We start from the raw sequence: 1,153,433 nt of genomic DNA on the forward strand, positions 1-1,153,433 counted from the left end.
GAAGACTAAATGCAATTAACAAAGCATGAGATGAGAAATCTTTAAGCGTGATTCATTCTTTGCTGATAATAAAGCAGCACTGATTGGAACCCTAGGCGATTATTTTTCCTCTCCTTGGGGAAATATTGAAAGGGCACTTACAAGGAGGGTAAGAAGGAAAAGTGGAAAAAGAGAGAGGCAAACCTGACGAGGAAACCTTCACACACTGCTTTTTGTTAGTATTTCTGATTTGGCACTTTCATGAAGTGATTTTTCTGTTTTTATTTAATTTATCTGCCTGATGGGGAATTTCCTGGCATCCATATATTTTAGATGTGTGTACAGTATGCAAAAGAAAAATGGTCAATTAAGAATTTCCACACTGCATGGTGAGTAAACTCAAAATAATTTTGAACTGAGCTGTGAAGATAAAGTTCTCAGATTCATATTGGATTGTCTGATGTAAATTTGGTTAATGAAAGCTAGGTTCATTTTTAGTTGTGGGACAGTTCTTTGAGGTTGTAGATGATTTCATTTTGCTCCAGTTCAGTGTGGTAGCCAATGAGGCTAATGTAGGATCTGCAGAATTTGTCACGTGAGGTGCTTGAAGGGGTGGCGAGCGAGTAGTGCAGGAAGTGGCGCATTCTTCTTGCTGCATATGATGGGATTTCTTGTGCTTCAGACAATGAGATGAGTTTCTCAGTGGTATTGCAAATGTTTCTTCCCATCTTTTTTTAAAAAATGTCTACAGACCAGGGATTTTCATGAACTGATGGGAATGTTATATTTTTGCATGAAAATTTTGTGACATTCCATGCATCATTTTCTCTGATCCTGATCTTGTGCCCCATTATTCAGCACAAGGTTACATTCTTATATTGGGAGACTTATATTGGGTATTCACCTAGGAGAGGATACTGATGTTGGCTGGCTTATCCAGCCAGCAAATTTTGGGGAGACCCAAATGATGGTACCACTTTGGTGGTTTGAGGTGCTGCTGTCGATAATTCCCATCTCCGGAGTGTGTAGGAATGTGGAGATCACTACTGCCATTGGTCTGTGAGCTCTGTGCTGCATTTCCGTTTTTGACCTCGCAATCACTTTTCCCCTCAGATGTTCAGAGCCTGTATATGGGAGATAGCAATAAACTTCATCAATATCTGCCCTCGCAGGGACGTGATTCCATGAAAGATGGAATTTTTTTCCTCAATGTTTTCACTGTGTGAATGGAGACTCTGATAGAGTGTTTTGCAGGTGTTGAACAGGTACTGCAATTTGATATCTGAGGTTGAATTGACCTTGCTTATGGAGAGGATGCAATGTGGTAAACAGTTTAATATGCATCCTCCATTTCAGCAGAAAAATTATTGACAATCGTAATGAGTTTATTGTCACATACACTAAAATCTTACTTGTTGCAGCCCGACAGGTACTGAGTTAAAAAAAAATCACAGTAGTGTACTTTAAATAAAATTAAAAATAGGAAATAAATACAAAATATGGATAGTAAATTCACAGTTACTATAGTGCAAGGAAAAAAAGTGATGTTGCAAGAGTGCAGCCTTTTTTTATAGATAGTGTCTGAATAGTCCTTGATTTGTGTTACATGTGGAGGCTCAAGAGCCTGAGAGAAGTTGGAAAGAAACTCGCATGGATGGGAGATTGGAGACTGTGATAGACTTGGCTATGATTGCTGCCTTCGGCAGTCTTCTGCACTCCTGGGCACTCTCATTACCAAACCAGACTGTGATGCAACCAGTCCGTATTCTTTCCACAGTGCACATGAGAAAGTTTGATTGAGTATTCAACATGACAAATCTCCTCAGACTTTCTAGAAAGTATTGGCAATTGTGTGCCTTCTTCGTGGTTGCTCAATGTGTTGGTTCGAGGAGAGGTCCTCTGATATATGGAGTCCCAGGAACTTGAAGGGACTAACCCTCCTCACTTCTGTCCCAACAATGCACACAGCTACCTGGTTCATTGGCTTCCCTTCCTGATAAAATGCTCCTTGGTCTTGGAGACATTGAGAGCAAGATTTGGGAACCACCGAACAAGATTTTTGATCTCCATCCTGTATTCTGACTCATTATTTACAGTTATTCAGCAACCATGGGGGTGTTGTCAGCAAATTTTTGGATTGCTTTGGCGCCTAAATTAGCTACACATTCATGAGTGTACATGCAATAGAGCAGGGGACTAAGCATACAGCCTTGGGATGCCCTGAGTTAATGGTCAGAGAGGAGGGGGTGTTGTTGCCAATCTACATTAGCCTCTTTTAACCGCTTTTCCGACTTGTATAAATGGAACAAAGGTGGGACAGGGGTCATTTTCATCCCATGTCTGATACTACCAAGGTAGGTAGTATCCGAGCCGATGCATTGCTCAACGGCTTCTGTCTAAAAGGGTTAAGGCTTTAGGTCCAGGACGGTCGAAAGCTGTGATGTGTGGATGTTGAAAGTGTGCGACTTACCAGGGGGAGATTCAAACTTGAACCGAGGTCGCGATGGTCAGGATAGAATTAGATATAGTATTAACTTAACAATGTCTGCGAATTGGGGACACAAGGGGGTATGGGAGTTCCTCACCCTCAGAGGGGAAGATGAAATACGCAAGCATTTAACGGGAACTGAAAGGCTAGCACTGCAGTCGAGAGAATGCGGCCTGGCATGTATGTTATACATGACACAGTACCTCGATGCTGTAATGCTACAGGTCCCGCCTCCTTTTGCTCTGGGATGTTGGCTTGCTTATGTAAAAGACCACATTGATCTGGCATTTCTTGGTTCAGTGTGAATGACCCAAGTTGCCTTTAAAGATGGGTCATTCATATGCCAGTTAAGTGGGTTTTCTGTGCAAAAAGGCCTATTGATTAGGGTCTGTCAATGAGGAAGCCTGGGATCCAGTTGCACATTTCAATGAGAAAGATTGAGTGAATCACTGAAGTGATATTGCTCCACTCCAGTCTTTACTTGGATTGGCTCAGTTATGGTTAGAATCATAGTTTGCATGCCATCATACAGCAACATAGAACAATGAAATTTCTCAAGGGCAGCCAGTGTTGAAAAAAATTCTCCACAATAAATCTTGGTTGACACAATCAAAGGCTTTGGTAAAGTCGAAAACAATATATGATGATTGATTTTCAACCTGAATTTTGCTTAAGAGTGACTCATCAGTGAAGATTGTGAATCAGGAAACATTATTTTGGCCATGGGCAGAAAGTGGTTTAGGAAGTTCCTTGTGAAAACCTTCTCTGTTTTCTTTCCTGAAGACGATCATGTGGGTCTCGATGATGTCTGGCAATACCACCACCCTCGTGCTGAAGCTGTGAATTTGTGCCCAACGTTCTTCTGCACAAGTTGTAGGGAGACCTATAAAATTATAAAAGGAACAGATAAGGTAGAAGCAGGGAGGTTGTTTCCACTGGCTGGCAAGACGAGAACTACAAGGATGCAGCCTCAAGATTTGGAATAGACTTGAAGCAGAGTGAAGAAGAAACTGCTTCTTTGTGCACTTCACTGCCCGAGGAAGCAGTGGAGGTTGCCTCTTTCAATTCACTTAATCCACAGATTTTTGAAGAATGGGGGAAATCGAAAGTAAAGGAGAAAAGGCTGATAGGTAGAGCTGAACCCATAACTAGGTGAGATATGATATTATTGAATAGCAGAGGATTGATGGGCCAGATGGCCTCCTCCTACTCCTATTTCTCATGTTCTTAACGTTGGCAGGGATATTTCCCACTTTGGGTGCATTATTTTTCAGTTTTGTCAGTGTAGGGGAGCAGTGACACTGGATTATTTGCAAAGGGATGGAATTAAGGACACTTGCATTTAAAGACGGATTCCTAGATGGGAGTTCTCTGAGGAGACAGGAGGATTGGTGATAGTGACTAAGTAACTGATACCTAGTAAAGCAGTGGTCAATTCTCTTCAAGGGTCATAGTGAAAGCTATATGTGTATTCAGTTCCATTCTGTACTCCCTCTATACCCACGACAGTGTCGCTAAATTGCATTCCAGCTCCATCTTCAAACTTCACTGAAAACCCCTCAGCAGAAGGCTTGGTTATCAAATACCGATGAGATAAAATACAAAAAGGATATGGTGTCTGGTGGCATAGTGGCATGGTAACATCTTCTCCCTCAACATCAGTAAAATGAAGGGGATCTTCGTTGACTTCAGGAGAGGGGGTAGAGCCCATACTCCTGTCCACATCAATGGTGTTGAAGTGGAAAGAGCAGATAGCTTCAAGTTCTTTGGAATAAATATCTTGAATGATCAGACCTGGACGTGATAGTCAAGAAAGCACAATGACCCTCCTCCATGTTCTCAGGAGACTAAGGAAGTTCGGCGTGTTCCACTTGTCTCTCAACAACCTTTACAGGTGCACCATCAAAAGCATACTTGCTGATCACAACACCATGTGTTATGGGAACTGCTTGGTTCAAAATCAGAAGAAGCTACAGAAGGTAGCTCAGAGCACAACGCGGCAGCAGGGTTGGTGTAGCGGTTAGTGCAACACCTTTACAGCGCCGACAATTGGGACCGGTCCTGGGTTCGAATCCCATGCTGTCAGTGAGGAATTTGTACATTCTCCCAGTTTCTATGTGGGTTTTCTCCGGGGGCTTCTGTTTCCTCCCACCCTTCAAAAAACATGTTCCAGGATGTAGGTTAATGGGGTGTAAATTGGGCAGCACGGACATGCAGGGCCAAATTAGCCTGTAACAGTGTTGTATGTGTAAATCTTTTAAACATTTAAAAAAAAAAACAAGCTTGATTCTTCTCCATTGACTCCGTCCATAATTCCCGCTGACTTTGAGAGGCAACCAACATACAGAAGGATGTATCACTCCCTGAACACATTTTCTTCTCCCGTTTCCATTGGGGAGAACCTTAAGACACACACATACGCTCCTATCACTGGGCCCTCTATCCCTTCCCCCAACTGTCCCCTTCAGCCTATCATCCCTTCCTCATTAGGTTCCACTTGCCACCTCTCTTTCTTGTCAGATTCCCTCATTTGTGGCCCTTTGTTGTCTCCGTTTATCACCTCCCAAACTCTGTTATCATCTGCACCCTTCCCATCATCTGCTCATCACGTGGATCTGGTATGCATTGCCCCTCCCCATCACCTCTTCATACTAGCTAGCTCATCTGTACACTCAGTCCTGATGCAAGGTCTCAATCTGAAATCTCAACCTCAAACTTCCCCTTTTGCCTTCATAGATGCTGCCTGAGTTCCTCCAAATTAGATTAGTAAAGGAATCCTAAAATTGTTTTGAATTTATCCTACCAATATTTTTGATTTTTGTAATATGTCCATAGTTTGAAATCATATTAAGGTCTAATAATATTTGAATTCATTTGTTTAAACTGTTTTCACTAAAGCTTTCATATACTATAACATATGGTAGCCAATACTGCAACATTTCTCAATCTAGTGTTACCATTGATTTTTATGACGGTGCTCCCTTCTCCTCGTTTAGTTTTTTGCATGCAGCAACTCCAACATTGTAGCCATTCGGGTTATAGAAATTCATCCTTACAGAATTCACAAATTAGTACCCAGAAATTTGCTCTTGTGGAATTTGTGTTAGGAAAAGGTTTCCTCCATTTCTCCCACCCTTTAAAACATACCGGGTTGTCGGTTAATTATGTCATGGGGCGGCACGGGCTTGTGGACCAAAAGGGCCTATTACTGTGTTTTATATCAAAATTTAAATTAAACAAAAAAACACTTTTTCCCATTCATATTTCTTGACACATTTGCAGATGACACAGCTTTGTGTTATGAAAAATCCCGATTATACCTGCTTCTAGGAATACAAACCCTTTCCCATCCCCGTAACTTGGGAGTGGGGGAAGTTGGCTGTACAGAGATTGAGCTGGGAGATCATCAACCATCAATTGCTCTGTTCAGTCTCTGTATAGCTGACCTATTTATCATTGACCATACCATTGTAAGTATCAGGATGGCCATACAAGGTGACATCTTAAGTCGTGCTTAAGATTTGAATTTGGATTGAATCAAGCAATTTTGAAGTGAAACAGTCTTCAATTCTTTGTGATAAAGTCAGGAATGTTAGATGTGCTGAATTTGAAGTAAAATCTGCCTTATTTTGCTGAAGAAGTCTAATAATGTTTCTTGAGAAAATTACTTGGTCATTCTTAAATTGAAATATTCCAGCTATTTTTAAAATTAAATTTCCAGTTATTTGCGTCACTGAATTTTACCTTTTTTTTGGTAATTTTTACCCTTGTTTCTCTGAATCAAATATCGAAGGCAAATTCTTTCTGGACCAATCAAATTCACTCAATTATCAGAAATGTAAATATTATTTGACTGTTTCTGCTCATTTTATAGTTCCCTTAATTTATGTGTATTGATTGTATATGGCTTTCCTCGTTGCATTTCTGGAACTTGTGGAAATGGAGCCTTTTTGAACAAATTGGTCAGGACATTTATCTATTGATCTAAATATTTCTGTCAAAATATCACAAACATTATAATCACTCTCAGACTGGCAGCTACTTCTGAACATTAATTTGTTAGACATTGATGAACTCAACAATGAATCCTCATTTTTATTTTTAATACTTCAATGGTGTATTGTCATCTTTCAAAGTTACACTTTAATATTACTTTATTGTCATATAATACAGAAAATGTAATAATACAAGCAATTATTACATTTACTAATGCCTGTTGTCTCCATTAGTATTACCCGGCCCCCCTTACAGCAATAGAGAAAAAGAAGCAAAAGAGAGACCCTTCAGAGACACAGCATGTCCGTGGATTTGCCTCTATTGCTCCTGACGCATCTGCAGCTGTTCATTGGCAACCCGAGCTCCAGATCTAAAGCTCTGACAGAATCAGGAAGCCTTCAGTGCCCGAGGACCTTCGGGAGCTCTTCTTGCCTTTGGCACCCTAGTTCCATAAGTCCCTCAACCGCAAGTCGCAGATCGCCTACTGCTGTGTTATCCTTCAGCCGCTGAGACCCTCACTGGTGTGCTGCCATGGTCACTGTCCTGTGGGGCCCTTCAGCCACTGAGCCCCTTGGTGGCCCACTCCAGTTATTACCATCCTGTAGGGTCAGCTCCCCTGCTTCTCTTTCTCAATGGAGGGTGTTCTGTCCATTTCTGGAGCCCTATGCTGGCACACTGCTCCCCAGAGTCTACAACTCCTCATGGCTGCTGCTGAGCATGGGCACCGTCATCTGGAGCATTTGACTTAAAAACACCGTTGGTTCCTTTAACAGGGTGTTTTAAGCCTGCACGAAACTGCCAGCATTGGGACCTTGTGGTTGGACCCTCCAGAGCAGCACTGTGCCTCTGCTCCCTGCTCTCACCTGGTCTTCTACACCAATGAAGATGCTGCTGTCGTGTCGCTATCCCGCCTTCTTTCCTCCTATTGTGAAAGAGTGGCGCAAATCACCAAATAATAGAGACAGTGGATTTAGTGAATGAATGGTGCATTTGCCTCTGGGAATCTTGATTCCCTTAAGCAATATTTTAATTTAAAAAATCTCATTTTTGATTTCAATTCGAACAGAACCTCACCTTTCTCTATCTGGAATCTCTTTTTTTTCCTTAAAGCCCTCCAATGCATCTTCCTGAGCCCTATTAAGTGCAAATTGGATTAAGAAAGAATAGTCTTTTTAACATTCAATGCCATTACCATTGTGGAATCTCTCGCTATCAATGTCTTTGGTATCACTGTTATTTGGAAACTTGATTGAATTGATTACAAAGATTTTGCCATAATAACAGCTGGTCTGATATCAGGTATTCTGAAACAAGCAACTTTCTGTTGACTCACTAAAACACGTTTGGAGTGTTTGAGATAATATTCTTTGATTTGTTGTCTAGTTGCTGTTCAGGTAGTACTGGCACAAAACAGACATTCTTGGGATGTTGAATGCTAATGTTCCATCTCTAAGGCTACATGACTGCAGAGTGGAGGTTGAGGGTTCCTGACCCTTCCAAACAGTCATGTTGTACTTTCTAGTAAGGCGTAAAGCAATGGATGCCTGGGAACACCACCATTCAGGATTGCAGAAATGTCATTATTCCTACATTTTCACTGAATTTAATTTCTCCAACTCTATTTAAGCATATCTTAATCATTTTCATTGCCAATGGCAGCGTTTATTTCAATTTCTTGAATTGTGGGAGTATCTTTTTTTTGAGGCATGAAAGGATGGACAAAATATGGTGGCTGCCTTAAAGTGAATTTGGGAAGCTTGGAAAGAGATTAAAAATGAGGACCTCGAGAGTAGTAATCTCTGTTGGTTTATATTTCAGATCCTGAAAGATCTATCCCAGCTATGATATCAGTGCTTTCTCAATTCATCTCTTCTTCTGGATATATATTAAACCTTCATAAAAGTGAACTTTTTCCGATGAATATGCAGGTCCATATCTACACTCAAGTTCCATTAAAGATTGTCAGAGATAATTTCACATACTTGGGGGTTAAAATTACTAAACGATTTAAAGATTTATATAAACTCAATTTTTCTCCTCTATTCGAGAATGTGAGATTGTCTTTTACTGGATAGTCTCCTTTATCACGAACTTTAATAGGTCGTATTAATGCAGTTAAAATGATAATATTGCCTCAGTTTTTATATCTTTTTTAAGCGATTCCAGTTTTCATCCCGAAGTCTATTTTTTTAAGATAATATTGACTCAAAAGTTTCTTCCTTTATTTGGAAGAACAAAAACTCTAGAATTAGTAAATTTCATTTACAAACATTGAAAAAAGATGGAGGTATGGCTCTACCTAATTTTAGATTTTGTTACTGAGCTGTTACTATTCATTATCTAACTTTTTGGATTTTTATTCTGACAAATTGGATCATTTATTATGGACAGATTTGGAATTGAAATCCATACAGCAGTATTCAGTGGTCTCTTTTTTGGGTACCTCTCTTCCATTTAGTTTTTCTGAGATCAATAAGGATATATCTAATCAAATCCTCAAACATGTATGGTGAATCTGGTTCCAATTTAGGATTTTTTTAATTAAAAAAAAAAGTTTGTTTTATCTCGTGCTATCTCTCATAATAATTTTTTTTCGACCATCAATAATTGATCAATCCTTCTCTCTATATAAAATCAAAGGTATTATTTGTTTTGCAAAATTATTTAAGAATAGCAGGCAAGTAAATATGCCTTACCAAATATTCATTTTTTTAGATATTTACATATTAGAAATTTCTTAAATACCTTATTATCGGACCTTTTATTTGTATATTCACCAGATCTAGTTGATAATATTTTTCAATTGAATCCTTCTCAGAAAGGATGAATTGGAATTATATATGATGGATTATTAGATTTAAGTCCAGTACCTCACGATAAGATTAAAAAGGCTTGGAAATTGGAACTTGCAAGACCGTTATCGGAGGATCTATGGGAGAATATTCTTAAACTGGTGATTACATCTTCAAAATGTGCCCGACATTCATTAATCCAATTCAAAATGGTGCATCGGGTTCACATTTCCAAAGATAAGCTAGCTTGTATCTTTTCTAATATTAACTCTACTTGTGACAGATGCAAATCTAAGTCTGCTACATTGACACATATTTTGGTCTTATCCATCCTTAGAAATTTATTGGAAAGAAATTTTCAACTGTATTTCAGGTGGAGCTGCGACCCAATCCAATAATTGCTCTTTTTGGGGTTATTGAACCAGACATAGGGAGTTTTTCTGTACCTGTGCAATGGGTTGTGGCTTTCTCTACATTGTCTCTAGACCTCCAACAATGTTTCAATGGTTCTCTTATATTATGTCCTGTTTAAGTTCAGAAAAAATATTTCAAATATTAGATATCATGTATTTGATTCATCAGTGAAATTTGAAGATACATGGTGACCTTCTATGTCCTATTTTCATTTGATGTAAATATTTTTAATGTGTTTAGATGTACACACTCTTCCCGATGAGATATAATCTTACCTTTGTTTTTTGATTCATGGTATGAATCAAAATATATGTAACCCTTGGGATAAGATGCAGAGATGGTTTTTATTTTTGGTTAGTTATTTTTTAATAGAGTAGATTTGGTATATGATATATATTCAATGTCTTTCCTGTCTTCATCCAGTGCCGGGGGGAGGTGGGGGGGTGGAAACCAAGTTCATACTGTTTGAAGTTTTATTTATTTATATATGTACATACATATGTTATATTGTATTTTCAGTTTGTTCCCTTTTCTTCATTGTACTGTATTTATTATAAAGACCAATAAAAAAAGATTGAAAAAGAAAAAGAGAGTAATAATCTCTGAATTATTCCCAGAGTCAAATACTAGTCAGGTTAGGAATCAAAAGATTGGACAGGTAAATGCATGGTTGAGGAGCTGAGGCAGGGATTCGGGTTCCTGGATCACTGAGATCTCTTCTGGAGAAGAAGTGACCTGTACAAGAGGGGCTAGTTACATTTAAACTATATTCTGACAGGGAGATTTGTTCTTGCTTCTAGGGTTCAGAGCAGAGATGAGGCAGGTGAATAGATGGGGGCTAATACTGTACTCAAAGTGAGTAACTGCAGTGGACAGGACAGGCATGGCCAAGTGAGAGGAAAGGTACATTGTTTAAATTGAATATATTTCAATGCAAGAGGCATAACAGGTTTGGCAGACAAGCTGACTGAAAGGGTGTTGGGGGCAAGAAGGACCTCGGGTGCTGAAGGCTTCCTGATTGCTTCAGAAGATTGGATCTGAAGCTCGGGTTGATGATGTATCGAACAGAGGTCCGTGTGGCTGCGAAGGCTGTGGGAGCACCGGAGGTGAATCCATGGCATTCAGTGACCCTGAAGGGATCCTCTTTTGCTTTTCTTTCTCCTATCTTTCATGGTGCCGGGCACATGGCAACTCTTCATTTGCCTTGCAGCAGACAAAGGTCAAAGTATATCACGTATATTACATTTTTAATGTATTATTACATGAAAATAAAAGGAATCTTGGACTTTAAAAGGATCCTTCAGTGTGTGAATTTGGTCAGGAGACTGGGATATTGGAGCCATTACAGAAACATGACAGAGAAGTGCAAGCTTGGCAGCTGATTGTTCCAGAATACAGAAGCTACAGGCATGATGGAAGGGAAGGTAACAGAGGAATGGGCTTGCATTTTTTATACAAAGGAACACATGACAACAGCGCTAAGAGATGATATTCCTGTGGGATCATCTAGTGAAGCTGTATGGGTAGAAGTTAGAAACAAGAAGGGAGTGACCATTTTGATGTGCCTGCATTAGAGACCTATATAATCAATGGGAATTGGAAGAGCCATTGTGTAGGGAAATTGCAGATAGCTGGAAGAATAAATTGTTCCTGAGAGGTTTCAAGTTCCTGAATATTGACTGGGGCACCCATAGTACAAAGGGTTTGGATGGAGTAGAATTTGGGAAGTGTGCAAGAGACATTAAGAGAGCATTGCCAATCAATTTATTGAAGGTCCTAGTCAAGTGGGTTCACAATGGACCTCTTGGGGATTGAGATAATGCCATGTGCTAAGAATAATGAGATCAGGCCGATAAATGCATGCCTGAGAAACTGGTGAAGGGGGCAGGGCTTCAGATTCTTGGCTCATTGGGATCTCTATTGGGGAAGGTACAACCTATGCAAAAAGGATGGGTTATACCTGAACCCAAAGGGGACCAATATCCTGGCAGGCAGTTTTAATATAGCTGTTAGGGAGGGTTTAAACTAATCTGGCAGGGAGATGAGAGCAAGAGTATTATGGGTGATAAAAGGAGAAACAGCAGTAAATCAAAGTCATCACGCAGCAAGGATGACTGGTAGGTGATGAGATAAAATTGTAGCTGGAGGGATAACCGAGACACAGTGCATTCAAAAACTGATCTGAGGGTTTTATTCTAAAATGCATGCAGCATTAGAAACAAGGTGGATGATCTTGCAGTTCAGCTGTGGATTGGAGAGTATGATGTGGTGGCCATTACTGAGTCATGGCTAAAGGATGGATGTCATTAGAAGCTGAACGTCCAAGAATACACGATGTATTGGAAGGATAGGCAGGTAGGCCGGAGGGGTGGCATGGCTCTGCTGGTAAGCAACAATATTAAATTATTGGAAAGAAGTGGCAAAGGATCAGAAGAGGTAGAACCCTTATGGGTTGAGTTAATGAATGGTAAATGTAAAAGAACCCTAATGGCAGTTTAATACAGACTTCCAAATAGCAACTACAAAATACAACTGGAAATAGAAAACTCATGTCAGAAGGGCCATATTAAGATAAACATGGAGAATTTTAACATGAAAGTAGATTGAGGAAGTCAGGTGGGTACAGGATCTCAGAGGAGAGAGAGTTTGTGGAATGCCTATGGGATGGAGCAGCTTGTTGACGAGCCCACCAGGGGATCGGCTGTTCTGGACTGGGTGCTGTGTGATGAACCAAAGGTGATTAGAGAGCCTAAGGTAAAGGAACCCTTAGGAGGCAGTGATCACCTTATGACTGAGTTTACTTTAAATTTGAAAAGGAGAGGCTAAATTCCGATGTGTCAGTATGTCACTGGAGTAAAGGAAATTACAGTCACATGAGTGACTGGCCTAAGTAGATTGATGCATACCAAAAAGAAAGAGATGTGTGAATGGAAAAATGAGACGATTGTGGCTGATGAGGGAAGTTAAAGCAAAAATATTGATAAAGGCGAAAGGCAGACAAGGAAGCAAAAATTAGTGGGAAGAGGGAGGATGGGAAAACTTTATAAATTTAGAGGAGAAATGTAAGGTAAAACATCATGAGATGGGAATGTGTAAGGAGTTACCCTGTACAGGGCTGTAACAAGATGTGAATGCATCCTTGTACTTACAAGATAAGAGAGACATTGATGGATTGAGAGGCAGGAAGCTAGCAGGGAAAGGATAGCAACAGTTTTAGTCATTGGACAAGTAATGATATGATGATGTTCTAAGCACGTATCCAAGGGTATAAAAAATCACCATTTTGCTGATAACGGCAGAATGCATTCTCCGACTAACATGGTTAGTTGCAAGTGTTACAATCCGGTAATAAAGAACAAAGAACCCTGATTTCGACTCAGTCTGGTGTTTGTCTCACTCATTCATGAACAAAGCAGACCTAACAGAAAACTAAGAAGATAACTGGAAGGAAAAAAATTAATTTTGAAAGGAGGTTGTCAAATAATATCAAATAAAATACTGAAAGCTTTTTTAAATACAAGAGTAAAAATCTTTATTAAATAATGAGTAAAGAGAGATAAAAGTAGGCATAAGGCTGATAGAAAATGATGTTAGAGAAATTGTAATAGGAGACAAGGAGATGACAGAGGAACTGAATGAATATTTTGGACCAGTCTTCACTGTTGAACACATTAGTGGCATGGCAGAATCTCAAGGATCTCTGGGAAGGGAAGTGAGTGCAGTTATGATCACAAGAGAGAAGGTAGTTTGGAAGTTAGATGGTCTAAGGGTAGATTCCCGGACTGGATGGGGTGCACCTTCAGGTTATGAAGAAGGTAGCTGTGGAGATTGTGGAGGCATTTGTAATGATCTTCCAGGAATCAATGGAATATAGAAGACTAGAGGATCTTGAATGTCACTCCGCTGTTTAAGAAGGGAGGGGGGGGGGAAGCAACAGAAAGGAAATTATCGACCTATTAACCTGACATCGGTAGTTGGGAAGCTGTTGGAGTTGATCATCAAGGATGAGGTATTGAGTACCTGGAGGTGCATGACAAGATAGGCTCAAGTCAGCATGCTTTTCTTAAAGGAAAATCATACCTGACAAAACAGAGTGGGAATAAAGGGATCTATTCTGCTTGGCTACCGGTTGGTTACCAATGATGTTCCTCAGGGGTCAATATTGGGGCCACTTCTTTTTACATTATATCAAAATGATGTGGATTATGGAATAAATAGCTTTGTGGCTAAATGTGCAGATGATACCAAAATAGGTGCTAAGGCAGGTGGTGCTGAAGATGCCGAAAGGCTGCAGAGAGTCTCGGATAGTTTGGGAGAATGGGCAAAAGGGCCGCAGATGAAATACAATGTTGGGAAGTGTACAGTCATACATTTTGGTAGATGAAATGGACAGCCAGTCTATTATTTAAATTCAAAATTTTGGGGTGCAAAGGGACTTGGGAGTCCTCGTGGAGCATACCCTAAAAGTTAATCTCCAGGTTGAGTCGGTGGTGAAGAAGGTGAAGGCAACGTTGGCATTCATTTGCACAGGGATAGCACATAAAAGAGGGATGCAATGTTGAGACTCTCTCAGGCACTGGTGCAACCTCACTTGTCGTACTATGTAAAGTTTTGGGTGCCTTATTTGAGAGAAGATGTGCTGGCATTGGAAAGGGTTCAGAGAGGATTTAGTAGAATGATACCAGGAATGATTCTGGTTAGCATATGGGGAGTGTTTGTCAGCTCTTGGATTGTTCTCATTGGAGTATTGAAGGACGAGGGGGGACATCATTGGGATATTGAAAAACCTGGGCAGAGTTGATGTGGCAAGCTTGTTTCCATGGTAGGGAAATCTAGGACAAAGTGAGTTCAGGGAGTTAGGTGCTAAATTGAAGGACAGAACCTCCAGGGTTGTGATCTCAGGATTGCTACCCATACCTTATGCGAGTGAGGTTAGAAATAGGAGGAAAATGCAACTTAACACTTGGCCAAAGGGATGGTGTAAAAGAGAGGATCATTTGGCTCTCTTCCAGGGAAGCTGAGACCTGTTCTGACGGACTTTTGCATCTGAACTTGAGGGAGACTAATATCCTTGCGGGAAGGTTTGCTGGTGCTGCTCCGGGGTGGGTGGGGGGGGGGGGGGGCGTTTAAACTAGATTTGCAGGGGGATGGGAACCAGAGTGCCAGAACAGATAGAGGAGTGGAGGAGGGAAAAGATGATGTGAAGATTGCATGTAATGTCAGCAGTCAAAGGGTTGTACATTGTGGGTGATTAAAGGGGGAGGAGTGCCATTGCACATTGGGAAAATATCACAGTTCAGACAGCACAGATCAGAGGGCTTGTCTACTGAGGCTATGTATGGATGGAGCTGAGGAATGGTAAAGGTATAACCACACTCATGGGGTTGTATTATAGACTGCAAAGTAGTCAATGACAATTGGAGAAGCAAATTTGTAGAGAGATAGCAGATAGCTCCAGGAAACATAAGGTTGTGACAGTAGAGAATTTTAATTTTCTACATTTTGACTGGAAATCCCATGCTGTAAAAGGGCTGGATGGCTTGGTGTTTGTCAAATGCGTTCAGGAAACTTTTCTAAATCAATATATAGAAGTACCAACTAGAGAGAATACAGTATTGGATCTCTTAGTGAACAAGACAGGATAGGTGACAGAAGTATGTGTAGGGGAACATTTTGGGTCCAATGATCAAAATGCCATTAGTTTCAAGTTAATTATGGAGAAAGATCGGTCTGGGCCTCAGGTTGAGATTCTAAATTGGAGAAAGGCCAGTTATGAGGAAATGAGAAAGGATCTAGAATGCATAGATTGGGTAAGTTGTTTTCTGGAAAGATAGTGCTTGGTAAGTGGGGGATCTTCAAAGGTTAAATTTTGAGAGTACAGAATTTGTATGATCCTGTCAGGATCAAAGGCAAAGTTAGCAGGCAGAGGGAACCTTGGTGTTTGAGGGATATTGGAGATCTTGTTTGGAAGAAGAGAGATATATATATATAGCAGTTATAGGTAAAACGGAGTAAATGAGGTACTTGAGTATAAAAAGAAATCAGGGAGGCTAAAAGAAGACAAGCTTGTTTAGGCAGACAATGTGAAGGAAAATCCTAAGGGTTTCTACAGGTATATTAAGGTCAAAAGGATAGTAAAGGATAAAATTGGTTCCCTTAAAGATCAGAGTAGTTGGCTTTGTATGAAGTCAAAAGAGATGGGGGAGATCTTAAATGTGTTTTTTTTCATCATTGTCAACTCAGGAAACTGGCACAGAGTCTAAGGATGTAAGGAAAACAAGCAGTGAGATCATGGAGCCTGTACAGATTAAAGAGGAGGAAGTGCCTGCTGTCTTTAGGCAAATAAGGGTTGATAAATCCCCAGGGCCTGACAAATATTCCCTTAGACCTTGAAGGAGGACAGGGTTCCACCCAGTCAGGTACCCTGGCAGGGGCACTGGCAGAAATATTGAAAATGTCTTTAGCCATGAGTGTGGTTAGAGGATTGGAGGGCAGCTCATGCTGTTCTATTGTTTAAAATAGGCTCCAAAAGTCACCTTGGAAATTATAGGCCAGTGAACCTGATGTCAGTAGTAGGTAAATTATTGGAAGGTTTCTAAGAGATCAGATAAACAAGTATTTGGATATCCAGGTACTGATTAGGGATAGCCAACATAGGTTTATGTGTTGAAGGTCATATTTAACTAATCTTACAGAGTATTTCGAGGAGGTTACCATGAAAGTTGATTATGGAAAGGGTGTGGATGTTGTCTACATGAACTTTAGTAAGACCTTTGACAATCTTCCACATTGGAGGTTAGTCAAGAAGGTTCAGGCGCACGGTATTCATGATAAGGTAGTAAATTGTATTTGATATTGGCTCTACAGGAGAAGCCAGAGTGGTGGTGGATAATTGCGTCTCCAACTAGAGGCCTGTGACTAGTGGTGGGCCTCAGGGATCGGTGCTGGGACCATTGTTGTTTGTCATCTTTACATATGTATAGGTAAATTGGATCAGCAAGTTTGTAGATGACGCAAAGTTTGGAACCATTGTGGACAGTGAGGAAGGCTTTCAAAGCTTGCAGAGGGATCTGGACCAGCTGGATAAATGGGCTGCAAAATGGCAGATGGAATATAATGCAGACAAGTGTGAGTTGTTGCATTTTTGAAGGCAAACAGTAAATGGTAGGGCACGAGGAGTGCGGTAGAACAGAGGGATCTGGGAATAGATGGAAAGGATCATAAAGAGAGCTTTTGGCTTATTGTCTCTCATATATCAAAGTATTGAGCTTAGGAATTTTGGATGTAAAAGCAAGGTTGTATAAGGCATTGGTGAGGGCAAATTTAGAGTATTGTATGCAGTTTTGGTCACCTAACTACAGGAAAGATATCAATAATATAGAAAGTGTACAGAGAAGATTTACTAGTATGTTGCCCAGACTTCAGGAACAGTGTAACAAAGAAAGGTTAAACCGGTTGGGACTTTATTTCCTGGAGCGTAGAAGAATGAGGGGAAATTTGATAGCGGTATTTAAAATTATGAGGGGTATAGACAGAGTAAATGTAAGTAGGCTTTTTACACTGAGGGTAGGTGAGGTACAAACCAGAGGGCATGGGTTAAGGGTGAAAGGGGAAAAGTTCAGGGGGAATATTAGGGGAAACCTCTTCACACAGAGAGTGCTAGGAGTGCGGAATGAGCTGCCAGCCGAAGTGGTAAATGCGAGCTCAATTTTAACATTTAAGAATAATTTGGACAGGTACATGGGTGGGAGGAGTATGGGGGTGTATAGACTGGGTATAGGTCAGTGGGTCTAGGAAGAATAATAGTTCACTACAGACTAGAAAGGCCGAAGGGCCTGTTTTTGGGCAGTAATATTCTATGGCCCTCTGGTTCTAAGAGGGCACAACTTCAAGATAAAAGAGTGTTGATTTAAAACAAAGATGCAGAGAAATTTCTTCAGCCAGAGAGTCGTAACTCTGCTAAATTGTTGCCATGGGTGGTGTGGAAGTGATGTCGTTGGGTGTATTCCAGGTAGATATTGACAGATACTTGATTAGTCCGGGCATCAAGGATTATGGGGTGTGGGGCTGAATGGATGGATCAGTGCATTATTGGAATGGTAGAGCAGACTTGATGGGCAAATTTGTCTACTTTTGCTTTTAACATAGTTACGAGAAAGATGGGACTGGTCTGTAAGTTAAAGTCCTTAAATGGGGCAAATATGATTTTTGAGCACTAAGCAACAATTTGCAGTTGATTGAGAGAGAATGTTTGCAAGTAAAGGAACTGATGGAAAGTGGGATGTTTTTTAAAGGTAAGTTGCAAAGATTTCAGGCTCTTTTTAAAGTGAAGGACAAGACTGGTAAGTTTAAGGAACCCTGGTTGAGGGATATTGAGGGTCTGGTCAGGAAATAAATGGAGGCTTGTGTAAGAAGCTGGATCAAACAAATCCCATGATAAATACAGGAAGTGGTGGATATGCTTAAAGAGGATTTTAGGGGAGCAAAAATAGGACAGAAGATGGAGCGGGCAGGCAGGATAAAGGGGAATTTTAAAGGATTCTACAGGCTTATTTAGAGTAAAATTTTAGCATGGGAGAGAATTGGTCCCATTAAAGATCAAGGAGGCTATCTTAGTGTAGATCTACAAGAGATGTATAGGACATTAAATGCTTCTCATCAGTCTTTATTATGGAGGAGATCACGGAAGTGAAAGAATTGGAGGAAGCAGGTGGGAAGGACCTGAACCGGCAGGAAGAAAGCCTTGGTAGCCTTGGAGCATATTAACAGACAAATCCACAGGGCCTGATAAAGTCTATACTCTCATCTTGTAGGAAGGGAGGGAAGAAATTGTGGAACTACCTGCTGAGATATTTTCATCTTTGGCCTCTGGTGAAGTGCTGGAAGACTGGAGGGTTGCTGATGTTGTGGGGTGATTTAAAAACGGCAGCAAGGTGAAGCCAGGCAACTACTTCAGTGGTTGGAAAATTGCTGGAGGGATTTCTGAAGGACAGGATCTACCAGCATTTGGATAGTCAGTCCAGTTAGCATGGACTCGTGCATGACAGACTGTCTCTCACAAATCTGATTGTTTTTTGAAGAGGTGACCAAGAGAGTTGAGGAGGGCAATGGACATTGTATATATGGATCTTTGAGAAGATCCAGTAAGGTAGGTTAGTCTTAGATCCAAGGTGAACTGGCCTGGTGAATTCAAAACTGGTGTAATGGAAGGAGGCAGGGAGTAGTAGTGGAAAAATGTTTTTCTGATTGGAGGCCTGCGTCCAGTGCTGTGCACCACAAACCATTAACTTGATAAGTACATTTGTGGATGACCCCAAAATTGGTTGTGTAGTGGACAGGGAGGGAACATGTCCAACCTGATAACAGGAACTCAATCAGTTGGGTCGGTGGGCCAAGGAATGTGAAATGGAATTTAACTGTGGTAAATATGAGGTGTTGAACATTAGTAAGTCAAATTGGGGCAGTACTTTCACAGTGAATACTAGGGGCTTGGAGAGTGAAAAGAGACCTTTGGGTTCAGGTACAGAGTTCTTGAGAGTGCAGGATAAGGTGGCGAAGAAGGTTTTTGACATGCTTGCCTATATTGGGTGAGAATTAGAGAACAAAAGTTGGGAACATGATACAGCTGTACATGGTGAGACCACATTTAAAAGAACTGTGTGCATTTATGGTCACCCAGCTAAAGGATGGACATCAATAAATTAGAAGGGGTGCAGAGGCCATTCATCAGGACATTGCCAGGATTGGAAGGATTGAGTTATAGGGAGAGGCTGAGTCTTTATTCCCAAGACCAAAGGAGACTGACATGATTACAAAATCATGAAAAGCATGGATGAAGTGAATGCTTGCACCTTTTCCCAGGTGAAAAGGAGAAAAATTTATGAGGGGCCTGCGAGGAAATCTTTTCACTCAGTGTGTGGTTCGTGTCTGGAATGAGCTGCCAGAGGAAACTCTGGAAGTGGGAACAATAACAACATTCAAAATACATTTGGGCAGAATTATGCATAAAAAGGGCTGAGAGGGATGGGGCCACATGCAGGCAAATAAGACTAGCCCAGAATACCATGTTGGTCAGTATAGACTAGTTGGGCAGAAGAGCTTGTTGTATGCTATGAGATTCTGATGGCCAGAAATGGATTAAAAAACAGGTTGATCATGTCTTTGTTCTTTAGCCTCTATAAAGTCCAAGATCTCATGTTTCTTTTTTCTTTGGCTTGGCTTCGTGGACGAAGATTTATGGAGGGGTAAATGTCCACGTCATCTGCAGGCTCGTTTGTGGTTGACAAGTCCGATGCGGGACAGGCAGACACGGTTGCAGCGGTTGCAGGGGAACATTGGTTGGTTGGGGTTGGGTGTTGGGTTTTTCCTTCTTTGTCTTTTGTCAGTGAGGTGGGCTCTACGGTCTTCTTCAAAGGAGGTTGCTGCCCGCCGAACTGTGAGGCGCCAAGATGCACGGTTTGAGGCAATATCAGCCCACTGGCAGTGGTCAATGTGGCAGGCACCAAGAGATTTCTTTAGGCAGTCCTTGTACCTCTTCTTTGGTGCACCTCTGACACGATGGCCAGTGGAGAGTTCGCCATATAACACGATCTTGGGGAGGCGATGGTCCTCCATTCTGGAGACGTGACCTGCCCAGCGCAGTTGGATCTTCAACAGCGTGGATTCGATGCTGTCGGCCTCTGCCATCTCGAGTACTTCGATGTTAGGGATGAAGTCGCTCCAATGAATGTTGAGGTTGGAGCAGAGACAACGCTGGTGGAAGCGTTCTAGGAGCCGTAGGTGATGCCTGTAGAGGACCCATGATTCGGAGCCGAACAGGAGTGTGGGTATGACAACGGCTCTGTATACGCTTATCTTTGTGAGGTTTTTCAGTTGGTTGTTTTTCCAGACTCTTTTGTGTAGTCTTCCAAAGGTGCTATTTGCCTTGGTGAGTCTGTTGTCTATCTCGTTGTCGATCCTTGCATCCGATGAAATGGTGCAGCCGAGATAGGTAAACTGGTTGACCGTTTTGAGTTTTGTGTGCCCGATGGAGATGTGGGGGGGGGGGGGTGGCTGATGGAGGACCTCAGTTTTCTTCAGGCTGACTTCCAGGCCAAACATTTTGGCAGTTTCCGCAAAACAGGACGTCAAGCGCTGAAGAGCTGGCTCTGAATGGGCAAGATCTCATGTATTCTTAAAAAAAAAACACCTCAATTTTGTAAACCTGCCTTCCACTTTCAAAATATTCACTACTTTCACAAAATTGCCAGTGACACCATGGTTGTTAGTGGAATTATAGACAGCAATGAGGAAGCTTAAAGGAGGGAGATAGATTAACTTGTTGAGTGGTGTAACAACAACCTTGCACTCAATGTTAGAAAAACCAAGGAGATGATTGTGGACTTCAGGAGGAAATCAGGAGGACACAATCCAGTCCTCATCGAGGGGTCAGCAATGGAGAGGGTCAAGAACTTGAAATTCCTGGTGTCAACGTCTCCGTTCTGTCCTGGACCCTCCATGTTGATGCATTCATGAAGAAGGCTCACCAGCGGCTATACTTTGTGAGGAGTTTGAGGAGATTCAGTAAGTAATCGAAGACTCTCGCAAACTTCTACAAGTGTTCCACTGTCTGGTACGGAGGTGCCAATGCTTAGGACAAGAAAATACTCTGGAGGGTTGTTAATTCAGCCTGCGACATCATGGGCACAAGTCTTCACTCCACTGATAACATCTACAAGAGATTATCCTTGTCTTAAGAAATCAGCCTCTATCCTCAAAGACCCCACCACCCAGGCCATGCCCTCTTCACTCAGCTGCCATCAAGGAAAAAGGTGCAGGAGCCTGAAGACGAGCACTCAGCAGCACAAGGACAGCTTCCTCCCCGCTGCCATCAGATTCCCGAGTGAACAATGAACCGCAGACACTGGCTTACTCCATCTTTTTTTCTCTTACACTCTTTTTATTTATTTTGTACGGTGGTTTATTGCACTGTGTGATGTTGCTACATAACAACAAATTTCATGACATGTTCATGATATTAAATTCTGATTCATACTCTCTCATCCTTCTGTTCTTTAAAAAAAAACTTCAAGGCTGTATCTGCTGGTTTATATTCCCTCTTCTAATTAAAATGTTACACCTCATTTCCTCAGTGTCAGCTATATGGTTATTGCACTCTATTTCCAAATTGCTTTTGATCCTTTTTATACTCTTTGGAGATCAACAAATACAATCCCTTATCAATGAAGAATGGGAAGGTAGAGAACTAATAACCATCTCAGGTAGCATTAGTAGGATGAAAAGCCATTAATGAGGAACTGGTAATAGCACATGTAAATTAATGGGATTGGGCAGTTATCCTATAAAAGGGAAATGGTTTGATAAATCTGTTGGAATTTTTTTTGATGTTGTAGCATGATAAATTAGGGAAACCAGTTGATGAGGAGTATTTGGACATTCATAAGACCTGTGATTTTTTTTTTTAGACATACAGTCCATTCTGGCCCACGAGTCCATGCCGCCCAATTAACTAACACCCCCCAGTATGTTAAGAATGGTGAGAGGAAACTGGAGCCCCCCCCGGGGAAAACCCACGCAGATACTGGGAAAACATACAACCCCTTACAGACAGCGTGGGATTCGAACCTAGGTGCTGTAAAGGCATTGCACTGACCTTGCTGCCCCAAATTAAAGTGCCCGATATATTATGGATAAAATGCTGGTTAATGGATCAAAATCTGCAGAGGAAGAAATTTGACGTTTTGTTTTGGGAGACTGTGACCAAGGAGATCAGAATCTGAATCCGAATCAGGTTTATTGTCATGAACATGTGTACTGAAATTTGTGGTTTCACCACAGCAGTATTGTGCGGAACAAGGTGCAAAATTACAATAAATTATAATTCCGTAAACACAAGATTTAAGAAAATAAATAACGAGTGCAAAAAGTAGGAAAAGGAGGGGTAGTGTCCATCGGTTCATTGTCTTTTCAGAAATCTCTGATGGAGGAGAAGAAGGTATTTTTGTCATGTTGAGTTTTTGTACCTCCTTACTGATGCTATCAGCGAGAAAAGTCCAAGGTCTGGGTAGTGAGGTCCCTTTGATGATAGAAGTTGGTTTCTTGAGACACCACATCTTAAAGATGTCCTTAACGAAGTGAAGATGAATGCCCATGATGGCACTGGCCTAGCTTACATCCTTCTGTAGCTTGTTCCTGTCCTGTGAATTGGCAACTCCATACTAGACAGAGATTCAACTGGTCAGAATGCTTCTCATGGTACACCTATAGAAATTTGCAAAGGTATTTGGTGCATACCAAATCGCTTCAAAATTCTTTATGAAATATAACCACTGACATCGTCTCTTCTGATTGCATTGACATGATAGACCCAGGAAAGCTCTTCAGTGATGCTGACAGCAAGGAATCTTGTTTCTTACTTTCTCCACTGCTGACCTCTCATCAATGAGGACTGTGTTCTCCTGGCTTCCCCTTCCTGAAATCCACAATCAATCCGTTAGTTTTACTAACATTGACTGCAAGGTTGTTGTTGTTGTGCTACGACTGGACGAATTGATCCACCTGACGCCTGGACGCTTCCTCATTGCCATCTGTGATTTTGGTGACAATGGTGATGTCATTGGCAAATTTGTAGATAGCATTTGAATTGTGGCTGGCCACACAGTCAAGAGTGTGGAGGGAGCAGAGCAGTGGGTTAAGCAGGCATCCAATCATGTATTGATTGTCAGTGAGGAGGATATATTTCAGAGATTGGTGCTTGGGGACCCAGCTGTTTTGTTTTTTTGTCCATTTTGATGAGGAGGATCATGTGTGATATTTCCACATTTGGCTGATTAAACTAACATTGTGGTGGTATGTATTGTGAGAGGAGAGGCAATGTGAATAGGTAATGATGTGGCAGATGGTACATTATGTGGGAAAAGTATGAAGTCATTCACTTTGGTTTGTTTAAAAAAAAACGTAAGACAGGAATTTTTAAATGGTGAGAGACTGAAAAGTGTTATCTGAAGGACATGGGTGTCCTTGTACACAAATTACTGAAAATTAACATGCAAACTCAGCAAGTAATTTTAAAGATTGGTTCTTATTGCAGTACAATTTTAGTGCAAGTGTAACGGTGTCTTTTTCCAATTCCATTAGGGCTCAGTTGACGATATGTTGAGCCCCTGAAGGAACTCATTGGGTCAGGCAGCATCCCTAGGTAGAAATGGTCAATTTCTCCTGATTCAGGGTGTACCCGTGGGCAAACATCCGGCCACAGCTAGGCCTGCCTTCTGTTGTATATGTAGAACAGTCCCTGTTTCAATTGTACTTGGGTGATCCTCCCCAACTCTTCCTTCAATACACTGATGGCTGCATTAGTGCTCTATTTGTACTTGTGCAGAACTTGCCGCTTTCATTAGCTTCACTGCCATTGTTCACCTGACCATTAAATTTACTTAGAGTGAAGCATGAAACTGTAGATGCTGTGATTATAATAAAAACATAGAAGCACTGGAGGAACTCATCATGTCTCGCAGTGTACATAGGAGATAAAGATATATAACTGACATCAAAGGCCCGAGCCCTTCTTCAAGGTATGAGTGAGTGACTGCCTGCTTTTCACTTGTAGCTTGAAGAAGGTCTCTGGCCCGAAACATCGCTTACATATCTTTACCTCCAAAGGATATTGTGAGACTGCTGAGTTCTTCCAGCATTTCTGTGTTTCACTTAAATTTACTTAGACTGTTTCTGAAACCACTTTCCCCTTCCTTTATCTGTCTCCACCTCTGGAGACACATTATCTATTACACATGCATGGGCTCCCACAGCTACCTGGATTATACCTCTTTCCACACTGCTCTTTCTTCAAATTCCTTTACCTCACTTCTGTCAGTCACATCTGTTCACAGAGTGTGACTTTCTACTTCAGAACATCCAAAATTTCCTTACTTTAAACATGGATTCCCACCTTCATATTATTGATTAAAACCTATACCTGTACCCCCCCATTTCTCATACTTCTGCCATTGTCTCACCTTGTTCTCTCTCCGCCCCCCCCCCCCCCGCTTCTCACCACCCAAGGCAGAACAGGGACGAGTTCCTTTGACCCTCATTTTGCACTCCACCAGCTTCGACACTAATAATATTAAGCTCAGCCCATCAGCAACAGCTTATTGTTTGCTCAAAGTCCCAAAATCTGCAGCTTTCGTGTCTCTATTGACCATGTCTGGAATACTGTGTACAAGTCTGTCTCCCTAACCAATGATGGATGTACTTGCCATCTTCAATAGGATTCTTTCTTTGGCTTGGCTTCGCAGACGAAGATTTATGGAGGGGGTAAAAAAGTCCACGTCAGCTGCAGGCTGCAGGATTAAGGAAGTGAGAAAGCACATTCTCTCCTCCTCAGTTCTGATCGAGGGCTTTTGACCTGAAATGTTTCTCTTTCTGTAGAAGCTGCTTAATGGCATTAGTTCCTCCAGCAATTGTATTTTTATTTCTGATTCCAGGAAATGCACTTTTATTTATTTATTTTTGGAATTGTATTATCTTGTTTGATTGTTTTGGGGAGTTGAGTGGAAGACAAGAATGTTTGTCACCGTTATGAAACATTAATAACCTGTGTCAAGGAGCCCCTGTTTTATTCTTTTCCAGAAAATAAGACTCAGGACACATCAGTTGGGCCTCTAGATTTTGAGATTGATCATCTTTTCTCATCTGCACTTCCTTCAACAATTCTGCACTTTCCTGTAAAACCAATTGTGACTTTTAATGCGTTGACTCCAGGAGCAGACCTCACTGAGGCAAGGCATTACTGCAGATACCTTTCTCCAAACTGTAAGTCACTTCCTTTAACATTTCAGAGTAGTCTATTGCATAAAACAATCCATTTTAGATGAAGATGTCTCATTGAATGTAAAATCTATGTCCAGAAAAAGGAAGCAATAGAACAGAACACTGTAAAGGGTAAAGTTGCCCTTTTTAAATATCTGCACAACTGATAGATAACGCGCCATTTATCTGATGTCACTGTTCCGAGATGAAAAAAGTTTCAGGAAAGCTATGCACTAGATTTATCGGCCTCAGTTCTGCTTTCAGCTCACATTAGTTTTTCTACATTTTAACTTGCTTTCCCCCCCCCCCCCCCCACCTATAATCTCATCACTTTAAATGACTGTTCTCTAACAGAGCCTGTCCCTCTCTTCCTCTTTGCTGTATAACTGCTCTGACTTTGTGCACTGGGTGTGCTCTGTGAGTCACTGAATAAAAATCAATTATAGAAATGCCAAAGTTAAACTGTATGCATCTGTACTCAGATTTCCTATGTGTTTTGATATCTCCTTTCAACCTTAAATTGCTCCAGTCCAAGTCTGGGTATGGATTTATTAAATTCGTCTGTTGTACTATTCAATTTAATATACTTTCCTGTGTTCATGTAAATGATCACTATTGCCTTGCTTCTATTATTTTTTTAAACTTCTTCAGATCCAAAGAATTACTGTACTCAGACATGTTGCCCTGGTTCTTTCTCCACTTCCAGATTCCTTTATTGTTATGTACACAAAATGTGTTTTCCTTTGCTTGCCCTATAAAGGTACAAAGGCACCACTAATCCAGTGCCCCTAACCAGATGAGAAAGAGATTCCCTTCAGAAACATCAAGTCTGTGGATCCTGCCACCTCCTGCACTCTCATAAACTCCTTGGCCACATGGTCTTGCTTCCATTCCAGCAGTGAGGCTGAAGTCGAGGCATCCAAGTCACCCTTAAATACCTTCCCACTTATCCTTTGATCAACTGAATGAATGTTTTGGAAATTTAATTTGTTGAGAAACTTGAGAGCTGTAGTCCATTTCTGGAAATACTGACCACATAGTTGCTTAGTAGTGTAATGTTCTTTGGCTCCTTAGAGAGACATGAATGAAACTTTTGTGGTGATATGTAATTACACCACTAGGTCACCAGGGGTCATCCCGGTGACCTTGTATATAAAACAGTCCAGAGCGACAGTCTAGCCTTCCAGGTTCATCTTGCAGAGAGACAAGACCTCTTAGTGTACATATTGGTTTATTAAAGCTGTCTTATACTCACACTGCTGGTGTGGTTATTGTCAATACAACTTTGACATTCCATATTCCATTAGTGCAAAGTATTGTTGTTACCGTCTTTGTCTTGTGCCTTTAAAATCCCAAAGCATCACTGCAAATGATAGGTGAGGGTGGAAAGGAACTGCATTTCCATGTAGATTTGCAAACTTATGAAGCAAGTTGTGGTCGAGAGATTGCCTTTAGAATTCGCCAAACTTATCTCTATTGTTTAATCACATCTAAGCAGTGTTATCTTTCCTTCACATTTTAATGTTTTTGATTTCTCAATTTGAACATCATAACAAGTCTAGAAACACAAGTTTTGTTTGTTGAAAATTCTAAGGAAATTACTAATTGCTTGGACAGACTTCATCCTGTAACAATGTCTGGAAGATGTTGATATGGCCTGCAATTTTGGCTTAATTAATCATTCCATGTACTGTGATAGACACTTTCAATATGCCCAGGCATTAAAAACAATCTTGGTACAGCTTGAAATCTGGGTTTGTCCCCATAATTGACTTCCTCTTTCATTAATGCTTGGGGAAAAAAGATAAGTCAAATCTAAAATAATTTTTATAATGGAGAAACATGGACGTGCTAATTATTATGTACTCAATTCATGCACTGGCTATTTCTTACACAAAATATGTGTTCTCATCATGGCCACGGTGGATCAAATTTGAACTTAGACATTGACATTAATGTCAGGAGTTACATTTTTGATTTTTTTTTTGGAAAGATGTGTATCTATAAATGCATCACGACAGAATATCTTGTACAAATGTGACCACAAAAGATTGCTGTACAATCAGAAATCAAAATATCTATTTTTAATCATTAAGTTTTGTAGTTAAGATTAACAGAAATTAAGGAGCACCATGTCTTTTTGTGCAGTAAGTAACACCTTCTACGAAGTAGCTTTGTATTAAAGAAAAAAGTAAAAATATCCTTCCTTTGGATCTGCACCTCCTAAAAGGTGTCATGATCAGGAACTTAGTACTTCAATGAACATTGTAAACAGCCAGCTGAAGCAGTCAAATTAGGATAAAGAAAAATTAAAAATATGATCAGTTATGCTATTGATTTTTACACAACTAATACGTGATACTCTCCCAAAAGCATTTTCCTTCCTTCTTGGTCATACAACATGGAAACAGGTCCTTCAGCCCAAATTTCCCATGCTGACCAAAATGTCCAACCTTCACTAGTTCCATGTGGCTGCATTACTCTAAATCTATCTAACCAATTTTTTTGTAAATGTTTCAATAATACCTGCCTCAACTAGATACACACATGAACCTCTATATACAAAGGAAAAATTTACCCCTCAGGTACATCTCTTCCCACTCCCCCCCCCCCCCCCCACCTTAAACCTATGCCCCCAGGTTACCGATTCCTCTACTCTGCATTTTCCCAATTATTTCTCTCATGATTTTGTATTCCATCTTGAGATCACCCCTCCTTATTCTGCACTCCAAGGAATAAAGCCCCAGCCTGCTCACCCTCTCCTTTTTCCGCAGGCTCCAATTCTTGGCAATACCCATAATAGTCTTACTAGCCGACTTATCTGTAATGTCACCTCTGACCATTGCTGTGACATCCTCCTTGACCAATAATGCAACACCCTTTCCTCTTTTACCCTTGTGCTGTCTTCCCTGAAGCACCTGTATCCTGGAATGAAGACTCCAAGCATTCATAGATTTCTTAGGGGGAAGCTAGTTAGAGGTTTTGTGTCAAAATACATCCTGATTTTACTTTTGAATCGTTTAACCCTATTTTAAAGTTGTACCCCTTCATATCAATTTTACTTGCAGAGAAAATAATTTCAAAATATCCTCACCACTTTATCAGGTATGCATGCTATAATAGAAGGAATGATTTTGCACCTGTACTGCAAAAACAATTTTAAAATTAACATTTTGTTCCCTTTAGCATGCTCTGGTTTCTCAGTAGGGTACATGGTGGAGCTTCAGCTTTTACCATTTCCTGTGCTGTCCTTTTTCTATAAACGTCTGTATTTTATATGTTTTGTTTTAAATCTACAGTAAATGCCCTAAGATCTGCATGCCAGAAATCTGGACAACCCGAGAATCCGCACTTTTCAAAAACTCCCAGTCTGTTCAAATTTAGCTGGCTTTTGTGTGCGTTCATGCATGTGTTAAGTACCACAGATGCACAGTGGCAATTTCTGTTTTCTTTAAAACTGTTTGTTTTGATAAATGAAGCATGTTGCAATTGCTCATGAATAAACAATCAAAATTTACCTGTTCTTCTCTTCTTCATTCCTCCTTAAATTTGAATTTTAAAAGTAGGGCCTAAGAATCTCAAAAATCCAGACTGACCTAATTCCTGAGCAGTCTGATTTTTGAAGTAGATTTTAATAGAAATTTACTTCCTTAATCCTGCTCTTACCAGCATGTTCTCCAGATGTCCAACTATGAAACATTTGAAATTTAAACTCAATACATTTATAGACAAAATACTTTAGATTGAAAACAGGACTGCTAAAATTGAGGAGAACTCTTAAGTACAGTTTTTAAAGTTGTGGCTGACATGTTTATTTGTTCAAAAGCTAGCTTTAATATTTGTTATCTTCTCTGGGCCATTTGCTTTGCACAAGATGAATATTTCACCAAGGATCTCAAGTTGTGTGGTTGAGAACTGAAGGTCACATTTAATTAACCGGCTCAAGTTACTTAATTAGACCTACTCATTAGTCATAATATTGTATTATATGGAGCCATTAATGTAGCAACATTTCCCAAGGCACTTCAAATGAGTGTTATTAAACAAACTTCTATATTGACATAATCAAGGATGAATCAGGGCACTTGGTCACAGAACTAGAGTTTAAGGTAAATCACGAAAGAGGAGGGACAAGTGAGGCATGGAGGAAATATTTTGGCTTGGCAGCTGTAAGCACTCCTAACAATGTGCAAGAATTCAAATGCAAATGATTTAAACAGTCAAAATTGGAAGGCTGCAGATATCTCTGTGGGTCAATGACTGGGAGATGATTTACACAGATGGGGAGATTTTGAAAAAGACCTAGTTTTAAAATTGACAGGTTTCATCAGTTAGACTACAGTAAGCATAACATGGCTAGTCAAAAAATTGAAGGGAAAAAATAGAGAATGGTAAGCTAGTCAGTCATCAGGAACATGCTGAAATTATTAAAGCATTTAGAAAAATAGCACGATTATTTCATATTATTATTTAATTATGAGATGAAAGGAGGCCATTTAGCCCATTGAATCTGTCAGCTCTCAGAGCATTCCTGCCAATCCCACTTCCCCCCCCCTTATTTCCCTATAACATTCTGTCACACAAGCCCATTAAATCTCTGTGATTCTCCCACAGTATCAAATTACAGTATCCAATTAGTCGAATATCCAGAAAGAGTTTAGAATGTGGGAGGAGCTAAAAGACCTGGAAGAAAATTGTGCACACACAGGAAGAACGTGCACAGTTCAGAATCAAACCCAGGCCACTGCAGCACCACTGTTCCAGCACAGGTGGTTTTATGAAAGAAAAAAAATATTTTCTTCGATGTAATTAATAGGACAGATGAAAAGATGCCAGTTCATGGGCCTGGCCTGAGGAGCCATGTAGATGCTGAGTTCATGGGCTGACGGAAATATGGATTCTGAATTGGTTAACAAACAGAAAACCAAGAATAAAAGTAGAGAAACACAAACAAAATATGTTGTTGTTGAAGAATATCACCCAGGTTACAACCTCTTCTCCCTTTGGCCAGAGATTCAGTAGCTTGAAGACCAATATCTCTAGGTTCAAGAACAGTTTTTTTTTCAATGGCTATCGGGTCTTGAACATCCCCTTGTTAAACTAACCATGGACTCGTGTGCTCCAACACCACAAAAGGATTGGCTGCATTATTGGAAAGTCACGTTGTTTGCACCAGAACAAATGAATATTTATTACCTTTTTTTTTGCATTTATTGTCTCTTTTTAACTAAATTAAGTATACTATTGTCAATGTTTTTAGGTTTTTTTGTAGAATTTTTTTTTACAAAGTACCTGTTCAGTTACAGCAAGTAACAATTTTGGTACATATGTACATTATACAATATATAATGGCAATCAACATTATCAAAATAGACATGCTGTAATTGTTGGGTTGCTTCTGGAATCAGTGATGGTAGATTGAGCATCATGAGAGGAAACATGAAATTGTCTACTGTTACGAGCCCAGAGGACCCCAAATCCCAGCAGCAATAGATATTCACCACGACAAATAGTTACTTAAACAAAAATTGCTTTTAATTATCTTTAAACATGAAAATAGAATCAAACTTTAACTTATCTCTATTGACTTACTTAACCCCCTTCTAATTCTAAGCGCACGTGTATGTAATGTGTGTGTAAGTTCAGAAAAGTTCTTTGGTTCACAGTTCAATCTCACTTCTTATTCCTCCAAGTTCATTGGTTGCAGGCAATTCTTACACAGAATTTAACATAAAAGTTCATCAGGCTTTGGTGCTCGAAAGGTAAATGGTTACTGCTCAGGAAGGTTCATGCGGTTTTCAGAGAGAGACATGTTGTTACAGGACATCCACAACTGATGTACTTCCATCAGTCACCTCAATGTCTTGCTGTCAAAACTTGCTCCATCAGGGTTCTCCAGATGATAACCTCTTTCTTTCAGGTCACCACAGAGTACCTTTTGTTTCTCTTATTTCATGAAACATTAGACTGCCAGTCCTTTCCTTTTGCATGAAGCACAAGGGCTTTGACCAGGCCGTCTTCCAGTAGGGCTTGCCAGCTTGTCCTGTTTCAGTCCCAGCTACCTCTCCTGGCTGTAACACTGTCAAGTTCTCTCTCTCTCTCTCTCTCTCTCTCTCTCTCTCTCTCTCTCTCTCTCTCTCTCTCTCTCTCTCTCTCTCAAAGCCTGTTTAACCACTTACACCAGCAAGTTCTTCTTCAGACAATAGCAGCTCCAGCCTGCTTTTTCATCTGTTGCCTTTGGTAAACAACACGTCTCTTGAGCACTCTTCAAAGCTGTCCCGGCCCTGATATGTCTAGCATGGGCAGACCTCCAGTATTTCAAATAAGATCTGTTTTAAAGTGTTTGTATGTAACCTACTCTAACAAACCTTTCCCAATTTATCTCCCAAACACATAACTATATTCTGTCACACTACTTTGAGAGGAGGTCGATCAAGAGGTACTTAAATGTGCAAATATTAAAATTTGGCCATTAGATAAATGTAGTTACCCTTTGTGTAATTGCAGTGAAGAGGTCTTGGTACGATGGGGCTTATTTGGTGACTGCACACCTGGATACTGGGTACAGTTTTGGTCTTTTATTTTGAGAAAGGGTATCCTTGCCTTAGAGGTAGTGCAGAAAGGTTCTCTAGATTGTTATTTTCCACATTGAGGGAATTGAGGAACAAAGAAAGGCATCTCCTCAAAACAAAAGATTCTTAAAAAAGAGGGAGTTATGTGGAGATGATAGATGTCCTGAGGTCCTTTCTTCATTGAGTAGTGAATAGTTCCTGGAGATGATCTGCAGAGAAGGGGGGCTAGCCACTTAACAGTGAGGTGAGGAGGAATTTCTTCTGTGGTTGTGAATCTTTGGAATTCACCACTACATTCAGCTGTGAATGGCAAGCCACTTCAGCAATTTCAAAGATGAGAAATTATTAATTTGGAGGGTAATCCAAGCCCAGAAAAGGGATTGAGACCAAAATTAATTGACTAAAATAATAGAACAGGCACACAATCAGTTCCAATGCAGGGCTTTGACCGGAAGAGTAAGCCATCTTGTCTCAGGAATTAACAGAGGACTAACCGGTTAAGGATCCAGTGGGAAAGGAAAACAATTAACACACTGGCGTCAAATGACATCAAATCATGCAGGGGATTGATGGCTCTACCCTTACTCATATCCCCGGCGTTAGCTGATGCCAGAATGTTGATTAAACCAGTGGAAAAAGTATAACTTCTGTCCATTCCATTCCATTCAAAGGTAAAAATTGTGGGTTTGCCAAAAGATTTTGAAAGGCTCATCCTTGGGGATGAGTGTGTTAGTTGGAAAAGCAGTTAGTGTCCCGGTTAAAGCTGGCCCAGTGGAAACAGCACAAAGGGGATCCTATCCAAGGACACTGCATGGCCAATTAACTGGGATGCCAGTGGAAAAAGGGCTGTAGACTGACCTTTTCACTTCGTCGAGGCTGCCTGACCCACTGAGTTAGTTCCTTCTGCAATTCAACTTATTTTTGCTCCAATGTCTCAGATTTCAGGTACATACATGACATCACATACAACCCTTAGATTCTTTTTTCCTGCGGGCCAGGCAGAATTACCATTAATAAAAAAATAAACTGTACACATCGTAAAACATGTAAACAAATAAAAAAAACTGTAAACCAATAATGAACATAAACAAACTGACTGTGCAATACAAACAGAACAAAAAAAAATCAATAAAATGCACGTGGGGGGGGGGGGTGCGTGGCAAGTTGGCATAGAAGAAAGACGTCTGTTTCACCTCTCCCCAGCTGGATCATTAAATACCCGGTTTTTAAACAGCATAAAAGTGGTTAAAAATAAGATTTGCAGTTATTTAAATAACAGTGCTTCGTGATGGCATCTAGTGTGAAAAAATTTAAACCTCAGCTTCAGAAAAAACTACCATATAAAAGTGCAGAAGAATTGAGGCCTACCTGCATAGCTGAATCCATGGAGTCGTCATTGGGAGTCTCCAAGCCTCAGAGGACTCCAGCCCATTCAAGTCTGACTCCGGCGCCGATCCTGCATCCGCAAGATCGCACTGGCTCATCAGTGAACACGGCCCTTGCCAACCTGCATTCACGTGAAGCCGTGCATGCGGGTAGCACGGCCGATAAGGGGACCCATGAACCCGCGACGTCATTGGGTGGCCCAGTGGTGCGCAGTGTAGTGTTGGAGGATGCTCCTGCACATCTAACGGCTTTTCCTGGCCTGCGTGGGGCATCGCAGTTCCGAGAGCTGCTGGAGAAAGTCTGGGCTGTAGGGGAGCCCAAGCGCTGGCATCCCAAAGAGGTCGGGGTACTGGCGACGGGTGTACAAACCCACAGCCGTTCAGCCAAGGCACCTATGATGACTGAGGAAGAAGAAGAACTTACCTTATTGGATTTTGTCCAGGAGGAGGAGCTTGCAGTTAAAGAAGGTGGATTGCAAAAAGTGGAAGTGGAATCTGGACTGGATTCAGTTTTTACTGTTTTGGAAGGGATTGCTTGTCAAATGCACAATATGTCAAAACAAATATCAACTCAAGTGAATCAAGGACTTATGGAGATGAAAATAAAAATGAATACCTTGTGTGATGAAATGTCAACTGTGAAACAGGAAATGACTGTAGTTAAAAGTGATATTAATAAATGTATAGAATCAGTTGATACTGTGCAAGATAATTTTAAGAAAATTGAAACCGCCTTCTCTGAGTGTCAAACACAAGTAGAACATAATAAAGAAAAATTGTAAAATGTAGAAGGTTCTTTTGTAGATTGGGGGATTCAGAAAAGAGATTTAATGAAGAAGATTGATTCATTGGAAAATCAAAGTTGAAGGAATAATGTGAAAATAGTTGGTCTCCCAGAGGACATTGAAGGTGCTGACACTATAAAATTTTTTAAGCACTGGATCCCAGTGGTGCTGGGTAAAGAACTTTTCCCTGAAGGTTTGGAATTGGATAGGGCTCACAGAGCTCTGAGAAGGAAATCACTTCCAGGACAACCACTGAGAGCAGTCTTGATGGCAGTGCAGAACACAAGGCAGAATCGATCTCCATTAATGGTTCAAAATAATAGTGTATTTTTATTCTGATTTGAGTCAAGAAGTTATTAGAAGACCACGAAAATTTAATACGGCCAAAGATGTTTTGAGGCGAAAAGGCTACAAGTTTGCTTTTCATTATCCTGCAATTTTGAAGGTTTTCTATGGAAATTTTCAATCTCAACTTTTTGAGAATGATCACGATGCTTTGGTTTTTGCTAATTCTTTGCTGGAATTGCAAAGAAATGGGTGTTCTCCTCCGTTATCTCCTAAGAGGAGGGGAAATGGAAATGGACATGGGAATGGAAAGAATGGAAAGAATAGAAAGTATGGAAAGAATGGAAAGAAAGAAGAGTTGACACAAAGTCTTCTTGATGTTGAAGATCCGGAGCAGTTGCTGGGCTTGGAATCACTGGGCTGAATATATGGACTATATTCTATTGTGTTTGATTAAATAATAAATATGTATCTGGCTGGGGGGATGACACTGAAAACTTTGATAGTCATCTGCCGCTAGTGGGTTCCCCACACCCAGATTTTTAGGGTATTACTACCTTTGGGTGGTTTAAAAAATTTTTTTGAATGTTTTTTTTTCTTGGAAGAATTATAGAAGGGAGCATTATTTTAGAGTGTGTAAATATATTAGTAGTTAAAAAAGATGTTTAAATTGAATTTTGCAACTTTTAATGTTCAGGGGTTAAATAATCCAATTAAGAGAAAGAGAATATTAGCTTATATAAAAAAAATGAAAATTGTTATTGCTTTTTTACAAGAAACACATTTGACTGAGAAAGAACATCTGAAATTGAAAAGAGATTGGGTTGGTCATGTTTTTTCTTCTTCTTTTAATTCTAAGGCAACAGGAGTAGTGATTTTGATTCAGAAAAATTTACCATTTGAATTGGATTCTTCAGAGGGGTATGCTGGCAGAGTATTAAGAGTGAACTGTAAAATTTTTGCTGAATCTTTATGCCCCTAATATAGATGATGAGCGATTTATTTCAGAAGCTTTTTTATTGTTAACTCAAACTAATGAAAATGTTTTAGTTGGTGGTGATTTTAACTGTGTTCTCGACCCTTTGTTGGACAGAAATCCAAAAGGTATAAGGAAATCAAAGATGGCAACACAAATTAATACATTAATGAAAGATTTAAATTTGGTGGATATTTGGAGAAAAGTTAATCCTACAGAGAAAGATTTTTCTTTTTATTCTTCAAGACATGATTCATTTTCCAGAATTGATTTATTTTTGGTATCAGCACATTCACAAGGTAGAGTATTACGAGCTGAATATAAAAGTAGAGTTATATCAGATCATTCATTATTACTTTTTTCCTGTGAAAGTTCGTAGGTAGTACATCCGTCGTTTAGATGGAGGTTTAATGCAATGTTATTGAAAAAAAACAGTTTGTTACTTTTGTTAAAGAGCAGATTTCTTTATTTTTGACTGAAAATGTTAATTCTGTGGATAGTCATTTTGTAATATGGGATGCTTTAAAAGCTTATTTGAGGGGGAATATTATTAGTTATTCTACAAAAGTTAAGAAATAATATATGGCAGAAAGGTTAGAGTTAGAAAATAAGATTGCTGAGTTAGAGAAGGATTTTTAGAAAGGTGCAACAGAAGATAAAAAAAGTTGCATTGGTGAGGTTGAAATTATGTTATGATACTTTACAAACATCAGTTTGAGCACTTAATTCATCGATCTAAACAATGTTATTATGATCGGTCCTGGGTCCACTATTGTTTGTTATATATATTAACGATCTGGAAGTAGGGGTGGAGAATTGGATAAGCAAGTTTGCGGATGATACAAAGATTGGTGGTGTTGTGGACAGTGAGGAAGATTACCGTAGATTAAAAGGTGATTTAGGAAGGCTGGAGGTGTGGGTTGAGAAATGGCTGATGGAATTTAATACAGATAAGTGTGAGGTGTTACATTTTGGAAAGGCAAATCTAAATAGGTCATATGCATTAAATGGTAGGCTATTGAGATGTGCAGAGCAACAAAGGGATTTAGGAGTGATGGTAAATAGTACCCTCAAGGCTGATACTCAGGTAGATGGTGTGGTGAAGAAGGCATTTGGAATGTTGGCCTTCATAAATCGGAGTATTGAATTCAAGAGTAGGGAGGTTATGATGAAATTGCACAAGGCATTGGTGAGGCCAAATTTGGAGTACTGTGTGCAGTTTTGGTCACCAAATTATAGGAAAGATATAAACAAAATAGAGAGAGTGCAGAGAAGGTTCACGAGAATGTTGACAGGATTTCAAGGTTTGAGTTGCAGGGAAAGGTTACAGGGAAAGGTTGTGCAGACTAGGGCTTTTTTTCTCTGGAGCGCAGAAGATTGAGGGGGGACTTGATAGAGGTGTTTAAGATTTTAAAAGGGACAGACAGAGTAAATGTGGATAGGCTTTTTCAATTAAGAGTGGAGGAGATTCAAACTAGAGGGCATGGTTTAAGATTGAAGGGGGAAAATTATAAGGGGAACATGAGGGGAAATTTCTTTACGCAAAGGGTAGTAGGGATGTGGAATGAGCTTCCGGAAGACGTGGTTGAGGCGGGATCATTGGTTACATTTAAGGATAGACTGGATAGTTACATGGAGAGGAGAGGACTGGAGGGGTCTGGACCGGGTGCTGGTCAGTGGGACTAGGATGGTGGGGATTTATTACGGCATGGACTAGTAGGGCCGAACTGGCCTGTTCTGTGCTGTAAGTGGTTATATGGTTATATGAGTTGGGGGAAAGAGCTCATAAGGTACTTGCTTGGCAATTGAAAGCTGAACAGAAGTCTTGGACTATTAATGCTGTTAAGAAGAATTCAAAAGTTACTTACAAACCTCAGGAAATCAAAGACCAGTTTTATTCATTTTATTTGAAATTATATATTTCTAAGGGGAAACAGGATAGTGGTTCTATTGATTCTTACTTTTCTAAATTAAAGTTACCGGTATTAGATGGAAATGATGTTCAGGAACTGGAATCTCCATTTACAGATTTTGAAATTAAGGAAGCTATTCAGGAAATGCCTAATGAAAAGTCCCCTGTGGATTTTTATAAACTCTTTTATGATGATTTTTCTAATGAATTTGGAGAAGTTTTGAATCATGTTACTGAAGATCAGAAGTTACCAGAATCATGTTCAAATGCTTTAATAACTGTCATTCAAAAAAAAGATAGAGATCAATTAAAAGTGTCTTCATATAGGCCTATCTCTTTATTAAATGTAGATTATAAAATTATAGCAAAAGTATTAGCTAATAGACTTGCTAAATATTTACCTAAATTGGTACACATTAATCAAACAGGTTTTATTAAGAATAGAAATGCATCAGACAATATATTTCGATTAATTACTTTGATCAACACATATCGAAAGCAACCTTACCATCCTATGGTGGTTGCATTAGATGCAGAAAAAGCTTTTGATAGGGTTGAGTGGGATTTTTAAAATTTAAAGTGTTAGAGAAATTTAAATTCAGCCCTTTTTTTGTTGGTTGGGTTAAGGCTTTATATACAAACCCGATTGCTAGGATGGTGACAAATGGACAGATTTCTTCACCATTTAAATGGACTCGTTCAACTCGACAGGGCTGCCCATTCTCACCAGCCTTATTTGCGTTGGTTATTGAACCGTTAGCTCAGATTATTAGACAAAATGAATAAATTAGAGGGATGAGAATTAAGAATGAAGAATATAAAATTAATTTATTTGCTGATGATGTGTTGGTATATTTGATGGAACAGGAACGGTCGTTGAAACTATTGTAAGAGGGTTTGTTGAAATTTGGAAAATTATCAGGATATAAAGTTAATTGGAATAAAAGTGAAATTTTACCAGTTGGAGTGGGAGATTATTCTGAATTTAAAACAATTACAAAATTAAGGAGGACAAGTAAAATTAAATATTTAGGTGTATTTATGGATACTAATTATCAATTATTATATCAATTAAATTATGTACCTATATTAAGATGGATTAAAGCAGATTTGAGTAAGTGGAAAGATCTTGCATTAACTTTGATTGGTTGGGTTAATTTTATTAAAATTAATATTTTTTCTCGAATTCAATATTTATTTCAGTCACTACCTTGTTTACTTTCTAAGGGCTTTTTTCAAGATTTGAATAAAGCAGTGAGAGAGTTTTTATGGAAAGGTAAATTAGCCCGAATGGTGTTGCATAGACTTACATGGGGAAGTATACATTGGGTGGACTACAATTACCACATTTTCAAAATTATTATGAAGCGGCCCACTATTAGTAGATTGATGGATTTAGATCAGCCTCCTAGGTGGGCTAAAGTGGAGATGGCATGTATTTCTAGGGTTGCAATACATGAATTTATATTTTGTTGCAATTTGATTTTGTTACAGAAATATGATATGGTGATATTGAAGCATTTGTTAAAGATTTGGTTAAAAAAAATAGGATGTTAGGGTCAAAATATAAATTATCCATTTTAACTCCATTGTATAACAATCAGCTTATTCCTTTTTCAATATTTAATAATAATTTAAAGATTTGGGATTCTAAAGGTATGATGACAATATAAGATTGTTTCGTAGAGGGGCAATTTCTTTCTTTTAATCAATTGAGAGAAAGATTTGATATATCTGTAAATTCTTTGTTTGCGTATTATCAACTTAGAGCTTTGATAAAAGATAATTATGGTAGAGAGATGATTTTACCTACTTTGTCGAGATTTGAATCTTTGATTTTCTCTATACTGAAAAAGGGTTATATTTCAGTTATGTATAATTTGTTACAAGATAGTATGGATAAACCAGTTTGGGAGAAATTTAAACTTAAATGGGAGTGTGATTTTAGTATTTATTTTTCCCGAAGATGATTAGATGAATATGTGTCAGGACAATGTAATTAAATTGACTAATGTATGATATGGAATGGTTAATTATATTTTTTGCATCAATTATATTTGACCCCGGAAAAGTTGAAAAAAAATATATGGGTTTAGTAATTTGGATTCTTGTTTTAGATGTGGTTCATGTATTGGAACTTTTCTACATGCTGTATGGAATTGTGTTAAAGTTCAATCATTTTGGCAAGGAATTAAAGTAGTTTTGGAGAAATTATATAATTTTATATTACTGTTAGATCCAACAATTTTCTTGTTGGGGAATTTGTATTTGTTAAGGGGAATGGGATTGGATAGCTTTTGTATGTTTGGTGTTATCAGTAGTACGTAAATGTGTTGCTAGTACTTGGAAAGATGACACTGAGATTAATATAGCACGTTGGCATAATGAATTGAAAGTATATTGTTATGGAAAAAATTACTTATAATTTACATGATAATTATTCTTTCTTTGTTAGTAAGTGGTCTCTGTATTTGAAATGTATGCATTTAGATATACTTTGAAAGGTTATTAACATTTACAATATTTATATATATATATATATATACATATATATATGTGTATATATATGTGTATATATATATGTATATGTATGTATATATATGTATGTATATATATATGTGTGTGTGTGTGTGTATATATATATATATGTGTGTGTGTGTATATATATATATAAAACCTCTCTCTCTCTCTCTCTCTCTCTCTCTCTCTCTCTCTCTCATATATATATATATTTTCTGCTCCCCTTAAGGGAGTTGGCTGTCGGGGTGGGAGGATGGGATGGGTGTTAATGTAAAATTTTCTTTGATTATTTTTATACTGTATGTTATGTTTTTGTTATCTTTTAAATAAAATTTGAAAAAAAAAGTGCACAAGTGAGGAGCGTGGCTTGATGGGAGTCATGGAAAGACACCTCTCCCAGCAGAACTAATTAAAATCTGATTTATAATAACAAAAATTCATAAAGCAACAGCATTAAAACTTTTTTGAAAGGTTGAAAACAGTAATTATGAGGAAAACTAAGACACAAACAGTGGAAAAAAATCAGCAACGAAGCAAGCAGCAAAGCACAGAAGAACTGAGGCCTACTTTAGAGATGGGTCAAGATCCAAAGAAGATCCAGGCCACAGCAGCGCCACCTCCCTGGGAAACCAAGGAAGATGGCGGTGAAGTTAAGAAACGACCAGTTCCACTCCTCGAATCACAGGATCAAATGCGCATGCGCGCTTCTTTGCGCATGCGTGCGATGCAAGCTGCGGCTCTATCTTGGGGGGGAGGGACTGAACCCCCACAGCCCAGCAATTCTGGACTACTGAGGGAGTTGCCTAGGCCCTGCAGACAGGTCAAGCAGGCACCAATGTCGACCAAGGAGAATGAAGGAGTCAGGAGTGAAGAGGAGGAGGATACCTTTCCAGCAATAGATGAGGAGGAAACCATACTACATCAGAATAGGCCCCATCACGGTATATGGCTGAAGGTAAATCTGGTGCTTCTGTAATTCCTTACTATGTGGATCCATCAAATCAGTTAAATACATTATCTAAACAAATTCAAAATTCAAATACTAACTCAAATGAATCAGGGCTTTATGTCTATGAAAGATCAATTTGAAACAAGATTTAATAGTATGAAAGAAGAAATGCTTGCTATTAAGACTGATGTTTCAAAATGTATGAAAATAGTCGATAAAATGCAGATTAAATTTCTGATAATGGAAGATACCTATCAAGATTATCATGATGACGTGGAGCAGTCCAAGAATACAGTTGGCAAACTTGAAGGTTGCTTTACTGCTTGGGAAGTTCAAAGAAATTATCTGTTGAAAAAGATTGATGTCTTTGAAAATCAAAGCCGTAGAACTAATGCAAAAATTGTGGGTTGGCCTGAAGATTTTGAAAGGCTCATATCCAGTACCGTTTTATCGGTCGTGGATTCCTGACGCTTTGGGAAAGGAGTTTTTTAATGAACGGTTTGGAGTTGGGTAGAGCTCATGGAGCTATTAGGAAGAAACCCTTTCCAGGTCAGCCACCACGCTCTATTCTGATCAGGGGTCTGCGTTGTCAAGATAAAGAGGTGGTTTTGAGCGTTGCAGTGCAAAATGCGAGAAAACACCAGACTCCTTTGCTGGTTACAAGTAAGAGTTTTCTTCTATGCAAAACTGAGTCAAACCATTATTAAACGCCGTAAGGAGTTTAATCCTGCCAAGGCTGTGTTATGGAAAAAAGGTTATAAATTTGCCTTTAGATACCCAGCTATACTCAAGGTCTTTTATGGCAAATTTCAATCGCAATTCTTTACTGATGAAGATTTTATTCGCTAACCTGACAATAAGAAGGGCAACCAAAATCAGTCTTTTCAACAAATGAAGTTAGCTCAAGAGAAGAGAAAGAATGGATTGCAGAAGGTGTAATGTCCTGAACTAACTGAAATTGATATTGATGATGATCAAGAGACTTGGAGGCAGCTTTATCATGCTTAAAATATTGTTGATTACTGTTGTTTTTCTTTTGATTGTTCTGTTTTGGGAAGGTGGCTTTGTTTGTCTCCTTCTGAAGTTAATGGCCACTTGGTGGCATTGGTTGCTTCCCATAAAATAGAGGGGGGGGGGGGTGTACTGCTTAAACAGTACTTTTTTTGTTTTTTTTAAATAATTTTTTTTTAGGGTTTTCCTTGTTTGATGTTGAAGAGATGTATTTTATTCTGCAAAACAGCAGTGGATCAAAGTCCCATCATTGCGGATGGTGGAAATTTGATGAGAACAGTATTAAATATGTCAAAGACTAGTTTGAATTTAGATTCAATAATCTAATTAAAAGAAAGAGTTTTGACTTCGACAAAGAAAATGAAAGTTTAAAAAAAGATTGGGTTTGGCAAGGCATAGCTTCTTTTAATTTGAAGGCGAGAGGTGTTGCTATTTTGATTAATAAGAAGTTACCTTTTAGATCAGAATCGATTATTAGTGACTCAGCTGGTAGATTTCTTGTTGTAAATTGTCGTATTTATTTGGAATTCCTGACCCTTTTCAATATTTATTCTCCAAATACTGACGATGAGAAATATATTCAAGATTCTTTTTTTAATTTGGCCCAATCATATGAAAATGTAATGATTAGTGGAGATTTTAATTGTTGTTTAGATTCGTTATTAGATAAATCTCTGAAGACGATGACTAAAACTAAAATGGGAGAACGAATTTTATCATTGATGAAAGAAATGAATTTAGTTGATATATGGAGAAGATTAAATCCTAAGGAGGATTATTCATTTTATTCTTTTTGATATGATTCTTATTCAAGAATAGATTTTTTTTATTATTGACTCATTTACAAGGAAATATAACATCTGCTGAAGATAAAAGTAGAATATTATCAGATCATTCTCCTTTGCTAATATCATGTGTAGGTTCTGAAAAAATAAATACTACTTATAGATGGAGATTTAATTCATCATTGATGGGAAATGTTGAGTTTTGTAACTTTATAAGAGACCAAATACTGCTATACCTGAATATAAATACTGATTCAGTTGATAGTAAATTTAATTTATGGGATGCTTTGAAAGCATTTTTTAAGAGGACAAATTATTAGCTTCTCAACTTAAATTAAAAAAACAATATGCCAAGGAAGTAGATACATTAGAGAAAGAGATAGAGAGATTAGAAAAAGATATACAGAAAAATTCATCAGAGATTAAAAATATACAATTAATTAATAAAAAATTACATTATAATTCATTGCAGACTTATAAAATGGAGAAATTATTGCAAAGAACTGATCAAAAATATTATGAATTAGGGGAGAGAACCCATAAAGTATTAGCATGGCAATTAAAGACAGAACAGGTTTCCAGAACAATTAATGCCATTAGAAGAGATTCTAAGACTACAAACAAATCTCAAGATATAAATGGGGCTTTTAGGGAATTTTATATGAAATTGTATACATCTGAGTTGGATGATGAAGTTAAAATTGATGATTTTTTTGGCTAAACCAGTTACCTTCTTTGAATACTTGAGAGCATGATGAATTGGACTCTCCCTTTACACTTAGAGAAATTATTGATGCACTTATCTATGCCAAAAGGGAAGTCTCCTGGTGAAGATGAATTTGCATCAGAATTTTAATAAAAATTTCTAGATTTATTAATGCCTCTTTTAGTGGAGATATTGAAGCAAGCAATGCAAGTTCATTCTTTACTAGATTCTTTTGCTAATGCAATTATAATGGTTATTTTTAAGAAAGATAAAGATCCATTAAATCTGGGTCTTATTGAACCATTTCTTTATTAAATATTGATTATAAAATTGTAGCTAAGGTCAGCCAATAGGTTAGTGAATTATTTACCAAAGTTAATTCATTTAGAACAGGCTGGATTTATTAAAAATCATTATTCTGCAGACAATATTGCAAAATTAAATAGTTTGATTCATAATTCTCAGAAGAAATCCAACTTATCATTAGATGTCGAAGGCATTTGATAGGGTAAAATGGAGTTTTCTTTTTAAGCTATTAGATAAACTTAAGTTTGGGCCAATCTTTATTAGTTGGATTAAGTCTTTATATCAAAATCCTTCTGCCAGAGTGGTGACAAATAGCAAAATATCATCACCATTCTTATTGAAGAGATATACTAGACATGGATGCCCTTTGTCCCGAGCATTGTTTTTACTAGCTATTGAACCTTTAGCGCAATGGATAAGACAAGATAGTAATATTAAGGGTATTAATGTTAATTCTGATGAATTTAAAATTAATTTGCTGAAAATTCTTTAACATCATTATATGAGAGATTGAAGCAATAAGGACAAATATCAGATTACAAGTTAAATTGGGACCAAAGTGAAATTATGCCATTAGTTATTGGTGATTATACTCAATGTAAGAAAATTGTTCAATTGAAATGGTCAGAACAAATTAAATATTTAGGAATTAAACTTAATAAGGATTTAGATTATTTATACAAGTTAAATTATTTGCCTTTATTTAAATAGATGAAAGGACTTACCTATAACATTAATAGGTAGAGTTAATTGTATTAAGATGAATTATTCAATCTATTCCTTGTAAAGTTCCTCAGAAACTTTTTAAAGATTTGAATTGTATAATTAGAAAGTTTTTATGGAAAGATAAAATGGTTAGGGTTTATTTACTAAAATTAACTTGGAAATATGAATTGAGAATTCTGCAACTCCCAAATTTTCAAAATTATTATTATGCAGCACAATTGAGGTTTATTAATAGAATATTTGATTTGGATAGGTTGTTAGTGGGCCAGTATTAGTGAGAATAATATGATACAATTTATTTATAAATTGAATAATAATTTGTTAATTGTTAATAATAACCCACCTGTGTTGAGGCATTCAATTGTATTATGGAATAAGGTAAATAATGAGATAGGTATGCAGGGAACATTTTCATTTAAAACACCTTTATATCAGAATAAATTCTTTTACTCTTAATAATCAGTGTTTGAAAAGATGGGATCAGAAAGGAATCAAAACTGTTGGAGAATGTTATGACACCAGATATTTTATTTCTTTTCAAAAAATGAAAGAAAAATGTGAAATTCCAAAATAATACTTTTTTTGTTATTATCAAGTTAAGGCTTTATTGTCAGATAATTTTGGACCTTCTTTAAGATTACCAAGACAAACTAAATTTGAAATTTTGCTTAGTAATGTGGTACAAAAAAGTTTATTTTTGTAATGTATGAATTATTACAAAGCAAGATGCTTAAATTAGATATTGACTAAATATCAAGTTGGGTTTTTAAGGTTGGCAATGGCTGTGGCCTGAAAATGTATAGCCATAACTTGGAAGAATGAGATTGATTTGGGGTTGCAGAGATGGCACTCAGAATTGAGATCATGTATCCCTTTGGAAAAAATAACATGTAATTTACGTGATAATTATCTTTTTTTGGAAAGTATGGAGCCTTTATTTGGATTATATGGGTTTAAAATGTTAAATTCTCTAGAGCTTGGCATGGTAGAGTTGCTGTGATTCAAAGTGGTCCTTTTTGTGTTTTTGATGGTTTAAATCTCCTGTTTCATTCTTCTTTCTCTGGGGTTTATTTGGGGTGGGAGGAGGATGGGTATGAGGGAAGAGTGGGGGGGGGGGGGCTTGTTCATTTATTTGTATTGTACTTTAAAAATTTTAAATAAAGTGTTCAAAGAAAAATGCACAAGTAAGAGTCCTTAAATGAGTCCCTGATTGAGTTTGTCGTTGAGGAGTCTGATGGTGGAGGGAAGCTGCTGTTCCTGTCTCTTGCATCTGGAAGAGATCTATGGCTTACTCCTGCTTAACTTAATAAGCAAAAAGTCAAAAGAGGTCAGATGATGAATAATATTTGCCACCAATAAGAACATCGACTGATGTCTAGGTCTCCATCAAACAGGAGCTCCAAGATGGGTTTGTTGTTTCAACTTGATACTGTATATGTACATTTGTAAATAAAGCCATGTTGGATTCCTTGCCTACTGATTTTATTATATCCTGTAAAACGCTCCTTCGTGAATCCCATATACTTTGTTCAGCAAACAACAAAATGCTGTATCGAATGCCTTAATTCAAATGCACCTGGGCGCATTACTCACAAATTTGGGCTTTCCTGTTGTTTAGGTTCTTAAGGATGGTTTGTGATGCGAACTTGTCTTTAATTAGGCTCACTAATACTTTCATCACTTTTTAAAATTTTGCCACAAATCTAATTATTATCCTTTGTTGTTGTAAATATTCCAGGTCTGTGAAGAGGGCGAGCCCTTCTTGTTTCCTGCCACCAGTGGAAATGCTGTAACAAGCTCGGACAGGTGTTGATTGACTGCTCCTTCTCACGGCCACTGCTGCCACTAAACTCTGTCTGCCCACTCTTTTGGATTCAGCCAACCTTGCCATGTACGGAAGTTCCAGGACGGTGGGCCATGTGGAAGGCAGCCCATCCAGGTCTCCGCGGCTCCCCCGCTCTCCTCGGCTGGGTCATCGGAGAACGAACAGCAGCGGAACAGGAGGAGCTGGAAAAACCCTGTCCATGGAAAACATCCAGTCTCTGAACGCAGCCTATGCCACCTCGGGACCCATGTACTTAAGTGATCATGAGGGGGTTGCTTCTACTAGCTTTCCCAAGGGAACCATGACCCTGGGCCGAGCCACGAACCGGGCAACCTATGGAGGTCGTGTCACGGCCATGGGCAGCAGTCCGAACATTGCCTCCGCGGGACTACCTCCCGGGGGAGATGCCCTCGCTTTCAGTGATCATCACCAACAACATCACAGTGGCATGATCACCCCATCTTCTCACCACCACCACCACCACCATCATCAGGTGCCCCCCACCTTGAGGCAGGTCCGTGATAATACCATGGTCGATCTTCAGTCACAGCTCAAAGATCTGCAGAGGGAAAATGAAACACTCCGGAAGGAACTGGAAATCAAGGACACCAAGCTCGGATCATCTATGAACAGCATCAAAACCTTCTGGAGCCCCGAACTGAAGAAGGAACGCGTGCTGAGGAAAGAAGAGGCTGCTAGAATGTCGGTGCTCAAAGAACAGATGAGAGTGTCCCACGAGGAAAGTCAGGTATAATTGTTTTCTTTATCTGTTTCTTTTTTCCTAAGATATTAAATACTAGATTACATCAATAATGGAAGGTAATTTGCTAGAACTATGGATTGAAATAGTGGTCTACCCACAGTTGATAATTTTTTCCATCTTGTCCTGACTTGTAAGCATCATTACCGACTTACTTCCCACAGATAGATCATCACCAGCATCTGCCCCTATGAATGACTTGTTTTATTCATTTTTCAGGATCCCCGTCACACTTTCTAAGTCTCATTCTCACATTATTTTGCATATATGGATGCAAAAAAAAAAGGTTCATTAAGGTGGAGTTCTCTCCAAGACAGACGTGAAGCACACCGCCTGACCTATTTTAACAAAACGCTTAACTGGCAGCTTGATTCTACACCGAACCCAAGCTTCCTAGGAGCAGAGGAGGGCACACAACCCAATTTGTAGTGCCATCTTCCAAAACAGATGTGTACAGCAATTTATTCTTTCCCCCGTGCAATTAAAGCATGGAATAATCTTCACCCTACCATACTCGCACAACCAGACCCAATTAAGCATAAGATCACACTTCTTCAAAAATCTCCTTCTTAAGCATGCCCTCCCCACTTCCAGTTTAAATTCCGTGCAGAATATTTCGGAGGGTCAAGAACCAAGGGTGGGGGGCGGGGATGGGGGGAAGACAGTGCCTTGTTGTATTGGTGGGAAGGGGATGAAGAATGGAAGCTAAAAAAAAAAGATGGGATTGAGAGACAGCTTTCTATTATGGCTGTGGTTTTGGAGTGAAACCAACCTATATTGAAGTGAATGGGGGACAGTATCAAGGGAAGGTGATTGAGAGCAATTTGGAATGTATGTAATAGTGCAACTTCAGTGTTTTCACTAAGTGGTGCATGATGTAAATGCGCATTAAGTTGCACTCTGCCTGAAAGCGCAACGCCATTTCAAATGTTCCTAAATGTGCAATGCCATTCCTTATTCTCCACAACTGCAGCTATCCACATTCTTCTTGAATGAATCTTCTCTTTAGCACTGCCATAACCACTTCCTTCAGATCAAGGATGACCAGCTTCACGTTCGGTTAGTTCTGAAGGTACATGATGGTACCCAATGCCTGACCTGCAGATTTTTTTCATAGGTGAGCAGGAGGTGGTGAAGTGAGCAGATGGGTAGCTTGAGAGTTGGTAACTCCTTCCACCATTTACACGTGGTTTTAATGGAGGGGGTTGAGATTCTCAGTACGGTGACACACACAAGTCTGCAGATGCTGTGATTGTAGTCAAAGTATAAAAATGCTGGAGGAACTCAGCTGGTCTCGCAGCGTCCATAGGAGGTAAAGATATATTACTGACGTTTTGGGCTTGAGCCCTTCCTCAAGGCTGAGGACTACCCACAAATTGGAGGAACACCACCTCATCTTCTGTTTGGGTGCCCTCCAACCGGATGGCATTAACATCGACTTCTCTGTTTTCCAATAGAACCTCCCCCCCACTTCCATCATCTTCCCCTTGTCTCCTTTCCTTTCTCTCTCTCTCTCCCCCCTTTGCCCTCTGTTTCCTTTCACAGAGCCAAAATCAATTATCACCTTTTCTCTTATCCATTTAGCTCCTTTTGACAGTTGGTCTGGACCTCTCCCCCCTCCCATTCTTCCCCCTTTTTTCCCCAGCCTTTAATTCAGACGCCTGTTTTTTTTTCCTCACTTATACCTTGAGGAAGGGCTCAGGCCTGAAATGTCGATAATATATCTTTACCAACTATGAACGCTGCGAGACCAGGTGAATTACTCTTTGTTTTGAAGAGATCCTCAATACAATTAAAATGCTCCTTCACTGCTTGGGCAGCCATGACACAAGGATTCTCAGGAATTAACGAGGATTTTGCCTTTTTACAGTATTATCAAGAATTCCCTTGGACCTTCTGATCCCTTGGGAAGTAGCTCAGAAAAGAGTGACTGCTTTGGGCATGAAGATGGTGTGGCATGCCCAGCAGAGTTGACTGTGTGTAATTAGAACCTGACTCTCTTTAGTACCTGCCATCGATTACCATCATTTTTTATCGTTGCAACTTTGCGTATTTTTCCTTTTCTCTTCCCTTTTAAGAGTACAGAACTTAATGTTCTTACCTGTTTCCAGCTCTATATCCACCACCTTGTTAATTTTCCATTGGACTGTTACCCTGGTAGCTTGTTTTTATGCATCATGGGCAGGATGGGCAGTAAAACACAAAGATTTGCAGATACTGTGGTTAAATTAAAAGACAATGCTGGAGAAACTCAACTGGTCAAACAGTGTCTTTTATATAGCAAAGATAAAAATACATGGCCAATGTTTTGGGCTTGAGTCCTTCTTCATGGTATGATTTGATGGATGGTTACCAGTAATTAAGTGCACATGTTCTTTTTGTGGACCTTGCCTCTCTTGTCAATTTTCCAATTTTTTGGGCACGTGTCTAAGTTGTAGGTGCATGTCAACAGGTGGGCTGGAGGAACGTCTGATTCTGTAGCACAGTTGTTTGAACTCATTGACGTGGTTCTTTCTAGTGCATTTGGCATTTGTTGATTTTATCCTATAAAATTATTTACAATAGCTGAAAGTTGGCTTCATAAACGCGTGGGCACAGGGACTTGGCAGTTGAGAACAAAATATATATTTTTATATTCTTCATGTTTGTTCTCTCACTGGGTTTGTCATTTTTTTCCCCCCTATGGCTATGAATTGTTTAATTATCCATTTTAGTGCCATGATATTTTGTTTCACTGCAACCCTATACTGCAATGCAATTGCGTGCATGTTAGAGATAATCTGCCTCTCTACAGGTACTTTGTGGCCAAGAAAGACAAAAACTTCACCTTACTGTTGGTAACATTGATTGTGAAATTGTTTTGTTCCACAGCACATTGATTGTGATGTTTATCATCCACGTTGCGTCGCCTCACTTGATGGTTTCTTATTTTTATGTATAGTGGTCTCTCTCTTGACATTCTAAACTATCTATTAATAGATTAGTCCCCTGACCTGATGTAGAGAGGGGAAATGAGAATAGTCTCGGCTGTAAATTGTGATAGATTTAACGCGTGATGGCAGCCATCAGTTAAAGTAACTGCTATGTCTCATGTGAAACCTTCTGAAGTACTACACAGGATGATTTGTGTCTTAATTATGCAGAGGTTTTGGTCTACAATCTGGAATTCATCCCTATCAGTTTTATCATGGAAATAAGTCACAACAAGAAGAAAGAATGAGGATGAGGCTATGTCAGTAATCCCTCACATTGATTTTAATACCAGCCTCTGTCTGGTCGTCCTGCCCTTCAGGATTTGGCCAATACTGCTATGTTTGAGCCATTGTTGGGCAAAAGATGTAGTTCTCCATGGTCATTTTGTTGGCCAAAAAAATTTGAATACAGTCAAATTTTAACAGTTCATATCATGAAAATGTTTCAAATGTATATTTTGAATGTATTTTTCAAAATCAATTTCAGTACATATGTGCATATATTAAAATAAAAATTCTTAATAAATCTTAGAGTCATGGACAGTTGTTTTAGCAGTAGGCTCACTGCCCACGGGAAGAAGCTGTTCCTCAGCCTGGTGGTTGTTTTCCAACGGGAGTAGCGGAAGATGCCACGTGCGGGTTGTCGCCAGGAAATCCTTGATAGCGTCTTCCTAACTGCATCAAACATTTTTTCAAGTGACACACGTGAACAAAATATTAGCATCTAATGGCAACTTTGGGATATACTCCACCACCTGAGGAAGGAATTCAACATGCCAAACAGCATCTATCGAAATAAATAGACAGTCAGCATTCCAAAGGACCTGAAACATTGATTGGCTCTTTCTCTCTATGGTTGTCCCTTCTACTTCTCAATGTTTGCTCAAGTTTCCAGCATCTGCAGTTCTTCTGTTTTTTTCTGTATTCTGCCACAACTAATTTGAGTTGGGATCAACTCTGCACCAAGGAAAGCAATGTCATTGTAACCATTGAAAAAAGTTTAATAAAAAAAATTGTTGACAAATGAGTCAATTGATGCTTTTGTGGCAGACGTTTAGATTTAGAGTAACTGCCTTTGACATCAAGGCAGCATTTGATTGACGATGGCGTTAAGGAGCCCTGGCTGAACTGGAGTGGGTGGAAAATCAGGGAGAGAATCCTCTGTTGGTTGGAATCACATCTAGCACGAAAGAAGAAAAGTGTGATGGTTGGAGGGCAATCATCTCAGCCGCAAGTCATCTCTGCAGGAATTCTTCAGGGTATTGTCCTTCAGCCATCCATCTTCAGCTGCTTCATCAATGACTTCCCTTCAATTCTGAGGTTAAAAGTAGGATTGCACAATGTTTAGCACCATTTGACACTCCAGTACTGAAACTGTCCATAGCCAAATGCAGCAATATCTGAACAATATCCAGGCATGGGCTGACAGGGAGCAAATAATGTTCTTGCAGCACAAGTGGCAGGTAACAAAGATATTCAACAAGAGGATATCCAGTTATCTCCACTGACATTCAGTGGTATTACCATAATCAAATCCTTCACTAGCAATATGTATGAGGGATATCACTGACCAGAAACTGAACTGGAAGTGTCATATGCACAAAGTGTATGCAAGAACAGGTCAGAGTTCAGGAATCTCGTGGCAAGTAATTTGTCCCCTCGGTCACCAAATCCTACCTTCCATCTACAAGATTGAAGCCAGGAGAGTGATGGATTACTCTCCACCTGCTGCAGGAGGGCAACTTCAACAACACTTAAGCTCAACTCCAAAAAGCAACTCGCTCCACGGAGAGCCCATGTACTCATTCATTCACTTCCACAGCAATGAACAGAAGCAACTGCATAGATTCCTTCTGTGCTGTAAGCATTGCGATTTGTTAAGCTGGAAACAGTCCAGAAAAAAAATCCACAAGAATACTACCAGGACTGAAGATCTTGAGATACAAGAGGCTGTATAGGCTGGAATGTTTTCCCTTGGAGTATAGGAAGCTGAGAGGTAATTGTATAGAGGTAATAAAATCATGTGGGGGGGGGGTCATGGATAATCATAGTTTTCTTCCCAGGGTAGGGGAGTCTAAAGCTCGAGGACATAGCTTCGTGAGAGGGAATGATTTCGAAGGGACCCAGGGCACAACTTTTTTAGAAAGAAGGTGATGGTTACGTGGAATAAAACCATAAGACACAGGAGCAGAATGAGGTTATTCGGCCCATCGGGTTTGCCCTGCCATTTAATCATGAATTGATCAATTTTCCCACTCAGTCCCTCTGCCCGGCTTTCTTCCTGTAACTTTTGATGCCCTTATTAATCAAGAACCTCTCAAACTCTGCCTTAAATGCTCTGAATGATGGCCTCCACAACCACCTGTGGCAACAAATTCCTTAGATTTACCACCCTCTGGTGAAAGAAATTCCTCCACATTTCTATTCTAAGCAATCCTGAAGTTGTGGCCTCTTGTCCTAGACTCACCCACCTTAGGAAACAACTTTTCTACATCTACTCTGTCCATACCTTTCAACATTCAAAATGTTGAATGAGATTCCCCCTCAATTTCCTAAGTTCCAACAAGTACAAACGCTCTTCATATGATAACTTTTTCTTTCCTGGAATCATTCATGCGAATCTCCTCTGAACCCTCTCCAACATCAGCATATATCTTTTCTAAATGAGGAGCCTAGAACTACTCACAATACTCCAATGAGATCTCACCAGTGCCAAAATATCACATCCCTGCTCTTGTATTCTATTCCTTTTGAAATGAATGCAAGCATTGAATTTGCCTTATTCACCACTGGCTCGACATAGAAGTTTCCTTTCAAGTTATTCTGCATGAGACTTCCAGGCCCCTTTTCAGTTTTCTTCCCATTTAGAAAATAATCTGTCTGTGTATTTTTTTTCTACCAAAGTGGATAACCATACACTTTCTGACATTGTATTTCATTTACCACTTCTCTGCCCATTATTCTAATCTGTTTTAGACCTTCTGCAGCCTACTTTTTTTCTTCAACACTACCTGCTCCTTCACCAACCTTCATATTATCTGCCAACTTGACCACAAAGCCATTCATTCCATAATCTAAATTATTAATGTACAATATAAAAAGAAGTGGCCTCAACACTGACCCCTGTGTAATACCACTAGCAACTGGCAGCCAACCAGAATATTAACCCTGTATTCCAACTCTTGGTTTTCTGCCAATCAACCAATGCTCTACCTATGCTAGTATGTTTCCTGTTATAACATGGTTCCTTATCTTGTTAAGAAGCCTCACGTGCAGCATCTTGTCAAGGGTCGTCTGAAAATTCAAATACAGAACATCACTGCATCTCTATCCAACCTGCCTGTCACTTCTTCAAAGAATTCCAGTAGGTTTGTCAAGCAAGATTCTCCCTTAAGGAAACCATGCTGGCTTTGGCTTATCTTGTCATGTGCCTCCATAATCTTATTCTTGACAATCATCTCCAACATATTCCTAACCACTGATGCCAGGCTAACCAGTCTATAATTTCCTTTCTGCTGCCACCACCCCCTTCCCCCACCCCCCTTCTTGAATAGTGGGGTGACATTTGCGATTTTCCAGTCCTCCAGGACCATGCCAGAATCTATTGATTCCTGAAAGATCATTGCCAATCCCTCCAAATCCGTACCACTATGTCTTTCAGAACCTGAGGGTGCAATCCATCTGGTCCGGGAGACTTATCCACCTTTAGATCATTCTGCATTCTGAGAACCTTCTCCCTTGAAATAGTAACTGCATTCACTTCCCTTCCCTGATATCCTTCAACTGTTGATGTCTTCCAGGGAAGAAATGCAAAATACTCAATTATTTCCTCTGCTATTTCCTTGTCTTCCATTTTTATTTCTCCTGCATCATTTTCTAGTTGTCCTATATCTACTCTTACCTCTCTACACTTGAAGATTTTTGAATCCTTTTTGATATTATTTGCTTGTCTACTTTCATACTTCATCCTTTCTCTCCTTATGAGTTTTTTTACTTAACCTTCAGTAAGTTCTTGAAAATATCCCAGTCCTCCATCTTCCCACTAATTTTTGCTTCCTTGTATCCCCTTTCTTTTGCTTTTACATTGGTTTTGATTTCCCTAGTCAACCACAGTTGTGACATTTTTCCATTCAAATATTTCCTTTTTTTTGATGTGTATTTATCTTGTACCTTCCCCATTTCATGCAGAAACTCCATCCAATGCTGCTCTGCTGTCTTCACCTCCAGTGCCCCCTTCCAATCGACTTTGGCCAGTTCCCCTCTCATGCCACTGTAATTCCCTTTACTTCAATTAAATACTGACACATCTGACTAGTTTTTCCTTGTTAAATCTGAAATTGAACTCATTAACATTGTGATCACTGCCCCCTAATGGTTCCTTTACTCTAAGAGTCTCTAATCACTTCTGGTGCATTACACAACACCTAATCCCATACAGCCAATCCCCTTGTGGGCTCATCAACAAGCTGCTCTTAAAAAACCCGTCTCATAGCCATTCTGCAAATTCCCTCTTTTCAAATCCATCCCAACCTGATTTTCTCAATCTATTTGTCTGTTAAAATCCCCCATAACTACTGTAACATTACCCATCTTTTCTATTTGCTGACGTAATTTGTTGTCCACAGCCTGGACAAATCTGTATATAACAGCCAACAGTGTCTTTTTACCCTTGCCATTTCTTAACTCAACCCACAATGATTCTATATCTTCTGATCCTCTCATCTCTTTCTATTTAATGTTATTCCTTATCAACAAAGCCACACCACACCCTCTGCTTACCTGCCTATTCTTTCGATACACTGTGTATCCTAGGGCATAAAGCTCCCAATGACATTCATCCCATAGCCACGACTCTGTGATGGCCACAACATCACACCTGCCAATGTGTAGCTGCACAAAAAGGTCATCCACTTTATTTCTTAAGCAGGGTGCATTTAAATACAAATCCTTTAGCTTTTTTGACTCTGTGCCCCTGTGGCATTGCAACTAATCCCAATTGCTGCAATTTTGCCTGTCCTTTCACAGAAATTCCCTACCAGCTGTCTCTACTGTATGCCTTCTGCCTCTTCACTTTGGTTCCCCACCCCATGTGAATCTAATTTAATCACCCACCCCCCCAAAAACAAAACCAACATGAGCAAATCTCCCTGCCAGGTTATTGGTTCCCTGCCAGGTTATTGGTTCCCACCCAGTTTGGGTGCAACCTGTCCCATATGTACAGGTCACCCATTCCCCAGAAAAAAATTCCAATGATCCAAGAACTTGAAACCTTGCCTCCTGCACCATTTCTGCAGCCACACGTTTGTCTGTACTGTCTTCTTGATCTGACTTTTCCTTGCTCATGGCACCGTGTAATCCAGAGATTACCACCTTGCAGGTCCTGCTCTTAAGTCTCTTTCCTAACTCCCAAAATTTACTTTAGAACCATAGACCATTTACAGCATATAAAACAGGCCTTTTGACCTTTCTAGTCTGTGCCTACCTGGAACCAGTTCATATCTCTCCATACCCCTCCCATCCATATACCTGGCTAAGTTTTTTTTAAAATGTGAAAATTGATCCTGCATTCACCACTTCAGTTGGCAGTTCATTGCACACTCCCACCACTCTCTGTGCCCTAAACTTCATCGCTTTCACTCTTAACCCATGTCCTCTAATCATATAACCACTTACGAGTTTGTATCTTGCCTAACTTCAGTGGAAAAAATCGATTTGCATTTATTATATCTATACCCCTCAAATTTTTGTCTACTTCTATCAAATCTCCTTTCATTCTTCTAAGCTCCAGGGAATAAACCCCAGCCTGTTTAACCTTTCACTGTAACTCAGTTCCTGGAATCCCAGTAACATCCTCATAAATCCTCTCTGCACTCTTTCAATCTTACTGATATCTTTCCTATAGTTAGGTGACCGACTTCCTTGACTAACCCCACTCCTGCCTATGCCATTGGTGTGAATATGTGCAATGACCTCTGGTTGGTCACCTTCCCCTTTAATAATATTCTGCACCTACCCAGAGACATCATGGACTCGAGTAGCCGCGAGGCAATACACTATCCTGGAGTCTCTTTTATGACTGCAGAATCTCCTATTTGTTCCCCTATCGAGCCACCTATGACTTTCGCTCTGCCTTCCCTTTGAAGGTCAGAGCCGACCATGGTGCTATTAGTCTGGCTGCTGCCTTGCCCAGATAGGTCATCCCATCCCTGTCCCCTGCATTATTACCTAAGCTGCCAGAAGTTGTAGAGGTGGTTAAAATTATGACACAGAAGGCATCTTGTCAAAGGTCTTCTGAAAACAGAAATTGACCCCTAAGGGAATCTCCTATGTAAACATTTCAAAGATAGAACAAAGCTTAAAACAGGAATTAATACTGTTGGCTGGCACGATTAACATAGTGGTTAGTGGAACGCCTTTATAGCACCAGTGATCGGGACGTTAGTACTGTGGTGCGCTGTCGGTCAGAAGCAAACACACAAAACCAAAAGATTGTACAACAGGCTTTATTTGACACAAAACTCCACAGAGCTGGCTATGAGAGTGTGCTGATGTTTGCTGTGATTGACACCCGACCAGGTGGGGCTTAGTCAATTCAGGTCGGCTGATTGACAGCCGACCAGGTGTTGTCTTGTCCCCATGCTCTTCTGCAGGTACAGAGGTTGCCCCATGCAGTAAGCCAGTGGTGTACCACCACAAGAACAAACTCCTTACAGACAATGCAGGACTCAAACTCTGGTCCCGATTGTCATGATAATGAATATAAAAAAAAAGGTTGAATCTGCCCTGGTTAGTACCATCTGCTTATAGAGAGTGTGGGACTTGAACCCCAGTCCTGATAGCAGCAGATTCAATCTTTACAGCATCAGCGATTTGGACTGGGGTTTGAGTCTTGCACTGTCTGTAAGGAGTTGGTACTTACGGTGGCAGATTCAAAATATGCTGGACCATGGGAGTTGCCGGACAACAGATCGCCAGATAATAGAGGTTCAACCTGTACGTGGATAGGTAAGGTTCAGTGGGATATCAACAAAATGCAGGCAAGAGGGACTAGCTCATGTTGGCAAATAGGTCATTGTAAACAAGATGACTGGATGCCTGTTTCTGTGCCTTATTACACAATGAATATGATTTTATGAGATTCACTACCAGAAATGAATGAAAATATGCATGGAGGAATGTCACCATTTTCCCAAACTCAATTCATGCATTTAAATCTGTCTTGCAGCTCATTTTAAAAATGCTCAGTAGTCAATTTATTTCCAACAGTTTGTAGTGGTGGGAAAAGTAATAAAAGGTGTAAAAACTTGAAAAAAAACCTGAAGGTGCTAGAAATCTGAAATGTAAAAAGGAAATACTGTAAACTTACCAGGTCAGGCAACATTTGTCAAAAAGATATAGAGACCTTTGCAAAATGTTCCCTGTTTCTCTATGACCTGCTGTGTTTTTCCAGCATTTCTATTTCTCGTTAATAAAAGATGAGAGTTTCAACAGATCGGAGGGTCATTTGGATTTTTTTTGATCTTCCTAACCTGTTTTGGAAATAAAATACATGGAATGTTGAGAGTAAAATTTCTAACCCTGATTTGATGAGTGGCTGCAGGATTTTATTTGCCAGGTATTAGGACTTCATGGTAATTCCTGATCCTTTCCACACATGTCCTGTAAGCAATCATTGGAATTTAAAAAGCTAAATTGGCCTCTTTTTCTGCTTAATTATTCTGTTCCTGCTGGTTTTCCATGTTATGTTTTGAGTCACGTCTTTGAAATTGGGTTGATCGTTTTGAAATTATCAACTGAATATATTGCATCTTTGATCAAAGATTCCAAACTTTCTCAGATCGTAGATGCCGTCCATTAATTGCTCAAATTCATTCTACTAACTCTTGCTTTTTAAAAAAAAATTGATCACTCTTGCAAAACTTGCCAATTTACTTTTTCTAATGAAGTCATTGTTGTTTTACAACTTCTGTGACTATCTGCTTCATCTTTCTCAATGCCACACCATTCCAATCAGTTTTTGTACCTCAGTGTTCTGTTTAAGCCCTGCTCACTGGCTGATCTCAACAAAATTTCCTGTGTTTTATTTGATTAACTGATCTGTTTAATTACTTGAAGCTGGATTTCTCAAAATTGCTTTTCTCTAGGCTTGTAAACAATCTGTCTGTTTTAGAAATTGTATTTCTTTCTCTTTATATCATGTTCCAGTCAATAAGTGATGTGAGACTTGTTTATAGACTTCCTTTTCTATTTCCATCTCACACAATCTTTCTAATTTTGCTAATATACCAAAGGAACAACTGAATTGTAATATTAATTAGAATGAACAACACAAACATTGATCCAGATGTTATTTTTTTAAAAATGTCTCGGAAATGTACTATCGGCATTACCAGGCAATGCTGCATGTTTGCCGTGATCTCCTGTCTTGCTAAAGTAAACGTTTCTTTAAATTCTTTTAATAAATTGGCCAATAAAATCGTGTGCACTAATTATGGAAAGAGAGTTGGACTATAGGCCATAAATGAAAATAATTACATTGCCTTGTTGCCATCAAAATTAACAACTCCTTTAATTGAGATCATTCACTGTTAATAACAGAATTTTGCAAGATTCAAAAAGAAATGTGTTATCTGTTTGTATTTCCTAATTTTAAGTCTCTCTCATTCATAAAGACAAATTTAATCCTGTTTATCAGGTTGTTACTTCCATCTCTTTTATCAACTAAATCAAAGGAACATGAAATTGCAGTCACGATGTTCAATAAACTCAACAACATAATCATTGCTGTCCCCAATGGAGTGAATAATTCCCTCAAAATGAACAACTCATACCGATCTGTGCATCACTTGTGAAAACATAGTTAATCAACTTTACTTGATCTAAAATCTAAACAGGTTTGTTTTATGTATGAAGAACAAGTTACAGATTTTTTTCAAAGCAACCACACAAACAATATTTTTGGCTGTAGGTGTGATTAGTAAGTTTCTCATTTTATAAATACAGTAAAATCTCTGTTATCTGGAATTCAAGCAACCAGTAAAAAAATTGCAGAAAATAAATAGGTAAAAAATACCGAAGTATAACATTTGCACTCCATGCTGGTTAGTTTCCCAATCAAGCAACACACAATCGCAAGAAACTGGCAAATTCACTTATCTGGCATCGATCAAACCCCAAAGGTACTGGATACCTAATAGTGCACTAGTTTCAGAAATGACTGAAAACTCTTATTTTGAACTAGGGTCACTAAGATTTGTTGGGAGCTTTCTTAATCTGATCACATGATATTTTAGCGATGATTGATTTTAAAATCTTCAGCCTGCCCCCTGAAGAATGGTAAGTCTTTAGCAGCAACCGGTAAAGTCACAAAGAAATGTGGAGTGGATGTGATGGGAGAAGTGTTTGTTTGCTGCATCATCTGGATTGCTGGAGCTACCCTCCAATCCAGCAACACTGGTCTTGCTGAGTGATTTGGGAATCCCAATTGGTATATTTCGGATGGGACGTATGTGCTCCTTTTGCATAATTATATGTATGGCTTGTTGTGGGTTGAAAAGAGAGACACGCAGGCAAGGAAACTAATGTACTTGGATGCAGAGAAGTGAGAAAACATGGTAGTTCCCAATTATCTACACTCTTGAGGGTAAAATGCAGGTGGTGCAGCAATTGGAAAACAAATAATCTGGGCGTCTTGCATTTTTCGGTGTCTTCTAATGGTAAGTAAAACAAATAGAAACTCATAAAATGGTAATGGAAATGTTAAATTGGGATAAGAGAGGGTGGAGATCCTTCCTTAAAGTTCTGTTTTTGAAGAGCTCGGCTATTTCTTTATTAGGAGATGCACAGGATTTACAGAGTCAGTGAAACAAATAACCATTAGTGGTGGAATGAAGGCATTCCAGGATAATGAGAGAATTCTGATTTGTTGCTGAATGTCTTGCCAGAATTCATTCATAAAATAAATATCATGAGTTGAAGCTGTTTTTCAGATTCTGTTTTTACTTCATAGTATGTTGTCGTATCATTTTTACCATAGTGCTTTCATTCTTGGAAATGACATTTTCCCCTCTGGTTAATGATAGCATCGTAGGCACATACCACAAAATCAATATTAGTGTATTATTAGGATCCTGTGGTTTTTATTACCAGAGAAAGAGCCTAACAGGATGTCTGAGTGAACATCAGCAAGGTCATCTGGAATTAATTGAATGGAGCAAGTGGCTAGTGCTTAGATTGGTAGCATTTTGATGACTCAGCTCAGAAATAATTTAATTACAAAGGTTCTTTAAACAGATGTGTCTAAATTTATTTTGCATTGCAGTATTGAATGAATTGCACAACACAGCTCTGCCCATGTTCTGAAGAAATTATGGTGTGAAATACTTTTTAATGGCAGTTTTTCAGCAAGTAATTCTATCTTTCAAAAGCTACTGCAGCACTGGTTTGTTAATTCAGTAATATATTTGGAACAATTACTGAAACGATTAGAACTCTTTGGGAAAATCTAGCTGGTTTGGTGATCACCATGCTCTACAGGTTGAGTACCCCTTATCCAAAATGTGTGGTACCAGACATTTTTCAGATTTTGGAACAATGGAACTAAGCAGCACAGAAGTATCAACAGCATATCTTCTTCTTTGGCTTGGCTTTGTGGACGAAGATTTATGGAGGGGTAATGTTCACGTCAGCTGCAGGCTTGTTTGTGGCTGACAAGTCCGATGCGGGACAGGCAGACACGGTTGCAGCGGTTGCAAGGGAAAATTGGTTGGTTGGGGTTGGGTGTTGGGTTTTTCCTCCTTTGTCTTTTGTCAGTGAGGTGGGCTCTGCGGTCTTCTTCAAAGGAGGTTGCTGCCCGCTGAACTGTGAGGCGCCAAGATGCACGGTTTGAGGCGATATCAGCCCACTGGCGGGGGTCAATGTGGCAGGCACCAAGAGATTTCTTTAGACAGTCCTTGTACAGAATATCTATCAGTGGTTAAACAGCAATAGCAAACAACACCAGGCTTTTTGAGTGCTGACATGACGCCACAAGTGAAAAATTCACACGGAATAGTGTTTAGTACTTACCAAAAAAAAACTTGATCTCTGCTTACAAAAGAAGACCACCTCTCCGCCCCCACTGCCGATTCTGACACCTCCTCTCCACTGCCGCCAGTCCCGACAACTCCCCATTGCAGCTGCCGGTTCCTGAATATGGTCCCCCACTCTTGCCTGGGAGCCCAAAGTGACTTCTTCGATGTAGTTGGCACAGCACCTGATAACGATATATATAACCATATAAAAATTAACAGTACCGAAACAGGCCATATCGGCCCTTCAAGTCCGCACCGATTTACATGCAAATCCACAAAGTTCCACCTACTTACTCCCTTGTTCATAACCCTCAAACCCCCTCACATCCATGTACTCATCTAACCTCCTCTTAAATGAGAGAATTGACCCTGCCGCATCTACCTCTTCCGGAAGATCATTCCACTCAGCCACCATTCTCTGAGTGAAGAAGCATCCTTTTATATTACTTCTAAAGTTTTGCCCCCTAACCCTTAACTTATGACCCCCTTGTACCAATCTCCCCTACCCTCAGGGGAAAGAACCTATTCACATCTACTCTATCTATTCCCTTCATAATTTTAAATACCTATATCAAATCCCCTCTCAACCTCTATGCTCCAACGAATAAAGTCCCTGTCTACTCAATCTTTCTCCGTATTCAAGATACTGCAATCCAGGCAACATTTTTGTAAACCTTCTTTGCATCCTCTCTACCTTATTTATATCCTTCCTATAATTTGGAGACCAGAACTGCACACAATACTCCAAACTTGGCCTCACCAAAGTCTTAAACAGTCTCAACATCACCTCCCAGCTCCTATATTCTATGCTATGATTTATCAAGTCCAGCACACCAAAAGCCTTCTTCACCACCCTATCTACATGGGAAACTACCTTCAAGGAACTTTGAACCATTATTCCAAGATCCCTCTGTTCCTCAGCATTCCTCAATGCCCTCTCCTTCACTGCATATGTCCTATTTTGGTTATTTTTCCCGAAATGAAGCACCTCACCAACGCCGACTCCAGCTACAGCCAATTCTGAAGACTTGGAAACAGTTCCGTTTGGCATCTTTCTGGCCAGAAGCAAAGATTTTGGTTTTTTTTTACTGTTATTGTAATCAAACTGGTACCAACAGAGCCCCAGATGGGCAAATCAGGTGTTGAATTTTTTTCCACTTGTGATGCATGTCGGTACTAATTTATTTTTCGTTTTTTTGATATTTGGATGAGGGGTGCCTGACCTGTATTATAAATAGATGTCCCAATCATTGCTTTTGTGTTTTTCAGCTAACAAATAACAGGAAATAAAGTTCAAAGGCTTTCCTTTTGACGTTCCAGTGTTACTGTCTAACCTGCTGTTCTTTAAATTTGGCATTCATTTTTTTCTCCAGCAAACAGCTACTGCCATGAATGATCTGGGATTATCTATGGCTATGCCAACGTGTGCACAAGAAGTTCTGATATTATCCCCTTAATGTGGCAATTAAAATCACAAGTTGCATTTCTTCTAACCCATTATTACTAACATTAATGCACCCTTTTCCCAAAATAATGTGATTTCCTGTGTCATAGAGGTGACTTAATGGAGGTCTCCAAGATTATAAGAAGTATAATTTTGCCAGGGCGAGCATAGCCAACACCAGAGCACATTTGTACAAGGTGAGAAGAGGAAAGATTAGTGGAGATTTTAATAGGTGTAATTTTTAATTTGCAGCCTTTGTACAATGGTTCAATATCTAACATTTATGACATATTGTTAGGAATAAGAGGGGCTCCATTAGATAATTTAAAAAAAAGTCTGGGAACAGGACCTATAGTTTTCAATCTCTGAAGAAACCTTGAATGTAATTTTTAGATTGGTTAATAGCTTATCTTTATGTGCTTGCCACTCCCTCCTACAAAGTTGTCCATAGGGCCCACATGTCCAAAGTCAAACTATCTTCCTTTTATGCGAATATATCTCCTTGTGACAGATGCAACAATGGAGATGCTTCACTAATTCATGTGTTTTGAACATGTCTGAGTCTTGGGAAAAACTGGAAGGAAATATTTCAAACTTTTTATTTACTTTTTGAAGTAAATTTTATGCCGAATCCTTTAACTGCCTTGTTTGATATGTTGGAGAGGCATAACTTTAAGGCATCTGATTTGCATGTATTAGCTTTTATTTCTCTTGTGACTAGGCGGGCAGTGTTGCTCAGATGGAAGGACATTGCTCTGCCTCTTCATGCTCAGTGGTTAGATAACATTATGTCATGGTTAAATTGAGAGAAAATTCGATGCTCAATTTCCAAGTTGAATTTAAATTTTCAAACAGTGTGAGGATCCTTGTTGAAATACTTCCTATTAATGCAGAGGTGTTGGATAATAATTTATTACTGCAACAGGGAATTTTTTTTCTCTCTCTCTTTGCCAAACAGCTTTGGTTTTGGAAGTGGGCTTAGATTTTTTTTATATAATGAAATATTTCTATAATGATAATTTGTTTGATTAAGAATGCAGGGTATGATTTGAGTGTAGTGTTTTCTATACTTAACTATTTTTTGACTTTTAATATGTATTTTTTTTATGTGTACTCTTTTTTATGTGGAATTTCAATTTCAATAAAAATATTGAAAAAGGAGAGATGCCAAGGGTACGTTTTTTAACACAGAGTAGTGAGTGCCTGAAATGCTTTGCCAGGGGTGGAGGCTGGTACAATAGGGACATGTAGACAAGCACATGGATTCAAGAAAAAACAGAGGGTTATGGGTGTGAGGTAGAGAAGGTTTAGTTCATCGAGACAGTTTGTATAGGTCAGCACAGCATAGTGGGCTGAAGAGCCTGCACTGTGCTGTAAAGATGAATGTTCTACCAAGATGTATGATCAGTCCAAAACCATAATCCTGAGAGCAGGTAAGGGAAAATATCATATTGGTTGATTTGATTTTCCACAGTTCTGTAAAAGTGCTCAGCTTTGCTTCCAAAGAGATAGATAAAACATTAAACTGCTTTTGTTAATCAAGCCAATGAATGAATCAAATTTGAGCACTTGATATCTGCATCAAACTCAAGACAGCAATTGCCTGGCTAGATAAAGAATAGGGATTCTGTTTCCAATGACCTAATGTTGAGACCAATAAGATTGATCAGTCGTGGTATAAGGGGACTTTGGATTTAAATTTATAATTTTTTAAAAATTTAGGCCTACAGCACGGTAACAATCTCATCCGGCCCATGAGCCCCTGCTGCCCAAATACCTCAATTAACCTACAACCCCTGTACGTTTTGAAGGGTGTGACAAAACTGGAGCACCTGGAGTAAACCCACACTGACATGGGGAGAATGTACAAATGCCTTAAAAACGATGCTGGATTCAAATCCCCATTAATAGCATGGTGCTAACCACTTCGCTAATTGTGCTGTCCAAGGTTGTTCGGAATTGATATGCGTCATTGAAATGTTATGGATCATTGTAATCTCAAAACAACTAATGGAATGCTAACCCTTGATTCTTGTATACAAGATAGGGAGAAGTTGTTCTCCTTCGTGGTTAGACCGCACCGAGAGAATTGTGAGCAGTTCTGGAATTACACCTTGAGCATATTTTTGCTTCTGAGTGAGTGGGACAAATCTAATTATCAGTGTAATAAAATGGTCTCCAAGGATTCTAGTCGGTAGTGAGATTATGCAAAATGGAGTTGAATTCCTGTAATTTAGGTTGAAGGTAATTTAAACACAAATTTCACTCCACTTCCTACTGTTGGTAAATCTAGAGCCAGAGGACATGGTTTAAAAAAAATCTGGCAGATCTTTCATGGGTGACACTGGAAAACCACCACATGTAGAAATTTGGCACTTCTCCTTAAGCAGCAGTTGAAGTGAGGCCCCTTGCTAATTTGGAATTTAAGATGGATAGATTTTTGTTTTCCGATTATGAGGAAAAATGTTCAGTTATTGGTCGGTGGAACAGGTTTGAGAGGTTAAAAAGCCTACTAATTTTTCTTGCGTTGTTCTGTGCCAGCAGGACATTTTTTCTAGCCAACCATTCTCCGATCAGAATTTAATTTTTAATTTTAATTTTTTTAAATTTTAATGATACAGCATGGTAGAAGGCCCTTCTAGCCCAAGAAATCCATGCTGGCCAATTACACTCAATTAACCTACCAATCCTGAACGTTTTGCTGGGTGAAAGGTAACCAGGTCACAGGGAGAACATAAAAACAGCGACAGATTCAAACCCAGGTCACTGGCACTGTCATAGCATTGGACGAACCGCTGCACCGACTATGCTGCCCATAATTCAGATCGAGGTTAGTGAGGTTATTGGTTTAAATCTGAGATAGAGGTGTGTAAACTTGGCCCATGATCAATAAAAAATAGTATGAGGATCCCAAGACATATTTCATATTGGGCTTTGCAGTCCATAGAAACATAGAAAATAGGTGCAGGAGTAGGCCATTTGGCCTTTCAAGCCTACACCACCATTCAATATGATCATGGCTGATCAGTGCATGGTTCCTGCCTTCTCCCCGTACCCCCTGATCCCCTTAGCCACAAGGGCCAAATCTAACCTACTTTAAAAATATTGACAAGGAACCGGCCTCAACTTCTTCCTGTGGCAAAGAATTCCACTGATCCACCACTCTGAGAAAAGAAATTTTTCCTCATCTTAGTCCTAAAAAACTTCCCCCTCATCCTTAAACTGCGACCCCCTGGTTCTGGTTTTTTCCCAGCATTGGGAACAACCTTCTTGCATCTAGTCTGTCTAAACCCTTAAGAATTTTATATGTTTCTATAAGATCCCCCCTCAATCTTCTAAATTCCAGAGAATACAAGCCTAGTCTATCCAACCTTGCTTCATATGCAAGTCCTTCCGTCCCCGCTTTCAGTCTAGTGAACCTTCTCTGCACCCCCTCCATGGCCAGGATGTCCTTCCTCAGATAAGGAGATCAAAACTGCATGCAGTACTCTAGGTGTGGTCTCACTAAGGCCCTGTACAGATGCAGTAGGATCTCAAATCCTCTTGCTATGAATGCCAACAAAAGTTCAGATTTGTTATGAGAGGACATATACGGCATCACCTACAACTATGACATTCTTTATCTTGTGGGCCAGGCAGAATTTCTACTTATTGGTGGTGCATGAAAAGATAAGTATATAAAAGAGGACAATGTAAACAAAGATAAAGTGCAACAAACTGGTTGCATTACAAAAAAATAAACATTCAATAATAAATAATGTTCAAAACAAGAGTCTTTAAATCAGCCTCTGATTGAGTTTGTTGTTTTGGATTCTGATGGTGGAGGGGTAGCCACTGTTCGTCAATACGATCTGTGTGCGCCCACGCAAAGGAAATCACTGCGCACATTTCATGAGATTTGCCACATGCCTGTAGTGTGACTCATCGTGGTTTCCAATGAGGCCACCAACTGTTGTGTTATCTCATTGTTGAGGGATAAACTGTTAATGTCATTGATAACTCTTCCATCTAGCTATCCAATGAGCATTATCCACCTGAAATATTTCTTTCCACAGACATTATCTGACCTGCTAACTATCTCAAAATTTTTTTTTGATTCTTGTATTTATCTGTATGAATTTGAATAATTCTAGAAAAAAAGTGGATTTATAAATATTTAACTATTAGTGGAAAATAAGGCTGAATGTTTACTTGCTGGATGTAGTTATTGCCTATTACTAACACAGCAGATGAAAAAAATTGACATGACATAAACAAACCTTGTTTTGGACAATTACAATGTGCACAAGATGGTAATTATTTGGGTTGATGATTATTAACGAGGTAGTTGTTTCAACTGAAGTTTCTAATGTAGCTCGAAATGTCTTTTGAGTTATAATTGATGGATTTCCTTGGCAAATGTTAGTTTTGCATTGCACAAATAGTTCTGTTTCTTGAAGGTGTTAAATCTATATTAAAACAGATGGTCGCTTAGCAAGATATTCACAGCAGAAATGACAATTTTGCAGTTAAATTAAGCAACAAATGTTCATGCATGCCCTGATGTCCTCATGTCCTCACTTCAAAATGAAGATTAAAATCTATTTACCATTGATTTTTCTTTAAAAAAAATCTTTTCTATCCTTTTACCCTTTTCTCATTGCTTCCTTGGAGTTCATTGTATTTGAAATTTGCAAGCAAGCTGGTTAGAGGCAGCTCTTTGCTGCATGGTATTATTCAGGTGTTTTTGCCAGAATAATATGCAAATCTTTTGGTCATCTGGGCAGATTTGGACACCATGATATCCTGCATCAACACGAGGAGCTGTTACAGAATTATGTTATTAGTAATCTTTAAGTGAATCTTTTGTTCACACACACACACACACACACACACACACACACACACACACACACACACACACACACACACACACACACACACACACACACACACTAGCGCATAATGGGGTTAAGTTTAGAGTTAAGTAAGATTTTATATTATTAATAGTTACTAATAAAAATTGTTTTGAAGATACCATTGTCTTGGTGAATTTCTATTTTGAAATGGTTTTGCAGTGGGGCAGTAAGTGTTTTGTAACAGTAAGAGAAGAGGTTGCTGGAATTTTGACAGACATCTTTGCATCTCCTCCAACCACAGGTGAGGTCCCAGAGGACTGGAAAGTAGCTAATTTTATTAATTTTTTAAAGAAGGGCAATAGAGATAATGAATTTTTAAAATTTTAACTTTTTTTACTTTCTCTTTTACCAGATATAGAGTTCATGCACAATAAATTATTTACAAAAGGAAACTATTCAAAATCTCTTCTCACCCTTCGTTCTGTATCCATACATTTCTATCACTGTACATTGTTACATTCATTTCTATTTACATCATTACCACCACTTTGGCATCATGTTGTTACTCCCCCTTCTATTGTTTGAGGGGCTTCCCCTCAGTCTCTGTGCCCGGTAACAAAAGGATTCTAGACTGTGGTTCTTCCCCACAGTGACCTCGCGTTGGCTGTGCCAAGCCTCAGTGCATCTCTCAGCATGTACTCCTACAGCATGGAATGTGGCAGTCAGCGGGATCCCAGAACTGACAGCTCTGTATGCTGAAAGACCAACAGGTTACGAGCAGACCAAAGTGAATTTTTCTCTGAGTGAATGGTCTTCCAGCAGTTCTGGCTGCTTTACTCTTTGCATGTCCCCTGAAGCAGCCCATGAATCAGGGAGCTCTCTGTCCCACTGCTACTGGGGATAAACCACGTCAAGGTCCCTTGCATCTTTCTCCAAACACTTTTAGTTAATCTGCATTCTGCAAAGAGGCAGGCGACTGTCTCCTCTCTGCTTCAGTCATCTCAGGGACAATGTGCATTGTGGGTAATGGAGCACAGTCCAAATTAGTGTGTGGGGAAACAGATAGCTTCACTATCAAATCTGCCACACTTTTCAGTCTTATTTGAGTGCTGCATAGAGTCCTTTGCTGATGTTGCCAGGCAATGGAGGCCCTGCGGTCAAGGACAATGCTGCTATATTCTGTTTGGACACATGATTGGTCTGCAGACTGATAAGATCAACATAGGTGGTCATTTTTGAGTCTGTATTGGGCAGCAGGGTAAATTAGAAGAAGAATGAAGCAATGATCTTCAGCAATTGGTCTGACAGGTCCACCATCCCCTTCACAGTTAGCTCTGAATACCTGAAGCTATTGGGGATCTGGGTGGTGGGCCCAAGGTATGTAACAAAAATTGGTTGGTGCAGATCGCAAAGATCCACCAGAAATTAGGTCTGTGAGTGTGGTGACAATGGAGGGAAGGGCAGACTGAGGTAGCTCTCATCCTGATGACTATCTTCTTGTGTGGCTGCATCATGCTGTGGATGGAACCAAGTATGAAGGCACCAAGTACCACCAGGTGCTGAGATTCTACCTGTCCCAGGTATTGGGAAGGATGGATCTGGCCCCATTGCCAAGTAATGTCCCAGTCAGTTGGACTTTGCCATTCCACCTACCCTTCATGGAAAGGTTTTTCCAGATAAACACCTTTGACCATAAGGCCATCAGGCAGCTGTGAGCACCAAACATCCTGCAGACAAGGACTCGATAGACACGGTGGGGTGGTTCACAGAGTAGGCTGTCCAGATAATCTGGCGGAATGCCTCATCGTCAGTGATCATGAACAAGTACCATGACTTGGCCTGGCTGGCAGTGAGAGGAACTGTCTCAGTCAAATCCTTCCTATAATTCAGCGCACTATAGTTAATAGAACAGCTGCCTCACCTCTGCTGTCTTTGTGAAGTTTGTTCTCCCTTGGTGTTCTCCCACATCCCACATTATTAGATTAATTGGCAACTGTAAATTTCATTTGATATTTTGGTGAAGTGCTGAATATGGTAGAATTAGGGAATACAGGAGAATGGATTGAGAGCGTGTAAAATGAGCTCAGTAAGCCAAGAGCCTGTTTCTTTGTCGTATGATTGGAGATGGTGGTTGAATTTGTTTTTGTGATCAGAGAATTTTCCTCTGCTTTCTCTCTCCACAGATCTGCATTTTTTGTGTATTTCAGACTTTTTGCAATACTTGGTTTTTAGATTATTTTTTTTTCTCATCTTCATTGACGTAGGATCTTATTGCAATATGCGAGGTTCTGACAGGCACTGACAGGGTAAGTAGTAAGAGGTTTACCACCAGGTTGGAGAATCAACCCTTAGGCATCTTTATCCAAGGTTGTTCATGACTGAGACGAGAAACTTCCTCATTCTGAAGGTTATGAAGGTTTTGAATTCTCTATCACTGAGGGTGGTGGCTCTTCAGTTATTGAATATATTCCAGCCTGAATTCATACATGTCTGGATGAAGGACAGAAACTAGAGAAGAATGTGGTCAAGGTAAAAGATAAGCCCTGGTTAATGATAGAGTGGCCTCACAAAGTACCAGACTAAAGCAACAGCCTGAGCAGCATGAGCATTAAATATTCCAGTTTCAGTTAATCCATTCCCCTCTATCCTTTCTTTCTCATTCTGATCTGCCCAGGTCCCTCACATGCACCCTTTATTCAACCCCTCTTTCCTTGCCAGTCCCATTACCCTGTTTATTTCTCTTTTCCTATCTACTCCATCTTCCCATCACCCAAAAACTCCTTCTGGGTCCCCTATCCCATCGTCCTACTGTTTCCATGCTCCCACCATTCCTCCCTTATTTGATTTTACTCTTTCTTTTTTATCAGATTCCACTATCTGCAGCTCTATTTGCCTTCCAGTTTCTATTGCAATCCTAACCACCTAGCTCTATCTGCCTATCAACCCCTCATCACTTGAATCTATCCCTTCCATCACCACTTGATATTAGCTAGTTTCTCCCCATCCTTTCAGTCCGGCTGCAGGCCCAAAACATTGTCTCTCCATTTCCCTCCCCAGATGCTGCCTGCCCCACTGAGTTCCTCTAGGTTCCGGAATCTGCAGCATCTTCTGTTACTACAGGTACCCGCCGACATACGTAGTGTTCTGTTCTGGCCGACCCGTCGTATCTCAGAATGGATGTTTGTCGGAATTGCGTACTTACCCTGTTAGTTGGCATCCTGGGGACCGTAGGCTGGGCAGAGCCATCTTGATTCCTGTGTGCATGTGCTTGTCTTCGATTGGTGCATGGGCGAGAGTTAAGAGCCCTAACGATAGTGAATTTGTGCATGCACCAACTGAACTCCCAACAGGTGAACCCACTGCCCGTGTGTCAACTGAAGACTTGTATATGTGCACAGGAATCAAGATGGCTGTGCCCAGCTTACGGGCCCTAGGACACTGACTAACAAAGTAAGTGCGTGCATTTTGGTTCCTACATGCCCTTTATCCCTGTTGTAGTCTGTCAAATACAACATAAACAGCGTAAATTTAATATTTTTTCTTTCTTTTTTTAACAACATTTTCGGTCGTATGTGTGGATAGACACAAGGTGCATAGGTCACAAGTCAGGGAGTACCTGTATAATAGTGTGCATGAATACTATATTTATGTGATGGATAATCTGACTGCTCTTTCAGTAATTAAGATAACTTTATTTTTCAATATTTCATATACAAGGTCACACTTTGAAGTGTTAATCAGTGTTTCCAATTTAATCCTGTCTATGTCAGATGCTACACACAGTGTTCCCACTGTGCTCTGGCAGATATTCTCTCTTTGCCCAGTATCATAGATTTGTACTTGCTGCAGTGAGCATGCTCCTTCCTGTTATTAGTGGATCTTGCTGGTGAGAACGGCTGGTAGCACAGATTGAATTCTATCCATGCGTGACAACCCTTGAGAGCTGCAGAATGATAGCTCTCAACTGACATATCAATGATTAGATGACAATCTTTATCAATTGACTGCTATGAATAAAAGAGACATTGCAGTTCCACTTTAAGGAGATGCAATTGAGAAAGAATGGGGTATAGCTGTTTGAACTTGGTGAATGTTTTGACTGACATGATTAATCTTTAATGTTAATAGATATAAGATCACCTTGTATGTACGTAATCATCTCAACCAGTGTGAAACAAATGGAGTAATCTTGTAAAACTTTCTGAAAATGCATTTTTAAATGTAGGTAATAAGACTCATTTTGTTTTTAATCTCCAAAAAGGATAAGTTCAATATTCAACGATTGAATAGGTGAATTATCTTTCAGTTCAATTTTAATTTAGTCTTCCACAGAATTTTGGTTGGGTAAATGTAAGTGAGTTAATGAGGATGGAAGGATCGACAAAGAGATAGACAACGGACTTGCCAAGGTAAATAGCGCCTTTGGAAGACTACAAAAAAGAGTCTGGAAAAACAACCACCTGAAGAAACACACAAAGATCACCGTGTACAGAGCCTTTGTCATACCCACGCTCCTGTTCGGCTCCAAATCATGGGTCCTCTACCAGCATCACCTATGGCTCCTAGAACGCTTCCATCAGTGCTGTCTCCGCTCCATCCTCAACATTCATTGGAATGACTTCATCACCAATATCGAAGTACTCGAGCTGGCAGAGTCCGCAAGCATCGAATCCATGCTGCTGAAGATCCAACTGCGCTGGGTGGGTCATGTATCCAGAATGGAGGACCATCGCCTTCCCAAGATCGTGTTCTATGACGAGCTCTCCACTGGCTACCGTGACAGAGGTGCACCAAAGAAGAGGTACAAGGACTGCTTAAAGAAATCTCTTGGTGCCTGCCACATTGACCACCGCCAGTGGGCTGATATCGCCTCCAACTGTGGATCTTGGCACCTCACAGTTCGATGGGCAGCAACCTCCTTTGAAGAAGACCGCAGGGCCCACCTCACTGACAAAAGTCAAAGGAGGAAAAACCCAACACCCAACCCCAACCAACCAATTTTCCCTTGCAACCGCTGCAACCGTGCCTGTCTGTCCCGCATTGGACTTGTCAGTCACCAACGAGCCTGCAGCAGACGTGGACGTACCCCTCCATAAATCTTCATCCGCAAAGCCAAGCCAAAGAAGAAAGAAAGAATGAGGAGCCACTAGAAGCATGTGGTCAATCATTTACAACTAAGATGAGAGCTTTGGAACATGGTCATTATCTTCTCCTGGATTTGAAGCAAAGAAGGTTGGGAATCGGACTTTGAGGACAGTTGCATGGCTGGTGCAGTGAATATTCTGGGCACAAGGGCAGAATTGGAAAATTCTTCCTCCTCCTCCATCAGAATCCTCTGTGACTGAAGAAAGTGAAACATGGTGGATCTGACTTCAACTAGAAATACTGCCGCAGAATTCTGCCCCAGGAAAAGGTGGAAGATCCATGCTTGGCTGTTCCTAATGCTGGTTACAAAAGTAAACACTTCTGACAGAATTATACTGCAAAACAAATTTTGAGGATGAATGCAGATTTTTGTCTTTTGTTCTTTCAAGCCTGTTTTTGCCAGATAAAATAAATTAAGTGTTGGAGGGGCATGCAATTCTCTATAAACTGCGCACTGTAAGAATATATCAAATGAATGCATATTCTAATAGTCACCAATTAATTTAGAATGGAAAGCTGCCAGGAAGAAGCTGTATGGCCCATCAGGTCCATTCTGATGGTTGGGCACTGAATGATAAATGGTTATGAATGCAAGCCTTTCTGGAAAAATGTGGTGATGTAATCTGGGCCAGATACTCTCAAATTTTATTGCATACTCCTTTCTAGGAAAGACCAATTTTTTGTGTATCCCTACCTCCTTAAGTTCTATATTTCAGCTATTTAAATTGATTCAACCATGCCGCTTGAATCAACCATTTCCTCTTTTACTGCTCACATCTTTGTTCCCTTGGCTATCCCTCACCTCCATCTGACCCATGGTAAAATAATTGTGGCCTTGCATGTCCCCAGTCACATCATGGATACCATTTGGATGTGGTACTGGAGTTTGGAAATACTTACACTAGGCTGATGTCTCCTTGACATATTTAGAGTTTTATATTGTTTGGTGCTCCATCATTTGACTTGATTGGTAAACATAAACCCCATTTGACCAATCGACCTAAATGATCTCCTAGCATTATTTGAAAGCACAGGGAAATCTTTCCCGAGACTATGGGAGTGTGGTGCCTCATAACCACTGCACAAAGATGAAAATGAACATGTTTAGGTTAAATACCCAGTCAGTCATTCATAATTCTTAGTACATAAAATAATAGTGCAAGCCAGCAAGCATTTTGTGCAAGGCCTTTGAAAAATGCGGGGCCTGCATATGTTCCTTTTGCTACTATGTTCATCCGACACTGGGGAGAGGGTAGCTCTCTGAATGGAGAGGGAAGGGGGTGGGAGCCTGAGGAAAGGAGACAGAAGGATAAGGAAAGTGAGAGACTCGGGGGAGAGGTTTAATGGAAACTGAAGAAGTCAATGTTAATACAGTCTCGTTGGTGAGTGCCTAGATGGAACATTAGTTGGTGTTCCTCCAGTGTGTGGGTAGCCTCGGTTTGGCAGTGTATGAGGCTATAGATAGACATGTTGGTGTCGGGAATGACGTGGAATTGAAAAGGTTGCCCACTGGGAGGTCCTGTTATTGAAATGTGGGCACAAATGTAGCATTTATCATGGTCACAGGGGTAGGTATCAAGGGAGTGATTAGTAGGGAGGGAGGAATCTAGAAGGGAGTGGTTTCTATGTACTCCCAAGTTAAATGTATATTGTACTCCCAAGTTAAATTGCTTATTTGTACCTACCCATTATTACTGTTGAACATTAATGATTTTACATGCACTGTTTTGAATAAGGATGGAAGAAAGAGGTAACAAACGCATGTTAAAAATGCTCGGCAAGTCAGCCAGCCCCTGCGGTCGAGAAGCAAGGGTGGCCATTTCAGGTCCATAATCTTTCTGATGAAAAAACACCAGCTGAACTAATTACTGTTTCCCACTGCCTGCTTTTCGGGGTATTCAGAGCCTTGTGAATTTATTTGCTTTCCACAATCTCAAATATTTTGATCGTTTTCATAAAGGTGCTTGATTCTAACCTAGACAACGAATTCAAGAAAGGGAGCAAGCAGTATATTTATAAATTTATAATCTTCTTGACTTTCCGAATCTTACATTTATTTTGTTTGGACATTTATTAACACCATAGAAACATAGAAGATAGGAGCAGGAGTAGGTCATTCGGCCCTTCGAGCCTGATCCGCCATTCAATGAAATCATGGCTGATCTTAAAGTTTAGTACCCCGTCCCTGGCTTCTCTCTGTAACCCCTAATTCCCTTATACTGAAGAAATGTATCTAATTCTCTCTTAAATATATTCAATGAACCTGCCTCTACTGCTCTCTGTGGCAATGAATTCCACAGATTCACCACCCTCTGGGTAAAGAAATTCCTCCTCATTTCGGTTCTAAATGGTTTGCCTCTTATCCTCGAACCATGGCCCCGGGTTCTGGACTCCCCCACCATTGGAAACATCCCTTCCGCATCCATTCTGTCCAGTCCTGCCAGAATTTTATGTCTCTATGAGATCCCCTCTCAATCTTCTAAACTCCAGCGAGTACAATCCAAATTGCGCAATCTTTCCTCATAAGTTATTCCTGCCATTCCCGCCTTTGCACTCCCTGCATTGCAAGAACATCCTTCCTCAGATAAGGCGACCAAAACTGCACACAATACTCCAGGTGTGGTCTCACCAAGGCCCTGTACAGCTGTAGTAAGGTATCCTTATTCCTATACTCAAACCCTCTTGATATGAAGGCCAACATACCATTTGCCTTTTTAACCGCCTGCTGTACCTGCATGCTCGCCTTCAGTGACCTTGTTGATTCCAATCTGATTTAGCAACGTGATTATCTTTCTCATCTTGTATCCAATAACTGGATTAATATTTGGAAAGCAGTCTGTAGTGTAAAATGATAACAAATTAAGCGGCTTCATGATCTTCTGACTGAAAAGTATATTGAATAATGTTTTATTTCATATTTTCTGACAATATTCTTCCAAGATATCTCTGGATAACAAATAAGGCACCTTACATTTCTCCTTGTTTAGAGGGACTGTGATTAAATATATCATTATCAACATAATGCAGAATTATCTGGGTATAATGAAAAGCAAAGGATTCCATCAAACTTAAAAAGAAGACAGCAATATTTTAATTTAAATAATTAGAAAACAACAAAGTTGGACTTGTGTGGTGGTTTAAATTAGTGGAGCATAAGACTGCTATGATGTTCAATGGCAAGAGAGAACTTTTCAGGCATGATTATATATGTGAAGATAAGTGTGGTTGAAAAAAGATTTTATAAGGTAACAGCAAAAAAAAACCAAACAAACATGGGACTGGGGTCAAATTGGATGGCTTTGGAGTTCCCACTTTCTGCTCCTTGTGAAAAATTATTCTCAGATACACAATTTCTGAATGATAGATGTGGTTTTTAATTTTATTTAAATATACATTCTACATTTTGCTCACTTTCCACTGTTTTTACTGTGCAACAAACCATAGGCAGCAGATATTAGTGTCCGTGGGATTAGTTGCAATGAATTTATATAACCTTATAGCAATTACTGTACGGAAACAGGCCATCTTGGCTCCTCTAGTCCACACCGATTTAAGTGATCTCCTCTAGTCCCATCAACCTGCTCCCGGTCCATAACCCTCCAATGCCCTCTCATCCAACCTTAAATGACAAAGTTGACCCTGCTGCAACTACCTCTTCCTGAAGGTCATTCCACTCAGCCACCACTCTCTGAGTGAAGAAGTTTCCCCTCATGTTACTTCTAAACTTTTGACCCCTAACCCTTAACTTATGACCCCTCATTCCAGTCTTAACTAGCCTCAAGGGGAAGAGCCTATTCGCATCTACTCTGTCTACAACATTTTCTTCAGGGTTACTGAAAAGATGATGGTGGACATTTGGAGAGAGTGAAGTGTTTGTGAAGAGAATGATGTCCTGATGAAGCGTTGTAAGATAAACCATCTTTCTGTTTATCTCTGTGCAGAGGTCTAAAGCTCAAAGTAATCACTAGTTTAGCACCAAAGATCGATCCATATCTGCTTTACTGGATTTGTCACCGAGGAATATTGATGGAATCCATGTTTGGATTGGAACTGAATGAGTATTTTGCATCAGTCTTTACTGTACAAGGCATTAGCAGTACACCAGTATTTCATGGGAAGTAAGGTGAGTGCAGTCATAATCACCAGAGAGAAGGTGCTTGTGAAGTTGAATGGTCTAAAAGTAGAATGGTCTAAGGGGAGATGAGTCTTCTGGAACAGATGGAATCCGGTAATGTTCCAGTGGTATAGGCTAATTGGGTGTAAATTGGGCGGCATGGGCTCATGGGCCGAAATGGCCTGTTACCATGCTGTCTGTCTAAATTTTAAAAATGAATTAAATTCTTAAAAATAATCACAAAATTTAAAATTAAAAAAAAATTAGATTGCAGCCTCATATTCTGAAAGAAGTAGCAAAAGAGACTTGTAGATATTGGTAATGACCTTCCAAGAATCAATAGATTCTTAAGATCAGGAAAATCGCAAAGGTCACTCTGCTATTTAATAGAGGAGGATAGCAGCAGAACGGAAATTATGGACCTTTTAGCCTAATATCAGTGGTTGGTAGACTGGCAAGTTGATGGAGTCGATTTTGAAGGATAAGGTTATGGAAGACCTGGAGGTGCATGACAAGCTAAGCCAAAGTCAGCATGAATTCCTCAAGGGAAAATCTTGCCTGAAAAAAAACCCCTACTGAGGTAATTACAAGCAGACTGGACAAAGTTGATGTTGTATACTTAGATTTTTAAAAGTGTGACAAGGTGCCACACAGGAGGCTGCTTCATGTCTGAAGATGAGAATTCATGGAATTATACGAGCATAGGTAGAGCATTGGCCGATCATCAGGAAACAGAGTGGAAGTAAAGAGATCCTATTCTGGTTGTCGACTGATCACCATTTGATTTTGAGGCCACTACCTTTGTATGTTAATGATTTGGATTGCCATTTCCACCTCTCTGTTTCGGATAAATTTCTTTGCGGCTAAGGTTTTAGTTGATACATAGGTAAGTGGAGGTGCAGAAAATGAGGAGGAAATGGAGAGTTTTGGATAAATAAGAAGAACGGGCAAAAGAATTGCCAATCAGAATCAGAATTTATTGTCATGAACATGCCACGAAATTCATTGTTTTACAGCAGCGACTTAGTGCAAACATTTAAATTAATCACCTGAGTGCAAGAAAAAGTCCAAGTAAGGTAGTGTCTATGGTTCATTGTTCATTTAGGAATCTGATGGTAGCAGGGAAGAAGCTGCCCTTGTGCCACTGAGTGCACGTCTTCAGGTTCCTCTACCTTTTACCCAATGGTATCAGAGTGAAGATGGCATGGCCTGGTGGTGGAAATCCTTGAGGATAGAGGCAGCTTTGTTCAGATACCACTCCTTGTAGATGTCCTCAGTGAAGTGAAGACTGGTCCCTGTGATGTCACAGGTTGAGTTAACAACCCTCCGGAATTTTCTCTTGCCCTGATCATTGGCTTCAGACAGTGATGCAACCAGCTAGAACATTCTCCATGGGACACCTGCAGAGGTTTTCGAGAGCCTTTATTAATGAATCTCCTCAAACTCCTCACGAAGTACAGCTGCTGGTAAGCTGCCTTCATAATTGCATCGACATGGAGGCTCCAGGACAGATTCCCTGGGATGTTGACACCCAGGAATTTGAAGTTCCAGACCCTCTCCACTGATGACCCCTTGATAAAGTCTGGTTCGTGTTCTCCTGAAGTCCATAATCTTCTCCTTTGTTTTGCTAATGTTTAGTGGAAGGTTGTTGTCATGACACCACTCAACTACGCTTCCTCATTGCCTTCTGTGATTCTGCTGACAAGTGTGGTGTAATCGGCAAATTTGTAGTTAGCAGTAGAATTGTGCCTGGCCACACAGTATTGGGTGTAGAGTGAGTAGACTAGTGGGCTAAGCATATATCCTTGTGGTGTATCTGTGTTGACTGTGTTGTCAGTGAGAAGGAGACATTGTTTCCAATTCGCACTGTGACAGATTATGTTGTATTTTATATAATGTATAGGTATGTTTCTGGGAGATAAATTATGGAGGTTTTTTTAGTGTAGGTCACAAGCAAACACAAACCCTTCATAACACAGATCCCATTTAAAATGCCAGAACTGGCTTAAGTCAGACAGTCCAGGCTCCGGGTACCTTTGCAAAAAATTTGAAGAATGCCTATAGGAATTTTACAAGTAGGTGTTCATTGGACATGCTGTGAGTAATGGATTATTGTTTTGGAAAGCCACTGATGAACGGACTCAGAAGATTGGGTCTGGTGTCGCAGTCTGACTGTGTGTGTGTGTGTGTGTGTGTGTGTGTGTGTGTGTGTGTGTGTGTGTGTGTGTGTGTGTGTGTGTGTGTGTGTGTGTGTGTGTGTGTGTGTGTGTGTGTGTAGTGTGTATGAGAGAGAGAGAGAATTCAGTTCTATAATTCTACAGTTCAGTAGCAGCAGCTGGGGCTGGAACATGACAAGGTGGCAAGCTTGGGGAAAAACCCCATTTTGAAGACAGGTTGGTAAGTTCTTAGTTCAGCTTGTTCAAAGCCCTTGCGGTCCATACGAGAAGAGATGTCTGGCTGAGTGGTGTTTCACCTGAGATAAGGGAAACAGAAAAGGAACTCTGTGATGACTTAAAAGAAAGAGGTTATCATCTGGAAAACCCTGAGGGAGCAAGCTTCTTCAGCAAGACACTGAAATGGCTGATTGGAAGGAATCAGTGTGGATGTCCTGGAACAATAAATCTTTCTCTGAAAACCGACATGAATCTTCCTGAGCGGTAACCATTTACCTTTCGAGCACCAAAGCCTGGTGAACTTTATACATGTTAAATTCTGTGCATAGTATAAGAATTGCCTGCAACCAGTGTGAACAAATGAGATTGGACTGTGAATCAAATAACTTTTTTTGAACTTATACACACATTACATACACGTGCACTTAGAATTAGAAGGGGGTTAAGTTAGGTTAATAGTAATAAGTTAAAATTTGATCCTGTTTTTATGTTTAAAGAAAATGAAAAGTAACTTTTAAGTAACCATTGTCTTGGTGAATTTCTTTTGCTTGGGGTCCTCTGGACCCTTAACAGTAATGACTTTGGACTTCTGATGAGGTAGTTAAGAATCCAGTTGTGGGGTGGGGGGTGCAAAGGCCCAGGATTTGGAGCTTCTTGACCAGCACTGAGGGAATAATGGTGTTGAAGGCTGAGCTAGCAGTCGTATGAAATACAATGTTAGAAAGTGTATGGTCATGCACTTTGGCAGAAGTAATAAAAGGGCAGACTATAATTTGGATGGGGAGAAAATTCAAACTGTGGAGGTGCAAAAGGACTTGAGCATCCATTGAAGCTTACCCTCCAGGTGGAGTCTGGAGTGAAGAAGACGTATGCAGTGTTGGCATTCATATATAGAGGAATAGGATACAAGAGTAGGGATGTGATGTTGAGGCTTTATAAGGCCCTGATGAGGCCTCTCTTGGAATATAGGGTACAGATTTAGGCTCTTTATTTAAGAAAGGATGTGCTGGCATTGGAGAGGGTTCCGAGAAGATTCACGAGTGTTACGAGCCCAAAGGACCCCAAAACCCATCAGCAATAGACATTCACCAAGACAAGTAGTTACTTAAACAAAAGTTGTTTTTAATTATCTTTAAACATGAAAACAGAATCAAACTTTAACTTAACTCTATTAACTTAACTAACCCAACTTAAACTCCTTCTAATTCTAAGCGCATGTGTATGTAATGTGTGTGTAAATTTAAGAAAAGTTCTTTGGTTCACAGTTCAATCTCACTTCTCATTCTTCCAAGTTCTGTGGTTGCAGGCAATTCTTATACTGTGCACAGAATTTAACATGTATAAAGTTCACCAGGCTTTGGTGCCCGAAAGGTAAATGCTCAGGAAGGTTCTTTGTAGGTTTGCAAAGAGAGTTTTATTGTTCCAGGATTTCCACAACTGAGATACCATCATTAGTCACCTCAATGTCTTGCTGATGAAACTTTCCCCATCAGGGTTCTCCAGATGATGACCTCTTTCTTTCAGGCTACCACAGACTTCCTTTCTGTTCCACATTCCAAGAGAAACATCAGACAGATAGCACTTCCAGCCATCTGCCATTGTTTCAGTTCCAACCAACTTCTCCTGCTTGTTTCTGCTGTGACTGTTCTCTCTCTCTCTCTCTCTCTCTCTCTCTCTCTCTCTCTCTCTCTCTCTCTCTCTTGCTCCCATCTGTTGTTTTTAGGTAAACAAGAACCCAGGAGTGACCTTTCTGTGCACTCTGTCAAAACCTTTGGAAAAAGCTTTCAACAGCCAAAGTGTCTCCAGTCCATTCATTTCATGACATCATTTCAATTAGCACTTACTTGTGAAATGTGCACAGTATTCTCCATTGTTTCTGTAAAGTCACTGAATATTAATTCTTCAGTATTTCAAATAAGATCTGTTTTAAAATGTAACCAACTCTAATTTTACCAATTTATCTCCCAAATACATCTACAAATATTCTATCACATGAGTAATTCCTGAAATGAAGGGATTGATACATGAGGAACATTTGACGGCTCTTGGACTGTATTTCTTCGAGTTCAGAAAAATGAGGGAGGATCTCATAAAAGCATTTAGAATGTTTAAAGGTCTGGACAGAGTAGATGTGGCAAAGTTGTTTTCCATGGTATTGAAGTCTAGGATAAGAGGGCAGAACTTCAGGATTGAAGGGTGCCCATTTAAAATAGAGATGCAGAGGTATTTCTTTAGCCAGAGTGGTGAACCTCTAAAAAAAATCTCTACGAAGGGTACCTGTGGAGGCCAGGTTGTTGGGTGTATTTAAGGCAGAGATTGGTAGGTATTTGAAAAGTCATGGTATGAAAGGTTATGGGGAGAAGACAGGGGAGTTGGGCTGAGTGGAAGAATGGATCAGCTCATGATGGAATTGGTGGAGCAGAATCGATGGGGCGAATGGCCTGCCCCAGCTTCTATATCTTACGGCCCTTTGATGGATCAGTTAATTTGTAAAAGGTGTAAATGTGTTTTTGAGTCCCTGTGATCCATTTGGGTCTTCTCCCAGTTTGCCATTGTGCATCTGTAGAGATCTCTGCTGCCACCTATTGGAAAACTTGTCACTTACGCAAGATGTCTCAATCGGGACATTTCTGTCTTTATAAAACGAAATGGCATCGTTTTTTGTTTAAATTTGTCCGTGTCAACTAAATTAACCTCTCAGAGGCCTCGAGTATCATTTCACAGACCTCATTAAACATGATATATCATGGTGAACACTGCTGACTGACTAAAATCTATCTCTACAGGCACTTGGGTATATACCAAGAGCCAAATGGAAATTATGACAACATCATAGAATAAAACAATTGCAAACTAGATGTAGACCTTTATTACTATTTTTATTAAAGTATTATTTTGTCTAATTGTAAAAAGATGGATCACTAACCCCAGGTAGCATCCTTCACTTAAGTCAGTTAAGTCTACAACTTGGTTTCCAAATAGTCAGGTCCAGGTGCTGCATTAAAACAGGCTGTTTGTCAGCTATGTTTGAGTTGGTGTCAACCTTTCTGCATAAACTTTCTTCCACAAATCCCTCCTTGTTAACCCTTTCGGTGAACATATCTGGCCTACTTTAGCTTTCATTCACCTTTCCTTATCCTACAGGTTCATTGATGCTTCTTCGTGAAAAGGGGATCATCATCCACAGATTATGGCTGCATTGTTAGATCTTTTTCATCGCACCTATCTTTTTCTGCCTCATTCAGGTCACAGTACCTTACCACTTCCTTTTGAGCCCTGACTTTTGTTAGAGCAATTAATAATTGTGTGGCAGCAAGTTTGGTGATGTCAATAGCACAGCAGAGAATAAGACAAATCCCGACAAATTTCAATGTAACTTCTGAAGTTGGCGCCAGAATTCCAGTCCCAGTAGCAAGGGAGCACAGAGTTGTGGCATGACGAGTAGCCTGAAATGTTTCTAAACCATGCCTCCAATGGTCAGGGTCACTACGCAGGACCCATGGATGGCTGCTATATGTGATTTGGATGCGAGTGATATCTTGTGTTTGGCGGGCCATACCTTAAGGGCTTAGCAGTATCGGGGTGAATGATATTTTCTGTGCTCCCGCTATCAAATAAACAGTTCATAATGGGCCCATTTACCTGGTCGTCCCTCATGGTGAGTTCATGTGGTCCCTCTTGGTTCAGGGTGCGGGAGGCCAGTGTAGACTTGCTGTCTGAGTCTGATGGGTGCTCTCAATCCCAAGATGACTGCCTCGCTTTTCCCTTGTGGTGTTGTAAGCCTGAGAAGATGACGTTTGCCACCTGGTCCAAATGACTCATGACTCGCACATGGTGTCACAGATTTTCAGAGGAGATGGTGTTAATCGCGCTGTCCGGAGTGGTGACTGTCCGCACACAGTGCTACTAGGTTTTGCAGATGAGTTGGACAGGCAAATGTTGGCATAATGTTCCTTTTTTTCTGCACCTAGCGCATACCACCTCCTTGGCAGAGCAGCATTTCCTCGGGTGCTAACCCTGCCTGCAGAAGTAGCAATTGGGGTGATCACCCACAACGGCAGCTGAGGTCAGGTGACTTGAGGAGTGGGATGGTGGCCAGGTGCAGGACAATCCCCCGTCTCAAGATAACGACACCCACGGCTACCAAAAGGCAGCTGAGTAATCATCTGAGTTTTGAGGGCCACCGCCAGTGTCTCTGTCAGCTCAACTGCCCTCTGTAGATCAAGTACCTTTTGTTCCAGGGGTCTCTGCCTTATGTTTCTGGAGCAGGTTCAGACCACGAAAGCATCCCAGATGAGGTCCTCAGCGTTCTGGGCGCCCATCACAGTCTTACAGTTGCACGTTCTGCATAGGTTCCAGAGGGCCTGCAGGTACTTGTCACTGGACCCACTGGGTCACTGCTTTTTGGTGGCTAGGAGGTGCCTGGTGTAGACCTCATTTACCTTTTTGCGATAGTGGGCCCTGAGCATCTCACAACCTCTGTGCACACGCTGGTGTTGCTGATCATCAGAAATACCTGGGTTCAGGCTTGTATCCATGGTGATTACATCCCCAGCCGTTGACAGGAAGTCCTCAAAACAGTGTAACCAGAGTTCGAATGTGTTCGGGGTGTCAGACGATTGAGGGTCAATGTTGAGCTTCTCAGGTTTCAGATACTACTCCATCTTTCTTGAAAAATTACAGTTAATAAAATTGACACACCATCAATAATCACCACAGACTGAAGTTGAGAAACTGATAGGCTTTTATTAACTATAGACTGGAACTGCCATCAACCTCATTGATGGATTAAGGCAGAGTGAAATGGAGAGCATGCAAAGGGCTATGAGTAAGATCGGTCTCGGGAGGCGTGTCCAACCGGCAGCAGCCAATCATAGCATAACAGTAGTTTACCACAGTGACCTTTTTTTAAAAAAAAACTTTTTGATCTGGTCTTTTGCCCTTCTCGCAGGGGAGCACTGAGCTGGGAAGTGTCAGATACAGGTGCTGATGTGCTTTCTTCATAATGACATTAGTGTGCTGGGTTCAGGAAAGGTCCTCTTAGAACTTAGATAGTGACTCTCAGGAATTTAAATTTGCTCACTCTCTCCACCTCTGATTTCCCCAATGATTACCAGATCGTACACCTTCTAATCAGTTCCTTAGTTTTGGTGACATTGAGTGTGAGGTAGTTGTTAGTGCATCATTCAGCCAAATCTTCAATCTCCCTCCTGTATGCTGTTATTCAGACACTACCATGGTATTGACAGCAAATTCGTAGATGATGAGCCACACAGTCATAGGCATAAAGCAAGTGGAGCAGGGTGCTCCGGTACTGATGGAGATTGTGGAGGAGATGTTCTTAACAATTCTCACTGATTGTGGTCTGGACGTGATGAAATCACCTTTCCTTATCCTGTGTCGAGTCCCAGGGCTTGGAGTTTGCTAATCAGTTTTGAGGGCATCAGCCATGTTTCAAATGGTAGAGCATACTCATTTTGCCAAGTGGCCTTGTCGTCTCCTATTGGTTCATGTTTTATGCTGTCGGCCCATGCTGACAAAAGAAGCAGATTGATGCTCCATAGTTGCATCTCCTATTTGGCCATCAGGCCTGACTTGTCAGCCTGTCTTAGTTTTGAACCGAGGTCCCAAAATATGAAAGGTCCTAGTCTGACCCAAACCTCTGGCTCAATGAATATTAAAAAGCAGTGGAAAGTGGCCAAAAATATGAATGAATATTTAAATAAAATTAAAAGGAGCATCTGTCATTTTGATAGCATCCTATCATGCAGTCATTTTCTTCACGATCTCCAAATGTATTCAGTAATATTTTTTTCTGCAGCAAAGAGCACGGAAAAGCTTAATGTTAAAGGTATTGGTAGTTTCAGAGAAAACTGTAATTAACTTTCCTGGTTCATTGTATATGTTCAGAAGGGGAAACCTCGCCAAATTAAAGCTGTGGATGGTGTGCAAATACTGTGGCATGCAAGGGAAAAAATATAAATATTTGAGTAGAATTTGTGTATGCCAGACTCATTCACACAGGGGACAGGCATTCAGCCCCTTGGTGTCCTTTGAAAAATCTATCCAATTTGCTCTTGTTCTCCTGTTCCTTCTCCTTCGCCTGACAAAATATTCCTTTTTCAAGTGTGTGCACCTCAATGTGGCAAAACTTTGGCTGCTGAGCCATCTTTGATCACAAACAGATTGCGCAATAATTTCCATTTCCTTCCCCTTTTGCTTATTTGACCTTTTCTTCAACGCATCTTTTATTGTTTCTCTCAACAACTCAAATGTTGTATTGGGTCCAATTATTCTTTGTCTTAATAGGAGACATAATCACGAAGAAATCCAATTGGCTGACTATCAATTGTTAAAAGCCACCAATCTTGTTCATTCCACCACCCCTTTCGTGCCTTATGTCAAAAATGGATATAAAATTTACCTGCCAACTAACTGTCTTCAACTGTCATCATCTGAAATTAAAAAAAATGCAGTCATTCAATTCAGTAAAGAAACGAAAGGCAAAGTATTTTTTAAATGATGTGAAGGTTTTAGAGTGGATTTCAGAGAGATTTATCAAAACAGTTCCAGAGATGAGGGACCTTAGTTATTTATATAACTTGGAGAAGCTGTAAAATAAAGTCTAGGATTCTTTATTCTCTGTTTAGAACTTATGCCAAGCCAAAATTGTTAATATGTATTAAGAAAGGAACTGATCCATTTACCACCCCTGTGGAGTTCCACTCCCCACTTTGGGTTGGGAAAACGATCTAATGTTTCCTATCATTTTGCCAAATTTGCTATCTTAATGTGTCATTCAATACAGATGTCCTTTCCCCTAACTTTCTGGAGACCGGCTTTCTATTCTGCCATCTTCCCCAACTCTGCATGCTCTAATACTTATTTTTTTGAGACACAAATAACATATGCTACATTAGCCAAGTCTTATCCTCAGTTGCCACTTCAACATTTGAAGTTGGGATATCAAGATTTCTCCTAAAATTCGTGCTGTTCAATCATTGTACTTTTATTTCTTGATTTATAATTTTCTTTTGATTCAGATTGTTATTTTTTTTCTTTCCCTGATAATGTGCTAACTGTTCTCTCATATTCTGGATCCATCTAACACATTGAAAATATTCATGTAACTTGTTATGTGACCACTGCACCTATTTCCAGCAAAGGTGAAACCAGTCTTTCCTGAGTGGTGCCTGCTGCTCGTATTTCCCTGTCCCTTGAACTATCAACATTCAATGCAAGTTCAGCGTAACCTTCCTCATTTTCATTTTTTTTCCATCTCAAAAATAAAGCTTGGGTATTTCTGTTATGATGTTATAATTTCTGGCAAAGATCGTTAAGCTTTACTCCTTGGGGAGCGCCAGTGGCAGAATGCAACCAGGAAACTGCTGGTAGACCTTGGCCAGTAACTTTGTAGTTTAACGTTCATGCAACAAGTTGTGAAATTAACCAGCATTTACTGTGAGAAACTTGAAACCAGCAGTTCTGAGCGGTTAATACATGGATTTGTACCTCTCCCTCCTCTTCCCGTGATTCCGTTAAAATATTCAGACACAAGTTATCCACACCAGGAGGTTTATCCTCACTAAGTTTATTTTTTAATTATTTTAAATGCAACTAATTCTAAATCTGCCTCCCTGGTAAATACAAAGGTAAAGGTGATTTCAGCTATGTCATTATTTTTTTCTTCACTTGTCTTACCTTTCTGGCCTTAATCCCATCCCGATTTACTTCATTTATAAACATGAATAACGTTTTATTATTTCTAGATAATTTCATTGTTTCTCTTTTACTTTTAACTCAGTTATATCCTCTTCTTTTACTTAGTGTTTGACAGTCCTACTCTCAACTTTTCCTTTGTGTCTTTATTCATTTGTCCTGATCTGTTTCTATTATAAAGGCAGAATATATTTTCTGATGTTGTATTGAATTGTCATGGAGTTGTCAGGGCCTTAATCCGATTAGGTCCATGTCAACCTTTTTGCCCATCTACACAAATCTGATTTGCTTGAATAAGAACCATGCCTTTCTTCCTTTTTATGTTCTTGCCTCTTAAATATTGTTACTGTTATTTGATATCCCACCAGCTCTGATAGCCTGTTCCAGATATTCCACTCTCTGAGTAAGAAACTTCCCCTTTCAAATCCACTTTAAACCTATGCCCTCCTGTTTTTGATGCCCCTACCGTGGGGAAAAATATTTTGACTACCTTGTCTATGTTTCTTCTCATTTGATACTTTTATCAGGTCTCTTTGCTGGAGAGAAAACAAGCCCTGCCTCTACAATCTCTCCTCTTATACAATTTTCTGACTTCCTCAGAGCAATTAATTATCATGCAGCTGAAACACCCACGATTATGTGTATCTACTCGGTTTCTATTCTTCCTCTTTCATCCCTCATTTCATGTCTGGGAGGCTTCTGATTCAGATCCAGATTTCAGGTCTATTGTCAGAGTACATACATGCCATCATATACAACCCTGAGATTCTTTATTCCTGCGGGCTAGATTGTGGTGTGCTGTCGGTCAGAAGCAAGCACACAAAACCAAAAGACTGTACAACAGGCTTTATTTGACATAAATCTCCACAGAGCCAGCTGTGAGGAGAGCTGCTGTAAACTCTGAGAATGTCTTCGAAGGGCCGGCTCAGGTTTATATCCCGGAGGGTGATTGATACTTGACTGGATGGGGCTTGGTATATTCAGGTCGGCTGATTGACAGCCGGCCAGGTGTTGTCTTGTCCCCATGCTCTTCTGCAGGTACAGGGGTTGCCCCCTGCAGTAGGCCAGTGGTGTACCATCACACAGGCAGAATTACAATTTGTGGGTAGTGCAAAAAAAAACTGTACACATGTAAACAAATCAGATAATGAATGGAAAAAATTGTACAATGATTAATGTGACTGCTCCCAGAATATCTTTTATTTCTATAACTGTGGATAATTTTTCATTTTAACAAATTCTTATAGGAGTATTTAAATAGTTCCTCATTTCATTTCTATGCATCTTTTTACCCATGTTTTGTGACTCTTCATTTCATGATTATTTATATTACTTGAAATACTGTAGTTCTGTGCTCAGCTTTCCCACAATGTTTGTATTTGGGCTCAGTTCAGTTTTTTTTGCCATCTCCCTATTTTTAACTTGAGCACGATCGTATTGAGAAATCTGCTCCCACTTGTCCAAACCCCGCCCAAGGGTCTCTTTTTATAAAACTTGGCTCCCGACTTCTGAAACATCCTAACTGGGACTTCCTCCCAATCATTTGATTAGCCATGTGTATTCTCAATCACAGCCTCATTTTGCTTGAAATGAGAGACAGCTGCCTAGCTTACTGCCACTTTGCTTTTGTGAATACTGGGGAAAAAAATAGGTGTTGAAGCAATGCAATGTACTAAATCAGGTTGGGGTAAGTAACACAAAATATTGCAGTGGTTGTGTGATAGTACAGACCTATCACCAATGTATATACTGTATATAGTTACAGTATCTTGACTGTGCTTACAGCGATTGGCTGAGAGCTAAGCCACACCTACTGTCTGGGCCTTAAAGGGTTGTGTCCCTAGCCAGGTCGGACAATTCGGGCTGGTCGGCCACCTGTGAAGAGCTCCTGTCTTTTGCTAATAAAAGCCTTGGTTTGGATCAACAAGTCTTTGGTTCTTTCGATGAGCTCTACAGGTTGTAAACTTAAAATCTAGATTTGGATATGGTGGAAATTCTCAATGAATTAGGCAGCATCACAGGGAAGAGAACAAGTAAATGTTTCAAGTCAATGTGCTTTTTATCAGAACTTTTAATCTTGCTAACATTCCCCCCCGCCGCGCCCCCCCCCCCCCAACACACACAATTTTCACTCTTAGATTTGCTCAAAGCTTTTTATTTGGAACATAAAATTAACTGTTCTCTACAATTTTTTTTTATTTGAGATTCATTTCAAAGGAGTGGTAAACTTTCAGCATGTTTCATTTCCAAACACTCGTGTTGGTCTGTTTAACTAATTTTGCAAAAATAATTTTTAGCTTGAATTTGGATCATCAGTAACATCTTCTGCTTTTAAGGCAGACAGAAGGACGTGGTGTTCTGGTTTTCAGGGCCAAAAATGAGTTTAAAAATTATTTTCTTTTGGCCCTTTTGTAAGTCGACTCATTCAGGGTGAGCATTAGTTCCCTGTTGTTAGGAAAGTCAAGTCTGCTTATACAACCTGCTTTTCACTGTGATCATGGGAAGGGTGGTGGGTGAGGGCCTATATTGTAACTCCTGCTTTGCTTTAATTGGATTGAGTTATGAAGTGAGACCGCTGAAATGTGACGACTTCTAAGAGAAAAAATACATTTAAGTGAGCCATACAGCATTTTAATATTCTCAGAAGAATGATCTGTTCAAACATAGAATAATTAACCTGAACCATGAGTGGGACATAAACCAAAATGGAAGCAACTTTAGAAATGCTTCTCTTTTAACCCATTTTATTTGCCCTCAGCAACAAATGTATTTTCAAAGGAGATTAACTGTGATTAAACTACTTGCTTTGGGGGAAAAAAAATGGTGCTGTCAAAAAAACCGGATTGGCTGTCAACGGGGCATCAAATAGGTTGTTAAACGATTTAGTCCTCAGTCTTATTGACGGAGGGGAAAATATTCTTCTGGAAAGGTGAAATAGGTTGAATAAATTACATGGTGGGGAAAAAATGCTTACGCACAGAAGAAATTTAGTCAGCGGATCAACTATATGTTTTCTCTCACTTTCTATTGAGATGGGAATTTTCTTGCATGCAGCAGGTGCATTTAATTTTAAATTAATTAAGGATACAATCTGCTGTTAATATTTTCATACTCTGGATATAATAGTAAGATTAATTCTGTCTCTTATGAAGAAACATGCACAATTTTAAAAGAAATTATATCAGGTACAGTATGTTTTAGGTTTGGAAAGTAACAAGCTTTCCTACTCCTTTTTGAAAATAGAATTTCTTGCTTGATGTGCTTTGTAAAACAAAAAAAATCCCTCCTAAAATACAAAGTGGGTGTGAAGTCCACTTAATATCAGGAGAGAGGATTATTAAGTTAATTGCTTGCAGATTTTAATTGTTTGCTTTTGAAACACCTCTACTTAATGATGTCTGGTGACCACTGATCTCATTACAAATATGAATAATTGATTACTTGACTAATGAGAGAAGTAGGGTTGAATACCAGATGGTGAATGTTCTTATGAAGTATTTGTTCAAACATTGATCAATCTGACAACAATCTGGAAACTTATTTAAAAACGTATAATTTTGTTTTTAAAAAAAAAGATTCTTACACTTCCATTCTGATCCAATGATAAAGTTTGAATTAATATTGAACACTGATGGGGAAGAAGAAATATAATTAATAAAACTATTGAAAAATGTGTTATGTTGTTTATTGGTTCTTTGTGGGTTTTAAAAAAAAGTACCAGTTATACAGATTTTTAATTCTTGTTTGAAACCCTTAGTCCTATGTGTCTTAGTTTTTAGATGGTGAGAATTACTGTGGAAGGATTATTTTAGCTTTCAATTTAACTAAAGTATTATGTTGCTGTGTTTTAACACTAAAATCACAAGCATTTTCAGAAAAAAACCTCATTGTATTGTTTACTTATTTAGTATCTTCTTTCTTTCTCCAATTCCCTTGCACCTCCTCCCCTACTTCAGCACCTTTTCAATTTCTCCATAATTCTCTCAACACATTTTTTGTGTGTTTTGATTGATAAGGACAAGATGAATCTTTGAACCAACAAAATCATGAATGATCTTCCATCACCTCCCCTTCTTGCTCAATTTCAAACCTCCATTCCTAGGATTCCAAAGTCCTATCAATGTTAAAATATATTCGATGATTGAACCTTTCCTGATACAAAGGTTCTTGGCTCTCCAGATGGATAAATTTCTCCTGATTTGGTCTTAAATGTTTGACTTCATTTGCCATCTGATTGTACTAGTACGACCTGATTAAATAATGTTCTCCGATCCCCAGTTCAGAACAGTGCAAAACCTGCGTACAGACTGATGCACCATCAGTAATGCCAAAGGACTGAAGTTGAACGAACTGATAGGCTTTCATTAGCTTTAGAACATTCATGCTGCTTGACTGTTCTGCACTAGGCAGGGAGCAGTGGAACATTCTGGAGCCTGTGGGAGGAATTGCATGCATAGTCGGCCCATGGGTGTTCCCAAACAGAAAAACATACATACTGTGTTTTACCAGATTCAAAAGAATCCAGCAGGGTGAAGTGGTGATCAATTAAATCTATTATTGTGGTCTGGTTTTTCACTGTGACCGTTGTAAATCGGGCTGTGGTTGTGACGCAGTTGCAGGGACGTGGGCAGTCTGGAGCGCCTGTGTTCAGTCGTCTGCATTTGGCTGATGGGTATGTGGTGAAGAGTCTGGAGTGTCCTCTGTTGGGGATGAGATAATGTGCCGTGGCCCTGGTGCATCATGGGTGGGTGTGGAGTGATCAGTGAAGGTCTCCATGGCCACTGAGGGCACCAAATCCCTAACAGACTGTGTCCTCATGCCTATCAGGGTATTGGGGGTTGGCATAGAGGAGATGGACCCTTTTGACCAGGGGCAGACTTGTAGCTCCTCATATTTCTGGAGTAGGACTGGCCCTGGGGACGTCAGCCACACCAGCAGCGCGATCCCAGTCTCCAATTTCCTGGGAAAGGAAAACATACATTCATGCAATGTAGCATTTGTGGTGGTACATAGGAGAGACCTGATGGAGTGGAGTGCCTCTAGGAAGACTTCTTGCCAGTGGGAGACTGGAAGGCCCCTAGGCTGTAGGGCTAAGAGGATGGCCTTCCAGACCGTTACATTCTTCCTTTCCACTTGCCCATTCCCCTGGGGGTTGTAGCTGATGGTCTTTCTTGAGGCAATGTCTTTGGCCAAGCAGATACTGATGCAGCTCGTTGCTCATAAAGATGACCCCTGGTCACTCTGAATATAGCTGGGGAAACTGAATAGAGTGAAAAGACTGCGCAGGGCCTTGATGTCCTTGGCAGCTGTCATGTCAGAGCAGGGGATGGCAAATGGAAAACGGGAGTATTCATCAATCATATTGCAGTCTGTGGAGGGCAGGGGGTCCTTTGAATCGAGACTCAGGCGTTCAAAGGGATGGACAGCCTTTATCAACTGGGCTCTGTCTGGCCGGTAGAAGTATGGTTTTCACTCCGCGTAGACCTGGAAAAATTTGGTCATTGACTTGATCTCTTCGATGCAATAAGGCAGGTTGTGGGCTTTGATGAAGTGGAAGAACCTGGTCACTCCGGGATGACAGAGATCATTGGGAAGGGCTTGTAAGTGGTCAATCTGTGTGCTGGCACAGGTCCTGTGAGATAGGGTACCAGAAGCCTCATTGAGTTTCCCGGACCAGAAGAAGATATCATAATTGTAGGTGGACGGTTTGATTCTCCACCTCAGTATCTTGTCGTTTTGATTTTACCCCACTGCTGATTATTGAACACTGCATCCCATTGGTCAGTTAGCAGGACGAATCATTTACTGGCCAGGTAGTGTCTCCAGTGCCGCACTGCCTTGACAGTGGCTTGGGTCTCCTTCTCCTCAGAGGAATGTTGAATTTCGTGGCCCTGGAGGGTACGGGAAAAGAAAGCAACAGGTCTGCCTACCTGGTTAAGGGTAGCAACCAGAGTGAAGTCTGACACATCACTTTCCATCTGGAATGGGATGGATTCATCCACTGTGTGCATTGTGACTTTGGCAATATCTGCCCTTAAAAAAAAATTATAGATTTAGAACCACACAAATAAAGCACACAATGAAAAATAATTCAAATCAATACAAACACATGTGGCATATAAAAATAAAAAGATAAGAAAACCTCCCTATATACCACCCCTCCCCCTTCTAACCCCCCTACAAAGAAAAAAGCAAAAGAGAGTAAAAAAGGGATTAGAGACTCTCAAAAGGGGTGCCTATTTCTTTAAAGTTTTTTTTTATAGAATACTGATACTTAAGGAAAAGGGAATGTCAGAGCTTCTTTTAAATATTAATACCCTTGTTTTGTAAATAGGGGCTCCATATCTTCTAAAGTATATATTTATCTCTTAGATTACAAGTAGTATACAACTCCGAATTTCAGCAAGCGACCTTTCTATACCCAAATCTGTGTCAGACTTTCAAGTTATGGCCATACATTTTCTTGTATTGCTAAAGCAATTTGAACAAACTTCTTTGGATACATATTCAATTTCAACTTGGGTTCAATATTCTAAATATCACTCAATAAAAATAGTGTTGGATTCTGTGGGAATTTAATCCCCATTATTCCAATAATTTACCCATTTCTAACCAAAAAGATTTAACTTCAGGACACTGCCAAGTAGAATGCAAAAATATACCAATTTCCTGTCCGCATCTAACACATAAATCTGAAAGGGTCTTTCAATTTTTAAAAATTTATATGGAGCTAAATATAATTGATGAATAAAATTATAATGTACCAGTTTATGTATCACATTTATTGTACTTTTCATATTTTTTCTACATATCCCAATCCAATTTCATTCATCTATTTATTTATTCAAATCTACTTCCTATCTTTATGAAGCCCTATTTTTCGGGCTTTCCTTTGTATTAACCCATACATCATTAAGATAAATTTATTTGTATTTCCATTACATAACAATAATTCAAATTCGATGACTACTGGTAATAACAGCTTTTGACCATAATTTTCACGTAAAAAAAATTCATAACTTGATAATAACAAAATCTAGTATTTTTAGGTATCTTGAACTTCACCTTCATTCTATTAAAATAATTAAAATTTTCTCCCTGACACTGCCAAATCTTAAAAAATTTATATCCCATGGAAAGTGGAATCATTCTTTTCCTCCCCCAATTTCTTTATCAACCTTATTCCAAAGCTGAATGAAATGCTTCAATATGGGTGTTTCTCTATTCATTATTAACAACTTTAATCACCCTTTGAACTAAATGTATTAAACTAATCAACTTTGCCATGCTATCTTCATATTTCCTATTTTTTAACAAATCCAGTTGATCCATATTGTATTTGGTAAATATTTTATCAATCTATTTGCTAACACTAGCTAATATCTTAGAATCAGCATTTAATACTGAAATCAGTCTATATGAAGCTGATTTGAATGGATCTCTATCTTTTTTAGGTATTACTGTAATCATTACTGTTGAGAAGGAATCCAAGAGTGAATGAGTTTTGAATGCTTGATTTAAGGATCAAAAGATCCTTAAATTTTTTATAAAACTCTACTGGAAACCCATTCTTCCCCCAGTGAGTTACTACTTTGTAATGAACTCATTACCTCCTTCACTGTAAAAGGAGAATTCAAATCTTTTTGCTCCTGAACATTCAAACAAGGTAAATCTATTTGATATAAAAAAAAATGTTAATCTTATTTTCAACTCGAATTGATTCTGATTGATATAATTGAAAGTAAAATTCCTTAAAAGAATAATTTATTTCTTTACACGCAATAGTCCCAGAATGTTTTTTAAATGCACCAACCCTCTTTTCAATCTTCTTCAGCATGATGCTGAACAAAGCCATGAAAGACCTCAACATTGAAGACACTGTTTACATCCGGTACCGCACGGATGGCAGTCTCTTCAATCTGAGGCGCCTGCAAGCTCACACCAAGACACAAGAGAAACTTGTCCGTGAACTACTCTTTGCAGACGATGCCGCTTTAGTTGCCCATTCAGAGCCAGCTCTTCAGCGCTTGACGTCCTGTTTTGCGGAAACTACCAAAATGTTTGGCCTGGAAGTCAGCCTGAAGAAAACTGAGGTCCTCCATCAGCCAGCTCCCCACCATGACGACCAGCCCCCCCACATCTCCATCGGGCACACAAAACTCAAAACGGTCAACCAGTTTACCTATCTCGGCTGCACCATTTCATCAGATGCAAGGATCGACAACGAGATAGACAACAGACTCGCCAAAGCAAATAGTGCCTTTGGAAGACTACACAAAAGAGTCTGGAAAAACAACCAACTGAAAAACCTCACAAAGATAAGCGTATACAGAGCTGTTGTCATACCCACACTTCTGTTCGGCACCGAATCATGGGTCCTCTACCGGCATCACTTACGGCTCCTAGAACGCTTCCACCAGCGTTGTCTCCGCTCCATTCTCAACATTCATTGGAGCGCTTTCATCCCTAACGTCGAAGTACTCGAGATGGCAGAGGTCGACAGCATCGAGTCCACGCTGCTGAAGATCCAGCTGCGCTGGGTGGGTCACGTCTCCAGAATGGAGGACCATCGCCTTCCCAAGATCGTGTTATATGGCGAGCTCTCCACTGGCCACCGTGACAGAGGTGCACCAAAGAAAAGGTACAAGGACTGCCTAAAGAAATCTCTTGGTGCCTGCCCCATTGACCACCGCCAGTGGGCTGATATCGCCTCAAACCATGCATCTTGGCGCCTCACAGTTTGGCGGGCAGCAACCTCCTTTGAAGAAGACCGCAGAGCCCACCTCACTGACAAAAGGCAAAGGAGGAAAAACCCAACACCCAACCCCAACCAACCAATTTTCCCCTGCAGCCACTGCAACCGTGTCTGCCTGTCGCGCATCGGACTTGTCAGCCACAAACGAGCCTGCAGCTGACGTGGACTTTTACCCCCTCCATAAATCTTCGTCCGCGAAGCCAAGCCAAAGAAAATAGAATCGTAGAGAAGGCAAGATCGGCCCAAGTGACTCCCTTTCATCATTTCTTGCATCCTGCTGTACGCTGAACAGATATGCCATTGGCCTTCACCATTTGCAATTACATTTTACCCTTCCTGCCCTATTGTTAGGAGAGGAAAATCCATTTTGCTGGGAGATTTTTTGCTTGGTTGAAACTAGTAATACAACATAATTTTGCTTGACCTGGCCATGATCGCATTGACATGGTAAATCAATTGGTTATATTCCATTGTTTCTCCGCTATAAATTCCCATTATTTGTTGGATGATGTTTCCAAGTGAAGTGCATGTTCTGTGACACTTTGTTTTCAAATTCCATATATCCATGTTCCTTTTTGGGGTACATGCATGTTCATACCTTAGATATCCATTGACTCATTTCAAGTGCAGAGAATTTTGGGGAGGTTGATTGAATAAAAAGTGATCATTGAGTTCAGCAATTTTGATGAAAGCAACAATCTGACCTCTGTTCTGTTAACACGTTGCCGTGGTGACTAAAATCCAGTACTGTTTAAACACTTTCTCCCCAAGATAAGATTTTCTTTTGAACTTTTGCAGCTTTGATTCGAGTTATTTTGTTATCAATGTGTTGCATTTTTTCACTTTTTAATGACCAAAATGAATATATGAATAATGTTTTTGAGCTAACTGCCAATTTTGTTGTTGTATATTTTCTGAATTATAAGAATGTACATTTCTTTGCAGCTCGAAAGGTTCCAAAATAGAATTAAATCAGAACTGGTGTTGCAATGCAATCCTTTAGCAGCTGAAATAATTTGTTTGTGCAGTCTACACCCTGTTAACCTTTATAATGGTATTTAATTTTAGATCCTCCTGCGACAGTCCTGCTGGAAATCTTGGCAATCAATCTGATTTTTAAATCTCTCTCCCTTCTGTAACGTTTTGATGATTGCTGATTATAGGAAATTTTGGTTGATTCCTGTTTAGTCCTCGATCTCTTTTCAAACAAAATGGGATTTCTTTTAGTGTGAGGTGCAAAGCCCATATTCATTTACCCATATTCATAATAAGTGCATCATTTATCTCAGTTTTATAGTCCCTTCTCTTCCGTGCCATATATTGGACTGCATGTTTTATAGGAGAGGATTATGTTGGCCTATATTGTGTTGAGATTAATTCTATTTGTCTGTTCAATCTCAACATTTCAGTTCATTATTATTTAAAATTGTAAGTGATTAATCTGAATTAAAATTCAATAGATTATATTAAACATAATCTTCTGAACTAAGATGATATTATTTCAGTGATAGGACTGTCAAAAATCAGGATTTGTTGAAACATTTTGTGATTGATCCATTTGCTTAGCTTAACTTTGAATCCTGCGTATGATCAATTGTTTGCTGTTGAATTATCTTTTTGCTGAGCTCTTTTAGCTTTCATGCTGTTGGCTTGCAGTATTCCTGCTTGCATTTTGTATCCATTTGTTGATTTGCTACATTCTTTTTTATTTGTCATGCTGTTCAGCCTTTGGATGCAAGAAGATCAAAGGTTTGTGTTATGTTTGCAACAAGATTTGTTTGCACAACATAAAATAATGCAGTTTGCTCTATTGTTTTGGTGATGTGCTGTGCTCTGTGATTAATTTGTATTTTGTTTTATACAAGAATAAATGTTGATGCTTTAATTATTTTAATTGGTGAGTGCTTTAGATTACGCCTTTTATGATGAGGCCCAGTTACAAACAACCTTTCACAAATACAATACCAGTCATTTTTATATTTGATATCTGTATATAATTCAATGGTGAAAAGATCTATGACGTTGCAATTGAATCCACGCTTTAAAAAAAAATATTGTTTAAAAAAGCTAAATTAAAAATCTTGGGTGTAATCTAACATCGCCTCATCATAAATTACCATATTTGATGGGCAATTAATCAACTTGAAACACAGTTCTATTATTGTAATAAAATGTCAGGAAAACAAGGAAATAATTTGTCAATGTGGAAACGAACTAATTTTCAGGAAGAAATTAAAAATAAAATATATTTGTTCTATCTTATGTATTTGCTGTCAAATATGGTACATTGGATTAGAACCAATGGAAATGTGAGGAATCTACTTTCATTTTTGAATTGTGCTATTTGGTTTTATAATTAGACTATTTAAAGAAATTTGAAAGACTTTAGGTTCAGCAAGCTTTTCTTAAAATTGCTCTATTTTGAAACTAATTAAAACATTCTTATTTTATCTTGCAGCATGTAATCTTGAGAATTTGTTATAATTTTGGTGTTTTCATTAAGATAAGCAATCTGATGGAGATCTCTTAAACAGTGGGTTCCATTTCTTACATTAAAAACTTTGAAGGTTGGTTTGGGCATCAAGTTATTTTTGACACTTAAAGCCACATGCTGCCTTCTCCCAATTCTTCTAATTTTCAAGTTAGGCTATTAAATGCACACTGAAATGGAAAATTGGAAGAGAAAAGATGCAATCTCAATCAGATAGATATTTGTGAATTACGATTTCCTTAAATTGATTAGTAGCCCCACGGATGGTAGTTATGTGAAAAGTCTACCTTACAGGCCAACCTTTGGATTTTACTAACTGGCCAGAGGTTTAATAATATTCAGTCTCTCGTGAAGAGAAATTCCTGTGAGAATGAAAGTTGTGTTCTGAATAGAGGAAGATTAACTGCCTTATGCTGCCTGCCATAAAAATAATATTCAATACTTTTGACAGCATATAAAACGTCTGGGCAAATACAAAGTAATTTTAGAGCTGAACTCTTTTCAATAAAATATTGCAAACCTGGAAAATGCAAAACTGAAAATGGATTTGGAGGTACAAATTCTTCTGTGTAATTCGTGTAATGGTATTTTATTTCATCCAGAACTGAGGAGGTTAGCCTATGAGGAGATGCTAGGGGTTTATTACCTGTGAAGTGGGCCCTTGCAGCTCCTTACACACTGGATTCAAAATTGGCTGGTCGAATGGCAATGGGCCAATTTAAGGGCAATCCCGCCAGAAGTCGCTAAAAGTGATCTATATTCACTTTATTCACATGCTGATTATTACAGCAACCTAACCTGAGCTCACTCTCCACACTTGAACCTCCTGCCAACATGCCACCGATAACGCACGCACACATTGGCATCATCTTCCACCTGAGCAGTCATCTAACGATTACAAATTGAGCAGCAGCAGCTACACGGTACGTCCACATGGGTCGGCAATCTACCTCCGAGGTGGTTTGCCGACCTGTGCAGATTTTTAAAAATGCTTTCCACCAATTGGCAGGTTAAGCTCATGTTACAATCCATTTTGTAATCCCTAATTGAGTTATCTGAGACTGTACTCACTGGAATTTAGAAGAATGAGAAGGGATCTTACAAAATGTATAATATTTTGAAAGGCATAGATAAGATAGAGGTAGGTAGGTTGTTTCCTTTAGTGGAGGGAGCCGAGAACTGGGGGACATAGCCTCAAGATTCAGGGTAGTAGATTTAGGAGAAAGATGGGGAGAAATTGCTATTTCCCAGAGGGTGGCGAATCTATGGAATTCACTGCCAGTGAAGCAGTGGAAGCTACCTCAGTAAATATATTTAAGACAAGGTTGGATAGATTTTTACATAGTAAGGGACTTGGGGGATATGGGGAAAAGGCAGGTAACTGGAGGTAAGGCTATCATCAGATTAGCCATGATCTCATTGAATGACGGAGTAAGCTCGAAATGCCTGATGGTCTACTTCTGCTCCTATTTCTTATGAAACATCAGTTTATATTTAGCTTACAGTTCAATTTCTAAACAGTTGATATATGAACTAACATTTTTGATTGATGCATTTGTTTTATAATTTCTATAGCATCTGCAGTTGACAATTCAAGCATTGCAAGATGAACTCCGAACCCAGAGAGATCTCAATCATCTTCTTCAGCAGGAAAACGTTAACCGTGGCGCTGAGCACCATACCATTGAGCTCACTGAGGAGAACTTTCGTAGGTTACAGGCTGAGCATGAACGTCAAGCCAAAGAGCTGTTTCTTTTAAGAAAGACATTGGAAGAAATGGAGCTAAGGATTGAAACACAGAAGCAGACATTAAATGCAAGAGATGAGTCAATCAAGAAACTACTAGAAATGCTACAGAACAAGGGTTTGCCCTCCAAATCTATGGAAGAGGAACATGAGAAAAGTCGGAGAATATCTGAGGCTGAATCTCAGGTTAATCACTTGGAGGTACTACTGGACCAAAAAGAGAAAGAAAATATTCACCTTAGAGAGGTATGACTAACTTTTCTTATTAAAGGATTTTTTTCGCTCTCTACATAAACTCTAATTTTGTTTCCTTGCATAATCTTGTAAATTGGTCTCTTATACTGTAACTGGAGAAAATAAGCTGTAAGTAGTATAAATCTTAAAGAAAAGCCAAATGCAGGAAGCTCTCGTGAAATCAACCAGCACTAGAAAGAACATAAAAGAGTCACCATTTTGGGTTAAGGACTATCTTATCAGAACTGGAAAATTGAGAAATCAAATCTGAAAGTTGCAGGGAGGGATAAGACCAAATTTACGACACTTAACTTGTGAGGATAATAATAACTTTAAAACTGGGAGTTGGAGATGGAAAATCATGAAGAACCCACTGAAATGGAGGAAAAGATCCATATGTGAAGAGAGGGAACAATGGTTTGGCTATCTGAAATTAAGTCCTGTGGGTTTCAATAAGAATGAGTTGTTTTTACCAAAACTTGTGTTAATTGTTGGAGCAATGTAGAAGTCCAAAAATGCAGAAATTTGGAACACAAATAGGGCATTGACTTAAAGCGATAGTTGACCAAAACCCCGGATTTGTCCTTGCTCCCAAATGGAGGAGTTCTGCAAAGTGGTCATCCAAGCTGCTAAACTGGAAACAAGGAGCAAGTAAGATCCTGCATCATGCGGAAGGTTCCTGACTGGTGAGGAGGGAGAAGTAAAAGGGCATATGCACCATAAGCCGCAGTTACAGGTGATAATTGATGAATGTCACAGAAGGAATGGTGCTGAAATTGGGTCTTTCAGGTAGTACAATCCTGTTGGAGCTAGCAGACATTATGGAGATGATCCATCAAATATGGAGTCCGGTAGGTGGGTGACCATGCTTCATAATTTCTTTGACATGAATGTTGACTTTGTATTTCCTCCACTATTTCTGCTTGATCTGATGAGCACTTACAAAATTCTTGGTTTCTTCTGCTCGTAACTTGGTCAGAACATGACAGAATCAGTATGCCAAAGACAAATATTTTATTCATTCCAAAATTCCAGTGTATAATATTTAAAAATATTAGTATTGATTAAAGAAGTGGAAAAAAAATTGAATGAAGCAATGGGATCCAAACAGGCCTTTCACCTGTGAAGACCAGGGTAAATGTCTTCTAATTACAAGGTGGATTAGAGTCACGTTGGAGTCTAGCCATGATTCTCTGATTTACCTTCATTATAAAAACTTGCATGTCTTCAACATTGAAGGAACAAGAGATTATGAATTTATTTTAAGTATTTATTGTAAAATTATTATGGACTGTATTTTGACTGATTTATTGACATATGCTAACAATATGTTGAAGCTTTTGACCTCTAGAAGGCACTGCTGCCCAAATGAATACTGTAGTTCTAATTGCAAAGGTAAGGTTAATGAATTTGGACTGGTTCCAAAAGTTATAAATATCCAGTTTGAGTTAGTGTCGGAGTGCAACATTTCCCCATTTGTTTAAGATTGAAAGTACTGAGGCTGAGGGCCATGGAATGTTTTTTCTTTTGCTTCAATTAAATTCATAGTCTTCACTAAAGTAACTTTCATTTCTTAGCTGTATTGAGGTTTAAATGGATTGCAGTAGCCCTCAGCTCATTTCAATCCATAATCAGTTTAATGGGGTCAGAATGCTTCAAAATGAGGGGGAATAAGATCTTGTAGTTAAAGGCACTATTGACTACAGTGGACGTTTGTGAAATAGGGGAGATTAGCAATCTGATTGTGTGGTTTACTCTGTGGTGACTCCTTAGCTGAGAGACAAGAAGAGATGGATAATACATAGTGGCAATACAGTGATGAACACATCCTGTGAATGAATAAGCAAAGAAAATGATGCAAAAGATTAACCTGGCTGGTAATTGGATGAGCACCAAAAGGCACAGTCAGTACAGTAAAACCCCTGTTATCCGGAATTAAAGCAACTGGCAGCCTCAAGCAAACAGCGAAAAATTTCGGAAAATAAATACGTAAATACACGGGTTTAAACTTGGCATGCCTCACCATTAGTTTGCCAGTCACGCAACACGCAGTCTCAAGAAACCGGAAAATTCACTTATCCGGCATCTATCTATCCCTGTAGGTGCTCAATAAAATCAGGGATTTTATTGTATCTTGATGATTGCATTGATTGACAGGATAAGACCTCTGGAGACCTATCAAGATTGGAGAGAAACCTCAAATATATGCTTTCCATAAATTTAAATGATCAGATGGAAAATTACTTCCAAGTTTGCTAAAGTCATGAAGATGGGACATGCAAATGCTGGAGAAACTCAGCAGGTCAAACAGTGCCTTTATGTAGCAAAGGTGAAGATACATCACCAACATTTCAGGCTTGAGCCCTTCATCAAGGTGTGGTGGAACATGAGATGTCTGTATAAAATGAGAGAGGGGGATGGTGAGGGTGAGAGATGAAATATGGGTGGGGGGGGGAGAAGGACGGACTGCAGAAAGGGGGGGAGGAGTCTAGGCTAGGTGGAAGAGAAAGGAAGTAGGAATTGGAATAACTAAGTGGGGGGGGTGAAAAAGGTAAGCTGATTAGTGGAACGCAGTGAACTCAACGTTCATGCCCTGGGGTTGGATAGTGCCCAGACGAAAAATGGTGTAGTTCCTCCAATCTGTGGGTGGTCAGGGTGGGGTAGTGTGAACGGCCATGGACAGGCGTGTGAGCTTGAGAGTGTGACTCAGAATTGAAATGGTTGGCTATGGGAGGAGGTGCTGGGTGAAGCGATCTCCTAATCTGCGACCAGTCTCTCTGATGTAGAGAAGGCCACAGAGGGTGCACTGGATGTAGTAAATGAGTTCTTTGGAGGTACAGTTGAAGTGTTGCTTCACTTGAAAGGTCTGTTTGGGACCTCAGACTGTGGTGAAGGAGAAGGTGTGGGTGCAGGTATTACACCACCTACGACTACAGAGGAAAGTACTGGGACCGATGGGCAGGGTGCACACAGGAGGTCACAGAGGGAGCAGTCCCAACGGAAGGCTGAGAGGGGCGAAGGGAAAATGTGTCTGGTACTGGGGTCCTGCTGTAAGTACCGGAAATTCTGGTGGATAATGTGTTGGATGCAGAGGCTGGTGGGGTGGTAGGTGAGGACGAGGGGGATTCTATATTTATGGTTTTTGGAGGCAGGGAGGCTAGTGCAGATGAGTGGGGAATGGAGGAGATGCGGGTGAGGGCCGAGTTAATAGTGGTGGAGGGGAAGCCACGTTTGTGGAAGAAGGCAGACATTTCAGAGGTTCTAGACTGGAAGACCTCATCTTGAGAGCAGATGCGGTGGAGACAGAAAAATTGAGAGAAGGGGATGGACTCCTTGCAGGGGACAGGGTGTGAGGATGCACTCTCCAGTTCCTACTTCCTTTCTTTCTCCATCTAGCCTAGACTCCTCCCCCACTTCCAGTGGGCCTCACCCCCCGCCCCTCCACCTATCATCTTCCACTCTCACCACGTCCCATTCCCCCCCTTCCCCCTTTTGTTCAGACATTTCTCATATTCCCCCACACCTTGATGAAGGGCTCACTTTTGCTACATAAAGGCACTGTTTGACCTGCTGAGTTTCTCCAGCATTTGTGTGTGTGTGTTTTTCACTTAACCACAGTACCAACATAATCCTGTATTTTACCTCGGGTAAATAATGTTAATGGAAACAGAAAAAATTACAGACAGTTGTGGCAAATAGAATTAAACATTTTCAAGTGTGAGTCCACTTTTTTTGAATCTGTAAGGAATAGATCAAAATCCTGGGAAGAGCAGAATATGCTGGGAGATAATTTTCTACTCCATGAATGAGTGCTACAGCATAAAAAGTACTGATTCTAGACTTGTGTCCTACTTATTCTTGCTGTTAGCACCATTTTGTCTTGAGTTTATTCCATTCATATTTTGAGCTATTTAAAAAATTTAACTTTGTTAGCTCGCATTTTTTTAAAAGCGTGATTCATGCTACCACTCTGCTGGCAAGGTGTGTTTCCATCTGGTGGACTTGGATATAGGCGTATCCCTATATGATCAATTGGTACATTATGTTGGAAATATTGCGCCTATTACAGCAGCTTTTGGAACCTGTGTTCAATGTAGCTAATCTCGAGAGGTTGGAGGGAGTTTATGGAATGATTCTAGATCACTGTTATGAATTAATTCCTCAATACCCAAGAGAATACTGTTTCACTGAGAGACGTGCAAGCAGCCAAGCGAACCCTTATCAAGGGGAAAGGGAGACAACGTTGATAAGATATCCCGAAGGGTCAATTCATTGAATCTGAGATGTACTGGTGGATGATAAGGTACAGAATCCATCTTGGTGTACATTTGACTTGCTTAAATCAGTGGCCAATAACAAAGCCAGCAAAACTGAGTGTAATTTAAACACCAATAGCGATATCAGAGACCACGTCACAAGCACAGTGGACTAGTTTGTTGCAGAATCTGAATTAGAATTTATTGTCGTGAACGTGTAACAAAATTTCATTGTTTTGCAGCAGCGTTGCAGGTACAAAATCGCTAAAAAAAAAGTTAGTGCAAAGGAAGAGGAAGTGAGGCAATGTCTGTGGTTCATTGCAGCGAGGGGGGCCAACATTCAGATCCACAAAATGGAGATGCACATCTTGTCACCTGAGAAATGTTATGAAAGGTGTTTTAAGGAGTAATAATCATCTAAGAAAATGGACAGAGAAAATGATACTTTGGAGCAAGAGTGAGCTGTTGATTGGACACTGACATTGGTGCCAGTCAGTTAGGCAGTTGGTGAGAATTTTTGTTTTGGTATCGTTCCAATAAAATGGGAATAGAGAATATCTTAAGTGATCCTGCCTAAATTAAAACTGTTCGCGGAGAGCTCTGTGAAAAGTGTTGTGTGGCTTGCAGCATGTGAAAATTCTGAAATGCTCCTTGCAGTCCGTGTGAGTAACCCCAGTCTGTCTCATTTGTGGTAAGCGTGCTATGTCCTAAAATGAATGAGTAAAGTTACAAAGTACATTAAAGAAATGTATGTATGAATATGACTCTAGGAAAGTGAAAACACTTCACACTGTTTAAAATAAAAACATCTGCGTGAGCTACTTCCAGTTTGGCAAGTTCAAATACTGGGCTTTAAAGCTTGAATGCTGTCTGGAGGCACAAGACTACATCTGCAAGGCTGTAAGTGATTTGGATAGCAGAATTCTTAAGGTAGATACCCTGTAGCTTGAGGAATGGAATAAGTAGCCGCCAGGCAGAGGAAGGGAAAGAAAACCTCTGAGTGAATCTCCATGGTAAGAGTGAATTTATTCCTGAAGCGTCCAGCCAGACCCAAAATCGCATCACTTTGTGTATTCACCTGCACAAGATGAGAATAGTGAGAACCTAGAGGCCATACTGGTAGGAGACATGGGCATGAGGCGAAAAGACAGGCATTTCTGCAAACATGAATCTTGGATGGTGTGCTGCGTGACCTTCCTGAAGCCAAGGACAAGTAGTAGAAGTGGCATTGGGAGACCATTTCAGTGAGAGTGACCATAACTCTGTCGGTTTTAGGTTATTTACATCAAGGGATGAGGTTGGTCTGAAACTTAAAGGTCCTTGTGACAGAGTATATAGAGTATATAGATATGTTTTTAGGAGATAAGTTGGGAAAAGTTTGTTGTCACATACAAACACTTTAAAACAAATCTTATTTGAAATACTGGAGCTCTTCCCCATGCTAGACATCCAGGTCTCACAGCCTTTGCAAGCGCTTTGAAGAATGCTCAAGAGACTTCACTAATGGAATATTGTTTACAAAAGGCAACAAATTAAAGATCTTGCTGGAGCTGCAGATTGTCTGAAAGAGAACTTGTTCTAGGAGGGTCATGTGGTTTTGCAAGCAGAGAGAGTCAAACAGGATTTCTCTCAGAGAGAGAGAGAGAGAGAGCGAGAAAGAAAGATATCACTTGTACAGTGTTACTGCCAGCAGACAGAAGCTGGGACTGGAACAGGACAGGCTTGCAAGCTTATGCAAAGCCCATTTGTAAAACGACCTGGTCAAAGCCCTTTGTTCATGCAAGAGGAGAAGATTGTCTGTCTAATGTTTCAGTTGGAATAAAAGAAACAAAAAGGAACTCGGTGATGACCTGAAAGAAAGAGGTTATCATCTGGAGAACCCTGAAGGGGCAAGTTTCATCAGCAAGACACTGGAGTGGCTGATGGAAGTACATCAGTTGTGGATGTCCTGGAATAACAAATCTCTCTCTGAAAACCGGCAAGAACCTTCCTGAGCGGAAACCATTTACCTTTCAAGCACCAAAGCCTGGTGAACTTTGTAAATGTTAAATTCTGTGCACAGTATAAGAATTGCCTTCAACCAGTGAACTTGGAGGAATGAGAAGTGAGATTGGACTGTGAACCAAAGAACTTTTCTGAACTTGTACACACATTACATACACTTGCCCTTAGAATTAGAAGTGGGTTAAGTAAGTAAAAAGAGATAAGTTAAAGTGTAATTCTATTTTCATGTTTAAAGATTATTAAAAGCAACCTTTGTTTGAGGTAACCATTTGTCTTGGTGAATATCTATTGCTGCTGGGTTTTCTGGGCTCATAACATCCTGAATTGAGAGAAGGACAATTTCAGTCTTAAAAGATGGGACCTGGCAAAAAAAGTGGATTGAGACTATTTACTTGCAGGCACATTTATGTGGGACATATAGGAGTCAATTGAACATGAGAGTGAGAGTTCAGGGCTAACACATTCCTTTAAGGGTAAAAAGCAAGGGCATAGGAACCCACAATATCAAGCAATGGTGAGGGTTGGAGCAAGATAAAATAATAAGCAAATGGCAGGTATGGGTAACTGAAAATTGGGGAAGACCTTCAAGAAAGTAGAAAATGAAACTGAGAGAACAAAGAAGGTCTGTTAAGGGCTCATCAATGTATTTTTCTCCGCTGTATTCATTATGGAATCGGATATTATAGTTGGAGAATTCAGAGAGGGTACAGTAAAAGTCCAGAACATGTGATTATTGCGGGTTTTGCAGGATAAATGCATCGGGTCTGATTTAAATATATGCCAGACTGATATTGCTGTGGTTTATCAGTTATGGTTTTTAGACATCAGGCATATAATGGCACAATCAATGAAATTTACTGTTGCATGGGTCATCTAAAAAGGGAAGTGCAAGAATTTTTAGTCAATTCCTGCACCGCGATGATCCTGCAGGACCCTACTTCTACTTTTTGGGGGAAGCCTGCAGTGTAAATTGCATCTCAAAACTTGCTTCATGAATTCAACGTATAGCTGATGTCTCAGGCCACGTTGCTCCATGTAAAAGCATCAGGACTAACGCGTACAGGAATTTAAGGCGTGCAGTGTAAACGACCACAAGGTGAGTAATTATGTTAATTTACGTTAAATTTTTCACAGATTTTTCCAACATTGCTGTCAAAGGAAAACACTAATGTTCCACATAGTTTTGTGCTTCTAGCATAGGAGAGTCACTTTCATGTAGTTGATATGTCATTTGCCTTTACTCACCTTGACACCCAAAGAGATGTACCCATTTATTGGTTGAAAACTCTGCATTGTATGCAAATGAATAAAGAAATGCGATTAGAACGTTTTTTTTTCCCCTCTGATGTTGGCTGATTGCCAATGAATAGAAAGTCTTTGTAGTGTATACCTTCAAAAATTAAGTGGTTTAGCAGGACATGGTAACATTTTCCTGAGACCTCTCTAAAGTGTGAACATTTAAATTGTTTTATGGAAGGTCTTGCAATTTATGTGCATAAAAATAATTTTCTACAAAGCAAGTTTAAAAAAAAAACTTAGAGACACTAGATGGCACTTACGTCCTTTTTTAGCCCACCATCCAAAGATTTCAAAGTACATTTCTTTGTTTGCAGACTGAATCATGTTCTAAATTTTTTTTAGGTTTTCTGATCTGTGTTGGAGCTAATTTGTATTAGGGTTTCAAAGAAATCTACCCATTTTCAATTCTGTATGTCAGTTTTCTTTCACTTGAATCACATAAAAGTACATGTAATATGATTTAAAGCAGCTGCTTTTAGTCATAAGAGAGCAATTGGCTCTTTTTGGCAATGGATTCGGTGAAGGTTGAAAGTACATCCTTGAAACAATGGAGTCGTAACTGACAAGTTGGTTGTACAGTATTTGGCTCTTGCATGCCAGTCAATTCCAACCACAAGGTGCTGCTAGAGGACATTATGGGGAAATCTGGAACCACTATTTTCAGTTGTTTCATTAATGACGTTGTTCTCCCTTTTCCCTCCCCCTTATTGATCTTATCCTTTACAAGATGAGCTATAATGCTGTAAGTGGACTATTCCACAGTTATGAACTTTCTCGTAAGGAAGTTGCCCCTGCTTTATTAGAAGTAGCATCCAGTTTAGAGCATTGAGATAATCACATCCAAGAAAATACCCAACTCTGTGCCTTCTGAATTTCCATTCATTAAATAAATTCAGTGACTGGAATTAAAAATGGTTCATCAATTTGGAAAAGATGATTTTCAGAACAGGGATTAGGTAATTTCCATTGAGTCCCTCATTCACTGTTTCCATTTTTCTATTATGGAGAAGAATGCTTTGTGGCAGAATGGCAATTAACATCTCCATTCTGAAGAACGAGGAGCAATTTCACCAGGATGGTGAAAATAAATTATTTTCATTGTGCCCTGATATGTGAAGTTCAGTGTACAAGTCAAAGGTGGGGATAGTAGGCATCACTGGACCTCACTCATCTCCTAAATCTCTCATTTGTTGGCTCCTCTTGCCACACCCTGGAAACCGCTTCAGCTAGCAGGCGAAAACAAGTGAAGGGGTGGTGTCATTACTACACCACTAGGTGACAATCCCAATGGTGGAGCAGGCGGAAGAGGAGACATCTCCCAGCAGCTGTAAAGGTGGATGAGGATGCCCAACAATGGGTGGGAGGCTTGCGAGCATGCCGCAAGAACTGCCGTGGACCCACATCACTCAGGGCTTGTCTACCTTACGTGTGAAGCCTGGATTTGGTGGATTGTGTGGAAGAAACCATCACTGGTTCAACAGGAAGAAAGGCGATGCTCAGCAATGCATCGTGGAGCACTAAGAGGGGACAGTGAGACACATAGGACACTGCTGGCCATTCACTGCATCCTGACCTGTCTCCAGCCATCTCAACATGCCACTGTGTCCAGATAGGTTGGGATGAGAGAGTGAGGCCGATGACCTGAGCAATTCTCCCTCACTTTAATCTAAGCCGAGAACAAGTCATGACTTCAAACCAAATGCTTTGAAGCCATGGTCATCTTCATCTATGAAGGGCAAACAACCAATCAACAATTCAATTTAAAATGAAATCCATTAGAATATAGAATACTACAGCACAGTACAGACCCTTCGACTTGCAATGTCGTGCCAACCCATATATTCCTTTAAAAAAGTACTAAACCCTTCCTACCCCATTACCTTCTATTTTTCTTCCATCAATGTGCCTGCCTAAGAGTCTCTTAAATGTCTCTAATGTTTTAGCCTCCTCTACCATTCCCAGCAAGACATTCCAGGCATACACAACTCTCTCTGTGTAAAACAAACAAAAAATAATACCCCTGAAATTTCCCTCCCTTTAACTATGTACTCATGTCCTCTGTGATCGCTGTTCCTGCTCTGGGAAACAGATGCTAGCTGTCCAGCCTATCTATGGCTCTTATAATCTTGTAGACCTCTGATGGCAGAGGAGAAGAAGCTGTCCTTGTGCTGCTGAGTGCTCGTCTTCAGGCTCCTATACATTTTTCCCAATGATGGCATGGCCTGGGTGGTGGGGATCCTTAAGGAGAGAGGCTGCTTGCTGAAGACACTGCCTCTTGTGGATGTCCTTGATGGAGTGAAGACTGGTGCCTCTGATGTCTCAGGCTGAGTTGACAACTACTGTTATTTCTTGTCCTGAGCATTGGCACCTCTGTACCAGACAGTGATGCAACCAGCCAGAATGCTCTCCACAGTACACCTGTAGAAGTTTTCGAGAGTCTTTGGTGACGTACTGAATCTCCTCAGACACCTCACAAAGTACAGCTGCTGGCGAGCCTTCTTCCTGATTGCATTGATGTGGAGGCTCCAGGACAGACCCTTGGAGACGTTGACACCCAGGAATTTGAAGTTCTTGACCCTCTTCACTGCTGACCCCTCAATGAGGACTGGGTCATGTTCTCCTGAAGTCCACAATCATCTGCTTGGTTTTCCTGACATTGAGTGCAAGGTTGTTGGTGTGACACCACTCAACTCGCTAATCTATCTCCCTCCTGTACGCCTCCTTATTCGTGTCTATTTTAATAATTTTGTGGACAACCATGGTGTCATCGGTCAATTTGTAGATAGCATTTGAATTGTGTCTAGCCACACAGTCATAGATGTATAATGAGCAGAGTAGCAGGCTAAGCACGTATCCTTGGTGTGTGCCTGTGTTGACTGCCATTGAGGACGAGATGTGGTTTCCAGTTCATTTTGACTGTGGTCTTTTGATGAAGAAGTCAAGGATCCAGTTGCAGAAGGGGATGCAAAAGCCCAGGGTTAGGAGCTTGTTGATCAGCACTGGGGGAATAATGGTATTGAAGGCTGGGCAGTAGTCACTGAAGAGCAGCTGTATTTATGAGTTGCTGTATTCGAAGTGATCCATAACTGAGTGGAGAGCCAGTGATATTGGCTCTGCTGCGGAGCAATTGTGATGGTACGTGAATTGCAGTGGGTCCAGGCCTTAAGTATGTGTTAATTCTGCCATGACCAACTTCTCAAAGTATTTCATCATAGTCGAGGTTAGTGCTACTTGGTGATGGATGTTGAGGCAGCTCAATCTACTCTTCTTGGGTACTGGATTGATTGAAGCCCTTTTGAAGCAAGTGGGAACCTCTGACTGCAAGAGTGAGAGATTGAAAATGTCCGGCTAATTGGTTGGCACTGATTTTCAGTACCCTGCCAGGTATGCCATCATGGCCTGAATCCTTGTGATGGTTCAGAGACTGATATCACAGGGACCTGTGTAAAGTTACAATAAATGAGGGCACAAAGAAGAATATGGAGAAAACCACTGTATATTTCAGCGTATAATTTGACCTGCAGATAAGATGACCCCCCCCCCTTTTTTCAGCCTCATTTTAATGGTATCTGGTGTATGTTGACCCCCAAATTTTGGGCTGTCTGGGCCTCCCAGCAACAACCTGGGCAGGAGAGGGGACTTCAGCTTACTGAGCAGGAGTGGCAACCTCGTCCTTCCGGGTAGGAGTGGCGACCTCGTCCTTCCGGGTAGGAGTGGCGACCTCGTCCTTCCGGGTAGGAGTGGCGACCTCCTTCTCCGGAGTAGGAGCGGAAACCTTTGTGACCTGGGCAGCTTCCTGGGTAGGAGTGGCAGGCTCAGGCTCTACAATTGTGGAATGTCTGGGTGGGTTATGGCAGTGTCCAGCGGTGGGGAGGTGTCAGGGAGCGGCGGTGATGCCGATGGGGAAGTGCTTCCAGGGTCGACTTGTATGCCGACTCGATGTCCAGCAGTTTTTTGAGCTGAATTTAAAGTCTCACAAGTACATCTGGCAAACAAGTTGATCCCTTTTTTTTGAGAGAGCGATATTTGAGGGTTTCAAGGGCCGACATGTACGCCAAAATATACGGTACATTGAAAATCAATGCCAATGTGAGATCCAGGAAATTCACTGTCCTTGAATCTGTCCTTTCAGTTAAGTATAGGTTTACTTGCCTGGATAGCTCGTAAAACAAAAGATTTTCACTGTGATTTGATACACATGACAATAAAAACACATAATGAATTAAATGAAAATGAGCATGTGTAGGTAAGTTATTGGTGAATAAGTGTGATATAATAACACTCAACAAAGGCTCTGAATATTTTGGTAATGATTGAGTTGGTGGATAATTCACCAAAAAAGTTTTTCTACTGGTTTTGTGAGTTTTATCACGTTCAGCAAAATGAATTGGCAACAGGCTGGCCTCTGCCAGTGTGAGTCTTGGTTGTCTTTTTGGCCAAATACATTGGCCTTTTTAGCATTTATTTGCTGGGCCTCTCCATTATTGAGATGGATTAAAATCTCCTCCTGTGAGTTGATTAGTTGTCCAGCTACATTTGTGTCTAGATATGTTAGGGCAGTGAGCTTTGACCTGATGTTTTCTTTGTTAGAGAAGCTTAGTTTAGTAGTTGATGACTTGCTGTTGTTGTTTTGCAGGCATTGAAACTTTTCTTTGTTGGCACCTCATCCTTTTTTTTGATTTGTACCAGGAATGCCTTCTGCCCTCCTCATTGAGCCAAGGTTGATGATCTGGATTGATAGTAATCCTAGAGCCAGGCGTGTGCTAAGCCACGAGGTTTCAGATTGTATAAGCACACATTTCTCCAGCTCCTGCATCATTTGTTACCTGCTGAGCTTCCAGCTGCCTTATCTGTGCTGGGATTATATTATTTACCATGTTTTTACTACCACAGGCAGTCTTCGGCATAAAAATGGGATTCTCTCTGCAGGAGTCCAATCTTCACAGAATTGTAACAAATTTATTGGGGATAATTCATCTGCCGCAGGTGGATTATTGAGGGTGAGACGAGGTATATTCTTTGTATTTTATTTACTAATTGCCAGCTGCAAACCCTGACTTGGAAAAATGTCCTTCAGCATGGTCAACTGAGCCACTTCTGTTGTTGGATATTAAAGTTCCTAATTAAGAATACATTATTTGTGCTTGTTACTTTCTCTATTTCTGATTGTTAGGCAACATGGGAAGTTAAAGATTAGAGTGACTCAGGCCATACGTGGTGCAGATTATTAGTTAGGCTTGACATCTACCAAGTTGATCTCGAAGAGGCGTCCTTGAGGCATAAAGTTTGTTAAACAAATCAATGTAAAACTCAAGGATCATCCAGTGATACAAGAGTTGGTTGCAGAACTTGACAACCAGACACCTACTCTGAACCCCAATACAGATGAGATGGAGGATTATTGGGCTTCGTTGAGCGACACTGGGTATAGAACTGCCGATGGAAACTTGGTCCAAAGTTGAGCAAATAGGTACGATGTAAATTATGAGTGAATCAAGTCTCTGCTTGACAAAAAGAAGCTGACAGTGCATACCAGAACAATCCTAGATCCATCTCTGAAAAAAGGATGCCTTTTCTGAGATTTGCAGGTGTGCAAAATAAGCTCTGCAAGATGCAGGGTCTGTGGCTCAGTAATAAGGCAAACAAAATTCAAAGTTATGCTGATCAGAAAGACTCTCTTAAAAACCTCGAGAGTTCTCTAAAATCTACATATGATGCTCTACCCAAAGCAGATAAACTGACACTCATTGAAAAGAAGCAGATCTAGGAGAGATGAACCTGGTATTGCGCAGAGCATTTGGAATTCGTGATGAAGAGAATAGATTGTATGCCGTAGCTTCCAACCAAACTCGTTCTTGCTGAACCTCTAGACTTGGCAGACTAGCTTGGTTACACGATGTGGTCAGTATAGTCAATTGGGCCTAAAGGCCTGTTTCTGTTCTGTAAAGGTTTATGTGTCTAAGACATGTTGGAAGAATTTTGTAATTATATAAATACCAAAGTATGGAGAAGGGACAGAGGATAAATGGTCTTGTGATGGACAGAAAAGAAAAGATTCAAAAACTCAGGACACCCCTGATGAGTTTCAACGTTAAAGCGCACCACTGGGGACAAGCATTGGGTCATTCTATTTAGTATATCCTTGTTCATATGAGGAAGCGAAGAGGAAAAGAGAATCTTGAAAATCAAGAACCACTGGTAATGCAGGATTCCTTGCACCTCTGTCAGTGTAATTAGCCACCTTTGTACACTTTGCAGTACTAAAGACAAGAATGAGTGATTACAAGAACATAATTTCAACATCAAAAAGCACGAGTTCTCAGCAGAAGAAGAAAGTAATTCATTTGATTTTTACCTTTTATTTTACTCTTTCATTAATTTGTAACATGGAGATGTTTTTAATCAAGTTAAAAAGCATTTATTTTCTAAATTCTTTTCAACTATTTTTACACCTTTGATTGTAGTGATTTAAAGGATCTGAGATCTTTTGTAACAGCAAAGTGTCAAAAGGCCATCGGGATCTTTTGCTGAAATTCCAGCCATCATTTGGGGACTGGCCAGCTTTGCGAGTGGCCTTTGGATGGAAGGAATAATGGAGCAATGGAAATTAGGTGGAACCCTTGTGTGAGCTATGAGCTAGGACAAGCACTGCCTGGTTTTTCTTCATAACTATCTTTTAAAATAAACTCTAATTACTGTGCTGGGAAAATGAAGGAATGATCTGAAAAATGAATAAAGATTATGATAAAGAAACTAGGCATTTTTCTACTGGTCAACGAGAATGGATGAAAAGGCACAAGTTTCAGATCATCATCAGGAATTCTAGATGTTTACAAGATATTGGAGCTCAAGTTGGCCCACTGAGTTTGTTCCGCCATTCTAATCATGAGCTGATCCATCCTCCCATTCAGCCCCACTCCCTGGCCTTATCCCCATAACCCTTGATAGTCTGACTCATCAAATACCTGTCAATCTTTGCCTTAAATACATCCAATGAGCTTGCTTCCACAGCCACCTGTGGCAACAAGTTCCCCACTGACTCGCATCCCTCTGACGAATGAAATGTTTTTGCGTCTGTTGTTTGGGTTTGTGTGGGTCCTACAGGTTAAGAACCAGTCCAAAGTTGAGGTACAAAGCACATGTTTATTTCGGGGATGCAAACGGGACAGCACAGTCAATATGCTAGGTGAATCTCTACACACATATATGCACAAAATGCAAGGGGTAAATGCACACTTCGGATAATGAGGGAGGAACCAACAGAAGACTGGGGGAAATTACATGAACATACACATTCATCAGGATCAAGGTGATACTATGTGCCCCCACCCCTTGACCAGTATGCACACGGCTCTTGCTACCTAACCTGGGGTCTCAACCCAATATTGGCTACTTATAATATTGGGGGGTGGGCCAATCACTCAGGGCAGACTGGGCCCCATTGGCTGCTGTGGCCAATGGCTCGAAGCCAAGTGCAGAGGCTCAGCAGGTGTCACCTGAGGTGATTCACCTGGGCCATTTGGGTGAAGGTCAGGGCTGAGGCTGGGCAAGCTGCTTGGACTGCAGAACCTGGTGATTTAGGTGGGCAAGGTCACCTTGATGGCTTGGGGGTGAGTCTTTGACCTTGATTGGCAGGTAATGTGTCCTCCGAACAGGAGCACAGCAGTGCTACCAGGTAGTGGACACTCCCTGTCCATTACAGTCTTTGTTTTAAATTGAGGCCCTTTTATCTTGATGTTATGCCCTCTTATTGTAAAATCCCCTACCACAGGAAATATCCTTGCCACATCTATTCTGTCCAGGCTTTTCAGCATTTGAAATGCCCCTGCAGGGGAGGCCAACCTTTTAATTTTTAATTTAGACATACAGCACAGTGCGAGTATGTACCAGTGGTGTAGATTAATAGGGCGGCACAGACTCATGGGCTGAAATGGCCCATTACTCTGCTGTCTGTCGAAATTAAAAATTAAAAGGTTGGCCACCCCTGCTATATGAGATCCCCTCTTATCCTTCTGTACTCCAACGAATCCAGTCCAAGAGATGACAAGCATTCCTCATATGCTAACCCTTTCTTTCCTTGGTATCATTCTAATAAATCTTCTTTGAATCCTCTCCAATGCCAGCATGTTTTTTTCTCAAATAAGGTGCCAAAACTGTACACAGTACTCCAACTGAGGTCTCAACAATGCTTTATAGAGTCTCAACATTACAGCCCTGCTCTTGTATGCTATTCCTCGAGAAATTAACGCCAACGTTACATTTGCTTTCTTCACCATCAACTCAAATGGAGGTTCACATTTAGGGTATCCTGAATGGCAGCTCCTAAATCCCTTTGCACCTTGGATTTTTGAATTTTCTCCCCATCTAAATAATAGTCTGCACATCTATTTCTTCTAGTGAAATGTATGACTGTACACTTCCCAACGTTGTATTTCATCTGCGGCCTCTTTGCCCATTCTCCCAATCTATCCAAGGCTCTCTGCAGCCTTTCGGTATCTTTAGCACCACCTGCCTTAGTAAAATGCCAGTTGATGAAGTAGACAAAGACTATGTGGTCAAACAATAATCATGGCTTTTATTAGCAGAAACTCATGGTACAATAATGAAAGACAATAGATGCATATACAGTTATATCCAAGGGGTGTGTCCTTAACAGTAGAGATAATGCACAGCCAATGTTAGTACAGCAAGGCTCGCCAGAGGTGGGGAGACAGGCAGCTTGGCAGACATTCACCACAGTCCCCCCCCTGGCAGAAGAAGGGTTAAAATCAAAAGGACAGCTGCTAGGAAAGACTGAAGCAAGCGATACATGGATACCATGTTTGGCCTTGAGATACTCTAACAGCCAAAATAGCAAGCAATTGAAATATAATGAGATGTTCTTTGAATATGTCAGCCTATCAGGTTGTTTATGAATTCTGGTGCTTCGTCTCAAAACAGGCTGCTCCTTTGCAACCTTGGGAACTGGTACAGGTCCTGGGTCAGTAGTGTGGGAAGGAATGACATTTGGACCTGCTCCAGAATCGCCAGCATGAGGCAGCGGAGCCTCAGCATGGCTATCTGAAAGCTGACTAGGGGTCAGGCTGGGGGGGGGGGGGTGAATCCAACCTCTCAGGCTCACTCTGAGTAGGGGTGCGAGGAAGGGGCAAACCAGGGATCTCTTAGGGGTACAGTGTCAGTACTCCTGTCTGGGAATCTAACATGAGCGTAGTTGGGGTTAGTATGCAATAGCTGAACTGGTTGGACTAGGGGGTCTGTTTTACGTGCCCGAGCGTGGCTCTTCAGCAGCATGGTTCCAGGCTCAGATAAACAGGCTGGCCAGTCCATCACAGTTCCTGATTTCTTAGGAAAGGCAAACATACGTTCATGAACTGCGGCGAGCCTTGCTACGAAAAGAAATTGCACTATAGCTAATGCTATAGTCTGGAAGACTGTTAATCTTGCTTTAAAAACACATGGTTACCCCGTAACCCGGTGGCAGGAGGTGCTGCCTGAGGCACTACATTCCTATTCGGTCTTTATTGTGTACTGCAACAAATCAAACACCTCATGAACGTATGTTTGCCTTTTAAAGGCCTATTGAAAGTCCATATAAACAACATCCACTTCATCTCCTGTCCATCCTACTTGTGATCTCTTCAAAAAATTGCAATGGATTTGTCAGGCATGACTTTCCTTTAAGAAAACCATACTGACTTGGGTCTATCTTTTCACGTTCCTCTGGGTATTCCATAAATCTTATTTTACTATCAACTCCAAGAGTTTCCCAACTACCGATGTCAGGCCATCAGTTTTATAATTTACTTTTCGGTGTTTCGCTCCCCTTCTTAAAGAAATGATGTTCGCGATCCTCCAGTCCACCAGAACCATGTCAGACTCCATTGATTCCTGGAAGATCATTACCAATCCCTGCACAATCTCTACAGTTATCTGGTCTGTGAGACTTATCTACCCTTAGATTCCCAAATATCTGCTCTCCCATAATCTTGACTGAATTCACTTCTCTTCCCAGAGAGCCGTGGGAGTCGGGTATGTTACTAATGTCGTCCACAATGAGGAGTGATCCAAAATATTCTTTCAGTTCCTCTGTCATCTCCTTGTCTTCCATTACAATTTCACCAGTGTCATTTTCTTTTAGATCTCTGTCTACTCTGGTCACTCTTTTACTCTTTGGGGTGGCATGGTTGATGTAGCGGTTAGCACCACACCTTTACAGCACCAGCGATTGGACTAGGGTTCAAATCCCGCGCTGTCTGTCAGGCATTTGTACGTTCTTTCCGTGTCTGCATGGGTTTTCCCTGAGGGCACTGGTTTCCTCCCACTGTTCAAAGTGTGCCGGGGATGTAGGTTAATGGGGTGTCAATTGGGCAGGATGGACTCATGGGCTGAAATGGCCTGTTACTGTGCTGTATGTTTAAATTAAAAAATGTAAATAAAAATAAAATCAATATTATATATTAAAAAAAAAGCTTTTGGTGTCCTATTTGATATTATTTGCTAACCTGCTTTCATAATTAATCTTTTCCTTCCTAATCACCTTCTTAGTTATCTTCTCCAAGTCTTTAAGTTTTCCAGTCCTCTCTCTTTCCACTAATTTTTGCTCCCTTGTGTGCCCCTCTCATTTGCCTTTACTTTGGCTTCCACGTTCCTTGTCAGCCCCCATTGACTCCTCTTTCTTTTCAGAAATTTACTTCATTTTGTTAGCAAAAATGTTTTATATACGGAGAACATGGAGCTCTTATCCATAATGATTTGTACTAGGATCCATAATTTTATGTTCTAATTGAATTAGATAGCTTGGAAGAAAAGTAAGTTCAAAGAAATGGGGAGCAGGATTCAATTCAATGGCGTTCAGACCTGAACAAACATCTTGTGGCCAAATAGTTTTTTATTTATGGGCAGTATCCGTTGATTCTACAAAGATATAAATCGACCTACAAATTCCTTAAATGTGCAGATATCCTCATGTGATGATGTTCCTCGCTATGTACAAGGTATTTATTCACATTTGCCCTTAATCAGAGAGGCATGCTCTTCAACCCATCCATTGTCAGTCAGTTCACTTAGTCCATGTGAGCCTCCTTGTCCCCTTTCTCCCCTCCCCCTCCCCATTAAATTCTCTAGATACTCTTTCACAATATTTTTATTAAACTGCGATCTCATTTAATTTGTAATCCCATAATGTGTGAAGGTGCGACCAACTTTTTCCTGATAGTTTCTAATGCTCCCTCTCAGGTGACACCTTCTTCTCACTGCTACATCAGGAGATGGGTACAAGAGCCTAAAGACAAAGAGCTAACAGTATAAAATCAGCTTCCTCTCCTCTGCCATCAGATTTCTGAATGGACAATGAACCACAGGCATTACCTCATTTTTCTCTTCTTTTACTTACTTTTAAAAAATGTAAAATTGATTTTTAATTACAACTGTGATTGTTGCTGCAAAAACAACAAATTTCGTGACACGTGTTCATGACAATAAATTCTGATTCAATTGGGAGATTTGCTTTGCACGTTAGAGAAAATGCGTCACGGGAAGAGCGCAGCAGTGCTGCACTGTGAGAAGTCTGATGGCTCGGCAAAGGAAAGACATGTCTGTGACTGCCAGCCCAATTGATACACTGATGTTGTATCCAAACCTTATTGTTCCATGCTATTGAGAGACTGGACAACAAAAAGGTTACTTCCTGAATACTTTTGGGTGTATTTTAAGAAAATCACCTTAAAATTTTTTTTAGATTTAATATATTTCCTGTCATACTTTAAGTCTACATCAAGCAGACAAAACCATGTCATTGAAAATTCATTTTCTGCATGTGCACTTGGACTTCTTCCCCGCTGATCTCGGTGCAGTCAGCGACAAACGTGGTGCAAGGTTTCACAAGGACATTGTGACCATGGAAAAGCGGCATCAGGGCAACTGGAACCCGTCAGTGCTGATCGATTATTGTTGGACACTGGCACGAGAGGCATCAGATACTGAGTGCAAATGAAAATTAGCAGCAAAGCATTTTTAGATGAGTTGAACTAACCCAATGTGTCAGCATTATTATGTGATTAAACATGTTAAATTCAATAAAAGTTAATTTACTGTTTCTCCAACTTCCTACGTGATGCAGCAAATCTGAAATTATCCTTGTCTGTCATAATGTCCAATTTCTTTTTCAGGAAGCTAACCTTTTGAAAATATTTGCTGTCCAATGAAATTGACAAAATTTGTTGATTCTTTTGTACCCTCCCAAAGCTAATGTTGGCCTCAGCTATGAAATAACGGTGGTGGGTCACTGATAAAATGGCTTGATTTGGCAGGAGAATATCCTGTAGGAATGCATGTCTGCTTTTGACATGGCATCAATGGGGAAAAAAAGGAGTTACAGATAATCATGAAAGGGTGGTTTTCTTTGCATAACCCCATGGGGTTCACGTATCTGATTTGTCTTCTTAATTGAAATTGCTATATTAGATTTTACCCTTTGGATTCTTGTCCTATTTTTAAGTTTAGTCTTAAATTCACTTACAAGCAGCAGCGTAAGAGACTGTCACCTCTGTAGATTTCTTTTTTTTTTCTGTATTAGTACATTTTTCTTTTGGTTAATTTTGACAGTGAATGCCTTGAGATTGAATTGGTATCTTAGATTCTGTAACATACTTAACATTAATGGAGCCTCTCACTTTGTCTTCAAAATGACAAATATTAAGGCAATAGATTATTATAGGAACTTTCTACTTCAAATAATCAAAGCCAAAAATACTATATTTGCAAAACCTTTCCTTTACAAAAATGATTATTTTGATATGTGACTTGTTTGGAATTCATCTTGCAGAAAAATGCATAATTTAGTGCTCCACCAGGGAGAATTGTGTATAATTAATATATGTCAACTTTATATTTGTGTCGGACATTATTACATTTTAAGTAAATTGTTTAACCTTTCTGTGATGAAATCCAGTTGTAATTTTGTCAAGCTGAAGTGCATTATGCAATCTATAGATTAAATTTACTAAACTATGTGTCATGGTAAAAATTCTCTTTTTTGAAAAAGGCCAAGTCTTCAAAAGTTTTGGATTTTTCAGGGGTCTGTTTTCATTGTTAGTATTTTAAAAGCAACTGTTACAGTCTTAATTTGTCATGATATCTTTTCTTTGGTAATTCACTCCATTGTGACCCTCATAGTTACAGAACATTGGTTGTGTTATTCCTACTGAACTAATTTCTTTATAGTTCGAAACCCTTGTCACTTGCTTTAACAAACCCAAGTCTTCATGTAAATTAATTTGATCATCCTTGTGTAATCCTTCAAATATTAGATTTACTTTTCTTGTCCTTTACATCCTTTGCCTGAACTTTGCACGGTCACGCGACCCTTTGTATCCCCGAGCCCCATATGTCCAGAGCAAATGTTTGAATGCTCTTATAAATTCAGGTTGCCCAATTCTATTAAACTGAAAACAAAAAGGCGGCAAAACTCTGTTAATCTGACACTTTTGAGATTTTGTCTGACCAGCAGGACAACATTGAACGCTTTCTTTTAGATGGTATGTAAGTAGAATAATATTTTTTTTTCCCAGTGAACTTGCTATGTTTAAGGGGATGGTGGGTAATAAGGCCCTTGTATGACTGAAAGGAATGTGGTAAGTAAATGTTAAGTGAGCTCAGGGACGAAGGTTCCAACGATTAAACATAGTGCTAGAATCAGCATCTGATGAGCCTGATCCGAACCAGTCGGATTTCTGAATGGTCGGACCAGGGATGACCAGACTTTTATTATATGTTTTATGTACAAAATAATATAAACAGTGATGGAGCTGCCCTAGTAGGACTGGAGAATTTATGAAGACAGGAAAAATAAATTCTAGTCATTGATTTGTCATCAAGACTTCTGAGACCTTAACATCTTAAAAAAAAAAGTTAACATATTCACTCTCCATAAGATCCAAAAGCAAAATAATGTGAATGCTGCAAATCTACAAATATTACAGAATTTTGGAAGTGTTGAGCAAGTCGGCATCAATGGCGAGAGAAACAGAATTGATGATATATGATGACTTTTCATTGGATATTTTAATGTTATCAGCCTTATTGCCTTTTGTCACCATAATTGACACCTTCTCTTCCTTCATCTCTGTATTCTGTTTGATCTATTATCCCTAGTTTATGTAACTTCCTCTCGTTTCCACCTATAACTGGTATTGCCTTCAATTGGACAATGAAACCCAATGTGTGGTGGTTCTCATTTATTCCCATCCCATTTGGTGGTGCTTTCTAAGATACCATTAAAATTCCAGGTGATTTTGATATGTCTCGAGTTCATCATCTTCACAAAAAGCAGTGAAGCCTTGGAGATTATTTGCTTGTCTCAATAGATTCCCACTCACAGTTAGTTACCCTAAAAGACATTCCACGTGCAAACTGATTTAAATCATTGAGCAAGTGACAAGTCATCAATACTCAAAGCTCTCTCACTCATTCTTGTGCACGTGTACGAATCCAAAGATGGGAGATGTCCATGATTCGAGGGTCTGCATAGCTTTCTTGAAGCATTGCTCAGACATAAACTCTTTTGCTCATATGCTTTATATTAAGTTACATGTGCTATCTCCTGAATAAGCTCATATTCTCAAGCAGCAATCTACAACATTACTTGATCTGTCCCTGAAGGGTATTAAATAAAACACAGAAAAAAAGAAAATATTGGAAAAGGTCATTTAAAGTTTAGACTGATTGTGTCATTGCTCCCTGAAGCCATTGCGAAATGATAATATTTTAATAACTGCTGCATGTGTGTGTGTGTGTATTCATTAAAGTATAAGATGTAAGATTTTGGTGGTTTTTTAACTTTTGCCCCTGAATCGTTCCAAATTGCGGTTAACCAGTACCACACCTCGATGTCTTTGTTGTGAAGTTTTTCATGGTGTTTTGTGATCTCCAGGTTATGTGTGATTTGTGTTCTGTCTGCAATCTGGTTGAGATCATGCGAACCTCTATTATTGAGTGCAGTGCAATTTAATCTCAACAGTTGTGACTGATTTTAAACAAATAGGAGTGGAGAGCTTTCCTCTAAATCTGTGCAATCTCCTCCAACACCTTCAGTGTGCTGTAAATGTTTACTTGATGAGTACTAGGTGCTAAATGAAAGAAAAATTAATTTTGCTCAGAATCCCTTTTCATCCTACCTTCCTTTTTGAGTTTGCTTTTGCAGTATTAACCAGCTCTTCTCACCTATATCTCATGGGAGCATTGATATCAAAGATTATTTGACAATGCGTCCGAGATATAGCTCTTGATACTGTTTTAAATTTTGGAAACTATATAATTGCGGGTTGTTCAACATTGTTTATGGGCGCATTGTCCCTGGGGTTTTACAGATGACCACCACCCAATCCTTGCCTGGTATCCTCCATCTTTGCTTCCATCATGGGTTATGGGCAGATCGGAACTTTTTTTTGTTCCCCTTTCCTAGTCTAATTAATTGGGACAGTTTTATCCCCTTTCTTGTTGTGTTAATGAAGACAAGCTATTTCAAATGATGCAGAGGATCACTCCTAGCTTATTACCTGTGCGATACAATTTTTGAACCACGGGGTTGGCTTTCTTAATATTTACTGCTGTATATTGGGGGATTGTGCTCAAAATTCCCTATCCCTTGGGTGCTGTGGAGTAAAAATAGTAGTAGATTGTACGTAAAAATTACAGGAGTGTGAAAGAAACATTGTTTTCTTGTAAAGCAATCAAGATTCTCTCTTGGGAACCAACCTTTGTTCTTTCTCTGATCATAATGGACATCTTGAAGTAATTGACAATATTCAAGATTATTTTATTGTCATTTTATAAAACAGAAAATTACACAAAACTTCCTTTAGTCTGCGTAAGGCAGACAAACATTCGCCATCAGCAGAAATTGCCCAGCGACCGATTAGGTCAGAGAAAGAGAAACAAAAAAGAGTCCCTCCAGTCACTGAGTATCTATGGATTCACCTCCAGCATTCCTGCAGCCACACAGGTTCTAGCCCAAACCATCAGCAACAATCTGATCTCCAGATCCAAACCTCCAACACAATCAGGAAGCCCCCCTCTGGGCCCTTGGCACCTTCTTGCACCTCTGTTCCGATCACTGGTACCCCTTCAGCCAGTCTCCGGCAGTCCGCAGCCTAGTGTGAGTCCTTTGACAGCAGCTGCCAGCGGCCCGTAGCCTGCGTGGGTTCCTCAACTTGAGTCTCCAGCAACCCACTGCCTGTGTGTTCTTCAGCCGCAGAGCCCCTCACTGGTCTGCTGCCGTAGTGTGCTATCTGCTCTGCTTTTCCTTCTCAAATGGGGGCAGGATTATCTTCCAGTCAACCTTTTTAAAATCAATCAGGGTTAAGTGTTTTTGTTTTGAATTAAAATATCAAATTTCCTTTTGTCATCATAATTGAGCCAATCCTTGTTATTTTCAAAAAGGTGGGTCAAATCTCATTTGTAAATGGTGGCAGTTCAACAGCAAATTCAGAAATTGTTATCTGAATGTCGAAATCCTCGTGAGGGAGCTGTTGCATTCTTTATTTGTTTGCTGTTAAGATTTTAATTATTTAAGTGTTTCCAGGTGATTTTGTTTTAAGATAATTAAAACAGAACTTTCAATGTTTCTGAAAGCCAGGAATTTTCAAATTTGCCAAAGCTTTATGGATTTGACAGATGGGGAAGCTGGGGGTTTGCCTTGGCTGTGAGTCAAAGGGTTTCTCAGAGAGTTTGTGTGGAGCTTTGCACGGCTTGGCCATGCAACCTTATTCCTTTGCACAAGCTCTGGTGTGATGTGCGGCCTTGCAATTTAGGTGCACAATTCTCTCGGCAAGCAAGCTTATTGTGCATGTTGGAGGTGGGAGACTCTGGAATATCTGAATAATAGGTCATGACAATGGGCTGTGCTTTTAAAATTTTTTAAATTTAGACATGCCCTTTCGGCCCACAGGCAAGCGCTGCCCAATTACACTCAAATGACCTACACCCCTCATACATTTAGAAGGGTGGGAGGAAACCGGAATAACTGGGGTAACTCGCGCAGAAATAGGGAGAACATTAAAAGCTCCTTACAGACAGTGCCAAATTTGATCCCCAATCACTGGCATGGTAACAGCATTGCGGTAACCACTACATAAGTCATGCCACCCTCTTGGCAAATGTAGAGTCCTAGAATATTACAGAATGGAAGCTTTGGAGTATCATTTTCATGTTATTTTCCCCACAACCAGGTAATTTTATTTTTTTCTGTGTACAAATTTTGTTTTGAGTTGCTCATGAAATTGCTTCCAGTTCCTTTTAACTTGCTCCATAATAATATTTATTCTCGCTGCGTTTTTTGGTGTCTCAGCCCATTACTTTAAATCTGTGACATCTGCCTGTCAGTTGAAATCCATTCATCCTTTACTCTCCCCTTCATAATCTTTGGTCCAAGGTGAATAATTCCAGGCTTCCTCATGTATCCACAAGTTTCTAATCCTGGCATATTTCTAAGACATCATTATCTTAGGCACAATAAAGCCCCTTGTACCCATCACCTCCGGGGATTGGTAGATGCTGGGTATGGAGTTTTCTCGTTGCCTGAGACTGCATGTTGCTGAATGGAGAACTAACAGTGAGGTGTGCCAATTTTAAACTTCTGCATTTTTTTACCCATTTATTTTCTGCAATTTTTAGTTTGCAAGTTGCTTGAGGTTGCTGGTCGCATAAAGTTTGGATAACAGACATTGAACTGTACCTAGAATTTGCTGTGGCTAATTAATCGAGGTTTTAATTTTTTAATGTAAAGGCAGCACCTGAAATATTAACTCTCAGATGCTGCCCAATCTGCTGAATATTTTCATTATTTCTTGTTATTTTGTTATTGCTAGTATTTTTAAATAAATCTTGAGCACAACTCTTCCTCTGTTTAAAAAAAAAAGTAATAGTTATAATAATATTATCAACTTCCCATCTTCAGACCCCTGTTGCTTTCTCCATCTGTGTTCGAATCAAAAGAGGGTGATCTGTCGTCGAGAGAATGTTACTGAAAATATTCCTGCCTTGGAATTTTGGTTGCTTGCTGCCTTGTTGGTTGCTTTGGGTAGATGTTTAGGAAAATTCCAAGATAATGAGCGAGATAGATGAATATCATGAAGACTGATCCAGGCTTATGGACCACCTCAATGTGCTTGATCAAACAATTTGCTCCTTTCTTATTAGAGGGAGTTGTAATCCATGGTTTAAGTATGATTAAAATTTGTATTTATTGGTTTTGTGTTTAGTTTACCAGTGTTCAAATAATGTTCATAATTTATTTTGAGTACAGTGGGGAAAAAACAGGTTTTTTTGAACATAAATGCAAATAAAATGGTGGCTGTTCTTCATCTAATGTTGTACTATCCCCCTGTACATTCAATTTATCCAGAAGTTCTAGGTTTGCGCTTACATTGGTTAGACATGGCTGGTATTTTCTTTGTTGGGGCCATAATTTTTCACTAGTTTAAGTGGCACAGTAAATTATGCAGTCACAAGTAGAACAGTCCAAAAGGTTAAATAGGGAAGCAAAACTTGGGAAAGAAGTTTCATGTGAAGAAATTTGGACTGAAGATTCATTTTTAAATGGTGTGAGATGAGTATTTGTGGATGGCAGAGAACTAGATGTGCAACTAAAGCCAAATGATGAGCTGAAAACAAGATTAAAAAAATATCTTTATAGGATGCATGCATCTTTGATCAGCAGATATCAGGAGAATATATTGACATTGGCATGATATGGCACAGATTTGTCAGAATGATAGAGCTGAAAAGGCATAATTTAAGAACAGAAAAAAAAAGTGCAAAGTTCATACCACTCAGTTTGTTTTTGTTTAAATTTAGAGACACAGCAGAATAACAGGCCTTTCTACCATGACATGCCACCCAAATACACCAAATAACCTACAAACCCTATAGGTTTTTGGAACTTGTGGAGAAAACAGAGCACCCAGAGGAAACCCACGCAGATAATGTTGAAATCCCTTCCGGTCAGCACCATATTTGAATCCGAGTTGATGGTGCCATAAATAGCGTTATGTTAACCTCTCAGCTAACCATGCATTCTTCATTCCCCGGAATCCTATTCTCCCACTCCTTCCCTGTAACCCTGCACATCAATTTCCTTCAAGTCCCTGTGCTGACTGATCAATTCTGTTTCAACCACTCTTAAAGGTGGCAAATTCCACCTCATAACCTCTTTGTGTATGAAAGTACTGTAATTTTTTTTTCTTGAATTCCTCCATGTCTCTTACTTGGCACTTGAAATTTTGTTTCCCGAATACTTGGGTCAACCACTAATGGGGACAAGTTTTCACTTTTACAAATATTGAGCTTCCCTCTATTCAAATCTCAACTGTCTTTGCTCCAAGAAGAACATTCCCAGCTTTTATGGTCTGATTTTATAGCAAATGTTTCTTTATCCTTGTGTATCTTTTCTGTATTCTCTCGACATGACCAGGTAAAATTGGTGGTGAAGAAAGCAAATACTATGTTGGCATTCATTTCAAGAGGAATAGTGTATAAGAGTAGAGGTGTTGATGAGGCTCTATGGGGCACTGGTGAAACCTCATTTGGAGAACTGTGTGCAGTTTTGGGCCCCTTATCTTAGAAAGGATGTGATGTTTTTGGAGAGGATATTTACTCAAAATGATTCCCAGAATGCAAGGGCTAACGTACAAGGAACCTTTGGCAACTCTTGGGTTGTATTCATTGGAGTGTAGGAGAATGAGAGTTGATCTCATAGAGGCATTTCGTATTTTGAAAGGTTTAGATAGGATGGATGCGGGTAAGTTGTTTCTCTTGGTGGGTGAATCGAGGACAAGGGGTCATAGTCTGAAAATTAGAGGTTATCCATATAAAACAGAGATTAGGAAGAACCTCTTTAGCCATAGGGTCGTGGATCTGTGGTACTCACTGCCGCATACAGCAGTGGAAGCCAGATCACTGGGAGTATTTAAACAAGAAATAGACAAGTATCTCATTAGTGAGGGCATCAAGGGATATGGGGAAAAGGCCGGAAATTGGAACTAGTGTAGAGTAGATTTACAGAACAGACTCGATGAGCCTAGTGGCCGCCTTCTATTCCTTTGTCTTGTGATCTTGTGAATATTTGCATCCTTCCTAAAGCCTGGTGATTAGAAATGGATCAAATGCTCCAGTGGTCCCCTAATCTCTGCTTTGGTACTCTCTCTCAGTTTATAAATCCCAGAATTTATTTCCTTTTCTAACTATGCTATCATCATGAGAGATTCAAAGATTTATGCATGAGCACAATGCAGTTCCTCTTATCATAAATGCCATTTAGAACTATGGCATTTGATCTATATTCTTTCTATCGAAATGCATCAGTGCAATGGGGTTGTTTCTCCCTAGAATGCCAATATGCATTGCTGCACTGTTGACTGTTCTCCCAGGTTTTGCGATGAACCAAATTTGAAATGGAGTGATAATGACAGAAGCACTAATCAAAATAAAGGGTAGTTGAAATTTTTGAACATTTGTTTTGAGTTTTTATTTGAACTGTTGAACATTTATTTTCCAATCCCTGAATTTTCCCACACTTGACGGACTTCAAAAATGGCTCTTGGATTAAAAATGGCAGAACTGAGATTGACAGATATTTGTTGACATGGGCATTGAGAATTCAGGAACCCTGAATAGATAGCGTTCATATACATAGTCTGGCAGGTGGGTTCAAGGACCCTGTTGGATACCAAGTTCACATTTTATCATGTGTATTTTATGTCTGATTTTTTTTTTGTAATCCTTTATTTATTGCACTATGAACCATATCAACCAATATATTTACAGATGCATCTCTTTAAATATACACAGTGACATTTTCTTTTTTCTCCCTCTCCCTCCCCCCTTTCCCACTCCCCTCTAAAAACGGTAAATATTGAACATATAAAATACAATAAAACAATATCTTTATACAAAAGGAATACAAACAAAAAAGACGTATCATCTACTTATACACATTAAATTTGATCGTGTTTATCTTCTTATCATTTTAGGTGGTGGTGGTCCGAGGCTTGCTCTTTCTGTTATGTTCCATACATGGTTCCCAGGCTTTATCAAACATTATAAATTTGTCTTTTAAATTATATGTGATTTTTTTTCCAATGGGATACACTTAAATTTGGTTATATATTCTGTTAATGTTTATAGTCATATAGTTCAACGTGGCCATCTTATATCTTTATTTTATCTTCTTTTCTGCCTTTTCACCACTCCATCCCCTTTTTTTCCATGACTTTTTAAAGTTTTCCTTTTTAATCTCAATATATGACAACGCACTTAAGATATGAAATACCCCAACAATCCCCACGAGCAATAACCCTTTCACCCCAAATGAACCCCTCCCTCACTTGGGTTGCCCCTTGTCCCTTGACGGCAACCACAACTCCACTTTCCATTTGGTTTGCGAACTTACTCGCAAGCGTCAACCAATTTTACAGTGGCCATTATTCTCCCACCCCAGCCCCCCCCAGAGAACACTATTTTCCTACACATATAACAAAGCTCTCTCTCTTTTTTCCCCTTCTTTCCCTTCTCTTATCCATCTTTAAATCTTTTTATATACATTATCTTTACTTCATATTTTTACATATTTTTGTATATTTTCTTGCCAGTCTTCCTTCTTGTCACTCTTCCTCCTCCTCCTCTCTTCTCTATCCTGCAAATGTTCTTGGGCTTTCTTTGGGTCCGAGAACAGTCTATTCCATTCCCCAGGAATAAATACTTTGAGTACTGCTGGATGTCTTAATATAAAGTTATAACCTTTCTTCCATCAGATTATTTTTGCCGTGTTGAATTCTTTCCTCTTCTTTAAAAGTTTGAAGCTTATGTCGAGTGAAAAAATATTTTTTGTCCCTTATATTCCAATGGCTTATTGTTTTCTCTAATCTTCTTTCTTGCCTGCTCCAGTATGTTCTCTCTTGTCATATATCTTAAAAGTTTTACCATTATGGATCTCTGTTTTTGATGTGGTGATGGTTTCGGTACTAGTGGTCTATGCACCCTTTCGATTTCTATTTCTTCATGTGAATCTGTCATTCCCAATGCCTTCAGGATCCATCCTTTTATAAATTCCTTCGTATCTGACCCTTCTTTGCCTTCTTTCAGGCCCACTATTTTTATGTTGTTTCGCCTACTGTAGTTTTCCAATACGCCAATTTTTTGTGACAATAAATCCTGAGTGTCTTTTTTTTGCTCTCTTCCAACTTCCCTCTTAAATCATTTATCTCCATTTCTACAGCAGCTTCTCATTCCTCCACATTTTCTACTCTTTTCCCTATTTCGGTCATGACCATTCTAAGCTTTGCATTTTGTCTTTAGTTCTTTTCATTTTTCTTTTGATTGAACTAAATTCTAATGATAGCCATTCTTTTAATGACCTAATTTATTCTTCAAAAAAGGCTTTATCTAAATTTTGTCCTTCTATTTTACCTTCTTCTTTCCTTTGAAATCCTTGGTCTTCTTCCTCTTGTTCTTTGTCTGTATCTATGTCTGTGTCGTCATCTTCTCTTCTCTGTATCTGTGTATCTTTATCTTCTCTGATGAGCTGCTTCTGTAACCTTGCTGGGCTCCCAGCTGCTGTGTCTCCCGCTGCAGATCGACCCGCTGCTGGGCCCCCTGTTGCAGGACAACCCATTTCTGGGCCTCCTGCGGCAGGTCGACCCCCTGCCAGTCGCCCCATTGCTGTTCATCCTCTTCCAGCCCTTCATGCTTTTTCTCATCACTCTTCTTCTTTCTTGTTTGCTTCCACCAGCCAAACGCCCCGATACTGGGCGTCCCTCAGCTGGCCGCTCTGCAGCTGGCCATTCCTCAGCTGAGACCCCCTCCCGCCGGCATTAACCTTTTCTTTTACTTGCGCACCTTTTCTTGGCACTGAGAGTCATTTTTGAAGTCTGCCGATCGGGAGGACACCACTCCTCCAGGGACTCGCCAACATTGGAGATCGGCGACTCCTCTCCATGGTGGCTCCCTGCTCCAACGTGCAGGTAAGGCCTTCTTCTTTCTTCTCCAGTAATTTTCCTTCTTCCCTTTTCTCTGTTATTCTTACTTTCTCTCTTTTGGGTGCCATCTTCTGACTCTTCTCTGTAACTTTCTCTTTCTCTTCCTGTATTTTATGTGTATTGAGCTCTGTTTTTTCAAACTTTTTTTTCTTTTCTCTGGAGAGGGCTGGTTCTACTCGACCAGCTACTACTCCATCACGTGACTCCTCTCTTTTATGTCTGATTTAAGGCTTTGGGGAAAAGTGTACGAGGTTGAAGTGGAAGTAGGTGTGAAAATGCCCACAAGGAGCCACAAAATCTTGCCGTTGAAATCGCAATTTAGACTGATCTTATTTCAATATTGGATTGTTGAGCTTTCTGGAAATTCTCTCCTTTCATTTTGAGGAATTGTATCATTTTTTTCCTGCATTTTCTGTTTTAACATTGGTCTACTTTCCATTCAGGGGCACCCCAAGTTTGCTAGCTTAGTGCCCTTCTCTGTTCCCAGTGCACGCATGAGTGCATAGCCATCAGCTCCAACCCGATCCACAAATCCACTGACGGCACCACCGTTGTTGCACGGATTGCTGGAAATGATAAGTCAGAATGTAGAGTAGAAATCGAGAACCTGGTTGGGTGGTGTCAGATCAACAATCTTGCTCTCAACATTGCCAAGACCAAGGAGCTTTAGGAAGGAGAGGCTAATGTACCATGGGACAAAGGTGGAGAGGATTAGAATATTTAAGTTCCTGAGAGTCCATATTTCAGAAGACCACTCCTGGAACCAGCACATTGAGGCATCCATTAAGAAGACACACCAATGCTTTCATACCTTGATGAAGAGCTCAGGCCTGAAAAGATGGCTATGTATCTTTATCTCTTATGGATGCTGCGAGACCTGCTGAGTTCCTCCAGCATTTTTGTGTTTTTACACCAACGCCGCTACTTTCTGAGGCGATTTGGCATGCCGTCAAGTACTGTTTCAAATAAACTTCCACAGGTGCACTGCAGAAAGTATACAGATTGCATGATGTCCTGTTTGGAAATTAAAAGCTCAGGAATTCAGAAGGTAACAGACACAGTCAGGTCCATCACAGGCTCTGATTTCCCATCCATTGAATGCACCTGTGGGAGGCACTACTTTAAGAAATGGTATTTAAATTTGCTGTCATCTAAAATTTACCAATTCTGAGCTTTACTTGGAATTTTTACTTTTGAAGCTTAAAAGAGTGCAAAAGAAAATTCTGGAAAAGATAATGTTCTTACAAAGCACAACCATTTTTGACTTCAGAGTTATCCAATGATATTAAATACATAAATTACAAACAGAATTTAACATGTCAGAAAATGTCCCATTGGCTTTAGCTTTTCCTCGTATAACTGAAAATGATGCACAGAAATAATTTTAAAAAATCTTCAAAGCACTTCCTGGTGGTAGTTTAGGTAATACTGCAAAATTTTAGGATTGATGTTTTCTACCAAAGGACACTTCCGTAGCATTCTGAAAACCTGCTATGGATTGCAGTACATAATTTGAGGATTTCAAGGATGCAGCTTGAGGCTCAATCAGTCATGTCGAAACTGTACTGTGGCAGGCAACTTTAATGGTTTTTAATGCTACCATTTATGATGGTGAGACAGCTGGAGACACTGGCCTGTTTCTACACTTCACTGTGGAAAGTTTAGTTGTGTGTTATGTCTGGGTTTGTGTAGGCCGAGGAAATGTAAGTATTGAAAATAGGATAAATTATCTGCAGTTCGTATAGGAGCGAGTTTGAGGCCATTGAAAGGGAAAGAAAATTTGATGTGAGCGAGAGGTAGAATTAGTCTAACTCCAAGAAAAAGCAAAGGGTCTATACAAGAAAAGTCACTAGTCTAGAGCAACACTTGCAAGGGATTTAAACTGCCATTCTCTTCAGATTTTGCATTAAAATCTCAGCAGAAATTATTGCTCTTGCTTTTGTTTTTGGCTGCCTTTTATTTTTACATATTTTCCTTCCCAGCTACTAGTCCCCCCCCACCCACAATCCACATATTCCAGGGTATAGAACAGGGCTGGAAGAGATACCAGCACTTCCGAACCACTCTAGGACACTCCAAATCCCTGCAGCCAGACCAGGGAATCCCTGGATGGTCACAGCCTGGGCTGTGTGACAAGGAGAGGAAAGATGGAGTGAGCACTGGAGGAATGGCCCCTGCAGAGTAGTGGAGCAAGCACTGTACACCGGAGTCAGGTTCTCCTCGTTCAGGCCAGGCCACATCACAGCAGAGTGTCGTAAATGTGGGGTGTGTGGTAGCAGGGTTGGGAAAGCTGAGGGTCCTCTACAGGGAATGTCTGCAGAGGACAGGAAGCCAGGCCTGGCCCAGGGGAGGGATGTCTGTTCAGGCACACTGACAGGGAAGGATGCAGGATGGCAGAGATCGGCATGAGAGGCTGGAAGGAGGTTCCGATGAACATCTCAGGCAGGAGCCAAGCCAGGACAAAGCTGGAGCTGGCAGCAGCAGTGGAGGCCCTGTTAGAGGCCAAAGGCAAGCCCCGGAACCACTGGATGGAGAGTCATCACCAGGCAGCGCAGAGTTTAGACCGCTCCATACCCCAACCTCCGCTCCCAGCAGCCGCTTCCCCCAACCCGCTGGTGACTGGGGAGCAGAGGGTGGGATGGAGGGGAGCAGAGCTGTGGGCCTTCTGGCCTCCCCCTGCTGCAGGAGGCAGCTTTGCATTGGGTGGTTCCCGCATTGAGCGCTCAGATGTGGACCTAGCAATGTTCCAGGCATCTGCAGAGACCAGTGGCCAGTGGCGGATTAACCATTAGGCTGAGTAGGCTGAAGGGTAAGGGGGAGCAAGCCTCTAGGCTTCAGCGCCTACTCAGTTAAGGGTAGGCATCCACCGCCTGGAGAAGCTGGCGGTAGTATGTGTGTAGCCAGAGTCGGCATTACGCAGTGGCCGGGGTGGCAGACCAGCGGCATCATGAAGAAAATGTGTGTTTTTTGGGATGATGATTATGAATGATGATCCTCCACCTTCCTACCAAACTACTGTATTAGATTTTTAACATCCAATTGGTCGGACTCCGACCGAATTGGATGTTAAAAATCTGATAATTTGGTGGGGTGGAGGAAATCGAAGGTGATTGGGGGGAGGGGTGAAAAGCAGCTTGCCTCACTCCAGAGAGCACCTGGAAGCAGGCACTTAAGTAATTAGTGGCACTCTGGTGTGATTGAGAGGCCACCTCACTAAGGTCACAGAGAGGTGGCCCTTCAGAATCACCCAGTGACGCAGCCCAGCGGCGCCACGCCCACAATGTGCTACTAATTATTTCACTAACTGGCTGCCTTGACTCAGGCTCCAGGTGCTCTGGGCGAACTGCTTTTAAAAATTCAACTCCCACTGGCAGTCAGGCACCCACTCCCCAATCCTCCACCTTCCTCAGTTCCTCCCACCACCAAACTGTTAGATTTTCAATGGTCCACTTTGGCTGGAGAGACGTTAAAAATCTAATCGTTTTGTGGTTGGGAAGGTGAAGAATTGGGGGAGTCCTGATGAGCACGACCTCAGGCCGGCAGCTGAGGGACCGAATGACCAGTTCCACTTCTGGGATAGGTTACATGGGCAGTTCAGTGCCTGATGCCGACCCGGGTCGTGTATCATGCTCGTCGGGACTCGAATGGGCCCGTGCTCCTAAACTCTTCCTTGCTGTATTCCAGCATAAGACCAAGGATTCCCGCTCCAACAACAAGTCCCTCCCTTCTCCATAAACCAAGTGAACACTTCCACATCATCTAAATAATCTGGGCAGCAAAGGAACAGCATGATGTGACTGAGTGGTGATGGATAATAATATGGAATAAAAGGTCTGTTATAATTGATTCATACAACTTGTCTTCATGATATTTTATTATGCATGTTATGTTGTACTAAGTACAACATTATTATACATATTAGTGTAGTCGTACTTCTCCTCTAGTCACTCAATCAAGGCTTGTACCTCATAGTCATGGAGGCCGCTTTCACAAATCAGCAGCTGGGTCTCGGCCTCAGCCGGTCCCAATGTTACCTGTCCTTCGAAGCTCATGTCGTGCATTTGAAAAAAGTATGTGCAAATCTGACCCTGAGATCTGTGGCGTCTGCCTCAAGCTGCAGACCTCGGTTTATCGTACATGCAGTGCCAGCATCGCTCACGGAAAAGTCGGGGACAGCTGGTTCATTTGGACTCTCTGCCAGACTGCTGGCCCCGGGAGAAAAGTTATCACTTCAATTATTTTTCTCGTGTTGTTTAAATTATGAATGACAGAACAGTTTCTGGAAATTGTATAGTACCCAGAGTTTGCAAATTGCAATGGTCGCTGAATGATTGAAGGGCAGAGAGTATTTCAAGTCTAATTGAGCGTGGCTTGTTGTTGTCCACTGACCACTGTAGATGTCCCCATGCTTTTGCTGCCTTTGTGGTTCTACCTAAGGCTTTTCCCTTCTGTTAGTTGTAGTGTTTGTTCTATGGTTTAATGGTCCTATCCTTACCTTTTTTATGTGTTGTCATATTTAATGATTTTTTTCAGATGGAATAAAAAGTCTGTTATAATTGATTCTTATAACTTGCTTTAATGATATTTTATTATGCATGTTTGGGTATTATTAGTAAGTACAACATTATGCATATTAGCGTAGTCGTACTTCAGCTCTAGTTGCTCAATAAATGCCCAAGTCGTACGTTTGCAAAAAGCGCGCGCAGGTTTGAGGCTAGGGTCTGGGGCATCTGCCTCTTGTTGCAGAGCTCGGCTCATCGTGCATTCATTTACAAACTACTACTGGTGAAAAAGCACCCCACTACTGGTCCAACCCCTCCCCTCCTCATGCACCCCTCTCCACCCTGAGCTATTGCCATGCAGCCCATTGGCAATGTAAACAGCATGGATAACTATATTGGAAGGTGCTCCACTGTTAGATTCTGGATGAGCTGGTGGAGGCAGGATCTTTCTTCATGTCAGATGCATTTAGATCTTTATTTTTTTTTAGTCAAGCACCACCTTAAATGATCCCCAAATAACCACAGAGCATCTATTCTACGGCATAGGATATTACAGGTGGATCAAGGTAAGAGGTCGATGAACAGGCAGGGAGGGGGAACATTTGCAGTCCAGCTGCCTGGGAAAAGCTGGAGGGGCCTCGTGGCTTTGGCAGCACCCACAGAGAACAATGGCGTCAACGAGAGGGTGAGGAGAGTGGGGAGTGTGCATTTTGAATTAATTCATCCATTCTCTCCAAAATGAACAGCAAAATTGTAATATTAACACAAAAGAGTGGGAAAGCACAGAAAAGCTTTAAAAATTGAAACTGACATGACCCACATTACACAAAATCATCTAATGATGAGAGCAGATATAATCTTCAGTTTGAATAGGTGAATCTTCCATTTAAAACACACAAGCGTTGGAACTACAACTAATTTTTAAAAAATCATCATCCTTCTTCCCCACCCCCCCACCCCCCCCCACCCCCCGCCCTCCCTATTTTCAAAATTAAGTTCACCTCCACAACGTTGTCCTTAAGTTTACAGAGTCTGGAAAAATTCCACTAAACCAGCCAACAAGCTGTGGCACGTGTGGTGATATGTGGTCATCCCGGTGACCTTGTATATAAAGCAGTCCAGAGCTAGTCTAGCCTTCTAGGTTTGTCTTGCAGAGAGACAAGACCTCTTAGTGTACATATTAGTTTATTAAAGCTGTCTTATACTCGCACTGCTGGTGTGGTTATTGTCAGTACAGCACGCACAACTCCAAGTGAGAGAGAGAGAATGAGAGAGGGGGTTGGAAGGAGGTGGGATGGGGCATGGCCAGTGAATGCCGACCCTGGGGGAGGGGCCTTACTAAAGCTACCTGGTGGTAGTTAATCTGCCACTGTCGGTGGCAGCAGTGTTCTCAAAGAAAACACATCAGAAATAGGAACAGGAGTTGTCCATCTGGCTCATCGGATCTGCTCCCACATTCAATGAGATCACAGCTGATCTGGCCGTGGACCCAGCAACATCTTTCCCCATAACCCTAATTCACCTACAATGTAACAATCTCTTGCTGTATCTTAAATCTATTTCATGAGGCAACATCCATTGCTTCCTTTGACAGAGATTTCCATAGAAAATCATTCAGGATTTTGAAATTATTTGGCATGTATATGTGTACTTTTCGATCATTGAAACCAATACAAACTGATTTTTTACTAAAAACTACATACATGAATATTATTAAGTACATGCATTTCCCAATATTTATATAACTTTTTTGTAACAAAATATGCATGTTAGAGTAAAAACGAGTATGTAATTTTTTTTCATGTCTTACTGCTCTCAAACATCTGAAATTTGTTGTATGTAGCTCTTACAGTGAGCAAGTTTGGCCACCCCAGGCAGTCATAGATTAACCACCACCCTAGGCTGAGCTTTAGTAAGATCCTCCCCAACCTTGCCCTGCCACAGGCCGGGGCTATCCCTCCGCTCCCCACCATGGCCCTGGCTGCCTCTCACTCCCAGTGAGGGCCTGGCCACCTGGGTGCCACTCACTACTGGCCTTTCACTGCCGGCCACGCACCCCTCCTGTTGTTCACTTATACCGCAGTTGACAGGCTCCTCCTTGCACATGCTGCAAATCTTCATGCTGCCGCCGCTGCCAGCTCCCAGAAACCACCACACGTGTTACCTTGACAACGCTGCTGTGCCAACTGTGGTCCACAGTCTCTAGCTTCACCTGTACAGAGTTGGGGGAGTTGGCAAACACTGCGCATACTCCAGAAGTCACTTCCAAGTTGCGACTGCCCCCTCAGCTCCTTCAGTGGCGATAAGGTGCATTCTTGCCATGGGGTTTCTGGGTATTTCTGGCAGCTGTAAAACTGGCTGTTGTGCTGTGTGATGTTCTGTGATGTTCGCCGCAGTCGCTTTTCAAAAGACCAAGTGCCCCAGGTTTCCCGAGTGTGGGTTGGCATTTTGGAGCCTTGATTGATTGATGGTCCCAGGACTAATGCTAACCTATATTGACAATTGGATACATTGGTGTACCAGGGGTTGTGATGGGTCTTCTTACCTTCTGGGCCCCTTGGCTTCAGCTTACTCAGCCTAATAGTTAATCCACCACTGGCTCGGGGGCATGGGCATCCTGAGTGGCTGAGCAGACGTGTTTTTCCGAGCTCCCTGAGGAAAGAGTGCTAAAAGATGACCAAAAAGTTTTTTCTAATCGAATTTTTGCTTGAAAAAGTGTGTATACCGCATTTGAATAAGAAGTGTCTAAGATGACTGGAAGATCGCACGCAAAAAAAGCCAAGACCAATGACAAAAGAAGCTCTGGCTTCACCAGCTACCTCAACAGACAGTGCGGGGGGAGCTCCCTCTACTTCTCAACAAATACAAGAGATGGAAATGCTTTTGTAAGAATTTGAAGGTCTTGGACAATGTTTCATGAGTGTGGAAAATGCTATGAAAAAGCTCGCACTTCAATGAAAGATATAGGTGAAGAAATAAACGATCTATCCGAAAGAATGGACGGCACTGAGAGAGATCTCGGTAAACATGATAAGCAGATTGAAGACCTGAAACAACAAGCCAAACAATGGGCCATAGACAAGCAACTTCTTTTAGATAAAATTGATCACATGGAAAACTTCAGTCAGAGAAACCATGTGAGGATAGTTGGCCTGAGAGAAGGCAGAGATGATTTGAAATTTTTTGAGACTTGGATTCCTCAAGTCTTTCACACCGATGAACTTGGTGATTGTGTTCACATTGACGTGCTCACCGAATGCTTACAGCGAGGAAAATGGTTGAAACCAACCCTTGACCCCCATTCTGGTAAGGTTACTAAGCTTCAAAGGCACAGAGAGACAATCTTGAAAGTTGCAATTGAACATTCGCGAAATACCCGCTCTCCAATCAAGTGGGAGAATACAGAGATTAGGCTATTTTTCAGGACTTCATTCATGGGGTAATTCAAAAGAGGAGAGAGTTTGATGGGGTCAAGGGGCAACTCCATGAAAAGAACTTCAGATATGCGATATTGTACCCAACAACTTTGAGAGTGGACAATAGAAGGTTCTTTAAAACGAAAGTAGAGGTGAAAAACTTCATTCGACAATTATGAAGATGAAGAGAAAGGAAAGCAGACACAAAAAAAGTTGACTGTGGAAAAACTAATGTAAATAAGATATTTTATGGAACTGGTAAAGTTTTTTGTGACGGTTGTCTTAATTATGTTAAGAAATGTCAAAGTTTCATCCTATCTACGACTCTTGAAGCTCGGAAAGTGGAAAGTTGAAGGTAACAGCACAGTTCAAACTCTTCTTTGGGGGGGGGGGATAATGGCGTCAGCAGGGGAGTTAGTTTTAAAGATGGCACTTTAGGGTGGGGTTCATCTTCTTCATCCCTGGAGGTTTCAGCAAACTTTTTCACGGGCCTCAGGGACTTACTATCTATGTCATTGTTAGAGCGGAGGTTGCACAATTCTTAATGGGAGGGCACAGATCGTGAAATGGTTTACATATTTATTTGCATAGAATTTACAAAACACTGCAATGGATAAGAGATTGAAATTCATGTTTTAATGTTAATGGTTTGAACGGGGTGGTTGAGAGGAAGTGAATACTTAAATATTTAAAAAAGCTGAAAGCTGATGTGGTATTTCTCCAAGAAATGCTTCACGAAAGTAGAGCATGATGAACTAAAATGGGACAGGTCTTTTCTTCGTCATTTAATTCAAAAGCAGGGGGAGTACAAGTACACAATCCTTTATCCAGAATCCTTGGGGGACAGTGTGTTCCAAATTTCGGATTTTTCCAGATTTCAGAACAAAAGCCAGCTGCCCCAGATTTAAGCCCACCCGAATTGTGCTGCTGTATCTTTCTAGTTGCACTGCCGTAGTATACACCCCCCCCCTCCGGCCTGAGTCGTGTTGCCATCTCTCTCCTCTAGCCTGTCCGAGTTGTGCTGCTGTCTCTCTCCCCCTCACCCACCCAAGTTGCGCTGCCGTCTCTCTCCCCCTGCCTGCCCGAGTCGCGCTGCTGTCTCTCAGCCCCCTGCCTACCCGAGTCACACTGCTGTCTCTACCCCACTTCGCCCACTGAGTCACGCTCCCGTCTCTATTCCACCACTAACCTAGTCGCACTGCTGTCTCTCTCTCTCCGCTGTATTAGCACCAGGAAAAAAAAAGCCAAATTTTGGAGCTTTCTGGATTTTAGATCTCCGGATAAAGGATTGTGTACCTGTAGCAATTTCAGTCAATAAAGATGTTCCAATTGTTATAGAAAATATTTCAAAACATCAAGCGGGCAGATATATAATGATAAATGGCAAAATTTATTCAGAATCATGGACGTTAATGAATATTTACGCTGCAAATTACAACAACGAGGCCTTTATGAAGGATGTGTTTTTTTAAAAACAGCAGAAGGAAGGCAGAATATTCTGATCGGAGGGGATTTTAATTTTTGTCCAGATCCGATAGGTGATGAGTCAGCAAGAACAGTAACAAAAGCTAAGGCGGCTAAGCTAACTCTTTCATATGTGAAAGATTTAAATTTGATGGATGAATGGAGACAGTCCAATCCCATGGAAAGAGACTACTCATTTTATTCTAAAATGCATTATTCACATGCAAGAATAGACTTGTTTTTGATATCGTTGAGTCTGAAGGATAGAGTAGCAAAAAATGGAATACCTCCCCAGATTACACTTGGATCATTCACCACTAACCTTAAAAATACAAATTCCAGAGAAACAAGAACGCGATTGAATATGCTGTTGTTAAAAAGGGAGGATTTTAAACAATTTATAAGACAACAGATTGAAATCTTTTGTGAAACAAATTTAGGATCAACTGGCAATAGGTTTTTGATATGGGATAATTTCAATGCATACCTTTGAGAACAAATCATTTCATTCATAAAAATAATTAAAAGAGAGTTTAATGCTGAAGTGAATAAATTGGAGAAAGAAATAGGAGAATTAGAATAAGAATATTAAAGAAGAGGGGAACAAGACCAATAGAGAACAGTGGAAACTAAGAAAATTCAACATAATCTAGTGGCGGCTACACTGCTAACTGAAGGATCGCATAACCAGCCGGGTTGAGTTCAGTGAGCAAAAACTGATTTATTGCAGGCTGCCTGGCTGGTCTTGTATTCCCAGCCCAGACCTGGCTGAGAACTGCGCTGGGGGTCCCCAATGTCACCGAGGCATCACGTGGGTCCCCAAGTGGGGCTTCTGAGTCCAGTGCCAAGGTCGGGAGGAAACCCCCGATGGCGCCATTTTGGCCAGCTGCCCTGCCACGTGCATGACAAGTGAGGCCGGTTCACCATCCTAATGGCATACTGCCACACAGCACCCCCCAGAACCGGCGGCAATGTCCTTTTTTGCCAGGCGGCCTCGCTTCTTGGGTTGGGCCACAACTACTAGTTCAGTGGGGTCGAGGTGGGCTGGCTTTAACCTGTCCGCCGTAAACAGTTCCCTCTTACCACCGATGTCCAGTGTGAAAGTGGATCCTGAACGCTGGATGACTTAGTATGGACCTTCATATAGTCTTTGTAGAGGTGCTGTGGACAGGACCTGTCTGAGAAAAAAGTACTCTGCAGAGTACAGCTCGCTGGGGAAGTAAGAGGCCCATGTGCCGTGTCGTCGGCATTGGGGGTGTGAAGGAGTCCAACTGGGCCCGGAGGTGGGAAAGTAGACCATGCGGTGACTGCTGGGGGTTGTGAGGTGCGCTGACGAACTCATTGGGTAGGGCTAGCGGTGCACCATAGACCAGCTCAGCTGATGACGCCTGTAGGTCTTTTTGGGTGTCGAGTGGATGCCCAAGAGCACCAAAGGCAGCTCATCCACCCAGTTGGGGTCGGTGAGGTTGGCCATAAGTGCTGACTTACGGTGGCGGTGCAATCGCTCTACTAACCATATAACCATATACAGCATAGAACAGGCCAGTTTGGCCCTACTAGTCCATGCTGGAACAAATCCCCACCCTCATAGTCCCACTGACCAGCACCTGGTCCATACCCCTCCAATCCTCTCCCCTCCAAGTAATTATCCAGACTTTCCTTAAATGTAAATAACGTTCCTGCTTCAACCACCTCCACCGGAAGCTTATTCCACATCCCAACCACCCTTTGATGAAGAAATTTCCCCTCACGTTCCCCTTATAATTTTCCCCTTTCAATCTCAAACCCTGGCCTCTGGTTTGAATATCCCCCACTCTTAATTGAAAAAGCCTATCCAAGTTGACTCTCTCTGTCCCTTTTAAAATCTTGAACATCTCCATCAAATCCCCCCTCAATCTTCTACGCTCCAGAGAAAAAAATCCCCAGGCTGCTCAACCTTTCTCGGTAACTCAAACCCTGACATCCTGTCAACATTCTCGTGAACCTTCTCTGCACTCTCTCTATTTTGTTTATATCCTTCCTATAATTTGGTGACCAAAACTGTACACAGTACTCCAAATTTGGCCTCACCAATGCCTTGTACAATTTCATCATAACCTCCCTACTCTTGAATTCAATACTCCGATTTATGAAGGCCAACATTCCAAATGCCTTCTTCACCACACCATCAACCTGAGTATCAACTTTGAGGGTACTATTTACCATAACTCCTAAATCCCTTTGTTGCTCTGCATGACCTCCCCACTATTTTTCTTTACTTCAACTGGTTCAACATTTTTTTCCCTAGTGAATACCGAGGCAAAGAAATCATTTAAAATTTTCCCCATTTCCTCATACTTCTCACTCAGCCTACCCTCGCTATCTACAAGGGGTCCAATTTTATCTCTCACTAATCTTTTACTTTTAATGTACTTATAGAAACCCTTTGGATTTATTTCTACTCTGTCAGCCAAAGCCTCTTCATGCCTTTTTTTGGCCTTTCTAATTTCTTTCTTAAGATTCCTTCTACACTCCTTGTAGTCCTCCAACTTCTCAGCTCCCTGCTCTTTATACCTCTTGTACACTTCCCTTTTTCTCCTAACCAAATTTCCAATATTCCTCGAAAACCAAGCCTCCCTATGACTTCCAGCCTTCCTTTGATCCAGACTGGGACATAACTACTCTGTACCCTCAAAATTTCTTTTTTGAATATCCTCCATTTTTCATTAACATCCTTACCTGAAAATATCCTGTCCCACTCAATACTCCCCAAATCCCTTCTTATTCCTACGAAATTTGCTCTTTTCCAATCCAGAACCTCAACTTTAGGTGTCTCCTTGCTCTTCCTTAAAACTACCCTAAAACTAACAGAATTATGGTCACTAGACCCAATTGGTTCTCCAACATTAATGTCCGCTACCTGACCTAGCTCGTTCCCTAACAGGAGTATTACACCGTCCCGAGTCAGTTCCTCTATGTATTGATTAAGAAAACTTTCTTGTACACATTTGACAAACTCTAGCCCATCCAGCCCTCTTACTGTATGGGTATCCCAATCAATGTGAGGGAAGTTAAAATCTCCCAAGATCACTACCTTATGTTTATTACACATATATGCTATCTCCTTACAAATTTGTTCCTCCAATTTTCTTGGCCCATTTGGTGGTCTATAATACACTCCTATTAGTGTCCTCATGTCTCCTCCACCCCTCAATTCCACCCAAACAGCCTCACTGGATGATCCCTCCAAACTATCCTGCCGCCTCTCGGCAGTAATGTTCTCCTTCACAAGCAGAACAACTCCTCCCCCTTTTTTACCCCCTGTTCTATCACATCTAAAACATTTGTATTCTGGAATATTTAGTTGCCAGTCCTGTCTCTCCTGTAACCAGGTCTCACTAATTGCCACAATATCATAATTCCAAGTGCCAATCCATGCTCTAAGCTCATCTACCTTGTTCACTATGCTTCTTGTATTAAAGTACACGCATTTCAGAGAATGACCCTCACATATATTCCCTTTTCTACCTTTTACCTTAACCTCCATCCTTCCTTTGTTATCTTTATCATTCTTCATCAGGTGGCCATGGACCCTAGACACTGCTCGCAAACTCTGCTCCCCACCCCCCTGCCAAACTAGTTTAAACCCTCCCCCACAGCTCTAGCAAATCTGCTTGCCAGGATATTGGTCCCCCTCCAGTTCAAGTGGAGTCCGTCCCTTTTGTACAGGTCCGACTTTCCCCAGAAGAGATCCCAATGATCCAAAAATCTTATCCCCTGCCCCCTGCACCAGCTCTTTAGCCACGCATTCATCCTCCACATCCTCCTATTACTACCCTCTCTAGAGCGTGGCACCGGCAGCAATCCAGAGATTACTACCTTCGAGGTCCTGTTTTTTAACTTCCTGCCTAATTCTATGTATTCCTGTTTCAGGACCTCATCCCCACTTCTAACTAAGTCATTGGTCCCCTCATGGACCACGACTTCTGGCTGCTCACCTTCCCCTTGCAGAATTCTGTGAACTCGATCAGAGACATCCCGGACCCTAGCACCAGGGAGGCAACAGACCAACCTGATCCTCGATCTCGTCCAACAAACCTCCTATCTGTCCCTCTGACAAGTGAGTCCCCAATCACAATTACCCTGTTCTTATCACTCCTTCCCTTCTGAGTCTCAGGGGCAGCCCCTGTGCCAGAGATCTGACCCCCACGACTCGTCCCTGATAGGCTGTTCCCTCCAGCAGTATCCAGCAGCCCATTGGCCTGTGGGTGATAGGTCATGGTGTGATGTAGCTCGATCCCCAGCCTGTTGGCGAGCTGTGCCCAGAGCACAGAGGTGAACTGGGCACCCAGATCACTGGTGAGATGGTTCAAGACGCTGAACCGGGCAACCCAACCATTCAAAAGCGCTTGGGAGCAGGAGTCTGTGGAGGAATCTGGCATCGGGATCGCCTCGGGCCAACGAGTGGTGCAGTCTACCACTGTGAAAGGTAACGGTTTCCTTGGGAAACAGGTAAGGGTCTGATGATGTTCACGTGTATGTGGCTGAACTGTTCCTGGATGTGTCCGAAATCTTGTATGGGCACTCTGGTGTGCCTGTGCACCTTGGAAAGCTGGCAGTGGGTGCAGATTCTGGCCCAGTCCGCAATCTGCTTCCGAAGCCCATGCCACCATACGGATGGTGGGAAAGGTCATGGATATGGAGGAAGACTTGCCTGCGCCATTGCTGGGGAACCACTGGAGACATCGCACAGGATGGTGCCCTCACCGTGAGGAATCAGGAGGTTCTGGAACCACAGGCCTGTGATGGCAGTCCTGAAGGCCTGCGTCTCCTTGTCGGACTTCTGGTCCCAGGTGAGCTGGTCAAAGTCAAGGCCGGATGTCAGCGCGCAAATGGCCGGTTGTGGGAGTGCGTCGGCGACCACGTTGACTAATCCTGCCTTGTGCCGAATGCCAGTGGTGAACTCTGACACGAAGGAGAGGTGACGCTGCTGACGACCTGACCAGGAATCTCTTGCCATAGTGAGCCCCTGAGTGAAGGGTTTGTAGTCAGTAAAAATGGTGAAAGGCCTCCCCTCCAAAAAATAATGGAAATGACACACCACCAGGTACATGCCCAGCAACTCACGTTCAAAAGCACTGTTCTTGCGCTCTGGTGGGTGAAGAAGTCGGCTAAAGAATGCCAGTGGTTTCCACTGTCCATTCACCTGCTGCTCCAGGACGGCGCCGACAGCTGTGGCAGAGGCATCGACAGAGAGTGCCATATGCAGGTCAGTGTGTGGGTGGATGAGCAGGGTAGTCTTCGCGAGGGGATCTTTCATGGCTTCGAATGCCCTGCTGGCCTCTGGAGTCTAGGTGAGTGTCTTGTCTTTGGCTGCGATGAGGGCAAAGAGTGGCTGCATGATGTGTGCAGCACCTGGAATGAAGTGATTATATAAATTGACCATACCCGCAAACTCCTGTAGCCCCTTGAGGTTGTCCGGGCGTAGGAACTCCCTGATTGTAGCAACCTTCGTAGTGGCAGGTGTGGCTCCTTCGGCTGTGATGGTATGGCCCATGGACTGTATGGAGGACTCTTTCTCAAACTGGCACTTGGCTGGATTGATCGTTAGGCTGAAGTCAGCCAGTCGCGAGAAGAGGGTGCGCAGGTGGGACTTATGTTGTGCCTGGTCTCTGCTGGTGACAAGGATTTCGTCCAGGTAAATGAATACGAAATTCAAGTCCCTGCCCACTGGGTCCATAAGGTGCTGTAAGTGAATTGGAGTGCACATTTTACCCAAATTTATTACCCAAATATATTATGCCTGGATTGCATAGATCAAGAGAAAGATGGGAAGCAGATCTGGTAGGAAATACATCAGAGCAATCTTGGTTTGAATGCTGCAAAGATTGGGTAACCTCGATTATTACTGCGTGATATGGCATCAATTATATTTGACCCCACAAAGACTACACAAATCAAAACCAAAAATATCAGATAGATGCTTTCGAAGTGAAAAAGAGGAAGGAACATTTCTCCATTCTGTCTGGTCATGCACGAAAGTTAATCCATTCTGGCAGAAACATCAGAAGGATTACTGGAATAACCTTTCCAGGTAACCCAGAACTATATTTACTGGGAAATTTTAACGATATTAGCATTAACCTCACAGAGTTTCAAATATCTTTTATTACGATTGCATTGGTGGTAGCCAAGAAATGTGTAGCAGTTACATGGAAGTCAGATACACCAATTGCTCTGGCACGATGGATATCAGAAATGGACAGTTGTATATCTATGAAAAAGATTACATAAAATATAAGAAACAAATATGATACATTCCTCAAGATCTGGCAACCATACTTGAATTATGTTGGAGCGCAAGAACAATAATGCTGCTGTAATTTCATGGTGTGCCCTCGATTTTGTGTCTTTTTTTGATAGAATGTAGATTGTAAGCTCGGATGGTGGACGGAAAGACACATAATCATCTATTTTTTGTGTTAAAGGGAAGGGGGTATGTGGGGGGGGGGTTAGAATGTTTATTGTTTGAGAATTTTGTTTTATTTGACTTAAGTTTGGTTAAGTTGATATATTTAGATAGCATTTGTTATATTAATACTCAGATAGAAATGAATTTTTTTTACTTTTTAAGAAAAACTCATATTTTACGTGTAAGCTGTATTTATTTATGTAAAATATGTATATTTGATATATGTTTGAAAACCAAAAATAAAATATTTTTTAAAAAATCCACCACTGGCTCCTGGTAGAGAGGATGGATGAGCATTGATGGACAGAAGGATGCAATTCGTTCTCTTGTATTTATGTGTGACAGATCTAATCGTTACACGGAAGCAGTGATGTTGCTCCAACAATTTTCCTTTTATGCTGGCTGGCTTCTTAGTAATCCAGGTGGTTTTCACTGTAGTATAGCTTACGATTGTTAAATCAATAGAAGGAGAATATTCCAGAAAACGATGGGACTTGGTATTCAAATTGTTCAGTTTTCCATGTTATGTTGGGTACTTTACATTTTTTGACATTGGGAAAATGGGTAATTAAGCTTACGGTAGGTTTAAAGGAAATCTCAGTTGGTCAATATATTAAAAAAAAAATACATGATGCTTCGACAAAAGGACTTGTATTAGTGACCAATGCCTGTTTTAAGGTTGGTGCATTACATCCTGGAGTCAAATATGTTCATGAGAAAATAGTATATTTTTAAGCAGGGAGAATCAAACACCGATTTTTTTTTTGCATACATTGCAGTATGTACCTTTCTAAGAACTGATGTGGTAAGACTCCCAACTCGCATCTTTTCAGCTATGTCACGCTCAAAGTTAAAATTGGCCCTTGCTGTGTTTATTGTCATACCCATTGTTAAATGTAATTTTTATTTGCTGCAGCCAACAGGTACTTGTAAAGTAACAATATAATAGTTAACTAACTTAATTAAATAAAAGAGACAATAAATACACGATAGATATAAAAAATTCACTATGATCCGTAAGTGACTTGCAATTATCCAGGCAATTCTTTTAAACTGTCAGAGTCGCCTATGATTAATGTACCAAGGGGAGGTTCAAGAGTCTGATAGTTGTTCAAAAGAAACTGTTCTTTGAAGCAAGAGGTGCTGGTTTTCAAGCTTCTGTATCTTCTACCCAAAGGTAACAATGAGAAGGTGTGGTGGAGGTCTTTGTGCTGTGGCTGCTTTCTGCTGTGGATGGGAAGTCAGAGCCTATGATGGACCTTTCTACATTTACTAACTTCTGAAGCCTTCATTGTTCCTGGGGACTTGAATTGCTAAACCAGGCTGTGATGATACTTTCCACAGTGGATTTGTAGAAGTTTGATAGAGAATCTGATGGCATATCAAAGCTCCAGAGACTTCTTAGAATTAGAGGCATTGGTGTGCTTTTTTCAAGGTTGTTTCAATGCGCTGGCTTGAGGAAAGGTTTTCTGAAACATGGACACCCAGGAACTTGAAGATTCTCTCTTTCTCCTCCTCTGTCCCATCCATGCCAACAGGAGCTTGGCCCCTCAGTCTCTCCTTCCTTAAATCAACAATAAGCTGCTTGGTCTTGCTAATGCTGAAAGCAAGATTGTTGTCTGGCACCACCCCACCAGATTCGCAATCTCCTCCCTGTATTTTGACTCATCATTTCCAGTTGTTTGGCCAACAGTAAAGGTTTTGTCAGTGAATTTGTGGATTGAGTTAGAGCTGAACTTGGCTAAATTTAGGTTTAGACATACAGCACAGTAACGGGCCATTTCGGCTCGCAAGTCCACGGTGGCCAATTTTCACCCAATTAACCTACACCCCCAGTATATTTTGAATGGTGGGAAGAAACTCGAGCCCCTGGGGAAAACCCTCGCACACCTGGGGAAAACTTACAAGCTCCTTACGGTTGAGGATTAAAACTCTGGTCCCGATCGTTGGCGCTTTAAAGGTGTTGCACTAAACACTACACCAACCATGCCACCTTAAGTGGTCATGGGCATACAAGGAACAGAGCAGGAGGCTAAGCACTCAGCCTTGGTGCCCCTGCATTGATGGTCAGAAAGGAGGTGTTTGTTGTTGATCCACACTGATTGGGATCTGTGAAAGAGGAAGTCAAAGAATCCAGTTTCAGAAAATGCCAGATTCCATTTCCTTTAGCGTTTTCATCTTTTGCTGGTATGGTGAGCTGTGTACAATGATCAACAGTCTGATGCTGTTATCCAGATCCAACACCAAGTGGAGGGTGAGTGAGATGGAATGTGCTATTGACCAATTGTAAAGATAGGTGAACTGATCTTTCCTCAGGTCTTTCCTGAGATAGGAGTTGATTTGTTCCAATAACCAACCTCTTAAAACACTTTATTATGGTAGATGTCAATACCACTGGCCAATAGTCATCTTGCTTTTCTTGGGCATGAGAATAATGATGCCCTTTTGAAGCAGGCGGAGATCTCTGACTGCTGTATTGAGAGGTTGAATATGTTCCCAAAAATGGATCATATAGGTTTTAAGGACCCAGCCAAGTACATTCAGGTACATCTTCTGGGCTAGATGCTTCCTGAATATTGACTCCCCCCTCCCCCCGAAGTTTCTGTTCACCTCACCTCAAAGACTGGGAGTACAGACTCACTGGGGGTTCATGAGAGTTCTTGATTGTTTTCTCTTTTGAAGTGAGCATAGAAGGCATTGAGCTAGTCTGAGTTTTGCAGGACCTGGGTTCTGGATCTCATTTGTGATATTATGACCATCCATTTCCTGGCAGTATTCTTCTGGAAAGGATAGAAAGAAAAATAGCTTTATTTACCTTAAATTTTACCTTTTGTTTTTATCATCTTTGAAAATGGTCTTTCACCTGTGTTTTTGCCAGTGCTTTGAATCTGAAAATTGAGTGAAGAATTGACCGTAGTATGATTATGATGTTGCAGCATGTTTTCTACTCACTTAGCGATTAAATTGTTATATCTCACATGCATTTTTAATGCAAGTAATCAGGTTTCTAGAACTGATTTTCTTCCGCTAGAGAAAAAATATTGGAGATATAAAAACAAATCTCTCAGAATGTTTTTTTTTACAATTTATCAGCCTTTCCAACTATTTTCATTGATTCTTCTTCTTCTTTGGCTTTGCTTTGCGGACGAAGATTTATGGAGGGGTATGTCCACGTCTGCTGCAGGCTCGTTGGTGACTGACAAGTCCGATGTGGGACAGGCAGGCACAGTTGCAGCGGTTGCAAGGGAAAATTTGTTGGTTGGGGTTGGGTGTTGGGTTTTTCCTCCTTTGTCTTTTGTCAGTGAGGTGGGCTTTGCGGTCTTCTTCAAAGGAGGTTGCTGCCCGCCGAACTGTGAGGCGCCAAGATGCATGGTTGGAGGTGATATCAGCCCACTGGCGGTGGTCAATGTGGCAGGCACCAAGAGATTTCTTTAAGCAATCCTTGTACCTCTTCTTTGGTGCACCTCTGTCTCGGTGGCCAGTGGAGAGCTCTGGGAAGGCGATGGTCCTCCATTCTGGAGACGTGACCCACCCAGCGCAGTTGGGTCTTCAGCAGCATGAATTCGATGCTTGTGGACTCTGCCAGCTCGAGTACTTCGACGTTGGTGATGAAGTCATTCCAATGAATGTTGAGGATGGAGCGGAGACAGCGCTGATGGAAGCGTTCTAGGAGCCATAGGTGATGCCGTTGGAGGACCCACGATTCGGAGCTGAACAGGAGCGTGGGTATGACAACAGCTCTGTACATGCCGATCTTTGTGTGTTTCTTCAGGTGGTTGTTTTTCCAGACTCTTTTTTGTAGTCTTTCAAAGGCGCTATTTGCCTTGGCGAGTCTGTTGTCTCTTTGTCGTTTACTTCTCCGTTAAATAGCTCTCCACTGGTCACCGTGACAGAGGTGCACCAAAGAAGAGGTACATGGACTGCCTAAAGAAATCACTTGGTGCCTGCCACATTGACCCCCGCCAGTGGGCTGATATCGCCTCCAACCGTGCATCTTGGTGCCTCACAGTTCGGCGGGCAGCAACCTCCTTTGAAGAAGACTGCAGAGCCCACCTCATTGACAAAAGACAAAGGAGGAAAAACCCAACACCCAACCCCAACCCACCAATTTTCCCTTGCAACCGCTGCAACCGTGTCTGCCTGTCCCGCATCAGACTTGTCAGCCACAAACTAGCCTGCAGCTGACGTGGACATTACCCCTCCATAAATCTTCGTCCATGAAGCCAAGCCAAAGAAATAGCCAATATATCCATGGGTCAATAGATTCAAAGCAGGGACTGATGTAATTGATCTTTAGGCTCTTGTGGTTCGATTGAATTTTCAGAAAGGATGCGTGGAAATGAATTTGCTCTTGCAGGAATTTATTTGAAAGCCAGCTGCTACTTTTTATTTTAAAAAACATTTCCAATTTTAACAGGTGGTATTCTCTATTAAATGTTTGGAAATAGAGGAATGGTCCATTTTAAGAGGCAGTTCCTTTATTTTTTTTTGTATAATTATGCCCATGATGCACCATTTTTATTTTTAAAGAGCAGAGAATTCTAAGTGTGCTTTCTCAATCACGTAAACCCAATAACAAAATGGGTGCTGTTTGCATTCAGTTCTAACAGTTATGTACTGTTGGTGAAATTATATTTGGAACTGCATGAAAAAAAGTACCGTTTGAAACTTACAGTTGCGCCCGTTGTGCAACAAAAAGTGTGCAGAGACCAGTGGAAGTTCAAAGTTGATCTTTTGAACCAAATGTCCCAGGCTTGTACCACTGTTGGGTGGCTCATCACAATGTTGCTATTGCTTGAAAAGAGAAAGGCTCTTTGAATTTCAAAGCAGCACAATGCTCTTTGAAAATCACGTTTTAGAAACCATCACATTTTCTGGCTGTATTTTTTTAGCTTTGTGTATTGGAGAAGAAAGTCGAAAAGCACTTGTTGGTTATATTTAAGGCGGATTACTAATATTATAGTCTTTCTGCAATTCTGAACAATGTAAATCATTAAAATGTAAGTATCCGTTATATGAGATTACTGAAATAGAAATGATGCAAATTCTCAAAAATTAACATGATCGAGCTTAATACATGATCAATTTTACAATATAGTACAGATTATATGTCATAAAACTAACATATGGTTTGAAATGGTTAATTTTGTCCAACTCAAAAACAAAGTTATAGAGTCCAAGAACAAAGTAGTGACCTTTTAAAATGCATACATCTTTCTCTCATTCAAGGTATTTGAAGCAGTGCAGTATAATATTGGGCAAATTTATAGTCTATACTGTAGCGTTTTATGATATCTATTAATTGCCTTTGAAGTTGTAGGAAGGTCATCTTAATATTAAAGGAAAGTCAAATTTGTATGATAGCCACCTGAAAAGTTTTAAATGACGTATCATAGCAATATATTTTGATGATTTGGGTTTGACTGTCGTGACATTCTGGCTGTAGATGATTAAGAGTCTGGCACTCGAAGTTGAATGGTATTCAGACTTCCATAAGTTGATGGCTGAAATCACTTCCTGAAATTGTGAATTTTTAAGATGGTAACAGCAGCTGTTACAAATGTGTTTTTTAAAAAAAATCCAGGTTCTGGAAGTTGACTTTTAAACTGCCTCGATACTGCAAGGGCTGTTTGAGTACCACATGTTTGATGCATTTGTGGCTATCAGTCACTGGACTGTTCAGCTGTGGAAATACTGTTGTCTATTTACTGTACATCTAAATTAGCTTGCCTTTGAGCAGTACTTGGGAGTAACCTTTACACAAAATGGTTTGATTGTGAATGTCAGAAGTGGGCTGAGTTTCTGCACCTGCTTTACAGGGAAACGGCTGATTACAAGCAGCTGTCGGAGCAAGAGGTAGATGACAAAGTGCATCATTTAGCCTACAAGTTTGTGTGAAACGTGGCTCGAGGCCTCCAGCGTAATCACTTGGACTTCAGAAGGTTTAAAGAATGAGTTTTCCAGTTTTTGTTTGAAACTCTCATGAAGTAGAGAATTTACATGATGTGAATAAATGTGGCCTTTTAGCATTTAGTGGAAAATATTTTTTATCGATAATTGTTTTGGGTAGAAACGAGAAGTTAAAAGATTCAAAACAGGAATTTGGATCAGTTGTGCATTAGATGCAGAAATGACTGATATTTGATGGTGTTTCTTCACTAGATGGCAGTATTTAATATAAATTTTGGCGGATGTATGTGATTGAATGGATGTGGATTAATTCCCTGGTCTCTGGATTTAACTGTTCTTAATTTTGATTCTGAGAATCAGCTTGGAATGTGTGTTTGTTGTTGCACTTGACTTAGATTACAATTTAAGTGTTAACTTGTGGTTTTAGCAGTATTCCTTTTCTTTATTTAGAAATGCAGTTCAGCTTGTCCAGAAGTAATTATCTAATTGCCGTACTTAACCCCAAAAAGTCAGATTTAATGTCTCTGTGTTTCTTATTTGTCTTTGCCATTGCTTTGTTCCTATTTTATGTGTGCTGCAAATTTCTCCTATTTTTCTTTCTGCTTTGTGTTTTTAAAAAAAAATGCTGCTTGATTCCAGGTGTATATTTTGATGAAGTGACCAGAATTCATTTTAATCGGAAATGAATTTGGACAAGATAGAAATGGAGATGTGGGATTGAGCAGGAAAAATGCCACGATGCTGCCAAGTTGTGTTTTGCCGTGCCAACTTATTTCTGTTTTCTCTTGCATTTCCGATAAATGCTCGGTATCACAATTGGCTTTGGATCTGTAGTTCCAGACGCTGAGTTTGTTTGTTTTATTATTAATTAATAAAAATTTAGAATACAAGGTTTGAAGTAAAACTTTGCATTCTTTATACTTATTGCTGTTTGTATCTTTGGGACCTTGTAAGGAAAATGAATATTGAGAAGAAGTAATGAGAAGCTGGAGGGATTTCAGCACCTGCAATTGTTTGTTTCCTTAAATAATTCATAAAAATTACTTATGCTATCTGGAAAGTTGAATAATCTAAATCTGAAGGGTGTAGCCATTTGTGAGTTATACAAATGCTAAGTTTAACTGTTTAACAATTAGGTCCAAGCATTAAGTTCAGTTCAGATGACGTTATCTGTGGTCAAAAACGCGAGCCGACCTGCCGACTCCGAGAGAGGCCAGCTTCGGGCTCCCCGTCCGCTGCTTGGACCCCATCATGCTCCTGCTCTCGGGAGAGCCCGAACCTCCAAATGATGGTTGGAGAACTAAGTGGCGCAATCCACCACATGATTTCTCCACTCCCTCCCAGAACCAGAGTAATGGAGGTGGTTAGGTTGTCAAGTTGAGGGTGGGTTTGGTCGTGATGGTGGCGGGGTTGTGTCACCTGCACTGGTTGGCCAATGTCCAAGTGTGCTGGCTTGGGACAATTCACAGAGATAGTTTGATGTCTGCCATCCATGTCGATGATGAAAAGCATGGTATTGTTTTGAAGTACTCTGAAGGGCCCCCTCGTATGGCTTTTGCAGAGGTAAATGGTAGAAATCTCAGTGAAGGAAAATATACTGGCAGTCCTGGAGGTCGGGTGGGACATAAGTTATTGTGAGACCGTGTTGGGAGATTGGGACTGGAGAAAGCGTGCCCACCTTCTCATGGAGGTGTGTCGGCATGGTCGTGGGTGATTCTTGATGTCCATGCGCTGCCAAGATGAAGTCCTCTTAGATCGTAAGTGGGGCACTGTGCACCAGCTCGGCCGAGGATGTTGCCAGGTCCTCCTATGTGGCAGTGTGTATGCATAGCAAGACCCATGACAATTTGGGCCCATGAGCCATGTCTTGAGGGATGCCTTCATGTGTTGGTGAAAACGTTCCACTATGCTGTTTGCTTGCAGGTGGAAGGCAGTTGTGTGATACAGCTTAGTGAGAAGCAGGCATGCCTTTGCTGACCAAAGCCCAGAGGTGAACTGCACACCTCTGTCAGAGGAGATGTGTGCCGGCAAGCCAAAACGAACTATCCAGTGGGCGGTGAAGGCACGTACACAGGTCACAGTGGAAGTGTCCAAGAGTGGGACAGCCTCTGGCCATCTTGTGAATCTGTCCACGATAGTGAAAAGGTGGGTGACACATCTAGTGTCATCCCATGTGGTACCATGATGTTGACGTGGATGTTGTCGGAAGGTCGGTGTCGGGGTGAAGTTTTGCAGTGGCACCTTGATTTGTGACTGAATCTTAAGAGGTTTGATGGGGGATGCATGCTCTGGCCCAATTGCCAACCTGTTTGTGTAACCCTTGCCACATAAATTTGGCTGCAATAGGTTCCTTTGTTGCCCAAATGGAAGGGTGAGCTAGGCCGTGAACCATGTCAAAGATCTGGCATCGCCAGGCAGTGGGGATGATAGGTCTCAACTGTCCCGTAAACATATCGCAGAGTAGTATGGTGTCAAGGGGCCCAAATCTCACATCCTCTAACTTTAGGTTTGAGATGGCAGTGCGGTAAGCAAGAATCTCTTTATCCTCTTGTTGGGCGCCGTCAAGACTGAGTAGATGACACCTGGGGCCAGAGTGTAGAAGGCATTGATGTCCGTGAAGGATAATACATATGAAACCTGCTTGCCCTTGTCTGCACAGTTCTGTATGGAAGTTGTGTATTCCAAGATGTAGGTCAGGTGGCACTGCTGTTGGGCTGACCAAGGATCTGACACTTTGGCAAAGGAAAACGTGGTCCGTGAAATCCCTGCCCTCGAGGAAGTAGTGGAAATGCTGGATGGCAAGGTGGAGAGTGCGGAGCTCCTGGTCAAAAGTGCTGTATTTCTGCTCGGGGAGTCTCAGGTGATGACTGAAAAAGGCGAGGGGCCGCCAGCTTCCATTGATCAGATGCTCCAGCATTCCGCCCATGGCTGTGCCAGATGCATTGATTTGTTTGAGCGGTCAGTGCATTGGCCCATGGATGGACCAGCATTGTTGCCTTTGCCAGCACTTCCTTTTCCTTGTTGAACAAGGTCGTGGCCGCGTCATCCCGAATGAGCTCTTTTGGCTTTTTGGCCAGGGCCTTGTAAAGTGGTTGCCTTATTCTGGCTGCTGCTGGTATGAAACGGTGATAGACGTTGACCATGCTGACACCCTCTTGGAGTCCCTTCACAGTAGAGGGTTTGGGAAACATGTCAATGGCCTTGACCCTGGATGGGAGCAGGACCGCTCCATGCTGGTTGATGTGGTGGCCGAGAAAGTTGATGGAAGTGAGGTCAAACTGACACTTGGCAAGGTTGATCACCAGGCTCGTCGAACCTCTGGCAGAGCTGTCGGAGGTGTGCGCAGTGTTCCTGGCGAGAGCGGCTGGCAATGAAGATGACGTTGAGGTAGATGAACACGAAGTCGAGCCTGCGGCCTACTCTGTTCATAGCTTTTGGAAAACTTGGGCAGCATTTATGAGGCTGAAAGGCATGTGAGGAAATCAAAGACCCCGAATGGGGTGATGAGAGCCATCTTGGGGATGTCGTCGAAGTGGACCAGAATCTGATGGTAGTCGTGTACCAGGTCGATCTTGAAAAGTACCTTGGCACTGTCTGGATTTGCCGTGAAATCCAGGATGTGAGGAATGGGGGCCTGGTCAGCTGTTGTGACCTCATTAAGATGGCATTCCCACACAGTCTCCAGCCGCTAGATGTTTTGGGGACCATGTGAAGCGGGGATGCCCATGGGCTGTTTGAGCTGTGAACTATGCCCATTTCCTCCATCCTGCAGAACTCCTCTTTGACCAGTTAGAATTTGTCGGGGGTCAGCCTGCATGTGCGTACATGGAGTGGTGATCCGGTGGTGGGGGATATGGTGCTGCACCCCATGCTTGGGGCTGGCTGTTGTGAACTGGGGACTTATGATGTCCAGGAAATAGGCTAGGATTCTTGCATACGTTGTTGGAGAAGGTCACCGAGCAGAGGTGGGGTACAGTCAATTCGGGAAGGCGCAAAGCGATCGATTTGAATATCTTGGAATTGACAAGACATTGTCCTTTCAAATTAACCAGTGTGCCTGGAGGACGTCGGCATGCAGAAGTGGTTGTGAGATGTTGGCGAAGGTAAAGATCCACTTGAAATGGCAGGATTTGAAGTTGAGGAGGATCGTGCAGACCCTGTATGTTTTGATGCTGGTGGTGGTGGTCAGGAATGGCCCTTTTTTTCCAGAACAAGTGTCGATGCAGAGGGGGGCAATGCACTAACCCCCGTTTCTGTGTCAACGAGAAAATGCCGCACCGAATGGCGATCCCGGATGTAGAGGAGTCTGTCTTTTTTGTCAGCCACCGTTGACACGACCAACGACCAGCTGAGGCGGTTCCCAGATGTGTGCAGGGTGGTCGGCATTGGCAGGCCACAGAGCCCTATCTTTGCTGGTTGTAGCAGTACTTGTCCTTACCGGCGCTGTTCAAGGCTGTCACTCTTTCCATGGAGGCTGGGGCTGTCTGTATCATCTGGCAAGGCACAGCCACCACCCGGTTGATGGTTATTTCCCCCTGCTGTTTGGCTTTCCATAATATGTCTGCACGGGCTGCCAGCCATCGGGGGTGGGGGGTGGGGTCGGTGAAATAGTCATCCGAGAGGAGCAGGCGGATGTCCTCAGGCATTTGCTTGAGGAAATCAATTCTAAGAGGTGGCAGGTCCTGTGTCCATCCATCGGGGTGAGCATTTCATTCATGAGTGTGGACGGTTTTCGGTTGCCTTGGCCATCTATGTGCAGCAGTTTTGCTTGCCTGTCGTGGTGGGTGAGGCCGAATGTATGCTTGAGAAGCATTTTGATCCCTTTGTACTTGTTGTTGTCTGGTGGTTCGTGAAAGTAATTGATGACGTGCCTGGCGGTTTTCTGGTCCAGCACATGGACCACGTAGTAGTACTTTGTGGTGCCTGGCATATGTGGAATTGAGCTTCGGCTTATTCAAACCATATTGCGATGTAATGTCCAGAAGATGGGCAATCTTGAGTGAAACTATGTTTTGTAGACCTGAATTATCTTCATCCAGCATTTTGCAATCCAAAAGAGGCTGTTTTGGATCATCAGGGTCACCACTGTAGTTGTTTGTGAGTTGTACAAGCACTAAGTTAAATTTTTTAACAATTCGGTCCAAACATTAAGTTTAATAATTCAACAGTTCAGTTCAGATGATGTTATCTGCGGTCAAAAACGCGAACCGACCTGTCGACTCCAAAAAATGAAAAGAAAATGCCTAGCCTTGCGCTGCCCGTCCGCTGCTTGGACCCCATCACATCCTGGGCTCTTGCGAGAGTTCAAAAGACGGTTTGAGAATTAAGTGGCACGATCCGCCACAGGGGCTCTTTTGCATTTTGGTTCAGCCATTATTTTGGAGAAATTTTGACCTTCAGTTTCCTTCCAACTTGCACAACTGCTGGTTTAGAACATTCTAGTGGTGCAGGAAGAAGGTGCACTGAAGAAAAAAAAATAGAACTCTTGTTAGTTGTTTGTTTTTCTATAAAGATGATGTTTGCTGGAACTCCACACAAGGAAATTGCTTTGGCTGAGCAATTTATTGTGATTTCTTGCGGCCAGTAATATGCCCAAGGATCGCGGTGGAGGCATGAGACATACAATTTGCAAGCTGAGTCATTTCCTTCAAATTGACATGCAACTGGGCGTGGTGCTGTAAAACCACTTTTTTAAAAAATAAAAACATCAAGGTTGGCAATAATAAGGCTGGTCAAACCATGGGATCAGCAAGTGAGCTTTGAAATGGTTTTGAAAATATGTTTCCAATTATTTTCATTGTTTTTTAAGATTTCAGTTGGTTAATGCAATTCAATAAAGCAAAGCTATAATAATTCTCGAAGTTCAAATTCAATGCAACATATTTTTTATTTTTTCACATTAACAACAGTAGGCCTAATGCCTCACATGTGAAATAATTTATTGGAACCACCGATTTATGATACCTCTTCAAATAGATTCACCCCCTAAGGATTTCTTGCCTAGTTTTGTTGGATTCTTTCAAATTTTAGAAATCTCTTATGGTGGTCTTGTTTGAGGTGTCCTAGAAGAATGTCTGTCTGCATTGATCCCAGGGCATGCAGGATAATTTTATTGCTTTACCTATTTTGGCCAGTCTTTTTAGAAGCCTTGAGGAACGACCCAATCAATAAAGTTGTTCTGCACTTGTGACCTTTTAGAATTTTAATCTCAGAGTGTTTTATTGAGTTAAATGGCTGTGAAATATTAGCTTTGGGTACTTCCGTTACAATTCACAACTTAGTCCCGGATCTGAAGAAAGGACCGCTTTTCTGCTTTTGTCTCTCCTCTTTCCACTCCTATGGTAATTCATAACATTCAATATGAAATGGTATGATCTAATATTCACCTTGGTGAAGGATTATTTGTAAAAAAAATGATGAGCCACAACACTATTCCAAGATGGATCATGGGCGCTTTGACATTGAGACTCCGATGTGGAGAAAACTCCTGTCTCAGCTATTAATACGGTGGTCTCCTTTGAAGTAAAACATGAAAGTCCCTGGACACTGTGGTTGAAGCAAAAGCACAATGAGGAAGGAACTCAGCAGGTCAAACAATGTCTGTTGAATCTCTAGCACTGTTTTTTCACGTAGTTTCCTTTGAAAACAGTTCCTCTTTTGGTGTGAGCTGTAAGTAAAGGCTGGCACGGTTGACGCTGCAGTTAGCGCAATGCCTTTACAGCGCCAGTGATCGGGGACTGATGTGTCTGTGTGGGATTTCTCCGGGGGGCTCTGGTTTTCTCCCACTGTTCCAAATGTACTGGGGGTGTAGGTTAATTGGGTGGCACGGACTTGTGGGCCGAAATGCCCTGCTATTGTGCATTTAAAATTTAAAACCCACTTAAATAGTTCAGAAGTAAACACAAAAGTCTGCAGACACTGTGATTGAAGTAAAAACACGATGGTGGAGAAACTCGGCAGAGCAAAGAGTATACTTTTTTTTTCTTTTTCTTTGGCTTGGCTTCGCGAACGAAGATTTATGGAGGAGTACGTATCCACGTCAGCTGCAGGCTCGTTTGTGGCTGACAAGTCCGATGCAGGACAGGCAGACACGGTTGCAGGGAAAAATTGGTAGGTTGGGTGTTGGGTTTTTCCTCCTTTGTCATTTGTCAGTGAGGTGGGCTCTGCGGTCTTCAAAGGAGGTTGCTGCCCGCCGAACTGTGAGGCGCCAAGATGCACGGTTTGAGGCGAATGTGGCAGGCACCAAGAGATTTCTTTAGGCAGTCCTTGTACATACCAATATTTTGGGCTTGAGCCCCTCATCAAGGTGTGAAGATTATAAAGTGCCTTGTGTTTTTGTGCATTGATGCTGGGGGAAAATGTATAGGAAGTAACATTACATGTGGATGGCTGTCTCCTTCCCCTTTAAAAGACTCCTGGTTGAATCCTACTGGAAGGGCCCCTCTGCTCATAATCGGTACTTGGACCTGTTCTGCCTGTATTTGCCAGATCCACATAGCAAGCTCCATTGCAAAGATCAGAGCAGTAACTGGGCACCCAAGTCATTCCTGTAAATTTTGATAGAACTGGAGGGTTTTTTTAAGAGATCCAAATGTATGAATGACCCAGACATTGAGAAACATTTAAAACCCATTGAAATGAGATACATTATTTTACTTAAAAGCATCTTAAAATACAAAATTACTCAAGTTTTATTGAATGTTTTTAATTACTTAAACACAAAAGGACATCAACTTTGTGGTTTGTAGCTCGCAACCTACTGAAATGATTAGTAAGGGCTTGCATGCAATATTAATTTCTACCCCAGTATCCATTGGGAACTGCGGCTATTTACCAGCAACATCCAGGCTAATCAGTATATTTGTTCAACAAGAAAATCTGCAGAGGCTGGGGTTGAGCAAGACACAAATGTGCGGGAGAAACTCAGCAGGTCACGTACACTCGACGAAGGGCCAGGCCCGAAGCATTGGCTACCCTGTACTTCCTATGGATGCCGTGTGGCCAGCTGAGCTTATTTAGCACATTTGTGTATTGCAATCAGAATCTCCTATAGTGAATTCACTTTGACCACAGTTGGATGTGTTGTAGCATGAACAATGAGCCCAGCCTTGAGAGAACAAATGATCAATTTGTCTTTTTTTCTCAGGTAATAAAATATAGTAGCATAAATATCTTTGCTATTTACACCTTAACAGAAAGGAAGGAACTGCTACCCTTTTCAGGACTACTATATCCAAATTGTACAAGCAAGTTCACTTGATCAATGATTCAGTGAAGCCCAAGATGAACCTTTGGGGTTTGGGCCTCCACTCATTTTTTGGTTCATTATTTCCTTGACTGCAACAGTAGTGAATACATGCCGCCATTCATTTTGCTTTCCATCGCTTGCCTTAATGGCCTACCTGTGGTTTTAGTCCCCTACGCAATGAATAATCGTCTTGACTTATGAAAGCACTCTTGTACGCTATGATGAAGTTGTAAAGCCCTACAGGCACGGCTAAGTTAAGTTGGTGATGCAACCTCCGTTTTTAAGGAGGAAGATAAAACGAAGGAATGGTAATCTGTTCGCCTAAATAGAAACAGGAGGCCATTATAGTGTTTGAAATTAGTGAGTTTTTAAGAACTAGGATCTGGAAGCTATAGCAAATGTGGTTTGCCCATAATGAGGTCTGTAAGTCACTCATTTAATTTTGAAAGCCAATCTAGCAGCGAAGCATTTTTCAAGAGAAAGGAACTTGCAAGTCATATGAATTTATGAGTTCAGGTTTTGGTGAAATGGTTGATGTGCAGTTTTGAAAATACTGAACTGTCTAAGAGGGCAATATTCCTGCTTATCCTTCATGGACTGATATCATGAGGTAAAAGGATAGTCTGGCAACCAAAAAGGGTTTGTGCAGTGGACTCATTGGAAACTTAAATTCAAAAACTGTACAGATTCAGCTGCAGATGTTGGAAAATATTTGACTCATTCAAAGTTTCGTCAGTGAACAGTAGATTGTCTGACTGCTTTGCTGAATGCTGGAGTGTGGGTCTGAACTTGAACTTCCTGTCTGTTCTCGACCTCCTCCATTGTCAGGGTGAGGCTGAATGTAAACTTGAGGAGCAACACATCATGTTCCTCCTGGGCAGCCTTAAACCTAACAGCACAAACATTGATTTTTTCGGTAACCCCCACCCTTATCAAAACACCTGTTGATTTGTGTGTCCCCACCTAAATCGTTCAGGATTTCCCCCAACCAGAAGCCCTGGATGAAAAGTGAAATCCATTACCTGCTGAGAGCAGGATCACAGGCATTTAAGACTGGAGATCCAGATCAGAACAGAAGGAGTAGGTATGACCTGTGAAAAGCTATCTCCTGGGCGAAGCAGAGATTGTGGATGAAAATGGAAACAACAAGGAACACCTGACAGCTGTAGCAGGGCCTAAATGCTACAAAACCAAATCCAGTGAAGTAGAAAATGGCAAAGCTTCTCTTCCAGAGGAACTCAATGCCTTCTACACCTGATTTGATGACAATAACAGAGAAGAACTGCCCCTCCGCACCCCCATGTCCTTTGATAACCCCATCCTTTCCATATCTGAGGATGACGTGCTTGCTGCCTTTAGGAGAGTGAATCCAAGGAAAGCATCTGGTCCAGTCAGGGTACCTGGCTGAGTGTTAAATATCTGTGCTAACCAGTTTACTGCACATTGTGACAGAGCATGTAGAAATGTTTTTGGGAGATAAATTGGGAAAGGTTTGTTAGAGTAGGTCAGATGCAAACACTTTAAAACAGATCTTATTTGAAATACTGGAGACATAGTAGCTTCTCACACCTTTTTGCAAGAGCTTTGAAGAGTGCTCCAGAGATGACACTAATGGATTATTGTTTATCAAAGGAACAGATGAAAGAGCAGGCTGGAGCCGCTATTATCTGCAGGAGAGTTTTGCTGTTGTAAGAGGGTCATGTGGTTTTGCAAGCAGAGAGAATCAAACAGGCTTTCTGTCAGTCTTAGTGAGTGAGAGAGAAGCAGAGATCAGTGTTAGCCAGCAGAAGTTGCTGGAACTGAAACAGGACAAGCTGGCAAACTTTTGGAAGACGGCCTGGTCGAACCCCTTGTGGTTCATGCAAGAGGAGAGGTCTGGCTGTCAAATGTTTTACTTAGAATAAGAGAACAAACAGTCACTCTGTGGTGACCTGAAGGAAAGAGGTTATCATCTGGAGAACCCTGAAGAGGCAGGTTTCACCAGCAAGACACTGAGGTGACTGATGAAAGTACATCAGTTGTGGATGCCCTGGAACAACACATATCTCTCTCCGAAAACCAACAAGAATCTTCCTAAGTGGTAACCTTTCAAGCACCAAAGCCTGGTGACCTTTATACATGTTAAATTCTGTGCACAGTATAAGAATTGCCTGCAATCAGTGAACTTGGAGGAATGAGAAGTGAGATTGGACTGTGAATCAAAGAACTTTTCAGAACTTACACACACATCACATACACACACGCTTAGAGTTAGAAGGGAGTTAATTTAGGTAAAGTAAGTTAATAGTGATAAGTTAAAGTGTGATTCTGTTTTCATATTTAAAGATAATTAAAAGCAACTTTTGTTAAAGTAACCAATTGTCTTGGTAAATATCTATTGCTGCTAGGTTTTGGGGTCCTTTGGGCTCATAACAATATCTTCAACATCTTACTCCAGCAGGGTGTGGTACCTACCTGTTTCAAACAGGTGTCAATCATACCAGTGCCAAGAAGAGTGTAGTAACCTGCTTTAATGACTAATGACTACATCAACAGTGTTTTGAAAGGTTGGCATTGAAGCATATTAGTTCCTGTCTGAGCAGCGACATGGATACATTCCAGTTTTCCTATCGAACCAACAAATCTACGGCCGATGCCATCTCACTGGCTCTTCACAAATCCCTGGAACAGTTCAGCATTTAACACCATCATCCCCTCAAAGCTGTCAACCAAGACCTAGGACTCAACACCCATTGTGTAATTTTATAATGGATCATGGATTTCCTCGCCTCCAGGCTACTTTTCAACATGATCATACCCTTAGTACTTGTCAACAAATTTCAAAATCTGAGGGTCATCAAGAAGACACATCAATGCCTCTACTTAGGAGTTTGCAGAGGTTGGGTATGACATCAGAAACGTTTGCAAGTTTTTACAGATATGTATGGAAAGTTTGCTGACTGGCTGCATCATGGTCTGGTTTGGGGACACCATTAACCCTGAGTGTAAAGCCTCCAAAAGGTAGTGGACACAGGCCAGGACATCGCAGGCAAAACCCTCCCCACCATCAAGAACATCTACTGGGAACACTGTTGTCGGAGAGCAGCAGCAATCATCAAGGATCCACACCACCCAGCACACACTCTGTTCTCGCTGATACCATCAGAAAAGAGGTATCACTGCCACAAGACTCACTCCACCAGGTTCTGGAACAGCTACTACCCCTCCACCATCATATTCACAACAACAAACTCAATCAGGGACTCATTTAGGGACTTTTACTTTTGCACTTTATTGATTTTTTTATATGATCTCACTGTTGCATAGTTGTTTATGTTTCAATATCTGTTTATAGTTATTTATTTGTTTACATGTGTGTTGTGTAGGTTTTTTTTTGCATTACCAATCAATGGTAATTCTGCCTTATCCATAGGAAAAAGAATCTCAGGGTTGTATGTGAAGTCATGTCACTCTGACAATAAACCTTAAATCTTATGGAAGGAAGTTGCAAGACAGTAGATGAAGTGGAAATTTTAATAGAGTCTTGAGTAACAGGCTTTGTTTGCTTTTGCGGATAGCAAAATAGACACCAGTATATTTCTACCTTCCTACAGAGAGAAAAAAATCATTTTATCATCCAAGCCCAAGATACTTACTGTCTTTCGAATTTGGTTGTATACCATAAAAATAAATTGATATTTTGTGAAGTGTCTTAATTGTATTTTAGTAATAAGTATCAATTATTCATCAGGAACAAAACAATCCACCATTCGAAGAATTTCAATCAGCATCTGTGGAGGCAAGAGGTGTAAGTTGATGATTTGAGTCAATATCCTGCATCAGGATTGAAAGGGTATATTTAGTGAGGGGGTGGGAGTGGAGATGGAATCAAGGCTGATTTGTGGAATCAGATGGGATAATGGAACACGGTGGGACAATGGTGATAGGAGAAGTGAATAAAAAGAGAAATCGCATTGCCAGCTGAATGGACATGGAAGGAGAACACGAAGCCGGTCCTTTATCAGGCCTGACTCTCAGCCCTATGGATATATGAGAGCATATGCAATTGAGTAGGGAGGTGGGGTGGAGGTGACAGCATGGTGATACAGTGAATGGAGGTCTGTCTCAGAGCTCCAGTGACCTGGTTGCAATCTTGACTGCTTTTGTTGAACTTCATGGAGTTTGCATGTTTTCTCTGTGATCTGTGGGTTTCCTGCAGTAGCTTCAGTTTCTCAATATATCCCAAAGATGTGTGAGAGGGGTGGCCAGTTAATTGGCCACTGGTTGTATGTGGTAGAAGCTGAGAAGAGTTGGAAAATGAAATGGAATTGGTGTAAATCAGTAGTCTGTAAATCTAAGAGACTGTTTATAGGTACTGTTTCTTTATGCAGAAATATTTAAGAAAAAGCAAATAATGAATATTCATCATTAAACTATTTCTAGTGTTGGGATGCTCCAGGTGTTAGAATAATAAAGTTTTATGTATTTGCGAGGAAACAGAACCAAGAAATTGAAATTTACTGACTTCAATGTAGTAAAATATCCTTAGGAGATCACAGATGCATAATCAAACAGTATTTGTCATTTTTAGAGCAGGTAACTAAAAATTGGTCCAAGGGATAGATTTTGAAGAATATTGGGGAGGGGAAAATGCAGAGTTTGGGATCTTGGTTCCTATGGGTATATGGCTGTCAGGGTGATATTTTAAAATTAAGTATCCTCATGAGAATGGAATCTGAAGATTTGAAAATAAATTGGATCATTTTGAAATGCAGTATTATTGACCTGAGATTGATGATGTATCAACAACCATGGATGGATATTAAATGGTTGATCTTAGCTGGAACATGGGACAACTTGGGTTTCCATGATCTCTGGTTTATGGAAAGTGAATGAGGAAGGTCAGCAATGAATGTGTTGGTTCTAAAGGTGGTAAAACATATGAATGAAGATCTCTACAGCAGAGCTGAAGGGTATGAAGAGTTTAAAAAAAAATGTTTCGGAGATGGATTTAAAGTTCATCTTGGGTGCATTTAACATCAGTGATCTTGCCAGTCAAATGTAGTTGCCAAGCAGCTGTTGGCTAGGACATAATGTTTTTTGGAAGAGATTGAAAGGAAGAAGGCAGAATTTGAGGGGAGAAAATAATGAGGGAGCGGCGAATCAGTCGTGGACAAAATTAAAAGGCAGATTTGAGGCTAATGCTACTACAGGACAAGAAGAAGAGAGAACACTGGAGGAAGTTTTAGCCTTTTTGGCTTGGGGGGAAAGAGAGGAGCAGGTGGGCCACTAAAAATGGAAGTAGTGAAATGAAAGGAAGAGTTTGAGATGGACCAAGTGAAAGTGAGAATAGGTTAAAATTGCAGCAAGTTCCATTCAAGAGTAGGAAGGGCTACTCAGTTAAAAGAGGTGAGAGAGGCAACCTTACCAAAACTGAATCAAATAAGGTACCACATGCTTGACAGTTGGATTTAACCTGGAACTAAGTGGGATCTTGCAGTAAAACCTGTTACTTGGCAAAGGGTCAATCAAGTCAAAGGAGTTGAAGGAGGGGAGAATTATGGACACAAGTGTTGCCCCTCCTGCTGCCATAGGGAAGATTGGTGGAGAGGAATGAGTGCACAATGAGTCATGGAAGGAGTGGTTGCGACAAAAGGCAGAGAGGGGAAGATGTGTCTGGTGGTGGGATCCTGTTGTAAATGCTGGGAATTTTGGGGGTAATGTTTTGGATGCGGAGACTGGTGAGGATAAGGGGGACTCTATTTTTGTTGTGTCTGAGGGCAGAGGTGCAGGGCAGATGAGTCGGAAATGGAGGAAATGTGTGTGAGGGCTGAGTTGATGGTGGAAGAGGGGAAGCCACATTTGTAGAAGAAGGCAGACATTTCAGAAGATCTGGAAGTTTTCATCTTGGGAATAGATGTAGCGGAGACGGAGAAGTTGAGAGAAGGGGATAGAATCCTAGCAGGGGACAGGGTGTGAGGAAGTAAAGTCAAAGTAGATGTGGGAGTTAGTGGGCGTGCAATATATGTCCATCGAAAGCTTGTGTCCTGAGCTGGAGACAGAGAGATCCAGGAAGGGGAGAGATGGACCAGGTGAGTTTGATATCAGGTTGGAAGATGGCCACGAAGTGGATGAAGTTGACAAGCTCATCATGGGTGCGTGAGGCGGCCCTCGATGCAGAAATTACAAGGTTGTTGACATGGGAGACTTCAACTTCCCAAATATTGACTAGTACCTCCTGACTGCAAGAAGGATAGATGGGGCAGAATTTGTCAGGTGTGTACAAGAAGGATTCCTGACACAGTATGTCAAACATCCGCCAGTGGAGAGGCCATACTGGATCTAGTACTGCGTAACGAACTGAGGTAACAGACCCCTCGGTGGGGGAGCATTTTGGTGATAGTGACCACAACTTACTGAGCTTTAGCATAGTTGTGGACAAGGTCAAAAGCAGACAAATTGGTAGTATTTTGAATTGGGGAAAGACTATTTACAATGGGATGATGCAGGATCTAGGGAGAGTAAACTGGGAACTGTTGTTCATTGGAGAAAGCACAGAATAAATATGGAGTAGATTTTGGGACCACTTGTGAAGGACTCTGGATAGGTTTGACCCACTGAAATAGAAAAGATTGTGGGGAACCAGGAACTGTGTTTAACAAAACAGGTTTTGTTAACTTTTTTTATTAACTTTTTGTTAATAATTTCGCTCCATCTAGTTAAGAGGAAAACGAAGTATATATTAGATTTAGGAAGCAGGAAACAGGAAGGGCACTTGAAAATTATATGGTAACCAGGAAGGAGCTTAAGAAAAGATTTAGGAGAGCTCAAAGGGGGCTTAACAAGGCCTTGGCAAGTAGGATTAAGGAGAATCCAAGGCATTCAATGTGTATGTGAAAAATAGACGGACGATGAGAATGAAGGTGGGGACGCTTTAGGATAAAGGAGGCAACATGTACCTGGAGCCAGAGGAGGTTGGAGAGGTCCTAAATGAATACTTTGTTACAGTATTCAGAGAAAAAGACCTTGGTCAAGGTGAAGACTGAAAAGAACAAGCTTTTGTGCTGGACCATGTTGAGATTAGGAAAGAGGAAGTATTGGATCTTTTAAAAAATATTGAGATTGATCAAGTTCCTGGGACCAGACAAAATATACTCCTGGTTGCTGTGCAAAGGGAGGAAAGAGATATCTGGTGTGTTGGCGATGATCTTTGCATCCTCCTTGGCCATAAGGGGGATGCCGAAGGATTGGAGAATGGAAAATGTGATCCCCTTATTTAAAAAAGATAATGGGGAGAATTCTGGGGATTGTAGACCAGTGAGTCTTGCATCGGTAGTGTGCCAACTATTGGAAAGGATTCTTAAGGACAAGATTTATGAGCATTTGGAGAAGTAAATTCTTTTCAGGGGTAGTCAGCATGGCTTTGTGAGGGGAAGGTTGTGCCTCATGAGCCTAACTGAGGAAGGTACAAAAGAAATTGATGAAAGTAGGGTGGTAGATATGTATATATACACAGGGTATTTTAGTAAGGTATTTGACAAGGTCCCCCATTTGAGACTTGTTCATAAAGTTATAAGGCACGGGATCCATGGAACCTTGGCTATGTAGATTCAGACTTGGCTTGCCTGTAGAAAGCAGACAGGAGGAGGGGACAGAAAGTATTCTGCTTGGAGGTCAGTGGCTAGTGGAGTTCCATAGGGATCAGTTCTGGGACCCCTGCTCTTTTTCATTTTTATAAATGACCTAGATGAAGAAGTGAAAGGATGGGTCAGTAAGTTTGCGAATGATACAAAAGTTGGAGGAGCTGTGGATAGTGTTGAGGGTTATCATAGGCTGTAAAAAGGTGTAGACTAGTGGTTCTCAACTTTTTTCTGTCTAAGGCCCATCTGGCTTCTGGCCTAATGTACAAAGCCCACTCGTGGCAATGACTGAGCAATATTTTCAAGTCAAAGACAGCTCTGTAAGAAACACATCTTTATCAAATTTAAAGTATTTTAATATTTTTAAAGAACAAGAATCACTGCAAGCTACACTGAAAATACAAACTACCATTCAAAATGAAAGTCTCTGTAGCTCACATGGAAACACGCTCTGGTCCACTGGTTGGGAACCACTGATGTAGATGGAATGCAGAGTTGGGCTGGTAAATGTTTTATGAGTTCAATCCGGATAAGTGTGAGGTAATGCATTTTGGTTAATGGTCGGATGCTTGACAGTGTGGAGGAGCAGAGGGACCTTGGAAACCAAACCTGTACATCTCTCAAGATTGCCGTGCAGGTCATGCCATCCCAGGGGTAGTGATGGAGGCTGAAACATGAGGAGCATTTAGGAGACTCTTAGGCAGGCACATGGATGAAAGAAAAATAGAGGGTTATGAGGTAGAAAGGGTTCAGTGTTTGGGTGGGGATATAGGTCAGCACAACATTGAGGGCTGAAGGGCCCATAATGTGCTGCAGTGTTCCATGTTCCTCTGTTTACATCTCCCAACAGCCACACCTTTTGCCTTCACAACCCTCTCTCAGCTGGCATCATCGCAAATTGAAAATTAAACTTGCTCTTTCTCTGCTGATCCCCAGCACATTAGAGATATTCCTTCCTGTTCTCATTGTTTCTTCCCTTTCCCCTGCATTTTAACTATTAAAATTCAGCTGGTTCAGAGGAAAGGCAGTTGATCTGAAAAGCTGGCTCTTTTTAATCTGTCGGCCGATACTGCCTGACCTATTTCCGACGTATTCTGTTTTTTACATTGAATTTCCAGAACTTGCAGTCTTTTGTTTATGTGGACCTTAAAATCTGAACCCTGTTTACACCCAATTAACCTACAACCCCCAGTGTGTGTAAAACCATGGAACAATTACAGTATAGAAACAAGCCAACTTGGCCCTTCTAGTCCATGCTGAACACTTTCTCCCCCCCAATCCCATTGACCTATACTCAACCCGTAACCCTCCATTCCTTTCCTGTCTATATACATATCCAAATTCTCCTTAAATGCTAATATCGAGCTTGCCTCCAACACTCCACACACCCACCACTCTCTGAGTAAAGAAGTCCCTCCCCGTAAACTTTTGCCCCCTAACTCTCATGTCCTCTTGTTTGTATCTCCTCCTTTCTTAAAGGATAAAGCCTCTCCACGTCAACTCTATCTATACCCCTAATAATTTTAAATACCTCAATCAAATCCCCTCTCAATGTTCTAGACTCCAAAGAATAAAGAGCTAACCTATTTAACCTTCCCTATATCTTAGTAAGTTTCAAACAGTGGGAGGGAACCAGAGCCCCTGGAGAAAACCTATGTAGGCATGGGGAGGACATACAAATTCCTTACAGACAGTTTGGGATTTTAACCCCAGTCCTGATTGCTGGTGCTCTAATAATGCCCAGTTCAGTTAACCATGCTGCCCAATGCAGTTGTTGCAATATCACCATTTAATGTTAACTCAAGATTGCTCGTAAGAAGGTGTTGATGGATTTTCTTGATCCTCGACAATCTACATGGTGCAGCTCTGACTGAAGGCTGTTTGATGAGAAGTGATGCATGGAAAAACATGAGTGAATTGGAATAATATACAACTTTGAGGAGAATGTGCAAGGCTTAGTGTACCCAAACACATTTATTTGTTCTATGCATGCTATATCATGAGATTAACTGAGAAGGTGGAGAGAACCAGTGAAACTGGAAGGGTACCATATCAAAGATGGGCAAACATGAACATTCAGAATGTCTCAAATCCATCCCATCAACCATCTCTTGCCCCATTTGTGCAAGAACATGACTCCAACATTGACCTCATGAGGCATCTCAGAACACAGAGAACCAGCGTGGAAGCAAGTCATTCTTGATTCGAGGGTCTACCTAAGAAGGTTTGTGAATAACTGATCGACATTGAAGGCTTTACTCTTGTCTTGGACTTAGACATTGTGGACTTCAGACACAATAGATTGAAGAGATTGTTATTTGATTGTAAATGATGACAACTGTTAAAAGTTTAATCGACACCGGAGCTTCAGTGCATGCCAGCTGGTGAGAGATTTTGGATGCTCAACCTGTGAGAGATCACATGAGATCCTTACCAGACCCAGCCAGAGATGCATTCAGAACATTTATCAATCATAAGCTGCTTTCAGGTGGTATAGCTGGGAGAATGCAGCACCAGAGCCGGCTGCGGGTGTGCAAAGTGACTTTCAGGTGGCAGCACTGAAGGCCGGCTGTTTTGGCATCTGAAAGGTCCGCAGCGGGAAGAGGCGCCGCGGAGCAAACACCGGCTCCTGTCGACTGTGACCGTAGTTCCACCCACTTTCAGGTGCCTAGGGGGAGCGCTCAGAAGCGGAGAATACACCTACTCGAGGAGGGTTGGGGAAGTACTCCTCGGGTCAGGGTTCTCTGCTTTCAGGTGGCCTTCCAGCAGTCGCATTCGGGTATTTTAGGCAGCTTTACTTTGGAGTATTCTGGCCACCTGAAAGTAGCTATTGACAAGTTTATCAAGCATGTTTTCAATTTTGTCAACCTTATCACTGGTGAAATGAAAGGGTGCAGTGCATGAAAGTGCTAGAGAAACTTGGTATATCACGCAGCATTCACGGAAAGTAAAAGGCAATAAACATTTCAGGCCTGAGCCCTTCTTCAGACAGATGCCTGAATAAAAAGTGAAGCAGATGGTGGACAGGGAAAAGGACGTTTGGTTTCATGGGTCTCATGAGTGCAGAGGGTCACCAACTTTTCATGTGCATCTTCTAAGGCATGTGTTAATTACTTGGGACTGAACTATTGTTTGGCACCTCCAGCTACAAGTAATCCAGCCTCTTGTGTGCTTCCTTGAGTGACTGTGAATGATTTTTATTGCATGAATTGTTCGAGAATTTGTTTAAAAATTCTTGAGAAAGTTTGTGGTAACTTGGTGAACTTTGCAAACTCTGCTGTGGCCACTGATGGGAACCAGATTGGCTTGCATTCTAACAAAATGCAGTTTGTTGGTATCCCAAGATCTTCATCTAAGTGTGTGTAATACTCCAGCCTTGAGGATGGCTTCTCCCCTCTTGATCACTTTGCTGATTGGTTCTTGTGGGTAAAAGCTAAGACCTGAGATGGCTGATATTATTTGTGGGCAACATAAACATTGAGCCCCTTTATAGGTAAAACGGTCAACGAGGAATCTCATCAAGCCAGTCATGGATCTGCTGAACATGTATTTCAAGGGTCTAAATAAGTCTGGAGACATTTTTTTAAATGTGCGTCAACCAGTGCACCAGATGAACTGATGACAGGGTGGCAAAACCTGTTTAACGTAGGAGACCACATACAATAATCTTCAGATGTTTGAGAGCCACAAGACATGAAAAAAATATTAAATGAACATTTTTACTCTTACATGCATATCTTGTTTTTCAAATACGTAATAATATTTATTTATGCATGTAGTTTTTGAACTGCTAATTTGTATTAGTTTCAATAATCAAAAAGTGCACACTGACTGATTTTCTGTAGAAATATCTGCTCAGGGAAGCAGTAGAGGCTGCCTCATGAAATATGTAGGTTTTGCATTGTGGGTGAATAAAGGGTTATGGGGGAAAGGTGGAGCTAGGTCCATGGCCAGATCAGCTGTAATCTCATTGTATGTGGGAGCAGGCTCAATGGCCCAGATGGACAACTTCTCCTCCTGTTTCTGATGTGTTCTCTTCGAGAAAACTGCTGCCACTGGTCTCTGCACATACCTGCATCATTGCAGCCTCCACAGCCCAGCACACAATTTCGGAAAGCAATCCGATGCAAAGCTGCCTCCTGTAGCAAGGCACAGCTCTACTTCTCCCTGTTCACCTTCTGCTCTCCTCTTTCCAATCGCCGGCAGGATGGGGGGAACGGAGGCTGGGTATGGAGCAGCCTAAGCTCTGCCCTACCTTGAAATGACTCTCCATCCAGTGGGGCCAGGGCTTGGCCTTGGCCACTGACAGGACCTTCACTGCTGCTGCCAGCTTCAGCTCTGTCCTGGCTTGGCACTTGGATGAGGTCCTCATTGGGGACTCCCTCCAGCCTTTCCTCTGTTGTGTATTTCCCCTTTGGAGGAGAGGTAAGCATGTCTTTATTCATTTGAAGATGGAGCCAAACTGAAACACCCCATACAAAGTAACTCTGTGCATCTGATGTCACATGCATGGCACGTATAACACTCTTCTCCCTCAAAAAATGTTTTGTATTTACTGGTAAATAAGTATTAAGTTAAATTTAACAATGTTAACACTACAGAGAATTTAACTATAACTTCCACTGATCATGGTAAGTATAGATGTCGCGGTCCTTAACTTAAAATGTATTAACTAGAAACATACAAAGTCTTTAAGTAAAGCAGCCCATAGTCTTTGAGATGCACTGAATAAAGTCTGCAAGTCACTGCACCTGGCCTTCTAAATGTACTAAAAGGTGTTCCCCCCCTCCCTTCTGGATCCCCTCGGGGTTGAAGAACACTGAACCCGAGCACAACCCCTCATTCTGGAGATTTGTCCACTGTGCCCTGAATAGGAACTTGATACAAATGTTCCCTGACTCTCTAAAGGGTCCATCATCCAAACTTTAAACGTCTTTTAATTATTGCAACATAAGAAAACTCTAGTTACTCCATCATGTATAGACAAGTTGCCTGGTGAAATGTCTCCACCTTCATGACAATCTTCAAATACTAGACACATCCCACAAGGTGTGCTTATCAGGCCAGTGGGCTGGATGATTGGATTGACTGCTCAACACCACTTCATTTGCCGAGCAACAGTGCCTTCCTTTGCAGCTATAATCATTATCTCTACCTTCCCATTGTACATCAATGTATTCAGAATGTTTTCTATATCTTCCATTGACAGGTCCACCTTACTGATCCCTAATTCACAGATGCATTTCCACCGTTTATGAGATGAAGCAAATGAACTGTTCCTTTGCACCATAGGACTTTGTTTACTCTCCCTTGCCACCTCTGCTTTATTTTGTAAGAACTTGAAGCACTGATGGTTGAATACTTCCACAAATTCTGACTCCACATCCTGATCATCGTGCCAAGCTCCACCAGTCACTGATCGGTCTGGACGCAGGTTGTACAAAATGTATACCTCTTCCCTTGAAGCAGCTACCGACTTTCCTGCTTTAATTAATTTTTTTGCTTTCCATGTTGTTCAAGATTTTGTTGAACTCTGTTAGGGGGAGGTTGCTCTTGTATCGACCATCTCTGCTCCATATTCCTTTATTTTCAGCATCTTCAATGATTTGATAAACCAGCTTTTCCTGGCTGTCAGATCCCTTCATTTTGCTTGCAGTTTGGGAATCCTTTCTGCGATAAAAGAGACCAGTAGAGCCCCTCAGCACCGGCCTAGAGGGAGAAATCTGTTGATGACCATTGCTCTCGTCTGCAGCTCAACATTCTGAATAACTATCCTCGATTCCCTGTGGAAACTGCTGGCACAAATCCAGAATCCTGGTTTCCAATGCTACCAGATCAGGGGCTTCTTGCTTAAGTTTCACATCAATCTTTCCCTCCCTTCATTTTAAGCTCAGTGTTTTGTTGCAAGGTTTTCATTATTTCATCCTTTGATGCTTGAACCCTCTCTGGCATCTTTTGGAGATCATCTTTTTCTTTTCCTATTGCTAGTTTATTAGTTTCTAGTTGCTGTAGATGCTGATTAAGCTTCTCACCTCGAATTCCCAGACTGCTTTTTGGAAGCACAAGTTTTCAGCTCTTCAACCTCCGTGCACAATGTGTTAGCTGAGACATTATTTTCAGTAGTTCCTCCTGTTTTCAGCGCTTCTGCCTTTCCCATTCTCCACGTGCCTTATTTGTTCCTCTCTCTGCCATTTCCTTCGCTCATGTTCCTTGAAGATTTTAAAATTATTCTTAAGTGCCCTGAAGATATTAAATTCTTTTGAGTTTCATAACTTCTTCAAACTCCACCCTTCTGCGTTCGTTTTCTTCATTAAGTGAAGCAATGTGCTACTGAAATGCATCACTGGGTTTGATATCCACTTTTTTTGTGATGTCAAACAGGATTTGCATTGTGTACTAACTAGTTCCTGCCGAAGTTTAGCAGTTTCATCTTTTTCATGTTCTTCGGTTTCTTTTTTCTCCTGTTCAAATTTCTCTTTCGTGGCTTCTTTTTCAAAATCTTTCCACTCTTTTTGCCTGCTTTACTGTTACTAATTCAAACTTCTCTTGAGCCATGGAAGGAAACCTTTCTATTAATGATTGGTCTGCTTTCTTTGGTTCAAATGGCTCACGATATAAGACAGAATTGGCCCTGGCTTTAAAACATGCTGCTTCTCTTTGTTTTCTCAGCTCTTATTTCATCATTTGTGCCCGATCTTCTTCTGGCAGACATGCATCCGAACTGACTTCCTGACGTACTCCATGGAACATCTTCCCGGTACATCACAATGCTCTTTTTCAGTTGCTACCTTAATTTTTCTTCCTCTGCCATCATATCCAAAGGGCCCTTGATATGCCTTTTAACAATCTCTGTTCTTTGTGAAGTCTTTGATCTTCTGGAATCCCAATCTCTTCCCAGATATTCTGAAGATCCATCTCTTCCCAGATATTCCCAAGTGCCGTGATGCATTGAAACCGGTGATTGACTCGCTGGCTAGTGCATCACTTTTCCGCACCATCCTGCGGGCTGGCAGCATCCTGCCCCTCGCAGGGTGTCTTGCCCCGGCTGCCGGGCCCCTCTGTAGATGCCCACCCCTCTACATGCACTTGACATTTTTCCTGTGCATCTTCTCACTTCAAGAATGACACTGTGTATATTCAAGAGGAAAATGTTTGTGTATTTTGGTTAGTATGGTTCATAGTGTGAAAAATAAAAAATCAAAAAAAAAATGCAGCCAACAACATAAAGGATCCTCATCCCCCCCGGATACAATCTGATCCCACGATGACATTCAGACAGAAGGTACAGTAGTCTGTATAGGTTCATGACAGTTATTTTTTTCCCCAACAGGTAGCAGACTCCCTGCGTTATCCTAATCGTAAACTACTCTGGACCACCAAAAGATTTGTCTGCGCTAATGAAACTTTTTTTGCCCTAACTGCAATTGTGACTATATATTTATCCTTTTATCTTTACTATCTCTTCTCCTGCAATATTGTGGCCATTTAATTTATAACTTCTTATTGGTGAATCTTCCTGTGAAACTGCAGCAATTGAGGAATTTGGTGCATTCTACTTCTGTATGTGAAAATAAACTCTCGTACTCCCCTGACCTTGAACTGCAAATCAACCTGGAACAAAACCATCTTATTTCTCCTCCATTGCTGGCATCAATCCATATTTCAGGGCACCAAACAACTTAATGGATCATTTGCTATCAACAACTATAAACATTTTGGTTAGAGAATATGATCCACAAACATTTTTGACTGTAGTTTAACACTTTATAGAATTGCCTAAAGCATATTCTAGTGCAGCTACAATACTTGATTTTTGTTTTGCTCCTCTTCCTATCAGACTTGCAGCTTATCTAGTGTAAATGAAGGTAAAGCGGGTTTCTCAGATATCTGTTCAAACAGCTGGTAATGAATTTAGCCACCATTCAGATGTTTAGTATGCAAGATCTTCCTGTTTCCACTGCTCCACTTGCATCTCCTGAGGAACACATGGACTTTGGGAGACGAGGCCAGATGTAACATATACTTTCAAAGCTGAGAATCCGAAGTCCCCACTTTCTTTTCCTCTGTCGCCACATCATCCTAGTGGCCCTTTAAGTATTTTCCTGCTAGCAATGACTTTGGTGTAGATTAGTGAATGAAGAATGATCATGGATCATGTGTCTTGGAGAAGCTGTTGACCCTTATTGACCACTTTGTTTGCAACTCTTTGATGACCAAGTTTGAAACTTCACATTAGTAGTCATTCTATGGATAGATAAAAATCTAATTGCAAAATGCTGTGCCTTTGAACCACAGCACTGGATTCTCCATACACTAAGAAAGCATGGACAGTGTGGCTGGGAATGTTTGCTGGGATGAGGGGCCATTGTGTGTCAGAAATATGTAGTTTACTGATGATCTTCAATTACAGATTTTGAAAGGAGCCTTCAGCATCTTGTGCCTTCTGAGGTTGATATTCTGCTCCTGGCTCTGGCTTCACCATCTGCATTTTTTCACCAATGATCAGATTAAAAGAACTCTCTGTCTGGAGCCCACGAGTATGTATCTCTTTGCTTGGCAGTCATAAATCTTTATGATGGCATACATTCCAGAATAAGTTACCTTCACAGAGGAGGAGTCATCGTCGTCATTCTACCGTTGCATATCCTAATGCAAGAAGCATTATTTGTGATTAAAGCTGTAAGTTAGGGTTGTGAAAACAACAATGTTATCATCATATTCTCATTTTTCACTTTCTGCTGCCATCAAATTTACATTGGTAACCTTTGCTTGCATTGGACTTGGATAGAAGTGAATTCTGTCACCTGGTTCCCATTTCCCTGCCTCTGATCATAACCAGAAAGGAGTCTCCACAGATGTGAAAAGAGACAAGGCTGGTGGACCAACTCCAATTCCCGGTTTCTCTCTGATCTTTTGTATCATCTTCTGCAAGTCTGGAAAGAAGAAACCAATCAATGGGAGGATTGGTAGCTATTGCATAGGTGGATGACAATCACATAGTGATTCAATCTTCTTCACTGCAATATTGCATGTCATCTTCAAATGGATTAGCTAATCTTCAGAATGAATAGTGAACTCTTCAACCCTTCCACTCCAAAACCAACATGGTGCCAACTTCAGTCACTGATTTAAAGAACATAGTCAGTGCTTGTATGTGTGCACTCTCAACAGCCAAAAAGTGTGGCAGCACATCATTTATAGGAGAAGTGTTTCGAAGACCAAGACCTCAAACCTGGCACCAAGCACCAAGCTCTGTCTGCTAAGCCGGAGTGAACCTCACCCTTGATGCCTCAGAGACAAACTATAGTTGCCAACACAAAGCTTTGAAGCATCACCAGTGCGGTCTCGGTAACACTCCCTGCATCAAGATTGTGATCAAGCTCAATCAGCTGTGAAGCCCGGACTGCATTGCCAGCATGCCTGATGCTGAATTCTCAAAAGAAGCGCTCTTTTCTGATGACCACAAAGGTTAGAGATTTCCAAGAATATTAATAAATAATTTAATGGACTTTCTCAAAATTCTCTTGAAATAAAGCTGACTTCCTGGACCACTAAAAGACTTGCCTCCACTATTGTAACTCCATTTTTTTCATCAACTGTGAAAATGGAGATTTATTATCTATTTATCCTTTATATATATATATATATATATATATATATAATCTCTTTTTGTACTGTAATTTAATGTGTATAGTTGTTTTTTAACAAAGTACCTACACCAAGAAATAATTTTAGTGCAAATGTACATTATACAATGTACATGACTAAATAAACATTATCATTTTAAACTCCACTCTCAACCATTACTGCAAAAGACCTCAAACCTGGCACCACGACGTCCAAAGGTCTGTGTCTTGGGCTCAGCCATCTTCATTTCAACTGCTTCATAAGGGGCTTGTTTCAGCTGAAAGTCAGAATTGATTGCAAAAATATTTTAGTTTTCAATCTCACTCACAGCTCAGAAGTCCAAGTGTATATATGTGCCAGGCAATGAGCACCTTTGGCAAAGAGAACTAGTACTCACCTCCCTTTGGCATTCAACAGCATTGTCTTTGCTGTATTCCCTGCCATCCACGCCCAAGGGTCACTATTGACTAGAAAATTAAATTAAAGTATCCACAGAAGCACTGTGGCTACAAGAGAATATATTCTTCAGATAGCAATTCAACTTCTGGTTCTCCATCATCCACATGGCACGAAAAGAAATGTGATGGAATTTTTCCTTGCGTTGCTTGAAGGGAATGGTGTGTGCAGAGGATCCTCGAATGCTTTGCACACGAAAAACATTCTCTTCAAGTCAATTAGATGTTTAGTAAAGCTATTTTTGGTGAATACGGTTTCTTGCAAACCCTGATGGGAGAAGCCTCTTTTGGCAATGTTGGAAAATAGGTTTTCTCTCAAAATAAAAATAACTGTAGATTCTCGATTATTTTTATTTTGGGAAGGTAAGAGCAAATCTAGCCGTATACAGCAGCAGCTTTTATTATGTTGTAGGATGTATAATATCAGCCATGTGATCTATTATCTCATTTAATTTGCTTTGTTACAAGAGTTGTTTTAGCATGCTTGGTAGTATGGAAAATTTCAAACATTGCACCAAATCCCAAACTTAACCATGTGTGATGCCACGGGCAGTCCACCCATGTTCTGTCGAAATTTGTTGTGTGTTCTCCAGCATATAAAATTTGTATTGAAGCATTTTCTTTCTGTCCAGCTAATCTGCTTAAACAAATTTATCCTGTAGGTGGTTTTAATTACTGAATTATTGAAAGACTAACTAAGGAGATGGGAAATCTATTTTTCAAGTGTAGCAATTTACAGAAAAATCAGAGCAATTATTTTAAATGTTATTTTTGATCGTACATCTGGGGTTTACATAAATTGGGGTATTACAAACTCAAGGTCTTTGTTTTCTTGAGACCTAAAGCGGAGAATATCGAACTCTACTGGAAACACATTTTTCCCTGAAGCCTTGTACGCAGTCACATTTCTGAAGCAAATTGAATTGATTAACATCACTGTGTGTCTGAATTTCTTCCTCAATTTACACAGCTAGTTACAGGAAAACACTGTAGGGATTAAAAATTTGCAAAAGTTCTTTTTTTTCTGCATAGTTATTAGTGGACTGTTTCTAATTATCCTCACATCTTTTACCCAGTATCTGAGTTGCCTCAGTTTTATGTATTGCTAAAGGGAATGTTAGTGGTTTTGTTTAGCTATGATAATTGAAAAAAGGCATGTTTCACTGTCTAGAAAGGGGAGAAAAAAAATCTTGTCCTTTCCGAGCTCCTGATTCATCCTGTTTGTTCGCATTGCAACATCAGGGAATGATTGGACTGCATAAAGTTCTGAATGAGTGGTCATTATGACATATTTTTAGTTGTGGGTAATATATCTTATTCAAACTAGCCAAAATAGTTGTGCACCACATGGACACCACCATAGCAAGATTCTGAAACTTTTAATAAAAGCAGAGAAAGATTAAGAACAAATTAGTGACAGCTTAAGGAGGTCTTGTTTCATTAAGAATGTGAAATAAACTCATAATGACAGCAGATGCTAAAACCTACTTAGAGATGCTGATTAATTTAACATGATCCTGATTTTAAAAAAAAGGTATTTATAATAAATTGGTTTACTACTGGTGATTTTTGGGAAATAAATTTACGAAAGAAAGTGCCTTTATTTAAAAAAAAGACTGCCAGAGGAACTTGGCAGGTTATGGAGCATCCATCAAGGTTAATGGATGATCAACGTTCAAGGGTTAAACCTGCTTCAGGACTGAGACAAGAGAGGAAAGATGGGCTGTGTTAAAGAGGAGGGGGCGCGGGGTAGGGTTGGTAGATGATGGGTAAGCAAAGGAAAGGTGATGGAGCCAGGTGGGGTGGAGTGAAGCAAGCAGAGTGAAAGAAAGATGGGGAAAATTAAGCCAGGAAAGGACAGGGGAGGGTGATGGTGGACTCAATTACTGAAAGAAAGAGATTGGTGGAACCATATAACGAGGATAGTGGCCTGATGATGAGAAAGTAAGAGAGAGTATATAGTTGGAAGGACGGGGAAAGTGAAAAGGAATAGGAAGAGAGAAAAGGGACTGAGGGGGAGCGATATGCTTGAAATTGAAGGATTCCTTCTTCATGCCATTGGAGCTTCCTGGTAGCTAGCTATTTTCATTTCCTCTCCACTCCCAAACTGACATGTTTATCCTTGGCTTCCTCCATTGCTAAGGTGTGCCCAATCAGAAGACTAGCATTACAATATTCTGCCTGGATCTTCTGCAAACCAATGGCATGAGCTTTGAATTCTCTACTTTCAAGTAACTGCTCTTCCTCGGTCCCTTTCTCTCTCCTTCCCATCCATCTAGGTCCTCCCAGACACACCTTTCTTTCCAATATCCCTTCCCCCCTAAGGCCAATGTTATTCATTTTTTCCCCCGTTCTCTACCTTCTACACTTATCCATCACCTCCACACTCCTCCTTCCATATTCTGTCACCTACTGTTCTCATCAGCCCACCATCCCTCTTTTACATAGATCCATGTCCTTCTTTCAGGACCTGTTGTCGCCTTCACTCTCTCCTCTCAGCTCCATCCACTTTTTTTTCATTGTCTGCTTTCACTGACCCCTCTTGCCTTTGAATGCCAACTTCACTCAACTATCCATCCATCATCCTTCACCCCTGCTTGATCCACTATCACCAGCTGATCTTTAGCTTCTGTCTTTAGTACTGCCTGTCTTCCTTTCTTCATCCTGTAAACAGGGGGTTTAACCTGAAACATTGACTGTCCTCCCTTCTATGGATGTCGCTTGATCCTGTTGAGTTCCTCCAGCAGTTTTGTTTTGGTCTGGATTCTTGTTATTTTTGTATGGGATTTCCAAAGTTCAAATGTTTTATTTGTACTTAGTTTTTCCAATGACAGGCTTCAACTGAGACTAAAAATATAAAATAACTTTGATGTATACTTGGGAGACAAAACATTATATAGCATTTGTTAGTAAAAGCTTTCCAACTCTTCCATGACAGAGTTTCATTCCCAATCTTGCAATTTCCTTTGGATGCCTGTGTCCTTAAAAGTTTTTTTTGTGGAGCTTGCACCTTCTTAGTTGATACTTCACATAATCTATGAGCCTAAAACCTATTCCCCAGTATACTGTATCTTATTTGATGGCAGCCAAGTGAATATTCTATTAGGCTATCCATAACATACACTTCATGATTGTAACCCAATATGTTGGGACAGAAATCTCACCAGGATGTCAGATATCTGTAATTTCACCTGAAGAAACTTTGAATTGTTTCTCTGGAAATCAAAATACCTTGACGAAAGTAATTCGTGAAGTCTGAATGTGTGGGACGTTGTTGCTTCTGTGCCCAAATTGCTTTTATCCATTACAGGCTGTTTGTCAAGGTCAACAGGAGAGAAGGGAAATGAAAACCTCTCTAATATAGCGACACAACTTTCCAACTGTAAATTTAATCTTTGAGCCTCTTATCATTTTGGTTAGCAGAAAGAAAGGTGTGACACAACATGTTTAGATGAGAGAAGCAGGGTCTAGAGCAGTGTTTCTCAACCGGGGTTCAGCAAGAGGTCGCTAGGGGTTCCACGAGAAACAGTGATAAATAGGCTAATGCATTTTTGAGTAATTTTTGTTTAATTTTATATTCGCAATTTTACTATACATACAGCATATTGTTGGAAAATCCTTGGTTATTATAATAAAGGCTTCAACCTCTTATTTAAAATGAAAACCTTGGTGTGAGGTCTCATAAACGAGCAGAATGTTTTTTTTTGCATTGGCAACAAATTTGACAAAAAAAGGGTCATTTTTTTCCTTAAACAAGATAGCTGAAAAAATATATAATGATTACCACATGAACTATGATAAAAATATAAAAGATGTAGATATTAATAATGGTATATAATAATTGTTATTCAGGGGTTCCCTGAGACATGAAAACTATTTAAAGGGTTCCACAAGGGTAAAAAGGTTGAGAAACGCTGGTCTAGAGTAAGTGTAGGATCAAAACTAAAATCAAGATAATCTAGAAAGAAAAATTCCCTGTACAGTGAATCAAGTGAGGCATTGCTCACAGTACTTGTCCAGCAAAATGGAAGGAATAAATGGAAGTTTTTGGGAAGTCTTTAAACGACCATTGTAGTATGAATCAAAGCAAAATAGCTGGGATGCTATTAACCAGAAGAAATGCAAGTGAAAATAGGTAATGCCACTTTGGAGTTGGTGCCATTTATTTTATTGGGTTAATTAGGAGGGTGTAGGTTGTTCGAAGTAGGGTGGCTGTATAGTACAATTGGGCAGCGGGAGGATTAGCCAGCAGGAGGCTGTAGTACTCTACCTGATGGCTTGTGAAGCAATGATGGGTTCAGATGTGAGGAGCTTTCTTGCAGGATTTTTCTGTATTTAATAGAAATGTGGGGAAAGGGCTGTTGTATGGTCAGTTTAGGCCACAACAGGGTGCAGAGTATTAATCAGGATTGTGCTAAAGTCATCAAAATAATCTGGAACAGCAGTAACTGGCGTGAAATGGAAAGACGTAAATCACAAAATTCCATAGATACCGTCATTGAAGTAAAAACACAAAATGCTGGAGAAGCTCAGCAGGTCAAACCCTGTCGTTTATGTAGCAAAGGCAAAGATACAGAACCTGACGTTTAAATGTTTCTTCCTGCATTCACGTGAAAAGGTGATCTTGTTGTTGATTGCCTGGCAATTAAATGAAAGCAGCAGGGTATAGATATTTAAAGGCAAGCTGATAAAACCTGTGAAAGAAAGGAAAAGAAAATAAATCTCTTAAATTTAATTTTTAAACGTTACTTTCAAAAAACATTAACACATACGCTACCTACCAAAGATCACTAGGACCACTGGTACCATGGGCCATTGTGAATGAGCTTTAAGTTGGCAGTTTAATAACATGGATATATTGCCATTCTAAGAGAAACAATGTTTTAAAAAGGGGATTCTCACTGAATTGTTTGCATGGTAGTTTTTGTTTAAAAATTCCAGATATTTGAGATCTGAACACAGGGATGTGGTAAATGAATGTGTGTAAGTAATGTTACTTTTTTCCTTTATTTTCCCCTGTGCTCCACAGTTTTAAATTTGTAATTAAACAATTCACATATAAATAAAGTGCATCTTCCTGACTTTATTCAAGGTTCCTTGTACACATTTTGGTTTGACTATGTAGAAATCACAGCACTTTTTATACATCGTCACCTCATTTCAGAGCACGATAATGTTTGGGACATTTTGCTTCACGGTTGTTTGTGAGGGCTCAGGTATGTTTAATTGCTTAATTGGTGCTGGTATAAGAGAGCTAGGCTTGCTTCTAAGCTTTTGATCACCTTTGGAGTCTGTAGTTACAATTTTTCGACACGAGGACCAAAGTTTTGCCAATGAAAGTCAAAGAAGCCGTTATGAGACTGAAAAAACAAGAATAAAACAGTAGGAGACATCGACCAAACCTTAGGATTACCAAAATCAACTGTTTAGAACATCATTAAGAAGAAAGACTGAGCTGGTGAGCTCAGTAATTACAAAGAGACAAGTATTCCAAGGAATACTCCACTGATGATGAGAGAAGAATTCTCCTCATAATGAAGAAAAATCCCTAAACGTATGTCTGACAGATCAGAAGCACTCTTCAGGAGACAGGTGTGGATATGTTAATGTTTATGGTGATCAGAAAACTTCATGAACAGAAATACAGAGGCTACATTGCAAGATGCAAGCCATCGCAAAGGTGGTATGCTGTGGATCTTGGGCAGTTCCTTTGCGCCTCCGCACTTTGCTTTTGCCATCATTCTGATACAGGCTAATCTTGGTCTCATCTGTCCACAAGACCTTTCTCCAGAATTCTGCAGGATCTTTTAAATACTTCTTGGCAAATTGTAATCTGGTCATCCTTTCTGTGGCTAATTAGTGGTTTGCACCTTGCAGTGAGGCCTCTGTGTTTCTTTTCATTAAATCTTCTGTGAACAGTAGTCATTGACATATTTACACCTGCCTCCATCAGTGGAATCTTCGTTGGAATACCAGTGCCTTTGCAATTACTGAGTTCTTTCTTCTTAATGATGTTCTAAACAGTTGATTCTGGCAATCCTGAAGTTTGGGTGATGTCTTACTATTTTATTCATGTTTTTTAGCCTCATAATGGATTCTTTGACTTTCTTTGGCACAGCTCTGGTTTTCAAGTTGAAAAATGGCAACTACAGACTCCTAAGGTGATCAAAACCTTAGAACCAAGCCTAGTTCTCTTATACCTGCACCAATGGAGCAATTAAACATACTTGAGTATGCACAAACACCTGTGAAGCCAAATGTCCCAAACATTATGGTGCCCTGAAATGAGGGGGCCCATGTAAAAAAAGGGCTGTAGTTTCTACATGGTCAAACTAAATAACCTTGAATAAAATATGGAATGTGCACTTTAATTACATGTGATTGTTTGATTACAATTTTAAAACTGTGGCGCACAGGCAAGTAAAGAAAAAAACATTTTTTTTGACCCAAACATTATAGAGGGTGCTATATCTATATATAGATATATATATCTAGAATATATATATATCTTCTTTCTTTCTTCTTCTTTGGCTTGGCTTCGCGGACGAAGATTTATGGAGGGGGTAAAAAGTCCACGTCAGCTGCAGGCTCGTTTGTGGCTGACCAGTCCGATGCGGGACAGGCAGACACGATTGCAGCGGTTGCAAGGGAAAATTGGTTGGTTGGGGTTGGGTGTTGGGTTTTTCCTCCTTTGCCTTTTGTCAGTGAGGTTATATATATATTCTAGATATATATATTCTAGATATATATATTCTAGATATATATATTCTAGATATATATATCTAGATATATATATCTATATATATAGGGTAAAAATGTTGTTACCACTGGCTCTCCAAAGTTCAACTTTTTTCTCATCCATTCAAGGAATATGAGCTTTGCAGGTTGAGCCAGCATTTTAATTGACCATCCCCAATTGCTTTTGAGAAGGTGGTGGTGAACTGCCTTCTTGAATGGTTGCCACCATTGATGGACTAAAGTTTCAAGTATCTGACCCAGCAATAGAGAAGGAGCAGTGCTATATTTTCTGATCAAGATGGTAAGTGGCTTGGAGGGCAACTTCCCGTGTCCTTCTAATTGGTAGAAGTTGTGGGTTTGGAAGATGCTGTCTAAGGCGAGTTGCTGAAGTGAACCCTGTAGATGATTGCACATCGGTGGTGGAATGAGTGAATATTTATAGATTCACTCATGATAGATTCACTCACTATCGACTCAATGTTTATAGATGGGGGGCCCATCAAGTCCTATTAGATATCTAGCTTCATGATGTTGCACTCATCCAAGCAAGGGGAGTGTATTCCATCACTGATGATTTATTGAATGGAGGATTTAAATTGTTCTACTCCAGAGTGAATAAGATAAAAAAGTATAAAATGACCTTGTTTATGAAGATTTGTCGACTTCTGGTATCCATTGATTTTCATCAAGTTTTATGGCAGTAGAAATATAGAGCGCTACAGCTCAAGAAACAAGCCATTCAGCCCTTCTATTCTGTGCTAACCATTATTTCACTTGTCCCACTGATCTGCTCCCATTCCATAACCCTCCAGGCCTCAACCATCCATGTACTTATCCAATTTATTCTTAAAACACAAGATCGAATCCACATTCACCACATCAGATGGCAGCCCATTCCACACTCCTACCACTCTCTGAGAGAACTTTTCCTTAATGTTGCTCCTAAACCGTTCCTCTTTCAGCTAAAAGTGATCACCTCTCATATTAATCTCCCCCAATCTAAGTGGAAAAAGCCTACTCACATCCACTCTGCCTAAACTTCTCATAATTTCATAATCCTCTATCAAATCTCTATTCTTGTTCATTCCAAGGAATGAAGTCCTAACCTGTTTAATCTTTCCCTGTACTCAACTCCTGAAGATCTGGCAACATCCTAGTAAATCTTCTCTGCACTCTTTCAATCTTATTGATATCCTTCCTGAGTTAGGCGCCCAGAACTGCACACAATACTCCAAATTTGGCCTCACCAATGTCTTAAAGAACTTCAACATAACATCCCAACTCCTATAAACAATACTTTGATTTATAAAGGCTAAGATGCCAAAAGCTCTCTTTACAATCCTGTCCACCTGCGACACCACCTTCAGGGAACAATGTATATATTCCTAGGTCTCCCTGCTCCTCTGCACACCTAAGAGCCCTACTATTTACTGTGTATGTCCTACCTTGGTTTGCCCTTCCAAAATGCATCATCTCACACTTGTCTGCATTAAACCCCATCTGCCATTTTCCCATATGGTCCAGATTGCCCTGCAAACTTTGAAAATCTTCCTCACGCTCCATAATGGCTCCTATCTTTGTGTCATCGCAAACCTGCTGATCCATTTTACCACATTATCCTCCAGATCATTGATATATACAACAAACAGCAATGGTCCCAACACTGATCCCTGAGACACACCACTGGTTACAGGCCTCCACTCTGAGAAGCAACCATCTACTATCACTCTCTGTTTTTGCCCACACAGCCAATTACGAACCCAGTTTACAACCTTCTCATGAAAACCTCGTGTCATAGCTTTCTGAACTAACCTCCCATGTGGGATCTTGTCAGAGGCCTTACTGAAGTCCATGTAGACAACATCCACAGACTTTCCTTCATCTACCTTTTTAGCAACCTCCTCAAAAAACTCTTCAAGATTCGTTAAATAGGACCTACCACACACAAAGCCATGCTGACTGTCTTTAATCAGCCCATGACTGTCCAAATACCTATATATCCTATCTCTCAGAACTCCTTCCAGACTCACTGGCCTATAATTACCTGGTTTATTTTTTGAGCCATTTTTAAACAACAGAGCAACATGAGCTACCCTCCAATTCTCTGGCACCTCACCTCTGGCTAAGGACTTTTTGACTATATCAGCTAGGGCCCCTGCAATTTCTACACTAGTCTTCCTCAAGGTCTGAGGGAATATCATGTCAGGCCTGAGGGATTTATCTACCTTTATTCACTGTAAGGTAGCAAGCACCTCTTTCTCCTTGATCTCCAGATGTTACATGACCCTTTGCTTGTTTCCCTTCCTTCCTTATGCTCTATGCCAGTTTCCTGAGTAAATACCGATGCAAAAAAAAACCTGTTTAAGATCTCCCCCATTACGGGAGGTTTCATATGTAGTTGGCCACTCTGATCCCCCACTAACCTTTTTTAGAATATTTTATTTATGATTTTCCAGACTTGAACTCCAACAGTTATCACATTATCAACATCAAATGTTAGCTGACAACAATTTACAGTAATCCATAATATATAGTTTATATTATGAGTTCAAGCACCTTGTATCTCCCTTCCATCCCCCTCCCCCTATTTAACATTGAACATATACAGGACACTAAAAACATACACAGCAAAGGGAAGAAGCATAAGGGATGATTTGGTGGGTATGTCACAGCATGGCGGTCAGAGCACAGACTGTTTCAGTTTCTCTTTTTAAAATTTTATTTTCCATTTGCGTTAAAACATATACAATATTTATCCATACATAAGAATAATAAAAACTACGACACAAAAGTAATACAGTTTTTATATATTTTCTTCCTCCCCACCCCCTCCCTCCCCTAAAAAGTAGGGAAAAAAAGGAAAAGAAAAAGCTTGCCTAATAAACCTATATCTTTTAATTAATAAATTGCAGTTTACATAACAATCTTAAATCATAACAAATTAGGGTGGGTTGGATGGGGGCGTGGTGGACACTGCAGGTAAAGTCATAGCAATAAAATCCATGTAGGGTTTCCAAATCTTAACAATTTTTTCTGGTTGATTTTATAAATTATACATTATTCTCTCTAATGGTATTCAATTTAGTAATTCCAACCCCACAATATCACCAGATTTCCATGTTACAGCTACAGATTTCTTTACTATTGCTACACTTAAAAACTTCTTTTAATAAATATCTAACTTCATTTGGGAAATATCTCCCAATAAAAATACTCTGGGATCCTTCAAAATTTGCATCTTCTAAACTCGTCCCAATAAAATACTTATATCCTTCCAAAACTTATTTACCTTTTCACATTGCCAGACTGCATGCAGGAAAGATCCTACTTCTTTATTACATCTAAAACATTGATCAGAACAATTTGAATGGAGAGTGCATGCAATTTGTATGGAGTATAATATAGTTGATGAAAAAAAATTAAATCGTACCATTTGATATCTAACATTAATTGTATTAGTTATACTTTCATAGCATAATTTTGACCATACTTCTTCTTGAATCTGTATATTTAAATCTTTTTCCCATCTGGATTTATATTTGAATAAATCCTTTTTCTGAATAATCTCTTGTAATTTGATATACATATTAGTAATAAATCTTTCAATAAATGTATCTGTTATTAGATATTCAAATGGACTTTGTTCTGGTAATTTAAAATTCCTCCCTAATTTTCTTTTTAAATATGATTTAAGTTGATAATAAGAAAAAATAGTATTATTATGGTATGTTATACTTTCAATTGGTCAAAAGTCAAAAAAAGGATCTCCCCAAAAAAATCCCTTTTTTATTTTATTCCACAATTATACCAAACATCGAAATAACGATTATTAACTGTAAAAGGAATTAGAGGATTTTGATTTACTATCATTTTAGCATTTTAGCCAACTGATAATTCTTCATTCCTCTTTCTACATATACTCCATTTCATACTTTGAGTATATACTTCAAAATTGGTGTACCTGATTTTCCTTTCAATGATCCCTCATGCCATTTATATAAAAAGTGTTCAGAATTACTTTCTCCTATTTTACTCATTTCAGTTTGCACCCATGCAATCTTTTCATTGGTCTGATAACAAGAAGACAAAAATCTAAGTTGAGCTTCTTTATAATAATTTTTAAGATGAGGCAATCGAAGTCCCCCTTGATCAAATTTCCATGTTAATTTTTCCAATGCCATCCGAGGCATTTTATCCCTCCAAATAAATCTTCTTTCACATTTATTTAAATACTGAAAAAAAAATTATTGGTACAAAAATTGGTAAAGATGGAAAAAGGTATTATATTCTAGGAAAGATACTGATCTTCACACAATTAATTCTTTCTATTAAAGAAACTGGCCAATCTTTCTATCTTAATAAATTTTCTTTAATTTTCCTCAATAAAGTATCTAGTTTAATTTAAATAAATTATTTAAATTCTTATCAACATCAATTCCTAAATATTTAATTGCACCATTCTGCCATTTAAATTTTGTCCTTTTCTTAGCTTGAATATAGTCTGTCTTTATCATTGACATCACTTTTATCAATATTTACTTTGTAACCTGATACTAACCCATACTCCACCAGTCAATCATTTACTTTTTTTAGTGAGCTTTCATGGTTTGTAAGATATATTACATCCTCTGCAAAAAGACTAATTTTGTATTCTTTATCATATATCTTAAAGCCCTCAATCTTATTATCACTTCTAATCACCTCAGCTAAAGGTTCTACAGCTAATGCAAATAAAAAAGAGGTAACGGACATCCTTGTCTAGATGATCTTTCCAACAAAAAAAGATTTTGATATTTGTAATTACTTTAGCCTTTGGAGAATTATATAATGTTCTTATCTAGTTTATAAAACTTTTCAGAATTCCAAAAGCTTTCAGTTCTTTAAATAAATAGTCCCTTTCTAATCTATCAAATGCCTTTTCTGCATCTAAAGCTAAAGCCACTGATGGTATTTTTCTTCCCTGAGCAATATCTATTAAACTTAAAAATCTAACAATATTATCTGCTGATCTCTTATTTTTAATAAAACCTGTTTGATCTATATTAATCAATTTAGGTAATCATTTAGCTAATCTATTAGTTATTAGTTTGGACAAAATTTTATAATTATTGTTCAGTAGTGAAATTGGTCTATCTGAATATGGAAGCAAAGGGCCCTTCCATTTTTTTTGGAATAACTGTTATTACTGCAGTTTTAAATGACTCGGTTAAGTCCCAAAGATCTTCCATTTGATCTAACACCCCCATGAATATCAGAATTAATAACTCTTTAAATTCTTTATAAAACTCTGGAGAGAAACCAACCTCCTTATTGTTTGGTAAAGACATCAATATATCATAATTCTGTAACTGTAAATGGATTTGTTAATTCAGTCTTCTATGCTCATGGTAAAGTAATTTTGGACAAATATTCGTCTATTTATCCCCATCCTTTAAAGATTTTGATTTATATAATTTCTTATAGAATTTTATAAACACATCATTAATACCTTGTGTTTTTTAAGTAAGATGACCCGAATCTTCTTTTATAGCTACTATTGCTCTCGATACTTGTGCAGTCTTCAATTGCCATGGTAAAATTTTGAGGTCTATTTCCTAATTCATAATATTTTTGACAGGTTTATCTCTCTACTCTATATGTTTGTATTGTATTAAGCTTCAATTGCTTTAAATCCAATATTTTCTTTTGTTAATCATTCTGTCAATTTTGCAATTCTTTTTCCATCTTTATTATTTCCTTTACCAAAGAATTAACTTCAGACATATATTCTTTTTTAACCTTAGCTGTATAACTTATTATCTGTCCTTTTAAATAAGCCTTCAAAGAATCCCATGCCATGAACTTACTAGTTGCAGAATGTTTATTCAGGTCCATAAAAAATGTATCTGTTGCCTTATAAATTCACAAAAATCTTTCCTTTTCAGCAATGCTATATTAAATCTTCATCTATAACCTATATTTTGCTCCTCCTCCAGTAAAACTGGCAGAACTAAAGGTGAATGGTCAGACAATATCCTCATCTGATATTCAACACTATGAACTCTTGTCTGGAGTTGAGAGGTGATTAAAAACATATCTATAATGGGAATTATAGATTCCACCTCACTGACAAAAGGCAAAGGAGGAAAAACCCAACACCCAACCCCAACCAACCAATTTTCCCCTGCAACCGCTGCAATCGTGTCTGCCTGTCCCGCATCGGACTTGTCAGCCACAAACGAGCCTGCAGCTGACGTGGACTTTTTACCCCCTCAATAAATCTTCGTCCGCGAAGCCAAGCCAAAGATAATGGGAATATGTCTTATGCCTATAAAATGAATAATCTCTAATATCAGGATGCATCTTCCTCCAATTATCAACAAGTTTCATTTCATTCATAAAATTTTTCACATCTTTTGTCACCTTGTTTTTATTCATAATTCCTCTTGATCTGTCCAACTTGGAATCAAAGGCAAAATTAAAGTCTCCTCCCATAATGATTTTCCCCTTTGCATTAGCTAACTGCATAAAAGTATCTTGTATAAATTTTCCATCATCTACACTTGGTGCATATACATTCATCAAGGTCCAATTTTCAGAATATATTTTGCAATTTATCATCACATACCTCCCCACTTTATCAGTCATTACATCCAGTGTTTTGATTGGTAAACTTTTATTTATTAATATCGCTACTCCTCTAGCTTTAGAATTAAATGAAGAACAGAATACTTCACCTACCCAGTCTCTCTTCAGTTTCATATGTTCCATTTCTGTTAAATGAGTTTCTTGTATAAAAGCCACATCTACTTTAATTTTTTTGTATAATTAATAACCTTTTTCTTTTTATTGAATTCTGAATTCCATTAATATTAATACTAATAAATGATAATTTCCCTGCCATTAGACATCAAAATTAAAACCTATATCCATCCAGCATCTCCCTCCATCTCCCCATCCAACCCAAACCTCCCTATATAATACCTTATATCTATAAACAGTCCAGGCTAAGAACCAAAAAAATGAAAAGAAGAAAATAGAAAGATAAGGAAAAACCCCAGAGGCATGTGATGTTGAAACATCTCTATCACCCTGATCTGTATGGGATCCAAAACTAGTCGCATTAGTACCCATGATAGTGCACTGGTCAGCATCGCATTCCCCACTAACTCACTCAAAACATCATACCATCCCTTACTATAAGCTTATCAATCCATTAATTTTAATCCATTAATCTTATCCAGTATATTAGATCACACACAATATAGGTTAAACCTTCCTCCCCATTTAAACCCTCTCAAAACTCAATGTATTTTCAGTTACAGCAAAACCTTTCAGTTTTTATAGTGAATTCAAGTATCTACAACCATCTGCTGATCTTTAGCAAGCAATGAATCGGTATATACCTTTGCTTCATTTGTATCTTCTCTCTTACTTCATATCGAAGGAATCTGACAAGTATTGGACAGGACCTTTGGCCAGGCTGAGGTTTAGGTCACAGTGCCCTATGGGGTCATTCTATCTCCAAATCACCTTGAAATGCAACTGGTCCCAAAGATTCCGGTATCCACCATTGCAGAATTTTTTTTCAAGTCTTGACCCTTGTCCCCTTCTTTAAGTCCAACAATCGAGATATTGTTCCGTCTACTGAAATTTTCCAAAACGTCCATCTTTTGGTTAACTGATCGTGCTTTACAGCTGCTTCTGCTTGTACTTCCTTCACTTGATCTTTCCAATTTTGAATTTCAATTTCATTCCCTTTAACTTTCCATCCAATATTTCAAATCTAGTGTCCACCTGTTGCATTAATCTTTCCATCTTATCACCATTCTTCCTGACTTCATCTGTAAATACTTCCATGGATTGTTGAAAAAAAGTCTAACATTTGCTTTAATTCACCAGAAGATAAAGAAGCTTCTGCATCTTTTTTCTTGATTGTCGGTCGTTCTTGTTCTTTCCTTTGCTTTTTCAGGTCCTCTTCTTGATCCCTGGAGCTGTGAGTGTCTGGAATCTTTTTAAAAATTTCCTCCAGTTCTTTTTGTGGTTTGTGCATGCGCAGAATCACTTCTTAGAAACATAGAAATGTAGAAGATAGGAGCAGGAGTAGGTCATTCGAGCCTGCTCCGCCATTCAACGAGATCATGGTTGATCTTAAAGTTCAGTACCCCGTCCCCGCCTTCTCTCCGTTACCTTTAATACCCTTATACTGAAGAAATATATCTAATTCCCTCTTAAATAGATTTAATGAACCTGCCTCTACTGCCCTCTGTGGCAATGAATTCCACAGATTCACCACCCTCTGGGTAAAGAAATTCCTCCTCATCTCGGTCCTAAATGGTTTGCCTATTATCCTCAAACCATGGCCCCGGGTTCTGGATTTTCCTATCATTGGAAACATCCCATCTGCATCCATTCTGTCCAGTCCTGCCAGAATTTTATATGTCTCTATGAGATCCCCTCTCAATCTTCTAAACTCCAGCGAGTACAATCCCAATTTGCGCAATCTTTCCTCTCAAGTCATTCCTGCCATTCCAGGTATCAGCCTGGTGAATCACTTCTGCACTCCCTCCATTGCAAGAACATCCTTCCTTAGATAAGGTGACCAAAACTGCACACAACACTCCAGGTGGGGTCTCACCAAGGCCCTGTACAGCTACAGTAAGGTATCCTTGTTCCTATACTCAAAACCCTCTTGATATGAAGGCCAACATACCATTTGCCTTTTTAACCGCCTGCTGTACCTGCATGCTTGCCTTCAGAGACTGCTGTACAAGTACCCCTAGGTCTCTTTGCACTTCCCCATCTCATAATCTATTGCCATTCAAGTAGTAATCTGCCCTTCGGTTTGTATTACCAAAGTGGATAACCTCACATTTATCCACATTGTAGTGCATTTGCCATGTATCTGCCCAGTCCCTCAATTTATCCAAATCACACTGGAGCTTCCTGACCCCCTCTTCCGTGCACACAACCCCTCCTAGCTTAGTGTCATCTGCAAATTTGAAGATATTACATCCAATCCCCTCATCCAGATCATGAATGTAAATTGCGAACAGCTGGGGTCCCAGTACAGATCCCTGTGGCACCCCACTGGTCACCGCCTCCCACTCAGAAAATGAGCCATTTATTCCAACTCTCTGTCTTCTACCTGCCAGCCAGTTCTCAATCCACATCGATACTTTGCCCCCAATCCCATGAGCCTTGATTTTGGAAGCCAGTCGTTTATGCGGGACCTTATCGAAGGCCTTTTGGAAGTCCAGGTACACCACATCCACTGGCTCTCCCCCATCTATTTTACCTGTCACCATCTCAAAGAATTCCAATAGATTTGTCAAGCACGATTTACCTTTTGTAAATCCATGTTGACTCTGTCCGATCCCTTCTCTGCTAGTCATATGCTCTGCTATTACATCCTTAATAATGGTTTCCATCATTTTGCCCACTACTGATGTAAGGCTTACCGGCCTATAATTCCCCGCTTTTTCTCTACCCCCCTTTTTAAATAGTGGGGTAACATTAGCTACCCTCCAATCCATGGGTACTGATCCTGAGTCTATCGAGTTCTGGAAAATAATTCTTAAAGCATCTGCTATCTGAATGGCCACTTCCTTAAGTACCCGAGGATGTAGATTATCAGGCCCTTGGGATTTATCTCCCTTCAATCCCATCAATTTCCCCAATACCATGTCCTTAGAGATACTGATTTCTTTCAGATCCTCCCTTGTATTAGTCTCTATGTTTCCCAACATCCTTGGGAGGTTATTTGTATCCTCTCTTGTAAAAACAGAACTAAAGTAAGAATTTAATTGGTCTGCCATTTCCTTATTCCCCATTATATATTCCCCTGATTCCGACTGCAAAGGACCTACTCTGGATTTCACCAATCTTTTCCTCTTGATATGTTTATAAAAGCTTTTGCAGTCGTTTTTTATATTTGCCGCAAGCTTACTTTCGTAATTTATTTTTGCTCTCTTGATTAATCCCTTTGTCCTCCTTTGGTGCATCTTGAACCGCTCTCAGTCTTCGGTTGTGGTACTTTTTTTGGCCAATTGATATGCTCTCTCTTTGGACCTAATGCTGTCTCTAATTTCCCTTGTTATCCACGGTTGAGTCACCTTTTTTGGTTTATTTTTATGCCAAACCGGTATAAATGATTTTTGCAATTTCTCCATTAGATCTGTGAATGCTTTCCATTGTCTATCCACAGTCAACTCCCCCATAAACGCCACCCAATCAATCTTACTCAACTCCCGTCTCATACCATCATAATTCCCTTTATTTAAATTCAGGACCTTAGTCTCGGTTTTAGTTTCATCACTCTCCATGTCGAGTGAGAATTCGATCATATTGTGATCGCTCCTACCCAAAGGGCCTCGTACAACAAGATTGTTGATTAACCCCTTATCATTGCATAATACCCAATCTAAAATGGCCTGCTCCCGAGTTGGTGACCAGAACTGCACACAGTACTCTAAGTTTGGCCTCACCAATGCTTTGTACAGTTTCATCATTGCTTCCCAACTCCTATATTCTATGCACTGATTTATATAGGCAAGCTTACTAAAGGCCTTCTTCACCACCCTCTCCACATGCGCTCCTACCTTCAGGGAACAATGCACCATTTTTCCTAGATTTTTCTGCTCCACTGCATTCCATTTACACATGTCTTGCTTTGATTATTCTTTCCAAAATGAAGCACCTCACACTTATCAACATTAAACTCCATCTGCCATCTTTCTGCCCACTCCTCTAAGCAGTTTAAATCCCTCTGCAATGTTTGAAAACCCTCTTCATCATCCACAATTCCCCCTATCATCTGCATATTTCCTAATCCAATTTACCGCCCCATCCTCCAGATCATTAATATATATGACAAACAGCAACGGTCCCAATACCGAACCCTGAGGTACACGGCTTGTCGCCGGCCTCCATCCTGACAAGCAATTATCTACTACTACTCTCTGGCACCTTCCTTCCAGCCACTGTTGAATCCATTTGGCTATCTCCAAATTAATACCCAAGGACTTAGCCTTCCTAACTAACCTCCCATGTGGAACCTTATCAAAGGCCCTACTGAAGTCCATATAGACAACATCCACTGCTCTACCCTCATCAACATTCCTAGTCACCTCTTCAAAAAACTCAACGATTGGTCAAACATGACCTTCCACTCACAAATCCATGTTGAGTGTCCCAGATCAGACCCTGTCCCTCCATATACTTATATATACTATCTCTAAGAATGCTTTCCTTCAATTTACCTACCACAGACGTCAAACTTACAGGCCAATAATTGCTAGGTTTGCTCCTCGAACCCTTTTTAAACAAAGGAACCACATGCGCAACACGCCAATCCTCCGGCACTATACCCGTCTCTAAGGATATTTGAAAAATTACTGCCAGAGCCTCTGCTATTTCCTCACTAACTTCTCTCAAGGTCTTGGGGAAAATGCTGTCAGGACCTGGAGACTTATTCACCTTTATATGTTTCAAAAGCTCCAGTACTACCTCTTTCTTAATCACTGTAGTCTCCATATATACCCCCTTTGCTTCCTTTACCCTGCACAGTTCAATATCCTTCTCCTCAGTAAATACTGAAGAAAAGAAATTATTCAAGACCTCCTTCATCTCTTTTGGCTCCACACACATTTGTCCTTTCTGATTCTCTATTGGACCAATTTTGTCTCTTTCTTTTGCTATTTACATATTTGTAGAAGCGCTTTGGATTTATTGATTTCTTTCCTGAGTATTTTCTTGGATTTTCTGTACTCTTCAAGTACCACATTAGTTTTTTTGTTGCCTATACTTGCTCTACATCTCCCTCTTCTTCTTAACCAGATCACCAATGTCTCTTGAAAACCAGGGTTCCCTTTGCTTGTTACCTTTGCCTTTAATCCTATCAGGAATATTGCAAAATCTGCACTCTCAAGATTTCACTTTTGAAGGCCATCCACTACTTAACACACTCTTGCCAGAAAAAAATATTCTAATCCACCCTTCCTAGATCCTTTCGCATTTCCATAAAATTTGCCTTCCTCCAATTTAGAATCCCAACACGAGGACCAGACATCCTTTTGCATAATTAATTTGAAGCTAATGACATATGGTCACTGGACCCAAAATGTTCAACTACACATACATGTGTCACCTGACCTGTCCCCTAATAGGAGAACCTCTCTTGTTGGTACCTCTTTCTATTGATTTAGAAAACTTCCCTGAACACATTTGACAAACTCCAAGCCATCCAGCCCTTTTACAGTGTGGGAGTCCCAGTCAATACTTGGGAAGTTAAAATCTCCCACTATCACAATGTTCTACTTCTTACATCGGTCTGCTACCTCTCTACAGATTTGCTCCTCTAATTCTCTCTGACTATTGGGCAGTCTGTAACACAACTCTATCAGTGTGGTCACACCTTTCCCATTCCTCAATTCCACCCATGTGGCCTCTGTTAGATATATCCTCCTGGCTTTCCTGATTTCACATAGCTGAGATATTTTCCCTGACTAGCAATATTACTCCTCCCCCTTTCATCCCTCCCCTCCATCACGTCTGAAGCAACGAAACCCCGGAACATTAAGATGCCAGTCCTGCCCCTCCTGCAACCAAGACTCACTAATAACAATAATTTTGTAATCCCACGTGTCAATCCATGCCTTAAGATCATCAGCCTTTCTAACAATACTCGTTGCAGTAAAATAAATAAGAATTTTTTGTTTGCTTTATTTAAAATATCTCATTTAGGTTATTCAGACCAAACTAAAAACACTTAACACCAAAGTCTACTTACAGTTTAAAAAAAAACAAATAATCTCTAATCTGATTATTCAGAAACCATTAGCTGATGATTCCCATGCTCCCTTGAAACTCACTGCGGCTCAGTGACCTGTCTCCCCCAAAACTGGAAAATTTATAGTTGACTTTGTAACAAATAAAAAAAAATTAGTAATAGGAATAACAGCTAATAGACTGGAAAATCTCCCAGTTCAGCACCAACAAAGTCCTGTTCATGCCAGATCACTGGACAACAATTTTTTTTTCCTAAAGGTTGGCTTCTGGGAAAAAAAAAAAGGGGATTATGATCGACAACTTCAAGCTGAACTTCAAAATGATTTCAGATTTGCTGTATTATGTGGGAAGTTGGAGAAACATTAAAATGAACTTTTATTGAATTTAGCATTGGGTGTATACTCACCCCAAATGAAACAGAATGATTTGTTGCAGCTGTTGCAACATAGATGAGACATTTCTGCTGTATTTAATCTTCCTGAAGACAATGCTATTAAGTACACTCATAATGCTATTGCCTAAAGAAATATGTATCAACATGTATTTAAACTTGGTGTGGTATAGAGGTTGGAACGTTTATACATTTAACCTGGCTAAGCGTGAAAGTAAGATCCCTTTGATATGACTTGGCAGAAATTTTGACAAAAATTATAGAAGTGGATTTTCCATTGGAACCAGAACTTTATTTATTGAGCAATGTTATGGTTATTGGCACAAACCATCAAAATATCAAATACAGTTCATGAGGATTGCACTGCAGTAGCCAGGAAATATATAGCTGTTACATGGAAGTCTGACCCCCCCCCCCACCCCCCAACCTACTTATTATTTGCTGGAATGTGGAAATGAAAAGTTGTGCCCCCCGGAAAAGATAACTCATAATCTTAGAAAGAAATATGATGATGGGTTTGTTAAAATAGGGCAAACTTATTTGAATCATACTGGCTTAAGGATATATTTAATTTCCCCAAAAAGGTTTAGATAATACAGAAAGGTTCCTGAAGATCAAGATCTGGACTAATTAATGAAGGCAGGCTCCAACACCCTTTTATTTTGGACAATTTTTTAAATATCATGTTAGCAGTTGGGGTTGGTGAGATTTGGGTAATCATATGAGACTCTGTAATTTTAAAATATTATTTACATGTAATAATGGAAAAATTAAAATAAAAAATGTGTTCAATCTATATGAATGAAATGCGCAATATACTAGTAGGCAGAAATCACAAGATAGGTTATATCTAAAAGAACGATATGTGATATTTTTAAGGTGATTTTCGTGATCAGCAGCCCAAAATCCATGAAATGCTCCCAAAAGTGTTCAGGAAGCAAAATCTTTGTGGTCCAGTGTTAATGGAGTATCACTGGTATCTCTTCAACCTGAGCAAAATATAAATACTCATCTTAATAGTGATTACATATTAAAATTTTGTTTTAGATACTTCTAAACCGGGGGTTCCCAACCTTTTTGTTCCACTGTGCCCCTCGGGCATTTTTATAGGTTCCCGTGTACCCCTAAAAATTAAGGATAAAAAAAACACGACATTGTGCAATCTGACTGCAGATTACAACACCATGTATTGTACAGTAGTGGTTATTCTCTCAGACCCAATGTACCCCCTGAAAAGTGCAAATGTACCACTGGGGGATACATGTACCCCAGGTTGGGAACCCCTGTTCTAAATGGATTATATTTTCTGTTCATGCAGGTAACAATTTAATGTTGTTGGAGAGCAATATGGGCAATTCAAAACAACATTTGAAATGAAAAATAGCCTGATGTTTGTAACAAAATGAAATAAGTTGCAGAACACTTACTTTATTTAGGGATTCTTTTAATGTGGACCCAGCGAGGGACAGCAGGTTATCACAGGACACCAGAATGGGAGAACACCAGCTCCTGCAAAGAAAGAGAAGTCAGGGAGAAAGCCTTACAGGGTAGGAGACCATAGCAGCAGACCACTGAGGAGTTTGGTAGTTGAGGGAGTCTTACCAGGCTGTGTGCTGGCTGCAGACTGCTGGACACTGACTTGTATCAGGATTTGTGAGGGTGCTGATGGTGGGCAAGGCTCCTGAATGGCCCTAGGCATTAACTGCTTTGGCTCAGATCTCAGGGTGAAGGGGATGGAATTAGATGCCTGGAGCTCTGGTTAATCACTGGAACAGACAGGAGGCCATACGGCTACAGATCTTATGGGTGTGAAAGTTCAAAGGTTCCTTTTATTGTCATGTAATAATATATTAAAAATGTAAGATGCATGATATACTTCAACTTTTGTCTTCTGTAAGGCAAAGAGTCACCATGTGCATTGCCTGGTGCGCCTACCCATACGAGAAAAAGAAACAAGAAAGAGTCCCTTCAGAGACACCGAGTCTCTGAGACCCTCCAGCACTCCCTCACAGACTCCAGTTCAAACTAGTGGAAACTCAAGCTCCAAATCCAAACCTTCAATACGATCAGGAACCTTTCAGTGGTCAAAGTCCTTTGGGAGTCCTACATGCCCTCAGCAATCTCTTGAATCCCAGTTCCGATACCTGTTTCCCCCAACAACCCGGACCCTGTGTGAGTCCTTCAACTGCTTGCTGTCAATAGCCTGCCTGCCCCCTATGTGGGTCCTTCAGTCACTGAGCACCTACTGTGATCACCGTCCGGTAGGGTTATTTCCAATGTTTCTCCTCTTTTTTTTAAATTTTTTATATTTTTCACACTATGAACCATATTAATCAAATTACACACAAACATTTCCCTCTTGAATATACACAGTGTCATTTTCTACCCTTTTTCCCCCCTCCCTTCCCTCTATCCTTTCCACCCCCCTCCCCACCCACTAAACGTTCAACCTATACAATACATTAAACCCATTAAACAATGTCATCACACAATGAAAATAAACAAGAAAATTGTGTCATCTACTTTTACACACTGGGTCAGTTCATTTCGTCTCCTTCTCATTCTATCATTTTAGGGGGTGGAGGTCCGCACTCTCTGTTGTGTTCCATGTACAGTTCACATATTTGTTCAAATACTCTGACATTATTTCTTAAATTATATGTTATTTTTTTCCAATGGAATACGTTTATTCATTTCTATGTACCATTGCTGTACTCTTCGGCACTCTTCTGATTTTCAGGTTGACATAATACTTTTTTTTGCTACAGCTAAGGCTATCATAATAAATCTTTTTTGTGCTTCATCCAAATCAAGGCCTACTTCTTTACTTCTTAAATTACTTAGAAGAAAGATCTCTGGATTTTTTGGTATGTTGCTTTTTGTGATTTTATTTAATACCTGATTTAGATCTTCCCAAAACTTTTTCACTTTCTCACATGCCCAAATTGCATGTACTGTTATTTCCATTTCCTTCTTACAGCGAAAACATCTGTCTGATACTGTTGGCTCTCATTTATTTAACTTTTGGGGCATGATGTATAGTCTGTGTAACTAATTATATTGTATCATGTGTAACCTTGTATTTATTGTATTTCTCATAGTTCCGGAGCATAGCTTTTCCCATTTTTCATTTTTTATCTTTATGTTTAGATCTTGTTCCCACTTTTGTTTGGGTTTACAGCTCATTTCATCATTCTCTTTCTCTTGCAGCTTGATGTACATGTTTGTTATAAATCTTTTAATTATCATTGTGTTTGTAATCACATATTCAAAGCTGCTTCCTTCTGGTAACCTCAGTCTGCTTCCCAATTTGTCCTTCAAGAGAAGGTACCAGAACATATACTATACAAGTGGGATAAAAAGCTGGTGCAACATAGAAGTTCACCAGTACTGCACCATCTGCTCAACCTTTGGAAGAAGATTCACATAGAAAGGAAAAAAAAAATTATCAATTACCAAAATTATTATTGACACAAAATCAACTAATCCCTTTCACAATAGATAACCTTTCCTTTAGAGAATGAGAGAGAAAAGGGATCAAAAGAATAGAAAATTGTTTTTTGGGAAATAATTTATTATCTTTTGAACAAATGAAGCACAAATATGGTATAACTCACAGTACAATGTTTGCATACCACCAACTGAAAACCTACTTGAACGTTTATCCTTCTCAATGCATGAGGGGCTGGTGGTTTTGCTCCTTGTTTCTGGTGCCCTATGCCAGTTTATTCCTCTTTGTTTCTTGTGCCCTATGCCAGTTTATTCCTCTTTGTTTCTGGTGCCCTATGCAACTGCCCTATGCAGTCTGCAACTGCTCATACACATACTGCACAGTAACAAGCCATTTTGGCCTCTGAGCCCATGCCGCCCAATTACACCCAATTTACCTACAACCTCTTGTACATTTCGAACAGTGGAAGGAAACCATTTGGAAAAACCCATGCAGGCACAAGGAGAACATACGAACTCCTTATAGACAGCATGGGATTTGGACCCCGTTCCCAAACACTCGTGCTTTAACAATGTTCAGCCAGTCTCGAGCCAGTCTCCTGCAGTCTGCAGCCTGGTGCTAGTCCTTTGACATCAAGTCACCAACAGCCTGTGTGTTCTTCAGCTGCAGAGCTCCTCACTGGTCTGCCACCATGGTCACTGTCCTGTCAGGTTGTTTCCTCTGCATCTCCTTCTCAAAGAGGGATGGGGGGATTCCCCATTTTCTGGTGCCCTCCACCAGTCCTCTGCTTTTTCAGAATCTGCAACTCCCAAACACAGGGGCAGCCATCTTGTTCTCAGTCCCTGCGATCGCAGTATTTAAAATAAAGCACAATCTCCTCCTTTAACAGGCTGTTTAAACCCTGAATGGGGCAGTTGGTCACTTGACTGGGAGGTAGAACCCTCTCCCTGGGTCTGCACCAGAGAGCACTGTTGTTGCGACACTCTGGCAGTGCTGCCATTTGGACAATGTGAAATTTCTATTGAAATATAAGGCGTCATCAATTTTTTAAAATCTAAAATAGTTTATTGTATTTATGTTAGGTTACAAAATTTAGTTATGAGAAGGAAATAGTGGAAAGCAGCTTGGCAGAGTTCCATTTACCTTTGATAGGCATCTATCATTCTGGTAAAGACTGAAATCACCGTCGTAAGTATGAGAAATGAGAAACAAAAATAAAATACTGAAAATAGGAAGCCGATCATTCAGCATCTGTAATGAGAAAATCCACATGAATATTTTAGGAAATGATACACTCCTGTACTGAGTTGCAGCACTTACAGAACACCGCCATTTACATAATTGCTTTCAAGACTATAGGGCACCTCAAAGCGTTTCATAAGTGGTGAAATGCTTCTGAAATTCAGTCACTATTGTAAAATGCAAGATGTTGCAACAAATTTACAAATGACTATGATCAGATAATCTGTTTGCATGTGTTGGCTGGTGGATGCAAATTGTCTAGTTTTCTAGGAAGTCTCTTGCCAGGTCTTGGAATAGTGAAGGTAGTACTCTCTCAACATTACATTGTAAAGCCAGCAGAGATTTCTATTTGTTTCTTTAAATTCTCAACCTTCTCATTTGTTGGCACAACTCCTACCACTGAGCCACTGGCTGACTCTTAAACATTATCCTATGACGGGAGACACAATAAATTCTCACAGAATAGACTTGCGCATCAAGAAAATGCCTTCAGTGTGATGGTAGAGAGTTGACAGCGTGAGATATTGAATTCAGTGTGTATCAGTGATGCGTTGCAGGTTGGAAACACAACTTCAAGCTTAAAGGGGTTTGAAATGTAACCTTGGCTGACAACAGTGTTGCCCTGTCAAGAGTGCCATCTTTAAGGGGAAATGTTTAAGTCAGAATCCTAAGGTAGTTGTAAAAGATCCAATGTTACAACTTGCACAGTGGGAAGGAGATTCTTTCATGTGTTTGACACCATTGAAGAACATCATGTCTGGTCATTTATGTGGCTGTAGCTTCAATAATCATCTTAGATGTTATGTTTTCCTCAATTGCAACAGTGAGAACCTGTCATGAGATACTATGTAAACATACAGCGCCCTCCATCATGTTTTGGACAAAGACACATTTTTTTCCTTTATTTGCTCCTGTGCTACACACTTTAAATTTGTAATCAAACAATTCACAGGTGATTAAAGCTCAGATTTTATTCAAGGTTATTTGGATACATTTTGGTTTGACCATGTGGAAATTACTGCACCTTTTACTGCCCTCATTTCAGGGCACCATAATGTTGGGGACATTTGGCTGCACAGGTGTTTGGGATTACTCAGGAATGTCTAATTGCTTAATTGGTTCAGGTATAAGAGAGATCGGCTTGCTTCTCAGCTTTTGATCACCTTTAGAGTCTGTAATTGCCATTTTTCTACACGAGGACCAGAGTTGTGCCATTGAAAACCAAAGAACACATAATGAGGCTGTAAAACAAGAATAAAGCAGTAAGAGACATCACCCAAACATTCTGATTATCAAAATCAACAGTTTGGAACATCTTTAAGAAGAAAGAGAGAACTTGTGAGCTCAGTAATTACAAAGGGACTGGTATTCCAAGGAAGACCACCACTGCTGATAACAGAAGAATTCTCATCATAATGAGTAAAATCCCCAAATGCCTGTCCAACCAATCAGAAACACACTTCAGGAGGCAGGTGTGGATATGTCAATGACTTCTGTCCAGATAAGACTTGATGAACAGAAATACAGGAGCTACTCTGCCAGATGCAAACCATTGGTAAACACAGAAACAGGATGGTCAGATTACAGTTTGCCAAAAAGTATTTAAAAGAGTCTGCAGAATTCTGGATAAAGGTCTTGTGAGCAGATGAGATTAACCTGTATCAAAGTGATGGCAAGAGCAAAGTGTGGAGGCATAAAGGAACTGTCCAAGATCCAAATCATACCACCTTGTCTATGAAACATGGTAGTGGGGGTGTTACGGCCTGGGCATGTCTGGCTGCCACATGTACATCTTCATTGATGATGTAACTGCTGATGGCAGGAGCTCAATGAATTCTGTGTTCAAGTTTGAGAAAATGGTACAAAACTCATTGGATGACATCTCATCCTTTGGCAAGACAATGCCACTAAACATACTGCTAAAGCAACAGGAGTTTTTCCAAAGGTGAAAATTGGAAAATTCTTGAAAACCAAGTCAGTCACCCAATCTAAATCCAATTGAGCATGCCTTCCATATGCTGAAGTGAAACTTAGGGGACAAGACTCCAAAACAAGTAGGTGCTGAAGATGGCTGTAGTAGAGGCCTGGCAGAGCATCACCAGAAAAGATGCTCAGCACCTGGTGATGTCTATGAATCACAGACTTCAAGCAGTCATCGCATGTAAGGGACATGCAACAAAGTACTAAACATGATTGCTTTAATATACATACTATGATATGTCCTGAATATTACGGTGCCCTGAAATGAGGGGACTATGTATTAAAAAAGTGCTATAATTTCTACATGGTCCAACTGAAATGTGCACAAATAATCTTTAATAAAATCCGGATGTGTACTTGAATCACACGTAAATTGTTTGATGACAAATTTAAAACTGTGGAGCCCAGGGGCAAATAAAGATTAAAAAAATGTCTTTGTCCCAAACATTATGGAAGGCGCTGTAAGTTCTTGCTAATTGTATTCACTGCAGGCATGGATCTTATTATTATCATATAGAGATGGGGGTGGGCGAAGAGTGAGATATGAGGAAAGTTTTATTATATGTCAGTAAGCTATTAGTATGGTTGGTTCTAACATCTTGAAAGAATGTGGAATCCTTAGAGGATCATGCTCTGGATTATCTTCGAAGCAGGAATGGTGTGTGGCTATCTCTCTCTCTTTTCATGATCTGCCTTGCACTGTGCCAGAAATGAGTATCTGAATGTTGAATGTGGGAAAGGACTTGGTATTGGGGATCCAGCCAAGCAGCAGTGCACATTTCTTTGCTGTGAAGCAAAAAAGAAACAATTGTTCTGTGGGTGGCCTGTTGGTTCATTGCCCCAAAGAAACTCCGTTGAGATGATCTGCATAGTTCAATACTGTGGTTATTGGAGATAGTAAATCTTCGCAATTCTCAAGGCACCTGCAGAATCGACTGCTGGGAAGGAAATGATCACGCCCACGTTTCAATTTGTAGACTGAACAAAAGCCACATTCAATGCTGAAAATATTTGAGGTTTTTTTTCTGGATAAAGTTACCTAGCACGACACAAAATTGATAGATTAGAAACAGGCCATTTGGCCCAACTAATCTTTTGTTGTTTGCACTGGTAGTGAACCTGCCATTAATTACTCTTCACATTGCTGTTGGAATTTGGAAGGCATCAATCAGGTTGCATCCTTGCTGCCTTTTACAATGAGTTTCACCATCCATTCACTCATTTATGATGCTTATGTTTTCTAAATTCCAGACAGCTTTGCGTTTATGTTTTTGTACTTTATCCAGTTCTTTAATGTTCTTCCTGTCTCATCGGGGACTTGGATGCAGATGGTCTTTGGACAGGCAATTCACTTTTGTCTATAAATTAATATTATCTTCTGCTTTTGTGTTTTCTTTCCCCGGAAATAAATCTGAACTTTGTTTGGCCTCTTCGTGGACTGAATAAGTTGTAGGTGCATCCAATGACTTGGGTTTCTATATCCTTCAGTACCCTTCCTCAGAATAAACTTCACTGCATGGTTTGTTTTATTCATGTGCTACTTTATTTCACTGTCTGATGTGAAATAATATTCATCCTTTTTTTAAAATTTTCTATCACTTCAAATGCTTAAAAATGTGCCCTGAGTTTCCTCAAGTACCACATCACCCCCTTGCCATTTCTGTGCATATCAGGAACCTCATTGTGCTGGACAATGCAACAGGAACTTTAATTAGTCCTTAAATGTTCACATACTCTTCCCTTTGTCAATAATAGTCTTGATGTTCAGGTTGTGCATGAACCGAGTAATTCTTCTCCCTATAGGACTCTTTCTCCTATTTTGTCAGAAAATAAACTTTTAGACGCTGCTTAGAAGTTCTTTTCCTTTCCATCCCCCAAGTCCTTTTACTCTGCCTGTTTGATTGCACATGTTGAAAGCAATGAAGTAAACCTGTTCAAATATTAGAAAAGGCAACATCAATAACCCCATAATTTGCAGTTATTGTGCGCTGGGAACTGTTGCTTTTGATTCCTCAAAAGGGATGGGATCTTCTGCAGTTATTACAAAATTGCCTGAGAGGACCAGACTCAACCCGACACACAACACAGGCTGAAAACTCGCTGCCTGCCAGAAGCTAAACGTTTCTAACATTCAAACACTTAAAAATGGTTCAAGGTTAATTCAGGAGAAAATTAAAAACAACAAGAATAGAGATAGCATCAAAGTTGAGGGTAAACTTCTCTCCCTCCATTGAAGTCACTGGGGAAGCTGCCTCTGGTGCATGTCCAGTTTGGTGTGGATTATTTGTGGATTCTTCACCGAAGGTGATGACAAGTAGTCACAACTACCTTGCTCAACTCCGTGGTTAAAAAATACTCAAACTGCTGACAGTTACTTGGGGAAATATCAGCAGTCATATGGGCCAATGTCAACATTTTCTTGAAAAATATGGCCAATATGATTATTTTTAATAAGCCCAATAGATCATATTATTCTCCCTGTGCCCATTTCTCTTCCCACACTTTACATTGCACAGTATTGCATATTATTTACACCGCTGAAGTAGGTTTTGCATCCTTTTTATTGTCCTTTATCTCACCATAGTACAATATATTTTTATTTCATCACCTGCTTCATTAAATACAATACAGGACCATTCAGCACAGACATTTCATCTTACATTTTCACTTTTATTTCAGCTGCCTCCTTTTTATCATTACTTAATTCTATTCCCTTCCCGTTTACTTCAACCAAATTCAGTGAAACGCCTCCAATTTGATATTTTAAAAATTTGTTGACCCGATTACTCTCAGTACTTCACTCAGCTCCTGAGAAGTATTCCTGGGAATGAGTGTGCAAATTAAATCTACTCTGAAGGGGTTGTTACGTTCTGTTATCCTAATTACCAATGATTGAATTGAATTGGAAGGTGCAGAAACCTGAATTCCAGCATCTCTAGGTTCAAGGACAGTCTTTATCCAATGACTATCAGGCACTTGAATCTCCCCTTATTAACCCAACAAATTACATTGGGACAACCAGAAATACCTGGCTGCACAATTGAAACCCCATTCTTTTCTTCTCGCATGAACTGTAACTGAATATTTATTGGTCTATCTATCTTTTATATTTATTATCTTTTTCTGTGTTGGGGTAATTTAATTTAGACACCTGTATTTGATGCATCCTGTTTGGCTGCAGCTGGTAAGAATGTTGGTAACTGATATTTATGATGATAAACTTTCTCTAAATGACTAAATTGATTGGCTGAATGAATGCAAACAACATGACTATATTTGTAATTTGCGCTGGTAGAGTGTCTTGATGAATTTGGGTAAGTTGGGAAGTTTTGATTTTCTGTTGTGTTATTTAGTTTAAAATGTTTTCTTCAATCAAAAATATTATAATGGATCTGAGCTCGATTGGATAATCAAGCACTGTGCCTTGTTGGCTCTTACATTCCATCAAAATCTTTTGTAATTAAAAAAAAACTCCATTCGGCTTCCCATGGCAAGGAGAAGTGCTTCCAATTTGCATTTCAGGCATCATCCATTCACACTTTTTGTACCTTCTTCTCAGTATTACCTTTTGTAACAAATCAGCCTGAACCCCATTTGGCTGCAAGAAAGCTTTAATGCATATGGCTCTTATTGTTAATTACAGCCCTCCTCAGAATAGACTTAATTGCATGGTTTGTTTTATCCTTGTGTTGCTGTTTTAAGTTAGGGTTTGTCCTTGTCAATCCCTTTGCCACTTTAGCTATTCACATGAACTTATTTAGCCTTTAAAAAAATCTTTTTCACTAGTTTATTGACATGCTGTATATGTAATTTAACAGAGCTCACTGAATATTACATTTCACTTAAGAGAGTTCAAATGTCTTGTGCAAAGTTAGACATAACTGTTGCGTAACGTAACTACTTAACCTAAAGAGCTCGATGATGTGGGAGTTACTTTAACTATATCAGTGAAGTTATGGACATTTAAAGTAACCCTTGAACCAAAGGTCAGTAACTGAAGTGCAAGACAAAGCAGTTTTGTTTTACTCTGGTTTTACTAAGGCTTTAGGGACTGATATAAACCTTTCAGTATACAGTTACTGTCTGTTACACTTTGGATCTTTGTGGCAAATCTTGACACTTTAATTAAGTAAATGAGGGGGCATTAGATGATCTTATCCTGATGAACAATGATAAGATGTTAATGGACAAGAGCATCTTCCAACGGAGGGTTGGATTTCTCAGTCACAAAGCATCCTCTGGTTTGTGTTTGTCTTTGAATTGTCAGCCAAATGACGAATACTGAATTGTCTGTCCTTGTCAGGGCAAACGTGGTGCAAACCTGCAACCAAATAAAATGCAAAATATTTTCATTATTAAATGAGAACTGGAATTGATTGTGACAGAGGAACTTTTTTAAATCATAGACTGAGATACTGAGTCAATGCAATAGCTTATAAAGTAAACCAATACCGTATAAGGTAATTACATAACAAACTTATTAAGCATTTAAAATGTTTTCAATATTAGTATGTAGTAAATAGCTTGCATTTGGCAAATTCATGTGAAATTATATCCTTAGTTATTGCATTTCTCCCCACCTTCTGAAATAGGATACAACAAACAAAAATATTTTAGTAATTTACTTGACATTATTTAAGTATAAATAGATATAGTGGCTCAGATGCTGTCTTTCTACCCCTTGAACATTTTGTAGCTGGGTCTATTTAACTCATCTCTCATGAGATTTCCCACAGCGCTGCCGTGGCTTTGATAATTTGGCAGTATTGAAAGGAAACCAGATAATTCATGCTGTTCCAAAGGTCCAAATCGTCGTCTTGCTCTTTATTGTTCATTTAAATAGTAGACTGTTGGAAAGAAATGATATCAGTTATGTGCATGGATGATATTCTTGTGCATTGCGTTTAAGTTGTTTGTTCGCCCCTGAGAAATTGAAGTAGTTGAGATCCATACCTATGAGTTCTGCCCATAGAGTTGATGAGTTGCAGACAGTGGTTTCATGATTGGGTGAAGGCTCTGGGTATTCTAGTACCAAAATTGGAGATAACACTGGAAGGAATTAGGACAACTCAAGGCTGACTCCTTTAGATTATTGCATAAATACTGTAATTTCCCTCTATTTTCTTCACCTTTTTTTTCTCCCTTAAATTTGGCAAAGAGCAATGTATTTGTCTCCAGTGGCTTCCCTACTGCTGACTCCATTTATCTATTTAGTTTCAGTCATAAACAAAACCAGACTATTTGTAACCTTGATGGCAGATTTGACACTGCAATAAATTTCTGACCTCGTACGTATTGCGTTACAAAAACAAGCCCATTCTCAGTTCATTTGGTTCCATCTTGACCATTCACTGTTGAAACCAACGTCCTTGTCTTGTCCTTTCTTCCCTCCTGCCCCGACTATTCCATTGGACTATTGGCTGGCTTCAATCTACTCGCTGAAACTGGAGATCACCTCACTAAGTTGCTCACCCATCACAGTTTTGTACTTGCTGGACGGCAGTGACTACTTATTAAACAGGAGCTACTGTGGTTTTACAGCATTCAGTGATCTCTCTTCAGTGATCTTTTTGGTTATACAATACCCCATTGGCAGGTGGGGTGAGGATGGGGGCTGGTAGGCTGCGGATTTCTGCCATCAGTTGCGAAAGCCCAAGCCTTTTTAATTTTTCTCTACATGCACCTCCTTTGCGTGTGGCCCCTTCCTCTCCCATCTTTATTCACCACCCTTCTGCTTACTGCTGCCTCTTTCCAGCATTTTTTTGTTTAATCCACAGATTTCCTGTTTACCTCAACCCTCTCCCCTCCTGCTTCTTTAGCGAGTTTAGCTTCCTGTTCAGGATGACTGCAGATACTGGAATCTTGAATGAAAAACAGTATGCAAGGAGAGCTCGGTGGGTTGATCAGCATCTTCTGGATGAATACGACTGAGCGAGAATGGTTTTTCAGAGTTATAGGGGGGGAGAAGGAGGTGGGGTGTTAGAGGGTAGAGGCAGATAGGTGATCAGTCGAACCAGATGAGGAGGGGGGGGTGGAAGTGGTCAGTAAAGACCACCTAAAAGGACAGGAAAATTAGATGTACAGGTGAGAGGAGGGTGCAGGTTGCCTGAAATTGGAAACATCAATGTTGGTACCATTGGCTGTAAACTATCCAAGCAGAACCTGAGAAGTAGTTCTTTCAGTTTGCATTGGGCCCCTCTGTAGCAAGGGAGAAAACAGCCAGGTCAATGTGGGAGAGGGAAGTAGAATTAAAATTACATGAAACCAGAAGCTCAAGATAGTCTTTGTGGACAGAGTGCAGGTGTTCCACCAAATGGTTACCTGGCCCATAGTTGGTTTCATCAGTATTAAGGTGACCACATTGCAAGCACTGAATGCAGTGGACCAGATTGGAACACGAGTGGGGGAATTTTTCCCTTCCTTCCAAGATCTGTTTAGGTTCCTGGATGGTGGAGAGGGAGGAGGTGAAGGGGCAGGTGTTACACTTCCACTCTTTAGTATGAGAAAGTGCCAGGGGATAGGAAAGGGAGGGGAGTGGGCCAGAGAGTGATCATTGCAGAAGGCAGATCGGTGGGGTGTGGGAGAAAGGAAGTTGAGAGAAGCGGTGGGACCACAGAGGAGCTGGCAGGAATGGCGGAGGTGATGTGTTAATGTCGAGGCAGGTAGGATTAAAGTTGAGGTTTAGGGGAACTCGGATTCTATTCTATCTGGGGTATTTAAGCTGAGAGAAAACATTAAGGATTTGGAAAAAATGCTTGTGATGGTTCCAACTGTATTTGAGAGGAAGCCACATTTCCACATTTCCAAGAGGAACTATCCATCTAGTTTTCTAGTTTTCTTCTCCTTTTGTTCATCCTCTTTCCTCCACTTTGTTCCAACTGCCTATCAAACCCTCCTCAAAGGCCCCAACTATCACCTATCTGTTTCTACTCTTATCTAATAGGAAAGATATCAGTAAGTTGGAAGGAGGTGCACCAAAATGTGGCTGGGACTGGAGGGGTTGAGTTAGAGGGAGTGGTAGAGTTAGAGGGAGTGGTTGGATGGGCTGGGGTCTTTATTCCCTGATGTGTAGGAGACTGTGGTTTGTCTTTCTGGAGGTTTATAAAATCATGAGGGGCATGATTTGTACCTTGTACCTTGGGCAGACTATTCTTGAACCGGATGGCACGGTTAGTGTAGTGGTTAGCGCAAAGCTATTGCAGCACTAATGAGCTGGGTTCGAATCCTGAGTTTGTAGGTTCTCCTTATGTTCCTGCGGGTTTCCTCCAGATGCTCTGGTTTCTTCCCACCCATCACAATTTACTGGGGTTGTAGGTTGCTTGGTGTATTTGGGTGGCATGGGCCCAAATGGCCTGTTATAATGCTGTACTAAATTTTAAAAAATAATAAATTTAGAGCTGAGAGGGGAAAGATTTGAGGGTCCTGAAGGGCAAATATTTCAACCACAGCTGGAATGAGCTACCAGAGAAAGATTTTGATGCGGATATAATAGGGGTATTTGGGTAGATGTAGGGATAGGAAGGGTTTAAAAAGATAGGGCCCAAATGCAGACAAACGTGACTAGCCTTTGAGTTGGGCAGAAGTGCCTGTTGCTTTTATGTGGTTCTTCTTCTTTCTTTCTTTGGCTTGGCTTTGCGGATGAAGATTTATGGAGAGGTATGTCCAAGTCTGCTGCAGGCTTGTTGGTGACTGACAAGTCCGATGCGGGACAGGCAGGCACGGTTGCAGCGGTTGCAAGGGAAAATTGGTTGGTTGGGGTTGGGTGTTGGATTTTTCCTCCTTTGTCTTTCTATGACTTATGACTTTACTAACCCCATTATACTGTTACTCACTTGCAATCTTTCCTGTTTCCATTCAGTCCTGATGCAGAATCTCAGTCTGAAACACCAACTTCCATTTTTTGACTCCACAGATGCTTAATGACCCACTGATTTCTTCAAGCATTTTCTTTTTGTTTGTAGTCAAGAAACTTTGTTCTGCAAATTAAGATCACTAACCAAGTGAAAATTGCAAGTTGGATATATTGTTCCTAAAACAGTACAGCATAACCATGACGCATTGTCACCTTTTAGTCAGTTTTATTGGAAAAGCAGATTTGCAGAGATAAAAATTTGAACTTGAAACAGCTTCTCAAATGATGTCCCTGGCTTGACAGTTTTAATTCTACTTGGAAAATCCATTAAAGTGTCCCAGTCTGGAAAATTTAATAACTGCTTTCTGCTCTCTCAGTGAATGAGGTAGTTATAGTATTCTGCACTGTTGTGGTGACCTCACTCCATGGAACATTCAAGAATAACGGATATTGCAAACTCATGCCAATTTTTCCAGGTAAAGTATGCTGCTGCCAATATTGTTACAAGAACTGAACTTGAGCAGTTGTTAGCTGAATGTATTTTTCTGAATTTGAAATGGATGAACTAACATCTAAATGTTGGCAGGATTTATCAACTACTATAGATTTCATTTAGGTCTGCTGTCTTTTTAATTTTTAATTTTTCACACTATGAACCATATTAATCAAAATACACACAAGCATTTCCCTCTTGAATATACACAGTGTCATTTTCTCCCCTTTCCTCCCCTCCCTCCTTCCCACCCCCCTCCCTACCCACTAAACATTCAACATATACAATACAATAAACCCATTAAACAATGTCATCACACAATGAAAATAAACAAGAAAATTGTGTCATCTACTTTTACACACTGGATCAGGTCATTTCGTCGTCTTCTCATTCTATCATTTTAGGGGGTGGAGGTCCGCGGTAGGCCCTCTCTGTTTGTTCCATATACGGTTCCCAAATTTGTTCAAATAATGTGACTTCATTTTTTAAATTATATGTTATTTTTTCCAATGGAATACATTTATTCATTTCTATGTACCATTGCTGTACTCTCAGGCTCTCTTCTGATTTCCAAGTTGACATTATACATTTTTTTGCTACTGCTAAGGCTATCATAATAAATCTTTTTTGCACTTCATCCAGTTTGAGGCCTAATTTTTTCCTTCTTATATTACTTAGAAGAAAGATCTCTGGATTTTTTGGTATGTTGCTTTTTGTGATTTTATTTAATATCTGATTTAGATCTTCCCAAAACTTTTTCACTTTCTCACGTGCCCAAATTGCATGTACTGTTGTTCCCGTTTCCTTCTTACAGCGAAAATATCTATCTGATACTGTTGGGTCCCATTTATTTAACTTTTGGGGTGTGATATATAGCCTGTGTAACTAATTATATTGTATCATGCGTAACCTCGTATTTATTATATTTTTCATAGTTGCAGAGCATAACTTTTCCCATATTTCATTTTTTATCTTTATGTTTAGATCTTTTTCCCACTTTTGTTTGGGTTTATAGCTTATTTCATCATTTTCTTTCTCTTGCATCTTGATGTACATGTTTGTTATAAATCTTTTAATTATCATTGTGTCTGTAATCACATATTCAAAGCTGCTTCCTTCTGGTAATCTCAGTCTGCTTCCCAATTTGTCCTTTAATTAGGTTTTCAGCTGGTGGTATGCAAACATTGTACCATGAGTCATTCCATATTTGTACTTTGTTCAAATGATAATAAATTATTTCCCAAAAATCAATTTTCTATTCTTTTGATCCCTTTTCTCTTCCATTCTCTAAAGGAAAGGTTATCTATTGTGAAAGGGATTAGTTGATTTTGTGTCAATAATAATTTTGGTAGTTGGTAATTTGTTTTTTTCCTTTCTATATGAATCTTCTTCCAAATGTTGAGCAGATGGTGCAGTACTGGTGAACTTCTATATTGCACCAGTCTTTCATCCCACTTATAAAGTATATGTTCTGGTACCTTCTCCCCTATTTTATCTAGCTCTATCTTGGTCCAATCTGGTTTTTCCCTTGTTTGATAAAAATTTGATAGATATCTTAATTGTGCTGCTCTATAATAATTCTTAAAGTTTGGTAGCTGCAAACCCCCTTATTTGTACCATTCTGTTAATTTGTCTAGCACTATCCTCGGTTTCCCCCCTTTCCATAAGAATTTCCTTATTATTTTCTTTAGCTCATTGAAGAATTTCTCTGTTAGGTGAATTGATAACGATTGAAATAGATATTGTATCCTTGGGGAGATATTCATTTTAATGCAATTTACCCTTCCTATCAGTGTTAGTGGTAAATCTTTCCAATGTTCTAAGTCATCTTGTAATTTCTTCATTAATGGCTGATAATTTAATTTGTATAGATGGCCTAGATTATTATCTAGTCTAATACCTAGGTATCGGATTGCTTGTGTTTGCCATTTAAATGGTGATTCTTTTTTAAACTTTGTGTAATCCGCATTATTCTTTGGCATCACTTCACTTTTATTTGCGTTGATCTTGTACCCCGATATTTCTCCATATTCCTTCAATTTCTTATGTAATTCTTTTATTGATAATTCTGGTTCTGTTAAATATACTATGATGTCATCTGCAAATAGACTGATTTTATATTCCTTCTCTTTTATTTTTATCCCTTTTATTTTCTGTTCTTATCAGTTCTACCAATGGTTCTATTGCTAAAACGAACAGTGAGGGAGATAGTGGACATCCTTGCCTAGTTGACCTGCTTAATTTAAATTGGTTTGATATATATCCATTTACTGTCACCTTTGCCAATGGTCCCTTATATAATGCTTTAATCCGATTAATATATTTCTCTGGTAGGTTGAATCTCTGTAATACTTTGAATAAATAATTCCATTCTATCCTGTCAAAGGCTTTCTCTGGGTCTAAAACAACAGCCACTGTTGGCGTCTTATTTTCTTGTACTGCATTGATTAAGTTAATGAAGTTATCGACATTGTCCGTTGTTCGTCTTTTCTTAATAAATCCAGTTTGATCTAGTTTGACTATTTTTGGTACACAGTCGGCCAATCTGTTTGCTAATAGTTTTGCTATTATCTTATAATCTGAGTTAAGTAGAGATATTGGTCTATACAATGCTGGTGTTAGTGGATCTCTCCCCATCTTTGGTATTACTGTAATTATTGCTGGTTTACATGAATCTGGCAAGTTTTGTGTTTCTTCTATCTGGTTCATTACTTCGAGGAGAGTGCTGTCTTTTTAATTGAAGCAATTGAATACAGACAGTCCTTGAGGTATCTATACCCGACTTATGGGCACTCCTGCCAAGATCAAGCTCGATGACAGATAAGTGTGTTTTCCGGTTGTCGGAGACTTACAATGCTGAACTAATACACCTGCATTAAGGATAAACAGTTTAAAAGACAAAAATAATATTCTTACACTGAACAAGCTTCACTTGCATGAATATATAAATCTTAAAGCATTTTACTTGATTTTAAGTCATATTCTTTGAAAATATTTCACTGTTGCTGTATCTGCTGGTTCCTTCCCCTCCACGGAGCCACCAAAAAGAACCCAAACCATAACATTATAGATAATCAAATCCCCCTCTCCCCCCAAGTTTACAGATGAAGCTTCTGACTAGGGCTACTCTTACTAAGCAGAGATAAGGAGACACTGTAAGAGAGTCAGCCCAATGGTGAGCGGGATCAACCAGCTCTTCATCCTGGGTGAAGCCATTTTATTCAAACACAACTTTATTCAAAACAGCCGCTATGAACAAAGCCTGACCAAGGCACTCCGCTGGCTGAATATTTGCTCCCTTCTTCGCCAAAGGTTTATGCTACTTCCAAGAACATTTACTGTTACAAATTCAAACTTACAAAAACGTTACCTATTACTTAATTTTAAATATTTTCCTCAATTTTTTTTTTGCCAGTTGCTTGAGGCTGCCGTTTGCTTGAATTCCGGATACCTGTGTTTTACTGTACTGAATTCAAAAGTAGTTTGCTCTCTCCACTTTGAGAAACTGTATTTTCTTTATCAGTTATGCATGCTTTTGGTGACATTCACTATAATTCTGCCTTGCTTTAGTTACTTTATTGAGTGATTTTGGATATTTTCTGACTAATGGATGAAATGCTCTTACGGTAAAAATGGAAATGGTTCGTTACCCGGGGATGACCTATATTTACATAATGATGTGACCAAGTGCTTTCTCTTGAATTTATGAACTATTAAGAAATATTGAAATTATAACAAGTAATTTTAAATATTTACTTGCACGTGTAGTAGTGAAACAGCTGGATTTTCAAAGGACTTACCTCTGCTACATTTCTGATTCAATAAGCTTGATGGAAAGTAGAGTTTACAGTTACAAAATCAGATACAATTTGCAGCAGCAGGTTATCCATGTAATTCAAATGGTTCATATTAATATTTATGTCCCCCATGAGTCTCCTTTCATTTGAACATCTTGTTATTATCTGTGTAGCCACCTTCATGTGCAAATCTAGCTTACCATTAAATGCTTCAAAGCTTGTGTCAGTTGAAGGACAACTGACGGTAATATGGGAGGGATGATTTAAAGTAAATTAATGTTGTCAAATGCATTGCAGAACGCAACACAATAAAAAGCCACATCTTTTTGGATAACACCTTGTATGTTACTGAGCTATTGAGATTGTAAGTACAATTGTAAAGCTTCAGTTGGGCCAGCTACAATTGCAAAAGTTTAATATTTTAACAGGCTTTTACTAAGGAATATTAATAGAAGAAAATAAATGTTTTGCTTCTATTTTAGTAGTCATCCCGTTTTAAAATACGATTATGTATGGAATCATTTGTGATTATTAGATTTTACCAATGGGATCGGGCTGGGATTCGAATACTCAGCTGTCTGTAAGGAGTTTGTATGTTCTCCCCGTGACTGCGTGGGCTTTCTCCGGGTGCTCTGGCTTCCTTAAAGTGCCCTAATGTCTAAATTTAAAAAAAATAAGAGGTGGCTAGTCTTAGTGTCAATAGCATGTGAGCCTATGTACTTGACATAATTTAAAATGTCTTTCTTGCTGTGCAATTTTCATCAACGCAAGCCATTTTTCTGAAGTTAATATATGCGTGTCATTCATGAGTGCAACTGGATGATGACATTGGCGTGTTTATCTGTTAAGAATGTATTGAAGTATAGCGAGGGACAATAGGGTGTTAGATTAAATGGGCTGAGCATTTGTTTGTTGTCAGTGCCACAGTTGACATTAATTATTGATGAAATTTGACATGGCACATGCGCTGATAGCAATGAATGTAACTTAAGCTAGAAACGATCGTGTTCTGGGTGATTAACAAGGACTGGGCCTGCAGAGTTGAGCCCAATTCATTCATTTATATTGACAGAGTATGCTAATTGTGTTACATTTTGTGTAATGGAACAATGAGCCGACAAGTTTCTTTTTATCGTGTACCTCCACAGGAACTACACAGGAGAACCCCACTTCAGCCAGACTCTGCAAAGACAAAAGCTCTACAAACAGTCATTGAAATGAAGGTAAGCCATTTGAATAGTTAACAAGCTTCTGTGCTATGATGCTTTAAGTAATTTGAAACTTGGGTATCAGTCCCACCAAGACCTTTACATGTTAAAAAATAATTTTCAAATTGATCTTTTGCTTTTAAAGGCAAATTGACACATTGCTTAATTGTAAGCTTCAGAATGTAATGTTGACACTTGCCAAGTGGTTCAGGCCATGTTTTACTCTTCTAATAACACATATTTTGCTAAGTTTTATTCTCTCCCCAATGGTTGAATTGAGTTGTGATGAGATTCTGACTAAATGTGAAAATCTAGAATTCTAGACTAATATATTAGTTTCATAAAGTATCTCTAAACATTAACAATCATGTAGCATATGTTGAAAATCAACAAAGATGAATTGCATGCTACAAGGAACAGAACCTAAGAATGAAAATATGATGTGCCAGGACATTACGTAATTTCTGCTGAGCCTCAATTTTTTTTTAAAAGAAGCAGTCCTAGCAGGGGCTATGAAAGTTAATATCCATTAAGCTTTTTCAATATAACTGATTTGGTAGGTAGTAATTCCCTGTTCTATATAATGTACCATTTAAAATGTGAGTTTGGTTTTGGGATTCTGTCAGATATGACAATCAGTTTATCAGGTATTTCAGAAAACATTGGCAGGTTGGCAATTCTTTTACAGCTTATTGAGGTTTAATTTCCACAAAGCTGCAGAGTTTAAAAAATTCAAATTTGGACATACAGCACAGTAACAGGCCCTTCCGCCTCACAAGCCCGTGCCACCCAAATACCCCAATTAACCTACAGCTCTCGTACGTTTTGAAGGGAGGGAGGAAACCGGAGTGCCCAGAGGAAACCCACGCAGACACGGGGAGAAAGTACAGACTCCTTAAGGGATTCGAACCCAGGTCGCTGGTTTACCTGCGCTGCAAGAGTGTTCCACTAACTCCTGCGCTAACCAAGCCGCCCAAATGTGCATTGTGATGCTTTGTGGTTCAGATCTTCCAATTTTGAGTTTTTGAAGCATCATTTCATGCTTTCTTAGAAGCTTCCCTGCTGCTTTAATTCCCAAAAGATGTATGTTTTTTAAGGTCTTTCATCGATTTATTGCCATTATCAACTGAATTAAACATGGGTTGATTGCAGTGATGCTACTTACTTGAATAGTGATTACACATCATCTAGCAATTCTGCAAAAAGTTTAAAAGGAAATCAGATTTAAAAATAAACGCATTCATCAAATGCTAAACAGAACAATATGCAAGAGGAATAAATAGAAAATTCCAGTGGAGTCATTAGTCGTTTCACGATGGATCTTTTGGTAAGTGCTTTCTGGAAAACTTCTTTCACTTCTGCAAATGGATCTCAGCTGCTAATTTACCAGCATATCTGAATAAACAGACCGAGCCCTATTTTATAATGCATTGAACCCTTGCCCACCGTAATCCATCTTAAATCCTATTCAACTGCCATGAAGGTTACGGTGGCAGAATGGTTAAGTTCTTAGATCAGAAGTCAGACAGATTGCTGTACAATTGACCTAGAGACATGGCTTCAAATCCCATCATAGCAGTTGGGAAATTAGCATTCAAATAATTAAATAAGTCTGGCAATGCGAAACAGATCACTGCAAAAGTAACTGTGAAACTACTTGATTGTCATAATAACCCACGTGGATCAATAGTATTCTGACCTAGGCAAAAACTGTGCCTTCATTTGCCAGCTTATGTGACTATGGACCCACCACCACCATGGTTGGCTTTTAACTAGATTCTGAGTTTATGGTCAAATGGAACGAACATTAAAAGCCAGCATTTCTAACAACTTCCATATCTCATGAATGAAAAAAATATATGACACGAGCTCCCACGAGAAGTTCGATCCCAAAGGAATTTTGTAGTGGATTTTCCACTACATAATTTAGAATCAAAATTATTTAATTTCCTTCAGGCTTTTGCTGCCCCCTGATTCCTCTTTCAGGTAGATTAAGTGCCAAGCCCTGACCCATACCAGGCTCAATGAAGTATTTATCCAGGGCTTGCTTATGCAACATTTCCTATTCCATAACATATTAAGCATTCCCATTAATGTTGTAAATGATTTAGCTTTGAGTCAGACACTATACTGTTTTTCTCACTGTCAGTTATACAAGACATCCTAAGTCATGCATACATCTCTGGAACCTCTAACGTTAACTATTTTTAATTACTGACTTCTCCACAATGGATGTGGTTGCACTACCATCCACCAAGATCAGTAGTGTATATTATAAAATTGCTTCATCCCCATTCAAAGCTAAGCCAGCACTTGGTTCCTGAAAAAGCACTGCAGACTCTTAAAGCTGATATTTGGTTTTGTAATTTTACTGTTCTACTGAAGCTATTTATTGATGCTTGGACTTAAACAGATGGAGCGACCAGATTTTTTTGAAAGAAGAGTGGATACCCTTCTGCACCTTATTACTTTTGACTTTCTTTATGTGCTGTTACTGAGTCTTGGCTGTGGACAGAGCCCAAAGTTGTCTCGTTCCTTTGCACTCCTTCTGGCTTCTCTGAAGATAAACAATTTCACCGGGACTTTTATTTCTATGTGCACTCCCTGGCAGCGTCCTTTGAGCACAGGTGATAGATTCAGTCTGCAACTTTCTGTCAAGATCCCTCAGACTGATGGAGGGGGTCATTTGTTTGTATCCCAGTATCTAATCTGGTATTTTAAATGGGCAGAAGGCTGATATGAAAATTGCATCAGAAAGGCCATACATTACAATGAGATGACTGTCAGTGCCTGCATCCATCATGTTTCAGTATCTTGTTCCGGTGCAAGCTGATTGACTGACTTAATCGCCCAATGCTGGCTTTTAATGTTCGTTGAGGAACAGTATTGGCCATCTGACTTCCTGTCTTTTCACTAGGTTTCTGGCACCCAGAGGGTTAAAAAAAATGATGCCAATGTTTAAGAATCTTGCAGTCTTGATCAAGCAACCAGATGCTCAGATCATCTGGAACTGGTGTCCGTAATCAATTCTTTAATTAATTCAGTCCCTTATAATGTAGGCTTTTTCCATCTAACTGGGCTGCAGCTCAGTTCTTGTTTTGTAAAGAGGCAATTGAATTTGGTGTAGGAAGATTTAAGAGAGTAAGAATGGCACAGCATATCATTCCTCGATTTAAGGCAATACTCTGGGTAGCCACCACTAAACGGTGCAAATGTCCTACACAAAACCTTGGGGCGCATTATTTGGAAATAAATTCAGTGATCTATTTGATTTTTTTCCCTTGTGCTTACTCATTTTCCTATTTGTATGCCGAGCTGAATTAATAGTCTTTCCTTGTGCCAGACTTGCTGCATCACCCAAAAACTTGAAAATACTTGCTTTTCCTTTGTGCATGATCCATGCTGTCTTCCTTCTCCTTGAGCTTGGTCCGATCACCTTCCTCTGGTCACTGTTCATGATCTCATCACCTATGTACTCATGGTGTCCCCATGTATCTTTCTTTCAGTCATCCTCTTCAGTTTTTCCTTTGGAACTTCCAGATATGGACTGGACTGATTGGCACTCTCTTTGTTTTCTTCAGCAGTTCAAATAGACTAATTTACTTTTCTGGCACACATACTTGTGTCACATCTGCAGTTTATTGATTATGGACGTTTTCTTTCTATCTGATTTCTTGAGCGCTGAATGACTTTTGCTCTCAGACTCTTTTAATTCTTCTAATTTTTATTCTGAGGTTCTTTTCATGTCCAGATTTCTTTCACATGCCCTCTATTGACCAGGATGCTGCCTGGGAGAGAATATTACAGTCAGAAGGTGGGAGGTAGATGGGAGGTACCTGATATCTTGAAACACACAGCTTTTGCTTTTAACCTTGTTCCAACGAAACTCTGAATTATTATTTGTACGACCAGCTGTTAGTTTTTAAATATGAACGTAAACAACTAAAGAAAATTAAAGTACCCCTCCCCCCCCACCTTACTCCCATCAATGAATAGAATGTTGCAACACTTCTAATGGTATACTTATTGCAGCCTTCATCGTCATATGACTTTGGGCCTGATAGAATATGGCAGGTATGTTTACTTGAATTTCCAGTCTACTGTGCATGTGTGTGTGTTCCACTTGCTCTTTTTTCCCCAAGGAATACCCAATTCCATGTTGAGAAAAGTAAGTATTGCCACAATAATGACACGTTTGATACCAAAATTGTTTCACGATCAGGCACTTTTCAGTTAAAAACCTTTTTATTTGCATGTTTTTGAACTTTCAAAAAGTTTTAACACAGCCAATGTTTTTCATCGATAAGTTTCATCAAAATTTGTTACATCAAACCCAGTGTATTTTTATTGTGGCAGTCCATTACGGGCAGGATTTTAGTTTTGACCAGAACTATTTTTGTCATAACTTTGTGAAAAGATGCTGATTGTATATTTGTTGTGCATTTGTGTGGAGTAATTAAATTGACGAAAACCAGTAGAATTATATTTGAAGAAATTGTTTATTAAAGTCAATACATTTGGTGCATGCAAATGATGAGAATGCCTTTGAGTTGTCTGCACTGATGGTGGCTTGAGTTTTAAGTAACTGATTTTCAATGTTGAAGCATCTTTAATAAGGTTGGTGAGAAATTGTATGGAAAAAAAAATCAACTAAAATCCTGTTTACTGTCATTTTTTAAGGGGATCTTAAAGGGAGGGAATTGTAGAACCTGGATCTCAGGGGTTAAAGGTATGATGAGTAACGGGAGTGACAGTGCATGGTGTGAATTGGGGAAATACAGTGTGGTTGTCTTGGAGAACATCATACAATATAATAGTTGTGATAAAGAGCTAAAACCACAGTCTGGCATTTTGAAAATTTGAGAGCAAAGGAAATGTTAAAAATCCAAGTGTATTAATGTTCTTTTCAATATAACAACAGCCTTTCGAGCAAAAAGGTACTCACCCTCTTGAATTAGCCACGAGCATTTGAAAGCTAATACTAATAATAAAAGCTAATACTAATAATAAAAGCCCGCTAATACTGCTTTCAGCATTCCAGCAAATCAGTTGTGGAGTTAAAGGGTAACATAGAAACAGGGCCTGGGCCCAGTTTGTCCATGCTGACCATTGAGTACTGATCTCAACTATTCTTACTTACCAGCACTTGATCGATAGCCTTCTGTGCCTTGATGATTCAAATGTTCATCCAGATATGTTTGTCAGGCAACGTGTTCCAGATTGCATCCACCTGCTGAGTGAAAGGTTACTCTCAGATCCCCTTTAACCCTTTTAATCCTCACATTGAACCTTTATTTTAGGGATCTCTATAATCAGGAAACATTTTTTCCACTCATCTTTGCATCTCATGATTTGATATGTCTCCACCAAGGCCCCACTTAGCCTCCTCTGCATGGAAAGAAATGGACCCAGCCTATCTTATGTGACTTTCTGACTGTAATATTTTCTCCCAGGCAGCATCCTGGTCAAGCTTCCTGCTACTTTCTGCAGTGTGCTCACATCATTCCTCTAGTGTGGTGACCAGAAGTGCATATAGTTCTCCAGTTGTGGCCTATCCAAATTTGTTTGAACTTGTGGCACCACCTTCATGTTCTTATCTTCTATGCACTGCCTAATGAAGGCCAGCATTCTGTCTGTCTTTTTTTAAACTACCCACCTGCTTTGTCATCTTTAGAGATCTCTGGACGTGCACAACAAGATCCTTCTGTTCCTCAATAAGCCCTTTGGGCCATTGTGCATGTTCTATCCTCATTAGACCTCCCAAAATTTATCACCTCAGAACGATCAGGATTAAATTCTATCTGCCCCAGAATGTACTTGTTGATCAATGCACCTGCTGATAATTCTACAAATGATTGGCGTAACGGAGAGTACCATGCCGTTACAGTGCCAGCAATCAGGATGGGGTTTTGAATCCTGCTCTGTCTATAAGAAGTTTGTATCTTCCCCCTGTGTCTGCGTGGATTTTCCCCCGGGGGCTCCAGTTTCCTCTCACCATTCAAAAAAGAAATACCAGGTGTTGTAGGGTAATTGGGCAGGCACGGGCCTGTAGGTCAAAATAACCTGTTAGCGTTCTGCATGTTGAAATTTAATTTTTTTTAAATTGAAAAATAATCTAAGACTATTGTCCTCACTCTCAACAGCACCAGATTTTCATGACATTTGCAAACTTACTGACGTTACCTCCTACATTAAATCCAAATTTTTGAGATATATGACAAGCAACTACAGTCCCAGCTCTTACTTTTATAAACTTGCACCTCTGTGTTTTGCCTACCGATTTTCTTCTGCCGACTACTGGGAGCAAAGTGGTTGCCTCTTTTTTTAATTTCTAAGATCCAACCATATTACCTCAATTGAACAGTTGTCCAAGATATTTGCACCTGTAATGCACAATGATAACGAATTTCATGACCTGTTCATGCCAATAAATTCTGATTCTCATTACCGTAGAGATATTACACAGGAAATAGGAGTAGGAGAATACGACCTGGCCCATCAAGCCTGCTCCACCATTTAATGAGATCATGTCTGATCTGGCCATGGACTCACCTCCACCTCCCTGCCTTTTCCCCATAACCCTTAATCCCCCAATCTAACTGCGTCTTAATCTATGTTTGGTAAGGCACCCTCCACTGCTTCCTTGGCGAGAGATTCACTACTCTCTGGGAAGAGCAGTTCCTTTTCATCTCCATGAGAGGCTTTGGACCCACAGTTCTAGTCTCACCTACCAGTGGGAACAACTTTCCTGTCACTCTCTTATTCCTTTCATACTTATAAGTTTCGATGTGATCTCCTCTTGTTCTTCTGAATTCCATCTCTTCTCATGGGCTATTACCCCTCCTTTCCAAAATCATCACGGTGGTGAACTCCTCTGTACTGTCTTCAAAGCCAGTGCATCTTTTCTCAAGTAAGGAGACCTCAAGTAATCCTGGTGCGACCTCAAGGGTATCCTGTACTGATTGTTGCATAACCTCGCTTCCCAAAGGGTGGTGAGTCAGTGCAATTTGCTGCCCATGGAAGCATTAGAGGTGGCCTCAGTGAATATATTTAAGAAAAGGTTGGATTCTAATAGTAAGGGATGCGGGGGGGGGGGGGGGGGGGGAAATGAGCCTACCATCAGGTCAACCATGACCTTATTGAAAGGCAGACCATGCTCGATGGGCCGGATGGCCTACTGCTGCTCCTAGTTCTTATGTTCTCTTAAATTTAGTCCCTCTAGCAATGAAGCCTGACATTCCATTTATCTTTGCAACTGCAAACCTCTTTTGTGATTTATGCACAAGCACGCCCATAACTCTCTGCAATATTTTACCGTTTAAATAATGATCTGGCCTACTAATCTTCATCAATGTTCTCCTTAATCACTGTTATCATGTTGCCTCCTATCATGTCTGATGCTTTTATATCCTAGAATGTTGAATTACTTGTCCTTCATTTCCTTTAACCACCTCTTTGTGATTGTAGCAATGTCATATTCCCATGTGCTGATCAATTATCTGTTTTCTACATTACCAGTCAGACTCCTTGCATTAAAATGGGGCGCATTTTTGCCTTCCAAAACTCCTGTTCACCTTTACTTGTCCCTACCTGCTAGGCCTACTGGACTGGTCATGGATTCAACTTTTAACAAAGTCATACAACTGTCGCAGAAGATGGAAAGTTTTTCCTCCTGGCACCCTCTACCCTTCAGTGGCCCATTTCAAACACTCATCCATCACCCTTGGCTGTTTCCTCTTCCGACTCTCCTGACTTTGCCCCACCTATCTGCACGTGGTCCTTCAAGAGGTTCTATTTCCCATCCCGCCTCCCCACTTAGCTTTATTATTTCTGCTTACCTGCCTTCCTTTGAGGGCCCATTTTGCCCTTTCCCTTTGTGGGGTTAACATCCAATGCCCTTCTTAGTGCCCTCTCTCTCATATCCTGCTCATTCTATATTTTTGAAGGAATGATTAAAGCAGCTTCATCAATGATCTTGCTTTGGTTGAGGGTGGGGGTGTGGGGGAGGTGCAAATTCTGAAAAAAAAAGAACCTCATAACCAAAGGCATTAAGTGTTTGGAATTGTAGGGGTGCTGATGTCTTGGAGTATTACATCCTGCCTGTTTAAATGATTGGAGCAGTTGAGCGATGAGGAATTAGGGTATAAAATGACTTGCAAATGCGTTTCAGAATATCTGGGAGGGAATGAAATGTTTCATTGCCAGCAGAATTCTCCTTGACACATGTAATTATCCATAGATTTCTTAATTGCAAAAGAAACAGTACTTTTAACTCTAGCTCAGTGTTGCTAAATCATTTATAACTCATGTAAAAGCAAAATATTGAAGCACTTGGAAACCTGAAGTAAAATTAAAAATTATTAGAAATACTTAGCTGATAAATGCAGTCAGTTGGATGGGTTGAAATGCGTTTAATGTGAGCAGTATTAAGAATAAGGAAGTGAACTTGAAGCGTGAATCAGTACATGGAATTACGATGCAGGTGCCCATGACAGAGACTTGGCAGTTTCTAGGGCAGGATTGGCTGCTTGTTGTTGCGGGGTTTAGGTGTTTCAAAAGGGATGGGGGGGGGTGTAAATGAGGGAGAAGGAGTAGCATTGGTAATCTGAGATAGTATCACCACTGCAGAAAGAGAGGACATCGTGAAGGGACCATCCACTGAGTCAGCGTGGATGGAAGTCAGAAACAGGATGGGAGTCATCGCCCTATTGGGAGTATTCTATAGGCCTCCCCAATAGCCACTGGGCTACTGAAGAGCAGATTAGTGGGCAAATTTTGGAAACGTTAAAAAAAATAACAAGGTTGTTGTCATGTGTGACTTCAACCATAATATTAATTGGCACCTTCTTAATGCTAATTGGTTAGGTGGGGCAGAATTTCTTAAGTGTGTCCAGAAAGGAGTCTTGTCACAGTATGTGGACAGACTGAACAGAGGAGAAGCCTTAATGGACGTGGAATTGGGCAAACTACCTGGTCAGGTGCCAGACCTCTTGGTGGATGAGCATTTTGGAGATAATGACCACAACTCCTTATCCTTAAGCATAGCCATGCGTAAAGATAGGAGCAGATGAAATGGGAAAGTGTTTAATTGGGGAAGGGCTCATAATGATGATATTAGGCAGGAACTTGGGAGAGTTAATTGGAAACAGATGTTCTCGGGGAAATGCACAGCAGAAATGTGGGGAACGTTTATGGACCATTTAATCATTCAGCTCATTGAGTGGGTAGGAACATTCATTAATAGAATAGTGGTGCTGCACCTCAGCTTCATTTTCCTTCCTCCGCAACCCCCCCCCCCCCAAATATCCGTCAGCCTTTGTGGATGACGTACACTCTATCGATCCCAGATTAAAACATTTACAATTGATCTAATTTGAATGACCAATGCCCCAAATTTCTACTGCCTTTCATAAGTCCATGTTTTTTTTTCCCCCCAGTTGCTCAGGAGTCTATTTTTATTCTAAGGTCTGGAAATCCTGAAGTGCTAAAGTAGAAGTGCCTTCTTTTTATTTTCTTTGTCAGTTTATTGTATCATCTTGAAACTTCAAATCATAGCACAGGAAACAAGGAAACTACCTGATCCTTTAAGCCTGCCTTCTGGAAGGACTATGGCCAATCTGTCCCAGCATTCAACTTCTATACCAGTATTACCATGCCCTGCATTTGCTGATCTTTCAAAACTGTATTTACCTCCTCTATGAATGCCTCCTCTTTGAATACCTCCCATGATCTAGCCTTCGTAGCTTTCCTGGGGTAGAACATTCCAGAAATTTCTTACCTCAACCAGAAGAATTTCCCATCCCCCTAATTTTTAAGTGACGACCACTTATCATTTCGATGTGCCCCCTCGTTTGAGTCTTTCCCACTGGTGGAAATTCCTCCACATCATCTCGTCATAACTCCTGAGTAAGAGTATTCCTTAATGCTTCTAAAGTCCAATTACAGATATACTTTATTTGACATTCATGATTGGACGACCTTCTCATCCTGGAAACTAGGTGTGTGAGTCTCCTCTGGACTACCTGCAATGATAAATTAGATGTTTCTCTTAAAGAGAAGGATCGAGATAGTACGCAGTGTCTCAGCTGGGCTTCACAAATATCCTGTACAACTGAAACAACACTTTTCTGTTTAAACTTAAATTCATTTGCAAAACAAAAGCTAATATGCCATCTTCTTCCTTAATGACTTGCTGAACCTGCATGCTAACCTTTCGTGATCAATACACAAGAATGTCTAGATCCCTCTGAACTCCACGCTTTACAGAAATGCACAAACTCCCAATTTCCCACCCCAAATTCCATTTGCCAAGTTTTTGCTTACTCACTCAATCTTATCTATAATTGCAGAGGTGATACATCATCATTGCAGCACACTCGTCTACTGATTTGCGTTAGGAGCAAGCATTCAATGCCTTGCATTCTGTCCTCTTGTCCATTTCATTAATACAGACAGTAAATAATTAAGGGCCAAGTACTGATCATTGGGACACTCTATATACATCCATCCTAAAGAAGATCTATTTATTCTGACTCTGGACTTCTATGTGTTAATCAATCTTCTAAACTTGAAGGAATGTAGTCACAGCTTGCATAATCTCTCCTTGTATTTTAATCCTTGGTAACCAGATAGTATTTCTTCCAGTGGTGCAGACTCCAGTCTTCCCTATCACGCTGGGGTTTGTATGGTCAAAAGATGATCTTCTCTCTATGATTCTATGACAATACTCTAATTTATATTATTTTAATATTTTATACTTATTTTAATACCTTGATGAAGGTCTCTATTCCAAAACGTTGGTTATGTATTTTTACCTTTCTATATAAATTCAGAAAAATCCTTCCTTTTCAAAAATGTAGCATTAAGGTGCCATGTGTACATACTTTCTTGCTTTCCATGATTGTGATAGTTAAATTTAATGTTGAGTGGTCTGATAAATGTCTTCCCAAATACTCCACTTTTACCACTCTACTTTGTAACTGGGCAGACATTAAAAATGTCAATCCTTGTATGTGAATCATGTACACTTGAGTAGAATGAATAGTCTCTTTCTCAAGGGTTGAGCCGCCTCCATATATCAATTAGATTTAAATCCTTCATAAATGATAGTGCTGGGGGTTTTTTTTCCAGCTTTTGCCCTTGTTATTTTTGCTGATTTGTCCAATATTGGATCCAAACAAAATTGAAATCTCCTCCAATAAATATATATTGCCTTCCCCCTGCAGTTATTTTTAAAGATATCTTCATGAAGACTTCATCGTCATGATTTTGTGTGTAAATATTCATAAATGTCTCCTATTATGATTGGTATAATTTTATTTATTAAAATCGCTATGTCTCTTGCTTTTGATCCAAATTACTTTCCCCACCCATCCTCTTAATTTTGCGTGTTCCAATTTGGTAAGATGTGTTTCTGGTAAAAAGACAATATCTGCCTTTAATTTTTTTGGGTATGCCAAGACCTGTTTTCATTTCTTCATTAATTCCATTAACAGTAAAACTAATAAATGTTAATGTTCTATCAATATTTTTCTTTAAAACAATATTTTAAACAGTAAAATCTCCTTGATTCTTTAAATAATGAAGTGATCCTTTCCCTTTAAGAAAAATGCACCATGTCCCTGCCCCAACGGTGATGTATACGTAGAGCACTGAAAGCCCACGCAATCTCTCAAGGAAGAAGAAGCCCTCCCTTTAGCACCATCTTTTTTGCTACTCCTTTCCAGGTCCTATTCTCCCCCTTAGACCAGAGCTTCCATCCTGCTACCATCTTCCCAGATTTTTTCCCCTTTACTGAGTTCTCCGTGAGCATTTCTATACACTTTACTTTTAAACAATAAATACAAGACAATTTAACAAAATTTTATAAAATACAACTTTTACTTAGCTCCGTGATAAATATTTTCACAATCTTTTCCCTCAACAACCTTGCTCTTTTCTTTTAAAAATTTGCGGAAAATTTTCTGCCTCATTCCCTTCTGCTACTTCGACTCTCAAAGTCGCAGGATATATCAATTTCAAGTTTTTAAACAATTGCCTTTGCACATCTTCAAATTCTTTTTGTTTAATCAGGTTAGGCTAAATTCTTGAAAAAACAGTACCTTTTCTCAATCAACCTCGGGCGGGCCATTATTCTGCTTTGAGTAATCACATGCTGCTCCCAGTATTATCTCCCATTCTCATCAGAACTGGTCTTGGTCTCTGATCGCCGGCTCTTCTGGGTCCGGGTGTTTGGTGAGTTCTCTTGATATGCAGTTTTTCTCCAAATTTTTGGGATCCATTTTTGAAAAAGATTCACCGGGTCTCTTCCCTCGATTGGATATTATTTAATTGACTAAAGTTCTCCACTCAGTCAATTTTGTCCAGCAGGCCTCATTTATCCGACTTCCATTCTCTGGCTTTTTTTCCCCCATAGCCTCACATTTTTCATGTGTTTTTGTCAGTTTTTATCAGTTCAATCTCTTCTCTCCATCAGTTATTCAACAATCTCTTGTATTTTGGTCATTTTCTCTGTTATATCTCTCATCATCGTTTCAACATTTATGAATTGGTTACTCAAATGCTCCATATTTTACAGGATGATGCTCAGATCCTGACCCGACTCCCCAGTTTTGCCTGCTTGTGCCGGTCTTGTTGCCAATTTTGCACCACTCCCTTTCGGTCTTTCACCTGATATTCCCGGTTGAAGAGGAGCTTCTTCAGTCTTTGTTTTCGGCCGCCTTGGCTTCTTTGTGCTAGTTTAATCTATTTTTGATGAAGAAAATCTTGATTTTCAAGTTTTGACCATTTTCATGGAGAGCTCAACCAAAACATATCTAAGTCCTTCACATGGCCACGCCCTCTAAATACTTTATTTCTGATTTCATCATGAGAGTTTCAGTGCAGGCCAATTTGCACATTCATTTATTATGGTCACCTGCATAGTTCCAAGGAACCTCTTGTGAGTTGGAGCGGATGCCTCTTACATAGGCATCTCTGATCAGCTGCTGTGTGTGCTGTTCTGCACTCACAGCCTGGCAGTTGCAGTCCCTTGCAAGCTCCTGAAGGGCCCTGATGAAGTCTGGATCGCTGCCTGTATGAGTGGAGTACATGCCATGCATTGACCACATTCACCTGAATTTTATACTGGTCCTTCAGGGTGTCCATTTTGGCTCCGTATGTCTGGCAGTCTCGGACCATCTGGTAGACTCGGTGACCGATGTACAAGAAAGTAGTTTGTACTAGTCATTCTGGATCACTGCTGCTGAGGCTGTGAGGAATCTTTCAAAGCATTGGCGCCACAGCGTGAACTTGTCAGCTGCCTTGGGTACTCTCGGGTCGATTTTCAGGCAATCCAATGTCATGTTCTGAAAAAAAAGTCTTGCAAATAAAATTGATGCATGATCAATTGCACAAACACTGAAGTAATCAAAAGTGAAGGCTTTTATTTGCAAGAGATGGACAGCATCCCTCACACTGACCTGGACTCAAACTGGGGGCAGGCTTGTGGCATGACTGCCTTTATGGCAGAGAAAGGCGAGGAGTCACGGGCCGGCCAGTGAGAGCAGGATCAACCAGGAAAGGTCATGTCATTTACATATAATGAATATGTACAATAGTGCTTTCACCATAGATGCTTAACAGGAAATCTGCCATGTTATTGTCTACTGACATAATTTTCTTTGTTTAATTTGCAGTGCCAGTAACATCCTGTAATGTTCTGAGACGCATTTTCTTTCCCAAAACATTATTTAGGGTTTGAAGGCTATTACAACAGATTTAATTTTATTACGTAGCTTATACTTCATTTTGTCGTATTTGCTATTCTTTGTATTCTCCCGGCCATTCTTGCCCTTTTGGTGTGTCATCTAACATATAACAGTTTACAGTGCGGAAACAGGCCATATCGGCCCTTTGAGTCCGTGCCGGTTCACTTGAACAACTTCATCAGCTCCCCCCTCCCACTCTCCGCACATAACCTTCCAACCCCCTCCTTATCCATGTACACATCCAACCTTCTCTTAAATGACAGAAAGGTCTCTGCTGCAACTATCTCCTCTGGAAGATCATTCCATTCTGATCTTCTGTTGTTTCATTCATGCCCAGATCATCGTTGAATACTTCCTGTCTCACTGCATGGAATCAACCAGGGCCAAATACATATTTTTTTATAGTTGCTTTCCCCTTTCAAATACTGCATTAAATTCAGTTACATGATGATGTTGGGTTTGGGACCATTAGTGCTGAATTCACTCTTGAATTTACATAGCGTATATTATTTACTTACCTCTCCCTGCATGAAATTTTAAACTCCTATTTTAAATCTGCTGCGTGTTTTCCTCATTTTTATCTTGGGCTATTTCCCATGCACAACAAAGCCAGGATGCTATATGGAACTCCAGTTCTGTCTTTGAATTTTATCCATAAATTTTCCATGGCCCATTTGTTCAAGTTGGAGATCAACACAAAGCAATGATAGAAGTTCACAGCTATCTGTTTGACAGAATTATTTTCAATGCAGTAGAATTGCAGGCCAAGTTGCAGTACAATTTTTCAAACAGTGGAAGGTTTGAGCAGGAAACCACTTTAAATATCTGGAATATACTTGAACTGAACAATCATCTGCTTAACTGAGTTGGACACAGTTATTATGACCATGTGGAACTTCTATCAAAATCTTGTCATTGGGAAACGTAGGACACTGATGAAAAAAAAAAGTTAATTATTTATAATTCTGCATTGCTAATGAACATTAATGCTTCTCATTGCGTTATTTTGTGGCAAGCATTTTCTTCTGCATAATGAAATTGATTTTTGTCCCAGCATGGCCAGGGACAATTGTTGTGGCAGTTGAACAGAAGGGGGAGACTTTCTTCTTCCCTTCCTGGCCAAAATAATAAGGACCCCTGGGGCAATGAACAAGCTCTTCTTTAAATATACAGATAGGACTCTGATAATATTATGACCTGATCTGCTGTTTTAATTTTGCTGGTGGATGGATAGAATGGCTTCCCCTCAAGCCAAACATCCAATCCCACAAGAAAATCTTGACTCTTTTAGCCTGTTGAAAGGAATTTCCCCTTCGACCACACAGTCTAGTGGTTGGAAGCTTTCCCACATGTCTTTGGCAGACAGCTTCATGCTGCTTGATTCTTATAGCTGGTGATGCCTCCCACCAATTCCACACCCTTTCAGGTGGAATGTGAGCAAACACCACGTTAATGAGGCCCAGCTGTTTAAAGTAAACCAAAGCCAACTCCAAAGCCGACTCTGTAAGGGTACGGCAATTTATTTTCCAGTTGGACGTAGTAATCAAGGCCAGGGAATACTTTATTCTTTGAAATATTTGAGTTGAGCTGTTTTGCTTCTGTACATTAGCTGTATAGTAGCAACAGGATAAGATTACTGGACTACCAGCAACGGGGTTGGACTATTGAGCCAGGCTCAAGAGTTCAAATCCACCATGGCTGGTGGGAAATTAAAATTGGTTTCAGCAAAAGCACTTCTGCTGTAGAACTAGTTGAGTTGGCGGTCAAGCTGTTACAGACATATGTTCAAAATACTGGCACTTCCCTGACTCAAAAAGGAGGGCAAAATACCATATGGGTAATTACCAAAAGCAACGGAACTTGTTGAAAATGCTTTCGGCCAGCACCTGCTCTCCAGTAACTTGCTTATGAAAGCTCCACTCGGGATTTCATCAGGATAATTTGGCTGTAGGCTTGCACACCTTGATTAGAACAAGCACCAAAGAGCAGGCATGTCCTTTACTGAAGCAATTTTTTTTTAAAAACTTTATTTATTTGTTCAAAAAACAAATAATATATGACATATACAGCAATTAAACATGAACATGAACTTTTTTATATATATAGAAAAAAAAAGAAAAGAACCCTCCCCCATCAGCCAGCTACTGAAGCAAATTTAAACATTTTTATTACCTCTATGTATCTTCAGAACCAGTAAACCTATTTAACTTTTAACCTGCTGCCTCAGTACAAGTGTGTTTAGAGATGGCCAATCGACAGTGACCTTCACATGCAATGAAAGAATAAATTAAAATAAATATTGTCACTTGATTAACTTGGCCTCTGATATATAATTACACACAATTACAAATTGAAAAAAAACATCAACTGTCTACATGTTCGTAAACCCCTCTTTACCATTTTGTCGGCCACTGTGGAAACAGGGCCGTAAATTTTCAAGAAAACTCTATTGTGTGAGATCTCTCCAATGCCCCTTTGTTGCTGTCACGTTTATTTTAAAGTCCAAAATTAATTCATAAATTATCTTCTTTGAATATTTTATCAGGTTGATCTATATATTTTTGTCATAAAAATGACCATTAGGTCAGAATTCTTCCTGTCACAGTCATTGATTGTAATACAGGTATGCAATCCTTTATCCAGACATCTCAAATCCGGAAAGCTCCAAAAACCAGCATTTTTTTTTCCTGGTGCTGGTACAGCGGAGAGAGAGAGAGAGATACAGCAGTGCGACTAGGTTGGGGGGAGGGGTGTGGGGGTGGGGGGGAGGGTGAGTCGGCAGCGTGACTCGGGCAGGCGGGGGCTGGGGGGGAGAGAGACGGCAGCGAGTCTGGAAGGGGGTGGATATGGCAGCACATTTCAGGTGGGCTTAAATCTGAGATCTGGAAAAATCCGAAATTCAGAACACACTGTCTCCCAAGGATTCTGGATAAAGGATTGTGTATCTGTATAATAAAAACGCAAATTTGCTGGAGGGACTCAACAGGTCACGCAGAGTCCATGGGAGGTAAAGATAGGCAACTGATGTTTCCAGCCTGAACCCTTCAAGGTATGAGGAAAACACAAGCAGGCGACTGAATAAAAATGCTGGGGGAGATGCAAAGTAAGGACGGGGGAGTGATAAGATTACTGGACAACCACAAAGATAATAATTGGACATGGAGAACACAGACAGGAGAGGCAAGATGAGAATTGATTAGGGGGGGGGGGGTGTTGCTTTATTAATGCAGACTTGGGAAAGGAGACAGAGGGAAAGTGAGATGGACAGAGCTAGTTGAAAGGATAGTGGAACTGGAGAGATGGGAGGGGTGGGGAGGATGTGGAAGGGGTGATAACGGAAACTGGAGAGGTTGACGTTGAAGCCATCTGGTTGGTGGATGCCCAGACAGAACATGAGGTGTTATTCCTCCAATAAGCAGAGGGGATGATGGACCCGGCTGCTGCAATAGCAATGCTTCCTTCGACAGATGGCAACATCTCGGTGTGTAATGTTTTGAGAGAGAAATAGAGAAATGCTTTGTCGCCACAGCTCATCCCCATTGATCTGTTAGTCCTCACCCTGTCTCTCCCCTTCCCCTATCCCTATGTCTATTCCTCTAGCTCTCTCTCTTTCCCTTTCCCTCTGTCTCCTTTCCTCCAGCCCTGCATTCACAGAGCCATCCTCCTCCTCCGATCAACTCTCATCTTTCTTCCATCCATGTCCAGTTCTGGCCTATTGCCTGTTGATCTGTGTTCCTCCCTCAGTCTTTTTATTCAGACACCCTCTCTGCTTTTTACCTTGAAGAAGAGGTCAGGCCTGAAGCATGAGTTGTGTATCTCTCTTTCCTATAGGTGTTGAGTGTGACTAATTGTGTTCCTCCAGTGTTTCTGCATTTTTAACACCATCTGTCTGTAGACTTTCATGTTTCACTCCTGACTGAAACACTCTAAAAGCACGCGAGCATTTACAAATTTAAATTTAATGCATGCAATTCAAAGGAACTCGAACTAAGTTTCAAGTTGAAAGGCAAAGATTGTAGAAATGTTTGAGCAAGATTTTCGTTTATTTTGGTCTGGTTTTAAATGTTTTTTGCTGCTCTTAATTTAAAGCTGAAACATTGCATATTATTGTTGTATTTTCCATTAAAAATGTTCAACATAACAAAGGCATCACGATCGTTAACCTCCTCTGATGGTGAAGAATCTGGCACTTGTATTTTTTCTGAAATTTAATGGTTTGTTTTACCTTTTGTAAATAATTGTTGTGGTTCCAAGCATTTAAAAGAGACAATATAGGTGGAAAAAAAAATTGCTATTTAAGATACAAAACCTTTGAGCAAATCTAATTGGCTTTTATTACTTTTATAGGATATCTGTTGCACAACTAGGATATTTAAATAACCCAATCCCATAGCTAAAATTAAAATCTTTAGTTAATTTCTATGCCTCATTTGAAGATATTTAGTGTTCAAGTTTTTAAAAGGGACAGAGAGAGTCAACGTGGATAGGCTTTTTCAATTAAGAGTGGGGGATATTCAAACCAGAGGGCATGGTTTGAGATTGCAGGGGGAAAATTATAAGGGGAACATGAGGGGAAATTTCTTCACGCAAAGGGTGGTTGGGATGTGGAATAAACTTCTGGTGGAGGTGGTTGAAGCAAGGACGTTATTTACATTTAAGGAAAGACTGGATAATTACATGGAGGGGAGCAGATTGGAGGGGTATGGACCAGGTGCTGGTCAGTGGGACTAGGAGGGTGGGGATTTGTTCCGGCATGGACCAGTAGGGCCAAACTGGCTTGTTCTGTGCTGTATATGGTTGTATGGAACTCAGGTGATGTGATAAAGGCAATGTTTTCCTGGGGAATTATTGGACACTTTATCCCAGTTTTTTTGATTGATGCATTGGAATTTTTCTAACCCCAACAAGAAAGAGCAACCTGGTGCCATGTTATCAATATCATGGAATTGAAGTTTCCTTTGACATGTGCGTGATTTTTGCTAAGTACTGAAAGAGGGATTTCAAGTGTACATTGCACCTCTAGGTAATCTTGTGCTCCAAAGGTAAATGCCAAACCATTGGGGGAAAATTTGATGCATCTTGTTTGTCTGAAACCTGAAAAAACAAAATTTTAGAAATTCCCAACGATAAATTGAAAGTTGGTTAAAGCCCAAATAGGAGGTGGTTTGCACTTGTAAGGTGAGACGTGGTGGTGACTCTGCGAAGGCACACAAAATATTAACGGACAGCTTTTGAGAAAGATGCGGGGAGTAAAGATAAAGGAAGTAGCAGTGAGAAGGGGAGATGAAGGCATGCAAGCAGAAATCTGGATGTGTCAAAGCAGTTTGGCCACTTTTCCTTTGGTGGTGGAGAGTTGCCAATTTGGGGCTGCTGTGCCCTGATCCACAGGTTCTTGAACTTGCATTGATAATTGTGAAGTACATCTGCAAAGTGGACTGGAAGCTAGAGCTAACTCTTGTTAGCTGCCCATTTAAATTGGGTATGCTTGGAGCAGACTATTCAAGTCCATGACTGGTTCTGTGATAGCTTAGAATCTGTGAGTGTTCTTTCTCATTATCATTGATGGGTTTAGTGAACTAATGTCTGAAGAGTCAGATGTTTCCATTTTATTGGGTCAATTTAAGCCGCTTTCAGGTTGAATAGCTGGGAGAATGCGGCTCCGGAGCTGGCTGCAGGTGTGTGCAAAGTGACATTCAGGTGGCAGCGCTGAAGGCCAGCTGTTCTGGCACCTGAAAGGTCTGCAGTGGAGCAAACGCTGGCTCCTGTCAACTGTGGCCATAGTCCCACCCGCTTTCAGGTGCCTAGGGCGAGCGCTCAGAAGCGGAGAATAAACCTACCCGAGGAGGGATGGGTAAGTACTCCTCGGGTCAGGGTTCTCCATTCTCGGGTGGCCTCACAACAGCCGCATTCGGGTATTTTAGGCAGCTTTACGTTGGGGTATTCTGGCCACCTGAAAGCAGGTTTATGGAAAGAAACTCTGGGAAATTTCCCCTCCAAACCATAATCCTCAATGCCACACTCTTCCTCGGTGTATGCATAGCTTAGCATAGACATTTTATTCCAGTTTTAATAGTAATTCTAAATATCAAGCACTATTGAATGCTTTAACTAAAGGATTAGCATGAATAGTTAACAAATTGTGATTTTGGCTTTCCTCATTAATAGGATACAAAAATAGCCTCATTGGAGAGAAATATTAGAGATCTAGAAGATGAAATTCAAATCTTAAAGACAAATGGAGCTTTGAGCACTGAAGACCGTGAAGAGGAGCTTAAGCAAATGGAAGTTTACAAGAGTCATTCAAAGTTCATGAAAAATAAGGTAAAGCTTTTCGATGAATTTGAATTCATGCATCTAATGACATACAGATGCCGCAGTAAAGGTTTTACTTTTGTTTCCTTTAATTATCTTTGTAGGCAGATTTAAATAATTTAAATGCATGAAGCTCAACACACTTCAGGACAGAACACCACCTTAAAAAATTCATCCCCTCCTCCACCGACGCACATTAACTATGGTATATAGAGTATAAACTGACAAAATTACCTGCAATTATTTGTCAAGGGTGCTGTAAGCACATTTCCCAAACACAAGATCACTCTTGCAAGGAAGGAAAAGATGAAAACCCCACTGTATTTATGTTGTACGCCATCCTGTCTTGGAAGAAGAATCCATTTGAAAGTACGACTGAATTGACACAATGATTTTCAACGTAACTGACTTTTAATTGCACCATTACTTATTCTGCTTCTTGCATCCGTGATTTTTCTTTTACTATTATTTTTATGTTCTTGCCAGCTTCTGAAAGAAGTTGATTGCTCCATCTTCAGCATTCTAGTACAGCCTTTGGTAAGGGATTTGGATGATTATGACAAATGTCCATGTGACTGGAATGGACATGCTTCCACTGTTGCAATTTTTACAGAATCTGTTAGCTCCCTTTCAAACCCATTTATCTAAAATGGGCAGATGTGGTGCATTTGTAAGAGCCTTTGGTTACTCCTCATCCTGCTTTACGCACCAGGGTTAATATATCTTCTTAGCCCTAGCGAGGCCTTCTTCTCACCAAAACTATTTGAATAAGTTGTAGGTAAGTGGCATCTTGTTTTTGAAAAACATACACCCAGTGTTTCAATTGCATATGGCTACCAGAATAGTAGAGAAAGAAGTACCACAGGAAATTTTTTACCTGTATTTTTGATTGAAGATGGTTAGTGTCTAGTGTGGTAGATTTTCTTTATGTATCAATTTCCATGTAGTAGGCTCAATCCCATTTTTATATATCTACTTAGATGCTTTTTAAAATGACAAATTTCAGATATTATTCCTGCACTAATAACACTGGACAACAATTTTTTTTCAAACTGCTTGCTTCCTTAAAAAATTGGGGATTATGGTAGACGACTTCAAGCTGAACACAAAGATAATTTCAGATATGCTGTATCACGTAGGATGTTAGAGAAACATGAAATTAACTTTTATTGAATTTAGCATGTTTAATTGCATAATGATGCTGACACGTTGTGTTAGTTCAACTGGTCTAAAAATGTTTTGCCGCTGATTTTCGTTTGTACTCAGCATCTGATGCCTCTCTTGTCAGTGCCCAACAATAGTCGGCCAGTGTTGATGGATTCCAGTTGCCCCACTACTGCTTTTCCATGGTCGCAATGAAACCTTTCACTATGATCGGCAGTGATGGCACTAAGATCGGCAGGGGAAGAAGTCCAAGTGGGAATGCAGAAAAGAATTACCAGCAACATCCAGCTGATTGACCTTCATGGTTTTGTCTGCTTGAAGCATGTTGTCAATCAGCTGGATGTAGTTTAGTGGTCTAGTTGCCAAGAAAATTCTCAACAACATTGCTCTTTTTAAAGTATTTTTATTGATTTTAAAGAACTTGTACAAATAAAAAAAGTATAATTCAATAGAATGATATAAAGTTACCCAGAATAAGTATAACACTAACATACATAAAGTTGTAAATCAGATCCGTAATTCTTTTCTTTGTAAAATATTTGATATCTTATCAATTGAACATCTAAATTATAAAATGTTCCAATTAAGTTTAAGAAATTTTCTCAAAATATAAATTAAATCCAGCATTCATAATAATGTATCAAAATATATTAACCAGAAAAAAACCCAAGCTGGGGGGAAAACAAAGAAAACAAGCAGAGCAAGAAAACTATAATTTTGTTTCAAGGAATTTATCCAATTTTTCTAATTTAATAAAAAGATATTTACAATTCTATACCCTTCTATAATATATTCAGTATTTACAATTCTCATTTAAACAATGCAATTATCTTTAAAAAAAACTCCTATAAATCAAAAGCTCCTACTTCTATACATGGTTATCTAAAAAAAAAAGATACATGTGAATTGAGTGTCATCAACTAGGAGCCAGACAGCTCATCACTGGATCATCCAAACACCTTAATTCTTTCGGTTATGATAATAATCCATAAATGGGCCCCAAGTCTTATGGAAGCTAGTCATTACATCTTTCATAGCATATCTGATTTTTTTTTTCCCTGAATTTGGGTAGAACATGATATCACTTAACCATTGTATATGTAGATGGAGTATTGTCTCTCCATTTAATCAAAATTGCCTGTCTGACTACCATAGAAGTGAAAGATAAAGTATGTTTTTGAGTTGAAGTCAGTATAACATCAGCTTCATGAGAAAGTCCAAACAAAGCAATTAAGGGCCAGTGTTCTAGTTAGACAACAACAACAACATCTTTTAAATACCTTCCATGCTATTTTCTCCAGCCTCCCTAGTTATGCCCAGGCACTGACCAAAGCAGCTTGCTTTGTGGACAATATACCAGTAGACTTAAAATATGGCAGGAAATCACAAAAAATAGATTATATCTAAAAGATGTATGAAATAGGAAAATTTTAAAATGATATTTATGATCAGCAGCCCAAAACCCTTAAAAAAACCCCACCCCAAACTGTTCAGGAAACAAAGGCTTCATTGTCCAGTGTAATAAGAGAAAAAATTCAAGGATGGAATTTAAAATATCTGGAAAGGATTGAAAATATGATAATCAGCAGAAATTATTTTTGGGAAGATTACACTCAACCAAACTTAATGAATTATTTCAAGCAATAACAGACAAGGAGCTAGGATAAAGCAGTTGATGCTAGGGTCGAGTGTAAGAGACCATCATCACACATTTTGGTTCAGAAGCTGACTTTAATCATAATTTTTAATTGCAGATTGATCAGTTAAAGCAAGATCTGTCCAAGAAGGAATCTGAACTTCTTGCCCTACAAACCAAGCTGGAAACACTGAACAATCAAAATTCTGATTGCAAGCAACACATTGAGGTCCTCAAAGAATCACTCACGGCCAAAGAACAGAGAGCTGCCATACTTCAAACTGAGGTAAACTGAGGGCACTTAACTTTAATGGTGGAATTTGTCCAGCTCTGCTTATTGACACATTAAAACTGTAAGTCAATCATCCTTTTTAGCCGTTGATCCTCATTACAATGGGAAAAGATAAAAGGGAAGATGACGGTGTATTAATCCTAGAAAGAAGGGAACGGAATCAGACTTTGGGAAGTTTTCAAGACTAAGTTGGGTGGCATTAGCTTTAGAGCAGCCTTGTGGTACAACTAATAGTGACGATCTCTCACTGGTTCAATGAGTATTTAATCCATGCCAATGGTGCATATGGAGTTCGTACCTTTTCCCAGTGACTATTATATGTTGTAGTTTTCCTCTGACTTTGCCAAAAAAAATTGAAGATTGTGAAGATCCTGTAAATTGTGAAGGGGAAAATATAGGGCAAGGGTGGCCAAACCCTTTTGGTTGTGGGCCACATTCAGAAAAATATAAGGAGTCACGGGCCAAACAATATTAAGCCCTGCAGTTTTCAACCAGTTACACTGCAAAAAGATGGTGCATTTAGACCAGAAAACCCCTGTGCCATTGAAAATTAATTTTCTGTGAAAATAACTATAGAACTTTCCTGAATAGTTTAACTGTTGATATTTGATGTGCTCACATATTACAGTAGGCATCTCTGAATCTGCTGCTCTTAAATTTAAACAATCACAATAAAACTCTTTCAAACAGCAGAATAAAATAAAAAGCTGGGTGCAAAATAAGAACAGGAGAAAAGATCAAGAAAAGGTCAAGGCGGTTTTTTACAACTCTCAGTGAATACAGTTCATGGCCCAAGTGTCCACTTTAATGATTATATGCAATGGGTAAATCTGTAGATTAGCTATTAATGTTAACAGATTCCTTGCAAATCAAACACACTTCCCCTTGTCTTCTGTGAAAAAGTATCCATTTTCTCTCTATGTCTGAAATTTTAAATACTCTCTCGTTATTTTCAGTCTTTTCAATTCCACCATGTTTAATCAACTGAGGTAAACATTTTCATCCATGAGTAACATTGCACAGTTGGTCTTATAGTTGTTCAAAATGGCAGTGACATCTAGTGTTGAGACTAAGAGATGCCACGTAAGAGCAGCGCAATTTATTGTCAGAGACTGCTCTCTCTAACAGGCCGTATTTCAATTTATTTTTAAAATTCACCCTGGGCCACTTAAAAATGGGCATTGGGTCACAGTTGGCCCACAGGCCATAATTTGGCCACTCCTGATCTAGGGAGTAGTTGGTATGGGAATGGTGAATAAAATGTTTAGTTTGAATTAATGTTAAAAAGATGGCAATTTGTTGATTGGTTCAAACTTGGTGGGCTTTCTCTCTCTTTGACTTGGAGTGTAATTTTTTTTCTAGATCCTTCTGATAAAAATAGAATATTTCCAATTACTGAACAAGTTCCATGGGTTACTTTGTTAGATTCTCATTAAATTGTGATTTTTACTTGTGTCACAATTATCTCTTAAAAAGTTATTACAACCTTTCAAAAACTTGTTAATTGTAAAGTTCATTGTCAATTTACTCTCCTATGTATAATTTGTTTTAAATTATAAAAGCAATAGAATACAAAGAGTCTCCTTGGACTTGAATGTTTCTGGTCATCACCAATCACGCAGTAAAAAAAAAAGCGAGAATTACTTAAAAGAAACCTGTCCTTAAAATTCAACTAAAAACTACGAGGAGGCTTGGAACAAAGAAGAACCTTCTTTGTTGTCAATTGTTATCGTGTAAATATAGAGAGATCCAAGATGGAAACAGGTTCTTCAGCCCAGATCATCCGTGGTGATCATCATGTAGGTGAGGATGTCATGTTTTTGGCCTTGCCTTGCTACGACTTCAATATGTGGATGACAAAATTGAGGATCTGCAAGGTTGGGAATATTTTCTAAAACCACTAAGATGGTTTGAAAACCGAGACTGAGCTGGAGTAATACTTGAAGCTCACAGCACTTATTTTTCCCTCATGGTTGCACTCTTCCCCAGCTGCTTAACACTCCTTGTACTTTTTAGAGGGCTTGCAATATTGTTAGGAGTAAACATGAAAGTCAGCAGACACCAGAATTGAAGTAAAAGCACAATACTGGGGAAACTCAGCAGGTCAAACAGTGCACTTTATAGAGGAAAGATAAAGATACATAACCAATGTTTCAGGCTTGAGCCCTTCATCAAGGTATGAACGAAATGTAGGCCGAATAAATTAGTGAGGGGATGGGCAGGGGGGAGCACAGACCCACAGGCAGGAGGTAATGGGTGGATAAGGGAAGGTGGGCACACCAGAAAACAGGGGAAGAGGGATGGCTCTATGAATCGAGAGGGAAGGGGCGAAGAGGTGGAGGAATGAAGAGAGAGGGATGGGGAAGAGAGGGAGAACGGGGAGAAGGCCAGCAGAAACTGGAAAGGCTGATGGTAGTATCTTCCATTTGGAGAGTACCCAGATAGAATATTCGGTGTTGCTCCTCCAATTTACGGGTGGCCTTGGTATGACAGTGTATGATCCCATGGAGAGACATGTCAGGGTGGGAGTGGGGTGCAGAGTTGAAATGGTTGGCCACTGGGAGATCCCTGTCATTGATGCAAAGGTGCTCAGTGAACTGATGTACTTGACTGCGTCTAGTCTCACCGATGTAGAGAAGGCCGCAGTAGATACAGATTCCCGCAGATTCACAAGTGAAGTGTGGCTTCATTTGGAAGGACTGCTTTTGGGGCCCCAAAAGGTGGTGTGGGAGGAGGTGTGTGCGCATGCACAGGAAATCCTGCGGCTGAAGGGGAAGGTGCCAAGGGGGCAATTAGTGGGAAGGGATGAATGGACGAAGGAGTCATGGAGGAAACAGTCCCTACGGAAGACAGAGTGGGGAGGGGAGGGGATCATGGTGACGGAAATTATGGAGGATAAGGTGTTGGATGCGGAGGCTGGTGGAGTGGTAGTTGACAACAAGGGGAATCCTGCTTTTGCTGCATCTGGGGCAGACGGGGGCCAGGGTAGATGAGTGGCAAATGGAGGAGATGCAGGTAAGGGCTAAGTGCCCTTTGACATTAGGGGACCCAAAAAACCTCCCTCCATTTTGTTCTGGCACTTGCCTACATTTTGCTTATACCTTGAGAAGGGCTCAAGCCTGAAACATTGATTATGTGTATTTACTATATGAAGAACATGAGTTTCCCCAGCATTGTGTTTTTACTTAGAGCATTGTTAACTGGCTGCATTTGTTGCAACAGTAATACAGCATTCGGACGACCTGAATAGATTTGAAGTGCTGAACCTACGCTCCTCCTCCCATAAGAAGATACCCAATTAATTTGTTGCCATTAATGTGCCTGCTGAGAATTTGTAATTTGATATCAGAATATGTATTATATTTAATAATGCAAAATGAAAACAATCAACTCATTCATTTTTGATGTTAATAACTTGAGTTGAACATTTCATCTTTGTTATATCATAACTGAATCACTTCTGGAGTTTCATTTATTTTTTGGCTGATTTGCCAGCCGCCTTTAGAATTTTGCTGACTAATGATGCAAAGTTACAATTTTAACAGATCCAAAATGAGTAGCTATCACTATAAATATACAAATAAAATGTCAAAACATTTCGAAAGGATGATGATGTAAACAAGTAATTGAACCTGTAAATATCCAAAATACCATTTTGATCGGATTTTTTCTAATTTGTTAGGTGGAATATTGACTAGATTTAACACAGAGCCATACAATATCCCATATAAAAGATCGAGAGGTCAGAATGAGAGAAAATAAGAGGTTCCCAGTATTTTTAAATAGCCCAATTTTAAAAGACTGTTGTTTTCAATATTTAAAGAATCTCTTTGAGTTAGCACTTGGGAGGGGAAAAAAAAGAAAGGAGTGAAACTGACAACATTGAACCAGTTAAGATAATTTGGGTGAGAAGTGATGACAATAGCAGGGAATAAGTAAATGTGCGTGAACGCTCTGTGGTCCTAGTGGATTAAATGCACTCATGTTTTAGTTCTGAAAACCAGAATTAATTGTGATTCATACCGATGTCTAAAGTACAAACGACTCTTAATCTGACCCAACAGGGAAGCAGCAGTAAAGCTGGTATGAAATATCAATTTGCTATGCTGCTGGGTATCTTTAAGGTTGAAGTTAAGAAGTGTCTCCGGGCAGAGTACGTGGATATTAATGAGGAACTGTTTTAGTCATGAATGTCCCAGGTGATATCGATGATGATTTTATTGTCATCCACATCGTACACCACGCACGTACCTAAAATTCTTGCTGCAACCTAACAGGTACTTGTTGCGAAAAACTGCAATAGTAAACTAATTGAATTAAATTAAAAGAGAGACAAGAATTACATGAGACAGAAAACAAATATTCACGGTATTCCGAATGCAAAAAGGGACTTGCAGTAATGTAGACAGTCAGTGATTAGTGTGCCAAGGGGAGGTTCTAGTCGGATAGCTTATGAAAAGAAACTGTATTTGCACCTAGAGGTGCTGATTTGCAGGATTCTGTACCTTTGGTCTGAAGGTAGCGGTGACTGGGGTGATGTGGGTCCTTTATGACGTCGGCTGCCTTCTTGAGGCAGCGCCCCACATAGATGTCTGCAATGAGTGGGAGGTCAGAGCCTTCGATGGACCTGGCTATGTTTGCGTCTTTCTGCAGCCTTCTACATTCCTGGGTACTTGTCTTGCCAAATCAGGTTGTGATGTGACCAGGGAGAATACTTTCCATAGTACACCTGTAGAAGTTTGACAGAGTATCCAACGACAAGCCAAATCTCTGCAGACTCCTTAGAATGTAGAGGTGTTGGCGTGGTTTCTTCATAGTTGCCTCAACGCCTCCAGGAAAGGTCTTCTGAGGATTCACAGGAACCTGGTTCTGACTCTCTCCACATCCTCCCTATCAATGCAGACAGATCTTCCCTCAGCCTCTCCTTCCTAAAATCAGCAATAAGCATGTTGGTCTTGATGACGCTGAGAGCAAGATTGTTGTTCTGGACTCAACCAACCAAGTCTCAATCTACAACCTGTATTCTAACTCATAATTTCCAGATATTTGGCCAACAGTGGCGGTGTGGTCAGCAAATTTGTAGATTGAGTTGGAGCTGAGCTTTGCTATGCAGTCATGGATGTACAAGTAATGGAGCAGGGGACTTGGAGAGCTCCTGTGTTGATGGTCAGCATGGAGAAAGTGAGGTTGCCTATTCACATTGATTTGGGGCCCCTGAAATTTAGTGTTGGTGATACTTGCCATTCTTCCCTGATGGAAAAATATAAAAAAGATAATAAAATATAGGATAATGTGATGCTGTAATCAGACATTTGTCAAAGCTTTGTTATGCTTCAATAATAATTGTTAGTGAAATATGTTTAGTTTCACTTTATACAGTAATGCCCCTGGTATCTGGCACTTATGGGGATTGGCAGATGCCAGATACATGTATTTTTCGGTTGCTTGAGACTTACTCTATAATGCCGCCACTGCTGTTTCACACAACTTTATTCAAACAACTGCTATGAGCAAAGCACAACCAAGGCATTCCGCTGGCTGAATATTTGCTCCCTTCTTCACCGAATGTTTGTGTTACCTGAGAACTTTTACATTTGCTATTTTAAATTGTATTTAAATTTTGATTTATTCTTATTTATTGTAATTTGTAACCATTTATTTATCTAACTACATGTTTATTATTTATTTACCTCAACTTTTTTTTTGCTGGTTGCTTGAGGTTGTCAGTCACTTGAATTCTGGATAACTGAGCCTTTACTGTACTAAAATGTCCAAAAGAGTTTCAAGGGTGTATTATCAATTTGAACATTGAACTACCTGTACAATAGTTGAGCATTCTGCTATCATTGACTGGTTCACCTAGACAGTGGCAAAATGGAACTTGAAAATGGCTATTCAGTGAAGTCTATATGATTTGTACAGACTGGAGAAAGTTATTGGTGAATTATTTTGAAAAGGGAAAACTCAAAATCAGTGCAGGAATCCTAAAGGGAAGGAATGGTTTACTTTATTCATGCATGAAAAGTATGTGGAAGCTCATTCAGTGTTCTTTGAAGTAATTACATAAATGAAGGAGTAATATTGAGTGTGACTCTGGAGCAGGACTATAGTTGACAGCATTGCCATCAGTATGAAGTATATCTGTGCTTGTATTTCCCTGAGAGAATCCTGTCCTAAACATGTACTTCCTTCCCCAAGCTAACATGTTTGCTTTTGCCTCTCAAGTTGTATCGCCTCACGTTATTCATTTTCTGATGTATGATCAACACAGGCTCTGAAAAGATAATATATCTTGGTGGATATCAGTCTGTTCAAAGTTCTTCCTTTCTCCCTTTTAAAAATTTTTTGGATTTTCGCAGAAAGGATTTCTTGTCAAGAGTCTTCATTTTCCTCACACAACCCTTTCAGTATTCCAAGATGATCAATATTTCTCATCTTGTGGAATTAGAAAGCGATTGAAAAACAATGAAACGGGTTTATTCGCTTTCGATTTCTGAACATATGAACGCCTTTCCTTCCAAGACTCTTAATGAATTCTTTTGGTGTTTCACAATATTAGCTTCAAGCGACAGATAAAATCTAAATTAAAAGATTTCAAATTTAAAAACAGAAGGAATTAGTCATTCTTAAAATGGCTAAATATCCGTTTCAAAATAAAATGGTTTTTTTTTACTTTGTGAGAACTGTATTAACCATTTATTTGAACCCTGTCAAATGGCAAAGGTTACTTCTTGTCCCTTTGTGGTTTAAAGGGGAAAAGCTAGTTAATGTCCACTGATCATTGCAGGAAGCAATTTTGTGGGAAAAAATTAGGTATAATTGTCTCTTCATGTGCAAAGTATTTTAGGAGGAAAGTTAAACACGTCACATTTAAAGCTGGATGCTCTTTGGAAATGGGAGACTTGGAAAACCTAATAGGTTAATAGATAATTTAGTTCTATCTACAGATATATTGCACCACTATTTGTGCAGATGAGGTGTTCTAAATCTGACTTTGTTAATAAATTTCTGCATAATGAGAATGATATGTTTAAAATGCTTTGATGTAGGTACACTGTTGTGAATCTTAATTTTTTTTTTCGATTTTGTAAATTGAGTCTGAAGATACTAAAATATCTAACATTTTTGGGGTTTTCTGCTGTACAAAAGAATTATGAGCAAATTCGTGCAAGGTAGTGAAATATTTGAATTGTTTTTATTGATTAAAATCTCAGTCCAAAGTTACTCTACTGAATACACGCCTATTCATTGCAAATACATTCGCCAAAATATCATTTTTTAGCTGTAGTTTCCTTGCAATTTTTGCACATCTTCAGCCCTCACATTCTAATGGTCTTTGCGTCTTTCCAATGTGAACTTTGAAATCCAACTTGAATCTCAAGAAAATTCACTTTTATGAAACCTGTCAGGGATTTCATTTCATGACCAGGGCCAGTGGAAGTTTGGAGATGTAGAATATGTGTGAAATGACATATTTACACATTCAACTTAGCAAAATCCGAACTGATTTGAAAGTAACTGAGCTGCTACAGCATGAAGAAACCACTGTGGGAGGGGTTGCTGTTGAAGTCAAAGCACTGAGGTTGAGGTCCAAGTGCTGAGGCTTTGGCTCAAGAGGTAGCTTTAACAAGCAGGTGGAGCAGTGGGGAAGCAAGATACTTTCCTTTCCTTTTCAGTCTTGGTGCATTTGAATTGGTAGTTAGGGCTGTAGTATTGCTCCACCTGCAAGATGTGGGAGGAGAGGGAAACTTCTGGCATCTCTGCTAATGTTTCCTGTGGAAAGTGCATTCAGCTCCTGGATAACTGTATTGGATGTTTTGAACTGTGGTAGGATTCACTCAGGAGCATCTGCGGTGGCCACACCTTGGGTGCAGACAGCAGATGAGTGGGTAACCATCAGAAATGTATAGTGGGGTTGGCATTGGAGTCCCTTCATTCACACAGATTTCATTCTGAATACAATTGGGAGGATGACCTTTACAGAAGAGAGCAGAAGCGGCCAGATCTGCGACACAGCACCTGGCTCTGATATCTAGTAGGGAAGGGTGCTATATTGATTGGAACCTTTACAGTTAAGGGAACAGGCAGGTGATTCCGCAATTGAGAGTCCACGATGGGTGGTTACTTGCATGGCGCCAGGGCCAGGATGTCTTAGAGTGGTTGCAGGATGTTCTCGAGGGAGTGGGTGAGCAGCTTGTGGTCACTGTACACATTGACACCAACAACATCGGTAGAAAAGGATTGAGGTCCTGTGGAGTGAATGTAGGGTGTTTACTTGCATGGCGCCAGGGCCAGAATGTCTTAGAGCGGTTGCAGGATGTTCTCGAGGGAGTGGGTGAGCAGCTTGTGGTCACTGTACACATGGACACCAACAACATCGGTAGAAAAGGATTGAGGAGTGAATGTAGGGTATTAGGCAGGAGGTTAAGAAATGGGTGGCAGCCAGCATGATAAAGGACCCCCAGCACCATGGTAACTACCTCTTCTCATGGAAGAAGATGCAGAAGCCTGAAAAGCAGCATCTTCAGGTTCAAGAACGGTTTTTAATCCAACAGCAACGAGTCTCCCCTCACCATAAACTATTCTGGGGCCACAAAAAGACCTGTCTGCACTGCAAATGACACTTTTTTGCACTAACTGCAACTGAGTATTGTAGAGCTCGTCGAAAGAACCAAAGACTTGTTGATCCAAACCAAGGCTTTTATTAGCAAAAGACCGGAGCTCTTCACAGGTGGCCGACCAGTCCGGAATGATCCGACCTGGCTAGGGACACAACCCTTTAAGGCCCAGACAATAGGCGTGGCTTAGCTCTCAGCCAATCGCTGTAAGCACAGTCTAGATACAGTAACTATATACACTATGTACATTGGTGATAGATCTGTACTATCACAAGTATATATATCTATCTGTCTTTTATATTTATTATCTCTTTCCTTACTGAGGTATCATCTACCTGTCTAGTTGCAGCAAATAAGAATTGTGCTTATGTATAATGACATAAACTCCTCATCTTTGGATTACTCCCAGTGCTAGTGAAGGTAGGAATAGAAGGAGGGTAGATGAATGTGGGACTGGAGGCAGAAGGAGGGATTCAGGTTCTTGGACCATTGCGATCTCTTCTGAGGGTCTCATTACCTGCATAAGGGGAACAAATAAGAATTGTGCTTATGTATAATGACATAAACTCCTCATCTTTGGATTACTCCTAGTGCTAGTGAAGGTAGGAATAGAAGGATAGGGTAGATGAATGTGGGACTGGAGGCAGAAGGAGGGATTCAGGTTCTTGAACCATTGCGATCTCTTCTGAGGGTCTCGTTACCTGCATAAGGGGAACATGTTTGCTCCTGAAGTGGAGGAGGACCTGATAACCTGGCAGGGATATTTGCTAGTGGGTTAAATATGGCTGGCAGGTTGAATGGACTGAAAGCAGTCATGTGGCAGTTGGAAGGTTGAGTCAAATGTTGGGGAGGTTCATGAGGCAAGGGAGGCAAGAGCACGACAGGGAGTGAGGAAGGTCTGATTAATTAAATTGCATTTATTTTTACCACAGAAACTAGGCTGAGGGATGGCCAGGGTTGCAGTTCAGTGGTCTGGGGTCTTTCTTTGGCTTGGCTTCGCGGACGAAGATTTATGGAGGGGGTAAAAAGTCCACGTCAGCTGCAGGCTCGTTTGTGGCTGACAAGTCCGATGCGGGTCTGGGGTACAGGCTTTACAAATATGATAGAGGTAAGAGGAGGAATTGAACAAGAAAATCTACAGGTGCTGAGGTCCAGTGCAATGCTCGATAATACTGGAGAAACTTGGCAGGGCACACAGCATCAAAAGGAAGAAAAAGGCGACCTCGATTTCGGTCCTGGGCTCTTCATCGGGAAACCTGGCAGGGCACACAGCATCCATTAGGAAGAAAACGGCAATCAAGATTTCGGTTCATCGTGAATCCAGAAAAGCAGGCAGATGCTTGGACATAAAGGTAGGGGAAGAATTGGAGGGAGGAAGCAGAAGGAGCACAAGTGAAGTGATGCATTTTGGTACGTTAAGCCATTGCAGGACGTCCAGAGTAAGTGGCAGTGCCATAGATGTTAATGTAGAGTCAAGTGACGTGGGTGTACAAGTACGTAGTTCTCTGAAAGTGGAAACGTAGGTAGATCTAATGGCGATAAACAGACAGGAGGAGAGACCACACGGATTGAAGAAGTGACTTTGGATCCCAGGAAGTTTCCAGGCATAACAAATATAGACGAGGGAACTTTATGCTGTCTATTGCGAAGTGCTCTTTATTAAAGCAATGCAGAAGTAGCACAGGGAGTTGCAGGTGCACAGATTGTTATCTAGGTCTGATCTTCGAATGATCAGCAACAAACAGCAATGATCATCAAGGATTCACACCGTCCAGCACACGCTCTGTTTTCGCTGCTACTCTCAGGAAAGAGGTTTCTGTGCCACAATGCTCACACCACCAGGTTCAGAAACAGTTGCTACCCCTCCACCATCAGACTCCTCAACAAAAACTTAATCAGAGTCTCATTTAAAGTAGTTTTAGCATTGTATGTGATGTCAGGTATGTACTCTTAACTTTGAAGTCTGGTTCAGTAACATCATTCTGACCCACCTGGCAGAATCCTGAAGGTTGTAACTGCCAAACCTGATAATGAAGATAATGAGTCTATCAAATTGACCATTTTCTCATAGCTGAAACATTCCTGACATCATTGATAGTCGTGGCCACCCCGCATTCCATGTGGGGAAAGGCTTTTGCCTTTATGCTCTGGAAATCCTCTATAGAGAGGGTCCGGAGGAGGTTCACATGAATGATCCCAGGAATGAAAGCATTATCATATGAGAAGCTTTTGGTGAATGAAGGGACAGCTCATTGAAACTAAAAGGTCTGGCTAGAGTTGTCGTGGAGAGGTTGTTTCCCAAGGTGCAGAAGTCTAGGGCCAAATTCTGAATACAAAAACAGGGATGGGGTGGTTACCCAGCGCATGGTAAATCTATAGAATTTGTTGCTTTGGAGGCCAAGTCATTGGGCATGTTTAAGGTCAAGGTCGATAAGTCCTTCATTAGGAAGGGAATTAAGGGTTATTGAGAGAAGGCAGGAGAATGGGGTTAAAAATTATAGTGAATTAAGCATGATGGAAAGGCACGGGCATTTGATGGGCTGACAATACCACCATAGTAGGCTGTATAAAAAGGGGTAATGAGGGAGGGAGATTGAAAAATTGTCTGAGTGCTGTTCTAACAACAATCTCCCACTCACTGTCGCCAAGATCAAAGAGCTGATTGTGGATTTCAGGAAAGGAAAACCACAAGTGTACGATCCAGTGATCATTGGGGAAATCAGAGGAGGGCAGGGTAAGCAAATTTAAATTCCAGGGATTTGGAAGATCTTTCCTAGACCCAATATATGAAGAAAGCATGTCGTCACCTCTACTTCCTGAGGAGTTTGCAGAAGTTTGGCATATCACCTTGAATCTTGGCAAACTTCTATAAATGTGTCATGGAAAGAGTCCTGACAGGCTGTATCATGGCTGGGTATGGGGGCACCAATACCTCCTGAGGGGAAAGATACCTCCTGCAAAAGATATTGGACACAGCCCATACATCGCAAGCAAAACTCTCCCCATCGCCGAGAGCATCTACACTGCCATTGGAGAACAGCAACAATTATCAAAGATCCACACCACTTATAATACAAACTCCCATTTTAGTAAAATAGTATAGACAGGAGGAACTGAACGGTCACAGTTATCATTGAACATTTCACACAAGCACCTCACAACTCAAGTTGCAGCCCAGCGACAATTCAATACATTGGAAGAACTGAGGGGAAGCGTGTCACAGTCTGTTCCAGAATTCAATACATTTGGAAGAACTGAGGGGAGGCGTGTCACAGTCTGTTCCAGAATTCAATACATTGGAAGAACTGAGGGGAGGCGTATCATAGTCTGTTCCAGAATTCAATACATTTGGAAAGACATGGTGATTTTGTAAAGGGAGAAGCATTCTGACTGCTGAACAGAAAACAGCTTTTTGAAGAAACTCTTGTGGTCAGCCATTTCTGTGGAATTCAGAGCAAAGCCTGCTCTGGGAAATGCCTGAACCTTTTTGGTGGATTGACCTGTGCCGGGAGAGTCTTTTGGGAAGCCAAGTGCTTCATTTTCAGTTTGACTAACAGTGAAGGTCACTTGGAGAGACCAGTTCGAGTCTTTCCTACAAAAGGACCAGGAGTTTTATGACCTCGTGTGGATGGATATTTCTTCAAAGACAACACATGGAAAATTCGCGAGTCTGTAGCAGACACAACTTCAGTCTTCCCATCAGTTCATCATTAATTCTAGGCATCAAATTTCAAAGGCTGACGCTTCAACACTGAATTTGAAAGACTGAACTTTTTTTTAATTTAATTTTTTATTTTTCACACTATGAACCATATTGACCAAAATACACACAAACATTTCCCTCTTGAATATACACAGTGTCATTTTCTCCCCTTTCCCCCTCCCTCCTTCCCACCCCTCCCCACCCACTATACGTTCAACATATACAATATATTAAACCCATTAAACAATGTCATCACACAATGAAAATAAACAAGAAAATTGTGTCTACTTTTACACATTGGGTCAGTTCATTTCGTCGTCTTCTCATTCTGTCATTTTAGGGGGTGGAGATTCGCAGTAGGACCTCTCTGTTGTGTTCCATGTACGGTTCCCAAATTTGCTCGAATACTGTGATGTTATTTCTTAAATTATGTTATTTTTTCCAATGGAATACATTTATTCATTTCTTTGTACCATTGCTGTATTCTCAGGCTATCTTCTGATTTCCAGGTAGACATTATACATTTTTTTGCTACAGCTAAGGCTATCATAATAAATCTTTTTTGTGCTTCATCCAAATTGAGGCCAAGTTCTTTACTTCCTATATTACTTAGAAGAAAGATCTTTGGATTTTTTGGTATGTTATTTTTTGTGATTTTATTTAATACCTGATTTAGATCTTCCCGAAACTTTTCCACTTTCTCACATGTCCAAATTGCATGTACTGTTGTTCCCGTTTCTTCTTACAGCTAAAGCATCTCTCTGATACTGTTGGGTCTCATTTATTTAACTTTTGGGGCGTGGTGTATAGCCTGTGTAACCAATTATATTGTATCATGCGCAACCTCGTGCTTATTGTATTTCTCATAGTTCCGAAGCATAGCTTTTCCCATGTTTCATTCTTTACCTTTATGTTTAGATCTTGTTCACATTTTTGTTTGGGTTTATAGCTTATTTCATCGTTCTCTTTCTCTTGCAGTTTGATGTACATGGTTGTTATAAATCTTTTAATTATCATTGTGCCTGTAATCACATATTCAAAACAGCTTCCTTCTGGTAACCTCAGCCTGCTTCGCAATTTGTCCTTCAAGTAAGTTTTCAGTTGGTGGTATGCAAATATTGTACCGTGAGTTATACCATATTTGTACTTCATTTGTTCAAATGATAATAAATTATTTCCCAAAAAACAATTTTCTATTCTTTTGATCCTTTTTTTCTCCCATTCTCTAAAGGAAAGGATATCTATTGTGAAAGGGATTAGTTGATTTTGCATCAATATTAATTTTGGTAGTTGGTCATTTGTTTTTTTTCCTTTTTACGTGAATCTTCTTCCAAATGTTGAGCAGGTGGTGCAGTACTGGTGAATTCCTATGTTGCACCAGCTTTTCATCCCACTTATAAAGTATATGTTCTGGTACCTTCTCCTCTATTTTATCTCGCTCTAACCTGGTCCAATCTGGTTTTTCCCTTGTCTGATAAAAATCTGATAGGTATTTTAATTGTGCTGCTCTATAATAATCCTTAAAGTTTGGTAGCTGTAAGCCCCCTTGTTTGTACCATTCTGTTAATTTATCTAGCGCTATCCTCAGTTTCCCCCCTTTCCATAAGAATTTCCTTATTATTTTCTTTAGTTCATTGAAGAATTTCTCTGTTAAGTGAATTGGTAATGATTGAAATAGGTATTGTATCCTTGGGAAGATATTCATTTTAATGCAATTTACCCTTCCTATCATTGTTAGTGGTAAATCTTTCCATTGTTCTAAGTCATCTTGTAATAATGCGGATTTCACAAAGTTTAAGAAAAATCACCATTTAAATGGCAAACACAAGCAATCCGATACCTAGGTATTCAACTAGATAATAATCTAGGCCATCTATACAAATTAAATTATCAGCCATTAATGAAGAAATTGAAAGACTGAATTTTGAAGTGACTTTTCCTAGGTTTTGGACAGGAATGTAATGGTTTGGGAATATCATAAATGCATGCACATATCCACGCACGCACGCACCCACCCTACGCATAGCTGTGTATAGATTTAGTGGTAAGGATGGTTTAAAAAGTTAAGGCTATAGTTTAGGAGTTACAAATAAAATTAGTGTTTTAAAATTAAACACTGACTAGTTCATTGTCTATTGTTGCTCGTTACGCATGGTTCGTAACCCCCTGGACGTGCTCTGCTCTTGCTAATGCCATCAGGAAAGAGTTTCAGGCGCCACAAGACTTGTCCCTCCAGGTTCAGGAATAGCTGCTGCCCCTCTACCATCAGACTCCAGAACAGGAGACTCATTCATAGTCTAATTTAAAGACCCTTACTTTGCTCATTATTTATTATCTGGATTTGATTTGTCAGTTTCATTTCTTCTTTTGTTTACATTTCTATCTTCTCAAGTACAGTTTAGAGTTACCGAAAAGTAGAAATTCTGCCTGGCCCGCAGGAAAAAGAATCTTAGGGTTGTATGTGATATCAAGTACGTACTCAGATTTATTGTCTAAGTACATACATGATATCACATATAATTCTGAGTTTCCTTTTTCCTGTGGGCACGGCAGATTACCATTAATTGGTAGTGCCAACAAAATACACTGTGTAAACATATAAACTAATAAAGAGCTGTAAACAGATAACAAATGTAAACAAACTGTGTAATACAGAGAGAACAAAATAAAATCAATGAAGTGCACAAGTAAGAGCCTTAAAATGAGTCTCTGAGTTTATCATTGAGGAGTCTGATGGGCGAGGGGTAGCAGCTGTTCCTGAACCTCATGGTGCGAGTCTTGTGGCATCTAACCCTCTTGATGGCAGCAGAGGGAATAGAGCATGTGCTGGGTGGTGTGGGTCTTTGATGACTGCTGCTGCTCTCTGACAACAGAGTTCCCTGTACATGTACTCAATAGTGAGGAGGGTTTTGCCTGTGATGTCCTGGGCTGTGTCCACTACCTTTTGGAGGGCTTTACGCTCAGGGGTATTGGTGTCCCCATACCAGACCATGATACAGGCAGTTAGCACACTTGCCACCACATAATCTGTGGAAATTTCCAAGGGTTTCTGGTGTCATACCAAACCTCCGCAAACTCCTGAGGAAGTAGAGGTGCTGATGTGGTTTCTTCATGATGCCATTGGTGTTTTGGGTCCAGGAAAGATCCTCCAAGATAGTGACCCCCCCCCCCCCCCCAAGAACTTAAATTTTCTCACCCTCTCCACTTCTGATCCCCCAGTGATCACTGGATTGTGTACCTCTGGCTTTCCTTTCCTGAAGTCAACAATCAGCTCCTTATTGAGTGCGAGGTTGTTGTTGGTGCACTATTCAGCCAGATTTTCAATCACCATCCTGTTTGCTGACTCATTCCCTTCCTTTATACAACCCACTACTGTGGTATCGTCGGCAAGTTTGTGGATGGTGTTATTGTCGTACCAAGCTAAATAGTCGTAGGTATAAAGTGAGTAGAGCAGGAGCTAAGAACACAGCCCTGTGGTGCTCCGGTACTGATGAAGATTGTGAAGGAGAAATTTGTAATAAATTTGAACTTTGAATTTGAATGGCAGAATTCCACTCCAATATCCAGTCAGCCTGTGCGACACCAGCAATGGGAGGTGCATGTAGCAGATCACAAATCAATGTTGTGAGTTAAAGACAATGACACCTACCTTCTGGACAGCCTAAACACATTGTATACCCAGTTTGATGAGAAGAACAGGATGATGATGAAGCTCTGTATCGCCCTAATGAACGGACCCCCTATATTACCGAGGTGAGGAGAAGTATATCTGAAGTGAACTCAACAAAGCAGCAAGACCAGACAACATACCTGCTGGGATATTGAAGGACTGCATAGACCAAATGATGGAGGTCTTCACGGACATCTTTAGCATCTTACTGCAGCAGTCCATTGTCCCAGCAGGTTTCTAGACCACTACCATTATCCCGATACAGAAGTGGACCACAGTTACAGGCCTCAATGACTACTGGCCTGTGGTACTGATCTCCACTGTATGAAATGCTTCGAGCATCTGGTGATGGAAAGCATCAAAGCACAGCTTTCAGAGACACCGGACCCATTTCAACTCATCAGTGGAAGAAACTGTTCCATTGATAATCCTATAGCCTTGTTCCTTCTCTCCATTCTGATCCACCTGGCAAATGACACCTCAGATACTAGGTTGTTCATTGATTTCAGCTCAGTGTTTAATACGATCATTCCCCAGTCTGTCCGGCTTGGTAGCAGACTGTCGAGCACCATCACATTGAATGCTGGTGCACCTCAGAGCTGTGTGCTCAGCCCGCTCCTATTCCCTCTACTGACCCACAAGTGCATCGCCAGATTCAGCTCCACGTGCATCGCCATATGACACTACAGTAGTTGGCTTCATCGGCAACAACAATGAGTCGTGCTACAAATAAGGGGTGGAAAATCTCACCGTATTGTGCGAGAATAACAACCTGTCTCAACGTGGACAAGATGAAAGAGGTGATCCTGGACTTCAAGGGGACCAGGAATGACCACCCTCCACTACATATCAATAACTTTGTAGTGGAAAGAGTAGAGAGCACCAAGTTCCTTGGGATTCTCTTAAATAGCGACCTATCGTGAGTACATTTCTTCTTACTTGACAGGAAGTTGCAACAGTGAATGCATTTCCAAGAAGACTGAAGTGGCCAAAGCTACCAGCCGCCATCATGTTAACCTTCTACTGGAGCTCTACTGGGAGAGTCCTGGCAGGTTGCATCACTGTGTGGTACGATTGCTGCAGAGAAATGGATTAGAGGTCAATCCATGAGACCATAAGAGTGGGAGAAAGGATCACTGGAGTCTCCCTCTCCCCCATCGATGTGATACACTGGGATTTTTGTCTGAAGAGGGTGTGTAAAATCATCGAGGACCCCTTCCACCCTGCACACAGCATCTCCTGCCAGCAAAGAGATACAGTAGGATCAGACCCAGCACTACCAGGCTGAGGAACAGCTTCTTCCCACAGGCAGTACCCAAAGGAACTGCTCACACTGATCATCTGAGACTCTCATATTTTACAAAACAATATTTATTTATTAATTTGTAGATATAAATACTTGTGTGTTATGTCTGGTTGTGTGTCTGCGTGTTTTGCAGTGAGGACCAGAGAATGCTGTTTTGTCATGTTGTACTGGCACAATCAGATGATAATAAACTTGACTTGGTTTTCACTTATTGCATTAATGATCTACATTTGAGGATTACAATTGGGAAAAGTTTTTTTTTATTACAGTGGTCACTGAGTTCAATTCTCTGTGCCTCTACAAATGAAGCTCTCTGTGGTGGCTTGTGGTCAGTACAACACTGTGGCCCGAAGGGTCTGTACTGTGCTATACTATGTTTTATTGTGGGGAAACCTATCCAATAATGAATGAGTAACAAATGCAATTGAATAGAACTAATGCTGGATAAAACAGGGCCCCCACCTCCCCTTGTTATTTTACCTGCACGGAATTTTAGGGACAAGGGAAGGTTGTGGGTGTGGGGCTGATGAGCACCATTGATGCAGGACCTAATTGGACAAGGACATGGTCTTCATTGCCAGAAGGTAATTAAGGCAGTTGCAGAAAATTCAGTGCCGAGAAATGTTAGGTAATTTGTATAGGGAAAATTTACAAATGAATTCTCAATTACTGGGTGGATACTAATGTAGGTGAACAGGGAGACTTTGGAGTGTGCCCTCAGACTACTGACAGATAGGTGAAGCTGTACTGAATACCTGCTCATCAATTTGAATGGACATCGAGTTGAATCATCGCCTTCTGTGCAATTAATTTCTCTTCTAATTCAAGACCTGAGGCCTGGGGTTGACATTTAATGAACACATATCAAATTGGAATGGATATACCATACCCTATTCATTTGCACCTTTAGGTACTTAAAACCAGGCTCTGTGTTCAGTATGATACCTTGTTATTCATTTTATTGCTCATTGGGTTCTGCGATTATTTGCAAGAAGCAGAAGGGGACCCTCTACACATTTTGTGAAACGGTACTGAATCATAACCAGGGAACTCTAGCTGTATTTCATGATTCAAGATTCAATTTATTGTCATTGTAATAAAGCAGTGTCATATTACATGAAATTGCTTTTGCCCGCTGTAAGGCAGACAGATTCACCAATGGCCGAAATTGCCTGAAGCGCGCCTCTTACAGTCAGAGAAAGCGAAGCAAAAGAGAGTTCACCCCAGAGTTACCGAGTGTCCGTAGATTAGTCTCCAGTGCTTCTGCAGCCTCTGAGGCCACACAGTCCAGTCCAAACTATTGACGACCCAAGCTTCAGATCTGAACCTCCAACAGGGTCAGGAACCCTTCAGCGGCCTCGGCAGCCCCTCGTATCCTGGTTCCGATACCTGGTACTCCTTCAGCCAGGTCGAACCAGTTTCTAGCAGCCCACAGCCTCTGAGGGTTCCTCCCCTCGAGTCGCCAGCAGCCCGCTGCATGCATTGGTCCTTCAGTCACAGAGCCCCCTCATTGGTCTGCCGCTGTGGTCACCATCCTGTGAGTCATCTCTGCTTCTCCTTCTCAGACTGGGGATGGACTCCCCATTTTCTGGACCAGTCCTCTGCTCCCCTGGAATCTGCAACCCCTTGTGGGTGCTGCTGATCAGAAGCACCGCCATCTTGGGTGTAGATCCCATGGTCGCGGGATTTTAAATAAAACTACTGTCAGCTCCTTTAATGGGCCACTCAAAGCCTGTGCGGAACTGACGGCAGATACTTGGCGGTCGGACTCTGCGGGAGCACTGTATCTCCGCCCCTCGCGGGTCTGCACCAGCGGCAGTGCTGCCATTACAGTGGCTCCGGTAGTGCCACCATTTTCTAAACAAGTGCTGGGCCCGTGCACTGAGCACGCTGGGCCCATCCTCTGGGTGCTCCCGATCGACCCAGGGATCTGACCCAAGTTGAAGAGATGTTGCTCAAAGGAATCATGAGAAATGCATTTGTGGGGAAGTGTACAGGTTACTGTAAAGGAAGGTTGAGGCTCGTTCACTTACATTTTGAGGAATTTAATTTTGAAAATGTTGTCTGCTTTGATAAAAATCGTAAGTTCTTAAATAAAGTTATGTGGGTTAGAAAAGGAAATTGTCATATTCTCATTAACTTAAGGGTCACTAGATTTTTATGACATGTATGGGAAAGCTTCTGTATTTATAGACATGGCTGTAAGGGATCCTTGAACATACAATGATCTCAAATTGACTGTTCAGTCATTGGTCTAGATGAGAAGTTTGGAGAAAGGTCTTCAAATTCAAAACTGAAAAGGAGATGAAGTGTAAATATTTTGGTGGGGAAATGAATTACAAGCAAAGTTGGATACATGAGGCTTTTAGATATCGGTACCTGAAATAAAATGCATATTTAAAGGATTGCTCTTCATACAACCAGCCACCTAAGGCAGCCAACAGCCAAGGGCAAGAATAGAAAATACAGAAACTGTAAAGGCTGGAATCTTGAGTTGCCGGAGAAACTCGGCAGGTCAGGTAGCAACGGTGAGTAGAAATAGTTGGCCCACATTTTGGGTCGGGACTTATTATTGAGAGTCCCTTTCTCAAGTGCAAGGCTAGAGTTGAAATTGCTTTGGCACTTGCTGATGCATATTGCAACAAATATATTTAGGTTACAGGATCTTTGCGTCGATGTCAAACTATATAACGCTTGTTTGACTTCATAGGCACTAAATTGTACTTTTGCTTAGGACTTCTTTAGTGTTAGAGGCTACGTCCTTGGGAATTAGTCACACAATCCAAAGTGTCCACTGCACTTGAGTTAGGTGCTTTTTAAAAAAAAAAATCTCCTAGCTGTGTAGACCCCGATCCTGCCCCAACTCTTTGTCCTTAAAACTATCTTCAGAAATTTATACTTTGAAAATATTGGAATGAAAGACATTTGATTTAAGGCTTCTAAAATAATTTAAAATTTTCAATATATTCACGTGCATTGACTATTTGAGTCAGATAGTTTGAGTTAAATGCAGGTCTAGGTGCATGATCTGAGAAAATTTAGGAAAGTCCTTCACCTAAAAAAAAGTAGATTTAGGGCTCCTGCACTAGAAGAAGGGATGGGAAGAGAAAAAGGGGAAGGTTGAAGAATATGTTGATAAAGAAAAACAATGATAGAATGTAGAACAGTACACTAATTTGTTTGATACTGATGCCTGATGCTGCACGGTAGAAGATCATTCTGGACCATAAAACATGCCGCGCAATGAATGTTCCAACCCATACATTTTGCAGGGTGAAGGGAAACCAGATCACCCAGAAAAAAAACCCATGCATGTCATGGGGATTATGTACAAACTCCTTACAGCACTGGATTTGAATTTGGGACACTAGCACTGAAAGAGCATTCCACTAACCGTGCCCATCCCTATGGCCCACAATAAACCTACTCCATATCAATCAAATCCTTCCCTACCTCACACCCATATCCCTCCAATTTTCTTACATCCATGTGCCTATTGAAGAGTCTTTTAAATATCCTTTTTGTGAACATTAATTTCTTTCCAGGATAGCCCTCAAAAAATGATCAGCTTGGAAAAAGATGAATTTTAGAATTACAATTCAAAGTTAAACTGACTGGTGTTTCTTTCAAAAATGGCTCATTAAAACCATGGTTTATTACAAGTTTAATTTAGATATTGTAAAAGATTAGTTAAGATGCTGGAGAAAATAAAACTTTGAGGTACTGTTGGTAAATCTTTACTTTGTGTAATTTTGGGTTGGATTTGTAAATCTGGGAAGAAATTGCCCGTGAATGTTTAGAATGCTAAATTATCCTTGCAGTAAATTACAACAGATTAAATAATTTTGTCTCAACTGATTCATGCTGCAAAACATCCACCTGCCAAATAGTTATTGAGCTATAATAATGTAGGGTTATTTTCTCACCAAATTGTTAAATGCTTTTACTGTTAGCCATTTAATGATTTTCAAAGGAATACATTTGGGCAAGGAGTATTTAAAATAGTCATTGATCTTAGTAAGTGCCTGCGTGATGGTGCATTGGAGGACTGAGTGGGACTGGCCAGTTGTTGAACCCTTGGGTCCATTAGACAGCAAGAGGACAAATTGTTATGTTTATAAACTTTTCTCGCGCAAAATAGAAGCATCAAGCTGCTATCTAGTGAGAAGAAACCAATGAAACTTCAGTCAGAGATAATCTTCATAAAAGTACATTCATCCTATTTTCCATTTGTATGTATCTTGGTCTTTATTCTGTTAAAACTCTCACGATAAATGAACGTGTTTACCTTTTTGCATCTGGTTTTAAGGGACTAAATATTTCTTTGTGGAATGGATCATTTACCAAGAATTTTATGGTCTTAATTAAACGTATGAGCACTTTCTTTTGACGAATAAATCTATTCCGTTAAACCGTGATGTTCAGAGAGCCCTGATACATATTGTTGATTATCAAAATGTGTTTTCTTTCAGCAAGGGTCAAATAGTAAGTCATCTTTCATAAGAAAATAACCATTTTTGCTTTTAATTCTTAAGACAGAATTTGGTTGAAAGTGGTACCAATGACCTATGACCCCAGTAAGAAAATGTGTATTACTTTAAATCCATGCATTTTACTGGGTACTTGAAGGATAGCAAATTGTCTCATCATATTTCACAGGGTTAAATGAACTATGTAAACTTTTCTTGTACCAATATATGTAGTCTCTGTTTAGATTCTTTCTTTATTAATGATGTGAAAACATTGGGGTCAGATAAAAATGAGCTTAGGTCAGATTACCAGAACTGACTAAAATTGTTCCGACTATACAAAGATCTTGTTTGAATAGGATGAAAGGAGATACAATAAATGTTTCAATGTTTTGCAGCTGTTGGGTATGGGTTACCATATAAAACTATACTGCCCCATAAATTGCTATTTTTTCCCCAATGTATTTCATGGTCTATTTCTGGTTCTCATCCTCCCTTTGTAAATGAAAAACCTTCATCAGTATTTGAAAATGTTCTCCTATTTTATTGCTGCTTTTCCAGACTAAATAGTTATTAAATCTCAATGGCTGATTTTATCAGTATTCTTCCCTTGTTAATGTTGTGGAAATCTTAATTGTTAAGTCCTTCAGAAATGAGTAAGCACCAATTGCACGGAAATACAATCAAAATTGACATTTAGTTCTTTGGTTAAATTTCCATTCTCTTCATCGACTCTATAAATATTAGGTTAACACTCTAAAGATAATTTGGCAACAAACTACTTCTGTGAATAAAGACGAATCCCTTCAGATTTAATTGTGTGTGTAAAGATCCAGTAGTCTGTAATGTGCTACAACTTTTCATTAACACTATTTTCCCTCGTTTAAAAAAATAAGCACTTCCCATTTACAAGTACCAATGCTGCAGAACGTTATCCAGAATAACTAAAACACTTTATGATGTTGTGGATCAGCAATGAAGGGCGGGGAAGATTTTGAACTTTACTGATCTTTTGTTGGAGCTGGAGTACGTTTAGCCAGTACTGCTATCTAATCTGCTTCTGTGCAACATTCAGGTGCATTTGTGTAGTTAGCGTACAGTGCCCCAGTTTTATTGATGCAAATCTATAACCTGCCGTTGAATTAATATTACATTATGGTTTAATGTGCAATGAGGTTTATTGAATCACATTTTGAAGTCTGTAAATTCCAAACATTTGGTGAAATTCGAAAGGTGGGGAGAAAGGTATTTTGACATCACCGATGTATCTATGTGCGACCACCGTGACTTTTTGGCTGCATGCTACATAAAGAGATCTAAAAATTGCAAGTAACCTGGTTAATAGGGCTGTTTAGTGGAGTGCCAATAAATCAGGGTGTCAAAAATGTAAACGAACTGACAAAATGATTACCATCTGTGAAAGAAGTATTTATAAAACATTAATGTACGTGAGTATGCTGTGGTTTCAACGGGAAATGGGGTAACATTAGATCTGCTTTAGTACCGGTTATAATTATGAGCCTTAAGATGATCCTGTGCTGTGGCTGAATGCTTATTAACCCCTAACCTCCAACCTCACCCCCACCCACAGTTCCAATGCACAGAATTACAGAATAAGCATTTCAGCAACATTTGTTTTTATCTTGTATTCATTTCAGTTTTAAAAATCTAATTATACTGTAGCCTAAATTTTAATTGTGGTTTAGAATAGTGGTATTATTTCCGAAAGACTGGTAAAATAAAACTATTTCTTCATCAGTATAATACCTGAAATAATTTCTTCCTTTGACTGGTTGGCCTGATTTTGGGGGGTGGGGGAAACAAATAACTATCATAATTTTTCTATTTCAGTAATTCCATTTTAGCCTTTGTCCCATGTACTGAGAAAATAATAACAATATGGCATTCCATTTTCACTCTGTTGATTTTTCATTCTCCTTTCTTCTTACTGAACAAAAAGGTCTGATTAGCAGTATGATGGGATCCTCAATAGTGCTCTCCTCACCTTTACCTAGAGCTGGAATGTTTGGTAAGCACATGGCTTCTTGTAAGCAGAATGATTTGAGACTAATTTTTGTATCTGAGCTGGGTCATCTTAATGATGAATCCGACTTGAAATTTAAGGGCCCTGGTGCTGTTTCACCTCTGTGTGCAACTAGGCCAGTTCTTCTGGGAATTCCCAGTAAAATGAAAAATTAGCTTGTGGCTGAGGATATACTGGCATTAAGTAAAGTGATTGCAAATTTTGCATTAGTCGTGTACAGAAAGGGATTCAATTTTTCCTGGAAAAAGAGGAACACAAACTTAAATCGAGTACAAGTGAATATCAGCAGCAGGATTTACAATTTCTGCAATAAATATTTGAGCAAAGGTTGAAAGATTGAACAAAATTTTTCAGTTGATCATGAAAGAAAATATGATCTGGTTGTATTTGAGCAATCCTTGTTCTACTGCAAATCAAAATGTGAAATACCTGTATTCTGAATTCAAGTATTTTTGTTTTTTTTTATCATTTATTTCTATTTTCAATTAAAAAGACTTCACATCTGCTTCGACATAATTCTTTGGGCATCCATCGCTCTCTTATGGTGCTCAACTGGATTTGCTTAATTTTTAAAATCTTGCCAGTTTTGCCACACTATTCATTGTGAGAGGTCATGTAAACAAATCCTGAAACCTTCACCTGACATTCATGCACATGCAGTTTTAATAGAGGCCATTAGATGGTGATTAGGCTAAAGAGGCCAATTTGGTGCTCTTGTCACCACCTGGCTGAGATTAGTAACTCAGCAGATTAAGAATCAAAATTTGAATGTCTTTGTTTTTATGGCTCAATTGTGTAATGCACAAGTTAACAGAAGCATGGGGGTGGGGGGTGGGGGGAGGGGACAGCAACATGATCTTTTATTGGATATAAGCTTTTAGTTTAAAGTCTACAAAAAGAACTGTTATTTTAAAAAAATTCATTTTAGTATTTTTTTCTGGAAAAGAATACCAGAATCCAGCTTCAGTTTTGAATGTTGATGGTTGATGAAGGAAAAGAGGAACTTTTCAATATATAGACACGACCTGTCTGAATTACTTCTGCTGTATGTGGATGCTGCAAATTGGGATATTTTTATTCTGCCAGGTTCTTCATGTAATCCAATTACATGCTGTATTTCATCTGCACGATCTTTAACTACTTGATATTTAAATTTTGGGTTGCAACAGAACAGAACATTATTTGAAGCTTCCAGTATAATACTACTGTACGATTAAGTAACAATTTTGATTAACTTCCCGAAGCTTCCAGTATAATACTACTGTACGATTAAGTAACAATTTTGATTAACTTCCCGAAGCTTCCAGTATAATACTACTGTACGATTAAGTAACAATTTTGATTAACTTCCCGAAGCTTCCAGTATAATACTACTGTACGATTAAGTAACAATTTTGATTAACTTCCCGAAGCTTCCAGTATAATACTACTGTACGATTAAGTAACAATTTTGATTAACTTCCCGAAGCTTCCAGTATAATACTACTGTACGATTAAGTAACAATTTTGATGAACTTCCCGAAGCTTCCAGTATAATACTACTGTACGATTAAGTAACAATTTTGATGAACTTCCCTTTTGGATGGATTTGCTACTCACTCAACATACCTCAACAGTTGAGTTAGTCGATAAAATCATGGTGATACCAGCATTGTTTAGGTTTAGTCTGTTTGTCACATGATACCTGGTAGAGTGAGAAGGGTTGTTCTATGAACAGTCCAACAGGTTAACTAATCGTGCAGCTTTATAAAGTGGAAGAATGCACCTTCAGCGTTGCTACTGGTGCGGGCCCCGGGAGAATGGGGAGAGAAGACACAGCGCTCCTCTGCAAGCTTCTGCCATCCAATCCTATTATCTGCGGCTCCATACAGGCTCGTTGAAGGAGCCGACAGTGTTTTATTTTACAATCCTGTCACCACGGGATCCGGGCCCAAGGTGGCAGTGGCCTCAAGGGGCTGCAGATTTCAGGGAAGCTGAGGCTTGATGCAGGGTAACAGACATTGGAGAGATCACCCCCTGCTGAGAAGGAGAAGCAGAGGAGACGGCCCTATGGGCAGTGACCATGGCGGCAGACCAGTGAGGGGCCCTGCTGCTGAAGAACTCACAGGCTGAGGGCTGTTGACAACTCGAGGTGAGGAACCCAGGCAGGCTGCAGGCTGCTTGTGCCTGGAGGTCAAAGAACTCATACCAGGCTGCGGGCTGCCTGAGACTGGCTCAAGGGCACCAGGTATTGGAACCGGGATTCAAGAGGGAGTCGAGGGCGGGAGGGACTCCCAAGAGTCGTCAGGCGCTGAAGGCTTCCTGATCATGTCAGAGGTTTGGATCTGATGATGATTTGGGCCTGGTCTGTGTGGCTAAAAAGGCTAGGCTAGTGCTGGAGGCGAACCCACAGACACTCAGGGATTTTGAAGGGACTCTATTTTGCTTCTCTTTCTCTTAATGGAAGCGGCAGCAGGCAATTTCTGCTAATGGCAAAACTTTATCTGGCTTACAGCAGACTAAATGCTGTTTAGTGTAATATTTTCTTCTTTGGCTTGGCTTCGCGGACGAAGATTTATGGAGGGGTAATGTCCACGTCAGCTGCAGGCTCGTTTGTGGCTGACAAGTCCGATGCGGGACAGGCAGGCACGGTTGCAGCGGTTGCAAGGGAAAATTGGTTGGTTGGGGTTGGGTGTTGGGTTTTTCCTCCTTTGTCTTTTGACAGTGAGGTAATATTACATGACAATAAAATCACATCTGTTTTATTACGTGACAATACAAAAATCTTGAAATCAAGGAAAGAAAAAGGTCAGTTAGCACCAAGCAAGGGGACCATGATAACACTGGTGTGGATTTTCTTCAGGGTCCATGATGGTTGCGGGGAAGAACCCACCTGAAAGCCTGCTAGTGCACCATTCCACACTTTTGAGCCTTCTCTCGATGGGAAGAGGAAGAAGAGAATATGTCTGGTTTGAGTTGAAGCCTTCGGTACTTTGGCTGTCTTTCCGAGGCAGTGGGGGATGTAGACGGAGTGTATGGAGCAGAGGGAAGCTTGCATAATGTTCTGCACTGCATTTACTTATCCTTTGCGCCTTCTTCCAATCTTGGACCGAACAGCTCCCATTACCCATACTGCGATGCCTCCAGCGAGCATATTACCGAAGGTGCACCATTAGAAGTTGATGAGGGACTCTGCTCTATTTCCTTGAGAAATTAGAGGTTTTGACATGCATTCTTGTGGCGTTTACGTGGTTGGTCCAGGTCAAGTCATTGGAGGTATTTACTCCCAAGAACTTGGAGCTGTCTGCTCTTTCCACTTCAGAGCCATTGATATGGCCAGGGGTGTGGCCGCTGCCCCCTCTCCTGAAGCCGGTGATCATCTTCCTACTGAAGTTGAGAGAGAAGTTATCTTAGCACCATGCCATTAGTCTTTCAATCTGCAAACCACTTGACAGAACACCAGTATAACATTATTGTTTTCTTGTCAGACAGTGTCCGCTAATTTATAATCGCAAATCCATATTGTATTGTTTTTAAGTACATTGGTTTGAAAATATTTTTACCTGCCAACATTTTGTACTTGCTGCTTCTTAATCTGATAGAGATCTTGGCTGACTGTACAATGAGAATGCTGAACTACTGGGCATAAAACACTTACTTCAAACTGCAGATATTAAAAAAAAATGCAAAGAATCTAGGCAATATTTCTACTTCAGCTAAATTCACAAGATGGGGCAATAACAACACAGAATCTCTGATCTATTCACATAATTAAAGTGTCTCATCCCTGTAAAGAATTTCATTAATTTCTTCTGTTTGCTCTTGAAAGTTTTCATCTCTGACAAAAATCTTGGTCACAAAACTGGGCCTATTACTCTATATGTGGTCGAGCCAGTGCTTTTCAGAGAGAAGATCAGCATGTCTTCCTTCCTTGTCCTCAGAATCCTATATATGGTACTTTTGTAACCAACTTCTCACTTGTTGCTTTTGCCTAACTTGCATATGTATATTTCACTTTGAGTTCCCCTTTAAAATCGCGTCTCCAGTTTATACTGCCTCTTTTCTTCCTACGAAAATGTAACTTACACATTTCTCAGCATGATGTTTCAGATTGTCAGAGTACATATATGACATCATGTACAACCCTGAGATTACTTTTTCCTGCAGAAAAAATGTTACTGCTTTCATTGATCTGGGCGGTGTGCTGTGGTGCGGCATGCAGACACAGAACACAGAAAAGACTGTAGTACAGGCCTTAATTCACTTAAACTCTGTTGTACACCAGTCGTAGTCTCGATAGCTCCATGTATGACTGGCTCAGGACGGGCCGGCTCAAGTCTATGTACAGGTCAGTGATTGACAGCCGGCCAGGTGGAGTCACCCTCCCAGGTGGTCTTCCTGCAGGTACAGAGGTCGCCCCCTGCAGTAGGCTGGTGGGCACGCGGCCCAGTGCTGTGGTTGTATCACCACAATCTGCCACCTTCACCAGTCTAACCATATCTCTTTGGAGACCATCAGTGTCCATGATGATGGAGGGAGGTCCATGGATGAATAAACTGAAGTTGTTTGCCCTTGGAGCATTGTAATGAATCCCAGGAGCTGAGATCAGCCTGATTCTTTGCACTGGTTTAGTTTATGTCATCCTTTGCATTGATCTCCAAATTAAATTCTAATTAATCAATCAACAGAACAAACCCACTCCAACCACAAATTCTCTGTACATTTTTGTTTCCAAACTTGTTAGTGTTTTGATTCTTTGATCAAAAAATTCTGTATTATTTTAAAAACTCAAATTTATCCTCATTGATTGGATTTTGATCCAACTATTTGTTGAAAATGCATTCAGGTTGAATATTTAAAATTACATGGTTCTATTCACCTTCAAGACGAAAAGTGACAGCCTTTTCAGCTGTGCAATGTTCCTGAAATTCTAGAAAGTACTTAAGCCACCATGCTAATTACATTCCACCCTCGACATTTAATGATATCTCCTGAAGCAAATGGCTACTAAGCACTGATATCGTCAATCTCAGGTAAGGAAACCTAATTCTAAATAATAGATTATTTAGTAACCCTACTCCGGTCATTTTTTAGGCCAGTAAAGAGAGCAGTAAATGATCACTCTTCATTGATTTAAAAAGGAAATAAAATGTGTAACACTCGACCTGTAATGATTACGATGACCACATAATTTTGAAAAATACTTGCAACTTTTTCACAAAAATGGCTATTTTTTCCCCCCCTTTGGATGCCATTTCATTTTTCAATTGAGTCATTTGACAGACAGCTATATCACATTGAAAGGCCGATTGGAATCCAGGACACTGCTGTTCATATTTCTGTACCTGTTTAATGGTGAGTATCAAAGTTGCAATCAACTCAATAAATGGAGGATTGTGCAGAAGCAAAAATGGAACTTGTTGGCAAAGTTAGACAAGGGGGTCTAATGTTAATCTATTAATGCAATTAATAGATTGTGGAATGCAATTAGCAGAAACTTTAAATAATTTAATTTTTTTGGTGTCAAAATTGAGCAATGAAAATATGAATACATTTACAATATTAGCTTCCCGCCTCTGCTTGGAGAAATTAACAATGGCCATTATGACGTTGAGAATTGGCATCTTGGGAATTGTTATATTAGCATGAAAATAACCGCTGACTGTTTGTCTTTTGGCGACAACTTTTGAAAGTATTTTGGAGCCAGCGATCTTTTTAATGCAACAACTTGGCATAGATTTACTGCAGTCCTTACAACAAATCAGTTGTGGAGCATTTAACTTCATGGTTAGCCCCAGGCATATGTAAACAAAAAAGCAAAATACTACAGTATAGAAATATGAAATAAAAACAAAAATGCTGGATCCTATAAGTAAATTTAGCTCGAATTATAAAGAGCATAACGACTGATTACCTTTTCAGATGGGCTATTTTCTATCGGAAATCCTTTGCAATTCCTGGTTCATAAAGACATTGTTTTGTTTATTTTACGGGCAGTTGGCTTCACAAATTTTGAGTCATTAATTATCAGATTTAATTTTTCATTTTAATGGATCATACTTGGTGTTTCATCTTGTTCGAGCACTGTAGAAATTTGGCATATCTGCAATCTTGTTAATCTTTTAACAGCCAAATCTGTCAATGGAAGAAAAAAAAACTATATTAAATTTGTTTTATGTGTAATTATTCTGAGTATCAAAGAAATAGGAACCACACATGCACCCCTTCTGTTGGCACATTTTTAAAGTAATGGTTTGAGACATTTAAGAACACATCCATAGAAGCAAGCTTGGCTCATCTACATCAGGAATGAGTTCATGATTTACAATTAAAAATAATAAAAAGGAAAAAGTTTTAAAAGTGTTCTCGAAGTAAAACCTGCCCCCTCCCCGTGCTCCCGCCCCCAAAGATTTCATGGGTTAAACAGAATTTTTCAACTGCCTGCTCTAGGGTGTACTTGAACATGATAAATTATGGAAAGCTTAGTGAAATACTTGATTTATTAGTATAAAATGCCTTTGCTTCCCTGAAGGTGGTACAAATGTCGATGGGAAACGTTATTTATTGGATGCCTTTAATGTTGACAGCATTTTTTTCATATATTTGGGTGATTTCTAAGGCTTTTGCACTCATTTTGCAATTTTATTCTATTTTGAATTTGAATTTGGGTTTTATTCACTTGAATTAGATGAAATTTGTATTTCTTAAAATAACGAATCTTTAATCCTGGTAACAATTTTACAATAATTATCAAGTGAAGTATATTGTTATCGGATATTACAAGTATAAACTGACAAAACAGCGTCCTTTGGCCCTTGATGCAAGACATGCAGCCACACAACTAGAAATAATACATATATAGATTAACAATTCATATGCTGGACAAGTATTCATTTATGCAAATAAATAAATATTGTTTCATGAATATGAAAGTCTCATATGGTTAGTGTGAGCAGTTCCTTTGGTTGTTCAGCATTCTCTCTGTCCAGGGGAAGAAGATGTTCCTCAGCCTGGTGGTGCTGGCTCTGACCTGAGCAGCTGAAAGATGCTGTGTGCAGGGTGGAAGGGGTCCTCCATGACTTTGCGCGCCTTCTTCAGAAAACAATCCCATGTCATTTTTGGGGAGGTAGACTCTAGAGATCCTCTCTGCCCTCTTATAGTCCTGTGGATTGACTTCCGATCCATTTATCTGCAGTGACTGTACCACTCTGTGATGCAGTCAACCAGGGCAATCTTGATAGAGCTCCTATAGAAAGTTGATTTAATGGTGGTCGGTAGCTTTTCCCTCTTCAGTCTTCTCAGGAAGTGTACTTGTTGTTATGCTTTCCTGACAAATGTGGAGATGTTGAGTGTCCATGATAGGTCACGAGTTAAATGAACTCCAGGGAAGTTGGAGCTCTCCACACTCTCTACCATAGAGTTGTTGATGTGTCGTAGAGGGTGGTCATCCCTGGTCCTCCTGAAGTCCATGATCGTGTCCTTCATCTTGCCCATGTTAATACTCAGGTTGTTACTTTCACACCATTTCACAAGATTTTCCATCTCTTTGTAGTTTGACTCATCAGTGTTGCTGATGAGGCCAACTTCTGTTGTGTGAACTGAAAACTTGATGACATCTTTGGAGCTGGATCTGGCGATGCAGTCATGGGTCAGTAGCGTGAACAGAGGCGGGCTGAGCACACAGCCCTGAGATGCGCCAGTGTTCAGCGTGATGGTGCTCAACGTGCTGCTACTAACACGGACAGACTGTGGTCTTTCCATTTGGAAAGTCAGAACTCAGTTACAGAGAGCGGTGTTGAGTCCAAGCAAGGACAACTTCTCCACCAGCCTCTGGGGAATGATCGTATTAAACGCTGAGCTGAGGTCAATGAGCAGCAGACTGGCGTATGAGGCATTAATCTCCAGGAGTAAAGCGACAAGGCTATTGCATCATCTGTCAAAGGAATTTCTAATACAGGTGAATTGAAATGGGTCCAGCGTCTCTGGGAGGTGCGCTGTTATATAGTCAGGATAATATGAACTATTTTGTAACTGCGTAACAGTAGTTCACCCAGTGATGAACAGGGAGGCGGAAACCATTGTTGAATCATTTAAAATGTTTCAGCAGAAGTGCAATTTAGCATTCAAAAGTTATTTTAAAAATGCAACAGCAGAGCATATGGTCAGTTATATACTTCTCTGGACAGGCGAGCGAGGCTTTGACTTATTTAATAGCTGGGAGATTATAGAGGTGGAGATAAATGATCCAGAGCAGATATTTGCAAAGTTTGCTTCTGACCTTGAACCCAGGTCTAATCATAGAATTAAACACTATGAATTTCAAGGCTTAATGCAAGAGACTGATGAGACTGTTGATAACTTCCTCACTAGACTAAAAATTGTTGCTACAAAATGCAGATTTAAGGATATAGAGGAAAGATTAGATGATCAACTAATATGGGAGAGTGCGCATCCCGAAGTGCAAAAGTCCCATAGGGAAGGATGGCTTGAAGCTGGCCGAAGCTTTAGACAAAGCCTTGAGGATGCAAATTAAATCTCTAACTATGCAGACCCACCCACAGCAAAGAGGAGGAAGGATTGATGCTATAAAGAACACAATCAGAAAAGTGCAAACCCCCCCAAGACCTGCAGGAAGTGCAGCAGAGAGCACTCTTTCGATGACCAAAACGAATGACCCGCGTACGGATCTGAATAAAGAGCTTGTGGTAAAGCAAACCACTGGGCGATGATGTTCAAGTCTGGCATGAAGAAAACAGTAATACCAGTGAAGAAAAAAGACAAGAAAAAGATCCACCACATAAAGGAAACAACAACGAGGACTCCGACACCTAGATACTGGACATAGAATCCATACACCTTCGCGAAATGTCGGGTGAGATGAAAGGTGGAAGCGAGGCATACAAGAATCCAAATACAAGAGGACAATCCAGAACAAGCCCACAATATTTAACCTAAAGATGAAGCTAGATACTGGATCACAAGGCAACATTCTTCCACTCAGTCTCTACTGTTAGATGTTCCCAGAGAACATCATAAAAAGGTATCCAAAAGGCGGTGCAATGGAAACAGCAAATGTCACATTAATGGCCTATGGTAGACCCATGATCAAGCAGCTGGGGAGAGCAAAGATCAATGGCTGCCATAAGGGAAAGAACATCCTCTGTACGTTCTACGTGGTAGATGCAGATGGACCAGCAACTCTAGCTCTGGATAGCTGCCGGGAGTTGCAGTTGATCTCTGTCAGTTATGAGATCCAGATGAAGAAAATACCAAAAGCATCAACAGAGACCCTCCATTGGAGAAATGACCTCCAGTCACAAACAAGGCTTTGAAGATTCAGTTAGATCCTTTGGAGACTTTGAATATCCCATTGCCATAGATCCAAACTGCAAACCAGTCGTCCCTGCTCTTTTTTTTTAAACTTTATTTATTCGCTCAAGATACAGGAATAAGTAACATATATAACAATAAACTAGACATGAACATTACATTATATATTTTATATAAAAAGAAAAAAAGAGAAGAACCCCCCCCCCCTCAGCCAACTCTCCTAAGGAGAGCCATGAAAAAAAATAAAGAAAAATGAAGCATACATATTAAAATCTAATCAATGTAAATCAAAATGTAAATATTCTGAATATACAATCACATGAAGAAAAAAATTATAATTATCATGCGAAACATATGTAATTTTTTCCATTCTTAAACAATATTTCATCTCATGTAGCCACCTATTAATATCAATCATATTCATATCCTTCCACGTACTAGCAATACATTTTTTCACTACAGATAATGCTAAATATACAAAAGCAAGTTGAAATTTATCTAATCCCAGACCTTTCAAAGGTTGCAAACTACCCAATAAAAATACCGTCGGGTCTAAAGGTATTTTAATCTTATACAGGCATTCTAAAAACAATTGAATTTTTTTCCAAAAAGATTGTTATTTATACATGACCACACCACGTGAAGAAACGTTCCAACCGCGTTACCACATTTAAAACACAAATCTGAGTCATAAAAACCATATTTTTTTAGTTTTTCAGGTGTTAAGTATAATTGATGTAAAAAAATTATAATTAATCATTCCATAACATGCATTTATCAGTCTAGTTACAGTATCATAACAAATATCTGACCAATCATCGTCGGAAAAAAAAATCCCTTTTCAATTTCATACTTTCTTTGACATTCAGATGTGTTTCTTGTAAAAAAGCGATACCAATTTTCATTTTCTTAATATACGCCAAAATACGTTTACACTTAATCGGACTGTTTAAACCTCGAACATTAAAAGTAGCAAACTTCAACTTTGACATACCTACTAATATAACTAAGAACTAATAATATCAATATATAAAAACTCAGATCAACGTAAATAGGCCCTCCAATAGGAGAAAAAAGAAACCACAAATTAAAGTCTAAAAAAAAATGAAAATTAAAAAAAAAATAAAAAGAAAGAAAAAAAACTACCAAAAGGTAGTAATCCCTAAACAAAACTTGGGTGTGGATCACCCACCTGTGGCTAATGACTAATAGAACATAGAGCAAATCTCTCCTTCCCCAGCCAAACAGACTAACAACAAGATATCATAATGACATAAAAAGAAAGTAAAAATAAAAAGGTTCTTCTATTTATCCAAGAGATTCTAGACTCGGTAACTGCATTTCAAGAGAAGTTGGACTCTTTCCATTCCCATTTCTTCCATTTCTACCATTTCTTCCATTTCCAGAGCAACCAGATTTTTCTTTAGGAGACAATGGTGGACTATGACTTTGTCCTCTTATATCTGGCAACGAATCAGCAAAAATCATTGTCTCACGCTCATTCTCAAAAAACTGAGATTGAAAGTCTCCACAGAACACCTTCAACACTGCCGGATAGCGAAACGTAGATTTATGGCCTTTACGCCACAAAACTTCTTTAACTGGATTAAATGGGCACCGACGCTGAATAACCTCTTGACTCAAATTGGGGTAGAAAAAATCTCTACTATTCTGAATCATTAATAGAGCTTGTCGTTGTCTTGCATTTTAAGTATCATTTCTCTGTCGAAATAATTCAAGCATCGAATTATCACGGGTCTCGGTGACTGACCAGGTAGAGATCTTCTTCTTAAGGCTCTATGAGCTCTTTCCAATACCAAGCCTCCAGAGAAAAATTCCTGCCCCAGTATTTGTGGAATCCATTCGGTGAAAAAACAAAGAGGGTCTTGTTCTTCCATACCTTCTGGCAAACCAACAATCTTCACATTATTCCTTCTACTTTGATTCTCCAAATAGTCTACTTTCCTCTCTAACTCCTTCTCATGTTCTCGCAATTCTTTAACGAATCTTTCCACCTCCAGCACTTTTTCTGTATTAGAAGCCACTTGTTGATATTTCAAAAAAGCAGCCTTAAAATCCTCACAAAATGTTTCCACGTATTTTAACTGTATCCAGTTCCAAACTGAGCCTCTGAGACATTTCATTTAGCATAGGCTGAACGATAAGGCTTAGCTGTTTACATTGTAAACTAAAGAACTAAAGGACATGGAAAGGATGCAAGTCATTAAAAGCCCAGCCCTGCTTTCTCTTGAGTAGTGGCAGAACTAGGTAACTGCAGCTCCTGCTGCATCTCAACCACAGGCAGTTTTTCCAGCAGTGGAGTCTTCTTCTTGCCTGCCCCCTCCATTAAAATCGGCAGGCTGCCAGAATCAGGATCCACATCGGGGGCACACGCCGATTCCTTCTGAGAATGGGTAATTCCAGCGATGTCCTTCTCCTGGTGAGTAGTAGTCATTTTATCAGCTCCCACAGGCAATCTCTGTTGTTTAGGCTTGAAAGAAAGCAAACTTGAAACTGCAACAGGTTGCCTAAGCCCTAAATCTTCAACACTCCGAAAATGTAGTTTCTTCTGCACTTGAGGTTTATTCTTTTTACCATTAATAGCCATAACAATTCCCTGATACTTTAAACTAAGTTTTAAAAAAATTAAACCTGAAAACAAAGAGTTAAAAACGGGTTCTTCAAAGTTTGGCCAGAGAGGACGAGATTACACGTCTAGACTCTACGCCATCTTGCCACGCCCTGTCGTCCCTGCTCCAAGGAAATTACCACAGGAGCTTAAGAAGAAGCTGGAGCAAGAACTAAAGGACATGGAAAGGATGCAAGTCATTGCCAAAGTGACTGAGCCAACTGACTGGATAAATGATGTATTCCATCACCAGACATTCAAAGCGCATAATGGTGGAGGTTATTGCCACAGGTCCGAAGTCTTTGAGGTCTATTATTGTCGCCCTCTTGGGAACCGGGATTATGGTTTAAAAATTATGGTTTTCCTTCCAAAAGCTGTTGATCATGCTTTCAATTATATTGTATGTAGAATATTTAGAGATGTCGTTTTTTAAAAATCTTTTATTATTTGCTTTACAAAAGTTGTACATGCATGTTGTGTATGATTGAACAAATTTTATGCTATTCACATAACAACAAAAAATAGATAAGAACAGGGTTAGGCCATACCACCCTAAGCCACCCTATAATATGAGTGATCTAATTTTGACCTTGACTCAGGTTTCATATTTCTCCTATGTTTCTTGACTTTGCATATACTTTGCCTAAACTTCTATAGCTTGCTCCAAAGATTCAGAATTTTCAGGAAAATCCAATATCCAGAGACTGTGCCCCTCTCTAGATTCTCTCATCACAGGAAATATCCTTTCAGCATCTATCCTGTCAAACCCACTTTGGATTATAAAACATCGAACAATGTGTTGAACAAAATACCATTTGTATTCAAACATTGCTGCTTACATATGATAAAGATCTCTGCATCTCCCCTTAAACACCACTATTGTGTATTGTGTATGTTTTAAATAAGATCATCTCTTACTTTTAATTCAAAAGATCTTGAGCTCAGTTTGCTTAAACTTTTGGCATTGGATTGATTCCTGGTTGGAAGGGTTATCTTGTTAACCTTTCCTTCACTGCCTGCAAGGCGTATGTCTTTCCTTAAATAAGAGGGCCAAAATTCTACCCAATCCTCTGGTTATGAAATTATCAAAGCTCTCCTGGGGCAAGCTATTCCTCCCACTGGGCTGTATCCATCTTACAGTAAAGCCTAAAATGCATATATCTTCCAAATTGTTTGGAACTTTGGGTATGAAATCTAACAGGGAATCATTGCTAATGTTCATTCTACCAAAATGAACAACCTTCATTTCTTAGTGACACATTCCACCTCTCACACACTTAATCTGCCTACATCTCATTAGTACCATGTCCTCCCCATAACTAATTTTCCTATCTATTTTGTATAGCCACAAAGTTGTATACATTTTTTTGAGATGGGATTTGATGCAGCTACAGTATTTAGTGCATTGGGGCTGAACAACAAAGTCTCTGATCAAACTAAGGGATCTGAGATTCTGTTCATCTCTCTGAACTTGATCCTTGACTTCCTCATCGGCAGACCCCAATCAATGCGGCTTTCAACATCACTGACCATCTGCACGGGCACCTCAAAGCCACGTGCTTAGACCCCTGCTCTGTCCTTTCTACACCTATGATTGCATAGCCATGTTCATCTCCAGCTCCAATCCCCAAATTTGCTGATGACTTCACCAATGTTGGTCGAGTAACAGAAATGATGAGTCAGAATGCAGGTTGGAGATGGGGAATCTGGTGCCAGAACAACAATCTTGCTCTCAATGCCACCAAGACCAAGGAGCTTGCTATGGGTTTTTAGGAAGGGAAGGCTGAGGAACTGAGACTTTTGGGTTTGGTTGGAAAACAAATGGCAGTGCTGCCAAACCAGCTGATACAGACCCAGGGGAGCGGAGACACTGCGCTGCTTTGAAGGTTCAACCGCCCAATCCAAATGCCTATGGTTTTGTAGAGGTGCTAAATGGCCTGTTGGAGGAACTAAAATTCTGCAACCAAGATTGTGGAGTCTTTGCTCAGCAATGGTCACGAAAGGGTGCAGACTCAGGGGAGCAGTGGACCAGTGTAGGGCACCAGAAACATGGAGAACAACCCTTCCTTCACTTAGGAGAAGCAAAGGAAATCATCAGACAGGATGGCGACCATGGCGGGGAACTACTGAGGAGCTCAGCAGCTGAGGGACCCACACAGGCTGCAGGTGACTTGGAGTCGTGGGACCCACATGCTGTGGGCAGCTGGATACTACTGGCTCATGAGAACCAGAGTCAAGATTCCAGAAGGTTCAAGGGTTAAAAGGGCCTGGGGCACTGAAGGCTTCCTGATCACGTCAGAGGTTTGGATCTCAAGCTCCAGTTACCGATGAGTCTGCAGCTGCGGGTGTACTGGAGATGAATCCACACACACTCAGTGTCTGTGAAGGGCCTCCCTGTTGCTACTCTTTCTCTCTCAACGTAACGGGCTCCGGGTGACACAAATGGCAACTCTTTGTCTGCCTGCAGCAGGCAGTAGACAGTTTTGTATAATATTACAAGTTCTGTACGATTATTTGACAATAAAGGAATATTGAATCTTGAGCCATGTACCTGTCTACATTGATGGGATGGAGGTGGAGAGGATTCAAGTTCCTGGGAGTCAACATTTCAGAGGATCTCTTCTGCAGCCAATACGTCAAGGCAACCATGGAGAAGGCACAACAATGGCTCTGCTTTCTGAAAAGTTTGAGGAAATTTGTCATGTGGTCAAATATTCTATCAAACTTCTACAGGTGTGCAATGGAAAAAATACTGGCTGGTTGCATCACAGCCTGGTTTGGTAACTCAAATGCCCAGGAATGGAGAAAGTAGCAAACCTAGCCAAGTCCGTCATGGTCTCTAGCTTCCCATCCATTGAAGACATCTATGTGAGACGCTGCGTCAAGAAGGCAGCCAATATCAGAATGGACCCCATCACCCTGGTCACAACCTCTTCTCACTGCTCCCTTCGGGTAGAAGGTACAGAAGCCTATAGTCCAGGACCTTGAGGTTAAAGGACAGCTTTTTTTTCAAATGGCTCTTGAACACCACCTCCCTCTCCCCACTCCAGCACCACAAAAAAGACTTGTCTGCTCCAATGAAACATAATTTTTTTATGGCATGAGCTGTAACAGTGAATATTTATTATCAATTATCTTTTGTACTATCTCTTTCCATACTGGGATAATTTATGACTTTTTTTCCCACAAAAATACCTGTTAGGTTGCATTAAATAATATTTTTGGTATATGTGCATTGAGCTTATGGGAATTACAATAAACTTATTTTCAATATTATCGTTATTTTTTTATTATTATTTACCATCTTTGGCTTGGCTTCACGGATGAAGATTTATGGAGGGGTAATGTCCACGTCAGCTGCAGGCTCGTTTGTGGCTGACAAGTCTGATGCGGGACAGGCAGACACGGTTGCAGCGGTTGCAAGGGAAAATTGGTTGGTTGAGGTTGGGTGTTGGGTTTTTCCTCCTTTGTCTTTTGTCAGTGAGGTGGGCTCTGCGGTCTTCTTCAAAGGAGGTTGATGCCCGCCGAACTGTGAGGCGCCAAGATGCATGGTTTGAGGTGATATCAGCCCACTGGCAGTGGTCAATATGGCAGGCACCAAGAGCTTTCTTTAGGCAGTCCTTGTACCTCTTCTTTGGTGCACCTCTGTCTCGGTGGCCAGTGGAGAGCTCGCCATATAACACGATCTTGGGAAGGCGATGGTCCTCCATTCTGGAGACGTGAACTACCCAGCGCAATTTGATCTTCAGTAGCATGGATTCGACGCTGTCGGCCTCTGCCATCTCAAGTACTTCGATGTTGGAGATGAAGTCGCTCCAATGAATGTTGAGGATGGAGCGGAGACAACGCTGGTGGAAGCGTTCTAGGAACCGTAGGTGATGCCGGTAAAGGACCCATGATTCGGAGCCGAACAGGAGTGTGGGTATGACAACGGCTCTGTATACGCTAATCTTTGTGAGGTTTTTCAGTTGGTTGTTTTTCCAGACTCTTTTGTGTAGTCTTCCAAAGGCGCTATTTGCCTTGGCGAGTCTGTTGTCTATCTCGTTGTCGATCCTTGCATCCGATGAAATTGTGCAGCCGAGATAGGTAAACTGGTTGACCGTTTTGATTTTTGTGTGCCCGATGGAGATGTGGGGGGGGGGGGGGGGGCTGGTAGTCATGGAGGGGAGCTGGCTGATGGAGGACCTCAGTTTTCTTCATTTATTATTTACCATAATATTATACAAAATAACTTGGGTCCTGTTGGTACAAAAATTTGTGACATTGCATTTCTATTGATAACCAGACCATGAGTTGTGGCCTTAACTTTTTAAATTCTGCCCCTATTTATAGATTAATGTTTATCATTTTATGCGATCATAGCTATTTAAAGTTCTAAGCTTCATAGTGGATTATAGTGAGCACAAAGATGACTTTGACTAAACTTCACTTAAATAAGTTTCTTTTACAAAAAGTAGGAAAAAATTGTCCTTCCCATCAACTGAGGGGAAATGAAAGTTGAAATGCTGAGAAACATATTGTCTAAAACATCGAAATGTTTGGCAGCCTTGAACAGCTTTTTCTCACAAGTTACCAGAGGGAGTGCTTCTCTGATGTTAGCTAATTTTATCAGGGACTGGAAATGAGAGCATGAGTACAGCTTGTCAGTTTTCTGGACAGTTCTGTAAAACCGTGCCAGAACTAATGCACCAGTGCCACATTCACATTTCTATCCCAAATCCCTTGATTCCCCTCAGGGTCTAAAATAATCATTTTAATCTTGATATGTTCAACAGCTTCTTCTGTATCCATAATCTGGCAATTTATACAATTCTAAAGGTTAAAATTCCTCCAGATGTAATTTCTCAGTGCCAAATGGTCAACCTCATATCTCAAAACCAAGACCCCTGATGCTGTACCTTTTAACCAGAGGAAACACCTTCTTGATATTCAACCAAGAATTTTATATTTTCTAAAATATCCCCGACATATTCCAATGAATAGAGTCACATTCTGAACAGTCATTCCTCATTAAAATGGTTCTTGTGCTTCAGAAATCAAGCTAGTAATTAAAGCTTGGATTGATGCAAACTTAAAGCTTGCAAATCCTCCTTCAGTAAAATTGATAAATTCCAAGGATCTAACAGTGACTTGGAAAATCCAGTTATGATGTTCACTTAACTTCATGAATGAGAGGTTTATTTTCTGATGGAATTCAAAATCTTTGCATAATACCCACCATCTAGGTCAGACATTTTAAGATGACATCCAGATCTGTTAATTTTGTTGGCAATCTCAGTTAAGTACTTCAGCTCAATTTCCAACAACGTTGTAAGGTTGAAAGGGGTTTTAGTGGTGTGTGGAAGTATGTGGACTTTGAAGCTTAGACCCCAGGTAGGATTGTGCAGTTCATAATACATATTTCAGATTGTGTTTTTTTTTTTCCCCATTAAGAATGCTTTTAGCTATTCGAGTGCCAGGAAGAAAGTCTTCAAAATGGTGTTGCGTCGTGAGACTCCTAAACGTTGATTCTGTTTTGGTTGATCATTAAGGTTTATATTGTCCTCACATTTTCTTATTGTAATGCTTTTGATATGGAAGGTGAAATTTTATTTTATTCCTTGTGGAGTTAGGGCTGCAGAAAACTGCTCAGTTACGTTCACTCACGTTTGCTCATTTTAGCCTTGAGTGAAGTTGGCAAGAAGTCTGGATATAAGCTGTAGAATCAACCTGGGTGTTCTTTGTCGGTAGTTGAAGGCTTCATACAGCATGCTTGTCTGCTAATCGATAATCACAACATTAATGCAACCTGAGCCCATGTATAATATTTTATAGCAATTGAAATATATGAATAAAAGAATGAGATGTAAGTTACTCAAATAGAACAGTAAATGTTGAACATACTTAGCAGCTTAGGAAGCACATGTGACCAAAGCAACAGGGCCTGCAAGTCCAGAATTCTACCTGAAACCTGGGGTCTGTTTTTCTTTCCACAGATGCTGCCCGACTTGCATGAAAATGCACTTCATTGTGCTGCTGTTATGAATGCTGCTAAATGTAGGAATTAGTTCAAGAAATATAATGGTTGGATTCTACAATTTGCTCATATTTTCTTGAGAAGTGGATAAAGTACTCAAGTGGTTAATTAGCATCAAATAGAATGTGTTCAATCAGTCTGAACTGAACACTTTTTAAATCTTTGGGGGAAAAAACCCAACAAGTTGTTTGCAGTCATTATAATTTTGTGGAATGATCTCGTATTTTGTTTGGTGAATGTGCACAAAATCATATTGATGCTTTTTTTTAAAGCACTTAAGAACTTGTCTGATTCCTTTGCCGATGTGGAGAACGACATCTCTATTTGCAAACTTGTTAAAAGTTTAGATCTTGTGCACTTTGAAGAAGGAACAGCAGATTTTTAACTTTAGATGTTTAAAATGAATTCTTTTAACAAGACTTTAATTGTACACAAAGTGGAGGCATTTTCCAATGCAAGTCGACTGTGTGGGACTGCTTTGCCATGCTGGGTCATGGCAGGGATTTATTTCTGTTGCCCAAGGCTTTAAGAGAATGAAGCGAGACCGATGTGTATGTGTTTGTTGACATGTGCTAACAATTTTACCATTTTCTTTTGCTTCAGGGAAAAATTAAATCAGAGGTACCCTCATTGACATGAAAGCTATAGTTGTGTGAGATACATGTCATCCAGGACTGCCCCAAAAGAGAAATGAACTATCACAGTCTATTATAAAGTCAGTCAAAGAATTCCATTGATAGTTGTGTTATGAAGAGAATGGCTCTGTTTGTCGATTGAAAGCTGACACAGTATCATTACCTGATCATTTTTAGTGAAGCAATCGAACAATTTTAGATCACAGGTTTTTTGAAAACAGAAGAAAATTATTGTTTTTTTTTCAATAATAAGTTTAGGAAATCTCATCTTGGCAGGAAAGGCATCTTTTTGACTAATTTACTCGGAACTATGTTTTGAGTTCAATAAAGCAGTAAAATTTCAATTAGTTTTTCATTGATCTGAGTGCAAGAGACCAATCCAGTTTTTATTTCAGAATGTGGACTTTTAAAATGATGGGGCGGAAACTTCTGAATATGATTGGAAAGTTTTGTCAAGTTGCTTCAAAAGGTCCCTGGAAATCAAAAGCCTGTTCTGACTTTTTTTCATTTCCATTAATGTCATGGTACAGGAAAATTGCTATCTTATTGATCCACTCATTACTTGGAAATTCCATTCTATTTCAGGATATGACATCACTCATCATATTAATTTTGCCCTATCTTTCCAACATTCTTTCATAAGATCCATAATTGTTGAGGGACCTTTAGGTCTTTTTCTAATAAAAAAAAATCAAGTTAAAAATACAAGCCAAAGCTAGAATCTGCATTTGATGTTCGGGATAAAAATACTGGAATGGTTGCATTGCTAGATCAAATATGAGATCAGCAGATACCTATATTTTATGCTCTTGCTGGTGATAAATTTTTCTGTGAAATTATTGGGCTGGATTTCACTCAGTCAGGCTGGCATCTTGGATTTATACCCCGCTCCCAACATCTCTATTATCCTAATGGCTGAATATACTTTTATGGCTCCACTGGTCCCTTTATGTCGAAACCTCCTTATCTCCATCTTAATCTGGGGTACTCCACGAATGGTGTCAAAGGCTTGCCTCCTGTCTCCTTGCCTCCTGTTAATTAAAGACCTTTAAACAATTGAAATATATTTATGATACAATATTCTAAAGTATATTTTTTAAACACAATTGGCATGTTATTTTAAACCATTATATTATCAAAAGGGAAAAAAAAATCATACCACTCCCAATTTGCCTTTACTGTCCAATTCAGCAAGTCCATTCAAAAGAAGGGTGTGTGCTAGATACACAAACACCAAAAGTTAATGCACGGAATAGAAAGTGCATCTATCAATTCAGCTGTGTGTTACTGAGCTTCACTGTGGAGGGTAGCAGCAAAATGTGAGACTCAGTGCCTCAGTGTTGGATCTGCAGTGAGTTCTGTATTTGTGCACTCCAGTCCTCTGGCAGGGACAATAGAAGTAGTTGATCTATTCATTGATTCTCATTATTCTGTCTCGAACTGCCAGCTAAAGAGGACCACACTCCAGACATCTATCCTCACATTTTGGGTTTTACTTGATATAGAAGAAGTTCATTCCCTTTGGGGTCAAGTTTCATGCAATATGAATACTTCTCTGCACTGTATTGTGCAATCTATTGGGCAGGGGGAATGAGATACTGCAGCAGGTTTTTATTGGTTCATGTCCAATGTATTTCCTTTGTAGATGGTCTGGAATTCATCTGGTTTAGGCACTTTGTGGCCATTTGAAGGAATTCCAAACCTCCACATTTTTCTCCAATGTATCTGTTCCTGAAAAATGGATAACAAGTACCTGGACTGCATGTGAGCATGTTGTACTAAAAAGCGGCTTTTAGCAGCCAGAGGTCCTAGGAACATGTCTCAAGTTCAATGAAGATGGGGTCCACATAGTTTCAAGCATCAGAAACCAGAAGAGCTGATGGCTTCTTCAGGCCTCCAACAGTGGTGATGTCATTCTTCAGACTGTTCAGTTCACTTCCTGTGATGCCAACGAATGACTGAGAGCTCACGATGCAGCAGAGGTTATGGGACAAGACTATTTCCTAGCTAAGATTTTGAGGTCACATCTGGAGTACTGCATGCATTTTTGGCCTCCTTACTTGTGGAAGGATGTACTGGATTTGGAGTTGGTATAGAGAAGGATCACTAGATTGATTCCAGCGTTGAGGGGGATTAGACTAAGAGGAGAGATCGAGTGGTCTGGGCCTGTACTTGTTGGAATTTAGAAGAATGAGAGGAAATCTATAAAATTCAGCTCGAGGTAGGTAAGTTGTCTCCATTGGTGGGGGAGACTCAAACTAGAGCTCACATTCAGGGTAGTAGATATAGAATGGAGTTGAGGAGGAACTGTTTTTCCCCAGAGGATGGTGAATCTGTGGAACTTGTTGCCCATTGAAGCAGCGGAGTCTACTGCTGCATGAATAGGTTGGATAGATTTTTACATAGTAGGGGAATTAAGAAATATGGGGGGAAATCAGGTAGGTGGAGATGAGTCTATCATCAGGTCAGCCATGATGTCATTGAATGGCAGCACGAGTTCGATGAGCCAGATGGTCTACACATGCTCCTATTTCTTATGTTCTTAAGACATGCTACTACCCAAGTAGTTCTTGTGAAGTTACAACACCAATGACCATTTGACAATGAGGAGCATTACCCAGGTATGTGAGGCTTCAGGTCTCAATACAACTATGGTCGAAATATGCACATTGGCTAAATTCCAGAGGGGATGTGAGAATTCAAAGCATCATTTGATTAAATGTAACATCGAGTAGCCTTGATGAAAGTGTCTGGAGTCATCCCTTATACAAAGGAATGTGGTAGTGACTGTGAAAATCAATGTTATCATGTCCATGATATAATTGCAGAGGCATCTCAGTGTGCCAGGCTCTGAACTCTCAGAAAATGTTCTTCACACTGTGTCTCAGTACATTATGGTCAAGACAAATTACAGATGGAGTGTAAGAGAACATATGCAGAGAACGCTCCCGTCGGAGAGCAGCAGCAGCCGTCGAAGATCCACATCACTCAGCACACTGTTCCCTGCTACCATCAGGAAAGAGGTACAGGAGGCGCAAGACTCGCACCATCAGATTCAGGAACAGTTGCTACCCCCTCCACCATCAGACTCCTCAACCACAAACTCAATCACGGACTTACTTTTGCACTTTATTGATTTTTTTTCTCTCTGTATTGCACTTTGTTTACATTTCTTTATATTTACATAGATACTTGAGTCACTATTTTCTTGAGCTACCAATGTGGTAATTCTGCCTCACCCGTAGAAGAAAAAGAATCTCAGGGTTGTAATGTAATTTTAAAAAACTTTTTCAATATTTTTATTGAAATTGAAATTTCTCATTAAAAAATACAGAGTACATATTAAAAGTAAAAAAATAATACATTACACTTAGATCATACCATTTCATCCAAGGTACCCGCATTCTCAATTAAGCAAATTACATTATAGCAATATTTTATTATAAAAATAAAATATAAGCCCACTATGAAAAATGAAGCTGTTTGGCAAAGAGATTTAAAAAAATTCCTTTTCAAAGTAATAAATTACCTTATTAGTCATCACCTCTGCATTAAGACCAAATCAAAGATTTTGAACGTATTTCAAAAAGGGTCCCCACAGTGTTTGAAAATTTAAACCAAAATCTTAAATTGAGGATCTCATCTTCTCTAAATTTAAACATGACTTAACTTCACGTAGCCATTGAGCATGAGAAGGTGAAGCAACGTCCTTCCATTTGAGAAACACTGCCCGCCTAGCCATAAGAGATATAAAGGCTAATAGATGCATATCAGATGCCATTAAAGTTATGCCACTCTCTCCAGCAATACTAAACAAGGGAGTTAAAGGATTAAAGTTAACTTTAAAAAGTACAGAAAATGTTTAAAATACTTCATTTCAGTACTTCCCAAGACTCTGGCATGTCTAAAACATATGAATTAGTGAAGCATCTCCATTGTTGCATCTATCACAAAGAGGAGATACATCCATAGGATAGTTTGACTTTGGACATGTGGGGCCTATGGACTATTTTAAATTGTAGGAGGGAGTGACGAGCACATAGAGATGAGGTATTAATCAATTTAAAAATTACATTCCAAATTTCTTCAGAAATTAAAAGTTGTAGGTCCTGTACCCAGGCTTTTTAAAAATTCTATCTAAATGAGCTCTCTTATTTCCAACAACATGTCATAAATATTAGATACTGAACCATTATAAAAAGGTTGTAAATTAAAAATTACATCTATTAATTTCTTATGAGTGCTCTTAGAAAATATATAAACTCTGACAAGAAATTTCGAATCTGAAGAGGAAAGTAAAATTCACGCCAATGGCTGAAATGATGACTGGACATCTACATGTTAGCAGTGGGTGTCATGCAGCAGGTGACTTGCTTCTTGACTTACCCCATCCTTTCCAGTTCTGGAGTAATAAAATATTCTCAACTTTCCTGGATGACCTTATCTTCAGCAACATTCGAGAAGCACTGCATTGTTGTGACTGTGACTAAACCACTGGAGTCTGAAGTAAAAGGTTGTGGTGGCGTTCTCTCTCATGGCGAACCGGCCCCGCGTGTAATGCCACATGGCGGGGCAGCCATGGGAAGATGGTGCCATCAGGGTTTCTCCTTGCCTCAAGTCTCCTGCCCAGCATGCACCTGGAGCAGCAATTATGACATCACCACGCACAGAGTGACTGAGCTCACGCTGCCCTTAAAGGGGCATGCACTGAATTTGAATAAAACAGTCGTTAATGACATTCAACATGGTGGCTGTGTCTTTCTTGGCTGTGGCCAGCTCCACATTGGTGATTCCAATGAGCCCAGATGCCTCTCTGGTCTCAAGAACATGGATCCGGCCGAGATCAATGCCCTTGCCTTCAAACTGCCCCCTTCTGGACCCATTGCACGTGTACATGGTTTGCACAGGCGAAGGTGCAGTTTCGACTGAGGAACATTTCAGCTGTACAATGTTCTACCACGTCATGAGCATGCTGGATGAAGAAACGGCAGCCAGGGACCCATTGCACGTGTACGTGGTTTGCGCAGGCGAAGGTGCAGTTTCGACTGAGGAACATTTCAGCTGTACAATGTTCTACCACGTCATGAGCATGCTGGATGAAGAAATGGCAGTCAGGGTGGACGATCTAATACACAACCCACCAGCCGAGGGTAAATATCCAGCTCTCAAGAACCTGCTCCTTGGCACTTTCGGACTCGTCCCTCAGCAGTGCGCCTCCAGGCTCCTGCACCTGGAAGGGCTTTGGGACTGCACACCATTGGCCCTCATGGACCAGATGCTGGCACTGGCGGAGGATCACAAACCTTGTTTCCTATTCCATCAGGTCTTCTTCAAGCAGATGCCCGAGGACATCCAACTGCCCCTGGCGGATGAGGACTTCATGGATCCACGCTGAGTCGCAGACCGAGCGGACACCCTCTAACGCACCATGAGGGAGAATGAAGCAGCCATCAGTCAGGTTGCATGACCAAGAGCCAGCTGGCTGCAACACTCCCCCAAGCACAAGACGGAGGAGCACCAGTCCAACTGGTGCTTTTACCATCAGTGTTGGGGAGCGCAAGCTCATAAGTGCCAACAACTGTGTAACTACCAGGGAAACGACCCAGCCAGCCGCCGTTGATGGCTGTGACGGCTGGTCATGTGAACAGCCTCCTTCACGTTACCAACAAGTCCACTGTCCGGCATTTCCTGGTGTAGACAGGAGTGGAGCTGAGCGTCTTGCCCCCCACCACCCTCGATAGGTGGGACCCTATCTTGTGGTCCCACCTTGAGGTTCCACCATCAAAATCCTTGGTACCCGCAGGGCACAGATCCAGATCGGGAAAGAGAAATTCCGCTGGAAGTTTGTGTTAGCCTCAGGGGGTACTTGTGTTATTGGGGGCCAACCTTCTGAGGGCACGTGGCCTGTTGGTCGACATGAAGGGCAAGAGGCTGGTCAATGCTCACACTTTCCATTTGGTGCCCCTGGACGCCTCCAAGCCCAAATTCGCCACCATCGCCACTTCCAGGGACGAGTATTCGAGCATATTCCATGAGTTCTCTGCCATCCTACAACCACGATTCAACACCACATTACCCCAGCACGGTGTATACCACCATATCTCCACGCAAAGCCCCCCCATTGCACGCCAAGTACAGATGACTTCCGCCTGAGAAGCTGAAGCTGGCAAAGGAGGGGTTTTCCCAAATGCAGGAGTTGGGGATCATCTGTTGCTTGAAGAGAGCCTGGGCATTCCCCCTCCTAATGGTCCACAAATCCTCTGGGGGATGGAGATCCTGTGGGGATTACCGGCATTTGAACAATACGACCATACCGAACAAGTACCCAGTTCCCCACATTCAAGACTTCTCGGCCAATCTCCACGGCACGCAAGTCTTCTCCAAGGTCGATCTGGTGCGGGGCTATCATCAGATCCCAGTCCACACCAAGGACATCGGCAAGATGGTGATCATCACCCCCTTTGGCCTCTTTGAATTCCTGTGTATGTCCTTCGGGCTCAAGAACATGGCCCAGACTTTTCAGCACCTCATGGACGCAGTGGGTAGGGACTTAGACTTTGTTTATTTATCTGGACCATATCCTTTATCCTTAGCCGCAACTGTGAAGAGCACAAGGCCAACCTCCTTACCCTCTTTGCCCAACTGGTGGAGTTCAGCCTCATGGTCAACGTGGCCAAATGCCAGTTCGGCAAGCAGACACTGCAGTTCCTGGGGCACACCATCTCGGCAGCAGGTGCTCCCCCAGCGGTTCCCCAAGCCAACCAGCCTCAAGGGCCTGCAAGAGTTCGTGGGGATGGTGAATTTTTATCATCGATTCATCCCTGGCACTGACCACACCATGTGACTGCTGTTCGCTTTGATCGCCACTAAGGAGAAAGTCCTGACCTGGTCGGGAGGGGGCAGAGACTGCTTTTGCTGCAACAAAGGAGGCCCTCGCCAACGCAACTCTATTGATGCACCCACACCCGGAGGCACACACAGTGCTCTTGGTGGATGCCTCAGCCACGGCCGTAGGGGGCATACTCGAGCAATGGCTCAACAGACAGTGGCGCCCACTGGCCTTCTTTAGCAAACAGCTGGGCCTGCCGGAGCTCAAGTACAGCGCTTTCATCCGGGAGCTCCTGGCTCTGTACCTGGCCATCCGGCACTTGCGATACTTTCTGGAGGACAGGCCCTTCATGGTGTTTCTGGACCACAAGCCCCTCACACAGGCACTCGCGATGGCCAAAGATCCGTGGTCAGCTCACCAGCAACGCCACCTCTCCTATGTGTCGAATTTCACCTCCGACATCCGGCACTGGGCAGGCAAAGACAATGTCATGGCGGATGCTCTCTCTCATCCAGCGATCAATGCTCTCTCCCCCGGCCTTAACTACACACAATTGGCACAGTCCCAGAAGCAGGATACAGAAATGCAGGCTCTCCGGACCGCCATCTCTGGCCTCCATCTCCAGGATATTAAGTTGCCCAACAGCCTGGACATACTGCTCTGCGACGTCTCCACTGGCTCGCCGCGCCCGGTAGTCCCACCGCAGTGGAAGTAGAGGGTTTTCAACTTAGTCTACGACCTAGCCCACCCCTCAGTGAAGACATCGATGCGAATGGTGGCAGAGTGGTTTGTGTGGCACGGGCTCAAAAAGGAGGTGGCCTCCAAGGTCCACTGACATACGCAGGCCCCAGTCCAGCAATTCGACTCAGCGGTGCGGAAATTTCAGCACATCCACATTGACATCGTAGGCCCCCTGTCAGTGTCCAGAGAGGCACGCTACCTTCTCACAATAGTCGACCGAACCACGAGATGGCCGGAGGCCATTCCCATCAAAGAGGCTTCCACAGAGACGTGCGCCAGGAACTTAGTCAGCCATTGGATTGCCAGGTTCAGAGTTCCAGTGCACATCACCAGTGACAGGGGCGCCCAGTTCACCTGAGCTCTGGGCTCAGCTGGTGAACCTCCTGGGGGTTAAACTCCACCACACCACAGCCTACCACCCGCAAGCAAATGGTTTGGTGGAGAGATTTCACCATCATCTGAAATCCGCCCTCATGGCTCGCCTCACCGGCCCAGGCTGGGCAGACGAACTGCCCTGGGTCCTTCTCGGCATCAGAACAGCACCCAAGGGGGACCTTCAGGCGTCTTCTGCGGAACTGGTGTACGGTGCACCGCTCTCGCTGCCTGTGGAATTCTTTGGCCCACTGCCAAATGCCACATCCGAGGACGCGAACCTGTTGGATCTCCGTAAGAAGCTCTCCTCTCTAGCCCCCCCACCTCCCTCGCATCACAGCGCCTGGCCGGCACATCGTTCCAAAGAGCTGGACTCACCAGAATTTATTTTTGTTCAGCGCAGCCCACATTCGACACCTTTGCAATGCCCGTACGAGGGTCCATACAAGGTCCTCCAGCGGTCCGGCAGGACTTTCACATTGGACATGGGAGGAAAAATATGAACTTTTCACTGTGGACTGTTTGAAGGTGGCACACTTGGACCTATCACGGCCAGTGCAAATGGCCATGACCAAATGCCGGGGCCACCCACCCAAGTGGCGGGATGCTTAGCGGGTTCAGGAGGGGGGAGGTTGTGTGGCGGTGCACTCTCTCATGGCGAACCAGCCCTGTGTGTAACGCCACGTGATGGGACAGCCATGGGAAGATGCCGCTGTCAGGGTTTCTCCCTGCCTCAAGTCTCCTGCCCAGCACACAGCTGGGGCAGCGATTATGACATCACCATGAACACGGTGACTGAGGTCATGCTGCCCTTAAAGGGGTATGTGCTGAATTTGAATAAAACAGTCATTAACGATATTCAACGTGGTGGCTATATCCCTCTTGGCTGTGGCCAGCTCCACAAGTTCTTGATTTAATGCTAGCAGGTATTCAGGAGAATCATTTTCTCCTCTCTTGACAATCAACAGTGCAGTAATACTTTGTAGTTTTTAAACACTAAGTTTAATATAAGTACAGTCATGCACTGCATAATATCTGTTCGGGAAACATCCAACTGCATATACGTCCGTGGTCCCATAGAGTTCAGAAATACCAATTGGAGAATGGGACATAACCAGACGTAGCAAATGCATACAAAGACGCTTGTGGAGATAAGACAAACAAATGAGCCAAACAACACTGGACAGATTCCTGAAGAAGGCAACACCTCCCTAAGAGCCTCAGCCAGGTCCTTCAGGTATCACAGAGACAGTTCATCAATGGAGATTATTGGACCTGAAACTCTTCCAGTTGAACACTATGAGGAAGTTGAGAACAGTGACGTGGATGACCCTGATCCTTTTTGCTAAATTGTGTGTAATATAGGCTAAGAAAGTGTTTACATCAAAGTTTAAAAAGTGAAAAAAAAAGTTTAATTTTGTGCAAGTTCAGTATCTTGTACAGTACAGGACTATACCAGCAACAGCCTCCAGACTCACTCAACATTAGGCCTGCAAGCTCCAATTGTGGTAAGTACAGATTACATATCACCCTATGTATACTGTAGTGTATACAGTATTTACAATGTATTATATTATGTATATAGTATTAGATGACTGAACCCATATATTACCTTGCCAGATACATTAGCTGAAATACAGGTACTGAATGTGTACAATATCTTGGCTACTTAATCAATACATGTACAATGTAATATCCCATTAAGCTTTGCTAAGTATATAATATGGTGTTCACCCAACGTCCAAATTGCATAACGTCCTATTTTACAGAAAGATGTTGAGCAGGACATGGCTGTTTAAACAACTAACTAGATGTTTAGTTACGAGAGTTTCAACAGCTATACAGTAATTACTGAGTTTAACATTTTGAGTGTGGACAGCGAATTACAGTGGGTGCACATCTAACCTTTATCTTTGTTATCTAAAGTATACTGTTTGACCTGCTAAATTTCTCCAGCATTGTGTTTTTACTTTAACCACAGTGTCTACAGACTTTCATGTTTTAGTTCCTATATGGCAGAAGTGCTTTGAATGTTCAAACGCCACTAGCTCAGCTTATGGGTTCTGAGCTCAAAATACCAGACACCCAAATTATATTCCTCTTGTTACCATATAACAATTACAGCACACAATCAGGTGAGTTCGGCCCTTCTATTCCATGTCAAACACCTTTTCCCACCTAGTTCCATTGACCCACACCCGGCCTAAAACCTTCCACACACCTCTCATCTATATGCCAATACAACTTTTCCTTAAATATTAACCTGAATCTACCACTTTGGCCGGAAGCTCATTCCACACTCCCACCACCCCCTGAGTGAAGAAATTCCCCCTCATCTTTTCCCTCTTCAAACTCAATCCATGTCCTCTTGTTTGAATCTCCCCAACCCTCAATGGAAAAAACTTGTCCACATTGACTCTATCTGTCCCCCTCATAATACCTCAAAAATGTAGCACCTCACATTTATCAGTGTTAAACTCCATCTGCCATCTTTCAGCCCACTCTTCTAATGGTCTTATATCCCACTGCAAGCTTTGATAACCATCTTCACTGTCCACAACACCACCAATCCTAGTATCAACTGCATACTTAATAATCCAACGTACCACCCTATCATCTAGATCATTAATATATATGACAAACAATAATGGACCCAGTACTGATTCCTGAGGCACTCCACTGGTCACCAGCCTCCAATTTGACAAACAATTTTCCACCACCACTCTCTGGCATCTCCCATCCAACCATTGTTGAATCCAGTTCACTACTTCAACATTAATAGCTAATGCTTAAACTTTCCTAACTAACCTCTCATGCGGAACCTTGTCAAAGTCCTTACTGAAGACCATTTAGACAACATCTACAGCCTTCCCCTCATCAACATTCTTAGTAACTTCCTCAAGATTTGTTAAACATGATCTACCATGTACAAAACCATGCTGACCTGCTCCTAATCAATCCCTGTCTTTCCAAATAATTGTATATACCATCTCCAAGAACACTCTCCATTAATTTACCCACCACCGACGTCAGATTCACAGGCCTATAATTACCAAGTTAACTATTAGATCCTTTTTTAAACAGCGGAACAACATGAGCTACCCTCCAATCCTCTGGCACCTCCCCCGTGGCCAGTGACAGTTTAAATATTCTGTCAGAGCCGCCACTATTTGTACATTAACCTCCCTGCAGTGTTAGGAAGTGTCACCCTGAATATACAAACAGGCAAAATATGAATTGATAAAACATGTTCTGAATGTGTTTTTGGTTGCAGGAATGTGTCTTTAATGAAGTGTTAATGCAAATGGTGGCTTCCCTGATTTCATCATGGAGGTTTCACTGCAGTCTGATTTGCATCAATATTTACTTATTGTCTTCAAAGTTCACATTTATTGTCAGAATACATTCATGACATCACATACAAACCTGAGATTCTTTTTCCTGCAGGCCAGGCAGAATTATCACTTATCAGTAACTGTAACCTGTACACATGAATAAAAGTACATATACAAAAGAGAGAAATGTATCAAACTAAATTATGTAAAGTTTCCATTATTCTCATGTAATAGTACATTTAGAATGTAACATACATGAAATCCTACCATAAGGCACCCCTCACAGAAACCTACAGCACCTGGTGTTCCTAGGAGGTCTCCCCTCCAAATACTAACCAGGCCTGAGCCTGCTTAGCTTCCGAGATCAGACAATCCCAGGCATATTCAGGCTATTAAGTGCTGTGTGCAAAATAAGAGTCCTTAAATGGGTCTCTGATTGAGTCTATTGTTTAGGAGTCTGATGACAGAGGAGTAGCAACTGTTTACTTAATAATGCCACAAGACCTGTACCACCAGGTTCCTGAACCTGGTGGTACAGGTCTTGCGGCATCTAACCCTCTTTCCTGATGGCAGCAGCAAGAACAGAGCATGTCCAGGTGAAGTGGATCCTTGATGATTGCTGCTGCCCTCCGACAGCAACATTCCCTGTAGATGTTCTCGATGTTGGGGAGAGTTTTGCCTTGATGTACCGGGCTGTGCCCACTACCTTTTGTGGGGCTTTCCACTCCAAGGGTTTGGTGCCCGCATACCAGGCTGTGATGTCAGCACATTTCCTGCTACACGTCTTTTGAAGTTTGCCAGGGTTTCCGATGACCCTCTGTAAACTCTTGAGGAAGTAGAGGAGCTGATGTGCTTTCTTCATGGTGGCATTGATCTGGTGAGTGTGTGTGTGTATATAAAAGGGTAAATAACTTGGGGGAAGGGAAACACAACATAATGGGTTTGGAACTGAAAGTGTGAGAGACAAGAAAGTGTGAGAGTTGGCGAGACAGGTGGAGGGAGAGATCATGAGGGGGGGGGTGTGAAGAAAGATTAGAGAGAAGAAAAAAAGTGCAGTATTTAACAAAGAGATGGAAACAGTGAGACCAGAAGGGCGTGGAAGTTTCCTTATGTTGGAAAAATTGGTGTTCGTCCATTTTGGTTGAAGGTTATTTAAATTTAGGCAGACAAAAGTCTACCAATATCAGCAGATATTGTTCGTATCAGAGGTTTGGATCTGGAGCTTGTGTTGCTGATGGTTTTGACTGGCTTGTGTGGCTGTGGAGGCTGCAGGAGTGCTGGAGATTGATCCGCGGACACTCGGTGACTCGGTGGGGAGGAGAGACTCTCTTTTGCTTCTCTTTCTCTGATTGTAAGGGTGCTTTGTCTGCCTTATGGTTGACTGAGGAAATGTGTAATGTGATGGAATATTTGGGAATGCTTTTGGGAGATAAATTGAGATAATTAGAGTAGGTTACATACACACACTTTAAATCAGATCTTATATGAAATACTGAAGAATTTATATTCAGTGACTTTACAGAAACTATGGTGAATGCTATAGAGATTTCACACATGGCTGTTAATTGAAGTGAATAAATGGACTATTATCTTTAAAAGCCACAGCAAGAGACATGCTGTCTCCTAATCCCTCTTCACAGAAAGGTCATTGAGAGGCTATTGTTTACCTAAAACAACAGATTGACCAAAAGAGGAACTCTTATTGTTTGTTGGAGAAGGGCAGGGATTTTCACAAGTGGGAGAGAGAAGGACATACTGCCTGGCAGTTTGAGTCTCAGAGAGAGAGAGACAGAAGGGAGTTTTGGACTGTGTGTGTGACATAGAAAGCTGTGACATGCCATGAGAAGCTTGTTGGAACTGAAAAAGAACCTCCAGAGTGGCAGATGGCTGGAAGTGCTATCTGTCTGATGTTTCTCTTGGAATAAGTGGAACAAAAAGGAACTCTGTAGTAGCCTGAAAGAAAGAGGTTATCATCTGGAGAACCCTGATGGGGCAAGTTTCATCAGCAAGACATTGAGGTGACTAATGGTGGTTCCTCAGTTGTGGAAATCCTGGAACAACAAATCTCTCTCTGCAAACCCTACGAGAACCTTCCTGAGGGGGAACCATTTACCTTTTGAGCACCAAAGCCTGGTGAACTTGACACATGTTCAATTCTGTGCACAGGATAAGAATTGCCTGCAACCAGTGAACTTGGAAGAAGGAGATGTGAGATTGGACTGTGAACCCAAGAACTTTTCTGAACTTACACGCACATCACATACACGTGCACTTAGAATTAGAAGGGGGTTAAGTTGGGTGAGTTAAGTTAATAGTGATAAGTTAAAGATTAATCCTATTTTCATGTTTCAAGGTCATTTAAAGCAACTTTTGTTAAAGTAACTACTTGTTGTGGTGAATATCTACTGCTGCTGGGTTTTGGGGTCCTTTGAGCTCGTAACAGTAAAATTACATCTTCAGTTTTATGACATGACAATAAATCAATCTTGAATTAGCTGCTTCTTCTGTTTCACAGGCTTTGAACATTTCCTATGCCCAATCATTCTTAACATCTACCAAGCTCTCCTTGACTCCTCTCCTATTCTTTGTCTTCAACATTCACTTGTTTCACTACCAGCGTGCTGTGGCTGCAGCTTATACACAGCACAGAAGTTGCTGAAAAAATTTGCCTTTGACAGTATCTCCTCAACCTCTGACCTGCAGCACACTGAGGGATAAGGGCTGCTGGTAAAGGGGGACATCACCACCTGCAAATTCCCCTCCAATATTACATACTAGCCAAAATGTCCAATATACCTTAACCAGACAGAATGGTTGGTTTAGGGGTCTGGTTGTTTGAGGGCAATTGAAAATGGCTAATAATAACAATAATGGAAACTTTACCTTTTCTCATGATGCCCACATCATGATAGAGCCTGGTATATCTTCGGTAAGGTGTATGGAAGATAGTTAAGATCAAAGTTGGTGGTTGGAGTATTTAAGGCCTTACTGAGAGATGAAATACTGTCTTCATCTGTTTGAAAGACTTGATATGAGCATTAAGAAACCATTTGCAAGACAATATGCCTCTCTCCCACTGCCATTGGATGCTCTGGACATGGAGGCCTGAATAGCTACTTATGGGAAGAGGCAAACAAGTTTATTTCACTTCCGACACAAGGATCACAAATGAAGTCCAAGAAAATACATGATTAACTGCTTCTCTGCATGCACAGGTCTTCTCTGGGTCCTTTTTTGAGTATTTATCTAGATGAGCCAGTTACGTGGCTTTTCCCCTGTGCTCCATTTAGGATGTTTAGGGCAGGTGTTCATCACTATTTGGATCCACTCTTAAAACTGTAGTATTTGCTTGCTTTAATGCTCACCGCTTTTCAAATGATCTGCAATCCGCAGCTGAAAATTTAAAACAAAACATAATGAATATGTTTTGAGCTATGCTATAGTATTCAGGCTTTGGGTATCTGGGGTTGAGTTTCTCTTTGTAACTGGAAATTTTGGCCTGAATTATGGTTTTGACAGAAATGCATTGCCTAATCATAAAATCAAAATCTTTCAAGAACCAGAATAATCAGTCAACCTAACAGAATGCACTTAGTAATTTTCCTTTTCATTAAGAATATTTACCAGAGTATTTGAGTGATAACCTTGTGCAGTCTTGTTCATGCAGTCGAACCAAATGCCTAGTTCTGCTGTGATAACCTGTTTTAAAATAATTGACTATGACTTTAATAAAAATTTATATGGGTCCATTTACTAGTTCCATAGATATACAATTGTAAGTTTCTTAGTAAATATTTTTTAAGATGTAAGAGGTTTAATCTGTGACAGCTTGTGCTCGAGCACTTAAGGAAATGAGCTCAATTTGAAGACTCTTCACGAACAGACAAATGGGTGGAGACTTGGCAACAATTTGTAACCTAGGGTAATGGCCAGAATAGTGGGTAGATCAGGTTCAGGCAATATAATTTTTTAAACTATCAGTAAAATGTTGATGATTTGCACTTGAAATCAGAACCAGAGAACATTACAACACAGAAAACAGGCCCTTTGGCCCTTCTAGTCAGTGCTGAACTATTATTCTGAATACATTCAGTAATATTTTCTGTTGGTTTGGGTGATCTCACCCTTTTGTACTTTGAAAATCGCAATTACAGCCCTTAGGTATTTTTCTTTTACATTTTAACTTCACCTTCATTTGCGCTCTGATTGGATCTCCATTTTTGGTTATTACAGTATGTTGAGAATATTTCCAAAAATTATCAATCACAGGAATGAGGAAGCAATTGCAATTTCTTGCAGTCCTGAAATTTTTAACTATTCCAATGCCAAAAGTTTGGTTGCAGCATCTCTCCGACTTGAAGTGTTCCATTGTCAAAGATAGAAGATGTTAAACTAATATTAATTTGACTTCCTCTGTCAATCTCGTGGTGGGTTTTGTGGGTTGGAGTAAACCAAAGCACTTCTCGAAGCAAAGCAGGGGACTGTTTTGAAGACCAACATTACTTGTACCAATCCAAAGAGAACTTGAATTTGTACATCGCAGAACACTTAATCACTTTTTCAAGCCATCTAATTTTGATGCCCATAAGTTACATTTTTAAGATTTAGCCCTATTGTTATACGAACAAATGGGTTGATGGTCAGTGCAATGGACCCGAGGGCCTGTATCTCACTGTATTTAAATATGATGGTAAATATGAAGGCCCCACCAATCTTCTTACATAATAAATCTTGTCAAGCAGAGGTAAAGGAAAGCTGGTACAGATTGGTCCAATTTATCAGTCAGTTTTTCTAAGTCATGGCCAATACTGGAAGCATTTTCCTGCTCTTCCCCTTATGGTATATATATTAAAAAAAACACTTTTACATTTATATCAACTACAGATGGGGCTTGGCTTTAATCCTTTTTAAAATAAATGTTACTTCTGACAAAGTAGGACATTTTAATCTATGGAGCAACACAGAAACCAGTGGCATTTCTGGTTGTTGTTTGTGGGCCCTTGTGTGTGTTGAAATTTTTTTTTTGATTGGTCACTTCAAAATATTTTAAGTAAACCACTTAACTACATTTCTGGCACTCGATAAAACACGATAAAATGTAGGTCACAATTCACATTTTCTAATGCTTTCACAAAGCTGAGTATGCCAATCAATCAATAATTTAAAATTCTTCAGAATGTAACTAATATTCTAAGTTTAGAGTTAAATATACCTCATTTACAATACTTATAATCAAACATTTGGAGAATGGTGTTGACATAATCTCAAATGTTAGCATGGATCTCCTTCCAATTGTTTTCTAAGTTAGATAACTGATATTAAGAACTAAAACTGACAGTCCAAAGCACATTCAATCCTGAAGAGTATAAAGAAACCTTGTGTGAATCAGAAATTAGTAAATCTTTAATGATTTGCTTAGGATTTTAGAAAAGCCTGAAAATAATAACAAGGAAGGACAGTTGAGCAAAAATGAGGAAGAATAAAGTAGACAACCCTGCGTGAAAGAGCCTCAAAGAGCAGTGAGGCTGCAGATTTAGGAATCTTGAGCAAAGAATTGCTGGATGAACTCAGCAGGTCAGACAGCATCAGTGGGTTGACAATGGTCATTGAACCTTTTAGGTGTGAACCTTTCATCAAGTCTTGATCAATTATTTGTCTGTTTTGAGAAAGGTGCACTGTCTCTTGAAATAGGAGAATGGAGTGTGGAGGTAGCTTTTGTGTAATGACATATATTTGGTTTAGGGAGAACGAGAGTACAAGGTTCTGAGTAGTAATGGTAAATATTGTTGTTAAAATAGAATATTTATGAAAGCAATACTTTGAAAAGTAACCAGTACTATAGTATAAATACAATAGTATTTTCCAATACTATTGGAAAAGGGTAATTCAATTAATCACTAACGGTGATTAATTGAATTATTCTCATGCTTAGAAATATAAGGGACATCAAAAGGAACTTCTTGGGGGTGGGGGTGGGGGGGGGGGCGTGGTGTGATGGTGTTGGGAGAAGATGTGGAGAGTCACCTCTCCCTGGGAGAACTACCAAAAACCCGTTTTTAAAGTTTTAAAATTTTTTCAGAAAATATTGAACATATCCTAGAAGTAACTATAAGGAAAACAAAAGCACAAACAGCTTAAAAAAAAAGATTCCCAAACATCTATCAAGCAGAGAAGAATTTGGGCCTACCTTTGAAGTGGAGCCTCCCGAGTCGATTCCTCATCCGCGTCCACAACGCCAGTCCTCCAGTAGGATTCATTGTGCACTGGCACCGACTTCACGCAGTGCTGCGGAAGATGGCGCCGGCACCTGACGTCGTCCTCCTCCGGAGGTTACAAGTGCATTACATTGAGTATGGCCCAGTCTGCGGGGGGACCTGATGACTCTCGGCCCAGTGATCCTGGACTGATGGGAGAGGGGATGTACTCGCAGTCAGGCTGAAATGCCTTCAGCATCAATAGAGGAAGAGGAAGGAGATACTGAAGGACTGGAAGAAGAAGATCAAGGTCTGGAGGAGGAAGAAACCATTATAGATAAGGGTAGGCCTATAGTTAAACAGGCCTTAAAGTTTAAATCTTATCCTCACGATTCAGATTCAACTTCACAAACTGATATATCTAAACCGATTGAAAATTCGGCAATTCAGATGGGTCAAGGTTTTTCATTTGTGAAGGAACAACTTGCTGACGAGGGGGAAATATCTTCTATTAAGTTGGATGTGGCAAAGTGTCTGAAAGTGGTGGACAAAGTGCAAGATAAATTTAAGAAGATTGAAGATGATGTGGAACAATGTAAAGAAAAGATGGGTCAGATGGAGGATTCATTTACTGGTTGGGAAATTCAGAGAAGTGATTTGTTGAAGAAAATTGATGCTTTGGAGAATCAAAGTTAAAAGATTAATGTTAAAATTGTTAGTCTCCCAGAAGATTTTGAAGGTCCAAACCCGGTTCAATTTTTTCAGAAGTGGATTCCCGAAGTTTTGGGAAAAGAATATTTTCCAAATGGTCAGTAATTGGATAGAGATCATTGAGCAATAAGAAAGAAACCTCTTCCAGATCAAGCTCCACGTTCTATCCTGACTAAATCACCTTTAGTGAGTTGGTCACACCGCAGTTTCAGAGGGTAGAGAAGGATAGGGACTGGGCGACCAACGGTAAGAGAAGTAGTAGGAAGGTAGTGCAGGAGTCTCCTGTGGTCATCTCCCTGCAGAACAGATATGTTGTTTTGGATGCTTTTGGGGGAGATGTCTCACTAGGGGGAGCCAGGTTCATGGCTCCGTGGGTGGTGCTGCTGTCCAAGAGGGCAGGAAAAAGAGTGGTAGGGCAATAGTCATAGGAGATTCCATTGTAAGGGGAATAGATAGGAGTTTCTGTGGCTACAAATGAGACTCCTGGATGGTGTGTTGCCTCCCTGGTGCAAGGGTCAAGGATGTCTCTGAGCGGCTGCAGTACATTCTGGAAGGGGAAGGAGAACAGCCCACTGTCGTGGTCCATATCGGTACCAACGACATAGGAAAAAAAATGGATGAAGTCCAACAAGATGAATTTAGGAAGTAAATTGAGGAGTAGGATCTCAAAGGTAACAATCTCTGGATTGTTACCCGTGCCACGAGCTAATCAGAGTTGGAACAACAAGATAGCTAGAATGAATTTGTGGCTTGAAAGGTAGTGTAGGAGGGAAGGTTTCAGATTCTTGGAACATTGGAACCGGTTCTGGGTTAGATGGGACTGGTACAGACAGGACGGTCTGCATCTGAGCAGGGCCGAACCAATGTTCTTCGGGGTTTGTTTGCTAGAGCTGTTGGGGAAGCTTTAAACTCATGTGGCAGGGGAATGGGACCAAGTCCAGAGAGTCAGAGGGGTGTAAAATGAGAATAGAAGCAAAAGGTAGCAAGGTGAAAAGCATTAGTGGCAGGCAAGTGAAAGCGGGGGGGGGGGGAAATCAAAAAGAGCTATTTATTTACATAATGGTAAAGGGATAAGAGTGTGGCAAAAGAAAGGCTGAAGGCTTCGTGTCTCAATGCAAGGAGAATTTGTAATAAAGTGGGCAAATTGAAGGTGGAGGTAGCTATTAATAACTATGATATAGTTAGGATCACAGAGACATGGCTTCAGGGGAAATGTGACTGGGACCTCAACATTCAGGGTTACTCAACATTCAGGAGGGATAGACAGAATGGAAAAGGAGGTGGAGTAGCCTTGTTGGTTAGGGAAGAGGTGAAAGTCATAGAAAGGAAGGACATCAGTCTAGAGGATGTGGAATCCATATGGGTGTAGCTGCGAAACACGAAGAGGCAGAAGACACTAGTGGGAGTAGTGTACAGGCCGCCTAACAGTAGCAGTGAGGTTAGTGAAGGAGTCATGAAGGAAATTGGTAATGAGTGCAACAAAAGGACGGCAGTTGTAATGGGTGACTTTAAACTACATGTAGATTGGGTGAACCAAATTGGTAAGGTTGAAGAGGATTTCTTAGAATGTATGCGGGATTGTTTTCTAAATCAGCATTTTGAGGAACCGATGAGGGAACGAGCCATTCTAGACTGGGTATTGAGTAATAGAGAAGGGTTAATTAGCAATCTTGTTGTGAGGGCAAGAGTGACCACAATATGGTGGAATTCTTCATTAGGATGGAATGTTACAGAGTTGATACGGATTCAAAGGTTTTGAACTTGAAGAGGGGTAACTTTGATGGTATGAGATGTGAATTGGCTAAAATAGATTGGCAAATGGAACTTAAAGGACTAACGGTAGAAATGCAATGACAATCGTTTAAGGATAACTTGGAGCAAGTGCAGGAAATGTACATCCCAGTTTGTACGAAGACTAAATCGAGGAGGGTAACACATCCGTGGCTAACAAGGGAGATCTGAGAGAGTGTCACATCATCTTCAAGGAGCTTACAAATTAGCCAAAAAGAATAATATCCCTGATGATTGGGAGAAATTCAGAGTTCTGCAGAGGAGGACAAAAGGATTAATTAGGAAAGGTAAAAGGGATTATGAGAGGAAGCTGGCAGGGAACATAAAAAATGACTGTAAAGCTTTTATAGATACATTAAGAGAAAGAGGTTAGTTAAGACAAATGTGGGTCCGTTGCGGATAGAAACGGGTGAATTGATCATGGGGATCAAGGGTATGGCAAACTGTTTGAATGATTATTTTAGTTCTGTCTTCACCAAGGAAGACATAACTAATCTACCGGAAATTATTGAGGATCAGGGATCTATTGTAACAGAGGGACTAAAGGAAATAATTGTAAGTTGAGAAGTTGTATTAGTTAAATTGCAGGGATTAAAGGTGGATAAATCCCTGGGGCCAGATAGTCTGCATCCGAGAGTGCTGAAGGAAGTATCCCAGGAAATAGTGGATGAGTTGGTGATAATGTTTCAAACCTCTTTGCATACTGGATTAGTTCCTGAGGATTGGAGGGTGGCCAACGTAACCCCACTCTTTAAGAAGGGAGGGAGAGAGAAATTGGGAAACTACAGATCAGTTAGCCTGACGAATCTAATAGAGTTTTTTGAGGATGTAACCAGTAGAGTGTATACAGAGCCGTTGTCATACCCACACTCCTGTTCGGCTCCGAATCATGGGTCCTCTACCGGCATCACCTACGGCTTCTAGAACGCTTCCACCAGCGTTGTCTCCGCTCCATCCTCAAAATTCATTGGAGCGACTTCATCCCTAACATCGAAGTACTCGAGATGGGAGAGGCCGACAGCATCGAGTCCACACTGCTGAAGATCCAGCTGCGCTGGGTGGGTCACGTCTCCAGAATGGAGGACCATCACCTTCCCAAGATTGTGTTATATGGCGAGCTCTCCACTGGCCACCGTGACAGAGGTGCACCAAAGAAGAGGTACAAGGACTGCCTAAAGAAATCTCTTGGTGCCTGCCACATTGACCACCGCCAGTGGGCTGATATCGCCTCAAACCGTGCATCTTGGCACCTCACAGTTTGGCGGGCAGCAACCTCCTTTGAAGGAGACCACAGAGCCCATCTCACTGACAAAAGACAAAGGAGGAAAAACCCAACACCCAATCCCAACCAACCAATTTTCCCCTGCAACCGCTGCAACCGTGTCTGCCTGTCCCGCATCGGACTTGTCAGCCACAAACGAGCCTGCAGCTGACGTGGACTTTTACCCCCTCCATAAATCTTCGTCCGCGAAGCCAAGCCAAAGAAAAAGTAAGGCATTTGATAAGGTTCCACACAGAAGACTAGAGTATAAACTTAAAGAGCACGGTATAGGAGGTATGGTATTAAGGTGGATAGAGAATTGGTTGAGGGACAGGAAGCAAAGAGTTGGAATAAATGGGTTCTTTTCAGAATGGCAGCCAGTGACTAATGGGGTACTGCAGGGCTCAGTGCTGGGGCCGCAGTTGTTTACGATATATATCAACGACTTAGATATGGGAATAGATAGCAATATCTTGAAATTTGCAGACGATACGGTTGGGTGGCAGGGTTAGCTGTGTGGAGGGTGCTAGGAGAGTGCAGGGTGATTTGGACAAGTTAGGTGAGTGGGCCAGGACATGGCAGATGCAGTATAATGTGGAAAAATGTGAGGTTATCCACTTTGGAGGTAAGAACAGGAAAGAGGATTATTATTTAAATTGTATCTGTTTAGGAAAAAGGGAGATGCAGCGAGACTTGGGTGTTGCTGTCTATCAGTCATTGAAAGTGGGCGTGCAGGTGCAGCAGGCAGTGAGGAGGATGAATGGTATGTTGGCATTCATAGTGAGAGGATTAGAGTCCAGGAGTACAGAGATCCTGCTGCAGCTGTACAGGGCCTTGGTGAGACCACACCTGGCGTAGTGTGTGCAGTTTTGATCACCTTATCTGAGGAAGGATATCCTTGTCTTGGAGGGGGTGCAGAAAACGTTCACTAGGTTGATACCAGGAATGGAAGGACTTGCATATGAAGAAAAGTTGGATCAACTAGGCTTGTATTCTCTGAAATTTAGAAGATTGAGGGGGAATCTTATAGAAACTTATAAAATTCTTAAGGGTTTAGACAGACTAGACACAGGAAGGTTGTTTCCAATGCTGGGAAAAACCAGAACCAGATGCCATAGTTTAAGGATAATGAGGAACTTTTTAGGACTGAGATGAGAAAAATTTCTTCTCTCAGAGAGTGGTAGATGTGTGGAATTCATTGCCACAGGAAATAGTTGAGGCCGGTTTCCTGTCAATATTTAAATCTAGGTTAGATTTGGCCCTTGTGGCCAAGGGGATTGGGGTTATGGCAAGAAGGCAGGAACTGGGTACTGATCATCCATGATCATAATGAATGGTGGTGTAGGCCTGAGGGCCAAATGGCCTACTCCTACATCTATTTTCTATGTGTCTAGATGTTTACACTATCAAGATGCAGAATTGATCTTAAGAGTTGCTGTTCAGAATGCGAGAAGTAATCAAGGCCCTTTAGTAGTTAAAACTAAGTTTTTTTTATGCTGATTTGAGTCAAGCTGCTATTAAACATTGTAAAGAATTTAATTCAGCTCAAGCTGTTTTGTGGAAGAAAGGATAGAAGTTTGCTTTTCAATATCCTGCTGTACTTAAAGTTTTTTATGGAGATTTTCAACCTCAGTTTTTTAGTGATGATGGTGGATCTCTTATATTTGCTAATTCTTGACCCAATAATAAGCAGGTGGAAAGTCAAGAAAGGTTTCTTCAACAGCCTGTTCTAGTTCCAAAGAGGAAGAATGGAAGACGAGGGAAAGACTCTCAGTAGTTGATTGATATTGATGATGATCAAGTCAATAGAGATCTAGAGGAAGCATTTCACACTTTAAATGATTTGTTTACATTTTTTTGGTTCTGTTCGGGGGAGGTGGTTTAGTTACTGATCTTCCTGAAGTTGTCGGCCACTTTGTGGCATTGTCACTCCTGTATAATGGAGGGGGGTAATACTGTAGTGCGGTATTTTTTTGTTTGGGATTTTTTATATAAATGGGGCTTAATTCTTTTCTTTTTTCTTTGAGGAGATCTTTTGGTCCTTTTTGTGTGGTTGCCATGGAGCGGTGCTTTGCCATGTGCGGTGAGGTAGTTATTGAAACATTTTGTGTTGATGGCTAATTTAAATTTTGCAACTTTTAATGCTAACAGTCTTAATAATCTGATTATGAGAAAAAAAGTGCTGGCGTATATTAAAAAATTGAAGGTTGATGATTTTTTTTGCAAGAGACACATTTGACTGAGAATAAAGATCAGAAATTAAAAAGAGATTGGGCTGGACAAGTTATAGCGTCTTTGTTTAATTCGAAAACAAGAGGAGTAGCTATTTTGATTAATAAAAGTCATCTTTTAAATTGGAATCAGTTATTTAGTCCGTTGGTAGAATTTTAAATGTTAATTGTAAAATTTTTTTCTGAGTGTTAGACTTCAATGAATATTTATGCTCCTAATATAGATGATGAGGAATTTATGTTAATTTAAATCAGGCATATGAAAAAATTATGGTAGGAGGTGATTTTAATTGTCATTTGGATCCATTATTAGACAAATCTCCAAAATCAGTAATTAGGGCTAAAATGGCCAAATAATTGATGGTGTTAATGAAATATATGAATTTAGTAGATAAATGGAGAAGTTTAAACCCTAAAGAGAAAGATTTTTCATTTTATCTATTTCACATGATTCTTATTCTAGAATAGATTTACTTTTAGTATCAGTGCAATTGCAAAGCTGGGTTTTGAAGGCTGAATATAAGAGTAGGATTTTGTCTGATCATTCTTTTTTATTAATAATGTACTGGTTTGGAGAGAATTGATAATGTTTATTGTTGGAGATTTAATTCTTTGTTTTTGAAAATTATTGAATTTTGTAATTTTATCAGGGATCAAATACAGCCTTTTTTGAAAACAAATATGGATTCAGTTGATAGTAAATTTGTTTTATGGGATGCTTTAAAAACTTATTTAAGGGGAAAAAATATTAGTTATACTGCTAAAATTAAGAAACAATATGTAGCCGAAGTAAATAGATTGGAGGAGGAGATAACGATTTTAGAAAAGGATTTACAGCGAAATTCTTCAGAAGCTAAGAAAGTACGTTTAATTAATATGAAGTTACAATATAATTCATTACAAACTTATAAATCTGAGAAATTATTACAGAGAACTAGACAAAGGTATTATGAATTAGGAGAAGGAGCTGACAAAGTATTAGCTTGGCTGTTAAAAATGGAACAAGCTTCTAGGGAAATAAATGTTATTAGATATTATTCAATGATTAGATAAAAAAAACTTCAGGAAATTAAAATTTTATGAAAAATTGTATATTTCTGAAGTATTGGAGGATAAGGAAAAAATTGATATTTTTTTCTGATTTGGATTGACCTTTTTTGAGTGATAAGGATATTACGGATTTGGATGCTTCTTTTACTGCTAAAGAAGTAATAGATGCACTTCGATCTATGCCTATTGGGAAATCTCCAGGGGATGATGGCTTTACTTATGAACTTTATAAAGAATTTTTAGGATTTATTAATCCCTTTATTGATGGATGTATTGAAGCAGGTGACAGAATTCCTTTCCGGATGCTTTTTCTAAAGCAATTATTACAGTTATTCTTAAGAAAGATAGGGATCCATTGAAAGCAGGGTCTTATAGACTTTCTTTATTAAATGTTGATTATAAAATTGTGGTGAAGCTTCTAGCTAATGAGATAGATAAATATTTACCAGATTTAATCCATTTGGATCAAGTGTGTTTTATTAAAAATCAGTATAGTGAAGTTGATTTTCTGAATTAATGTTTCTCGGGAGGAATCTAACCTACCAATGGTTATTTCCCTAATGCAGAAAAGGCCTTTGATAGAGTAGAATGGAGTTTTTTATTGAAAGTTTTGGAGAAATTTAATTTTTGCCCTTTTTTTATTGGTTGGATTAAGGATTTATATAGAAGTCCTACTGCTAGAGTCGTGAGAAATGAACAGATATCTTCACCTTTGATGTTGACCACATCGACTAGACAAGGCTGCCCTTTGTCACCAGCTCTATTTGCATTAGTTATTGAACCTTTGGCTCAGATGATTAGACAAGATGGTAATATTAAAGATATTAAGGTAAAATCTGATGAATTTAAAATAAACTTGTTTGCAGATGATGTTTTGATATATTTAATAAAACCTTTGAATTATTTGAGGAACTTGCATGATAGATTGGACCAGTATGGTGAAGTATCAGGTTATAAAATTAATTGGGATAAGAATGAGACTATGCCTTCAGATGAAATGGATTATTCTTTGTGTAGGCATATTGTGAAAGTTAAATGGTCAGATCAGATTAAGTATTTAAGTGTTAAAGTAGATTGTAATTATAGTCATATATATTAATTGAATTATTTACCTTTATTGTCTAAAATTAAATATGATTTGTATTAAAATGAATATTTTTCCTTGAATTCAATATCTTTTTCAGTCTATCCCTTGTAAGATTTCTCAAAATCTTTTTAAGGATTTAAATGTGTTGGTGAGGAAATTTTTATGCAAAGATTAAATGGTAAGTGTATCATTACATAAATTAACTTGGAAATATGAATTACGAGGCTTGCAACTTCCCACTTTTCAAAATTATTATGAATCGGCACAATTAAAATTTACTAATAGGATGTTTAAAGTGGATAAACCTTTGATATGGGCTAATATTGAATGATAGATTGGTGAGAAGAAGATGGATCAGCTTATTTATAGATGGAAATCTAAATTATTGAGTAATTATAATTTACCTGTTTTGAAACATTTAATGGATTTACGGTATATTAAAAAATGAAGTCATAGGTACTCAAGGTAAAATTTCAGGTAAAACTCCCTTGTATCAAAATAAGCTTTTTCCTTTTACACTTAATAATCAACTTTTAAAACTATGGGATCAAAAGGGTATTAAATTGGTGTAAGATTGTTATGAAGCAGGATATTTTTCTTTTCAAAGAATGAAAGAGAAATATGATACATCTTCGAATACACTTTTTTCTTATTATCAAATTAAAGCCTTATTGTTGGATAATTTTGGACGTACTTTATGGTTGCCTAGGCCATCTAAGTTGAAATTTTACTTACTGACTGTGGTGCGCTGTTAGACAGAACCAGACACACACAAGGTAAATACTGTACAACAGGCTTTAATCAACAAAGACTTCCATAGAGCCAGGCTGGCTGTTGTTGCAGTAACTCTGAGTGAGACTTCAGAAGCTGGCTCAGGCTTATATCCCGGAGGGTGATTGACACCTGACTGGGTGGGGCTTGATCCATTCAGGTCGATTGATTGATAGCCGGCCAGGTGTTATCCTGTCCTGTCCCCCTTACACTCCTGCAGGTCCAGAGGTTGCCCCCTGCAGTAGGCTGGTGGTACACTCCTGCAGGTCCAGAGGTTGCCCCCTGCAGTAGGCTGGTGGTACACTCCTGCAGGTACAGAGGTTGCCCCCTGAAGTAGGCTGGTGGTACACTCCTGCAGGTACAGAGGTTGCCCCCTGCAGTAGGCCAGTGGTGTACCACCACACTGACGGTGGGAAGAAGGGATTTATGTCTGAGATGTATGCTTTATTACAGAATAGAATGCTTAAGCTGGATATTCATAAATCTAGATAAAAATGGGAAAAAGATTTAGGATGATTGGAAGAATTTATGTAAGGTAGTATGACTAAAACTGTAAATGAAAGGTATCGACTAGTTCATTATAATTCTATTCATCAATTATATTTAACTCCAGAGAAATGAAGGAAATATAAGTTTATTTCTTCGGATTTATGTTTTAGATGTCATAAAGAGGTAGGTTCTCTTTTTCATTCAACTTGGTTATGTGAGACGGTGAAACCTTTTTGGAATAGATTTAAGGAACTTTTAGAAGTTATTTTGAAAGTGAAACTCACTAGATCCTTCAGTATTTTTGCTGGGTTATATTAAGAGGTTGAGTTTAGAATTAACATTAATTACATTTCAAATTGTATTTTTTTGAGATTGGCTTTAGCTGTGGCTGGAAAACGTTTGGCAATTACTTGGAAAAATGAGACTGATTTGAGTATTCAGAGGTGGCATATAGAGATGAGGTCTTGTATTCCATTGAAACAGATAACATAATTTAGGTAATAATGACTCCTTTTTTAGTAAAACTTGGAGCCCGTATTTGGATTACATGGGATTGAATTATTAAATCCCCTTTCCGAATGTTAGTGGTGTGTAGAGCTCGTCGAAAGAACCAAAGACTTGTTGATCCAAACCAAGGCTTTTATTAGCAAAAGACCGGAGCTCTTCACAGGTGGCCGATCAGTCCGGAATGATCCGACCTGGCTAGGGACACAACCCTTTAAGGCCCAGACAAAAGGTGTGGCTTAGCTCTCAGCCAATCGCTGTAAGCACAGTCTAGATACAGTAACTATGTACATTGGTGATAGATCTGTACTATCACATGGTGTTGCTCCGAAACGTAATTAATTGATGAATTTTATGTTATGTGATCTCCTCTTTCTTTTTGGTGGTAGATTAGAGGGGGGTGGGAAGGGGTAGGTGGGGGATTATAAGGGTTTAGCTTTTTTATATATATAAACATCATGTATGTGTTTTGTCCTTTTTTACGTTGTATCCATTATTGTATGTTTAACATATCTATCATGATTGAATAAATAAAATTAAAAAAAATTAAAAAAAGACCTTCTCACTTGTAATGGTCATGGGATGTTACTTTAGTGAAAAGAATTCAGTGTATGTGGAATGAGGGTAGGGATATGTTATCCTGAAGGCAGGTCGAATGGGAAAGGGATGGCAATTCAATTTTAAGTCATCAGCAGTAATATGGCTGAGTGTAATGGAGGGTCCAGCAGATTTAGTGGGGGAATAGAATGGTCGATGTTTTGAGCTGAAAGCTTTTATAGCAACCTTTTTCTTTCCAGTCAAATACCACTTTAAGTAAATACTTTAAGTATTCCCTATGCCATAGGTGCTCTGTGATTGGTGGTATGTGGGTGGAAAGAAAAAGTTTGAAAACCACTGTTTTAGTTGTACCTCATTGACTCGTTATGTGCACAGTTTCATAACTCCAAAGGAAATGGACCAATGACAATTTTTCTCAAGCAAAATATTTCAGTCGCAATTGGGTCTAAAGCCATGGTTCTCAACCTTCCCACTCACACACACCACCTGAAGTGATCCCTTACTAATCACAGAGCGCTGATGGCACAGGGATTACTGAAAGAGGCATGTGAGCATCTGCAGCCTCCTGTGCGTCTCCTGATAAATGAAGCTTACTTTGATCAGTAAATTCTGAAGAGAGAAATAAAAAAGAAATGGTGAGTAGCAATGGGGACAGTGGGAGTGGAAGAAGAAGCAGCAGCTTGTCTTATTTTTCTATGCTCAATTCTTGTTTCCAGTTGCATGCAGCATGGTCATATGCTCTTCTGAAAACCACAAAAAGAATCCATTTGTGATAATACCAAATAGAGTTGGAAGATGTGCATGGTAATTGAATTTTCCTCACTCCTGACTTAAGATTGTAAATATCAGGCAAGCATGCATAACTTCTTTCATTGAATTTCAACATTTGTAAAATTAGTAGTTGAGTACAGCTGTCTTGAACTTGTTTGACCTCCATAGCTGTTCATCATGATAGAATTAGGAGTGGTGAAGATTTTCATTTTTGCCCAGCATTCTAATTTAGTTGTGAAAATGAAATTTCGCACACAGTAAAATCCCTGCTATCCGGCTCCTACTGGGATCAGGGTTGCTGGATATGCAAATTTTTCATTTGCCTGAGGCATACTCTTCCAATGCCTAATAATGCCATTAAGAATAAACAGTTTAAAAAACAAAAGGCAATTCAAAATATAAAGTAATTAAAAAAATTCTGTATTGTAGTCCTTAATGATTTTTTTCAAACTTTATTTAAAAGATAATAAGAACATAACATACAATCTAATAACAATCAAGAATTAATTTTACAGAAATATATAGAAAAAAAACAACCCAACAAAACACAAAAAACAAACCCATCCCACCCACCCGCCCCATCAGCCACTCTTAAGGGGAGCCAAAAATATGAATTATCTAAAAAAATATTAAGTATTAATAGCAATTCAAAGTCTATCTAAATACATATACTCTAAATATGGAAACCATTTATCAACGAAGAAAGAATAATTATCATGTAAATTATAAGTAATTTTTTCCATCACAATACAAGCTTTCAATTCATTATGCCAACGTGCTATATTAATCACTGTCGTATCTTTCCAGGTACTAGCTACACATTTACATGCTACTGATAGCACTAAACGTACAAAAGCAATTTGAATTTTATCCAGCCCCATTCCTCTCAGAGAAGCCATATCACCCAACAAAAAAATCGTTGGATCTAATAGTAATTTAAAGTTGTATAATTTTTCCAAAACTATCTTAATTCCTTGCCAAAATGGTTGAACTTTAACATAAGACCAAATAGCATGTAAAAAAGTTCCAGTACATAAACCACATCTAAAACAAGAATCCAAATTACTAAACCCATATTTTTTCAATTTCTCTGGGGTCAAATATAATTGATGTAGAAAATTATAATTTACCATTCCATATCTTCCATTAGTCAATTTAATTACATTATCCTGACACATTTCCGCCCAATCACCTTCAGGGAAAATAAACGCTAAATCACTTTCCCATTTAAGTTTAGATTTTTCCCAATCCGGTTTATCCATATTATCCTGTAACAAATGGTACATTTACCGAAATATAATCCTTCTTTGGTACAGAGGAAATCAAAGATTCAAATCTCGTCAAAGTAGGTAAATTCATCTCTCTACTATAATTATCTTTTACCAAGGCTCTGAGTTGATAATACACAAACAAAGAATTTACAGATATACCAAATCTTTCCCTCATTTGGTTAAAAGAAAGAAATTGTCCCTCTCAAAACAATCCTGTATTGTCTTTATACCCTTAGAATTCCAACTCTTTAAATAATTATTAAACATTGAAAAGGGAATAAGCTGGTTATTATACAATGGAGTTAAAATTGATAATTTACCTTTTGATCCCAAAACCATATTTCTTTTAATCCAAATCTTTAATAAATGTTTCAATACTGGCATATTATGTTCCTGTAACAAACTCGAATTCCAACAAAATATAAATTGATGTAACTCAGCCTCAGAAATACACGCCATTTCCACCCTGGCCCAACTAGGGGGTTGATCTAAATCCATCAATCTACTAATAAATTTCAATTGGGCCGCTTCATAATAATTTTGAAAATGTGGTAACTTAAGTCCACTCAATACCTATTTCCATATAGGTTTATGCAATGCCACTCAAACTAATTTACCCTTCCATAAAAACTCCCACATTGCCTTATTCAGGTCCTGAAAAAAGCCCTTTGAAAGTAAACAAAGTATTGACTGAAATAAATATTGAATTCGGGGAAAATATTCATTTTAATACAATTGACCTGGCCAATCAAAGTTAATGGAAGATCTTTCCATTTAATCAAATCCACTTTGATCCATTTTAATATAGGCACATAATTTAATTGATACAATGACTGATAGTTAACATCTACAAACACACCCAAATATTTAATTTTGTAATAATTTTAAATTCAGAATAATCTCCTATTCCAACTGCTAAAATTTCACTCTTATCTCAATTAACTTTATATCCGGATAATTCTCCAAATTTTGACAAACACTTAGTCCAGTCCAGGATCCATAACCATCTTTTGAGGCCTACCTTCTCTAACTTCAGAGTCCTCCTCCTGAGTAGATTCCGGTAAGTTCCTCTTCCTCCTCTGGCATAATAGGTCCTTTACCTGTGCGGCTGTGGGTTTGCATACCCGATGATGGCGCACTGACCTCGTCAGGCTGCTGCCGTTTGGGCTTCCCCACAGCCCACACCTTTTCCAAAAGTTCACGCATCCGGGAGGCACTGCGCATGCCCGGCAGGACCGCTGAACATGCAGGTGCGTATTCCGACACTACACTGCACGTCCCTGGGCCATCAGGCAGTATTGCGGGCTCATGGGATCCTCTGTTGGTCGGGCCACCCATGCACCCGGCTTTATGTGCACGCGGGTTGGCAACAGCCGAGCTTACCAATGTGCCGGCGCCATCTTGCAACTGCAGGCTCGGTGCCGGCATCAAACTCAAATGGGTAGGAGTTCTCTGTGGTTTAGAGTCCGTGGATTCAACTGTGCAGGTAGGCTTCATTTCTTCTACACTTTTATAAGGTAGTTTTTTCTGAAGTTGAGTTTTAGATTTCTTCACATTAGTAGCCATATTAAACCACTCTTACTCTGAAGGCTGTAAATACTATTTTTAACCACTTTTGTAATTTTTAAAATCAGGTACTTAAGAATCTAGCTGGGGAGAGGTGGAATTACACGTCTTTCTTCTACGCCATCTTTCCATGCCCCCATAGTCCTTAATTATGTAAAGTTTACTTTAATCAGGTAATTTTTGTAACTTGCAAAATTTAACTTTAAATATGAACCCTGGTCACTGGCGCTGTAACAGAATTATGCGAACCATTGCGCTAACTGTGCCATTGTCATAATTAACCCCTCTCCTCCCCTAAGTTTGCCGATTAAAACCTTACCAATACATTTAATACTAATAAAGATATAGACTTACCAGGTAGGTATAGGAAGACACTTGGGGAATTTTGCCCCAGTGGTGAGCGGCATCGGCCAGCTTTTCATCCTGGATCACGCCATTTTATTCAAACACAGCTTTATTGAAACTTTATTCAAACATCTGCTGTGGGCGGGGCACCTCTGGAGTGCTCCACTGGCTAAATATTTCCTCCCATCTTCACCAAGGGGTTGTGTTGATTTAGAGAACATTTACTTTTACAATTTTAAACTTTTATTTAAATTTTTGTTTATTATATATTATTTTTATTTATTATTTTATGTTGCTTGAGTAGCAGGTTGCTTGAATTCCAGGTGCTGTGGATTTTACTGTACTATGAAACACTGACATCTATTTTCTCTCCATATAACCATATAACCACTTACAGCACAGAACAGGCCAGTTCGGCCATACTAGTCCATGCCGTAGCAAATCCCCACCCTCCTAGTCCCATTGACCAGCACCCGGTCCATACCCCTCTAGTCCCCTCCTATCCATGTAACGATCCAGTCTTTCCTTAAATGTAACCAATGATCCCGCCTCGACCACGTCTGCCGGAAGCTCATTCCACATCCCCACAACCCTCTGCATAAAGAAATTTCCCCTCATGTTCCCCTTATAATTTTCCCCCTTCAATCTTAAACCATGTCCTCTAGTTTGAATCTCCCCCTTTCTTAATTGAAAAAGCCTATCCACATTTACTCTGTCTGTCCCTTTTAAAATCTTAAACACCTCTATCAAGTCCCCTCTCAATCTTCTACGCTCCAGAGAAAAAAGCCCCAGTCTGCACAACCTTTCCCTGTAACTCAGACCCTGAAATCCTGTCAACATTCTCGTGAACCTTCTCTGCACTCTCTCTATTTTGTTTATATCTTTCCTATAATTTGGTGACCAAAACTGTACACAGTACTCCAAATTTGGCCTCACCAATGCCTTGTACAATTTCATCATAACCTCCCCGCTCTTGAATTCAATACTCCGATTTATGAAGGCCAACATTCCAAAAGCCTTCTTCACCACACCATCTACCTGAGTATCAGCCTTGAGGGTACTATTTACCATAACTCCTAAATCCCTTTGTTGCTCTGCACTTCTCAATTGTCTACCATTCAATGTATATGACCTATTTAAATTTGCCTTTCCAAAATGCAGCACCTCACATTTCTCTGTATTAAATTCCATCAGCCATTTCTCAGCCCACACCTCCAGCCTTCCTAAATCACCTTTTAATCTACCTCACTGTCCACAACACCACCAATCTTTGTGTCATCCGCAAACTTGCTTATCCAATTCTCTACCCCTACATCCAGATCGTTAATATATATAACAAATAATAGTGGACCCAGGACCGAACCCTGAGAAACTCCACTAGTCACCGGCCTCCAATTGGACAAACAATTTTCTACCACTTCTCTCTGACACCTTCCATCCAACCACTGCTGAATCCATTTCACTACCTCCTTATTTATACCTAATGCCTCCACCTTTTTTCCTAACCTCCTGTGGGGAAGTTTGACAAAAGCTTTACTAAAGTCCAAATAGACAACATCCACAGCTTTCCCTTCATCAACCTTTTTTGTAACCCCCTCGAAGAACTCAATCAGGTTTGTCAAGCATGATCTACCCCTGACTAAACCATGCTGATTACTCCCTATCAATCCTTGTACCTCCAAAAATTTGTAAATAGCATCCATCAGAACACTTTCCATCAACTTGCCCACCACAGACGTCAGACTTACAGGCCTATAATTCCCAGGTTTGCATTTGGACCCTTTCTTAAACAGAGGAACCACATGCGCTACCCTCCAATCCTTTGGTACCACCCCCGTGGCCAGTGACATCCTAAATACCTCTGTTAATGGCCCCACTAACTGTCCACTAGCCTCCCTGAGTGTCCTAGGGAATATTTTGTCCGATCCGGGAGATTTATCCACCTTTATCTTTTTTAACACAGTCATCACTACCTCCTCGGTTATCCTTATATGCTTCATGACCTCCCCACTATTTTTATTTACTTCAACTGGTTCAACATTTTTTTCCCTAGTGAATACCGAGGCAAAGAAATCATTTAAAATTTTCCCCATTTCCTCAGACTTCTCACTCAGCCTACCCTCGCTATCTACAAGGGGTTCAATTTTATCTCTCACTAATTTTTTACTTTTAATGTACTTATAGAAACCCTTTGGATTTATTTCTACTCTGTCAGCCAAAGCCTCTTCATGCCTTTTTATGGCCTTTCTAATTTCTTTCTTAAGATTCCTTCTACACTCCTTGTAGTCCTCCATCAACTTCTCAGCTCCCTGCTCTTTATACCTCTTGTACACCTCCCTTTTTCTCCTAACCAAATTTCCAATATTCCTCAAAAACCAAGCCTCCCTATGACTTCCAGCCTTTCCTTTGATCCAGACTGGGACATAACTACTCTGTACCCTCAAAATTTCTTTTTTGAATATCCTCCATTTTTCATTAACATCCTTAACTGAAAATATCCTGTCCCACTCAATACTCCCCAAATCCCTTCTTATTCCTACGAAATTTGCTTTTCCAATCCAGAATCTCAACTTTAGGCCTCTCCTTGCTCTTCCTTAAAACTACCCTAAAACTAACAGAATTATGGTCACTAGACCCAATTGGTTCTCCAACATTAATGTCCGCTACCTGACCTAGCTTGTTCCCTAACAGGAGATCCAGTATTACACCATCCTGAATCGGTTCTTCTACTAACTGATTTAGAAAACAATCCTGAACACATTTAACGAACTCCAGCCCATCCAGCCCTCTAACCGTATGGGTATCCCAATCAATGTGTGGGAAGTTAAAATCTCCCATGATCACTACCCTATGATTTTCACATATATACGTTATCTCCCTACAAATTTGTTCCTCTAATTCCCTTGGCCCATTTGGTAGTCTGTAATACAGCCCTATTAGCACCCTCTTGCCTCCTACATCCCTCAATTCCACCCAAACAGCCTCACTGGTCGATCCCTCCATACCATCCTGCCACCTCACGGCAGTAATGTCCTCCCTAACAAGCAGAACAACTCCTCCTCCTTTTTTACCCCCTGATCTATCACATCTAAAACAAATGTATCCCGGAACATTAAGTTGCCAGTCCTGCCCCTCCTGTAGCCAGGTCTCACTAATTGCCACAATATCGTGACCCCAAGTATCTATCCATGCTCTCAGCTCATGTACCTTGTTCACTATGCTTCTTGCATTAAAATATATGCATCTCAGAGAATGACCCTCACATATATTCTCTTTTTTAACTTCTACCCTAATCTCCATCCTACCTTTCTTATCTTTTTTATTCCTAGCTAGGTGGCCATACTCCCTGGACACTGCTCTCACCCTCTGTTCCCCACCCCCTGCCAAACTAGTTTAAACCTACCCCTACAGCTCTAGCAAATCTACTTGCCAGCACATTGGTCCCCCTCCAGTTCAAGTGGAGTCCGTCCCTCTTGTACAGGTCCGACCTTCCCCAGAAGAAATCCCAATGATCCAGAAATCTTATCCCTTGCCCCCTGCACCATCTCTTTAGCCACGCATTCATCCTCCACATCCTCCTATTTCTACCCTCACTAGCACGTGGCACGGGCAGCAATCCAGAGATTACTACCTTGGAGGTCCTGTTTTTTAACTTCCTACCTAATTCTACATAATCCTGTTTCAGGACCTCATCCCCACTTCTAACTAAGTCATTGGTCCCCACATGGTCCACGACTTCTGGCTGTTCTCCTTCCCTTTGCAGAATGCTATGTACTCGATCAGAGATATCCCTGACCCTGGCACCAGGGAGGCAACATACCAACCTGGATCCCCGATCTCATCCCACAAACCTTCTATCTGTCCCTCTGACTAATGAGTCTCCAACTACAAGTATCCTGTTCTTATCCTCCTTCCCTTCTGAACCTCAGGGGCAGCCCCTGTGCCAGAGACCTGACCCCCACGACTTGTCCCTGATAGGCTGTTCCCCCCAACAGTATCCAAAGCTGATTTAAATCATTTTAACCAATTCTTGCCAATTTAAATCATTTTAAGATAATCTATTTTGCAGTTATATATTAAATTGCTTCAGCAATCAAAAACAAATATATAATCTCATGAAGTAAATTAGTAGGCATTAGTTTGGCACGGACAGATTTACCCTTGGTCGTGCATTTTCTCAATGTTTGTCAATAGTTTTGTACCCTTTTAGCACTTGTGACAGAACATTCTTTTCCTTGCCCCCAAAATGCTCTGGGAAGTGATCAATTGCAGAGGAAGTATGTTCCAAATATTTGTTCTTCCTGGCAGAAAAATAGTTCATGTATGAATAACCCCAGTTTCTGAATTTGAACAAGCTGACAAGTCTAATTACATTAGGACTGATTTGTTAAAATAATTGTTACTATTCATGCAGGATAATGATGAGAAGATTCATGGTGCACGTTAACAACAAAATTTTTCTTTTTTTGTGACTAGTTTCAATTCAGTTAAAAGAAGAGGAGATTAAAGGTACTGGGGGATGAGCAGATTTCAGATTTCCATAGCCCTTCTTTGGAGCACAATTGCTTGCTTTGTTTAGCTCTAAATTTTAAAATATGTGCTCTACATGGTCTCCTTCCGAGGGAAATTATGTCTATGCATCTACCCAATTGAATATCTTTTATTCCTTAAAACAAACACCATTGATGGGGGTCACTACCCTTTTATTATCGCTTAGTGTGTTGCGGTTTCCAAAGAGCTGGGATTTCAAGCCCATGTGATATTGATTGCTCCAAGTCATCAAATTGAACAAATCTGAGCCCAGATGTTTGCATCACCCTAACTTTACAATCAAAGCTGGGTTCTCCAATATATGGAAACCTGGCTCCACTTCATTCCAGATCACGAGCATCCCAGGTCATAGAATTAATTACATTGACATGACTTTTACTTCCCATTCTAGTTCATGGCTCTGCAAACTGTACCTGTTTTTCATAGTGTTTAACATCAAATACATATTTCTGAATACAATCTTGGACATGATTTAATTTAGTTGCCTTGGGATTTTTGTTGAGATGCCGATCAGGAGTAAAATTATATTAGGGGTGTATGTAAAATGCACAGTGGAAGATACGGTAACAGGCCCTTCTGGGCCACGCTGTCCAAATACACCCATATTACCCTTTAACCTACTAGCCCCATACATAGAACCTTAGAACATTACAGCACAGATACAGGCCCCGTCAGTCCCTCTACTCTGTGACAAACCATTTTATTTTGCCTAGTCCCACTGAACTGCACCCAGTCTATAGCCCTCCATATCTTTCCCATCCACGTACTTGTCCAAATTCTTAAATGTTAAAATTGAGCCCACATTCACCACTTCAGCTGGCAGCTTGTTCCATGCTTGCACCACTCTCTGTGTGAAGTTTCCCCCTCATGTTCCTCCTAAACTTTTCCCCTTTCACTCTTGACCCATATCCTCTGGTTTGTATCTCACCTACCCTGTCTATCCCCCTCATAATTTTAAATATTTCTATCAAATCTCACCTCATTCGTCTACGCTCCAGGGAACAAAGTCCTAACCTATTTAACCTTTCCCTGTAACTCACTCCCTGAACTCTGCACAACGTCCTACTGAATCTTCTGTGGATTCTTTATATCCTATTGATATCTTTCCTGTAGTTATGTGACCAAAACTGCACACAGTACTCCAGATTTGGCCTCACCAATGTCTTATACAACTTAAACATAACATCCCAACTCCTATACTCAGTACTTTGATTTATGAAGGCCAATATGCCAAAAGCTCTCTTTACAGAATTATGTATCTGTATTCCCAGATCCCTCTGTTCTACTGCACTCCTCAGGGTCCTACCATTTATTGTGTATGTCCTTTCTTGGTTTGTCCTTCCAAAATGCAACCCCTCACACTTGTCTGCATTAAATTCCATCTGTCATTTTTCAGCCCATTTTTCCAGCTGGTCCAGATCCCTCTGCAAGCTCTGAAAACCTTCTTCACTGTCCACAACACCTCCAGTCTTTAAACTTGCTGATCCAATTACCACATTATCATCTAGATCATTGATATAGATGACAAATAACAATGGTCCCAGCACTGATCCCCAGGGCCCACCACTAGTCACAGGTCTCCAGTCTGAGAAGCAATCAACCACCTCTACTCTCTGGCTTCTCCCATCCAGCCATTGTCGAATCCCGTTCACTACTTCACCATGAACACCAAGCATCTGAACCTTCCTGACTAACCTTGTCAAAGGCCTTACTGAAGTCTATGTAGACAACATCCACAGCCTTTTCTTCATCTACTTTCCTCAGAACCTCCTTGAAAAACTCTATAAGATTGGTTAAACATGACCTACCACGCACAAAGCCATGTTGACTAACCCTAATCAGTTTCTGGTTATACAAATAATTGTATATCCGATCGCTTAGATCATTGTCCACTAATTTACCTACAGCTGACTTCATGCTCACTGACCTTTAATTTCCAGGACTACTTTTGAAGCCTTATTTAAACACTGGAACAATACAAGCTACCTTCCCATCCTCCAGCACTTCACTTATGGCTAAGGACATTTTAAATCTTTCTGTCAGAAACCCTGTAATTTCTACACTAGCCTCCTTCAATGACTGAGGGAATATCTTGTCAGGCCCAGGGGATTTATCCACCCTTATTTGCTTTAAGACAGCAAGCACTTCCTCTTCATTAATCTGTATAGGTTCCACAACCTCACTGCTTGTTTTCTTTACTTCCCAAGACTGTGGCCTTCTCCTGAGTGAATACTGATGAAAAACATTAAGATCTCACCCATCTCTTTTAGCTCCATATAAAGCCAACCACTCTGATCTTCAAGGTGACCAATTTTGTCCCTTACTATCCTTTTGCTCTTAATGTAGCTGTAGAAACCCTTAGGATTTTCCTTCACATTGTTGGCAAAAGCAAACACATATTTTCTTTTCGCCTCCTGATTTCTTTCTTGAGGTTTTTCTTGCAATTTTTTTAATACTCCTCAAATACCTGCTATGTACCTAAGAACCAGATCCCCAATATCCCCCTGAAACCAAGATTCCCTATGCCTGCTAACCTTGCCTTTAATCCTGACTGGAACACACAGACTCTGTATTCTCAAAATTTCACCTTTGAAGGTCCTCCACTTACCTTGCACATCCTTGCCCAAAAATGACTTGTCCCAATCCATGCGTTCTAGATCCTTTCTCATTTCCTCAAAATGAGCCTTTCTCCAATTTAGAATCTCAACCCGAGGCCCAGACTTAACCTTCTCCATAATTAACTTGAAACTAATGGCATTATGATCACTGGGCCTACACGTACTTCTATCACTGGTCCTGTCTTGTTCCCTAAAAAGAGATCTACTATTGCATTCTCTCAAGATGATAACTTTATATATTGATTTAGAAAACTTTCCTGAACACATTTTACCAACTCCAAGCTATTCAGCCCTTTTACAGTATGAGAGTCCCAGCCAAAATGTGGAAAATTAAAATCTCCTTATGTTTCCTGCAGCTGGCTGCTACCTCTCCACAGGTTTGCTCCTCCAATTCTTGCCATCTGTAATGCAACCCATGACTGTCATCATACCTTTCCTCTTCTATTTTGTCTCAGTAGACGAGCCCTCACGTCTGTCCTGCCTGAACACAGCTATGATATTTTTCCTGACAAGCAATGCCAGTCCTCCCCCACCCCTTCATTGAACCACACCTCACCCTCTCCAATTCTATTGTGCCAAATGCAACAGAAGCCCAGAGCATTGAGCTGTCAGTCCTCCCCTCCTGCAACCAAGTTTCACCAATGGCAACAATATCATAATTCTATGTGCTAATCCATGATCCAAGTTTGTCTGCCTTTCTTACAGTACTCCTTGTGTTGAAATAGATGCACCTGAAAACATTTCCACTACATACAACCTGTTGACTTCTAACGGTGCATGCAATTTTCACATCATCTTATCCCTCCTCAACTCCTTTATCTGCTCTGGCCTTCTGGTTCCCTCCCTTGCAAATTTAGTTTCAATCCACAAGAGCAGCACTAGCAAATCTTACTGCATGATATTAGTCCCCTTCCAGTTCAGATGCAAACCATCCCATCAGAACAGGTCCCTGGAAGAGAGCCCAATAATCCATAAACCTGAAGCCCTCACTCCCGCACAATGTCTTTAGCCATGTGTTATCCTCCTATTTCTAACCTCGCTATCATGTGGCATGGGTAGCAATACTGAGATCACAACCCTAGAGGAACTGTCCTTCAACCTAGCACATAACTCCCTTCAGGACCTTCTTATCTTTACTACCCACGTCATTGGTCCCTATATGGATCACAACATCTTCCTCCTGAGAATGCCATGAACTCGATCTGAGATATCTCAGACCCTGGTGCCAGGGAGGCAACATATCATCTGGGATACTCGATCTCTTCCACAGAACCTCTTATCTGCCCCCCTAACAATGGAATCACTACAGCTTGTCTCTTCTCCTCCCTTTCCTTCTTAGCCACAGGACTAAACTCCTTGCCAGAGACCTGATCACCATGGTTCACCCCTGACAGGTTCTTCCCCCCCCCCCCACCCCCTCCAATAGTATCAAGGGAAACAGCCACAAGAGTGCCATGCACTGCCTGCCTGTTCCCTTTTCCTCTCCTGACTGTCACCCATCCACCCTCCTCCTGCCTTCTAGGTGTGATAGCATCCCTGTAACTCTTGTCTATCACCCCTCTGTCTCTCAAATGATCTGGAGGATCCAGAGGAAACACACGCTGATGCAGGGAGAATGTTCAATTCCTAACAAACAGCAGCTAATTTGAACCCAGGTTGCTAGCTCTTTAATACCATTGTGCTAACCGCTTATGCCAACTGTGTTTCCTGTAACACTTTACTGGCCAGCTTTCTGCTTAACAAGTTCTGCACGACCAGGCAATAGCAACAAATTGACATGGCTTAGTTGATTTCTTTTCTGTTGAAGATTTCTTTATTGGAATTAGGAATGCCTAAAGCACATATTTAGCCTTAGAACTGCAATGGCATTTGATAAGATCCAGAGCAGTCATTCACTGGCTACAACTGCACCAGTATCAACAACAGATATATGGTAATGACCTTGTTGCTCTGGTATGGGACTTGTTGGGCACAAACTTTCTGCTGAGCTGATGTTTAAAATAAATTGGTAGGTTGTGAAATACTTTAGGATGCCATGAGATTGTTGAAGATGTTAAATAACTGCCATCCTCTAATGTTATTCATTTCACTCAAATATGCATCTTGTTGGAGATACAGCTTTTGAACTTTGTTAAACTAAGCCTAGTTCCTATCAATTCAGATTTTTAAGTTACAGTATTTGGAAGCTGACTTATAAAATCATCTGGGGTATCTTTTACATTCTATTTAAAACAATAAAAAATATTTGTTTTCATAATTCCTCTCACATTGGAAATGGCCCTGGCAAGTGTGGAAGCAAACACGTGGATTTCCGTATGTTGGTGCAGAAAGTGCTGTTCTTGCCTCAACTAACTCACAATTGTGTTTGTCAATATAATCATAGTTCACTTCTGTTTAATTCTATTTATCTATCTATTTATTTATTTAGTTATCTGGTTATTTATTTAGCTATCAATCTATCTATCTATCTAGCTATCTATCTATTTATTTATTGAATTCAATTTTAATTTTTAAAAATCGAATGTTTTAAATTTAATTTTTAGTTTAGACATACAGGCTCTTCCGATCCACGAACCCATACTACCCAAATACCCCAATTAATTCCAGTAAATCTGGATGGTCCAGACCACCAGCAGGTTTCTACTAGGAATGTCTTCTTTATTTTGTTTGTGGCTGGACCAACAAAAGATGAGATTGAAGTTTGAAATCCTTTTTCGAAAGAGTGTCTGCTTCAATGTACAGTAGCTACATCAAATGTGCACCAGGGAGATGATATGATGAGTCTGTTCATTGTTCGAGCTATGTTAATAAATTCATAAGCAAAAGAAGGTTGATTTGCCACTCAAGCATTGTGTGGCTAGATGAGCTGTTTCCCATTCAGATCTTATTTATAATTACCCATGTAATTCAAGCCTTATGGAAACCAGAAAGCTCTACTTGTGGTCTTAAATTATTTTAGTGTTTTAGATAAGTTTTAGCATTAAGATCAGCTATCATATTAGGCTTATAGCAACAATTTGGTTATTGGCCAGTGACAGATCTTGGCAAATGTCATTTGATCAAATATGCTGGTAAATCAAGAATCAGTCTTGCCTCTCCCTTGCCATTGGATTTGAATTCATTGATGGCTTTATCTTTATCTGGAAGTTGTGTTGGCCTTAGAAGTAAAGCAAAGGTCTATTTTCCCGGCCTTGAGGAAAGCTCGCAACGGAGATGCAGCTTTCTGCTGTGATTCAGCATCAGTTTACTTGAATCCCTTGTGCAATAATGCTAACAGACGAAATCAAAGAATTCTAATGTTATCCTGGAAGCAAATAGAGCTTTTTAAAATTAACACAATACTGAATTCTATTTCTTTTTAAAATATTTTTTGATATTTTGCAGAATAACCAATTAAACAGTACGAAATGCTTCATGATTCCAAAAATATTAACAAATAATTGTCATAATAAGGAAATCCAGAGTACAATCATGACTAAAAATAAAATGTAATCCCAAAAAAGGAGAGAGAAGAAAAAATTCGTAATCCCATCCTCGAAGCAAGGTTGAAAGTTGACATGTATGAGTCAAGTGACGCCAAAATTCCGGAACAACACTAATTCTTAAGGTTATGATAATCGTCCATAAATGGGCCCCATATCTTTTGAAACAATTTTTGAATCTTCGAAACATATCTAACTTTTTCTAGCATTAAACGAGACTTACAATCCCTTTTCCATTATGTATCTGTAGGTGGAGTGTTATCTTTCCCTTTAATCAATATTGCACGTCTGGTCATCAGTAAAGTAAAAGATAAAATTTGGCTTTGAGTTGAAGTCAGTAATACAGCAACATCTTGAGGAGATCCAAAAAGAGCCTTTAAAATTGAATTCTCAGAAAAGGTTTGGATGATGAACATATGACTTAGGTAGAACTTGAAATATGTTAAAGTTAAAAACATCCATTTTATCCTGTATCATTAATGTAATGGAAGCATAAGCTCAGTGATTACGGTTTGGTGAACCATAAACAAACTCGTAGACCACCTGTATTGAAGTGCATAGTTTATATACATCTTAAATTCATGTTAGTTCAAGTGATTTCTCTTGATTGCAGTGGGGCATACCCCAATCAGGAACAGAATGAGTGCACCTTCAGGATTTCTGCAGTAAGTTTCTGCCAAACGAAGATGATAAGAAATAGGATCAGGGATGGGCCATTCGTCCCCTGTTTCACTATTCAATGATGTACTAGCTCATCTTCAATCTCAAATGCCATTTTTCAATCTTACCTTCTTATCTCTTGATTCCTCTAAAATCCAGAAATCTATTACCTATGTTTTGAAATACCAAAGTAGTGAAATTACTTTGAACACTGGTAGTTTTACTTGCATTCCCTCTACAAAATCCAAGCTATTGTACTCTGCCCTTTGGAAAACCCTACATTGCTGAAACATAATCACAGAAAACACATTTTCTTTTGATGGGCAGTTGAAGCCACTGTTAAAGTCATGAACAAACTAGGATCAATAGATGTGGTCACATGTCCATTGCTTTGCTACTCAATAGTACAATAATTTCATCTAAAACCCAAGCCAACTGTAGCTAAACGTTTGTTGTCTTGATCTTTTTACAGAACCCTCATTTAATGGAAGATGGTGCATTTCACAGTTTGGCCTTGTTCATCTGATGAGTAGGCCTAGTAATACTTAAGGAATTAAAGCCATATAAAACATGCTTTATCTCCTGTTTCTAAATGGGTTACATTAACTGACAAAAGAACTGTAAACATTCAAGGCATCTGTAGACTTCTGTTAAACTAACATGCTAAACTGTTGCTGTTCGTTCCATTAAAACAAAATTTTGTTTAAATATTTCAAGTAGCATTGAAGGTATAAGAAGCAGGGAATTTTTCAGATTGACAGATGATTAAAAATAACAAATCCTAGTATACTGGGAACAAGGTTTGTTTACATTTCTTTTCAGTTTAAATAATAATGATAAATTACCCCAAAAGACTACTTTTATTGGAGAGAAACATTGCATAACCATATAGGTACACTTTGTCTTTTGAAGATTCTTGGGGGGGAGTAGAACTGCCGTTATGAAATAGTGAAACTATTTTTGCAATCAACTTCAATTTGGGATAGAAAAGTTGGCATCACTTACAATGGAAGTGTTGTGATTTTACACTTTGTCATCTCTGTGAACATTTTTTGCACACAATTTACTTGAGTGTTGATTACCAAGATTACTGGATTTAGCAGGGTGAAATGTTCAGTGAGTGTTAATGAGAACAGGAAGAAATTACTGTTTGTCGTCATTTTAGAATTTAGACCTATTGATGATCATTCTGATAAGATTAACAGCTTGTGGCTTTGGCATTTTTCTGTTAAGGTTGTTATTAAATGTAATTTCAGTGAGAAGATAACGCCAAGCTATTTTCCTAATCATGTCAGCCCTGTTACTCTCTGGTTTGTAGCATTCCTTTTCTGGGGTCCATCCAAGAAATATTTTTTTTCTGTGACAAAATGTTTACCTTCCAATTATCTGCGGTGCTTAAAACTCCGTTTCTGCGTTCATTTCACAAGACTTGCCTTAATTACTGACTAATTCTTACAATGGACAAGTAAGTAGAAATTAATTTCACGCACTTGTGATTCCATCTTGTTTTTAATTTTAACCTCCTGAAGGACAATGGACATTATATAATAGAGAAACATTTTACAGAAGTGTGTTGGGGTTGAAGATTGATTATTCCTTTAAATCAAGAAGTTTTTAATCATTGAGAGATATGGCACAGGAACAGCCCAACAGCACACCGAATCCATACCTTCCACTAACCTCCATTTACACATCCTCCATTAATCCCAATTTTTATTGAAATGTTACAGCACAGTACAGGCCCTTCAATCTACAAAGTTGTGCTGACCTATTCATCCCAAATTCCCATCTATTTCCCCAAGATTCCACCCCTCCCGTAGACACTCAGAGCAATGTACAAAGGTCAATAAACCCTGGGAGGAAACCAGAGCACCTGGAGGACACCCATCTAGTCACAGGGAGAAACTCCACACAGACAGTATGAGGTCAGGTTTGAATTTGGATCACTGACAGTGTGAGGCACCAGCTCGATTAGCTGTCCATTGATAACAAGATTGCACTGGGCTGTGACGCATAACAGAGTAAAGTGACAACACCCCAGACTGTACTTTTTAGTCTGGGCTAAACAGAATTGAACTGATCTGAGCCCAGATGCTTGCATGTCCCTAAATTTACAATCAAAGTTGAGTTCTCCAATGTATGGAAACTTGGCTCCACTTCATTCCAGATCTTCAGCAGCCCTGGTCTTAGAAACAATTACATCAATATGGCTTTAGATTCTCATTCTAGTTCATGGTTGTTAAAAAATATATATTCTGAAATAACATGCCATTTTCTTAGTGTTTAATATCAAATAAATATTTTAAAAGCAATATTTGACATCCTTTGAATTTATGTTTTATTGCCGAGTTGTTTTGTTGAAATGCTGATCAACAGTAAAATTTATACCATAGGGTATGTGTAAAATGCTTGAAGGAAGAGGTGCAAGCTGAATTTCCTTTATTTAGAAAAGTTCATGTCTATGGTATAAATGTCCAGGTGAATAAGAGATATCATAGGATACCATTTCTCTGGATGATTTCGGAGAGGCAGGATTAAGTTCAATCTTAATGAATGAGAAGTTGACTGGGCTGAATATTGCATCCATAAGAGATATTTTACACTGAATCAGTCATTGACCACCATTTACATTAATCTTTTACAAATGTTTATTCTCCCCACATTCTTATCACCTCCCTTTCCCACTCATAACACATGGGACAATTTATAGTGGCCAATTAACCTTCTGATCCTCTTTGGGATGTGGGGGTGAACTGAGCCTAGTGGAAGAAACCCACATGATCACGGAGAATGAGCAAACTCCACAAAAGCAGCATCTGAGGTCAGGATTGCACTGGAACTTTAGTGCAAGGATGTGGCTCTACAGGTCTGATAAAAGAATGAAATAAGTGAGAATGTAATCTTTTCTGGGGGGGAAAAAAACCTATATGATCAAGTTTTGGAGAAATTTAAGAGGTCGAGTATAATGGTACGTCACTCGTGAACAAATGTATAACATCTTATGTTTGCAGTTCATGTACACAATATATGCAGTCTATCATTAAGATCTAAACACCAAATGACTACTCTGCATTGTGTTACCAGAGATTTTGACAAAGCATCTGTTTGACGGTATACAGTGCAATTCAATTTTCAAGATGAAAGGGAGCAAAGTTGCATTGATATGATTTATTTTTGGCAGTGCAGAGTATTTTAAGTTATTTATATTTTGTCCTCGTATTTTATGTGTGGCCCTTGCATCAGCCGAAGCTGGCCCAGACATTCTTCTTCCAGACTGTTTTTGCTTCCTTGGCTTTTCCACAGACATAGAACAGTACTGTACAGGAACAGGGTCTTCAGCCCATAATGTCTGTACTGACCATGATGCCACGTAATCACATCTTCCTCCGCAAGGTCTGTATCCCTTCATTTTGTACTTATATGTGTACCTTCCTGTCTGGAATGTGTATATTGCAGGTGATAAAATGTCCTCGCCGTCTGAAACTTATTCAGAAGTCACATCACCTGTCAGTCAAGGTTGGACTCCGGCCACCCATTTGTGCACACCTTGCCGTTAGCTACTTTAAATCACCTAGGGCCATTTTTGGCAAGAAGCACAGATTATATAGGATCAGCACGCAGCACATTCTCTGTCTCTGCCTCGTGGTCCATGCGAAGTCGCTGCTGTGGACGTCACTGGAAGGGTCACGGGTAAGGTTTGCTCTACACTGAAGCTGAGTTGTAGTATTGTGATAGATCAATACTTAGAACCATAGAATGCTACATCACAGAAAATAGGCCATTTGGTCCCTCTAATTTGTGCCAACCATCATTTCCCTAGTCCCAGTCCTCTCACATCCATGTACCTATCCAATTTATTCTTAAAACAATCGAGCCTGCATTCACCACATCAGATGTCAGTTCATTCCACATTCCCACCTCCCTCTGAGTGAAAACATTCCCCTATTGTTCTCCCTAAACCTCTCATCCTTCAGTTTAAAACTATGACCATATTTATCTTCTCCAGTCGAAAAAAAGCCTATTCGCATCCACTCTGTCTATACCTCTCATAATCCCATAAACCTTGATCATATCTCCCCTCATTCTTCTTTGCTCCAAGGAATAAAGTCCTACCCTGTCCAATCTTTTCCTGTAACTCAACCCTGAAGACCCGACGACACTCTAGTAAATCTTCTCTGCACTCTTTCAAACTTATTGATATCCTTTCTGTAGTTAGGTGACCAGAACTGCCCATAAAATTCCAAATTTGGCCTCACAAATGTCTTAAACAACTTCATCATACAACCCAACTCCTATACTCAACTATATTTTATTAGCTATAGAACTTATTACCATGTGGATGCATCCATCTTGACTATCCAGGCTGCAATAAACTAAGTCTGTGACTCCTTCTAGTGGTCAGGAGTTTCTCCAGTTCTCTATCACTACATCCCCTTTCCTTGAGATGTTTAATCTAACAACATGACACACTAATATAATATTCATTTCAATTTACAGTTCAGCACAAACATGAACACAACATCAGCAGCACCAGCTTTTTAAGTCTGCAATTCCTTTTCTTTTAGAGAATAAATCTGTCATGTGCTTTGTTAATATGTGTGGATCTTAACACAAGTGCTTGTGTCAGCTCTGATGGTCCACTACTTGTCTACTTATGGGAAATATACCCAGTCCAATTTACAGCATTAGGAGTATCAACACTTCCCATTTCTCTGCTGATATCAACTTATTCTCACTCCTGGTACCATGTGATGTTTCTTTTATTGTAATAAAGAATTAAAAAAAAACAACTATACTTTATTAGCTATAGAGCTCATGAACATGGAGAGGCATCCATCTTGAATCCCTGAGCTGCAACGAACTAGTTTCTGACTCCCTCTAGTGGTCAGGAGTATCATCAGCAGTCTATCACTACGTAGGTGATGGAATTTCTGGAAGATAATGTGCTGGATGCGGAGGCTGGTGGGGTGGTAGGAAAGGACAAGGGGAATTCTGTGTTTGTTGCATCTCGGGGCAGAGGGGACCAGGGCAGATGATTAGGAAATGGAGGTGATATGGGTAAAGGCTGAGTGGACGGTGGTATGGGGAAGCCACATTTTTGGAAGGAGGAGGACAATAGATTGTAATATCAGATATATATATTTGGAATAGGCTTTACTCTAACTATGTAAAATCCATATTTGTTTGGCCTTTTGGGAAAAGAAGGTGCTACTTTTTGACTTCATCTCCATGAAGCTGACATTCTTGAGATCCATTTTATTTAACTTTAAATAAAATGAACTGAATAGTTTAGTTTCTGTCTAAATTCTTTGGAGTTGAGAGGGTGATTTTTATTGAAGCGTATGAAGTCCTGAGGGAGCATAATGGGGCAGAGTTTGAGATGTTTCGAATGATGGATAATATCAAATAGGGGGATATTGTTACACGATTGGGGGGGGGGGGTGGTCATTTAAAAATGAGATGCGGAGAAACTTCTCGCAGAGGGTGGTGAATCCCTAGAATTCTCCATTCCAGGGAGTTATGGAGGCTGGGATCATTAGGGGCATTTAGAGAGGAAGTCAGTAGATAACTATTTGAAAGACCAGGGAATTGAGAGCTATGGAAAACTGTCACAGAAGATTTGAAGCCTGGGGCATTCCAATTGAATGTGGATTGTCTCGAAGGACCAAGTCCTGCTCTATTTTCTTCTTCTCTAAAGCTCTTATGAAAGATTACTTAAAAAAAACTATGAACTCAACATGATGGGAAAATATCTGGTTTAAATTCAATATCAAACCACAGGGTGACACTGTTGCTGTGATAGTTACTTTAAGCAGTCTTGATGATAAAGGCAAATGAATGATTGTCTCAACAAAGTTAGTCCTACATTTAGGCAGGTACCGCCAAGACCCTTTCTCAATGACTCTGCTGTACTGTAGATAGTATTGAATTACTGTACATTGTAAGTCACTGTACATTGTAAGTTAGCTCACTCGAGAGAAAGAATGGAAGGAAAGAGATTAGTATTAGATGGATGACACTGTGCATGTACTGGAGTAACTTGAGTCTCAACTTGGCAGCTTTCCTGTACTTTGTTCTGAATAAAGATTATGGAGGTGCCAAAATGTTACTACTGTCACTTGTGGCCAGTGGATCTTAGCTGGCTGATTTTGTTTCACTAGCGCCAATACCTTTGTTAAATTCAGCAAAGAATGTTTATTGATGGCCAAATAACTCTTTTTTTTTGAGATTTATGAGTGTAAGAATACTTCATTTAAGTTGTATCTGGTAGTCTCCTATTTTTAAAATAAAGCTTGTTCTACCTCTCCTTTGTAGTCAGTATTTACATGATTATGTTTCTGTGGAAACTGCCAAATCTTCAAGAGACAGAAAGTAACAGCAGAGCTTAAGTTTGCATCTGAAGAATTGCTCCACAACCCTAAACTGAAGCTCTGTGCCAAAGATTTTTATTCTGGTATAAATCTGAAGTGACAAATTTTCTCTTTAAAATTAGGGGGCGGGGTGGGGGGGGAGGGGCGAGAAAGCTGCAATACTGGAATTCTTAAATAACAACAGAAAATGGCAAAAATATTCAGCGTTTCAGGGTGTATCTGTGGGAAGTGAGTTTCACGTTTCAAGCCAAAGACAGCATTGGAAACGAGGAGGAGAGAAAGGAAGCTTGTGAAGGTGCCCGGAGGTCGGGGAAGGAGGAGTTTCTGATTGGTAAAGCTGGGGCGACCAAGGGGATAACATTTAAGTTCAATGAATGAGTGGGAGCAGTTGGAGCGTGAGTTAAAGGGATGTTTGAGTCTGAAAGTGCATAACCAGAAGATCAGCCTGGTTAGACATGTCATCCACTTTAAGAAAGAATGAAAAATTGCTGGAGGAAGTTGAAGAGCAAACAAGATGGGCGGCAGAGAAATCAAGTTGCCTGAAGTTGTAAAATTCAATGTTAAGTCTAGAAGACTGTAATGTGCCCAGATGTATGATGGGATGTTGTGTTGGGCCTCAGAAGGGCACAAAACAATGGGTCAGAGTAGGAGTGGGAAGGAGAATTAAAGTGACAAGATCAAAGTCAATCCATGGGCTGATCACGAATATTCTGCAAAGCCATCAGTCAATCTGCCTTTGGCCCCTCCAGTGTGCAAGGCAACACACTGTGAACACCGAATGCAGTTCACTCGATTGAAAATCTGAGGGAATCACTGCTTCTGCTGGAAAGATTATCTGTATCCCTGGTTGGTGGGAAAGAAAAAAGTAAAAAGACAAACACTGCACTGACTTTGGCTGCAAGAGAAAGTTCTGTATAGTGGTGGCAATAGGAAACAGTCCCTGCAAAAGCCTGAAAGGTGAGGAGAAGGGAAGATAGTGGTGGAATCTCTGAAGTTTGGAAGAAATTGTGGAGAAACTGATTTATTCTGTCTCAAAGCTGTTATAGTCTGCAGTTTCACTTTATTCTCTGTCACATTTGATACTGCAAATGGCAACTTCCTTTCAGAAGCTCTTGCATTCCTCTGGATGCTTCATTCAGTTAACATTCCTCTGACCATCTTTTCTTTCTCCCTGCTCAGTTCGATAAGTCAGCCTCCAGGATGGAGATTGAAAACTTGGCTGAATGGGGCACCAACAATAACCTTGCATTCAATGTCACTAAAACTATGGAGCTGATTGTTGACTTCAGGAAAGGAAAGCCAGAGGTGTACAATCCAGTGATCACTGGGGGATCAGAGGTGGAGAGGGTGAGCAAATTTAAGGTTTTGGGAGTCACTATCTCGGAGGATCTTTCCTGGACCCAACACACTAACGGCATCGTGAAGAAAGCACGTCAGCGCCTCTACTTCCTCAGGATTTTGCGGAGATTTGGTATGACATCAGAAACCCCAGCAAATTTCTATAGAGGTTTGGTGGAAAGTGCTCTAACTGGCTACATCATGGTCTGTAATGGAAACACCAATGCCTCTGAGCGTAAAGCCCTTCAAAAGGTAGTGGACACAGCTCAGGACATTACAGGCAAAACTCTCCCCATTGTTGAGCACGTCTATAGGTAGCACTGCTGTCGGATTACAGCAAAAATCATCAAAGACCCTCACCACCCAGTACATGCTCTGTTCACGCTGCTGCCATCAGGAAAGTGGTATAGGTGCTACAAGACTCACACCACCAGGTTCAGACTCCTCAATAACAAACTCGATCAGAGACTCATTTAAGGAACGTGCACTTTATTGATTTTCTTTTAATTTCCTCTGTATTGCACAGACAGTTTGTTTACATTCATTAACTGTTTACAGATCTTTGTTTACATGTTTTTCCTTGTGTAGTTTATTTTTTGCACTATCAATTAGTGGTAATTCTACCACGCCCACAGGAAAAAGAATCTCAGGTTTGTATGTGATGTCATGTATGTACTCCAAGAATAAATAAGAAATCTGAAAAATCTGAAATCTTCTGTGTTTGCACTATCGCTTCTGATCTTTCCACCTTCAACTCTGAACAATGAGTCCTCAGCAGAAGTCTCAACTTCATCCCCCTGTGTCCCCAACTCATTGAATTCCAAGCTCAACATGACATTGAACTCCTCTTTCACTACCTCCATTCTCTTTTCTTTGGTCAGGACCCAGCTTTGGAACTCCCAATCCACTTGGACCCCTCCCTTTGGCCACTTGCCCTCCCTCAATCTATTCATTGCTAACAGCTGACTCTTTTAATGATTTTGTGGTCCAGTGAACTGACCTCCATCTCCCAGAGGCCGGATGTTGGCACTCAAGCGCATCCTTGTGCTTCCCTTTGGTTCAAGACACTCACCATTGAAAGTCAGGCTTTAGCTGTCAGAACTATAGCATTATGAGAAAAATAATTTGTCCATCCCCATTCTTCTCTTCTGGTTTCACCATCTGACCATGGTAATTGAATGGTCCTTTTCTCATGTCACTTTCATTATTTAGATTGGTGAGAACTGACTCAACAGCATTGATTTTTAGCTAAGGAGCAATGGTAAGAGAAACATTTGCCGTGCCTGCTTTTCCTGTTCCCACATTGTTTCTGCTGGTGTTCCAAAGAATGAGGCCTTTTTAAAAGTCAAATAAACTTTATTCAAACTACAACATTACAAAACACACATAGAACTACAACTAAAACCAAAAACCACCATAAACATGTGGTCACAAAACCATGAGAAACATTAGGATTAGCAGAAATTACGATCACTTCTCTATTACACATCAAATTAAAACCCGATTTTCATCATCAACCAAGCACGTGATCCCCGGGAAAGAATGGCCCCTGATGCACTTTTGTTTCTCATCTTTGTGCTGCTCCCCGAGGTTATATCCAAAAACACATTGAATGGTGAAGGCAAGCAATTTAAATTTCAGTATCTTTTTTTTTCAATTGGTGCTGTTTGTAAACTGTCTTTCTGACATTCTGTGTAATATAAGCGTGACAGTTTTCCAGCTGAATTATACAAATACCAGTTACAAAACTCCTTGTAACTTACTCCCTGAGTTAGATGTGACCATTCTAAGACACTGCAACATTCTGTCCTCCCTTACGCTGGACAACAATTTTTTCCCAAAAAGTTTGCTTCCTGAAAAAAAAATATTGGGGATTATGATAGACAACTTCAAGCTGAACACAAAGATAATTTCAGATGCGCTGTATCAAGTTGGAGAAACATTACATTGATTTTTATTGAGTTTTGCGCGTTTCATCGCATAATGATGCTGACATGTTATGTGAGTTCAACTGGCCTAAAAATGATTTGCTGCTGAATTTCATTTGTACTCAGCATCTGATGCCTCTCATGTCAATATTCAATATTAACAATATTCAGCTAGCTTTGATGGATTCCAGTTGCCCTGATACTGCTTTACCTTGGTCGCAATGTCCTGGTGAAACTTTTCCCCATGTTCGTCACTGACTGCATTAGGATTAGCAGGGAAGAAGTCCAAGTGCAAATGCAGAAAATAAATTTTCAATTACCTGCTTCTATTCATAGTTTTGCATTCTTGAAGTAAACTTAAAATATGACAGGAAATCACAAAAATATGTTAGATCTAAAAAAAACAGTGGGTAATGGAAAATATTAAGGTGATTTTCATGATCAGCAGCCCAAGACCCATAAAATACATCAAAAAAGTGACTAGGAAGGAAAACAGGAAACTGGATCAATTGATCTTTTTTTTAATCACAGTTGAATTTACGGATATTAGAGGATGGAGATATATAGGAATTAGAAGAACCATTTACTGATTTGGAAATTAAAATGGCTATGCTGGAAATGCCGAACGGTAAATTGCCTGGTGATGATGGATTTTCGGTTGAAATTTATAAATTTTTTAAGAAGATTTATCTACAGTGTTTGGGGATGTATTTCGTCAAGTTGGAGAACATTATGAATTACTTGAGTCTTGTTCTAGTGCTTTAATTACAGTAATTCCTAAAAAAGATAGAGATGCTTTGAAATTTCGTTGTTAAATGTAAATTATAAAAAAATAGCTAAAATATTAGCGGATAGATCGGCTAAACTTTTACTAAAGTTGATTCATATTGATCAAACAGATTTTATAAAGAATAGATATGCTTCAGATGACATTTTGCACGTGATTAGTTTGATTAATAGATTTTGACAATCTTTAGATCACCCGATGGTGATATCCTTAGATGCAGAAAAAGCATTTGATGGAGTTGAATGGAATTTTTTGTTTAAAGTTTTGGAGAAATTTAAGTTTGGACCTTCTTTTATTGGTTGGATTAGGGCTCTATATAGTAAACCGGTAGCTAGAGTATTGACGAATGGTTTGATTTCGGAATCTTTTAAGTTAACTCGATCAACTCGTCAAGGTTGTCCTTTATCACCAGCTTTGTTTGCATTAGTGATTGAACCTTTACCACAGTTAATAAGACAAAATACACAGATACAAGGTATGAAAGTTTTAGATGTATTGAAGTATAGTATAAAATTAATTTATTTGCTGATGATGTATTGGTGTATTTAATAAACCCAGCTCAGTCACTTTTGCATTTGAAGGAATGTTTAATACAATATGGATGTCTTTCTGGATATAAAATTAATTGGGGAAAAAAGTGAAATATTACCGGTAAGTGATGGAGATTATTCAGTTTATAAGAATATTATTAACTTGAAGTGGACTGATTGAATTAAATATCTGGGTATAATTTTGAATGTTAATTATCAATCTTTATATAAATTAAATTATGCTCCGTTAATGAAAAAAATTAAAACTGATTTGATTAAATGGGAAGATTTACCTATTAATGTAATGGGAAGGATAAATACAATTAAGATGAATATCTTTCCGCGTATACAATATTTGTTTCAATCTATTCCGTATTTACTTGATAAATTTTTTTTTTCGAGATTTAAATAAAATGGTTAGGGAGTTTTTATGGAGGGGTCCATTTTCGAGAATAGCTTCGAATAAATTAACTTGGAAATATGAGTTAGGAGGACTACGTTTACCACATTTTCAAAATTATTATGAGGCAGCCCAACTTAAATTTATTAGTTCATTGATGGATTTGGTACGGCCTCCTAGTTGGGCTAAAAGTAAGATGGCAAGTATTTCTGAATTTGAAATACATAAATTTTTGTTTAGGTGGAATATAAATTTGTTACAACAATATAATGTGCCTATACTAAAACATTTAATGAAGTTATGGATAAAGAAATATAAAATGATAGGCTCTAGGGGTAAATTATTGGCTTTGACTCCATTGTATAATAATCAACTTATTTCTTTTTCAATGCATAATCAAAGTTTATTGCATTGGAGATTTAAAGGTGTGAAAAATTTGGGAGATTGTTTTAAAGAGGGTAACTTTTTATCTTTTAATCAGATGAGGGAAGATTTTGGTATTGATAAGAATTCTTTATTATCAAATTCGATCTTTGGTAAAATGTATGTTTGGTAGAGATATGATTTTACCTAAAATGACTAAATTTGAGACTTTTCTTATGAAGGTACCAAAGAAGGGTTATATTTCATTTATGTATCAAATATTACAGGATGATATGGATAAAAAGGGTTGGGATAGATCTAAAATTAAATGGGAAGTGGATATTGGTTTTATTTTTTCTGAAGAGGATTGGTTAGATATCTGTTATGATAGTGTAACTAGATCGATAAATGCACGTTATGCAATGATTAATTACAATTTTTTACATCAATTATATTTGACACCTGAAAAATTTAAAAAAATGTGGTTTTAATGAATCAGATTTGTGTTTTAGATGTGGTGATACGGTTGGAACTTTTTTTCATGCTGTTTGGTCCTATATACATATACAATCTTTTTGGAAGAAAATTCAATCTTTTTTAGAATACCTGTTTAAGATTAAAATAGTTTTAGATCCAACCAGTATTTTTATTGGGTAGTTTGCAACCTCTGAATTTGGGATTAGATAAATTCCAGCTTGCTTTTGTATATTTAGCTTTATCTGTAGCGAAAAAATGTATTGCTAGTATGTGGAAAGATACAAATATGATTGATATTAATAGATGGAATAATGAGATGAAATATTGTTTAATAATGAAAAAATCACATATGTTTTGCATGATAATTATAATTTTTTTTATTAATAAGTGGCTGTTATACTCGGAATATTTATACTTCAATTTATATCGATTAGATTTTAATATGTATATTTAACTTTTTTTAAAATATTCTTTCTTTTTTCTTTATTTAGGAGAGTTGGCTGAAGGGAGGGGGTTCTTTTCTTTTTTTTTCTTTTTTTCTATATATAAAAAAACATTCATGTTCATGTTTAATTGCTGTATATGCCATATATTATTTGTTTTTTGAACGAATAAATAAAGTTTAAAAAAAAGTGACTAGGAAGAAAAATATTTGTTCTTCATTGTTATCTTTGCAATTCATCACCTTATGGTAAGCATCATCCCACCCATTACACCTTTGTTTGCTGACCTATATTGTTGATGGTCAATCAATGTTTCGCTATTAAAGTGATCACCTGGCTTTCAAATCTCTCCATAATTTTGCAACCTCTTTCCTCTCTAATCCAATCCAACTTTGCTATCAACTGGGCATTGGAGCAGCAGCTGTTCTGGCTTCTCAGTTATTTAATAAATGTGTCCATGGCAATGTCTTCAGCAAAAGTGTTCAAATTCCTTCCTAAAATTTTCCTATCTCTATATCCAGTGAAATATTCTTTGAAACACTTCTCTCATCCACTGAGGTATCATTTAGTGTGGCTTGGTTTCTTATTGAAACTTTCACCCTGAGGAAACCAAAAATATTTGCCTTTTTGAAGGTGGTGTATTAATACAATAAAATGTCATCACAAGGAGCATACACAGATTAATTGTAAGAGAGTAACCGATGCGACGGTTATCCTAGCAATGAGTACAATGCTATTACACTGCCAGAGACCTGAGTTCAAAGCTGGCACTGTCCGTAAGGAGTTTATTCGTTGCCCCTGTGTATGTGTGCGTTCCTCCGGGTGCGCTGGTCTCCTTCCATCCCCTAAAAGTGAATGGTTTTTTTTTTTAGGTTAATTGGCATATTTGGGCAGCAGGGGCTCGTGGGCCTGATAGCCTGTAACTGGGTGGTAAGTCCCAATTTAAAAAAAAAGAAAGTGAACAAGTGAAACCCATTCCCAAAGATGATTGCAGATGTAGAGAAATTGGTAGGGACAAAATTTCAGTTTTAAAGAACAAATTAAATAAATTGTAAAAAAAATTGAGATTAAGAATATTAGGCATTAGGAAGCCTCTGACAAAAGAAGCACTGAATGTAAGGAGAATAGAAGAGTGGGTTTGTATCATTGTAAATGAATCATAGTAGAATATTGCTATTCCATATGAGGCTATTGAAGCTGCAATTATGCTTTGATAAATGCAGGGTAAAATTCTTTGTGCAACTAAAGTACCAGCAGTTGGTGTCTTTGGTCAGAATAATAAATTTGCCTCCAAGGCCACCGAGAACTTGACAGATGGGATTATGTCTCAACTTGATGCATGTATTTTGTTTTCCAGGTGGATGCATTAAGGCTACGACTTGAAGAAAAGGAAAGTTTCCTCAACAAAAAGACAAAGCAACTTCAAGATCTGACAGAGGAGAAGGGAACACTTGCAGGAGAAATACGGGATATGAAGGATATGCTGGAGGTGAAAGAGAGAAAGATCAATGTCCTTCAGAAAAAGGTAGGCCTTGAAAATAAAAACACAGGGAATAAGTTGCTTCTTTTCACTTTTAGGCAGGACATCCACTTGCCTTTGCTGTATATCCTACATATATTTTTTTTTGGAGGGGGGGCGTGGGGAAGACAGGGAAAGCGCTTATCAGCCCAAACACGAAGAACATTCAAAAGATCAAAAATTAGAAGTGATCAGCTGATCAAAGCTGCTTTTTGAAAATACTGAAATTTCCCAAGTTGTTGTAGGGATATTTAGTGAAGAGACTGTTCTGTTATTAATCCTGTGTTTGTCACTTCCAATGTATCCTCCTCGGCTAATCTGGCAGCTTTTGAGACCAAATTTTTTTTTCTTAGGAAGAGCTGTGAACCGCAAATTTATTCTCATTCTAAATGGCCAAATAGAACATCTCATGTGATACTTTGAGTTTTATTACACAATGTGCTTAAGGGAATTACACTTGAACTTGCAAATGTCGCTAGTCATCATTATATATTCAATCATTTGAGTTATATAGTTACATTATGGATGATAGTCTAACTATTAATGTAAACTACACAGAAATAATAGGCCATTGGTATCCTATTTTATTGGATCTAACTGAACCTTTCGTAATTCTGTAATGGATTTCCATCCAACACAAGGACAACCTTAACATTAATCATTGTATAAACCTATTGAATATGCTCTCATCTTGTGCATCTAATTGTAGATTATCTATTGTTAATTCTGATCCATTTTCGTCTGCATTGATCTGATTTCTTGTTTGGAATTGCCCTTGTATTCATTTTTCCATTTGACTATTCAATCTCTGCTAAACAGTACTATTTATTTGGATTTGGACACCTTCCTAAAATCAACAATAAGCTCCTTAGTCTTGGTGATGTTGACAGCAAGATTATTGTTCTGGCACCAGCCAACCAGATTCTCGATCTCCAATCTTCATTCTGATTCATCATTTCCAGTTATTCAGTCACTAATGCTGGTGTCATCAGTGAATTTGTAGATTGAGTTGGAGTAAAATTTGGCTATGCAGTCGTGAGTGTGCTGGGAACAGAGCAAGGGATTAACCGCACAGCCCAGGGGTGCCCCCTGTGTTAATGGTTATCTTGCAGGAGGTGTTATTGCTGATTATCACAGATTGGGGTGAGCTGATGAGGAAGTTGAGGATACAGTTGCAGAGGGATAAACAGAGTCTTTCATCGTTTAATTTGGTCATAGGTTTGCTTTTCAGTTGTTCAATTGCCTTATATGTCTCTTCCCGGGTAAGGGCCTCATCCAGCTCTAGACTCAAGGGGTGTTGAGGGAGCTGGAGCAGGGCGGATTTTTGGACTGAGCGGTTGGCACTGAAAAGGGATTGGAAGTGTTCTGACCATCGATTGAGGATGGAGATCTTGTCGCTGAGGAGGACTTCGCCGTCTGAGCTGCGCAGAGAACTTTGGACTTGGGGTGAGGGGCCGTACACAGCCTTTAGTGTCTCATAAAAACCCCTGAAGTCGCCAATGTCGGCACTAAGCTGGGTTCGTTTGGCGAGGCTAGTCCACCACTCATTTTGGATCTCCCGAAGTTTGCGCCGAAGATGGCTGCATGCGAGACGGAAGGCTCATTTTTTTTCTCTGGCCAGGAAGGCTTTGCAAGGTGACCCTGGTGGGCAGATCGCTTCTTTGCCAGCAGCTCCTGGATTTCCTGGTTGTTTTCGTCAAACCAGTCCTTGTTTTTCCTGGAGGAGAAGCCTCCCTAGAGAAGCCCCCCCAGAGGTCTGGAAGGCTGGCGGCAAAGCTCTGCATACCAAACTGCATGAGTTTTTTATGCTCTGCTGGGACCAAGGAAAGCTGCCTCAGGACCTTCGAGATGCCATCATCATCACCCTGTACAAAAACAAAGGCGAGAAATCAGACTGCTCAAACTACAGGGGAATCACGCTGCTTTCCATTGCAGGCAAAATTTTCGCTAGGATTCTCCTTAATAGACTAATACCTAGTGTTGCCGAAAATGTCCTCCCAGAATCACAGTGTGGCTTTCGCACAAACAGAGGAACTACTGACATGGTCTTTGCCCTCAGACAGCTCCAAGAAAAGTGCAGAGAACAAAACAAAGGACTCTACATCACCTTTGTTGACCTCACCAAAGCCTTTGACACCTTGAGCAGGAAAAGGCTTTGGCAAATACTAGAGTGCCTCGGATGCCCCCCAAAGTTCCTCAACATGGTTATCCAACTGCACGAAAACCAACAAGGTCGGGTCAGATACAGCAATGAGCTCTCTGAACCCTTCTCCATTGACAATGGCATGAAGCAAGGCTGCGTCCTCGCACCAACCCTCTTTACTATCTTCTTTAGCATGATGCTGAAACAAGCCATGAAAGACCTCAACAATGAAGACGCTGTTTACATCCGGTACCGCACGGATGGCAGTCTCTTCAATCTGAGGCGCCTGCGAGCTCCGTGAACTGCTCTTTGCAGACGATGCCGCTTTAGTTGCCCATTCAGAGCCAGATCTCCATCGCATGACATCCTGTTTTTCAGAAACTGCCAAAATGTTTGGCCTGGAAGTCAGCCTGAAGAAAACTGAGGTCCTCCATCAGCCAGCTCCCCACCATGACTACCAGCCACCCCACATTTCCATCGGGCACACTGAACTCAAAACGGTCAACCATTTTACCTACCTTGGTTGCCCCATTTCATCTGATGCAAGGATCGACAAAGAGATAGACAACAGACTTGCAAAGGCAAATAGCGCCTTTGGAAGACTACACAAAAGAGTCTGGAAAAACAATCACCTGAAGAAACACACAAAGATCAGCGTGTACAGAGCCGTTGTCATACCCACGCTCCTGTTCGGCTCTGACTCATGGGTCCTCTACCGGCATCACCTATGGCTCCTAGAATGCTTTAATCAACGCTGTCTCCGCTCCATCCTCAACATTCATTGGAATGACTTCATCACCAACATCGAAGTACTCGAGCTGGCAGAATCCGCAAGCAGCGAATCCACGCTGCTGAAGACCCAACTGCGCTGGGTGGGTCACGTCTCCAGAATGGAGGACCATCGCCTTCCCAAGATCGTGTTATATGGTGAGCTCTCCACTGGCCACCAAGACAGAGGTGCACCAAAGAAGAGGTACAAGGACTGCTTAAAGAAATCTCTTGGTGCCTGCCACATTGACCCCCGCCAGTGGGCTGATCTCGCCTCCAACCGTGCATCTTGGCGCCTCACAGTTTGGCGGGCTGCAACCTCCTTTCAAGAAGACCCCAGAGCCCACCCCACTGACAAAAGACAAAGGAGGAAAAACCCAACACCCAACCCCAAGCAACCAATTTTCCCTTGCAACCGCTGGAACTGTGCCTGCCTGTCCCGCATCGGACTTGTCAGTCACCAACGAGCCTGCAGCAGACGTGGAGATACCCCTCCATAAATCTTCGTCCGCGAAGCTAGTGTTGAAGGCCGAGCTGTAGTAAATGAACAACAGCTTGTCATGGATCTAGGTGATCTAATGCAGAGAGAAGGATTGGTGAGATAGCATCTGCCATTGACTGGAATATCAATAGTCAAATTGAAGTAGGCCCAGGTCACTCCTAGGTTATGAGTCGATCTCCTCTATAACCAACCTCTTAAAACACTCCATCACCATAGACCTTAGTGCCACCAGCTGATGGAATGCCTTAGTTAACTCTGCTCTTTCTCTATTCACTGGTGAACAGTTACTGAAATTCAACTTCCAAGCTTTACAATACATTATCTTTGTCTAATTCCCACCTGTGTGATCACTCTCTAAAAGCATTAATAAATTTAAAAATTATTGTGAATTTAATTTTTTGGTGCTGAAAATATCTGTTTGCTTGATTTTCTCCAAATAAAACCCTCCTTTCTGTCACAACTTTCCCATTGTGTCACTAATGTACTTTCACTTTTCACTGTTATTTTCTTACTATCCTGCTCTGAAAACCCCTGTCTGTGTCCCATCTCTCTTTAATGTAACCTGCTTCCTGCCATTTGTTCTTCCTCGGACTCTCATTTCACTACCATGCTCTTTATGGTGCAACTCCACATTAACTCCAGTTTTATTACCTCTAGTCTCTTCTACTAACTATTATTGGAAATAAATCTGTTATGAATCTTTCACATTCCTCACTCTCCTGAGTATACATTTCTAAGGGGTCAATTGTTTTTCTCATCCTGAGTTCATTAATTAACAGCTAAGGCACACAAGAGCCTATCTGGAATGATTGTTTATATTTAATGTCAATTCTCCTCTTGTAGTTTGGATATTGATATGAAGGTACTTATAAACTCCACACAGCAGTAAAATAGTTTCTGGAAAGCTTCCCTTCCCCAATCTGCTCCTCTTAAAGGGATTAAAGATGCTAAGAAAGAGTTCAAGATAGAGGATGACACAAGGGGACATGCTGAGCTTTGACTAGAGGTTAAACAAACAATTAGAAAGGCAAAGGGAATTTGAAACTACAAATGAATATTAAAAAAAGTAAACTATTCCATAAGTATATAAATAACAAAGTTAATATAGGAAAAGGACAATCAAAGAATGAATAACATAAATTCACTAGAGACGTTATGAAATAGGGAAGGATATTAAATAGATATATTGCCTCAATTATGTTTTGAAGCAGCTACAGGACAGAAATTGGGTAGAATTATATAACAATTAAAAATTATAGATTGGAGTTAACAGGCAAAATAATCTAACGTGCAGAAGAGCATGGATCTGAGAGATTGCATCTTTGGGTACTGTGAGTACTCTTATACAAATGTAAACTTTCAAACACCTGATGAACGGCAAAGAGCACATTTCTTTTTCCAAACAAGCTGGTAGAGCAGTTGTTGTAAAAGCGGCAATGGAAAAGATAGACGCATCTTCATTCAAAGATGATCCCTTGAAAGACCAAAAGTGAATCCATAATTAAAAATATCAGATTGGATCAATTTTTGACTTATTTCTTCTAAGAATCCTTAAGAAAATTCAAAGGATGCGCCATCAGTTTATTTGTGGCTTTCAGAAAGTGTCCAATAAGGTGTCATGTGAGAATCCATAGTAAAGGCATGTAGAAGGGTGGCAGCCAATGCTATTTCAGCACTCGCGAGCAGATTTCGAATCGTGGGTTTCCTCCCGTCCAAATTCTATGGGCTTGTGGGTTAATTGGGGTATTTGAGCTGCATGGGCTCATGGACCAGAAGGGCGTGCTACTGTAATGCATGGCTCAATAAAAAAAATTAAGTTTATAAATAGTACCATGGATTGAACGATTGAAATAAGTTGGTCCATATTAACAGAAATGGATACAAAAATTGAAAGTGTGCTTTTGAAATTTATAATTGATACCAAATGGGGATACATGGCTAGTAATGTGAGGAATCACTCCACAATTGCACGAAAATATAAATGGTTTGCTTGAGTGCTTAATTAAAGGGGACGTGATATTTAAAATAAGAAAGTAGTGAATTTTCAGAAAGAATAAAGATGATGCTTATTCTTTGAAAGATGAAATCAAATTATGCGACAGTGAAACAAAGCACAAGGAGGTATGGAAAAGTAAATTTGATGAAAATTGTTTGCCATAAATACAGTGAATTTCAGAGGGAATAGAATTATATTTTCCGAGAACTTTGAAGCACCCCCTGTACAGTTCTGGTCTCCAGATTAGAAATATATATTGACACACTGGAGAAAATGCTGGAAACAAATGCAAATGTTGCCCAAATTGAATTGAATTGTGGATGAATGAAGTAAGAGTTGACTTATTAGCTTCTGGAAAAGACTTGTTAATGAGAGGATTCTTGAAAAGTATGAAGAATTGAAATAGGGTGAATGTGGTGAGTCTGAAATAATTCTATGAAGTAAGTGAAAAACTGATAATGAATTTATTGTCATTTACATTGTACAATGTGCATATGAATCAAAGTTTTTACTTGCTTCAGCCGATCAGATATTTGTAACAAAACTATTATACTGAAGTAAAATTAATTGAATTAAAAAATCAATAAATACATAAGATAAATTCACACTAATTCTAGTACCAAAAAAAGTTGCTTGCAATAGTGATTTTTTTTGTGGTGTTGGAGGTTCAAGGTCTGTTGGAAAGGAAATATCTGCCCTTTCTGCCTGAAAGGAGCAGTGAGAAATGATTATGATCAGGTTAGACATTTACAAATTAGATACATTAGAATGTATTTATTTATGTAAACAGAACTGACATTGTGGAGGTGGTTTCAGGCAAGTTGATGTCTACAGGACAGATTTAGAATTTAACAGGTTGAGGTCCGAGGATTTATTTGTAACAAGGAGAAATTTGTGGGGAGTATAAATACTTGAGCTAAGTGACTGATTTGTTGGAAAATATTCTGCCCTGAGTCTTCAAAATGAACTAATTTTTTGCTCATTTCAAATCCTGTCGTCCTCAGGATAATTCGATTCTAATGGTTTATTTGTAATCCAAACTGTGCCATGGATTCATGCGACATGCAAACTAATCCTTCGGCCACCAAGCCTAAGCCAACCACCTAGGTCGCAGTCCGACTAATCCAGTAGCAAATCTGTTTTTATTTTCTTCACATTTCCCTCATTTTCCCCACCACTTACTGAACTACTAGGGCCAATTCATAGTGGCGATGAACTCACTAACCTATGCAAATTTGGGATGTGGGGGGGGGGGGGGGGATGGGTAGGGGGAAAGCGAAAGAACTTGGAGGAAACCTACACAGGTCAAGGTTGAAAGTGCATGTCTGGAGCTCTACCAGCAGTGCGCCCGTGTCACCCCATTAAGTACTTAAGTTCATTACTTTTGAAATGGAGTCCAAAGTGTGGATAAAACTGAGAAACTGAACCCACAAAGCACAGTATCCAAAGTAAAAAAAAACCTGCTAGTTATACTGTTTGAATTTCATTACTGAGAAATAATTTTCAGAATTTTTATTTGCACCCTAAATTGATATCTGTCTGTAGGAATTTAAAAGTGCCTGTTGCATGGATTTATTTAATATCCTCACCTTGTTAAATTTAATAAATAATATCTTCAGTAATGGGTCACGACAAGGTTGTTCATTCTTATTACTATTAAACCATTGAAAATGAAGATAAAATAACTGCACTACATTTTTCACCTGCATCATGTAAACTTAGTGGTACCCTAATTGCAAAGCCAAAGGCAAGATAAAGCACAAATGAGACACAATGAGAATACATGTGATCATCGGGGAAATATTTCTCACTTTTTTTTTGCATTGCACAATAATATGGAATAAATATCAACAAATGAAATGGGGAATAAGCGTCAACACACATATAATTAAATTAATTTTCAGTTTCTTTTGGTGTCCATTTAGAAGTGTGCTTTCGAAGAGACAGCTTTAAAAAGTCAGCAAGAACAACTATCTGTATCCAATTTAGGATATACAATGATTTTCCAAGCATCCATGGCTCCACTGCTATCTATGTGACCTTCGCCATGTGGATATAAAGTGATCTTTTGTTCCTGATGCCATAAATCTGTTCTTTGCATGATAGTTGTCCCAGCTTAAATGCTATTTCCTGTGATTTCATAGCAGAGCAGGTTCAGTTTAATTACTTCCTTCCTGCTCTAGTCTGAATATAAAGCAGCGCATAACATATATCGAAAGTTATCTCACTCTTCATTTCATGAGACGAGAGTGACTCAAACACTGGTGTCATCTGTTCCAAAATAAAAGCTTTGCCATTGTGAATATTTAATTAGCTTTGTATTTACAGGTATACTCACTTTGTGTTGTACATAAATATCAGAATACAAAATTTTTGCAAAATCTCTTTGACGTCACAATCACAAATTTCTTGTGGACCATTAATCATGTTTGTAATAACTGCATTGATAAACTCAATCCATTTTTGATATTTTGAAAATATCACTTCAAGTTATTTTTGTCAATTTGATGTGGCCAGCAAATTAAGTAATACAAAGCTTTTCATGATGGGAATTTACTGAGGAAATGTATTTTCCTAAACGAGTGGGTTGAATTTTGTTTTTAAAAATATTGTTTATTTTCCCGTTTTAGCTTTTAATAATTTCAGTAAATTCAACCAGTTATCCTGGTTGAACTAATGTGTAGATTTCTGTGTGATCAGAAATGATGAACTGACCTGATCTATATTTGTACATTTATTCCTATGGGAGGATTGTGCTGTGACTCAACATGCTTTGATTAATTATCGTTGGAGTGTTTTTAGTACATCACAGTAATTTCCTTTTTATTGAACATTTTTCTTCCTCATTTGCTCCACCTCCCATTGAATGATGATTCTTTTACACAACCCTCAATCTATTGCTCGTGGCTGGATGGCTATAACCATTCTAAAGAAGGAACAAAAATATTCTGCTTCGTGGGAAATCTGATATTAGATATGATGCAGACGATACCGCAATAGGATAATTATTAAAGTATATTTATTCACTCAGTTAAAGCTCATGATCTTTTTTCTTCTGCTGTGTTCAGATAAACAGTTGATGCCTTGTTCCTTACGCTGTATTACATTTTCTTGTACAGTTAAAGTAAGTTGATTGAAAAGGATCCTGCAACACATAACAAGAATGCATGACAGCTTTGAACGTGTGCATACATTTATCCTTGGTGTGCTTTAAATAGTGATAAACACCAGAGGGAAATTTAATCGCTAAAGGCACAGAATGGGAATTAAAATCTGAGTGATGCGTTCAACACTCGTTTCTTAACACCTTTAATTTGGTGCTGCCTTTGCTTGGTGTTGCAAGCATCATTCTCATAAATATATGTTTATTTAACCTTTTTCCTCTTTGGCTCCTGGTGCCACTTGAATTACCCACTAAATAGGAATTCTCTTTGGTTATTCGGCTGTCAAATTTTAGGATTTTGTGACTTGGTTGACTGTTGAACTGGAACTTTTTGATCCTCTTGATTGTTGTGTGCCCAAAGTGGATGTCCAGTTTGTGCTTGCATCAAACTGAAAAGACAGTAGAGACTAAATTTTTTAACTTGGATTGAGCGTCTCATTGCACTGTAGATCTACCATTACCACTCAGCATGGTCTCCAGGCTTTTACCATGGGTGACAGTTATTTTTTTAATCCCCATTTAATTTCACGTCTGCAGTTTTCTAAACATTTACAAGAACATCCTGTTAAATACTGCGGAAGCAACTTTTTATCCATTGTTTTGTGTAATTTGTACAAAAGTGTTGCGTAACAAATTCTCTTGTGATCTTGTGCTCTTTTTCAAATGATAGCAGCAGAAAAAAAACGTCCAGTGGAACTTCATGAGTTATTCTGCTTTAGGGGATGTTTAGAGGATACCAGATGCGTCCCATGTGATACAACTTTTAATACAATGAATAAAGCAGATCACAACATTCTAGCTTTCAAGTATGCTGTACAAATGCTGTTTCACATGAGCTCTGTGGTGGTCTGTTTATACAATTTTTTAGTGACTAAGAGTTCAAATAAATAAATTCTTATAAAGAAAAAAACAAGCGAATTGATGGAGAGTCAGATGTGATATTCAGACACTGAATTGCCCGATGTGAGTTGGTTGAGTTGTATCCTTGTTATGTGCAGCTGTTAACAGAAGCTGTTGTGCCACACAGGCATGGAGTGTGGGATGGTTGTTTAAATATTCTGTTTTATAGCTAATAGCTTGCAGCACAGCATAATATAGACTAAAGTAATTTTTATCAGAATGTTTAACAAAGATTAGCCATATTTGTATTACCATACAGTATACGTGTTCAGTTATATTGGCAAAATCTGACAGAGTGCATTTTTAATGTTCTAAAAGTTAGTTCTTGAAACAAACCTTTGCCAAGGAAATAATAGACATTTTTGAAACAATAAAATCAGCTACTTCTAATTTGTGTAACCTGTCCTGTACGGTTTTGATGTTTTGTGCATGAAAATAGATGTACTACACCTGGAGTAATCTCTAGAGAGAAGTAGAACGCTAGATTTTCAAATCAAGTTAATTTCAGGAAAAGTCTAGTGCCAATTGATTGTCATGAGGCTTCTAATTCTTTAATTTGTTGGTTCATGTGCCATGATCTATTTGTAAGCTGTAAAACCGAGGGAATCCAGTACAATTGTAAGTGATGCATTGTTTGTCAAGGACATTGTGGCTAAGTCAAACAAATTCTTGTAAACTCAGAAAAGAATAAAAATATGCATGTTCTTTATTTTTTTGAACAAGTGGAAAATGTAATACCATTCAGTTTTGAGATCCTCAGTATTCACAACACACACATTTCTTTTCACCTTACGTAACATAATTAAAAAAAATGTTTTTCATGAAATGGATAGGAGAGAAATAGGGGCTAAACTAAAACTTGACTGCTTTGAAGAAAAGGGTGACCCCAAAACTTTGAGCAGCGCTCTCCTGGGTTGGTGGGGTTGTGGAGGAGTGCATAGCCAAAAATAGGTACAGAATGGCTGCTGTAGTATATTTTACAATCACTGCTTTCTAATGTATCTGTGTCTCATTCTGTGGACTATTTCCTTAAAGCTTTTGTGATGAGGATAGGGTGACTTAGTTGGATAAATATTTAATTTTATTTCATGTAAGTCTGAACACAAAGTAGCAAACTTGGCAGGAGAATTTTCTTCTTTACAAAATGTGACAGGTATATCTTTTTATGTTTACTTCAATCGAAAAGAAAGCCAGTTGGTGTTGATGGCAATATCACAGTCTACCTTATGACTTTGTTGTTTTTGAGAAAAAAAAATTTTTGAAGCATTTAAGTTTGCATGCTACTCAAAGCCTTTTGAAATTGATTTAACATGTTTGGTCTGTAATTTTGTCCTTCTACGTTTCCATCTACTTGTTGGTTTTACGTGAAAATTAGCTTTCTCAAATGGCCTGTTTTGAGCCGAATCTCATTCTTGAGTCAAAGCTGTCACAGGAGGTACCGTTTGCGTGGGAGAGGTCAGCAATTGCAGCTTTACAAAAAGCACTAATTTAATTCAGATGCACAGAGTTGAATTGCAAGCTATCCAGTACGTTAATCAGGGTTTGATTGAAGACATGAGAAGCATTATCGGGACCCCACGTAAAGCTGCTGTCTTTCACTTTGCGATCTTCCTTGGATCTTGTCTTAAGTGCAATTTCACCCTCGCAAACGTTCCAGATTATGCCTTGACAGTTGTTTTCATTTGAGTGTTTTAGTGTATTGCTCAGTGACTATGCTCCTCTGTGAAACCATGACTACTCCAGAATTTGTGTCCTGCATTCCCTTCCTTTGCTGAAGGCGTTAGTTTCCATTGACATTCCAAATTGTTGGCTGTCCTCTGGTGTTTCGCATAAGTGGATCTTCTTTGTCTCTGAAACTGGCTGTTTTGGTCAGAAAATCAAAGCAGTGGATCTGACCTTGCCCTAGTTCAATATCATAAAGTGGCCTTTTTTTCTGAAGTAACAGGATAATGATGAGTCAGAACTCTGGCAATTTTCTTCCTCCTTAATCCAAGGAAGCTGGGGTCTATTGCTGCATGCTCCACAGCTGTTCCAGCTAACAAATTACAGCCTGCAAAATGGGATAAGTCCATGACTTGGCTTCCCTGTGCAGCAGTGCTACTTGAAATGACTCTGTTCTGACAATTTTGCAGTGTTTAAACAGCCACAGACAACAAAGGAAGGCTTTTTAAGCATTAAAATAATGTTTAATTCTTACCAAAAAAATGCGGGAAACAAAGCCACCGACCGCTGCCGATCCCCGACATGGAACCTGCCGCTGATCCCCGGGGAGACTTCCCGGGTTGGTGGAACACTCACTGGCAAGTCAACGGGCTCCTGTCTCCCCGGTCACCAGAGCTCCTGGCACCTGAGTCCTGACTCCCCTAAGTCTACCTCACGGTGTGCATGTGCGACAGCAGGCCAAGGGGACGGTTCGGAGTCTGGAGCTCCGCTGTGCTGAGGAGGGAGGAAGAGAAGAGGATAGGAGGGGATGCCACTGAGCCCGAGGTCCCACTCCTGCCTGGAAGGCTGCTCTCCTTGATGACGCTGGGATAAGGAGTTCTTCCGACCACTTGCGGCTGGGAGACAGCGAACCACAGTTTGAGAGGGAGAGTTGGAGAGAAAGGTCAATGGGGAAGGTAAAGAAGAAATGGAAAGAGAGGGGAGGGAGTTACCTGAAATGAGGACAATTGTCCTTCTAATATTATGTTGGGTGAATTTTTTTTTCAACTGTGCAGTCAGTTTAGCTCCAAAAAATGTTGGATAAATGAGGATTTCTGATTGTTTTGGATACCCTCATGTGATAGTATGGGATCCTATCACCTCTGTATATATTTGTATATAGTACTAATGATTGGCTGAGAGCCGTAGCCACACCTACTGGCCAGGTCATAAGGAGCTGCACCTAACCACACCCAGGTCAGTCTGGACTGGTCGACCTTGATGTACTATGCTCCAGCCTTGGTTTGAGTCAGCAAGTCTTTGAGTCATTCGACACGCTACTCCTCGTTTATCCGAGAAAAAAAATTAAAATGCAGATAAATGAGGATTTCGGAGAATCCAATTTCAGATACTTGGAGTTGTACTGTACATTCATATCTGGTTGATGCTGCCAACATTGTATCATTCAGCCAATATGCACGGCATTTTGTACTCTTTGAATCCTAACAGTACAAGTGGACAACGGTGGGTGGGTTGAGCAGTTTGGATGGTTAGACTGACTGGGATGGCCATCAAGAAAGTTAAAACATTTCAACAGGAGGAAGCAATTGCTGCTTCTGGAATTGTCAAAAATTGCTAAACAAGTCTTGGGGATTAGCGATGGGTATTTGCAGGAAAGCTTCCAGCCAGAAGCTTTAGCAGGAGAATAGAAAAGTAGGGGACTAGTGGAAGGTCAAGAAGAGAATTAGAAAGTGTAAAACATATGAGAGAGAGAGAGACAGTCAGACAGACAAGAAATGATTGATCACTAACAAAGGAAGAACAATGAGAAAGGATTGGAGCAAAGATGAGCCCTGCCTGAGGCATCGTCCAAAAACAACAATCTGAACCGATTATAATGTTCAATGCGGTAAAGTCATAAACCTTTCTAACTGCAAATTACGTGGCGGGCATCCTGAAAGTCAGTACTTCCTACTGCAAAATAAAATTCAAGTCTGCTAAAGCATTCTGGCATGTCAAAAGCTTAATTGTCTCTACACACATTGCTTTTATTTACTGTAACAAGTAAAATGTTTTAACTGTAGCCAAACGATCATCCAAATTCCAGAATTTTTGTTATCACGTGAAGTTCTCATGATACACAGCCAATAAAACTTTGCTGTTCAGCACATGTAACCACAAATTCAGACTCTTCATGGTGAAGTCGAGTAACACGCATGACTTCAATATATTTCCATGAACCGGCAGGCGGGGCGGGGGGGGGGGTTGGTGTGGTGGAGTGAGGAGCTAGGGGTAGAATTGTGAAGCGAGAATTTTAAAAACTTTCCAAAATCTTAATGTGAAGCAGATGAAAGTCTGATTTATCGAAATGGCTGGGTTTGAATGACACTAAGCCTCAAGTTCACATCTTCTGTTCAACTCCAGGGATTGGAAATGTGTAAGCCTGCAATAAGATAATTTCCCATGATTGTTTTCCAAGGAAAATGTCAATGCAACCTGGGTGACCTAAATACGATTTTACAAGGGGCTCAAACTGGTAGAATAAGAAACAGCTGAAAAAGAGAAATGTGACTTCATTTTGAAAAGGAGTGAACATTTTCTTGAAGTTGAGTTTTCTTTTTTAATAATGGCTAATATAGTGATTTTTAAAAAATAAAACCTACAGCTTAATGATCAAGTAACAGCTTATAATAAAAGTTTGGCTGTTCAATTGTATAGTTTTGAAAAATTAATGTTAAACAATGCATTGTTTTTGTAAACATTCCTATTGGGATCCATGCCATCATATCTGATGTTTTACAAGTGTTAGATGAGTGTCTAATGACGCCAATCATCAAGCAATAATTTTCTATCATTGCAGACATGAATGGACTTCAAGGTTGAATGACAGTCGCAAAAATGGGAGACAGCCAATTCTTCTGCTTTCACAGAGGAACATTACAAACAGGTCTAGGAATAGGTCGCTCACCCCCATTGAGATGCACCCCACTCTGCAGCCACATAAGCCTTCAGTTCAGTCCATCGGCAACCCTAGCACAGATCCATACTTCCAACATGATGAGGAAGTCTTCAACACCCAGGGCCCTTGAGGAGCCCTTCTTGCCCTCAGCACCCTTTTGAATCCCTGTTCCAATACTTGGTTTCCATGAGCCAGTCTCTGGCAGCCTGGTATGAGTCCTTTGATCTTGAGTCACCAGCAGCTTGTCTGGGTTCCTCGAATGCAGACGCCAACAACCCGCAGCCTGCGTGGGTCTCTCAGCCGCTGAGCCCCTCACTAGTCCACAGCCACAGTTACCATACTCTAGGGTCGTCTCCTACGCTGCTTCTTCTCATCAGGTAGTTTTCTCTCCATTACTGGTGCCCTGCCACAGTCCGCTGCTCCTTTGTGGTTGCTACGCAAGGCCTCACAGTTGCAGGATTTTAAGCCTCTGCGGAGCTGTCGGCAGTAGGACAGGGCACTAGGTCTCTTCGAGGAAGCACTCCCTGCTCTGCCTGGGTCTGGACCAGCAGCAGTGCTGGCATTACAGCAGCTCTGGCTGCACCACCATTTCTCACTCTGCATTGTTTTGTGAGCGATCACTGGTGCAAGACAGGACACCAACTGGTTCCTGTTTGTATCTGCCCCAGAAGGCATAGAGGCAATCTAGCCTGGACTCCATCTCATCAACCAAAACATCTTACTCTTTTAGTTAATCATGCAGCCTTCTCCCTTTCTCCTGTACCCCCTCTTCTGAGACGGGCATGGTGTTCATTGCTGCTGTCTGACTGGCACTCAGTGTGGGCTGTTGAGGCCGAAACCTCTCTCTGTGAGCAGCCAGCAGCCTAGCATCTGAATGAAATTGAATGGATTCCTTGGGACCCACCCATAGAAGGTATTTCATGCCAAAAACATGATGTGTTGCACACTCATTGGAAACATAAATCACATTTTTCAGTAAGACCTGGGAAAGTTGCCCAATAGCAACAGCAATTGTTTCGTATCCCAGAATATAGCAAACCAATGTCTATGGAGTGTTGTGTCTGACTTTCCAAATCTTGCACATTTAGATGAGAAGGTGTGATCATTTATGTGTCGAGAAATTAGACTGTATTCTTCCTTAAATGTACGTAATATTGAACCATAAAGATTTGTATGGTCTAAGGCAATTGGATGGAAAGTAATAATACTGCTTGCAGTGGTAGCAGGGGAAAAATCTCCACTCTTGATGAATATTTAACAAATGCTGCTATATATTATGTGTGTGTGGTCATCAGGTAAAAAAGCTGGATCAAACTCAGTTCAAGTCAAATAGTCTACTGTTGCTCTCTGTCTAGTTTTACATATAAAGAATTACTGCTTGGCAAAGTATCAAAAGGCTGTCAGCACTCATGGAACTGCATCACTACATGGCTCCACTGATTATTGAAAATAGAGGGTAAAATTCTGCAGGAAAAGATCTCCCTGTTTGGGAGTAAAATGATTAATTATAAAGCTCAGAATAAAGGACTGCAAAGATAAAGAATGGCATTTTAATTTTTATAATACAAGTTTCTCATGTATTGGCATTAGTTTATGTAATTATCAATCTGTAAACAGTGTTTCCATGCAATTACCACTCTAGGCTTGGGATAACTTCCTCAATCAATAACAACCACTGAGAAAGATCTAGATTAATTAAAGACAACCAGTCAGGATTGTGTGAAGGGAAAGTCACATTGGATTGATTTAGTCATGCAAAATAAGAGTGCATTGACATCCTGAAGAAGTGGAAATTATTGATAGGATTCTTCAAAGGTTGTTTAGAATTGATGGTATCAGAGGATTCCTGGTAAATGAAGGCATCATTTTAAAGAAAATGTGGTAGCATTATTGGGAGTTTTAAGTCAGAAAGCTACAGTGAATGGCTATTTTTAGTCTGCTAATTTTGCAACATTAGCTGTTAGCAACCATGACTCACTGGTAGACATTAAATGCATTCTATATAAGTCCACATGATGCACCTGCATTGTAAAGAGAAGTAGTAAGATCAGACTTTTATTTATCATATGTGCTGTCATACAGGAAGGCCCCAAGAATTTCCACCTAAAATGTTGATTTTGAGTGATACCCTTTGTATTAGACAACTCCCTGTTATGTCGCAGACTAGGAGCATTAGAAATTCACCAAGACTATTAATAATATTAAAAAATATTAATAATATAAAAAATTAACAAAACTTAACCCCAACAATATGTGAATATATATGTGTGTGTGTGTGTGTAATACCCAAACCATTATGGCTTAGGCACAATTCTGGAAAGTCAATTCAAAGTTCAGTCTTAGAAATCCTGTGTTGAAACTCAGACTTTAAAACTGATGAACAAAAGTAAACATGAAGGAAGTAAGATTGTATGATCAGACTTTTAAAAACTCACAAATCATTGTTGAGTTGCTTCCAGTGAAATGTCATTTCATATGAATGATTGTTTCAACTCCCTTCTTCCTTGTGCATGGGAAATGAAATGTATGACTTCCATGATGCTTCCAAAATCCAGGCATGGATCAAATTAAATGATGATCAGAATGGTCATGATCCTGCTTCTTTTACCCAGATATGGGTCAATCAAAATAACAATTACAATGGTCACGGTTGTTTAACAATAATTCCACTGACAAGGAGAATTAGCAGAAATGTCCATTTCACGGAGCCATTCCAACTCTATGTTTATCAGATGACTTGCTGGTCAGTTCTCACAAACTGTTTCTTTAAGTGTCCCAAACACGAGTCATAATCATATCACTCTCTGTAAGTGTCCCATCTCTTTTTCCTTGGATAAACACCATTGTTTCTTGGTTCTTAGTTGAGAGGATTCTTTGTTTATAGTTTGGACTCAATGTTGCCAGGCTGTCTGTAATCTTGTGAAAACTATGTATGGTTTGCACCCTGGACACCCCAAAGTAACACTAAAAAAAAGAGCTTTTAAATCCCCCCCCCCACCCACCAAAAAAAAGGGCATTTACTGCTGACTAATGGATGCTCTTAAAAGCAATTCACAATATTTTAATAACAAATTACAATGTAAAGGTTTCATTTATATTTTGATATTTTAAAATAAACCACTGTTGGCCCACGTAACAGGCCATTTAAAGCCTGTGCAGAGCTGACAGCAGTCACACTGGACCTCGCGGAAGAGCTCAGAGACTTTGCAAATGACTAATGGGGCATGCGCAAGATTACGTTGGGATTGGCAGGAAGATGGCAGTGGTATTGAGACCACCGTCAAGATGTGGATTTTTGACCCGGCGTATAGGACCACCTGATTTTAAGCTGAAATTTTTAAATTTCAGATCATCCTATATGACGACATATATGGTCATGGTGAAAAAAAATTCAGCATACCGTTGTCTAGAAAGACCTTGAAATGCATGTGTATGAATTGAAAAAAAATAGTTTGCGGTGTAGCAGGTAATCAAGAAGGCAAATGGGATGCTGATATAGATGGATTGAATTCAAGAGCAACTGTACAGAGTACTGGTAAGGCTGTACCTGGAATTATGTGTACAACTCTAATCATCTTGAGCAAGGATTATGAAATAAAATTTTCAAAATAAAAGAGAAAGAGGAAGCTTTGCAGAGGAGGTTCACCAAGTAAATCCTGGAAATTAAGGTACAGTGTTATCTTATAAGGAGAGATTATGTAACTAGGGACTGTATTCATTGAAGTTGAGAAGCACATGGAGACCTTATAGAGAAGTATAACATTATGAAAGGGATAGATAAGATCAAACCAATGAGATTGGTGATGCTAGAATTAGGGGACATTGCCTCATGATTCTAGGGAATAGAAGTAAGGAGGACTTGCTTCTCCCAAGGAGTAGTGAATTTGTGGCATCTGTTTTCCCAGGAAGGCAGTAGATACTACCCTATTGAACATATTTAAAATACATTAATAATTTTTTGAAGTATGGGGCAATCTGGCAGGAACGTAGCAGAGAAGGATTTCCTGTAGCATTTTGGAGATGGTTTCAATGACCAACCAGAGAGATGCTTGAACTTTAAAAGAAAAATTGAACTTGAACTTGCAATCTGAGATTCAGTGTTGTGCTATGAGGCAGGACTAATTAATACCCTTGCTGTGTGTGTCCCTTTTGAGGAAGAGAGACCACAATTTGTAAAACGTATTTAAAAATTGTACTACTTTGTCCGAGAGACTCATTTTATATGATTGATTACCTACCAGCTTGATGATTGACATCATGGATGATTGATAAAAGCTGGCATTGGTAAAGGGGAAGATCATTGGCATCTTGAAACTTTTCTTGGGAAATTTTGAAATGATCCCTGTTGAGTGTCATTGCTTCGCAAATGTGGGGTTTATGGAAACCACTGACAAGCTAGCCCAGAATGTCATTTCACAAACAGAATTTGAAATATTCAGTCACAGTAAGTTGGTGTCACTGACACTTTCCCATACATGATACGTAGCAGGCTTGCAGAGGAGCTGATATTGTGACATTAAATATGCCAATATATAAATTGTTTCTCACAAGGGGCATTAGGTACATTTTGGCTTAAAACAGCTCAGGTTTTGCTTGCACCATTGTGTAAATAAGCAGAATGTTATATGCTTGATATATATTTCTTATGCAGGTTATTTGCCTTTCCTAATATTTTGACAATTCTGCATCCCTGGTTGAGAAGACTGTAGAAAGATTTGATTCTCACCCTCAACAGTTCACCTAATCATTATGCATAAGTTGCTGTAAAAGTCTAAGTCTGCATGTGTTACTCCAAACGCAAGTTGCTCATTGATTGGAGTCCTGTGGATCGACATGTATGCTTGGATACCAAATTATGGTTCATGGGAAAAGCACAGAAAATCCAAATAGTCTCAGAAAAAACATAATATCTCGGGGATTCTGCAGGCAAGGTGCAAGCGGGGAAGTTTCCAGAATTTCAAGATCAGAGAACCGCTTATCTAGGGCAGGAAAGCAGAGCACCAGCCAGAAGAGGCATATTGAACAACTCAACCTGTTCAGACCTATACTCCTGACAATCTTAACTTGCAAATGCAAGATTGCTAGAAAAGAAAGTGGATTACCCGAGGCTGCATCTGAACCAGAAAGAATTACGCGGCTGCTGGGCTTTGGTGATTACAGAAACATAGCTCAAGGACTCCATTCCTGATTCAGTGATCCAGCTGGATGGCCTTATCTCCTTCAGGCAGAAATATTGCTTCTTCTGGCAAGTGAGAACTGGTGCACAAATGTCTCTGTTGTAAAGACCTTCTACTCAGCAAAGATAGAGTACCTGATGGTGAAATACCTGCTCAGGGAATTCATGGCCATGCTGATTGCCGCAGTTTACCTTCCGCCTTTGGCAAATGGAGGTGAAGCAATGAAGGTGCTTTATGGTGCCATTGTGCCACTTTAACTGTAGCTGGTGACTTCAACCACGCCAACCTGAAAACTGTTCTATTATAATTCTATTATAATTCTGCCCACAGCCCCTTGGCAGATCCATTCCCCTCGTGTGCTCCCCTTGTGCCGGGCCTGCCCCCCTCACACCCTGTTAACTTCACCATCAGAGGAGAGAACATCCTTGATTGAGTGTGCACCAATATCCCTGGTGCATCCAAGGCTGCCCCTTGCCCCCACTTTGGATTCTTGGACCACATATCTGTCCTGCTAACCCAGCATTCAGATCTTGGGAAAAATGAACCAAGTCAGTTTGCAGGGAAATCATGACATGGCTGGGTGGCCCCACAGGAGCTTTGCAAGACTGCTTTGAGACTATGGACAGGAGCCCTTTTCTCACTGTCAACCTGCCTAGGGAATGGAAAAAATTGCAGGGCAAACTGAAGCCGGCAGCATTTCACACTGCAATATTATTTACAGGTAATTCTGCTACTCGGGATTTTAAGTTGGTGGGGGGGGGGGGGGTCCTGCCTCCAGTGATGATGTCGCAAGTGACATGCACAGCACTCTCACAGCCAAGCTGACTGCACAGTTACATTTCATCGCTGTCAGTGCATTACATATTATGATCTTCATGAACACAAAATCACAATCAGATTAATTTGTCAAATGTTTATTGTTGAAAAGTTATAACATCTGTACACTTAACAAAAAATACTTCTTGTGTCATTTTTCAATGGACGATTTTCTAAATACCAATCAATAGTTCACGCTGGGCCTGAATGGCCAGTGAGTGAACGTGCAGCCAACGTCGGCTGCTTGGAGTCAGCGGCCAAGCAGGGCGGAAGGCAGGGCATCAGGGTCAGGTGGGCTCTGGCGTGAGAGGCCACAGTTCCCGCTAGAGTGGCCACCTCTTCGTGGTGGCACTCAGGGTCCATCATGATAGACCTGCCACTCCCCCCCCCCCCACTTTCTGGAGGCTGTATGCCTCTGCGGCTGTGCCCCTGGTGCCCAGGAATGCCCACAGCCCCTTGGCAGATCCACTCCCCTCGTGCTCCCCTTGTGCCGGGCCTGCCCCCCTCACACCCTGTTAATATCATTCCCCAGAGGCTGGTGGAGAAGTTGTCCTCACTGAGACTCAACACCCCTCGCTGGAACTGAATTCTGCACTTCTTAAAGGAAAGACCACAGTCTGTGTGGGCTGGAAGCAGAACGTCAAGCACCATCGCATTCAGCACTGGTGCACCTCAGGTCTGAGAGCTCAGCCCGCTCCTGTTCATACTACTGACCCACAATTGCAAAGCCAGACCCCAGCTCCAAGAGTGTTGTGAAGTTTATAGATGCCACAACATTAGTCGGCCTCATCAGCAATAACGATGATTCGCACTACAGAGAAGAGGTGGAAAATCCCACGAGATGGTGAAAGAGCAACAAACTGAGTCTCGACATGGACAAGACAAAGGAGATGATTGTAGGTGTCAGGAGGACTAGGGATAATTACCCTCAACTACATATTTATAGCTTGAAGTGGAGAGCACCAAATTCCCCAGAGATCATTTAACAACATTCTGGACACACAACATCTCTATACTTGCAATAGTGACTACACTTCCTTAGAAGGTTGATGCGGCAAGGCTACCAGCCACCATCCTATCCAATTTCTACAGGAGGTCTATCGAGAGCATTCTGACTGGTTGTATCAGAGTGTGGTATGCTTGCTGTAGAGCATTGGATTGGAGGTCAATCCACATGACCATAAAAGCAGCAGACAGGATTACTGGGGTCTCCCTTCCCCCGTATCTCCATCAATGTGAGTTACCAGGATCGTTGTTTGAAGAGGGCCTCATAAAATCACGCTCAACACCCCACATGCAGCATCTTCCATCTACTCCCATCATGAAAAAATACACACAAGTAATAGAGCCAGAATTGCCAGGCTGAGAAAATGCTTCTTCCCACGAGCAGTGAGAATGCTGAATGATTGCTAAAACAACTTTCCATGACTCTACTATTTATTAAGAATATTTATTTTTATATATGTACATATGTATTGTGCATATGTATCATCATTTGTCTGTATGCATGTTATGCCTGTTTGCACTGCTCTGTGCCATGGACCATAGAACACTGTTTTACCAGGTTGTACTAGTATAATAAATTTGAACTTGAACCCTTCTCATAAGGCCTTTCTCACTATCATCACCCCTGGTAGCATGAGGATAAAAAGAGTGTTTGATCACTGAAAAACAGGCTTGCCTCTGGAGGAGGCTATATTCCTGATTAAGTTTTAAAGCTTGGCAGGGAGGAAGTATACATGCATTCACATTATATTGCTCACATCTGAAAAGAGTAAGACATGCTGGGGAGTTCTGAGACTCTGTTAATGTCAGTAACTACAGAGGAGTCTCTTCAGTCTGTCACAGAAAGTAATCTCCAAGGTCTTCTGCAACCAATTTCTCAAAGGCCAAAATGTATTTTACTGTGGCTACTGCGAGCGCTGCTATGCAAATGATTTGACGCAAAGTTCACAGACTGTACATCAGGCTTTAATTAGCTTAAACGTATTAATATCTTTACTGGCTTCATGTCTGACTGTTCCCCGAAGGGACTGGCTCGAATCTTCATCGGGCTGGTGATTGACAGCCAGGTGGAGCCTGCCTCCCAGGTTACCTACCTGCAGGTACAGTGGTTGGCCCCTGCAGTAGGTTGGTAGGAGTGCGGGCTAATGTTGTGGTTGTATCACCACACCTTCCATCCATCCTGAGGCATAACGTACCTGATTTTTACAGTGATAGGAAAAATGCTTGGTGTGGTATCAACTCATTGTACATGGAGTTTTATGACCTTGCAAAAATGTTCAAATCTACCAACAAGAGGGATATGAGGTGGCCCATCAGCCCCTTTTGCCTGGTGTTCCTTTGGTAAGATCATCACTGAATCTTTTATCACAGTGCCATTATTCCCCATCTATCTCATAATCTTTGATTCCATTAATATTGAAGCAAAATAGTACACAGCTTAATGGGTTGAAAATTCCAAAGATTCACTGTTTTCTGTATGAAGAAAATAACTCTCATCCCTGTCCAAACATTGCTGACCTCTTATTTTGTCCCTGATGCTGTAATCAGGTGATAATTCATTCTGGTCTTTGCCAACCACTCATCATTAACACTAATCCCACAGTAATCTTGCTTTATTCTGCCAACATTTCAATCAACTCTCCTCAGATTGTACCATTCACTTGCATTAGGAGCAAATAAACCTATCAATTCAAATCCAAATGAGGTTAATTCTCAATCTTCTAATTTCAAAAGGGTCACATTTGAAATACAACAAGTCCGACATTTTAAGAATTCCTCTGGTGAACCTTTGTTAATTTTACTTTTGCACAAGTATATCCTTGCTTAGGTAGGGACACAAACATTTGTAGAATTGCACACTTTGCATATAAACCATCTATGAAGTGAAAGGGATTATACCCAATGCACAGTAAATAACTCGAGGGGCTGGGACTCAGTCACTGGTCTAGAGGCTTTCATTCACAACGGCCAAGGACCTCAATCTGTGCCATAACCCAGGCTTTCTGGGGAAGGGTCAAGGTGTTAGAGGCTTTATACAAGGTCAAAAGAGGGAGGGGGGGGCACAGGTAGAGTCACAGAACAGGGCAGAGCCAGGTAATCAGGACCACAGTACCATCAACAAAAGAAATTTTGCACCTATGCTGTTTACCAGTAATAATTAATTAATTGAGTTCCTCTGCAGAAAGGTAAGTTGCATCCGTTTAATCTTTGCTGCCTTTATTGTTGCAAGCTATATATTGTATTATAATTACTTCCCACAGAGATTTTCTGATCAATCTCTGTTGCGTATGAACATTTGAGATGTCATTTCCAGATGTGGAAATTTGAGTTGCAATTACCCTACATATCTTATCATCTTTCATCCTCTTACGATCTACCAAAGTAAAAAGTAATACATTGGCTATGAGACAGTTTGCAAGAAGAACAAAATGTGAATTTCAATATTTCTTTTAATTGGCAGCCAAAAATGGCAAGTGACATTAAACAGAAATAAATATTTGTCTTCTTGCCCTGTCACATGAAGGAATTGGCAGACTGATTAATGCCAGAAAGTCCATGCAACACAAATCAATGTTTTAGGGTTGTTCTCTTTGCCAAGTAAAGATGAATTTGTTTGGTATATTGCTGTCAGTCATTGATGTGGGATGGCAAATCCTATTTCAACCACTACAACTTTTTGAAATGATTTTTGATTTTGCCCAATTTCTTCATCAATTCTCTCCTCCCCAAAAAAGGTCGCAATGAAAACCGTGCATTCCACTTTTGCTCGTTGCATTTGGAGAAGTGTGAATTAATGTAAATGCAGTGATAAGGCTTATATGCGACGCAGTGCTACTTCTACGTAAATTTACTCAAGACCAAGGGGTGATTGACAGAGTAAAGTCTGAGAAGGGTGCCCCTTGATGCTTGCTTTTCAAGCTCCAGTTTGCCACTCGATACAGTATGTGCACCTGCCAATGAGAGCAGAATGCTCAACGATTGTATTTAAACGTTCAAATTGATAATACCCACTCGAAGCTCCTGTCGACATTTTTGTACAGTAAAACCCTTGTTAACCAGAATTCAAGCGACCAGCAAAAAACATTGAGGTAAATAAAGTGATAGAAATTAAAATACTGTATATAAGAATAATTTAAAAAAATTAAATGTTTAAAAAATTAAAAGTAAATGCTTTCTGAAGTAACACACAAATCTTTGGTGAGCACAGGAGCAAATAGTCAGTCAGCGGAGCACCTTGGTCGAGCTTTGCATTACGGTTGAATAAAGTTGTGTTTGAATAAAATGGCGTCACCCAGGATGAAGAGCTGGTTGATGTCTCTCGCCGTTGGTGAGACTCTCTTAAAGTATCTCCTTATCCCTGCTTAGTAAGAGTCTATCTTTATTGTTATATCATTAAGTATATTAGTGAGGCTTTATCTGTAAACTTGGGGCAGTTCATTGTGATGGTGGCATGATTAGAGTAGCAGTTAGTACAACGCTGTTACAGTGGCAGGAACCCTAACCCTAAATTATGGGAATTACCTGATTAAAATGAATTTCACATCATTAAGGACCACGATACTTATTTTTTTCAAATTACTATTTTTTTCGGCATATAGGACCAACCCCACCCCCATTTTTAACGTGTGATTTCAGGAAAAAATTGTTTTAGTGCATTTGCCTTCACTCTCTTCAAAGACAACTCTCCAGCCTTGCAAGACCGAGATGCCAAAGCCTCCTTGCACACGAGTAACCGTAAGCGACACGTCCTTCTGCCCACCCCATGCCGAGGCTCTGGCTACTCCTCCCCCACCGTACAAAAGGCGATTGATAGGACGTGGCTGCGCGAGGGTGGGAGGGAAATAGAGAAGCCAGGGCAATGGGCAGGGCGCAAAGTGCAAACAATAGATCACTTGCTTTGAGGGGAGTGAGCGGACAGGAAGGAGGGAGAGAGCAAGCAGGGGAAGTGAGTGGCAGCGGCGACTCCAGAAAGCACAGGCTACTGGAGGGAAGGTGATCTGCGAAGCTACGAGCCCGCTTCCTGGACAGCTGCAGAACCTCCACGGGCTGCTTGAAGCTGGGTGAGTAGTTTGAGTGAATTCCTCCTGTCACCATCTTGCAGTGGAAAACCTCCACTATGTTTATATTTCAGTGCCCAAAAGGGTGGAACCAAAATGTCACTTTCACATTTAGTATCTGGTGGTTTTTGAGGTGATTTTTTGGGAAAACAAGGGAGTCCTATATGCTGTCAAATATGGTACATTACATTTTACACTGACTTTTATCTTTTAATCAATTTATACTTAATACTCATGTATTAGTTAGGCTTTGTATAGCTTTTACAAAGTCTCAAGCAACCGGAAAACTCGCTTATCCAGCATCTACCAACACCCACAGGTGCTGTATACCAAGAATTTTACTGTATGCACATACAAAGTAGGAACAGGATTAGAGAGCTTGGCCCCTCGAAAATGCTCTGCCAATTAATGTGAGAATGGGTAGATGCAAGATAAGTTAATTTTCCGGTGACTTGTGATTGCATATTGCATGACTGGTGAACTATTGACAAGGCACTAATTTAAAAATTTCGTATTTTTTACTTATTCTGCAATTTTTTTTTGCCAATTGCTTGAGGCTGCTGGTTGCTGGAATTCTGGAATACAGGGGTTTTACTGTAATAATACTTTGGCTGATCTGAGTGTGATCTCAGCTCTCTATTCTTATCTTTCCTGCGTAATCTTCCACTTCTTGCTTATCTAATACCTAGCAACCGCAACTCCATTTCCTCCCTTTGACTAAGCATTCCAAAGATCTGCAATACTCCAAGTGTTGTTTGTTTCACCTTCCATAATTTCTGTTAAATAATGGTGGTGCTTTTGTTAAAAACTGGCGGCTCTGCAGATGCTGCCTGTAACAACAGCCCTGACGCTGGTGTGGACCCCAGGGAGAGGAGCCCTCTACAGGTTTAAACAACCTGTTAAAGGAGCAGACTGTAATTTTTAAATAAAATCCTGCAACAACGAGCTCTGTGCCCAAGATGATGGTGCCTGTGCTTTGTAGCGGCCATGAGGGGTTGGCAAGGGACTTTGGTGCTGAAGGCTTCCTCATCGTTTTGGTGCTGGAGCTCGGATTGCCAATGGATCAAAGAGGGTTTGTACAGCGGCAGAGTATGCAGGAGCACTGGAGGCGAATCCAGTGCAAATTAGTGACTTTGAATGGACTCTCTTTTGATTCCCTTTCTCTCGTAGGCTAAGGGGCGCTGGGTGAGACTGATGGTGTCTCTTTGGCTGCCTTATGCTAGGCAGAAGGAAATTTTCTGTAATATTGTGTTCTGTACATGGCAATAAAGGGATCTTGGATAATGGCTGATCAATCCCTTACTTAAGTAATGACAATACGCTCTTGCCCTAATATACTTATAAAAAGCCCTGCCAGAGCATCGCACGCACGCACGCACGCACGTACGCACGCACCCCAGCCCCCCACACCACACACACACATACCCCACACACACACACCCGACATACACCACACACCCCACCCCCCATCCTCACACACCCCACCTCCCCACACACACACACCCACACACACCACACACTCACACACCCACACACACTCACACACACACTCACACATACCCCATACCCCACCCTCCCCACACACACCACACATCCCACTCCCCACACCTCACACACACACCACAAACCCCCCTACACTCTCACACACCCCACACCCACACACACCAAACACCCCATCCCCCCACACACACACCCCACCTCCCACACACACACACCTCACACACCCCACACCCACACACACCACAAACCCCACCCCCCACACTCTCACTCACACACCCCACACCCACACACCCCCACCCCACATCCACACACTCACACCCACACACACCCCACACCCACACACACACACACCACAAACCCCACCCCCCACACTCTCACTCACACACCCCACACCCACACACCCCCACCCCACATCCACACACACACACCCACACACCCCACACCCCACACCCACACCCCCCACACACACCACACACTGACTCTCATCCTTTTGGGAACATTTCGGTTCTGCATTGTAATACTTAAATGTTTCTCGCGTGTTAGTTTAGACTTACTCAAAAATGGCAGCCCTCAATCTATTTTTGTCATGTCTTCTGACATTGAAATCACCTTCCCTAATCCAGGAGCATCATTTCTAGACCAACTAACTTGGAGTTAGGAACTCTATCCCTGAAATGGTCTCCCACTGACACTGCACTTGCTTACCTGCATTCCCCAAGATTAAGTCCAGGACTGTTTCTTTTTCACTGGCTTGAAAAACTCTACTGGTACCATTTAAAAAAATTCCACGCCCCCCTTTGAGCCTTTCACACTGAAATGATTCAAGCTAATAATCGGCGAGTTGAAATCCCCTAACATCGTAAGCCTACTGCTCATGTGTTTCTTTGTGATTTGCAAATCTGTTGGTCCATCTCATGTTTTTGTTTTGAAGGCCCACAGCACACCATTGTAATTGCTCCCACTTTGTTCCTGTTCTAGCCACATGCCCTCATTTGAAGTGGCTTCGAGGAAATCCTCTCTCATTACTGTTTCCACTAACTAATTTTTAAACTTTTAAGGTCAGGTAAAGCATTATATATCTCCGTTTTCATTGCATCATTTAATTGTCGCCAGTGAATTGCCACGAAGAATACGTCAGTACATTTTTATTTCTTACTGCAGTTACTTTCTCATTAATACTGAGCTCTTTAAACATCTTTAAATGTGTTTCAAAAATCCTTACAACTTTTTTATACATAAGAGAAAGAGTTTTAGATCCTCTAGTGCAATCCATGTTCATTTGGTTAAGGGGCATTATTTTAATTCACTGTGCATTTTCAAAATATAGTTCGAGAAAAGCATCAGAAATTTTCTATGAAATAATCAAGAAGTGAATTGGGGTGGGGCGGGGGGAAAGGTTTGTAAGAACATATCCTGCCACATAAGCAAGTTTTACAATTGTTTTCAACATATTTGGCTCAATACTGTCATTTTAAATTTTTCTAAATTTTTTTCAAATAGATTTAAGTAGTGATTTCATCTGAAATTCACAATGCGGTCAACACCTTTTACTGAACCCCTAGTTTTTAGCAATTGTTGAATATTGACAGGTTGTTTGCTTAGCTGATTGGTCTCAGAAGTGTTTCAAGGCAAAATAAGGCCATTATTTTACCTTTAATGGCATATCTACTTTACTTGCCGATGACATCTACATTGAGTATATTATTTTAAACACTGCACGTCAAAGGAAAATAATGATTTTGACTGAATCTTATCAAGGTTTACATATAAATAAAACAAACAATCAGCATTTCATATTCTCTCAAGTTCAATGCCCACTATACAATTGACTTCCAGGCCAGATTTGGTTGAGAAAACTACTAATCTATGGAGTCTGCAGAATACTGTCACTTTTAAGCATAATTCACTGTACACATTTACTTCCTATTCTTTGCAGATACAGATAACTATTTGGAACAGGTAGTATTACTTCCCTGGTAAGTAAAAGCAGGACTTCCTGTTGGCTGTGGGATGAAGTAACGGTGTGTGTGTGTTACTTGCTCCTGCTTACTTTACATTTTTCCTTCACTTCTAACTTACTTTTTTTTTTAACAACCAAAGTGTTCTGTACGTTTCATTATCAGGCTCTCTCACCAAAAATTGCTTTATAATGTCTACAAGAGCAGCTAAAGTAGGAACAAAGAAATGCCGACAAGCTTATCTACGGAGACGATCACGGAGTTAATGGAGCAGCTTAAACAATCATTGATGGAAGAATTTAAAAACAGATTTTAAAACGGCTTGGCCAGATTGAAGTCAAACTTGAACAGATTTGTTCAGCAGGTCAAGAACACAATGAGCAGTTGTCATTTATTGAGTTCAACTTCAACAAATTAAGTGGCCATGTTAAAGAATTAGAAGATGTAAGCTCCAATCTAACTAACATTGATGTGAAATTACTGACGAGGGTCATTGATCTGGAAAGCAGGAGCAGAAGGCAAAATATACATATTTTTGGTCTGCCTGAGTCTAGTGGAAGTGGGCAACTTACAACATTTATTTTAGAGCTGCTCTGCTATGTGTTTGGAAAAGATTTCCTTGCATTATCGCCCACCATTCCTTAGCACCCAAGCTGACTGTGGGTCAGAGGCCGCGATATGTCATTCTCAATTTACATCATTGCCAAGGTAAGGATTTTTGATCCGTGAAGCCCGACAAAGGGAAGCTTGAATATCGTGGTCAACATATAAGGATCATCGAGGATTAGTTCTGAGGTAATGAATCAACATGTCAAATGCAAAGATGTCATGTTGAAACTGTATCATCAGGATTTTAAACCTTCATTAATATACTCTGCTTAACTCTGCATTACTCTTTCATTTCAGTAGATGAAGCTCAGAAATATATCGATGATCTTCTACATTTTTAAAATAAGAATATTAAGAAGTATACTTTCATTATATACCTATTTTTTAGTTAGCAAAGATGGAAAATAATTAATATTGCTACTTATTATACTTGTTACACAAAAAAAAATTGCCCAAGAAACTGTAAATGATTTTTTCCTTATATGCTTAGTTGAAGACTAAACATAATTTTGTTCTAATTAGAAGTGCAGAGAATATTTACATTTGAAACCTAGGAGCTTGAGTTGAAATGATTATCAGGAAGGTATTTGGTTACACTTTATCTAAGATGGGGTCTGTTGTTGAATTTTATAACACCTTTCTGCATTTTGGATATAAAAGTTAGGGAGGGGGAGGCAGAGAACTGTCTTTCTCACTTTGCTATGGCACTTGGAGCTTTTGTAAACACTGGCATTCCATAGTTTATCTTCAATTTTGTTTTGGATTCATGCTTCTACTGCAAGGCGGATATTTTGGAATAATAACATGTATTTTAATCAATCCACAGTATTAATTATTGATAATGGCTAATCAATTCAATTTTGTTAGTTGGAACGTGAATGGATTAAAGCATCTCATTGTCACATATCAAAGAGCTTAAAACTGCAGTTGCTTTCTTACAGGAAGCATACATTCATGAATGTGATAACTCTCAACTCATGTCCTGGTGGAGGGGACAACACTTTCCTTCTATTTTTCAAACTAAAAGTGGGGGGTGGGAAGGGGGTTGGCTTCAATACTTATCAATCAAAATATTCCCTTTGTTCAGCATAGTGTTGTTTCAGATACAAATGGGTGTTATGTCATTACCTCTGGGAAATTATACAATAAGATGGTTGATTTAGCTAATATCTATGCTCCTAATGTAGATGACATGGGATTTTTTCATCCCTACAGGACCTGAGTTTATATTCTGTGGTTCTTGGTTGGGATTTTAATTGCTGATTAGATCTTGTTTTGGATTGTTCCTCTCTTAACCCTGCTACAATGAGTAAATCCACTCTAGTAATTCATTCTTTTTTTAAATCAAACTATGGTCTTTCTGATGTCTGGCATTTTTTCACCCCAATAGGAGATAGTATTTTTTTTTCACGTTATCGTACTTTTTATCAAGGATTGACTATTTTCTTATTGATAACCAACTGATTTCACAGACCTGTTCCTGTGAGTATCAAAGAATTGTAATATCAGACCATACCCTGTCATATTAACTTTGTTCTTTCCTGACTCCTCTCAAGTTAGCAGGTATTGGCGTTTTAACTCGGCATTGCTCTCAGATAAAGAATCTTTTTGAAATTTGTGTGGAACCGATAACTTTTTTTCTTTGAAATAAATACTACGTCAGAAACTTCTAGTTTGATTTTAAGGTACACCTGGAAAGCATGTCTTAGGGGGCAAATTATTTCCTATACAATAAATTAATAAAAAGGAAGGCTAGTAAAGAAAAAAATAGAATTAATTACTCAAATTAAACAATATGCTCAGGTTAAAAACCTGAGCATATTTTTTTATATAAAAAATAAATTCAACTTCAAACAAAGTTTGATCTCCTCTCAAGATATCCAATGGAATGTCAGCTTCTGAGGAGTAAATATCAGTTTTATATTCATGGAGAGAAATCAGGTAAACTTTTAGCTAATCAGCTGAGGGATTTGAAGCTAAGCATCAAATTACAAAGATTCGAATGGAGAATAGCAGTATAACTATAAATAATGCTCAGATAAATTGTACTTTTTGGAAATTTTACTCGAGACTGCACTTATGAATTTACAAATGATAATAATATGTTGAAGGATTTTCTGGATCAATTAAATATTCCTGCATTGTCTTCAGACAATAGAATGAGTTTAGATAAGCCTATACTCCAGGAAGAAATAATTCCTGCTATCTCTTTATTACAAGCAAAACAATTTCCAGGACCTGATGGGTTCTCTGCTGAGTTTTTTTTTAAATCATGCTCTAAATTGCTTGAACCTCATTTAGGTTCTGATTATCTGACTCATTTAAACATGGTAAATTACCAGTATCATTCAATGAGGCATGCATTTCACATACCAAAGAAAGGCAGGGATCCAGACCAATGGTCATACAGACCAATTTATTTATTAAACGTGGATGTTCTGGCTCGTAGATTGGAGAACATTTTGCCTTCAGTTTTTTTGGAAAATCAGACCAGTTTTATATTTAAAAAGTTACTCTTATTTTAATATTCGTTGCTTAATAGATATTTTATATTTAACGTTATGCAGTCCCTGAATGTGTCCTTTCTTTCGACGCTGAGAAAGTGTTTGATTGGGTGGAGTGGGGAAATCTATTTACGATCTTATAAAAATTTAATTTTGGATCATACTTCATTACATGGATTAAATTATTGTATTCATGCCCTCCTGCTTCAATTCTTACTAACCCTCAATTGTCTCAGCCTTTAAATTTGCAAAGGGGCACCTGTCAAGGATGTCCCCTAAGTCCAGTACTTTTTCGATTTGTTTATAGAGTCATTAGTGAATACATTTTGGGAGTGTCAGGAAACTTATGGGATTTGAAGTAAGGAAATTGAACATAAAGTCTCTCTCTATGCAGATGATCTTTTACACATCAAACCCTTTTCCCATATGTTGTCACTGCTCTCTTAGTTTAGTCAGTTTTCAGCATATAACTTAAATTTATATAAAAGTGAACTTCTTCCTTTAAATTCATCAGTTTGAGTATGTACTAGTTCTCCTTTTAAGACTGTGAGAAATCAATTAATTTATCTTGGTATCATAGTTACTAAAAGTCGTAAACATCTTTTCAAAGAAAATGTTCTTAATTTATTAAAACATGAAACAAATGAGTCTTCTGCCTAAGTTTTTAATACCTTTTTCAATCTATACCAATTTTTATTTCTAAATCATTTTTTGACTCGCTTCATTCAGTTATATCATCTTATATTTGGAAGGGTAAGCACCCTCATCTAAATAAAGCTCATTTACAAAAATCAGAAAGGAATAAAGGCAGGGCACTATTATTGCGCAGTAAATATACATTTTGGTTATATTTTCACAGCCAAGTTGATTGTCAGGCTTGGGTTACAATGGATCTTAACTTTGCTAAAAGATTTTCCATTCCAGCGCTTCTTGGATCCTCGCTTCCTTTTTCTTTAGTTAAGTCCATTGATAATCCAGTTGTTAGATGCTCTGGGAGAGTATCGGTTCAGTTCTAGAAGCATTTTGGATTCATGAATTTTTTTTAAGTCCAATTTTATTCAATCACCTTTTCCAACCAGCTTTGCAAAATACTACATTTCAAATTTGGCACAGAAAGGCTATTGAGTCTCTCAGATTTTTTTAAATAATAGTTTTGCATAATTTTAACAACTCTCTGAGAAATACAATTTACCGAATATTAATTTTTTGGGCATATTTGCAAATCAGGCATTTTCTCTGATCTTAAATGCCTGGTTTTCCTAGGGTACCAGTTGTGACATCAATAAAAATATTCTAAAAAGGAAAGGAAAAGCAGGATTCGTTGCCATTCTGACATTGCAGTTTGCAACATACACAATCTGTCAGACACAACAGCTGCAGTGTACAAATATGTAGCTATGCTGGTATAATGCGGTCATCCAGATATCTATTTGAAAGTTGCAATTTATTATCTATTAAAGTATAATCTATATGTTGATCTGAACAATTGCAAAGATGGTGAATTATATAAAGGATTTCTTGTAGTCATCATGTTTTTTTAGGAACACATTTTTTTGTTCCAGTTAGTTTTTTTGTTATGCCAACCCATATAAGACCAAAAAATCATTTTATATCCTCAAACTCTACATTTGTATCAAAACTGAACATGCGAGTTAATTCCTAGGATATGAGGGTTGACCTTCTCAGAGGAGCTGGACAGTTTGGGTCTCAGAAGAATGAGGGCTAACCTCATTCTGTGGGGCTTGTAACGGTAAGTGTTAAAATGTTTTCACTTGGGAGAATGACAAACAAGGGAGCACAGTTCTAAGAGAGGGGCTTTTTTTAATTTAAAACCAAAGTGCATAGAAATTTTGTTTCTGAGTGTCGTGAATTTCTGGATTTCTCTACTCCTGTGCGTGATGGAGGCCTGATTAAGAGATTTATTGTAGGTGAACTAGATGAATATTTGAACGGTCAAGGAATTGCGGGTTATGGGGAAATGACACAGAGGAGGATCAAAGGCCATGATCAGCCAAGATCAAGCAGGCTTGGGGGGCCACTGTAGCCTCTCCCTGCTTGCGTTTTTTGGTGGTGATATAATTCAAAGTCAGAATTGTGTGTGATCTTCCTGGAGAATTGCAGTATTTGGTTCCCTTTTAAATTCCTTGCCATGAAACAGCAAGCCACTATATATCTGGCTTTGTTGAGAGGTCTCCAGATTATTTTTTTTGTGCGTGGTTCATCAAATGTAAATTTAGTTTTATCGAAAACCTGAAAGCAGGATGTCAACCATAAAGGTTGCTGCCTGGGATTTTATCAATTGGGCCTTTGGGGAATGTGAAGGTCAGAAGGAGGGACTGTTGGATGCAGGCAGTGGCAGATATTCATTCACTTGCACTTAATGTCAACAGAAATGGAACACACGCGAACTAGAAATGAAGTTCTTCTTCTGTTCAGAAAACTGAAGAATTAAAAAAAAAATTTCTCCCAGTCCATATTCACAGACTCCCAAAATGTATTCACTAATGCCTCTATAAACAGATCGAAAAAGTACTGGACTTAGGGGACATCCTTGACAGGTGCCCCTTTGCAAATTTAAAGGCTGAGAGCATATGCACGTGTGTATGCGAACTGTTATTTCATCTACTTCATCGCATCACAATCCATAAATAAGAAGTAAAACACAAGATTCTGTAGACACACAGAGAAACACACAATAGTGGAGATGCTCAGCAGGTCAGGCAGTGTCCTTTATGTAGCAAAGGTGAAGGTAAATAACCAACGTTTCAGGTTTGAACCCGTCATCAAAGTATGAGAAAATGTCGGCAGGCTTCGGAACAAAAGAGTGGGAGTGGTGGGGAGGGTGGTAAAGGCAGGAGATGATAGGTGGAGAAAGGAGGGAGGGGACAGCAGCAAGGAGAGGAGGAATACTGGGTGGGTAGGAGAACGGGAAAGTCAGGAAAAAGGGGGAGGGGGAGGGGAAAGAAAAGTCAAGAAGGTTTAGTAAAAAGCAGTAAAATCAATGTAAAATCAATGGGGAAAGAAGTGGAAAGACAGGAAAAGGTGAGCAGGTTTACTAGAAGATAGTAAAGTCGATGTTAATGCCATGTGGCTGGAGGGTGCCCAGATAGAAAATAAGGTTTTGTTCCTCCAATCTGTGAGTGGCCCTTCCAGGGCCAACCATTTCAATTCTGAGTCACCCTCCTGTGCTCACATGTCTGTTCATGGCCTTCTACACTATCCCACCCAAGCCACCCACAGATGGAGGAACAACACTTTATTTTTCACCCAGACACCCTCCAGCCACATGGCATTAACATTGACTTTACTACCTTCTAGTAAACCTGCTCGCCTTTTATTTCCCCTCCCCCTTTTCCTGTCTTTCCACTTCTTTCCCCACCCAACCATCCCTCCTCCCCCTCATTACCACTGTCCCCTCCCTCCTTTCTCCACTTATCATCCCCTGCCTTTTCCACCTTTCCACCCACTCCCACTCTTGCCACAGTTTTCTCATACCTTGATGAAGGGCTCAAGCCTGAAATGCCAGTTATGTATCGTCACCTTTGCTACATAAAGGACACAGTTTGACCTGTTGAGCTTCTCTAGCATTTAGTGTTTTTTTTTACAATCCATAAATATGCCTCCCAGCTTGTCAGTTCTGGTTTTGTTGGATCACTCTGGGGTTGAACAGGCTGATGCATTTCATTTTCTCAGTCCTTGTACAGGACTACCAAAGTCAGCTCCAAGACACTTTGAAGATAAATACCAGTGCAAGCTGGGATCCAAGTTTCATCACTTGAGTGTTTACATTAAAGAATTTTGTGAACTCAGCACTGCTTTTAGAATTTAATTAATTACTCTAATGTATACAGATATGGATTGTGGCCAAGGGCATGTATATTTTCAGAGATTCAGGCATTCATACTGAGGAAGTTCCTTCTTGGCTGTAATTTCCCAGTGGCTGATGCAGACGAGCAAGCACTTAACTCAGAAATCTTGTTTGTGTTGAGATATTCAGTTTTGGATAGAGTCCATACAGGGGCACAATAATTAGCTCAAGTTTCATTGTTAAAAACAGAAAGTAACCTCGAGCTCCATTGATCCCAGTCAAACTACTACAACTTGAATACTATTTGAAGACAGGATAGTTTAAATGTGATGTTCTTAGTGTTGAAAAGCCACTTTAATATTAACTTCTACGTCACACACATCAAACTTGTATTGGAAGATTTTCATGTTGTCATCAGGTAATGTATTGTCTTCAGGAAAATGGAAATGAGTCAAGAAAGTAAAAAAAAAGAGCAAAAAATAAAATTTCTTAAGTAGTTAAATGTTTTGTTAAGACTGAGCGTTAACTTTGCATGTATCTATTTCTTTCTTCTCATGGGTTGGAACTCATCTTTATAGTTACCATCACAAGGAAGTGTTAACTTTACTGGTGGAAAGTAAAGAAACAGAAAAACACAGGAAATTCAGATTGTTTGAAAAGGAAAGGTTTTTTTCTCTCTCTCTCTTGCCCGCAGGTTCTTTCAAAAGTGAATTCTTTAACTTGACCCCAAAAAACAGCAGTTATACATTTCCCTCTGCCAAGTACTTTTGTGTGCAAGAAGATGTTTTAGTATGTTGGAATGATACCAGCTAATATAATTTGTGTTGGTTCTTCTGAGTATCTGTTTATCAAGGCAACCCTCCTGTTTTTTGTTCCTTATTAGGGTAAGTGTTTGAGATGTTGAAAAGCTTTTAAAATAAGCATTATTTATCAAGCTATCAGTAAGACTTTACTAGCACCAACTGGTAGCTTGGTGTTTGATTGAAATGGGTGTCTCCTTCCCTTAGCTGACATTTAGTATATTTTGTACTTTATTTACACAGATGTTTTTATGAAGATTCAAATTCAAGCATCAACCAACATAATGGCAATTTACCAATTTTGATGTAACTTGGAGATTAGTTATTTTAATTGGGGGATGGGAAGGAGATTTGTTTATGGGTGAGTTGGCTAGTTGGTGGAGTAAGAGCAGAACCAAGCCAATTAACAATTAGAAATACTAATGTAGTAAAATCCCCAGTTTCCAGCACCTATGTGGATTTGTAGGTGCCGGATAAGTGGATTTTCCAGTTACTTGAGATGGTGTTGTGTGATTGGCGAACTGACTGCTAGGGATGCCAATTTTAAATTTTTGTATTTTTTGCCTATTTCCTGTGATTTTTTTTGCCAGTTTCTTGAATTTTGGATAATGGGAATTTTACTGTCATTTGTTTCACTCATAAATAGCAATGAACAGATCTATCAAGTGATCCATGAGAATAGTAAATCCCACAGCTAAGGTAGTTTGCTTTTCATGGTTGAAATAAAGAAAAAACAAGGAACCAAGTTTGATCTACAGGATCAATATTCTTAACCCACGTTAAAGATCTTCAAAGCTCACTTTAAAAATAAATTGCTCGAGGATTGTGGAGACTGGAGATAATTGAAGAGAAGGTAGACAAATCTTTGAATGATTGAGGAAATGTGGGCTAACAAGGACCTGGTTCAGGAGTTCAGACCTGTGGCAGATCAGCTGTGATAATATTGAACGGGGTGGTGGGGGTTAAACTTGATAGGCAAGTTGGCCTATTCCTGTTCCTCTCACTTCATGCTTTTGTAAATTTTGAACTCATGATGCTTCAAGCTTCCAGATCAGATTTTCATATTTGAATCATGTTAGAATTTCTGGTTCATTAAATTATTTGATCCTTTGACTTTTTCCAGAATTAATCATCCATGTTTAATTCAATGTGAAGCCCAATAATAAAGGAATATAATGGGGATTTTAAATATATACCAGAAACATTCACCAAATAGCTTCACATTTTTTTCTGAATTTAATTGTTTATGGTCACTTGTACCAAGATACAGTGAGAAAACTTTTAGGTTTTTTACACAGTCGCTGCATTCCAGGAAATTATTCCCAATTTCCCGGAACGCAGTCTATGTAAGAAGATCGGAACGAAAATAAGGGACTCATTCCTGCCCAGACGTTTTACCACCTCAACCCCTAGTTATTTTCACGGACCGCTTGCCATCTAAACTGAACTGCAGGGACTCCATGAGCAACAGGCTAACGAATAGGACGTCCAGCCTCCTTAAATACCGCACTTCAGGTATTCCATCCAAACCCTCGGTGTGATACGGATATTTGGAGTTATGGTTGTTCCTGTGTGAACGGCCACTCCTGGAGTGTAGGGGTAGAATGGAAAAATCATGCAAGTTCTCTGTGTGTGTGTGTGTGTGTGTGTGTGTGTGTGTGTGTAAAAAAAAATGTTTTGTTTTCGCTGCAGATCAGTCAATTCATACTAAAGCACAAGAAGTGATTCAATTGCAAACAATGTGCAAGATATATACTGCTATATTTAGCCAAAAAGGTCAAGTGATAGTGTTTCTTGGACGAAATACAGTATATAGAGAAAAGTACATGTGACCTGCAGGAGTTTCATCTTTTTTCTGATGGGAGGACAATTCAGGAGTCTGATAATAACAGGAAAGAAACTTACCTTGAATATGGAGGTTGTGTTTTCAAGCTTATATATCTTATAAGACACAGGAGCAGGAATAGGCTATTCAGCCCATTGAGTCTGTCCAGACATTTAATCATGAGCTGATCTGTTTTCTCACAACAAAACACCAATCCCTCCAAATTTAAAATGACCTCCTTTCCCTCTCCATTGTCATTAAACATTATTGCCATCTCCCATGTGCATTATTCCCATGTTTTATTGCCTTTAAGTTTGCACCACTGCTGTAAATCCTTTTCTCTCATAACCAAAGGCATAAGTGTAATTTTGGTGACTGTGAAAATATGTGAGCAATCCACTTTCATCCTCCCCAAAATGCATGCAACCATTGATATTGTTGATCACATCATCCTCCTCTCATTCTACTTTTTTCTGTTTTTAATAATTCACATTTAAATGTAAGCATTCTGCCACTTGTATCTTTCATAAAGTGATATTCCAGAACTTGCTGTATTTTTTTAAGATGAATTTTCCATGAACATCTTTCAAAAGCTCGCATTTTGATTGTCATTTGTTTGATCTGTTGATGTGCAATTCGTTTTGTGATTGTAGTACCACCATTTGACCTTTTGAAAATATTCTGGATATCATTATATATTAGATGGTTGTTATTTAACTGTCTCGACATCCAATATCAATACAGGAAGGTAGTTAAAAAGTGGGATGGCAATTTACTGCTTTGAATGCAAAGCTCTGAAATGGTTTTGTCAGTCAGAAAATCGAATATCTATGTGAGTATCTCTGATCCAGGAAACCTTGAAGAATCTAAAGTAGACCTAAGCAATAAAACCTTTCTTCAAGGGTAACGTTCCAGTTATTTTTCAAGGAAAGTATCCCAAAGAAACAAATAACTCAGAAAAATATAAAAATAATTACTGAAGAACAAACAGCATTCAGAAAAATAAGAACACTGTGTATGAAAGGCCCTTTGCTGATACGTAGCCAGAGGTCAAAGAAAAAACACAACTTGGGAAGATCATAGAAATTTGAAGTCTTTCATCTTAATGGTTTCCATCTGAGTTCTAAGGATCAGATATAAGAAGCATAAGTAGAACATTCTGGATTGTCAGGCAATCTGATAACCTAATGTGACCATGTTAGGGCAACATTTTGATATTTATTTCTATATTATTAATTATGTTCTAAACACTATGTAGGTGCATGGGCAGAATCTTCGCCCCCGCCCCATTTTCTTCACAGTATGATAAATTGGCCCTAACTGTCTGATAACGTTTTGATAGTAGACGGTTTCAAATCCATGCAATTTAGCTTGTTGCCAAATCTTTGAACTGTGCAAGGAAGTGTTTAATAACCTAATAACTCTAATTGTTGCATAGGTGAAGGTTGTGTTCTTAGATAAACAACTAATGCTGAATTAGAATTATTGGTAGCCTAAATTAAGTGATACAATTATGCGCCGTGTCAAAAAGACAATTCAAATGATCATTTATTCAACATTTCCTACCATTATTGATTGCCTAATAGTTTTTTTTTTGAAGGCCTGCGCCAACTCTCTTAATGATTTATAAATTTTCTATTAGCTCTTTAATGGTGTGGCCTCAGATCAGAGAAGTTGTTGCCTGAAGCTGGCAGTCTTTCATTTCAGGCGTGTCAAATTTGTTCCTTTACTTGGTATGATAACTAATAACCCAAGGGTTGTGGGTAGTATTTGTGTCAACGCTGGGTTTCTTGCTTCTTTCTGGCAATTTGGTGGCAAAGAAAAAAATCACTTCCAAACATTTCAGGAAACAAATTAAAGTAACAGCTGTTTCAATTCCCTCATTTGGCAGAGGTGGGTGAAACTCTATGTTCTGTCAGTATTATTTCTCTTAATCCCTTGGAGTCTAAATAGTTTGACAGTGCTTGAAAGCCACTTTTACCATTATGCTAAGAGAATGGGGGAAGGAAAGCATCTAATGTGGCTGAAGAACAGGTTCAGTTTCAACAAATGAATAAATTAATGGATCAAAAGCAGTAATTCTTAAAAAGAGGTGCGTTGCACCAATTGTATTTCAGGGTATTCTGTATAGTGTGATGTTTGAAACAAAATCATTTAGATAGGTATTTTTTTAAAGAGTTAAACAGATTTCAGCTTGTTAATCAAAAGAAAAGTTGAAATGAACTATTTCAAGATAACTTATGATAATCTGAAATTAATAGGGGAACAATAAGTGTACTGTTAATTGAGGATTAAGAACATGAATGTTTTTAGCATGCAAAATATTCACCATTAAACAACGATTCATTTTACCACCATTAAATAGCAATTCATTTTACCACCATTAAACAGCGATTCATTTTTCCACCATTAAACAGCGATTCATTTTACCACCATTAAACAGCGATTCAATTTACCACCATTAAACATCGATTAATTCTACCACCATTAAACAGCGATTCATTTTACCAGCATTAAACAGCGATTAATTTTACCAGCATTAAACAGCGATTCATTTTACCACCATTAAACAGCGATTCATTTTACCACCATTAAACAGTGATTCATTTTTCCACCATTAAATAGCCATTCATTTTCCCACCATTAAACAGCAATTCATTTTTCCACCATTAAACAGCGATTCATTTTTCCACCATTAAACAGCGATTCATTTTACCACCATTAAACAGCGATTCATTTTACCACCATGAAACAGCGATTCATTTCATTGATGAAAGCCATTCTGGAAATTGTAAAATATCTATTTTATTCTAAATGTTTGCTTACTATCCAAAACATGAAGACATTGAGTTAATTTGTTCATGCTATTCTCTTTGGGTGTGAATTTGGTCGATGTCATGGCAGCCATTAATATTCTACTAATTATTTATTTGTCTAGATTTTATTGATAGCAGTGACATTGTTTTTGCTGGTTACTGTTTGAAGAAACTTGCTCACTATAACATGAAAAAATGCTCTCATGACTGGATGGAGAAGAAGCACTTTTATTAGCTTATAACTATGGGTAGGGTCTCACAGAAGTCTTTGAGTTTCTGGGTTTAGGTGGGAAACTAGGGTTATATGTGGGCAGATGGGGGCGGAGCCATCAACACAACACAATACCAGTGAATCCTATTTCACTGCATTCACCCCTTCCTGCAGAACTTAGGGTCTGTGAATGAAGACAGAGAACATGAATTCAGAAAAAAAGTTGAAAAATATACAGATATTTACATATTTACAGATTTAAACAGTCCTGGGGTCTGGAGATCTTAGCACCTGGGGGCCTTGAACTCCTTGGGTCTCCTGGTCCTCGTGAGGGAGGAGAGGTGGGCTGGGTATCTGGCTCAATGGTGCAGGAGGATGCACTTTCCTCCTGAACCGGATCCCCTGAGACCCGGACTGAGGGTGGCGAGAATGAGCTCTGTGGCTTGCAGGGCTCTTGAGGAGACTGTGTCCTCTCTGCCATCTGGGTACTCCACATAGGCGTACTTGGGATTGGCGTGGAGCAGTTTCCACCGGGGGTCTGTGTGCCCTTTCTATTTCCATTTCTTCCTGCATTTCTGTCATTCCCAGGACCTTCAGGATCTATCCTTTTATAAATTTCTTCATGTCTGTGCCTTCTTCACCCTCCTTCAGGCCCACTATTTTTATGTTGTTTCGCCTACTATAATTTTCCAACATATCAATTTTCTGAGATAACAACTCTTGTGTCTCTTTAATTTTTTTGTCACTTTCTTCCAATATTTTCACCAGGAGTGGTGAGCCAGGTTACGAATATAGTTCCCGATGCCGACCTTCTTTTGAAATTTAATAGGAGCTCATGAGGAGTAGCGCTGGTTGTAGTACTTAGTAGAGACCGGATGGAATGGAGTGCCATAGGAAGGACTTCCTGCCAGCATGAGTCTAGAAGGCCTTTTGACTTCAGGGCCAGTTTGACAGCCTTCTGGACTGTGGTATTCTCTTTTTTTTACTTTTATTTACCAACACACATATTCCATTGTACATATTCCAAAAGAAAAAAAAAATTGATAGATATTCTATCCACTCCCACAGAAAAGAAAGGAAAAATGTTTAAGAGTGAAGATTAAGAAAACATAGATAATATATTAACAACATTAAAAAAAAACTATTATTCTAATATAAACAAAGTTCACAGGTCAATAAAATACTAAATGTTACCCACATTACTAAAATTATGGAACAAATGTATTCTATTATAAAACTACTAATTCTAATTAAAAAACCCTGTCAAATATATATTTAAAAACTAATTGTTCCTTCTTAACAATACTAAAAATAATATATAATGCTACAAGGTGAAGGTGAGGTCAGGAATTGACAAAATATCTTTAAAAAAGACAATTCATAAAATAATTCATAATCACGCCAATCTTTTGCATATAAGGAAACAAATTTTCAAAAGATGAATTTTTTTTTGTAGATTATAAGTAACTTTCTCCCAAGGTATGCAGCTTCTCATTTCAATATGCCATTGATCCATAGTTAAATTTGCTTCTAACTTCCACTTTGTTACAATACATTTTTTAGCTACTACTACTAGTGCAATTTTCATAAAGTCTTTCTGAAACCACTCCAGATGAACACTTGGTCAATCCTTGCAAAATCACCAAGTAGAACTAACATAGGATCTCACGGAAGTGGGACCCCTATTATCTGTTACAGAGAATCCATTAAATTTGTCCAAAAGAAATTTAATTTGGGACAGAACCACGTTGAGCGTATGAAAGTACCAACATCTTGCTTACATTAGAAACATCTATCAGACAATTCAGATTTTAATTTATTATTTTTGTGGGGTTAACTCTGAGTGGTGATTGAAATTATACTGAACCATTCGATATTGAATGTTAATAATGTTTTGCATACTATTAAACATTTCTGGGTCCTTTTTTATCAGTAATAGTTCTGACTAAATCAATTTCCCATCTATGTTTAGATTTAAATAAATCTTTCTTATTAGTTCCTTCTAAAATTAACAAGTGCATAACTGATATAAAATGTTTCAAGTACTGATTGGTAACTGCATTTTCAATCTCATCTTTTGGAGGTCTTTTCTTTGGCTTGGCTTCACGGACTGGCGGTGGTCAATGTGGCAATGAATATAGAATAGATAGATAATCTCGTAAGAAAGCCTTCAACTGAAAATATCCAAAAATAGTATTATTTGATAATCCATATCTAGTTTTTAATTGGTCAAATGATACTAATTGCCCATCCTGAAAACAATCTTTAATAACCCTTATTCCTTTCTTTGACCATTCTATAAAACTTTTATTATTCATTGTAAAGGGTATCGATCTGTTTTTTTTACTATCGGCATATTAACTAAACCATATCCTTTCAGTCCTATTAATTTATGCACTTTATGCCATATTTCCATCAAATGTCATAGTATTGGTGCATCTGATTCCCCTATCAATAACCCTTCGTCCCATTTATATATTTCTTCAGAATTTTGTTCATGTATTTTATACAATTTGGCATTTACCCAAGCACCTTTTCCTCCCTCTTCAAAAACAAAGAGAGGAATCTTAATTGTATAGCAATATACTAATACTCAAAATTGGGTAATTACAAACCACCTGGTTCATCTCTCCATGCAAGCTTTTCAATGGAAATCCGGGACATCTTACCTTTCCACAAAATCTTTCTGATAATTTTATTTAAATCCATAAAATTTTTTTAGGAATAATAATAGGGAGTGATTGAAATAAATATTGGATTCTAAGAAGGATGTTAATTTTGATACAATTCAAAGTAATAGAGGTAATTCCATCCATCAGTTTAGATCATCTTCAATTGATCTTGTACAAGGTACCGAAGTGTGGATTAATTTTAACCCCTAAATATTTGATTTCTTCTTCAGGTCATTTAAATTTAGTATTTTTTTGCATCCAGAATAATCTCCAAATGTCAATGGCATCACTTTGCTCTTATTCCAGTTTACTTTATATCCCAATATTATACCATATTGGTCTAGTCTTTGTTGTAAATTAGCCCAATGATTCTTCCAGATCAGTTAAATAAACAATCACATCATCTGTGAATAGACTTAATTTATATTCATCTTTGGCTTGGCTTCGCGGACGAAGATTTATGGAGGGGTAATGTCCACGTCAGCTGCAGGCTCATTTGTGGCTGACAAGTCCGATGCGGAACAGGCAGACACGGTTGCAGCGGTTGCAGGGGAAAATTGGTGGGTTGGGGTTGGGTGTTGGGTTTTACCTCCTTTGTCTTTTGTCAGTGCGGTCTTCTTCAAAGGAGGTTGCTGCCCGCCGAACTGTGAGATGCACGGTTGGAGGTGAGATCAGCACACTGGCGGTGGTCAATGGGGCAGGCACCAAGAGATTTCTTTAGGCAGTCCTTGTACCTCTTTGGTGCACCTCTGTCACGGTGGCCAGTGGAGAGCTCACCATAGAACACGATCTTGGGGAGGCGATGGACCTCCATTCTGGAGACGTGACCTGCCCAGTGCAGTTGGATCTTCAGCAGCGTGGATTCGATGCTGTCGGCCTCTGCCATCTCGAGTACTTCGACGTTAGGGATGAAGTCGCTCCAATGAATGTTGAGGATGGAGCGGAGACAACGCTGGTGGAAGCGTTCTAGGAGCCGTAGGTGATGCCGGTAGAGGACCCATGATTCAGAGCCGAACAGGAGTGTGGGAATGACAACGGCTCTGTATACTCTAATCTTTGTGAGGTTTTTCAGTTGGTTGTTTTTCCAGACTCTTTTGTGTAGTCTTCCAAAGGCGTTATTTGCCTTGGCGAGTCTGTTGTCTATCTCGTTGTCGATCCTTGCATCCGATGAAATGGTGCAGCCGAGATGGGTAAACGGGTTGACCGTTTTGAGTTTTGTGTGCCCGATGGAGATGTAGGGGGGCTGGTAGTCATGGTGGGGAGCTGGCTGATGGAGGACGTCAGTTTTCTTCAGGCTGACTTCCGGGCCAAACATTTTGGCAGTTTCCGCAAAACAGGACGTCAAACGCTGAAGAGGTGGCTCTGAATGGGCAACTAAACCAGCATCGTCTGCAAAGAGTAGTTCACGGACAAGTTGCTCTTGTGTCTTGGTGTGAGCTTGCAGGCACCTTAGATTGAAGAGACTGCCATCCGTGCGGTACCGGATGTAAACAGCGTCTTCATTGTTGAGGTCTTTCATGGCTTGTTTCAGCATCATGCTGAAGAAGAGGCCAGAGTTAATACCTTTAATATTTGGATCAGGCCAAATTAGTTCCTCTAAAGGTTCTATTACTAGCACAAAGAGAGCAGAGGACAATGGGAGGCCTTGTCTAATTGTTCTTATCAAATAAATAAAATCAGACATAACCCCATTCATCACTACCTTTGCCTTTGGAACATACAGTGCTTTTATCCATTTTATAAATATTGGACCTAACCCAAATTTTTCAAGTGTTTTAAAAAGAAAACTCCACTGAATCCTGTCAAAAGCTTTTTCTGCATCAAGTGTTACTGCAAAACTTGGATTGTCCTTTTTTTGAACTGTGGATCAAGCTAATCAGTCTAGTCACATTATCTGCCAATTTTCTGTACTTAATAAATCCTGTTTGATCTCTCCAAATCAATCTTGGTAAGAAATTTTCCAATCTATTTTCTAATAATTTAGCTAAAATTTTGTAATCTACATTTAATAAAGAGATGGGTCTGTAAGATGATGCTATTAATGGATCTTTACTCTTTTTTGGAATAATTGTTATAATAGCAGTTTTAAAATAAGCTGGTAAAGTTCCTGTCTGGTCTAGCTGTAGTAATATCTTTATAAAAAAACTGGGATCAATAGATCTTTAAATTCCTTATAGAATTCAGAGGTAAAGCCATCATCTCCTGGAGACTTATTATTCTGTAATGAATTTATTGCTTTTGTAACTTGCACAATTGAAAATGGGTGTTCCCAGAATCTTCTGTTCCTCCTGATCCAATTGAGGTAAGTTAACTAGGTCTAAAAAATGATCAATTCAATCTTCATCCTTATTTGATTCTGATTTATATAATTTAGTATAAAATTGTTTTAAAGAGTCATTTATATCTTGAGGATTATATGAAACAGAATGTTTATCAAGCCTAATAGCTGTAATTATTCTAGATACTTGTTCCTTTTTCAGTTGCCAAGCTAGGATCTTGTTTGCTTGTTCTCCCAATTCATAATATCTTTGTTTACTATTTAAGAGCAATTTTTCTATTATAGACAACTGTAAAGTATTATACTGTAACTTCTTATTCAATAAAATCCTCATCCTTTCTTCTGTCAGACATTTATGTAATTCTTTCTCCAAGATTAGAATCTCTTTTTCCAAATTATCAACTTGGATCATATATTTTTTAATTTTAGAGAAGAAAATCATTACTTGACCACAAATATAAACCTTAAGAGCATCCCAAAGGACAAATTTATTATCCATTGAACTATTGTTAAATATTAAAAACTGTTTTATTTGATCTCTAATAAATTGTCAAAATTCTTCTCATTCCAATAGCATGTTATTGAATTTCCATTGATAAGTTATTGCCATTTTATCCTCTAAATTTAATACCATATACAATGGCGAGTGATCTGCAATAAGCCTAGGTATATATTAGATTTGCTGTACTCTACCAAATAGTTTAGCTGACATTAAGAACATATCTATCCTAGAATGTGAGTCATGGCAATTAGAGTAAAATGAATAATCTCTCTCCCTAGGATATTTCTTTCTCCAGACATCTATCAAATTGAAATCCTTCATTAGTAACAGTATTAACTTTGTCACTTTTGGTTTCCCACTGTTCTTGATGACTTGTCCAGCAAGGGGTCTAAACAGAAGTTAAGATCCACCCCCCTACCAAAATATTATCATTAGCTTCGCCCAATTGAAGAGAAGTCCCTTATATAAAGTTACAATCATCAAAGTTAGGGGCGTAGATATTCATCAGTATCCATTTTTCTCAAAACAATTGACAATTAATAAATACAAGCCTACCAAATGCTTCTAGAATAATTTTTTTAACCAAAATAGGTAAATTTTTGTGGATCAAAATAGCAATGGTATTAAAAACCTACTGAATCCCTCTTCAATTTCCGGTGTTCTTCTTCAGTCAGATGGGTTTCCTGTATAAAAGCTATATCTACTTTAAATTTTTTAAGGTTTGTTAAAACTCGCTTTCTTTTTATAGGGTGATGGTCCCCATTCACATTAAAACTAATAAATTATAACTTGCTATCCATTATTATCTTGTAAACTATTCCACAAAAGGATCTTTAATAATAAACAATATGTCAATTCCTGACTTCTCATCAAATCCATAATCCTAAATTTAAGTTGAATTTCATTAACATTTATCATGCATAAATATAGTAGGGAGAAAAGGAAAAAATAGAAATAGACAAATATTCTCTTGACACTGCTACCCCTCTCTTGTCTGGGATGTGAAAGAAAAACACATTAACACTGGTGACTCAGTAGCAACCAGTCTCTCCATCACTCTGGCTCCCCCGAGAATCTAAATCCTTCGATAAAAGAAAATCAAACTAAACATCAATATCTAACCCCAGAATATAATTTTCAGTTCGAGTATCATTCTTGCCAACTTCTTCTTGACGTAAATCTGGTAATTTTCCACAAATTCTTGCGCATAATCTGGATTCCAGGAAGTCTGACTTTGTTGGCCTTGTAAAAATATCTTCAAAGTAGCTGGATAACGTAATGTAAAAATATCACCTTTCTTCCACAGAATGTTCTTAATTGGATTAAAACTTTTATGTTTTTTCAATATAATTCCAAATTAATATCAGGATAGATGAAGACTTTACTGCCTTCTATTTCCAGTGGTGCTTTTCTCTCTTTGGCTCGTTTTGCTGCTAATTCTAAAAAAATTTTCACGTACTTGATATCGAAGAAATTTCACTATTATAGGCCTTGGATTGTGTTCCGCAGTGGGTTTGGCTCGTAAAGCCCCTTCTTTCCTTAATCACATTTTCGCTCCTCCTTTCCTTAATCACATCTTCCCCCTCCTTTCCTTCTTTAACACCGATAATCTTGACATTGTTTCTGCGGCTATAATTTTCCAGAGAGTCCACTTTTGCAAGTATTTCTTCAATTTTCTCTTTAACATGCTCAAATGCTTCAGAGAGGTCATCCAGTCTATCTTGACAATTCCCCAGTTCCAGTACTTTTAACTCTTTCATCTACACTACAGCATCATATTGTATTTGAACTTCTTTAATCAGACCTTATTACTTTATCTATCTTCTCATCCATTTTAGTTTCTATTTTAAACATTTAATATGTTTCCTTACCAACTTTAATTCTTCCATTATAATAGTTAAAGGATCTTTAACAGCTGTAGCTGATATAAGTTTCTACCAAAAGTTCTTCCAAATTTACATGCTCTTCTCCTTCTTATCCCTGTATAATATCCTCTTCCAATTCTTCTTGTCTTTCTTTTTCATCTTCTTCCATATAACCTTCTGTTTTCTTAACAATTTGTAAGCAAGTCACTCTCCCGGTCCTGGCTCACCGATTTTGTGAGCCATTCAGCCAGAGTTCCCTTCTGATGTTGTTCGCGCATCCTCGGTCGTGTCATCTCTGCAACAGCAGGGATGACACAGCCCACTGTGTGGCAATTCGGGGATCTTGTTTTGAACAAAGAGCCGGGCCCACTCCGGTCTCATCTGTAAGGTAGGCCCTTTTTCTTCCAACTGTAGTTCTTTCCATCTTCGTTCTTCTCTTCTACTTCTCTGTCCTTTTTGAGTGACATTTTTTCAGATTTCAGGGTAGTTCCCTCTTCTTCCTTATTATTTTTTAGTGTAGATATTTTGATTTTCAGATGTTTTTTAAACTTTTCCTCAGAGGAGTCAGATCCCCTCGCCAGCAGGCACTGATGTGGCTCGTCACTCATAAATGATGAGCCCCAGTCACTATGAATATAGCTGGGATACCCGATAATTGGAAGCATACTTCTTTAGGTTGTATTCTTGCACAGTCTGTGAGTTTATGAAGCTTTCAATAGAGCCCTTGTTGATTAGACATTTAGTAGAATGTCCGTTTACCTTCACAGTCACTATGGAGTTGCTGAGCTGGTGAGGTCTGTCCTGATCTAGAACCATCAAGGCTAGGTCCCCGGAGACTCCATGCTCCTCACTTGAGTGGCCCTCACCATCCTAGGTTGCCCTGCATGGGTAAGATGGCGTCAACTTCATAGCACGGCAAGATGGCCACCCTTCTTCCTCCTCTGAAGATAATGGTGCCGAGTTTGAATTTGGGTTGCAGCAAGATGGCCACCGAGCTTTTACGCACCATTTCCACTGCCACCCTCTGTCAGCGTGCTGTGTAGCAAGTGGGTTCAGGTGAGTTTGGGGTGGGTGATTTGGGGATGGAATCAGATCCGGGAGCGGTGCAGGCCGCGGACTTCCCTGAGCTTTTCCTCGCATGGAAAACCCTCACCCAAAGCCATTACTTGCCACAGCAGGAACACACTGAGTCTTTTGCCAAGTAACAAGATCGGGGATGCTGGCTCTCGCTGCAGAAAAAGTCCTCCCTAGCATGGGAAGCGCTCTCTAGAATGTTAAGCAGCGACCGTTAGGACTGGGGTGACAGGAGCAGCTGGCCCTTGGAAGGGGTCACCTGGGTGAGCGAGCTCGCTGCCTTTGAGGTCATTATTCTCGAGTTTGGCCTCTTTCAATGATTTGGCCAGTTCAACGTGACTAGCCAGGTCCTTCTTACCCGACTCGAGCAGTTTCAGCCTTGTGTACCTCAGGCGGACCCCTGCGACTAGAAACTCTTGGATCTGTTCTTCACGAATGTGGTCCATAGCCGCTTTGTACCTGCACTTCTTGGCAAGTGCCCACAGATCCAGCAGGTAGTCATCAATGGTCTCTCCTGGCCATTAGGAACTCGTTTTGAAACTTCAGGAACCGAGTCTTCAATGCCTAAATGGCAGCATCATATGTAGTGCAGTCCCTGATGACTGCATACCCTTTTGTTCCTACCCTTGAAACGAGTGTGGACCTCCTGAGTTCATCAGTGTGGAAGACGTCTCTGGTCGCATTCAGGTAGGCCTGGAAGCAGTCTAGCCAGTACGTGAACTCCTCAGCCATGTCGGGGTCAGAGGGTCTAACAGCAGCATGCCTGGCTTGAGCAGCACTTCCATCATTAGGGAATAAGCTCATAAAATTGTAGCATGAATAAAAGCTCTCACAACCGGAGGGAGAACAAAGGTTTTTATTAGCTTATACCCAGTGGTCTTCGAAAGGGTTCTGGGTTTAGGCGGGAAAGCATATGGGGGCAGGACCAGCCATCAGCACAACACCCTACCAGTGAATCCCCGTTCACTGCACCCACAAAGCTGTGGTGGTCTTCATGGTGTGGACTTCGCCTTTACTGATTTGTTTTACTCTCAGTTGTCAGTTCAAATACACCTATAGGGTACAGCTGCTTGATAAGTTGACAGCCACATTTGGGAATGAATTTAGATCAATGATTCTCAATCTTTTAACGTGCCACCTTAAGAAATCCCGTCCTCAACACAGAGCACTTATGGCATCCTCTGACATAGTTGCTCTGAGTTTATTAACGGATTACTTAAGGTGGTTTTTGAGTGGAAAGAAGTTTGGGAACCACTGATTTAGATCAAACCAGAAGGAAAATGTATAATTCTGAACTTGAATTTAACTTTTTTTTCACAAGTACAAAATAAGGATTAATGCATTCAATAAAGGTAAAAGCACGAGCATTTCTATATTTTTATATTATATATATATTATAAAACACACGCGCGCGCACACACACACACACACACACACACACACACACACACACACACACACACACACACACACACACACACACACACACACACACACACACACACGCACACACACTTGAGGGAATTGCAAGCCATTACATTAATATTAAAGCTGGAGTGTTTGTTGGCCATGAACTCCTTTGGAAATATTTTATTGCAAGGTGAGTTGTAAATAAGTAATTTTTTTTGTCAAAGAGGTGTATTTCTGTTTATTGAAACGGAGAAATTTGCAAACATTATAGCCTGGAGAAGGATTAAATCACTGCAACAACTTTGGGTTTCTTATCTTAATAAAGCCCTGTGTGGAAATTCCAGAATTACTGTCCATTTCATCGTTTCATGATGGTGAATATTGTTAACTGCAAAATCTGGGCATTATTCTGGTGATCTCACACTGGAATTCCTCCAAGTTCAATAAGGTCTTTTATGTTCATTTTCCATTGCTTCAAATTTAATGCTATGAAGGCACATTTTGTGACACATATGAGACATAAACATTTATTTGTTGGAAATGTCACCTCATAAGGAAATGTCACCTCATGCTATAAAATTACCACAACAAATGTTACAAGAATAGGAAGAACTGGTAGGTAAGGCAAAGTGAGATAGTTTAATCCTTAAATTAGGAGTAGGTAATGGAGTAAGCTCGGGCAGTGGATTGCTCTGTTTGTGGGATGTGGGAAATCTGGGACAGCATCATTGTCCCTAATGACTACACCTACAGAAGGTGCATCCAGCTGCAGCTCCTGACAAACTGAGTTTAGGAGCTGGAGCTGGATGAACTTCAGATCATTCGGGAGACAGAGATAGTGATAGAGAGGAGTTTCGTGAAGGCAGTCAACCCCAAAGGTTAGTAGGCTAGTACCTGGGTGTCTGTCAGGAGAGGGAAGAGGAATAAGACAGAGTGCAGAGCTCCCTGTGGCTGTTTCCATCAATAATAAGTATACTGTGAGGAGTCATGTGAAAGACTAGTGGCCGACCGGGAAAACCAGCCCTCTCCAGGAAAATAGGAAAAAAGTTAGGAAAAAGCAAAGCATAACAAAAATAGAATATAAGAAATAAAACATAAAGATACAGAGAAGAGAAAGAAGATGGCTTCCAAGAAGGAGAAAGTAAAAACAACTGGAAAAAATGAAGTAAAAAAAAGTCACTGGAGAAGAAAGAAGAAGGTCTTACCTGCTCGAAGGAACAGGTCGCTGTGGTGACGAGGAGCACCTGACCCTCAAGGCCAGTGCCTGCCCTACAGAGTTGCGACTCACCAGCCGGTGCACTACAAAAATGGCTCTCGGAGCCAAACAAAAGTGCGCAATCAAAGGAGAAAGAGGACACCGGCAGGAAGGGGGTTCAGTAGAGGAAAACCAGGCTGTCACAGAGCGAGCAACTGAGGGATTCCTGACACCAGGGCTCTCAGCTGGAGGATAAGGAAGACAGCAGAAGAGGGAGCGACGAAACAGACGTGGAAGACAGACGGAGGGAAGACCGACAAGAAGACCAACATCAAGAAGCACAACAGATGAGCAGCCCAGGAGGGGAGGACCAGCAACAAGAGGCCCAGCAAGAAGAAGCCCGACAAAGAGATACAAGCAGCTCATCAGGAAAAACAGAAGAGACACAGACACAAAGAAGAGAAGACAAAGACACAAACACAGACACCGACAGAAGAAGAGGAAGAAGAAGACCAAGATCTTCACAGAGAAATAGAAGGTAAAACTGATGGACAAAGAGAAATAAAAGGTAAAACTGATGAACAGAATATAGATAAAGTCTTTTTTTGAAAAACAAATGAGATCATTAAAAGAAAGGTTATCATTAGAATTTAGTACAATTAAAAGGAAAATGAAAAGAACAGAAGATAAAATCCAAAGGTTAGAACCGGTAATGACAGAAATAGGGAAAAGAGTAGAGAATGTGGAAGAGCAGGAAACGGCTGTAGAAATGGAAGTAAATGACAAGAGAAAAATTGGAAGAAAGTGACAAAAAAAATTAAAGAGACACAGGAGTTGTTATCTCAGAAAATTGATCTGTTGGAAAATTATAGTAGGGGAAACAACATAAAAATAATGGGCCTGAAGGAGGGTGAAGAAGGCACAGACATGAAGGAATTTATAAAAGGTTGGATCCCGAAGGTCCTGGGAACAACAGAAATGCAGGAAGAAATGGAAATAGAAAGGACACATAGAGCATTAGCTCCAAAACCACAGACACATCAAAAATCAAGATCCATCTTAGTCAAATTTTTGAGATATACAACAAGAGAAAATATACTGGAACGGGCAAGGAATAAAATTAGAGAAGATAATAAACCATTAGAATACAAGGGTCAAAAAATATTTTTTTACCCATACACAAGTTTTGAACTCTTAAAGAGGAGGAAGTAATTTAATACAGCAAAATCAACTTTATGAAAAAAAGGTTTCAAATTGAAATTAAGACATCCAGCCGTGCTTAAAATATTTATACCCGGGGAGCAAAACAAACTGTTTTCGGATCCAGAGAAAGCGCAAGAATTCGCAGAACGTTTGCAGGACAGAAGAAATGAAGAGATGTAACAAGAATGAAGAATGGCGATAAAGTATATATAAAGATGTAAAAACTATGTATATGTAAAGAACTAAAGAGGGAAAAGAGAAGGGAAGGAAGGGAGTAAGGCGGAAAAAAGAGAGAGAGAGCTTTGTTATGTGTTTTTAAAAAAGTGTTTTCTGGAGAGGGCTGGGTAGAGGGGGAAATAACCGTCACTGCAAAATCAGTTGACGCTGCGAACAAGATCATAATCCAAATGAAAAGGGGAGTTGTCGTTGTCTGGCAAGGGGTATGGGGCAATTCAGAGAAGGGAGGGAATTTTGGGGTTAAGGTATTAGTGGATGTGGGAACTGCGGGGGTATTTTATCTCTTAACGGCGTTGTCGTGCATTAAGTGTAATAAGAGAAAACTAAAAGATGAAAAGTGGAAAAGGGGGATGGAGGTGGCGAAGAAGTGTATGCAAGATATAAGATGGCCCTGTGGAACTATATGACCATAAACATTAATGGAATGCATAACCAAATTAAAAGGAAGAGGCTACTAAATTTATTGAAGAAGGAAAAAAATAGATATAGCATTTGAGCAGGAAACGCATCTAACTGAAGCGGAACATAAACTAAAGAGAGACTGGGTAGGACACGTAATGGCAGCATGCTATGATTCAAAAGCTAGAGGTGTAGCCATACTAGTTAAGAAAAATGTACCAATCAAAATAGAGGAGGAAATAATAGATCCTGCAGGGAGGTATGCAATGATAAAGTGTCAGATATACTCAAAATTTTGGAATTTGCTCAATATATATGCACCGAATGAGGAGGATCAAAAGTTTATGCAGGATATTTTTGAAGATTGCAGACACACAAGGAAATATATTGACAGGAGGGGATTTTAACCTTAATTTGGACCCAATGTTGGATAAAACTGGTCAAAAGACAAGTAAAAAGAATAAAATAGCCAAATTTATGGTTAAATCAATGCAGGAAATGAAACTTATGGATATATGGAGGAGACAACACCCAAGAGAGAAAGAATACTCATATTATTTGAGTAGGCATAAAATGTACTTAAGGATTGATAAGTTTTTGTTGTTGGTCCATATTCAAGGGAGTGTTAGGAAAACTGAGTATAAAGTTAGACTACTATTAGATCATTCACCCCTATTATTAGCAATAGAACTGGAGGATATCCCACCAAGAACATATAGATGGAGGTTAAACTCCATGCTACTTAAAAGACAGGAATTTAGGGAGTTTATTGAATGCCAAATTAAACATATTTTGAAATAAACACAGGATCGGTGAAAGACAAATTTATATTATGGGACGCAATGAAAGCCTTCATTAGAGGGCAGATAAGTTATGTGACTAAGATGAAAAAGGATTACAAATGGGAAATAAAGCAGTTGGAAAGGGAGATAGTAAGTACAGAAAATGAATTAGTGAAAAGGGATGATATAATGAAAAGGAGAGAATTGGCGGACAAAGTAATTAAATATGAAACATTACAAATGTATCAGGTGGAGAAGAACATAATGAGAACAAAGCAAAAGTATTACGAACTGGGATAAGAAACACAAAATATTAGCCTGTCAACTTAAAACAGAACAAACTAAAAGAACGATACTGGCATCAAGGAAAAAGGACAAACAAATTACATATAATTCAATAGAGATTAATGAAAATTTTAAGGAATTTTATGAACAATTGTATCAAACTGAGAACAAGGGGAAAGATGATAAAATAGAGGAATTTTAAGCTAAAGTTGAACTGCTGAAATTGCAAGAAGAGGAACACAACAAACTAATAAAATCATTTGAAATAGAGGAAGTACAGGATATATTAAAAAAGCTGCCGAACAATAAAGCACCAGGAGAGGATAGATTTCCAATAGAATTTTATAAAACATTTAAAGAGTTATTAATTCCTGCTCTTCTGGAAGTAATGAACCAGATTGAAGAAACACAAAATTTGCCAGATTCATGTAAAACAGTAATAATTACAGTAATACCAAAGATGGGGAAGGATCCATTAACACCAGCATCATATGCTTAACTCAGACTATAAGATAATAGCAAAATTATTAGCAAACAGATTGGGCAATTGTGTACCTAAAATAGTAAAACAAGATGAACCTGGATTTATTAAGAAAAGACGAACAGCGGACGATGTCTGCAAACTTATTAATCTTATCCACGCAGTTCAAGGAAATAAGAAAACAACAGTGGCTGTTGCTCCAGATGTAGAAAAAGCCTTTGATAGAGTAGTGTGGAATTAGTTATTTAAAGCATTACAGAAGTTCAATCTACAAGAAAAATATATAAATTGGATTAAAGCATTGTATAATGGACCATTGGCGAAGGTGGCAGTAAATGGATATATATCAAGTCACTTTAAATTAAGTAGGTCAACTAGACAGGGATGTCCACTATCCCCCTCATTGTTCACCTTAGCAATAGAACCTTTGGCAGAACTGATAAGAATAGAAAATAAAATAAAAGGATAAAAATAAAGGAGAAGGAGTATAAAATCAGCTTATTTGCAGATGACATCATAGTATACCTAAGAGAACCAGAGGTATCAGTAAAAGAATTACATAAGAAATTGAAGGAATATGGAGAAATATCGAGGTACAAGATCAACGCAAATAAAAGTGAAGTGATGCCAATGAGTAACTTAGACTATACAGAATTTTAAAAAAAATCACCATTTAAATGGCAAGCACAAGCAATCCGATACCTTGGGATCAGGTTAGATAATAACTGAAGCCACTTGTACAAACTAAATTATCAGCCACTAATAAAGAAATTGCAGGAAGACTTAGAACATTGGAAAGAATTACCGCTAACATTGATAGGGAGGGTAAATTGCATTAAAATGAATGTGTTCCCAAGGATACAATACTTATTTCAAACATTGCCAATTCCCTTAACAGAAAAATTCTTTAAGGAACTAAAGAGAATATTAAGGAAATTCTTGTGGAAAGGGAGGAATCCAAGGGTAGTGTTAGATAAATTAGCAGAGAGGTATAATCAAAGTGGTTTACAGTTACCAAATTTTAGAAATTATTATAGAGCTGCACAATTAAGGTATTTATCAGATTTTTACCAGACAAAGGAAAAACCAGACTGGACTAAGATAGAACTAGATAAAATAGGGGAAAAGGTACTGGAACACATACTTTATAAGTGGGATGAAAAGCTGGTGCAATATAAAAACTCACCAGTACTGTATCATTTACTTAATACATGGAAGAAGATCCACTTAGAAAGGAAAAAAATGAATTATCAAATACCAAAATTACTATTGACGCAAAATCCGCTAATCCCTTTTACAATAGACAACCCTTCCTTTAGAGAATGGGAGAGAAAAGGAATCAAAAGAATAGAAAACTTTTTTTGGAAAATAATTTATTAACATTTGAACAGTTGAAGTACAAATATGGAATAACTCATGGTACAATGTTTGCATATCATCAATTGAAAGCTTATTTAAAGGATAAATTGGGAAACAGCTTGAGATTACATGAAGGAAGCAGCTTTGAATACGTGATTACAGACACAATGATAATCAGAAGATTTATAACCAACATGTACATTAAGCTGCAAGATAAGGAAAATGAACTATAAACCTAAGCAGAAGTGGGAAAAGGATCTAAACATAAAGATAAAAAATGAAGTATGGGAAAAGTTATGTTCTGGAACTATGAAGAATACAATAAACACAAGGTTACGCATGAAACAGTATAATTGGTTACACAGGGTATATATAACTCCTCAAAAATGTTAAAAATGGGACTCAACATTATCAGATAGATGTTTTCGCTGTAAGAAGGAAATGGGAACAACAGTACATGCAACTTGGGCATGTACGAAAGTAAATACATTTTGGGAAGAATTAAATCAGATACTACATAAAATTACAAAAAATAACATACCAAACAAACCAGAGATATTTCTTTTAAGTAACATAAGAAGTCGAGAATTAGGCCTCAACTTGGATAAAGTGAAAAAAAAATTCATTATGATAGTTAGCGATAGCAAACAAATGTATAATGTCAACTTGGAAAATGGAAGAGAGCATGAGTATTCAGCAATGGTACATGGAAATGAATAAATGTATTGCATTGGAAAAAATAACATATAATTTAAAAAAATAAAGTCACAATGTTTGAACAAATTTGGGAACCATACATGGAACATATCAGAGAGAGCTTGCCTACGACTTCCATCCCCTAAAATGATAAGAAGACAAAACCACTAGATTCAGATAGATGACGCATTTTTCTTGTTTATTTTCCTTTGTGTGAAAATATTGTTTTATGGTTTTATTGTATTGTAAATGTTGAATATTTATGGATTTTGGGGGGGGGGGTGGGTAGAGGGGAGGGAGCGAAAGGGGGGGGGAAACTGGAGAAAAGACCACTGTGTAAATTTAATGAGAAACGTTTGTACATATTTTGGTTGATATGGTTCACAGTGTGAAAAATTTAAAAAATATTAAAAATTAATAGCTATACTGTTTTGGATATGGTTGGTGAGAACTACCTATTAAGGACAAATTGTAGTGGTCCGTCTCTGGCACTCAGGCTGGAACCTCAGCTCAGAAAGGAAGGAGGGAAAAGAGGAGAACAATAGTGATAGTGGATTCGATAGTTAGGGGAACAGATAAAAGGTTCTGTGGGAGAGATTGAGAATCCCAGATGGTCTGTTGCCACCTTAATGCCAGGGTCTGTGCTATCTCGAATCGAGTTCTTGGTATTCTCAGGCGGGAGGGTGAGCAGCCAGATGTGGACCATAAAGAGAGTTTAGGGAGTTAGGTGGAAAACTGAAGGACAAGACCTCCAGTGTTGCGATCTCAGGAGTGCTACCTGTGCCACGTGCTAGTGAGGTTACAAATAGGAAGTTAATGCAGCTTAATACGTGGATAAAGAGATGGTGCTGGAGGGAGGGCTTCATGTTTCTGGACAATTGCGCTCTGTTCCAGGGAAGGTGGGACCTTTTCCGATGGGATGGTGTGCACCTGAACTGGAGGGGGATTAACGTCCTTGCGGGGAGGTTTGCTAGTGCTGCTCCAGGGAGTTTAAACTAGATTGGCAGGGGGAGGGAAACCAGGGTGTTGGAGCAGATAATGAGGTGGAAGAGGTCATGCGAGGACTGCATACATAGATAGAAATAAAAGGTTTATACGTGATAGAAATGTTCTCAGCTGTATTTATTACAATGCAAGGAGTATTGTCGGAAAGATAGGGCGTGGATTGGCACGTGGAATTACGACATTAGTGAGACTTGGTTGTAGGAGGGGCAGGACTGCAGCTCAATGTTCTGGGGTTCCGTTGCTTCAGATGTGATAGAGGGGGGAGGAGTGGCATTGCCAGTAAGGGAAAATATCACAGCTGTGCTTAGACAGGACAGCCCAGAGTGCTTTTCTACAGAGGCCATATGGGTGGAATTGAGAAATGGGAAAAGTGTGACCACATCAGGGAGGCAACAGACGATCTGGGATTCTCAATCTCTCCCACAAAATCTTTGTTGCATTGTAGACCACCCACCCAATAGCCAGAGAGAATTGGAGGAACAAATATGTAGAGAGATAGCAGACTGATGTAAGAAACAGAACATTGTGATAGTGGGAGATTTTAATGTTCCACATATTGACTGGGATTCCCATACTGTAAAAGGGCTGGATGGCTTGGAGTTTGTCAAATGTGTTCAGGAAACAATTGTAAATCACTATATAGAGGTACCAATGTGTGAGGGATACTTGACTTCCTATTAGGGAATGAGTCAGGTCAGGTGACAGAAGTATGTGTAGGCAAACATTTTGGGTCTAGTGACCATAATGTCATTAGTTTCAAATTAATTATAGATAAGGATAGGTCTGGTCCTCGAGTTGAGATTCTAATTTGGAGAAAGGCCAATTTTGTGGAAATGAGCAAGGATGTAGGAGGAGTGGATTGGGATACGTTGTTTTCTGGAAAGGATGTGTTCAGTAAGTGGAAAACTTGAAGGCAAAATTTTGAGAGTGCAGAGTTTGCATGTTCCTGTCAGGATTAAAAGCAAAGTTAACGGGCAGAGGGAACCATGGTTTTTAAGGGATATTGGTGATCTAGTTAAAAGGAAGAGAGAGGTATATAGCAGGTACATGCAACAAGGAGCAAATGAGGCACTAGAAGAGTATAGAAAATGTAAGAAAGTACTGAAGAAGGAAATCTGGAACACAATAAGAAGACATGAGATTCCTTTGGCAGATAATATGAAAGTAAACCCAATGGGTTTCTACAAGTATGTTAAGAGTAAAAAGATAGTAAGGGACAAAATTGACCCCGTACAAGACCAGAGTGTCATCTCTGTGTGGAGCTTCACGAGAATAGGGAAGATTTTTAAATTTTTTTTTGCCTCAATATTTACTCAGAAATCTGGCATTGTATGCAAGGAAGGAAGGGAAACGAGCAGTAGTGGCATGGAACAGATAAAGATTAAAGAGGAGGACGTGCTTGCTGCTTGACAGTGAATAAAGTTAGATAAAACCCCAGGCCTGACATGATGTTCCCTTGGACCTTGAGGGAGACTAGTGTAGAAATTGCAGGGACCCTGGCAGAAATATTTAAAATGTCCTTAGCCACGGGTGAGGTGACAGATGATTAGAAGGTAACTCATGTTGTTCCTTTGTTTAAAAAGAAGGCTCCAAAGGTAAACCAAGAAATTATAGACCAGTAAGCCTGACATCACATCAGTCGTGAGTAAATTATTGGAGGGTGATCTGATAGATCGGATTTACAAGTATTTGGGCAGCCAAGGGATGATTAGGGATAGTCAGCATGGCTTTGTGTGTGATAGGTTGTGTTTAATGAATCTTATAGTTTTTCAAGGAGGTTACCAAGAAAGTAGATGAAGGAAAGGTGTGCATATTGTCAACGTGGACTTTATTAAGGCCTTTCACGAAGTCCCACTTGGGAGGTTAGTTCAGAAGGTTCAGGCACTAGGAATCCATGAAGAGGTTGTAAACTGGATTTGAAATTGGCTGAACGGGAGAAGACAGAGAGTGGTAGTCGATGACTCTTTCTCAGACCGAGGCCTGTGATTAGTGGTGTGCCTCAGAGATCAGTGCCTACACCATTGTTGTTTGTTGTCTGTATCAATGATCTGAATGATGATGTGATAAATTGGATCAGCAAGTTTGCTGATGACACTAAGATTGGAGGCGTGGTGGACAGCGAAGAAGGCTTTCATCGCTTGCAGAGGGATCTGGACCAACTGGAAAAATGGGCTAGAAAATTGCAAATGAAATTTAATGCAGACAAGTGTTAGGTGTTGCATTTTGGAAGGACAAACCAAGGTAGGACATACACGGTAAATGGTAGGGCACTGAGGAATGCAGTGGAACAGAGGGATCTGGGAATACAGGTAAATAATTTCCTGAAAATGGTGTCACAGGTGGATAGGGTTGTAAAGAGAGCTTTTGGCATATTAGCCTTCATAAATCAAAGTACTGAGTACAGGAGTTTGGATGTTATGGTAAAGTTGTATAAGACATAGCTGAGGCCAAATCTGGAGTATTGTGTGCAGTTTTTGTCTCGTAACTGCAGGAAAGATATCAATAAGATGGAAAGAGTACAGAGAAGATTTACTAGGATATTGCCCAGTCTTCAGGAACTGAGTTACAGAGAAAGGTTAAACAGGTTAAGTCTTTATTCCCTGAAGGGAAGAAGAATGAGGGGAGATTTTATAGATGTTACAAAATTGAGAAGTATAGACAGTAAATGCGAGTAGGCTTTTTCCACTTGCATTAGGAGAGAAAAATATAAGAGGACATGGCTTTAGAATGAAAGGGGAAAGGCTTAAGGGGAAAATTAGGGGAACTTCTTCACTCACAGAGTGGTGGGAATGTGGAACAAGCTGCCATCTGACGTGGTAAATGTGGGCTCACTTTTATATCTATCCAATTTATTCTTTTATGTTTTAAGAATAAATTGGATAGATATATGGATGGGAGAAGTCTGGAGGATTATGGAATGGGTACAGGTCAGTGGGACTAGGAAAATGATGTTTTGGCACAGACTAGAAGGGCCAAATGCCTGCTTTCTGTACTGTAGTGTTCTATGGTTCTAGGGATGTCGGAGCTGTGGTAGTGGGGGATTTTGATGTTCTTAATATTGTCTGAGATTGCTTTAGTGTAGGGGGATAAGATGGAGTGGAATTTGTAAAATGCATTCAAGAGAGGGTTTTGAATCTGGATGTAGGAAATCCCACACAGGAAAGGGCTGCTCTCAATGTGATCACAGGGAAGGAAAAGAGTTGTCCCTTTGCAATCCAAGTATTTTTTTTTTATCCCTAAAACAGTAGTTCTCAAATAAATAAAGGTTGAGAACCACTGCCCAAGACCAATCCAGTTGAATGCATGCAAATTAAATAATTTCTGGCACTGAACTTGCTGAAGAAGTGTTCCTGTGAGTGAATTGGCAGCATTTCAAATAACTCTTTTAACTTTCTAAAACAAGTTACCTGTTGTTGTCGATACTTCTAACCAAATCACACCCTGTGATATTTTCAAACAGATAGCTATTGTATTAAGTTTCAATTAATTTTGTGTTTGATGCTGTTTTATATATAAAAAAACAGCATTATTCAGGAATACAACAAAGAAGCTTGTAATTTGATTAACTGCTCCTTGATCTAAACAAGTGCAGGGATATATGAAATAATTCAATAACTGTTTATAGTGTACTATTTTACAGTAATCACATTTTTGCATTGTACAATGTACAATTATCTTGAAGGCATCCATTATAGTAATATAACAAGTATGTTCATATAATTATTAGTTCAATATGCTTTAGACTAGTGGTTTTCAACCTTTTTCTTTCCATTCACATACCACTTTTAAGTAATCCCTATGACATCGGTGCTCTGTGATTAGTAAGGGATTGCTTAAGGTGGGATGTGAGTGGGAAGGGAAGGTTGAAAACTACTGCTCTAGACCCAATTCTTACTGAAATACTGAGAAAAATTGTCATTGGCCCATTTCCTTTAGAGTTATGAAACCATGCACATAACGAGTCAATTGGGTACGATTAAAACAGTGTTTTTCAAACCTTTTTCTTTCCACTGTCTCGGAGGATGACGATAGAACATCTTTGAAGAGGGTGACCCTTGCAAGGCATCAGAGCCTGATGATGTACAAAGCAGAGGTACTAAAAATCTGTGCCTACCAACTAGCATGGACATTTTCAATCTGTCATTGCTGCAGCCAGAAGTTCCCATCTGCTTCAAAGGGGCATTGATCATACTGGCATCCAAGAAGAGCAGGGTGAGCTGCCTCAATATCACCCAGTAGCTCTCACATCTGCTGTGATGAAAAGCTTTGAGAGGTTGGTCATGGCCAGAATTAACTCATGCCGAAGTAAACATCTGGACTCACTGTATGTCACCTACTGTCACAATTGCACCACAGCAGGTGTAATATCGCTGGCTCTCCACTCAACTCTGGATCACCTAGAAAACAGCAGCACATACATCCGCTGCTCTTCATCGTCGACAGCTCAGCCTTCAACACCATTATACCCTCAGTACCAATCAACAAGCTCTGCAACTGGATCCTTGACTTCCTCATTGGAATCAACTTACCTCCTCACTGACAATCAACACAGATGCTCCTCAAAGATGCGTGCTTAGCCAACTGCTCTATTCACTCTACTTCCATGACTCTGTGGCAAGGAGCAATTCAAATTCCGTCTACAAACTTGCTGATGACACCACGGTCATGGGTAGAATCACAGCCAATAATGAGGAAGTGCACAGGAGGGCGATAGATCAGCTATTTAAGGGTGCCACAGCAACAACCATGCACTCAATATTAGCAAAACCAAGGAGCTGATTGTGGATTTCAGGAGGGGGAAATCAGGAGATCACGAACCAGTCCTCATGGAGGGGTCAGCAGCAGAAAGTGTTAATAACTTTAAGTTCCTGGGTCTCAACATCTCTGAACAACCGTCCCAGGGCTTCCACCTCGATGTAATCATGAAGACGGCTCACCAGCGGCCATACTTCGTGAAGAGTTTGAGGAGATTTGGTATGTCACCGAAGACTCTTGCAAATTTCGACAGGTGTACTGTGGAGAGCATTCTGACTGGTTGCATCACTGTCTGCCAATGCACAGGGCAGCACCATCATGGTCACCAGTCTTCTCCCCACAAGGATATCTACAAGAGGTGGTGTCTTAAGAAAGCAGCCTTTATCCTCAGGACCCTTGGACTTCTTCCCTGCTGACCTTAGTGAGTCATTGACAGATATGGTGATCGGTTTCACCAGGACATTGTGACCTTGGAAAAGCAGTATCAGGGTAACTGGAATCCATCAATGCTGATTAACTATTGTTGGACACAGACATGAGAGACATCAGATGCTGAGTACAAATGAAAATAAGCGGCAAAACTTTTTTATGTCAATTGAACTCGTGCAATATCTCAGTGTTATTATGCGATTAAACATGCTAAATTCAATAAATTTAATTTAATCTCCAACTTCTTACGTGATACAGCACATCTGAAATTATCTTTGTGTGCAGCTTGAAGTTGTCCATCATAATCACCAATTCTTTTCAGGAAGCAAACCTTTTGAATAAAATTATTGTCGTTCGTCCATTGTCATCGATGAAGACCTCAACACCAATAGTCATTACTTTAAAATTGGATGGGGTGTGTCCGAAGATGACTGGTCAAGCAAATTTGTGCAACAAGTGTCTGTGGGCAGACATGTAGGCACTGCAGTTGCGCTGATGGCTCTGGACTAGGGCAACTCGTGCTTATGTTATACTTCAGCAGTGTGGCTTGCTTCATAAGCTTGACAGCCCATGTGGATAAGGCCACGCCAGGTAGGGCGGTTTTGTGCCAGTGTTTCCCAGGTGGTCTTGACAATGTCAAGTGACTTCAGGGAGGCCTTTAGTGTGTCTTTGTAATGTTTCTTCTGCTCTCCATACGAGCGTCTACCAGCAGAGAGTTTATCAAAAAGGAGCTGCTCTGGCATGCACTTATCTGTCATATGGATGACATTACCTGCCCACCGGATCTGCTCTCATCATCAGCGTGTGGACTGATGGAGGATTTGCTCTAAAGAGAACTTCAGTGTCTGATGCTTTGTCTTCCCATCTGACAAGTCATGTGAAAATGGTTGAGCTGTCTTGGATGTCTTCGATACACGTTTCACAGAATACAGCCTCTGTAGACCTTCAGTTTTGTTGCTGGACTGATTCCACGACATTCCCATACAGTGGAACACAGCCTTCTGAAAGCAGAACTTGCCTTTGCAATTCTGCAGCTAACTTCTGTATCAAGAGTCAATGCTCAGGAGGGGTTGCTGCCAAGGTAAGTGAATTGGCCCACTGCCTGTAGTTTCTGCCCTTTGATTCTGATTTTGGGTTCTGTGTACAGAGCATGAGGAGTCATTTGGAATGAAGTAATAAATTCACATGTTTTAAGCATGGTGGAAAATAAGCATGGTTGTATTATATAAGAAGGAATTTCTGAAGATTAAGAAATGAGAAAATAAGTCAAGGTGACACATTGTTAGATGCAGGCTACTCAAGAGGAATAATGGAAATAAACTGCTTAAATGATTGAGCGTACACCTTTCAGGATCTCATGAGGTGAAGCAGCAGAATCAAATTTTGGATGGTGATGTACTTTCCATCAGGAACCCAACTCCGGCTCATACCACGTAGATGGGTCTAGCATATAATGATGTAGCAGGGTCAATTATTTGCATGCAGACCAAGTAAATAGAGGTACTGTGTAGGGTAATTGTAAATGGCAACTGGGCTCTTGTCAACAAGATCTGGCTTTGAAATAATAGTTACCTTCCGGGTCAGTGACCACACTCCGGACCACCGCCGGAACATTTTTTTCCTCTGAGCATAGCCACTCTGGAATTGAAGGACATCACCACCTGGCCCACCCACCCCCTTTTTAACTTTTAGTGGTCCTGAAAAGGGTTGGGGGCGCAGATGATGATGTTTCATATCTTTTTCATTTTACTTTATGTTACTTTGGGTTTATATTTGGTTCCCTTTAATGACTCTATGAATTTTTGTTGTTTTTAAATGTTTGTTTAATTTACATAATCCTTGGGGTATTGGGGCATGGGAGGGAAGGGGAGGGAAGGGAGAGGGGTGGGCGGGTGAAAATGGTCTCTGAATGTTGAATTTGTTGGATTTGTGTGAGTCTTGGAAAATCAAAAATAAAGTATTCAAACATTAAGTTACCTTCTTTCATTTAATATTTAACAATATGAATACTGAATGAGAGAATGGAACTTGAAAAACATCAGCCTGTATTGCATGATTGGAATTCCAAGATTGACCTTTAATACTAAACCAAAATGTGGGTTTAGGCAGAAATGATTTCTTCACATTCATGTTCAGATTTTATTTCTTCCTCATTTACTTTGAAATAAATCTTGACTTTTTGGTATGTGCATTCATTTTCCACAATACTTGCTGTATTCTCTATGAGCTTTTCCTGGATTAAAATTGTGTGGCGTGTTGAAAGTATGTTCTTCTACTTAAACTGATGTTATTTTTCACCACCCAACTTTATGAATCAGCCAAGATTTGTGGTTGAGTTGGACCAAAAGATTATGAGCGCATTTACATGGCTCCTCATTGCTCACTTCTGTCATTTGTTATGAGCGCAGAGGACCCCAAAACCCAGCACCAATAGATATTCACTAAGATAAATGGTGACTTAAACAAACGTTGCTTTTAATTATCTTTGACATGCAAACAGGATCAAACTTTATCTTATCACTATTAACTTAACCTCCTTCTAATTCTAAGTGCACGTGTATGTAATGTATAAGTTGAGAATAGTTCTTTGATTCGCAGTCTAATTTCACTTCTCATTCCTCCAAGTTCACTGGTTGCAGGCAATTCTTATACCGTGCAGAGAATTGAACTTTTATAAAGTTCACCAGGTTTTGGTGCTTGAAAGGTAAATGGTTACCACTCAGGAAGGCTCCTGTCAGTTTTCAGAGCGAGATTTGTTATTTGCTGGACACCCACAACTGATTCCTTTTAATCAGTCACTTCAGTGTCTTGCTGAAGAAACTTGCGCCATAAGGGGTTTTCAGATGATAACCTCTTTCTTTCAGGTCACCACAGAGTTCCTTTTTGTTTCTCTTATTTCAAGTGAAATATTAGGCAGCCAGTCCTTTCCTCTTGTATGGACCACAAGGGCTTTGACCAGGCTGAACTAAGCAGTCACAACTCATCTTCCAAATGGGGTTTTCCACAAGCTTGCCAGCTTGTCCTGTTCCAGTCCCAGCTGGTGCTGCTGACTTTAACACTGCAGAACTCTCTCCCTCCCTCCCTCTCTCTCTCTGAGAAAAAGCCTGTTTGACTCCCTCTGCTTGCAAAACCACATGACTCTCTTGGAGCAGCAAGTTCCACTCCAGACAGCCTGTAACTCCAATAAGATCTTTCATCTGTTGACTTTTTGTAAACATCAATCCATTAGTGAAGTTTCAGGCACTCTCCAAAGCTTTTGCAAAGGCTCTTGGCGCCGGCCTGTCTAGCACGGGCAGAGCTCCAGTATTTTAAATGAGATCTGTTTTCAAGTGTTTGTATGTGACCAACATTAAAAAAAACTTCCTCAATTTATCTCCCAAAAACATATCTATGTACAATACAAACACAACATAAGAGGGCTGGATGGGCTAGAGTTTGTCACATGTGTACAAGATAGTTTTCTTAATCAATACGTAGAGGAACCGACTCGGGACAGTGTAATACTGGATCTCCTGATAGGGAATGAGATAGGTCAGGAGTCTGAGGTTAATGTTGGAGACAAATTGGGTCTAGTGATCACAACTCTGTTAGTTTTAAGGTAGTTTTATGGAATAGCAAAGAAGGGCCTAAAGTTGAGGTTCTGGATTGGAGAAAAGCAAATTTCGAAGGAATAAGAATGGCTTTGGGGAGTATTGAGTGGGACATGATTTTTTCAGGAAAGGATGTAAATGAAAAATGGAGAATATTCAAAGAAGAAATTTTGAGAGTACAGAGTAGATATGTCCCAGTGAGGATCAAGTCATAGGGAGCCTTGGTTTTCGAGGAATATTAGAAATTTGGTTAGGAGAAAGAGGGAGGTCTACAAGAGGTATAAACAGCAGGGTGCTGAGAAATTGAAAGAGGACTACAAGGAGTGTAGAAAAAATATTAAGAAAGAAATTAGAAAGGCCAAAAAGAGGCACGAAGAGGCTTTGGCCAACAGAGTAAGAATAAATCCAAAGGGTTTCTATAGGTACATTAAAAATAAAAGATTAGTGAGGGATAGAATTGGTCCCCTTGGAGATAGGGAGGGTAGGCTGAGTGAGAAGTCAGAGGAGATGGGGGAAATTTTAAATGATTTTTTTTCCTCAGTATTCACTAGGGAAAAAAATATTGTACCAGTTAAAGTAAAGAAAAATAGTGGGGAGGTCATGAATCATATAAGGATAACCGAGGAGGTAGTGATGGCAGTGTTAAAAAAGATAAAGGTGGACAAATCTCCAGGTCCGGACAAAGTATTCCCAAGGACACTCAGGGAGACAAGTGTACAGATAATGGGGACATTAACAGAGATATTTAGGATATCACTGGTCACGGGGGTAGTGCCAGAGGATTGGAGGGTGGCTCATGTTGTTCCGCTGTTTAAGAAAGGGTCCAAATGTAAACCTGGAAATTATAGACCTGTGATTCTGACGTCTGTGGTGGGTAAATTGATGGAAAGTGTTCTGAGGGATGGCATTTACAAATATTTGGAAGAACAGGGATTTATAGGTAGTAGTCAGCATGGTTTTTTCAGGGGTAGATCATGCTTAACAAACCTTATAGAGTTTTTCGAGGGGGTTACAAAAAAGATTGATGAAAGAAAGGCTGTGGATGTTGTCTATTTAGACTTTAGTAAAGCTTTTGACAAAGTTCTCCACAGGAGGTAAGGAAAAAAGGTGGAGGCATTAGGATAAATAAGGAGGTAGTGAAATGGATTCAGCAATGGTTGGATGGGAGGTGTCAGAGAGTAGTGGTAGAAAATTGTTTGTCAAATTGGAGGCTGGTGACTAGTGGAGTTCCTTAGGGATCAGTCCTGGGTCCACTATTGTTTGTTATATATATTAACGATCTGGAAGAAGGGTTGGTGAATTGGATAAGTAAGTTTGCAGATGATACAAAGATTGGCGGTATTGTGGACAGTGAGGAAGATTACCGTAGGTTAAAAAGAGATATAGGAAAGCTAGAGGAGTGGGCTGAGAAATGGCTGATGGAATTTAATACGGATAAGTGTGAAGTGTTGCATTTTGGAAAGCCAAATCTAAATAGGTCATATACATTGAATGGTCGACTATTGAGGAGCAACAAAGGGATTTGGGTGTTATGGTAAATTGTACCCTCAAAGTTGATACTCAGGTAGATAGAGTGGTGAAGAAGGCATTTGGAATGTTGGCCTTCATAAATCAGAGTATTGAATACAAGAGTTGGGATATTATGATGAAATTGTACAAAGCATTGGTGAGGCCAAATTTGGAATACTGTGTGCAGTTTTGATCACCAAATTATAGGAAGGATATAAACAAAATAGAGAGAGTGCAGAGAAGGTTCATTAGAATGTTGACAGGATGTCAGGGTTTGAGTTGCAGAGAAAGGTTGAGCTGCCTGGGGATTTTTTCTCTGGAGTGTAGAAGATTGAGGGGGGATTTGATGGAAGTGTTCAAGATTTTAAAAGGGACAGAGAGAGTCAATGTGGATAGGGTTTTTCATTTAAGAGTGGGGGATTTTCAAACCAGAGGCCATGGTTTGAGATTGAAGGGGGAAAACTATAAGGGGAACATGAGGAGAAATTTCTTCACTCAAAGGGTGGTTGGGATGTGAAATAAGCTTCCGGCGGAGGTGAATGAAGCAGGAACGTTATTTACATTTAAGGAAAGACTGGATAATTACATGGAGGGGAGAGGATTGGAGGGGTATGGACCAGGTGCTGGTCAGTGGGACTAGGAGGGTGGGGCTAGTAGGGCCAAACTGGCCTGCTCTGTGCTATATATGGTTATATAATCTGTCGCACATTGCTCAGGCTAAAATTGGCAATGTAAGGATGTGTCATTGGAAGAGAATATACACTTTGAGTGACAGTGAGAGATCACAGCCAATGTGCATAATACATAGATGATGCAAAATAATTAGGGCTAATAGTTAAAGCCCTTAGCTCTGCAATTAAGATTCTTGGATAACATGACTGTTGTAAGATAACATGAAAGCCATGCATAATTCTATATTTATATTTAGTTTTGCAAACACATCACCAATTATACTCTTGTTATACTGTAGTAGCTATTTGAAATTATTATGTCAGTTTTTTAACTTTGTAATAAAAAACTCATGAAATTTTCACTCTTATATGGGATTACTAATTATTATAGAAATATTAAATCATTTTATTATCAGTTACAGATATTATTGGTATGTAAATCATGGATGGGAATATATCATGTGAAGATGATATTTCAAAGCCAATTATAGATTTTACTGTTCAATACTCAGCAGTGAATTTGTTGAGGGTTGGATACCTGAAGATCCCAAAATCCTAGAAAAAGTGAGTTGCACCAGCCAGCATTTTTAAACATTTTTATCATGTTCGGTGAGCAAAATATCATTGGATACATGGAGAAACTTGGATTCAGCGACCAGCCGGTCGCATTCAAGTGGCAGTTGAAACACAATTTTGATGTGTTGTAGAACTTCAAGTTTTCAACCGTATACAGTAAAACCTCTGAGACCTGCAATTCAAGCAAGTGGCCAAACATCCTGAGGAAAATAACTTGGTAAAAAAATGTGTACATTTAAAATTGGCCCAACTTGGCATTAGTTCACCAATCACGCAACCGCGCAATTCCAAGTAACAGTAAAAAATAAACTTATTCGGCATCTACCAATCCCCGTGGGTGTTGGATACTAGGGGTTTTACGCATCCATTTAAAATTTTTGCTGGGTTGACTGAGACCTATAAAATATGGCTGAGAGCAAAAAATGATTTGCACCAAACCAGCCTCTCTTCAAGTAAGATTTAATTTAATACACATACACTACTTAAGGAGCATTAAGTATAAATTCATTAAAACAAGATTAGTACTTTTCAGTTTATTGACAGAATTAATAAAGTAAAGGATTCTTTGAATTATCCTGATTTTTTTTACTATATATAAATAGGAACATTTGGCATGGTTTGTTTTGAAAATAAAATTACAATGTAAAAGGCAAAATGTATAAACCACTTCAGAATTTCAAAGCTGTTACAAACTTTGTGTTCAGTATAATGTAATCAACGTTGAGTGTTCAGTGGCCGTTGCAGTTTGAAAAGCATGCCCTGTCATGCCTATTTAAGATCGCCCTTAATCAATTGTAATGTTTACTTGGAAGTTATTTTAGTACAAACATTTTAATGGGCTCCAAATGGAAAACAAATTCTCTCTCAATAGCAATAGAAAACAGAACATCCACATGCACATACATACATATGCTGTATTTATACTGTATGTATGTGAGTGAGAGACACACACACACACACATGCACATTAATAAATTGAGAAGCATTCAAATCTCAAGTATGTTAATATTGATTGGAAGCAAATGGAAATAATAGAGCTCAAAATGTTGATTGTAAATTTAATTTGTCAAGTTGAATCAGAGTTTCGAGATCAAATTTTATTTTACGATAGATTTTTAATTTTTGTTTTGTCAAACCTTACAATTTACTTTTATAATTGTAGATCTTTAATACTGTACATCCTTCGCAATATGCATCTCTGATCAGTAACCTTGCCTGTGCAGTCGTGCCTTTTTGGCAAAGCATGAACCCTTTTTGCATGAGGTAAACGCAAATAGCATGACGAGTAGCAGGGAAATGATTTGTCGATCTATATGTTAGTTTTGGGCTTGTGTCTGCAAGTGTGACATATTCTGAAGATTCTGGCCCAAAGCCAGCATAAAATTTCAGTGACAACTGTAATTCATTATCATTCTATAAATACAGTACTTGGATTAAGAAGATTTTTTTCTCTCTTTATACCCGGGGCAGCTTTCCAAAGACAGTGAGAATGTTCAGTTGAATGATGCTTAATGAGTCTATCCTTTGATATGCAAACTATTGATTGACGAAAAATGTAACTGCTGAATTACAAATATACCACAAGATGGCAGCTTTTAAGTTTCTAACAGACCATTTTAGAATAAAATTAATGTGCCTCCTTTTTAACCGATGTTGCAGTGATGGTAAATTTCTGAGTGAATTGTTCCCACCCCTTAAAATATTATTTTTGTCATTGAATATATTATCTTCACTTTTTCCTTTGACTGTCCTTGTACGTAATGAGAATATCTAAGGAAAGATGTGCCCATGGCTTTTTAGCTTATATAAATCTTTATACTTCAGTTCTCCCTCAGGAGCCTTCCCCCAGGTTTCTTCCTTATTATAGCATCCAGAAGATTACACGTTCTTCCTCAGCTTTCACCATAACTGTCTCTTTTGCTTTAGCTGTGAAGTTTACTTGCTACAGGCAAGATACAATGTGACAGATTTTCCTTCCCCCTCCCTTAGATGAAACTCCCTGCTTCTGTGAGGTGTTTGCAAGAGAAAAATAGAGTTGAATGCCGGGAAATGCTGTAACTTACATCTATGGGCATTTTCACACAGAAACTAGAATTATTCTGAAAAGAAATTAGCATACTTACCTCCAGTGTGTCCCAATGTGGTTGTTTAATACAGGGGCAATTTTTACACAGCCTTCCCATGTCGCGGAATTTGTCGGAGAAGGAACGTCGGATCCATTAGGCCTGTTTCATACGGAGTTGCTACAGTCAATTTACACTGCAGCCACTCCATAAAATTGCGTAAGGATCTTGGTGGAAAGATTACGGGATGTAAATTGCATAAAAATTTCTGTCCCGACATTTTTACACTGCCATCGGAGCAGAAACTTTCTGCTGTTCAGTGGCTGCGTAAAAGTGCCTAATGACTGCTATTTGGGAGACGATAATCTCTTAAATTACTATGATGTGGCATTGCAGGATTAGTGATCTTTATACGAGTTGGGAAAATACTGACATTTTGCATGAAACATGGTAAGTTCAGGTATTTTATTACTTGTGTCTCTAGTGAAGTGATACAATTAAGTGATTAATGTACAGAAAGACATTGTAAAATATGGGAGTGTGTATTCTTAATGTGATCGAATCAATACAGGAAGCCTAGTGTCTAAAAATGTATTTTGTTTCATGATGATTTAAATGCATGAAATGTTTATGAAGTCAAACAAAAGCAAAATAATATGGGTGCTCAAAATATGAACCAAAAAAATCCTGGAAATGCTCAGCAGGTTAAGCAACATCTGTAGAGAGAGAGAATGAAAACTACTGACTTAGATCCACGACCCTTTAGTTGAACACCTGATGAAAGATCACTGGCCTGAAACACTAACTCTTTAGCCCCTTTCACACTTGGGTCCCACTAAATTGGCCGTTCAGTTTCTTAGGATAGGAATGGGGGTTTGGCTTTTCACACTTCACCATTCCTAACTGGGACACTCAACGCTTTCACACTTACAAGCATCCATCCCCGGGGTTAGGACTGTTCTATCTTCTACTGGTGATGTCATGACGCATCAAGTGATAGTGAATCTGCCCTAAATCCTGATCAATGTATTATGATCTTATATTTGAACAAAATTAATCATGCCTAATTATAACATAATTAAGCTTTTTGTACAGCACAGTATGAGCCCTTCAGTCCCTGTTGTTTTTGTGCCAACCTATATAAATCTTTATAAGGGACCGTGGAAAAGTGCGAGCAATAAATAGCAATAGTGGACAATTTTTAAACAGGGTAGGAAAGTTGGTAGTGCTATAGCACACAATTTATAAATACAGTAAGAAAAAGCGATGGCAGACCTGCCCTCCCAGAATTCCATGTGGCAGAGAAAGGGCTGTATGCACAGCTGCATGCATGGAGCATTCATCGTGGGGTTTCTCTGTGGCATGGAATTCTGGGAAGTCAGGTCTACCATTGCTTTTTTTTTCCCATGTTCTTTATAAATTGTGGCAATAGTGCTACCAATTTTCCCACACTGTTTAAAAATTTTCCGCTATAGCTATTTATTGCTTTTTATTGCTATTTATTTCCTCGCTCTCTCTCCCCCACCGCAACTTTCCCATGGCAAAATTTATGCCTTCAATTTAATCTTTTCTTCCTTCACTCACACAAAAAATTGGGTCATTTCAATCCCACAATGCAATTACCCATTTCACACTTGCCCGATTGCAACGTTGGAATATGCAGACACTGGGGATTGTACTAGGGGTAGAGGCCATCAATCCCCGGCGTGAGATGATATCATCTGACACCAGCATTGAGCTGATTTTGTTTTCACGCCTCCCACTTTAAAGGCCGATTGGCATTTGATTCCTGGGATTGCTTGCAAGTGTGAAAGGGGCTTTTCTTTCTTGTATTGGTCAGTGTGGACTCACCATTTCCCCTATATTTTAGGAAGTGTCAAAAATTTGACATGTTATTGAATAATCCATTGAAATTCAATGGATGTACTTTAGAAAGTGCACTTACTGTTTGTTTCAAAGCCTGATTTGGAAACTCAAGAGCCCAGGAGTGCAGAAGGTGGCAAATGTAGCCAAGTGCATCATAGGCACCAACCTTACATTCATATGAGGTTCTGCTTCAGGAAGGCAACCAACATCATAAAAGACTCCATTCAGGCAGAAAATGCAGAAGACAGAAGTCCTTCACCTTCAAGAACATTTTTTTTTCCTAATTGCTATCATGCTTATGAATCTCCCCACCTGAACCATAAAAGATTCTGGGGCTGCCAAAAAGATCTGTCTTCACTATAAAAACACTAAGTGCAACAGTGAATATTTAGTGATCTATCCTTTATACTTAGACCTTCTTTTTCTGATCACGACATGTTGTGGTAATTTATATTGTTGTACTTTGCATACCTTATAAACTTGTGTGGTTGCAGCAAATAAGAATTTCACTGTATCCCTATTTGTACTGATGTATATGACAATAAACTCATTCGTGTGCTTATACTTAGTACATACATGCAAACAAATCTATGAAAGTTGACAAAAATGGAAGTACAGTTATGTGCTGCTTAACACCCACGATACGCTCTGTGAAATTGGGTGTTGTGTGATGTGGACGTTGTGAGAACACCATATTACTGTATATGGGATTCTGGGCTTGCGCTAAATTAAGCAGTTTAATTTTTTTCACTTTTTAAACTTCTATGTGAACACTTTCTTAGCTGAAATCTCACACAGTTTAGCAAAGAGGATCAGGATAATCCACGTCACTGCTCTCAACTCGCTCGTAGTGTTCGACTGGAAGAGTTTCAGGTTCATTGATGAACTGTCACTCTGTGATGCCTGAAGGACCTGGCTGAGGCTCTTCTTGGGGAGGGGTTGCCTTCTTCAGGAATATGTCCCGTGTTGTTTCCCTCGTTTGCTTTTTCTTTTCTTCATAAGTGTCTTTTTATGCAGCAAACACTGTTTGAGCATTCCTCTCTATCAATGAAAATCGTTCAGTGTTTAGGTCCATCTCGTCAGCCCTTTTCAGCAAGCTGTTAAGGTCTGTAAAGAATGTGGCCAACCCCTTAACTGTGAACCTCCTGCACCTGTTCTTCTTCTCCTTCTGCAGTTTCCTTTCCCCTTGCCTCTTCTTCAGTTATTCACTCTTGCTCTAGCTCCAGCAACTCTTCATTTGTTAGTTCCTCAAGGACCACCTCGAGGAGTTCTTCAATGTCCTTATCATCTACGTCTAGGCTCAGGTTGTTGTTTACCATTTCAACAACAGCTCTATTCATCCTTGCAATCTCATCATCTTTTTCAAATCCCTCTTTGGTCATATCATCCCAGGCCCAGGCAAGGTTCTTTATGCAGTTGAAAATGTTGTACTCCTTCCATAACCATATCAGTGCCTTGCCAGCAACAGCCTGTGCAAAGATCCTCCTCAGGTAGTCAGCCTTGAATGCTTCAATGACCCCTTGGTCCATTGGCTGGATTAAAGAGGTGGTGTTTGGTGGGAGGAACACCACTTTGATGTTGGAGTGGAGGTCACCAATGAAAGGGGGATGTCCTGGAGCATTGTCTGCAATTAGCAAAATCTTGGAAGGTACGCCTTCTTACAAGCAGCAATTTTCCATTTCACTGGCATAGCAATCAAGAAGGGCACCCTGAAACAGTATTTGTGTCATCCAGGACTTTTTTTTATTGTTCCTGTAATTAACCAGTAAGGTGTGTTTGTTAATATTCTTGAAACCCCTGGGGCTTTCACTCTGCTAAATAAGAAATGGCTTTAACTTGTAGCCAGCAACATTGCCTCCTAATACCACTGTCACTCTGTCTTTAAAAGCCTTAAAGCCTGGCATTGACTTGGCCTCTGTTGTGAAACCATTATTGTACATATTCATTATATGTAAACGACATGACCTTTCCTGGTTGACCCTGCTCTCACTGGCTGGCTCATGACTCCTCCCCTTTCTCCCCCATAAAGGCTGTCATGCCACAAGCCTGCCCCCAGTTCGAGTCCGGGTCAGTCTGAGGGATGCTGTCCATCTCTTGCAAAAGCCTTCATTTTTGATTACTTCAGTCTTTGCGCAATTGACCAAACATCAATTCTTTTTGCAAGATTTTGTTTTTTTGGAGCATAGTCAAGTGCATAATGTTGGATCACCTTAAATCGACCTGAGAGAACCCAAGGCAGCTGACAAGTTTGTGCTCTGGCGCTGCTGTTTCAAAAAGTTCCTCACAGCCTCACCAGCAGTGATCCAGGACAACGAGGACAAGCTCCTCCTGCTTTCTTGTTTATCGGGTATCGTGTCTACTGGATGGTCCGGGACTGACAGACATATGGAGCTGAAGGATCAGTATAAAATCCAGGTGAACAAGATCTATGCACTGCACGTACTCCACTCATGCAGGCAGCGACCCGAGGAAACCTTCAGTGACTTTGTCAGGGCCCTCCAGGAGCTTGCAAGGGACTGCAACTGCCAGGCTGTGAGTGCAGAACAGCACACACAGCAGCTGATCAGAGATGCCTGTGTAACAGGCATCCGCTCCAACTACGTGAGGGAGAGGCTACTTGAACAGAGACAACTGAGCCTACCTCAGACCATCGAACTGGCGAACACTCTGGAGGTATCCATCCACAACAATAAATCATTCTCCAGCGAACATGCGGCCACCTCGTTGGGAACACGACGACTGCCATCTTGGGAGGAGGGATTGCAACCTAAGCTGACCTCCGCTGCCATTAGTGACCACCCAACGTTCTAATTCTGTGGGCAGGCTAAGCACCCGAGGAAAAGCTGCCCTGCCAGGGCCATCATCTGCTTCAACTGCAGGAAGAAAGTACATTTTGCGAAGGCCTGCAAGTCCAAACAAACCCCGAAGTCCAGCGATGCCGTCACTTCTGGGGACCTTGGATGGCTGTTCTCACGCACCACTGAGATCACTGACCGCGATTATGCCACTTTCACCTTCTCCCTTTTCTGTTCGGATGAATAATGATGGGGCCGCCATCTCAACTGCAATCTTACCGGACCGCTGGCAGCCAACGGAACTCATCAGATGACAAGCTGATGCTGGCATCAGTAACCCTGGATCCGGACAGATCCCATCAACTTTCCGGGGCCATGATGGACATTCAGGTAAACGGCTTCCCCACTGCTTGCCTATTTGACAGTGGAAGCTTCATTCACCCAAACACTGCACAGCACCACTCCCTTGGGGAGAAGCCCATGAGTCACAGTGTCTCTTAGTGTCCAAATCTCATTCAGCAATGGTTTGTGGCAGTTGTACAGTAATACTGACTGTCCAGGGCATGGCATATCGTAACTTTCCACTCCTCGTACTGCCACTGCTCTGTGCACCCATCCTATTGGGTGCAATTGGAAGAGCATCACCATAGAGTACGATGGGTTCCACCCCCCTCTCACAGTCTGTAGTGAGCAGTTTATAAACCGCCCCCCCCCCCCCCAATCATCGCATCTGACATGCGGCCTCTCCACGTTCCAGATCTCTCTCCTGCCCCTGTTCATCAATCTCTTCCCTGACTGTAAGCCCATTGCCACTAAAAGTGGGCGATATTGCGCCAGGGACAGGGCATTTATTAAGTCAGAGGTGAAACATCTTGCTGAGGGGTGATAGAACAGAGTATGAGCTGGGCAGTGAGAGCAGGGTCAAACAGGAAAGGTCATGTCATTTACATATAATGAATGTGTACAATAGTGGTTTCACCACAGCCTCTTTATGGTTGAAAGTCCTTTCAGGTATTGGCTTCCAGAATAAGGAGGTTTTATCCATATTAAAAATTTCCTGGGGAAAATAACCTCCCTCAACAATTAGTTTACCCAAGGTTTCAACAAATTCTTTTGCTGCCTCACCACTCGCAGACTCACCACTCACTCTCACATTATGCAGTGAAAAGAATTGTTTGAAGCCCCTGAACCACCCAGAGTGAGCACTGAACTTGATATCATAGTCTGGTCCTGCTTTTTATTTAAGCATCTGGAACAAGCTTCATGCCTTAGCAGTGATTGTCCATGTGCTGAGAGGGACTCGCATTTTCATTAGCCTTGTAGGTTTCAGTGGAGCCGATCCTTTAACAGCTTGGAGAATTTCTCTTGTTTTTGAAGACCGTCGTGATTGTTGAGAAAGACATGCCTAAATCGTGAGCAATAGCGTTCACTGTTTTCCTGGCTTTGTGTTGTTTAATAACCTTTTGTTTCACTTCCAAATTGATACTTTTCATTTGCTTCCTGCTGTTTCCATCACTGGCACTGGTTTTGCTGCTTGGGAGCCATGATGGATAGTACAGTCAGTACCTACATACATAAGCCTTCGTGTACAAAAGATATGAGATACACGTGTTACATGCGGGAAGTTATTGTACACGTTCGATTACATCCGCTATGTCCCGTTCTCCGATCGGAATTTCTGAACTCTAACCTTTTGGGACCACAGTTGACGGATGTATACGCAGTCGGACATTGCCCGAACGGACGCTAAGCAGCACATATTTATACTGTACAGGTTGGTTGTAGAAGCAATTTATAACTCAAATAAGATGTTGTCATACATTAACTGTAAAATGGAAGGAAAGAATGTTGCCATGTGCAGGTAGTCCCCAGGTTACGAACATGCTCCATTCCTAAGTCTGTCTTTAAGTCAAATTTGTAGGTATGTTGGAACAGGTACATATGGTTCTTATTTAGCGCTTTTAGCGTCAGTTCGTCAAATGTTTATAGTACATATTTTACTTTTCTATGAAAACAAATCATGATTAAAAGTTAACACTTACTCTTGTCCCATTGATGTCTTGCATACTGGAAGGGGCATTCGTGAGGTGACATTATGTGCATGCACAAATTGGGGGAACAGTTAGTTCATAAGCACGAGTTGTCTGTAAGTTGGGTGTTTGTAAAAGAAAATAATTTATTAAATGTATTTGTTTCCTCATACAGATTGAAAACCTTCAGGAACAACTCAAAGACAAAGATAAGCAGCTAAACAACTTGAAAGACCGGGTTAAGTCATTGCAAACAGATTCCAGCAACACAGATACAGCTTTGGCAACACTAGAAGAAGCTTTATCAGAAAAGGTAATGGATTATGTCGAAATTCTTGGAATCTCTCCTTTGAACATACAGTATTATGATATTTGTGTGTTAATCAAAAATAACATAGTTGAAGGTATATTTTCGTATTATGTAGTTCAAATGGGAAATGCTTAATGGGGGTAAGATTGCAACATTTAATTGAAAAATTTGACTTTTCTTCCCCAAAACAGCAGTGGATATTTTCCTTTTGTTGCTGTTTAAGATTGGAGTGGAATAGTTAGATATGTTTGGGGGAGATAAATTGGGAAAGGTTTGTTAGAGTAGGTTGCATACAAACACTTTAAAACAGATCATATTTAAAATACTGGAGCTCTGCCCCATGGTAGATGTATTGGCTCCACAGCTTTTGCAAGAGCTTTTGAAGATTGCTCAAGAGACTTCACTAATGGATTGTTGTTTGCAAAAGGCAACAGATGAAAGAGCATGCCGGAGCCGCTTCTGTCTGGAAGAGAACTTGCTGTTCTGAGAGGGTCATGTTTTTTTACAAGAAGAGAGGGTAAAACAGGCTTTCTCTCAGAGAGTCAGGGAGAGAGGGAGAGAGATCACTTATACAGTGTTACAGCCAGCAGAGAGCAACTGGGACTGGAACAGGATAAGCTGGCAAGTTTATGGAAAGCCCAGTTGTAAGATGGCCTGGTCAAAGCCCTTGTGGTTCATGCAAGAGGAGAGGACTGGCTGTCTAATATTTCACTTGGAATAAGAGAAACAAAAAGAAAATCTGTGGTGACCTGGAACAAAGAGGTTATCATCTGGAGAACCCTGAAGGGGCAAGTTCCGTCCACAAGACATTGAAGTGGCTGATTAAAAAGGAACCACAAATCTCTCTCTGAAAACCGACAAGAACCTTCCTGAGCAGTAACCATTTACCTTTAAAGCACCAAAGTCTGGTGCACTTTATACATGTTAAATTCTGTGCACAGTATAAGAATTGCCTGCAACCAGTGAACTTAGAGGAATAAGAAGTGAGATTGGACTGTGAACCAAAGAACCTTTCTGAACTTACACACACATTGCATACACGTGCGCTTAGAGTTAGAAGGGAGTTAAGTTAGCTTAAGTAAGTCAATAGGGGTAAGTTAGAGTGTGATTCTATTTTCATGTTTAAAGATAATTAAACCATCTTTTGTTTAAGTAACCGTTTGTCATGGTGAATATCTATTGCTGCTGGGTTTTGAGGTCCTCTGGGCTCGTAGCACCAACATTTTCGGTTTCCTTGTCACAAAAAGGATTTAGATTTTTAACAGCCATACCGTTGCTGTAAATCATTTTGCTTTTAGCCAATGAGTGGATACTAAATTCATGAAAGTTGTTGTGTCACCGAGGCACGTGAGCGCATGGCAATCTGCGGCGTGTAATTGTGGGGGGCCGTCCGTGTGCCGAAGCGCGGTGCTGGCATTGGTGCAGACGTGTGGGCCTGGCAATGGTGCAGACATAAGGGTATGCTGGCTCTCAGATGTGGGTGCATCTGACCTTTCACTCCACTTTTGAATATGCCTTTGAGTGCAGGGCATACCACAACTTCCTGAGCTTCAGGCCAGATATTGTTCATATCTTGCCCTTCAGTTTTGTATAAGCGATAGCTAGCCTAAATTACTTGAGAAATCAGTTAATCTTTTTCATGTTCAAATTATTATGGATAAACCCAGGGGAATAATGAAGTATTCTTTTGATTGAGTTAGTGAGTAGGATTTAATGATTCAAACACAACAATAGAGTATTTTGATATTTCCCATGGTGCAGTCAGCTATGTAATGGATTTGGTCATAGTTTTATTAATATTTAAGCATATGGTTTGCAAGCTGCATTTTCATCCTGCTCATTCTGTGGTTTGAAATAGCTCGTGCCTTTTGAGATATTAGTTTGCATGTTTTTGCAGCAGGAATAATGTATTTTCTTTTGCTATTCTTGCTCACATGCTGTTGTTAATGAAACAAAGCTTTGATAGTTCATGAGTATAAGCAGGCCCTGTGGCTCCATTAATAATAGTCATTCAAGGTGTTAAACCTTGGTTTTTGTAAGAAATTGATACTATAATCAACTTGGACTTGTTGCAAAATTACATTTTGCAACAGTTTTGAGGAAATGATGTCACTACCTACTGGGATTGGATGACATTCTAATAATATAATAGGCAGAGGTTTCAGCCAATATTTTCACTATTTTTTTCCTGATATTTCAAAAGTCCCAATTACTGTTTGTCTTTGGGAGTCTTGATGATATCATCAGTCAATGGAAAGTCTTTTGGATTGAGAGTCAGTCCACTGACCTGAATTCTGGCCGAAAAAATATAACTGGTAGAAGCATATATTGAAACAATCTGAATCAGTCAAAGCTGTACCCAGAGTGACAATTATCATTAATTAGCATAACACACCTTTTAATGTACACAGTTTTAAAATACATGAACTTCAGGATTGAGTGGAAACATTTACAATCTTGAATGGAAGGAGGTTACTTTTATGAAGGGATTGCACAAGGTGAAAGAGAATCTATTCATTGTCCAAACTTAAAATGAATTATAGACCAATGAGATTAACATCCATGTTTGTGTGTTACTGGAGGGGATTCTGAGAGACAGAGTCAACAAACATCCAGTTGGAAGGCACGCACTGATTCGGGATTGTGAGAATGGCTTTAGTGCATGAGAATTGGTGACGCGCCATTTAGATCGTTTTTTTTTAAGAGGTGACCAAGAAAATTGATGAGGACTGGGTGATGAACGTTGTCTGCATGGACTTTAGCAAGGCCTGTGACAAGGCACTGCATGGTAGGCTGGTCTGCAAAATTAGATCACATGGGATCCAAGATGATAGGCCAATGTGTTACAACATCGGCTTGGTGATGGAGGTAGTTTTTCCAGATTGGAGGCTTGTGGCCAGTGGTGCACTGCATGAATGGTGCTGGGTCCACTGTGGTTTGTCATTTATATTAACAGTTTGGATGAGAATGTATCTGGCATAACCAGAATTTTCTGATAGGTATAGAGTCATATACACCCACTTCTGAGAGCCAGCATACCCTTACGTCTGCACCACTGCCAGGCCCACACGTCTGCACCACTGCCAGCACCGCACTTCAGCACATGGACGGCTCCCCACGATCACGCACCGCAGATTGCCGTGCGCTCACGTGCCTCGGTGCCACAACAACTTTCATGAATTTAGTATCCACTCATTGGCTAACAAGCAAAATGATTTACAGCAACAGTATGGCTGTTAAAAATCTAAATCCTTTCTGTGACAAGGAAACCGAAAATGTTGGGGCTACGAGCCCAGAGGACCTCAAAACCCAGCCACAATAGATATTCACCACGACAAACGGTTACTTAAATGAAAGTTGGTTTTAATTATCTTTAAACATGAAAATAGAATCATACTCTAACTTATCCCTATTGACTTACTTAGGCTAACTTAACTCCCTTCTAACTCTACGTACACGTGTATGTAATGTGTGTGTAAGTTCAGAAAGGTTCTTTGGTTCACAGTCCAATCTCACTTCTTTTTCCTCCAAGTTCAAAGGTTGCAGGCAATTCTTATACTGTGCACCGAATTTAACATGTATAAAGTTCTCCAGACTTTGGTGTTTGAAAGGCCTGGTAGAGATGTTGGTATCTTATTACATTCCACCTGGTTATGCATGAAATTAAGACCCTATTGGATAGAATTGGGGAAGTATTGACAAAAATTGTCTGGGTGAACTTCCTTCTAGAACCAGAATTGTTTTTTTCTGGGGAATTTGGCAGTTATAAAAGTTAACTTCTTCAGAAGTAAATCTAAATTTATTAAATTTGTGTTGTCAATAGCTAGGAAATGTATAGCAGTAACATGGAAATCTGATTCCCTACTTCACATTGATCGTTGAAACATGGAAGTGCAAAGTTGTATTTCCCTGGAGAAGATCACTTATAATCTTAGTATATTCCTTATTGGAAATTGAATGCTTTTAAAATTATATGGCTCTGAGATGTCGAACCTTTCTCTTGTTGCTTTTTCTTTTCAATTTTCTTTCTTTTTATCTCCCTCTATTCCCTGCCGCCTGTCCCCTTTTCTTTCGAATCTCGGGAGGGGGAGCTGGGAGAAGAGGGACTCTCCTTTTTATTTTTTTAACGGACCTTAAGAATGTTTTTCTATGATTTTATATTATATTTTATTATATAATAAATATAATTGACTCCTATATTCTGTATTTTCTTAAAATTTAAATAAATTATTAAAAAAAGAGAATGTAGGTGGCATGGGTGGCATGTTTGTGGATGACACTAAAATTGTTGGTATTACGGACAGTGAAAAAGGTTAAATTGCTACAATGGGGTCTCGCATCTCAATATATAGGCAAACGCTTTGATCTCTGAGGCACAGTAAGCCTGTGACTACATATTGATAAATGGGATTAGTATTGATTGGTTCTCGATGATCAGAATGGGCATGGTGAGCTGAAGGACCTGCTTTTGTGCTGTATGACTATATTGATAACATTATCATATAAAAAGATAAGCCTCCTGCACAGGTCGAGGATGAGTGTTCATAACATCTACTTTATGGTTCTGAGAAAACTGATCTTGAATCTATAATTGACACAGCAATGAACTGTGGATGTAGAACAATGCATTTGATCAATATTTACAATGATCCCATAGACTCCCTTTTGCTTATTTCCTCATAAAATAGTAGGAAACTATTTTCATATGTCTGTGGATGCTATTTCTGTACCAGAGATGCACTAACAATGCTCATTACCAATCCCATTAACAATACACCCACATTTTTAAACTGACCTTGTGTAGCAAACTGTGCAAAACAGTCACAGTGCAGTATAGGAATCTTGTTATCCAAATGTATTAAAAGTTAACAAACTAATTAAAACTGCAAGTTACAGTAAAATTCCCCATAATCTGGATGTCAAGCAACTGGTAAAAGAAATCGCAGAAAATAAATGTAAAAAATATTAACATTTAAAATTTGCATTCCTAGCATCTGGGAAGTTCACTTATCTGGCATCTACCAATTTTAAAAGCATTAAATTTTCAATAAGGAGTATACTAATTGACAAATATCAAAATAAATTATACAATCTGGGTATTTAAGTAATCTAAATAAGGTTGCCAAATTTCGACAAGCATACTATATCTATTCCTAAGATTATAAGTGATCTTCTCCAGGGAAATACAACTTTGCACTTCCATGTTTCAACGATCAATGTGAAGTAGGGAATTAGATTTCCATGTTACCGCTATACATTTCCTAGCTATTGACAATACAATTTTAATAAATTTAGATTTACTTCTGAAGAAGTTAACTTTTATAACTGCCAAATTCCCCAGAAAAAAACAATTCTGGTTCTAGAAGGAAGAAATCTACTGGAGATTTTTCTGTATTAACATTAAATATGAGATTAAATAATTTAAAAACAATTGAAGACAAATAATTTAAAATTCAGGAAATTAATGCTTTAACTTTTGAAGTCTTGAAGTCATTCCTTTCTTTCAATCAATATACAGGTTTCGGTTCAGTCATCAGATTCCTCTGGGCACACCTGCTGGGTCATTTTTTTTGGGGAATATTTTATTTCTGATTTCCCAAACTTAAACAGTTATCAACATTATCAGTGTCAACGTGAACAGTATCAGCATTGACTACAATTTACAATTATCCATTTTATACAATTTTCTGCTTATGGGTTTCTGGGCTCTGGAAAGAATAGGTTAGCACGACACTATCACGATGCCAGCAACCCGGGTTTGAATCTGGCGCTGTCTTTAAGGAGCTTGTGCGCATTCTCCCCGTGTCTGCTTGGATTTTTCCCAGGTTTACTGCCACCCTCCAAAACGTGTGAGGTTACGGGTTCATTTGGGTGTCATGGGGCTACACGCATTTAAATGGCCAGAATTGGCTTCTACCGTGCTGTAAATAAAATGTAAAATTTTAAAATTCAATTCAGTATTAAAATTACATGTGAGAAATTGCTGATGAAGAGGGAGCCTGCAAATCCGGGGTGTCTCTTCATGCAGAAATGCCTAAGTGGAGAGCACTGCCTTTTGTTTGGGATGTGACTTCGTTTTTTTTCCCTGCAAAATCCAACCTGTAAATTGGGCATGGGTAACTAAAAAAGAATGTTGTAAATGTTCTGCATAAAAATTGATCTCAATTACAGAGTGTAATTCCCTTGCACAGAAGGTTATAATTAGTGTTTCCACTTTATAAGTGTTTCCACCTTCAAAATCTCAGAGGAATATTCATAAAAATTGTTTGAAGGAAATTTTAAAAATGAAGTTGACTGCAACTGTAATATTTAGCGTGCATAGACCATCAATGCCAATACCTACCCAATAACCTGAACTTTTTTGTTATTAATCCTGAAAAGACTATCCATCTAAAAATTACTAGAAATGTGCTTTTGTCATCAGAATACATGAAGAGTCCCCATAGGGAGGAATAAGAGGCTTCAATATTTATGCCCTCATGATATCCAATGGGCAGTTTTCAAAATAGCATTGGATATGAATCAGATTCCTCAATGTTGTCCCACTGTGGTCTCCTTTACATCGATTGCAGGAGGTGCTCCACTTGCACCCACACCTCCTCCCTCTCCACCATTTGGGGTCTCAAACGGTCCTTCCAAGTGAAACACTTCACTTGTGACTCTTCAGGGGTCATCCACTGCATCCGGTTCTCTACATCGGAGTGACTGGATGCAAACTGGGAGGTCGTTTCACTGAGCACCTCGGCTTTGTCTACTGCAATAGCAGGGATCTCCCAGTGTCCACCCATTTCAATTCCCCACCCCATTTCCTTGCCGATATGTCTGTCCTTGGTTCCATGGACTGCCAGACTGAGACCACCTGCAAATTGGAGGAACAACACATTATATTCCATCTGGGCACCCTTCAACTGGATGGCATTAACATTGACTTCTCCAGTTTCCCTGCCCTTCCTTCCCTATGTCTCCTTTCCTCTTGCTCTGACTCTCTCTCTTCCCTTTTCCTTCTGTCTCCTTTACCTTAGCCCTGCATTCACAGAGCCAAACCCCACCCCCATCAACTCTTTCCTGGCCTCCTCTTCATATCTAATTAACACCTTTTATCTGTTGGACTGTACTCCTACTCCAAACCTTTCTTTTAATTCAGGTGCCTGCCTGCTTTTTACTCGTACCCTGAAGAAGGGCTCAGGCCTGAAGTGTCAGTTACCTTCAGTGGACGCTGCAAGACCTGCTGAGTTCCTCCAGCATTTCTGTGATTTACCACAATCACAACATCTGCAGATTTTTGTGTTTTACTTGGATTACCTACCTTTGATTCTGGTCTCAAATATGGTTTCCAATTGTTCCATAGAACTGTAGATGTCATGAGTTTTCTGGACTCAGCAAAATTGTGACTGAAGATCTTGAATATGACCCCTTGTCTAAATACTACACAAGGCCTTGGAATAGTGGCAGGGCTGAACTTTGCAAAATTTCCTCACATTTTTCCTGTAACCTAGGTTATCTGCTGTTATATTTGTTGACTTAGTTTGGAAAAATGTCTGTGAGGCTGAAGCACATGCCAAAAATTTTAAAGTAAGGAGTTATATCTGGATAGCCATTGTAAAAGGATGAAGGTTTTACAACAGTGCGTGGTAGTTCAGAAGTAAAGCACAAAAGTTTGCAGACACTGTGGTTGAAGCAAAAACACAATGCTGGAATAATTGAGCAGGTCAAACAGATAAAATTACATAAAAATATTCAGACAGTTGATGACAGTTTTCCATACCTTGATGAAGGGCTCAAGCCCAAAGCATTGGTTATGAAATTTTATCTTTGCTAAATAAGGACACTGTTTGACCTGCTGAGTTTTTCCAGCTTTGTGTTTTTGTATGGTAATTCAGATTAACGTTATTCTTCAGGCCCTCAATGTTTGAATTAACACTTTATCCAATCAGCATTTGGATAAAACTGATCTTCCATTTTCTGCTTTTATTTCTGTGTGTAAAATCAGCTCTTTTGGATTGCAGTTTACAGGAGGGCAATTAAAATCACAAGCCCCTTTCACACCACCGAGTTCATGTGAGTTAAACCTCCAATATGGCGGGTCAAATCGCGTGGTGTGAAATGACATAAACGGGCAGGGCAAGTCAATTTTAACTGTATTAGAGCCTGGCTCAATTAATTCATCAATTGCCTTCTGGCGGTGTGAATGATCTACTCGACTTACCGGGTACCATTAGTGATGTACCTGTATTAGTCTGGCATTTACATTTCGTAGCGCAGTTGGCTGCGCTATGCTGCCTGAGCCTTGCTGCCTGTCAGCCCCCCCTTCCCTGCTGCCAGACAGCCTCCCACCCCGCTGCCTGACTACCCCCGCTCTGTTGCCTGAGACCCGCTGCCTGACAGCCCCACCACCCTGCTTCCTTCCTCCTCCATTCCCCTCCTTCCCAATCCCCTTTTCCATTCTCCCATCTCCCCCCTATTAACCCCACGCTAATCCCACCACCCCACACCATCCCAACAGCCCCATCGTCCCGCTGCGCTGTTCGTCTGGAATTTTTTTTTAGATTATATTGCGATTCCTGGCTCCAGCATGATACAAGCCACAAGAGGGCCCAGAAGCAAAATGAATGCATAGATCAATCTAGTGACTGTAGAATTCTTGGAACTGGGCAACAGCTACATAACAAACAAGGTACACTGCTGCACAGACAGGACACCAGGCTGCCGAGGGAACACACCGTTAAAACAGCACCTATCTTCCCACGCTATCCAAGCATGAACTGAGCACCCCTCCGCAGTGTAGGTTCCCTGAAAGAAGCCACCACTTCCTCTTCAAATAATTGTCGTGTTACCCAGGGGAGTGGCGTGAGGGTTTCCCCTCAAGGAAGTTCTACTGCAGGGATGCACTGGTTTTGAAGGGCATCAAACAGACACCTCCCGAGCTGCCCCAGCAAGAGAAAGCGTGGATCGTCCACTGCCTGCTCCACTCAAGTAGCTGGGGCTTCTTGGCCACTCTCTCCGCTCTGAACAAGGTTCACCCACCCCTTTTGCACCCTTTCAGACTGAATTGAACATATGTAGAACTGCACGGAATTTGGCTTTAAAATGAAATAGTCCATTCTCTTATAATGAATCACGCTGAGGCAAAGTTGGGTAATGCTGAAAGATTGCTTCTTCCCCTTGTAAAATGATAAATGAGCAAGCTGAGGAAAAAAAAACCCAACATAACAGGTTCTAACTCAACGTGGTTCCCAGCAGAATTATGGGCAACTGAAAATTAAGCAATGTTGTCAATCAAATTATGGGGGGCTGAATTACACAAGTCTAAAGCAGATACAGAGGAAAATAATGTTATGGCAAAATAATGTTAGCAAAAGAAACATGAGTGTTCTCACTGGATAGGGAATAGAAGGGTTTTTTAAATCATTTTATACCAGGAAAGGGGATTTTCACTTGCAGTTGATTTGGTGTGTATGAAAAAATTATTATTGGCCATGAATCATTTGGTGGGGCTGTCATAGCACAGCTAGCCATGCTCTGACAGCTGTAAAATGTAACTGTGCAGTCAACTGGGCTGTCTGAGCGCCGTACGTAATATGTCACGCGTGACATCACTGATGGAGGTGGGATTCCCCCTTAAAATCCCGAGTTGCAGAATTACCTGAAAATAATGGTGCAGTGTGAAAGGCTCCCATATTCAGCTTGCCCGACTATTTTTTTCTGTTTCCTAGGAGGGTTGGCAGCGCGAAAGGGGCGACAGTTTTAAATTAAGCATTAGAATGAATCTGCACTGGAGGGAGCCATTTAACTCATCAGGCCTGGGCTGGATAATTGAAAGAAACAAATTACCTTTAACATTCAGCACCAGTACCTTTGGTGAAAACTATCATCAATGTCCTGAGGGTCACCAATCACAAAAAGCTCAATGGGGCCAGCCACTTAATACTCGAACTATAAGAGCAGGTTTGAGGCTGCAGCAAATGACTCACTCCCCTGATATCCTAAGGCTTATCTACAGGGAGCATTGCAACTGTGTTGGAAAATACTCCACTTCTCTGGGCTGAGTGTAACTCTTAAAAAAAACTTGACACCATTGAAAACAATGCAGCCAGCTGGATTGGCAGCCCATCCATCCATCTTCCTGAACATTAATTCCTGCCACCACTTGGATAGGGTGACTGCATCATGTACCTTCTACAAAATCTGCTGCAGTTACTCATCCAGGCTGTTCTGTTGATGGATAAAGGCAGTAAATTCATGGGAACACTACCACCTACAAGTAACACAGCATCCTGACATGAAGATGTATTGTTGGTCCATCTTCATTGCTGCATCCAGATCCTAGAGCTTCCCATCGAAGAACACTTGAGAGTTCCTTCACCAGACGAAAACTCCAGTGGTTGAAAGTGCCTGCATCCTGAACTCCACACCCAATATTGGATGGCCCCCCTCCTGAAAATAAGTTTTGAAAATATCTCCAAATACTTCTGTTCCACCGGTTTTCTCCAAAACTCCACAAATGATTCCTTTTTGGGTGTGTGTTCAAATTTCTTATAGGCACTTTCAGGTGGCTAAAATACCCCTATGCGGCTGTCGGGAGGCCACCTGAGAGCGCAGGAGGCGCCTGCAAGGCGCACTTTGTAACCCTCCTCCGGGAGGGATAATCGCCGGATGCGCTGAGGAACCCCCAGGCTAAGGGGATGACAGCCCGAAGGGACAGGAGCTGGAGTGCGCTCCGAGGCTCCTCCTGTGCAGCTGTCCCTTTTAGGTGGCCAGCGCTGTGCTTTTAGCAGTGTCACCTGAATGGCAATTCCACAGGTCCGCTTCTGCTTCTGCAGGCGCATTTTTGGCGGAGAATGCACCTAAAAGTGCCTTTTGATAATCATTTCCACCTTCCTTTCAGGGAATTCATCCCAGGTTAGAGTGTTGTTTTGTTTAAAAAAAAAATTATATAATTAGTCATTTGTTTCACCACTGGTGCTTCTTTCTTTGATTCCATTATAAATGTTATAGGAATTAGATTTCAGAATGCCTGCTAACCTCCATAACTCCAAATGACTTTCTTGACGCCTGGGAGAACCCAATGGATTTTTCTGTGGCAAATAGGATTCCTGCAAAGTTGCACTTTCTGGATGAAACAAACAGCTTGTATGCTTTGTGTGTTTAAAGACCTATTCATAGTTACTAGTGTCATGTAAACAGTAACTGGATCATTCTTTCCTGCTTTTCCTACATACACTTTTCTCTCTCTTTTCTCATTTTGGAGTGTAATTCTGTAGAAAACAGCTCTGATACCTTATCAAAGTATTCTTATTCATTTGTGATTCCTTGGTGTGTTTCAGTTTGTTTACAATGGAATGTATCACATCTGAGTGTGATCTTGCGCATATTTTCAGCTGAAATAATCATCTTCTTAGGCGGCCCAATCTTTATCTGAGCTCATCAGGGGTCAAGTATAGTGTTTCACTAAATCTGGACATTTTCTGGTCTTTGTGCATCAGCTGTACTGTCTACAGTGTGTTTATGCAATGAAACAGTCCCACGTGATAAACTTCCCAAGAATGGGATTGCACAGCCTTACTTCCCTGCTTTGGGAAAACACTAAATGCAGTTCCTCCCTTTCCTGACAGACCCCTGAAAAACTGAAGAAATAGAGATCAGGAAAACCACTTTGATAGCCCCTTTGTGGCCGCACAAGTTTTTTTTGGGCCAGCTGTCGCAGTTTAAAACCTGATCTCTTTTTTCACCATATGACGAAGATTTAAAGTCCCATAAGGGATGAAGGTTCTGAACTCTCCACACTCCTACCCAGCTGACTGCATACTAATTGAGTGAGAGGGGTTAAGTGCTCCTGGCCTACAGAAAGAGGTAATTCTGACTTATTGCGTACAGAAACTACCACCCACGTGGTATTTGAAAGCAAGAAGCATTAATTTTCTGATAGAATGTGACATTAGAATCATATTGTACTCTATGTGAGAATTTTTTAAATGATTTTCTTTTGTTTTCAGAATGCGATAGATTAGAGTTTCATGCCTAGTTCAATCAGTCTTTGAGGTGACCATAGCGAACATCTGTATTACTCTTGGAACTGTTGAAATCCTCAAATGTTAAATGATCTTGGACAGGTTCCCTGCCTCAGAAATACATAATACTTGTCTGGTTTCAGAACATCTCAGACAAGAATCCCATAAGAAATTTGCTGTGCATCATTTACAGAACCAAATTTTGGAAGCAAAGTCCACTTTTTCCATTATTTTATGATATATTTAGAGCAAGCAATTGACAGTGACTTCTGCTCTACTCTCCCCATTCACTTCCACTTGAGCACATGGCCCTGAGGTAAAACACATAACTGGAAATATTTCCTAATTTTTGTATCTTCTGTACATGTTAATTTACACATTATTAATATAAAAAAAATCTACCAGTAAAAAAATTCAAATAATATGCAAATGTTGTCAAATTGAATGGAAAAAAAAACAAAAAATGCTGAAAATATTCATCAGGTCAGGCAGCAGTTGTAAAAATCGAAACAATTAATAATTTGGGCCTAACCCTTTCCATTTTCATTCATCGGTCCGCCAGTTCCTTGTAGACGTTGCTGTGACCACAAAGGCTCTTAATTCTACCAGCTTCTGAATTTATTTGGCTATCCCTTCTGTGGCAGCAACTATATTCTGTTTGCAGACCATTACTCTTTCAATTCTCTGGATTTAGAAGGGGAAAATAGGAAAGTAAGCATAATTTATTTAAATCTCTGGCTGATCCCATTTCAAATGTAATAAGTGCGTTACACATCTATTGGGCAGAAGAAGATGGTAGCATCCTCTGGAAAACCCTGATCTTGCTTCATTGCTCACCTTTAATATTTTGCTATTACTAAAATTTAAGTTTTTTAGTCCTTGAAGTGGATTTATTGTTGGAAACCAACTTTGGATTATATTGAAATGGAAAGAAACTAATTCCTAATGAAATATCTAGGCAAAAATGAATCTACATCTCAGAATTTTAATTTTTGGTACAACACTAGGGTAACAACATTGTTGTCTAGTGAACTGAAGAGCAAAATTGAGTTGAATTCAATTACTAGAGTAAAACGTGAAAATCTGCAGATACTGTGATTGAAGTAAAAACACAATGCTGGAGAAACTCAGCAGGTCAAACAGTGTACTATATACAGGTATTCCCGACTTGTGACCTATATGACTTACATCCATTTGCATATATGACCAAATTTGAAAAAAAATAGATATAAGAATAAATATAACGAGGTTTATGTTGTATTTGACGATCTATAACAAGGATACAGGGCATGCAAGAACCAAAATGTGCATGCTTACTTTGTTAGTCGGAATCCCGGGGTATCTAGGCTGGGCGCATCCATCTTGATTCCTGTGTGCATGTGCGATTCTTTGGTTGGCGCATGTGTGGTGAGTTCACATATTGGAGATCAGATGGCACATGCGCACGAGTTAAGGGCACAAACTCACTATCGCTAGGGCGCTTGTTGTAATTTGTCGAATACAACATTTGATTAAAAAGCTTACTTTAAGACCTCGGTACTCAATGCATGTGGACAAAATTCCAACTTGCGTCCATTTCAAGATCCGATCGATCCTTCAGCCCCAATTATGGTTGTAGGTCAGGGAGTACCTGTATAACAAAGATAAAGATACATAACCAACATTTCTGGCTTGAGCCCTTCATCAAGTTAAGGACCAAATGTAGGCAGGTGTCTGAATAAAATGGTTGGGGGGAGGGGAAGGGGAGCACAGTCCCACAGGTAGGAGGTAGTAGGTGGATAAAGGAGGGAGGACACACAAGCATACAGGGAAGAGGGGGGATAGCTCTGCGAATGGAGAGGAAAGGGGGTGTATGAACAAAATGTGGGCATTCACAGAAGATTGGCATTAACGTTGACTTCTCCAGTTTCTTCCTCTCTTCTCCATCCCTCTTTTTTCCTCCAGCTCTCCAACCCATTCCCTCTCCATCCACAGAGCAATCGCCCCTCCCCCCCGATTGTTGGTGTGCCCTCCCTCCCATATCCACTTATTAACCCTTGCCTGTGGGACTGTGCTCCTCCCCCCCACCATTGTGTTCATACCTTGATGAAGGGCTCAAGCCCGAAACATTGGTAATATTTGCTATGCAAAATGCCCCCATTTGACCTACTGTATCTTTGCTATGCAAAATGCCCCCATTTGACCTACTGAGTTTCTCCAGCATTGTGTTTTTACTTGAAATCAGATACATCCCGTCTTCCACACTGTTGTATTGTGAAATTAATAGCTACATTGCTGTTAATCTGAGTTCCTTTAATTTCAATCTCTGAAGTAGCAAGATGATGTACATTGTTTACTGCGGAAACGGCAGATTGTAAAGTTCTTTCTTTAAATCCTAAACTTGGTTTATTGTTACAATGAATTATAAATTATTGTATTAAAAGTAGTTATATCTTTGTTCAACATGATGTAATATTTTAATTGGAATATTTTGCATTTGTACATGCTTGATTTATGATTTTTCACCATAACACTGTTGACTCTTTCACGTTCCTTGATTTACATATATTCTTGCTCTTTAGTAAGCTGAGAAATACCTGTAAGAATATAAATATATTATTTCACAGTATCTATGTCTATTACTATTAGGTGACAGTCAACAAACCGTGTAATAAATGGGTTTATTTTATGTAATAGGCTCTGCTTTATAGTGTTTACTTTATCTTACTTTTCTGTGTTAGACTGGATTTTATTCCTTTTATCCTTTTAACAATGCTCAATATTCTTAAACTATACATCAATCATTGCTTTTTGGCAGCTGCTTACGTATTTAAACATGAACATAGGGAAGTTGCTGTCCAAGGTTCCTCCAGAAACCACTAAACTCATAGTTTGCTGATAAAAGTGAAATACTCAGAAAGAGTTTATTCAGATAACTCTACATGAAACTCTGGGGAAAAAAATAAGGTCTGACAATTACCACATAATCAATCTCCATCAGTACCAGAGCACCACAGGGCTGTGTTCTTAGCCCCCTGCTCTACTCACTTTAAACCAATGCTTGTATAGCTCAGTATAAAATTAACACCATATACTAATTAGCTGATGATACCACGGTATCAGGATTCAGGAGGGAGATTGAAAACTTGGCTGAATGGTGCACCAACAACTACCTTGCACTCAATATCACCAAAACTAAGGAGCTGATTACTGACTTCAGGAAAGGAAAGCCAGAGGTATACAATCCAGAGATTATGGGGACTATCAGAGGTGGAGAGGGTGAGCAAATTTAAGTTCTTGGGAGTCACTATATTGGAGGATCTTTCCTGGACTCAACATGCGAATGGCATCATGAAGAAAGCACGTCAGAACCTCTACATCCTCAGGGGTTTGTGGAGGTTTGGAATGACACCAGAAACCCTTGCAAATTTTCACAGATATGTGGTGGAAAGTGTGCTGACTGGCTGCATCATAGTCTGGTATGGAAACACCAAAACCCCTGAACGTAAAGCTCTCCACAAGGTAGTGGACACAGCCCAGGACATCACAGGCAAAACCCTCCCCACTTTGAGTACATCTACAGGGAACACTGCTGTCAGAGAGCAGCAGAAATCATACGCTCTCCTTTCGCTGCTGCCATCAGGAAAGAGGTCTAGATGCCCAAGACTTGCACCACCAGGTTCAGGAACACCTGGTATCCCTCCACCATCAGACTGCTCAACGACAAACTCAATCAGGAACTCATTTAAGGACCCTTATTAGTGGACTTTATTGATTTTCTTTTTTATTCTCTCTATATTACACAACCAGTTTGTTTTCTGTTTACAATTCGTTATTTGTTAACATGTTTACACTGTGTACAGCTTTTTGCACTTCCAATTAGTGGTAATTCTGCTGCGCCTGCAGGGAAATAGAATCTCAGGGTTGTATGTGATGTTATGTATGTATTCTGATAATAAACCTGAAATCTGAATCTTTTTCAGGATCGTTATTTGTTGGGGATTTTAGATAAGGTAACAATGGTAGGAATTTGTCGAAAAATAGTTTTTGTCTCGTAAATCTATTCTTTTATTTTACAGTCATTGAATTAATTGTTGTAATCATCGTGTCATAGTTTGGACTCAACATTACTCATTGATAATTTTGTAGTTTGATCATTCAAAGTGATGAAAACTTTGTGATCAAATTGTTATTGCTCCTGAACATATATTCACAGATAACTTCTCCAGCTCTACCTCTATCAACTCCTCCTTTATGTTAAATTATCCTCCTTCCAATTTATGACCTTTTATTACTTGTCCATTCATATCCTTTTCCATAACAACTTTAAAATCTATGCTCACTACCTTCAAAATGATGTCTCCCTGTCATTCCCTCCACTTAACCAGTTGGTCTATCTATTAATCCCAAATATTTTCTCCCTCTGAATCCTTAATGCCAGGCGGGTGTAGTAAATGTTTGTGCAATTGAAATTGAAATCCATCAGTACAATAATCCTATTTTGATCGCATCTCTCTGATAATTGCCTACATATCTGATCTTCTTCCTCCTGGTAATTGTTGGGAGGTCTGTAATACACCACGAGCAAAGTGACAGCGCTCTTCTTTCTTTCCAATCTTTACCTATTTGAGAAGCCTGCTCTCTAAATACTGACATAATGTAATCTTGGATGAACAGTGCAATGCCTTCTCCCCTTTTACTCCCCCCATCTCACCTGAAAATTGTTTTTTTTTTGAGTGAAGAAGGTTGGGAAGAAATTTGACAGAGGAACACAAATTTGGACAGGGGAAGTGTTTCCCATTATCAGCTGGTTCAAGAACCAAAGGATACACATTTGAAATTTTGTTCAAAATGTACATAGAGAAACTGGAAAAAACTTTAACTTGGAACAGTGATAATCTGGAATTCATTGCCTGTAAGGGTGGTTGAAATTGAATCAACCACTACCTTTAAAATTGAATTAAATAGGCACTAGAGAGGGAATAATTTTTCAGGGTTTGGGAAAGAGTGAAGAAATTGGATAGAGTTTATTACTCTATTGATGCCAGTAGAGACTCAAATAAAAACTGAAAATGCTGGAAACACTCAGACCAGGCAGCGTGCACAGAAAGCAAAACAGTGAACAATTCAAATTGAAGATCCTTTTTCAGAACTGGAATCTTTTCCCGTAGATGCTGCCTGACTGCTTTGTGTTCCCAAAATTTACTGTTTTCATTTCAAATTTCCAGCATCTGGAGTTATTTGGTTGTAATTTACTGCTGGCATGGACCTGATCGCATAACCAGCCTCCTTTGATACCTTAACTAACGAGTTTTAGAGTTTTACAGCAAGGAAACAGGCCCGTCGCCCCAGCTGAACTCCCAAGTCCCTCTGTTTCTCAGGCCCCTGGCATTTCTACTCTACAAAAATGCATCTACCTTGCACTTGCACTTGTCTGTCATTCCTTTCCCAGTTCATCTAGATCCTGTTATAATCTCAGATAATTATTCTCACTGTCTATTATATCACCAATGTCGTTTACATAACAACATAATTCTTTTATAATGATCACCGACATTTAATCTTTATCTATCATTTCACGCTGCTGAAGATCCAGCTGCGCTGGATGGGTCACGTCTCCAGAATGGAGGACCATCGCCTTCCCAAGATCCTGTTATATGGCGAGCTCTCCACTGGCCACCGTGACAGAGGTGCACCAAAGAAAAGGTACAAGGACTGCCTAAAGAAATCTCTTGGTGCCTGCCACATTGACCACCGCCAGTGGGCTGAAAACGCCTCAAACCGTGCATCTTGGCGCCTCACAGTTTGGCGGGCAGCAACCTCCTTTGAAGAAGACCGCAGAGCCCACCTCACTGACAAAAGGCAAAGGAGGAAAAACCCAACACCCAACCCCAACCAACCAATTTTCCCTTGCAACCGCTGCAATCGTGTCTGCCTGTCCCGCATCGGACTTGTCAGCCACAAACGAGCCTGCAGCTGACGTGGACTTTTTACCCCCTCCATAAATCTTCGTCCGCGAAGCCAAGCCAAAGAGAAGAAGATCATTTAAAACCTATTGTTGGTGACAACATATATCACTGTACTCATTTGCCCACTTATCATTGTATTTTCCTTGGCAATCTCATTTGTGACTTCCTCACAACCTACTTTTCAACCTTGGTTTGTTCCATCAGCAAACCTGGATATTCAATTCCCTTCATCTAACACATTTGGTGTTCAAGGGGTCAAAGTATAGGGTTGTTGCAGTCTTTTGGACTGCTACAGATGGTATGGAATACTGCGAATTCCTGGAATTCTGCAAATTGTCATCTTTGACTAGTTTTTAAAAAGTCTTTAATGTTGCCATGTTTTTGTTCTGTTAATTTTTGTTGCATTTCAATGATCTGTACTTGTTCTATTGTGGTCTCTATAGTCAAATATTGGAAGTTTTGGGGTTAGATTTTCCTGGAGTGTTACCTGAAGTCTTTATTCATTGTTGTCCTCCTCATTTCACTTGCTGACTTTGAATCTGGAAAGTAGATCTCACTGGACCAAGTCATCCCGCAGTAGAGTGACAAGGGCCTTGATCATCAAAATGATGTGGACTGGCTTGAGCCCATGAAATAACTCTAAAAAATTTTGACAGTCAGCAAAGGGAACGTTAAGGATATTTTCATGCAGAAATACCACGATATTGCCATAAGGAGGACTTGGCAGTGTCCCGGCTTCAAGCTTGACCTGGTTGTTCACACAGAACTGAGCAAAGTCGGCAAAATGGCGAGGCAGGGCGTAGTTTCACACAGGAGGCGGGCATTCCTGGACTAAAAGAGGCGGGTTATGTGACGCAACAGCGTCGGCGTCTTCTTCCATACCTGAGCTGTTCCAGGAATGAGGTAAGCAGCTTTCAGACAGCATGGCATTCTGGGGCTGTGAGTCGGTCCGCTGGCGGGAAAAATGCCAGCCACAGAAATGACTCCCTCCCCCCCACCCCCCACCCCCCCGATTCAGTGTCAGCATTTTTCAGATAGGCGAAAATGACCTGAAATGAAGCGGGTGTCTGAAAGTGTCTCAGGTTTGTATACTTTCCTGAATATCTCACCTACATGAACTTTGTTATTTAAAATGAATTTTTATCGGAGCTTGGCTTGGCTTCGTGGACGAAGATTTATAGAGGGGGTAAACGTCCACGTCAGCTGCAGGCTCGTTTGTGGCTGACAAGTCCAATGCGGGACAGGCAGACACGGTTGCAGCGGAAAATTGGTTGGTTGGGGTCGGGTGTTGGGTTTTTCCTCCTTTGTTTTTTGTCAGTGAGGTGGGCTCTGCGGTCTTCTTCAAAGGAGGTTGCTGCCCGCTGAACTGTGAGGCGCCAAGATGCACGGTTTGAGGCGATATCAGCCTACTGGCGGTGGTCAATGTGGCAGGCACCAAGAGATTTCTTTAGGCAGTCCTTGTACCTCTTCTTTGGTGCATCTCTGTCACGGTGGCCAGTGGAGAGCTCACCATATAACACGATCTTGGGAAGGCGATGGTCCTCCATTCTGGAGACGTGACCCACCCAACGCAGCTGGATCTTCAGCAGCGTGGACTCGATGCTGTCAGCCTCTGCCATCTCGAGTTCTTCGATGTTAGGGATGAAGGCACTCCAATGAATGTTGAGGATGGAGCGGAGACAACGCTGGTGGAAGCGTTCTAGGAGCCGTTAAATTATTTACAAATAACTTTTTGAAAAACAACACTCAAAGACCTTCAAAACAATGAAAAAATATTATCTGAAATAATAATTACAAATAATTTTTAAAAACATGGATAAGCAAGATTTTGGGGGATGTGGGCTGAATGCAGGTAAAATGATTAGTTGGCATGGAAAGGTGGGGCTGAAGGCTCTATATATTTTAGACATACAGCATGGTAACAAGCTATATCGCTCCACGAGTCTGTGCTACCCAATTTACGCCCTATTAACCTAAACCCCCAGTACATTTCAAATGGTGGGAGGAAACTGGAGCCCCCAGGGAAAACCCATGCAGGCACGGGGAGAACATAAAAACTCCTTATAGACAGCGTGGGATTCGAACCCCGGTCCCAATCACTGGCGCTGTAACAGTGCTGCACTAACTGCTACGTTAACCTGTGTTGTAATACTCAATGGCTCCAATTAGCGATCCTATGCTTCCCTGAGTTTTCTTCAACTCCACTCCCCATTGAAAGTAGCATGCTCTTGGATCCAATCAGACAGAGGATCCACAAGCAGGTTTCCAAGAATCTGCTTCTCCACCAGTCTCCAGCAGTCAGTAAATCATTTGTGAAATTTGGCCAGTGTAGGGTTTAGGGCAGTTGAGTAGAAGTCCTGATGCTTACTAGCATTTTGTTAGAAATTCCAGGAATTCCATGCAGAACTGCCAGCAAAATTCAGCGAACTTCAGGCCAGTTTCAATCTGTTTTATTACAGTGTACCTTCCTTGTTATTATCCTGCCAAAACAAAGTGTTGATTTGGTGCAACCAGAGAAAATTAACAAAAATATAAAGCCCGCAGTTTTTTTTTGTGCCACTTGTACCAATGTCTGGCAACTTATTAACAACCTTTTGCTTATTCTCTTTCATATTAAAAGGTGCATTTGCATTGCTTGTAATTTAAGAGAATTCAGACTTATGAGAATGCAAATAACCTTGCGGAGCACAAGAAAACTTTGCTAGTTTCATTATTAACTGGACACAAAGATTAGATAACCACTGCCATATCTGTAGCATCACTTCTCCATGCACGGAAAGGCCAAGTGTCTGAACAAAGTTTAATAAAAGACAGGCGGCAAGAATGTTTCATCTTCATCTCACATACAGCATTGAGCATTAGACTCTGAGAGTCATTGAGTTACGCAGACAGAATTAGGCCTTCAGCCCACTGAGTTCACACTGGTCACTGAGCACCCATTCACATCCATTCCACACAAATCCTGTTTCATTCTCACCGCATGTCCATCGATCTGTCCCTGATTCTACCACATGCCGGGGGCCGTTTACGTTGGCCAAATATCCTGCCAAACTGCACGTCTTTGGCAGAAGCAGGGGAATCCCATGCAATCACAGGAAGAAAATGCAAGCCCCACGCAGACAACACCACAGATTAGGATTGAGCCCCCATCGCAGTTGAAGAAGCTGTTTAAATGATAGCTATGCATAAAGGAGATGATTGGTACCTCTTTTTTTTCAACGTAATTATTGAAACATGTTTACAATTATAAAAAAGCATATGAAGAGATGATGCAGGACTTGGTTATTTCATAAATATTTGTATACAAAGTGAGCAGAGCTTTTAGAATAGCATTTTATGAGTTTTTTTGTTGAATCATACAAATTGTAATATATTGAACAGTAAAATCCATGGTATCCGACACCTATTTCTAAATGCATCCACAAGTCACAAAATCCAATGTAATTTGCAAACATATTGTTCTCTTTGGAACAAATGCTTCTTTATTTTTAGTGGGATTTGCTATAGGGAGAGCTGAAACTTTGCGAAATCATTGTTTGACGCCCATATCAAATTGTACAGCACTTAATGGCATGAATACACCTGAGATTGTCTGATCTTGGATGCTAAGCAGGCTCAGGTCTGGTCAGTACTTGGAGGAGAGACCGACTAAGGGCGCCAGGTGCTGTAGGTTTCTGTGAGGGGCGCAGGACCAAGTGGCGACTCTCTGTCTGCCTTACGGTAGACAAAAGTTAAAGAATTTCATGTATGTTATGTTCTAAATATGGTATTATGTGACAATAATGGAACCTTTACCTTTAACCTTATACCTTTATTTTGAGAGGAGGGAGCTCACAGTTTTTGAGCACGCAATTGACTTTAAAATACAATTCTCTTAATGTTCAGTGACTTGCAAATTTTATTTGCCCTTTTAACCAAATACCTTGGTTCAACAAATCTGTTGTAAGCAGATCGACATTGTGGCACATGCAAGGATTAACTGAATTTACCAACAAGCAAGCTTGCCTTTGGGATCAGGCCCCACCTGTACTGCCATTTTAAGCATTCAAGGGCATTGCAGACAAAAAAAAAACAACTGTCTGATTACAATTTTGAAACTTTTTTTGTGGCTTGATTGTTGAATCTGTGGCCTACCTTAAAAGCTTTTAGTAATAAAGTGTCATTGCAACTTTGATCTCTAGATCCACTGTCTCCCCACCTCCACTTACGGATTTGCAGAAAGCTTCATTATAGTCGGGAGAGGACTTCGGAACTTGTTCACGTGCATCCATGAGCAGAACTGATATTTCTATGATTGCTAAATTTACAATGATGAAATGTAATTGTTTCTTAATGTGTTTTGCTTACAGCTGTTACAAGTGTATTGCATTAAAATTTTGAATCCAATCTTCCGCTCACTTGTTGAAAGAAACATGGGGATCTTAGGATGGAATTTTTATTGGAACTATAATTATCTGGACATGTTAAACTAGAGAAAAAGTAAACACAATGGTCACATGATAAAAAAAAGAAAAAGCTGGAAATATTCAGCAAGGAAGGAAGTCTTTGCATTCTGGCACTGCGGATTGATGACATTTTGAATGTTTGCATACTTTGACCAAAATGTTCAACTGTGCAAACTTCATATGATGGTATTTGAATGTTTTAACCACTCAAACATTAACTGAATTACTTATATAATGTATGAATTATGGAAACTGTTATTGCTCTCTGAGATTATTTGTGAGATTCCTGGTAACAACATTCATCAACTTCTGCACTACTGGTGGACTGGCACAGCTTATAGGACCACTACCTCGCAGCACCAGTGACCCATATTCAATCCTGTTCTTCCTGTGGCCAAGTGAGTTTCCTCTGTGTGCTCAGGTTTCCTCCTACGTCCAAAATATATGCTGGCCATTGGGTTAATTCACCGCTGGTATGATGAGTGGTAGAGTCTGCGAAGAAGTAGTGGGCTGTGTAGATTTAGATGTGGAAGGGCTTGTTGTTTCCGTGCAGGTTCCCCTATGATTCTGTCTGTAAAAATTGGAAACATTTGTTGTCAATATAGTGTCTACCTTTAATTAACAGAATCACTTCTTTCATTTATAGGAGAGAATTATAGAACGTCTCAAGGAACAACGCGAAAGAGATGACCGTGAGAGATTGGAAGAGGTTGAATCATATAAAAAAGAAAATAAAGATCTTAAAGAGAAGATTAACAATTTGCAAGCAGAGCTGGGAGAAAAAGAGGTCAGTACTGCAAAGTTACAACTTATAATGTAGGAATAGAGGCAATGATATTTTTTTAGACTGTAATATTGGGAAAATTGCTGAAAAAATTAACATAATTACTGCCTTTGTGTTCGTTCACACTGGGCACCATTTTAGACTGCAAGTACCGGAGTGCAACATTTCACGGTGGTTGGATATGCAGTAGTGTGGATGACCATCAATGAATTGTTCATTTTTAAAAATATTTTATTTAATCAACATATATAGGTTCATAATAACAATAATAAATCACCATATTACAATGTTAACAAATATATATTGAAAATATATTAAAAAAACCTCAAATTTTTCCAGTACACTGGAAGCTTCCTCCAAAAAGTTGAAGGGGTCACGGTGCAGGAATTGACTCCAAATTCCCGCACATTCCTTTTTAGATGGTCCTTATGGCAGCGAAATTCCTTGATTGTGCCGTTACATGCCATAAATGACCCTTTCACTGCAAGTAAAAGGAATCACAAGTCACTAGAACGATGCACGCAACAAACACTTAAGTTTTTTTGAGAGACTTTGCTTGATTTTACCAGCCTGAAGAACATCCGACATCTCAGCATTAGTCGTTCACCCACAAAAGACCAAAGCTCCGGGACTCCATTTCTTTGCATGAGAGTGCAGAGAAGGTTTACCAGAATGTTACCTGGGTTTAAGCATCTACAGTATATGGAGAGATTTGACAGATTGGGTCTTTATTCTTTGGAGCGTAGAAGGTTGAGAGGGGATTTGATAGAAGTATTTAAGATTATGAAAGGGATAGACAGAGTGGATGTGGATAGACTATTTCCGTTAAGAAGAGGAAAGATTAAAACAAGAGGACATGAGTTAAGAATTAAGGGGCAGAGGTTTAGAGGTAACATGAGGGGGAACTTCTTTACTCAGAGAGTGGTAGCCGTGTGGAATGATCTTCCGGGAGAAATAGTGGCGGCGGAGTCAATTGTATTATTTAAGAAAAGGTTGGACAGGTATATGGATGAGAAGAAGATGGAGGGTTATGGGCATTGTGCAGGGAGGTGGGACTAGAAAGGGGTGTTTGGTTCGGTGTGGACTAGAAGGGCCTAATGGCCTGTTTCTGTGCGGTAATTGTTATGTTATGTTTAGACCGCATACCAAAAATGTGACATATGCATCATCACATGTCACTGTTACGTCCTTCTCATTAGCCCGTTGTTCACGGAATGCCTACAGTTCACTTTAGACTGCAGTGTTCCTGGAAATGTACTAGGGGACTAGGAGATAAAATATCGGAATGTGAATGACACCCTCATTCCCGTTCCAAGCTTTTTCCACAGCATACGTTCTGAGAAAATGGGAATAATTTCCTGGAACACAGCAGCAGTGTTTAAAAAAAACATAACTGACTCTGCAACATCTTCCAAATTCAACAGAGAAATACATGAACTAAAATCCCTGGGTCTGAGGCCATTATGACTCTCAGTTGGCTACGATGGGCACAAGTGATGCCTAACTCCCCAAAAACTCGATTCTGATCTCTGCTGTGGGAGGAAGTTACCAAATGGGCAGTAAAAACCATTTCTGGATGGGCTTAAAGCTCCCTTGAAGAAGTGCAACATCTCCACTGACTCTGGGGAACCTCTGGCACATGACTGCTCAAAGTAGAGAAGGAGCATTTGGGCTGGTTTTGGGATCCAGGTGTCCGTGCATCAGAATGCACAGAATTCCTGCATAGGAGAGAGAATAAGCACATTACCCACCAGTTCCATCAGCTACCACCGGGTCCAGACTTTGCATTTTCCACTCGCCAGTGCAGAACTCAACTGCTGAAGAAAAAGGGGGCTCAATTGTGTTTAGTCTAAAGTGTCGTGTGTTTTACCCCAATGATGCACCAGTGTTATCTTTTTTTAAATTGCTGCCAATAACTGCTGCAACTTTAAGAAATGATAATAAGCTACGAATTTGTATTGATTCCCCAGACCTCAGCTAAAAATCGTGGTCTTGTCTAGGGAGCTGCCACGCCCGCCTAGATGTAGGGTCCAGGGCTGAGTCAGCCGCGCCAGTGTGTTTAGGCAGCCTGAAAACCCCAGGTGTTTCTCCAACCCCTTACTATTCTGCGAGATGACTCGCTTGGCCACTGTCTAATCTTTTTGTGTTTGTTGATTTTGTGCTTTATGTATTTTTTGATTAATTGATGTAAAGCACTTTGGAGCAACATTCCATTGTGTTTAAAATGTGCTAGAAAAATAAAATATTCAATTCAATTCAATAAATAGGCATTGGTTTAACCCACAATGTTACCAATGGTCAATTACTAATCGAAGTTTTGACCAGCAATGTTTAGCTGGAAGCCACTCCAAATAATTTAATTTCATTCAGTTTAGAGATACAGCAGGATTATAGGCCCTTCCGGCCCATGAGCCTGCACTGCCCAATTAACTTCCCAAGCCCGCACGTCTTTGGAATGTGGAAGAAAACCGGAGCACCCAGAGGCACAGATAGAATGAACAAACTCCTTATAGTCAATGCAAATTTAAACCCAGGTCACTGGCGCTGTAACAGCGTTGCTTCTAATCATTGCGCTAATTTAACATTTCCACCACCCCTTCCCTTCCAAATATTTACTGATGCTCAAAGGACAATGCACTGCAGAGACTTCGGCTACTTTCCAATTTTAATTTCGAACCGATTCAGCTGTCAGATGAACTTAAATCTATCTCTATTGTTCAACCTCATTGCACTACTGTTGAATTAAGGGATATAATTTATACATGTCCAAATGCTGAAGTAAGTGCTCCTTGAAGTGATAATTGTTTGTTTTCTTTCAGTCTAGTTTGATTGACTTGAAGGAGCATGCATCTTCTTTGGCTTCAACAGGCTTAAAGAAAGATTCCAAGTTAAAAACTCTCGAAATTGCTATAGAGCAAAAGAAAGAAGAATGTAGTAAGTTGGAAGCACAATTAAAGAAGGTAAGGATTATATATGAGAGGAAAGTACTTCATATTTGTAGAGAGATAAAATGAAATCTGTTCATAATCTTGCAAGATATAAAAGAAAACTTGCATTGAATTAGCCTAATCAAATTCTTAAAGACTTGAAATTCCTAAATTAAATTAAACAAATACTTCGATTGCCATTTTAGTGCGGCATTGACCAGCAATGTATCGACTTGTACTTTGATTCTGATTAAACGGTAGTTTGCAATGTCCTTTCTCTGCATGTCTCTTTCACTCAGCATTCGTTCCAAACTTCCTCACTTAAGAGATCTCTAGTTCAGGATTTTTTGTCCTTTTTATGCTAGTGAGAATTTGATTTGCAGTTTGCAATTCAAGGCGTCTGGTACACTTGTCAATTTATGAGAAATTATCCAAGAATTGTTCCTCCTATTTTGTTTTTTTTAATACTTTGAACGACCCAAATCCCTTCCATGTGACAACATGCATGAAAATGTATACTGACAGGCAAACTCCCATTGCAATGATTGTTGAAATTTATATTGAGATCTCTATTTTAACTATTAGTTTTAGGAATAGAAATATGGGCTACAATTTCTAAACTGCCATGAACCAAATTTCCTAAATAGCCTTAAATGCAAGTTTCTATCTCTCTGGATGATTTTTCTGAGCTATCAAGTAATCTCATCTTTTTTTGGATGTAGCTCTGAGAATTTATGGGAAAGATCTTCACCACTTTCAATGGATTTCAATGAATCATTGATAATGGAACTTGTAAACACCTAATTAGTCCTCTTTTTCCAAATCTGATCTACCAAATTCCTCGAACATTCCTTGAGATTGAATGGGAAATGCAGTGTTGGATTGGGTATGAGTGTCCAAAATTTTGTTTAGTTCTGATCTCCAAAGTATCTCACCAAACCCCAGTACTAATAATGACACGTCCTGATGGAATTTCATGAGATAAATGATTTGAAAAACATCGACTGAATCTTTGACTTTATGTGAAGATTGTTCCTCTACTGAGCGATGGCAAAAAAAATTACATTGGCGTAATTAACTTTAATGTACTGGATTTTCAAAACAGTACATTCTTAAGTCATGTATTCCTGTAATTTTTGCAGTAGGATGTTAATTGCAGAGAGCATGCATTCTTTCATTGTTCATTGAAAGAAAAATTTCAGACCATACAATTTTGTTTCAAGTAAACAACACAAAGATCTTCTATACTTGACAATTTCTTGCTTGCTGGGATCCAAATGATCTTTATCAAAACTGGCAAGTACAAAGAGCATTTGCACTGCAACCACTGAAACATGTGAATTTTCACGTAAACACTTGGCTTACGCCCATTGTCAAATAAAGAGAAGTAACAAATACTAGCAAATTTTTTCAAATCTATTCTAAAATAAACTGCGAAAAGCTGAACACTTAGTAAACCTATATTGTGTGAATCACTACTGCTGATTTTCAATGATGTGATAATTATCTTAGAAATGTAAAATAATGCAGAGATAAGCATTCCGCTGGCCCTGTAACTTTTGCTGGCTCCCTTTGTGATGCAACTTAAGTTTATTTTGGCTGAAGTTTATGTAGACAGAATCCAAATGTCTGCTGTTTCATGTTTTAATATTATTGGTCTTTTCCTTTGTAGTGAGAACATTATTATAAAATCTTTATTTAAAAGGGTAATTGATTTTATTTTAAATATCTTAATTAAAATATTTCTGCTTGTCCATGAGCAAAAATCTGCGTTAAAAATGTAAATGTCTAAAAAAAATCCAAAATCTGGTGAGAAGTAATGTGGTGGTAAGTTCCTTGATGCCAAAAATATTAGATTTGGAAAAGTCCTTTCTCATCCATTAGGTATATTTTGAAGTAATGTCACTTTTTCATTGAAAGAGATCCTGCCCACCTAAAATTATGCTTACACAACATAATCCATAATCCTTTCCCTTACAACCAGCTCCTGCCATTCAAAAAGGAGGAGATGGTTTGAAGATGAGAAAGAAATGTGTTTAAACCATTCAGGTGTCATTAAAATAAGTAGTACTCATTTTCCTTCAATCAACGGAATTGTGTCGCTGCAACTGTAAGGTTCTCCCTTCATCAACGTTTTGGGGGAAATTAGGTATTATAGATGGCCAGATGTCCTTATTGAACATTTTCGTTTAAAATAAAGCAAGTGTTAATCAAAAAGAGTAAAACGAATGGATGCTGTGAATCTTAATTTAAAATGTGAAATGCCGAAAAATAAAGAAGCAAACAGGATTCTGTTGCAAATTAATTGACGTCAAATGTTAACTCTGTTTTTCTCTCTCTAAAAATACTATCAAATCTACTGAGTGTGTTGAGTTTTTATTATAGTAAGTGTTAACAATTACTCTGATCATATTAATATTGAAATCTTTAGATTCTAAAGCCAGTTTGAGTTTTTTTAATATATATACTGCATTAAGTTTGTTTAAAATTCTCTCTCTATTTTATTGGCAGTTAAATAAATGTTTATTGTTCGTATTCAAAAATAGCAATAATAATAGTTTATTGCTTGCGGGCATGTATTGTGTTCATTTGCTCTGCTTTCAGTTAGAGAAGAATATCTGTGAATCAGATTCCACAGAGCATACTTTAGGATTGCTTTATGTAGCAAACTGCTGATCCTCTCATAGTACTATGTGAATAATCATAATGTTACAAAAACTTTAAAAAAAAATTATTGAATTCCCAATAGATTAAGAAAAATTATCAAGGCTCAGTACCATCTATACTGGCTGTCACATTCATTGAGAAACAAAATCTGCTTTGCACACCAATAGAATGGTAACACACCGCAAGTCGTAATGCCAGGCATTATGTTCGAGGGTCACGCCAATGGGTCGCATAGTCATTTCTCCATCTCCCACTATGGAGTGAATCACAGCAAAATCTATGCTGCAGCAAGGAAGGTGGAACTCTCCAACACATTCACTTTAAGTGAAAATATCAGAATTTAATTGGAACGCTTATTTTGGAAGTTTTAAATCCGAGCTCCTCAGCTGGTTTGGTGAGATTTCTCGATCATCAGTTCAGGATCATACCAATTGCCCATTTGCTGCTCACTGTTTCGAAAAGTTATAAACCAACTTTTAACAATTCATTGCAAATGTTGTTGCTATAAAATTATAACACAAGTTTTTAGTTATATTTATAGCTGCCATAATATTTGTTACTTTACAGACTTGATATTTTTCACTGATCATTGAATTTTCACTAAATTAATTTAATTCTGGTTGGTAATTATCATGTTATTATTAACATTCATTTTTCTGGTGAAATTTGTTTTCCCACTACTCCGCCATACTTTAAAAATAATTTTTTTATGAGATTGGCAGTCATTGAAAAGCTGAAGCTAAACACAACCTGCTAGAGGAATTCAATGGGTCAAGCCGCAACATTTATGCTTTTTAGACTGAAGGCATGTAACGGCACAATCAAGGAGTTTTGCCATGACACGGGCAGTCTAAAAAAGGAATTTGGAGTCAACTCCTGCACCGCGATTTATCCTGCAGGACCCCTACAACTTTTTGGAGGAAGCCTACGGTGTATATCGTACCCAAAAAATTTGTTGTTGGTCAACCACTCTACAGCATGTCCAACTCCTGGGAATGTTGCACTGAAGTAATTGCAGTGTAAAAATGTGAACAACCCCATGGGCAGTAATTATGTTAATTTTTTCCGTGATTTTCCCGACATTGCAGTCTAAAAACAATAAGTGAGAGAAAAAGGATGATCCACAATTTGAGCTGAAACTGGAGTTTCAGCTCGAAATATCACCCATCCTTTTTCTCTCACTGATGCTGTGCGACCCATTGAATTCCCCTAGCAGGTTGTGTTTGGCTTCAGATTCTAGCATTTGCAGTTTCCTATGGGTCTGTGGAATAAATCCAACTTGTATAACCAAAGATTTAATTTGTTTTTTTTCAGAGGATTGAGAATGTTCAACTAAATACATGAATTGAATGAACACATACTGATAACAGCAGTAAATAATCAGTTAAAGGGAATGGTGTGCAAATGAATTCTAAAGTAAAGCTAGCTGGTTAAAGGCAGCAACCATCTCTGAGCTGACATGCCAAGATTACACGGCCTTTGATATCAGTTAAATAAATTATGTTGGCATTAGAAGAATAAGACTTTATTTGTAATAATCTGATTTAATCAAGCATATCGTCACAACTAACTTTGAAGCCTTCTGATTAATTGTGGCCTTAATAAACCAACAGAACTGTTCATCACGAGCAGAACACTTTAAGTGTGTCATCAGTGGTGGGAAGTTTTCTTTGTTGCATGGCCTATTTAACTTGGGGAGGGGGGGGGGGGGTGGAAGAAAGTAACACAAACCTAAAATTTTCTGATTCAAGCTATTCTTTTTAAAGAGCCATAAAAAGCCAAAAATAACATTTGTATTCCCTTAGTGCCTCTCATTTTCACTGTGGAATGTTTGGAAACTTGGAAATTTTTTTACTTTGAAGAGACATTTTTTTTCCTGTGTAAAGTCATTGAATTTGTTGAGCTAATGCTGTTTTCCTGAATCTTTCCTTCTTCCTGTCTGTACTTTACAATGTAGCAAGCTGAGCAGTTGTTCAATCAGATGTACACGCCAGTAAGTGGTTCTAAAATGCCCTCTGTAACATATGAAAGCATGAGGACCCACTGACCAAGCATTGTGCTTGAACCTAAGTGCAGCTCTGCAAACATTTCAGACTTGTAATTTTCAGCCATATTGTAAGTAAACTCTGTGGACTTCAAGGTCTTGGCTATGTTTGGTTTAATGGCTACTAATTGAAAACTGACAAAATAAATTTGTTTTTTTTGTGATGTAGCCTTCAGGTCTACAGAAATTTGGTAAAGTGACAGTTTATGCACAGACTATTATACTTTGGTATACTCTAATACTCTCAATTTGTGATAATTGGCAAATTGGTGACACTTGTGTGTTTTATAGCAAAGGTTTACATAAAACATTCATTTTCAAAAAAAAAATCCTTGATTATCAGGAAGGGTGGTAATGGGGAACACAGACACCTTTTGTTCTGTGCCTAGACTGTTGTCAGGCAGATGAATTCATTGCAGAACTGAAAGCACTTAGAGGGTTAATTTAAATTAAATATTATGAAGCTTGCATGTTTCAGTTGCATTGTTTCAAGTGATTTAAATTTCCGCTTTTTTTTCTGCATTTGAATGATTAATGTTCATTAAATTATTCAGATTTTTAATATTTTAAGTGGCTAATTTTGTTCACCTTCTTAATATTTGCAGTTATGTTTCTTGCTGTTTTTGTGAACTTAATGTGCAAATTTTCAAATGTAACAGAAATGTCACTGTTTTAGCTTCCAGCAAAATCAAATTTTGATTTATCTACCGTACTTCTGGACACATGTCCTTTCACAGAAATACAGCAATTTTTGATATTAAACCAAAATTGAAGAATTATGCCATTTTATTCTTACACTGAATCCATGGACTGCTGGCATCTGAATGAACTATTATTACATGCTAACTATGCTCTCTTGAGACTCTGATCATAGAATTAACACTGTTAACAGTAACTTGTTTCATTGTGTTCATTACCTTCTAGAAATCTAGTCAATCTGCTTTTCTTCAACCTGCCAATCTAACATAAATAAATGACAATAAATGGAAAACATTTTAATGTTGAATGCAGACATTAAGATGTTTTATTGCTGATGTGTGTGCAGCAATATAAAGACTACTTTGCATTGTCTTTTCTAGATTTATTTCAGTGGTATTTAAATTGGCAATGAATGAGGAATTTGTTCTCATCTCCCCTCTCTTAATCTTTTGCTACATACCTAATAAATTAAGGTAATAAACCGCTGGTTTTAAAGGCACACATCTAAGTACTTCTGAATGATAACGTGGAATAGAATTTTGCTAAGTAGGTCAGTACAAAGAATGAAGTTCACTAAAAAAAACCATTCTTATAATTAGTAACAGTGGCCCTATTTACCTTCACATATTGAAATCTATGGAATAAAAGCCTAGCAATTTCTGTTCAAACCACAAAGAAAAACCATTTTTTTGAATGAAGCAGATGTTCTCACTCTTTTGATCAGTTTAGACCATTTAGTGATACAAAACATTATTACAAAGAATTTGAGCATTGTCAGAATAATGCTGTATTTTTTTTTTATCCTGTAACATGATTGGTTTAGTTTAATTTCCTTTCTCATATTTGGTTGCCTTGTTTTGTCTTATGTGCCTGGTTTTGTTTTCAAGTTACCAATTAGGAGCTATGAGGAAAATAGGGTAGGCAAACAACGCAGTGCTTATTTTTTTTTTGTTGTGTGTGCTTGCTTGAAGTCCGAAGTATTAAACATAGGCTGCAAATTGTTTCTGTAGTGTTGTATTCACTATCTAACATAACATAATTGGATTCCTTTAATGGGAGAACTGTGCTGCATTTTAAAGCATGTTTGTCAGGCTTGTTCTGCTACCTATGGAAGCGTGTGTGTGTGTGTGTGTGTGTGTGTTTATTTCCAAAATATTTTGAATGTCGTGCGGTTGAGTTAAATTGCCGAGATGAAAGTGCAGTTGTATTGACGATGGCTGTCTCATTTCCCATTCCTGTCCACGAATCAGGCCCATGATGCTGAAGAAGATGTGCGCTTGAACCCGGAAATGGGTGAGAAAATGAGGCAACTTGAGAAGGATGTGGCATATTACAAAGAGGAGTCTGGTAAATCCCAGGCTGAAGTTGATAGACTCTTGGAGATCTTGAAAGAAGTGGAGATGGAGAAAAATGACAGAGATAAGAAAATAGCAGAACTTGAGAGGTGAGTGTTAACTTCCAGTTTAACGTAATAAAGCATTAAGCATATCTGAAACTATGGGATCTCCTCTATGGGATGAGACTATTCCATTAACGATTGGAGTATAAAAATTTAATACCATCAACTGTTACTTTGAACTATGTCCAAAGATTGATCATGGCAATTATCCACAATTTACATGAACTTGCACAAGAAGGTAAAACACGTCATTTTGAATGCATAGAAACTTAGAATTATGACAGGAACCCCTCCATAGATGCTTCAGAGCAACATTCTCAAATTATTTGATGCAGCCATGTTAGGTCTAATCTCGGAATTTGACTTGATTTCATGTCAAGTTTGTGAACATTCCAATTCGGCCTCCAACATGTGGCAGAGGACAAGGATGGAATAAGTGGCCAGGAATTGGGTTTTGCTTGGTCACTGAAGATCATTTCTGCTCATGCAGTAGCAGGTATTTGGTAAAACCGTGGCAATTATTGCTGGGGTTAAGGTTCAGAAGTACTAATGAGGTTGAGCAGGGTGCTGTTCAAATCCATTTGACAACTGATCCCGTGTTTTGGATGTCTTGCTGTCCAATCTTGCTTTCTACTTTGGCTTGGCTTCACGGACGAAGATTTATGGAGGGGTAATGTCCACGTCAGCTGCAGGCTCGTTTGTGGCTGACAAGTCCGATGTGGGACAGGCAGACACGGTTGCAGCATTTGCAAGGGAAAATTGGTTGGTTGCTTAGAGTCATAGAATTTATAGAGTTATAAATCACAGAAATGAGTCCTTCAGGTCACTTTGTTCTTTTTACCTATTTCACCAATCACACAAGCTTACATTAGGTCAGTACTGTTTTTTGCCTTGCCGTTTCTGCGGCCTGTCGCAATCTCCTTGAAATGCAGTGATTGTATCTTTTTTTATTGAAAAATTTATTTTAAATTTTACGAAGGAATACAAAAGAAATATAGTATAACAAAATATACATAAAACAAACCCTTATTCCCCTTAACCCCCACCCTCCCACCCCCTATCCCCCCCACCCCTTATTATACCTCTCTCCCCCTGGAGCTTAACGTACAGAAAGTAGGTTATTACAAAATACGAATATGTAGTGTGGGTTGAATTACAAAGCAAATAAAAATAATAATTACTTAACATTTAGCTTCATACATTTCAAATATGAAGTCCACATATTTTCAAAAAAAGAATAATTATTCCTCAAATTATATGTAATTTTCTCTAAATACAAATATGATTGAATTTCATTATGCCACCTCTGTATACTTAGGTCTACATTCATTTTTTGCCAAGTTACCGCTATATATTTCCTAGCTACTGCCAAACTTAAATGAATAAATGCAACCCGAAATTTATCTAAACTTGTTGTTAATGGATTCATATATCCTAATAGGCACACCATGGATCCATAAACAAATCTATTTGAATTAAATCTCGCAAAAATTTAATAACCTTTTCCTAAAAAGATTTAACTTTTGAGCATTCCCACACAGAATGTATAAAAGTACCTACCTGATCTCCACATCTAAAGCACAAATCAGAATCCCTAAAACTATACCTCTTTAACTTTTCCAGAGTTAAATATAACTGATGTAAAAAGTTATAATTAACTAAACTATAACGTACATTAACTAATTTTGTAACACTATGTAAACATAAATCAGACCATACTTCATCAGGGACAACCATAGCTAACTCCTGTTCCCATTTATCTCTTACTCTCAACACTCCAAACTTCTTCATTTTTGATTGTAATAACAAATGCATCTCTGAAACAAACCCTTTCTTTCCCTTATCCATAAGCAACATTTCAAATTTCGATTGCCTTGGTAATATCAAATCTCGACCAAACTTATTAATTAAAAAATCCCTTATTTGATAATAAGCAAATAATGTATTTCGTGATATTCCAAACTTCTCCCTAAATCTATCAAATGAAAGAACTAAACCTGCCTCAAAACAATCTTCAATTAATACCAAACCTTTTAAGTCCCACTCCTTCAAATAAGGGTGGTGCATTGAGAAGGGAATCAATTGATTTTGATCCAGTGGAGTTTTAATTGAACATATTTCTTTCGAACCTATAGACTGATTCCACTTGTTCCATATTTTAAATAAATGAATGAAGACTGGTACTTTATATGTTTGCAAAAGCAATAAATTCCATGTATATATAAAACTATGCAATGACTTTTCATGTATCTGATCCATCTTCACGTAGGCCCACATTGGTGGTTGGTCAATATCAAACAATCTATTAATAAACTTCAATTGTGCTGCCTGATAATAATTTTGAAAATGTGGTATAATTGAAGACCTCCCAAGTCATATGACCATGCCAAATTTTGCATCGATACTCTTGATAATTTACCTTTTCATAAAAAAAGACGTACTGACTTATTCAATTCTTTAAAAATATTCCCCGATACCAAACATGGAATTGATTGAAACAAATACTGAATACGTGGATAGATATTCATTTTAACACTGTTTACTTGGCCAATTAACATCAATGGTAAATCTTTCAATCGATACAAATCCGATTTAATCCTATTTAATAAAGGTAAATAATTTAAACTATACAAATTCTCAAATTCTTTATCAATAAATTCCCCTAAATACTTAATCTTCTCAGACCATTTAAAATTAGTAATTTGCCTACAGTCTGAATAATCTTCTTTGGATATTGGTAATATCTCACTTTTCTCCCAATTTACTTTATATCCTGACATTGACCCATAATATTCCAATAATTCTTGTAAAGGTCGTAATGAACTCTTCAGTTTAGATAAATATATCAATATGTCATCTGCAAATAAGTTAATTTTATATTCATGTTGTCCAATTGTAATATCTTGAATTGTCATATTCTGTCTAAATGCTTGAGCTAAAGGTTCTATTACTAATGCAAACAAGCTGGTGACAATGGACAACCCTGTCTAGTTGATCTACACAAATTAAATGCTTGAGAAATCTGACCATTTGTCACCAACTGTGCGGAAGGATTCTTATATAATGCCTTAATCCAACCTATCAAAAATGGCTCAAACTTAAATCTTTCTAACACTTTAAATAAAAATTTCCACTCTACACGATCAAAAGCTTTCTCAGCATCCAGTGCTAATATCATTGGTTGATTAACTTGCCGTCTGGATGCATTGATTATTGTAATTAATTTAGTAATATTATCAACTGAATATCAATTTTTAATAAACCCTGTTTGGTTTTAGTAAAAAATTAGCTAATCAGTTAGCCAAAACTTTTGCTAAAATCTTATATAAGCCTACAAGAACCAATTTATAGGGGAAAGAGCACATCAAGTGCATGGCAGTTGAAAACGGAACAAACTTCCAGAATAATTAATCCAGTATGTGGAAATTTGGGTATTATAAACCACAGGAGAAAAATGAGGAGGTTCATACTTTCTATGAGGAATTGTATACATCTGTGGATAAGGTGGATGTGAACAGATTGATACTTTTTTTTCTAGTTTGAATTTGGCTGTGTTGGAAGAGCAAGATGTAAGATTGTTAGATAATTCATTCACAGAGTTTGAATTGAAAGAGGCATTACAAGCAATTCCGATGGGTAAATCACTTGGCGAAGATGGATTTACGGTGGAATTTTATAAGGAATTTCATGATTCGTTGTTTCCAGTATACATGGATGTTTTGAGGCAGGCCACGGATACTGGACTATTGCCTGACTCATTCTCAAGAGCATTGATAACGGTTATACCAAAGAAAGATAGAGATCCATTGAAAGCAGTGATTGTATCTAATTGCATCACCTCCTCTGGTAGGAAGTTAAAGATATCAACAACTCTTTGTGTGTAGGGGATGGGGCGGGCCGGGGGGGGATGTAACCATTTTTATTCAGACCTCCTTTAAAACTCTTATCTCTCATTTCAAACCTGTACCTCTATTTTTTTTGATACCCTTGCATGCAAAAATTATTCTGGCTATCCACTCAGACCACACCTTGTATGGTTTAGTATATCCCTTTCTGGTGACCGCTCAGCCTCCTTTACCCTGTGAAAAAAGGCCGTGCTGATCCAAGCCTTTCCTATATTTACTGTCCTCCAATCCCCACAACCTCTGGTGAATCTCCTGCCAAATAAAAATGGAGGAAATACATGCTTTCCTCCAATCTTCTGTTTTGTTTGTTGTCACGTGTACAGAGATACCATGAAAGGCTTCATCTTGTGTGCCATGCCAGGTGCTTGCAAAACATCACTGTGCTCCAGTGCCATTTTGGATGTACAAAATACATTCCCTTAAAATGGGGTTAATCATCGGCAGCATTTAAATTTAAAATTAACATTAACATCAAATTTCAATAAGAAATAACAACAGCTTCCTGATAGGTATCTGGCTTGACCATTGCTCCAGTAATGGTCCCCGTAACTGTTTGCAATGGTCTATACTGCCAAAGCTGGTTCTTTTTCTCCCCACATCAGCACTGCCTTCCCCACATTTAGATTTATTGTCGGAGGACATGCATGACATCACATGCAACCCTGAGATTCTTTTTCCCTGTAATTAATTTAGTAATATTATCAACTGAATATCTATTTTTAATAAACCCTGTTTGGTTTTGGTAAAAAATTAGCTAATCTGTTAGCCAAAACTTTTGTTAAAATCTTATAAAAGCCTACAAGAACCAATTTATAGGGGAAAGAGCACATATTGGAAGTGCAAAACTGCACACAATGTACACATGCAAACAAACAAAGAAATATAGGCAAACTGACTGTGTGATGCACGATCAATTACGCAAGGACTGAAGTTACTTGAACTGAAGGTTTTTATTAGCAAGAGATGGACAACGTCCCTTGTGTTGTTTGCTCACACTGACCTGGCCTCAAACCGGGGGCAGGGTTGTGGCATGACAGCCTTCATGGGGGCTAAAGGAGAGGAGTCACGAGCTGGCCAGTGAGAGCAGGGTCAACCAAGAAAGCTCATATCATTTACATATTCAATAGGGGTTTCACCACATTCACCCTGTCTTTTAAAAAGAAGTCCCAGGGAGGGGGTGTGGTGCAGTCAAGAGCCCTCATAAGTTCAGTCTGTCTGGCAGCATCCTTTGGTGCTGTGGCCAGCGTGCCCCCATCCGGGGATCTGTGGTGGTCTCCGTTAGTTGTGGCTGCTCCATTTGTTTGGCCCAGCCGGGGTGCTTGGTTGAGCCAGGGTTTGGGGGGGCGGGGGGGGCACTTGTGTGTCGGCTGGTAGGTTGTTGAGGTGATGAGGGTAGGGATCTGACACCCTGGAGAGCTGGGGAGGTGTACATGTAGGCTGGTTGAGGGAGGGGTGAGGGGGTCTAGATGCTCCCATATGTTTCAGGTCCTGGATGGATACTGTGTCCTCGCATCCATGTGGGAATGCCATGTAGGCATACTCTGGGCTAGCGTGAAGCAGCTGGGCCCTCTCGACCAGAGGGTTGAACTTATGGGTCGCCATGTGCTTGCGAAATAGGATGGGCCTGGGGATCGTTAGCCAGGTGGGTAAAGTAGTTCCTGATGCCTGGGGAATGCAAAGAGTCTCGAATGCAAGAGGTATCTCATTGGTGGCTGTACCCAGGAGGGACCGGGTAGTGTGGAGGGCCTCTGGGAGGATTTCTTGCTTGTAGGGGATGGGGAGATCCTTGGATCTCAGTAGTATTGCCTTCCAGACTGTGCCATTCTCCAGCTCCACCTGGCCATTTCCTTTGGGGTTATAACTGGTGGTTTGGCTGGAGGCAATGCCCTAGGGCAGAAATATTGGTGCTGCTCATCACTCATGAAGGCAAACCCCTGTCGCTGTGGATGTAGCAGGGGTATCCGAAAATGGTGAACAGGTTGTTCAGAGCCTTTATGACGGTAGCTACGGTCATGTCCGGGCAGGGGATGGCAAAGGGGAACTGCGAGTACTCATCGATGATGTTGATGAAATACATATTGCGGTTCGTGGAGGGTTGGGGTCTATTGAAGTCCATACTCAAACATTCAAAGGGGTGAGTGGCCTTGATCAGGTGTGACCATTTGGGCTGGTAGAAGTGTGGTTTCCACTCTGCTCAGACTTGGCAATTTTTGGCCAGCATCCTGATGTCCTTGATGGAGTAGGAGAGATTATGGGTCGAATGCCTCGTGGGCTTCTGACGGGGAAAACGGTGGCCTTGATGAGGGGACGGGCCTTCCTCACATTGCTGGGAACCCATTGCGCATAATAAGAGAAAACCCCAGATATTTTCAGGGTCTTGAGATAGTGGGGAGTGGGGGAATGGATGGCTCCATTCTCCAGAACAGAGCAGAGCAGACTATTATGGCCAGGTGACATGTGCTGAAGATGCTCTTCCCTGCGTTGTATGTCAGATTGAGGCATTTGACGGTATGGAGGAAATTTTGGAGATGCTCGTCATGGTCCTGCTGGTCATGGCCACAGATGGTGACGTTATTGAGGTATGGGAAAGTGGCTCGCAACCCATGTTCGTCCACCATCCGATCCATCTCCCTTTGCAAGACTGACATCCCATTCGTGATTCCAAAAGGAACTCTGAGAAAGTGGTACAGTCAACCAACTAGTGGCTCAGTCTTTTCTGATTGAGTAGCCTCTGCCTCACGTAATCGGAGCAGACGCCTGCTACACAGGCATGTCTGATCAGCAGCTGTGTGTGCTGTTCAGCACTCATAGCCTGGCAGTTGCAGTCCCTTGCAAGCTCCTTCAGGGCCTTGACAAAGTCATTGAATGTTTCCCCGGGTTGCTGCCTGCGTGAGTGTAGTATGTGGTGTGCTTTGACTTCATTCACCAGAACCTTGTACTGGTCTTTAGGTGTCCATGGCTTTTCCATGGGTCTGGCAGTCCCAGACCATCTGGTAGACTCGGTGCCCGATGTACGAAAATAGCAGATGGAGCTCGTCTTCGTCCTGGATCACAGTTTCAGAGGCTGCGAGGAATCTTTCGAAAAAGCGGCGCAAGAGTGTGAATTTTTCGGCTTCTTTGGGTTCTCTCGGGTCAATCTATTGGCAGTCCAGCTTCAAGTATTTGTCAATGTTCTGAAGAAACAAAGTCTTGCTAATAAAATTGATTCAAGATCAATTACGCAAGTACTGAAGTTACTGGAACTGAAGGCTTTTATTAGCAAGAGATGGCCAACATCCCTCGTGTTGCTGGGTCACACTGACCTGAGCTAAAACTGGGGTCTAGGTTGTGGCATGACAACCTTTATGGGGGAGAAAGAGTCACAAGCTGGCCAGTGAGTGCAGAGTCAAACATAGAAGATCGTATAATTTACATACACATTAATGCTTTGACCACACTGTCCATTACAGAGAGGAAGAAAAAATCAATGAAGTACAAAAAAAAAATCCTTGAATGAGGAGTCTAATAGTGGTGGGCTAGCAGCTGTTCCTGAACCTTTGGTGGGAGTCAGTGAGGGATAGCATGTAGACAAGAAATAGGAAACAGGTGAGAGGAGGCTATTATCCTTCATGCCACCCAGAAAAATCAGGATGGGGTGAGGAGAAAATTCATTTTGAGGAGAGTTCCTGAAGTGGTGGTCTATTCAATATGATCCCGCTATTACATAGAAGGTGGTTTAATTGATCTATCTACCTTATATTTTGCTGTTGAAAAAATAATACCGCCCTAAATTACCCACTTATTCAGTATGTTTCAAGCAGAATTTAAACACTTAACATTTTTTGATTTTGTGTTTGGACATTTGGATGCTTAAAAATATCATAAAACACACAATTCTGTTTGTAAATTTCTCATTCCCAGTTCATAATTTCACTCATCTGATGCTGCCAAACCATTGCATTTATAAGTAGGCACGTGTTGTTCTGCACTGATTATATACTTGCAGTGGTTCTTTTTGAACCATAAACTAATTTCATTGGATTTGCTGCTAAGGAGACTATTTATTACCAAGCATTTAAGGTTCTAATTTCTCGAAATGTTCCTGTTTCTCTATATAATTCTCACTTCGAAGTTCAGCAAATATAACCGAAAATTAATGGGAAGTTAAAGATCTTAATCCTGACCAAATATTGTGCCCAGAGTTTATTTGCTGAGATGCAAAGTATCTCCAAAGTTCTGGATACCAAAAAGAGCCAAAAGCCAAACATTTTGTGGCGCTGACACGATATCACATGTTGAAAAAAGACATCACCTGACTTACCCACGATGCAGAGCTTGGAGCTACTTGGGAAGACGGACACTAAACAGCTGAATGTCAGCTCAGGGAAGCAGGCTGGAAATCTTGAGCCATCCGTGAGTGACTGGAGAAAGTCAGCAGGTCAGGCAGCGCATGGGGAGAAATTAGGTGCAGTGGTCACCCCTTAAGCCAAAGGACATGAACGCCAATTCTCCTCTCTTTCTATTTCTACTTCGTTTACAAACTGGGTGCAGCTGTATCCCAGCTGCAAGCGGTTGGAAGAATCCTTTGTCCCAGCATCATCAAGGAGAGCAGCCTCCCGGGTGGGAGAGGGGAACTCGGGCTTCTGGGCAGGAGCGGGGACTGTAGTCAGGACTGGCAGTGGTGGGGAGGTGTCGGGGATCAGAGGATGCAGTGGGAAGGTATCAAGGATCGGCGGCTGCAGTGGGGAGGTATCAGGGATCCTCAGCAGTGGTGGGGAGGTATCAGGATTGGCAACAGCGGTGGGAAGGTATCGAGGATTGGCGGCTGTGGTGGGGAGGTGTCGGTGATTGGCGGCTGCATTGGGGAGGTGTCGGGGTTTGGCGGCTGTGGTAGGGAGGTGTCGGCGATTGGCTACTGTGGTGGGGAGGTATCGGGGATCGGCAGATGTGGTGGGGGGGTATCAGGGATTGGCAGCAATGGTGGGGAGGTGTCGGGGATTGGCAGCTGCAGTGGGGAGGTATCAGGGATCGGCGGCTGCGGTGGGGATGTGTCAGGGATTGGCTGCTGCGGTGGGGAGGTATCAGGGATTGGTAGCAGTGGTGGGGAGGTGTCGGGGATTGGCGGCTGCAGTGGAGAGGTGTCGGGGATTGGCTGCTGTGGTGGGGAGGTATCAGGGATTGGCAGCAGTGGTGGGGAGGTGTCGGGGATTGGCGGCTGCAGTGGAGAGGTGTCGGGGATTGGCTGCTGCGGTGGGGAGGTATCAGGGATTGGCAGCAGCAGTGGGGAGGTGTCAGAGATTGGCTGCTGCGTTGAGGAGGTATCGGGGATTGGCAGCTGCAGTAGGGAGATGTTGGTGATCGGCGGCTGCGGTGGGGAGGTATCAGGGATTGGTGACAGCTGATGCTACTGTGCTGTTTTGAGTTTTTTTTCAATAACCAAAAAAAAACAAAAACTGAACAACCTCTGGACCGAAGCGTTTTGGATATGGAGAATTGTACTGTAAATAGTCAGTTGCAAAACTTGCCTTGCCTCAGTTATTTATCAATTCCAATTTAATTTCATTTACTTTATGAAAGAAATGCTGATTGATACAACTTGCACAAAATTAAGTCAATGACCAAATTGTTTCCTTCTCTTAATTATAACTTTCAAGTTGCAAACATGCATAATATTTATTTTTGCAAGATAATGTTGTAATGTTTAGTGTTTATTGACTTCTAACTCGTGTATCATAAAATAGCTAGATAGACCCTCCAAAAGCTTTTGAATCATACCCTCGTTATACAAATTTGCTTTTCATCCAAGACCTGAAATGAAAAGAAAAACAATTTTCTTCAAGTGATTAACATTATGACCACATAAAATGGAGACAAATAAGTTCTTTGAATAGTGGTCTATACTTTGAATGTGGTATTCTTTTTTCAGTATTATCTTCACACAAATTCAGTGATCAACTATTTGACTTTACCGTGCATTTAAAGATTGTTTGCTATTTCGAGCAACTAAAATCTGAGGCTCTGCATTCATATTTATTTACTTTTAGTATCCAAAATGTGTTTAGATTAATATTTATCACATTGCTACAAATCTACTAATATTATTTGTATGGAGATTCAAAACATGCTATTCATTTACCAATATGTTCAATGTCACCTTCCATATGATTGGACAATTTGGGACAGGTTGATCAGAGATTTCCCTCTGTCTTTGCTATTTTTATCTCCTCTTCTCCATTGGCAGAGCACGCAGTTAATACACCTCAGGACTGCAGACCCCCATGCCAAATAGGGGCGTTGATCTGGGATTTCTTGGGAAAGTGAGTGCTTTGTCTTCGCAGACAACCCAACTAACTGTTCAATGTGCTGCGCTGTTTATGCACGCACCCCTATAACATATTTGTGGTCAGTTTCGTACATTCTGAATTTTGTTAAATAGACAGTGGCCTATTTTGTTTGCCTACAGCAAATATTAACACAATCAAGAAATGAACATCTCCTCTGTTCCCTGCAGTTTGAGAATGTTCAATGATACACATGTTGTATTAAGATCTCAGATATCAATTAACAATCAGATTATTTGGGTTAGGGTTAGTGAATATCAGAATTTTTTTTTCCATTCTATGGGTAATTTCACAAGAATTCCCCTTGATATTCCAACAACACACGCTTCTGCAAAAACAGAAGTTTGTAATTCCTCTTTTAAAGCTGATAAATTAATATTTTGAACAAAATGTCTATGCACAAATTTAGTGCCTTAAAATCATTATATCGATTGCCCATGTAAGTATAGGATACATCTTATGTGCCATTTCAAACTCATTGAATACTTTATTGACCATTGAGATCACAAATTATAGACCCTTAGTTAAGTAACAAAGTACATCAGCCAAAAAACATTCTTGTCTCTTTACATTGTATTGTAACATACGCACAATATGAACGACACGCACATCAAAGCCTTGGAAAATGAGACTATTGTTCTGGCTGTCGCACTTATATGAGCCTATGGCGCTGACTTCAGGGTCCCGCATCATCCGAGCGTCAGCCTCAGATTAGTTGGCATTCCCCACCTTTCCACCATGCGGAGTAACTTGGGATAACGGCTATGTCACTCCCAGGTGTGCGGGGTCACCGCGTTCGTCAGCCATTTTGCAGGCCAGTCCGTGTCACCACGTGCAGGCCGCTACAGTATATTCAAATCCCACTTTAGAGACATTAGCTAAACATCTAACTAATCAAGTGTGTGGTTGAAGGTGTCTTCCTTTAGAAAAGATACAAAAGTAAAGCTATGCTTAGCTTCATAACATTATTTTGAAGAGCAAAGAAATTCTACTTCATAACCTGGCTGTAATTTACATTCAACCAGCATTGCTAAGGTGCATTATGTTATATAGTTTCATATTGATAGTTAAGGTATTATCCCCTGCATAACTGGGGGAAAATTCTAATACTACAAATGAGTTCAATTTAGAAATATGCATTTACTGTAAAGAACCTCACATTTATTAAAACCTATATAAATGCAGCATTATTTCAAAACCTTTAAGGCGAGAGGAAAAGATGAGGAAATAACTTCCAACTTTCAAGTAGGAAATTTATCAGAATATTATTTTTGTGAAGCAGTTGAATACAATATTAGAAAGGTTACATTTCAGTTTTTAATGCAACGATGGGACCACATTTAGAATGCTATGTTTAGCATTTGTCTCTTCATTAAAAGATGGAGCTAGATATGGGGACGCTATTCAGGGAAGACTTGGATTGATGTCTATAATGAGTAGGAAAGGTTGGATAGACTTGTATTTCCTGGAATCGAGAAGAAATGAGAGGTAGCTTCATTAAAGTTGATACAATTCTGAGAGGTTTTGACAAGGTGGATGTGGAAAGGACAGTTACAGAGGATGTCCAGTTTTGTTCCCCTTGTTTAAGAAAGCATATACAGTACTAGTATTGGAGGAAGTCCAAAAGAGATTCCCTTGGCTAATTCCTGAGATGAGGGAATTGCCCTGCCAAGAGCAGCTGCAGCAATGAGATATATGAGGGGTGTTTTATTTAAACATATTTAAAGAAGAGGTAAATAATTTTTGGAAAATTATGGAATTGATGACTATGGGGAACTGGCAAAGAAGAGATAAGGGTAGGGGGACATTAAATGGTGAAGCAGGCTTGAGGACTCAGTGGCTTATTCTGATTTGGTCAATTATTTATATGGGAGAACCAAGAACTAATACCTCTGCTTTAAACAATATAAGTTCAAGCTTATTGTCATCTGACCGTACAGATACATATATAACCAGGATATCTCTGGACCATAGGGCATGCACACAGACACACAGTGCAACCTACACATTCTATATGCATGAGCACACACATACTCAAAATATATATATTTATAAAAATAATATACACATTTCCAGAATTGTTAACAGTCTCACTGCCAGAGGTGAAGGGATTTTCGTCCTTTCATATGGAATTCTCCTCCTCAAAAGGCGCTGGAAGCAAACATATGAAATATTTTTAAGGCAGAGAGTTGGTAGGCTCTTGATCAGCAAGGAAGTGACAAGTTACTGGAGGAAAATGGGAAGGCAGGCTTCAGGGTACCACCATCAGATCATCTCTAATTTTGTTCAATGATACAGCAGGCCTGAGCGGTCAATTGGCTGCCCCTCCATTCATTAGTAAACTGATGGATGAAAAGAAATTGGTCACAAATTTTACATGCTCGCTCTCAATGTTTTGATGTCTCCGTTTGGTTATTCAATTCCACCAGGTCCTGTTAATGAGCTTTTGGAGATCTCTGACTTTTTTAGTTTTCCTCAGCTTTAAAGTAAATAACCATATAACCATTTATGGAGCAGAAACAGGCCACGTTGGCCTTTCGAGTCCATACCGGTTCACTGATTTTGTGCGCCCTCTTCAGGCATTGGTCCCGGTAGATCTTCATTCAATAACGATGGGTGAATTCAATGCAGGTGGAATCTTATTGAAATTGAAAGCAAGATTGTTGTCCTGGCACCACACAACCAGATTCTTGATCTCCATCCTGCTTTCTGCCTCATGGTCATTAACTTGGATCTCCGAAAATCTTATCGACTAAAACTTACCTTTATAAACATTAAGCAGTCTCTAAAGACTTTCAACACATTTGTTTTTGCTTAGGCAGAAGACCAGAGGAAATTCGACAAGGTTATCATAATTTATAAATTAATGCTCTCCCCGTGACGTGTGTGGGTTTCCTCCCACCCTCCAAGGACATATGAGATTTGTAGGCTAATTGGTGTATTTGGTGGTAGGGACTTGCGGGCCGGAAGGGGCTCTCTCTTTTATAAAAAAAAAGGACACATTTCTGTAACGGAACCGCTAATTTGTATTCTCCCTCAATTTTCATCAAATGCTGAGGAAACAACCCCCACCAAGGTACCATCAAAGCTTTCAAATATACCCTCTATGCTGAAATGTCATTTTAATGAGCTAAGCAGCCATATCTCTACAGGCACTGTGACCTGATGTAGAGAAAACTGTGGAAATATCTAGTGGATTATTTTGCTCGATATCTCTTGGGTATTTAAATAGACCATATAACACATAACAGTTTATGGCATGGAAACAGGCCATCTCGGCCCTTCAAGTCCACGCCGGTTCACTCAAACAACTCCGCTAGATCCCCCCGCCTATTCTCCACCCATAACCCTCCAACCCCCTCCTATCCATGTATATATCCAGCCTCCTCTTAAATGAAAGAATTGACTCTGCCTCAACTATTTCCTCTGGAAGATTATTCCATTCAGCTACCACTCTCTGAGTGAAGAAGCATCCTCTAATGTTTCTCCTAAAATTTTGCCCCCTTACCCTCAACTAGACCATTAAAATAAAAGAACAAATGGAAACTTCACTAAAAGCAAAACAAGCAGATACACTTAAAAAGTTTAGACGTACAGCAGGACAACCCAGGAGTCCAATTAGGCCAATAAACCCACAATTTTGAATGGTGGGAAGAAACCGGAGCACCCAGCAGAAACTCATGAGCACATGGGGAGGGTATACAAACTCCGTATATTTAAAAAAAAATAGTTCATTCATTGCTGGTATTTTGAGAATTCAGTGGTTGACCACGTGCAGCTGAGTAAATATTTGGTGTCAAAATTTATTAATACTCTTTCTATTCTCAGGCATTGGCTGTTAGTGAATTTAGCTGCCCTAACTTTAAATTGTTCTTAATGGTGTATGTCCATTGAAATGACTTAACTTCATAAAGCACCATTAATACTGTTAAGTACTCGGCTATTTCTCAAAAAATATTTTATTTTTAAATTTTTCCATATTTTCATGTTATCTTTAAACTTTTATACATTTTGAATATATATTAAATATTTACATACAAAAGAAAAAGAGAAATATATCCCTCTTTTCCCCTCCCCCTCCCCCACTCCCCAATATAAGAAAATAACTTTTTTGGACAGTCAGAGCTCTTATTTCTTTCATAATTCTATTTTCCTGGGATATCACGTCTTTATGTGCCTTGAAGGGTCAGATTTACAGTTGGACCCTTACATAATCTAAGTACGGTTGTCATTATATCATAATGAAAGTGACCTATTTATTTTTTAAAAGTTATAAGTGATTTTTCTCCATGGGTGTACAACTACTCATCTCCCTGGCCCATCAAGCAATAAGTAAGGGGAGAGTTGGACTTCCAGGTGATTGTTCTACACTTCTTGGCCACAGCCAGGGCTACCTTAACAAAAAAGATTTGAAATTTAGTCAATTTGTTGCTCACGTCCATAAAGTTGCTCAGAAGGTCACTTCTGTTTTCTTGTTAGTGTTCTTCCAATACTCTAAATAATCTCATGCCAAATTTTAATTGTATGCATTAGAATGGGCTTATCTTTTTTTGTTATCAATTTTACATTCCATTTATAAATGAAATTGTTCACTGTATCTTTTCTCATTGTATGTAGTCACATTTGGATCCGTGAGGGAGAGTTCCCTTCTTCAAAAATGAATGAAAGGAACCTTGCCTGGGCTGCTAAATAATAGTTTAAAAATCTGGTCATCTTAATTCTCTCATCCTATATGTCAATTTTTCCATTGTGACCCTAGGCACTTTGTTATTCCAAAGAAATAGTCATATCTGACCATTAGGTATCTTAAAAAAATTCTGAGGCAAATAAATCAGCAATGATTGAAAGAGGTATTGCAGTCTTGGCATCACTTTCATTTTCACACAAGTAACCCTTCCAACTAAAGTAATAGGCCGGTCTCTCCATCTTTGTAAGTCCTCCTCTATCTTTCTGAGCAAGGGGAGATAGTTAAGTTTGTATAAATTTTGTAGATTATTATCTACCATTATACCAAAATATTCAATTACATCCATTTTCCATTTAAACCGGCTTCCTTTTCGATATCTTTCATAATCAAAATTTGTTATTGGCATAATTTCACATTTTCAAAATTATTTTTATATCCTGAAACTCTCCCATATTTTTCCAGTGTGGTCGTAGTTTGGTCAAAGACTCAGCCTGGTCTGATTAAGTATAGCAGCATGTCATCTGCAAATAAAATGATTTTAGGTTCTTCCTGGCCAACTCTGAATCCCTTTATATCTGGATATCTCGGCATAATTTCTGTTAATGATTCAATTACCAAGACAAAGAGGCTTGGAGACAGTGGGCACCCCTGCTACTGGATCTACTCAAAGGAAACAATGATGACATTTGGCCATTAGTTATAATTTTGGCTTGTGTGATTTATGATATAGAGTTTTTATCCAAACAATAAATTTTCGGCCATTCCATATATGATAAATCACTATTATGTATAATTGTCTTTTCAGGCACAGCTATTGGCCGATTGTACTTGTGACTCCTCCCCATAGGCTCCTGTATAAAGTTGGCTGTTCCACAGCCCCCATCTCAGTGCAGGACAGTCACACAGTATGGATGTGCTGTCATTCTTAAATGAATAAAAGCCTATTGGTTTCTCAATAACGGTCTTCCCATTAATTGAGGGTGTGTCACCACACTTTTATAGTTCTTTGAATAGGAATGGCCACCCTAGTGAAATCAAATAGCTTTTCTGCATCTAACGATACAAGTATATTTGGGTTTTCTTTCGACTTAGCCAAATGAATTATATTAAATAGTCTGCTCAAGTTATCTGCAGAGGGTATTTTTTTTAAAGAAGCCCACCTGATCTGAGTTTATCAGTTTAGGCTAGATATTCCCCTAGTCTATTGGATAGCACTTTTGCCAAAATGTTGTAATCTGCATTTAACAAGGGGAAAGGTCTGTATGATGACAGTTTTAGCGGGTCTCATTTTTTTTGGTAGTATCGTAATAATAGCTGTTGAGAAGGATTTCGGAAGAGTGATAGTTTCTACTGCCCAATCCAACACCTCCATAATAAGAGATATAAAAAGATCTTTAAATTGTCTATAAAACTTGGGTGGGAAACCATCCTCTCCCAGTGATTTATTTGCCTGTAGTGCATTCAAGCATTTTCAATCTCTCTCTAGTGAAGGGGGCATTTGATTCCATCTGATTTCTATCTCCCAATTTTGGCAGTTCAGTCACTGAGGGAAATTCATCTATTTCAGTAGAACCCCTTCTCAAGTCTGATTCATACACCTTTGTATAGTATTGTTTCAAAGTATCATTAATTTCCTTCTGATTATATGTCCATTTGTCAGGCTCTGTTTGAATTGCAATTATCATCCTTGCTATCTCCTCTGCCTTTAATTGCCATGACAAAACTTTATGTGCTCTATCTCCCAATTCATAATGCTTCTGTTTTGATTTTAAGATAATTTTTTCTAATCTATATGTTTGTTAAGTATTATATTTCAATTTAAGTTTTGTATTTTTCTTTCAAACTCATTCTCTAGTATTCTTTTTCCAATTCTGTTATTTCTTTCTCCAGGCCATTGATCCCTGCCGTATACTCCTTCTTTATTTTTTTCATATATAAAATTATCCATTCTATCAAGTAAGCTTTTAATGTATCCCATATTGGGAAACTATCGTTAATAGAGGGTCTTTTTGTTTCACAAAACAATTCTATTTTTTCCCTGATAAAATTTGAGAAATATGTCCTTCTCAACAATGTAGAATTAAGATGCCATCCATATATATTCTCTTACTTCTCAGGCATCGTTATCATTAAGGTCAAAGGCACATGGTCAGAGAGTAGTCTGTTCAGGTATTCCATTTCAACCACTCTGTTTTTCAATTGTGCAGACATTAAAAACAAATCTATTCTTGTATAGGAGTCATGAACCTTTGAGTAGAATGAGTAATCGCTCATTGTGGGGTGTAACTGTCTTCATACACTAATCAGGTTTAAATCTTCCATCAAAAACATAAGTTTTGCAGCTTTTGCCATTGTCACTCTCCTTGCTGATTTATCAAGGATGGGATCCAAGCAAAAATTAAAATCTCTTCCAATCAGTACATTTTGTCTACCCTCTACTGTTTTTAAGAAGACATTTTGTATAAAGGATTCATAATCAAAGTTTGGAGCATAGATATTCATGAACATCCAGGATTCTGCATATATGTGCCATTACAAACTTTCCTGCTGGGTCAATGGATGTGTCTTAGGAACAACACCAGTATATTTTTGTTTATTAAAATTGCTACTCCCCTCGCTTTGGAGTTAAAAGAGGGGGATATTGACTTGTCCCACCCAATCCCTTTTTAACTTATTGTGTTCTGATTTTGTAAGGTGTGTTTATTATAAAAAATCTATATCTGACTTTTTTTAAGTGTGCCAAAACACCTTTCCTCTTCATGTGTCCATTTACTACATTGATATTACAACAGATAAATTTTAACATTCTATTCATATTTACATTTATACATAATCAGGTCTGTAATTAAACCCTTTTGATTACTTATACAATAAAGTAATTTTCCAATTTTAATAAAAGCATGCATTGGCCCTGCTCTGATGGTGACTTAATCAGGAAACCCTGGAAGTCCACGAGAAAAGCCCACAATACTGTCCAAGAAAGAACCCCTCCCCTTTGCTTCAACACTATTTTGAAAAAACTCTCCCTCTCTGGTGCCATTAACCCCTTAAGTCAGAGTATCCACCCTGCTACTATTTTGCTAAATATTTACTCTTGTTAAGCTCTCCATATACTTTTCAATATTACTTTAAATAACCAATAATAAATAGTTCAAAAATATAACGATCATTTTACATTCTTTCTGATGTTTAACATTTACTGTTCACTTTGCCTTTATTTTTGTTCTTCTTTCTGGCATCTATTTTTGGGTCCCCTTTACAGTTTTTGTAGAAATCACTCTACTTCCTTTATTGCTTGTTAAATTATTCGGGGTCCCCCTGTTACATTGATTCAAAGCGTCACTGGGTACAGCATTGTATATTTTATATTCTGTGTTCTTAATTGTCTTATAACATGGTCAAATTCTTTTCTTTGTTTTACCAAGTTAGCACTTAAATCCTAAGAGAATAGTACCTTTCCTCCTTCCTTCTCGATTGGAACACTGTTTACCTTGGCATACTCCACTGTTGCTCTCAGTGTCGCCTCCCGACCCCAGTAACTCAAAAGTCTCACAGGGACCACTCTCCTGGACTGAGCTCTCTCTGTAAGTAGTTCTTCCTTAAATTTCCCCACTCCCAGCACTTGTGGGATACACTCTTCAATGAAATTCACCAGGACCTTCCCCTTGTTTCCTTCTCTCAGCCCAACGATTCAGACATTATTTCATCCGCCAATATTTTCCACGTGGTCGATTTTGTCCACTTTAATGCATTTTCCTGCAGGTTTTTTTTTATTGTTCTTGAGTCATTATCAGGTCGTTTTCAACCTGGCCCACCTGAGTATTCAGGTCTTCATTCGCTGTCATCTTTGCTGTTATTTTCTCCTGACACCTCTCTTTGCACATCTTCCACCTTGGAGAATCATTCACTCAGAACCTCCAAGGATTCTACCATTTTTTGGAAATCCTGTGTCGATTCCCTACTTCTTTGGGTTTGTGCCAAAGTCGTGGCTGCACCTTCTTCACCACTCCCTTGTGGACTTTCGGTCGACCCTCTCAACGACCTTTGAGTTTCTTCAGTTTTATTTTTCTGGGTCTTGTTCTTCTTACCATTAGACCTTTTTGATGACTTTAAATCAGTATTTTAATCAATTTTCATGGAGAGCTATTCTAACCTACGTCTGCCTAGGTCCTCAGTATGGCTACACCCCCTCACATGAGCCATTAAAAAAATCTGATTCAATAGATGTTTGGTATTCAAGCTCATGAAAATTTTGCTGGATCCTGCTGATTTAACTCATCAACCAGTTAACTGAATTAACGTATCTAATCACTGTGTTAACATAAAAGTAATACGATTAGGATTTCAATATCTAAAAATAGAAAACATCTTTTTTAAATTGAGCCTTTGACCTTAACCAAATAGCATGTTCCACCACAGAAAAACAGGCCATTTGACAATCAAACATTAAAATCTTGCTTCCCTTCTAAAGGCAGGGATGATCAGATAGGATTGTTTATCTGCCATAAAAACCACATCATTCTTTGATTAATATCCCACCATTAAAATTTGTCTTTACTTTAAAATAAACCAAACTTAGTCCAATAAAATATACCATTAGTTGCACTTTTAATTTTTAGGAGAATTTAGTATGTTTGCATTACTGTTTTCAATCACAAGCACTTTTTATGTTACATTTTTGAGCTCCAATATCGTTGATACTTTTCCCAATTGGGTACAATACAATAAATAACAATCTTCCTTACTGATAGCTTTATCTTCAATGGGAAAAGGGTATGTTTGTTTCTGGCTGATCGTTCGTTTGGTGAAGATTCAGTTTATAAATTATATCTTGGTGGTTTCAATATATATTCAGCACACAATTATAAACTTCCATAGAGGTAATTAATTGCATCATGCATAGATTAGAACCAGCAGAATACACCAACGATACTTATTTTTAACAAAAAAATATTTTTAAAAAGCTGACTTTTGAATTTTTTGTAAATTGTCATCGTTTAATCCATAATTGCTCTTTAATTATTTCATTCTTTAATTTACCTCAGATTCTTTCACTCTTATATTCTCCCGCAGCTTCATGTTCTGAGCTTGCCGACTTTCTTCTCTCCATCTGCCTGACTTGTGTGGCCCCTGCACTCTCCCCTCTTCCACACACTTCCACTTTCTACGGTCTGTTATTGCTGCCCTCATCGAGGACCTCTGCGTGTTGTTCTTCCCTGTTCTATTTGTTGCACTTTTCTGTAACTTTCGTCCCACTTGATTCAACATATGGAGTCCAATGTAATGTAAATGAGGATTGGCTAACAAAAAACAAACAGCAAGCAGCATATGTACAGGTTGGGAAGCTGTGACTTCTGGGTTACCCAAGGAATTTGTGCCGGAGACACAAAATTTCACAAGTGACTTGGACGAGGCCACTGTGTAATATATGCTAGTGAGGTGATAATACCAACTGGGTGATAATGTGGGTTGTGAAGAGAATGCAGAGAGGTTTGAGAGGGATATGGACAACTTAAATGAATGGGTGTGAACATTGCAGATGGATTGTAACATGGAAGCGATAGAAAAGTCTTGCTTTATAATAGTGAGAGATTGGAAAGTCTTTGTATTCAGAGTGGTCTGGGTATCCTTGTACTCAATTATTCACGGTTAACATTCAGGTCCCAAGATCAGCGATGTTACAGTAAGACTGCAAATCATCTGGATGGCGAGTTATTGAACCAGTGATGTAGATGAAAAGAGTGATGAGTTCTGCAGTCAGACTTCAGGGAGCTAAAAACGGACTCATCAAAATAAGCCATCAGGTTTACTGCTAGATCTGGATTACTGCTAGATTTCAGATTTATTGTCTGAGTACATACATGACAACACATACAACCCTGAGATTCTTTTTTCTTGCCGGTACGGCAAAATTACCACTAATTGGTAGTGCAAAAAATAAACTGTACACATGTAAACAAACAAAGAACTGTAAAAAGATAAAGTATGTAAACAAACTGACTGTGCATTACAGAGAGAACAAATCAATGAAGTGCACAAGTTGTTGAGGAATCTGATGGTGGAGGAGTACCATCTGTTCCTGAACCCACTGGTGCGAGTCTTGTGGCACCTCGACCTCTTTCCTGATGGCAGCAGCAAGAACAGACTGTGCGCACTGGATGGAGTGGGTCTTTGATAATTGCTGCTGCTCCCCAACAGTAGCATTCCCTGTAGAGAGTGGAGAGGGTTTTTGCCTGTTATGCCCTGGGCTTTTGCAGAGCTTTACACTTAGGGGTATTGGTGTCCCCAGACCAGACCATGATGCAGCAGGCCAGCAAACTTTCCACCACACCTCTGTAGAAATTTGCCAGGGTTTCTGATGTCATACCAAACCTCCGCAAACTCCTGAGGAAGTAGAGGCACTCATGCGCTTTCTTTACATTCATTGGTGTGCTGGGTCCAGGAAAGATCCTCCGAGATAGTGACTCCCAAGGACTTAAATTTACTCACCCTCTCCACCTCTGATCACCAAATGATCACTGGATTGTATGTCTCTGGCTTTCCTTTCGTGAAGTCAACAATCAGCTTCTTAGTTTTGGTGATGTTGAGTGCGAGGTTGTTGTTGGTGCACCATTCAGCCAGGTTTTCAATCTCCATCCTCATGCCCTTCCTTTATACAACCCACTTCCATGGTATCATCAGTGAATTTGTAGATGGTGCTCTTATCGTACTGAGCCACACAGTCATAGGTGTAAAGCGAGTAGAGCAGGGGGCTAAGAACACTGCTCTGTTGTGCTCCAGTACTGATAGAGAGCACAGAAGTGGAAAGATAAGGCAGATACATGTGTGACAGAAGAGAAAAAGGGAGGACTTTAAGGTCCTGAGGATTGGAGTGAAAAAACACAAATGGTGGAGAAACTCAGCAGGTCAAACAGTGCCTTGATGCAGCAAAGATGAAGATACATCACCAATGTTTCAGGCTGGAGCCCTTCATCAAGTGTGGGAAACATGAGAGATATCTGAACAAAAGGGGAGGGGGTACATCCCCCACACCTTGATGAAAGACTCCAGCCTGAAACGTTGACCTGCTGAGTTTCTCCCCCATTTGTGTGTTTTTTTTTCACTTAACCAATGGAATCCTGTCTTTTACCTCTTTTCACCCCTGAGGATTTGAGATCATTTTGGGGGCAGCCTGGGATCACCACATGCCAGTGGGTTGCACCTCAGCAGAAATGTAGACCAGAATCAGAATTTATTGTCATGGCATGTGGTTTTGCAGTAGAATTACAGGTCCAAAATTGCTATGTTAGATTTTTAAAAATAAACAAATTTGGGCAAAGGAAGAAAAGAGTGAATTAGTGTCCATGGTTTATTGTCCATTTGATGAAATTTGATGGCAGAGGGGAAAAACCTGTTTTTGTACCATTGGGTGTTCATCTTCAGTCTCCTGTACCACCTTGCTGATGGTAGCAGTGAGAAGAGAACATGGCCTGAGTGGGGAGGGTCCTTGAGGATGGAGTCTGCACTCTTGTAGATCTCCTTGATCGAGTGAAGTCTGATGCCCATGTTGGACTTAATGGTTTTGTATGCTTGAAGCATACTGTCATCAGCTGGATGTAGTTTGGTGCTCTGTATTTGCCAAGAAAATTCTGAACAATGTCCTTAAACACCCAAATGTCCTTAAATATAATCTTTTTATGTTGATCAGGGCTAGTTCAGTGCTCTAGCAAGGATAAAGAGTTGATAAAAAGAGCCAGATGCTGAGGTAAATGGTTTTACAGATGATAATGTATTTAAAGTAAAATTATGTAGAATCAGGATCATAGTAAAACATGCATGAGTTTTGTCATGATGGAGAGAGAGATGTGAGCTGAATAGACATTCTCAGTCTTATCCACATAGTGGTTTCTGAAGTCATGGAATTTGAAGATAAGGACAGGAACGAAAATGAGGAAAGCTTTATTTTTACCTTTGGTGAATGAAATATAAATGATGTGTTAAAGGGATTAAATGAGATCGAAGTTGAACATGGCGCCATCTCTGATTGAGAGAGCAGGGTTTCAAAGGCCACATGAAATGGCATGCTCAAAATGAGGTGGGACAGAGTAAAGAAAAGGAGAGATCTGGGAAGGATAAAATGTGAGATGAAATGAGAAAGGAGATCAAAATGAATTGCAATGAATATTGACATCATGCTTAATCCATGGACCAAAAATAGATTGAGAAAATGGTGCAGGAGATGATAATTTTGGAGGATATATTACAGTGGCAAAGAGATCATTTTTAAAATTTGTTGTAGCCACCCATTCATTTTTATGAGAACCCCTATTTCCAAATTAAAATGCTGAGGTGTATCTGGCTTTATGTTGGCACCCTTGATCCATTCAAAGCAAGGGTATCAATCCAATTTGGCTACACGATTTTATTCAAACGACGTGCTTTAGGGAATTACAAAGGTGAATCCTGAGTGTCATTTTGTTGTTAGGAGATGGGAAGACCAGTAGTCCGTCAGGAAAGCGAAGTCAGGGAATTGCTCAAATACCCTGGAAAGCAATGTTTTTCAAAAGTTTGTTTCCTGATTAAAAACAGTTGGGAATTAAGATGATCAATTTCAAGCTGAACACAAAGAAAATTTCAGATTTGCTGTGTTACGTAGGAAGTTGGAGAAACATTAAATTAACTTTTAGTGAATTTCACTTGTTTAATCGCATAATGATGGTGACACATTGTGTTAGTTCAACTGACATCAAAATGTTTTATGGCTAATTTTCATTTGAGCTCAGCATCTGACACCTCTTGTGTCAATGTCCCACAACAATCGGCCAGCATTGATGCCCTAATGCACAATGTCCTGGTGATACCTTTCACCATGTCCATCGCTGACCCCACCAGGATTAGCAGGGAAGAAGTCCCAAGTGCGAATGCAGAAATTAATTTTCAATGCACTTCGTGGTTTTGTCTGCTTGACGTAGATTTAAAATATGACAGGGAATCACAAAAATAGGTTAGATTAAAACAAAAGTACGCGATGGGAAAATTTTAAGGCAATTTTCATAATCAGCGGCCCAAAATCCATAAAATACACCCAGAAGTGTTCAGGAAGCCATATCTTTTTTTGTCCAATGTTATAGGTGTTCAAGGTTTGATTAGGATGAAGAAATATGGAAGTAAAAGCACCACGTTGGGCCTTTCAGGGATGGATTGACAGAAATCAGAAGGTCACTGGATTGTTTGTTTTTGAATATTTTATTTAAGTTTTAAGAAAATTCAGAATATAGGACTCAATTAATATATCAATAATACATTGAATGTAAAATAATAGAAAACATTCATAAAAAGGAAAGGAGAGTCCCTCTTCTCCCAGCGCCCCCTCCCTAGATTCAAAAGAAAAGGGGACAGACGGCAGGGAATAGAGTTTTGGCAAGTTTGTAGGAAGGCAGAGAATTAGAGATACACAAGAAAGTGATTGGTCGCTGAGATTCTATTGTCACTGATCGACAATTCAGCTACGTTTCTGGAAATGTATACGATGCACATATCAACAGATTCTGGCCCATAGGTTGAAAACTTTTATAACAGTCATGCATGAAAAGGTCTAATTAGATGCAGCTTTATTACTTTTTGCAGTAAGCAATAAATGTTTTCACGAGCGTAGTAGAGGAAATTGGAGGGGAAAAAATGTCTCTGTGGTAGGTAGATTATTTTCTGCTTCTTAATGTAGGTTCGAGCATTTTATGAAATCACGGTAAGTTATATATGCCAAGTTCCTGACCTCTGCAGTAGTATGTTCAAATTTTGCGACAAATATTTTCCAATAGATTTATCAAGTAATTCAAAGTTACAATAAATTTTAGCATTGTGGCCCCACATCTGCAAACAAGAAGACTTGAAGACTCCTGTGTCGATTTACTTCAGAGATGGAGTTAGCACAGTTAAATTCCTTTCCAGAATGATCTTCAACTTGAACTCCAGAGGTGAAAGGCGTTGTTTTGATTTGCTGCATTACTCACTCCTGGGGATGTCATCTTTAATATTTCAATTTTCATATCGTGAGTTGGAGGAAACATAGTCCACTCTCATCTAGTTAGAATCCCAATTTGGAAATCGTATATCTTTGTGCTTTGGCAGTGAAGATTAAGTTCTCAGTTTGGCTGCTGAATGGGAAAAGTGCACAGAAGCAAGGAATTTAATCTTGGGATGGGGAGAGTGAGTTGATTAATCCTAGCTTCTCTCTCTTAAACTATGCTACTATGTAGGCCAGAACCTACCACAAGCCATGGAGAAGCTGCAGAATAATTAACCCTTTACAACGGGAACTAAGATGTTCACCAAAATTGGGAAGATTTTTTTTTCTCGCCTCTAAGGACTTCAAATTATAGTGTCTTAAAGTGATGTACATTGGAGCTGATTGTCTGTGTTGATGTTTAATGCAATGTTTAGTTTTAATTCCAAGCTGTAGAGATTTTGAAATTTGCCCTGTAATATATTATTAATTAAATTAAGATATTGCATTACTTGTTATTCTTAATTAACCACACATAAAATTGTTTTCTTTGGTTCTTAAAAAAACTTGTTTCTTCCACGATCACATATAAGCAGTGACATGGAAATAGTTTGAAAATGATTTTCAGTCCTAATGAAGTAAAGTCAGTTCTAAATGACATGGCATTTGAACTCCAATACTTTTCTGTTGGTGTGCTCAAGTGAGAACTTTATATTGCATCGAACTTTTAACGCGCCAAGACAACCACTTAACACAATACATGTATTTCCAGGAATATTATAAAATGGATCATATTAAACATTTCAACATGTATCTTAGTTTGAAGTTATTGCCTACTACAGTAAAGAGACCAAGCGGTACAGCAGAAAGACCTCAGGGTATATGAAAGCAGTGACATAGACAAGGTGATGAAGAAGTTGTTTGGCACACTTCGATTCATTGGTCAGGCCAGAGTTTGTATGGCACAGCTGTGTAAGGCTGTGTGAGACCACACTTGGAGTATTGTGTGCAGTTCTTGTTGCCCAGTTACACTGGACAATGACGGTTTTCCTTCCTGAACACTTTTGGGTGTATTTTATGGATTTTGGGCTGCTGATCACGAAAATCACCTTAACATGTTCCTACCACTGCCATTTTTAGATATAATCTATTTTAAAACTACCATAAACTACATCCAGCTAATTGACAATATGCTTCAAGCATACAAAACCATGTTTTCTGCTTTCACACTTGGACTTCTTCCCTGCTGCTTATGGAGCAGTGATGAACATGGTGAAAGGCTTCACCATGACATTGTGACCATGGAAACGCGGTATCAGGGCAACTGGAATCTATCAATGCTGGCCGTCTATTGTTGAACACTGACAGGAGAAGCATCAGACACCATGTACAAATGAAAATCTGCAGCAAAACATTTTTAGGTCAGTTGAACAAACGCAATGTGTCAGAATCATTACATGATTAAATGAGCTAAATTCAATAAAAGTTAATTTAATATCTCTCCAACTTCCAAGGTGATTCAGAAAATCTGAAATTATCTTTCTGTTCATTTCAAAGTTATCTGTCATAATCCCCAATTTTCTTTCAGGAAGCAAACCTTTGGAAAAAAAATTGTTGTCCAGTGTTATGGGAAGGATGACGTTAAGATGGAAAGGGTGCAGAAAAGATTCACCAGGATCAGAATCAGGATTTATTGTCATGAACAAGTCATGAAATTCAGTGTTTGCAGCAGCGTCTTAGTGTAAACGTTCATATTATAACCATCTGACGACATCACTGTAAGGAAAAAAATAAATAAACAATAATGCATGAGAAGCAAGACAGTGTCTTTGGTTCATAAAACTGTTGATTACTAAGGAGTCTGATGGCAGCGGGGAAGAAGCTGTCCTTGTGCTATTGAGTGCTCATCTTTAGGCTCCTGTACCTTTTTTCCGATGGTAGCAAATTAAAGAGGGCATAATCTGGGGTGGTGGAGGTCTTTGAAGGTGGAGGCTGCTTTCTTAAGGTACCTCCTTGTGTAAATGTCCTCGCTGGAATGAAGTCTGGTGTTTGTGATGTCGCAGGCTGAGTTAACAACCTTCTGCAGTTTATTCTTGTCATGAGAGTTGACACCTCCATACCAGGCTGTGATGCAACTGGTCAGAATATTCTCCACGGTACACCTGTAGAAGAGTCTCTGGTGACATATCAAATCTCCTCAAATGCCTAGCAAAGTATAGCCACTGGCATGTCTTCTTTGTGATTGTATCAATGTGGCACCAGGACAGATCCTCAGAGATGTTGACTTCCAGAAATTTGAAGCTTTTGATCCTCGCAACCATTGAGCCCTTGATGAGGACTTGGTCGTGTTCCCCTGACTTCCTCCTGAAGTCCACAATCATCTCCTTGGTTTAACTGACGTAGAGTGCAAGGTTGTTGTCATAGCACCATCCAACGAGCTGATCTATCTCCCTCCTGAATGGCTCCTCATTGTCGTCTGTGATTCTGCCAACAACTGTGGTGTCATTGGGAAACTTGTAGATGCCATTGGAATTATGCCTGGTCACACAGTCATGGGTGTAAAACGAGTAGAGCAGTTGGCTAAGCACGCATCCTTGGGGTGCGCCTGTGTTGATGATTAGTGAGGAGGAGACGTTGTTTCCAGTATGTTCTGTCTGTGGTCTTCTGATGAGAAAGTCAAGGATCCAGTTACAGAGAGGGGTACAGAGGCCTAGGGTTTGTAGCTTCTCGACCAGCACTGAGGAAATAATGGTATTGAAGGCCAAGCTGTAGTTGATGAAGAGCAGCCGTATGTATAAATTATTGTTTTCTAGGTGGTCCAGAGCTGCATGGAGGGCCAGTGATATTGCATCTGCTGTGGAGCGATTGTGACAATAGGCGAACTGTAGTGGGTCAAGATCTTTGCTTAGGTACCTGTTAATTCTGGCCATGACCAGCATCTCAAAGCATTTCATCACCGTAGAGGTTAGTGCTCATGAGCGGTAGTTGTTGAGGCAGCTCACGCTACTCTTCTTGGGCAGCAGGATAATTGATGCCCTTCTGAAGTAGGTTGGGACCTCTGACTATCGTAATGAGAGGTTGAAAATGTCCGCAAACACTCAGCTAGTTGGTTGGTGCAGATTTTCAGTACCTTGCCAGATACGCCGTCCAGGCCTATCACCTTGCAATGGTTCACCCTCTTGAATGATGTTCCGATGTTGCCCTCAGAGACAGATATCACAGGGTCCTCAGCCTTTTCAGGGACTCTCATAGGCACTGTTTGGTTCTTCTCAAAGCAAGCAGAGAAGGTGTTCAGTTAATTGGGCAGTGAAGCATCGCAGCTGTCTATAGCATTCGTCTTTGCTTTGTGGGATGTAATGGCCTGCACTCCCTGCCATACCTGGCATGTATCTGTCCCTGTCTCCAGCCTTCTTCGGAACTGTTACTTTGCTTCGCATATGGCCTTCTGTGGGTCATATCTGGACTTCTTGTAAAGACCTCGATCCCTGGCCTTAAATGCCCTTGTTCTCTCGCTCAGCAGGCTGCAGATTCTTTGCTTCATCCAGGGCTTCTGGTTGGGAAACACCCAGTATGTGCTCGTGGGCACCCACTCGTCCACACAGGTCTTGATGAAGTTGGTGCCACTTGTTGCATATTCATTCAAGTCTATGGATGAGTTCTTGAATATGGTCCAGTTCACTGATATGGCTGGCGTTGGTCTGCTTGAGTTAAGGAGAGGCTTGATAGTTTGGGACTTTTGTCCCTGTCACATAGGAGGCTGAGGTATGACCTTGAAGAGTATTCAGAATAATGAGGGACATCGATAAAGTGAAAGGATACCTTGTTGAAGGGCTCCAGCCCGAAATGTTGGCGAGGTATCTTTATTTTTGCAGTATAAAGTAACACTCTCTGACCCGCTGAGTTTCTCCAGCATTGCGTTTTTATTCATCCGCTGTTTCTGCAGACTTTCACATTTTACTCAAGGTGAATTGCCATGGTCTTTTTTCCCCAGGGGTCTAACACTAAAATGCAGAGATTTATGGTGAGAAGGGGAAGTGTTAAAAGGATCTGAGTGGCAACTTTTTTCACACATAAAGCAGTGGGCGTACACAAAGAGCTGCCAGAGGAAGTGTAGAGATGGATACAATTTTCAAGATTTAAAAGACATTGAGGCAAGTACGTGGATAGAAATTGTTCCAAGGGATATGGTCAAAATTCAGGCAAATGGGGGGTAGCTCAGGAAGACAGCTTGGTTGGCATTGACCAGTTGGGCCCAAAGGCCTAGTTCCGTGCTGAACAACTCTATGACTCGACATTTCAAATGCTTGAGAATAATGTAAAATGGCGCATTTTATAAAGTGTTAAATCTTTTTATAGATTCCTTGTCTGATGTTATCCATCTGTCTTAAAAAACATCACATCCTGTTCAAATCTCAAATATGCTTCTTAAAAGTAAACGAGACCTGGATTCAAGCACTACATTTATTACTGTCTCAGCCACTGTCAAAGCAGAGGCTGGATGATCCTTCTGTGTGCAATTGTTATTGCTTTATTTGATCCAAGTTTGGAAAATTATCATGGAAAGTGGGGGTTTATAACCTAAAATATCCTCATGGTTCATAGCAATTTCTGTTTACCTAATGTAGTGTTTTATAATGAAACTGCAAATTTGGTATCTGTGGAAAAATTTCTCTTAAGTAATGGATTTTTTTATTTTCTGAATTAAAGAGCATTTTAGATATTATAGTATTAATAAGGTGTTAAGCATCTGAATGTTCAGAGTGGCCAAATACTTAGCCCAATGTAGTAACTATTTCAAAGGCTGTTCTAAATTTGAGAACTAATTCCAAACGGATGCCATTAATTTCACCAGGTCTTTAAGAATATTTAAATGCTTAGAAGTTACTTATGATTGTTTACATATTCTTGTCGCGTAACCCTGAACTAATGTTTTCCTACTTTATTCTCAACTTTCTCTGATAATCTCCTGCTTGTACTTCAACCTCCTGTCCCCCTTGCTTCAATCAGCTTGGCGTCCAGGTCAGTACCTTCTGCTGTCTTTACATTTGTGCCATTCCCTGACTTGTCTGTTGTTTGGTTGCAAATTTAACAAAAACTGTGAAAACTAAATGACAATTTACGTGTTAATTTTTCATTTCACGGGTATTTCAAGAACGAAATTTAGAAGATGCTTTTTAAACAACTAAGTGGAAGAAATGTAGTGATAAAATATAATATTTTACTGTATAATTAAGTCACTATTTGCGACTGTTGATCCTTCTCCAGATTTCAATTAATAAGCCACATGTGTCTATGTGTACTAAATTATTCTGTTTGCAGTAGAAGCCACAGATTCATTCCGCTTTTAATACCAAACTTCCCACATCATTGCATAAGCCATTATTCTTGAGGATTTCAGTTATATCCAGCCTTTGAGGCACAAAATAGATTTTGTGTGTGGGTATGTGCTGAGGTTGATGATATAATTTTTGCTCCACTGTGAGAATTATGCACTGGAGAATTACTTTATGCTGTACTCCTTCATGCCTTGTACTCGTCCACTAAGGGAGGGAAGATAGCTGAAATATTAAATCTGTCATTTTTGAAGTTTCATTATTTGTTTTATGATAAGACAAAAAAAAATTCCATTGCATTACAAATATGAAAAATAGGTAGTAGGAGCCGCTGACATTCTTGCAATTAATTTTGAACATGCACTCCTTAGGTCTTAGACACATTGATCTATTTCAGAATGAACAGTGATTTTTTTAAAAAAAAATGGCTCTCTTGAGTAAAATAAACACAGCCGTCTTTTCTCATTTGTACACTTATCCTCTTAGTAGATTAAAAATAAGATTGCAATGAGGCTAAATATGAATTTTCTGGATCAACTGGAGACACACTGCTGGAGTAACTCGAGGGGATCAGGTAGCATCTGAGGAGTTAGAGGGATGGTCAGTGACTCTGCATCAGTACTCAACCTTCCCAATGGGGGTGGAGAACATCTAGTCCTGCTGTGTGATGGCAGTGTATATCCACGGCAGTGGATACAGTGGAACAAGCAGCATTTCGACTCCAAAAAGTCAATCATTCTTTTCCTCCACAGATGCTCCTTGACTTGCTGAGTTCTTACAGCAGTTTATATTTTACTCTCGGTTACAGCATTTTCAGTCTCTTGAGTCCATGTTTATTTCAACACTTTTTCTCACTGCTTCTCAAGTGAATGTCATGAAAAATTTGAGTTGATATTGCTTTTAAACATTTTTTAATTGTGGTGTTCTTCATTTGTCTCTGCAAGAAAAATGGACATGTCTGCAAAGCCGTATTGGATTCTAATTAGTTGCTTTTTAATCATTGAGGCAGAGCATCAGTTTCATTTGAGATTTGGTAGAATTGTCAGTGCAATATCCATGCTATATTTTTATTTTCATGAAGAATAGTCTTCTTCACTGTTGCCATTACTCTGGTAAATTGATATTTGAAATCAGTCATCATTTTCTCCAGCCACACTTCACTTTGACAAATTTAGAATCAAAATTTATGATCATGAATATGTCATTGCTTTGTGGCAATATTACAGTGCAAGTATTGCTATAAAACTACATTTAAAAAGGAATAAATTAGTGCAAAAATAAGAGAAAGTGAGGTAGTGTCTGTGGTTCATTGTCTTCAGAAATCTGATGGCAGCGGGGAACAAGCTGTCCTTGTGCTGCTGGGTACTCGTTATCAGGCTCCTGGACCTCCTTCCCGATGGTAGTTGTGTGAAGAGGGCATGGCCTGGGTGGTGAGGGTCCTTGAGGCTAGAGGCCACTTTCTTCAGACACCACCTCTTGTACAGACCTTTGATGGAGTGGAGACTGATGTCTGTGATGGCACTAGCCGAGTTCACAAATCTCTGTAGTTTTCTCTTGTTCTGTGCATTGGCACCTCCATTCCAGATGGGGATGCAGTTTGTAAGAGTCACAGATGATAATAATCTCCTCAAACTCCTCACAAAGTATAGCAGCAGTGCATTGACATGGAGGTCCCAGGACAGATCTTCAGAGATATTTATACCCAGGAACTTGAACTTCATGACCCTTTCCACTGCTGACCCCTCAATGAGGACTGGTTCGTGATCTCCTGATTTCCCCCTCCTGAAGTCCACAATCAGCTCCTTGGCTTTGCTAACGGTGTGGCAAGTTGTTGTTGTGGTACCACTCAACAAGCTGATCTACATCTCCTTCCAGTACGCTTCCTCATTGCCATCTGTGATTCTGACAGTGACGGTGGTGTCATCAGCATATTTGTAGACGGCATTTGAATTATGCCTGGCCACACAATCATGGGTGTATAGCAAGAAGTGCAGTGGGCTAAGCAGGCATCCTTGAGGTGCATCTGTGTTGGTCGTCAGTGAGGAGGGGACCATTTTCAGAGGCGGGCATTGATATGTAAGGATATACAATTTAATATTTTGCTGTGGTATTTGTTGAGCAGGCTGCATATTTTTAAGTTTACGTTTCTAGTTTCTGTTAAATATGATGCACCAGAAGGGCTCCATCCCTTCGCGAGATGGACCACTGTTGCATTAAAGCAATAAATACTAGCCTTGTCATTCACACCGAGATTCTTAAAAAAATGGATGAAAATATTTAAAAGGTGTGAAAACTAAGGGGAAATTTGCAAGATATAGTAAACACTCTAGTTTGACTGTGAAAGGGTTAAGTCTTGGTTACAGTAGTAGGATTACAGCATGTCTGTGCAGCCATCCTTAGTTTTATGGAATGCAGTTTTTAGATTGGTGAAAAGAGACTCACATCAACTTGGCTCTTCAACAAAATTCAATGAATTTTGGCATCAGGGCAGATGTAGCAATAACAAATGACAGTTTCAAGAGTAGATTGAATGTGTTGATTGAAGATAATTTCCTTGGAGGGGAAAAAAAAGTGCTACCCTTACTTGTAATGTGAGCTCGAAATTGTCTTTGAAACAAGGGTGCAAAGAGGCCTTGAAGACGATGTTTATTGACATAGCATAAACTTACCAATCACATTCTCTGTCTGAATAAACTAGCCTTTTATAAATTTATTACTTGGAACTTTTGATTTCCCTCTTGCCTATTGTAATCTAAAGTTTCATGCTGGAGTATGGATCCACTGGTACCAGTACTACTCCTGTGCTAACTTAGTGATGCTCATATTTCATATGGACGTCAGTAATGCCCAGTTCTATTGATGTTTGCCCTGACTACAATGATTGAATAACAATAAGAAATAGTGTAATTTTCTTCTGATGCTGGTTGACCAGAATGCCTCATTTAGTGAGCAGATCATTATCCCAAAGGAACTCATATGTTCCCTGATTTAGAAGTGAGGTTGACGGGAGGGAAAAGCAATAATTACCTGTATGTTTATTTAATATAACAGTGAGCCCAGCATGGATCCCTGTGGCACTCCATAGTTCTAAGCCTCCTGTCAGTAAAATAGCCCTCCATGACCACCCTCTAACTCCTTACACAAAGCCAATTTTGAATCCTTTTGGCTAGCCCATCCTGGATCCCGTATGATCTACCTTTCTGGACAAGCTTACAACGCAGCACCTTACTAAAGTCTACGTGGACAACGTCCACTTGCCCTGCCCTCATCAATCCTCTTGGTGACCTTGGCCAAAAAAATTAACGGCGGCGCGCAAGGTTGCAGTGTCCACTTCGGCTCATTCCAACACTGAAGTCCCCAACCGCTACATACTGTCGATGATCAGGGCAACACTTGTGAAACTAATTTTTAATGCTGCTTTGTTGAGTGGTAATGGCACAATCGGATGAACATAAACTTGAACTATCAACCTGTGAGACATGATTTCCCATGCACAAAGCTATCCTCACTAATGCTAATCTGTCCATCCTTACCAAATGGTGGCAGATCCTGTCCCTCAGAATCTGCCATGGTAACTTTCTTCCTATTGATGTCAAACTCACAAGCATGAGGTTCTTTGGCTTGTCCGTCCAGCACTTCTTAAATAAAGGTACATTACCCATTCTCCAGTCTTACAGTTTCTCACCTGTGGCTGAAGGTGATGCCAACATCTCTGCCATGGCCCCCTCAGATTCTACCTTACCTTTCCACAATGTCTAAGTTTACACGTGGTCAGGCCCTGGGAATTTAACCATTTGAATATGCTTTAAGACTACTAGCACTTTCACTTTTGTAATTTGGATATAGACCAAGACATCAACACACATTTGCCTCAATTCCTTAATGTCCACCACCTTCCTCACAGAGATATATTCACTTAAGACCTCACTGATCACCTACAGCTCCCATGTTGATGCTTAAGGTAATCTATTCTCTCTCTAATTCCTCCTTCACTCTTAATATATTTGTAAAATCTTTTTGGCTCCCTGCTCTGTCCACTGCAATAGCAAGGATCTCTCAGTGGCCAGCCAGTTCATTTCCATCCCCCATGCCACACTGACATGTCTGTCCATGGCCTTGTGTACTGTCAGGTTGAGGCTATCTATAAATTGGAGGAACAAAGCGCAATATTTGATCTTGGAAGCCTCCAACCAGACATGGACAGGACAGAAGTTAAAGGTTACTTACCCCAATTCCACGAAGATTAGATTTGCCCGCAGCCGACACCACCTTCATGACACCAGTTGGTCATCCTGCTTGCTTGAACTCAAATGACTTGATACCTGGGTAAGCCTCTACCTCCAGGAGTAAACAAATTAGCACATGTGCATGATTCGTCCTCCTTGTTACCCCAAGACCGCTCCTGGCTTCAATCCATGAGGTGTGAGCCATGAAATGGGTAGGGGCTCAGTCTTCGACTGCATGACTGCTTAGTTCCTCCAATACTTATTATGGCTCTCTCTCTGATATGTGGAAAGAAGGTCTTGTGCCTTTGTTCTACGTAGTTAGTCTGACATTGAAATAATAGCAACCTAAAATATGTAAGTGTATGGCAAAGAACCCATTTTCCAGATCAGACTTGATATCAATCAACCATTAAATTAATTTTCATATGTCAGGGATAAAAGTAGGATTGCTATGTAAATAAGGGAATGGGAAAGGTGTTGTGCTAAGTAAAGAATTTCATTTTCAAATAAATTGAAAGTAAGCCAATAAGATAACACATTTATCTTACTATTTCATGTCACATTAGGACTGAGTAAAAGAAAGATAATATTCAATTGTATACATATCTTGGAAATTTGCTGTTTAACTTTAAGTCAACTTTACAAATTAAAAGTAGCAAAAAAACAGCAAACAGTTGAAATGGGTGTTCATTTATAAGCTTGAGATATAAGGATGTATTTTAATGAAACAGCCACATATTTATTTAGTCTCTTAATATGAAATTACAATTCACTCAAATTTAATCATTCAGTGTTTCTGGTGTTAAATAACCATTTTGCTGTATGATGCTTAATTCAAATTAATGTTTGGATAATTTAAACATTTTTGTGAAATTGATTTCAGGTGTAACAATTTACTATACTGCAAAGAAATTTCACATGGTTTGCTTTGGAAATTTAACCTAATCTGATTCAACTTAATTTAATTCAATGTGGGGTATAGAACTTTGCAGGTTTAGAAATGTAGCCATTGATATTTATTTAATTATGTCATAATGAGAGCTTCCAAAATGCAATGAGATAATTAGTCAATCTGTGATTACTTTGGTGGTGTGGGTTGGGAATGGTATACCATATGGTTCTCTGATTTTTTTAAAATAAAAGTTGAACAATCTTCAGTTTTTTGGGGTCAGGTTGAAATGAGCTGTGATTTAACATATGTCAAGTATTATGTGCTCCCATTTTCGGATTGTCACTTTAAGAGAACAAACCAAGTTGCAAGCCCTGAAAGATAAAGGATATCGACTGTGAATTGACAGGCTGCGGACATCATGGACTCAAATTCGATACTTCTGAGGAGAGAGGAAGTGCCTGGAGGCACAGATGGAGACCATGTGACCAACGTGCTAAAGCAACAGTACGCTGTTTGCTCAGGGGCCATTTTAAGGAGACAGCACTTGGAGAAGCATCCTTTGAAGGGATATTGTACTGAACTGGCCTCGAGTGGTAATAGACAACTTGTCTGATTTCTCCATATTATAGGGGAATGAGTATTCAACACTGTGACCAAAAGGGAAGGTCACTTTGAACACCTGACCCATGAAAGGGTTCTGGAAGCAGAGAAATACTGTATTTGGATTGTGACCATTATGAAGGTCATTTTGAACAGCTGACCCATGAAAGGGTTTTGAAAGCTTTGAGAAAATCACTTACTTCATGTCCCCTACGCCAAGGAAAAGGAGAGACTTGGTTGCCACTTGCCTGAAAAGGATCTTTCTCTGGAATTATCTCGACAAGGATTTTGTGAGTTTATAAACAGTTTGTCACCCTGGTCTCTCCCACCTACATCGTGTCTACTTATAGCAATTTAAAGGCTTTGTGTCAAAACAGGATTTTTTGAATTGTCTTTCCAGAATTATGCCTGAGCTATGGTGGCTTGGCGACACATACACAGTTTGGATAAGTTAGATAAGGTGTTATATTATGTTAAATATAACACTATCTGGGCTAATTTATATAGCTGCTGTCTGAGCGCGTAACACAAGTCAAGTTTGCACAAGTACAACTCAACGAAATAGCGTCTCTATTCCTCAATGCAAAACACGCAGCCACACAAATAAATAAATAAATTGTTTCGTGAATATGAGAGTCTGGAATGGTTAGTGTGAGCAGTTCCTTTGGTCATTCAGCATTCTCACTGCCCCTGGGAAGAAGCTGTTCCTCAGCCTGGTGGTGCTGGCTCTGATCCTCCTGTATCTCTTCCCCAACGGGGGCAGCTGAAAGATGCTGTGTGCAGGGTGGAAGGGGTCCTCAATGATTTTTGCACACCCTCTTCAGACAACGATCCTGGTAGATCACATCGATTGGGGTGGGGGAGGGGTGGGGGAGGGGTGGGGGGAGACTCCAGTGATCCTCTCTGCCACTCTTATGGTCCAGTGGCTTGACCTTTGACCCATTTCTTAGCAGTAACCATACCACCCTGTGATGCAACCAACCAGGATGCTCTCCATAGAGCTCCTGTAGAAAGTTGACATAATGGTGACCTTGCCTGCTTCAGTCTTCTCAGAAAGTAGAGTCGCTGTTGCGCTTTCCTGACAAGTGAGGAGATGTGTGTCCACAATAGGTCACTAGTTAAGTGAATTCCAAGGAATTTGGTGCTCTCCACCACAGAATTGTTGATGTGTTATGGAGGATGGATATGTGAGATCATGGAATTGTCATTGGATTTAAATGACAGTCGCAGTACAGAGAAGAGGTACAAGAATAATAAACTGAGTCTCATTGTGGACAAGACAAAGGAGATGATCATGGACTTCAGGAGGATCAGGAATGACTACCCTCCAGTACGCATCAACAACTCTGTGGAAGAGAAAGAGTAGAGAACACCAAGTTCCTTGGAGTTCACTTAACTAGTGACCTATCATGGAGACTCAACATCTCCTCACTTGTCAGGAAGGTGCAACAGAAACTGAAGTGGGCAAGGCTACAGGCACTATTCCCGTTAACCTTCTATAGGAGCACAATTGAGAGTGTCCTGGCCAGCTGCATCATAGTGTGGTATGGTTGCTGCAGAGAAATGGATAGGAAGTCAATCCATAGGACCATATGCATGGCAGAGAGGATCACTCGAGTCTCCCTCCCCTCCATCAATGTGATCTACTGAGGTCATTGACTGCAGAGGGCATACAAAATCATTGAGGACCCCTTCCACCCTACCCACAGCATCTTTCAGCTGCTCCCGTCAGGAAGAGATACAGGAATGTCAGAACCAGTATCACCAGGCTGAGGAACAGCTTCTTCCCAAAGGAACAGCTCACACAAGCCATCCGAGACTCTCATATGTATAAAACAATATTTATTTATATAGATGAAATACTTGTCCTGCATACATATTGTTTGTCTGTGTATGTGTTATTTCTGGTTGTTTTGCATCAAGGATTGCAGAATGCTGTTTTGTCGGGTTGTACTTGTATAATCAGATGATAATAAACTTGACTTGATCGGTTGAGATTATGTGCTTAAGTAGTCTTTTGATCCATCATCTGTTTCAGAAGTAGCTTCTTTAAACATAGCTGGTTTGTTATGAGTTTTGTGTATCGTCCAGTATATACATTACCTATTGTATTAATGCAGAAACCACGGGTATTATGTGTGCACTTAATAAGTATTGCATAGAGTATCTTAAATATGCAACCATTCTGTACAAAATTTTAATGACTGAATATTGGATCATATTTGTAACTGTTTAGTTACATACATTTCCTAGGGAGCAGAGTTTTGAATTGGTGGCACCTGATTAATGGATAGGAATTGAGTATAATTGATCAAAAAATTGGCAGAGCTCCATTATGCCAAGTTTCTGAAGTTTTAACACCTAATTAGTTTTCTATTTAAATCTTACACTGGCACCAGAGTTACAATCTACTTTGCAGTTTGCAGAATTTCCTGACAGTTACACTGATACTGTTTGAGTGCCTACCAGTTGAGAACAAAATAGGTATCTCAGGCTTATAAACAGTGAATACACAAAGCCCTAGAACACCTGGACTGTAAAGATGCATACATTAGGATGATCTTTATCGACTATGGTTCGGCATTTAACACCATTATTCCCTCAAAACTGATCAGCAAACTCCAAGTCCTGGGACTCAACACCACACTGTGTAATTGGATTTCTTCACCTTCAGACCACGATTGGTAAGAGCATCTCCTCCACCATCTCCATTAGTACCGGAGTACCACGGGGCTGCATTCTTAGCTCTCTGCTCTACTCACTTCACACCTATGACAGTGTGGCTCGGTAAGACAATAACACCATCTACAAATGTTCCGACAATACCATGATAGTGGGTTGCTTAAAGAAAGGTGATGAGTCACCATACCGAAGGGAAAATTAAAAACCTGGCTGAATGTTGCACTACAACAACCTTGCACTCAGTGTCACCAAAACTAAGGAGCTGATTGTTGACTTCAGGAAGGGAAAACCAGAGGTATGTGATCCAGTGATCAGAGGTGGAGAACATGAGTTCTTGGGAGTCACTATCTCAGAGGATCGTTCCTGGACCTAACACACTAATGGGAACATGAAGAAATCATGTCAGCACCTCTACTTCCTCAGGACTTTGCTGAGGTTGGGTATGAAACCAGAAACCCTGCTAAATTTCTACAGATGTGTGGTGGAAAGTGTGTTGACCGGCTGCATCATGGTCTGGTTTGGGGACACCAATACCCCTTTAGTGTAAAGCTGTGCAAAAGGTGGACACAGCCCAGGACGTCACAGGGAAATCCCTCCCCACCATCGAGATCATCGACAGGGAAAGCTGCTATCCGAGAGCAGTAACAATCATCAAGGATCCACACTACCCAGCACAAGCTCTGTTCTCACTGCTACCATCAGGAAAGAGGTCTAGGTGCCACAAGACTCCCACCACTAGGTTCAGGAACAGTGGCTACCCCTCCACCATCAGACTCCTCAAAGCCAAACTCAATCAGGGATTCATTTAAAGACTCTTACTTGTGCATTTTATTGATTATTTTTATTCTCTCTGTATTGAACAGTTTGTTTATATTCGTTATCTGTTTACAGTCCTATATTTGTGTACAGTCTTTTTGCACGACCAATTAGTGGTAATTCTGCCATGCCCACAGGAAAAAAGGATCTCAGGATTGTATGTGATGTCTTGTATGTATTCTGAAATGTGTAATCTGATCTGTAAAAGTACATTTAAAGAACTATAATAAAAATTCAAAGACAATTTTAATTTATTTTTGTTGTCTTGCTTTTCACTCTTGTTTTTTTTTCAAATATGTACTCTTAAGGCCATGAGTTTCCCAGTGGGAATCCCCCAAATATTTATTTCTGTACCCTGCCTACTCTCTGTTGACTTCCATTTCCACAGATAAAAAGTTGTAGGCACTGCTGGTTCAAGTGATTGAGATAAAAAATGAATAAATGGAGTTGAGCTTCAAGTCAATCTTTGACCTATGTTAACCACAGAGTATTCTCCATAAGACTTGTGTTCCTCTGTTAGACACCCTGTATTCTCACCCCTGTCAATAACACTTATCATGTCTCTTGAGTTACTTGTGAGGCTTCTTAAATAACTTAGAGATGTCAGATTTCATTAACAGAAAAGACTTTACTTACTTATGCCTTCACCAGCTAAGGAAAATGTTCAATCACTCTCATATGCATATACATGTGCCACACAGTGGTGTTATACAGTTACTGCAGTGAGAAGGGTGTATTTTTACACAGTTACAAAATAGGTTCACCTTATCCCGACTATATAACGTCCCTCCTTCTCAAGATAAAGAAAAATTTAGTGTTCTTTATCACTTTCTTCACAGTGAACTTAAGTAACTGAACTTGTGCAATCCTTATTTACACAAATATTGTTAAATTGTTCTTATCAATATCGTACTGGTAGCAGAAGGTTGCTTTACCATCTTGTGGATTTGGCTCTGTGTTGCTGGTACATGTACACCTGACAACTGTTGTGTTGATGTTTCAGTATTAGTGGTTGTGCTCTGTTCTCTTGATACCTCACTTGCTATTGGTGTTGCAGGCTTTGCTGGTATTAAAGTTTCCTGCTTCATTACATCTTTTGTTGGCCGGATGTGAATTCTGTTCCTCAGCTGATTGCCAGAGTGTCTCGACAATGTATGATCTTGGTGTCTCAGCTTCTCTGATGACCTTTGCTGGGGTCCATGTTTTCAAAATCAGCTCTTAAATATGCATATGCTGCCCTCTGAAGAGTTCCGGCAGTGTTTGTGCATGCTTGTAATAATGTTGGCGTCCTTCTTCTTGCGTGTCAGCTAGTCTTCTTTTGGTTTTCTCCTGGTCTTCTGGAGGATGTATTTTGCTTGGTAGAGTTGTTTAATATCTCTTGCCAGTTAGAGGTTCTGCCAGGGACTTCATGTCAGCCTTTAAAGGTATTGCTTGAAATGAAGGAAGAGCTAGGTATGGGTCTTCTTTTGTTTCGTGACACTTAACTAGTGTGCGTTTCACAGTTTGCACTCGTCTTTCAATAAACCCATCTCCTTTGGGGATGATGTAGTGATAACAAACCCATACTCTGCAGCCAGCTTTCTGAATTATTGTGATGTGAACTGTGTTCCATTGTCACATATTACTTGCTCAGGTATTCCTTGTTCTGCACTCTCAGTTCCGAGGTGATAGTTGACACTCTCAGGTCTTTCACCCTTTTGACAAGTGGAAACCTAGAGTAGTTCTTTGGCTTGGCTTCGCGGACGAAGATTTATAGAGGTGGTAAAAAGTCCACGTCAGCTGCAGGCTCGTTTGTGGCTGACAAGTCCGATGCGGGACAGGCAGACATGATTGCAGCGGTTGCAAGGGAAAATTGGTTGGTTGGGGTTGGGTGTTGGGTTTTTCCTCCTTTGCCTTTTATCAGTGAGGTGGGCTCTGCGGTCTTCTTCAAAGGAGGTTGCTGCCCGCCAAACTGTGAGGCGCCAAGATGCACGGTTTGAGGCGTTATCAGCCCACTGGCGGTGGTCAATGTGGCAGGCACCAAGAGATTTCTTTAGGCAGTCCTTGTACCTTTTCTTTGGTGCACCTCTGTCACGGTGGCCAGTGGAGAGCTCGCCATATAACAGGATCTTGGGAAGGCGATGGTCCTCCATTCTGGAGACGTGACCCATCCAGCGCAGCTGGTTCTTCAGCAGCGTGGACTCGATGCTGTCGACCTCTGCCATCTCGAGTACTTCGACGTTAGGGGTGTAAGCGCTCCAATGGATGTTGAGGATGGAGCGGAGACAACGCTGGTGGAAGCGTTCTAGGAGCCGTAGGTGGTGCGGTAGACTATTAAATATCACTCTTGATTCTCAGTTAACAAGTCTGCTCCTACTGTGTACCATGGCCTGGCAAGTACTTCTGTGGAAACCATTTCCTCTTTTTGTTGTATGTTTCTGTTGGTCCTTTTGGATATCTTCTTCATCTGGATCTCATAATTGACAGAGATCAACTGTAACTCTTGGCATCTATCCGGACCTAGAATTGCTGGTCCATCTGCATCTATCACGTAGAACGTACAGAGAATGTTCTTTCCCTTATGGTAGCCATTGATCTTAGCTCTCCCTAACTGCTTGATCATAGGCTGTTAATGTGACATTTGCTGTTTCCAATGCACCATCTTTTGGATACCTTGGGAACATCTGTCGGTAAAGTCTGAGTGGAAGAATGTTGGCTTGTGATCTAGTATCCAGCTTCACCTTTAGGTTAAATATCTGGATTGTCCTCTATATTTGGATCCTTGTGTGCAACTCGCTTCCTTCTTTCAACTCACCCGACATCTCGTGAAGGTGTATGGATCCTATGTCCAGTGTCGGAGTCCTCATTGTTGTTTCCTTTTATGTGGTGGATCTTTCTTGTCTTCTTTCTTCATTGGTATTACTGTTTTCTTCATCCCAGACTTGCACATCTTCGCCCAGTGGTTTGCTTTACCACAAACTCTTCATTCAGAATCATATGTGGGGCATTTGTTTTGGTCATCAGAGAATGTTGTCTGCCTCACCTCCTTCAGGTCTTGGGGGTTTGCAATTTTCTGATTGTGTTCTTTATAGCATCAGCCCTTCCTTCTCTTTGCTGGGGGTGGTTCTGCATAGTTAGGGATTTCATTTGCATCCTCGTTGCTTCAAAGGCTCTGGATGCTTCATCCAGCTTCAAGCTATCTTTCTCTATAAGAAAGACTTTTGCACTTTAGGATGGGCACTCCTCCATATTAGTTGGTCAACTAATTTTTCCTCTATATCCTTAAATCTGCATTTTACAGCAACAATTTTTAGACTAGTGAGGTTTAATCAACAGTTTCATCAGTCTCTAGCATTAAGCCTTCAAGTTCATAGCATTTAGTTCTTTGATTAGACCTGGATTCAAGGTAAGAAGCAAATATCTGCTCTGGATCATCGTTTATCTCCACCTCGGTAAGCTCCCAGCTATTAAATAAGTCAAGGCCTCGGTCCCCTGTCCAGACAAGTATATAACCGACCTTCTCCTCCGCTGTTGCATTTTTAAAATAGCTTTTCACTGCTAAATTTCACTTCTGCTGAAACTTTTGAAACAATTCAACAATGTCTTCATCCTCCCAGTCCAATCACTGGTGGTGCACTACAGTTTTACTACAGTGAGAAGGGTGTATTCTTACACGGTTATAAAATAGTTCACGTTATTCCTGACGATATAGCAACACTGCTCTACAGTGTCAGTTCTCCACCAATTTTGTGTGTATTGCTATTTCCTGTCTTCCATACTTTTCACATTACTGGTGGATTTAAATTTTATATTCGTTTTAATCTCCAGTGTTCCTTTATTTATTTGTGTGAATGATTGGTGTAATTTGAATAAATAATTATTTCTGACATATTTATGTCATTGAACACTCTCTTTTCATGATTACATTAGTTCTTCACGTTCATTATTAAATGCAATTTTATACAATTTTTTAAAATTGTAAAACGTTTAACTAAATGGTGTCTAGAAATGATCTTACAGTCAAAATATCCTTTATGCTGCTGTTCAGAGGGACTCCTCTTTCAAATCAGGTAGCTTAAAAAAAAGTAACTTTAATATAGAGTTGGTCTCAATGTAAGAAAGCAAGAAGGGCAAGATTATCTTGATTTTTTTCCTCTCCTTTTTACATTCCATTTTTTTTCAGATACTCAGGTAATTGACCTGAATTTTGGCCGCTGGCTGGTTTGCTGCAATGACATTATAGAAGCAAATGGATCAACATCTCAGTTTTCTGTTTTTAATCTTCTGTTCCGCTTTCCTTTGATCATTGTTTTTTTTTTCTGGTGGCGTGGTCAGGATTGGGAACTTCATGTGGTAGTGAATCAGTAAGTCATTGGTCTGAATCATGGCACCTTCTGTGCAGGATTATGTGGATTAGTTTTGGGCAGCACAACTGACGTAGTGGTTCGTGCAACGCCTTTACAGCGCCAGACGATTGTTATCAGGGTTCGAATCCCACGCTGTCTGCCAGAAGTTTGGACGTTCTCCCCGCATCTGCGTGGGTTTTCCCCGGGGCCTCCGGTTTCCTCCTGCCATTCAAAATGTACTGGGGGGGGGGGGGTTGTAAGCCAATTAGGTGGCTTGGGCTCATGGGCCAAAAAGGCCTGTTACTGTGCTGTATGTCTAAATTAAATTAAAATTTATTATTAGTAATTTGTCCTGGAAGTTTACACTGATTCCTCTTTAGAAGTTGCTCCACTGGCTAAAACAAAATCCATACCCTCTCCCAGATTATGGAATGAAAAATTGTTGCTGATTACTTCGGTATGTTAAAGGAGCGAGTATTATTTATTAGTTTACGTGATTTAGAGGATGATATAGATAGAGACTAGCTAATTGGCTATGTGTTAAGCACATTAATTTGCAGATGTTATCAAAATCTTGGGATTATTTGACAATTTTATTAGGGAATGTCTATAAAACCCTTTTATGGTTGTACACAAGTCACGTGGAGTGGACTTGTGAAGCTTAAACTATGTGATGTCGGACTTAGTGCTTTACAATTGACTGAGATTGGCCAGAAATAAACTATAAATAATGTTAGGTACTGGGTTTTAATAAATGGATGCTGCCTTCAAAACCAAATGCCCATGAAACACTATACAGGTGCCAGAGACAAGCCACTGTTGACTTCACCAGATTTTATAGGTTGTGGAGTGGGTCACCTAATTTAAAAGGACAGCTGGTTCCTGCACTGCTGGATGTGTTGTTGATGTCCAATTACTTGAGGTTGGAAATTGCATCCCAGTACATCCAATTGGTAGGAGCAAGCTGAGATTTAGAAGCTATTGTTTATTCAAACATCGGAAACCAGGTCTGATGTGTGACCTATCAATCTAATAACAGTATGGTACAAGAACAGACCCACAATGTATCTGCTGACCATGTTTCCAAATTAAACTACCATATTTAATGGCGTATAAGACCCACAGGCATATACAAGAACATCCCTCCCTCCATTTCTGGAGGGAATATTCAGAATTTTCTTTAGTGAATTTACAGGTAAGCATTTAATGTTATTGAAATATGTAACAATGGTGTAGCAGAAAAATACTTGGACAAATCATGCAACTGGGAAAACAGGAAAACATTTTTATAATATTACTGCTGTAATTTACAAGAGGAAACAAAAATAACTTAGCTAAAGCAGAAAACAATTTATAGAAACAAACTGCTGCTGTCAGTCGCTGCACTGGTCCAGCTGCCCTGCTCTCTCCTGGTGGCCCGCTGACTTGGTCTATCCCGGCAGCCTGCTGTCAAACCCACGCTGGTCCCACTGCCCTGCTCACTCCTTGAGGGGACTGGGGTGGTCGGATCAGTGTGGGGACTGGTAGTGGACTGTTGGGGAGGGAGTGGGGGGTGGGATCAATGTGGGGACTGGTGGTGGGCTGTTGGGGGGAGTGGCGCAGTGGGATCAGTGTGGGGACTGGTGGCAGGGTGTTAGGGGGAGCAGGGCGGAGGGATCAGGGTGGGGACGTGGCTGGTTGTCGAGAGAGAGAGGGGCGGCAGGACCAATGGAGAGACCGACAGCAGGCCATTGGGAGAGTTTCCTGACAGCCCGCCACCAGTCCCACACTGATCCCACCTGCCCGCTTCCCCTCTGACAACCCGGCACCTGTTCCCACATTGGTCCCAACACCCCACTCCCAACAATAAATGCTTACTCACCATTATCACCCTATTTCAACTTCACATATAAGACCCAAGAGATATTTTTTGAACCAAAGCTGGGTCTTATTTGCCCTCATATACGGTCATTCCACTTTCCTCCATTCCCTGCCTGATCGCATGCTTGTTTAAATGTCTTTCAAGTGCTGCTCATGTCTACTTCCTCCACCTTCTCTGGCAGTGCCTTCCAGGTACCTATGACCCTTTATGCAAAAAAAAACTCTTTTAAATATCCCCCCCCCCCCCCATCTTAAATCTGTGTCCTCTGATGTTTGACCTTTCCACTCTGGTTAAAACACTCTCTGACTATCTACTCCCTCGGTGCCTCTCATAATGTTATATATGCCTATCAGGTCTGTTCTCAACTTTCAATGGCCCTGAGATCCACGTTTGTCCCATCTTACAGCTAATACTCTCAAAATACAAGTAACATCCTAGTCACCTTCTTCCTTACCCTCTCATAAGCATCCCCATCCTGCCTGTAATGCAGTGATCAGAAGTGCACACAATGCTCCAATCCTTGCCAAACCAAAGTTGTACAGAGCTTCAATGTTACTTCCGTATTTTTAACCTCGATGCCTAATTGATCAAAGCAAGCATGCCAGCTGCCAACTCTGCTATCTGTGGTGGTTGGGAGTTGGTTCCACCAGAATACTAATTGGAGATAGAGTTTTTCCTTCTCGGGTTAGATGTAAAATGGATGTACCATGAGGTCGTTCGTAAAATATAATTAATACAAAAGAATATTTATGCACCAAATGTTGATGATGAGATCTTTTTTCAGGATGCCTTGCTTAATATGTCTATATCTAAAGACCACACGATAATAGGTAGAGATTTTAATTGTTGTTTAGATCCAGCAATGGATAAATCAGGTAGAATGGTGCATAAGAAAAAAAATGGTTAAGAAACTATTGTTATTGATGAAGGAGTTGGATTTAGTTGAGGTATGGAGGAAAATGAATGCAAAGGAGAGAGATTATTCAGCACAAATATGATACTTATTCTAGAATTGACTTTTTTAAATGTCATCACAATTAATGAATAATGTAGTGAAAATTGAATATAAACCTAGGCTTTTATCTGATCTTTGATGTTATTGATGTACGTTGGAACTGAGGTGGAACAATCTTCTTATTGCTGGAGGTTTAATTCGTCATTATTGAAAGACAAAGTGTTTTGTAAGTTTATAAAGGAACAAAGTCAGCAAATTTTGGATATAAAAAAGGAGGCTTGATAGAGGTTTATAAAATTATGAGGGACATAGACAGAGTAGATCTGAGTAGGATGTTTCCACAGATTGGGGGAGATAAATAGGAGAGGTCATAGCTTTAGGCTGAAAGGGGAAAGGTATAAGGGGAACATTAGGCAAAAGTTTTTTCACAGAGAGTGGAATGAGCTGCCATCTGATGTAGTGAATGCAGATTCAATCTTGAGTTTTAAAAACCAATTGGATAAATACATGGATAGGAGAGGCCTGGAGGGTTATGGAATGAGAGCAGGACAGTGGGACTAGCTCAGTGGTTCTCAACCTTTTACTTTCCACTCGCATACCATTTTAAGTATTCCCTATGCCATCGGTGCTCTGTGATTAGTAAAGGATTGCTTATGGTGGTATGTGAGTGGAAAGAAAAAGTTTGATAAGCACTGTTTGAATCGTACCTAATTGACTCGTTATCTTCACGGCTTAATAACCCCAAAGGAAATGGGCCAATGACAATTTATCTCAAGCAAAATATTTCAGTAACAATTGGGTCTAGAGCAGTGGTTCTCAACCTTCCCTTACCACCTTAAGCAATCCCTTACTAATCATAGAGCACCGATGGCACAGGGATTACTTAAAGTGGTCTGTGAGTGGAAAGGAAAAAGCTTGAGAACCACTGGACTAGCTAGTTTTATTGTTCAGCACAGACCAGAAAGGTCAAATGAACTGTTTTTCTGTGCTGCAATGTTCTATCGCTCTATGAGTTCACACCATCAATCTGCTTGTGTAGCTATTTTGAGGAGGTTATGGACATGGAAGAATGCAGAAAAATACCAGTAAAACATTCATGCTCCTTAAGGGTGAGTATGCCTTACAAGCTTGTAACTATTTAAAAAAAGGACCATTCTGACAAACACAGGCTCCTTCAGTTGCAAGGATTAGCTCCACTCATGGCTAGTCTGGAGAGAAGAGCACTGCTGGCCTGGGTGATCCCTGTTTTTCTTCCACAGAATGTGGAAAACCAGCAAGTTGGAGCTGGGTTTTTTTTTCCCCAGTCCCCAGTGGCAGACCTCATTTTCTTAGACTTGGCCATCTGAACTCACCAACGTCTGAAAGTATGTGATGTGTATTTATCAGTATGTGAGCTGAAATTCTGGATCTACTGCTGTTTGAGCAACCAATTGCTGGTACTTACGTTTGGAACATTGGGGCAGCTCGGTTAGCGTTTTGCATCAGCAACCAGGGTTCGAATCCCACACTGCCTGTAAGAAGTTTGCACGTTCTCCTTGTGTCCGCATGGGTTTTCTCTGGCTGCTCCAGAATCCTCCACCATTTGAAATGTACCAGAGGTGTTGGTCAATTGGATGTAAATAGACGGCATGGACTTGTGGGATGAAAGGGCCCTATTACTGTGCTGTATGCCTAAATTTAAAAAAAAACAAGAATATTAGCTTGATGAGATATGGTTACTGGAGGCTTTACATTTTTATTTTCAAAGAATACTCAAAGTCATAGGTGAACGTTGATTGTAGACTGCACATTCCTCTGTTCAGGATAGGAGTGATTGATTTGATCATGGCTGGTAAAAAGGGAAGGACATATGAATTCAGGCTGTATATTGACTCGTGGTTTTCAGTGACTAGACCTTGTGTGGTGGCGAGGAAACAGAGTTGACTATGTCTTTCCTGTGGGGTTATGTGGATGTAGGAGGGGCCAGCACAGCAGTCATGGCAGGAGGTAGAGATAGGCCAAGGGCTCAGCTGAGGGGCTTGGGAATCTGCTGATCCAAGATATATAATACGAAGAGTACAGCTCTTGGAGTTGGCATTTGCTGCCTTCATTTTGTTGGGTAATTGAGCCATGGGAAATGTATTCTATATCGAAGATTTGGCACTTTCACATCTTGCCACACATTACTTAATATGACAGAGATGTTTAACCTTAGATTGAAGATGTGCTATCATATTCTCTTTCAGAAACCTGCTGTTTTGCATCATCATCATGTGTATATTTGAGGGTTTAATATTTAATATTGAGGCTTTAAAAATTTGTGTTGCAAAATAATTCCAATAGTGTTGAAAAGAGTGAAAAGCTACGGAGGAAATTATATATCTGTACATTGAGGAAACAGAGAGCTAGTGATACCACTAGAGGGAATCAGAAATGGATGTAGAATTTCAGGTTAGATGAAGAAAATGGCTTCATCACGAGGTTGTGAGTTGTGGATATTGTCACATTTGTGGCCCGAAATGTGAAGTTAATGAAACATTAAACACAAGTTTTATCAGGTAAAATTCTCAGTGGCTTTATTCTCCCGTTTCCTTTGTTCTCCTGCTTGTGTTCTTATCTCTCTCTCATACCACGTGACTTTCGGTAAATCTCATACATATTCATTATCATGACATCCCTCCTTTAATCAGAAATAAACTTTACCTTCACTTACCAATATCCCTCGTAAACCTACAAACATCGTAACTAATGGTAATACTATAACTCAACTACATAAAATTTACTTCCTACAGCACTCATACATGCACTTTATGATATAAGATTAAATACTGTCCCCAAGTTCTTATTAAAACTATGGCACAAAGTCTTCGTATCGTTTGGGCACTTTCCGGTTTCGGTTCGGCCTGCCTGCGATATTGTCGTCGCTTCTCGGTTGTTCACTCTCGGCGTCGGAAATACTGCTCGCCATGGCTTCGGGTGTTTCTGGTGCTCTAGTCACTTCATCAGGAGTGCTGGTAACTGCCTCTGGAACATCATCAGGTCTCTCAGTTTCAGCATCTCGTATTGGCCTTTCAACCTCTTCGCTCGATATATCTCTGGACTGGTACCTTTTTACACCTGATACATTTCTCTTATACAGGACTCCAGTCGGAGACTTGACTGTCACCATACTGCCACTTCTGGATACGACAGTATAGGGTTGATGGTAATAAGGTGTGTCTAGCTTACCACCAGTTTCATGCCTCACTAGAACATTATCTCCTGGCATGATGTCTGAGTACTTGGCTCCACGTTTCGAATCTGTACAGCTTTGTTGCACCTTTCTTTTCAGCATCGTGGTCCCTCATCTCCTGCTCGTCTCGGATTTCCTTTATTTCTGGCATTTTTGTGCGGATTTTTCTCCCAAAAAATGCTTCTGCAGGACTTTTTCCAGTGGTTGCATGAGGCGTTGCTCGATAGACAGCCACATAAGATAGCAATGCTTCTCGCCAATTTTGTCCTTCTGCGTGTGCAATCCTCAATTGTTTTTCAATGGATTGATTTTGTCTCTCTACTTGTCCGTTGGCTTGCGGCCATTTCGGAGTTACTTTATGATGGTGGATACCTGTGGTCCTCATGTATTCTGCAAATGTCTCTGAAATGAATTGTGGACCATTGTCAGAGTATAATGTAACAGGTAATCCATATCTTGCGAATATCTCTGCTAACGCTTGTATTGTTTTTTCAGTGGTTGTGGACTTCAACACTACGTACTCATAGTATCTGCTGTAGTAATCTATCACTACCATAATTGATTCACTCGTCGGTAAAGGTCCAAGAAAATCGACAGCTACGTCGATCCATGGTCCAGTCGGGAGTTGCGTACTCCGGATCGGTTCTGGCGGATTACTCCTACTTGTGATTTGACATCCGTGACAAGTTTTAACAAATTTCTCTGCGTCTTTATCACAACCTGGCCACCATACCTTGGTCCTGAGGTTTTGCTTGGTACCAACAATGCCTAGGTGTCCTTCATGCGCTAAGGATACGATCTTCGGTCTCAATCTTTGCGGTATCACCAATCTGCAACCTCTTAATACACACTGTCCGATGCAACAAAGTTCGTCTCTAATGGGAATGTAAGCCTTGTGAGTACACTTGTCCCATTGTCCACTCTGTATGCATTCTCTTACTTCCATGAGTTCTGGATCACGTTCGGATTCTCTCTCGACCTCCTTCGTAGTCACAGCTTTCGGTGTCGCCTGAATAGCTACGAAGCGTACAAAGCTCTCTGTTTCTGTTCCCAATTCTGACTTGGATTGTGGACATCCATCCTTCACCAATTTGGACAGCGAATCAGCAATGTTTCCCTGCAATGTGGATTACTTTATATTTGTAGGGTTGTAGTCTGAGTACCCATCTCTCTATTCTGGCACATGGTTTGGATCTAGGTGCATAGATCACCTCTAATGGCTTATGATCTGTGATGAGTTCAAATTCAATGCCGTATAAATATGCATGGAACCTCTCACAGGCCCATACAAGTCTGAGTGCTTCTTTCTCTGTCTGAGAGTATCTTCTCTCCACATCTGATAACGATCAGCTGGCATAGGCAATGATTCTTGGTCCTCCATCATGCATCTGGACCAACACGGCTCCTAAACCAACTGGGCTGGCATCCGCTATGACTTTGGTTGATGCCGCCGGATCGTAATATCCAAGAGTTTTTGCATCTGTCAGGCTTTGCTTCAGCGCTGTGAACGCTTTCTTCTGCTCAGATCCAAAATGAAATGGTACACCTTTTCTGGTTAGTTTCCTTAGTGGTTCTGCCACTGTAGCAAAATTAGGAATGAACTTTGCACAAAAATTGACCAATCCTAGGAAACTCCTCACCTCTGTTGCGTTCTGAGGTGCACGTGCCTCTGCAATAGCTTTCACCTTGGCCTCTGCAGGGTTTAGTCCTTTCCGTGTAAGTCTGTGTCCCATGAAGTCCATTTCTGACACACCGAACTGGCACTTGTTTCCATTCACGGTAAGGCCTGCCTCCTGTAGTCTAGATAGTACACGCCTCAACCGTTTGTCATGCTCTTCCTTCGTTGATGCATGGACTATGATGTCGTCAGAAATGTTGGCAACTCCAGGAATGCCTTGAATCACTCGATGGATTTCATACTGGTAGATCTCCGAAGCTGCATTAATTCCAAATGATAGTCTCTTGTAACGATACAATCCACAGTGAGTCACAAATGTTGTTACATCTCGGGAACCTGGATCCAGCTCTAATTGATGATAGCCCCATTTCAGATCAATTTTTGAGAATACCTTGCTGGTAGTTAGTTCTTGAAGTATTTCCTCCACTGTTGGTATAGGGTGTCGTTCTCTAACTATAGCTTCATTGGCCATTCTCATGTCAACACATAGTCTTATGTCACCCTTTAATTTGGGCACAATCACTACGGGACTGACCCATTGTGTCGAATGTTCCACCGGTTCAATAATGTCTTGTTTGATCAATTCTTTAATTTTGGCTTCGACTTTCCCACGAAGTCCAAACGGAGTTCGGCGCATTGGTTGTGCCTTGGGTTTGACCGTTTCGTCTACCGCTAGCTTCAATTGTCGACCTTTCAGCTTTCCTACTCCTTGGAAGACTGCGTGGAATTCTTGCTTCATATCCTCGTATGACTGAATTGAATTGACACAAGCTCCAATATGAAGTATTGCCAGGTCTTGCGCTGTGCTTCTACTCAGCAATGGTTCTCCCCTCTCTTCTATGACCATAAACTCTGCTTCAGTGTACTTATCTCCAGCTTCAACAGTTGCAGTAAAACATCCAATGGTCTGCAATGGCTTGGTTGCTGTGTATGGATACAGTTTCTTGGAACACTTCTTTGAGGTACAGATGATCTTTTTCCTTTTCAACTTCTCCCATAAATGTCGATCAATCACATTACTGTCACTGCCTGAGTCTACAATGACCTGCACTGTCACTCCACCAATGATCACTGGGACCTTCTCATGATGTCCTTCATTCAACGTAAATTGGTAACAACTCTGTTCCTCCTGGGTATCATCATCATCACCGTCTATCTGGCGAATGGTATCTTTCTTTCCAGGATACTTTCCTTTCCCCCAGGCTTTGCCTTTGGAAGTTGTACTCTTCCTCTTCTAGTCTGCATTGGACTTGCTTTTGCACTCTTTTACAAAGTGGACCTTACCTCCACACTTTCTGCAAACTTTGCCTTTGGCCGGGCAGTATGGGTCTTTTCCAAAGTGACCTCGGTTTCCACATCGATAACACTCCACGTCCTGTGTCGACGTATATCTTTGCTGATTATGGCGATGTGAGAGCCTCTTAATTTGCTGGCTTGAGTTGTCTTTCAGGGTCATGGTATGAAATTGCCCTTCAACAGCCTCTAATGCAGCAGCAATGGTTAAAGCATCAGTGAGTTCCAACTCACTCCCTCTTTCCAGTAGACGTCTTCTGAGTTTATCTGATCTGCAGTGCTGTACGACTTGATCCAATAATTGGTTGTCCAAATCAGCTGGCATGTCCAACAGCTAGCTGGCGTAGTCTCGTCACGTACTGAGCAATTGTCTGGCCATCTTCGTGTCTCGTTCTCCGAAACAAATGGCGTTGAAATGTAGCATTCGGTGTCACTACTTAGTGTGCATTTAATGCATCTACCGCTTTCCGGTACTCATCCTTTCTTCCAGTATTCAAAAGTGTCTTAAATGTTTCCCGAACTGCAGGTCCAGCAGTGAAAAGATGTAACGCCCTTCTCTGTGCTTTTTGTTCAACTGTACCGGTATCTAGAAATAGGCCACGACTGTCGGCGTAGGATTCAAATTCTTCCAGCCATGCCTTGCACTTCACACTTACAGTACTTGCATCACCCGTTGGGTCAAAATGAGCAATTCCACTATGTGTTAGAAAGTCACTGTCTGCCCCAGCCATGAGGAAATATTCCAGCCCCAAAAGTACTGAGACAAGAGAAAATTCTTATCACCTTGAAGTTGTCTGTAATCCTCTGTAATCTTGTTTAGTCTTTAATTTTCTTCAAGCTTATCCCATCCTCGTCACCAATGTCACATTTGTGGCCCGAAATGTGAAGTTAATGAAACATTAAACACAAGTTTTATCAGGTAAAATTCTCAGTGGCTTTTTATTTTCCAGTTTCCTTTGTTCTCCTGCTTGTGTTCTTATCTCTCTCTCATACCACGTGACTTCCGGTACATCTCATACATATTCATTATCATGACGGATATTGTTAATACCAAAAGAACCCAAGTTTCTTTATTACTTAAAGGAAACATCATATGGTACCAGGAGTGTGTATTAATTGGTATCAGCAGAAACATGGAAAGTGTGAAGACTCCTGATGCTGTGAATTGGACTGGGAACATTGACTATGAGTGATGGTTGTTTAAACAATGATTCAAAATGTATCTGCAAGTCATTGGACTCGGTAGCAAGCCGGATGCACGGAAGATTCCACTGCTACTTACTGTGGTGGGACCTCAAGCAATAGAGGTTTACAAATGTTTGTTTTTGCCAAGGCAGATGACCAGGGCAAGTTTGACAAGGTTATCGAGATGTTTGATGAACACTGCTCACCAAAGAAAAAAATTAGCTGTTTGGGAGGTACGTGTTTTAAGCACGCACGCAGCTGCAGGGAGAGAGCTTCGATACATTCTTAACGGTCTTGAAACTAAAAGGAAGAACATGCAGTTTTGGATCACTGCAAAATTCAATGATCCCTGATCAAATTGTGTTTAGAATTATTGAAAAGAAAGTGAGAGAGAAGTTTGCTATGAGAGACAGAGCTTCAGCTGGAGCTGTGACCATATGCCACACCAGTGAATTAGCTCTGCAGTATGCAACAAAATTTGCCGAGAGTGCAAAAGCCAGTGAAATTGAAGGCACAGCTATAGCCACAGTGTCTGGACGCACACGCAAACAGAGAACGAGATGTAGGGAACATCAAAAAGATGGAGAGGCATTCAATTGTAAATTGTGTGGCACTCAACATGCACCAAAACAATGCCCAGCTTATGGAAAAGTCTGTAGTAAGTGCAAATGGCAGAATCACTATGCAAGCCAATGTTTTTCCAAAGGGAAACAAAACAGAAGTGTAAGTGTGCACACTATAGATTCTATAGTACAGAAGAAACTGCCCTCAGTGATGCACTCTTCCTTGGCACCTGGTGCAGTAAAATTTTAAACTAATAGACATTGAACAGAGTTGAGCGGGACAAGTGAAATGTGTCATTGGATGCAAATGGAGCAGATGTTCCTTTCAAGCAAAGGCCAATTTGATCTGTGTGACATCAGATCTAGCTTACATCCATCCAAATTCTGTTCAGCTCAAAGCCAACCACGGACAGTGTATTGACATGAAAGGTACATGTAAACTCAAGGTGAAAGTTAAAGCTAAAGAGTACCACCTTAGGTTCACAGTAGCCCCAGATGGACATGAATTGCTGCTTGGTGACAAAACAGGTGAAAACTTAAGCCTAGTCAAGAGGGTGTACTACATTAACAAAGCCAATCTCGGAACGGTATCGAGGAAATACTGGATCAATTTCCAAACATCTTCAAAGGGTTTGGAGTTCTACCAAAATGATACAGTTAAAGGAGGACGCACAGCCAGGAGTGCATGCCCCAACATTGGTCCCAGCGTCTCTAAAAGGAAAGCTCAAGCAGGAACTCGACCAAATGATGTCACCAGGTGTCATTAAAGAAAGTGGAAGAGCCAAAGAACGTTTGAATTCATTGCTGTGTGCGTCAAAAAGAAGAACGGTGATCTACGTGTGTGCATGGACACAAAGACTTGAATTCCAATATAAAGTGGAAACATTATCAGATTCCAACCAGGGATGAAATTACAAGCGAGATGGACGGTGCAAAATTTTTAACTAAATTGGATGCATCCCGCGGTTTCTGGAAAATAAAACTGCATGAGGATAGCGCAAAATACTGTGCATTTAATGCACAGTTAAGCCGAAATTCCTGTCTGAGGATGCCTTTTGGAATTTCCTCAGCTCTAGAAGTGGTCCACAGGACAATGGAGCACATCATAGAAGGCATTAATGGGGTAAATGTGTACATGGATGACATGATCCTATGGGGATCCACGCAGGAGCAACATGAGAGGCCCACGAAAGTGCTACAATGCATCGAGAAGTATAGATTAAAGCTAAACCAAGCAAAATATCGGTTTGATGTGAAGAAAATCATCTTTCTGGGAAGAAGCTGTTGGAGGCAGGTGTGGAGCCAGTAAAGAGCAAGATGAATGCAACTCTAAAGATGCCCAGACCCACTGACAAAAAAGGGCATATTGAGACTGCTGGGAATGATCAATTTCATTGGTAAATTCATTCCAAAACAATGTATCTGAGGAAGTTGTAACATGAAAAAATGTGAATTCAAGTGGTCAACCATCCACAAGGAAGAATAGAGACAATGGAAAATTATTCTAACTACAGAACCAGTGTTTTTGACGTTCTTTGACCCATCCAGAAGGATGAAAATATCTTCGGATGCTTCAAAAGATGGAATTGGTGCCTCAATACTGCAGGCTATAGGAGAAGATTGGAGGCCCGTTGCATATGCATCAAGGACAATGATGTCCTTGATTCTGAATGTTGATATGTGCAGATAGAGAAAGAGTGTCTAGGTCTGGTCTATGGCCTGGAAATTCCATAGTTATGTGTATGGTCTATCAACCTTTGTGGTAGAGACAGACCATAGCCATTAATAACCATAATCAACAAAAATCTCAGTGAGATGTTGCCATGAATACAAAGACTGATGATGAAGCTACAACATTAAGACTTTGAATTAGTGTATACATTGGGGAAACTTATGGAGCTGGCAGTTGTGTCATCCAGGCAATGATGCAGAGTGAAGCACCCAATAACAGTTCCACAGAGACAGATGTGAATCTCCACATGAATCTGATCACTGAATCTCTTCCCGTATCTGACATGAAATCTAAGCAAATCAGAGCTGAAATAGAAAAGGACACAGTTCTACAGAAGGTCATCAAGAATCTGAATGAAGGATGGCCTAGAGGTGAATGTCAGCCATACTACAAGATCAGAGCTGAGCTGAATGTTGTCAATGGGCTTCTATTCAGACAGAGCAGAATGATCATTCCTCAATTGCTGTGACAGAGATGGTGAAGAGGATGCACGAGGGGCACTTTGGAATGGAAAAATGCAAGAGGGGGCCAGATCTGCTCTTTATTGACTAGAGATAAATGCTGGTTTTCCGCTGTGAAATCTGTTTGAAATATCACGCAAAGCAGACAAAGGAACCCATGATAATAACTGACTCACCAGTGGAACCATGGCAGAAAGTTGGGACTGATCTGTTCCACATGAATGGAAAGAAGTTCTTGCTGTTATTGATTATCTATCGAACTATCCTGAGATTGTGCTGCTTCCTAAAACATTTGCTGCTTGTGTGATCCAATATATGAAATCGGTCTTTGCGAGATATGGAATTCCTCAAATTGTCCACAGTGACAATGGACCATGCTACAGAGAATTCCAGAACTTTGCAGAAGAGTATGATTTTCAACACGTAACTTGAAGTCCTCTGCATCCCCAGTCAAACGGTAAAGCAGAGAAAGGAGTTCACATAGTTAAACAGTTGCTCAAGAAAACATTAGACAGTGGATCAAACTCTATTGAGTTACAGGGCTTTGCCACTTGAATATGGCATGTCACCTGCTGAGTTTCTGATGGGATGTAGACTACTCACCACACTTCCCTACTCTGCAGACCAAAACAAGAACCGAGATTTCAAAGATTTTGAATGGAAACAAAAGGATCTGCAATGGATACAAAAAGCAAACTGACAAGTCAACAAGAAGCTTAGGATCACTGGCACAACATGACACAGTGAGACTCAGAGATACCAGTACTTGGGACAAAAAGGCCACTGTTCTGGAGGAATTAAATCGAAGATCCTGTACTGTCAGAACAGAGGATGGTCAAAGAGCCTGCTGAAAATGCAAGAGAAACTGCAAGAACAGACAAATGTAAAAGATCCATTCTGCACAGCAACAGAGGAAACACCACCAGACAGTGCTGGACCAGCAGAGCTGACATGAGCGCCTGTGTTAAGAAGATCCACACATGTTATCAAAGCACATGACAGCCTGAATCTCTCAAAGAAAAAGAACAGCACACTTAAAAGTTTATGCTATGAATGTTTGTGTTTGCATTAGCGTTGAACTTTACATTGAAATGAATACTGTATTAGTGTGAAATGTTGCTAGATTTAAAATCTTAAGGAAAGGGGATGTGGTGATAGAGTGCTAGTGATACTCCTGACCACTAGAGGGAATCAGAAATAGCTGTGAATTTTCAGGTTAGATGAAGAAATTGGCTACACCACAAGGTTGTGAGTTGTGAATAAAATACCTGTATTGTTAATACCAAAAGGACCAAAGTTTCTTTATAACTTAAAAGAAGCATCACCTACATGATACTTCAAACTCCATTGGATGTTAGGAAATTTCTCAGGAGGTTTAGTCATTACATGTGTTTTGATAATCACCAGTGAAACTTGCCTACATCATGAATTTTGTACTTTCATGATTTTAAATAACATATGTGCTTCACAGATAAATTTAAAATCCTGCAGTCTGGATTCTGTGCTCATTATGAATTCTTAATACATTTGTGAAATGTAAATCAAACATGATGGACAGCATTTTTGATTTCTTCAAAGTTTTACTGTACATTGCTAAATGTTTAGAAGTGTGATCCTGACTAGTTAATTTGCCAAATGATTGAATTCGAACTAGTCATTTGCTGACCACCAAGGAAAATTATTACATGCTCTGGAAGTTTTGATAGGCAAGTGATGAATGAATACTGGAAAGCTTCGTAACGGGTGTTTGTGGAAAGTAAATTTTGAATTGGCAGCTGAGTTCCTAAAGGAAATATTCAAATAAACAAAATCATAATGCATAAGCAAGACCTGAGGCAAGGAATAACAGAAAATGTTTGAAAGACTCAGCAGGTCAGCAGCATCTGAACAAAGAATGTTTTGAGATGAAGATCCTTTAGAATGAGGAATTACTTATGACATTGGCACTAAAAGGGTGAGGTCTTGACCCATTTTTAATTTCAACAGATTTTGCCAGTTACTTCACCAGCAGTTTATCTGCAAAGTTGGAAGAGGAGGAAAGAAGTGCTTTGCCATAAAAATGCCAAATTTTAGGTAGAATGTTTCTGCAAATCACAAAGAAAATAGCTCCTAAATGTTTGTGGATGATTTCAAGATATTTGTTCTTATAAAAGTCCTAAAAAGGAAATCATAGGGTAATGGAATGGGTTAATTCCTGCAAACATAGATTTATTATGGGTCGTCTTGTTGTCCCCCAATACAGTACAATCCTTCTATTTACAGGTTATTATCAGTTTAGAGAATAAAACTGTTTTAATTGTGGTTAAACTGATGATACCTCACTTCCATATCCCCAGACAGCATCCTGCTGAACAACTACTGATCTTGCCTGCTACCAATCACATAAATCGATGCAAATAATTATGCAATTCTACAATTCATTTGGAAAATTCCTTGAGTGACAACTGCAATTAAAAACTTTGGCACTGAGAAGTCTCCACTGAGAATTTTGGTTTAACAGTAGTTTTAAGCATGTTTTCACTTGTATTTTCAATTTCTTTCAGTTAGTTTGGTTTCCCAGGAGGATTTATGTTGGAAGGTTAGGAATCTTCTGTGATTACAGTCTTTTGGGGAGATCAGGAACTCTTTCCTATTTGTCTAATTTTAATAGGTTTCATTCAGAATTTCAGGAAATACAAAAAACTGGATTAGGTATAATTCTGACATTACTTAGTCTAATTAACTATGGAACAAGGATCCCATAAGGCTGATGATAAGCTAGTGTTTTAAATCATTCTTGAGATTAACTCTGTTAAAGATCCTTTGAAGTATCTCTGCATTCAAATAATCTTAAAATGTGTTTTTGAAGATGAACTTTATTTAGACAAAGGCGCTTATCTTTCCATATTTTTGATATAATCGAATCAAGTAAATCAAAAAATGATTTGAAAATTAAAGTTGTTATAGACTGAAAAGGGTAAAAAATTTAGGTAAGATATTCATTTTAATAGAATTAATATGACCAAACAGGGATAAAGAGAGGGGCAACCATTGTGCTAAAGACTGTTTCACATGCTTTAAAAATGTAAGAACATTTTCTTTAAAAAGGTACATATGATTTTTTTGTGACTATAATACCGAGATATTTAAATTGGTTATCCACAGTCTTAATAGGGAAATTGGTTGCGCTGATGCAGGTGTATTCAAAGGGAAAAGTTCACTTTTATGCAGATTAAATCTATATTCTGAAAACTTATTAAATTGGGAAAGTATTGACAGCATGGACGGTAAAGAAGTGTCAGGGTTTGATAAGTAGAGCAGAAGATCATCTGCATAAAGGGAAATTTTACGTTCAATTTCTTTCTACAAATAGCTGAAATATCCCCATATTCTCAAAATGCAATCACTAATGGTTCTGACCAAATCAAACAATAATGGATTTGGAGGACACTGTTAACGGGTTCCCTGTGGAGGAGTGAAAGGTTGTGATTGTTGGAAATTAGTGAGAATTGAAACCATAGGACATGAATACATTAATTTAATCCAAGAAATGATACCTGAACCAAATTTGAATTTTTCTAAAATTGTGATTAAATATTCCCATTCAACTTGATCAAATACTTTCTCTGCATCAAAGGAGAGAACACATTCGGGAACCGCACTTGAAGTTAGGTACAAAATATCTAATGAGAGTAACGGTTTTTAATAAAACCAGTCTGGTCTTCAGAGATGATAGATGGTAAGATATTCTCCAATCTTTGGGCCAAACCTTAAGCCAAAATTTTTACATCAACATTTAATGAAGAAATTGGCCTGCAAGAGGAGAACTCAGTTTGATCTTTACCATTCTTTGCAATAAGAGATAAACATGCTTCGTTGAATGTTGCTGGAAGACTTCCCTGCCTAAAAGAGTCTGATAACACCAAACTTAATTGGTGTGAAAGATTGAGAAAAAGATTTGAAAAATTCCACAGGAAACCCATTGTGTCCTGGAGCTTCTCCTGAATGTAGTGAAGAAATAGCAGCAACTATTTCCCCATACGATAGAGGCTCATCTCGCCTTGTTTGTTCATCCAAAGAAAGCACAGGAATATTTAAACAAATCAGGACATTTTCCATCAAATTACTATCATTTGTGAATTACAGAAGTCTAAAGTCGGGAGAAAAATTTCCTGAATGTATCATTTATCTTAGAATGATCTGTAGTAACGTTACCATCATCCTTTCGAATCTTTGTGATTTGCCACTTGGCTGTAATACCTCTCAGCTGATTAGCTAAAAGCCTGCCTTATTTATCACCATGGATATAAAACCGACTCATACTCTTTAGTAACTGGATTTCAATCAGATACGTTGAAAGGAGATCAAATTTAATTTGAACCTCAGGTTTTTCTTTTAGTCTATTTGTTTAATTTGATTAACTTTCTTTATTGGCCTTCCTTTTTATATTCATGGTGTAAGAAATAATTTGCCCCCTCAGAAAAGCTTTCAAACAATCAGACGAGAAGTTTCTGACAAATTGTTTGTATCTGCTTCTCCATAAATTTTACAAATTAATTTAATTTAATTATTTTTTAATTAAAAAAATAATTAATTTTACAAAGTAATTACTTTTGGACAGTTTACATTTCTCTCTATTGGCTATGAGACCTATTTTCTAGTTATTTTCAGTGTGCTTAACATACCACCAATCACTGTACAAAAGCAAAAACAGAAAATGCAGGAAATACTTGTAAATCTGCAGGGGGTGGGGGGGGGGGGGTCTGTAATAGAATAAAAGCAAGCTGACCAAGGAGATAAGATGTATTCAAGGTCATTTGGCCAATGAGCTCATGGGAACAGTTAAAGAGTTAAAGAACATCAACATAGAAGGCAGGAATTTAAAATTATGAAAGGCAAAGATATGATAGAGCTATGTAAGGTGTTTCCATTAGTGGGGGAGGTTAGAACTAGGGGATACAGCCTCAGGATAGTTGATTTAGGATGGAGATGAGGACGAACTGTTTTTTCCGTAGAGGGTGGCGATCTATGGAATTCGATGCCTATTGAAGCAGTGGAAGCTACCTCAATAAATGTATTTTAGTCAAGGTTGGGTAGATTTTGACACAGGAGGGGAATTAAGGAATATGGGGAAAAGGTGGGCAGGTGGAGTTGAGCCTGTCATCAGATCAGGCATAATCTCATTGAATGGCGGAGCAGGCTTGATGGGCCAGAGGGCCGACTCCTGCTCATATTTCTTGTATTCTTATGTTTTTAGTTGCAAAATGCAGAGCAGGAGTGTGTGCCAACAGGTCAAGATGGGCATGCCCTCCACTTCCAGAGTGGAATAAAAGAAAAGTAAGAAAATAAAAAGAAACAAGGTGAGCCAATATCAAAAGTGTGACAACAGGCACAGTTACCTGTTGTTGAATTGTTGACTCAATGTTGGATTAATGAACTATACCTCAATGCAGTATTAGTATATTTCACATTAGCAGCTTTTTAAATGCTGCATTTTCAATGTATTGACACAAGCACTAAATTGGTCATCCTTCAGTTCGAGGAAGACACACTGCTGTGCAGTTCATCTGTGGACATGATGGTAACTTTGCAGACCCAGTCTGGAAGCGCAGAGCCTAAAACAATGGGGGCACTGGAAGTCTGTTGTTGTAATAAATGTGGCTGCTGCTTTGTGACACCGTTCACAGTTTTCCATCAGCTTTTGGCAGTGCCTATCTTCAAAGCTGGTGCAGGCTTCATAGCACAGGCCTCGCCAGCGGGTTCTGTCAGCAGCTGTAGCTTCTCGTTGTCTTGCCTGGATGTTACAGTAGTGTAGGGTTTCCTTCACAGGATCTTTATAGCGCTTGTGTGGACAACCTTGAGATCTCCTTCTGGTCTGCAGTTCACCATAGAACAACTGATGAGGCATACAGTGGACGTCCGTTGCAATACCATGGCCCATCCACCGCAACTGGGACTCAAAGCTGGTGGACTTTGTGTGACCCAAGACCTCCAGGATGGTGACACGGTCTTGCCAACGGATGACAAGGATGAAACAGAGGATGTGCATGTGGAATTTCTCCACTTGTTTGATGTCAGTCCAGAGTCCAGGTCTCACATATAGGAGAGAAGGGATGAGCACAGCTCTGTAGACTTTCAGCTTTGTGGAGATGCAGGCATTGTGTTTGATTGAGCACTCTGGTACGCAGCTTCCCCAGAGCCCGGCTGGCCTTGCAGATCCTGGAGTCAATTTCTTTGTCCAAAGACCCATCACTCTACAGTCCAAAGTACAGGTGGAACTGCGAGAAATGAGGGACAAATGATGGCAGAGAAAACTAGAGCAGGTAGAATGCTATGCAAACATGCATGCAACCAGAGAGTTTTTCAGCACCATTAAGTCAGTTTATGGTCCTTCTAAATCAGGATGCTTCCCTTTGCTGTCATATGATGGATCGACCAGGAAGATCTGAAAAACCACTGGGCTAAATACTTTTCCATCCTACTCAATAGGCCATCCAGAGTTGATCCTGATGTCTTACAGCAGATTCCTCAGGAGCCAGTCCTGGATGACCGAGACCTGTCGCCCTCTACTGATGAGATCAAGAAAGCAATCTCGCAGATGAATTCAAATAAAGGATGGCATTCCTACCGAGATCAGCTCAATATTCTATGGTGTCAAATCCAACAGAGTTTTAATGCGTTTCTCGTTCAAGCCGGAATCAGATTTTTTATAGAATGAAAGCCCTGCTAGTTATATTTTTTAACTACCGGTTTTTAATCTTTTCTGAGCAAGCATTTGATCCAATGCTTTTCATTTCATTGATACCATTAAATGTGATATCTTATTCAGAACCTTTCTTTAATATACCCATAAAATGTTCAGTGTTTTCTGAGATTTGGGGAAAAATTGGCCTCTTGATGTAAAAGCAGTATGTTTGAATTTGGCCATATCTAATAACAGACTGACCCAATCTTCAGTTTCCTTTTGTCATTGTACTTTTCCAATGCTGTAGGATTTAATTCCTTGCCAGTGTCAACATTAAACACACTACTATGCCATACTTAAGCATTCTCCATTTCTTGTCTCCGTGAATGATCCTAGTCTGGGGAGTCGAACAATTTGATGTCAAAAAAAGTTTCTAGAGTAATCATTCTCTGCAATGAGTCATGACTGCGCTCTTAGAATCCTTCACTAATCTAAAGGTGGCTCTTCTACACATCTCTCGTTTCCCTTCTCACCAATTAGAATTATTTATATCCCCAACTAGCTTATAGAAAACTTGTGTTCTTTTTAATTCATTTTTGCCTAAACAGACATAACACAATTGCCTTATGAGCATGGAGCCATGTCACAAATTTCACAGATGATTTTGCTTTAAATTTGTGCCTCTTGGAGGCAGATTTATTTCACATGAATTTTATGTGAAATAAGATACTCGGACTTTTTAGTTTCTTGGACATTTCTATTGTTTAATTGATAGAAATGGTAATGATTATTTTAATTAATTTGTGATATGTAATTAACTACAGGGGCATCAATTTCTCTTATTCTCTCCCTTAAAAATGACTAGTGTTCCCTTCAGGTTTTGGAGTATTCAATGGATGCCTAAGCATCGACAATACTGCCCTGAAACACCCAATGCATAGACGTGCACGCCTCATTTGGATGAGCCGAAGGAAACACCAAACAAACTGGAAACATTTCCCTTGAGTCCGGTTACAAATAGTCAGAGCTACTTAAGTACTTGCACTTTGTTTACCAGCAGAATTTGCAGAAGCATGGCAGAGAATAGCCAATCAATTTACCTGATGAGGAATTCTTTGGTAAATGTAACATGTGTAATAAAATCATTGCTGTGTGGTAGGGAGGAATGTGAGAGATGTTTAGAGTATAATTTGTAGCATGCCGGATTGTAGTATAGGAATTTTAAGTGTCCTTTTCAATGATTTGTCTCTGAGTTTCAAAATTCATGGTTATAAAAATGCAGCATTTTATTCCGTACCACTTGTTAAGTCATGTTCATCTTCTGAGTAATGATTTTATTTATCATATAAGATATTCTTATTATTTTCTCTGCTTCTAAGCTTTGTATCAATTAGTTTTTTTTGTGGGACTTTATTCAATTCCTTCTGAAACTCTGTAAGTAATATCACTATATTCCCTGAATCAACCACTGTTATCAACAAATTCAATTAGATTAATCAAATGCCATTTGTCTTCAGCAAATCTGTGCTGAATCTCCTTTTTCAATCTACTTTTCCAAATACCTACTCATCTTTTTCCTCGGCTAAAAGCTTCCCAACAACAGAGGTCAAGCCCCTAAGTGCCTTGCATCTCTTCAAACAAGGCAATTACATTTGTCCTTTTCCAGTCGTCTGGCATTTCTTCACATGTTGCCATCCAGAAACCACCAGAAATCACAAAGACCATGTGCCAATTAAAAAGCAACAAAACAAAACACAGCTTAGGAAGCACTGGGAATTCTTGACAAGGTGTCAATGTGAAAATGAGTGGATCCTTACACCCAAGTATATTTAATTTTTGTTTGCCGTTTTAATGTAGAGATACAGCACAGTAATTGGGCCCTTCTGGCCCCTTCCAGAAACACCAATAAATATACAAACTATAATGTTTTTGGAGGATGGGAGGAAACCCATGAAGGTCACGGGAAGAATAGGAAAGCTCCTGACACACAGTGCTGGATTTGAGCCCCGGTTGCTGGCACAGTGATAGTGTTGTTGTAAACCCTAAAGTAACTGAAGAGCGATTATATTTTTCTTATTGTTACCTGATGAAATTGTCGTAAATATTTGCTACTTTTTTTGCGCAAGGCAGAAGGTAGTTGTTAATATATTTGCTATTTTATATGATCTTTTTTACCTATTTCAATTCATGAGCTTTGAACCCTTTTCGATGATTGACTGAGACCAAAATGGAATGCGGTGCTTCAAGTGAGATCTGTCAAGTGTATTGTAGATGCATAACATTTTATGACTTGCAGCCCTGAATTCTTTTTAGAATTACTAAGTTACTTTTTCTGGTTACTAAAATTGATATATTTTTTTACTTTAAAACCCTCCTCTTAGTTTCTGGTAAGCTTCTAGTGTTATTTCAGACTGCTGTCAGCCTATGTATTGTTTTACATAGATATTAGAATAGAAACAGATAATGATTGAACAGCATGATGCTCTCTGTTTGTCAGCAATTAAATGTGCTAGTGTGCCAAGATTAGTCGTTCTTTGGAGGAGAGGAAACAAATGTGCCCCTGTGTCACTGCTCTGCAACATCATCTTGCACGCTCTTCAACAGCATTATAATTGTACCCCAAGGATTTGAAATGCATTTTCCTGTAGCAGTGAGGCTTGCTAACTAGTGTGGGTCAGAAATGTTCTGAATAAGGGCAATTCTCCCTTTACTCCTGAAATAATAACAATTTATCTTTTTTTAAAAAAAGGTAACAGCGCAAGATTAAAATGCAAACCCAGAATACAAATACCTATTCTCAGCAACATTTATTTTGGTTTAACATCTAAATGTCTGAATTAATCAGTTGGTATAATAATTACTGCAAGTATTTATATTTAAAAAAAAACTTATGGAAAAATGGAATGAATTTAACAATTCTCCACCTTTTCTGACAAGCATCTTTTATTTCAATGTGGTAAAGAAATTATTTAAAAGTTTATGCAGTAAAGGTTTTCTTTCAACCAATCAGTCCTTGAGATCAGCACACTGCTGACAGGGTAAAGTAAAGAAATGGCAAACAATTATACTTCCTTCTGAGAACACACAGCATCTGAAAAACAGTCTATCATTGCTTTCCCACCTTGACTTAAAGTAGGGACAAGATCTGGCGAGATACGAAATGAGAGGATACAAGAATAAAAGAAAGCACTTTAAAATTACTAATCATTTAAAACATTTTTCTTTGGCTTGGCTTCGCGGACGAAGATTTATGGAGGGGGTAAAAGTCCACGTCAGCTGCAGGATCGTTTGTGGCTGACAAGTCCGATGCGGGACAGGCAGACACGGTTGCAGCGGCTGCAGGGGAAAATTGGTTGGTTGGAGTTGGGTGTTCGGTTTTTCCTCCTTTGCCTTTTGTCAGTGAGGTGGGCTCTGCGGTCTTCTTCAAAGGAGGTTGCTGCCCGCCAAACTGTGAGGCGCCAAGACGCACGGTTTGAGGCGTTATCAGCCCACTGGCGGTGGTCAATGTGGCAGGCACCAAGAGATTTCTTTAGGCAGTCCTTGTACCTCTTCTTTGGTGCACCTCTGTCACGGTGGCCAGTGGAGAGCTCACCATATAACACGATCTTGGGAAGGCGATGGTCCTCCATTCTGGAGACGTGACCCATCCAGCGCAGCTGGATCTTCAGCAGCGTGGACTCGATGCTGTCGACCTCTGCCATCTCGAGTACTTCGACATTAGGGATGAAAGCGCTCCAATGGATGTTGAGGATGGAGCGGAGACAACGCTGGTGGAAGCGTTCTAGGAGCCGTAGGTGATGCCGGTAGAGGACCCATGATTCGGAGCCGAACAGGAGTGTGGGTATGACAACGGCTCTGTATACACTTATCTTTGTGAGGTTTTTCAGTTGGTTGTTTTTCCAGACTCTTTTCTGTAGTCTTCCAAAGGTGCTATTTGCCTTGGCGAGTCTGTTGTCTATCTCATTGTCGATCCTTGCATCCGATGAAATGGTGCAGCCGAGATAGGTAAACTGGTTGACCGTTTTGAGTTTTGTGTGCCCGATGGAGATGTGGGGGGGCTGGTAGTCATGGTGGGGAGCTGGCTGATGGAGGACCTCAGTTTTCTTCAGGCTGACTTCCGGGCCAAACATTTTGGCAGTTTCCGCAAAGCAGGACGTCAAGCGCTGAAGAGCTGGCTCTGAATGGGCAACTAAAGCGGCATCGTCTGCAAAGAGTAGTTCACGGACAAGTTTCTCTTGCGTCTTGGTGTGAGCTTGCAGGCGCCTCAGATTGAAGAGACTGCCATCCGTGCGGTACCGGATGTAAACAGTGTCTTCATTGTTGGGGTCTTTCATGGCTTGGTTCAGCATCATGCTAAAGAAGATTGAAAAGAGGGTTGGTGCGAGAACAAAAACACATTTTGCAAAAAAAAAACCAGTAAAATTACTTTAAAAAGTCAACATGTTTATCAGCAGGAGCTTTCAGGGTTATGCAAGCCTCATGAAAGTGTCAGAAAGTATAGACTTCAGTGTGAATGTGGAACTTGCTTTGTTGGCAGAACATCACTGGTAAGTGCCTGGCTGATCTAAAGTTAGACTCTGCAAGGTCCAAGTTAGAACTGGCGAAGCAGCAGTGAGCCCAGATGGAGAGAAACAATTGAGTGGACTGCTTTTCCCGGTTGGTGTCAATCTGCTCAAGGGTTGTTGATGCTACTCTAATCATGCTCCTGGTCTATCCCTTCCCATGTTGAAGGGGACTTGGGGTGTCAAAAAATGATTCATTTACTACAAGATACCGGCTTTTGACCTGATCTTGTAGTTACTGTATTTATGGAACTTGTCCAGCACTGTTTCTGATGAATGGTGAATGATTTGACTGGTAAGGGATTCAATAATGGGAGCTTCATTTGCAAATAGATTTGAAGATGTGCAGTCATCTTGAAAATGGGCCTCAGACATGGAGCAATTTCTGCAGTGATACGTTGGTACTGGCATGATGGACCTCTGATAAGTAAAACCATCTACCTTCATCTGAGGTACAACTCAAACCACTGGAGCACTTTCCCTTTGATACCCACTTACTTCAGCTTTTCCAGAAAATCTTGATGCCGCATTAGGTTCATTGCACAGCTTTGTCTCACCACTGGATTTCAACTCTGGTTCAAATTTAAACCAAGGCTTGATGGAGTCTGGAGCCATGTTGACCAGGTGAAACTCAAGTAATCTACATAATTGGTGCCAGTTAACGGAATTGTGGGCCACTGCTTCCATTGGTTACCTTATGTTTGACCTTAACATGATTAGGATTTGTCCTGGATTTTGAACACAACACACCCGGACAATTTTCCACCTTATCAAATATATGCTGGTGTTTTATCTGTTTTAAAACAGCTATGCTGGAGATATAGCTAGTTCTGGAGGGAAGGGCTGTAGAACCACAGCTGGGACATGGTCAGCTCCCATGATTTCAACCATTCCTTTATGTAATTTGGGGTGAATCAAACCAGCTCCCTCTGATGGTGGGGATCTTAGAAGGAAGATGGATCATCTATTTGGCATGTTTCAGCCTTTTTCTTGGCACTCAAAGGCTAATGATTGCCATTGTTGAGGAACAGAAGGTTATTGGAGCTTTCTCCTCCAGCAGTTGTTTTTGTCCACAACTCCACACCTAATACAAACAAGAAATGATGGGGAAAAACTCAGCAGGTCAAGAAACAGGAGAAATCCAGTTAATATTGCAGGTCAGAGACCCCTCTGTGCTAAATGCACTCTGTGCCAGACCAGCCGACATGCCAAGATTTGCAAGATTACTTTGAGAACGGACAACTTTGCTGTGTCCGAATGCTTAAGCTGATGCCAGGTGTTCTGTCAAATTTGATTCCTTCTCTGAATTGAATCAACAGTCGTACAACGGAGTAGCTACTGAGCTTGGAAACCCCAATTGGCATTAACCTAGGTACCACGTAATGGGTCACATAGGTGACCCAGAATTATCACTTATTGATAGGGCAAAAAAAAACTGTAGTCAACGTACACATATAAAGAAATGCGAGCAAACTGTGCGAAATAGAGAGGGGGGAATAAATGAGTCCCTGATTGAGTTAGTTGTTGAGGAGTCTGATGATGGAGGGGTAGCGGCTGCTTTCTGACAGCAGTGTTCCTTGTAGATGTTCCCATTTTTCATGGTCATCAATACTTATATAATCGTCAGACTAGTTAGCATGTTTTCCCCCAAATTTCTGATTTTATATTCTATCATTGCCAGGGTAGGATTACTAGTCTCTGGATTATTTATCCAGGTTCCACAATTACGAGCCTGATCACTCATTGACTGGACCACCACCGTGCATATTATCAAATTATATTGTTAAGTCTACCAGAGGCTTTCTCAGCATCATGCAGGTGGAGCAGATTGTTGAGGGAATGGATAGGTGGCTAGGATATCTGAACAGTTACTCAGCAACTCTACTTCCAACATTGGATTTCAACTCGCATCTTTGAAAAGTTGATGGCCATTCATTTGAGTAGAGATTTTTAGTCCAGGTTAATTGAATTCCCATTTATTAAAATCAAGAGGTCAAAGCCATTTGGCTATTGTCTATGAAAATTAAAAACTACAGATGTTAGAAATCTTAAACAAAAACAGAAACTGCTGAAAAAAAACTCAGCATGACAGGTAGCATCTGTGGAATGGAAAGAGAATTGATATTTCATGTCAAAGATTGTTCAACAGAACAGGGTCTTCAACCTGAAACATTGCCTCTGTTTCTCCTTCCACAGATGTTAACTGACCTGATGAATGTTTCCAATATTCTCTGTTTTTATTGGCTGATGTCGACATTTGAGCAGCTGGAATGCAATCTGCATAATTCCACACATTCAACCATCGACATTACAGTCATCTAAATGTTCACATTTGTATTCATTGTTTATAATGAATTCTCTTCATAGAAGTGAATCTCATGGATGTTGGAGGCAATACTTCTGGCAGGAATCTCATTGTCAACACTTGCTGGAATGGTGATGAATATACGTGAACTCCTGTTGGGTTAACAATTGCGTGAATGAATGCGTTCTGACCCAAACCGGTCAGTGGAAATCAGTATTTGTGGTGCTGGTACGGGGCTGCCAATTCCCACCTTGGGAAATCAGTCGTTCCTCAGTGAATTATGTCATTTATGACGCTGAAGCTTGAAGTATTTTGAAAATTGAACCATGATTTTTTTTATTGTGGACACCAGTAAACTAAATCCTTAAAAGTTACAGAAAGATAGATAGCTTGCTTATGCAGGATAATGACAATATGTTTAAAAAATGTGTATTTAAGTGGAATTTGAAGCCTCTCTTGTCTTCCCTGCCTATCTTGCTTTCCCTTTGAAAACTAAGGAATGCTAATTTATAAAGCTGATTGGGACAGTTTAATAAAACATTCATAATTTGAACCATTCATTGATTAAAGTTGGTATTATTGGTGTCATGCGCCTTGAATAAGCTTCGAAGTTTATGCTTTGCATTAACATTACAAAACTTAACTGGTAAAGATAATGATAAAACCACAATAGTATATTTTGAAACTTGAGCTGAAGTCTAATTCTAGGTCAATAGACCTTTGGGGAGTCAGTTGATGACTTTTGATGTGGACTTTGGAAGAAAAAAAGCATTTCCTTGCTTTTTGCTGTATGTACAGGAAATACTTCACAGTCTTGAAGTGCATGGTGAAAGGAAAGCCTTTCTCCTCAGGTCAACCACACACCAATGATGGCAAGATAGTAAGCTGACTTTTAAAAAAACAAGCACTCTTTTTGAAGTTTTCTATCTAAAACTGGAATAATTTTTGGGCCTTATTTAGATGCTATCATTTAAATAGACCAAAAACTCATGAGAAAACACTTCCTTTGAAAATGTTTCATGCCCTAACATATTTAATGTGAAATTTTGCAGACCGAGCAATGTACACTTTGTAATTTTATTTCTATACCTTGTAAATAAAAAAAATTCCACTTCTTACTTGTGTCAGCAATTAGGTGCATAAATAATTGAGTCATGTGCATGGTTCAGGTTTCCAATCTTTATATTTTATCCTATTTATTGCTCATTTAGATTTAAAGGAATTTCTTTCAGTTTCCTTTAACAGTCATAATGTCAACTGGTTTATAGTTTGAGGATGGTAAGAGATTCCAAGTGTAATGTATAGTTTGTTTGATGGCTTCCCTCCCTTACAAAGAGCTTTCCTTAAATGTTTGTAGATTCTTCAGTTTGATTATAAGCACTTAAACTTAAATAGCTAAGCACAACATTTCTTCAGCCCTGATGCAAGATAGATAGCACAACTTTGTTTATTAGCAATCAGTTCTCTGAATCTGCTTAAAACATGGTGGCTTTTGAAAGGTCGTGATCGTCAAGTCCTTATATTTTACAATTTTGTTTGCTGGACTAATCTTTATATGGATTTATCCCAATTGGAATATTTTACATGAAATTGATCCAAATCAAGTAAAAATGGCAAATACTCTTTTGTTGCTACTGAAACAACTGATCTTTTTGTTCATGTTAGGTCAAATATAAATGGACACTGCCAATCTGAAAATGCAATGTTGCTTTCTCTTCCACAAATACTTATTGCTGTGCTTACTTAAATTTCATAAATAAATGTCTAACACATTAGTAGTTAAGCCAGTATGTTGTTTAAAGTGAATGTTAAGTGAAAGAAAATTTTAAATGTTGTTATGTGAACCTCTCAAGTGTGAAATAAGTCACAGCTCGTCAGCATTAAATAAAAACAGATATCATCATTCTTCTGCAAAGCTAACTGTGTTCATTATTGATAAATTAGGTATTGTGAATGAATTGTTTGTTCTTTAAAAGGACGTAATCTTGTAAACATCTCTGCACGAATTTTATCAATGAATATTTAGCTAAAAATTTACAATGTTTCACTGTTTAACCATTGCTACAGTATGTCAGTTTCCCTGAGGTTCTGCTACACCCGCCTTGCAAGGATAAGAATGCCTTACCCCCATGAAGCAGTTAAAAATGTTCAAGCAAAATTTGGACATGGGATGGGAAACATGTAAAAAAATAACTTGTCAGGGTATTATCAAGGACTTGCCTGATTTCCTCTTTAAATTCTCAGGCAAGTAAAGGATGAGAGTAAAAAAGTGGCCAACCTGAAGCACAAGGAGCAGATGGAGAAAAAGAAGAGTGCACAATTATTAGAGGAAGCACGAAAACGTGAAGACAACCTGACCGATAACTCACAGCACATGGAGGTAAGCCAATTAATGCCTCTCTTTTGTAACTCTAGGGTTGTGTTGTTATAATCACACAAAAAGGCAAAAACAACTGCAGACCCTGATGCCAGTGAGAAATCCCAAGACGAATGAAGTGACCGAACAGGTAGTATTCATTTCCAAAAGGGAATAGGAAAAGAATCCTTGTAAGTGACTGAAATTAACACAAATCGCTTACATGGTAGGACAGGAACAAAATGAGAACTTAAAAGTTGACAATGGTGGTTTTCAAAATGAAGAAATGGTGGGCATGTTAAATAATTACTTGTTATGTAGGGTGGAGAAGGTTAGCATGCCAAATATCCCAAGAAAAGTGATAATGAATCAAGGATGAGGATTCACCAAAATTAACACAAGCCAAGTAATAATAATGAAGTAAATAATAGCGCTAAACTGCGAGGGATTTCCAGGGCTAGATGATTTCCATCCTGGACTTTTAAAGAAAATGGATTGTTAAATTGCAAATGACCTAATTATAATCTTCTTTGAAAATAGTCAGTTGATTATAATGCTTTTGTTATATTCTGGAAAGGTCATGCCTGATTAATGCTTTTGAGGAGGCGGCTAAAACAGTTGACATATAGATTTTAAGCAAAATGACAAAACCATGAAAACTGATTGCAACAGTGTCAAAGTGTAAACTCGTTCATTTTTTTTTAACCTAAAAGCAGAGAAACGTCATTTCTAAATGGTGAAAATATTGAAACATTGAATGCCTAAAGAGAACTAAAATTCCATGTACATTGTTACATGCCAATGGGCTTGTCAGAATTTATTGTCAAGAACCTGTCATGAAATTCATTGTTTTGACACTGGAGAGGGTTCAGAAAAGATGTACAAGAGTGATTCCCGGAATGAAGGGATGAGCATATAAGGAACGTTTGATGGCTCCTGGACAGAGTTCAGAAGAATGAGGGGGGACTGTATAGAAGCATTTTGAATGTTGAAAGGCCTGGACAGAGTACATGTTTGCCATGGGAGGGAAGTCCAGGACAAGAGGGGACAACTTCAGGATTTAAGAATGCCCATTTAAACAGAGATGTGAAGGAATTTCTTTAGTCAGAGCAGTGAGCCTCTGGAATTTGCTGCCATGAGCAGCTGCGGAGGCCAAGTGGTTGGGTGTATTTAAGGCAGAGATTGATAGGTATCTGAACAGGATATCAAAGGTTTATGGGGGAGAAGGAAGGGGAGTAGAGCAGTCTGAATAGGCTACTTCTTTTCATATATTGTATCCTCTTGTGGTCTTCCTGATGGTAGCAGTTGGAAGAAGGCATGGCCTGTGTGGTGAGGGTCTTTGGAGTTGCTTTCTTGAATACCGCTTTTTGTAGATGTCCTTAGTGGAGTGAAGATCAATGCCCATAATGGTGCTAGCCTAGTTTACAGAGTCACAGTCTTTTCCTGTCCTGTGCCTGGGCATCTCCATACCAGACAGTGATGCAAGCCGTCAGAATGCTCTCCATGGTACGCCAGTAGGAATTTGCAAGAGTCTTTGGTAGCCCCTTGTAAATTCTTTATCATACTAAAAATTTGTTCCAAAGCAAACATGGTCTGTGGTGATTTAGAAATTTCATCTACTTGCATTTTTGTTTTGCTTTTTAATTTCAACCCGAATAGTGGTCTGAGGGAAATTTCATTGAAATCATACAAGCAAAATCTACAGAGCAATCGATTCAGAAAACTTGATCTCATTTTAGCCATCATCAGAATCAAAAATAGAATTTCTTGTCATGAACAAGTCATGAAATTCGGTGTTTTGTAGAAGCAACAGAGTGCAAACATCCATATTATAACCATCTTATGACATGACTATAAAAAATAAAATAATAATAAAAGTGCATGAAAAGTAAGGCAGTGTCTTTGCTTCATTGATTATTCAGGAATCCGATGGCAGTGGGGAAGAAGCCGTCCTTGTGCTGTTGAGTGCTCGTCTTTAGGATCCTGATGATGGCAGAGTGAAGAGGGGCATGGCCTGGGTGGTGGGGGTCTTTGAGAATAGAGACTGCTTTTTTAAGACTCTGCCTCAGGTAGATATCCTCAATGGAGTGGTCTGGTGCCTACGATGTCGCAGGCTGAGTAAACAATCCTCTTGCCACATCCATACCAGTCAGTGATGTATCAGCCAGAATGCTCTCCACGGTTCACCTGTAGAAGTTTCAAGAGTTTTCGGTGACATACCTCAGACACCTCACGAAGTATAGCTGCTGGTGAGATCGCATCAGCGTGGAAGCTCCAGGACAGATCTTCGGAGATGTTGACACCGAGGAATTTGAAGTTCTTGACTTTCTCCACCAGTAAGCCCTCGATGAGGATGGGTTGTGTTCTCCTGAAGTCCACAATCATCTCTTTGGTTTTGCTAACGTTGAGCGCAAGGTTGCTGTTGATATTCCATTGAATGAACTGATTTATCTCCCTCCTGTTCACTTCCTCATTGCTGTTTGTGATTCTGCCAACAACTGTGGTGTCATCGGGAAACTTGCAGATGGCATTGGAATTGTGCCTGGCCACACAGTTGTGGGTGTATAATGAATAGAGCAGTGGGCTAAGCACACATCCTTGGGTTGCGCCTGTGTTGATGATCAGTGAGGAGGAGACATTGTTTCCCATTCGTACTGACTGTGGTCTGTGATCTTTGAATGTTAAAAAGGATCAATCCAATCAGTTGAATGAAAACCCAATATGGCATATGATATTTCAAGAACAATTGCTTTTCTTTTAGTTCTTAGTTTATTTTCACTTTTAGATTTTGCATTTATTGTCAGAATATATGCATGACATTGTAGTAGCCTGCGCACAGAGACACGAACCGGCCTTCAAAATGGCCGATGAACCCAGTGACCACGCAGACCTGGGGGTAACACCGGCCATGGTTCCAAGTGACCTCTGCACAGCAGGAAGATGGGGAACTATGGTGGGAAATGCCGGTCAACCTGATGTCAACATCGTGATGATGCAGGGCCCTGACATCAGCACCAAGGGCCCATATAAGCAGAGCTGCCAGTCTTTGACTTCGACTCCTTGTGTGTGTGTCTTCCTTCCACACTCATCATATGATACATTGGTTACCCTGACAAGCCCAAATGACAGTTTGACTCGATTATGATGGATCAAGCGGAGCCAGTGACCATCCACATGGTCTCCCTCAGTCTTCCGATGTTCTGGGTGTTGCAGCCGCATGTGTGTTTCGAGCTTCGCTACATCACCGCCGACGACACCCGTTACTTTTACATCGTGAGCGTCCTCGATAAGGACACAGAGGCAAGGGTCGTAGATTTCCTACGGCAGCCTCCAGAGCAAGGCAAATATGCAACCCTCAAAGAGCTATTAATCCGTACTTTTGGGCTTCCCCAGCACAAGCGCACCGTTCGATTGCTGTATATGGATGGATTGGGGGACAGGGCCGCGTCTGCCCTAATGAATGAGATATTTGCATTAACAGAGGACCATTAGCCTTGCCTGCTGTTTGAGCAGATCTTTCTGGAGCAGCTGCCGGAGGATATTCGGCTCTAACTCACAGACAAGGACTTCAGCGACCCTTGGAGGGTTGCAGCCCGGGCAGACATGCTCTGGAGAGTGAAGAAAAACAACAGTGCTGTCATAGACAACATCAGCAAGCCTCACGAGCAACCCCCGGCAAGATCAAAGCCAGCGCAGAGGTAAGTGAACACCCCGGGACATCTATGCTACTACCATCAGCGATGGGGTACGGAGGCCCATCTATGCCACCCACACTGGGTTTTCAGGAAATGTCATGGCCAACCATCATTGATGGTTATGGCAGTTGGCCCACATGATAGCCTCTTTACGTGTGGGACTCACTATCAGACAGGTGTGTCCTGGTCAACAAGGGTACTGAACTAAGTGTCCTACCCCCCACAAGCCTCAACACCCTCAGTGACAAGCAGGGCCCAGCTCTGAGGGCAGCTAACAACTTCTCCATTCAGACATTTGGGGCCCGCACCATCCCCCTTCATTTTGACAACAACCACTTTGCATGGACCTTCACCCTCCCAGCAGTGGCGCAACCACTCCTGGGGGCCATCTTCCTTCGGGCCAACTGATTGCTTGTCGACCTTAAGGGACGGTGCTTGGTGCATGCCAAAACCTTTCAGACTCTGCCTCTGTGAGAAGCCAAGATACCCGCCCCCCCCACCTGAAGTCTATAACACCCTCGGACAATGAATTCACCCGCATCCTAACAGAGTTCTCCTCGGTAGTGGCACCACAGTTCTCCATGGCCAATCAAAGGCACCACATACTGACCAAGGGCCCCCCGCTCCATGCCAGGACATGCTGACTCCCTCCTGAAAAGCTCAGCCTGGCGAAGGAGGAGTTAGAAAAGATGGAGGAGTTGGGGAGTGTGCAGCGCTCCAAAAGTCCCTGGGCCTCTCCCCTCCACATGGTGTCCAAATCAGCATAGGGTTGGAGATCATGTGGTGAATACTGCTGCCTCAACGAGGCCACCACGCCCTACAGATATCCTGTGCCCTACATCTAAGACTTTGCCACCAACCTGCATGGGACATGGATATTCTCCAAGGTGGACCTCATCCAGATGGGTCCAAATCCCAGTTCACCCCCAGGACATCCCCAAGACTGCAATAATAACCCCCTTTGGCTTGTTTAAATTTCTCTGGGTGCCCTTTGGTCTAAAGAATGCAGCACAAACTTTTTGGCGGCTGATGGACACAGTGGGCCACGACCTCCAATCTGCATTTATCTATTTGGATGATATCCTCATCACCAGTCGCAGCTGCAAAGACCACACCACCCACCTAAGACAACTGTGCACCTGTCTGAGCAAGTTTGGGTTACTATCAACCCTGTTAAATGCCAGTTCGGTCTGGACACCATCAACTTCCTGGGGTACAGGATTAACAGGCACAGGACCACACCCCTCTCCGAGAAGGTTGAGGCAGTCTGGCACTTCATTAAACCATGCACGGTGAAAGGACTGCGGGAATTCACTGGTATGATAAACTTTTACCACAGGTTCATACTGGCAGTGACACACATCATGCACCCCCCCCCCCCTCTTTGTGTTGATGACCAGCAAGGTGAAATACATTGCTTTGGAAAAGGAATCTTCCAGGGTGTTCCAGAGTGCCAAAGGCACAACGCCACCCTCCTGGTCCACCCCAGACTGGAGGAACCTACTGATCTAACTGTCGATGTCTCCAGCACAGTGGTAGGGGGCATGCTGGAGCAACTCATTGAGGGCCAGTGGCAATGCCTGGCCTTTTTCAGCAGGGACCTCTGCCCCCCTCCAGAAATCCAATACAGCGCTTTCAACCGGGAGTTGCTAATGCTCTAGCTGAACCTGGCGGTAGGACATTTCCATTACTTTTTGGAAGGCCGGCAATCCAGGGTGTTCACTGATCACGAGCTGATGACCGTCGCCTTCCATAAGGATTCAGATCCTTGGTCGGCCTGACAATAGAGACGCTTGTCCTACGTTTCCGAATTTACCACAAACATTCAACATACCGTAGGGATAAATAATGTAGTAGCTGACACTCTGTGACACCCTGCAATTGAGTTGATACATGCCCAGTCCCAAGGGGTAGATTACGTGGCCCTTGCCAAAGTACAACAGGACCCTGAGATCCCCAGACATAGGACAGCTGTCTCTTCCTTAGGGAGGAGGACACCCCGTCGGCACTGCTGTGTGTCATCTCCACCGGAAGCACCTGCCCAATCATCCCGGCTGCATGGAGGCACCAGGTTTTCAAGGCCATCCACAACTTGGTGCACCCTGTAATCCGCGCCATGGTCAAAATGGTGACTAACAAGTTTGTCTGGCATGGCCTCCATAAACAAGTCAGCCAGTGAGCCAAGACCTGCATGAATTGTCAGTCTCCAAAGTGCAGGTTCACACCAGAGCCCCATAGCAGACTTTTGACCCTGCGCGACGCAAGTTCAGCCATGTGTACATTGACTTAGTAGGGCTGTTACTGGTTTCCCATGGGGTGAGATATCTCTTGACCATGATGGGCTACTCCATGAGGTGGCCGGAGGCAGTTCCGCTTGCTGATACCACCACAGAAACCTGCGCCAGGACACTTGTTGACACATGGGTGTCTAGATTCAGGGTCCCAGAGCACCTTACCTCGGACAGCCTTGATGGCCTAGCTCAAGGGTCCCAACTGGGTAGACAAACTGCTGGGAATCCGTACCGCACCTCTGCAGTGGAGATTGTCTATGGTACCTTTATCATCCCCGATTAATGCCTGGAAGACCTCGCGGCAACCTTGAGAGCCTGTGGTAGAAGTTGGGATCCTTGGTCCCGCGCAACAACCCCCACCACATGGCCAACTCAACTATAGCATCCTAAAGGACCTAAAGAGTTGCCAGTACATGTTCATGAGGAGGGGTGCACACAGACCACCATTACAATGACCTTACAAGGTCATTAAAGGTAGTGGTTCTATCTTCATCCTCGACAGTAAGGAGGAGACTTTTGCTGTCAACTGCCTAAAACTGGCATATCTGGACTGTGATGAACCGGTCTCCACTCCGCCCCTGTGACGCAAGGGCAGGCATCCAAGGCTACAGATAATGGCTTGATCACCGGTTCTGGGAGGGGGGGTTGTCTAGCGGCCTGCGCACGGAGACACGAACCGGCCCGCAAAATGGCCAATGAATGCAGTGACCTCGAGAACCTGGGGGGTGACACCGGCCATTGTCCCAGGTGACGTCTGCAAAGCGGGAAGACAGGGAGCTCTGGCAGGAATGCTGGCCAACCCGAGGTCGGCCTCCGATGACGAGGTGCCCTGACATCAACACCTGGAGCCCATGTAAGCAGAGATGACGGTGAGATTTATCGACTTTGACGCCTCATGCGTGTGTCTTCCTTCCACACTTATCATAGCTTGCACAATCAACATCAGATATAACCCTGAGATTCTTTTTCCTGTGGGCCAGACTGAATTACCACTTATTGGTAGTGCAAAAAAAAAACTGTACACAATGTACACAACTAAACAAATAAACAAATGTAATCAAATGTGTAATACAGAGAAATAAAACAATAAAGTTTAAGTGTCCTTAAATGAGCCCCTGATTGAGTTTGTTGTTGAGGAGTCTGGTGGTGGAGGGGTAGCAGGGGTGCTTCATATAAGTTGCATTATTCTTTGGCAAGAAGGTGACATACACGTTGGAACAATGATTGATGTAAACATATGGATTTAAAATCTAGCTAAAATCAGAATGTTTTCAGTTATACCCCCCCCCCCTTGACTTATTTACTTCAAAGTAAATCCTTGTATCATCTCTGCATAATTTATAGCATGTGATTAACACCTTAATTTTTGCCATCAGAAAATAGTGTTATCTTGTAGTAACTTCATTTGCTCGACAGTAGTGATAGATCTTGGGCGGTTGAGTTTTTCGTTGAGTTTTTCGCCACTGCTTGAAAGGATATTGACCTGACAAAGGATTTCAACACCACTTTCTTGAATTTCACACTTTCATAGCTTGTGTTGGCTGTGTTTTTTTTTAAACTAAATAGTTGCTTGTAGCAAAAGCAGTCAGCTTTAAAATCAGGGCAGGGTGTGTGAGTAACTTACAAATGGGAGCAAGTGTACGCTTTGCAGCATCTCCAAGTCTGCTTCATCATTAAATATCATTCTACTCTTGCCCAACCTTAGTCTCTGTTGATTCCCTTATGGACCATAAAATGGATTGATCACAGCTCTACATCCATTCTAAACTAATCATCTACAGTTCCCTTGGTTGGAAGGCAGTTCTTCGGTAAAAATGTTTCTTCGCCCAGTCATAAATGGCTGACTACTAGTCCTGATGGATGGATATTATCCTACTGAATTACAGTTTTGTGGCCACCCTTTCAGATTATTTCCAATGGAATCATTGATTTAATCTCTTTCTGAGACTAGAGTTCTTGGATGGTTCAGCAAAAATCAGTGTGCTGGATTTAGCCGGAGCAGAACATAAAGTCCCGTTCACAATTGCAAGTGATCCCAGGAATTAATGGCCAATTGACCTAAAAAGGGTCTAGTGTGAAAGGAAAAGCTTCTCAATGTTGGCGTGAGATGACATCATCTCACACCGGGGATAGATGGCCTCGACCCCTAGTACGATCTCCGGTGTCTGCTGATGCCAGCATTGCGATTGGGCAAGTGTAGAATGGGCAATTGAATTCTGGGATAGAAATGACCCAACTTTTTGCATGAGTGCAGAAATATGAAGGAAGAAAAGATTAGAATGAAGGTATAAACTTTATCATGGGAAAGTCACAATGGGAGAGAGAAAGAAGAAATAAATAGCAATAAATAGCAATAGCAGACAATTTTTAAACAGTGTCGTACAGTTTATACAGCGTAGGAAAGGTGGTGGCATTTATAAATACCGTGGGAAAAAAGCAATGGCGGACCTGACTTCCCAGAATGCCATGTGGCAGGGAAACCCCATAATGAGTGCTCCATGCATGTGGCCTTGCATACAGCCCTTTCTCTGCTGCACAGAATTCTGGAGGGCAGGTTCACCATTGCCTTTTCCCATGCTATTTATCTATTGTGCACGATAGCGCTACCAACTTTCCCATGCTGGATAAATTGTACGCAATAGAGCTACCAACTTTCCCACACTGTATAAATTGTACGGGATAGAGCTACCAAGTTTCCCACACTGTATAAATTGTACGGGATAGAGCTACCAACTTTCCCACGCTGTATAAATTGTACGCGATAGAGCTACCAACTTTCCCACACTGTATAAATTGTACGCAATAGAGCTACCAACTTACCCACATTGTATAAATTGTGCATGATAGAGTTACCAATTTTTCCACGCTGAACAAATAGTGCGTGATATAGTTTCCAACTTTCCCACACTGTATAAGTTGTACGGGATAGTACTACCAACTTTCCCACACTGTATAAATTGTATGCGATTTCGCTTCCAACTTTCCTGCGCTGTATAAATTGTATGTGATATTGCTACCGACTTTTCCCGCAGTCCCTTATAAAGGATTCTATAGGTCGACACATCAACAACAGGGGCTGAAGGGCTCATACCATGATATACATAAAGCTTAATTATGTTATAATTAGGCATGGTTCATTTTGTTCAAATACAAGATCATAATACATTAATGAAGATTTAGGGCAGGTCCACCATCACTCGATGCACCATGATGGTAGAAGGTAGAATAATCCTAACCCTGGGGATGGCTCTTGCAAATGTGAATGTGCAGTGTCCCACTTAAAAGTGGTCAAGTGTGAAGTCCAAAATCCCATTCCTATCCCTTGACACTGAGCGGCTGATTTAGTGGGATGCAAGTGTGAAAGGGGCAAAAGGTCTGGTCTAACTACCCAGTCTTTAAAACTCTCTTGCAAAAATATTTTCCCTCTTCAATCAAATGTTACACATTTTTTTTGTTGTAAAGAAACATTGTTTTCTGTTTTGTCCAGTGTTAAGTGGTAGAAGTAAACATTGTTCCAAACAATCCATTTTAAACCAACAAAGGAAAATTAGACCAAGAGCTAAAATTCACATTCAATCAATCACAATATTTGAAACCAATTGATCTTATCAGCTCTACAAAATAAAGTATTAATATATTTCAAGGTTGTTAACTCGGATGAGTTTGTATGCATTTGTCTTCACTTGGGCCTGTGGGGGTTCTATGAAGTGGTGGATAAATTCCACATGTGCTGCTGGAATGTGTTTTGAACTACAGCCAATATTTTAAGACTATGTTCAGGAGAAAAATTGTCCCATTGTTGAAAGAATTTAAGTTGAAGAAGTCTGCAGCTGAGGGGAAAACACAGGAAGGTTATAAAAACCAAGTTTGCACAGGTCATTAAAGTCGAAGCAGTGTAAACTAATGTACAAATATTGACCTGCTGCAAAGTGAATTTTACTCCTTTGTAAATACATTTAGACATTACAAATGGAAACTGGTTCAGAGTAGCACATTGCCTGGTGTTTCTTGAAGAAATGTGGAGGAAGGACAGCACATGAGTAACAGCTGCAATTCAAAGAACTAATTGCACATTTAGGTAAAAATCAGATTATTACGATCTCCATCAACCTACTAAGATCCTTTTGGTTAATCTAACATAAAAATTATGGGCCATTCCTAGAGTGCAGTGTTGCAGCACAAGGCATGTGTCCATCATATCTTTGCAGGTATAGTTTACAGCAGCATTTTTTTGAATAAGCATGCATATCTAACAAGTAAGTATGACCAATGAAATGTGGGGTAGTATTGGTTACATTATGATGTACGGGGAACAGTAATCTGGGGCATCATTGCTGTTTTAGATTAGTAGAAATAATGAGCTGAGTCATTTACCAAATATTCTAACTGTGAGTTCAGAAAGCCCAAACACATTGCCATGCAAGGTAGAATAATAAGAATCTCATTGACTCTATATGCTTGGTTATACTTTATCAGGATTCATTGCTGAAGAAATTCCGAATACTTTTACAAATTCAGCCTGTCCTCTAAATCTGCGTAAATAGGATGTGTCTTTTGAAATGGTCAGTGCACTCCAGTTTGGACCATGCGTGAGAGTCTTTTAAACATGGAGATACTGTGGATGCTGTAATCTGAAGCAGAAATAAACAAACTGCTGGAGGAACTCAGCAGGTCAGGCAGCATCTGTGGAGGGATAGAGAGGACTGAGCATGCGGGGGGTAAGTGAGGCAGGAGATGGCAAGTTTTAGGTGGAGGAGATGGCAAGGGGGAGCCAGGAGGGACGGGGAAGGGGAGAGATAACAGCAGAAACTAGAAGCTGAGTAGTAGAGACAACAAAGGGCTGCAGGTTATGGCATCTGATTTAAAAAAAAATGAAGATAGGTTAGAACCAGATAAGAGGATGGTGAAGAGAACAAAAGAGGGAGGGGAAAGGAGAACCAGTAGGAGGAGTGAGTGGGCGATGGGCAGATGTAGTCAGGGGAGAGAGGGAAAAGAAACTGGGTTATGGGGCTGTGGGAATGGGGGGGGGGGTTGAAAAGGAGAGAGAAAGGAATTATGGGTGTGGTTACCTGAAATTGGAGAATTTACTCTCCATGGTATATGGTTGTAGACTACCCAGGTGGAAGAAGCAGCACTGTTAGGCCTCATCCTGGCAATTCTGGTCTCCATACGCTGGTTTTGGAAGTGGTTCAGGGGAGGTTCATCAGATTGATTCCAGAGATGAGGGAGTTAGTTGAGGAGGAGAGATTGAGTTTCGTCATATTGAATAGAGAAAAGTGGTTGGGGGGGGGGGGGGAAATCTTATGGAAATATGTAAAATTCTGAACAGGATAGATAAAATAGAGAGAGGAAGGTTGTTTCCACTGGTAGGTGAGACTAGAACCAGGGAACATAGCCTCAAGGTTTGGAAGGTTAGGTTTAAGACAGAGATAAGAAGGAATTGATTTTCCCAGAGGGTAATGAATCTGTGGAATTCTCTGCTTAAAGAAGCAGTAGAGAGTTCGTCGTTAAATTTATTTCTGACACAGTTGGGTAGATTTTCAACAATAGAGGTTTTAAGGGTTATGGAGAAAATAAGGTGGGTGGAGCTGAGTCCACAACCAGATCAGCCATGATCTTATTAAATGGCAAAACAACCTTAACAGGCCAGATTACCTTCTCCTACTCTATTTCTTATGTTCTTAAATGAGTAAAGCCTTACCTTATTACTGCCATGAAACTTGATTCACGACTTTTATCAAGATAGCTTTTGATGCAATAACTCCAGGGGTTAGAATGGGACCCAAAGAAGCGGCTATGTGATAGGTCAGTTTGGAATTTTCTGACATTAAAGTGTGCTGGAAAACATTGGAAAAAACAGGGACAGTTAAATGTAAGCAATGAATAATTTGGCAAATACTACACTGCTAACAAGTCTGCTTTTTGGGAGGGTAAAATAAGAAAGTAAATATCCAGTCAGAAAGATGCTAAATGATTATGGATGATAAGAAACCTAAATATTCAAATATGTAACTCCATCAAAGGGTTTATGGCAGGTAAAACCATCTTGAGAGTAAATGCTATTTTGTGTTTTAAAAATAGACATATAAAAATAAAAGAGTATTGTTTCCTCTCAGTGTATTTATGAGATCAATGCATGGCTATGTTAAGTTCCCATGTATATTTTGAGACTCCATTTGATTTAATATACTGCATATATTAATCAAGTTAATGGCAGGGTGAAGAATATTAATTCATTTCAATTCATTGTGAGAATTCACAGGGAGATTAATGGAAAAAACTTAGAAAATGATGGTTAAAAGCAGAAGAAATGTGTTTGGGATTTTTCTATTGGCTTAATTTGATGGTCAAGTCATTTTGTTGTACACCACATACTTAGCATGGTTAAGCAATGAATAGAATGTATTCTCAAAGGGTCATTTAGGTGCCTTGCCATTCAGCGTGGGCGATCATGTCTCTTCATCCTTCACGATCTCTGACCCTCAGGATTGTAGTTGTTGCCTCCCCTGTTCTCCTTTGCTGAAGGCTCCATCTTTGAGCTGAGGCCGTCGTCAATGTTGAGTTCATGGGGAAAAGTACTGAAGTGGGTTCCCGTGGCCTTCGGTTGCAGTGCCCATATTGGACAGGTAACCCTGGCCATTGATCAGCAGATTCAGCTGCCCAGCATTTTTAGTTTTACAACCATAAATTCCAGTTTGTCGAATTTTCTTGTAAAAACCATCCACCATCTGCGATCCATGGCTTCACGTGACCCTGACTGGGAGGCTAAACAGGTGCTGCACCTTGCCCAAGGGTGATCTGTAGGCCATCGGAAGGAAGGAGTGATTTGCATCTCCTTTTGCTGAGCAATTGCACAGCTCCGACATCGGTGCTTGTAGATAAAAAATGAATAGGTTTTAATGACCTGTTCTATAAAAGTTGAACTGTTAATTTTCTAATAACATGTTTACAACAGTATATACTTAGTTAATGTTAACACTTATCAAGTATGCCTGGTTGATCAAATAACCTGAATATCCCTAAAAACCATTTTTGCAGGTTTTTTGGAATTACAATACTTGTGAGTGCTCAGTATATTATGCGTCTTTGCTTCTTTGTTCTGTTTCTGTCTGCACTTAAATCTCATTTAAAGGAAATCTCTCAAATAAAACCTTTTTTTCCACCAATGTGCCACAAAACTCTGAAAATAGCACCATTGTCAAGTTCCACATATGGGTTTAAAATTGCCCCTTCAGTGTTGAGGTGGGTAACACATGCGTTGTTGATTTTAGTGAATTAAATTGCTACCATGCTGTCAAGTTCAATTTGTATGTTGGATAACCTGCACACAGTGTCCCTGTGTGACCAGTCAGCTCCAACAACAGCTTATGTATCTTTTATTTGTTTTTATTTTGTTTTCACTTATAGTTGTGAAAAGGACCATTTTCAGAAATTAGAAGCCACAGGTCCATACCGTTTCACGATCTGATTAACTTTCGTCTTGTGTGTACAATTTTTCAAAGTCTAGCCTATACAGCAACAATTCCAGAATATTGGACTGAATTAGCTCTCTCTCAACCTCCTTAATTGCAGGTTTACCTTTGTACTCATCTTACATCAAGAGTTGGATGGTAAAATTTTTAACATTGCAGGGCAGTACCATTGATTAGTGTTGTGTTTTTTTTTAATGCAAAATACATTTTTGGTAAGACTGATGATTTGTGTAATATTTCACCTCTAATTTTTATCATTTCAGGCCTGATCCTGTTTTAGTTTAAATTTCTGATGAGGGTTGCCGCTGGAAACACGCTGAGAGAAATGCTAACGGTTATCCATCGAAATAATATTCTTAGGTTTCCTGCTTTTTCTCAGGAATCTGTGCAAAAGAAAGATGAAAGAATTGAGGAATTGGAAGAAGCCCTGCGTGAGAGCGTACAGATAAATGCGGAGAGAGAGTTGGTTCTTGCCAAAGAAGAAGCCTCTAGATCTTCTGCAGAGAAACAGGTCTGCATGAGAGAACTTCCCTATGCCCTTTCCTCTCAATGGCATAATGTCAGGGGACATTCAATGGATTCCAAATTTTTAACCATTCCCTCCCATTGCGTACTTTTTTTTTAGAGAAAATATGTATTAATTACAAAAATCTGTAGCATCCTTCATTTCTGAGGAAGGAATCAACAGTTAAGATACAAAAAGTCTGGACAATTGATTAGCTTTTGGCCTTTGGAAACAAAAAAATAAAAAATTAGCATATTTTGCTGAATGCCCAAAATAGCTTAAGACTAATTTTATTCAAATTATGTTGTAAATTTTATTGTCCTATTGGAGATTGAACTGAAGATAAACAAAAGTGGCACTTTATTAAACATGAAAGCATTCTGTGAGTGAGTGATGAAACATGAACCTCACTCTTTCAAAAACACGTGCCAATCTTTTTTGTAACACAACTTTTAATTTTTTAAAAACCATGCAGTTTTAAGTTGTAACGCCAAAGGCAGCATTAAACGTGCAGGACTAAATTCCCTTTTGGAGAAGGAGTTTTTTTTTACCCCCCCTCCCCCCCCACCCACTGTGCTGCCATTCTTAATTCCATGGTAAAAGCCATGTCAACTTTGCTAGATAAGAATTTTAGGCTGTAAATTATCTTTAAGTGTAGACATGCAACATGGTCTTCCAGCTTACAAGCCCGTGCTACCCAATTGCACCCAATTAACCTACAACCCTCATACATTTTGGAGGGTGGGAGGAAACCAGAGCACCCAGAGGAAACCCACACAGATGTCGGGAGAATGTACAAACTCCTTACAGATAGCACAAGATTTAAACCCGGGTCACTGGCACTGTTGGTGCTGCACTGCGCTCACTGTGCTGATGAGAACAATTTGCCATAAAGATTGACAAATCTCCTTTATGAGAGAAAACAGATTCCACTGGTCAAGCTCACAGCCTTTTTACACTTAAGTTTACCTTCAGTTGAATCCGTCGTCGAATGGATTGTTGATCCTTCAACCAGATATTGGTTTTATTTTAAGATTTCAAAAAAAATCTTCATATTCTTCCTCTCCAAACATGGAAACATTCTTCATTGTTTTTGTGGATCCTCCATTGTCATATCCTGAGCTCAGAACCACAGAAATGTAGTCCTCAGGTGTTTCCATGAGATCCATTTCTTCACTGTCATTCATCATAAATCCAGTGACTGTTCCCTGACAGAAGCCTAATTCTAAAAGTTCTTTCATGTCCTGTACTTCCAATCTCTGTATCTTTCAAACTGGTTTCACATAACTGTAACTATGTAGCCAGATAGATATAGAATGAAACTTTTTCTTGGCGAATGCTACAAACTTGTAACAATTATCATTTGCTCTTCTTCCAATCCTCATTTTTCAGTTATTTGAAAGTATGTAAGTAATGTTTCACTCATTAAATAAGGTTAATCATAACTATTTGAGAACCACAATCAAAAAGCATCTTTTTTTTTAAAGAGTGAAATATTTCAATCCCCAGACAATTTGAAGTATGAATTGTTTATTCAGTGCTCCAGATAGTAAGTGTGAATAACTCATGAATGGTAACTTTAATTGATAAAAATTGTGAATCTATTTCACTTTTGGATGACGAGATGAATGTCAAATGGCAATCGAGTAATTAATTTCTTACAAAGTGATATTCAGTATATACAGTGACCAGAATTAGCAATATTGCTGCCAAAGAATGCAAAAAAAGGTTTTTTGAAGCAATATTAATTGCAATTAATCACCAAATGAATCTCCTCCCACAGTCTGTAGCTTATTATCTTAAAGTTCTACATATATATATATAACTGAAAATGCATAGATATTCCCTGTAGTCATCATTCCTCTTCGTAACCTTAACAATTTACGATGGCGATAATGTAAGATGCATACTTTTCAAAACATTGTTGTAGATTTTGTTTCACATTGTGATTTCCAGGTGTGTCTTCTGTCTGGGTCTTGAACTTTCTTTCATACGGAAACAATTGCTTATGAATAGTGACTATGAGACAAACCTAACCAATTTCTTGATTTCTTTCAGATATCTTAACCGATTTCTCTATTTCACCCTTACTTCATTATGTTGGCATACAGATCTCCAGCACAACCTTCAACTAATATAGTTTGTACAGTTTATTCAGTCTTCTTTCTGAACACTTACTTGTTATGCAGCACAAACCAAGGAGATGCATTGATTTCACAATTGCTTCAAGAGCTAATTACTAGGATTTAAGACCTATTTAGGAGGTAGCTGTTTTTGTTTGGCTTTTAGAGCAGTTTTTTTTGTCATAAAACAATGAAAGAAAAACAACCAAGGACCATCAACAAATTTGGAGACTGAATAAAGGAGGTGGTGGGGGGGGGGGGGGGGGGTGAGAGAATTACTGAGGAGAGAGAGAGAGAGAGAGGTGAATGAAGTTAATATTTCAATTGAGTACTCATCTAACATAAATATTTGTGTGTTTGCTTGGTTAGAAGAAATCTATTTATTAGGATTTGGGGGTCCAATCTGGCAAATACATAAAAGGACCACACTTTACAATGTGATTTCAATATTTTTGGATTGTTGAGTTGTATAAGGTTGATGTATGCAAAGTGAAAGATGAGCAATTTAAAAGGTTTTTGGGGGAAAGTGGAAGGCAACTAACTGGCAGAGCATCATCCTCACATACTCCTCTTGCAAGAGCCTAGAGCTTTTAACTTCTGGGCAGCATCTCCCAATCAGAGTTTAAATCTCCCATCCATAGCAGAGGGGATCCTACATGGCCAGAAGATGAGTGATGAATTTCACTGCTACCACATGTTCCCTGGCTAATAATTGAACATTGGGGTTTGGGATCCAGAAGGAACAATGTTCAAGGGATGAATTAAGGGAAGAAGGAACCTCAAGGAAGGAAAAATGAGAGAGGTTATTGTCATAGACTTAAGTACAATACACAGATGAACCAAAATTTCCCAACTACAATAGTACACAAGATACCAAAAAGAATAATACCTATCAAAGAATATAGAAGTATACTTTTTTATTGCATTTAGTACAATTAAAAAAATGTGCCATTTCAGTCCTCCAGGAAAAGCCCCTGGTCTTCCAAACCGTAAAGAAACACAAAATAAGATTTGGAGCCAAATAAGATACAAGTAGCTTGGTTGTGTATGTTAGACTATGAATGGGGACCCATTTTAGTTTTGGCACAGTCAAGGCCGGTAAACTGCCAAGGTACCAGTGAGGTATGGTTGCAAGCTGCCTGGATCAGCTGCAGACTATTTCAGGATTGGAAGTGGATCCCATGGAGATGTATTGTTGGCATATATCAAAAATGATGGCTTCAATCTTCCCTGTATTTATTTGCAGGAAATTTCTGTTCATCTAATGAAAGAAGTCAAATAAATGACATGTGACATGCAGGAGGTAGGGAAGTAAGGCAGACAGGCAGTGGTGAGATGCTGTTTTTTTTAAAAATTAATGACACAGCAAGGCCCATGAAACCCATGGCACCAAACTCCACCTATTTAACCAGGGAGTACATGCAAACTTACAGACAACACTGGATTCGAACCCGGGGTGCTGGCACTCTAATAGAGTTGTGCCAACTGCTACACTAACCCCATGCTTCCCAAATAGTTTTCAGCATTATGTTTAATTTGTTTTGGTTATGAGCCATATTGAATAGGTTTTGTTTTTCACGGAGAGAAATCCCACATGGCAACCATGAAATTTAAATTCCATTTGTAATTTAGAACAAGGCCTAGTTTCAGCGATTAAATATTGTGAGAACTGTGGCATTGTGTGTCCAGTGGCACAGTCGTGCACTTTTGTCGCAACGTTCCAGAGACCCAGTCTTGATTCTGATCAGTCTGAAGTTGGCACTTTGTCCCTGTGTTCACAACAATTTCCTCCACATGGCAAAGATGTAGAGTAACTTGTCACTGTAAGGCTCCTTAGGTGTTGGTAGGGAGCAGGAGAGTTGTGAAGGAGGGACGGTCATGGGGGTGGGAGAGTTGATGTGGATGGGAGAGAAATAATGAAATCCATGTAGGATTACTGCAGATGTGCACTTTACATGAGGTGCCAAAGGTCTGTTGCATGACTCTTGACTTATTGTAGATGATATTAGAATCAATCCAAGCAAGGGAAAGTCCCATTAGTTGAATCGTAGGATTGATGTGCATGGATTCAGAAGGTGACAAGGACAGGATTGGCTGATGCAGGTATTGGGTTTTAGACATTTCAAGTGGGATAGGGAAGGGAGGTAAAAAAGGGGGTAGGAGCATTATAAATCAAGGATAGCATCACAGCTGCAGAAAGGGAAAACACTGTCAAAGGATGGTCTACAGAGTCCATATGGGTGGACTCAAAGAAACAAAGAGAGTAATCACCCTATTGGAAATAGTCTATCAGCTCCCAAATAGCTATGGGGACACAGGCGAGCTGATAAGTAAGAGGATTTTGGAATGGTGCAAAAATAACAGGGTTGTTTTATTGGGAAATTTCAACTTCTCACTGCAAGAGGGGTAGATGTGGTAGAATTTGTCAGGAGTGTCCCAGAAGGATTCCTGACACAATATTTGTACCAGCTGACTAGAGAAGAGGCCATACTGGATTTAATACTGGGTAATGAATCTGGTCAAGTGACAGACCTCTCGGCAGGGGAGCATTTCCGTGACAGTGACTGAGGCTCCCTGACCTTTAACGTAGCTATTGACAAGAATAGGTGTGGACAAAATGGTAAAATGTTTAATTGACGATGGGCTAAATAAGATAGGATTAGGCAGGAGCTGAGGAGAATACATTGGGAACAGATGTTCTCAGGGAAAAGCAGAGAAGTAAGGTGGAGGCTGTTTAGTGACCACTTGTGTGGGATTCTGGACAAGATTGTTCAAGTGAGACAGGGAAAAGATGAGAACATTAGGGAACCATGGTTGGCAAAAGAGGTGAGGGAGCTGGCTGAAAAGAAAAAAGGAAGCAGACAGGAGGCTTGGTAAGTAAAAGTCTGGAAGAGCTCATCAGAATGAACTGATATCCAGGGAGAAATTTAAGAAAGGGTAGAAGTGCTAGAAGGGAGCACTTGGAAGGCTTTGGCAAATAGGATTAACCCTTTGGATTCTGGCCATTTTTAATCTTCCATCATATATATTCTGGACTGGATCTATGGGCAAACTGTTAAGGTATTGAAGTTGTGGTTGTGTATAAACCAGTCCTGGAAAACAGGGGCATGGAGTCCAAATGGTTTAGGAAAACCTAAAAGTGTTCTAGGCATATGTGAAGAGCAGAAGAATGATGAGAGTGAAGGTAGGCTGCTTAAGGATGAAGGAAACAACATGTGCCTGGAGGTAGGGGAGGTCCTAAATGAGCATGGGGGACCATGGTCAATATGAGGTCAATACAGAGCAAGCATGTGCTGGAGTATATTGAGGTTAATAAAGAGGAATTACTGGATCTTCTTAAAAACATTAGGATTGATGTCCCCTAGACTGGATGAGATATACACCAGGTTACCAGAGGAACCAAGGGAAGAGACTGCTGGGGCATTGGCAATGATCTTTGCATCCTCCCTGGCCACAGGGGAGGTACCGGAGAATGATAAATACAATCCCCTTGTTCAAAGCATGATAATAGGGAAAACCCTGGGAGTTTCAGACCATTGAATCTTGTGAGAGTGGTTGGCACGATATTGGAGAGCATTCTTAAGGACACATTTTACGAGCATATAGAGAAGCATAGTCTTTTCAGGGATAGTCAGTATAGCTTTATGAGGAGCAGGTCATGCCTCACGAGCTTAATTGTGTTTTTTAAGGAAGTGACTAAAGAAATTGATAAAGGTAGGGTGGTAGATGAGGTGTCCATGGATTTTAGTAAGGTACTTGACAAGGTCCCCCATGGTAGAGTCATATTCAGAAAGTTGTGATGCGTGTGATCCATGGAACCTTGTCTGTGTAAATTGGCTTGTCTGCAGAAAGCAGAAGGTAGTAGTAGATGGAATGTATTCTTCCTGGAGGTCAGAGTCTATCAGGGATCTGTTCTGGGACTCCTGCTCTTTGTGATTTTTTTTATATATAAAGGACCTTGATGAAGAAGTAGAGGGATGGGTCAGTAAGTTTGCAGATGACACCAAGGTTGGAGGTGTTGTGGATAGTGTAGAAGGTTGTCGTAGGTTACAACAGGATATAGACAGGATGCAGAGTTAGGCGGAGAAGTGGAAGATGGAGTTCAATCCAGATAAGTGTGAAGTGATACATTATGGAAAGTCAAACCTGAAGGTGGAATGGTGGTTAATGGCATGATTCTTAACAGTGTGGATAAACAGAGGGACCTTGGGGGTCCAAATTCATCTCTCAAAGGTCCCACGTCGATTGATAGGGAAGTTAAGAAGGCTTATGCAAGAGCTGTGATGTAATGATGCAGCTCGATAAAACTCTGGTTAGACTATATTTCGCCAAAGAGGAATCCGTGCGGATGGAAGAGTTGGGCATAGTTTGCATGTACGACAGTCTGTGGGCATCCCCACTTCACATGGTCCTCAAATCCTCAGATGGGTGGCAGCCCTGTGGAGGTTATTACCACCTCAATGACTCCACCATGCCCAGCTGCCATCCAGTCCCACATATACAAGACTTCACAGCCAACCTACATGGCGCAAAGGTTTTCTCAATGGTTGATCTAGTGCGTGGCTATCACCAGATTCCTATCCACCTCGACGACATTGGAAAGACGGCTATCCTCACCCCATTCAGACTCTTTGAATTCCTTCGCATGCTGTTTGGCCTCAAGAATGTGGCACAAATTACTAGCACTTAATGGACATGGTGAGCAAAGACTTGGACTTTGTGTTCCTCTACTTGGATGACATCATCATCGCCAGCAAGGACCATGAGAAGCGCAAAGATCATCTTCACAGGCTCTACACACACCTGTCCGACTTCAGCCTCACAGTCAACTTGACCACGTGTCAGTTCAGGAAAGACTCCATACAATTCCTGGCCACACTATTACTGCAAATGGGGCAACAACATCAACGGAAAAAGTTGCAGCCATACGCCAGTTCACCCACCCTAATACCCTCAAAGGCCTCTGGAACTTCACCAGGATGGTTAATTTCTACAACCGTTTCATCCCAGCACGCATCATGCGACCACTGTTTGCCATGATGTCAGCCAAATGCAAGATCCTAGCTCAGTCAGAAGAGGCCAACACGGCTTTCACAGCAACTAAGAATGCCCTGGTCAATGCCACCTTGCTGGTACACCCCAGATCAGATGTGCCCTTGGCCATCACCGTTGACGCATCAGCAGCAGCCATCGGGGGCGTCCTCGAACAGTCCATCTACGGTCATTGGAGGCCGTTAGCCTTTCTCAGCCATCATCTACCCCTCCCCCACCCCCTCACCTCCCACCTACTGGAGCTTAAATACAGTGAGTTCGACAGTGAGCTCCTGGCACTCTACCTTGCCATTAGATATTTCCACTATTTCCTGGAGGGCAGGCCGTTCATGGTCTTCACCAACCACATGTCCCTCACGAACACCTTCTCTATGGTCAAGGATCCCTGGTCTGCATGCCAGCAGCACCACATGTCGTACATATCAGAATCCACCACCGCCATTCAGCACCTCTCCAGTAAGGACAACGTTGGGGTTGACACCCTCTCTAGGCCCATCATCTAAACGTTGTCCCCTGGTCTGGACTATTCCCAACTGGCGCAGGCCCAAAAAGAGGATGAGGAAACCCAGACATTCTGGACAGCCATCACTGGCCTCTGCTTTGAGGGCATCAGCCTGCCGGACAACTCTGATTCCCTGTTGTATGACGTTTCTGCTGGCCCGGTCGTGCCACAGCAATGGAGGCCCAAGGTTTTCCAAGTCATCCACGACCTCACCCACCCATCCATAAATACCGCAGCCCACTTGGTGGCAGAGAGATTTGCATGGCACAGCCTGAGAAAGCAAGTTGCCCAATTGGCCTGCAATTGCACCCAGTGTCAGACCTCCAAGGTCCACTCACAATGTGAAGGCCCCCCCATCTATCAATTTGACCCTCCAGAAAGGTGGTTTGATATCATGGGCCTGCTACCTGTCTTCTGGGATGCCCAGTATCTGCTAACAGTGGTAGACCGCACCACAAGATAGCTGGAAGCCATCCTGTTAAAAGACACTTCCTCTGATTCCTGTGCCAGGGCACTACTCACACATAGGATTGCGAGATTTGGGATACCATCTCACATCACCATGGACAGAGGGGCACAGTTTACATCAGCCCTTTGGACACAGCTAGCAACTCTCCTTGACACTCAGCTGCATCACACCACCGCCTGCCACACGCAATCCAATGGCCTCATTGAACGCTTGTACTGCCACCTGAAGTCAGCTCTCATGGCCCGTTGAACTGGCCCCAGCTGGGTGGATGAACTCCCCTGAGTCTTCCTGGGCTTCCGCACTCACCCAAAGAGGACCTACAGGCCTCCTCTGTGGAATTGGTGAATGGCACCCCATTAATTCTACCAGGTGAATTCCTCCCACCATCTAAAGATTCGGACACCGAGGGAAGAGTGGTGTTACAGAAATTACAAGACAGGTTAGCCTCCCTAGCACTACCCCCACCCCCCCACCTTCACACCATGGGCACCAGCTTGCCTCCAGGTCTCAGGACTTATTAAACATAAACTTTGTATTTGTCCACTGTGGGCTACATTCTGCGCCCCCAACACCCCCCCCCCCCCCCCCCCCCCGTATAAGATCCTCCACAGCATGGGCAAAACTTTCACTCTGGACATCAGGGGAAGGAAGGAACTGTTCACAGCCGACCGGCTGAAGCCCACACAACTCAACCTCAGCCAGCGGGTCATGCTAGTGCAGCCCAAATGCTGGGTACGACCTCCCAAGGATCCAAACCCACTTCGCTCAGGGGTAACGGCATGCCAACGACGGTTGTGTGGAGGTGCACATCTAAAACGCAGGCAAACCAGCTCCGCATCGTTATGGCCGCGGCATCCACGTCAAGATGGCGGTGCCGGGAGAGCCTTCTTCACCAATCGAGTGGGCCGCATACATGCATCCGGCTGCATTGTGATGTCACCGCCTGCGCATAGGTGGGACTTATGGGCAGCCTTATAAGGCACAGCACGGGCAGGTTGAATAAACCGTTAGGAGTGCAAGAGAATTTATTGTGTGTCAGTCTCGTTATTTCGCTACAGTTTATTTCTTTCAGATAAGTGATCAATTCAATCAATAGATAGTATTAGGGAATTGCTAGCATTATTTAACTATTCTATTTTAATTGAATCATGTTCTCAGCAATTACATTTTAAAAATTACTTTCTATTAATTTGGAACAATGCAGAAGGGGCCCATTATTTTTGAATAATGGAAAATCAATCCTGTGATTAATTTCTTGTTTTTAGTGAGAACAGAATAGTTAGTGGAAACCAAAGTCTAAATTTAAGCATTTTTTTTAATCCAAGGTTTTTCCATGAATTTTGGGGAACTGGATGCTTTGAATGAGCTGTTTTGAATTACTCCAAACTTCATAATTTGTCATCCACGGAAGTTGATGAGAAGGGAGTTCAGGGCAGGAGGGGAGACCAGTTTGGAATTGACCAGAATGCAGTAATCTCACACGCAGGTGTTGATTCATCATTTTGCCTTGGGCAAGAGCTCAGACATGCAGCTGCTCTGTGCATTCTGGCTGCATGACACAATCACAAGCAAAGAGTATTTCCTATTGCGACATTTCTTTGCGTGCGGCAGAATCCAGGTGTCTTTCGTTTAATAAAAAATGACAGCCCCTTGAGGCACCAAAATTCACGACTCGTGTAAAGTTTACACCTTGCAGCTGCAATTTTTACGTTCAATGAAAGGTCTTTTTTTTTGATCAGAATATTATATTTTTATTCCTTTGGTTCCCTGACTTGCTTTGGGTCTCTTGTAGAAGACCTTATAAGTGCCCAAGGCATATCATTTGAAAGATGCTCAGCCCTGATGCAACTCTGCACCCAGTGTTGCTGACATGGTGCAGAGTTATCAGATTGACAATGTTGCTAATTGCATGGATGCACAGTCCAGTTCCTCTCCCTGGCACTCACTTTCTCACAATCCTGTGTTTTAATGAAAGCTATTCAACTACATTAGGTCACACAAATTAATACCTAGACTGCCTTAAGCTGCAAAAATGCAGCATAATTTTTGACAATTTTACAACTCTGATAGGATCATGCATAAACTTAAATTTTCAGTCAAAGAAAAGAACATTTATCTTTACTCGAGACTGATAAGATCAGGGGCCAGATGGAGCCAAGTTATCAAATGCAAATGGTCATTTGTCTACTTTTATTAATCTTTCTTATGGTATTTACACATATTATTAAAACCCATGTCAGTATAAAACCAGAAGAATGTATTACTGTGTGATCATTGCCAAGAAATTCTTTATATGGAGCCTGAATTGATCTTTCCAGCCAGTCTTGTATAAACAGATGTGCATCACAGAACAGCTTCAGATAATCTCTTTTTATTGACAGGGATAAAAAAAATGCCATGCAAATAGGTATTTATAATAGGCAAACTTACAATAAAAGCTTGTAAATAGTTTGGTCGCGCTGCGCCCAACAAGGATCTGCTTTTTCTGCTGTGTATTTCAAATGTCTGACACCTTGTTTGAAATACGTGTGCATTTTATTACATATTTATTCAGTTTCGGAGATTGAATTATTTTTGGTATTTGCGGTTTTTTTTCTTCCTTCTACTTGTATTCTGCAATTACTCGTGGAAATGGCTCACAGCATAAATCCATTCTCATTCCTCCCAATTGCTTCAGTCTGATTCTGAAATAGAGATAAGAATAGAAGTTTCAATGCATACTCAAAAGGCAGTTATTTTTAGCTTTTTTAAAATTTTGTTTGGAAATATTTTCTTGTTTTTCTGTATCTGACTTGGTGCAGTTGTTAGTATAAACATTTCTCATTCCTGAGAGAATGTTTTTGATTTTGTTTGTTCTGTTCTGATCTCACACTTAATTTTTTTTAACAAGTGTGAACATAAGGTAGAAATATGCTGCGATTGATTTTAAACTTGATGGAAAGAAACATGGCTTGTCTTTATTGCTATTCAGCATTCTGTTCAGATCTGACATCTTGATGCTGAAACCGTGGCACACATTACACTTTGGGTGACATAAAATGTCTCCTTTTCCCCAGCTCCACCTGGTGGCAAAGCATTTAGCCTTTGTACATTTTGCATTTTGCAATGTTTGCCCTCTACACATTTCCAAAAGCTTGCTTCAAAGCCTACTTCTCGTGCATTCTTTTTCTATCGCCGCTTCCAGCAATTTTTGCCTTTGTAAGGGTTAGAGGATTTGCATTGTTAAAAGTTCTGCATCAATGCAAGTTGCTCGTTTTCTTGATAGTATAACTTTCAAAGGTTTCCACACGCGAAATATTAATGGCTGATATCCTGGATAGATTGCTGGAGAATTTTGAGTGGTCTATCTAAAAAAAAATCCAAATTAGGAGTTTTGCAATAAAACTCTGTTCTTGACCATTACATCATTGAGGATAAGTGAGTTAATTTGTTCGAAGCATTTTTTTCTTTAAAATTGCCAACCATATGTGTTGGGAATACAACTTGGAAGAAGTGACGCAGAACCTTCTAAAGGGGGATGCAATGAACATGCCGTATTTTGGATCAAACATTTTGACCAGGTCAAACACCTTTTGTTAACCCAAGGATTGGGTGTTAGCTCTCTGTTTGACCTGGTGAACTATTTTAATTGCCTCTAATACTTTCTTTGTACTCAATATTTCGAAATTTTTTTCCCCATCAGAGCCAATTCATTGTGAATACCAAGTGAAAAATATGTGACTTTTTTTCCCCTCTTTCTTTACACCAGGGCAATAAGGTTAATGGCAGCATTGCAATTAGTATTTGAGACCGAAATCACCAAAAAAAATAGGAAACATGTTTGAGAAATTCTAATCGTTGTATGATGGTTCAGCAGTGGGTTGTGATTTTACACAGCAGGGGGCTTTTGGAAGAAATCTGCGCATTGCTCTAGCCATAATGTTTCTATAATTATTACGACATGTAATTTTATTTCCCACGGCTAGACTATGTTAGGATGATTTAAATACAATAAAGAATTCAAAAATTCTAGTGCATTTTGGAGAACTATAGATTTGTTGAACTACAAACAAATTTATAGGCTATTTTTATGTTCATTGGCCATACTCTGTTTCAAACAATTCATGTGTTTGTTTTTTAAAAAAATATTTCTATATTCTCATTAAGGAAAAATAAAATGGAGTAATTTTGCCAAGGGTTAGGCATCCCATTTGAGATCACTTATCTTTGTTAACATCCAGGTGGCTCTACATAATACAAGACTGCCTATTGACCCCTGTTGTGTTCAAAACATGGGCTCTCCAGAGATTGGGGACATCTCTCTCCTAATCCATTGAAAGTTGAGTTAATATGATGTAAAAGGTACATAAAATCCTGCTGTACCCAGACTCTTACTTGATACTGACATTAAACCAGATGTTCATTAGATTGGGTCTCGCTCCAAATATAACTAAACGTTAAAATAAAACAGGTACAGTTACCTCTTTTTTTTAGTGATGCGCCCTTAATTTCTTTATGATGTGGGGCTTATAACAGAGAGAAAAAAGGTTGAAAATTTGACAACAATCAAAAGCCAAATATTTTAAATAGATTTCTCCCCCCCACCCCTAATAGAAGACTCTTTGAGGACTTAGGAAGGGGCTCAAGCTCGCCAGCCCCATCCCCAGCCTCGCCCCACCCCCCAAGGCCAATTGAGTCCATTAGTGTTGTTGTTGTGTGGTCTGTGAGAATAAGAATACTTGAGGTGGTGGTGTGAGGATGGAAAAAGATTGACAACCACTGAATTTCAACTTTCAACTTGGAAAGATTGGAACTGAACCTACCTGTATCAATGTATAGAGTTATCATGGATCAAGTTTTCAAATATTACTCCGGGCAACACTTTTTTTTTCAAAAGGTTTGCTTCCTGAAAAATTTGGGATTATAATAGACAACTTCAAAGTGAACACAAAGATAATTTCAGATTTGCGGTATCACATAGGAAGTTGGATAAACATTAAATTAACTTTTATGAATTTCATGTTTCATTGCATAATGATGGTGACACATTATATTAAGTCAACCGACCTAAAATGTTTTGTTGCTAATTTAAGTTTGTGCTCAATACCTGATGCCTCTCATGTCAGTGTCCAACAATAGTCGACCAGCATTGGTGGATTCTAGTTGCCCTAATTCTGCATTACCATGGTTGCCATGTCCTGGAGAAACCTTTCACCATGTTCGTCACTGAGTGCACCAAGATACAGCAGGGAAGAAATCCAAGTACAAATGCAGAAAATGAATTATCAATAACATGTACTTCATGGTTTTGTCTGCTTGAAGAAGACTTAAAATATGACAAGAAATCACATAAATAGGTTATATCTGAAAATAAGGTACATGATAGGAACTTTTTAAGGTGATTTTTGTGATCAAAATGTATCGAAATGTGTTCAGGAAGAAAAATCCACATTGTTCAGTGTTATTACAAGTAAGCGGGTGGTTAACCTTTATATTCCAAGGGACAAGCATCTTGAACCTGAAGAGACACCAACTGTGTACAGGTACACACAAAAGCAAAATAGATCCATGTAACGTCACGATCATTAATTCACTTCTGAGCAACAGTGAGTAACACAGAAGACTTGGAAGAAGTCAGAATGATCTGACGATGACACTTTCTATACTTAACTCATAATAACAGCACTCTAGATTAATTTACAGCCTGCTAATTGAATACTATTGAAATGCAGATAATTTGAATAGAAGGAAGCATCCCAATGAAAAATTAAATTAGCTTCAGGAAAAGTATCATGACTATTGAAAGGGAGGATGCTGCAGAAGGAGTATCCACTGAGTCGGTGTGGATAGAAGTCAGAAATAGGAAGGGGGCTATCACTGTATTGGGAGTAGTCTATAAGCCCCTAAATCACCCTCTGGACAGCGAGGAGTAGATAAGCAGGCAGATTTTGGAATGGTGCGGGAAATATAGGGTTGTAGTTATGAGTGTTTTCAACTTCCTTAATATTGACTGGCCCCTAATTAATGCAAGAGGGATGGATGGGGCTGAATTTGTCAGGTGTGTACAAGAAGGATTCCTGATTCAACTTGTGGACTAGCCGACTAGAGGAGAGGTTATACTGGTTCTGGGGAATGAATCTGGTCAGGTGGCGGACCTCTCGGTGGGGGAGTATTTTGGTGAGAGTGACCACAACTCCCTTAGCTTCAACATAGCTATTGAAAAGGATATAAACAGTCAAAATGGGAAAGTGCTTAATTGGGGAAGGGCTAATCATGAAGGGATAAGGCAGGAACTACCTGCACAGAAGTCATGTGGAAGAAGTTTAGGGACAACTTGTGCAGGGTTCAAGATAGGTTTGTCCCACTGGGACAAGGAAAAGATGGTAAGAAAAAGGAACTGTGGCTGACGAAACAGGTCAGGCAACTAGTCAAGAGGAGGAAGGAAGCATACATTAGATATAGGAAACAGGAAGGGATCATGAGAAATATATGGTAGCCAGGAAGGTGCTTAAGAAATGACTTTGGAGAGCTCAAAGGGGGCATGAGAAGGCCTTGGTATGTAGGATTAAGGAGAACCTGAAGGTGTTCTATACGTATGTGAAGAACACAACAATGATGAGAAAGAAGGTGGACCTGCTAAAGGATAAAAGGGGCAACATATGTCTAGAGGCAGAGGAGGCTGGGGAGGTCCTAAATGAATACTCTGTGTCAGTATTCACAAGAGAAAAGGACCTTGATCATGATGAGGTCAAAATTGAATAGGCCTGTGTGCTGGATAATGAGGAGATTAAGGAAGCGTAAGAGTTGGATTTTCTTAAAAACATCAAGATCGACGTCCTTGGGGCTGAATGCGATATCCCCCAGGTTACTGTGAGAAGTGATGGAAGAGATAGCTGGGTATGATCTTTGTATCCTCTTTGGGTGCAGGGGAAGTACCAGAGGATTGGAGAAAGACAAGTGTAGCCCCCTTGTTTTAACAAGGTAATAGGGAGAAACCTGGGAATTATAGACTGGTGAGTTTTACATCAAATAACCTAATCGAGAAGATTCTTCAGGATAGGATCTATGAGGATTTGGAGAAGTACAGTCTATTCAAGGATAGTCAGCATGGCATTGTGAAAGGAAGGTCTTGCCTCACGAGCCTAAGTGAATTTTTTGAGGAGATAAAATAAATTCATGAGGATAAGGTTGTAGATGTGGTCTGTATGGATTTTAGCAAAGTATTTGACAAGATTCCCCTTGAGAGACTCATCCAGAAAGTCATGAGGCATGGGAACGGTGGAACCTTGACTGTGTGGATAAAAAAAATTGGCTTGTCAGAAGAAAGCAGAGAGTAGAAGTGGAAGGAAAGAATTCTGCCAGGAGGGACTAGACATAAGGCTGAGTACAGGGTTTATGGTTGGTTTCTTCAGAGTGTAGATGATCCTTGGGTCCAAATCCATGCATCCCTCAAGGTTCCTGCACAAGTAGATAGGATAGTTAAGAAAGCTTATGGGGGATGCTGGGATTCATTAATGGGGGACTGAATTCAGGAGTTGAGAGATCACGTTACAACTCTACAAATCTCTAGTAAGACCACATTTCAAGTGTTGTGTTCAGTTCTCGTCTCCTCATTATAGGTAGGATAGGAAAGCTCTGGAGAGGGTGCAAAGGAGATTTACCAGGATTCTGCCTGGATTGGGAAACAAATCTTGTGAGGCAAGGTTAACAGAGCTAGGGCTTTTTACTTTGGAGCGCAGAAGGATTAGAGGAAACTTAATAGAGGTCCACAAAATTATGAGAGGCATAGATAGGGTGGACAGCCAGTATCTGTTTCCCAGGGCAGCATCAGCAAACACCAGAGGACATAAGTACAAAGAGAAGGGAGGGAAGTTTAGAGGAGATATCAGGGGTAAATTATTTTACGCAGAGAGGGGGCCTGGAATGCCTCACTGAGGATGGTAGTGGAGGCTGAAACATTAGGGGCTTTTAAGGCACTCTTAGACAGACACATGGATGAAAGGAAAATAGAGGGTTATGGGGTAGGGAGGGTTTAGTTTACTTTTGAAAGGGATTTGTGGATAGGCACAACATCGAGGGCCGAAGGGCCTGTACTGTGCTGAATTGTTCCATGTTCTCTTAACTGCACTCATGGCTTTAGATGTTGATCAAAGAACTGATTCTGGTTTGTGAATCGAAAGGTTATTTGATGGCTTATTATGCTCCTGCTTGACAGTTAGAAGAGCTAAAGACCACTCTGGAGAGGACCAAACAGGAGCTCGATTCCACTAAGGTCCGGCTGACATCAACACAGCAGTCTCTTGCTGAGCGGGAGGCACACCTTGCCAACCTGAGAATAGAGCGAAGAAAGCAACTGGAAGAAGTGCTGGAGATGAAGTAAGTACTTGCTGGGAAATTATTATTTCTTCTAGATTGTGTGCAAAATGAAAAATGACAACATAGTTTTAAATATGTGAAATGTTTATAAATATTGAATGATTTTATTTTGCTCATAACAGTGTCACCACTAGGAACTCATTGAGATTTTTGTTATTAGGACTGATACCATCTGTTCAGCAGGCTCTGGTGCCTCCCGTCCTGGTTCCCTGCTTGCATCATTCTCAAATTTCCCCTTGTTCTCTATTGAAGATTTGTCTTTAATTCCTTTGTTTCTGTTTATGTGACATTCACCTCCAATAAGCCGACTCTGCCTAATGTTTCCTGTCCCTTGTTTCTGTTGATACTCTTCAAACCCACCATTGTTATCCCTTCAAAAAAACATCTCTATGCCCTTACACACAACCTAGCCCCCCCCCCCCACCCCATTTCTGCCCATCCAGACATCTCTAGTCTTGCTTTTCATTCCATCCTTGCATGTTTTGTTGACTCCTAAATCTCCAACTGTCACAGGATTACAAAAGAAAGACCAACGGCAAACAATAATGGGCCCTTTGTGCCAACTTTTCCATTTCCATTTTTTCAATTCCTTCATCCAGCTGGAAGACCAGTTCCATTTTTCCTAACATGCAATAGGCAGATGTTTGCCTGCAATAGCTATTTCACTGGCCCCACTGCATTCCTCTCTGGGAATCCATATATTTTCCCCTTTGTCCCTTTTTTGCATCTATTTGTTGCCCCTCACAGCACTGCTTTCTCCTGTAAACTGACGGCAGCCAGATCAACACACCTTAATTCAATCTCGCCTTTGCCTCTCTTTCAATACAAAGTTTAAAACCAATCCTTCTGACAGAAATAAAGCTTGGTGACAATTTTTCTTTTCCCTGAGATATCCTTGTGCCTTAAGGGCACTGCTGAAAGAGCTGACTGGAATTTGCGATTTTCGATTTTCTTGAAGTCATCTTTGGTCGAAATGCTCTCTATTGCTTGGTTGTCGCCTTTTGTGTATGGAATAGTGGGATAAAAAGCCTTGAAAAGCAGTACAGATTAAAAAGGCATTTACTTTTAGAATCAGTTTAGCTGCTTTAGTTAGTGATGAAGATATAACTTTAATGGCAGCAAAAGTGAATTGATGGTGAAGTGAACTCTCTTCATGTATTCAAGGCAGTCATGCTGACAAAGCAAATTTGAAATCATTATTTGATGTAATAACGATGCTTTGTCTTCTGCTGTTGCAACTATACTGAATGATTTATTTTCCCCTGGTGTGCTCACGGAAACGAATTCAAAATAATATCATTTGCTATTATACAGGCCATCCCCACCTTAGGGCTGTTTAGGTAATGGAAATCTGCCCTAACAGAATTCACAATCATTACCCAAAATTTTGAGCTGCAGAATGAAATTCACTTTCATGGAACATAAATTAAAATAAATAAATCAATAGAATTTTTAGTTCAACTTGATTTTACTTTTTTGGATGACGTGGGCTGTGTGTTATGGAAGAGCTCCATTTCTGGGAAACTCAACCCTACCTGTGATGTGGTAGTTGCTATCTGTTGGGTCAGATTGCTTTGTCCTGCCATCATAAAGCCTCATGAGAAGTTGATGGCTGTATGAAAATTTATTATCACTCTAGTTTTATCAACCAACTTAAGTATGACACAAATTGTATGTTTTTTTTAATGATGGTATTGAACTGAATTTTACATTTTAAGTTACTTGGTCATTGTATGTGAGGGCTGTGTGCCATAGAAGCTTGATCATTCCATTTTGTAGCCTCACATCTGTGAACACTTGCCTCTTAAAATTAATCAATGGCCATTAATTGCCAGTGAAGTTTTCATTCATTTCATTATGGATGTCTTATAATTTGTAGAAAAAAAATGTTGATAAAGCAAGCTTTATTTAATAACAGATTAAAACTGTCAAGGATAGCTATAAAATCAGTACAACTTAAATATAATTACTGTGCATTTAGTGGTTTTAGGTACGAAATGAATTCTGAGTCTTTTATGACTGTGGTAGTCTAACAATGTAAAAAGAATCAAGGTTGCTTTGGCAAAGTAGTATGCAAACCTAAAACACGTACTTATGACAAAATTATATTGCCCTATTGGTCGCAGATGCATGCACATCACTTTTCTCCCCCAAGTCAGCAATTTTTAATTGCATTTATTCCTTTGTGAGCACAGGTGGAAGTAGCCAGACTTCCTTATTATTGAAAAGGCTTTGCAGCAAACTAATAAAGTACCCAGAAGGTTAATGGACTGTCTGGTATTTTTTTTTAAACACTTAATTTTGTTTCAGTATATTTCAAGTTGAAGTGAATGAGAATAAATTCTATTGGTCCAAAAGTGAGCGACAAAGAAGACGACTTCAGTTATTCTCCCATCATTATCTCATCGGTAGAAGTTGAAATAATTTGTAGGGCTCTGCCAGAGTGTGATGTTGGAAATTATAAGGCTTGCAGTGAGTTGGATGATCCTATCTTCTCCCGATTCCAGAGACCTGGGTCTTCCTCTCAGCGACTCGCAAGGGTCACAAGATCCAGAGCGCTGCCCAGAAATAAATATGTTGCGTGACCTCAATTAACCAAGTTAAACATTTTTTTTGCACGATTTTGTCTTTGGCAACTCCGCCAGAATTTTTGAACTTCACACCACAATTTGGGTAAGGCGCTAATGATATATGTTGAAGAGACTAAAGAGAACTCTGATGTAGATTCCTCTAATTCATTGTTACACTCGAGACTTCATTAATATACTATTACATTTTCAGAGAATGCTGTCTTCCCAGTCAAATGTTCATTTGTGCTTATTGCCTCTAGAATGCTCAATTATTGTCATGTCTGGCTATCAGAAAAATGTACAGGGAATGTTACACTCATCCAGATCCAAGTCATTGTTATATTTCCCAAAACTTCTCCATTCTTTCCTGTAAACTATCAAAGGCTATGTATGCAGCCCATAAAAGAAAGTATTTGCAATTAGACTATTTTGTGGTACAAAAAATGTCATCTGTTTTTTTTTTGCCAGTTCATTTATAAGGCCATCTGCAGCCCTATTGCTTTAGTGTTTTGAAGTGCTTACATTAGCTATGAATGGAATGATCCAGACCAGCATATGTATTTGTCCTTGTGCAAATAAGATTTCAGTGGAGTTTTCCTGTTCACATTTGAATTGTTGGCCGATTTTGGAGGTCTTGGTATCATACTGGGAAACATGTGTGCCTGGCAATGTTCTCAGGATGATGGACTGTGCTTTATAATCTAAACTGCTTGGGATGTTTGTCTTTGGCACAGCTCAGATTCTTGAAACTCTATTGCATCCTATGTTATTCCCAGTTTACCTTCTAATCTTGCTCAACAAGTATTCATTTACTTTACTTGGACAACCCACTGACACCAATGTTTTTACTCTGACCTGTACACAAATTGATGAACTTGATGAATGTTAGTCTTGTCAGGTGGTGTATTTAAGAGCTGACTTCCTTCTTCAAACATATTTTCTTTCTTCCCATCTAAAACACAGACAACATGTTCACAAAGTTCTTTTTTAAAAAAAAAAGCTAAGCATAAAGCCAGTCTTAAATTGAATATCATTAATATGGTGGCTACTCAGTGATAATACAAGCAGCCCATGTGTTACAGGAGGGTTCCATTTCTTGAGTGCAGCCCATGTTCTAGAATATTACAACATAATTGCAGACCATTCAGCCCACACAAAGAAATTCTGGAGAAACTGAGCTAGTCTCGCAGTGTCCACAGATAGGAGGTAAAACTATATTACTGACGTTTCAGGCCTGAGTCCTTCTTCAAGGTTTAAGCAAAGAACGAGACGGCGTTAGAATAAAAACTGAAGAATGGGAGGGGGAAGAATCCAGACCAACAAAAGGTGTTAATTGGATATGATAAGAAGAGAGGAGAGATTTTGGCTCTGTGAAAGGTGTAAAGTGAGGGGAGAGAGAGAAAGTGAGGAGAGAGAGAGAGAGAGCTGGGGAAAAGGCAACAGGGGAAAGAAGAAGTGTGGGGGGGGGTGAATTTAACAGAAACCAGAGACATTGATGTTAATGCCATCCAGATTGTGGGTCCTCCAACAGAAGATGGAGTGTTGTTCCTCTAATTTGTGGGTGATCTCAATCTGGCAGTGCAAGAGACCATGGACAGGCATGTTGCCAAGGGAATGGGATGGGAAACTGAAATGGGTGGCCACTGGGAGATCCATGCGGTTTCAGCGGACTGATCTGATCTGGTCAACAAAGTGATCTCCTAGAGACCACAACAGGACCACCAGATGCAATAGATGACCCCTGCAGATTCGAAAGTGACATGTTGCTTCATTTGGATGGACTATTTGGGGCCCCGAATGGTGGTGGGGGGAGGAGGTGTGGATGCAAGTGGAGCATCTCCTGCGGTGCCAATTGGACGATTGGTGGGGAGGGAGGAATGGACAAAGGAATCACAGAGGGAGTGGTCCCTGCAGAAGGCAGAGGAGAGGGGAAGATATGCCTAGTGGTGAGATTGTGTAGTAGGCAGCAAAAAAGACAGAGAAGGATATGCTATCACGGAGGCTGGTGGGTGGTAGATGAGGACAGGGGAATTCCTGACCTTGTGGCATGTGGGGGCAGAGGGCTCCATGGCTGATGTGCTGGTAATGGAAGATATGTGGGTGAGGGCCAAGTTGATGGTGGTAGAAGGAAAGCCGCATTGTTTGAAGAAGGAGGACATCTCTGATGATCTGGCATAGAAGACCTTGTGTTGGGAGCAGATGAGATGCAGGAATTGACAGAAAGGAATGGAATCCTTGCAAGGGGGTAGGTTGTGAAGAGATGTATTTGAGGGAGCTGTGGGTTTGGAGAAGAGGCTGTCAAGAGCTTGTCTCCTGAGATGGAGACAGGAAGATCAAAAAAGGGGAGAGTGTTGCAATTGAATTTGAGGTTGGGGTGGAAGTTGGCAGTAAAGTGGATGAGGCAGCACCAAAGGTAGTCGTCGATGTGGTGGAGGAAGAGTTGAGGGGCCTTTCCTGTGTTGGCTTGTAGTGTGGATTGCTCCACATAGCCAACAAAAAGGCAAGCATTGCTGGGGCCCATACAGGTATGAATGGCTACCCCTTTGACCTGGAGAAAGTTGGATGAACCAAAGGAGAAGTTATTAAGGGTGAGGACACGATTTACCAGTCAGGTGATTGTGGTGGTGGAGGGGACTGGTTGGGTCTATTGTCCAGAAAGAAACGAAGGTCCACGATGTTGTGCCAGCATATATAAACCTATTCAACAAACTCTATTTCTCTTGTATGCATATGCCTAAAAGTCTTTAAACATCCTCATTGTACCAACCTCCATGGCCATGCACCCACTACTCGATATGTGAAAAAGAAACCTTACCCCAGACATCTCCCCTAAACTTACCTCCCTCCCCGTTTACAGATATCCTCTGGTGTTTGCTTCTCTCAGCCCAGGAAAAAGCTGCTGGCTGCTCATCTGTCTATAGCCCCTTTTCCACTGGCACCTTGTTCCAGGAATTAACGGGGAATTAACCGGTCAAGGGTCAATGGAAAATGCAAATAATCAGCATGGCAGTGCCAAGGGATTGACGGCCGCTTCCCCTACTCATATCTCTGGCCTCAGTTGATGCCGACGTGCTGATTAAACCAGTGGACAACTTCTATGCATCCATACCATTTGAAAGTCGACTCTCCGATCCCCAGGGATGAGTCGTGTTCAGTGGAAAAACAGTCAGAGTCCGATTAAAGGTGGCCCAGTGAAAACAGTACAAATGGCTTCCTATCCTGGGACACCGCACGGCCAATTAACTGGGATGCCAGTGGAAAAAGGGTTGAAGTTAACCTTTCCTCATGTGTTCTCCAATCCAGGCAACATTCTGGTAAATCTCAGCATCCTCGCCAAAGGATGCACATACTTTCTGCATCATGCTTATCTGTAACAGGAAACAACATCATCTGCACACAAGACCCAATAGTTAAAAGGAAAAAAAAATGTTTATTTATTGAATTTTCACATAAATTCCATGAGAGTTAATTTCATACTGTGCTGTCTTAAATTATTGAGTCGTGATTTATGAATTCTGTTCCCTGAATGCTCATAACACAGGGGTAACCTACATTCAGCAGTTTTACGAGATCTGATAAAAGTTATGTAAAAAAAAAGGGGGGATTATCTTATTAGGAAGCTCCAAGAGCATTAACTTCAGAGATTGGAGGTCTATCATAAAAAATGACTTGTTAAAAACTAAATGACATCTTGAGTAAAAAATGTGAAGCAAGACTGATAGTTATTTACTTTGGGTAACATTCGGATTCGAGCTTTGTACAGAGGCATTGCAACAATTCACAAAAAAAAGTTCAAATGATTATCCTATCACCGTGAGGAGTGGCTTCCTGAAATATTTGCTTGATTTACTTTGCATGTTCCTATAATGTTAGTGAAATAACACTTTTAAACATGAGCAATTACCTAAATTTGTTTCCAGCCTGCAAAGTTATAATGCGTAGTTGACTTAAACTTTTAAAGGTAAAGATTAAATTGATAAAAAACACTGTATTGCTGTATTTTTCTGAGACTTAAGTAACGGTTACTTGTAGCTACTCTCATATTTGGCTTGTCCATCTGGATCTCAAGCACTGTTCCAAAAAGGGAATTGCTCTCAAGTAGTTACTTTCTAGAATTCATGCTGGGAGCACAAAGTCATATCCACAGTTAAATACCTCACAACACACAAAACAGCAGGATGTTGATACAACTGTGACTTCCACAGGAAGTTATTTGAATTGTAGCAGGAGTTGTTGTAAAAACCACCTACTTGGTAGAAAGTGTCCCTATGACAGTGTTTGCATCTTAGCAGACCTTTAAGACAACAGGCCTTGACCAGCTCTTTTCACACAAGCTTGTAAACATTGTAAAGATTAGAGGAAACCCAAATAAAGGCTTTGTTCACAGAGTAGAAGAAATATATTAGAGCAAGATGAGACAATTCTTGTGTGAAAGGATCCAGCAAATGGGCAGAACGCAGTAAAATTCTTGTGCATAAGAATGTTTCTAAGGAGAGCAGTCATTTATTTGGCAGTAAAAACGAATCAAATCAAAAGCTGCAGTTGCCATGACATTGTTATATTGTTTATTGTGTTTGGACAACACACTCAAAATGTACCCATGTGATTTTTGTGGATGAATAATTAGTTGTATTTTGCATCATTTCAACATGGTAACAGAATTACTGCATTAATTCAAAGCAAAATATCTTCAGTTAAGGACTGAATTTATTGTTGAGATGGCTTTAGCTTTGTCAGATGCTGAAAAATTACAGATATACACCCACAAAATGAATGGAACTTGAATCCATTCTTTATACAAAATGGAGGGAAATAATTTCCTGTTTGTGAATACATTTAAATTTTAAATTCAGATAGACATACAGCAATAGTAACAGGCCCTTCAGACCCACAACCTTATGCTGCTCAAATATCCTAATTAACCTACAACTCCGTATGTTTTGAAAAACGGGAGGAATCCAGAGCACTCGGAGAAAACCTGCGGGGTGAACGTAGAAATTCCTTGTGGGCCGCGCCGGTTTTGAACCCGTGTTGCTGGGGCTGTAGCAGCGTTGCGCTAACTGCTACGTTAACCGTGCTGCCCTGGTTGTTTGGACTAACAATGATGTAGTTGCAATGAATGTGTTGCTGTTTTAAGAAGTCTGGAATTTCCACTGTGGGAAAGATGTTTTTTTTAAATTTGAGTTTTAATTTTCTTGAGAAACTAAGTTGAACAGATTTTAATACACTTAAAATTATCCCAGTCTTTGCATACATGTTGGAATCTGCCACACTATTGAGTTAATTGTTGTAACTTTCTTCCAAAGAGTCTGGTACATATTTTCTTGTGCAGTAAACCCTTATCATTTGAACTGGATCTTTGTCCCTTATCATGTCCATTTGTTCTATTATATCCAGGCATTTACACTTGCACTGCCATTCATTGACTGACCTGATTGTTGATCTCCATCTGGCTGTTTGATCCCCATAGATTTTATTCCCATATGGAGCAAATATCTATCTCAGCCTTAAATATACTTGAATAATTCAATAAACAGAACCAAATTGATACCAGGTCAGGAAAAACTTAATTTCAATCATTCTACTTCTTAATTCTGCAGTAAGGTTAACATACAAAGCGAGAGCTGTGACCAGGTGCATGTGATTCAATCAATGTTCTGTGTAAACACTACTAGGACAATTCATTCTTGCACAAGGTGCGTTGCAGTAGCAGTGTCTCTCTGTGTTGCTCAAGTGCCTGGCTTGTGCGTATAAAATGAAGTTATAGGCACCATTGTGTGTAGCTTGTAGTTTCTTAAGGAACCCCAGATTCAAGGATGACTTAGATTGTGGAGATGTCATTGTCCACATCATGTGCAGTGCCCTCCATAATATTTGGGACAAAGACACTTTTTTGTCTTTATTTGCCCCTGTTTCTTTGTAATCAAACAATTCACGTGATTAAAGTGCACATTCCAGACTTTATTCAAGTGCAGTGACTTCTCCGGGAGAGCCACTAAATGAATACACGTTCACGGGATTAGTCAGTAAAAGACTGTTTATTCGAGTCTGTTTCCTCCTTTTTGCATCCCTCCCGGTTTGGGCTCCACTAGACTGACTGGCAGTGACGTCACCACGTGCTCACCACTAATTTGTGGGGCTGGTGTGTTTAAACACGATAGGAGCCCCACACTCTCTAGAAAGAGGCACAATGGTCCAGTGTGTCGCTACTTGACTCGCAGCACCACGTGCAAGCGGTTTCTTTCCCAGGTGAGTGAGAAGCATCCCGGCCCTCGGCCCTATGCATCCGCTTGGCGAGTCATCCCGGTGACGGTTCACGATACCGCACTACGCCCCTCAGCCCGCTACATTACCCTCCCCCCCAAGAATCGTGGCCGAAAACAGATGAACTGGCCGCATGCGCCTTGGGCGGACACCCTCGTCTCCTGGGTTGGGGGGAATTGGGGAAATAGGGTCCACATGTGATGGTTTGAGTCTGTCCACACTAAACAGTTGCAAATGCCCCCCAATGTCCAAAGTATACACAACTCCGTCCCTCTTAAACATGCAGATAGGGCCATCATACGGCTGTGGCAATGGTGCTCCTGGGGCCAGGTGGAAGTACATAGTGCTTGGGGGTTCCATGCCAGTTGTTTGAAATGGTTTTCTTACTTCCACATTGTGTCAAAGCTGCTGACGCACGTCCAGGTCAGAGAAGTAAGAGTTGGATGAGAAGTGAACATCACCTGGAACTGAAAGAACCAAACCATAAATCACCTCCGTGGATTATGCAGACATAGCTTCCTTCCAATTGGGCTTGGTGAGTCAGGCTTTGATTGTGGTCTTGAGTTGCTGGTGAAAACGTTCCACAAGACCATTGGACTATGGGTGATGCAGTTGTGTTCCACAAAAGCGCGCAAGGGAAGTCCATAATGCATTACGCTTCATCGTCTGAAGTGACGTGTGTGGGAACCCTGAATCTCGAGATCCAATTGGCAATGAATGTTCTGGCGCATGTCTCAGTGTCATTGGATGACAATGAGATAGCCTCTGGCCAGCACGTGAATCGGTCTATGACCATCAAGATGTACCTCATGTTCTGAGATACTGGCAGTGGTCCGACCAGGTCTATATACACATGTTCAAGACGCCAGCATGCTGCCAGGAAAGGTTGAATTTTGGTAGTTTGGCAGGGGGTACATGTCCGGACCCACTGTGCAACGTCTTTCTTTAGACCATACCAAACGTACTTAGTTGTAATGAGCTTGATGGTTGCTCTGATGGAGGGATGAGACAAGTTATGAACTTGGTCAAAAAGATGTCGCCTCCAAGACGCCGGAACCACGGGTCGGGTCCAGTATTTTGCTGAAGGCAAAAGTGAGTGGCTTATGGTCCGTAAAAATGATGAAATGGTGACCCTCCAAAACATATCGGAAGTGTCGTGTGGCCAGATATCATGCCAACAGTTCTCAGTCAAATGTGCTGTATTTCATTTCCAATGGCCATAGGTGGCGGCTAAAGAAAGCCAGGGGTTGGCAATGGCCATTGATGGACTGTTCAGGAACTGCACCCACCGCCATATCTGAGGCATTAGTGGTGAATGCCAGGGTGGCGGTGGAATTAGGATGTGCGAGCATCGCTGCGTTGACCAGTGCATCTTTGGCGGTTGTGAATGCAAACTCCATCTTTAGTAACTTCCTTGCACTTCGTGGTGAGGAGCTGAAACAGTGGTCGAAGAATGTCAGTGGTTGCTGGAATGAACCGGTGATAGAAATTCACCATGCCCAAGAACCTCTGCAGTCCCTTAACCGTGGTAGGTTTCGGAAAGGCACAGACTGCATCCACTTTGGTGGATAAGGGAAAGACACCTTTGGCCATGAACTTGTGCCCCAGGAAATCGATGGTTGACCTGCCAAACTGACATTTGCTAGGGTTGATGTTAAGTCCGAATTTATCCAGCCGTTGGAACAGGTGGCGTAAGTGCAGGTGGTGATGTTGCTCATTCTGACTGGCGATGAGGATGTCATCTAAGTAGATGTCAGTGAATTCTAAATCCCTGTCCAAAGCGTCCATGAGGCGCTGGAATGTTTGAGCGCTGTTCTTCAACCCAAATGGCATCCTAATTGCCGTTTTTGGAATGTCATCCACGTGGACTGGGATTTGATGATATCCCTTGATGAGATTGACTTTGGAAAAAACACGGCAATTGTGGAGATGGGCAGTGAAATCTTGTATATGAGGAATGTGGTATCTGTCAGGTGTAATTATATTATTGAGCCTGTGGTAATTGCTACAGGGTCTCCATCTACCAGTGTTCTTGGGTACCATGTGTAACGGTGATGCCCAAGGACAGTCAGAACGCCGAATGATACCTAATTCTTCCATGGCAGTAAATTCTGCCTTCGCCTGCTGTAGCTTATCTGGCAGGAGAAGACGAGCCCTGGTGTAAATCGGCAGGCCTGAGGTGTCGATATCATGGGCCGCTTTGGAGGAATTGAAATGAAGAGAGAGCACTCCAGGAAATTCATTGAGCAGGGCCGCATAGGTGTCTTTGTGTAGGGTGTGCACCCCGAGCTGGAAAACTCACCCTTTTGATGCATACCAACAGGTACGTTTAGAAAGTGGTGGCATTGACTAATTTCCTCTGCTTCACGTTGACCAGCAAATCATGGGATCGTAAGAAATCTGCACCCAAAATGGACTGCGCGACGGAAGCCAAAACACAATCCCATTGGAATAACACTCCTCCTAACCTAATCGTGACGTGTCGCGTGCCAAAGCTGGGAGCAGAAGTCCTGTTTGCGGCTTGAAGAGCAAGGTCTTGTCACTCCCAAAGTAGGTTGGTTGGAGGGAGCACCTGTGTCTCTGAGAAACCTGCATTTACAAGCATCATCTTGAAGATAGAGGAGGCCAGTACTCGTGCCAGCTGCTGAGGCCACTATTGGCAGCTGGCTCTGTCGTTTCCCGACACCTTTTTGTATAGCCACACGGGGGCAAGCATCTACGGGCATTTTTCCCCCACTGGCAATGGTAAAAACACCATTCTCGGAGCCCGTCAGTACGTTCCTCCTTTTTTGTTTGAACCATGGACACAGGTGGCTCGCGGGGCATGGGATGTGTATCTGCTGAGAATACGAGCTGTATGTGGGGAGACTCTTGCGTTGGCATACGGTAGAGTCTGTCAGCCTCCTGAGCTACGTAATGAGGATGGCTGAAATTGGTATGGAGACGCAACATGGGAGCTTCAACAGGAATGAAGTCTTGAAAAGTAAACAATGAGAATGACCGTCTGCTAACATGAACATTTCATTCATCAGATCAGACAGATTCCTGTCGCTTAGTCCCTCCATATTCAAAACCCACATGCTGTGCTCGTGCCTGGTTAATTCCAGTGTGTCCAGGTGGAACTGGTGGAACCTGGTGTATTGGTTGTCTGCCATGGGGTGTGCAATAAATTCACAATGCTCGACGATGTGCCAAAACTTCGTGTCCTCAGCTGTAATGCCACAAAGACAAAACTGGGTTTCAGCCTGATTAAGCCAAACCCGAGGTTGGTGGGTCCAAAAAGGGGGCAAGTGAACTCCCACCGCGTTAACTGCAGCCATGGTGGCAGCTACTACTGCTGCTGTGTCCATGGTGACTGTAGATTTCAGCTTCGGCTGAATCTTGCAATCGGAGTAGCAACTACTACAGGAGAGCTACTATATGAATACATGTACACAGGGTTAGTCAACCAAAGACTGTTTATTTGAGTTTGCTTCCTCCTTTTGTATCCCTCCTGTTCTGGGCTCCACGAGACCAGGAGCGATGTCACCACGTGCTCGTCACTAATCTGTGGGGCTGGCATGTTTAAAGTAGACACGATAGGTGTCCTGCACCCTCTCGAAAGAGACAGAATGGTCCAGTGTTCCACTACTCGGCTCACAGCGCCACATGCATGCAGTTTCTTGCCCAGGTGAGTGAGCAGCGTTCTGGCCATTACATGTCCGCTCAGTGAGCCGCCCCGGTGACAGTTTGCAACACCGCAATATGCGGCCGCTCAGCCCACTACACAAGGTTATTTAAACACATTTTGGTTTGACAATGTAAAAATTAAAGCACTTTTTATACATAGTCCCACCCCATTTCAGGGCACCATAACGTTTGGGACATTTGGCTTCACAGGTGTTTGAGTACACAGGTGTGTTTTAATTGCTTCATTGGTGCAGTATAAGAGAGTTGGACTTGCTTCTAAGTTTTTGATCACCTTTGGAGTCTATAGTTGCTCTTTTACAAAATGAGGACCAGAGTTGTGCCAATGAAAGTTAAAGAAGCCGTTATGAGGCTGAAAAACTAGAATAAAACAGTAAGAGACATTGCCCAAACCTTAGGGCTACCAAAATCAGTAGTTTGAAACATCATTAAGAAGAAACAGTGTACTGGTGAGCTCAGTAATTGGAAAGAGATCATTGGGCCAAGGAAGTCCTCCACTGCCGATGACAAAAAAATTCTCATCACAATCAATAAATTATCGTTTTGTATTTATTATATTTTAATCGTGAGATGTATGCAGAATAAGTGTTCCTGCTGTTAGTGTAATTTTACTCCATTGGGGACAGAACATCCGATTCAATTAAGTGATCACAATTTTATACACATTTCTGCTCTGCATCATGAAGAGAGCTCTGCTTCCTCAGGAAATTGTGGAGGAGCTAGTGGAGTTGTTCAAGTGCACCGATACGGACTTGAGGGGCCGACATGGCCTTTTTCCGCACTGTAAATGGTTATATGGTTATAATGAAGAAAAATCCCCAAACGCCTGTCCAACACATCAGAAACACTCTTCAGGAGGCAGGTGTGGTTGTGTCAATGACGACCGTCCATAGAAGACTTGGTGAACAGAAATGAAGAGGCTGCACTGCAAGATGGTTAGCCACAGAAACAGGATGGCTAGGTTACAGTTTGCCAAGAAGTGTTTAAAAGACCCTGCAGAAATCTGGCAAAAAGGTCTTGTAGACAGATGAGACCAAGACTGATGGCAAGACCAAAGTGTGGAGGCGTAAAGAAACTGCCTAAATCCAAAGCGTATAACCTCATCTGTGAACCATAGTAGTGGGGGTGTTTTGGCCTGGGCATGTATTGCTGCCAGAGGTACTGGTGCACTTATCTTCATTGATGATATAATTACTGATGGCAGTAGAAAAGTGAATTTGGAGATGCATAGAAACATCTGCTCAAGTTCAAGTAAATGCCTCCAAACTCATTGGATGGCGCTTCATCCAACAGCAAGACAATGATCCCAAACATACTGCTAAAGCAACAAAGCCATTTTTCAAAGCTAAAAACGGGAAAATTCTTGTATTCCATACACTGAAGAGAAAATGTAAGGAGACAAGTCTCCAAAACAAGCAGGAGCTGAAGATGGCTGCAGTAGAGGCCTGGCAGAACATCACCAGAGAAGAAGCTCAGCACCTGGTGATGTCAATGAATCACAGACTTCAGGCAGTCATCGCATGCAAGGGATACGCAACAAAGTACTAAACATGACTCCTATACATACCATTATGATGTACCAAATATTATGGTGACCTGAAATGAGGAGACTATGTATGATAAGTGCTGTAATTTTTACATGGTCAAACCAAAATATACCCTTGAATAAAATCTGGAATGTGCACTTGAATCACATTTGAATTGATTGATTATAAATTTAAAACTGTGGAGCCCAGGGGCAAATAAAAGGGGAAAAGGTGTCTTTTTATCCCAAACATTGTGGAGAGCACTGTATAAATGAGGGTGACATAACAAATTTTCCAACTGAAATTGCTTCAGTTCCTTAACCTTCTGATTTTATTTATTATTTCATGTGGTGTAGCCATTGGTGGCAACATTGTATTTATTTTTAATTAATTTTAATTAACATTTTTAATTGCTTTTGAGATGACATCCCCATGATGAGCTTTGTCCCTCTGTGTTATTTTAGATAAGGATTGTGAATTGTTAACAGTAAAGATAGTGGGAAGTCCTGGACATAATTTTGCCTCTATCTGCATTTCATAATCTCTCAATATTTTTATAATTCAGTCCATTTTTGCTCTCATGGCAACAATTCCAATGGTCCCTTTTCCTCTTCCTTTAGCTCCCTGTTGTGCTGCAGTACCTACTGCCTCACTCATGCCCTTAGCTTCTTCACATTATTAGCCTAGCTTAGGTGGTAATTTACACGAGTCCGCTGGTCTACTCGTATCTCTTTCGGATCTGAAAGGGAACTGGAACACATGGGAAGGAACAGCATGATCATGGGGAGAGCATGCACAGATAGATCCCAAGATCAGGATGGAACCCAAGATTCTGGAGCAACAATAACTAGTGCAAAACCATGATCTGGAGCTGGTTTTTTTTCGTCCTCTTGGGTAGGTGCTTGTTAACATTTCCAATACTGCAAATTAACACACTTATTCTACTCGTGCAAACGCTTCCTGGGGACAGCTATAGTCATCTCCAATGTTCAAATGTAATCAGATATTTTAGTTCTGGAGACCCAAAATGTTGACCATCCCTCTGCCTCCATCGATCCACTGAGTTCCTCCAGGTGTTTGATTTTGGCTAACAATTTTGGAGTTGTGCTGTGCCAGTACTTAACCAAGTAAGCTGGTACCTTCCATGTTTTCCAAATGACTGCATGCACAGTAACCTATCTGCGTCATTAGTAAGAGTGCAATTGACTATCTCTTTACCGCAGAATGTCAGTTGCATGACCACTAAGAAAGATCTACCGCAAAGCAGAAAAAGTGAAAATATTCTCAGTGAGGCCAAAATAAACATTTCAAGGACTCCCTCAAGTCCTTCCTGAAACATTTTAACATTGAGCTGGAGTCTTAGATTATGCTCATGTTCCTCCTTGTGACAGTTCCCCCACACTGGAGCAACGGTCGAGAAACAGAAGAGAACTGCTAAGGCAGAGCAGAATGCTGATTAAATCCCATAATAGCATTACATTATTATTAAATAGGATCTTTTACTCAATATCTTACGTGGTTCAAAGCACAAATATACCTATTTAGACATTCATGTGCACTCACAATCCAAACTTGCCATCGTTGTACAGTGAAACCTCGTTAGAACACGATTCGTTAATCCACGGAATCACTTATAGCGCGGTGTCTGTGGACCCCAATCATTGATTTTAGGATGCCAGGCTAACAGCCACAAAACTCAAAAATGGACTCACGACTCATTTACAAGATGTATATGTTAATATGTGGAGTTTAAAGGTCTTATTATAGGTCTTAAGTCACAATATTCTGTTTTCCTTCTTCCTGAATCATGACCTATATGCATCTGTTCCGCGACTCGGCTGTAACGGGGTATGAAATCTTGGACCACAACTACCCTGTTCTATCGAGGTTTTACTGTATTTCCTTTAGCGTCTTCAACCTTACTGAGCTGCAGATTTGCTGACCCATTGTTTAATAAACTGGCATAGACCCTGGCTTTCCTTCATGAAGATGCCTTACCTGGGTGTGGAGTTATAAAGTAATTAACATGTGTACCTATCTATTTTAGACTTGTAGTCTAATTGTTTGGAACAATCTTCAGAAATCTGTCTCTCAGCATTTAATAGCATAATTTGTTTTTATCTGATCTTCTTTTGCATTCCAACCATATCTGACTTGTGAGCTGGACAGTCATTTCTCTGTAAGTTTTGCCGAGATTCTTACTCAGTTTGTCATCCCTTTTGTAAGCTGCAAGCATCGTCATCAGCCTTGATGATAGCACACTGCAATAGCCTGCACTGTTAGAATGCTGAAACACAGTGGGTTCTTGTCCTCTCTGTCAGTTTGTTTCTATCCTTGTGCTAATTTGTTAACCATTTAGCAGTTTACATACCTGAATAAATTTTCAATATCAGGCAATTTTAAAAAACTTAAAATTACAAACCTTTCATAAAATAGTGGACATCAGAAACATTGATAGAATGTTATGGATTCAGAGATGTTGCCTGCCACTTTGATTTTAAAGTAACATGAATACCAGGCCATCTCCAATTTGCATTTCTAACTTTGAGCTTGTTACTTTTTATCTCAAATTATTTCTTTCACTTGATCAAGGACCATACACATAGTTTTTCAAACATATTTGGGTGAACTATTTTTCTAATCCCTGGAAGTACATCACTAATAGCTGTCATTTCTCCCTTGGTGGGTGTTGTATACAATAATATCCAGCACCTATGCGAATTGGTAGATGCCAGATAAATGAATTTTCCAGTAAATTGAGTTTGTGCATTGCATGGATTGGTGAACTGACCACTAGGGGGCACCAATTTTAAACTTTAGTATTTTTTACCTATTTATTTCTCTTTTGTTTTGCCGGTGGCTTGAGGTTGCTGGTTGCTTGAATTCCGGATAACACGGATGTTTGTATTGCACCGAACAACTTGCACCCCAAGAGCCCAGATGTTGCATGGAAATCTGACTGAGGATTTCTACACTGACCTTTTGTGACAAGTAAACCTGCGTTTCGTGCAAATAGGCGTTTGCTTTCTGATGGGTTCTTAAAAGAGAGTAATACAGTAAAGCCCCTGGTGTCCAGCACCTAAGGGATTGGTAGATGCCAGATAAGTGAATTTTACAGTTGCTTGAGATTGCATGTTGTGTGGATTGGCGAACTAACGATGAGGCATGCCAATTTTAAACTTTCTTTTTATTTAACCTATTTATTTTCCTCACTTTTTTTTGCCAATTGCCTGAGGCTGCCAGTGGCTTGAATTCCAGATAACAGGAGTTTACTGTATCTGGATACTCCTGTGTGTTTCCTTTCTCTCCATCTATCACAAGAATGAGGTTCTTGCACACAATGAGTGGCTCACCCAATCTATCCTCTGCTCTGCAGCCTAGTTCACATCTAAATGACCTCCCCTGCTTAAGTAAGATGAAAGGAGATGTGTCTTTCTGCATGAGGAAGAGTAAAGTCTGCTTAAAAGATAAGCCATAAAGTAACTTGAAAAGCTTTTGTGTTAGCTTTCTCTGAAAATTCATTTTGGAATAGCTGTGGTTGCTACTTGTTTTCTGCATCATGTCTTAGATTAATCCTTAAAGCATAATATTTTCCTTTTAGTTGTGGTTATTGCATCTCTCTTCACATAAAAAATTGCATCTATTTTTTTCATTAAAACAGTGATAAGGCTATATTTAATTTGCAGCATAAGTAGTATTGTATTTATTATTATTTTTTTCTTTATTTAGCAATTCCCTTTTAAAATAAAGGTTATACACCTCTGTAAATGTAGGGATTTCTCCTTAAGTGGCAGCAATTTGGAGGAAGTTGATTTAAGTCGTGAGAGAGAAATTTATAGACTGGCATGGAACTTCATTCACAGCAGGGTTCAAAAATGCAATTTGGCAACCCATGCTTCAAAATGGAGCAATTTTAGGGTTTACTTTTGGGAAACCTATTTAACAAAATAATTGAGCTAAATAGGAAAGTCTGCAGACGCTGTGATTGTAGTGCAATACACAAAAGTGCTGGAGAAACTCAGCAGATTTCAGATCAGATTTCAGGTTTATTGTCAGAGTACATACATGACATCACATACAACCCTGAGATTCCTTTTTCCTGTGGGTGCGGCAGAATTATAACTAATTGGTAGTGCAAAAATAAATTGTACACAGTGTAAAATGTAAAAAAAGAAAGAACTCTGAACAAACTGTGCAATACAGAGAAAACAAAAAGAAAATTAATAAGTAAGAGTCCTTAAGTGGGTCTCTGATTGAGTTTGTCATTGAGGAGTCTGATGGTGGAGGGGTAGCAGCTGTTCCTGAACCTGGCGGTGTAAGACTTGTGGCACCTAGACCTCTTTCTTATGGTAACAGCGAGAATAGAGCATGTCCTGGGTGGTGGGGGTCTTTGATTATAGCTGCTCTCTCTGATGACAGCATTTCCTGTAGATGTTCTCAATAGTGGGGAAAGTTTTGCCTGTGATGTCCTGGGCTGTGTTCAGTACCTTTTGGAGGATTTTATACTCAGGGGTATTGGGGTTCCCATACTAGGCCATGATGCAGCTGGTCAGCACACTTTCTACCACACTTCTGTGGAGATTTTCCAGGGTTTATGATGTCATACCAAACCTCCACAAACTCCTGAGGAGCTGACATGCTTTCTTCACGATGCTATTGGTGTGTTGGGCCCAGGAAATATCCTCTAAGATAGTGACTCCCAAGAACTTAAATGTGATCACCCTCTCCACCTCTGATCCCCCAATGATCACTGGATTGTGCACCTCTGGCTTTCCTTTCCTGAAGTCAGGAATCAGCCGCTTAGTTTTGGTGATGTTGAGTGCAAGGTTGTTGTTGCACCATTCAGCCAAGTTTTCAATTTCCCTCCTCTACTCTGACTCAGCCCCTTCCTTTATACCACCTACCACCATGGTATCATCGGCGAATTTGTAGATGGTGTTATTGTCGTACTGAGCCACACAGTCATAGGTGTAAAGTGAGTAACACAGTCAGGGATGGTGCCAGAACGAATGTTAGGGGAGGGGGGGAATTAGTGTGTTAGAGGGGAGTGCAGTAGAATGCTCATAAACTCACTCAGTGGAGGGGAGGTTTGCTATTGGATGATGAGACCTACTTGTCGATGGTGCGAGGGGGAGTGAAGGTGCTGTTGGATGCCGGGACCTACCCTTGACGGACGTTAACCCTATCCGTCCCTCCAATAAAGGAGATGAAGGCACTACTTTTATTGTGTAAAGCGTCACTAGGTGCTACTGATGCTGGGTGCATGCTAGTGACACGGCCGGGGGCAGGTGGAGAGTCGCTAGCGTGCATCAAGCTAGATGCTCGTGATGCAGGTGGGGGTGGTCTTCTGGCGAGAGATGGCCGTGACTGTATGGGGGGGGTACAACACCTCATTTGAAGAGGCAATACACCCCCCCGCCCCCCCACCCCTGGCGCCGAACCTGCATGCTGTATCTCAAGCACATTAAGTCTTGGGTCTGAGCCCTTCATCCAGAAATGGGCAAAAAGCAGGCAGGCACCTGAATAAAAAGTGTGGGAGGAGAGGAAGGACGAAGGGGCACAAGGAGGAGTGCAGGCTTTCAGGGAAGAGATCACAGGTGGATATAGGTGTGAGAGAAGAAGCAAAAGAAGCTATAGTCATGGGAGGGACAGTTCCGAATGGAGAGAGAAGTGAAGGGGATGGAGAATTGGAGAAAAGGAGACAGAGGGATAGGAAAAGAGAGAGAGATTCGGGGAAGTGGTGTGATAGAAACTGGAGAAGTCAATGTTAATGCCGTCTGATTGGAATGCTAGGTGTTGTTTCTCCAACTTGTGGGGAGCCTTGGTTTGGCATTGCAAGGGGCCATGATTTGAAAAGTCGGTATGGGAATGAATAAGAGTAGAATTAAAATAGGTGGCCACTAGGAGGCCTCTATTGGTGCAGCAGAGAGAAAGTGCTCCACAAAACGATCTCCCAGTCTGAAACCAATGTCTCCAATTTAGAGGGGGCTACAATGGAAGCACCAGAAGCAGATTAGCACATTGTGTTTTCCCTTCCCTGTCCATCCAAAGAGCTACCCCTTCTCATCCTATTTCTCTTTTGCCTTCCCATCTGTATCCACCTGTTAGCATGCACTCTTCCCCCCTGTGCCTTTCTCCCTCCTCTTCTTCTCCCCCGTCATTTTATTCACAATTGTGGTGCACTGAGGTAGCAGCGAGCAAGCACAAAACTCAAAAGACTGTACAACAGGCTTTATTCAGGTAAAAATCTGCTTTGGTGGCTCCCCATGTGACTGGCTCAGGAGGGGCCGGCTCAGGTCTATATTTGGGTCAGCTGATTGACAGCCGGCCAGGTGGAGTCAGCCCCGTAGGGGGTCTATTCAGGTCAGCTGATTGACAGCCGGCCAGGTGGAGTCAGCCCCCTCGGGGGTCTATTCAGGTCAGCTGATTGACAGCCGGCCAGGTGGAGTCAGCCCTTAGGTGGTCTTCCTGCAGGTTAAGAGATCACCCGCTGCAGTAGGCCGGTGGTCGTATCACCACAGCGTCTACCTGCTTGTTTCTCATCCCCTGATGAAGGGCTCAGGCTCAAAACTTTGGTTACCCTCCACTTCCTATAGATGCTGCATGACCTGTTGAGTTTCTCTAGCACTTTTGGGTATGGCACAAAATAATTTGATTGGAAATGTTTCCATGAGATACCTCTGCTCCTGATAGAAATGTGCACCTATGAGATAATAGTAGCCATGGCAACATGGTTAGAACAGCTTAAAATTAAATGCAGTGAGGGCTTGTGAGTTTCTAGAATTTAAATATATCTTGGAGCATTTCTAGTAATTTTGGTTGGAATGTGGTCATGTCACAGTTTAACTAAATTAAAATGAATAAATTACAGGATCTCATATTTTCTACACACCAATGGCATGCTTTAGGCAAAGAGTATAGTTTTGTTTATTATACTTTTACCCTCTAAATTTTCTACCGTCTGTACCAGCCATTTTCAACCTTTCGATGGCTATGGCCCACTTAGGGCTCTGCTCAAAGTTTGAGGGCACCCTTCCCTGTGAAGTGGTCGGGTTTAATTGGTTTCTTCCATACTTCTCTCCTACCAACTACATAATAAAAAAAATTATGATTTCAGTTTGTGGCCGCACCCCCCCTCCTTCCCTATATGGCCCTTGTTGACAATGGCTATTCTGGACAGTGATGTCCTTAATTACCTGTCAAGGAAGGGCGGGATGATTAGCCTAGTGCTTAGCACCATGCTATTACCACACAAGAGACCCGGCTTTGAATCCGATGCTCTCTGTAAGGAATTTGAATATTCTCCCCATGGATTTCCTCCGGGGGCTCCGGTTTCTTCCCACCATTCAAAAACATACAGGGTTGCAGGTTAATTTGGGTGTAATTATGTGACATGTGCTTAAATGACTTATACGGTGCTGTAAATAAAATGTAAAATTTGACGTGGCCACTTAGCGAGTGTGAACATAAGCAATTAATGCAAGAGAGATGCCTGATTTGTGAAGGCATCACCATGAACAGTAGGTTGATAATTTTTTTCTCCTACTCTTTCCAGTAATATTCACTGTGGCTAGTGATTAGAAAGGGAAACATTAGTTAATGTCATTTCAGTTCTCAGTTTTGGAGGTCATGCACTGCAATTAACCGCCACTATTGCAGAACAGTTTAATCTTTGTCAATGCTGGAAAGCTTGTTAGAATAACCTGTTTTTTTTAAAAAAAAAGAAGTCTGTTCTCTTGAGTTTACAATATAACCATGCAGTTGCTTTGAAGGGACTGCCCACTTACACTCAAAAAATTCGCTAATAAAAAATCTCATTTTTTCTTCAGTCAGATGATAGAAATTGTCATTGGATAATTTAATATCTGCAAAATAATGGAAAGTTATGGATTGTTTTTTGATCTCTGATCTTTATCAATGTTACATTTAATAAATTTATTCTTGGTATACTTACAGAAAAGTGAAGATGTTGATCATTGGTTTTGATAAATCTCTACCCTGGCCGATATATTATCTACATTATTTATTTACAATCAGAAATGTATGGTTCAGTGAATAGCCTCTACATTTTGCAGCTCCACTGTGTCTCTCTCTATTCTATTCATAATGTTTAACTTAATTCAAGATAATCAAGTGTGCATTGGCACAGAACTAATTTTGCATCCTGCATGTTAAATCCTGTGAATCGGACGGGGATCTGAAAGCTCGGTCACTCTCACTAATTTCTTTAAATTGACACCAAGGAAGTTCAAATCTGTATTTCAGGGAAAGTTGATCATTTAAGCTTGGAAAAGAAAACATTATAAAGTTGACAGCAAGAACTCTAATGCTATTTTACTTTTCCATAAAATTGTTGATGATTTTCTAAAGCACAAGAGTGTCAATTTCCTGTCCTTTCATAAATTTCCAAGGTATACATCTCAGGGTAACATTCAAGATGTTGCCTTCACATTTTAGCCCAGCCCCTATTCGGGGTGACATTCAAGATGTTGCCTTCAGGTTTGCAGCCCAGCACTTATTTCCAAGTGCTAATTGGGCTTATTATATTATACCAGTATTATGTGAACAAGATTGAAGCAATGGCAAATTACAAGAATAAAATACCTGTATAATTAATCCACAAACCTTCAGCTTTTGATTTCAAATTCCACAAGGGAATAAAGAATTATTGGAGAGTTAGTATTTTTTGGTATTTGTGCTGGCTTTGACCCTTACTTTACATCAGTATGAATGTTACCAGACTCTATGGAGGACGAGTGAAGAAAGGAATTTGCTATCAAGCCACATGAGTTTGTAGCCTGGTTAAGGATAAGGGGAAGACCTCTGATTGCATCCAGATCACTTGTCTTGGACGCACCACCTGAAAACGCATCATCCTGCACATCAAACATCAGGCCTTCATGTTCAGTTTCAGAAAAAAACTGATTGGGGATGGACAACTCAGAAAATAAAAACATGAGAATAGGCTGTATTTCAACAATCCTCATAAATATAAGAAATCGTTTAATTACACATGCTATTATTGGTAAGATGTACTATATCCATTAGTTTAGAGGCATAGAATTAGCATAGTTGCAGAGCACAAGGTCGAAGGGCTCAGGCCCGAAACATTGGTTATATATCTTTACCTCCTTTGGACACTGCAGGACCTGCTGAGTTCTTCCAGAATTTTACTGCAATCACAGTCTCTACAGACATGAGTTTTTCACTCCATGGTAAGATTCAGGTCAGCATGGCTCTGTGCAGAAGAGATCATGCCATGCAAACTTGATTGAGTTTTCTGAGGAGGTGACAAGAGGTGGTTGATGAGGGCAGTGTATATTGTCTTTGTAGAATTCATAACTCTTTTGACAAAAGTCCTTCATGGTATGTTGACCCTGATCCATGTGAATTGATAGTTTAGATTCTATATTGGCTTGGTCATCGAAGACAAGGCATAATGATATTATTCTAGCTTGAGGTCCATAACCCTGTTATTTGTTATTTTACTTATAGGACTTGTTGGGTTAGTAAGTTTGCAGATGACACTAAGATTGGTGGAGTTTAGAGGACTATCAAAGGATACAACAGGATGCCAGTCAGTTACGGATATAGGTAGAGGAATGGCAGAAACGGTTTTATTGGACTAATTGCACTTGTGGGAGGTCAAATCCAAGGGGGAAAGATGTCATTAATGGCAGGACTTTTAGCAGTAGTGATGTTCACAGTGACCCAGAGTTCCAAGACCATAGCTCCTTGAAAGTGCTCATGTTAAGTAGCTAACGTGGTAAAGAACGTGTGTGGCATGGTTACCATCATTAATCAGGGCAATGAGTATCATCATAAGTAAGTGTAATACACAAAAGTCCTGGAGAAACTCAACTTCTATAGAAAGCAAATATATATAAAACCAATGTTCTGCATCTGAACCCTTGGTCAAGGTTACGAGGAAAAAGCAAGCAGGTACTTGAATAAAAAGGTGTGGGGGAGGAGCTCAGGCCAACACATTCCAGGTATATAAAACTTTGGTGAGGCCCCACTTGGAATATTATGTGCATCTCTGGTTGTCCCATTACAGGAAGGATGTGGAGGCTTGGGAAAGATGGGAGAAGTGATTCACCAGGAGGCTGCATAGATTCGAGGTTATGAGCTATAAAGGGAGGTTGGACAATCTTTGATTGTTTTCTCTGGAGCTTCAGAGGCTGAGGGGATTCCCAAAAGAAATTTATAAAATTGTGAGAGGCCTAGTTATGGTGGACTATCGGAATCTTTTTCCCGGGAGGGGAGAAGGGGACGAACGTCAACTACGAGAGGACGTGAATTTAAGCTGTGGTGGTGGAAGGTTAGAGGAGATGGGTGGTGCGCATTTATTTTGCAGAGAGTGTTGGGTGCCTAGAACTGACTTTCAGGGAGAGTGGAGGAATCAAATAAGATGGTGTAAGACGTCTCCAGATAGGCACATGAATGCTCATAAAATAGAGGGCCATGTATCACGGGAAAGCACCAAAGATCTCGTTTAATATGGCATCACCTTCAGTGCAGATAGCATGGACTGAAGGGCCTTTTCCTGTTCTCTAATGGTTTATGCTCTAATGCAAAAATGATGATGTGAGTTTATAATAAGTTTATTGTCATTACAAAAGTAGACGTTTATAGGTATATAAACTAAAATAATATAAATTACAGTAGTATAAAACTCTACAAAATATATTCTTTTTGATGGAACCAAAGAAACTAAATTTCTCAGCACCGTGTGGAAAATAAAAATCTTGCGGGCTATGTTCATAACAAAATGAATATCAGGATAATTAAGAGTACAGTATAGTTATATGTGGCTGATAATAATACGTTTCAAGCAATAATACTGTTGGCAAATCATTTCCACTTTTAGACAGTTTGTTTTCTTGGTAAATTAGCCAAATCCCAGATGGAATATATATTATATCATCTCAATGGAACCCTGATTTCTGTTTCTCTGCCAAGGAATGTTGGCCATTCCAATTGTAGTTCTCCTAATTCCTTTTCTTCCAGAAGTTTCATCTCTTCATTAAACCAGAGGGAAGAGCAGTTTTCCAGGATAAAGAGAGGTTTAGTGACCTGTATTGACTACACTTTGTTTGCAGAGGTTAACGAATGGGATTAACTGTTAATGCATTTTGATAGAGGTGATAAATGTTTCTCTTTGAATTTAGAAAACAAGAAAATTATTTGATATCAATGTGATGAAATTCTATTATTTATGATGAGAGCTGAATCTTATCTGGAAAATGATCAAACAGAGAACCAAAATGTTTTAGATTCAAGATTATTTTATTGTAATAAAACAGAAAATGTGAGGTTACATGAAATTTCCTTTAGAACTACCATAGAGCAGACAAAGATTTACTATCACCAGAGAAAGAGAACCAAAAAAGTGTACCCCCCTCCCCAGGGTCACTGAATGTCCATGGCTTTGTCTCCAGTGCTTCCGCCGTATCTGCAGCCACACAGCCTTCAGTCCGAACCATCACTAACCCGAGCTCCAGATGCCCACCTCTGACACGATCGGGAAACCTCCAGTGCTCTCTCGCATCCTGGTTCTGATACCTGATTCCCCTTCAGCCAGTCTCCAGCAGTTCTCAGCCTGATGCGAGTCCCTTGACCACAGTCACCAGCATTCCGCATTCTATGTTGCTACCTTGCCTCAAGTCACCAACCTCTTACCTGGGCTCTGAGTAAGAAACCATAATCAAATTTCATTAAAAAATTCTGATAGAATTCTTCCCTGCTTGAGGTCGCTGTACTACACATTTCCTTTCTAATTCACATGAAGTTGAGATGTGAATATGTAAAGATAACTGCTGACTGTGCACCTTCTGTACCCAAGAGTTAAGTAGACTCCTGGTTGGGCAGCTCTTACCCTGCCCCTTGAATGCCCCGATAACCTTTGACAATTCATGGAGCAGTGGCAATTTGGTGGAGGCAGAGTATTCTCTTTGTGGAGATTTTAGAATGTGGAAGGTTCTTTGAGGCATTGGAACCTGGGCAGACCATATATTTCAAATTCCTGGGCATCAATATTCTGAGGTTCTTTCCTGGAGCCTCTATGTCGATGCGATCACAAAGAAGGGCTAGCCAGTGGTTATACTTTGTTTGAAGAGATTCAGTACGTCACCGAAGACTCTCGTAAACTTCTACAGGTGTACCGTGGAGAGCATTCTAGCTGGTTGATTCACTGCCTGGTATGGAGGCGCCAACTCTCAGGACAAGAATAAACTCCAGAGGGTTGTTAACTTGGCCTGCAACATCGCAGGCACCAGACTTCACTCCATTAAGGACAACTACACGAGGCACTGTCCTAAAAAAGCAGCCTCTATTCTCAAAAACATCCACCACTCTGCTACCATCAGGGAGATGATACAGGAGCCTAAAGACGAGCACTAGCGTCACAAGGACAGCTTCTTCCCCGCTGCCATCAGATTCCTGAATAATCAATGAACCAAAGACACTGCCTCACTTTTCCTGCACTTTTATTATTATTTTATTTTTATAGTAATGTTGTAAGATGGTTATAATAAGAATGTTTGCAGTTTGATGCTGCTGCAAAACAAATTTTATGACAATAAATTCTGATTTTGATTTAGGGGTTTCAGAAGATACAGGAGATTTTATTGAGCTTTCTTTAATAAGAAGCCAAGAAGCATAGAACCATGGCAGATTTTAAATTAGAACAGGATAATTTAACATGTAACATGTTTCCTTAAAGTACTAAAATAGGCTGCACTTGATTGCACAAAGTTTAAAAAGTGCAAATTATAAAATGGATTGGTTAAATTTGGTGTTCCCTTGGGTTCTGTCTCTGAGTCACGTGGTTTTAATCGTCTGAAATGTTAAGAACAAAGTTGCTTCTATCTCATTTTGTGCTGGCTTAATACATTATTGACTTGTGGCTTTTTTTAATGTTTGTGGTTATAACTAATAGGTACTGTGCATGAATAGATTGAAAAGAAATAATTTTGACTAATTACATGTAAAATTAATTACAATGCATTCCTAAGATACAAATCTCTGTGCTTGTTTAAAGGCCATTTACTTGTGTGCAGGTAACCTTTTCAGCTGTGTGCAGCATTCTGTGTGGTCCTTGAAAAGGGGAAATGAATTACAGTACATACAAGTCTATGGGGCTTCATGCGGTATTGAGTGCAGGAGCCGTAATGGGCTTCACATTCAGCAGCAGGAAGGCAGGCTTAGATTGGAACCGCATGCCAACAGAAGAACCATCTATAGTGTGCCATACTTTTCATACTGATATTCAACAGTCTAATACATTTAATCCAAGAGAAAATAATCCACTATATTGGAAGGATCAGAAATTTATCCTCTGAAATATTGCATATATCAAATAAGGCAAGTTTTTGGAATCCAAGCTTCATTGGCGAAAGCAGTAATAAAGGATAATGTTATTGGGCGAATTGAATTATGATATTTGTTATCATCCCGACAACATTCCTTTATCATCGAAACATCAGATATAATCGTTTGTATTTTATTCCAACAAAAAATATTTTTATATCCATAAAAATGATCATGGATCATGTCTCAATATTCAGAAATCAACTTCAATGAGGAAGTATCCCAGCTAAAGAGGTTTAGGCCTAAATAGTTGAGGCATAAAATATACAGTCCTGGTGGGACCTCTGGTAAAAAGAGAAAGTTAATCCTTCAAGATACAAATTCAAAGATGTAATTCTGCTGAAACATTTTAAAGAGTCAAATGCATTCAATTTTGCAAGAACTTGTACCTCTTAAATTTTCAAATTGATTTTTATCTGAAATTACATTTTACAATCTTGATCATTGTCTGAATTGCCTCAGAAAGAAACCATTATATCAATGTGGCGAACAGGAGGTTCCTAATATTCTTTACCCTAACACCTGTTTGGCTTCGGACAGAGAAATGACCATATTTAACAACAATATTTAACCCCCCCCCCCCCCGCCATTTCAGCAGGGACTATAAAGGATTTTTTGTGTATTTACGGGTAATTGTCTCTCAATTCCTCGACCCACCACCTGCACTGTAAAACACTTCAAAATAAAGCAGTTTAATTTCACACAACATATCAGAATCATAGCTTTCACTTTTAAAACCATTTTAACACCACATGGCATCTCTCCCAGCACCAAACACCATGCTCCCTCTGCACCCTTGCAGCAACCACTCTCCTTTGGTCACCCGCAGCTCCTTACCTCTCTGCCAAAGCAGCAGCATGGCTGCATCACTGTCCATGCCACCGGACACGGCACACACCACCCAGCATAGCGACTGACTCATCTGCCACCAGGCCCGGGTCAGGCTGCCACTTCTCCCCGGCAATGTTCAGCACCCAGTGCCTGCCATGCACAGGGGTCTGCTGGGAAACTGTGACTGGCGAACAGGAATCGCACGGCACACAGGATCCGCCTGGAAACTGTGGTCGGTGAACGGAGCCACACACAGAGTCCGCCAGGAAACTGTGGCCGGTGAACAGGAATCACGCGGCACACAGGATCTGCCTGGAAACTGTTGTTGGAGAACAGGAGCCGAGCACAGGGTCCACCGGGAAACTGCGGCCGATGAACAGGAGCCCCGACGTGGTAAGCAAATTTCAACTTTGCTTATAAGACCCGAAGAATATTTATGAGTGAATTTTGGGGGAAAAAAGTAGGTCTTATATGCCATCAAATATGGTAATTGGCTCCAAAGGCAGACCATGCACTTAGTGTATGCTTTCGTCAATACACCATATGATTCCAATTGCATCTTTATTGCTTGTCCATCTGAATCTACAATTAGGTTGTATAAGACCACAAGATGTAGGAGCAGAATTGGCCCATTCGGCCCATCAAGTTTTCTCCACTATTACATGACTGATATAGGGACTATCTCAATGTATGCGTGACAGATGACAGTTTTTTAAACTTTTTCATGTAATTTGGTTCTGATCCATGTTCAGAATGACATTAAGTATGGTTTGGTTACACAAGAGGACTACCTTACTCAGGCAGATGTCCAGCTACAGAGGGTTAGGCCAAAATAACGTGGAAGAAGGTACCCAGCCCTGCTGGCCTTTCTAGTCAAACTTGCGAGCTAACAATGCCAGGGTATAATTCTGCAGAAACCTATTGTATTTTCTCAAGGAAAAAAATGTATTTAATTTGTTTTTCAAGTATTTTTATCCATTAAACCTTTTCACTTAAATTTTAGTGGAAGTAATTGGAAGTTATTATCACCCAACTGAGTAAACGATTTTGAAGGTAATATTGAATACTATCTTTTTACTTAAAGTTACGTTGTACAACTTAGAATTTTTTTGTGTATGTGTGTCTAATATTTCTAAAATATTTAAAGCAATGAGAAAAATAAATATCTGAGAATGGATACAGTGTAGCCTTCTCATTGAAGGGATAGAATCAGAGAAATTTACGGCAAATGATGAGCCCACTTTTGCTGGCCACAGAAGAGCTGCCATGGAATTCCACAAGTCTGCACTAGCATCCTTTGGGAACGTGGGATTATGCTGCCAGCTGATGTGGTGAATGCAGGCTCAATTTTCACATTTAAGAAAAATTTGGACAGGGGGTCCATGGATGGGAGGGGTATGGAGAGCTATGGACTGGGTGCAGATCAGTGGGACTGGGCAGAATAATAGTTTGGTACAAACTAGAAGGGCCTGTTTTCTGTGCTGCAATGTTCTATGGTTATATGGTTCTCTTTGGCTTGGCTTCACGGATTGAAGATTTATGGAGGGGTATGTCCACGTCTGCTGCAGGTTCGTTGGTGACTGACAAGTCCGATGCGGGACAGGCAGGCACGGTTGCTGCGGTTGCAAGGGAAAATTGGTTGGTTGGGGTTGGGTTTTGGGTTTTTCCTCCTTTGTCTTTCGTCAGTGAGGTGGGCTCTGGGGTCTTCTTCAAAGGAGGTTGCTGCCCGCCGAACTGTGAGGCGCCAAGATGCACGGTTGGAGGCGATATCAGCCCACTGGCGGTGGTCAATGTGGCAGGCACCAAGAGATTTCTTTAAGCCTGTTAAATCATGTGCTGTTGCAGTATCCAAAGTTGGATATCCCTTGCCTTATTCTTATTATCCATATTCTGTCATTCACAGCTTTAAATATTTTTGACAACTGTGTCTCACTTCCTTGCAAGAAGAAATTTCCAAATATTTACAACCTCAGTAATAAAGAAATTCTTCGACCTTTTAATCCTGTGATCTCTACTTCTAGTTTGTCCATCCTGATGAATTTCCTAGCACTTACCTTCAATTTTCAGAATTTATTTTGTCTCAATGAGATAACTCCATCGTCTAACATCCAGTGAATGCAGGGTGATCGTGTTTCCTTTTGACTCAAAGGACCACCCCGCCCCCCCCCCCCCCCCCCACAATCCCAAGAGTCTGGTTGATCTATGACGCACTGACTCCAAGAAGGTATACTCTTAAATGAGGGGGAAAAAATTGCATGAAATGTTGCAGATATACTCAGTAATTCTCAAAAGAATCCCTTCATCCTGTCTGCAAACCTCTTTTGATAAAGGCCAACATACCATTTGTCATCCTTAATGCTTGCTCTCCATATAACTTTACCTTCTATCTTTTGTGAATCAGAATCCAAAATCTTTCTCCACAGTCATTTCCACTAGATTCTTACCATCTTGTCCCTTCATTGCTTATCCAAGTGTTTATTAAATGTACTTGGGGTTTTGCCCCACCCCCATTTCAGATTACCACCAACCTCTGGATTAAAATAAAATCCAAATTAAACATTTTACCATCATCCTAGGAGATAGGTCTCACTCACCATAGAACAATACAGCACAGTACAGGCCAAGATGACTTGCTAACCTATATAAACCAACTTTAGGCTCGACCCTTTTAATTTTGTACATCTCAAATTAACTCCTTATCGGTTCTGTTTTTCAAGAAAAATAAATCTCAGACTAGACTTAATTAATATTGAATTAATTGAACTAGATGTGTTTTTTATGACAATCCAGTAAACTAATTATCTATCGTAGATAACTTGATTCTAAATGATTTTAAATCCCCAGTGACCTGATGGGATTTGAACTCCGGCATCTGAACTTTTAGTTAGGCCCTCTGAATAGCTGATCTTTGCATTATAACTGCTGCACCATTACTTTGGTGAACATCATTTTACAGGTAAATCCCACTTTACAAATACAGTGTAATCGCTTTATGAAAATTCACTTGTACGAAGAAACCCGTGCCCACTTTTGTGAAGAAATTATAATGGGTTTTCGCTCTTACGAAAATGGCCTCCAATAGTAGTCAATGGGTCTTCCCTTTATGAATTTTTGGATTACGGCCAGTTTCTCAGGAACACTGTACCTTCGTAATGTGGGGTATACCTATACTCCTCTTAATGATCTCTCAGAAGCCCCCATGGTGGGTGCTGCTGGGTGGCCAGGAGGGCAGGATCTCCCTGTTACCCTTAAACACACTAATGATGCATGTATATATGACTGTGTGTCTAATATTGCACTTGATTGAAATGTAGAGAGGATCCTATTGCATGATTCAATAAGGTTGATATGCATGTACAGATGGTATTTAGGAAACCTGGTGAAAGTTATTGTTTATTGCTATAGTACCAAATATAAAAACAGCTGGTACATGGGCCATTTAAAGAAGACCAGACCATGCGGCGTGGAGCTGGGTTACAGGTCAGACTAAGACTCTGGGACCTGAGGCATCTGCTGCCTACCATTCTCCTGGCCAACATACAATCTTTAGATAATAAACCGAATGAACTTGGAGCTAGATTACAGCAGGAGAGAGAGATCAGGGATTGCGGGATGATATGCTTCACTGAGACATGTCTGAACGTGGGCATTCCAGACACAGCACTACAGCCCTTCACCCTCCATCACGTGGACTGGACACTGGCATCAGGAAAAACCAGAGGAGGTGGCGTTTGCATCACCAGTAATTCATCATGGTGCACAACATGACGGTTATGTCCCACTCCTGCTCGGCTGATCAGGAACATCTGGTGATCGAGTGCCATTCATTCTATTTGACGAGGGAGTTCATCTCCATCATCCTGGTCACAGTATACTTTCCATTCCAGGCTAGCATCAGGCCAACCCTGGAGGGACTGAGAGCTATGATCAGCAGCCATGAGGCAGCACATCCTGATGCCTTCCTGATCATTGTAGGAGACTTCAACTAGGTCAACCTGAAGAAGTCTGTTACGAACTAACGCCAACAGGTCACCTGTAAGATCAGAGGAGCCAGCACACTCGACCACTGCAACACCACCATGAAGACTGACCAGTCTGGCTACTGAGCCAGACCACAACCGCACTTCAGCAAGTCTGATTGCCTGGCTGTACTTCTACTCCAGGAGTACAAGCAGAGACTGAGGACTACAGCACCAGTGGTGAAGATGGTGAAACTATGATCGAGGGAAGGGGAGGAGCTCCTGCAGGGCTGCTTTGAATTGGTGGACTGGACCATATTCAATGACTCATCCTCAAGCTTGAATGAATATATCATGGCTGTTGCCGACTTCACGGAAGTGGTGCAGTTCCCTGGGTGACGTGTGTCCCCAACCATGGGCTTCTCCTCAGAAGGGAACGGGGGGCCAGCGTCATCTTGTGTCGGACAACTGGGGTGGCAATTCGGCCCATCTAATTGTGTGGCCGCTCATCCCACTAGACCACCTCTCAGCCCCCAGAATCACTGTCACCCTTTAAGCAAGTTACTGTATTATCTTTGGGTGGGCAGCCTCTGTGTCTGGCCTGAGGATCCGGTGCGGGCTGGCCTGAGTCCAGATGCACTGCCTTGAGGCAGTCAGTGGTAAACCTGTCCTGCCACTCGCCATTGTCCAAGATGAAAACGACACTGTTGTGCTGCAATACCTTGAATGGGCCTTCGTAGGGCCATTGTACGGGTGTCCCTTGCTGACCTCTCTGAACAAAAATGAATTCCTTGGCTGCAGGTTTGTTGGGACGAGGCAGGGTGGAGAGCTGTGTCAAAAGGTGGTGGAGGTTTCTGTTTACCTGTTTGTTCCCTTAATTAGTAGAGGACATCTAGAGCACTGGGTTGTGGGCTGGGAGGGTTGAAGTGAATGTCACCTGGGATGGTAAGTGGGGAGCTGTCTTCCATCTCGGCTAACGACGCTGGTCAGTCTTTTGGTGCTGTTGAATTCCCAACAGCACCCATGGGAGTTCATTCAACCAATTAGGGCCTTGTAGTCGAGCTTTCAGGGCTACTTTCATGTGGTGGTGGAAACATTCAACCAGGCCGTTTGCCTGAGGATGGTAGGCCGAGGTGTGGTGTAACTGACTACCGCAGAACTTGGCCAGGTTGGCCCAGAGCGAGGACGTGAACTGGCTCGGTCTGAGGTGATGTGGGTTGGAACTCCAAAGCATGTGACCCAAGTGGGCAAGACAGCTCTGGCGCAAGTCTCTGTATTGCATGTGGGCAGGGGTATCGCTTCTGGCCAATGGGTAAAATGGTGGATTACTGTGGATAAATACTGCATACCTCGGCTCACAGGGATTGGGTCGACAATGACCATGTGCACATAGTCAAAACGACACTGCACTGGGTCGAAGTTCTGGAGCAGGGCCTTGGTGTGTCTGTGCACTTTGGTGCGTTGGCAGTCCAAGGAAGTCTTAGCCCATAGGGTTACATCGCGGCAGAGGCCATGCCACACGAACTTGTCAGACAGCTGGAGGACCATGGACTTTATGGAAAGATATGACAGACTGTGTATTTGATTGAACATCCGCCGTCACCAGGTTGCAGGTAGGATGGGTCTGGGGAAACCTGTGGATGTGTTGCACAATAAAGTCAGGCTCCCTGGTGAAGGACAGAAATCGCTAACCTTCAGGCTGGTGATAGTGGTCTGGTAGGCCTGGATGTCCGCATCCTCTGCTTGGTCTTTGGCTAGCTGAGAAACATCAAGCCCTCCTGAGGTAGTGGTGGTGGCCAATCTGGATAGTGCATCGGCCACCATATTGGATTTGCCTGTGGCGTGTCGAATGTCCGGTGTATATTCGGAGATGTAAGAGAGGTGTCATTGTTGCTTCACCGACCACGGATCCAAGACCTTGCTGAGTGCATGGGTGAGTGGTTTGTGTCTGTGTCGGCGATGAAAACCCTTCCTTCTAACATGTACCGTTAATGTTGTCTTGCCAGGTACAGGGCCAACATTTCACAGTCGATCACGCTGTACTTGAGTTCTGGTGTCTGGAGATGTTTGCTGAAGAAGGCCAGCAGTGCGTTGACTGCTCTGTCCGATGCATCTTTTGTAAGGGCTGGGGGAGGAAGAGTCAGGATGAGCCAAAGTTGTGGCCTCTGCCAGTGCCACTTTGGTTGCCTGAAATGCTTCAATGGTTTCGTGTATCCATTGGAGCGCTTTGTCGCCAAGTTTGATGAGGTCGAATAGGGGTTGCATGAGGGTAGCCACTCCCAGTAGGAAACGATGATAGAAGTTCACCTTCCCTCGGAATTCTTGTAGGCCTTTGATTGTGCTCGACCTGGGAAAACATAAGAGGCTTCCACCTTATCTGGCAGCAGTGTGGCCCTTCTCTCGGGTGATACAGTGTACCAAGAAATCGATAGTTTCCAGGCCGAACTGGCACTTAGCCAGGTTCACCATGAGTCTGAACTCCTGCAACCTGTCGAAAAGGCGAGTCAGGTGCATTCTGTGTATGCTGGCATAATGGCTGGCGAAGAGAATGTCATCCAGGTAGACGAAGATGAAATCAAGGTCTCTGCCAACCACATCCATGAGATGCTGAAATGTCTGGTCTGCGTTCTTTAGTCCGAAAGGCATCCGAAGGAACTCAAAAAAGCTGAAAGGTGATAATGGCCGTTTTCGGGACATCATTGGGATGTGCCAGAATCTGATGGTACCCTTTGACGAGGACCACATTGGAAAAGATTTGACAGTCCTGGAGGCTCATGGTGAAATCCTGGATGTGTGGGATGGGGTATCTATCTGGGAAGGTGGTGTTGTTGAGTTGTCTGTAGTTGCCACACAGGTGCCAACCACTAGAGTTCTTCTGGACCATGTGCAGCGGGGACGTCCAGGAGCTGTTTGAATGGCGGATAATACCCGACTCCTCCATGGCAGTGAACTCGGTCTTGGCTTGGAGGAGTTTGTCCTGTGGGAGGCACCATACCCATGCATACACTGAAGCCCCGGTGGTCTTGATGTGGTTCTCCATATGATGTGCTGGTTTAGCGTCGTGGAAGTTGGGTGTCAACTGTGGCGGGTACTTGGCCAATAGGCGGGCATATTTTTTATGGTTCGGAGTGTGGATTCCTAACGGTAGAAAGGAACATTGCCATAGAGTAAGGAAGTATGACTGGAACGTGGTAGCATTGACCAAACAGCATCCATTCATGTCCACCAGAAGCATGTGTGCCCAGAGAAAATCTGCTCTTAGTAGGGCTTGTCCCACGGATGCAATCGTACATTTCCAGTGGAAAACAATGTCCGCAGTGTGAATTGTGGCCAGTCGAGTGCCGAAACTCAGAATGGAGGAACCGTTGGCTGCCTGAAGGGGAAGGCCCTTGGGGTTGTGTTTGGGTTGGAAATAAGTCAGCGGAATGAGGCTCATCTCTGCGCCTGTGTCGACTAAGAAACCACTCTTTGTTCGCTGTTCCCTGAGGTAGAGTAGGCCTTTATGTTGCCAACCTCTGAGGCCACTATTGGTGGCTGGCTTGTCCATTTTCTGCCGCTGCGCTTGACTTGGCATTGGGGTACGAGCATGGAGATAGCATCACCGGGTGTTGCTGCCCCATCTGTGGTAGTAGAAACAGTAATTGCTCTGCTTGAGCACTCGTTACATTGCGGCTGGCATGCGGCTACTGCTGGGGGGCCTGGCACGGGGAGAGGGAGAGAGGGGCCTGAACTGGTGGCGGTGACAATGTAGATTGGTTGCACATGTATGGAGCTCTGTTGCGGGGTGCAGAAAAGTCTGTCTGCTTCTTTGGCTACCAGGTGTGGAGCGCTGAAATCCATGTTGGATATTGCTGAGGAAATGTGCACCAATAGCTTGGAGAGGAACAGGGCCTGAAACAAGAAACATATTATGTGTCTGTCCACTAAGGCCACCATTTCATGCATGAGCTCGGAGGGGTTCCTATCACCCAGGCCTTGCATATTCAGGATGTGGACTCATGTCGGCTGAGTTCCAGGAAATCGAGGAAAAAACACTGGAATTGTTCGTACTTAACGCTCCGTGGGAGGATTTTCCACGGAGTTTACTTTTGCAGCCAATTCCTGGACTGATTTGCCCAGAAAGGTGGCAGATGCACGCCCACAGCGTTGGTCACAACTGTTGCATTTGTAGCTGTAGTTGAATCCTGAATTTTATCACATTCAAGGTGGATTCCAATGACGTTGGAACCGTCGGGGCCACCAATGTAGCATACTGAAAAAAGACATGTCCACACAGCGCGAAGTGAACCAGTAACTGAGCTTTATTTTGAGTTCCTCACCCTGCTCGAGGAGACCGCCCACTTCCTGTGAGGGGCGCGCTGGCCTAAGGAAGTGACATCAGCGTGTTGCGGTGTTACTTCCCATCCAACAGTGTGCAACGGCGCTGTCCACCAGGCAACGCATGTCACCAACCAAGGTCTTCTCCTCAGAAGGGAAAGGGGGGCCCACGCTATCTTGTGTTGGACGACTGGGATGGCGATTCGGCCCGTCTAACCACGTGGTCGCTCGGTCCACTACAAATACTTTTTTTTCCAAAAGTAGTGTATATCATACAGAGTCTATTTTATCTCTTACCCCTCTCCCCTCCCTCCCGTACTCCAATACAAAGAAGAAAAAATATATAAATTAAACAAAGAACAAAATATTATTAAAGTCAAAAACTTTTAAGGGAACTTAAGAAGAACCCAAAGAAATCTAACATAAAAGGAAAAGGGAAAAAATTGGTAAATACTCCTAAAGGTTCTTCATTGGCGTTGATGTACTTTGAGATATTCCGAGCCTGTGAATGTACTATATTGTAATTTCCTTGTATGTTAATCCATTCTCAAGTCTACCACAAAAAGTCTGTTTTTAGGTGAATATACATTTGGTTATTTGATAGTAATACAGCTTTCTCTGAAAGGAATATGCAAGGAAAAATATATATTCAGTCATGATTTCCTACTAATCTCTAACCCAGCGTATTTAACAAAGACGTATTTCAGGTCTAATATTAAGTGGCTTTGAGCCACTTGCTCAGTTCATTACAATGTGCATATTTCCACTTTGTTGCTTTCAGATTGGAGGCCTGTGACCAGTAGTGTACCACAGGGATCAGTACTGCTTCCACCGTTGTTTGTCTTCCATATTAATGATTTGGATGACAGTGTAGTAGCCTGGTTAGTAAGTTTGTGGATGGCACTTAAACTAATGGTAGAGTGGAGAGTAGTGAATGTTATCTCGATCTACAGATGGATCTTGATCAATTGGGAGAGTGGACCAGGAAATAGTAGATGGAATTTAACTGGGTCAAGTGTGAAGTGTTAACATTTTGATAAGATAATCCAGCCCAGGACTTCCACAGTAAAAGGCAGAGATTTGGAGAGTGTTGTAGAGCAGAAGGACGTAGAGATTCAGTGCATTGGTCCATTAAAGTGACAGCACATGATGACATGGTGCTTGTCTTCATTGAACAAGGCAAGAGTTAGAATGATGTTCCAAGATACTGCACAAGATATTGGTGAGGTCACACTTGGAGTGTTGTGTGCATTTCTTGACTCCCAGCTAAAAGGAAGCTACCATTAAGCTGGAAAAGGGGTAGAAAATATTCAAAATTATGTTATAGCGACTGGAGGGCTTGAGTTATAAGGAAAGGATAGATAGGCTGGGACTTTTATCCTTGGAGTCCAGGAGGCTGTGGGTTGACCTTATGGAAATGTATAAAATCATAAGTGATATAGATATGGTGAAAGGTCACAGTATTTTTTCCAGTCTTTTTTAGCCCAACATTTGGGAGCATCGGTTTGAGGTGATAGGGAAAAATTTAGAAGGGACTTGGGAGACAATACACAGAAGGTGGTGGGTGTGAGCTGCCAGAGGTGGGTATAATTATGACATTGAACAGACATTTGTACAGGTATGTGGAAAGGGAAGGATTGGACGGATATGGGTCAAATGCAGGCACATAAGACAAGCTCAGATAGACAACACTGTTGGCATGGAAAAGTTTTTGAAGGGTCTGTTTCTGTGATGAATAATTCTGTCCTTGAAAGAAGGGTTCTGCAGATGCTGCCTGATCTGCTATATATTTCTAGAATTTTTTCTATATTTTATAGAGTGTTTCGAGGAGGTTACCAGGAAAGTTGATGAAGGAAAGGGTGTGGATGTTGTCTACATGGACTTTAGTTAGGCCTTGACAAATGGAAGGTTAGTTAGGAAGGTTCAGACACTCAGTATTCATGGTGAATTAGTAAACTGGATTCGACAATGGCTGGATGGTAGATGATTGCTTCTTAGACTGGAGGCCTGTGACTAGTGGTAGGCCTCAGGGATCGGTTCTGGGACCATTGTTGTTTGTCATCTGTATCAATGATCTGGATGATAATGTGGTCATTGGATCAGCAAGTTTGCAGATGAGACTAGGATTGGAGGTGTTGTGGACAGCGAAGAAGGTTTGCAAAGCTTGCCGAGGTCTCTGGGCCAGCTGCAAAAATAGGATAAAAAGTGGCAGATGGAATTTAATGCTGACAAGTGTGAGATGTTTCATTTTGGAAGGACAGACCAAGAAAGGACATACATGATAAATGGCAGAGCCCTGAGGAGTGTGGCTGAAAAGAGGGATCTGGGAATACAGATACATAATTTCCTGAAAGTGGCATCACAGGTGGATAGGTTTGTAAAGAGAGCTCTTGGCATATTGGCCTTCATAAATCAAGTATTGAATATAGGAGCTGGGATGTTATGTTTAAGTTGTATAAGACCAATTCTGGAGTATTGTGTGCAATTTTGGTCACAACTACAGGAAAGATAGCAATAAGGTAGAAAAAGTGCAGAGAAGATTTACCAGGATGTTGCTAGGACTTCAGAATGTGAGTTACGGGGAAAAGTTAAACAGGTTAAACTTTATTCCCTGAAGTGTAGAAGAATAAGGGGAGATTTGATAGAAGTATTTAAAATTATGAGGGGGATAGAGTAAATGTAGATAGGCTTTTTCCACTGAGGGTAGGTGAGATACAAACCAGAGGACATGGGTTAATGGTGAATGGGGAAAGGTTTAGGGGGAACTTCTTCACACACAGAGTGGTCGGAGTATGGAACGAGCTGCCAGCTGAAGTGGTGAATTTTAACATTTAAGAAAAATTTAGACAGATACGTGGATGGGAGAGGTATGGAACGCTTTGTACTGGGTGCAGGTCAGTGGGACGAGGCAAACAAAAGTTTAGCACAGACTAGAAGGGCTGAAGGGGCCTGCTTCTGTGCTGTAATGTTCTATGGTTCTATATCTTAGCTTCAGTCCTTGCAACCATCACCACGTACTGCTGTCTTACAACAGCTATCAGCGAAGTGACACTTTGGTTTTCATTCTTGTTTTGATGCTTTCTAACTATGAACTGTTCCAGCCCTACAACTCTCTGAATGCTGTGCTACTCTCACCCCAGCCCCTTTCACAATCATCTAATACTAAATTGCTTCATTATTGGTCTTCAACTGCTTGAGAAAAATCCTTTCTCAAACCTTTCCACCACAGCTTGTTTCTACCACTCTTTGACCAGACTTTGAGTCATCCATACTGGTGTCTCTTGTTTTGATTGGGAGTTGCATTTCATTTGATAACATTATGGTGGAGCACATTCTCTTTCTTTGGCTTGGCTTCGCGGACGAAGATTTATGGAGGGGGTAAAAAGTCCACGTCAGCTGCAGGCTCGTTTGTGGCTGACCAGTCCGATGCGGGACAGGCAGACACGATTGCAGCGGTTGCAAGGGAAAATTGGTTGGTTGGGGTTGGGTGTTGGGTTTTTCCTCCTTTGCCTTTTGTCAGTGAGGTGGGCTCTGCGGTCTTCTTCAAAGGAGGCTGCTGCCCGCCAAACTGTGAGGCGCCAAGATGCACGGTTTGAGGCGTTATCAGCCCACTGGCGGTGGTCAATGTGGCAGGCACCAAGAGATTTCTTTAGGCAGTCCTTGTACCTTTTCTTTGGTGCACCTCTGTCACGGTGGCCAGTGGAGAGCTCGCCATATAATACGATCTTGGGAAGGCGATGGTCCTCCATTCTGGAGACGTGACCCATCCAGCGCAGCTGGATCTTCAGCAGCGTGGACTCACACATTAAAACCATGTTAAAAGCAGTGCATCAATGCAATTTGATAATAGTTCTGTCTTACCAATTTCATAAATGTCTTTGTGCCATGGACATTCTGATCGTGTAAAACAGTTTGAAGTATCAGATCAGTTTCTACTTCCACTATTAAATCAGGGAATAAGAAGGTCATGCCACAAGACGAGTAAAATAACTGCAAGGCACTTTAATGACTTTTCAGATAAGGCAAAGAAATTTGCAAGAGTCACTCGGAGGGATAGTTCATGGAATGCATTTAAGTTTGTGCAGTTGAAATATACTTAACTCTACATTACAGCAATTTTGTGCTCACTTTTGGGTGCCTTAATATGCAGGAGATTTTCCTTGTTAGCATTTGAAACACCATTCTAATGTCAAACTCATTCAATGAGGGGAGCAATAATGCATCGCCTGACCTTTATCTCGAGCATGACTTTCAACCTCATTGATCTGAAGAGCTGTTTACTCACAGGCACTTAAAGGAGCAACACTGAAACTGCCTTCTTTGCCACCTGCTTTAGTTGCACAATTCACACAAGGCTGAGTTTTTTTTCCTTGCATTCTTCCTGACTTTTGTGCTTTCCAATGGGAATTTCTGTGCACTTGCTGGGGACCATGTTGGAGTAGGCATAGAACAGTCCACCAATCATGACCTCTTATCATCTCTTTTTAGTTAAGCAATTAAGATTGAGGATGACTTCAGTTCTGTGGTGACTGAAGAGTCCTATGCGGCATTTCCTGCAGGGGAGGTGGTTCTTGATGGGGTGCGTGGCTGGTTATTTAGTGCAGCCATTCTCAACCTTTGGCTTTGGCCCCCCCTTAGGACTTTGCTCAAAGGTTATTGGCCCACTTCCCTGTGAAGCAGTCAAGTTTTGGTTTCTTCCGTACTTCTACCGACTACATTAAAAAACATTTCAAAAAAATGCTATCTGAAGAGAAAAGAAAACAAGGCTTTTATTTCAATATTCTGTGGCTCCTGGGGTCATGAGGAGTCATGAGGGAGAGGTTGTGCCCCGTTGAGAATGGCGGATTGATGGAATTGTGTGCAATTTATGCATGCCCTCTGTATAGTCCTGTCATAGAAATCTGAGGAAGTCATTTTCTTCCCAGATGCTCCTTCCCCATTTGAACAGTCATGGCCGACGGATTCCCATAGGTCTATAAGTGTGCACATTTATTTCAAGATTACTGAGAATATCTCTGAAACATTTTCTTTGCCCTTCTGTAGCCGAGCTCTGGAGTTCAGAGCAGTACTAGTTTCAGCTGTCATAGGTTGGCAGACTATCCAGTTCACAATCCTTACAGTCCAGTGTCAAGTAGCCTGAGTTCTCATGCACCCCACTTTGGTGAACCCTAGCACAGATTTCAGGCTCAGAACCGAGTGATATTCCTCTAGAAATGAGGTCTCCTCAGGCGAACCTGGTGTTGTCACTGGTGGAGATCCAGCTGTGCTACTGTTCCTCTATCTCTGAGCTTCCTTGTATTCTCCTTCTCGCATAACTGGGAGGCGACCACTTCTGTACTGCTCATGGTCTCCCAGGCATTGGGGTGGGGGGGAGGGAGTGTGGGGGGTCGGCAAAGTCCTCTGCATTTCTCCTGCTCTCACGGAGCTGGGGGTTGCTGGGCGCTATATATCCCACAGTCATGCTTCCTCCTTGCATTCCCCTCCATCTTGATCTTGACACTTCCTCTGCCTTCCTCCAGCTTCATCCTCAGATGACAAGTAGTTGCTGGCTTCTGTTTGTGCCTTGACCCTTTTCTTCTCACTTGCAGTATAGTTGTCAGTTTCTTCCATGTGGATTTTTGGGTTTTCTTTCTCTTCTTCACCATTTGCAATTTTTCCTCTGCAGTCCCCTCCTCCATCAACCACGTTTCCTTAAGAAGGCTCTCCGGCCTCGTGGCTGTGGTGTAAGGACTGGAAGTGGCTGTGCTTTGGGTCTCCTTGCTCCCCCTGAGCTCGGTGTCTACTAGGATCTCTGTCATAATCGAGGTGAATGGGATGTTGACCTCGCTGAGGATGGTGATGTTGGCCACTTCTCCTCTTATTGCCTTTGTGTAGGTGGCTACCCATTTTGCACAGGCTCTGTCGAGGTGGCCTGCTTCCCCACACAAGTTTCAGCACTTGCTCTCTGCACAGTCCTTGGTCTGATGGCCTTCCTGCTTGCATGGGGTTGCCACATGCCCAGGTTTCTTGCAGTTGTTGCATGTCCTGGGCGGTCCATCATAGACCAGGTACCCATGGTTCCTTCCAATGATGAACACCGAAGGGGGAGGGGGTGGATGATGGCATCTTTGCTGTCCTTTCTCAGCTTCACCTTCACTTGGCATTTACTGGTCCAGATTCAAAACATGTCTTTTACATCCATGCAGGTCCCTGTCCCCTCAACCCTCGACCAGTGGCCTACGAAGGTGAGCACTTTCGCGACTGGCACGTGTGGGTTGAACATATGCATCATAATCTCTCATCCCTTCTGCAGTGGGACGATGAATAGCAAGAGCGGAGCCTCATTTCCCTTCCCACGGGAATCCCAGATCATCTTCTGTCATCCTGCCGGGGTCTTGAATGTCACATCAAAGTGACTGTTATCATGATGTTCTGGAGGCAGTAGATGTCCTTCACCTCAAATTTGCAGCATTCCATCAAGTCCTTCCAGATGAAGAGGTCCTGGGAAATGGGGAACCTTCACTCAGGTGATAATGGTAAAGGTTCCATTATTGTCAAGTAATGCTACATTTAGAATGTAAATTCTTGAAGTTTTGTCTACCGTAAGGCAGACAGAGGGTTGCCATTTGTCCAGCGCCCCCTCACAGAAACCAACAGCACCTGGTGTTCCTAGGCAGACTCCTGCCCGAGTACTGAGCCTGCTTAGCTTCTGAGATCAGACAAGTATTCAGGCTATTAATAGCAGGGTGTTCCAAAGACCAGGAACATTGTGTGGGGGGAGGGGGTGGGTTCTGAGGTCTTATTCTTTGAACATACACATTCAACTGGGTTGTTAAACATTGCAGGGGTTTGACCTGTTACAGCATTGTTGGTTTTCAACTGTGGGGTGGTTTTTGAAATCTACACCAAGGTCCTGTACGGTGAGATGGAGTCATGGACTGTTATGATGTTAATTCGCTTTCTGTCCTGAGTTTACTGGGGTCCGTGTTCATTGCTGGGCACAGGAACAATATTCATCAAGCTTTGCTGTGCCCATGTTTGTGTCCTCCAAAGAAAGCATGCGTGTCTGCCCGGATTGCTTTGCTGATTGAGGCTCACGCCATCGCTCTTAGCTTCCTGTCTTCAAGATCATTCTTGGCTGCAGCCATTAATTATACAGCTTGTTGTATTTGAGTGGATTCAAACACAATGCTTCCTCAAGCAAGTTGGGTTAAAACTGCAAAAAATCAGTCACGTAGGACCGGATGAGAAATTTCTTTACTTGCCAGTCTTTGGAGTTCCCCATTTTAAAACGCTGTGAACGCTGCGGCAATTAGCGTATTCAAAACTGAGACTGATTTATTTTTTGAACCTCAGGATAGGAAAGTGAAGCTGATTTTGAAGTTTAGCCATGGCTTCATTGAATAGCAACACAGAGGCTGCATGGCCTACTTTTCCTGTTTTAATGTTTCTAAATTAATCTCATCAAATATTGAAATAAAAGCAACTTTAGTTTCTAATCTTGTCATGTTTGCATATTCAACACATGATCATTTGTTCCTTCCTCATTTTCTTGCATTAAATGTAAGTGAATATTCATCTATCTATTCTTTGTATTTATTGTCTCTTTCCATACTGGAATAATTTAATATATATTATTTTAGTTTGTGCACCTGATAGCTATTCAACCTTAACACTAAGCAAATGTGTTTCTAAAATGAAAGCGATCCTGCGTGTGCACTAGAAATAGCTGTTGAAGATGTGTTCTGATCTATCATGGGGATTGTAAAGAAAGAAATTTTTTTTTTGTTTTAGACAATGCTACAGAATGTTCTCACTGTTATTTTTTTCGTATTTAGTTCAAGTCAAGTGCATAAAATTAGTCTAGGCAATTTGCACTTTAAGGGCATATGCAGTTGGAAAGCGAGATTGACTAAGTTCTAACAACTAATAGAAAGAAAAGTTGAGTTTTTTAAAATCTGTGGCAAGCACGCTTTGCGATCCAGCCAGTGTATTTTTGTATGAATAACAAGTAATTGCTCTACTTCATGTTGCAGCCATTGATCTTTAAAATGCAAACTCAATCCAGATGAATGGTTGTTTACTTGGGGGAGTGGCTTGTTAATTGACACCCTCCCAGATCATCACACATATAAATTGGTGTGTGTACATGAGCAGGGTGGAGTTTGGTTTGGTGGGTGGGGAGGGGGGAGAAAGAGAGAGAAATCATTTTTTAAATTTAAAGACACAGTCAAGTGACTGCTAAATGTATTTTTCATTTTTGCACCATTGTATGAAGCTTAGGGTCTTCCTTCTATTACACCAGACTTTGCTTATTGATATTCCAACCAGTTGAGGAAATGTTTACTCCTTTTAACAATGTTGCACGTATCCAAATGGAGATGAAACATTGCGACTACCATGTGACAAGCTGGGAGGGCCGCATAATATCAGGTATGACTTGTAACATTTCAAAATAATGGGTTAAATCATATCTAGAAACAATCAACAGTTTTATAGTCTAAACAGTTCTGACAAAGGGTACAGGACCTTAAACTGTTTATCTTTCCACAGATCTCACCTGACCTGCTGAATGTTTCCAGCATTTTCTGTTTTTATTTTGGAGTTCTGGCACTTGCAGTTATTTTTCTATTTTCATTTGCAGGGAGATGGTTCTGTATTTACAGGTTGGCATAATTCAATTTTGTCTGCAAGTTTTTTAAGAAAAAAATCACTTGATTTAGTAACCATGTCTCCACACTATTGTAATGAATAGCATCAAAAACATATATGACATAACAGAGAACAATGAAAGAAAGTGGAGAGAGGAAATTGGTTCTGCCATTCATAGGAATGAGCATAAATACATACCTCCTACATTATTATTATAATTAAGAGATGTTGTTCACATGTGAGGGTGTCTGTTAGTAAGGCATTTATAACTCAGGACATTCTGTAGTCATAATTACAGGAGTGAATAAGGCAAGGTCAAACTTGGGGATGCCCAAGGTGGAAATATGCATTCTTTGTAATGGACTCTGTAAGTAGCTCAAAGCTCACTTCATATTAGACCTGAAAGACTATTTAATGCACTGAAATTCTGATTGACAGGAATTCATATTTAAATGAACTTCTGCTTCAATATACCTTTGAGGGAAAGCTCTGTGACTGTCAACTGAGTTAAATGTTTAAATTAACCAAATACAGTTTTTAAAACAGACGAAAGGTCATGCAAATTGTCCCAGCAATTTCGTCCTGAAGATTTATCTAAATTATTACTAATAAGATGACTTATGAATAGGATTTCTAGATTCTCCTCTTTTGCAATTTGGATATGGTCCAGGCATGATTACTCATTTGCCCACTTCCTTAATTTCCATGACCTTCTTTCTCCACAGATATATTTAATTAAGACCTCACCCATCTCTTGTGGCTTCACACAAGAAAACCACAATTATGCTTCAAATGACCCATTCTCTCCCCAATTTACCCTTTAAATCTTAATAGACTTAAAATCTCTCAGCTTTCTTGTTTATCTTCCAAAATAGTTTGCCCTCCTGAGTTTCCATTTCAGTTAACTCCTGCATCTTTTGTACACCTCGAGAGATTTGTTTGAACTCAGCAGCCTATACCCGACATACATCTCATTTTTTTTTTCCTGACCAGCTTTCCCTGATACTGCAACCCTTCCCCTTGGCTCCAACAACAGCATGCTGTCCTTGAGATCTGCCCATCTCACTTTTAGAAGCCTCCCATTTGCTGGACATACCTTTACATGCAAACAGTCTCTAACAATCAACTTTTTAAGAGTTCATTTCTGAGGTCATTGAAATTTGCCTTTCCCATTTGAGAACTTTAACTTGACCACCGCTCCCATATTTTTCCATTACTATTTTAAAACTCCGAGAATTACAGATCCTTACTGACACTTCAGTCACATCCTTGCCTCATTTCCCAAGTGAAGATCCAATATTGCCCTTTTCTCATTGCGGCCTCCACATCTTTCTTGAGAAAAACTTCCCCAGGCACATGAACAAAACTCCATTCCATCCAAGCCCTTTGCACTATGGCATTCCCAGACAATATTAGCGAAGTTGAAATCTACGTACAGCTATCTGCAATCTTCCTACATATTTGCTCCTCTCATTCTCTGCATTATTAGAAGACCTAGGGTACAATCTCATCAAAGTGATCATGCCCTTCTTATTTCTGTTCTACCCTTGTGGCCTCAGTGATGATCTCTCAAAGTACTGCCATGATGTCTCCCTCAATCAAAAACACAACTCTCCCTCCTCTCTTATCACATCTATAGCATCTGTACCCTGGAGCAGTGAACTGCCAATCCTGTCCCTTCCTCGATTGTGTTTCTGTTAAGGCTATAATATCCCAGTCCAATTTACAATCTATGCCTAGAGTTCATCTGCCTTACCTGCCAGGTTTCTTGCGTTAAAATTGGGATATTTGCGTGGCGCAGGATCGGGGGCTGTTACCGTGCCAAAGGTAATTTTTAAAAAGAATCCTGATTACTGAGCTTTCTCACTGTCGCATTTATATTTGACTCAACTTCTGTCAGTCTACTGCTTTGGGTCCCGCTCCTGTAACAATTGTTTAAACCCCAGCAAGTAGCTCAAGAAAATCTCCCCACCAAGATATAGGCTCCTCTCCAAATGAGCTGATTATCATTTGTACTTCTCCAAATGCTCATAAATCCTCTCATCATGAATAATTTCCATTAGTTTGCACTGGTCTATAATTCCCAAGATTCTCTTTATTACTCTTTTGAAATAAGGAGATCACATTTGCCATTCTCCAATCCTCCAATGCAAAGATCTTAGCCAGTGCCCAGCTATCTCTTCCCTCCCTTCCCATAGCAACCAGGGTTATATCTTATCAATCTTAATGTTTTTAAAAAGATCCTGCACTTCCTCTTGTCTAATCTCAATATGAAAAGTATGAAATTACTTTGATGAAGGCCTCAAGCCCAAAACGTCGGTTCTGTAACTTAACCTTTGCTACATAAAGGACACTGTTGGACCTGCTGAGCTTCTCCAGCATTTTGGGTTTTTCCTGGCTGTGATACAATTTTCATGAGCCCTTCATGTTTTTTGCTTCCTAAATCTAATGTAAACTTCCTTCCTCCTCTTAACCAGCTGTTTCACCTGTTGTGTCAATCACAGTTCCCTTTTCCTATCATTCTTTCCCTGTCTCAGTGGAAGCAACCTATTCAGAACCCCGCAAAAGTAGTCTCTATCATTAAGAGCATTCTCCCATGAACGTCTGTTCCCACTTTACTATCCCTAGTTCCTGCCTCATCCCATCGTAATTTGCCCTTCCCCAATTAAACACCACCATTTTGTCTGCTTTTATCCTTGGGGATTGTTGTCAATATCACCAAAATGCTGCCCCAGTGAGAGGTCTGTCATCTGACCAGGTTCATTACCCAGTATTAGATTGAGTATGGCCTCTCCTGTGGTTGGCTAGTCCATATACAGTATCAGGAATCCTTCTTGGGCGCACCTGACAAATTCTGCCCCATCTGTTTCCTCTTGCCGGACAAAATAGGGAAAGTAGGTCTCCAATAACAACAGCTATGTAATTTCTGAACCATTCCAAAATGTCTACTTATCTGATCCTTAGTGTCTCAAAAGCTTTTGGGAGCCTATAGACAACTTCTAGTGCAGTGATGGCTCACTTCCTATTTCTGACTTCAACTCACACCATCTCAGTAGACATCCTCTCTACAACGTCCTCCCTTTCTCCTGCCATGATACTGTCCCTGACCAGTAATGCGGCTCCCACCACCACCCCTTCCCCACCTTTACCCCCCATTCTATTCCTTTTAAAACACCTAAACTCAGTGCCTGCACCAGCTAAACCTGTCCTTCCATCACCCAAGTCAGTGTAACGACCACAAAATTGTAATTCCCCGCACTGATCCATTCTCTGTTCATCTCCTTTATTCCTAATACTCCTTGCATTGAAATAGACATGTTTCAAGCCATCCATCTGACTACATTTATGTTTCATCCCCTATCTGTCCTTCCTCACAAACCCACAACATATGGCATTATCCTTTCTACCTTCTGTCCTATTCTCTGCACTCACATTCTGGTTCCAATCCCCGCGCCAAACTAGTTTAAATCAGGATATTTGTCCCTCTCCAGTTCAGGTAAAGCCTGTCCTTTTTGTACAGGTTGGACCTTCCCAGAAGAGATCCCAAATGATCTACACATCTGAACCCCTGCCCCTGCACCGATTCTTCATCTGTACTCCATCTGTCATCGTTACCAATGTGGACCATAGCTCTTTGGCTCTACCTTCCCATTTAGAGTGGCCTATGTCTACTTAGAAATGTCCTTGACCATGTCACCAGGGAGGCAACACACTATCCTGTGGTCTCAATTGCTGCCATAACGCTTGTTTGTGCCCTGACTAAAGTCCCCACCTAGACTTTATACAACTCTTTATTGAAGAGCCACTTGTGGAGCTACTGATCTGACTGCCGCTGTGATTTTCCTCCAAAGAGGCAATCCCCATCCACTGGAATCCATGGTGCTATACTTGTTTGAGAAGAGTCATCCTCCTGAGGAGGAACTCCTGCACTACCTGCCTACACATCTGGGCAGTCCTCAATCTGCCCGATTTCACTACATCCCTGAAACTACGACCTATGACACTCTCTCCCTTCTATTTGCTCCACCACGAATCCAACTTCTGCTCTGTCGATCCATGTCATCTGAGATGAGCTGTAAATTGGACACACTTCCTGCAGCAGATTCATCAGGGACACTCCACTTCTCCCTAATCTTTCACATGTGACAGGAGGAGCATACCACACCACTGACTAACATCACTTCCCTTGAAAGTAATTAAAAAAACTAATGCGTTTTGGAAAAAAAAAGATTGAAGGTTACCTCAATGCCGCGCACCTCCTGACTAAAGCCTCGTATGCGCCAAAGCTTCTGCTTTGACCACCAGCAGGATTTGGGGCATAACACAGCTCTTCTCAAAATGGTTGCTGCACTAGAGCTTGCCTCCCCATGATGCTAGGAGCAGTCACTTTTGAAACAAAAATCTCCTCACCTGCTGAGGGCTCATTAAAATTCACTGTACTGTACAGCACTGTTCGAGGTGCTTCTGTGAAAGCCTCTTTTAAAAGATCATATATGATCACCCATTGCACTTTATAATTGAAAGTATTTTTTTTAGAAACCCACAATAGTTGCTTCTTCCGTTTTATTCATTTAGTCATTATCTATTGATGGAAATGTCTTCACAAGATACAGTTCATCTATGTCCTCAATTTATTAGAAGCTGGATACTTTCAAGAACTGGCTATGGTTTAAATCCAGTCAATCGGATTTGAGCCAATGTAGAGCCATCTCAGATCAAAATGCTTCACTGCATTTTAAACAAACTTGGGTAAAGTTTCTTTGTTCTTTCTCTCTCCTGCAAATGGACTGAGTAGGTATGTGTCTGTGTACGTGTCCAGTAATGTACACAAACAGACCAGCACTTTTATTGCAAAGCAAACAGAACCAGCCATCAAAGTATATTGCTCTGGTGTTGTCTTCAAGATGTCACATTTCGAGAAATTAAGTAGTGTTAAACAATAACTTGTTACTGAAATATTGGAAGCCAGCAGTGAGAAAGGCCTACAGTTTTCAAGGCTTAAAATCACCTTTTTTTAACTTTACATAATGTTGTAAATGTTATACAAAATTAGAGTATTTTTTGGCATTTGGTTGTTATTTCAAGTATGTAGCTCTCTTTTTTTCTATTAAAGGTGATTAATTGCAATTATAATGATTCTGCAGTCAGCATATTTCATAATTCTATTTAATCAGATTAAATGGCAACCCACAGGATATGGATCTAAATCTAAAAACTAGAATGAGACTTGTTTCAAAATCATCTTTTTCATTTTCTGAGTGTCAGGGATGGTTCAGCGAATAACCATGATCCTCAGTCATAACTTTATCATTTTCAAAATAAAAAGAAAGCAGTCTTGATCCAATGTAGCGCACTAACTCCAACTATCGAGAAGCAATGTATTCAATGAAGAATTTTTTAAGTTTATTCACCGTTATGATAAAGGAAATGAGACAGCTGCTGATAAATATACAAGATACCACAAATAATTAGCTGCATGATCGTATCATCTGTTCTAGGGTCTGATTGAAGGATAAATATTGACTAAGAACGTGACAACGGCTCTTCTGAAGATGTAAAATTAATGCAATAAGGTTTCAAAAGCTGAATCTCCCAAGTACAGCAATTGATGTGGCAATTCACCAGATGTTGGTGATCAGTGGTGCCAATTCATGGAAGTTCAGGATCAGAGATGGTAGTGATGTTCTATCTTCTAACTCCTATCAACAGATGACACATCTTCGGGAGAGAGAGAAAAAGTGTTAACATTTCAGATTGGACCAGGATTTCTGATGAAGGATCATTGATCTGAAATATTAACTCTATTTTCCACTTCATGAATGTTTCCTGAATTCTGTTTCTGTTTCAGCATCTGCAGATGTTTGATTTTGATTTTCAAGCCAATTTGATGATCTTCCTGATCCCTCATTTCTACTTTGTGCTCAATATATGAATATGAAGACCTCTTCATCAATGAAAAACGCACCCACTCTTCCAGAGACTAGATTACATCAATCTTCAGCTGGTGGAGTGCATGGTCCAGCTCACCTCCTCTCTCATTTCCATTCCTGTACATGGAAGTAGGGAAATTGAAGACATTCTGGAGCCACATACCACTTTATCTGGGTGTTATTCACACCATCAGGTTCAGTGGTAAAATGCAACACCTCGAGCTCATGGATGTGACACATTTCATGTTCATCCACTCAACTTTAAGCAGCTGTGCTTAAATAGCCCAGTCCTGTTCATTTGAATGAGTTCAGCAAGCTTGTTTATTTTTTTTAATCTTTGTTGATTACTGTGGTTTCAGATATTCATAATTAAATTTATTATTTATCATTTTAAAAGCTTTTACTTGATTAAGTAGATTATTAAGGCATTTAAAATAGTTGAAAGGCTGTGGAATCAAGACTTCTGCATCTGCAAAATCCATGAGTGGCTGCAGGAAAAATGCAGGGGTGAGAGTGGGTGACTGCTCAGATCTGATCTATTATTTACACGTTTTGAGGAAACATAAAAGCTAATTCACTTGCACTCTCTAAGTATTTGGCATTGCTTCAAAACACAGAGCAGTGACAATTACGGAGTTTTTTTTTGCAGGTCCTTTGTGGTTCCAAAAGCTGACATCACTAAATTCATATTTTAAACTTAATATTTGTTGCACATGATGCCACGTAATTAATGTGCTTTGGGGTATAGCTGCAGTATATTTGCAGTCGAGTGAAGTATTAACTTCTAAATGTCTGCAAGCATTTAGAATTGCTTATTCACGACATGTTTGATTGAGAAATGTGTTTCGTCTCAAGTTTGACAGAACCTTGGTAAGGATGACTCAACAAAGATGCCTAAATTGGTGATAGGGTAGGGTTCAGAAAGTCACACCCACTGTAGATAGTGAATGGAGCCGGTCCCTAAATGGTTTGTGTGACAGTGGGAAAATGAGTGTGTGTGTGGGGAGGGGTGGGTGTGGGTGTAGGAGTTAGTGGAGGGGGGCAAATATAGCTCTGGTTAGATTAACTGGCAGGGAGCCAATCTGTTATTTTAATCTGCACATTCCTTCGATGAATCAAACTAGCAACGAGACTGTTGAGGAATTTGCGTAGTATGTCAGAGAATGCTTCTTAAAACGTTTTGTTACAGAACATACAGGCTAACGAGATAAGGAATAAGGAGAGATCTTGTGGTCAAGGATCCCCCTAAGAAGTATTGATCTTTGACTAAAGGGCAATTATGAAGGTATGAGGGTAGAGTTATTTAGTATGGATAAATAGGCTAAGGATTTGATCAGTGGATGAGGAATGACAGATATTTAATGAGAGCCACTTCAAGACCCTTCGAAAGAGGAATTCCATGAGAAAGATCCATGGTCAAAAACTGGAACATTGCAAGTAGCAAAGGCTGGTGCTAAATTTGTGGATTGGCTATTTTTCAGGAAGAGGCAGCAAAAATCTAAAACACTAAAAACGAGGAAGAAACTTGATTCTAGGAGAATGCTTGCAGGTAATATGAAAACAAACAGTAAGAGTTTTTACGGATATGAATAAAATAACAGGGTAGCTAAAGTAAATGCAGGATTCAGATTTCTGATTTATTGTCAGAGAGCTTGACGTCACATACAACCCCGAGATTCTTTCTCCTGTGGGTAAGGCAGATTTGCCACTTAATAGTAGTGCAAAAAACTGTACACAATGTGCAAATGTAAACAAATAAAGAAATGTAAACAAACTGCAATACAGAGAGGTAAAAAAAACAATAAAGTGCACAAGTAAGAGTCCTTAAATAAGTCCCTGATTGAGTTTTATTGTTGAGTAGTCTGATGCTGGAGGGGTAGCAGCTGTCCCTGAACTTTGTGGTGCGAGTCTTGTGGCACCTATACCTGACAGTAGCAGCAGTAACAGAGCATGTGGATTCTTGATGACTGCTACTGCTCTCTGATGGCAGCATTTCCCGTAGAAGTTCACGATGGTCGGGATGGTTTTGCCATCCTTTTGCAGGACGTTATATTCAGAGGTATGGGTGTCCCCATTACCAGACTGTTATGCAGCCAGTCAGCACACTTTCCACCACACATCCGTAGAGATTTGCCAGGGTTTCTGATGTGATACCAAAACTCCACAAACTCCAGAGGAAGTAGAGGCATTGTTGTGCTTTCTTCATGATGCCATTAGTGTGTTGGGTCTGGGGAAGATCCTCTGAGAGATTGACTCCCAAGAACTTAAATGTGATCACCCAAATGATCACTGGATTGTACTCCTCTAGTTTTCCCTTCCAGAAGTCAACAATCAGCTCCTTGGTTTTGATGACATTGAGTGCGAGGTTGCTATTAGTGTTCCATTCAGCCAAGGTTTCAGTCTCTCCTACATGCTGACTTATCGGCCCGTGGTATCATCAGCAAATTTGTAAATGGTGTTGTCTTTATACTGAGCCACACAGACATTGGTATAAAGAGCCTGAGAGGTTGAAACAGGGAGATTCATAACAAAAAAACAAGAAAGCCCCATATGTTGAAACTAATTCTTTGAATCATTTTTAACATTGGAGGATACTGTAAATACAATATATCCCAAAGATAACAAAATGGCTAGTTTCAAACAGTGCAGGAGAATTTATCCCTCATGATTAGGATGCTACAGGTTAGTGTAGAAACTAAAACAAGACAAGTCCACAAGATTCATTTGTCTGAACCCAATGTGAAGATGGAAATTGTTTTTAAAGTTCACTGAATTCCAGGAGGGTGATAGTAGATCGAAAAACACCAAATGTCCAAAAGAGAGGTAGGCAGGCAAGGCAATAGGCCGGTCAGCTTCACATCAAGATGCCAGTATCAACAGTCAATGAAGAAATGGCTCATCATTTGAAAAAGAACATTTATCAAAACAGTTGGCATGGTTTTCTGAGAGGTAAACAATGTTTGACGATCTATTTGGATTCCGTGAGGATCAAACAAGCTGAGTCAACGGAGGGAACCAGTTGATGTAATTTATTGGATTTCCAAAAGGCATTTGCCACAAAAAAAAGGGTTGGTGCATGAGATAAGAGTTGTTGGTATTAGGGGATGGGTGTTAACATGAATTGAAGAACTGAAAACTAGTTGTCACAGAAGAAAAAGTGTCAAAGTTAAGGTGTCCTTTTTCAGATTGCAGATATTATGGAACCATTCTTTGCCCTCAACTATTTCAGATTTTCAGATTACAGTTTTATTGTCAGAGTACATGCGTGACATCACATACAACCCTGAGATTCCTTGTTCTGTGGGCATAGCAGAATTACCACTAATTGGCAGTACAAAAAAAAATACACAGCGCATACATGTAAACAAACAAAGATCTATAAACATATAACAAATGTAAGCAAACTGTGCCATACAGAGGGAATAATCTTTGGCTTGGCTTCGCGGACGAAGATTTATGGAGGGGGTAAAAAGTCCACGTCAGCTGCAGGCTCGTTTGTGGCTGACAAGTCCGATGCGGGACAGGCAGACACGATTGCAGCGGGAATAATAAAGAGTCCTTAAATGAGTCTCTGATTGAGTTTGTCATTGTGGACCTGGTGGTGCGAGTCTTGTGGCAACTATCCCTCTTTCCTGATGGCAGCAGCGAGAACAGAGCATGCGCTGGATGGTGTGGATCCTTGCTGATTGCTGCTGCCCTCTGTCGACAGCGTTCCCTGTAAATGTACTCAATAGTTGGGAGGTTTTTGCCTGTGATGTCCTGGGCTGTGTATCCTACCTTTTTGAGGGCTTTATGCTCAGGGGTATTGGTGTTCCCGTACCTGATGATGATACAGCTGGTCAGCACATGCTCCGCCACACATCTGTAGAAACTTGCCAAGGTTTCTGGTGTCATACCAAACTAATTATAGTTTATAATAAGGACCTGGAGTAGGTGTAAGGAACCCAGATTTGTCAATGAAATGAGCATAGCATGTTGAAGGAGGATATTATGATGGGTTGAATAAATAGGGGAAAGCTTTGCAAATGGAGATTAATGTGGTCTTGTTAAAATTGTTGAGTTTTGAAATACAATTACTGAAATACACTTGATACTGCCACAAAAGAGAAAAATACTGCTATTTTGAAGACACCTAACTGTTCTATTACTGACTAAAGAACCTTTCTGGTGGCCATAGCACTGGCAACTGTTTTGTGAGGAACAAGTGCATTGGGTCCGAGAAGAAGAGTCTGGACACAGATTAGTTGTAATAAAAGTCTTTATTTGTGTCCACAAGGGAAATTCACCACAGGGAATCACAATCACTTACTCTCTCACACGGAATACGTATACCAATAGCATTGGACGCAACTAAACTAGCAATAATTATAAACCGCGCTAGATATGGATATAAAGTAGAGGAAGATGCAACAACTGTACCGATCATCCCTCAACCTAGTGCAGATACAGCACTAAAATTAAATAAGAAAAAGGAGCATGGTCCGATGAGTTCAGCATGCACCACAGAGCCTTGCACCCATCACCTTGGTATCAACGTTTCAGCATCAGCTCTGGCTCGTGAACTGGAGAGGAGCTCAGGTTCATTCCTTGGGGAAAAGAAACCCAGCTGCTCCACATGCTGAGCTGTGCTTGTCAATGGGGCCAGCCCAGAGCTAGCGACATCATGTGTGGTCTTTTGCAAAGGTCAAGGTGAGTGCTGAGCATTGATGGCCTGGACCTTGATTGACAGATGTGGTGGCTTCTGATCGGGTTCCCGCTAGAAAGGTCACATGACTCTTCACACTAAGGGAGGCTGGATTTCCGTTCTCCTTGATGTAGTTGGATCGGGCCGGTATGAAATCTGATAACTGCTCCAAAGTTTAATCTGGTGAAGAGAAACACAAAGACTGCAAATGCTGAAATCTTAAGCAAACATAGACTTGCTGGAGAGTCTCAGTGGGTCAGTCAACGTTTTGGGTTAGAATCCTTCATGGAGAATTTTGGGTGCCAATCCAAAATTGACGTTGACTTTCCATTCTTCCCACGGATTTTGTGTGACATGCTGAATTTCTCTAGCAAGTCTTTGTTCATTCTGGTGATCTGAAATTTGGTTGAGCTGAACCCATCTGTTCTCATGGAAGTTCTTAGTGGATGGGAGAAAATGAAAGTGCTCAGGGTGGTCGTGCAGAGTTAAAGGTTGTCTGAAAAAGAAGAAACAGGAGCAAAATGTTTGAGGAGGAACATAAACCAGGGAATGAGGTAAACCGACATTTTTTCTTCACTGATATCTGTTGTTTTATGAAGTTACAATTCTTTGGCTTGGCTTCGCGGACGAAGATTTATGGAGGGGGTAAAAAGTCCACGTCAGCTGCAGGCTCGTCTGTGGCTGACAAGTCCGATGCGGGACAGGCAGACACGGTTGCAGCGGCTGCAGGGGAAAATTGGTTGGTTGGGGTTGGGTGTTGGGTTTTTCCTCCTTTGCCTTTTGTCAGTGAGGTGGGCTCTGCGGTCTTCTTCAAAGGAGGTTGCTGCCCGCCAAACTGTGAGGCGCCAAGATGCACGGTTTGAGGCATTATCAGCCCACTGGCGGTGGTCAATGTGGCAGGCACCAAGAGATTTCTTTAGGCAGTCCTTGTACCTTTTCTTTGGTGCACCTCTGTCACGGTGGCCAGTGGAGAGCTCGCCATATAACAGGATCTTGGGAAGGCGATGGTCCTCCATTCTGGAGACGTGACCCATCCAGCGCAGCTGGATCTTCAGCAGCGTGGACTCGATGCTGTCGACCTCTGCCATCTCGAGTACTTCGACGTTAGGGATGAAAGCGCTCCAATGGATGTTGAGGATGGAGCGGAGACAACGCTGGTGGAAGCGTTCTAGGAGCCGTAGGTGGTGCCGGTAGAGGACCCATGATTCGGAGCCGAACAGGAGTGTGGGTATGACAACGGCTCTGTATACGCTTATCTTTGTGAGGTTTTTCAGTTGGTTGTTTTTCCAGACTCTTTTGTGTCGTCTTCCAAAGGCGCTATTTGCCTTGGCGAGTCTGTTGTCTATCTCATTGTTACAATACATCAATTAGTAATGCATTAAAGGACAAAGACTTTATAATCTAGTAGAAACATAGTAAATAGGTGTAGGAGTAGGACATTTGGCCCTTCAAGCCTACACCGCCATTCATTTTGATCATGGCTGATCATCCACTCACTGTGTAACAGTGCAAAGATTAATGCTGGAAGCATACATGAACTATCCCTTGGATACAGTGCAAATCTTTCAAGAAAATTTCCTGCATAGCTAGCTCGTAGGTTGAATGGTGCTCTTCAAACCCCTGTAGGGAGTGAATAAAAACACCTGTTTGACACATCCCCTTGCTATTTTACACTTACTTCAAAACGACTATATTTGTGTTCTATTCTTGGATTCCTGTAAATCTGAGCATCACCAGCCTAATCGAACATGAGGGTGCTTCCTCACCGGCTTGTAGTACACAACAAACATGTTAGCTGTTGGTTTCTTTTGGGGTTTATTTATGTTAACACGGTAAGAGGGGCCTGCAGTTGATCATTCCTGTGCAGTATTTGCATAACCTTTCCAAGCTAATGGCTGCCACCTTGACATTGCAAATTGGCCTCTTTATGGAGTAAAATCCCTTGGACAAGTTTGGCCCTGCCTCATTTCAAACGATGGATGTTATTGAGCAGATGTCATTAACAAATTGGTTACAGGTTCCCATTATACCAGTGTATGAAGTTCAAGGGGAAGATAGTTGTCTTAAAAGTTTTGAAAACACGACAGATATTTAAGCACTAAACTAAAATTAATTAGTCAATGCTTTGTCACTTTTGGGATGTTGCAAACTTGGCAGATTCAACAATACTAACATCTGATAAAAGTAATGAAACCTGTGTGTGGTAGGCAAATGAACTTGAGGGCAAACTGCAAGGATAATGTACAAATAAATAGTTAATTACCAAAGTGGTCAGTCTTTGTCTTATATCACAAGTAAAATGGAAAGAAAAGTCATCAGAAATCTAAACCAAATAAAATTAAGCAGTCCAATCAAAAGTAGCATCACATTTTTTCAGTGCATTAAACACAGAACAAAATGCCCACAGAAATCCAAACATTTAAGAGAGGAAACCAGTAAGAAGTTAAGTTTATACAGAATATTTCATTTCTTTTGCTCATCCCAAAATGCTGCAGCTGATGTATAAACTTATTTTGAAGCTTAAACACAGATTGCATGTAATTAAATGCGGCTCCCAATTTTTCTTCCCATAAACTGGAATAATGATTGGCTTTTATCTCAGTTTTGTTATTATTTTTGTTTGCTTATGGCATTGATGAAGAACAAAGAACATTACAGCATGGTACAGGCCCTTCGGCCCTCAATGTTGTGCCAACCCATATATTCCTTGCAAAAAATATTATTAAATCTTCCCTACCCCATAACCTTTTATTTTTCCTTTCATCCATGTCTGAGTCCCTGAAATGCCCCAAATGTTTCAGCCTCCACCACCACCCCGGCAAGGCATTCCAGACACCCATAACTTTCTGTGTTGAAAAACCTGCCCCTAATGTCTCTCTTCAATTTGTACTACGCCTGCCCTGGGAAAAAGACACTGGCTGTCCACCTTTTATAAGCCTCTCAGAATCTCGTATGAAGTCACCTCTCCTCCTTCTGCGCCAAAGTCCCAGCCCTGCTAACCTTGCCTCATTAGACATTTTCCAATCCAGGCAACATCTTGTAAATCTCTTTTGTACCCCCTCTAGAGCTTCCACATCCTTCCTATCATATGGTCTCACCAGAGATTGGTAGAGTTGCAACACTTTCTCTCAGCTCTTGAACTTGATCCCCCGATTAACGAGGCCCAACACCCCATAAGCCTTCTTAACTATCCTATCAACCTTTATGGCAAGACATTTGGGGAACACCATCAGTTCCTCCTTCTGCCTTTTCATTGTTGACAAAATGTCTGTGAATTTAAAATATCTTCTTTTCATATGAAAGAAGCTGAGGCATAAGAGATTGCAGGTGCTGGGATCGGGACCAAAAAGCCAATTGCTGGAGAAACCCCGTGAGTCAGGCAGCATCTGTGGAAAAAAATGAATGGTTGAAGTTTTGGTTGAGATCCTGCATCATGACATCAGGAGACATAACCACTCCTTTCCCTCGACAGGTGGTGCCCAAGTTCCTTCGGCAATTTGTTTTTCTTTTGCTGGTGAAAGATGCTAAACACATTTTGAAAATGACCTACAGAACCGTGCAACATCCTTTCAGGTTTGACAGTTCTTGAGTGTCATTGGAAAGTAGGACTTTGATCAGAAGCATTAAGTGTCGTCGAATCCATTTTACAGCTGGTAAAAGCAAAATCATATCAATGTACAATTTCCATGGCTGTTCCCCAGCCCAACTTCCCTATCATCTCAGGTTCCATTCTTTTAATTTCTTTGCATTTAGTCTCCCACCTAAACTTTTGAATTATAGAACAATTATTGGGTTCCATATTAAATTCTGCATGAGTGCGTTACTTTTACATTCAGTCCACCAAAACATCAATTTTAGATTTGTATCTGCTGATGTACTGACTCATTTGTGATTATTCTGTCAGTAATTAATGTAGTCCCTCAGGATTGAAGATGATTCACATACACTCTGCTTTTGTGAGTTTTGAGGTGGCAATTGAGTGTATTGTGGAGGGTGTACACTATAGATGGCTGTGATGCTTCACTACCCGATGAGCTGAATGCCTTCTGTGCCTGCTTTGAGAAGAACCAAACAATGACGACTAGAATCCCTGAAAAGGCTAAGGACCCTGTGATATCTGTCTCTGAGGGCAGCATCAGAACATCATTCAAGAGGGTGAACCCTCAATAGGCATCAAGCCCTGACGGCATACCTGGCAGGGTACTGAAAATCTGCACCAACCTACTAGCCGGAGTGTTCACGGTCATTTTCAGCCTCAACGACTACCGCCTGGAGCCAGAGGAGGTGTCCAGAGTGGTAGAGCAGTGGGCCCGGTTCGGGAGTCCTGAAGATGTGCATCCAGGATCACTGGGGCCTCATGGGGGAGATTTCATGGTTTTGACCTCGAGAGACGGTGAACAGTGAGAGGAGTTTTCCATTTAAAAAAGAAAATTTAGCATCCAGAGTCCAGAAGATGCTGGGAAACCTGGCCTTGATGGTGGCGTGGTAGCCTGCAGTGGGCTCTTCGCATCAGGTGAACGGTCACTAGTGGATATTTTAACACCTAAAGACATATTTCGACCTGTCTCTTCTATAATCATGACCCATCCTCTGAAAATCAATGTATTGTGGCACTGTTTTTGATATACATTTTAAGTTATTGAGAGTAATTTTAGATGTGTGTGTAAGAGAGATAATTTAATGTTGTGATATTTCACTGTCCTGCAGGGTATAGTGGCGGCTAAGGGCCCAAATTGGTGATATATCAGTTGTTCGCCGCGGCCTCTTCAGGACCTGGTGCTTCTGCTCCTACACTGTTTATAGTTGTTATGTTGTTTTTATGTAGCATCGTGGGCTCAGGGAAATGTCTCATTATTTTTTTCTTAAAGCATCAAATAAAGCTTATTACTACTGTGATGAAATGTTTTGAGAGGCTGGTCATAGCCAGAATTAACACGTACCTAAGCAAAAATCAGGACTCACTGCAATTCGCCTGTCATCACAATCACTCTACAGCAGATGGAATATCGCTCAGCTCGGATCACCTCGAAAACAGCAAATCATACTCTTCATCGACTGCAGCTTGGCCTTGGATACCATCATTCCCTCAGCGCTGGTCCAGAGATACAAATTTACGCCTCTGTACCCGCCTTTGCAACTGGATCTTTACTTTCTCATCGGAACACCACAGTCAGTATGAATTGATTATCAACACAGGCTCGCCCCAAGGATGCGTGCTTGGCCCACTGCTCCACTCATTATACAGCCATGAATGTGACCAGGCACAATTCCAATGCCATCTACAAGTTTTCCAATGACACCACAGTTGTCACCAGAATTACAAACAGCAATGGTCATATGCATTAAATGGTAGGCTATTGAGATGTGCAGAGCAACAAAGGGATTTAGGAGTTGTGGTAAATAGTACCCTCAAGGCTGATACTCAGATAGATGGTGTGGTGAAGAAGGCATTTGGAATGTTGGCCTTCATAAATCGGTGTATTGAATTCAAGAGTAGGGAGGTTATGATGAAATTGTACAAGGTATTGGTGAGGCCAAATTTGGAGTACTGTGTGCAGTTTTGGTCACCAAATTATAGGAAAGATATAAACAAAATAGAGAGAGTGTAGAGAAGGTTCACGAGAATGTTGACAGGATTTCAAGGTTTGACTTACTGGGAAAGGTTGTGCAGACTGGGGCTTTTTTCTCTGGAGCGTAGGAGATTGAGAGGGGACTTGATAGAGGTGTTTAAGATTTTAAAAGGGACAGACAGAGTAAACGTGGATAGGCTTTTTCAATTAAGAGTGGGGGAGATTCAAACTAGAGGGCATGGTTTAAGATTGAAGGGGGGAAATTATAAGGGGAACGTGAGGGGAAATTTCTTTACGCAAAGGGTGGTGGGGATGTGGAATGAGCTTCCGACAGACGTGGTCGAGGCGGGATCATTGGTTACATTTAAGGAAAGACTAGATAGTTACACGGATAGGAGAGGACTGGAGGGGTATGGACCGGGTGCTGGTCAGTGGGACTAGGAGGGTGGGGATTTGTTATGGCATGGACTAGTAGGGCCAAACTGGCCTGTTCTGTGCTGTAAGTGGTTATATGGTTATATGGTTATAATGAGGAAGCGTAGAGGAGGGAGATGGATCAGCTCGTTGAATGGTGTAACGACAACAACCTTGCACTCAATGTCAGCAAAACCAAGGAGATGATTGTGGACTTCAGGAAGAAGTCAGGGGAACACGACCCACTCCTCACTGAGGACTCAGTAGTGGAGAGCGACAGGAACTTCAAATTCTTGAGTGTCAACGTCACCGAGGATCTGTCCTGGAGCTTCCACGTGGATGCAATCACAAAAAGGCTCAGCAGCAGCTATACTTTGTGAGGTGTCTGAGGAGATTCGGTATGTCACTGAAAACTTTTACAGGTGGACCGTGGAGAGCATTCTGGCTGGTTGCATCACTGCCTGGTATGGATGTGGCAACCCGCAGGACAAGAAGAAACTCAGAAGGTCTCGGGCACCAGACTTCACTCCATTGAGGACATCTTCATGAGCTGGTTTCTTATAAAAGCAGCCTCTATCCTCAAATACCCCCACCACCCAGGCATGCCCTCTTCACTCTGCTACCATTGGGGAAAAAGACAAGCATTCAACAGCATAAGGACAGCTTCTTCCCCGCTGCCATCAGATTCCTGAATAATCAATGAACCAAAGAAACTGCCTTACTTTTCATGCACTACAATTTTTAATTTTTTATAGTAACGTTGTAAGATGGTTATAAATATGAATATTTGCACTATAATGCCGCCACAAAACACCGAATTTAATGACTTGTTTAGGACAATAAATTCTATTTCTGAACTGCAGACTTTTCCATAGACTGGGCAAGAAGTGGCTGATGTCACAGCTAGATGGGCTAGTTTGTGAGCTAGTGTTCTCCTTCCGTTGCTCTTGCAGGGTGGCTGTATGCTCTCAAAGCATGACCTTGAGGTTCTTCATGACATCCAAACTGTTCCTCTCCTCTTTGAACAGGGATTGACCAGGTTCCCTGAGGTCAGTGAGAATTTCTTCAAGGAGGCTTTGGGCACATATTTAAATCTTTCCTCTGTGCATCTGTTAATATCTTCTCCTGATATAATTCTATAGCTGTTTAGGGAATCTGGTGTTGGACACACAAGCAACATAACCCACCAAACAAGTCAATTCAGCTTAACTGTCGCTCAATTCTGGGCATGTTGGCTAATGAAAAAGCTTGTCCTTCCAGTGGATGAGGAGGATTTGGCAGTAACTATTCTGTGATCGGTAGGCAGGATGTAATCCAGTGAATAGAAATAAATCCTTTGATATTTTAGACCAAAAAATTAAAGAATCAATTCAAAAAGTTTAAAGCTCACCATTTTGATAACCAAACAATGTATTGTTTCCACTGTAGGGATTGCCTTGTAAACACAAGCTATTGAATTATCCTTAAACCTTCCTATCCGTTTTCACTGTAGATTCAATATGAATTATAAATAATTTATTTCAAATACTGAGCTGTGCATAAGCACTGAACAGTTTTTCTATCAATCATCTGGTCACCTCATTATAGGAAGGAAGTGGAAGCCATGGAGAGGGTGCAGAGGTGATTAACCAGGATGTGGCCTGAATTGGGAAACAAGTCTTATGAAGCAAGATTAGCAGAGCTGGGACTTTTCTCTTTGGAGTGTAGAAGGATGAGAGGAAACTTGATAGAGGTCTACAAGATTCTGAGAGGCCTAGATAGAGTTGACAGCCAGCATCTGTTTCCCAGTGAGGATCTGCAAACACCAGAGGACATAAGTACAAAGTGAGAGGAGGGAAGTTTAGGGGTAAGTGTTTTTACACAGAGAGTTGTGGATGCCTGGACTGCTTTGCTGTGGATGGTGGTGGAGGCTGAAACATTGGGGCATTTAAAAGACTCTGAGACAGACACGTGGATGAAAGAAAAATAGAGGGTTATGGGGTAGGGAGGGTTCAGAACTTATTTTGGAAAGAATATATGGGTTGGCACAACATCAAGGGCTGGTATTGTTCTTTGTTCTATTTAATGTAGACAGAAGAAACCACATATACTGTGTTGATAAAGGGATTTGACTCAAAACTTGGGCAATTCTTCTTCTTCTCTGATTAGTTGCTGCTTGATCTGTTAAGTTCCTCCAGTAGATTGGGTTTTTTTGATATATTTAATGCATTTGTCATACTTGAAAAGTCCATTTAGTCACGGGAGAGTAGCATGGAACATGAACGTCTGCAGAAGCTGTAATTATAGTAAAAACACAGAAATACTGGAGGAAGTCGTGAGATTTTGCAGCGTCCACTAGGAGGTAAAGATATATTACTGATGTTTCGGCCTGTGCCTTTCTTCAAGGAATGAGAGGCAGATAGAGATGAAGTGGCACTTGTGAATCTGCAGAGGTCATCTACTGCATCCAGTGCTCCCGTTGAGGTCTTCTCCGCATCAGAGAGACTGCATACAGACTGGGAGATCACTTTGTTGAGCACCTTGCCTCTGTTTACCACAATAGTGGGGATCTCCCAGTGGCTACCCATTTCAATTCCCTACCCCATTCCCTTGCCGACATGTCTGTCCATGGTCTCATGCACTGCCAGACTGAGGCAACACCTCATATTTCATCTGGTCACCCTCCAAGCAAATAGCATTTACATCGATTTCTCTGGTTTCCGTTATTTCCGCCTGTTGTGAGTGAGAAAAGAGATTCAAAACAGAGTCAAGTGTGGGAAATGGTAACAGAATAACACACACACTTGCACAGTTTATAATGAGAGTGGGAAAATTGCACTATGATTAAAACACGCACACACATAAGTTATAGACAAGTGTAGGAAAATTGCAATGGGCGTAAAATACACAAACAGATAAACAATGACTGGGTACATACAACAATCAAGGAAAAAAACAATATGATACTCACTACCCCTTGACTCAGTGCAGGCACTAACTAAAGAGCTCCTAACCTTATAACAGTGCCACCTCACCAACGATTTCTCCAGTGCCATTCCATGATATTCACCCTGGAGCGAAGAGGGTGGTCACTTAAAGAGGGCAAGCTGAGCACACGTGGCAAACTTTATGGTGCTAGAGGACTGAGGGGTACAGCCAAGGTCATTTACAGAGAACCAGTGACTCAGTTCCAGCACTGACTAATTGATTGCAACAGCCAATGGCCCAAGGCCAAGTACAAGAGGGCTAGATGATCCAGCCCAAGTAATTTACAGTGGACCAATGGCTCGGTGCCTGCAAGGTTAAGTAGACTACAAAGGCCAATGGCCCAAGGCCAAGTACAAAGGAATTTAAATTAGCCAATGGCAAGCTGTGCACTAATAGGTGGGGCGGGGCCAAACCTTGATTGGCAAGTGGTGTGTCTTTTGACCAGGGAGTGCTGTCATGTGTCAGCTATGACCCTTCAAAATACAATCTACCCCACTCACTAATCATTACATGGAATACAGTGAGAAGAAATCTAATATATCTTAATAGGTCTTACCCTTTACAGACCAATAAATCATGGTTGCAATTATTTCTAAGCTAAAATTATACATTAATATACAGGACTAATACAAGGCAAATGCGTTTAAAAAATGGATCAAATGGATCAATATACGCACAAGTGCCTTCCATATGCTGGACAAGGCACATAATCAGCTTCCCCCCCACCTGACTGAATAGGGTCACTGAGTTTCCAATGGGGCAGAGTGCTGTGGGATCTGCTTTCTGGCATCAGAGGGTAGGGTAGAGAAAGAAATTTTTCTGGTCATTGATTCGCATGCCTGGTTCCTCCGGCTTGGGTGGCAAATGTGAGCACCCTCACCACTATCGTCTGCTAGCAGACAGTTCAAGGTCATCCATCAGGTGCCAGTATCCTCTCTTGGCTTGCGCTTCCTGCACCTTGGCCTCACACTTGGGTGTTCCCTATGCATAGATCTCAGATGCCTGTCTCCATGCTATCCTGTGGTGAGGTAGGGGGCAGGCTGGCAGGCATATATCCAGGGTGTACCCGAGGCACCGTTTTTGTTTTGGGTTGGTGTTTGACAGCAGAATAGCTTTCCTCCTCGCATTCTCTTTAAGCAGGTGCCGCAAGTGCATGTGTTGGATCCCTGTAACAATAGCCAGGAGGAGTTAGGACTGAAAGTTATCCAACTTAATTTTTTTAAAATAAAAATTCTTGATGCTCCCAACCCATGAGGTGCTTTTCTGCTAATGGGAGTTCTGGGGTGATGTTGTCATAGTCAGGTGAAGCAAAATATAATATGTTTCTTACTATGGTTTGATCAATGGTGCTCCACTTATAAACTGTAAATTTGCATCTACAAATTGTAATTATGAATCTATAAATTGTAATTTCAATTTCTTGAGTGTGCTTAGAGACATTATGCAGGGTAGATACCACAGCTGAGGGTGCTATTAAAAAATAAGTGTCCATTTCAAAGGCTGTACTTTGAAGGTGCATTACAAAGGATGTGCCCTTGTTGGAATGTTCAGTGATAACATTTCCATGGCAACAGCAACCAGCAAAACACTATATGTCACTTTTTATTGCAAGAATCAATTACAATAGCCAATGGCTCAAGGGCAAATACAGGAGTGGTGGAGGTTCCAGCCCAGGTAATTTACAGGGCCAAAAGCTCAGTGCCAGCAAGGTTAAGTTGATTACAAAGGCCAATAGTCCAAGGCCAAGTACAAAGGAATTTAAATTAGCCAACAATAAGGTGTGGATCAATGGGTGGGGCAGGACCAAACCTTGATTGGCAGGTGGTGTGTCTTCTGGCCAGGTTCTGGGCACATGACCATCACGACTTTTCACAATATACATTCCCCCACCCCAGAATGTTTCCTTGTATCTCCTTTCTTGCAGCACTGTCTGTCTGTCTGTCTGTCTCTCTCTTCCTGTTTTCCTCTGTCTTCTTTACCCCAGCTCTGCATTTACAGAGCCAAACCATCTCTCACACAACCCCCTATCAATTCTCACCTTTCTTTTCTCCATATCCAATTATTACCTTTTGTCCATTGATCTGTGCTCCTTCCCCTTCCCTTCTTTAGGCATCTGCCTGCTTTTTCTTTTACCTTGAAGAAGGGCTCAGGTCTGGAACATCAATACTATACAGTATCTTAACCTCCCATGGACAGAGCATTTACATGCTTTTAATAGAGGAGTAGAATGCTGGTTCTTCCTTGAAATTATAGGACTCTAATCTGTTGCACCCCTCACAAGAATTGACACCATTGTAAACAACTTGGTTTTAATGCTCAAAATGGCAAGCTAAATAAATGGTAAGTCTCTTTATGAGTTCTGGTAACCAGGTGAAGGACCACGGACAGATTGGTTTAAGGGGTATGCTTCAGAAAGATTGTTGGTTTAAATAGATTGCATCTTATTATTTCCTGTTGAATTGGAATGAATTTCACATTATATTACATAAATTCACTCAGGATAAGTTAGGCCAGCCATTCTCAATCTTTTTTTGGCTATATTCCCCCACCCCCACACCCCAGGATTCTGCTCAAAACTTATGGGCCCCCCTTTGCTGTGAAGGAGCCAAGTTTTAGTTTCTTCCATACTTCTCTCCTACAGACTACATTAAAAAAATTTTTTTAAATATCTGCGTTAAGTGAGGTGAAAAGAAAACCATGCCTTTTACTTAAAAGTGCCATGGCTCCCATCGAGAATGGTCCTCGTTGAGAGTTAGACCAATGCAGAACTTGGAGATGGTTTGAAAGGCTTTTTAACTCGATGCATTTTATTAAATGGACAAATTGATGAGTGCGATCAAGTTTAAATAACTTAATTATGCAATTCAATATTGACGTGCTTTTCCATTTGAACCTTTGGAGATCAATCAGTGGTATTTGAATATATTGAAGTCGATGAAAAAACGATTCTATTTTCATCAAATTCCTACTCCACTAAGGCCTGGTAACTTTAAAATGTTTTTGGGTGAGCCTGCAAAATAAAATACTGTTTCTTTAAAGAATTGTGTGGAATGTAGGGGAGAGGTGAACTTTAGTCTGAAAATTGTAATCCTGATTTTGCTGACATAATGTTCCCTTTATAAAAGCTGAGGTTTTTAATATTGAGTAGTAAAACCATCATTATCAGATTGTACATGGAATCCAGTGTGGTTGTTAATCAAACCCATGGCAGCATCTGGTAAAACTTAGTCAGTATGGACTTGTTACAATTACGGGTTTGCCATGTCAAAGACATCATTCACTCTTTGCAGTGACCCATGTTGTGCTGAACAAACACATGAGTTTTTAATACAAAACAATAGTCTAACAAACTCTTTCCCAGCATCCTTGAAGGAAAGGCATTTGCCTGGGGCAAATCTGGCCTGAAGTTATGTCTCTATAATTCTGCTTATTTGAATCTTTCACTCACTATTGAGTAAAATTAAATATTCAAACAATTCTTACAATTGGGCAGAAGGTTGTAACGGCAATGCAAATGCAACAGCAGTGTGTCACAAAGTTAAAATAAACACAGACAGCACTTCCATTGCAATTTTAGAAAAATATTAAACATGCTGTGTACAGTAATAGAATAAAGGGCTTGTGAATACAAAACTTCCAAGAATTCATGATAGAGTTTAACCTTAAAAGCAATTTAAATTTGCTTAAAACAATTTAATAAAATTTAATCTGTGGTATTAAGGAAGTAAATAATATTTTTTAAGTGCAAGTTCAAGTTTATTGTCACATCTACCAACGTGCAGTGATAGTTCGTTTTGTGAGCTGTCCAGCTCAACATTTCATACACAGTCAGAAGTACAACGTTACAAACAGAGATCTGTTGGTCCAGAGCAAAGGTAATGTGATTTTTCTCTTGTGCTATTCACTCGGGAGGAATATAGCAGAACAGAAACAATTGATGAATCTGGTGGTGTGTGATTTCGCCCTCGTAAGTCTTCTTTCAGATAAAAGGGCTGAGAAGTGTCTGGTTAGGGTGGAATCACACTTATGTTGGCCGTCTTTACAAAGCAGTGAAGTTAAAGGAAGGGAAGGGGGATATGCGATGGACTGAGCCATGTTCACAAATATTTGCAGTATTTTGTTTTCTTGAGCAGAGCAGTTCCTGCATCACCCACAGATGCACTCATATCAGGATATTTTCAGTGGTGTATCTGAAGATGTTGTTAATGGATGTATGTGACATGCTAATTCCCTCTTGTTTCTGAGGAAGTAGACTGGTGGACTTCCTTGGACATCGCATCCATGTGAGAGAACCAGATTTCTACTCCTAGGAACTTAAAAGATGTGGAACAGGGAGTGAGATCTGCCCCTCTTCTAAAGTCTATAACCAGTTCCTTGATCTTGCTTGTAATTTTATTGCAAGTTACCATTGTCCATGTTATATTTACAAAAGGAAAAAAACACTAAAGAAAGCAAGATACATCACACAAAATACACATGCATGCGTGAACATTTTCATTGTATTGAGAAAATTATTATGAAATAAGTACATGAATAAAATATCTATTGATCTGACAGCAGGAAGAATTGATGTAGTATTGTGCATTTTTCTAATTTTGTCAGCCCTGTTTTCTGTAATTCAAGAAAAAAGTCAACATTTAAAATGCTCTCACTTCCATTAAATTGAGATGTCGTATAAACATTCGATTCGTGACTGCATATCAAAGGACTTCATTGGGTGTAAATTGGGATGATCCATGGCCCTGAAATGCTCTAAGCACAAGTAGTTCTTTTGACCATTTTGGGCATTTAGATTAATTTATGTCCAATGTACTATTGTGGCTCTCTAATGCCTTAATCTGGAATATTGATTTTTATTTCCATTAACACATTAGGTATAGTTTCTATTAATATATGTTTAATAAAGTTGTATAGTCCCATCCTGGGCTTCGATGTTACTAGAGATTTATGACTTTTCTTTGATTAGTCTTTGTGAAAGAGAATTTAAGACTTAGGAGCAGAATGAGGCCATTCAGCCCATTGAGTCAACTCCTCTATTCAACTCATGGCTGATATGTTTTTCCAATCAACCCCATTTTCCTGCCTTCGTCTTATAACCTTTGGTGCCCTTATTAATCAAGAACCCATTTTAAATATATCCAATGACTTGCCCTCCACAGCCATCTGTGGGCACAAATTCCACAGATTTACCACCCTCTAGCTGAAGAAATTTCTCTTCATCTCTATTTTAAAGGGACATAATTTTATTTTGAGGCTATGCCCTCTGCTCCTAGATCCTCCCACAGCTGGAAACATATTTTCCTCATGTACTCAATCAACCCTTTCATATTTGGTATATTTCAGTGAGATCCCCACCCCTTCCTTAGATATGGGTCCAAAACTGCTCATAATACTCCAAATGTTGTCTGACAAACATTACAAAGCCTATGTATTGCATTCTTGCTTTCCTATCCTATCCCTTTAAAAATTAATGCTAACATTGCATTTGCCTTCCTTACTCAACCTGCAAATTATCCTTTAGGGAATCCTACACAAGGACTCTCAAGTCACTTTGGACCTTTGCTTTCTGAATTTTCTTTCCATTTACAGAAGAGTCTAGACCTTTACTGCTTCTGCCACAATTCAAAACCATATATTTCCCAATGCTACATTCCATCTACCTCATTTTTGCTCATTTTCCCGACCTGCCCAAGTCCCTTTGCAGACTCCCTCCTACCTTAGCACTACACTGGGAACCACACAGAAAAGACCTCCTTCATTTCCACTCTTTGCCTTCTGCCAGTCAGTCAATCTTTTGTCCTTACCATTCCATAGCCCCTTTTTCTTCTGAAAATCCAAATAACCAGTATCCACTGACTCTCCATCAGTTTCAAAGAGAATTTATCCTAAAATGTAAACTGTTTCTCTTGCAACATATGTTATTCAACCTACCAAGTATATCCAGCACTTTTTGTTTTTATTTCAAATTTCAAGGAAGCATAGAATTTTGCTTGCATTTATATTCTTAATAATTTGCCACATATTTCTCACTTGTTACCCTTACTCTGTCCATCCATGCTTTGAATTTTAGCTAGGGCCATTACATTACATCTCAAAATTATACAATTGGAATTTTGCATAGGATCTGGACTGTGATTTAGTTTAATCTTACTGAGTAATACCAAAAAATACTCTTTCACTAAATTTTTTAACTTTTCATAATTGTCATTCCTAAATATTGGAATGGATCTTTCACTATTTTAAATGGAAAATTGGAATAACTACAAAAGCATATTTTGAGGGTAAAAGTTCACTCTTTCGTAAATTTAATTTATAACCTAAAAACTGGCTAAATTGATCAAACAAAATTAATATTTTTGGTATAGAAACTTCAGGATATGAAATAAAAAGCAATGAGTCATCTCATAAAATGATACTTTATGTTCAATTCCTCCTCTAATTATACCTTTAAATGCTCTGTCAGAGAGCAACAGCTAATGGTTCCACTACTATATTAAAAAGCAAAGGATTTAAAGGGCAACTCTGCCGTGTTCCTCTATTAAGACTAACCCTTTTCAATTGCTGTATATTGGAGTGAATCAATGGCGTAGGGCATCCATTTAAGAACAACTGGGCCAAAATTACATTTTCCTAATATACCAAATAAATACTCCCATTCCACCCAATCAAATACTTTTTCAGCATCTAATGAGAGAACACATTCTATTGATGGAGTGGAGGGTAGATATAAAATATTCAATAATCAATGTGTATTATAGTAATAATGATTTTTAATAAAACCGGTTTAGTCTGAGTCTATAACAATTTGTAAAATATTTTCTAATTTATGTGGTAAAACCTTAGATAGGATCTTCATATCAAAGTTAAGTAATGAGCTAGGTCAATGAGATGTACATTAAAAATCCATTAAGTTACTAGCTGGATAATTAAAAGGAATTTCTGCTTTAAAAAAATTAAAAAAAATAAAATTTGTATGAGTGATGGTAATATAACAACAGATTATTTTAAAATAAATAAGACCTTTAGAGCACACATGTCAAACTCTGGCCCGCGGGCCAAATTTGGCCCGCGATATAATTATATTTGGCCCATAAGATCATTTCAAAAATGTATTAGCGGTGGTCCGCTGGCCGCCGCGCCAGTATAGCGCATGCACAGCTAATACTATAAATCCCAGAATGCATTGGCGTTAGCCCGCTAATCATCCCCACCTCCTCTGTTTACATTGCAGGGTCTCACCGTGGACTCTGGTTTTTGGACCTGGCTGGTGTCAGGGGAAGCCAAGGCCTCTTCCCAGTGACCGGAACCAGAGGCCTCGGGCCTGACCTCGCCAGGACCGTTGCCCACTCCCCCTCCCTGCCGCAGGCCAACCCACGACTCACGGTGACGGGGCCGCTGATCCACCGAGATGCCGCCCTGCAGCGAGAGCCGATGCCCCCGCACTGTCGTTGTCCAACCCGATCGCCCGCAAACTCCGCCCTGCCGCACACAGGCCTGAGTAAGGATTATGAACTTTAATCTCAGGATAAAACGATCTTCCAATAGTTTCATGTCACAGTGATAAATATATTCCTGGTTAAAAATGGTCCTGCACCTGGATACAAGCTCATTAGGCATAAAACTTGAAAAGTGTGTAAATCAAAGGATATCTGTACCAATGGAAAAAGGGCATGGCAAATAACCCTGCTAGAGTTCATGCCCACAATCAGTCACCCATTTGATTGTTTCAGGAATCATGTTATTCTCCCACATTCTCAATAGCCCTCAGATTTTACTATTCGACAGCACACTAGCAACATTTGACAAATCCTCTATAGAGAAATATTATTTATTGAATATTTTATTTCTCATTTGTTAATGCTTCTGGAAAGAGTTTATCCAAAACTATTATTAAACATTTATTTTAAAAAGAAAAAGTTTAACATTACATATGCTGAAAGAAGAGAAAACATGCAGATGTTGAAAATTTTCAATAAATATTTAGTTCGGCCCTCGACTTAGTCCAAGTTTTTAATTTTGGCCCTCCGTTAATTTGAGTTTGACACCCCTACTTTAGAGAATTTTACTCAATCCTTTCTACCTCTGAATTGAATAATGATTATGCTTTGATGTCTGATTTCATGGATTGGTTGAATTTACCTGTACTTTCCCAAGACAGACATGCAAGTTTGGAGAAACCTATTTTGCAGGAGGATATTAGTCTGGTAAATCTCCAGGACCAGATGGTTTACCTGTAGAATTTTTTAAATCCTTCTCCAAACAGCTTGTTATTGAATGACTCGTTTAAAGAAGAGAAGCTCCCTTTATCATTGAATGAGACATGTATCTCTCTTATTCTAAAAAAAAAGGGAAAGTGCCAACAGAATGTACATCTTATAGCCTGTGATTTAGTAACCGATGTGGATCCTGCATCAGAGGAAAGAAAGAGGTAGTGTTATTTTGTTACTGCATATAAAATATTGGTTGGAATAGACGTTAGGAATTTAATTGGTCCTCAGGGGACACAAGTTAAATATATTTTTATTGGGAGCAGATTCTATGAGTTTATTCTTCCTTTGAACTTGGAAAAGTTACATGTTAAAATGCTTCATACAAGAAATAATTTATAGTATTGAGTGATTTTATCCACAGAGTATGACATGCACAAGAGATTGATCACCAAGTGAAAAAAAACAGTTTAGCATTTCATTTCTACCTGAAATCTATTTCTAGGTCATTATTAAATTATGACTGAATATCCCCAAGTGATGATGTTATTTTGGAAAAGGTCAGAGTATCATTGGCCTAGATAATCTCTCATCAGATTCCTGTGGAGTTCAGGACAAGGCTGATGTGATTCTGAACCAATGTTGCCTTACGAATGTGTGGTTGGTTAGAAACATTGTAGGTATGTTAACAAAGATTTCAACATGAATTTAAAATGTGTGCTATTAGGTTGCCAGATTAATAATGAAAGAACAAAATCCTGTAAACTGCAATTAAGTACATTTCTTTCAGAACTAAAATATTTATAAATTGACATCAGTGTCTAAAGGATTGAAGATTACCAATATCACCCAGTCAGATTTGCAGCAGGCAGAATTGAAGGCAATCAATAATAATTTATTTGATGGTGTTTTCTCCCATTATGAATTGCATGCATTATTGTCACATGCACCGACATGTATGAGAAACTTTGTTTTATGTGCTTTGGTATGTAAACTCATACTTAAATACAGAGGTAGGGCAATAATGAAATGAAAGTGCAGGGTGCAGTGCTACAATATATGAAAGAATATGGAGTAAAGTGTTACAAAGTCAAAGTGCAAGGTATGGAGAAAAGTACAGGTGAAACTGAGCAAAGGTATCTTTCCCGTGTCAGCATGAGGTACAGATGGAGGGGCGATAATTTTGTGTGATGGCCTGACCTGCATTCGCAGATCTCTGCAGTTTCCTGCAGTCTTGGGGAGAGCAGATTTCATACCAAGCTGTGATGCATCCGGATAGGATACTTTCTGTAGGGCACCGGTAAAAATGGTTAACAGCTCACAACTGCAGGTTTCAAAACAGATTTTACAGTGAGCTCATGGGTTGTGATAATTGTACTACGAAATGTTCATCTTATCAGCAGGTCTTTTTTTATTGAGTAACTGTTGCAAAAATGGAATATTTTGTTTAATAAAATGAGTATTTTGGACCTTGTAGAGGTATTATTCTTTTTACGATAAGGTGGGTGGCTCATTCAATGTTCTTAGTCAAGACATGTTTACAGATAATAAAAATATTTCTTTTCATGGTTTAAGTGCATGAAATCAGAAATGTACAGTTCCATATCTTGATGACAACAAAAGTGGCTTGCTCTTTGTTGTCATGTCATGTCATGTCTAAATGATGAGTTATTCAGCATGAAAATCCAAGAATCGATCCAAGTTTCATGCAAATTCGTCCAGTGCAAGTGTTCATTCTGACCTTATGCTATTTTTTTTCAGTTCCTAATTCTTCTGGTGTTTCCTTCATATTCAATGTGTGCTAAATTACTTCACATAAAATGCAGACGTATATCTAATAATTTATAAATTGCTTTATATTCTTTATACATACCTTTTCTGTTCTTAATTCTATCCTTTTCACAGAGTAGTTTCCATTGAAAACTTGTCATGATGCAATTGCATTTTCCCATTGTGCTGCATGGAAATGTAGCAGTTTTGTATTTAACGTGAGGAAAGTTGCTGGAAATCTTGGTGTTGAAACTTTGAGCAGAAACAGTTTCTCTGATTCTCTTTCAACAGAAGCAGGGTGTTTTCACCATTTTCTCTTTTATTTTAATTTTGTTTTTTTCCAGCTGATAACCCTGCAGGAGGAAAATGATCTATTCTGGAATTTACTTCAGGTTTACATTATTGGGAAATGCTAATTTATTTATTGACCTAAGGTTGGTGAATTCATTGTTTAATTTGTCATGTTAAATAAGCTATTCAAATATTCTCAACTGTTTTTCCCCCTGGTGAGGTCATTCACAAGATACAGGAGCAGAAGTAGCCCCATTGGCCAATTGTCTACTCCACCATTCTAATCATGAGCTGATCCATCCACCCACTCATCCCCATTCCCTGACTTTCTCCCTCTAACTCTTGATGCCCTGACTAATCAAATACCTGTAAATCTCTGGTTTTAAATACACCCAATGACCTCTTTCATAGCTGCCTGTGGCATTAAGTTTCACAGCCTCACAACCCTCTGACTAAATAATATTTTCCATATCTCTGTTTTAAATTAATACCCTTTTATACTGAAATTATGCCCTCTTGTCCTAGAATCCCCTACCATGGGAAACAACCTTGCCATATCTATTTTGTCCAGACCATTCAGCATTTGAAATGTTTCTATGAGGTCCCCCCCTCATCCTTCTGTACTCCAATGAGTGCAGTCCAAGAACCAACAATTATCCCTCATATACTAACCCTTTAATTCCTAGTACAGGTGTTTAATCTTTCATCCAAAATCCTTGGGACCGGACATTTTTCAGAATTCAGAATTTTTCAGATAATAGAATAATCCGAATAATTGGGGGTGGTTGCAGCAGTGCTGGTCGTCAAGGGTGGTTGGGGCAGTTACGGTGGCGTAGAATGTCGGGGACGGTTGCAAAAATGTTCCATTTTTGGTTTTCGGAATTTCGGATAAAAGAATGTGTACTTTTATCATTCTAGTAAATCTTCTCTGAACCCTCTCCAATGTCAGCGCACAAAATTGTTCATAGTACACCAAGTGAGGTCTCACCAGTGCCCTATAGAGTCTCATCGTTACATACCTGCTCTTGTATGCTATCCCTCTAGAAATGAATGTCAACATTGCTTTCGCCTTCTTCACCACAAGCTCAACCTAGAGGACAGACTTTAAAATATGCTGCACGAGGACTCCTTTGTTTCTTTGCACCTCTGAATTTTGAATTTTCTCCCCTTGTAAATAATATTCTGCCCCCATATTTATTCTACCAAAGTGCATGACTGTACATTTTCCAACATTGTATTCCGTCAGCCAGCTCTTTGCCCATTCTCCTAATCTATTCAAGTCTCTCTGCAGCCTTTTGATATCCTTGGTACCACCTCTCCTACCACCTATTTTGGTATCATCTGCAAATTTAGGCACAAAGTGATCCATTCCATTATCCAAATCATTTATATACAGTATCAAAAGAAGCATCTCCAACACCAACCCCTGCGGAACCCCACTGGTACCGGCAGCTGACCAGAATAGGATCCATTTATTCCTCCTCTCAGTTTCCTGCCTATGTTGTAGCCATGCTAGTATCCTTCCTGTAATTCCATGGGCTCTCACCTTGTTCAACAGCTTTGAGTGTGGCACCTTATCGAAGGCTTTTAGAAAGTCGAAATACACAGCATCCACTGCATCTTCCCTGTCCATTCTACTTGTGATCGCTTCAAAAAATTGCAATAGGTTTTGTCGGGCATGATTTATTCCTTAAGGAAACCATGCTGAGTTGAGCCTAACTTTTCAAACACCTCCAGGTAATCTGCAACCTCATCCTTGACAATTGACTCCAACAGCTTCCAAACCAATGTCGTTTTCTATTTGTCCTATGTCTACTTTGGTCATTCTTTTACTCTTTATATATTTAAAAAGCTTTTAGTATTTTCTTTCATATTACTTTCTAACCTCCTTTCATAAGTTATCTTTTCCTTCCTAATCACCTTCTTGGCTGCCTTCTCTAAATTTATAAAGTTTCCCAGTCCTCTCTCTTCCCATTTATTTTTTGCTTCCTTGTTTGCCCTCTCTTTTGCCTTTACTTTGACTTTAACTTCCCTCATCAGCCACAATCGTCTCATTTTTCCATTCACACACCTCTTTCTTTTTGGTATGTAGCTGTTCTGCACTTTCCTCATTTCTCATAAAACCCCCAGGCATTGCTGATCTGCTCTCTTCCCCATTAGAGTGTCTTTCCAATTGACTTTGGCCAGTCCCTCTCCCGTGTGACTGTAATTTCCTTTACTCCACTGAAATACCGACACACCGTACTGTAGCCTCTCCTTTTCAAATTCAAAGTGAATTCAATCCTATTGTGATAACTGCCTCCTGAGGTTTCCTGCACCTTAAAATCTCTAATCACCTCTGCTTCATTACACAGCATCCAATCCAGAACAGCCAAATCCCCTGATATGCTCACAACAAGCTGCTCCAAAAGGTCATCCTATATAGGCATTCTACAAACTGAGTTCCTGTACCAACCTGACTTTCCCAATCTACTTTCATGTTAAAATCCCCCATAGTTATAGTGCTGTCCTTCTGATGTGCCTTATCTCTTTCCAGTTGCATTTTGTAATCCACATCCCAGCCTCCATTTGGGGGCATGTATATAACTGCCATTGGTGTCCTTTTACGTTTACCAGCTATTAACTCAACTTGTAAGGACTCTACCTCTTCGGATTCTATGTCACTTTCCAATGATTTAATAATGTTGTCTACCAGCAAAGTCACGCTACCCCCTCTACCTCTTTGCCTATCCTTGTAATACACCGTGTATTCTTAGACGTTCAGCTCCCAATAACATCCATCCTTTAGCCACAAATCAGCAATGGCCACAGTATTGTACCTTTCAACCTGTAGTTGTACAACAAGATCATCCACTTTGTTTTTAATGGAGCATGCATTCAAGTATAATACCTTCAGAGTAGTTTTTGAATTGCTACGAACCGCACGTAACGAGCAGCAATAGACAATGAACCAGACAGTGTTTAATTTTAAACCACTAATTTACTCTTAAGCTATAGTCTTAACTCTTAAACTATCCTTTGCACTAAATTTATCTCCAGCTTTGCGCATATCTGTGTGTTTGTGTGTATATGTGCATGTGTGTGTGTGTACGTGTGTGTGATATACCCAATCCATTACAGTCCAGGCCAACATCTAGAAAGTTACTTCAAAGTTCAGTCTTTTAAATTCAGTGCTGAAGTGTAGGCCTTTGAAATTTGATGCCCAGAATTAATGATGAACTGATGGGGAGACTGGAGTTGTGTCTGCTACAGACTCACGAATTGTCCTTGCGTTGCCTTTGAAGAAATGTTCCTCCACACGAGCTGTGGTCATAACACTCCTGATCCTTTCTTAGGCAAGACTCGAACTGGTGGCCTCCACGAAGCTTCCAAGACCCTGGCACCAGTCTCTCCAAGTAACTTCACTGCTAGTCACACTTAAAATGAAGCCGTCTCTCCAAGTGACCTCCACTGTTAGTCACAATCAAAATGAAGTACTTTGCTTCCAAAAAAACCCTCCTGGCACAGGTCAATCCACCAGTCATTTCCCAGAGCAGGCTTTGCTCTGAATTCCACAGAAATGGCTGGCTGCAAGAGCTGCTTCAAAAAGACTGTTTTCTCTCCTGCAGTCAGAATGGTTCTCCCTTGCAAAATCACTGTCTTTGCAAATGCATTGAATTCTGGAACAGACTGTGACAAGCCTCCCCTCGCTTCTTACATTGTATTGAATTATCGCTGGGCTGTGTCTTGTGTTGTGCTTATGTGAAATGTTAAATGCTAATTGTGACCATTCAGTCCCACCTGTCTACACTATCCCTTACGGTGATAATCCCATTTTACTAAAACAAGAGCTCGTATTAGAATGCACTGTGCCTGTAATCTGTCCGGCTATTATTTTGTCTCGCTGCCTGCCTGTCATCTTCACTTTACTGCTGTTTTTCTCCAGCACTTGGTTCCCATCTCCCTGCCAAATTAGTTTAAACCCTTCAAACAGCTATATTAAACCCATCCTCTTTGTATAGGTTGTACCATCCCCAAAAGAGATCTCAGTGATCCAAGGATCTGAAGCCCTACACCATTTTGTCAGCCATGCATTTATCGGCCTAATCCCACTATTTCCATCACCAGCACGTGGCCCAGGCAGTAATCCTGAGGTTACCACCCTGGAGGTCCTGCCTCTCATCTTAATTCTAACAGTACTAACAAAGAAGCAGCATTAGAATAGAATTGTAGATATTTAACATGTGTCATGGCAATCTCTCATTTATATAAAATTATTTTTTGTCAACTATTCATTCAGATAAATAGCAACATATTATAAATGAAGAAGTTGAGCAAAAATAAGAAAAGAAACCTGGTGAATAAAAGGAAAATGAGGAGAAAAATTATAATCAAGAAATTAATATGGATATTTTAAAAAAGATAAAAATCTATCGTTGGAAGAAAAGCTCTGTAGCAAAGCAGCAATGAAGTAACAAGGAAACAGAGCAATGCTGGTTGGGGTATGAGAGATAAACTAAAACACAGAGGAACTCACTTGGTCTTGCAGCATCCATCGGAGGTAAAGATATATTACTGATATTTCGGGCCTGAGCCCTTCCTGAAGGATTCAGGCTCAGGCCCTTCACCTTATCTCCAATGGACCGACTGAGTTCCTCCAACATTTCTGTGTTTTTACTATAATCACAGCATCTGCAGACTTTCGTGCTTCACTCTACTTGAGATGAACTGTTGGATGAGTTAAAATTCACAGCTTGTCGACAATCTGACGATAACTGACGAGTTTCAGCCACATGATATGGAGATTGAAATTCGGCACCTAAATACTGGAGACAATATGAGGTCAGAAGCACAACACTGGATCAAAAAGTGTCAAATTAACTTAATTTATTCAGAGCTATTTTCAGCGCAGGTCCAGATGTGACCTACTGTATGTTAGGCAGCAACGGGCTGAAAATGTCATTGATCGCAGTGACATGGGTCTTTTTGAGTTGAGTTATGGGCTGTCACATCAGACCAGTCTTGCTGCCTTGAATGACTTCATGTCCACACTTAGCAGGCCTCATTTCTCTGACCTCTGCTTGGTCTGAATGTCAATAGGGCCCTTGGGTGACGTCTGCGGAGACTAATTCTCAAAATGTACCCACAGACAAAGCTGCAGGTGGAACTAGCTGAGGCATTTCAATCATTTTTTCCACGTCTCCAGCATTCAGGAACATTTAACAATGATTGAAACTGATTTAAATACATTTTTAAGCATATTTTAAATAATAAATAATAAACAGTTCATTAAAAATGAAGAATTGTTAATAAATAGGTACCACTCATTCACATTGACGTCAATAGGGTCTTGGATCCTGTTAAAATGTGGCGAAGAATCTGAACGCATAAGGACTGGAAAATTCCAACTTGACTGGACCCTGCTGTTCGAGTCCATGTGAAAAGTCCAAAAGTGTAAGTTTAGATAACATTTCTAAACACGGGTTGTTACGATCAGTCTACCAGCAAGAGTTGGTGAGGTCTGCTCATTGGCTTGCAATTGATTCAGGCAAAGCCCTTCCTGAACCTTCACTCTTCAATGGTGCCTCAAATTAAAATAATTTTGATGGGTTTCTTGAATTTGGGGATCCAAATCTACTCTGAGCCAAATTTATTTGATGGCTTCAAATCAGTTGAAGTTATTTATATGAGCTGGTATGATACATGAGTGATACGGATGTATTTGTATCCACGGGCTGCAAATTATGTGAAGCCCATGTTGGTCCATAATTAAACAGACAAGGCAGGTTAATGTTGAGAGAGTACCCCATTGTCAGAATAGGTCATTAAGTGATAAAATAATCCACGGTCTGTTGATATGCACATTTGTAACTTTTTCATGAATTTTTAGTGAGAGGTTTTTCCTTCATCTATTTTCACCCAACAACTTAAGTCCTCTCTGAGAACAATTATTTACATATGCAAACATTAAGTCAGCAAATTGCCTAAAGCTTTCACTAAATACGTTTACCTACACTCCAAAATGTTGTGCAGCAAACCAAATCTTCAACTACAAACCAAGGAACCATAATTTTCAATTTTCCATGTTGTCCATCTTTTATATGCATACATTTTACTTTGTTTTCAGGGGTAAAAGAATGGAACAATGGAACACTATGTAAAATATAACTTATTAGTTATATTAGTGGAGTGAACGGAAAATACTGAAATGCCAGTGTTGTGCCCATTAGGCAGACCTGTCAAATTGAAGGTATTTTCCTATCTTTATTTGTTTGCCTCCTATTGCCCGCACAGAAACGTCATAATAATGCTTCTAAAATGTGTTTAAGTATGCCTGATTAATTTCCGCATATTCATGGAAGCATTAAGCGATAAATAAAGGTAAACTTGGCTGGATTCCACTTCAAGTGATTCAGCTGCGAAGGTTCCCAAAATGCTGACACCAGCTAATAGTTCAGAGTGATCAAACAGAGTTACACTGATTGATGAAAGGACCTCATCAGTTACTGTAGATTAAACTCTGATGTTCACAGCTTCACAGCCACACAACTGTTTAATGCAGTGTGGTAATGGATTTAGAGGATGGATGCCTTTACATTTTTGGAGTGTTAAAATTGCCATGCCATTGCACAGATGTGACAATTTCAACTTTATTTTGCTGTAGAAATAGTAATTTTAACTGATTGATAGCTTTCTTGTCTTTACATGCAATGTAAGATAAATTGCCTAACTTGTAGCTTGGTATCCAACCCAAAAGATCTAACAATTTCAGCTTTGCACATCCTTCCCGTTGAGCATCATTCCTGACAATGGGGTAATATCTGCATGAATCTATCCTAACTCGTTGCTTCTCTGGGTTTATATTATTTTGAAATATGTCAATTGCTAAGCAACTGGAATGTTCCGAAACAATTGTGGATCATGCATCTGCTTCATTTTATGAGGATATGGCTTTAATTAATAATGAGTTATCAACAATGCTGAAAAATTGATTTGCTTTTAAAATGGCATTTTGTCTTATTTGACAATATATTGAATTTGTATTTTATCAACATCCCTTTTTAAAATTTGCTATATTGGAATAATTATTAGTAATTTATTAACATGCATGTATAATATCTTTGCTTTCTGTCTATCAATGTAGATTTTAAAAGAATTTCCATTCTTAAGATCTGCCAAAAAAATTAAAGGCGGAAAACCAGGAGCTATAGCATAGTCATTGAAGTGGACCTGAATAAATAAAGAGAAATAGAAAACCCTTTTCCGCTTGTGTATTGGAAAATAATTTTGACCTAGTGTACTTGTGTCATGTATGCTGCTCTCATTTTATATTTGAAAAAAAATCCAAAAATACAGCTGCAAATATAAATAGAACTCAAATACCTATTGCTGTCATATTATCTAAATATGCATTTTAATGTTTTGGTCTGTTCATGTGTCTGGGTAACTTAATACAAAGAGAATACAACTATAGGGTGTTTTTGTTAAAGAAAATCATGAGGCTTAACACCCTGTTAATTGACCTTAATCTTTGCTTTAAAGAACTATGAATCTTTAGGAAATTAATTCTACACTTAATATATATATATATATATATATATATATATATTTCATACAAATATTTGATGTAAAGTGGTTCATATAGTCTACCATTTAATGTTTTGCTTCTGAGAATAGTGAAAGATATTTTTTTAAATTAAGAGCCAAAATTTTTGATGCTTTTTTCATGATTCTGCTGAGAAGTCACTGCTTGTTTCCTGCCCTGCTTATGAGGGATACTTCTTTGGCAATTCCCCCAAAACCATATTTGCCTTGTTAGCTCTCATCTCTTTCAAAGACTTGGTAAATTATATCGCTCTTTCATCACGGCTTTTGTCTCCTACTTTCTTTGAATTTCTCACTTCTTGTTTCAATATTAAGCATTGTGCAGCAATGTTGTACATCTCAATTACTAAAGTCATGTAGAATAAGTTAATACTACTTTCATATTTGATTTGAGTTGGTGGTTTGGAATGTGAGGACAGTGAATTGTTGGCAGTGGTTCCTGCTTTTAAGAAAGGCAAAATAGACCTGGCTTTCCTTGAAACCTGATGTGGTCCCATTTATTTGAATTAATCTCCTGTTCAAATGCCTTTTTTTTAGTAATTCCATAGGATGACAACTTGCTGGTAACATCTACCAGTGCCATTATTAAGGAGCACTCCAGAAAGTATAACAGAGTAGCCTCGGGTGATGTCCCCTCCTTCTGTTTGAAGTGTAGATTTCTTTGTGGATCCTTTGAAGCCATGCCAAAAGTTGTAAATTATCAAAATATGCAAGAAGGAGGCAAAAAGCTTCTGGAAATAGATGGGCTCTGACTTAAAATGTTAAGACCATTTGGTATAAAGTTTGCGCCACTATTCTCAATTGCTGAAGGTAAACCTATTTTGTCTGGGTTCAATAATGGAAAAGCCTGTTTTAGGTCAACAAAATTTAGGATGACTCCTTAGATGTTACCAGTAAGCTGAATTTCACCATTATTTTGCATGGCAATCTTGCCTTTGTACTTGCCTCCAAATTAATACAAAGCTTGTACTTTATATAGCAAAGATAAGGAAACATAACCGACATTTCGGGCTTGAGTCCTTCATCAAGGTATGATCAGAACAAACTCAGGACCTGCTGAGTTTCTCCAGCATTGTGTTTTTGCTTCAACACTGGTGACTGCAGACTTTCATATTTTACTTCTTAATACAAAGCTTTGAAACTCAAATGTTTTAACTGCCGCCAAGACACCAACCACCACAACTACACCTCTCCCCTCACCCATTCCATGCTCACCCCTCGGAAAACCTTGTCCTTCACTCTCGCCTCACTAATACCAACCTCAAACCATCAAACCTGCAGAGAAGGGTGTCACTGTTGTCATCTGGCGCACTGACCTCGATCTGGCCAAAGTCAGACAACAACTCTCAGGCACCTCCTCTTACTTACCCCTCCAACTGAACACCAGCAAAACTCACCAAACCACTTTCTCATGCACTATCTCTGAACTCACTGATCTGGTATCATCTAATCTGAACTCTGTTTTGTTCCCCTGGTCCTGTCCCTCCCACCTACATTGACGATACTTCACATGACCTCCATCACTTCAACAACTTTAAGTTCCCTGAACTCAACTGCCTCATCTTTACCATGGACATCCAATCACAATACACCTCCATCCTCCATTCCAAAGGTTCAAAGTCCTTTGTTTTTTTCTCTGCAATAGACACAACTAGAACCCTCCCCCACACCTTCCTCCGGCTTGAAGAACTCGATATCACCCTCAATTACTTCTTCTTTGACTCTTTCCTCTTACTTCTGCGGGTAACTGCATGGGTCCCACCCATGCCTGCCAATTTGTTGGCTAAGTGGAGCAGTTCATACTGCAAGCCGCACAGGAAAGGCCCCTCAACTCCTCCTCCGCTACATTGATGACTACTTGGTGCTGCCTTATGCATCCATGATGAGTTTGTCGACTTTATCCACTTTGCTGCAACTTCTACTCCAACGTCAAATTTACTTGGTCCATCTCTAGTAACACTGTCACCTTTCTTGATCTCTCTGTCTCCATCTCAGGAGGGAAACTCGCAAGAGACATCTTTGACAAACCCACCACTCCCACAGCTACTTCAACTACACTCCACCCTGTCCCCAGTAAAGATTCCATTCCTTTCTCTCAGATCCTCTGTTTCCATTGCATTTGCTCACAGGATGTGGCCTTCCATGCCAGATCATCAGAGATGTCCTCCTTCTTCAAAACACGTGGCTTCCTCTCTATCACTATCAACTCAGCACTCACCCGCATATCCTCCATTATCCACACATCTGCCCTGACCATTTCTGCCCCCAAGCACAACAAGGTCAGGATTCCTTGTCCTCACCTACCAACCCATCAGCCTCTGCATTGAACATATCATCCTCTGCCTTTTCCAGAAACTACTACCTGATTCCACCACTGGCACATCTTCCCTTCTCATCTCCTCTCTGTCTTTTGCATGGACTGCATGCTCCATGACTTCTTCGCCCACCCTTCCCACCAATCACCTCTTTGGCAGCTACCCCCGTGACTACAGGAGGTGCTCCATTTGAACCCAGACCACCTCCTTCACTGCCATTCGGGGCCCCAAACAGTCCTTCCAAGTGAAGCAACTCCCCACTTGTGAATCTGCAGGGGTCATCTACTGCATCCAGTGCTCCCGTTGTGGACTCTACTCTTCATCGGAGAGACTGGACACAGACTGGGAGATTGCTTTATGGAACACCTTGGCTCTGCCTGCTGCAATAGTGGGGATCTCCCAGTGGCCACCCATTTCAATTTTCTGCCCCATTCCCTTGATGACATGTCTGTCCATGGCCTCATGCGCCACCAGACTGAGACCACCCACAAATTAGAGGAACAACAGCTTATATACCGTCTGGGCACCCTCCAACTGGATGGCATTAATATTGACCTCTGGTTTCCATGTTCCCCCACCACCACCTTTCCCTATGTCTCCTTTCCCCCAGCTCTGGTTCCACAGAGCCAAAATCATCCACCTCCCCCAGTCAAGTCTCACCTTCCCTCTCTAATGTGTCCTACCATATCCAATTAACACCTTTAGTTTGTTAATCTGTACTCCTCTCCCTTCTCTTCTCACTAGCCTTTTAATTCACGGGTCTGTCTGTTTTTTTTCACTCATACTTTGAGGAAGGGCTTCAGCCCAAAACATCATATATCTTTACCTCCTATGGACGCTGTGAGACCTGCTGAGTTCCTCAGCATTTCTGTGTTTTTTACGCAAATGATTTAAAAACATAATTGGTTTCACAATTAAGACACCAATATCTGCAACTTGAATAAATTGTTCAAATCAGACAAAGATAGTGTTTCAGATCAATGTCAATTCATCAGAATTTTCTGATATATTGCCATTAGGTTGAAATGCTTTCTCTAGAGATGCCACGCAAACTGCTGAGTATTTATAATATTTTCAAATTTATTTCAGATTTCAAGCATTTGCAGTGCTTTCCAAATGTGGCAATTTGATTATTTTATTTTTTAGATGATCCTGAATATACCCTTTAAGCAAACTATTTATAATAATAATAACAATTACAGCACGGAAACAGGCCATTAGGCCCTTCTAGTCCGCACCGAACCAAACACCCCTTTCTAATCCCACCTCCCTGCACAATGCCCATAACCCTCCATCTTCCTCTCATCCATATACCTGTCCAACCTTTTCTTAAATAATACAATTGACTCCGCCGCCACTATTTCTCCCGGAAGATCATTCCACACAGCTACCACTCTCTGAGTAAAGAAGTTCCCCCTCATGTTACCTCTAAACCTCTGCCCCTTAATTCTTAACTCATGTCCTCTTGTTTTAATCTTTCCTCCTCTTAACGGAAATAGTCTATCCACATCCACTCTGTCTATCCCTTTCATAATCTTAAATACTTCTATCAAATCCCCTCTCAACCTTCTACGCTCCAAAGAATAAAGACCCAATCTGTCCAATCTCTCCCCATACTCCAGATGCTTAAACCCAGGCAACATTCTGGTAAACCTTCTCTGCACTCTCTCCACTCTGTTTATATCCTTCCTATAATTAGGCGACCAGAACTGCACACAGAACTCCAAATTAGGCCGCACCAACGTCTTATACAATCTCAACATCACCTCCCAACTCCTATATTCCATGCAATGATTGATAAAGGCCAGCATACTAAAAGCCTTCTTCACCACCCTATTCACGTGAGTTTCTACCTTCAGGGAACGATGTACCGTCACTCCTAAATCTTTCTGCTCTTCTGTATTCCTCAATGCTCTCCCATTTACCACATATGTCCTATTCTGATTCTTCTTACCAAAATGAAGCACCTCACACTTATCAGCATTAAATTCCATCTGCCATTTTTCAGCCCACTTTTCTAAGCAGCCCAAATCCCTCTGCAATCCTAGAAAACCTTCTTCATTATCCACTATTCCACCTATCTTAGTATCGTCTGCATATTTACTAATCCAATTCACCACCCCATCATCTAGATCATTAATGTATATAACGAACAACAATGGGCCCAATACAGATCCTTGAGGCACACCACTGGTCACCGGCCTCCAACCTGACAGACAATTATCCACTACCACTCTCTGGCCTCTCCCTTTCAGCCAATGTTCAATCCATTTGACTATCTCAAAATTTATACCTAAAGACTGCACCTTCCTAACTAACCTTCCATGTGGTACCTTATCGAAGGCCTTACTGAAGTCCATATAGACAACATCCACTGCGCTACCCTCATCCACATTCCTAGTCACCTCTTCAAAAAATTCAATCAGATTGGTCAAACATGACCTTCCTCCCACAAATCCATGTTGAGTACTCCTGATCAGACCCTGTCTATCCAGATGTTTATAAGTACTATCTCTAAGAATTTTCTCCATTAATTTACCTACCACAGACGTCAAACTTACAGGCCGATAGTTGCCAGGCTTCCTCCTTGAACCCTTTTTAAATAACGGAACCACATGCGCAATGCGCCAATCCTCCGGCACTATCCCCATATCTAATGACATTCGAAAAATTACCGCCAGAGCCTCTGCTATTTCCTCCTTCACTTCTCTCAATGTCCTGGGGAAGATCCCGTCTGGTCCTGGAGACTTATCCACCTTTATATTCTTCAAAAGCCTTAAAACTACACCTTTTGTAATCTCTATATTCCCCATATTTACCCAATTTGCTTTTTTTATCCCACATCTCCCAATATCCTTCTCCTTAGTGAATACCGAAGAAAAGAAACTGTTCAATATCTCCCCCATTTCTCTAGGTTCCACACACAGTTTTCCACTCTGATTTTCTAAGGGACCAATTTTGTCTCTAGCTTTCCTCTTACCATTAACATATTTGTAGAACTCTTTTGGATTTGTTTTCACCCTGCTTGCCATAGTTTTCTCGTACCTTCTTTTAGCTTTCCTAATTCCTCTCTTAAGATTCCTCTTACATTCAATGTATCTTTCAAACATCTCCTTAACTCCATGCTTCTTATATCTAATGTACGCCTCCCTTTTTCTTCGAACCAAGTTTCCAATATTCCTTGAAAACCACGGCTCTCTCAAACCTTTTGCCCCTCCTTTTAACCTAACAGGAACAAAAAGCTTTTGCACTCTCAAAATTTAGTTGTACCTAAATGAAATACTGCCATTTTTTAAAATCTCAAACTTGCGCATTCAACATTCAGAGCGGACAGTTGCAAAAATCTCCAATTTGAAAAGATTTGTGCCCATTATCTTGATACAAGTGAATTTTAGTTGTGCCATTCAAGGGGTCAGATGAAGTAAAGACCAATAGAGGGAAGTTGAAGCACTGAGATTTTTTAATAACAATCTATCACCACTTGCTGTTTTATGTAAGTCACTCTCTCATCACGTGAAGCTGTGGTACGAACATGGCTTGACCTGCTTGAAGAGTAAAGTTGCCATTTTTTGTAAACTCAACAGCTATTTTGTTAAACAGAACTTCTGCAGTTAAAATTATAAATTGGCTTCCTTAATTTTGCTGTCAGGTAACTCCTAAATAATCAATAGAAATGTGTCCTAGTAATGAAACATTAAGGAGAACTATAAGCTCAATGATCCCAGTTTGTTAAGAATTTGGAGCAGTGGTTCTCAACCTTTTTCTTTCCACTCACATACCACTTTAAGTAATCCCCATGCCATAGGTGCTCTGTGATTAATACAGGATTTCTTAAGGTGGTTTGTGGGTGGAAAGAAAAAGGTTGAAAACCACTATTTTAATTGTACTCGTTATGTACACAGTTTTGTAACTCCAAAGGAAATGGGCCAATGACAATTTTTCTCAAGCAAAATATTTCAGTAACAATTGGGTCGAGAGCGGTAATTCTCAGCCTTCCCTTCCCACTCACATCCCACCTTAAGCAATCCCTTACTAATCACAGAGCACCGATGGCATAGAGAATACTTAAAGTGGGATGTGAATGGAAAGAAAAAGGGTGAGAAGCACGTGTTTAGGGATTTACAGGGTATTTGGGGAGGACCTAGCTCATTATCTCCCTCATAAGTATGTGTTCTAATACACAGCTTTCCTGAACGAATCCAATCCTGTGAGTTTTGTATTTTCAAGTAATCTAACGTCTGAATCACTGCTTCTCTTTTTGCCACTTTCACCAGTGCTATGTTTATTCATCAGAAATGGGAAAGAAGAGAATAAGGAATGTTTCCATAATCTAAGTATTACAAGTATCCTTTCCTTAATCTATCCTGTCTTTTGATGTGTGGAATGCTAGAAAACAAACCCCATCTTACATCATTGCCCAAATTACCACATTCTGCCCTAACTTGAAGTTACAAGAATCACACCAATGTGCAACCCGCTGAGACTTTGGTGAAATGTTTGTTTATTTTTCACCGATCCTTTCCTGTGGTTTCCTAGTGAATCATACCAAGGACATCTGAAGGACCAGGAAGCCAGAATGGAGGAGAAGATGGAGAGGGTGTGTGGTGGTGCTGTGATAAGGGGGCAGGAAGACTGGGTACAGGCAATAGGAATAGGCGGTAGAAGTGGAGAAAGGGCCAGAAAGCTTTGCGCAATTTTCTGTAATGGGGCAGGGTAGAGGATTTTCTGGCAAAAGAACCCCATAGCATTTTGTTCCAACATTCTGCACATCATAACTCCAGCATATCATCCTTGTCCTAATTTGATTTCATCATAAGGTTTATTGTTGCATAAGGTGATTCACAACATGTTTTTGGAAAGAAAATTGCTCAAGGTCGTTTCATTAAGATATCAGATCCTCTGCATTAAAACGTTTTTTTTCCCCCAGTCTATGCTCTAGATAAGATTTCACAGAAACAATTAAGCTTAAGTTCTTTCAGTGTTGCTTTTGCAGGATGTGGTATAAATTTAATTTCCTTGCAACTGTTCAATTGCTTTGGTACTGATACTAAAATGATCTTTGGCAATGAATTACTGAGCCTGCCAGAAAGTTTAAAACAGGATGGAAAAGTTATTTTTACCTCTTGTGTATCTGAGGATAAAAGGACCAACCTTGCTAGAGCATTTTATATATAAAAAAACATCCTCCCTGCTACTTTGTTTTTCACAGCCACAAACTGTGGTATCAAATAAACCAGGCATTGCCAGAATTGGCACTAACAACAAAGGCACATGCACTTGAAGCCTCCAGGCAGTTTAAAACCCAGACTCTTCACATCCTCTCGAGTAACAGATGCAATAGTAAACATTGTTCTCAAAAAAGGTGCTTGCTTAAAATAATTTTGAAATGCGCTCTTGCGTCTATTTTAATCTTTCATTTGAGTTGATGATTTTTGCATTTCAGATGACCATAAAGCCAAAAATGCTATTAATGTTACCCTTTGATGTTGTTTACTTTTTTCCCCCCACTGGTTCCTTATAAATGTAAACAGAGCAAATACTCTCGTATATCTGGCTCTTTAACTTGCCCTGTGAGTTCCTGAATTGTGCCATTTAAGGACTGGAAATGAGCTCTGGATCTTTTGTTGCTTTAGGTTATGTGTTTGGTGAGTAGTTATCAATTATTTTGTGGCAGCTGAGTGCTTTTTGTGCAGGATGTGTTAATCTTTTTAAAATGGCAAATGGCCTGCAATACAATTATAGTTTCCTAAGGATAATGCACAGTGTAATGCCACTTCAATAAGATATCCAATGATATAATGATTGCAACATGAATTTTTTTGTCAGATTATGGTAAGCCTAGTAGCCTTTATATTGAAGTATTAGGATGCGGTCTGATCCCAATGCTATTGCATCCCTGATGTGTCAGAGGGCAAGTTCATTCCACAAAGACTCTCTGAGTGAGAACCTTCTCCACTTTTATCTCTCAGCATACGGTACTCCCAGTTCTGTAGTCAAAATAGTCTTGCTCTATGCTTCCTAGACCTGGTTAATCTACACTGCACTGGAAAAAAAATACGACTAATGCTGTTTCTACAAAATTGCCCAAATTCACTTTAAGGATAGCCAAATCAATATTAGCTTCAGGTCCCAAGGCAGGACACCTAAAACTGAGGTCCTATTTACTCCTATTTAACTAAGTTAGGCTGGCCACATTGTTTGCATGCCCAACACCAGACTTCCAAAACAGGGACTCTATTTTAAGCTTTGATCATGGAAAGAGATGACCAAGAGGACAGAGATAAAGATACAAGAATATTCTCAAATCTACTTTGAGGAAGTGCAGCATGCACACTGACTCCCAGAAACCTCTATTGCATGACCACTCACAGAATGAGGCCATGCATTACGAGCCCTTCGTAAGGAGCTTCATACTTTATAACCTTACACAATTCCTGTCTCATCTGTGGTTTTTGATTGGACCCCATCATCCACCTCGAAAACAGACTTTTAACATCCAAAATCAAGTTTGTACAATACATCACCCTTCATCAGAAAGGGCTGAAAGAAGAAGGAAGCGGTTGTATCTGGCATGGTAGAGATTTGGGAAATTTCACTTGTGGGGAAAAGAATGTCACTTTATTAAGCGGACATAGAGCACATCATTTCTATTTTCTAAACTAACTCGATCAGTGTTTACGTGCTCACTTGGTGACTTGCTCAACCACATTCTGGTTATCAAAATTGTCTGCTTGCTTGAGGCCAATGACAACTTGTACAATGTGACACTCTGTTTTGGGTCATGATTTAATTCCCATTTTGTTGATTCATGATTATTTCTGCCAGGTGCTAGACATGATCTATATTTAATTGTGTTTTTCTTGATGTTCTCTTTGCCGATCTGTAGTGCCCTTTGTATGCAATTAAATATTGACCTTCTGTGTCGTTCTTTCTGTCATTTGTCATCCTTTGCTTCCTCCATTGATTTGTCCAGTTTTTCCCCTTGACTGCCATATTTGACTAAATTCACCCCAATGTTAAGACAATATTGATTCTGGTTTGATTTCATTGAGACCCATCCCATGAATAACTTTTTCCCTGCTCAGACATATTTTAATAGTTTGGAAATCTGAAACCAATCCCTCTCTACCATTTGTTAAAGAAATGTGTTGACATGTTTAATCTGCTTTTCATAACTTTTTTTCAACAGATAATTATTCATCAATAATTTTGAAATTGCTTTGCATCAGGACTTGCATTTTCTTTAAAGCCTACATTGTAAAGTTTCCTGTGCCAAGTCACCATGGCATTATTTTATTGTGCTACTTGTTGCCATTTGCCTCCAATTGTGGATGGTTCCTCTTTGAATTTTTTTCCACCTAATTTTTTTAAATCTTTTTTTGCTGTAGTTCAGGACTTCCATCAGAATTGCAAAATCTATTCCCGGGGTTTTAATCTTTGTTTACCGTGGGCAGTTGCTTACCCATTTAGAGCTCCTCTCAAAAGCTTTTCCCTCTCTCTCGATCCTTATCATTTTTCGCACTTTTGTAGTCTCAGTCCCTTCTATCTTTTCCAACTGTCTTTGTGTGTTGTCAGAATCTCGAATGCTTTAGTAATCTTATTTATGCAAGGGGGCAACATTGTGGAATGTTTTCAGAAATCTTTCTACCTGAGAGGCATAATCTTCATGCGCACCATGCAAGCATGTCTTGGGTTGTTTACAGATCCATTCTGATCCACATAACTTGACATGTAACCAGACTACAGAAATTATTTGCTTTGTTGCCTTCCCCGTTATCAGTCATTATGTTTCTCCAGCTGCAGAAGTGAAGACCTTGTTGTGACTGATTTCTTTTCAGGGAAACGTGTCTCACCTTCCCCCTGGATGTTTTGCAAATCTAAGCCTTTGCAAATTGGGAGGATGACATTTGATCGTTGCTAAGACGGCTACCTTCTCAATTATATGCTTTTATTTGCGGTGGTACTCCCAGGTAACGGAGGCAGGAATTGCCTCAGTGTGCTCCTCTCGAATCTTGTCCAGCAAAGGCAGTCAGAAAGGAGTGAATGAAACACGGCAGCCAAGTTATTTCTCAAAAAATTATTTTGAAAGCTGACATCTGAACAATCTCAATTTGACGACCATAAGACAGAATAATGTTACATTCATTCAATACAATTTAACTTCCATGTGGTACTTTGGAAAGCTTCCAAAGAGAAAGAAATCTCATTTGTATGGTAAACTAAGATTGAGGCCATTGCATACACCTAGGATTCACTGCACGTAAAGTAGACAAATGTTTTATTTTAGTTGTGTTTGTTGAGGAAGAAATTTTGCCCAGGACTGTAAGGCAGATTTAGGATCTTTCCTTCAGAACGGACAAACAGGGTCTTGATAGTTCATCTCATTCCCAAAACATTGCATATTCTCAGAATACTGAAATGAACAGCCTAAGCTTCAGCCTAACTTCCTACCTGATTGCATCACAGCATGTTATGAGAGCTGTTCCACACAAGATCAAATTCCCGGGTGTCAGCATCTTCGAGGATCTGTCCTGGCGCCTCCATGTTGATGCAGTCACAAAGAAGGCTCACCAGTGGCTCTACTTTGTGAGGTGCCTGAGGAGATTTGGTACATCACCGAAAACTCTTATAAAACTTATACAGGTGTACCCTTGGAGAGCATTCTGGCTGGTTGCATCGCTGCCTGGTATGGAGGCACCAATTCTCAGGACAAGAATAAACTGCAGAGGGTTGTTAACTTGGCCTGCGACAACACAGGCACCAGACTTCACTCCATCGAGGACACCTACATGAGTTGGTGTCGTAAGAAAGTAGCTTCTATCCTCAAGGACCCCCACCACCCAGGCCATGCCCTCTTCACTCTGCTACCATTAGGGAAAAGGTACACGGGCCTAAAGGCAAGCACTCAGTGGCACAAGGACGGCTTCATCCCTGCTGCCATCAGATTCCCAAATAATCAATGAACCTAAGACGCTGCCTTATTTTTTGTGCATTATTTTTTTTTATGGTTATGTCATAAGATGGTTATAATATGAATGTTTGCTCTATGATGCTGGCGCAAAACACTGAATTTCGTGACTTGTTCATGACAATAAATTCTGATTCTGAGAAAATGCAGATGGAAGTGAATGCAGCTCGTCATCAGCCCCATCCACACTTCACACTGCTGAAGAAAGACAGCCAATATACTGAAGGATCCATCCAATACTGACCACACTCTTTTCTCCCTCCTTGCACCAGGGAGAAGGTTCAAAAGTCTCAAGGCACACAGCAACAATGAGAACTTCCATTATCGACTCTGTTTTACGCCCTCCATGATTTTAAATGTTTATTGGATCAATGCAACTACAGTGCCTCAATTTCTCGAATAGTTTTAGGAATTCCCTGCTGCACCCTATTTAATCCGAAAGAATGACACTAAATACAGTCCTCCAGTTGTGAATGAGCTTCTGGTGTCTTAGACTGTTCATCTGTTTTCAGGGTTATTTTACTCTTTAAAGTTCCTAATATTAATAAGGTTATATTAGAAACTTTTAACCAGCCACTTAGGAAGCAGTTATTACCTCATAAAGATAATGGAAGAACTTGGTGGATAAAGCTCAGAGGAAAACCATAGAAAATGTGCCTTTCCCAATTAAAGCACACACTTCCCACTATTAAAATATATGAAGGTCACCTGCAAAGCAGATGGCTGAATTGGCTGAAGGATGTTGGTTTCGGAAAAGTGTATCAAATAATAGAGGTCGCAATTTAAAAAAAAAATCCTGTGGTGGCTGGCATTTATGAAGCCAAGTGCGGAAAGAAGACTGAAATTTGTGATAGTCTTTGAGCAGGACACAGAATAATACACAGTCACTCATTCCTCAGATTGTGCCATTCCCTATACCTAAAGGACTTCCCAAACATAGCAAAAATTTGCATTGCTGGGACATTTCTTCAAATAGCTTTTTAACAATGCTTAAAATATTAATTCTGGCATGCTTGCAGTATTATTTTAAACATTTAATCCCATAACTTCTAAGTATGTTCAAATTATATTTGTTTCATTTTAGTAAAGCTAATTGTAGTTATTGTGGATTCAATTTAAAGAGGAAGGTAATGAGATGTTTCCAATTCTTAAATTTTTAGATTTCATTCTGGGCCATTAATAATCTCTAACCTGTGGTAATTTGTTGCTGTTATTTTTCAAGATTGCTGAATTAAAATTGTGTTTTATTTTGTTAGCTGCATTAATTTGTTTGTAACAAACAATATATTAAATGTTACAACATTTTGAAATTAATTTAATTACTATTTTACTAAGAATTTAATTCTTTAGCTCACCTGTGTGATCGTACAGATTCTATCACCAATGTGTATATGTACAGATAGATGGTAGTGTAGGATGAATGTGATTGGCTGAGAGTGTAGCCACACTAGGATTGCTCCTAGCCAGACCAGGTCATTCTGGACTGGTCGACCTACTTGTGATATGCTCCAGTCTTTTAGTTAATAAAAGCCTTGGTTTGGATCAACAAGTCTTTGGTTCTTTCGACGTGGACTACAAATACATCCAGCATTCAGTGGCAGCTCTCCTGATATCTAATCAAACAGGAGACTCAAGCACTTTTGAGCCATTATGAACTTCCCTTAGTGAATTCATCTGACCTTCCATGACTGTATTACTGTTAACTTAACACTACACCTGTCTTTGAAATATCAGTTGTTAAAACATTTGTATGTTCTTCTCATCCATTGATTCAACTGCTCTTGGTCTCTTATTGTTCCATCCTTCACATTCATAAAAGATGGCTTTCCAAATCTGTGTTACACTGTCCTAAACTAAGTCGTCCTTACCCACCACAGTTAATCTTGTCAATCTAATCAAGTTTCCCTCCACCTCCACTGTTCTGTTGTACTTCTTTTCTTTCCTCAAGTCTTTTGTCTAATTTGCCCCTGACATTCCCCCCCCCCCCCCCCCCCCCAATATTGATGCGGAATTTTGAGCCACCTTGCCCCAGTGTCCTATTTTAGGTTCTTTCAGCTCATTCCACTTGTGTGGTTTAAAAACATTTGGTCAAATTTTAGCTACTCTGCCCCATATGAACATAGCAATCTATTTTTCAATCAACTTTGTGATGCATTTGTCAGAAGACTGCTATGCACAGGGCCCTCTATAATGTTTGGGACAAAGACACTTTTTTCCCTTTTTTTGCCTCTGTACCCTACAGTTTCACATTTGTCATCAAACAATTCACGTGTGATTAAAGTGCACATTCCCGATTTTATTCAAGCGTATTTGTGTACATTTCGGTTCGACCATGTGGAAATTACAGCACTTTTTAGACCTAGTCCCCTCATTTCTGGGCACCATAATATTTGGGACAGAGCAATAGTGCACATATATATACATATATATACACACACACACACACACACACACACACACACACACACACACACACACACACACACACACACACACACACACACACACAGATTTATATATATATTTAAATAGTCATGCTTAGTACTTTGTTGTGTGCCCCTTGCATGCGATGACTGCCTGAAGTCTGTGATTCATTGACATCACCAGGTGCTGAGCCTCTTCTGTGGCGATGCTCTGCCAGGCCTCTACTGCAGCCATCTTCAGCACCTGCTTGTTTCGGGGACTCGTCCCCTTAAGTTTCACTTCAGCAGATGGAAGGCATGCTCAACTGGATTTAGATCATCAGGTGATTGACTTGGCCTTTCAAAGAATTTTCCAGTTTTTAGCTTTGAAAAACTCCTGTTGCTTTCACAGTATGTCTTGCTGTAGCTTGAAATGTTGTCCAATGAGTTTTAAGGCATTTGCTCGAACATGAGCAGATACAATGTTAATTTTGCTCCTGACATCAGCAGTTACATCATCATTGAGGATGAGTGAGCCAGTACCTGCGGTAGCCAGACATGCCCAGGCCATAATACCTCCACCACCATGTTCTACAAGTGAGGTGGTATATTTTGGATCTTAGATAGTTCCTTTACACCTCCACACTTTGCTCTTTCCATCACTCTGATGCAGGGTAATCATGGTCTCATCTGTCCGCAAGACCTTTTCCAGAATTCTGCAGGCTCTTATAAATACTACTTGACAAGCTGTAATCTGGCCATCCTGTTTCTGTGGCTAACGAGTGGTTTTCATCTTGCAGTGTAGCCTCTGTAATTCTGTTTATGAAATCTTCTGCAGAAAGTCGTCATTGACACATCCACACCTGCCTCCTGAAGAGTGTTTCTGATCTGTCGGACAGGCATTTGGGGATTTTTCTTTCTTTCTTTTTCAATCCTTTTCTTGGTTGCAAAATACATAGGTGCATATGGTGGTAATAACAAAGTAAATTAATATGGAGCTCTAAGTATCAACTAACAATGAACAAGGTACCTATGATCCCATGTTATTCAATGGAAAAAAGGTAAAGAGAGAAAAAAAACACCTATTCCTAAACTAAGAATCAAACCCCACACTATGAGGGCTGCTGGCCAGTTAAAGAGTCCACTACTAATTATAACTATGGGGTCATGAAAAGAAATACCAAAAATAATAGGGATTTTTCTTCATTATGATGAGAATTCTTCTGTCTTCCAAGAACGTGGAGGTCTTCCTTGAAATACCAGTCCCTTTGCAATTACTGAGCTCACCAGTTCACTCTTTCTTCTTAATAATGTTCCATACAGTTGATTTTGGTCATCTTAAGGTTTGGCAATGTCTCTTCCTGTTTTATTTTGGTCCTCATAATGAAAAATGGCAACTACATACACTGATCAGAAGGCAGAACAGTTAGTGGTTAGCACAACACTGTTACAGCAGCACCAATTGGGACTGGGGTTCAAATCCAACGCTGTCCGTAAGGAGTTTTTACGTTCTCATATCTGCATGGGTTTTCCCCAGGGGTTCTGGTTTCCTCCCACCCTCCATAATGTACCAGGGGTGTGATTGGGAAGTCAATTGGGTGTGATTGGGAAGACCCGGTAAATGTAGAAAAGGCTGTAAAAAGTCAGATAGCGTATGCGGAAAGAGTTAATGATTCAGATCAAAAGACTTGATTTATTTTGATTTTCATCAAAAAAATGTGAGTAATTAATTGCAATTTAGTTTTATGTGACTTGATATAAAAATAATTATTTAATTTAATAAATGAGAGAAGGGAAATTCATTTGTCTTTTAGTTTTGGCGACGGGCTTTTGATTCCTCATAGCAGGGTACACGTGTGAACAGAACAAATTGTATGGATTTTGCATAAAGTCGGCAATTGAATCACATGCTTTTGGCTTACCCATGCTCTTGCAAGTCAAGTCTGTCAGTTCTGGTTCACTTTGAATCTGAACTTTTGTACCTAGATGATAGACACATTTTTCAGTACTGTGTAATATTTAAATGAAATAGTTGGCGTGACCAAAGAGACGTGTGTTTTTTTTTTCTCTTCTGTCTATTTTTTCATCTCTATTTCTGTCTACCTGTCTTTCTGTTTATTCCCAGCAGCTTCAAATTTGTAACAGCAGCAATCTCATTTCCTCTTTCAAAAGAACTACTCTGGTTACAATTGATACTCTAAATAAAATAAAGTTGAACCAAATGTGTTCTTTGGGGGTACAGAGGCACGCACATGTATACGTCACACTGGTAATGAGGGAAGTTTTGCTTGGCTTTATGTCATCATTTTAGAACCAGCTTCATTAAATCTCGTGGGCTTTATTTGATCACTACTATTTGGGAACAATTGGGCTGTAAAGTTTGTTTGGACAATGTCCAGCATATGATGTATTCCCTATGAAGGTTAGTGTAATACTTCGCGTCTAGATCAGATAAAGTTGCTCCAATGCATCGATATTGCGAATTGGTGTCTCGGCCCCGTTTTAATCTGGAATTCGTTGTCTTCGAATTATATTTTTCTCACATCTGTATATCGCCTGTTGAACCTGCGTTGTACATTAATAATTTGTTGCTTCACTTAGCTTTTTACTTTTTAGACATGCTTTTGCTTTTGTAAAATGATACGAGTGCAGTGTTAACTATTCCAAACTTGTCTCATTTCCTGGCACATGTGTCATACTGCAAAATAAACATAAACCATGCACTGCTTCACTCTATGTTTTCTGTACATGGTGTTGAATTCTCTATGGCAAGCCAAGGTTTTGAATAAAGAAGAAGCTGAAGATTAAAAAGTATGTTTGGAGTATTTCCAACTAATAAATCATGTTATATCCACTACAGATTGCATTTTTCTCCTTTCTTGATGCTTCTTGTCATGGATATACTGCAGTTAATAAATTAGGCTGTAACTTGTGCATGGTTTTCATGACAAAAGAAGGAACATTTTAAGTATTTTTCTGTCTGTTAGGGATATATCCCAGAGACTTTTTCTGATAGCTGAATCACAAAGAATGGCCACCCTATGAATGTGCCAATTGGCATTTTTCCACAGCTTACAAGTATGGAGCTATTTGAGTGTTCTGCTGTCAGAAAATTGAGTTTGCAACTTAGCAAACATTTTTTTATTAAAAGTTGATCATGTTAATAAACTGCACCATTTGAGAGGTTTGCAAGTTCCCAAAGTATGTTAAAATTTAAGTGGTAAATATTGTTCTTCCTGGGAATCAATATCTGTGACTTAAACCTTTCATGTAAATGTTATTGTAAGATGATTTGTATTTTTCTTTATGAACAGAAACTAATTCAAAATTCATCTTCACAAGAACAGAAATTTGAATTTTATCGATCATTTTGGCAGTAATTCTTTCCCATTTGAAAGAGCTTTGAGATTCAATTGATCATCTTTTCACTTTGAAAAAAATAATAGTAAAATCTATTTTGCGAAAATTCTACAGATGCCACGCAATTGTCATTCAAATTATTTAGGTTAACGGAAAGTGCAATATTCTCATTTGCACAATTCAGATTGTAGATGCATGTAAAAAAATGAATAAAATATTTTTATTGGAATAAACAACATAAGTATCAAATTCTTACAGATGTAAGAATTCTTAAAGTGGTGGGGGGTGGGGGGGGACCTTCAATTGATTTGTTTTGTAATAGCACTAATTACTCCTGACTAAACATGAGCAATCGCTATGCTACACAAATATTTACTGCATCAGTGACTGGAGTGCTCTGGTTCTTGCATGTCCTTTGTATTTTTACTTCAGGCTATAAGGAGATGAATTAAGCCGCAAAATTAATTTGAATAGATCATTGGGTAAAAGTAATCTTGTTGACTTGTTTGAGGGAAGAAACATGAACTATATTGTGTCGATGTAATGGAGGAATAAAGTTGGGCACCTTGGGTGACTTAATGTCTGATTTCATCTATGGCTTATTCAATAAAAAAACTGCCAAGTTACTTTTCTAAATGTAATGTATCAGAAGTTTCAGAACATGTTTCATATGATCAGAATATGTTTGGAAGCCTTTGGGAGTTTGAATTAATCCTATAAACCAGTGGTTCTCAACTTTTTTCTTTCCACTCACATACCACTTTAAATATTCCCTATGCCATAGGAGCTCTTTGAATAGTAAGGGATTGCTTAAGGTGGTATGTGAATGGGAAGAAAAAGTTTGAAAACCAGTTTTAATCGTCCCTAATTGACTCGTTATGTGCACAGTTTCATAGCTCCAAAGGAAATGGGCCAATGACAATTTTTCTCAAGCAAAATATTTCAGTAACAATTGGGTCTGATTAAAACAGTGATTCTCAATCTTCCCTTCCCATTCACATACCACCTTAAGTAATCCCTTACTAATCACAGAGCACTGATGGCTCAGAGGTCTCCAATCTACATTCTCTGATATTAACCAGAAATTGAACAGGCTGAAATAGTTAAAAGTTTGATTTCAACTATTTTGTTTTTGTAGCAGCCTTCTATCACTTTAGGATGATATAGAATTTGGACATGATGAGATCAATGCTTCTCTTTGGATAGACTTGGTAGAAACATTCACATTAAACCATTGGCTGCATCTTTTACAAGCATATAAAATGTGGGATCAGGAAGAAGGTGAGCGTCATAGTCCGTTAGTGAGAAATTCTGCTGAAGTCAATATGAGTAAAATGGTTTGAAGAAACCCATTGCTAGAAACTGAGGAACTGGGGCTGGCTGAATGTGAATGAAATGAGAGCACAAGTTTTAATTCAGGCCGGTACAGCTTAATTTGCTCATTGCTCATCCTGTCCATGTTTTCCAGAGCTGTTCTATTTCTTCTTCCAGGATACTTAGGATCAATCTAGTAAAAAAATAGTTGAGTAGTGGTAAAGGATTCACATGTCTTCTTAAAACAGCCTGCTTTACTTTCTGAATCACTTTATTTTCATTTTGCAAAAGGACCAATAGGAAAATAGGTTTGTGGAACATACATTTTCACTGATTTAAAACCCTGGCCTGGGTTTTGCTGTGGGGATAATGGTAAGACAGTCTGTACTGTTGGAGTGAATTGGACTTCCATCTCTTGGCATCAGCATGATCAAGCCCAGAAATTAGGAAGTTGTGTCCAACTTTTTCTCCTTGACTTTGTGTTTCACCGCATGGGACCTTGTAGAAAGATTTAGAGTTAGGGCACAAAGGCAGTGAAGGAGCTGCACTTATCCACTAATTACTAAAAACTGTAAGCAAAAATAAAGGCCAGTGTATTCAGCCATGTGTTGCTTATAAGTGATAAGTGATAGTCAAAAATATCTAGCCCAGAAATTATTTCTTTTTGAATATGTTCATTAGAGGTTTTTTGCTCATTTTCTCTCTTTTAATTCAACGTTAAGCTGCATTTCGCATTGTGTTTGAGATTTTCCACTGAATTTTGCATTCTAATTTTTGCGTCCTGTGGTAGTTAGGAAGATACTCCTCGATAAAATATCCTCAGTAGGAGCCATGTTGTCATTTGGCCTGCGACAGATTTGTGTTGAGCACTGGTTGCTGAAAGCTTTTCTCATGATCGTAGATCATAAATTGAATGCTTAATGACAATCAAGAGAGCAGATTTCTTTTTAAATAATGAATTTTGTTTGTAGTTCTGTATTATCTGATACACGGCATAAGTTCAATTGTTAAATAACTTTTGATTCGTCGACATGTTTAGTTTTATCTTTTAGCCATTGGAAGAATACACTAAAATGTTAACCAAAGACAAAGCAGATTTCATAAAAGTGAACATGTTAAAGTCCCAACAGTGTGACTTTGTATCATTATTTCTTCAGTCAATACATCGTGACTTGAACTGAAAGTTGAAAATGCGCAGCATGCCTGGTAGCATTTTGAGAGGGGGGTGGATTGTGGTGCGCACACAAAGATAAAGACTCCACAACAGGCTTTAATCCACAAAGATTTCCACAGAGCCAGACTGGCTGTGGCTGCAGCAACTCTGAGTGGGGCCTCGGGAGGCCGGCTCAGGCTTATATCCCAGAGGGTGATTGACACCCGACCGGGTGGGGCTTGATCCATTCAGGCCGACTGATTGACTGCTGGCCAGGTGTTGTCCTGTCCCCTTACACTCCTGTAGGTACAGAGGTTGCTCCCTGCTGTAGGCCAGTGGTGTACCACCACATTCACCCCCTTCTTTAAAATTGTCCCGGGGTGGGGGGGGGGGGGCAGTAACAATGAATTGCACCCACTATGGACATATAATATTTGCAAGTTGAGATGACTCAGTGGCTGCTGGGGGTCTCTGTGACCGTCATAGGACTGGCTCCTGGTCAGAGGGGAAGTGGGGGGGCTGGCGGCAGGGGTGTGTGTGTGGCCGTGCGGAGGGGTAGCCAGGGGGGCCAGGGTCGACGTATGTGGGTCGTATTGGATGGGTGGGAGGGGTGGGTTCATCTCCTAAGGCTGAAGCGGGCCCCTGGTGGTCAAGGAGGCTCTGCGTGCCCCATAGCTGCCTGGGTACGGGGATGTATGCCCGGTCAGCATCGTCCTGAGTTGTAGGGTGGCATGGTGTGGTGGGTGTTCTTCCTGGTGCCAGGTCCCTGGTTGAGATGGTGTCCTCCCTGCCACTGCTGAACCTAACGTAAGCGTAGTTATGGTTTGCATGAAGGAGGAAGACCTGCTCTATCAGGGCTTCGGCCTTGTGTGTCCGAACATGATTACGCAGAAGCACCGGTCCCATGGACGTGAGCCATGCTGAGAGTGACATTCCAGTCGCCGACCTCCTGGGGAATGAGAACAGCCGTTCGTGAAGGGTCTCGTTGGTAGCCGGGCACAGCAGTGACCGAATGGCATGGAGCTCCTCGGGCAGGGCATCCTGCCAGTACTCAATGGCCCACCCTTTTGACCTGAGAGCCAGGAGGACTGCCTTCCAGACCTCCCCATTCTCGCATTCCACTTGCCCGTTGCCTATTGGGTTATAGTTTGTCGAGCGACTGGTAGCGATGCCCCTCACCGTCAGGTACTGGCGCAGCTCATCGCTCATGAAACTAGACCCACGGACACTGTGGATGAAGGCGGGGTAGCCAAACATGCTGAAAATCTGCCCAAAGCCCAAATATCGGTGGCCGTGGAGGTGTCCAGACAAGGGATGGCAAAAGGGAAGCGTGAGTACTCGCCCACTACAGTGAGGAAGTAGATGTTTCGGTTCACGGAAGGCAGTGCCCTTTGAAGTCCATACCGAGACGCTCAAAAGGCCGAGTAGCCTTTACAACGAGGGCCTGGGGGGGGGGGGAGGAAGAAGTGGGGTTTGCACTCTGCACAGACCCGACAGGCCTCGGTCATGTCCCTGGTGTACAGCAGATTTCGGGACTTAAGAAAATGGCACAACCGGGTGACGCCAGGATGTTTGCAACCTGTCATCATGCATAGATGCACAGGGGTGAGAGAAGGCATCAGGGGAGTCGTTAAACTTCCCGGGGCGGTACTGGATGTCTTAGCTGTAGTTTCCCAGCTCGACTCTCCAGTGCAGGATCTTGTCATTCTTGATCTTGCTCTTGTGGGTAGTGTTAAACATGAACGCCATGGCCCGCTGGTCTGTGAGGAGCGTGAATCTCCTGCTGGCCAGGTAGTGGGGGCAGTGACGGACCGCTTCCACAATTGCCATTCTTTTTCAATGGCGGTGCCCTAGCTCGAAGCCGTGGAGGGTCCTGGAGAAGAAGGCAATGGGGCACCCCCCTTGGTTGAGGGTACCAACAAGGGCCACTTCGGAGGCATCGCTCTCCACCTGGAAGGGGGAGTCCTCATCCTCAGCCTGCATCTTGGCGTCCACGATGTCTTGCCTGATGCGGGTGAAGGCTGCCTGCGCCTCAGGTGGGAGGGGAAAAGTTGTGGCTTGGGCCAGTGGATGGACCTTGTCCAAGAAGCAAGAGACCCACTGTGAGTAATGAGAACAGGCCCAGGCAGCTGCGGAAGGCCTTTAGTATGGGGGGAGGGGTAACTCCATTAACGGGCGCATCCTTTCCGGATCTGGGCCGACGACTCCATGGGCCACAATGTACCCCAGGATGGCGAGGTGGGTGGTGCTGAATACACACTTCTCCTTGATGTAAGTGAGGTTCAGCTCCGCGGCCGTCTGGAGGAATTTTTCCAGGTTGGCATCGTGGTCCTGCTGGTCATGGCCGCAGATAGTGACGTTATCCAGATATGGGAACGTCGCCTTCAGCTTGTGCCAGTCTACCATGCGATCCATCTCCTGCTGGAAGATGGAGACCCCGTTCGTGACCCCAAAAGGAACCCGGTGGAACTGGTAGAGGCGCCCGTCCACCTCAAAGGCAGTGTAGGGCTTGCCCTTCGGGTGGATAGGGATTTGGTGATACGCTGACTTCAGGTCAATCGTGGAGAAAACCCGGTAGCGGGCTATCTCATTGACCATGTTGGTGATCCTTGGCAGGGGGTAGGCATCCAGCTGGGCATACCAATTAATGGTCTGGCTGTAATCCACGACCATCCTCGGCTTACTTCCCCCTTTGTCCACCAGGACTTGGGCTCTCCAAGGGCTGTTACTGGGCTCTATAACACCTTCTGCCAGGAGTTGCCGCACCTTCACCTTGATGAAGTCCCTGTCTGCAGCGCAATAGCATCTACTTCTGGCGGTGTTCGGCTTGCAGTCTAGCACAAGACGTGGAAAGAGCGCCGGTGGGTTGATGCGCAGTGTGGAGAGGCCGCAGGTTGGCCGGGGCTGGTAGGTTGGTGTGTTGTGCAATGTGAGTAGAGGTTGGGGCCCTCCGAAGGCAAGGGTGACACTCTGCAGGTGGCACTGGAAATCCAAGCCCAGGAGGAGTGGTGCGCAGAGTTTGGGCATGACCAGGAGTCTGAATCCTGTGTAAGTCTCTCCTCCTACCGTTATATCAACCGAGCAGTGCCTGAGGGTCTTATCCTTGGAGGCGAGGGCGATTGAGCAGGTGGTGAGGTGTACCTTTAACCTTAGGGAGTGGGCCACGCTCGGGTGAATGAAGCTCTTGGTGCTGCCACTGTCCAACAGGCACTTTGTTACCTGCCCGTTGACTCGCACGCCCATCATCGAGCGCCCGAGATCATGGGGGATGTCCCTGGTCAGCGTGGTGGTGGCCAGGACCATCTCAGAGTCGGACTTGTCACTATCCGGAGGGATGGGGAGCGTTGATAGGGCGGCCTGGTCATCGCCCATGTTGACCATGTCAACATCGGTCGTGAAGTGCAGTGTGCAGTAACCGATGGCCTCTGGAGGCGTGGGAAGCGTCGGTAGGATAGCCTGGTCATTGCCCGTGTTGACCACGTTGCCTTCGGTCACTGGATGTGGCGTGCGGCAGCTGATGGCACCCGGAGGCGTGGGTAGTGTCGGTAGGGCGGTCTGGTCATCGCCCGTGTTGACCATGTCGACATCGGTCGTGAGGTGCAGCATGTGGTAACCGATGGCCTCTGAAGGTGTGGGAAGCGTCAGTAGGATGGCCTGGTTATTGCCCGTGTTGACCACGCTGCCGTCGGTCATTGGGTGCAGCGTGCAGCAGCTGATGGCACTGGAGGCATGGGTAGCGTCGGTAGGGTGGCCCCGTGTTGACCACGTCAATCTCAACATTGTCGGGGGCCCTCCGTGTTGGGCGCTGCCTGACCCAAGATGGCGGTGGCTCATGGGGGGCTGCTGTGTGGCTGGCCTCCTTCCCCAGCCGTGTCTGTTGCGCCAGGGGAAGTGATGTCATCACGGCTGGTGACAGTGACTTCGTTACGTCAGCCGGAAGTGACGTCACACTGTGAACCAGAAGTGATATCACTGTAGTTCTCAGTGAGTGGCACCAGCGAGGGGGGGGGGGGCTGGTGCAGATGTTCAGGGTACACGCTGTGATGGTCACTGGCAGGGCCAGATGTTGCGCATTCGAATTTGGGGAATGGGAAAGTCGTCGTGGGGACAATGGCGCCTGGCATGTGCACGTGGTGGGGTCCGCGGGGTAGGTGGTTAGGTCATAGAGGGCCGCTAAGCTGCCGGCAGGTTTAGAGAAGCATACTTTTGCAAAGTGGCCTTTCTTGCCGCCTCAGAAACAATACTGGTTCCTAGCTAGGCAGTTTTGGTGCGATCATCGGTCTGACCCTCACCAGGACCCACATTACTTACAGGGGCGCCGGGTGCCTGCTGCAGCGACATTCTCCTCCCCAGCTCAGCCTTGGGCTGCAGCTGCAGTATGTGAGGGCCATGAGGGAGCCTGGGGGAACCTGGAATCGAAGGCTTCGACATGCAGGGCTGCTGCTTCCAGGGTTTGGACCACTTCCACAGTCCTGGTTAGGGCTAGATGTTGTCTTCCAGCAGCTTCTGCTGGACGGCCATCGAGAGTAGCCCTCGGACAAAGGCGTCCCGGATCAGCCTCTCAACCTCCTCTACACCTACCCCAGGTTCAGCCAGACACAGTCGGGCCAACTCTCGCAAGTGTCCCAGGTAAGACTCAGCCGTCTCCCAGGGTTGCTGGGCTCGGGTGTTGAGGAGGTACCTTGCACAGACCACATTCATGGGGGGCTTGTACAAGTTCTTGAGAGTGTCCATTGCACTCTTGTACGTGGAGCAGCCTTTGGTTACCTGGAAGGCACGGGGACCCAGCTTTGACCGGAGTAGGACCAACCTCTTCCGATCGGAGTCCAAGATGTCACCCTCGTGTGCCTCGATGGTTGCCTCGACTGTGTGCTGCCAGATCTCAAAGCATGTCTGGGCTTCCGGGTGGCATGGGTTGACTTCGAGGTTCCCTGTGCACAGGAGTTTTTCCATAGCCGCCGTGGGAAAATTTTGTGGATTAAATTGTGGTGTGCTGTTAGCCAGAATCAGACACACGCAAAGATAAAGACTATACAACAGGCTTTAATCCACAAAGATTTCCACAGAGCCAGACTGGCTGTGGCTGCAGCAACTCTGAGTGAGGCCTTGGGAGGCCGGCGCAGGCTTATATCCCAGAGGGTGATTGACATCCGACCGGGTGGGGCTTGATCCATTCAGGCTGACTGATTGACAGCTGGCCAGGTGTTGTCCTGACCCCTTACACTCCTGCAGGTACAGAGGTTGCCCTCTGCAGTAGGCCACCACAGGATGATCAAGGGAGACTCGAAGATTAACAGTTTTTAAATTGCAGATCTGAGTGATCTATAATAAAGATGAGAGGAGGGACCTGTACAGACAAAGATCATTTCACATATACTGCAAAGACATCCATGTGGTCTCCTGCAGGCAACACATTTTATTTGGAGCAAGTGAATAGCATTAAAGAAGCAATAATTCAAGTTGAGACAGATGGTGAATGTTGATGGTGGGAGGAGATTGGTTATCAAGGAGGAAACAAATGGCCCTGGGGCCATCCTGCTCCAGATGGATTGGAATCCAATGGGAAAGTGAGATTTTTGGGCTCAGGAAACTGTAAACCTTTTAAGTGCCAATTGTACATTTTGGAGGATGAAGGGCAAAAATATTGTCAGGATGGCAAGAAATCTTTAGGACTCCATGCTTATGAATTATGTACATAATTGTGTCTCGAAATGGGGAAAATTGCATTCTACAGTTAAATGGTTCATAAAATGGCATTTATATATCCTAAGATTGCAAGTAATGTAAACCAGCACATCATTCAAAATATGTTGGTAACTTAAATAAGTATTCATTACATTGAAGTGCAAGGTACTCAAATGCAACTTGTTACACTAAATACTTCTAATTAATTTGTCTTTTATTCTATTTGAAGCATTTTGCCTTTGTTATAACTAATTTTCATAATGTTGTAGTGTGAGCTGTTTTTAAAGTGAGGCTGGGAGGGGTTTACTTCCTGTCTGCCTTCTTTACTTCCTGTGTGTCTTGTATATAGCTGGGAGGCCATACTGTGTGTAAGGGGAGACACAACAGAGGAAGAGGACAAGCATCTGTATATATGGTTTTGCTGCTCCAGATAAAGTTGCTCTTTTGAGCTTGAAGTTGTCAAGTGGTTCTTTCTCAATGTAGAAGTTACCACGTATTTTTGGCAATGAGGATGGCTCTCAGATGCAGGGCTGCTATTGAAATGTGGCAAATGTGTGTTCCTGGTGCTGAGTGTGACCTACCTGGGACACAAGATCACAGCTGAGGGGCTTTTCGCAGTGGAGGACAAAGTGAGAGCTATCAAGGAGGCCCCAAGCCCAAAGGGCGTCGTGGAACTTAAATCATTTTTGGGAAAGTTTCTTCCTAACCTCTCAAGGATTTTGGCCCCACTGTACAAGCTGTTGCAATATTGCCCGAAGTGGCAGTGGAGCAAAGAGCAGGAGGAAGCTTTCAAGGATGCAAAAGAACTCCTGCACTGAGCGAAGCTGCTGATTCACTATGACCCAGATAAGATCAACCTTTCATGTGATACCTCCCCCTGTGGAATAGGGGCAGTAATGGAGGACCATTCAGAGAAGCCTATTGGTTTTGCCTCACATACCCTAGTGACTGCTGTGAAGGGATATTCACAGCTCGACAAAAAAGGTCTGGCCACTGTTTTTGCGGTCAAACAGTTTCATCACTACCTCCATGGACGTGCATTCACAATTTAAATAGCTTATAAACCCCTGAAACCAAATGCATTCCTCAAAAAGGATACAGTGTTGGTCTCTCCTATTGTCAGCCTACCAATACACTATTGTGTACAGAGCAGGTGGGGATAATGCAAACACCGATGCGCTGAGTCGTCTACCTTTATCTGAGACACCAGATGCTACATATGTGCCTTCAGGGACATTGTTTTCATGGAAAAAGCTGTCAGAGACACCTATAAAGGTGACTCAGGTAAGGCAGTGGGCAGAGAGGGGCCCAGTCCTATCTCAAGTTGAGACTTTCCTTTTACAAGGATGGCCCAGTATTGTGGAAAGAGAAGAACTGAAGCCTTATACCAAATGTAAGACAGAATTGAGTTTGCAGGATGGCTGCATTTTCTTGGGGGGGGGGGGTCGCGAGGGTCATCGTGCCTCCCTCTGGCCATTCAGAGATTGTGGAGGATGTTCAAGAGACTCATCCAAGGCTGTCTCGAATAAAAAGCTCTGCGAGATCCTACAACTGGTGGCCAAGAATGGAGCAGGATCTGTAGAACAAGGTAAAATCATGCACATAATGTCAGATCAATCAGAAAATACCACCAGCAGCTCCTTTGCACACATGGGAGTGGCCAGACTGCCCCCTGGTCTTTGCTACATTTGGACTTGGCTGGCCCTTTTATGGGGAAGATGTTTCTAGTAATGGTGGATGTGTATTTCAAATGGATAGAAGCTCACGTCATGGGCAACATTACAGCCCATTCAACCATGGACAAACTCAGGCAAGTGTTTGAGGTGCAGGGGCTGCCTGATCCTCTGGTCATCGATCATGGCTTGATGTTTACCAGCTGAGTTCATGCAGCAGAATGACGTTCATCCTATTCGGATGCTCCTTTCCAGCCAGCCTCACATGGTTTGGCTGAGCGGACTGTTCAGACAGTGTAGGAAGACCTGCAGCGCTGACAGGAGACTATCTTAGCAACAGGTTTTCACGTTTAAATACCGCCTTATGCCACAGTCTGCCACTGCACGCACTCTAGTGGAGATGCTGATGGGTCGTAGGCCAAGTCAAGATTGGACCTGCTGCACTCGGGCATGAAGGCAAGAGTGGAGAGAAAGCAGGAAAAGCAGGAGGAGGGACATGATCAACATGTGTGAGAGAGACAGTTAAAACCAGATGACGATGTCTATGTGAGAAATAATCAGGAATATCTACCCGGGGTTATTCCTGAGCAGAGTGCGACCGTCTCCTATGTTATTAAACTGACTGACGGATGTGTTTTCCACAAACATCAGGACCACGTGTGCTTGCATCATACATATTAAGGGGAGGATAGTTCCATGGGTGTCCCAATGGTGAGACAGACTACTATGGAAGAGTGTCCCCCATTGACTTTGTCAGAGAGAAAGAGAGAGAGACACTAGCAGATGGGCTGGGGTCCCCTGAAAAGGATGGACATTCCCACACAGACACAGAGACCCCTCTTATGACCCCGACACCAGATCCACCCAAAATCACCTTCGTCAGCGGTGCATACTGAGTCATCGGGGTCGTGCACAGATCCTGACAGACTGAATCTTTGGACAGATTTTCTTTAGTAGACTGAATGTGAATCTGCCACTTTTTTTTTTAAAAGATGTTTTTATATTATTAAAGTGTTGCTGTGATGTTGTTATAGGTTTTAGGAGTACGCAAGCTAATGACACCATTACTCTTTATATTTGGGGCATGTTTGATTCTGAAGGGGGAGACGTTTTGTAATGTGAGGCTGGGAGGGGGTTACTTCCTGTGTGCCTTGTATATAGCTGGGAGGCCATGCTGTGTGTAAGGGCAGAAACAACTGAGGGGGAAGGCAAGCCTCTGTATGTGTAAATACGGTTTGACTGCTCCAGATTAAAGTTGCTCTTTCGAGGTTGAAGTTGTCAACTGGATCTTTCTCGAAGTAGAAGTTATCAGACATAACGTGATCAAAGGCATCCAGAATAAAGATCTAAAAATCATCTGAATTATCTGGTTGTCAGAAATTTTGATCCAAACATAAAATAGGCTGTAAATGAGCCAGGATTTAGCTAGGGTACACTTGGTTCCCATTGCTTTTACTCCCAATTTAACAGCCAAAAAGCAATGACTTTAAAGGGGCATTGTCACAATTCTGCTACAAGGAGCCTATCAGCATGAATCAGAATTTATTGTCATAATCAAGTCATGAAATTCAGTGTTTTGTGCCAGCATTATAGGGCAAACATTCTTATTATAACCATCTTACAACATTACTATAAAAAAACAATAATGTGTGGTTGTGCACATCCTCACAGCGAACTGGACCTGCTTGTACCGCCACACCGGCGGGGCAGCAGCAAGAAAATGGTGCCGTCGGGGGACCTCTGTGCCTTGTGGCTTAGGCCAGGGCAGCGCCTCGGGTGAGCATGGTGACATCACTGCCGACGCAGGGGCGGAGCTCACGCCGCCCTTAAAGGGGCACGCGCGAAGTTTGAATAAACAGTTCATTTGAAACCTCCAACGTGGTCGTGGTGTGTTTCATTCTGTGTAGCAGTCACTACGTTGGTGACCCCAGCAAGTCCAGACAGTTTTCTGGCCTCCCGATATGGATTGCCCAGCAATTAACGCGGTAGAACACCCTCCCCCACCTTTCTGGATGCATTGACCACCCATTTGGTTCAGGCAGGTGGAAGTGCAGTTTTGCCCCCGACACATCACATCAGATGCCACAATGTCCTGCCACGTCTTGAGCGCACTTAACAAAGAAACTGCGGCCAGGGTGGATGACCTCATCCGTGACCCACCGGAGGAAGGTAAATACCTCGCTCACAGAAACCTCCTCCTCAGCACCTTCGGCCTCTCCCGGTGGCAGCACACCACCAGGCTCCTACCCCTGGATGGTCTGGGTGACAGAACCCCATCTGGCCTCATGGATGAAATTCTGGTGCTAGCAGAGGGCCACAGACCCTGCTTAATGTTTGAACAGGCTTTCCTCGAATAGATGCTGGAGGACATCCAACTCCTGCTGGCAAATGAGGACTTCTCCGATCCACGATGAGTCGTGGCCCACGCAGACGTCCTCTGGCGGACCAAGCGAGAAAACGAGGCCGCCCGCAGTCAGGTCTCCTGCCCAGGACCCAATCGGCCGCAAGCGACCCCAAGCACAAACCAGAAGAACACCACCCCACCTGGTATTTCCATCATCAATGCTGGGGGGCCCAAGCCCACAAGTGCAGGCAGCCTTGTTCGTTCCAGGGAAATGACCAGTCAGCCGCCATTAATGGCTGCAACGGCTGCCCGCACGAACAGCCACCTGCATGTGATTGATAAGTCCAGTGGCTGACGTTTCCTGGTAGACACCGGAGCAGAACTGAGCGTGCTCCCCCCGACCACCCTTGAGACCCACACCCGCACACAGGGCTCAACCCTGCGGGCAGCCAACGAGTCCTCCATCAAGACTTTTGGCATACACAGCACACAGATCCAGATCTGCAAGGACAAGTTCCGCTGGAAACTCGTTCTAGCCTCTGTGTGCACAGCACTGCTGGGAGCCGATTTCCTCCAGGCACACAGCCTGTTGGTGGACATCAAAGGCAAATGTTTGGTACATGCCTGCACCTTTCAATCGTCTGCCTTGACTACACAGATGCGTGCGGCCCGGGGATAGCTTCCATCAGCACCACCAAGAACAAGTACTCCCGCATGCTCGGCGATTCCCCTTCATCCTGCAGCCACGATTCACTCCTGCCATAGCCCAACATGGGGTCCACCATCACATTTCAACTCAGGGCCCCATTCCACGCCAAGGCCAGGCGGTTGACCCTCGAGAAGCTGCAACTGGTAGAGGAGGAGTTCTTCTGACTGCAGGAGCTGGGGATCGTCTGCAGATCAGATCGCCCTTGGGTCTCCCCCTTCCACATGGTCCCTAAGGCGTCCGCGGGTTGGCACCCATGTGGGTACTAACGTCACCTCAGCAATATGACCACGCTGGACCGATACCCTATCCCACACATACAGGGCTTTACGGCCCACTTGAGTGGCACTCAGGTTTTCTCGAAGGTCGACCTGGTACAGGGTTACCACCAGTTCCTGGTCCACCCTGATGACATTGGCAAGACTGCGATCATCACCCCGTTTAGCCTATTTGAGTTTCTGCGGATGCCCTTTGGCCTTAAAAATGCAGCCCAGACATTTCAACGCCTGATGGATGCAGTGGGCAGGGATTTGGACTTCACCTTTATCTATCTTGACGACATCCTCATCGCCACTCAGGACCATGATGAGCACAAGGTCCATCTCTGTGCGCTATTCACCTGTCTAGTAGAGTTCGGCCTCATGGTCAACGTGGCCAAGTGCCAGTTCAGCAAGCAGTCCCTGCAGTTCCTGGGCCATACCATCTCTGCGGATGGGGCCGCTCCAGCACCCAAGAAGGCCGCAGCCGTACGCCAGTTCCCGAAGCCCAACACCCTCAAAGGTCTACAGGAATTCACCGGCATGGTCAACTTTTACCACTATTTCATCCCGGGGGCAGCTCGCATCATGCGGCCATTGTTCACACTGATCGCCGCCAAGAACAAAACCCTGAAATGGACGGAAGAGGCCGAGAACGCTTTCACCACGACAAAAGGTGCCCTGGTGAATGCCACCCTACTAGCCCACCTGCAGCCGGATGCCCACACCATACTCTCAGTGGACGCTTCAGCCACGACCGTTGGGGGCATCCTGGAGCAATCAGTCAACAGCCAGTGGAGCCCGCTTGCCTTCTTTAGCAAGCACCTCTGCCCCCCGGAACTGAAATACAGCACCTTCAACATGGAATTTCTGGCCGTATACCTGGCCATCAGACACTTCCGGTACTTCCTGGAGGGCAGTCCATTCTCAGTTTTCACTGACCACAAACTGCTCAAGCAGGCCCTTGCAATGTCAAAGGATCCCTAGTTGGCACCCCAGCAGTGGCATCTGTTCTATGTATCACAGTTCACCACCGACATCCGACACTGAGCAGGTAAGGACAATGTCGTTGCAGATGGGCTCTCAAGGGCCACCATGCACAGCCTTTTCCCTGACTTGGACTACGCCCAGCTAGCGCAGGTGCAGAAGGAGGATGCAGACACACAAGCTTTCCACACCGCCATCATGGGTCTCCAGCTCCTGGATCTCAAACTGCCGGACAGCCCTGACACGCTGCTGTGTGACATCTCCACCGGCTCGCTGCACCCGGTAGTCCCATCGCAATGGAGACGGCAGGCCTTCAGCATGGTCCATGACTTGGCTTCCCCTCAGTCAAGACCTCGGTTTGCAAGGTGGCAGAATGGTCTGTGTGGCACGGCCTCAAGAAACAGGTAGCCCAGATGGCGAGAAACTGCACGCAGTGTCAGACCTCCAGAGACTCCATGGCCAAGAGATTCGAACACATACACATTGACTTTGTGGGGCCCCTGCCAGTGTCCAGGGGTGCCTGCTATTTGTTGACCATGGTCGACCGCACAACGAGGTGGCCGGAAGCCATCCTGCTGAGAAACACTTCCACCAAGTCCTGCGCCAGGAACCTACTCATCCACTGGATCACCAGGTTCGGAGTCCAGGCACACATGATGAGTGACGGGTGTCCAGGTCATATTCGCCCTCTGCTCACAGCTGGCAAACCTCTTGGAGATCAAGCTCCATCACACCTCCACATACCACCCCCAAGCCAACAGCTTAGCGGAGCACTTCCACCAGCACCTAAAGTCAGCCCTCACGGCTTGCTTCACCGACCCCAACTGAACGGACAAATTGCCCTGGGTCCTGCTTGGCATCAGAACGGCTCTGAAAGAAGACCACAGGTATTGTCTGTGGAGTTGGTCTACGGTGCACCGCTGTCACTACCCGGGGAGTTCTTCGTTCGAGCATTGGTTCTGTGACCGAGAGACAGAGCTTGCTGGCAGACTTGCGAGGTAAGCTCACCTCACTAGCGCCCCCACCACTGACCCACCATGGCAGCCACCTGTCCTGCGTCCCCAAGGAGCTGACCACAGCTGATTTAGTTTTCATCCGGCGAGGTCCACACTGCGTCCCTGCAGCGCCCCTACGAAGGCCCCTACAAAGACCTGTAGTGCTCAGGCAAGACATTCACCCTTGACATTGGGGGAAAGGGGGAGTTATTCACAGTCGACACACCTGGACCATAGCCAGACAGTAGTGACGGCCCAGGCGAAATGACGAGGTCGGCCGCCGAAGCGGCAAAATGCATAAACCGGTTTGGGGGGGGTTGTGTGGCGATGCACATCCTCGTGGTGAACCAGCCCCACTTGTACTGCCACACCGGTGGGGCAGCCGCGAGTAATTGGTGCCATCGGGGGATCTTTGTGCCTTGTGGCTTAACCAGGGCACGCGCCTTGGGCAAGTGTGGTGACGTCACCGCTGACACGGGAACAGGGCTCACGCTGCCTTTAAAGGGGTGCATGCGAAGTTTAAATATACAGTTCGTTTGAAACCTTCAACGTGGTTGTGTTATGCTTCATTCTGTGTAGCAGCCTCTATAAGTGCTCAAAAAGTAAGGCAGTGTCTATGGTTCATTGATTATTCAGGAATCTGATGGCAGCAGGGAAGAAGCTGACCTTGTGCCACTGGGTACTCATCTTTAGGCTACTGTATCTTTGCCCCGATAGTAGCAGAGTGAAGAGGGTGTGGCCTGGGTGGTTGGGATCTTTGAGGATAGAGGCTGCTTTTTAAGACACCACCTTATGTAGGTGTCCTCGATGGAGTGAAGTCTGGCGCCTGTGATGTCGCAGGCCGAGTTATCAACCCTCTGGAATTTATTCTTGTCCTTAGGGTTGATGCCTCCACACCAGGCAGTGATGCAACCAGCCAGAATGCATTCCACGGTACACCTGTAAAGGTTTTCAAGAGTTTTTGGTGACATATCGAATCTCCTCAGACACCTCACAAAGTATAGCAGCCGGTGAGCCTTCTTTGTGATTCCATCAATGTGGAGGCTCCAGGACAGACAGTCAGGAATTTGACCCTCTTCACTACTGAGCCCTTGATGACGAATGGGTTGTGTTCCCCTGACTTCTTCCTGAAATCCACAATCATCTCCTTGGTTTTGCTGATGTTGAGCGCGTTTGTTGCCCTATACCATTCAACGAGCTGATCTATCTCCCTCCTGTACACTTCCTCATTGCCGTTTGTGATTCTGCCAACAACTGTGGTGACTTCGGCAAACTTGTAGATGGCATTGGAATTGTGCCTGGCCACACAGTCATGGGTGTATAATGAGTAGAGCAGTGGGCTCAGCACACATCCACTTGTTGTAAGTTACTTTTTTCAGTGGTGACATTTTGGTGAAGAATTTATTGCATTGTTCTCAATAACTGCTCTTTCTGACTGGACAAATGTCAAAGTATTTAACAGGACTAAAAAGTGAAATGACTATTAATGGAAAATCCATTATTTGCAAAAGCAATAAGACCATTTACTATCTTCCCTACCATATGGATAACTGCACTGTACAGAATGTGGTGGATTCACTTATGTTTACATCTGTGTTCAAGTTGATCAGTTCTGAAGTTTAAAAGCATAACTGCAGTTTAATTTAATTTTTATAAAGTAGAGCAAGTCTCCAAATTTCAGGTGGAATGAAACACGAAAGTCTGTAGATGCCACGATGGTAGTCAAAACACTGAAATGCTGGAGGATCTCAGCCTGTCTCGCAGCGTCCAAAGGAGCTAAAGATATATTACTGACATTTCGAGCCTGAGTAACCCTCTTCAAAGTATAAGCAAAAAAAAGCAGGCAGGTGTTTGAATTAAAGGCTAGAGAGAGGAAGGGGGAATAATGGGAGTACAGACCAGCAGACAAATGTTCCGGGCATTTCCTCTAGCCCTGTCTCTCTTCCTTTTTCCCTCTGTCTCCAAAATTCAATTCTCTCTCATCACAGGGGAAGAGCGGTGGAGGGGTGGGGGTGTACCCTTTCTTTTACTATGCATGGGCCAGACGGCGAGTCGGTGGTTGAAGGGTGTCAGACGGAGGGGGAGGGTGGGGGGCAGCGGCGGCACAGATAAATTTAGATCATGGGCCAGATCCGGAGGCCTGTGACCTCGATAGATTTAGATCGCAGGCCAGATAAATTTAGCCATAGGTTTCTCACCCCTGTCTTATCATTATCCAGTAGACACCTTTTGTCTGCTGGTCTGTACCCCTCCCCCTCCCGTTCTTCCCCCTTTCTCTCCCCAGCCTTTAATTCGGATGCCTGCTTGCCTTTTGCTTATACCTTGAAGGATGGCTCAGGCCTGAAAAGCCAGTAATATTATCTTTATAGATGCTGAAAGACAGACTGAGTTCCTCAAGCATTTCTGTGCCCAGGTTTCGGGTTTTGTTTTCAATGACTGAAGGTAGTGCTTGCTTCAAGATGTTCTCATGGTGGTTTTCAAGCAAGAATACTATTTTCCTTTTGCCTTCAAACCACCATGAGAACATCTCCAACTGTTCAGCCAAGAGTTGGGCTGTATGCACTTAAAAACTTATCAAGATGGTTTGTTCGAATTCCTGAGCACTTTATAACCATATGACACTTTACAGCATGGAAACAGGCCATATCGGCCTTTTAAGTCCATGCCGGTTAACACGAACCACTCCACTAGTTTCCCCCTCCCACACTCCGCCCATTTCCTCCAACCCCCTCATATCCAAGTACACATCCAACTTTCTCTTCAATGACAGAAAGAACCCTGCCACAATTATCTCTTCTGGAAGATCTTTCCATTCTGCCACCACTCTCTGAGTGAAGAAGCATCCTCTAACATTTCTCCTAAAGTTTTGCCCTCTTACCCTTTACTCAAGCCCTCTTGTTCCAGCCTCCCCTGCCCTCAGTGGAAAGAGTCTACTCATGTCTAGTCTATCTATTCCCTTCATAATTTTAAATACAAACCTCAGTTTATGATCAAATTTTTATCACTCATGATACAATAGATGCTCCCTACCCATCTCTCAACATGTAAAACAATACCACAGGCAGGTGGAGCTCCTCCAATATTTTTCAATCTTCGTGCACAGAAATCTCTTTAGATAGATGATAACTGGCAGGTTTTCCTACCACTTTTGTCTCGGCACTGTATAGTTGACTCTAAGACATTACATACTCATTTTATGATTGTACAGTGTTTTATCCTATGCTGTTACATGCTTTGTAAAATCTTCAAATCCAGTATTCATAAAATAGCTGCCATTCAGTATTTTAGCCAGGTCTTGTTTCCGAAATGTAACATAGTTTCTAACATCTGCAAAACTGTTTTGTAATTATAAAAGCCAGAACATGAGTACTAAACTTCTTACAATCTGTATGTACTTTAACAATTTTGTTGGGCTTGACTTCTTTCCCATCTGCCAGTTCGAATGATCCTGATGGGAGAATTCTCTGCTGGGTTAGGACAAATCTGATGACGACAACTTGAGGGTCCAGTAACCAGCTCGTAAGATATAAATTTGCGTTTGGTTACTTGTCCAAAATAGTCTGAAAGTTGGCTATGGCTTGGAGTGGAAGTTTGGGTGCCAGGAAACTGACTGCAAACCCACTGAGAATGAATGAAGTTGGGGGAAGGGGCTTTTGGAATGGCTTCACAGTTTGAAACTGGAGGTGGGGTGGCGATTATGTCAAATAAGGTTTATACTTTTCATGTGAGCCCTGGCAGAGAATTTCTGGTCTGGACTTGAGGGAAATATTACATTCTAAATGTACTAATGTCTATTCCCATTCTTACTGATTTCACCTGGTATGATACCCAACCTAATGCAAGATAAAACTATAGGTGCAGCTTGCTTACATCTGCAAGTCCGAGAAGCATTTCACTGGCTTTTGGTTTGCCCATTTACTGCCTGCTGAGGAAACAGGTTAAAGAGGAGGAGATCCAGGTGGGACATCGATAGGATGGATCAATTTTAACTTTCAGCACAGTTTTTCCCCAGGGCACAGAAGGATGAAATTTACTTCCATATTGTTTCGATTTCGATTTACTGGCATGATTCCACAGCACATGACTTTAAATCATTCAGTATTTTTAATATTTAAATCTTTATTCTTTTGATTTGTGTTTCAGATGGGTAAACTGACCGATTCACTTGCCAGATTTATGAGTCGAACAGTACTCATACAATTTAATAAATTCTTGTGCTAAGTACGAAAGCTCATAATCTGAGAACTTCAACAATAAATACTTAGCCTTTATTTTGATTCTTGTTCTTATTACCTTATCTGTTGAACTGACAGCCTGCATTACAGGTATTCCTCAACTTGTGTCCTTGTTCCGTTCTGATTGACCAGTCATACCTGGAAAAGGACACGTCGAAAATGCTCTGTATCCATGTTTCCATTCGTCAAGTACAGCATGGTGGCCACCAAGGAAAGCCCTCGTGAGAGGTTGATCACCAGCCAGAGTCATTATTTTCCATAGACAGGCACCAACTTTCACCATTAAAGCGTAATGTTTTTTTGGTCGTATGCACGGATGGCTGTAAGTCAGGGAATACCTGTACGTGGTCTTTCTCTCTTTGGTTTTCTATTCACACCTTCAACTTTCGATTCCTCTGCAGTTTCCTTCGACTTGTCTTTTCTCAGATCCTCTCAGAAATATTTTTTTTACTAAAGCTTAATATTATTTGCCCCTCGCTCCACACCTTCCGTCTCCCTTATTTTTCCCTGTATCTCTCATTTCCTTTTATATTCCCTTCTTTCCAACAAACTCCCTTGAGTTATAGAGAATGAAATAATTTGAAAGCTCGTGAGAAGATTTATAATAAAATGAAAATTTAAGGGAAACCTACTTAGTTGCAGAAGAAGAAAATCAGACACAAAAGAAGATGTGAAAAGACTGAAGTGGGTTATTTACAGGGTACAGTACAACTCCAATTATCCAAAATGGTCAGATGTTGGATAAACTTTTTTTTTGGATAACTGGTCAATGTTTAAACAACAACACAAACAACAAAAGAAGGTATTTTAAGCATTAAAAAAAAAATGCTGGCCACTGCCAATCACCAAGACCTCCTAACCGCCGCCGTCGATCCCCAACATGTCTCCGATGCTGCTGCCGATCCCCAGGCCTGTGGAACACCCACTGGCAAGTCAGGAGGCTCTTATCTCCCTGTGGGCTTGTTCCAGCAGGGGCTGTTCCAGCTTCTTGTCCTGGTTCTCGATGTTGGAACCCGAAACAGACCCAGGCTTCACTTGCACACACTCCCCCTCCCATCCGCTGCCAACAATTGCCAACACCTCCCCAACGAGGCCCCGCTCCTGCCCAAGAGCCTGAGGTTCCCACTCCTACCTGGGGTCAAGGTTTATTCCAGCAGTGCCCCTGACCGCACAGCCCTCCTCCACTGCATATTTGTGAACTGCGAGACCATGGCATCTGCCTCTGCGGCAGATGCCATGGTCTCACCAGAGCTCCCGATGCCCGACTCCAAATCCTCCCTTCAGCCTACACTGGAGCTCCCAAAGCCTGTATTGTGTGTGTGTGTGTGTGTGTGTGTGTGTGTGTGTGTGTTGTAGTAGTAGATCGAGGGAAGGGTTCAGAGTTGGGCATCGGGCTCTCCGGTCACCAAAGCTCCCAATGCCTGAGTTCAGAATCTAAACCCTACCCTCAGCCTACTGCACACATACATCGGGGAGTTCAGTGTGCATGTGCAGTAGTAGGCCGGGTGGGGGGGGTTCTGAGTCAGTGTTGGGAGCTCCGGTGTGCCGGAGGGAGGGAAAGGGATAGGAGGAAAGTGGGGAGGGTAAAGGACAGAGAGGAGGGGACAGGAGGAGGGAGGGAGAAAGGGGAGAAGGGGGAAGGAATGGGACTGAGCCTGAGGTCCCACTCCTGCCCAGGAGGCCACTCACCTTGATGATTCTGGGACAAGAGATTCTTCTGACTGCGGTTGGGAGACAGTGGCACGCAGTTTGAGGGAGAGTTGGAGAGAAAAGTCAAAAGGGGAAGGTAAACAAGAAATGGAAAGAGAGAGGGAGGGAGTTACCTGAAACGAGGACAATCGTTGCTCTAATTTCATGTTGAATTAATTTTCTTTCAACCTGTGAGGTCAGTTTGGCTCCGATAAATTTTTGGATAAATGAGGATTTCTGATTGTTTTTTTAGAGGCGAATAGACGTTACTTCCAGGTCCAAAACTTTTTTGGATAAATGAGTGTTTCAGATAATTCGATTTTTAATAATCGAAGTTGGACTGGAGAATAAAAAATAAATGCAATATTTAATAACATAAACATTTTAAAGCTACGGTTGGAGGGTCTACATGAGATAATTTCCTTTGGCATTACAGTAAATATTAAACATCCATTTTTCCATTTGCCTCCAATATGTCCTGTATTTTTTTTTTTAATGTTGCATTAGTGGAAAGATTTTGCGGCCCTCTTTGACAAAATGCTGCAAACATCTCCCCAAGTATTAGGATCAAATTTCTGATATTCTTGTTGATCACCTAAAAATAGAAGTCTTGTAATGCAAGGATGCAGAATTTGCTTGTTTGTCAGTATTGGTGCCCCCACACCAGGCTGTCAGCACACTTTCCACTACACATCTGTAGAAGTTTGCCAGGTTTTCCAATGATGATCCGAACCTCCGCAAACTCCTGAGGAAGTAGAGGCCCTGATGTCCTTTATTTATGATGGCATTAGAATGATGGGTCCAGGAAAAGTCCACTGAGATAGTGACCCCCCCCAGGAATTTAAATGTGCTCACTCTCTCCACCCCCAATGATCACTGGATTATACACCTCTGGTATTCCTCTCCCAAAGTTGACAATTAGCTCCGTGGTCTTAGTGATAATTGAGTGGAGAAACTCAGTAGGTCACGCAGCATCCATTGGAAGGAGAGATATAAAATCAACATTTTGGGCCTGAACCAAGGTGAGAGCAAAAAGCAGGCAGTCCCATCAATAGAAGGTGGGGGAGAAGGAGAGAAGGGGCAGGGGAGGAGCTCAGGCCAACAAGCAAGTAGATATGAGTAGGAGGTCAGAAAAGAAAAAGCTAGCTCACATATGTGGTAGATTATTGATACACACTCCATCACTTTAACAACTTCCAGTTCCCTGAGCTCGACCACCTCATTTCACCCATGGACATCCAACTCTACACACCTCCTTCCGTCCCCCATCCCACCCCCCCACCCCATACTGAAGATCTCAAAGCTGTTTGCTTCTTTCTCAACATCAGGCCCAACCAGTCTCCCTCTGCCTCCATCTCCTCTCACTGAGTGATTTCAAATTTATTGCCAGAGTACATATATGACTTACAACCCTGAGATTATTTTTCCTGCAGGCAATGCATTATTACCACAGACCAAAAAAATGTACACAGGGTATACATGTAAGCAAATAAAGAACTGTATACAGATAACAAATGTAATCAAACTGTGAAATACAGAGAGAACAAAAAGACAATCAATAAAGTGCACGTGTAAGAGTCCTTAAATGAGTCCCTGATTGAGCTTGCCATTGAGGAGTCTAATGGTGGAGGGGGAACAGCTGTTCCTGAACCTGGTAGTGTGAGTCTTGTGGCACCAATACCTCTTTCCTGATGGCAGCAGTGAGAACAGAGTGTGTGCTGGTGGTGTGGGTCTCCAATGTCAGCATTCCCGTAGATGTTCTTGATAGTGGGGAGGGTTTTGCCTGTGATGTCCTGGGCTACATCCTCTACTTTTTGGAGGGCTTTACGCTCAGAGTTATTGATGGCCCTATGCCAGACCGTGATGCACCCGGTCACCACACTTTCCACCACACATCTGTAGAAATTTGCCAGGGTTTCTGGTGCCATACCAAACCTCCGCAAACTCGTGAGGAAGTAGAGATGCTGACATGCTTTCTTCATGATGCCTTTGGTGTGTTGGGTCCAGGAAAGATCCCAAGAACTTAAATTTTCTCACCCTCTCCGCTTCTGATCCCACAATGATCACTGAGATGTACACCTCTGGCTTTCCCTTCCTGAAGTCAACATTCAGCTCCTTAGTTTCGGTGACGTTGAGTGTGAGGTTGTTGTTGGTGCCCCATTCAGCCACGTTTTCAATCTCCATCCTTTATAACAGCCCCACTGCCGTAGTATCGCTGGAAAATTTGTAGATGGTATTTTTGACGACATTGTCAAACTGAGCCACACAGTTGTAGTGAGAGGTTGTTCTTAGTACACCATGCAGCCAAGTTTTCATTCTCCCTCCTGCATGCTGATTTACTACTCCGTTTTACACAGCCCACTACGGTGGTATTGTCGTATCGAGCCACACAGTCATAGACGTAAAGCAAGTAGAGCAGGGGACCACGTACGCAGCCCTATTGTGAATCCATACTGGTGGTGAGGAAATCCTGGAACCAATTGCACTGTGAGGTATTGAGGCCAAGGTCATGGAGTTTTACTGATTAGTTTTGAGGGGATGATGGTGATGAATGTCGAACTGTAGTCAATCTAAATCTGGGGCCTTGATGTATGTAGTTTATCACAGACTTAAAATATATCACATAAGGAAGAGATTTAGAAGATGCCAGTGATGAACATCAAAGGTACATCTCGTTCTTTTAGTAATGAAATAAAACCCCAAGGAAGTTGATGCAAGGAGTTACTGAAGAAGTAGAGCTCACCGTGAGGTAGGATTTAGTAACTTTGAGGACAGTCTGAATGTTGCAAAGACAAATGTTCAGTGTTGAGACCAAGACCATTGAAAGTTGTACGTGGAAAATGTACAAGCCCAGGGTGAAAGAAAGAGAAGATTGGATGTAGAAAGAGTTGAAACTTTCATGGAGTGGTAGAAAACTATTGCATAGATTTGTCTTGAGGTAATGAACCCTCTGATACAATTTTTGCATAGGACTTCAAATTACTTTCTGCAAGAGACAAAGTAATTGTTTCCAGAATAAGTTGTTGAGAGCTTTATTTGTTCAATTGGTCCCGGTGGATGTTTTGCACAGTTGGAGTATTTGCATATAAGTTGCTTCAACAAAAACTGTGTCAAATTATAAGTGATTTAAGATCCTTGTCGGGGTTTTGTGAGAGTTGTTGTACAAGTTGAAACATTTGAAGACATGTTCTTGGCGAGTAGGATTAAGGGATATCCCAAGGCATTTTATGCATAAATTAAAATCAAGAGGGTAGCTGGGGGAAGGGAGTGGCCACTCAAGGACAGAGGAGGGAATTTATGCCTGCATCAAGAGGAAGTGGACAGGGAATTACGTTAGATAGTCACCAAGGAGAAGGACATGGATGAGAGTGAGAACAGTTTAAGGCAGTGGTTCTCAACCTTTCTTTCCCACTCATGTACCACTTAATGCAATCCCTTTCTAGCCACAGAAGGCCAGAAGTTTTCTATGGTTAGTATGGGATTACTTAAGGTGGCATATGAGAGGGAAAAAAATGAATTAAGAAATGTAAATATTATGGTGCATGTGATATCAAGAAGTGGGAGATGTTTGGTCTGTTGAACAATATTAAGGTGGTTAAGTCCCCAGGGCCTGATGCCAACTCTCTTGGGTTGTTGAAGAAACTGCTGGGGCCTTGACAGAATTCCCTATTTCCTCTCTAGCCAGACTTGAAGTCCCAAAGGACTAGAAAGAATCCAATGTCGTTCCTTTAAGAAGGAAATGGGGATAATCCCGCAAATTATAGGCCAATGAGCATGTTCTTGAGTCCTCAGTGTAAAAACGTGCAAATGCATATAAAGGCATAGCACATATATTTACTAGTACATATATAAAAATAAATGAATATTTTTAAATAATACAATAGTAGATTATCGGATGGATTGTATGAGCAGAATTAGCAGGTTATCCATCATTCAGCATTCTCATTACCTGTGGGAAGAAGTTGTTTCTCAGCTTGGTGGTTCTGGCTCTGATGCTCCTGTATTTCTCCAGAATCGAGTAGCTGGAAGATGCTATGTGCAGGGTGGTAGGGGTCCTTAATGATTTTGCGAGCCTTCTTCAAACATTGATCCCGGTAGATCATGTTGATGGGGGAGACGGAGTCCCCAGTGATCCTCCAGGGTGCTTTTATGGTCCTGTGGATTGACCTCCGATCCAATGCTGTACATCAACTATACTACACTGTGATGCAGCCAGCCAGGATGCCCTCGAGCAGTGGTTAAGAAGCCACTTTAGAGAATTCTTAAAGGATAAGATTTACTTGCATTTGGAAATCATTGATTTATTAGGGAATAGTCACCATGGATTTGTGTGAGGCAGGACATGGCTTGCACATTTGAGATTTTTTAGGAGGTGATGAAGTTGATTTCTAAGGGTAGGGAACTGGAATTTGTCTACGTAGAGTTCATTAAGGCATTTGACAAGGACCCTCGACGTTGGCTCATCCACAAGATTAAAATATGGGAGCCACAGTGACTTGTTAGATTGAATTCAAAATTGGCTTGAAAATTCAAAATGTCCAATTCTACATATGAACAATCTCAGCAACAAATGTTAAACTTGAAATAGTGATATAAGTAAATTGTTTATGATTTCAAATGGAACTTTTGACTTATTTATTTAGATTTAGATTTATTAATTTATTACTTTCATATGTTTCATGAGTTTCAGTGAAAAGCTGTCTTTTACTCGCCATTCAAAGCTAGCTCAGAGTTGCCACACTCCAATGCCACTTTATCATAAAAAAGGGAAAAAAGAAAATAAAGACAATTTAAAAAGTCCCATCAGAGACAGCGAGTGGCCTCTTCTGATGTAGCTTCCTCCCCATGCCCCTCTGCCTACTCTCTGTCACACCTCCTCATCCCTGGCCTGCGACATCACGAAAACCAGCCTTCACTCCATTGAGCACATCGATAAGAGGTGGTGTCAATCCTCTAGGCACCCCCACCATCCAGGCCATGCCCTCTTCACTCTGCTATCATCGGGGAAAAGGTACCGGAGCCTGAAGACGAGCACTCAGCAGCACAAGGACTGCTTCTTCCCCGCTGCCATCAGATTCCTGAATGACCAATGAGCTACAGACACTACCTTTTTCTTTTCATGCACTCATTTTATTTATTTTGAAATGTAGTTTATATAAAGGTTTGCACTGTGATGCTGCCACAAGCAACAAATTTTGTGATGTGTTCATGACTAGAAATTCTGATTCTGATACAACCTCACAGGAGGCCTCCTTGATCCCTGGTTGCACCACTACTTTGAGTATGGACAAAAATTCAAATCATAATATGCAAATTAAAGATTTACAGTTTAATTCTACAATTTGTCATTTATTAAGAAATAATCCTCTCCATGTAAAAGAACTCATTATATTTCCTCTTTCCCTCATTTTTTTATGATTAATGGGGGTTGCAGTGATAATTATAGAATTTATAGATTTTTATTTTATGCCATTAAACAGGTCATATGGTGTTTGAGGTTTTTCGGCCACTTTTCATTCAACAATTGAATAAGAGCAGCTACCTAATGTCACTTATTTTAAATTTTTTTTTACATTTAGTCATCCAGCACGGTAACAGACCATTTCGGCCTACGAGTCCGTGCCACCAATTCACACCCCATTAATCTACACCCCCAGTACATTTTGAACGGTGGGAGGAAACCCACGCAGACACAGGGACAATGTACAAACTCCTTACAGACAGCATGGGCTTCAAAACTCGGTCTGGTCCTGATTGATGGCACTGTTGTTGGCATTGCGCTAATTGCTAGGCCCATCATGCTTCCTCTCATTTTTTTTCCATTTTTCATTTAATGAAAATTTGCTTTCTGGTCCTTTAAAGCATTCTTTTAATTTGTCTGCTCAAACAGTTCATAAATGAGTACAGTCATGAGTTGAGAAATAAACAGGGTTTAATCCATAATAATAAGATATAGTAAAAGTCCTAAAATCTGAACTGCTCGGGATTGGATCAGTCTGGATTTTTGGATTTTCTGGATTCTTGGGTAGTACTTTTAAAATTCAAATTTATGGCGAATTAAAAAGTAAATTTTGATAGTTTATTAAAAAAATATTTTTTCATATAAAATACAAAGTACAGTAAAACCTCATTAGAACGCGGTAGTTGGGGTCCAAGATTTCATACCGTGTTATAGCCGAGTCGCAGAACAGATGCATATAGGTCATGATTCAGGAAGCAGGAAAACAGAATATTGTGACTCAAACCCTATAATAAGACCTTTAAACTCCACATATTAACATACACATCTTGTAAATGGGCCATAAGAGTCCATTCTTGAGTTTGTGGCTGTTAGCCACTGTTAGCCTGGCATCCTAAAATCAATGTTTGGGGTCGACAGACACCCGCGCTATAAGTGATTCCGCAGATTAACGAATCGTGTTCTAACGAGGTTTCTCTGTACAAGTACACAATCCTTTATCCGGATATCTAAAATCCGGAAAGCTCCAAAATCCGGCAAGTGGGGAGAGAGACGTCAGCGCGAGTTGGGCGAGCGAGGGGGAAAGGCCGGCAGCGCGAGTCAGGCAGGCGAGTGGAAGAAACCAGCAGCACGTGTCGGGTGGGTGAGGGGGAGAGACCAGCAGCGCGAGTCGGGCGGGCAAGAGACCAGCAGCGCGAGTCAGGCAGGCGAGGGGGTGGTGAGACGGCAGCGCGACTGGAAGGGGGTAGGCGTGGATAGGAGGGGGTAGGAGCATAATTCTGGTGGGCTTAAATCTGACTTTCCGGAAAAATCCGAAATTCGGAACACACTGACCCCCAAGGGTTCCAGATAAAAGATTATGTACCTGTACAAAAAATATGTTTTTCTAACATTTCTGCAACTTCCATGTGGTCGCTTGTTGCCGCTGTGCATTTATAGCCCATGCACATGCACGAGTTCACACCAAAGCCAAGAGTTTTCAAGAAGTCTAGATTCTCAGGTGGGCCAGATTTCTGGCATTCGGAATTTTGGACTTTTACCATGTAGTGCTTTTGTTTCACGTAATTCAACAGTGCGGCAAAATCATGACAGGTGGAGAAGGAGCATCTTTATGGTGTAATTTAAATGTAAAATTCTTCTGAACAGTAAAACCCCGACTTTGCCTGGCTCTGCATCCATGTTCATAATGTATAAAAGGCCCTGGCTTTCATTGGGTATCACATGGCTATGAACCCTCTTTTTTCGTAGCTGCCACGCATGTTTACTTAGCACACAAGTGTCCATGTTTATTGGATGTTAGGTAAGATAACTTGACTCATTTGCAGCAAGATCTTCCAGGAGGGGTGGTTGATATTTTGGAGAAAGTTGAAAAAGAAGGTCGTGCAGATTCCACAAAATTTCAGAGAGCTTTCCTCCACACCAGTAAAAACTCAAAATAAATCTACGGTGCATGGTCAGACTGCTAATTGTTATTTTTATTTGGCTTGGCTTCGCGGACGAAGATTTATGGAGGGGGTAAATGTCCACGTCAGCTGCAGGCTCGTTTGTGGCTGACAAGTCCGATGCGGGACAGGCAGACACGGTTGCAGGGGAAAATTGGTGGGTTGGGGTTGGGTGTTGGGTTTTTCCTCCTTTGCCTTTTGTCAGTGAGGTGGGCTCTGCGGTCTTCTTCAAAGGAGGTTGCTGACCGCCGAACTGTGAGGTGCCAAGATGCACGGTTTGAGGCGATATCAGCCCACTGGCGGTGGTCAATGTGGCAGGCACCAAGAGATTTCTTTAGGCAGTCCTTGTACCTTTTCTTTGGTGCACCTCTGTCACGGTGGCCAGTGGAGAGCTCGCCATATAACACGATCTTGGGAAGGCGATGGTCCCCCATTCTGGAGACGGGACCCACCCAGCGCAGCTGGATCTTCAGCAGCGTGGACTCGATTGTTATGCTATTATAATTTTAAGTGAGACTTTTGCAGAACTCTATAAGGCTATTTTATTTCTTTAACAGTAGATAAAATTCAGTAGATTTAAATGCATGCCTTCGTAACATTTATGTAGTACTTTCGCTGTTTCATTACTGCTGTATGCCAAATATATGTCTGTTGTTTCCCTTTCACATGTCTTACATATGATTTTAATAAAGTAGCAGTCCAATATGTTTTAACACAAGCCAGTATCAGTGATGTAGTTGAAGAACTATTTTTTCAGGATATTGGTGTTGCCTGGATTGTTTTCCCCTCAAACACCAGATTGCTCTTATTAGGAGTTGTCATTCTTTTCAAACCACTTTTAAAACTAAGAATGTGGTGCAGACATTAAGTATTTAAACATGGCCCACTCCTTATGAGTACATCAAAGCCGTAATCTCGGATATAAGTAGGCTTCTTCGAATTAGAGTGCGTTTTATTGTGAAAGTTTTTTTTCCTATCTTGTTTAATATTACTGCAGCATTTCTAGAAGAAAGAACTTCACCAAATAGGGTTCGAGACTAAATATTGTTGATGACTGTCTTGTGGTGACCATGGTGCATACCTGAATTGGAAAATGAGAAAAGGCCTCAAGGTCATTCTCTGTTGTATCAGAAGCGCTCAGTTGGAAACACAACTGACCACGGCTCTGGGGGTTAGGAAGGAGAAAATTAAGCAAGGTTCATGGTAAATTTTAGGGCACTGAGATGAAAATGATGCAAATAGAAGTGGGTGCAACCCTCCACCCCCCCCCCCCCCCCACTCCCCCTTCAACTGAGCAGTAGAAAAGCTTGTGGCAAAAGTCTCCGTGAACAGTGTATGGTGTACTGTTCATCAGAACCTGGAAGTTGGTGGTGCTTTCAGGAAAGGAGGGAAAAAGTTGCCATAATTTTGTTTGAGATATCGATGGCATATTGATTGAATTTTGTGCCATTGTCAAATATGTTCACAAACTTTCTCATCATTTGCTAATTATAGCATCTTCTGCCTCTTTTCAGTACTTTAAGATTCCTTGCCTAAGTGGGTGGTAACTATATTCCTTTGGGTGTTTTCTCCCTCCCCTTTTTATTATTTTTGACAGCTGTTAGCATTGAAATTTTTCCCTGTGTTAAATGCTGTTGGTGCTCCACACAGTATCTTCCATTTCCCCCCATATTTGTATAAGAAGTATCTTTTGACAGCTGTTTAGACTAGAGTTTGATAAAATAATGTACTGTATTGTTTTATCTGTATTCAGCAGCTCCATTTTGTGGATTTTTGCCCTTTGATAGTATGTCACCTTATCTATGTTTTGAAAGGTATTAAGTTTCTCTATTAAATAAAAATCCTTTCCCTATCATTTGCCTGTTGTCTCAAGAATTGTATTCTGCGTGAGTATACCATTTTCTTTTTTTTATATAACCATCTTAAGGCAAGCACATACTTTGTAACCCCAGACAATATTTTTGTGGATTTATATTCCACTACTCTCAAGTTGCTTGTTTATTCTGGTTCATTCTATTTTCAGTAAACTAAGAATGAAAGGTTTGGGAGGCAGACCAATATTAAGTTGAGGGCAGTTGAATGAAATGATTAATGTTGCGATTAGGCACAGAATCAGAGCCAGGATTCTGTGCTAGACATAGTTAATTGAATATACTAGCCAGCTCCAGATGTTTTCTTCAGATAATTACACCAAAAGACGTGGTGCTGAATTCCAGAAGAGTAATGTTGTTTATTTTCAAAGTTACAATATGGATTAAAATAATTTTTAAAATGGCCTTTATTTTTAAAGAAGTTGTTCTGGATGGCTAGTATTTTTTACTGGAGGCACCTCAGATAAAGATGGGATTCACCAAATGTGTTATGCTGCTGTTTTTTTCTAATTTTTTAATAGAATTTATTTGGACAGTCAAAGCAAATGAGTATTTCTTTTCATGTTTTAAGGGTACTTGTAGAGTACAGTCAGACCCTAGCTATGTACTGTAATAAATAAAATGAGTCTCTATTCTTTAGGTAAATCAAGAATACATAACCATTTTGAAATCCTACCAATCATTTCGAATTGACTTTTGAAAACTGTATTCCAAGCAATGCAATCAAACGGACTTAAATTCACATTTTTATTTAGGTTCCCATGAATGGTGGCAAAGTATATGGGGAGGGTTCAGAAAAAAGATGTGGTTTGTATAGACTAGAAAGCACTTAAGGCAGTGTCAATTAGATTTGACTTTAACAGTTAATAAAAAGTCACTTTGGGCCTCAACAGAGCTTTAGTGCCTTAATGAGATCTGTATGAAATAAACCTATTCCTTATTTTAGATTTTGCTTTCAAAAAGAAATTGACAGTCACATTATCTGCTGGCCATTGGAAAGAGGCCAACTGATTTGCAAGCATAATCTTTCAAAGCAAGAGTCTTGAAAATTTAATCTTTCTAAATCTGTTGAGGTTAGTTTACTTAGCGTAAACTTGAAATAGCTTGTCTGTTCTTCTGAACAGAGAGATAAATGTACAAATATTCAATGCAAAATAATATATTCAATTTCTTTTTACATTTTAATCTAAATATTATGATTTAGCAAATATTAATTATTGAAACGGCCAAGTGAAAAATTGAATGGAATGGTTAGAAAATGTGTGTCATTTGATAGAAAGTACTTCCTTTTTGCAAATGAATTATGCATCTGAAAAGAAGTTTCATGGAGAAACCAAAAGGAATACCTGTGATATGGTAAAGGCCAAGAGCGGCTCAATGATGCACGTGTAGTTCGGTCACGTGCAACTGATGAGCTTGGAGGAGATGAAGGAAAATGGGGAAGGAGAGGGAGAGAGAAAAAAAAATGTCAGAACTGAGATACAAAGCTGGAAATGGGAAATAAAATAGAATGCAGGAAATTCTCAGGTCAGCCAGCAAACTTTCAACAGAATTCAATTAGAAGACTGATTAAATGGAATTGTTGAACTTAATGTATGATTAGATTGTCAGCTCTGGAAAATAACTTGGGGCATTTTGTGTCCAAAATAAGTTCTCATTTTAGGATTGCACAAGTAAAAGCAATATAATACTTCTTGCTGCTAACTCCATAACTTTTCAGTCTCAACCACAATGGGTTACTAGCCGTACACCAGTTTTTCCCATTTCACACAGCAATTTCCAAGCTAGTTCCAACTTTGTGTCATTTGAATTGTTCTGCAAGATTCCAGTGGGTATGAGACAACAATGCAGCTTTACACATAAGCTCCCAGTGAAAAGACATTAATACAAATGCTTCAGAAGAATGCTCTACAACTGCAAACAGGAGTGGTGTTCTGTGGCTGTGAACTTGTTGGGGCTGAGTGATGGCATTTTCCTGGAGTTTTAAATTTAAATTTAAACCTGCAGCAGGGTAACAGGCCCTTTCAGCCCACAAGCCCATGCCACTCAATCGCGCCTAATTGACCAACAACACCCCCCCCCCCCCCCAGTAGGTTTGGCAGGGTGGGAGGAAAGCGGAGCCCCCAGAAAAACCCACACAGACATGGGGAGAATGACAGACAGCACGGGATTCGAACCCTGGTCCCATTCGCTGGCGCTGTAACAGCGTCGCGCTGACCGCTTCGCTAACTGGAGATAATCAACATGAAATCAGCAAATAGATGACTCTTCTGGTAAGGATGTGTTTGAGGAAATGTGGATAAGAATGAGGTTTCCATTCAAGTGCATGAAGTAAAATCTCACGCGGTGACTTATCTTTACCACTGATAGGTAATTATGATGATTCATTGACGAAACTATGATTTTTGTTGCAGACAAGAAGCACTGCTGGCAGCCATCAGTGAGAAGGATGCAAACATTGCCTTATTAGAATTGTCTGCCTCCAAAAAGAAAAAGACACAAGATGAAGTGATAGCTCTTAAACGTGAGAAAGATAGACTTGTACAACAGCTGAAACAACAGGCAAGTTCCATTGCGTTTAGTGTTTTTGAGCTATTCTCTTCAAATATACATCTTCTAATTCTAGAATATTTCAGATATCGAAGTCATAATTACAATTATTAAGAAACATGTAAATGGAATACAAAGAACCAAGGGTCAGAGTTTTAACCCCAGTCTTCACTGAAAAATGTTTTGCTGGTGTACGTTTTAAATTCCTTTGCTGTTTTAAAATAAAATGTATCATTCATGCAGGTTCCCCAGTTCATGCTGGCCTGCCTCACTCCTTCAAAGAATCTGGAAAATATGAGTGATCCAAAAATAATGATCCAGCAACATTTTTGTTTCTTTTCTTTCGAACAGTTTGCTAATGCAGCCACAAGTGACCAAAGTAGAAGATTTGGGTTTATTGCCTTGTCATTTTTCAATTAGTTTTGAGGATTCCAATGTTTGAAAATAGTGAGAAGCCAGTATTTTTCCCCTCGGAAAGTTGTAAATATTGTACGAAATTGGCAAAAACCAATCTAATGCCACTTGTCCTCAAAGGACGAGTTTAATTAATTAAAAAGACAGTTTCAATCTTTTAAAAAATTAATATATGGAAATGTATATAAAACATGGAAATAATTTTCAGGTACAGAGGTTTATCATGCTTATTGCTGTTATTCTGTATAAAACATTTATCTATTTTTTTTAATGTGTTTCAATTCCAAGAAAATAGTTTGCCCGAATACATTAATTGGTGACACTGGTTGCAGGAAAACTCCACTTTGTATAGTATCTTTCAACTTGGTTAACTCTTGATTGTTGTTGAGATCACTTAAAGCTCACTTAGTTCTGACAAAGTTGATGCATTTGACTCTAAATACGGGTAATGTAATTTGATTGATCCCACTCATTGAAACTCGGGACAAATGTGAAATTAATTCCAAAATTGACTTTGAAGTCAGTAGTTTTGATCCCGCTTTTTATGAAGAACATGGTGTAATATCATATCTCAAATAGTAGCAAAATGAGGCTAAGTTAGAAATAAAACAGATCATGCAGTGAATGCATGTCTGCCAGCATTTGAAGGAAAAAGGTTGGTTAATCTTTTAGGTATATCCTAATCAGAACAAGCTTAACTTAGTTTATGTTCATGCTATGTGTAGCTGGTTTCATTTTCGAGTTTTTCTATGACATTCTACTCCAAGAGATCAAAGGTTTATCAAGGATCTCCACCTGGTAGTGCATTACATGGTTTCTGCAATTTCACCTCAATTGAAAGAATTGGTGATGTTGCAGCTGGTAGTCTGTGAAGTTCCAGCACCATCAACAGTCATTACAGAGCATTCCTGGTTTTGATATCCCAGTCTCTTTGCACATTAACCAGAGGCGAGACAGAATTCCATTATCATGAGGTTCAGTTTTAACCTTCAGGACTTGAAATGACTTGTTGCTCTACAGATCAAATCTTACTCTCTGAATTAATTTCCTACTGCAATTAGAATGTTTGACTTTATTTCTTAATGATCAGCAGTATGGCAGTAACTGTTTTCAGTATTTCACAGGCAAGCAGGTTTTTTTTAATGCCTTGTTGAGCACAGCTCTATTTTGGTTGAAGAATCTGATAACTCATGGGAATGCTGTTTAGAACTGCACTGGCAATAAAAATCTGGCTGTGCCCTTTATTTCCTGCTGTTTTTCTCACTGATTTGACGTGTAGCATTGCCTGTTTTGTGCTTCCTTTGCACAGCAAGGCAAAGCAAAATTTTGAAAAATAAAACATTGAAATCCTGAAAACTACCTAAATGTTCTGGTGAAATCTTCCCACAATCTTGTGGAAACCAGATGAAAATCAAAAGTCACTAGCCATCTAGTCAGAACCTTGATAATGAGCCTAGATATGATGTAACTATTCCAGATGTTAGGATTGTACAGCTATGTTGAGTGGTCTTTGCTGCCTGCACTTCAGTCTTGTATTTAATATACGTGCCATTTTACTATTATTTTAAATCAATAAAACTTGACTCCCTAACTTGTGGTGAGCTGCTGTTCAACGTTGACATGGTTGCAGCATTCACCCAAATGAGGGAGTGCAATTCATACTGCAGTTATGAATGCAAATTCATGCTTTCACCAATTTTTTCTTCTATTGTGCTTCCACCTCTTCTTTCTCGTATTCACGTCATCCTGACATTCCTCCTGCTCAGTACTTTATCTTTACACTTCCTCTCTGTCCACTTCCTTGACCTGTTTTTCTCTGTCATTCTCCACCGCTATATCCATGACGTGAATCAGTCTTCAATAAGCCCACAGCTCCCCTTTATTCCTCCCTTGTAATCTGCGAAGTCCATCAATGTGTTTGCCTCCACTTCCTCAAGAACAACGATTGACAGTTTTTCATACCAATCTTACCTCTCGCTGTCCAAATCTTTTCTATCCTTGTCCTCCCAGGCTGTTCCAACTGATCAACAATTGCCACAATTCCCTTCAGAATATCTATTTGCAAAAACAGTTCTACCATCTACAATCATGATTCTCCTTATTTAATTTGCTTAATGACCCTTTCTTTATTCCCATCCCCTGTAATTCTCTCCCATTTGGATAGCCAAGATCATTTTGAATGTGGCGTTTCTCTCAGAGTCAGTGCAGGGAGATCCAAAGAAGAAGGAAATAGAAGGGATGTGGGCAGAAGGAAAAATCAATGATAAATGATAAAGGGATGTGGAATGGGAGAGGAATCTAGGAGCTATAAATATCTATCCTCGAGGAATTCAAGAGATTTAATATTGTCAATTACCAGAAATTGTGGAAGCAAACTGTTAAAGGCATAGGTCACAAACTCGCCTTGTGGTAGCAGTTTGAACCCAAATCTTGCTGTCTTTGTGGATTTGGACAAAAAGAAGCTGAACTGGGGCTGTAGGAAGTGAATAGAATCACGGAATTGGTGCAGCATTGATGGGTTCCATTCAGGCCATCAATCTGTGCTAGCCACCTGTTCTTGCTGTACAGCTTGCCAGTTGTAATTTTACATGTATATCCAATTTTCTTTTACAATTTAAATTTAAAGTTATTTATAAAATTCTCCACAGTTTTGATGGAGCCAACGTAACCACTTGCGTTGTAAAATTATTTTTTCTTATGCCACATCAAGATTATTTTGCCAATCATTTTTAAACAGTAACTTTTTGTCCTTGACCTTTCTGGTAATGAGAACAATTTTTCTTTTGTTACACTATCTAAATCAGTCAAGATTTTCATATCTCCATTAAATCTCCTCCAACCTTTAACTGCTCCAATGAAAACAACCTCAGGTTCTAAAGTCAATTCTGCTCATTAAAATCCTTCATCTTAGGAGCAAGTCTTGTAAATTCTACCTGATAGGGCATTGGACTGGTGGCAACTCTTGGTGTGCCTTTGCAAGGAAAACAAATGTGTATTTTGTGCCAATGACAATAAAGGAATCTTGAAAGTTAATTTCTGTCAAATTTGAGTAACCCCATCATGATAATTTGCCATGCCTTTTATAATTAATTTGAGGTGCAGAAAGTCTTGTTTGGGCTTGGGACCCAGCTATCGTTCAGCCTTGCTCTGTTTCTCGTCATTTTCAGCCTTATTCCTTCAGTTGCCTTACCATTCACAATTACCACTTTCCCCCAGCTCCATACCTTTCATTCTCCATCACTGGTGAAAGGGGAGCTGTTCTTAACCTTGGTACTCACAATTCCCTCTTCTCTAATCGCTTCCAACTACAGATTCAATTGCTTCCTCAGTTAGGCTTTCAACACCATCTATGCCTAAGTCTGTCGGTCATAATGTATGCTTGACACGAGTTCTGTTCTTGCCGCATTATAATGAGTTCAAACGTAGTTGGGAATCTGAAAACTGGTCAGAGAACACCTATGGAGAGAGGAGGGTAGGGCAAACATTTCAGGATCTGTCTAATGAAAGACGAACGACCTGAAGTGTTAATTCTGCCTTGCTCTCTCCACTGATTATTTCCAATATTTTCTGATTGTATTTAAATTTTTGCAACTGGTGAGTGAGTGAGTTAACTCTGAACCAATGCAGTGAATAAAAACACACTTATGGAATTAAGGTTGAAAGATATTTTCTAATCAATAATCTGTCTTTTTAAGATGATATAAAACTTAGGAAGAATAAAAGTGTTTAAGAGTCACTGCATACTGTTTCTAATGGTAACCAGCATTGAATCTGGTGCTAATGCTGTACCCTGTTTCCAGATGGAAGAAAGCATACAAATGATTGATGCTCTGGATACACACCCCAGGCTTATGGTAGAAGCTATTGTTGTATATTGTAGCTTTCTGAATGAATACACTATGCAGTATTATTTTCTTGCTAATATTTTCTAGGATTAATTTTCATTAACCAGGTTAACCTCTACTTGCCAAAGCAAGATGATCTAATTCAAGGATTTGCTTTTGAATGTGATTAAATGAAAGCTTTACCCATTTCGACTGAGATATTGCTTTCCTACAACTTTTTTTATGCATGATGACCTGAATATTAGTTGCATTGCCATCATTTGCAGGACAAGCATTGGCTGTTAATGGACTGTTTATTTCTCTCTTTATTTAGAGGGGCTTTTACAGAATGGAAGTATACATTTATGCTGTATTTGAGCATGCTTCTTTTCATTGTTTTATTTGTTTTAGTGATTAGCTGTGCTTTGGATTGATTTCAATTTCAAAGGCATTTTGGCTTTAATCCTTTTACGGACCTTGGGGGGAAATTGCATTGTTTAATTCATTGATTTCCTTTCCTTAGACACAAAATCGGATGAAACTCATGGCAGATAATTATGATGACCACCACCACCACCACCACCACCACCACCATCGTTCACCGGCAAGATCACAGCACAGTAACCACAGGCCCTCTCCTGATCAGGTGAATATCCCTTTAACCAATCATTTGATGAATTCCAATGAGTTTCTATGGCACATCAGAAAAGTTAGGGCCAGCTACTGATGATGCAAGCTCAACCTTTATCATCATTATATGCCAGTTCATTCAACAAGAAAAAAAATGTATGAAAAGTGCTTGCTATCTGCTCTGCCAGCTACGTTTGAGGAAATGAAGGGCTAATCTTTGTGAGTGTTGGCATATTACTATGTTCACATTTTAAAACAAATTATTTATTTGCTGCTCATTTGTGTTTACAGTAAAATATAATCTTTATATTTAGATATGTTTGAATTAAATGGAATGTAGTTAAACATTGCTGAGAAGTCGTTCCTAATCCTAGTAAACCAGTAAATAATGACAGTGTTTGCCTCATGATGGAATTATAAGCACATACTTTAATATGAAATTTGTTCTCAGAAGGAGTAGTTTCTTTATTATCTGGGTTCTTTTGTGGTTTTATTTGCTGACCAGTGAGATCTGTGAACTACGTTGTTTCATGTGTTCATTGTGCTGGTAAATCAGTGATACTTAAGAAGGCATTTCCTTTCAGGATTCTTATGTTTTCAATTTATAACGTGTAAATGGCATTGCCTCTTTTCTCTTGCTTGAATTGTTCTTTCCTTGGCCACCTGTTCATCACCATAGCTGATGACTTATCTTCTTCTGCCTGCATAACGAAGATTAATAGTCATCCTTCAATTCCTTACTCAATAGTGTGGTTTAGAATTGAAGGTCTCATCCTTTTAATGATCATATCCTTTAAGGATATCAACTTGACCGTCTTACATTTGTCTCCCAGATGAACCCAGTTTCCTGTTCTCAAACATCCATCTGGCATCTGTCCTATATTTGCCCTTCAAAACTCATTGCCCATAATATTCCTGCAAATCTGGATTATTTATAATCTGCAGTTTACTACATTGTTTCTCATTAAGTACAAGGCCCTTTTGATTTGTGTTTCTTGATGTTGTACGTGCTTAAACTTGATTTTTTTTTTAATGGATCTTAGGAGGTAATATAAGATCATAGAAAAAAACATACTGTAAATTATTTTGTGCCTAGAACCTGTGCAATATTCAGATTGTGGCACATTCATGATCAGATTATATTTTGATTAATATCTTAAATGAACAACAAACTGAATCTTAGATTAAAACGACTGTAATAGGTACAAATGTAATCACGTCAATTACTCCTTGCTGAATCTATGCTTCCAAATAAACTCCCAAATGCCGGCTTTAATTTTTATGCAATGTCCCCATGTCCTACACTTCCCATCTAACATGGATCCCAACTGTCAGTCATGTGAATTTGTTCTGCATTCAATTCAAGACCAAGATGCCTACTCTCAAGCCAAATAATGGTCACTACTTCAGAAATGTCCCATCCAATGCTTGATATCAGTGTGGCCAACTTTTGGTGCTTCAATCCCTTGGATAAGATATTGGCCTTTTAATTGTTTTTGGCAGTCCAGGGCATTTTAATTATTTTTTTAATGGACCTGGTTTTAATTTAGACCCTCCCCCCCACCCCAACCATTGGTTCGACTTAATCACCATTTAGTAAACACTTCCCTTACACCTCGGTTAGATCTAAAGTATTAAGTTAAATGTTCTTGTATTGAGATCTGTTAGCCACTATTTTACCTATACTCTTAATCTCTTAATTTAATGTATCTGTGCAATGCTTTGGTGTATTTTATCTCTGTGTCAATTGTAAAATTGGGTTGTGGCTCTCTTTCCCAAAATCTGTGCTATTGATCAACGTGATGAATCTTCCAACACAGATTCTTGAGGGATGCAGCCAATTCATCCAGTTTATATTCAGCTAATCAAATGTCTGGCTCATATCTTTTATCTCCAACTAGTTTCCTTGCCAGTTCCTCAATTTGAGATAAATTCTTACAGGGATCTTCACTTCAGCTGACAGCTTCCTTTAAAAATAGAAGTTAGCTATTCAAAAATTCACAGCTGATCTACTCTAATTCCACTTTCTATTATAATCCATGCAGACTCTGATTTCTTCACTTTTCACTGCCTGCTGCTACACATGAACAATAAGAAATTCATTGAACAACCAATTAATTGGTGCCTGAAAGATATTTGCTGCATCCACAGTCTTCTGAGGTGGAGAATTCCAAATATGTGTGAAGATCTACCACGCTGTGTCTGTGGCACCAATACCTAGATCGGGATTCTCGAGCTTTCAAATCCAGTTTACTGATCTATTTTAGCTAAGTCTTCAACCCTAATCATAGACTTGACTGAATAATTCTGAAACTTAATATAAAATTGAGCCAGAATTCTCACAGATTTTTATTTGCTAAATGATCAGACATTTTCTTCTCCGTATATTTAAATAAGAGGCCAGTAGCACAACTTAATTCTGTTTATTTATTCTCCTAATCAGTTGAAAAGTTTCAAGGGTTCTAGGTTCTCTCTCCTTAATGAGAGACTCTGGTATATTCCCAGTAACAGATACTAAATAGACTGTTGAGTGATTCCTTGACCCCCTTCAGCTTCCTCAAACGGTGGAGTGACGAGCAATATTCTCGTTCAAGAAAATAGTTTCTCAATGAGAATGAGTTTGTGGTCATTATGCATTCTACAACATACACGTGCACCAACATTCTTACTTGCTGAATATATCATTTGCAAAAGAAATACTCCATTTGCATACATCATTGAATTAAAAAGACACAACAAATACAAAAGATGAATATAAATACAAAGTTATCAAAAAAGTCACTGTCGTTTTGCAGCGTTGGAGCAGTTCCATGATTAGTTCTGTAAGGGGAAGTTCTAGAGCCTGATAGCACTTGGATAGAAATCATTCTTGAACCTAGTGGTCTTCAGGCTTTGTACCTGCTGCCCAAAGATAGCAGTGAGAAGGGGTGGAGTGAGAAGAGAAGAATAGTGAACCTTCCAGCACTAAGGCCATATCCCCTTCGATATATGCAACAATCTTGCATATATTTAATGATTAGGTCTCCATTGCATAAGTGGATAGATGATTTCAAAGATCCTCTATTGTCTAGGTTTAGAAATTTCTCATCTGACTTGAATGGCTCAACTTGTTGACTCATGGTTCTACACACCTCAACTAGAGAGGAGAAGCATCAAATCTGCTATTATCCTGCCGTGCCATTCAAGTTTTGTGTGCGTTTCAGTGAGATCACTTCTCATTCTTCTAAACTCAAGAGAGCATAACCCCTGTCTGCTTAGTCTGTTGCAGTAATTATGCAAAACATCCACCATTTCCTTATTTTCATTTAAAATACTAATGCCAGTTTTCCCTGGGGCTCCTTGCTCTGCCTTTTCCCCAATATAGAAAAACATCTGAATCTGAAAGTATCTGAATGATTACACCAGCGTTGTCACAGACTTTATCTGTGGACAAGTGTATCCCGACCAAATTGTTTAGGGTTTCCCCTGACCAGAAACCCTGGAAGAACAATGAAATCCAGAACCTGCTGAGAGTCAAATCACAGGCATTTAAATCCTGAGATCGAGATCACGACAGGAGGAGCAGGGATGACCTGCAGAAAGCCATCTCCCGGGCGATGTGGAATTTCCAGATGAAAATGGAAACCACAAGGGATACCCAACAGCTGTGGCAGGGCCTAAATGCCATAACCTTTTAAAATACAAAATCCAGTGCACTAGAAGATGGCAAAACTTCATTCCCTTAAGAACTCAATGCCTTCTATGCCCAGCACAAGAAAAAGGAAGAAGCACCACAGTGCACCCACATGTGCCCTGACGTTCTTTTCTGTCCGTATCTGAGGATGATGTGTAGGTTGCCTTCAGGAGAGTTAAATCCGAGGAAAACGTCCAACCAGACAAAGAACCTGGCCGAGTACTAAAAATCTGTGGTGATCAACCTAACTACATATACGCAGATATCTTTAACATCTCACTCCATCAGGCTGTTTCAAACAGGCATCAATTGTACCGGTGCCAAAGCAAGAGTGTGATAACCTACCTAAATGACTATTGACCAGTGTAACTCATATCAACAGTGATGAAGTGTTTTGAAAAGGATGGTAATGAAGCATATCAGCTCCTGTCTGAGCGGTAACATGGATCCATTCCAATCTGCCTATCATAGTAACAAGACTACGGTGGCCTTACACAAAATCCTGGACCCAATGGACAACAAAGGTACATACATCAGGATGCTCTTAATTGACTACATTTTGGCATTTAACACCATCATCCCCTCAGAACTGATCAGCAACACTTCAGTATGTAATTGGATCCTTGATCGCCTTACCTACAGATAACGATCAGTGAGGATTGGTAAGGACATCCACAATCTCCATCGGTACTGGAATACCACAGGGTAACGTTCTTAGCCCCCTGCTCTACTCACTTTACACGTATGTGGTTAGGTACGACAGCAATGCCATCTACAAATTTGCCGATGATATCATGTACAGCTTGTATCAAAAGGGATGGAGAGTAATCAAACAAGAGGGAGATTGAAAACTTTCCTAAATGGAGCACCAACAATAACTTCCCACTCAATGTCACCAAAGCCAAGGAGCTGACTGTTGACTTCAGGAAGAGAAAATTAGATGTGTAAGATCCAATAATCATTGGGAGATCAGAGGTGGAGATGGTGACCAAATTTAAGTTCTTGGGAGTCAATATTACAGAGGATCTTTCCTTGACCTAACACATTAATGGCATCATGAAGAAAGCACATCAGCTCCTCTACTTCCTCAGGAGTTTACGGAGGTTTGGTATGACACCAGAAAAATTTCTACAGATGTGTGGTGGAAAGTGTGCTGACCTGCTGCATCACGGTCTGGTATGAGGGCACCAATACCATAAGCTCTCCATAAGGTAGTGGACACAACCCAGGACATCACGGGCAAAAACCTCCCCACCATTGAGAACATCTACAGGGAACGTTGCTGTCGGAGAGCAGCAGGCATCATCAAGGATCCACACTACCCAGCACACACTCTGTTCTCACTGCTGCCATCAGGAAAGAGGTCGAGGTGCCACATGACTCATACCACCAGGTCCAGGAACAGCTGCTACCCCTCCACCATCAGTCTCCTCAACAACAAACCCAATCAGGGACTCATTTAAAGACTTTTGCACTTTATTGTTTGTTTTATTTCTCCTCTCTGAATTGCACAGTCATTTGTTTACATTTCTTTATTTGTTTCCACGTGTATGCTGTTGTACATTTGTTTTTGCACTACCAATAAGTGGTCATTCTGCCTGGCCCACAGGAAAAAGAATCTCAGGCTCATATGTGATGTTGTGTATGCACTCTGACAATAAATCTGAAATCTTTTCCCTGTTGAGTTTGATACTGTTTTGTATGTTTCTTTACCATTTGCCAAATTCTGTGTTTGATTTTTCCATTTATTTCAGTTAGTGTAATGGTTGGCACAACACTATTTCAGCACCAGTGTCCTGGGCTCAAATCCTGTATGGAGTTTGTATGTTCTCCCCGTGTTTGTGTGGCTTTCTTCCAGGTGCTTCAATTTCCTCCCACTCTTCAAAACATACAGTGATTATAGGTTAATGGGTGTAATTGGGTGGCCCTCTTGTGGACCAGAAGGGGCTGTATGTCTAAATATATAAAGAAAACAACAGATTTACCCAGTTAGTGAACAGCCCTGTCTCAATGCACTAAAATCAGATTCACCTAAATCTTGATACACGATAACTGTTGTGCATTTTTCCTTCTTTGTCATTGGAATTGAGCTTAAACGTATAATAGCTGCAATTTGACAAATACAGTTAAAAGGCCTTTTTATAGTGGGGGGTGTGGGGAAAGGGAAGCGAATGTAAAGGCAGATATTCTCCGCCTTCACTTGTCTTGCTGAAAGCTGCGAGAGCGGATTCAGCAGGCGAATTCCAATCCACCTAGGGAGGTCCACTGAGAGATGGAATGAAGCCAGTGCTGCTGCATGTGGCTGCAAAGGGACGAACTGATGACGCCGCGATGATGTTGTCAGCCAGCGACCCAGGGGCGTGATTTTTTAAATCATACAGTTGTGCAGGAGATCTGTCTAAGACTGCTTGAACAGATCTCCACCAGTTCTCTTTCCTGCTCTTCAGCTGAAGGGCCCTTTCCCTTACGTTTGATGTCACGGCAACAGGCAGCGCTACTGCACACTCGTCCCACCTCCCTCAGCTCTGGAAGACGGCTCCCAACGCTGCTGAATTGAAAGCAATGCTGGATTAGCCTTATAGGTCTTCTCCATACAAAGGTAAATTCACCTTTTCTTTTTGTTGAGCCACCTCTAATACAGTATTGCACCATAAAAAAAAGCTTAAAGACAGATACAGTATGGACTTTGCCCTTTGCCCCACTGTCTCAGTGCTGACCATCAACCACCCATTTACACTAGTCCTACATTTTCATTAACAACCCTCCTTCCCCTCACCCCCACCACAGACTTCACCACTCACATTCACTTGAGGGGGCAATTTACAATATCCAATTAAGCTTCTAGCCCTGCATATCTTTGGGATGTGGGAGGAACCAAAGCATCCCGAGGAAAGCCATGTAGTCATAGAGAGAACATGCAAACTCCACCCAGGCAGCACCCAAGGTAAGGATCGAATTCCGTCTGTCTCTGGTGCTGTAGGGCAGCGGTTCTAGCAGCTGTGCCGCCCTCATATTCGCACATCTGCAGAATGGTCATTAAATTTGCTTTGCTGTTCATATCTAAATCTGATATGGGCTTGTTGCACGATCCTGTAGTGTCAACGTTGTAGAAATTGCTTCCTTTCTTATATTTTATGACATCGTTGCAGCTTGGTCTTTGCTCAGGTAACAAGTAGAACTGGAACTTTTAAAGCTGCCATTAACACCTTCACATTTGCTTCCAGATGCACTTAAGTAGAAAAATCACAATGTCTCGTTAGGAGTCATGTTTCAGTTTGATTCCCAGCTGCACGGAACCATTATGTGTGAGACCTTTTTTTCTAATTTATGGTATCATACCAGTTGAATGAAGTGTAGAATGACAACAGTCCAATGCAATGTCATTTTTAAAAATATATATATTGCCCAGTCTCTCTCTTTCATACTTTCTAAATTGAATGATGTAGTAACAGGAAATTAGTTGTCCTGTGAGCATCCACCAAGGCAAATGGTGAAGTTAATAAGAGCTGTAATGTGGATCTGCTAGCTGAAAATTACACTGTGCAGATACTGTTACAATTGTATTTTAATCATCTTTGATCTAGGTGTACAACCTTACATAGATTTGCCATTGTAAACACCCAACTCTTCTTCTCCAAACTACTGTTCCCTATTACTTCACCCCCCCCCCCCCCCACTCCCCAGCTTCCCCCTTCCTTCATTCACTTGCTGTTGCCCTTCCGACTTTAACCTTGATAAAGGGTCCTGATCCGAAATGTAACCATTGCTGCCTGTGGATGCTGCCTGGCCTGCTGAGTTTGTCTGGCTTCTCATTTGTGTGCCCAAGATTCCAGCATCTGCTGGGTTTTTTTTTGTGTTTCTCATTTATCTCTTAACCTATTTTGAAAGGATATCCAACTCAGTGGCCAAATCCCAAATTGGAATATTTTGCACACTGCTTTGTTTTTTTGCAGCCCTTCAAAAGTAAGGCAAAATTTGTTCCTTTTAATTGTAATTGCTAAAGTCCAAAAAAAGATCTATTTCATTTCTGAGTGGAGATTAAAGCAAACTGATATGATGCTGTAACAAGAGAGGTATTTAAGTTCAAAATGGGCATTATTTGCTTCAATAGAAGCAAGTGATTAATTTGGCAATCCATTGCTAAGTGGCAGAAGTAGATAATTATGGTTGGTTCATCAAGGCTCATAGCTGGGTCATCCGTCACCTAATGCTGCTGCGATTAAATCTGTGTGTTTATCTTCATTTTTTTTTAGTGAAAGACTAGAACTGCTGTAGTTCTCACAGTCTACGGCTAAAGGCAACAATTTGACACGCTGCTTGTTGAAAGCCCAAATCCGTTAAGCCACATGTTCACGTCGCGCTCTCCATTCCTGCAATGATATACCTGGTATCCAATCCATGCCTTAAGGTCCATTTAAATTTCTCTAGGCCTATATTATTCACCTTTGATCCATATGGCCATAGGACCACAAGTTTCTTAAGGTTTTCAAATACAAACTACATTCAATGGTTGTTGAAGTGACTAAGATTGGTATACCTACTTTACTTACTGTTAATTAAAACATTTTCTCTTTGGTTGAATTTTGCATGAACAACATATCATCGATGAGAAGAAAACTTTATTAATACTAGGAGAAACTAATTTTTTTTTGCTTTGCAAGGTATATTTTCAAGTCATTGCAGTTCCCTTAATAATATCTAACATACTGTTTGCAGATTTTTTTTTTAGCATGTCTGATGATCGTTTTTGTGAGCAGGTAAATCCTGGCATTGAAAAGAAGTTGAGACTGGATGGATCATCTAGAAATGTTGATTGAATTAGCACAGAGTAGGTGCTCTGTGAATGAAGAATAATCATTTAAGATTGTAACTTTGCAAATTAATGATCTATATTTTGTATTAGTGGACCCTGTCAACTTTTAATGATAGTTTATAGAATTAACTGAGTTGCCAACTGGATTCTGAAGGAATTGTGTCAGAACACAGGGTTTTTTCTCCCACTGAATGATTAGTAGCACCTATATGTGTAACCATCCTGAAACTGTTTAATCTAAACCTTCCTATGTGCCTTTGTTGAATATTATTTTATGAGAGGATGCTAATTATTTGTTAGAGAGTATGTTGTGATTATAAAACAATCAAATTCTAAATTCTTTTAACTGGGTAAGTACTTTTGTAAAATGGATTCTGTTTGTTTTTGCTTTGGCTTCTGTTTTGTAGGTCCCAAAGGGGTGAAATCGTCTCTGTAGACAATCTGTATGTTTGTTTATCTTTGTGCTGAAGCTGCGGGCTGTCTATTTTAAACAAACTCACATTTTCAACCAACAGAGATAAAAATGTCCTAATGCGTCAAACTGACTAACCCTCTCTTTGTTTCATTCCAATGCTGCCATGCATGTCCTCAAACATATCGACCAATAGGATGATGAGGAGGGCATATGGGCGTAACAGTACACATGAACCAAAGCTACAGTTTTGTTCTGAGGGGTGAGAGCCTGGATTTTCTCTTCTCAGATCAGATTGCACTGGATGCTGTAATGCTCAAATATTCTGTTCTTTGTGCAATGTTTCTTTGTGTGTGTTCTCTCTTTGTTGTTCCTGTGTCACCATCTCTCTCCTTCCACATTGCTTCTCAAGAAATGTGAATTTGAAACTGATTTTGTGGCAATGCAGGTGAGAAATTGTTCACAATAGTGATACTAGCAGTGTGAATAAAAGTAATAATGAATGCCTTGGAAAGGCAACAATTAAGTGACATACATTCCAATGGAGAGATGCACTGCAAGCCAAATATATTATTGTATGGTGTTTTCCTGGTGGCAAAATCTTTGCATTTTCTTAAGATGATGCTGCACAGTCGTATCACGTTTGAAATTGGGCCGAGAAATCATGGTCAATTTTCCAGAATGGAGGAATGTGAGGCAATGGATTTAGAATAGGACGAAAACCTGGGTTAATACTCCCAATTGCTGGGAAATTAAATCAATTTTTACAACTCAAAGATCCTTGCCAGATTGAGCGAAAAACTATTTTCCTCACAGAACTGTACCTAATTCCTTTGATCCTTCTTGATCAGGAAAGTTTGTATTGAAATGTTTTGTAAAGAAAGCTGTGTGTAGATTTTCCACTGTAATATTTAGCGGCTGATACTGAAGATGATTATTGCCTAAAATTCTCATCAAATTATGTGTTGAGTTGATCTATATTTTTAAAGGTAATGTGCCATCAGTTAATCTTATGGTTGATGTTTACACTAATTTTGTACATCTGTATTCATATAATCAATATACATCTTTCCATTGATCTAAAAAGGTGAAATTTAAGTTAAAATTGTAGAGTGGCAATTTTGCTGAACTACTTTTAGGAGACATGGCAGTTGTATAATTTGCAGTTCATTTTTAAATGCTATATATGAAAAATAAAGATTGCACTATTACAAAACTCAATAATTAATTCTAATTTCCTGTCTTTCTTGGAAATTGAATAATAATAAAAAAAATCACAGAAGAAACATTAAGGATGCCACAGATATCCACCTCTGTACTCTTCAAGAATTTTAATACAAATTTGTTTTGACAGTTTGATGTTGCTTGTGCAAGGGACTTTTACGGTCTGTGAAACCAGAGATTCTTGCAGAGACTTATTTTGAATTGGTGTTTAATCTTGGTGTTATACAAACAGTTGAGCTCTCATCTGATCGTGAAATTCCATTCTTGTGTCAGGAGGTGTCAGTTACAGAGATCTTTTGTTTGTTTTTTTTCCCGCTCTTGCATCAATGTCCAATGGAAAATAATTGAACTGCTTAATAATGATCTAATGATGCAGTTACAAACTAAGTGTGGATTTGTATTTGCTGCTGCTTCTTTAGAAAGAATTGCATCTTGAAAACAACACAAAATAGTACATTTTGAGGCAAGAAGATGCAGTTAAATGCTCCTTTCTCAATTCGCTTGGTTTTCCATGGATCTCAGTATTGTTCTGTTTAGCAGGCTAAGCTTGCTATCTATCAAAAGGCTATCAGCAATGCTGAAAGACAGTGATGGCCCATTTACAATAAGTCAGTTGTGCTTTGGTGATCTGACAGAGCTCAATTAGATGTGGCTCCTATCCATATTAAATCTACCAAGAAGCCAATCTAGGGCCTGAAAGTCCCTGGAATGTAATCTTTAATTGTGGGCTCGCTGGAGTATAAGTCCTCAAGAGGGCGTCCCTGGAATTCCTGCCCCTCCTCCCCCCATGCTTTGTTTCCACTCAGACCACAAGGCATTTGATAAATCCTGTGTAAAAGGCTAGTACACAAATTTAGAGTTTACAGTTTTGGGGGCTGGGCAGGGGATTGAATAATGGCCATTACCTCGAAGACAGAGAATTGGGTCTTTTCAGACAGAAAGACGAGTGAGGTAGCCCAACGATCAGTTCTTGGCTTTCAGTTATTTACCATGTTAATGACTTTAGGAAAGGGTGAAGTGCAAGGTATCCATATTTGTTGATGATGTGAATATAGGTGGGAGGACATGCTGTGATAAAGATATTTGGACTGTGCAATGGGGATATGTAGTACGAGTGAATGGACAAAATGTTGGCAAATAGAGTATGATGTCAGAAAACCTGCAGTCGAAGGAATCAAAAGGCAGGCTAATATATTAATGGAGAGAGATTGAAAATGAATGTAATATAGAAGGCTTTCGGTATTCTTGTACTTTATTCATGAAAAGTTAGCATGAAACTGCTTCAAATTTGGTCTATGGACAGAGACAGGAGGTCGAGGTGCCACAAGACTCACACCACCAGGTTCAGGAACAGCTGCTACCCCTCCCCTTCAGAGTCCTCAACAACAAACTCAATCGGGGTGTCATTTAAGGTCTCTTACTTTTGCACTTTATCGATTTTTTTTTCTTTCTGTATTGCACAGTCAGTTGGTTTACATTTCTTGATTTGTTCACATGCACCTTGAGTACAGTTACTTTGCGCAACCAATAATGGACGGCACGCCATTATTACAACACCAGCAATTGGGACCGGGGTTCAAATCCTGCACTGTCTATAAGGAGTTTGTATGTTCTCCTCATGTCTGTGCAGGTTTTCCCCGGAGGCTCCGGTTTCCTCCCACCATTGAAAATATACCGGGGCCGTACTGGCTGGTTACCGTGCTGTATGTCTAAATTTAAAATTTATTAAGTGGTAATTCTGCCTCACCTGCAGGAAAAGAGGATCTCAGGGTTGTATGTGGTGTCACGTGCTCTGAAAATAAATCTGAAATCCGATTGCTTGTGGTGTAGGCGGGGGATGTAAGAAGTGGTGCTGGTCAAACTCTTGAGCTTGTCCAGAAGGTCGGAGATTCTTACTCCCCGGTCAGGCAATAATGGGGTCTATACTGTCGGAAAGGTGGGCATCCTAACTTACAGGAAGCTCTACAAGGGGGTTGGAGGGGGAGGGGGAGAAAAAAGAAATATAAAATGTAGTGTTAATTGGGGATCGTATAGACTGGGGAATAAATACAATTCTCTATAGCAAGAACAAGAAGACAGTGTTGCCTGTCTGGGTTTAGAATATCTCGTCTGACCTGCAGAGGAATTTGGAACGGGAGGACAGAGATTTGATTGTTGTGGTCCATGCAATGTAGGTGCAACTAGGAAAGAGGTTCTGCCGAAACAAATGGAGCAGCTGGGGATGAAATTTAAAAAAATAGAACAAAAATGGTAATAAGAATCTCTGGACTGCTACCTAGGAAACGTGCAAATTGGCACAGGGTATATAAGATTGGAGAGTTAAATGTGTGGCTCAAACATTGGTGTGGGAGAGGTGGTGAATTTGTGGGGCATAGGTGCCAGTATTGGGAAAGGAGGGAGCTTTTCCTATGGGATGGGTTTTATCTGAACCAATACTGGGATCAGGATCCTGGCCAATTACATCTCTAGGGCTACGGATAGGGCTTTAAGCTAAATATGGTGGAGGGAGGGGTGCTTGGGTTCAACAGCTTGGAAAAGTGTGGGTAAAGCAAAAGGGAAGGAAGAGTGCAAGAGACATGACAAAAGTGACCTTCTCAATGTACTCAAGTGAGTTTAGTTAGAACAATGGCCCGTTAACAAATTTGCTGGCTCTCCTTGCCTTTTCTAAATGATGAATTGCACTCCTTCAAAATGTTTCCAATATTTTGTCCTCATCAATAAAGAATGCTTCGTCCAAAATTACTTTATTTAGTCCATTTTTAAAAAAAAAACAATATTGTTTTAGGAATCTTCTTCACTTTACCACTCACCTTTAGCAAAGTGAAATGGAAAGTTAACAACACCATCAATCCTGTTTCTCTTAAAACCTTGGATGACTTTTTTTCTGCACTTTTAAAATACAGGACCTCTTGCTTGTGTGACAGACTATTTAGAGGTGTTTTGGGAAGGAATTGTTAGAGCAGCTTGCAGAAAAACATTTTAAAACACAGAATATTTGCAGAGTGCTTTTTTGCAAAAAGAGCCACAAAGTATCAGCATACAGCTTGCCTGGGAGATCATGTGATTTTTGCAGGCAAAGGGAGAACAGTTTTGCTCTCAGAGAGGAAGGGTGTGAAAATCGAGAAAGAGGAGACAGAAATCAGTTCCAGAAGGACAAAGTTGCCAAACCTTTGGAAGACTGGTCAAAGGAGAAGGCTGGCTGTCTGAAAGGTGACCTGAAAGAAGGAAGATCATCTGAAGAACCCTGAAGGGGGCAAATTTCATCAGCAAGGCTGATTGAGAAGGAATCAGTTGCGGATGTCCTGGAAGAGGAATCTCTCTCTGAAAACCAGCAAGAACCCTCCTGAGTGGTAACCATTTACCTGTTCAGCACCAAAGACTGGTGAACTTTGTTAATGCTAACTTCTGTGCACAGTACAAGAATTGCCTGCAAACCAGTGAGATTGGACTGTGATCCAAAGAACTTTTCTAATCTTAAATATACATTACACACACCTGCGCTTAGTATTAGAGGGAGGATTAAGTAGGTAGTAAGTAGGTTAAATAAGTTTATAGTAATAAGTTAAAGTTTAATTCTGTTTACTTGTTCAAATATAATTAAAAACTACTTTTATTGAAGTGACCCTGTGTTGTGGTGCATATCTATTGGTGCTGTTTTTGGGGGTCCTCTGGACTCCATAACACTTTTAACTTTCCATGTTTCCATATTTCACACCATTCCTTCTTAACCGCAATGATTGTATTTCTCCCATTCTAAAATGCATTCATTTAAGACTGTAACCATTGTCCCAGCTCTGCAATGTTGAATTCTGGGTAACTGCCTTGGATTTACCTTTTCTCCCCTTGTCATATTCTGTATGTAACTTGACATTCGGGAGTGGGTGGGTCTCGCGAATGACACTCATTTCCCTTCATAGGAGCATAGTTGCCCCAAGTTCATCCGATAGTCATCTTGAATTTATTTCGCTCTTCAGCAACTAATTTATTGAGATGCAGTTACTTCCTATTCACTGCTGCTAAACAATATCTCAGTCACATCAAATGAGCTTCAGTCGTTTGCCGACTTGGATGCTCTGAAAACAAGTGCTTCAAGGAAGGATTTCTGTATGAATTAGTGGACATCCAGTCATGACATGTCCTCCCATATTCAGCTGGTTGCACTGGATATTCAACAAACGATTTAGACAAAGCACAAATATGTGGCTATTGTTCGGATAGGATTTTAAGAACAGTGGTAATGTCCATACACAAAAAGAAATACTCAGGTCTTTAATCATTCTTACTTACGGGCCAAAGCTTGCAAGCCAACTTGTTTATGCTATCCTTTTAGGAATCCAGTGTGAACTGGGATCCACTATCTTTTTATTCAAACCTGCTGATTTTCAATTTTAATCTATGTTATTATTGAGTATTGACATCATAAGAACTGTAACACCTTGACTATTTTCCTTAACATCAGCGACTGATGTGAAAATGTTTATGATTAAAGTTTAGCCATCCATCACCAGGTGTAACTGGAGAATATAATTTAAATTTAGACATGCAGGATATTAATAGGCCATTTCAGCCCACAAGTCTGTGCCACCCAATTCACACTCAATTAACCTACACCCCTGGTACGTTTCGAATGGTGGGAGGAAACCAGACCCCCCCCCCCCCAGCGAAAACCCATGCTGACACAGAGAGAACATACCCGAAATCCAAAATGATCCAAAACTGTTTTCGTCTATAGTCCAAGGTTTTTCGTATAAGGTAATACATAGAGTTCAGAAATCCAGAGCGGTGAAAGAGACATAGCGGATGTAAGTATTGCATTATTTAGTGTAGATTTATCAATATATGTCTACCGTTAATTTGTGCAAACGTCAATATTTGTGTTGTAATGTGAATGCATGTATCTTTAAGTCTGAGTGAATGAGTGCATTTTCTAAATGGTGTTCCAAAATCCAAAATCCGAAACACTTCTGGTCCCATGCATAAGGGGTACTCGACCTGTACATCAAATGCTGTCCAATTTTGTTTTCTGCTGCTAAATATAGTTTTGTACCACAAGATCCTAAGGTCCTGTCTTCCATTCCAATTATTACTTATTACAGGTATACCCCTCTTTACAAGTACTCCAATTGCAAAAAATCACTTTTACGAAGAAAGCTATGTTCGCTTTTACAAAAATAGCCTCCAGTAGTCTTCACCTACACCTTTTCAGCCTTCGAAAAGTTTTCTCGGAACGCTCTAGTTTTGTCAAGTGGGTAAACTCGTATTGTAGAAATCTGACCCTTGCCCATTTTACTTCTGTCCTATAACCTTCATGGCCTCTGTCACTAGGATTATGACTATACATTCCATACTTTTCCTTACCCTTCTTCTCTTCTTCTTCATAAGCAGATCAGACCTCCCTGCAGAATTCCTGTGCTTGTCTTGAATCAAGTTATTTCAGTTTCTCTTCTATTCATCCCCCCTCCCTCCGCATCCACCTCACACCTTTTATGAAATTCACCTTTTTTTTAATAATTTTTTATTGTTCACACTATGAACCATATCAATCAAAATACACACAAACATTTCCCTCTTGAATATACACAGTGGCATTTTCTCCCCTTTTTTCCCCCCATCCTTCCCTCCCTCCTTCCCACCCCCCTCCAAACCCATTAGAGATTCACCTTCTTGATTCCATTTCCAATAATCTGTCAATCTGCAGTGAACCTTCCAGGAATTCATTGTTATGAGAGCTTGTAATCGGATTTGTGTCCCATGATAATGTTGTTTCCTTCCTCATTAACTCATTTTGCTAAATACAGTAATGATGATCTGCTGCTTGTTAAAGCTGCTGAAGATGTTGTTCAATGTTCTTTTCAAGATTCAACATTCAAGGTACCTTTCTTGTCACGTAATAGTGCAGAATGTGTAATATTACACAAAATTGCCTTCTGCCTGTTGTAAAGCAGAGAAAGAATCTCCATGAGCATCACCCGGCACCCCTTACTGTACGTGAGAAAGTGGAGCAAACGCGAGTCCCTTCGGAACTACTGTGTGTCTGTGGATCGTCAAAAGAATAAATACACAAAATGTGTTTACTTTGGTTTGCCCTTAAAGACACACAATTCCAGTCCCCCTTCCAAGAAGTGAAAGTGAAGCAAAAGAGAATCCTTTCAGAGACGTCTCTTGTCTGTGGGCAATTTGAGACATCATTGAATAGCATTGAAAAGGCCCTCACCTAGTTTGCAAATCACATGATCACTGTCTTCTAATTTCCCCTGATCCCCCTTGAAGCTACTGATACTGTGCTGCTTCCAAATTATATTCTATCCGAAAATCTGCCTATTTCGTACTCCATAATCTTGCCCACCCTTACTCCAACATCATTCCATGTGTCGATGAAAGCTCTTCCGTGCCCATTTTCACTGTTCCAGTGCTGCGTTATCCAGCCCCTCCTTCTCTGCTTCTGACGCACTTCAGCTCATCCACATTTATTCTGCTCATGTCTTGCTACAAAAAGTCCAATTGTCCTGCACCCATGTCCTCACTGAGATCTGTCATTGGTTCTGTGTCTTCTTGTTCACCATCAGCAAATGAAACGTTCCCTGCTCCAAGCTGCTGCTTGGTAGGTCAGAGTAATATTGTACTGCCACTCCATTGTGACCTCGCCACCTTCCAGCTGTAGGGCCTGCAACATTCTTACTCCACAGTAATCTCTGACTTGGACCAGTACCACAAATTGGATATACAACATTGATTTACATGTGTGTCCTTGCCAAATTCTTTGATGGAGGTTATGCAGATTAAAATATTTCTTGGTTCAGTTGTTCATCTGATATTTCAAGTTAAGGTAACTTACAGACACTTAAAAAAATTTTTTGTTGGGGATTAGTGAACCTGAGGTAGGAATCAAATGACGGAGGGAGTGAAGTACTCAAAGCCTCTCAGGATTAGCAACTGGATAGCATTAGCTGGTGCATTCTCATCTCCTGGTAGTAAAAGACAGGTATGAGTAAGCGTCCAGTTCCTGCTGACCTGAAGCCTCAGAAAAGAAAATGAAAATCAAAACTCTCGAATAGAACAGCAAGCAATGAGAAATAAAAGCTCGCTACATAACAATATTCAGTTGAATTGTCATGTCGCACACATCAACCTTTGGCAAATACTATTTTGATCACATCATTTGCAAAGATAATAGTCATTGTAATTTTACTTGTTTTTTGGTAACTCCTAATGTGACCTTTCTAATATCCTCATCCAGACCTTGAAACCTCATTTAAATGTCCCTTTGTTCATTCTCATTTAGTTTGAATAATCTGCACAGACCATCACTACCTGCCCGCTCAAGTTGCTGTATAATGGCCAGAAGCACATCATAAGTTTCTGTTCAGAGTTAATAATAACTACTTTTGTAATAATGAATACATTCTTTGCCAAATTCACCCTTTCCAGGAATTGTTTGTTATTTAAATAGAAGCTCAGACAGTCAGATGAAAAAATATTTTGACTATTACCCGTCAACAGACTTCAATATAGATGTACTTGCAACTTGTAAAAGAACGTGTAAGCTTTCGCTGTTTTTGAAGAGTCAATAATTAAAAAAAAAGTAGTCTGATTTTATAGGACAAAAGTCATGCCAGGGAATTGCTACATTGCTGTATTTGAATAAAATTGAAAGCTAGAAGTTTCCTTTCTCCACTGCCCTCATGATTCTGGCTAAAATAAGTTTGATGCATCTCAACATCTTGTTTTTGAGCAAGACTTCAACACAGTAAAACATCTCGTAATGCTCCACAGGAGAGTTGACAACATGTTGGATCCTGTGAATGGGCATGTGGTGCAAATTTGTCCCAATAATGTACCACACTTACCAATCCATACATATTGTTTTAAAATTCAGTTCTCAAAGTACATCATCCCATCTTTAGTCTCCTGGGGATTGCAGGCAAGAGATTTGGAACTATATCATGGTACTGCTTTAAATCTGGTCATTTTAAGTGCGGCTTCCCCAGTTTTAGTATACAATCATAGAATTAACCATTTTTTTTTAAAAACACTAGGATAGAACAGATGTAAGGAAATGAGCTTTTACAATATTAAATAATTTACCTATGCGGGCTGTGTTATGATGGAAGAATAGATTTTCTTCTTCCTTGCAACTCCCATTTAGGGACTGTATTTGCATTTGAGTGTTGGGTGACATTTTGTTTTCAACATGCAGCTTCCGGCCCACAAACCCGTGCCCCCAAATACATGCCATACGTTTTTGATTTGTTGCTGTGTTTGGGAGTGAGGATGTGCATTTTTTCTTAAAATAAGCATTCATGCAATATTGAAATAAAATCAATTGATTGGAGCAATTTGAAATAGCAAGAGTAAATGAAGCCAAAAAAAATGGTTGCATGTTTATAGTATTTTTTTTCTGTAAAGGAACATTGTAGCTGCCTTACAAATGGAAACAAAGCAGGAGATAGGAAAGCTTAAAGAGGAAGAATGCAGGAATGATTGAAAACGTTTGTTTTAAAATGGTTTTGAAGCAGGAGAGAGAAGCAGCAAGACAAAGTAATTTTGGGAAAGTTATAAAGAGCAAGAACGTATCAACTGAGAGAATGGCACCAATTAGAGAGAAGATGAAGTCAGTCCAGAAGTTTGAATGAGGTAATGGAACTTGTTTCATGTCCAACATATGGAAAAAGAAAATCAAAACAAAATAAAATTAAGATGAAGGACAACTATGGAAATAGAAAAAAAAAACAAAAGTTAGGAAAAAGGAAAGCAGCAACAAATTTAGTTTTGAATTCTCAAGTCAAAAAGGAGGTGCAAAGCAAATATCCATCAATATTTATTATTTTCCTTATCAGATTTGTCGAGATTATTCCTATTTATCAAATTAACTTTATTTTTATTCATCCATGGCATGTTGCTGCTTCTGGGAAATCAGCATTTAATGCCCATCCGTGTGCATTTTGCGGAGGTGGTGGCGAGCTGCTGTCACAACTTCTGTGATCTTTCTGGCAAAGGTATTACATTTTAAAAATTTAGACATGCAGCATGGTAAAAGGCCACCAGTCCATGTCGCCCAATTTACACCCAATTAACCTACACCCACGGTACATTTCGAACAGTAGGACGACACCAGAGCCTCTATGGAAAACCCACATAGACACGGGGAGAATGTACAAACTCCTTACAGTCAGTGCGGGATCTGAACCCCGGTCCCAATCGCTGGCGCTGTAAAAGCATTGCGCTAATTGCTACGCCAACCATGCTGCTCATTGCTTCATTACCATCCCATTAATTAGGTAAGCAGCTTCAAGATATTGGCTCAGCAATGATATGATGTTCCTACTTCTGACTTCATGAAGCTACAGTGGAGTAGTTGAAGGTGGTTCCTGGTATTTTTGCCCCAAAGTACTTTAATACGCAAAAGGGCTTAAGAAACTCAGCAGGTCACGCAGCATCCATAGGAAGAAAAGATATATTACCTGCGTTTCAGGCCTGAGCCCTTCATCAAGGTATGAGCAGAAAGCAGCCAGGCCACTGAATAAAAAGGTGGAGGTGCTGAGCGAAGAAGGGGAGGGGGAGAGGTGCACAGGCCAACAGGCATAGGTGGATATGGGTGGGAGGGCAGAGAGAAAAAAGACAGGTGATCGGGGGTGGGGTGGCTTTCTGGATAACAGGGAAGGGGATTAGGAGCAAGAGGAAAGAAGATAAAGGGATAGGGGAAGGGAGATAGAGACAGGAGGAAACTGGAGAGGTTGGTGTATCTGGTTTGGAGAGCACCCAGACAGAGTATTTGGTGTTCTTTCTCTAATTTTGCAAGTGGTCTCGGTTTGGCTCTCCATGAACAGACATGTCGGTGTGGGAGTCGGGCACAGAATGTAAATGGTTGGCCGCTCTTGCAGAGGACAGAGTGAAATGATCTCTCAGTCTCTGTCCAGTCTCTCTGATATAGAGGAAGCAACAACGGGTGCACTGGATGCAGTCAATGAGTCCTGAAGATTCACAGGTGAAGTGCCTCTTCACTTGGAAGGACTGTTTAGGGCTGTGAATGGTGGTGAGGGAGAGGTGTGGGTGCAAGTGTGGCACTTTTGTTTTCCAAGATGGCAGCACACATGGTTGCAACAGCCACCTTGGCTCCTCACAACTGTAAAATCCCCAATCCATTACATTGTACCTACGATTAGGAAACTTGTCAAAATACAAAACACGAACGAGACTTTAAAATTAGCAGATAGAATCGGTAAGATTTTGTGCAGTTTAAACCTATTGAAGAAAGGAACGTGGACGACTACAAACTGTGGAGCAGAGAGGGAGGTCAGCAGAAGCTGGAGAGGGCAGAAGTGTGGAAAATGGGTTAGAGTGAGACTGCACCTCTTCAGATCTGCGTTCCCAACAGTCTTACTTGCAAATGTAAGATTGTTGGAGAAGAAAATGGATTACCCGAGGCTGCATCTGAACCAGAGAGAACTGCAGGGCTGTTGTGCTCTGGTGATTACTGAGACGTGATTGTGAGAAACGATTCCAGACTCAATGATCCAGCTGGATGGTCTTATCTCCCTCAGGGCAGACAGAGATACTGCGGCTTCTGGCAAGACTTGAGGAGGGGGTCTGTGTATTTACATCAGCGAGACTAGTGCACCAATAGCTCTATTGTGAAGACCTTCTGCTCAACGTAGATAGAGTACCTCTTGGTGAAATGCAAATCCCTCAACCTTCCCAGGAATTCTCGGCCACACTGATTGCCACAGTCTATGTTCTGCCTTTGACTAACGAGAGTGAAGCTATGAAGGAACTTTATGGTGCCATCTGTGAAGCCCAGACACTCCCATGATTGTTGCTGGCGACTTTAATCATGCCAACCTGTAACCGGTCTTACCACAGTTTAAACAGCAGATGAACTTCACCACCAGAGGAGAGCAAACTCTGGATCGGGTGTACACGAACGTCCCTAGTGTGTACATGGCTTCACCTCACCCCTCCATTGGTTACTCAGATCACATATCTATCCCACTAATTCCTGCGTACAGACTGTTGGCAAAGCCAACTAGGTCGGTTCGCAGGGAGATCAGGACATGGCCGGGGCAGGGGGTGGCCACAGCAACACTGCAAGACTGCTTTGAGACCATGTTTCAGGGATGCAGCCATCTACAACAGTCATGTACTGGCTACATCAGCAAGTGTATTGAGGATGCCACTGAGATCAAATGCTTCACAACCAGGGCTAACCAGAAACCATGGCTGGATGCAGAGGTCCAGGCCCCTACACAGAGCTTGTGATGTTGCTTTCAGGACAGGGGATAGGATGGCACTAGGATCAGCCAGGGCTGAACACTCCCATGCAATCTGGAAGGCAAAGCTCAGGGTTGCACAGAAGATCCACAGACAGATAGGCGACACCAGTGACATGAGGCACATGTGGAAAGGGATAAAGACTATAATAGATCACAAGTCAACCTTACAAACACAACCCTAGCATAGCCGCAGCCGAGTTGAAGAGAACCCTATCCAAGGTGAACCCACACAAGGCGACGGGACTGGACAACATGCCTGGTTGGGTACTGAAGGACGGCACAGACTGATTGATGAAGGTCTTCATGGACATATTCAACACCTCACTGAAACAGTCCATCTTTCCTGCAGGGTTCAAGACGGCCACCATCATCCTGGTACCCAAGAGGGTGATAATAACAGGCCTCATTGACCATTATTCCCTTTAAGCTGTTCACATGTGCATGTGCACACGTTATGCAATCAGTGCACAAAGGAAGTAATGTCACGATTAATATTTACTAACTAAATATGTTACTTCGTAGAATGCAATCATACTTGTATTAAAACATGCCAATACACTTTTATTAGTCATGAGAGAGAGAGAGGCTGTGCCAAAATGATCTTGAAACAATTTCAAGTTTACATTTGCACAAGCATTCAGTGAGCACATACTTTGATCACAGGAAAACAATTTGCACAACATAAGAGTTTTGTGCACACTGACTAATAAAAATTAGAGGGAACATTGTCACTGACTACCACCCTGTGGCACTGACCTCCACCATTGTAAAATACTTCGTGTCTTTTGATGGAACACATTAAAGCACACCTCCCAGGGATGCTGGACCCATTTCAATTTGCCTATGGTAGAAACCTTTCCACAGGCAATGCTATAATCTTTTCCCTCCACTCCGACCTGACCCGCCTGGACAACAATGCCTCATATGCCAGGCTGCTGTTCATTGACTTCAACTCAACATTTAATATGATCAGTCCCCAGAGGCTGGTAGAGAAGATGTTCTCACTGGGACTCAACATCCCTTCTTGTAAGTGGATTCTGGACTTCCTAATGGAAAGACCACAGCCTGTCTGGGTCGGTAGCAAAATACTGAGCACCATCATGCTGAGCACAGGCGTGCCTCAGGGCTGTGTGCTCAGCCCGCTCCTGTTCATGCTACTGACCCATGACTGCATTGCCAGATCCAGCTCCTACAGTGTCATCAAGTTTGCAGATGACACAACAGCAGTCGGCCTCATCAGCCACAATGGTGAGTCGCACTAAAGAGAAGAGGCGGAAAATCACGTGATATGCTGCGAGAGTAACAACCTGAGTCTCAACGTGGACAAGACGAAGGAGATGATCATGGACTTCAGGAGGATCAAGAACAACCACCCTACACTACACATCAGCAACTCTGTAGTAGAGAGAGTGGAGAACATCAAGTTCCTCGGAGTTCACTTTAGCTAGTGACCTATCATGGACACTCAACATCTCACTTGTCAGGAAGGCGTAACAGCGACTGCTCTTCCTGAGAAAACTGAAGTGGGCAAGGCTACCGGCCATCATCACGTCAACCTTCTACAGGAACTCTATTGAGAATGCCCTGAACCCTGGCCACATCACAGTTTCTGCAGTGAAATAGATTGGAGGTCAATCCACAGGTCCTTAGGGAGTGGCAGAGAGGATTGCTGGAGTCTCCCTTTTCCCCCCCCCCCCCCCCCACCATTGAAAGAATGAAACCAATGTAAGAAGAAATGTTTGGGATGAGAAGAGGCTGAAAATATGAATCAGCCCATGTTGTTTTTCTTGAGCAAGAGGTGGGAGTAGGCTGGGAGACTATGAGACCAGATCCCAGAAATGAGTTCAATTACTGTGTGGGAGCCTGATAGCCTTGGTCCACGGTTGAGATGATGGAGAGATGAGGGTTCACCTTTCCAAGATGGAGTCCAGAGAAAGGCGTGCTGTCATTTAGTCCAGGAGTACAAGTAATGGGAATGAAAATTTGAAATGTTCGATATTCCATCAGCATTTAATGATGATTTACAATTTTTTGATTTTTAATTTCTCCGCCACCATGATGCTATTTGTGGTTTCAGATCATCAGTCAGTTGCCAAGATTAGTGTTCCAGTAACCTGTCCACCACTACTGTAGACAGGCGCCTTGCTTAAAACTCAGCTTGCCGTCCCAGCAATGACAAGAGTAATGGAATCAGCACCAAGAGGAGTTGTTACAGCACTGAAGTAGAGAAATATGCAACTGATTAGCGGTGCTGGGTCAGGAATCTGATGCCAGTCAAACAATGAATCATTTCATAGCTCAACAGAGAAACATGAAAGCTGTGGATGCTGGAATCTTGGACAGACTAAGAATTGCTGGAGGAACTCAGCAGGGCAGACAGCATTCATGGGTAGAATACTCGATAAAGGGCCCTGATCCAAAACGCTGACTGGGGATTTCTACCCATGGATGCTGTCTAACGTGCCAACTTCCTCCAGCAATTATTTGTCTGCACCTCGTAGCTCCGTCGGGCGAGAGAGCCTTTCTGGGCTGGTGGTGGGTGGGCTAGGCTGAGTGCAGCCTTTGGTGGGCTGTACAGCCCTGAGATTTCCCTGTGATAACAAGTGAAAAGAGAAGACACCAGCTCTGTCACATGCAACAGGAGGTAACAGGGAGAATGAGGGATCCGCCTGGTCTGTTAACACATGAGGAGGGTGCTGCTCCTCCCCAGTGATGGCCCTCGCTCAGTTGGTACAATCCTGAGCCCCGTGCCTCAACACTCCCCTGTCCCACGCACCCTCCACCCCCCCCCCCCCCCACTTCCATCTCCCCTTTCCCCTTCCAAGTCCTCACGGCCAGCAACCACACACAGAGCTGCAGAATGATTCATTGCTGGGGGAGTGCCAGTGGGGGAACTGGAGTTCACACAAGATTCCTGGCCCAGCAGTGCACAGCTCAATCAGATGTCTTCCTTTTTAAGTAAGGGAGACTTCTGTTCAGACAGCTAGACCGAAACTGCTAAAATGAACCAGTCCTCTGCTCTAGGCAGGGCATCTGATTAACAGGGCACAGACTTTCTAGCTCAATGCCTGTTTTGATTTCTGAAGGCAGATCATTTGCTGCTTCAAGGTTGCTAGTCTTTGGACCAGACCATATTGTTTTCTCCATTGTAATCCAAAGTATAGTCATGTTGGAGGCCAACCTCCCAGCATGTTGTTGTGGTGCAGGACCTGTCTCATTTCAAGCAGCTGGCTGTGCTCCCTGAACCACTTTAATGGCCAATGAGGCCCTGACCCTAGAATTTGGCTGACCAAGCTGTCATTATCATTAAATGTTGATTACAGTACAAGACGTAAAATCCAGACTGCTCGGGGATTGGGTTGGTCCAAATTTTCCATATTCTGGGGCAGTATTTTTTTAATTTAAATTTAAGGAGAATAAAGAGGTAAATTTTGATAATTTATTAAAGTAATATTTTATCATATAAAATATAAAGTACAAAAAAACGTTTTTTTACATTTCCATGACTTCCACATGGTTGCTTGTGGCCGCTATGCGTCGGTGACACTTCCACAGGCACACCACATACACCAAAGCCAAAAGTTCTTGAGAAGTCCAGATTCTCATGTGGTCTGGATTTCTGGCATCTGGATTCCTGGACTTTTATCTTTGTATCTGACATTTATAAGATTCAGATTTATCATCAAAGCATGACATCACATCCAACCCTGAAATTCATTTTTCATGCAGGTGTGGCAGAATGACCACTAATTGGTAGTGGAAAAAATAAACAGCGTAAAGAAATAAAAGAACTGGAAACAGATAATGAACCTAAACAAACTGATTTTGCAATACAAATAGAACCAAGAAAATCAATAATGTGCACAAGTAATTGTCCTTAAACGAGTCCCTGATTAAGTTTGTTGTTGAGGAGTCTGATGGTGGAGGGGGAGCAGCTGTTCCTGAACCTGGTGATGTGAGTCTCGTGGCACCTAGACCTCTTTCCTGTTGGCAACAGCAAGAACGGAAGGTGTGCTGGGTGGTGAGGGTCTTTGATTATTGCTGCTGCTCTCCGACAGCAGTGTTCCCTGTAGATGTGCTCAATAGTGGGGAGGGTTTTTATTGTAATGTCCTGAGATGTATCCACTTCCTTTTGGATGGCTTTACACTCAGGGGTATAACCTTTCAAAATCACTTGGGATACATTTTCAGAAATCAAAATAATGTTTAAAATGAAATATTGAGGTCACATGGCTATAAAGCACGCACGCACGCACGCGCACACACACACACACACACACACACACACACACACACACACACACACACACATGCACACACACTCACCCCATTACATTGGTGGTACTCCAATAATCCAGCATCTTCAGGATTTTCCTATGCCAGACTACAGACTAAATGGATTATTGGATGTTATTTTTATTTACCGCAACACTTTTATTTCATTTTCTTTCACATTTATTCAGTAAGATGATAAATTTTACAAATGAATTTCAGGCTATTGTTTTCAGCCGACAAGCAAGCACCCTGGGCTGCAGCCCATGCTCCTGACCCAACGTGGCTGGCCTAGGCCATACACAGAGTTCACCCTCCTGTGATGTGCTCCCGTTTTTCAGTTCATTTTCATTTGTGTGGGACTGCTACTGTAAGAGAACAGATTTAACAAAACTTTGTAGGTTTTGGAAAGTGACTGTGAACTGGCAGCAGGCTTTGAAGACAGCATGTTCCTAAATGGAAAAATTTGAAGAGAAGCAAGGCAGTGTCGCTAGAACCCAGGTTCAGAAGACCATGTGGCCAGCAGATTAAGACAATACACAGTTTTGCTCAGGGGCCATTTTAAGGAGACAGCACAGGAGCACACAGCTCTCTGAAGAAGAAATACTGTACTGGGTTGGCCTCATACATGGTTATGGGCAATCTGTCTGATTTCCTCCTGTTAGTTATGGAAGAAGGAGAAGTCCACTCTGTGACCAAAAAGAATAAAGGTCACTTTTGTTCGACTGACCCATGGAAAAGGTTCTACTTGCAGAAGAAATACTGTGCTTGGATGGTGACCAGAGTGAGAGTCACTTGAGTTTGGCTGACCCACATAAAGGGTTCTGGAAGCTTTGTGAAGATAGCTTGCTTCGTGCCCCCTATGCCAAAGAAGATGGGAGTTTTGGTTGGCCCTCATCCAAAAAGGACAACTTCAACAAAGGTTTTGTGAGTTATAAACATTCTGGCACCCCCCCCCCCCCCCCCAACCCCTCGGTCTCTTCCACTCACTTCAGGAATTGCTAATTTCATTTCTCTCTTCCACCTTAAAGCCTGCACGTTGCATCAATTTCAAGCCTACGAGTCAACATTGGGATTTTCTGAGACTGAACTTTGAACTGCCTTTCAAGAATTGGCCCTTGAGCTGTAGTGGCTTAGGGTGTTCCACACACACATAAGTATATTCGCACATAGTTGGGGGTTAAGTTTAGATACATGTAAATAAATTAGATTATGTGTTATATCAACGGAGGAAAAACCCAACACCCAACCCCAACCCACCAATTTTCCCTTGCAACCGCTGCAACCGTGTCTGCCTGTCCCGCATCGGACTTGTCAGCCACAAACGAGCCTGCAGCTGACATGGACATTACCCCTCCATAAATCTTCGTCCGCGAAGCCAAGCCAAAGAAGAATAATTAAAAATATAATTTTAAATATAATGCCATCTGGGCTCATTTCTATTGCTGCTCTCTGGTACAGAACACTGCTCCACTCCAGTCCACAGTCTGGTATACCTGACCCTGACCTTGATCCCAGTTGGATACCCAGCCCGCACCCTTAGTGATGCAGGATGGCAGCTCTGTAGGCTCTGAGGACTTAATGTCCTTATGAATGAACCAAATGCTGCACTATTGAAATTCCTGAACAGTCAGAGATTTACAATATTACTGAAGATAGCATTTGGAGAAGATGGTTAACTACGGCTCGGTTAGCATAGTGGTTAGTGCAACGCTGCTACAGTGCCAGCGACCGGGACCAGGGTTCGAATCTGGCGCTCTCTATAAGGAGTTTGTACACTCTTCCCCGTGTCTGTCTGGGTTTTCCCTGGGGGCTCCGGTTTCTTCACGGCTTTCAAAACACACTGGGGTTGTAGGCCACTTGCGTGTAATTGGGCGGCACGGGCCAAAAGGGTCTGTTACCATGCTGTGTATCTCAATTTAAATTTAATAATTTAATTTAAAATTCTATCTCAAATGTTTGAATTATTTTGTGCAAACTTTAGCAGCAGTTGTCTTTAATCTGTTAATAAACTTTTGTATTCATTATTACAAAAGATTTTGTTTCTGGTGGTTTTAAGATATTCTGAGTTTATGAAACCAAATTAAACTAAAACAGTGACTCCGATGACTTGCAAAATATATTGTCATCCACAAAAATGAAACTTTGATGTGTAACGGATACATCTGCTGAAAGATGCAGTTTAACAGCAGCTGTGGATTTCTTTAATCTGATGTATCCGGCCTTCGTAGTTGATCTAACAATGTTCATCGTAGTTTGCACCAAAGTCTGGTGCAGACCTCATGGAGCACACTGGGTAGTAATTATGCAGAATGAAAGCTGAAGCTTCAATATTTCTTAATCAACATGTCTGAGGCAGCCACTTTCATGTCATTGCTACATGATGGTTCTATCCAGCACAGCTTCCCAATGTCTTTTACAAATCTGACTGTAAAGCAGAACATCTGATCCATTAAAAGCACCAGATTATAAATACTTCCCAGTAATTCACAGCCCATTGGTAATCAGCAACTCCTTTTATCTCCTTTCTGATAAATCACAAAACTGTTTGGACTAACACTGTAAGTTTTGTGTGATAAATCACACAAGCAGCCTCAAGTTGTTTGAGTAATAAATGCAATTTCTTATGTATCAGCTGACAAAATTGACTTCTGCTGTTGAACAGAGTTCTTTGTGATATTTATTCAGGCTATAGAAGCAGTTAATCATTAAATTGACTGAATTTCTTTGAATATGAGTTTTTTTTATTCTCAGTAGAATGTACTTGTTAGGTGTTTTCTCTTTGCCAATGTCCTAGTCTTTGTGTATGTGCTCAGAAAAATAGGATTCTGTAGTTCAAATATTGTTGTTAGAAATGTGTTGACCAAGAGCAAAGAGATTGGGATAAATTAGACTAATGAAAAGATACTAATATTCAATGCGAATGTGGAACCTAGTGAATTTATATGTGGATGTATAACCTCAATGACTAATTTGAAACACCAGTTCATTTGTGCTTATAGTTTTTTCCATATGACAAAAAAAATTGAAGCATCGGACAGACAGAGTGCAGAGGAGACATAAAAGAATGTTGACAGAACCTGAAAATATACAGCATCAGAAATGTTTGGAAAAGGCATTCGAGGTTTTTCATTGCTCTGGAAAGAAGCCCTGATAGGATGACTATGGAAAAACTGTTTCCAATTGAGAGAGGTATAGAACAAGGCGGCATTAATAAATGATAGCCCACGGAAGATCAGAAAAGAATTTAGAATGAATTTCCCAGCATTGGTAAGAATGCAACATTTTCTGGCATGCTGAATGCTTGAAGCAGACATTATTGAAAGGTTATAAGTGAGAACTGCTCGAGATCCAAAAGGGGCAAGGATTGAGGAAGGGGATGAGAAAATACAGCCAGTTGGGTAGTTGGGATTGCAGCGTCGTGGACAGCGCGAGTATTAGGTCGAATTAATATTTTTTCTATGTCAGAATTTATGAGTGCTTTGGGAATTTTGCCAGAAAAGTCTTCAAATGACACCACATGTATTGGAGTAGCTGAATTTTAGGTAATTTGCTGAAAGAATGCAGGAAAACTGACCCTGTGTAATACATTTGTTCAGACTTGTTTTGAACAAATCTGGAATAATTTGTGCAGTTTTAACCTGAATATCAAATCACATCTATCTGGATGGCGGAGGCACTACAGAATAATTAATCCAAGGAAAACTGAGTATTTGAATCAAGAGGCAACATCAGAGCCTGGTTGTTTTGTGGAAGAGAAAATTCAGCAGAAATATTATTTATTTAATTAATGATCATCTGCAGTGGACACAGATGAATTGGATTCTAAGTACATATTAGATTTCCACAAGCAAATGAATCAGGGAACATAGGAACTAACCGAAGAAAAGAGCTTCACCTGTAGTTTAGATTTAACTTCACAGCAGTTAGTAAAGCAAGGGAAACGAACTGCACAGTCAAGAAAGGGAAGACAGTAAGTGAATGTTGGAGTTATTTTGTAAAGGTGGGAACAGACCTGCATAATCTTTTCTGTAACTTTGTGTTAAAAGGAAAAAATAAGGATTTGCCTTTATAAATTATAAATTATATCCAGTTTCATGATCTTTATATCCAACAGTCAATGAAGTTCTCTTGGAGAAGTTGCTATTATAATCTTAGAAATGCAAGAAATAATTTGAGAACAGCAAGATTGCTGAAATCCTGGTATCGTAAAGTAAAGGGAGTTTGGGGATTTACTGGGTTTTGAAAGAAATTGAGAGAATAGATTTCAGATTTCTTGTTAGGGTGCATACATTGCATCACATACAACCCTGAGATCCCTTTTTCCTGCGGGCAAGGCAGAATTACCACTAATTGGTTGTGCAAATAAAAACTGTACACATGTAAACAAATAAAGAACTGTAACAGATAACAAATGTAAACAAATTGTGCACCATAGAGAGGATAAGAAAGAAAATCAATGAAGAGTCCTTAAATGATGTTGAGTTTGATGTTGAAGAGTCTGATGGTGGAGGGGGAGCAGCTGTTCCTGAACCTGGTGGTGCAAGACTTGTGGTACCTCTACCACTTTCCTGATGGCATCAGCGAGAACAGAGTGTGTGTTGGGTGGTGTGGATCTTTGGTGTTTGCTGCTGCTCTCCGACAGCAGCGTTCCCTGTACATGTACTCAATAGTGGGGAGGGTTTTGCTAGTGATGTCCTGGGCTGAATCCACTACCTTTTGGAGGGCTTTACGTTCAGGGATATTGGTGTCCCCGTATCAGACCGTGATGCAGCCGGTCAGCACACTTTTTGGTGACATTGAGTGCAAGGTGCACCATTCAGCCAAGTTTTCAATCTCCCTCCTGTATGATGACTCATCCCTTCCTTTATACAACTCACTACTGTGGTATCGTCGGCAAATTTATAGACGGTGTTATTGTTGTTCTGAGCCACAAAGTTGTAGGTGTAAAGTGAGTAGAGCGGGTGGGGGGGGGGGGGGGGTGGTAAGAACACAACAATATGATGCTCTGGTATTGATAAAAATTGTGGAGGAGAAGTTCTTACCAATCCTCACTGAGGTGAGGAAATCCATGATCCAATTACACGTGGGAAGTTGAGTCCCAGGTCTTGAAGTTTGCTGATTAGTTTTGAAGGGATGCCAAATGTAGATGATAAAGAGCATCCTGATGAATGCATCTTTGCAATTCAGGTGTTCCAGGGCTTTGTGTAGGACCAGTGAGGTGGCATCTGCTGTAGACCTGTTACTACAATGGGCAAACTGGAATGTATCCATGTCACCACTCAGGCAGGAGCTGATCTGCTTTAACACCAGCCTTTCAAAACACTTCAACACTGTTGATGTAGGTGCTACTGGTTGATAGTCATGAAGGCTGGTTATTGCGCTCTTCTTGGGCACCAGTATGATTGACGCCTGTTTAAAACAGGTGGATATCATGCCCTGGTGAAGAGAGATACTGAAGATATCCGTGAATACCTTAGTCAGGACCGATTTTTAAAACTTAGACCGGTACTCTGTCGGTATCGGGCCAGATACTTACCTCGGATTCGCTCTCCTGAAGGCAGCACCATGTCATCCTCAGATACAGACAGGATGGGATCATCAGAGTAGAGAGTCAATAACTTTTTTGTCAGTGAGTTTAAGCAAAGTTATGCTCTTGGGATCACTAGTTCTGAGTTTCATTCTGGCTGCTTTAGTCGTGCGATGCTTTCAGGAATTGCTGCACCTCCCTGACTAATGAGGCAGTGAACTGCACGTTTCACAAACCTTTCTACGACTGATTCCACCTGCATTGAATTCGCCCATCGTTATTGAATGAAGATCTACCGGGACCAATGCCTGAAGAGGGCGCACAAAATCAGTGAACCGTTGCGGACTCGAAAGGCCAACATGGCCGTAAATGGTTATATGGTTATGGTTATATAGAGCTAGACCCTTAGTACAAGTAGACCCTGACTTACAATGGGGTTCAGTTCCGTGACTCACAGTGTAAGTCGAAATTATTGCAACTTGTAATCGGGCGAAAACATGCGAGATTTGCTGAAAAAAGATGAGAACAGAACTATTGTAACTTTGAAATATGGTATGTCAGGACATCGTATTTTGGGGTCTATCTGTGTTATGGAATGTTTTGCAACACAAATGAATCCATTCTAGTCTGCACCATCTCTTACAGACTAATCCAATCGTTTCCATTTCTCAAAGTCTTGCAAACTTTTTATCTTCAACTATTAATGCACCTCTCAACTGAATGTCACAATTGAATCTGTATCCACTACACCTTCAAGCAGTAACTTACAGATAATGAATAAATACTGAGTGAAAATGTGTTTCCTCATGTCATTAATTTTTTAAAAAATTTGTATTCACTGCCTCTTAAACCCTCCATCAATATGTAAATTAAATATCCATAGATGCTGACATATCCAAAGCAATTCAAATTCTGTACATTTCATTCAAAACTCTTCTCGACCACAGTTGTGGGCAATGAGTCAGCATACAGGAGGGAGATGGAAAACTTGACTGAATGGTGCACCAATAATAACCTCGCACTTAAGGAACTGATTGTAGACTTGAGGAAAGGAAAACCAAAGGTATATAATCCAGTAATGATTGGGGGATCAGAGGTGAAGAGGGTGAGCAAATTTAAATTCCTGAGGGCCACAATCCCAGAGGACATTTCCTGGAGCCATCATATTAATCCCATTGTGTCACTAGCAAGTCAGTGCCTCTACTTCCCCAGGGGTTTGCGTAGGTTTGGTATGTCTTTGGATACCTTGGCAAACTTCCACAGATGTATCGTTGAAAGTGTGTTGACTGGCTGAATGATGACCTGGTATGGGGGCAATAGTACCTCTGAGTGGAAACCCCTGTAAAAGCGAGTAGACACAGCCCAGTACATCACAGGCACCAGTGAGAACATCCATGTGGAACATTGTCATTGGAGAGCAGCAGCAATCATCAAAAATATTGAAATGGCAGCTTTGGCAGCAGTGCTGCTGTGGATGAAGATCCGGGTCAACGGAGAGCAGCGCTGCTTTGATGGGTGTAACTGCCCGGTCCTAATGCTGATGGCTCCAATCAGGTGTTAAATGGCCTGGTAGAAGAAATAATGGTGTTTTTAAACTATAATCCTGCATCCAGAGGTCTGTGCCCAAGATGGCAGTGCTTGTTCTCAGCAGCAGATTGGCACAGGACACCAGAAATGAGGGAAACATCCCTCCCCCCACTCCGAGAAGGAGAACTAGAGGAGATGACCTTATAGGATGGTGACAATGGCAGTGGACCAGCAAGCGGCCCAGCAGCTGAGAAGCTATACAGGTTGTTGGCAACTTGTAGTTGAAGGACTAACACAGGGTGTGAGCTGATGGTGGTGCAGTTGTGGGACCCAAACAGGCTGCGGCTGCTGGAGACTGGCTTATGGGAATCAGGTATCGGAACCAGGATCTGAGAGGATGCTGAGGGAAGAAGGCCTCATGAAGGGGCTCAGGCCCCGAAGGCTTTCTAATCATTTCAGAGATTTGGATCTGGAGCTCGTGCTGCCAACAAAAGGAACAGGAGTCTATGTAGATGTGGAGGCTCCGGGAGTGCTGGAGGCGAATCCACGGGCACTCAGTGACTCGGAAGAGAATCTCATTTGGTTCTCTTTCTCTCAGGTGACACCAAGAAAGGCTCTGCCTGCCTTGCAGGCAGAAGGCAATTTTATGTGTAATATTACATGTTCTGTAGTATTACATGAAAATCTTGAAGGATTCACATCATGCTCTGATCTCGCTGCTGCCATCAGGACGGAATTACAGGTGGCTCATGATTCATCTTCCTGCTTCAGGAATAGTTGCTTCCTGTCAGCAATTAAACTCCTGAACAACAGACCTACTCAGAAACTCATTAAGGACTCTTACTTCGCTCATTATTTATTACCGAATTCTGGATTTGTAGTCAGTTTGTTTTAATTTCTTTCTTCCTGAGTACAACTTACCAGTAATTTAGAAATTTGGCCTGGCCAGCAGGAAAAGGAATCTCAGGGCTGTATGCCCTCTGACAATAAATTTGAACTTAGAACAAGTTTGGGCAATGCGGTTGGCACAACGTCTTTACAGCACTGGTGATCGGGACTGGGGTTCGAATCCCGTGCTGTCTGTAAGGAGATGGTACATTCTCCTCGTGTCTGCGTAGGTTTACCCTGAGGGCTCCAGTTTCCTCACACTTTTTGAAATGTACCACGGGGTATAGATTAATTGGGTGTAAATTGGGTGGCACAGATTCACGAGCGAAATGACCTGTTACCGTGCTGTATGTCTAAATAAAATAAACAACTTTCCCTGATCCAAGGGCAATACATCTAAATTTGCCAGTCTATCCTTGAAACTGAAGTTCTTTGTCTCTGGAATGATTCGAGAAAATCCTTCATGCACTCTCACTCTGCTGGCTTCACATCCTTGTTAAAAGGCAAGAACCAAGATTGTATGCTACAATCCAGTCTGGCCTTACCCAATGTTAGGTAAAGTTTGGCATGCCCCTGAACATACCTTGCAATCCTACTGAATGTCTCTGTTTAAGAAGGCTGAGATCTCCTCAGTTTTGCTAACTATATTCTGCCACTTCAGAGATTGATGAAGTATATCGGATGGAAACATCTTTGGAAGTGCAAGGAAGCAGAGAACTCAGAGGTACCATGTATAATCACAGGGAGGACATACAAACCACAGAGTGCCAGAACTCTTGATTGAACTCGGCATGCTGGACCTTACTGTGAGGACATTTTTGCTGTGTCATTCCCCTTCTTTGGGTGCATCGGTGTTTATGTACCCAGGTCTCTCTATTCCTCCACTTCCTTTAGAATTGTCCCAATCTCTTAATTTTTCTTCTCTCATTCCGCCTTCCAAAATCTCTCGCCCTGCAATTCTGTATATTAAATTTCATCTGTCATGTCTACTTCACCAGACCGCCTGTCTCTAATCACCATATATATAAAAAAATGATTGGAACTACTTCCTCACAGGTATGTAATAGAATTACAGATGTTAGCTATTTCCTAAATAGGAGACCAATAAGTTTTTTTGCTAAACCTGGTTAGAAAATGACATGAATCAAGAACAGATGAAGTTAAGATATAGATCAGTCATGATCTCTTTGAATGTGCAATAGGTTTCTTAGTAATATGCTATTACTATTCTTCTGTTCTACAAATTGCAATGCAATAATAACCAATATTCTACTTGAATAAAGTTGTGTGAAGGTTAGATGTTGGGTGGGGGATGTATTAATTTCTCTACTATGCAACTTACCACAGGGGCTGTTGCATCCACTTGCAGTACAAATGGAACCTGATTTAACCTTTGAATAATTGTTTCTCTAATAGCGTGGCATTCGCTAGAATTACGCTGGAATGTTAGCTGAGAGTTTTTTTTAATGTGTCTCACCTTCTGATGGATGCATTGTGTGTTTCACAATAGAGTTCCTTGATACAAAGAGAAGCAGCCTTTTTATTATTTGCTATGATTTTGGAAGGAGACAGCCTGTGTCACAAAGTGATTCTAAATTGTGACAAGAACCTGGTTCATTTTCTATTCTTAGCTCCTCGGTGTATAATGATCTTCCTCAGCTGAGAAATTAAAACACTTTAATTAAAATATCCCACAGTATTTTCCAGATGGTATCAGGAAAGATTGATGCTTATTATAATTAAATTGGGATCAGTTGGTGGCCAAGTAAATACTTTTATTAACCATGGGACTTCGTTTGATTGGGGTAGTTCTTTTCATGACTAAAGTTAAAAGGAATAGCCATAGCATATTTGTGGGGGAAAGTGGTACTGCAATTGGAACGTGACTGACTGAAAAGGTGATGATACATATTGATGTGAGAGTGCCTCGAAGATGGCTTTGATTGGTCTTGGATGATGTGGTTGTGCAGTTTTACTGCAGATGTAGTGTTTCACTTTGCAGCATTCTCTATATTGATTGCTACTTGAGACATAAACTTTATGTCAGTAGACATGAATTTCAGAAAATGTCAAAGAATAGCAAATTCCTATGGTTTGATGCTGTATATGAAAGGAGTTGTTCCCTCTTCAGCAATGAAACTCCATTAAAAATTTATGTAATTTGTATGGTTTTGACGACCTTCCTGTCTTTTGGTATAACCTGGTGCCTGGAGTGATGGTATGCAATAAGTAACAAAATACTTGGTGTGGAGAGAAATCCTGAAATTTATCCCTACAGCAATGAGTCAGTTTAAAGAGAGACAGGATGTAAAGTAAAACCATCACTTGCCCCTTTGATCAAAGGGTAGGTTACCAACCTCCACCCAGTAGCAATTATCATGTAAGTACATTCCATTTTAAACGGTGACAATGCAGTGCCTACCATTAGAAGATTGTCTTCCAAACCATTCAGCAAATGTATGTGTGGTGTGTGTGTGTGTGTGTGTGTGTGTGTGTGTGTGTGTGTGTGTGTGTGTGTGTGTGTGTGTGTGTGTGTGTGTGTGTGTGTGTGTGTGTGTGTGGATATTCTAGGATTATTCTCAAACATTTTGCATGCTGATTTTAAACTACCTTTTACAAGTTAATTGTCATTGTTTTTCCACTTTTTAAAAATATAACAGAATTAGAAATGTATTGATCCACAGTTTATTGTTGACATATTGAATGATGAAATATCAATAACTTTTTTTTCAATAGTCAGGAAATTGGCTATATCTGAGTTAAAATTAATGGTCAATCTATCCAATTTTTTTATTAACCCGCTAACTCCCACAATTACCTCGATTGTATTTCTGTACATCCAGTCACCTGCAAGGATTCTATTCCTTTCTCTCAATTACTCTGTCTCCATTATATCTGTTCCCAAATTGAAGCCTTCTCATCTAGATCATCCGTAATGTCTTCCTTCTTCCAAAAATGTGGCTTCCCCTCCACCACCATCAACTCAGCCCTTACGCACCTCCTCCATTTCCCGCACATCTGTCCTGGCCCCCCTCTCCCCCCCAGTTGCAACAAAAATAGGATTCCCCTTGACCTCACCCATCACCCTACCTACCTCCCCATCCAGCATGTTATCCTCCATAATTTCCACCACCTACAACATGATCCCACCACCAGAGACATCTTCCCCTCCTCTCCCCTCTCCACCTTCTGTAGGGACTGCTCCCTCTGTGACTCCCTCATTCCACTCAAACCTTCCTATTAATCACCCCCTCAGCATCTTCCCCTGCAACTGCTGGAAGTGCCACATTTGCAGCCATACCTCCTCCCTCAGCACCATTTGGGGCCCTAAACAGTCCTTCCAAGTGAAGCAACAGTTCACTTGTGTATCTGTGGGAGTTATCTGTTGCATCAAGTGCTCCCTTTGTGGCCTTCTCTACGTCAGAGAGACTGGGCGCAGACTGGGAGATCGCTTTGCTGAGCACCTTTTCTCCATTCACACCAGTGACAGGGATCTCCTAGTGGCCAACCATTGCATTTTCTGTCTCACTCCCATGCTGACATGTCTGCCATGACCTCATATACTGTCAAACCAAAATCACCCGTAAATTGGAGGAGCAACACCTAATGTTCCATCTAGGCACTCTCCAGCTGAATGGCAGTAACATCAAGATCTCCAGCTAGCCTACTCACTGCTCTTCATCTCTCTTCTTCATCCTACTGTCTTCATTCATCCAACTCTCCACCCCTTCCCTCTCAATTGACAGAGCCATCCCCCCTCCCCTTCTTGGCTGGTCTGCCCTCCCCCACTTATCCACCTGTTACCTCCTTCCTGTGGGCATGTGCTCCTCCCTTGTGCCCCCCCCCACAATGAGAAATGCACTGCCAACAAGTGATAATGCACTGCCGACGAGTGGAAATGCACTGCCGACGAGTGGAAATGCACTGCCGACGAGTGGAAATGCACTGCCGACGAGTGGAAATGCACTGCCGACGAGTGGAAATGCTCTGCCGACGAGTGGAAATGCTCTGCCGACGAGTGGAAATGCACTGCCGACGAGTGGAAATGCACTGCCGACGAGTGAAAATGCACTGCCGACGAGTGGAAATGCACTGGCGACGAGTGGAAATGCACTGCCGACGCGTGGAAATGCACTGCCGACGCGTGGAAATGCACTGCCGACGCGTGGCAGTGCTCTGCCGACGCGTGGCAATGCACTGCCGACGCGTGGAAATGCACTGCCGACGCGTGGAAATGCACTGCCGACGAGTGGAAATGCACTGCCGACGAGTGGAAATGCACTGCCGACGAGTGGAAATGCACTGCCGACGAGTGGAAATGCACTGGCGACGAGTGGAAATGCACTGCCGACGCGTGGAAATGCACTGCCGACGCGTGGAAATGCACTGCCGACGCGTGGCAATGCTCTGCCGACGCGTGGCAATGCACTGCCGACGCGTGGAAATGCACTGCCGACGAGTGGAAATGCACTGCCGACGAGTGGAAATGCACTGCCGACGAGTGGAAATGCACTGCCGACGAGTGGAAATGCACTGCCGACGAGTGGAAATGCACTGCCGACGAGTGGAAATGCACTGCCAGTAAGTGGTTCACAGGAAAAAAACATCTTAGGGTTGTGTGTGATGTCATGTGTGTAGTCTGCCAATAAATCTGAAATCTGATAACCTAATTTTAGATTGATGAACATTTAATATTTATTGATGTAGTCCTGATTAGTGTTATTTGTGATAATGCAGTGTTTGACAACTGGATATTTACAATAGAATTTTTAAATATCCCAACATTGATTCCATCGGCATTCCTACCTCAGGAATGGAAAATTAAGATAAAAATCCTAAACTAGACTTCCACAGAGTTTGATGAAACTTGCCTAAATGGAACATTGCTAAGAATACCTGGAAGTCTAATTTTTTTTAAAGTGCAACTCATTCATTGCAGAACTGTAATTATGGGCCAGAGCATTTGTAATCACACACTATCCGTGGAAACATGATTCCTTGATTAAATGACTTGCATCGCTAGGACAGCTTTAAGTACAAAACACCAGGTATTAATAAGGAGCTGAAATATTATCCTCATTTCATGACTTAGTTTAAATCCTCAGGTTTAAAACCAAATTAAATTCTGAATGCACTATTAGTTCCTAAGACAGATGTATTGTCTGATACCTACTTTGCATTCTTTTCAAATTCACATTCATTACGAATGTGCCTTGTCAATTATATCATGTGACATTTGTTCACCAATAATTTTGTCACTGATGCTCACTTTGGATTCCAACATGACCATTTGGCTTCACAACATTATTATGATTGTGGCCTGACCATTGGGTGAAAATCTAAACTCCATAGTGAGATGTGAATATGAGGCAACACTTGAACATTGCAGTATCAAGATGCCTTCGTAAAATTGTAATCCATGGAACTCAGTGGGGCGGGGGCGGGGGGGGAATAGCTTTTTCACTGGAGTCATATTTCTTACAAAAGGATATAGGTTTTGCTGTAAAGAACCTAATTTCAGACCATTGTTGGAGAATTATTCAAGGCATTATTTTAGATATACCTACCTTAGCCATGACCACCCCTCTATCATAAGATCAGAAGTGAATACTCAGTGAATTATTATATAAAGCAGTCAGTCCCTGGATATGTAAGGATTCAGTCCCTGAGAACCAGCTAAGAAAGGCCCAATTTGCTTGCCCTAATTCTCATTACATTGAATATCACCGTAACATGACTCAGAATTAAACTACTAGAATTTGTACTGATTCTAGTCATTAATAAATAGCACATAACATTTAGTTATTATTCTTACTACTTGCTTTAAAAATTGCCTGGGACAATTTGTGGATTTCTGTTCATCTGGGGGACCTCTCTACCCCACCCCCCCCCCCCCACCATATTAATTTCCATTTAGAGTATAATGTACTAACAAGTACTTGTTTGCCTCAACTAGATCTGGATAACATTCAGCTTTATACTGATAAAACACCAGACTATGACAAAGCCAATCGAAAGAGTGACAAACTGTAATACCATCACAGTTGCCAAACATCCCAATACCAGTGTCCACTGACTACCAAAATTATGGCTTCAAGTTGAGAGATTGGGATGTGATCCATTCTCTACAGCATTCCCAAAATGATCTTTCCAGCACATATGGTGTACAAGATGGTGGTGTGATGGAGTACTGCAAGGGCATGCTTCCAAAGTGCAAGCAGCCTTATATCATCTAGATAAGGTTGTCGACTTGAATAGCACATCATCTGGCATATGGGGATGCGAACCACGTCGGGTGACACCATCAGAGCAGGTGACACCAAAATGACTGTCTATAAAATTTTTGTGCAATGTTTCAGTATAAATTTATTATTTTTTACAAAAATATCCCTGTAGTTAGTCCTAACAACAAACCTTTTTGTCGAAAGCTCAGCTTACATGTATCAATATAGCAGCAAGGCTAAAACTCGACGCTAATTTACTTTTTGAACCCTCTAATGCACCTCTGGTCGGAGCTGTCATTATTACCCAATTACAATGATGCTTTGAACCACATGGTTTCGTCTACAACAGCCACACAAAACTCAAAACTGTCAACCAGTTTACCTATCTCGGCTGCACCATTTCATCAGATGCAAGGATCGACAACGAGATAAACAACAGACTCACCAAGGCAAATAGCGCCTTTGGAAGACTACACAAAAGAGTCTGGAAAAACAACCAACTGAAAAACCTCACAAAGATTAGCGTATACAGAGCCGTTGTTATACCCACATTCCTGTTTGGCTCCGAATCATGGGTCCTTTACCGGCATCACCTACGGCTCCTAGAACGCTTCCACCGGCGTTGTCTCCGCTCCATCCTCAACATTCATTGGAGCGACTTCATCTCCAACATCGAAGTACTCGAGATGGCAGAGGCCGACAGCATCGAATCCACGCTGCTGAAGATCCAACTGCGCTGGGTAGGTCACGTCTCCAGAATGGAGGACCATCGCCTTCCCAAGATCGTGTTATATGGCGAGCTCTCCACTGGCCACTGAGGCAGAGGTGCACCAAAGAAGAGGTACAAGGACTGCCTAAAGAAAGCTCTTGGTGCCTGCCACATTGACCATCGCCAGTGGGCTGATATCGCCTCAAACCGTGCATCTTGGTGCCTTACAGTTCGGCGGGCAGCAACCTCCTTGGAAGAAGACCGCAGAGCCCACCTCACTGTCAAAAGACAAAGGAGGAAAAACCCAACACCCAACCCCAACCAACCAATTTTCCCTTGCAAACGCTGCAACCGTGTCTGCCTGTCCCGCATCGGACTTGTCAGCCACAAACGAGCCTGCAGCTGACGTGGTCTTTACCCCTCCATAAACCTTCGTCCGCAAAGCCAAGCCAAAGAAAGCCACAAGCACGCGCTGTTGTTTTCATTGCTGCTGGTGTTTTTATAGTCACTGCTTTAATTTTAATTTTGCTGATTGTTTATCTCACTACTATTGCCATTACATTCAGTGGTTATACAGAGTACCATTTCTTCATTTTATTTTTCAACAAGACATTTCTTACAATAGCGATTATTTACCATTGTTATATGCAATGAACAATTCAAGACATTTACTGAATTTGTGTATATCTTAATTAGTTTATGCTGTATTAGTTAAATACAAATGATAAATGTTTTAATTTTTACTTTTTAAAAGACAAAATGCTACAGTATTTTAAGTTCAGAATGTTTAGAAATGTATTGCCACTGATTAATCAAATTAAAATTCCCATTAATACATTAACTGTTTGTTGTTAGATCGTGAATATGTATATATCTGATAATAATAAGATTTAATAGATTTTTGAAGGTTAAAACCTTGATATTTAACATAGAATAAAGTTACCATAAAAGCACAAGGGATCTCCATAAATTCCTCTTTTGATCTTCGTCTTCCATCTTTGCGTTTAATATCAAATAAACAGCCTCTTCTATTGTCTCCAAGAACTAGGACCAGGTGTGTGGCTGTTTTCAACTCCTCTGATATGAAAATACTGCAAAAAAAAAATTCCAAGGCAGAGGATTCATTATAATTTGGAAAGAAAGGGACTAATCAACAACTGCTAACGTGGCTTGTCGGGGGCAACTGCTGTCTGACCAATTTGATTGAGTTCTTTGAAGAGGTAACCAAGTGTATCAATAGTAGGAGCAATTTACATGAACTTTAGTAAGGACTTTGACAAGGAAGGATCAACATGAAAAACTAGTTCAATATGTTTTGGGCTCATTGGATCCAGGGCAAGTTGGCAAACTAGATCCAAAATTTGTGTGGCAACAGGAGACAGAGGATGCTAGTAGATGGTTGTTTTTGTGGTGGATGCCTGTGATTAGTGGTGTCCTAAGCTGTTGGTAATATATTTGCATAACTGGCATGTGGATGTGGGAGTCAAGACTAGGGTTGCAGGGAGACATCAGCGTGCAGGCGCAATGGGCAGAGAAATGACAGATGGAGTTTAATCTCGACAAGTGTGAGGTGATATATTTTGGGAGAACTGATGTGTCCATGCATTACACCATGAATGGTAGGATCTAAAAGGAGTATTAAGGATCAGAAAGATGCTGTAATGTCAGTCCATAGATCTATGAAGCTGTCGACACAGATAGATAATGTGATTTGGAAGACTACAAGATACCGACCTTCATTAGTTGAGGCATTGAATACGGAAGTAGGGAGTTTATACTCCAATTTTATAAAACCTTGCTCAGACTGGAACTGGAGTTCTGTAGTTCTGATCACCACATGATAGGAAAGATGTGATGGCACTGGAGAGGATGCAGAGGAGATTCACTCAGTAGTTACCTGGGATGGAATTATGAGGGAAAGACTGAAGAAACTTGGTCTGTTCTCCCTGGACTGGAGGAGATTAAGAGAGGAGAAAAATTGATGTATATAAAATTATGTGAGGTGTACTTCAGGAAAGACTGTAGGGTAGACTGCTGGAAATCTTTTCCCATATCAAAGCTAGATACCACTAGAGGAAATAGGATTAAGATAATGGGGGAAGAGATTCAGAAGCAATATACAGGGGAAAGGACTTGTCAACATTTTGCGTCAACTACCAGCGTCAGAACCATCCTGATGCAAGGTTGTCAATTCCTCCTGTCCCCACCCACACAGATGCTGCTTGAGATTCTGAGGTCCTCTGGAAGTTTTTTTTAACCCTGTAGTTTAAATATGCCTTTTGTAATTGCAGGATCTTCCTGAACCCTTCATAGCTAATGAAGTACTCTCAAAATGCTATTGATCCATTGAGAACAACAGTGATTTGCATTCAATGTGGGTCCAGTGAGATTAAAGGTCAAATAAGTGGGTTCTTGGAAAAATAGTGGGATGCACAATGGAAGAATCCTTGTGTCTTCTCTGACTGGCCCTTTGGGGTTTCCCGCACCTATTCAAAAAATAAGCAGGGTTTTATTTTAAAGCCTCACGTGAGCAGTGGAACCTCAAAAGTTGAAGCTTTCAGAATTGCATAGACCTGTCAATCTGAATTCTTCTGATCAAGCCTATAGTCAGTGAATTCAAAGTCAAGGACTAGGCTGTGACTTCAAGATTCATTCGCGATTTTAAATTTTACTTTGATCGGGTTATCTGAATGAGAATTGTACATCATTCAAAGCAAAAATAATGAATTTACAACAAGGACATAATTATTAATGTTAGGATGAATATTCAGCATGAGCTATTTGGGAATTTCTTGCTGTCTGTGATGTCTCAACTTGAGGATGTTTTCTAATACTGATTTACTTCTGATTTTTGAGATGATTCGAGAATTCCAAAACCAAAACTCACCTACAGAGGCACTGAAATGTCCTAGTAGGTTGGTTGCCTACCAGTGGAGTTCCTTTCCTTTCTGTCCTCACCCTCTTTCCAGAGTACCCCTGATCGAAGGAGAGCACAGCCTTCTGCAGGATTTGATGCCATTGAGGCTGATTCTTTGTATACTCCACCCAACTCGTTGGTGACTGTATCTCTTTTCCTGGTTTCAGTGTGTCGATGAATAATCTGCAGGAGATAGTGCAGGCTTACCTGAGAGCAGATGTAAAAGTGCACGTCACTGTTCAAATCTAGATGATTACCTTATGAAAAGTGACCACTACAGGAGGCATGAATTCCTAAGATGGCAGCTGGAAAATTTAAATGAATGTAATAAAAATACTTGTATCAGTAAAGGTGACCTGTTGTCTACCGGATTATTGGCAAAGCCCATTTAGTTCATCATTATTGGAGAAAGGAATCAGCCTCTCTTTGTTATTCAGACTTGAAGTGACATCAAACTGCCACCAGGAAGTTGACTGTTAAATACCTGCTGGAAAGGCAGCGATGCCAATATAGCCACTGGCCACCGTGACAGAGGTGCACCAAAGAAAAGGTACAAGGACTGCCTAAAGAAATCTCTTGGTGCCTGCCACATTGACCACCGCCAGTGGGCTGATAACGCCTCAAACCGTGCATCTTGGCGCCTCACAGTTTGGCGGGCAGCAACCTCCTTTGAAGAAGACCGCAGAGCCCACCTCACTGACAAAAGGCAAAGGAGGAAAAACCCAACACCCAACCCCAACCAACCAATTTTCCCCTGCAGCCGCTGCAACCATGTCTGCCTGTCCCGCATCGGACTGGTCAGCCACAAACGAGCCTGCAGCTGACGTGGACTTTTTACCCCCTCCATAAATCTTCGTCCGCGAAGCCAAGCCAAAGAAGAAGAAGAAAAAAGACTTACCTCCTGTAACTGACCCTTCTTTAATCAATCCAGCATGAACCCCCAGCCCATTTAGGACCCTTTCCTGATATGTTTCTCTTGCCAGGCTGTTGAGTTATTTAAAATATTTTCCATAGAACAGTTTCTCTGATCAAGTGTTTTATGTTGGAATAGCTGTCTGCATAAAAACAATTTCTCCAAACTCTTCACTCCATGGTGACAATTTTATGTGGATGCTCATCTAACCAGAGGAAATGGCCTGTTGATCTTATTAAAAGTCCCTCTGCATTTTTTAAACACACTCTTATTTGTTTATTATGATTTTGCATGAGTCAACCAAGCTCTAAGCACAAAGTTTTACCATGTATCAATGGCATCCTTGAACAAGAGTAGAAAAAATACCAAGTGACGTGACGTTAAACTTGGTTTAACCTTATAACTATGCAGCTTGAGGGGGGGAATTGAGACTACCTCATGTATTTGAATTTGTTATTGAGTCCATTGATATCTCTGGTTCTTTATTAGATTCCATTGTTCATTTAAACAATGTGCAATTACATTTAAAATAAATTAATCGGCGATTGGCATACTGATAATAAATAACAGGATGCTGGAATCAAAAATAAAGTTTTGCTATCATATAAAAATATTTACTCCCACCTCCATTTCTTTTGCATTCACCAGATACAGATGTTTGCCATTTTAAAATAATTAACTTTTATCATACTCTTACAGAATCCCGTTCAAACACATTTGGAACAATTTGTAAATATCAATATGCACCAGAATCCTTTTATGTTGTGAAACTAACAGGTTGAAACTATTTAAAAAGTACACTCCCAAAGCAGGTGCTGCGATCTGACACAAGTGATCGGTTTTATGCTGTCATCTCATTGTGAAACTAGAGGGCTCAAGGGCTATTCATTCCTCTGTTTACATGTTAACGTGCTGAGTTAAATAAAAGATCAATTCCTCTATGTTGCTGTTTGAGCCATTCTTATCTGGGTGCTTTGTGGAGCACTGACAAGTGTCTTTCCCTAGCCAGCCCTTGACATAATGTCACAAATGCCAATCACGCAGAACCTTAAGTAATCGGGCTGTGCCTGAGGTGACTGTTTGTTTGCTTTTCTGTGTTTCCTGTCAGTAAGGCCACTGGGCATTGTTACACCTGTAGGTCATGAATGTTACTGACTTATCACCTTTAATGGCATCAAGTGTGAACCTTGGTTAGAGTAGCATATTTTACCATTCATTCTTGAATACGAGCCACTAATTAAATAAAGTTCTTTGTTTGGAAGCATACTTCACAGTTTGATACAATTTTAATGATGTCATTTAAAACTAAAAGCTGCTATTTAACTAGTGAAAATGTTTGTTTGGTCATCTCCAGTCAAAGGTGATTTCAATTGATTTTTTAAAGTTAAATACCTTTCCAACTTGATAACAACCAAATTCAAGGTATGACAGTTGCTGCAGTCCCAAATTTCCCAGAAAATTATTTTTCCAATCTTTATTCCAATAAATTATTTACAAAAAACACATTCAAAGTCTTTTCACACCCATAGTGTCAATCATATCTATACATTCCCATCAATGTTTATTGTTACATTTGTTCTCAAATATACCACGACAATCCCAGTGGCACCTTGCCACTCCGATGTTCAAGAGACTCCCCCTCGGTCCTTCCCCACTGTGCCCTTGCTTTGGCTGTACCAAGCCTCTGAGTGTCCCTTAGCACATACTCCTGCAGCCTGGAATGAGCCAATTGGCAGCATTGCCTCACCGACATTTCCATGTGCTGAAAGACAAGCAGATTTCGGGCACACTAAAGTGTGTGTTTCACCGAGTTGATAGTCTTCCAGCAGTTCTAGATGTCAAACTCTGTGTGCATCCCTGGGAACAGTCTGTAGATCAGAGCTGTTGTGCTGCTGCTGGGGATGAGCAGCGACGAGGACCCCTGCATCTTATTCCACACACTCTTAGCGAATCTGCATTCTGCAAAGAGGTGGGTGACTGTCTCTTCTCCACCATAGTTATCACAAGGACAACGTGCATGGTGGGTGATATTTCGGTTGTACAGGAAGGTTCTGTGTAAGGGCTCCTCTCACCACCAGCCAGGCCAGATCCTGGTATTTGCTTGTGAGCACTGGTGATGAGGCATTCCTCCACATAGCCTGGACAGTCTGCTCAGGAAACCACAACACTGGGTCTATCGAGTCCTAGTTTCTGCAGGATGTTCTGTGCTGATCACTGCCTGATGGCCTTGTGGTCAAAGGTGTTGGTCTGGAAAAACCTATCCACGATGGATAGGTGGTGTGGTAAATGGTAAAGTCTAGCTGACTGGGACATTGTGTGGCAATGGGGTCAGGCCCATCCTTTGCAACACCTTGAGCAGGTAAAACATGGAGGCCCCTTGCTGCCCTCATAGTTTGGTTCCGCGCACAACCTGATGCAGTCACACATGAAAGTGGACATCAGGATGAGGGCCATGTTGGGCACACCCTTGCCCCCATTGTCTGATGACTTGTATATGGTAATCCTTTGAACCCTTTCCATCTTGGATCGCCATAGGAACCAGAAAACCGCTCAGGTGACTGCCAGGGTGGTGGGGGTGGGTGGGGGGAGGGTCTCACCTGCTCCATGTAGGACAGTCCAAACAGGACCTCACGCCTGATGACCAGGTTCTTCCCTGTTATTAAGAGGAAACGCTGTGGCCACAGACCCAATTTCTGGTGGACCTTTGCAATCCGTTCCGCCTCAGCCCTTCCAGACCAGATCCACAACACCTTCAGGTAATCAGATCTGACTGTGAAAGGAAATCCACCAATAAATTATTTTTCATGGTTCTCTTGTTTCTTTTTGGCCATAAGCTACAAAATTTGAGCCCAATGTTTATCGAAACACCTTTAATTTATATAATGTCAGCAATAGAAAAATCAAAAACTGAGCAATAAAAATGTTTGCATTGAGATCAATGTCAGCTTATTTCCACAAAAAAATCTATTGATTTGTGCTAATTCAGTGAGTTAACTTTCTAAAGACTTTCAGCCTAGTGAGGCACCACGCTATATGAGTGACAGCTTCTTTTGCCCTTGAGATGGTAATGGTGCACCCCCATCATGGGCAACTGCAATCCCTGTGGTGAAGGTGCTTTCACAGTGCATTCATTAGGGAGTCTTAGGACATCAATGGAAGGGCAACAATATATTTCCAAGTTGGCATTGTGTTCAACTTGGAGTTCAAAATGACTGTCACCCTGGCAAAGTTGCTCTAGCTGTGCAGGAAATGACTGGTTCTGGTCGAGAACCGGGAGCCAAGCAAGCAGTCTGTTTTCTCTAAGATGGTGCCAACCTTAACCATATAACCATTTATGGAGCGGAAACAGGCCATGTTGGCCTTTCGAGTCCGCACCGGTTCACTGATTTTGTGTGCCCTCTTCAGGCATTGGTCCCGGTAGATCTTCATTCATGGAAAACAAGAAAATGGATCGATTGATCTTTTTTTTAAAATCACAGTTGAACTTACCGACGTTAGAGGATGTAGATATACAGGAGTTGGAAGCACCATTTACTGACTCGGAATCAAACAAACTTTTCCTTAAGTAGGCAAAGGCTGCACTGATACACTCGGCACTGGCAGCCTCATCTACGATGAAGGCCCTCATTGAGTCATGGCTTATTGATGAACAAAGAGTTCTTGTTTTTCAGGATCATACTGTAGATCTTTATTGCCAGAGTTATACTTTTATTTTACAGATGAGGGGTGTAAGGTCTATTATCTTGTGCATTTCTGAAGTGTTTCTGAGTGTGCTAAAAGTCAACCACCATCTGGGTACTGCATCTCTTGCCTTAAGGTTTTTTTTTGACCAAATTCAGGAACATGGAGCATGTCCCATAATATATGGGCGGGTCTTTGTGAGGTGAGGTGCTCACTACAGAATACAGGGTCTCTGATTACATCATGTAATCACGCATTTTATCTCAGGTCAAACAACATTTAGCTTTTGGTTATTCATGACTCCAACCCACTCATTCCAGAATTTGGTAGAATTTGACAATTTCAATGCTTCTGATTGTATCGATTTCGACTCCCCACTTTTAAAGATGGTCAAATCAGCATTTTGAAGTCAGTATAATCTGCATCAACATGACCTGAAAAATTTGATAGGTTCAGCTGTAAAGTGACAAGTGATAATCACTCCACACCTCAGCTTGCCATTGTATTGTTTGGGTCTTAGTGATGTCCCCTACACTGACTTCAATGCTGCAGGATTTTCACGTAGAATGATCAAGCTCATCAGTGAACATTCCCATTTCTGACTTCATTATTTATTTTTGAAGATTCTGAAGTCCACTGCTCTCAGGATCCCTTTAATGAGTGAACATTTGCTGAGAATAATTAGACTAGTGGTGGAGCTGTTGGCTGGGTTAGATCTTGTGGGGAGGATGCTCCTGGGCAATGTTCCACTTTGCAGGCAAGTTGCCTGCATTCGGAGCTGTACCGGAATAGTTTGACTGAGGGCAGAATTAGTTCTGAAAGTCATTGGTACTGCAGCCATTATGTCGTTGGAGCCTGTGGCGTTTGCTACATTGAAAGCACTCATTGTTTCTTGTTATTGCGTTGAGTGAATTTAATTGGCTGAATATTGGCTCTGAGAGATGGCAATATGCAAAGAAAGTCAGCTGGTTCATCCATTTCTGGCTGACGAAGATGGTGACAAACGCTCAGTCCTTTCCCATTCATGTAAAGGTAAAGGTTCCATTATTGTCACAATGAGAATGTAACCTACAGGAAATTTTTAAACTTTGTTTTTGTAAGGAAGATTGAGAATCACCATTTTGTCAAGTGACCCCTGGTTTACAAGATCAGTGCTCTAACCACTGAGCTATTGGAGCCTGTAGACTGGCATTATGAAGGATGGGGGTGTATCTCTGTTAGTTGTTAATTGTTCACTACCATTCATAAATGGGTATGAGGACTATTGGGCTTTGTTTTGTTAACTCTAGAACTTCAGTTTTGTCTGTGCAGCAAGCTGCTTCAGTTTTCAGTGCACGTGCTGTCCTGCATTGTACCTTTGCTCAGGTTGTCACCTGATCTTTAGGTGCACCTGTTGCTGCTCCTGGTATGCTCTTCTGCACTCAGTGAACCTGCGTTTGCCACTTGACCTGAGTGTAATTGTGGAATGAAATATGCTGTGCCTTGAGGCTTCCTTTTATGGTAGAATACTGTTGTTGATGGACTACAGTGCCTCGCGGATACTGTCCTTTTAAATCCATCCCAATGAGCTTTAAGGTATTGCCGCACAATATCTTGGGGTGCGAGGGCTGAGATACCGGAGTGGCATCCAGAGGCTAGACCATGAATCCAATGACCCTCAGTGCAATCCCACCGGATCAGCTATAGAGTAAATCTGGAATTTGAAAATTACTCTCAGACAAACCCCTGAGGAAGAGAAACCTGTCTTCATAGTATCTAGCTTCAATGTGTCTTCATTTCTACCAATGTAGTTGAACTTGGCTGTCCTCTTCATTCAGAGTTCATTTTAGATGCACTGTTAGATGATGGTTTCCATGTGACAGGGATTGAATAGTGGCCATTTCTACCTATAGTGTTATGAATGTATAGACTTGACAAGATGTCACAGGCTTTTTCCTCGTATTGGTTCTCTCACCATCTGCCACTGGCTCAATCTGGCTTTTATAATCGGAGTCACTAGAGGCATAATGTTGCTTTGCGCATTAAGGAAATGAAGGGATATGGTTTACAGCAGGAAATAGTGTTGGGATAAAAAAGTCATGTTGAATGGCAAGTACAAGTGGCCGAATAGCCCCCTTCTGCTTCTATTCCTTCTATTCCTATGTAATTAACCTGATGTTCCCACCCTCCTCAGAATATGTTCTGTGCTTTTTTCTGGCCTCATTGTTTCTTCCTACATGGAGGAAGCTTTGATAGCATTAGGTGGAAATCTGTAGATTGTTTCGTCGATATTTCAGATTTCATGGAGTCCAACATCAATGCTGAAATTTCCTTGGTCTTGTGTGACAGGATATATTTGGGGATCATGATGGGGTCGGGGTTGATGGCAAGTAAGCATGACTCTGCTTATACAATTATATGACCTGTTGCTTGACAAATGCATGAGGCAGTACTGATTTCGGCACAATGGGGAAGACTTTGTAAAGTTCATGCCTCCTCTGCAGGCAGTCTATCCTGTTTCATTGTATTTTGTAGCAGCATGTTGAAACACTTGAGTTACTTGCTAGATCACTTCAGAGAGACATTTTTTTGGAGACAACAGCTTTGTTTTGGGTTTGTGGTAACATAATCTGTGGCCCTAAATTAATCAGAGGGGAAGTCAACAGATCCAGAGAATGAACAAAGAAATGTTGAGGGTAAAAAGACACAGGAAGGGGTCATTGAGATTCCAAGATTGCTGATGTTCCACTGTCCTAAAATGCAATTGATATTTTGATGAATGGATTCAGTAAAATATTTTGGTGCTGAAGATCTCTTCACCAGAATTAGCTGCTATTCCTGGACAGCATTTATCTAGCAGTGCCTCAAATTCCCTATGTATATTCTATTGACAAATAACAAGATTCTTACGTTTATTTGTCGCAACATATAGAGTACAGTGAGAAGTGTTCTTCTATGAATTGACTGCCAAGTTATCTCCAACAACCATATTCAGGACACAGTTTACAGAGTATAGGATTTTAGTGAAAAAGGAAGACCAGCATGATAACACAGGGTTCGTTCAGGAGCCTGATTGCCGCAAAGAAGAAACTGTGTTTAAGCCTGTTGGTGCATGGTTTCAGACTTTTATGCCTGATGCCTTGTAGGAAGAGGGAGGAGAGAGTGCGTCCAGGGTGTGATGGGTTTTTCAGTATGTTGGCTGCCTGTCCTCCAGAGCAGATGTGGATGGAAACATGGAGGGGAGGGAATGTCCTGAGCTGCACTCACCCTCTTCTGTAGCTTCTTCCACATGTTGACGGAGCAGCTCCCATACCACACTATGATGCATCCATAAAGTATGCTTTTGATGGCCCATATGCAGAAGTTGATGATGGACAATGGGGACATGCCGAACTTCCTTAGTCTTCACAGAAAATAGAGGTGGTGCACTTGGTTGGCCGTCACATCAACATGCTCGCCCAGGTAAGGGCATTGGTGATATTCGCACCCAAGAATGAAGCTATCTCCTGTTTCATCTTCAGCTCCATTAATGTGAAGTCTCTTGCCCCTCTCCTGGAGTCAATGATCATCTTCTTCATCTTATTGACAGTGAAAGAGAGGTTGTTATCATGGCACTAGACTTCTAATCTCTTTCCTGTATCCCGTCTCATTGTTACTTGATATTTGTCCCACTCTTGCGGTGTTATCAGCAAATTTAAAGATGGAGTTGGGATGCAATTTAGCTGCACTGGTAAGGGATTTAGTAAGGGACTGAGTGCATATCCTTGAGGAGTGCCAGTGTTGAGTGTGACTGTGAAGGAGACGTTGCTACCCATCTTCATCGATTGCAGTCCATTATACAGAAAGTCATGAATCCAGTTGCAGAGGGGAGCACCGAGGTCTAAATCCTAAAATTTGGGAATATGTGTGCTTAGGGACAATGGGATTGAAGGCAGAGTTGAAATCTGTGAACAGCAGTCTAACATAGGGGTCTTTGGTGTCCTGCTGTCCTAGGGGTGAGTAGAGAACTAGGAAGCTAGTGTCTACCACGAATCTCATTGTACTGTAGGCAAAATGAAGGGGTTAAGACTATCTGGTAGTCTGGAGCAGGCATTCTTAACTTTTGGCTACCGCCTACTTTGAGCAAAGTTTATGGGCCCCCTTCCCTGTGAGGCAGTCGTTTAGTTAGTTTCTTCCACATTTCGCTTCTACTGCCTTCATAAAACAAAAAAAATTTTTACGATTTCAGTCCATGGGGGACTGAATGTCCTGAGGAGGACCAGCCATATGGCCCCCATTGAGAATGGCTGATCTCGAGTTGATGTGACCTGCCTTTCAAAAGCATCTCTTGGTGGTGAGGACAAAGCGAAGGGTCAGTGGTCATTTACGCTAGTTATTATGTTTTCCTTATAAACGATGAAGAGGCTTTGCTGGTGGTTCCATGAAGAGTTGCAGATGTGTCAATCATCTGATAACCAATGCTCGTGGCAGAATTTCTCCACTTCAGTCTTTTTACAGCCTTCAGCTAAATATGGGTCATTGAATGAAATCAGAGGGCTGAAAATAACTGTCCCTGTCACAAGATAATCTGACACCAAGGAATCAAGAGAAGTTGGACTTTTATGAGCAGCAAAATAAAATTGGTGAATCGGGATCACATGTGGCACAAAGTCAAGTTTATTGTTATCTGATTGCACAAGTAGAACCCAACGAAACAGCCTTCTCCCATCCTGGGTGCAAAACACACAACTAGACATAACACACAAACAGACAAATAATATAAATTCAGGACAAGTATTCATTTATACACGTTAATAAATAAATATTGTTTCAAATATGAGAGTCTCGGATGGTTAGTGTGGGGAGTTCCTTTGGTCATTCTCACTGCCCATGGGAAGAAGCTGCTCTTCAGCTTGATGACTCTGCTCTGATGCTCCTGTTATCTCTTTCCTGACGGGAGCAGCTGAAAGACACTGTGTGCAGGGTGGAAGGGTTGGATTGACCTCTGATCCATTTCTCTGCAGCAACCTTGCCACACTGTGATGCAGCCAGCCAGGATGCTCTCAATAGAGCTCCTTTAGAAGGTTGATGTAATGGTGGCCGGTAGCCTTGCTCACTTCAGTCTTCTCAGGAAGTGCAGTCGCTGTTGCACCTTCCTGACAAGTCAAGAGGTGTTGTGTGTCCATGATAGGTCACTAGTTAAGTGAACTCCAAGGACCTTGGTGCTCTCAACTGCAGAGTTGTTGATGTGTAGTGGAGGGTGGTCATACTTTGGCTTCCTGAAGTCCACAATAATCTTGTCCACGTTGAGACTCGGGTTGTTATTTTCTCACCATATCACGAGATTTTCCACCTCTTCTCTGTAGTGTGACTCACCATTGTTGCCGATGAGGCCGACGGCTGTTGTGCCATCTGCAAACTTGATGACACTGTTGGAGCTGGATCTGTGATGATACAGTCGTGGGTCAGTAGCGTGAACAGGAGCCGGCCGAGCACGCAGCCCTAAGGTGCACCAGTGCTCAGCGTGATCAACATTCTGCTACTGACCTGGACAGACTGTCGTCTTTCCGTTGGGAAGTCCAGAATCCAGTTACAGAGAGGGGTGTTGAGTCCCAGCGAGAACAGCTTCTTGTCCAGCCTCTGGGGAATGGTCGTATTTTGTCAATTATTATGCTGTTCACATATTAGTGTTTAAATTCAAAAGAAACTTCTCAACGCACGCTACCATGTCATCCACTCTGAAGATTGAGAAAGCATAACAATTGATTAGAAATGGAACTAAAATAGCTTTTCAATACTACTACTGTGAAACAAGCACTTGTGACAATGGAGTCATTTCAGAGCTTGTGCACTTTAAAGCAAGATGCTTTTAATTACTCAGCATTTTCCTGAATAAATGCATCTACACAAAATGTTTTTAGTCCTGTTAATTTTAATTTTTTGCGAGTTTGTTTGTTAAAGGTTTTTGAATGTCTCCAGATTTCAGGGGGATTTTGAAGCTTTCTCAATCCTAAACAGCTTTGACAGCTGGCTGTCAAGATTCATTTTGTGAGTGGAGTTTGGTGTCACAATCCCACATGAGGGCTACTCGGAGCAATGGCATTCTTGCCATTCTGGAGTGTCACTGGTGCAATACAATGGCATCAATGAATGTAGGAAAATTTGCCTCAAAGGTCAACAGCACATGCAAGCAACTCACTGCTGGCTGCAACTTTTGGCCCAGCTGCCTGCCATATCTCTTCCCGGTACGGTTAATACTAGGTTGTTTGATTTTCTGTTGTTGACAGAGCACCCCTTCTTGTTTGTTTCATTGTGTTCATTTATTGTCATGTAATAATGACTTTCTAAAAAAAAATCACTAGAAGGAAATAACATTTATTTTAAATGTTCAGGTTTCAAAATCCTTATGAATTCTTTGCCAGGAGTCTGGAGAGCATGTGATTAAAATACCAATAATTTAGGGTTGATTTATCCAAAAACTAATCTTTTCTTTTAACTGTCAGAGCATTCAAAAATACCTCCCACCCATTGTACCTTTGAACCACTTTTGGTGCTATTAATATTAAGAGATCAAACATTGGCAAGCAGCCAGGTATCTGTAATAGAATGTTGCATGGCAATCCATTAGGTTGCAGTGCAAAGAGAGAATAATCGGATTTTGACATGTGAAGTGGCTTACAAATGCAGGGAAATGTGGTCTTGTTCTTTATTTTGTGCAATTATGCTAAGATAAAATGCACCCAATTATGGAAACTTTTCCCTGCGTCCGCATCCTGTAAAGGCCCTTATCGATTATCAATTTGAATCCACTGTGATGTCACCATTGTTTTTACATTTCCTATAGTTTAAGAGATTGAAGGAGCAAGTGTGAAAGTCAGCAATATGTGGTCTGGATCACAGACTGTGGCTATTGCAACAGTCCAGGTGTTATTACTTTTCAAATATATGTAGGTGCTGAATTATCAGAGGGCAAAAGAATCAACATTTATTGTCATGAACTTGTCGCAAAATTCATTATTGTGCGGATAGCATTGCAGTGCAAATTTGCTATAAATTACGTTTAAGAATGAATGAGTGCAAAAAGAAGAGCAAGTAGTTATGGTTCATTGTCCGTTCAAAAATCTATGGCAGAGGGGAAGAAGCTATCCTTGTCCTGCTGGGTGTACCTCCTTCCTGATGGTCATGGTGCAAAGAGGACACGGCCTGGGTGGTAGGGTCCTTGAGAATAGAGGCTACTTTCTTAAGCCACTGCTACTTTAAGATGTCTTCGATGGAGTGATGCCCATGGCTGAGTTTAGAACTCTCTGTAGTCTTTTCCTGTCCTGTGAATTGGCACCTCCATACCAGACAGTGAAGCAACCAGTCAGAATGCTCTCCATGGCACACCTGTAGAAATTTGCAATCATCCTCAAATCTCTTCATGAAGTATAGCTGCTGGTGAGCCTTCTTCGTGACATGGAGGCCCCAGGATAGATGGGAACACCCACAAGTTTGAAGTTCTTATACCCTTTTCTCCCCCCCCCCCCCTCACCCCCTCCCCCCCCCCCGATGAGGACTGGTTTGTATTCTCTGATTTCCCCTTCCTGAAGTCCACATATCAGTTCCTTAGTTTTGCTAACATTGAGTGCAAGATTGCAGTCAACCAGCTGATCTCTCCCACTCCTATGCATTGCTGTGGTTTTGCCAATGACTGTGGTATCATTTGAATTGTGCCTAGCTGCACAGTCATGGGTGTAGAGTGAGTAGATCAGTGGGCCAAGCACGTACCCCTGAGGTGCACCTGTGTAGATCATCAGATTGATAGTTCAGAGTAGAATGAAAGTTTATGTAGAGATGCCTCCATAATTGTACATTTAGATACAATAAGTTGCCAAATGCAACGGTATTAAAGTCAATGTTAAACATTTGTGATAATATCTGAGTTTATTGCTAATCATGCTTGAGAGCTTTCCAAGTTTTGGTGCTTGTAGGAATGGCCTACTCACCGGTGTCCTACAGGTAATGGGGAAATAAGAAGACTCCCAATTGTTTTGCGGACTAACATATCTTTTGCATGTGACCCCTTGGTTTTTCAATTTTACCCAAGATGTCTGAGGGATTCTTGAAAACAGTGAGGCACAATATAAGTTCTTGTCCTGGTCTATTGCGCAAACTACAAATAAATTGTAAATGCAAACTCTTCTTACTGACTCCAGGTTCTGTCATATAAGCATAGAGAAAGTAATAGATCATATTATTATGGGACTGTCTTACTTAGTTTACCTTTGTCCTAACAATAACCAAATAGAAAATGTGGCCAACAGTTATTCAATGTCAGATGCAGATTCTTGTTTAAAACCTATTTCTGTGAGCCCCTTATTTTCTTTCAGTTTGGTTTCCAGGAAACAGTGGTTTAATTTAAGTCCAGAATAAGTCACCATGTATGTCACAAAACTAATGACCTCCATGCGTAAGTCAGACCATGCCCACATGAATAGACTCATCCTCACCACCATAGATATTTGTTTAGGATCTGACATTACTTATATTCTTGCCTCATCTGGTTTTAATAAACTTTCTTCAATGTCTTTTAAAATATGTTTGGGTTGTTTTAAAATTAATCTCAAATATAACTTGATCAAAAAATCCATTGTACAAAATACAAAGATCTTCTTGATAAAACTGCCAAAACGAACTAGTGTTTACAGTTTATTATCTGAACTCATTGTTCCCATTAGTTCTTGGCACACCAGTGATAACAGCCTTAACATTGATAGAGTCAGGAGAGAGAAAACAAACCAGCAATGGAATAAGACAGGATGAAATAATAAAGGAAGGCCATTGCATCAATGTGGTGTGGGGAGAGATGTCTGCAGATAGAATTGACCACATTAATGGCACCGTACTTAGAAAACCCTTTTGGGATCGTGTCCTTGGATTCACTAGATTCTGTGGAACTGTTGACCCTTCTGAATGAATGGGCCAATATACTTTGCTGAAGTCCCAAACTTTTGAATGATCCCTGCCAGCCATGGTCCCCATTGGCATTTCACCACTTGTTTCTATGGAGTTCAGTGGTGGCTGAAGCTTTGGCTGCATCTACACTTTTCTGGATTTGGTTATAGTGGGAGGGCCAGCATGTATTGCCCATTCTTTTTTGCCCTTTGGAAGGCATTAAGTCACCTTCCTAAACCCCAACTTCTTGGTGAAGGTACACCCAAGGTGCTGTTAGAGAAAAGAATTTTGACCCAGTTGCATTGAAGGCCTGTCAACATCAAGAGGTGGTATGGTTAGCGTAGCAGTTAGGGCAATGCTATTACAGCACCAGCGGTTGGGACTGAGGTTCGGTTCCCACACTGTCTGTAAGGAGTCTGTTCATTCTCCTGGTGTCTGTGTGGATTTCCTCTGGGTGCTCTGGTTTTCTCCCAACCTTGAAAACGTAATGGGGTTTTAGGTCAATTGGGTGTAAAATGGGTGATACTAGCTCGTGGGCTAAAAGGGCCTGTTATCATGTGTATGTTTGAATTTTAAAAATTAAAAAGTATATATATTTCCATGTCAGGATGGAGCGGGATTTGGAGGGTAATCTGCAAGGAACATAGAACAGTACAATGCTCAATGTGAGTTTATTGTCATGTACATCAGTGCAATTACCAGGTGCATGAAAATTCATACATGCTACAGCCAAACAGCTACATTAAATACCTAAATTAAATTAAAAATCTGTTCTTTACACATGATATATATCCCTCAATTTCCTGCAAAATCATTTATCTATCAGAAGTCTCTTAAATGATATTATCATATCTGCTTCTACCACTAGCCCTGGCAGCTTGTTTCAACCTCCACCATTCTCTGTTTAAAAAAAACCACCCAGCATATCCCCTTGAAATTCCCCACTGCCCTCACCTCAAACAAATGCCCTCCAAAATGTCACATTTTTACCCTGGGGGATAAAAGATTCTGACTGTCAAAAATGGTTTTTCCATGTGACAACTGCCCTCCTCCTTTTTTGTCCTGGATGGTGTTGAACTTCTTGAAACTTGATGGAGCCGTACCCAAGCAGGCTACTGGAGAATATTCCATTATTCTTCTCACTTGTGTGTTGTAGATGGTGCAGGGTCTTTGGGATGTTATACCTGTTCTTATCGAAGTATGTGGCTCATCTAATCGAGGCTCAGGCCAATAGTGTTTTAAATGTATTTGTCACATACCTGGTACAGTGAGAAGGGTTCTTCCACATGCAGACTCTAACAATTGCACAGAATTATAAGATGGAAGGGCAAGAGCACAATTACAGCCTTGCATTGGGAAAATTAGCATAAAATGAGTGCAGCATAAGAGCCCTGTTATGGTGTGTAATCTAGAGCCTAATAGCCTCGGGCAGCAACTATCTTTAAGGCTTTTGGTGCAAATTTTCACACTCTTGGGCCTCCTCCCGGATGGGAGGAGGTTGGTGTCTCGGATGTGACGGATCCTTCAATATGTTGGCAGTGGGAGATACAGATACAGTCAGGGAGGGGTGGGAAATATACATTGTGTTCTGAACTACATTCACTAACCTCTTCAGCTTCTTCTGATCTTTAGCAGAGTAGCTGCCATCCTCATTTTGATCATCCAGCAGGTATGCTTTCAATAGTGCACCTGTTCAAGTTCTTAAGAGGCAAGGAGGACATGCTCAACGTCTTCTGGGAAAGTAGAGCTATGGGGATGCTTTCTTGACTGTGGCATCAGTGTGGTTGGTCCAGGTCAGTCACTGGAAAGGTTTACTCCCACAAGACCTTGAACTGTCTATTCTTTTCACTTCAGTGCCTTTGATGTGCCCGTGGGGTGTGCTCTCTGTCCTCTCTCCTGAAATCTATGATCACCTTCTTCATCTTAGTGAGGTTGTTATCTTGGCACCCTGTCACTCGACTTTCAATCTCTCTTCTCCGTCCCATCTCAATGTTCTATGATACACAGCCTACAAATGTGATGTGATCAGCAAATTTGAAGATGGAGTTGGAATGGTATTTGGCTGTACAGTTGCAGGAGAAGAGAGAATATAGTAGAGATCGGAGTGCATGTCCTTGCGGAGCGCCAGAATTGAGTGTGATCATGGAGGAGATGTGGTTACCCATCTTCAGTGATGCAGTCTGTTGGTCAGACAGTCAAGGATCCAGTGTAGAGGGGGTTGCTGAGGCCTAGATCATGAAGTCTGGGGATGAGTTTGCCAGAAACAAATAAAACTGCAGATGCTGGAAGATGAAACATAAACAGAGATGCTCAGGAAACACAACTCGACGAATAGCATCTGTAGAGTGAGAAACCAGTTGGATCCAAGAAGAGCTGGGGGAATGGCAATGAGATGATGCATTTGCTCATGCTTTGTCCACTCATTCAAGGGAAACATCCTCTTATTTACCTTGTCAAATCCCTAACAGTCTTCTAAACTCCAATGTATTGCTCCCACCTGTTCCATATTCAATTCCTGAAATAATCTTTGTAAACTTTTTCTGAGCTGTCTCCAATACAATTTTGTTGTTTCTTATAAATGCTTCAAGATGGCGGCGCTGACAGATCTACTATTAGCAGCAGTGCTACCACTAGTGCAGACCTGCAGGAAGTGGGGGAGCAGAGTTGCAGCACTCCCGCAGGGTTCAGCTGCCCAGTTGACTGCCACTGGCTCCAAACAGACTTTAAACAGCCCACTGAGGAAGCTAACGTGGGTTCTTTTTAGAAATCCAGCGACCGCGGGTCTGCGGCAAAGATGGTGTCGCCTATTAATCGGAAGCACCACGAGGAGCTGAAGACTCCGGGGATGCGGAGGTCTGAAGCAGGGCATCGGAGGATGGGAACATCACGCGCTATCTAAGAGGGAGAAATGGAGGAGATGACCCGTGGTGATGGTGACCATGGCGGCGGGCCAGTGAGGGGGCTCTATGGCTGAGGGACCAGCCCATGCGGCGGGCTGCTGGAGGCTGATGTCAGGAGACTAGTGCTGGGCTGCAGACTGGCTTGAACTGGCACTGTAGGGGTACCAGGTATCAGAACCAGATGCAAGGTGGTGCTGAAGGCGCTGAAGGGTCCCTGACCGTGTCGGAGGTTCGGATCTGGAGCTCGGGTTGCCGATGGTTTGGACTGGACTCTGTGTGGCTGTGGGGGCTGGAGAAGTGCCGGAGGTGAATCTACACACATTCGGTGACTCAGGGGGGACTCTTGCTTCTCTCTCTCTCTGACTGTAAGAGGCGCTTCAGGCAATTCCTGCCGGTGGCAAATTTGTCTGTCCTGCAGGAGGCAAAAGCAATTTCGTGTAATATGACACTGTTTTATTACTATGACAATAAATCGAATCTTGGATCTTGAAATAAATTCTTTGCAGTGTTCCAACTGTTGTCTTTCCTGTAACCTGTGCAATGAATACTGTTGTATTCACTCTGTTTTGTAATAAAGAATAACATTGCAACTGTGCACCTGATTATTTTAATGTGCCTGCTTTGTGTGTTTAATGTAGAACCACACCCCCCCTCCCCATACCACAACATTCCGTCATCTCTACTATCTCCACATTTTATCCATTTGCCAGACATAACTTTCCTGTATCCCTTTGCAGACTTTTCACCACTTGCTCAGCCACCTCTCTTTGGATTATCATCAAAAATGGTACAGTGTACAATATAAATCTGAAAGCTAATTATTCAGAAATCAAAATCCCAATTGTTTGGCACTCACTGTGACCCCATTCCCAGCACCTCCTTTAAATTCACTAGGTCTACATTTTCCATGTTCTCGTTTAAACACAACAGGACTTGGTTTTTTTAAACTCACCAGGGCCACCTCATTCACGTGGTCCAAGTCTGTTTCCTGGGCTCACTTTAAACTTGCTAGATTACTTGAAAAATGTACTGCTGTGTAGCATCTTAAGTAATAGTATATTGAGTAATATGAGAGCCAATACTCCAGACAATCTGCCAGTCTGGCTCCACCAAAGTTCAATGGATACTGTATTATCAGAGTTTTACTTTACTGAATTCTTTCATCCAAGTCATTGTTATAAACAGCGAACTGTTGAGCCCCTCGTATTTACTGAATCCTGTGGCACCCCGCAAGTTACTGCTTGCCAATCTGTAATTGGCTCATTTATCCTGATGCTCGGTTTTCTGTTGGTTGTTAATCCTTTATCCTTGCCAATAGATTAACCCAAGACCCGTGTGGTGTTTTCCTGTGCATTAACTTTTTATATGCCTTCTGGAAATCCACACTAAGTTACATCCTCAAAGAATTCTCATACATTTGTCTCACTTGAGTTTCCATTCATAAAACCACATTACTGCTTCATTGAATTTAATTTTCTAAATGTCCTGCTACCACTCTCTTATAAGTGGTTTTCAGCATTTTCCCAATTACAGTCCTTTCTAGAATCTGGGAAATTTTGGAAGATTACAGCCATGTGTATCCATCTAAATGGACACCTATTTAAAGATCATAATGTCATCGACTACGTAACATCAGATTTTCATCTTATTGCTTTGCAATGTACATTTTGTGTAGTGACGGTGGCTGTTTTAAGTTCTCTCTCCTTTACCCCCCAAGTTTTCTGTTAATGCTTTGAAGCTTAAGTTTATTATACCATGAATACTGGTGCAAAATTTGTGATCTTCCCTTATTTTCCATTATTGATATTCCAATCTCATCTTTTAAGGGAACAATATTTAGCTAAGTATTTGTTGAGTGTTAGAAAATATTTCCTTAGGTGTTTGTCACAGTCAATCAGCTGACCCATTTTCAATCTATTTTCAAGTTCATTTATTATCCTGTTGCACAAGTACAACCTGATGAAGCAGTGTACTCCAGTCCTCGGTGCAAAACATGCAAACACACAACCAGACATAACACATATACAGGCAAGCAATACATATGAAGGAGAGATACATATTTATAAAAATAAATAATTATTGTTCAATAAATAGTAGGGTCTCAGAGAGTGAGTGTGAGCAGTTAGTCGTTCAACATCCTCACTGCCCATTGCGAGGAAGCTGTTCCTCAGCCTGGTGATGCTGACTCTGATCCTCCTGTAGCTCTTTCCTGACAGGAGTGGCTGGAATATGCTGCGGGCGGGGTAGCAGGGGTCCTCTTCAAACAACGATCTCAGTCGATCACGTCAATGGGGGAGATCTCAGTGATCTCCTCTGCCGTTCTTACACTCCTGTGGATTGACCTCCGATCCGATTCTCTACAGCAACTGTTACAACACCGTAATGCAGCCGGCCAGATGTTCTCGATAGAGCTCCTGTAGTAAGTTGACAGGAAGCCTTGCGCACCACAGTCTTCACAGGAAGGGCAATCGCTCTTGCGCATTCCTGACAAACGAGGAGATGTTGTGTTTCGACAATAGGTCTCTTGGTAAGTGAACTGCAAGGAACTCTCTCCACTACAGAGTTATTAATGTATAGTGATGAGTTATTAATGAGACTCAGGTTGTTGCTCTCATACCAGATCACGTGTTTTCCCACCTCTGTAGTGCAACTCCTCGTTGTTGCTAATGACGCCATCTATTGTTGTGTCGTCTGAAACTTGATGGCTCTATTGGAGCTGCATCCGGCAATGGAGTCAATGGTCAGTAGTGTGAACATGAGCGGGCTGAGCACATAGCCCTGAGGTGCCCTAGTACTCAGCATGACGGTGCTTATTGTTCTACTGCCGACCCAGACAGAATGTGCTCTTTCCGTTAGTAAGTCCAGAATCCAGATTCAGAGAGGGATGTTAAATCCCAGTGAGGACAGTTTCTCCACCAGCCTCTGGGGGATGATGGTGTTAAACACTGAGCTGAAGTCAATGAACAGCAGCCTGATGTATAAGATGTCATTCTCCAGGTCAATCAGGACGGAGTGGAACATACGGTTTCTTGTATAGGCAAATTGAAATGGGCCCAGTATTTCTTGGAGGTGCTCTTTGATGCATTCCATCATTAAACACGTGGAGAATTTTATAATGGTGGAGGTCAGAGCCACATGGTGGTAGTAATTGAGGCCTGTTACTGTCGCCCTCTTTAGTACCCTGATGATAGTGGTTTTCTTAACCCTCGGGGATGATGGCCGACTGCACATTTGAAGATTTTGGTGTTGAAAATTTTCATAAGGTCCTCCGTCAGTTGATCTGTTCAGTCCTTTGATACCCGGCCAGGTATGTTGTCAGGTCCCGCTCCCTTATGTGGGTTCACCTTGGACAGGATTCTCCTCACCTCACCTCAGCAATGCAGGGATCCTATTCATCAGGGGCACCTGGACCTTTTTTTTTTGTCAAACCATGCATAAACGTTCAGTCTGTCCAGAAGGGAGGCATCGTCTTTGACTTGCAAGGTGGCCTTGTGATCTGCTCTGGTTTTGATCTCTTGCCACATGTGTCTCATGTCGCCGGTGTCGCATGGCTGACTGTGGATCTTTTGTGTGTACCCATGCTTTGCCTTCAGGATTGGACAAGAGAGTTCACCCTTGGCAAATCTTAGTGCCATTTTGTCATCTGTCCCGAAAGCAGCTTCACAAGCCCTGAGAAAGGCCAGGACCTCTGCATCCTGGTTGTGAACACTTGATATCAGTGAAAACCTCAATCCACGTGTTCAAGTAGCCAGTCATTGAGCTTGTGTACTCTTGTATGTTTACATGACCATTGCAGGTGACCAGCTCCCTGAAACAGCTCCAGTCCATGGCCTCAAAGCAGTCTTGTAGTGCTGTTGTGTCCCCCTCATCCCTCCCCTGCCCATGTTCTGAACTCCCTGAAAACTGGCGTAATTTGTATGCTGATGTTAGCAGAACCGATGTGTGATCTAGTAACCAAGGTGGGTGTGAGGGGAAGCTTTGTACACACCAGGGATGTTGTTGTACAACACATCCAGGTTGTTCCCTCCTCTGGTGGCGAAGGTGATGTGCAGCTGTTCCAGTCTCCTTTTTTTTTAATTAAAAAAAAAGTTCACATTATGAACCATATTAATCAAAATACACACAAGCATTTCCCTCTTGAATATACACAGTGTCATTTTCTCCCCTTTTCCCCCCCTCCCTTCCCTCCCTCCTTCCCACCCCCCTCCCTACCCACTAAACGTTCAACATATACAATACAATAAACCCATTAAACAATGTCATTCACACAATGAAAATAAACAAGAAAATTGTGTCATCTACTTTTACACACTGGATCAGGTCACTTGGTCTTCTTCTCATTCTGTCATTTTAGGGGGTGGAGGTCCGCGGTAGGCCCTCTCTGTTGTGTTCCATGTACGGTTCCCAAATTTGTTCGAATAGTGTGACGTTATTTCTTAAATTATATGTTATTTTTTCCAATGGAATACATTTATTCATTTCTATGTACCATTGCTGTACTCTCAGGCTCTCTTCTGATTTCCAGGTTGACAGTCTCCTTTAGCCTAGTCTGCCATCATATCTTTGTAATTATTCTTATTTAGAACAAGTGTTTCAAACCTATGATTCTCACTCTTAATCTGAATTTGAATTTCTTTTATATTGTGATCACACATCTCCGCAAGATCCTTTTGCCAAGAGATCACAAATTAATCCCTACTGATAACACATATCTAAAATAACCTGATCCCTGATTCCACAATATATAACTTTATGAAACTTCTTCAAGTGAACACAAACTCGGTGACTCTGGGGGAACTCTCTTTTGCTTCTCTTTCTCTGACTGTAAGAGGCGCTTCAGGCAATTTCTGCCAATGACAAATCTAACAGGCAAGGGCAATTTTATGTAATACAACGCTGTTTTATTACAATGACAGTAAATTGAACCTTGAATCTTGAAAATGATCCTCCGAGTTAACTTTGCTAATTGATCCAATTAATCTGAAAATGAATATCACAATAGTTACAAGATCCCAATTATTTTTTTGATTCGTATTTAAACCTGCAATTTTGCTATTTTGAAGAGCTCAGGGATGACTCCCACAAGTAATTCCTTGCTTCTATCCCACCAGTTTGTGTGATTTTTCTTGGCCATCGTCATTATTTATCAATGCACTGATCTCATTCTTTATTAAAGTGACCATTTCATTTCATACCCAGGGTATAAACTGTGCGCATATACCCAGAAATATCTCTGTTCATTAACTTTTTTTTAAAAAGTGCCCTCTAGTTTATACTGCCTCCGCTCATTCTTCCTGCTAGCGTGTAAAACTTCACAATTTACCCATATAGTTATGAATTATGTGCAGGTACAATTTCAGGTTTACTATACTGATATTTGTCATGTCCCTTATAATTAGCCATTTTGTTACTCTGCAATATCACTTTATCCTTTCTTTTAAATTTTATCGTTATCCCTTGACTTGAACCTTCTCCCTCTCACCATAAAGTTTAAGTCCTGAACAACCAGCTATTTATTCCAAATGCTAGGACTCTGGTCTCATCCTGATGGAACCCAACAGAACGGTTCTCTTTTCTCAGTTCTGATGTACGGCCTTGTTAAGAAAAAGCATGGACTGAGTAGATGTAGAAAGGTTGTTTCCCATGGCGGCAGAGCCGAGGACAAGAGGGCAGGCACAACTTTACGGTTGAAAGGCAAAGACGCGGAGACATTTCCTCTGTGATGTATCTTTGGAATTTGTTGCCGCAGGCGGTTGTGGAGGCCAAGTCATTGGGTGTATTTAAGACAGAGATTGACAGGTTCTTGATTAGCCAAGGCGTCAAAGTTATGGGGAGAAGGTCGAGGAATGAGCTGAGTGGGAGAATAGAATTGAATGGCGGGGCAGACTCAATGGGCTGAAAAGCATATTTCTGCTCCTATATCGTATGGTCTTATTATGTCAATTGATGCACAGTTCAGGTTGTAATCCAGAGATATTATCCTTGTGGTTCTGCTTTTTAATGTAGCTGATTGGACTTCCTCAACATTTCCCTTTTTTTTAGTAAAAACACACCGAACTACTGGAGGAACTCAACCAGTCTTTTCAGTATCCATAGGATACATAGCAGAGCCCACCTCACTGACAAAAGGCAAAGGAGGAAAAACCCAAAACCCAACCCCAACCAACCAATTTTCCCCTGCAGCTGCTGCAACCGTGTCTGCCTGTCCCACATCGGACTTGTCAGCCACAAACGAGCCTGCAGCTGACGTGGACTTTTACCCCCTCCATAAATCTTCGTCCGCGAAGCCAAGCCAAAGAAAGAAGAAGAGGAGACAAAGATATATTGTCGACATTTCGGGCCTAAGCCCTTCTTCAAAGAATAAGCAGAATAAAGCCAGAAACAGGGTATCTCAAAAAATCTCACAATTCAGAAAATGCTGACTGGGGGAGGAATCCAGGCCAACAAAAGGTGTTAATTGGATATGATAAGGAGCAAGGTAAGAATTTATCATGTTTGTGTGAAAGGAGGTGGAGGGAGAGACAGAGATAGGGAAAGGTGACGGGGTGTGGGGAGAAATGAGGAGGTGGGGGATTAACGAAAGCCAGAGAAGTCAATATCAATGTCATCTGGTTGGAGGGTGTCCAGTCGGAAGATGAGGAGTGTTGCTCCAATTTGTGGGTGGTGTCAGTCTGGTGGTGCATGAGGCCATGGACAGCAAGGGAATGGGATGTAGAATTGAAATGGCCATTGGGACATCCACACTATTGTGGCATACAGAGCTGAGGTGCTCAACAAAATGATCTTCCAGTCTGCATCTCTGATGTAGAGGAAACCTTAATGGGAACACTGGATGCAGTAGATGACCCCTGCAGATTCAGAAGTGAAATGTTGCTTCACATAGAAAGACTGTTTTTGTGAGAGAGAAGGTGTGGGTGCAAGTGGAGCATCTCCTGCAGTCACAGGGGTAGGTCACAAGGTCAGTGGCGAGGAGGGAGGAGTGGACAAGGGAGTCATGGAGGGAGTGGTCCCTGTTCAAGGCAGAGAGGGGAGGAGAGGGGACTATATGTCTAACAGTTGGATCACATAGTAGATGGCAGAAATGGTGGAGAAGGATGTGTTGGATGCAGAAGCTGGTGGGGTGGTAGGTGAGGACAAGAGGAATCCTGTCCTTGTGTGTTGGGGCAGAAGGGGCCAGGGCAGATGTACAGGTAATGGAGTATATTGGGTGAGGGCTGAGTTGATTATGGTGGAGGGAAAGCCACATTGTTTGAAGAAGGAGGACATCTTTGATGATCTGGCATGGAAGACCTCATCCTGGGTGCAGACACAACAAAGATGGAGGAATTGAGAGAATGGAATGGAATCCTTACAGGGGACATGGTGGGAAGAGGTGTAGTCGAGGTAGCTGTGGGAGTTGGTGGGTTTATAGAAGATGTCTGTCAAGAGTTTGTCTCCCAAGATGGAAATAGGAAGCTCGAGGAAAGGGAGAGTGTTGCTAGAGATGGACTGTGAATTTGAGGTCGGGATGGAAGGTGGCAGCAAAGTGGATGAAGTCAACAACCTCATCATAGATACATGAGGCAGCATCAAAATAGTCATCAATGAGGTGGAGGGAAGAGTTGAGGGGCCTTTTCTTTGTAGGCTTGTAGCATGGATTGCTCCACGTAGCCAACAAAAAGTCAGACATAGCTGGGGCCCATGCGGTCACCCATGGCCACCCCTTTAACCTGGAGAGAGTGCTGTTCTCAAGTTCCCTTTTTCAGTCCTCCCTTAGTTGTTGGCACCTACGCGGACAATTGTAAGTTTCAAAGCTTGAACTTGTTCCAGGCTAACAGCATCTCTGCTTTGCATTGAACAAGGTCTGTAATAGTATTGCCAACCAATGCTGAATAGGACCAAGCCTGTTGAACTGGCTAAGTTCAACGATATGGTGAACAGGAGTGTCCAGAGAGACTGTGTCAATAAACCTGGGCAAATGAAATACAACCTGAACTGAAAACCTTCTGATGACATGGGATAATTTATATATTACCAATTACATGTGAAAGCTCTTTTTTTTTAACTGCTGCCGATAGTACAAATGAGCTTTTTTGGGGGACTCTGGGTTTTATCCCCTCCACTTATGATTTTCCAGTAAATCATACAATTTGAAAAGCAGCATTTAATTCTCCACATTCCTGATGTAGTCAGCAAGCCCCACCTAAGATTGGAAGCCTCCTCCATTCCCATTAATTTACTGTACCCAGAAAACTATGCCGACCTTTGTTTTTCAACTATTCCCTCTGAAAGATTCAGGACATGTCATAAATAAGCACATTTATACTTCTGGCATTACTGAACTAGAGTAGATAAACCAATTCCAGCCTCTCTAAGTATTGCTGTTATGTTGGCAGCTGTAACATCTGTGTGAAGGGTTTGGTATGGTGCAACAGTAGACTGATTTACTCTCTTTAAAGAAGCATTTGGCTTCCACTTTGGAAACCTGTCTGCGATTGACAATCTCTTGTGTGGGGCATAATAGCCTTGAATTTTCAGACTAGCACGTCATGGCTCAGCATGTGGTACTGTACACTTTGATACCATGCCCCCAAAAATCTGAAATGCTTTAAAAAATCATTTAGCCACATATACAGTCTGCAGAGCAATTCCATACATAAGCAAGTTTTCCCTGAGGCAATTTTTTAAGCAACTTATTCTGCTAAATGCAGAAAAGCTGATGAATTGCATCAAAAACCCTGACTGTAGTTTATAAAACGACAATACAAAAGGACTAATGTTAACTGTATGGGTTAAAAAAGCATTTCTTTTGTACTAGATTATTCTATGGACCCTGAAAACATTGTAAACTATCCAAAATGGGTCTATCCCTCTTTGACATATTTACATTAGTATTGATTTTGAGAGATTTATCTGTCAAAATAATAGTTAACATTTTACCAGTCTCATGGCTGCCAGCTGGAATATGAGCATAAGCAGAATGCAATATTATCTTCACATTTGGAATGGTGTGAATGTTAAAAAAAATTCCTAGAGTTAGGGGATACATGATAATGAGCAGAAGCAAGAAAGTCTGCAGACGCTGTGATTATGGTTAATGCATAAAAGTGCTGTAGAAACTCAGCAGATCCCACATTGCCCAAAAGGAGACAAATATATGTAACCAACATTTCAGGCCTGACCCTTCATTGAAGTATGGGCAAAAAGCAAGTGACTAAATAAAAAGCTGGGGGAAGGAGGAAATAAGGAGCAGGGGAGGATGAGCACAGGCCAACATCCATTGGTGGACATAGATAGGACAGCAGGAGAGGAAAGCTGAGAAATGATCGGGGAAGAGGGGGTAGTGGGGACAGGACGTTCCTTCTCCGAGAGGATGGTAAAGACCAGACAGTGGTTGGAGTGGGGCCAAGTGGAGCGGCGGATGTCAGCGTGGGAGGATGCGGTGGATCAGGAGGCAGTGGATTGGGTCATTGCCCTCCTATCCATGTCCACCTCTGACCTCCTGGCTGCCGGCCTGTGCTCCTCTATCTGCCCCTTTTTCCCTCCCCCCCTCACCTTTTTATTCAGGTGCCTGCCTGCTTTTTGTTCATAATGAAGGGCTCAGGCCTGATATGTAGATTAAATATCTTTGTAGGTGCTGTGTGACCTATTGAGTTTCTCCAGCACTTTTGATGATGAGCAGGTAGTTTAGACAGTGTTACTTTATACTTTGATTGAATTGATTGGCCATTAATTTGCATTGCTCTAAAGAACAAATGAATAATTGACTGATTTTTGAAAGCTTCTCAACGAGTATTTATTGTTAATGGCTAAATTATTTTTGGGTCTTATCTATGACTGTTTAAATGGCCAATTAAATCAGCACAGAGCTACATTGAGCCCTACCTTTGGAGGGCTTTACGCTCAGGGGTATCATATTAAGTTCAATTTGTCATTAGATATCAATAAACTAACATTCACGCTGATCTGGAGTCTCCTCAGGAACGCACCGGAAAAGTACAAGGCAGTGGGAGGTAATAGAGCAAGAAAATGATAACCAGTGTGTGTCAAAACGAAAAGACCACTCCAGCAAACAAAGTCAGAAGCCTGTGAGCAGCCCGGTTCGCGTAGCGGTTTGTGCAACACTATTACTGCGCCAGCAACCAGGGTTTGAATCCAGCACTGCCTGGAAGGTGTTGGCACGTTCTCCCCATGTCTGCGTGGGTTTCCTTCCATTGCACCGGTTTTCTCTCACCATTCAAAAAGCTACCGGGGGTGTAGGTCAATTGGGTGTAATTGGAGGGCACGGGCTCATGGGTCAAAGGCTCTATGTATCGAAAACCAGTAAGACTGAGTTAAAGGCAAAAATGTAAAAAAGAAATGTGAATGTAAGTTCATTCTAGATTAGGTCTGGTTAAGAATTTTACTGAGATTAGTAAATATTGAAATTGTGACAAATATATTTTATTTACTGTACATTTATGTGAATGAATGCCATATGGTACATAAGAGTGGTGAACTACAGGCACAATACAGGAATATCAACTCAAGTTTATTGTCGTCTTATTGTACAATACAACCTGATGAAACAGCATTCTCCAGTCAGATTTCAGATTTATTGTCAGAGTACATACACGATATCACATACAACCCTGAGGTTCCTTTTTTCCTGCAGGCGCGGCAGAATTACCACTAATTGGTAGTGCAAAAAATAAACTGTACACAGCGTAAACATGTAAACAATCAAAAGAACTGTAAACAGATAACAAATGTTAGTAAACTGACTGCACAATACAGAGAGAGCAAAAAAGAAAATCAATAAAGTGCACAAGTAAGAGTCCTTAAATGAGTCCCTGATGGAGTTTATGGTTGAGGAGTCTGATGGTAGAGGAGTAGCAGCTATTCCTGAACCTGGTGGTTCCAGTCTTGTGACAGATTACAGCAGCGAGAACAGAACATGTGCTAGGTGGTGGTGTGGGTCCTTGCTGATTGCTGCTGCCCTCCCATGGCACTGTTCCCTGTAGATCTACTCAATAATGGGGAGGGTTTTGCCTGTGATGTCCCAGGCTGTGTCCACAACCTTTGGAGGGCTTTACGCTCAGCGGTATTGGTGTTTCCATACCAGACCATGATTCAGCCAGTCAGCACACTTTCTACCACACCTCCGTAGAAATTTTCCAGGGTTTCTGATGTCATACCAACCCTCCACAAACTCCTGAGGAAGTAGAGGTGGTGACATGCTTTCTTCACTATGCCATTGGTGTGTTGAGTCCAGGAAAGATCCTCCGAGATAATGACTCCCAAGAACCTAAATGTGCTTACCCTCTCCACCTCTGATCCCCCAATGATCACTGGATCATACACCTCTGGTTTTCCATTCCTGAAGTCAACAATCATCTCCTTAGATTTGGTGACATTGAGCGCAATGTTGTTATTGGTGGACTATTCAGCCAAGTTTTCAGTCTCCCTCCTGTATGCTGACTCACTCCATCCTTTATACAACTCATTACCCTGTATCGTCGGCAAATTTGTAGATCTTGTTTCTGTCATACCGAGCTACACAGCCGTGGGTGTAAAGTGAGTAAAGCAGGTGGCTAAGTCCATGCAGACACACTACCAGACATAACACACATACAGACAAACAATACCAATGCAGGTCAAGTATTTTATCTCTACAAACAAATAAATAAATACTGTTTTGTACATATTAGAGACTCTGGTGGTTAGTGTGAACTGTTCCTTTGGTTGTTCAGCATTCTCATTGCCTGTGGGAAGAAACTATACCTCAGCCTGGTGGTGCTGGCTTTGATACTTCTGTATCTCTTCCCTGATGGGAGCAGCTGAAAGATGCTGTATGTAAGATGGAAAAGATCCTCGCTGGTTTGGTGAGCCTTCTTCAGACAACAATTCTGGTAGATCACGTTGATGGAGGGGAGGTAGATTCCAGTGATCCTCTCTACCATTCTAATATTCTTGTGAATTGACCCATGATCTATTTCTCTATGCAGCAACCATTCTACACTGTGAAGCAGCAGGCCAAGACTTTTGTTACAAGCTTAAACAACCCCAAAACCAAGCAGCAATAGATATTTACCAAGACAAATGGTGACTTAAACAAAAGTTGCTTTTAATTATCTTTAAACATGAAAACAGAATCACACTGAACTTATCTCTATTGACTTACTTAACCACCTTCTAATCCTCAGTGCATGTGTATGTAATGAGTGTGTAAGTTCAGAAAAGATCTTTGGTTCACAGTCCAATCTCACTTCTCATTCCTCCAAGTTCACTGGTTGCAGGCAATTCTTATACTGTGCACAGAATTTAACATTTATAAAGTTCACCAGGCTTTGGTGCTTGAAAAGTAAATGGTTACTGCTCAGGAAGGTTCTTGTCAGTTTTCAGAGAGAGATTTGTTGTACGATGGACACCCAGTCACTTCAGTGTCTTGCTGATGAAACCTGCCCCCTTCAGGGTTCTCCAGATGATAACCTCTTTCTTTCAGGTCACTAGAGAATGCCCTTTTGTTTCTCTTATTCCAAGTGAAACATTAGACAGCCAGTCCTCTCCTCTTACCTAAACCACAAGGACTTTGACTAGGCTGAAATAAGAACCTGTCTTCCAAATGGGGTTTTCCACAAGCTTGCCAGCTTGTCCTGTTCCAGTCCTAGTTGCTGTTGCTGGCTGTAACACTGTAGAAGTGATCAGTGTCTCTCTCTCTCTCTCTCTGAGAGAAAGCCTGTTTGACTCTCTCTGCTTGCAAAACCACATGACTCTCTTAGTACAGCAAGTTCCCCTTCAGATTATCTGCGGCTCTGGCAAGCTCTTTCATTTGATGCCTTTTCGTAAACAACAATCCATTAGTGAATTCTCTTGGGCACTCTCCAAAGCTCTTGCAAAAACTGTGAAGCCAATATGTCTAGCATTAACAGAGCTCCGGTATTTCAAATAAGATCTATTTTAATGTGTTTGTACTCTAACAAACCTTTCTCAATTTATCTCCCACAAGCATATCTATATACTCTGTCACACTCTCTCGATAGAGCTCCTATAGAAGGTTGACATAATGGTGACCAGTAGCCTTGCCCTCTTCGTTCATCTCAGGAAGTTCATTTTCTGTTGCGCCTTCCTGACAAGTGAGAAGATGTTGAGTGTCTACAGTAGGTCACTAGTTAAGTGAACTCCAAGGATGCTCTCCACTCTCTCCACTACTAAGTTGTTGATGTGTACTGGAAAGTGTTCATTGCTGGTCCTCCTGAAGTCCACATTCATCTCATTCATCATGTCCATTTTGAGGCTCAGGTTGTTACTATCGCACCATGTCATGAGATTTTCTATGTCTTCCCTGTAGTGCAACTCATCGTTGTTGCTGATGAGGCCGACTACAGTTGTGTTATCTGCAAACTTGATGACACTTTTGGAGCTGGCTCTGGCGATGCAGTCATGGATCAACCGCGTGAACAGGAGCCGGCTGAGCACATAGCCCTAAGGTGCACCAGTGCTCAGTGATGGGGCTCGACTTTCTGCTGTCGATCCAGACAAACTATGGTCTTTCCGTTAGGAAATCCGGGATCCAATATGGACAGGGCATTAGATATTCTTAGATTCAGAATTCAGGACAATAGGATAGGAAAGCAAGGAGGAGGAGTAGCAGTACTGATTGGGATAATATTACAGTGTTGGGAGAGGACTTCGTGGAAGGATGAAAAGCAAAGTAGAAACAGAAGATGGAACATGAGATTTCTGGGCATATTCTATGGTTCATCAATGAGTGATAATTGTATAGAGGATCATATTTGCATGAAAAATGCAGGAATTGCAAAAACTATATGTTATTTATAATGACAAGGTGGGGGGCTTAAGTTCTCACTATGTAAACTGGGAAAATAATCAGCTAAGGGCAAAGAGATTGAAGAGTGCTTAAAATTTGTCCAGGATTATTTTTTCTGAGCAGTATGTTTCTGGTTCAACAAAGAAGGAGGCATTAATGGACCAACTTCCAGTAGGGGAAACATTTAGTAAATGGGAATCTTAACATCACAAGGTACAGGTTAATTATAAAATAAGGTGTAGGAGCCATGCAAAGTACTTATTGAAGTAAAGCCAATTTTAGCGGAAAGAGAATGGATCCTGTAAATTAGAACAAAAGGTCAACAGGCAAAAATAATGAAGAACAATTGGATGCTGTGAAAGAAAAAGATGGTTCAGATAGGGTTACACCACCTTCCCTGAAGAACAAACACATTCAGAACTCTCTGCATGAGGTAAAAGATGCAGAAGGAGATAAGGCAAAAAAAAAATCTCTACATGCAACAAGTTGCAAGGACTAGTTCACATCAAGCTGATTACAAAAGATTCCGAAAGAAAGTGAAAATGACAGAAAAATAGAAAAAAAATTGTCGCCCACATGAAAGGAACTCTTTCAAGTGTTCTTTAGCAAGATGAGTAAAAAAATAGCACTCAGAAGATAGTGGTCCAATGAGGGGAAATAAAGGAATATGCATCATATCTTATTGAAGGCTCACACCCGAAATGTTGGTTTTGTGTCTTTATCTGTATCTTAAATTGATCATGAGCAAGCATTTATTTTAGGTAGTCACCAGGACCCTAAGAGAGGTGAGTTGGCCATTCAGTCCCACAAGTATTTCTCATCTTTTGTTAGATTAAGGCTGATCCATATCTCCCTTTGCCTACTGTTGATCTTTTGCCTTGACACTACTAATTAACAAAAATCAATTGTCTTCAGTCTTGAAATGTTATTTGGACTTTTGGAAGTGAAACTTCCAAATTTCCACTTACAAATAAATAAATTGATCATATATATTGCAAAAAAAATGTCTCTTGCAATAATGCATTTGTCTTTGCTGTATCCATTACTGTCAGCCCTTTACTGGATAGCATGTGGAGTGAATGGAGTTAGTTAAAGACTTGCTACTGTGCTATTCCCATTTAACAAGTTGGTCATACTGCACACCCTTTGGTCAGAGTGAAGACAGAACTTTGTTGCCCCAAGAACTGCTTTTGTGCTGAGATGCATTGGTGAAAGTGCAGATCTGGTTCATTCTCAACTATCACAAACACTCTTTGGCAGCCTTTTCCTTCAAAACACACCCAGTCCTGTCAGCCGTGGTGCCGCTAAGCTACTCTTGGTGAAGTCCCCTATTCTGCTTCCCTCCCTTACTTTTCACCAACATGCATCAACTGTTAATTGGGAAGAAACTTCCTTGCCCATGTTTAGTCTGAAGTCAGAAGATTTCATGGGGCTTGGTGTCAGACTGAGAACTCCCTGATCTTCTAATTCTTCCTGACCTCTAGGTGGGATAAGACATAACCAGGGATTGTGATGGAGGTTAATGATTGTGCAAGGATAATTGAAATATGTTTGTGGTTGAGATAAGATTTTTTTAAATCCTGATTTGGAGAGTGATGTTTATCAAAGTAAGATTCTGATGCCAGGACAACAGAGTAAAATGCTCGCAAAATAAAACAGCTTTACTATCACTTAAATTATCAGATTAGGGTCATGCATTGTTGCCAGTCGATTTAAGAGGTTATGTCTCATACAGATATTTTTCTGTTATCTTTCTTGTTTGGATCACATATGACATGCCTTTTATGCAGTACCATATTTTATCTGTTGCTTAAGTGAACATTACCAAGGCTTTGCATGCACTCTTGAAGATCAAACGATAAATTATATTTCCCTCACAGAACATATTTTTTGATTCAATGCTACTAAATTGGCAGCTTACTCACAGTAGTGAAACAATCTCTTCATCCCTGAGGCTGTCTGCAGAAAATTGAAGAGTCAATTTGGTTAATAAAAAGCAAAGCTTGCCAAGTAAAAAATTCTAACATTTAACAGTGAAAATAGGTCAATAATCCATTTATTATTCTTTTAGGCTGACAATCTGGATCATCTGTACAGTTTAAATTAATAATTAACCTAAGATCAATTAATGATATTTGAATGTCTATTGATCCCCAAGGATTCTCGCTGCTCCAAAATTTTCATTATTAGAAAATACTCTATTCAATCCCTTTTAGTTCTGAAGTAGATTGACTTCAAATTTACTGATGTAAACAGTATTTGTTCAAGATTTTCATATTTCTCAAATGGACAGATAAGATTAAATATTTAGGTATACATGATACTAATTTGAAAAAAATTATATAAATTAAATTATATTCCATTACTTAAAAAGAAGATTTAGAGAAATGGGTAAGTTTACAGATTATGTCAAATTAGGAGAGTTAATTGTATTAAAATGAATATTTTTCCAAACTTTCAATATTTATTCCAAACTTTACCTATATATCTACCTCAAAAAAAAATCAAGATTTAAATAAGCAAGTTAGGAAATTTCTTTGGAAAGAGAAGATGGAAAGAAAGTCATTAGAAAAATTAACATGGAAATATGAACAACTTCTCAATTTTAAGCATTATTACAGAGCAACAAAACTAAGATTTTTAATTTTTATGTTCGCTACAATTAAACCATCAAGGGTGGACATTGAACTAAATAAGATAGGAGAAGTTAAACCAGATAAGTTTATTTATAAATGGAATTTTAAATCCAATGTAATAGACAAGGAAGCTCCAATACGAAAGCATTTTTTGAACATTTGGAATAAAGTTAAATTAGAAATATATGGATGTATTCTTTCATTAAGAAAACCATTCATTAATCCTTTGTTTTTTTTTCAAAAGATAATCCTTTTTTAAATTTATGGTATCACAAGGGAATCTCTAATTTTGGGGATTGTTATGATAATAATAGATTGATGTCTTTTGATTAAATATGGTAAATATACCTTCATTACAATACATTATTTTGTTATTTTCAATTGAGGGCTTATTTGAGAGAGAAATTAGGACTAGAAATTATTTTTAAAAATCTTTCAAATTTGGAATAAATAATGGTCGATGGAATGATTAAAACGTTTATTTCAATTGCATATATTATTATAAGAACAGACACATAAAGTAGGTTTGTTTAATTCAAAAGAAAGATGGGAACAGGATTTGGACACAATAATAGATGAACAAGTCTGGCAAAATGTGTGTAGAGGTTATGACAAATACTATTGATGTATGTTACTGACCAGTTTACCTACCTCGGCTGCACCATTTCATCTGATGCAAGGATTGACAAAGAGATAGACAACAGACTCACCAAGGCAAATAGCGCCTTTGGAAGACTACACAAAAGAGTCTGGAAAAACAACCACCTGAAGAAACACACAAAGATCAGCGTGTACAGAGCTGTTGTCATACCATGCTCCTGTTCGGCTCCGAACCATGGGTCCTCTACCGGCATCACCTACGGCTCCTAGAACGCTTCCATCAGCGCTGTCTCCGCTCCATCCTCAACATTCATTGGAATGACTTCATCACCAACATCGAAGTACTCGAGCTGGCAGAGTCCACAAGCATCGAATCCATGCTGCTGAAGACCCAACTGCGCTGGGTGGGTCACGTCTCCAGAATGGAGGGCCATCGCCTTCCCAAGATCGTGTTCTATGGCGAGCTCTCCACTGGCCACCGAGACAGAGGTGCACCAAAGAAGAGGTACAAGGACTGCTTCAAGAAATCTCTTGGTGCCTGCCACATTGACCACCGCCAGTGGGCTGATATCGCCTCAAACCGTGCATCTTGGCGCCTCACAGTTCGGCGGGCAGCAACCTCCTTTGAAGAAGACCGCAGAGCCCACCTCACTGACAAAAGACAAAGGAGGAAAAACCCAACACCCAACCCCAACCAACCAATTTTCGCTTGCAACTGCTGCAATTATGCCTGCCTTTCCCGCATCGGTCTTGTCAGTCACCAACGAGCCTGCAGCAGACGTGGACAAACCCCTCCATAAATCTTCGTCCGCGAAGCCAAGCCAAAGAAGAATGTTACTGACTAGTTCATTATAATTTTTTACATCAATTGTATATTACTCCTCAGAAATCGAGTAGACGGAGATCCAATTTATTGGATCAATGTTTTAGATGTGGAACAGAAATTGGAACTTTTCTTCATTCTACATGGTCTTGCTCAAAGGTCACCCCTTTTGGGGTATATATTAGTAAATTTTTACAACAGATAACAGGAGTGAATTTTCCTTTAAATCCTGAATTACTTTGGTTAGGAAATTTTGAAAGTGCTGTTCCTAAATTATTGTTGTCAGATTCCCAAGGAAATTTGTCACTGTAACAATGAAATCTGATGTTTCATTAACATTGGATAGATGGCATGCTGAAATTCAAAGCTGTATACAGGTACACAATCCTTTATCCGGAATCCTTGGGGGACAGTGTGTTCCAAATTTCAAATTTTTCTGGATTTCGGAAAGCCAGATTAAACCTACCCGATTTATGCTGCCGTATCCACCCCCACCCCCTTCCTGTCGTCCGCCTGACTCGTGCTGCCGGTCTCTCCCCCTCGACCGCCCGACTCGCACTGCCGTCTCTCTCTCCACTTGCCGGAATTTGGAGCTTTCCGGATTTTAGATGTCTGGATAAAAGATTGTGTACCTGTACCATTAGAAAAAATTATTTATAATTTAAGGGATTAAATATTCTTTATTTTTGCAAAATTGGGGTCTGTATGCTAAAATAATGAAATTAAAATTATGATTTTATTAATTTCTTTCTTATTCAGTGAAGTTTTCCCAAACATACAACAACTTTATGATGTTTTTGAGGTCTTTGATTGTTAACTAACACAATCCGAATTAATTACTTGTAATCGTTTTATAAAGAAATATCTTATATTTTAATTTTGGGACCAGATTAGTAGGGGGAGGTGGTTAATAGGTGGGGATTTTTAGTTTGTAGTTTTTAAGTTTTTAGAGTTTAGTATTTTAGTTTTTATAAATAGACTTTTAGCATATATTTGTTGATAATTTATTATGTACTTACACTATCATATTCTTAATTTTTGATATTATATATGTTGAATAAATAACATATTCAATTTTTTTTCGTATTTCTCTGCTCTGATCTTTTCATAATTTAATGCTTCTATCTTATTGCTTACAGAGAATTATTTTTAGAGATACAACACAGTAACAGGCCATCTTGGCCCATGAGCCTGTGCTCATCAAATACACCCATGTGACCAATTAACCTACTAATGTAAAGTTTTTGGAACATGGGAGGAAAGCATTTGTCCCATTGGCAAACTTGGATGCGGTCTTCGATCTAATCATCTAATTTTAAATGTATTTTGATGGTTTTTTTTAAATTACACATATAGCACGGTAACAGGCTATTTTGGTCCATGAGTCCATGCTGCCCAATTTGCACCCCATTAATCTACACCCCCAGTACATTTTGAATGTTGGGAAGGAAAACCCTGCAGGCACGGGGAGAATGTACTAACTCCTTACATATGGCACGGGATTTGAACCCTGGTCTGGTCTGAATCACTCTCTTGCTGAAGAAGCTTGCCCCCTAAGGGTTCTTCGATGATAACCTCTTTCTTTCAGTTCACCACAGAGTTCCTTCTTGTTTCTCTTATTCCAAGTGAAACATTAGACAGCCAGTCCTCTCCACTTTCATGAATCACAAGGGCTTTGACCAGGCTGAACTCAGCACTCACAACCCATCTTCCTAATGGGGTTTTCCACAAGCTTGCTAGCTTGTCCTATTCCAGTCCCAGCTGTGGTTGCTGTCTGTAACACTGTGGAAATAATCTCTGTCTCTCTTTGTCTCTCTCTCTCTCTCTCTCCCTGAGAGAAAGCCTGTTTGACTCTCTCTGCTTGCAAAACCACATGACCCTTTTAGAACAGCAAGTTTCCCTTCAGACTGTCTGCGGCTCTGACAAACTCCTTCATCTGTTACCTCTTTGTAAACAACAATCCATTAGTGAATTCTCTTGGGCACTCTCCAAAGCTCCTGCAAAGGGCCGTTATGTCAAATAAGATCTGTTTTAAAGAGTTTATATGTGATCTATACTAACAAACCTTTCCCAATTTATCTCCCAAAAACATATCTATATACTCTGTCACAATACCATGCCCTACATTCTGGCACCATGCCATCTCCAAAATTTCTCTCAATTTTCTGAGTACTATTGTCCCAAAAATCCATTTCATTCTTTCCCTAAATGCCCAATTAGGCTTTTCCCCTCATCAGAGCATTGAAAGCTCCTTAATTAAATCACAAAATATATCCAGTACTTTGACTGCATTGCCTTTTATTTTCGCATCGCAGTTTCACACAGAAATCTCGATAAGCACTTCCAAACAGTTTATTGAAACCGAGATTAGGAGCCTCGAAAATGGTAAAAAAGATCTGAAACATTGGCTGACTATTTTCTCCACAAAGTTTCCTGACCCACCAAGTTGCCATAGCTTTTCACGGTTCCAGTATTTGCAATTCATGTGTTTCTCCACTTAATTGAGACTGCTTTTCAGGTGTTCCTTGACCTACGATGGGGGTGCGTTCCGATAAAATAGACATGTTGGTCATATGATAACATCGGGTCTCCCGCAGTCAGGCGCGTGCTGTAGTGTCCGGCTGCTGCAATTTTATATTCGGTCGTATGTACGGATGGCCATAAGTCGCATAGTTCATAAGTCGGGGACTACCTGTAATTTGAGTCTTTTAAATTAGAAAACAAAACGTTCGCACATCCATGGTCCTGTTCCAGAGGTGTGGAAACCTCAACTTATCAGATGCTCTGTGATGACCTTGCATTGCAAAGTCTACCTAATTAATTAACATACATTGCTGTTCCCTAGTAAACAGGAGAGTTGTGAACTCAATCATTGCATTGGGTTTCAAGAGACCATTGCAATGGACACTGGTTTCTTTTGGAGCATGTCTGTTTTCAGTTTAGAGCATATTAACTTTACTTGACATTTGGCTGTTGAAAATGTAGGAGCATGCAAGATCCTGCAGACACAAAAATATTTATCAACCTTCCCATTCAGTGCACTTCATAACACTCATCACTTGGATTGTTTCTGTCACTTTGCTGGCTCTACTGCATGCCATCCAGTTCTTTTTTTTTAAGTATAGTAAAACTCCTGTTATCTGGAATTCAAGCAAAAGAAAATTGAAGAAAATAGATAAATAACTTGATTTTTTTAAAATTAAAAATAAATAATGATTTCAATAAAAGATTAACATTGTACAAGTAAATGATCTCTGAAATAACACACAAACCTTTGGTGAAGATGGGAGCAAATATTTGGCCAGCAGAGCACCTTAGTTGTGCTTTGGTCATAGCAACTGTTTGAATAAAGTCGTGTTTGAATAAAATAGTGTCGCCCAGGATGAAGAGCTGGTTGATGCTGCCTGGCGTTGGGTTGTCTCTCCTTATCCTTGCTAGTAAGAGTCTTTAACTTTATTAGTATATTATTATGTATATTAGTAAGGCTTTATCTGTAAACTTGGGGGGGGGGGGTTAATTATCTATAATGTTATTGTTTGTCTTTCGGGCAGCTCCATGGAGGGAGAGGAACCTGCAGATGCAGCGATGGTTAAATGTTATAAAGAATGTGACTGAAAATAAAGTAAAATGCTTTAAGGTTTATATATTCGTGCAAGAGAAGATTGTTCAGTGTAAGTAGACTATTGTACTTATGTCTTTTAAACTGTTTATTCTTAATGCAGGTGTATTGGTTAGGCATTGTAAGAGTAAGTCTCAAACAACCGGAAAACTTTCTTAACCAGCATCTACCAATCCCAATAGGTGCTGCATACCAGGGAGTTTACTGTAATTAGATTGAAATCACAAATAATGATCTTGAGTACTCTAAATTTAAGATTAATGAAGAGCAGTTCCAAGAAATTTTGAAGCATTTTGTACGGACTAGTCGGGTAAAGGCAAGTAATTTTCTGAAATTGGATTTTCTTACCAAGTTTGGAAAGTTTATCTTTTGTTATTATTGTTTCTGTTTTGGCCCAGTAAAGGAAATTACATGAAATAAGTGGATCTGTTACAGCTTCATTTGGAACGTGCTTGTGAATTGTACAGAGCCTTGAGTGTACAGGACCTAAATACCGCAGAGGGTCATCTTGGCAGAAGATTAGAAGATCCCCAAAGAGAATTGTGTGAAACTAATTCTTGAGTCTCTACTGTTTCAGTTAGTTTTGACAGTAACTTTCAACGTGTATATTAAAAAAAAATGACAGGCAATAGGCAGAAGCCCCAAAGAAAACTGCTTCCTGGATTAAAGGATTAGAACATAGAACAGCACAGGAATGGGCCCTTTGGCCCTTGATGTTTGCACTGAATATGATATCAAATTAAACTAAATCTCTCTGCTTGTACATAATCCATACCTTCATGCATCTAGTTAGAAGCCTCTTGACTGCCACTATTGTATCTCCTTTAACTGATATCCCTGGTACAGTGTTTCAGGCACCTACCACTCTGTTACCCCTTTTACACAGTGCTTGAAAGCTGGGTATTATCTGCCTTTCAAGCACTGTGTGAATGCATCAAAGGCGGATTGAGGGGGTGGGTCTAAACTTAACATGGCTTCGATCCGCCAAGGTAGGTCGTATCAGAGGTGGAACGTAATGATGCGTGACAGGTTTAAAACTGGCAAACCATGTTGCTGTGCTACGGATCCCGCCTCTTCTGTTTCGAAAGTCAGCTTGCTTGGTAAAAGGACTCACGGACCTGTCTTTTCTTCTCTTCTGTGTGAACAAGCAAGTCAGCTTCCAGAGCTGGGTTGCATATTGGCAATAATGGAGCTTTTCAGTGTGAAAAGAAACTTGCCCCACACATTACCTTTACCTTTTATTTCTCTGCTCTCCCCCCATCACTCCCTTATGGTAAATGCATATTCTCAAGCATTTGATAATTTTTCCTTGGGCAAAAGATTCAGGCTGCCTACCTTATTTGTACTGCTCATAATTTTATCAACTTCTATTTGTTCTACCCTGTACCTATGATGCTCCAGGCAAAACAACTTCTCCCCATAACATTGGCTATTCTCCAAACCTTGCCTGCTTGTTGCTAGCAAGGACACAAAGATCTTCGTCAAAGCCTTCAGCAATCTCTTCCCTTGCCTCTGTCAGTATCCTAGGATATATCTCATCAGGCACTGGGGCCTGGGGACTTGTTCACACCACCCAGCACCATCACTTTCTTGATTTCAAAATCGTCTGACTTATTATCATTCTCCATACTGCTTTTGCTATCCTCTGTGTCCTATTTAGTAAATACAGATGCAATTTACTCACGTAGAATCTCATCCACTTTCTCTGACTCCAAGCTTAAACTCCCTTGTTTATCATTGAGTGGTCCTACCTTCTCCTTAATTGTTCTTAAAGTATAAAACACCTTGGGATTCTCTTTAATTCTACACACCAAGGCCATTTTATGGCTTCTTTGGCCTTTCTAAATCCATGCCTGAGCTCTTTCCTGCCATCTTTGTGTTCCTCAAGGGCTCTGTCTGTTTTTAGCTTGCTAAACCCTACATACATCCCTTGTATATCCTTACATAAACAACGGTTTAATCCAGAAAGCAGTTTTTCAGATCAACCACAGGAGACAGCCATTCCGATTTTCTGAAGCAAGGACTAGGGTTGATGCCAGTGTTGTTCTCTGAGTGACATTTGCACTCACTGGCCCCACACAAAAGAAATGTCGTCACTATTAACCCAATCGTTCTATTGCGGTTAATGTTGGAGGGCAGCAGGAAGATTACAATCCACAGAAATGTGGAGTCTTAGGGTTACAGATTGACATGCTTGCTTTGAAATTTTCAGTCAATGGAAAAGAATTTCCTCTGAGATTCTCCGTAATTTAACCAAAAACACAATGTAAATTCCATTAACCTGCAAAGTGACATGCTTTCATAGAAGTTGTAATAGCAGAACAGGAAGGACTCAGGAAATTCACTTCCCAGAAGTATACCTTTTAAGTTGAACAGCCTGTCTCTGAAATTTGGTTTTATAAAGCACACTTCTAAATTTCTGACCTAGAATAAACAGCAGATGCTTGTCAGATCATGGTATCTACTGACCTGCCCTGGCTTGTGCTGAATCTGGGATACTCCCCATCCTTCACTTTGAGTTCACCCATCAGGTCACCATTAAACTTGTTTGTTATTTTCTTTTAAACGATTTTCATGTCTGCTCACCTAACTCAGCCATTAGCTCACAATCATCTGCATTTTGCCTAGAGTAAGTTAAGATAATTGCAGTATCCAAGTTTCAAAGTCATTCTCTCATCCTGTAGAGTCACAGGTAATCAGTTGTTATTTTTTAGTTCCATCTGTTCAGTTTTCTTTGTTGCTCTTTCTCAGGCAGGTTCTATCTTCTTTCGCTGCTTTGCAATCCATCTCATCTTTATAATTCAAATGACTGATACATGTTGCTCAATCATGAACATGAGAGGGGATATAGTCTCTGTTACAAGCAAACAGATGTATGTATCTTTTTTATTCAATCTGCAAAGTGTGTGGATTTTTAGCACCATTTGAAATTACTATGTAATTTTACGTTTCTAATGGCTCTCTTCGTGAGAAGTAAAACGAATATTTTTAAAGTTGGAGTATGGCTGAAGATGTGTGAGCTGAACATTATCCTATAAATTGCTGTTCAGCTATTGTGTGAATTTTGTGTTTCAATCTGTTAAATATGTAGGACTGTTCCCAAGCTTTAAATGTTCTGATGGACCCATTTTAAATAATGATATGTGAATTGCAGTTCATATGTCACAAGCCTTTATTTTTCAAATACTGATAGGAAGTGTCTGATATATATTTACCAGATGAAGAAGATTCATTGTTCAGGAAGACTTTGTAGTGTGTTGTTGCAGAAAAGTTGTAAATTGGCTTTGAGTTAGGTGATAGCAAAATGAGTGGATTGGACTTGCGAACTGACGAGGAAGGATATGCGTTCAGCACATTTTATCAAATACTGTATTAATATTAGCAAAGATTTTTTTGTGCTAATTATCTGCATGTCCAGATGTTTTTCATTGTGTTCGCAACTTTAAAAAGAAAGGTGATGTATATAAATATAACGTTTCTTTTGATGGTGTCAAAAATGGTTATATTTATTAGGCATGTGAAATCCTATTTTAATTATGACAACTGGTTGAAAACTGAAAATAAAATTTTCAGAAGGAATATTTTCATTTTCAAACAGTTGCCATTGACCAGTTAGGTGTCAGGTAATTTTAAATCTATGGGAAGTAATTTGTTTATGCCACTGTTTTCTGGGTTATTCAGATCATTTCCTGTAGTCAGACAGTGTGCCTAGAAGGGTCTTAAATTTAATGGTTTATCATGTGTGGCTGCTTGTTATTTTAGACTGTGAGTGATCTTATTATTGGTTGATGTCCCTAATTCTTTCAGAATTTAAGTGGCATGGCTAGTTGGAGATCCTTGTGTTTCAGCAAATGATCAGCCAGTAATTTAGTCTGATCCTATTTAATTTCATGGGTGTCCCTTAAAGTTTGCTTGTCCTCGTTCACTCAGCTTAGCTCTTGAACAGATGCTTTCTGTCTGACATCTTTTTAGTCAACATCAAGGGATGTTTTGCAAAAGGAGCAGGAATGTTTTGTAAAGGCTGAGGGAATGTTGCAGACACATATGCAATAGTTATTCTAAGATCTTTGCTTTGTAAATGTGATATGCGATCCATGTGCAAGGGTTTACATTCTCAGCTATCTAACAATTTGAGCAATATGTATCTGGTATTTTTTTTCTGTTTCATGGAAAATGAGGACTGTAGATGGAACTGTCGAGAATTAGTGCAGTACATTGATTGTACCTCGAGTAATGCAGATCCAACAAATAATAAAATGACTGGAGATGTTGGCATATAGCTTAGTACCCAAAATTTTCTCACATTAAAAAAAAATCCACAGAAGTGTATTTTTTATTCATTTAATCTTGTGATACTTTAGAATGAAGAAGAATGCTGAGTTTGCCTGGAAAATTTAGGAAAGTTTAAAATGAGACTCATTAATGTGTAAAATCATGAATAGTTTCCAATGACATAGATTCAAGGTGATTGGTGCGAAGTTAAAGATGATTTGAGGAAAGTTTTTTTTTAACACACAAAGTTGTTGTCATTGAGAATGTATGAAAATATGGTGGTAGAAGATTCAATAGGCCAGTGCAAACGAGAGTTTGATTCCATATAACCATATAACCATTTACGGAGCGGAAACAGGCCATGTTGGCCTTTCGAGTCCGCACCGGTTCACTGATTTTGTGCGCCCTCTTCAGGCATTGGTCCCGGTAGATCTTCATTCAATAACGATGGGCGAATTCAATGCAGGTGGAATCAGTCGTAGAAAGGTTTGTGAAACGTGCAGTTCACTGCCTCATTAGTCAGGGAGGTGCAGCAGTTCCTGAAAGCATCGCATGACTAAAGCAGCCAGAATGAAACTCAGAACTAGTGATCCCAAGAGCATAACTTTGCTTAAACTCACTGACAAAAAAGTTACTGACTCTCAACTCTGATGATCCCATCCTGTCTATATCTGAGGATGACATGGTGCTGCCTTCAGGAGAGCGAATCCGAGGTAATGTTCATGAAAGAAAAACAATTCAGAGTAGCCGTAGAAATGTTATGGGCATAATGGGTTGATGGACCTTTTGTAGATGGAGAATTCCTTCTCCTTTCTTCTTTTCTTATGGGAGTTGGATGAGAAAAGTTCTTTGAATTTCTGTTTTTCTGAAAATATTTTGTTTTTTCCGTTAATTATATTTTAATAGAGTCAGATTTTAACCAAACTAAAGGTGAATTTGCCCTCTCTCGTCGCCCTTTTATTAGTTGAAATTATCGCTTGTGACATGAATGTTGCTTTCCATACTCTTCATCGTTCTGACACATCTGATCTTATGGTCGAAAACATTTAAAATCACCAGATTCAGGCCATTCCTAGTTTGCAGTTTTCAGGTTGAAATTGTCATGCACATTATGTAAAGTCACCGGAGACATAAACCAGTCTTCGACTGAAATATGACATGCACTAAAGTGACAGCAGGAACAAACAAAAATGGCAAAAGGAAGCAGAATCTAAAAATGAAAGCTCTGAGTGTTTTTTTATGATAGTTATTTGATTCCAAAATAACACTGAATTCAATGGCATTTATACTTGTGACCAGAAATTCTTTATATTGCACAGATGTGGAAACTAGATATATGAATGTAAAATGCAATAAGTGTAAAATATTTGTGGTAATCCTTTTATCCTTTTGATAAAGAAGCATTGCAGTATTCTTGAGGTAAACCTTTAATTGAAGGTTAAAATAAAAACAATTTCAGCTGGAGCAGAGCATTCCGATCCACACTTGTTGATTTAGGTCATCCCTATTTTGTTTACAAGGGACAGCCTACTTCATTCTTTTGTGAAGTTTGTTAAAGCTAGGTGACAGGAAGGAGATCAGTTTCTCTCTGCCTTTTAATCAGTTTGGTATTTACTCATGTCTGGATACAAGCTTGGCTTTGCGATGACAGACTTTGCACTAAGATAAAGATCAAAGATTCCTATTACCGAGTTTTATCTTCCACCAGAAAAATCCGTCAGTTTTACTCATATAGTATGACTTTTAATTGGTTGATTTAAAAAAATTCTTTGTATGATACTATTAATTTCCTTTACCTCCCTGGCCCTTTAAATGTGTAAAAGTCCAATTCTTCAGCAGGTATTTTGTTAAGAAGTGTACATATTCAAATTACCTGCTGATTGTTCCTTTCAACCGTAATCATCTCAGTAAAATCAGAATAGGAGCTAGTAAATGATTTGTCCAAATATTGAATGGTCACTGGTGAAATGTCTGCACATTCATGTTCACAAATCCCTGGATGGCTTGAAATTTTTGAAGTATTACATTTGCAAAGCAAATTACATGTCTCTAAAGTAAATCTATTGATTCGCAATATATGAAGTAAAGTAAAATAAGAAAAAAAAAACTTTGAATCATGCACAGGAAAGATTGGAGCTTAGTTTTCTGATAATGCTACCTCAGCACTGGATAGATGTGCCTGTCCAGGCCTAGTTATGCATGGATTTGGTGGGTGGGTCATTCACATGGTTCAACAAAAGGGCTGACTTCCTGGCAAGCCTTTGTATCTCCAAAAGGTGACAGTATGTAATCAGGCTAAGAAATGTTACCTGCCAACTCAGAGAAATAGCCAAAAGCATGCAATCAAAATTTCTTCTGGCTTATTGTATTAAAAGAAATTTTAGAAGCTCGCCTTTGGACATTGACAAATTGCTGGCAGTCTTCCTTATATGCTCTAGATCAGTCATTAACAATGAGGTCCATAAGGCCCCACTGGGGGCTACAGCATACTAATTAAGTTAATTTAAACATACAGCACAGTAACAGGCCCCTTTGGCCCACTAGCCCCATGCTGTCCAATTACACCCAATTGACCTTCAACCCCATTACATTTTGAAGGTTGAGAGGAAACCCACACAGATACAGGGAAAATGTACAAACTCCTTACAGACAGCGCCGGATTCGAACCACGGTCACTGGTGCTGTAACAGCGTTGCGCTAACCTCTACACTAACTGGGCCACCCTTTTAAGGGAGACACCACTGAAATCATAAAATTTTTTTTGAGAGAAGATAGGAAGTAACCAACTAAACCACTGCTTCACAGGGAAGGGGCCCATAAACTTTGAGCAGAGTCCGAAGGGGGCCATCGGCAGAGCAAGGTTGAGAATGGCTGCTCTAGGTGATAGAAGTTAAAATGTAAAGCCCACATTAGCATCTTAGGGGATTCGTATCTCAGCTTCAGTGATATTGTCATAGGAGATAAGATTCGTGCTTCCCATCTCATTCATTTGTATTATTACACAATATACAATGAAAACATGCAATAAATCAATACCCGAGCAATTTTAAAGGGTTGGACATCTTATGTCGTTAGTTTCTGTCTATTTTTCAATAAAATCAAGAATGCCAGACTTTCAACTTACAAAACTGTGATTTCCATCTGTTACAGAATGTTTTATTCATCATCAAGAAATGATGGAAATTGTACATGAGGATTATACTAACCTGAAGACATGCTATGCCCATTTTTGAGCTGTGAACAGGTTAATGTAAATATAGAGCAGTAATATCATAAATAGAGCAACATTTCAAAAGGCAAATGATCTTTTACGTAACAAGGAAGGATTGGCCAACTTGCATTGAATCAACCTGAAGGCAAGCTTTCAAAGCAAAGCCTTACTGCAACCAGTTCCTTTGAACTGGAAAGAAATGGATGATCGTTCACCTGCACTTCTAATCTGGTGAAGAAGGTCTGAGCATCAAGTGTGACCCTCGTATAACAAGTTTGGATAAAAGTGATATACGTCCAGGTTATAGAAAGGTTCCATTCTTGTCAGTTTCCTGATTTCTCTATAAGACGGGAACATCTGTTATTGCTTCTCATAACGTATCCCTCTACAAACACATGCTATATTTCCTTAATTTCTTTGAATATTCACCTTAACGCTCCCCATATTTAAACTAATGAAATATATACTATATTCAGTTATTTATGAATACAATGAGATATTGTTATTACTAACTTAAAAACTGCTTTAAAAATGCATGGGAAAATTGGCAAACAGTCAGATTTCTGTAAGTAACTCCAAGAAACCCTGTGTAGTTAGAAATTCTGCTCCTTTAGTTATGTGCCCCTGAACAAAAGTTGATAAACTCAAGAATTAAATGCCTGCAGTGAATCTCAGTTCACAAATGATCCTTTTGAATCGACTTTATGGAGCAATCAATCAAATGAGAAGGGACTGCAATAATTCTGCTTTGTGCCAAGCAAACCTAACGGGTAAATTCTTTACTTTGCATTTTTATAATAGTTTAAGAATGGGGTGCAGCGCTAATTTTGTTTAGGTGCTGGAGCTCACCAAAAACGGCGACAAGGAGGTGGCTGGAGCGGCCCCAATGAGGTGCTGGAGCTGCACTCCGGTGACCTCCGGCAGCACTGCGCCCTTGTTTGTTGAACAAAGCTACTAATTTTGATTTCAGCCAGTTGCTGTCATCAGTCTCTTTTGTTCTCCAAAATTATGACTAAAATTTGGAATACTGTTGAAAATACTGAGTGCACAGGGTTAAAGAGATTGTTGTGATAGATTGTGAGGTAAATGTGTGATAACGTGCACGTACTTCGTCATGAATGCACAGACGAGGTAGAGTTACACAAGGCCTATAAGCCATTTCTTTCATTGTCAGTTTATTTTTTTTCCCTTGTGAGTGATGTTCCTTGAATGGAGCACATTAGTTCTCACACTTTCCAGGGTAAAAAACCTAATGAGTCATTAAAAACCTCGAAGCACAAAGTAGTTTCTTGTTCCCAGACTCTAATTGCATTCTGGGTTGTAATGATGGTGTTGGAAGAATATCTCTTAATGAGAGAAAAAAAATTGCATCATCCTTAACCCCTGTACTCTTTCAAAAATTGAAGCAATTACCTCACCACAATAACCCGGAGGACTTGCATTTCCAAGCAAATTTGACTTCAAAGTCCTCAACAACTATGAAGTAAATGCAGCAGTTTTCAAAAATGATTGAACAAAATATGCCACTCAGCTATGAGTCATCAGAAAAGCATAAACAAATTAATTAATATAAGAATACAGTGCATGCAAGCCAGCACCTGATGGCATTTATCTATGGTATCCAGTCTTGTCTGCTGCTTATAGACTCCTTTTTTATCGGAATTTATCACATTAGAAAAACCTCTGCATCCATGACCTTCAACTAAATTCAGATGTCCTTAACTTTCTGCTTTTGAAAAAAATTCTTTGCTCAGGGGCATTTAAATATCGTACTTTTAACTTTGCATTAGATCCTCCTGTGGGTAAGAGAAGTGCAATTGACGTAGGCTCCTTAAGAAATATTCCTGTTATGTGAAATTATACCTGGACCTGGGTGTTTGTTAAGTGTGAGTGCAGACTGGAATTTTGATTCAAGGAGGAAATTCCGCCTTCTTTTGATTTCTACCAGGCTGAAATCGTTTGACTAAGGTGTCAGTATATCTAAGATCGTCAGTGAAAAGGGATAGAGCCATCAACTGTGGGGACTTGACGAGGAATTGCGGAGATGTCTGGAAATCTGATTTTGAAACATAAAAAAAGCAACATGGCGGTTTTAATGGGAATCAGGCATTCGATCCAAGTGTGCAGATACAGAGTGTATCATTTCTCTGCCCAAAAGAAATCCATACGGAGTGAGGGATGTATGGTGAAAGGCAGCATTAATACTATAAAGCACCTCAGTAGTTTGTTTGCAGGGAGTTATATTTATTCCTTTTGCTGAATCTTAAATTTCAAATATTCTGCAATGAAAAAAAAATCAAATTTAAGCTTTGAAGGCCAATTGAAAACCATTAAAAAAATTATTAGTTGGTATGTATCACATTACTTACATGCATGAAACATGTAATTTCTACGTATAAATAATTTTAATTTGTCTCCGATGGCACAATCAGCATCAGGATCAAAAATAGTTGTTGTAACCAAACTAACAAATTACCTTTTTTTCCTTATCGCACCTTAAAACATTTGCTTATTTATTTGAGCTACTAGCTGAAGTAATTAGTTTTGCATTATCTGTTAAAGGTTATCTTTAACTCATTGCCTGTAAGGGTATTGGAAAGAGAGTCAATTTCATTGGGGAAATGGATCTGCACTGGGAAAATGCAGAGAAAAGGGAAAATGGATGGGTTAGGGTGTTCTGCAGGATCTGATGAGTCAGGCAGCAATTCTATACCCTGGTAGTTTCAGCGACTGAACTTTATGAACAGGGCTTTAAAGTTAGTATCCTTAAAATATTAAGTAATTTTACATGCGTTTGAGCATTCTTATTATTTAACTTTAATTATGCCATAGTCATTGTCAATTTTTGAAACTTAATTACAACCGTTGGCTTGGATGAAATGAAAGTTGAAAAATGATGACTTTCCAGTATACACCATACTGAAAATGGATATTTAGCATATGTTTATAGTGGTACCTACAGCTCCTAGAACGCTTCCATCAGCGCTGTCTCCGCTCCATCCTCAACATTCACTGAATGACTTTATCACCAACATCGAAGTACTCGAGCTGGCAGAGTCCGCAAGCATCGAATCCATGCGGCTGAAGACCCAGCTGCGTTGGGTGGGTCACGTCTCCAGAATGGAGGGCCATCGCCTTCCCAAGATCGTGTTCTATGGCGAGCTCTCCACTGGCCACCGAGACAGAGGTGCACCAAAGAAGAGGTACAAGGACTGCTTAAAGAAATCTCTTGGTGCCTGCCACATTGACCATCGCCAGTGGGCCGATATCGCCTCGTAGAGCTCGTCGAAAGGACCAAAGACTTGTTGATCCAAACCAAGGGTTTTATTAGCAAAAGACAGGAGCTCTTCACAGGTGGCCGACCAGTCCGGAATGATCCGACCTGGCTAGGGACACAATCCTTCTCAATATCTGCCTCCAAAAACAGGACTGAAAAATATTTCCTGACTTTGAAATTATTTAAGTCTCTTTGAAAAGCAGATGTTGCCTGATAAATTGTAACATGCTCAGACAATAGGTGTGCCTTAGCTCTCAGCCAATCGCTGTAAGCACAGCCTAGATACAGTAACTATATACACTATGTACATTGGTGATAGATCTGTACTATCACACGCCTCCAACCGTGCATCTTGGCGCCTCACAGTTTGGCGGGCAGCAACCTCCTTTGAAGAAGACCGCAGAGCTCACCTCACTGACAAAAGACAAAGAAGGAAAAACCCAACACCCAACCCCAACCCACCAATTTTCCGTTGCAACCGCTGCAACCGTGCCTGCCTGTCCCACATCGGACTTGTCAGTCACCAACGAGCCTGCAGCAGACGTGGACATTACCCCTCCATAAATCTTCATCCGCGAAGCCAAGCCAAAGATATAGTGGTACCCTGAAGCAATTATAAAATATAACTGACCCTTATGCTATACTTATACTTATGGCTAAATACAACAACACCATATACAAGTTTGCAGATGATATCACGAAAATAAGCTGCATAAAAAGGGATGATTACCCAGCAGACAGGCGGGAGATTGAATGGTGAACTAACAACAACGTGTCACCAATGTCACCAAGACCAAGGAACTGATTGTGGGCTTTAGGAAGGGAAAAAACAGAGGTATATAATCCAGTAATCGGAGGTGGAGATGGTCAGCAATGGGTATCACTATCTTGGACGACCTGTCCAGGACCCATCATATTAATACCATTGTGACCAAAATATGACAGTGCCTCTACTTCCGCAGGATATCTGCCATGATTCAGTATGTCATGGGAAACCTTGGTAAACGGCAACAGATTTGTAGTAGAAAGTCTGCCGACTGGCCGCACCGTGGCCTGGTACAGGGGCACCAATACCTCCAAGTGAAAAATCCTGCTGAAGGTAGTGGATTCAGCTCAGTACATCACAGGCAAAACTCTCCCCACTACTGAGAATATTTGCATGCAGCATTGCCGTCGGAGAGCAGCATCAAGGATCCACACCACCCAAGGCATGCTGCTGCAATCAGGAAGAAGGTATATACCTCCAGGTGCAAGAATAGTTGCTACCCCTCAACTATCGGACTCTTGAACATTAAACTTACTCAGAGACTCATTTAAGGATTCCTTGTTGCTTATTATTTATTACCGTATATTTATGCCTGCACCTACATTTCCACAGTTACAAGTAGTTTGTTACAGTTCTTTCTTTCTTTAAATACAGTATGGAAAATACTAAGCCTGGCGTGCAGAAAAAGGATCTCAGGGTTGTATGTGGTGTCATATTTGCACTCTGACAATAAATTTTAACTTTCCTTCAAGGAATAGAACCCTTTCATTTACCACCACTATTTAGCCCAGTTTCATCTCATCTCATTTTGTTTTCTCTCCTGAGGGTAGGTGTGTGGCAAAAGCATCGGAGAGAATTGATAAGCATGTGAGAGAGATGCAGTTTTGGGGTTGCATGGTAATGACGAGGGATAAGTGGGACTGTTTTGTTATGGACCCATTAGGCTGAACCATCTCAATGTAAGTAAGTACAATGGGAGTCATCAGAAAGACAGCTCTGCCACTGACTACCTTCTGGCACTTTTTTCCTGCAGAAATGAGCATGTTACAATTTATCAGGCAACATCTGCTTTTCAAAGAGACTTAAATAATTTCAAAGTCAGGAAATATTTTTCAGTCCTGTTTTTGGAGGCAGATATTGAGAAGGAAGTGAATGCATAACCTGGCATTAATTTGAATTGCTTTCAAATAATCAGAATTTTTGACATTGATGCCCTTACTGCCTGCATATATGATGATGTAGTTAACATCTTATCATCCTTTAGTTCTTATGTCAACCTTATTCTGCCCTTTAGCCTGATCAACAACAACATCCTTCTCTCCCCATTACGAATCTTGGGAGAACTTAACGAGTATATTCAGCAATAATTTTTCTTCTACATACCCTCTGCTGAGGCCATTATCTTTGGAGTCCCTCGAGGATCCACCTTGTGCTCCATTTGCTGCCTCCTTGGCAACATCATCTAAAAGTCCCAGCTGAGAAATCTGTCTCGTACCTGAAACAAGTGGCAAGATGCTTCATGCTCCTTCTGAATCTGCTCTGCCAAATGTTCTAATCCGGTCTTATTTAACTGAAGCTGACAAGCTGTGAGCACTACTTCTTGGTATTAATGGGGATGGACGGTCAGATTAGGGTTAATTCTACACTGTTCTAGGAAGTCTAGAAGTGAGACATCGACCAGAAAAGTTCTGAGGACCCCTTGAGTCTGCTCTTCCAAGACTATATCATGGCTAATCTGCCCTCAAATCCATTTTGTCCTCTGCGATACCTATAATCCTTGATTCTCTATAGTCTAAAAATGTCTCTAACCATCGACTCAATTGCCATCATTCCCTTGGGAACAGATTCATAACTCTGGGAGAAGAAATTCTTCCACAACTCTGTCTTAAATGTCTAGACCCTAATCCTGAGACCAAGTCCACCAGTTCTTGATTCCCTCCAGTAAATCATCCTCAAGGCATCTACCCTGTCAAGTCCGCTCAGAGCATGAAATGCTCAGTGAAGATGCATCATGAGTAAGCTCACAGACAAAACATGAAAACTGGTAGTATTTGTTAATAGTGAGGAGGATAATTTAATGATGTTGATCAGGTGGCAAGATGGGCCAAACAGTGGCAGAGAGTGTTGCATCCTGATGTATGAGGTAATGCACTTTGGGAGGACAAACAAGAGTATATTAAGAGTATTAAGGAATCAGGAGGTTATTGAACAAGCCCAAGGATTTCTGAAGGACACAGTAAAAGTGGTGAAGAAGGCATAAGGGATAATTGCCTTAAACGAAGAGCATAGAATAAAAGAGCAAGGAGATTATGGTCCAACTTTATGGAATAAAGTTAGGCCATAGCTAAAGTACCATGTACATTTCTAAACACCATAATATTAAGTTGGACGTCATAGTGCGCTTCAGTTAGAGAGATTGAATAGGCTGGATTTATTTTCCTGGAGACTGAAGGGAACCTGATGGAAGTTCAGGAAATTATGAGGGATGTACTTAGACTAGATATCAGAAGAGTTTCCCCCATTCCTAAGGTATCTAAAACTAATGGGCATCAATTTGAGGTGAGAGGTTTAAAGGGGATCTGAGGAAGAACTTAGTCATCCAGAAGATGGTTTGAACCTGGAACACACTGTATGAGTGGATGTTAAATGCAGGTGCTCTCAAAAACTTGTAAAAAAGTATCTTGACAGACAATAAGATTGACAACCCATAGAAGGTTGGCAAGTAGGTTCAGTAGAGATAAGCCCTAGTCAATGGGGACATTTATTGTGCACCAGTTTCTAAACAATCTTACTCTAACCATTTTAATGTGATAATCTCAAGAGTAATTTCTTTAATCTTTCCTCAGAAGACAGCTCAGAAGAATCAGTCTAATGAGTTTCCTTTAAACTGTCTATGAGATGAGTGTATCCTTCCTGAAATAAGAAAGGGTACCCGTTCACACCAGGCAGTAAACTGTGGCATTTTGTTTGTTACAGGAGGGGGCAGAAATGCAATAGGAATGTACTTCTGAAAACCATTGTGGTCATTTCATGAGCGGCCTCCAGTGGTCTCTTTAAGGACTGCTGGTTAGGCTGCTGTAGGCCGAGAAAGCCAACCACTCTCCCCCCCCCCCCACCCCCCCACCCCAATCCCTCCCAATTTATGATGTGAATTCTTTGACAGGATTCCATCATCCATGTTATGATACTAACTTGCATTTTTGGAGAAAGTGCCCTCAGTCACCAAAAGGAACTGCTTCTAGTACTGCAACTGGCATGCTAATGGTTTGGATAAAGCAAGTCATAACCCAGGGCCAACATCCATACCATTACTTTACAACCAAAACTAGACCAAGTCAAAATGATTTTTTTTTGTCAGATTCCACCTGCTCCACAACCCTTGATCTGTGTTGTTGCCACAAATTTGGCTTCCAGTCTTGGACAAGTTGTCCTTTGGTAAATATGATGAGAATGAAAGCCCATCATTGCAATCTTTGGTTTTATAAGGAACTTCTTTTGTGACTGTGAAATTACAAAGTCTTATAAACTGCCGAGCTGCTGCAATTTATCCCTGTTTGACTTCAACCATTTAAATAGTCCCTCATTGGACATTTGTTAAATGCGCCCAAATTTGCATTCTTATTCTGCCCCAAGCCTAATTTACATACCAGCACTGATACTGCACACCTGCTTTGACTTCAAGTCTCCAATGCATCCCATTTAAAATGCTCTTTCATCCTTTCCTATCTCTTTAATCTCTTCCAATTCTCCCACTATCGCAGAACTGTATTGTTCTTGGTTTTTGTGTACTCTTCTTTCCCATGCCTCTCCACCCCCACCATTGGTTCTTCCATCTTCAAGACTATTCATTTTCTCTCTGATCTCCACTTCTCCCATCTTCGCCTCTGGCTCCTTTAATTCTCCCATAAACGTCCTCCTTAACAAGTGCATTTGATGCTGTCTAGTTTTATGTGATTGAGTGCTTGCTTGTGAAATGTTTTTCAAATAAAGGCATTATGTAAGTCTAATGATATTAAGGTTGTACAGTCCAAAATTTCCATTAATTTCTCTCATGTTTTTTTTCAGTGTGGGATTACTATTAACCAGTGCATTAATAAATGGTATTTGAAATCAGTAGGAATTTGATGATTACTTATAATTAAAAGTATTATTAAACTGAAAATACCCTGTACTCAAGTGGGTAAAAACATTGCGAAGTCAAATTAAGTGATTGGGAGGATGGAGGCATAAAAATAATCAATAGCATGTGACCCCTGTTATTGATATAATTAAACATGAGTGTAAAAGTGAGAATATAAACTTCACTTAGAGAATGCAAGAAGACTTTGTTTATCCAGATTTAGAATTAAGCAGCACAGACAAGAGCAGTTTTCGTTGGCCATCCCTTCTTGATGTTGGGAAGATGCTTTGAGCTGGCTTCGTTAGCTTTTGTCTGTGATAAAGGTATGCTCATGATGTTGCTAAGGAGGAAGTGTCAGGATTTGGGCCTAGCAATGTGTACGTTATGCTATTATTTTGGATGATAGAAGTGATGGGTTGCAAGATGCTGCCCAATGAAGTCTTGGTGAGTTACTGGCGTGTGATTTGTAAAATGGTACTCAGAGGAGCCATGTTACTTAGATGGTGGGAAGGTGAATTGTACATGCTGGATGGGTGGGTAAGAATCCAGTGGGTTGATTTGTTGCACATATTGTTAAATTTCTCATTCAAAATATCCCCTTAATCAGAACTCCCATTCCCTCAGGCCGTCTGACCAAGATAGTTTTGGATGTTGGAAATAGAAAAAAATACTGCATGTGATAGATTTAAGTAAAGCTTTTGTTTGCAAGAATGTGGAAATTGAATTATTTTAAACAATAATGATGCAAAGTGATGTAAAAATGTGTATAATAGTTTCTGTCAAAAATACTTAGATTGTGGTTTATCTTATATTTGATGCTTAAGATTATGGCATTTTGAAATGTAATCTGCCTAAACAAAATAAGTAATGTTCATTATTTTGTCCAAATAATGAAAGCTTGAACTATCAACAACACAAAGGATTATTTTGTAACAATTAGTATTAAAGCAAATAATTTTAATTCCATCTAAATACTAAGTATGTTATACATTCTGATGTACTTTCCTAATTGCCAGAGGAAAAAAAACTCTATGATGTTTCCATTCTTGACCTTAAAGTTTATAAAATACACTAACTGACTTGTTCTATTAAGAAAGCAATTCTTTGCTTTTAGTGAGTTTCCCTTGTATCCCATTTTCAGATGTATCTTCTCTGTTGTGTGAAATATGGCTTTACATTAGCTACTACAGTGTATTGCAATTGAAGATGAATCTTGTTGACCTCAGGTTGCTGTAAATTCCACTGGAAATGTTTTACAATATCACTTACAATGTCATTTGTCAGTGGCTACATCTGTTATCAGCAAAATGATGCTTTTTATAATTGAATATAATTAAGTTTACAAGCTTCCAAATGGTCCGTAGCTTCTTTCTGTTAACACCGTACTAAAGCTTCACAGTTAATTTGCCATCACTAATTTTTTAAATGTGTCGTGAGTGCAAACAACTTTGAAAAACACCAGATTGGCCAAAATGTAAATGCTTGTTGTATATATTTAGCAGTAAATATGGAAAACCATCTTATCCCACCACTGCACAATGAATGCTTGTGCAAATGTTAGATACTCTAGAGTTTATGATATTCTTTTTGAGAGCTTTAATGATGAACTGTATTCCTCCATGTTCAGTTCTCAGTGTAAATGAATACCATTCTCTGTCAGATGATCCAGTCACTGTTGGAAGCATTCAACCACCGCATCAAATTAAAACTGTACATCGATCACCTGACTACACTTTGCCTGGAGCGGAATCCACAAGCCTTGGCAGGATTGCCATCATTATCAATCAAGGAGGAAGAGGAGGATGAGGTTTCCCGGGAGCGTCAGTTGCAGAGTTTGACACCTGTACAGGTGAGATATTCTAATTACATCCTTCAAGTGTTGTTTTGTGCTTTACAGTGTTTGCTTGAGATCCTATAGCTGGAGGAAGGCACAACATTACTGGCAGAAATGTCAACTTCAAATCAAGAATGACAAAGACCGATCCCAACTGATGGTAAAATAAAAATATTAATTTAAAATTTGGTTCCGAGAGAAGCCAATGTAACTTGTAATTTTGCAGAAATTATAGTTACTGAAAGTCTCTCTCTGTCTGCCTGTCTCTCTCTCTCTCCTCTCCCTCTTCTACACAATGATTCTGTTCCGGATGCCCCAGAATGGATTCTGAGGGAGAGAGATCCAGTAGAGCAAGATGGCCTGTACAGAGAGGGATCAACCTGTGTGGGCTCAAGTTCAGTTATTGACTGTTCACGGGAAAAATGTGCCTTCAAAAATGTCAGGGAATCAAATCACCTTGTCTTCTGGTGAGAATCAGTCTCAGGTCAGTGGAACCTAGTTTTGGGACTGGATCAAAATATGTGTTGGAGCTGAGCTTTTAATGTGGGCATGATGGCAAAATAGAAGCTTTACACCCCCCAACCCCTCCAATGTCGAACTCATGCTTCTGGACTGCAGTGCACAGTGGTACCTACGCTGACTGCCTCATCTTTTGCTGAACCAGGTACAAAATGCTTTTTTTTTAAACTTTAAATCATAACCTAGTTTAAGCTGTTTTTCTTCCTCCCCTAAGAAACAATTATGAGTGTTAATATTTGCAAAATAAATAAGAAAGTCAATATAACTTTTCTGCACCTTCTGACTTGTCCACAACTCAACTGCAGTGTTTTGTTCATCCTGCAACTTAGGTAGGACGTTACCAATGAGTGAGCAATAAACATGTGGCTGTTCTAAAATGGTACATTTACCCATGTCCAACCAGAGTTCTTTGTTTCCATAAAATAATGACAATTGTATCCCTATTGTACATATGGATACAGAGAATAAGATGCTGGAGAATTTGTTACATAGGTATTTGACCTCTTTACCCAAGCGGTGCTGAGTGGTATCTGTAAATCGCAAAGAATTCATTGAAGTACTGCTCCATTGAAAATAAAGAGGTTTTCAGATTTTGCTGCTTCGTAATAATAAAGGTTAAACAATCTGAACATATGCACCAGTGGGTGCACAAAAGCAACTTTGAGCTATTAAATAGCTCATTATGTAGCTTTTAATCCAGTCACATGGGAAACTACGAACTGTAACAACAGCTCATGAAATGTGAAACTATGGGAACAGCTGAATAAATGCAAACACATTCTCATTTTAGAAAGCTGATAATATGAAAGATAACCGTGAGAGATCATTTCTGTTGTAGTTACTTTGGAAAATAGCTTTTATTTTTGTTGAAAAATGTAAAAAAAATATTGTAAGCAGTTTTAACAATTTTCTTTTAAACGGACATCCATATTTGAGTCTCCTCATGGTTATCATCAGTCGAAGATTTATTGTCCACAGCAATCCAGCGGCGTAAACAGCAGAGCATTGCTGCGGCCCCATCCATTACCTTAAAGCGAGGCTTTCTGTGGTTCCTTTTATAGGCAACAAAAGCAAAGCATGTGCTTACAGATGGAAGCATCTTTGTTTTTTTTTAACTGCTGACAAGCTAAACAGCTTATCTTGCCCATACAGGACAGAGCAGCCGTTAGTGTGCTCAGTGGCCCATACAGACCTTCCCAGCCGTTGCAAGAAGGTGTGTATGCTCGCATTATGTGAGTCCACCATAACATTGTTACAACCATGCATGGACATTTGGAAAGCAAAACCTGAGCTGCTGTAAAGCTATTTTCTATATAATGGCCACACATTGTGAACAGCTTTCGTGATGAAATCATTGTATGTTTTTTTGAGAACAACTAAACCTAAAAGTTAAGGAATGCAGAAATTCCATAGGTTCTGTAATTTTAGAAATAATAGAGATACTGCTACTCAGATCCACAGTGCCTGACATTACATGCCCAAAGATCCAAGTTGATCTATGTTCTTGAGTATTTATCTGAAAATAAGGACTTATTGATCACGTGTTGAATCTGTCAACAAGAAATAATAGCATTGTTTTAACCCCTGACCTTCACAGGATATGAATCCTTTCCAGTCTTATATAACAGAATTTATACTTCTGCTGGCTGACACCAACATTGATAGCCAAAGAAAACATTTTCGATGCACCCACAAATTACCAGCCTTCTCGAGATGAATAAAATTATTTTGTTGTTCCAGAGGCCAGAACCAATATGCAACATTAGTAGAGATCCTGTCGAGCTAATGATTGCCAATTTCTTCGGCAAAGCAAATAACTTCCAAATTTGTCCATTTTATTTGATATAATCTCAACGAGAAATCACGGAAATAGCAGCCACCAGCTATTTCTGGATTTGTTTTGCAGTTTCTGTAAAATTGCAGTTTCAAGTAGAAAAGTAAGTCGAGTACTTTCCCAAATTCAGTCTCCTAAACACATTCATCCAACTTCAGAAATGGCCCAATCTTTAATTGAAATCAAATTTTACTCATATAATCTACTCCCCTCTGAGTGAACAATCTTTTCACGCTTCCCATCACATGAAGAGGGTGAAAGAGCTGTCCACTGGGAGAACAGCTTGGTGTTGTAATGAAGGTTTGACTTCAGTTAAGTACTTGACCCAGTGCTGAAATTAAAAGAGTCCTGGGCTTCCCAGTTGATATTCCCATGTTATTATGTGTTATTTTAAGTTATCATTAACACTCTGAAAGCAGGAACGGGAATAAGCTTGTCTTGACTGTAACTGTTCTGAGGAATGAGTACATTTTTGAGGCTAACAAAGCCGAACATGTGATATTAAAAAAGTGAAGGTCGCTGGTTAGTCAAATTAACAAAGATTGTTGTCAGCCTTCTTTAGATTCTTGCTTTCAAAAAATAGAATTCTAGATTTTTTTTTGTCATTAAAATTGTGTAGTTTTGAAGAGTTTAATTATTATTAGTAAGCGCAACACTGGTCATTGAACGTTGTCTTTGTCCAACAGTGCCACTAGGTGTATGAGCCAACTTCCATACGACCAAGTTCTTGATACAGTATCACTCTGCACCCAGAGCTGGTATCAATGCAGTAACTGCACAAAAAAAGACTATTGTTTGTCAGGTAGCTTCCTCATCAGATCTTCAGTTACAAATAATTAATGTATCATAGGAAATTCACTGTACATTAGCTTGGTGTGTACTGCTTAAAAAAAACTACTCAACAGATCTTCCCTTTCAGCACTTGGTGCAGGTCACAATGTATCAAATACATATTCAGGCATTACCTGCCTCAACTGCCCTCTCAGACAGTGAGTTCAAGGCCTCCACCATCCTGAAAAATGACTCCTCTCTCTCTAATCATTGCATCAATTTAGAGCCTTGTTGTTAAATTACCGGAAATCGAATGCACCATCTGAATCATCAGAAAAGAAATAACTCAATCATATTTTTTTAATAACTCCAGCTGCCAAAAGGCAGCCATTACTCATTACTGGTCAAGACCGTGAGTGCATCTTGCGGCTGAATTCATTTCCTGGTTATATACACAAAATTCTTGCCTTAAAATAAGTTGTAGTGAGTGACAAGAATTGTTGTTTAGAGTCCAAATTGTTCTGGTCATTTGGTGCTTATAATTAGATTGCATCTTATTTTATATGATAAATAAAATTAACATAGTTTTAAGATCAATCTCTGGCCAAGCTTTTGGTTATTCCTTTTCATTGTCATTTTTGTTTTCCCCTGATTATTCTTCAGCATCTTTCTATGCTAACGGGATTATGAGATTCAAGTTCTTATTTCCAACAATATTGAAGTAGTTTTCCCCTGGCTTCAAATACTATTACTAGATTGTGTCATTGAAGTATTCTGCAGAATGACTCCTAGAAGCTGCCACAGGTTTGTTCCTGGCTTCTCAGCAAAGGAAAAAGAAATGGCATGTTGAATGGCACTAGTAGAGTCAACTCACCTTTCATGCTGATTCTAATTCCACAGGATGCATAGAGTATATTTAAATGCTGGTTAAGTCATAAAAGAATCTTTGGCTTGGCTTCGCGGACGAAGATTTATGGAGGGGGTAAAAGTCCACATCAGCTGCAGGCTCGTTTGTGGCTGACAAGTCCGATGCGGGACAGGCAGACACGGTTGCAGCGGCTGCAGGGGAAAATTGGTTGGTTGGGGTTGGGTGTTGGGTTTTTCCTCCTTTACCTTTTGTCAGTGAGGTGGGCTCTGCGGTCTTCTTCAAAGGAGGTTGCTGCCCGCCAAACTGTGAGGCGCCAAGATGCACGGTTTGAGGCGATATCAGCCCACTGGCGGTGGTCAATGTGGCAGGCACTCTTGGTGCCTGCCATAAAAGAATAACATTACTATAACTAATCCAGCATTCTCATTTCTACATAGAGGATGCCACTCAACTGCTCGTTTCTATGCCATTTCTTTGCCAAAGCCATTCAGGCTTGTTTCAAGTGTCCTTTATTTTCTTTTTGTTGACCTCAACTGAATACCCAATTTTGTTTTAAAATATTGATTGGATTTCGTTCTCAATCCTGGTGCTACACAGAGGCATTTCAAGCTCAAATTATCTAAAGTTTGAGGAAATGTCACTCCACCCCTCATTTTGATTGATCATTCTAAAATTCAATTCTCTTGTTGTTAACTCCTTAAAAGTGGAAATAGTTTATCTTTAATTCTTATCATTTTCAAAATCATCCCCATATATTCTTTCAGCATCAGTGGGTATTGGTTGGTACTGGAAATTGCTCATTGTGTGGCTGCCAGCTTTGTCTCAGTTGGGAGCACTCTTCTCTCTTCAGCTAGTGTATTTTGGGGACATCCTATTTTTGAAGCTTGAGCATAAATCTAGGTTGATTTTCTGAGACAACGATCTGCTGAGACATTAAACTGAATGTAGAACATAGAAAAGTCAAGCACAGTATGGGCCCTCAGGCCATGATGTTGTGTCAAATGGGATATTCCAACTACGTCAATCTAACCCTTCCCTCTCTCAAAGCCCTTAACCCTGCATTTTTCTAAGATCCATGTGTCAATCCAAGAGCCCTTTACAATAGAATACGATATGATGCGATGCCTTTATATTCAGACTGTAAAGTAGTACACAGTAAAAAGCAAGATAACATTCCTCCAAACCATAATGCTACCTATACATCATGAGATTAAATGTTCCTATTGTATCAGTCTTCACCTCCAACCCCAGCATTGCATTCCAGGCACCCACCACACTCTGTGTAAAATTACGCCTTCCCTAAACTTTCCTCTATGCATCTTAAATGGATGTCCTCTGATATTGGCCATTGCCAGCCTGGGCTCTCTACTATATCTATGCCTCTCATAACCTTATGTACCTCTAATATCCTCCATGGCTCCAAAGAGAAAAGTCATAGCCTTTCATAAGATGTGTTCCCTAATCTAGGAACCAACTTGGTATATCTCCTGTGTACCATCTCTGAAGCTTCCACATCCTTTGTACAATGAAATGAGCAAAATTGAACTATGTGTGGTCTAACCATCATTTTAAAGAGCTGGGGAGTAACAAACTAAAGGTATTATACATGAACGCAAGGAGTATAAGAAATAAAATGGATGAGCTTGAAGCTCAACTGCATATTGGAGGGTATGATATTATAGGAATAATGGAGACATGGCTGCAGGATGGCCAGGAGTGGGAAATTAATATTCCAGGGTATATGTCCTATCGAAAGGACAGATAGGTGGGCAGAGGGGGTGGAATGATTTTCAGTCCCTTGAAAGGAGCAATGTAAAAGCAGGTGGAGTAGAGGCTGTTTGGATAGAGTTGAGGAATTGCATGGGCAAGAGGACCATAATGGGAGTCATATACAAGTTCTCAAGCAGTAGCTCGAATATAGAAGGCAGAATAAATCAGGAGTTAAAATTGGTATGTCAGAATTGTAATGTTACAGTTGTTATGGGGGATTTCAACATGCAGGTAGACTGGGAAAATCTAGCTGGTGCGGGACTGCAAGAAAGTGAATTTATAGAATGTCTCCGGGATACATTCTTAGAGCAGCTTGTGATGGACCCCACCAGGGGGAAGACAATTCTGGATTTGGTGTTGTGTAACAATGCGGATTTGATAAGGGTCCTTGAAGTAGGGGAGCTATTAGATAATAGTGACCATAGTATGGTGAGCTTTAATTTTCAATTTGAAAGGGAGAAGGAAAGAAAGTCGGAAGTATCAGTATTATAGTTGAATAAAGGGGATTAAGCAGCCATGAGGGAGGAGTTCACCAAAATACAATGGAAGGATAACCTGGCTGGGAGAACAGTAGAACAGAAATGGCAGGGATTTCTGGGCATTTTTCAGAAGGTACAGGACCAGTTCATTCCAAAGAGGAAGAAAGGCTCTCAGATGAGCAAAGGTCAACAAAGAAAGTCAAGAAGAGTAGCAAGGCCAGGGAGAGGAAGTAGAATATAGCAAAGAGGAGAGGGAAGCTAGAGGATTGGGAAACCTTCAAAGAGCAGCAAAAGATAACTAAGAAAGCTATACAGGAAGAAAAAATGAGGTATGAGAGTAAACTAGCCAATAATATAAAAGGGGATAGTAAAAGCTTCTTTAGGTATGTAAAGAGGAAAAAATTAGTTAGGACCAAAATTGGGCCCTTAAAAACAGAAACGGGCAAAATTATTACAGGAAGCAAGGAAATAGCTGATGAGTTTAACAGATACTTTGGATCTGTCTTCACTAGGGAAGATACAGGTAAAGGTCAGGTAGGGGTTAGAGGTCCTGTGGTATCGAAGGAATTGATAGAAATTCCAATGGTAATGGAGAAATTGATGGAAATACAGATTCGGAAGCATATGGTCTTGAGCAAATTGAATGGACTGAAGGCTGATAAGTCCCCAGGGCCTGATGGACTGTATCCCAGGGGGCTTAGGGAGGTTGCTCTTGGAATTGTGGATACATTGGACGACATTTTCCAATGTTCAATAGATTCAGGAGAGGGTGCCTGTGGATTGGAAGGTGGCTAATGTTGTGCTGCTTTTCAAGAAAGGAGGGGGAGAACAGACAATTACAGACCAGTTAGCCTGACATCGGTGATGGGGAAGATATTAGAGTCTATTATAAAAGAAGAAATAACAGAACACTTAGACAGAAATAATAGTATTATTACAATGATACAATGGACTTCTGAAGGGAAAATCATGCTTGACTAATCTTCTAAAATTTTTTGAGGATGTGATGAGGAGGGTAGACATGGAAGAGCCAGTGCATGTGGTGTATTTGGTCTTTCAGAAAGCTTTTGTTAAGGTCCCACATAGGAGATTAGTGGCAAAATCAGAGAACATGGTATTGGGGGTAGGGTGCTGACATGGGAAAAAATTTGGTTGACAGGAAACAAAGAGTTAGGACTAACGGTTCACTTTCAGGATGACAGGATGTGACAAGTGGAGTCCTGCAGGGCTCGGTGCTGGGTCCTCAGGTGTTTATCATATATATATTAATGATTTAGACAAAAGAGATCCTAAATAACATTAGCAAATTTGCAGATGACATGAAACTGAGTGGAAGTGTGAAGTGTGGGGAGAATGTTAGGAAAATGCAGGTGCACTTGGACAGGTTGGGTGAGTGGGCAGATGCATGGAAGATGCAGTTTAATGTGGATAAATGTGAGATTATCCACTTTAGTGGCAGGAACAGGAAGGCAAATTATTATTTAAATGGAATCAAGTTAGGGGGTGGGGTAGTCCAACATGATCTAGGTGTATTTGTACATCAATCACTAAAAGTTAGCATGTAGGTTCAACAAGCTGTGAAAAAGGCAATGGCATGTTGACCTTCATAAAAAAGGGAATAGAGTATCGGAGTAAAGATGTCCTTCTACAGTTGTACAGGGCCCTGGTTAGACCACATCTGGAGTATCGTGTCCAGTTCTGGTCTCCTAATTTGAGGAAGGACCTTCTTGCTATCGAGGGAGTGCAGCGTAGATTCACAAGGTTAATTCCCGGGATGGCGGGATTGACTTTTGTCAAAATGTTGGATAAACTGGGGTTGTATATGTTGGAATTTAGAAGGATGAGGGGAGATATGATCGAGGTATATAAGATTATTAAAGGATTGGATATGGTAGAAATTGATTACATGTTCCCGATGTTGGGGGAGACCAGGACTAGAGGCCATAGTTTAAGAATACAAGGAAGGTCCCTTAGGACAGAGATGAGAAAAAAATTTTTACCCAGAGAGTTGTGGGTCTGTGGAATGCTTTGCCGCAGAGGGTAGAAGAGGCAGGTTCTCTGGATAAGTTCAAGAGGGAGCTACTTAAGGTTCTTGTGCACAGGGGAATTAAGGGTTATGGGGAGAAGGCAGGGACAGAGTGCTGAGAGTGGAAGATCAGCCATGATCTAAATGAATGGTGGTGCTGGCTGAATGGCCTACTTCAGCACCTATTGTCTATTGCCTGTTGCCTTGTTATCTTGTAGCTCTTGAACTTAATGCCTCAACTAATGGAGGGCAGCACACCATATGTGTTCTTAAATATCCTATCATTCTTGAGGCATCTGTGGACTCCTTCCTCCACACTGCTAAGAATCTTTCCATTAATCATGTACTGTGTCTTCAAGTTTGTTCTTCCAAAATGTGTCACTTCACACTTTTCTGGATTGAACTCCATCTGCCACTTCTCCATTAAACTGACTCCCATCTAGTAGTTGTTACCAACAACAACCTTCTGTACTATCCATTACACCTCTGACCATCATGTCATCTGTAAACTTAATAACCTCTCCCAACCCTTCTTAATCCAAATAATTTATAAACCTCACAAAGAGCAGGAATCCACCTCTGGTCACCTACGACAAGACCAAAACATGACCAGTCAACTATCTCAAGGCAGAATATGCTCCATCTACGACTACCCTCTGCCTTCTGTGAGCAACCCAAGTCCGTGCAGCAAATTTTCCATGGATTCCATGACTCATAATTTTCTGGAGAGCCTACAATGGGAACATCATCATAAACCTTATTAAAATCCATATATACCACATCCACTTTCTTACCTTCATCAATTCACCTCCTTAAAATTAGGATTATGGAGTAAACCTGCTTCTGACTCTCTCGCTCTTAGAAAATCATGTTTCTCCAAATACTTTTAAATCCTGTCCTTTAGAATCCTCTCCAATATTTTGCCCATCACTGACATAAGACTCACCGGTTTATATTCCCAGGATTCTCTCTATTTCCTTTCTTATATAAGGGAACTGCATGTGCTCTTCTCCAATCCTCCAATACCACTCCATGGCCAGAGAGGACACAAAGATTAACACCCCAGCCATCTCTTCTCTCACTTCCTGTAAAAGCCTAAGATCCCATCCAGTCTGGAGACCTATCTATCTGAATGTTTTCCAGAAGCTCTCCTCACTACCTCAGGTTCATGTAAAAAGACTTTCAGACAGAATTGCAAGATGATGGAGATCTATCCCAGTATTGCTCACAATATTATTCTTTCAGTCAACATTTCAAAACGGATTGTCATCTAATCATTAATAGAAGCTCACTTTCAATGTATTGGCTTCAACATTTGCTACATTATAACAAAGACGACAATTGAAAAGTTAGTAATTAGTTGTTTGGTAAGGCATGTTGAACAAGAGATGGAAGATGCTGTAAACTGAATGTAAATCCCGATATAAATTGTATGCTTCCTTTGTGTAATTCTGCCAGATTTAATCTGGCTTTCCTCTCCATTCATTCAATGCTGATAGCATTCAAAGATATATTTTGATTGAATAAATCATTGCCTCTTTAAGAAGAAAGGAAAATTTGACCTTTTGCTCAATTTATGCTGCCTGCAGAGTCTCGCAAAGCACATTATAGCCCAATTAAATATCTTTTTAGGTGGTGCAATTTGTAGGAAAAAGATTTCCTGGTGCAAGCAAGTAACCAGACAATCAGGCTTGGTAATGTTGAGTGAGGGAGATATCAGCATGATATTGAAGATAACTCTCTTGCTAATCTTCAAACCACTGGATGTGATCTATTATTATCAGTTGGTCTTCAACAGCTCATCTGCAAGAATGCTGAACAATCCCTCAGAGTGTCAGCAAGGTATGAGCCCTAGATGACCATTCACACTGCACATATGCCAATAAAGCATAAAATGCTCTTGCACTTTCCTATGCATTTATTTATTTGCATTTATCACTTCCAGATAATTACGGTTTATAATCCCTATCTCACTGCACTGATTCATCATTCTCTACTTATCCATTGAGTTCACTCCTGAAGTTAGATGGAATCTGCACACTGTTCAATCCCTCCAATAACTCACTTCTTCCAGGAACATGCAATGTCATCATCGTAAACATTTATGTTATGTTGTTAATAAATTTCAAGACTGTAGCCCAACGTGCAAGTCCACAAGTGGTCCAAATCCTAATCTTAGGTGCTATCCTTCTATTCTGTGCCACCTGCATCTTTTCAATAGGATTGCTCTCTCCAGGCCAACTCTTTTTCAAAGTATCTGAGTTTATTAAGTCAGAATCCTGCTTACTATTGGATATTTGCTCGATGTGAATTAGCTTTTTCTGAATCCGGACTTGCTGCCTAAAATATTCTGATACTGTATGATGAAGCTTGACATGCAACTACAGTCTTATACAACATAATAACTTTGTATGGAGAGACCAGAACAACTCTGTTAGTTTCTTTTAAACTTACTTGTCCGTGAAATGTGGACAGCACTGGCAGGCCAGGACCTATTGTTTATCCTCAAATGCTTCTGATTGTGAGGCATGCTTGGCCATTTCAAAGACTAATTAAGAGTGAATGATATTGATACACATAAAACAGACAGGTAAAGGATATTAATAAGGCAGAGGGAATTTTACAACAATCTGGTGATTTCATTGTCACCATTATATCAGAATTTTAGTTCCAAATTTAATTTTTCTGCTGCTTTCTTGGGGTTTGAACTTGAATTTCTAAGTCTATGGCAAGGCAACTGATAGCGGTCCAAAATCTTTAAATTCTATGCTACCTTTGTAATATTTATCGAAATTCTTACTCCTTTTTCAAGAAACCTACTCAAACGTCTTACCTTTCGCAAGTGCATGTTGGGTGTTTTTGATTAACCAATGTATTTCTAATTTATTTTTTCTCAAGTTATAGACGTTAATTGTTTGTCAGTGACTGGCTTCATATTAAACTGATGAGGTCTGTAGTTAGCCAATTTATTCTTCACTCCTTACAAACAAAGATATTGACGAGTAAAGAAGTAGGGAAGTTTTGATAAAGTTGTATAAAATATTGGTGAGGCTAAATTTCAGGTATTATATGCAATTTTGGTCACCTAACTACAGGAAAGATACCAATAAGATAGAAAGAGTGCAGAGAAGATTTACTAGGATGTTGCCCAGACTTCAGGAACTGAGTTACATGGAAAGGTTGAACAGGTTAGGACTTTATTCCCTGAAACATAGAAGAATGAAGGGAGATTTGAGAGAGCGATGAGGGGAATAAATAGGTAAGCTTTTTCCACTGAGGGTAGGTGAGATAAAAACCAGAGGACATGGGTTAATGATGAAAGTGGAAAAGTTTAGGGGGTACATGAGAGGGAGCTTCTTCACTCACAGAGTGGTGGGAGTGTGGAATAGGCTGCCAGCTGAAGTGGTGAATGCGAGTTCAATTTTAACATTTAAAAAAATTTGGACAGTACATGGATGGGATAGGAATGGAGGGCTATGGACTGGGTGCAACTCAGTGGGATTAGGCAAAAAATGGTCAGCACATACGAGAAGGGCCTGTTTCTGTGCTGTAAAGTTCCATGGTCAAATGTTTACTGAATGATCAGCGATCCTCTAAAGTTTAAATTTATATATACAGGCATACAGCATGGTAGCAGACCATTTCAGCCCACGAGTCTGTACTGTCCAATTAACCTATACCCCTGGTACGATTCGAAAGGTGAGAGGAAACTGGAGTCTCCGGAAAAAACCTCTGCAGACGCAGGGAGAATGTACAAACTCCTTACACACAGTGCGGGATTCGAACCCCTGCCTGGTCCCAATCGCTGGTGCTGTAAAGGCATCATGCTAACCACTACACCAAGCATACCGCTTTCTGCAATCAGCTGTGCTCCCCCATATAACATACCTTTATTCTCATCACTGCCAATTTTAAAATAATTAAAGTAAAATATTTGTTTAAGATCTCTGTTGAATGTTGATTCTGCAGATTCCAAATTGGTACTTGTCCTTTGAGCAAGTCTATTACACCTTATGAACTTAAAAAAGCCATTTATTATTTTATTTATTATCTTCTTTTCCTCTTTCCTTTTGAATATCCCCATCATTCCTATAGTAGCCCCACCTTCCCTTAAAGTTGCAGTTCAGTTTTTAATATCATTATTAAACAAAAATCCTTATGTTTTGCTGCACTCCTTTTTCAATTCACAGAAATATACAAATTACAGTGTCAAAGTTCATTGAAAAATTAGAATTAATATCAGAAAATAAGTGATAAATTCTCAGTTGCATAGGAAATCAAATAACTTTGGTAATTACATTGGCGCTGTTAACAACTCAAGCTTATCCTGCACATTGTATAGGATACATCATAACCTATTTCACTCAATAACACCTCCTCCCTCCCAAGTGAAAGGGAGGATTGTTCCTTCAGATTAATTGGAGCTATTGGTTTCTGTGGAGTACAACTTTAAAACTGTAACCCATGAAATTGGAAAGTCAACTTTGTATATAACTGTAATAAAGGGCTTGAGATTGCAACTAATGCTCATCAAAACATATCGTAATCACTCCATTCTGCAACAAGAGACCACACAAAAAGAGAAAATTATGTTAAGAAACTGAAAATTTAAAATAAATGTATGACCCAGAATGAGGCACTTGAGCAAGTGGTAAAGATGGTAAATATATGACATAGACAAGTGAAGTTTTTTTTAGCCTAAAGGGGAATGTCATGAAAAACAAAATAGTTTCTGTTTAATTCCTCTCTTTTCCTGTCTACAGTTGTATTAGTGTTGCCTTTACTATTATTAAAGCAGGATTATTGCCCTCATACTTTCAATGAACCGAGACAGTGGACCCCAACTGTCATTAAACCAAACATTCATAAATATACTGGGAATATTGGTTGCCGATTGCCCGTGACCATGCACTAGATATCTCTCCTATAGTGACCAGTAATTGAGCCTGAGGGTATACTCAAACAGTGACTACATTAGTTTCTGGCAGTGGTAGAAAAATTATTTCTCCCTCTTGGTTTCAATTCCCTCCAGTGGATAATAATGCTTGTTATAACACCCTTTACACACTCTTTCAATTCACTTGAGGCAATAGTCTTATTATTTATGACATTTTTTGACTGTGAAACAGATACTAAATTAAGCATTGAAGCTTAGTTGAGAATTTGAGGATCACTGAACAGAATTTTAAAACTATCCAGGGTATTCTGGAGGAATATGCCTGTTGCATAAAATTGTATGCAAGTTATTAAATCCTCCGTTTGTCTGTGCTAATTGATGAAGAAAATTGCATAGAATCGGTCTCGTGTTTTCTGCTGATGTTTAACATATTTGTGAAGTTATTTACTGTGGCAGGTCACACAGTGAGTGGGGTGATGCAGTCAGAACTCCTCTTAAATGAGGATTTATGGATTGTTCAAGCTTTCCTCACCATTTTAATCAAATGTTTTTTTTTAATGGGAGTTGTCCACCACAGCGAAGATGATGTCAGGTAGCTTTACGTCTTGTGTTGGGTCATTCACTGCCTGCCCCAGACCATGTCTGATAGTTCTTTCCTTCAAAATTTGGGTTGTCATTTGTGGTGCTACCAAGCCACACATGGGGTTGTGCTTTTCAGTCCATTAAGCAGTGAACATTCAGTGCCTTGCCGCTTCAAGGGTAGATAGTTAGAATATTTTTTCCCCATGATAGGGGTATCAGGAAGGGAAAACCAGAGGCGTACAATCCAGTGATCAGAGGTGGAGAGGGTGAGCACATTTGAGTTCTTGGGAGTCACTGTCTTGGAGGATCTTTCCTGGACCCATTGCACAAGTAGCATTGTGAAGAAAGTACGTCAGCAAATCTACTTCCTCAGGAGTTTGCGGAGGCTTGGTATGACATCAGAAACCCTGACAAATTTCTACAGATGCGTGGTGGAAAGTGCGCTGAGTGGCTGCATCGGGGTCTGGTATGGGGACACCAATGCCCCTGAGCAGAAAGCCCTGCAAAAAGAGGTCATGCACCCAGACCAGGACATCACAAACAAAACTCTCCCCATCGTCAAGAGCACCTAGAGGGAATGCAGCAATCGTCAAGGATCCACATTACCCAGCACACACTCTGTTACTGCTGCTATCACCAGGAAAGAGGTACAGGTGGCACCAGGTTCAGGAACAGCTGCTACCCTGTCTTGGGTAAACTTGTACCTCTCACTTTGTTCGTTTTAGGTTGGTCACAGTGTTTGAACTACCGAAAGAAAATAGACACACACACCGAGAGCAGTTCAGAGTCCATCCTGGAATCAAGAACTGCCCAGGGCTCACCTCTTTCTTTCGGCAAAACATCTTGAGACCAACCCTGCTCGCTGCACCAATTGTCTTGGATAAACTTGTACCTCTCACTTTGTTCGTTTTAGATTGGTCACAGTGTTTGAACTACCGAAAGAAAATAGACACACACACCGAGAGCAGTTTAGAGTCCATCCTGGAATCAAGAACTGCCCAGGGCTCACCTCTTTCTTTCGGCAAAACATCTTGAGACCAACCCTGCTCGCTGCACCAATTGTCTTGGATAAACTTGTACCTCTCACTTTGTTCGTTTTAGATTGGTCACAGTGTTTGAACTACCGAAAGAAAATAGACACACACACCGAGAGCAGTTTAGAGTCCATCCTGGAATCAAGAACTGCTCAGGGCTCACCTCTTTCTTTCGGCGAAATATCTTGAGACCAACCCTGCTCGCAGCACCAAATGTCTTGGGTAAACTTGTACCTCTCACTTTGCTCGTTTTGGATTGGTCTCAAGACGTTTCGCCGAAAGAAAGAGGTGAGCCCTGAGCAGTTCTTGATTCCTGATAAAAAGGGGATGCTGACGGATGGTTTTTGGTTGCTGGCCACAGCCTTACGCCACTCCATTCAACGTGAAGCAGAATCAGTTCAAAGAGAAGTAGAATCTCAGCGCAAGAGAAAGCAATGAACTGCTCTCGGTGTGTGTGTCTATTTTCTTTCGGTAGCTCAAACACTGTGACCAATCTAAAACGAACAAAATGAGAGGTATAAGTTTACCCAAGACATACCCCTCCACCATAAGACTCTCAACAACAAACCCAATCAGGTACTCATTTAAGGACTTACTTTTGCACTTTATTGACTTCTTTTCTCTCTATATTGTGCAGTTGATTTGTTTGCATTTCTTTATTTGTTCACATGTATACATTGAGTCTTTTTTTTACACTTCCTATAAGTGGTAATTCTGTCACACCCACAGGAAAAAAGATCAAAAACAAGAGGTCGCAGGCTTAAGGTGAGGAAGCTATTAAAACCTAGAACTCACTGCCAGCTAAAATTACTATGTTCAACTGTCAAAGCATAAAAATATATTGATCTAATATTGTCAAATAGGATAAGTATAAATTAGCAAAAATGTTTGCATTGAATTTATAGGCCAAAGGGGTCACCTCTTCGCTGCACACCTCCATGACTGTGAGACAAAATTAGTCAATGCCCGTAACACAAAAGAAGCTGATACCAAATGTAGAGCTTGTTTCACACTGCACCCAATTTTATTTTCCTTAAAGTAAAATAGGGTGCAGTAGAAAGCAGCATTCTATTCACCCTAGACTGATAGACTGGTTTGGAAACTTGGTTGACTAATTTGTACCCAAGGTGAATAAAAGGTCAGTGAATGAGTAACACGCTAAGGCCAAGACAAATAAAGAACGGAAATATGCGAGCTTATATAGTCCCGAGTCAACCCAAAATGTCTGACAATTAATGAAATAGCTTTGGGAGAGAAATGAAAATTTCAAAGCAGAATACATGGCATCTAATTTGTCACACAGAGATTCCATGCACAAATGGGGATACACTGGACAACAATACTTTTCAATAGGCTTGCTTCCCAAAAGAAAATTGGTGATTGCGATGGACAGTTTTAAGCTGAACACAAATCGATTTCAGATTTGCTGTATCATGTAGGAAGATGGAGAAACATCAAATTCATTTTTATTGAATTTAGCATGTTTAATTGCATAATAATGCTGACACATTGCGTTAGTTCAACTGACCTAAAAATGTTTTGCCACTGATTTTCATTTGTACTTGGCATCAGATGCCTCTCATGTCAGTGTCCAACAATAGTCAGCCACATTGATGGATTCCAGTTGCCCTGAGAGCACTTTTCCATGGTCGTAATATCCTGGTGAAACCTTTCACCATGTTTGTCACTGACTGCACCAAGATCGGCAGGGAAGAAGTCCAAGTGTGAATGCAGAAAATGAATGTTCAATTACACACTGCACTTCATTGTTTGAATGCCTGGAGTAAACTTAAAATATGACAGGAAATCACAAAAAATGTGTTATATCTAAAAAAAGATACTTGATAAAAAATATTTAGGGTAATTTTCATGAACAGCAGCCAAAATCCATAAAATACACCCAAAAGTGTTCAGGAAGCAAAATCTTCGTTGTCCAGTGTAATTTATTTGGATCATGTTTGCTGTGAAATAATTATTTCCAGGACAAAGTGTTGAACCTTCCTGTTCCTCTTAACTTGAAATCTGCTATCCTAAAGATGGTATTGGCCTACCCACTCTTGCAAGAATCCACCCTATCATTAACCTCACTTAATTAAACCATGAAAGTTCTGTGAGTTCCCATATCCCTGCTCTCTTTCCATTTATCCATACCCTTATAATCAAATTCATTTTCCTTCTACTGTTCCAAAGTCACCTTTAGAGTCATGGAATTGTACAATGTGGAAACAGTCTTACCAGCTCAGCTCATTGGCACTGACTATAGGGCACCTTCCACATTAATCCCATCTCCCACCACTAGCTCCACAACTTTCCATTGCCTTGGCAAATTGAATGCTCATGTAGACATTTCTTAAATGCCATCAGTACCCAGCTTCAACCCGTGCATTCCCGGTACCTGCCACCCTCTGGTTGGAGAAGGAGCCCCTCAGGATCTTTACCATCTTATCCTTAATCAATTTCCTCTAGTTTTATCTACTTCTGATATGGGGAAAATTTGTCATACCCTCAAAATTGTATATACCTCTTGACCTCCTCTGCTCCAGGAACAACAGACCTAACTTCATTAGCTGCTTCATTCCAGGCAACATCCTGGTGAATCTCTCCTACACCCTCTCTGGGGTACTACCTTTAGCATGATGACCAGAACTTCATGCAGTTCTCCAACTGACATCTGACCAAGGTTTTATAAATTTGGAAAGTTTTTACTTCAGTATTCAGTGTCACAGCTAATGAAGGCCAAGATTCCATATTCCTTCCTAACCACATGATCTATCTGTGTTGCCACCTTCAAGAGTCAATGAACATATTCAATCATCACTATGAATATTTGTTGTTTGTCTTAAACTAGGGATGGGCAACCTTTTTTTTAAACCCAAATCTGCTTAAGGTGATATGTGGGTAGAAAGAAAAAGTTTGAAAACCACTGTTTTAATTGTACCTAATTTACTCGTTATTTGCAAGGTTTTGTAACTCCAAAGGAAATGGGCCAATGGCAATTTTTCTCAAGCAAAGTATTTCAGTAACAATTGGATCTTGAGCAGTGATTCTCAACCTTCCCTTCCCACTCACATCCCACCTTAAGTAGTCCCTTGCTAATCACAGAGCACCTATGGCATAGGGATTACTGAATGTGAGCATTAAAAAAAGGATGCCCAACCCTGTCCTAGATACATCAGTTCTCACAAAATGCATCACCTTACGTGGGTCTGGATTAAACGCTATCCGACATTTTTTCACTCATTTCATCAACAAATCCATATCTGTAGCCTACATATGGTATCTTCCACACTATTAGCAACTGTGGTACTCTTTGTGCCATCCAGGAACTTACTGATTTTGACTCCTGCATCCTCATCCAAGTAATTCGTGTAGGTTAGAAACAGCATAGTTCCAGCATCCGGAAAACCACTAGTCACAGCCATCCAATTGCACCCAACATCATCAGATTAAGAAACGTAGTGTGGTGGAAAGTGTGCTGACCGGCTGCATCATGGTTTGGTATGCCCCTAAGTGTACCGCCTTGCAAAAGGTAGAGGGCAAAGCCCAGGACATCATAGGCAAAACCCTCCCCAACGTCAAGAACATCTACAGGGAACGCTGCCATTGGAGAGCAGCAAGGATCCACATCACCCAGCACATGCTTTGTTCTTACTGCTACCATCAGAAAAAAAGGTATAGGTGGCACAAAATACCTATTATTGGTTCAGGAACAGCTGCTACTCCTCTACCATCATACTCCTCAATTAGGGACTCATTTAAGGACTCTTATTGTTTTTTTTTTCTTTTTATTGCACAGTTTGTTTGCATTTCTTTATTTGTTTTATACACTGAGAACAGTTTTTTTTTGTACTACCAATAAGTGGTAATTCTGCCTCGCCCACAGGAGAAAAAGAATCTCAGGGTTGTATGTAATGTCATATACACTCTAACAATAAATTTGTAAGCTGAATGTCTTTCTCCGCCTCCTAGTGCCAAACCAAACTTGGATCCAATTTGCTAACTTTGCCTGGATCCCTTTTGTCCTAACTTTTCAAACCAGTCTCCTGCATGGGACCTTGTCAAAGCCTTATTAAAATGTATGTAAATTCATCTACTCCTTTGCCCCCATCAATACATTTCAAAGAATTCAATCAAACCAGTCAGACAGATTCTGCCCTTGACAAACACACATGGACTGTCTCATGCCTTTCCAAGTGAAAATTAATCCTCTCACAAAATTTTTTCCCCAATATCTTAAGTGGCACCGACGTTCTAGAGTTGCCTGACTTTTTTCCTGCTGTCTCTCTCGAAAAGGGGGTCCAAATTTCTGTCCTCCAGATACCTGCACTCTCAGTGAATGTTGAAATATCTCACCTCAAGCCCCAGGCATCTCTAACCGTAGCCTGGGATAAATCCCATGAGTTCTTGGAGACCATTCCATCATTTAGCCCACAAAAGCGTCGAGGGCCTCCTTTCTACATCCGCGCTACTAGACATTCATCTACCCCTTCACTGAAATATCAAAAGTCAAAGGGATCAATCTAAGTCGAAGGGCTTGAATTGAGCCACAGGATGCACTTAGTACAGCCGTTGGTCGATTTAGTTCAGCCTCATTCAATGTAAAGGGAAGGGGTTTGTTATTTTTTTAAATTTGATTTTCGTTCATATATGCCAGTTTATTGTGTTTTTACACAATTCTGTATTCAAATTAAAAATCCCAATTAACCTTCTGGATTTGCATTGCCTGAGGTTTATTTACTGCCAGTGGCCCGAATTGCTTCTCAAGTTATTTCTGTGATTCAGACCGCAGCACGCAAGGCCTGTCGGGAATTACTAGAGTGGGTCAGCTTGGAGAAGGTGTACCCTTGTGGTCTATAGGTCATCTAGGGTGAAATGTGGCATCAAAACTCTGACTAGTTTGATTCAGCTTCAAGCAGTAGTCAAAACAAGAGACAGAGGTCAGTGATGAGAGAGTGAAGATTATGGCAGACTGAAAAATTTGGACTTGGGCTATGCTTCATAGTCATTCCCTACACTAGCTAACCTCCTGTGACTGGGTGGAAGCAGAGAAAGAGGATTAAAGATGGCCATTATTGGGCTGTCGATGTATACTGGATTGTAAGGTTTTACTTTTTTTTTTAAACTTTATTTAAAGATTTTATTACATGAATAAAACAAAAAAATTACATTTAAAGAAAAATAAAAATAAAGTAATTATTACAACACAGCATTAATGACCTAACTTAAATTAATCTAACCCCCCCCCCATATATACGACCACTAAAAATATATATATATATTTAAAAAAACCACCATTCCCCCCCCAAAATAAAGAGTGAAGAATTAATAAAGTTAATAATATTATATATATTAAAAAAACTCACAAACAAAAAAAAAAACAGGTAAAAATACCAATAAAAAAAAGTTATCATATCTAAAATATCACACATAAAACATATTTAAGTCAAACTTAATTGCATGTACTTAACAAATGGAGTCCACTTCAGCTTATAAAAAGACATCTTATCTTGAATTGAAAAAGATAGCTTTTCCATAATTAAACAAGACTTCATTTCTAAATACCACCTATCTAAGGTTAATATATTTCTGTCTTTCCAAGTAAGCGCTATACATTTCTTGACCACCGCTAAGGCTAAATAGATAAAAGAAATCTGATAATCATTTAAGCCTAAGTCAATTAATGATTGCGTATTCCCTAATAAAAATATATCAGGATCTAATACAACATAGGTATTATATAAACTATTAAAAATAGATTGAATACCTTTCCAAAACTGTTGCAATCGATCACAAAACCAAACAGTATGTAAAAAAGTATTGGCCGTCTGATCACAACGAAAACAACAATCTGACTTACTAAGATCAAATTTTTTTAATTTCTCTGGTGTTAAATATAATTGATGTATAAAATTATAATTAATCATCGCTAATCTAGCATTGATCAATTTCCGAATACTATTCTGACAAATTTCCATCCAGGCTTCTTCAGCTATCATAGAACCTAAATCTTTTCCCCATTTCAACTTATCTTTATCCCAATCTGTCTTGCTTTCATTTTCTTGTAAAATACAATACAAATCAGATATATACAGCTTTTTTGGTATGGAAAGTACATATTTCTCAAAACTAGTTTCAGGCAATGAAATCATATGTCGGCCACATATCTGTTTTACAAATGATCTTAACTGATAGTACACAAATACAGAATTTCCACTAATACCAAATTTCCTTTGTAATTCCTCAAAAGAACAAAAACATCCAAAAAAACAATCTGATAATTTTTTTATTCCTTCCTTTCCCATTGTTTCAAAGTGATATTGGAGACTATAAAAGGAACAAGTTGATTATTATATAATGGCAATCGCCCAATTGCTACCCTCAGAAATTTTCCCTTCCATAAGAAGTCTCTAACTATATAAATCCTTAAAAAAACATTTTTTTAAAAACTAAGGAATTGATTGAAACAAATATTGTATCTGAGGAAAAATATTCATTTTTATAGTATTAATCCTCCCCAATAAACCTAAAGGTAAATCCTTCCACCTAATCAAGTCTAATTTAATCTTTTTTATTAAAGGAAGATAATTAATTGAATATAAATCTTGATATTCTGTATTAACATTAATTCCTAAATATTTAATTTGTTTAGTCCGCTTCAAATTTATAATATTTTTATATATTGAATAATCATCTTTACAAATTGACAAAATTTCACTTTTAGCCCAATTTACCTTATAACCTGATAATTGACCATAATTTTCTAAAGATTCTTGAATTGCTGGTAAAGAGATATCAGGATCCACCAAATATAATAAGACATCATCAGCAAATAAATTAATCTTATATTCCTCATTCAAAACTCTCATACCCTTAACATTTTCATTTTGACGTATTAATTGTGCCAAAGGTTCAATAACTATGGCAAATAAAGCAGGTGACAATGGACATCCTTGTCTAGTAGACCTTGTTAAATCAAAAGATTCTGAAATCTGCCCATTGGTAGCAACTCTAGCCTTCAGACTATAATTTAAAGCCTTTATCAATCCAATAAATGAGGAACCAAAACAAAATTTCTCAAGTACTTTAAATAAAAACTTCCATTCCACTCTATCAAAAGCCTTTTCTGCATCCAACGAAACCACTAGTGGATAATTCATTTGAGATTTAGTTTTCTTTATCAAAGTTATTAAATGCAAAATATTATCAGATGCATATCTATTTTTGTTTGGTCTTTATGTATTATTTTAGGTAAATATTGAGCTAATCTATTAGCCATAACTTTAGCTACAATTTTATAATCCACATTTAACAACGATATTGGTCGTTAAGAAGAAACCTTTAAAGGATCTTTATCTTTTTTTGGTATAACTGTAATTATTGCATTAGAACAAGATTCAGGTAATTGAAAAGTTTTATAAATTTGCTGTATTACATCCTTATAAATAAGAGATATATCAACATAAAAAGTTTTATAAAACTCTATAGAAAACCCATCTTCACCAGGTGCCTTTCCATTTGGCATATCTCTTATCGCCATTTCAATTTCATTTTCTGTAAAAGATTTATCCAACTTTTGTCTATCTTCTTGATTCAGTTGTGGCAATTTAATATTTTTCAAAAAAGAATCTATTGCATCTTCAGTTACATCTTTACATTATGAAGTATATAATTTTTTATAAAAATTACAAAATTCCTCATTAATTTCTTTTTGTCTAAAAGTAATACCCAATTTCTTTCTAATTGCTGGTATAATCCTAGATAAGTGTTCCTTTTTTAACTGCCATGAGGGAACTTTATGAGCTTTCTCACCCCATTCATAAAACTTATGTTTAGTTCGATTCATTAAACATTCAAACCGATATGTTTGTAATTCATTATATTTAAATTTTAAATTAGTTAACTGATTCTTTTGCATTTCGGTAGCATTTTTTTGAAATTCTTTTTCAGTAGCAGTTATCTTTTTCTCTAAATCTTCAATCTCTCTGATTCTCTCTTTCTTTACTTTAGAAGCGTAACTAATAATTTGACCTCGTAAAAAAGCTTTCATTGCATCCCATGAAACAAAATGATTAAAAACAGAATTAATATTATTACTAATAAAAACCTCAATTTGTTTTTTTAAATAACTAATAAATTCTGGTTTTTGTAATAACATAGTATTATTTCTCCATCTTGGAGTTCTCTGAACATCTTGTGAACTCTGATATTCTAATAATAGTAATGAATGGTCTGAAACCAAACTTGCCTTATAATCCACAGATATAACCCTATCCTGCAAATGTGTTGAAATTAAAAAAATAATCAATTCTTGAAAAATAATTATGGCGTGAAGAATAAAAAGAAAAATCTTTCTCTGTAGGATTAAATCTTCCCCAAATATCAACTAAATTAAAATCTTTCATCATATTAGTCACTTGTACTGCCATCTTAGATTTCTTAATTGCTCTTGGATACTTCTCCAATAAAGGCTCCAATACCACTTTTAAATCTCCCCCAGTCATCACATTAGAATTTGCTTGTCCAAGTAATAAAGACATATCCACAACAAAAGCTGTATCCTCAACATTTGGAGCATAAACATCAAGCAGAGTCCAAGCCTCGTTAAAAAATTGTACAATTCAGTTTTAATAATCTTCCACCATTTTTCTCTTCATTCTGTAACTGAAATGGTAGATTCTTGTGCACCAAAATTGCCACTCCTTTTGCCTTTGAATTAAATGAAGAATAAAAAACTTGTCCAACCCATTCATGTTTAAGTTTCAAATGTTCCTTATCTGTTAAATGAGTTTCCTGCAAAAAAGCCACATCAACTTTTAATTTTTTTAAGTAAGCAAGTACTTTCTTACGCTTAATAGGATTATTTAAACCCTGGACATTAAGAGAAGCAAACTTTAATTTAGACACGATTGTTCTCGACCATCAAAGGAGATCTACTTTGTTGCGCATTTCTAATAGCCACACGCAAAATTGTCTCTCTATCATAATAGTTTAAACAATGGACCAGAACAGGTCTTGGATTCTGTCCTGGAAAAGGCTTTCTTCTCAAAGCTCGGTGAGTACGTTCCAATATTAAACCTTCCGGGAAGTTATCTTGTCCTAACACTAGTGGAATCCAATCGGTAAAATATTTTCTTGGATCTGGTCCTTCTATATCTTCTGGCAAACCAATAATTTTTACGTTGTTCCGTCTAGACTGATTCTCCAAACAATCATCCTTTCTCGCTAAATTTTTATTCTGAATTTGTAGTTTCAATTGTTTTATTTACGTCTTGTATTTGATCTTGTACCTCAACTATACCTTGGTCACAAACATCAAGTATTTCATTCGTTTCAAGCTTAAAAGCTCCATAATCAACCATCTTTTGAGTATTAATATCCACCAAGGTATTAAGCTTAGTGTTAACTTGAACCAAAGATTTACCTATCTCTTTGATTGAAGAAGACAACTTAAATTCAAGATTCTTAATAAGCATATCAACTGGAATAGATTCAGGCAAAATAGAATCCTGCTGTCTCTGAGTAACCAAAGAATCTTCTATTCCTTCCTTTGGTTTAACTGCTTTTCTTGCAGTATGACTACGTTTAGAAACCCCTGCCACAACCTCCTCAGCAGTATCAGAAGACTGATAGTCAGGGTTATCCTTTACCCATATTACATCAAGAGCCTTCATTACATCAAGATCTATTGAAGTCTTCATAACTGGTGGTGCATTTCACAGCGCCACCGCTATATCAATGGGCGGACGTCTCTTTAAAGTCGGGTCTTCAGCTGGCGGCGTCCCAGCTGTTCCAACTGTCAAAGGTTCAGTGACAGCGCTCATAGCGGGCGTTGATTGAAATACACGCGCCTGGCTAGCCCTTTGTTCCAGAGGCTGCCGGGCGCCATCTTTAAAGAGCCCTACCGGTAAAGAGCGGAGCTCCGTTGCCGAATCCTGCACTTCTCTTCCTGGATCCATTCCACGCTGAGTCCTGGCTTCTTGTAAACAGGTAGGCTCAGATAACTTCGGGAAATGTAATTTCTTAGCGATCTGTTGTCGTTTTCTTTTACTTTTTTTCAGCAATTGTACCATTAGAAGCTAGTTCAACACCTCTAGCTATTTATAAACTTTTTAGAAGGTTTCAACGGGTACTTATAAACAAAACAATAACAAAGAGTCAGGAGAGGAGTGGAAGGCACGTCTATTCCTTACGCCATCTTGCCACGCTCCCCTTGTAAGGTTTTACTGTTACAATGTTAGGCGTGGCTTTCTGTAAAATTCAGTCATTTGGCCCATTGAGCCTGCTCCCTCATTCAATATGGTTGTGGCTGATCCTCCACTTTAATATCATCTTCTTTCACTTTGATGGTTTTCATGTGTCCAATAATCTGTCTGTCATCTTCTTAAATATATTACGCAACCACCAAGTCCAACCAGCGTCATGTGTTGTTTCCCTGGAGCACTTCCTGTGATTAACAACTCCCTCTACTTCCACCCAGCCAAGCTCTGATCTGAGCCCATCAAATGGCTACAATTGCTAAGTATTATCTCTAAGGAGTTTCAAGTTGTAGCATGCTCTCAAAAACTGGAGTGAGTTTGCAGTAAACCACTGCATTATGTGCATTTCTCCAGCGTTACCAGCTGGTATAGGCTTTCAATACAAACTCTTAAAAACCCTTGCATTAAAGCTTTTGGGTTGGATTAAAGTGGTAATCAACAATAAAATTTTAAAGAATGTTTTTGAAATGTGAATTATGTTGCTGAAGGCTGGGTTCATTTGACTGTCTCTGATTACCTTGTGAATATAATATGCCACCTTTTTATATTAATATTAATTATGTAATCTTCTAGAGTCTTCACTCAATAGAAATGAAGGAATAATGGCAATTGATAGTGTTGTAATGCTGGGATATATTGTTAAAGTACCTTGATGAAAACATTGTTGACATTCCATGTACCTGATCGTGAAATAGAGATGGAATCGGACTATATTATGGTTCCTTGTTATATCACTCTGCTAGGGTGCATTGTTTTGTACTATCAATAATTCACAAAAGGCTGGTAGTGAAACATTCAGGTTTTTAATAGCTAAAGACTGGAACACTATCAAACAGCCATCCATCTCCTTGACTGATCAGAGAAAAAGGGAAGGAGCAACCTGCAAGGGGAAGACAAAATAAGGCAGTGCCTCATTGCTCATTCAAGAATCTGATGGCAGTGCCGCTGAGTGCTCGTCTTCAGGCTCCTGTACCTTTTCCCCAATGGTGGTAGAGTGAAGAGGGCATGGCCTGGGTGGTGAGGCTCATTGAGATTAGAGGTTGCTTTCTTAAGACATTGTGCATTTGAAGGAAAAGATAGACCAGTGTATTCAGTACGATTTTCAAATGTATCTTATATATATATATGTATATATAGAACTCTATATTGAAAGTTTTATAATGTTAACAAGTCCCATAATCTGGAAAAAATATTGGGACTGACGTGATTCTCCATACAGCATGGAACAGGTCTGTCTTGCAAACTCACGCTCATCTTTTGCACAATATAACTGGTTGTACAATAGTCATATCTGTTGTTTAACCTTTTGCATTGCAAAATGCGAATAAGGGAACTATTGAATTGAAAATATATTAGGCCTTCCATTTGGTTTTTTTTAATTTTAATTCTGATGCAATTGGCAAAGCTTTTCAAACTTGCACACAGGAGCTGGGTCATCCTTCATCATCGTAAAATATCTCTCAAAATTAAATTAGATTTGCATCTTGTCAGGGTAGATAAATTTAGGGTTCAGTTTCCTACAGTATTTGGCTTTCTATCAACGTTTGCTTGCACAGATTGTGCAAACTGCAAGGTTCACAGCTGGTTTTAGGTTTTAAAATGAATGTCTCCTGAAGCAGCGTCACTATTGGCATTTTTCCTCTAAAAGACAGATGTTAAGTGTCCCACAAAACCACCAGTATGTGTACATGATTAGTCTAGGTGAAGTCTCTGACTATTTTTCAACATAAAATGGCATGTGTGGCATATGCATGCTGGTTTAGCATGAGGGTCTGTGTGCAGACAAGAACTCCTCTGAATATAAATTCAACTTAGAACATCTTTTACTCTCGTCAACATTGGATCTGTCAAGAAATGGACCAGTGGTGAGTGCTTTGTTGCACATTCTACTTGGAATGTTCAATAATTACTGACAGTCAGCTAAAATTTTGCTACACAAATAATGCTTCCACTCAAATTTCCTTCACCGCCACCTGTAGTGCGTGCCATTCCTTGGCTGGCTGCAAAAAACAAGCATATCATTTAACAAGTTAATCGGCAATCAATGTCAAGGTGCCAGGTGTGCTGGAGACATGGTATGGAGATCTAGTGCATTTGCTTGGGGTTTTATTTCAAGTTGCCTGCATGCTGACCAGAGAGTTTCATATACATATTTCTTTGCCACCCATACATTGAATTGCAGTACACTGGTATATATACACCAAAGCGATTGTAATTTTGCAGGATTATCACCTGGCCAATAGCTGATAAGTTTAGACCGAGTTACCTCTGGTCCGAGAATATATTTTGCAGTGATCTTGAAATAATAAAGATCGCATCTCAGAAAGAAAGTACAGGCAAATATTAAATTTCGGAGTTGAGGGTGTTGGGTTCCTGGAAAATGTGAAGCCGCTTCATCATGCGTCAAGATGTGAGAGATAAAAAAATACATTTTGAGTGCATTTATTCTTTCCCTCTATGAATTCTATGAGCAAATTTTATTCCACATCTCAATTTTTTTAGGTAATGATTGTAGAAATCTGTATAGGTGAATCCTTCTTACATGCAGGATGTAGCACAGAGTGTATTGATGCATTTTTATTTCCAGTTTTCACAATGTATCCATGATTTATTTTACAGTCAATCCTGCTAAATAGATGAGCCAAAACAGTGCAGCACTCCCCAAATAATTGATGTGTTTTAGCAGGTGCAATGAAATTCAATTGCTGTATCACCACTTAACATCAGATCTGTGAATATCACCCCGTATTTGATTGGAAATTAGCCTCAGTTTCAGTAAAGTGCGGTGTGGAGTGTTCTGTTAATAGCTCCAATTTTGAATCTCAAAACTCAAAATTTAGAACCTACCAGATTATTCAGTGAAAATTAGGAATTTGCCTAACTGACGGTTTTGGGTGTCAGTCTTTGTTCAGAGGTTGCACTGTCACGGTGAGATCGGAACTTCTTGGGGGATCTAGGTATTCATGACCTAAACCCAGTATTGGTTGCTCACCCCAAATTGCCCTTGATCTGAATTATTTGCTGGGTTAATTCAGAGAGCATTTAGGAGATAGGCACATTAATTATGTAGGCCAATCAAGGAAGAATGCAGAATTTCCTTTCCTGAATGATGAGCTTAAATGAGAGGCATTCACAACAATTTTACACTTTTATTGTGATCATTGCAATGGACTAATGTTTTTTTCTCGGTTGACAATTATGCTACTTGTTTCATGTTTTTGTTTCATGTTTCTGTGAGGGGCGCTGGACAAAGTGGCGATGCTGTCTTCCTTACGGTAGAAAAAGTTAAAGAATTTCATATATGTTACATTCTAAATGTAGTATTGCGTGACAATACCTTCATTGTTCATTTTTATCAGGGCTTGTTGATATCATATTTGGTCAAATTCATTGTACTCAAATGGTCCTCACTCCTTAGATCTGTGTCTAGATTGAGGCTGGGCTGGCATATGAAGCTTAAAACTGGCACTGTGGCCAAGTGACTGGTGTGTAAGTGTTGACAATGAAACTCTTCTGATTGAGAGTAAACTGATCAGGTGAGAATTAGCCAGCTTTTTTTTTGTGTGACTGGGATGTACCTGGGCAACTTTCCGCATTGTAGGATAGATACCAATGCTGTACCTGTCATTAAATAGCGTAGCTAGAGACATAGGTAATGCTGGAGTACAGCTCTTCAGCACCAAAGCCAAAATTTGGTTCCATCGTGTTTGTTGTATTGAGCATTCTCAGCTCTTTCTATGTATCACAGATCTGTGGTCCTCAAACTTTTTTTTCCACTCGCATACCATCTGAAGTAATCCTTTACTAACCACAGAGCACTGATGGCATAGCATTTTAGATTGGGCCCATTTTTAGAGATAAGGTGGGAAGGAGACAATATTAAGCATAAAAAGGAGAGGGGGAGGACTAGAAAGGGGCAAGAGGTTGTGGTGAAACCATTATTGTATATATTTGCTATATGCAAATGTCATGACCTTTCCTGGTTGACCTTGCTTTCACTGGATGGCTCGTGACTCCTCCCCCTTTCTTTCCCCATGCCACAAGCCTGCCCCCCCAGTTCGCGAGCGGGTCGCTGTGAGTGACCAACACAGGGATGCCATCCATCTCTTGTAAATAAAAGCCTTCAGTCATTGTGCTATTGATCGTGCTTCAGTGGTAAAGAACAAATGAAGGTGGGAGAAAGAAACTGAAGGAGACCACAAGGAGCAAGAGTTATGGGAAAATAGAAATGTGAAGGACAAATGGAAATACTGGAACTGGTGGTGATTACCTGGAATAGGAGAATACAGTGTTCATGCCATTGGGCTTTGACTGCCTTGGCTGTTCTTCAAGTTTATGTTGGGCCTCACTTTGGTCGTGGATGAAGCTGAAAGCAGGCAGGTTTGTGTGGGAACGGAAAGAGGAATTCCAATGACCGGCAACTGGGAATTCCAGCCAGCAGCTGGGAACAGAACACAGGCACTCAACAAAGCAGCCACCCAATCTGCATTTGCTCTCACTGATGCAAAGAAAGCCACTTCAAGAGCACTGAATGCAGTGACAAGGTGGAAGGAAGCTCCACTTTACCTGTTTATGGCCTTGAAAGGAGATAAGAGGAGAAATGTAAGGGCAAATCTTACACTTACTGTGGTTGTAGTGGCAGGTGCCTAGTGGTGAAAGATATGTGGAGCAGAAAAGCAAACCAGCAAGTCACAGAACAAACAGTCCCCGTGGAAAGGAGCGGGCTGGCAGAAGTGTCAAAGAATGATGCAAAGGCTGGTGAGGTGGAATGTGTGGTCCAAGGAAACTCCATCCTTGTTCTGTATGGGGGAGAGGGGAATTATGTGAAATTGGGGAGGTGCGAGTAAAGACTTTATCAATTACCATGGGGGTGGGGGAGCTTATTTCTTTCAAGAAGGAAGACATTATGAAAGTCCTGAATTGGAAGTCTTTATTCAGGAACAGATATGGTGAAAGCAGAGGAAATGAAGGCAAGCTTTCTGATTGAAAATGAGCGCAAATTATTACATTTTTGTCCTTACAATAATGACTCTGCTTCAAATTTTTTATTTTAATGAAATGCTTACTAACAATTAGGTGTTTGTTACATTATGTTTGTTAACTGAGATAAATGCTTGACATCCAATAATCCACAGATTTCCATTTGATAAGACACCATTGTAGTGAGGTTGCTACTGCAGGGCAAGAGAACACACACACACACACACACACACACACACACACACACACACACACACACACACACACACACACACACACACACACACACACACACACACACACACACACACACACACACACACACACACACACACACACGGGTGTAAGTGAACACAAGACTGATTTATTGATGTGCCCAGTCCTGCTTTTATAGACCCAGCTTCCCACCACTGGGCCCAGTATTCCTGGCTGCTGCAGGCTGATGTGACGTCATTGACAAGCTGGCCTTTGATTGGCTATGGTTCCCGTCGTGCAGGCTCCTGGCCAATGGGCACGAACTTTCCACACTCGCTGCATTAGTCCGCCATTTTGAGTGCCGTTTCACTTTCCAGGTAGCGGGCTGCTACACTATCATAAATTCTTGGCATCAATTCGCATTTACTTAATTGTTACTAAGCACATACAAAGAATGAAGTCAAAATCAGAATTTATTGTCATGAACAAGTCATGAAATTCGGTGTTTTGCGGCAGAATCGTAGTGCAAACATTCATATTGTAACCATCTTACAATGTTACTATAAATAATAAATAGTAGGGCACAAAAACTAAGGCAGTGTCTTAGGTTCATTGATTATTCAGGAATCTGATGGCAGCGGGGAAGAAACTGTCTTTGTACTACTGAGTGCTCATCTTTAGGCTCCTGTACCTTTTCCCCAATGGTAGCAGAGTGAAGAGGGCATGGCTTAGGTGGCGGGGGTCTTTGAGGATAGAGGCTGCTTTTTTTAAGAACCGCCTTATGTATGTCCTTGATGGAGTGAAGTCTGGTGCCTGTGATGCCACAGATCGAGTTAACAACCCTTGGAATTTATTCTTGTCCTGAGAGTTGATGCCTCTAAACCAGGCAGAGATGCAACCAGCTAGAATGCTATCCATGGTACACTTGTAGAAGTTTACGAGAGTTTTTGATGACATACCAAATCTCCTCAGACACCTCACGAAGTATAGCTGTCGGCGAGCTTTCTTCGTGATTACATGAACATGGAGGCTCCAGGATAGATCCTCAGAGATGCTGACACCAGGAATTTGAAGTTCTTGTCCCTCTCACTTCTGAGCCCCCGATGAGGACTGGTTTGTGTTCCCCTGACTTTGTCCTGAAGTCCACAATCATCTCCTTGGTTTTGCTGGCGTTGACCGCAAGTGTGCAAAAGTCAAAAAGAATGCATGTACATTTTCCCAATGGATTCAGAAAGTTTGTCTGAATGATATTGTCTGTGAAATAATTTAAACCATGGCAATGGCAGCAGCTTATCAATAGCCGCTTTCAGGAGACCAGAATACTCGACCGTAAAGCCGCCTATTCTACCCCAAAGCGGCTGTTGGGTGGCCACCTGAAAGTGGAGAACCCGGCCAGGAGGAGCATTTACCTAACCCTCCTCCTGTAGATATATTCTCCGGCTCGGAGAATCCCCTGTTGCACCTGAAAGCAGCAATGGGTCTACGGCCACAGTCCACAGGAGTCAGCGTTAACTTGGATGTGGCTGTCCGCCACATTCAGGTGACAGAAAGGCATCTTTTCCATGGCCACCTGAACGTCCCAGCTGCAGTCCCCCAGCCATGTCTGCTGGAGCATTATCTGCGTCCGAGCACCTGAAAGAGGCTAATGTTCCTCATGCCATTGAGTGTTTAGTTGAAAGGTGCAAAAGTGTCATTTTTGTGTCCTTGAAAATTGCAAGTCATGGGTTCACTGCTTGCTTCCTATTTACTCTGGGTTTAAATACCTTTGTCAAGAATAATACTAACCCCAGCTTCATTTTATATGGTTCTTGTTGCTGAGTAACCTCCTGAATATTAAGAATGTTAATTCCATTCAAAGACCAATGCTACCATAAAACAAGCCTGATATTAATTTAGTAATTAAGGTGCTCTAATTATTGTTGCTAAATTGAGGCCATATTTAAGGGTCAGCTTGAATGTTTAAATACATGTTTCAACTCATTTTTAAGCCTGGAAAGGAGTGCAAGACCAGTAGCTGCAGTTCAGGTTTCAGATAGGCTCTACCCTATTTATGCAATTTGGCTCCTACCTGGCTGAAACTCTAAATCATTTTGCCCAAGAGAGAGAGCTCTGTAAAACTGTGACTGAAGAGATCAGAATGGGTAATTCCCTCTGTATGCATTTAAATTGAGGTCAGGCTGGTTTAGTACATGTCCAGTGGGTCCTACAGACTCCCTGACTTTATCATCAGGGTTGGAGACCACCAGTGGATTCACACTTCATTTGATATCTAAGCCGAGAGGTGCAAGATCACCTCCTCCAGGGATTCTCATTTTACTACTGAGGAGTCAGGTTGGATTCTAAATCTGGCTTCACACTGAATGTTTGCCGTGACTTGCCGTGTACATCTATCTTTAGCATATCAAAAGCTCTTTATGGGGATTAAATAATAAAAATCCTAATATTAGTTTGAGATAACAAATGTACCAATTTCTTGTGAATAGAGTACTTGTTAAGAAATCAAGGAATGATTTGGATGATTAAGGAAACCCAATTATTTAGTCACGAGGTTAAGAAATGTAATTGCAAAATAGGTGCATGTTCCTCTTTCAGCTCTGCCACTAAGAAAAAGAGACATTGATCTTATTCTTTCATCTCACCCTTGCATCCAAGTCCATAGAAATAGTGCAAAAAAATCCAATGGAATAATTTGTAACCAATTCATAAAATCTGTTGATTCTGAAATCAATGTGCACATTTTTTTTATCCTTGTTTGAGGATGATCAAGTTAGATTTGGAATTCAATCGATTTGGTGTTCTGCAAGATCAAGCACTGACCATCCTGGGCAAAGCAGCTTTCTGGATTGGCAGCCTACCAGCCGCCCTTCATCATCTGTGCAATCTACATGATGCACATCAGTTACCTACCTAAGCTACTCCAGCGGTACTGCTCAAAGCTGTGACGTTCACCACAAAGAACAAGGGCAGCAGAGCAAGGGAACAGTGACAGTTACAGATTCCCCTATTAGCCCATCTTATAAATAAAATGCCACTCTTCATCCTTAGCCTAAATCCTGGAACTCCCTACCAGAGAACATTGTGGAAGTGCTTTCATCAAAAGAACTGCCATGTTTTAAGAAGATGACTCATCATTACCGCCTTCACAAGGGTAGTTAGATGTGGACAATAAATGCTGGCCTTGCCAACAACTCCCAGATCCTTCCCAAAATTCTGTCCTGTACATGGATCTGAGGAGAGTGTGGGAGTTGTGGGAAGGGGTTGTACAATGGAACATAAATGGTCAACTTTATTTTGGAAGCATGTTCTTCAGATGGATTACTTTTGTACAGTAATCAACCAGCAGTGCAGAATAAACCTGTATGAGTGAGTTCCAGATTCTCACCTCTCTGTGTGGGGGGGGGGAAAACTAACAGCTGATCTTCTATTAGGTTTACTAATCACCATCTTCTATTTATGGTGTCTTCCTCTGACCTCCCTGTGATTATCCTATCAAACCGTTTGATGATCTTAATCTTTATTAGACCTACAGCCTATTAAATATTTTTAGTCACGTGTCATTTCTAGATTTTTATATCGATTCAATTACCGTAAATATGCATGTATAATATGAAAAATCTTGTACCACAATTCGAGCTCAAAGTATGGGGTCGCATTATACACACATATTTATGGCAGCGCGAATCGGGCGGGCAACAGGGAAGAGAGACAGCAGCATAAATCAGGCGGGCGAGGGGGTAGAGAGACTGCAGCATGAATCGGGCGAGTGAGGGGGGGAGAGAGACGGCAGCGCGAATTAGGCGGGCGAGTGGGGAGAGAGATGGCAGTGCGAATCGGGTGGGCGAGGGGAGGAGGGTCATATTATACATGGGGGTAAACTATTTCTCCCTTTTTCCCCTCAAAAATGGGGGTGGGTCGCATTATTCTCGAAACACATTATACACGCATATTTACAGTAACCATTCTTGTACTTGACCCAGTTTTTTCTGCTTTTTTTTATACTGTGAAAATCAGCATTGTTCACCAGATGTTTAATGTAACCATATCATTTCTAGTTCAAACCCTCTGAAAATTAACATCAGCTGAGTGGGTTTTTTTGGCATTATTAATCTGTTCCATTACATTTCGTTATCAGTGTATCTGAACTCCTCAGTGTATGCTCTTCTCTACCCAAACTGAACAATGAGAAGTGACCTCCTTATTCTTCTGCCAAAATGTATCATCCTAGACTGATCAGTTTTAATGTTTATTTGTCAATGCATGCCCACCCTGCGAGTTACTTTTCAACTTCCCCTAGTTGTTGCAGTATTATTTTGTATTACTTATAATCCCAAAATGGTGGTACTCAGCATATGTGGACATGGTAGATTCCATCAATTGAAAGATGAAAAGCTGAGGGCATTTTTTTCCTCCAGGGAAGATGAGTGTCAGCAAAACAAATTTAAAAGGTTGAAAGGAAATAGAGGTATTCCTACAAGTGATAGACCAGATTTTTGAATAATTATAGACACGAAAGTCAATCTGAGGATTAGTGGTAAACTTTTTTCCCCACTTCAACTCCAATGCATACAATGTAAGGTCAGGACCCTTCATGCGAGACTTGAGAACAGGTCCCAACACACAACATTGATGTGTCCGTTACTCTCCTTGGAATGCTGCATAATCTGCTGAGTCCCTCCAGCCTTTCATTGTTTGCTTAAGATTCCAGCATTTTTTGAGTTTCCCTGTGCACAAAGTGACTTCCAAAAATGCAGTGGAGAGGAAACTGTCATGTCCAAAGAAATTGAAGGTTATTTTGCTGGGGTTGTTTCCAAGTTCTTATGTAACTGATGAACAACCTCAATCCAGCGCAAACATCACTTTCCATATTTTGCCACTCTGAATAAACTAACTGCCTTTAACCCTTGGACTAACTTTTTATGTTTGGCAGTCAACTTATCCATTCCACTCTTCACTGACACTGTGAAATAAAGCCCCTTGGTCGTGTTTTCAGTGTGGCACTCAGAATATCCAAATAATATGTGCAGGCTCACAGTGCCAGCTGGTTATAGATTCCATAGAGAATCCTTGGCTAACTGTAGTGCACGTGTCAGTGTATTCTGAACATGTAGACCTGCACACTGTAGTCCAGAATAGCTGAATGCAGTACAGTTTAGATAGAGGGGTTTTGCATCTTGCAAAACTCGTACATATCTAACGAATTTTGGGAACATTTCAGGAGTTACTGAGCAAAGGGATCAGATGCACTTCATGTCAGCAAAACCAAGGAGTTAATTGTTGACTTCAGGAAGGGAAAGCCAGAGGTGTACATTCCAGTGATCATTGGGGATTAGAAGTGGAGAGGGTGAGCAAATTTAAGTTCTTGGGAGTCAATATCTCGGGGGATCTTTCCTGGACCCAACACACTAATGCCATCATGAAGAAAGCAGGTCAGCGCCTCTACTTCCTCAAGAGTTTGCAGAGGTTTGGTATGACACTGACCAGTTGCATCATGGTCTGGTTTGGGGACACCAATACCCCTGATCGTTAAGCCCTCTAAAAGGTAATGGACACAGCCTAGGATATTACAGGTAAAGTCCACCCCTCTATTGAGATCATCTACAGAAATGCAGCTGTTGTAGAGCAGCAGCAATCATCAAGGATCCACGCCACCCAGCGCACGATCGGTTCTCACTGCTGCCATCAGAAAAGAGGTAGAGGTGCCACAAGATGACTTGCCCCAGCAGGTTCAGGAACAGCTGCTACCCCTCCACCATCAGACTCCTCAACAACAAACTCAATCAGGGACTCATTTAAGGACTCTTTCTTGTCCACCTCATTGATTTTTAAAAATTCTCTCTGTATCAGTTTGTTTACAATAGTTATCTGTTTACATTTCTTTATTCGTTTACATGTGTACATTGAGAACAGTTTTTTTTGTACTGCCTTGCCCACAGTGAAAAGAATCTCAGGGTTGTATGTGATGTCAAGTATATACCTAGACAATAAAACTGAAATCTGAATCTGGTCCAATCTTTTGAAGGAGAAACCACCAACATTAATTAGAGGTAAACGCAGCCAAATGCTGTTTCTTTTTCTTTATTTCTCCGAACTTGATCCAACTATGGAACATAGGCCTCAAGATCATTGGTAGCCACAAAGAATAAAGATGGCTGAAAATGGCATTGTAGGTGGGCTGGGAGGTCTGAGGCTGAATTGAGAACAGTGTGGCCCATTAAACATGAACTACTTTATCCTAGCCCCTTGTTATTGCTTGAAATAATTCAATGTTTGGTTGAGTGTAATCTACCCAAAAATAATTTCTGATGGTTATATTATTTTCGATTTCCAGATATTTTTAAATTCTATCCTTGAATCTTTCTCTTATTATTGTCTTTTAATAATAAGTCTTAGATTAATTGGTCAATATTCCATGAATTACTTATATATCCCATTTCAATTATAGGGGTCATATCAGCTGTCAGACCACTGGCTCGACTTTCTTTTCTGATTGCTATTGTTCTTCTAACAACTCCTTTGCATAATTTTTAACAACAAAATAAGGTATTAGAAGGGATCTGAAACTTTTCTTTCATACAATTAAAAGACAGAAATTTCCCTGCTTCAAAACAATCTTCAACTTTTTAAATTCCCATTTAGTTCCACACTTTCAAAAATTGATTATCCACAGAAAAAGGAGAAAGTTTATTCAGATATAAAGACATTTTCATTGAAATCTTCCCTGATCATCAATTTTATTCCATACTTCAATTAAATGTTTGAAAATTGGTGGGTCTACACCATTTAATAATTTTGAATTCCATTTATAAATAAATTCCACATTCATCAATTTTATCCAACTCTACTTTAGCCCAAACAGGAGATTTTGTTGCATTAAACATTGCTTTTATAAATTTCAATTGTGCCTCTTTATAATAATTCTGAAAATGGGGAAGTTGTAAACCTCCCAGTTCAAATTTCCAAGTCAGTTTTTCAAAAGATACCCTTTTTCCTTTCCGTAAAAATTTTCGTATAACTAAATTAAGATCCTTAAAAAAAAATTTGTGGTACAAAACAAGAATTAGATTGAAAAAGATACATAACCCTTGGAAAAAAAATTCATTTTAATACAATTTGCTCTCCCCATTAAAGTAATAGGTAAATCATTCCATCTATTTAAATCTTCTTTAATTTTATCAAATAACAAAATATAATTTATCTTATATAAATGTTCTAATTTTTTATCAGTTCTAATACCCAAATATTTAATCGGATTATTTGTCCATCTAAATTCAGCAACATCTTTACATTGATCATAATTTCCTTCTACCAATGGCATAACTTCACTTTTGTCCCAATTAATTTTATAACCCGATATTGTACCATAATTTGGTAATTTTTTATATAACAAAGCTAAAGAATTTTGTGGCTCTGTTATATAAATTAATACATTATCTGCAAAAATACTTATCATATATTCCTCTTTATTTACTATAATCCCCTTAAGATCAGCTTCTTGTTTTATCAATTGCACCAGTGGTTCAATTGCTAAAACAAACAATGCAGGAGATAAGGGAAACCCTGCCTTGCTGACCGTGTTAAAGCAAAAGATGAAGAAAGTTGTCCATTAGTAACTACTTTGATCACGGACTGCTATATAAAGCCTTAATCCAATTAATTAATATTGACCCAAATTGAAACTTCGCATGATTTTTGACATGCACCTGAACCAAGAGTTTTATCCGTTCTAAGTTTGACAAGTTTAATATTTATATCTTCACTCCTTTCAATCATATCTTTACATAGAGATAAAAAATGATATGCTTCCTCGGGTATTTATTTATTTATTCAGGCATTTGCCCGTTCCTTGCTATTTCCGATAAAGGGTTTTGGCCCAAAATGTTAACTAGCTTTTGCCTTCCATTGCTGCCTGAGTTGATGAGTTCCTCCAGCATTTTATGTGTTTCTCTCTGATTTCCTTCATATAATAGTATTGTGATTCTTTTAGCTCTAACGTTTGTCGCCTGCACCATGTGATGCCTTGTCTCCATCCTGATTTTTCTTTTATTATTATTGACTGTAGACTAGTCTATTTAAAACATTAATGGTAAAATCACGTAGTGATTTAACACTGACATTAATGCAGAACATTGACTATGTTTTAAAAATAAACAAACTGGAAAGCAAAGGAGTACTTTTCCTGCCAAAGCTACCAATTTAAATATGCATTAGTGTAGGGAATTCCATTTGTAGATTCTGCTCCCCTGCAGCTTGGCATGATGCCCATAACACTATGTAATGCATGCTAGCTAACCAAGCAGAATGTTTAAGGTCCATGAATGCCTTTCAAGAGGAAATGATGGCCCCCCCCAAAATAATTTCAGATACAGGTTTAAATAAAAAGTTATTTCCAACATTTTTGCATAAGTGCCTTAACGATTAACAGTAGCAAAAATGTTTTCCTGTAAACTGGAGCATCGACCCCAATGACAAGTCGATATGTGGTGTCTGATTGTGAGAAGGAAGAAAATATTCTCATTATTTCTGCTGAAGGCATTGGGTTACAAATTTGTGGGTTGTGGACATATCTGTGGTCAAAAATCCACCTGTCTATAAATGTTGCGGCAGTGTGTAACTAATTATCGTCCTAGAGTGGTTCATTGGCATGCACACAATCAAGAAATGGAGAAAATAAAGTTTATAGTGAACCTTTTAATTGTATTTCATGTTAAAAAAAAATGTAACGGCCTTATTTATTTATGGGCATGGGCAATACTGGAAAATCCAGCATCTTCTGCCTGCCTGACAGCGGATGCCTGAAATAAGAGATTTACAGGAGGACGCAGGCAACTCTTTCAAGTTTCTTCTCAAAGCTTCCCATAAAAAAATGCAATATTCTCACAGGGACACCTGGCCCTTGCCTACTTAAAATGAAGGAATACATTGGATTACCCCCCCCCCCCCCCCCCGGACATTATGAGCTGCCTCAACACCTATAGAACTGCAGTGGAAGCAAGTCCTAACAATTCCAAGCGAGCAGCTAAGGTGCACTTTTATATGGATTGTTGCCCGTTCTTAATTATCCTTGGAAGATGTTTAGCCACCACCTTGAATTGGTACAGCTCATACGGTAAAGACACTCTTCCAGTGTGCTGGGCAGAGGGTTTGAATATTTACATCCAGTGATGGGAAAGAAATGAAAACATGCTTCTAAATCAGGATAGAGTGTGTCTAGGAGTGGAATTTGACAGGTGAAGATGTTATTGTAAGCCTTTTGCCCTCCTCTTCTGCCGGGTTTTGAAGTGTAGCTTGGGCAGGTAATCAGTATATTTGTAAAGGGTGTATGCTATGGATATGGTATGTTTAGTGATGCAGAGTTAGGACTGACATCAGAAGTTGCTTTCTGCATCTTGTGTTAAGATGACTTGCCTCAACAGCTATCAACTGATGGCACTTTTGTCTACTGTAACCGAGTGCTTTGAGAGGTTGGTTATAGAGCAAATCAACTCCTGGGCCCACTTCATTTCACCTATAGTCACTACAGAATAATAGAGGATGTCATCTCACTGGGCCCATCACTCTGCATTAGATCACCTGGACCAAAGAACATACATGCCAGGCTATTGTTCACTGACCACAGGAGAGTGTTTAACACATCACACCAGCAGAACTTGGAATCAAACAGGGATCTGGAACTCTGCTCATCCCTATGTAAATGGCTCCTCAACTTTCTAATTGACAGACCCCAATCAGTGCGGATTGGCAATATTACCTCCTCCTCCACAGGGGCACTTCAAGCTTGTGTGCTTGGTCTCCCTGCACTCAAGGTTGCATAGCCAAGCTCGGCTCCAGTGCAATCAATAAATTCACTGATGACAGCACCTTTGTTGAATGAGTAACCGGAAATTACGAGTCAAAATACAGGATGCAGAGGAAGAATCTGGCTGGGTAGTCAATCAAGTTTATTGTCATCTAAGTACAACCCAGCAAAACAGTTTTCTTAGGTCATCGGTGCAAAACATGCAGACACACAACCAGACATAACACACATACAGACAAAGAATACATACGCAAGGCAAGTATTTCATCTATACAAATAAATAAATAAAGACTGTTTTGTACATATGAGAGTCTCGAATGGTCAGTGTGAGCAGTTCCTTTGGTCGTTCAGCATTCTCTCAGCTCGTGGGAAGAAACTGTTCCTCAGTCTGGTGGTGTTGGCTCTGTTCCTCCTGTATTTCTTTCCCGACAGGAGAAGCTGAAAGATGCTGTGTGCAGGGTGGAAGGGGTTCTCAATGATTTTGGCCTCTTCAGACAATGATCCTGGTAGATCACGGTGATGGGGGGGGGGGGGGGGGGGGGAGGGAAACTCCAGTGATCCTCGCTGCCATGCATATGGTCCTGTGGATTGACCTCCAATCCATTTCTCTGCAGCAACTATACCACACTGTGATGCAGCTGGCCAGCACACTCTCGATAGATCTCCTATAGAAGGTTGACCAACTGGTGGCCTGTAGCCTTGCCTGCTTCAGTCTTCTCAGGAAGTACAGTTGCCGAAGTACCTTCCTGACAAGTGAGGAGATCTTGAGTGTTCACGAAAGTTCCCTAGTTAAGTAATGCCAGAACAACAATCTTGATCTCAACATCAGCAAGAGCAAGGAGTTTAGGAAGAGGGGGGTGATGGACCTCCCATGTGTTTGAATTGGTGGGGTGGCAATGGAGGGGGTTAGTACCTTCAAGTTGCTTGGAATCCACATTATCAGAATCCCTCTCCTGGAGATAGCACATTGAGGTAACTGTGATGAAAGCCCACTAATCTTTCCTTTCTAAGAAATCTGAAAAGATTGACCATGTCATTGAAAACTCCATCAAACCTGTACAACTGTGCAGATGGCTGTAGAAATTAACAACCATTGCCAAGTTCATCATGTGCTCTGACTTCCCCACATATATATATGTTGAAGTCATCTATGTGAGCCGCTGCCTCAAGAAGGCAGCCAATGTCATAGTGGATCCCATCACCCTAGTCACAACATCTTTTCACTGCTTTCTGTAGGAAGAGAAGGTACAGTAGCCTGAAGACCAGGCTCAAAAACAGTTTACATCCAGTGATGGTCAAGTTCTTGAATCATCCATTGCTACCATCCCCATAAACTACTCTGGCATCACCAAACAGACTTGTCTGCACGAATGAAACACCACTTTCTTACTTTCTTTTTCCTGTAACTGTGAATATTAATTTATCCTTTATGTTTATTATCACTTTCTGCACTGGAGAAATTTAATGTTTACAATTGCATTGTAACCTGTGACGAGAACAAACCTGGTGATATCGGAGCATCAATATGTCTGAGTGGAAAGCCTTGCAAAATGTAGTAGACAGAACCCAGTACATCACAGGCAAAATTCTCCCCACTATTGTGAAAATCTACATGGAATGTTGCTATCAAAGTACAGTAGCAGTCCTCAAGGATTTACACCATCCAGGACATGCTCTGTTCTCCTCTTTGTTTACATCTCTCTCTTTTGTATTTGGATTTTTTCTTCTTCTTGAGTTCAGTTCACTACCAGTAAGTAGAAATTATGCCTGGCCCACAGGAAAAAAAAGAATCTCAGGGTTGTAGATGATGTCATGCATATCCTCTGACAATAAATTTTCATCTTTAACTTTGATCTTACATTCCAGCTTGCCTGCAGCAAGTAAAAATTTTGGTCCATATGAGCATTCTATTAATTTTTTTCAATGAAATAATTATCATTAAGAGAACAGTAGATAATATGCTGAACAGATTTAAAGAAATACCCAGAACTCTGGTGCCTGATCCGATTTTGGGGAGGTCATTAGATTTCAGTTTAGCCAGTAACCTTTTACTTCCCAAATTGATTCTCCGTGACTTTAGGACAATGCCCTATTTTAGTAAATGTGCTGCTGAAGCGAGCACATAGGACAATGCCCTAGAAAATTGTGTTGGGGTAGTGCTAGCGAGTCCTAATCAGAGAGACCCAGAGTCACCAGGAGTGGGTGTTGCCATGGGAGCCATCCATTAACTAAAGGACTCACGAGATTGCCTTGTGACTTGAAGTCACAAGCTTGTGTAAATACTATAAATAGATTACACCATTTTGTGTCAATATTCTATGTCTTGAGAATCGAAGTAAAGAACACGGTGTTTTGGGAAACCTCTGTGTCTGTCATTTCATTACTCTGGGTAACCAAGAGTGGGAGTTCGGTTCCTCATTTAACATTTCTGGCCACGGTTACAACAGGTGGGGAAACGGGCAGGAATGTGAGATGCACCACGTCCAATGGACAAAACGACTTAGAATACCTCTTACCATATTCCTGGCAGAATAATTCTTTCATTTTCTGTTTGTGAAACAGATGGCTCTCCCTCAGTGTGTTCTTCATCCCCTGTTGAATGCTTCCACGCAAGTTGAGGCAAGATGATTCCTGCATGGTGTCTGTGTTTAGGACGTTGTCGGCCTTTCAGCCTACATGCACAATGCAGACATGAATTTGGGCCAGAAGATCTATCTTTGAAATAATGAAAAGTCCAGGAAAATAATTTGCTGAATTTAATGAATTATTTCATTACTAAAATATGCTTGTAAATCTCCAGAGTCTGATATATAAAGCTATGTATTTTCATCTCTTAAACAGCCGAGGGGTATTTTATAAACTTACTTGCCCTATGGGTTTCAAGCAATAATCCTGACAAGTTTCTTCCAGCACCATCTAAAATTCATTGTCCAAGGGTGAAAGTAGCACCTTTTTTACTGGCGCAGTCATATCATTTGCATGGCCTATTTAGCCTATTGGTACGATTGTACAGCCACTTTCTTTTATTTACAGTATACAGGCTTTCCTTCGTTTCTAGTTCTCGAAAAGGGAAAATTTCAACTTATGTGGCAAAGGGACACCAACTTAACTGAAACCCTGCTGATGGCCACCACAAAATTGGATCTTCTCAACTGTGTCTCAGAAGTTCAGTTAATTTTTTAAACATCTGACCCAGGAGGAGTAAGAGCTGGCTCACAGTTTTCTTCCCAACTTGGGTTACCCAGTCTTTTTGTTAATCATTATGTCCATCTGATTCCTCACCCGGTCTACTGCAAGTGATTTATGTGGACACTCAGGGCCAGCCTGGACATAACTTTCTCCCATATTTTTACTACAACCCACCAAGGTCATGGAGAGGTTCAGATTTAAATATTCCAGGACTTTGAATTTCTGCAGGGGCTATATAGATTATGTCTGTCCTCCAATCCAATGACATCCCATGTTAAATTTGGTGTTGTTGCTTTGTAGCTGTTCAAAAGACCTAGAGAACTAGAGACTAGAACTAGAGGACATAGCCTTAAGATCCAGGCTAGTAGATTTAGGATGGAGATGAGGAGGAACTGCTTTTCCCAGAGGATAGTAAATCTATGGAATTCACTGCCCATTGAAACAGTGGAGGCTTCCTCAGTAAATATATTTAAGACAAGGTTGGATATATTTTTACATAGTAGGGGAAGTAAGGGATATGGGGAAAAGGCAGGTTGGTGGAGATGAGTCTATCAGATCAAACATGGCCTCATTGAATATTCTCAAAGTGTGCCAGCAGGAAAATCAAATTGTTTCCCCTTTTTAGAAAGCTTTTCAGTTCGATAAAAGTAATAAATGACTAGCCAGAAACTTAAGGATATAAGTTTTCAACAGTTATGACTTAATTAAATTCTGCAAACTCAGCACCAGTCTTCAACATTACTCTGCACCGTAGTTTCATGAAGTTGCATGACATTTTACAATTACAATTTGACATACAAATTCCAGAGGAAAATTGACATTTCAGGCCATCAATCACATTTTTCAAAGCAGTACAATGAGGTAATGCGATTTCTTTGAAGATCTTCATGAACTGTGATACATTTTGTAACCTCTGCATCTTCAAAGACAGTTCCACAAGCATGAGTCTTGTCTTACTTTCATTAAATTCATTTCGCAGAGTTAGATGTAGATACGCAGCTTATTAAAGGGGGGCCTCTTGAGTGTAGTAAATATTTTAAGCACTTAGTTTATCACGATGACCAAATTTCTTTGCATTCTTTTCCCAGATTTTATTGAATATCAACGTAATTTATTTTCTTTAATCAAGCCTCACACAAATTCTTGACCATGATGTTTTAAGAGCTTTTTTTTTGTTGATGACTGGGGTGGGGTAGAGGAATGGTTTAATTACTTGTTTATCGGATACCTTTACAATGATCTTTTAAAATCTCCTCACATTTTGTTCTTTGTTCAATGCATTGATACTACTTTCTATGATTAACTCAGTGGAGAAAACCAAGGGATCAGATTATGACTGATGGAACAAGTTGGGCAAAAATGTCACCTGTTTTTCCCAGCAAATAACAATACTGCAGAAGGAAGCAGGTAAACTCCTTTGTACCTGGTTGAACACCAAAACATGATTTGCTTTTGTTCAACTACTTAAGCTTTACTGTCTTTGAGATTCTGGAATAGTTTCATTGTAAAATCCTAAACCACACGCATTCGATTGTATGTTGTGAGATCATTGATAATGGTTCCCACATGCAGATTTGCAAAACATAAATCTTTTAACTGTAGAGGAAGAAAGAATGCTTTATTTAATTGCACACATAAGCTTATATTACAAAACATTTAATAAAAGTTACATTTGTATTTATCAGTTATATCTGAATGCTCCAAAGGTTAAAACGTTCGAAGCAATTCTCACTGTCTACAAAGGATTTTCTAAACAGGTGCAAGTATCTAGTAACTAACTTCAGTACAGGATGCCTTTTCAAGATACACCATACTGAACAAATGAAAATTTCAGTGCACAGAAATTAATATTTAGGTGCATTTCTGCCTTAGTATCATACTTATAAGTCAAGAACAATTACAAGTATGTCAGAATCAGAATCAGAATTTATTGTCATGAACATGCCATGAAATTCGTTGTTTTTCGGCAGTATTTATATTTATATAAACCACCTAATAAAATAAATAAAAATGATGCAAGATAAAAAAATAGAAAAGGTAAGGTATTGTCTGTGGTTCATTGTTCATTCAAGAATCTGATGGCAGTGGGGAAGAAGCTATCCTTGTACTGCTGAGTGTTCGTCTCAGCCTCCTGTACCTCCTTTCCAATGGTAGCAGTGTGAAGGGGGTGTGGCCTAGGTGATGAGGGTTCTTGAGGATAGAGGCTGCTTTCTTAAGGCACCACCTCTTGTAGATGTCCTTGATGGAGTGAAGACTGGTGCCCGTGATGTCTCAGGCTGAGTTAACAACCCTGCAGAGTTTTTTCTTGTTCTGAGCATTAGCACTTCCCTACCAGGCAGTGATGAATCCAGCTAGAATACTCTCCACGGTACACATGTAAAAGTTTGAGAGTCTTCACTGACATACTGAATCTCTTCAAACTCCTTACAAATGATAGATTTGGCGAGCCTTCTTTGGGATTTTATCAACATGGAGGCTCAGGACAGATGCTCAGAGATTTTGTTGCCCAGGAATTTGAGGTTCCTGACCCTCTCCACTGCTGACCCCTCAATGAGAACTTGTTCATGTTCTCCTGATTTTCTCTTCAAGTCAACAATCATCTCCTTGGTTTTGCTAAGGTTGAGTGCAAGGCTGTTGTGACACCACTCAACTAGCAGATCTATCTCCCTCCATTGCTGACAATGGAGTAATTCTGCAACAAGCATGGTGCCATCAACAAATTTGTTGATAGCATTTGAATTGTGCCTAACCACACAACCGTGGGTGTAGTGAGAATAGAGCAGTGGGCTAAGCACGCATATTTGGGGTGCGCCTGTGTTAATCGTCAGTGAGGAGATGTTGTTTCCAATTTATACTGACTGTGGTCTTCCAATGAGGCCCAATGTTTGGAGCTTGTTGATGACCACTTAGGGAATAATGTATTCAAGTAAAAATACAATAACCCTATAGCAGCAGTGAACACTAAAACTGCATTATTGTCTTGCACCTCTTCAAAATCTTAAGGTAAAAAGGTACCTTATCTAATAATATCAAACAAAGAAAATAAACCACTACAATTGTTGTTTTCCCTTATAGAGTAAAATTTTAATATTTGCCCATTCATACCAAGACTTTATACCAAACCCACACCTCTAAAGTCCTGTTGCTCAGCTTTAACAAAAAAACTGGTCAATGACCAAGTTGCAGAATAACAGACTTCTCTTCAGTGGACTGGACCACCAGATCTTCTCCTACTCCCAGTGTCCTCCATTTTGGGAACATCCTGAGGTTTTGATCTCCCTTTCAACCGTCAGTCCCAGCATGCAGATTTGCCTGTTACAGCAGCTTACAAGACGAACCAATCCAGGATTGTAGAGAAGAGCTGCAATGCACCAAAAGATACATGCTGCATATTGGGAAGAAATTTGATCTTTTTTTAAGGTAAAATTCACCATAGATAAAATATGCCAATACACATTTATGTAGCTCATGATGCTTCCCGCTGAGAAACACATTTATCGGTGCCTATTGATTCTGTAAATTACTAGAATTCAAAAAAATAATTATTTTCTGCAAATGTGTCTTTTATTGCAACTAAAGAACAATCGTTCAAAATCCATCCAATAATTTCGCTGTGACATGCAGGTGACATGCTTTCCATCATCAGAAATGATGATCAGAGGTTGCCCTGGTTGAGATGCTTGTCACTTTACTTGCACAGCACCTTCTGAAGAAAATCCTTTTGATTTTGTATTTTGTGGAAAGCACTTTTTTTTAATCATGCGTATTGCTTAATTTATTGATTAGCAGATCAATTAGGCTTAGTTGGTTCAAGTTATAAAATGATATACAGAAGATCCTTTAACCCATGTGATTTAATGCTTCCACAATAACTGCCATGGTTCAGTTAAAGGGCTTCATTTTGTGATCATGTGACCATCTCTATTGAAATCAAAAAAAGTAGGTTAAATGTTCGTGTAAAAAATATTTGACGTTGAATATCTTGAGTGCCTTGGAGTTACTCTTTTGATTTACATTATATTCATCCTGCCAGTGCCTTCGTGGACCTATTTGAGATCATTTGAAAGTTTAACTTGTCAGGTTGCTCTTGTCATTCTGCTCTATGCTGATGTCACTTATACATTTTTGGTCGTTGAAAATAACGGGAAAGGCAAACTTTTATTGCCATCCCTAATTGCTGCTGAGAAATTATGCTGAGTCTCACTTCTTGAACCACTGTGGGTCCTTCTATTTAAAGTACTCTCAGATTACTGTTCAGTTGGGAGTTCCAGAATTGACATGCAGTGGTGGTAAAGGACCAGCAATAGATGTTTAAGCCAGGCTGGTGTGCAACTTGAAGGGGTAGGAGCAGGTGGTGGTAAAACAATGCACCTTGTCCTTCTTGATGTTGGAGGTCATGGGTTTGAAAGATGCTATTGGAGTAGCAGTGCATTTTGTAGATGGAACATGGTGCAGACTCTAGCCCCTTTCACACTTGCATCCCACTAAATTGGCTGTTCAGTGTCCCGGGATAGGAGTGGGGGTTTGGCTTTTCACACTTGACCACTCCTAACTTGGACATTGAACGCTTTCATACTTGCAAGGAGCCATCCCCAGGGTTAGGACTGTTCTACCTTCTACCGGTGATGTCATGACGCATCGAGCGATGATGAACCTGGCCTAAATCCTGATCAATGTATTATGATCTTATATTAGAACAAAATTAATCATGCATAATTATTACATAATTAAGTTTTCTGTATAGCACAGTATGAGCCCTTCAGCTCCTGTTGTTGTTATGTCGATCTATATAAACCTTTATAAGGGACTGAGGGAAAGTGCGAGGAATAAATAGCAATTGCGGACAATTTTTAAACAGGGTGGGAATGTTGGTAGCACTATAGCGCTCAATTTATATCGCATGGGAAAGTTGGAAGCACTATCGTGTACAATTTATAAATATCGTGGGAAAATGCGACGGCAGTCTGCATGGTGCATTTATAGAGGGGTTCTGGGAAGTCAGTTCCACCATTGCTTTTTTCCTCCACGTTCTTTATTAATTGTGCACTATAGCACTACCAATTTTCCAACGCTGTTTAAAAATTGTCCGCTATTGTTATTTATTGCTCTTTATTGCTATTTATTTCCTGTCTCTCGCACACTGCAACTTTCCCATGGCTAAGTTTATACCTTTATTTTAATCTTTTCTTCCTGCACTCACGCAAAAATTTGGGTCATTTCAGTCACACAGTGCAATTACCCATTTCACACTTGCCTGATTGCAACACCAGCGTATGCAGACGCCGGGAATTGTTTCTATTCTTTATACATATTAAACTCTTGATGTCAAGACTCCAGAGGAATGCTAATATATTAATTCTTAAATTGATCAACAGGTGGAATATTGAAAAGCAGCTGATTGTTGGGTAGAAGTATATTAATGCGTTTGAGTAATGTACAGTTGCACCTAGAAATGTGTTCAATAAAGGAACCAAAGCTCTGTTATAGTAGTTGTAATTGATGACAAAATAGTGACCATTGTAACATTGCTACTAATCCTAATTGGATAACTAACCTGACAAGTGATCATTTTGGCAACATAATTTAGAACTGAGCTGAGAACTAAAGAACAACTTGTGGAAAGCTGTGCTCGTGAGGAGATGCTAAATACAAGAACATTCTACCGTAAATGTAACACCAAGCAGTGGAAGGAGATACTGAAGCGTAAGGAAATATTCATTGTTTTTAAAAGTTGTCTTTAAGGAGCAAAGGAGATAAAGAGATACCCAGTTATAGAGAGGGAATTCCAGAGTTTAAGGTTTGCAGCTCAAAGTGTAGACATCAGAGTTGGGCCAATTAATACTGAGAATACTTACTAAGTTTCCAAGAATTGAAGAACCTCAGGGATGATAGAAGATTGTTAAATTTGGAGGAAATTGCAGAGATAGGAAAGGGTGACACGCCAGAGGGATTAAAGATAAGGTTAAGAATTTTAATATTCAGATGTTGGTCAACAAGAAGTTAATGATCAGGCAAAATACTTAAAGTGAAAAAGCCTGCTACTTTCATCATTGCAAAATTAACTCTGATAACCTAAACACTGATCATTTATGGAGATAACACGAAAGAATAAACATCAAAGCAGGTTCAAGTTGATTTATCATCCCATTGTTTTAGTACAACCTGACAAAACAGCATTCTCTGGTTCTCGGTGTAAAACACTGCGGACAGACAGATATAACACACATACAGACGAATGATACCTATGCACAATATGTAATATATGGATATTAAATAGTACAGTCTCGGTGGGTTTGTAGGGGCAGTTCATCAATCGTTAAGCAGTCTCTGTGCCCAGGGGAAGCAGCTGTACCTCAGCCTGGTGGTTCTGACACTGATACTCCTTTATCTCTTTCCCAACAGGGTAGCTGGAAGAAGCTGCATGTGGGAGGGTAGGGGACCTCCCTGATTTTGTGAGCCCACTTTAAATAACTATCCTGGTAAATCACTTCGATGTGAAGGGGGAGGGAGACCCCAGAGATCCTCTCTGTCACCTCCAATCCAATGCTCTGGAACGGGGGGGGGGGGGGAAACCTTTTACCACGCATTGTCCAGATGGTGAGTCAGTGGTTGAATGGCGGTCCACATCGATTTTTCGGTAGCGTTGGACAAAAGGGGGCAGTTGGTGGCGTCAGACCTGGGAGGTGGCGACGGACCGGGGTGGGTGGCAGTGTTGGAGAGGGGAGTCGGTGTTGTACGGATAAATTTAGATTGCAGGCTGGATATCCAGTCCGCAGGCCTGCAGGCCAGATAAATTTACACCACGGGATGTATCCGGCCAGCGGGCCACAGGTTGCTCTACAGCAACCTTATCACACTGTGATGCAGTCAGCCACTATACTCTCAATAGAGCTCCTGTAAAAAGTTGACAGGATGGTGGCTGGTAGCCTTGCTGCCTCAGTTTTCTCAGGAACTGCAGTCTCTTTTGCATCTTCCTGACTAGATGAGGAGATGTAATGTAGAATTAATGCAATGTACACCCCTTCGTTATATTTATTTTTCAGGTAATAATTTGGGATATGTGACTTAAAGATGATTGCCATCTGGAATTAAGGGAAACATGATCATAAACCAAGTTATTTCAGCAAATGTCTTGAATGGTTTTGCAGGGAAATAGTTGAGCTGTTAATTGTCAGATGGAGTTGGAGTGTATAAAGTTGTTTTGTTACCTTTTCTCATCAGCCATTTTGAAATTTAATCTCTAATCTCTGCCTTCAAAGAACTTTCATTTTGTTCTCTGCTCCCGTTCCTACTTCCTTTGCTCCTTCAATTTTTTGGCTTTTCCCAGGTCTTTGACCTGAAATGCTGTTTCTCTTTTCACACTTGCAATTTGACCATTACCAGCTTTCTCTGCTCTCTACTGCTCGCTACTCCAAAAAACCCATGCAGAAATAACCCATGGCTTCTCTTCTCCTTGACAAATCTTCTCCCTGAATTCCTCCCCTTTGCTTCTTCCCCCCTCACTTCCAGCAATGAGGGCAAAGGCTTGATGGGCAGAATGGCCTTACCATAACATGTTGGCCATGAATTCTTACTAACTCTCTTTTACAAGACTCCCATTTGTCAGGAGTCATTTTATCCACAGACATCTGCTTCAAATCTACTTCTGCCAGATCCTCGCTTGCACTATTGAAATTAGTCTTCCCACAATTTAGGTCATTATCTTGAGGACCAGTCTTTTCCTTTTCCATAACTACCCAGAGACTTAAAGAATTATGGTTATTGTTCCCAAAGTGTCCTTCCACTGATACTTCCACTAATCCATGACATTCCTGATTCTGGCACCATTCTGTGTTCTGGCTCTGTTCATGGATGCGCCTGCCTGTTCCTCTCACGAACGAATCCCCCACCATCACTGCTTGCTTCAACTTTTCTCTCTTCTCCTTGGCAGGGCCCTACATAGTGTTATAGAACAGAGAGACCTCAGAGTACAGGTGCATCGTTCCATAAAAGTCGTGATTCATGTGGTGAAAAAGTTGTTGGGCAGGGTATTGACTGCAAAAGTTAGCACCTTATGATACAGCTGGACAAAATTCTGGTGAGACCACAAGGAGCAATGAATGCAGTTGTGAATGCCCAGCTATAGGAAAGATATCAATAAGTTCAAAGGGATAAGAGGAGATTCACCAGGATGTACCAGAACTGGAGGGCTGGGCTGTGTCTTTATTCCATAGAGCCTAGGAGTCCTTAGAAGGTGTTTGTGTTTTTTTTTATATAATCATGAGAGCTATGGGTAAGGTGAATGCACACAGTCTTTTTTCCTATGGTGTATGATTCTAGAACTAGTGGGCATAGGTTTAAGATGAGAGGGGGAGATTTAGGAGGGGCCTAAGGGCAACTTTTTCACTCAGGGGGTGGTCCATATCTGGACCACCAAAAGAAACTGTAGAGATGCACACAATTACAACATTTCAACATTTGGACAGAGAAGACTTAGAAGGACATGAGCGAAATGGCGGCCAATGGAAATACCAAGCTGATTGGCATGAATGTGTAGGATTGAAGGGCCTGTTCCATGTTGATTCTGATGGAGAAGCCAAAAACATGGCTGCTGCCACCACCACTTTCTGCTAATGGAACATCTCCTCCCCCCCCCCCCCCATAACAGTATCCAGAGCAGTATAGCTGTTTTGTGAATGGAAGGATCACAAGGATGTCTTACACAACCTGCTTGCACTCATGGTCCCAGTTGGTGGTCTTCTTTCTGTACCTGTGGTATGACTAACTTGCTGAATATATTGCCAAGAAATTCTTTGCTTTTATTCTACATACCATGTCATTCATATGTATCAGAAAAAGTGAGGTTCCTGGCAGGAAAAGAAAGGTTCCTGGCACTGACCCCTGGGAATTCAACTGCCTACCGGTTTGAAAAGCGATCATTTGCAAGAGTTGTTTTCTATTCTTACATCATTTATAAAAAAAAGCTACATTGCCATTGTCTCTTTTACACCACAGGCCTCAATTTTGTTCACCAATCATGTCTGGCATGTTGTCAAATGCTTTCTGAAAATCCATCTCTCCGAAATCTATTGCATTCCCATCACTAACCTTCGCTGTCAGTGCCTCACCGAATGATTGCATTGAATACTGTTTTAATCCACAGATTTCAAGATCATGTGAGTGAAAAAGGAAGCTTTTAATTTCTGCTTTAATTCTACATGGAGAATAGGAGACAACCAGTTTAAGTTCTTCTTCGATGTATCTTGACAAAATCTAAGAATTTACTGCTTGCTGTTGTGAAATATCCTAAATAGAGAGGCTGTCGATTTGGTGTCTATTCATAGTTAGTTGATTGACCTCAGACTAAAACAAGAAGAGTTAAACTAAAGTTATTTTTGCTTCAGAAGTAAAGACATTGGTGCCATGACAAGATTAGTCTTTCCAGAGTAATAATCGGTTTCTAGATGAGGGTTACTCGTCGGGGTTTGCAAGATATAAATAAGAAAAGCTTAAGTTTTTTTTCCTAAATAATTTAATTTTACTTACAGATTGTGTCTATTGACAGGGTATTCCACAGATGTTTGGTATTATCTACCGCAACGTTTTTTTGTTTGCAGCCATCAGAGGAATTGAAGGTGACATCAAAGTCTGGATACAATTCTTGGATCAGCTTAGTGGAGCCACCTACAACTCTTTAAATAGCTATTTTATAAATTAAGTGCACCCAGATGTTACTGTCCGTAGTTGGCAACATATCGATGAGGATGCCGCCATATTATTAGAGCAGCCACAAACCTGGAGCCCCTCTATGACATCATTGGGCACACATGTAATACAATAAGTCCTACTGCTTATTCTATGCACTGAATATTAACAATAATCGCATGCGTTTTATATAAGCACTCCAACGTAACTGGAGTTATTCCAAAAAGGTTTAACGTTTACCTTTATGTCTATAAAATGTTAATCAGCTTGCTTGCACTTTTCATTCAATACAGAAACTTTTCTTGATTCCTTTTAGATTTTCAGAATATTCCAAATACTGCTGGAGTGGTTACTGTTCGACACAAACAGTAAGTGAATATTTTACCGAGCACTGGTTGAGAAGAATGTTGGCCTAGAAAACATTTCCACTGTGGGAAAAACTATGATATCCTATTCTTCTATCTGGGCAGGTAGATGAAGCCTCAGATTAGCATCTTCTACCTGTTCAATGGTTTCTTGATACTGTGCCAGTGTCTGCTTTGATAACATGGAACCACATGCTTCTTCGCTTGGTATACAAACAGGCAAATGGTTTGAAGAGAAAGCTCGGTTACCGCTACTCAGGGTACATACCCTGCCTTCATAAAATTGACCGACTCTTCTCAAATAACATACATTTATAAAATGCGATCTGAACGTCATGTGGATCAATGCGCATTTAACTGAAAATATATTTAGTGTATTTCCAAGATTTGGGTTAAAATGACAATGGATTTGAACTGACTTCCCTGCTGGTTTTTGTGTAAACCTTATCAGGTCTACAGTTCCTGTTGCCAAATATTCTTGGCATATAGTATTCATAATTTTAAAAAGTAATCATTCATTCCATTTATATTTGTACACAGATTGTTTGCTGTGATTGCTAACTCCATGAAATCTGCACTGTTAAAAAATGTATTTGTTGTGAAACAATCTGCATCACACTAGGGTGCTGCAAAAAATGTTAATTGTTCTTTTACTCTGGATGCATCAGCTTGTATTTTCATCTGGATTCCACAAGCAAATTTCTTGAATTTTTATGTCTACCCAATGTTATAGTTGGTCTTATTGTAGTTTTCTTTTCCCTAAATCAGATTCTTTCTCTTCTCCTTTCCTGGACATCCTGCACTCTTGTTTTTTCACTGGCACGTTTGCTTTCTCAGTCAGAACATTTATTTTAAAGCTCTGAATGAGGTATTTTAGCTATGAATAACATCATAGCCCAACATAAATAATATTGCTGGGTGAATTGTTTGAACACCAACAACAGGTTTCTAGTATGTGAAAGTGAGGCAATAATACATAATTAACTTTTTACGTTCTAATGAGTTAGTTGAGAAATTTGCTTTGTTTTTGTTAATGTATTACTGTAAAACTAGTTTTTTTCTGTAGTATTCTCCTTCCAAGATAGAAATGGTGTTCTCCATTTCCCTGACTTGTCTGAACTTAACTTTATCATCTTCCCACAATCATACTTTAACTTACTGTATGTCACTTTTTGAGCATTTTGCCCTCTCATTTTTTTCATCCTCTATTTAGTTCCATCTCCATTTCCATTGATATGCTCATCTTCATGTCATGTCGATATGGAATTCTTGCTTTCTCGCTGTGATCACGTTAATTTCTAGATGCTCTGGTTTTCCTCTACATGTGTGGGTTGGTAGGTTAATTAGATGGCGTAAATTGCTCCTGGTGTATAGGTGGGTGAAAGAAACTGGTGTGGGAGGAAGTAAATTACTGGAACTATACAGAAAATAAACTAGGTTTAAGCAAAGGGAATGGTATAAATGGGGGTTGAGACTTGGTGCAGACGCAAAGTGGGCCATAGGTCATGTTTCTGGGTTCCATGATTGGCAAATCCAATCAGTCTACCATCGAGTATTGATAAAGTGAGAGATTTTGCCATGGGCAAGTGCTAATAAGTGGATTTTTTCTCCACCGTAACCCATTAACAAGACTGAGTTTGGGTTTCACTCAGATTACTCAGCTCCTCATCACAAGATTATTCCAAATTGGTCCAAAGAGTTGAATTCCAGAGGTGAACAGAGAGTTGATACAGGGGCAGCATTTGATGGAATGTGACATCAAGGAGCCCTAAGAAAAAACTGAAGACATTAGGCATCAGAGGTAAAACACATCAATTGTTTGCCAGTGGATGCTGCCTGACCGCTGAGTCCCTCCGGCTCCTCGTTAATTGTGCAATGGTTATACTCATCCCACATGCAAAAGGCTTCCGTTGTAACTCAAATCACTTTCATCAATGATATACTCTTGTCTCCCTTTCATCATGCCAGAAGTGGACATGTCTGCTCATGACTGCGTTATGTTCAATTCTATTTGCTGCTCTTCAGCACATAAGCCAGTCCATGTCTGCATTCAGACTTGGGATGATAAACGGCAAATCAAACGAAGACCATGGTGTCCGGTAAGAACCCATTTGCAGTGTTAGAACCTAGCGTGGGCACATATTTTTGCCAGTATCTTGAACTTGCTGGTATTTCTGTGCCCAGTTCAGCAAGTTGTAGTCTAGTGAGATGGGGTGTCTATTTCTCTCTGTAGATAAATATAAACATTAATGAGTATTTGTCTATTTCATTCAGCTATTCTCCTCTCAAGTCAAATTCTATGTGTGATGCAGTGTCAACAACACAAAAGAGCATTTATTAACAAACCCTAAAGTTACACATGTACAACCACATAAAACATGTATCATCAATCATGACACAGCTGAGTATCAAATACAAGAAATGATCGCGTCAATAAATGCATTTTGAACTGCACTAAATGCTGCAGGCAAGCCAAATGTTCTCATAACAGCACTTCTCCCCCAACAATGACAATTCCCAGTACTAGATCCTCTCAGAATCTTGTACACCGAACTCAGAATTAACAACCTACTCATAAATTCAAATGCAGTCAGTGACCGAGGCCATGCCCTCTTCACTCTGCTACCATCAGGCAAAAGGTACAGGAGCCTAAAGACGAGTACAAGAACAGCTTCTTCCCCACAGATTCCTGAATAATCAATGAACCAAAGGCACTGCCTTACTTTTTGTGCAATTTTTTTTATTTATTGTTGTCAGGTGGTTCATATAAATATTTGCTCGATGAAGCTGCTGCAAAAACAACAAATTTTGTGACTTGTTCACGACAATAAATTCTGATTCTGATTCTTCTAGACCCCATTGCTAATCCCTTCCAATTAGTCCCAGTGGAGGAATACCCTGTCTCACTTTAAATAATTCCATTGCTACCAAGTCCCCAGTTAATTTGCAGTAGTAAATGCCTTATACAATGCTCCACACCCCTGTATAAATCTTCTGTAGTCATATACATCAGAAATGTATCTGTGATACTGCAGGACCATTTCTCTATGCTCCTCATTCCTGGAATCTTTTTTTCTATCAGCAACTGCTTATTTTAAAATGCCTCTTTTTGTTTTAGCTGCTTGTGTGATCTCTGGCATCTACTCATGCAATTGTGCAGCAGGACAAATCTCCAGTATAGAACCAGGACTCAGGATCACTCCACCTTTAAGACATTGCTGCAAACTTCTTGGGAACCAGTAACATCTCCAATACTGCTGTTTCTGCATTCAAACCGTATTCCTTACCACCCCCCCCCCCCCCCTCTAATCCTTCTGCTTTGCCTGCGATACAAGTTCCAGGGATCTTCCTGTATTTTAAATCCTTTTCATCCCACGTGCAATTCAGCTACCACCGTGCTCTTAAAGTCCAGAATTCCCATAATTTCTCCTAAAACCCAAATTATCTCTCTTCCATGACTTTTAAATCTTGTGCCTGCCATCTTTCTCTATATCCTTTGCTTTTAAAAGGGTAAGAAACAAATTAAGCACAGGAAGCTTGGTTGAGTTAATAGTGTTCTCATTTCTGAGTCAGAAGGTCATGATAGGATTTTTTTTAACTACCAAGCCCAGCCTTTTGCAAACTGGGGGTTGCAAATAGGAGCTGTGTTTTGTGGAGTATTCCCTATTTATGATCTCATTGGAATGCAACTTTGTGATATCAAATATAAAGCAGCAGTTTATAGCATTAACCATTGCAGCAAGGACAAAGGGAGAAGCAAAATGATAAGGATTGTTACTGTGTTTAATGATCTTGAAGTGTTGGCTTGGACCTGTTTTGTAATGGAAACATTGAAATAAAATGTAAAATTGCAGTCATCCACAACTGCATGATATTCTTATTTTGCAAACAAAATGTGAAGCATTTGCTGGGATAGTTTTATTCTGGTTTAACATGGAGGCTTCAATAGCTGTGGCATTGCTTTCAAGCAGACTGGTCAATATACTGCAGAGACCGTGTGGTTAACTTCTCCATGAAACATCTCTAAGCAAGTACTTCATGATAACTCTGGTCATTTCATTATTCGATCTGCTGAACACAGATACCCATGATGTTGGCAGTTCACCACTTGTTCACCACTAATGCAAGCTTAACTGGCAAAGCAAGGGATTATTGTTGATCCCTAATTGCTGTTGAGAACACTATATTCCATCAAGTGAAGTTCTTGCCACTTTGGATACAGAGCCTCCAGGATTTCCTGGTAATTTTGAACAAGTTGTTATGTTCATCCCAATCAGGATACAGTGTGACCTCAAATGCAGTTTCGAGTTTGTAAGAGGGTATTGGATGGAAGAGATTGTTTGTTTAAAGTGGGCTATCAAAGAAGACTTGGCTAGTTGCTACAATGCAATTTCTAGATGATCTGCAATGCTGCCATAGTGTTAAGGAGCTGAATGTTTAGAGGTGAGTGCAGCACCAATGATGTCCTGAATGATGGCACATTTCAAACTTCAAAGTTTAGATTTATTGTCAAGAGTACATACATGACATCACATACAACCCTGGGATTCTTCTTCCTGCGGGTCAGAAAGAATTTCTACTTACCAGTAGTGCAAAAAAACTGCACTCAAGAAAAGATACATATAAAATGAGAAAAATGAAAACAGACCGACTGTTCAATACAGAAATTAAATTTTCAATAATAAAGAATGTGAAGAGTAATTGTCCTTAAATGGTTGAGTTTGTTGTTTAAGATTCTGATGATGGATGGATAGAAACCGTTCCTAAACCTGATGGCGCGAATCTTGTGGCACCTATACCTCTTTCCTCTGTGCTGTGTGGTGTAGATCCTTGATGATTGCTGCTCCTTTCTGACGGTAGCGTTCCATGTAGATTGTTTAGATGGTGGGGAGAGTTTTGCCACACTCACCTTGGGCACAGGTACGATTGACACGTGTTTGAAGCAGTTGCCCTGCCAGAGTGAGATATTGAAGATATTTGTGAATGCATTGGCAAGTTGTTCAGCACAGATTTTTAGTACTTGGCCAGGTACTCCATCCGGACCGGATGCTTTCCTTGGATTCACTCATCTGAATGCAGCCCTCAGATGCCTGACAGTAGAGGAGCATTATGGGACATGGTTCTTCCTTGTTCTGGTGGTCAAATTGGACATAGAAGCCATTGAGCTCATCTGGGAGTGAAGCTTTTCTGACTCCTATTGCAGTGGATTTGGTTTTGCAGCAAGTTATTATTCGACTTTCTCTCAACCCAACAAGAGAAGCGTGCTACATCGTCTTTCTTTTTTTGCAGACATGATAAAAATGACCTAGGTGTTGTGAGATACCGAGCTATTGAGCTGCTCTTTCCGACTGCAGTAGCTCCAATTTAGTGGTGATCACCTCGATTTTGATGGTGAGGATCTCTCCATTGGTAATGCCATGGAATATGGGGACAAGTAGTTAAACTTCTTGATGCAGACATCATTGATTGGCACTGAATGCCAAATGTGGCTTGCCAGTTATCAACCCAGTCCTGAGCATTGATCAAGCTCTTTCATCTTATGGACATGGGTTGCTTTATTAATTTGGAATTGTTAACAGATTAAACATTGGATAATCAACTGTGAACATCCACTCTTTGGACCCACCTTGGAGAACTGAGGCAATAGTGAATAGTGAGTCACTGATGTTGCACCAGAATACTGATGACCCTTAGTATTTTTGAGTTGTCCCAAGGTACACCTGAAGTGATGACCTCAGGGCAGCTCAAAAGCAGTGATGATTAGCATTCAACAGCCACAAACATCCTTCTCTTTCTTTAATGAAGCTGTATTTGCCCTCTGGTTTCTGTTGACTTGATTTACCAGTGGTCTTTGATCCCACACTTGATCAGATACTGCAATGATCTCATGAACCACCGTTCTCACTCCACATCTCGAATACAAATCATTTGTAATCCGTGTTTGGAGGATGTCTGTCAATGTAAAATGGCAGTAGGGAGCTGGTGGAGAGGAGCTGCTTTTTGTGACAGGATTTATTATCGATAGTGCATTTCATCATTTTGTTGATGATCGGCTGATAAAACAGTCAGCACAGGGTTAGGGTTAGGGTTAGGGTTAGGTTTAGGGTTAGGGTTAGGGTTAGGGTTAGGGTTAGGGTTAGGGTTAGGGTTAGGCCCTATGGCACACAGGGGTCCAAATCAAACTATAAACTTGTTGCTTGCACCTGATTACATATCCAGGGCCAGAGGGAAGGGGGCATTCGCAGGCATTGACCCCTCCCCCAAAATAAGGAATTGTGACCCCCCCCCTCCACCCACTCGCAGACATTGCCCCACTCCCCCCACCCCAAAGTGAGGTATTGCAACTCCCCAGCCGCAGCACGAGCGTTACTAGTGTCACTATTCTCTATGCGATATAAACAGCATGTTTGTCATTTGCATCAGAGGGAGGGGGAAGTGTGATGGCAGCAGAGCACGGAGGAGGTTTACAGTAGGTAGGCACCACCCCCAGCTGAGCAAGTTTTCAGACATCAGATTGTGCTCCCTGCGGTCAACCTAATGCCCCCTGATTAGACTTGTTCTGACCCCGACCCTGTACATAGCTCTCCCGCCTCTTCATATTCATATGTCTATCTCTTCTTCTTCTTTGGCTTGGCTTTGCGGACGAAGATTTATGGAGGGGGTAAATGTCCACATCAGCTGCAGGCTCGTTTGTGGCTGACAAGTCCGATGCGGGACAGGCAGACACGGTTGCAGCGGTTGCAGGGGAAAATTGGTGGGTTGGGGTTGAGTATTGGGTTTTTCCTCCTTTGCCTTTTGTCAGTGAGGTGGGCTCTGCGGTCTTCTTCAAAGGAGGTTGCTGCCCGCTGAACTGTGAGGCGCCAAGATGCACGGTTTGAGGCGATATCAGCCCACTGGCGGTGGTCAATGTGGCAGGCACCAAGAGATTTCTTTAGGCAGTCCTTGTACCTTTTCTTTGGTGCACCTCTGTCACAGTGGCCAGTGGAGAGCTCGCCATATAACACGATCTTGGGAAGGCGATGGTCCTCCATTCTGGAGACGTGACCCACCCAGCGCAGCTGGATCTTCAGCAGCGTGGACTCGATGCTGTCGGCCTCTGCCATCTCGAGTACTTCGACTTTAGGGATGAAAGCGCTCCAGTCTATCTAGAAGCCTCTTAAACACTATTATTGCATCTAATTCCACCACAACTCCTAGCAGCCCATTCCAGACTCCTACTGCTCTGAGGTAAAATTTTCCCGCAAGTACAACATGAAACCTTACAGCATAGGACAGGCCTTCCAGCTCACGATGTTGCTCAGATCTCCTCATCGATCTAATCCTTCTCTCTCTCACACTCCATAACCCTCTATTCTCCGCATTTCCCTTAAACATGTTCCTTAAGTGCATGTTCTCATGTGCATAATATTTTTCCCCTGGGGAAAAGTTCTGGCTGTCTACAGCCCTATCAGGTTACCCCCCTCAACCTCTGATACTCCAATGAAAACAACCCCTTCCCTCTCCATTCACAGAGCCACCCCTCCTCTCCTTGTTTCCTAGTGTGGCCTTGCACCATTATCAGCCTTATTACCTCTCCCTTACCATTTTGTTTGGGTGCCTGCCCACATTTTGTCCATACCGTGATGAAGGGTTCAAGCCTGAAGCGTTGGCTAAGTACCTTTACCTTTGCTACCTAAAGTAGAATGTTTGACCTGTTGAGTTTCTCCAGTTTTTACTTCAACCACAGTGTCTGCAGATTTTCATGTTTTACTTCAGCTTACTGCTAAATATCTTTGGTACCCTTTTCAAAGTCGCCACATCCTTGCTGTAATGAGGTGCCCACAATTGCACACAGTACTCCATGTGCAGACGAACCAAAGTTTTATATAGCTGCAATATAACTTTTTTTCTCTTTTATTCAATGCCTTGCCCAATGAGGTCAAGCATACCATATGTCTTCTTTACCACCCAGTCTACTTGCATGACCTGTGTCTCCAGATCCCTCTGTGTATAAAAACTTTTAAGTGTCCTGCTATTGAATTCCCATTGAATATGACCTCCCAAAGTGCAACTCCTCATTCTTGTCTAGTTTAAGTTCTATATGCCATTTCTCTCCCCATACTGTATCTGTAATTGATCTATGTTCTGTTGTATTATTTGATGACCAACTACACCAAACTTAGTGTGTTGCGCAAACTTACCCACACACCTTTTACATTCAAGTAATTTATGTACTGGTTTTCATCTTCTTCAGCATGATGCTGAACCAAGCCATGAAAGACCTCAACAATGAAGACGCTGTTTACATCTGGTACCGCACGGATGGCAGTCTCTTCAATCTGAGGCGCCTGCAAGCTCACACCAAGACACAAGAGAAACTTGTCCATGAACTACTCTTTGCAGACGATGCCGCTTTAGTTGCCCATTCAGAGCCAACTCTTCAGCGCTTGATGTCCTGTTTTGCGGAAACTGCCAAAATGTTTGGCCTGGAGGTCAGCCTGAAGAAAACTGAGGTCCTCCATCAGCCAGCTCCCCACCATGACTACCAGCCCCCCCACATCTCCATCGGGCACACAAAACTCAAAACGGTCAACCAGTTTACCTATCTCGGCTGCACCATTTCATCGGATGCAAGGATCGACCACGAGATAGACAACAGACTCGCCAAGGCAAATAGCGCCTTTGGAAGACTACACAAAAGAGTCTGGAAAAACAACCAACTGAAAAACCTCACAAAGATAAGCGTATACAGAGCCGTTGTCATACCCACACTCCTGTTCGGCTCCGAATCATGGGTCCTCTACCGGCACCACCTACGGCTCCTAGAACGCTTCCACCAGCGTTGTCTCCGCTCCATCCTCAACATTCATTGGAGCGCTTTCATCCCTAACGTCGAAGTACTCGAGATGGCAGAGGTCGACAGCATCGAGTCCACGCTGCTGAAGATCCAGCTGCGCTGGGTGGGTCACGTCTCCAGAATGGAGGACCATCGCCTTCCCAAGATCGTGTTATATGGCGAGCTCTCCACTGGCCACCGTGACAGAGGTGCACCAAAGAAAAGGTACAAGGACTGCCTAAAGAAATCTCTTGGTGCCTGCCACATTGACCACCGCCAGTGGGCTGATATCGCCTCAAACCGTGCATCTTGGCGACTCACAGTTTGGCGGGCAGCAACCTCCTTTGAAGAAGACCGCAGAGCCCACCTCACTGACAAAAGGCAAAGGAGGGAAAACCCAACACCCAACCCCAACCAACCAATTTTCCCCTGCAACCGCTGCAACCGTGTCTGCCTGTCCCGCATCGGACTTGTCAGCCACAAACGAGCCTGCAGCTGACGTGGACATTTACCCCCTCCGTAAATCTTCGTCCGCGAAGCCAAGCCAAAGAAGAATATCACAAGTAACAGGGGTCCCAACACATATCCCTGTGGAATACCACAAGTCACAGACCTCCAGCTGAACGACAGCCTTCCATACTCCCCTCTGTCTTCTACGAGCCAGCCAACTTTATATCCAAACTATCAACTCACTATGGATCCCATGCAACTGCACCTTTTAAATCAGCCGACCTTGAGAGATCTTGTCAAATGACTTACTCAAGTCCATGTAGGCCACATCCACTGTCCTACCTTTATCAATCATCTTTGTCATATGCTCAAAAAACTTAATCAAATCAGTCAAACGTGACCTGCCCCTCACAAAGCCATGTTGAATATCCCTAATCAGAGCATTACTTTCTGCAGTGAACTGGGATTCACTGGTATGGTGCTGATGGCTGGCCCCACCTCCTCGCTCCACCCCAATCTGCCCATCAATAACCCTGGTTTCCCGCCCAAACCCAGAACCCTTCTGAAGACTACTGTTGAACCCTACCCTTAGTTATGAGCTAATAAAAGCGTTTGTTCTCCCTCCAGTCGGTGAGAGCTTTTATTAGCGCTACAATTTTATTAGCTTATTCCCTAATGATGGAAGTGCTACTCAAGCTAGGTATGCTGCTGTTAGACCCTCTTTCCCCCCACATGGCTGATAGCCACATACTGGCTAGACTGCTTCCAGGCCTACCTGAATGCAACCAGAGACGTCTTCCACACCGATGAACTCAGGATGTCCGCGCTCATTTCGAGGGTAGGAACGAAAGGATATGCAGTCATCAGGAACTGCTCTATGTTTGATGCTGCTATCAAGGCATTGAAGGATAGGTACCTGAAGTCATAAAATGAGGTCCTAGTGAGGTACTGACTCACTCTATGTCGCCAACAGCCAGGAGAGACCATCAATGACTACCTGCTGGATCTGTGGACACTTGCCAAGAAGTGCAGATACGAAGCAGCTATGGGCCGCATTCGTGAGGAAGAACAGATCTGGGACACTCTAGTCACGGGGGTCCCCTCAAGGTACATGAGGCAGTGACTGCTCGAGTTGGGAAAGAAGGATCTGGCGAGCCACATTGAACTGTCCAAATCATTGGAACAGGCTAAGCTCAAGAACGACGATCTCAAAGCCAGCGAGCTCGCTCACCCAGGTGACCCCTTCCAAGGACGGGCTGCTCCCGCTACCCCAGCCCTAATGGCTGCTGCTTCCCATGCCAGGGAGTGCTTTTACTGCGGCAAGAGCTAGCATCCCTGATTTCATTGCCCGGCAAAAGACTCAGTGTGTTCCAGCTGTGACAAGAAAGGACATTGGGTGAGAGTTTGTCGCGTGAAGGGAAGCCTGGAGAAGTCCGCGGTCTGCATCACTCCCGGATCTGATTCCAGTCCCAAGCCGTCTGCCCTGAATTCACCCGAACCCTCCTGCTACACGACACGCTAACAGAGGGTGGCAGCGAGGAGATGGCATGAAAAGGCTCAGCGGCAATCTTGCCATGACCCAAATTCAAATGCGGCACTGTCATGGTCAGAGGAAGAAGAAAGGCGGCCATTTTGCCGTGCCATGAGGTTGACACCATCTTACCCATTCAGAGCAACCCAGGACGGTGGGGACCTCTCGAGTGAGGAGCATAGAGCCTCCTGGGAGCTAGCCTTGATGGTCCTAGATCAGGACAGACCTCACCAGCTCAGGAACTCCCTAATGACTGTAAAGGTAAATGGATATTCCACTAAATGCCTAATTGACACGGGCTCTACTGAGTTCCATAGACTCACAGACTGTGCAAAAATACAATCTGAAGATATATCCTTCTAATTATTGTATATTTCTCGCGTCTCAATCATATTCTACATGTGTATAAAAGCATTGTATAGTACATCTATCATTTGAATGGGGGATTTCTGTAAATTTTGCTTGTATATTCTTGATGAACTGTGTCCTCCAGTGTTGTTGGGTCTGGAGTTCCTGTGTCACCTTAAAAGCATGACCTTGGAGTATTCTGGTCCCCTCCCCTCCTTTAACGGTTTGGAATGGAGGGCCTTAAAATTAGAACCCACATGCAGCCTCCCAGCACTGAATATCAACCCACTCCCCCCTCTTCCCGAATCTGTCCACAGACTGTAAGCCCATTGATACTAAGAGCAGGAGGTACAGTACAGCAGACCGAGAGTTTATAAAGTCAGAGACTCAGCGTCTGCTGCTGGAGGAAGGTATCATTGAGCCTAGAACCAGCCAATGGAGAGCGCAAGTAGTAGTAGTTAAGGGGGAAAGCAAGTTCAGGCTGGTAATTGACTATAGCCAAACCATTAATTGGTAAACACTCCTAGACACATACACCCTCCCTTTAATTTCAGACATGATGAATGATATCGCGCAGTATCAGGTCTATTCGACTATAGACCTGAAAGCTGCCTATCACCAGCTGCCAATCCATTCCGAAGACCATCCATTTACGGCATTTGAGGCTAATGGTCTTCTCTATCAATTCCGGACCGTCCCTTTCAGTATGACTAATGGGGTTTCTATTTTCCAGAGGCAGGTGGACAGAATGGTGGATGAGTATGGGTTGAAGGCTACCTTCCCTTACCTCAACAACTTCACCATCTGTGGCCACACCTTGGAAGACCATGACACCAACCTCCAGAGCTTTATCCACATGGCAAAAGCCCTGAACCTCACTTATAACTCTGCCAAGTATGTGTTCAGGACTCAACAGCTGGCTATCTTTGGCTATGTTGTGGAGAATAGCATCACTGGCCCTGATCCCAATAGGATGCAGAGGCATCCACAAAGGCTTTGAGGAGATGCCTTGAGTTTTACACCCAGTGGATCCCTAAATACGCTGATAAGGTTCACCCTCTCTTAAAAGCCACTAATTTTCCCCTCTCGCTGAAGCCCAAACGGCTTTTAACTACCTTCGGAACCACATTGCAAAAGCCACGATGCACGTGATGGATGAGAATGTACCTTTCCAAGTGGAAAGCAATGCTTTGGATGTTGTCCTGGCCGCTACCATCAACCGGGCGGGCAGGCTGGTTGCATTTTTTTCGCGGACATTACAAGGCCACGAACTCTGGAACCTGGCAGTGGAGGAGGCTCAAGCCATTGTAGAAACCGTAACGCACTGGGGGCACTACCTGGCTGGTGGAAGTTTTACACTCGGTCACATTCATGTTTAATAATGTCAAGAGGGACAAAATCAAGAATGACAAGATTGCTAGCTGGAGGATCGAGCTCTCCACCCACAATTATGACATTGCCTATCGGCCAGGAGCCCTTAATGACCTTCCAGGTGCATAATGAGCTCTACCATCCAGGGGTCACCCACATGGATCATTTTGTCAAGGTGGACAATCTGCCCTACTCCATGGCAGGTCTTGCCAGGTCTGAGCAGAGTGCAAACCACACGTCTACCGCCCCACAAAGGCACATTTGATCAAGTCATCCAGGTCTTTCAAACAACTCAGTGTCGATTTTAAGGGACCTCTCCCCTCCACGAACGGGAACATCTTCTTCCTCTCTGCCATTGACGAGTACTCCAACTTCCTTTTCGCTATTCTTTGACCGGACATGTCCACTTCATCAGTCATGAAGGCCCTAGACTCCATTTTCACCCTGTTCAGGTATCCCAGCTATATATATAGTGACCGGGGCCTCATCCTTTATGAGTCAATGAGCTGCGTCAGTACCTGCTGGTGAGAGGCATCGTGTCCAGCAGGACTACTAGCTACAACCCCCGAGGGTTGACAAGGAGAACGCCACGGTCTGGAAGGCTGTCAAACTGGCCCTGAAGTCAAAAGGTCTTCCAGACTCACGCTGGCAGGATGTCCTCCCCATCAAGCTCCACTCTATCCAGTCGCTACTATATACCATGACCAACACTACACCTCACGAACTTATATTCTCCTTCAAAAGAAGGTTGGCATCGGGAACTACACTCCCAGTCTGGCTCACTTCTCCTGGTCCAGTCCTCCTCAGGAAGCGCATGAGGAGAAGCAAGGTGGAAAGGGTGAAACTGCTCCATGCCAATCCCATGCACACCTACATGGAGTACCCGGATGGCAGGGAGGATACCGTCTCCATCAGGGACCTGGTACCCACCGGAATAGAAGGTCTGTTGCCTTAAGTGCCCTGCGAGCCATGGAACTCATTCTCGCCATCCCCAGTCAGGGCCTCAAGGGATCCAGTTCAGGAGGAAAGTACACCTCCCTCCATCGTCGAGCCAGTGACCCAGCCCACCTCTCCTCCCTCATAAGGGGACCAGGAGTCCAAGGCCCCCTGGTGCTAAAGTGCTCCACCAGGATCTCAAGTCCTCTAGACTGCTTAAATCTGTAAATTTGTAAATAACTGTATTTTTTTTAACCACTTGTTTCTGAACCCATGTTCTCTATCTTCATCCACAGACCCTGAATTCAACAGGAATGGGTGAATGCAGTTAACTGACATTCACTGGTAGGGTGTTATGCGGATGTTGGCCCTGCCTCATGGCTCTGCCCACATCTGCTCACATATAACCCTGGTTTCCTGCTTAAACCCAGAACCCTTCGGAAGACTACTTTTGAACCCTACCATAAGCTAATAAAAGTGTTTGTTCTCCCTCCAGTTGTGAGAGCTTTTATTCACACTACACTTTCCAAATGTTCACATCTCCTAACCCTAAGTATCCCATCCTAAACTACCACTAATGTGAGACTCTATGGCAGATAATTTCCTGGATTATCCCCTTTTCCCTTCCCAGCATTAGCCACTCTCTGGCATCTCTTCTGTTGCTAATGAGGATGCAAAGATCTTTATCACTTTAAACTCTGTGGTAAAGTATTCATATAGTATCTCACAATGTTGTCTGACCCTAAGCATGAATTATTTCCTTTGTTCTTGAGTAGTCCTGTCCACTCCCTGGTCATCCTCTCCTCTTAAATGTAAGTATAAAATCCCTTGAGGTTTTCTTTGTCTGCTCACCATGGAGACTTCATGGCCCATCTTGGCTGTCTCAAACTCTGCTTGAGCTCTTTTCTGCAATCTTTATATTCCTCCAGGGTCCTGTCTGACTGTAGCCTCCTGAATGTTACAAATGCCTTCTTTATCTTGACTAAGTTCATGACCTCTCTCGCCATCTTTCCTTGCCATCCTTACCCTCCCTTCGCATTGGAACATGTCAGTTCTGGATTCTAATTAATTGGTCCTTAAACAACTCCCACATGTTACTTGTGGGCTTGCCCGATAACAGCTCCTCCTAATTAGCTCCCACTAGCTCCTGTCTAATCATGCCCTAATTTGCCTTCCCTGCTTTAGTTCTTTTCTACAAGGCCCAAGCTTCTCCTTCCCATAACTATTCTGGGAAGTTAAGGAAGAATGATCACTATTCCCAAAATGTTCCCCCACTGAAACTTTGATACCCTGGTTGGGCTCATTTGCCAATGCAAGGTCTAGTATGGCCTCATTTCCAGTTGGGTTATCTATATGCTGTTTTGTGAAACTCTCCTGGATACGCTTCACAAATTCTGCCCCATCGAAGCCTCTAGCAATGACAACTGACCAGTCGATACTGGCAAAATTAAAGTCTCTCACTACAACATCCCTGTTGCTTTTGGTGACATGGTTAATGCAGCAGTTAGCGCAAAGCTACTGCTGCCCCATTGAATTAGACGCTGTCTGTTAATAGTTGTACTTCTCCCTGTGTCTGTGTGCGTTTCCTCCAGGTGCTCCAGTTTCCTCCAGAAACGTACCGGAGTTATAGGTTAATTCGCCTTTTGGCTTGTGGGCCAGAAGGGCCTGTTAATTTTTTAAAAAATAAAGAAATTTTAAAAAATCTAACACTTTGCTTAATCTGTCTCCATATCTCTTCTTCCACCTTCCGATAGCTATTGGGAGCCCTATCCGAGTGATTTCCTCTTTCTTAATTCTGATCTCTACCCACACTGCCATTAGGTTCTCTCTGAGTGCAGTTATGATATCTTCCCTGATTAACAATGCTACACCTCCACCTCTATTCCCTCCTTCCCTATCCTGTCTGAAGAAATTAAAGCCCAGGAACATTCTTGCAGCCATGTCTCCATAACGGCAACAATATCATAATTTTAAGTAATGACCTAGGCTTCAAGTTCCTCTGCCTTACACACAATACTCCTTGCATTAAAATGAACACACTTCAGCTCCTCAAGTTTCACTGTGACCATTCACCTGTCATGAACTTCCTATCCTTCCTTTCAGGCTTGCTTGCCCTAGCATCTCCTATCCTCTCAGCCCCTCCACTTGCTACCCTACTGCTCATTCCCATATGCCTGTCACTCTAGTTGTTGAAAAGAACTGAATCAGATGTATCCTTCTTGTGAACATTGATCGGATCAATGCAAGTTTTCATTTTTACAGCTGGAATGGATTTGGACTTATTGGCTTTGTTACATCTTTGGTCCTTTCCTTGTGCTCCAGATTGTCTTCTTTGATGACAGTGACTTCAGGCTGATGATGGAATTTAAATTGGAAATTTCAAATGTTAGAGGAATGTTTCACATTTATTGGGAATTGACAGGAACATTTTTTAAGGCACAAAACATTTCATTGGGTTGGGTACTACCCAATTTAGAGAACAGATGATAGTACACACATCTTGTAAAGAAATTAAGAAGTAAATGACAAAATTCTGTGGAAACTGTGGTTGAAGTGAAAACCCAAAATGCTGGAGGAGCTCAGCAGGTCAAACAATGTCCAAAGATACATACCTGACATTTCAGGCTTGAGCCCTACATCAAAGAATGAGAAAATACCTGCAAGTGTCCAAACAAAAGAGCAGGAGGGGGGAAAGTGGGGTGGCAAGGAAGGAGATGATAGGTGGAGAAAGGAGGGAGGGGACTGCAGCATTGGGGGGGGGGAATGGTAGGGCTGGGTGGGTGAAAGAACTGGAAGGACAGGAAAAGGGGGGAGGGGAAAGAAAAGACAAGCAGGTTTAATGGGAAGCAGTGAAGTCAATGTTCATGCCATGTGGCTGGAGGGTGCCCAGACAGAAAATAAGGCATTGTTCCTCCAATCTGGAGGTGGTCAGGGTGGGAGAGTACTCACAATCATGTGAGTGTGGGAGTGTTACCCAGAATTGAAATGGTTGGCCACTGGGAGGTCGCTGTGGTTGGCAACGGAGGTGCTGAATGAAACTATCTCTCATTCTGCGACCGGTCTCTCAGATGTAGAGAAGGCTACAATCTTTACCTTTGCAACATAAAGGGCATTGTTGAGCTTCTCCAGCATTTTGTGTTCTTACTTGTAAATGATTTAGGAGAGATTTGATTATTGATTGTCACAATTAAATTATATTCTGTAAATGTGCAATTTACATTATTGTTTTGTTGACCCCTAATTGAATTGGATTTGGATACCTTTATAATTAAATTCCTTTTTTTGTAGAAATCTGGAGCCCAAGGAAGTCACAATTCCAAATGTCTTTTCCCCAAATTGTACTGCGGGATTGGAATTGCAAAAAAACATAATCCATTAGAGGGGTGACTAAAGTTAAATTATAATGTTTTTTTTTTGCCATGTAACATTGGCAGGAGGGTGTTGCAGGTTAGGTTTCCAATAGAAGCTTAACACTCTCATTCCAGGGAAGCAGGACATTTATAGGAACACTTTTTATCTGTACATATAGGGGATGCATAAAGTAAACGATTCTTAATGATAATTCATAAATAGTGTTTTTTGCCTTAAGTAGTGAATCTCTTAATAATAATTTCGGACCTGATTGCAGTGAATTTGAGGATCAAAATCTTAATTGGAAAATCTCAATATTCTCAACTTTTAATTTATTTCTACTTCCTTTGTTCCTTGAGGACAAAGGATGCACTGCCGAGTTAAGTGTATTTGATGTAATGCAGATGTGCAATTCAGTGACGTCTACACTCCCTGCCTCCCCCAGGCAACACAGAAACATACATTTGTTAGGCCTGTTGTTCTATATCAATGACTTTACTGCAGATATAATATAAATTGGTGCATGTGCTCTCTTCCTTCTGATCCACAGAAAAATGATCTTATAAGTAAGTTTGTTCCGTAGAACAATTTTGACATTGTATTATTGATAATTGGAGTGTGTGAGTGTGTGTGAGAGAGTGAAAGAAAGAGAGAGGACTCAAAGTGTGATTTAACATGAGCAGAAGATGCAATATGGTATTCAGAAGACTGCTGTTATATGAAAGTAAAAGTACATTCTGTATTGAAGTAACCATTAATGTTAAGGATTGAAATAACTCCGTCAAAACACAATTTATTTGGAATTACAATATATTGTTTTGCATTGTAATGTATATGTAATGTTGGAGATTACTATACATGTAGTTCGCCCCATCATTCTGTGTGGTACTGTTTGCACTCCCTTGGCTTCTGTTTTCTCAGATGTAGAAAATTATGTAATTAGTTGTGGGATCTTTTCATATTATCAGAGAAATGCTTTTCATTTAACCTTGAACTTACTCCCTTCCTCAATTAATAATGGATTCAATCACCAAAAATCATTTCGGTTTGATTTGATTTTGAGACTTTAAATTGATCTGAATAATGCCATATTTCAAAGAGGACACATATAAGAAATCAAGTTAGTATTGGACAAATAAAGGGAAAAAAATATTCTTCTCCTTTTTGAAGCTTATGGTGCTTTGGTTCTATCTGAAAAACAAACATACCTCCCTTTCACTCCTGAGTTGCACAGATACTGTGATTTTTGATACTCCTGGCTTGGTCATTCTGTCACTATCCATTGCTTATAAAAACAATACTTAAATAATTCAAAGAATGTGGAAATGTGAAGGTTTGAAAAATGTTATGAAAAGATTAGTTTAAAATAGGATCCAGAGGGAGTTAATGCTGGTAACGTACAGCTGTAACAGAGTACACAAACTGCAAGAATTATCTCAGAATCAAACTATTCCAGCTCTCAATCTCCTCCAAGTAAACGTCAGCGCATTGGAGAATTGTAGATCAGCCATTCCGAAAATGTCAGCAGAAATTATGCTCTGCTGCTACACTGCATTATACCCCATGGAGTGATCAGACTCTGAATAAACAAAAAAATCAGGATTGCAGTGGTGAGTTTAATTCTAAGATATATATTCCAGAGTTTCAGGCTACCCAGAAGCCAGTTTTATGTTGTACTGAGTATAAAAAGGAAAGAAGACAGCATGGTCTTTGATGTTGATAAACTTGCACTTTTGTTGATCGCTGGACTCTGTCAGCAACACCCACGTTAACAGTGACAGTAAAATCAGTGGAAAAGAAGGGCACTAATTTAACCCCTTAGGTAATCCATGTTGTAGTTTGTAACCACTTAACTTCAAAATACAATATCAATTGATAAAGCTCTTCAAGTAGTGCTTTTTATTAGTTCTCTACAAAACCAATAAACTTTAACTTGAACCATCCTCTTCTCATCCAATTTCAAAAAATAACTAATTTTGAAACTCTGTATACCCCATTAAATTAACTTTTTTTTAAATTGCTGCGTGCTTAATCTAAACATTTCTTTTTACCTGTCACTGTAATTATAGAAGTCGTGAGAACTGTTACAGTTATTTAGATTATCTGACCATTGTTGATGAATTTTAGCAGGCTGACTAATAACAAATAGAATTAAATTGACTGCAATTAATGCCAAATAAAAGCCACCTTACATTCACCTCTTTGATTATTTCTGGTAATATTTCAGGGAGATCTAAGTCTTTTTCTTCCCCAAACCATATAAACATTCACTATTAAGAAAATTTTAATCCATTTGAACCTTTTTCTACCATAGAGTTGCCAAGTTGCTTAGGGTAAGTTCTTTTGTAACTGTTCTGCCCTGGCTTATTGTCAATCCTAATTTAATGTCTTCAGAGTTGAATTGTTCCTTCATTAAAGTTGTTAGTATATATGTGTGCGTGTGTGTGTGCATGTGTGTATACATATATATATGTTTGTATATGTGTATATGTATTTGTGTACGCATGTACGTGTGTGTGTGTGTGTGTGTGTGTGTGTGTGTGTGTGTGTGTGTGTATGTTTGTGTATGCATATATGTGTGTTTACTTTTTTCTATATGCAACTAATGAAAAACTGATATTGAATAGAGATTTCCAAAGACCATTATTTTACATATCCCAATCATTAACGTACTAATCCTGAGTTACTACTTTATGTCTTCTACCTCCGTTGCGGCTTCAGTATTAGTTACTGAAGGCATAACTGAAGTTCTGTAGTTACACTAATGGAAATGACATGACAGTAGTTGCCCTCATCAGCAACAATGATGAGTCGCAGTACAGACAGGGGATGAAAAATATCGTGAAATGGTTAAAGAATAACAATCTAAGTCTCTCCGTGGACAAGACAAAAGAGATGGTCGTGGACTTCAGGAGGACCAGGAACAACTGCTCTCCACTACACATTAATAGCTCGGTAGTTGACTTTTAACCTTTATTGTTACTTTCACACCAAGTGCCACAGAATTAAAATGATACTATGTTCCAGAGACCACAGTGACTTTACAAAAGCTGCTTTAAAAAACAGTACACAATTAATTAATCAGAGATTAGACAATGGCACAAGTAAAGACTGGTTGCAAACTAGATATTAAAAGTATCCGCCAGTTCAAGTGCAGAAGAATGTTCCCTGACCCTGAGGGGCCGCTGCAGGCTACCAGTCGCGCAGCCATCACAGGTCAGGTTACCGTCCTCTCCAGGATAAGATGCTAAGGTCCACCAGCATTATGGGAAACAGACAACCTCATAGTCATAGTTCACGGAGCACCCAATAGCTCCGGTGCCATCCACCACAAGGCCAGGACAATGCATCTTCTAGACCTCTGAACTCACCGTGATGAGGCCCAGGGCATCTCTAGATCTCTGAACCTGGCACAGCTCCAGTCACAACCAGACTGTTACAGGCCAAGAGTACCCCAAAACCCAGCAACAATAGAAATTCACCAAGACAAATGATTACTTAAACAAAAGTTGTTTTTAATTAACATAAAAACAGGATCAAACTTTAACTTATTACTATTAACTTAACTTAACCTCTCCTTCTAATTCTAAACGCACGTGTATGTAATGTGTATAAGTTCAGAAAAGTTCTTTGATTCAGAGTCCAATCTCACTCTCACTCCTCCAAGTTCACCGGTATTAGGCAATTCTTATACTTTGCACAGGATTTATGAATTTTCACCAAGTGCGGGTGCTTAAAGTTACCGCTCAGGAAGGCTCTTGTGCTTTCAGACAGAGATTTGTTGCTTGTTAGACACACATACAAACTGATTCCCTCTGATCAGCCACTTCAGTGTCTTGCCGAAGAAACTTGCCCCATCAGGGTTTTCCAAATAATAACCTCTTCTTCTGCAGGTCATTACAGTGTTCCTTTTGTCTCCCTTATTTCAAGTGAAACACTCTAGCCAGCCATTTCCTCTTGTAAGGGCCACAAGGGTTTACAACAGGCTGAACTCAAAACTCACAACCCGTCTTCAAAATGGGGTTTTCAACAAGTTTGCCAGCTTTCTATGCTGCAGTCTCCAAAAGCCACTGCAGAAAACTGATTTTCTCTTGCTCTTCTTGCAAAACCACATGACTTTCTTAGAATGGCAAATTGCAACCAGACAGATTGTAGCACCGGACCTAATCTTCTGAGCCCGCTCATCTTTTGCTCTCAAAGCAATAATCCATTACTCCACAGCATGTCCAATTAACACCTCTTTGTGAAGTCTCTAGAGTTTGGGTTCTTCTATTTGTACCTTGTTATGAAAACCTCTCACAAAGCAGTTTTTATTATCTTTACAAAGGCACTGGGCCTGGAGTGTCTGGTTTGTGCAAAGCTCTGGCATTTTAAATGAGATCTGTTTTGTGAACTGTTTGTATCTATATACAATATAAAATATGAAATAATCTGTCACAGGACGCCACCTCCAACTCCACCACTCCATTCTCTCCTCTTGATCTCTGGCAGCGGTCACTCCCGACGTTGACCTGAAGAGTCTGAAAAGCTGCTGGGCCACACAGCACAAAGCGGCTCGACTTCCTCCTTTAGACCACACCTGAAGCATCATTTATCAGTGGGCAGCTCTCCACAAATTCACAGAATGGCTCCTGTTCAGTGCTTCCCACTGGCCACACGCAACTCACTGTGAATCAACATCCAAGAGCATCAAGTTTCTTGGAGTCCATTTGGGAGGTGACCTATCCTGAACACCCAATATGTCCTCACTTATCAGGAGGGCACAATAGCGACTGCACTTCCTTAGAAGGCTGAGACAGGCAAGGCTACCAGCCACTATTCTGTCAACAATCTACAGGAGCTCTATCGAGAGCTGCATCACAGTGTGGCACGGTTGATGTAGAGCATGGAACCTAGGTCAATCCACAGGACCATAAAAACAGCAGAGAATCACTCGGATATCCCTCCCCCACATTGATGTGATTTACCATTACCATTGTTTAAAGAAGGCTTGCAAAATCAGGGAGGGCCCCTACCACCCCGCACACATCTTCCAACTACTCCTTTCAGGGAAAATGGTACACAAATATCACAGCCAGAACCACCAGGCTGAGAAACGGCTCTTCCCACGGGCAGTGAGCCTGCTGAGCGACTGATGAAGCAGCTTTCCGTGACTCTACTGTGTATTTATTTTTAATATGTGTACATACTGTATATCGTGTGGATATGTATCCCTTGCCTGTATGTGTGGCACGCCTGTATACGTGTTTTGTAATGTTCTGCACTGTGGACCGAAGCACGTTTTTCCGTCGGTTTTTTCTAACACAATCAGATGACAAGTGAACGAGTTACAGTGCCCCTTTGCTTGAGTTCCTTCAAGTGGTAAGATGGCTGTAATTCAACTCACCACACGCGCACAGATATTTTTGGCGGGTCCTACACAATATTCAAAAGGGTTGTAGCCTGTTCTAAGTTTGCACACACTAGAAGCCCAATCCATACATAGTTTTTAATATCAACCAATTTGAAGACAACATTTCAAAGCCAGCTTCCCTGATCAGAAAGGGATTGAGTATAATGTGGGTAAGGCCGGAAAACGGTGCTGGGGATAAAGATCATCCATGATCTTCAACACACACTGGACAGCCTGAATGCCCTATTTCTAAAGGTTCACAAGTTCCTTTTATTAGCAAGTAGTAATACATTAAACATGTAATAGGCATGATAGATTTGAACTTTTGTCTGCTGTAGGGCAGAGTCGTCAAGGAGAGTAGGAGAAAGAGAAGCAGAAGTAAGTCTATTCAAAGTCAAATAGAACGTGTGTGGATTCGCCTCCAGGGCTCCCACAGCTTCTGCAGCCACACAGATTTCTGTTCAAACCATCGGTAACCCAAGTGCTAGATCCAGACCTTTAGCGCCTGATTGTGGAGAAATATGGGGAGGGGGGGTGGGGCGACACCAAATGAAACTAAAACTAGAGAGCATTTCTCCAAACTATCCAATTAAAAACTTGAGATCAGGAATTCTTGTGGTGGGACATCAATCTTTGTATTCATTTATTGTTCATCTCCAATTGCGCTTCAGACAGCAGCGGAGGTGAGTCTCCACCTTGAGTCCTTGGGGTGAAAGTACTCCTGTGGTCTTGTTGGTGAGGAGTTCCAGGAGTTCAAGCCAGGAGTAATGAAGGAGCAGCAGCGTTTTTCCGAATCAGGATAGTGTGTGACTTGAATGGAGACCGACAGATGGTGGTGTCTGCTGCATTTTCTTTCTTGGAAATAGAAGTTGTGGTTTTGGGACATGCCGCTGGAGTAGCATAGTTGTACAAAAAGATCTGCTGCAGCTACAATTTTAGTTGCAAAGTTACCTATTCTGTGTTGCCAGAGATATCAGCCATGAATTTCTAAGCGTTTGAGTCACTCCCCAACTGCTGCTGGAAAACTAGCCCATGTATTGCAGTTGTAACTGGGACTAACTGCTCCAGAAAATCAAATTTGACTCCTTTGTCCTATGGCGAAAGAATAGATAGAGACTATGTGGATACAGTGGATGACAGGCTTCGCATTTAACTAGGGAGCCATAGACTACAATCACTATACCTTGAGGGTCCTGCTTGAGAATCCTCAACATTCTGGAATGATGATGAATATCACTCTTTAAATGTCCCTCTGCTGTGCATTCATAGAGGATCACAATGGTCTTATCCTTTTATCGATATAAACGATCTCACTCTTATAATAGCCCAGTTCACCCGTTGAGTCAGACCAAGGTGTGGCTTCATGGTGGCATCATCCTCTAACCACGAGACTCCTGCCTCCTCTACAAAACCCACATCCTGGGAATGCTCATCCATCAAGAACTATAGTTCTTGTTATGGGGAGAGTATGAAACCAGCCCTTTGGTCCAACAAATCTGTGTCGACCATCAAGCACCCATGATTAATCCTATCATATCCCATTTTAGTTTTCCCTGCTCCCATCAATGCACCCCCTACCACACCCCCAAATTTTACCATTCATCTACACACCAGGGATTTTGCCCACCCAACCCATACATCTTTGCATGTGAGAGGAAACCGGAACATCTGGGAAAATCCACACAGTTATGGGCACCACATGCAAATTCCATGCAAACTGCAGGAGAGGTCGGGATTGAACCTGAGTTGCTGAAGCTGTCATGAAGAGATTCCATCACAGTGCAGCCACCAGCACCATAATTGAGGAATCCATCTCCCTGGAACAAGAGTTTCAGTACTCGGGCTGCTCCAGGGAGACATCTAGCAGCCTCTTGCATAACATGGCAGTGTGATGTGGACTTTTTAGGAGAGCTGAAAGTGAAGGAGGAGGAGAAGAAGAAGAAAGGAATTTGCCAGGATAGGAGGGTATTTTTTTGAAGCCCGGATATGTGGACACTGCTCAGACTGGATTCCAAGACATTACCATTTCCACATTTGTCTTTCCCATCCTGTGCCTTCTAATGTTGCTCCTCTCAATCCGCATTTGATCAAAATTACAGTCGACAAGACTACAGTGGTTCAACATTCCAATCTCTCTTTATAAATCCAACCATGGAAAAGAAACATTCAATGATCAACTAATCATTATTGTGTACTCCCCATAATGTTCCATCAGCCTTCTTCTGTCCCAACACTGGCCTTTTATTAACATTAAAATACAAAAATACAAAAATCAGAAAAATGAAGATCATTCTTAATGCTCTGTATGTACAATCACTTTTTAAAAAATCTGTAGGATGCTAAAATTTCATCAGGACTTTCACCTACATTTTCTGGAGATACACCTTGCCAAGTAATTTATTTTCAGTCTACGCACATTGACCTGAAAGTAAGTGATGATTTGCAATCTGGCGTCTACATCAGTTAGATATGCTAAATACAGTCAAATACTAGGAAAAAAGTGCATGAGATATATATCGTCAAGTTTATTGTCATCAGATTGTACAAGTACAACACAACAAAACAGCGTTCTCCGACCCTCGGGGCAAAACATGAAGTCACACAATCAGACATAACACACATACAGACAAATAATGCATTTGCAGGACAAGTATTTTACTTCTACAAATAAATAAATATTGTGTTATACATATGAGAGTCTCAGCTGGTTAGTGTGAGCAGTTCCTTTGGTCATTCAGCATTCTCTCTGCCCGTGGGAAGAAGCTGTTCCTCAGCTGGCTCTGATCATCCTGTATCTCTTCCCCGATGGGAGCAGTTGAAAGATGCTGTGTGCAGGTTGGAAGGGGTCCTCAATGATTTTGCTCTCTTCAAATAATGATCCTGGTAGATCACGTCAATGGGGGGAGGGAGACTCCAGTGATCCTCTCTGCTATGCATTTGGTCCTGTGGTTTGACCTCCAATCCATTTCTCTGTAGCAACCATACCACACTGTGAGGCAGCAGGCCAGGACTCTCTCGGTAGAGCTCCTATAGAAGATTGGCATGATGGTAGCCGGTACCCTTGCCCACTTCAGTCTTCTCTGGAAGTGCAGTCGCTGCTGCACCTTCCCTACAAATGAGCAGATGTTGAGTGTTCACGACAGGTCACTAGTTAAGTGAACTCCAAGGAAGTTGGTGCTCTCAACTCTCTACTACAGATATGTAGTAGAGGGTGGTCTTTCCTGGTGCTCCTTCATCTTGTTCACATTGAGACTCAGGCTGTTACTCTCGCACCATTTCACAAGATTTTCCACTTCTTCTCTGTAATGCAGCTTGTCATTGTTGTGGATGAGGCCAACTACTGTTGTGTCATCTGCAAACTTGATGGCACTGTTTGGCACTGGATCTAGTAATGCATTTGCATTGAAAAGGAGCAGGCTGAGCACACAACCAGGACATGTGCCAGTGCTCAGCTTGACGGTGCTCAATGGTCTGTAACCAACCCGGACAGACTGTCATCTTTCCATTAGGAAGTCCAGGATCCAGTTACAGGATGGGGCGTTGAGTCCCAGCGAGGACAGCTTCTCCACCAGCCTCTGGGAAATGACCAGTAGCCTGGCGTATGAGCCGTCATTCTCCAGGTGGGTCAGGATTGAGTAGAGCTACAAGGCATCCTCTATGGAATGGTTTCTTTGAAAGGCGAATTGAAATGGGTCCAGCTTCACTGGTAGGTGTGCTTTGATGTGCTCCATTAGCAGATGCTCTAAGCATTTCATAATGGTGGAAGTGAGGGCCACAGGGCAGTAGTCAGTGAGGCCTGTTATTGTCACCTTCTTGGGTCCCAGGATGACGGTGGCTGTCTTGCACCCTGTGAGGTGTTGAAAATGTCTATGAAGACCTCCATCAATTGCCAGAGAATACAGTGCCCTTCATAATGTTTGAGACATAGATACTTTTTTTCCTTTATTTTCCCCTGTGCTCCACACTTTTAAATTTGTAATCAAACAATGCACATGTAATTAAAACTGTACATTCCAGATTTTCTTCAAGTTTATTTGTATACATTTTGGTTTGTCCATGTAGAAATTACAGCACCTTTTATACATTGTCCCCTCATTTCATGTCATTTGGGTTCATAGGTGTTTGTGAGTACTCAGGTATGTTTTAATTGCTTCATTGGTGCAGGTATGAGAGAGCTCGACTTGCTTCTAAGTTTTTAATCACCTTTGGAGTCTGTAGTTGCCATTTTTCAACTTGAGGACCAGATTTGTGCCAATGAAAGTCAAAGAACAAATTATGAGGCTGAAAAACAAGAATAAAACAGTAAGAGTGTAGCGCGAATAAAAGCTCACGACTGGAGGAAGAACAAACGTTTTTATTAGCTTATAACTATGGGTCAAGTTTCACAGTCACCTTCAAAGGGGTTCTGGGTTTAGGCGGGAAACCAGGGTTATATGTGAGCAGATGGGCACGGGGCTGGGAAGTGAGGCCAGCCATCAGCACAACACCCTACTAGTGAATCCCAGTTCACTGCACTCTCCCCTTCCTGTAGAATTTAGGGTCTGTGAATGAAGACAGAGAACATGGGTTCAGAAACAAATTTGAAAAATATACAGTTATTTACAAATCTACAAGTTTAAGCGGTCTGGGGGTTTGGAGATCCTGGGGGAGTGCCTTAGCACCGGGGGGGCCCTTGGACTCCTTGGGCCTCCTGGTCCCCTTGTTAGGGAGGAGAGGCAGGCTGGGTCTCCGGCTCAATGTTGGAGGAGGGGGTGCACTTTCATCCTGAACCATATCCCCTGAGGCCCTGATTGGGGGTGACGAGAATGAGCTCAATGGCTCGCAGGGCACTTGAGGCAACGGACCCTCTGTTCCGGCAAGTGCCAGGTCCCTGATGGGAGACAGTGTCCTCCCTGCCATCCAGGTACTCCACATACATGGGATTGGTGTGGAACAGTTTCACCCTCTCCACCAGGGGATTAGTCTTGCTTCTCCTCACATGCTTCCTGAGAAGGACTGGACCAGGAGTGGTGAGCTAGGTTGGGAGTGTAGTTCCCGATGCCTATCTTCTTTCCAAACTGAATAGAAGCTCGTGAGGAGTAGCGTTGGTCGCGGTACATAGTAGTGACAGGATAGAATGGAGCACCATAGTGAGGACTTCCTGCCAATGTGAGTCTGGAAGGTCTCTTGACTTCAGGGCCAGTTTGACAGCCTTCCAGACCATAGCGTTCTCCTTTTCATCCTTCCTGCTCACCTGGGTGTTGTAGCTAGTAGTCCTGCTGGACGTGATGCCCCTCAACAGCAAGTACTGATGTAGCTCGTCACTCATAAAGGATGATCCCTGGTCGCTATGAATATTACTGGGATACCCGAACAGGGTGAAAAAGGAATCTATGGCCTTTATGACTGACGAAGTGGATGTCTGGACATGGAATGGCGAACAGGAAGAGGGAGTACTCATCAGTGATAAAGAGGAAGAAGGTGTTCCCATTTGTGGAGGGGAGAGGTCCCTTAACATCGACACTGAGCTGTTCAAAGGGCCTGGCTGACTTGATCAGGCGCACGTGTGGTGGTAGAAGTGCAGATTGCACTCTGCACAGACCTGGCAAGACCTGGTCATTTCCTTGATATCTTCCAAGGAGTAGGGCAGATTGCACTCCTTGACAAAATGAGCCATGCAGGTAACCCCTGGATGGCAGAGCTCATTATGCAGAGACCGCAGTTGGCCGGTCTGTGCAGAGGCACGGCTTCCTCTGGATAAGGCATCTGGAGGGTCATTAAGCACTTTTGGACACTTTTAGCCACCTGAATGGCAATTCAAAGGGCCGCTTCCACTTCTGCAGGTGTATTCTTGGTGGAGAATGCACCTGAAGAAGCCTATTAAAGGCTCCTGGCCAATAGGCGATGTCATAATTGTAGATGGAGAGCTTGAACCTCCACCTAGCAATCTTGTCATTTCTGATTTTGCTCCTCTTGACGTAATTGAAAATGAATTTCCTACCAGCCAGGTAGTGTCTCCAGTGGCTCATGGCTTCTACAATGGCTTGAGTCTCCTTTTCCACTGATGGGTTCCGAAGCTCGTGACCTTATATTGTCCGAGAAAAAAGTGCAACCGGCCTGCCCGCCTGGTTGAGGGTAGCGGCCAGGGCTACGTCTGAAGCATCGCTTTCCACTTGGAAAGGTACATTCTCGCCCACTGCGTGCATGGCTACTTTAGCAATGTGGTTTCGGAGGTAGTTAAAAGCTGTCTGGGCTTCAGCAGAGAAGGGAAACGAAGTGGCTTTTAAGAGAGGGCGAATTTTATCAATGTATTGAGGGATCCATTGGGCATAATATGAGAAAATACCCAGGCATCTCTTCAAAGCCTTCGTGGTCCTAGGATGAGGAGCTGTAACAGGGAGTGCATCCTATCAGGATTGGGGCCATTTATGCCATTCTTCACCATGTAGCCGAGGATAGCCAGACGTTTAGTCCTGAACATGCACGTTAGAGTTATAAGTGAGGTTCAGGGCTTTCACCACATGGAGAAATCTCTGGAGGTTGGCATCATGTTCTTCCAAGGTATGGCCACAGATGGTGACGTTATTGAAGTAGGGGAAGGAAGCCTTCAACCCATACTCATCTGCCATTCTCTCCAACTGCCTCTGGAAGATAGAAATCCTATTAGTGATACTGAAAGAGACCCTCTGGAATTGATAGAGATGACTCTTAGCCTCAAATGCTGTATGTGGACGGTCCTCAGAACAGATTGGCAGCTGGTGATAAGCAGCTTCCAGGTTGATGATCGAATAGACCTGATACTGCACAATATCATTTGCCATGTCCAAAATTCAAGGGAGGGGCGTATGCGTCCAGAAGTGTGAAATAGTTTGGCTATGGTCAATTACTGGCCTGGACTTGTTTTCCCCTTTTACCACTACCACTTGCGCTCTCCACGGGCTAGGTTCGATGATACCTTTGTCGAGCAGACATTGTTTCTCAGACTGTATGAAATCTTGGTCTGCTATGCTCTACCTCCTGCTCTTGGTAGCAATGAGTTTGCAGTCCGAGGACAGATTTGCGAAGAAAGCTGGGGGGCATCAATATTCAGTGTGGAGAGGCTGCATCTGGGTTCTGATTTTAGGGACCCTCCGTTCTGAACTGTTACAGGGGGAGGGGACCAGAATACTCCAAGGTCACCCTTTTAATGGACACAGGAAGTTCAGACCCAACCACACCAGAGCACACAGTTCATCAAATACATACAGGTGAAATGTACAGAATTCCCCCTGCCCTCCCTTTCAAATGACAGAAGTACTATACAGTGTTGTTGATCATTGGAAGGATACATCTTTAGAATCGTAATCATGGGTGATATCAACTGCCTTCAATAAACCAGCAAGAAGAGAAACTAAAATGGAGAAGAGAATATTGCCCCTGTTTGTTTGATAGGTAAAAGCCAAATTTAACAGAAAACACTACCAGACCTAGAAAAAAGATATAACCTTGATCAATTATGAGATCGTGACATCAGAAAGCAAATGTAAGAGACTGATGGAGAGAATGTAATGAACTTGTTTCTACTTTTTACTAAAGTTTAGAACAGACTGACATTAGTACAAAATAGTAAATCGAATATTGGATGAATTTTTTTCTGAAATTGTGGAACTCTGCCAGATGAAGTGGCAGAAACAGTTTAAAGAGATATGATGGCAACAGGCGGGGAAGAAAGATACACAGAGGATATAATTAGGAAGGGAAATTCTAATGAGTGCAAAATATAAACTTTGTGAGATGCCATTTGGTCCAAACAAGCTTATTTCTGCCTTTAGACATTTAATGTAATTACTGTTTTGTTGTTATCAGTAATTTCTATCTCCTATTTGTATTATACTAGCCATTTATTATTTTATAATAACGTCAATCCTCTTACCCTTGGATCGAATCATATTTCTAATAATACCATTGTTAACGGTGTGGACCTCTAACTGTAGCTCATCCTTTCATTCAGTGCAATAGAATGTTGGTTTTCAAGAACTATTATCCCGAGTTGCAAAATTGCTCCCTTCTAAAGCTAGATTAAGTTATGCCAATTTACTTTTTTAACATTTATGTCAAGCACTTCATTCAGTGTGTTTGTACGGAAATCCTTTTCATTATGATATCTTTCTGCTTGAGAAAACTGTCCAATTTATCTTCATATAACCATATAACCATTTATGGAGCGGAAACAGGCCATGTTGGCCTTTCGAGTCCACACCTGTTCACTGATTTGTAAAAAGTTCACCAGGCTTTGGTGCTTGAAAGATATGTTGGGTTTTTTTCTGTATGCAGTATTCCGGTAATATCTTGTTCAAGTGTGCTTATTTTTTAGTTCCTAATATTGAAAAAGTTTTAAAGTGCCTCAACATCATTTATCTTTTGCCAACAATATGTTTATATTCTCTCTTTGAAAAACTTTCTATGCCATTTAACATATTCATTGTTGACCACCTTACTAAACACACACTGTGTGCTCTATTTGGTTGTTTTTATCCTGGAAGGTACAACCCTAGTCAAAGACATGATTTCAATCCAGTTTCTACTTTTTTATTTGTTTAATTTATCTGCTTCTTGCCATTTGGTATTGGCTTTGGAATTACTTTAATTAACCTGAAACACAGTGGTGTGTGCTTATTGATAATAACTGCAGTATTGTGTTCCAAGAATGTATTAATCATTCTGATCTTTAACAACTGATTGTGTTCCTTGAGCTTTTACTGTTTATTTCCACTTCTTGACATTCAATCACTTTAATTTTCAACTGGTTGAAATGGGAGTTGATCTGTGACTTCTTTTCCTATAGAAGCTTGCATTTTATGTTATAGTTAATGGAACTGTATCTTTTTATTGCTCGATAAATGTGGGTGTCAGGCACTTCGTTTGAAAAGTTTCCAGGAATGAATTAGGTTTGAGTTTGGACAAAAGACACTGGTCGTTGCAGAACTTGACATAGAAGGCTCATAGGCGTGCACTTAACTTAGGCTTACTGGAATGGCAAACTTCAGCATACTGTTTTGAATTGTCTATATTTCTATCCAGAATGGTTTAAAACTGGTGGGGGAGGTAGAATTTTTAACATATGTTCAGAAGAGTTTTTGAGACAGTCCACTGATGATCTTAATAGAGAAGGGGAAGTATGAGCCTAATCTTAGGGAATGTGGCTGGCTAATGGTTTAAGTGTCAACGGGAAAGAATTTTGCTGTTAGTGACCATAGCTCCATAAACTTTCAAGATTGTTATGATGAGAAATAAAGATGGTCTGGAGATTAAGGTCAGTAGTTCAGTGTCACAAAGGCAGAACTTGCAAAAGGGGACTAAGTGAGGCAACATGCAGGAAGGTCTACACACAGGATTCATTCAAACATGAGGTAGGAAGAGTTTACAGACAACATGTTCCCTGTGAGTGGAAAATTATGGACATCTCATCCAAGGAAGACTGGGTGTGAAAGATATTAAGGGCTGGATTAAAATAAAAAAAAACATTTTGCAAGGAAAAGAGAACTGAAAACAGGTGACGCCCTGCAGGAAAAAAGGAAGGTACTTAAAAAGGAATTTAGAAGAGTAAAGAGAGGGTTCAAAATATCACTGCCAGACAAGATTAAGGAAATTCCTAATGCATTTTATGAATGTGTATTGAAGGGCCAGAGGGTAAACAAAGGAAAAGAGCCCACTTCGAACCAAAGGGTCAATCTGTACATGGAGCCAAGGGGTGTAGGTAAGATCCTAAATGAATATTTTTCCTTGTATTCATAAAGGAGAAAAATGTTGTAGTGGGAGAATTCACAGAGGAGGATGGTAAAATTCCTAACCATGTAATCATTTTAAAAAAAGGAATAAGTGTTTATGCACGACATCACATACGATCCTCAGATTCTTTTTTTCCTGCAGAATTCCTATTCCTTAAATTATCCCAGCAAACTTAAAGTTGAATAAACCCACAGCACCTGGTGAGATATATTGAGGAGATATTCAAAAAACTGGGTCCCAGAGAGAGATTTTTAAAACTTCAATGGATACAGGCAAGGCCCCAGATGGCTGGAGGACAGAAATTGTAACGTGGATAAGCCAGGTAATTGCAGGCCTACGGATTTAATGTCAGTCCTATGGAAGTTGTTGGAACGAAACTATCTGTGGGAACAGGATTAATTGACACTTGGGAAGGTAGAAATGGTTCAGGGATAATCAACATGATTTTGTTGATGGGAGATCCCGTCAGACTATTTAATTTTTTGAAGAGATAAAAAAAAATGCATTGATGGTGACAGGATGATGTAGTTGACAGGGATTTCAATAAGGTCTTTGATAAGGTTGAGCCAAGTGATTGGAACCCATGGGATCCCGGGCAAGTTAGCAAATTGTCTCCAAAACTGGCATGTTAATCAGGTGTAGAGAGTAATGATGTACATCTGTCTTTGTGACTGGAAGCCTGTGACTGGTAGTGCAGCTCAGGAATCGGTCTTGGGATACACATGAACAATTTAAATGGATCTGCATGAGGTTTGATTAATTAGTTTGCTGATTTTGTGTAAGTTGGTGGTGTTGTCAGAAAGATAGTTCAAAGTTCAGATTTATTTTCAGAGTAGATATATATATCCTGGGATTCTTTTTCTTGAGGTCCAGGGAGAATTCCTACTTACTGATGGGGCAAAAAAACTGTAGCCAAGAAATGATACATATTCAAAAGAGTGAAATTGAAACTCAGAAAGGAATGTAAAAACTGACTCTGCAATACAGAAAAAAATTTCAGTAATCAATAATGCGCAAAGTAAGAATCCTTAAATGAGTTTCCACTTGAATTTGTTGTTCAGGAGACTGACGGTGGAGGGGTAACAACTATTCTTGAACTTGGTGATTCGGGTCCTGTAGCACCTATACTTCTTTCCTGATGGCAGCAGCGAGAACAGTATATCCTGGGTTATGTGGATCCTTGACGATGCTCTTCAAGAGCAGCGTCCCATGTACATTTTCTTGAAGGTGGGGAGAGTTTGTGTTGGGCTGTGCTCAGAGGTTTCAGAGCCCCCATAATGCAGCCGGATGGGAGACTTTCCACTACACATTGGTCGATAGGCTACAGGATGCCTATCAATTCATATAATGGGAAGTTCAGAGTCAAATGGAATTTAATCCAGATAACTGCAAGGTGATGGCCTTTGGAAGGACTAATAATGATACGGCATGCTTAATAAATGGTGGGGGCACAGAGAGGTTTGAAGGCAGAGGACATGGGTGCTGAAGATGGTAGTATTTATAGACAGGGTGGTGAAAAAGGCATGTGGAATGTTTACCTTCATTATCCTCAACATTGAAAATGAGAACAGATAAGTTATAGTCTACAATTTGTCTGGATTGGCAGCTTCAACATCACTCAACACCATGCGGGACATAGCACCCTGGATCACATGGCCACTTCAAAGGACAAAAGGATTCACCCTGGTCTGGACCCATTCGTTCATAGCTCAAAATGTGTAGGAATGACATTAAAGAGATCTGCCAGTCCAGCAGCTTCTGCCATATTTTTTTCTGGTATTAATTCATAAATACAGGAAGTTATATCACACTTTTTTTCATATCACTGATGATCCCTTTTACATTGAAGATGAAGGAAAGGGGATGAATGAGGTCAATAGAGTGGAACTCTGTGCACCTCACTATTCCTCCTTTCTTATTAGGAGTTTGGACTCTTGTTTTCAGGCAACTTTGCAGGTTTTGCTTCACTACATCTTTGGCACAGAGATAAATATGGTGCAAAAGATTTGAGTGAAAAAGGAGCCTTGAGACTACTGATGGCCCAAGCGGAATCCTGCTGCTGCAAATATTGCAAGGTTCTTGGCTTGATTCCCCATTTGTGAACAACTGCTCTGTGTGCACTCAGAAATCAAATCAAAAATGTATATCTTAAAAACTCTTCCATCAAATTAGTTAGCACTTCTAAAAAAAAAACCCCAGCCTTATGTGCATGAGTTCAGAAAATTCTGAACATAATAAAGAAAATTGGTCATTGAAAAAAAGGAAGATGAGGATGTTTAAGATCAAAGTTTGATGCTTTTGACTAAAGGGTTCGAAATTTACATCCTCATAGTTGAAGTAAAGTTTTGATACAAAATTATTTCCTTAAAATTTGGGAGTATAAAATGTTTCTGAAAGCTTTTCTGTTGCATTAGTACGGTGCCGATTATAACTTTTAGACTTTTGAAATTTATTAGCTGATTGGTTAGGAGAAAAACTGAAAACTAAGTGTGGTACATTACTTCCTCGGGCAGTTAACTGTAAAAATTTTAATTGCCACATTTAAGGTGCTTGGCCAAGATTGTTAAGTAACAATTTACCACAATCCTGAAGAGTTTTATAGAAATATTTTAATTTAAAAGCTTTTAATTATTACAACCAAAAGCTGAGTTTTATAATTTGGCACAAGAGAGACGTGGTTCATTATTGTGTAGTCTTTCTTCTATTTCCTAATGTTGGAGGGTTTTTTTTTTACAAAACCCTATTGTTCACAATGTGTTCAGTCACTTTAACATGTCTGAAACATATTGAAGTAGTTGTTACCAGGCTCAGTGATCACAGCCACACAGACTCTAAAACATGTCAGCAAAGAAGAGGCATAGCTCATTTGCACTTTGCAGCTAAACCCTGTGTCATGGTAAGTTACACTTTTGGCAGCTCATCATTATGCTGGCCAGTTCATTTGAAGATGAAGCTTATATATTGTGACCATCTTTAGCCATGAAAGCCCAGCAGGAGTTGAGTAGACAAGCCGCAGGCAAGGGCAAATAGAGCATAACAACTTCCTAACAAGATTCCTGCCATTTGATTGGAAATTTGGCAGAGCATTGCTGGCTGTGTATAGGGTCACAAATGCAACACTATTCGCATCTTGGGCTTCCTGTCTGCACTTGCTTTTGCCCTAGGGCGGTGCCTGCTGTTGAAGAGAGAAACTAGCTGCTCCCAGATGGCAGACAGGCACACTGTTATTAAAATCCAGAAATGTTGAACCCTTGATGTTGTTGTAGACTCCTAATTAGTCCCTTGCATAAAGGTAAATGGCATGCTACGTTAATAAAAAAAATGTCATGGCAACTATTTACTACCAACTCAGATACTAATTTTTCAGTTTGTGTTACAACTTGAAAAATCAGAACAATAATTTAGCTTTTTTTAAAAAAAAATGTAGGCTTCATTTGTGTTAATGTGTTTAGATAGTTTAATGAACATCAAGGGGTGGTGGAATGGAATGTGGGTTGGTTATAATTCCTGGTACACTTAAAGATGTTTTACTGATTAACTTTTTATGTGAAACTTTTATGAAAAGCAGTTTCAGGTGACGTGGGGTGCATTTTGATGGACTACAGTTACCGGTACATGAAAGCTGGACTTTTCACATCCACATGGCCCAACCTTGTTAAAATATCAATTGTGTCAAGTCACGAAATTAAGCATGTTTGCTCTCATTAATCTGAAGAGTGCAGACAGAGATTTTAATGCTCTTGTTGGTATTTGCTGTGGTTGCTTATTGTACAGGGGTTATGGAAGCAAACAGCAGATGCTTTTGTTATTTTTTAGTTTGCTGTCCTTTCTGGACTGAATAAGAAACAGTGAAGGGAGTCTTGTGGTTCCTTTTATAAATTGTTTGTTGAATTATAGTAAAGTTTGGATTGCAAATCCAACAGAAAAGTAATTAAAACATTGTTTATTCAAAAATCTCATTTTGTTAATAGCACTATTTAATAAATATGACCATGAAAGCAAGGAATTTTAAAATATCGTTCTGCTTTTTCACAACCTTCATGGAATGGTATGTATATTGTTCTGCATTTTACTTTCTATTTTTACCACCCTTTCGTTGGATCTTTGAAAAATATAAGGTGAAGGTACATCAGATTTACCAAGCCTGTTTTTGCTGAAATGTTTTGGTTAGCATTGATACCACATTAAATTTATCTTGCATTTCCTCCTTTGGCCCCAGCATCCATATTGAAGATAAACAGAAATAGTGGGGAGAGGGATCTTTTCAAGTGAATTATCATTTACTGTTAAGTGGAAAGTACATTTGGCAGTGAACCATCCTCATGAAATATTAGGAATGCACAACTCCCATGGCCCTCCCAGCAGACGATGGGCCAGAAAATTCCACTTCAGGTTTGCCGCATACCCTAAACCTCTGATCATTACCCCCACCCTGCCAATATCAGTTTACGGGACCATCTTTGTGGATTGGTCTCTTATAAATCGTCTCCCAAACTTGGTATAAATCACTCTTAGAAAATTATGATATATTTCTTTGCTATATCTAAGTACTTGGAAGATAAGTGGTTTTATATCACGTTACCTTATTAGAGTCCTTAGCAACCTATGTCTAGATTTTTGACACAGTAGCACAATACAGTTGAAAAATAGTAACAATGCTCTTTTACAATTCTGAATGAATGAAGTGTGAGATGGTAAAAGTGCTTGTGCTTTGAGGAGTGCTCCAATTAAACAATTGCAACTAACAAGGACTTATGAAGCCAAAAAGTGCAAAGCTTACTTTGGCTCTGCTTCTTTCAAGTGATTTCGTTGGAACTGTGTGTTAATTATGGCGATAGCCAAAACAACGTTCTTTATAAGTTCTATAATAGAAGAAAAATTTTGCTTTTATTCTAAAATGTTCAAAATAATGCTCACATCAGGACAATAGCCAAGAAGAAATCTAGATGACCTGTCAAGCTTTGAGCAAGCATCTAGCATCTCCTCACGCATGTAGTCCCCTGAAGAGGAAATTGTGTCGCTGTGTCACGTTTTCCTTGAAAAGTAATCCTGTATTCATGGACATATTTGGAAATGGGAAAGAATGTTTTATAATTTCAGTTCTTCTCAACACTCGCTCAAAGGACCACAGTATTGGTGCAAATTGTTCCTGTTCTTTTCATTTACTGCCTTTGGGTTTGTGAACATGAATGCCTATGTTGGTATTTGATTTTAACAATCCACTGGCAGCTTGCTAATCTGTTAATTTCCAATTTTCTACCTCAGAACATTGTGGAAGCAGAATCTTAGAACATATCCAATGGCAAGATAGACAGAAGTCAGCGTTATTGTGTTTAAGCAGGAATATGGAGTTGAGGGCAAGATCTGACCAGCATAATAAGTGGTGGTGGAACAGGTCTAACAATTTGTGGTCTTGATTCTGTCCCCAGTCTTATACTCTTACTATTTTAGAGATTGCTGTCAGGGTTATTTTCTTTTGTTTTTTGACTTTCACCCTGTCACATTGTCAGGCTATTATTAGTCGGACTGAAGTGGTTCAAGAAGGTGTTTCATTGCCTTCATGGACATAATTAGGGATGGGCAGTAAAGGTCAATAATTACACTGGACAACAATTTTTTTTTCAAAAGTTTGCTTCCTGAAATTAAAATAGGAATTATAATAGACAGCTTTAAGCTGAGCACAAAGATAACTTCAGATTTGCTGTATCATGTTGGAAGTTGGCGAAACATTAAATTAATTTTTATTGAATTTAGCGTGTTTAATCACATAATGATGCTGACACATGGCATTAGCTCAACTGAACTAAAAATATTTTGCCGCTGATTTTTGTTTGTACTCAGCATCTGATGCCTCTCGTGTCACTGTTCAACAATATAGTCAGGCAGCATTGATGGATTTCAGTTGCTCTGATACTGCTTTTTCATGGTCACAATCAGCTGGTGAAACCCTTCATCACATTCGTCACTGACTGCACCAAGATCAGCAGGGATGAAGTCCATGTGCGAATGCAGAAAATAATTTTCAATAACATGCTGCACTTAATGGTTTTATAGGCTTGAAGTGATTTAAAATAGGACAGGAAATCACAAAAATAGGTTATATTTAAAAAAAAACAGTACTGTACATGATAGGAAATTTTTAAGGTGATTTCGTGATCAGCAGTCCAATAAAATCCATCCAAAAGTGTTTAGGAAGCAAAATCTTCGTTGTTCAACAATATTCACATCCCAAAATTGAATTAACAATACAAAACAATAATTTTATGATCGTACTATTAAAAATATTGACATTTGGCAAATCAAAACGTTGAAAGTACCTGAAACAATTTAATGGCAGAAAGTCATTTATTTGGAATTTATATTATTTTCAGTGGGATTTGGTTGACCACAACTGGAATTCCCATTATTTTCATTGAGGTTTGAATGACCACTCTTAGGTTGGAAAGTGCTAGTCACAGGTTTGAACTTTGGCAGAAGTCAGAATAAATGTGTAATCATCCTGCTCCAAAGTATGTGGCAATCCTCCCATTAGTATTAAATCCACATGTTGTCTTCTGTCAAAGAGGGTGAAACATCAAAACAAATTCTTTCATTCTTTGAGATACATTAATTTAAAACGATTTACAAAATCTTGCACTGAATTGACAGAAAATACCTAAGAATCTTCCAAATGACCTTGTATGAAAATTAAAACTTTGCAAATGGATATGAATGTAATAATGTGTTAAATACCCTCTCCATTGCCACTCACATTCTGTAAACAAATTGTATAAAATAAATCACATTGGTTTATGGATTCATCTGTTCTCGTTTAAATACAGACATTACTCCATGAATGTGATGTGACACACACTTTTTTTTTGTATTGGATTGGCTCGGCAGATTGTCAGTGCTAAATTTTATTGCTTACATTAAACTATGAATAAAAAAGCAGCTATCCAATTTTTGTTGTATTCACTATCATGTTTATAGTTTGGAGAGAATCAGAGGGAAGAAACACATGTTATGTTCTTCATTTGTTACAGACAATATGTCCCCATTACCAACTTGCTCATTTGATTTATTTTATTCTATTGCTGAAGATTTTTATTGACAGCTTTGGAAACAGCATTAAAGCAAATTCAAAACTTAAGTACTAAGGTAAAACTAACCAAGATGGTATTACATTTCAGGGTTTTTAATCAACTTGTTTTTCTTGGAGTCAGAATACCAGACCTTAGGTTTCAGCACTCACTCAAGAATGCAAATTTAAAAAAAAAAAAAAAAAAAAAAATGCAAATTTTCACCAACCAAACCTATAAATTGCCAACACATTGGATTGAAATTCTATAATTACAGAAGTTAGAAATAATTATCAATTATAGTCAGAGCACAAAACTGCAATGTGAACCAAATTGCCTAAATATGTAAAACACGAAAGTCTGCAGACACTGTCATTGAGGCAAAAACGCAATGCTGGAGAAACTCCGTAGGTCAAAGATAAAGATACACAAATAACATTTCAGGCTTGAGCCCTTTATCAAGGTATGAGGTTTTGCTCATACATTTATGAGGACCTCAAGCTCGAAACGCTTAATTTTAACTTTCACATTTAGACATACAGCACGGTAACAGCTCATTTTGGCCCATGAGTCCATGCCACCCAATTTACACCCAATTAACCTCTACCCCCGGTGCATCACAAACAGTGGGATGAAACCGGAGCCCCTGGAGAAAACCCATGCAATCAGGGGGAGAACGTACAATATCCTTACAAGCAGTGCAGGATTCGAACCCAAGCCCTGATCGTTGGGGCTGTAATGGCGTACGCTAACCACTACGGCAACCGTGCCATGATGTATCCTTATCTTTGCTATAGAGAGCATGCTATTTGACCTACTGGGTTTCTCCAGCATTGTATTTTTGAATTGAATAAATGTTGGCTGAGAATCATCTTGAGATTTGGCGAAAAGTGGGTCTCATCTTCCTTTCAAAACTCCCAGTCAAGTACTGAGTCCTATTGAAACCATTTTACTCTCTGCCCAAATAATTTCATCCATGGCCTGAAGATTGCCCCTTGCCTTATGACTTATTATTTTCTAGCCATACCATTTATCTTTTCTTTCTCTCTGTCACTAATAACTTAAGAAGAAGTCAACTTTAATTCATATGGACAGTGTACTTTACTTGTATTGTTACATCGCAGGCGAGCAGCAATAGAAATTCACCAAGGCAGTGATTTTGGAAAGTGATTCCCAAAGTTCAATCTTAGAAATCCTATGTTGAAACTCATACTTTTAAACTGATGCTCAGAAGTAATGATGAAGGAGGTGAGTCACTGAGAGACCAGACTGCCAAAAACTCAAGAATCCTTGTTGAGTTGCTTCCAGAGAAATGCCCTTTCATACCAATGGTTGTTGCAACTCCCCTCTTTCTTGCATGGGGAACTGGCAATGTGACTTCCACGATGCTTCCAAAATCAAGGCATGGGTCAGACGAAATGACCATCAATATGGTCACGATCCAATTGCAGGAATGATCCTGCTTTCTTTACCCAGATAGAGGTTAATCAAAAATTACCATTATAATGCTCACAGTGGTTTAATAATTCCCCTAATAAGGAGAATCATCTGAACTATCCATTCCACACAAAGTCACTTCACCTTTGTGTTTCATCAGATGATTAGTTGATCAATACTGAAACTTGCTTCTTCAAGTGTCCCATTCACATGACTCATAATCACATGTCTCTCCATACGTGTCCCATCTGTTTTCCTAAATAAACAACCATTGATCCTTTGTCTTCTTTCAGAGCATTAACTTTGTTTATAGTTATCACTTAATGGTGCCTCTGAGTCTGTGAGCTGTGAATGGTTGGCAGCCCTTTTTTTTAACCCTTAAAATTAAACAGGAGCTTGTAATAGTACAGGTACACAATCCCTTATCCGGACATCTACAATCCGGAAAGCTTCAAAATCTGGCAAGCGGGGAGAGAGGCAGCAGCGCAAGTCAGGCGGGCGAAGGGGAGAGACCAGCAGTGCGAGTCAGGTGGCCGAGGGAGGGAGACTGGCAGCGCGAGTCAGGCGGCTGAGGGGGGGAGACTGGCAGCGCAGGTTGGGCGGGCGAGGGGGGGAAACTGGCAGCGCTAGTCAGATGGAAACGATGATAGTCAGATCAAATGTTTCTCAGTAAAACCTTGTTTTGGCAGCAGTGATGATCCTAAGAAGGGATCGGTTTCAGATTCAAGATCCAGAACATATACCTGAAATTGATGATTATGATATGCGTTATCAGTGAATAATATTTCTGAAACACAGCATAATGAGGAGAGCACCAACCCCATAGACTTTTATAAATTCCCAGGAGACATTCTATGTTAATGTACTCAGGAAACTATTAGAAAGGATGCAAGCCTTGATTCAAAATAGCAAATTCTCCAAGCAAGACGAGTTGAATGCCAAGTTATTATTTTCATCAAAATTCCCATGTAGCTGAAACAGATCATTTTCTGCTACTTGTATCAGGACAGATTAACTGTAGCAAATGAGATGGGCGACAATAATCTTTACCAAATGGTGTGAAGCTACGATTAATTTATCGTTAATTGTTTTTTTAAGTGAACTTTTACTGTTTCTGCAAGGAATTTAGTTCACAGAGTTAACTACTGAGCGAATTTTGTTTTTGTACAAGGCCTTAAAATTTCTCCCAGCTCCTGTTCTACATCAGTTTTATATCTGCATGTGGCCTCTTTGAGTCAGACTGAAAATTACAATTAATTTACAGGTTTAGTGGCATTAAAATTGTCCAAATTAATTTCAACTAAATGCCCTCTTTTCATCCTATTTATTTTGGCTAGAATCAAACCTGGCTCTTTGAGGTGAACGGACAGTGTATTAACCTACCGTGCGATCCTGTCTCCCTTTCTGAAAACTAAATTTAACTTTGCCTTTGCATTTTATTAGAATGTGATGAAAAACATATTGGCCAATTTTTTGTTGCTCCTGGGTTGTCAAAGGTACCAGGTAGAAAACCCCATCAAAAACCATTGCTCTTGGTTATGCTCCCCAGGCATTATTAAATTAAATATTACAAGGTTGGCTTAAGGTGATGCAAAGAATAGTGGTTAGAAATCATATCTTTGAATTACTAATTTTGCTATAATAAAATAACATTAAGAAAAATTGAGGAAGAATATTTTTTCCTTTCATCTCAGAGACAATAAATAAACCTCCAGGGAAGAAAGAATTGCATTGAGGCAGAATTTCTAAGATGACAAGTTATGATCATTTAGTTCTGGAATTCATACAGGCAGAATGCCTGCTGTGACTTTTAGCTGGAGACAACTTTAATACCAGAACTTGGCTGGAAACTCTTTTTTCAATAACAAAATAATACTCTTCTGTTTTGTTAAGCTAATTTATCCAATTGGTATTTAGTCTTTCCTTCAGGTGCCATGTGTGCCTTGTTAGAGATAGGGAAAGCTGTTCCTTCAACTGCTATTCCTGGATTTCTCCGGTGGTATCTGGACACATGTTCAAAGCAACATTTGTGGGCCACATGTAACAGGGAAGATATTTGGCTTCAGATCCGAGGTCAGTGCAAAACAGATACTTTTCGGAATGTGAAGTATGTGGTAATGAAGGTGTGCTTAAATGTGCCCTGCTTTAAATTGAATGTCCCTGGTGAACATCATTTATTTTAACTTGCATTTTATTTTAATCTCCAAAACAATGTATCTTTATCAAAAGGGAGCATAATAATTTATATCAGGAGGCTTGCCACACTTTTGATTTCACAAAAAAATGTAGGCTATAGTTTTGCTGGGAACAGTTTCTCAGGACCACAAGAGTTTTGAATACGAACACCATATTTAATATTTGCAAGGCATTGGTATTATTTGGATATCAGAGTAAATGGATAATGTGACTTCAGTACATCATAACAGAGCAGCAGAACCCAAAGAAAAATAGAGACTCGAATTGCAATCATAACAGTGTGCCATTTCTTTCTATGATGTACTTTAAAAAAAATTACACTCTAGAGAGGGGTAGGTTAACATGTATGCAAGGCCTTTATCTCTGCAGGGACACAATACTTTTGGTTTGAAAAAATATTAAAATGAAATATGAGAAAACAGACTCATTAAATGTCAATGTTAACTCCAACAGATTGGGTAGAGAAATTGTTTGCTAATGAGGTCATAAAATGAAATAATCGCAAGTACTACTGACCTTGCTATTCAGGTAAGTTATTTAGGTCACTGATCATTAGTTTACTCCATTTAATGAAGGCTCAAATGTTCAATGATACCATGTGTTGAAGAAAATGTTTTAATTAGTAAGCCTTTTGCTTATTTTCTGATACATTGTGTTGGGTTTAAACATTTAGTGCATAGGTTGAGTTTTTGAGCTGTTTGTTCCTGCATAAATATCGAAGATAATTTATGAAGGGATGCAGTTTAAATTAATTTAAAGTTTTTAATCAGTATGTTGTGAAGGTAATTCAAAATAAGTGTGGCGATCCATCACGGGTGGAAATGCATGGTCTTCTTATTGTTTTGATCGTTAAATGCAGTACAACTCCGAGTATCCAAAATGATCAGGACCGTTTGGATAAACAATATTTTTGGAGAACTGGTCATTTTTTTTTAAAAATGCAGCCCAGTAGCAACAGCAAATCACTTGTAACAGTGTTTAAAGAACAACAAACAACAAGGGAAGGCTTTTTAAGCATGAAATAATGTTTAATTCTAACCAAAAAAAAACCAACCTGAACACATAAGATAAATCCAACACCAAAAACTCAAAATTCTACTTAAGGTTTTTCCAGAATGTTTTCAACCTGTATCGTCAGTTCGGATCCGAAAAAAAAAATTTTGGATAACTGATGGTTTCTGATTGTTTTGTATTATCCTCATTTATCCAGAAATTTTCAGAGGCGAAATGACGTTTTTTTGGCTTCAAAATTTTTCGGATAAATTAGGATTTCTGCAATCCTTAATTATCAAAAAAAGTTTTTTTCGGAGCCTAACAGACATCACTTCCTGGTCCAAAAAAATGTCGGGTAACTGGGGACTTTGGATAATCGAAGTTGTATTGTACCTTTGTGGAAATCTCATTAGTGTGCACTTCTAATCACAATTGTGCATTTTTACCCAGACGGCAATCTTGAATCAAATTGTGTTTAATGATCTCATTTACAACACGACTTTCAAGATGACTAAAAAGCTTTGGTTGCATACTACCAATAAAAGAGCTGACTTTCTCTGAGATCAGATATCATGTAGATTTAATTAATCCATATCAATTTGTATATAAGTGAAGAAACCATTACAAAGTGCAGTCAGCCAATTTTGCAGTTTAGGTTTTACATCAAAATGAATTCTTCACCTTTGATTCCCAAAGCACATCTTAATTCTAAGGAAAGCCTCAATGTATGTGTATAGGTATAAAAAAAACTGCACTTTTTCAGCATGAATTAATTTTTGTAAAGGTTATGTTAAGTATTTTAATAATTGCTGGTATTTCTTGTATTCAATGTTTAAATTAAGAAATGTTTAATTGTGTCCTGGCAATTCATCACAACCTCTCTTCTGCTGAGGACTTTTTTTAATTGTTTCATTTAAATTATTGTTTATCACCTTTATTCATTAATGATTGAAACCTTAACTACATTTTCATATCTGCCTCTTCAGACCTACTGCATTCTGTATACATTACCATATCATGGCAATAAAAATACAGATGAAGATTTGGAGTCAAGTGTGTGAAATCAGAAAATTACAGGATGTGGGTCATTGATTCTCTTACCTGAAACTTTTCCACCTGCAAGGTGTCAAACCAAACCCCTAGATATTTGTTAATCTCAGTGGTCTTCAAAAATTACAATTTTTTGTAACTAACCCTATTATATTTTTTATGAACCCAGTGTTATTGAAGCAGCTGATGTCTTTCTAGTCATATTTTTCCTTTTGTTGTATTTTATGCTGAATCTTGACTAAATGTCTCTGCTCCTTTGCTGTTCCCATACAGGATTCTGCTAAATATACCTGATGGTTTGATCAGTCTGGAGTATTCCAAACTAACTTTATTTCTTCTTTATAATGTTTTTGCAAATTGGGTGTTAATGTAACTGGAAAAGCTTTACTGAAAAAAAAAAGAAAACTGTTTTACAAGAGCTTGTGTTTCTTGTAGCTTGTGTGGCTTTCCTTTTTCACTATTATTCTTGCCTTAATTGCTAGCTTTTCCAACGAGCAAAACTAGAAAGTTTTGTTAACTTCGTTTTTCCCCTCCAACTCTTTGTCCAAGGACTTGGAATTAATCTTACTTTACACCATTCTTCTGTCATGTCTGATACCATTTTTTTAAATCTTTCCCCTTCAGATGGATTTTATTTGTAACCAGTAATATATTTCTAAACTGTGGCATGTTGTGTCCCACCAAAATTAACTAATTTTTAAATCTTTGCTCCAAATCTACAGGTCCTTTTGCTCCAAATCTTTGCTCCAAATCTTTGCTCCAAATCTGCGGGTCCTTTTGCTGCAAATCTTTGCTCTAAATCTTTTCTTTATCTCTGGTTCGAATAGGATCCATATTGCACTTCAAATCTACCGTTCTGTTGTCACTCTTGTATTTACATAGTTCAGTAATAATTATTATTAAAAGATACGTCTCTATTTAGCTATTCTCTGGTAAACTTGCTGTTTATGGTAACATTTTCTTTACACTACTGCTAAGATATATATATTGTCTTTAGCACATTGTTAAGTCCCTCACTAAGATGGCATCACACATTTATAAAGCAGTAGTTATTGAAGATTCATCTATTGTCATGTAATGTACAAAACATGTAATATTACACAAAAATGCCTTCTGTCTGCCGTATGGCAGACAAAGAGTCACCTTTAGTGTCACCCGGTGCACCTTTCAGTATGAGAGAAAGAGAAGCAAGAATATCTCCAGAGTCACTGAATGTCTGTGGCAGCCTCTGCAGGTGCACAGATCCATGCAAGCTGCAGATCCAAAACTCCTGAAGCGATCAGGATGCCTTCCTAACCTAAAGCCCTTCAGGAGCCCTGCTGGCCCTCGGTACCCTCTTGAATCTCGGCTCCAATACCTGGTTTCCACAAGCCAGTCTCCGTTGCCCGCTGCCTGCGTGGGTCCCTCAGCTGCTGAGCCCCTAGCTGGCCCGCCACTGTCCAGTAGGGTCATCTCCTCCTCAGTGGGGGGGCGGGGGGGGGGTTGTTCTCCCCATTTCTAGTGGCCAGCATCAGTTCTCCGCCCCCTGGAGTCCACGTCCCCTTGAGGCCACCTCCGAGCACAAGGCCTGCCATCTTGGGCACAGGCCTTTGGTTGGAGAATTTTAATTTAAAAACACCATCCGCTCCTCTAACAGGCATTTATCGGCATGACAACCGAGTGGTTGAAACTTCAGAGCAGTGCTGTGTCTCCACTCTTTCCTCTGGGGTCCACACCAGTGACAACGCTGCCCGTTCAGCCGTTCCAGCAGTGCCACAATTAGTTTCCCCTCAGGATTAAGTAGCATATTAAATAGGTTACTATGAAGTGTATGCTCAGCTCCTTCTCAATTTTTTTTTCCAGTTCAGTAGTTGATGGGTTATCTTTTCTTGTCCTCATTCCATTTCTTTATGACCTGTGTTCATCATTTCTTGTTATTCATCCATCAATTTCCTGTATTTTCAACCAATCAGTGTGCACACATCTTACCCCTTTTACGGTTGAGAAACTGAGTCTCGACTCTTAAACTCTAGGACACTTCCGACTAAATAAAAGTTCTGTTTCTGTGAGTTTTAAATTACAGATTTTCATTTTATTCACAGTCAAAGCAGTTCCGATATTTTGCTTCATTAAATTCCTCTTAAGAACACTTAATTTCAGGTGTTGGTCTGGTGAACATTTTTCAATGCATTAACATCCTTCCTTAAGAAAGGAGTCCAAACTTTTACACCAAGTGGTCTCACCAATGCCTTTTAATAATGAAAACATACTTCCTGCCACCCGCACCACACCACTTTTGTCATTAATTTCCCTTTCACTAAATGCTAACATTCAATTAGCTTTTCTGTTTGTTGCATGTGCAATCTAGCCTTTTGCTACTCATGCACGAGAACTGATGGACCACTCTGCGTATCAGACCTCTGCAATTTCTCACCATTTAGACAAAATGCTTCTTTTTCATTTTCCCTGCCAAAATAGATGATTTCACATTTTCCCAGGTTGTACTCCATTCACCAGATCTTTGTTCACTGTACCAACCTATGAACCTTTGTAGCCTCCTCGTGTCTTTTTCACATCTTACTTTCTTATCTGTGTATCGTCGGCAAATTTACAAACCACACCTTTGGTGCCTTCCTCCAATTTAATAATGAGGTTTAAATGTTGATTCTTATGACATACAACTCATTACATTCTGTCAACAAAACAACAACACTTTTCTGCCTATTAGACAGCCCATTGTCCACCTCTGCCAATGCACCAGCTCACATGCCCTGAGCTTTTATTTCCCGCCATAGCCTTGATTGCAGCACCCTATCAAATGTCTTCTGGAGATCCAAGTCTTGTGTAACTGCAATAATCCCTTTTTTTCTTTATTTCTTCAAAGTATTTCAACAAATTAGTCAAAGATGATTTCCTTTCAAAAGACCGTGATGACCTTACATGATCACTGTGAATTTTGCTGAGCTGTAACATCTTTAAGAAACACCTTTAGTAGTAACTTTAACCTTTCCCTTATCACAGATGGTAAGTGAACTGCCTGTAGCTTCATTTCTTTCCTTTGTCTCCTGCCCATCTCTTTTTTTTGAATCAGGGAGTTATATTTACTGTTTGCGAACCAAAGGGAGCATTTCCTGAATATAAGGTATTTTGGGAAATTGTTGGTCATTTCCATGAAGACCTGCAATAAGGTTCATCAGGATCCTGAGGCTTCTCATTCTGCAAAGTATATTGGAAGGCTCTGTTCCTTTTCTTTCCATAATTATCGAGAGGTTACATGGAAATGTTACCATCTTTTAGTGTCCACTTTTTCTAGTCCTCTGCAAAAAAAACCTCTAGTGTTCATCAAATTCATTTAGCTGCTGCTTTTCGCAACATTTTAAAATCAGCAAGTACTTATTTCGACACGCCAGTCTCTCTGCATATGTAATTTTGTTGAAGTCAAGACTCATCATATCTTTTTTGAAAATTTTATTTAATCAACATATATAAGATCATAATAAGTAAGACTGATAAGTAACCATAATATAATATTAACAAATATATGCTGATATATAAAAAAACCAAAGGAAAACTAAAATCTAAAGCTAAAACTAATAGCTAGTAACTAAAAGCCCCACCTAACCCTCGCCCCCCCGCCCCAACCTAATCTAATCCCATAACTAAAATAAATAATATCAAAACTACATAATAATTGATTTGGATTGCATCAGATGACCCTCAAAGAACCCAAATAACATAAAATGATTATTCGACTCATCATATCTTTGATGTGTTCTTTCTCAGGACTCACCTCTAGTGTGTCAAGCTAAAGTAAATGAAACAATTAACTTTGTATCAGACATTTCCTGATCTTGATTCATTGCCCCATTACTGTTTTATCCTTTATCCCATGAAGTTTCCACTTGGAATCCCTTTCTCATTCAGCTTGGCTTCTTATCTGGTGCTCAGCTGAATTATGAGTGTACAATATATGCTGTCTATTGGAATGATGGTTCTTTGCATGAAATATTTGAAGAATTTGAGTTCTATATATTGTAGATTTAAAAAAAAAACATTTGAGTACACATTAATTTATTCTTTGAATCTTTTTAGGAGTTTGGAGTGGAATACATGCACAGTATTTATTATAAAAGAACTGCATCAACCCATGTTATTTACTCTTCTGGTTCCAATCTTGGAACAAATGACAGTCCCTATTGCTCATTAATGCTGGGAAAGTGTCAATTTGTTCAAAATATCCCTTTGTGTGTAAAATCTAAACAGTGCTTTGATGTTTTTATTAGCTGGCAGAGGAGCTGGAGCGAGGAGGAAAGGAAAATGTGGCACTACAGGAGTACACAGACAATTTGCTTCAACGAATTTCAGATCTATGTCCGGATGTCCTGGAGCAAGTCATCAAAATGCTGGAAAGAAGCAGCTTGATACAGCAAAAAGAGTGAGGCAATGGTAGCTCATTATGAAGTGAGATGAAAAGCCCGCCCCCCCCCCGCCAAATTCAACCGTTACACCAATAAATACCACGATATTGTTCTAAAGTTAATCTTCATCCAGCTGTATTTATGTACACCTTAATAGTATAATGAATATAATTCCAATTATATTCCCAATAATTTAAAAAAATGATCTGTACTCTGAAGGCCCACATTAGGATAAGAAGCACCTCAATTCCTGTCTGGAGATGCTCATTGCTTGCAGTTTTTTTTCTAGTTGGCCTCAACCTTCAGCCCATTCCTGTCAATGTCTGCAGGTTCAGCGAATTCATCGGGTAATCTTACTCACTCACTTGCGTCTGAATTTCCAGATGGATAGGAAAGAGAAGAACTTTTATAGATTTTTAACAAAATCTTTTAAATGCATTAAATAGCAAGCCTTTGTATGGAAAAAAAAGTTCAATTTTTAAGGTGAAAGAATTATCAAACAGTTGACAAGGATTATCCTTCTGAACAAAAACAACCTGTGCCTCTCAAAATGTACTGTACATCTGAATATGTTTATTAGATGATTGATTTACAATAGATGTTGAAATGGAAGAATATTCAAAATTCTGGAACTGGCCCACCAAATGGGGATTGCTTTGCGTGAAGAACATGTCAGGAAGAAGGAAATGCACTTCCTTCTCGATGATATAGTGAAGTGTTCAGATGGGAACTGTTGTACTTCATCACTATGAGAGATTATTCAAGAAATTTAACAGCGGCTTACATCTGATTTCCAAGCCTAAAACCTTGTGCATTTGTATAATTTGAATTCTGAATGCATTATCACACTTGGCAGCGGAGGTACTTTACTGCTGTGAGTGAGAATGCAGCAGAAAACTTTCTATTGCTTAAGTGAAACCAAACCTCAGAGCTTTCTTCAGTAAAAGGGCAAAGTTCTTTGGAATATGTTCAGCACATCTGGCAAATGTTGCACTCCTAGAGAACACAGGCAACAAAAAGTACTAACCAACACTGTTGTCACATTGGGGGTTTTGATCCATTGAGTGCCCCAGTAAGCAGTTCTCTATGTTCTATAGTCTGACTGAATACTTGAAGTAGGAATTCTTACCATGACGATCTAATGTTAAATATAAATGTCATAGTAGAGCATTAAAAAAAGTGGTGTTTAGCTGTTAGTTCATTTATATGTAATGTGCCAATTTTGGAACAGTTGAGGAAATTGAGTTGTTCCCAGATTAAAGTAATACTGATCAAAAGGTTAACCTCAAATCAGGGCATCAAAAGACTTTTTGGGGAAAAAGAAAACTGTTCTACCAAATAGAAAAGGACATTTCACATGACATGTTTTACAGAATTTCCAGATATTTTCTTTTGATACTTAGGCATAGAACACTGGTAAAGATAAACACTGTGACAAACTGACGGTAACGTTTTGCATCGTTGGTAGACATCTGGCTTTGAGTCCCAACAAAAGAATAATTGCCATTAATACAACTCCTCTTTTCCCTTGGATTGTTTTCAAATAAATAACTTGACTGATGTTTTGATTGTTATTACGCCTGTATTAATTACTGTACAGTAATTTTTGTATTTGAGATTTGTGTATTAAAATGCACGCAATTTCAGTTTGACTTTTATTTTAAAGTGGATTAAAATATGATTTCCTAATAGTCTTTACAAGAAAACCATAACAATATTGACACAATGCTTATCTGCAATGTAATTGTGTAGAATGTGATGTGCTGGAATCTGTATATCAGCAATTTTTCAGGTTGCCCCTTTTAAGTGTTTTGTCAGATTTTGGTAACTTCCCTTGTCCTATTCTTTTCAAGTTTGTGGCATGTCACGGGCTCTGCTGTTGATATGTAGTGAAGATGTTGACATGATACCAAAAGGAAATCTTGAGTATGGTTAACCACCATGGGCATGTTTTAAAACTGTAACTGTGCATCATTATCTTGTGGACATTTAGGGGTATATATAAGGTTCAAAACATTGTTATTAATGTGCAAGAAATATTTAGTGTTGCCCAGCTTGTTTATATATTCATTCAATAAAATTCTTTCTGATATTCCACTTTGTTGTTTAATAAAGAAAAGTACTTTTTGTGGAAGTCCTGCTTTTCAGTTTATTTAAGAATCTTAAATCATTTATATGATATAGCAGTTAATTCATGATGCAATTTACATCAACTTCTGATATTTTTCTTTGTTTTTACACTGTCCATGTTGCCACTTCCACTTACGAGTGCCTTATCCAGAGTGTAAGCCAGAAGATGTCATTTTTTTCCCTTCTTCAAGCTGTATTGCGGCTTTCAGAATGAAAGTATAATCACATAACATTTGTATTTTAACTGGACCCACATTTTATAACGATGAGAAAAGATGCTTCAGTGATCCACCTACGGCACAAGATTGGGTAGTTGTGTTAAAATATTTTGCAGAGGAACAATTATTCTGTTTTACTATTTCAACAAAATGTATCTTCATGAATTTTGATTCAAAATGGTAAGATTAATTAAATTTAGATTATTTGCAATTTAACAAATGCCATGGATTAAAACAAAAGAGTAGCATTTTATTAACCCTATTAGTTAAAAAAAATCCATTATTAAGTCTGACTTTTTGATCATTAACTCCTTTAGAATTATTTTTGTGGTTGACCACCTTAAATACCGCACAATGGAAAAATATGTATCCTTAAGATTGTGGTACGACAAATATTTTAATACTGGGCTAATTATCATATCGTGATCTGTTAAAATCCTATTCTAGTCCAATTACATCCATCAATTTACGAACCGACTTCAAAAGTTACCATGAACACTGCTAACCTTCACAAAAGTTTACCGAATTCAATTGCATTCTGTGTTGGCTCTTTATATAGAGCACGCCATTCAACTACAGCTGGTATTCAAGAAAGCAGACCAGCATTTTGGAGTAACTAGATTTGGCAATGTTGTAAAGCTGATATATCCAGAGAATACATTAAAAAAGAGCCTCCAAATTTCTGGTTCACAGTAATGATTCAACCAAGTACAGTATTTGCATTAATGTAGACCAGAACTGTACAATATTACCTCATGTGCACAAATACCATACCAGAGGTTCACTACCATTCAGGGCTACTTCCTCCTCCGGCTTGGAACAATAGATCCAATAAAACCGCATCACAAATCTTGGATACTATTTCTGACTCCAGTATTCATTTTTTTCTCTCTCAGTGGTTCACAACCAGAATGAACTCACCGTTAAGAGGTGCTGAGAGTTTTTTAAGTAGCATAACAGTTTTTCCACTAGCCTGCCACAAAATAATTCTCCAAAAAGGCCACAGTCAATAAGTAATACCGGCGGTTTGCCTAGTTCATAACCTTTTGCTTTTGCACCCACTTGAAGAAGTCCACGACACATCTCCCACTCCCACCCCTCCACATGCCTATTTTTCACATGTCCTCCGTTTACAATGTAAGGGAGGTCAAATCTATAGAATTTTAGTTTTCATTATCTAAAGAGGCTATCAAAATCAGGGAATGTTTTAACAAAGGTTTTAGCCTTGACTTCCATTTGAATTAACAGAGACGCATCTTCATTGTTTGAAGGTTTTTGCTTGGGGAACAATGGAGCGGGTCCCACCATGAGAGTTGTGTGAGAGAGTTGTGTGCAATTGGGCTGCCATGGTGTAGGCTGAGGAGGAAACTCCCAGCATGCATCCCACATTACAACTGTGAAAATTGTTAATGAGGCCACATTTGGAACAAATTAAAGGAACCACGACAAAACCACAGAATGAACGTTCACCAAAAAGCCAACTATAAGGAAGCAGCAGTTAGATTGAGGGGTTGAAATAAGAAGAAATACTTGCAGTTTAGTTGAAATTAAGAAGGAAAGAGCCAGTAAGTGTAACCTGTATATTTATTAATCTGTATTCTGAGTAGATCCGTTGGACTGCATTCAAAGTAAGATCTGAAATACAGCTTTTTAATCCTGATAACTGGGATCTTTTCTAGTTCAATTATAGCCAAAGGGTGTGTTTTATGTATATATACCATGAATCTTTATTAATTAAATATTGCAATTTTGGATTACGGAGCAGAATAATCAAGAATGGTATGGTGTTTAGGGTAATTAATATCCTGTTTAATGTCTTGCTAACCCTTTGGAGTCCATTTCCCGGTTTTCATGGACTACCAACATGTGCATATATTCCATGATCCACTTTTCAGGGACTGGTTTTATACCTAACCACTAGCTGGTTCGTAATGGTGTTTGTACTGTAGTCTACCCATGGTCCGAGTCCAGAATGTAAGGTTAAAAATGGCTAGAGTACAAAAGGTTAACACGAGCCCTAGACTTAATTTCATCTTATTCTGAGGATTGTTTCTTAGTAGCCATTGTTTTGTATTCAGCGGTGATAGTCCCACATCGCTTAGATTATAAAGTGAAACTTCTAAAAGTTATCAAATGTACTTAACATCATCATTTGCTGATGTTCTTTGGTATTTACATATTCCATGAGGACAAGAAATGTTACAGATCTTTTATTAATCAGGTTAGCATTTTCAGCTACATATGTCTCAAACAACATAATTAAGAGAATATTTGTGTTAGGGATTCCTTAGAGCAATATCACGTCAGTCTGTAACGATGTATACTATGCAGTGTTTGCAGATCACTGAAAGAAGCAGTATACTATGAAACTCAAATGACAATATTATGTAACTGCACATGAACCATAACTGGGGAAAGGCCGACAATTTGCCTTTGCTGTGTTGGAATTTCTCCAAAACATGCTTATTGGATTTTTTGTTTAATGTATTTGATATGGTAATCTAATTTAATGTGTATGTGCTGCAACATTTTTTAAAATCTTTTTCTACTGTTTGCAATTCAAGGTTTTGACTTTTATCTTATATGCAACCACTAAGTATTGACTACTAGGTGAGAAATCGGAATAAGGGATAATATCGGGCTAGAAAATAAATGCAAATCAGTTGAATTTTAGGATATTTTTCATTGCTTTTATGAAGAGGTGAATCTCTGTAGAAGTTATGTTGATAGTAGATTATTTTCATTTATCCAGTATTGCTTAACATTAATTCTTAAATCCGCCATATCAAGAATCCATTGTCTTCAACTCTATTACTTCTTTATTACAGTCATCACTTTGGGACAGATTATGAAGAATTTTGCTGTTCTGTTCAACTTCATGCTGAATTTTAAACCCCATATCCTGCCCCTTAGCAGACAATGCTTACTTCCATGTCCTTCTTCCACTACAATTCTCAGGTGGCAAAAGAATCTTGCATGGCATCTCCTGATAGAGATACTTGAAGTGCTCAGTGCCTATCTGATTGTATCTGTTCCAATTTGAATTGTGATTCCTATGTCATTGTGACTTACATTTTTGACGCAGCGTGACTCTCCCTGAGTGGGGGCGAAGGGCCATGGGTGCTGAAGGCATCTGATCATGTTGGAGCTTTGGATCTGGAGCTCAGGTTGCCAATGGATCAATCAGAGGGCCCGTGCAGTTGAAGAGGCTGAGGGAGCACTGGAGGCGAATCAACAGACTCTCAATGTCTCTAAAGGGACTCTCTTTTGCTACTCTCTCTCTCTTACTGTAAAGGGCATTGGGCAGTACTAATGGTGACTCTTTGCCTTACAACAGGCAGAAGGAAATTTCACGTAATATTACACTTTCTGAATTATTGCATGACAGTAAAGGAATCTTGAATCATGATTACAACTTCTCTGTCCTCCTGAAAATCCCCTGCCATGGCAGAACTGAACATTCTTCTCTGCAATAATGCACCCACCTCCAACAGGCTTCCCAATGGAGTTGAATTAGTCTCTATTCATCTCTACAGTGGAAGCACGATCATCCAACTGCAGTTACCAATTTATAAAGGGCAGATGGGATTTGGACCTATGCATTCTTGGAAACTAAGCTCCAATTTATCACTAATTACTTCAAGTGAATGAGAGGTAGGCATTGCACTAAGTATCCAGAAGACAACTGTCTTTTAACAACTTGCACTACTCTGCTTCCGGATAGTTAAATGTGGATCACTTTCCATATCCCAGGAGCCATCCATCAATAAATTCCCAGTAACATTAATGACAAACTCCAACACTGTCTTCAGCTGACTTGAAGAAAAAGACATCATTCAACCAGCTCCACCACACATTTTACACAGACTCCCAAAATGTGCACTTACCTCTTAACTCCTTGATTGCAAGAGTTCTAGAATGCTAAGAGAAAATATAAAAACTTGTCTGACCTTTGCACTTTGCACCCTTGCCACATTTTGCTGGCCTCCCATACCCTCCTTCCCTCTCCCCATTAACTTATTTTTGATAAGTCTATTCAGGCCTGTCCTTCCTCTTGGTTCCTTCAGCCACCACCGAGGCCCTTGCTAATCTGCATTGAATTCCACTATCGCACCATTAGCTGAAAAAAATTGAATGTGTTTTACTTTACATAGTTCTGTTACCTTATTCGTAGCATACAGATGTTTGATGTTGAATTTATTAGCACCTTTTACATGCAATAAGTGGGCAAAGTCCAGCATATTGTAACCGATCGTTTCTAAGTGAAGTCATTACTGTTGCAAAATTGAATGGGTTAGATATCTACAAATTCATTAATGTTTGCTTCATCAATGTTGCATTCTAATGCATCTCACTGGAACATAATGTAATCTCTGTTTCACTGATCATTCATCACCATGCAATGCTGTGGTGCACCTCCCAATCTGGAACTTCCCAAGACAAAAGGTTGTGTGGTAGGGGAGGCGACGTGTGCCTGCTCACCATGTTCTCTCTCACCTGGTTGTTTTCTATGCAGTTGGTTTGTGGCTGCCATGAATGAATATGGTCAAGGTTTCACAAGTATTCCAAGTGACCAGCAGAGCAATGATGTGGCAATTACAAGCTTCTACTGAAATGCACAACTCAAGATGCATTTGCGTCTTTTGAAATAGGAAATATGACTGCATAAACTCAAAGAATTTTCATCTGATTTAACCGTTTCCTTTTAGGTGGGACCCAAATTGATGTTGGCATTGCATACAACAACATTTTAAATGATCCTTATCAATCCAGTCCAAATTCCAGGCAATACAGTCTGCATAATTATTTTGTAATAGTTCAGATGTGGATAACAAAGCAACAACTTAGCAGAACAAGTTTTCAAAAATCATATAAAAGGTCATAGATTTATAGAGTATGGGAAATTATGCTATGAGTATAATATATAACTTTTAAGTAATGTTGCAACCAGAGTAACTAATCAGTCATGAACTTGGAACCATATAGTCGTGAAGTAATAGATTACTGATCATGGTTGGGCCCTTTGGCCAAACTCATCCATACTGACCATGTATCTACTGAACTAATCCAATTGCTTGACCCATATCCTTCTAAACCTTTCCTATCTATGAACCTGTTCAAATATCTTTTTGATGTTATAATTGTACTCACCTCTACCACTTCCACTGGCAGCTCATTCTATATACCCAACACCCTCTGAGCGGAAAACTCGCTGCATTTCATTGTTTCCCCTTTCACCTTAATTCATCCTGCCAAGTTTTAGACTCCCCTACCATGGGATAAAGAGCACGACCACTTATCGATGTCCTTCAGTATTTTTAAAATCTCCATAAGGTTACTCCTCAGTCTCTGAGCCTCCAGGGAATAAAGGCAATCCCTTTCTTCCTTTGTAACCCAAGCACCAAGTCCCAGTAACTTTCTGGTGAAGATTTTCTTCACCCTTTCCAACTCAATGGCATCCTTCCTGCAGCTGGCCAATCAGAACCATATACAAGACTCTACGTGTGGTCTCATCAACAGCTTGTACACCTGTATCATGATGACCCAACTTTTTATGCCCAATGCTCATCTGATGAAGGTAAGCATGCCATACATCTTATTCACCACCTGCATGCCCCTTTCTTGAACCCCTGGATCTCTCTGTTCTCCAACACACCTTATGACCCTGTCATTTATTGAGTAAGTCCTGGTCAAGCTTAATTTCACCAAATGCATCACTTCACACTTGACTGAGGTAAATTCCATCTGCCATCCATTTCCCAGTTGATCTAGAACCTGTTGTTAATCTACACAATTTTCTACATTATCCACCAAGCCACCAATTTTCACATCAACTGTAAGCTTGCGAATCACGTCACCTGCATTCTCCAATTCGGTAATACGTATGATAAGCAGCAGTGGACCCAACACTAATCCATACTGGTTGCAGGCATCCAATCTGAAAAACCACCCTCTACTACTACTTTCCACCAGACCAATATGATATTCCATTAGCTTGTTCTTTCAGATCATGTGACTTTACCATCCAGATCAGGCTTCCACACAGGGCTTTGTCAAAAGCCTTATTAAAGTTGATGTAAACTACATCTACCATTCTGCCCTCATCAAACCAGTTGGTCATCTCTTCAAAAAAACAATCATGTGTGAGAGACTATTTTCACACACAAATCCATGTTGACTCTCCTGAGCAGCCCTCGCCTTTCAAAATGCAGACAGATTTGATTCCTCAGCATCCCCTCCATTAATGTTCCGACTGGATTGTTTTTGCAGCCCTTCTTAGAGGCATAACATTAGCCATTCTCCGGTCTTCCAATACCTCACCTGAAATTAAGGAAGGTACAGAAATCTCTGATATAGCTCCATCTGTTTCTTCCCTTACTTCTCACAGCATCCTAGGATACACTTGGTCAGGCCCTGGGGATTTACACACCTTCAAATGCCCAAACACTGCCAACAACTCCTTGGTCAGAATATTGGTATTTTTCAGAACTTTATCATTCTCTTCCCTGACCTTTCCAATAGTAAATACAGATTATGTATTTATTTAAGATTTTGTTCATCTCCACAAATAGGCAACCATGGTGATCCGTATGAAACCTATTCTTTGCTTTTTTACCCTTTAGTTATAAATATATTTACTGAATACCTTAGAAGTCTCTATTACCTTATAACCAGGGATATTCTCCCTCCTCATTTCCTCGTTACATGCATTCATACTCCTGAAATGTTTCCTTTGATCCCAGCTGCCGAATCCTGACAGATTTGACCATTTTCATTACCTAGGTCTCATCAGCCAGGGTGTCCTATTCCAGCCAGCCTTGCCCTTCACTCTAACATTAATATATTGTCCCTGAACTCTCACCATCTCACTTTTAAAAGCTTCCCACATGCTAGATGTCCCTTTACCTGCAAACAGTCTCTTCCTATCCACTTATGCAAGCACCTGTCTAATGCCATCAAAATTAGACACTCCCAATTTGGGGCTTTAACTTGTGAACCAGTCCTCTCTCTTTTAAAACTGATTGAATTGTAGTTTTATTAATGATCATGTCATTGAGAAATTTTGGCCAGGACTCACTGGCGCCATAGGACTTGCAAGTCCAAAAAATTTTATCTAAAGATTTGATCTCAATTTTATCTTTTTTTCTTTGGCTTGGCTTCGCAGACGAAGACTTATGGAGGGGTAAATGTCCACATCAGCTGCAGGCTCATTTCTGGCTGACAAGTCCGATGCGGGACAGGCAGACACGGTTGCAGCGATTCCAGGGGAAAATTGGTTGATTGGGGTTGGGTGTTGGGTTTTTCCTCCTTTGTCTTTTGTCAGTGAGGTGGGCTCTGCGGTCTTCTTCAAAGGAGGTTGCTGCCCGCCGAACTGTGAGGCGCCAAGATGCACGGTTTGAGGTGATATCAGCCCACTGGTGGTGGTCAATGTGGCAGGCACCAAAAGATTTCTTTAGACAGTTCTTGTATCTCTTCTTTGGTGGTGACCTCTGTCACGGTGGCCAGTGCAGAGCTCGCCATATAACACGAACTTGGGAAGGCAATGGTCCTCCATTCTGGAGACGTGACCAGTCGATTTTATCTAAAAGAAGGCAAATCCCATTGGATCTCCTGGACCTGAAGCCAGAAATCACCTAATGTGATGTGATAGTACAGACCTATCACCAATGTATATAGTTACAGTATCTAGAGTGTAATGACTGTGCTTACAGTGATTGGCTGAGAGCTTAGCCACGCCTACTGTCTGGGCCTTAAAGGGTTGTGTCCCTAGCCAGGTCGGATCATTCCGGACTGGTCGACCACCTGTGAAGAGCTCCTGTCTTTTGCTAATAAAAGCCTTGGTTTGGATCAACAAGTCTTTGGTTCTTTCGACGAGCTCTGCAAACCTCACCCCTGGCTGGAAGCCTGTGGCCACCAAAAGTCGGCAATATAGTTATGAAAACAGGCAATTCATTAGGAGTGAGATGCGTAGATTGCTGGATGAGGGCATCATCAAACCCAGTTCAAGTCCCTGGAGAGCCCAGTTGGTGGTTGTCAAGAACGGGGAGAAGCTACGGATGGTGGTTGACTATAGCCAGACCATTAACCGCTTCACGCTCCTGGATGCGTACCCCCTGCCACGCATCACAGATGTGGTGAACCAGATTGCCCAATACCGCATATTATCCACCATTGACCTACGTTCAGCCTACCACCAGCTCCCGATCCGCTGTGAGGACCGACCATTCACGGCCTTCGAAGCGAATGGGCAACTGTATCAATTTCTCAGGGTACCAGTCGGGGTCACAAATGGTGGCGCGGTCTTCCAGCGGGAAATGGACCGGATGGTGAACCAGAACGGGCTAACCGCTACCTTCCCGTATCTGGACAATGTCACCATCTGCAGCCACGACACGCAGGACCACAACGCCAACCTAGACAAATTTCTTCAAACTGCCAGTCGGCTGAACCTGACCTACAATTTTGACAAGTGTGTCTTCCGGACCACACGACTCGCGATTCTAGTTTGCGTGGTAGAGAACGGGGTAGTGATGCCAGAACCTGACTGCATGCGAACCCTAATGGACTTACCCCCCCCATACCTCAAAAGTGCTCAAACGCTGCCTGGGCTTTTTCTCATATATATTACGCCCAATGGGTTCCACACTACGCCGACAAGGCGCGTCCTCTTATCAAGACCACCTCCTTTCCCCTTTCGACCAAAGCCAGAGCGGCTTTCAATCGAATCAAATCCGACATCGCCGCTGCAACGCTGCAACGCTGCACGTGATCGATGAGTCTGTCCCGTTTCAAGTCAAGAGTGATGCATCCAACTTCGTCCTGGCAGCCACCTTGAACCAGGCCGGTCGGCCTGTAGCCTTCTTCTCCAGAACCCTCTAGGGTCCATAGAGTAGACACTCCTCGGTCGAGAAGGATGCCCAGGCCATAGTTGAAGCAGTGCGTCGTTGGAGACATTACCTCGCTGGGAGGCGCTTTACACTGTTGACTGATCAACGCGCGGTCTCCTTCATGTTCAGCAACACCCAGCGAGGTAAGATAAAAAAATGACAAAATTGCCAGATGGAGAATCGAACTCTCCACCTTTAACTATGACATCCTGTATCGGCCTGGTAAGCTCAACGACCCACCTGACGCGCTCTCCAGGGGGACGTGCACCAGCGTACAGATGGACAGACTACAGAAATTCCATGAGGCGCTCTGTCATCCAGGGGTCACTAGGTTTGCCCACTTTGTGAAGGCGCGCAACCTACCCTACAAAGTCAAGGAGATTCGCTCCATGACCCGAGCCTGTTCGGTGAATGCAAGCCCCACTTCTTCCGTCCGGGGAACTCCCACGTTATCAAAGCCACCCACCCCTTCGAGCGTCTTAGCGTAGACTTTAAGGGGCCCCTACCGTCGACCAACCGTAATAACTACATCCTTATGGCCATCGACGAGTACTCCCACTTCACATTCACTGTGCCCTGACCATGCACCACCGCCACCTCAGTGATACAGGCCCTTCACAGTATCTTTGCCATTTTCGGTTACCCCAATTCCATCCACAGTGATAGGGGATCCTCATTCATGAGCGCAGAGCTGCAACAGTACCTTCTGGAGTGTGGTATCGCTTGAAGCAGAACCACCAGCTATAACCCAAGCGGTAACGCCCAGGTCGAGAGGGAGAATGCCACCATCTGCAGAGCGGTTACACTGGCTCTCCGGTCTAAAGGTCTCCCCACCTCTCACTGGCAGGAGGTTCTCACTAGTGCCTTACACTCCATCCGCTCCCTCCTATGTACCGCAACAAATGCCACTCCCCACGAAAGGATGTTCCTTTTTCCGAGGAATTCCGAATCAGGAACCACTGTACCGGCATGGCTCACCATCCCTGGCACCGTCCTTTTGCAACGTCGCGTCCGGCACTCATAGAATGACCCCTTGGTCGACCGAGTGACTCTACTCCACGCGAACCTGCGTTACGCCTACATTGAGTTCCCAGACGGGCGGGAGGACACTGTTTCGGTGTGGGACCTAGCTCAGGACGCGGTAGGCCCAGCAACCCCCCCCCCCCAACCCAACCTTCCCCAACTCTTTATTCCCCAGGTCCCGTGCCAGAACAGAAGGACCAACAGCACCCCAACGACCCGGGCCACCCTGCCAACAACACGACTGGGGAATTGAGCGAAGGAGCGGTCGCACCCGACGAGCCCGCTGGCGACACCACTCCAGCGACCCCAATCCCGGCACCAGGGCAGTCACGCCGGATGGTCAGACCCCCTGACCGCTACAGTCCTTAACCTACCCCTTCCTTTCATTCTCTCCCTCGTTTTTTTTTCTTTCTCTTCTCCCTCTTCAGCCCGTCCACCCCAGGGTCAGTTCTCCAAGAAGGGGTGAATGTGATAATACAGATCTATCACCATTGTATATAGTTACAGTATCTAGTGTAATGACTGTGCTTACAGCGATTGGCTGAGAGCTTAGCCACGCCTCCTCTCTGGGCCTTAAAGGGTTGTGTCCCTAGCCAGGTCAGATCATTCTGGACTGGTCGGCCACCTGTGAAGAGCTCCTGTCTTTTGCTAATAAAAGCCTTGGTTTGGATCAACAAGTCTTTGGTTCTTTCGTCGAGCTCTACAGTGGGGAGCTGCCTACTCATGGGAGAGACCTCAAAGACTCAAAGGTCAGTTTATAATGGCCGTCTGTGTTAATATCGTGGTTAAAATGAAAATTTTCAAGTAAGATTTCAAAATCAGATGTGGCAACTAACAATATAACAAATGGTATCAAAAGTGCCCAGTGAGATTGTTGTAAGCAGCATCTAAAATATTCATTTCAATGATAGGAATGGAACCAAAACTAATGACACGTCTGAGATTCTCTAAAATTTATAATAAAATTTCAAACATTGGCAGGTACATAAAAACTTCAAGTAAATGTTAGTTTCCCAAGAATTTCCAGTCTCGGAAAAATGCAGACATTGCGTGCAGCAAAATCAACATAAAACTTTTAACTACTCTTCGATCTTATTTGCTGGTTGTCAGTTTGGAGGCAGTCTAGAGAATTGGGTTCTACAATTCAAAAGAAAACTTTAGACTAGGTGTATTTATTTCTCAGGATCAGGTCTCGGTCCCCAAATCCATTGATTGAAGCACTGTATTATGTTTGCTGACAGAGAAAGTAGTGAGTTGAGAAGAAGTTTCAGGAAGTTAATAACTCAGGGACAGCCATAATATGAAATAAGAAGCTTTATAACTTAAGCATTTGTTTTACTGCCACATGTTGCCTCATACTGGAAGGCACAAAAATATGTAAACATCACATGAAAAATCTGAAAAAGGTAAAAAGGAAAGTGCTATAAAAGTTCCCGTGGAGAAATTAAAATACTTACACTATTCAAGTATATTGGCTAAAATGAAGCAGTTTGATCTTCAAAAAATGGACTGACATCAGTACATTTTGTTCATGCAGAATGATTTTCATTAGGGGAATGCAAGAGGCATGTGTGTGTGTTGTATGATGTATGATCTCAAATTTATTGAGATGAACTGAACAACATTCTCAGATGTAAATATCGTAAATATCTTGTAAGATCCTATTCAAGAAATTGTTCAGCCCTACACAAACCTTCATCCCTTCACAACTGATCAACAAACTCCAGGACCTGGGATTCCACACCACACTGTGTATCAATAAATGGTATTTCTGTCTCACCCGCAGGAAAAAGAATCTCAGGGTTGTATGTGAGGTCATGTATGTACTCTGACAATAAATCTGAAATGTGAATCTGAGTTGGCAGTGCATAATGGGTGGACAAGTGTTTTTATTAGATGCACCCTACTGCCACATCCTATGACACAAGAAACATGTGGCATCATGCAGGAGAAGACAGACCTTTCTTTGCAAGTTCCATCATGGCAGAGTAAATAAGCTGTTTACGGGTTCAGATGATAGGACTAGGATAGGGGATTCACCGAGAAGAGATGCTGAAATTAGGGAAGATTGGAACATCAAACCAAGATGTGAGAATTGGGACCTTGAAATCAGAGGGCATCAGAAGGCTGCATGATACCTATGACTGTGTGCCTCAGAATGACAGTAACACCATCTACAAATTCGCCAATGATACCATGGTAGTGGGTCATATAAAAAGGAACAATAAATCATCAACACACAGGAGGAAGATAGAAAACTTGGCTGAATGCTGCACCAACAATAGTCAATGTTACCAAAACCAAAAAGCTGATTGTTGACTTCAGGAAGGGAAAACCAAAGGTGGACAATCCAATGATTATTGGGGGCATCAGAGGTGGAGAGGGTGAGCAAATTGAAGTGCTTGGGAGTCACTATCTCGGAGGATCTTTTCTGGAGCCAATACACTAATGGCATGGTGAAGAAAACACATCAGCGCCTCTACTTCAGGAGTTTACGAAGGTTTGGTAAAGTCCATAATTGGAGGGTGGGTACCCCTGCAAGATCCATCTTGAGAGATAAGTAAACTGCATAGCTGAAGACCTACCTGAGACCAGACACCACAATTTTCTTTCTGCTCAGGCCTAGCCTTTTAGGTAACAATAAATCAGTCCTCACATGAAGGCACAAAAAATCTCTCCAATGTACGTACTCTCACATCTCATGAGGATAACATGGTGCCTGTATCCATCCCACCACTCAACCACATCTTGTAATGAAGTCTGGTGCAGTGAGTTGTGTCATAGCATTGCAAGGCAGTAGATAACACTGGACAACAATTTTTTTTCAAAAGATTTGCTTCCTGAAAGAAAATTGGAGATGATGATGGGCATCTTCAAGCTGAACACAAAGATAATTTCACATGTTGTATCACAAAGGAAGTTAGAGAAACATTGAATTAACTTTTATTGAAGTTACCACGAAGGGTATATTTGCCACAAATGTAACAGAATACATCACAGCTGTTACGACATTGACGAGCTATTTCTGCTGCATTGAAATCTTCCTAAAGACAATAAATGCTATTATTAAGGACACTCACTATGCATTCAAACTATATCAATGTAATGCACAGCATCTGTACATTTGAGCTGCTTTTATAGCCTGTCTGCATCTATCCTGACTAAGCCTGCCCAAGCTCAAGACAACATTTGCATAGCACCAGGCATGCTTGGAATGATCAAAACAGCTTGCTTTGTGGGCAATATATTAGTAGAATTAAAATATGATAGGAAATCATAATATTGGTTATATCTAAAAATCAGTGATAAGAAAATTTTAAGGTAATTTTCATGATCAACAGCCCAAGATCCATAAAATACAATAGGAAGTGAAATCTTCATTGTCCAATTTAATCTGTGAGAGAGAGATTACATTAGTTTGAACTGAGCTAGGACCAAGAGGTTCATTTCAGCCTTGAACCTCTCTCAGAGTTGGTTGGCGTGAGTGCAAGATTAGTTTTACTTTGGCACAGAAGTACTTAAGCATGCCATCACTCCTCTATAAATGTTATAGAAGGAAGCAAAAAAGTTCAGATCTTGAAATACAAATGGGACATTTTCAGTTCAAGCTGTAACTAATCACTCAAAGCAGTAATGGGTCCGACTATTTATTGACCTCTCATTGATGGGAAAGGTTGGAGGGATACATGCCATGTCATTTATGGATGTTAACCTATTAACTGCAAATAGGAGCTTGGGATTGTTTTGTGCAACAGATCTCGTGTGATATGAAATGGTTACACTGGTTCCGGTGATGTGATGCTGTGGAATGTCCATAACAGTTTTACAAATTCCATCGATAGGTCTTTGAGGATTGTAGACAGTGGAGTATACACAAAGAAGCAATTCAGCCAGGAAGTACTGAAACCAAGAAATGAACATATCAATTAAGGATGACAAATCTTACTCTCATACATAGTGAAATAGAGGCACTTCATTATTCACACTTCACATTCAATATGATGTAGGATTGCAACTTGACCCAGCCCTTTACAAATAAATAATGCAGTTTGAATTATTGTCAAGAAGTGGCAATATTTAATGGCTCAGCACATGCAATAAAGGTGGCCTGGTTATGGAAGAATGGTTTCATTGATCTCACTGATATAAATCAGCAAACAAGTTTGAGGGAGGAAAATGGTATAGCCAAGATTGCTTATGTGCCCAGTTGCATCTGTGGTCAGCGCGGAGTTATCCTCACTCAGAGCCCTTGCATATTAGTTGCTTGGGAGGCTGGTCTCCAATTATCACCTTTAAAATTGGCCCAAATTTATATTGGAAAGTTAGGTAGTATTCAGAAAATTTCTAATTTGAAAGTATCTAAAAAAAATCCTTGTTCTCTCTGTGCAGTTTTAACCATTATATCCCTTGTTGAGGAATACATTGGATCGCTGCTCCACTTTATCATCACTTCCACTGGAAAATAACAGGCAATAGAGCCAGGTGCCTTGACTAAAACCATGCAATTTAGAAGCATTCAAGTAATCTACAGAAGAAACAGGCTATCAGGGAAGTTTTTGTTTGGTAATTCACACATGGACTAAACGAATAATCAATTTTCACCCTTGAGAAGGCAGTGGTGAGCTGCCATCTTCAAGTGCAGATTTGGGAGCTTTGTGAGGGAGTTATGATGCATTGAGTTATTGACACATACTGCTCCAGATGTGGGTGAAACTATGTCTGAGGAACTGTGATTTGAATTGAAAACTGCCTTTATCATCAAATATACCTGCTTCTAATCTAAAAATAAAGCCATTCATGACATAGATAAGGGTGTTTGGAGCAATTCTGAGAAGTTGTGACATGATTTCCAACATTTGTGCTTCTGATCAATGGCAATCACAAGGATGTTGGCAATGAGGGACTTGGTAATGCTAACGCCATTGAATGTCAAAAGTGGGTAAGGGTACCTTCTGGTTGGAATTTGTCATTGCTTGGCACTTTGGGGGCACAAATGTTATTTGTCCCCAGATTAGCTTTTGTAGTAAGTGTTGTCAAGGAGTTGTAATGTGCAGGAATTTTATTAACAGAGGACTGAATAATAAAATTTTCCACCAGCAAACATCACTGCTCAATCATGCCCTATGAAAGGGAGGCAATTGATTTAAAAAAAAACATCTAGTTGAGCTTAGAAGCACCTGTTGTGATATCCTAATGCTGAAATTATTGACCTACAACTGCAATCATTGTTTTCTGTGCATATTATTTCTCTTTAAAGCTCATTGACCTGTTCTACCAGGACTCATGGCACCACATTCAATTAAACATGGCTGTGAAGTCAAATGGAGACACTCCCATCTCATCTCAGGAATTCATATCTGGCATCCGTGGTTGAATAACATAGTGAAGCTGAGTGGTCTGGCAAAGCCCAGGTTGGCTTGTGGCAAGCAGGGCTTTGGTATGGTAAGTAAATGATTCTTGATAGCACAGAGGAAGACACCATGAATCAGTTTGCTCATGAGTGAGATTGAACTAATTAAGCTGTAATTATCCAGATGGGAATTGTCCTTTTACATGACCAGGACATGTGACTGGACATTTCCCATGTTGTTGCATGAATTCTAGTGTTGTAGCTGAACTGCAGCATCTTGGCCAGGGGCGTACTGGAGTGCAGATCTTCAGCATGTTACCTGGATATAAACTGCTCATACAAGTACAGTATACAGGCTTACATGCAAAAAAAGTGTGTGGATTCATATCCAAAGAATCCAGGTCCAGAAATGCAAGTGTACACATACAGACAAATACTGTGAGTTTGTTCCCAATGCACCTTCAAACAGTGCTTGCAAAGCAAATTATCTCGGACTCATTTCTTTAATTTAGAGAGATATGTGTGGGACAATAAAGTTATGATCCTAACATCATTAAATCTGGCATTTGGACTTTTCCAACCCTAGAGTTGCCACCCTAGAGTAACTTTCCATCAGCTATACTTTCTCTTTCTCTCTTTGGCTTGGCTTCGCGGACGAAGATTTATGGAGGGGGTAAAAGTCCACGTCAGCTGCAGGCTCGTTTGTGGCTGACAAGTCCGATGCGGGACAGGCAGACACGGTTGCAGCGGTTGCAGGGGAAAATTGGTGGGTTGGGGTTGTCAGCTATACTTAGTGGGGAAGCAATCTGCAGAAGTGTTAGATGTAACAAATGGAAAATCTCTGGATTACCTCAAATGCCTAAGAGCAAAAGATTTGAACACGATAATACATACGTCGGAACTGGAACTCTCTCGTTACTCTGCATACATTGGTCAGGTATGATTGGTTGATGAATTTAGGTTATAACAAAAGGAAGTTTGGATGAAATAACGCTTATGAAAGATGAAGGAGCATCAGTCCACATCCATTTTATCCTGATCATATTTGAACCTACATTGTTAGATTCAGAACCAGTCTCAAGGACAGATTCGGTGGCACACCCTTGTGCAGCATGCACCACATAACCAGGAGATTCTGCAAAAGTTTTGCCACACCTGTCCAAGCAGTGAAAGCATGGAATTCTGTACTCTAGTGATTCAATTGCCTCCTTATACCGTGGTCTGCTGGGAATGGTTATCTTGCCACATTCCTCAAAATGTTATCTTCTCAAACCTCTACTCCCTGTTGTTGCAGATATTGTGCAGAACTTTGAGCCTGTCTGCCACCTCCTGACAAGCATGGTATACTGCTGTGCCAAACATGTCATCAGTGGACTTACCAACCATCAGATATGTTTGAGTCCTATGCCATTCCATCCCTTCCCCTGACACCCTGACTAATGCTTCTGAATTGTGGTTCTTTTTTACTTTTTCCTCTCCCTGGATTTGGCAAAGGTTGACAAATATTTGAGATTCATTTTGAAACTTTATCAAAATTGAAACAATACTTGCCTTCATGTGGAGCTATTTGCCTTTAAGCAACTGCAGCCTCTCAAATTCTAGCTGCTGTCTTTTAAGGGTTGCATGCAAGACAGATTTTTCATTTCTCTCATTTGACTTGCTTTCAACACAAAGCCAAAACTGTGCTGGGATCTCACGATAATCACCCATTTGAGCTGACCTCAGCACCTTGGCCAGCTTTGCGATAGCCGCTAACCAATCCTGGCTCCGTTTAGCTGAGACTGGAAAATCTACAATCTAATGTGCGAAGTATTTGACCATGAATAAAAGATAATGGAGAAATATGCATGCAAGAGATGGGATTTTGTCTCATTGCTACAGTTGGATCAGAATGGAACAGGAAATGGTTTGCACATTGGAATTTTGTGATGGGGTCATTTGGGTAGTTACGTGGAATTGACTGTTGTAAGACATGAACATTTCTTTTATTGATTATTTTAATCAATCAAATGTGCCTGTTCTGAATTTTCGATGACTTACTTCTGTCTTCCCTAAGTCGGAACTGGAAGAGTGCCATCCAGATACAAGAGTTGCATCCACTATTATCACTAAGCCCCATGCAGAAACAAAATTCATTCCACCATTATGTTCTACTTTATGTGGAATTCAAATCTCCTGCCAGATTTCAAATTGAAATCAAAGCATCCCTTATCTGAAAATATTTTACCTTATATCCTGGCCATGAATTTAAAATCCTCTGTTTCCACAGAAAGGGATTTAGCAAGATGTTGATGGCGGTGAACTTCTGTTGAGAAAATAGAAATTCTTGTTTAAAATGATATTTCCTATGGTTCATATTGCTGTCGTACAAGTAATTAAAAAACAATATTTGTAAAGTGTCACATTTCCTGTTCTCCAAGAAGAGGTTGATAAAAAAATTGAATAAATGGTGTCAAGTAATTTCGTTTACAGCTGCAGACAAAGTAATGGGGAAAACCTAGAGAGGCAGTAAAGAGTAATAAGGAAAAACATTGTTCTCTCGAATTTATGTTCCTAAGCTGAATTGTCCTCTTCCCCTGAGAATGACCACCCATGCAATCCTGACCCCCTCTGTAAGTAAGTAATGAAAAGTTAAAAGCAATAATTTTTACCCACACCAGAACAAGAGTTGCAATCTTCATGTCTCATATTTGCAGCAGTATGCTGACAATTGTGAACTTCTTTCCTTGGTCTAGCAGGGAGAAACATTGGTCTTCACAGAGAACACTAATTTCTTTACTTCAGCTCTGAAAAAGGTTGGCTTCCGACCCAAATGAAGACACAGAATCTACTTCTTAACTGTACGGGGACCATCTTTCTCTGTTCTTGCTACTTATATTTCAAAATTCTATAAGACATGCAGCATAATGCATGTTGCCTATAATGCCCCCCCTGTACCAGGGAGCAAGGTTGCACAAGCACTTTCTCCCTTTGAACTGAGACGAGAATTTTAATGGAATAGCCAGTGGAGGATGGCTGACTATCAAGGAGAATGTTTCTGTTGAAGGACCATGGGGTGAAAGGAAGAGGATGTGGTTTATAGACAATGGAAATGCATTGCAATGACATTAGAAAGAGAAAATAAGAGTTGGCTGTTTAGTCCTTCAGGTCTTCTGAGTGTGGTTTTCCTCTAATGCAGTCTCTTGTGATGAAGGTTAATTTGCTTTATTTCCCATTCTGTGGTTTAGAGGTGGATGGAGTCGCTGCCACAGACAGGGCAGGAAGAGCTTGGCGGAGTGAATAGTAGGCTGTTAAGGGGCGGCTGCTGTCCTTCTGCCCTTTACGCTGAATTTCTGTATTCTCCCAACAGAGAGACCCAAGGTTCTTAATGCCACCCATCCCAAATGCTCTTTTTCCATTCCACAGACCAGGGAATTCTACATGTTGATGGGAATTATACACTTTTCAATGAGATTTTGAAGATATCCATGAAGTCATTTCCTGTGTCCATGTTCTAATCTCCTGTTGTGATGGTACTCAGAATAGAGTGTCTGTTTTTAGAGTCTGGTGTCAGGTCTGTGAACAACGTAGTCAGACCATCAAAGACTTCTGGCGATCTCAACCGACTGTAGCTATAACATTTTTTTTTGTTGTTGTTGTGTTAGTCTGAAGTTTCTTCTTTTGCTGCTTGTAAATTAGAATTCTATTCCTTACAGATGGTCTCCCTCCACATTTGCTTTTCTGAATGTGACTATAAGCACATTTTTGGAAAGCCACATCAATGTCATGATGAATGAGAAAGCCCAGAGATCTGGCCTTAATCAAGTCTTCATGCTTTTGTTCCATTTACTTGGTGTTTTGCATTTTTTTTCACTCTCCAATCTCTAGGCAGGCACTGTCCCTGTGGTAGAAAGCATGTATGTAGGTGATCATTTGTGCGTTTTGAAAAAAAAATTCTTATACTATTCGTTATTGCTTGAAGAAATGTATTCCAAATTCCTCACAATTTGAAGAAATTAACAATAAATAGTCAGGGACTTGCAAATATCTTGGGAAAGCTGCACATCTCTGCAGATTTATTCTGCAGTCAGTGATAGTTCCACCAACGCATCTGATCTGTGGTCTACTTCATCACTTGATTATTTTGCAAAGCTTCCATATTACCTTCAGAGTATTTTTTGCCTGAGGTAGTTGGAATCAACACCATCCTCTACAGTGGGTGTTTAGTCTAACTTGCAACATCTGCCTACAGGATGTGCTCTGCAATGCCCTCCCCATTTGTTGATATGTGAGTTGGCCAGTGTACACCTTTTCTTTAACCAAAGAAGCAATTCTGGTGATCAATTCCTTCATGTCTGTCTTATGGGCTCCATCGGCCCAAACTCACACTTGAGGACCACTCCCCACTACACATCAATAACTCCATAGTGGAGAGAGTGGGGAGCACAGAGTTCCTTGCCGACCATTCAAAGGGCAACCTACTCTGGACCTGCTATGCAGGAAGCATAGCAGCGCCTACATTTCCTAAGGAAGTTGAGGAGGGCAAGGCTATTAGCCACCATCCCAACAAGGTTCTACAAGAGCACAACAGAGATTGTCCTGGCTGACTGTAATTATGAGGTATGGTAGCTGCTAAGCATCAGATCAGAGGTCAGTAAAGAGTGTGATTAAAACTACTGAGAATATCACTGGGATCTCCCTTCCCTCAGTCGACCATGTTTACAAGGAGTAGAGCTAAAATTGGGCTCAGAGAATCATTGAGGGTTGTTACCATCCAGCCTTCAGTGTCTTTGAGACACGACCCTCAAGGAAGAGGTACAGGAGCATAACAAACAGGAATGCCAGGCTGGGAAACAGTTTCTTCCTGCAGGCGGTGAGACTACTGAACAATGATACATATATCTATTTATTTTATTTATTTATTTTGGATCGTTATGTATATATGTCATTTAGTGTGGAGTTTACTGTGTGTCTGTGTGTGTTCACTGTGGTCTGGAGAAATGGTGTTTTATTGGGTTGTATATGCATATATATGCAACCAACTGAAAAACCTCACAAAGATAAGCGTATACAGAGCTGTTGTCATACCCACACTCCTGTTCGGCTCCGAATCATGAGTCCTCTACCGGCATCACCTACGGCTCCTAGAACGCTTCCACCAGCGTTGTCTCCGCTCCATCCTCAACATCCATTGGAGCGCTTTCATCCCTAACGTCGAAGTACTCGAGATGGCAGAGGTCGACAGCATCGAGTCCACGCTGCTGAAGACCCAGCTGCGCTGGATGGGTCACGTCTCCAGAATGGAGGACCATCGCCTTCCCAAGATCGTGTTATATGGCGAGCTCTCCACTGGCCACCGTGACAGAGGTGCACCAAAGAAAAGGTACAAGGACTGCCTAAAGAAATCTCTTGGTGCCTGCCACATTGACCACCGCCAGTGGGCTGATATCGCCTCAAACCGTGCATCTTGGCGCCTCACAGTTTGGCGGGCAGCAACCTCCTTTGAAGAAGACCGCAGAGCCCACCTCACTGACAAAAGGCAAAGGAGGAAAAACCCAACACCCAACCCCAACCAACCAATTTTCCCCTGCAGCCGCTGCAACCGTGTCTGCCTGTCCCGCATCGGACTTGTCAGCCACAAACGAGCCTGCAGCTGACGTGGACTTTTACCCCCTCCATAAATCTTCGTCCGCGAAGCCAAGCCAAAGAAAGATATGCATATGTACAATCTATTGACAACAAACGAGAACTTGAGATTTCCCATATTGCAATGGTCATATTAAAATATGTGAATGGCTGTGGAATATCAAAAGGTTTTGAAAATTGCTCATATAAATGAAAGTTCTTATTTAATTGCAGGACTATTCGAAGCCGCTGGCTCAATGTTGATTGATAGGAGCTGAATAAACTTTCACATGGGTGGCACAGTTAGCACAACTTTGTTACAGCACCAGTGATTTGGACTGTGATAGTACAGATCTATCACCAATGTATATAGTGTATATAGTTACACTATAGTGTATATAGTTCATTTCCGTATCTGACCCGACCTTGTTGGTTTTCGTGCAGTTGGATAATCATGTTGAGGAACTTTGGGGGACATCCGATGCGCTCTAGTATTTGCCAAAGCCCTTTCCTGCTCACGGTGTCGAAGGCTTTGGTGAGGTCAGATACAGCAATGAGCTCTCTGAACCCTTCTCCATTAACAATGGCGTGAAGCAAGGCTGTGTTCTCGCACCAACCCTCTTTTCAATCTTCTTCAGCATGATGCTGAACCAAGCCATGAAAGACCCCAACAATGAAGACGCTGTTTACATCCGGTACCGCACGGATGGCAGTCTCTTCAATCTGAGGCGCCTGCAAGCTCACACCAAGACACAAGAGAAACTTGTCCGTGAACTACTCTTTGCAGATGATGCCGCTTTAGTTGCCCATTCAGAGCCAGCTCTTCAGCGCTTGACGTCCTGCTTTGCGGAAACTGCCAAAATGTTTGGCCTGGAAGTCAGCCTGAAGAAAACTGAGGTCCTCCATCAGCCAGCTCCCCACCATGACTACCAGCCCCCCCACATCTCCATCGGGCACACAAAACTCAAAACGGTCAACCAGTTTACCTATCTCGCAAGGATCGACAATGAGATAGACAACAGACTCGCCAAGGCAAATAGCGCCTTTGGAAGACTACACAAAAGAGTCTGGAAAAACAACCAACTGAAAAACCTCACAAAGATAAGCGTATACAGAGCCGTTGTCATACCCACACTCCTGTTCGGCTCCGAATCATGGGTCCTCTACCGGCACCACCTACGGCTCCTAGAACGCTTCCACCAGCGTTGTCTCCGCTCCATCCTCAACATCCATTGGAGCGCTTACACCCCTAACGTCGAAGTACTCGAGATGGCAAAGGTCGACAGCATCGAGTCCACGCTGCTGAAGATCCAGCTGCGCTGGATGGGTCACGTCTCCAGAATGGAGGACCATCGCCTTCCCAAGATCGTGTTATATGGCGAGCTCTCCACTGGCCACCGTGACAGAGGTGCACCAAAGAAAAGGTACAAGGACTGCCTAAAGAAATCTCTTGGTGCCTGCCACATTGACCACCGCCAGTGGGCTGATAACGCCTCAAACCGTGCATCTTGGCGCCTCACAGTTTGGCGGGCAGCAACCTCCTTTGAAGAAGACCGCAGAGCCCACCTCACTGACAAAAGGCAAAGGAGGAAAAACCCAACACCCAACCTCAACCAACCAATTTTCCCTTGCAACCGCTGCAATCGTGTCTGCCTGTCCCGCATCGGACTTGTCAGCCACAAACGAGCCTGCAGCTGACGTGGACTTTTTACCCCCTCCATAAATCTTCGTCCGCGAAGCCAAGCCAAAGAAGAGTGTATATAGTATCTAGACTGTGCTTACAGTGATTGGCTGAGAGCTTAGCCACGCCTACAGTCTTGGCCTTAAAGGGTTGTGTCCCTAGCCAGGTCGGATCATTCCGGACTGGTCGGCCACCTGTGAAGAGCTCCTGTCTTTTGCTAATAAAAGCCTTGGTTTGGATCAACAAGTCTTTGATTCTTTCGACGAGCTCTACAGGGACTGAGGTTCGAATCCTGCGCTGTCCGTAAGGAGTTTGTACTTTCTCCCTGGGTCTTCATGGATTTCCTCCAGGCGCTCCAGTTTCCTCCCACCATTCAAAAGTACACGGGGTTGGTTGTAGGTCAATTGGGTGTAATTGGACCAGAAGGACCTGTTACTATGCAGTATGTTGAACTTTCTAAAAATCACTTCTGATTTAGGCTTCTTCTGTGCCTAAGCATAGTTGTAGATGTAAAATGGTTTGTAATATATTGGAGCGGGTGATCTGCATAGTCTATTGCGACATTAGAATCGCTAAACAGAAGTTCATATATGATTGCTCCAGAAACCTACAGCTGAATAATGTTGCAATTGGAATTTGTTTTTACAAGTCCATATTCTGAAGGAAGATGTTGCACTGTTAGCAGGTACGAAAAGCATACAAAATAGTAGGTACATGCCAGCAATGCAATGTATTTCCCTTTGGCCTTGCCTCGGTTCCAAGTTTTACATTTGCTGCCTAATACTGACAGAAGTACATGTTCCTGAAAAGATAACTGACTGATTCATGAGTGTAATTTCTGAGAAAAAAGAAGGGGAGATGTTTAGTAGATAGTCATAAATGTACAACAGATCTGATCGTCATTTCACAATGGCAGTGAATGAAGATGGGCAGAAGCCCATCCATACAGCAGTAGGAAGAATAGTTTTTTTGAAATTGCTGATGGTACTCCACTGAAGCCCATCTGTGTTTAATTGAAGTTAATAAAGACTATGGTTGGTTGTCACATTTGGAGAATGTTAAAAACCACACAATAAAGTGAATAAAATTAAGATTTGAAGGCAATATGTAAAAGTTTACAGTAGTGTTGCAACAGAAGAATATTAAGATTAATTTGATAGGCAGAGGATTGCGGGATTCTTATAATAAACCTCATTTCTTTCTTTTCTTCTTTGGCTTGGCTTCGCGGACGAAGATTTATGGAGGAGTAATGTCCACGTCAGCTGCAGGCTCGTTTGTGGCTGACAAGTCCGTTGCGGGACAGGCAGACACGGTTGCAGCAGTTGCAAGGGAAAATTGGTTGGTTGGGGTTGGGTGTTGGGTTGTTCCTCCTTTGTCTTTTGACAGAGAGGTGGGCTCTGCGGTCTTCTTCAAAGGAGGTTGCTGCCCGCCAAACTGTGAGGCGCCAAGATGCACGGTTTGAGGCGATATCAGCCCACTGGCGGTGGTCAATGTGGCAGGCACCAAGAGCTTTCTTTAGGCAGTCCTTGTACCTCTTACCCTTTTAATTGACATTCTGAATTTTGTTAGAAAAAAAATGGTAGATTTATTTCTAGACAATGAAACAGGGCATGATTTGATCCACTCATAGAGGAAAATTGTTTGAGTAAAGAAAGCAGCTTAGGAAACGAGTTTGTAGGCTAGAGTCAAATATGGGCTCCACACTGCCTAAAATTGAAATACAACATCAAAGGCTAGTGGTTGAAACAGGTTTTAGTTCCATTGGCTTAATGGGTTATAATGGAGGGATGCTTTTCTGATTGGACGCCAGTACCTAGTGGTGTGACAGAGGAGTTGATATTGGTCCCACCATTGTTTATTATCTATATTAACAATTTAGATGGCAATACAGTTAATGTGATTAGTAAATTTGCAGATTATATCAAAATTGGTGGTGTAGTGGATAGTGAGGAAGGATATTAAAGATATCTAAATCAGTCAGGAAGGTGGGCAAAGGAAGCGGTGCAGAGGAGATTCACCAAGATGTGGCTAGGACCAGAGGGCTTAAATTATCTGGAGTGCTTAGAGAAGCTCAATCTTTATTTCCTGCAGCAGCCATTCTCAACCTTTTTCAGACTGCCCCCTGCTCCCCCCACCTTTGACCATGGGCTCCCTTCCTTATGAAGCAGTCAAGTTTTGGTTTCTTCCGTACTTCCGACCGCATAAAAATATTTATGTTAAATGAGGCAAAAAGACTAGTCATTTAAATAAAAGTCTTGTGCTGTGGGCCATGGTTGGTGGGGGGGGCGGGGGGGGGGGGAAGCTAAAGCCCCTGGTTGAGAATAGCTGCCCTAGAGCATAAAAGGTTGAGAGGTTTATAACATCGTGGATAAAATGAATGCTCGCAGTTTTTTTCCCCAGGATAGATGATTCTAGAATTAGAGTGCACAGGGGTAAGGAGAGAGATTTAAGAGGAACCTAGGGGGCAACTCACAGAGTGGTCTGAATCTGGAAAGAGCTGCCAGAGGAAACTGTTGAAATGTGCGCAAGTTTGATTTTCAAAGACACTTGGACGGATTTCTCCAATTTCTAATTTCTCTTCCATTTACCAGTTGATGTCCATTTGAAGCCTATTATTATCCTTCCCGTTGTTTACTTCAATCCTAGTTTTATATCACCTGAGAGCTTTGAAATAGTACTGGTATTCACATGTATACTTCATAAGTATCTTTCAGGAAGAGCAATTCTCCTCTTTTCCAAATTGTTAACTCTGTTTTTCTCTCCAAAGATGCTTCCTGAATTGTTGATTATTTCAAACATTTGGCTTTCATTCAGATCTCCAACATTTGCATTTATTAGCTCTGGTGACCTAATGCCAATGCTTAGGAGCATCCCTGCATATCTCATTGTGTCTGAAAGCAACAGTTCACCGGTATATATTTATTATATATGTATATATTTTGTTTTCTGTCTCTTGGCTGCCACTGATACTTTAATCAGGTGACTTAAATATTTAAAGCAAACCTACTTTGTGATGTTTTATGAAATACAATTTAACCTCCAGGTTGAGTCAGTGGCAAAGAAGGTGAATGCAATGTTGGCGTTCATTTCTAGAGGAATAGCATACAAGAGCAGGGATGTAATGATGAGACTCTCTAAAGGACTGATGAGACTTCACTTGGAGTACTATGTACAGTTTTGGGCACCTTATTTAAGAAAAGACGTGCTAGTGTTGGAGAGAGGTCAGAGAAGATCTACTAGAATGATACCAGGAATGAAAGGGTTAGCGTATGAGGAACAAGTGTCGGCTCTTGGACTGTCGTCATTGAAGAATAGAAAGGAATGAGGGGCGACCTCATGGAAGCATTTCGAATGCTGAAAGTCCTGGACAGAGTAGATGTAGCAAGGACATTTTGCATGGTAGGGGATTCTAGAACAAGGGGGCATAATTTAAAATAGAGACGTGGAAAAATGTATTTAGTCAGAGGCTCATGAGTCTGTGGAACTTGTTGCCACAGGCGACTGTGGGAGTGAGGTCATTGGGTGTATTTAAGGCAGAGATTGATAGGTATTTGATTAGTCAGAGCATCGAAGGTGACGGGGAGAAAACCGGGGAGTGAGGCTGAGTGGGTGGATGGATCAGCTCATGATTAGAATGGTGGGACAGACTCAATGGGCCAAAGGGCCTACCTCTGCTCCTATATCTTGGGATCGTGTGACAATTTGATAATATATTTGTGCAATTGCATTGCCATCATCAACCGTTCAGTTATTTCACCAAAGAACTTGATCATGTTAGTCAAATGATGTTTAGTTTTAACAAATGTATATGGACAAACAGAAGCAGGAGAATTCGACTCATTCCCCATCCAAGTTATCCATCACCTTAACTTGCATTATCTTCTCATCACTACTCAGTGTAAATCCTGGAGCCTTAGCCAACAACACAACAGGAGTTCCTCCGCAAGAAGGACTGCAGATGCTTGAGGTAGCTTACTATCTCCTTCTCATCGATGGTTGGGGATGGGCAATACATTCTGAACTTGACAGCATTCCCAGGAGTATGAATAAAAACATTGGCTAAGTCAGCAATTGCCAGGAAAGGAAAACCAAACATTTTTAAGTCATGTTTTAAACATTTACAGAACATGGAATGGAATTAAACTATATAATAAAGTAGAAGCTGAATTTTCATACATACACTCTTTAACAAATCAAGATTTCATTTCATATTCTCTCATTTTTTTTTACAATGTGCTTATTTTTCTATGTTTAGAATGTAATAATCCATAATTATGACTTGGTACATCATTAAAACCACTTAGTGCAACAAAGTATATGACACATCCAGAATATTTTAAATAACCAAAACTTAAAAGTTCTTGTCAATTTTCATTTATTACACCAGTGACGTCTATAAAAATGCCCAGCTTCTGAGGTAGCATCGTGCGCTTTAAGTAAACAGCATTTCCACATTAAACGCTCTCTATTTGGAAATCCCAAAGTTGCTCTCAAATTTACTGAGTTATGGCAGAAGTCTCCAATGTCTTCGTCATCATTCCATCCTCAAAAATGGAGAGGTTATTGTTCTATGCAGAATGTGGCCTAGAAGAATGTTACTTTTTCATGACGTGAAAGTGGAAGACTTTAGTTTGCAAGATGTAAGCAGTAGTAACCTACAGTGATCTTATCACTATATTTATAAATGAGTTGGATAAGGGCATAGAGAGCTGTATTCATTTCCCACCCCAGGAACCCAGGAAGGATATATTGGCTTTGTGGGGGGGGGGTCATGTGATTCAGATTCTAAAGCAAAATAGCATGTTTAAATTAAATCAAGTTATATAGAAGAGGATGCATCATCCTTCAGGAATATAAATGGATCAGATGTGATTTTACTAATATAATTAAATGACACAATTTGATCAGGTCCTCTGGCGGGTGAGCCCAGAACATGGTGTATGGTTTTGAAATTAGAGGATGGCTAATCTGCAGTGCCATCAGGAAACATTTATCACCAAAAGAATATTAGAAATCTGGAAGGGTCTCCTCAACAATCTGATAAGCCTTGAACACTTGTAAATCACAAAACTGAGCTTGAAATTATTTTTGTTCAGCAAGTATGCTGAAGGTTTTACAGTTATGATGGACTGACAGGAATAAATAAACGATCACCCATGATCTGATGGAATAGTGAATATATTTTGAGTGATGAATGAACATTCTTGTTCCCGTTGCCATTCCATTAAATTACTTGTCGCAGCTATATATCCATTGAAAGAAGCCATTGCTGCTCTCTGGATAAAATTAGAATGGTCAGAATTTCCATAACAGAGAAAAACAAATGTGTTTTTGATAATATATTTGTGCAATTGCATTGCCATCATCAACCGTTCAGTTATTTCACCAAAGAACTTGATCACGTTAGTCAAATGATGTTTAGTTTGAACAAATGTACATGAACAAACAGAGGCAAGTGTTACCACTGGGGGACGAGAGAATATTTTCAACACCTCTCAATTAGCAATGTGATACTGATAGTAGAATTCTACGCTCCCACCAACCCATTAGTCACCTGAAGTCTTCAATTAAATCATTGCCATTTGGGATAAATAGCAATGGAAATTGATGGGAATTTTCAGCATCTGTCGAGACTGCTCAGGCAAGTTACATTTTTGCACAGTTCCTTTTAATATTATTGAAGCTTCCTACAGATTATGGATTGATGAAAAGAAATGTGTGGTTCCATTCTGTTTCTCAATAGGATGGATTTGTGGACACCTTAGTTAGTCCAGTCAAAGGATTTGAACAAGTAAAGATCCACCATCATAATCGATGGCATGCCATCTAATATTTCTGATGTCATACTGTTTTGTAGAAATTGACCAATCAACACTGAACTTCATTGCATTATATGTAGCAGATCCTTTCAAGGCCTTGTGTCCATTAGAGTTCAATGTCAATATTGTAATATTGTTTGGGGTTTGTGGCCACATCACTCCATCCTGGAGGACAATTAGTGAATTGGACAAAATTGGGTGACTATTTTAGGAAGGAGGGAATCCAATTCAGGAGATGAATCATTTAAGAAAAAAACTCTCTATAAAGAAGTGGCGCCCCATGGCGAATAACGGAATATTAGTCAGAGAAAATACCGAACGCTCGAAACCTGACGATGCAAAATCGCAAATGCTGTACAACTTGGTCGACAATTTCAGTTTAAATGTCAAATGTCGAGGCCAAGTAATAATGGTTTTCAGGAGGCTTTGCTTGTGCAGGGACATCAGAAAGAGTTTGGTTCCTTCGGAAAGATGACTCGAAGCGCTGATTCTGTTCATCTCAGTCCCCGGGGGTTTAACCACGAGAGATGTCTTGACACTATATTCGTGTCTTGTACGGACACACCGACATTTCTGCACTAGTGTGGCTTTTGTGCCCAGTTTGATGTGCAGTCCCTCTGCACATTTTCGCGTGCGGGCAGAAATCAGCTGAATTCGGTGGAAGTCCATCTAGCCATGAAACGCAAAACTCACAGACCAATCCTTGCAAGGGGTTGCATCCTGCTTAGGCACACGACTGTCGTCTGAACAGACAGGGGTTCTTTGTCTCCCTGCAACTGAAATGGCTTCCAACAACGGTGGAAATGGTCAGTCTGATAGGAAATCTGATTAATGCAAAACGCCGCTCACTTTCAGATGGAGCGCCATTTTTTTTACCGCTGTTTCCCGCCTCCACTGAAATTTTGGCTTGAACAAACACGATACTGCAGCGCTCTCTCTCTCCAACTCTCTTTCTCTCATTATCTCTCTAACTCTCACTCTCTCTCATTCTCTCTCTAACTTTCTCACTCAAACTCTCTTTCTCTCATTCTCTCTCGCTTTCTCTAACTCTTTCTCTCACTCAAACTCTCTTTCTCTCATTCTTTTTAACTCTCTCTCTCAAACTCTCTTTCTCTCATTCTCTCTCTAACTCTTTCTCACTCTCTCTCAAACTCTCTCTCATTCACTCTCTCTCTAACTCTCTCAAACTCTTTCTCTCATTCTCTTTCTCTCACTCTCTCTCAAACTCTCTTTCTCTCATTCTCTCTCTAACTCTTTCTCACTCTCTCTCAAACTCTCTCTCATTCTCTCTCTCTCTAATTCTCTTGCTCTCATTCTCTCTCTAACTCTCTCTTTAACTCTCTTTCGCGCACTCTCTCTCAAACTCTCTTTCTCTCATTCTCTCTAATTCTCTTGCTCTCATTCTCTCACTCTTTCTCTCATTCACTCTCTCTCAAACTCTCTTTCTCTCATTATCTCTCTAACTCTCTTTCTCTCACTCTCTCTCTTTCTCTCTAACTCTCTCTCTCATTCTCTCTCTCTAACCCTTTCTCTCATTCTCTCTAGCTCTTTCTCTCTCAAACTCTCTTTCTCTCATTCTCTCACTTTCCCTCAACTCTCTAACTCTCATTCTCTCTCTCTAACTCTCTTTCTCTCACTCGCTCTCTCTCTCAAACTCTCTTTCTCTCATTCTCTCTCTCTAATTCTCTCTCTAACTCTCTTTCTCTCACTCACTCTCTCTCAAACTCTCTCTAATTCTCTTGCTCTCATTCTCTCTCTAACTCTCTTTCTCTCTCTCAAACTCTCTCTCTCTCTAACTCTCTTTCTCTCTCTCAAACTCTCTCTCTCTCTAACTCTCTTTCTCTCACTCTCTCTCTTTCTCTCATTCTCTCTAGCTCTTTCTCTCTCAAACTCTCTTTCTCTCATTCTCTCACTTTCCCTCAACTCTCTAACTCTCATTCTCTCTCTCTAACTCTCTTTCTCTCACTCGCTCTCTCTCTCAAACTCTCTTTATCTCATTCTCTCTCTCTCTAACTCTCTTTCTCTCACTCACTCTCAAACTCTCTTTCTCTCATTCTCTCTCTCTAATTCTCTCTCTAACTCTCTTTCTCTCACTCACTCTCTCTCAAACTCTCTCTAATTCTCTTGCTCTCATTCTCTCTCTAACTCTCTTTCTCTCTCTCAAACTCTCTTTCTCTCTCTCAAACTTTCTTTCTCTCTCTCTAACTCTCTTTCTCTCACTCACTCTCTCTCAAACTCTCTTTCTCTCATTCTCTCTCAAACTCTCTTTCTCTCTCTCTCTAACTCTCTTTCTGTCACTCACTCTCTCTCAAACTCTCTTTATCTCATTCTCTCTCTAACTCTTTCTCTCACTCACTCTCTCAAACTCTCTCTCACTCTCTCTAATTCGCTTGCTCTCATTCTCTCTCTAACTCTTTCTCTCACTCACTCTCAAACTTTCTCTCATTCTCTCTCTAACTCTTTCTCTCACTCACTCTCTCAAACTCTCTCTCATTCTCTCTCTCCCACTCACTGTCTCCCTCTTTCCCCGCCCCCTCTCTCGCTCCTTTCCCCCCCCCCCCCCCCCCTCCGCCGGACGTAAGACCGCCAGTAATTACAGCGTTGGAGATGCAGTAGGAACTGAATGACACCGAGAGAGAGAGAGAGCGCACAGCCTGATGCATGGACTCTCGTAATGCAAGATGATAACAGATCTGAGGATTTTCTGATTACAATTCCGACGTGGGTTAGATGAGACCCTTCTAATCTCAATTCAATCTAGCGATTGTAACCCTTCTTCTATTGCGGTTCCATACACAATCGAGGGATACTTCTCCGAAAGCCGGGGGAGGCCCGATTTCGACTCTTTTCTATTGATATCATCACTTGCTTCTTGTTAAACTGACTACTGGCTGTCTAAAGGATCGCTGATCGGTGTCATTGGCAGCAGAACAATTTCCGTGCGCCGTCTCATGCCGCGTTAGCCGTGAAATTGAGCATTTTTATTCTCCAGCAAGAACTACTTACTATAAACAAGGAAGCTGCTCGCTCTCTCTCTCTCTCCATTGCCATTCTGTTTATCCCAAAGTGAAATCAAACCGGCTGTGGGGTGGTGGTGGGGGGGGGGGGGTGAGAGTTCGCGACTTTATACAGTAAGTCCCTCTGCACTTAAACGGGGTGGGGGGGGGGGGGGGGGGACTTGGGTCCAATTTATGTTGGAGATGACATCTCAACCCGCGAACTCTTGCTCTCCAACTCAAGCCTGACTTAAGGTTACATTTTCCATTTGCTGGGGTTTTTTAAATTAATTGTTCGAACTCAGTACCTCAAGATTTCTGGAAGAGATCGTTTGCTCGCGATCCTTCCATTCATTACTGGCGATCAAATCCTAAATCGGCTCATCTGCCTCTCATACGTGCAGATGAAAAATCCATTAAAATGTTTACATGTCCACGCGTGTCACATGTATGCAACAAGATGAAGATCTGGGCCCTTTAAGTTTTTTTAAAAATTTTCTTCCCTGCAAGACGATTGTTTGCATTTTCCAAAATAAAAGGGACGGTTAAAATAGTCATTCCTTAGGAATAAACTTTCATAATGTTCGTCCAATTATAAATGTGTCGAAATCCGGTTTGTAATACACGCTTCTACATGGCAAATGCAAATCAATGACTGTCCGGTAAACATCCGGTGTAAAATCCCAATTAATTTGGATATCTCCTCTTCTCTCTCTAACGGAGTGGGGACTGGGGAGGGAACAGCTTGAAGCCCAGGTCTCCTCCACAAGTGGGGTCCCAGTGCTAAGCGGCGCATGCGCGAGTGGCCGAGGTCGGGCGCTTGCGGGAGGAGTCAGAAAGTTTCGCGTCTCGGAGAAGAGCCAGAGTGAGATTCCGAGCGGACAGGTGAGATCGAGGGACCGAAGCGACGAGGAGGAAGGCGGTTTGCGGATCCTATCCGACTGGCACCGATTTCGCTTTTGAGAGCTGTGTTGCCAGCCTGTTGCTGCAGACGCGAGTGGATTGTATGCGAAAGGCTTGGTGCAAAGTCGCAGGAAACACTTAGCGGCTGCAATCAGGGGGTGGGAAGGGGAAGGAGGGGTGAGGGGAGGGGGGGGGGGGGAATCTCCAAGCACCGCTCAGAATGTCAGCAAGAACTTTCGAACCATGTTTGCAAGACGCCTTTCTAGCAGCGAGTTTGGTTTTCTAAGCGTTAAGGAGACTGTGGACATCAGGGCTGCAAAATCCGAGACCAAGTTCCAGCAGAAACTTGCTTTGGACTTGAGAAGGGAGCCCTTCCCGAAGCTTGCCTGCTCGAAACCTGTGCCAGCGGAGAGCAGAAGATCAGAAGCGTGTGAGCAGGGGGGGGATGGGGGGGCTTCGCTCTGGAAGTTTATTGCTGACGATCTGGCCAAAGGCATTTTGCTCTTGAATATTTCATTTCTTTCCAAGTGTCTCCGCACATCACGCCCACAGTTTGTCGGGAGCACTAATTATTCCGATTGCAGATGGACATTGTTGTAAAGAGCCTTCCTACCTCGGAAGCGAAAGAACCGCGATCTTCTGCGCTTGGATCAGTGGAAAAGGGGGAAATGCGGCTGAGACGATTGATCTTTGGTTTCAATAGTTCGATTTGAGATCCAGGACCACCCCCCCCCCCCCCTCCACTGTGTCGATCCCGGGAGCGCTGGAAGGGAGGACATCTCGTGCTTAACCCACTTCATGCTTTGATGGTAGGAATCAAGACTTTAAGCCCACGATCACCGCAGAGGAATTACCTGCCTGATACTGTAATCTTGGATTACTTGGTGACCGCTTTGCCAGAGAAATATGGGGGTAGGTCTGCAATGAGACGGCAACAACGCTCGTCGCGGCTCTTTTGTGTTTTTTTTTCCCTTAAGTCAATTTGTATGCTTTATGATTGCTTCTTTACAAAAGGATTCGACACACACACACACACAAAACCCCCAAATTCTCCGCACAAGCCATCTGTAGAAGCGTGTGATAGCTGCGCGGCGAGAAATCATTTCTAAAACCGGACATGGTAGTAAACTAACGTTAGGTTCTTACAAGGGTGTTCATCTGTTTGCTGGCGGCTTCACAGACGAAAAAAAGAATCTGCAGAGCATTTAACTTACACAAAATGGCTTAAAAAAACCCCAACCAGATTGCAACTAGATAAACCATCGATGATTAACACAATTTCCAAGAGCCACAAGGCTTCTTTTATTTTATTCCCCCCCCCCCCCCCAAACACACGAAATAAGTGAACGGCAATAGCAATGAAACATATTAGAACGAGTTCCGACGTGGATAAACATGCACTTTGAGCCAAAGGTAGGGCAGGTATTGGTGTGCTCGCGGTGGTTAAATGCTAGATTCTTGGGGCAGATGTACGACATTTGTTTCTAACGTGAAACACAGGAAGAAGCAGCCTAATTATGAATCTATTAAACATTGGAGGTAGAGTTTAAAACCGTGTGGTTATAACCACATCTTCCAAAGCGGCGTGTAGCCCCATCTAGTGGAATTGTCCTTCATGCTTTTGTTTAACCCATTAAAAAAAAGTCCTCCTTAATTTTTCTAAACATAAAACTCCTGTGGAAAAGTCAAAACAAGCTCGTACCATTCCATCAAAATTGTTAGAAATGTTCTAACGCCATGATATAGTCCACTAACAAGCGTAATGTACCTTTACTGTCATATTCTATACCAGGTCGAAGCCAAAGTGGTGAAAATAATGCACGAAGAAACATCACAGTGAAGTCTCTGTCAGTGTTGTGTGTCTGTGTGTGTCGGGGACGGAGGAGGGTTAGTTGATGCTTTGAGAATATGGAGAAATGAGACGGCAGGAAGTATGTTGAGCTTCTCCAAAGTAATAATTGCACGTGCAAACTCCTCTTGAGAGAAAAAAAAGTCATGCGTGACTAGAACGAATATGATTTGATTTACAACCTGTTAAAAAAAATCACAATTTTAATTAAATGCCGAAGAGGATGAAAAAAAATCTGTCTGTAGTGGTCTCAGATGACCAGTGAGCTTGTTAACCCTAACCACCGTGGCTTGACCCGGGCAGAAAGGACTTCTGAAAGATGTGGTTCTGGAGTTGCCAGCGGATGGCAAGTCAAACCAACGTCTTCGGATGTTACGTTATTATATCTCTAGAAGGTCCGGCCAAGATAATAGTCGCAAGACCCGGATTTTTCGTGCGCCATCGAACTTCAATAGCAAGAAATACAAGTAAATCTGAACATTGGAAAGAGTAGATTCTGCTCCTGAGCGGACCCAAACCAGCTTAGAAACATGGCAAGTTTAAAATGCAATGTTTTCTTAGTTTGCAGACAATTTTATATTTATCAGAAAAGCAGCCCAACTGTACTTAACCCTCACCAAGGGATCGAATAAAAGATTTGGGAGAAAGGAAAAACTAAAAAGAGCATCCGTAAAATTCAGAACTATTCAGATTTTCTGTGTATTGCGATTGTTTGTCTATCAACATCTCCCGTAAGATCATGAAACTAATATTAACATCAGAAACCAATTAAAGAAGCTTATTTCTTCCATATATAATGCTTTAATTACGGAGGTGTGGCGAATATTAAGATTGAAAATAAAACTGTTTCAACCGTTATCGACCATTGCCATGCCTTGAGTTGCCACATTTGCCGGCTCACCTTTAACAGAGAGTAATTGTGCAAAGAAGTTTGCATTTCCAAAGTTAAGAGACAGTCTTTAATGGGGCAATAAATACCAATAGAAGCAGTCAGTTGCTTTTTTCTTGCTGTGAGTTGGGGATGACATGATTTTGGGGTGGAGGGGGAGGCGGCGAATGTTCGGTGAAAGAGAACAGGTCAACAGTAGTGACCACAACCTGCAATGATCAACTTTTAGCAACTGTTGAGAGAGGTCAATGCAGGCAGCAGGCTGCCTGCTGCAGACTATATTGTTAAAAGGAACACCGTGCCATTAATTAACGGTTAATTCTAAAATCCTCCCAGAGAAGGGGAGAGTGAAAAATTAGAGGGTGCAGCGTTGTCGAGCTTGCTGTGGGAAGTGACACATTCTCTGCATGTGTCACTTGCCGAGGCTTTTTGGGCGTCGTGATTCGCTCTTTTTGGGGGTTTTGGGAGGGCACTGGAGGCTTTCTAATCTTTTATTCCGCCCCCCCCCCCCCACACTCTGTAAAATTTAAAAAAAGCAGATCGCAGGAGAATCAAACCAGCAAAATTGTTGGTACAAGTTGAATATGTGAGTCCAAAGTTGTTTAAACATACACATTTATAATTCATTACTTGTTTTTATTTTAGCCAATATTTGCTCAATAGCGGTGCATGAATTTTAATAAAGGTTGTTGTCTTGCCTTGGAACTTGATTTTATCTTGGTAAATTGGAGAGTTTACACCCTAATAATTACTTCTGATTCTTTTAATATTTAAAAAAGTTTTAACATGAGTTTCCAAAATGTTATTGCAAAAACATGTTGCCACCTAAGTACATTTTTTTTAAAAAGTAACTTTTAAGGAAAAAAAGTTTGAATGTATGATCGTACTTCAGTTTCAATTGGTTGACACACGTATTTGGGGCAATAGAATCCACAGCCCAGTATTAACGACGCTGAATGTGAAATAGTTACTTTTTATATGGAGAATTGCGACTATTTCGCCATTTTGATGAAGACTGTTGCACAGTCAGTGCCGGGGGGTGGTGGGGGTGGTGGGGGGAGAAAGTGTGGAAACATTGTCCGGAATCGCACAACCCGGAATGTCCTCTAGATCGCCTCACTTATTGGCTTTGAAGTGACTTGTTTTCGGTGGAGCTGTGGCCCTGACATTGCGCTGTCTCTTCCACATGAAGCATCACAGGGGAACGAGAGCCCCCAAGTGTTGAACACGGCACCTTTGGAACCTCAGCTCCCAATCGGGGTTTGAATGTATGTATGGCCTTTCCCACTTCGACGAGAGGTTTATCGGTAGGAGAGTAACCGTATTCCGAACTCTACAAGCGTTTAAAATATTAAACAGATGGAGTGTTTAAAGTGGAATACAGATCCCGGTGTGGTGCTGTCCAGTCTCCACTTTTTGTTTTGCTAATTGCCTGCATTATAAAAATAATAATTGATTTCAGAACTGCGAAAAATAAAATGACCGTAGGTTTGCTGTGAATCCCCTAAATAAATATGAATCTTCGCCTTTTAACCCTATTGAGTTCCTCGGGACAAAGCTCTTCTCCATCCATCTTCCACCGCTCTGTGCAGTGCAGCTTTCTGCCCGCGCTGCACAGGGAGGCGACTGGCTGATCGAAGCACGGGACTGTGGACACAGTTCTAGCTAATATCCCTCTGCTGACTCGGGAGCCCATTGACGGAGGTTTCGATGTTTTTTTTTCAATTTGGCTTTGGGCACTGGCATTTTCAGATAAGTAGGTTTAACCTAAAGACAAGTTGGGTGATAAATGGACAGCGGTAACACCTCTGTGATTAATATGGATAAGAGTTGCGCTGCGCTGTTTCCCGTTTGGTCACTGGACAGGAACACGTTTGGAAGGGATGTCTGCGACACTCTCCTCCAACTTCCCCTAATTTTTTTTTTGCTCCGCTTCTAAAGAACATCTTAAGATTGGATGGATGTTCTCGGAATGTAATATTGCAGCATAAAGATCAAAGGAGCTCCACTGGAACAAAATCGGGCTCAAAGGGGTCCTTTCCCTTCATTAGAAATTAAATAGCTCTGATAGCAGTGAGACTCCGAAAGGTGTAAACGTGTTTTTTTTCCCCCTCTCTGGAGCGCCTCGCAAGCGATTATCATCAGTAATTTGGAAATTGGGGTTTTGGCGGTATATTTACAGAATTGCCTGCTTTCTGTAATCTCCAGCCAGCCTGCATGATCCACACTCTTTCTTGTTTCAGATTTTCTGCTCGCAAAGACGCTTACATACTTTTTGACGCTACCTAACATGTGCTAAGTGCACTTAGTACATTTTATGTAAACAAATATTATGACTACTAGCGGCGGTACACTTATCTAGCGTCGATTCTCATCAAACAACCGTAGAAGGACGGTTGACTCCTCACAATCCTATCATCTGTTAGTGTATCAGATTGCAGTCTGGATATTTCGGTGATAAAACATGACGAGCAAAACTGGGCCGACAGGACATGTTGCTTTATCTATCAGTCTGAAGACTGAAATTAACGTGAACCACATCCTCACTGAGGGCATTTACCATTAACTGTACTGCCACCGTCCAATATTTCAATCCGTGCTCATCTGCTTTATGTTTATATCTTTGCTTTATGCTTAAAGTCGGTCTACTCAGAAAACATTTCGTAATCCTGCTTGTTGTGTGTTAGTAATCACTTCAAATTATTCTGCTGCCTGGTGACATACTCTCATCATGCCCACAGACGCTGCAAAACAGAAACGCTACCCCAGTCCAGCATTAGACCCGTTTTAATCTTAATATCTAACGTCATTAAATTGGTCTTCTCTTGTGATGAGAGAGGTTTTTTTTGAAAGCGTATGCGGAGATGCAGTATTCAATTCCCTTGCAACATCAGTCCAGTTGTGAGATCACACTGTTTTCTTGATTCACTCAGAATTAGATTTTCATGGACTCTTTTTGTTTGAAGTATCATTAGCTCCGATTTAAAGTTAACACTCGAGATCAGGATTTATTTCGAGAGGATTCATTAGCTCTGTAACGATAAAACACAGATGGATTTGAATTTCTCGATGCGCCAACTTGGAAGTAGAGATCGGGAGATTTTTTCATGTGGACATTTTGACACATTTAGTTCATAAAGATCCGATGAAGATAAACGAAGTCTAATTTTCTGGATCTAACCATATATGTACTGCCAAATTAAACGTTTTACATCTTGCTTTCTAATTACCTTTAAATACCCTGGAACATGCTCTGAAAATTTCTGTGGGCGATGCACTCTTAGTGCACTTTAAATTCTTTTGCCTAGTGTATTTTAAAAACAGTTTAACATTTAAACATTTGAAGTACAGGTAATTGATAAATGATGTCTTCCACCTGTACATTCTCCGTAGTGCTATAAGTGAAGATCACGAAGGTAACAAAAGGCACCCAAAGACATTTTTAATATTTTGGTGTTCACTTGTAATATATTTGTGTTCAAAGGAAGACAGGAGCACCTTTTCCTTACGAGCAAGCAACTAGGTCTTGCATTGCAGACGTTTCCGTGAAGCGGTTCGAGATTTAATTTGCGAAGACTGGTTGATCATGGAAGAGAACGTGACCTTTGTCGATCTTAGAAGATGAGACCCATTTACAAGTATAGTGTAGGCTAACCATTCCCATGGCTCTCGATAGCTTTTGAACCTAATTATGATTGCCTGAAATGCACTAGAGAGTGTGTGTGTGTGTGAGAGAAAAAGAGAGCGTGTGTGAGAAAGAGAGAGTGTGTGCGTGAGTGTGTGAGGGAGTGTGTGTGAGAAAGAAAGTGTGTGTGTGAGGGAGTGTGTGTGAGAAAGGGAATGTGAATGTGAGGGAGTGTGTGTGAGAAAGAGTGTGAGTGTGTGACAAAGAAATAATATGTGTGTGTGTGTGTGTGAGAGAGAGAGAGAGAGAGAGAGAAGGTGGTTAAGTAATAAGCTATCTTAACATTATAATTAAATAACTCGGCGTCCATTAACAATATTGTGAGAGCAGCTGTCGCTGGCCTTCAAACACCTCATTTTCAAACTTATCATCTTCACTCCATCATGCCTTCCTATTTACAAAAAAAAAACACGTTTCTTCCATAAAGCTTTTATTTATCTAAAGGAAAGCGGGCTCTTAGATGGGTATTTCATGTTTGAAGGAGCTGGTGAGAACTCATGTATTACTTTAAAATTCGACACGCAAAGCGACATTTAACAATATTCATCAGTATTTAACAACGTTCATCAGTAGTCCTTGGTAGATTAAAGATTAATCTTTTAAGAAAATGTAGTGTAGATTTATGAAACTTCGCAAACAATGTTGCTTGTTTATAACCTGAGGAAAAGTGTTTAAGTAGCGGGGACAAACTTCAACTTTATGCATTATTCCAAAATCTAATATGAGAAATATATCCATTGTAGGTTATGATAAAGTAGATGACAGGATCCTGCAATTTGAAAATAGATGTCCACGTGTTCATCTATTTTTATAGAAACTAAATGGTTTTTTCCCCCAACTTTATGGACTAATTTTTGATGCAATGGCATTATTTCCATGAGCGTTCATTGGCCCCTGGCAGTAGGCTCTTGTACATTTTTCACGCCAAAATCCCAATGTATTCAATCATAGCCATATGGACCATTCCAGCAAACAGTTTTACATTGGACGAGGATCGCACTTCCCTGGTGGTTTTGTACCTCTGACTCTTTCAGGGAATTGTTTTCGTTGAAACCTCTAATGTCACCCAGGTTTTCAAACACGTCCGTTAGATTAGACTTTAATGTACTTGCAGACAGTAATTGATTTTGTATAGCCCTAAAATGAGGGGGTGGAGTGGGGGGGGGGGGAATTACTGCATGTCGTTTCCCCATCCCCTGCCAGAAATAGAATAGGACATCAATATCAAAGGACCCAACGGAAATAATTACAATATGTAAATTGTGATGAAAACTTATCTGGAATAATTTGATATCATGCTTCACAAATGGAAAGCAGCAAGAGGAGTTGCGCAACGGTTGTAGAACTGCAGTCCGCAATTGGAAACAGGAACCCAGCTCGGCTGAAAATTGAAAGGATCTTTAATTTATGGGCGCGGTGCAGTTCTATTTAGGATTTTAAAGCAAGTCAGATACGCTGCAGCATGGTAACATAGAGAACAGATGTTTCAGTGGTAGGATTTGATTAAATATTGGTGACGGAAATATTTATATGGCTTTGTAGAAAATAAATCCCCGAGAAATTTCATACTTTGACAGTTATCTTGAGGTCGACAAAGTTGGAGGGAATAAACTAATCATGAATCCAAAACACAGATCCCTTCGAGTTTTGGCTTCAGTCTGAAACAAGCTGAACATATTTTGGGTGAGTATTTTGACAATAAAATTAAGTTGTTCTAACGTTGCCAAATATATATATTTTAAATCGCGTGGAGATTGGCGCTTGGACCCGGCAGTTGCAGTGGAATTTATCAGCTTGGTCGTGGATATTTCTATTGCACCTAGCAACTTGTGGGGTTGTTAAAAAGTAAATGAAGCTCGGCAAATTGTATTCCAGAAACTTTATTCCAATACTAACCCTCACCATGTATACAGAGAATTTTTAAAAAAACCCTGAGTGAAGAGGTGAACATGTGGAACTGGAGACTTGATATTCCGCCCAGATACATGCGCTCCCTCGGATGTCCTTTGCGCCTCGACTGACACCACGACTTCTTTACATTGACTCGCGAGAGCACTGTTGAAAGAAAGTTGGTGAACGACTACTCCTCTTTCCTCTAATATATTTTTCTCATTCTCCAAGGGATAACGCATTCTCCAGATCAGTTCGTTGTTTAACATTGTCGGTATCTGAAATGATGGCGTGAAGAGCGTTTATTTTTTTGACGATCGTTCGAAGAAAAGTTTTAATGTGTCTTTTTTTAAAACTAGTTGCCACCTTTTGGAGAAGTTTTTTTTTAATCCCGGGGGAAACCTAAATGGAGTAAAAGTTTCAGAGCATATTGTCTTTCCAAAAAAAAAGGTTCCAATTTGTATATTTGAAAATTTAAATGGAAGTATATTCTTTCCTAGGAGATCTAGATGTCACCAGACCACTGTTTAATCCAATCCCATAGCTAATCTTTTGTAATCCGCTCTACAATCTAGGGTGCAGTAAGCGACCCCACTGTTATTACCGCCAAAAAAAAACCCGCCGCAGAAATAAAAGCGGGAGGAATTCAGCAGGTCTCGCCCCGACTATAGGAGATACATTTATTGACGGTTCTGGCCTGAGCCCTTCTTCGAGGTCTGAGCCAAAAGCGGGCAGGCGCCCTCCTGACGCTTGGACCCATTCTCAGAAGAGAAATTCAGGATGTTTCGGAGAACCCCGCTCTGCACCTTGTCTCATTCTTTCGGATGAACAGCTCTTGTCAACACCCCTCCCAGCCCCAGCAGGCGTCCCTTCCTCTTGACGAGTCTTAACTGTTGAAACTCGTCACTTGGGTTCCATCTCAAGAGGGAGATGTGTACAAGATCCTTGAATGAGTCTCCAGGCGTGAAGGACAGAGTCATACTTTGAAAAAGGCGCCCACATTCCAGAGTTGAGCTGGCCCCAGCCATTATTTCTTTAGAAATATTCTGCGCTCACCCTGCTGCTTGCTGGTGTTATTCCAGGAAGGTGATCGCGCCTTGAGTCTTTGTTGCGCTGAGGCGTAACAGCAACCTTATGACAAATGGTCTTTTTAAAAAAAAACATCTTGTCGGGACTGTAATTGTCCGCCAATTCCAGTGATTCAAGCACATCTGGTAAATTATACCAGATGTGTGTGTATCAGTGTAATGGATGGTCAGCCAATGGGAGATTCATGATGAGCGTTTGGAGCCACCTTTTCACCTAAAGGTTCTTATTGCGTTCCCGAGTCAAAATTCTGATGAACGCTTGTCTGTCCTCCCTGGTTTCCTTGATTGTGCATGCGTTATGATTTATGTTGTGCAGAGTGGAGCGGAGACCGTGCAAGGAGCGGTTTACTCAGATTTGAGAAGTGCCATGGCCTGGAGGTGCCTGCTCGTTGCTGTCACTCTCTTCTCGGGTTGCAAGCAGGTGCTAGTAGAAGCAAGCTCATGGTGGTGAGTCCACTTTTCCTTCTAATGCTAATATGAATGAATTGTAAGCATCGTGGTGTTTCAGGGCACAAAGCAACCCCAATTCAACCACAACAATGCTTTGAAAGCACACACCCCTGTAGATATTACCCAGGCACCTCCCTGAATCTGGCCTTCCTTTCAGTGAGAGCTGAACCAGCAAAAAAAACCCAATTCATTTCACTAATGCTTAAATTGCACCAACTAAGTCCCCAAAAGTGCTCACTTCAGAGATGGAACATTTGGAAATCCCACCATCTGCAGCACCAGGTCATCCTGATAAATTGGAATATCCTTATGTATGATGTTTCTGGCTCTTTCAAAGGAATCGGGAAAACTAGGACCTTTAACAGATGACCATTAGTATTCTTTTTAAACGATGTGGCCACTCAAGGGACTCAAATGCAGTAGTCCGATTTGGTGAAGTCTGAGGCTGGTGTAGTAATTCTCCCTCCCATGAAAGTGTGTCAAAGTAAATACTAAGCTAACTGTCCACATATCATTATCTGCTCTTATCGCCTTATCATTCAGAGGTGATGTATTTGAATGGCATGAGTAAGTTATTTTTATTACACTTAAGGTTACAATGATATAATCTAATCCAGCATTGGAATGGTTGGTTACAAGGTGAAAAAGTGGAGGTTCACATTGTTTAAATAAATTTGTGGTTTTTAAAAAAAATAATCATTCACACAGTATCCTGCCAACGTGACTGTACATTTATATCAAACTGAACTATAATTATATGAACACCAAATTTTGTCTCATTAATATTCTAAGTAATTCAACTGAGCTAGAAAAAACTCAGAATTACAGGAACAGAGGGAGGCTGGATAAAATAATTAATTATTTCTAATAAGTGAAATATAATTTTCACATAGTAAAATATTTAATTCAATGTTTACAATATCAGAGAGTTAACTCAGACTTCACCTCTGCAGGAAATATTCCAGATTGATGTTTTGAATGACAGGTACTCCCTCTCCTGTAAATACCTCACAGATTCAATTTACCAATCTTTCTGCAGATTGCAGTTGTGAAATTGAGATGCTATATTTTGCTAATTTTTCCCCCACTCCAGGTCTTTAGCCATGAATCCAATTCAAATACCTGAGGTGTATATTATAGGAGCTCAACCTTTGTGTAGCCAGCTGGCGGGGCTTTCTCAAGGCCAGAAGAAGCTTTGCCAGTTGTACCGGGATCACATGCAATATATTGGAGAGGGCGCTAAAACTGGCATCAAGGAATGTCAACATCAGTTCAGACACCGGCGGTGGAATTGCAGCACGGTTGATAACACATCTGTGTTCGGCAGAGTCATGCAGATAGGTACATTTCTTTCAAAAAGGTCCAATGTTGTGTGCGCGGATATAGGTTTGCTTTTTCTTTGTGTATTCAACAGAACTGTACAAATTGAAATATCTTGCATGCACATTTTTGTCTGACACTTTCCTGCTTCCCTCCCTTTATGCTCATACTGACGAAAATTGGTCTTCATTCTAATTATTCTCAGCTTTTTAAAATCTGTTAAACATTACCAGTTAAAAGCACACTTAGCTCTGGCCCATTCTTATCAGTTAATTTGTTTTATTTTTAAATTATTGCATTGGAAGTATTTTTATCTTCCTGCGTCATCTATGAATGTTTCTTTTTTTATTTATTATTGTGTCCCATGTCAAAGGTCTAACAAACTATGAGAAGTGGTGCATTGCACTTAAAGTAAAATCACATTGAAGAAATAATTCAAAATATTCCATTTAATGGCAAAACTTCCTAGGGAAGCTTAAGTTGTGAGACCAACAGGTGAAAAGTGCTATAAGAAGCTGACAAGACCCCTGCTTTACTGTCACTTTGCCAATCCCTCACCATCTGATACCTGCTCCTTGATGCTCAAGTATTAATGTTAAGAAAATCTGGATGGAATTCCATTTTTCACTGCAAGATGAATTTATAATGAAGATATGAAAACCCTTAATCAAATAGAAATTTGTACTTTGTGATTTAATTTAGTTTTTTCTTTAATAAACCCAACCCTGACAAACTGATTTACTTCATTGAACCTTTCACACCTTGACGAGAACATTTGGATGTTTTCAAGAGAAGCCTGGGTGTAAAATTTGTGGATTATTGATAATGAAATTTGGACGTCAGCTGGTTGTGAGTTTTACATTTATTGACTCTTCCAGTTTAACATCCAAGCTTCAATAATTGAATGCAGTGGTTATCCTTCAACCAATGTCACTAAAAAAAATCCATTCATTATCCTGTTAGTATTTGTTGGACCTTACTGTGAGCAAATTGGCTGCCGCATTTCTCACATTACTACAATAACTACACTACAAAAGAAGGAATTCGTTGGTTGAATGCATGTTGGAATGCCCTCGTCATAAGAGATGCAATATAAATTTAAGTTTTATTTTTATAATATGTATTACCTCAGGCCTCAAACATATTCATTCAACCAATTTTCATCTTAATTATTTTTAGCATTTTTAAATCTATTAATCATTACCATTTTAAACTTGGGCAAGAGTAATGTTCTTCACAGCTGCAGATCCCAAATCCATTTCTGGCCAGTGTCTAATGCCACAACAGATTTTGTTTTTGAAGTAGTGGAAACTGCAGTGACTTTCAGTCCTGTTTATATTTCAAGGCCATTTGAAACCGCACGCTGATGAATAATGTCAGCAAATGTTGCCCATCCCTCTAGTCCTGTATGAGCTAGCTCTGGAATAATGATTTGATTCATTTTATTTCTATTTTGTATGATGTTAGAATTTTTATTGCTTTTCCTTTTCACTTTGGCTTTAGCTGGCCTGTAATATCACTAGCAAGATATCTTGGACTGATTACTTCCCAGCTTTGGTCAGCTGAAAAGCATAGGAACCAGTTTGCTTTCAAGTTTCATTCTTCCATCTGGAACCCCTCATGGTCTTTTTGCTTTTCTTTTGCATCTGATCCTTGTGTGGCCTCTTGTCGCACTTCTCCAACCAACAGGAAAACTCCTTGCCTGTACCAAGGTTATATTTTATTCAATTTTATTTGCTTGGGTTAAAATGACAAGTGAAAAGTTAATCTGGACTTTTATTACTCCCAAATGGCAGCAACCTTTTCAAATATTTTGCAAGTTAAAACTGCATTGTTACTGATCTTCAGGGAGAGTTGGATTTATATTGTTCCTGAATATTTATCAAATTTCTGATTTTTCAAATGTATTGAAAAGGGGAAAGATGTTTTTATATGTACTTCCTCAATTCACTCTGTAAGTCAAAGTCATATAAATCACTGAACAACTTCAAATGTAGGCAACTCCAATTTCCACAGTCTAATGTGCTCATTGAGAAAGTACATCAAACCCTGCTTCATTTTCAAAAATGGCCACCTTCCTACAGTGAACTAACTAATCCTGCAAGTTTCTGAGAATCGTTCCTATCTGCGCGTATTCTGAACGCATCTTTTTTTGAAACAAAATTCCAGCAAGCAAATTTTTAATGCTTTTAAAGTATTTCTTTTTAAATCTTCTAAGCAATTGACCACTCTGTAACCAGTTGGGTAGTAGTTTCAATGCATCTTCAATCATCAAAATTTGGGATTCAGGGAGTGGACGAGCTTGTAATAATATTTTCAGCTGCTATAATAAAACAGCACCATTTTTCATTCTTAAATTTATGCAAACGAACTTGCAAAAAATTCCCTGGATTGCTTCCTGATTAGGCTGGCCCATGGAAGGTTTGACGTGAGATGATATGCAGATAGGTTTGCGCAGAAATTTAAGCACATGATGGGCACATTTTATCAAATTGCTAACTGCACCCAAAACTGGAATGATTTGCTGAATTAGTAACCTGGAATGCAGAGCTATCCTCCATTGCTAATGGTCAAAAGATATTTTTCCAGACTAGATTGCAATTTATTCTTAAATGCAAATTTTATTTTCCTTGTTTCAATTTTCCAAGGGATCGTAGTCAGAAAGTTAATTATTAAAACCTGTGGAATAATTTGCATATTCTTCGCTGTATTTCAGAATCGTGCAACAACTGATTTGAAGGAGACAGCTTTTTGCTCTCCTCTAGCATGAAAACATATGATCCCTCTTCTGACTATATGCAAAATATACAACTACTTCATCTAAAAGCCTTCTAGATTTTTCACAGATAGCAATGATATTATGTAGGACATCTGTGGTTAAATTGATGTTAATATGTCTTTTTTATGTAAACAGAGGAGAATGGGGATTGATTTACTCTTTTCCATTGAAGCTATTTATGTCTTATTTTTATTAGGAAGCCGAGAAACTGCTTTCACTTATGGGATCTCTGCTGCTGGAGTGGTGCATGCGATCAGCCGGGCTTGTCGTGAGGGGGAGCTGGCCACGTGTGGCTGCAGTCGTGCTGCAAGGCCCAAGGATTTACCACGTGACTGGCTATGGGGTGGCTGCGGAGACAATGCAGAGTATGGCTACAGGTTTGCAAAAGAGTTCGTGGATGCCAGGGAGAGGGAGAAGATCTATCAGAAAGGAACTTATGATAGTGCCAGGACATTTATGAATCTACATAACAATGAGGCTGGAAGAAGGGTAATGCATCTTTCAAACCTTTTTGTTTATAATATAAAGTTCTAGTTCCATAGAAAAATATATCGCTAAGAATTATTATGGTCTTTTAAATTATATTTTATAATTGGAAAAATGTGGGGTAATGTTTATTAATTGTGTAGTTAAGTTGGGACATTCAAACATTTCCACGAGAGCTATCTTTTTCTTTGGCTTGGCTTCGCGGACGAAGATTTATGGAGGGGGTAAAAGTCCACGTCAGCTGCAGGCTCGTTTGTGGCTGACAAGTCCGATGCGGGACAGGCAGACACGGTTGCAGCGGCTGCAGGGGAAAATTGGTTGGTTGGGGTTGGGTGTTGGGTTTTTCCTCCTTTGCCTTTTGTCAGTGAGGTGGGCTCTGCGGTCTTCTTCAAAGGAGGTTGCTGCCCGCCAAACTGTGAGGCGCCAAGATGCACGGTTTGAGGCGATATCAGCCCACTGGCGGTGGTCAATGTGGCAGGCACCAAGAGATTTCTTTAGGCAGTCCTTGTACCTTTTCTTTGGTGCACCTCTGTCACGGTGGCCAGTGGAGAGCTCGCCATACAACACGATCTTGGGAAGGCGATGGTCCTCCATTCTGGAGACGTGACCCACCCAGCGCAGCTGGATCTTCAGCAGCGTGGACGAGAGCTATATTGTGGAATGCATTTCATATGAGGAAAACAAAGATTGTCCATGAAAACAGATCAAATAATTCTAACCCAGGGTCATGAGTAAATTATAATTTGATTCATTTGAGCTGTTTAGCTTTCCGTAAATGATTGCTACTAAATCAGCTATATTCTGTTTTATTTAAAGTCAATTTAATTTTGTTTACAAGTTAGTGCTTGGTTCTGTTCTGAAGTAGAAAAGTGATGAAGTCTATTGGTCTTGAATATCAGACTCTTTTTGTATCCTTCATCGTTTATGTTGCTGACAATTGAACTCCAGAAATTCTGGAGGATTATGAGCAAAAATGTTAGAAAATGGGAATAGTTGAAATATTTTTGCTAGGCAGGTTTAGCTATTTGAATAAGGAGCAAGGTGCAATATTATTAACTCAGATATATTGGAAATAGTTGAAGATGATTGGGGATAGTTGACGGGAGCTTGTTATGAGATGTTATATTTGGTTAGACACCAGAAATTGCATTAATTAGAAATAAAAAACAAATATTTTTTCCTGTTTTTTTTAAGAAAAATTTCTTCTGATTAATCAACCAAATGTGAGCTTGTGGCAGGCTCCCTGTAACCACATAATAGAAATCACGTTGTAAAATAATTTGTAATATTCTCTTATTTTACAATTGAAGAATGAAAATTGGGAAGATAATAATTTAAATTCTAATTTTATTACACTTACTGCAAGTGATTGATTTGTAAAATATAATATTCATATGGTTTTCAACAGTGCTGATTTCAAAATTAACAAAAGGTTCAGAGAAACATTTGCTCTAAAGGTTCTTGGCGGTTTGTACTTGAGTATTGAGTGAATCTAACTGACTTTGGCAGGAGCAGAAGTTGTTCAAATTTCAATATTTCAATTGTTTTTACATTTCTCTTTCATCGAAGTCAAATAGTTTATATTTTGTCTCTATGGGTATTAATGTATATAACCAACTTCCTAATGGTCTGGTCTTGGCCTTTCAATGACTGGCATAATCCTTATTAATGCAATATGGTCCAAAAGACATAAAAATACTTGAGTGAGTTATTTATAATAGTTTTGTTACAGATGTTTCAAAAGAATTTTTATAGATGTTCGCACTTTAATTATATTTGTTGATCCAATGTTTGGAAACACCATATGATAAGAAGAGTTTCGTACCATCACTCATTTGTACCATATGCAGGTATATACTTCTCAAACCTAATATATGTTTTAGTTGAGTCAGGGAAATGCTGGAAAGATTAATTTTTGAAAGCTAATTGAAGCATAAAGCTTCAATTGAACAAAATTTCATACAAGAACTTGTCAGCCTTGGCAAAAAAGACTAATTAGGAGATTATAGTTCCATAGATTTTTCTTTATTCTTTATTGAAGACATGGCAGCAAACATGAGATTTCTTGTTATACAGGAATGATTACACAACCAACCCAGAATCTTTGTCCAAGCCAGGAACAGAATGAATATTCCACAAGGAAATTATGGATGTTAAATTACCTCCTTTAAAAATGAATTAGAAAGTATGGATCAGTAAAAATAATGGGAGATTGGAGAGATGTAAAAATCCAAATGATGCTCATTAGTCCTTTGGTGAAGGAAAGTTGCCATCCTCATTCAGTGTGGCTTGTGACATGAAGCTTTGGCAGCAACATTGCTTGTCTCTTAAGCAAGACACTCAGATACATTCTGTACATACTTGCACCTGGCACACTACAAAAAGTGGCCTCTATCATCTTCAAGTCACTAAATCTCATGCCAGTGCATCTTCACAATGCTCATGTTCCCTGCTGGAAGTTGAACAGTCCTGATCAGAAAAATGTATAAAAGATGATATTTGGGCAAAAAACTTGCAGTAAAGAATATGTGCCAGATGTGCTGGAACCTTTGGTATTTAGATTTTGACTTTTTCTAAAATCTTCAGATCAAATTATTCTAACATCTAATTAACAGCCAATATTACCTGGTTTATTCAGCTTATTAGATCATTTTTATTATTTACAGACTTTGGAGAAAAAGAAATAACAATACGGCATTGCTAAACCTGATTTTGCATGTTGATTTCCACACTTTAATCAGTGGTTCGTGCAACGCTAATACAGCGCCAGTGATCTTGGTTCATATCTGGCACTGTCTTCCTATGTCTGTGTGGGTTTCCTCCGGGTGCTCTGGTTTCCTCCCACCTTTCCAACATACGGGGTTGTAGGTTATTTGGGCAGTGCATCAGAATTTAAAAATCTGAATTAAAAAAAATTAAACTATCAGCTAAGGTACTGTAAGTTTCTGCAAAGGCACCAGAAGTGCATTCAGGCTAACTTGATGTGAAAGTGATATCTAGAATGAGGAAATGTATATTACTAATATAAATTGCTCTATCTCCAAGCATATGAATAAATAAACTCTGCTGCAGTATTGTAAGAGCTAAGATTTATTATTGCTTTGGAGGACTAAAATAGCTTTGTTTTCTACTATGGTTTAGGTTATCTGAACCCCCTCGATTAGATTATCATCGCAACCTTTCTGAGATCCATTTATTTCCTATTCAGTACCAGCTTTGTATGTAGCAGAATGGAATAGAGGCTGTAATTTTATATCAGGTATCGAAGAAGTGTCACCTATACTGGATGAAGCAGGTTATAATAGTAGCTTTTGGGCAACTCACCTAGATCAAGCAGCAGTTGCTGGTAATCTCAAGACTATGAAAAATAGATTTTACTGTATGTGTAATAACCCAACAAAAGATGAACCATTGGTATGTAACAAGTAGCTGATTGCTTATCTTTGCTCAGGGAATGAATGCACAACTGCACCTTCAGCAATTCCATTTTAATGATTTCTCTGAGCATTCTTGTTGTGATGGAAAAAATCCCTGATCATTGAGTTGTGGCCATCTAATTAAAACCATTCTCCCGCGAGTGCCGTAGTTAAATAAAATGAATCCCCTCCCATACAGATTCAGTGTTTGGGTGCAATAGATTCCTACTCTGCTTTGTATTTTTGGAATCATATGTACACCCACACTTGGGAGGGTGAGTCTTTCCTGGGTTACAAATACCTGGCTTATGGAGACCCCATACTACAAATGAGAATTTGGGAGACCTGCAGGTGGGATGGGGCTGGAATTGCCAGCTGTTGCAGGGCGATAGGCAATATCTACAGGCCTTCTCTGCTCACCCCCAAGACACAACAATCAGGGACTAAGTTGAAACAAGCAGAGCTGAGATGGTGAGACTTCTCTTCCCTTGCCAGTTCACTCTAGCCTCACAGCCTCACAGTAATCATGTCCCGTGCACTATTTTCTTTAACTTAATAACTGTTTAGATCACAAACCGTTCTTAGGAAAAGAACCTTGTTGCAACCTGGGGATTTTCTGATTTGAAAAGAACAGCAGTGCATGTGACTCTTGGACATGCTGAACTATAAAATAGTTTTGACATTAGTTAGTGTGTAACACTTATCTTTTGCTATTGGTTGAAAACATTGGACAATGAGATTTTGATACTTGAACACTTTTGGGTGTATTTTATGAATTTCAGGCTGGTGATTGAAAATCATCTTAAAATTAACCTATCATGTACCATATTTTAGATGTAACCTATTTTTGTGATTTCCTGTCATATTTTAAGTCTACTTCAAGCAGACAAAACCAAGAAATGCAATGTATCACTGAAAATTTAGTTTCTGTGTTCGCACTTGGACTTCTTCCCTGCTGATCTTGATGACAAACATGATGAAAAGTTTCACCAGGTCATTGCAACCACGGAAAAGTGGTATCAGGGCAACTGGAATCCATCAATGTCGGCTGACGATTGTTGGACACTGACACTAGGAGGCATCAGATGCTGAGTACAAATGAAAATCAGCGGCAAAACATTTTTAGGTCAGTTGAACTCATGCAATGTGTCAGCATCATGATGCGATCAAACATACTAAATTCAATAAAAGTTAAATTAATGTTTCTCCAACTTCCTATGTGATACAGCACATCTACAATGATCTTTGTGTTCAGGTTGAAGTTGCCAATCATAATGCCCAATTGTTTTTTCAGGAACCAAACCTTTTGGGGGGAAAAATAAATTATTGTCCACTGTAATCCATGAGAGAGACTACATTAACTTTGCAATGAGCTAGAACCAAAGGGTTCATATCATATGGTCACCTTCCACGGAGGAGCCAGTAGCTGGCCAGTGCTATTTAAACATATTATCAGTGAGATGGAGGGCTTTTGGTGATTCATTCGTCACAAACATACGTGTTGTTGTTTGCAAGCAATGCCGCAGCTTGTGAAGGCTACATGGCGTGGTAGGGTAGTAATGAACATTTGTCTGGTTTCCTGGCTTGAGTCAGACTCTGTTCTTGACTTTGGTGCCCATTGCTCTCTGACTGTAGAATACTGGAGGAAACGTTATGAATTCGGCACCTTGCCAGGAAAAAAAGAAGGTGGGGGTGGGGTGGGGGTTGGGGGGTGAGGGCTGGTGGGTTGAAGAAGAAACAAACATTTACCCTGTAGTGGTGTTTTTATGGGGGTAATGCTTGTTTGCCATTCAGCAAAGATAATGTTCTGGGTGATTCTACTGCAACTGGAGTCTCAGAGCAGGGCTTGAAATGCACCATTAATAGCTGTGAATTTCTTTAATATTTATGCCCCTGGATCTTTCCAACAATAATATTTAACAATTTCCATCACATACAATACCTGCAGATCAGCTGCACAGCTGCAATACAGAGTTACCAGATACACTTAGCTCCAGGGAGCCAAATCCATCTCCCTTTCACTTGGGCAGGAAGCAGCAGACTGCAAGGACTTGCCAAGTTCACAGGCCTGCTGCTTCTCAGGAAATCCTTGACTGCTGTAATGAGGCCATCACCTGTGCATCCTGTGAAGTTCCATAGCTACAAAAGCTTGCATTCCTGAAATACGTAGCTGGTTTGTGACCAAATCGAGGTTGCCGTTGGATATCTGAGCAGCAATCATTTTATGACGATCGGCTTTGATCTCCATGGTTGAACCTCCATTGAAAAAAGAACTAAAGGGGTTGGCTCCTCGAGCCAAGAGCTAAACTCACGCAAATTGTCTGCCAACTCCAATCTGAAATTCATACAAACGAGAAGCAAGCACCTACAATGAGAAGCAAACTGTCAGCCCAGTGTTGCTGAACAGATCGTTGGAGTACTCAGCCAATATTTTCAGTGCTTGGACTCTACTGGAGTCACGTTGTGGAATATGGCAAAGCAAGTCTTGAAATTCATGATTGTCTTCTGCCTGCTTCACAACCTGGCTTCAGCCCGTAACAACAGCTGCAAAGTAGAAAGAGCTGAACGAAAAATGCCTTTCTGAGCTGATACCATCCAATCAATCAGCTGTGATTTCCACGATCACAACCCAGTTTCCCAATACACTGCTCTTCTCTTCATTGTTCTGGTGGACTATTGCATTCATTGCTTGATTATAATGTTAATGAAAGCCATTACCCCATCTTTACACCAAGCTAGATTCATAAATCCAACCATGACAAAAAGTACAGCATTACCTAATGATGTCGTAGTGCCTGCCATCTGTGTACATTTGCCCAGCCAGGTATTCCGACTCATGTGCCTAGTCAATGGCTGATGGTAGTCAGTGGAGGAGGTTGAACATGGTCAATTTGAACAGCTTTGCCCTTGAAGGTCACAAGTGTCGATCAGCGCATGAGCAATATGGCCTGAACATCTCCTGGGTATCAGTGGGAGCCCCTCTGGAATGGCACTGGTGAAATAAAGACTACTACAAAACTGAGAAAGATCAGCAAATTCTTCAAGGAGAAAGAGCAATGTCACCTCTGAACATGACGATAAGTGTGAACTAAATTAAGCAGAGTTGTGCCATAAAAGTGAGAGTTTACTCCTTGTGTAGGTCTTGACTGTTTTTCCCCCATTGCTTGATGGGCATTGCGGTCTGCTGCAGGAGGAAGTTTGTCTGCTCTTCCGAACTTGTCCACTGAACTTTCCATTATCTAGGTGTCTGCACTAATCCATATTTAGTCTTATGCAATGACTGTTAAAATCAGTTCCGTCAACAAGGCATGAGTTTTTAAGTAATGATATTTATTTAGCTTGCACTGGGTGGAACTAGTGTGAAATACTTATTAAACCAGATTCCACGATGGTGCAATTAATGTTGACAGGTCTCTGAGGTAATGAAAATGTGCAAACAAAATAGAGTTGTGTATAGTTGAATATTTTGCAGGAACCTGATCTAACAGCCTTCCTTTAAGTGTTATCCAATTTAACTCCCCCCATGGTTGTTAATTCATAATTAAATTGTCTCCTTTCCTGAAGGCAGTGACTTGTGTTCAATCAGGTGAGCATCAGCTAACTTCTGATATTTTACCCAATTATATGCTATTATAAACACAGCATAGAAATCCATTACTCTAATGTTATTTGTAGTTGAACATAGAGCATCACAGCACAGTTCAGGCCTTTTGGCCCATGATGTTGTGGCGACCCATATAAAAAAAACTAAAGGCTCCCTACCTCATAACTTTCTATTTTTCTTTTATTCATGTGCCTGTCTAAGAATCTCTTAAACTCCCCATTTGTTCCAGCCTTCGCTACCACTCCTGGCAACCTATTCCAGACACCCACAACTCTGTGTAAAATAAACTTACCCCTGATGTTCTCCCCTAAACTTTCCTCCCTTCACTTTGTATGGATGTCCTCTTGTATTTGCTACTCTTGCCATGGGGAAAAGGTGCTGACTGTCTACCTTATCTATGCCTCTTATAATCTTGTAGACCTTTATTAAGTCACCTCTCATCATTCTTCGCTCCAAAGAAAAAAGATCCAGCTCTGCTAACCTTGCCTTATAAGACATCTTTTCCAATCCAGGCAACGTCCTGGTTAATCCCTTTTGCATCCTTTCCATAGCTTTCATATCTTTCCTGTAATGAGGAGACCAGAATTGAACACCATATTCTAAGTGTGGTTTCACCAGAGATTTATAGAGCTGCAACTTTACCTCACGACTCCTGAACTCATTTCCTCGATTAATGAGCATTAATGGCCGAACATACCATAGGCTTTCTTAACTGTCCGATCAATCTGTGTAGGAACCATAAGAGATCTACAAATTTGGCCCCCAAAGTATATAACCATAGAACCATATAACAATTACAGTACGAAAACAGGCCATTACAGCCCCCTAATCTGCACCGATTTAAGTGAACTCCACTAGTCCTACCTATCTGCTCTCTCTCCATAACTCACCAATCCCCTCACATCCATGTACTCATCCAACCCTCTCTTAAATGACAAAATTGACCCTGTCCTTTCTCACTGTTCTTTCTTATTGTTCTTTCTCACTGTTATTTCTCACTGTTCAGTATTCAACTATTAACCATGTATGCAAGTTTGACCTACCAAAATGCATCACATCACACTTATTTGGATTGAACTCCGACTGCCACTTTTCTGCCAATTCTTCATCCTTGTTGTAACCGAGAGCAACCATCAACACTATCCACAACACCTCCAACCTTCATGTCATCTGCAAACCCACTGACCCATCCCTCTACTTCTTCATTCAGGGCATTTATAAAAATCGCAAAGATCTGAGGTCCCAAAACAAATCCCTGCAGAACTCCACTAGTCACTGACCTCCAGGTAGAACACTTCCTGTCCACTACTACTCTCTGCTTTCTACAGGCAAGCCAAATCTGTATCCACACATCCAAGATTCCACATATCCCCTGCCTCATGACTTTCAGAAGGAGTCTCCCATGGGGGATCTTGTCAAATACTTCACTAAAATCCATTCATACCACATCTACTGCCCGACCTTCATCAATTTCTTTTGTTACTCCCTCAAAGAACTCAATTAGGCTCGTGAGGCACAGGCTTCCCTTCACAAAACCATGCTGACTATCCTCGAGAAGACTGTATTTCTTTAAATAATTGTAAATCCTATCTTTCAGAATCCTCTCCAATCGTTTGCCCACCACAGATATTAATCCCAAATCCATGACTTTTATATGTACATGCCAGGATGTACTTACAACTGTGATAATATATCAAAGGAAATAGAACTGCAGAAGTCTTTCTCCTGTTGAAGTAGATATTCGCCAACACTTTTTCCACAAATCATGAACTTTGTAATAAATTGTAATTGTTGTACCCCTGAAGTTTGATTGAATAATGTGATATATCTGGCTGCAAAAAGGAATTTAATAGAAATGTTCATGATGGGTAAATGCTGGCACATTAACTGTGAACTCTGCCATGGTGGAAACAATTGACTTCGTACTTAAGTGGTCATAAATCAAACAGATGGAATCTATTCTCATAAGCTAACAGAACACAAGGGTTTAAATTTTATTTTATATTAAGATTTTGTGAGAAAACATTTCCTCCGTAAAAGAGGAAATGTAATTTTTTTTTTCCAATATGAAATGTCCAGACAAAATGCATGATGTGAGAATTGCCTATTATAAAGAATGATTTAGACTGGTATCAGAATGGAGTAATGTTTTTTGCAAGTTTAACACAACTACTGCCGTTATTAGGTTTTCAAATTTAGTTGTTTCCATTCATACATATTTACTAGATCTCATAAAATAACTTCACATATATCATCTGGAGATCAAGTATGAGATCAAGTAATAAGTATGTATTGGAAACAATTAGATTTCCAAAATCTAATAATGGCACTAGTTGTGTTAAACTTGTAAAAACATATTATATTCTGATACCAGTCTAAATCATTCTTTATAATAGGCGATTCTCACATCGTGCATTTTGTCTGGACATTTCATATTGGAAAAAAAATGATTATGTTTCTACTTTTACAGAGGAAAGGTTTTCCATTGTGGATAATGGCATCCCCAGAGAGGTCTACACACATTTTCTGGAGGTGTGAAAGGCACCCTGAGTGCTTAGAAATGTTCAGAAAGTGTGATGCGATTAAATGTTTAATTCACAATTGCACTGCCATTAATTTTTCCAAGTGAAACACAAAAGTCTGCAGGTGCTGTGATTATAGTAAAAACACAAAAATGCTGGAGGAACTCAGCAGATCTTGTAGCACCCATAGGAAGTAAAGCTATACAATCAATGCTTCAGGGATGGGCCCGTCTTCGAGATATCTGCTCAGGCCCAAAATATTGGTTATATATCATAAGCCCCTCTTTTATACTTGCATCCCAGCAAATCAGCTGTTCATTGTTCCGGTTAGGAATGGCATTTTTTGCTGGTTCACCTTTGGCCACTCTTAACCAGGACATTGTACACTTTCACCCTTGCAAAGAGCCATCCCCGGGGATCGGACTGTTCTACCTTTCATCGGAAGTGTCCAGATGCAATTCTCCATTTCACGCTTGGCTGATTGCAACGCTGGTCAATAAGATGCCAGGGACTGCAGTAGGGGTCGAGGCAATCTATCCCCGGCGTGAGATGACGTCACCTCACACCTGCATTCAGATGATTTTGCTTTCACACTTGAGCCTTTTTCAGCTGATTGGCCGTTAATTCCTGGGACCACGTGCAAGTGTGAAAGGGGCTGTAACCTCCTATGGACGGATATTGCAAGAGCTGCTGAATTCTTCCTGCACTTTTGTGTTTTTACCGTGAAATGTTCCACGTTCAGAATGGATACTGGGTAAGATTTACATTTTTTTAGGTGTTCAGTTTTAAACCGTTGTTGGATAGAAGCACATTCCAGTTGGCCAGCCATTCATAAAACAATTTAAGTCGCCCATTTCCACTTGACTACATCAATCTAAAGGCTGGTCTTATTGAAATGTGAACAAATTAAATAAACGAATGAATATTTTAATGACATTAACTCAATCACTTGCCACATTATTTCTGTCTAACCATTAGATTTCGTTTGATTCTTTTTCATCTAAATGCTTCCCTTATCTTTTACCCCCACTGGGAACCCAGTCAGCTTTCAAATACTAACCTGTATTTTGAACAATGAACCTGATTAGTTGTTCTTGGGGCCTGCATAGAATAAGGCTGCTCGGATCATGAAGAAAGCAGGTTTGCCTTTGTTTTAGGATATCAGAAACAGAAAGATAGTATATTCCACTACAGCAGAAATTGTTTGAGGGCTCAATTGTTTTGTGATCTCTCATTCTCTTGTTAAAATAGGAATTAATTGGTTATAGTAAAGCGTCAAGTTTTATTTATCTTTTTAAAAAACTTACTTTTCTTAAAAGATCGGCAGTCAAGAAAATACAAAAAAAATGCTGATTATATCTGCTTTCACAATTTATTGCTGACATCTTGATTTCATTCCAGTGAACCCATACTCTTATATTTCTGAAGCCAATTTCAAGCCACATTTTCTTGCAAACATAAGACCTTTCTTTGTAACATAAAGCCATTGTTAATGTACAAGTCTGGCAGGAAGTCATAGTATTCATGAGATGCTCCATGACTTACTGGATGATTGGAGTGTTTGCTTCACAGAATGGCATAACGGTAAAGGTTCCATTATTGTCATGTAATATTACATTTAGAATGCCACATATGTGAAATTCTTTAACTTTTGTCTACTGTAAGGTGGAAAGGGAGTCACCGCTTTGTCCAGCGCCCCTCGCAGAAACGTACAGGCCCTGGTGATCCTAGGCTGTCTCCCCTCCAAGTACTGACCAGTCCTAAGCCTGCTGAGCTTCCAAGATCAGACAATCTCAGGCATATTCAGGCTATCAGGCTTCTGATATCCAACATAATTGCACATCAATTGCCTATTAAGCTGACCACAAAGTTAATTCTGGAGGATAATAATCACGTAGAATCCAGTTGTGAATTAGTTTAGGAGGCTTTAAAAATTATGCATATTTCTATTTCTGACTATTCCTCCCACTCCCAACCTTCTTAATCCCTAATAATTAATATGAGGCAGCGCGGTTAACGTAGCAGTGAGCACAACGTTGTTGCAGCACCATCGACCCTGGTTCAAATCCATCGCTGTCTGTAAGGAGTTTGTACGCTCTCCCCATGTCCGTGTGAGTTTCCTCCAGGTGCTCCAGTTTCCTCCCACCCTTTGAAAAGCGTGCGGTGGGGGGGGTCAATCGGCCGTAATTATGTGGCATGGACTTGTGGACTGAAAGGGTCTGTAACAATGCTGTCTGTCTAAATTTATAAAATTTAATCCAATTTCCTTTCACTCACTCTATTGCCCTTTTTGGATTTGGTTAAATCATGGGCAGGATTTAGCTGGCTAATGCTGGCAATTCCAAATGGGAGCATGGGCGTTTTGGCCTGGATTCAGCAAAGTCAATGCTGCACCTGTCAGGTCACCCTGCCCCTTGTTTCCGTGTGGAATCCGACAGTCCGGCTACTTCTTGTTATGAGCACTTATTGTAAGGGATTTCTTCTTTGAACCTGAAATCTCATTGGTTTCAATAGGAATTCAATGAATGGGATTTGGCAATCTGAGGGGAAAAATATTGAATTTGTTTCGATTATTAATTTTAACAGATTTTAAAAAAACATCTGAATTTAAAAGACATTTAAAAATGGATAAAAACCTGTGTCGCCTTGTTCAGATGGCAGAACTAGTGGCAATCTCGGGGGCAGTGGGTGTTGGCGAGTACGGCTATCTTGGTGTGGCACTGAAGGCATCGCCATTGTTCAGTCCAGCCCACAGGAATTTGGGATATTCCAGTGAAATGACCTGCAAAATGTCAGCAAAATAAACCCTCTGCATCTCATGCTTGCAGATACGGATGAGGGAGAAACAGGGAGAATGATTCTGGTGGGGGATCAAGTCAAAAAAATCCAATCCAATTCATCCTCCATTTCAATCCTCTATGTTCTTTTAGAACATAGCTTATTAGTACAGGCCCTTCATCCCACAATGTTGTGCTGGCCTATACAAACCAATTCAACAATATAAATCTACTCTTCCTCACATGCTTAACCCTCCATTTTTATTCCATCCATGTGCCTGTCTCAGAGTCTTTTCAATGTCCCTATTGGGCTAGTCTTCACTGCCATCCCTGGCAATGTATTCCACCACTCACCGTGTGTAAAAAAAAATCTATCCCTGACTTCTTCCTTAAATTTTCTTCCCCTCACCGTATACAGATGTTCTCTGGTATTTGATGCTGTCCCTTGAGAGAAAAAGGAGCTAGGTGTCCACCCTGACTATGACTCTCATAATCCTGTGGACAAGACTCTTAGCTTGGAGACGCAAGACGCCATGGTTTCTTGTTGCTCTGTTATCCATTAGTGTAATCAAGTAGGTGCAATGAATGGGGCATGTAGAAGGCCCCACCCTGGCAAAATGTGGCACAATGGAACATGATGTTCAGGAGTCAAAGCTAAAAATTAGTGCTCATGAAATAATCTGCTAGTTGAAGCACGATTTTCTTATTTCCACATTCCAGTCCTGTGGCTAAAGGTTCATCAGCATTTTTATACCTGCATGCTAGTGTTTAACATAATGAGTAACCCAAACTCCATTTACTCCTCCGCAAAATATGCTTCCTTAACAAAAAACTGTCATCTTTTGACCTGTTGGACAACAGTTAATCTTCCACTGCTTTGACGACTCAAAAAGTTGAATTTTTCTTGTAATTTTCTCTTTCCATTTTGAGAATAATATACAGTATAATTTTGAGATGAACCATGTTTAAACATTAGTTTAGGGGAAGAATTGTAGCCATAACTGCTGATTGGATTGCTGTAGTACGAAGGTCACTTCTACTTTCAGACAAATCATTTGGTGCAAGAGCCGAATATAATTTAAGCATAAAATTGAACTGCCAATTTGATGTGTTGAGTTTATTTATACTCTAAAACATTGACAGTAAGAGGATATCAAAATAGAGGGTTTTTTTTTTGCAATTGATGAAAGAGGATACTTCTCAGATGTGTAAGTTTAAGTGAGTCCTTACTGTCTCAGTTTTTCCAGAAGCAGTGGAAATGCCAATCAAACTGATACCAGCAGAGCTAAAGCACTATCTTATCAAATCCATGACATAAGCTTTGAACTTGGAGTGTTGCCTGCCACTATCACTGATTGTCATTTATGTACTTAATGAAGAATTAAACTCCACCCTTTTTTCCTGCCCTTGAACATTTGAAGCTCACATCAGGCAGAAAGATTTTTGTTCACCTAAGTGATTGGGCAAAGAAGTGCGACAATACGAGGAACTCATGTGTGAAGACAAAGCAGGATAATTCCTATTTCATTTCCCTCCACCATTAATTTAATTGCATGTTATCTTGCAGCTTAATATTGTCTTTTTTCAAAAGAAATACTGGATAAAATTAACCATATTGGCAATTAAGGACACTTCCTGTAAAGTTTTCTTTTGCTGATAGATGATGCGTTTAAATATATTCACATACTAGAGACAGAGTTTTCAAATAAATTGTGCAAATTTGGCCACTGGACATGTCAGTGAATTCCTTCATTGCAGATACGAGAAATGATATATTCACAGAGCTTACCAAGATGTACACTAGATTGAGAATGGAGTTGAACAATTTTTTTCAATTTTTGTAACTTGGAATCCAATATATAAATTTCAATTGTTAAAACACAATGTCGGAGAAACTCAGCAGGTCAACCTGCTGAGTTTCACCAGCATTGTGCTTCTACTTCAACCACGGTGTCTGCAGACTTTTGTGCTTTAACTTATAATATTCAATTGCTTCTGTTGATGTAATAAAACCAAAAGTGACACTTCTAAAACTCCATTGTAAATCACTGTTTTACGATACATCCAAAAGTAGTTAGTGCCTTCCAAATCATGTTTTCTCCATGATTTGCTCAAAAAATGCAATTGGCAACTAATGGTCTAGTTATTGCCAAAGAATGTTTCAATCCAATAGATATAAAACATTTCTGGCCTTAATTCCTCTTTAAGAATTAGTTGTTGAAGTGTTAACTTGTATTTTATTTTACTTTTGAAAGAAGTTTGTATTTATGCAGCACTGTATCATTTCCCCACCTAAATTACTCTTGAAGGAAATGTAGTCATGGTAAACATGACAACCAATTTATGCTTATCCAAATTCTAGAGTCAGAAAATGCCTGCCTTTCGATTTTGTCCATTAGGGGAGGTATGATGGTCAACAGAACGTTAGAATATGTTTCTCATCAAATAGAACCAGGAGAACCTAGCTATGTAAATTGATCAAAGATGACATTTATATTGCAAGTTATTTATATTAAAGTTGCATAACTGTGGATATGAAATTGAGTTAAATTTGCTGCTTGATGAGTCATTGCTTTCGTAGCATAATCTTTCTTTATTAACAGGGAAAGACATAAAATTCCATAGGGGTCAGTGGGAGCAAAGTTGTTTTACTCAGAGGCAGACAGGACTGTCTTAATTATTCAGTCCTCTGTCAGCCATGTCTTTCCTCATGCCTAATCGTTGAATATGTATTTTATTGCTCTTCAAAATTGTGCATATCCAGAGAAAAGATCATTTCAGCTCCTTTAGAAATTTACTATTTTCTGACCAGTTAATCAAGTCTTTCAAAATTATGTACAGTATGTGTGTGTGTGCATGTTGTGGGGTGTTTGTGATTGTGGGATGTGTGTGAGTGTGTGTGTGTGAGATATGTGTGTTGTGGGGTGTGTATGATTGTGGGATGTTTGTATGGATGTGGGTGTTGTATGTGTTGGGGAGTGTGTGTGATTGTGGGATGTTTTTGTGTGGGTGTGTGTGTGTGTGTGTGTGTGTGGGGTATGTGTGATTGTGCTGGGTATTTATGTGCGTGTTGTGTGTGAATGTTTGTGTGTGTTTTGCACAGCTCTTCCTGTAAATTTAATAAGAAAATATTAAAATAATTAAAGTTCGCCATGACATTAACATAGAGCTAGTTCCATGTATCTAAACACAGGTTCAATATCTGCCTCATGTAATGCATCAAGCAAGTAGAAACACCTTGCTCTTTTATTGATCAAATATTGAGCCTGATTGCAAGACCCTTGAGAATGTGGATCATCAATTCTATTCAGACTTCAAATATCTGGATTTGAAAATGAAGTTGATGTACTGGATTTAAATAACCCTCACACTTAAAATGCTGTTCCTGTAAAAAAAAAATGATTGATTCAAAATGCAGTTGTTTGAAATTTTTGTAGACTGATTATCTGGAGAGAGGGGTTTAGATTGATAAGACTTAATATTTTCACAATTTTTTTAGAATTGAAAATAATGTTATTATTCAGTAAAAAAAATATTAAGCTTCCTTGGGAGCAACTATTACTTAAGTGGAGCAATTAAAATATTTGGGAAAGCACATGAAATCAATATTATTTGTTAAACAAATCTATATTTAAATCCTGTCTGTTTGCACTAACAGTGAAGGGTAAATGAGAGAGTAGGCATTCAATAAGGGATACATGGTACAATTTAAGAATGTCAAAAAAAGATGGATTTCCTCAATCTTAGTACATCAGCAATGACCTTCATTTTACTCTCGACTCACTTTTATCCCATGTATTTTAATATATTTAGTGATCAAAAATTCTATTCAGTCTTACATTTTAAAACTGGCTTGGATCTTTTGCTGACCAAAATGTTGCAATTTTGCCAAAAAGATCATTCTTAATTTTGAAAGCTTGCTTTGGAGTGGGTCGCCGAGCACAGTTTTCTGTTGGAAGTTGCCTCCCAGCAGATCAGCATCTCCCAGGGAAAGCAGGGTATTTTTGATTTAAAAAAACATGTCTGGGAGCATCTCCAGAATTCATGGCCTCAGGCTGATTGGCTTTGACATTCACAAGTGCTCAAAAACTATGAATTAAAATATCTGTAAAAAAAGATATAACTAGCAGAACGACAAGAAACATGTAAGCACAGAAAACACATCTTAATTCACTGGGAAGAGGGATTTCTTTGTCTAGATGCTGGAAAATCGGTGAAAGTTTGAAGTCCTGTGCTGGATCTGTGAGGAGTCTACACCTGGCCTGAGATAGAGATGATCTAGCCAGATGATGTAAGCTTTCACCTTTGCTTTGGTGGGAAACAGAGCAGCAGGGCAGCAAGTAAAGAAGATGAGGGGATAGTAGATGTTATGGCAAGTAAGTCTGAAAGGAAGGACAGAAAGGGGTGGGTAAATGAACACTGTGAGACTGCTGGAGTAAAGTGTGTTTATTTTAATGCAATGAGTATTATAATGTTAATAAATTTATTGTCATGTACATTATTCAATGGTCATATGCAAAAACATTCTTATTTGCTCCAACCAAATGGATACTTCATGGATAAAAAACTACAATGGTGATTAGTGGTGGGCCTCAGGGATTGGTGCTGGGACCATTGCTGTTTGTCATCTATATCAATGATCTGGATGATAATGTGGTAAATTGGATCAGCAACTTTGCTGATGACATGATTGGAGGTGTTATGTACAGCAAGGAAGGCTTTCAAAGCTTGTAGAGGGAACTGGACCTGATGGAAAAAAATGGCAGATGCAATTTAATGCAGACAAGTGTGAGGTGTTGCATTTTGGAAGGATAACCCAAGAAATGGCATACACAGTAAATCAGAGGAGTGTGGTAGTGCGGTAGAACAGAGGGATCTGGAATACTGATACATAATTCCCTGAAAGTGGTGTCGCAGGTAGATAAGGTTGTAAAGAGAGCTTGAATTACATTGTCCTTCATAAATCAAAGTATTGAGTATAGGAGTTGGGATGTTATGGTAAAGTTGTATAAGACATAAATGAGGCCAAATTTGGAGTATTGTGTATAATTTTGGTTGCCTAACTACAGAAAAGACATCAATAAGATTGAAAGAGTGCAGAGAAGATTTACTAGGCTGTTGCCTGGACTTCAGGAACTGAGTTAGAGGGAAAGGTTAAACAAATTAGGACTTTATTCCCTAGAACATAGAAGAATGAGAGGAAATGTGATAGAGGCTTTAAAATTATGAGGGGTAGAGACAGAGTAAATATATGTAGACTTTTTCCACTGAGGGGAGGTGAGATACCAAGCAGAGGACATGGGTTAAGTGTGAAAGGAGAAAAGTTTAGGGGGAACATGAGGGAGAACTTGTTCTCACAGTGTGTGTTGGGAGTGTGGAACAAGCTTCCAGCTGAAGTGGTGAGTGTGGGCTCAATTTTAAAATTTAAGAAGAATTTGGACAGGTACATGAATGGGAGAGGTATAGAGGGCAATAGATTGGGTGTAGATTAGTGGGACGAGACAAAAATAGTTTGGTACAGACTAGATGGATTTGTTTCTGTGCAGTAATCCATGGTGTACATTAAGTTGAATTAAAAAGAGCCGATTGTTCTAGTCTAGAAAAATACTGAAGAGAGGTTTTTTGTATTTTATCAAAAATATTCAATATAGATTTAACACTGAATCCTGCTGTACAACAGGAGGGAATGATTCTTCTTTGTCTGTGGTTCAGAAACACATTATTTCTTTTGGCGAGGCATGCGATTTTACTGAAATGGAAGGGCGCTGCCCACCCCCCCCCCCATTCATGATCATCATGTCCTGTTTGAATATGGAAAAGATTCGTTATTCAATTAATAATTTAGATATAAGAGTCCAGAAGTTATGGGGGTCATTCATGACTCACTATCTTACTGTTACTCCATCGTAATTAAATTGTCTGACTTGTGCCTTTTCCACGTTCCTCATATTATTATTTTTTCCCTTTCTTTTTCTTGTAATACCAGTCATATATAATATCTGGCAACAGCTTTGAGGTAAGAGGTTTGAATTTTTCTCCTCTACTACTTTCTTCTTTTATATTATTAGTTACTTTTCCTGTAAAAGATATATACTATTTAGAATATGAATTATCGATATGATTTACAATTTGTGTATGTTAGTGATATACAGAATAATTTAGTTTGCGCAACTGTCCATATCATCTTATTGAATTGTACCCTTTTTGTTTGTATATGTTCTTTATTAAAATCAATAAAATATATTTAGAAAAAGAGACAATAAGTACTAAAGGTAGATAAATAATAAATATTCAAAGTTACATTTGTGCAAGAAAAAAAGGGTTTAACCATAATGCAGAGAGTATTTTTGTGATGTTGGAGCAGTCCATGAATAGTGAAACAAGGGGGTGTTCAAGAGACAGATAGCTGATGGAAGGAAAGTGCTCTTGAACCTAGAAGTGTTAATCTTCAGGCTTTTGTACCTTCTACCCGAAGGCAGCACCTCTCAGTGAATGAGAGGTCAGAGGATAGACCTGGCTATCCTCTCTCCCTTCTCAGCCTTTATGACCCTGGCACTCGAATCACCAAACCAGGCAGTAGTGCAACCAGTCAGTAAACCTTTTGCTGTGCATGTGAGAATGTTTGGGTCAGGTAGATAAAATTGGAGCCTTAGAATTATGATGTTGTGGCCATTGTACAGAGAGGGACGGAAGTGATAGTTCACTGGGTTTCATTGTTTCAGAGAGATTAAAGTAAAAGAGATGGGAGCAGTTTCATTACTAATCATGGAAAGTATCACAGCTGGACTCATAGAGAATGTACTGGAGGGCTCATCCGCTGAGGCAGTATGGGTAGAGATAAAAAAATTAAAAAGGTGCAATCACATTATAGGATTACACTATAGGCCTCTCAATAGAGGAACAGATATGTGGACAGATTATAGAACAATATGAAAGCAACAAGGTTGTCGAAGTGGGAAACATAGACTGGGACTTTTTGGTGCCAGAAGCTTGGAAAGGACAGAATTTGGTAGGCAACTCCAGGAGGGTTTCTTGAAGCAGCATGAGGATAATTAGACCAAGAAAGGGTCATATGAGACCTGGTAATGAGAATGAGCCTGGCCAAGTAATTGGGATTTCAGTGGGAGTGCATTTTGGTAAGAGTGACCGCAATTCCTCAAACTTCAACACCGAAGAATAGGGATAAGCCAAAAAGTTTTCAATTGGGGGAGGGAAAATTATGGCATACTGTAATTAGGAGGGAGTTTGGCGGGAGGTGTTAATTGGGAATAGCTGTGTTGAGGCGTCCACAACTGGCATGTGGCAGTTGTCATTAGAGAAGGGAACAGCACATTTCAGTAAGGAGGAAGGACAAGAGAGGAAAATATTAGATGATGCAAGAGGTTGTGAATTGAGTCAAAAAGAGAAAGGAAGCATATGTAAGGTTTAGGAAGCTACAATCAAACAGGACTCTTGAGAAATATAGAGTTTGCAGAGCATTAAATAGACTAAAATGAGTCATGAAATACCCTTGGTGAGCAGGATTAAAGAGAATTCCAAGGGAATTTATGCATACATTAAAAGCAAGAGCACCATTTCATCAGATGCAAGGATCGACAATGAGATAGACAACAGACTCGCCAAGGCAAATAGCGCCTTTGGAAGACTACACAAAAGAGTCTGGAAAAACAACCAACTGAAAAACCTCACAAAGATAAGCGTATACAGAGCCGTCGTCATACCCACACTCCTGTTCGGCTCCGAATCATGGGTCCTCTACCGGCATCACCTACGGCTCCTAGAATGCTTCCACCAGCGTTGTCTCCGCTCCATCCTCAACATCCATTGGAGCGCTTTCATCCCTAACGTCGAAGTACTCGAGATGGCAGAGGTCGACAGCATCGAGTCCACGCTGCTGAAGATCCAGCTGCGCTGGGTGGGTCACGTCTCCAGAATGGAGGACCATCGCCTTTCCAAGATCGTGTTATATGGCGAGCTCTCCACTGGCCACCGTGACAGAGGTGTACCAAAGAAAAGGTACAAGGACTGCCTAAAGAAATCTCTTGGTGCCTGCCACATTGACCACCGCCAGTGGGCTGATATCGCCTCAAACCGTGCATCTTGGCACCTCACAGTTTGGCGGGCAGCAACCTCCTTTGAAGAAGACCGCAGCGCCCACCTCACTGACAAAAGGCAAAGGAGGAAAAACCCAACACCCAACCCCAACCAACCAATTTTCCCCTGCAGCCGCTGCAACCGTGTCTGCCTGTCCCGCATCGGACTTGTCAGCCACAAACGAGCCTGCAGCTGACGTGGACTTTTACCCCCTCCATAAATCTTCGTCCGCGAAGCCAAGCCAAAGAAAAGAAAAGCAAGAGGAAGACCAGGGACAGGAGCCCTCAAAGACAAGGAGGGAATTTATACTTGGAGTCTGAGGAAGTGGGTGGACACTTAATGAGTAAAATGATAGTACCTGAGCAAGAACATGGAGGTTAGTGAAAAGGAGCATAGGGTGGAGAATGTTAAGGTGTAAGGGCTTTTTGGGATCAAGAAAGAGGTAGTGCTGGGTCCCTTGAAGAGCATTAAGGTGGATGACCTTATTAAAAGAGGCAAGTGAGGAGATTTCTAGGGCTTTCATGAAGTTTTGTATCATCTCTAGCAACAAGTGGGGCCCTGGAGGAATGGAGAGTAGCCAAGAAGGGAAATAAAGATAATCTAGGGAATTGTAGACCAGTGAGCTTCACAGCATTGGTGGTGAAACTATTGGAGAGAACACTTAGGAATAGGATTTCAGTACATCTGATTCAGCTTTTTGAGGTGATAATGGTGGTTGGTAAGCATAGGGCAGTGTATGTTTTATATATAAGGCAGATGACAAGGTCCCTCATGATAGGCTGATCCAGAAGATAATGATGCATGGGAGCCACATGGATTGACTTCAGAATTGAACAGATGGAAATGGCAGAAGGGTGTTATCCTGGATGGAGATCCATGAAAAGTGAAAGATACTTGGAAAGGCCTGCAAGAACTATGGTAGAAGCAGATAGAGAAGAAGTGCATAGGAGGGTTCTGGGTCGTCTCATCAATATGCAGGTAAAAGAGGGACGTGCAGCATGTGCACGCAGCAAAACACTACTTTAAATTGGGCACCCTTTTCGGTGCAGGCATTGTAGGTTGAGGAGGCTGTTTCCAAACTATGTTCTATTATTTGTGACTGTTGGATTTTAATGGGCAGATATAGGCCATTGACAATCAAATTTAGCATGAATTGTTCTTTTCTGAAGAGAGCCCCAAACTTCCACCACCTTTGCATGCATGGGTGTTTCCTAATCTTGCTTCAAAAAAGCCTGGGTCTAATTTTTACATTTTGCCCTCTAGGCCTGGACTCCCTAGTCAACGGAAATTGCTTTTTTTCTATCTACATCATCAGTTCCACTGAATATCTTTGATCAAATCACCCTTTAACCTTCTCAATTGCAACCTTAGTTTACATTATTTCTGCTTTTAATTTATCCCTTGGAGTCCAGATATAATCCTGGTAAATCAATGGTGCAGTCTCTCCACATCCAATATGTCCTTTCAACAAAATTGCTGTTTTCCAAGAGTGATATAATCATGACTTTAAACTGCCACGGAGTAACTTTTATACTAGAAAGTCATGGATTTGGCTTTTCTTTATTGTTTTCTCTACCTGTATATATTTTAAAATTTATGCATGTTGGCCCTAAATCTTTTTCAGCTTCTAATTTTATTCCATTCTGTTTCATTTTATGACTTCACATTTCCCTTGATTTAATCGCGCTGCCAATGTTTTTGTCCATTTGATTCATTTATTACAACCTCCATGTTTTATCCATACTGAACATACGGAGCCTCCTGTGTAGATATCACATCTAAAACACATGCCAACATGTGATCTGTTGTGTTGATTAGAACTGTGACATTGGAGATTCTGGCTATAACCCACACCTGAGCAAAAAAAATTTCTTAGCCAGAAATACCAACATTAATTGGCTGTGAATGCCTTATTTTCACCTTATCTAGAAGCATGCTGTTTCTATATTTAATTTTGCTTTCAGTTTAGAACCATAGAACACTTTCTTTTCTTCTTCTTCGGCTTGGCTTTGCGGACGAAGATTTATGGAGGGGTAAATGTCCACGTCAGCTGCAGGCTCGTTTGTGGCTGACAAGTCCGATGCGGGACAGGCAGACACGGTTGCAGCGGCTGCAGGGGAAAATTGGTTGGTTGGGGTTGGGTGTTGGGTTTTTCCTCCTTTGTCTTTTGTCAGTGACTATAGCACAGAAAACAGGCCTTTTGGCTTATCTCGTCTGTGCCGAAACATCACTCTGCTAGTCCCACTGACCTACAATAACCTCCAGAACTCTCCTATCCATGTAAAGGTAAAGGTTCCATTATTGTCATGTAATACTACATTTAGAATGTAACGTACATCAAATTCTTTAACTTTTGTCTGTCGTAAGGCAGTGAGAGTCACCACTTTGTTCAGCACCCCTCACAGAAACCTATAGTACCTGGTGTTCCTAGTTGGTTTCACCTCCAAGTACTGACCGGTCCTGAGCCTGCTTCGCTTCTGGGATCAGATCTATCCAATTTATTCTTAAAACTTAAGAGTGAGCCCGTAGTTACCATGCCAGATGGCAGCTCATTCCACGCTCCCACCACTCTGAGTGAAGAAGTTCCCTCTAAACCTTTCCCCTTTCACTCTAAAGCCACGTCCTCTTGAACTTAACTCTTCTAATCCAAGTGGAAAGAGCCTACTCTCATTTATCTAAGTGGAAAGAGCCTACTTGCATTTAGTTTGTATTTATTTCCACCTTGAAACACTGAACGAACAATCATGAGGTGAAACCTCATTATTGCACGATAGTTGGGCAATTAATTGCTCTGTAGACACAACATGCATCCGAAGATTTTGCCTTGTTTTAAGAAGGCAGGTAAAATTCTTCCATAGACTGCTACACAGTGATGCTGAGAGTCTGTGAGGCAAACTGGAGTCAAGTGATGACTGATGGACCAGGAGCCTGGGGTAGAAGAATGAGTGTATGTTTGATGTGTGTGGTGGGGAAGGAGGTTTTGCTTGCACCAGTCTTCCCCTTGTGGAGGGGGATATGAAGGTGCTTGTGCCACATCTTCTGGTGCATGGGGCCTTGTCTATGGATTGAACACATGGGATTAAGGCTCAGGATGTGGGAGTTGAGCAGAATATTGAGTGGTGAAGAGGGATGGGGAATGACTGAATCTGTGAACGTAGTCTGTCTGCGTGGTAATTGACAGGGATTGGGGGTGTTTATCAGGAGGGGTGGGAAAGAAGTGTTGGACTGGGAATCAGGTAAGTCCTGGAACCCAAAGGTTTGGACAATTGTCAAGAAGCAACTTAAACAAACCATTAACCAATTTCTGACCATGGCTCTCAGACCCCAACCATTGACTATTTCTCATTTGATGGTTGCTGCCAGAGCTGCTGAAGTCCTCTCCATTTTAAGTTTTCATTTCAGATTTTGAGCATCTGCATTTAAAATTAAAAAAAAACTGTGTATTTTTTGTAATGTGTTTCTCTCTCTAATTGCTGCAGACGGTGTACAACCTGGCGGATGTGGCCTGCAAGTGTCACGGAGTGTCGGGCTCCTGTAGCCTGAAGACTTGCTGGCTGCAGCTGGCAGATTTCCGCAAGGTGGGCGACGCACTGAAGGAGAAATACGACAGCGCCACTGCCATGAAACTGAACGGGCGCGGCAAACTGGTTCAGGTCAACAGCCGCTTCAACCCACCCACCACCCTGGACCTGGTCTACGTCGACCAGAGTCCTGACTACTGTGTCCGCAATGAGAGCACTGGCTCCCTAGGGACCCAAGGGCGCCTGTGCAACAAGACCTCGGAGGGGATGGATGGCTGTGCGCTCATGTGCTGCGGCCGGGGCTATGACCAGTTCAAGACCGTGCGCACGGAGCGTTGTCACTGCAAGTTCCATTGGTGTTGCTACGTCAAGTGCAAGAAGTGCACCCAAGAGGTGGATCAGTTCGTTTGCAAATAACCCTCCCCCCCTATTCTACCCCGGCCTTCCCCCCACCACTCAAAAATATAGCTGCACAGAGACCCAGAGAACTGGAGACACCAAGGAGGACTCTGCTCGAGCTGGAATAGTCCAACTAACCCTTGAGCTAATTAAAATGGAGGCAATCAAACCAAAGAACAAACGCGGCCTTGGATGTATGAACTCCATCCCTAATGAAGACCCATCAATAAAGTCTGACCAAATGGAAGCAACTAACATTGGCGTTCAATGACCTGCATATCCTGCCACTGTCAGGTGATCAATTCAGTGTGGCAGGGAAGATCCTAAACCCAATGTACCCAGCAAAATGGCCTCCTTTACGGAGGACGTAGGGAGTGTGGGGGGGGGGGGATGGTGGGTAGGGGGGGAGGGGGTGGTGGGCATTGGGCAGTTTCTCTGTTAACTGATCCAGTCTGAAAAATGGTGGAGATTGGACAAATGAAATGGTTGGCGTTGACTAACTTGAAGGATGAGTGACTGAGTGAGCTACATTCTGGATGGATCTAAAAGAGAAAAATAGCAATTGGACACCATAAACACTCTCTAAGGAAAACGATGTCATGCCAGCAACCCAGAGAGAGGATTATTTTTAAAATATAAAAGTGACAATTTATTAGATTTATTTCAAACTATGCATTAAAGCACACCAAAAAAAAAACAACATTTATGCGGACAGTCATCTATTAGCTAGTGGAAGTCTTAAACTTGCAGGGTTCATGTCATCGGATGGAAAAGTCGATTTTTATGTCGCTTTCTAATATTTAAAAGCATGGTATATACTTCATTGCTTGTCATGTATTTATTTTGCAGGAACTATTTGCCCTAGCGCTTGTCCGGTTTCAGTGTATATCAACTTTCGTCTTCAAACATTTTGCGATTAATGAGGGCCTCATTGCAGAGAGCAGTAACTTACTGATCATCTTAAATGGCAATATTATAGTTTCCAAAATAATAGATATATAACTGCAGGTCAAAACAGTAGGACTTGCTGGGATGGTAACTATATATTACGGGCAAACTAAGGTTTATTTGGTGTCTAATATTCCAGCTTTGTATATACGTTTACAATCAGCGATTTTAAATTGTATTTATTTACAAGTTGTATTTAGAATAGAGTCGTTCACCTTTAATGGATTTCCTGTATTAGTGGTGACCTAACACTTTTAATTGGTTCCCTTTTTCCTTAAGTCAGTGGAAATGTGGCATAAAGTGGTATTGCTTTTGTTCATAAGATGCTTGTTTTAACCCCGGGATCAGTTTGGGGAGATTCAGTTCCATCGGAATGATGCACTGATGTAAGTGGTAAAGTTGTTACAGTCACCACTTGTGTACCCTCTATTCCCATTTATTCGATCGTCTGGAGCACATTTTAAAAAGTTTCGAATTGGTGTATAGTTGCGTTGTGTTTGTTCCGACAGGTGTTCTATATCAGGTTAGCGCAGACACTGCTTACCTGGAAAACATGCGCCCAGCATTGATGGCTTTCTAATCGAGACAATCATGAACTCCGTGGCACTCACCATTTCATTACTGCTTTGCATTCGAAATACCTTAAATATTGTACATTTTAAAGTAGACCTTTCTTATAACAGTACAACATTGCAAAAATAGATATAACCCAGGCCAGTAAAAATGTCATGACAATTAATTTAACCGTGGATAACTTTAATCTACTATATTGTGTTGTATGCTTGGTGGTCCGATTATTGAACCGTACCTTGATCAAGGTTCACTGAATTACCTTAATCTTTATACCATCCCTTAATGTTTAGTGGCTTATTTATAAGGAGAATTATTTTCAATGTTAAAAATAAAACTGCTATCGTTCAAATGTGTTATTGTTTGTATATCAGCACGTGAAAGCGTGTGGTCCCAGAAATGTTTTCATTATTTTTAAGGATAGCCATTTTCATAAATGTTACTTCAAATGAAGGGTGCATGGCCAATTGCATTGTAAGACTTTATCTGCAATGAAAGTAATTAGGTTAATGCGCAAGATGTATCAGCATTTTCTTATGCTGTTAAAAGACAGAGATCTTCTCTCTCCAATGACGTTGCCTGATTCGCCAAATACTGACAGCATTTTCTGTGTTTTTTCCTCCCCCTTCTCTTCTTGAAAATGCCATCAATTGGAGGCCTCGGTGCCAGCAGACTTTAGTGCGGGAAGCAGAAGTGGGAAGAGGTCATGCTTGTATTACTATTGGAAGCTCCAAATGAAGGTACGGGCCAAGTCCTTGTCCCCGCCAATCAAGGAGTTCACTGGAGTTTGAGAATGTAGCCTCCATCCTCCACCTCTTTAAAACAATGTACGTTACATCTCCAGCATCGTTAAGTTTGTGAGTTTCTTCTTCGCCACTGACTTGGAGACAGGAGGACATAAAATAAAGGAAGAATAGCCTTGCTCATGTTGCCTGGTTCCAAAGAAGAGCCTCTGGGGGTGGGGTACAGTGCTCGGATTCCCACACCGCTCCATCTGTTTTCAATCCTTCTAAAATGAGAAAGCACTACTCCCCTTACCTCCTGTTCTCCTTGTCTAACTGGAATTTAGTATTATCCAAAAGTAAGGCAGTCAAAAGCAAACCCATATGCTCTAAAATACCCTGAGGTATAAATCTGAGTGCACCGGGTCTTCCCAAGCCCGCTTTTGGTTCAAATATTTCCAGCTTACTTTGCCAGCTTTATTTGTTGTATTCTATTAGCAATTTTATGTGGCCGCACTCTGAGGGAAACTTCGTATTTGATCTGAAAATGTCCATTGGCATTCATTGAATGCAAAGCAGATATTCTAAAACCAGTTCGCACAAACTATTTTGGGATTGTGGTATTGTAGTGACAGCACCTTGTCTTTCAGAGTGGAACACAAATACATTGAGGGAGCAAAGCTTGAATTTTCGGTGTACTGAACTCCCAGCAATTTTTATCTTAATTAATACATTTCCATTAACAAATCACGATTAAACTCAGCCTTGCTTTAACATGGATAGATTTAGTAGAGCTGACATCATTGAATAAAATGCCAGATAATTTCTTTTATTCCAGTGTCTTGGAATGCGCCTAAAAAATTAAACCAAATTCAGGAAGTAATCTTCCACTTTAATCAAATGAGTCAAGTATCCATTGATGACAATAGATATTCTTTTTCTGCAAAGTTTGTCATGTTTACGTTTAGACCGCTGAAGGCATCATTCCAAATATCACCGCCCAATTTTAAACGGCTTTTTGCAGGGAAATAATTTGTGGTATTTCAACAGTTTCAGTTCTCTTCACCCACAAACATCACCCCAAACTCACATGCACTTCTCCGTATTATTCTTCAACATTCTTTCTCAGGTTCCCCCTGTTCAGATGCCTGCCCAACTCTCTGTTTCATTGCCAACAAAGCACTTCTCCATCTCACGATGTACATTTCTACAACTCAAAGGCACCTTTATAGCCAGAGAACTTGCTGTAATTATTTCAATTGCACATACATGCCAAAGGTAAAAACAAAATAATATAAATTCCATACTTAATGTCAGCCTACAAGCACCTTTTCCCAGCAGGTCCATAACACCCCCAGTTCTTTCCCGGTTAGTAAGGAAAACTTGTGGATGAAGGGTAACGACCCGAAATGTCGATCATTCCTTTCCCCGTGGATGCTGCTCGACACCCCCCCTCCCCCCACCCACTACTGGTCAACCAGCAGTTTGTGTCTTGCTCCATATTTCAGCAACAGTAGTCTCTTGTGTGTCTCTGGTAAATGAATTTGTCGGGTAGCTGATCGATAGACCGCGTTCACATCTCTGCAAGGCTTTAATTTTGAGGCAAGACTTCCATTCTGTGAAAGCAACACCCCATTCTGGTATTCAACTTCCCAGACCACAAGTATCCTCGGTGAAGTAGTTTTCACCTCTTCTTCAGCCCAAAATTGAGAATTGAGGTGTAGGTCTATGCGTTAATTATTCCAAAATCAGCAACTTTTTTTTGATCAACTGAATTATCAGAACACAGCTGGGGAAACTGATTTGGACATTCGCTCAGTTCTTCGACCTGACAGGAAAGTTGACGTCCTATTTACATATTTACGCTGCGTACAGTTTATTTTTTGCACTACCATTTAGTGGTAATTCTGCCTCACCCACAGGAGAAAGGAATCTCAGGGTTGTACGTGATGGCGTGTATGTACTCTGTCAATAAATCTGAAATCAGAAAAAAAATCTTAAGTCGGGGTGGGTTGCTGAGATCGAAAAAGGCAATGCAGACATTTAAATCCTTACAATTCTTTCTGTGGTTGAAAATCATCTCTGAATTTATTTTTGTGGCAGCAAAAGGTAGGTAAGGAAAAATGCTTCAATGTTTTATGGAACAACAACTTTCTATGGGCATACATATTTTAACTCATCAGTTGGATCTAAAGTGGAAAGGCAATGCATTTTTACTTAAGTAATGTCATATTAAATAGGGATAAATGTTATTGAATATGATTTATAAATAGAAACCACATAAATGAATTGTTATCCCTGAAAGTAACATCTCAGGATTGACCAAATAGATGTGGTTAATTTGGTATGCATCCTAAAATGTTCTGAAATTCAAAGCAGGAATAACAAAGCCTCTCCCCTCTCCTCCCCTCTCTGCCTTCCACAGGAACCGCTCCCTCCATGATTCCCTTGTCCACACCTCCCTCCCCACCAATTGTCCCCTTGGCACCTACCACAATAACGTAGATCTCCCAGTGACTACCCATTTCAATTCCCCGTCCTATTTCCATCTGTCAATGGTCTCGTGCACTGCCAGACTAAGGCCACCCATAAATTGGAGGGCACCTCATCATCTGTCTGGGCACCCTCCCACCTGATAGCATTAATATTGACTTTTTCAGTTTCCTTTAAACCCCTCCATCTTCCCCTTGCCATCTTTCCCCAGCACAGCTGCCTATTGTAACAACAACTGAGGTATAATGCAGCAGGCAATCTCTCTCTCTCTCTCTCTCTCTCTCTCTCTCTCTCTCTCTCTCTCTCTCTCTCTCTCTCTCTCTCTCTCTCTCACACACACACACACATATACACACACACACACACACACACACACACACTTCCCTTTTATCTCTCTCTCTTTCTCTCTCTCTCTCTCTCTCTCTCTCACGTATCCCTTTTCTCTCTGTCTCCTTGCACAGACCCAAAATCAATTCTCACCTCTCCTCTTAACATTTTTTGTTGGTTTGGACCCCTCCCCTGGCCAGTCTTTATTCTGATGGTGTCCTGTTCCATGCTTATTCCTTGAAGAAGGGCTCAGGCCCGAATTGTCAGTAATATATCTTTACCTCCTATGGATGCTGCGAGACCAGCTGAGTTTCTCCAGTACTGTGTTTTTATAACAAAGACTTTACTTATCATCTTTGAAATATTCTTGAATATAGGTTATACTTGAGTTTTGGAAGATTGCCAGCATAACACTTCTATTTCTAATCCTTAAATTATGGAACCAACTACAGGAACTAGTAGAGGATAAATGTCTGCAGGCCATAACATAGGCTTGTAATTTGTAAAGATATGAACTAGTTATGTCCTGCCAGTACACATTGCAAATGGTAATTTGGATGTTTTAAAATTTAAAATAATTCTTAAGGAAGTTAACAATATACTAAAAAGGAAATTCAGTACAAATGTGTATATGGAAGCACCAATGCATTTGTAAATACCTGTAGCTGCAAAGCAAGTTTTTTGATAAAATGAACATATGGCAACTTGCAGAAAAAAAAAGATGGAAAAAACAGAGAATATCGATTAAATTGTAATCTTGGGGTCAGAGAGTTATAAGTAGTGGCTTTCAAACAAATCATTTGGAGGTGAATTTAGTGGAATCATTCCCTGCATTTACAAATGACAGGGAAATCAGGGATTATCTGCAATTAATCAGAAAGGAAAATATCAAATTATATATTCTGGAGAAGACTGCAGCGGAAATAAATACTGTACTAAAACTTTAAAATGAGCAAAGGAAGAATATTTAGAGATCAACACCACTTTTTTTCATGAAAGAGGGATGATTGCTACAACAATAAGAAAGGCAGCTAGGATCATAGATTTCATAAATAGAATGATAAATCTCACAGAAAGATGTAATACCAAATGAATGAGATATTTGATTGGCTTGAATTTGAAACAATGTCTACTTTTGTGTGTCCTGTAGAAATTACATCAGGGCATAGAAATGATTCATGTAGATGATGGCAGATAAGCCTGTGTTCCTCCCCCTGTCCCTTTCTCCCTCTTTTCATCTTTCCTCCCAGCACCATCTCATTTAAGTGTCTGCCTGGGTTTTGCTCATATCTTGATGAAGTGTTCAGACCCATAATGTTGTTACACTTTACTTCATGGAGAAGTAAATCACAAAATTCTGTAGACACCGTGTTTGAAGTAAAAACACAATGCTGGAGAAGCTCAAGTAGGTCAAACAGGGTCCTTTATGTAACAAAGGCAAAGATACAGAACCGATGTTTCGGGCTTGAGCCCTTCATCAATGTGTGAGAAAATGCAAGCAAGCGTCCGAACAAATTGATGAATTTGTGTGGCCACAAATGACCAATGCAAGCCCCCATTCTTGGGGAGCATTTAAAGGTTGTTTTCCAAATGGTGTTGTTTACTTACAGAGATAGACTGGGTTATTTGCTGACAATTAAAAAAAAATCAGTTGTCCATATTGGCTAGAAAATAGTAATTGCAATTATTTGTAGCCTTAAATTAGTCCATCATCAGTTTTATTCACGTAAGATTAACCTAAATGATAAGGGTGTGTTTTTAATTAACTGAGGCAGAATTAAAATATCAATGTTTGCAATCAGAAGAACAAAGATATCACAAAGACATATGGGCAATGCTTATCAGTTAGTGAAACAAGGAATAGGTGATTGACAAGTTTTTGGTTCAGAGACATCAGCTATAATATTTAATGCAAAGGTATGACAATAAAAATATTCACATTTAGACCTGCACAGTGTGAGCTCAGGATGAAACCATATAGAGAGCTAATTAAAGGGCCAAGATGAATAAAACGAGGGTTGTTCACCATATTTAAGACATTTAGTAGTCTCCATCACCATTTCAAGAGCAAATTACATCATTTATTGAATTATGAATCTTGATTTAACATTGATCACTGAATGATAATATTCTAAATAATACCGAGAGCAAATATGAGCCATTTGTGAACCTTTATAAATTTATTGGAAATAGAAGGCCAGTTTTATTAATTGCAGACATTCTCCTTTCTAATTTTGTTTTAGTCACCGAGTTAATCTTTTTACGAAGAAAGCACATGCTCATAAGAACAAGGTAGAAATTTCAGCATTTCTCATCCATTAAAAAAAACGATTTGTAAATAATTTGAAATTCGTTGCAAAACTGAAAGAATAAGCTTAAAAATTCTTATGGCTAAAATCTATCCAAGTTCTTCTCCAAGAGAATCTGTCACCATGAAACATAATCACCATTGTCAAGGACATTTACCTTGTTCTGGAAAATAAATGTACAATAGTTTCAGGCTTTAGCATTTATAACAATGTCTGCCAACTTTTAACTTCTGCAGGTTACTAATAGGGTTCCAGACTTTACCTAACAATCTCCGTTTTCTGTTTCAATGAATTATCCTGGAGAAGACAGAGAAATAAACCACCAGGAATCATCCAGTGACAAACCTCACTTAGGTATGCTTTGTCTTGACTGGAAGCTGTCAGTTTCAGTGAAGTGAGTGTTCCTGTATAAACTTCTTTCAAAACCCAGCCATTTATTTCTATTCCTTAGAATTCCAGAGTAAATGAACACATTGAAATATCATCAGCGATGGACTCTTTCAGCTGTAAGGTCCAGCAAAGTGAGAAGACAATTTAATGTGAATTTTAAGTAAAGCAGAGAAGCATATTTGGAAAGATAATCACATGAATTTAGAAATTATAGTTGCTATAGGGAACATAATTTGAAACATAATTTCAGAGACATCCGGTATTGTATTCTAAGGCTTAAGAGTCCACGCTGCTGAAGATCCAGCTGCGCCGGGTGGGTCACGTCTCCAGAATGGAGGACCATCGCCTTCCCAAGATTGTGTTATATGGCGAGCTCTCCACTGGCCACCGTGACAGAGGTGCACCAAAGAAAAGGTACAAGGACTGCCTAAAGAAATCTTTTGGTGCCTGCCACATTGACCACCGCCAGTGGGCTGATATCGCCTCAAACCGTGCATCTTGGCGCCTCACAGTTTGTCGGGCAGCAACCTCCTTTGAAGAAGACCGCAGAGCCCACCTCAATGACAAAAGACAAAGGAGGAAAAACCCAACACCCAACCACAACCCACTGATTTTTCCTTGCAACCGCTGCAACCGTGTCTGCCTGTCCTGCATCGGACTTGTCAGCCACAAACGAGCCTGCAGCTGACGTGGACATTTACCCCTCCATAAATCTTCGTCCATGAAGCCAAGCCAAAGAAAGAATGTCTCTCCTATAACACTGGACAATGAAGATTTTCTTCCTGATCACTGTTGGTTGTATTTTATGGATTTTAGACTGCTGAATGCAAACATCATTGTAACATTTTCCTATCACGTACCTTTTTTTTGTGATTTCCTGTCATATTTTAAGTCTACTAGTATATTGCCCACAAAGCAAGCTGTTTTGGTTAGTCCAAGCATCCACTCGGGGCAGGTTTCAATATCTGCCAGTGAGGCCGGAGAAAATGGCATGGATGATGTTGCTGAGAATTTTTTGGCAACTACAGAGCACCAAAATACACCCGGCTGATTTGGCAACATGCCTCAAGCATACACACCCATCTATCCATGTCATTGAAAATTCATTTTTTGCATTTGCACTTGGACTTCTTCCCTGCTGATCTTGCTCCAGTCATTGACGAACAAGGTGAAAGGTTTCACCAGGACGTTACAATCACAGAAAAGCGGTATCAGGGCAACTGGAATCCATCAATGCTGGCCAACGATTGTTGGACACTGACACGAGAGGCCTCACGTGCTGAGGGCAAATGAAAATCAGCGGCAAAACATTTTTCTGTCAGTTGAACTCGTGCAATGTGTCACTGTCATTATGCGATCAAACGTGCTAAATTCAACAAAAGGTCATTCAATATTTCTCCTACTTCCTACGTGATACAGCACATCTGAAATTATCTTTGTGTTCGGCTTGAAGTTGTCTATCATAATCACACTTTTTTTTTCAGGAAGCAAACCTTGCAGAAAAAAAATTGTCCAGTGTAATCTGACCAATAATAATTAATTTTAAGATTAAAATTTGGGTTAATTTTCATTCAATGACATCTTTAAAACTGTCTTCACTCCTTTTAGTGCCAAATGATCTGTTCCCCCTGTATTTTCTTGGTGCTTGATCTGACGTGTAGTATTCTCTCGCTATTCTGGCCAAATCAGCGCTCTTCTAGCAATGTTCAATAACCTCTTGAATTTTGCTTACCTGCTGACTTCTCTTTGTTAAAGTGCTCGATATTGAGGCTTATTTAATTTTCAATCATGCTTTCCAACATTGCATCATGGAGGGGTCAATATATTTCACCATTATTTTTAAGATTATTAGGTGCAGAAGGTTAGAAGCATGAAAACTTTATAGCTTTACATATTCAAAAATATTGCTGGCAGCTTAAGCCCAATAATTTATGTATGAATTTAGATCCTTAGATTTAAAAGAATGTGGAACATCTGACAGGGTTTGTCATTGTAAGTTTGAAGACTTTCAGATTTAACAAGAAGGATGATTTAAAAATGTCACTCTCTCCAGAACGACTGTAACAAACCAAGATGTTGAAAATAAATTTAGATCGTAGGAGCAGTATCAATAAAAAGAAAATTGATGTTTTAAAAATATAAGTAGTTACAAGCTGCATATTTAAGAAAAAAAACATTTAATTTGAAATTCCAGGAAGGGTTGAGTTGTTATTCTGACTTAGTATAAATATAGTGTAAAATTCTGGGTTAGTTCCAATCAAAGTTCTTTCCTTTCAGTTTCAGTCAATTTTGTCACCTGGAACTTGCACTGAGCATTCAAAACTTTCTCTGGGGCTGCGAACCATGAACCCAGCTGTGTTAGGAACAAATGGCAAATGCTGGAAAAAAAATGTCTGTCATCAGTTTTAGAATATTAAATATGTAATTTGTTTTTTTTGTCTTGGTGTGATTAATTCTATTCTTCAACAAAATGGCACCAAAATGATTTGCTCTGGATTTTTTTTATAATGAAAAGCTTTTTTGTAGTAATTTTTTAAATCTTATAGCACAATATATAATGGTACTGTTTAAGTATTTATAATGTATAATATAAACATCAATAAAAATATTCTAAACAGAAAAATGTAATTTGTAGAAGGTTAGCAGTCCTATTTATGGAATTATGTGAAAATGACGTGCCATCAGTTGAAGCAAAGAGTAAATTAAGTCTAGTGGTGATCAGTAACACCTTCATTGTCGGCAAAAGGTTCTGAATACCAGGCTTGGAAAGCTTGTAATCAGGACTGGATTCAGCATTGACATTTGACTGGTTCGTTTCACTTCTCATACAATTCTAGTGAAATGGTCATCAACCATAGTTTTAATTCATAGTGCTAAGGAATTCAAATTGGTGTTTAGTTGGTATTTTCAATCACAAGGCCACGTGTGAAAATATGATATTGAACATTTAAACCTCAGACTTTTTATTTATAAGTGTGATTACCAACTGTGATTTGGATGGTTTCAAAATTAGTTTATCTGGTTAATTTGGTGATAAATTATAAAGTTGAATTTGTTATCTTTTATTAACGGCACACTTTTTGATATTGTTTGAAGCATAACAAGCTAATGGGAACATCGTTCATAGCATTGAAATAGATGTGAGATTTTCAAGTTGATTTCATATATGTGGTACTCAATGAGATTTTTATTTTCAATTTTGTGCTCAAGAAGGTATGGCAGATTAATATTGAGGTAGGGAAAAGATTCCCCTGGGTTAATTTAGGAGCTCCTGGGTTGATTTAGGTAGAAAAAGATGTCCATGCTATTTTCTGACAACAGTTACCACACTACAGCTCCAGGCTGATGGATACATTCTCATTTTTCCATTCCCAAACCAGCCATCTTGAGATTGAAACAGTCTTAGCTTATTCTATGCAAGTTCAGTGCTGTCAAAACACAACTGGCAAATATATTTTTTGCAGCGAGCAGAGTCAGCCATGTGTTGTGTAGATTTGAGGTAAAAGACCAAGCTTGCGAGGATGAAATGAAAACTGAAAAGAGCTTGACATAATTGATCCAGTTTCATAATAAAGAAAACAACGTGGATTTAAAAAGTTGCGAACATGACTGAAGGTTGCGATGCATTAATCTCCCATTGTGGGAGAAATCATTAAAAAATAGATCAATCCAAATTCACCATACAATTTGTTCCAGTTGATAAAGTTGTTATAAATATTTGGTAGCTAGCCCAGCATGAAAATAGGGTTTATAAAAAACATTTGGCTTGAAAATAGGGTGGCTGGGTTATTTCTGATTGAAGTTGTTTTGATTGTGGGGGGAAAAAATAAGTTATAAGATTTGCAAAGATGCCTTTGGAACATCGTCTAGCCTTCTGGCCACTTTCTCTGGTAGTTCATCCCACCACACTGTGTGAAGAAAGGGCTCCTCTTAAATATTTCCCCTGTCATCTTAAATCTAGTTTTAGATTCCCTTACCTTGGGGGAAAGGCTTTGAAATGTGTACTTTCGTGAATTTATAAACCTCTGTAAGGAACCTCTCAGCCTCCAAAGCTCTGGAGGAAAAAGTCAAGCTACTCCAGTTTATGTATTCTGGTAACATTCACATCAGCTGGGTGACCAAAACTATGCACAATACTCAGTGGGCGGTTTCACCAACATCTTGTATATCGTACTTAAAGGGATCCTGGTGTGTTTGTATGCAAGATCTGAAGGCCCATATGCTGCAGAAGCAACTGATTATGAGGACAGGTGGCACGTTGGCATTTGTTACGGGATAAATTGAAAATCAAAGTAGGTGCCCCAGACTCTTTACCTTGGGTTATTTGGCCATAAACTGGATTCAGACTAGTATAATGGTAGGAAGACAAATTATACTTAGAGGTTGGAAGAATTTGGGGGACCAGCATTTCAGGGGTGGGCCTCAGAAAGGTCTTACAAACAGTTCGATAATACACAAAAATGGGGCAAATATCTAGGTTTCCTGGAGAGGTGGGGGGGGGGGGTTGGGCGGGAAATAGTGGTGGATGTGGTGGTGAAGCATATTAATGAATGGCAGTTTTTTTCTGTTATTAGAGGTCCAAATAGACACAAATGGTTATTATATTGATGGTTTTTTGCTGCCATGTTTGTTTCTATTTTATGGATAAGTTTGTAACTTATGATTTATATAAATTTAACACTGACTCAAGGGCATCGGGTAACTAGTTTTTAAAGAACTCAATAAAATTTAAATCATAAAGAAAGAAAATCCAAATAGAGAAATCTTTTGTTATGATGGTGCAGGGCTATGATGACACAAAGTTTGAGCTCCTTACCGAAGAAAAGATGTATTTTCTGCAGAGGGAGAGGGTGCAGCAAAGATTAATTAAATTGATTTCAAGGATGTTAGATCTTCTTTAAGAGTCGAGATTGAACAGATGGAGAGTGCATTTTCAAGTGTTTGGAAGAATGGGAAGAAATGGCACCAAAATGATTGGTATCAAATATTGAGAAGCAAATTTGGTGCTTAGCATTTTTCAAATGATAGAACAAATGTTCTATGTTACATATTAGAAATGTAAGGCAAGATATCAAAAATGATTGGCAAAAATGCTTAATTTCTCAAATACCCTGTGACTACACCCTCCTGATTCTTTTAGGCCATCTGTGCTCTGTTTATTTTTACTGTATATGATCTCAATCCTATCTTTCTACCTGGTGCAATTGCAACGACACTGTGACCAACTCAGAAATAAAATAGCAAGTGCTGTAAGTACACTAATACATTAACTTGAAATGTTACTGTTTCTCCACTGAGGCTGTCTCATATGATACACATGTCCAGCATTAATATTGCATCTATAAAAAGGTGAGCTTAAAACATGAATTCAATTCTTTTGAACATTAATTAAATAAAGTTAAGGTCAGATACACGAGATGCGCTGAGAATTTGAGCTTCAAAATCTCAAGCAACAGTTGTGAATTATAAACCAAAATAATGGTTTGTGGAGACTCAGAGCAGTCATTTTTTGGGAGACCAAGAAGTATCTTTCTTATTTATGAGAGCAGGACGGAACAAATTAGAATTGAAAAGTAATTCTGTGAATATGCCAGTTCTATTATAGGAAGGACGTGGAAACTATGGGAGAGGGCGCAGAGGAGATTTTGCCTGGATGTTGCCTGGATTGAGCTGACTTTTCTCTTTGCAACATCAAAAGATGAGAGGAGACTTAATAGAGGTCTACAAGATTATGAGAGGCATAGATAGGGTGGACAGCCAGTATCTGTTTCCTAGGGCAGGACTAGCAAACACCAGAGGACATCTGTACAAAGTTAAAGGAGGGAAGTTTAGGGGAGACATCAGGGGTAAGTTTTTTTTACACTGAGAGTTGTGGGGGCCTGGAATGCCTTGCCTGAGATGGTGGTAGAGGCTGAAACATTAGGGGCATTTAAAGAGGAACATGGATGAAGGAAAATAGAGGGTTATGGGGTAGGGTGGGTGTAGTAATTTTTTTTAGGGATATATGGGTTGGCACAAAATCAAGGGCTGAAGGGCCTGTACTGTGCTGTAGTGTTCTATATTATTGACTTTTCATCATCTGACAAGGCCAGCATTTATTGCTCATTTATAATTGTCCTGGAGAAGGTGGCAGTAATCTGATTTCTTGAACTGATCTGTAAGAAGTTGGAGAAACATTCAATTCACTTTTATTGAAATTAGCATGTTTAATTGCATAATGATACTGACACATTTGCATTTGTTCAACTGACCTAAAAATGTTTAGTTGCTGATTTTTGTTTGTACCCGGCACCTAATGGATTCCAGTTGCCCTGACACTGCTTTTCCATGGTTGCAATGTCCTGGTGAAATCTTTCAACGTGTTCGTCACTGATTGCACCAAGTGCAAAGGCAAAAAATGAATTTTCAATGAAATGTTGCATTTCATGGTTTTGTCTGCTTGAAATAGGACAGAAATCTGAAATGATCTTTGTGCCCAGACTGAAGTTCTTGTCACAATCTGGAATATTTTTTCAGGAAGCAAACCTTTTGGAAAAAAATGTGTTTTCCAGTGTTATCTGTGTGGCTGTGGAACAAACATCTACGGAGGCTTTAATCTTCAAACTAAGAGACTGAGTGGGATGTTAATTCCAGTGTGAAAATATGCAGGAGTTTGAGCTTTTCAATTGGTCAAGCAACAGTTTTTTTTCCCCCCTCAATTCATTACTAAAAAAGTAGGTTACCTCAAAAGTGAAAGGTCTGCTTCATTGCGCACAACAAACAGGAAATCGGGGAATGGACGACAACCTTTAGATTTTATGATGCCTCGGAAGGTATTGTGAAGTATCATGTCTGTGCAGTTACCAGCAATTTACATGCCTCGCACTGAAATTATCATCAATCTTGTTGTCATAGAATATCTGGCAACAAAAAGAAACAGATGAGAAAATTGGTGGCCTGTCGGCAGAAAGAATTCTGTGTAAAGATGAAACACTGAAACCTTCCGAGACTCCAGTGAGCCCACGGTGATTATTATGCCCTCAGAAAGATAAAATACAGCTGTTATTGATTTCTGTGGCTTCATTCTTCATGCTATTTCATGAAGGACGAAATACACATCACGGTCAACAAAACATGGTAACATCTGGCTGCATGTCTGCTTGCACTCTATCACCCTTTTTGCAATTTAATCATTTAGTTGCAAGCACCAGGCCCGACAGAAGCATTCAAGAAGAGTCAGATGAATGATGAGGGACATCTTTGCAGGGCAGCAAATGCTTCCTAGATAGCCATGAGGAATGATGACATCCATAATGAAGAATCCTTGTTTGTGGAGTTTCAGATTCAGATTTATTGTCAGAGTACATACATGACGTCACATACAACTCTCAGATTCCTTTTTCCTGCTGGTGTGGCAGAATTACCACTAATTGGTAGTGCAAAAAATAAACTGTACACAGCGTGAACAAATAATGTAAATTAACTGTAAACAGATAATGAATGTAAACAACTCTACATACAGAGAGAACAAAGAAAATCAATAAAGTGCAAAAGCAATAGTCCTTAAGTGAGTCTCTGATTGATTTTATCATTGAGGATTCTCATGGTGAAGGGGTAGCAGCTGTTCCTGGACCTGGTGGCGTGAATCTTGTGGCACCTATACCTCTTTCCTGATGGCAGCAGTGAGAACAGAGCGTGTGCTGGGTGTTGTGGATTATTGATGATGGCTGCTGCTCTCCCTCCGATGGCAGCGTTACCTGTAGATGTACTCAATAGTGGGGAAGGTTTTGCTGTGATGCTCTGGGCTGTGTCCACTTCCTTTTGCAGGGCTTTACACTCAGGGGTGTTCCCATACCAGACCATGATGTAGCCAGTCAACACACTTTCCACCACACCTCTGTAGATATTTCCCAGGGTTTCTGATGTCATACCAACCCTCCACAAACTCCTGAGGAAGTAGAGGTGCTGACATGCTTTCTTCACGATGCCATTGGTGTGTTGGGTCCAAGAAAGATCCTCCAAGATACTGACTCCCAAGAATTTACATTTGTTCACCCTCTCCACTCCTGATCCCCCAGTGATCACTGGATTGTATACCTCTGGCTTTCTTTTCCTGAAGTCAACAATCAGCTTCTTAGTTTTGGTGATGTTGAGTACAAGGTTGTTGTTGGTGAACCAAGTTTTCAATCTCCCTCCTGTTTGCTGACTCATCCCCTTCCTTTATACAACCCACTACCGTGGTATCGTGAGAAAATTTGTAGATGGGGTTATTGACATACCAAGCCACATAGTCGTAGGTGTAAAGTGAGTAGAGCAGGAGGCTAAGAACACAGCTCTGTGGTGTCCTGGTACTGATGGAGATTGTGGAGGAGAAGTCCTTACCAATCTTCACTGATTGTAGTCTGGAGATGAGGAAATCCATGATCCAATTACACAGTGGCGTGTTATCCCCCAGGTCTTGGAGTTGCTGATCAGTTTTGAGGGAATGATGGTGTTAAATGCCACACTTTAGTCAATAAAGAGCATCCTGATGTTTGCATCTTTGCTGTCTAGATGTTCCAGGGCTTTGTGTAGAGACAGTGCGATGGCATCTGCTGTAGACCTGTTTGTACAATAGATGAACTGGAATGTATCCATGTCACTGCTCAGACAGGAGCTGATAGGCTTCATCACCATCCTTTCAAAACACTGTTGATGTAAGTGCTACTGGTTGATAGTCATTAAGGCAGGTTACTACACCCTTCTTGGCACCGATATGATTGACGCCCTGCTGGAGTGAGATATTGAAGATATCCGTGAATACCTTACTAAGAAGATCAGCACAGATCTTTAATACTTGGGCAGATACTCTATCTAAACTGGATGCTTTCCTTGATTTCTCTCTTTTCTTTCATGGTTCCTTTTGAAGGATGCACATTGAGCTACAGGGCTCTGAGAAACCGGTGTAGATAGTGTTCAGAATAAGTTGCACTTTTCTGGACAACTAAAGGAATTGATCATCAGTATATACATGGAAAGTCATTCTTAACTGTTATAAACATCTCTGAAAAGCATTCCCATAAATGGGAACCCAAAGATTTTGTCTGATTTATGAAAGTTACCTCCTATTATTCCTGGGGAGACCTTGAGCATCTGTATTGAGAGGATCATAGGGAAGGAGATCATCAATTCTGATTGCGATCATGTTGTTTATTCTTGAGTGAACCCACAGTATATCAGGGAATAAACGCAGCATTGCTGACCAACAAAAATAGCATTTTATTAATATAACCTTGGAAATCTTCTCAGTAAGTTCTGGCAGGTTCCCCCAGCGATGTGACGTTGTTACTCCACAGTACTAGACCATTTCATCCCTTCAGCTGATCTGGGCAAACAGCTAATAGCTAATCCCTCTGACCACAGTTCCTGTTAGATGTAACCATTTCAGCCCATTCAACGTTCATGTGAACAAACAGCATGGAGTCATTTTCTTCATTTTGACAAGGGTTGACACCCAAAGATGCTCATGTGAATTATGTAATAAGACGCGGGGAAGCACGATGGTTAAAACAATTGAAATAGTGATGTTGTTGTTATAAAAGTGGGTGCTGTTACTTGACTGCCACTTATAAAGCATGTTGTCCTGTTGAATGACATTAAGCACCTTACTCTTTGGCTTGCCCTCTTTTCTGCTCCACAATTAATCATCAGCCCTTCACAAAGAGTCATTTTGTACATTAGACCACACTTACCCATTCATTTGTTCATCATTTCAATTTAACTGTCCCTTTTTTTAATTTACAAATCCTCCCACAGTTTTGCATCAAAACACTCCCGGTGGAGAGATTTTCGAGATGGCGGGCCCGAGCTGGACATAAATCAATAAAAATGGGATGGAGAGGGTGGCGGGAGGAAGGTTAGAGTGGGCTGTCTATTACTGCCTTACCATTCACAAGATGATGGTTGATTTGATTGCTGAGTTTAAAACCACTTCCTTGCCCAAACCCTCAATCTGTTTTATTCCAACACAGTACTTACCTCCGCCTGGGATTCAGAGACTACCAGAGACTTGCAACTGCCTGAAAGCAGAAAATCTTTCTTACCTGAGTCCTGGTTCTGAAATCACTGATTAAGGAAAACATATTCACAGCATCTGTCCTGTCACACACCAGAGGACCTTGTGTTTTAATGCAATCTCATCTCATTTTCTTCTGAGCTTCAAAAAATAGAGGTCTGATCTACACCATTGTCTCTCGGAAGGATTTGAAGCATGTGAGAAATTTAAAATGAAGACTTTGCTTAACAGAGAGCCAATTCCACGAACATGAATCTTGGTACAAGCTTAAATACAAGCAATGGAGTTTGGGTCATATATCTACAAGAGGAGGAAACTGGCCGAGAATAATTTAGAGCAACTTAGAGGCATCAAAGACATAAAATTTGGGTTTCAGAAACAGATAAGCTGAGGTGGGGGAATGAAAGGGTGGTCCTATCAATGACACATCTAATGTGGTCTAACGCTCATGCAGAAATCAGATATGTTGCCATGGTTGTTAGTAATGTGGAATAGTAGTAAGAAGGGAGAAGGATAAAGGCAAAGGAATAGAGTTTGTAATTTTGAATGTAGATACTGGCTTCTGATTACCCAATCATGGGAGTAAACTTTGCTCATTCACGACTGGATAGCTGAGAAGTATCCATGACAACTTAGAGAGTGTGGGATTCAGGAGAAGGGATGGCTGCTTTGAGCAGGAGCTTATGTTATCAGCAGACATATGGAGATTGAAGCCTTGAAGGGCTCAAACCCGAAACATGTACCTTTATCTTTGCCCTATAAGGTGCACTTTTTGACCTGCTGAGTTTCTCCAGCATTGTATTTTTACTTCAATCAAGGTGTCTGCAGACTTTCGTGTTTTACCCCCTTCATGTGGACATTGTTGTTGGGCTTCCTATGGTTTTATCAATGAGGCAGTGAATAGATTAAAAAAGATGACCCATGGAACGATGAGTGAGGAAGTCCAAAGGCAATCTTGAAGTTGGTGCAAGTGTAGCCGTCGCCAATGGTTCTTTGAATGGCTTGTCTCTGGTTAAGATTCTTTTAATTGACTGTATACTGTGTACCTTTCAGTTGAATGAGAAATATAATTTCTGCTTAAATGTGCAGTGAACATATACATATTTTATTATTCTAGAATTAAATGTTGGAGTTGGGACATATTGATTCAGGATTTTATCACGGTGAAGGTTGGAGAAACATGACTCAAAGGTGTTTTAAAGTAGAAAGTGAGCCCCTCCCTCATGATTAAGATGAGGAATTTTATTGGACGAATTTTTATTGCAGGGAAAAGTTTAAGATCATTAAATGACAAATATTGTATACATAAGGTTGCAAACAGGAGCTTCCGCTCCCAACTGTGACCTTTTGTGCTTAATTGAAATGCCAGACTTTATTATGTTGGTTGATTGGTACTTCACCTCTGTTTGCACAAGGGAATGACTTATTGTTACTTCACAAGCAGCTGCTGGAAGCCAGCAAAAAAAATTAAAGAAAATGAATTGGATGTTTTCTTTCAATGTGATACAGTATTTTAATTTTAAATGTATGCAGTAATTTTTGATTAACGATCATTGATCTTGATAAATTATGTTGACAAGGTCATTGGTGAATGACAAGTCAGAAACTGTACAGCTCCTCATCTCTAAAATTAAAAATAGAGAGAGCTAATAATATTAATCAATATGTATTTTTTTACATTTACAACTTGCAGATAATGTTACTCCCAAGAGATACAAGGAGTTGGTCATTCATCTGAGTAGTACAATTTTTAGAACTTCAAGATAATAATTTCTCTCCATATCTTATACATAATATTTTCCGTAATTTAGTGTGGGTTGTGCATGCTACCATGTTTTTTGCAGTTCTCATGTTTTTCGAAGCCAACATGAATAATTGTAATATTCATTGTTGCACATTTTCATTCATTAGATTTATTAGAAGTTGATGCAATAATCATGGATCTGAAAAACAAAATATTTATTCTTGTTTTCAAAAGGAGCTTAAATATTAGTGGCACAAGTCCATATGGGCAAAATTTAAAAAAAAGATAATGCTTTGCGACCATTTGTAGGTCAATATCTACACTTAAATTTCCTAACAATCTCCTCAACACATCATGGAAAATGGAAATGTGGATAAATAGATATCAGATTGTGGGGCTGAGAAAAAGTCAAATACCCCATTTGTAAGTTTGAAAATGACATTTTTAAGCATGTAAATTAGGACAGCATGTTTAATACTACGTACTTGCGGAAGCTTTTCAATTTTTAATGAACATGTATTCAACGAAACTACAATGCTGGTCTCAGTGAGGATTAAATAAACTCTCAAAATAGCAATAAAATACCAGAAAAATTGTTATTTCCTGCTGTAACTAAAATTCTGTGCTTAATTTTACAACTGATTTGAACCTTTCTGCAGAAAATTTATGTGTACAGCCTTTTAGCCTAAGGAGCTATTATTTGAAGTTGTAATCAGGATAGAGACTGATTGATATGGTTAAAGAACAGTGACATTCAGGCCCAGCATATGTATCACATTTACAGCTCTGTTTCACCAGTGTTTTTGCATGATAATTATATACTGATCACAGATTTTTCGACAAATCTTTAGAAAAGTCTAATATATTAACATGTCAAACTTCATTACATCATACTTATTGACCAATTATACCCAATAAAATCATGCACTCTCACAGATCAGGGAATTATACAACAAATTGTCAACAGAAGGAACTTTTATTCCCATATCTTTTCCTGTAATTTGATAGCCCAATGAATAATAATAATAATTTTGGAGCAGGAGATTATCAGCTGGAAAAGAATAGTTTGGCATTTTATGGAGAGTACCCAATCTTACTCTTTATACACTAAAATCCCGCATTATTGCCGTATACACGACCCATCTCTGGAAGCCAGCTTGCTTGTTCACGCAGAACAGAAGAAATGCCGTGTCAGTGAGTCCTTTTACACAGCGACCTGGCTTCCTGGAGCAAAAGAGGCGGGACATGTAGGACAGCAGTGTCAGCGCCTAGTGTGATGCAAAACATATGGGTTGGGCAGTGACATTGCTCTGTACACATAATGGCAGGCTAACAGTGGGTGCTTATGCCAGTCGTGTATATATTTTGCACTCTTCGAACGCCAGCAAATCTTCTGTGCCTTGTATTCAACTTTTTGAAGCTTGCAATGTTGCATTCATGAATGAAGTATTCATGCAATCAGAAAAATATTGGAGGAGAATCTGAAGAGAAGCAGGGGAGGAGTTTGAGGCAGAAAGGCCCATGGACCTTAACGTCATAGACAGAGATATTTGGTTCTTCTGAGTCAATTTGCATTGGTTTCTGATGGAAGAATGTGGAGGAGAGACCATACGGGCCTGTGTCCTGGTCTAATATCCTCAATAATTGTGATGAAGATGAGTGGCAGAATCATTTTCGTACGTCTCAGAACACTTTTGACTTTTTTATTGGAACTCGTCGAGCCCCACCTGAAGCGCAAGATAACATTCTGGAACCTCGGCTCAGACTCGCTGTTGCTTTCTGGTAGTACGCTACCCCATGTGAACATCAATCCCATTAGTTGTATTTTTGGCATCGATGTCACCATTGTGTGTTGCTACGCCAGGTTAATGGAGGATTGAGGAGGGACCTTTCTAAACATTTTGTCGAACTGCCAAGTGGTGCACACCTTCAGGAGACAATGGATGGACTTGCAGAATGGGGGGATCCAATGTGTGCTGGTGCCATCGATGGCACACGTATTCCCATCATAGCCCCCCCATGACGATGCACAAGCCCACGGCAATTGGAAAGGGTGGTACTCGATTATTCTTCAAGCTGTTGTTAACTACAACTACTGGTGAGGATCTCAGCCTGACTGACAATTATTTGACTTTATCAATTAATGTTTTTCATATATCAATCTACACACTCAGTTTTTTGTTGTTCCAGCTTCACAGACGTGTACGTGGGTTGGCCTGGCTACATGCATGAAGCTCGAGTTTTAGCCAACTCACCCATCTACAGAAAGGCCGAACATCAAGGTGGGTACCTCTTCCACGTGAAGTAAGTGCTTATATACCCCACTGCATAGTAGTGCACGTGTAGAGCAAGCAATCAATCATGTTTCTTTTGTTGCATTTAACCATATAGGATATAATGACAATGAAATAAATATATATATGTTCAAATGAAGGATTGGTTAACTGACTGTACTTCAAATAAAACTTATGACAAGTCCAAGGATCAGGTTCGATACTGCTATTGTAAAATGGCCACTAGAAAGCATTAGTGAACTGATTGTTTGTGATTTCAAAGGTTGCATAACGTACTTATAAAATGTACATTGCTCTGCCCTCAGAATTCCCAATCTGTTAATGGAGTGGAAATCCCTGTGTATCTAATCGGGGACCAAGCTTACCCCCTCAGGAATTGGCTGATGAAAGGGTTCCCTACCCACTACGCACTTGATCAATGACAGTGTTACTTTAGCCGCCATTGGTGCTCAGCAAGGATGATAGTAGAACATGCTTTCAGACATCTCAAAGGCCGCTGGAAATGCCTGGCCAAGTGACTTGATATTTGAGACACTATTGTATCAGGCGTTGTTGTTGCCTGTGGTGTTCTACACAATATACGTGCAATCAACATGGAGCACTTCTTGCCAGAGTGGACCATCGAACTGCCTGATCTCCCTGAGCCTGATCGAGTTCCTCATCAGAGTGCACGAGCACACAGTCACCAGACGATCTGTGAAGCAATTATGCCCCTTCTGTGAACTAATTCTGTAAACCGATTACGTCCATTCTGGAAACTAAATCTGTAAACTGAATAAGCCAACAAATAACATTTTTAGTGAATGTTTATGGCACATGCCAGAAATTTGCAGTGCACTGAAAATAGGTAGTTATGAGCGCAGAGGACCCCAAAATATATCTATATTCTGTCATAGTGTAAATAACAATAGCAATAAAGAGTGTAGATACAACTGCAAATTACTTTTCACAACTGTGCAAATTAAGAAGACACCTATTACCCTGTTCAAAAGTAATAAGGCACAACACAGTGTGGACAACTGTTAAATCACTCCAGCAGCTGAAGGAAAGATGATGAAAGACTTATATAGTTCATCTGGACGAGGCTGTTTTTGTCAGGTGGTGGGGAAGACTATTACTGCCTCTGGAGTGCAGGAGTGCGGTACTGGCCTGCGGGAGTTTGGTGCTGTGGAGAGGGAGCAGGGTGCTGTGGTACAGAAGCAGCCATGCTTGCGTTCAGGTCCTGCAGAAGTGAGGCCTGATTCACAGAATCAGAATCAGGATTTATTGTCATGAACAAGTCATGAAATTTGATGTTTTGCTGGAGCATCATCATGCAAACCTTCATCTTACAACATTACTGCAAAAAAAATTAAAATGTAGTGCACAAAAAGTAAGGCAGTGGATTGATGATTCAAGAATCTGATGGCAGCGGGGAAGAAGCTGTTCTTGTGCCATTGAGTGCTCACCTTTCGGCTCCTGTATCTTTTCCCCAGTGGTAGCAGAGTGAAGAGGGCATAGCCTGGGTGGTGGGGAGTCTTTGAGGAGAGAGGCTGCTTTTTTAAGATGTCCTCAATGGAGTTAAGTCTGGTGCCTGTGATGTTGGAGGCCAAGTTAACAACCTTCTGGAGTTTATTTTTGCCCTGGGAATTGGTGCCTCCATACCAGGCAGTGATGCAACCAGCAGAATATGCTCCACAGTACACCTATAGAAGTTTACAAGAGTCATCAGTGACATACCAAATCTCCTCAGACACCTCACAAAATATAGCTGCTGGTGAGCCTTTGTGATTGCATCGACATGGAGGCTCCAGGACAGATCCTCAGAGATGTCGACACCAGGAATTCTTCATCTCATGCTGCCATCTCCACCTCCTTCACATCTCTGTTCATCTACTCCTCACGGTCCCTCTGCCTTTCCAAATGAGGGTGATCTCTCGCCACATCACCATGGTCCATTAACAGTAGCAGATCCTTTATTTCCAATCTTACCACCTGAGCTTTAGTTAGTTTCTGTTTTTTTCATATGCACCTGACATCCTAGAGAACAAAGCTACACAAGCAACATTAGCGAGATGGAACTTTATGGGCAAACACACTTACAGAAACACATGAGAAAGATGGTGATCATGAACAAAAAGTAATTTTTTACCTGGTTGATCATGAGGCACAGCTTGATTGTTTCTAATGGTGGCGTCCATCTCCAAGCTGCTAACGTCTCCGGCATCAGCACTGCTGCTGGAGGAGGGAGATGCAGCAGGAATGGTCTCAGGAGAAGCTGGATCCTCCGTGTTGATCAGAAGAGCAACTGGGTTTGCAGAGTGGCTTGTCCCAAGATGGAATGGTCAAAATATGGCCAGTCTGGATGTCCTCTGCCACTTCCGCCATTATGGTCAATGACCTGATGAAATCCTTTCCACAGACTCTTCAACTTGGTTATTGCCTGTGCCTTGCCCCGAGCAAAGCCGCGGTCACTATGTTGTGTGGCCATCCTTTCGAATATTAGGCCATCTTTTACCATTCCCGTTAACAGTCATTTAATTTCCTCCTGTGCTCTGAGGTTAAGGAGCTCCTGAACCTCATTACCTCTCCAATGCCAGGCACGTTAAGATCTGAATATAACCTAAGTGTTGCTGACTTCATAGCTGTTTGTTAAATGTAAAATACCCACATTTACATCGCACACATAAGATGTCACATTCCTTTTCTGTTTGGACCTGGCAACATAGCTCGCCCTTTTACACTCGGCCTGCTTCTCCTCTGATACTACCTCACCTGGTGGATAAAAGGCTGGTCTGAAGTGATTCCCCCATCCCCAATCTGCCTTCAATGCAAGGCATATTAAAGGCAGATTACACCCAGCTTGAAGTATCAGTGTTAAAAAGGGTATCTGATTGCTTTAATTGCCCATTTAATTATTTCTGAATACATCTTTCTCAGCGAAAGATATTTTTTGTCCAAGGAAATGGTACAGCTAGAAGAGCTTTCACCTCACAATTCTAACAATCCACCACAATCTTGACCTCACATACTGACTCGATGGAATTTTCAGGTCACCTTTTGGGCTTCCTTCTAGTTCTCTGGTTTCTTCCCACATGGTAGATCTGTGGGGTTAGCAAGTTAAATGGCTGTTTTCCCCAGTCTGTTGGTGATTGTTAGTTGGGGAGACTGGATGATAAATGTGGTGAGAATAAAACAATCAGCGGAAACCTGATGGGATAAAGGATCTGTGTCTTCTGTATAACTCTTCTCTACAACTTGTAATTCTCACAGCCTCTAGATGAACCAAGGTGCTTGTGCCAAAGTCTGATGGAAGTCAATTTGTGCAAAGCAGACTTAAACAAAGAGCAAATTAATCAATTAATGGATATTCTCTCAGATAATAACCATTAACAAATTAAAGTATGGAAACAGGCTATCTTGGCCCTTCCTTCTAGTCCTCACTGATTTAAGAGAACTCCTTTAGTCCCACCTCCCTGCTCCCTGTCCATATCCCTCCAATCCCCTCATATCCATGTACTTATCCACCTTCTCTTAAACGACAAAATTGACCGTGCTGCAACCACCTCTTCCGGAAGGTCATTCCACTCAGTCACCACTCTCTTGTTACTTGTAAACTTATGCCCCCTAACCCTTAACTCATGACCTCTTGTTCTTTTTTTTTTCCAAAATTTATTTATAGTATCTCCATACATTCATTTCAAATTGACTTAGTATAATATTACATAATAGATACTAAATAATTTTCAAATTTTCACCCCCCCCCACCTCCCCTAACCCCTTAGGAAACCACCTTGTGGTGGTTAATTCCCAAAAACCCAAATGGGTGTGGTATAAACCACAAGTGGCCTATGACTTTCGGGAGCAGAAGTACCACCCCCTCCCCCCCACCCCCCCAGGCAGACAAAATACACGTATAAACCGAAAAATCATCATTTCTTATATCCATAAAACCCCGGTCGATCAATTTAACCAATCATATTCATAAACTACTTTTTTTTTTGAAAATCCAAACTTGATGTTAAATTTTGGACCCTTTCCACCCTCCCAACACTGAGTTAAACATTGTTTACAATCAATAAAAGTTTAAAAAAAAAATTTTTTTTCAAGTCTTCCTGAATTTCATCCACTGAATTAAAACACCTCTGAACATCCCAGTTCAACACCGAATCTTCCATTCTTCTCAGTCTCAAGTTGAATTTGTAGCTTACTTTCAAAAAAAGTTTTTTTCAAATATTTTAAAATTTTCTTGAACATAATTCCTTCGGTCTTGATCTTCTAAAGCATCAATGTTATTCATAAGTTCTTTCTTCTGTGTTTCCCAATTTAATACCAAATTTTCCACTTTGTCAATCTTCTCAATGTTAAGTTGAAATTATTGTTTATTTTCAAGAAAAACTTATTCAAAATTTTTAACTCTTCTTGGACATTGCTCCTTCGAATTTAATTTTATAAATCATCAATCTTGTTCATAGTTTCTTTCGACTGAATTTCCAAATTTAATAATAAAGTTTCCGTTTTTTCCAATTTTCTCAATATTAAACTGATCTTGTTGTTTAGTTTAAAAAAAACCTTTTCAAAACTATTAAAATCTGTTTGCAATGTATGCATACTCACAGATAATAAATTCACTCTTCCAATATTCCATCCAAAAAAAATCACTGATAAACCTTATTGCAGGTCAAGGAGTTCCATATATATGTTTATCTTCAGAAAATACTTCAAATATTTCAAATCAACATTCGTCGCCATCTTTCAAAAAGGAGTCCAAAATCAACTTTAATAAGTTCTGTTCTTGAGAAAATTCCAGCACCAACTCCAGCTCTGTCTGGGCAAATAGGTCAAATTTCTTCCAAAGTCAAAGAATGTAATTTTGTTCTGTATTTATAGATACTAAATTCATCCTTCCGATATTCCATCCAAAAAAAATCACTAATAAACTTTAATGTTATCTGGATTTTTAAAACTCACGGGCAACCAATGCCAATTACTGCAATTTATCTTCATAAAACATTTCAAATCAATATTCATCACCATCTTTCAGAGGGGTGTCCAAGGCCAGCTTATCCGACAGTCCAATTAATGAGCTTCGTTCTTAAGAAAATTCCAGCCTTGACTCCGTGGTTCTGTCTGGGCAAGTAGGCCGAGTTTCTTCCAAAGTCGGAGAGTGTAGTTTTGTTCTGTATTTGAACTCTATTTTCCTTAATCTTTGTTGCCATTTTAAACTAAAAACAATTGATAAACAAAACAAAGACTTTTAACAGAAAAAAAATATTCTTAAAACGGGTATTTATATAACTGCCTGGGGGAGACCGGGAATGCACGTCCGCTCCCTACGCCATCTTGCCACGCCCCCCCCATGACCTCTTGTTCTAATCTCGCCTACCTTCAAGGGGAAGAGCCTATTCACAACTACTCTGTCTACCCCCTTCATAATTTTAAATGCCTCTATTAAATCCCCCCTCAACCTTTTATGCTCCAATGAATAAAGACCCAGTCGTCTCAATCTTTCTTTTTTATTCTAGATACTGCAATCCCAGAAACATTTTAGTACATCTCCTCTGCACCCTCCCCACCTTATTGATATCCCTCCTATAATTTGGGGACCAGAACTGCACACATAATGGTTGAGAGACAGTTCACTTACTCTTCTTCATGTGTTTCCTTTGGCTTCTTTTATGACCATTCTAAAGCGTTGTACGAGGAATTGCACTGTTGGCAATCTATCATATCAATGTGCAGCTTGAACCCATAACCTTTTGACTCTGAAGAATGAGAACTACCACGGAGCCACAGCTGACATTTCTGCTGTTGAGGAAGTAATTGAGTTGAACACTGATCAATGAAAAGCGGCCACAATTATTTCACACGAGTTAAAGTGAAGTTTACTTTTAAAAAATGAATAACAGGAAATAGTGCACAATGCAAACCTTCCATACATGTCACAGTCCACAGCAGGAGACGGGAGAACTGCAGGTAATAAATTACACTGGTCCAGTAAAACATACACGAAACCACCTGTAGTTTCATTATTGATAAAATATTTTTGATTTAATGCTTTACCACAATGATAAAGTAGTATTATGTCACAGACCAGCAGCAATAGATATTCATCAAGACAATGTTATTGATTTGATTTTAAAACAATATATTTATTAATAACTACCTTAATTAAATTAACCCCATCTATGTGTGAATATACTTATGTGTGCGTATGCGTGTGGGCGGGATACCTAAACCATTACAGCTTTGGCACAATTCTGTAAATTTGGTCCCAAGTTCTGATTTAGAAATCTTGTGTTGGAATGCAGATTATTTTACTGACGCACAGAAGCAATCACGAAGGAGTGACTGAGCTGCTGAAAACTCACAAAACTCACAAATTCTTGTTGAGTTGCTGACTGAGAAATATCCTTTCCGATGAATGGCTATCACAACTCCCCTTCTCCTTGTGTAGGTAAATGAAAACCCCGGCATGGGTCATTCGAAGTGACTTTTCCTTTGGTCACAGTGGGTTGAATAATTCCTCTGACAGGGAGAATCAGCCATATTGCCAATTTCATACAGTCACTCCAGCACAGTGGTGATGAGATGGCTACTGATCACCAAGTGTGCTGTTCCTTTACATGTTTCTCTCATGTCTCTCTCTCTCCCCTCCTATCCCTGGATAAAGCAGCAAAATGTTCTCTCTCTTCCTCCAGATGATCAACCTTGGGCACAGTCAGTGTACCTGGTTGTTGCCACTCAGTTCTCTCCACAGTTGTGAATGGTCACAGTCAGTACTAGCCCTTAAAGTGAGTCACTAGGCGAGCACAAAAAAAATATTTCAAAATGTATTTCTTACCTCAGGCGGGAATCCTTAAACAAGTGCTTGTTAAATCAAGACAAAGGTGGAAATCATAATTGATCTATTTTAATGGTCTGACTTGTGTTGGGACAACATGATTAACATGATTATGTATCAGCTGGTGCAATGTAACTTCTTGCATCAGCTATACCTTACTCCACAAAAGTTACATAAATTAAAATCGGAAATATCAGACCAATGTTTTTGATGTGGTCAAGAAAAAAGTACTTTCTTGCATTCAACCTGGTCATGCCCTAAAGTGAGGCCTTTCTGGCAAAATTTGGGTAATATCCTGGGGAAACATTTACTGGAATTTGATACCCTCAGATGCCTGAATTATTTATATTGGGGAATTTAGAAGACGTAAGATCTAAAATGAGATTGTCTAAATATCAATTAAAATTTGTTAAGCACGCTTTAGCAGTGGTTAGGAAATGCAAAGCAGTTACTTGGAAATCTGATTCCGAGCTAGGTTTAGCCCACTGGAAGATAGAAATGCTTAATTGTGTTCCACTGGAGAAGATCACCTGTAACCTCAGAAACAGGTAAGATGCATTTTTAAGAATATGGAATTCATACCTCAGGAACATCGGGGTAAATCTTTAACAATTCCCCCCCCCCCCCCCAACCGATGTTCACAGCATGGAAATCAATAGACAATAGACAGTAGGTGCTGGCGTATGCCAATTGGCCCGTCGAGCCAGCACCACAATTTTTCAGATCGTGGCTGATCATTCTCTGTCAGTATCCTTTCCCTGCCTTATCCTCTGCCCATAAGAGCCTTATCTAACTTGCTTTTGAACATATCCAGCGAAACTGCTCCTACCACCCTCTGTGGCAAAGCATTCCACAGATTCACACTTCTCTGGGTAAAAAGATTTCTCCTCAGCTCCGTGCTAAAGGGTCTTCCCTGTATTCTTAAACTACGCCCTCAAGTCCTAGTCCCTCATGTAATCCGAATTCACCCTGTCTAGCCCCTTGATAATCTTAATCATGTCTCCCCTCATCCTTCTAAACTCCATTGCATATAAGCCCAGTCTTTCTAACCTTTCAGCGTATGTCATTCTTGCCATCCTGGGAACCAACCTTGTAAATCTGCGCTGCACTCCCTCTATAGCGAGTATGTCCTTCCTGAAATTTGGGGACCAGAAGTGGGTGCAATATTCCAGGTGAGGTCTTACCAGGGCCCTATACAACTGCAGGAGGGCATCTCTGCTCCTATACTCCAATCCCCTCTTTATGAAGGCCAACATGCCATTTGCCCTCTTCAAAGTCTGCTGAACCTGCATGCTAGCTTTTAGTGACTGGTGTACGAGTACCTTTGCACTACCCAGATCCATTTGCACTACCCCACTCCCGAGCTTGACTCCATTTAAATAATACTCCGCTCTCTTATTCCTGCCTCCAAAATGGATAACCTCACATTTGCTCACATTGAATTTCATCTTCCATTCCTCCGCCCACTCCCCCAACCTGTCCAAGTCCCTCTGCATTTTCCTGACATCCTCCTCACACTTTACACCACCACCCAGTTTAGTGTCATCTGCAAATTTGCTCATGTTGTTAATAATCCCCTCATCCAAATCATTTACATAAATGATAAACAACTGAGGACCCAACATCGAGCCCTGTGGTACCCCACTCGTCACATCCTGCCATTCTGAAAATGACCCGTTTATCTCAACCCTTTGATACCCATTCTATTTTTTAACCAATTTTCTATCCATGTCAGCACCTTACCCCCAATACCATGCTCCTTAGATAAGTCAAGTTATTTGTCCCTTGATGGGACTGGGGTTTATCTGAGGTGAAGCCAATCTTTTCTTGTTCTTATTCTTTCCCTTTTCTTACTTTTTCTTCTTGTTTCTTGGTGAAAGGGGGAGGGGGAGGGAGGGTTCCTCTTATTTTGTTCTTTTTATCTATTATCTTCTTGTCTCTTTGGTTCAACATGGACATTGAATTTGCATTTTTGTTGTATTATTGTAATCTTTCTTTATAATATTTGAATCACATGTTATGGGTTATATTTTATATAAATATGTTTTTAAAAAATGTAGGTCACTTCACAAACAGATAGTTACATTTCACATCTCATTTAAGATGCAAGAGCTTTGCTGAAGCCAGACATTCAGGTTCTGTGACTTTTGCAAAAGACAATGGAACTGCTTTGGAAATTTCAAAAGCAGGTGCAAATGAAAAGTTCGGGCTCGATAAAGATCTTTCAAGGATTGGGTTTGGAGCCTTGGAAGGGGTTCTGGTTTTTACAAGCAGAGAGAGGAAAAACAGACAGATGATTTCTCTTTTGGGAGAGAGAGGTGAGTTCTGCAGTAACTTTTGAGGCTGCAACATGACAAGCTGGCAGGCTTGTTAAAATGCCATTTTGAAGATAGGTTGTGAGTTCTGAGTTTAGTCTGTTCAAAGCCCTTGTGGTCCTGACAAGAGGAAATGGCTGGCTAGAGTGTTTCTCTTGAAATAAGGGAAACAAGAGGAACTCTGTGGTGAACTGGAAGAAGAGGTTATCATTTTGAAAACCCATGTTGGGGCGAGTTTCTTTGGCAAGACCCTGAAGTGACTGATCGGAGGGCATCGGTTTGTATGTGTCCAACGAGCAACAAATCTCTCTCCGAAACCAACAAGAACCTTCCTGAGTGGTAACCATTTACCTTTAAGCTCCAGAGCTTGGTGAAAATTCATAAATGTTAAATTCTGTGCATGGGCGAAGAATTGCCTGATACCAGTGAACTTGGAGAAGTGAGAAGTGAATGATTGGACTATTAAAGCAAAGAACTTTCCTAAACATATACACGTTACATACACGTGCATTTAGAATTAGAAGGAGGTTAAGTTAGGTTAAGTTAATAGTAATAAGTTAAAGTTTGATCCTGTTTTTATGTTTAAAGAAAATTAAAAGCAACTTTTGTTTAATTAACCATTTGTCTTGGTGAATTTCTACTGCTGCTGGGTTTTGGGATCCTCTGGGCTCATAACATACATTTACTCTTCTTTTTTTCCCACTTTCTTTAATATCGACACGTGGATCAATATTTGAATTATTTTCTTAATATTATGGATATTGATCTTTTACTTTTCAATTATTCTTCATTTTGACTGCAGTTGATTGAAAATTCTCAAAATAAAAATTCAAAAAAAAGTGACAGTAACTAAATGAAATGGGAGATGTAATTTTGAAAACAAATCTTGTCTAGTTTGCCAGCTGAAAGCAATCTCTTTACAGGAAACTTTTCAAATTCAAGTTATTTTTTAATCCTCCACTTGCAAAACCAAAATACAAATACACATCTCACATCTCAGCTCTGGGAACCAGTTTTAGGGCTTAAATGGGTTTTCCTTCATTTGTACATATTTAGCAACCAATATTTTAGTTAGCTTACCATGAACTGTACTAGGAACAATACAGTGTAACTATTGTCATGCTGGACAAAGCTATTATCAATGCTTTGCTCAAATTCCACAGCACTAAACAATCCCCTGTGGTAAAAGTAATTTCTGTTTCCTATAGGGAAATAGAATGCCTTACATTTGTGAAATTTCAGCTACCACTTCAAAGCAGAATTGAGATTCAGTTGGCTGCAGGTGAAGAGGGGTCAGGAGCAAGTCCTAGTCATGAAAGGAAGACCTACTGTGTCCTGCAAAAGCTTTGGACAGCAGCAACATGCGTAGGATCCATTTGCACACTGTGCCCAGATAAAATGATGCTTTTTGCAGTTTCATAATCGGTTTGTAAACTACTGTCTTTGGTATGAGTTTTGGGCCAATTGAGACTTCTGGCTATATTTTGATGAAGATGATCAAGATACAACATTTAGAACTGTCATTGCACAGAATTACGTACTGCCAAAACTAAGATTTGGAGTTTTTCAGGTAAAACTGTACTGCAATTAAAAAAATGTGAGAATAATGGGGAAAAAACCCCCAATCAGAATTATATATTGTTGAGAATCAAAGAATACAGAGGCCGTTAACACTGCCTTTTTATTGATGAGGTCTGAGGCCGAGGTGAGGCCAAGGATTGGAAGCACGCAGCCTGAATTACTAATGTCTTCTCTCACCAAATCTGGGAAAAGTGAGCCTTCGTCACACAAGAACCTTCAACTTATTTTTAAGTCTAATAGCTGTAAACTTAAATATCAGACTGGATCAAAATGCTAGGTCTTTGCAATACGCATTATTGTTCTCTTTGCCCATTTAATTATTTTTTTCAACTAATGTCTCCTACTGTGACACATGGTTTTACTTAACAATACCAAAACCGTTGCCCCAAAACTACTGGCCAAAGGGGAACTAAATACTACGGGGCTGAAAGAGGGTAATCACATTCTTCCTGCCATTTACTATCTGCTTTGAATCGCGACTGCTTTGTGTACGATTAGACTTTCCATGGCACACAACCAGACCTCAGCAGGATGGAATGGCAGGCAAAACCTTGCAATACTGAGGGCGGCCGCGGTAAATCACAACATTGCAAATAGATTCCGAGTATCATTTGTGAAGCTTTCTCTCCCCCTTTTTTACTGTCACAAAGAGATGCGTACAGCGGCCTAAAGAGCTAAACCAGTTTGTATTCTGTGATCTGAGACCTGATGGAAGGTTTATATCTTGGTTGGAACTCTCCAACAACAGGCGTGTTACTGTTTACACATGTCCTAAGCAGCAACTTAAAAGTGTATCTTCCAGGAGAAGCCAGCAGTTCACACTATTGCTTACCAAGTGGTAATTCAGCTGAGAAATTGGGCAGCTATTGCGACTTGAGATTGTCAGATGGAGCATGGCACTCCGGAGTTGTGTGGAGTTATTTGATTGTGTGGGCTGAATTATAGATGCTCCAATCAAGATGCGGAATGGGTCTTGTATAGTGTGTTAGACTGATGGATGTGGTGATATTCAAAATAAAAAGGGGAAGTATATGGACAAAGTTGTACTTGCCTGGCCTCGTGGTGTATTGCATTTAGTTGATTAGCTGTGAATGTGAGGGAGTTCAGCCATTCATGGTGCTAGATCCTTGTCTGACTGGCATTGATAAAACTACAGCTGCTGTTCTGATTAAAGAACATTGGTGAACTCATTCTGTCTTCACAAATGCTGCATTACCTGCAGAAAATTTCCAACATTTTCTATTTTTATGACTTAATGAAAGAAAGCCACTTTCCCCCAGGCTTTCATGAGGCTTTCACAATGTCTGAAAAGGCTTGAAAGGCCTTTTCATCGGAGGAGCCAGGTATCCTTCTACATGCTGTGTCAAGTGTCAAATAGTCACAGCTGTTGCCTAAGTGCAAATGATGATCCTAATCTTGACCGATGCTGCAAGCCAGAGATGTTTTCAAATAATTTAGTAGAACTTGCCAGAAACCATCATCTTGCTAAGTGGACAGTGATCCACTTACTCTGTCTTGCAGAGTTACCCAGCCACTCTTTGGATGTTTCCCCAATGGGGTAAGGAGCAGGGGAAGGGACAATTTGCACAGCTACTATACTGAAATCCAGGCTATAAAACTTTAAATTAATTTTCCAGAAGACTAGTGTGTGACTCCCTTTGTCATTAGGTGGCAACATTTTCTGTCTTGAGTGTAACAAAATAGCTAAAACTGATGAAATGGGGAACATTGTTAAAACAACTTTCATTTCCTTTGATGTGTGACATGAAGGAACTTGGTTATTGTGCTATGTAATGAAAGGCAAAAATACAGTCTTACAAGACTTTCGTTCAAATATCAGAATAAGAAGTAGGTAGGCTGATGTTTTGTATCCACATTATTGCTGTTGTGCCCTGTAAGGCTTTTGTTCAAATGTACAGAGGAGTTTAAATGTGGACTTTTAAGACTGCAATTCCACATGACATATTCACCAGAGGAACATCTACTGATTCATCTTGTCCAATTACTCACTGAAAATGCTAATTAAATGATAGAAATGATCTGAAAAACTGAACTTGCTTTCTTTCAGGAAAGGTTAATGGGGAGGGAGGATTAATTCTTTAAAATGCTGAAAGGCACCAATAATAAAGCCGTTCATTTAAATTTAAAGAATAAAAGATGATGTTGATTCAGCTCTGAGAACAAGCTTCCAAATGAGACTTTTGCCCTTTCCAGTCGTCTTGCAAAATTTTCAGTTTCATCTCTCCAAATCCCTTTACAAGATTATAACCAACTCTCTTTACAGTAGCTCATCAGGTTGTGCATTCTGCGTCACACCAAACCCACTGTATTTTTTTGTATATTATGCCTTTGTTAACTGAGTTCTCCAGCCTAATTTGCCTTGAGCCCATGTCTCTGTGGTCTGGCCCCTCTGCCATTGAAAATAGTACTTTTCCTAATTTATTCTGGCAAAACTACTTCAGTTTTTCAGCATTTCCACCAAATCTCCTCTTAACCTTCTCTGCAAAAAGAACAATAATAGTTTTTCATCTCTAACAACATTTATTCTCCTTTTTGTCCTTTCTGAGATGAAGAATGTGGAATTAACCATAATGCTCCTTCTGATCTCTACCCAGTGTTTGTGAAGCTTTCTCTCCCCCTTTCCTACTGTCAAAAAGAGATGTGTACGGCGGCCTAAAGAGCTGAACCCGTTTGTATTCTGTGATCTGAGACCCGATGGAAGGTTTATATCTTGGTTGGAACTCTCCAACAACAGGCGTGTTACTGTTTCCACATGTCCTAAGCAGCAACTTAAAAGTGTATCTTCCAGGAGAAGCCAGCAGCTCATACTATTGCTTACCAAGTGGTAGTTCAGCTGAGAAATAGGGCAGCTATAGCGACTTGAGATTGTCAGATGGAGGATGGTACTCCGGAGTTGTGTGGAGCTATTTGATTGTGTGGGCTGAATTATAGATGCTCCAATCAAGATGCGGAATGAGTCTTGTATAGTGTGTTAGACTGATGGATGTGGTGATGTTCAAAAAAAAAGGGAAATATATGGACAAAGTTGTACTTGCCTGGCCTCATGGTGTATTGCATTTAGTTCTTCATTGTTGATTAGCTCTGAATGTGAGGGAGTTCAGTTATTCATGGTTTGGGAAAACTTTCTTGTTTTTTTTAACTGTATTTTTCTACTTATAAAGCTGATGATCTTGAATGGTTTAAAACAGAGTTTAAAATTTGCCCTTCTACCCTCAAACCTGTATGTTTATGTCTCCTGACTCTGTCTGTCCTGCACTCTCTTTAAAATTGTATCATTTAGGTTGATTTATAGGACTAGATGAAACAATCCCTGATGTTTCAGTATTGGGTTTGATTGATCCTCTTTCATAGCATTAGTACAGTCGGTTGCCTCAATTACAATAATGGAGGATGACCACAAGGGAATATTATCCGGTATCGGACACATCTTCAGTTGTAATCCCTGGCATCATTGGGTGTTTCGACCTTTTATGCTGGCTCTCATTCTTCCTACCAAGATAAATAATGTTGCTCATCTTCCCAAAATATGTTGACATCCTCTCTGTAGGGTCAAAGAAAATTAGCAGCCAGAGAAGGGTTTTTGAGCCTTCGCATTTGCTTCACCATCCAACAATAAGAACGAGGTTGATCATTAGCTTTAGTTTTACTTTTCTGCACTAACTCCATTTATTCTCTTCATGTCCAAAATTCTATCATCTCTTGGCCAGAGAATTCCAAAGATTGACTATCTTCTGGGATAGCTGTTTTCGTCTCAGTCCTGCTAGCCAATTTCATGTCAATAATTTCTCTTCAGCCATGATAAAAAAAATTCTGACATCCATCATGTCAAGTCCTGTAATAATTTTGTGTGCTTTAATGAGATCATTTCTCATTCTTCTGAATTCTAGAACGTGGATAATTCTTCCATCTCAGGAATCTCTCTCTGGTGAACTTTTGCACTCCCTGCAATCAAAAGGTTCGGAAACAAGAACTGTACGCAATATTTGAGGCGTATCTCACCATGTATTACGATGGTTTCCATCAGCCTTCATTATGCCCATTACCTGTTCTGCCACGGATGACTGAATTAACTTTACTTCATTAATTAATAAACTTAATCCTTTAAGTATAAAGCTGCTTTTCCCCTGCCTCATGAAAATTTCTTACCACCAGTTTCATAGGCACTGCATTTGTTGGTCACTACAGGCTAGGATATAGCAGTGTGCTGCACTAACCAGATATTGCAGATCATTGGATGTTACTCCTACAACACATTTTTGTTCATGTTTTTGCTAGATTGCTAGCACATTTTCTAATGAACCCAGTACATTTAAAGGAAGCAGGGAGATCTGGTGAGTCAGGAGAGAGTGCAGGAACTGGGAATCATCGAGAGTGGAAAGGCAATATGGAATCTGGGGCCCGGAGAGTGAGAAGGGAGTGCATCAAACATCACCCTATAAACCAGATGTCAAACCATTGGGATTTCCAAGCAACTGGACAGCGGATATTGGAGTTTTATTGTATCCATGTCAGCTTGAACTCCAAAACCTGTTCAGAGGTCAGCAAGATTATGCCAGGTTTAAAAAAAAATCATGGTAAACCACTGTCATGCCATGATTGGCTGCTGCCAGATGGACACGCCTCCCGAGACCGATCCTACCCATAGGCATGCTCCCCTTTTCACTCTGCCTTGATCAGTGAGGTTGACAGCTATTCCAATCTATAGTTAGTAAAAGCCTATCAGTTTCACACAACTTTAGTCTTTTGTCATTATTTTTGGTGCATCAAAAAAGTTGCACTATGTAAGATAATTTGCCACTTTCTTAATACAATAAATCTGATCATTTATGATAAAGAAACAGTATTTTTCAAAATTAAAAGGTATCGATTGCACAGAGATGCTGGTCTCATTCACTTCAATTAGTAGTTAGTATTATAATCTAAATTGCTTTTCAAATTTCTACTGAACCTCCAGCTGTTGAGAATTTTGCTCATTAACTGGATTGAATACGGGCTGGTAGCTCATATTGCAGCTGTGCTGCACTGATGGTTTAAGTCTGGGAGCTACCATGTGTGAAGCACACCCAAGAAGACAGGAGCTACACAACCTAATACTGTGATTCCCAAACGCTGAGTAAGGAAGTGGCTTGTGAAGGAACAAGAGGTCAGAGAAAATGGTGCAATCTTGTTGCCACAATTTTCTGGCCTTTGTTTGGTATGACTGTAGCTCTTGGCTGGCTCCCCAGAATTAGCCCTTTACTGAGAGATGTGATTATCGCTCTTCTTGCATACACTTCGCTCTGATTCCCTTGTGGTTATTTGTTAGTGTATGTACAAGATAAGCACAACTGAGATGGACCCATTTGATGATCATTCATATTGTTCTTCATGGACTGAAACTGATACTTGATACTTGTGATAGTACAGACCTATCACCAATGTATATAGTTACAGTATCTAGAGTATGTAATGACTGTGCTTACAGCGATTGGCTGAGAGCTTAGCCACGCCTACTGTCTGGGCCTTAAAGGGTTGTGTCCCTAGCCAGGTCGGATCATTCCGGACTGGTCGGCCACCTGTGAAGAGCTCCTGTCTTTTGCTAATAAAAGCCTTGGTTTAGATCAACAAGTCTTTGGTTCTATCGACGAGCTCTACAATACTCTGTTCACACAGACGTTTATACATGGATGAGTACCTGTACCCAAAACCATTTTGCGTTTAATATTCTCCCAGAAACAAATATCCAATCTGACCTGTCTTTGAACAATTTGGAATTCCAGACTCGTCGCTTCACTTGTTGAATAAAGGAACAGGCTATTATCTGTCATTGCTCAAAGGAGCTTGAGAATAAGGTGAGGGTTCCTCCACATTCTGGGAATGGTCGTATAACCTGTGAACTGGCTTTGCCACAGTTACTGTCACACCAGGTGAATGTGCAAGAAGCAAGAGTGCATGGTGTAGTTCTACCTCTCCCCTGTGCCAGTACCTCTAGGCGCAGGTAATAGGTGTGGGCTCATAGTGGCTGAATGCAGGAATATCCTTGAGTGGGTGACGTGCCACATTCTTGGAACAAAGAGGCTGCAGCAGTGGTATCTGGTGGCTGAATGGGTCTTGCTTTCTTTGTGCATCCTGTTGGTCTCACTGAAGGAAGGAGTGACTTGATGTCCTCCGTAAGTCATTGGCTTCAAACACCAAGTGGTGACCTCGATGCACCTCAGCAAAGCAGAGTCCTTGGAAAATAAGGCAGGGAAAATAATAACCACTTCTGCTATCTCAGTCTCTTCTCATAACTGCCTTTCTTTTATCCTGTTTGCTGGTTGAAAGGAAACCATTTGCAGATATATGTCAATGGTGTTTTGTTGAACAGCTGATTGACTATTTTTTGGAACTAGTCAGTAGTGAGAGCTGCAATTCAGTTTCACAGTGAGTGCTACGCTGCCGTTATTCACTGAGGACCATGGAGGTAGCAGATAACCTGCATCAGAGTGAAAACATCTGCTCACTTCTCACAGCTCGCAACATCCTAGGCCAGTGAAACCCCTTTGTTTTGTGGCTGATCCTCCTTCAAATGTAATTCACAGATGAGTTCTTGAAAGTGGAATGTGGAGAACATTGTATTTCTCTTTCAAATGAACTGCACAGATGTGTTACCAAAGTGGAATATCTAGAATATTGAACTCAGATGAAAAATGACGTTTCAATCAGGAACAGGAGTAGTACTTTTAGGTACAGATATGAGTTTCTGTGAGATAACCACCAGAATCTATTAATGAAATAAGGACCATGTCGATATTTAAGAATATATCAGACAGATAGGGAAAGGAAATAAAGAGCAAATGGAAATAATAAAATCCTGTGATTAAACTATTGCGTGTGTTGCAGAAAGAAAAACAGCCTCAACAAATTTTCTGCAACAAACAGACAAAATTGTAATGAATTCTTCTTGTTTGAGGACTATCTCTTGGACTGCTTATTACTGCAAATACCTTTCTGTCTCTTAATACATGGTTTAAATGTGTGTGTCGCAGAGTTATTCTGCTTTTAAGATACTTATAGGTAGGATAGATCTAGGATGGCAGGTCCAATGTCTAATCAGTAATGTAGTTGGTATTTACAGTCTTTGCATTGTTTATTAATACAATACTGAAGCTACTCAGCACTGCTACAACAAACTTTTTGTCAAGGCCACAGTAACACTTAGTTTCTATAGTCCTCTTCATTGGACTGCACTTGCTTCTAATTTTGTCTTTGTACACCAATATAAATGTTAAGATATTAATATACTGAGGGAATTGTAAATGTCCAAGGAAAATTGAATAATAGATAGGAAGTCGTGTATTTTCTAAAATCAAGGAATCATATTGAAGTATTTCATGTAGGAAGGGCATGTTGATTGGTCCTGACCCATTTAAAAATCAATCTAGTTTGTTCAATTCTTCACTCGTTCTTCATCTTCATACTATGTTTTCACTTTCAGGAATTCATCCAGTTCTCCACTGACAGTTACCAGTGAAACCATTCCACAAGGAAGCTGGTTCTTAGTTCCAATCAATTATTTGCCCCTTTTCCAGTGGCACGCTGTCCCAGGAATTAACTGGGAATTTACTGGAACAGCGATCCTGTGGAAAAGATACACTGTCCAAATGCTGATGTCAAATGATGTCATTTCACGCCGGGGATTAACCGCCTCTTCCCCTACTCATATAGATTAGGTGGAGAAGGTGCAGAGAAGATTTACAAGGATGTTGCCTGGCTTACAGCATCTAGAGTGCGGAGAAAGATTAAGGAGACTGGGACTTTATTCAATGGAATGTAGATGGCTGAGAGGGGATTTCATAGAGGTATTTAAAATTATGAAGGGAATAGATAGACTAGACGTAAATAGACTCTTTCCCCTGAGGGCAGGAGAGGTTGGAACAAGAAGGCATAAGTTAAGGGTAAGGGGGCAAAACTTTAGGAGCAATGTTAGAGGATGCTTTTTCACTCAGAGAGTAGTGGCAGTGGATGCTTTAATGTTAGAGGATGCTTTTTCACTCAGAGAGTAGTGGAATGATCTTCCAGAAGAAATAGTTGCGGCAGGGTCCCTTCTGTCATTTAAGAGAAGGTTGAATGTGTACATGGAGGTAAGGGGGGGTTGGAGGGTTATGGGTGGAGGACAGAAGGGGGGAACTAGTGGAGTTGTTCAAGTGAACCAGAGCGGACTCGAAGGGCTGAAATGGCCCGTTTCCACGCTGGTGGTTATCCCCGGCGTTTGCTGGCGCTGTAGCATTAATAAAACCAGTAATCCATTTCCAGTTGAGGGTAGAGCATTCTGATCTCCGGGGATGAGTTATGTTCAGTGGAAAAGCAATTAGTGTCCTGGTTAAGGGTGGCTCAGTGGAAATGGCACCAAGGGCTTTGTATCCTGGGTCACTGCACGGCCAATTAACTGGGATGGCAGTGGAAAAGGGGCTATTGTGTAAAAAGATTTTCCATCTTATACTTCTGGTTCCCTTGCCAATCACCTTAAACTTGCCGATCACGGACTAGAAAACATCACTTGGTGGTACACTCTGTCACCTGGCAACCAGGCACTGTGTTTGAACATTGTTACATTTAACTACCAAGCCTGGAGGTGCAGTAATGGTAAACGTAAGCCTGGCAAATAATTGCAAATCGAAAGCAAGCTGAGAAGGGGAAAATTATCTCCAGTTTTTCTCTTAAACGTAAAAGCTTAAATCGGCAAAGTTTTTTGAGTGAAGAATGTGCTTGTGGATTAGTCTTCAAATCTGTTGGATTAACGCATTAAGAGGCTCAAGAGAAATCTAAAAGCAAAGACATTGCACATGTGGAGTGACTAATGTAGCTCAGGTTGCCAGTAGCAATTGTTGTTCTTAAAGTTGAAATGATGTCAATTAATATTCTGAATCAATTTCTACAGACATGTAAGTTCTATTTCGGATAATAGCGTATTTCTGTTCCAAGTATAAGTTCATCAAAAATTATCCCACTCACCGTGCACAGAAAGATCTCAATATGCAGTCAATCGATTTCAAATGAATATGGGTAATGTTGCACTAGGAAACATTTGTCATACTTTATTTACTTGCTTATCAGGAAGCCAAATCTCTATAAGTATTAATTGATCCTCCAGTTCCTGGACTGATGAATGAAACCTGCATGGTTCACTTTCAAGAAGAGACCCAATACCTTGGGGAACGATGATGTTTTTCTTACAGACACCAAGTCTTGAGCATAAAAGGTGCTTGAATTACAGGAGTATTTGAAAGAAAAGATGTGCACTGTCCAACCCAGGATGAATATTGTAAGCTTAGCATTGCAAGATGGAAACTATTAAGTGTACTGACAGTAAAATAATCTCTGTAAGAACTGCCAGGGTGAACATAGGGGAATAATTTTCACAGTCAGTAGTTGTAAATTTATGAAATATGTCCTGCTGTGAATAGTTTGAAGTGGAATGTTGATTTGGTATTCTGTGGTATACTCTACAATTCGTTCCAAAGCCAAGATTATATTTCGGAAGCAATTGCTTAAGGGTTAAGAATCCATATATTTTTCTTAAGCACTACAATTTGTGAAAGTATCAGGGATTTTTTTTTCTAAATGATATTAATTTAAATGCCAGACTTTCCCCAGATAACATTGTGGCAAATGTTTTAAGCCACTGGGTGGTCCAGAATCCGATCAAGAATTCATGCTTGTTGGAAAAAATAATTTCCAACATGCTGCTGTAAAATTTTTTCTCCCAGTGACTGCTACCTCTTGGGATGCACCATAAGACTCAATTTGCTACTATTCTGCACACGCCCCTCCATCGCTGATTATTTTCAGAGAATGAACTGCTTTCAGCTGAAATGATGGTGAAGCTTTTTTGGTAATGATAATTTGAATGCCAAGATCAAAGCTCATTGGAGAGGGCAGCTCATTTAAATAAGCCATCCCAAAAAAATCTGAAAAAGCTATCAGAATTTGGGCAGTGCAAGCAGACTCAGTAGCTCATTTCTAAATCTGCGCTAATTTCAGACAACTGCTCGCCAATGAAGGCCTCTCAGTTCAGAAGTGTCTCATCTTTTTTGTATCTGTAAAACGTATGCAAGAAATTTAAATTTCAAACCCGATTTCAGAAATCTTTCCCATTGTGCCATGGCTTTATGCCCAAGTCCTTGCATTCTCACTGCTCATGACCCATCTCCAGAATCGGCCTGAATGCACTTCAATAATGGCATGCCGCGCACAAGCCATGCGTTAAGGTTTGGGTAGACAACATGCTTTCTTTGTTTGCCTTGACAATGCTACACATTTTATTTTAATATTTTACTCTTTCAAAATTGCCTCTGGAAGGGGAGGGAGAACACCCAAATTGTTAAGGGTAAGGTTGAAGAGGATTTCTTAGAATGTATGAGGGATTGCTTTCTAAATCATCATGTTGAGGAACCGACGAGGGAATGAGCCATTCTAGACTGGGTATTGAGTAATGGAGAAGGGTTAATTAGCAATCTTGTTATGAGGAACCCCTTGGGCAAGAGTGGCCACAATATGGTGGAATTCTTCATTAGGATGGAATGTGACAGAATTGATATGGATAGAAAGGTTTTGAACTTGAAGAGGGGTAACTTTGATGGTATGAGATGTGAATTGGCAAAAACAGATCAGCAAATGGTACTTAAAGGACTAATGGTAGAAATGCAATAGCAATCATTTAAGGATAGCTTGGAGCAAGAGCAGAAAATGTACATCCCAGTTTGTACGAAGAATAAATCGAGGAGGGTAGCGCATCCGTGGCTAACAAGGGAGATCCGAGAGAGTGTCAAATCCAAAGAAGGAGCTTACAAATTAGCCAAAAAGAATAATATCCCTGATGATTGGGAGAAATTCAGAGTTCTGCAGAGGAGGACAAAAGGATTAATTAGGAAAGGTAAAAGGGATTATGAGAGGAAGTTGGCAGGGAACATAAAACATTACTGTAAAAGCTTTTATAGATACATTAAGAGAGGGGTTAGTTAGGATATATGTGGGTCTGTTGCGGACAGAAACGGGTGAGTTGATCATGGGGACCAAGGGTACGGCAGACTGTTTGAATGACTATTTTAGTTCTGTCTTCACCAAGGAAGACATAACTAATCTACAAGAAATTATTGAGGATCAGGGATCTATTGCGACAGAGGGACTAAAGGAAATAATTGTAAGTTGAGAAGTTGTATTAATTAAATTGCAGGGATTAAAGGCAGATAAATCCCTGGGGCCGGATAGTCTGCATCCGAGAGTGCTGAAGGAAGTAGCCCAGGAAATAGTGGATGCGTTGGTGATAATGTTTCAAACCTCTTAGTTCCTGAGGATGGGAGGTGACCAACGTAACCCCGTTCTTTAAGAAGGGAGGGAGAGAGAAATCAGGAAACTACAGGTCAGTTAGCCTGACATCGGTAGTAGGGAAGGTGCCAGAATCGGTTAATAAAGATGCAATTGCAGTACATTTGGAAAGTAGTGGTATCATCGCACAGAGTCAGCATGGTTTTGTGAAGGGGAAATCATGTCTGATGAAACTAATAGAGTTTTTTGAGGATGTAACCAGTAGAATGGATAGGGGAGAACCAGTGGATGTGGTATATCTGGACTTTAGTAAGGCGTTTGATAAGGTTCCGCACAAAAGACTAGCGTATAAACTTAAAGAGCACGGTATAGGAGGTATGGTATTAAGGTGAATAGAGGATTGGTTGAGGGACAGGAAGCAAAGAGTCAGAATAAATGGGTTCTTTTCAAAATGGCAGCCAGTGACTAGTGGGGTATTGCAGGGCTCAGTGCTGGGGCCGCAGTTGTTTACGATATATATCAACGACTTAGATGTGGGAATAGGTAGCAGTATCTCAAAATTTGCGGATGATACGAAGTTGGGTGGCAGGGTTAGCTGTGTGGAGGGTGCTAGGAGAGTGCAGGGTATTTGGACAAGTTAGGTGAGTGGGCCAGTATGTGGCAGATGCAGTATAATGTGGATAAATGCGAGGTTATCCACTTTGGAGGTAAGAACAGGAAAGAGGATCATTATTTAAATGGTATCTGTTTAGGAAAAGGGGAGATGCAGCGAGACTTGGGTGTTGCTGTGCATCAGTTGTTGAAAGAGGGAGTGCGGGTGCAGGAGGTGGTGAAGAGGGTGAATGGTATGTTGGTGTTCATAGTGAGAGGATTTGAGTACAGGAGAAGGGAGATCCTGCTGCAGCTGTATAGGGCCTTGGTGAGACCACACCTGGAGTACTGTGTGCAGTTTTGGTCGCCTTATCTGAGGAAGGATATCCTTGCCTTGGAGGGGGTGCAGAGAAGGTTCACTAGGCTGATACCAGAGATGGAGGGACTCGCATATGAAGAAAGGTTGGATAGACTAGGCTTGTATTCTCTGGAATTTAGAAGATTGAGGGGGAATCTTATAGAAACATAAAATTCTTAAGGGTTTAGACAGACTAGATGCAGGAAGGTTGTTTCCAATGCTGGGAAAAACCAGAACCAGGGGCCATAGTTTAAGGATAAGGGGAATTTTTTTTAGGACTGAGATTAGGAAAAATTTCTTCTCTCAGAGAGTGCTAGATCTGTGGGATTCTTTGCCACAGGAAGCAGTTGAGGCCGGTTCCCTGTCAATATTTAAGTGTAGGTTAGATTTGGCCCTTGTGGCCAAGGGATTAGGGAGTATGGGGATAAGGCAGGAACTGGGTACTGATCAGCCATGATCATAATGAATGGTGGTGTAGGCTTGAAGGGCCAAATGGCCTACTCCTACACCTATGTTTCTATGTTTCCATGCCTGACAAATTGTCAGGAGCTTTTTAAAGAGCTTTTGTTACTTGGGCAATAGTACTTTGAACTGAGAATATGAGTAAGTTCTATAATAGAGTGTAAGCATCCTCACCAGGGTAAATATGCAGGAAAGTTGACCATCTGTTATTCTGCAGGAAGAAGAACTAATAGAATTATTGTGTGTGTTTTGTTCAATCATGGCATTGTGAAGTCTGATGATTGTTGATGAAATTAGAGTCAGTTTTCTGTTTATGGCTTCAAGGTGGAAGAGGATCGTTTTCTGATATAATTCACATGAAACACTTCAGGTCAGCGCTGCCTGCATTACCTGTGGAATGTTAACTACCATAGAGTTAGAGTAGAAAATTGCTGATTTCAGCGGCGTGTCCATCTGTTTATGACAGATTGAGGCCACGGTTCTTTCAGCTCATTATCATACAACAACCAGCAGAAATTATTGCTGAGGAGCAGGAACTTCAGCTTGAAAGGAACACTTAAAAGCAAGGACCCGTGGTGTCGGGTGGAGTTTGGCTGATGGCATTGTGGTACAGAGGTAGTGGTTCTTCTGGGCACTTGAGCTCCAAATTTTCCCTGTGGGTCCGGAAAACTTTTGATATCCACGTAGGTCCATGAAGGAAATTAAAACAATGGCCCCCAATGCTTCAAAACCACTTCTCCTTTCACTTTAACTGGCAGGAATGAGTTTCCCACTCAGGTCATAGTTAAAATTGTAGTCAGACTTCATATGCCATGTATCAAGAAGGACTCTCTCCATCCAGTGTGGTCTTTGAGACCCTAAGCTTGAAGGTTCCAGGACGCGATTGGAATGTTGGTGGGTAAGTCAGCACTGAAATTTACTTGCTCACCCCCAACCTCATTTTCACTGATGAGTAATGTTAAACTGGGTCCTGTGTTTCGCTATTTGTTAAGTTTTTGATGGAGCATAATGTTTGCCATTGCTTATAGGAAGATGAAATATTTATCACTCAGCCTGTTCAATTGTTCGTCTTGTAAATGATTTTCAATATCTTGCTGCATAATCCTTTAAAATAACTTATCACGACGCAGTAGAATTCCAGCATGTTTTGGTCCAGTGGAAGTTGTTACTCGTTATACAGTTATGGGACCTTCTGGCCCACGAGCCTGCACTGCCCAAATTATACACCTGTGATGAATTAACCTATCAACCCTCAATGTCTTTGGAATGTGGGAGGAAACTGAAGTCCCTGGAAGAAACCCACAAGGATATGGGGAGTAGGTACAATCTCCTTGCATGAAGTAGTAGGTCACTGGCGCTGTAATAGCATTACGCTAACCATTAGGTTAACCGTGATGCACCCAGGCTCTCTCTTCCTTTGCTCACCTTTTCCATCCAATACCCAGTTACCTAGGCTTGTCACCCTACCCCACCTGGCTCCATCTGTCCATCACATATTTACCTGGCTCTCTCTCTTTTGGCCTACCCTACTCATTCCCTCCCGCATCAACCATCGGCCCTCCCTTATCTGGTCCCACATCTCTATCTTCCCCTCCTCTTTCCCCTGTCTAGTTCCATTTGCCTGATATTTTCTTCCTAATCTGTTTCCGCCAGCCTCCGTCATTAAACTCCCCCTCCCTCTTCCTGCTGCTACCATCAGCTCATCATCCTCCACTGTGCTTGGTTTCATCTGTCACTTACTAGCCCCTATCTCACCTCTTTCTCCCACCTCTTTACATTGGCTATATCTTCTCCCTCCATCCTCAATACTGACCATCCCTTTGCCTTCATAGATGCTGCTTGATATCCTCCAGGGATTTTTTTTTGTACCACATCTGCAGCCTCTTGTCGCTCCATTTAGAATAAATGTGCACATCTGGTGATAAAATAAAAAAATTGTTTAGCACTCTGACCCTTAGGGAGTTCCATCAGTCAGTGGAGTCAGAACGGGTACGGGCCCTATATCTATCTATCCAGTCAGATAAGTTTCATCTCCTTCAACCTTTCAAAGTGTTGAAAGAATTACCTTTCAACAAGCCCTCACAGGCAAAATCCTGGAGATTCTATCCAATGTTATCTCCAGCTAGATTTATTTGATGTTGTTCATGGCACATAACATGGGTATACATGGACTTTAAGCTCTTGCTCAGTGCTAATAGATTCCAGCCATGCAGAAATCTAGAACATCATTTTACTTTGGGCTTCTCCAGCATTCCTTTTGTACAATCCAAATGTGATACCAAATGGAACATAATGATTCAGATGCACTGATGCCAAAATCTTGTTCTGTTTAAGAGTCCTGTTTCCAGCTTGAAGAATGTCGTGTTGTTTTAAGAGTGCAATCTAAAATCTTATTTGCATATCTTGACGCTAAGGACAGGGGAAAAATATCTGAAAAAGTGACTGCATATGTGGATGGTGCAAGACAGCAGGAACTGATGAAATGGTGCAAAGAGTATAATGTTGAAAAATTAAATAAGGTCCTAGCCAGAGTAACTCATCACTCATTAATTTGTAATCCCAGAGTCACAGAGTTACCTCACAGAAACAGGGCCTTTGGCCCAAATCATCCATGCCAATCAAGTTGTCTACTTGAACCTGCCTTTCTGAACCTGGTCCCTCTAAACCTTTCCTCTCTCTGTACCTGTCAAAATGTCTTTTAGACATTGAAATTGTACTCACTATTACAGCTTCCTCGGACATCTCTGCATGTAAAAAGTGCCCTTAAAGTCCTTTTTTAAATCTTTGTGTCCACCACCTCCCCTCCACCACATTATGCCCTCTAGTTTCAGACTCCCCTACATTGGAAAAAAAGTCTGCGTCCATATACCTTACTTGCATGCCATTTGTAAGGTCAGTCTTCAGCCTCCTCCGATCCTGGAGGAAATAAAAGTCTCAACCTAGCACCATCTCCTTGTAACTCAAGCCAATAACCTCCTCAGAAATCCTTTCTACACTATTTTCACCTTAATGAAATTATTCCTATAGTTGCATTTGGTGCTACCACTATGTATATAGATGGATGTATGCGTTGTAGGGCCTGACCCACCCCCCTGGATCTGTGACTCCTTCCTCCAGACATCCCCATGTAGGCTGTTACGCCCAAATCCCGTACCTGCCTTGGAACAGGGCCAGCAACATGCAAGCTGTGCTGACACTTTAAGGTGATTAAAGCCGATTAATCATGATTCTCTGTTTGATTGTGGTTGATTGGAAGCACAATACACAACCAGAACTGTACACAATACTCCATTCAAGTGTAATCCAAGAATCAAACATCCATGGTGCATGTTTTTGGATGGGAAAGTGATATGGGCTAGGCCAGTGTTTTTCTTCACCTCTCACGTATCATTTTAAATAATCCCTTACTAACCACGGAGCACCAATGGTAAAGGGATCACTTAAGGTGGTATGTGAGTGGACAAAAAGGTTGAGAATTGCTGGGCTAAGTGAAGGCAAATAACATTAGCATCTTAGTTGGTAGAGATCTGAGGGCAAAACACAAATGTGCTGAAGAAACTCAGCAGATCATACAACACACGGAGTAGAGTATTTGACCTTACTCAACATCTGCAGACTTTCTTGTTGAACTCCATTCATTAGATCTGCAGGGCTCATTACTATGCTACATTTTTCTATGACTCTTGCATTAATCAAGCTGATTCTATCATTTAAATATAATTTAAACAAGATATTCTGAGCAAGCAGGCACACCACACCAATTCCCATTTCAACAATCATCTCAGAAGTTTCCATCACTCGAATTTTGTTCATCCTCACCATTAAGCAAACTACCAGTGCAGCAGATGACCACAAATCCTGGTCCAGCTATTCCTTGTCCTTTCACCTGTCCCCTGAAGACAAACTAACCAAGATGACAGTTAATTCTGACGTCAGAAGCAGCTGGAGAAATGATAAGCCTGGCCAAGAAATTTACAAGCAGCCTTGAAAAATCAAACTGTTTGACAGAACAACTTGAACAGATGAAGCGCTTAGGTGGGACAGTCACAGCGTTGCCCAGTGAGTTTGTCACCGAAATAAATTCATTTCATTTTTGGGTCCTTAGACAAGCAATGAAAATCGAAACCATTATTTAAATATTTCACTAAATGTTCCTGGACATTCACAAATCAGCCCATCCCATTATTATGAATGGCATAGCTAAGGCATAGCAAGAGAGCACATCACTTGCTTATCATAATTGATATGAAGTACCAAAATGCCAGGCCTTTAGCAGTTCCAAAAGATAAAGTTAGAGGATCATTGCATTTGATGTAAAAAGTGTGTACGTATTTCCCAATAACTTTGCATTCAACTTTTGTATCTTGTATTTACTTTCACTGATACACATTTCAAATTTCAGACAGATGCTTTCAGCCATGACCTACTCATGATAATTCCACAGAGTGAAGACTGACACAAACCCCACCCCCCCAACCCACTCCCTTCAACACTCCCCCCCCCCCCTCCATGAAGGAAACTAACAACACTCTTTCAATGGCATTTCCTGGGATTTGTCAAAAATGTGCTATAATTATATGGAATTAAACTTCCAATAAGTTTAATGGGACCAAAAGAGATAATGACAAGTTACACGTGGAGGATAAAAGCCATAGGCTTTAGTCTCATTACAAATCAATTACAAGGCTGCAGCATTTGGGGGAATTATTCTTCCTTCATGTAAGTTATCTATATCCCTGCAAACATGAGATTGATCTGTATCCTTGGACACCGTGCTTGTTACTGACTGACCTTCTCCACATCAGTCAGCCTTATTAATTGACTTCCACTCTCAAAGGTTTTGACAAAGCCAATTCTTTTGACTGCATATTTTCTGTCTGATGCTCATCCCTCCCATGTTAAAACACTTGAGCCATTGGAGGATGATTTTAAACTTAGATTGGCTGTTTAAAAATTGATTGATCAGTGATTCTTCATTTTGTACAAGGCATTGTATATTTCAATTTAAGGTGGACGTATGTACAAACTCAAACTTATCTCATTTTTATACAGATGTTGATCCACTATGTGAGAAGTGCAAAATTTTTGAAGCATCATTAATCCATATGTTTTGGGAGTCTCCCAATTTAGGAAGGTTTTGGAAAACATTTTTTTGATCTTTATCAATGATTTTTAAGATGAAAATTGAACCATGTCCTTTCATTGCCTTGTTTGGTTTCTCTCATGAATTGGATGTACTTGTGTCTGTATCTCAAGAGAAAGTTTTAGCTTTTAGCACGATGATAGCCAGATGAGGAATTTTAATAAAACGGGAAGATGACTCTTCACCTACTCATACTCAGTGGTTACATGAGCTTGGAGAAAATGAGATACAACATTATAAATAGAAAGTTTCAATTTCAAAAGATGTGGGGCCCATTCCTAGAATACTATCATTATTGGAGGATTAAGTAATCTGTCTGGTTTCTGAAGATCACTATTCGATTCATAACTTCACATTTTTTAAATAAATCAAACTTGATTAGAAGGAGGGGTAAAAGTTTTTTTTAAAATTGGCATTTAAATTAAAATTAGCCAAGGTGTTAAATAAAAGGGAGCCAAGTGCAAATCTTCAGGGTTTTCTTTTAGCCAAGCGTTCCAAAAGCTAAAATCTCCTCCAGTGCCACATTAGACCTTATGGTGAATGGAAGCATTTCTGCTGCTAAATGAGAAGATTGAACTTTCTATAGGATCATTACAGTCTGGAGATTGGCATTCACTGAATTCAGTCTCTGAATTCTAGGTTGACATCAACTGGGATATCGACACCTCGTGGAAACGTTATTTTCCCCAGCGCTGCACCACCTTCCTCTTTAATGACCCGACCGAGCTCATTAAACCTTCTCTGGGTGTTGGTCTAACCACTTAACGGCTGGAGTTAAATTGGTATCAGCACAGAGGCATATTCAGTTCTGTTAATCTACATACCTCTTTAGACTACTTATTTTTGGAATGAAGTGCAGCATAATTGCAAGATATCATTTTCTTTTCAAGGTTTATTTTAATTTGATGAATTATCTTTTTTTAAATACAAAATCAGACCAACAGATCTGAAAGTTTTCTCCTTTTGAAATGGAGATTAGTCAATATTAAAAATGTAATCCTAGTTGTCCATTTTTGAAAGCCTTTCATGCTAATAACTTCACATGATCTATCTTTTATAGGTTCCAAATCTAAACATTTTGTTAAGTATCCCTGATGTTTTGTTAAACATTATTTTGTATTAATGTAACTTTAGTACTTTGCTGGTGTCATATGAATTTGAACATGGGATTTCAGCTGCTACCATATATTTGACCACATGAAAGGATTTATGTAATTTTTAGTTTTCATTTGAAACTTTAATCATACTTTAAGTGTAGTCGGGTGTGAAACTTGGTCCTGACTTTTTTTTTACCTTTTTTGATGAGAATACAATACATTTTGTCAATGGTTATTTTTGCCCTCATATTCATTGGCACCCAATTCACCTCGGTGTACAGCCAAAAGCTGGCCAGGTGAAATGTAGCTATTATGTGGTTATATGATTAAAAGTCAAGATGACATTTAAATTAACACCATACGCATTTTGAACTGAAACAGAAATGGACATAAAGTTAAAGAACAGAATTTCATTGTTTTCTCGATTTGTAGCTAAGAGCAAGGGAATTACGAGAGCGGGTGAGGCCTGTGATAATTATGGGGTACCAAAGGAAACTCAGAGCTGATAGCCTTATTTTCCATCTTTCTAGAGTTTTATAAATAGAAAGTTAAATAGAAACTCACCTTTTTTTATTTTCATTGCCTTGATCTCTGCTACCCATGGACATTAAAAGGCAGATTGTGGTCATACTGCAATTCCCTAGATTGGATAGAAAGAGGAACTAAAAGGTTGATCCACGAGTCTTTACTATGGGTCAATATCTTTTCAGATGGTAAATATGTGGCCTATATCCTGCTTTTGTGCTCCACCAATCATCTAAGCCATTTTCAATTTTGTCCAGAGACTGAGAATGGATCAAGTACACAGAGATACAATGTAGCAATCTCCAGTGAAAGATGTATCCACTATGCACCTCCTTTCATGGGAGGCTGTAACAAGCCATCCTTCTTCAGCAAAAAGTTTGTGTAAAAAAAACATACCAATGAAGCAGAATTTCGAATAAAACCATTCTTGCTGTTGTTGATAAGGACTCTGATTGGCGCATCCTTCATATACAACTGAGATGGCTGGAAATGAGATGCTGGAAATTAGACCTTTTTGCATCTCCTTTTGGAATGTGCATTTGCCAAGAAGGTTGCAATGTGATCCTATTGTATTGGCTGAGGTTTATTCCATAAAATAAGACTCTATGCTCTGTGACCTGTCTCAAAGAAACCATTTCAAGACAAACATCAGGTGATCATCTCATGGTGATAGATGCACTTCACTCTCTATAATATTTCCTTTCCTTCCAGTGCTTATAGGTGTTCATTAGGTTCAGGCACATTCCAAGTTCCAGGACTGAGAGATGCACTGAAGCTTGGTGCAGCCCTAGTTTAACCTCCACCCAATGCTACATGTTAAAAGACTGGAATCTGTGAAGAATGTAAGTGGCAGAAAAATTGTCATCCTGATATAAATGACAATCTTGTAAATACATAGAATGATACCTATTCTACTATGGATAGGAGTATATGAATGTACTGTATTGTTGACATCGAAGAATACAACACAGGAACAAGACCCTTGGGCCACATCCTTGCAATGAGCATGATGCCCAAATCAAATTAAAAATCCGCTGTTTGCACCTGTACCCTCTTCACATTCATGTCGATCTAGAAGCCTCTCAAATGCTACAAGTGTGTTTGCTTCCATTACTAACCCTGGCATCCTGTTCCAAGCACCCACCACTCTTTATATAAAACATTTTCCCCCGCACATCTCCCTTAAGCACACTTCCTCGAGTGTGTGACTCTTTTATACAGGGGATAAAGTACCTAACTGTCCACCCTATTAATGCCTCTCAACCTCTATCAGGTTGCCCCTCAGCCTCCTATGCTCCAGAGAAAACGACCCATTTGTCCAATCTCTCTCCATAACTCAAAAACTCTAAACCAGGCAACATCCTGATAAATCTCTTCTGTTCCCTTCACATCCTTCCTGTAAAGGGAGACTGGAATTGCATGCAGTATTTCTAATATGGCCTAACCAAACTTTTATACTGTTACGAGTCCAGAGAACCCTAAAACCCAACGGCAATAGATATGCACCAATACAAAGGGATACTTAAACAAAAGTTGCTTTTAATTATCTTTGAACATAAAAACAGAATCAAACTTTAACTTATCTCTATTGACTTACTGAACCTTCTTACCCCCCCCCCCCCCCCCATTCTAAGTGCACATGTGTGTAATGTGTATATAAGTATAGAAAAGTTCTTTGGTTCACAGTCCAATCTCACTGGTTGCAGGTAATTCTTATACTGTGCACAGAAGTTAGCATTAATAAAGTTCACCAGGCTTTGGTACATAACAGGTAAATGGTTACCACTCAGGAGGGTTCTTGTTGGTTTTAAGAGAGAGAATTTTCTCATTCCAGGACAGCCACTCCAGTGTCTTATTGACGAAACTTGCCCCCTTTCATGGTTCTCCAGATGATAACCTCTTTCTTTCAGGTCACCACAGAGTTCTTTTCTGTTTCTCTTATTCCAAGGGAAACACCAGACAGCCAGTCCTCTCCTTTGACCAGGCCGTCTTGCAAAGTCTGCCAGCTTGTCCCTCTGGAACCAAAGTCTGTGCCTCTCCTCTCTCTCACTCCCCTCCACTCTGAGAGCCAAGCTGTTCTGCCTCTGCCTGCAAAGATCACATGCTCTTCTAGACAGAAAACTGTTTTCCAGACAAAGCTGCTGCTGTATGTTGCTACATTGTTGCCTTTTGCAAATGACGGTCCATCATGAGTATGTGAGCACTCTGCAAAATTCCTGCAAAAATTCTATGTTTTAAAGTGTTTGTGTGTGTCCTGCTCTAACAAACCTTTCCCAATTTATCTCCCAAACACCTCTATATAACTCTGTCACAATATATTCGCAACATGATCTCCTTGCTCTCATACTAATTGCCTGCCCAATAAGGCCTTGCCTACCTATCTACTTGTGTGACCACTTTTTATGAGTTATGGATTTTCAATGACCTCAGATCTCTCTGCATATGAATACTATTAAGAGCCCGCTATTAACTGTATATTTCCCTGTACATTTCACCTCCCAAAGTGCAATACCTCACACATGTCTAGATTAAACTCCATCTGCCATTTTTCTGCCCAAATCTGTGTGTTGTGTTTGGAAAAGTATCAGGTTCAGTGGATTCATGGAGAGACGAGTCTAGACGCAAGTGTTACAATCAAAGGTATGGGAGACAAACAAGAGAAAGATGTCAAATGATACTTAATTACTCTATTACTAAATAACTATATACTGGTAGACATTCACATTGGACCCAGGTTGGTCTCTGATACCAGTGGCCACCTATCTTCTAACCGCACATGTACACACTTCACAGACAAGGATTTTCAAACACACTCCAGATTCCCTGTACCAATGGGTGTGCAGCTCTCCGCAAGCACTGATCTAACACAGTACTACTGCTCAACTTAAGTGTAGTGCACAACCTACCCATGACTCCTCCAGCAACGTCCACAGTAGTGACCTGGCATGGAGCGACGTCTGGGACTTGGACCAGACAGAGAGGAGAAGAGAGAGAGAGAAATGTGTATTACATCAATATTTTATCCTGTTCTGAGCTGGACGTCTGACCATTGATGACACTGAGCCATTTAAATGGGCCACTGGTAAGGTGTGCACTAATGGGTGGCTGGAGTCCAATTTTGATTGGCAGATGATGTGAGTTCTGAATAAATTTCAGATAGGGAGGCCACGTGACCATCCCAAGTCCACAATATTCCAAACAGACAGGGAGGCCACGAGTTCCTCCACAATCCACATATAACGCTGTGATAGATCTATATCCTGTTACATGTTTTGATAACCCTTTAAACTATCCACACCTCCACCAATTTTTATATTTTCTGCAAACTTTCTAGTCCACCCACCTAGTTTGTGACCAAAGTCATATAGTATACAAAAACAACAGGGTCCCAATGGGGGAATACCACAGGTCACAAGCCTCCAGCCTGGACAACTCCCCTCTGCTTTCTATGAGCCAACCATCTTCATATCCAAACTATCAACTCACCATGAATATCATGCATTGGCTCCTTCTGAATCAGCCTACCACCATGGACCTTGTCAAACACCTTACTAAAGTCCATGGAGACAACTTTCACTGCCCTCGCCTGATCAACCATCATCAACTTACTTATCATTTACCAAAAAACTCAATCACATTGGTAAGACATGACCTGCCCCTAACAAATTCACGTGGATGGTCACTATACTTCAAGTTCAAGGTTGAAGTTTATAATTATCTGATTGTACATGTACAACCTGTCAAAATAACGTCTCTTTAGACCATGGTATACACACAAAAACACACAATACACAGTAGATAATGATCACATTAATGATGAAAATAAATATATATACATATTTGGGATGATTTTCACTGTTACAGATACTGTTATTTAGTCACACAATGAGTGGAAAGAAGCTATTCGCCAGCCTGGCAGTCCTGATTTTGATGTTCCTGCAGTGGCTTGAAGACACTGTGTGGTGGATGGAAAGGGTCTTCCTTGAGCCCTATTTAGACAATGCTCTCAAAAAATGTGGCCTGCAGAAGAAAGGGATACCACAGTGATCCTCTCGACTGTTTTCAATGACCCTCTGTTTCGACTTCTGGTCTGATGCTTTGCAGCTACCATACCACTCAAAAATTTGTCATTCTTGACTTAATTTTCAGAAAAATAAATAGCCTTTGTTCTTCCAGACAGGACCTTCTCAAATGTGCTCCTACAAAAGGTTGTCAAGCCTTGCCCTCCTCAGCATCTTGCTGTGCCTTCCTGACCAATGAGGAGGTGTTGTGAGTCCAGGATAGGTTATCCCTTATTTGCACACCAAGGAACCTTGTGCTCTCCACGCTCTCCACAATGGAACAATTGATGTGTAGTAGAGAATGGCTGACCTTCGTCCTCCTGGTCCACAATCATCTCCTTTGCCTACTTATAAATTTTATGAACAAAGAATACATTTATGAATGAAGCATCCACCTAAAATATAATTTCCCTAAATTTCCCTAAGTGTAATTTATTTATTTTGATTTCATAACTGCATGCTTGACGAAGTCTGATTGCAAAATATTGTAGAAATCTTATTTCACTGAGGGCCAGGGAAACAACAGAGTAATGGCGATAATCAATATCAGAACATAGAAAAACTTGTTTGTTCACCTGCCCTGCCCTTCCCACCACTTTCCCAGAAGTTAATTAACCAGAATATACAGTACGTTTATTTCTTCTGGCCATCAACAATATCTGCATCAATGATTATTCTGATAACAATTGTTACATTTCCCGATATTGTGAAATTAGGTCAAGAATAGTCTGTTGAGCAAAATAACAAGAGAACACAGCCAATCATCTTCTTAGCAAACAGAAACACCCTACTCTGTGACTCAAAGCACTCTGAAGTCACTGCGATCCTCTTATTATAGGGGAGATCTGGAAGTTTTTCTGTTCAGACTATGGGGTCGGTGGATGTGGTACTGGTTGAGGTCACACCAATTCAGAAAATATTTCCCAGGAATTCTACTTGTAAAAAAAAAGATATAAACAAAATAGAGAGAGTGCAGAGAAGGTTCACGAGAATGTTGACAGGATTTCAGGGTCTGAGTTACAGGGAAAGGTTGTGCAGACTGGGGCTTTTTTCTCTGGAGCGTAGAAGATTGAGAGGGGACTTGATAGAGGTGTTTAAGATTTTAAAAGGGACAGACAGAGTAAATGTGGATAGGCTTTTTCAATTAAGAAAGGGGGAGATTCAAACTAGAGGACATGGTTTAAGATTGAAGGGGGAAAATTATAAGGGGAACATGAGGGGAAATTTCTTCACGCAGAGGGTGGTGGGGATGTGGAATGAGCTTCCGGCAGACGTGGTCGAGGCGGGATCATTGGTTACATTTAAGGAAAGACTGGATCGTTACATGGATAGGAGGGGACTAGAGGGGTATGGACCGGGTGCTGGTCAGTGGGACTAGGAGGGTGGGGATTTGCTATGGCATGGACTAGTAGGGCCAAACTGGCCTGTTCTGTGCTGTAAGTGGTTATATGGTTATATATATATGGTTATATATAACATTGTCTGAAAGTGTTGTAAGTTTTTATAATTCTAATCATGGAATGAAGTTGTGATGAAACCTCTTCTGTGATTTCATAGTTATTTGTTTTATTGTTTTCAGTGGTAACTGAGGACATTTCTCAATTCAAGTTGTGTATTTGCTTATTGAATATCAATTTTTTTTACAATTAATGAAGGTACTGCAGTACAAATATGGTGCAGTTCAAGTTAACAGCTAGTCCAGTGGCTTTATAAAAGTAAATGGAAGCACCAGGACTACTTTGGAAGTTTTATTATTCTTTAGGATTGGTAGTCTGGAAGCTCAGGATCGATTGTTTCAGGGAGCACTTGCTCCATTCGTTTAATCAAGTTGTGTAGGAGAGCTTGCGAACAGCAATGACCCTTGTATTCCCAGAAGTCTGTGGAATCTCCTCTAATGTTTGTGAGAAAGGTCCTATTCAATTTTGTTTGAAATCCTGACAAAGCGATTGCTTCACTGCCACTGGCCTCAATGGGTTTTAACCTTTTGTGATGCCACACCAAGTGTGATGTTGCTGTGACACAACTGATGCTTTCAAAGCTTTGCTTTCCAGATTGCAAGGAAGACAACTTCTGAAACGACAGAGGCAGGTTGGAGGCTGGATAGTAACTAACCAAACTTCTGATCCCACTAAGACTTTTGGCAACCAACAAGATACAAGGTATGAGTAAAACACAAAAGTATGTAGGCACCAGGATTTGAATTAACAACACAATGCTGGAGAATCTTAGCAAGTCAGACAGTGTTCTTTATATAGTAAAGATAAAGATACAACCTGGAACCAACATTTGGAAGGCTCAAGCCAAAAATGTTGGTTATGCATTTTTATCTTTACTATATAAAGAACACTGTCTGACTTGCTAAGATTCTCCAGCATTGCGTTTTTACTTTTAGATTCAAGATATGAGCCAGGTGTGAGGCAAATAAATCCCCTGTTGTCTAGATGAGTGCATCCAACATCTAAGGAACATGTTCCACTTACCCTGATGAGAGGGCAGCCTGTGATCCCTGTGCATTTGCTTTTCTAACAAGGGCCTAAGGGTAGGGGGATGTTGAGGGAAGGTGCTGGATGCAAAATGTAAGCCCTAGTTACACCATCTTCACCTTGCAAATCAGGAGATATTGAGATGAGAGTTAAGTGAAAAGTGATAAAATATGAGCAATGTATGTGCTATCGCAAACTCTGTAGTGGAAATACAGTGACAGACAATGCTTTGAATAGTAGGTTGCTGGCTAACGAACGTGGTCCCATTCATTTATTGTTGCTTTTGGTGATGGCGGGCCATCCTTACTTGGGCAACGTGCCTGGCGGGGTGGACCAGTTGCCAATATGTGTCAACTGTGTTGATGGTGGTCTGGGTGATGCATGACCCACTGTAATGCTAGACATTTCATGTGATCCAGTTAAGTAGAATAACAATAGACCAACATTTGGTAATAACCAACAAGTAGTAATATGAAAAGGGCCAGATAATTAATCATGGATAGGTTGATTAATGAATAAACATAGGAGTGAAACACAAATGTCTGCAGATGCTGTGATTGTAGTAAAACCGCAAAACTGCTGGAGGAGCTCAACAGGTCTCGCATCATCCATAAGAAATAAAGATATTGAATCAATGTTTTGAGCCTGATCCCTGTTTCAAGAGCCAAAAGCAGGCAGGTGCCTGAATTAAAAGGCTGGGGAGGAGGGCAGAAAGGGCGAGGGAAGAGCAACAGAAAAAAGGTGATGATTGGACATGGATGGGAGGACAGGAGGTGAGATTTGACTGGCTGAGGGTGAGGCTCTGTAAATGCAGGGCTGGAGGAAAGGTGACAGGGAGAAGGGAAAGAGAGAGAGAGAGAGAGAGAGAGAGAGGGAGAGGGGCAGAGCTTGAGGAAATTAGACATAACAATAGAGGAAGGAGAGAGATGGGAGGGTGGGGGGGTCTAATGGAAACTGGAGGTTGATATTAATGCTATCTATTTGGAGGGTGCCCAGACAGAAAATGAGGTGTTGTTGCTCCTATTTGTGGGTGATCTCGGCCTGACAATGCATGAGACCACGGACAGACGTGTCGGCAAAGGGACGGGGCGGGGAATTAAAATGTGGCCAGTGGGAGATTCCTGCTTTTGTGCCAAATGAAGCAATCTCCCAGGCTCTGTCCAGCCTCTCCGATGCAGAAGCCCCTGCAGATTCACAAGTGAAGTGCTGTTCCACTTCGAAAGACTGTTTGGCATCCCGAACGGTGGTGAGGGAGGGCATGTGGGTGCAAGTTCAGCACCTACTGCAGTCACAGTGGTAGGCGCCAAGGGAGGTGGGGTGGGAGGGGTGGATGAGAGAGTCACGGAGGGAGCGGACCCTGTGGCAGTGAAGGGAGGAGAGAGGAAGCCGTGTCTGATGCTGGAATCATGTGATATATGGTAGAAATGGCTAAAGGCGGAGGCTAGTGGAGTAGTAAGTCAGGACAACAAAAATAGCTTACAACTAGTCCTGGAATTGTGAATTGGCATATGTTATATCGGATTGAAACAGAAGAGGCAGCTTGAGTTTAAAGATGCCTTCCTTCACTGATCTAGATTTTTGAGAGAAAACTGCTTTCTGATTCTTGCAATTATACAACCACTTCACTTTCCATTCCATTCCTTTCCCCCTCCACAGATCTCCCTCTCTCTCTCTCTCCCCCTCCCTCCCCTATGGTCCTTTTCTCCTCCCTTTCTGCTAAGGCAGCCCTGTTAGCAAGAATTAAATACAAGCGATTAAATACGATCTTGGGAAGGCGATGGTCCTCCATTCTGGAGACGTGACCCATCCAGCGCAGCTGGATCTTCAGCAGCGTGGACTCGATGCTGTCGACCTCTGCCATCTCGAGTACTTCGACGTTAGGGATGAAAGCGCTCCAATGGATGTTGAGGATGGAGCGGAGACAACGCTGGTGGAAGCGTTCTAGGAGCCGTAGGTGATGCCGGTAGAGGACCCATGATTCGGAGCCGAACAGGAGTGTGGGTATGACAACGGCTCTGTATACGCTTATCTTTGTGAGGTTTTTCAGTTGGTTGTTTTTCCAGACTCTTTTGTGTAGTCTTCCAAAGGCACTATTTGCCTTGGCGAGTCTGTTGTCTATCTCATTGTCGATCCTTGCATCTGATGAAATGGTGCAGCCGAGATAGGTAAACTGGTTGACCGTTTTGAGTTTTGTGTGCCCGATGGAGATGTGGGGGGGCTGGTAGTCATGGTGGGGAGCTGGCTGATGGAGGACCTCAGTTTTCTTCAGGCTGACTTCCAGGCCAAACATTTTGGCAGTTTCCGCAAAGCAGGACGTCAAGCGCTGAAGAGCTGGCTCTGAATGGGCAACTAAAGCGGCATCGTCTGCAAAGAGTAGTTCACGGACAAGTTTCTCTTGTGTCTTGGTGTGAGCTTGGAGGCGCCTCAGATTGAAGAGACTGCCATCCGTGCGGTAGCGGATGTAAACAGCGTCTTCATTGTTGGGGTCTTTCATGGCTTGGTTCAACATCATGCTGAAGAAGATTGAAAAGAGGGTTGGTGCGAGAACACAGCCTTGCTTCACGCCATTGTTAATGGAGAAGGGTTCAGAGAGCTCATTGCTGTATCTGACCCGACCTTGTTGGTTTTCGTGCAGTTGGATAATCATGTTGAGGAACTTTGGGGGACATCCGATGCTCAGTTCTATGCATTGTGGATAGTGGTTCTGTGTACATTATACTGGACAAACAACCATTTTGCTTCCTGAATATTTTCGAGTGTAATTTCTGGATTTTGGGCTGCTGATCACGAAAATCATCTTAAAACTTTCCTATTGCACACCATTTTTCATATGTAACCTATGCTTCAAGCATATAAAACCATAAAGTGCAACGTGCCATTGAAAATTCATATTTCTGCATTTGCACTTGGACGTCTTACCTGCTGATCCTGGTGCCATCAGTGATGAACAGGTTGAAAGGTTTCACCAGGACATTGCGACCATGGAAAAACAGTATCAGGGCAACTGGAATCCATCAATGTTGGCCGACTGCTTTTGGACACAGACACAAGAGTAAGATTCGAGGTTAAGCGGGAACCAAGGTCCCTGAGAGTTCAATAGGAATGTGGGAACCAGCACCCACTGAACCCGATTTTAAATCATTAGGTTTCTGAACAAGTGGATCGTAGCTAATTGGAGTTTAACTTTATCTGGAACTTCATGACAATCTTGTTCAATGACCTTAATCAGTGAATTTTAAAGAGAGATATAAAATGAATGAATTCGAAAAAAGGAAATGGTCACATAGACAGAGAAAGGGAACTAAAGAAGAGATTAAAAGAGACAAGTTAAACGGTTAAGTTGAATAAAGATTCAAGAAGCAATTTATTAGCCATAGGAAAGAGATCCAATGTTTTCATTGCCCCCTTTGTGAACCCCAGAGTTGAGTAGCATGCAATGGTCATCAATCACTTCTTAAACTGAGAGATGAATTCCTAACTGACTGGGCTGAGAGTGATCATATCTGCAATACAAATCATAGAGAATGGGAGGTTGACAGAGAAGACTAATATTTGGTTGACCAAGTGTCGTCAATAATTCAACCATCTGGGCATATCTCTTCCTTGACTCATATTGTTATGTTTTTTTTTCTTAAACACCAATAACAATGGAGAGGCCATGAATTTGTTATTACTTTTGAGTTAATCTTCACCTATTTAATATTTCAACATAGAACATTAAGGACAGTGCAATAACTTTTTCTATATTTTCATTATACGACAATGTTCTGACCGTCCCCTTTTATGATTAAGGGCTTGAGGCCACTTCAGATGCAAATATTCCAAAATTATTACATGAACTGGCCAAAGGTTTCACTGGATAGCATCTACACATAGATGAATTCTTTTGTCTACTAAACGAATGAGTCTATTTTGATAGTGTGCCAAAGCAGAATTAGTACTGGGATTCGGAATAGAGACATGACATGCTATTAACTCATCTCCATGACAAAATAAGGCTAAGGACACGATGATTCATTTGAAGTGTCCTTGTATACATTATAAAGACACTGTACAGTATTTACCAAAGGAAATAATCCTGTGTGAACTCAAATGTATTACATGAACAATTACAAAACATGAGGTTAAATCTATGAGAAGAGACTGCAATTGAAAATATAATCAAAGGAAATTGGGGAGCAATTGTTGGATTGAACGCAGGGATGCCTCATCCAAATCATTATTAGGACACTGTCTGCTAAATTAGTCTCAGAACGGGTGACCTTTGGAGTATATTATTTCTGAGCTGACAGGTCACCCTCACATACCAGCTGGCTAACCCTGTAAGCTTCAAAGTGCCTGCTTGGCTTCTTGCCTGAGAGCATGACTGACTGGCTGCCAGCCCAAAACTTGACAACCTGGCTCTCTGCCTACAACCTTGGCTGACAGGCTTACTGCAAGACCCTGATGGATGTTTTCTGGCACCTTGCAGAAGGTCCTGACTGGCTGACTATTTAAATAATATCCTGTCAGAGAGGTATGAGTACAACTTTGAACCCTCACTGCCTGGTTAGTCGGCAAGTCTCCAGATGAGGTAAATCGTCACACCCAGTTTTTCCTTTGTGTCTGGTGTTCTTTTATGCTTTAGCTCATTTGATAGTCCTTCATTGTTCGATATAATCACCTGACAATCTTAATTATAAATATTTTACAATTGTCACTAATATCTAAACTAATGAGTTATGTTTAAAATATTTTGTCATATGTGGTCCTGTTTTGAATCTATATCATCCAAGAACCTGCTGAAAATAAATGAGTTACTGCCTCTATTAAACTAATGCAAGGCAGAGGTGTCACTAGGGTTGGTGTCGTTACCCTTCCCCCCCCAATATATAGTTAGAAATATATAGAATAATATGAGATAAATATAATTGTAAGGTGCTTAATTCTAATAGATTATATACTAACAACAAAATTGTTTTGTAAAATTTTTCTACATTGAATTACAACATTATTAGTAACTAACGGGAGCCTGCTTCGATTTTTCTTCTTCTTTTCCTTTCATTACTACTTCAAAAAAGTTATTGATATAGGTTCACAATTACTAATTACCACAATATTTCAGCTAAAAAAATCAGAAAATTTGACAAAAGCCGTGACTATAAAGCTGCCAGCTGCAACAAAAGCAACAACGCGTGCTTGAGGCACGTGCAGACAAAATCAGGTCTTTCGAAGTGTCATTGTATTTGAATAATAATGACAGCTCTGACTTGAGCGCATTAGGAGGTTCAAAAAAGTAAATTAGCATCGAGTTTTAGCCTCGTAGGTATATTGATACCTGTAAGCTGGGCTTATGAAAATATGTTTTATTGTTATAACTGACTATAGGGATATTTTGATTTAAAAAAACTAATACATTTCTGCTGAAACACTGAACAAAAGTTTTATAGACAGTCATTTTGGAGTCACCCTCTCTGATTGTGTCACCTGGTGCGGTCCGCCCCCGCTGTACCATCCTAGGGATGTCAGTGATGTAAGATGAGAATTGTAAAAAAGTGCCAAGGTGTATAGTTTTAATATCTCATTGTATGATTTCTAGTGAGTTAAACAGCTTGTTTATTATCTGTATTAAATATCAGAATCTGGGCCTTCATACGTTCTTTTTCCCTTGTTTTTAACTCATCTTGTAGCATCAACAACATCCATCCAACATCATTATGTAGATGGAGGCAATAATGAAATTTAGTTGATAAGGGAAGAAAAAGTCAGGCATGCAAATAAATTCATATGTGCCCTGACCATGATTTGAGGTTTGGCATGATGTCAGGCTGCATCGGAAAGATTTCTTGGCTTTCCAAGCAACCTTTTAAGATATGCATTTGACTTGGCCCCTGATTGTCCAAAAAGATAATATTCCTTGCGTTAATCTGATTGACATTTCTTCCTCCTTGCCAGGGGGATGTTTTTCAGACATGTCCTCCTGACCTAGACCATCTTCTGATCAGTTTGACTCTCCCCTATGCTTTGCCACTTGGCGCATTTTTCATTCATCCAGCAAATACCTTGAAGCTAATCTTGAATTAAATTAATTTTATCTTCAGATTTATGGCTTTTAATTATCATCAGGGAAGCAGGATTTATAACCACTGACCTTTTGCATTTATGTTAAATCTATTTCAACACGGAATTATTGTTTAAGCTTGGAGTTTGATTTATTTATTAGTAAAATGAAAAAGATTGTTGAATCATAAGGTTCAACAGTGGTTCAAGATTGACCACTAAATTGCATTTCAATAATATTCTTTAATGTGGAGTCATGTCCCAGGAAACTTCACTGAAGAACTAAAATAGAACCAGCAATTATGTGGAGTGATTGGTATAGGTGAGTAAAGGTACGGCCATGAGAGGATTGCAAACTACTTGCATTGAATACATCAAAACTCTAAAATCTGAAGCAAAATGATGGACTTGAGTGAGTAAATTACAGAAAATGGGGCCAAAACAAAAGTATCTGCCAGTGATGATCAAATGGAAAGTGGGCAGGATTCCAATATTAGACAAACTCAGAAGAAGACATAAGAGTCTGATTGGACAATTTAAAAAAAAATTAAACATACAGCACAGTAAACAGGCCATTTCGGTCCACAAGTCAGTGCTGCCCAATTTAGACCCCATTAACTTACGTCCCCGGTACATTTTTGAACAGTGGGAGGAAACCGAAGCCCTTGGAGAAAACTCACGCAGACATGGGGAGAACGTACATACTCCTTACAGATAGTGCGGGATTCGAACCCCAGTCCAGACCCGATTTCTAGCGCTGTAAAGGTGTTGTGCTAATCATGTGTTGAATTTATAATGTAAGATAAATTACAATGTTTTCAGTGGGTTTGCTAGATCTTCGCCTTCAGAGGAGAGAACACCCTGGACTGGATGTACACCAATTTCCCTGTATGTACAAGGCTGCCCCTCCCCCTGACATTGGTTACTCAAATCACATATCTGTCCTGTCAACCCCAGCATACGTACCACTGGCAAAGCAAACTTAGCTAGTTCATAGGGAACACAGGACATGGCCGGAGGAGTGGAGGGTGAACAGCAGCTCTGTAGGACTGTGGACAGCAGCAGTTTCAGGGAGGCGTCACTGACAATGGCTACGCAAACATCAGCAAGTTCATTGAGGATGTCACTGAGATTAAATGCTTCACAACCAGTGCTAACCAGAAACCATGTTTGGTTGCAGACGTCTGGGCTCTTCTCAGAGCATGTGATTCTGCCTTCAGAACATGGGACAGGATGACACTAAGATCAGCCAAGGCTGAAGTCTCCTATCCAACCTGGATGGCAAAACATAGGTACCCACAGAAGATCCATAGACAACTGTGAAACACCAGCAACACAAGGTGCATGCAGCAAGGGATCAAGACCACAACAGATCACAAGACAACCTTGCAAATCAAAGACAATGATGCCTTTTCAGGACAGACTGAACATCTTCTATGCACAGTTCAATGAGAAGAACAGGATGACACAGAAGAAAGCAATGTGTCCCCTTATGAACAGGGTCCCTGTAAATCAGTGGCCAAGGTGAGGAGAACCTATCCAAGATGAACCCACACAAGTCAGTTGCATCAGACAACATACCTTGTCGGTATGAAAATCTGCATGGGCCAACTAATGGAGGTCCTTACAGACATTTTCAACACCACCACAGCAGTCCATTGTCTTTGCAGGTTTCAAGTCAGCCACCATATCCTGTCACCAAAGAGAGCGACAGTAACAGAACTCAATGACTACCATCCTGTAACACTGACCTCCAACAATATGAAATGCTTTGAGCGTCTGGTGATATAACGCTTCAAAACACAACTCCCAGAGACACTAGATCAATTTCAATTCACATACAGATGGAACTGTTCCACATATGTGCCAAAGCCTTATCCCTCCACTCCAACCTGACCTACCTGGAGAATGACACCTCATACGCCAGCTGAATGTTCATTGACTTCAGCTCAGCATTTAATACAATTGTTCCCCAGAGGCTGGTGGAGGAGCTGTCCTTGCTGGACTCAACCACCCTTCTCTGTACCTGGATTCTGGACTTTCTAATGGAAAAACTGTTCAGACCAGCAGCAGAATGTTGAGCACTGTCACATTGAGCGCAGGCGCACCTCAGACATTGTGTGCTCAGCCCTCTCCGGTTCATGCTGCTGACCCACGACTGCAACGAGAGATCCAGCGTCAACAGTGTCATCAAGTTTGCAGATGACACAACAGTAGTTGGCCTCATCAGCAACAATGACGTGTCACACCACAGAGAGGAGGTGGAATATCTCATGAAATATTCCACCTGAGTTTCAATGTGGTCAAGCCAAGGGCGATGATTGTGGACTTCAGGAGGACCAGGGATGACTATCTTTAACTCGAGAGTAGAGAGTACCAAGTTCCTTAGAGACCACCTAAGAAGTGACCTATCCTGGACACACAATGTCAGGAAGGTGCTACAAGTGACTGCACTTCCTGAGAAGACTGAGATGGGCAAGGCTACCGGCCACCATCCTGTCAACCTTCTACAGAAGCTCTTTTGAGAATGCCCTGGCCAGCTGCATGACAGTGTGGTCAGGTGGCTGTGGAGAATTGGTTCGGAGATCAATCCACAGGAACATGAGTGGCCCAGAGGATCACTGGAGTGTCCGTCCCCACATCAACATGATCCACTGGGATTGTCATCTGATGAGGGTGTACATAATAGATGAGGACCTCTACCACCTGCACATGGCACTTTTCAGCCTCTTTCCTCAAGAAAGAGATACAGAAGTGTCAGAGCCAGAACCATCAGGCTGAGAAACAGCTTCTTCCCAAGGCAGTGAGACAGCTGAATGTCAGAATAAGCTATTCACGCTAATCCTCTGAGACTCTACTATTTATCAAACAATATTTACTTATTTTTATACGTGTGTGTGTGTGTGTGTGTGTGTGTGTGTGTGTGTGTGTGTGTGTGTGTGTGTGTATGTGTGCTGCATATGTACCACTTGACTATAGGTGTGCTATGTCTGGTTGTGTTTTTGCACTGAGGACTGGAGAATGCTGTTTGGTCGGATTTAATTGTACAGTCGGTGATAATAAACTTGAAGCTGAATTTGAAAACTAGTAATGTTGTTCTAATTTAGTGGTATGTATAAAAGGGCAAACATTTCCATCAGCGTAGGGGCTGGTGTTCATTTCTTACACAGACTAAGACTTTATTTGTTCAAATGAATAAATATATCTTTGCTCTGCATAGATGTGCCTATTGGTTCTATTAATACCAATAATGAAAGGCATGTTCCATACTGAAGAATAATTTGATTATTCAAAATAGAATATTACCAGCATGCGCTAGATCAGGAATGGTGTAAGAAATATAATCAGGATGAGAATGGAGGGCAACATGATTGATTCCAGTCCATTATAGAGCAAATGTGTTGAATATATATTTCATGGGCTTAATTGGCATTTTTGCTAATCAGATGTCTAATGGATTTCATTTTAAGCTTGGTAAAAGGAACGTTTGTCTTCATCCTCTTGCTATATTATAAATATATACAAACTCTCCACTGTGCACAGACTGTGATTCCATTCACCATTGTTGAGGATGAATGATAAGACGTTTCAATTAAAGACAACGTTGGCTGTTGGACTGTCCTTTTGGACATCAGTAGGCTGTAGATTAATGACAGGGATTGTCACGTGAATGTGCAAACCTCAATGAGTGATGCAAGGAAGAAAGGACAGTTAGTTGGACTATATTTTTTCTATTGCTCTTTTATTTTTTTTCATTTCTATAAACAAAATTAGTCAATCTCTTTCCATTGGGAATATTTAGCATATAATTTAATTCACAATATTATTCATCTCCCATGAAAAGATTACCAAAAGTTATTCCATTAAGTAACATTGAGCAACAATGTCAAAGGCACTGGAAATCTCACGTAAAATTTAAATTGCTGAGAAAACAGGTTCGGGTAGAGACTGTGGTGGGAGAAACGGGGTAATCAATATTGTGGGGTCAGTTTCATCTGGAAGATTAGAGATAAAAAGTTGAAAGATGCAAGGGAAGTAGGAAGGGAAGGAGGGAACAAAGGGAAAGCTTGTCATGGAGTTATAGAGTATGATAACATAGGAACAGGCTCATAGGTCCAAATTGTCCATGCCAATGTGTCCATCTGTTTCATCCCACTTACCCACATCAGGCCCATACCCCTCTAAACCTCCCCAATCCCCTCAAATTCATGTAGTTATCTATTAAAAAGCTAGTATTCTGCCTCTACTGCTTTATCTTGTTGCTCATTCCATATACCCACCCCCTCAACGTGAAGGTCTGTCCCCTCACGCCACTTCTAAATCCTACCCTACTCACCTTGTTGTTATCCCCACTCATCTTAGATTCTTGTACTCCAGGAAGCAGATGGTCACTATTCACCTGATCCTCTCTCAAACTACTATGCTCTAAGGAAATCAGGTCAAGCTTTTCTTCTCTCATAATGACTCAACTTTCCTAATACTGGGAATAACTTCATAAAGCTCTTCTGTACCTTTTTCCAACTTTGTCATATCTTTCCTATATCCAGCCAACCAAAACGATGCACAATTATTCAAGTGTTGCCTCATCAACAATTTGCAACACTTACATTCAATGACCCAATCAATGAGTCAAACATTCCAAACATTTTCTTCACTACTGTGTACCTGTGCTACCATCTTTGAAGAGCTTTGTACCTGCCCTCCAAGGTCCCTCTGCTCCCTTTATGGTACTGCCATTAATAGAGTAAGTCTTATCCTGTTCGATTTACCCAAACACAGCACCATACATATCTCTGAGTTGAATGGCATATGCCATTCATTAGCACAGCTGGTCTAGTTCCCATTGCAAACCAAGTAACTTTCTTCATTGTCCTGTGTTAAGGTGTAAGGCAAGAAAATTAATACAGGATGCATTAGGACACCAATCTGCTTCAAGTCTGCTCTGCAGCATTTGACATGGTCAACTGCATTATTCTCCTCTTAAACGTCCCCCATTATCTAGCTTCATGAAATAGCTTTTGATTGGACCCCCTCATCTATCTTACTGTACTTCCCAAAGCATCTCCATTTAGTTTTCCGTCCAAGGTCATGATGGCTTCTCATTGGCAAGCTACTTCTCACTGCCTATTTATCTCATTTTTATTTTACTTTCTTCTTTGGCTTGGCTTCGCGGACGAAGATTTATGGAGGGGGTAAAAAGTCCACGTCAGCTGCAGGCTCGTTTGTGGCTGACAAGTCCGATGCGGGACAGGCAGACACGATTGCAGCGGTTGCAAGAGAAAATTGGTTGGTTGGGGTTGGGTGTTGGGTTTTTCCTCCTTTGCCTTTTGTCAGTGAGGTGGGCTCTGCGGTCTTCTTCAAAGGAGGTTGCTGCCCGCCAAACTGTGAGGCGCCAAGATGCACGGTTTGAGGCGTTATCAGCCCACTGGCGGTGGTCAATGTGGCAGGCACCAAGAGATTTCTTTAGGCAGTCCTTGTACCTTTTCTTTGGTGCACCTCTGTCACGGTGGCCAGTGGAGAGCTCGCCATATAACACGATCTTGGGAAGGCGATGGTCCTCCATTCTGGAGACGTGACCCATCCAGCGCAGCTGGATCTTCAGCAGCGTGGACCCGATGCTGTCGACCTCTGCCATCTCGAGTACTTCGACGTTAGGGGTGTAAGCGCTCCAATGGATGTTGAGGATGGAGCGGAGACAACGCTGGTGGAAGCGTTCTAGGAGCCGTAGGTGGTGCCGGTAGAGGACCCATGATTCGGAGCCGAACAGGAGTGTGGGTATGACAACGGCTCTGTATACGCTTATCTTTGTGAGGTTTTTCAGTTGGTTGTTTTTCCAGACTCTTTTGTGTAGTCTTCCAAAGGCGCTATTTGCCTTGGCGAGTCTGTTGTCTATCTCATTGTCGATCCTTGCATCTGATGAAATGGTGCAGCCGAGATAGGTAAACTGGTTGACCGTTTTGAGTTTTGTGTGCCCGATGGAGATGTGGGGGGGCTGGTAGTCATGGTGGGGAGCTGGCTGATGGAGGACCTCAGTTTTCTTCAGGCTGACTTCCAGGCCAAACATTTTGGCAGTTTCCGCAAAGCAGGACGTCAAGCGCTGAAGAGCTGGCTCTGAATGGGCAACTAAAGCGGCATCATCTGCAAAGAGTAGTTCACGGACAAGTTTCTCTTGTGTCTTGGTGTGAGCTTGCAGGCGCCTCAGATTGAAGAGACTGCCATCCGTGCGGTACCGGATGTAAACAGCGTCTTCATTGTTGGTGTCTTTCATGGCTTGGTTCAGCATCATGCTGAAGAAGATTGAAAAGAGGGTTGGTGCGAGAACACAGCCTTGCTTCACGCCATTGTTAATGGAGAAGGGTTCAGAGAGCTCATTGCTGTATCTGACCCGACCTTGTTGGTTTTCGTGCAGTTGGATAATCATGTTGAGGAACTTTGGGGGACATCCGATGCGCTCTAGTATTCCCCACTTGTAAAATTGAAGCAATATCATTTTTTTGTGATTATAGTTTCTTTGTCATATTTCTAGGTTGAAAGAGTATGCATACAAATTTCTTCTATTTTCCACATGGTATTTGGGTTATATTCAGGGCTATTTGGATTAGATATTCCATTGTCAGATAAGACCACAAGACCATAAGACATAGGCTATTCAGCCCATCAAGTCTGCCCCGCCATTTAATCATGAGTCGATCCATTTCCCACTCAGCCCCACTGCCTGGGCTTCTCCCCATAACCTTTGATGCCCTGGCTATTCAAGAACCTATCAATCTCTCCCTTAAACACACCCAATGAACTGGCCCCGACAAATTCCACAGATTTACCACCCTCTGGCTAAAGAAATTCCTCCGCATCTTTGTGCCTGAAGTTGTGGCATCTTGTCCTAGACTCTCCCACATCCACCCCTTTCAACATTTGAAATGTTTCAATGAGATCCCCTCTTCATTCTCCTAAATTCCAAAGAGTGCAGTCCAAGAGCTGTCAAACGCTCCTCATATGATAATCCTTTTATTTCCGGAATGATGGAATATGTTTTGCACTGTTGATACGTTGGGCTGCTAAATTTCCTCTTTTATCTTGTTCATGTCAGAAAAACCACCACAGTATTCATAATTTGATTAAATTGGTGTTAATGTCATACAATGACAATGTCTCACAGTGAAACTCGTCAATGTACTTCACCATTAAACTTGACGGTTAGTCTATTGTGGTTGTCCAAATGTTCATTCTTTTTCAAGAGAAAATCATTTTTCTTTAAACTGCTCACTTGAAGTCTAGCAAAATGGATAGGAGCCAAATGTCATTTTAAAGAGAATAATTGGGTTGTGTCTGCAGATTGGAATGCTTATACATTTATAAAATTTAGCAAATGAATGTAAACAGAATCTTGTCCTCAGGAACATAGCATCCTTTTGCTGCCTTGCTCAGCTGGTCCAATGGAAGTGTCATGTATAAAGCACAGGATCACTGTTCTTCATTATAAACACATTCATTTTTCAATATCTTCAAAAAGTGAATATCTGGGGACATTTCTTCACAACGTTTAAAATTATTCACTGTACAGGGTCACTGAATTAAGAAGTATTTGACTTCTCTTGCACCAGTTCCTTTAATGTTTCCTCTATAATGAGACCCTAGAGCCATTCAGATCTCTGTGGCAGATAGAAGTAGTGAGGAGAAAGATTTGGGCCCAATTATTTTCCATTCACAGACTGTGTTGTTGCCAACTAAATGAACAAAAGTAAAACACATTTCTAATCTTTTGAATACAAATGAGAATGTTTTGTTCTTTATTATGCATTGGTAGAATCATGGTAGATGTCTCATTTGGTCTTGATTACTGTTTATTATCATCTGACTCGACATATACAACCAGACAATAGAGAGTTTCTCTGGACCATGGTGCACACACATACACGCACAATACACAGCACATAAAATTACATGCATATATAAAATATAACATTAAATAAATATTCTGGAATAATTTGCTAATTTCATTATAAGAGAATCAAAGATACAGAAGACTGTTCATCAATCTCACAGCCCTCAGCAAGAAGCTATTTCCCAGCCTGACAGTCCTGAATTTGATGCTCCTGTAACCTTCTTTCTGATGGCAGTGCATGATGGATGGCAAGAATCCTCGCAAGTTCTTTGAGCCTTATTTAAACACTGCTCCCGGTGAATGCTAAAATGTAGGAAAGGAAGACCCAGTGACTGTCTTGACCACTTTCATGATCCTTTCTATTGATGTCTGGTCTGACGCTTTGCAGCTACACAGTGATGCAGCCAGACAGGACGGTCTCAATTGTACTCCTGTAAAATGTTGTCAAGATGTAAGCCAGTAGCCTTGCTCTCCTCAAACCCCTTAGGAAGTTGTACCTTCGGGTACCGTTGGGTGTGCCTTGCTTTTGGGATGCATGATTAGCCCAAGCCTGTATTGGAGGCCCAAGGCTGGCCTAGAATTGGAGCTCGGCTTCACTTGAGTTGCTGGAGCCTTTTGTGCCTCCCAGGCAGCAGTCTCACCAATGATAGTCCATAGTTCATTCCTAAAAGGGGTGGGGCTTACTGTGAGGACTTTGATATTTGTAGTTCAACTCCTGCTCAGGTTGGATCTTCAATTGCAATCTTTTAAAATCTAATTTTAATGAACAAGTGACTCTTTAATGGTCAGGCACTAAAGAATCCATTTGTCACAAACCTACCTCCTCTATTAGAATTAAAGCAACTATCCAATGCCGCAAAGTTCACATGTAAAATGTCTGCTTTTGGGAACATCTGAAGAACGTTCCCATTCAGCATCAGGTCAGTCATTTTCGGTTGTCCTAGCAAGACATGTAGGCCACATTAATAAAACTGAACCCCCCCCCCCGCCCTCCCCAGCATCTTAGTCCTGAAGTAAAACTGCAAGGCATTAATCTTGACATTATTTTCTCTACTCTTCTGGCTGGGTGTTGACTGATTTATTTTAAACGCAATGGGATAAGCATATAAACATTAGCATTCCACCATTTAAATTTGGATCTAAGTTTCATCATTATAATGTGCGTCGAAAGAACCAAAGACTTGTTGATCCAAACCAAGGCTTTTATTAACTCAAAGACTGGAGCATATCTCAAGTAGGTCGACCAGTTCAGAATGACCTGGTCTGGCTAGGAGCAATCCTTTAAGACCTGCCAGTAGGTGTGGCTACACTCTTTGAGCCAATCACAGTCATCCTGCACTACCATCTGTTCATATACACATAGATGATAGAATCTGTACTATCACATTCATCTCACCGGAATAATTCTGCTGACTTTCTGTACAACAATTGAATTAAGAGGAGTCACTTATATACATCATTAAAATAAAACATAGAGGAATACATGACGGAAGCAAGGTACTTAACAAACTCTGGCCAAAGGTTAGAGGAAATAAATGCTGAATCCACAGATCTCTGCAGAGGCCAGAGATTATCAGGTGATTTCCTCCCCCACGGAGTATTAAATTTGTGAAATGGACCCTTCCTCCTCCACTCCCCCACCTCTAACCTACCCTCCCCCCATCATCCCAACCCCCACAGTGAATGTTATAATGATTAACGGCTTCACAAAATAACCGGATAGATATTTGATGGTGGAAAAGCTTGAAAGTAGCAGAGATAAGTGCAAACAGAGATGATCACATTTGCTTTGGAGTGTTCAGGGTTCTTGTTCCGCAGCAACTCTCTGAGTATAATTTGCAGAATTCATGTTGTCATTAATATATCTGGTAACGTTCAATTGCTATTGTGGAAATTTCATTCAATTGCTATCTGGATCAAGAAGAAAATTAAGTTTCTCTTCAGGCTCTTACCTGTAGTAATTTACCTCCCACTGGAGATTCAAAAAAAATTAGAGACCCCAAAGGATTGCAAATTGTATATGCCCAATTGGAAAAGCAGACACATGTTCCAAATGTGCTTTTTTTTGCCATTCATTAAATTCTTTCGTACGTTCTTAATCAACAGCCTGAAAGAAAATTAATTCCAGAGGGGTTAGTTACTGTGTAAAAATCAGTTGAATTGTTTTTGAGTCTCCTGATTTGTTTGGCAAGCTTTCAATAGTGTGCACATTGTTTGATTTTCATAATGATTAGCATTGTAAATGATATTTTAATAAGAATAGATATAATATTCTAAATATTTATACTAATAAAAAGTCCTTTTGTTGGATCATACAAATCTCAGAGAAATTCTGTTTTGGTTAATTTAACAGTGCAAAGATCACACAGTAATGTAATGAGTGAGTGAAAAAGGAATAAATAGATAAAAATGAGCTATGAGTTTGGAAAGACCTTTAAGCCATCACTCTCTCCTTCTATCCCTCCTCCTTCAGTACACTTCACTGATCAGGTTGGGTTAGTTTTACCCCTTTGAACAGTTCCAGTTGCATGTAGTTTCGACCCCTCATTCTGAGTCTGTCCTCAGCCTTCTCCGTTGTCACAGTGAGGCCAACCACAAACTTGAAGAACCATAACTTGTATCCCACTTGAACAGTCTGCAGCCCAATGGGTGTGTGTGTGTGTGTGTGTGTGTGTGTGTGTGTGTGTGTGTGTGTGTGTGTGTGTGTGTGTGTGTGTGTGTGTGTGTGTGTGTGTGTGTGTGTGTGTGTGTGTGTGTGTGTGTGTGTGTGTGTGTGTGTGTATTAGACATACAGCACAGTAACAGTCCATTTTGGCCCAGGAGTCTGTACTGCCCAATTTCTGCCCCATTAACCTACACCTGTGATCCCCTGCTGCAGCAGTAAGCAGGCACAAAACTCGAGAAAGACTGTACAACAGACTTTATTCAGTTAAAAGTCTCTGCTACAGTCGTAGCTGTACTGGTGACTCCTGAATTACTGCCTCGGGAGGGGCCGGCTCAAGATTATATCCTGGGCGGTTGATTGACAGCCGGCCGGGTGGAGTTTGATCTATTCAGTTTGGCTGATTGACAGCTGGCCAGGTGTGGTCTGTCCTCCAGTGATCTTTCTGCAGGTACAGAGATCGCCCCCTGAAGTAGCCTAGTGGTGTATCACCACAACATCCCAGTACGTTTTTGAATGGTGGGAGGAAACCAGAGTCCCTGGGGAAAACCTACGCAGACACAGGGAGAATGTACAAACTCCTTACAGACAAATTGGGATTTGAACCCAAATCCCGATCGTGTTGCGCCAGCAGCTACACCAACTGTGCCACCCATTCATTACGTTCATTCTGTAAGTGTACAGGTAATTTCTTACATTTTTCACTGTACTCCCCAAAGAGCCACACCATCCTTTCTCAAAATATGATAAGTGCCACACTTTCCTTCTTCACTTGTCCCCCAAGGTTTCACCTTTTCTATTCCTCCCCCTCATTGATGCCAAGACTCAAAACTCCTCCCCTGCCTGGTTCCATCTGCTCATCATGCTTCCTTTATTTGGTTTCATCTACCACCTACCAGCCTCTGCCACACACTCCCTCTCCTCCTCTCCATTTGGTTTAATCTCCAACTTGAACCTGATCACCTGCCAACCTCTCTCTCAAGCCTCCCTCTCACTTATATGGATTGGCTATCGTCCCTCTGCACTCTCATTCCTGATATTCAGTCATGACCCAAAATGCCAACAATCCTTTGGTCTCCGCAGATCCTGCTCGACATGCTGAGCTCTTCCAGCAGGTGATTTTTAGCTCGCGCTTATTTACCCAGTTCTGATGAAGAGTCTGAGACCTGGAGTGTTAATTGTTCATCTTTCCACAGAAATTGTCCAAACTGCCGAGGTTTTCCTGCATTTCTGTTTTTTGCTACCACATGCTGCTTTTGTGGGGATTATTTTTCGGTCAATATTTTGTTCTTTGGCAGATGCATTCTGGTTGGTTTCTGGCAGGATTGTGTTCAGATATGTGTGTCCATTGAAGAAGCTTGAAGAAAGTAAATAAATTTCCCAAAGGATGTAGCTCCATCTCCAGATATTTAAAATGTTAATATATTTTGTAGATGATGAACATTTTTCCTGATATCTAGTATGACCAAAGTGAAACACTTAAAAAAAATGAGAGATAGTCTAACAATTGCCTGCTTAAAAAAAAACAAGTCAAGAAAACAAATTAAATCACAAATGCCTTTCACATTTCTTTTCTACGAATATCATAGATGAAAATAAACAGAGGCCTATCCTTATGAAGCAAAATGTAAGTGCTCTTAATAAGTGACCATTGAGCACCAAGATGTAAGATGTAAGGAATTGGTTGATTTGTTAAGTCAAATGAGGTGGGGCAGAGGTTTAAGTTCAATTAATGGTTAAGAAAATCTAATGAGATGCTGTGAAGTATGTCGTCAAATCGATGAAGTTTTTAGGAGATTCTACTTGAGGCTCTCTCTTATGCTAACAGATTGGAAGATGTGTGGAATCGGTCAAGGGGAGATGGACCTGGCCTTTGAAAAAGCATTGAAAATTTCCCAAGGAGCAGAAACACTAAATAAAAATGTGCAGTGAAACTGGGAAGTCTGCAAACACTATAATTGCATTAAAAATGCTGGATGAACTCAGCAGGAATAGCAGCATCCATAGGAGGTAAAGATATATAACAGATGTTTCAGGCCTGAAGCCTTCTTCAAAGTATGGCCGGTTATATGTTTTCACCTCCGATGGATACTGCAAAGCCTGCTGAGTTCATCCAAAACCTCTGTGCTTTTAGTAAAAATGTGCAGGACCTCCAAATGAGACTGGGTATTCCATGCAACAAGTTGCACTGAGTGAAAGGAAAAAAAAAACACTCGTCCATACCAGGCACAAAATATTTCTAGAAAAGTAAACCTAGGCTTGTACTGCTGTGGAGTTAAACATAAACCACCTGGTTCAGGCAAGGAAAGTACCATTTATATTGCTTAAACTTTAGGAACATGTTGTGCAAACAAAGTGGAAGTGACAAATTGAAGAAAGGCACTCAGAATTTCTGGCTTCCACTATTCTCACCAAGTAAAGGATTCAAGTGAAGACTATAATACAGAGGAAGTGATCACCTGTTAAAGAGGAAGGGATAACTTATCAAAAGTAGAACCATTGATTGCTGACATGAAAATACAAGGCAGAGATGTGTCCTTTCAGCTTGAGTCTGGTTGAGTGTTACACTGAGATACAGGATGAATACAGAATGCAACTGGATGGTTAGAAAACATCTCACTTGAACTTAAAAAGCTACAGCTAACTATGAAAGTCTGTGCGGCTAAGAATATCATAGTATGGTAGTTTGAGTTGCTGATGTGAGAGTGACAGAGTAAAACCTTGACACTAGTCGCTGTGGCAGGCTCTGAACCAAACCTGTTGGGAAGAGGATGACTGAACAATATTCCTCTGGTTCATCCTGTTAAGAAGCTAAAGCAGGAACAGTAGAAGAGGCAAGAGTGAGACATTCTTATGATGAAACAGCAAGTAAAATATCCTGTTGATCCCGGCACTGCAATCATGGCTCTTCAAGCCAACATCAGTGCATTATGCCATAAAACAAAATTTGAAGCAGGAAATGACAGAGAGACAATAGTTGGACCTTTATAGAACAGTGAAAGGGCAGCAGTGTCAGAACTTGGTAGATCCATCAAGATTTGTGGGGATTATAAGATGACTGTTGATCGACTCTTTGGAATAGTATCCCATTCTTAGAGTGGAAGCCTTAGTTGCAGATTTATCTGGAGGACAGTAGTTCACTATGGCAGACTTTGTCAACAGTTAGTTTTGGTGGCATGCTCCAAGAAGTTTGAAGTTTATGATTTTCATAGAACATAGAAAATTACAGCACAGTCCAGGCCCTTTATATATTGTGCTGACATATAAACCTACTCAGCAATCTAAAACCTTCCCTACCTCTACATTGAAGAAGGGTTTAGGAACAAAACATCTTTAGCTCCTATGGACGCTACAAGGCCTGCTGGGCTCCTCCAGCATTTTTGTGTTTTTACTGCAATCAGCAGACTTTCATGTTTCACTACCTCATGCTCCAAATCCCAAATTTTTCTTGCATCTATGTGGCTGTCTAATAATCTTCTAAATGTCCATATAGTACCAGCCTCCTCCAACATTCTAGACCCTTATTACTCTCTGTGTAAAAAGGGACTTACTCCTGACGTCTCCCCTAAACTTTCCTCCAGTTGTCCCAGAAAAATAATGCTGCCTGTCAACCCTATCTATGCCTCTCCTAATCTTATAGACCTCTATTAGGTCATCTCTCATCCTTCTTTGCTCCAAAGAGAAAAGCCCTAGCTCTGAAAACCTTACCTAGTAAAATCCATCCTCACATCCTAGTAAATCTCCTCGGCACCCTTTCAAAAGCATCCACATCCTTTCTGTAATGAAACAACCAAAAATGAACACAATATTCCAAGTCTAGTCTAATCAGAGTTTTATAGAGTTGCAACATGACATCACGACTCAAACTCAATCCCTCAATTAATGAAGGCCAGCATCAAAAAACATTCTTAACTACCCTACCAACCTCCATTGCAGTCATGAGATCAATGGATTTGGACCCCAAGATTCTTCCATGCTGTTAAGAATCCTGCCATAAACCATGTACTCTGCCTTCAAGTTCAACCTTCCAAAATGCATCACCTCACGTTTATCCAGTTTGAACTTCAACAGCTACTTCTCTGCCCAAATCTGCATCCATCTATATCCTGTTGTAACCTACAACCTTCTACACTGTCCACAATATCTCCAACCTTCATGTCTTCTGCAAGCTTACTGACCCATCCTTCTATTCTTTGTCCAGGTCATTTATAAAAATCACAAAGAGCAGGAGTCCCAGATCAAATCCCTGTGGAACTCCACTAGTCACTGACCTTCCATCAGAATACTTTACTACTACCCTCTGCTTTCTACAGGCAAGCAAATTCTGAATCTACACAGCTAAGGTTCCATAAATCCCATGCCTTGTGACTTTTTGAATGAGTCTATTATTGGGGATCTTATCAAATGCCTAAGTAAAATCCATGCAGACCACATCTACTTCCTGACCTTCATCAATTTCTTTGTTACTTCCTCAAAAAACTTGATTAGGCTCATGAGGCACAACCTACCCCTCACTAAGCCATCCTAACTATCCCTGAGAAGACTATGCTTCTCAAAGGCTAGTAAATTCTGTCCCTAATAATCCTCTCCAATAGTTTGCCACCACTAATGCAACACTCACTGGTTTATAATTCCCAGGATTCTCCCTGTAATGCACACCAAAAGAACCAAAGACTTGTTGATCCAAACCAAGGATTTTATTAACTAAAAGACTGGAGCATATCACAAGTAAGTGGACCAGTCAGAATGACCTGGTCTGGCTAGGAGCAATCCTTTAAGACCTGCCAGTAGGTGTGGCTACACTCTCAGCCAATCACAGTAATCCTACACTACCATCTGTCTATATGTACATATACACATTGGTGACAGAATCTTTACTGTCACACACCCTATTATCTTTTTTTAAAGAAGGGGACTATATTTGCTATTCTCAAATCCTCCAGTACCTCCCCTGTGGCCAGGGAGGTTGCAAAGATCATTGTCCATGCCCCAGTAATCTCTTCCCTCACTTTGTGTAGTATATTTAATCTGGTCCCAAGGATTTATCAATATTTTCAAGAAGATCCAGCACTTCTTCTTTCTTAACCTCAACATAATTCAGCACATGAACTTGTTCTATACTGACCTGACATTGACCAAGGTCCCTCTCTCTGGTGAACACTGAAGCAAAGTATTCATTTAGGACCTCCCCTACCTTCTCTGCCTCCAGGCACCTGTTGCCTCCTTAGCGCACACTAAACCATCCAAGACTCTCATTTCTACAAAACAATGTCTATCTATTTATTTATTGATAGATAAAATACTTGTCCTGCATATGTATTATTTGTCTGTATGTGTGTTATGTCTGGTTGTGTGTCTGCATGTTTAGCACTGAGGACTGGAGAAAGCCATTTCGTCAGGTTGTACAATCAGATGACAATAAACTTGACTTGACTTTATCCTTAAGTGGTGCTACCTTCATTCAAGTCATCCTTCTATTTTTCATGTATGCATAGAATACCTTTAGGTGCTCATCAATCCTACTTGCCATGACCTTCTTGTGTCCCCTTCTACCTCTCCTAATCCATTCTTGAGTTTGTTTCTGGGCACCATATAATTCTCATGAGCTGTTACTGTCTTTTTCTACCTAAACTTTAAATCAGCTTTCTTCTTCCTCGTAACTAGTTGTTTCACCTCTATTGTCAACCATGGTTCCTTTATCTAGAATTGCACACAAGTTGTCCCTAACCTGCTTCACATTACTTCTGTCCTTTCCCCCAAGAACATCTGTTCCCAATTTACTCTTCCCAGTTCCTGCCAAATCCCAACGCAATTAGCCCTTCCCCAATTAAAGATTTTATTATTTTTTCCTATGCCAAAGGTTAGGGAGTTGGGGTGACTGTCAACAAAATGCTCCCACACTGAGAGGTCTGTCACTCGAGTAGGTTCGTTACCCAGTACTAGATCCAGTATGGCCTCTCCACTGGTCAGCTGGTCCACACACTCTATCAAGAATCCTATTTGGACAGACCTGACAATTCTGTCCCATCTATCCTTCTTGCAGTAAGGAGGTGCCGGTCAATATTTGGGAAGTTGAAGTCTTCCCTAACAACAACCGTGTTATTTCTGCACCATTCTAAAACCTGCCTATTTATCTTCTCCTCAGTGACACAAGGGCTACTTGGGGGCTTATAATCTGCTCCCAATGGAGTGATTATTCCCTTCCTGTTTTGTTTTTGAACATTTTATTTATTTTTTTTCCATACAATCATTAATAATAGTTATACAATAAAATACATTTGCAAATACAAAATTCATTCATTACATGATGGTTATAACTCCTCCCCTTCCCTCCTCTCCCAACCCCTCAACCCCCCCTCCCCCTCTTAAGGAATAATATATGCATATAAAGAATTATATATAGTATATAAAAAAGTAATAAAGAAATAGAAAAAATAATATAGTGTCTTGGATTGCCTGGAGTATAACCCCTCAACACACTGGAACTCAACAGATTTTATGAGAACATTTTCATTTTAAGGAAGAAGGTTAACACAGGTCTTAAGAGGCTGGAAGGACATTTGTACATATTTATACCCAAACTTTGTGTATAGGGGCTCCAAATATGCAAAACTATACGTTATTTATTTCACAAATTATATGCAATTTTCTCTAAAGGGATACAACTTTGGATTTCTGCTTTCCACCTTCCCATATCTATATATAAATCCGATTTCTAAGTGACTGCAATATGTTTCCTCACCATTGCTATTTTGACAAATTTTATAAATTGAACTACTTAGCATTATTAAAAAAAGTTGAAAAAGATTTTTAAAATATTGATCACTCTACTTATACCATTAATAGGACGTTAACTGTATAAAGATGAATATATTACCAAGAATTCAGTATCTTTTTCAATCTCCACCTATATTTCTACCACAAAAGAATTAAATAAATATGAAAGGAAATTTCTTTGGAAAGGTAAAAATGTCAAGAGTTTCTACAGAAAGGTTAATGTGGAAATATGAACTGAGAGGATTTCAACTTCCTAACTTTAAGTATTATCCTCAAGTGGCTCAAATGAGATTCCATGCTTTTCTTTTTGAAGCAGTAGAAAAACAGAGTTAGATAAAATAGGAAACGAATTAGCAGAGAAATTTATTGTTTGGAAAAAGATAAAAGACAAAAATTGGGATAAATGGAAATATATCTCCGAAGATGCGTTTGATTAAAAGTCAACTTCTCCCTTTTTCAAAGGATATTCGATTTTAAACTATTTGGTTTTGTAAGAGTACTAAAAATATCGATGATTGTTATGAGCAAGGTCAATTTTAATCACATTTGAACAAATGAGAATTAAATATGTAACACTTGTTCTGTTGATTCCAATTGAGAGCATATTTAAGGGACAAATTAGGTTAAGAAATGCAATTACCCATTTGTAGCGAGGAGGAAACTCTTATTAGGAGAGGAAATACCAAAATATTTACTTCTGTAATACAACTTTTATTGCAAAAAGGAAGTATTAAATCTAGATAGAAGTGGGAGTTGGATCTGAATATTATAATTGAGGAGCAAAGATGGTTAGATCTTTGTTGGGATAGCATGACAAATACTATTAATGTAAAATATAGATTAGTTTGATATATTTTTTAAAAATTAGCTATATTTAACACCACAGAAACTGAATGGAATGATATGAGATCGATGTGCTTTACATGCAGTAAAGAGATAGGTACTTTTTTTCCCATTAAACTTGGTCATGTCCTAAGGTAAAATCTTTCTAGGTGAACTTACAAAACTTTTTGGAACAAATTACAGGGACACCCAGATTTATTTCTATTAGAAAATATAGAAGGAACAAGACCCAAACTAAAATTGCCAACATATCTCTTCCTGTTTCTGACTTCCACCCACACTGACTCAGTAAACAAAATCCCTCCATAATGTCCTCCCTTTCTGCAGCTGTGATACTATAGAAATGTTGATTCCACCCCCCCCCCCACTTATTTTACCTACCTTCCTATCCCTTTAAAAACATCTAATCCCTGGCAGCTGTATCAGTCAATCTGGTCCTTGTGTCAGCCAACTCACTGTAATGGCCACAACATGATCTGAGTTCATGTCCATTATTTGTAATACTTCTTGCATTGAAGTCCACACACACAAGTGATCGTTAGCATGTATCTGACTAATTTTCAGAGTTCCATCTGCATCTGCTTTCTTGGAGAGAACTGTGACCTCAGAAGGTGAGTACCTATGGAATTTCTACCTTGTCCACTGTGATGTAGTTCTTTGAGAGGTTGGTTTCGAAGCAAATCAACTCCTGTCTCAGAAAGGATCTGGACCCACTTCAATTCATTTATAGCAACAACAGGTGGAGAATTATTCTGTATTATATCACCTGGACCACAAGAATACCTATGTCAGGCTGTTGTTCATTATCTACAGCTTGGCATTCAACATCATCATACCAGCAAAACATGACTACACTGAAAGATCTGGGACTCTGTTCTTCTCTTTGCAACTGGATCTGTGACTTCCTCATCAGCAGAACATAATCAGTGCAGATCGGCAGCATCACCTCCCCACCTGGAGTATTGCGTCCAGTTCTGGTCTCCAATTTTGAGGAAGGACATACTAGCTATAGAGGGTGTGCAGCGCAGATTTACAAGGTTAGTTCCAGGGATGGCGGGGTTGACATATGCTGAAAGGCTAGAAAAACTGGACTTGTATCCGATGGAGTTTAGAAGGATGAGGGGGGGACATGATTGAGGTATACAAAATCATCAGGGGGATAGACAGGGTGAAGTTGGATTACTTGTTCCCAATGATGGGGGAGACGAGGACTAGTTTAAGAATACAGGGTAGGCCCTTTAGGACGGAGACGAGAAAACATTTTTTTACCCAGAGAAGTGTGAATCTGTGGAATGCTCTGCCACAGAGGGTGGTAGAGGCAGATTCGCTAATTATGTTCAAAAGAGAGTTAGATAAGACTCTAGTGGGCAAAGGAGTTAAGGGTTATGGGGATAAGGCTGGAAAGGGGTACTGATGGTAATGATCAGCCATGATCTGTAAAATGGCGGTGCTGGCTCGACGGGCCGAAGGGCCTACTCCAGCTCCTATTGTCTATTGTCTATTGACCGTCAACACAGGGACACCCCAAGGCTATATGTTTCATCCCTTGCTCTATTCCCTCCATGCCCATGACTGTATAGCCCAGTTTGGTTCCAACAGAATCTACGTTGCTTAATCTCACTGCTGTTGTTGATGAGCCAGAGTACGGGATGGAGATCTAGAACCTCGTTGGGTGCTGCCAGAACAACAATGTTAGACCTCACTGAGGCTTTTAAGGAAGGAAAGGCTGAGGAACGCCTCACCTGTCTGCATTGATGGCATGGCAGTGGAGAGAGTCAGTCTTGTGAGTTCACATATTGGAGGGCCTCTCTTGGAACCAGCACATCGAGACAACCAAGAAGAAGGCCCATAAATACCTCTACTTTTTAAAATGTCTGAGGAGATCAATCTTCTACAGGCTTGCTGAACTTGGAGCTGAGGGTATAGGAGCTAGAGTTGTCATTCCTATCTGAAACAACTGCATCAGGTGCACTGAGGAATTATTGAGGAAAATGGAGTTATGCAGATAGTACAGGCGTTAGCTGGAAATGGACTCTGATGTCGAGTCTTGAACCAAGGATCAAGAAAACAGAGATGCACCTTCTTCTGCAACCTAGCACAGCCACAGACCAGATTCCCTGTTGATTATGTTTGGGACAGCACCCTCTGAGATGAACAAGTTTCCCATTCCAAGCAAAAAGACTGAGAAACAATCTATTCCTCAGGCAGATGCTCCACCAGAAATGGGTGACCCCCAGTGCATTCCAGCATGGGGAGGGGATGAGAGGGGAGTGCGTAGCATAACATTGATATATTAAAATGAAATGGATATGTTGCCTAGTTGCTCTCCTCCAAGCTAGCAGAGGCCTTGGCACCTTGGGAGCTAATCTTATACCAGTGTTTTGTTCTGTGGTAGATGACATGTTTGTTGATCATTATAAGAGAAATGATGGTGGACTTGAAGAAAATGAATAAACTTCCTAAAGGATGAAACTCAGCCTTCTTCAGTACTGAAGACAGCCCAATATAAAGAAATAGCATCTTCTTTAGATATATGTATGGAGCTAAGCAACTATCCACTTTGCTTTCTCCACTCACTGGGCAAGCACAAAGTACGAAAGACACATTTGATGCTTTGTTTGGCAAAAATGTACATATCTGTGCAAAATTTAGGGTCAACAGAATAAGGTTACCCTAAACCCCATTTCTTTCTAAAAAAGCAATCTTATTCCTTTGAGACATTTCACTTAGCTCTCTTACAACACAAGGTCAGCATTGCGGTTAGAGCAATGCTGATACTGAGCCAGCAACTCAAGTTCAAATCCTGCACTGCCTGTCAGGAGTTTGTATGCTCTCTTCGTGTGTGAATGGGTTTCCTCCCATTATTCAAAAAAAGGTACTGGTGTGTAGATCAGTTGGGTGTAATTGGGCGGCACGGGCTTGTGACCCAAAAGGGCCTGTTACATGCTGTATGTCTAAAAATAATATTGCCAATGGTAATAAGAATTGAGAACAATCTTGAAAGTATGTGTCGTGTGCATTTTATAATCACAGTCTGGCACCCTAGTGCAAATTGTTTTCCCATCCATACCATATATGCATTTACTGTATAACTTCAATACATGGGCATATGACTTGCATCGTATAACAAAGTGACCTGCCACCCCATCATGGTTGATGCCTTTCCCTACACAATATGCTTCCAATACAAACAACTGGTTTAGAACTGAAAGTACATTTCAACCTGCTAAATGTTTAACCCTTGCAGTAAATTTTTGCAATCACTGAAAAAAATAGTAATTACCAGTACATAAAAATGTCTTCCTATCTTTTTCATGGTTACTCTGGTTTTCTGCCATTTTGTAGGCATGGTATGACAGACAGGGATGTTGAGAGGTACTGGTTCTGAGATAAGAGAGATGAATGTGATGCAGTAATTAAAAGAGGGTGACAGCAGGGAAGCAGGTCAGAGTGAGCCATTTGGTTGTAGATGGTTGTAGAGATAAAAATCCTTACCTTAGTGGCTCTGGAGAGATCATTTGGCATTGCAACAATCTTTGGAGGTAAGCTGCTGGCATTAACTCCTGCATAGCAATCTCCTTCCACCAATATGAGATGTGCCTGGATGTCAGCAGGCTATCCCTCCTCTTCTCTCCTGACTAAACTAAGGTCTCCAAAGAGGCATCAGATAAAGTGACGTCCAACCTTTCTGCAGCTGAACTCACTTGCCGTCTTTAAGTGCCATAGAGCTTCATTTTTTTGGAGGCCTTGTGGCACCAGACTTCCACCCATAAGAATATAGGTTTGTGCCTGATTTACCACACCCAGCTGTTAGTTCCAGTGTGTCATGTTCTCTGTGCGCTCCACCTCGCCGTCTGTGAGCACATTTGAACTCTTCTGCAATTTTCCATGACTATTGCGGGAAAGGAGGACACCAGTGCAGTTTTCTCAGACTCCAGAGCTCAGCAGCTAATCAAATAGAGAAGTGAACTGACAGTTTCTAGAACTTTAAAAAAAAACTTGGGGTAAGAAACAGTTAACAATAGCAAAACCAAAGAGAGAAAGAACACAAAATGAAAACTGAAGATGAACAGAAATAAGCTGCAAAGTTAGAAAAAAAAAAGAGAGTAATTGGACAACAGTAATTCCTTGTCTTCTGCACTTAGGACAAAAACATGCATGCATGTGGGCTATTTTCATTCTTTTTTACATTTTTTATGGAAGTATCAATGCATCATATTACAATTACTGGAACTTTGAAATTTTGTTTGAAGAGAATGTTCAAAGCATAAACACACTGAAACCACATCACACAACAATAGAATAATTAGCACTCATACGGGCTCCAGCTGCACTGGAACTAATCCATAAAAGAATTGCACCATTAAAACCATTTTTTTAAAAATACTCTTCACTCGGTTCTTTTACCAGAGTAACTTCTAATGCATTATGTGAACTAAATACATATGAATACCCTTGGGATATGATTTACATCCTTCTTGTTTTGACCATAACCTTTTGTGTAGCTGAATCATTCGTTATAAGCTCTAGTATCTGCCTGAAGGTCGGACAAGCTGGAAGATGCGCTAAGCCTATGCACCAGTATGGATGGAATGACTTGCAAAATCAGAAAAAGAAATGGGCAGAAACAATTTAAGGTATTGCTGCAGTTTCTATAAAAAAAGGAATAAAAAGGAAAGGACACAATTTTATTGTCTCTTTCCCAGCCTTAGGTTGCTCCAGAAGACTTTGCAACCAATAAAGTAATTTTTGAAAGTAATTACCATTATGATTTTATTTTTTAATTTACAACATGGTAGAAGCCAGTTCCAGCTATTTAAACCTGTGCTGCCAATTACATCCAAATTAACCTGCAATTCCATACACTTTGGAGGGTGGGAGGAAACTGGATCACATGGAGGAAATCCTCGCAGACATGGGGAGAGCGTACCAACTCCAAGCAGACAGCGCAGGATTCGAACCTGGGTCATTAGCGCTGTCAATAGCATCGCGTTTACTCTAGGAATCTTTGTAGGTATTTTGAAGAGAGGAAGCTCCCATAGACACCAAGGAAAGTTCTGTTTATATTACTCAAAATATGAAAATATTGCAAGTTAAATTGATTTAATTTTGAAGATATGTCTTGAACCAAAGGATGCTGATCAAAGTTATCGGTAAAAAAAAATACAGTGGCATATACGAGAAGAATTTGTTTTTAAGTAGCAAATGAATTGTCTGATAGGATAGTGGAGCCAGATTCCTGAATAACTTTCCAAAAGCCTTTGATGGTAGCAAGTAGCATAGATAAGGGAGGAAAATTCAATGTAATTTATCTGGATTTTCAAAAGAGCATTGAGTAACCTACAACATGAAATAAGGATTCATGTTGTAACAGTTAATAAATTAGCATGGACGGATAGGGTAGAAGGCAGAAAAGTGAGAAAATTACTAGATCATTTTTAAGTTTGTAGTTTGTTATTAATAGGATTGTGCTTAGATCTAAATTAATGTGTGCTTGTACAAATTCAAATCTATACTGACAGATGGAAAGTCAGAATATAAACCTAGAAGGATGAATCAGAATTAAATCAGAAGTAAACAAAGAGCATGAATCAATTAGTCTGCAAAGAGGTTTGTAAATAAGCAAGTTAGTAGGTGGGAAATGTTGAGCTGTTTACATTGGAAGGAAGGACAGAAAAGGCAGGATAGACCAAATCTTGTCAAATCTGTGGCAAGCTGTTTGACATTTAAATGCAATGAACATGGACACATCCAAACATGAAGCACCATATTTGTGACAAATCCATCTGGTGCATCAACAGGCATTCTCCGATACTGGACATCTCCTAAAGTTCAATGTTAAATGCATTTTTGCTGAGGTTCTCCACTTTCTTGGAAATCAGCCTTTGGATCTCCTGCCAAGTTAGTCAGGCAGACGATCAGGTAGCTTGTTCATTTCAATAGCGATATTGCAGCTGAAAAAAAGGAAGATAAAAATGAACAATTTTGGAATTGCTTTTTTCAGAAACTATTTACAATTATTTAATTATTTTTAAAGAATTCTTTTATGTTTTTTTCAAGTTAATTTTTAATTCTTTTAAAACCATTACTGAATACAGTAAAATCACTGTTAACCAGAATTCAAGAAACTTGCAAAAAAAAAAATCAGGGAAAATAAATGGGTAAAAAGTTAAAATTGGTGCATCTCACTATTAGTTCTCCATTCACAGAACACGCAGTCACAAGCAACCGGGAAATGCACTTATCCAGCATCTACTCAATTTCTATGGGTCTGGATGCTAGGGATCATTCTGTATTTTGGTATTTAACATCTTGCAGCCATGGAGGTCTGTGCTCAAGATGGTGGTACCTATACTGAACATGGTACCATGGGGGGGGGGGGGGGGGGGTTGCAGACTGGGCGAGCAATGGATCAATGCAGGATTCCAGATACTGGGAGAACACCCCTTGTTGTAAAGGAAAAACGTGGGAGACAACCCAAAAGGGAAAGCGATCATGGCAGTAGACCAGCAAGGCACTCAGTGGTTGAAGGACTCACACAGACTGTGGGCTGCTGGAGACCAGCTTATAAGCCAAGTATCGGAACCGGGATTCAAGAGGGTGCTGAGGGCAAGAAGGGCTCTAAGGGGCTCGGGCACTAAAAGCTTCTTGGTCGTATCAGAGGTCTGGCTTGCAAATGGTTTGAGCAAGGGTTTGTGAGGCTGCAGTGGCCGTGGGACCACCGGAGGCAAATCCATGGACATTCTGTGTCTCCGAAGGGTCTCTTTTACTTCTGATGCTCATGGCAACTCTCTCTTAAGGCAGGGAAAAGCTGAAATATATCATGTGCTATATATTGCAGTTTTTGTATTATTATGTGACCATAAAAGGAACCGTAGAGCATAGAAGATTACCACACAGTACAGGCCCTTCGGCTGTTGATATTGTGCTGTCCATAAAAATGTATTAAACCCTTCCTACCTCATAACCCTCTATTTTGCCTGTCTAAGAATCTCGTAAGTGGTCCTAATGTTTCAACCTCCAGCACCACTCCCACCCGGAAAGTCAATCCAGGCACCCACTCTGTGCAAAACACTTACCCTGATGTTCTTCCTAACTTTTCCTACCTTCACTCTTTTGGTGTTTGCTAGTCCTTCCCTGGGCAAAAAAAGGCACTGGCTGTCCATCCTAGTTATGCCTCTCAGAATCTTGTAGACCTCCATTATGTCTCCATTCATCTTTCTGAGCTCCAAAGAGAAAAGTCCCAGCTCTGTCAACCTTGCCTCACAAGACTTATTTTCCAATCCAGGCAACATCTTGGTAAATCTCCTCTGCACCCTCTCCATAGCTTCCACATCCTTTCTAAAATGAGGTGACCAGAAATGAACATAATACTGTAAGTGTGGTCTCACCAGAAATTTGTAGAGCTGCAACATTACCTCTCGACTCTTGAACTCAATCCCTCTATTAATGAGACCCAATATCCCATAGGCTGTTTTAACTATCCCATCAACCTGTGCGGCAACCTAGTGTTCCTCTGCATTGTTAAGTATCTGTCCATTAACTCTGTACTCAGCCTTCTGGTTTGACCTTCCAAAATGCATCGCTTTGTACTTATTCAGATTGTACTCCATCTGTAATTTTTCTGGCCAACTCTGCCTCCTGCCTTTATTCCCTTGTATCCTCCAACAAGAATCCACAACTCCTCCAAGCTTCATATCATCCACAAACTTACTGACCCATCCTTCCATTTCTTCATCTAGGTCATTTTATAAAAATCACAAACGGCAGGGTGTCCCAGAACAGATCCTTGCGGAGCTCCACTAGTCACTGACCTCCAGGCAGAATACTTTCTGCCCACTACCACTCCTTGCTTTCTACATGCTAACCAATTTTTCATGCGTGCAGCCAAGGCTTCGTGGATGCCATACCTCATGACTTTCTGAACGAGTCTCTCATGAGGGATCGTGACAAGCCTTGAACCTTGAATAGACAGGACATCCTGAAACTCTATAAAAACTTTAACTCTGATAGATGGCAGATTCAAAGTAATAACTTTGCATCCTGTCCAGGATTTTCTTGGGACTTTGGTGGCTGACTCTTTTCCTGACTCCTCCAATACAAAGCAGTGAGGCAGTGACACAGTCAGCTAGTTAATTTGTCTGGATCTGAAGCTGTTAAGGACAATTTGAACTTATCCGAGCAGCATTTAAGGGCTATGGGTCCCACTCTCAAGACGATATTGAAAAAAATGTTAAATAATGTCTGTGGAGAGGACTTTCTGAGATACTTCACAAAACTCAAAGAGTAAAAAATATCTTTAGTCAGAGGGTTGTGAGTCTGTGGAACTTGTTTCAGGCGACCATGGAAGTGAGGTCATTGGGTGCATTTAATGCAGAGATTGACAGGTATTTGATTAGCCAGGGAACCAAAGGTTTGGTTGGGGGGGGGGGGGGGGAAGCTGGGGAATGGGGCTGAGTGGGAGGATGGATCAGGAGATGATTAGAATGGCGGAGCAGATGTGATGGGCCAATGGCCCGACTTCTCCTACGTCTTGTGATCTTGTCTTTTGCTAGGATTTATGAAAATGGAGTGTGACTTAGTAGATGCTGAGAAGTTCATTTCTCTAACTGGACTCTCTGGTACTGGGAGAGCTTCAGCATCAGGCTATAGAGAAGACTATTTGGACCTGAGATAATGAAAATCATCTTTTGGTGGTACCTCTTTGGCATTCTGTACTTCAGAGAGTTGCAGATGCACAGTTGATCTTAAAGGAAATCAAAGAAAAACACATTAATGTTAGAAAATGGGCAAGGCAAAGGAGCATTTTATTGACAAGCAATGCCATCTTAGGCTGGAGGATCTATCACTACTTGTATTCCTTTTGTTTTCAATAATAGGAATAGATTATGGAGTTGGTCCTTTCAAGAGAGAGCATTAGTTTGATAAATCTCTAATGTGTGCTGAACAATTCTATGATTCGGACCTTAAGTGCTTCAGCTTCTTTGAATTATAGTTAGTCATTTCTAATAGTTTAACCTACTGAATTTTAGTTTATAATATTATTGTCTTTATTAATATGAGATGATTACATTGACCAGTCTTTCTCTTTATCCCCCCTATCAATCTGCAGTCATGGACAGACTCTAAATAACCTTACATTCTTTTAATTACTCTTGAACAAGTTGAATTCTATTGATATTATATCTTTAAAATCATAAAGGAAAATAAGAATTGCAATCACACATTCAAAGGGCTCAAATAACATTTCAAAGCCACAAATTAAGAGACTCCTGAATTTATCACAAACTGAATTGTGCCTTGTTATGGTACTTGTTTTGGTTTTAAAGATTCACCATTATGATTTCTTCATAATACCATTTCAGAAAAGATCATGACTAGAAAATGTATTTTTTCACTGAAAGTGAGGAGTGACCTTGGATCGCAGAGGTTCACCTTGACAGAAGAGGGACATTTGCCAAGGATTCGTGTCTTAAGCCATTCATGTTTCAAGAGGCTACAACTTTTAATGAAAATAGTGTGCCTGAAGAACTGGAAGACGTAAGCAGCTGTAATTAGTACCGGGTGAATCGTTCATTGTAATTAGTTTTGCCTACGGCTTGTGTTCCTTCTTATCATCTGTTCATCTTGTTTCTGCTACAGTGTGTTTCTCAGCATTTGGATTCAAACAAATGGAACTTCTTTCAATGTAAGTTTAGTAACCATGGTTCTTAGAAAGGTATGAGGACTTCTTGGATTTAATGGTATTTGAATATGATCAATAATTTTATGAAATAAAAGTGAGAAAAGAGCCAACACATTGATTCACTGCCATCTCCTGAAAATGTCCAATGCTGAGCTGCAAAGGGTTTCCACAAACTTGTTTCCTTTTATTAGAAGACAATTATTTTCATAGTTTGAATAACAAACGGAATTTCATAAAATGTCCTTGTAATCTCTTTCGGTTCTGATTACACAGAAATTATATTTGCCTAACATTAAAAAGGCCTTCAATATGATTGTGACGCAGGTAAATTAGTGATCCACACCTTGGACTTCCTGCAGGTTTTGTCTCTGCCTTCTCTCACTATCTCTTCTGATGTCCAGTTGATTTGTCAGTAGCCCCATTCACAATGGCATCTTGTCCTGGTAATTGACGGCCAAAGCTCCTTCATCGGCACGCAAGTGACAAATCACACAGGGGATGGATCATCTAGGTAGGATATATCATCCCCGGGGTCATCTGACATCTGTGTGCCGATTAGCCCAGTGTGAAAGGGACATGGACTATCTAGGAACAAAGTAAAGATGTGTTGATGACATTTTTGTGTGAGTGCAGGAACATGAAGGAAGCAAAAATTAAAAAGAATGTATAAATTTTACCGACCTATATAAACCTTTGTAAATTTCTAAAGGAGTGTGGGAAAGTTGCAGCAGGAGGGAAAGCGAGAGAGAGAGCATGAAGACGGACCTGACCTCCCAGAATTCTGTGGAGCAGAGAAACCCCTCCATGAGTGCTCCATGAGTGCTCTGGGCATATAGCCCTTTCTCGGTCACACAGAATTCTGGGAGGGCAGGTCCGCCATTGCTCTTTCCCATGATCTTTATAAATTGTGCGCTATTGCCACTACCATGTTCCCACAGTCCTTTATAAAGGCACAACAACAGGGGCTGAGGGCTCATACCATGCTGTACATAATGCTTAATTATGTTATCATAAGATATGATAAATTTTGTTTTAATACCAGATCATAATACATTGATCAGGATTTAGGGCAGGTCCACTATCGCTCGAAGCGTCACTCAGAAGGAGAGACCTCCCTATCCCCGGGGATGCCTTGTGATAGGTGTGAAAGAATACAGAGAACCAATCATGGCCAGATTAATGTAGCAGTGAAAGTAGCATATGCTCTGGGCCCTGGATTTTCAAGGGTCCCGCGTTTATGTCCTATGAATTATGAGAACATATTTGTTTTTATCTTTGTGCAGCAACTATAAGATACCACACTTAATTTTAGGTTAACGATTTTCGCCAATTATCACCTTTAATCGGAGTTATTAATGCAGACTATGAGATGCACCACACCCATAGACTGTGGAAATAATCTTGATTAAAGGTGGTAATAAGTAAAAATCACTAACCTTAAAGGGGGAGTGTCAATGTCCTTGCCTCACCTGACCACCCCACTCCTAGCCCCGCTCGTCCGACCATCCTCCCCTGTCCTTCACTTTCCCCCATCCATCTAACTCCCGACACGGCAGCAGAGGTACAGTGCTGACAGAGTTCACTGGAACGCCGCTCCGGCATCTGATTGGGCTGCTTCGGGGCCGCCCCAGCAGCTCACGGCAATGGCCATTTTCATATCCCATAATCCCCCCCCCCCCACGTAGCTGGAACCGATCTGCCAGCACCAGGGAAACACAGAGGAGTTCCAGCTGTGTGGAGGATTATGGGTAACGAAGACAACTATTGATCCCGCAATGAGCCGTTGCCGCTGTAAGTAAGTTTTGTTTTAACAAAATGTGTAAGTAAGTTTAAACGGGAGTGGAGAAGAGGGGAAGGGAGAGAAGGGGAAAGGAGGGGAGGGGATGGGAGGGGCCACAATCTCAGTGTAAGTGTAATTTTAGTGTAAATGCAAAATGTGTAAGTAAGTTTCAAAAGGGGAGGGAGGGGATGCAATTTCAGTGCTTGCCATAGGTGCTATGTTCCATCAGTAAGCCATTGGTAATCACTGAATAGATAGTGATCTGAGAAAGCTAGCGTCATTTTGTTGAGAATGATTAAGAATATTTCAAATTTAACAAAATGGGCATGCAGGGTCAGCGTCAGAAATTCTCTCAGGCTAGTGGAGTGGGCTCCACAGTAACACTTTCCCTCACCACGCATGCACCACAGTCACAATTTGCTGCCCCTTTAAAATAAATGCTACAGGCCCCGTAATACTTTCATCCGGCCCTGGCACCAGTTAACAGTGGTCCAGTGTGAATTTACGGGTTGGCCAGTGTGAAGAGGGCTATTGTTTGCTTCCATTCTATTTCTCCTGTCATCGATAAAGAATCACCTCCCAAAGTTCTCTTTGGCTGCTACTGTCCTAGGTCTCCTTATGGGGTCTTCACTTTTATAACATCGTCATATGTTTTGAGTGCAATACAGCAATCAGGACCGGTCATGGGTTTCAAATCCCACGCTGTTTGTAAGGAGTCTGCACGTTCTCTCTGTGTCTGCGTAGGTTTCCCCCAGGGGCTCCGGTTTCCTTCCCACCGTTCATAAATGTACCGGGGGGTATAGGTTAATTGGGTGTGAATTGGGAGGCAAGAACTCGTGATCCAAAATGGCCTGTTACCTTGCTGTATGTCTAAATTTAAATTTAAAAGTGCTGGAGAAAGTCAGCATCTAAAGGAAGTAAAGGGTAACCAACATTTCAGACCTGAGCCCTTGGCTAAAATCTGTGGAGTTTCACTAGCATTTTTGTGTATGGCACTAACCATCACAGCATCTACAGACTTTCCAGTTTACCATTATATGATTTGAAATGTGTAATATTGATAATCTTCCCTCGCTCTCTGATTTCTCACACTGTTTGTCCAACCTGCCGCAGAATGAGAAGACACCTGGCCCACTTAAACCTGAAATAACTGCTGTCAGTGCCTGTCGGGATCCCCGAGGCTTAGTTCTGATTCTATGCTTCTTCACAAATGTTTGACATTGAAGCAGAAGACTTGCACTTTTTCCATGACACATCGACTCCACCGCTTAAGATTGTGTATGTCTCCCAAAATAACATTCCTACTTTGGATCATCCACTTCTGAGACCTTCATCATGAATAATTATCTCAAGACTGGGATTGTTTTTTGCCACAAGAAAATCGTTCTTTTCAGGCAGAAAATAAAAGTACAGGGCACAGCAAAAAGTTCCGTTAAAATTGCATGGCAGCACCATGCAATCTGCAAACAGATTCGAGGGCAGTTCCTTCCCTGTTGTTACCACAACTATGGATTAAACTTCCGTGGTAACAACAGGGAAGGAACTGCCCTTGAATCTGTTTGCGTGAGTTTGCAAACTCATGCATCTCCAGTCCAAATGGGGGGGTGGGGGGGCGGAGGGGGAAGAAGATTTAATGGTGGACCGGATAGGAGGCTGTGCAGCCATGGAAGTCACAGGGGTGCAAGAGGTGGTGGCATCGGAGGAGGTGATGAGATCCAAGGACCCTTGATGTCTCTAAAAAGACTCTCCTTTGATTCTGATTCAGAGTTTATTGTCATGACATATTGTGAAATTCGTTGTTTTGCGGCAGCATCACAGATGCAAAATTGTGATAAATTACATTTTAAAAAATAAATAAATGAATTTGTACAAAAGAAGAGAGAGTGAGGTGGCGTCTATGGTTCATTGTCCATCCAGAAATCTGACGGCAGAAGTAAGAGGCCATTTTTGTACTGTTGGGAGTTCCTCTTCAGACACCCGCACCTCCTTCCGTGTGAAGGGGGCATGGCCTGCGTGTTGAGGGCCCTGAAGGATAGAGGCTGCTTTCTTAAGACCGCCTCTTGTTCACAACTCTCTGCAGTTTTATTCTGTCTTGACACCATAGCAGACAGTGATGCAACCAGTGTTCAAACAGTGCTCTCCCCAGTACACCTGAAGAGTCTTGGGTGACATACCGAATCTCCTCAGAGTTCTCACACCGGTGAGTCTTATTTTGTGATTGCATCAGGATGAAAAGACCAGCACAGATCTTCAGAGACGTTGATACCCAGGAATTTGAAGTTCTTAACCCTCTCCACTGCTGACTCCTCGATGAGGACTGGTTTATGTTCTGTTGATTTCCTCCTCCTGAAGTCCACAATCAGCTCCTTAGTTTTGTTAACTTTGAGTGCAAGGTTATTGTTATGACACCACTTAACTCCCTGATCTCTCTCCCTCCTGTGCACTTCCTCCTTGCCGTCTGTGATTCTGCCAACAACCACGGCAAATTTGTAGATGACATTTGAATTGTGCCTCGCCACGCAGTCATGGATGTAGAGCAATGGGCTAAGCTTTGATCCTTTAGGTGTGCCTGTGTTGATTGTCAGTGAGAAGGAGACACTGTCTCCGATTTGTAAAGACTAGTCTTCCAATGAGGAAGTCAAGGATCCAGTTGCAGAGCAGGGTGCTGAGGCCCAGGGTTTGAAGCTTGTCGACCAGTACTTGAGGGTACGATGGTATTGAAAGCTGAGCTGTAGTTGACGAAAGGTAGCCTAGTGTACGTGTTGCCATTGTCTAGATGATCCAGAGTTAAGTGGAGAACCAGTGCGATTGCATTTGCTGTTGAGCGATTGTGGTGGTAGGCGAATTACAGTTGGTCCAGTAATTTTGCCTATTACTAATCTCTCAAAGCATTTCATGATAGTAGATGTGAGTGCTACTGGTTGGTTGATGGTCATTAGGCCCTCCTATAGTGAAAATTAGCAATCTGTAAAGACAGAGCTCCTCTGCCTTTAATCTGCTCCACTTACTTGCATAAAAGTTCCAAAGGTGGATTGATGGGTTCAACTTACTCCAGGTTCCCTCCCCAAGGATGGTAGTGTCAGAGGTGGAGAGAAGTCAAAGGATTGCCACTGAAAGTGGGTCTAAACAGCAAGGTAAGATGGTTGATGTCTTGTTGACTGCCCTGTCACCCTGCTGCCTGCCTGAGTGGCTGGTGAAGCTGTCGGGCTGCACTCACTCACTCCGCCACACTCCTCATGCTGTCCGCTCATTTGTTCCACTCTGCTCCCTTAAGCCATTCGCCTGCTTCGGTCCCTCAAGCAGCCCACATCCTCACGCCATCCAGCTCCAGTCAGGCAGTGGGGTGATGGGGTTCTCAGGTAATGGGGTTCTCAGGTAATGGGGCAGCAGGATCAGTGTGGGGCTGATAGTGGGAGATGAGATAAGAGGAAGAGGGAATGGAAAAGGGAGTGAGGTGGAGGGGAGGGAGGGGATTGGAGAGGCAGGGGAATAGAGGTGGAAGGGAGCAGGGTGGCAGGGCTGAGAGGCAGCGGGACGACAGGGCTTTCAGGCAGCGGGGGGGGCGGGGCTGTCAGGCAGCGGGGCAGCGATGCTGTCAGGCAGCAGGATGGTGGGACTATCAGGTAGTGGAGTGGCAGGGCTGAGAGGCAGCGGGATGGCAGGGCTGAGAGGCAGCGGGATGGCAGGGCTGAGAGGCAGCGGGATGGCAGGGCTGAGAGGCAGCGGGGTGGTGGGGCACTCAGGCAGCAGGGTGAGGGGACTGTTAGACAGCGGGACAATCAGGCAGCAGGATGGCAGTGCTGTCAAAGGGGGGGTGGATCTGTGCTACACATCCCTCCCCCTTTTGCCCTGGGAAGCCACCCTTTCAGTGCTCAGTGTAAACGGTAAATCCGCCTTTTATTTTAAATGTGAGTAGGTGATCATGCGGCTTTTGTGCATTAAAAAAGCCTAATGAAGCAGTTCACTCTGTGCCTCATGGGCACCAGGATGATTGATGCCCTTTTGAAGAAGGTGGGAACCTCCAACTTTTTCTCATCTGAATAGTGACACCAAATTATTGGCACCTCTTTGTGTGCCTTTCACAGGACAAGCAGAGGGAAAGGTTTAGTCCACTTTGTGCGCATGACAATGAAAGAACCTTAATCCTGAAAGTCATTTCTTGCCTTCATAGCAACATTCCTCCCTATTTCTTAATCTTCTAACTCTCCTATATTTTCAGAAACTATTTGCAATATTTTTTGACACCTCAAATTCTAATCCCATGATATCTTCAACTGTAATCGCTCCACGACTGAAGTTTGCATCCCTAATCCTCTGCCTTACTATCTTCTTTAAGCCACTTCCTCACTTTCCTCTCTGACGAAATTGCTGGTTATCATCTCAGGTGACAGAATAAAATTGTTAATAGTTCAGTGAGGTGCTCTTGGAAATAATTATATGTGTAAATTATTGCTTATAAGAGGTGTGATAATATTACTGAGGATTATCTTAGCAGAACAATTTTATCTTAAGTTTGGCGCTATTTTATTTTTCAATGAAATTCCCCTATTTCTAATGTGAGATTAAAATCACTACTTTCAGTGTAATTTTAATATCTTTAAAAAGTTGATTGCAACATGATGCACAAATCAGGGTGCTCTTTATCGACTATAGTTTGGCATTGAACACAATCATCCCCTCAAAACTGATCAGCAAACTCCAAGCCTGGGGCTCAACACCCCACTGAATAATTCGATCCTGGATTTCCTCACTGCCAGACCACAATCAGACAAGAACACCTCCTCCATAATCTCCATCCGTCCTGGAGCACCACAGGCTGCGTTCTTAGCCCCCTGCTCCGCTCACTTTACACCTCCGCCTGTGTGGCCCCGTACGACAAAAACACCATCTACAAATTTGCTGACAATAGTGGGTTATATAAAAAAGGAGGAATGAGTCAGCATACAGGAGGGAGAATGAAATTTTGGCTGGATGGTGCACCAACAACAACCTCACACTCAATGTCACCAAAACCAAGGAGATGATTGTTGACTTTAGGAAGGTAAAACCAGAACTTTTGAAGGATCAGAGCTGGAAAGGGTGAGTAAATTTAAGTTAAATTTAAGTTCTTGGGAGTCATTATCTCAGAGGTTCATTCCCAGATCAAACTCATTAATGGCATCATGAAGTAAGTGCGTCAGCTCCTCTACTTCATCAGGAGTTTGCAGAGGTTCGGTATGACCTCAGAAACGTTTGCAAATTTCTGCAGATGTATCATGGAAAGTGTGCTGACCGACTGCATCACAGTCTAGTATGAGGAACACCAATAATGCTGAGCAGAAAGTCCTGCAAAAGGTAGTGGACATCACAGGTAAAACCCTCCCCCACCATCAAGAACACCTACGGGGAACACTGCTGTTGGAGAGCAGTACCAATCATCAAGAATCCACACTACCCAGCACGTGCTCTATTCTCTCTGCTGCCATCAGAAAAGAGGTCCAGGTGCCACAAGACTCACTCCACCAGGTTCAGAAACAACTGCTCTCCCTCCACCATCAACGACAAACTCAATCAGGGACTGAGGTTTTAAAGACTTTGACTTTGGCAGATTTTTGTTTTTTTTTCTCTCTGTATTGCATTCTCAGTTTGTTTACATTTCTTTATTTGTTTAGTTGAGAACGTTTTTTTTTGCACTACAATAAGTAGTAATTTTGCCTCCCCCGCAGGAAAAAGAATCTCAGGGTTGTATGTGATGTCTAACAATAAATCGGAATCTGAAATTTGAAATCCGAATCTAAATATTCACCATCCAAGATTATCCAGAACTGCTATCATTTTACATACTTTGAATTCCACATTGTGATATAAAATGTTGTCTTTTAAGTTTTAACAAGACAACATGGAGTTTTTAAATATATTCTTTTTATGCTTGACTTGTGATAAAATTGAGTACAGTATTTATAATATGACAATATGACTTGACATGTGGTAACATTTTGGAACAACAGAACAGTGAAGTAACCAAAGATTTTTGTTCCTATTCATGCTATGATAATTGCTGTACTTAATCTATAATTTTGATACTTAAGGCCATATGACTTGCATCATGTGTAACAGTGTGACCTGTCAATTCCATAGCAGTTGACTTTCTTCACTGTATTGCATGCGCTCTTTACAAATAGCAGCTTGAGATCTGTCAAGCTCATCACATTTCAGATGATCATCTAATCCTAGCTTCACTGTGGAATTTCAGCCGGCAAAATGCTTAACCCTTTCATAGGGCCTCACCTTCACAGAAAAGCTACGATTAAAAAGTCCAAAAAATCTGGATACCAGAAATATGGACCACCTGAGGATCCAGGTTTCTTAAATACTCTCAAACGCTTAAAATTTAGTGGGCCTTGGTGCAGGTATGTACATGCGTCAGCACCACGGATGCACAGAAGGTGGGGAAAAGAATGAATAAATATTTATTTGCTTTTTTTTGTACTTTGAAATTTATATAAAACAGTGTCATTAATTAACTATCAATTTTACCTGTTTGTTTCTTTATTCTCCATAAATGTGAATTTTAAAAGTATTGTCCGAGAATCCAGAAAATCCAAAAATCCAGACCAACTCAATCTCTGAGCAGTTGGGATTTTAGGACTTTTTCCTGCTTGATTATGATAGAACTATCTCATATATATGTTATTTTTGTATGGCCCTGAGCCCACTTTTTCTATTCTGATAGTGTTCAGCTCAATTCTATCTGTCAATAGCACAGTAGATCATCTTAATGAGAAGACCCCCAATGGCACTCGCTATGACAGCATTTGTACCATTCTACCCCTTCCTGTCAACTCCTTCTGCCTTCTTTTTGCTATCCAGCCTCAATCTTCCATGGGTCTCCTAATTTCACCTCAATTTTTCCCAGTGCAGCCAATCCATCCCTGCACCAGGTAGCATCTGTTCTTATGGGTTTCAAAGTCACCTTGGCCAATCCGCTCATTCTATTCCAGACCTGGTCACTTTTCTTATTTGTGTTATACCTTTGAGTTACAGTGAAACCTTGTTAGAACACGATTCATTAATCCACGGAATTGCTTATAGCGCGGTGTCTGTGGACCCCAAGCATTGATTTTAGGATGCCAAGCTAACAGCCACAAACTCAAAGATGGATTTTGATGACTCATTTACAAGATGTCTATGTTAATATGTGGAGTTTAAAGGTCTTACTATAGGGTGTGGGTCACAGTATTCTGCTTCCTGAATCATGACATATGTGCATCTGTTCCGCGACTCAGCTGCAACACGGCATGAAAGCTTGGACCCTAACAAACCCGCGTTCCAACGAGGTTTTACAGTATAATCATCTTCCATACGCGTGCTTGGTTTTTGTCTTCCAGGTATAAACTTTGATCCCTTCAAATCGCATTACTTGCCAGAATTCAAACTTTGGATGCAACAATGGAGACTGAGCCTGACCGACACCAGGCTTCAGAATGTCTCAAAGGTTTCAATATGACAGCAGGCCGAAACATCCAACACACCCATAGCTATTCTCTGGAGAAGAAATCTATCTAGGCTCCACCAATTATCTTCAAATATTCCATGAAATTCTTAGGAGTCGTCAGTCTTTCTCAGTTAACATGAGCTCCTTTACCCACTTTTTTGTTGTTTATGAGATCTTGCTGGGTACATGTTCATGCTCGAGAGGGAATTACTTAACAGCAGAAAGAGTGCTTCAAAAATGTGTAATATGCTTCAGAACAGCAGCAGTAGGTCAGGACAGCTAGAAATTGGTCACAGGAGGCTGAAGAACGGTTACAGGACTTCCTCGGGTCAGTGGATTGGGCGGTGTTCAGGGACTCTGCTGGGAACCTGAACGAGTACACCGAGGCTGTCACACACGCGCCATCAAAATAGCTGCGGAAGTGTGTTTCCCCACCAAATCAATCAGGGTTTTCCCCAACCGGAAGCCCTGGATGAACAATAATATCTGGAACCTGCTGAGAGCCAGATTGCGGGCAATTAATCCAGATCTGTACAGCAGGAGCAGGGATGACCTGTAGAAAGCTATCTCCCAGGCGAAATGGAGATTCCGGATGAAAATGGAAACAACGAGGGACACCCGACAGCTGTGGCAGGAACTAAATGCCATAACTTGTTACAAAACCAAATCCAGTAAAGTAGCAAGTGGCAAAGTTCTTCTCCCAGAGGAACTCAATGCCTTCTACGCCAGATTTGATGACAGTAATACTGAAGAACCAACCCTCCACATTGCTACCTCACCTGATGACCCCATCCTGTCCGTACCTGAGGATGACGTGCGTGCTGCCTTCAGGAGAGTGAATCCAAGGAAAACATCTGGCCCAGATGGAGTCCTTGGCCAAGTATTAAATATCTGTGCTGATCAACTTTCCAAGGTATTCAGGGATATCTTCAATATCTCACTCCAGCAGGGTGTGGTACTCACCTGCTTCAAACAGATATCAATCATACCAGTGCCCAAGAAGTGGGCAGTAACCTGCCTTAACGACTATCAACCAGTAGCACTAACATCAACAGTGATGAAGTGTTTTGAAAGGCTGGTAATGAAGCAGATCAGCTCCTGTCTGAGCAGTAACATGGATCCATTCCAGTTAACCAATAGTAGAAACAGGTCTACGGCAAATGGCATCAAAGACCACACCACCCAGAACAAGCTTTGTCCTCACTGTTGCCAGGAAAGAGGTACAGGTATCACAAGACTCGCACCACCAGGTTCAGGAACAGCTGCTATCCCTCCACCATCAGACTCCTCAATGACAAACTCAATCTGAGACTCATTTAAAGATTTTTACTTGTTCACTTTATTGATTTTCTTTGCTCTCCCTGTATTGCACAGACAGCTTACATTCATTATCGGTTTACAGTTGCTTTGATTGTTTACATGTTCCCGTTGTGAACAGTTTATTTTCTGCAATACCAATTAATGGTAATCCTGCCACGTCCACAGAAAAAGGAATCTCAGGGTTGTATGTGAATGTTATTTATGTACTCTGACAATAAATATGAAATCTAAGAGTATCCAGAAGTTATTTAGATTCTATACAGTCCCTGATTCAAAGTACCTCACCACAGAATTCGGTCTTTTCAGGCACTTTTCTCAGTATTTTTGAAAAGTTTGATATTGCAATCTGTCTTTTGTGGAATACCTTGATTTTGTTTCAAAGTAGATGTATAACAGTTTTGCATAAAAGTAAAACAAAATGTACTAAATGAAGGGACAAGACAAAAATTATGTTTAATGACATTATTTATTGGCAACAATTTCCTTCTGTGACGCATTATATTTTTTATTGTTTATAGCTATGTTTTTGAAGGAGATAGATTGTGGATGTAGGTCACAAACAAATACAAACACTTCATAAAACAGATCTCACTTAAAATGCAAGAGCTTTGCTGAAAGTGAGTCATGCAGGCATTGAGAACCTTTGCAAAAACTTTGAAGAATGCTGTTGATTGGACATGCTGTGGAGTAATGGATTATTGTTATGAAAGCAACAGATGAATGGACTCAGAAGTTTGGGTCCGGTGCCGCAATCTGTCTGTTTGCAGTTGGCTGATCTAAGAAGGTCATGTGGTTTTGTAAGCAGAGAGAGAGAAGAGGCCAAACAGGCTTTTCTAAGAGAGAGAGAGAGAGAGAGAGAGAGAGAGAGAGAGAGAGAGAGAGAGAAGGAGAGAGAAAGAAAGAGAGAGAGAGAGAGAGAGAGAGAGAGAGAGAGAGAGAGAGAGAGAGAGAGAACTGATTTCTGCAGTCATGGCAAGCTGGCAGGTTGTTGAAACCCCATTTTGACGACGGGTTGTGAGTTTTGAGTTCAGCCTGTTGAAAGCCCTTGTGGTTCATGCAAGAGGAAATGGCTGGCTAGTGTTTCTCCCGAAATAAAGGAAGCAAAAGGAACTCTATGGTGACCTGCAGAAGAAGAAGTTATCATTTGGAAAACCCCGATGGGGCAAGTTTCTTCAGCAAGGCACTGAAGTGGCTGGTCGGAGGGAATCAGTTTGTGTGTGTCCAAAAAGCAACAAATCTCTCTCTGAGATCAACAAGAACTTTGCTGAGCAGTAACCATTTAGCACCAGAACTTGGTGAAAATTCATAAATGTTAAATTCTGTGCATAGTATAAGAATTGCCTGATACCAGTGAACATGAAGGAGTGAGAAGTGAGATTGAACTGTGAATCAAATAATTTTTTTGAACTTGTGCACATTACATATATGTGCACTTAGAATTAGAAGGGGGGGGGGTTAAGTTAGGTTTCAGTTAAGTTAATAGTACTAAGTTAAAGTTTGATTCTGTTTTTATGTTTAAAGAGAATTAAAAGTAACTTTTCTTTAACTAACTATTTGTCTTGGTGGGGTTTGGAGTCCTCTGGGCTCATAACACTTCTATCCAGGTGTATAGAATTTTAATATTTATATTACCTTTAAATTTGGGTGCTATGTGTGCACTTGATTTGTTCCTTTCTACATAGTTATAGAATGGCATTGAAGGAAAATTTCTGAACAGATTATTGCTAGAGAACATTTCTTCAAAACTCCAAGTTTTGCTTCATTTCTGAATTTGAAGTTCAGAGAAGTGATTTATATTTAAAAAAAATCAGTTAACCTGTATGTATATCCTGGTCTGTTTTATTCATAATCTGTAATCTGTTAAGTAATCTCAAACTCATGCTGGGAGATTTTATGGTCATGTTCCTTGTTAATGAAAAACAATATTTCCTCCCTATTAATTACTATTGTATGGCAAAATTATTTTGCGTTTTCCAGGAAAAGAATATTGACTATGTATTACCTCAATGACCTAAATTGAGAAGGGTAACCAGAAAGATAAATGGGGGGGGAGGGGTGTCCTATGGTTGAACAGCATATTACTGAATCTACAAGAGAAAGTGCTACCTTAGATCTGGTCCTGTGCAATGAGACAGGTGAAATTAATGATCTTGCAGTTGAGGATTCTCTTGGACAGAATGATCAAAGAATGAGTGAATTTCTCAGAGAAATGGAGGGTGCAATAGTATGATCTAAAACCAGTAGATTATGCCTAAACAAGGGGGACTACAATGTAATAAGAGAGCGCAGGTTCTATGGTGGGTCAGTTGAGGAAGATTTTCAAAGAGATTTCCCAAAGTTTTCAACAAAAGTATATTCCAGTTAAAAACAAGGACAGTTACAATGGGCAGACCTGCCTTGGATAACTATGGAAATATAAAAAAAGAATCAAGCTAGAAGCTCATGCAGACAAAACCACCAAGAGCAGTGGGAGATTGGAAGATTGTGAAAACATTAAAAAGCAAAAAGAATCTCCAAACAAGCAATAAAGCAAGGGAAGATTCATTACGAAAGGGAATTAGCATGAAATATAAAGAGAAATAATATTTTTATAAAATGGAAAAAGGTGGCTAATGTGAACAAACATTCCTTGGAAGATCAGAAAAGAGAATTAATATTAAGTAATTCAGAAACAAACTATGTTGTGTCAGCCTTCACTGTGGAAGACATCTAACACAAAGAGATTGGATCGGAAGGATTGTTCTCGTGGGAGCACGAGAGACTGAGGGGTGACTTTATAGAGATTTATAAAATCGTGAGGGCATAGCTAGAGTAAATAGCCATGGTCTTTTAAAAGGTCATTATAAAATTAATATTGACAATTATAAAGACAAGAATCAAATGCTAAGAAATGGAAATCTTTATATTTGCTAGATAAGGGATATTAAAATAAATAAATGCTTTAAAACTCATTTACCCAGGAAAAAATGGTTTGAAAGGCATAAGCTGGCAGCAGTAAAAAAGATTTTTATAAACCCCAGCTTACTGGTTTGTGGTGAAATTGAAATATTGTGCATTCACTGGACCTCGGTTCACATCCTCCGGATGTGGTGCTCATTCCACCAACAATAAAAGATTGCCAATTCAAGCAAGAAGGCTTCTGGTTTTAACGACATAATCCCATGCTCCCAGTTATGACAACAACTAATTTTAAGCAGTATCTCATTCCTCCTGTTTTAGCCAGCATTGCAAATTTTAGGTAAATGACTATACGTTTTCAGATAAATTTGTTGAAATTAACTAAAAGAGAAAAAATCATAGATGTAGAATCGGCATTGTAATTATCTGGAATTTTTTCAGAAGTATAATGTTGGCGGTAAAATATCATCCAACTGAAGCCCTCCATTGCAGGCATGTGAGCCAGCACGCAGTTAGCACAACCTTGTTACAGAGACAGCGACTTGGGTTCAAATCCATTGCTGTCTGTGAGGAGTTTTTACATTCACCGTGCATCTGTGTGGGTCTCCTCCGGGTGCTCTGGTTTCCTCCCACCCTCCAAAATGTGGAGGATAGGTGTAGATCCTTAATCCAAGTTCTGGGGTGTGATCTTGCTTGGCAGTCTACTCTCCTTGCAGAACGACTTTTCTTTTTTAAGTCTTTTTTTTCTTAGACAGGCCAGCAGGAGGTGTGTAACCCCTGTAAAGGATCAAGGAACTCCCCGAATATGCAATTGTAAGGGTTTGTATCTCCTGCTGTGACCTACCTTAACCAATCATAAACCAGTCTTTTCTCATTATGACAGGCAGGCATTACCCTATCAGCATCAAGCTATCCGCTATTCATTCATAGGTTGCATTGTTCAACGGACCAATTGCATGGCCGGGTTCCCCCTTCTCTTCAGCATTGTGCTTGTGGGTAAGATCTAGAAAATCCTGGTATGTGCTCAGATGGGGTTGCCCAGCAGAAAATGTCATTATATTACATTGTTTAAATTAGATAGATCTTCAGACCCTGACTTCTACATTTCCCCCTTTGTGACTTTTACATTCTCACACAATACACCCTCATACAGATATGATGGACATTAAAATCATATCCTCTAGGTTAGAGAGAAGTCACTACTACAGTTCTTTCGGCGAGAGGATGGATTAGTGACACTTATACGAAAAATGCTAAAAGGATCTGGATCCGGTGGAATCAGGTCTGCTATATTCCCAATGACAGGCATCATCTTCTTATCTGTATGACTGTATACGTGGACACGCTCCCCTATATCTTTCCCTTGTTGAATCATCATACCCTCTCCTTACATTGTCCCTTGCCAGCGGGCCAGCATGACTCTTACACGTTAGCACTGTTGTGCATCCACCAACAGCCATGCCCAAGGCTACAGCTACGGGGATCAGGATTTGCAATAGCATAGCTCCCCAGGGTCTTAACTGATTGGTGAGCCAACCTGAGAAAGATTTTCGTGCACTTTTAGAAGGGCCAAATGCATGTCTAATTTTCTCCATGGTGTTTGTCGTGTTATGCCCTGCATCTGGAATCAACTTGACACATTCATCACCTGTCAAGTTCAATGCAAAGACCACCCTACTTTGTCAGAATATTGTCTATTGCCATCTCATGCTTTAAAAAGGGTCAGCTTGTGACTTTTCTGAGTAGCTGTTAAAACCTGAATTCATTTTATGGTTTGGTTTGCAAATGCTGACATGGTGTAGGTGATGTCATCTGCTAAGAAAGTTACTCCATACCAAGGAGAAATCCCAATTCCCCATTTTTCTCCAGGTGAGATTTCCAATGAAATGCTGCCATGTGGTGGAATTGAACCATTTCCCTCTTTTTCCATGACAACTCAGGCACCGAGTTTTCTTCCATCTGTGGGATGAGTGCCAATTTTACGTTCATCACCATAAAATCCACCAGTGCACAACATCATGACCAATTTTATTGGTAGAAACCAGTAGAGTCGTTTATCGCTTAGCCAGATTCCTGATCTGTTGACACGTGTTCTCCAACTAAGAAGTAAACCACCTGGGTACGTCTGATTCACCAATACCTTCTCCTCTCCTATCATAATATTTATGGTTTTCTCCACCTTTGTATTGCTTCCTATTTCAAAGGATTTGATGCCGTCAAGTGGACATAACTACATGTTGTCTGTTGCTATTACTACACATACAAAGGGGAAATATGTTGGGTGTTTTCCTTTCTAAGAGTTCAGGGGGGTGGCCGATGTGGCTATCCCTTGTAGTCGAGGATGATGGCCTTTGTTCCATTGATCCACAGAGTGAAGATGCCTGGGCATGTATTTGTTTAACATGTACTTGATATTGCACTCCGAGAAGCACATGATACTTCACAAATCAACCAATTAGATCCAATGTCATGAAAACCATGATGATTAGAGCTGATGGATTTGTTGCACCCTTCATCTGCCTTCACAGCCATCAAGTCCATTGAGGACTTTGTTGGATTGTTCTTCGTCAGGAACCTCGCCCTAGACCTTACTGCCATGAGTGACCCTCCAGACGGCAGCACTCTCGGGATCATAGGACCACACAAGCTTCTCCACCATGACAAGGTGACAATCCACAGAGAAGCATGGCCTATCATGGGCAGGGCTTTGGTGCAGGCTGCACTAAAGCATGCAGTCAGAATTTCTGTACTATTGCCCTACCCAGGATATTCTTACATTGTTCAAGAGAATTGGCATCCTGCCACCAGGGCTGAGGGCTGAAGTTGCTGTCTCAGGTATTGCTGAAGGCATGTAAAAGGGCTAATGTAAAAGGTGATCTTCAGCGCTTGAAGTGGTTGTGCCCAGGTGCAGCAATGTGAGCTTCACTGCATTCTGGGGTCTTTGGTTTGACGTTAAATATGTATTTCCACTCTTTTGGATTCTGGTAAATCATATATGCTGCTTCATTCCTCATGGTTCGAATTTTTAATCACTCCATAAATCACCACCAGATTTTCTCTCCCACTTTCTCTCTTAAAATAGAGCATTAAAGCCCTAGGGATATTTTCCCTTTTCTCTTTTCTTACTGGGGCTCCACAAACCCCTTCTCTACCCAATAACAACAATAAACAAAAACCAGAAATGTAAGCTTAGCCTCTCGTTTTCGAGTCCTCTGCAATGATGCTAGTTAAGCCATCTCTCCTTCCTTTCACTTCTCAGCTGGTGGGACTCTTCGGCAGTGCTTGAGATGAATCCATGGTCCTCTCTGTTTTATCTTGGCCGCAGTGAGTGTCGGTAAGATCACCTGGAATAGTCTGATCTGCCTAGGTTGTTTCCACTTCCTCTTTAAGTTCCTCACGCATACCCAGTATCCGGGTTCACCAGCAACTTACCCTGAGGTCCTTGTGCTTCCTGTATCTGAACAGATCTGGCAGCCGCGGTTAGTCCCTTTATGTATTTTCCTAGTTCTTCTTCTAGCCCTTCTTACTTCTCTGCAGCTGGGCTTTGACATTGGAATTGCCATCACCCTTCCAGTGATCATCACATGAGGCATTAAATGGGTACATTTATTTTTACACTTTCTCATGCCATGAGTGCTTGTACCCAGTTAAATCCTGTCTGTGCAGATTTTTGCAAGTTTCGCCTTCAAACTACCATTCGATCTTTCTACCATGCCAGCTGATTGTGGATGATACACAGAAGAGAATTTCTGTCTAACTCCCATCACCTTGCACAATGTGTCTGTCCATCACCTGCAAAATGGGATCCATCATCACTGATCAAAGACTGACGCAGTCCAAACCTTGAGAAGGTTTCTGCCGTAAGCGGTTTGACTACTGTTTTGGTGTCTGCATGTGCAGTAGGAAATGCTTCAACCCGCCTTGAGAACCTGTCAATTGTAACTAGGCAGTAGCATTTTCCTTCTGCGCGGTCGACCATATCTATATACTCCATGACTAGTGGAGGATCCGTATTGATTCTCAATCCATGTTCTGGGGTGAGATCTCGATTGGTAGTCTACTCTCTTTAAGAAATAAAGGGCTCAGATTCTTCTCCTTCCAAATCTATTATTTTGTACACAGGCCTGCAGGAGGTCTGTAATCCCCGTAGATGGCCAAGGAGCTCCCCGAACAAAGAACTGTAAGGGTGTGTATACCCTACCACGATCTATCTCAACCAATCATAAAGCAGTCTTTTGTTTTTACATGCGATAGCATTTCCCTATCAGCATCATTCACAGGTTGTGTCATTCCGCGTAACTGGGTTCCCCCTTCTCTTGCGGGTCACATGGTCCAGGATGCCCCAGTTTGAGCTTGGCTGGGGTTCCCCATCCACAAACTTTGTCATTATTGTATTGTTTAAATCACTTCAATCTTCAGACCATTACTTCTACAAAAAAGTACTGGGTTGTAGGATAATTGAGGTGTGATTGGGTGGCACAGGTTTCTACCAAGCTGTGTGTAAAAACACTAAAGGCTGGAGAAGCTCAGCAGGTCCAACAGTGTCCTTTATGTAGCAAAGGTAGAAGTACATAACCGACGTTTCAGGCTTGAACTCTTCATCATAGCATGAGAAAATGCCGGCAGGCATCCGAACTAAAGAGTTGGGGGGAGTGGGGGGTGGTAGCAAAGGTAGGAGATGATAGGTAGAGAAAGGAGGGAGGGGACAGCAGAAATGAGGGGGAGGGGGGTGGCTGGGGGGTGTGTGTGTGTGTAAGAACTGGAAAGACAGGAAAGGGGAGAGGAAAGAAAAGGCGAGCGGATTAAATAGAAAGCTGTAAAGTCAATGTTAATGCCATCTGGCTGGAGAGTGTGATGCACCATCAATTACTTGAAAGACTATTGAATAGAAACCAATAGGCTTTTATTCACTTAAGAACACAACCAGACCCATACTGCACTGAGCTGCTGGGGGCTGCGGAACAACCACCTTTATACAGGAGCCTGTGGGGAGGGGCCACAGGTACAACCAGCCAATAGGTGTGCCTGACCAGACAATTATTCATAACAATGGTTTACCACAGAGTGCCCAGATGGAAAATAAGGTGTTGTTCCTCCAATTAGGGTGGGATAGAACACAAGGCCATGGACAGACATATGAGTGTGGGGAGGGCGGGGTGAATCAGAATTGAAATGATTGGCCACTGGGAGGTCGTTGTGGTTATGAACGGAGAGGAGGTGTTGAGTAAAGCGATCTCCCAATCTGTGACCAGTCTCTCCGATGTAGAGAATGCCACTAAGAGAGCTCCGGTTGCAGTGAATAAGCCCTCTGGATGTACGTGAAGTGTTGTTTCACTTGAAAGGCCTATTTTGGGGTCACGGACCATGGTGAGGGAGGAGGTGTGGGCATAAGTGTTGCACCTCCTGCAGCCACAGGGGAAGATGCCGGGGGTGTGATGTATGGGAAGGGATGAGTGCATGAGGGAATTGCGGAGGAAGCAGCCCCTGTAGAAAGCCAAGAGGGAAGGAGAGGTAAAATGTGTCTGGTGGTGGGATCCTGTAGTAAATGACGGAAATTTTAGTAGATAATGTGTTGGATGTGGAAGCTGGTGGGATGACTGGGGTTCCCGACGCCCAACTCCAAACCCTCCCTTCAGCCTACCGGACATGAATACTGGACGGGCATCAGGAACTCCAGTGTAACTGAGAGATTCAGTGGTACCTGTTTTTGAACTGAAAGACCATGGCAGATGTCATTTGTTCAAAAATATGCAGTGCATAAGAGAGCTGTGGGGTCAGGGGCACTGCCAGTCTGAAAAGCCTGGGTGAGCGGTTGCCCCCTTCCCCCCCCCTAGTTATGTCCCTGCCTGGCTGGTGCCAGCTGAATGCAATGTGGCTGCAGGGAAAGGGGAACCTGGCTGGGTCCCGCTCTGGGCCCAAGCACTGCCGTAGCTTGTGGATTTTGCTTGGTTCCACTCAGAGTAGTGGGTGAAGGAGGCAGTAAATGCAAGTTGCCATTTATGTGAGGGCCTACGGACTCACAGACACACTGACGTTATTATAATGAAATGCACTGCAAATGTGGGCCAGCGACAGTGCTGTTGCTAGCTCAGGTACAGTTTGGGGGTCTCTCCCAATCTGGCAGGTTAAACAAATAAATATCAGAGAAATCCTGGCAGAGCTCCCAGGGAAAACTCACGCAGACACTGGGAGGATGAACAAACTCCTTACAGCCAGAGTGGGATTCGAATCCCTTCCAATTGCTGGCACTGTAGTCTGCCTGGGGTTAATGGACATTCATTTAATAAACAAGGGGTCAAATTTATGCTTGCACAAATTTATTGAGTAGCTGAAGCCCAGGGCTCTGCCCCCCCTCCCCCCTTACCTTCCAGGCCCCTAGGCTTCAGCCTAGCCAGCCTAATGGTTAATCTGCCACTGGTCCTCGTGCACGATAGCCTGAAGGTAAACTTACAGGTTGAGTCGGTGGTGAAGAAGACAAATGCAATGCTGCCTCCGTTTCAAGAGGAACGGAATATAAGAACAAGCGTGTGATGTTGAGGCTTTGTAAGGCTTTGTAAGACCTCACTTGGAATATTGTGAACAGTTTTGGGCTACTCATTTAAAAAAGGATGTGCTGACAACAGAGAGGGTTCAGAGAAGGTTCACAAGGGTGATTTTAGGAAGGAAAGTTTATCATATGAGAAACGCTTTTGTCCTGTACTCGGTGAATTTAGGAGAATGGGGAGGGATTCAGAAAGGTTGTTTCCCACGGGTGGGAGAGACTAGGACAAAAGGGCTCAAATTCAGGACTGAAGGACGTCCACCGAGAGCAGAGATGTGAAGTAATTTGTTTAGCCAGAAGGTGGAATTTGTTGCCAAATGTGGTTGTGGTGGTCAAGTCATTGGGTGTACTTAAGGCAGAGATTGATTGTTTCTTGATTAAGCAGGACAGTGGGGCTGAATGGGGAAATGGATCAGCTCATGATTGAATGGTGTAGCAGACTTGATGGGCTGAATAGCCTATTTCTGCTCCGAGCCCAAATGGTCTTATGGTCTCAAGTCTGGCAGCCAGTTGAGTGATTACTTCATTGGAGAATAAGATTAGAAATTCTACATTTCAAAGGTTAGGAATACTGCGAGCACACAAAAAATACACCGAGGAGGCCTTGGGATGAACTTTCATTGATCCTCCCTGTTTCAGAGCATATTTGTTACACGCCACCAGATTTATGCCAGGCTTCAGCACAAAAGAATTTTGGCCCCCTTTAATTGCTAACTATTTCTAAGTCTCGAAAGTGCCTAAATTGTGTAAAATAAATCTATTCACACTGGGATTGATTGAAAAGACTAGGCTTAAATTCTGCTTCAGGCAGTGCATTCACCTGAGCAAATGTTATGGACAAGAAGAAAGAAAATATCATTTTATAAAGACGGGACCTCTGTTTATTACTATGTTTTCAGGGGAAAACAATAAAGGGAGCTTGTGATCAATGTGTCAACTAATCTAGAGAATTAACTGTGCTACAGCAGTTCAAACTTCGATGAAAACCATCTTGCTCTCTCTGCATTGTACAGGTGTGAAAGTAAAAATATATATACGCAGGTTATCAGTGAAAGAACACAATAAAGTAACATGACTTATCCATTTTGAAGAATTATTATTTTTTAACTAGGTTACATTGATACCATCAAATGTAACGACATTTGTAGTTACACAATTACAGAGATTAAAAGCAAAGAACTTCAACTACATCTGATGTCATCTCTAAATGAGTATTCCCTACTTAATGACTAGTTGACTATTAGAGATAGCCAACAAGCAATATGAGCCAATGAGTAGCTATCCCTGTTCGCTATGGCGAAGTGTAGCCATTTTGAGAATCGTCAAGCAACCCGCAAAAAATTGTAAATTAGACTTATCTGGTGAGTAGAAGTCAATGGATCATGAGGCAGTGGATAAGTTTGAGTAAGGCAAAGTAAGAGAGTCTCAAACAACCAGAAAATACACTTATCAGGCATCTACCAATTCCCGTGGGGGCTAGATACCAGAAATTTTAATGTATGTGCTTTCCTTTAAAGTCTACTGTTTTATGTGATACACATTCTGGAAATTTATCCTGCAAAATTACAATTGAGATACAATAAAAGTCTTTTCTCGTCTGAAACAAATGAATGGTCCAGTTGCCTTTTTGAAACCCTTATCCAAGATGACAAAGTTCACTGAGTTAGCATAAATAGAAAGACAAATAACCTTAATTTTTTTTAAACTGCCATTTTCCCATCAGAGTGCATTCATGGATATTTGTACAAACCAACTCTCAGTCCCTGAGGATTATCCCACAAAGAGGTGTGAGCCAGAAAAAAGCAACTCCTCTTCACAAAGTATGCACTGAGGTCCCACCCTCAGAACACCAAGAAGGTTTTATCCAAGGTCTAGGTGGCAGATGAAATGAATGCTGGAAATTGCACTTTGGGAGAAGAAATAGATGGGCAAACTATTATATAGATGGGGAGAAAATTTAAAATACTGAGGTGCAAAGGGACTTGGGAGAGTTCAAGCAAGATATCCTAAAAGTGATCCTCCAGATTGAGTTGGTGGTGAAGAAGGAAAAATGCAATGTTGGCATTCATTTCGAGAGGAAAAGCATGTAATAGCAGGGATGTAACTTCTACAGGTGTACCGTGGAGAGCATTCTGCCTGGTATGGAGATGCCAACTCTCAGGACAAGAATAAACTACAAACAGTCGTTAACTTGGCCTGCAACATCACAGGCACTAGGCTTCACTCCATTGAGAACATCTATATAAGGCGGTGTCTTAAAAAAGCAGCTTCTACCCTCAAGGACCCCTACCACCCAGGCAACGCCCTCTTCTCACTGCTACCATCAGGAAAAAAGGTACAGGAGCCTGAAGACAAGCACTCAGCGGCACAAGGACGGCTTCTTCCCCGCTGCCATCAGATTCCTGAATAATCAAAGATCCAAAGATACTGCCTTACTTTTCATTCACAATTATTTTTATTTTTTTTATAGTAATGTAGTAAGATGGTTAGAATATGAATGTTTGCTCTATGAAGCTGCCACAAAACACCAAATTTAATGACTTGTTCATGACAATAAATTCTGATTCTGATTCTATAATGTTTGAGACTCTATAAAGCACTGGTAGTGTATAGCTTTGGGCACCTTGTTTGAGAAAAGACAAGCTGGCATTGGAGTGGGTTCAAAGAAGATTTACTAGAGTGATAGCAGGTATGAAAAGGTTAGCATATGAGGAATGATTATCAGGTTTTGCACTGTACTCACTGGAGTACAGAAAATGAGTGGAGGACCTCATAGAGGCATTTTGAATGGTGAAAGACCTGGACAGAGTAGGTGTAGCAAGGATTTTTCCCATGTTAGGGATTCTAGGATAAGAAGGCATAACTTTAGGCTAGTGTCAATTTAAGACAGAGATGCAGAAAAATTCTTTTAATCAGAAGGTTGTGAATCTGTGGAACTTGTTGCCACCGGCAGCTGTGGAAGTGAGGTCATTGGGTGTATTTAAGGCAGAGATCACAGTGAACTGGGATTCACGCGTAGGGTGTTGTGTTGATAGCTGGCTCCACCCCCATCTGCTCACATATAACTCTGATTTCCTGCCTGAACCCAGAACCCTTCTGAAGACTACTGTTGAACCCTACCCTTTGTTCTCCTTCCAGTCATGAGAGCTTTTATTCACGCTACAGAGATTGACAAGCATTTGATTAGTCAGGGGATCGAAGGTTATGGGGAGAAAGCCGGGGACTGGGGCTGAGTGGGTGGATGGATCAGCTCATGATTAGAATGACGGAGCAGATTCGATGGGCCTATGGGCCTACCTCTGCTCCTTATCTTATGATCTTGTGAATGCAAATAACCTTGCACCCCTGAGCTAGTTACATTTGCCTGTGTTTGGCCAATGTCAATGAACCTGTCTAAATGTCTTTTAGATACAGGGTGTCTCCGGGTTACAAAAGGTTCAACTTACAGACAACTCGTACAAACAAATTGTGCCCCCGGTTCATGCATGTGCATAATATTACCTCATGAATGCCCTTTCCAGTATGCAAGACGTTGATGGAACAAGAGTAAATGTTAACTTTTAATCATGATCTTTTTTCTTTTTTTCTATCTAACCTGTTTCAAGAACTGTTTCTTTAATTTTGTTTTGCAGTACTAAGATGAACATTTGACTAACTGGTGCTAAATAAGAACTGTATGTACCTGTTCTGACTTATCTACAAATTAAACTTAAAAGACACACGTAGGAACGGATCCCATTCATAACCCTCTATTGTAAATTAACCTGCTTTTACAGCTCCTCGGCATCTTTTCCATATACCCATTACAGTCTGTATGAAAAAAATGTTGCCCTTCCATTTCCCTCTTAAATATTGCCCCCCTTACCTTAAACCTATATCCTCCGATTTTAAACTCCCCCACCCTGGGAAAAGGACTGTGACCATTCACATTTTCTATTTTATATCTCTTCATAAGATACATTCTTGGCCTCCTATGCTCAGGGAAACAAATCTCAGCCTATCCAAGCACTCCAGTCCACGTAACATCCCCTTCTGCATTCTGTCCAGCTCAATGACATCCTTCCTTTAGCTGGGTGACCAAAAGAGCACACAATACACCAAGTTGTGCCTTACCAGCATCCTCTAAAGCTGTAACGTAACATCCCAACTCCTGTATTCGATGCCCTGACCAATGAAGGCAAGCATGACAAATGCCTTCTTCACAATCCTATCTACTTCTGCCGCCACTTTCAGGAAACTGTGTGCTTGTGGCCTAATATTTTGCAACATTTTCTAGTGTTGCATCATTTCTTTTATACCATTGTACAAACTGTGGGATAACTAAAAGCAATGTGGGGAGGGGGCACAGTTAGTGTAGCATTTTGCACAACGCAGTTACAGCGCCAACAACTGGGGTTCGAATCCAGCGCCGTCTATAAGGAGTTTATACGTTCTTGCCGTGACTTCATGGGTTTCCACCACAGGTGCTCAGGTTTCCTCCCACCCTTCAAAATGTTATAGATCCCTGCGGCACTATTTCAGCCAAGAGTTAGTAGGCCAGTTGGGTGTAACTGGGCAACATGAGCTCGTGGGCTGAAAGGGCCTGCTGCCGTGCTGTATGACTAATAAAATGATCAAGGGGGAATACTTATACCCTGTATTTCCATAGCTTTCATTGCTGTGTGGGATGGAACTTTCGCTGATGATTAAATACCAAGTCACATATTTAACAGATCTTTTAAGCTTAACTCATCCTCAGATGGTCATACTTTCAAGAGATAAAAGAGACTGCAGATGCTACTACTTATAGCAAAAAAAAATTGCTGGAGGGGCTCAGCAGATCAGACATTTGTGGGAAGCAAATGGGCAGTCAACGTTTTGGATTGAAACCTTACAGCAAGAGTAGAGGACAATAATCTAGATCATCCAATCTCCAGGTGTACAAGCACATTTAAGGGGAGGGGGGGAGTGGACTGGAATCATAAAATATTTGTAATGCTTTTATGTAGTTGGTAGGAGAGAAGTACGGAAGAAACCAACTCACAAGGAGGCCCATAAACTTTGAGCTGAGTCCCAAGAGGGGCAAAGCCAAAAAGATTGAGCTGCCTGATCTAGACTGAAGTTCTGAGGGAGTGCTCCTCTAATGGTGCACTGTTCTCAGTTAGATATTAAACCAAAATACTGTCTGCCCTTCAGAAGTTATAGATCCCTACGGCACTATTTCAGCCAAGAGTTAGGGAGTTATCTCTGGCATCTTCAGCAATATTTACTCCTCCTCCACATAAACGTAGATTACATAATTAGTCTTACATTACCACATTTGTGAGTTCTTGGTGCTTGCAAATTGACTGTGGTATTTATGTACTTGAAATGTTTCAAAAGTACTTCAGTGACTGCCAAAGGCTGTGAGAGGCACTTTTGAAACATCTCTCTTTTCATTAATACCTGCTTTGGAATTTGTTCACTTTATGGCTAAAAAAATATCGGGTGAGACAGAAAGAATAGAGGGAGAGAGATGAATCCAAAAGGCTGTTGAACAGTGATGGAGCATTAAAACTGGATAACACATCAGAGAATAAGAAATAGTTCAATAATTAGAAAAAAAATTAAAGCATCTTTTTATTTTTAAAAAATGAAAAAGTACCTTATTAAAAATTAAACTTCCATATATATTTAAATTATCAGTCATCATTGATTTAAGTTTTATACTTTTGTAATCTGGTTTGATACAAGTTTTATTCTGTCAATTAGAAGAGGAACAAATCTACTTTTGTGACATCTTAATGCACGAACGTGGTAATAATTTACTCGTTTTACCTTATTATGTACAAAGCATGTTGTGACTTTCTTGATGCCTTGTATAACATTTGAAACCAGCTGTATTTTCATTTTGCAACAAAGGTTCTTTACAATTAATTTTTTCTATCATGATCTAATGATTTGGCATCACGTTGAGCAAAAATTACCATCCTTAAAAATGTCGATTATAATTTTTTTGAATAATATTTCAGTTTTGAAGGTTTTTCATTTACATTTTCAAAATTGGATTAGTTCTGTTAAAATCTGTGACGACACAAGGTGAAACAGCAGTATCCTTCCTGGGGCCTATTTATATAAACTCCTGTAATCTTCATAAAGTAGTTCCTGTTGTGCTTGGCGCTTGGGGATCTGCTGTCAAGGGGCCACTCCCTACTCACAAGTTAATATTATAAATGTAATAATCGGCCATGTAATTATTTGTTCGTGAAAGTATCTTTATAGATTAACACATTGTTTGGGCTTGGAAGTTTTGAATGAAATGTTCATCATATTTTATTTATTTGAAATTTCTAATTGGTGTTATTTCTTCAAGAAAATTGAATAAATGTTTGCTATTTGAAAGTTAATCACATTGGCTAACTTGTGTTTTAAAAAGTGTACAAACTAGATGAAAAATGCATGTTTATGGTTCACACTAACACTCTTGTTATAAATGAGGCTATCGTTTACCTAATTTGATAACAAATTTGACATAATCATTGTGATTAATACAATTGGGAATGTTCTTTTCCATTTTGAGTTAGTCATGAACCAGGGATTCTCACGAATTGGTGGTGATGCACATTTGATAATTACAAGATCCACCATTCAGCCCTTCGAGTCTTCTCCACGACTGCAACACTTGCTAAACCATTCTCATCTCTAGTTCCGATTTCTGGCCTTTTCCCCATATCCCTTGATGCCCCGACTAATTAGATACCTAGCACTCTCCTCAAAACTCCCCTCAATGTTTGGGCCTCTACAGCTGTATGTGGCAATGAATTCCATTAATCCAAGACCCTCTGGCTAAAGAAATTTCTCCTCATCTGTTTTAAATAGGTACCCTCCAATTCTAAGAATATGCCCTCTTGTCCTGGATTCACCCAAGGGAAACATCTTATTCACATCTACTCTGTCCAATCCTTTCAGAATTCAAAATGTTTCTGACATCCCCTCTCATTCTTCTATACTCCAATGAATATAGTCGAAGAGACGATAAATACTCCTCATAAATTAGCCCTTGCATTCCAGGAATCTGCCTCATAAAGCTCCTCTGAACTCTCTCCAACATCAGTACATCCGTTCTTAGATAAGTGACCCAAAACTGCACACACTACTTCAAATGAGGTTTCACTAGTGCCCTATAATTATAAAACTGCAGATGCTGAAAATCTGAAATAAACACTGAAGGCACAACAGATCAGAGATCATCTGCCGAAAGTGAAAGTTCAACCTGAAACATTAATTCTGTTACTCTTTCCAGATAGACGTGATCTACCGGGACCATTGCCTGATGAGGGCGCACAAAATCAGTGAACCGATGCGGACTCGAAAGGCCAACATGGCCTGTTTCCGCTCCGTAAATGGTTATATGGGACAACTCTCACAGTTGTTCTTGAATACACCTGAGGACATAGGTTAAGTGAGATCCAGGGCCTAGTGATTTGCAATTTTTTTTCATGGACAGAAAGTTTGTACATCAATTAAAAATCCAATTACAACATAAGTAACTAGGTTTAATAGTAAAGATTTTACCCTGATGGTTATGTATAATAACTGAAATGGTCTGCAAACCATTGAGTTCATGTTAACAGCATTTGAAAAGATTGCAGACCTAATATTCGCTTTGTCTTCCATCTTAATTTGCTTATATTTTATGACAGAATTTCCCATCAGTTTTACACAGTAATGTGTTTTGCCATCATAACACCCACAAAATCCAGGCAAATATCATCTTTTTAAAACAACAGAAGAGGGATGAAAATACCACATGATTGCTTACAAAAACAGCATAGCCACATGTTTTGAGAAAGATCATTAAAATATAAAAGAAAGCACATTTATTGCCATGTAATGAAAACAGTGCAACGTTTCACAGAATTTACTTTTGTCTGCCTTATGGCAGACAGATTTGCCATTGGTAGAAATTGCCTGTTTTATGCCTCTTACAGTCAGAGAAAGAGAAGCAAAAGGGAGTCCATTCGGAGTCCCTGAGTGTCTGTGGATTCACCTCTAGCACTCCCACAGACCCTGAAGCCACAGATCCAGTGCAAACCATCAGCAGCCCGATCTCCAGATCCGAACATCCGACACAATCGGGAAAACTTCAGTGCCCTCGGAACCCTCTCGCATCTCGATTTTAATACTCTACCTCGGAGAGACCGGTCGCCAACTGGGAGATCACTTCGCTCAGCACCTCCGCTCCATTCACATCCACAGTAACCTCCCAGTTGCCAACCATTTCAATTCCGGGTCATACTCCCACGCTCAAATATCTGTCCGTGGCCCTATGTACTGTTCCACCCTGACCACCCACAGATTGGAGAAACAACACCTTATTTTCCATCTGGGCACCCTCCAGCCAGATGGCATGAACATTGCCTTCACTGCTTTCCATTAAACCTGCCTGTCTTTTCTTCCCCTTCCCCATTTCCTGCCTTTCCAGTTATTTCACCTACACAGCCCTGCCCGCTCCGCTGCCCCCCCAGTGCTGTGTGTAACACTTGTTTCATCTTGTATTCATATGTGTGAGTTCTTAAACAACACATGGATGAAGGAAAAGATTCTTTACCTTAAAATTGTTGTATACTGGCCATGAAGCTGTAGATCTCTCATACAGCAGTTTCCCCCTCTGTATCAGCCCCTGCTGGCAGCCAAGTATAATCAAACAGGAACTATACCTTTAAGACCTTGCTAGTGGCAAATGCAGCCATAATTACTATCATTACAACACTATTGGAGGGACATTGAGCGGGCTGATGATGTCACGAGGTGGGAATTCCGCATTAAGGAGAGGGAGGCTCAGAACTAGCAGAGAAAACCCGTGCATGTAGATGTTCACTAAGAGTATGTTAAATAAAGCAAGCTACGAACACGACTCCAGGCTCAAGGTGTTTTTTTTATAACGAGCGTGTTTGAACCCAACACGACATGGTGTCTGGAGTGGAGCCACAGAGAGAAGGATGGGAAGCAAAAGAGTAACAGTGAAAGAGACGAGCTAAGATGGAGGACGGGCCTGAACATGTGGAGGCACCTCCAATGGCGACTTTCACAATAAAACCTCCAGAACCCCTCGATTTCTCAAAGCCACAGGAGTGGGGGAAGTGAATAAGAAGATTCGAGCGCTTCAGACTGACAAGTAATGTAAATAATTCCTCTGAAGCTAACCGGGTGAATATGCTGGTATACTGCATGGAGGACGAGGCTGATAATGTGCCACGAGGCCTAGACTTGTCAGGCGTGCAGTGGCAGAAGTATGATGCAGTACATAGAGGTTTTGATTATTATTTTGTACCTAAGAAGAATGGAATTTACAAACGGGTGAAATTAAACGAGTGAGTGCAGCAGCCTGAAGAAACAGTAGACACGTTCATTAGAGCCTCGTATTACACCTGCAGAGAACGGCGAATATGGGGATCTGCACGACGAACCTTTACACGACAGATGAATGTAGGGATCTGCACGACGAACCTTTACACGACAGATGAATGTGGGGATCTGCACGACGAACCTTTAGACGACAGATGAATGTGGGGATCTGCACGACGAACCTTTACACAACAGATCAATGTGGGGATCTGCACGACGAACCTTTAGACGACAGATGGATATGGGGATCTGCACGACGAACCTTTACACGACAGATGAATATGGGGATCTGCACGACGAACCTTTACACGACAGATGAATGTGGGGATCTGCACGATGAACCTTTACTCGACAGATGAATGTGGGGATCTGCACGACGAACCTTTAGACGACAGATGAATGTGGGGATCAGCACGACGAACATTTACACGACAGATGAATGTGGGGATCTGCACGACGAACCTTTAGACGACAGATGAATGTGGGGATCTGCACGACGAACCTTTACACGACAGATGAATGTGGGGATCTGCACGGCGAAACTTTACACGACAGATGAATGTGGGGATCTGCACGACGTACCTTTACACGACAGATGAATGTGGGGATCTGCACGATGAACCTTTAGACGACAGATGAATGTGGGGATCTACACGACGAACCTTTAGACGACAGATGAATGTGGGGATCTGCACGACGAACCTTTAGACGACAGATGAATGTGGGGATCTGCACGACGAATCTTTAGACGACAGATGAATGTGGTGATCTACACGACGAACCTTTAGACAACAGATGAATGTGGGGATCTGCACGATGAACTTTTACACGACAGATGATTGTGGGGATCTACACGACAAACCTTTAGACGACAGATGAATGTGGGGATCTGCACGATGAACCTTTACACGACAGATGAATGTGGGGATCTGCACGATGAACCTTTACACAACAGATGAATGTTGGGATCTGCACAATGAATCTTTACACGACAGATGAATGTGGGGATCTGCACGATGAACCTTTACACGACAGATGAATGTGGGGACCTGCACGATAAACCTTCACACGACAGATGAATGTGGGGATCTGCACGACAAACCTTTACACGACAGATGAATGTGGGGATCTGCACGATGAACCTTTAGACGACAGATGAATGTGGGGATCTGCATGATGAACCTTTACACGACAGATGAATGTGGGGATCTGCACGATGAACCTTTAGACGACAGATGAATGTGGGGATCTGCACGATGAACCTTTAGATGACAGATGAATGTGGGGATCTGCACGACGAACCTTTACACGACAGATGAATGTGGGGATCTGCACGATGAACCTTTACACGACCCAAGTGCAGAAAACTACTGTTCCACCCAGAATTTCAATGCCCGGCCAGGAGTCCACAACTGCAGCAAACGAGGATGCTGCAGAAAAGTCTGTAGGTCAACCGACATGGTGAATGAGGTAACGGAGGACGTGGACAGATTGTTCCTCGGAGAAATAGCATTAGGCGTGGAGCCCTGGATGGCCGACATTAATGTAGGAGGCAGTAAAATGACCTTCAAAATCGACATAGGGACTGATGTTACAGCCGTTTCCAAGCAGGTGTTCAAAAGAATTATACCCGGAGACGGCAAGGTAGGAAAAACACAGAAGCCACTCTACGGTCCGGGGGAAGTGAAATTAATGTTCTTGGGATGGGCAAAAGAAACACTCTCATGGAGAGAGTGGAGCACCACAGAAGAAGTGTACATGGTGAGGGACTTATAAGCGACGCTGTTGAGCAGACCAGCTTCGGTGAGACTCAAGCTAGTGGCCAGATTGGACACCTTAGACCACGAGATGGTCAGGAAGGCATACCCCAAACTTTGCGATGGACTTGGGCTAGAAAGTACCTCGAAGGGTCCCATTGCCGCTCATGGGCAAAGTGAAGAGAAAAGCTTGGAGTCATCAGTCGTGTAGAGGAACCTACAGCGTGATGTTGCAGCATGGTGGCATCACGAAAAAAGAATAAAGATGATGTTCACATTTGTGTAGACTTGACACCCTTGAACGTGCCGAGAAAAGTTTATACTTCCTTCAATGGATCAAAGCCGAGGCATGCTCACCGGTGCACAATATTTTACCAAGTTGGACGCGAACATGGGATTTTGGCAAATTTCTCTCACACCATTCAGGTGTTACTATTTCAACTACCTACTCTGCACCTGAACACTTCCAGAGCAGAATGGTGACCAAGGTTACCGCAGGCCTGGAAGGAGTTGTCTGGCATTTGGATGATATCCTCATCTAGGGGACCACAAAGGATCAACACGACGCGGGGATCCATGCAGTCCTAGGATGAGCAGAGAAGGCAGGGGCCACTCTCAACATGGTGAAGTGTGAGTTTGGAAGGAGGGAGGTGAAATTTCTGGGGTACATCATCTCAGCAGATGGCATGAGCCCGGACCCAGTCAAGACGAAAGCTGTGCCAACAAATATTAGTGAGCTCAGAAGTTTCCTTGGTACGGTGAATCAACGAGGGAAGTTCATACCAAACCTGGCTGAAAAGAACAAACCACTGAGAGACCTGTTGTCCAAGAAAAATCAGTGGAGATGGGGACATGAGCAACAGAGGACATTTAGTAACCTCAAGCAAGAGCTATCATCCAGACCGGTACTTCAGTTGTATAATCCAAATAGGGAACTGAGAATATCAACTGACGCTTCATCATATGGACTGGGAGCGGTATTACTACAGAAGGATGGAGACGATTGGTCACCAGTCACTTATGCTCCAGAACGGTAACAGAAACAGAATATTGGTAGGTGCAGCTGTTAAAAGAGGCATTGGCACTGACTTGGGCTTGCGAGTGATTCAACAATTTTATTTTGGGACTACAGTTCGAGTTGGAGATGGACCACAAACCATTTGTGGGTCTGCTGGGTGGGCAAGTGTTGGATTCGCTGCCATCATGGATGCAGAGGTTCAGGGTGAGGCTGATGAAATACTCATACATGATCTCACACACACTTGGGAAGAAAATCACAACTGCAGATATACTCTCTCACTCCCCATTATACATGGAACTACGAGTGCTGACAAAGACCTCGTGGAGGATACCAATATCTACATCGAGATGGTGATGAAAAACCTCCCAATGAGCTCCGAGAGCAACAATGTGCTGACAGTGTGTACACACAGGTCATGAAATATTGTATTGGAGGCTGGCCAGTCAGAAATCAGTTACAAGGACTAGTCCGACATTACTGGCAAGAGAGGGCCATTCTGAGTGTGCACAATGGACTACTCCTGCATGGTACAAGATTAGTTATTTCAGCTAATGTGCGGAACAAGGTACCCGAGAAAATACACGAGGGTAAAGTGCCAGGAACGTGCCAATCAGACAGTGTGGTGACCAGGTCTGAGGAAGCAAATAAGCGAGATTGTCTTGAGGTGCAGAGAGTGCATCCAGGAAAGGACAAACGTAAGAGAACCACTGATGCTGAGGAAATTCCTTGACAGGCCATGGCAAAACCTTATTCACATTTGGAGAGAACACATACTTATTAGTGATGGACTATTTCTTGAGATTCATAGAAATAGCCCAACTCAGCCTGACACCGATGTAATTATTCATTTAAAATCGATGTTTGTACGGCATCGTATTCCAGAGACGTTAGTAGGCAGCAACATTCCACAATTCTCTGGACAAAATATGAAAGCCTTTGCAGCAGATTACGGGTTTGAGCATGTGACCAGTAGCCCAAAGTATCCACAAAGCAATGATGAGTCAGAGCGAGCAGTACAAACAGTGAAGAACCTGCTCAAGAAAGCAAAAGACCCTCGCTGTGCACTATTGGCATACAGAGCCACACCACTGACCAACGGCTACAGCCCAGCCCAGTTGCTAATGGGATGTCACCTTCGCATGGCTTTACTAACCCTTCCAGAGAGGTTGCAGCCGGAACTCCCAGACCTGCTACAACTCCAGAATGAGGAAAGGGAGAAGAAGTGCAAGAATGCAAAGTGGTATAATGAGAGACACAGAATGAGCAACCTGGTAAAGCTGGCACAAGGAGACAAGGTGTGGATTTCCAATGCAAGACATCAAGGTACAGTAACTTCCGTGCACCACAGTCCACAGTCATACATAGATAAGCGGATCAAAAGGGGCACTGAGATGGAATCGCCAACATCTCATTCCCATACCTGAGTCTTCAGGTGAAAAGCAACAAGAGCATGGTCTGGAAATGGACATTTCTGCAAAGACAGGTCCAGAGATCCTGCCGACTGAAACACAGAGTTCACCTGGCATAATAACAACGAGGTCAGGATGAGAAGGAAAGAGACCACAGAGACTAAATCTGTAGAGACTGTAAAACACCCATAGGCAAGAAGATCTTGTGTATTGGAAATGTTGTATGTGTATTTGTACCTAAATGTGTAAAGGTAACTGTAGTGGGTGAAGCCACAGAAAAGGATGGCTTCGAACGCAAAGTAAGGGGGATGTCGTGTGACACTATTGGCAGGACATTGAGCAGACAGATGATGTCACAGGTCAGGACTTCCGCATCTTGGAGAGAGAGGCTCAGGACTAGCAGGGAAAGCCCGCACATGTAGATGTTCAGTAAGAGTATGGTCAAATAAAGAATAAAGCAAGCTACAAGCGAGACTCCCAGGTTCAAGGTAGATTTTATTATGAGCGTGTCTGAACCCAACATGACAAGTGCAGCTGTCCCCTCCCTCCCTTCTCCACCTATCGTCTCCTGCCCTGCTACACATCCCCCCCTACTCTCTTGTTCTGACGCTGGCCAGCATTTTCTCTTACTTTGATGTCAGTTCTGTATCTTTGTCTTACTATCTTCTTCAGCATGATGCTGAAACAAGCCATGAAAGACCTCAACAATGAAGACACTGTTTACATCCGGTACCGCACGGATGGCAGTCTCTTCAATCTGAGGCACCTGCAAGCTCACACCAAGAAACAAGAGCAACTTGTCTGTGAACTACTCTTTGCAGACGATGCCACCTTAGTTGCCCATTCAGAGCCAGCTCTCCAGCGCATGACATCCTGTTTTGCCGAAACTGCCAAAATGTTTGGCCTGGAAGTCAGCCTGAAGAAAACTGAGGTCCTCCATCAGCCAGCTCCCCACCATGACTACCAGCACCCCCACATCTCCATCGGGCATACAGAACTCAAAACGGTCAACCAGTTTACCTACCTCGGCTGCACCATTTTATCTGATGCAAGGATCGACAAAGAGATAGACAACAGACTCGCCAAGGCAAATAGCACCTTTGGAAGACCACACAAAAGAGGCTGGAAAAACAACCTCCTGAAGAAACACACAAAGATCAGCGTGTACAGAGCCGTTGTCATACCCACGCTCCAGTTTGGCTCTGAATCATGGGTCCTCTACCGGCATCACCTACGGATCCTAGAACGCTTCCATCAGTGCTGTCTCCGTTCCATTCTCAACATTCATTGGAATGACTTCATCACCAACATCGAAGTACTCGAGTTGGCAGAGTCCGCAAGCATCGAATCCATGCTGCTGAAGACCCAACTGCGCTGGGTGGGTCACGTCTCCAGAATGGAGGACAATCGCCTTCCCAAGATCGTGTTCTATGGCGAGCTCTCCACTGGCCACCGAGACAGAGGTGCACCAAAGAAGAGGTACAAGGACTGCTTAAAGAAATCTCTTGGTGCCTGCCACATTGACCACTGCCAGTGGGCTGATATCGCCTCCAACCATGCATCTTGGCGCCTCACAGTTCGGCGGGCAGCAACCTCCTTTGAAGAAGACCACAGAGCCCACCTTACTGACAAAAGACAAAGGAGGAAAAACCCAACACCCAACCCCAACCAACCAATTTTCCCTTGCAACCGCTGCAACCGTGCCTGCCTGTCCCACATCGGACTTGTCAGTCACCAACGAGCCTGCAGCAGACATGGACATACCCCTCCATAAATCTTCCTCCGCGAAGCCAAGCCAAAGAATAAAGAACACTGTTTGACCTGCTGAGTTTCTACAGCATTTTGTGTTTGTATTCAGTTCCAATACTGGTATCCCTTCAGCCAGTCTTCAGACAGTCTCCAGCAGTCCGCCACCTGGTGTAAATCCCTCGACCGCAGTCGCCAGCAGCCCGCAGGCTGTGCGGGGGTTCCTCGACTCAAGTCGCCAACAGCCCACTGCCTGTGTGCTCTTCAGCTGCAGAATCTCTCTCTGGATCGTTGCCAGGGTCACCATCTGTTTCTCATTCTCAAATGGTGGGGTGGGGGGGGGGGGTGGAGTTCTCCCCATTTTCTGGGGTCCTGCTTTAGTCCTCTGCTTCTCTGGAGTCTGCAACCCCTTGTGGTTGCTGCCCATTATAGGTGCCGCCACCATGAGTGCAGACTCCGCTTTTGCAAAATTTTAAAATAAAACCATTAACAGGCCATTTAAAGCCTGTGGGGAGCTTACGGCAGTCAGACCAGGCAGTTGGACCCTGCTCCATCTGTGACTCCACTCCCTGCTCTCCTCAAAATGTGTAATGAAAGAGTTTTACTAACACTAAGAGTTTTTCATTTTATTGGTGTCATAACAATCTCTTTAAAAATAAAACGCAGTGGACGATGGAAATCTGAAATAAAAACAAAATGATGGCAATACTTTTTGTGGGGGAACAACAGAGTGAACAGTTCATGTTGACCACTGAAAAGAATTCTGATGGCAGGTCTCCTATTCGAAATGCTGGCTCCAAACTTGCAAAGTGATCCAGATATCTCGTGCTCTCTGTGCTTACACCTTAGATTGTGGAATTAATGCACAGCCTTTCTCAACATTTGTTCTGTTCTCTTCTGCAGCGGTAACACATGGACGAAATTTGGTAAATGGAAATTTTAAAAAACTGCAGAGGTAGGAAATCTGAACTAAGAACACAACAATCATCAGGTTAGGAAAGAGGCAAAATACCCTATTTTCCATCACTCTCTGCTCTCATTTCAGAAGCCAGAGAATATTTGTAAGGCCACAGCCACAGTGATTGGCTTCAACAACGTTCAATACATGTAAGCAATACCTTGTGTGTGCTGATATACATGTAATTCTAGTCCAGTTGTCTTGGAGGAATTTGCAGGTCAAATCTCTTTTGGACAGATTCAAAACACACCATCTTCCTGAGGAGATAGGATTCAAGCACAATGATCGACTTCCCAACTTCCATCAACGTTACCTTTATAACACCAACTCCAGGGGAATGAATCGGGCATTGCGTTGAAAGCGTAACAACTGACTGGTTCAAAATATGGAGATCTTTCTTGCTTTCAGTGGATCATCAAATATTTTAGGTTGCTCCAAGCATTTATCTTGAGTCAAGTTTGGGAGCAACATGTCCATATGTAGCAGAAGTGGTTTGAACAGGAACCCGTGAGGGCTGGAGGTGAATCCACTGACCCTTAGTGGCTCTGAAAGGACTCTCATTTGCTTCTTTTTCTCCTATTCTTAGAGGCGCTGGGCAATGCTCATGGTAACTCTTTGTTTGCCTTACAGCAGACAAAATTTGAAATCCAGTGTATCAGGATTATTACATTTTTAATCTATTAGTACACGTCAATAAAAGAAACCTCGATAAAAGGAACCTCAAACTGATTTCACTTTGCTGCTAATGGCATTGCAACAGATCGGTAGACTTATCTCCCACTTATGCTTGTTGCTAAAGGGTCCAGCCACAGCTTGCCAAAGCAGCTGCGAGTTTCTAGCATAGAAATTTATTAAATTGCTTTTGAGACACCCTTCTGCCCTCCAAAAATCAGATACAGGCATGATTGCCCTGGGCTTCCCACCTCTCCCATGATTGCTATTCTGCACTACCCACCTTCACTTCCTCTCTATCTTGACTTACCTTGCTGCTGGCAATATGGCCGCTATTAAGCATAGTTTTAAGCGTACTGAATCTGGTGAGCTTCACTATGACACCCACTGAATGCCTGTAGGTGCAGGCTACTGGAAGGCCTTGGTCTCTGTCCCACTGGAAACCTTCATTGGCCGGCAACTTTGAAGTTAAAACTGACCCCAGTCTCTGTCCTTCCAAGGGAAATGAGCTGGGTGTAACCTACCACCATAATCAGCTTGCTCTGCCTTGGAAAAAAAAAAATTTTTAAAGACAGGCTGTCAAAAACTGTTGCTCAAAGTCCAGGACACTGACCATACGCTTAACTTAAGTTGTTTTATCCTATGCACAAATAAGCTTTGTAAACTAGAAATCAGTTTAGCCAACTCACCTTAACATGAAAAGACCAGAAGATAAAGGAGCAGAAGAAGGCCATTCAGCCCATCCAGCCCGCTCTGCCATTCCATCATCAGCTGACCCATTCCCTCACACAGCCCCACTCCCCTGCCTTCTCTCCATAACCTTTGTATCCTTGACCATTCAGACATCAATCTATCTCTCCCTTAAATACACTCAACAACCTGTCCTCCACAGGCACCCATGGTAGTCAATTCCAGAGATTCACCATTCTTCGGCTAAAGAAATTGTCTCATATCTCTATTTTAAATGGGGGCCCTTTAATCTTGAAGTTTTCCTCGACTCTACTAACATGGGAAACAACTTTGCCACATCTACTCTGTCCAGGCCTTTCAACATTTGATATGCTTCTATACAGTTCCCACCCCCCCATTCTTCTGAACTCCAAGTACAGTTCAAGATCCATCAAATGTTCCTCATATGCTAATCCCTTCATTCCCGGAATCATTCCTGTGAATCTTCTCTGCACCCTCTCCAATGCAGGAAACATCCTTTCTTAAATAAGGAGCCTACCCCATACTCCAAGTGAGGCCTGACCAGTGCCTTATAAGGCTTCAACATCACATCCCTGCTCTTGCATTCCCCTTCTTCACCAATCATTCAACTGAGAGGTTATCTTTTAGAATATCCTGCACGAGGACTCCCAAGACCCCTTGCACCTCTGAATTTTAAATTTTCTCCTTCCAAATAATGGTCTCCCCTTTTATTGGTTCTATCAAAGTGCACAACATTGCCCATTCTCCTAATCTCTCTGTCTTTCTGCCACCTCTCCATTTCCTCCTAATAAACTGCCTCTCTACCTTTCTTTGCAGCATCTGTAAACTTAGCCACAAAGTCATTTATTCCACAATCCAAATTATTAACATCAAAACAAAAAGAAGTGGCCTCAACACTGACCCCTGCATAACCCCACTGTTAACTGGTAGCCAATCAGAACAGGATCCCTTTATTCGCACTCTCTGTTTCCTGCCAATCAGACAATGGTCTACCCTTCCTATAATTCCAGTACACTGCTAACATCTTCCACGACTGGTGTAAAATACTAGTTCAGTTCCTCTGCCATCTCCTTGTCTCCCATTACAATATCTCCAGCACCATTTTCTATCAGTCCTATGTCTACTCTCCCCTAATTTTTACTCTTAATATACTTCAAAAAAAGCTTTTGGTATCCTTTTTGATATTATTTGCAAACTTCCTATCAAAATTCATCTTTTCCTTCCTAATGACCTTCTTAGTTGCCTTCTGTAAGCTTTTAAAAGCTTCCAAGTCCTCTACCTCCTCACTAATCTTTTGATTCCTTGCATGCCCTACTTTGGCTTTGACTTGTCTTGCCACAGTATCTTGTTGATGAACATTGGGAATTGTGCAATGACCAGCCAGCACTTACTCCATGAGTGCCTTCAAGTTTAGGAGTTCAGCACCTGCTACTTCACATGCAGGTCCCGAACTCGTCAACATTCTACTGATGAATCAATTTATACATTCTGTTCTAGTGCTCCAAATTGCTGTGGTTCCCAAGCACTTGCACTGGACAAGCTGCTCACAGATCAAGCAACAAGTTAGCTACATGTCCATTGAGTTCAAGGGAGATTTTCTTCTGTGAGGAAAAAGGGTAAGGATAAGTTGAATTGTGTTTGATAATTTGTGTTTAAAATACTTTTAAAGCATTCTTAGTAATTTAATGTTTATACTTTTTATTTTTTCAAATGTGTACTTCGTTTTCAAAAGCAATGGAACATCCTAACATCATTACAGATGCCAAACGTGGGACATGGCATTACCAGCTACTTCAAGTTTTTTCTTGCATTTTATAGGCAGCCTCGTTCTGGCCACGTATTATCCCTACTGCGCATCCTGAGGTGCCAGTGATGCTGAAGGCCTCACTTTCCTGTACCCGGGATCCCCTTGGATGGTGACTTCAATCTGCCAGATCGGAGCCAAGTTAGCAGGGGAGCAATAAGTGCAATCAGTAGAATTCAGGCCATGGCCTGAACACTTCGAATGAAAGGTTAATGAGCCACAACTATATTTCCTTTTCCATCTTCTCTTAAGAGAACACTGGCTGGACTGCTACTAGGGCTTGCTCATCCATACACTTATCTGAGCATTTAAAACAAGAATTGTGGAAATGTGCTGGGCCAATTGCTAATCTATTAGAAATTTGATGAAAGACTGACACAGCTGTCCTCTCATTGGAATTGGGAGCTGGGAATGGCTATTTACATTGTTTCCCTTGACTCAGTTGGACTCCCACTGAAGTCGTGGCAGAACACTGGAAGAATAGAACTGTGAAGCTAAATTTTGGACTATTCTGTGCCAGCAAGCACTGCTGGAGGCATGTTGCTGCAACATCCACCATGTACATTTGTTTTATACTTTGTTTTAAAGCTGTGAATTATATGAATAACATTTTCCCAAATTATTAATATTGCGGTTTGTATTGGAATGTGTTCTGGAATTCTCTGAACCACTTGCGGTAGGACTTGCATTTACATTGGTCTTTCATCCCTCAGCCCTCTACTAAATGGAGTTGGTAGTGAATGTAAATGTTTCATAGATATAGATCAGAAATGCTGAGTTACAAAGAAGGCATCTTTGTGTGTGTGTGTGTGTGTGTGTGTGTGTGTGTGTGTGTGTGTGTGTGTGTGTGTGTGTGTGTGTGTGTGTGTGTGTGTGTGTGTGTGTGTGTGTGTGAAATGTTCCAATTTACCAGGATTGAGGATGTAGCTCTTCATCAAGCATTAGGTTTAATGTTTGGGGAGTGCAGACTGAATGCAAAACTCCTACCTTGTTTTCTGGATACAGAAGCTATTTTTTTAAGTAGGTTGTGGACATAGTTGTGAATTTTTTGGTTAGTGTAACACATATGGAAGTGCACATACTTTGAATGAACTGGTCATATTATCATAGCAATATATTTTTTTTTCTGTAAAAACAAAATGATTAGAACGTGTGGGAATATTAAATCCAAAAACAAAACAGGCAGTTTTGTTTATTCACCATGAGCCCACTTTAACTCAGGGAGAAAATATGTGTTGCAGAATCTGTTGATGTTACCAGTTTTAAAATTTCAATAATTCCTGTAGGCTAAGCATAAGGAATAAATTGTATACGAACCTGACTGACATACTGTAATGATTGCCTGATGCTAAACTGCCATATTTAATTGATTACACATATAAATGGCATTTCAACAAAATGACAAGAATTATACATGAATTGTTATCAAAGAAAATAAATGTTGAATGGCTTTTGAATGAGGAAAATATCACTCATTATTCAGTCATATTTTAATTTGTCCTCATGACACCTTGCAACATGTACAATTAGTTATTAAAAAATATCACTAATTCCTCAGGTCTATCTAATGATCTATTTCTAGTTTTAATCATTCACCTTTTCTACAAGTCACATCATCTCATTTTAAGCAACATGTTATTATTTATGACATTTTAAGCTTTGTAAATTCTGCATTCTTATATTTTTAACAAATATTTTAAAAACCGAACTTCCAGTTGTTTGTTATCACCACCGTTTCTGTTGGTGGTCATGTGGGAACTCTAACACCTAAAAAATATTAGACAATATACAAAGAAAATGAAAAGATCTCTTACAATCTATACTTCCACTAAAATGAACCAAGAAGACTTGCAGGAACATGATGACAGTCTTTGGTTAGTGAGTTTATCACCACCTATTTAATATTTCATCATTTGCCTGGAATTAATCCACCTCCAAGTGTTGATTGGCTTTTCCTGAAGTTATTCCTAAAAAAATGCTCCAGGCTCTCAAGGTAAAATAAAAAACACTTGTGGTTATCAATAACACTAATACTGCTTTATTGGCTGTGACTTCCAAGGCAGCACGTGAAGTTGAAATGTCCCGAGTTAAAAATTCTCACGGTTGGCAAGTTCCAAACAATTAGACGAGAGATCTGTTCGTTTTAAGCAGAGGTTGATTACTGAGCAAATGAATTCTCTACGAATTCCAAGGAACACTAAAGGATTGAATACAGGAAAGTTCTGAGCATCTCACAGCTTAAGCAGTTAACAGCATCTTGGCAAAGACAGATGAGCGAGACTGTTGGTGAAGGAGGAATAGCTTCCAGATTTTTGACTTCCTTAACAACCTCAAAGGAAAGAACCCTATCAATTTATTTCAAAAGACATTATATTACAGGACCAATTATGCAGTAGGGTACGTCAGTACTAATGGCACTGATTGGGCTAGCAGGGGGCAAAGACTCAGAGGAGCAAGCTATGGGCCTGTTTCTCATTAAAATGCAAAGGGAGCTATTCCGCAGTTTAACCGCATTTCTAGCACAGTGGGTTATTGCACTTTTCTTCTGTTATCCTCATTAAGGGGTCACAAATTATACTGATTACCAAGTGGTGGAATTTTCCATGTTTAGCCCCAGTAACTTGGTGAAGTTAATCATATCATTATCATCCCAATGCATGGCATCAAGTTATAAATAAAAGAGCAGCACACTTACATACAGAGGCTCGTGTAATTATTATCCTCGTTCAAAGCCCCAGAATTTCTCCATTACTTTGCCTGTAAACTTCCTAAGGCACTTTACTGTCAAAATCTTGCTATGTGTGAATCACCTCAATCATTCACACTGTTATACACTTGTCATTAGCTGTGCTCCTCTTATGTGGGGGAAAAAAAGGATAGAGTGTATCAATCTTGCAATTAGGCCAGTGGTGATTGGACGTTAACTAACAGCCAACTATTTCCGCAAAGTTCAAAATGACATCATTGATCTCTGAACAGAATAATTCACATGATTTATCAAACGTGCAACATTTGTGAATTGGATTATGAAGGGCAACATCACTTCTTTCTTGATAACTTTGAGCTCACCACATTGAGGAATCTTCTCATAATCTGAAAATAAGGGTCACTTGTCATATTTTCACAAATTGAAATGGGGAAGCATAGGATCGCACATTCTCACTCCATCATCTTCTGCCAAGCACAACTGTGACTAAACAGGTCCTGACCAGCACTTGGGTTCCTTTTTCAACTTTCATCCCTGCATTTTGTGTCAGGCTTGTCTGCTAAGGCATTTGCAAAGCTTGTGCAAAACAGGCTTTTTTTTTTCAGGAACATCATCCATTTCAGAGCAAGTTCTGAATTGGTAAACCGCCATTGTTTTTGCTGAACCTGAAGGATGCGATGAAGACTGAGTGTCCAAGTAATGGGTAATGTTACCATCCTGGTTCCTTCAGTAAGGGCATATGCTAAAGTGAGGATGTAGAGGAAAAGATTCCCTGCTGCTTTAAAAAAAATTAGGTTAGTTGTTTGATTTAAACAGAAAAATTGACTTTGGCGTGTGGGAATCTGTTTACATTGGTTATCAGAACACCAAAATCCACACTAATGGAACAAATGGAAAGGAAAAGCAGGCCGAGTGTAACACAGACAACCAATTTACTGTTTCCTGCCACCACCAATATGAAAATTGGCCTTGATAATTCTGACAATATGCTCACTCATCTGGTTTTTAAAAACAAAACTGATTTTGGAAGTTCAGCTCTTCAAAAAAGTGATGACGACTTTTCATTAAAAGAAATGTCTTTGAAAAAGGTCCAGATCCCTTTTCTGTAAGCAGGTAAAAAGGTTGCTCGTCAATTATATCTTCCTTCTGGTGAGTCAATCGACCCAGACATAGCAGCCAATTCAAGTCATATCCATGTCTGAGCAGACCATCACAGTATTTATTCTGACTCAAAGAGACACTGAGACAAAATAAATATCTCCCAAAAGACATTATAAAAGGCATTTAAAGCTGTTATGATACCAATATAGCTACATGCTCCCTTAAATGTTGATAACAGGGCTGCCAGATGCCTGTCCCATTTCTACACTAGTCAACATTGTGGTCTCACTTGGGCTGCCAAATGAGAGATGGTTCTGTGCTACAGATTTGTACAAACTAGGAACTGGTTTGAGAGTATCCCCAACTTTATAGCGATATCAGGCAGTGATATTGCCAAATTATTAATATAGGCCAAAGGTGAATGTACATTTCAGAAAATAGAAGTTACCTTGACATTAGACAGAACTGCTAGACACTCCAGGGGCTGCCAGACCCCAAGGGGCAATTTGATTTGTGGGCTTGCAGCTAGGAAGTGCAGCAGACCATGAGGCCCATGTGCTTCAGAACAAAAGCCATGCAGTCAATGGGTTTTTCCTCATGCGCTCCGATTTTAGGCGATGTGCAGATGAAATTAGATGAGCTGGAAGCATCTGAAGGAAGTGGTTGCCCGATGCAGAGGATCAAGGTTAGGGCTGGGGATAGGAACAGGAGTCAGGGACAATTGAGAGGTAGGGTGATCGAGACAAAGATAAAGTGCTGAAAGGTGGGATGACAAGTGCTGTGTTGGTCTGCCTCTGCAAGAGTGACACACAAAGAATTAAGTTGCACAAGTGTCGCTGAACTTTGCAGGAGTGATTGCAGATGGACACAGCTGCACCTGTCCAGGGTCCTCTGTGCATCAGTGTGTATGACTCAGAGGAGACCATCACATCATTATTCTGATTCACTACAAAAACCATGGCTGGAGCAACTTGCCAAAAGGCACCATTTTCCCAGTATGATTGCAATTGCTGAAACATGAATTCTGTTTCTCTTTCCACAAATACCATCTGACCAGTTATTTAGATACAAAGATTATCTGGGGATATGGAGATCATGGAAGGTTAAATTGGATGAGTCAGAAGGACCAGCCACAATCTATTGAATCTCAAGGTGTCCCATAGTCCATTCCTTCTTATATTTCTCATGCCTTGTAATTCTGTGCTTTAGCTGGAGTAAAGGCCTTCCAGGGCTGATGACTTATGACGTTAATCCTTCCAATAACCTGTAAATCTAAAAGATGGAAACATCTGGCACAAACCAGGATCTGTTGTGAGTTATATGATGGTAAGAAGTAATTATCCAGAAAAAAGCCCTGGTCAAAATGTGTGTCCTGCAGGTATACTTTATAAAAATTACTTCCTGAATTCCTCTTCACTGGTTAAATTATTAGATTATATGATTTTTACCAGTTACTTTTTACACCACAGTATTGCTTATACACAATACTGTCAATTGTCAGTTGATGTGTTTCTTTCTAACATTTTATAAAACACTTAATAGTGAAGTCAATTTCTGAATGTTTAATCTGAAGATTTTTCAAAAAGTACGCAAAGGCATCAGAAACTTACATCATGTAGCTTCTAAACTGAGAAAATGTTAGGACTTTAATAAAGTAATATAGAATGTTTCATGATTTACATGTAAAATAAATCGAAGACATCATATTCACAAACCATTCATTTTGTTTATGGAATTAAGGTGTTGAGATACAATGCTCATTGCTGTATTTTGATATAATGTAGAGAGAAATGAAATTGGCTGATGATGAGTTTCCATGACGGTAGGGATCTGAAATCATGGAGAATCTGATTCGGGACATCTGTAAGGCTTACCTGGCCGAGCATTGTTTCAAATGACTCAGTGTTTTTCCATGTTGGGCCTGTCATTGCAGAGGAATGGGAACCCTCCTCTTCCCATTGTTTCATTGCCTAATGCCTTTCAGATCGAGGTGTTGTAGGACTGGAAAGTTTTGAGATAATCTCTTGGTTGTGAGATCTCTTATTGTCCATTCGTTTTGCAGTTTGCTGCTTCACTAATTTCTTTATTTTTAAAAGCGAAAGGGTACAATTTAATAAGAGAATGGACAGTTACATAAACTAAATAAGTTATTCCATATATCACAGGTATACATAAATTTTAAATCATGTCCATAATTCATATTTTAAATAGTATATACCTTTTTCAGAAAAAAATTCTAATAAACTAAAAAAAAAGGATGAAGAAAATAGTAAAGGAGAAAAAGTCAAACCCCTTACCTAACCACATTGGCAGATGCAATATATGGTTAGTATTAAAAGAAAAATAAGGTTAAAAAAATGGCTATAAGGAATGTGGAAAAGATACGTTAGACCAGGGGTGTCAAACTCAAATTCACGGAGGGCCAAAATTAAAAACTTGGACTCAGTCGAGGGCCGAACTAAATATTTATTGAAAATTTTCAACAACATCTGCATGTTTTCTCTTCTTTCAACATATGTAATGTTAAACTTTTTCTTATTAAAATAAATGTTTAATAATAGTTTTGGATAAACTCTTTCATTGTCATTGTCATTGGCCCATTTCCTTTATGGTCTGAAACCGTGCACATGACGAGTCAATGAGGGATGATTAAAGCAGTGGTCTTCAAACTTTTTCTTTCCACCCACAGACCACCTTAAGCAATCCCTTACTAATCACAGAGCACCAATGGCACAGGGACGCGAGTGGAAAGAAAAAGGTTGAGAACTGTTGTATTGTGGTAACTCCACATCTGATTAGATTAATTGTTAGGCAAGTGGTCAGAGAAGGACCCCCCCCCCACCCCAAGAAAGGCTTAAATCACAGGAACAAAATAAGCTTCCGTCTCACTGCTCCCAATCTTACACGCAGTCCTGATGTGGAATGTGGGGTCGCAGCTCCACGTTCACCCAAGTTCAGGTGCTGTCTGTGTGGAGTTTGTACGCTCTCCCCTTGTCTTGGACCAACAGGTCGGTCGCCTGACGAAGGCACCCGAACCCCCCGTTGAAACGCCGGCGTCCAGGGTGGTGGAGGAATTGGCTGAGAAGTGCGCATTGCTCCCACCCCCCTCCCATGGTTGGAGAGGGATTAAACTGCGATCTCACGGCGCCGGGCTCGTCTTCAACAAAAGGAGCTGGAGGCAGGGTCCATCGCGCACAGAGCGAGGGGGAAGGCATCGCCAACGAGACGTTCGGTCCGGTGTCGCCGCTGAAGCGCAGACCCAGCGGGGATGGTCCCCAACTCCAGCCGCGTCTGTGTGTCCGGGAGCCGGGCGGGCTGAGTGCAGCGCTCCGATCCCCGGGATTCGGGACTCTGAGATCCCTCCACACCTCTGGCGTCTTCATTTTCACCTTCAGTGTGCATGCCCTATACTGGCGCGGCGGCCAGCTGGCCAACTCTAATATATATTTAATATGATCTTGCGGGCCAAATATAATTATATCACGGGCCAAATTTGGCCCGTGGGCCAGAGTTTGACATGTGTGCGTTAGACAATTAAATTACATTGGAGTGAAATTATAAAGTAAGATAGTGAGTCATAAATGACCCCCATATCTTCTGAAATTTTATATCTGAATTAGTAATTGAATAATTAATCTTTTCCATATTCAAACATGAGTGGGGGGGCAGGCTGTATCCTTCCATTTAAGTAAACTCGCACACCTCACCAAAAGAGGCAAAATAAATGGCGCAATTCTGAACCAAAAATAATGAAGAATCACTCCCTCCTGTTGTATCGTTTTTGTCACACCAGGGACTTGTATTGGAATAAAATCAAGACAAATTAGCTTTAGACAAATGTGTTCTATGTATCTCTTTAAATTGTAATAGACAATCTCGAGCACATAATGTAGAGCTATTAAGTATTATGTCCCAATCCACACCCAATATAGTCAATTTTAAATCCTGTTCCCAAGCATTTTTGATTTTAACTTACAAAATCTAATTTAAACATAACAAATTCTTGTAAATAATAGATATTAAACCTCTATGAAAAGGCATTAAACTAAAAAAACACTCCGACAAAATTTGATTCAGACTCTCTTTGGAAGTTAGAAACTTGTGATTCAAGAAAATGCTGTACTTGCAAATATCTAAAGAATTGAGATTTGAGCAAGTTAAATTTAGCAGTAATCTGTTCAAATGATCGCAAAATAACCATTAATGAACAGATCCTTAAAGCTTTGGATACCCTGTCTATACCATCTCTGAAAAAATAGCATCATGTAAAGAAGATCGAACAAAGTGATTGGATATGATAGGACTTGAGAGAGAAAAATTATATAATGCAAAACGTTTTCTAAATTATGCCCAAATTCTCATAGAATATTTAACAATTGGATTATCTACTAACTTAGTTGAGAATGGAAGTGAAAAGCTCAGAAGTGCTGAACTAGAAAAATTTTGCGAGGAATTCAGCTCCATTGATACTCATTACAGACGGTCAGTATGATTATGAAAAAAGGGCCAATATGTAAGACTTCATATACTGACAGCCCAATAGTAGAATCTAAAGTTAAGTAGAGCCATTCCACCATCTCTCTTAGCTCCCTGAAGAACTTTATTAAGGCAAGGATGCTCACCCTTCCATATATAAGACAATATGGCTGAGTCAAGTAAGTTAAAAAAAAATTAGGAACAAATATGGGAACAGATTGAAAAAGATCTTAAAAATGTAGGAAAAACATTAATCTTAATAGAATTTATAGGGCCAAACAGAGATGTAGACAAAGGTGACCATTGGGTCAGGAATGTTTCACTTGTTTAAGCATAGATAATTCTCCTTAAAAAGACATTTATGATTCCTTATAATTGTGATGCCAAGGTAAGTAAATTTATATTTTTACAACCTTAAAAGGAGAATTACCAGATACGGCTACAGAAAAATTTACTGGAAGAAGCTCACTTTTATACATTCAATTTATAGCCTGAGAATTGACTAAATTGTTTCACTAATGGCCTCATATGGGGAAGGGAGGAGGTTGGATTCAAAATGTAAAGTAGGAGATCATCTGCATCGAGAGAAACTTTATGTTCAATCCCTTTCCTTCATATCCCCAAGCTGTTTCAAACCTGTCACTCTCTCTCCAGGGGCTGTACTTGCTGGAGTTTAGAAGGATGAGGAACAGATCTAATTGAAACCAACTGAAAATTAAAAGGCTTAATAGAATGGATGTGGAATGGATGTTTCCAGTAGTGGGAGAATCTAGAGGGGTTCAGCATCAGAATTAAAGGATGTCCCTTTTGAACAGGGGTGAGAAATTATTTCTTTAAACCAGTAGTTCTCAACCTTTTTCTTTTCACTCACATCCCACTTTAAGTATTCCCTATGCCATAATCAGTGATTAGTAAGGGATTGCTTAAGGTGGGATGTGAGTGGAAAGAAAAAGCTTGAAAACCTCTGTTTTAATCATACCTCATTGCCTCATTATGTGCACGGTTTCATAACTCCAAAGGAAATGGATCAATGACAATTTTTCTCAAGCAAAATATTTCAGTGACAATTGGGTCCCGAGCAGTGATTCTCAACCTTCCCTTCCCACTCAGATTCCACCTTAAGCAATCCCTTACTAATCACAGAGCACCGATGGCATAGGGATTACTTAAAGTGGTATGTGAGTGGAAAGAAAAAGGTTGAGAACCACTGTTTTAGACAGGGTGGTGAATCTGTGAAATCTATTGCCACAAACTTCTATGGAGGCCAAGTCATTGGGTATATTTAATGCAGAGTTGATAGGTCCTTGATTTGTAAGGTGTTACAGGGAGAGGTAGGAAAATGGGGTTTCACATGTGTGATCGTACAGATTCTATCACCAATGTGTATATGTACAAGCCTTGGTTTGGATCTTTCGACGTGCTCTACAAGAGGAAAAGAATATCAGCCATAACTCAAATGGTGGGGAAGATTCAATGGGCCAAATGGCCTAATTCTCCTCTTATGTCTTATGGTCTGCGGTCTATTCAATATGATTAATGGATGATCTTCCCCAAGTCTTATCTCAACTTCTCATCACCCACAATTACCCAATCTTTAAAAAAAAAGATCTAGCCTCCACAACCTTGTCATGTCCCCTATGGCTCAGGGTGAATTTTAAAAATAAAATGGAATATGGCCTATTCAAACATGGTCTCTAACAATAAATTGGACTGGATGTACATTGCACTTCTTAGTTTCAACACTAGATGTCACTGCCATTTTGAACAACTACTAGATGGACCGATGTAACTGATCGATGAAAACATTTACCCCAGTTTAAAAAAAAACATTGACTTCAGTTGATAAAACATGGCAGAACTGAAAAGATGGAAAATTGCTTCAGGAGTGCTGAAAATTTCAGACAGAAAGAGAAAAAGATTCGTTTTTCACAAAAGTCAATGGAAAGCATGTTTGATTGATTTGCAAAAAACTGTTAACTTTAATACCCCGTCTTTTATCAGCTATCTAGAGATTCACACATTGGATCATAATCATTAAGGTAGATACTTGGACCATGGACTGTATTCACTGAGAGGTGTGGAGGAATGTTGGTGACGTTCTTGTTCCTTTTTTGATCTTTTCTCCTGTTCTTATTTTGCACTCAGCTTTTTATTTTGCACTGCTTTTTGAATGAGAGTTTTATTGTATTCATTTAAATTAAAGTTAAGATCAACAGATACAGAAATGTCTACTGTAATATGTGAGCACATCAATAAACTATTGTAATGTCAACAGTTAACCTTTTCAGTAATGTCATATTGTTATTTTGACAGAAAATGAATTTTTGAAGGAACAGGATTTTCTGGTATAAAAACACTTTTTCTTGCAGTGTAACTGGATAAAAACTGCAGGGCTTAATATTGTTTGGCCCGTGACTCCTTATATTTTTCTGAATGTGGCCCACAACCAAAAAAAGTTTGGCTACCCCTGATTTAGACAATAGTTGGCTTTTGGATTCCTCATACAACACCACATGGCCTCATACTTTCACATGTTGAATTCTATTTGCCAAAGTTTTGACCACTTCCTTAACCAAACTATAACCTTTTGCAGTCTAAATACCCTAGTGATATTCCCTCTCAATTATTTTCATGGCATCAGCAAGTTGGATACTTAACACACCTCCAGATTATTAATGCAAAAAGTAAACAATTGAAGGCCAATAACTGAGTCTTGGGTTCTCCAGTACTTTCAATCCTGCTGTCCCAAAACAGCCCTTTTTATCAATTCTCTGACATCGATGTGATAATCAATCTCCAATCCATACTCACTCATTTTCCCTGGTGGAAGTGCACAATCCTCAAATGTGACACCTTGTCATATACCTTCCAAAATCCAGATACACTGCATCTAAACACTCCCCTCTATTGATTCTAGTTGTTGCATCCTTGAAGTGTTCTAATGAATTTGTCAAACATGATTTACCTTTCATAAAGTCACGGTGAGTTGATTTGATTACAGCAAGCTTCTTTAAGTGACTGGTTGTTTCAAATCCAAGCTGATTGTCTAGCCAGTGGTTAAAGTTCTGCATAGTCGGGATTCAGTTATATTCCAGTCCCTAAGTGGTGCAGGCATCTCCATGGCACTATTGCACAATAGTAGACTTCATTAGGCCTGACATTTGATCAGCAGCTTATGTAGTAATACTACATGAGATGAGATCAATGTACCATGGCTTTCCTTTTGGCTCAGATATGATTCTAAATGTTCTCACAGTCCGAACATTGAAAATAATTCAATATACAATAACATTCAAACACCTGGCAAATAATGAATTGCTACATTATTAACTTCCGAGTGAGACTGGGAAGTGCATTTTACCCATCTTGATTGTATTAGACGAAGTAAAAATAAAGCTAAATCATAGCATCTATTCCATCCAATTTTCCACAAATAATGCATTGAGAAAAATACGATATTCTTTAATGTTACAAAATCTATCCAGATGCCTACAGGAGGTAGATGTGAATATTAGATTGCTAAAGGTCTAAAACGTGATGTGCACAAATTTCAGTTTTATTGAACTAGGAAATTCCATACAAGAAAAAAAAATGTTTGAAGAAACTCTTTCAGAAATTGATTGAGCTGTGGAAAAAGTGTATCTGACACGTGGTTTCCTGTACAACACTACATTTATCTTAAAATATGACAGGAACTGGAATGTATTTATTCCAACTGCAAACCATGCATATTGAGAATTAACTGAAGTATGATATTTGGAGAATACCCCTGAACAGAATCTGAGTAAATAAAAAGCCTCACATACCAGAAACATAAATCAATTTATGAAGCTGGAAATTCACAGGAGATAGAAATTCTTGGAAGTATGGGCTGATTTTTTCCAACTAGCCATATCAGCGCAGCCAGTATGTTTCCAATGTGTGGGAAATGAAAATTAAGTACTGATTACTTCCACCCAGTCCCTGATGGAAACAGACCAGTTAACATATGATATTTTGGTGGTCGGACAAATTATTTTCTGTAAGTAATTGAGCAAAGGACTCAATTAGGTGGAAGGTTGTCTGCCAGTGATAACCTTTAGGACGCCTCTCATGGGTTGGGTAGAAGTACCATCCAGTGTTGCTTTTGGGCAGAGACAAAAATGTATTGTGTTGGGTATGCTGCTTCTGTTAAAAATCTTTAAATTTGCATCAGGTCATGATTTGCATTGTTTCTCACATCAATGAAAGTTAATTATAAATAATTATATTTTTAAAGAAACATGGTTTTATAAATTGACTCTATCAATATCAGCATTAATCCTGTCTCAGTATCCATTAAGATTATTAACTTGATGGAAGTGTCTCATACTTTAGGCAGTACAGCCTGAAGAAGGCACTATAAGCTAATTTGCGGTGATGAAAAGAAATAACATGGGTAAAAAGAATAAAATGCTTTTTAATATTGCAAAGAATTTCAAGGCATTTAATGATTTTAAATTAGATTTACAGTGCCCTCCATAATGCTTGTAACGAAATATATTGTTTTCCTTTATTTGCCTCTATGCTCCACAGTTTTAAATTTACCATCAAACAATTCACATGTAATTAAAGTGGGTATTCCAGATTTTATTCAAGGTTATTTGCATACATTTTGATTTGACCATGAAGAAATTACAGCACTTTTTAGACATAGTCCCCCCGTTTCAGGGTACACTGATCTTCACAGGTTCACAGCTGTTTGTGAGTACTCAGGTATGTTTAATTGCTTCGTCGATGCAGGTATAAGAGAGATAGGCTTGTTTCTAAGCTTTTGATCATCTTTGGAGTCTGTAGTTGCCATTTATCAACATGAGAACCAGAGTGTTGCCAATTAAAGTCAAAGAAGCTATTATGAGGCTGAAAAACAAGAATAAAATATTAAGAAACATCACCCAAACTTTAGGGATTACCAAAATTAACTGTTTGGAACATCATTAAAAAGAAAGAGTGAACTGGTGAGCTCAGTAATCGCAAATGAATTGTAGGCCAAGGAAGACTCCACTGCTGATAACAGAAGAATTCAAGTTAAGTTTATTGTACAAGTACAACCTGACGAACAGCACTCTCCGGTTCTCGATGCAAAAACATACAGACATAGAGCCAGACATAACACTCATGCAGACAAATAATACATATGCAGGCCAAGTATTATATCTATAAAAATAAATAAATATTTTGTTTTGTACAAATTAGAGTCTCGGGTGGTCAGTGTGAGCAGTTCCTTTGGTCGTTCAGCATTCTCACAGCCCGTGAGAAGAAGCTGTACCTCAGCCTGGTGATGCTGGCTCTAATACTCCTGTATCTCTTCCCTGATGGTAGCAGCTGAAAGATTCTGTGTGCAGAATGGAAAGGGTCATCAATTATTTTGTGTGCCCTCTTCTGACAACAATCCCGGTAGATCACGTTGATGGGTTGGGGGGGGGGGGGGGTTGCGGGTGGAGGGAGACTCCAATGAACCTTTCTGCCACTCTAGTAAATCAAGTAAATGACAAAATTCTGTAAACACTGCAGTTGAAGTAAACCTAAAGGCCACTGTTTGACTTGCTGAGCTTCTCTTGCATTGTGTTTAAAAAATTTTTTTTGCCACTCTTATGGTCCTGTGGATTGAACTCCAATCCATTTCTCTGCAGCAACTGTACCACACTGAGATGCAACCGGCCAGGATATTCTTGATAAAGCTCCTTTAGAAGGTTAACATAATGATGGCTGGTAGCCTTGCCCACTTCAATCTTCTCAGGAAATACAGTCACAGTTGCACCTTCCTGATAAATGAGGAGATGTTGAGTGTCCACGATAAGTGAACTCAAAGGAACTTGGTGCTCTCCACACTCTCTACTACAGAGTCGTTGATATGTAGTGGAGGGTGGTTGTTCCTGGTCCTCCTGAAGTCCATGATCATCTCCTTCATCTTGTCCACGTTGAGACTCAGGTTGTTACTCTCAATTGAGTTCTCAATTGAAATGGATCCAGCATCCCTGGGAGGTGAGTCTTGATGCATTCCATCACCAGACGCTTGAAGCATTTCATAATGGTGGAGGTCAGTGCCACAGGGCGGTCTTCAGTGAGGCCTGTTATTGTCGCCCTCTTGGGTACTGGGATGATGGTGGCTGTCTTAAACCCTGTGGGAATGATGGATTGCTGCAGTGAGGTGTTAAAGATGTCCATGAAGACCTCCGTCAATTGGTCTGCGCAGTCCTTCATTACCTGACCAGGTATATTGTCTGGTCCCACTGCCCTGTGTCGGTTAACCTGGAAACAGTTTTCCTCACCTTGGTCATGGCTATGCGGTTGTGGGGTGGGGTGCATTCATCAGAGGGACATGGAGCTCCCTTTGGCATCATCCTGTTTTTCTCATCAAACCATGCATATAAAGTGTTAAGTCTGTCCACAAGGGAGGCGGCATTATCCGTAATTTGCATGGTTGTCTTATGATCCATAATAGTCTTGATCCCTTGCCACATGTGCATCACACAGCTGTCTGTGAATCTTCTGTGTGTACCCTCGATTTGCCCTAGCTGATCCTATCCCCTGTCCTGAAGGCAGCATCATGAGCTCGGAGAAGGTCCTGGAACTTTGCATCCAACAATAGTTTCTGGTTAGCCCTGGTCGTGAAGCATCCTCAATGCACTTGCTGATGTAGCCAGTCACTGAACTTGTTAACATGACTGTTGTAGGTGGCCACCTCCCTGATACAGCTCCAGTTCTCATGAATTCTCATCATAATGAAGAAAAATCCCCAAACGCCAGATCAGAAACACTCTTCAGGAGGCAGGTGTGGATGACTACTGTCTGCAGAAGACTTAGCGAACAGAAATACAGAGGCTACAATGCAAGATACAAAACACTAGCTAGTTACAGAAACAGGATGGCCAGATTACATTGTGCCAAGAAGTATTTAAAAGAGCCTGCAGCTCGGTTAACCATCCCTTTATGATGTTATTCTGCTAGAGAAGGTGCAGAAAAGATTCACATGGATGTTGCCTGGACTGGAGGGCATGAATTATGAGGAGAGATTGCAGAGGCTGGGTCTATTGTCCTTGGAGCAATGGAGGTTGAAGGGTGATCTTACAGAGGTACATAGAAATGGGCAGATAATCACAAGGTAGGGAAATCTAAAACTGAAAGGGTGCAAGTTTAAGATGAGTGGGAAAGATTTTCACACCCTTGGGTGGATATGTGGAATGAGCTGGTAGGGGGCGTAGGAAAGCTGCGTACAATAACAACATTCAAATGGCATCTGGGCCAGAACATGGAAGGACCAAGTTTATAGACATATAGAGTTAGTGAAGATAATGAAGTTGACATGGACCAAAGGAGGAAATATGAATTCTCTGATCTTGTCTTCCCATGATGTTCCAATAAAGTTCAATACAATCGCTAGAAGAGCACTACATATTTCATGTGGGCCACATTATGGTTTGCAGACCTTGTCAATTACCATCATCCCTTGTATTGTTTAACCACTCCTGTATTCTCTTATGACTTTAATTCTACTCTTGTGGCTAGAGTTAGCCAATTGAGCCTCATCCAGTTTTCATGAAAGATCCTGGAATGGAAATGCAGTTCCTCTTCACAAATGCTGCTGAACATTTCCAGTAATGTTTTGGGTGAAACACAAAAGTCTGCAGTTGTGATTGTAGGAAAAACACAGAAATACTGGAAGAACAGCAGGTCATGCAACGTCGATAGGAGGTAAACCAACATATCAGGACTGAGCCTTTCCCCAAGCTTTTGAAGAGTTCCTTCAGCATTTTTGGGTCTCCAGTTCTTTAAAAAAATTCCCATTATCCAAAATTCAAGCAACTGGCAAAAAAAAAGGACGCTGGTTGTATGTCTGGCACTGACATAGCTGTGACGCTATTCAGCATCTCTCTGACAACCTCTTTCTGTCAAGACGAGGATATCAGTTGGAATGAGTTTTATTGAGTTCCAACCCTCCCTCATATGCATGTCATCATCAATACTGCCAATGTAAAACTCCACATCATTATTTACCCCCAGCATTTCCTCAGGTTTTGCTTTTGCTTCAAGTTGTTTTATGACACCATACTCAACAACTTAATGCAGTTCTTGAAATTAGTCATAGATTCACCTGCATGAAATAATTGCTCTCATCTCAATTCTAAATTGCCTCTTATTCTGGGACTATGGTTCTAGACTCCTGGGCCAAGGGAAGCATCCTCCCTGAAACCAGCCTGTAGAGATAGGGTGTTAGAAATTTCAATGAGATCACGTCTCATTCTTTTAACCTTGCACAAATACATGCCAAGTCAACTCATCTTTTTTGGGTTCATCGAACCAGTCTGATGAATGTTCATTTCAATTTCTCTATCACAGGCGTATCCTTCCTTAAATATTAACCCCAAGCTTATGCACACAGCATGCGGGATGTGATCTCTTTACAACCTCACCCATTTTTCAAAAAGGCCTCAGGCCTGAAACGTCAGTAATATTTTACCTCTGATCATTATAATATTTTTCTTATTTTTTTCTCATTTACCAAACTCCTAAAATTGACAAAACAGGAAACCATTACTTCTTCTTCAGCAAGCTTTTTCTAAGTGTCCCTTAAGAGTCACAGTGCCCTCGATATTTTTTCTGACCACAAGTCTTTCTATCCAGTCATTAGTCCTTTCCTTAGGATGGAGTAGCTCTTGCTGACTTCCCACATTTTTCTAACTACAGACCAATAAGAAACTTGAAAGCCTGCAAAGGCACACATCATTCTACAATCTAGGTAATGCAAAGTACTGTTGAGGTTCCAGGGCTAAATTATAAAATGTACCTTTTATTACTTTGGATCTCCTGGTGCAGTTTACAAACTACTGAGTACCGTGGAAGGATGTGGTGCATGTTTGCAGGGGTAATCCCCCTGATCTCAGCTGTGCTATCAGTTGACAGGATGTGGAAAATAGCAGGGAATGAGCCCGTTTATCCCAAGACTGGTGCAGAACTCGCACTAGCAAAGAGTTAAGAGCAAATTTCTTGCTTGTCTGTTTGGCTGGGATTCATGAGAACAATTTATAACTGGAGGGTTGAATAAAGGAAGAACTTTTTTGTAAAAATAGATTTTTTTAGAAATTTAACAAAATATAAAACACTCTGCCAATTATAACATTGGCTACATGGAAAGCTTTCTGTGGTTAGGAGTATACTTCAATTATTTATTTTTACAGAACCCGATTATAAGTTAAGGAAATCATAATTGTAACCCAAGGAGCAACAACTTCGCTCTGAAGAGATGTTCATTTACCATCTACCCTGCACCTAGCATCTGAATTCACCGAAGCATTTAAAAAGAATGAAGCTTCATTTTGGTGAGGACATGGTTGGAAAGAGGTGAAAATTATCTGAATACATTCTGCATCTAAACAGTTCCCAATTGAACTCATCAGAATGTTTGTCATTCTTAATATTTCCTGTTTCTTTTTCAAAAATCTAATGAAAGAAAACATTACTTGAGGAAATATTTATGCACGACTCTATAATTTCAAATCCAATGCGGTCTGTACGTTCTTCCAGTGTCTGCATGGGCTTTCCCTGGGTCCTCCGATTTCCTCCCACCTTCCAGAATATATGAGGTTGTCGGCTAATTTGGATGTAATTGGGTGACATTAAATTTAAATTTAAACATACAGCACAGTTACAGGCCATTTCAGCCCATGAGTCCATGCCGCCCAATTTACACCCAATTAACCTACTGGACCAACTGGGAGGGTAGGCCAAAAAATGGCAGATGGAGTTTAATGCAGGTAAGTGTGAGATGTTGCATTTTGAAAGGGAAAACCAAGGTAGGAGATATACAGGGCACTCTGAAGTGTGGAAGAGCAAAGAGATCTGGGAATACAGATACATTGTTCCCTGAAGGTGGTGTTGCAGGTGGACGAGATTACAAAAAAAGCTTTTTACTATCTTAGCCTTTATAAATCAAAATATTGAGTTTAGAAGTTGGGATGTCAGGTTGAAGTTGTTCAAGACATTGGTGAGGCCAAATTTGGAATATTGTGTGCAGTTCTGGTCACTTAACTGCAGGAAGGATATCAATAAAATTGAAAGGGTGTAGAGAAGATTTACTAGGATGTTGCTGGGTCTTCAGGAGTTGAGTTACAGGGAAAAATTTAACAGGTTGTGACTTTATTCCTTGGTGCGAAGAAGAATGAAGGGAGATTTGATAGAAGTTTACAAGATTATTAGGTGTAGACAGAGTGGATGCAAGTAGGCTTTTCCACTTAGATTGGGGGAGATAAATACTGGAGGTCATAGTTTTAAGCTGAAAGGATGGAGGTTTGGGGGAACCTCACTCAGAAAAATGTGAGTGTGGAATGAGCTGCCATCTGATGTGGTGAATATGAGCTCGATCTTAAGTCTAAAGAATAAATTGGATTAGAGAGGTCTGGAGGGTTATGGAATGGGACCAGGTCAATGGGACTAATGGAATAATGGTCAGCACTGACTTGAATGGCCAAATGGGCTATTTTCTGTGCTGTAGCACTCTATGGTTTTATGGTTCTACCCCTGCTATGTTTCAAGCAGTGGAAGGAAACTGGAGCCCCCGGGAAAACCCACACAGACATGGGGAGAACGTACAAACTCCTTAAAGACAGCTTTGGATCTGAGCCCTGGTCCCGATCACTGGCACTGTATTGTGCTAACTGCTACATCAACCATGCCACCCTATTTAATGATTTGAATCAGCTTCCACCAAACTGTAAATTAAATTTAAATCATCTAGGCTTTAATTACCAAAATGCTTGGTTAAAATGGATATAGAATAATTCACAAAATCATAAACCAAGTTTAATTAATATGTTTATGGGTTTGAAATTAATCAATACATAGAAAGCAGAAGGAGCATCCAAATTATCTTTTTAAGTGGCTTTTTCAGCTTAATCGAGTTCTTAGAAACCTCATTGACCACGAGTGGTTTTGCAGCCTCAACACTATGCCTAATTAGTGGAAATCTCCCCTTCATCCAAGCCCAGCAATACAGCTCTTACCATAAACCACAGTAAGAGGCAGATTCCAATCCAATGCAAGGTTCTCCAGAAATAAGAAGTCACTAATTCCTGAGTCTGTGCTGCTACAGTGATTGCAGAATGTTGCTAAAAGCTCTTATAAGAGACCAGGAATCTCCCAAAGTTATGGGGGCAGATATTCCACAAGAGGTTACGCAGATCTTGTGGAAGGCAAACCTGTAAATGGGCACAGCCTTCAGCGTCAGAAGATTGGCAACTACAGGACCTTCTGGTGTATCGGTGGATTCTTCATGGAACCCAGAGAGCAGAGTAATTTCCCAAAGATTCCTCGGGTATAAAACTGAGCAATCTGCTCACTGAACTGGAAAAGGGGTAATAGCTACTGCAGTAGGGTAGACAGACTGAAGTCAATCACCTGCTGCGTAAAAATATGTAAAGGTTATTATTCAATTTAATAGTTCATTTTAATTTTTTAAATTTTAGACCTACAGCACAGTAACAGACCCTTCCAGTTCATGAGCCAGTGCTACCTAAATACCCCAATTGAATGGTGAGAAGAAACTGAAGCTCCGGAGGAAACCCATGCAGATACGGCATGAACACACAAACTCCTGAGAGAAAGTGTCGGATGGGTCACTGGCACTGGAATAGTGTTGCTCTAACCATTACGCTAACTGTGCCACCTTTCATTTAAGTTTGTTTAATTGTCTGTATTTTAAAAATGCGTTGGTGATCACTCAAACATGTTAGGCACCAATTTGAAGCAAGATCAACATCTGACACATTTCTCACTGCAGTGCAGCTCCTCACCTCTAACAAACTCAAAGGCTTAGATTCATACTTTTTTTTAACTATATTAAAGAATGCCATGCATTCCGTCGGTCCAGTTGGCTCCCAGCAGTGCAATCCCATTAGTCCTACTTCCCCTCTCCTTATTTTCCTTGGATATCTACAATATGCTCTCTCATGTGCCCAATAGTTCCCCCTTTATTCTTTTTTCCACTTCCTGCACAACAGTTGACTGACCCACCTTCTGGTATGGAAGGTAGGGGAATTTGACGCCCCTTGGGTCATACAGAGAAATTAGAAGCTTTGCACAGGCAGGAGGTGAGGTCAGGATTGAACAAGTCCCTGGAGGCAGGCGTGCTTATGTTGCGCCATTCTGCACTTACTGCGCTGCAAACCTACCTGACAAATGGGTAACTGTTGAACAATGCCAGCACCACCCCAGAACTTTTAGTATTTGAGCTGCAGACAAGCATTATCTCAGGCTTAGCTCCCAGTCATCACTGACTTCTTCAGAGAAGCACAATGGAATGAGTCCTGCACATCACCTGGGGGAAAATAAAAGCTCTTAAAAGTCCTCTCCCACACTGCTCCCACTGTGTAACACCACCACTCAAGCTTATGGCAAGAAGCAGAAATTGGTTGAACACCTCAGGAAGGCACTGATGACTAAATTCAGTCTTAGTTGATGACTGACTTCAGTGCACCAACATACTCCCTCTCTGCTTGGGAAAAAGGAAACCAAAACCTGTCTGAATATTCAGAATCTGTCCTCTTGTGTGCTTCCGATTCATGTGCTACACTCATCAGGCACCCCAAGGCAATGGACATGACTCAACAATGCTCTCTCTGCAAAATCCTTCACATCCACTGGGAAGACAAGTGAAACAATGTCATCTATACATAGTACAATGTTCATGAAACCTCCTCCCTTTAACATTTGACATATGCCCTCTAGTTTTACATACCTCTCCCATGGTTAAGTCCTCTCCCAGTCCAGCTTCCCCACATTGAGACCATAATTTAAACAGTACATTGTTTGCATACTAGATATCAGGTTTCTGAAATATTAGCTCTATTCCGAGTTTTGCTAAGATGAGACGTTACTCATGGACAGAGGAAATAATTCACAGATGTTCTTAAAGCTTCATTAAAATTCCCACCAAATCCTGGGAATCCTCAGCCCATTGAGAAGGTAGACTTTAGAATATAATGAAAATGTAAGTTTTAAAATGTTGACTGGAACAGAAAGAGGCAGGCAGCATTTTTGGGCTGCATTCCTTTCTTGTTATCAATTTGAGAGATGATAAGAAACTTCTTATCTGGTAGGATGTTGTGAGATTAACTAACGAATCCTGAGAGAATTTTAAGGAATAATGGAGAAGTCTATCTGAATGTTCCAGAAAATTAGAGAATAGAAACTATAAACTATAATTCATAAGCCATGAGGCAGTCTCCTTTATACCAAGTTTACTGCTCAGACAGTGATTTTTGCTGTAACAGAGTTCTCACACTTTGCAAAGTGATTAAAATGTGTTTTTGCAGCTGTATTCATGTTTGTTTTCAAGCAATCTTGGGTCCACTTTAACACCACGACTGGAGAAGAAGGATTAACAAACTCAAGTCGTTAAGATCAAGTCAGGAGCGCAGGGAAATCTAATGTAAATGCACCAACTCTGAAGTTACCCTCTTGTCCATCTCCTGCCCACCTGTAAGAGGGTCTTCAGGTCCCACATTGACCTGAGCAGCAATCTTACACCCCACATCACTGGAGTGAAAACAAGTAATCCTCAATATAGACTATGAAGAAGAGTTTTTAAAATCCTAACTTGCCAAAAAGTTTGTAATAATTTTAACATTTGCTACTTGTTTTTTAACAGGCTGAGTATTTTTTTTCCCATGGTTGGGGTATCTAACACTAGAGGGCATTTGTCAAATGTGAGAGGGAGAAGTTTTCATAAACATTGTCCAATATACATATGCCCCAAACTTCCTTCTTACTGCAGCCAAGCAGGTACTCCATAAAAAAATACAATTGCCTGCTTTAACTTAAAAATACATAATAAATACAAAACATAGGTACTAGCAATTAATAAATATTCACAATTAGTGCAAGAGAAAAAGGAAGTGCCATTACAATAGTGCAGAGAATCCTTTCATGATGTCAGATTTGTGTAATAAGGGGAGGTTCAAGAGATTGATGGCTCTTGGAAAGAAATTGTTCTTTAACCTAGAGATGCTGGCCTTTAGGTCTCTATACCTTCTGTCTGAAAGTAGCAGTGAGAAGTGATTGTGACCAGGGTGAAGGGGGTCTTTTGGTCCCTTCATCCAAATTATTGGTAGAAATTGTAAAAATGTGAGACCTTAGAGCTGAATCATATGGCACCCTGGTGTCCTGATGACCAGAAGCAAACAGTTTCCTAACCTTAGTTTCCTGTTGGCCAGCTAACTTGAATAAGGGCTCAGGGCTGAAAAGGTTGATTATATATCTTCACCTCCTATGGATGGTGCAAAACCTGCAGAGATCCTCCAGCATTTCTGCGTTTTTACTACAATCACAGTGGCTGCAGACATTTGGTGCATCAGCTCTATCAACACCACGAGGTTTAATTTCCGCAATAACCTTTGATGTGTTCCACGTATCTGAGCATGGAACTTTAAAATATTGGAGATGCAATCATCAGTTTGAAAGATGGCAGGAAAGAAATCACCAATCTCATCTTTGGGTCTAAAATGTTGATCGATAATCTTTAGACTTTTGGTCTTCAGTGAAACGTACAACATTCTGTTGCCAAAAAAAAAGCACTAGTTTGCATACTTGGTGACTGTCTTGTATTTGCGTTACTTCGTGAAGCCAAGATGTCAAGAATTCCAGCATTCATCGAGCAAAGGAAACTGCACTGGCTCAGGCTTGTGCACAGGATGGACGATGGCTGCATTCCGATAGAACATGGCCTGAACCAAACAGCCAAGCAGCCAAAGCTCCATTTTAAATATGTTAGGGGAAAGGGAAAAGAGGGGAAATGACACAACAAATAGCAACATAACCTAAGATTAGGGATGAACCACCATTATTTTCAATGGTTTTAAACTCTCCGTCAATGTTGCTTGCACTGCAAGGCCACAGACTATCAGCAGTCTACATTGTAAGAAAAATATACCTTCAGTTATGATACTTGAAACAGTTGGTGTGGTTCCAGAAGCTGCTCAATAATCATCAGCGGACATTCAATATGTATCATGTGTTACGAACTAATTGACCCCTGTTAGCACTAACACAGCAAATAGCAATGGAAGATTCACCAGAGTGTGGTAAATTTAAAATAATCATTTTTATTGAACTATTAACCACATAACAGTTCTCACTTAACTTTAAACTTACTTAACTCTAAGCTTTAACCCCACTATGCGTGAACGTAATGTATGTGTGTCTTAAAGTCCAAACTATTTCAGTTTAAACTTGAGTCTGAAAATTTAGTTTTAAGGCCCAGTTATTTAAAGTCTTGTTGAGCTTGAAGGTCTATTAAAATGTCATTCAGAAATTATTACAAAGCATCAAGTTCTTTTAAATTGTTGCTTAAAGCAGTAATGAAGTGTTTGTTAACACCAATTCAGTCCTGAAGACTGTTCGAACTCACAAACCTTGTTGAGCTGATTTCCCGGGAAGAGATTTCTTCTTAAACTTTCACAATGGTGATCCTCAACTCCCTCTTAGCTTCTAAAGAGTTCTGGAGTTTCTTTCCTCGATGAGCCTGCATCCTTTATTTCTTAAAAGAGCTACCAAGAAGTGGTCTCCCTTTCCAAATCCACTTATTTCTATAGTTGCTTTTTGTTAGGCATCATATAACAGTATCTATTCTGGTTACTGTAATTCAACCCATTGTCCTCATCATGGTCGAACACCGCTGTGTCTCACAGGGACTCTCCGTCTCCTATTCCAGCTACTGTAATTCAACCCCTTCCTTCACAAGGGTCTAACACTGGTGTTCCAGCTACTATTTTACAGACCAGTATCTCCCTCTCTTTCTAGAAATTACTGCTTTACTCCTGTGTGCGCCACAGGGTCTTGATTTCTCATCTCCTGCAGTCTTCTGATTCAAAATGTCTGAATTTGACAATATAGTTCTCCAAGTCATGTGACATTTGCATCATTAACGAGATCAGTTCCAATTCTTTGCAATGGTGTGACCATTTTCTGGAATCTTTAATAGCTGTTAGCCACAGTTTCTTGTGATCTTCATACTTCTGGCTTGTAGACATCACAACTCCAAAAGATGACATCACTTTTGAATGTATTGTAAGGGAGTGTGTGTAACCCTGTACCAAACCCACTACATTACTAAAGACATATTTATAAGAAATATAACTTAACCTTAATCATAGTATTAATATTAGCACAGATCCATTACACATGTGATATCGACTCACCAAAGCTTAAAATCTATATCCATCATCTTAAACAGTTAGAAGGATGTCTGCTAACCAAAATTTTAAGTCACCAGTCACTTCTAAATTTTTTAGTCATAGTCATCGAGTCATCTAGCATACAAACAGGCCCTTCGGCTCATCCTGCCCATTCAGATCATCAACTACCTACCTGTACTAATCCCATTTACCAACACGTTCTTTTAAAAACATCATCAGATTTAATCAGCAAAAATAATATGTCAACATCAAAATATAATTTAACTGACAGGAACGAGAATTTGAACATTTTAAAGGCAACTGCAAGTTCGCAACAAATGAGACGCTTGGTTACCATAGCAGTTAGTGCAAGGCTATTACAGTGCCAGCAGCCTCACCATCATGGGGGGCTAATGCAGGCCATCCCCCTCCAAATGAGTTATAGTGCCCACCCACCCACCTGCAGCACCAGCATCACTAGTGTCACATGGTTTCATCTCCATGCACTATAAGCTTCAAAAGATGGAATAGGTGCCGTACTACTTCAGCCTGTAGGAGAAAATTGGAGGACAGTTGCAAATGCAACAAGGACAATGACAGCATCTTAATTTCCATATACACGGATTGAGAAAGAGTGTCTTGGTCTGGTCTATGGACTCGAGAAATTCCACAGTTATGTAGATGGTCTACCAACATTTGTGGCAGAGACAAATCACAAGCCATTAATAGCCGTAAAAAAAAACTCAGTGAGATGTTGCCGAAAGTCCAAAGACTGATGATGAAGCTGTAACATTATGATTTTGAATTGGTTTTACACACTAGGGAAATTTATTCTGTTGGCTGATGTGTTGTCCGGGGCAACGACACAGAATGAAGCATCAAGTGAGATTTCCACAGAGACAGAATTGAATCTCCATGTGAACCTGATCACTGAATCCCTTCTCATATCTGACATGAAATCCAAGCAGATCACAGCTGAAGCAGAAAAGGACACAGTTCTACAGAAGATCATCAAGAATCTGAATGAAGGATGGCCTAGAGGTGAATGTCAGCCATATTACAACATCAGAGCTGAGCTGAGTGTTGTCATTGGGCTTCTATTCAGACAGAGCAGAATGATCATTCCTCAATCACTGCAACAAGAGATGCTGATAGCTCAGCTCACTGAATGGTGTAAGGACATCAGCCTTGCGCACAGTGTTGGCAAAACCAAGGAGACAATAATGGTCTTCAGGAGGAAGTCAGGGGAACACAACCCAGTCCTCATTGAGGGCTCAGTAGTGGAGAGGGTCAAGAACTTCAAATTTCTGTGTGTCAACATCCCCGAGGATCTGACCAGAAGCCTCCAACTTGATGCAATTGCAAAGAAGGCTCACCAGCAGCTATAGTTTCTGAGGTGTATGATGAGAAGATTCGATATGTCACCAAAGACTCTCGTAAACTTCAATAGGTGTACTGGCTGGCTGGTTGCATCATTACCTGGTATGAAGGTGCCAACTCTCAGGACAAAAATAAACTCAGAAGGTTTTTAACTTCGCCTGCGACATCACAGGTACCAGACTTCACTCCATTGAAGACACCCACATGAGGCAGTGTCTTATAAAAGCAGCTTCTATCCTCAAAGACCCCCACAACCCAGACCATGCCCTCTTCACTCTGCTACCATCAAGAAAAAGGTACAGGAGCCTAAAGACGAGCGGCACATGAACAACCTCTTCCCCACTGCCATCAGATTCTTGCATAATCAATGAACCAAAGACACTGCCTTACTTTTTGTGCACTATTATTTTAATTATTTTATAGTAATGTTGTCTGAAACTTTGTGCAAAGCAGCCAAAGGAACCCATGATCAAAACTGACTTATCAGCAGAACCATGGTAGAAACTTGGGACCTGGATGGAAAGAAATACTTGCTGGTTATTGACTATCTATTGAACTATCCTGAGATTGTGCTGCTTCCTAACTGAGTGAAACACGATAGGCAACAGGCACTGTGATTGTAGTAAACACAACAAAATGCAGCAGGAACTCGGCTGTCTTTTCATCATCTATAGGAGACTAATATATAACCATCGTTTCACGTCTGAGTCCTTCTTCAAGGAAATATCAGAAAAGACACAAGCACGATATATTATGCTTAACACAAGAAGCAGGATGTATCTGCTTCTGCCTTATCTGATATTTCCTTGAAGAAGGACTCAGGCCTGAAACATCAACAAAATATCTTTGTCTCCTTTAGATGCTGAAAAGACCAGCTGAGTTCCTCCAGCATTTTGGTGTATTTATTGCTTCCTATCTGCTTGTATGATCAAATATATGAAATTGATCTTTGCAGGACATGGAATTCTTCAAATTGTCTGCAGTGACAATAGGCCATGCTACAGTTGTAGAGAGTTCCAGAACTTTGCAGAAGAGTATGATTTTTGACATGTGTTTTGAAGTCCTCTGCATCCCCAGTCAAACGGTAAAGCAGAGAAAGGAGTTCACATAGTTAAACAGCTGCTCAAGAAAGCACTAGACAGTGGATGAGCTAGCAAGCTTCACCATTTGGACACGGCATGTCACCCGCTGAGCTTCTGATAAGACGTAGACTGCACACCACCCTTCCTTACAGAAATGTCAAACAGAAACAAAGTGTCTGCCAAGGAGTCAAAAAGAAAGCTATGACAAGTCAGCAAGATGCTTAGGGCCACTGAAACAACATGACACAGTGAGACTCAAGATTCCAACACTTGGGTCAAGAAGGCCACTATTCTGGAGGAAGTAAATTCAAGATCCTACACTGTCAGAACAGAGGATAGCCAAATACTGAGGAGGAATCAAAAGAGCCTGCTGAAACGCACATGAAATTGCAAGAACAGAAGAAGATACAGCCTGTACAGCAACAGAGGAAACACCATTATTGCTAGACAGTAGTGCACCAGCAAAGCTGTCACATCTGTGTTGCGAAGATCCACACATGTTATCAAAGCACCTGACAGGCTGAATCTCTAAAAGAAAAAGAACTGCACACTTAAAAAGGTTTGTGCTGCTGATATTTGTGTTTATGTTGGTGTTTAACTTTAAATTGAAATGAATACTGCATTAATGTGTAATGTTGCTAGATTGAATATCTTAAGGAAAGAGGATGTGGTGATAGAGTGCAAGTGACATTCCTGGCCACTAGGCAGAGTCAGAGATGAATGATGTACCTCGGCTTAGTTACAAAAAAATGGCTGCACCACAAGGTCATGAGTTGTCACTAAAATATTGTTAATATAAAAGAACCCAAGTTTCTTCATTACTTAAAATAAACATCACACATTCTTTAAGTGTAAGTCAGCTGGATCAGCAACTTAATAAGGAATAATATTAAAAATGTTTAAGGAAACAGAATGAAAGAACTACGAGAAATAATATAGGGAGGCATATAAGTAAAATGTGCTTTGACCTCTAAAACCTGTGGAAGAATCAAGCAGATGAGTGGTTTGAATATCTTTAATTTCTAAAACTAATCCATATATCTAAAGATGATGAATTTGTAAAGTTTTGATAAAATTCCTGGTGACTATGATCTTACAACACAAAATTATAAATTATATTAGAAGTGTTAGAGATAAACATTAACACAAATCATTTTCAATTTAAAACTGTGGACGTGAATATTAAATTTTATTTTGATAGATCGGTAGATTTTCAGAGTATATTGCTGAGTCCTGTTCATTCAGTTATCTGTGCTGGGTGAAATGATCCGATGGGAAAAATTGATCATGGTCCATCTTAATCTATAAAGAGAGGGTGAATTGTCCTCACATGTCAAGACCATCACAAAAAAAAGAGGCTTTTTCCATAAGAGCATCCAGATTTCATGGATTTATCTGGCACAAGGATGAATGCACATTCTAAAGAATTGGAAAAGCAAAAAAAAAAAAAAAAAATCTCAAATCAGAAGCTAAACAGTTAAAGGATCAGGTGATTCAATTGCAAGTGCATAACTGTCAAACCAAAATCAGAGGTTTTATTCCCTGGACTAAAGAATGAATGCTTTTGATTCGAAGAAACTTGGAACGAATGTATATGGGGCATCAGTTGAAATGTAATTACTTGCAGTATCAGTAACCTGAAAAGCAAAATTTAAAATGCATATTCAGGGCATGGAAAGGTTAACTGGCTTTATCTTTTAAGTCAGCCCAGATAGTAATACATCTTCTCCAGTTACAGAAAAATTTAATTGTTCTCACATGACCATGCAATGCAATATTCTTACAGATATAGTTAATGATACCTTTGACTTCTGAAGTAAAAGAATCACAAAATAATGCATAATGTGAAAGAAAGTCAGTGCAACTTATCTGCTGACAGTAACATTCTGTAAGGTTTAAATTACTTTTATTTATTACTGGAAAAGTATCTAAACTTGCATTTCTAATGGTCTCAAATCCCTGATTTGCTATTGTACTGAATTCTTGAGCTCCTTCAGAAAGAATATCTACAGGAGACAAGGAAAACTGATTTCAGCTCAATAAGAATGGAGGAATGTGGAAGAACACAGGTTGTCAAGGTATACCACAAGGAGATGTGGAAGCTTTTGATAATTACTTTATATACACTATCCATTCTAAAATATAGATGAGTAAGAAAGGTTCAATCAAGATAGTTGGAAGGAACCAACTTTCAAAAAATGAACACTTGTTACCTCTTCAACATCATCATGCTTCTGTATCTGAAGCCCTGCTGGGTTCAAAGTTCTGGCCAGAAAATCTCCCCTGACCGAGCATAAAATATAAATCCCATTAAATAAGCCTATTCACGATTCATATGAATACCAAAAGTTCTGACTTTCTCGTGATCAACAAACATTTTTCCCCAGAGCCAACAAGACCAAATTATAATTAATACATAATTTATCTCAATTTATATTGCTGAGTGATAAACTCCTGCTCTCATTCATTAATGATGTGTAATGGTAAAAGGGAACTGATGTGAAAGGAGAAAACGTGGAGAATGGGGAACCACAAAGTCGGGGCAATTTAAATTTGAAAAAAATGATGAGATTCAAACTTTAGGCATACAGCACGTTAACAGGCCATTTCAGCCCATGTGTTCATGCCACCCAATTTATACCCAATTAACCTGCACCCCCGGTATATTTCGAATGGTGAGAGGAAATTGGAGCTGTTGGGGAAAACCCACCCAGACACAGGGAAAACATGCATATTCCTTACAGACAACTTGGGATTCGAACCCTTCCCGATCGCTGGCTCTGTAAAAGCGTGGCCCTAACTATTACACCAACCATGCCCGCCCCAATCCCTCAATATTGTTAGAGGATAAATCACTGCTTCTGGCAAAAATCATGGTCTAGAAATTCTTATGCACCTCAAAAGGCACTCGAGGCCCCAGATATGGTAGACTGAGGCCTCAGATACATGCACATAAAGGCCTTTCTTCCATTAGTTTTGCTGACAAAACCCAGTGGATGGTAGGTTGTAAATTATGGTGAAGTGTGGGCTGATGGTTGGGGGAGAGGTTCTGTGGGATAATGAGTCCCAAAAGGGATGGATAAAACTCAGGGAAATATGGTAGGGGCAGAGGATCAAGCCAAAACATCACAACGTTAGTTGAGAACCAAAGATCAGAAACACAATCACGTGAGGGATTGTGACAAGGAAATCATTAGGTTTGGTCTGGAACTGGGCATACAAGTGATGAGGCTTTCTGAAAATATCAGCCATTAACTGGGAGTGGAAGAGGGTGAGAGCTAACAGTGAGGAACAATGAAAAATATAAGGCATGAATACTTTGATGAAGCCCGAAACGTCAGTTCTGTATCTTTACCTTTGCTACATAAATGACACTGTTGGACCTGCTGAGCTTCTCCAGCATTTTGTGTTTTTAGGACAATCATGCCTTGGTCATCTTATCTAGATTTACCTATATGGGACAAACTGTGTTTCATGAGCCACAGTCTAATGTTGTGCAAGTCGTATCGAAAGATTTGTTTTCTGCGATTCAAAATGTTTGGCAACTTTTATGCTTCTGCTTATGTGTGCTATTAACATGGCATGACAATGGATCTCCAGAGAAAATGTTAGCAAAGAGATCATGATAACTGCTCTGCCAAGAAAGCAAAAAATTCCAGAGAGTTGTGAATGTAGCAGAAGCCAACATGCAAACCCCTCCATTGATTCTATTTTCATCTCCCATTGCTTTGGGAAAGCAGCCAACATACTATATGTACACCCCACGCCAGCCACACTCTCGTCTGCCCCTTCCCTTTGGGCAGGAGGCAAAAGAGTTTGAAAATTCAAGGGTAGGTTCTGTCTTGTTGTCGTCAGACTCTCGAGTGGACCTCCCATTAGTGTAAGATGATGCTTGATTGTACAATACTTTTTTCTATAACACTATATCCAGCACTCACTTTTATTGTAACACTGTGTTTCTAGTTTTGGACTACGTGCTGTGGCATGTAAAGGTCAGCTTGCCTGGATAGCTTGCCAAACAAAGCTTTTCACCTTCATCTCTCAGTACCTATGACCATTTTAATTCAATTTCCAATATCCACTGGAAAATAAACGAAATAATTAAGGAAATATCACCAAACCATTGATTTTATTTTCGACAATCAAAAATAATGAATTATTCATGAATGTGTCTTTATAGCAAGAAACAAATATATTAATTAAATATATATATAATAACATTAATTATTTAAGTTTGCTATATTTTTCTCTTGGCCACAAAAAAGATGAACATACTTTTCACAAATGCCTTTGCCGTCATCAGTCTGCTCCATTGAACTAGAAATTGCCGTTTATGCTTTGAACGCGAACCATCCATGGTAACCATGCTGAAAACAGACGTGCCAACAATAAGGCGACCAGAAGCTCATGGTAAAAGGGCTGACTGCCGACATCCTTTCTGATTATTAATACACAGACCATTTCGAGCATCACTCACAAAACTGCATCACAGTAAGTTTTATGTGGACAGAGGTACCATTCTCCTGCTGAACTTTCTGATTTCACTAGGCCTTGTTTCTTGCCTCCTTTGTGATACTTCATTGTAGATCCATGCTTTTATTTATTCGGCAGATAGATGGTGATGAGGAGTGGCTTTCGAACCTTAAATGTTAACTGGAAACCTTTCTAAGGTACGTAAATCGTTAGTACCGTCTCAAAGCAACATTGCCTTTCTGTAATTATACTGCTGCAACATTTCATCAGTTTAAATGCAAGTGCAACTAAAGTAAGGTCTGTACAAAAAGGCAACACCAGGAAATCAGAAAAAATTCTTCAAGATATGCATAACAAAGCTTAGAAAGGATCCCATTGGAAATCTGACCCCAACAATCCAAAATGAGTAAATATTAGAAACATATCTTAGCATATATGTAAGTGGAATATGTTAAGGCTGCTCTATTTTGAATAATGTGTTAAATTGGGAGTACACAAGATCCACAATTTCTTTCAAAATGTCAAATCAATTCAGTTTTGTGTGTTTTTCCTCTCACTGCTGTGAAGACCATACTTGTTTCAATGAAGCCTTCAATGTGTACTGCATTTCTGCAATTTTTCTCTGTGGTGGAGTTATCTGTTCAGCACTAATTGATACAATATTGATTATCTCTGATTGCCTCCGCTCACAATGCCCTGAATTTGCAGCACTCTACTCAGACAGGATCAAACCTCATCAAACCTGCTGCTAATAGCAGTGTAGCTGTGGTTTGGCAAACTTTCAACTTTACAGAAACCAAACATCAGATTCAAACATTTTGCAACTCACTCTGGACGGTGAACTTATCATGAACTTCAGCACATTGTTTTCCAATCACCAACTTCATTTCCTCTAGAGCAGTGTTTCCCAATCGTTTTCTTTCCACTCACATACCACCTTAAGTAATTCCTATCCCATAGGTGCTTTGTGATTAGTAAAGGATTACACAAGTGTGGTGATACGACCACCAGCCGACTGCAGGGGGCAATCTCTGAATCTGCAGGAAGACCACCAAAGGGGCTGACTCTACTTGGCCGGCTGTCAATCAGCCGACCTGAATATAAACCTGAGCCAGTCCCACGGGGAGTCACCAAGGCATGAACTGGTGTTCAGACTTTTACTGGAATAAAGCCTGTTGTACAGTCTTTTGAGTTTAGTGCTTGCTTGTTGCTACCTCAGCGCACAATTTATTCCAATAAAAATTTAAAAAGAGACCATGGACAAGTTTCTGATGATCGGGAGCCTGGAGATCAACCCCCATCATCCAGATGCCAAAGCACGCTTCGAGATCTGGTGGCACGTGATTGAGGCGATCATCCTAACACAGGCAGAGGTGATCAACACCACTAGAAACAGCTCATGGTGCTCCGCACCAAGCTGGGGCTACGAGCTTTCCAGGCCATCAAGGACTGCACAGACTACGAACCTGCGATGGCCATCCTGGAGAGCATGTACAAGCCCCTGACAAATGAGGTCTACGCCCGGTACTTGCTCAGCATCAGGTGAAATGGCAAAGGCCTATCTGGGGACCCTGTGTAAGCTAGCCCACACATGCCTGGCCGAGACTGGGATGACTGAAGAGGAAGTGGAGCGACTGATCCGGGACGCCTGTGTGCGAGGGCTGCGACAGAAGCTGCTGGAGGAAAACATTGCCTCACTTACCAGGACAATGGAGGTGGTCTGCTCCCTGGAGGCTGCAGCTCATCATGTAGAGGTCTTCGATTCCCAACTCCCCCAACCCCCAGTCTGGCAGATGCAAACAACCGCCATCACTGAAGGGTCCTATGTGGAGGAGACAATCTCAGCCGCTGGTGCAGCTCGCCCCCATAAGTACTGTGGGTCTCCATGTGATCCCACAAAGGATGCCCAGCGAGGAACTCGCTTTGCTCCCGATATGGGAAGAAAGGCCACTTCGCCAAGATGCACCTTTCCAGGCCCATCGGGAGTGCTGCGGCCCTCTGTGACCAGCTGGGAGCCCTCCCAAACATCGCCACATGCGAGCACTGGGCGATGCCATTACTCACCCTGCCAATTCCAACCTCACCGCTGATGTTACTTCCGGCTCAACAACTGACCGCACATTAGGGTTAGGGTGCAGTGTGTTCACCCTGGGCGCTGCCATCTTCCTCCGGGCAACTTCTGCCCGCATTGAAGACGTCACTTCCATTTGCTCGGATGACGGCACCTCCAGCTTCTCTGCCAGTCAGGTTGTTCGACCGCACTGACGCCACATACATCCACCAGACACCACTATCTTGAGACAGTAGGGCCCTGACTGCACATCAACAGGACAACATGGCCAATATGGGCGCATACCCAATCGCCCATCCAATGCACCCCACGCCCAGGAAGGAAGCTGCTGGCCGCTACTCACCTCATCCATCGGGGAGCAATGACTCGGTACCCAAGATGGTCCTAGTGTCCACCACCTTAAAAAGGGACCTTCCCCACGGATTCAGGTGCTCAATGATAGACATCGCTGTCAATGGGAAGGTAACAAAATGCCTGTTCAATAGTGGTAGTACTGAGAACTTTGTGCACCTGAATGTGGCCCGGACACAAAAACTCAAAATCTATCCCATGAACTTTTCCATCACTTTCACTACCCAGGACCACTCCATCACGGCCCTCAGGCACTGCTCAGTGGATTTGACAGTGGGGGAGGGGGAAACGGGCGAAACATACCAAGGATTAATGATCCTGGCTTTGCCATTGCTCTGCCCCAGTCCTCCTAGGGCTGGACTTCCAGTGCCACCTCCAAAGCCTGACCCTCACTTTCGGCAGGCCTCTCCCACCGTTCACACTCCACAGTGCTTAGCCCTATGACTGCCCCCAGTCCACCTGTGGTTTCTCCACGTTGCGGATAACCCCCCCACCCCCGCCCTCTTCAACTACCTTACGCCAGATTGCAGGCCCATAGCTGCCAAGAGCAGGAGCTATTGCATAGCCAACTGGGCCTTCATTAAGGCAGAAGTGAGGCAGCTTCCGGCAGAAGGTATCATAGAGCCCAACACCAGTCCCTGGAGAGCCCAAGTCCTAGAGGTAAAATGGGGTAGCAAACTGATGATGGTCATTGATTATACCCAGACCATAAACTGGTACACCCGAGTGGATGCCTACCCCCTACCCCGAATAGTTGACATGGTCAATGAGATAGCTGCTATAAGATTTTCTTGACAATTGACCTAAAGTCGGCCTACCACCAGCTCCCTATCCATGCCTGGGATAAACCATATACTGCCTTCAAGGCAGACGGGCGCCTCTACCTGTTCCACCGGGTCCCGTCTACTAACGGGGTCTATGTTTTCCAGTAGGAGATGGACCACACGGTAGACCAGCACAACCTAAGAGCGACCTTCCCGTACTTGGACAATGTCATCATCTACAGCCATGACCAGCAGGATCACGATGACGACCTGGGAGAGATTTCTCCGGATGGCCAAGGAGCTGAACCTCACTTACAACAAAGAGAAGCGTGCATTCAGCACTACCCGCCTTGCCATCCTAGGGTACATTGTGGAACATGGTATCATTGGTCCTGATCCAGAATGCATGTGTGCACTAATGAAACTGCCCCTCCCTCACATGCTCAAGGCCCTCCGCAGGTGCTGTGAACTTTTCTCCTATTACTCCCAGTGGCTCCACCTTTTTTCAGACAAAGTCCGCCCACTGGCCCAAGCCAGCACCTTTCTTCTCCCCCGGAGGCGCAAGCAGCTTTCACTCACATCAGGCAGGACATCGCTGATGCCACGATGCATGCCATGGGTGAGGACTCCCCATTCAAGGTGGAGTACGATACCTCTGATGTCACCCTCGCAGACACCCTCAACAAATGGGGGGGGGACCCGTGGCCTTTTTCTCTAGGACTCTCCACGGTTCCGAGCTTGGGTCCTCTGCCATTGAAAAGGAGGCCCAGGCGATCATGTAAGTGGTCCACCACTGGTGCCACTACCTGACAGGCAGACAGTTGACTCTCCTTACTGACCAACTTTCAGTGGCATTCATGTTCATCAACATTCATAAGGGCAAGATCAAGAACGATAAGATCTTGTGCTGGAGAGTCAAGCTGGCCACGTTCAGCTATGACATCCAGTACAGACCGGGAAAGTTCAATGACTCCCCCGAAGCCATGTCCCGGATCTATACCACGGGGCAGTCTGACCAACTGGAGGCTCGACACCCTTTGTCACCTAGGCATCACGTGCCTGTAGCATTTCAAGTCCTGGAACCTCCCCTTCACCATCCAAGAAGTGACCGTCATACCTTGAGACCATCATACCTTGTGTAGGGAGTCCCAGGAGTCCTGACTTATTCTCTCAGTCTATTCTCTCAGATTCTCTTTTCAGGTATATTACTTGAATCTCTTCACCAGAAAATTATGCATTGATCACACATAGAAAAAGCTAGAGCCATGTCCAAATACTCTTCAGGTAAGATCAAATATCACAAACTCTGAGCCACCTCTCATTAGTAGGTATTGACTTTTATTAAACTGTTGATACTATTTTCCTTGATTAGCAGATAAACTTCCCCAACTATTCCACCCTGACTGCATTCAGACAAACATTTATCTCAGTTCACTTGCTGGTAAAAACTCTTATCATCCATGCTGATTTTCCCCAATCTACTTTTTGCAAGTTTGTCATAGCTGAAGGGTAGTTGTGGGGACGAGTTCCCACTGCTACCCAAATGCTCTTCATGGCATGCAACTCAAACGGCCTGTGACAACCAAATCCAACTGCTGGCCTTCACGTGTGGCATCTTTCTTATGCCTGGTGGAGCTGTTCTCATTGACAGGAGAAGGGGCAAAGATGGGCCGCTGGCACCTTGAAGCCAGTTGCTCCAGGCAGGTGGGGGTCATTAACCATCGAGGGTAACCCATCTAGAAGAAGGAAAACTCTGATTTCAAACCTCCACTGCCTTGTGGCTGTACCCGCTCATGGGAAAGGCTTTGGGAGTAAACCCCGAGGAAAAAAATCTGGAGTTGAAGTCCTAAAGGTGGCACGGCAACTCCTGCAATGCAGCTGGCACCAAATTGGATCAACTTTCGTCATTCCTTTGGACCTGTCATTAGCATGGAGGGGGGGTCCCATTGCATGGGCAACAGACGGATGTCCACATCAACTCTGCCCTGGTTTGCATCCTGGAGAGGCCACTCCAGCTTCGCTTTAGAGCGTCAGGCAAACACAGGAAGGCAACGGTGCCCTACGCATACAGCAACTGTGGCAGAGCCTGCTGTTCCAGGATCAGCCTCAACAGCCACAGGGACTACCAGAGGCACTGTTCCCATGGTTGACCATGACAGACAGAGGACACAGACCCTGAAAATTAGTCCCTCATGCTTGTCCAGGCTAAAGATTTGACAGAACAACCTTTTGGGAATATTCAGTTCATGGACAGTTCTCAGGAACAGCATCCCTATGTAATCTGGTGATCCCTGTACCATCTCCCTGTCACATCCGATAATGACACTTCTGTGCACACTGTTTCTTGGGAGCTTTTTACTGGACACATTATGATTTCAACAATGGGCTCCACAATGCCTCCCATGACCCCTTAAAGAGATCGCTTTATGGATGGAGAGCATCTGCAAGATTGCACAACCCTTGCCTCTCTGTTTCTGTCAGTAATTAAATACATTAGTCAGAAAGCAAACACACACAAACAATTGTTGTCAAGATTGTGTACAATAAAATGTATCCCTTTCAAATTAAACAAGTAAGCCCAATTGCCCTTTGTTGTGACAGATGAGATTTAGCAAATATTCCAGGTTTTATAATGACTTTATATGTTATTTTATTTATGCCCTTCACCCTCTGTTGTTTGTAAGAAGGTCAAGAAAATGGAGTCACTAGAGCAGTAGTTCTCAACCTTATTTTTCCACTCACATACCACCTTAAGTAATCTCATGCAATGGTGGTATGTGAGTGGAGATTAAAAAAAATGGTTGAGAACCACTGCACTAAAAAGGCAGGTGAGGGGGAAAGAAAGCCAGAGGTGAAATATTTGGCACTCCACATCTACCATGATGGGAATACATGGATGGAAAAGACTAATTGCTTACTTTGGAGATCCTGTGTGAGCTTGAACACGGCTTCTGCATTGAGCTGTTTGGTTACTTCCGTCTGTCCAGTTTCTATTGGCAGCTTTTGTGGTGGAGAGTTCTTCCACTGACTGAGAGCCTCCATCTTACTGATCATTCTGCAGTGGAAGCTCTCGTTGGCGGTCAGGACAGTAATAGTCTGCCTACAGTTCTCAACAGTTTCTTTACTCTGGGAATTCAGGTATTTGAACAAAAAGCCCTTTTGTAAAGCCCAGTCCAACTCTGGTACCATAGGTGGGCACCACTTTGGATGTATGAAGCCCAGTTTTGTCAGGATTATATCATGCCTATTTTGTTATTGCTATTATATATAATTGCTGTTGAAATTTATACATTTTTACACAATTTCACTTCTCTGTGTGTTTTAATTTCTTCAGATGATATTTAAAGAAAAATCAAGAAATTATTTATTTTGTAACTGACTGCTCATTTTTTTTGGCATTTCTACACATCTGTGGCCCTTTCAATCTCATTTCTCTCTGTCAACTCTCTGTATTTTGTTTTATCTTCCTCTTTCTTTCCCCCTTTTTTTTTAAAACCACTTCCACAGAAAACTCCATGGAATTTCACTTGGGCTTCTCTTTGCAATTCTCTGTCTGCCTGCCCGTCCTTCTTCACATCCTCCGTTGTGCTACAAATAGGCGCAAATCACTTCCTTACTTACCAAAATAAAAACATCGGCACACACCCATATGAATGTATTCATAACAAATCCTGAAGTGCATCTTTTTTGTTTCAAATCAGGAAGTGTTGGGCATGCGCTATGCATTTTTGAATGTTTATAAAACATATCAAAAGAGGGTCCCCCCCACTACAATTAATTCATAAAATATCACAGCAATTTACATTTCCTTACAGAATGAATATATTATCTTAAAATTACGTCTATCACTATATTATTTAAACAAATAAGAGAGCTGGTAAGAGCTTATATGCAGGATGGAAACCATTGATCTTTCCTTGATCCATCAATGAGCAAACAGTGACTGAACAAAGGTGGAGCAGGTGTGCACTTATATTCCACATACCTATATTATCTAGTGATTCCATTAGCAAATGCATTTAATTATTCCTTATAAAAAGCAGCATTGTGTATTAAAATAAAAATATACAATAGTATAACCATATTTCTCTTTATTCTGAGTAATATAATCATCAAATATACTCTGCATTTTCATACATTTTTCCAATATTCCTCTCATAATATTTAGCATCACTGGGCATATATCATACATCACATGCATATTTGGAAAGCTGCAAAGAACACCTTTTAAGATTAGCTAAGAATTGTCCTTGCATATTCCTAGGTTTTGGAATATGGAAATGTAGTCTCACAATAAAGCAACAAGTTGCTAATTTGAACAAATAAACTTTTCAATACAAACACAGGTTGAAGCAATAATTGTTTAATTTATTTGTGAATGTAAAAGTCTGTTGAAAAGGCAGTTTTGCATTCCATATCTACTTCTATAAGGATTCTAGCAACTAGTCGACATATTTCATCAGTATAAACAGTTTCTTTTTGTACAGAAACCACTAGTTTCCTTTATATTAAAGTCACATACAAGTGATATGCAGAAAAAGATCAATGCGAACATAGAGTTAGCAACTGACACAAATAAAAGGCATCCATGCTACATTGAATCTGCTGTTTTCAAAAGATAATTTATTTAAAAATGTACACAAACATGTTCAATCTCTTAAGGATAAGGCAAGGCTCAAAACAATCAATCACCAATGATGCCTGCAAAGTGATTTTTTTTTAGTATCACAGTTTATGGTTACCATAATGACAATACCTGTATATGTTTTGCATAAGATGCACATCTTTTTTTCTACTTCTGCTTTGACATTTATCTTCGCTCGAATTCTGTCAACCGTTTCCATTTCTAATGTTTCGTATAATGTAGAAGAGGTTTTCCCACTGCTCGACATTTCCTTTTAACTCTGTCATTCAGTTTATGATTCATCATTCCAGAGCTCTGGCACGAGAGTTTCTGTCACCTCTGAGACGACGAAACGATGAGAGGCAGCAGCAGAATTGCAGGGCAAGGTCCGAGGCCCAGTACACCACCACATTCTCTTGCATTTTCCTAAAAGTGACGAAAGCTGTTATGTCTAGAAAAGTGATGAATAAAAACAATAACAAATGGACAGATAACAGATAAAATTAGCTATGGTCTCCAGCATCCATTAATGATGTTATTATTGTAAGATTGAGCTGAGACTGCTTTCACTTGCTTTCTATCACAAACACCACATAATTGCAGTTCATTAGCTTGCCTGCCACCCCATGGCTTTGTCTCTTCCATGTCGAACTAATCCAATGTTATCTTTATTAGCCTAACATCGTCCACTACCTATAACATACACCACCATCAAAATCTCAGTCCTCAATTATACCTTCCTTCCTGCCCCAACCTGCATTTTCCATCAATGTGACTAACTAAAAGCTCTTTTCTCTGCAGGTTTCTATCTCTGCATACAATCCCCATACATCTCCATCCCCCACACTGAAGGCCTCAGACTCCTTTGTTTCTTTCTGGACATTAGATGCAAACAGTCCCCATCCACAACCACCCTCCTCTGGCTGGCAGAACTTGATCTTACCCTCAATAATTTCTATTTTGACTCATCCCACTTCTTCCAGGTTAAAGGGTGGCCATGGGTACCCGCATGATCCCTAGCTATACCTGCCATTTTGTTGGCTACGTGGAGCAAGCCTACACAGGCAAGGCCTCTCAACTCTTCCTTGCTACATCGATGACTACTTTAGTGCTACCTCATGCACCCATGACTTCATCCAGTTTGCTGTCAGCTTCCAACCCAACCTCAGATTCACTTGGTCCATTTCCAGCAACACTCTCCCTTTCCTTGATCTCTATCTCCATCTCAGGAGACAAACTCTTGACAGATATCTTCTACAAATCCACAACTACCTCGATTATACCTCTTCCCACCCTGTCCTCTGTAATGATTCCATTCCATTCTCTCAATACCACCATCTCTGTTGCATCTGCACCCAGGACGAGGTCTTCCATGCCAGATCATCAGAGATGTCCTCCTTCTTCAAATGATATGACTTTCCCTCTACCTCCATCAACTCAGCCCTCACCGGCACATCCTCCATCTGCCCTGGCCCCCTCCGTCCCCATGTGCAACAAGGATAGGATTTCTCTTGACCTCACCCAACAGCCCACCAGCCTCCACATCCAACACGCCCTCCTCTGTCATTTCCACCACTTACTACATGATCCTACCACTAAACACATATTCCGTCTCTGCCTTCTGCAGGGACCGCTCCCTCTGTCTCTCCCTTTTCCACTCCTCCCTCCCCACTGATCATCCCCTTGGTGTCTACTCTGTGACCACAGGAGATGGTCCACTTGCACCCACACCTCCTCCTTCACCACTATTCGGGACCCCAAACAGTCCTTCCAAGTGAAGCAACATTTCACTTGGGAATCTGTAGGGGTCATTTACTGTATCCAGTGCTCCCATTGTGGTCTCCTCTACATCAAAGAGACTGAGAGATGGCTTTGTTGAGCAGTCCACTGCAATAGCGTGGATCTCTCAGTAGCCAGCCATTTCAGTTACCCATCCCATTCCCTTGCTGACATGTTTGTCCCTGGTCTCATGCACTGTCAGACTGAGACTACCCACAAATTGGAGGAACAACACCTCATCTTCCAAATGAGCACCCTCCAACCAGATTGCATTAATACTGACTTGCCCAGCATAAAACACCCCCACTCATTTCTTTCCCCTTTCCTTTCCCCCCTGGATTTGTCTCTCCCTTCCCTGTCTCCTTTCGCACAGACATGATAAATTCTCCCCTCTCCCCTTATCATATCCAAGTTAACACCTTTTGTTGGTTTGGATTCCTCCCCCAGTTGGCACTGCCTGAATTTTGAAACTTTCTGAGATTTCCTGCATCTGGGCTCCTTCTGCTTATTCCTTTTTAATTTTTTTTATTTAATGGTTTCTATCATTACAGGAAAAAATGAATAAAACATTAATCAAATATCCAAAGCCCAATGAATAAAAAAATAGTACTTTTATATATTTTCTCCCCATTTCCCCCTCCCACCCAAAAGAAAGAAACACCTCCCATTTAATATACAGTAATAGCCTAGACAATCATTCACTGTTATTAAAAATGACTAATTAAGAGGAGTGCATAAGATAGAAGAGGTGGATGGAAAATTATCCATAAAATCCATATAGAGTTTCCAAATACTATCAAAATTTTCCACTCGATTCCTGAAACTATATGTAATTTTTTCCAAAGGTATACAATTTTTACATCTCATTATATCATCTACTTAATAACACTTCTCTATCGTCTTTCCATGATGTCGCGATACATTTCTTTGCAGATGATATTGCAATACTTAAAATTTTTTCTCAGTATTTGTCCAATTTCAATTTTATATCATTTCATATTGTTCTCCAAGTAAAAGTATTCTCTGATCCTTTGGTATCTTTATCTTCATAATTTGCCCTAATAATAAACTCAGTTCATTCCAAAACCTTTCCACTTTTTCACAAGACCACACTGAATTTTAAAAAGTCCCTATTTCTTTCGCACACCGAAAACACTTATTTGAATAATTAGGATCAAGTCCATTTAACTTAAATGAAGTGTAATACAATTGATGAAGAAAATTATATTGAACCATTTGATAGTTAACATTTACTATATTCATAACACTTTCATAAGATAATTCTGGCCAAATCTCCTCCTGAATTTGGATATTTAAATCTGTCTCCCATCGGATTTTTTGATTTAATTCTGCTTATTCCTTGAAGAAGGGCTCAGGCAATCTATCTCTGCTTTTAACTGATGCTGAAAGACTGCTGAGGTTCCACCAGCATTTCAATGTGTTTTCCTACAATCACAGCTTCTGCAGAATTTCGTGTTTCACTCAATTCTTTTCATTCTCTCATTTCTACACTCTGGCAACATCCACTCTCGTTGCCTTCTTCAATCTCACAGACCTTGTGGAATTCCTTCCTTGCACCCACCTCTCTGCTAGAGTTTTTAGCCTGCACTCCTCATCCTTTTTTCCCTTTTGAGAATTTTTTTAGGATTAACCTTTTAGACCAAGCTGTTATTTTCCAATGATCTGATTGGCATAAAGTGCCACAGGATATTTAATTACTTGAAATGATCTTTACAATGCAAAAAGATGTTAGCTCCTGTGGTCACCCAGATCTAGTCCAATGCTCTACTGCAACCCTTTTTTAATATTTCCTTAAACAGAGAACTAAATCTTAGAATTTCTATCAGAATTATTGTTTTATTATATTTTCACTAAGTTGAAAGGCTGTAGTAATAATTCTTACAGGTCATTTAAGATCACCCTGAACTTAACCTCTTCGATAATTCAGAGGATTTCCCCTTCTTAGTTACATTGAACATAAGAAATAGGAGCAGGAGTCGGCCCTCTGGCCCGTCGAGCCTGCTTTGCCATTCAGTGAGATCATGGTTGATCTGATGGGCTCATCTCCACCAACCTGCCTTTTCCCCATATCCCCTAATTCCCCTACTATGTAAAAATCTATCCAACCTTGTCTTAAATATATTTACTGAAGGCAGCAAATTCCACAGATTCCCTACCCTCTGGAAAAAGCAGTTCCTTGTCATCTCCATCCTAAATCTACTTCCCCGAATCTTCAGTTTATGTCCCCTAGTTCTAATCTTCCCCACCAATGGAAACAACTTACAACCCCTATCCTATCTATGCCTTTCACAATGTTATACGTTTCTGTAAGATCCCTTCTCATTCTTCTAAATTTTAGTAAGTACAGTCCCAGATGACTCCACCTTTCCTCAGAGGCTAACCCCCTCATTTCTGGAATCAACCTAGTAAACCTCCTCTACACCACCTCCAAAGCCAATACACCCTTCCTCAAGAAAGGAGACCAGAACTGTATGCAGTACTCCAGATGTGGCCTCACCAGCACCTTGACCAGTTGCAGCATAACCTCCCTGCTCCTAAATTCAATCCCTCTTGCAATGAAGGCCTGCATTGCATTTGCCTTCTTGATGGCCTGCTGCACCTACAAACCAACCTTTTGCGATTCATGCACAAGCTCTCCCAATTCTTTCTGCATGGCAGCACACTGCAATCGCTCATCAGTTAAATAATAATCTGATATTCAATTTTTCTCTCCAAAGTGAAGAACCCCACATTTACCAACATTGTACTCCCTCTGCCAGACCCTTGCCCACTCACTTAACCTATCTATATCTCTCTGCAGACTCCCTGCAACTTCTGCACAATTTACTTTTCCACTCAATTTAGTGGCATCAGTAAATGTAGATACACCACACTCCGTCCACTCTTCCAGATCATTAATATATAGCGTGAACAGTTGCAGACCCAGCACTAAGCCCCACGGCACACCACTCATCACCAAATGGAACCAGGAAAACACCCCATATTCCAACTCTCTGCTTTCTATTGGTTAACCAATTCTACATCACCCCCAAATCTATGCATCCTTATCTTATGTCTTTTATGCAGCATGTTTTCAAATGCCCACTAGATATCCAGGTAAACAATATCCATCTGCTCCCCTCTATCTACCGTGCTTGTTATATCCTCAAAGAACTACACTAAATTTGTCAAACAGGACCTGCCAGTGCTGAATCCATGCTGTATCAGCTCCAGATGCCTCACTATTTCTTCTTTAATGATAGCTTCAAGCATTTTCCCAACTATAGATATTAAACAAACTGGTCTATAGTTCCCTGCATTTTGTCCACACCATTTTTTAAACAGTGACTGCAAACGTGGCTGGATATCTTCTGCTGAAACATTTTTTTTTAATAAAAAAGAGTAGTTAGGATTTTGTTGGAAGAAGAATCCTGCAGTGAATTGAGATTCACTGGTGATGTGCTATACAGATAGCCCCCATTTACCCATATATAACCCTGGTTTCCAACCTAAACCCTGAGCCTCTCTGAAGACCACTGTAAGACCCTACCCTCAGTTATGCTAATAAAAGTGTGTGTTCTCCCTCCAGTTGTGAGAGCTTTTATTCGTGCTACAATTTTATAAGCTTATTCCCTAACGATGGAAGCACCACTATACTGCTAATAGACCCTCTGTCCCCCAACGTGGCTGAGGAGTTCACATACTAGCTAGACTGCTTCCAGGCCTACTTGAACGCAACCAGAGACCCCTTCCACACTGATGAATTCAGGAGGTCTGCACTCACTTAGAGGATAGGAACGAAAGGGTATGCAGTCATCAGGGACTGCACTACATATGATGCTGCCATTGAGGCATTGAAGGATCGGTACCTGAAGTCGCAAAACGAGGTCCTAGCAAGGCACCAACTTCCTCTACGTCGCCAACAGTCAGGAGAGTCCATCGATGACTACCTGCTGGATCTGTTGACGCTTGCCAAGAAGTGCAGGTATGAAGCGGCTATGAGCCACATTCACGAAGAAGAACAGATCCGGGTCACACTAGTCGCCGGGCTCTGCTCGAGGTACATGAGGCAGCGACTGCTCAAATCGGGTAAGAAAGACCTGGCTAGTCATGTTGAACTGGCCAAATCATTGGAACTGGCCAAGCTCGCGAAGGATGACCTCGAAGCCAGTAAACTCCCTCACCCAGGTGACCGGCTGCTTCCACTACCCCAGCCCTAATGGCTGCTGCTGGGGAGTGCTTTTTCTATTGCCTGGCTAAAAGCTCAGTGTGTTCCAGCTGTGAGCAAGAAAGGGCATTGGGTGAGGGTTGGTCGCACAAGAGGAAGCCTGGGAAATCGCAGCCTGCAACGCTCCCAGATCAGACTCTATCCCCAAGCCGTTTGCCCCAAATTCATCTGAACCCACTTGCTGCGCTACACGCTGACAGAGGGTGGCAGTGAGGAAATGGTGCGAAAAGGCTTGGTGGCAACCTTGCTGTGACTCAAATTCAAACTTGGCACCACCTTTGTCAGAGGAGGAAGGAGGGCAGCCATCTTGCCACGCCATGAGGTCGATGCCATTTTCCCCGCGGGTAAATTGGGAAAGTGGGGGCCACTCGAGTGAGGAATATGAAGTCTCTGGGGTCCTAGCCTTGATGGTTCTAGATCAGGACAGACCTCACCAACTCAGCATCTCCATAGTGATTATAAAAGTAAACGGACACTCCATTAAATACGTAATCGACACAGGCTCTACTGAAAGCTTCAAAGATTCATGGACTGTTCAAGAGTACAACTAAAGATGTATTCTTCCAATTCTCACATATTCCTTGCATCTCAGACACATTCTAAGCGTATTCAACAACGTTGTATAGTACATATGTCAAATGAAAGAGGGGAATTTTGTGAGATACGTCTGTATGTACTTGATGAACTGTGTGCTCTGATGCTGTTGAGTCTGGACTTCCTGTGTCACCTTAAAAGCATGACCTTGGAGTATTCTGGTCCCCTCCCCCCTTGCAATGGTTCGGAACAGAGGGCCTCTAAAATCAGAACCCACATGTACCCTCTCCACAATGAATATCGAACCCCCACCTCACTTCCCAAATCTGTTCTCTGACTGCGAACCTATTGCTGCCAAGAGCAGGAGGTACAGCACAACAGACTGAGATTTCATACAGTCTGATACACAAAGTTTACTCAATGAAGGTATCATCAGCTTGTGGAGAGCGCAAGTGGTAGCGGTAAAAGGGGAAAACAAGTCCAGGCTAGTAATTGACTACAGCCAAACTATTAATCGGTATATGCTCCTGGACACATACGCCCCCCCCCTTGAATTTTGGACATAGTGAATGATATTGTGCAATAGCAGGTCTATTTGACCATTGACCTAAAAGCTGTTTATTACCAGCTGCCAATCCATTCCGAGGACCGTACATACACGGCATTTGAGGCTAACAGTCGTCTCTATCAATTCTGGAGGGTCCTTTTCAGTATTATTAATGGGGTTTATATCTTCCAGAGGCAGATGGACAGAATGGTGGATGAGTATGGGTTGAAGGCTACCTTCCCCTACCTTGATAACGTCAACATCTGTGGCCACACCTTGGTAGACCATGACGCCAACTTCCAGAGTTTTCTCTATGCGGAGAAAGCCCTGAACCTCACTTATAACTCTAGCAAATGCATGTTCAGGACTAAACATCTGGCTGTCCTTGGCTACGTGGTGGAGAGTGGCATCATTGTCCCCTATCCCGATAGGATGCACCCCCTGTTACAGCTCCCCATCCCCAAGACCATAAAGGCTTTGAGGAGATGCCTGGGGTTTTTCTCATATTTTGCCCAGTGGATCCCTCAATTCGCTGATTATGGTTTGCCCTCTCTTAAAACCCACTAATTTCCCCCTCTCAGCCGAAGCCCAAACAGCTTTTATCCACCTCCGGAACCACATCGCGAAAGCCGCCATGCACTTGGTGGACGAGAATATACCTTTCCAAGTGGAAAGCGACGTTTTGGATGTAGCTACCCTCAACCAGATGGGCAGGCTGGTTGCATTTTTTTTCTCAGACATTGAAGGCCAGGAGCTCCGGAACCAATCTATGGAAAAGGAGGCTCAAGCCATTGTAGAAGCCGTAAGGCACTGGAGTCACTACCTGGCTGGTAGAAGATGACCAGCACTCGGTCATATTTATGTTCAATGATGTCAAGAGGGGAAAAATCAAAAATGACGAGATTGCTAGGTGGAGGATCAAACTCTCCACATACAATTATGACATCGCCTATCAGCCAGGACTACTTAATGACACTCCAGATGCCTTATCCAGAAGAAGCTCTGCATACACCAGCCAACTGCAGTCTCTGTATAATGAGATCTGCCATCCAGGGGTCACCCGCATGGCTCATTTTGTCAAGGCACGCAATCTGCCCTACTCCATGGAAGATGTCAGGGAAATGACCAGGTCTTGCCAGGTCTGCACGGAGTGCAAACTGCACTTCTACTGCCCCGCAAAGTCGCACCTGATCAAGTCAACCAGGCCCTTCAAATGGCTCAGTGTTGATGTTAAGGGATCTCTCCCTTCCATGAACAGGAACACTTTCTTCCTCTCTGTCATTGACAAGTACTCCCACTTCCTGTTCGCCATCCGTGTCCAAACACATCCACTTCGTCAGTCATAAAGGCCCTAGATTCCATTTTCGCCCTGCTCAGGTATCCCAGTTATATTCATAGCGACCGGGGCTCATCCTTTATGAGTGACGAGCTACATCAGTACCTGTTGGCGAGGGACATCGCATACACCAGGACTACTAGCTGCAACCCCCAGGGAAATGGGCAGGTTGAAAAGGAGAATGCCACATCTGGAAGGCTGTCAAACTGGCCCTGAAGTCAAAAGGCCTTCCAAACTCACGCTGGCAGGAAGTCCTCCCTATGGCGCTGCATTCCATTCGGTCACTACTATGTACTGTGACCAATACTACTCCTCACGAGCTCCTATTTAATTTCAAAAGAAGGTCAGAATCGGGAACTACACTCCCAGTCTGGCTCACTACTCATGGTCCAGCCCTTCTCAGGAAGCACGTGAGGAGAAGCAAGACCGACCCCTGGTGGAAAGGGTGAAACTGCTCCACGCCAATCCCACGTACGCCTATGTGGAGTACCCGGATGGCAGGGAGGACACAGTCTCCATCAGGAAATTGCATCCCCCTCCACTGGTTGAGCCAGAGACCCTGCCCACCACTCCTCCCCCACAAGGGGACCAGGAGACCCAAGGAGTCCAAGGCCCTCCCATGCTCAGGTGCTCCACCAGGATCTCCAGACCCCCAGACTGCTTAAATTTGTAAAAAAATGCATATTTTTCATATTTTTTTTAATCAATGTTCTTTGTCTTCATCCACAAGATCCTAAATTCTGCAGGAAGGGGTGAATGCAGTGAACTGAGATTCACTGGCGGTGTGTGTTATGCTGATGGTTGGGTCCATCTCTTGGCTCCACCCCCATCTACCCAGATATAACCCTGGTTTCCTGCCTAAACCTTGAGCCCTTCTGAAGACCACTGTAAAACCCTACCCTCAGTTACAAGCTAATAAAAGTGAACGTTCTCCATCCAGTCGTGAGAGCTTTTATTCACGCTACAAACCCATAAAAATGTTTTGGCTACCTTCATTCATCAACTGTATTGAACAAGCTGTGGTATTCTCAGCACACACTCATTTTCATTTGAATTTCATGAAAAAAAAAATTTAATTCTGGCATTCTTCTTCAAAAATGCCTGCAAGCTGTCCACTTAAGGTATTACTTGAAGTTTGCACCCTTGTGATACTTGAAAACAGTGAACGCTATATAACAGGGTTACTACAGTCATAGAATGAGTTTAAAAATATCAATTCACTGTATCAGGGTAATCAGTTGAACATTTAATTATTTCTATTCTCAATGAACAATATTAGCTCTTTTTAATATATGTTTTTTTTTAATGTCCATTGAAAGAAAACAAAGCTCCTGTGTTGAACAATAGGTCAACAATGTTCACTCAAATGATCTGCTTCAAATAAGTTTGCTTACTTCCGCATGGAACGGATGACAGGAGTCCGGACGTCTTCTGATTTTCTGAGATCTGAGATGCTCACATTTCATGGATTCATTATGTTCACTGCAGTTAAGGGATAAGATTTCATACACAGACAGATGTCAGTTTTGAATACATTTTAAAATCACTCAATTTTAGTGCTTTTTTCTGACTGCAAGGCAAGTAAACTGATTGGAAAATCGTGCTAGGCTTTGAATTTAGAAAAGATCAAGACATATTGGATATGATTCCTCCTGACCAACTTGACAGAGAGTGAACATCCACAGAATTAATGGACAACACCAAATTAGATCCAAATTTGGCTTGGTGGCATGAAGCAAAGGGTAATGGTCAGCACATTTGGTTCAATGTCTATACAGCTGTTTTCTCTGGCATTCTGCAGGGTTCAGTGCTAGGCCCCATCTTTTTCATAGTGCGTATCAATGATTTAGACTTAAATGCAGAGACCATGCCTAAGAAGCTTTGCAGGATATCTAATAAATGGTTGGAGTTGCTGGAGAGCTGAAACCTGCTCACTGCTGGAAAATATCAATGAACTGAAATCGGCTGAATGGACTGGATCAATGGACTGAAATGCAGTCCAAAATAAAAAATGAGGTAATGCATTGAGAACAGCAAACAAGACACTGGATCCCCCAATAAATATCAAGTTACTAAAGTGTGTAGAAGAATGGATGGGTGTTAGAGAACTTGGTCATTAATCCCTGAACATAGCAAAGTGTGGTCAAGAAGACATGCCTGAAACCTTCTCTATTGCCCTCAGCAATTTCTATGAGGAGGTTAATCATCCCAAAACTGTATAAAAACACACTTGTCTAGCTTGCTACCGATAAAGAAAATAATGGTTTGGGTTGTTTTCTTTAGATCAGACATTGATTAGTAATATCACTAATGCATAGCATTATCAGGAGTTGTAATAAAGCAGATAGTACAAGCTTATGGACCATAAAGAAGGTCAGAAACCAGGGAAAAAGATTGGTAGAGAGGAGTTGCAAAAGATATTCTCACCCAAAGAGGGGATGACATCTATAACTCCTTGCCTAAGAAATAGCAGAGGCTGATGTTATTGTATTTTAAATCTTTTGGGAAGAATATTTGAAATCCTGATAGTATAATGGCTACTTTTGTGTTATGGAATTTTAAATTGTTCTCTTTCAGATGTCACTTTCAGCTTAACAAAAATCCAGAATGAAGTATGTAGCACTAATGCAAGTGCAGTTGAAGCAAGGAAACCAAAGACAACACAAGATACTGCAGATACCATAATCTGGAATAAAAAACAATCTACTGGAGGAACTTGGTGAATCGAGCAACATCAGTGGGAGAAAAAGCATGGTCAATGTTTCAGGCTGTGGAGTGATACTCCTGACCACTAGAGGGAGTCAGAGACTAATTTGTTACAGCTTGGGTTGGATTCAAGATGGATGCCTCCACAGAGTTGTTTTAAAGGAAACTGGTTTTTATTACAATAAAGGAAACATCTCATACCAAGAGTGGAAAAAACACCAGAAGTGTGCAGAGTGTGTATCAGTCATTATCAGCGGAGATATGAAGAGTGCTATAAATTGGACTGGAAGTATCAACCTCGAGGGAAGGTTATTCAAACAAAGAATTATGCTGCATCTGCAAGCCATTGGACTCAATAGCAGACCTGTTGCAGGAAAGATTGACTTTTACTTACAGTGGTGGGACCTCAAGCACTAGAGGTTTTCAATACATTGGTTTTTCGCGAGGCAAATAACCAGAGCAAGTTCGACAAGGTTATCGAGATGTATATAAATACTTCACCAAGGAAAAATGAAACATTTGAGAGGTATGTGTTGTGCTCACGCACACAGCTGCAGGGAGAGAGCTTAGATGCTTTTGTAAAGGGTTTGAAATTAAAAGCAAGAACATGCAATTTTGGATCACTGCAAGATTCAATAATCCTTGATCAAATTGTGTTCGGGATTACTGATAAGAAACTGAGAGAGACCATGCTGTGAGAGACAGCTTACCTTAGCTGGAGCTGTGAAGATATGCCATGCCAGTGAATTAGTTCTGCAGCACTTGAGAGTGCAAAGGTTGGTGAAAACCAAGGCATAGCCATAACCACAGTGTGTATCCACACACATAAACAAAAAAAAAGAGATATAGGAAACAACAGAAAGGTGGAGAGACATTCAATTGCAAATGATGTTTACTCAACATGCACCAAAACAATGGTCAGCCTATGGAAAAGTCTATAATAAGTGCAAAGGCAGAATCATTACACAAAACAATGTTTTTCCTAAGGGAAACAAAAAAGTGAAAGTGTGTACACTTTACATACTATAATAGAAACCACTGTGACAGAGTATATAGGAATGTTTTTGGGAAATAAATTGGGAAAGGTTTGTTAGAGTAGGTCACATGCAAACACTTTAAAACAGATCTCATTTGAAATACTGGAGACATAGTGGCTTCTCACACCTTTTTGCAAGAGCTTTGAAGAGTGCTTAAGAGACATCACTAATAGATTATTGTTTACCAAGACAACAGATGAAAGAGCAGGCTGGAGACACTGCTGTCTGAAAAGAGAATTTGCTGTTGTAAGAGTGTCATGTGGTTTTGTAAACAGAGAGAGTCAAACAGGCATTCTCTCAGTGTGTGTGTGTGTGTGTGTGTGTGTGTGTGTGTGTGTGTGTGTGTGTGTGTGTGTGTGTGTGTGAGAGAGAGAGAGAGAGAGAGAGAGAGAGAGAGAAGCAGAGATCACTTGACATTGTCAGCCAGCAGAAGATCCTGGGTCTGAAACAAGACAAGCTGGCAAACTTTTGGAAGACAGCCTGGTTGAAGCCCTTGCAGTTCATGCTAGAGGAGTGGACTGCCTGTCTAATGTTTCACTTGGAGTAAGAGAAACAGAAAGGAACTCTGTGGTGACCTGAAAGAAAGAGGTTATCATCTGGAGAACCCTGACGGGGAAAGTTTCAGCAGCAAGACACTGATGGAAGTTCATCAGTGTGGATGTCTTGGAAAAACACATCTCTCTCTGAAAAACAACAAGAACCTTCCTGAGTGGTAACCATTTACCTTTCGAGCACCAAAGCCTGGTGAACTTTATAAATGTTAAATTCTGTGCACAGTATAAGAATTGCCTGCAACCAGTGAATTTGGAGCAATGAGATTGGACTGTGAACCAAAGAACTTTTCTGAACTTACACATACATTACATACATGTATGCTTAGAATTAGAAGTTAATAAAAGATAGGTTAAAGTTTGATTCTGTTTTCATATTAAAGATAATTAAAAGTAACTTTTGTTTAAGTAACCATTTGTCTTGGTGAATATCTACTGCTGCTGGGTTTATGGGTCCTCTGGGCTCATAACACTATCCTCAGTGATACACTTTTTGTGGGCATGGTAGTGCAGGAAGATTTTAAACCAACAGACACTGAACAGCTAAGCGTGAACACAGTGGAGCAGGATAAGTGGACTGTGTCATTGCCTACAAATGGAACAAATATTCCTTTCATGCTGGACACAGGGGCAAAGTTCAATTTGATCTGTGAATGCAACATCAGGGCAATGAAGATAAAACCATACATCCATTCAAATCCTGTTCAGCTCAAAGCCTACAATGTACAGAGCATCGATAAGAAAGATACATGTAAACTCAAGGTGAAAGATAAAGATAAAGAGCATGAACTCAAGTTTGCAGTAGTACCAGATCGACATTATTCACTGCTTGGTGACAAAACATGTGAAAAATTAAGCTTAGTCAAGAGGGTGTACCACATTAACAGCACCAATGCACGGAACAGCGAAGGGAAATATTGAATCAATTTCCAGACATCTTCAAGGGGTTTGGAGTTCTCCCATTCACCTATAAGATACAATTAAACAGCCAGTAGTGCATCCCCAATGTAGGTCCCAGCACCACTAAAAGAAAATCTCAAGCAGGAACTCAACTGAATTATGTCGCCAGGAGTCATAAATAAAGCGGAGGAGCCGACAGAATGGGTGAATTCAATGGTGTGTGTCAAAAAGAAGAATGGTGACCTATGCATGTGCATGGACTCAATAGACTTGAATGCCAATAAAAAGAGGGAACATTATCAAATTCGGACCAGGGATGAAATTACAAGAGAGATGGCCAATGCAAAGTTTTTCACTAAATTAGATCCATCACAGGGCTCCTGGCAATTAAAACTGCATGAAGATAGCACAAAATATTGTACATTTAATACACCGTTTGGCCAATACTCTTGTCTGAGGATGTCTTTTGGAATTTCCTCAGCTCTGGAAGTGTTCCACAGGACAATGGAGCACATCATAGAAGGCATAAATGGGTATGTGTGTACATGGATGACATGATCCTATGGGAATCCACAATAGAACGACACAACGAGAGGCTCATTAAAGTGCTACAATGCATACAAAAATATGGAAGTTAAATAAAGAAAAATGTCAGTTTGGTGT

The 1,153,433-nt window shown here is 40.6% G+C and overlaps 2 protein-coding genes, 2 long non-coding RNA genes and 1 pseudogene across 20 annotated transcripts; 2 read left to right on the forward strand and 3 right to left on the reverse strand.

The window, feature by feature from the left end:
• Positions 1 to 25,299: 25,299 nt before the first annotated feature.
• LOC138764158 (ERC protein 2) lies at positions 25,300 to 896,719 on the forward strand. Of its 6 annotated transcripts, none has more exons than XM_069939655.1 (19): positions 25,300 to 25,482; positions 46,136 to 46,970; positions 99,501 to 99,917; positions 218,047 to 218,121; positions 238,020 to 238,175; positions 241,085 to 241,252; positions 340,840 to 341,007; positions 420,063 to 420,200; positions 443,245 to 443,385; positions 446,202 to 446,342; positions 452,970 to 453,163; positions 525,601 to 525,736; positions 539,550 to 539,681; positions 556,016 to 556,176; positions 688,519 to 688,666; positions 693,416 to 693,538; positions 792,141 to 792,329; positions 845,511 to 845,562; positions 894,500 to 896,719. In XM_069939655.1, exons 2-19 carry the CDS (start codon positions 46,287 to 46,289, stop codon positions 894,664 to 894,666), a joined length of 3,390 nt encoding a protein of 1,129 aa, XP_069795756.1. In that variant the 5' UTR covers positions 25,300 to 25,482; positions 46,136 to 46,286; the 3' UTR covers positions 894,667 to 896,719. The 6 variants fall into 6 exon arrangements, with proteins under 6 accessions (XP_069795756.1, XP_069795760.1, XP_069795758.1 ...); XM_069939659.1 differs by lacking the exon at positions 894,500 to 896,719 and adding an exon at positions 859,307 to 859,465; XM_069939657.1 differs by lacking the exon at positions 845,511 to 845,562.
• Positions 173,019 to 180,457, reverse strand: LOC138762998 (DNA-directed RNA polymerase III subunit RPC6 pseudogene; annotated as a pseudogene).
• LOC138764159 (uncharacterized) lies at positions 245,487 to 292,353 on the reverse strand. 8 transcript variants are annotated; one of them, XR_011358014.1, is made up of 7 exons: positions 291,978 to 292,353; positions 284,452 to 284,688; positions 282,653 to 282,765; positions 279,558 to 279,683; positions 270,962 to 271,182; positions 267,941 to 268,434; positions 245,487 to 246,508 (listed from the first exon to the last, which is right to left on the reverse strand). It is a non-coding gene; the product is annotated as an uncharacterized lncRNA (long non-coding RNA). The 8 variants fall into 8 exon arrangements; XR_011358011.1 differs by lacking the exon at positions 245,487 to 246,508 and having other exon boundaries at positions 267,794 to 268,434; positions 282,653 to 282,762; positions 284,583 to 284,688; XR_011358010.1 differs by lacking the exon at positions 245,487 to 246,508 and having other exon boundaries at positions 267,794 to 268,434; positions 284,583 to 284,688.
• A 1,752-nt stretch (positions 896,720 to 898,471) lies between the features above and the next one.
• Positions 898,472 to 968,412, forward strand: wnt5a (wingless-type MMTV integration site family, member 5a). Of its 5 annotated transcripts, XM_069939664.1 has the most exons (6): positions 929,415 to 930,158; positions 933,177 to 933,252; positions 938,964 to 939,094; positions 940,191 to 940,438; positions 943,393 to 943,685; positions 967,575 to 968,412. In XM_069939664.1, exons 3-6 carry the CDS (start codon positions 939,015 to 939,017, stop codon positions 968,031 to 968,033), a joined length of 1,080 nt encoding a protein of 359 aa, XP_069795765.1. In that variant the 5' UTR covers positions 929,415 to 930,158; positions 933,177 to 933,252; positions 938,964 to 939,014; the 3' UTR covers positions 968,034 to 968,412. The 5 variants fall into 5 exon arrangements, with proteins under 5 accessions (XP_069795766.1, XP_069795767.1, XP_069795763.1 ...); XM_069939665.1 differs by lacking the exons at positions 929,415 to 930,158; positions 933,177 to 933,252 and adding an exon at positions 898,472 to 898,547; XM_069939666.1 differs by lacking the exons at positions 929,415 to 930,158; positions 933,177 to 933,252 and adding an exon at positions 929,102 to 929,228.
• Positions 968,413 to 1,112,802: 144,390 nt separating this feature from the next.
• Positions 1,112,803 to 1,123,817, reverse strand: LOC138762850 (uncharacterized). Its single transcript, XR_011357203.1, has 2 exons — positions 1,123,646 to 1,123,817; positions 1,112,803 to 1,113,098 (listed from the first exon to the last, which is right to left on the reverse strand). It is a non-coding gene; the product is annotated as an uncharacterized lncRNA (long non-coding RNA).
• Between the last annotated feature and the right edge of the window lie 29,616 nt (positions 1,123,818 to 1,153,433).

The sequence above is a fragment of the Narcine bancroftii genome, chromosome 5, assembly GCF_036971445.1.
Source record: "Narcine bancroftii isolate sNarBan1 chromosome 5, sNarBan1.hap1, whole genome shotgun sequence".
Lineage (NCBI taxonomy): Eukaryota > Metazoa > Chordata > Chondrichthyes > Torpediniformes > Narcinidae > Narcine > Narcine bancroftii.

Coding starts and splice junctions, on each gene's coding strand:
- wnt5a (XM_069939662.1), top strand. Junction 940,439..943,392: donor CGGCAGAGTCATGCAGATAG/GTACATTTCTTT, acceptor TATTTTTATTAG/GAAGCCGAGAAACTGCTTTC. Junction 943,686..967,574: donor ACAATGAGGCTGGAAGAAGG/GTAATGCATCTT, acceptor TAATTGCTGCAG/ACGGTGTACAACCTGGCGGA.
- LOC138764158 (XM_069939655.1), top strand. CDS start 46,287: ATGTACGGAAGTTCCAGGACGGTGGGCCATGTGGAAGGCAGCCCATCC. Junction 238,176..241,084: donor CAAAGTTCATGAAAAATAAG/GTAAAGCTTTTC, acceptor TTTTAATTGCAG/ATTGATCAGTTAAAGCAAGA. Junction 241,253..340,839: donor CTGCCATACTTCAAACTGAG/GTAAACTGAGGG, acceptor TTTGTTTTCCAG/GTGGATGCATTAAGGCTACG.